Source organism: Typopeltis vanoorti, chromosome 6, assembly GCF_054136105.1.
Source record: "Typopeltis vanoorti isolate ZY-2024b chromosome 6, IOZ_Tvanoo_1.0, whole genome shotgun sequence".
NCBI lineage: Eukaryota > Metazoa > Arthropoda > Arachnida > Uropygi > Thelyphonidae > Typopeltis > Typopeltis vanoorti.
Window position 1 is genome coordinate 7,996,843 of NC_143554.1, and position 1,153,433 is coordinate 9,150,275.

General features: G+C 36.3%; 6 protein-coding genes across 22 annotated transcripts in view; 3 read left to right on the forward strand and 3 right to left on the reverse strand.

The window, feature by feature from the left end:
* Positions 1-139,308: 139,308 nt before the first annotated feature.
* Positions 139,309-302,509, reverse strand: LOC150105267 (uncharacterized). The gene is made up of 13 exons (XM_090394035.1): positions 302,271-302,509; positions 268,423-268,760; positions 259,018-259,168; positions 251,655-252,025; positions 236,642-236,783; positions 218,371-218,580; positions 191,024-191,185; positions 168,785-168,910; positions 164,028-164,155; positions 156,157-156,325; positions 148,191-148,349; positions 144,159-144,339; positions 139,309-139,434 (listed from the first exon to the last, which is right to left on the reverse strand). Exons 2-13 carry the CDS (start codon positions 268,476-268,478, stop codon positions 139,412-139,414), a joined length of 1,878 nt encoding a protein of 625 aa, XP_090250161.1. The 5' UTR covers positions 268,479-268,760; positions 302,271-302,509; the 3' UTR covers positions 139,309-139,411.
* LOC150105268 (replication protein A 14 kDa subunit-like) lies at positions 300,342-367,053 on the forward strand. Of its 4 annotated transcripts, none has more exons than XM_090394037.1 (4): positions 300,342-300,678; positions 340,152-340,226; positions 356,653-356,764; positions 366,885-367,053. In XM_090394037.1, the coding sequence occupies exons 1-4, from the start codon at positions 300,577-300,579 to the stop codon at positions 366,953-366,955; spliced, it is 360 nt and encodes a 119-aa protein (XP_090250163.1). In that variant the 5' UTR covers positions 300,342-300,576; the 3' UTR covers positions 366,956-367,053. The 4 variants fall into 4 exon arrangements, with proteins under 4 accessions (XP_090250163.1, XP_090250162.1, XP_090250165.1 ...); XM_090394036.1 differs by lacking the exon at positions 300,342-300,678 and adding an exon at positions 328,398-328,538; XM_090394039.1 differs by lacking the exon at positions 300,342-300,678 and adding an exon at positions 328,407-328,538 and having other exon boundaries at positions 340,156-340,226.
* mio (GATOR complex protein mio) lies at positions 352,263-701,793 on the reverse strand. Of its 3 annotated transcripts, none has more exons than XM_090394033.1 (28): positions 701,560-701,793; positions 690,743-690,832; positions 678,131-678,204; positions 675,439-675,506; positions 658,138-658,217; positions 635,235-635,281; positions 622,433-622,491; positions 605,938-606,103; positions 599,304-599,405; positions 583,565-583,659; positions 570,896-570,937; positions 562,337-562,392; positions 557,858-557,973; positions 538,771-538,889; positions 524,988-525,131; positions 498,660-498,732; positions 486,846-487,068; positions 470,156-470,227; positions 460,127-460,239; positions 457,166-457,338; positions 440,451-440,516; positions 427,924-427,996; positions 427,645-427,825; positions 400,340-400,517; positions 394,241-394,352; positions 377,754-377,853; positions 367,075-367,141; positions 352,263-352,510 (listed from the first exon to the last, which is right to left on the reverse strand). In XM_090394033.1, the coding sequence occupies exons 2-28, from the start codon at positions 690,790-690,792 to the stop codon at positions 352,445-352,447; spliced, it is 2,715 nt and encodes a 904-aa protein (XP_090250159.1). In that variant the 5' UTR covers positions 690,793-690,832; positions 701,560-701,793; the 3' UTR covers positions 352,263-352,444. The 3 variants fall into 3 exon arrangements, with proteins under 3 accessions (XP_090250159.1, XP_090250158.1, XP_090250160.1); XM_090394032.1 differs by having other exon boundaries at positions 701,483-701,793; XM_090394034.1 differs by lacking the exon at positions 352,263-352,510 and having other exon boundaries at positions 366,970-367,141; positions 701,483-701,793.
* A 69,450-nt stretch (positions 701,794-771,243) lies between these two features.
* Positions 771,244-1,021,452, reverse strand: LOC150105270 (inositol hexakisphosphate kinase 3-like). Of its 5 annotated transcripts, XM_090394042.1 has the most exons (9): positions 1,021,286-1,021,452; positions 981,623-981,751; positions 929,953-930,012; positions 913,911-914,043; positions 844,971-845,361; positions 816,967-817,096; positions 807,499-807,584; positions 789,622-789,797; positions 771,244-772,320 (listed from the first exon to the last, which is right to left on the reverse strand). In XM_090394042.1, exons 4-9 carry the CDS (start codon positions 913,947-913,949, stop codon positions 771,688-771,690), a joined length of 1,455 nt encoding a protein of 484 aa, XP_090250168.1. In that variant the 5' UTR covers positions 913,950-914,043; positions 929,953-930,012; positions 981,623-981,751; positions 1,021,286-1,021,452; the 3' UTR covers positions 771,244-771,687. The 5 variants fall into 5 exon arrangements, with proteins under 5 accessions (XP_090250168.1, XP_090250169.1, XP_090250167.1 ...); XM_090394043.1 differs by lacking the exons at positions 981,623-981,751; positions 1,021,286-1,021,452 and adding an exon at positions 946,654-946,784; XM_090394041.1 differs by lacking the exons at positions 929,953-930,012; positions 981,623-981,751; positions 1,021,286-1,021,452 and adding an exon at positions 928,928-929,374.
* On the forward strand, positions 973,485-1,000,270 carry LOC150105271 (uncharacterized). Its single transcript, XM_090394040.1, has 8 exons — positions 973,485-973,589; positions 977,742-977,851; positions 983,968-984,077; positions 989,055-989,206; positions 991,304-991,410; positions 992,008-992,102; positions 996,153-996,328; positions 999,309-1,000,270. Exons 1-8 carry the CDS (start codon positions 973,487-973,489, stop codon positions 1,000,001-1,000,003), a joined length of 1,548 nt encoding a protein of 515 aa, XP_090250166.1. The 5' UTR covers positions 973,485-973,486; the 3' UTR covers positions 1,000,004-1,000,270.
* LOC150105272 (tyrosine-protein phosphatase non-receptor type 4-like) overlaps positions 1,005,129-1,153,433 on the forward strand; it is a 238,981-nt gene continuing 90,676 nt past the window's right edge. The window contains exons 1-8 of one of the 8 annotated variants that reach the window (XM_090394050.1): positions 1,005,129-1,005,319; positions 1,054,036-1,054,103; positions 1,065,550-1,065,630; positions 1,079,354-1,079,497; positions 1,097,684-1,097,750; positions 1,114,755-1,114,906; positions 1,121,073-1,121,163; positions 1,124,951-1,125,018. In XM_090394050.1, coding sequence (XP_090250176.1) covers positions 1,054,080-1,054,103; positions 1,065,550-1,065,630; positions 1,079,354-1,079,497; positions 1,097,684-1,097,750; positions 1,114,755-1,114,906; positions 1,121,073-1,121,163; positions 1,124,951-1,125,018 — 627 coding nt within the window. In that variant the 5' untranslated portion in view covers positions 1,005,129-1,005,319; positions 1,054,036-1,054,079. Of the gene's footprint in view, positions 1,005,320-1,006,221; positions 1,006,358-1,017,772; positions 1,018,064-1,052,777; positions 1,053,380-1,054,035; positions 1,054,104-1,065,549; positions 1,065,631-1,079,353; positions 1,079,498-1,097,683; positions 1,097,751-1,114,754; positions 1,114,907-1,121,072; positions 1,121,164-1,124,950; positions 1,125,019-1,153,433 lie in introns of those variants that run through there. The other 7 variants (XM_090394051.1, XM_090394049.1, XM_090394048.1 and 4 more) reach the window with 7 other exon arrangements.

Below are 1,153,433 nucleotides of genomic sequence, written 5' to 3' on the forward strand. Positions count from 1 at the left end.
GAGAAGAGCTCCCAGATTATCTTACGGGTAGGCCACTCACTCATGGTCCTAAAAAATGCAAATGAAAATAAAACAATAGAATAAAAGCACAGATTCCTTGCTTTTCAAAAGAGATTTGAACCAGCGTTGATTATCTTCAAATATTTCAACGTTCATGATTATCTCATCATCATCAGTTGTTTTAACAGGCACTTAAGCTCGCACGAACCTCCAAATATTCTTGGATTTCGTAATCATAATTCCAGGATAAGGTGGTTGCAGAATGCCTATAAGTTGTTTTGTCTGTAAATTGCGTGTGTTCTACTGGCCGGTTTGTCTGGTTGTGGGAGAAAAACCGAGTTTCCGGAGGAAAAACCCTTCCACTGCCGCATGCGACTGGCTAATTGAAAAGCCGTGATGAAGGTTCTTCCGTCCTAAACGGGATTCGAATCCAGGCCTTTCCAACCAAAGGACTTCGTCTATATCGACTGACTATGGAGTTTCTTAATTGTAAGATCAGTATACTATTTATTATCAAAGAATAAAATAAAGAAACAAATACTGATAATGCCTTTGTGTCAGTTAAAATACTTTGTGCTGTATTATAATTTTAAAAATATGTTCATTCTGTCAGTTTAAAATCGTTAATTCCATGGAGAAGGTTTATCTGAAAGAAAACTTTTTTAAGTGCCTATCGAAAAAACTACCGCGAAAACGGTTCTGTAGTCTTTTCGCAACTTAAAGTAAGTAATATAAAGGGGCATTATGCACTTCGAAATAAAAAAGATTTGAGTTCAGTTCGTAGTGACGAGAGGAATTCGTACTTTTAATGAACGTGAGATAGCCGATCTCATACGAAAGTAGCTGGCCTTTTCCTCCAGGAAACTCATGTTTTCCATCTCATCTATAGGGAGAACGGACGCAGTCAGCGGACAGGAGTACTATTGGTGGGTGGTGGCGTGATGTGTAGATGGAGGATTGGGTGGTTAAGTAGTGGGGAATGTCCTCCCGAGATGATTCCTTTTGGACTCCTTGTCACATAATAATATAAGAATTTAACGGTTCTAATTGGTAGCTAGTGACATTCAAATTCCGTTCGAGCGAAGAATTTAGTTCACTCTGTGTTTCATTGATAGTCATTAAGCTAACGGAGTTGTCGTTTATTTTTCATATTTTCTCCTTTATTTTTCGCTATTTTTATAATTACAATGTACCAAAACAAATACAGTATATATACAGTACATCATCTGATATCTGCTCATTGAAATTAAGGAAACTCGATAACCTGGGAATACTGGATACTCGCCAACCAATAGGTTGTTGAGTTTGAATCCGACTGCAGGCATGGATATTTGGGAATTTTTAGGTGGTAACGAATTTCATCGTTCGATGTGGAATCCCCATTCTGCTTAATGAAAATGAAGCGGCTTGAGAGAGTTTCATATTTGGTCTCAAGAGATGAGTATACTTCGAAAACTGCGAGATTTTTATAACTTAAACCACTCATATTAGAATTTAAATACGAAAAAAAAAAAAAAAAACTGTTCCCTTGGAGTACGATTTTAGGACTCTGTTGATTATCCCACATTCTTCTGATTCGTTATCGCCTAAGTTTCGTGTGTGGAATTCGCATAAATCAATCAATAATTTAAAATACAACAATTAAAAAAGAAAAACTTAAGCGAAAAATCGGATTGGGAACAATAAAGATAAAGAAATAGAAGCAAAAGAATCGACTCTGAATTTTCCTGTTTTTGATATCATTTTTTGTCCAGTTCTTGCTGTTTCAGGAATACATACCTGATTCATATTTGTTTCTATGTGGTTACTCTAAATACTTCCTGAATGTCTAGAATTTCCCTAATACTATTTTTTTTTCTTAAAGACTTTTAGATACGTTCTTTCCTTATGTCGATAGGCAGAAACTTTGAACATGAACGTGAAGTATATGAGTGATTATCTCTTTTTCTCTCTCTCTTTTTCTAATATGTTGAACCTATGAAGCACATATCCTTTATAGGGGAATTTTATTGTGATTGCAGTTTGTTTTTTTTGCGAATACAAAGGAAAATATTATTTTATTTTATCAGTGGACGTCTTGCTGCATTACATTTTGAGAGATTTCATTTTTTTCTCCCCCCCTACCCCAAGTGCGGATTGCGATTATGCTAGTTAAGAACGGCAAATCAGACACGCACTTCAACCAGTTTATAGTCCATAATGTATAGTTAACTGGATCCAGGATGGTTTTACGATGAACCTTTGAGACCCTATTCCGAAGGTAACACACTTTATGCTGTCGTAATTTTTTTACGAGTAGAATAATTGTCGCCATTCTGCATTAAAATCCCAAAGACGCTCTGCAATAAGCATTGTTTTAACCATAATTTTAGGATAAGCTGGTTAATCTTGATACCTAAATATGTTATTGCGTATAAATGCGTGTGTTCCTCCTGATCGGTTTGTCTGGTTGCGGAAATCAACACCGGAGATTCCAGGAAGGAAAATACTGCTGCCGCCTTACGAGACCGGCTAACTCGCTTTCAATCCAAAATCCTTCTTTGCATCCCATAAGGGATTCGAAACCATATCTCCTTAACCAAAGGGAACTTTGGTTGGAAAGATGAAGGTTTCTACTTTGGCTTTGCATTTAGTTTTACTTACGTTTATTTGTAATAAACTGCTATCATTAAGCCACCTTTTGGATTGGATCATGGTTCTTGTCCGTATGCGAACTCGCGCTGTCCTTGTGTTTGAATAATGTTGTAGCATCGTCTAAGAACGAGACCACAGATTCAGTTATATCTAGTGTCGGAAAATTATTTTTGTAAATTTAAATAATATTGGATCCGAGTTTGGAACTCTTGAAGATCAAATTTTATTTTTGGTTTGTTGCTTTTTTTTTTTTTTTTTTTGGTTCTTAATTTATTTTATTCCTCGTCTGACACGGACCATTTCCATCAATTTTTCCTAAACTCAATAACGAATAACTCTGGCAATAGAAACTTATGATGAACTAAATCAAAAGCTCTTGCATAAAAGGATACCTCATTTCTCCAAATTCTTTTTTCTCCAAATGCAAACAGTTTTATTCAGTAACTCTAGAGCAGTTATTATCGAGGGGCAGTCGAAAAGTGAATTATGCAGAGCTAAAAACATCCACTTTAAAAATCTTATTAAGCGTTTGTTAACTATCTATTCTGTAATCTTCTAGAGAGCAAGGAAACCCGAGATTGCTCTATAATTCATATTCACATGGCAAATTATTCATATTTGTATTGTATTTTTTGCCTTTTTATACATACTCCTGCCATTAATAGGTTGTCGATATAAAGCCCTTCCTGGCCAAGCCAACTGTACCTTCACATTTCTACAAACAGCGCTCTAGCAACCTAGCAAAGGCATATCCTCTGATAAACACATCTCCAAACCCTAGATGGGAAGTGACCTTCATTATTCACCGAAGCACTACTGCCTTGTTGACTGGGGACCTTAAGCAGTTTCGGCCAATTCTCCCAAGTAGGATTTCCGGTTTCTCTCCCATCCCCTATCTCTACCTCTGTAGTTCCGCAGAAGGCCGGGACCAACCCTGACGGTAACGTATCAGCAGGCTTTCCAGCCCTCTGGCGAATAATCCATCAGCCATTTACTCTTTCAGATCGTATCTGGAGAGAGAGAGAGAGTGATCGAGTGCCGTGGTATACAAGTGACACTATTGAGGTTATACGAACAGGAGACCAGGTGCTCTCTGACTCATATTTCAGAGGGTCTTTTACTCAATGTTGTATCCCCTCCCATACTCTATAATTTCCTCCATCCCAACACTTTGCTTCCATTTAGTTGCATCCATTTGTTTGTCTTTGTTGCTCCCCAGATTCTGATAACCACTCGGATTGTTTTGTTGTTTCTTTGAAGCTTGAATTTCTGCAATCCAAATACTTAGACGGTGAGGATATCTGCCTTGGGGACTTCAAAGTTTATAACTCAGATTACCTTTCTTTCTCCAAAAGAAGGGACGGTGAGATATTTGCTGTCGGTTAGCAATGCTCTTTCACAAATTGTCCATTTGCTCACTTTGTCAACAACTCCCTTAACCTCTTCTTAGTTGTCAACTCTTGCCTTACCAACTTCGACTGCAGGTTTGTGCGTTTCCTTTCTAACAGAACATCCGCAATCCAGCCACTCTCGATCTTGTGAAAATGACGAGAAATCACGGAAATGTCTTATTCGAGCCCTTTTCGTTGACTTCTCTCATTCGGAAACTTTCTCCAACCAAATAACGGAAATAATTCTTGCTGGAATAAAGGCCTTCATTACTCATTCCACTCAAAATTCCACACTATTTTCCAAATCTTGTTTTAACAACAAATGTGCCAAGGTACTCCAAGAAAAATAAGCTTATCACAAGTGGCTCAAGACCAAAAACTCCAGCTTCATACCGCAGCACTCGACGGCTTCAAAAATGACCATCAGCAAATCCAAATCAGATTTTGAAAGCGAAGTGAAAAAAAAATTGCCCAAATTGGGGTGGGCGCAGCTTTTCCCGTGTCTTTACCTCTCTCTCTCTCATCCCAAAGACAAGGCTGACCTCCAAGTATGTTCTTCTTTTCCAGCTTCCGCATTGATGGCTACTACAAAGTACCTTTTACTTTATCAAGTAGAAGTTAGCATGGCATGCCTTCTCCAGTCTTTCTTCAGAAAGACAGCAGAAGAATCTTGAATAGCATAGGTATGCATACGTTTTCTTGTTTCATGTCCAATTTTCTTATTTTCCCCGTTATGCTTAAGACTTCTGCTCTAGAGTTGGCATCTATCCTGTATCCTCTCTACAATCTTATGTACTCGTTCAGCATCTGTCTCAAGTATGTAAAAAAGCCTATATGTAACCCAGGAATACACACAACAGCATGTTCTGTTACGCTCACGTCAGTTCGGTCAAAAAAAAAAAAAAAAAAGAAGAAGAAGAAAAGCATCCACAGTCATCTTCTTCACCATTTGAAGACCAGCCGCTGATAAGTACTACCGTTATGGATTGGGCTGATTTACACCTTTTGTCTGCCCTAACATACGCATATTACTTCTATGGCCTCTTCTGCTTACAAAGCTAACAAAATAATAATAACTAGCTGTCCTTTTCCGCTCAAGACATTGCTTGTACAACTTTTAATACTATACAAATCACAAATTCGCATTTCATTAGACTATTGCTTTCACCTTTGGGGTGGTGATGCTGCACCATAATCCTCTATAAAAAACTATTATTCAAAAGCGAGAAAAAAGAGGGAAATCAGATTATATAACGACTTTCTCTCTCTCTCTCTCTCTGACACATCGACTAACTCAAGTCACATACTCAGAGATGTTTTGTTTCTACCTTATGGCTCTTCTATAAGTATTTTCATGGGCCCTGTTCTCGAAGTCGTCCCATTCCTCCGCTTTGTCGTAAGCCTATAAACTCACGTACAATTGCTGGTCTTCATCCTTTCACAGTCCAGCTTCATACGTACCGTGCCAACTTCTCGTCCCTTTCTTTCATCCCTTATAAGTCCTTGCATCGGAACAGAGTGTCATTCCCACGGTTTTCTCTCAGGACCACAAAGTTGTTCAGAATTCTTTCTTAACAACTCGTGCACACATACACATTGTTGTACTCTAGATTTTACAGCCTCTCCTGTTAATTATATGCAGCAAAAAAACTGAATTAATTATATTAATGTAATCAGCTCTGTCTTTAAGAGTCTCATGCATATATACTACACATTAAAAAGTTTAATAATAATAATAATAATATATTTATTGAAAATGAACTAAAATAAAAAAATGGGAAAGTGGGATTTTTTAAAGATTTACTTGCGAGTATTTGAACGTAAAAAAAAATCATGAAATGCGTTGCATGCTATTTGTGGCGCAAAGCTCTCCATTGTGGAGGAAGAGCTTTGCACCACACTTAAGGAATGAAAGTTGAAACATGGTCTCTCCATGAAAGTGAATCTCTAGAAGCTAATGTAGTTTAGATATTAATCTGTGATGTTTAACGATGATTAGTATTTTGTTGTCATTATTATTAATTTGTAAGCCTTGCCACTAATATCTTATTTCGCTGAAAAATGCACCAAGCAGAAACATAATAGTTATAAACGTTATTTTATTTTATTATCTTAATCGAAAAAAATCCTTTTACCTTGAAGTGTTCGCAGGTTTAATATATATATAAAATGCAGCAGCAACTTTGGGGCAAATTAATTTTGCAAAATAGATTAATTTGCGAAAAAGAATATATTCCGTTTATTTAGTACACTTCGTCATCTTATTTTTTGGTTTGCAGTCTCATTTTCCTGCGTGCACGCACGCACGCACACACACACAAAATCAGGACAGTAATTATATTCATGTAATTCACTTTTTTTCTTCTTTTCCTCAATTCCATCCACGGAAGGTTTTAAATCTAGTCCCATGGGTGCATTTCCCGTTAGATAATCTGGAAACCTTGCTCAGACCAAGCATGGAACCTATCAAGCCTCAGCAGACCCACACAATTTCAACGCACAGTATGGTAGTCTCATACTGGCTGTTGAAATTCATCTGCCATTTAAGACATCTACAGATATTCATTCCAGTGAATTCAAACCTATCACGTATTGGTTAGAGAGATGAAACCGTGTCCGCTCGAGTACCATTTGCATAGTTTGTATAATCGGTGAAATGCTTTGAACATCAATTTATTTTCATTGTGTAAACAACGAAATCATGACTGGAGTGAGGTTGGAGCTATTTTGATTAGTTCATATCGTTTTATTGTCTCACAAATAAATTGGATATCAACAATTTACGTTTGACTTTTCCCTGTCATTTATTTTTGTCAATTTTCCCCACGACTATCTGTTACGTTTGCTTTACCGCCCTAGAGAGTTTTGAAAAAGTTGTGGTAAACTGTCATGTGAATATAACTTTATGTGAAGCAGGGGAAACCTCAGTAAACTTCAGCAGCGATCACCGACTTCTCTTTCAAGGTTAGTGGGTTACAGAATTCGGTCAGGCATTTGTCTCTATGCTTGGTTTTACTCCTCTTCTCAGCCTCTTTCTTCTCCCTCAGGGAGAATTTTTCTTGACCTACATTACAGTTGTTGTGCTGATGAAAGGAATCAACGAAGATTAGGACGCCACACTTCTTCAAGTTATGTTTATGATAAAGAGAGATATTCATACATGAAACTGTATTTGCAAGCACTGCTTTAAATGATGTCCTTCGACATATGCGAACTGAAATAGTTGAAAGGTTGAGGAATAGTTAAACCCTGCAACAAGATTCCCTGTTAATCTTGTTGCTGAGTGGAATTCGTACAATTCACTTCACTTCACTGTGTATGAAAAACGTGCACGTCATATTGTTACAAACGCGTAACATAACACTTATATGTGTGTAACAAATAACAAGTTTGTTATTTATTTATTTATGATAAATATCTCCAGTCGGAGTAACAACAAAAGAAAGCAATATACCATGCACGATATCCATCCCACTTCGCTTTAAAGGTTTTTTTTTTTTTTTTTTTTGTACTCACCACTCGCCATGAAAAACAATTACGCCTCACTTTATGTATTTTATATTAGTTTTCTCTTTGAAAAATATTCATGGCGTCTATTTATGTCCTCAGCAGTTTATGTCTCAATATTATCCTCTCCTCCTCTTATTTACCAAGATATCCTCAATCTGTTCTTATGCACATTCCGATATCGCCTCCATTATCCACCACTTAACCCTGTTCAAGGCTTGCTGATATCAAAGAAATTCGGGTGATCAGATCTGTGTACAATCGGAATGGTCTAATTAAAGTCTTATATGTCAGATTTTCCAGAATGATCACTTCCTATTTTTACTTGTTAACGTGCGTTTTTCTTACTATAGTAGAACATTTTTGTCCCATTTTCATCATTTTCGCAATATGTTCCCCGAACTTCATTGTTATATCATTATCATTTACTTTTCCCCTCGTCATCTCCTGTTACGCAGCATTACCTTTCCGAGTTCCAAAGAACCTTACGTATCACTTTAACAGTTATTGATATTCAGTCGTTATCCCTACTCTTTCTGCCTACATAGCCAGTCTATTCAAATCGTCCCGAGACATTCGTATATCAATTCCATCCTTTTTTGTCCAATTTTGAAATCATCTCAAACAATTGAATATACCCCTTCAAAGAGCACTAGCAGAATTGCTAATACACAGTACAGACGTCCAAGAACATCGCCAATGGGAGGACTCCACTAACTCACTTCAGAGATACAACTGCTTTCTTCGCAACCCTTTATTATTTATTAGAGTCAGTCAGCTAACCGATTATCAAAACCTATTTTCTGCAACTTCCAATCTATCACGTGGTAGGCTATCAAATGCATTCGCAAAAATCCAGGCAATATTACAGTATAGGAATCCAATCCTTATCATAACAAAATTACTGAAAACAGAACACCCATTAAAAGCTTCTATATAGACGCTTTTCTTCTACCCAATCCTGTATATTGTTTTTAACCAGTCTCTCCAAACTCTTAGCCACCATTCCAGAAATACCAACTGTTTTGTAATGTGTTGCTATCACCTTTATGCTGCTCTGTGTCCATCTCGGAAGATGGACACAGAGCAAAAGCACTGACTTGATGCAAGACTTCAAGTCAGTTTCTCGGAACATTCTTTCGCTACCGACGGCTAAATCTCATCCAGACCAACCACATTAGTAATTTAAATATTACTTGAATGAAAATGCTTTCGACTCATTTCATTTCAATCCCTCAGCTAGCTCGCCCGCCCCGCCGCCTTCTCTGTCCGGTTTGCCTGTTTTGCAGGATGAAAAACTCAAGTTTCCGGCATTAAAAAAAAAAATTCACCTCCGTTTGAGACAGTCCATCTTGTTTTCCAAAAATCATATCCGCTTCGACATATGCAAACAAAATAATCATTAATTAGTTTCATTTCTGCCTGGGTCACTAGTCCACGAACTCCTGCCAGCAGAAATATCTTCGCCACCTGATCAAATATAGAGGCGCTTGTCAAATTGCCTTGGTCACATAATGAATATCACACTTTGTTCTTGGGGGCGTATAATTCTATGCATTATGTGATTGGTCAATGAATGGCGCTATACACGCCCGAGGAGGAAGTTTGCTGTCCGCTGTAGGAGAGGAAGGCAACTTGATGTGAAATTAATCGCGTCCTGAGAGTTTCTACGATCAAAATATAATTTCTTCTTATAAAGTATCATTTATGAGCCTCCACATCTCAGTGAATGCCTTTATAATGGCAAGTCCAGAGTTCATCTCCCGTTTAAGACGCGAACAATCTTTATAAGGACTTATAAATTAAAGGTGAGTTAGCAGCTCTCAATACGGTGGTGGCGGGTTTTGCCACTAGAAACTCCAGGTGTGTTTTTTTTTCCTTTTCTGCAAGACAACCTATGCGAGACACAACACACACATTTTCTGTTTCTGTAAAGCCAATTTTCTTGGTCGTGAAAGAGCATTGAGCCTAACATTCATGGAAAGTATGAAATATGATTTACTTCCCAGCAGGAAAAGCGAAAAGAAATTTGTTACATCCATCTGTCCATCCATGCAACACAGTGATTGTCCCATCGTTATTTTGCCTCTTCTCTCTTGCTGCCACATAGGGGAAAAATCACCGAGGATTTTCCTTTGCCTGTTTCGCTAGTCCTCTTCATACTTCTTAACGTCTCCTGTCTTCCTAGATTAGTCGTTCTTCTAGCTTACACTTTACACGCTTCATATAACTGTTTTTCCACTTTTGTACTGTTTTCCTAATTTTGTTCTTCCGCAATCCTTGCTTAATTTTTCTCTTCATCAGTTTCACAACTCCCCTGCCTATCCTTTTAGATCTAGGTACGCAATCTGTTATTGTCATCATCAAATATTACTTAACCGTCTCTCATGCACTATCGCTCTCTTCCCCTTCAAGCTCGTTTTTCCATTGAATTGCCTTAAGCTGTTTCTGAGGCTTTCACAATTTTCTGCCCCAGAGTTCTACTTATATCCTCTTATTCCAGATACCTGCGCACCTCTCAGGTCAGGACTATGTTAGCTGCTATTATGGGGAGCCACTAGTCATACCAAACGTCAGCCTCTGACGAAAAGAACTGATTTTTATCAGATAGCAATGGGCCAGTTTTTTTTTTTTTAATGAATATAGGTGTGTATTGGATTTCTCTTCCACAAACAGACTAGTTAGTGAGTACACAGAATTAATTGAATAATGCACTTGTCTCATAGCCTTAACATAATCCACATTGATTCTAAAAACAATTACCATCATCAGAATATTTATTCACTGTTCAATTACACTTAACAACTCCCCCCCCCCCACACACACATATGTAGTGAAAGTAACTCGAAGCAGATAACAGTATCAGCTCCAAGTACACTCACGGCTTGTACAAAACAAAACTTCACGACAGCAAAATGCTTCAGCTTTTGGGTGAATAATTTATGTAAAACCACGAAAGAAGTTACAGAAAGCTGAAGAAAGGCACACGACCCACATCCACTCAGTATGTTTATTTACGGTCGAAGTCAAAGTTTTCTTCTTCGTATAATTTTAACACCTGCAACACTATTAATTTACAAAATGCCTCAGTGAAAACCATGCCAGTATATTGCCTGAAAGTTTTTTGGTTCATGCTCTCTCTCTCTCTCTCTCTCTCCATTTTCACTTGGGTTGTTATTATGCCTTTGGAATCAGTTGACTGGCCATGTGCGTCGGTTCTTGTTCGATTAACTGTAAAGTGGGATATGATTGCGGGAAGTAGCAATCGGCAGAACTCTTATATGTATAAAACTGAGAATATTGTGTGTGCGTCATACTTTTCAACACGAACTCCAAATTCCTGCCTGTGGGCAAAACCTTCTCGTGTATGTAACGATTTTCATTTAAAACCCAGAAGGATAAAAAAAAAGCAGCGATGTTTTAACAATAGGTCCGCCCCTTCAGGGGTTTTACTTTTGCTTAAACCATGTTACAACCATTCATATAAACTTTCATGATTATCTCTTTATGATGATCCTAAGAAAATTATCATAAGGAGATCATCCTGAATGGACAGATAAGGAGAATATATAACATAGGTAATGTTTTGCCAACTACTGTAAATGCCAATTGTACTTTCATATTTATTAAGCCATTAAACGGGTATTCATATTATGTTTTATGACTTTCACTGAAGCATTTTTTACATTTAAAACCATGTAGTTCCGTAAACTGCCGAAATGCTAACGTACTTTCAGGTTTATGAAGCATGCAGTTGTAACTGTTATGCCCCCACGACTTTCTATGGGAGTGTAGAAAAAACAATTAGTTGTGCTTTAAAACACATCCTTTCTCTATCAGGAGGAAAGGGAACTGAACTTGCCGTTCGGAACAACCTGTGTCACAGGATTAAACAGGAGTAAAAGACGACACACAGTCTTTTTATTCCACAGAAAAATTATAAACACCTGGAAGAACAAGATATGGGCTCAAGAACTCATTTAAATGCAGATTGCAGTGACTTGGGAGCATCGTATTCCTCCAATTTATACCGGCTATAAACACGTGACTTGTTAAATGGCACGATGCACCTTGCCCATTGGGGTGTACTTTGACTTCTTTCCAAGTATTGCATATCTCTTAATAAAACAGCTTGATCATGTGAGCACTGTAGAAAATTTGCGTCTGTACTAATTTTTTGTTTGTTTGTCGTGTGGAGGCTTCCCCCTCAATTTTCCTCATCCGTCCTCTTAGGATCAGTTGGGGTTGTGCCCTCCAAGGAGGGACTTTTAAGTATGCATTTTTAGCTGTTGCCGTGTGTGTGTGTTCACGGGAATGGCTGCCTGTTCTGAGGGACGAAAAACCCGAGTTTCCGGGTGGAAAAAACCCGCTACCTCCGTATGAGACCGCTAACTCACCTTTATTCGAAAAAGACCAGATAAAGTTCCTCACGTCATAGACGGGAATCGATGCATGTAGAACCGACTGAGCTACGGAGGCTCTGCTTGTAGTAATGAAATACTATTAGGAAATTACACAAAAAAGCACTAAGGAATAATAATCATAATATGCAGATTAACATTTCGGTTTCCTGAACATTTTTATTTTGCGAGTCCTCCAGGTTTTTTGGGTTATAAGCGATTTTTACAGTGAACGACTTCTTTTCGCGACAGACTCTTCATGTAAGTTGTTGTGGCACCCAAAACCATTGACAAGGCTTAGCTTAATTAGAAAACGCTGCGCCCATGACGTTATAGCAGGATTGTGGATGTAATCCCTGTTGCTACCAACACGACGATGCCCTCTGCAATAAAGCGAACCTAGTTTCTGAATGGTTTTGGCAGCCGATTTCTGAGATTTATAGCGCGTGATCTGAAGTCCGCAGAACAGATCCTGAGAAGATGAGGATCGAGATAAATTAAAAGGTAAATTAAAAAAGTAATAGAGAAGTAAGCTGCAAATGTGAGACGAGTAAAGTACCAAATCCGGCATCATTTCCAGACGATGTCCAAGAATTAGATTTCTCGTTAAGGTATTCGAAAACCAAATGAAGTCGTGATGCGATTCTCAGATAAAGTACACTAAGAACAGTGTTACTTCAGAATGCTGCGAATAGAACATCTAATGCAAACCGGTTAGGAGACTAGACATAATTTACATATAGGCATAAGACTATCCGCCTTCTCTTATTAAAAGATGTGGTTTCGGAAGCCAGGGTCTTAAGGACTTACAAAATATCAATGATGACGACAATCAGTATTGCTTTTTTTTTAATGACAGTTTCGCTTACCAGTAAACTTATAACGCTAATATTACTACAGTTAACGATTAAAAGTCCGAATACGCTACTCTAGAGACCGAACACTGTTTTTTTTTTTTCCTTCAAATCACTCACCACTTTAGGCGTTTGTAAGGATGGTTTAATACCAGGTAATGAAAATCATCTGCAAAAATCATAAACCTCGACGTTACAGCGAGATCTGTATTCCGCCTAAGCTATTCACGTTAAATCGCATAAAAATATTTAATTTCCAACCATATGTCTGTATCCGGATGATCCCAGTGCACTTCTTCCGAAAATCCCGATTTTTCCACTACCACTTGAACGGTATGCGAGTAAATTTCAAAACTTATCAAACATTTCAGTTCGGTATAAATTCTACGTAGACACTGTTTTGTCAGTCATTTATTTTATTGAGTTTAAATGCTACTAGTTTCATGTGCATTATAGTTCACGGCATAAGAAGAGTGAAATAAAAATACATTAATGACCGAGTTAAAGAACGAGCAAATTAACAGACACAGAAATGATTCGCATTGTATTACAATGGATATCGAAGTGATAAGAAGGGAATCCAAAATTTGTGCGTCAGGTTTTTGAAGAAAGATGACCAAACCTAATTCAGGATCATGCTACTTCTTGTTGCTTTAAAAAAAAAATCGCACTTCCGATCACTTTGAATGCTATGACAAAGAAACTGTAGTCTCTATAGGCCATTTTTGTATGCTGCCATACTTCTTGATGTTTTACCTCTGTTCTACGTGCTGCTAGTCCTGATTTTTTGATCCACATCCCTGATGCGTTTTGATTATGCGTATCTCTCCTGACCAACCCATCCGTTCAACATCGCAAATTCCCCACGAACCAATGATCTTGTATAATCTCCGTTTTGTGAGGGGCGAACGGGAAGATTTGGAGATTAAAGAGGAGTTGAGATCGTGTTTAGCGATTCTTATTCCTTGTTGACGCATTATTAGCTATCTTGTCCGTGATAAGCCATTTAAGGAAAGAACACTGTTCCTGTCCTCTGTAGATTGCATCCTGTGGTTTGATAGTTGGATCCGTAATCGTAGTTTGTAGGTTCGTTCCAGAGTCTTCTCGACCAGGCCTGTGGACCATCATCTGGTGCTGCTACTAACCATATGCGAGATCTGGAAGTTAGGCGGCGAGCTGGAGAGATATCTTGATGTATAGTGTTGTTTCTGATTTTCTTTATTTCTTCGATGGTAGCGTCTTCTCTTCTAAAGCACGGAGGAGTGATGTGGGAATGAACAGGTAACCATGGGAGAGGAGTAGATCTTAAGGTACCACGGATGGTTCTTATTATCATGTTAATAAGACGCTGTGTGTCCATGAGAATCGTCGTGTGGTGACTTCGGCTTCAAACTGGCGAATAATACACTGCAGCAGGAAGAACAGAACCATAGCTGCTGTTGTGAGCCTTACAACCTGTCAGCTTGTTTATGATGTTGTTCCTAGAAGATATCGTTAACTTTTTTTTTTTTTCTAAATGTTTTCGGTAAGTAGACTACAATCAAGTGTGACGCCAAGGTAGCAAGGGTCATTTTCATGGATTACAGTCCTGTTGCAGAAGTTTATTTTTAGAATATCATGAACCTCGTGGGTTATCTAGGTGGAAAGCAGAAACACAGAAACAATCATTGCTGGGATTAGGAGATAGGCCCAGTTTTCAAAATAATTTTGTAGTGAGCTCAGATTTTTGACTAGCTGTTGTAGGGATATCGTTGGTGTACAGCGATATCTTGCCTCCTCACAAGGCCTTGATACGTCCTCAGTTGGACTATTCTGCTCAGATCTGGTTTACTTGGTAATGATGACAAAGTGGAAAGATCGTAAACGAGAGTGTTGAAGATGATATTGAGAGATTTCAGAATATTGATTATGAAGAGAGAAAGATTGGGAATTTGCGGACTGCAGACAGTAGAAAACAGGAGAAAGAGGGGAATGACATGATTGAGAGTTTAAAGGCTCATACAGGCAAAGTTTCATTTTATGGAGGGTGGAGAGAAGACAAGAGGACATCCTTGGAAGCTGAGAATGAATGCCGTCAAGAAGGCTGTGAGAGCTAGATTTTTCTCTCATAGAGTGGTGCGTGATTGGAATGGATTACCTTTGGAGGTGACAGTACAATTAGTGAGAATAAATTCAAGAAACGATACGACAACTGGTGCGAGTGATATGTAGCCTTCCTCCATGACTCCCTATCGGTCTCTCTTAATAATACGTTTTTGTGTAACAATAAATGTTGCACATGTATGAATATTTGTTAAACTTTTTATGTAACTAAATTGAGACCGGAGGACAACTCTATTATTACTATATACTGTATATATAATATATAGCAGAATTTACCCTCCATTCTCACTTTAGATATATAAAAAAGATTAACAAACATTTATAAGAAGCTCTAAATCAAGTAGAGCTCTAAGTATGCGTGTGTGTGTGTGTGTGTGTGTGTGTGTGTGTGTGTGTGTGTGTGTGTGTGTGTGGAGGGGGGGGATGTGGGATTCAAGAGGTGTCTTAAATTTAGGATAAACAAAATCTGAGAGGATGAATGCACTAGTTGAAATATATCAGAATCAAATGAACACATACTGCAGCCAGTTTTCAAGAGTCACGTGATAGCAGATTACCGAGACAACATAAGTTCTGTGAATTTTTTTGGCTCATTAAGAAATGCGATAATTTTCCTACTTTTGCATGGATGAAATGACAATCCAACTCTCTCTTTTTTTTCTCTCTCCATCGTCAAGAGTACCACATTCGTAAGTGGTATATTTGTTTGATGTACGCCTTTGGTGCTAAAAAAAGTGTTATGAAATTAAGCAAGCGGATGAGTGTGCGCACTCCTCTCGAAGTGTAACCTTACCGAGAAAATGTATACCGAAGAATGAAGCACAATAAAAGTAATTTTTTGACGGTACGCTGCTGTAGAGACCAAACATTGCTTTTCTTTTTCAACCTAGTCGCTACTTTAGACTTCGGTAAGCACGATGGTGGAAAACTAAATGACTGAATATGGACTGAGCATAAGCAATGTGAGAAGTGATAGATTAACAAGGAAAATCTTCATCGGAGATTCGATGATTGGCAGTGTGCAAGATCAAGATGCATTAAAATAGTGTTCCTGGAATGAACTTTGGACGATGAACACGCGAAATGAGAATGTAGGGAAAATCTATGTCGTGGATCAAGAAAGTGAAATTTGTGAAGATGACATCTTATTTTTCTATGTCCCGTTAGAAGTATAGTTAATACTGTGTGTGTGTGTGTGTGTGTGTGTGTGTGTGTGTGTAGCAGAGGGTATAAAAAATAGGTGCACTAACTGTCCCAGATTACCTCAATCTGACATTGATTGCAGTAAACCACACACACACACACGCACACACACACACACGCAATTATGAGTAAGTATGCTTCTAACGGGACATAGAAAAATAATATGTCATCTTCACAAATTTTGAATGACAAATTTTACATTCTTGAATGACCATCTTGCATTTGTTGTTCTTGTGTGCTGAACACACTGTCGATCGTTTAATTGACTGTCATCTGCCGAATAACTCTGCTAGAATATCTCATCATTTCAGGAAACCAGTGGTGGCCGCTTTCAAAACAAAGTTTTATCGGAAATTATTATTCACATTTTTTTAGTTGTGTAATATTGATCAGAAATCAATAGGATTGATTTTTATATAACATATACTAAATTCGATGCAGAATTATATGTAATTAGTAGAGTAATACGCTTACAAAGTCATGAGTATATCGATATAAAATAGAAACAAATATAGAAATGTTAATTGAAATTTATGTAAGTTATATGCATTGTATGCAATGGAGCGTGTAAAAATAAATTGCCTCCTAGTAGGGCTACTTTTGGGAGGAAAGATATATATATATATATATATATATATAGTACTTTAAAAATCTAGGAAACGTTTATTAATATACATGTTAGATTGAGGTTTCAAAGCCCAGTATATTCTGCATATGTAACCCGCACATGCAAATATATGATTTTCTATGGGTCATATAGAATCTGATTATGTAGCTCTCATTCTTCTGCTAGGGTTCAGTTGACGATATCCCGTGCATCGTACACATCTATCATTCTCTTCGCTTCGACAGTGACTTCTGTTAGAATTCAGTGTTTACGAAGAAGAACAAAAGTCTATCGTAAATCAACCAGCATGAACAATTATTTGCATTTTTCTTCATATCGTTTCTCGTTGGTTAAAACTCCCTAAGAGTAACAGATCATAAACCCCCACAAGGATCAGCACATACCCGAATGATCGAAAAGAGAAGATTGAGCTCCTTACAGAACGTTTCAAAAGAAAACAATCCCCCATATCACCTAACAAAAATAGCATATGGACCTGATCTTAAGCACCCCCCCCCTCCCCGTCAAAAATCATAAAAGTTTGTAAGTAGAATTCTTTACAAAGCAGTGAGCAATTTTAAAAGTCAGGTTATGTTCGCATGATAATCTGATGGTTGGTACATCATAACGTGATTTACAAGTTAGTTGTCAATCTGGATGTGAAACCAGATCTCTGTTCACGAGAATCAAAATGCATTACAGGGATTGTCGAGTTCCAAATCCAGCAGCTTCATAGCCTCTAAACAAGAAGGGGAAAAAAAAAAAAGGAGAAAAGCGGAACAGAAAAAAACACGGCAATTGAGTGTAATGAAGAGAAGCCGCACATCACGAAAAGAAAAGTTAGAATAATTGAGTTGCATTCAAATTAGAAGATATGGAAATGCCCACTCGCGATTTAGCAAATCACAAACCGACGACACAGCTAATAAACTACAGGGTTCACGAGCAGTGAGCTCGCGATATATTCGTTCGTGATCTCTTCCTAACAATCGCTAGCGACCTTGAAACGTGTTAAACGCATAACTTCGAGGTCACTGTTGTGCAGTCCAAACAAATTATTATTATTATTCCGGGCAACTCCAAGGAGTCTACAGGCTCATCGAGGGAGACTCTAACATCATGTCAAGAACAACTATTCGACATTCACATAGTATCTCTCATACCTCGCCTTGAACTCATTCACGGTCGTAGCACCCACAACAGACTCTGGCAGCTTATTCCACTCATTCACCACTCTCCAAGTAAAAATCTAACTCTAACACCCCTGATAACCACATTCTTGCCCAGCTTCCATGTATGGCCCCTAGTCCTCCCACCACCAGTCCTATTCTCAAAAATATCTTCTGGATTAATCTTATAGAAACCCTTCAGTAATTTGAATGTCTCAATCATATCATCCCTTTTCCACCTATCGAGCAATTTTTGCAACCCACAAATCTTCAACCTGTTCTCATAAGGTTCATTCCACAGACCTGCTATCATCTTGGTGACTCTGGATCCTCTCCACGTCCTCCCCATCAAGAAGAAACCCCTGGCGCCCATATCTGGGCACAGTAGTCTAGATGCGGTCTTATCAAGGCTCGATACAGAAGAACAATAACTTGTTCGTCTCTGCTTGTTAAAGTATTTTTCAGAAGCCAAGTGATATGATGAGCTGATTTAGCCACTTTTGCAATGTGCCCCCTAAACTTCGATTCCTTATCTACCAACACTCCCAAATCCCTGGCCTCATCAATCTCCTGGAGTACGGTTCCACCAATGTGATATACTGCTGCTATTCTTTTCACCCCAAAATGCATAACCTTACACTTTGCCACATTAAATTGACATCCATTGACCCTAGCCCAATCCTCCAAACTATTCAAATCATCCTGTAAAATTTTGACATCCTGTGCACTCACAATTGCCCTACCCAACTTTGCATCATCAGCAAACAAGTGAACACTTCCTCTCAGATCCTTTCCTATATCATTGATGAACAAATTGAAAAGTAGTGGTCCAAGAACAAAACCCTGCGGCACACCACTAGTCACAAGCCATCTTTTGGACTCAACTCCTGAATAAACCACTCTCTGGTATCTCTCCATCAACCACCTTCCTATCCATCTCACCAACCCTATATCCATCCCCATCTGCTCCAGTTTACTGATTAGAGTTCCATGTGGTATCCTGTCAAAGGCCTTGGCAAGGTCCAGTAGAATCACTGTATACCCATTACCCTTATCCAGTTCAGCCGTCACTGTGTTATAAAACGTGAGCAAGTTACTGAGGCATGATCTACCCTTCACAAAACCATGTTGTCCCCCATACAATATCCCATTTTCATCTATCCAATCTACTGTATTTCCCCATTTTTTCCCCTTCTTTTCTTGAATCTTTCAAAATTCTGATTTCTCTAATATTTCACTCAAATTCTTTCTGATTTTTCTTATTTTTCATACATTTTTTTTCTTCGAATATTGCACTTTTGCAGGGGCGGCTCGTGCATAGGCACTGCGGAACTGCAGCATGCTCAATTTTTCTCGATATATAAATATATTTATTAATTTCTTTATATTTGTTTGTAATATTTAATTTTGTCATCAACGATCCTATACAATTCTCTTATTTTGTGTAAAAAATAATACAAATCCATCTTGTAGCACTTAGGAGGGCGAAGGACGCTAGTAGCACTGTGTTTACCACAGTGCTATATTGCTACGAGCGCAAGCATATGCACGTCATAGTGAAATGCGTGCTATTAGCGTAATGCGGCACTGTCCGTCGCGCAGTTCCAGTGTTGTTTATATGCAGTTTGCGGCAGTAGTAGAGTGCTCGTAGCTGCTAAATTATTTAAGAAGGATAAATCAGCTAAATTTTAAGAATAAATTGTCAACAGAAGAAATAAAATTGACCACTTTAGCATATCCCATGATCAACAAAGAAAAACTTGAAACTGAACTTCGAGTATTCTACAGTAGACCCAACATGCATGATTATTGTAAATTAATTACTTGTTAAAATTTATAATAGAAAGTAATTTAGATTGTGTTCTTAGTGAAATTACTGTATTCATAAAAATTCTCTTGACAATTCCTATGACTACATCAGAGCCTGAACGCTGTTTTTCAACATTAAAGAGAATAAAAACATTTCTGAGGAGTACTATGAATCAAGATAGGTTAAATGCACTAGCGATGATTTCAACGGAGAAAAAAATTCTTCAACAGTTACACAACCATCAAGGAGAAAGTTATTGACCTTTTCGCTCGAAACAAAACAAAACAAAAAGAATGGATTTTATTTTTAAGTTATTTTGAATTATACCAAACTGTATAATTTTATCGATAATAAACAATATTTTTTCATGTTTAATTTTTACCATAATTTTGATATTTTATCCAAACACATATACACTGTACTTACAGTGTGTATGTATATTTCGAAAGTTGCTGCACCCTTACGATTTCAAGCCACGAGCTGATGTTAAGAGAGATGTTAAAGTATTCATAACATCTCTCTCTCTATTTTAATAAATTAATCCCAATTTTATTTGATTTTTGTTCCGTTATGCCTTTGACCGCAATTTTTCCTCTGGAAACTCGAATAGTTCTTCAAATAGCCAAACAGGTCGGACGAAACCTCGCTATTATGGGCATAATATCCTGGTTTAATATTAGTTACATAAATTCTAACCAACTTAGCTCTCAGATTTCTGAAATACTGAAAATTATTTTATAAAAGTTGGAATAGATTTGATTGTGTTTCTGTGTCTCTGCCAGGATTTTCAACACAACCCATCTGATAGAGAAGTAGAGGTAGAATAATGTCGAACATACCACAAGTGAACCGCAGGATAAAGGAATAGGAAAATCGGAATCATGTCAAAGGTAAGGAATTCGTAACAGTAGTTTTAAGTAATTAAATTTGAAACGTAATTATCTCTGGGGTTGGTTTCATTAAAGCATGTGCGATGTGTAAATGCAGTGATAGGCCTTTCCAAAAAATGAATTGAAGACATTTCTGAGCAACGTCCATTATTACAATGCTGGAATAATGTAATTGAATGTTACACGCACGTTGTTACGCCGAAGTCAATTTTTTTTTACGGAAGCATAAACATTTATTCAGAATTCATCACAGAATTTAAGATTCTACTTTTCTGGATATGTTCTGAGTAGATATCCGGCATGCAAGACACGCATTTTGGATAAACTGTATATTATCTATAAGAAAACGAAGGTTTAAATTGAACTTCGTTAAGTCCTTAGAAAGCTGATGGTTATTACGATATCGCCTACAACCGCGTTCTTTCAGTTGTCCTAGATCTCAATGCTGTATTTAGACATTTTGTAGGCTTCTTGCTTAAGAAATAACCGTTCATTGTTTTCTGACTGGATTTTCTTTTCTTCTCTTCATTTGAACACATCATTTATCGCAGAGAAAAAAGAGGACCCTTAAAATATTTTTATTTTCAGTATTTAAAAATGATTTGTTCGATTTATGTACGTTGTCCTATTTTGCGATCGATGCTCCATGTTTGTGTTTGGTTTGCATGGACTTCGTTTTTCTCAATTGTGTGCACTGTCACAATGCAAAACATTTTCTTGTATCCCCGCACGCGCGCGCGCACACACACACACACACAACTATTTCAACTTTAGAACTCCTATTTTTATTAAAGTTATTGTAACAAAAGTTGTCCCATCAAAGCTGCCCTCCTTCCTAAACGTCCCAAGGTGAATACACTAAATTTTTTTTTTTTTTCAATCAGCTTTAAAAGCCTTTTAGAACCTTCTTATTCCATCACAGTTGGAGTTTATATATACGAGAAATGGGAAACAGTACAAGGCTGCTTTTCTGTTTAATGACAATTACATTGTTATTGATGTTTGATTTAGATCTCACATTCCTCAGGCAGTAAACTGCGGAGAGATACATCAAGAACACTCTTATGACTTTGAAAGGCTTTCACTCATCATCCAGCAGTTCCATATGGCAATGTGCTTCTACTCTGCAAGCTTCACGTGAACTATTTTCACATTTGACAGCATTACAAAATGCTGCCAAATGTGAAAATAGCCAGTAGTATAGAATTCATCTGAACTCTATACTGCTGGCTGGCCACCATCATCTAAACACCGCATCTGTCATAGTCGCAGATGTTCTGCTGTGTCAATCTACATTGGTGTCTAAAAGTTAAGGACGAACACTATTCTGAATATTACAACCGCAAATTCAAACGAATCAGCTTGTGGTAATTCGTATAACTGACCATTTAGAGTAGAAAGTGGGTACACATTCAAATTTTTTAATCGCGCGCAAAGCGTCACATGGTAGCACTCAGGATAAAAGGCAAAATATCCAAAAGACATCCTCCAGATGATTTCACGCTTGAAAGAATTATGGGAAAGCTTGAAGGTCACATAATTACTGATTTTGCCAGAGAGTTTGAAATCTCACATAGCATTGTATCTAGGCTCTTGGCAGTGTGTCAAACCAATGGAGTTTGTTCCAGACATTTACTAAGAGGTCGCCTTCGCTCTAGACGGAACGTGAAACCAGATTTTTGGTTATAACAGTAAAAGATAATCGACGCACCACGGCAGTTCAGCTTGCAAGTCCGCTTCCTTCAAGCACAGGTACGCGGATATCTCTACAAACTGAGGTAAGACGTCTGTGACAAGTAGGTCTATACGCCCGAAGGCCGAAGGCACCTGTAATCTGCGTCACTTTATCCACAGCTCATCGTAGAGCACGTTTTCAGTGGTGTTGTATCCATAAAAATTGGAGAAGACACTAATGGGCTCTTTACAGATGACAGTCATTTTAGTCTTTTTCCTCCGATTCTAGACGACACTTGATCTGGCGTGAAAGTAGTATTGCTCCATCGCGAAATTGTTCTGGAAAGGGATAGATATGGCGGAGCTGGAGTCATGGTGTGGGGAGGCATTATGCTTAATAGACACACCGAGCTACAAGTGCTGGAAAAAGAGACTATAACTAGGGAACGATATTGCAGCGAAGTTTTTCAACGTTATACGCGATTGTTCGTGGTGCTGTAAGCGAAGACTTCATTTTTATGGATGACAATGCCACACCTCATTGTACACGAGCAGCGGAGATACTTCTGGAGGAGGACCGAGGATATTAATCGAATCGAGTGGCCAGAATGCTCCACAGATCTGAACTCCATAGAATATGCCTGAGATGCAATAGGGAGATGTATTGGTGCTCGAAATTCACCTCCAGAAAACAAACAAGACCTATCCTTGCTCTGAAGGAGGAGGAGTGGGCCAGTTTTCCTCAAGAACTCCTGAATCACTTGGCGCTAAGCTTGGTGTGACGTTGTGAGAGCTGCATCGCAGTTCAGGGCGGACACATTTCATACTGAAATGCCTCTCAGCATAGTTTTTTGTAAGCACTGTACAGTACTTTTATTTTAAATTAAGGGAATATAAAATCCACATTGTTTTAAAACCGAATAAGAAACTCAAAGATTGGAATCAGAGAGTTTCATGCCGAATATAGTAAACTATAAAGTATCGGCGATTCCAATCTTTGAGTTTCTTATTTAAGTAACTTAAATAAGAAACTCAAAGTAACTTAAGTATATTTAAGTAACTTAATGATTGCACCTCTTTGGAAACTCGTATAGCAGAGTATATAAGTTCTTTTCGCTATACACTTTGGTATTATGGTCTAGCTACTCACTGATGAGGCCTCAAAAAAGGCTGAAACCGGTCTGGGTAGTGACCTCCCTCCATAATGTAATAACAGCATACATTTCCTAGGAAATGTGTTTTTACATTATGGAAAATACCTAAGAATAGCGATCTGAACTTTCCCCACCTTTGCAACGAGTTGTCCGATATTGTACTACGTACTAGGGTCACTTGCATTAGCTCACGCTAGTGATCGCCGATACTTTATAGTTTTCTATATTGGCATGAAACTCTCTGATTCCAATCTTTGAGTTTCTTATTCGGTTTTAAAACAATGTGGATTTTATATCCCCTTAATTTAAAATATTGTTTATATCGCCGAAATGAAGCTTATTAGCTCTTTATATTTAAGTAACTGTACGGTACATTAATTCCTTAACTACATCCTTGGGAAATTTGTACCTTTTGCCAAACACGTACTGCAATTTATTTGGTGCGAACTTTATAACACATTTTTTGTGTAATATAATTTATTAGTGTGCTGTCAATAAATTTATGTTAACATTTGGCTGTGGGCATGAAATTCTTTTCATATTCAGGTAAAGATGTAGTTCTTTCTTGGCTTTTTGACACCAGTGTGTATGGCGCGCGCTCCACATACACACTAGAGAGAGAGATCATCAGCATTATTGATATATGAGGGTTATTCCATTACCGTTTTCTGCAACCTTTCTAATTACCATTTTTAAACAGCTAAAATATCTTTGTTTATTTTAAACGTCGTTTGTGCATATTTTATTTTTTTTTTTACCCCTTTTTCCATATGACATTCCTTTTTAAACTTCTTGAAGCTAAATGCCGATCGTTTTCGCATTCATATATGATATAGGTATACAGCGCAATCCTAGGAGTGCAGAATCTTATTATTATTTTTTTTTTTTATGTATGGTTTCAATGAAAATGTGGAAGGTTTTATCTTAATAACCCCCCCCCACACACACACACACATAAAACATTGATGTGCTGTAGGATTTGTACTCTTACTTGTGTGAGACTGTTATTTAAAAAGTGAAATATAGGAAAAAGATACCACTCAAATTAAAAACAGCATTTCTTGAAAAAAAATTCTGAAAGTAGGTTTTGTTTCAATTCGCTTTGAAATGGAGGAATTTTAACAGAATTAGAAAAGAAAGCTGTTAGCAGTATCGAAGCCAAACTAGAAAAGCCCCTTCCCAATTACTGCTGGCCATCTGCCAGTCATGATGACCACCGTTATGCACTCGCACATTATAAAGTCATTATTCAGACTCTTGCAAAATAGTTGAGGGGAGCGTTAGAATGTGTGATATGACTGACTCAATGCAAAAGAAGTAGCAGTGGTGCTTTTCAGCTCAACTTCTTTATCTCTTTTGGAATTAAGAATATCGGATTAGGGATATCGTATACCTCTAGCTTCGTTGAACACAGCAGTTCAAAGTATATTGTCAGTTCCTTATGACTTTCTTAGCGATTTCCTACAAACCGTAGTAAGGGACTGACTTTACAGACAGCTCTGTCATTCCCTTTAATGACCCAATTGGCAATTAGAAATGACAGCGTTCTGTTGCGTGCCTTCGGTTTCGTTTTTTAAAAAAATTCTCCCCGCTCATTGTTCTCTATATTCCTCTGTCAACACGCATTATCCGTCAATTTTTGAAAAGGAAGTCGACTCAGAGCCAGTTTAATGAGCCGCTTGATTTTTGCGATATTTCTTTCGTCACTCGGTGCTCTATCTACATACTTCTTACAAGAATGGAACTAAAACCACAGTCCTCAGAATTGTTTTTCAAATAAAAGAAAAGAAAAATGAGAAAAGAAAAACGCGGGTGGCCAATTTACAACGCAACATTTCCGTGGGTACTATAAATTACTTTATATATATATATATATATATATATATATATATAATCTTTTTTATGCAACTCTGCCATTTACAAAATGTTGTAAACCTACCGTGCTAGTACATAATCCTGTTCTAGAGACGAAACATGGAACTTTTTCAGGTCACGCAGGCTTCCAAGGCGATTACATCCGGTAATGAAGTGAAATGTTATGTCAAAGAGGGATGCCAACCCCCAATCTTTTGGTTGGAGAATGAATACCCCGTCCACTCGGTCATCTACATTTGAAAACATTTGCTATTTGAAAATATTGATTCTGAAACTGAGCGGATTTCTTCCTCTACTCTTCCAGTTTTGTCACCACGCATGAAATTTTTATACTGTGCAGTGATAATCCCGCCAATGAAGGATTGTAAATCATCGCTTTATTATATTGTGGGTGGGTTAATCCATTTCTATAGATTGCTAACTTAAGACAATTCCCCCCCCCCCCCCCCCAAGAAGGTTGCTTTCGAAAACTGCAAGGACGGTTGGTAGTTATAGAGGTATATTCGTTTATTTTGCATGTATAATGAGAAAGAACTTGGGAAAAGTATATATTTCTGGTTGCATTTTATAGCGAAATGACTGCTTCTGTACTAAATCTCTACCCTCAGCAATATTCCAGCTGTCGTCTGCTCTGCATAGGTCATAAGCAAAACCATTTTGGCCGTTTCCCATCTAGCATTTAACGGGAAACAGATATTGGAACTTTTATTGCGATATCAATATGCTGCTTAACACCTCTACTAAATGAAGCTGCGCTGTATATATTTTAATTTAGAAATAATGAAAATATAAAAATGAATGGGAACTTTCACGATTCAGTATTTTGTTTTGTACCTGATAAGACGTGTTAGCAATTATATATCATTAAAATGACTTACTGTTATCGTAAATCCATTGTTAAAGTATTTTACGAGAAAATGATTCACTAGAGAGGGAAAAAAGCAGTTTATTGTTATTAAAGGTTTCTTGGTTGAAAAATTATTTCACTAAGTAAGCGAAACAAATTCGGAGTCAATAATTGTTTACAAATAAGCAGCAATTAGAAAAGAAGCAACGACAGACATACATTCAATCGAAAGGGAATATCCCTTTGAAAGGAACTTTCCTAGGTCCTCACGCACCACTACATGAATGTAAATGGTATATATGCACGGGTTTAATGAGAAAACTGGATTACATGGGCGATTATCAGCCATCGAGAGTTAGAAATCCATTGTACACAATGGAAGTATCCCGTGAGTTACGAGAGGGTCATTAAGCGCATGGTTAAGCAGCAGTAAGTCCAAGGAGTTAACAAGCGGCAGGTAAGTTAATTTCGGAACCGTGGTAAGTGTAGGTGTGCGTAGTCTTAGTATTTCGGATGACTGAGAGATGATGTACTAGGTGAGAAAAACGTCGCTCCTTTTTCCGCTGACGATTTGCGTGAGGCCGAGGAGGACAACTGGCGTAAACCGGTAGACCTGGTTTTACCTACACTAGTGAAGGGCGAAACGGGGACATGCCGGAGTCCTATATAACGATGCCGATCCGCCAAGACAAGTATTTTGTCTCACCTCATTCCCCACACATCTTTGCTAGTTAAATCTCTTAAGGTAAATTGACGGGTTACATGAGCGAGAAATATTTTGACGGAAAAGTGAACGGACAACTCAGAATTGGATCATTTGAAAACTTTCGAACACTTCTTACACTGAGAGGGATACAAACAGAAGTGAAATGTCAACCAAGTAAGTCCATTTATTCTTTTTGTTATAGCTGAGAGAGAGCGAGTGCATTGGGTTTCCATTTTATTCTTTCTATTGCCTAAATTATAACAGCATGTGGAGTATTTAATGCTATATAATCAGCCTACCAAATCGTATTCTCGCATCCGATGTTTCCGAGGAGCATAAAGCGTGATTATGAAAAGGCGTTTCATAATTTTAGCTGTTCAGGTGGAAAGGAAAACGAAGACGCCAATCCTGTTTCATTCGTGAAGTACATTTGAACGGATTTGACTCTTGCTTATACTGAAAACCTACATTATCTAATAACTGGTCGGTTTTTAAAATGAATAATTGATCAGCCGTTTTCAAAACGTGACATTTACCGTGGTTTGAAATTACGTAAAATTGCATAGATGACTAATTGTAGAAAATTAGGCCCCTTCTTAGTTTAGTACTGATTTGGTATCTGTCGAAAATTCTTTATTAATTGAATTTTAAACGATATTCCTCGCTTTCCTGCGTAATTTGCTATGCCTTCCAAATACTTTCTTCACTCACTTCCAGCTATGCTGTTGAACTCATACAAAAGCACATACTTTGATCTTTCTGTAATTTTCCCCCCCTTTTTTTTTGACATATTTGTTGGCTGACATGTCTGGAAAATATCGTTCTGCAAAAGTACGATTTGTTTGGATACACTTTTTTCAGTAAAATTTATTTGATTCACTTATTTTAAATCTTTAAAGAGCTTGTATAATCCGTTAAAATTTACTAATTTATAAAATCACGAGTTTTGAAAGCTTGCAAAAATTCCTTTATAGTCGAAAGCAGAATGATTACATGCAATCCCTCCTCCCCCTCACCAGCTGTGTGTGCTCTCGCTGCGGCTGCAAGTCATTTGTTTAATGATAGACATGTTTACAAGTGCACATTTCGTTTACTTTTTTGTTAGAAGAAGCCAATAGTTTATATTAGACTAAAGTAGCGGGATATGGAAGAGAAAGATTTTGCACTGTCTCAGACTTCTGTCTTATGAGATGTCTCTCAATTGAGAACTTTTACTGCAAACGAGAAAGAAGAAAAAGACTGCTGCTTGTGTTTTAGTTTTAGATGCAGAATTCGTTCAGAGCAGGTCTAAAAACTGCCCATTATGTCACTCACTTACCATCGATAATGGTCTTGTTATTTCTGCTTCACGGGTGACACAAAAATGTCACGCTTTTTTTTGTTGCGGATATCGCTGTTTTAGACCTCATTCCATCGCGTTCTCCGCATAAATAGCTCGATTAAGTTGTTATGACTGGCGGGAAACAATTGCTACAGCCCGATCTTTTTCGAGATTCTTTTCCTTTTTGTAAGCATAATCGCTCCTTTATGATAATAAATAAAACAATGTTTTGATCCGAATAAAGTGCATTGGATTTAATTTATTTGTTGGCCTATATCATGGATCTCCAACCTACGGTCGAGATGTGGCCCAGTAACACTTTTCGTCTGTCTGTCTCTCGAGAATATGTCGAACAATCGGTTAAAATCAAATCTCATACATAAGCGCTCATTGCAATACTGCCGCCACCACAGCATGTAATTAGCAGCAGCCAGTCAGTGCAATTGCTGGTTATTTTTATTTTATTTTTCGTTGTTTTAAATTTGCAAGCAGACTTTTCCTCGTATAAAATCGAACCAATCTCAAATTTGAAACGCAGTATGTACAGACAACTATCTTTTTACTGTTTACTGCAAGTTAGTGTATTATATGCAGAATCCTAGATTTAAAAAAAAAATGTCACAAATATGGAACTCTCAACATCCCATCGATATGCGATCTATTATTTAATAGATGTCAAAAGAAATACCGTAATTCGCCGGACGAAATGAGGCTTAATAATTAATTGCAGAAATTGTAGAAATCTTCTACTGGTTAACTAGCAGTCTGTCTAAACAGCAAATTAAGATTAATCTCTAAACACGGTGACTGTTTCATGGAAATATTTCACTTTGGTGTTATTCATCACCAAGCATTTGGTTTCGAGATTCTGCTCGTAAATATTTCATATCGGAGATTATATCGAATCATCTGGTTGACAGATTCTTTGCTTTCTCTTAGAACTTATTTTGCAAGCTATAACTTCGCTGCTCTCTGCTTCATGTAAACTATAACGGTTCAAGAGCAAATATCGACCGAGGAAGAATGGCGACGACTGCCGCCGTCTTTAAATAAGAAATTTAATGTTTTGTCTCTTTCCACTCTCTTTCGAAGTGAAAAATAATTCTCATGCATAAGGGAGATTCTAAGACTTCAGTAGCCAGTTATAAAACCAATCATTATCTCAGATGGTGGTTTTTTATTTATTTTATTCATGTGGGGTTTTCCCGTTCCTCGACCGCCCCTTTGGACTGGTTGAGCCCTCCTAATGAGGGACCAAGTACTATGACTGTAGCCTGTGTGTTTGCCTGTTTGCGGGATGAAAAACCCCAGATAAACTGGGCAGAAAAACCCTGCTGGCCACGCCCAAGACCGGCTAACTTGGCTATGGCTGAGGAAGATCCTAAAGCTCCTCACGTCACCGACGGGAATCGAACCTAGGACACTCCTTCCCCAGGCATAGGGTTGCGAAGCTCAAAGCCACTAGGCTAATCACGAGGACAGGTGGTGATAAAAGTACTAGAAAAATTGGTAAAAAAGGGAATTCAAGAATGGGTGAAAAAGAATATGATACTGTATGAGGGTCAACATGGCTTTGTGAAGGGATGGTCATGTCTTAGTAATTTATTAACTTTTTATAATAGAGTGACAGCTGAGGTGGATAAAGGAAATGTCTACATGATGATTCTGCTGGATTTTGCAAAGGCAGTTCCTTATAGAACCCTGTTACGCAAATTAGAAAACATGTGGATGGACATAACACTGATTAAGTGGACAAGAGGGTAACTGCTGGAAAGATATCAAAAAACGGTATATGGAGGGGCAGAATCGACGCGAAAACAGGCGAGTGGTGTGCCGCAAGGTTTAGTGCTGGGACCATTACCGTTTAATTTGTACACAGATGATATATGAAATAACTGAATATTTCCTATATCTGCATATTTGCATTATCAGCCAACAACTGAATATTGCCTTTCAGGAAATATTCAGTTGTTGCAAAATTGGGCAGAGTAATAGATAATCAAGGCGATGGGGAGAGCTTGCAGGACGATTTAAATAGGCTGTCAGTATGGGCAAAAGATAACGGGTATCAGTTTAATGTGGATAAATGTTATGTCTTTTGGGATAAATAGATTACAAGCTGTGGACCACACTGATGGAGCTGTACTTCAGGAAATAGATGAAACCAGGGATTTAGGGGTGGTAGACAGACGGTTAAAGTTTAGAGGACATATTGCTCAGGTTGCTAAAGTATTTCATGGATTACTTGGATATTGAAGAACACACTAAGAAGTAGAGGTAAGTAAGTTGTTATTCCTCTTTATGAGGCCTTGATACGTCAACATCTGAATTACTGTGCTCAAGTTTGGTCCCCTGGGTTTCTTGGGGATGAGGAAGCGGTGGAGAGGATTCAGAAGCGAGTGACCAAGATGGTGAGTCGCCTGTGATATGTTCCCTATTAAGATAGGAAACATTCCACAGGGAACATTCTATTGGATGGTATGTGAGTAGAAGTTGGTTGACAGGAGAAAAAAGGGGGTTATGATAGAATCATTTAAGTTGCTTAAAGGATATTATAGGATAGATGCAGAGGAAATGTTTCAGCATTTGACTAGAGAGGCCAGAACAAGGGATCATCCGTAGAAGTTCAGTGAGAATGCGGTTAGTCGGGGTGTGAGGACCATATTTTTCTCTTGGAGAGTGGTGAATGAATGGAATGGATTTCTGGAGTCAGTTATATGATCGCTTTATTTGTTAATGGGGTTCAAGGATATGAACATGAGGTATGCTAGATTCTGTGGATATTTTGCGTCTCCCACGATGAGTCTTAAGACTCCATGGAGGTGCCCGTACAATAGTAATAAATATTATGTGTCCGAAACAAACATGGCTACCCTGATAATTTTCACCCTAACGAAAGAAGGAGAAAATTCAGAAAATTCCTCAGTTATCATTATCGTAGGTTGGGCACCATCGCTTTAGGGAACATTTCGTGGATTCGCAAGTGTGCTTCCTTTTAAATAAACGTTAAAATATTACCTCGGGTAAAAATTAGGACCACTTTTCTTGTAGTGCATAGGAATTCGGTAAACGCATTCTAAACGGTTTGAAAGCGAAGATTTCTCATTTAAATACAGTGGTATCTCGCTAATCCGAACTAATAAAAACCGTGCTCGTTCGGATTAGCGAAAAAATCCGACCCCCCCCCCCCAGAGACAACAATAACTAACGTTTAAGACAAAAATAATCAGATTCTAATGGTATATGAATTTAATTCTGTAAATAAATTAACTGATAGAAAAAAGCTACTGCACTGTAATGTGAAACAAAAAAATAACACAGTACACAAGTTTATTTTAGTAAAAAAAAAATGATTTGTATGTACCTGTATTGTTGAGGATTCTGATTTAATAAAATTGCATACTTCAGTACGTAACTTAATTTGCGTAAAAATGATCACTTTCTTGTTCACAAAACAAAACAAAAAAGTTTCACAAAATAACAAACTTTTTTCTTTCTTTGTAAAAAAAGTCGCTGATTTTCTTTTGCTTCTTGGAAGCTACTTTTTTCCAAATGCTTCTTCTCGGAGTTGCATTATCAACAAAATTTTGTGGAATGGCGTATCAATCTGCTTAGCCCATTCTATACACATTAAAACTGTCAATTGCCTCTCCATATTTTACTTTTTGTTCTTCGATTTCTTCATCGTCTTCTAATTCATTCTGTAGCGTCATATTTATAATTTCAGCATCTGATTTGATTTCGAATTCGCTTTCGGTTCTACCTATAATCCATTCCGTAACATCTGTTTGTGAAATTTCAACATCAGGTTTTATATTTTTAACCAAATTATGCACGTTTTGAATTTCCTCTTTTTGTGTATATTTGTGATTCATGCCGACAATACAGTACGTACTGTACAGTATAAAAAAAACAAACATGAACACACAATAAATCAAAATAGGCCTCCAGTATAACCGTGCAATCGATAGTATGAAAAAAATATTGTACTATAATAATAATAAAATAAATAATATTAGTTAAAATTATAATTATTAAATAAAAATAATAATACGTAATAAATAAAACTTTTTTTCTTTCAAACCGTAGTTCGGATTACAGAGATATCACTGTATAGTGCATGTCAGCTCTTAGTTCACTTACTGTCACAAGTTATGTTTTTCTCGTACAGCCGTAAACGATTAAAAAAAAATTACAGGCCAGTATGAATTAAGTTTTGCCCCTAGATTAATTTATTGACATTAAATTCTACTTGTTTTTACTTTTTGCATTTTTATTTACGAAAGACAATACAGTAAGTGCTCCAGTGAATTTTATCAATTTACTCAATGTTAGATATATATATTTATTATCATTATTATTATGAAGCATGCCAAATTTCTACTTTCTACAATCTTGCGAAGTATACCAATTTTAGACATATACAGAGTAAGTCGTTTATTATATAGCTTTTTTGCATTAAGTAGTTAATAGCTAAATTTTGATATCTTCATTAAAGCATTCGCCCCTGATTTATATATATGGCGTCCAAGACAATTTTTACCCAACCAACTATCTGTCTTACTGGGTTAAGTTGGGGTAGAATTAAATTAATTTGTTAATTGAAAGTAATATTTATGGCAAAAAGGGCCGTGAGAGGATATTTTGCATGCGTGTATCAATCAACTAGCTAGTTCATCCGTCTTTGTGAGAATAAAAGCCCTGTAGACAGCTCATATCAGTTTTTTTTTTTTTTTTTTCTATCGGATAGCTTGCGTGTGAATTGTTAACTACAATTTTCAGTAGAAGACTGTTTCGCTTGGGTGTTAAATTCCTTCAAAAAAGCGATGAACGCTTTCCAGGCTTTTTCAAACCCACGCTGAGTCAGCCATTCTCAGATACACTAAGTCTTAATGTCTAAACTTCAGTCTTCAAGGGTTTATTTATTTTTATTTGTTATTATTTTTTTCAAACATGTTGGGCTTGACATTTTTTTAAAAAAATTCTATTATCGTATATTGTATAGAATAGAATACTATTCTTTTTTTTTTTTTTTTTTTTTTTTAAATTTCGGACTCATTATTTTTTTTTTAAAAAATACCTTCTCAGTAGTTTATTTATATTTGAATAAACGGAACTGAAAATGAGAAGATACATTTCGAGAAATATACCTACATTGGTTAAAATGAAAAAGAAATTAATAAAAAAATGTGAAAAAAAAATAACGATTTAAGACTTGGCATCAACCTGTGCTAAATGAAATTGTAAGGCAATAACTATTTCTCATTTTAAGATTTAAGAAATGACATTAAAGTACGTATACCAAATGAATACTTACACATCAAAAATTTTGCGGCATTACTTTCCCTCCTGCAGAAACAACTGAAGAAATGATGCACCGATTTCGTTTAAAATCTATGACATTGAGGAAAAATTGTTGAATAATTTCAATTCTTTTTAATCGGACAATAACTACTGTAGTATACTACTTCACATGAAGACCAAAATTCCATTTTCTCTGCTCCAGTGACTCACGCAGTGGTGTTACGCTTTGGACTAGCGAAGTTAATCATTCCTTTGGATATTAAATCATGCCACTGAACGTAATCTGGTACTAATTTTAATAATAATTTATTTATTTTTATTTAATAAGCGTGCGTTGAATAATATTTTAGTAAGGGGAAACCAATATAACACAATGAAAAGAGACTTCAAGAATGGTAGTAATGTAAATACTGCAGTTCAGGATTATCAGCATAACATGTACGACGTCAGTAGTTGATGACACGCTCTTTACGGTCTACACTATGTAGGAGCCTCCCGGGCTCAGTCGTATTCGCCGATCTCCTTCGGTTGGAAAAACCTAGGTACGATTCCGTTTAGGACACGAGGATTTAGGCTATTTTTAAGGACTTTTTCATCTCTGAACATAATTTCGCTGATCTAATATTGATTTTGCAGGGTTTTTTCATCTCTCAGAAGCAGGCAAACATACAACTATCACACGTGATCCACCGGGTCTTAGTTGATTCTTCCCAAAATTCAACACAACGATAACAACGGTGGTCTGTATATGGCAAAATTTACGAAAGCATGCAAAACTCAGGACATGTTTTGTATACTTTTGTAATTTTGTAACTTTTCTTTCCTGGCCACGATGGAAAGAAAGTCTAAACACCATACGAGTGTAGTAAAACAGCATTAGAGGAGTTATGGAGGAATAGATTATATGGGAGAGTCGATACAAAAACCTTTTCATAAAAATTGGACTTTCTAAATATGGAAAAGTTTGTTGTTATGAAACGTTTTAAATGCTTCATTAAATAGAAGCTGGAGATGCACAGGCGAGACTGACATTCATTCTCTCTTTCCCAGCACTGAAGGGGATTAACAACCATTTCAACGAAATGTTGTTATTGTTGTCTTTGTCGCTGCTGAGGCTGAGACTCATTTTCATACGAGTTTCAAAATTCTGCGCAACCGAAATGTCATCTACTTTGACGTGCGTGTACGATCCCCACCACACGCAAAGGATTAGATTAACAGCAATCTTCAGCATTGCTATCTTTTCGGCTTCTTTGGTTGTGTTTTATGTTAAAAGATTACTGGCGATCGTAACGATCGCATATCCAACGCTAGACGGATAACACAATTAAGACAAAATGAAATATAGACAATCTTTCTCTTTCCGAGCAAGGTCACCATATTTTTGCGTCCGCCTAAACCACCACATCCTCCGTTCAAGAAACCAAGTGTACAAAAGCTATTGATTTGACGTATTTTCTATGTGGGTCAAACATACCTCTCTGGAAAAACATGCATGGCAGAGAGAGCACATCAGAGATGTCAACAAGATAAGAAAAACTAGTCAGGTCTAGCTTTCCATACGGCAATTGAAGGTGAGATACTCTTGCAACAAACCGAAATGCCTACAACATCTGTTACATCTGCAAATTCAAGGAGGCGTCCGAAATGCTTTTATCTCCCACCCACTGGATCATTTCGCATCGCATCTAATCCTCTCTTATTAAATATCACATACTGGCGAGACTGACATTCATAAGAACTAGGATATGATGGGCATATAATTGCCGAATAATGACCTGTTTTTTCCAGTACGATTTACATGTTTTAAATTCCTCTTATATTTTAATATCTTTATTTGTATATTTCTCCCGAAGAAGCTTACGCGAACCAGGCAGAGTTCAGAATTAATATACTTTTTTTATTTAGTTAGTTTTATTATTTCTGTATGGCTAAATATTGGCAATCTTTTTTCACTGCTTCTAGAAGAAATTTATCTTTCCCAAAATCCGTTTAAGTAACCCTCCAGTCCCATGCGCAGAACATTCAAGATTTCTCGCAGATCGTAAATTGCAAAAGAAATATCAGGAAAATAAGCAAGCATTTTTGTTTTATTCACAGTTCCACAAAAGTAATCAAGTAATAATACACTACATCGTCATCATTGGCTCAAACAGGCACCACGACCTTCGCAGCATCTTTGGATTTTAACCGTAAATCGAGTATAAGGTGATTATTTCCTATAAGTTTTCATTTTCGTAAATCGCCTGCGTTCTTCTGGCCAGGTTGCCTGGTGCGGTACAAAAAACCTGAATTTCCGAGAAAAAACCCCGTTAACGCCTCATGAGACCTGACAACTCATATCCAGTTGAATTCCGCTCATCTCTACCGACCGAGGCTCTAAAATCTACTGTAGACGGAATGAAAAACAACAACAACAATTGCTTGTGCTTATTTATATAATCGTGATTAAAACAATCGAGTTAAACTAACATAATATATAAATTTACGCGATGTGGTGTATTATTCTCATCAGTTATATCCTCTGAATTGCTTTCGATAAAACAACAACAAAAAAATGAATGCTCTTATGTCTCAATATTTGAAAATAACTTTTTTTTTTTTTTTAAAAACAGTTATTTTCATCAACTTTTTTGTTTTTCCATAAATTTCAATAAACTCAAGTGAAGAAACTTATTTCTCCCTCAGAATATGACACGCTGTTCATTTGTTGTAATTTTCACGCCGTTGTTTCAAAGATGAATGAATCAAACTATAATACTTTGATAAAACCTGTATCCATTCATATTAATAAAAGAGACCGTCCATATCTTCGTGATTATTAGGCCCTGCGGGACTTGCTCTGTTGTGTTCACGGTGTTCATTCAATCCTGCGCAAATCCTCGACAAAGTACTGAAAACTACAAGCAACCACGCATGTTTATGGACAGCGTCACGTATCACGTGAAAACCGTTACACCGATGAAGAATAGAATGTCGAACAATAATAATAGCAACATCGAACTATTTGTAGATTTAAGTGATCACTCGTCAGCGACGGCGCTACTTTCTCTTCCGGTCACTAAATCCTGTACTGTCTGGCAAAAGCAATTAGTTATCCATTCTCAGCGGTTTTTTTTTTTTTTTTTTTTTTTTTTTTTTTTGGAACGCCAACTGTTGGTATAATGAAACTTGGTATGCGTATAGTCCAGGTCTTCATGATAGAAGCCTCAGTCATCTGGCAATGGTTTAAAAGAACTTTCAGCTGAAGATGAAGAATTACCCGATATCATGTGGGGAAAGTTTTCCTCCTTCAAAACGTATGAATAGATCGGAGAACACACGCAGTTTACATGCATAATATACGTAGCTCATGGCCACAGATTGCCGTTTCCTGAAAGAAAAAGCACTTATGGAAGAGTACCGATTTAAAATGACTGGAAAAGTGGTATAAAACTGAGCGCAGTTTGGTGGTCAAATGGCCAACCATGCTGGGGAACTCCTCAGTGAGAAGGCTTGAGAACGTAGGGAATCGGTCGGTAGTGAGCGAAGCCTAAGAAATGTAAAGAATTGGCCCATTTTATGCAATAAAGGGGACCTAGTGAAAGCTGATTACGGTTTAAATCTCCACGGCCAAAAAATAAGTCAGCCGTAGAACCGTCATCAGTTTACTCAGTAAAAATAAACCAACATAAATAATGACCAGCAGAACGCGTTCTCTAAGAAGAGGGCACATCCCTCCCATTCCATTGTACAGAAAAATGAGATTATCATATTTTGATAGGAAAGTGTGTGTATATTTTCTCAGAGCTTACTTAGCAAATTCTGTTCTAAACAAAGTAAAAATGAATCCGTACCTCATTATTTTTTTAATGATTAAATAGAAGTTGAATAATATAAAGCAGTTACTTATTTGATATATCACGATTCCATCGAACCAGCAAGTGTTTTTATCAACACTGAAAATTCTGAATTTCGGACATGAAAGCTGGACTCTTCAATCAAATCACACAGTGCGTATTATTTATTGTAAAGATAGTAAAAAAAAAAAATGAAGTCAACCTTCTTTCGGAGGATTTGCAATTAACAATTTATTTATGATCCACTGGGGGACCAGTAGGGCAATACCCTTCTTCCAGAGCATTCAGAACACACAAAAAATTATATTTTCAATTAAATAACATAAACGGAAGCTGCTGTAAATATTATTTGGGTATTATACAAATTATAAACCTGAAATAAAATTTCTTAGTGAAAAGTGGAAGCATATTTTCTTAAAAAACTAATGTCAGAAGACGTAGTCAGTAGTTCTGAATTCCCTTCAAGGCGGATTCGTAAAGGTTCGTTGTAGGTAAATTTAGAAGTTCTAGTTACCCGAAATATTTAAGCTGCTCACTTAAGCAGATTTTATTTTTCTTTAACAATCTCGCTCGCTCGCTCTGTGTGTGTGTGTGTGTGTGAGAGAGAGAGAGAGAGAGAGAGAGAGAGAGAGAGAGGTTAATGTGTTGTGCCCATTACATCACGCAGTGCACTGTACCAGGCTATTGACCTGAAGAAATCGCAGTTAGGCGGCTGCAGAGAAAATATTTTGAGACCGCATGGGTGGTTTTAACAAAGCAGATGGCATAAGACTTCTTTTCAAATAGATAGATCTCAACAACGCCTTGTTGAGTCACATCGGCAAATGGAACTCGCTGCCAAAGGCCATTACCCTTCGATATTTTCTTAACCGAAGTGCACCCTAAGCGCTGCCGTCCCAACTGCGTGCGTGTCGCCTTTCCTGGTTTCTGATTTGGCCAACGGACAAAAGTCTCCCTCACAGAGATAGACAGAAAGAGTAGGCATTTATTTTTAACACCTACCAGCCCGAGAGCGTTAAAATGTTTTGAAAAAGCCGTCCATTTTATACCCTGCATTCAGTGCCCTGAATATTTGCATTTGTTGATTTTATTAACATTCAATATCAAATCGTAATGAAGAGTGAAGGTTAAAAAAGCTGCAAAAAATATACTTCAAAATGGAAATTCAGTTGATCAAATTTCTGAAGCGATATTTTCATGGTTGACATAAACTTTTTGATAAAGGAATAAATTTCATTGTTCGGGATGTTATTTCCGTCGCTTTTCTTTAAATGATAATAATAATATACATTTTAGCAGTTTTTGAGTAGGCATATCGAAAAACGGTTTCAAACCCTACATTTCTCTAGCATCATAGCTGAATATATGGCTTTAATGCGAGTTGTATCCCTGCTGCGGCACGTGGTGGTCTCACAGCGAGTTATGAAAATCACCCATAAAAATTGTTTGACATAGAACTGTTACATAAACCTCATTTTGTTTGTGTGCATAAGTTTGTGTCTCGCATACGTCGGTATCCGTCCGACTCCCCGAGTAGAATTTACACACCTGTGCAATTAGCGTGGTAAGCAATTTAAGCGACCTACATCTGTCGGCAACCGAACAGGAAAATCCGCAATCGGATTCTAAGTAAGCCACCAATCTTTTTGCTAAGAAATAATATTTGTATTAGTAAAAGTTTAATTAAAAGCAGTTAACTCATTGAAATACAAATGGATAGATGCCATAAAAACTATAATGTATTTGTAGTACATTTTCACTTCGCATTGAAACAACCGTTATGAAACGTAGGAGATTTTCAGATATTCTCAACAACAAACTCTTGTCGCCAGGAATCCATCCAACGAGAAGCCAACGAAGTTCCGTCGTTGGCCGATTCGTCCCGCCTCAATTCCATTCTGTTCGTTACTTGTGTCATCACTAAATTTTCTAGCATAGTTTGATCGCGCTAGCAATCAATTGTCCCCACGAACGTATGGAATCCAATGGGAGTGAACACACCGCTTCAACACAATGTTTCTCAATTACCAGTTCGCGGCAAATTTGTAATTGTTCGCTTTTTTTTTTTTTTTTTGACAAAGGAATTTAATTTTAAACCTATAAAATAATAAAAAAAAAGCATTTAGTGTTGAAGGACAAAATGAATCGTATGCTTCTATACTTTCGACAATCCGCAGTTTAGTTTGAGTTGGGAAGCGCCGATTCACAGAAGGACACTCAACTAGGTCGTAACAACTCTCGTATCAAAAAAAGTTTGTTTTCATCGCCGATTTAAAGTAAAAACGGTTGTTATTGTCTTTTCTTTGGACAGAACAGTAAGAGACGTTCAGTTTTAGTGAACGTTTTGTTATCTTTATTATTATTATTAACACCAGAGCAGCGTTGTGAAATAGTTTTGTGTTCCACTTGTCATGTACACACCAGTAATGGAAGGCTGTCATCACATAATGGAAGACTATCACCATACAGAAGGTTTGGAGTTCCATCTTGAAATGGAACACTCATCTCGTCTTTCCATCACCTGATAGATGAACGGCCATCATGACAAAGTAATTTGGTTTCATAGACTTCAGTAAATGCCATAATAATAAGGTGAGCAATCTCATTTAACGGCTGTTTCTGAAATTGCTTGTGTTTTGGGGCCAATTGACCTACTTTGCAGCGGAGAAGAAAGTCTATTCTCTATGATGTCAACTCTCACATTCTGTCATTTCTGCCATTTGAAGATCCCCCCCCCCCTTCGTAGATGGGATCCAAACCCAGTAATTCCGACAAGAAAAGAGCTTTGTAGCTAGCGATTGCAGTAGGAGGTGCTTTGTTGTTTTCTATCCGATATGTATTTCCCATTTAAGATTTCTAATTAAAAAAGCCTTGTAACCCATTGTGTGATAGAAGTTATGAGAAGTCATTATCAAAAAAAAAAAAAAAAGGTTGGCGATGAAAAAAAAATCCGAAAGAAAATTTTTATCTAAGGATGGGAAATGGGAGAAAAACGAAATTAAGATATGTATAACGCGGAGAACCATGTTTTCCAGATTTTTGTTTTACAGGACTAGATAACCTCTACGTTATCTGACAGAAAAATGTAATTATATGCTTTATTCATTGGAGGCCTGAAGTGGCTTGAAAAAGTTCCATGTTTGTTCTCTAGAGCAGGGTTTCTGGAATATGTAAAAAATAAAATGAGGAATACAAAATAAAATTGATAAAAATAGTAAAAAATATCCTTAGCACGCCCATGGTACAAAATGTACTGTAGGTTTGCAAATAACCTTTCGTGGGTGGGAACAAGATAAATAATAATAATAATTTAGCCTCCTAGATGAGTAAAATCGTTAAGAAAACTATAATAAATCCAGAATCTCTCTCTCTCTCAGCATAATGGAAGAAATTATCAATGAAATACAATAAAATGCTGGCTGACACAAACTAGAAAGCAGCAGCGTAGTAAAAATAAGAACATTCTCTTGATTGCATTACACAACATTGTCTGTTCGACAGGAAACGATGTGAGTAACAATAGTGGTTCTTCTTGCTGCAGTCCTTGATGTCTTGTTTTTCCCGCGGGTAACTAACGGAATTTGCAGAGACTCGAGAAGTTTATCTTCACACTAAACATAAATGAAATATTACTCTCTAAAGTTGAACTCTCTAAACCATTTAAAACCAAACCAAATTTGCTCGATCGGTTTATATTCAGAATGGATTTACATGTAAAGTGATTCTTTCTTTTTTTAGTTTCTTTTTATATACTGATGTTGAGTCAAACTCTTTCTTATTCTTTGTCCATTATATTTTGAATTGACCTCGCTTTCCTTCCTTTCTTTCTTCCGGTTTATCTTATCAATGTTGACAGGAAGGATAATTACAGGATTAGCGGTTACTTTATATTCTTTATTTTGTTTCATTTTTCTCTTTGCAACCACGCCTTTTTAATTGCTGCCTGATCCAGCATAACATCTTCTATTTTTGCTGACTGATCTCATACTGTTTAGCATTTTATTAGTGCTGTATTGTTAGCGAAAGTTATTTGTTTTGCTCACGATGAGGAATTCATTTCTTTGAAGTTCTTTTTGATAACTTGATCACATAATCTCGAAATCGCGTAAGCTCTTCATACTTTTAGCCCATTCCTGTATAGTATGTTATTCCAAATGTTCAGAAGTAGTCATAACCTCAAAAACTAGACCATTAATTATAATTAATGTGGTAATGTTGAATACCAGTTCACCTTCATTTTATAGCAGATTTATTCAAGAATGTGAAGCGACATTTTTACTTGATTCCAAGGCTTTTTGGAATTAGAATCGTACGATGAGCTGTAAACCAGCTGGAGTGGTGTGCAAACTAAGAAGCAAAAACATCTTTACTTTGCAAGTAACTTCTCTCTCTCTTTCTCTCTTACACACACATGTGTATAAGAATTTTTCAAAAAAATTCTTGGATCCTGTTAAGATAACTTAAATCATATTAAAACGCAGCAAGTCAAGTTTGAAGAGAGGGAACTAGCGCGATGGGACGATTTTTTGATTTTGATTCCTTCAGTTCTTTTATATGTCCGCGCGGTTAGCCTAGTGGCTTTGCGCTTCGCAACCATATGCCTGGGGAAGGAGTGTCCTAGGTTCGATTCCGTCGGAGACGTGAGGAGCTGAAGGATCTTCCTCAGCCATAGCCAAGTTAGCCGGTCTTGGGCGCGGGCAGTAGGGTTTTTTCCGCCAGTTTATCTGGTGTTTTTCATCCCGCAAGCAGGCAAACCGGCCCCTTGAACACACAGGGATACAGCCAAGAATACCTTGAGGCATAGGAGTGACCATTCTATCCTCGTATTTCGGTTACGAAATCCAAGCATGCTTGGAAAGTTGTGGGCCTTAAAGGCCTGTTAAAACCATTGGGATAGTTCTTTTATATTATGAATACCAGTTCACCGTTTTTGTACATCGCGTGCACGCGTAGAAGAGAGGTTCTTTGCTGACAGCGCACCATGCCTGTCAATAGAGGAATATGTCGAATCGGACAAACACCTTTTCGTAGAATATTTGAATGAGTTCCGAAGGTGGACTCTAAAACAGACGCTCTTCATTTCGTCGCCAACTCCCAGAATATCAGCTTCGTCACTCGAGAAAGATCCCTAAACAAAGAGGAACAGAGTTTTCACGAAACTGGTAGTGATTTGAAACTTACATCTGATTTGAATTGAACTTGATCATGTCTAAATTGGGTCTTTGCACGTTTTCTTATTCTGATATGGCATCTAAAACGACTCTCATACGTTCACATGGTTGTGCATCAAATGAAGGATAGTTTAATGGAAAGAGCTTACTTTCACTAGAATTAGCTAAAGAAAAAAATAAATTAAATCCAGAATTTAAAAGCCAGTTCTTACTAGAAAGTATATAAGAGAGATTTGAATATATCAAATTTCGCTACATAATTATCGTTTTAGCTTAAATCCTATAGACTAATGGCATATTCTAGCGAGCCCTCCTGCAACTTGCATGATTGCTGTAGAAATTGAACTGACTGGATTTCGTTTTGTTTTTACAAACCTTCTTTCCTACTGGCACAGAAGGTAGCCCTGAGACCTGGCTAAATTTTGAAAATAAGTTGTTTTTATATCTTTGAATATGTAATATCCGGAAACGACGTGTGTGTTTTGAAATATAATATCGATTTCAAATTTAATTAATTTTCTGCCAGTCAGATTTCTATCCCCAGCGAGTTCCTTTTTTGAAATACTCACTCTAAAGAAAGCTAATCGATGACCTTTTAATTTTGTGGGATAAAATGAAAAACACTCCGAGGATCTTGGTTTATCATATCAGCTGTTAACAACCTACTGTTTCCCACTAATTGCCACTTACTCTTATTTACTATTCGTTGCTGATGCTGCTACTACTGTACTTGCAACTGAGACAATGCCTTAGTTGCTTAGTGGCAAGTTTAGAAGGCGGCAGAAACTGGCAAAACAGTATCTCAACCATAAAAACACCGTTTTTCTTTTTCACATATTTTCTTAAGTTTAGGTGTGGCAAAATAGTGATTGCCTAGGGGCGGCTTATATCCTAACAAAGGTGTCTTGCATGTTACTTTTCTGCTTCGACAGAGCACAATTGTGACAATTTGAATGTGATTCGTCTCCCGCTAATTTTTTAATTTTCAATTATTTATATTTTATCACATTAGTTTTAGGGTTAGCATTTACTTCAGGTGCTCAAGTTTCTCTTCAAACGCATCAGACGAGCCCCGAACATATTTTCTGTGTCCTATCATTTATTTAGGGGTGTGGGAATTCGGTAGTTCGTAGGGTTTAGGCCGTTGCTAGATGGACCGTGTGTGTGTGTGTCTCCTATAGGAAGATAATAATAATAAAGTGTATACTTTTATCCTAGCTAAGTGTTTTTTTTTTTATTAAAAATAGACTAAATAAGTATCAATCAATATAAACAAATATCAGAGTTCAAAGATGCTTTGGAACAATGTTATCCATCAAAAATATGCAGAAAAAGCTTCTAATTTAGAGAATGATTCATTTATATATGTAATGCACATAGTTTTCATATAAGATCTGAATGTAAAGTTACTACACAAAATACGAGTGATCAGTGGGTGGGGATATTGGAATGTCATCGTGCGTATCGCCAAAAATAGTACGTACTAAGGAAAGAAAACTCGTTTCAGATTTTTTTTTAGCATGGGATGGCGGCATTGGGAAACTGCTTCTCTCGTAAACCTAGATACCATCACGAAAACTGGAATTATTTTATTGGAAGAAGTCAGCAATCATGAAATATTAAATAAGGTAAAGCAATAAAAATAATAATAAAATGAAATAAAGCATCTAATAATCTATTGGTTATATATTCCTAAAAGATTACATAGGAGAAAGGCAGTAAACGTCACCATCAACTTTGAACTAGAATGGCACCCAGACTCTACTGCTTTGAACGCAATATTCAAAATCATTTTCATCGGCGGTTATAGCAGTTACGCAAAAACTAAAAACAAATACGGACAGAACCGTATAAATCTTGCTACAATCTATTTTCGAAAATCTGTTGGAAGAACCTGGATTTGGTGTACCTCCATTTCCCGCTGAGGACTGCATCGTCCCAACTGTAAGAGCATATGGGAAGAGTGTGCGTGTGAGTAATACAGGATGGCCCATAAGTCACGAAGGGATTTAAACATTTAATGACTTTTTTATTTACTAATTGTTTTTATTATTTTTGTTATAATGAAATACAGAACCTGGTGATTTATTTTTATTCACATTTTAAACCCCTTCGTGACTTATGGGCTACCCTGTATAAGTGCAGCATTATCTAGAACACGGTGGTACTTTTTTTTTTTTTTTTTTTTAAATCTGTACGGTATGTATGGTGAAGGGTCACTGTTCAAGCAAGACAATTCATACTGCAAAATCAGCTGTAGCGTGGTCAGTGGATAACAGCGTACGTCTGTGTAGTAGCCAGTGCAGAATCCCCACCTAAACCCAATTGAACACTTGCGAAACCACATGACTCATCGAAATGGACGTTGCTAATTATTATATTTTGTTTTGTTTCGTTTCTTACTTAATACAGTATTAAACTCCTTAATGCGCCACTACTTATGTCTATAAAAGGCAGATAAGACAAGTTTCTCAGCTGCATGTAATTCAGGCATTAAGGAATGTCTGTTGTGGTATATGAGTAAGATCTTGTTGCCCAATGTTAAGAAATGCTAAGCCTTTTATTTTGTGTCATGTTATAAGCGTGTTTATTTGATTATAACATATCTGCTTTTTTTTTGCGGTTCGCGAACATCCTTGAATGTTCGGCAAAAAAAAAAAAAAAAAAAAAAAAAAAACTAACCGTCTGAATCAATTAACGAAGCCTAATTAAGAAAATCAAGACAATAAAAATACACCTGAGCTGCGATGATTTTTTCTGTTTTCTTTTTTTCTCTCAAATTAACCAAAGATTAAACAGAAAATTCTACTTTTATTTTTGCTTCGTGATTTCTTTACATGGTTATTAAATATTATTTGAATTTCCTAGCACAAAGTTAATAATATCTTGGAAGAAGATTACTCAAAATGATTTCATTTCATTGATACATCTGTGCAGTATTTATACACTGAGGGGCCACTTTATTAGGAACACCTTTCCATTTAAGAAAATAGATCGTTCCTGAAGACGGCTAGTCACCCTGCTGCAATTTGCTACATAATTCAGGCAAACTATGGTTGTGTGTGTGTGTGTGTGTGATGCTGCGTCAGAAGGGGTAAAAAGCATGACTTAAGTGAATTTGATTGTTGTACGATTGTTGGTGCCAGTATCTCACAGATGTCTACTCTTCTGAGCTTTTCATGCAGAATATTTTTTGGGGTGAGCCAGTGATGTAATAGCCAGAAGATAACTTCTATAATAATAATAATAATAATAGAGGTTATTGTTAGTTAATAGAAGCTATAGTAATATTAGAAGATAATAACTTCAAGCCAACGGCAGTTCTCGGACGAAAACAGCTCATTAATGCACGAGGGCAGAGAAGGATGGCAAGGATTGTGAACCCTGAGGGCCACAACCAGTCGAGTACAACAAATCACAGCCAAGTACGGCAGTGTTGGTCAGAACATCATCTCGGAGCATACAGTTCATCGATGGCTGTCACGGATGTGGTACAGGAGCAGACGACTATACCTGGTACCAGTGCTGTCAGCTGAGAACAGGAAGATGCGGCTTCAGTGGGCACGCGGTCACCAACACTAGACAGCTGACGACTGGGAAAATGTTGCCTAGCATGACGGATATAAGTTTGTACTGTATCATGCTGATTAGAACCAGAATATGGCAGCAACAACATGAGGCTATGGACTCTTCCTGTCAGGCAGCAACAGCTCAGGCTGGTGGTGGTTGCGTAATGGTGTGGGAAATATTTTCTTGGCACAAGTTAGGTCCCTTGATACCAGATGAACACCGTCTGAATGCCAAAGCCTATCTTAACATCGTCGCTGATCATGTTCAGCCATCCATGGCTGCACTTTACCAATTGTCAAATGGGTACTTGTAGCAAGACAATGCGACGTGCCACAAAGCGCGTAGTGTGTTGAAGTGGTTCGAGGAACATGACGGCGAGTTGCCTTTATTTTTGTGGCCACTTTAGTTCCCTGATCTGAGCATCTCTGGGATAAGGTAGAACGAGCAGTTCGCAGCACCACCCAGTCTCAAATCATTGGGTGATGCCATTGTGAGAACGCGAACAAACTTTCCAGAGGAACGTTTTAGTTGAATCAGAGAACGCGGGTCCTTAAGGCAAATTGAGGTTCCCACTCGTCATTAAACGCTGTTCCTAATAAAGTGGCCCCTCAGTGTAAATGATGGGTTACTTTTAACTCGAGCAAACAATGATGAAATAACTTGATGATAACTGTTAGCTTTCTCCCAATCTCCTAACTGGTCATTTATCTGCTTTTCGAATAAACGTCTTTAGGTTTCACGTGGAATTGGACACTACAAGTGATACTAAACTGATTACTTATTAAATTTCTTTCTTTCTTCCCATTAGAACTTGAGGAAGACGTGCTTATTCACTAGCAAGTACTTGATGACGTCGTTTTTTTTTAACGGCGAGCCATTGGCTGAAAGCGACATTTCGTCAAATACAAATATTATTCCAGTAAAATGACCACAATCAAAATCTACAAATAAAACGAAATGTGACAACGATTATTTACACGCGTTAGTGATCAAGGCAGACCAAAACTACGAGGGATTTTGTGTTGATGCTTTAGCAAACAATCTCTGTTCCTTACTTCTGTGCCACCTGAGTGCCCTCTCTCCCTACTCGATATTCCAGCTAATTTTTTCGAGCAGAAATAAATCGAGTAGAAAAGTGACTATTTTTAGCAAGCGTTTTGCTAAAAAGTAGCAAACGCACTACAAGTTCATGTACGATAGCAGAACGCTTGATTATCCCATGTACAAAAGATGTAGTTCACCCAATTGATTTTCTCCTAACATTACTCGTGTTAGGAGAAAAGTTTCGAAAAACAGACTTGCTATTTATTGCTGTAACGCATGGTCGCAATGAATTAACGACCGTGCCTGGCAATGTAAAACTACAGTTTTACAGAGAACGAAAATCATTCCATATTGTATACGGAGTTCGGCGATGCACATGTTACACAAATCGTAAACTTTTAATTAAATTAAGCGCTACTTATTTATTTAAGGCACAAGACTGTTATTGCTATTAATCTTAGTTCAAATTAAAACTAGTCAGGCAAAACAAGGCTTTGACTTTCGCGTCTGCCATCACTCATGAATTATTTTAGGCAGCAATTGCAATAATTTGAGTGGGAGCAATGGAGAGAACTTTTGTTATAGGGACCAAAGGGTGTTGGAGTGGGAAGTTGGGTGAGGCCATAGGATAGAAGCGCAAGGTAAAATGAGCGGGACTTATTGGAGGCGTGAAGTGGCTTGTAAGAGTTCCATGTTTGGTGTCAACAGCAGGATTTCCGGATTATTATTATGATTATTAATATAAAAAGTAAATTAAATTCACCCAAGGTACAAAATATAGTATAGGTTTGCAAATAACCTTTCGTTGGTGGGAGCAACAAAAACAAAATGAAAGAACTGCATCGGTTTTCTAAGAATAAATTTGCAGAATGAGAAACAAGGCAAACAAAGAGAACAAACTAGAAGTAAATAGTATTGAAAAGGAAGGGGAAACCAGGAAAGGAAGCCACAAAATATACAGGACCACGACACTTCTGGAAGTTTCACGATGTGCTGGCGAATAATCATGATGCTGTTTATTTTTGTCAGGTTGTATGGGAGGGTGTTCGATATAGTATCTTACTAGGGAAAGTGTCGAGACCGTGCTTGGATTGGGGTCAGGGGACTCTTCGTAGGGATTGTGTCCATTAGTCCTTCGGTCCTCTTGTGTGCACTTACACTAGAAATTTTCCTAATTTTGCTACCATGAAATACAGCATAAAATTATAGTGGCGCTGAGGTTAAAAAGTCTCCCACAAAAACCAACGAAAGATTTCAAATATCAAAAAGTCGCAAACAGCAATAGAACTATACCTAGGAATCCTACAGCGCAACACAAACTCCATTTCAAAAATAGATTTCCACACAAAAGACTTTACTAACATCCTAGGGCTTAAATACAAAAAATTGGTGTATACATCAACAATGTATACACCAATAACAACAGACATCAGAAACTAATTGTCGCATCTTCTACAGCTGACCTGAACCTACAGTACATCATGAATGACGCCTTCCTCAAGAAGGCGGGGAACTTGCGCTTTTGTCTTCTAATTCCGATTACTGCACTGGCGATTTTGATTATCTCTCTCTATCTTACATTCAGTTTAATCATCTGAAATCTCCTTCCTTGGAGATTTCAGCGTCCACACTTCTGCTTGGCTCTTCTTTTCTAACTCCACAGACCAAGCTGGAAGAGAAGCTGAACTGTCGCAGTCAATAATAATTTAACATAAATCGTTCACCTCCGTAATGGAATTCCAGATAATCTTCACCATTCTCCCAACATCCTTCAAATACACCGATGACATTGGCCTTCCTTTCAGTTTTGACCACACCCTTGTTCGCGTTTCTTTCTTCATAGATCATTCTTCTCCCAGGCAATCTCATGCTCTTATCGTATGACACTACATCGGTGTCTGTTTGTTTGGACAACCTTTTGAATTTCTTTACTACTTTTCCGTAGTCCAATTATCAGTTCAGCACTTTCTCTCTCCTGATCCAAGCACTTGCTATGACTTGAGTGAATTCATTCTTGCTGTGTTGAATGCCTTTATTTCCCATTCCACTCAAAATCTCAGCCTTTAACTAAGACTCGGTTTTCCAACCGAGTTTCAGTTAGAGTCTCAGTTGGACTGCTTTGATACATGTATCAAAGCAGCCCAAGCTAAAAAAAATTGCTGCTCATATCGCAATCGAGCCTTCTGATCCCTTTTTTCAAAGGCTGTTCTGCCAAAGTTTTCCCTACTATGTTTCTACCTCTCTTTTTTCTCTCTCATCCATAGGGAACAATGGTAATATCTCCTAAAGTGACAGACCTGTTAGCATTAGTCTTCGCTTCCAGCTATTGTTTAGACAACCAAAGCAAACCTTCTGCTATTGTTCCACAAACTCCCGCAGTATTCTACCTTTTTGATCTTTCGTCAGAAGGAAAGTACTTAAACTTGATGCTAATAAGGCCCTTGACCAAGATGGTATCCCTGCAGTTGTATTAAGAGCTTCTGCTCCAGAACTAACAGCCATCGTGTATTGACTTTATCTGACATTTATCGAACAGCATGAAAGAAAACCTGCATCCAGTTCGTTTCAGAAAAGAGATAAGCCGTCCATCGAATTATCGTCCCATTGCCCTTAGTTGAATACTCTCAAACGTGGACAAGGTGATTACTGATCCCCAATATATATTCCGCCATTCTCACTCTACGACAGGTGTCTCCTTGCTGATCATACCTGCTTTTTATCATAGGTTATGTGGTCGCTTTTTTGATATTTCCAAGCCATTTGATCGAGTCTCGGAACGTTGCCTTTTTAAGCTGCAATCTTAAGGTCTTCCTACTTTTCTTGTGAGTGAATTTCCAGCTACTTTGGTCACTGTGCGTCATGGTGGGTGGATTCCTCTCGTCTGAATTTTCCATCAGTGACGGAGCACCCCAACACTGATCTTTCAGTCATTCGCAAGTGCAGTAAAGATAATCTAGTTAATTTTAATGCTACCAAATCACGATGCCGCCTTATTTTTGATAAGATCCAACCAAAGCAGTTTCTCTTGGGCTGATTTTCGCATCTAGCTGACATAAACACATCACGCTCATAGCCTCTTCATCCTCTAAAATGCTTAGCAGTCTTTTTCATTGTAAACATTACTTCTCTTCTGCTTGACTCCTAACACTTTATAGATCTCCAATCCTCCCAACCTAAGAATATTTTCTCACACTGGAGTGGTATACCAAAAACCTACTTCAGAATGCTTGAAATGCTTAGTTGTGTCCATAAAAGACTACAGGAAAATCTCGCTTAACGCGATTAATCACTCCATGAATTAACGTGATTTCGCTTAGCGAAATCACGTTAAGCGAATGCAATAAAACAATAGAAATAATTTTAATTCATCCATCACTTAGCGTAAATTTGGAAAACAAATTACAGTATAAGCTATATTAGAGGATAAAATAATCAAAGTTAATAAAAATCAACTGCTTAAATTTTTATTTAATGTCTAAACATTTGATACCAGGATCAGCATCAAACAAAATTTTCTTAGCATACTCAGTGTGATTGAAAACTAGCTCAAGTTCATTCGCAGTTAGCTTCTTACTCGTGACATTCTCTTCTAGTTCGCACTCCTTATCTTCTTCTTCTTCATATGCACGCTGTTTTTCTAGTTGAAGGAGAGGAGAGCATTCTCGCTTAACTATTCTGAATGGGAATCGAGCAAGTTTCTCACATCTTCATTATCCAGTTCATTAAATCCAAGTTCTTTTCCAATTGTGCTGATTCTTATCAGTAATGTTAGATCTGGATTTTGCGCACGACAAACTAACATAGGCTTCAGCTTAAAGTCGCCTTCTGCATTGCCTCCTAACAAAAACGTAAGACGATCTCTGGATACTTTGTATCCTGGTTGAGATGCTTCAGTTTTAGCTGAAGGAAAGTTTTTGTTGGCATACGCTTCCAAACGAGACCAATTTCGTCGACGTTGAATATTTGGATCGTCATAATCACTCTCCTGAATTATCCTTTGCAATTCTTCAGGAAACGTGGCCATAGAATCTTTATCAGCACTAGCAGATTCCCCAATTATTCTTACGTTATGCAGTCCAGCTCGAACTTTAAAACGATCAAATCATCCTAAACTCGCAGTAAAGCTTTCACATTCCTCTTGAAATTTGGTCTCTTTCAGTGAGGTAAAATATTGAGAGCTTTTTCGTGACCATTCCTCCCTGTACTAAGAGGTATTATTTTTTGGTTACAATCCTCAATCCAGAGTGATAGAAGACGCTCCATCTCGATCATTAAATGGCTTCTATTTCGGGTGATCTGCATGCTCAAAGAAGCAGTTGCAACTTTTCTTTGTTATTTATATTGTTTGCTCTTATTTAATATAGTCCAAACTGTAGACTCGCTGTATCTCAGGTCTCTCACAGTCATTGTATTACTAGCGCCACTTTCAGGTCTCTTAATGACTTCCAGCTTTTCCGCTTGGTGCAGATTGGCGTGAAAATGTTTCGCGTAATGTAAAATTTTGCCTAACTTAAAAAAAATCGAGTTAACTGATTAATCACTCGCATAAAGTGGGAAATAGGATCATTTCACTCAATCGCACTAACTGATTATCGCGCATATCGAATTCGCGTTAAGCGAGGTTTTCATATATTCACTTTATAGATGGCATTTCTCTCACCGTGTTACTAGTACTTCAGTCGCTATTCCTATAGATGCTGTTGTCTCATCATTTCTCTCTGATAGGCATTTCCGCAGCCGCTGCTCCGTCAAAATGGACACCATCATTTTATCATTTTTCCACTTTTCTCTAATCATGTACGAATAAGCAGCTGCTGGTCAACATCCATTTACCGTTCAGCTCCTTGCTTACCTATCCGAGTTCTCATTCTCTTCCTTCATTTCATATAAGTGTGTGGAATTCTTCCCCAAATCCTTTTCCCCAACGAGTATAAACTTCAACCATAAATCTTCTATGATTTGTGGCAGAGCCTGCCGTAGCTCAGCTGGTTTCGACGATTCCCAGTGATTAGAGAGAGAGACACACGAAGGTCGAATCCCGTCTAGAACGCAAAGAACCTTTATCAGAACTTTTCAATTGATGGTAGGTTAGCCTGCCTCATTCGAAGATAGTAGGGTTTTTCCTCCTAGAAACTGGAGTTTTTCATCCCCCCAGTACAAGCAAACCAGCCCCAAGAACGAGAATAAGGATTAACCACCCTGTTCCGTTTCGAAAGCTTGCATGGTGCAGGATGGGCCTCCGCGTAAGCGTAAAACAGAATTTTGTGATTGTGCTTGTTGGTTAATCGTAGTATTTAGCAAACCATTTAAAAATACAGTGAATAACTCAAATGTACTTTGTGCGTTACTGTCTTTGTAACCCTACGTATTTTTCTTTCAACTGGATGAGCAGCTGATATTTGGTTATGCACAGCATTCTTTTCATCAATGTTGTATTTAAATTTGATATAAATAGCTATCCATGTGTATGAATATCAGCACACGACTGGATTAAAAAACAAGTCTCAGAACTTCCCGTAGATAATAACAGAATTCATCATTAGAGGGGAATGCAAGACGTCTTTCGGTCACACATCTTTATCTGTGTCCTGGCACGCACGTGATTATAAAGTAAGGGATGAGAAGTCATCCACGGTGGCCTGTGCAGGCATTCATTGAACACGATAGAGAAGTAGGTGAAGCGGCCGCAATATCTTTAAAGGCTTTAGTCATCGATATTAGAAACAGTAGTAGCAGAGATAGCGGAATTTTGAGTGTTTCCCTCTGGCAGGGATTGCTGATAACAGTTGTGTATGTAGGACGAACACAGAACTTGCATAACCTTGGGGTATAAGGTTAACTACCCTGCATTAACTGGTCAATAACGTGCATTCATCATAACGTCGATAACTTAAGGTTACATTTTACAACTGGATGCGTTACTTTTTGTGCTGAAGCATTTGAGAGAGAGTACGTTGATTATCCAGTCGGTTAGCTTATTCCACGAATGACTGCGACGCAACACACACAATATCCAGTCACATCTCGTCGAATAAATGTTTTTTCTCTTTCCTTTTTTTTTTCTCTATGAGAAGAGCTGTTTTATTAATTCAGTTTCATATTGGAAAATATACACATCTACTCGAACCTCCGTATGGTTTAGACTTTGGTTGGAAAGACCCGGGTTCGAATCCCGTCGATGACGTGAGGAAACAGGATTGGAATCAGGTGTTTTCAATCTACTGGTGAGTTAGTTAGCCTCATGCGAGGTGGAGAGCTCTCCTTCAGGAAACCCGTTTTTTTTTTTTTTTCCCTCAAAAGAAGCAAACTGACCAGAAGAACACACGCAATATCAGTCATAGGACATTGCTGGAAGAAAGATTAACCACTCTATTCAGTAGGCTTTATTTTCGAACGCTTGCGTGTTAAAGTGTGGGTATACGCTTGAGCGTAAATCAAGAAGGATACGTTCTTATTAAAGCAAGAGACATCAATTACGTATGACGATTGCTTGAAGTGTTTGAAGATTAATGGAGTGGAGATTTTTTTTTTTGTTTGTTTCCTCTCAATACGCCTTATGTTAGAACAGTGTTGATATCAGCTTGCAAGTGCAAACTATCTTGCTGGCCTAAATCATGCGGAAAAATCAGCCAATTAAATATTTATTAAATTATTTGTTTTTCTTAATAATTTGTTTAAAATATTTAAATTATTTTTAATTTTTGGCATCAATTTTTAAATATTTAAATTAAGTTAAAAATTAAATTAATTTTTCTAAATAAGTTAAATTAATTTGTAAATATTTAAATTGATTTTCTTCTTCATGTAGCTTCCTCAATGAGAGGGTGCAGCACTGTCATTCCAGTTCTCTCTGTTGGTGGCTTTCCTTTTTATTTCTGCATAGCCATTGTGAACCTGTCCATGATCTTCAAGCCATGTCCTTCGTTTTTTGCCTCTTGATCCTTTTCCCATAATTTTTCCTTGTAAAACTGTTAGTATTCTCTGTCCTGCTGAACCTCTCAGTACATGTCCTGCCAATCTCATCTTTCTCTGGATCATTTCCTGTAATAAAGAATATAAAAAATTATAAATATTTCAATAAATTAAAAAAGGATGGATGCCTTCCTCCGACCGTTCAACATGTGAGTTGCGAGAAGCAAGACTGAAATTATCGTAATTACGCCTAAAAATTATTCCAAGCAGAGAACAGCGAGGTGCATTTGTGGATTTAATATTTCCTGAAAATTATACTTTGTAAATTTTATTTATATAGCTCAATTTCTTTCATTTGTATGTTTTAACTAAAAGATAAAATATTTCGTATTAAGAAATTAAAAAAATATATATGAAATACTGATGCGAATTGAAGTGATCAAACATTAATAAGGGTTTCGAAAAATTTTATTAGTATTCATAGTTAAAGTATAATACTTGGAAGTATGCTCTTTCCTAAGCTTCGTTGCTTCAGTTGGTTACATGGTTCAAGTCGAAAAACAGTTTTTAAAGCCTTTATTCTTGGTGCTAAAAGTCATATTCTTCATTTTTTAAAACTTGATGTATTTTAATGCAAAATGTTTTTTTATTCCTTTTGTTTCTTAAGCAATACTCGAATTTTCATAATACTGTTAGGTTTTTCCCTGCGTTCGTTGGAGTTAATTTTTTGTAATATTCATCGCCTCCCTTAATAGTAGTTCTATCTATGTAGACGTTCATTCACACTTTCGAGGGAAGATCTTACGCCCTGATTCAACGCCATACTTAGCAATATTCGAAAATTTAAACCACAGCGTTTGGCTCGTGAGAAAACAAGAAGCCACCCTAAGTCGCATAGGAACAAACATTTTTTTTTTAAATAATTCAAAAGGAAATTTATCCCATTTGTTTCCATACTTACAGACCTGAGTTTTACTTAGTGGAGTGTCTGCCCTCTTGACCAGGAGGCTGTTTGTTAGAATCCCACTACAGGCGCGGATATTTCGTGAATATCTTTAAGTGACAGATAGTTTTCCATCCCCTCTGATAGACCACCACACCTCCTCTCCCTATTAGAGCTTTGAAGTGGTTTGAAAAACTTCTATGTTTTTTCAAAAAAGTTCCAGAATGGAGCTTTTTCATTGAAAAAAGCTCGTCTGGAGCAGCGTTCCCAATTATCTTTAACAATATTTCGTGGATTGCATAACGACATAAAATAGGTAATTTTTTAAGAAGGCGTATCAGTAGTGGAGGAGAAGCCTGATTTCGAATATCAAGGCTCTCTATCCATAACATTTTTAGGGCGTTTTACGCTATGCATCGGATGACTATAGCTACCAACTAGGTAGTATTTTCCAAAACATACCTTCAAAAGATGTCAGGCGAAGTAGGGGGGGGGAAAGAAGTTTGTTTGATTTGAATAACGGCAGCAACAATTAAAGCTACTATGTGGTCAGTCTTATACCTGCTAATTGCGCATGTTCTTCTGGCTGATTTGCTTGTTTTGGAGGATGAAAAGCCCGACCTCTGCATGATACTGGCTAACTCATTTGTAGGTTGAAAAAACCTAATAAAGTGTTGCTCACGTTCTAGACGGGATTCAAACTATATCACTTCAACCGAAGGATAGATGGCGACTTTATCGTACTGCAAGGGGGAGGCAAAGAGATGCGATTCTAAATTTCAAAATTTTCTAACCATAGCGAACTCTCACACAGTTATTTGAACTGTAAGTAGACGTAGCAGGTAAATAATTTTTAAAAACTCGTTTAAAGTTTTGAAATACGCATTAAGCAAAGATTTAAAATTTCAAATCTTTTCGAACAGAAGTGTTTTAGAGTGTGTTTGAACGAAAGCCCATACAAAACGAAGAAATGAATCAGAAAAAAAAGTTACAAAATGTCATTTTTCTTTTGTGAGCGTCATTTTTCAATGCTTTGGAATAAAACTAGGCATTTATCGTGCGATCTTCAAAAAGTGCCAAATTTCAACTCTATCATCAGTAAATGATACATGATATGTAAACTGCTAATTAGGAGGTTTAAGATTATATCTGGTTGTGTATATTTATTTTATTATTTTTTTTAATCACTGATCGCGATAATTTCATATATAAGAAATCAAACTGCCAGAAGAGCGAAATCACGGTGGTAGTTCACAGGTTAAATAGAAATATCTAAAAAGAAGTGAATCGTATGCTTACGGCATCGTCTGTACCATTCTTCCAGATTTATGTAATATAAAATGAGCCACTTTTTGCTTATGGTGTTCAATTCAGACAGAGGTTTATTAATATCGGTTCATGGATTCAGAAGGTGTTGAAAAGTTACAAAGATCGACAGATGAGGTACAGAAGTCAGGCGAAAAAGTTATATGCTTATAGCGGAATACTTTTAAGCACCAATCAAATAAATATATATTTGTGTTTAGCCGTAAAAGTTTGACAAACTGTCTTTACTCGTCGTCATCGCTAGAGGTGAATGCATTTCTGTGGAGAGGTCGACGAGAAACGAACAAAAATACGACACGCAAATTCCTCCTATCTTGCTTTCTTAATTCTGACTGCTACTTATCCGTATGTTCTTGTGAGTTGTAAATTATTTTTGCTAAGTGTTAAGGTTAAAAACGAGTTTCTTCAGGAAGCTCAAAAGATCGAATCAGAATCGACTTACTAATAACCATTCAACTTGCCTGAAAATCTTCCATGTTTGCAGTTCTATAGAAGAGGATGGAATTAGTTTATCCCACTTATAAATGACGTATAAAATGTGCTATAGTTTTCAGCCTTACATGTGTGACTGACAAAGGGAAAAATAATGATGCGCATAAAGTCATTTGAAACGTCACTTTTTTTGCTATGGATTAAATCGGTTAATCAGTAAGAAAAAAACAATTAGTAATGGTCAATTCGGTTAATTTCGTGATATTTGTGATGCACACTGGATTAGCCCAGTGGATTGCATATCGATTCAGCAGGCTCTGGGTTCGAATCCACTGAGCCGTGGATATTTGCATCCTATCTTTGCTTATCAAGGCCTGAAGTAGCCTGAAAATCTTCCATGTTTACAGTTCTATAGCAGTACATGTGTGACTGGCAAAGGGAAATATAATGATGCAAATAAAGTAATTTGAAACGTCAAACTTTTCTTGCTACGCTGGATAAAATTATTCCACTTTTATTTTTAGTTGATTAAGATTAATAAAATATGATTCCGATTGATACCTACAGTTTCTGATCAGAAGAATTAGTCTCATACGGAAGAGAACACACGCAATTAACATACACTTGCCTCATACCTTAGTAAATTTCAGCTACTCCGATCCAGTTCATCACAATCCGAAGAGACAATAAAAAATATTCGTTGCATCTGCTTGAACAAACACGCTTCAAGTGGTTCTATTACACAGTCACAAATTTCAAGATTGTCGAAAGACTTCTTGTTCTTACATATTTTTAAAGTAGTGGAGGTGATTGCAATCCTAATACCTTCCATTAGTCCGTGCGATTAGCCGAGTGGCTGTGCGCTTCGCAACCATATGCTCGGGGAAGGAGTGTCCTAGGTTCGATTCCCGTCAGTGACGTGAGCAGCTGAAGGATTTTCCTCAGCCATAGCCAAGTTAGCCGGTCTTGGGTGTGGACAGTGGGGTTTTTCATCCCGCAAAGCAGGCAAACTGGCCTTGAACTCAACACTACGGATATAGGATATATACCGGGGCGTAGGGCTGACCACCTTATCCTGTGAACGGCTTGAGGTCCGATGAGTAATAAACTGTCGATACCGCGAGGTAAAAGAGGGTAAAAGGAACATGAGATGAGATACCTTCCATTAGACTATCTAATGATGGAAAGTAATAGGACACTGCTCACTCAGATAACTCGTGCGCTGTGCGTCAGAGACCACCACCTTCGATAACGACGACCAGGGTGCTCATGGCTAAGAATAACAGATTGGTACTTGAATCTTAAGCTTGATAGTCATTCTGGTGAAGCATTGCTCTCGACCAGAAATAAAAGGCTATTTTAAAAATACTGTAATTCATTTTTAAAAAGTTGAATTTACCGCCGCAGTAACTAAAGTTGTGAGGTGAGTGCACTGTGTCTGTTTTGCGGGATCTAAAACACTGGCACCTTCGCACGAGACCAGCTAACTCTTCAATCGAAGAAAGTTTGTCTTTTTGTGCTAGACAGGATTCAAACTCAGGCCCTTCCAGTACTAGGGGAAATTAGCACAACGTCTTCATGACCGATGTACATTGTGATGATTTAGTAACTGACGTAGCATGTGTCCTCTTCGCACATTACCCTTTCTAAAATTTACTGACCAGATTTAATTCTCACTCACAAATCAGAATTATTAATTTTTGTGAAACTCCCAATTTCTGAAACGGGTCACATTATGACCTTTTTCCATTCTTAATTCCTGCATTCACAGGAATTCATAGTGATATGCATTCGACACATTACACCTCACGAGGAATGGATGACAGATGGACTGCATAATCGTTTTGAGTTAGGTTCTTTCGGAATTATGGCCGGAGTAACTATTTGTATCTATTAATATCGTGTGTTCTTGTGGCCGACTTGTCTGTTGTGTGGGATAAAAAACCCGAGATTAGGAGGACGATTACCTTCCTTACTCCAACTCGTCAATATATTTCTCAACAGAGTAGTTATTCCTTGTTTTGTCTTTACTAACCTGCAGTTAGTAAATCTCCCTGCCCAGAATCCCATCAGTAGCATTACCAAAAATATAGCAAATTGTATGCAATATTTTCCATCCAAAATACTGAAAGAATGACGCCAGATTCCATTCAGTTCGCGCTATTAATGCGTTTAAGTCACCCTGAAGTGATGTGATGCTAAATCATTTCTTATCTCTATCTTTGCGTAATCAACTGCCAAAGTTTAGATGGTAGTTTTCATCGCTATACTTGTGTGCCTATTATAACTCTGCTTTATCAGTTTTATTTTCTCACTAATGGTTAATAAAAAAACGAGCCTTTCGACATCTTTTGCAGGCGTATACGAAATGAATCGGTCGTTCTTCAGCCCAACACGATCTCTAGAAAGTTTACTTGGTTTCCGATGTTCTGGTGCGTTTTATTTCATAACACTTTACGAAAGCGTTTTAGGAAATATTGTAATCTACGGACGTATTACAGTTCATTGTAATTTTTATCCTTATTGTGTGGTAAGGGGAGAACCGGGGAAACAGGCTGTGCAATACTGCTTTAGCTGACAAAATTCCACGCATGACTAAAGTCCAACTGAAGCGATAACGGACTCTCTATCTCATGCAAAGTTGGCTTTAAACTAGGTTTAGTTAATTTTTTTTGCTACCACCTTCCGGGATTGTAAAACTCGCAAAAGTATTCTTTTTAGCCATGGACATACAGGTAATTAACCTAATAAAAGTAGAAACGGAGCTTCTAGGGGAAAGAAAGCGAAGTCTATAGTTTGACTAAGTGATTTCTGGTGGGTGACCCACATACCCATTTTCTTGCTAGAAGCAGTTCTTTAACAATAGAAAAAAATTGAACCTCACTATTGTAGTAAGTTTCACAAACACTCTTTAATATGCATTGGAAAATGTAGACCAGAACATTAATAAATTCTGTAAGAATACAGAACAAAAATGCATCATATTATTAGTGGTTTTGTAGTTTTGCTTTGATTGCACATGTTCGATTCTTATATGATTCTTACGTCACGAAGATTAAAATAACACGTCATTTAAATCCTATTAGGAAACAGATACTATTACAGAAGAAAAAGCAGCCAATTCTTATTGAAGTAGGTTGCTTCGTCAAGCATACTGGGGAAATTGTTGTCCCGTGCATTCTATTAGCTAAGATGTAGTGCCGTATTTATGCTTAAGCGATTAGTTGGCATATTTTTAGAATATTTGACGCCGGTAGATAATTACCTGCTCTAAATATATTTTTTGTTTTATTCTTTTGTTCTCTTCTAAATGTGCCCTACATTATATAATTTTTTAAAAATAATTTGATACTTGAATTAAATATTCCTTTATAAATATAACGTATAATAAAAGCTCAAGTAAATTTCGTTGGATATTATAACAAAATATTGTATTATTACATAAGTACCTAAGTATAAAGAGCTAATAAGCTTCATTTCGGCAATGAAAACATTAATATCCCCTTAATTTAAGTAATTGTATTATTATACTGTATTTGTAAATGTGGAACGTGAGCGGTGAAAAAAAGTGCCTCTGGGCAAAATACTGGAGGTTGATTGCTTATCTTTCGTCTTTATACTTGATTACGCACCTACCTTATGACAACAAGATATTATTGCAGCATATTTTATGCTGTACGGATGGAAAATACTTTAATACCAAAAGAATTCGAAAAGAATTTGAAATGCATTGCATAAATAGTGAAAAGATAGACGTTGGAGCTATACTGCCTGCGACCGAATAGAAGAACTACAGTTACACAGTATAAAAGCTACTACCCAAAAAAAGATATTGAACTAACCAAAAAACAGTGTGTAGACTTTTCGTCATTTGAAATTCCAAAAAGGATTTCAAATGATGAAAAGATAGTGAAATCATTGTTAATCTAAAAAAATCTCAGTGCAATGTGTTATGCAAAAGGCGCTATCTGTCAACCTGATTATTGTGAACAATAATCTCAAAAGAATAACGACCTTTCCTTTCTCTAATAACTCTCCCCTATTTCATTTGATCATATTATCCACAAAATGCCTTGCAGCAAAACTCCACAATTGCGGCAAAATGTCTTCCTCCTCTCCAAAAAAAAAATTTCGATGAACAGTAGACAGGTCGGAGGGGGCGCCCTTCGAAAATTTATTGTAGGAGAGGAAAGAAGTCTTATTACCACACCGGGGCGATATTAACAGGTAAGTTCATTGATAAGTAAATTCCCTGATTATTCTCTGGAAATTTAATAAGAGGAAAACTCCACAGATGCCACTACTAGCCAGTGTGGTGAAAGAATTGGTTTGCGGTAAGATGAATATGATGAGCTCTGGGAAACTGCTTACTGCAACATTTAGGTCTTACGAGGGTCGACAGCTCAGTTGACTGAAAATATGTAGGTTCGAACCTCGTCTAGAATGCGAAGAGCCTTTATGAATGTTTTTTAGCTCAAGGTGAGTCATCCGGTTTCATACGATGGGATAGGGTTTTCCTCCTGGAACCTCAAACTTTTCATCCTGCTATATCACCGACAAAGGTTGGTCGATTGGTAGAGCCTCTGCTACTAATGGCTCAGTTAAGTAAGTTTGAGCGCGGTTAGTAGTTGGAAGGAGTTCAATCGTTCGATGCTGTTGGCACACTCTCCCCCAATGAGTCTATGGACTCCCTGGATGTGTCAAATAATAATAATAATACATACATACATGTGTGCCTTCTGAATATATGCAATTAATATATTGGCCTCGTGGCTTTAGTTGCTATGGTAGTAATCCAAAAACAACTCAACTAACGGTCTCTTGGCATTCCAGAATGCCACAGAAGGCAACGTATTGGTCGTTTAAGCAGTCCACAGGCCCAATAACGAAGTTCGGAGAAAAACACGTCATGGTGTGGAAATGCTTCTTGTAAGGCAGAATCATTAGTGCCGAATTCTCATTTAAATTTTTTTCTATGAATCCGACCCAAGAAAGGTTGCAAACCTATACCTCTAGTTGCTTGGATAATCAAAAATTCTATCATAAAAGAAACATGGTATGCTTTTAAGCCACTTCGGCCACCTGTAAGCAGAACGGCGGTTTCACACCGATCGATGAAAATCATTTGCTACTTAGAGACATTTCGAAACATTCATGCCTCAGTGGGACTAGAACCCAAAATTTGCAGGTTAGAGATAATTGATAGATGATAATTTTGTTAATTTCAGTGGTAGAAACCTTGTATTATTAATTCCTCTACTTTTTCTTCAAGTTTTATTTTGACTACAGCCAAATCTCTAATCGAGTGATTTTTTTTCTTGAAAGAACTCGATCCTGGATTTTTGTTGGCATAAGGGTAACCACTAGTATGCTTCCTCAGCATCGAAGACAGTGGCATTTCTCTTTTGCGGCAGCATTACTGTATACCTCCGCTCAATTAGAAACCCTTATGCAGATATACGTAAACGTCACTTATGCAAAATACATAGTCACGTGCGTAACCACGTGTTCTATTTAAAAATACTGCTACTCGGTAATCGTCAATAGTGTTCATCACAATGGGAAAAACAAAGGATCTTTCAGAGTTCGATAAAGGGCATATTGTAGGTGCCCGTTCGTCTGGCTGGAGTCACGATTTTGAAAGCAACAGATCTGACTGGTTTCTCAAAACGTGAGATATCCTGCGTGTTTAAGCAGAGGAAAAATAACCCACTTTGCTTGTCTAAGACGCGTAATCAGAAACGAAATCGCCGTCGTCCGAGAAGTCTTGTACGGACAAACAGAACTTCCTGTGCGCAGAAATGGACCGAAGTGTTTGAGGAAGGCTGTTCCCGAACTATGCGCAGGAAATTGATGAGAATCGATATTGGCAGTCGCATGCCTATACGACCGCAGAAAACCACTGATTTCTGCGAAGAACCGGAAAGTTCGTCTACAGTGGCGTCAGGAACGCCGTGATTGGACATTGGAAAACTGGAAAAAAAACGTAGTTCGACGAGTAACAACGGTATCCCTTGTTCTGTACCGACGGTAGGCAGATTGTTTGTCGGGAGACCCATGAAGCAATGAATCCAGCTTTCCTTGTAAACACAACTCAAGGTTCTGGAGATGGTGTCATAGTGTGGAACATGTTCTATCGGTGCCAAACAGGACTTCAGATATTGCTGGACGTTTGAGTGCCTTCTAAGAAATGTCTGAGCATTGTTGCCGATGAGATACATCCTGCAGTGTTGACTATTTTATCCAGCAGGAGACCGTTGTTTCGTGGACGACACTGCTACTGTCCATCATGCAAGAATTGTTCAGCATTGGTTCAGCGAACATGACAGCGACTTCTACCATCTTCTCCCGGCCACCACAAAGGCTGGATTTGAATCCCATTGAGAATGTATGGGACGTGTTAGAAAAACAGATCCGAGAACAAAGACCTCTTCCGTCAAATCTGAGTCAGTTAAAGGACTGTTTGGTGAAACCCCGCTATGTTGTCGAAGTACATGCAATCCATCATCTCGTGGAATCTATGCCAAACCGCATATATGGTATCATTCGAGCTAAAAAAAGGTCCAACACGGTATTAAATAAAGATTTCTAATCCAGCTGGCGTGTGTATTGCCTGTATACAAATCGCTTCTCTACAACCACTGTATCACCGAATACTGTTCTCACTTTTGGGTTGGAGCTCCTCAGACTCCTAAGAGCTCACTAAAAATGTAGGGTCATTAGAGAAGAAAGCCTATCATTGACGTGTCTCTCACGATGTAGCTCTACTCTCTTTCACACGTTGGACCTTCTTTTCTATAGAATCTTTGGAACAGCGGGCCCTCAGTTGCTATGGATCTTGATTCAAATCCTCTAAATGCTCTTATGAGATCGGTAACTTTATGTAGTGATTTCGATTTCGAAGGCGGATATGAGAAGGACAACTGTCATAAGAAAGCAGCCCTGATGCTTTTGACAAGTCATAATTACTATATTACCATTTGCAAATCCCTACTTCTATGGATTTTATTTTTCACTGTAGAAATATTGGAATCAGAGCCAGTTGTCGAATTTTCTGGAATGAAATTAAATGTTGAAAAACTTAGACTGTAATTATTTAAAGAAGATTTCCGCCTTTTCGAGCTGTCTAGTACTTAACGGGTGCACACGGACTGACGGTATATGCTGAAATAACTAAAAAGCAAAGAAAGTCTCGTGCTTGATGGATGGCTATTGCATTTCGTTGCAACTGTCTATAAAAATATCAGAAAAGCAGTGATTCAGTTGTAGGACAGTTCAAACAATGTACAAAAAAATATTAGAAGACAATCCATCAGTTCTGCTTTACAGAGAAGTTGCATAAAACATAAGCTTGTTCCAGGAACAGCATCTGTAATACTGTTTCTGGAACAGTCTCTTCCTACATCCGATTTCGCCCTCAGAATTGTTAAATTCTTCTCTACATGGCCCTCCAAAAGCATTTCACATTGATGCTTGCACGCCAATTCGACTCTTGCAGTTGTCTTAGACTGCGCTGCGCAGGTCTCAGAAACAGGTCATTCCATCTCATCCCATAAATGTTCAGTTTAGTTGCGAATTGACTTACGAGCAGGGCAGTGAGTACGTCAAATTCGTCCACATGGTCTTGGAACTCATTCCCGAATGAGCATCCCCACGTAATGCGGCACATTATTCTGCAGGAATTAAAGTGAACTTCACCTTTTGAATAAACTTTGACTTAAGGAGATGCATCTGGTCGACTACGATGCTCATATAGGCCGTAGAATTCAGAGGTCCCTCCACTTTGGAAAGAAATTCGAGGGTCTCTTTGGAGTGGAGGCGCCTCTTCGCTAATTCAGGAAAAAACACTTCTCACACCATTACATTACGACAGTTTTTAGTGTTTTCTACATTGTACGATAAGTCTATTAATTCATGCTACTGTCGAGTCACCTTTTTTTTTTTTTTTTTTTCATTCCTTAAGTATTCAGTATTCACTGTACCAGTATCTGTTTGTTTTCGCTGATTGGAAAGTACCTCGGCGAGGTCATCTGCTGTTTGACAGCACTATTCTTACAGTCCTCCACCACCCTCTCACATCAATCAACAAGTTATTTCCAGCCACAAAACCTCTTGCTTTGATATTTTTGTGGCTGAAGGACAATTATCGGCATACTGCACTGTTGTGTACGAATATCACAGTAAGTTCTAAGTTTACATAATATTCGCGCCAACTCGTTATGTAAGTTACGTCGCTTCTACCGTTTTTGCATTGAATTGTGTACATGCACACTAGGAATAGCGTGTATGGTATCTACTTACTTCTTTATGCAGCCAGGAATGGATACGTGACACTATCTTTCGAGAAAATGATACATTTTATTGGGATAACCTAATAAATTATTTCTCTCAGTGCATTTTCATGCTATTTCTTTCTCTGGTAATCCGTCCTTTTTTTCCCAAGGGGATATGATAGAAACACATAAGTTGCTTAAAGAGTTTTATAAGATTGATGTAGGGGAAATGTTTCAACACTTGGCTAGAGGGACCAGAACAATGGGTCATCCCTGGAAGTTGAATAAAAGTGTGGTTAGTAGGGGTGGGAGTTCTAGATTTTTTGCTTGGAGAGTTGGGAATCAATAGAGTGGGTTGTCAGAGTCAGTTGTGAGTGCTTTGTTTGTTAATAGGTTCAAGGAGAGGTACGATGCATTGCGTGAATAGTTTGGGTTTCCGCGATGAGTCTTCGGACTCCATGGAGGTGCTCGTACAATAATAATAAATGTTACGTGTCTGAAACAAACATGGCTACACTAATAATTGTCACCCAACGAAAGAAGGAGAATTTGATATTCGATTATATCTGAAGCTTCTCCCAGAAATAAAGTACACCAAAAACTTCATTAAATGCAATCATCCGGTGATAGGAATCATGACGATGTTTTTGTGACTAAGTCCATGTAATTTTTTCCCTTTTGCTATAATTTAAGACAACTTTGAAGGGCACCAGTTCACTAAATACATCATGCAGCTAATTTTATAGAACCAAACCATATCAGGATTGAATTTTTTTGTTTGGTGAGATTAGATGTTCGGATATATATATATATATTTATATATATATATATATATTTTTTTTTTTTTCAAAATTCATTTTTACTCGGAATATTATAAAAAAAGGTTTAATGACTATTACCGAGAGAAAAGATGACAAGATATATTTAAAAAAGATACTACTACTTTACTAGTTTCGTTACATGAACATCCTCAGGTATCACAATCAAAGAAGTATATAAAAAAATTACAGAGACTTAAAATTGTACTAACAGAACAAGTATAAAAAACAGTAGCGTGTTTGAAAAAAATGCAAGTATGAGTTCGAAACAAACGAATACTACGCGCTGTCGCGAGTGCGCCAGTACTGAACAGAAGCAACGTGTGCGTCAGAGAGATTGTAACTCAGGCTGTTGTTGATATGAGAGGAATCTAGAGAAATTTCCCTCTAGATTCAACAATCTTTCTTTCGAGTTCATCGTAGCACACATGGATGTTAGCAGTTTGAGTCCAGTTTACAATGTGCTGGCGGCCTTCGTCTGAGTTAGCTGAAAAGAGAACGTGGCTAGAGAGAGCACTAGCTCTAGTCCTGTTATAGGAGATATCTCTACGGTGTTCATCCAAACGTAGAAGGATGGATTTAGCAGTCTGTCCATAGTATGGCTTTCCGCAATCACACAAAATCTTGTAGACTCCTGGAAACTGAGTAGGAAGATGTTTCTGTTTATGTTTGCTAAGTAATGACCGAAGTTTTGGAAGTGTAGTGAAGCACGTTTTGAAGTTGAATTTCTTGAGAATCTTGGCCAGTTTTGGTGAAAGAGAGCTGATGTAAGGCAAGGAGATGAAGGCTCTTGGGGAAGAGGGATCTTCAGAAGTAGTTGAGTGCCTGGGGGAAAGAAATTTGTCAATTTTCTTTGGAGAGAAACCATTGTTAATAAACGTTTTTTTAAGAAAACGGAGTTCATTTTCAATTTCTGTTTCTTCTGTAAGTAATGATTTGGCTCGGTGGGCTAAAGTGAAAATAATACCACATTTTTGTGGGGGATAATGATGGGAGGAAGCATGAAGGTATCTGTCAGTATGAGTAGGCTTTCTAAAAATTGAGATTTTAATGCTCTCAGCACATCTGGTAAGTTTGAGGTCTAAAAAGGGAAGGCAGTCATCTGATTCCAGTTCTAAGGTGAAAGAGATTTTTTCATGGCGCTTGTTTAGGTGGTCTAAAAATAAGTAGAGGTTATTGACACCGTCTTCCCAGATGAGGAAAATATCATCAATATAGCGGTACCAGACTTTTGGTTTAAAGTGAAAGGAGTTAACAGCTTTTTCTTCAAAATCATTGAGAAATATATCCGCAAGAATCGGAGAGAGTGGGCTGCCCATAGCCAGACCTGAGTTTTGTAAGTAGATCTTGTTATCATATTTGAAGTATCCTGACTTTATGCAATGGGAGAGAAGAGCAAAGAGTTTTTTTGATAATTTGTTCTTGAGAAGATCGAGGACTTCTTGAGCAGGAACATTTGTAAAGAGAGAAACAATATCAAAACTGGCCATTAAATCTGTTTTTTTAAGTTTGATGTCCTTGATTTTAGAAACAAAATCTGCAGAGTTTTTAATATGTGAAGAGGAAATTCCAGAAAGATTTTTAGAAAACTCGCTAGAAATTTGGAGAGATTATAAGTGGGAGAGTGTATGCCCTCAACTATAGGTCTGAGTGGGCAGTTATTTTTGTGAATCTTGGGGAGACCATACAGTCGAGGTATCAAGGGGTGAAGTGACCTAAGAGAAAGCCGAATGTTTCTTTGTAACTCTAAGGTGGTTTTTAATAAATTATTAGTTCTATTGTGTAGTTCCATCGTAGGATCATTAGCAATTTCTGAGTAGGTATCACTATTTAAAAGTTCCAAGATTTTATTATGGTAATCAGACTGATTACCATAATAAACGATGGAACTACACAATAGAACTAATAATTTATTAAAAACCACCGTAGAATTACAAAGAAACATTCGGCTTTCTATTAGGTCACTTCATCCCTTGATAACTCGACTGTATGGTCTCCCCAAGATTCACAAAAATAATTGCCCACTCAGACCTATAGTTGAGGGCATACACTCTCCCACTTATAATCTCTCCAAATATCTAGCGAGTTTTCTAAGAAATCTTTCTGGAATTTCCTCTTCACATATTAAAAACTCTGCAGATTTTGTTTCTAAAATCAAGGACATCAAACTTAAAAAAACAGATTTAATGGCCAGTTTTGATATTGTTTCTCTCTTTACAAATGTTCCTGCTCAAGAAGTCCTCGATCCTCTCAAGAACAAATTATCAAAAAAACTCTTTGCTCTTCTCTCCCATTGCATAAAGTCAGGATACTTCAAATATGATAACAAGATCTACTTACAAAACTCAGGTCTGGCTATGGGCAGCCCACTCTCTCCGATTCTTGCGGATATATTTCTCAATGATTTTGAAGAAAAAGCTGTTAACTCCTTTCACTTTAAACCAAAAGTCTGGTACCGCTATATTGATGATATTTTCCTCATCTGGGAAGACGGTGTCAATAACCTCTACTTATTTTTAGACCACCTAAACAAGCGCCATGAAAAAATCTCTTTCACCTTAGAACTGGAATCAGATGACTGCCTTCCCTTTTTAGACCTCAAACTTACCAGATGTGCTGAGAGCATTAAAATCTCAATTTTTAGAAAGCCTACTCATACTGACAGATACCTTCATGCTTCCTCCCATCATTATCCCCCACAAAAATGTGGTATTATTTTCACTTTAGCCCACCGAGCCAAATCATTACTTACAGAAGAAACAGAAATTGAAAATGAACTCCGTTTTCTTAAAAAAACGTTTATTAACAATGGTTTCTCTCCAAAGAAAATTGACAAATTTCTTTCCCCCAGGCACTCAACTACTTCTGAAGATCCCTCTTCCCCAAGAGCCTTCATCTCCTTGCCTTACATCAGCTCTCTTTCACCAAAACTGGCCAAGATTCTCAAGAAATTCAACTTCAAAACGTGCTTCACTACGCTTCCAAAACTTCGGTCATTACTTAGCAAACATAAACAGAAACATCTTCCTACTCAGTTTCCAGGAGTCTACAAGATTTTGTGTGATTGCGGAAAGCCATACTATGGACAGACTGCTAAATCCATCCTTCTACGTTTGGATGAACACCGTAGAGATATCTCCTATAACAGGACTAGAGCTAGTGCTCTCTCTAGCCACGTTCTCTTTTCAGCTAACTCAGACGAAGGCCGCCAGCACATTGTAAACTGGACTCAAACTGCTAACATCCATGTGTGCTACGATGAACTCGAAAGAAAGATTGTTGAATCTAGAGGGAAATTTCTCTAGATTCCTCTCATATCAACAACAGCCTGAGTTACAATCTCTCTGACGCACACGTTGCTTCTGTTCAGTACTGGCGCACTCGCGACAGCGCGTAGTATTCGTTTGTTTCGAACTCATACTTGCATTTTTTTCAAACACGCTACTGTTTTTTATACTTGTTCTGTTAGTACAATTTTAAGTCTCTGTAATTTTTTTATATACTTCTTTGATTGTGATACCTGAGGATGTTCATGTAACTAGTAAACTAGTAGTATATTTTTTAAATATATCTTGTCATCTTTTCTCTCGGTAATAGTCATTAAACCTTATATATATATATATATATATATATATATATATATATATATTGCCTAATTTGGAAAATGGTGTTTAAACAATAAAATAGTGTTTAGTCATTTTGAATCTCTGGGCGTAACGATTCAATATTCTAGATCTTCGAATTAACTTGCATACTGACTAAAGGAAATCTGATAGATGCTTACGTATTAACCACCACGGTGTCCAGCGACTGTTCCCCAAAACAATCCGGCATTCCAAAGATTTTAAAAAAATATATTTTTGTAATTTTTTATGTCAGTCGGTCATTATATCGGAAAAATTATTAATTTCGAAATTGTGAAAAAAAAAAAACGGCATTTATTTCTGGCTTGTTTTCATTTTCATTCAGTAGAGTGAGGGATGTGTTGCTGTTAAAATATCTTGAACTATTGCTTCTTGATAAGGAATAAAGAATTGTTCATCTTCCAATGTTCAATTTTTTAAACTTGCAAAAACTTTTTTTAAGTTCAAAAAAGGTAGGATGCCATACTTTGCTTCATTTGAATCAGATTATTTAGTAATTGAAAATCTCTTGAAAAGTTTTTTCATTTGTCCAGTTTTCATTGAAAGGTAATTGATCGATGTATTCTAGAAAAAGACAAAGATGAAGGAACAGAACGTGGAGGTAATTATGTCTTGTTTTTGTGATGAGGGTGGATAAGGATGCACGAACTCCATTTTAATATCAAATTGAATACCATGAAGTGTGAAGTTTATCAGTATTTCATTTTCATGAATATTTTAAAGAATGTGCTTATAGAAAAGAAAATCCTGAGCCGTGATTAAATTTTTCTTAAGAGTTATTTCCGCTCGACTCGTGAATTTAAATCAGTGATTTTAGGGATCGTTAACTTTTAATTTGGCATTTCTTTTTACATGGTATATTTCTTTGCTTTTGCATTATTTTTTATTCTATAAAGTATTACATGCTGTGATACTAGATCCAAGCGTATTTTGAAGTCCTCAAGATTAACATAGGATGTTTTCCCCTTGGTTCAGCATTGCATTCGGAAGTACTCAAAAAAAAAAAAAAAAAATATATATATATATATATATGTTAAAAATACCAAGCAATTTTAAACCTGGTTTTACTCCATTTCCCAAGTAAGCAAACAGACAAATAAGTCAAGTTTGCGCCTGCAAGTGATGCAAGTCTAGCTGATCCTACAGGTAGTGCAAGACCAAGGCAACTCGTGGTAAAGGTGGAATAAGCTCTGATCACTAATCTTAATATTTACCCTTAATGCCAAAACACATCTCCAAGAAAGAGGATGTATGATGTTTTGTATTAAAGGCAAGGGGGCCACTATCCAGACCGGTTTCGACCTTTATTGAGGTGTATTTAAGTAAAGACCTCTCTCTAAAAATTAGGACGATCCCTAGACCACTCCATAGTGGCCGAAAGACCGTCCAACTCAGCGTTGTTCCACTCAATGACAGGCTTATCCGGTCACCGAGAAGAACTTCCCAGTGGCAGGCTCACCCCACCACCAGCCAAAGCCATAATCTCAGCGGTGGCCCTACTCAGAGACAGGCAAAAACCTATCCCCAAGCAGAGCCTCTCAAAGCCAGCCCCGACCCCTATCGAGGTCTCATCAGTGGGAGCCAGGCTAGAAATACCAAGATTTTAGTAATACAGAGCTTATAAGTATTTTACCAGAACAGGTTACCATAAGGTGTTTTAACATTATTAAATAAAAATCTCAGTAGGAGATATAAATGTAGAAAGTATTTTACCTTGGGTATGATAAATGTTAAAAATACCAAGCAATTTTAAACCTGGTTGCCTTGGTCTTGCATTACCACGAGTTGCCTTGGTCTTGCACTACCTGTAGGATCAGTTAGACTTGCATCACTTGCAGGCGAAAAATTGACTTGTTTGTCTGTTTGCTTACTTGGGAAATGGAGTAAAACCAGGTTTAAAATTGCTCTGTACTATATATATATATATATATATATACAGGGTGTTCGGGATAAATTTGACAGTTTCGTAAGGAAAAAGAAAATCTTCTTTGTATCTATTAAATTTAATGAATTGACAAAAAAACATTACAGGCAGAGTTAATTACAATACTATCAACAAGATTTACTCAAAATAACCACCATTAGCATCGATCACAGCTTCAATTCTGCTTCGGAACCTCGAACAAGCTGATGCTACAGTCTCCCTGGGAAGGGCCGCAAAAACTGTTTTAATTTTATCCATTAACTGGGCTTTTGTATTACTGGAAGTGCGATTGGTGTCTTTTTAAATGCGCCCCATACAAAATAATCCATGGGGTTAAGGTCTGGGGAGTTTGGAGGCCAAACATTTGGACTGGTGAAGTCGTAGAAATTTTCAGACAACCATTTTTGACTTTTCCCAGAGGTGTGGCAAGGGGCCGAATCCTGCTGCCATACATACGGCCTACCATTGGCTACCCTTGTTATCCAGGGCTTGACTACAGTTAGCAACTCCACGAACAAAGCCCGAATTCCAATGCCAGGGTTCTTCAACACCTGTTCCTGCAGATTTGCGAGGAATTCTGCTGTACGAACGCAATCAGATCGTCTGCTAGGGATCTTTCTTCTTGCTACATCCTCGTAGTCACCATTGCAAGTCTCTAGTTCATGCCTGATTGTTTTTACTGTATTCAGGGAGCATTGGGCAGCAGTCGTAATATCCTTATTTTGATGGCGGGCACGAATCATCATGATACAAGTTATTCTCTTCCATGATTCAGGTGGGTTCCAGCTATCCATCCTTTCTGACATCTTGTATATGAATGAAGAAGGGTCCAAACTTTTAAATGAAGAGAAGTGTGTGTTAATACATGTAACTTACGGAAAAATATAATTAATTATAAATATGTCAAATTTATCCCGAACACCCTGTATATAGTACAGAGCGTTAACTTGTAGAAAAAAATAAATGTCCCTAGATTTCCTTCATCAGTAATTTTAATAATAATAATAATAGTTGATCAGTAATAAAATGAAACTCGGAATGATCCATTTGAAGAAAAAATTTTTTAAGACGTTTGCGTTAAAGCATGTAACAAAAATGGGAAAAAATATGGGATGACTTCATAGCAAATTGAAGTTAGAAACTGAACTAAAAAAGGAAGCATAAAACACGAATTAGCAGAAAAATTCTAAAAATTGCCACAACAGCATTAGTAAGGTAAATAAATTCCTAATAATAAAAAAAAGAGAAAACAGGAAAAATCGCAGATCGAAAAAGTACTATCTTCCCAGCCGGATCTATTTAAGTTAGGGCGAAATAATAACGTTCCACGGGTTTCTTTATAAAGGCGTTCCATAAGGAGTCTGCTTATGTGTGGGGGTTTTTGTATTTTTCTACAAGACTTCGTACTTAATGGAAATGTGTGGAGGTTTATATATATATATATATATATATATATATAAAATTAGGAGTTTTTCTTTTCCTTTTTTTTTTTTTTTTTGCAAGTTGATGTTTCTTTCTGTTAATATGTGTCTTATGAAAAAAAAATCTAAAAATATTTGTTTCAAAATCTTTCTACACAAAAAAAAAAAGCAAATTTTATGTTTACGTAAAGGATTAAAGTTGAAACACTGAGGGTAGATGTACTTCCTGAAAACTTGCTGCTGTTGACCAGGCATTCGCTATTTTTATTTACTTATTTATATATTTATTTTTGAGAATTGAATAAAAGTATTATCCTCCAAGTTTGCCACACTCTTAGATGAGAGCGAAGCCTGGCAAATATGACACGTTGTGAAAAGTGTGTGTGGGGGGAGGGGGGGTCTGTTGCATGCAACGATATCGCGCCATATGCCAGCAGATATTACACTAACACAGTATTTGAAAAAAATAAAAATAAAATAAAATAAAAAACTGTCTTCATCTTTTCGATTATTTTCACATAGAATTGAAGTATTGACTTATGATTTCATAATATGATCATGTTTGCTTGTGATTATCGATGTTACAAACATAGGGGTTAAATTTATCTGGAAAATTTAAAAGCAGAACTGCATATATTATTATATCTTAAAAAAGTATGGCCTCATAGACATGAGAAAAAAGGGCGAGTATTTGAAGCTTCTTGGTACTTTATGACGGAGGAGCTGTCCAAAATTGCCAAGAAAGTGTTTATGATATGAGGGGAAACTTTTATCCACGAGCATCTTATTCTTGTAATAATTATGAACAGCGTTTTATGCTGTGCAGTAGTGAAATACCTTAGGGGTCATCCTCAAATGATATCACATTCAGAGCGAATGCTTCCTTACCCCTGCGTCAGAATGGTCATAGAACTACCGACTCGCCCTTCCCATGTTAATGTAAGGAAAACTTTATGGTACTGAATGAGCTTACTCATCAGTACCTTCAGGTAGCTGTGGTTTTTCATCCTGCCGGATATTCAAACCGAACAGAAAATACACGTAACACACACACACACACACACATGGCAGATGCAGGTTGGTTAACTGTCCTATCACAACATTAATTAAATTTCTGTAAATCCAAGTTAGTTGGCAGGGCCATTGAAGAATATGAGATGGATTCCAAGGTTTTTATAGCTTTTCATACCAGGTAGTTTTTTTCTTCTTTTTGTTCCCGCTCCCCAAACTCTTTTATGTCCGTTTTTTTGTGTTGCTTCGCCCTCAAAACAGACCACAAGTCCAGAAAATACATACAGTTAAATGTCTCGCTTAGCCTTAATAGTTTCGGCAAAATTTCCACCCATTAATAATAATCGGATTCTGCTCGTAGAACTAAATGCTTTGATTTTTTAACGATTTCTAAGATATTTAAATTATGTTGGGATGCCTTTTTAATTTAAAAAATTCATTTTTTTCTCTAAGAAAATGCTTTGACATATTTGCAGTAAATATCCAGAATGCCATTCTCGTTATTCTTCCCCATTAAAGTGGAACGACAGATTTATGGAATCTACTTACACGCGCGCGCGCATGTAAGTAGATTCCTCTTTACGTCCTCCCGATTTTACGCCTGGTAACAATTCTATGATGAATGTATAAAATTCCTGAGCACAGAAGCGAGATCAAATATCCTTCAACGACGCGTTTCCGGCTGACTGAGATCACTGCGTACATATTGTATTTATTTATTTTTATCCTGTTACTAAGTTTTACATCACAAAATATTGCATCCATATTTAATTTTAAAAGAGAGACAGAGGGAAAAAAACAAACAATAAAAAACGCCTCTGTCCGTAGATTACTTCTCAAGTGCAAGGGAATTAGCCTACGGCTTGCAGTTATAGCGGCGAAAACCGTTATAATTGCCTTATTTATTATCCGTTTAATTTAAATGATTGCATATTTGTGCTCTCGTAAACTTCCGAAAAAATACAAACTCATCTACTCCAGCGTTTACATTACAAGTCCTGATGAGGCTTTTGAAACAAAATTGACTCCATTCTAAGAAATTTGGAAACCGATGATCCAGATTTTGAACGGAGCTCAAAGGTCTTAGCCACGGTCAGGAACGTCTAGTGGGTCAACGTGATTTTTCCAGAAGATGATTGGGTTGTAGCAAGTCTTTAACTTTCTCCAGAAATTCGACTACATATTTTTAAATAGTAATAAATCGCGCAATTTTTGACTGGTTATAAATGAGTATGCTGTGTAATAAATGAAGTCTAGTTGTCAGGAGTCAAAACGTTTAATGCAGAATCCCCTTCTTTCCATATGTAATTATGGATGAGTCTTTACAAGCAAACGACTTGACAGACGGTTTAGCACGAATGTGGTCGGTCTTCTGAATGAATTAAAAAATAGCAAACAATTGACACAGAAAGGAAACGTTCTGTTTTCTTTCTGTGCCAGTTTTTTGTTTTCTGGTTCCGTTTAATGGCTCACTTATAAAATTAACTGGAGTTAGAATGCTAAGAATAAAGATGACTCGCGAAAATGTTTCTGTAGCTATTTTAATAATGTGAAAATCAAAACATGCCTTCGAAGGAAGTACGCCTGCCTACTACGGATATGCAGTGGGCAGTGGTAAAAGGAATTCCATCAGAACGCCCAGCAACACATCCCTTTTGAAGATAGCCCAGTGTTACTTTATCTGGCATTGAAAAGATCAACAAACATTCACGCCTTCAAATTTAACTACAGCCTGAAAGAAACAACAAGAAGGTCATGTGCAACCGTTTTGGATTTTTTTTATCGTGTGCTCCCAGCAGTTTCTCAGTACCTTTTAGCCGGTTGCTTAATCGACACATAAGCGATACCGTAGAAAGGTTAATTAATACATTGCTAGCGTTTTGTGCACTTTGTAATCGATGTGCATTAGTGCTATAATTAGATACCTGAGGGGAATCTTTCCCTTTGACTTTTCATTAACGGTTTGATGACTCAGAGAGAATAAAGCTCGAACTTCTTCAGACAGTCTCCAACCAGGAAGAAGTATGCTTTTATGGCGCAGTACTCGCTAGGGTTGCCAGAATTCCGTTTATGGAAATAGGCACGCCATGGGAAGTTACGATTAACTATATCGTGTTCATTACTCTCCCATTAGTTGATCTGTCAGTTGTCCTCTGGCCGGTGAAAAGTCAAAAATATTTCACTTCTGTATGAGACCTCTCACTTAGTTTTAGTGGAACTGAATTTAAGCCTTTACATCCAAAGGGAGTTGTGGCTACTGACTGCGCTTTAATCAATGCATCACTAGTTATTACCAGCTATATTTCGATTTCTGTGATGACGAGTCTGCGATACTACCTACAATATCATTGGTTCCTAAAAATTTCCTTTTTAATTTAATTTCTATAGGGGAAACAGAATGACTAAATACGACAAATTAGTTATTAATAATTATATTTGTAACCCTGAAAACTGGATAAAATGGTTGTTTTTCTTTTATTTCATTTTATTTTTTGCTGGCGACTTTATTTGTAACTGTTTCGAATGCTATTAGTTTCACTTCTTCAGAGGATCTGGGATATTCCAGATGAAAACTCTCGCCAACCAGTTTGAGCTGTAATCCAACCAGTTTTTGTGACCCACTTACGAGACTTGATGCATGTTTAAATGGCAGAATCAACATGGATCGCGGACGCCACTCCTCTTTAGTTGTTTTCAGTTACACCCCGCAGAACGGAGGATGAAGCATTCACGCCTCGCCTGAAGGAAATTGTGGCCTGGAGTTCAGGGTCAAATAACCGTAAAGTCACGATGCCAGTATGGTATGGTATCCCGTACTTGGTACGGGTGTGAAGGAATGTTGCTGTCCCTCTTTCGTTAAATACATAGCAGAAGCGAACATTCAGTAATAAATTAATCCCCTCATCGTGTTCAAACACCCTGTGAAACATGCGGTTCCTTTTAGCAGTTCGATTTTTTAGGCTGTGGGATGCGCGAATTGTTTGTTCAATAATGATGGCAAACCATTATATGAATTGTTTGGCATCAGAAATTATAATGAAAAATTCTCGGCGAAATGTTGACCATAAAAAAAAAAATAATAAAAAACCCTCGAACACACACCGTATCCGCAGGGACTTTTCGTATGATACGATAGCCCAGCGGCTGTAAACCGCTTTTACGGCCAAAGCAACTAGGCTTTGAGGCCAGTGGATTATTTCTGTTAATTGCATATTCTTTAGCCCTGTTTTGCAGGATGAACAGAAGGAAAAAATCCTTCCACCTGCATATCCGATCTGCTAACTTGAAAAGGCTAATGTGTGTGTGTGAAACATGCACACACGCGATGATAATGTAGTTCAGAGCTATCCTGATAATTTATGAATAAATCAAGAAATAAATCAAGAAGTCTTGAATTTGTTCAAAAGTTTTGATCATTTGCATTCTTCATTTTTGTGATGCAAAATGTAATTATGATACATTATTATACTGACCAAAATATGTAAGTAATTCTGTAGAATGATCATATACACCAAGAGTGAAAATTAATGGTAACATAAACAGAGTAAAAATTAACTGTCTCAAACATGAAATGTATGCGGCATTTATTATTCTACCCTACTTCACTATATGAGATTGTGTCAGTCTTGAATCGATCGCTGAACAGTGTCATAAATAACAGACATATTGCTCATATTTTTAGATAAAATGGCAGGGGGAAAAGGTGGCCAATAGTACCGAACATGTCAAAGTGAGACACATACATGACTAAATGTATTGGAATTATGGTCTAAGCAACCAAGGTGATAAAACCACTAAATTATGTGCGCTGCTTTGCAGTAGCGTAGCTGGGTTATTGGTACCTTTTGTCACATTCACAGCTAAGTGCCTTTCTTTTAGTGTGACAGTTCCGATAACCGTTAAAATATCATGTCACAAGAGCCTTTCTTCTGACACCGCGCCCTTGGCAACTGCCCCAGTGCGTTCCTACGCCTTTGCTGATTTAGCAGGAATATCCTGCCACATCTGTATCGGCTGAATTTACGTAACTTACTCACCGAATTTACGTAAGCCGTTTATTACGCTTGCATAAAATAAAAATAATAAAAAAGCATGGAATAAAAATTTACATCAAGGAATTAAACTTTCTTCTACAATAAACTTAAACACTCTCCTCTTTGCCGACGACCAAATAATAATTACAAATTCTGAAAATAACTTACAGAAAGCTATTTTAGATCTAAATGAGATATCCAAAGATTATGGTATGATAATATCAACAGAAAAATCAAAAACTATGGCCTTTAAAGGACAAGATCCAACAAGAACTAAAATAGTAATAGATAACAAGATCTTAGAACAGGTGAATTCAGGTACAAAATATTTAAAAATAACAGGTGTAATTAACTCGATATTTAATCCAAACCTAGTTTAAAAATAAACCAGGCTAAAAGTATACAATACATTAGCCCTACCAGGTCTTAATGTATGGAAGCAAAATCTGGACAATAAAACAAAAAGACAAACAAAGATTAACAACAGCAGAAATTAAGTATATAGGAAAAAATGCAAAGTATACCCTATTTGATCACAAAAGAAACGAAGATATTATGAAAGAATTAAACCAAGAACCAGTAATAGAAAAAATTAAAAAATATAAACATAAATGGATGGAACACGTTCAAAGAATGAAAACAGAAAGATTACCAAAACAAGCCTTAAAGTACAAGCCATTAGATTAAACGATTCAACGATGACTTCTAAGGCCGGAACAGGCCATGCTAGGCTTAAATCCTTGATGTGCATGATGATGATGATGATGATGATAAAAAAGCTGCTTCTTCAGTGATACCATTTCTAATGAAGTATAACTAAGTTCGACTCATATTTAAGGAGAATTGCAGAAGTTATTTTGGCCGAACAATATCGATGAGAGCTTTCAATGAAAGTCGCTGTGTGAGAGCGAAATTGAGCAGAAGAATTTGATTTGTTAATGGCCCTCGGGAAAAGGGTTATTAACTACCCTGATTGTTCTGATAAGACAGCATTAGAGGTGAAAAGTCTTTAATGAGGAAGAGAATTGAACTGAGGTTTGTAAACAATGAAGCACTGGCGAATGCATTCGAAGGGGTATTATATTTGTTGTTTGAAATTACGGCTGGAGCGACAAAAGTTATGAGGCCAGTGATTATTTCTGTTAATTACGTGTTCTTCATCGGCCTATTTTCGAAGAAAAGGTAGGTAAACCTTTCCATATCAGATCGGCTAACTCACCTTCAAATGAAGAACCCTTATAAAGATTCTTTCATCAAACAGATAGGATTCAACCCTAGGATTTTCCAACGAAAGGGCATCCTTAATATCGACTAACTAAGGTGTCCCCGAATCCAAAGGGAGAAGAATCACGGGGACACTCATCTCTTCGATAAAAATCAGAGCAGGAGAAGATATTTAGTTAAATAACAATAGCGACGACACCTGTTGCTTTTTGAATTAAAATAGAAAGTGAAATTTGAAATAAATTTTAATGAATAACATATTTCAGTAAAAATTTAAAAAAATTCAGCCATTTATTTTAATAAGTACATTAGCGAAAATTTCAAATAAATTAGATTAATAAAACGAGAAAGGTTAAATATCTAAGAAATAGTTCTAATTTATGAGAAATATTTTTCTCATAAATTAGAAATATTTCTTAGATATTTAACCTTAGATATTTAGATATTGTCAGCAGCTCCGCACCTCCCACTCTTCCTGCGACGTCTATGTTTGATAATAATTAAAAAAAAAAAAAAGAAGAGAAGATACCCCACCCCCCACCCGCATTAACAGAAAGTGAAATGAAAGCGCACCTGATAGCGGTAACACTTTTGCCGTAATCATATTACAGAAAAGTAAGGGTGAACGAGTTAGTCCGCTATTCCCAAGTCACTCAACTGCTTTTGTTATATTTCAAAAGGGAGTGGAGAACCTTAGATTTCGATTACTACGCCCACAACACAAAAGGACCTTCGAGATTCGGCAGCTTGCTGGAGTCTCTGGTGTGTGTGTGTGTGTGCGTGCGTGCGTGCGTGCGTGCGTGTCCCAAATACCACAGTGCTATGGAGATTAACTATTCCAGTCAAGAACAGTTGCTTCATCGGATAAACGGTACAACCCAACCCAATCTGAAGAAACCGGTCCTTCCATTGCAAGATCCCTATAAGGAATTTACACCTGAAATCTCTTCCAGGATTTTGAGATGATTTTTTGTATGCAAAATGCAAAAATGAGAACATCCCTTACCTTACTCATCTCATCTTTATTTATGTATTAGGCTTTCGGAATGGGACTGTCCAAACATTCGGAGAATATGGTGTTCGTGTATTTGTGAAGCCAAGTATTTGCTGTTCACAATATTGTTGACCACCATATTATTTTGGATAACCGTGATAAAAATCACCAATAATAAATAATGGCATCTCTACTTTCAAAAGGAATAAAGAAACGATTATTGTGGCGCCTATCACCAACTATTCAAGTCGTGTTTATTTTGTAGTGCAAGGAAAAGAACCGGTTCATACGATAAGCAGAATCTTACGTTCTCTCGAAGGAAAAGCAGGATAACCGAGCCGAGAATGTAAATAATTGTTTTAGCCTGTTTCTTTCATCGATTTTTCAGTAATAATGCCAACTACTGCTGTTAGCCTCCAACTTCCTAATGACAACCAGGAAGTTAAGGATTTAGCTTCTTTAATTGATGTTGAAGTACGGTTTGCCGTAACCTGTTTTTATATTCCCTTTATTTTCATCACCGTTTCAAAGCAAATGGTTTTATTCACAATTGATCACATCAGTTAAGTAAACCAGTCCACCAATTATCGAGTAACCGTTAGTTCTTTAAGTTTTGAAAGATTGCATTCAGAAACGTTAACACGAGAAGAAAAAAAAAACGTACAATAATCATTGGTCTTTCGTAAATATCAGAGAAAGAAATCTTTGGTAAGAAAGAAACAAAACACGGAAGTAATGCTTCTTTGAGTCATTTACCAAAGAATAGTTCAGTAGTAGTTACAAAATTTCTAAAATCTGATTTCCCTTGAAAAAGTGAAATCCTTACGCCCCTTTCCAAATAAACATTTTCTGATGATGAAAGTTTATCCGCTTTACGTATGAGCTAAATGAGCGGCATAATTGTCCGACAATGGATTCGTGCGAATGTAATAGATTAATATCTGCTACATTATTGGAGTTGCATTTATTAGACATGAAAATCTTGAATGAATTCTAAGAAGCTGAGCATAGTTTCAGAAATGCATTTTATTATTCATTCCTTTTTATGGTGCTTTTGGCTTTAATTACACTTTTTTATATTAAATTGAAATCTGTCCACAGTTATCAATCAGACTTTTCCCATAAGAATGATGAAATATCCCCAGGTCGTCCGTTAAATTAGAAATCGGCCAGAATAAAAAAATAAATTCTCTGACTCATTTTCATTCTTCAAAGGGATCGGGGGGACTATTTTGGACCGAACATTTGGAAATCGGTAGGAAGCCGGTCTCTATCACTCGTTATCGTCGGAACGTCAACATTTCTGCATACGATTTGTAGAATTACAAGTGAGGAGACTGTGTACCGACAAATGCGTCCATCTAGTGTTTCTAACCCTGTTATTATTCTCTATAACAGTGTGAGTTATTATATAATATGATATAAAATATTATTCTAATTTTTTTTTTTTTTTAGTTTCTGGAAAAAAAATCCTTACTTACTGAAACCAAAGATCGACTAACTCAAGAACCGACTGAGGGAAAAAAAGTTTATAGTCGTCTATAATTCTTTCTTCTTCTGATCTAGCATAAGACGTAATGAGTCTACACAGTCACTATATTACTTTTATCCATGCCACAGAACTCTGACATTGATAAAACGCCATACACACACACCACAATACACAGGAAGAGTATTTGTAAAATGAAGAATTAACAAGACTTCATCTTACATTAATCGGTGCATATATTGTACAAAATATGAAAACACCGAAGCCCTTACAAAAGTTCCTCGGGAACCAGATGGATTCAAGCCTATGTCTTTCCAAGCAGCTGGTAAGAAATATGAAGTCATTCTAGCGAATGGGTTACGGGGGAATGAAATGTCAAGTTAACACTCAGGAGTTTCTCCAAACTTTTCCACGACGTGTTCAAAGGTAGACAATGTTGGTTAGAAGATAGCTGTGGACTGAGAGCAACGAATCCATGTTGTCAGTCGCTATTTATTTAGTGGGGAGGAGGGGCTGCATGTGAAGAAGATTGATTATTGATTACGTTCTTCATTATTTGCAAGAAAACTGTGGCGAAGTTGATAAAAAGCTAGCTGATTTTTTCCCTTTTTTCGAAATGCATTGAATGTAGGCTTGCTTCCATGTTACAAGATCGATACCTGAAGAGTATTAAAGTTTATAAAATATATGAATTCCGGAGCAAAACGTTTGAGTACAATTTTTCGTGAAGATGCCATCAGGATAGAGGGTTGGTCTGTATTCATGTAATGTCTTTTCTAGCTCTTAAGAGACAAGATGAAGAGGTATGCAGTGAGGTTCTTAGTATTTTGGGAGTAAATTTGCCTTGGTTATCTATATAAATGTTCATAGAGAAAAATGATGTCTGGAGGTCATCCTTATTTTCAGTGATAGTGCCATCTGGGCGTGGGAGAGCTAGAAACATGGAAGAGCTAGAATGTCGCTCATTAACCTCGGTGAGGGAACAGAGAGCTCGACTGCTGTTAAGAAACTTTTTTTTCTGCATCGGGCCAACTGAAGTTCAGATTTAGATTCTGTGACGGTCTACACAGCTGTTACAAGCTTAGTGCAGCTGAGTGTGACACTGGAGTTTTGGTCTCAAGTAACTTTGATTTTCCCTTTTTTTTTTTTTTTTTGCTTGGATTGCTTCAGCATACCTTTTTGGAAAACCAAAACTTGGCGAGTTTTGGATAGAATTGAGAATAACCTTCATTCCAGAAAGGATTACTTCAGTTGTTCGGTCAGAACACTTTTATGGATTAGCAGAGCAGAAGCCGTAGTTAGACCATCTTAAGGTTCAATGGAAATCATCCCATTTGATACTTTTTCTGTGCGACAGAAGATTGAGAATAATTTGGAGAAATGAGTATCCGCAAAAACTCCTAGTTTGACAGGTCATTAACTGCCATTGAAGCTCAAAGTCTTCTCATCTCAGGAGGTCACTTCGCATTTCACTGTGCAGTTCGGAACTCCATTTGATACAGTAGATCAAATATTTAATGACTTATTAATTTTGTCTGGCAAGGAATGTATTTCATCTCCCTTATTATAAGCAAGTCATGCTTGTAATAAGCATGAAAAGTTTCATGCTTCGTTGTAGTGCAGAGTTTCCAGAGTATACACCCTTTGCTTTGCTTATACACTCATTAAAATCTTAAAATCTACCATAGGCTAACAGCCTTTGGCTGGAGGGATTCGTATAAATTAATAAATAAATATGTGTTGTGCGAACTTGGCCCACCTGCATTGCTAATGCGCAACAGAATAGATATAATGCCTTAGGTGGATTCACATAAAAAATTTGCGTTTGTTCTCAAGACAGTTTGCTTGCGGCATGAAATAACGTTTTCCTCCGAAAAAAAAAAGAATTTTACTTATTAAGCAAGTAAGCTTAACAGGAGGGATTCCTTCAGTTGAACGTTCCCAGGTTACGACGAGGTTCAAATCAGGAGTTTTCACTCGATGGGCGCTTATATTTCTTTTCGCCATAGGTTTCCATTTTTTAATGACGTCATCCACAGCTAAACTAGTTTGTTTTGATTAGGCTGAAATCGCACAAGTGATTCAAACAAATATAGATGCCTATGATTATACCTCGCCAGAGACTGGGTTAATATCCTTCCAACAAGGAAGTGTGTTAATTCCAAATCACCTCTATTTTGCATTTCCAGTATTTTATTCACCTACAGTCATTTTGAAGAAATGTACATCTTGCTGGAGAAATAAGGCTGTGGACATGTACAGGGTCGGAGGCACAAATTCACGAGGTCAAGGCTCGATTTTGGTTGTAAAGCCGTAGGAAGAAGAAGAATATCTTCCTATGCCGAAGTGGTTTATCATTGACACGCTGTAGTCAAGAAAATCGAAGGCGGTTGCATAATTTTTGTGCTTAGTTATCTACATACTCTTAATGGACACTTTTTTTTTTACTCTTACACAACTTGAAATGCTTTCATAATGATTTGAATGAAATCATGTATAGTAATGATATAATAAATATGAAAATATTCGCAGACAATTGTGGAAAGGTGCATTTCGATTTTAATAATGCTTTTCAAACAACAACAGGCTTATGTACAACCCACATAAATCTCAAGAAAATCAAAATTCGCTAAAGGTACATATAGGTTTACAACCTTTCGTGGGTAGGATTAATATTCAAAATAAATAAACTTATTATTATTATTTTACATTGTTCTACAAGTAAAGAACACAATTATTAGGAAAAACGGAGTGGATATGAAAGAGTCTTCCTTCGACCAGTTTTGAATCCACGACTGACTTAAAAACCCAAAACAATTTTATTGCATACTCTGGCGTACTACATGATTATAAATATACCTTTGCGCACTAGGTTTTTTTCATTCGTTTACTTACAGTACAAATCAAATTGTTCAGAGTTGAATTTTCGTTTGTGGATATTTCTTGTTTTCGCAATGGACGTGATACATTTACGTCCTTGAAACCGGGTTTATGGCACTCAATGCATCTTTTGCTTATATTCTCTAGACATATAATATTTTTTTGTCTAAACCGAAACCAAAAAACAAACGATTGCATAATTTATTATTATGCAATTATTATTTTTATTATTTCATTTTATACCAGCAATGAAATCTGTTTTCCTCTATATGTTTACTCATTTTACTTACTTTTTTACAGGTCCTCTGCGGTGGCATCTACATTCCTAGCAGCATTTATGTACATTGTCGCTGCTAGTCGTCATCCAAGACAAACATCTAATTTTAATGTATACGTCAGGCCTCTTCCTCATGTTCCATCGTTCCAAACTTCATCCCGTCAGTTGCCATCTAGTAGCTTCGCCCCTTCGCCACAACAAATACCTGACTATAGGCCACCACTTTTGCCCCAAGTAGCCGAGTCTCCACAGGCTAGTATATTGTCCTCTCATCTTGACAACCCTTATAGACAGCCACTTGGAGTAGTTTCTGATCAACAAAAGCAGCAGCAACAAGGCCATCAAGTTATCTACATTGGCGGACAGTATGTTCCCCCAAGTCAACTGTCCAAATCTTCATCACATAGGTCTCCGCCAAGTGAAAGTGTAAATCAGAATAAAGCATTCGAACCTCCAAAACCTCAATCTCAAGTAATAGAAAAGGCTCCTGCTTCAGAGATCGGTTCTCAGAAAGGCGCTTCTGCTAAAGATAGAGACGCTAAGGATGATGAATATGTTGTTTATTATTATTATTACTATGACAACGAAACAAATCCTAACAATCTGAGTTTAGGTTTTGATGACATTCCTAATCTGGAAGGATACGATGATAAAAAGGAGAACAAAAATGTTAATCCCAAGCAGAATGATAAAAATGACAGTCTTGGAACAAAATCAGAGACACTGAATGCAATCCAACGCTCTTTTCCAGACCCACGACAAAATGACCTGCCACCTTCAACTGATCTAAATGATACAGAAAAACCATCAGACGGAACCATATCCTCCAAAGATAGCACTGTCGTCACAATATCTCCTCTGGTTTCCACTTCGGTTTCCATTTCTAAAAGTTCACCATCTCATCCAATATCGAATATTTTCCGCTATGGAACGAATGAGGTTCCGAGAGTACCGGTGACTCCGAAAATTTTGGTGACATCCCCTGCTTTGGAAACGACTACAACTCTTTCACAAGAGGGTGGATTTGATTCTGGAGACTCAGCTGTACCAGATACTCCTCTAAAGACAGGAGAAAAGAGTAATGCAGTATTCGGCAAAAAAGACGAGTCCACAGATTCGGATACTCAAAGTTCAGATAACGATACAGAAGAACCTGTGACAACAACAACAGAATCTATAACTACTACAACAGAAGAACCTACTACCACTGAACGTAGTCGAAGGCGACCTGGAGGACTTCCTGGCAGGAGACGATTTGGGCCATCAGTAGGTGCAACGAGTAAACCACGACTGCCTAATCGCTCTTCCACCACTTCCACATCTACGGTATCAACAACAACAACAACATCTGCCTCAAGTACCTCATCCACGGGAACTACCCGTCGCGCACAACCTTCCAGATCAGGTCCCACTATTAGCGGTAATAATCGATTTCGAAGACCTTCAATTGGCTCGAACAGACCTCGCCAGCCAGGACTCGGAAGTATAAGAACCACACCGGCCGATGAAGAGAAGAAAACAGAAATTGCCACTAGCAGAAATAAGCCCAGTGCGTTTTCCACTACCAGAAAAATTACTAATTCTCGAACCACTTCTAACAGCAAGCCTTCTTCAACTACAGCATCTATACGAACCAGACCAACAAGCAAACCTGTAAGTGTACTACCTACAAGAAATAGAAACCTGAACAGTCCTAGTCAGAATCGAGGAGGTCGAGTTCGTCCATCTTTTCTTCGCCCACGGCCTGGTAAAGAAGAGGAAGTAAAAGAAGAAGAAGAGGATGAGGAAGAGGAGGAAGAAGAAGAAGAAGAAGAAGCCACTACTATCCAAGAACAAGAGGAAACTACAACAGTTTCTCTTCTGAAGCAAACCACAGCAAGCAATGCAGCAGTGGAAGAAGAGGAAGAAGAAGAAGAAAATGATGATGAAAAAACTACAGAAGCACCCTCACCTACAACCACCGAGAAAAATCGCTTTGCTGGGCTGTTCCGCCCTAGGAATAGGGGAGGAGCTCTAAGTAATCGCCCACGTCCTGCTCTTAGCAAACCAAGGTCTCCTTGAACTCCATAATGATGTAAAAAGTGACTAAAGAAAAAAAAAATGAAAAACGTTCATCTCCCTTCCTCAAACTGACTTCATCGGAATGAAAAACATTTTTAGATATACAGTATGTATTATACGTGCGCTGACGCGTACGGTTTTCTTTTGTAATGTATATTTGAGCACCTGTCGCTGCTCAAAACCGACATAGAGATTTATATCCAAATACTTCGATGGAGTTTTCGGTTCTCTCAGCCTTGAGATCGGTAAGGCTGCCATTAACTTTGTAAGCGTTTCCCGAATTCATAGAACGAGGTTGGAAATAACTAAAAGGTTGTGATTTATGTAGATAAAGAAGGAGAAATAATGATTGCCTAAACTTATGGCGATATCTCTTTCCATTATATTGTTTTAGGGGTGGTGAGAGCAGATCTCCCCCAGACAGGATTTGTACAAACCACTGTGCGAACAAACGATGTTTGTTCATTTCTTATATATAGATTCTTGTATGTGAACAAGTTAAGAAAAATTATTAATGGGAGAAAATATTAGTTGTAAGAGTGGAAGGAAGAGGGCATTGGACAACTGATCTATACATTCCCTGGATTCAGTACCGGTTTGTACTTTAGCGTTGCTCTCTTCTTTAATTATACCTCAGTGTAAAGCATTTCTGCTCCTTAATACAGGTATACACGCGATGTTTTCTTTTTTAAATATTGTGCTCAATAATTCAGATAATGTAGTGCACTTCTGTCACATGAGCCAAACTTCGTGGCTTGCTCTTTTGCTGCCATGTAAATCAGAGTCAATTCTATATTTTTTTTTTTTTGTAACGCAGAAAAATCACATTATGCAACCTCATAACAGTTTCGGCTGTGTCCGCTTACCTCTTAGTGAGCTTTAAATATGCAAGAGAACTTTCACTGCTTGTTCACCTTAATATACCCACCCTTACGATTAAGCCAAAGGTAATAGTAAGCATTTTGCCTGGGAAACTTCTCGCATGTTCATCAGTAAACTGTGGACGTAAGATTATGAGATGTCACAATCATCATATCTCTCTAGTCACAGTGTTAAGGCATAATGCAGAGAATATATGTGCTACCTCTGCTACATGTAATATTTGCCAATAGAAAAACATGCAAAATTCACATTTGTCATAGCATATACTGCTGAAGCTGTCGACGAGATTTCAGTAATTCAGATAATGAATTACTGAAACACTTATTATTTTAATTTTTTCATTATATAGATGAACTGCGAAAATGATAACATGCATTTTTTATGATACACTACGAGTAGATTTGTTTAACTGATAATTAACAGGTTTTTAACTCTTATACAATTGTTTATTTATACTAGATTTATATCCTCTATATGTTTCGCTGTCTATATGGCTGATAGCATCATCGGGAGATTGCTTGATATAAATAATAAAAAAAAACGTCAAAAATTAAACGTTTCCCAGTAGCAGTTAATAGCTATAAGCTGAAAAGACTGTAATGGTAGTTCAATCACGAGTATCGTTAGGCATGTTACGTGCAGTCTCTCCATTGCTGTGTAAGCTCTGTATGTGACTGCTTTGGAGGCTGTTCTGATGTTGAACATCTTTAATTGTTTGGCTATTTTTCTTGATGCTTGCCAACGTCGAACAGATACCTTCCTTTATAATTAATTTTTAGGTTATCATAGGATGGTTCGTCAACCCAGAAATTAATTTTAAAAATTAAAAAGAAAAAAAAAGTATCAAGGGCAGTCAACATCAGAACGGCCTTCAAACCAGTCAACACCTTACGAAGCTTTCTACGCTCTCCTAAAGGAAAACTTCCATTTTATGAACATCGGAATGTATACAAGATTCCGTGCTCGTGTGGAAAGACATACTTAAGTCAGACTGGAACAAGTTTCGAAATCCGCAACAAAAAAGATATAGGCGATGTTGAAAACAAACGAGAACCAAAAAAAAAAAAAAAAGCGGACTCGTAGCGCACATCCTCAAAGAACATCACACAGTAAATTGACAAGTCTTAGAAAATAATTACTTGGACAGGTTGATCGAGGAGTCCTCTGAGATTATTCTCTCAAAATACATACTAAATAGAAATCGAGGAATGATCCTTCACGACATCTGGAAGTCATTAATTAACATGTGTAATATTAAAGACCTCTTCTATACCAGCAATCACATACAGAGCTTACACAGCAATGGAGAGACTGCACGTAATATGCCTAATGATACTCGTGATTGAGCTCTCATTCCAGTAGTTTCAACTTACAGGTATTAACTGCTGCTGAAAAACGTTTTTGTTTTTGCCGTTTTTTACTCGTATTTATGTTAAGTCACCTCCCGATGATGCTTTTCAGACTGTGTACCTTCTCGAGGAAATAAATCTAGTATAAATAAACAATTGTATGCGATTTGAAAACTTAGTAATTATCAATCTACACAATAACATTAATTTCTCCTCATCGCGTTAGATTCATGTTCATAAAAATATTTAGCTCCATCAGTCGTTAAAATATATGACACTTAAAAATAAAAGAAAGTTCTTCTATACTTAATGCTATACTTGATTAGTCATGAAAGTTATTCTTTATGCAACATTCATGTAATGTTTGGTTAAATTTATTTCCATCTTTGTAGTTGAAAAAAAGAAACCGGAACATTTTATCATCAAAAATCTTAAAATGAAATCCCAGCGATCATGCAGAAAGGACTCGGACATTGCATGTTAGTGAATAAAATGGAAATTTTGAAGTAAAAAATATCGAGCAAAAGTGTTGAATCTCAACGAATATGAATGTTATTTGTTGAGATTCAACTGATGAAAAATTCATAAAGAAGTTTTGAGTCCTCCAGATTCCATAAGAAAATTCTGGTAAACGGACTTACATACCAAAAAAATATTAGCTTCAATATTAGGTGGTAGAAAGGAATGCCTAGTAGTATCTGAATTCAATTAGTTCATGTCTTATGGGTGTTGAGTTAATCTAAATGGTTTTGTAAGCAACCACAAATTTAACGTTTGAAGGAGGATAGACTGAAGAAACAACCTGGCATTGTTGAAGAACATACACGTGGCAGTAACTGGTTTGTTTGTGATGAGAATTAAATTTAGCAAGTCCATTCGATGTACTCAAATTAAAGTCTTGTCACTTCTCATTGATATTTTCACATACGCTAAACGTTTAATAATTTTGTTCGAATTTCCGAGCTGTATTCATTCCAGCTTACATATTCATCAAGATAGAGGAGTAATCGCTTACTCATCAGTCGTATACAATTTTCGGTTTCACAACCATCACTTGCACAACAGTGGTAATAGTTGGTTAAGCAACGAAGCAAGTAGGACGCTATGAGCCAGTGTTTCATTATGTCTGTCAACTACACTTATCTAGGATGGGTTTGCCATTTGTGAAAGGATCTTTCTCCTAAAGAATCATAACTATTACGTCATAAACAAAGGCAGGCCCAACCTTTTAAACAAAAGAAACTCTCGCCTTTAATCGCATGGTGTTCACTTTAATGAGTACGTCTTCGACAATGCCTTAACTTTTTTCATCCTCAGGGTAACATTAAAATATACCCAAAGACTAGAGAAACTACGCATATACAAATACAATACTCTGATGCCATAGAAACGTTTGAATTGGAAATTCAAATCCTACTGTGACATGAATGTTTGTCTTTAGGTGGTAGATGAATCTTATCGCCCGGTGTGAGACCCTGTTTATTGGATGCCTGAAGTGATGACTTGAAAAAATTCCTCGTTTGGTTCATAAAACAAGGTTTTTAGCTTACCCAATCCTTAACACAATCGCTACGAATATATTGTAGGTTTATCAAAACCTGTCGTGAATAGGGTGAAATTAAAGAAAAGAAGATCTTTGTCTCGAATCCAAACATTCTGGGCGTTGTATTCTAGTCATTGCATTGGTCATTGAAGGCATATTCTTTATTTTCATTAGGCTCAACGTGGAAAACACAGATTTAGCATTAATTTAAACCATTGTGTTAAATTGCCTACTTTCTAGCTTCTTTTTAATAGAACAACTTCTAGGAAATAACGTCCGTATTTTCAGTCGTAAACTGCTCAAGATGCAACTGCATGAGACTTTTCCAGAGTATTTCTGTCTGTCATTAGCAGTATCACGACGGTGCTCGTTTATGACACTTCATATTACCAACTAATCTTGCCAAAGTGGGCTGTTGCAACTACTATAATCTCGTTCACTTCAGTAGGTTCGTACAGGACTAGCGAATCTTCGACGAATGGAGCTACGATCTTAAGAGATGTTGGTTCTGTGCTGCATAATGTACATTTGTCTCCATATCTCGGAAGTATCGTGTAGTGAGATTCTGCGTAAGATGGCCTCATAGCTTTAGTTGCTTCTGCCGTAATTCCAGACATCGTACCCAGGGTAGGAGAAATCATCTGCATCTTGTGTTGCTTTCTTTGCGATGGTCAGAGCGGAAATGGAAGAGAATTTTTTTTTTTTTTTTTCAACTTGTGCTTTGTTGTAACTTTCTTAATGCTTCTGGAGATGACAAGCAGTTTAAGGTATAGTGGAAGATGCAGAAGCATATATATTCATCAACATGTAGAATATTGCGCAGTTAAAGGTGATAAATTCCGAAAAGTATAATATATGGCAATATTGTTTTTGTTGCACAAGAATGAATTTCACATCATGTTTCGTAACATAAAATATCAGATACGCAACCTAATGTTAACAGAAATTAACGTACTTACAATTTATTCATCATCTATTAAATAAGCAACTTTAGAAACTAACAGCAAGTGACGTCACTTTCGATTAACATTAGATAAGAGGATCATATTTACGGTAGTCATTCTCGTTCTAAGGTTTTTTTTTTATTATTTTTTAATTAACGGATAGAGAGGAATACTCCGTAACAGAACACCTCATGTCTTTCGATCCACAGAATACTGTGATTTAAAGAAATGCGAACCTGTGATTTGCATAATCGTGATATCCAGCTACAGACAGTTTTTATTTTTTTCTTTTCACTCCTGAAAGCTATCAAGTGTAAGCACAAAAGACCAAACAGAAGACAACTCCAAATTAACGCTTTCTTTATTAAACTAATTATACTGTAAACTAAAACTCTGTATTGCTTTAATTTGTATAGTGTTGCAAAACTGAAATTTCAAATGCTGCAACTTTAATTATGTAAATGACAGTCAACTGTTCATGTTAGTGATCAATGCTTCCTTATGTTATCTAGCTGAAAGCAATTTGTATATTCTTTTGTATTTTTTAGTCTAAGAGACATTAAATCCAATGTCACGATATCTAAAAGATGTTGTGTGCAATATTTAGTATCCCTGTATCTTTCAGCAACTGGTAATTGCAATAAATAATTTCGTAATCAGATGATTCAGTATATATTTATTGTACGGCCATTTTATGTCATTTTGAACATGTACTACTATGAATATTATTAAGGTGTACGCATGATTTTCCTAATTAGGTTAATGTTCCTTAAATCCACTTTGTTAGTTATTATTTTTCTGCCAGTATGCCATTAGCACCTGGCACAAGGTTCATCGCAGGGACGAACTTCTCCAAATTGATGAATTGTCATTTCACTGAATCGATAGTTTGGGGAAACCGCTTTGAAATACAGTCCATATATTATCTTTTTTTTTTTTTTTTGTGCAATTTTTGTAAATGACAAAAGTGATTTAGCCAGGGCTCTACTTATGCACAGGTGCTCGAGGCTGTAGCTGGGCCCCCCCGAAAAATTAGGGCCAATTTAAAGACCCCAAACAATGAGGGTGGCACTCTAGCGCCTTGGGAAAAGTGTAAGTACGGTTCTGGATTTAGCCCTAGTTATTATAATATTCAAAACACTGTTAGCATCATCATCGGTTCCTGATATGTACACTCAAGCGGTTTGCAGGATACTGTGATAGTGCTACATATTCGAAACAGGTGATGTATTTCTTCTTATTATTATAATATATATAGGCACCTCCAGAGACTAACTGAGGGAAGGACCTCGATATTTGTACATGTTCTAACATGTATTAATTTATTAATATATTTTCGATAAATAAAATATTTATTGGGATAATTACCTACAAAATATTATTTAATGGATGCAGTGAACATTTCCTGTGATACCGAGTCGCTATTTCCGAACTGAGAAAGTCACTCCTCTAAGGCTTTCTGTATTAGCTCTATCCTGGTGTATTAACATCTGCTCAGTTTAGTTTATTTGACAGCTATTTCCAAGATAAGAAATAAATATCAAAAATGAAATAAAATTACAGACGAAAATAATCGCTGCTTTCGGATAAAGAATGAATTTTGAGTAACAGACTTTTTGGAAATAATTTCCTTAAAATTTAATACATAAACTTTATTTACAGTAGAATGCATTTGGATAAATAATTCGCATTAATTCCAACAAAGTAAAGGAGGGCGCTACGAAATCATATATAAAAAAATAAACGTCGATTTCATAGTAAATTAAGTGCGTAGCTCTTAAAATATGAAAAGTTTGTTGTTAGGTTGCAGACGATTTGTAATGTGAAGTGCTGTCTTTCAGTAGAAGGTAAGTGGTGCTGGTTCGCCTAACTTAAAAATTATTTAGAAAGACAATTTATGCGTTTCCAAATAAGCAGTTATAATATTTTTCCTTATTTTATTGATTGCAAAAGTATATTACTATCGCTATTTTGCGTAAATTACAGCAATAATTTACTTTTTCTGGCATTATTACTTAATTTTATTTGCCAGGATCATATTTCCAGTAGGGTTTCTCCACCTTTCGAGTGATGAGTTGTTCAGACTAATTGTAATTGTATTTTTACATACAATTAGTCGAAATGTATTTTTAAAACATGCTGATGTCACTTTATGCATTTTACACTAAAAAAGTAACTGTTTTTAATTAATATTGTTGAAGTCCCGAGTATAAGGGCTTACATAAATTACACATCCCTCAGAAGAGAAGGAGGGGGGCGTTGAATTTTCGTAACAGTAAGATATCGATGAGTTTTAAAAACCGTATGTAGCGTTGGATGCTATACCTCAGTGATAAACTGCTAGCGCCCTAACCAACGCAGCTATTTTTCAGCGGTATTATGATATATTGGTTGTATCCCGTTTCATATTAATATCCATTTGTTATTGGTTACAGACAATAACTGTGACTGTAATGTTAGCCGGCGATGTTTCAACTTTCATATAGCAATTCGCTGTTGGATTGTAACTTGGCGAAAAAAATAAAAAAGGCGAGGGGCAACATCAGTTCCTTGTAACCAAATTGGTATAATTTAAAAGTATAACTTTATAGCTGATACCAATGGACAGGGGCGGCTCGTGCATAGGCATTGAGGAACTGCAGCACCCCCAATTTTTCTCGATATATAAATATATTTACTAATTTATTTATATTTGCTTGTAATATTTAATTTTATCACCAACAATCCTATACAATTCTCTTATTTTATATAAAAAATAATAAAAATCCATCTTGTGGCACTTAAGAGGGCGAAGGATGCTAGCAGCACTGTGTTTACCACAGTGCCATATTGCTACGAGCGCAAGCATATGCACGTCATAGTGAAATGCGAGCTATTAGCGTAATGCGGCACTGTCCGTCGCGCAGTTCCAGTGTTGTTTATATGCAGTTTGCACCAGTAGTAGAGTGTTCGTCGTGTTTAGTCCGTTTCTTTAAATATTTGGACATTACAATTAAATCCTTTAATTGTAATGTCCAAAATTTGTAAATCCATTCCTTTAATTACAATTAAAGGAATGGATTTTTTTTTATTTTATTATTTTATTTATATAATTTTAATTATATAAATTCGATAATAAACAATATTTTTTCATGTTTAATTAATTTTACATGAAAGTTGCAGCAACCCCCACGATTTCAAGCCACGAGCCGCCACGGCCAATGGATATTTTCATTTAAAAAATAAATAAATAAAATAGATCTATATATAGCATAGAAGACTTCAATTTTATTAATTTACATAGAACTTTCTTATCAATAGATTAATTGCTAATATAATTTTTTAGGGATCATGATCGCCTGCTCCCAATGGGAATAAAAGGCCTTAGCGAACTTATTTTTTTTTATTTGTGAATAAATTATTAACAAAGAATTTATTTCCAACCTGACTGGAAAATAATTTAAATAATACACTCCTATGGCTGAATATGATTATTTGTTTTTACTAGTTATTATTCTTATGATGGAAGTAAATTATTAATACTTAAATATTACAATTTTATATACTGTTATTTGAACTAAATTAAGCGATTTTCTCGCAATAATTTGAATAAGAATATTTTTAATTCGCCTCCTAGAATATTATTTTAAAATTGCTTATATCAAGTTAGTTTTTTTACAAAATCGCGATTTGACAGCAGGCACTTTGATCTATATCAAGTGCCTGCTTGACACTTGATAAGTGTCGCCTGCTTGACACTTGTGGTGCGGTAGGATCGCTTGTCGAAGCGATCCTACCGCACCACACCATATTTAACATATGACATCCTCTTGTAAATCTCGTTCTCTAGGCAGAAATAATGTTTGCATCAATCACTCTAGTTCTCCCAAATAAAGATCTTTCTAAGTTAGATTCTTGTTTGTCGCCGACTAGAGCAGGGTCAGCAAACTTTTTCTGAGGACAGGATAGTAAATTTAATAAGCCTCACGGCCCAGGAAGTATATAACATCGAGGATATCATATACTTCTAGAAAACAAAATGTTTAAATTTTGTTTTCTAACAAATATAGAATGTAATTTTATCCAAACAGAACTGTGGAATTATTTTTTTATGAGACGTACAGTATTTCTGCTTAATTAGGTTTCAAAAAAAAAAAAAAATAGTATTTCCGATAATCAAAATCGATTGCATCGGATAAGGATGATCTGCAACTTTTGATGTGATGGCTATCTACTGGTAATTACAAAACAAACAACCTGTCGATCAATTTTGATCGGTTCCTGCCCTTATCTATAAACAAATATGTAACAACATTCACTAACGTAACTGTCGCCACTGCACGTGTGGCGACACATGCAATGGCTGCGTTACATTAATAAAGATGGATGTGAAGACAACCGGTATTTCTCTCGCATTTATGAGCTGAATAAATGCACAATATTTATTTTTGTACAAAAAATACAAAAGGCAATAGTGTAAAATTGACCATGAGTGGGTAAACAGGGAAGAAGTCCCGCATTTTTAAACCGAAGAGAAAATTGAAGAATTGAGCATTCGTTAAAGTTGGTTTTGTGGGACAAATGACAGGGTTATTGTTGCCTTTTTTTGTTTCTCCGGTATAAAATATTGGAGGAAAAAAAAACCAAGAGAAACAAACTTCTACCGCCTTTTCATTACCCAAAAGGGTTAGCTGTCACTTTTTTGGCCCTAACTTTTATTTTTATTTATTTTATTATTATTATTATTTTTTTTTTTTGTAAATAAGCAGTAACCACTAATTCTCTCGCCATCACCATGGTTGAGTTCATTCCCACGTCATCGTAAATTAGGGGCGATGTTTCTAATTGGTATTTAATTGGATGTACTCACCTACGTGTGTTTTATGATCGATTTTGCTGAGATGCAAGCATAATAAATCGAGCTTTTTTCAGTAAAAACCCTAGGTACCTACTCGAAGGATCGACTAACTAGGATCAAAAAAAAAAATCCTTTAATTGTGATCACATGCAAGTTACCACGAGGTACTTGAGGTCATTAAAGCAAGTTTTTCAAAGCAAACACCACGAGATGGTGAAAATAAAGGCATTTTTCATTTCAGATTGTTGTTGATTTGCACTTACAGACTAAGCGGCTTGGGCTACTTTTTAGAACATTTCCCTCATTACATCGTTTGCTTATGACATTGGATAATACTAGAATGCAAAATTATTATACTACTACATATTGTCATCTGCTTTCGCTACACGTTGGAGCCGAGCCTCTTTAGCTCAGTTGGTGACGACGATGCCATTTGCGAGTTCAAATCCCATGAAGATTCCTTACAAGAGCTTCACGAATGAAGGTGAATTAGCTGGTTTCATTCGGAGGTAGAAGGATATTTTCTGTCGGAAAGTGGTTTTTCCTTTTTCAAGACTAACAAACTGATGGGAGAGTACACGCAATTAAGACTAAAAATTAAAGCACATTCAAGTTACTTTGAGGAACCTGTCTCAGAATATTATGCAGTACTCTCAATTGTATGTCATCGAGTCTCGTTCATCCTTGCAATGTTCAGTTCATCTCTGGTAGTCCTGTGGAATGGCCAACATCTGCCGAACAATATTCAGTTGCATTTTATTATTACAATATTTTTTTCATGTTTAATTAATTTTACATGAAACTTGCAGTTCCTGACTCATCGTAGAAGGGGGTCGTTTCCCTTCCTCAATTAAATGTATGTTTTCATTGTTAACAGCGCTTTGATTTGGTACTCTTGATAATCTTGATTCTTCAGGATGCTCCTTAGCACAGGAATGGGGGACATGATAAATCTACTGAGTAAGGAGGACAGTAGAGAACTACGAAGATTATGTGATTGACTAAGAATTCCAAGACATTCGGTTCCAGATTCTGGAAGATCAGTTGTGAGGCTGTTTCTGACGAAATGCATGTGGAAGATGTTTGCGAATAGTTTATGAGCACTTTGATTCCTGGCCTGACTTGGAGAAAGGAATTCCTGATGTCCTATTTGCTCCTGATCAAACAGAGCGATCAGTATCTTGAGCATTTTTAAAACGGAAACACTGGTGTCTTGGATCGGCTCTGTTGTTTCTTCAATTGCTTGTTATAACATTTCTCGTTATTCTATGGCTGTTACATAGTTTTAACACAACTTGATGCTTGCACATTGCTCTTTTTAACACATCCATTTCACAATGAGATAAAAGGAAAATATCCACTTAAAAAATAAATAACTGGGTTTATTGTTGTAATAAACATAAATACTAAGAAAATACCAATACAATGCATTTATTTGCTAATGGCTTGGGTCTTTCGTGTGTGTATGTGTGAATAATATATATATTTTTTCCCTACTTAATATCATATCTGGTAGATTCGTCATTACTCGCATCACTTCATTATATATTGATTTAAATATTATGATGACTTATAAGCCTGTCCGAGAACTGCTCAATCTCTCGAGGTGTATCTTTCGGCGATCTCAACCTAAGATCACCAAAAGATCGCGACACTTCAGAAATTCATTGTACAGGGATATTATGTAGCGATATCGCTCATAAAAAAATGCGAAGTCAGGTTTAACCACACATATGACACCGCGGAGTAGAATAAATGTAGCTACCGTGCAAAACGTGGATGAAAATTCAACCCTCATTCCCCGTTTCTAATTAATTAAGGACTGTGAATAGAGAGTGGGATGAAGAATAAGCGTCTCCATACGTATGAGGATTAATTCTGTGACACCTTCTATACTTTTGTTTGGGTCAGATGGTTGGAAATACTTCGACTAAAGAAATGAGGCGTGGGTCACCCCAATTAGTATTTTCATAATGTCAAATAACGCGCCGTTAGGAGGGGCTGTGGGCAGTTTGAGGGAAGAGATCAGTACTAGATTACGGTGTGAATTACCTAAAGGACAGTAACATTCATAGTGCTTGAAGGATGTCTTACTAGTGATCTTTAGTCGGTTCAGGGTGTTTGCGGCGTGCTTAGGGTCATCTGTTATTTCAGCTGGCATGTGAACCATTTGCTTCATTACCATCGTATTATAAATCGGTTTCGTTTTTTTGCCTACAAATTCCAAATAGCTTTGGACTCTTATTTATCTGTTTTTACGGAGAGTAACGATTTCCTTCCCCCTCCTCCTCGGGATCCGCCACGGTCAGACTAGTTGTATTTTCGTTTCAAACGCACATTTCATTCAGTTTCGTTACAATTGAAATGATACAAGAACGCGACTGGAATTTCGTGCAGAACACAACTAGCGCAGATTCTCAGAAATTCTGTTCTGCATTAAAAAAAAAAAAAAAAAAAAAAATCGCACAGCAGCAGACGGATTCGATTTTTATATTCAAACCTTCGGTGGAGGAGAAGTATAATTTCCTTTTAAGGGCTCCAGATAAAGGATGGAAAACTAGACTCCCATAAGAGAATAAGACAGCAAAATTATCGGTGTACATTATAATAACTGCCTGGAAGCAAATAAGGTAATTCGGATTATGTCCCTCTTGACGAAATCAAGAGAATACTTGAAAAACCAGTTAGTATGGCAATGATTTGTTACTCGTGTACTTCTTGCAGGTAATTATTACTATCTTGCCATGTTATTAAATTGTTCGTTTTCCTTTGGCTAGAAGAACTCATTTGTTTTTTCTCTACACGTTGTAGTATTCGCAGCGCATTCTGCAGTCAAGTTGTTGTAGCTTGGGAACCACCAAGTGGCCACTTTGGCATTTTGGAATGCTCTGCCTAAAGAAAGAAGAAAAATAGTTTGGACAACATGTAGTGCGACATCATTAAAATTAAAGAACACAAACTATCAGTTTTACTGCATCCCCTCTTTAGAAAGGATGTGAACCTATCGTAACTGTTTGGCAATTCAGAAACCAAGCAGAACTTTTTCAACCAATTCAGATCTTCAGTAACTGAAGCAGTTTTGCAGTCTCACTCGCAATGACCACATTTTGTACGTTAATATTAATATATTTATTCTGTCGATTAGCCAAAGAATGCTCTGAATACCAAAGAATGCTCTGCCATAGAGAGGAGGAGGAGGAGGTGGAGAGGATCCAGAGGCGAGTGACTAAGATGATAGCGGGTCTGTGGAACGAACCATATGAGAACAGGTTGAAGATTTGTGGGTTGCAGAAACTAGTTGATAGGCTAAAGAGGGGAGATATGATTGAGATATTCAAATTGCTAAAAGGTTTCAATAGGATTAATTCAGAGGATATTTTTGAGATCAGGACTGGTGGTGGTGGGACACCTATGGAAGCTGGGCAAGAGTGTGGTTAGCAGGGGTGTTAGAGCTGGGTTCTTTACTTTTAGAGTGTTAAATGAGTTGAATAAGCTCGCAGAGTCTGTTGTGCGTGCTATGACGGTGAGCGAGTTCAAGGCAAGATATGATAGATACTGTAAGAATGTCGTATAGTTGTGTGGACATGATGTTTAGGGGCTTCCTCGATGAGTCTAAGGACTCCCCGGAGTCGCCCATAATAATAATAATAGCCTTTCATAGAATGGTTGGAGAACACTTCCACCACGTGTGTGCACACCCTTTGCGAGAAACGTGAAGGATGACTTCTTGGATGTTAATATTTCTACACATTCAGTGCATATTAACTACGGACTTACGAGGAAATGAACATTTATGGTGATATATATATATATACGCAGAATAACGGCCGACTTTCCTTCAGTTGGTCACGACACACCTTTCATCTACCCTTCCTCCCCTGTTTTATCTTTCCAGTGTGACCTAATCTCGGCGCATCACACTCGTAGTGTGTATTTTCGTCCACTGTTGCTTTTCAGTGAAAACGCCTTTCATTTTTTTCTCGGTCGACGTCGTCTTCAAACCACTTCGTTGTAATTACAATAATAATGTACGAAAATCTTTGTTAGTGGCTGGATTGCTGTTTGAACTGAACACTCATTTAAAAACATTTTAGTAGTAATATGATGCAGAAAAGGCTGTCGAAATGGAGTAGACAAGTGGGTTGTTCAAGGTAGCAGAATAGAAGACGCAAGAGATGCCCATATTGCAATCCATACGCACTTCACGTAAGTTTGCTCTATTTGTTGTATAACCACAAGTGATGATGCCATATAATTAGTACTGTAGGTAGGTTAATTTGACATTACCATTCATTAAAATGCTTGATTTAAACAGTGATGTCATGCTGTTGCGCCAGAATATCGTCTCAAATTTAGCACTGACATTAATTCACTCCACTCCTTAACGCGTTCTCTGAGTTAACATTATGCCGTCAATCTTTTCGGGACTAGCTCGTTTGAATATTGTGGATGGTCGTTGTTTACATGAGGGAAACATCTTCAGTGATAGAAAAAGAACAAGGAACATATCATAACCAATGCTTTACATTAGCTAGGTACAGGGAGATATGCCGTGATATTCTAATCAGTTTCTAGTGGTCTATAATGCAAATCGACCAATGCTGACGTATGTGAGTCGTTTATTTTTTATTTTTATTTTTTATCGCTAGTACATTTATACTAAAATAGAACTCAATATTAATAAAAAAAAAATCAGTGATTCCGATGTTAAATCACGCTCCCAATATTATCAGCTTCTTTGTCTGGAATATTTTTTGCCAGGAAGGCAAAATTGTTCCAGTGCACAAGAGTAGCATCCATACAAAAGTTTTCAGTACCTTGCCCACAATTGCACATTAAATTGGTTAGAAACAGAATAGAGGATTGAGTTAATAGACAAAGGATTCTTTGAGGATCCGCTTGAGATAGTATTGGTTAGTTAAGTATTTACTTATAATTTATGAAAAGTGAATGAAGTGGAAAAGGAGAACTAATACACTCCGATATTTTTTTACTCTACAAAGGCACTTAACAGGTTTATGGTGTAGCATACTGATAGTCTGCAATGCTACCAAATTGGTGGCTGTCCATTTTTCCTTGCATGCTAAGTTCGAAGGCCTGTCACTTCCAAGTAACTTGGCATTATCTTTAAACCCAATTAATGCTCTGACAGGGCAGTTTATCCTGTCTGCATCGCGTAAGATGGTTAACAACGTTTGTTTTCCGGGCCGGTTTGTGCTCCTTGCGGGATGAAAACCCTGCAATTCCCGTATGAGACTGGCTAACTCACCTTCAGTTGAAAAGCCTTGAAAAAAATTCTCGTTCTAGACAGGATACTTTCCATCCAAAGGGCGTCGTCGATACCGACCGAGCTACGGAGACACAATTCAGGACTGTCCTCCAGTTTGGTCACCTGATTTCAGTTGTGATGAGGAAAAGCTAAAGAGGAACAAGTAACTAAATCCACATCGAGATCCTGCAATAGAAACATTATGGAGAGCGTAAATTGCAGAGTTTGTAAATAGTTAGATGAGGTGTGACGTGATGGATAATTTTTAAGCTGCCGCAATTTTATCGGAAAGAGTATAAAATGAGGGAAGAGCCTATGGCCATCCCTAGAAGAAGTATAAAGATGTGGTGAGCAAGGGAGCGAGGCGTATTTTTTTAGTGGAACGTGAATGGAATGAATTACCGGAAAGTATGGAATGTAGAAAGTTTGGATTTTAAGATTCAGTATTATGGATATGTTACTGATAGTGAGACCTCCATTACTTATCGCATGTAACTATTAATAATAATTTCGATCCCTTGCAAATTTCAAAGTGACTTAAAAGCGCTGAATAATAATTATCGCGAGTTCTATCATTGTGATCATTATTATTATATTATCTAGTATTAAGAAAAAGGTAAAAAAAAAACTTAGTTGTTACTTGTCCTTTGGATAATAATGACATTGTGTTACAAAAACCGTATTAAAATGACCATACATTCATACAAACTCACTTCAATATTTTGTAGAAAAGGAAATGGCAGAAACTTTGTATTTGCCTTTCAAGCTAACTGAACCCTATACCTACTTATTTGAATCCATAAAAACCAACAACAAATGTTCTCCATAATGTGGTAAATAGTTATAATACTGCCCTTCCTATCCCCAATGTTGTCTACTATAACTCGGTTATAGTAGACAACATTTTGTGAGCACGTGCAATATCTACTACAAAGAAACACGCGAAAGGTGTTGGTTGACCTTTCCGTTGACTGTATATGGGGACTGATTATCTACTTTACAGGGATATGCGATCATCCTTGTAGAACGAATCTATTTTGTCGCTGTTACACTGTGTGGCTGCTGCTTAGAAGAAACCCACGATGGACTTTCTGTTTGACTTCCCTAGAATTATGTGGCAACACTTTCTTGTTTCGGATATCTTCACAAAATATATGTAATATAAAACTAATTTTTTTAACATAAGATATCCGCTTTATTAATTTGATACATGTGTATACTTGCGTTCCCATTCTCAAATGGATCATTACAGGACACCTCCATTGAGTGCCACGATTCTCCGTGGGAGGGCGCACTACCCGATTTATCATACTTGTAATTTACTGCTTTCACTACATTGCAGTATTTTTTTTTCTTGCTTGTTGTTTTTTGGCAAATTCCTGAACAAAAAAAAATCTTTCTTGCTACTATATGAGAAGTTAACCCACCTTGGGTTATATATATATAAAATAAAATAAAAACTGATATAAAGATTCCCTCTTCTCAGAGACGAGAATCGAACCTGCGCCATTCCCAAAGTGTATATGTGTTCCACCTTTCTTCAAACTAAGCTGCGGGGACTCTGATAGTGGAGCACGTAACGCATATTGCTATTTCACCTCAGAGATGGGAGCTATTACTCATATATTGAAATGTTTTGGCAGTAAGAAAACCGGTCGTATTTAAATTAAAATAACCAGAAATGATAATGATTGCTTCAAATATCAGATTTTTATAAAAATCTTGTTCAGTCAGAGACAGGAAGGAGAATATTTTTAAATGCATGCAAAAGATATATTTTACTCCAGGTTTCCACTAATCATTGGAGCAATAATAACTTCAGGATAATGATTAAAACAACTAAAGGTGCGTAACTTTTGTGCATCTAACTGTTTGACTGTGTTTGTTGGTGCGTTGAGTAAATTGCTGTAAGCATCTGTGAGATTATTTTTCACCCGAACATAACACTGCTCATCTGGATGCTTGATTGAAATTTGATATTGAGGGTTGGCAGTACAAATAGTCCTCAGTTTTGGTTCTCATCTGACCATATATATAGTCAAAGATAATTTAAACGATAGTAATCGATGTACGCTACAAATGACTCGATTGTCTTCAGTACTTAAGCCAAAAATGACTTCAGCTTCACTTGCTGTGATAATGACGGTCATTACAAAAATACTCTAAAGAAACGACCATTTTTATGGCTGTGCTTCGGATCATTTCCATACTGGCTTAAATGCCATTTAATCTCTCGTCATGTCTTGCCAGACTTTTTTTTTAAGCTTTAAAAAGATACGTAAACAAACTGCTTAGGTTTAATGGCAGTCCAGGCATTTTAAGCATGTAAACATTCCCTTATATTAGCTTTGTCGTGGCAACTTGAAAGGCCTTTAGATGCCTCTTAAAGATCTTCAGTCGAGTGATTTTAATTATTTATTGAAATCGGAGAGGAATAATTACCATTTTACACGAGCACCGAAATACAACATGCACCATGATGACGTTCACAGTGGAACTGCCCTTGAGAGTTTGTGCTTTTCATCGATCTTCGTGATCTGAATCACGCTCAAGGAATAACCCCGCACTGATCTTGTCCTTCGTTTATTAAGTAATACATCTTAAAGGTGTGAACGTGCCTTTACTGTTACGTTCTGCATACATCTCTTGTTTCGATAGCACATTGCTAGTAGCTGAAAAACAAAGCACATCTTCATGCTTCTGTATTGGGACTATCATGAAATCAGCTAATACTGACGTTAGTTCTTTTCACTTATGTTATAGGATGCAACAAACTGCAAGTAGTTCAAATTGGTGAATTTAAGTTTCCCTGGTGAAAGGAAGATGGAAAGAGAGAATTATTTGGATAAAATCCAAATATATGGTCCTTTTCAGTGACTCATATGAATTAAGAATGAGCCTATAAAACAACATGGAAATTAAGATGTAGTAATATGAACATATCGTTGGCCAAGTATGTATTCTCATTTAATGATGTCGCAGTCATAATGAGTAGTAGCTGACCCTGGCCTAGTCTTCTGGGAAGAGTCACCTAACCTTTTCAAAGTGGTTTTACAAGTTAACACTTCCGTATGTCTAGTAATTCATTCGCCAAGCACTTTTTTTCATTGTTCATCGCAGAACGAATAATTATTATTTTTAATATTTTTTTTTTATTACGCTATATTTCTAAATAATGAAAACGTATGACACGGTGGAGCCCCAACTCAGCTATTCCTAATAAATGTTCGCCGGCTGTGTAAATCTTAAGAACTGCCACTAATAGTTAACATGCGCTTTATATTATTATTATTATTACGTGACACCTCCAGGTAGTCCAAGGACTCATCGCGGGAGGGCACTCTACTCTACTTCGCTAAATAAATCTCACCCTCCCAACTACTACAACATTACTATCGGCAACGCATTTCTGTCAGGCATTCCGCTTCATGGAAATAAATGCAATCGAAGATGCTATTTTTTTTTGTTTCTTTGTTCGTTTTTTCTCCAAAACAGGTATTGTTTCAAAAACTAGGACATGAGTATTATGGCCTATGCCTAGCACATGGGAAACAATACTGAAAAACTTATGCTTCTATAATTGCATATGTTAGTGATTGTATATAGCCCTGTGAAAAGGGCGTTTGTTTCCAGTGCTAGACAGTCAGAGGAAACGGCTATAGATTCGATGTTGGTACCTAACTGGAGGAATTTTCTAGGTTTTTTTTTTTTTCTACCAGTTAATTTCCAAGGAAATTAACTGGTAGGAGAATTACGGAAAACAGCAGCCGTACTCTCCTTATATCTCTGGAATCACTGATAGCTTTGGACTCGGCTTCAGTGATGGCCAAGGAGAATGACTTGCTGTCCTCAGAACTTAAAAAAAAAGTTAGAATAAAAGAGCCCCTGATTGTCTCTTTTCACAGAAGAAAAGGCGTTAGAAGATGCTTTATAATTACATAAAGGCGAATTCTGTGCTTCTTCATGGCCTTTTTACTGCTTTAAGGGCCCTTGGTTTGTGGAAATGTTTGGAAATGGAAGACAAGAAAAAAAGGGCATGCTCATTCTCTATACTCAGAGCATACCTTGTTCTTCCTCCAACAAGCATGCTCTGAGTATAGCGAGTGTTAGTGATTTTGCTCAAACAGTCCTGTTAAATCAGGAAATTGGTGAAATAATGCATAGAGTTTTGACATTTTCACTAATTTCCCTTTATTAAACACGTTAAAATCCTGAAGAATTCAAGTTGAAGCCTTCATATAATTTTTGCAAAAAAGAATGCCGGTCAAAAATTATTTTCTACTTGGCTTTGAAGTAAAAAATTTCCAATTACGAAAGCTCCAACTTATCGACAAAATAACCAGTCGGAACAACTACCAATCGGCAACCACTTCTTTTATGTCAATAGTGGCTAGATACACTCAAAACACCCTTAAACTCATATTTCAGCTGCAGAATCCATAATTAACCAAACATTCAGTGTTGTACGCAGAATCCATAAATTCGAAGTTGTCGGTAAGCTTCTACCCTATTTCGCTATCCAGTGTTACTTTTCTGAGCTGCCAAGTAGTGGTTGTGTTGCTTGGAATTATGACCAAGGAAAACTACATGCGATAGTCCACGGGTTGTCTATTTTCTGAAGTAAATAACGTGTGTGTGTGTGTGTGTGTTTCCTAGAGGAAACCCTGCCATCTACGTATATCACCAGATAGATATCCAGGAGTTAAAGATCCCAATATAAAGATCAATCTTTATAAAAAATGCCTAACAAAGAATATTGTTTCAACTTAGTGATTATGAAGGTGCTTCCACCTAGGCAGCATGATATCAAGAAATGTTAGTTTCAGTCGATTATACTGATTAGCATATAATCATAATTGCTGCAAAGTAGTCCAGGAGGCTTTGGGCGCCTGGTTTGAGACATGAGCTTCATGTTACTAGTGTTACATCTCTGGGACTTCTTTTGTCTGAAGCACCAGCGATATACCACAAGGATAACACTACTGGTGAAGGGGTCACAGGAAGGCTGTCTCAATCCCCCCCCCAATAAAGTGATGAACAACCCAATCCTACCACTGCACCAGACTCTCATAAATCCACCTAGTCTTCATCTAATATCACGAAAGCCTTTCTGGTCCATGGACGAACTCCCTTCAGCTGCTTTACCATCAACACCTGACGTGGAGGGAACACCGGTCCAACAATCTTCCAACAAATGGCTTCCTGGTTGAGGATCCCTGTGCTCTGCAGCCTGGTTTTGCTCTTCCTAGGAAGATTTGGTCATCCATCAACAGGATCAGAACTAACCAGGGCAGATGTGGACCTACTACATAAATGGAGGCTGCTAAACCACCCTTATTGTGATTGTTCTTTCCACGTGGTCCAGACAATTACTCATATTGTAAACGACTGTCCAAGGCGCTAATTTTATAGGGCCTCATCTGTCATCTCATCCGCGAGATGACAGATGAGGCCCTGGATTGGTTTTCTAGATTGCACATTGTCCTGTAGCTGTATTGTATTCCTTTTGCCATAAGAATAAATAAATAAATAAAATTAGCATATAATGACTATGAAAATGCTCGCACAGTTCAGGATCACCTCTCTACAGAAAGCTTTCTTTGCTCGGCGTTTGGGTGAATGGGTGCAGCGTTTCAGATTGTGATCATAATTTTAATCGTAAGCGTATGGAATTAAAGTAAAACATACGCAAGTTTTGAAAAGAAACAGCCGAATAATTCTCACAGACACAAATATTATTACAGAAAAAATAAAGTAATCTAAAAACAAGAAAGAATGAAATTCAGATATCAAGCGAGAGTTTGAAAAAAAGTTTTTTTTTGCTCATTCAAGGACGCATATGATGAATATGTTCAAAAGAGAAAAATAACTCCATGGTAGACACAGAAGGTGGAAGAAACGGCCCTTGCGAAGAAATAATAATTACTTTGAGAAACTTCTGAGAAAGTTTTTCAAAGTAAGTTAGTATGTGCTGTTCAGAACTGCACATACTAACTTACTAAGTAATATTTTTAAAAATTTAAGTAATAAGTTTTTAAGTAATATTTTAAAAAAAGCTAAATTATGTGTAAAAGTGGCTAAATAGCAGTCGTGGGAATGCTTCAGGGGTAAATATAAAAGATAAATAGCATAAAGATTGAAAAAACTTAAATTTAGAGAAAAGGATGCAACAGAAGGAATAAAGATCGCAATGTTGATATAAGAATGATAGAAAGTAGGTGTTAGCCTTGTCAGTAGTATACCAGTCACTTCTGACCAGATCAAGATAAGATAAGGAATCGTGACGTGATTGGTTGTTTGGATGATGACGTCATGGGTTTGGAATGTTTGGAATTTCCTTGGGGGCATAGGTGTCAATGGCTTCAGTTCTTGTGTTTTGGTTCGCGTATGGAATTATGGGTGATGGTAGAGATAAGGATTCATGTCGTGATTGGTCGGACACTTCTGACCAGATCAAGATAAGATAAGGAATCTTGTCGTGGGTGTACGTTGTTATCAGATGTAAATAAGTGACGTTATTTTTTTTGAATGGAAAAGGGAGATATATTAGTGGATAACGATTCGTGTCATGATTGGTGAGACACTTTTAACCAGATCAAGATAAGATAAGGAATCGTGACGTAATTTGTTAGTTGTAAATAAGTGGCGTAATCGTTAGTTATAAATAAGTGACGTTATTGTTATGGAAAAGGAAGATATTATTAGTGGATAAGGATTCGTGTCGTGATTGGTGGGATACTATGAACAAAATAAGGGTAGGGTGAATGGGGGGAGCGATGTCTGTGTCTTGGATGTGTATTCTTATGAGTTGTAGATAAGTAAATGGTTTGCGTATGGCATTATGGGTGATGGATAGTGATAAGATAAATTTTGGAATGTTTGGAATTTCACTGGGACTCCCCTTCTGTCAGGAACATCACGTGGTGTTCGCGTATAGCTTTCTGGGTGATATTTAGAGATAAAGAGTCATGCCGTTATGTGTTTGGAAATTTCTGGGGAACATATGTCTCTCTGTGATATCACATGGTGTTTTGGTTTGTCTATGGAATTGTGGGTGATGTTTTTGAGATAAGATATCTTGGAATTTTCCCAGGGTGACACACATCCATCATTGACATCAAGTTTTGTGTTTGGTTATCTATAGATGGCAATACTAATTTTCCAATATAACTCTGGGTATTTCTTTCCTTTTAAAAACTATGGGAATTCTTAGATATGGCGGCAGCGTTATGAAAAAAAAACTATCCAGTATTAGAATTGCACTTACCCAAACATACGACCAACGGTTATTGTAATTACAAATCACTTGTTATGTTTACGTTTAAAAAAAATTAACTGGCATTTCTTTTTCAGAATGGGACATCTCGGAACTATTGAGGTTTTCTGATTATTCCAAATTGCTGATTTTAACATATATTCACAGCACAAAACACACAAACACAAGATCTGAAATGCAGTTGATTTTTTTTTCATTATAGGTTACTGGGGGCTAACATATATTCACAGCACAAAAACACAAAAAACATAGGAGTTGAAAGATATTTCTGTAAATAACCAGAAAATCTAGTTGACTACTTAATTTAGATTACTATCCGATTGGTTCTCTGTATTAATTCCTTTCCACAGTTATTCATGCTATGTTTTCCCAAGCTTGATGGGAAAGCCTATTGCCTGTTTTGTTGAGGGTATGTGTTATTTCCTGTTTCGAATTCAGAGTGCTGTTAGATATGGAATTCTGACAAGTGAAATGGTTTTTTTTTAATTTATTGGTTATTTTCTCTATTTTACTTTTAAAATTCAGTTTAATTACATATTCTAATGGAATAACTGAGATTATAATCTCAGTTATTCCATTTGTATGTAGTCTAGAAATTCTAATGATTTAAATTTACTTACAGTCTTTCCAGAATGACTCATCTTAATGCAAATAAATATTCCAAAATAGTTGAATTTTTATCCACAGCACAACACACACAAAAACACAAGCTTGAAAGGACGAAAATTCTGTAATAACCTGAAAAGCTATTTGACTTTTGTTCCTTTAGATTTTCTGACCGTTTGGTACACCATTAATTCCTTTGCATTGGGTCATACTATGTTTTTATTCCCAAGGTAGTGAGTGTAAGCTCAAACTGTCTTTTCCTGACTAATATATCCACCAGCAATTGGTAATTTCCCATCTCTCAATGCGGATTTTTTTATATGGTTCTTTTTTTCAAATGATTGGTTGTTTTCTATTTTACTTTTAAAATTCAGTTAACTACATATTATAACCAGAATAACTGAGTAAAATAAATCAGTAAACTGTGTTTGAATTATTTTCCCACACTGTTAATTTTCATTAGACTTGTTTGTAGATAACTGAGTGATTCATATCCGGTCATTTGTTTTCAGTGCTTGTTGAGGGCATGGGAACATTAGTTAGACATTTGTAAATAAATAATCACGTCCTTTCATAGACGTATTTACCTTCTAAGGTAAAAATTTCCCAGGGTTGTGCATTACTCATGATTTCTGATGTGACTAAATGTTTTCGAGATGATACAGGAATTGTTTACACTAGCGTTGGGTACCAAAGGTTTGCAATTTGACCTCATGTGATCGATGAGAACAGAAATTTATTTATTGTTCTTTCTTTAGCATTAGTAAGTTAAGTAACGAATATGAGACAAAACAAGGTTTTTTTGCATTCCTAACTAAAAAATAAAATTAAGACATTAAACTTAACACGTGTCTGAAAGCAGGGTTACCATATTTCTTGAAAACAATATGGAACAATGTCAACAATCAAAAAAAAAAAGAAAGAAAGAAAAATTGTAACAAAAAAGAAAAAATGTTTACCTTCAGATAAATATTTATGATCACACCAAGCAAGAAATTCATCACCCTTTCAAAGTTTTGAAATTCATGTACATATTGTTTTCATCATTTGGTATCATTTAAATGAAGAACAGATCTGGTTATTAAGTTTGTTAATGCTTTTTTTGATTTTTCTCTTCCAATGGTGAGTATTATTTGATATTTGCATGCTGATGCCCTTGTTATCTGCATGCTACGATACCTTTTTTATTTATACAGCAAACGTTTTAAGAGTTTAGTAACTTGATGGGTTAAAATATCTAATGTCCCTCTGTAAATAACCAAATTCTAACAGTCTTAATTTAAGTATGACTGTTTTTTTCTAGTTGGAAAATATATAATAAATAAATTGTCACTTTTCAGGTGAAATATTCTCCACTAAAATTCTGGCTATTAATTTAATACCCGATTCCTTTTGCTTGCAAGTGTTGACACAGTTTCTTGAAATATTTGAGGGCTTGCATGAACAAATAAGACTTTTAATTCACTGAGTGGATTTTCAAAAAAAAAAAGTGTGATTAGTTTGTGGCAAGAAATTTCACAAGAAAAAAAATCATTTGTACTTTAAGCATTTCAAAAGACATTATTAGCTATCACATCTGTCTTTTTCCCATTTCTCCTAATGGAATAGCATGTGTTGAAGAAAAAAAAACTTTCAGCTGCCAGTCATATGTTTTTTAACTTATATCATGTACAAATGTTTAAAAAGAAAAGAAAAATGTACCTTCTTTTCTACACCATGCTTTTTTAAGAGTTTTGTAACGTAATGGGTTAAAATATCTGCAGTCTCTCTGTAAAATAACCAAATTCTTATCTTACTTTGTGTGGGGAAAGGTAAAATTGTATTTGTGTTATCGGTACAAACCTTTTTTTCTATACAACAAATTATCACTTTGGGGTTTGAGTATGGGAACGAAATGTTTACAGAAAACTCAAACATTGTCAATAGGTACCATTAGACAATTTTCTAAAATAATTAATTACAGGAGTGCAGTTTCCCCAGTTTTTTTCTTCTTTTCCACACCAACCTTTTTTAAGAATTTGGTAATGTGATGGGTTAAAATATCTACAGTCTCTCTGTAAAATAATCAAATTCTAGCAGCCGTATTGTTCGAATTTGGTACAACTATTTTTCTAGTCTGGTGAAGCTATCTACAGATATAGGAACAAAATTGTCATTTTTTAGTTCATTTGTACTTTATTCAAAATTACAATTCCGTTATTTGCTATGGTCTCTGTTTTTAATTTCCCCATCATTAGAATGTATGGGTGGTAAAGTTGTAAAATAAGTTTCGACTTGCATTCAAGTCACTGGATCTTTATTTTTGAAAACAACATAAATGTTTTCTGTCTATTTCTTCTTTATCCTGTTTTTTCACACCCCAAAATTTGTATTTTTGCTTTCTGCACATAGTACGATACCTTTTTATTTTTTATGCCAAACTTTTTAAGAGTTTTAGTAATGTGATGGGTTAAAATATATACTGTCTCTGTAAAATAACCAAATTGTAATAGTCATGCCATTAGTATTTGGTACGAGTGTTTTCTTCTAGTCTGGTGGAGCTGTCTACAAATATAGTAACAAAATTGTCACTTTTCATTTCATTTGTACTTTATTCACAAAACTACAATTCTGTTATTTGGTATGACCTCTGTTTTTAATTTCCCTGCACTAAAATAGTATGGGTGGTAAAGTTGTGAATTAAGTTTCGACTCGCCGTCACTTGATTTTAAAGTTTTATCATGTACAGATGTGTGAAAAGAAAAGAAAATGTACCTTCTCTTTATTTTGAAAGCACCATAAATGTTTTCTGTCTATTTCTTCTTGTTACCTTGTATGAACATTAATCTATCCTGTCTTCTCAATCACAAAAATTTGTATTTGTGTTATCTGGCACAGTACGATACCTTTTTTAAACCGAATTGCGTTAAGGTATATAAAATTATGGATTTTTTTTATCATCTTTGTTCGTTTAAGTTTATAAATGCATATTTTAATTTGCTGAAATATTATCATTTACAGAGAAAAAAAATTAGAAACATGTAATTACCTAAAAATATTCAAAGACTTGTGGTTCACTCATTATTTTACTTTACTGGACACAAAACATCACAACACAATACGATAGCTGCACTGGATGAACAAATTGCAGTAACTGAAAAGCCGCTCGACTCGATTGTTTTCCTTATAGTACTGTTTGCCTGACCCTTACACTGACCGCTCCTTCCAAAATGAAACTTTCATGCAGATGACGCACAGATATGTTTCTGCATGCTGTTGGACATGATGTTGATGTGAGATTATCTTACTTTGTGACATAATTGGGCAAACCTTATCTCTGTGGCTCAAAGGGTATTATATATTATTTGTTCTTATTATGTTAAGTATTTTATCCTCAAACAGCGTTTTTGATGCTAGAGCATGTGACTAGTTTTCTCACTCATATGTCCGAAATTGTTGGGATGGGGAAAAAATAGCATTAGGTGGTGGAGGTGAAAGAGTAGGCGAGAGGGTGACAGTGGTCTTCCTGTAATGCTCCCCCACCTATCCCCTATTCTCCTCCAGAATATGTCTGCTCAAGAAGTAAGACCATGTGACTGGTTCTCTCACTCATATGTCCGAAATTGTTGGGATGGAAAAAAAATAAATAGCATTAGGTGGCAGAGGTGAAAGGATAGTCATAGGGTGACAGTGGTCTTCCCTGCAATGCTCCCCATCCCATGCTCCAACTCCCTCATCCCTCTCTCCTCCAGAAGATGTCCGCTCAGCCTAGTGGAGATGAGCGAGCTCTTCATTTGTGGATATCTTTTCGTGATGTCACCTCCAACTGATACTAATAACTGCAGAGCGACAAAAAAAAAAAGAAAAGAAAAAACGCTTCCCTGCAATGCTCCCCCACCCCATACTCTAACCCCTCATCCCTCTCTCCTCCAGAAAATGTCTGCTCAGGCTAGTGGAGATGAGCGAGCTCCGCATTTGCGGATATCTTTTAGTGATGTCACTTCCAACTGATACTGATAACTTTGGAGGGGAAAAAAAAAACGCATTTTTTTTCGAACTTATACATGTTATAGATAGTCCTTATAAATATTTTTTTTAATCTCCTCAATCAGCAGTAGACTGTTTACGATTTTAAATCAAAGAAATTTCCTAAATGTATATTGAAAATATTGGCTACTCTACCATTCTCAGTTTAGACTCCAGAAAGATAATTTTCAAACTAAAAAAATACAGTATCTTTAAAAAATTCAATAGAGAAGGAGAAAGTCAATGAACGGGTTATACTCATTCAAATCAATGAGCTGCCCACGAAGTTTTGACAATGTTATCGAAAAATAACTTAAGTTTTTGTTTGTGTATAAGATTTCGTGGTATCAACTGCATATTTTATTTGTGACCTAAATATACTTTTTACACCCTTCCCCCTAAAAACAATTCCTGGTTATGCAGGCAAGTATCCCATTCAGTTCCAGAAGAACTTCATTTCTTCGGAGTATGGACTGCACGAGGTGCAATAAGTATTTCACACGGATGCAGAGCCCAAATTATCCGTCACGTGCCTAAGATTTGATGACGGTGGATCCCTATTCTCAATTCACAATCCTTCGCCATCTGCTACATTTTATACAACGCCTTCTTACGAAACAGTGGATTTCATGGATAATAGGGATATACACAATAAACTGGTCCTTAAATATACATTGCCTCAAATGTTGCGATTCGAGACTCCATGATAATTGCACCCACTCATGTACGTGCATGTAAATCACTTCTCGTTCCACGACGTATAATTTTGAATTGCAATACCACTATTACGATAATGTAAACATACTATTTACTTGACATTACTGATTTAAAAAGGAAAGCGCTACATCCCTATTAACAGACTTAACGAAGTTTTTCATGTTGGCATAATTTTTTGCTTTCTTAGTTTCATCTTTAAGAGGAAAAGCCTCATCCAAACTATCCGTCGAATCAATTACGATCCTTTAAGGGCTTTTTCAGCAGAAAGTGATTTATCCAGTCTCACACGGAGATAGCAGGGTTCCCCCCCCCCCTCCGGAAACTCTGGTTCCCATTCATACAAAAATTAATGAACTAAAGAACATACCAAGTTAAATAGCCTAAGTTTCTTTCTCCCATAATTCCACACACACACAAAAAAAGATTCCTTGGAATTTCAGCAGTGTTATTGTTATTACTCAGAGCGTACCGACTTTTGTTACTGCTCTTCTAGCATTGCCTTTTTCTTTGTGTGATTGTTTATTACCTCCTCCAAAGGTATAGGAGGAGATTATCGCCTCGGTGTGGCAAGTACATAGCGTTGCCGCTCTCCACTGTGAGAACGGAAACGCTATGTATCCCCCCCCCCCGAGACAGTTTCTCTCCCCACAACACCAAATGTTGCAGTCTTATAATACATTAAAGTTTGAGTGTGGAGATGGTGAATGCATTTATGTCAGTATGATGAGCTGCTTTATATATATATACATTTATATATATGTGTGTGTGAGAGAGAAAGAGAGAACCGGACCTCCCGCGATGAGTCTTGACTTCATGGAGGTATCCATGTCTTCTATTGGGAAACTGGAAACACCAACCTAGAAGGCAAAGTAGGAAAAAAAAGACTAAGTGCAGATTCCTATGCTTAAAGAAATGCAGTCCATTTGTAGCAAAGAGTGGTCGTTCTTATTTCAATACTGCAAATGGTTCATTAAAATACTGTACCTCCTATATTTTCCTAGGTTCTGATTCCTTTAAGGAGAAGATCTAACTCAATTCTTAAGTTTTGAGTATTGTTATCTACGAATATGTTATTAATCAGTAATAAAAATTCAACAGACTGTCCCCATTTTTTTTTTTTTTTTTTTTGGCAAGGTCATATACTTCGGAATATCCTTCCTTTAAACCAACTGCATGCTCATTGATAAATATTGTAATCGGGTTTGCATAATTCCGAAAACTACACTAAGAAATAGTAAAAGAAAATGTCTTTCTCTCTTTGTTTTATTTCGTTTCGTGGACTTAAAATTTAAAATCCGTCCTATTGTTTTTGCTTAAATTTTCTAGTTGCTCTCCATTTCTAGAGCTATTGTATGTTAGAACCATGGGTGGGTTAACAGATAATCCAGAAACCATGCTTCAGAGACCCTTCTTGAGTTAAGCGGAAAATTCCATTTGCAGAGTGGTGATATTTGCGAAAATGACCAGAGTGCAGCGCGTGAGATCCAACATTTAACGGAAATGGTGCGCAAGGACCAATTCCTTGTTAAATTACAAAGAATAGTTCTCATTTAAAAATAAAAAAAAAACTGTTGCAATCTTTCTCATTGCACACATCACGACTTCGATAGATTTCCATCCATCGAGAACAGTTCATGCGTCAGTGCTTTGTATTGACTGCGTACGTAATAAACGCACGTTTGGATAACAACCCCGCACGAGTTCAATTTTAGTCCACTAGCTGCAGTGAGTTAGTTTTGTGAACATGTTCTAGAGTACCGAATAGTTACTATCTGCCCAACGAGAGCCACAAATTGAAACATTTGTAGCCATGGCAGTGATTAAATGCTGCATTGTGGCCATAACATAACCTTCTTTTCTCACTCCACCCCATCCCGCATTAAATTTCTCCAGCTGCGGTACAGTCTGTCGATTTGGCTCATGGAAAAAGGCTTATTCAGCGAAAAGCTCGTTCAAGGATAAAGCTGCTATAATTCATTTATTTAATGTTGATTATCTGCATATGTTTATTGTACCGGTTACACACACCCAATACCACTGTGCGTGCACATGAATGCCTAGAGTGATGTGGAATACTCTGTCCCAGTTCTTTCCAGGAATGCCTTAACTATCCTGTTCGTCTAGCAGCACTTTGTTCCCAGCAATGGAAAGTGTGCTTTTTTTTTTAAGATAACCCGTCATGATAAATTTCCACGAATTTGGAAATGATCCTTTCACCACCCTACGCCCACCTTTCTTGTAAAACGTAGCGAAGGATTATCATTTTTTTTGCAACTGGCCACAAATCAATACTGCAACGCCGCGCAAACTATCCTGGTTTGAGGATATTGTACTTCCTCCTCTCCCTTGTTTCCCTGTTGCAGCGAATAAAGTTGCGACCTTAATTCTCTTATGCACAAAGTAGTTGGCTTCCTTTACTTTTTATAGCGCAGGAAGGCTCTCAAAGAAGCGACATCTACATACCTTACGAAAAGCTTAGCTCGCCCTGACCTATTTACTCGGGAAAGTTGCAGTTGTCTCTGAAGTTCCCTAACCTCTTTACTTGCTATCGTCGGATGACTGACCCCATAGCTTTCAGAATGTGGTCTGTCTACATTTGTCTGAAAGGAAAATACCTCATTTGTAGGTTATCTGCAGCAAAGAATTCGTGTCCCACTCTTAGATAGGAGTTTGCTGTTAATGGACATCAAACATGTTTATTATTCCAAGTGCTGCTCACCTCTTTAACGCAGCTTAAAGCGTTTATGTTGACATACCTGAAAGTTCTGCAACAGAAACTAAATACTATATGCAGTTCTTAATTCTTAAAATTAGAAATTTAAGAATTCTGCAATTTTGTAGTGGGGGAAGCAATGACTAGAAAACTTTTCTCCCCACAGAATCGCTCTCGTCCTTACAGAAGAAAAAGGAGATAGAGAAAGGTATAGTTTCTCCTGGACAATTGTTTTCCAAGAGAAACTATTTTCACGACGCGCAGGGTTTTCTACTGTGCCACTGAATACACACTATTGTATCATATTAGCAACACCTTGGGAGAATTTTGGAATGCGAAAACAACAAATATCCAACTTGATACTGTTCTTATGAAACTGAGTCATATTTCCTGTTTTGCGAAATAGTGGACATAATTTTCTGCGTTACCAAAATTATTATATGGAAGCCAGTGGCGTCCGAAATACAGAACTACGAATACATTAAAGATTTCAAAGTATTTTAGGAAAAAAAACGAGAAAGTGTGGCATTCTAGCACTGTTCGGATTTCAAAAGTTGTGTACGCTATTGACTCAGGCAATCAAAAATTCGCTCAAAACGTTGACCCTCTGTTTCAAAAAGCAAGCAAACAAAACCCGATATGTTTGAATGTTGGCTGGGGATATTATAACAGCTAACTGATGGTATTTATTAACTGATAGAGCCGGTATTCAACCCACATGAAGACCAACAGGAATTAAACAATCATGAGAGAGAGAGAGAATGACTCCATAGTAATAGAGTGGTGTAGACAGTAATCGGGAAGAAGTGTTTATACCTCTGTAGCACTGGACATCATGAAGTGATACATGAATTTTCTTATGTGTAACAGCACTTCGCTTGTTGGTTTCCCATACCAGAAATCAGTGCAGGGAACTTCAAAAGCTCAAACCAAATCCCTTGTTTTTCTGCTTCCTTTTCATTTCTTGTATCGCGCAATGCCTACCCACGGTACAAAATATACTTTAGATTTATAATAACCTTTCATGGGTAGGAACCAATGATTCACGACCATAACAAGAACGTAGTGTCTTATAATTTTATTTTATATATTTTTTGAAAATATGAATAAATATCGTTACCTAGTAACAGTAAACGATACGTAATGATAGCAATTCAGGAGGCTTCGATCAGAAAGCGATGAGTTGGCTGTTGCTATTCTGCTAGGCTTGCCTTCAGGAAGTTCCGATAATGGTGTATACTGGAGGAGAGAGAGAATCGAAATCGTGACGTGTTGATAAACTGTGTAAATATAATTTAGTGATTCTAAGATTAGAAAAGAAGTCATTAAGTATTCTATGCCCCCTCCCCAAAATACCGTGAAATTGAGTACATATAGAAAAAAATATGAACCCAGCAAACCTTGCAAGATGTAATTCATAAATATATTGCTCGACAAAATGAACTGAACAAATGTTTTTCATGAATATTTTTATTTTGAATACAATCTCCGAAGGTGAATATTGGGTATAATATGCATTTTAGCATGCAAATTCTGAGCGTCCAATACAAATTTATTTACCACTCAACAGGTCCGCACACAAAGCAAATTATTCATACTTCTGAAAACACGGGTTGCAACCACATTTTATTCTTGCTCAGTACCATAACATTAACATATCTGACTAGATGAGTGAAGCAAAATTGCTTTTCATATTCCCCTTTGTAATGAAAGAACTTGGAATGGAGTGTTTGTGAGCTATATGCACGCCCATTGAGGGCAGTGAAGTTAGCTGTGTTCAGCTTAACTTAAGATAGACTTTGGTCTTTTATATTTGTAACTTTCCGCTTCATTATATTCCGAGGCTTCCTTGATTAACGGGTCAGGATGAATGCTTGTCTAGGTAAAGAACTTCTCAGCTAGATTTAGGAGAAGGGAACAGATATAAGGGATATTAACTTCTCTATGGATCTGGGTGTTTCTTATAAACCAAGGGGCATTCAGAATCATCCTCAGGCACTTATTCTGTAATCTGTGAAGTTTTAGAATGTTTGAATTCGCGGTGTGGCCCCACGCTGGGGATGCATAAGTGATGACCGGTCGAATTACCATCTTGTAAATTGTTAATTTTGTTTGCGTGTGCAGTTTACTTTGTCTGTTGATCATAGGGTATAGCTGTGCCAAGACTTTGGATGTCTTTGAGGTAATATAACTTATATGTTCTCTGAATAGGAGTTTATTATCAAGAATCACTCCAAGATATTTAACTTCAGTTTGCCATGGAATCTTTACTCCCAGTAAATAAATGTCCTCCATGGTATGGATTTTCTTTCTAGTAAACAATATAGCTGAGCTTTTCTAGGGGTTAACTTGGATCCTCCAGTCTGCCATCCACTTTTCTAAAATGTATATGCTGGTTTGAAGTCTTTTAGTTGCCAGTTTAGGGCTCAGAGATCTTGCCATCAGTGCAGCATCATCTGCGTATAATATTCTTGCTCAGTGAGCCAGGACTTTTGATAAGTTGTCATTGAATTCCTCCCCTCCCCGACCCTGTAGGTTTTTATTGTTTACTAACATTTAATAAAATAAAACATTAATTAAAATAAAATTTAATAAATACAGCGTTGCGAAATAAAACTTTTTGAGTTATACTTTCATATTCTGTAAGCGGTCCTATTTTGTTGTTTTGTTTGAAAATTATAGGCCACGGAAACCCCTACGATACTTTAGAATCACCCTATTCCAATCTCATATTCTCCAGTTTATGCAACAGCCTTTCATGTAGTATTCTATGAAATGCCTTAGCAAAGTCTAAGCAGGGGCGAATTCTCCATGCGTGCTATACTTGCTGCGCAAGTTCATTAATTGAGAAAGAAGTAATATTTATTAATAAATGTATACATATATAAGCATTCCACTTTGGCTTTTATGTTTGTAGACAGAAGACGTCTTAAGCTTGCGCAGCAATAATTGAGCTTTGCGTTGTGTATCGAAGGCCGATGCTTGCTCGTCTAATCAAAGCTACCTTGGCATTCAAACCATTATAACAGCCGTCTGTCATAAGTAAAAAAAAATTAAACTCAAGTCGCTCATGATAGTGACATGGAATGTGAATGGATTAATGAACAAGGTCTTGGAGCTTCAAGAATTTGCGATTCGTCTCAGTGCTGATATCATCCTGATTGGTGAAACACACCTACGATCAGCCAATAACCCTAAAATCCGTGGATACACAATGTACAGAAATGACAGAACTGGTGCGAGAGGGGGGAGGCACTGCCGTATATATCAAGAGTTACCTGAATCATAATACAATAACCAACCCTGAAATCGTAAACCTCGAAGTGACCAGGGTGCAAGTACATACCAGCAATGCTGGCAGTCTCATGATTTATGCTGCTTATATATCCCCGAGCATTGCTCTGTTAAGAACTGATGTGGACTCCATACTTGGACAAAATGATTCCATAATAATAGCAGTAGACCTCAATTCAAAACACACAGCTTGGCACAGCTCTTCAATTAACTCCAAAGGCTACACACTATTCAACTACGCAATGCTGAACTCTGCAGTGGTGATAGGTCCCACTGAGCCCATTCACTTCAGCCCATCAGTAGCGCAGATGTGCTGGACATCGTAATTTTCAAAAATATAAGATACCAATATAAATTGGAAACAGTTAACGAATTATCTTCTGACCATAGTCCCATAGTGCTTAATCTTGGTTCATCAGATCAATTCTCTCCTCCATACACAGTCATACCTTGGGACAGGTTAGCCAAGGTTCTTCCAGATTATATTGGCCCATTGCCCAATATCAGTAAAAAAAAAGGAAGAGATTGACACAGCAGTAAATAACTTAACCATATAAATTCAGAAAGCAATAGAATCAGTCAGACAATCCACTATCTTCCACCCAACCAACCGTATCCCAGGAGAAATCATGGAGCTAATCAGAGCCAGAAAGATATACCACAATACCAGAGTCCCACAAGACAAAACAGTATTGAACAACCTAAACAGACAGGTCTGGGAAGCTCTTCAAAAGCACAGAAACCACCAATGGGAATTCAAATTGACTAACATCAAGACTGAAGATTACTCCGTCTGGAAATTCCTAAGAGCCATCCGCACCAAAAAGCAACTCATACTCCCTATACAAACAATGAAAGGGACAGTTCACAAAGATGAAGAGAAAGTTGAAGCACTGATAGATAACCTTGAATCTCAATGCAATCCATCTTACGCAAACCTTAATATTAACCTTATGTACAAAATTCACCGGCATGTTAGATCAACTTTATGGCAGCACACTGTTAATTCTGAATACATCACTCTGACTACTCTGGTTGAAGTAATAAATATCGTCACACAACTAAATAATAAAAGAGCTTAAGGACCTGATGGCATAACTAACCAAATAGTAAAACTACTCCCAAGAATGGCCATAGTTCATCTCATCAATATTACCAATGCAATTTTCAGATTCCAGCGTTTTCCCACTGCGTGGAAAACAGCCACCATCATGCCACAGAAGAAGCCATGAAAAAACTCTCACCTTCCCGAGAGCTATAGACAAATCAGCCTGTTGTCAAGCCTCGGAAAGGTAACAGAGAAAGTGATCCTCACAAGACTCCAAGCAGAAACGGATAGGTTAGGAGTTTTGCCTGACGAGCAGTTTGGCTTCCGCAAGGCCCATAATACAGCTCAACAAATCCACAGGTGAGTAGAAATCATTACGAAAGGTTTCAATTGGAAAATCAGTACTGCTGTCATCTTCATCGATGCAGAGAAGGCTTTTGACAAAGTGTGACATCAATCAAGTTACCGTGCTGGCAAGCATGACAAGATTAGGAGATTGCTGGGATCAGTGCCATGGCATGTACAACTGCAAGGGCAGTTGTACATGCCAAGTACAAGTATCGATGTCCAATCGATAGAGCATGAGAAGTGGTCAAGGAGCATTTACAGGAGGTTATAGCTGAATGTATACCTAGGGTCCGAATAGTAAAACAAGTAGGGGTTAACCACGCTACCGGCCAAGACGTCTATAGACGTTCACTTTATCATGGATGCGAAGTGGTTATTAAAATTTTAATACCATTGTTGTAACAATGAAATATATGATGGATACGAAGCGTATGCGGATAGGTATTTGATCCACAACGGCCGGTAAGGTGGTTAAATGGATGAATAACGCCATTAAGCTTGAGCTGCAAAAAAAAAAAAAAAAAAAAAAAATGTGGAGAGAATTTAAAGAAAGGGGTGGACCTGTAGGCACACGAACGGTATAAAGTGCAGGCCAGAAGGGTAACGAGTGTGGTAAAAAAAGCAAAAGCCGATTATGAAAGGAAACTAGCTATGCAAGCAGAAGAGAATCCCAAACAGTTCTTTCAATATGCTGCAAGCAAGAAAAAAACTGTACATTGCAAAATGATTTTAAGGAATGACGATGGTAAGGAGGTCACTGAACCAGTCGATATAGTGGAGTTACTGAGCGCGCACTTTGCAAAAGTATATCGTCCAGGTGGTGACATTGACAAAATGAAGGAGCCATTAGTTTATACGGGAATTGTGATGAATGAAGTGGAGGTGACTAGTCTATTACAGAACCTTAATGTGAATACATCTGTGGGACTGGATGGTATACCGGCACGGGTCTTGCGTGAAGCGGTTTAGGAATTATCAGTGCCCTTGACCATGCTGTTTAATCTGAGTCTCGGGTCTGGTTTAGTCCCGAAGGCGTGGAAAGAGGGGAAAATAGTTTCACTGCATAAAGGAGGATCCAAGACTATGGTTGCAAATTACCGACCGATCAGCATATCAGGAGTTGTTGTCAAGGTCTTGGAGAAAGTAGTCAAGAGAAAAATACAGGAATGGATTGATGAAAATGAGATACTGTATAATGGACAGCATGGCTTTGTAAAGGGTAGATCATGCCTGAGTAACTTGCTCAAGTTTTATAACAAGGTGACGGCTGAACTGGATAAGGGAAATGGATTTACAGTGATACTGTTGGACCTGGCAAAGGCGTTTGACAGGATACCACATGGAATTCTAATCCGTAAACTACAACATATGGGAATGGATATAGGGTTGGTGAGATGAATAGGAGGGTGGTTGGAGAGATATCAAAGAGTGGTTTATTCAGGAGTAGAGTCCAAAAGACGGGCTGTGACTTGTGGTGTGCTGCAGGGTTTTGTTCTTGTACCATTGCTGTTTAATCTGCTCATTAACGACATAGGGAAGGATCTAAGTGGAACAGTTCATTTGTTCGCTGATGATGCAAAGTTGGGGAGGGCGATAGTGAATGCAGAAGATGTCAAAGTCTTGCAGGATGACTTAGATAGATTGGAGTTCTGGGCTAAGGAGAATGGAAGTCAATTTAATGTGACAAAATGTAAGGTTATGCATTTTGGGGTGAAAGGATTAACAGCAGTATACCACATGGGTGGAACTGTACTCCAAGAGATTGATGAGGCCAGGGACTTGGGAGTGTTGGTGGATAGGGAGATGAAGTTTAGGGGGCACATTGCGAAAGTAGCTAAATCAGCTCATCAACTCACTTGGTTGTTGAAAAATACCTTGACGAGCAGAGAAAAACAAGTTATTGTACCTCTGTACTGAGCTTTGATAAGACCTCATCTCGACTACTGTGCCCAGATTTGGTCACTTCGGTTCCTTCTTGATGGGGAGGAGGTGGAGAGGATCCAGAGGCGAGTGACCAAGATGATAGTAGGTCTATGGAATGAACCATATGAGAACAGGTTGAAGATTTGTGGGTTGCAGAAACTAGTTGATAGGTGGAAAAGGGGAGATATGATTGAGACATTGAAATTGCTAAAAGGATTCTATAAGATTAATTCAGGGGATATTTTTGAGATCAGTACCGGTGGTAGGAGAACTAGGGGACACCTATGGAAGCTGGGCAAGAGTGTGGTTAGCAGGGGTGTCAGAGCTGGGTTCTTTACTTTTAGAGTGGTAAATGAGTGGAATAAGCTGCCAGAGTCTGTTGTGGGTGCTACGACAGTGAGCGAGTTCAAGGCTAGGTATGATAGATACTGTGAGAATTTCGTATAGTTGTGTGGACATGATGTTTAGGGCCTCCCTCGATGAGTCTAAGGACTCCCTGGAGTAGCCCGAAATAATAATAATAATAATAATAATAATAATAAAAAGTTAATAAGAATACTCCACTCATATCTGAAAGACAGAGTCGGAGAATCGATTTCGTCCAGACGCAGGGTCTTCTCAGAAGTACCCCAGGGCTTTCTTCTGGCCCTTCTCCTCTTCTCAATCTACATAGCAGATATCCCTCTGAACCCAAGAACAATATTCACTGCATTATACGCAGATGATATTGCATTAATGGCAAGATCTCTGAGCCCAAAACTGGCAACTAGAGGATTGCTAACGAGTATACATACATTAGAGAGAGATGGCTGGAAGACTCGAGGATCCAAGTTAACCCACAGAAGAGTTCAGCCATACCGTTTACAAGGAAGAAAATCCACAATATGGAGGACATTCATCTTTTGGGAGTTAAGATTCTGTGGCAGAGGAAAGTCAAATATCTCGGAGTGATCCTGGATAGAAAACTTCTATTCAGCAATCATATAAGACACATTACCTCAAAGACATCCAACATCATAGCCCAACTGTACCCTATAATCAACAGACAAAGCAAATTGGATACGCAAACAAAATTAACAATTTACAAGATGGTGATCTGGCCGGTCATCACTCATCCATCCCCTGCATGGAGCCACACCGCAAATACAAATGGTCTAAAACTACAGAGATTGCAGAATAAGCGTGAATTTCAAGACCATCATTCGCCCCTGGGTCTAAGAGTATCATAGTGTGTGCGAGTATATTATTAACTTTGCTGACGCTAGTGGAAAAAATACCAGCCTGCACAATCTGCAGTTTATAGGCTTAGAGTTAAAGGCGGTTATGAACAACCCTACAATACAGTCATTTGTGGTAAACCTAACTGCAAAGAAGATCGTTTAGTTCAGTGGTCTCCAAACTTTTCGTCGTGAGGACCATATTGGGTACTTCAGCACTGTTCAGCGAGCGAGCTGTAGTAAAAAAAAAAAAAAAAAAAAAACACCTCTAGAACTAGATATGAGTTTTATTGAAAATAGATAAAAACTGATTACAGAGTATTTGAGATTAAATTATTGTATATTAATGATAACGAACACTATCAGCAAGTTCTCATATTTTTATCACAAATTCTATTAAAACCATTAATGTGAATGATGTAACTGTCTTTGTTTTTAAAATCTTATTAAACTCGGGTTCAAATTTTGAAGTGCTAATTACAAGTAGCGATTTCCAATGTTCATCAGATAAATTTTCCCTGTATTTTGACTTGATATATTTCATTCGGCAAAAAGTTTGTTCGCAAAGATACGTTGTTCCAAAAATAGAGATAAATTTACAAGCAAATTTCTTCAATTTGCTTGTAAAATTCACATTTTTTTTTCTTCGTTAGTCCATTTTAACAGTCAGAAAGAACGTAACTTGGATTACGGTTACTTTTTTGCTATTCGGGAATATATTTTGAACACAATTTTAATTAATGCATTTGAAATCTATCAACACCCAGTTTTTTTTTTTTGTTGTTTTTTTTGCGGATTCTTATTGAAAAATTAGTCCAATTGGTGGGCCGTAATTTGGAGACCCCTGGTCACCAAACTACGGCCCGATAAAATTGGACTTATGACGTCATACTTTAAAATGGATAAAATGCTTCCTGGATTCGATCAACCTTCCTGCGAAGTGCTCAGTCTTCCTGCACCTCTAAGGAGCAGGAAGACTGAGACTAGTAGTGTTCAGCACTACTAGTCTCTTGAAATTGCTTTAACGAACGTCGGATAGCATTATCTGAAGGTAAATGTTTTCCATACTGAGTTCTGTATTGGCGTTGTGCTGTGATAACAGACTTGGATTCGAAAAACCAAAGTGTGCACATTGCTACCTCTTGAACAGTCGCCATTTTAAAGTATGACGTCATATCTCCCAGGCATCAATGCGTCGAATAATGTTACAAAATAAAACTTCTTGAGTTACACTTTCATATTCTTTATGCAGTTTTATTTTGTTGTTTCCGTTTTGAAAATCATAGCCCATGGAAATCCCAACAATTTAGAATCACCTGTTAACTCTGCTAACTCTAGTGGAATTTAAAATTACATGACTCTGGAATTTTTAGCTGCATAGTAGCTTCTTACTTTTTAATTGTTAGTAGCACTGTATGTCGGACAGATTTGTTTTTTCCCTTTAAACACAGATTAAAAATGAGCACAATGTTAACATCCCTGCCACAGTGACTAGAATAATAGAAACCGAGGGCCTCGTGGAATCAAGACTCATGGGTTGCTATGAACCCAGAGTCTTAACAAAAATTTTAAGAGTTAATTGACAGAGTGGTTAGCGTATCCGTTTGTCAGCCAAAAGGCTGCAGGTTTGAATCCTGCTTGGGCATGGATGTTTGTGATTGTCTGTGGAAATACTAGTGGGGTTGTGCAGCGTAGATGGCATTGGTGTAGTTGCGGTCAGTTGGTGGATTCAGTGGTGGAGACAGTTGTAGAGTAGGTGCCTTCCCTCGATGAGTCTTTGGACTCCCTGGAGTTGTTAAATAATAATAGGAGCATGGAACATTTATTATCCCCCCCCCCCATACTAGACAAGAGTTTCCAGAAGTTGTCAAAAATGTCGATTCAAGAGAAACTTCTGGAGGGTTTCTCTGTTAAGGAGAATGATCGTGGTCGGTAGCCAAGTAAGAACAATCAAAAACGAGCTGTTCCCCATTAAATATATAGACGCCAGAGATGAGATATTTGTTGAGGCTCTCTCCGGGTGGAGTGATGTGAATAATATTTATGAGCATGCGAACACCAGTGCACAGTCTGGTCATGACATGAACATTGAGGATAATAGTCGACTACACTGGAGTCTAATGACTGCGCTACAGCTCCATTGAACATCTGCACAACGACTTCTTCCCAAGCCAATTCATTCACCTGTATATGTATCGGGCACATTTCTAGCCAGTACTGGAACCTCCTGACTCAAATGCAATAGCTTAGAACATAGAATCACCATCTGTCAATTACTGATGTTAGCAGAGCATGTAGGGACTCCAGTAGAACTGCATGAGCCACAGCCCAACACTAACAATAGTGATTTCCAAGACCTTCCATTAAAGAGAACAGTGAAAAGGTTTTATTCATAGACCTTCCTCATAATCTCAGATTTATTCCCAAACAACTACAACTTACAGCTCACCAAAAAAAAAAAAAAAAGCACCAATAAATTTCTCAGTCTTCATCTGCACCTCACACACAGCACTGATGTTCTTGTGGTCTCTTGATCTCGCATATATTGTATCAATAGAAAAAAACAGCTCGACCTATAACCTCAGCAGCTACTCCAGTCATCTCAACATCAACATCTTAGAAGTAGGTACCTGCGATCCACCCAGCTACATATATTGAAGAAACTGACAACTCTCCCTGTTGTAGCCCCATCTGCAGAAGAGATGCAAATTGAATTAGGGAAACTGCCACCAATAGAGCCATAAGAGGCAGCTAGGTTGGATCCAAAACAAGAGAAGTAGAAATCTATGGGAGAAAAAATCAGTCCTCGAAACATCAAAATCAGAGATGAAGCAGGAAATCCCTTCTAGAGATGACACCATCAAGATGGAGGAGCTCGAAGTTTACCAACTGTAATTACATGATATCATAGGACAAAATAGTCAATTTAAAGATAAAAAAACAATAGGCACAAGTTTAGAAGGTTTTTAAGAAGCTATGCTCGAAGGAAACCTTCAGAGGAAAGGATCCCTGCTTACCCCTGAAAGTAGTCTATAATAACATTCATCAAATACTTGAGGAGCTGGACCCGACGTAATATCCTAAACAACTTAAATCATGGACCCCACTTCTGCATCACCCCTTCAAACATCAGAGGGCTTTGGTCTTTATTTAAGCAAGAAGTGGAGGAGGGGATGAAATTGATGCTAGCATTCAACATCAGGAGGCTATTGTTCTTGCAGGAACCACACATCATTTCAGAAACATAGCCAAAAGTATCCCTGTAAATTTTGCCTACAAAACCTACAGGGATACTTTTGTAGGCAAAACCTACTGATGATATTCTTCTAAGGGTCTTTCATGACATCCACACAGATGCAAAAGGGAGAATTCCAGCCATGGCTAGAAGTGTCGGAACCCACCACCAAGTTCATGAACATCTATGCCCTGGCATGCTCTCCTGAAAGACCAATTTTCTTCTATAGCTTCAACAACTATATCTCTGGTGCCATCACATTATCTTGATGGGGAGATTTCAATTGCATGGTAGATCCAGTAATAGGGAAATGAGGTAATCCGACATTCGGCTGCAGGTACTACGAAAACAGGGACGAATTCTCCATGCTTGCTATGCCTGCTGCGCAAGCTCATTAATTGAGAAAGAATTCATCATTCTTTTCTATTCTACATCCTTCAGAAGGTCGAGTTCAGCAGGAGCATTCCATCCATCTTTTATATCTCTGGCATCTCTTCATATCTTTTATCAGACCCAATCAACATCAAAAAAGGGATCAAGCTATGATGCCGCTTCAGCACCCCATTTTTTGCACTGGCACAATTAACTTTTCTACAGGCATTATTTTACAGCCAGTATGCGAAACTCTAAGATCTAAAACTACGATCTAAGAGTTTCATGCTGAATAGTTCTTCGGCATGAAACTCTTAGATCGTAGTTTTCGATATCAGAGTTTTGCATACTGGCTGTAAAATAATAAGGGATTTTTATCCCCTTAATTTAATTAACTTCGCCAGAAAAAATAGCCGTTTGACTTTTCATCTTAGTTTTCTACAGGCAGTTAACAGTTCTCGTGTTGTAAGAGGGATCCACTCCAGCTCACTGTGGAGGAATTCAGTAGATTGTCTATGTGGAGAGAGCCTCAGGAATTTGACAAATGGATTGCAGTCACTTTCCACCAGGCTAAAGTAGTTATCAAGATCATTTTATGTCGAGTCTATCAGTATGTCATAAGCATTTCAGGACATCAACAAGAAATCCCTGAAATCGTTCTGGGGGAAATCTGTGCAAGGACGTTGACAAGCTCCTTCAACTTCCATTGAAGCTTGTAAACCTCAGTTTCCTGGTGTATGGTATCTAAGCAACACCATCATCAATCTTAACAGCCTGGTAAGATGTTTATTTGCATTAACTGTCAGAATCTAGGGAAAGAACAATGCATGCTAGAATATTAATTAGAAACTTTAATTAACACTTCCTATATTTCAGTAATGTTATATTACCATCTTCATGGATAACAATATAATATGTGCATGCAGGCACTTACACTAAGCAAATGTGGCTGAAGAATTAAAGTTTTTATTATCTTTCCCTAAAATCTGACAGTTATGCATTACCAATGTATAAAGTTTATTTTTTACTTGGTTAGACAATAATAAATTTAGTTTAATCCTTTATCCAAGTGAGAGCAAACAAAGTTTGTGCCTGAAAATATCTTCAGGACTGAATATGGTGTTGTACTATTTTACCTGGGTAAGTAGTACAACACAGGCAACTCATAGCAAAGGTGGAGCAAGCTACCAATTGCCAATCCCTTAATGCATAACATTATATTATACATATCCACAAGGAGATGTGTTTTGCATTATGGGAGATACTGGGATAGGAGTGTTGGTAGCTTGCTCCACCTTTGCTATGATTTGCCTGTGTTGTACTACTTACCCAGGTAAAATAGTACAACACCATATTCAGTCCTGAAGATATTTTCAGGCACAAACTTTGTTTCTTAGGATCAATCTCTTCTCTTATTCCAGTTTCACCTTCCTTACCATACTACTCACTCTCCTGGCCTGTGTCTTATATTCTTCATGCATCTTCTCTTCACCTGTTTCCTTATATCTCTTCGATAGCCTCTTTTTTGCATGCAGTTCCTGTTTAATAATGTTTGTCATCCACTTTACTCCAAATTGTGTCCTCTTCTTCACTCGTGGAATACAGCTTACTATTGCTGCTAACAAATATTCCTTCAAAATTTCCCAAGCACTAATGATATCCTGTCCTTCCAATTCCTCCCTCCATGAAACTTCCCCAAGTTGACATCTAAGATTATTATAATTTCCTGCCTTATAATTCCACATATATTCCCGTCTCTTTGATACTTCTGCATGTCTATTGTCTATTCATCTTCCAAGTCAAAACTATATGGTCATTCACTCCAACTGGTGGGAGAGATGTCATCTCAGTTATTATCAACTTTTCTGATGCTATGACTAAATCCAAAACTCTTGAACCTCTTGTTCCCTCTATTACATGTTGCCTAAGACTTTGTCCCTCAAGAATTCTAGAAATTCCATTCCCTTATTGCTACATGTGTCTTCCTCTCCTCAATTTATACTGCTGTAGTTAAAATCTCCCATAATCATTCTTCTTGCACTTGCCAAGCTCAACTGTCTAAACATCTCCTGGTCCCCACCCTCTGTGCTCCTGGGTCTGTAGCAACACACCACTAAATATCTTGTCTTGCCTATCTCTATCTCACACCATATGCTTTCAAAATCATTAGATCATTAGTGTCACTGCCTTTCAGAGCCTCCACTCTTAGAGGACATAAGTCGTCACTTATCATAATCAGTACTCCACCATGCTTTCCCCTCCTATCTTGCCAAAAAATGCTGTACCCTGCTACTTCCTGTTATTATATCCTCTTCTCTGAACCACGGCTCAGTGATCCTAATAATCTTTGGCCAGGCTAATGCTATCAGCACCACCAATTCCTCTCCTTTATTCCGGATACTCCAGGCATTAGTATAAAGCATAAAAATGCCACTGTTTCTATACCTAGCATTATCCCCTCTAGACTCCACTGGGCTCAGTGTTACCTGATGTCATCCCCCTTCTCCCAAGTACCCATTCCCACAAGAGGCCATCCCTGCTACCATTCACCCTGGAACACACTGAGTCATTCAGAACCGCAATCTCTCCAGATGCCTACGTCCTTCCTCATTCAAATGCAAGCGGTCAATTGCATACAATTCCTGTCCTCAAACGCCCTCCACGCATCCACATATTCCAATCCTCTCTTCTGACATTCTAGCTATTATGTTATTCAATATTACTGCTCTTCTGTTCAGTCTGCACATTAAAGACAAATCTTTAATGAATCATTACATCATCAGCAAGGCTAGCAATCTTTTCTCAATTTTGTAGGGTTGATGAAGTATGCAAAGAGATGATTAACCTTGTAACACTACCTGAGTGTACCACTGGGATTGAAATATGTAAACCAGTTATGAACAAATTATCTGTTTGGCAAATTGATATTTCAAAAGTGGTATCTGTCACAACAGATGGTGCACCAAGCATGATTGGTAAGGAAGCAGGATTGTAAATCTGTTTGTAAAACATGTTGGTCATCCACTGATAAGTTTTCATTGCATCATACATGAGGAGACTTTATGTGCAATGTCACGACTGGATGGAACAAAACTTGTGGGTCAGTATATCGTGGAGATAGCTGGCTTGGAAATGGGATGTTTGTTTCATTTTCTTATCACTTTTTATTACTAAAACAGTTCATAGTGTTTGTTTCTTTATTTCATTTTTATTTGGTATTGCTCTACTTAATAAAATTGTATTCTGTTAAGTTAAAATATACAACACAGCGAAGATGTTGGGTATGTATTTTTTTAAGGTGAGTCCCGAGTTGTGTACCGGAAAAAAAAAAATGTGTGCCACGTTTGGCACAGTGCCAAGGATTGCCCACCCCTGTTCTAGATGAATCAAGGGAGAAAGGAAGGGGATTTCTAAAAAAAACAATTTTTGAAAAGGCATTTGTTACATTGCCTTGAGTAACACCCAATTTTGCATCATCAACTCACAACACAACATTTTCCTTCAAATCAGTAATTAACAATTAAAGGGTGGTGATCCAAGTACAGGGCTATATAGCATACACTGCTAGACATTAGCCTTCTCTTGGATTATACTCTGCCATATAGTACTCCTGGATGTCTGTCAAGCAGCCATCTTTGCATCCATATCACCAGCTTCCTATCCATCTTGATATGTTCCAGTTTGTGTGATAGATGTCCATGATATATCCTTGAATGCTTTTGCCAAGTCCAGCAGTATTGCCATGCAGCTATTCCACTAATATAACTCAACTGACACTGTTCTGTATCCATTCATTTCTGAATGGTACCTTTGATAAACTTCACCAATACCTTTTATCACCATTCTTAATGCTCATTGGTCTATAATTTCTGACCACTATTTTGTAGCCTCCTATGCAACAGAACTACTTTTCCCTCCTTCCACTCCCTTGGTACCTTATCAGAATGGAGATTTAAATGGCCTTGTCAAAGGCTTTGCCAATTCCCTTGCTTACTTCTTGTAATATATGCCAATATCCCATAGCTGTATTTGCATTAAGATTTTACAATATCTGCACCTCCAATTATCTGTTTTTTATATTGGTTTCTGTAAGTGTATTATCTTCGCCAGGATGATACACCATTGTAAAATGATCACTTTCAGTAACTTGACTATTTCATATGCTTCTGTCACCTCCTTATCAGCATTCATTAAAGTTATTCTATAATCAATCCTCCTTTTACCTAACATGGATTTCCTCTGATCTATTCAGCTTAAAAGCCTGGTTGGCCAAGTGGTTAGCATCTCCAGCCATTGTCTATGAAAATATTAGATGACATTGGTATAGATAATGATGGTAGTTGTAGTTGGTGGATTGAGTGGTGGAGTTGTGCCCTCCTTCGATGAGTCTTTGAACTCCTTGGAGGTGTCATGTAATAATAATAATTTCTACTCTTAATCTGATTTTGCTTCTTTTGCCATGCCAGTTACTGTTCTTATGTGTAAGTTGTATTGCTGATCACCTCTCTTCTATTACATACTATTATAGTAATAATAACAACATATTATTATTATTTTATATAATATTAGCACCTTCACTGTGCAATCAGTTCACTTGCTTGGCTAACTAAAAAGATAGTGATAAGTCTGTTCTCTTTCTTTCCTGTTTTGGGACCATTATTGTTTAAGTTGTACATTAATGATAGCAAGACAGCTTAATGTGGAGAAGATGCAAAGTGCGAAGAACTGAGGCATAGAGCAGATGTGCTCTTACTGGAAAATCTAAATACTGTGTGAATGAAGCTGCCAATTTAATGTCACAAAGTATAAAGGCTTGAAATTTCATAGTCAAAGGTAGAATGCAGTGTATACCGCTCTATCTTTGGAAAATTAATAATGGAAAATTTTCAACAAGGTAAAGAAGATGAGAGAATTAGTAGCAGTGGTGGACAGAGAATGAAGTATTATTATTATTATACAGATTTCTTTATGGAGTCAGAAACTCATTGTGGTAGACCATTAGCCATTATTTACACAATACCTATCATACCTCTCCTTAAACTTGTTCACTGTAGGGGTGCGTGCACACAACTAATTCTGGCAATCCATTCCACCCACTCACTATCCTCCAAGCAAAAAATGTAGTCTGCACATCCTTATAACTACACTCTTACACAACTTTCAGTGGTGATCTCCAGTTCTCTATACAAACCTTACATTTTGCAACATTAAATTCACAATTGTTATCCTTCATCTACAATGCCTATCATACCATCCTATGATACTATCATATCATGCCATCCAATTTATTTAAAACATCTTGCAGGATATCTGTGTCAACTATTACCCTCCCAACTGAATTGTTCCCCTTAAATCTTTCCATATATGATTAGAGTAGTGGTGCTAGTATTGAACCTTGAGGCACTACCCTAGTTATTCTCTTTCTCCTAGATTCCATTTCCTCCACATACTACTCATGTTTTTCTGTCAGTTCTCCCCCATCTATGCTACCAGCTTCATTCTCATGTACTCCAAAGTTTTCTATATAACATTCTGTGAAATGCCTTTGCAAAGTTAATTATCATCGTGTAGCCATTTTGCCTATCTAATCCTGCTGTCATTATTATAAAATGTAAATTATTAAGGCAGGACCTACCTTACCCTCTTTTCTCTCACTTGGAACCTTGCCAGAGCTGAGACTTAGACTGAACAACTCCATCATGGGCAATGCCAGTTGTCATGCATATTCATGTAGTACACAAGATGACATGCCATCCAGTCCACTGCTGATTCACATTAATATTTCTCAATATGTTGAGCACCTTATGTTCATCTATCTCAATTTCGACAGGAGTTTGTCACATCAGCAAACGCAAAATTACAACCCTGGATGATACTTTGGCAAAGTAGCAACTTTACTATTTCTTTTGCCTCGGTCACTCTCCTACCACCCACATTGATTAAACCCATCCTTCTATAGTCATTTTCCCTCTTACTTGCTCAAAGACAGATTTACTTTGGCCAACGTAGGTAATTTTCTCTCATAATCTGATTCGGTCTACTTCACCTTGCTTGCACTTTGTACTGTTCATGAATATGCTAATCACCTTCCTCTTTATATTCTTTCTATAATATTAGTTTCCTTTTGGTTTGCAGCTCTTGATTTATCTCTACTTATCCCCACTTCTTTTATCCTCCTGGCTTAGGGTATACAGTCTGTACTGCTTCTCTCAAACAGTCCCTGATCACTTTCCATGCACTACTTACATTCTTTACTTGTATATTCTTAAGCCATGGCACTGCTCCAAAATTCCTCCTAAGGCTGTCATAATTACCAGCTTTATAGTTCAACATAAACCCTTTCTTGACAGAAAATTCCATGTGTTTAGCAACTCCATGGAACAAGATCGCATAACCACTCTCCCCAATTGGAGGCAGAGTGCCTACATTGTTTACAGGTATATCTTCTGATGGTACCATATCCAGCACTTGCAAACTCCTGGATCCCTCCATGACATGCTATTTTCAGTAACTATCCCTTAGTAACTATATAAATTCCACTTTATCTTGTCATGCCTCCCTTTGTTCCCTCAATCTATGTCCATATAGCTGAAGCTCCCCCTCTCCCCCATAAGTGCTCAGCTTGCACTCATGCTAATCTGCTAATGCATGGCATCCACATCTTCCTGTGGACCTTCCCAGTCTGTAGCATAGATATAGAGAACAGAACATTTTATCCTGTTGACCAGATAGACTGAAACGAACCATCTCCCTATCTAAAATCCTCTCGAACTTCTAATTTTGCAGGTTGAAGTTCAAGTTCTTCAGCTGTCATCAGCAATACCTCACCTCCTGTTCTTTATCCTCCCTGAAAATACAATACTCTTTAAATTCTATCCCTGTAATCATCATTTTCTGTTAAACAAGTCTCACTAATGTCCATACTTTTTGGCCAAGTTGAGCAATTGACCAATGCCAAAAACTTCTGGCATTTGTGTACATGCATATCAACATCCCTGAGACTGACGGTTATCCATGGGCAATGTCATTACCAATCCATTTTAATTTTATTATTATTACGTAACACCTCCAGGGAGTCCAAAGACTCATCGAGGTAGGGCACCTACTCTACAACTCTCTGTCTCCACCATTCCACCAACCAGAACTACCTTCATCATCTATACTAATGCCATCTACTGCCAACCACCTGCTCTAGTATTTTACAGACTATCACAAACATTCATGCTCACAGTGGAATTCGAACCTGGAGCCTTTTGGCTGGAGAGCAGATACGCTAACCACTCGGCCAACCAGGCTGGCAAAAAAATTTTAATTTTAATAAAAATTTTAAAGCTGTGAAACTCCATTTAGCATTACATAATCATTTCTGTACAGACTTTCATTTGTCTCAGGGGTGGCTGAACCCACACTTGACTGAATCTCCCCTAATAATTCTAGTTTTGCACTTCCAGCCTCTCACTGAACAACACTTAGCAAATGTCTCCAAACCATTCAAATGTAGTTCATCAAGCATATACAACTTTTGCTTTTGTCCATCAAATTATCTCCATAAACTGCACACTATTCCTCCTTCATAATCTTCTCACTGACTCATTCACAATAAATGGCCCTTCTCAGTCTTGTCATACCAAGGCAGCACACTCAAAATAATCTTTACTTTCTCATTCTTCGTTTTTGCTTCTTTCAACAAATGTTTCACATAATTTCTCGGTGCCTATTTCTCACCTTCTAAATCGTTCGTGTCAGCCAAAACAATCAAAAGAAGCACTTCTCCCCTCTGCAAATTAATAGTTTCACTAACATCCCTGATCTTTGCACCTGGAGCCTTCATCGCTTTCTCATTAAGTAAAGCTCTTCTCATTGAATCTCCATGCAATACTTTCTCCTTATGCCCAGTGTCTCACACTTTCATACTTTTCCCATTCACTTTTTTTTTTCATTCTCCTTCCTGATGTACCACATGACAGTCGTTTCTCCAGTCACTCTTGCTCACATTTTGTGTTGTCTGGGATTTTGCATAAGTCTATTTCACTCCTTACTATTACCACTTCATCTGCATTACTTTCAGCTACTCCTTTTATGCTCTCATTCATATTTTGCACACCATCTTTCACTCCTTCCACAGTCTGTATCTTTACTTACATCATTAATATTAGTCACTTCATTCTCTCACTTTCTACATGACTCATTTCATGCATTCACACACAAAACATTTATGATGCATTCTCTCGCCACTTTTGCTTTCATACCATAAACAATTCACTCTTGACACTACATCATATGAAATTCCTCATGCGTTGTATTCTACATACACATCATTCCCTTGTAATCCTTTTAGGAGTAAAATATATTAAGCGGGATGAAATACTTATTGATAATTAAGCAGCATGCATATATACTGTTTACATCTGGTCTACTATGCATCGGATTTTGTGGGTTTCTCAAGATAATGGTAGTGCTTTTGAGGATCTGAAGATGACTGGTTTGTGGAAAGCTTCTTGTGAGAACAAAGTGGAGGATATGGGTTGTAAAGGTTTGATAGGTTTTATAGCATAGTGAAGAAATTCGCTAATACATAAACAATGGTTATTATGGTCTTCCAACAATGAGTTGAAGGTTCCCATATAATACTTTTAATGGGCTTTCTGCATCTTCCTATCCTCAAGCACCTGTACAATCATCTGAACAGTATATATTATGGAGATTATATCATTTGAATACTCAAATTACTCTAGAAGTCCCTGCTCACTTTGTGGATTCAACTTCAACATATGGTAGTAGGCTAATTGAATGTTAGTTCAGTTATGCAATTTTTTTTTGTTAGGAATATCTGGTTCTTTGTTATCTTACTTTATCATCAGTAACATTGCTAAATAGGTTTTGCATATTTTACATCTTATCTTACTTTCCACAATGAAAAGTTCATGTCATCTACCAGTTAATAAACTTAAGTTGGGAGATCAGAGGATAACCAGAGGTCATCCCTGGAAACTGTATAAAGAGGGTGTGAGTAGGGTAGCGAGAGGCAGGTTTTTTTCGTGCAGAGTTGTGAATGATTGGAATGCCTTGCCTGAGAGTGTGGTGTCTGCAGGGAGTTTGAGTGTGTTTAAGACACGGTATGATGAGATGTGTGTGTGTGATAAAAGGACCTCCCAGATGAGTCTTTGACTCCATGAGGTCTTGTTTAATAATAATAAATTGGTATAAAAAGTCATCCTCATCATCAAATTCCTGCCATGTACCCTCAAGGGGGGGGGTACAGGATATGATAGTACTATATGAAAAAAATTACATCATTATTAATTTCCTATCTACAATTTTCCTCCAAATCAGTCTGTTACTTGTCAAGACTCCAACATTATCAGATCTTATATTTCTATCATCTAAAGCACTTTGTACCGTATCAATCCACCTATATCTTGGTCTTCCTCTGGGTCGTTTTGCTGCCAACCTGGCAGAGAACACTTATTTTGCTAATCTTTCCTCGCCCATTCTGTTTAAGTGACCATACCACCTGAGATTAGCTCTGCTAACGCATTCCTGGATGCTGACAATGCCAAGTTCTTTCCTAATATCCTCATTTTTAATATGATACTGCCATTGATGCCATCTGTTCACGCCTATAATCTTTCTCAGGACTCTCATATCTGTAGTGTCTAGTCTTTGGTCAAGTGTTTTACTTCTGACCCAGCTCTCAGATCCATAAGTTAAAACTGGTTTGAACACTGTCTTGTATACAGCTAATTTAGTGTTCTGACTAATTTCTCTCTTATTCCATATGAATTTATTCAATTGACTTCCCACCATACCAGCTTTGCTGATTCTGTTGTCTATTTCCATATTTAATTTACCATCTTCAGTAAAAATTGTGCCTAAATAGCTGTTTTACTTGTTCCACTTGTTTTACTTGTTTAAATGTTTTACTTGTTCCACAGGTTCTCCATTCACAACACAGTTGACATTTTCAATGATTCTGCCTATTTTCATTGTCTTTGTCTTTTTATTGCTGACCTTCATACCATATCTATTACAACAGCTATTCAATTTAGTCAGAGAATCTTGCAGACTTGTAGCGGATTTATTTAGAAGTATAACATCATCCGCATAAAGCAATGAGCTGACATTAACATCTCCAATTTTGATATTATGTTTATTACCACTTTCTTTCATAATGTGATCCATATAGATAATGAATAACAGAGGGAATAATGTACATCCTTGTCTCACACCAGATTTAACATTAAACCATCTTCCTGTACTTCCTTCAATTCTAACTGCTGACTTACAACTCAAGTAAAGACTAAGTATTGCTTGATATAATGCCCCATTGACACCATATAACTGCAGCGTATTGAATAGCTTCTCTCTTGGCACCTTGTCATATGCCTTTTCCAGATCGACAAAACTTAAATACAGATCTTTGTTATATTCCCATGCTTTCTTGACTATTTGTCGTAAAGTGAAGATCTGATCCTGACAGCCTCTATTTGGCCTGAATCCAGCTTGTTCTTCACCAAGCTTTTCTTCCACAATTCTTCTCAACCGTTTCTCAAGTATACTTGCATAGATCTTGCCAGGAACACTCAGTAGGGAAATACCTCTGTAATTCTCACATTCAGTTTTATTTCCCTTTTTATATATGGGTACTATGAGAGCTCTACTCCAATCATCGGGAATTCGTCCCTCTGTTCAGGCTTTCTGAACTATGCAGTGCAGCCACTGTAAGACTCTTATACCACCATACTTCAGCATTTCTGGTCGAATATCATCTACTCCTGCTGCCTTTCCACATTTCAAGCCTTTGATGGCTTTTTCTACTTCAAGTATGGATATGTATTTCTGACTGCATGCCTGGTATAATATGTATTCCTGGTATAAAAAGTGGGGAAAAAAAAACATTTATAAAATGTCAAAATAGCATATCTGTGGTACTACTTTCTATCCTGCAGTTTACTGATCCAAATATTGAAAAAAATTTAATAGAACAAAGCAAATTATATAAAAATTAATTTATTTCATTTTTTTACATAATATACACATTATACATAAAAATTATGTACATTAATTGGGGCATGTCTTTAAAAGGCTACCTGCAAACTAAACTGTATCCAGGAGCATACCTATAATAGTAAAAAAAAGGAAAAGAATATAAGTAGGCATCACTTACAAATGAGAAAATACATTAATCAGCATTTTAGTTAATTTTTAATCCTTTAACCAGTAACGGTGGATGAAAACTGTGAGTTATTGTATGCCTTGTAACGATGCTATTTCAATGACATATCGACAATATATTATACAACCGTACCTGACTGATGTTAAAATACACCATAGCCAATAGGGGGGGAGAAGCATTCGAATAAAATTAACAAATTGAATACTAGTTTTTTTTTTTTATATATATACTAGGGGGACTATGGCACCCAATCCCCCATGTTCTGGACTGGTAGGCCAGTTCTCCTTGAATTCTAATAAGTCGAATTTTGAAGACTTGAAGGGGGGGGGGGGTCGCCTCCCTGGCACCTACATCCCCCCCCATTCCTGATTGGTAGGCCAATTCTCCTTGAATTCTGACGACTCAAATTTTATAGACTCGACACTCAGGGCAGCCCTGAGTTTCAAAACGTGACATAAAAAGGGTTATCTTTTATATATATATATATATATATATATATATATGAATACTAGTTAGAAAGTGATTAAAAGTAGTCAAAATCCATGAAACAGACTGTAGATGGAAAAAGACTCATTGCTTTAACTACTTTGGTTTGGAACCACTGTGTGCAGAGGAAGCAAACTGTAGTGACGGATGTATAGGAATAATAAAGTGGCACCATAGTTGGTAAGAGAAAACAGATTACTAGACTCAAAAGATATCTGATAGAGTACTACATGAAGTTGTTGCATAAACTGAAATGTATGAAGTTAGATAATAAACAGGTATTACACTGACTGCATCAAAAAGAATAGGTTAGAATAGTAGTCCTTTCTTTTAGAGTTACGCAGTGATCAGCATTCATTTTAAAAATTTATGGAATTTACAACAGTGTTAAAAAAACTTTTTTATTATCTCCAGATGATGATCTTGATGTGAAGATCGAAATGTTGGGATAATAAAAAAGTTTTTTTAACACTGTTGTAAATTCCATAAATTTTTAAAATGAAAATTAGAGTAGCAGATTTAGCCCAAGTAGAACTGAAATGGCAGTGCCAATGCCAGAGCCACAGACTAGGAAACTAACCATCTTAGAGCTGATGAAAGGATAAACATCTCTTAAATGTCTCTTAAATATTTACTGACAATACAAAGTTGGGCCTGTATAATGCATAAAGTTTTAATATTGGATTGAATGAGATTGCAGGCTGTATATGTGCATAAGGATTGAACTATTAACTAGCAAAGGCAAGAAATACAGAGAAATGAATGAGATCCTTGAAGGATCCCATTCATTTCTCTGTATTTCTTAAGTGAAAGGATTGTTTGGCTGGTACTAATGATGTGAAAGAGAATATTAGAGTTAATGGAAGCAGCAAAAAAGAAGAGCAAGAGAGTGCAGACTGGCTCCTGCCATGCTACAGTACAAACTTAAGAAGGAGCTAACTGATAGCAATGAATCAACATGCAGATTGTGCAGAAGAGATATAGTGTTTGTGGACCTCTGGTCTGAATTTGACAGAAAAATTTATGTAAGAATGCACTTGACTGGATTTGGAATTAGGTGTCTAGAGAGTTTTGTTTACTAACAGTGCAGAAGCAGGAAAACTAAAGCAATTAAGAGTAGATGAAGGTGTGTGCAGGCACCCATGAGACAAGTGAGCAAGTGACCAAAAAACTTGAATCTAGTCTCTCAAGCAACACTAGTGAATTGGGTATTCAGTTTAGGATGTAAAGGAGGTTGAGAGCCTAAGGGAATGCGACAGTTTCTCTATATTATTGCTTTAGTATCAAGAACAGGACAAAGTAGTTTTTATTTGGTTAATGCGACCATGCCAAACATTACAGGAAGAGAATGAAGGATATATAGTATTTTTAGGGAGGATGGCGAGAGGAGTACTAATGATAGCAGATGAATTGCAGGCAGGTGGATGGCAGTCTTCTTTGAAACTGCAGCCAAGAGGACAAATATGCATTGGTTGCTGAAGGATGTCTTTCACGAGTGCAGATCAAGTAATTATGGGAAAGACATAAAATTGAAGGAAATGAAATTTTTGCATTTCCTTCAATTTACTTCAATACTGAGAGATAATTACTTAAGCATGTGATGGAGGGAATGTGGGGTAATGAGAGCATTGGATCTGTCAGAAAAGCTATCCATAATCAAGGTAATCAGTCACATTGCCTCTACTTTGGGAGGATGATCATGAAGTCTTGACTTGGGGAAGTTGCAAAACATATGGGGGTATATGACTACAAGATAGGCGATTGACAAGCCTAGGTGAAAGCCTGAAGCTGTGCCATTGCATAAAAACCTGCAGGAGAAGAATATTCATTACATGGGTATTAATAAAAAGCAATATCATATATCTAAGGTCAGGAGGGATAATCCAGTACAAGTTAGATGGAAGAATAGCATTATTAAGCAGGAGTTGCAAAAAAACAGAATAGAATGAGGAAGGTCACCAAAATGGTAAGGAAGGCAAAATGAGATTAAGAGAAGAAACTAGCTGGGGTGGCCTACTCAAAGGAAATCCAAAAAAGAGTTTTGTCTTGCATGGGAAGACAAATGAAGAATAACTATGGAATGATAACTTTAACACGTTATCAAGTGCTAATGTACTGAAGTGACAGAAGCACATAAATGAGTGACCACTCTGCAAGAATATATCATCCAAGTGAAGTTACTGCTGTGATAAGAATTAATGTGAGAACAGAGGTGGATGAATTGGAGGTTCAAATATTTATAGAATCTCTATTTAAATACAGGTTCTTGGATTAGCTGGTATATCAGCTCATGTTTTATGAGAATGTGCAATGGAACTGGCAATGCTTCTGACTAGGTTAACTTAAGTTTCAGCTCTGGGTGAGGTCCAAGGCTGTGGAAAGAGAGCAAAATAATTCCCTTTCATAAAGGAAGCTCTAAGACTGCAATAGCAAATTATTCCAGTATACCACCATTAATGAGGTGGTATACTGGAAAAGTTGGTCAATCCTGAGAATTCAGGAAGTTGGACAAAATGGACAAAAGTATATTGGATAAGAATATGATACTCTGATGGGCAGTATGGCTTTGTGATTAGTCAGGAACTTACCCATGAAACTACAGTAGTGAACAATTTAATCTGAACACTAACATTTTAAAGAAAATAAGAACAAAAATTAAACTCTAACTTCACTTAATTTATATGTGCTCTTCTGTTCTTAATAAGTTCATTAATTCACTTAGGCATGGACTCTACCAACATCGAATGCCTTTTTCTTATTTCTGCATCTCTAAATCATATTTGATTGTATTAAGTTATCCTTTCTATCACAATTTAATTTTCCAAATCTTTTTCACTATGCCCACAAATTTTCAATCGGGCTAATATCAGGAGAGTTACTTGACCACTGACGCAATTGGATGTTGTGATTTTTGCAGAACTCTCACTTTTTTTTTGAAGTGCAGCATGAAGCAAAATCCTGTTGGAAAATGAGTTCCTTGTCTTTCTGGATTGGTGGGATCACTTTTTTCTCCAATATGTTTATGTATTGGTAACTTTTCATCATTCTGTCAAATAGGCACAAGTGATCCTGAACTGTCATGTATAAAACAACCGTAGAACATCTTTTTAGTTGGGTGTTCAGAAGCTTGTTGAAGGTGGGTGGGAGAAGTGTTATCTGCTAATTTGTGAACATAGCATACTTGCTCTCCTTGGGGAAAGAAATGGTTCTCATATGAAAATATGACCACCTTCCACTTCTCAAGAGTCCAATCTTTGTCCTCTGGAGTCTCTTTTTCTGCATAGCTTTAACAGTTTTCTTTTTTGGTTTGTGGGCAGTCTCCCTGTTTCCAGCAATCTCTGAGGGATTTTCATGTCAAACATTGCCCTAGCTGCCAAGTCTTTATTTAAGTCAACAGAGACAATTTCCGATTCATTTTGCCTTTTCGAACTAGTAAACTTCTTTAAAATTGCATTCACATTACCCAAGAAACCAACACCACATTCATTGGCAGGCAATTTCAGTCATGGATGTGCTGAGAAAAGGTACATATTTTTGAACACTTTCTTGGAGATATGTCCATTTTATAGCTACACAAAATGAATATCAACTTGTTTATACTACTAAAAACATCATAGAGATAGTTAAAACATGCAGTACTCAATCAAAATTATTGTGAACTGAAACAAATAGAAAACCAAAAACTTGACAAATGCTTGGCTTAATTTGTTTGCTCAAATCACCTGCTGTGTGCTTCAGCAACGGCATTGCAAGTCAGTGACATCTATGAAACATTTCTCAAACCTAAACAAATATATCTATCGATTTGCCAGAAATCTAAGAGAGAGAGAGACTGTCATTTTAAGAATCAAATTAGCACTTGTAAAAACCTACAAGAATTAATTAGGGCTTTGGTTCTTTGAGTTGTCAGTTATAATTTTACACTGTTCTCCCTAATAACTAATTGTTGTTGGTTGCCAGAGTACAATGTTGGACATAAAACACTGAAATATTACTGCCAACACTTAATTTTTTGTATAAGTCAGTTTGATCTGTAGAAAAAGTTTCATGAATTATGTAACTTTCAACCCGTTTATGTGCAACAGATTCAGAAATGGGGTCATCATAATTTATTTCTTAATGTATACTGTAAAGGAAATTCTTAACAGAATTCAAAAAATTCAAATTAATAAATTCATATACCTGCAATACATGCTGTCATGAAACAAGCAGCTGATCCAGAAATGAAGGCACGCACAGCAACTTCGGCAAGATCAGATTTACGTTCTGGAGCCATAGCACCAATACCACCAAGCTGAATGCCTATGGAGGCAATGTTTGAAAATCCACAAAGAGCAAATGTTGCAATAACTTCAGAACGTACCTAAACAATTAAAGTAAGCTTAGTTTTGTGTAAATGACATTATAAATGACCAAAAAAATCAACTGAATAGATTATTATTGTATGGGCATTTCTGTGGAGGCTATATGAATCATGGGAGGTCCATGATGATTCAGAGAGACTAACTATCCACACAATAACTATTTTATCTCTCCTTGAATATATTCACTAAAGAAAACACTCAGAACAGACTGGCAACATATTCCACTCATTCACCTCTTTCCAAGCAAAATGTCTATTCCTGATGTCCTTGCTAACTATACTGTTACTCTATCTCTCCTAAGATGACTCTTTACCCTTAGCCAAGCACTGAAAAATTTCCTCAATATCTATCCTATAAAACTCTTTATTTCAACTACCAATTAACTTCTGCAACTCACAAGCCCTTTTAAAGAAGAATGATAACCTCCTTATCTTTGTTGAAAGTTTATTTTTCACTTGGTTAGACTATAAAAAAACTAAACTCCTTATCTTTGTTAGTTCATTCTTTTGATGAGCCACTCTGGCTGCATTCGCCTTCTGCACTTCAACTCCCTATCCACCAAAACACTTGCATCTCTACCTTCAATTTTCTGGAGTTAATTTCTATTAATATAGAGCTTGTAAATGTTTTCATCCTAGAATGCATAACTTAAAACACAGCATCCAATATTCCAGTTTAAATCATTCTTCAAACTCTCTGAATTACCTTGATTAACTATTACACTACTTAATTTTGCTTCATCAACAAAACTGAATATTTCCTGTATTAATGTACAAATGAAAGAGTGGTTAGCAGATTGCTGGAGGTTGCCCCCTCCAGCAATTGGTAACCACTCGCTTGCCTTTTCCTAGATTCTGTTCCTCTACATATTACTTTGGTGTCTGTCTATCCATCAACCCTCATATCCATGTCTCCAGCTTTATTTTTTTATTTTCTTAAGTAACAAAGTGATATGCAGTATTATTAACACACAGAAAACTCACAAGAGACCACAATAACTTATTATTATTCCAACACCCCATGGAGTCAGATTCATCACATGAGGTCCCTTTATCATATACTCATAGCTCGTTATACCATGCCGTGTTACTTGCATCACATTTCTTAAATCGTGTTTTGCAAAACACAATTTAAGAAATGTGAATTTAAGAAATAGGGCTCCACAAAAACTTGGAGTTTACCAGAGCATGCAGAAATGAATAACTTGAAACAGATGCAGTTTCTGAAAAACCCTCCATGCATGGGTAAACAACCTAGTGAAACTCTGTGTGAGAAGATGAACTTTATCATTGCTAGGAACTGTGACTTATCGCTTGTGGTGCAGAAAATGCATTAATGTTACTGAAACTGTTTACTTAAATTGGTGAATAAATTTAATCAAGAGTGCAAGTTGGATTTCTTTTTAAAACACTACATGCTTTTTTGAAATTTTTTTGATTGTTTTTAACTTCTGAAAATCATTTTGCTCCTAATATTTAAAATTACACAGAGAAAGCAAAGAAAAAAATAGCTTCTCCTTTTCTGTGTATTTTTTGATTAATATATTTGGCATGTACCTGTTGACTATCATAACTTCTTTATAATTTTTAGTGAAAATTTTGATGGGGAGTTCAATGAAAAAGAAATATTTTAGGCAAGGCTCTGCAGTTTAACTATCATTTAACTTAACTTTTTAATATTAGTTAGATTGTCCCAAGTTCCAAAAGAGGACAAAATTGTTCTGCTTCATAAACGGCATGATAGAAATAAGGCTTTAAATTATAGGTCACTCTGCTTGTCTGGAATTGTGGTTCAAGGTTGGTGAAGCTATTGAGGACATGGATTCGGAACTGGGTTACCAGCAGCAGAATTTTAGTAATCATACACTGTGAGTTTGGAAGATCATCCATTGTGAGTAGCACTTTACTCCTTGCACTTCCATCTCTCTGTATGGTATAACTGATTGTTGACCTGGAATGGCCCAATTTATCAGCAATTTGCCAAACAGACAAGCGTGCAACATGGCATCCTGTTACTATGCCAAACTCCATCAGTTCCCTTATCAAAGCCATTTCAACCAGACATAGTTGCACTGACTTGGGAGCATCATATTCCTCCAAACAGGTAACTTGTTACATGGCATGATGCACCTTATCTGGGGGGGGGGGGGGGGATCTGTTAACTTCTTTCCAAGCAGTGTACAGTAGTATAGATTTTTCCAAAGGCTTTCAATAAATTGTTACACGACAATCTATTAGTTAAACTGGAACAGATGGAGTTGGATACTAGATTAGTACATTGGTTGGAGATTGGTTGTCTAAGTATCCACAGGTTTTGTATGGGGAAGTGATATCCCAGATGAGAAAAGTCATTAGTGGTGTGCCTCAGCGATCTGTTTTGGGATCATTATTGTTTGTTTTGTAAGTAAATGACATTGGAAGTGACTTAAATGGTGATATACAGTTGTTTGCAAATGATGCAAAGTTATGAGAAGTAGAGCAGATGTTGTAGCCTTGTAAGAGAACTCAAGTAGACTGTGACTGAATGGGCAAACTGTGTGGGGATGTTAGTTTAATGTAGCAAAGTGTAACGTTTTAAAAGCCATTGGGATGGGATACAGAGTATAGGATTGTGGGAATATCTTAGAGATGAAAGATCTGAGGTTATCATGGATAAAAACTTGAAATTTTGTGAACAATTTTGCTAAAATTGTGAGGACAATGCAGCAGAATATGGAAATAATGCAGAGAACACTGACATGTAGAAGTAAGAATGTTATGATTCCATTATACAAAGCTTTGATCAGACCATACATGGATTACTGTGCACAGATTTGGTTGTCTGGTTTTCAAAAGAATGAGTTGTTGAAGAAGGTTCAGAGATTATCACTAAGTCAGTTTCTGGTCTCTGTAATGGGGTGTATGAGGACAAATGGAGAGAATGAAAACTCCAGAGCTTAGTGGATAGATGGAAGAGGAGGGACATGATCATGACATAAGCTGATAAAGGTAATGACCAGATTAATGTGGATGAGATTTTTCATAGAATGTCTGGAAACAGACAGAGAATAAGATGCCTTCCCTAGAAGCTGTACAAGGAGGGGGGGGTGAAGAGTAGATTTCTTGCATGGAGAGTAGTGGATGATTGTAACAAGTGCAGAGACAGCAAATGCATTTAAGTCAAGGCATGGTTGAGCTGTGTGTGAGAGTAAATGGGACCTCCCACGTTGAATCCATTGACTCCATAATATACCATAAAAACACACTTGTGGTGGAAACTTTAAGTGAAGAGCAGCTACCTACCAATTTCCAAGAGATTTATGAATGTCAGTTTCACTCCCTTTGGAGAATGAAAAGTGTTTGAGGATTTTTGAGAAGCATAGATAAGGTGTTACTTCTGTATCTGCAAATAATTGTATTTTGTGATTTATGTCATGTTCACAATCAATTTACATAGCTAGATAAGCTACAGCTTAAGGATTCATATGACAAGGGGCCTTTGACTCAGAATCGATAACCTAAAACTAACTCAGAGAGGGAGCGTCTCTGAAGTTATAACTTAGGGGGCCACATAACCTTAAATCCAGCACTGTTAATGAAAGAGAATACCTCTCCTTTCTTTTATTCTTTTTTAATTTAGTTGAGCACATTGCAGATAGGGGATTGTCTCCTGTAAATAACTCTTTGACCTTTAAAATACAATTCATAAAGTTAACAATTTTCACTGTGGTTAACTCATAGGAACCACAGGAATAGTTTGCTATAGTGGATTTCTTTTAACATAACATGGTGTTGTATAGTGTTTGTGTATACTAAAGTCTGAAAACTGTAAAAAAAAAAAAAAAATAGATCAAGAATTACACATAACATACCGAGAGTTCCCCTGCTGCTTGCATCTCTGCTAACTTGCCGTAAGCCACAAATTCATTGACCACCGTTTTCAGTCCTAGAAGTGTTCCAACTTTTTCCAAATCCTTTATTTCTACTCCCATGATTAAGGATAGTGGAACAAATATTTTAGATAACAGCCACTGAAAACAAAGTGTAAGTTAGTTTTAAAACATAAGATGTTTCAAAAAAAAAAAAAACTATTTCCAAAATCTATTTCTATTGCTAATTTAGTGATTGGTTATTACCATTTGGGCAAGTATTGTACCAAAATTTGATTTCATCTTGCTGAAACCTGAATCTCTATAAAATGGCTGATAACAGGCCATCCAAACTAGTCTGAGCGTATCAAGACAGATAATTCATTAACCCACCAACTGGCTAGGATGTATATATACGTCCAGATAAATCTGGATACGATTCTGTAACTTATTGAATAACATGGATAAGAAGTGCAAATTGGTCTCACTATTTCATCCACCTTGGCCGATAGAGAGGTTAATGGTGACTCTTGTAAAGGGTCCCATTTTGCTAAGTTTTCAAGTTATCTAGAGACCAGAATCTAAAAAACTGAAATGAGAGAAATTGGCCAATTTATCACCCTTTTTTGGAATGGACTGAGTGTAAGCTTTTTTTCCATGCAGTAGGGAAGATGACAGTTGAGTAGATAATTGAAGAGAGCAAAATGCAGGTGTTATTAGATCTAAAGCACAAGTATTTAGCAGTGGCAGAGGGGTTGTAAATACCATCAGGACCAGATGCCTTGTTTAAGTCATGTCCCTGACTTGAACAAGGTCAATTTCTGGCAGAAGACTAGGACTAGAGGTGGCATGGGGTCAGTGGCATAGCTAGAGCTTTTGCTGCCCAGGTAGTCCCTGAGTTTGCCACCCCTCTCAATACACACCAAAAATACTACAAAAAGTGAAAACAATGTATAGGGAAATAAATTAAAACACTGTTTATTTTTGAAGTAAAACTTTAATTCCGACATTCTAAAATGTTATTTTTCTTGCTTTTCTGTCAAACCACTTTTTGTCAAGTGGTAATTTGTTTAACTTGTAGCAACACAATAGTTAATGCCTGAAGTTATCACAAAAATATATATTTATGGCAATAACTGATTATTGTTAATATATTAATTTAAATGATAGTACTATGCTTTTTCATTGTAACAGTCTACAAACCTTTTATAAAAAGGTACCTTGATGTAACAGGTTGCATATCCATACAAGGTAAAATGAAGACCATAGCATTCATTTTGATTTCACAGGAATCGTACATACAACAATTACTATTCCTGTATTTTTAACTTGACTACTTTCTCCAAGATCTTGACAACGACTCCTGATATGCTGATCGGTCGGTAATTTGCAACATTATTTTAATTTTGTATTAAAACAAGCAGTATGCTATCCATCCAAAATAGTTTGTCTATAGGAAGTCCTTTTATCATATACACAGATCATCATCATACCATGCTTTAAACACACTCTCAGGCAAGGTATTCCAATCATTCACAACTCTGCCTGAAAAAAAAAACTGGCTTCTCATACCCTCCTTCTACAGCTTCCAGGGATGACCTCTGGTTCTCCCCTGATCTCCCACTATTTTCTGTACAACTGCTCCAGCATTGATCCTATAACAACCCCTTAATAACTTGTAGGTTTGTCATATCTCCCCATCTCCTGTCCAAAAGACACTGCAAATTGCATCTTCTCAATCTTTCCTCGTACTTGACATTCCAGAGGTTAGAAACCACCTTAGTCAGTTGCCTCTGAACCCTTTCCAACATCACTTCATCCTTCTGAAAAGAAGGATGAAGTGATGTTGCCTAATCAAAGCCTTACACAATGGAATAAGAATCTCCCTACTTCTACAAGTCAGTGTCCTGTGCATCATTCCCAGAAGCCTTTGTATTGTCTTTGCAATTTTGGCTATGTATCCCCTAAATTTCAGAATCCGCTATCACCCACAGATCTCATATTTCCTCCACCTCCGACAATATATTCTCACCAAGCATAAATTCTGCATCCCATTTTGGTTTTCCAAATTTTAAAACCTTACACTTTGCAACGTTGAACTCCCATGCCCAATCGCTCAATTTATTCAAGTCTTCTTGTAAGGCCACAAGGTCTTCTCTACTCTTCATGGTCTGTCCCAACTTTGCATCATCTGCAAACAACTGACTATCTCCATCCAAATCTTCACAAATAACATTACCATACAAGTTAAACAGTAATGGCCCTAAAACAGACCCTGAGGTACACCACTAGTGACTTTCCTTTTCAGCGATATTCTCTCCCATACACAACTTGCTGATACCTATCAGATTTAGAAGAAAAGTTATGGTTCCCTTTTATAAGACTTTAATCAGGCTGCACATGGATTACTGTGTACAGATTTGGTCACATATATAAGAAAGAATTTAAGGTGGTTTTCAGTCTTTTGAATATTAAGTATGAAGAAAGATTGAGGAAGTGCAATTTGCAAGGCCTTCTTTATAAGAAGGGGGAATATGATTTGAGACAAGTTAAGCTTTTAAGTGGTTTTAGTGTATTAGTATGGAAGATATTTTTCATGGAGTGAGGTGAAGATGGATAAAATAAGGTCATTCCTGGAATGTATACAAGGAAGGTGAGTGCTAAAGAAGTTTAAAACGGAGATTTTTTTTTTTTTTTTTTTTTGTGAAAGGAATGAACTGTGAGAATGTGGTGAATATAGAAATGAGTTCAAGGCATGTGTGCAGGCATGCATACATATACACACACAAATTTACTACACATATTATCAGACCTCAGAAGGAGTTAATAGTATATTAGCTTGGCCTTTTTTGGTTTTAAATACTATCTCAAAAATATGTTTTGTAACATTAGGTGATGTTACCTACATAATTTCAATGGCTTACTGCCATTATTGCTATAGATTTCATTCATTACTATTAATGAGACTAACCATTGCAATACCTAATAATAAAAACACAACTTCAAGAAATATTTAAGAAACAAAAAAGGAAATTCCTGAAATATCTAGGTCTGAAGCATTTGGCAGTCAATACTGTTTTCTTGCTCATAGCAAGTCTAAATACATTAGAAACCATGCAGTCTAATTGGTGAATCTTAATGTACTAATAAAAAGGTGAATATACAAAATTCGAAGGTCTTGTTTTCTACAAATGTAGTCAACTGCACCTTAGTCATCCATGAAAACACATCCACATACAGTATTTTACTTCAGGCTTTTGTGTCTAAAGCCTGAAGTAAAATACTGTATGTGGATGTGTTTTCATGGATGACTAAGGTCTCAAATGGAATTTTTGTTTCCATTAAAAAATGTTTTTCTGTGCAAATGAGCAATGCACACTTAACTGAAGGTTTGATGGTTCACCAGTGAAATGAAGAGGGGAGGAAAATGAGTAAAGCTAAGCAAGGTCCCCCTCTCTTGATCTCATATCTGAGGACTTGTGACCTTCCTCCTGATTGATGCTTCACCATTTCTTTCTCCCCTGCTTCTCTTAGTGCTTGTTCAAAAGTGACTAATCTTCCAAGTTATCAGGTATTATTATTTCAGTAACCTCCATGTTACTGAAATGTGTTAGAAATGGTGGAGTGGGCCTCTCAATAAACTCATCTTGCAAGACCCACTCAACCAGCCATATGTTTATCATAATGAACTTAAAAATTATTTGCACTCCCTGAATTCTCAATGCACTCCAGCAATGCATTCCACTCACTAACAACTTTCCACATAAAGAAATCTACTTCTCACACTCTTCTTCACTGAAGTCTAATCCGTAAACTGCAATATATGGTAATGGATATAGGAATGGTGAGATGGATAGGAGGGTGATTGATGGAGAGATACCAGAGAGTAGTTTACTCAGGAGTAGAGTCCAAAAGATGGCCTGTGACTGTTGTGTGTCGCAGGGTTCTGTTCTTGGACTGCTGCTGTTTAATTTGTTCATTAAAAATATAGGGAAGGATCTGAGAGGAACAGTTCATTTGTTCACTGATGATGCTAAGTTGGGTAGGGCCAGTGGCAGATTAAGGATAGTTGGGGCCCCTAGGTAAATTATATTTGGAGCCCCCCGATGGAAGCAGGTGAAGAAGGAGGAAACATTGGTAAGAGGTATTATTTATGGAGCTTTGATAATCAGTGCCATGTAAGGTAGAATGCAAGAGGAGTGCTTGCCTGGAGGAATGACAGATAGTGTGAATATGGCATTAAGCAAGATGAAATGATTGTGATGGTGGACACAAATGACTTAAGAGGCAATGTGAATCGGGTGGTGAAAGATCTGAGGTTCAATGCTTGAGGCTGTGCAGAAGAAGACAGAGAGGGGAAGATGGTGAATGTTGCCCAGGTACAATAATGTGGAGCTGCAGAGAAGAGCATCAATAATGAACAGCATGAAAACCAGAATGTGTCAAAAGAAAGACTTGGATTGCATGAATGCCTGGGGGCATTTGAGGACAGAAAGAAACTATATGCGAGGGATAGCTGCATTTCAACAAGGAAGGATGTAGGCATTTGGAGAGAATGTTGTTCTCCGAACAAGTCAGTGTAGGGAAACTAGAAATATGAGGGTGGATATGAAGAAAGAGGGGGGATATGATAGACATATTTAAAATTACTTAAAGGGTTTTGTAGGATAGATGCAGAGGATGTTTCAACACTTTGCTAGAGGGACACGAACAAAGGGTTATCCCTGGATGTAGAATAAAGGTGTGGTTAGTAAAGGGCATAAGGACTAAATTTTTGCTTAGAGAGTTGTGAATGAGTGGAATGGGTTGCCAGAGTCAGTTATGTATGCTTTATCTGTTAATAAGTTCAAAGAGATGTATGATAGATTGGGTCTCCCATGAAGAATCTTTGGACTCCACAGATGTGCCCGTATAATAGTAAGATACTGTACACCTTCTGAGGGTATATAGCAGGAAGTTGATGTAACCTGAAGTCAATAAGGCAGTGAGGAACTGGATGGGATTTCAGTCTAACAAACTAACATTTCCATTGACCTTGCTGTTCAATGATAGTCTAAGAATTGGCCAAGTGCCCAAGAAATTTTAGGGTGTAAAACAGTGCTGCTGCATTAAGGTGGTGGGGGTGACAGCAGAATGAAGGTATCAAGACTATAAACTACTTTGTAATTCTTTAGTTGAAATCAAGCAGTGTTTAAAATTTTGAAGAAATTAGTGAAATCATATAGAAAAGTGGATAGATGAGGATATTATCTTTGAGATTTAGCATGAATTTGTTAAAGGATGTTCTTGTTTAAGTAATGTGATTACATTCTATAATAATGACGGAAAGGCATGTACACTTTATTTTATTTATTTTTACAGGGTGCACTATGATAAGTTGATGTTGAACTTGTATTTTGAGCTCAATATGCAGAGTTTGCTGTTTAACTTTTATGACAATGATATTTTCATTGGATTGCAAGGAGATACTCAGTTGTTTGCAGTGTAAAAGCATGGAAGGGTTATTAGTAATAATGCTAATGTTGTGGCTCTTCGTGGAATTTTATAAGCTGGACAGATGGACAAATAAATAGAGATGTCAGTTTAATACAACTAAAGGTAAGTTCTTGAAATCTAGGATCTGCCAATGGCAGATTGCATACTGTTGGTCAGTATATTGCATATTGTTGCTAAAAGACTTTTGGAGAGGCAAAGGGATCTTAAGATTGATGGTCAACAGGAACTTGACATTTAGAGGATATATTTTGAAGATGCTAAAAGTAGCTCAGAGAAGTGCTGCAGCTGAAGATGATGTTGACCATCACAGATAAGAGTGGTGATTCCATTGTGTGAGGCCCTGTTCAGGCTGCATCTAGATCACTGTACTTGAGTCTGATCATTAAGATTTGAAGAAGATGAAGCAACTTTGGAAAGGGTACAGAAGCAGTTGATAAAAATGATAACAGGACTGTACAATATTAGTTATGACAACAGACTAAAGGCATCCAAAGCTGCAGAGTTTAAATATCTATCTTATCATCCTTATGCCATCAGACAGAGTATTTACAACATTGATAATGGAGAGATTTTTCATATGGTAGAAAAAGAAGGAACAAAGACAAGAGAGCCATTCCTGGAAGTTGTAAAAATAGGTGTTAAGATTTTTTTTTTTTTTTTTTGCATGGAGGATGACTGGACCATGGAATGCATTATCTGGTAGAGGTAAAAGTGAAAATGGGTTTAAGGAATGGTATGATAGATTGTGTTTTGGATGTTGAGTCATCACAATTTTAGCACTCATTCTTAAAAACATCTCCAACGTGTGTCTTAGCAGTTTCACTCTTTCACCCTTCGAAGCAAATACATTTCCTACATGCTAGAGTGAACAAAGTCCCACATAGCGAATTTGCATACCACTGTTCTAGTATGTATCTGTACAATAACAAGCAATACATATAATAAAATTAACTTTTTTTTTCTTCTTCTCCCTTCTGTGTTTGGCCTAGTGACCTGTTACCTTAAGCCTTTCTAAGTTGTACTCATCCCAAAGATAAGGTGACTAGCGCTATTCCACCCAGTACATTCTATGGTTGTAGCTGTGTGCATGTTCACGGGGCCAGTTTGCCTGCTTGCAGGGGGAAAAACCTCAGATAAACTGGGGAGAAAAACCCTGCTATCCACACCCAAGACTGGCTAACTTGGTTCTGCCTGAGAAAGATCCTTAAGCTCCTCACATTGACGACAGGACACTCCTTTCCCAGGTATATGGTTGTGAAGCGCATATACCACTAGGCTAATCCACAGACGTTTAACCCCCCCCCCCCAATAACAATATATTACCACCTAATATCACATCTTTCAGCTCCAAATATTGATATTGCACTCTAGATGCCCTCCCAATAATAATTATTGCTATTAACCACCCAAATGCCTGCATAGATTAAATACATCAAATAATTTATGCCTCATACCCATGTTTTTTCATTTCACATCCTTATATATTTATTGACGTGTAAACAGACTTGCATGGTGGTTAAGTGGCTAGATATTGTGCGAAGTTGGGTAGGGCAATAGTGAATGCAGATGACGTCAAAATTTTGCAGGATGATTTGGATAGATTGGAGGTGTGGCAAAATGTAAGGTTATGCATTTTGGGATGAAAAGATTGGCGGCAGTTTACTGCATTGGTGGAACCCTGCTCCAGGAAATTGATGAGGCACGAGATTTAGGAGTGTTGGTGGATAAGGAATTGAAATTTAGGGGACACATTGCAAAAGTGACCAAAATAGCTCATCAAATCACTTGGTTGCTGAAGAATACGTTGACAAGCAGAGACAAGCAGGTTATTGTTCCTCTCTATCGAGCCTTGATAAGACCCCATCTAGACTACTGTGCTCAGATTTGGTCACCTAGGTTTCTTCTTGATGGGGAGGAGGTGGAGAGGATCCAGAGGCGAGTGACCAAGATGATAGCAGGTCTGTGGAATGAACCGTATGAGAACAGGTTGAGGATTTGTGGGTTGCAAAAATTGGTTGATAGGCGGAGGAGGGGAGATATGATTGAGACATTCAAATTACTGAAGGGTTTCTATAAAATTAATTCAGAAGATATTTTTGAGAACAGGGCTGGTTGTGGGAGGACTAGGGGACATCCATGGAAACTGGGCAAAAGTGTGGTTAGTAAAGGTGTTAGAGCTGGGTTCTTTACTTTTAGAGTAGTGAATGAGTGGAATGCGCTCCCTGAGTCTGTAGTGGATGCTGTGACAGTGAATGAGTTTAAGGCGAGGTATGATAGATACTGTATGAATGTCAGATAGTTGTGATGAATATGATTTGGGGCCTCCCTCGATGAGTCTAATGACTCCCTGGAGTTGCCCGTAATAATAGTAATAATAGTAATATCACATCGGTTACTATATTATAAAATTGGAAACTAAGAAAGAATCTGATTTTGTTTTATAAAAATTAGCATGCTATACTGTAATACTTACTTCAAAAGACATAAAATTCCAAGTTACTAAATTTCCTAACCACTGAATAACATGATCCAAAAATGCAATAAATGCTAAAAAAGCAATAAGATTAGCTGCTATGTTTGCAACTAAGCTGATGGCTGTACTTGCCCCATTGGCTGCTGCTTCCAAAGCAGTGGTCTCCTTCCTAGTGGAGGAAAGTTTTCCCATTATTACTTTCAAATTCAAATGGAAGTAATTGTAATAATTACATTAAAATATACATTTTCAAAGGAATCCAAAGAGAGAATTTTTAAAGAAAATTGTCCCTTTGGATATTTGAGTCATGAAATTATTGATCGGGCACTTTCTGACTACCCAGTAATTGTAATTATAGTACCTATGATACCACTATATGCATTTATTAACTGAATTCACTTATTCCAATTTATTCTTCTCACTTGCCTTATGAAATGAGAAAAACCTGGACTACATGCTTACTCAGCACCTCCAATTTTCTCTTCCACACCTATTATAGTGAAAAATGTTCCTTTATCTATAATATAAATGTATAATAAAATGTATAATGTAAATTAAACATATAATATAAAATTCCTTATTAACAGCATAATTCTGCCATCTAATTACTTCAAAGTTTAAAATGCAAACTAGTAGCTCTTTTCTAACTCCATTGATCAAGCTGATACCCAAGTATTTGCAGTTAGTAATGATTTAACAGAAATTGTTCATCTATTCACCAGAATATCCAATAATCCTCACCATGACATTTCCCTTACAGATTTCCTGGCTTCTCTTTATGTCAGGTCTTGGGCTATCGCTTAGAGGTCTCATGGACACCGTTATCTCCTCTGGAATGGCTCGCGGGGCCTGGAGAGTGATTTCCTGGTGTTATAGATACTTGGGCGAAGGGTCAGATGATCAAGGCCTAGGCATTCTGGTCCTGCACCGCTATTCCCTCTGCAAGTTTTTGCCTCCGTTGGCTTCCCTCCATGACCTCATCTGGATTCGACAAAATCCATGGATCGACTTGTCCTCTCCTCTTTTTCTCTTTCCCTTCTCCTGGCATCAATTCTCTTGGTGGTGTCAATCTCGATCCTTTTTCTATGATGCCTTATATTTGTTTTTCATGGGACCCTGGATGAAGGTTTGAGACCCCCCGAACATTCCCGTGCAAACTCTTGACGTTTTGTAAAACGCTGACTTCTGGCTCTCCCTGAAGTCAGCCTATGCCTAACAGCATAGCCATGTTAAATGTACACTGTCCCTTTTAACTCTGACCTTGAGGGCAGCATCGGACTGGCAGGTTTCTTCTACATTTTATACTATATGCTAACATCAATACATTTCAGTTTTTTGAAGCATTGCCCTTGAACTTATATTTACACAATTTATCGTGCCTCTGGGTTTTAATACATGGGCTTTCTGTATCACTTACATAGAAAATTACAATATATTTCCAATTTCTATGGCATTGCCCTTGAACTTAACATATTCATACAGCTTCTATTTACACAATTTATCATGCTAATTCCTGAGTTTCAATATATGGGCTGTTAGTATTATTTACATAGAAATTTACAAGTATACTTTTTGTGAATTTTGGATGTGACCCCTGTAAAAGTTAATGCAATAAAAAATGAAAACATTTACGCTGCACATAGAATTTTACAAAGGCCCACCCCTTCACGAAAAAATTTTCAGCCATGAATGTGGATGATAATTTTTTTTTTTTCACATTATCTATATGCTGTGTGCTACTTACTCTCTGGAATGGACAACACTGAGGTTTACTGGCCTTTTGTGAGATAAGAAAGCACTTAGTCCGATATGTGGGCTCTTTCTGTTGCAATAGGTGTCGGTGCGCAACTTACTCCTTGGATAATTTTTCATTTGATGCCTTGCTCTCCCTCTGGTTCTTGCAAAATTTTGGCGGTCATTTGTATTACTTCCTTTCACCTCTTGAATTCTCTGTAGTTTAGTAAGGGTATGTAACTGCACATAATCTGGATGGGTAGGATGTCTGTCATTGTCCCCTTCTTCTTTCTCTATAAAGTTTATTTCTATTGTGCCTTTATCTTTACTTCCTGTGAGCTCGATATCTTCCTCCTGACTTACCGCCACCTTCACACTTGATATGTGAAAGCATTTTCCCACTTCATCTTGTTGGTTGTCTCTAATTACTGAGGGATCATTTTCTCACTCACCTTGTTTATTACCTCTATACTTGTGGGTGTTCTTTCTGCTACTCCCACTGGCTCTGTCAGTTCGAAATACTTGAGTATCTCCCTTACGAGTAGCCTGCTTCACTCCCATCAGGGAAACTTCTTGGGTGCTGAAATTACATGAGAAACCATGTCTCTTTAAGAAGTCGGTTCCCAGTATTATTTGAGCCCTAAGTCGAGAGGTCTCTGGGAGAATAAGTAACTCAGGTAAGACATTTAAACTGAAGCTGGGCAACCACATGTTTACCTTTCATTTCGTAGGCACATAAATAGTGGGATTTGAGATTCCACTTAGCTTAACAGGTTTCCTCAGCCTTGTAACACAAATACTCTGGATCTCAATCTTTTGAATAGCGATCCAGTTATTACCAAAACTTGGTAATAACTGATATAGCTTCCATATCTCTATATTTATTCTTCATTAACCTTATTTAATCCTCCTTTATTCTTATATAATCTATTAACTTTCTGATCCTTGCTCTAACTTCAGTATTCTTTACCTATACCGGGGATCACTAGAAATTTATTTTTGATATAATGACTGCGACTGTTGTTAGATACTTGGGATCCAGTTGTAAAAATTCGATGCAGCTTCAAAATGACAAAGCATTTTCATTGATTTTTACAGAGGTCAAGTCCTGTAAGATTGTTACAAAGGTAACCTTATATGTCTGTATATAGTTAAAGCTAAATGTCAATGTAAATAATCCTATGGGAATTGACTGTGCTTACTGCTCTAAGAAGGAAATTTCTAGAATGTAACGAACAAAGGCAAGGCAATACCTTGCCAACAGAAACTTTGTATGATACCTCCTTATAAGGATATAAGAAAGTTGTTTGCAAACTCCTCTTGTCAATCGGACCCACAACTTCAGACAAGCTTCCGCTGCCCAACGAAATAGGATTAAAAGAGTGCAGTGGGAGAACAAAGAAATGGTCAGTGCAAGTGAAAGATCAAGAGCTAATATCTTCATGCAGGGATCCGAAAGAAGATGAATAAAAGGCATTGGCCAGAAGAACGAGTATCGGTTATCTATCGGAAGTCTATCAGATGTCAGCCATCGAGGACGCGACCTTCTGGAGAAGCCATGCCAGAAGTCTGAAGGGACGATGACAGGAGCCGATCCACCAGGCAGAGGGTAGACCTGCTGACAAACTTCGCTGGGAGCTATTTTCCGAGGAGAGGAATTTGAGCTGGAAGGAACTGCTCTGTTATGTTAATGCACACTCACTCCTCATGCCGGAGAGACAGCATCCCAGAAGCCATCAGTGTCTATAATCTGATGCCGGTGTAGGAAGGGAGTCAAAACCTGACACGGAAGGAAAAGTCAGAACTCCAAGGAATAAGTATGTGCAGTGGGTAGCAGCCCTAAAGTGAGTTTGATCCTTTTTTTTGAATTAAAGGAGAACTTTAATAGTGGACTGTTTTGAGTTTAGAGTGCTAAATTTGGGCAGATTTAGCGAATGAATTTAAATGTTTGGATGAGTGACTGAAGGCCATGTGTGAAATAAGTAAAGAGTAACAGTTTGTTAATTGTATAATTGCCTAGGATATTAATTTAGTATTGGAATGGATTGAATATTTATGTGTCATGATAATCTTGAATTGAAAGTGTATTTTAACTTGATAGTTTTTATTAAGAGTTAAACTGAGAATGTCTCTTTAACGGAATTATAGTGTAAATTGTTTAGTTATAAATAAATCTGTTTTTCAATTGTCAATAGTGTCACCTGAATCTTAATATTACGAAGCACTGTTCCAAAAAAAATTAGAGCCTATTTGCGGGAATCCAGGAGAAAAATAGAAGGGATAATTAGTGGAGCACGACTATAAATAATAATTGAACGGAGGTAGTTTGAGTTTAAGGGAAACTACTGGACGCACTTACCACATCTTATTGCTAGGAAACGAACACTGGTGGCACAGCTTATCAAATAAATTTTCCGGTGTTCGAGGAATAAGAAGGGAAGTGCAGAAGACAGTTAGTAGAAAAGGAGTATTTGCATAAAGGAATAAATATATAGGCAATAAAAGCCCCTGTTTACATAGTATCTAACAATACATCACAACGTATTCCCCTTATTCTTCCTTGAATGACAGTTATGGGTTTAGGGTGCTGTTTCTTAAATTCTCTACTTAATTTTCTTGATCTGCTTGTGAGATGATGGTGAGTAACCTGCATTTTTGATTCAAAATGCTTATTTCTATAAACATTCCTTTTATTCTAAAAACAGTAACCGGCAATGTGCCCAAACTTGTTGCAGTTATAACATTGGGGTGCTTCCCCTCTGCTTGCCCCCTCGTTACCTATTCATTCATGACTCAAGGTCTCCGTGGATGGTTCTGCTCTGATTTCCTTCAGTTGAAAACAGTCAAGTTTATCTATCAGGGGTTGGTATAACCTCTCTACCTCATGCCTGATTACAGAGTGTATCTTTTCCATCGTGTTACTATTTGTGGCTTCCGAATTCATGCTATCCACATTCGTGCTTTACAAAATTTTTCAGAATATATATACTTTTACACTTTTGTCGGCCTGATCTTTCTACAAAACTGTTTCAATCCAAATAATTGAGTATGATTATCGTGGATTTTATCCTGTTGACTACTGCACCATTGTAATCTGTTTGGCTGTAGCGCCATTGTAAAATCTATGTCTATCTATTTGTATACTTATTAACTTTGTCTTTACTTTACTTCTATATTTAAATTTCTATTTTTTTTTTTTATACACTTTGATTTGCTTTACTTCTATATCTCTATATTTATTCTTCATTAATCTTATTTTAAATTTATGATCCTTGCTCTACCTTCAGTATTCTTTGCCTATACCGGGGATCACTAGAAATTTATTTTTGATATAACGACTGCGCCACTAACAGTCTCCTTGTGGTATAAGAAATATCAATACTTCTAGTAAAGTTTGCTTTCTATCTTAAGGCCCATCTTAATAATATTTCACAGTTGTAGCTAACACTTAACTTCAATTCGTAGCTATCTGTAAACTGCCCACCCACAGGATCGCAATTATTTGGAAACAATGCATTGTGTAAAAGATCAGGCGGCACTCTTTGTAAATAAAACAAAGATGTTTGTTTATACTGAAACAATCATACAATTTACACACTAATGAATTACTACTTCTTACTCCATTCTAAGTTTAACACTTTAAAGGAAAACTTACTTTAGAACATTTACATAAGCATGCAACATAACACAAATCATTAAGCAATTTAAAGAAAAACTATCTTATTCACTATATGCAGGAGATCCTTTAGTTGTTGCACTGTCCTTAGAACACGCATTAGGTTAAGCTTTGAACAATTAAAGGCACTTTACAATGTTGAAAGTTTATTTATCACTAGGTTAGACTATAATAAATTTAGTTTAATCCTTTATACCAGTGAGAGCAAACAAAGTTTGCACCTGAAAATATCTTCAGGACTGAATATAGTGTTGTACTATCTTACCAGGGTAAGTAGTTCAACACCAAGGCAACTCGTAGCAAAGGTGGAGCAAGCTACCAACTCCTATCCCAGTATCTCCCATAATGCAAAACACATTTCCTTGTGGATATGTATACTGTTATGCATTAAGGGATTGGCCACTACCCAGACTAGTTTCGACCTTTGAGGTCTCTTCAGGTCAAAAGGTCGAAACTAGTCTGTGTAGTGGCCAATCCCTTAATGCATAACAGTATACATATCCACAAGGAAATGTGTTTTGCATTATGGAAGATACTGGGATAAGAGTTGGTAGCTTGCTCCACCTTTGCTACGAGTTGCCTTGGTGTTGCACTACTTACCCAGGTAAGATAGTACAACACTATATTCAGTCCTGAAGATATTTTCAGGCGCAAACTTTGTTTGCTCTCACTGGGATAAAGAATTAAACTAAATTTATTATGGCACTTTACAATGTCCAAATAAAGCTTGTAAGCTTTTTCTTTCAAATTGGAACTGCTAAAATGACGTTGCTTTCTAAGGCATTGGCCTTGAAATACACAGCTTAACATTCTTACCATTTCAATACATACTGGTATGGTTTTTCAAATCACAAAAAAAATTATAACTACTGTTAATATAACCCATATATACAAAATTCGTAATAACAAAATTCCACAATCAGTGTTAAGATTACAATTTCCTTCTATATACAATGTTTGTGACCTCTGTAAAAGTGAATGCAAATTAAGAAAAAAAAATTCTTACTGCATCGAATTTTACACCATCACTGATACACTTTTTTCACTAATGTGAAAAAGGTGTATCAGCTTTATTTTGGATGCAAGATTGGGGACCAGGACAAGGAGTGGCCCCACACATATGCTAGAAATCTTCCAAAGTGGATGAAAAGCAGTCAAGTGTCAGTGCTGTTATGGTTTAGAGGGAGCCAAGCAGTCATTTGCATGACTGCTACTTCTGTACAGGGACCATCTGTTTTGGTAGGCATTGGAGGAAAAAGAAGTGGGCAATAGCATATCTCAATATACCATCTGTTCTCCAACCAGTTCAGCACAGCAAAAGACTTCCCATTCCCAAACCTCTGAAAGAATTTTCTATCGATTCAGAAGACTGAGGCAAACCAATATTGAGTTTTGCTGAGCCTTCAGCCAGCATCTGATGATCCATACGTCAGCCATGGTGCATCATGTGCACCACACATTTTCACACAAGAAGACCTGAGCAATCTTGTTTGCAATCTGGAGCTGTCCAAGGCAAAAGCAGAGTTACTGGGATCAAGACTTCTACAATGGAATCTTCTCAAGGAAAATGTTTGAGTGACTCAAATTTTGCTGTCCAGTGTAATTATTTCAAATTCAATATGGCAAAATGAAGGTTTATGTGCTTTAGGACAAAAGATTACAAGCTGTGTTGCACTGATTGAACAGGACAGCTGAATATTGATGAGGCTAAGGATTTGGGATGACACAGGAAATGAAGTTCAGAAGACACTGCCAATGGGGATAAAATAACAAAGGATTACTTGGGTGTAAAATAATATATTGAAAAGTAGAGTGAGGGAGATTATTATTCCTCTTTATAAGGCTGTGATATGACACCATGGACTACTATATGGTTTTGAGTAACATGCATTTCTTTGGTTACCTAAGAAATGCATTTCTTAGGTAACCAAATTACATAATAATCTATATGAGGCCTGATGCAAAAGAATCTCTTTTCTGCATGCCAAGGTTACACCAAAGAGCTAATGTCCTTCACTTCGGGGATGTAGCAGTTGTGGAGAGAGAGAGAATCCATTAGAAAGTGAATAAGATGGTGACTTGTCTGTGGAGTACTCCTTCTGAAAACAGATTGTAGGTGTGTGGATTATGAAGTTTAATGGAGAAGCAGAAAAGTGGAGATGCAATAAAAACATCAGTTACTAAATGGATTTCATAGGATTCATGCAAAAGAAAATTTTCATTCTTGTCATATAATGGAGAGAACCAGAATTGTTTTGCTTGAATACTGTAAATGAGTGAAATGGGCTGCAAGAAGCAGTTGGGAGAAATTTTGTGAAAGAATGAGAAGCATGACAGGTATGGTGTGAATAATGGTTGGTGTAGGCCTCCTTCAATAAGACTGGAGTCCATGGTGATGCATGAATAATAAAAATAATAATAATAGAATTTTACAAACACGGCAATGCCGATATGTTCTTACCCTTTCTCTAGTCGAATGTTTTCTGGATTAGTCAAACTTTTTTCTGTCTCAGGATAAAATAATTTGGCATAGGCCAATGCAGCTGGTGCAGACATTACAGATGCTGATAACAGATGACTGGCACTAATCTAGAAAGAATGGAAAATTTATCTATTTCCATATCAGGAAGAGTTGAGGAGAGAGAGGGAGGGGAAGAAACAAAAACAGCTGTGTGCTTAATTGCACTTATCTGTAAACCAAATAATACAATAATTTATAATTAAAAGTATGATGGTGTTAGGTGCAGTATCATCAAATTTAAAGATAACATTTCAAATGTTGTAGCTTTGTGGTAATAACTACATACATTCCCAGAAGAATTAATGTTATAGGTTCAATTCCAGTCATCAACTATTGGAACTTTTTTCCAAGCCTTTTTACAGTTGGTTCCAAAGAAAGTAAACCTTTGGCACTGGAAAGGCAAAAGCCAGTGTTTTTAATCATGAAATTAAAGTTGGCAAAAGTTGTGAACTCCATTATTATTGTTGTTATCCCAAGACCCCATGGAATCAAAGACTCATCTTACCATGCCTTAAATACACTCAAATTCTCTGCAAACACCACACTCTCAGGCAAAGCATTTCAATCATTCACAACTCTGCATGCAAAAAATCTGCTTCTCACTCCCCTGCTTACACCCTCCAGGGATGTCCTCTGGTTCTCCCCTGACCTCCCAATATTTGCTGTAAAACCTCTCCAACATTAATCCTATAAACAACCCCCTTACTACCTTGTAGGTCTCTATCATATCACCCTTCTTCCTCCTATCCACGAGAGACTGTAAATTGCATCTTCTCAACCTTTCCTCATATATAACATTCCAGAGATCAGAAACTATCTTAGTAAGTCATCTGTGAACCCTCTCAGAGAGAACTTACTCACCAGGTAATAATTCCTTACTGATGTGTCTCAATTACATCCACTCTCCTTTTATTTTATGTTTTTGCAAGTTGCATTCCCTCAATCTGTTTTCATACCCTCATTCCAAAGACCAAATACCACCTTAGTCAATCTTTTCTGGACCCTTCCTAATAGTCTCATCTCCATGGAAAGCAGGTAACCAAATTACACAATAATCCATGAGGCCTGATGCAAAAGAATCTCTTTTCTGCATGTCAAGGTTACACCAAATAACTGATGTCCTTCACTTTCTTCAAAATTTCTCCATCCAGTGTATATACTTTGCATTCCACAGTTTCACTCATTTTCTCCCCCCATCCATAGACTTGCTGATACTTATCTGACAACTAATTCTAATCCCATTCCATTCTAATTTAATTTGAGATGTTATGTGATAATTCTTAAAAGTGTCTGCAAAATGTAAATATACCACTGCACATACATCCCTTGTCCAAAGCATTTATCACTTTGTACTGGTACATAAGTAAATTGCTAAAACATGATCTCCCTTCAACAAATCCATGCTTACCATCACTGAGAATACTAGTGTTATAAACCCAGTTCTGTATCCAAGTTCTCACTATAATCGTAACTCCAGATGCACAAATTTGCTTATAATTTGTCAGAAGAGCTGAAATAAGCGAGCTGACATCTCTCCCACCAGTGAGAGTGACCATGTGGTTTTGACTTTGAAGATGAATAGACATACAAGAGTATCAAAGAGACAGGAATATATGTGGAATTATAAGGCAGGTGATTGCAATAGTCTTAGACATCAACATGGGGAAGTTTCATGGAGGAAGGAATTGGAAGGCTGGGATATCATTAGTGCTTGGGAAATTGTGAAGGAATATTTTTAGCAGCAATAGTAAGCTGTATTCCACGAGTGAAGAAGAGGACACAATTTGGAGTAAAGGGGATGACAAACTATCAAACAGGAGCTGCATGTGAAAAAGAGACTATGGAAGAGATATAAGGAGACAGGTGAAGAGAAGATGCATGAAGAATATAAAGACACAGGCAAGGAGAGTGACTACTGTGGTAAGGAAGGTGAAACTGGAATATGAGAAGAGATTGATCCTAAGATCCAAAGAAAATCCTAGGGAATTTTTTTTAGCTATGTGGCTGATAGGAGGAGAAATGATTGTGGAAGAATGACATTGTGGGATAAAAATGGGAATGGAGTGACTGATGCAGAGGACATAGTGTAATTGTTCAATGAACACTTTATTGGTGTATTTCATCCTGGAGGAGTAAATTTTAATACTAGAGGGATAGGGCAGGTTCGAGGTTTAGAGATGCAGGAGGAGAATGTGTTCCAAATACTGAATACTTCGGATGTCAGTAAAGCTGTGGGACTGGATGGTATTTCGTGAGTTTTGAGAGAATGTGGTAAGGAACTGACAGCTCCTTTGACCTGGCTTTTTAATGAAAGTCTGGCTATAGGAAAGGTGCCCAGGAAATGGAAGAAAGGTAGTGCCATTGCATAAAGGCAGTAGCAGACTAGAAGTGTCTAATTATAGGCCAGTTTGTGTGTCATCGGTATTTGTTAAGATCTTGAAGAAATTAGTTAGGGACTGTATACAACATTGGGCATATGAGGGTAATGTTATCTGTGAGAGTCAACATGGATTTGTTAAGGTGCGCTCTTGCTTTGGTAATATGATTGCCTTTTATAATAATGTTACAAAAGCAGTAGATGAGGGAAAGGCATATACTGCCATTTTCTTGGATTTAGTGAAGGCATTTGACAGGGTGTCACATGATAAGCTGATATTTAAGTTGCAGCACATGGGTTTGGATGTTAGTTTGGTTAACTGGATTCAGGATTGGCTGTCCGATAGGTATCAGAGAGTTGTGTATGATGGGGCAGTTTCAAGGAGGCAGAGGGTTACAAGTGGGGTCCCACAGGAACCAGTACTGGGACCTATATTGTTTAACCTTTATATCAATAACATTGTCAGTGGATTGCAGGGGGATGTTCAGTTGTTTGTGGATGATGTGAAACTGGGAAGGGTTATTAGTGGTAGTGCAGATGTGGTAGTCATGCAAGAGGATTTGAATAAGCTAGACAGATGGGCAAATGAATGGGGCTATCAGTTTAATGCAACAAAATGCAAGGTCGAGGTTTGGGACACATAGATAGGATGCTGCATACTCTGTTGGAGGAGATATACTGGAGGAAGTAGGGGAGACAAGAGATCTAGGGTTGATGATTGCTAGAAACCTGAAATTTAGGAGACATATTGCAAAGATGGTGAAGGTAACATGGAGGATTTCTGCAATGAGAAGGATGCTAACCTGCAGAGATAAGAGTTATCATTCCATTTTGTAAGACCCTGATCAGACCACATTTAGACTAATGTTCTCAGATTTGGTCCCCAGGGTTGAAGGGGATCAATTAACTGGAAAGGGTACAAAGGCAGATAACAAAGAAGGTTTCAGGACTGTACAATGTTAGTTATGAGGATCGGCTGAGGGAATATGGACTGCAGAGTTTGGTGGATAAAAGGAGAGGTGATATGATTGAGTCTTTTAAACTGTTGAGTGGTGGTTACAGGGTTGACACTGGGGAGCTCTTTCGCTTGGTTGAACAGCAGGAAGGAGTGATGACAAGAGGCCATCCCTGGACGTTACGAAAGGAAACTGTGAGCAAGAGGGTGAGGAGTGGTTTCTTTGCATGGAAGGTGGGGTGAACCGTGGAATGCATTACCTGATGGAGTGGTGAGAGCGAGAACGGTCAATGAGTTTTAGGAGTGGTATGATAGATTTGTGTTTCCTAGGAAGGACTTCCCACGACGAGTCTTTTGACTCCTTGGAGGTCTAAATAATAATAATTTGTATACTTAGCCTTACAACCTTTGTGAAGTGGAACAATTTTATCCTCTTTCATACCTTAAGGCCTTCTGCTGCTGCAAAACTCTTGTTAAACAGGTGCAGAAAATCTGCTGTTAGCTCCCTGGAATATTACCTTTAAACTCATGATATGTTATCAATTCCTATTGCCTTATTTGACATCAGGTTTACTGGATTCCTCATATACCTCCTGTCCGATTTCCAGCAGTCCATCCTCTATCCCTTCCTCTCCACACTGATCAAGGTGAAATATCCTGATGAAATGCTCACTGAATAACTTAAGTATGTCCTCTGCAACAGTTACTAATCTGCCATTTTAATCTATTAACATTATCTTACCATAATTATTCATTCAAACATATTGAAAATCACTATCATTTTCCTTATCCATTTCTCTTATCACTTTATAAAGAAAGTAAGCAAATTACTAAGGCAAGACCAACCCTTCACAAATCCATGCTGTCCCTTGTAGAGTATCATATTCTTATTTGCCCAATCCTGAATTCTGTGTTTCACCAATTCCTGAAATACCTAAACAACCACTCCCAAGATGCTTATCAGCTTATAATTGCTACTTTGTCTTTTATCCATGAAGCTCATTTGTTTAAGCTGTTCCACACTCTTCAGATGATTCAGGTCTGTAGCATGCACAACAATGTATTTTGTCAGTTTTGATCTCTTAATTTTCTCACACAAAAAACTTTTAATCCATTGTTAATATTACAATATTACCATCAGAACTTGATGGCACTTTGTGTTCGCCTATCATATTATCATTGACTAACACAAAGTTACAGAGATAAAGTTTTTGAACAGCTGTTTTATTTTCAAATCAACTTTCAGATGTATAAGTTAAAATTGGTTTGAAACTCAAATTAAAACTACATAACTTAAATTATAGGTATATAAAATATTTTAGCAAAATTATTACAACTTATCTAAAATGTTGCATTTCTACTTACTCCAAAACTAATGTATGCTGCCATTACTGAACCAGCTATAGATGCAAATCCTCCAGTCATTACTGCATGAAGTTCAGATTTAGTCATTACTGGTAGGTAGGGTTTTATGATCAGCGGTGCTTCAGTCTGTATAATATTAAAGAAAGTGAAAATCATTGCCATTTTAATCTTCACCACAAAAAGTTACTTTTGCACTATTCTAGTGGAAATGTTATTCTTTAAGTTAGTTTATATATTATACTTGAAAATTAATGTTACTCCTACCTCTATAATTTTAAGTGTTGGTAGAGGAGAATATATGAATTTATTCTCCTCTCTCAATAACTAATTTCCATGTTAAAACATACTTTTTCCATACTTTGTTTACTAACTGTCATTGATAAAGCCTGTACATCAATGAGAAAGAAGTGGTTCAGTGTATTGTCAAAAAATATCACCACTTTATTTTTGACCACTTCAGTAATTTAAAGTGATCACTCTCCCATTTCTCATCATCATCAGGCCCCCAATTTTTCCAGTATGCAATAAGTGATAGTCTCAGTTATGCCAAATATTTCTTCTTTTCAATGATATGTCTTAGCAGCAATGACAAGTTGTATACTGCTAGTGAAGAAGAGAATGACAAACAATATCAGGCCAGGAGAGTGCCTAGGATGGTAAGGAAGACAAAATTGGAATATAAGAAGAGACTGGCCCTGAGATCCAGAGAAATTCTTAAGGAATTTCTTATGTGGCCAATAGGAGGAGAATGACATTGTTGGATAAAAGTGGGAATAGAGCAACTGATGCGAAGGACATAGTGGTGTTGTTCAATGAACACTTTATTGGGGTGTTTCATCCTGGAGAAGTAGATTTTAATACTAGACAAATAGGGCAGATTCAAGAGGAGTGCATGTTTCAAATACTGAGTACTCTGGAAGTTAACAAAGCAATGGGACCTGATGGGATTTCATCAGGTTTTGAGAGAATGTGATAAAGAAATGACAGCTTGAACCAGCTTTTCAATGAAAGTCTGGCCACAGGAAAGGTGCCTAAGGAGGATAAGTTGGTGGCAGTAGAATGGAAGTATCAAACTATAGACCGATTTGTACTTCATCAGTAGTTAAGATTTTGGAGAAATTAGTGAGGGCAGATGAGGGTAATGTTATCTGTGAGATTTGTTAAGGGACACTTTTTTTTTTTTTAGAAATGATTGCCTTTTATAATAAAGTGGCAAGAGCTGTTGATGAGGTATATTCTGCCATTTTTTTTTTTTTTTTTTTTTTTTTTTGATAATACAAAATTGCATTTGACAGGGTACCACATAAGCTAATGTTGCAACATATGGGTTTGGATGTCAGTGAATTAGATTGGCTGTCAGATCAGTATCAGAGAGTTGTGTATAAGGGAGAAGCATCAAGGAAACAGAGGAATGCAAGTCAGGTCCACAGGGACCTGTATTTTTTTTTTTTATCTTTATGCCAATGGATTGCAGGGAAATATTCAGTTGTTTGCGGATGATGTGAAGCTGGGAACGTTATTAGTAATAGTGCAGATGTGGTAGCCCTGCAAGAGGATCTGAATAAACTAGATAGATGGGTAAATGAATGGAGGAAAGAGAGGTATCAGTTTAATTCAGCATAAATGTAAAGTCTTGAAGTTTGGGATACATCGATGAGAGGCTGCATACTCTGTTGAAGGAACTGTACTGGAAGAAATGGGAGATGCAAAGGATCTATGGGGGATAATTAATAAAACCTGAAATTTAGAAAACATATTGCAAAGGTGGTGAAGGTAACCTAGAATATTAATGCAATACTGAAAATGAATGCTGAACCTGCACAGATGAGTTGTTATTCCATTGTATAAAGTCCTGATCAGACCACACCTGGACTATTGTTCTCAAATTTGGTCCATAGGATTTGAGAGGATAAATTAACCATGGAAAGAGTATAGAGGCAGATAACAAAGATGATAACAGGACTGTACATTTTAGTTATGAAGATAGGCTGAGGGAATATAGACTGCAAAGTTTGGTGATGAGATAGATGAAAGAGAGATTATATGATTGAAACTTAAACTGTTGAGAGCTAGTTACAGGATTGGCACTGAAGAGTTCTTTCATTTGGTGGAAGAGGGAGGAAGAAGCAAAGACCAAGGGTCATTCCTAGAAGTTGCAAAAGGAAGTCTTGAGCAATAAGATAAGGAGTGGTTTCTTTGTATGGTGGGTGGTTGAACCATGGAATTCACTGCCTGATAGAAATGAGCATGATGGTCAAGGTTTGTGCTGTGTTTCTAAATTGTGCCTGCCACGATGAGTCTTGCAACTCCACAGAGGTCCTGAATCATAATAATTATATCTTTAAACAATTCGCATAGTCTGTCAGATACTAGACCAAACTGAATGGTAATGCTTTAGTTTTCTGAACAGCTAGCAAAAACGTTTGCTATAACTATTCTACTGTGTGCATGCTTAATGGGACTGAGCTGTGGTATATGGGATCACAATTTTATATATCAGTCCCATCTAAAAGGCTGCAGAACCTAGCATCAGTGTTGTGTGTAAGCAGATCCTGTCAGAGACTGGAAATGAGAAAATTATCAGAATGAGAGAATAGGAGAACCAGTAAAAGAGAGGGAATGAGAAAAATGCAAGAGAGTGCTGGAACCAGGGATGGAGAGATGCCAGGACAACACTTAAGTAAAGGAACAAAGAAAAAGTGTTAGTAAAGAGAGAGTATGGAAGTGCAGGTGAGCAAAGAACAGAGTGGTAGGAGGTGTGACGTATAGACACTCAATCTGTGGTGGGCAAGACAGAATGCCTGAGGAGTGTTAGAAAGTGTGACAATGGCAATTAAGTGAAGTGAAAGGGTAGATGAGATGAATGTGATGGTAGGAATGAATGACTTGAGATCTGAGGTTGTACGGAAGAAGACAGTACTTGTGTAACCATCTGGTGACAGCCCTGGAAGGGGGATGATTATGAAGAGCTCAGGAGACAGCTTGCGGGTGTAGCATAGAATGAGGAGTTAGCTGGAAAAGAGATCAACGTAGTTTTGGGGATTTTCAGAAACTATCTAGTAGATGCAATGTCTAAATGTATTCCAAGGGTGGGAAGGTTAAATAAGGTGGGTGTGAAATGGATGAATAAAGAAAATAAGCATGCAATACAGAGAAAAAGGGCATTTTGGAGGCAGCATAAGAGAAGTGGAAATAACCAATTCCATGAGGATTACAAAGACCAAGCAAGGCAGGTGACTTGGTTGGTGGGGGTAGCTAAAGTGAGTTATGAACAGCAGTTAGCTAATGAAGCCAAAACAAATCCTACTGTATCCAGCAAAAGAAAGAATGATTATGGAAAGATAACAGTGATTGGAGAAAATGGTATAAAGACAGCTGCTGCAGAAGGTGCAGTGGAGATACTTAATGAGCAGTTCATAAAGGTCTTTCAATCTTGTGAATGTGACATCATGGAAAAATAGAGAACAGTTGATAATGGGGGTGGAGAGACTGACTGTAAGTGAGCAAGAGATGTACGGAGTTGAGCAAACTAGATGCTAATAAGGCTGTGGGACTTTATACTGAAAGAATGTGCCAGTGAGTTGATGCCGGCCGCAACATATTTTTTTTAATAAGAGTCTTGCACTGGATCAAGTTCCTAAGGAGTGGAAGGAGGGCAAGATTGTGCCATTTCATAAAGGAGGTGATCGAACTCAAGCATCAAACTATAGGCCTATCTGTGTGTCAGGTGTTATGGTTAAGTTGTTGGAGAAGCTTGTGAGAACTACGACCCAGAATTGGGTTGACAACAATAGTATTATCTTTGATGGACAGCATGAATTTGCTTAAGGGAGGTCATGTTTTAGTAATCTGCTTATTACAATAAGGTGACTACTTCCTTGGACAGAAGAGAAGGATACAGAGATTTCACAAAGGCTTTTGACAGATTATTGCATGATAAGTTGATAGTCAAACTACAGCAGATGTGGTTGGATATTAGATTAATGCAATGGATTGGAAACTGGCTGTCTGACAGGTATCAGCAAGTTGTGTATGGGGGAGCAATATCCAGGAAAAGGAAAGTCACTAGTGGTGTGCCTCAGGAGTCTGTTTTAGGGCCACTACTGTTTAACGGGCATATTAATGATGTTGGTGAAGATTTGGGTGGAGATATTCAGTTGTTTGCAGATGATGCAAAGTTGGGACAGACCATGAAGAGTAGAGAAGACCTTGTGGCCTTACAAGAAGACTTGAATAAATTGAGCGATTGGGCATGGGAGTTCAACGTTGCAAAGTGTAAGTTTTAAAATTTGGAAAACCAAAATGGGATGCAGAATTTATGCTTGGTGAGGATATATTGTCGGAGGTGGAGGAAATATGAGATCTGTGGGTGATAGCGGATTCTGAAATTTAGGGGATACATAGCCAAAATTGCAAAGACAACACAAAGGCTTCTGGGAATGATGCACAGGACACTGACTTGTAGAAGTAGGGAGATTCTTATTCCATTGTGTAAGGCTTTGATTAGGCAACATCACTTCATCCTTCTTTTCAGAAGGATGAAGTGATGTTGGAAAGGGTTCAGAGGCAACTGACTAAGGTGGTTTCTAACCTCTGGAATGTCAAGTATGAGGAAAGATTGAGAAGATGCAATTTGCAGTGTCTTTTGGACAGGAGATGGGGAGATATGACAAACCTACAAGTTATTAAGGGGTTGTTATAGGATCAATGCTGGAGCAGTTGTACAGAAAATAGTGGGAGATCAGGGGAGAACCAGAGGTCATCCCTGGAAGCTGTAGAAGGAGGGTATGAGAAGTCAGTTTTTTTTTCAGGCAGAGTTGTGAATGATTGGAATACCTTGCCTGAGAGTGTGTTTAAAGCATGGTATGATGATCTGTGTATATGATAAAAGGACTTCCTATAGACAAACTATTTTGGATGGATAGCATACTGCTTGTTTTAATACAAAATTTATTACAACGGTCAAGTCTTTGACTCCATGGGGTCTTGGGTAATAATAATAATATATTTTGCATGAAGAATTGCAAATGAAAAAGCTTTGTGCAAGATGGATGCCACGCTTGCTCACAGCAGATCAAAAATGCACTCGCATGAAAATCTCTGAACTGTGCTTGGAGCATTTTGAAAAGAATAAAACTGATTTTGTGCATCAATTTATTACTATGGATAACATGGATTTATCATTACACACCAGAATCCAAACAACAGTCAAAACAGTGGACAGAACCCAGTTGTTCTGCGCCAAAGAAGACAAAGTTGGTTCCATTAGCAGGAAAGGTCATGGGATCGGTGTTTTGGGATGTGCTAAAAGCATTTTGTTTATTAATTATTTTGAAAAGGGTAAAAATAGTGACTGGGAATATTATTCCAATCTTTTAACCGACTAGAAGAAAAAATTCATGACAAAAGATCCGGTTTGCAGTAGGAAAAAAATCATCTTTCATCAGGACAATGCATATGCCGACAAAGGTGTTTTGGCAATGGGAAAATTAAGGAATCTGCACTATGAATTGTTGGAACATCCACCCTATTCCTCAGATTTGACTCCCTCTGACTTCTGTCTCTTCCCAAAACTAAAAAACTCTTCCTCGCTGGTCAGCATTTTTCTTTGAATCAAAAGGTGATTGGAGCTGTAGAGGGGTATTTTGCAATCTTACTGAGAACCACTACAGGGATGGGATAATGGCGCTGGAGCATCATTGGAATAAAAACGTATTAGTCTTTAGGGAGATTATGTTGAAAAATAAAAAATAATTTTGAAATTATAAAGTAGTTTTTTCATTGTTAGGCTGAGAACTTTTCAGACCACTCTTATATGTAGCTATTTGCTAATGGTGCCAAGTTAGGTAAAAATAAATAGAGCAGATGTGGTCTTGCAGAAGGTTCAATAGACTATGTGAGGGGCACTCAGCTTGATGTTGCATAGTGCAAGATCTTGAAATTTGATAAGAAAGGTCAGAATGCAGAGTATTCAATTTTGAAGAAGGTGGAAGAAATTAGAGAATTCGGAGACAAAGTTTATGGTTCACATGTCTAAAACTGTAAGAATACCACAATGAATTATGGCAATAATGAGGAGAACAATGACATACAGAAGCAAAGCGGTTGCGATTTCCTTTGTTATGATCATGCCACATAAGACTACTGTGTATAGATTTGGTTGCCTAGATTTCAAGGGGATGAGAACATTACTATTATTACATCTCCAGGGAGTCCATACACTCATCAAGGGAGGGCACCTACTCTACAACTTTATCTCCACCACTCAATCCACCAAATACACCAACGCCATCCACCAGCAGTAGTAATTTCACAGATAATCATAAATATCCATGCCCCTGGCGGGATTCGAACCCACAGCCTTTTGGCTGGAGAGCGGATACGCTAAACACTCGGCCAACCAGGCCGGCAACATGGAGAGGATCCACTACGTCGGTGTCAGGTCAATAGAATGTCAGGTATGAGTATAGATTAAGGGAATACAACTTGCAGAGCTTTGTGAATAGAAGGAGAGAAGATATGATTGAGACATAAGTTTGTGAGGTATTGTTACCAGATTAGTGCAGAAGAAGACAAGGGTAGAACAAAAGGCCATCCCTGGAAGCTGTATAAGGAGGTTCTCTGCATGGGGAGCATCTGGCAAGTGGCATGTAGTGAGTGGGGAAACTGTGGATGTGTTTAAGGCACAATTTGATGATCTTTTTGCATGAGAAAGTGTGGACCTCTGCAATGAATAAAGTTGAAATCAGTGGTGGCCAGTGAAAATTTTAAGTAGGGGTGCTACATATTCAAAATAAAAAAAAAATAATAAAAAAAATTCTTTTTTTTCCTAATCAGTAACCAATTTATTAATAAATAAATTTATATATTAAAAAATTGCTTTATTAAAAATATTTCACCCTCACCACAAACAAACACCAATAATGAAAGTTTCGTATCCCACAAAAATAACGCGCACGCATACGATACACTGCTCAAACGAGCAGTGTTGGAATGACTTGTAACATGCAATCACAAGTGCAAACGAATATCGGCGAGACTGGCTGCGATTGGTCGAACATGACAATACTGACACTGTATTCGTTTCGTAATCTAAAGCATTAATCGAACAATTCCAATCATTAACTATTCAATCACTGTCGAAACATAAGCTGTAACCTTTAACATGTTGTATTGCATTTATATAATGTTGTAAGCATTGTTATTATTTATAAACACAAATAAAATTTAAATTTTCAATTTTTTCCTTGGGGGGGGTGCTGCAGTGTCGCAGTGCTTATGTACGGGCCACCACTGGTTGAAATGGAAATAGTTGTGAGCAAATTATCAACATATCCAAAAATAATTTAAGGCCAAAAAGCATCAAACTTACATCATGTGCAAATGACTGTGTGTGTTTAAAGATATTGGTAATCTTTGTTCAACCTTTCTTTAACCTTTTACATGGATAGTTCTACTATAAAGAATAGGAGTGGTGGTAGACAATATGATAACCACAAAAATGAGATTTATTTTTATAGAATTTTGGCCCACATAAGGGAATCATCAGTATAAAAGCATAAGCAACAAAATTAAGACCTAACAAGCAGTACATGTGAGCTACACATAAATGACAGAGGAATGGTCTTTAGTAATTTTTTTTTTTTTTTAAATCCTAATGACAGTTTTTTAAATTGAATGACAAAAGTCTGTCTAAGGGTTGGATGTAGAACCACAATTTCCCATAACTTTAGTCCAACATTTATATTCATACAGGAGCTTTAACTTAAGTCCCATAACTTTAGTCTATCATTTATATTCTTACAGCTTATACAAGCTGTAAAAGACTTCATTCCTTGTATAATTGTAAAATCATTCTAAAAGAAAACAGCTTTTGTGTAGGACCTAGGTCTTCTTTCAGTGTGACTGAAGTAGCCCACAAGTCCAAGGTATCTGATAAACACTGGAGTAGACTAGAGGCTGAAACTGTCCTTTGTCACATGTAGAAAGGAAGGTTTATTAGAAGCCAAAACATGATGAAGTGAGAATTGTGAGAAAGAAAGGGGGGGAGCAGCTACTCCGCTTATACACAAAAATTCAAAGAGTATTAGGAATAAAGGTTCCGAGTTAGTAGCTTTGATAAAAATTAGTCAGTCCTCAAACTGTTAGTGTCAGTGAGATGTAGATAATAGAGGCTGACATACTTGTAAGAATAGAATATGTTGGTTATGGCAGTACTGATCTTAGAAGAGCTGTGTCTACTCCACTTGGAAAGTGAAGCAGCAAAATGGCTTTGAGGCCATTTGGTGTAAGGTTGAGGCAAGCACAAATTTTAGATATCAAGTAGAGTTGCTACAGAAAATGGGTAGGGAGATGATTCTGTAATATTTAGGCAGATGACTAGTAAGTGACAGGAAGGTGTGACAAACTATGAAAACATTGAGTGAAACAAAAAGAACACATATGAGGAAGGAAATTTAATTCCTTGAGCTATTTAGAGATAATAGCTAGACTGGTCCAAGATTCATGGAACAAAAGATATGTGAAATTACAATACTGAAAACTGATAAATTAAGCAAACAGGGTGATGTGCCATTGTAAAACTGAATAAAGGCTGCTATGCCAGGGAGTAATTATCTGAAAGAGTTCTGAAATTTCTTTTAGAGATACATTAGTGAAAAGTGAAGTTATGTGAAGCAAAAATACTGACCATAACGTCAGCATCTTTAAGAATGCAATTGACAATCAAGATTTAAAGTATATAGAATTTTAAACTGGGAGGAAGTATAGCCTGCAATGAGAGAGAGAGAGTGAGCTTTGGTTAAGTGTTTGGCTACATTATAATTAGGGGAACCAATGCTGTTCACCAAGTCTCAAGTGTGTGTATTTTAAGCAATCAGTAAATTTGGAGAGGCCTACAATTATTATAAGGTTTAACTTCAAAAACATAAACTTAGTGCCAGTCATCTATTTCACATTGTAGAGACACCTACAGTAGATTAAAGGCAAAACTATGTCCCACTCTCCCTCCTCCCCCAAATATTCTTTTCGTGGAAAATTTTGAAAATACTGCCCTAAATTCTGTCCCTGTCAAACCTGCAATATGGCTATGCTACATGGGCAATGTCTATTTGACCTCATGGTGGATATGTTGGAAATGTTTTTAGCACACATCAACAGCTAACAAAAAACAGATTATAGGCACATATGTAGGCTGTACTCTCCCACTAATCTTTTCATGGGACATTTTGAAATTACAGCCTCTGCCCCTTGTAACATAGCTATGCTACATGGATAATGTGTTCTCTATTTAGCCACATGGCAGGGATATGTTACAAAAATTTTATCACATCTCAACAGCCAATACCTGAGGATCCATTTCACCAATGGAAAGGAAAACATCTGTCTGCCCTCACACTCTTGTCTCTTAATCCTTATCCTATTTCTGTGTACAGAAATACCCATCTATGACAGTACATCCACCATATATCACATTCCCATCTCTCCCAACAATATGATGTCACGTTAGCAAATCATTATTATTATGATTCAGCCCTCCATGCAGTCAAAAAAACTCATTGTGTGAGGTCCTTCCTAGAAAAGAAAAAGGTATCATACCAATCCTTGAACTCATTGACCGTTCATGCTATCATGACTCAATCAAGCAATGCATTCCGCAGTTCAACACCCTCCATGAAAAGAAACCACTCCTTGCCCTTTTGCTCCCAGCTTCCTTTTGTAACTTCCAGGTTTGTCCTCACTCCTCCCCCATTCCAACAAGTGAAGGAACTTCCCAGTGTCAACCTTGTAATTAGCTCTCAACAGTTTAAGAGTCTCAATCATATCACCTCTCCTATCTACCAAACTCTGCAGTCCACATTCTTTCAGCCGTTCCTCATAACCAACATTGTATAGTCCTGAAACCATCTGTTATCCACCTCTGTACCCTTTCCACAGTTAATTTATCCCCTTCAAATATTAAGGACTAAATTTAAGAACAATAGTTCAAGTGTGGTCTGATCAGGACTTTATGCTATGGAATGACAACTTATCTCTGCAGGTCAGCATCCTTCTCAGTATTACAGCAATCCTCCGGGGTTACCTTCACCACCTTTGCAGTATGTTCCCTGAATTACATGTTTCTATCAGTCATCACCCCCAGATCACTTGTCTCCCCTACTTCCTCCAGTGTAGCTCCTCCAATCAAGTATGCAGCCTCTCATCGATGTATCCCAAACTTCAAGACTTTACATTTATGCTGAATTAAAATGATACTCCCCTCTTTTCCCCATTCATTTGCCCATCTATCCAGTTTATTCAAATCCTCTTGCAGAGTTGCCACATCTGCACTATTACTAATAATCCTATCTAGCTTCACATCATCTGTAAACAACTGGTGGTGGTGGGCAGTAGATGGCATTGATGGAGATGATTGGTAGAAGTTCGGTGTAGTGGTGGAAACAGTTGTATAGTAGGTGTCCTCCCGCGATGAGTCCGAAGACTCATCGCGGGAGGTGTCACGAACAATAATAATAATAATAACTGAATATTTCCTTGCAATCCACTGACAATGTCATTGATATAAAGGTTGAACAACACAGGTCTCAGTACTGAGCCGTATGGGACCTCACTTGTAACCTTCTGTCTCCTTGATATTGTTCCACCATACGCAACTCTGATACCTATCAGATAGCCAATCCTGAATCCATTTGACTAACCTGACATCTATCATGTGGCACCCTGTCAAATGCCTTTGCAAAATCCAAAATAATGGCTGAATATGCCTTACCCTCATCGACCGCTCTTGTCACATCATTATAAAATGAAATTAGGCAAATCATGCTGGAACTATTTGCTCTGACCATAATAATTTCTCCACAGAAATCAATCACATCTGGGACACTTTAACAAATGGCTTTCCTCTTCACAAAATCAATAGAATTCTGTTCATCTGGCAAACCTAATACAAAAAATCCATTGTCATTCCCTACATCTGAAGCATCTAGGAAATAAAAAATTCACATGTTCTACGAAAGTAGAACACACAGCAGACCTCCTTCAAGTCATACAAAAACAAGCTACCCTTATCTCCTCAGCAGAAGATCCCCTCCATCATTTAGCCCAGTCTGGAGCCTATGGTATCCCTTGCTCCTTCAAACTATCTTACACCAGACAAACAGGAAGAACACAGGAACTACACTATCTACCAATAATTGTCCAGACACTTTAGCAATTGACAACTGATACCAGCAGGTGAACCCTAATATCAGGTATGTCCACTTTTGACTCTGATCAATTCTTGCATCCATTGAGGGAGACTTTCCACCAACGTGCGGCAGACATCAAGAGGAATTTGTCTCCATTCCTCCATCAAAGCAGTACTGGGTTCAGTGACAGATTGAGGATGTGCTGCTCTGGACTTCAATCACCAATCCAATTTGTCCCACAGGTGTTCAATGAGATTAAGGTCAGGACTCTGCACAAGCCAGGGCAGTCATTTAACACCCATCTCTTCATACCATTCCATAACAGCTGCAGCTTTGTGGCATGGAATATTGTCATCTTGACAGTAACACTGGTCTGTTCCATAAAAACTCCACAGTATAGGCAGCACCTGATTATCCAGAATATCAAGATACTGAGATACCTTCATGGAACAACAGACAACGACTGGTGGTTGCACACCTAACTAGCTGAACGCATCCCACACCATTACTCCTCCTCCTCCACCAAACTTTACTGTGGGTAAAACATATTATTACGGGCAACTCCAGGGAGTCCTTAGACTCATCGAGGGAGGCCCCAAATCATGTTCATCACAACTATTCGACATTCACACAGTATCTATCATACCTTGCCTTAAACTCATTCACTGTCACAGCACCCACTACATACTCCAGCAGCTTATTCCACTCATTCAGCACTCTAAAAGTAAAGAACCCAGCTCTAACATCCTTACTAACCACACTCTTGCCCAGCTTCCATGGATGTCCCCTAGTCCCCCACCACCAGCCCTGGTTGCAAAAATATCTTCATAATTAATTTTATAGAAACCCTTCAGTAATTTGAATGTCTCAATCATATCTCCCCTCCTCTGCTTATCAACCAATTTCTGCAACCAATACATCCTCAACCTGTTCTCATAAGGTTCATTCCACAGACCTGCTATCACCTTGGTCACTCACCTCTGGATCCTCTCAACCTCCTCCCCATCAAGAAGAAACCTAGGTGACCACATCTGGGCACAGTAGTCGAGATGGGGTCTTATCAAGGCTCGATACATAGGAACAATAACATGCTTGTCAAAGTATTCTTCAGCAACCAAGTGATTTGATGAGCTGATTTGGCCACTTTTGCAATGTGCCCCCTAAACTTTGACTCTTTATCCACCAACACTCCTAAATTTCTTGCCTCATCAATTTCCTGGAGTACAGTTCCACCAATGTAGTAAACTGCTGCTAATCTTTTCACCCCAAAATGTATACCCTTACATTTTGCCACATTAAATTGACATCCATTCTCCTTAGCCCAGACCTCCAATCTATCCAAATCATCCTGGAAAATTTTAACATCATCTGCATTCACTATTGCCCGACACAACTTTGCATCATCTGCGAACAAATGAACTATTCCTCTCAGATTTTTTCCTATATCATTAATGAACAAATTAAACAGCAGTGGTCTAAGAACAGATCCTTGTGGCACACCACTAGTCACAGGCCGTCTTTTGAACTCTACTCCTGAAAAAACCACTCTCTGATATCTCTCCGTCAACCACCTTCCTATCCATCTCACCAACCCTATATCCATCCCCATATGCTGCAATTTACTGATTAGAATTCCATGTGGCATCCTGTCAAAGGCCTTAGCAAGGTCCAGTAGAATCACTGTAAACCCATTACCCTTATCAAGTTCAGCCGTCACTATGTTATAATATGTGAGCAAGTTACTGAGGCATGACCTACACTTCACAAAACCATGCTGTCCCCGATACAGTATCCCATTTTCATCTATCAAATCTTGTATTTTCCTCTTGACTATTTTCTCTAAGACCTTGATAATGATTCCTGTTATACTGATTGGCCGGTAATTTTCAACAGCAGCCTTGGAACCACCTTTATGCAGCGGAACTATTTTCCCCTCTTTCCACCCCCGTGATACTGACCCAGACCCGAGGCTCAAATTAAACAAAATCGTCAAGGGCACTGACAATTTTTTACCCACTTCACATACGACACGAGCTGGTATACCATCCAATCCCACAGATGTATTGACATTGAGGTTCTGTAATAGACTAGTTACCTCTACTTCATTCATCACAATTCCAGTATAAGCTGTTGGTTCTTCCATTCTTGCAATGTCACCACCTGGATGATATACTCTTGCAAAGTGCTCGCTCAATAATTCCACTGATTTGGTTACCTCCCTACCCTCAGCATTTTTTAAGATCATTCTGCCATGAACATTTTTCCTTTTACTTGCAACATATTGAAAAAACTGTTTGGGATTCTCTTTGGCCTGCATGGCCAATATTCTTTCATAATCTGCGTTTGCTTTTCTTACTACCCTTGTTACATTTCTGGCCTGAGCTTTATACTATTCCTGCATCTGCTGGTCACCTTTCTCCTTAAATTCCCTCCACAATTGTTTCTTTTTTTTGCAGCTCAAGATTAATGGTGTTATTCATCCATTTAACCCCTACTTGATTTATTATTTGGACTCTTGGAATACAGTCAACCAATGCCTCCTGCAAACACTTCCTAACCACCTCCCATGCTCTATCAACATCCAGCCCTTGCAGTTTTACATGCCATGGCACTGAGCCAAGCACACTCCTAAGCTTGTCATACTTACCAGCCCAGTAATTCCACATGTACCCTGTCTTAATTGTAAATTCCACTCCTTTAGCCACCTCCCAAGTCATGACCTTATGATCACTCTTGCCAATTGGTGGCAACATGGTCATGTTCGTTACAGCCGCATTCTCAGATGCAATTACTAGGTCAAGCACTCTCTGCCCCCTAGTATTTTCCATTACATGCTGCCGCAGATAGTTGTCCCTTAATAACCGCATAAAATCCAATTCCTTCCTCCCATGTGCCCTCTCCTCCTTCCAGTCAATGTTACCATAATTGAAATCCCCCATAATAATTACCCTTTTTCCACTCATTTCTTCTATTTGCCTATGCATACTATCCCCACCATCTATTCCATCTCCTGGTCTATAGCAGCACCTAATTGTATATTTTGTTCTGCTAGCCTCTATCTCACACCAAATAGCCTCAAATGTGCTCTTTTCTCTATCCTGCAGTTCAATTTCTATACTCCTTTGCTGCAACTCATCAGCTATCATCAATAACACTCCTCCCCCCTTTTTATTCTCCCTGTCACTCCTGAACATGCTATACCCGTCACATTCAATCCCACTAGCTTTATCATCTTCTGTCAGCCATATTTCACTAATACCAATAACCTGTGGCCTGGAAGTGCCAATCAAGGCCAAAAACTTCTCCTCCTTGTTCCTAATACTCCTGGCATTAGTGTACATGAATTGCAGAAGCCCGTTAGTCCCATCCCTACTTTGATGCCTAATACTAACTATCCTATTCTGATTTGTTGCCCTTTGTACTCGCTTGGGCATATTATACTCATTCATACACTCAACTGCCTCCCTAAAGTCTGCATATCTACTTCCCCTCTCCCTTAATAAATCTAGTTTCCCCGAGTCTGTACATCCACTTCATTCATCAACACTTTTTCAAGCCTCCATACATCAAATCCATTCAAATGTAAACCATCCATCTTATATAAATCCTTTTGCCCATCAAACTCACTCCATACATCCACAAATTCCACACCACTCTCGGTGCATAACCCACGCATAAAGTAAAGTCATTGTCGATTATGGTCCTCCTCCTAAACACTTCACTGTCATACCTCGGCAAAATACTCATCCTAACTCTCTCACTCTTCTCTTTGGCTATCTCAAGTAATTCCCTCACATCCTGTATCATTTCCATTTTGCCTTCTTTCAAATAATTTGTTCCTGCCACGACTATCATTTCTTTCACCCTCTGTTTTTGCACGCTAATAGACTTGCTGACGTCCTTTATGTTCGCACCCGGTTGGTATGATTTCGTCAAACTCTCAACTATCACACCTCTTAATAAGAAATCTCCGTACAGCACTCGCTCCTTCATTTTGTTTACGTTTACGAACATTCTCTTATTTTACGTATCAGACTTTCGCCGTTTATTAGTTGGTACATTCAGTACACATTTTTGTGTATGCTCCAGTTGCCGTTTTGCTCTATGTATCACTCTGCTCAACCATGCGATCTCACTACTTGCATCTATCTCACCATTTTCATTATCATTTAAATCATCCATTTGTTCTGTATTTTTACCTTCATTTACACTTTCGACGTCGCTCTCACACCTATCTGGTACTACCTTGCAATTTCTTATCACATCACTATTTTCTGACTTTCTTTAACGATATCGCTCTCGCCACCCGAAACATGCTTTAGATCCTCATTCTCCTTACACTTTCTGCACATATTTACTCCACTATCACCATCTAACCAGACTCCAACTGCTCTTCGCAAAGCATACATCTCACAGACAGCACATTGCATAAATTCTTTTATATCAAAATTTTTAAAAAACATGGCGACCTGGTTGCCATTTTTTTTTTTTTTTATATTGGTGCCATGTGGACGCTATCGTATCTTAAAAATAATAATTAAAATAACACAGAAAACACACAAAAATTGCACAGCCACAGATACGAAAAGAAAACAATATTACGTAAAAGTCTAGTAAAATTGCCAATGATAACATAAAATATTACTGATCTTTTCAGGAGCTCTCGACAAGCGACGATCATATCAGTGCGACACCTACCGACCGATCATTTTCACGAACAGGTGAACCCATCACTCCAGTGTACTGTTTTCCACTGGTCAATTGTCCAGTTCACACACTCTTTGTACTAGGCTAGACATGCCATCTTGCTCGTTGTTGTGATATTCGCCTTGTGCCACTGTTCTTCTGTGGAAACCCAGTAATGGAGTTCTTTTAATACAGTATTAGTACTCACCATGGTGTTACTGGTACTCTGGAACTCATCATGGATAGTCTATGCCGATTGTAGCCGGTTCTTGAGAGCCACCCGTTTTAACATCCTCCTACCCTCCTTGTCCCTGTCAGTCATTTTTGGCAACTACCTTGGGTGGTTTCTTGCACTAGTGATGCCAGAACATCTCCATTTGTTGATCATGCTGCCAACCGTTGATATTGGATGCTCTAGTTGAGTGGCAATGGCATGTTTGGGCATGCCACCAATGTGGCAGCTCACAATGACATCTCTCAAAGTAACCGAGTTCATGCCATGTTGCCATACCACCTGTATTCAAATGCTACAATGAAATACTGCTTTCTTTATATGTTATTAACAAACCAGTAATGTTCCCCCAACTTCAAATAACAGGGGTGTCTGGACAATTATTGGTAGATAGTGCATGTCCATTATTACCTGCACTACAATCATTCTGGAGATTGTAAAAACATTCCTTTTATACAGGAGCAGATATAAATTTCAAAGACTATTCCTAGAATTTGAGCATTACAAAAATTTGTCACATCTAAACAAAATTCTGCTTGCCTCACTTTATCAAAAATCTGAGAGACCAACATAGTAAGGAGTTTCCATCACTGCACCCATAGAGGATGCCAGTTAGGATTGCACAATTCACACTCAGTTTGTGTTTGCTTTCTTGCTAGTGTGCCTGTATGCACATACTCAGTATATTTCTTTGTGCCCATGAAGATGCCTTGACCAAGGCAAAATAATGCTGTGATAATTTATTAACTGCAGACATGTTTATTCTGATAAAAACAAAAACAAGTATAAATATCTCAGCATCTATGAATTATTCAAAATCACCTACATTCAGATTTTTCACAGAAAGGAAAAATATACAAAGAGCTAGATGGGACTGCAACGAACCCTCTCCCCCCCCCCCCCCCAGCCAATTTCTTTATGGAATTTCTAGAAAAGTAAGTTGCATACAAATCAACGGTCTAGCTACACTATATAGCTGTGTTTTCTATATTTGGTTCCATGTCTTGGATAATTTAAAAATGCATTTCTAGCATGTTCAAACAGCTAAAATCCAAAAATACACTTCACCATAATTTAAAATGAAAAAAAGTCTTCCCTTCTAAAACACAGTATGGATTTTTTAAAAATCAAAAAAAATTTCTGTTTATGGAAAATCCACACATATAGAGGTACTTATGTAAGCAGTTACACCATCCAACCAGCAATACAGCATCCTCAAAACTCTGGGCTCTTTCTACTGAATTCAGGTATACCTTTCAAACATTTTCTTAAGCCAATAGCTATATCCCTATAAAACAGAAAATACTACATGTCCACCTCTCCCTCCCACAACCGATGCACAAGATCAGAGCAAAAATATTCCCCTCCCTGATATCTATTGTACATCTGAAAAGAAAGCAAAAGTTACTTTCAAATAATATCTTCCTGTCACTTTCAAACCAACATCTAGCTAGCAACCTTCGTCTGTTCTCTTAAGGATCAGTTTCATCTTTTTTGTACTGTACATCCTAGTGTACAATGCTCCTTGTCTCTAACTTAGCCTACTTTTGGAAAACTGGTAGGATCTGTTAACATCCATCTTGAACATAACTGTATCCTTTCACACAGGATTAAATGAAACAAGACAACTATGCTGCATTGTCTATGAGAAACTTATAGTCTGAAAGTTTATTTTTGGGATATCATCAGCTATAAACACTCACATAATCGCAACAAGCTTGACTGCTTCAGTTTAGATGACTATCTGCCAAAAAATAGGCAGTCATCCTAAAACCACACCTCTGAATTAACTGTTTTATTTTTTTTTATGAATTCTAGAGGTTGCTGCCTTGACATATACATTGGTTTTTCAGTTAAGATTTGAAATGTTTCTACTATATTCTGAGTGCTGTGTGTGTGTTTTGCCACAGTTGTAATTTTTGCTCTGAAGATACTGGTTAGAAATTCTGCAAAATACTATTAAATCCAATAAAATTATTTATTCCTCATGCATTGTTAATACTACAAAATGCTATACTTGCAAATTGAAGATGTTAGTTAAGAGTAGGGAAAGAGTGGGAAATGATAGAAACATTTAAGTTACGAAAAGGATTTCATAGGATTGATGGAGATGAAATTTTTTTTTAGCACTTTTACAGAACAAGGGACCTTGATCACATTCAGCTTATGCAAAATTCCATGAGTCAGAACAATATGAACATGCCACCTCCTCCACACATTTTCTCTGAGATAGAAAAAAAAAAAGTGCTACATAAAGCAACTTATTGGCGGTTAGAACCTTTTCATTTCATAGCAAATAAAGTAGCAAGTGATCTGGATCACTTGCTACCTTTAAATCGCTCTTCTCTGGATCCTCTCCACCACTTCCTCATCCAAGAAACTCAGGTGACTACACCTGTGCACACACAACCCAGTTGTAGCCATATTAAAGCCTTATATGGAGGAATGATCAACTTTCTTATCAATGCTCATGAGTTTGGACTACAAGCTATGTACTGACTGATAGAACTGTACTTCAGGAAATTGAAGATAAGGATACTGGTGGATAGTTAAAAAGAGTCCCAAAACCACTTTTACACTTGATTTTTTTTTTTTTAATCAATTTTCTTCTAGGTCTTCCTGGGTATCTTTACACATTCTGTTCCAAAATGGAAGAGTATAAAGTTATGTATTTAACTCAGCCTGTAAGTTCTCTACCTCACTTTGATTAACTATTACACTACCCAATTTTGCATTATCAACAAACAACTAAATATCCCTCTTCAAATCATTTTCTGTATCATTCATATACAAATTAAACAGCAGAGTCCAATCATAGTCCTGCAGCACACCACTTGTCACCTGCTTTTCTCTGAATTCTGCTCCTCTATATACTACTACTATCTGTTCATCAGCCATCTCCAAATCTATATCATTAGCTTAAATTCAATCCCCGTTTGCTCTGAATTTGTGTAACAGAGCGGCAAAAATTGTATCTTGTCATATGCTTTAGCAAAGTCCAGGAGTATTACCGTTACCATTCCCTCTATGCAACTTGATTGTTTATTATAAAAAAGTGAATAAATTACTAAGGCACAACCTCCTCTTCACAGAGCATTGCTGGTCTGTAAAGAGGATCTCCATAAAGTTATATTTATCCATGCATTCCTGAGTTCTCTTTTTGACCAACTCTTCCATTACCTTTACCACCTTTCTGTAATTTATTACCTCACTCTATGGGCTTCATTTATGCAATGAAAATATTTTGCTTTCTTCCACCAGACTTGGGACTTGACCAAATCAGACACTTAAGTTAATCTGCCTAGTTGAAGCCAGTTCCTTGTAAGGAAATTAAAACAGACTAATATATTAACTCAAATTAAATTACAATATTTTAACAAAGTCAAACTGCCATCATCAGGGAACAAAATATGTGCATTCAAGTGCTACACTAAGTAATGCTGAAGCACATCAAACTTAGAGTAAGCCTAAAACTAAAAACCATTAGTGAGCCTAACCGGGCATCCTTGGCTGTTGGGCTGAAACACAGAATGAGAGCTTCGCAAATTTGGGACAATTTCATGCAACCAAATTTGTTAGGCTAATTTCTTAGTGCAGAAACAGATTCAAGGATGTGTCTTTTGTATTTATTTGTTATGATGTTGTAGAATGGCCTTCCTCCAGCATATCCTATAGTGGTTATCCAAAATTATGGTCAGAAAGTTCTGAGTGGCTGTAGTGGTGAAAATGGATGTAGTCTATGTTCAGTAATTGTGATGTTGTATCTGATGATCCAAGGCACATCTAAAAAATTAACTAAAAAAATCCTTTCAACCACTTACAGGCCATATAAAAATAAAAAAGGAGCATCCCTTATCCACTCCAAAGACCAGCCTATTATGGCCAAACAAACAGGACAGCTAATAAAGACTGCATTCATTTCCACAACTACATCCACTCAGGACTTGGTGACCATGTTTCAGACACTTGCCATAGGATATGGTGGAAGAAGACCACTCTACAACATCACAGCAAATAAATACAAAATGCTTTTCCTTGAATTTGCTTTTGCCTTAAGAAATTATCCTAACCTCAACAAATTTGGTCATGAAACTGCCTCAAATTGGGGAAATTCTCATTCTCTATACTTCAGCCCAACTGCTAAGGATGCCCGATTCAGCTCACTAATGAGTGATATTTAGCTTTATTCTAAGTTCAGCCTCATTACTTAGCATAGTGCCTGCATACTCATATTTTATTTGCTGATGATGGCAATTTGACTATGCTAAAATATTGGAAGTAGCAATTAAATTTATTTGAGTCTAAGTTGTAATTTCCTTAAAAAAAAAAAAAGTCGTGAATAGCCATTGTATGAACCTTACAAGAAGTAAGTAGTTTAGTCTTATAGCATTGAAGTAAGTTTTCAAGAGTATTATTTTCTGTCTGAACCACAAACATTTTTCTCTTATCAGCATTTGCAATTATAAAATTTTTATTTCTTTTTAGAGACAGCAATGCTTTAAATTCTGGAAAAGACATTAGCTGATGGAAGTTTAGACTGAGAATCTATGCCACTTCAAAAGGATTAACATTGCCTGAAGGAATATGTCAAAAAGAATTCATTAAAATATTTTTAGCTATTTTCAAATAAGGAAGATCATGTTATTAAGAAGAAAACTTGATATGTAATACCATTAAAGTAAAAGAAAAATTTAGTGTTGAAACATTCTAATTGTATAAACTGTGTTTAGACCATACGTGCACAACTTGCAAAACGCAGTTGAAAGTACTGATTATATTTCATAATATTTTTTTATTTGCATAAAAGTGAACAGAAAATAGAAAAAAATAACTTCTTATGGGAGAAGCTTGGAAATGTATATTACTAGGATAAGTCTGATGAAGTGGTGAGAGCGAGAAGGGTCAATGAGTGGTATTATAGACTTTGTGTTTCTTAGGGGGGGGGACCTCCCCTCGATGAGTCTTGATAGATTTAGTGTTTCTTAGGAAGGACTTCCCACGATGAGTCTTTTGACTCCATGGAGGACTGAATAATAATAAAGTCAAAAGACTTATTGTAGGATTATCTCTTGTCTTACTTCACTTGCTGTTGCAATAAATATTATTAAAAATTCTTTGTTTTCCATTACTACCATCCCCATTCTCACATCATAATTTGGAAAGTAACAAAACAAATATTCAATGTAATACTTTCAGCCATAAAGTTTAATCAGCATAAGATGTGTAACCCTTTATGCTAACCAAAATAGCTATTGAGTAAGGTATGAAATTCACAGATACTTTTTTTTTTTTTTAATTATTTATTTGAATTATTAAAACTGAAGAATATGATTATTGGTAATACCTAGATGCAAAAGTAACAAACTGGTTAGGATCAACTCTAAGATATAAAATTTGTTTACTAAACTATTATAGCTGATTAATGAGATTGATAAGGCTAGGGACTTAGGGGTATTGGTAGATAGGGAGATGAAGTTCAGGGGGACATATTGCTAAGGTGTCCAAGATTGCACATAGGATTACTTGGTTGTTGAGGAATACACTGACATCCAGATAAAGAGGTTATTATTCCCTTTTATAAAGCATTGATACTTCCACATTTGGATTACTGTGCTCAGGTCTGGTCACCTGGATTCCTTGGAGATGAGGAGGCTGTGGAGAGGGTTCAGAGAAGAGCGACTAAGTTGGTGAGTGATGTAAAAAATGCTCCCTACATTGAGAGATTAAGAGCTTGTGAATTGCAGAGGTTGGTTGACAGGCAGAGAAGAGGGGATATAACAGAAAAATTTAAATTACTGAAAGGTTTTTATAGGATTGATGCAGGAGAAATGTTTCAGCTGTGTGATAGTGATGGAAGAACAAGAGGTCAACCCTGGAAATTAAAGAAGAGTGTGGTTAACAAGGGTATGAGAACAAGGTTTTTTTGCCTGGAGAGTGGTGAATGAGTGGAATTCATTGCCTGAATTGGGTCTCCCGCGATGAGTCTACTGACTCCATGGAGATACCCGTAATAATAATAATCTTTAAAAATCTGGACCTCATCTACTCCAGAGCGGTCTAAGTAAGTAAGATTTTTACTTTAGCCATATAAGAAAAAAAATCTTATTATTCCAGTAAAAATTTGTATAATATTACCATTCCCAAAAAGATATTTCCTGCTGCACTAATAGATTCACAAGCGGTGGTACCAATGGTTATCTTAAGAAGCCAGCCTACATCACGAACGACTACCTGCATTATTCCATAATAATACAGGAGGGAGACAATAAAACTGAAGAATATGATTACTGGTAATACCTAGATGCAAAAGTAACAAACTGGTTAGGCTCAATGATATATTCCTCTAGTGTTTACTAAACTATTACAGCTGATTAAAATGGAACATTTTATTTCAAGTTTTCTATATTCACAAATGTAGGACTTTTTCTTTTATCAACTCTTATTATAATTACAGCTATTTTGCCTGCTTCAGTTTTTCCCAGAAATAATATACATATACATAATATACATATACATTTTATCAACTCTATACTCTAGTCAGTTGACTAGAGTATAGAATGGTTTATTATAATGAATTGTGAATTTTCTTTAGGACAGTATTAACTTATTCAACTTTCATTAGCTAGTACTAAGTGAGAATTCACTATAACAATGCTTGCCATGGCGAAGTGAGATTGATAGGACAAAATTTTAATAAAGCAAATTGCACCACTTCCAAGCAGTATACAAAGTAAAATAAAATAAGTTACATTGAAAGATGTTGCAATAATAAGATGTCAACAAATGGAAAAATTCAGTATACATATCAAAGCTAATAAATTTCAAACTATATATAATTATGTAGGTTCATTTCTTTTATAAAAAAATTTCATGCACTCTCTCAGAGAGAATTTGCCTGAAGTTGACTCAGTGACAGCAACAAAAAAAACTTAAATGCCACTCCTGAATTAATTAGGCAATTCCTATGCAGGCAATTCCATGGAGTCTACAGACTCACTGATACTGAAGGAGGCCTTAAACATTTAGCCCACCACTATGCAATATTCACCCAATATCTATCATACTTTACATGGCATCCTATTTTTACTCATTAACCACTCATCAATTAAAATAATTTAGTCCTTACTCTCTTGCTAACCATGCTATTGCTCTCTGTGATGACTCTTAGTTCTCAGCCCATTAGTCCTATACTGGAAAAAAAAAAATTCTTCAGTATCAATCCTATAAAAACCTTTAATTTGTGTATGATACTTCCTTCTTTTTTGGCTATTAACCAATTTCTATAACCCATAAATCTTTAACCTATCTTTAGTAAGAAGCATTCCATAGACATGTCACCATCCTGGTCACTCAGCTCTGGATTCTCTTCCTCATCTGAATAAAGTGACACAGTCTCACTGCTTTCACATAAATAGCCTTTGGTAAGCAAGCATGTGCCAGGTGACTGATCTATGGGGAGCTCAGGAGAAACAACTTTCTTGAGTTGTCTAATTTCAGGTTTGTAATTTATTTGCAGTAATGGCTGTCAGGTGAGTTGAATTTTCTTTTAATGACCATCTGTATTCTGTACAGGAAACTGAAGATTACTAATTGAAAATCTCATCTGACATAGCAGCTACACTTAGTTTCATTTTCTTTGATTGCAATGTGGTGTGGTGTGACATGAGATCTAGAATGTGCATGTCCAGATTAGTGTTTCTCAACATATAGTCTGTGGCCCAAAACCTATTCTTGGCGGGGGAAAAAATATGTCGTTCAAATATCAAGCTGTAAATGCTTAAGAAGGAAGAAAAAACATTCAATGACAAATACACGAGTCCCTTTGCCTAACTAACATCACATATTTTTATTAGTATCACAAATGCAATTGGTTAATTCAGCAAACTACATTACATGTGTGTGTACATACACACATTGCTTGACAAAACTAACAGAAAAAAAAAAAGTTCATTGTTGGTATGGAGAGAAATACATTGGTTTATTTGGCTATAACAATATAAACCATGTGGAATATGCCAGCTCCATGTTTATGGCATCTCCATGGAGTATACAAAGATTTAGTGAAGATGGTCGACACTAATTATTATTCACACAATTAACCATCATTTGTTTCCGTAAACCCATTCACTGGCAAAAGTACTCAGGACCACTTCTGGAAACTCACTGATTTACAACTCTCCAAGCAAAAAAGTAAGTCCTCATGCCCTTAACAACCACTTATATAACTTCCAGAGCTAATATTTTTTTTTCCTATATAATTATAAATTTCTTCTGCAATCTAATAAAACTCCTTTTGAAAACTTATGTTTCTATCATATCCCCTCTTTTCTACAGTAGCTTTTCCTCTTTCAATGGACTATTATTTTTACTTCCCTTCTTCCCCCTCCTCTTTCTCAGATCAAGATGCTAAAGTTGGCTTGAATGCTATCTTTTATACTGCTAGTTTAGTGAGGAGAACAATCTGTGGTGGTCACCATGCTGCTTAAAGCACTGGTTAGATCTCTCACACACACACACAATACTGCATGCAAATTTGGTCACACAATTTCCACTGTGATGTGGAAATGCTGGAGTGGGTCTGGAGATGAGTGACTAAGGCAATGTAAGGTCTCTGGGATGTCAGTTATGGGTAAACATTGAGGGAGTGCATATTGTTGAGTTTAGAGGATAGGCAGTAAGTGGTAATATGATAAATTTTAAGTTAGCGAAGGGATTTTACTGAATTAATACAGAGGTGATTATAAAATCAGTGGAAGGTAAAAGAAGAAAGAGACCATACCTCTAATTCTCTACCACACCTTGTTCAACGGTGGGATAAATAATAAAAAAAGAGGGAGTCAGGAGCAATTTTGACATAAGCAGATGGGTGAGGGAAATGTATTATGAATGCATGAATGAGCTTAAGGTTCAACACATATCTTGCTCATTGAATGAGATCCTATGATGAGCATGTAGACTCCATGGAGGTTGGTTTCTTATATTAATAATTCCTGTAAATTGGCTTCATACTAGCTTTGCTTATTCTGTTACCTAAAGATAACTATGAAAATATGCAGGAAGATAGAAAAACATTAATTGCATTCTCAATAGTCAATTATCAAAGAAACAAATTAGCTGTTTAAGCTATTGATACAGAAGATGGCATATTAAATATGACAACATAACAGAATAATGAAAGCTGGTATAACAGGAACCATCTGAATAAAATTTATATGGAATAAAATAAATTAGCCAAAATCAAAAATGGCAACATAAAAGCCACTGTTCAAGCCAACCTTTAACTTATTGATCTGAGTGTGTGTGTGTGTGTGTGTGTGTTCAAAGACCAGAGGCTACAGATGGCACCGACAGAATCATTAAAAATTAAACCATTGGAAAAGAATGAATAAACCAAATAAGACAGAGAAAGAAAAACCAAGATCTAGGTGTACTGATGCAGTTGGCAGAAGATCAATGCAATGCTAGAGACCTAGTAAATAATTGAATGATATAATCACGTAATCACAAGAAAGATATTTATTTAACCAAATATTTCGGTCTGGAAATAGCAGACCATCGTCGGTGGTATTACAAGAACAGTTTAAAAAAAAATATATACAAGCTAGAATACTAACAATAGATCGTTGAAATTAGAACATGCCGCGTGATGTTATATCACTAAGTATGAAACGAAATATTTTGAAGTAGAAACATGATTGAATTTGCTATAAAAAAAAAAAAAAAAAAAAAAAAAAAAAATTAATGAGTAATCTTGATTAGGCTTTCCCAGATTTTTGATATAGATATGCAGTCATTACGATTCAGGTTGGGATGATGGAGCAAGGCCTCCACGCTTTCCTTGAACAAACGTTCGAACCTATAACGGGATCTATGTAAGAGGTGCGTTTTGGACCAAAGGATGCTGTGGTCAGTTTCAATCCCGTGTTGAGCCAAACCAGACTTTTCAGGTTTATTGTGAAGAATGGATGATTGATGTTCTTGGATTCTTTTTTCAAGAGAACGTCCAGTCTGTCCAAAGTGACGTTCTCTTGAAAAAAGAATCCAAGAACATCAATCATCCATTCTTCACAATAAACCTGAAAAGTCTGGTTTGGCTCAACACGGGATTGAAACTATGTAAGAGGCGCGTTTTGGACCAAAGGATGCTGTGGTCAGTTTCAATCCCGTGTTGAGCCAAACCAGACTTTTCAGGTTTATTGTGAAGAATGGATGATTGATGTTCTTGGATTCTTTTTTCAAGAGAACGTCACTTTGGACAGACTGGACGTTCTCTTGAAAAAAGAATCCAAGAACATCAATCATCCATTCTTCACAATAAACCTGAAAAGTCTGGTTTGGCTCAACACGGGATTGAAACTGACCACAGCATCCTTTGGTCCAAAACGCGCCTCTTACATAGATCCCGTTATAGGTTCGAACGTTTGTTCAAGGAAAGCGTGGAGGCCTTGCTCCATCATCCCAACCTGAATCGTAATGACTGCATATCTATATCAAAAATCTGGGAAAGCCTAATCAAGATTACTCATTAATTTTTTTTTTTTTTTTTTTTTTTTTTTTTTTTTTTTTTTTTATAGCAAATTCAATCATGTTTCTACTTCAAAATATTTCGTTTCATACTTAGTGATATAACATCACGCGGCATGTTCTAATTTCAACGATCTATTGTTAGTATTCTAGCTTGTATATTTTTTTTTTTAAACTGTTCTTGTAATACCACCGACGATGGTCTGCTATTTCCAGACCGAAATATTTGGTTAAATAAATATCTTTCTTGTGATTACGTGATTATATCATTCAGTCTTATGTCGCAAGTATCCTTAAAACAACAAACTAGTAAATAATTGATTAATTTGGAAGAAAATGAATCCTGTGAAGTTAGTAATAACGCAAACATAATTATATAACATTACCAGTGTCATCTATCAGGAATTAATGGTTTTTCTAATTGTAAAATTAACTGGTAGAGTATTCAGTAAATGAAATGAAAAGAATGGCAATGCAGAACAACGATCTCAAGGTTCTCAGAACATACAGATTGCGGATTAATTTTATTTGATGTCAAATTTGAGCCCTGTGTAGCTAAGGATCAGAGAGAGATTGTGATGCAGATTAGCACGGGTTGTAGAAGGACAGGAGGAATATGGATGCATCATTGAAGATGGGATTATGACGAAGCAAAGTGATGGATTGCATAAGGTGGGGATTACATGGATATGAATGGAAATAAGTCAGAATCAGAGAAACTGGATTGGTCAGACCAAAGAGAGGTGTAACATAGCAGCTAGAGCAGAGAACTTTGATGTTGGTGAGATGGCCTAAAAGATGGGAATTGTTATGTTTATATATAAATGTAAGGAGTACATGAAATAAAGAAGCCGAGTTTGTTACACTGATTGAATCAGTAACCTCAATTATAACTCGTGTGATTGAAACTTGGTTGTCTGAGGATGATTTACTGTCAGAAATAGAATTTTCTGAAAGATAAGGTGAAAAGGGGGAGGGGTGAAGGGAGAATTGTTGATAGCAGAAGAATTGTGTTCAAACATTTCACAAAATGGCAATACATGAAGATTTTGAATCTGTGCGGTGTTAAGTTGCAATTAATAGAATAGTATATTTAGCAGGAAGTTGCTTTCTACTGGGGAATATTCATAGACAGCATTGATTACTATTATTATTTCACTCTATGGAGCTGGCAGGCTCATCATGAGAGGTTCATTCAACTGACAACATATTCATCATGATGAATCTTAAAATCCTTAAACACCCTGCATTAACAACATATTCTGATAATGCACTCCATTCACTCACCTTTTTCCATGTAAAAAATCCACTCCTCTCACCCCTCCTCACTCTTACATAACTTCCAGGGATGGCCTCTTGTTCTCCTCTAGCCTTCTACTCCTTTTTTTTTTTTTATAATCCCCTCTGGATTAATCCAATAAAATTACCTCACTAACTTAAATGTCTCTATCATACCACTGCTTTTCCTCCTATCCACCAAATTTGGCAATTCATATTTCTTCAAACCTCTTTCTGTAGCCAACATTCCAGAGTCCTGATATTTCCTTAGTCACTTGTCTCTGGACCCTCTTCAAATCTGAGCATAACAGTCCAAGTGTGGTCTGACCAGTACTTTGTACAGTGGCACGACCACCTCCTTATCCTTACATGTTAGAGTGCTTCATATCATAGTGGCACTACAATGTGCAGTCATGCCCTCTAAACTTCGGTATACTGTCAACCATCATTCCCAAATCTCGGTCATCCACTTCCTATAGTGCAGTGCCACCAATATAGTATACAGCCTTATATTTCTTCATGAAAAAAGGCAAAACCTTGAAGGTAGAATTAAAACTACAACGCTACTACTTTATCCAAGTCAAAAGTCTATTCAAATCTTCCTGAAGAGAATTAACATCAGCAGTACTACTTAAAATTCTCTCCAACTATGCATCAGCAGCAAACAACTGACGATTCCTAAGTCAGTCCACATGAAATATCATTTAAAAACAAGTTAAACAGCAAGGGTCCAAGAATGGAATTCTGGGGAATGCTACTCATTCCTCTTTTTAGAGACACTGCTCCTCATACGCAACTTGATGGCATCATTTAGAGACCCAATCAGCAATCCATCTAACCATTATACTATCTATTCCCATTCTCTACAGCTTGTACATCCACTTATGTGATAATCTATCAAAAACATTTTTACAGCCCAAGAATATCACTGTATGCGAATCTCTCTCTCTTATCTAACATACTTGTTACCTTATCATAAAATGCAAATAAATTGTTAAAACAAGCCTATCCTTTAAAAATCCATGCTGGCCATCATAAAATATGATATGTCCATCAACGTACTCTTGTATTCTATTCCTAACGAATCTCTTCAACACCTTGGCTACAATTACAGTTATAACAAACTGGTCTATAATTGGAAACTTCTGTCCTTGAGCCATGCTTGGAGTGGTACTATTTTACCTTCTTTCCACTCCTTAAGAACCTTGCCCACTGCAGACTTTCATTAAATAACCAGGTCAAGGGCACAGCTAACTGTTGTGTGCATTTTCCTTAAAAATATGTGGTGATATATCATCCATTCTCACAGCTTTATTAACATCTAACCCAATCAACACCCGATTCTTTCACTTCGAATCCTCCTAATACTTGTTTCCCTTCCACACATAGGACATGATTTACACCAGTATGATATATATACACTAATAAAGTGCTCATTCAGTAATTCCACTATATCCTTGCAGCTTATTAATCTGCTGCCCCATGACTATCCATCAGAGTCAGCCTGCCATAATTATTCTTTCTCTTGCTTGCCATATAGCAGAGAATTCCCTAAATCAACCCTGACCTGACCAACCAATCTCCTCATACTGCACCTTTTCTTACTTGGCAGTTGTTCGTCATGCAAAAATAAAACAGCAGAGAGGAAGGAGATTCAAATCAGCCAAAGATGCATAATAACTTGAAAAACTGGCATTAAGTAGAGGAGAGAAACTTCCAACAGAAGCAAGATTTGATTCAAACTGTATTACAGCAGTTACTCAGTTTATAGCACATTTACATTAAACAAAGCATTTTGTTGTAATAAAGATCTCAACAGATAAAATGCGATTATGAGATTTTAGGAAAATTGGTAGGGCATGTAAAAGAAGATGATACTAATGGGAGATTTTAATTACAGGAATGCAAATTGGAAGGAGACAGTATATGAAAACAAGAGTGTGAACTGTTCAAATTTCTGAGGGATAACCATCTTAAGATGTGATGGAAGTAATTTGTGGTTTTAGAGTTGGATTTGGCAATATTCTCACAGAATGTGGTTGTTAACAAGGTATCAACACACTGCCATCAGTTCGCAAGAGTAATTATGAGGTACAGGTTTGGAAAGTGATGAACAAGAAATGGTTACCATAAAAAAATAAAAAAATTTGCAGCTTATAAATTAGGTGATTATGAAAACCTTGTGATCAAACTGGCAGGTATCAGTATGTTGGGCTGATGAACTGTGGAGAAAACAGTGACAGAACATGGAAACTGATAAGGCAGTATCTGACACAAGCAATGCATAACTGCATACAAGAGTTAAACAAATAAACAAAGTAGGAATGAAGTGAATAAACAGTGAAATCAAGCAAGCAGCAATGGAAAAGAAGTTATGGAGAAGGTACAAGACAGTCAAGTAATCAGATGCATGAGAAATATAAAGTGCAGGCTAGGAAAGTGACAAGCATGGTAAAGAAAAAGTGCAGTATGAGAGAGGATTGGTGAATCAAGCCGAGAATAATTCAAAGAAATTCGTTTCCTTGAATTATATGGCAAGCAAGAGGAAGAATAATTACGGCAGGGTGACACTAGCAGATAGTTATGGTAGCAAAGTGACCATTGCAATGAGCACTTTATTAGTGTATATCATACTGGTATAAATAATGTGTAATATGCAGAAGGACAATTATTATTATTATTATTCAGGCCTCCATGGAGTCAAAAGATTCATCGTGGGAGGTCCTTCTTAAAGTAGGACAAGTAGTAGGATAATTAGAGGTATATCAGGTTGATTGAGTTTGATGTTACTAAGGCAGTTTTTGAATACATGACATATCCCCATGTATTTTTAAAGAATACACAAAACAGCAATACCCTTACATTTTTTTTTTTTTTAATGAAAGTCTTACAGTGGCAAAGGTTCCTAATGGAAGGAACACAAAATAATACCAAATTTTGTTTCTTTCCATTCCTCTGGGCTCTCTAAATGACACTATAAGTGCTATATATGATGGAGCATTCCTTCTCACAAAATGAAGGGTAACCAATGGTATGCCCCAGAGTAATGTTCTTTGGCTGCCTGCAGTTTTAACATATTTGTTAATGATATTCAATGTACATTGATTGCAATCTTCAGTTGTTTGTTGGTGATACAAAGTTGGGGAAAATTATAAGGAATATTGCCGATGTTCATTCCCCTCAGGAAGACTTGAATATATTTTTAGCTTGGATAAATGAATAAGGCTGTACTTTTAATATTAATAAGTGCAAGGTGTTGCATTTTGGAGTGCAAGGATATAAGACTGTGTATATTTGATGAAACCGATACTTCAAGAAGTGGATGAGATTCAAATCTGGGGATGATGGTTCATTGAAGTTTGGAGGGAATTCTGTAAGTGTTGCAAAAGATTGCACATTGCATTTCTGCAGTAATAAGATGTACTGTATGCCCACAGATGCAAGACCCTTCGACACACTTCTGCACATGCCAAAAGAAGGATAATCCATTCTGATAATAGGGTAATCAATCCGTATTGTGGGACGAGTTGTTTATTATTACACGTCGGTAAATTAACTTCTCTTTTATGATCATTGTAGTTTTTAAAGTGGTAACTATTTTGCTTGTATAACAGTTGGAAAATTTTATGTATAAAGCACATGATTTCATGTATTGGTGACCAATTCATACATTGCCTTATTTTTTTCTCCCCTTCAACATGAATTGACTCTTCTTGACAGTCTGCCAATGATGGCTGTCCCTTCTGTGGTCAGACAGTACACTGATATTTAGGGATAAGGAGGCAGTTGTGCCACTATACAAATCACTAGTCGGACACACTTAGACAAGTCTGTTCACATTTGGTTACTTACTTTTCAATTGTGATATAGAAACACTGGAGTAGGTTCAGAGATAAGTGACTTAGTCAATATCAGGACTCTGGAATGTTAGATATGGAGAGAGATTAAAAGTAATGGAAATTAGCGTTTAGTGGCTAGGAGGAAAGCAAGTGATATGATAGAGATGTTTAAGTTAATGAGGTTATTTTTATCAGATTAATGCAAAAGGAATTATAAAAAGAGTACAAGATGAGAGGGAAAAAACAAGAGGCCATCCCTCGAGTTGGATAAGAGCATAGCAAAGTAGATTTTTTATGTGGAGAATTTTAATCCTTAACACTCTCTGCATACAAATGCAGACAGTGTCAAGAATTTTAAGATTCAATAAGATAAACATGTTCTTGGTTGAGTGGACCTCCCATAAGAAGTCTGCTTACTCCATGGAGTTTTGGTGTGATAATATGGAAAACTGACCTAAATTGCTGGAGATAGAGATGCTCAATGAGGATTTTGACAGTATTTCATGTTGGGAGGGAGAAGTAGCATAGAATTATTATTATTATTCCGGACAACTCCAAGGAGTCAACAGACTCTTCGAGGGAGGTCCTAACATCATGTAAAGAACAAATATTCGACATTCACACAGTATCTATCATACCTTGCCTTGAACTCATTCACGTTAAGAGCACCCACAACAGATTGGCAGCTTATTCCGCTCATTCACCACTCTCCAAGTAAAAAACCTAGCTCTAACACCCCTTCTAACCACATTCTTGCCAAGCTTCTATGTATGGCCTCTAGTCCTCCCAACACCAGTCCTATTCTAAAAAATATCTTCTGAATTAATCTTATAGAAACCCTTCAGTAATTTGAATGTCTCAATCATATCACCCTTTTTCCGCCTATCAACCAATTTTTGCAACCCACAAGTCTTCAACCTGTTCTCATAAGGTTCATTCCACAGACCTGCTATCATCTTGGTCACTCGTCTCTGGATCCTCTCCACCTCCTCCCCATCAAGAAGAAACCCTGGCATCCATATCTGGGCACAGTAGTCCAGATGGGGTCTTATCAAGGCTCGATACAGAGGAACAACAACAACTTGTTCGTCTCTGCATGTTAAAATATTTTCAGAAGCCAAGTGATTTGATGAGCTGATTTAGCCACTTTTGCAATGTGCCCCCCTAAACTTCAATTCCCTATCTACCAACACTCCCAAATCCCTGGCCTCAATCTCCTGGAGTATGGTTCCACCAATGTGATATAGTGCTGCTATTCTTTTCACCCCAAACCTTACACTTTGCCACATTAAATTGACATCCATTTTTCCTAGCCCAGTCCTCCAAGCTATCCAAATCATCCTGTAAAATTTTGACATCCTGTGCTCACAATTGCTCCACCAAACTTTGCATCATCAGCAAACAAGTGAACACTTCCTCTCAGATCCTTACCTATATCATTGATGAACAAATTGAAAAGCAGTGGTCCAAGAACAGAGCCCTGTGGCACACCACTAGTCACAAGCCGTCTTTTAGACTCCACTCCTGAATAAACCACTCTCTGGTATCTCCCCATCAACCACTCTCATATCCATCTCACCAACCCTATATCCATCCTGATCTGCTCCAGTTTACTGATTAGGGTTATATGTGGTATCCTGTCAAAGGCCTTGGCAAGGTCCAGTAGAATCACTGTAAACCCATTACCCTTATCCAGTTCACGGTGTGTTATAAAACGTGAGCAAGTTACTGAGGCATGATCTACCCTTCACAAAACCATATTGTCCCCCATACAATATCCCATTTTCATCTATCCATTCCTATATTCTTTCCTTGACTAATTTCTCTAAGACCTTGACAATGATCCCTGATATGCTAATTGGTCGGTAATTTACAACAGCAGTCTCGGAACCACCTTTATGCAGTGGAACTATTTTCCCCTCTTTCCACCCCCTCGGGACTAACCCAGACCCGAGACACAAATTAAACAAAATGGTCAAGGGTACTGACAATTATTTAGCCGCTTCTCGTACGACACGAGCTGGTATACCATCCAATCCCACAGATGTATTGACATTGAGGTTATGCAATAAACTACTCACCTCCACTTCATTCACCACAATTCCCGTATAATCTACTGGTTCATTCGTTTCTGCAGTGTCCCCACCTGGATGATATATTCTTGCAAAGTGCTCACTCAGTAACTCAACTATATCAACTGATTCAGTTACCTCCCTACCATCGGCATTCTTTAAAATCATTCTGCCATATACATTTTTCCTTTTACTAGCAACATATCGAAAAAACTGTTTAGGATTCTCTTTAGCCTGCATGGCCAATGTTCTTTCGTAATCCTTTTTTGCTTTTCTTACCACACTCGTTACCCTTCTGGCCTGCGCTTTATACCATTCATGTGCCTGCCGGTCACCTTTCTCCTTGAATTCCCTCCATAGTTGTTTCTTTTTTTGCAGATCAAGCTTAATGGTGTTATTCATCCATTTAACCCCTACTTGATTTATTATTCGGACTATAGGTATACAGTCAGCCATTGCTTCATGCAAACACTTCTTAACTGCCTCCCATGCGCTATCAACTTGTAGTTCTTGCAGTTGTACATGCCATGGCACTGAACCAATCAAACTCCTAAGCTTATCACACTTTCCAGCCCGATAATTCCACATGTACCCTATCTTAATTGTAAATTCCACACCTTTAGCCACCTCCCAAGTCAAGACCCTATGATCACTCTCACCAATTGGTGGCAATTGTGGTCATATTTGTTACAGCCAAATCCTCAGATGTAATTACTAGGTCAAGCACTCTTTGACCCCTAGTATTTTCCATTACATGCTGTCGCAAATAGTTATCCCTTAATAACCGCATAAAATCCAATTCCTTCTTCCCGTGCGTTCTCTCCTTACTCCAATCAATGCGACCATAGTTGAAATCTCCCATAATAATTACCCTCCTTCCACTCATTTCTTCTATTTGCTTGTGCATACTGTCACCACCATCTTTTCCATCACCTGGTCTATGGCAGCACCCAATTGTATATTTTGTTCTGATAGCCATTCTATCCTGCAATTCAACTTCTATTCTCCTTGGCTGCAGCTCATCAGCTATCATCAACAATACTCCTTTCCCCCATTTTATTCTCCCTGTTATTCCTGAACACACTATACCCATCACATTCAATCCCACTAGCTATATCATCTACAGTCAGCCATGATTCACTAATACCAATAACCTGTGGTCTGGAAGTGCCAACCATGGCCAAAAACTCTTCCTTCTTGTTCCTAATACTCCTAGCATTAGTGTACATGAATTTAAGACCCCCATTAGCCCCAACCCTACCTTGAAGCCTTGTATTAACTATCCCATTCTGATTTATTGTCCTCATTCGCTTGGGCATATTATACTCATTCATACATTCAACTGCCTCCCTAAGGATTGTATATCCACTCCTGCCCCCTTAATAAATCTAGTTTCCCTGATTTTGCACATCCACTACATTCAGCAACACTTTTTCAAGTCTCCTTACACCGTATCCATTCAAATGCAAGCCATCCATCTTATATAGATCCTTTCACCCATCAAACTCACTCCACAAATTCCACACCACTCGTCATACATAACCCACGCATAAAGTCATTTGCAATTATGGCCCTCCTTTTAAGCATTTCACTGTCATACCACAGCAAAAGACTAATCATTCTAACTCTCTCACTCTTTTCTTTTGCTACCTCCAACAATTCATTCAGGTCCTCTATCATTTCCATTTTATCTCCTTTCAAATCATTTGTACCTGCCACAACAATCATTTCTTTCACTCTTTCCTTTTGCTCTCTAATAGGCTCAGTTACATCCTTTATGGTCGCAACAGGTTGGTACGATTTTGTCCAATCCTCTACTAACACACTTCGTACTAACGAGTCTCCATACAGCACTCTATCCTTCATTTTGTTCATGTTCACACTCATACGCTTATTTTTCCTATCATGCTGTTTATTATTGGCTGGTTCATTCAGTCGACTTTTGCTCATATGCTCTAGCTGCTGTTTTGCTTTGTATCGCACCACTCAACAACGCGATCTCACTCACTGCATCTATCTCATCTTTTTTATTCTCTGTAAAACCATTAATATGCTCTGAATTAATACTATCATTCACACCCTCACAGTTCTCTGGTACAACCTTGCCATTTCTTGTCATATCACTATTTTCTTCATTCTGAAGTTTGACAAAAATATCACATTCACGATCCGAAATACACTTTAATTCCTCATTCTCCCTACATTTTCTACACTCATTCACTCCTTTATTATCATCTAACCACACTCCGACTGCACTCCGCAAAGCGTACATCTCACAGATAGTACACTGAATCATCTCCTTTATATTACCGCTCTTGAATAAAGATGGCGAACCATCATTACTGGCCACCATTTTCCTTCATACGGGAGCCATACTTACTTCTAACGTATTTTATCAAATTATAAAATGAAACAGCAAAAAATACACAAACAAATGCACTAAGATATGCAAGGCAAACAAAACTACGTAATATTCAAGTAATTTTATCATTGATAACTTAAAATAACACTTATCTTATCAGGAGCTTTCAACATACGCAGACATCTACGAATCCCTCTAGCATAATAACAAAGAGAAGAGAAGAAATGGGCAGTTCAGGAGTGCAAAGCATTTGCAATATCCCATTCAATCCTCACATAGCCTTAATAATAAGGCTATGTGAGGATTGAATGGGATATTGCCATGTATATTAAAGAAATGTGCAAAGAAGCAATAATGTTCTTAGTTGTCCAATTAGAATAGCAATGGAAATACTCCCAGAAGATTGAAAAGTAGGAAAAATTGAACATCGGTGATTTGGATTATCACTAGTGCAGTGGTAATCAGAACACTTATACATATACGGTGTTATTGTGAGTTGTTCAAGCAGCTGGTTAGAGACAGAATATAAACTTGCATTATTATGATTCAGGCCTGCATGAAGTCTAAAGACTCATCGTGGGAGGCCCATCCTAGAAAACACTAAGTCTATCATACCACTCCTTGAGCTCTTACCATTATTAGACAATGCATTCCACTGTTCAACCACTATCCATGCAAAGAAACCACTCCTTACTCTCTTGCTCACAGTTTCCTTTCATAACTTCCAGCAAGGTCCTTTGTCCTCACTCCTCTTTCCCCGTTCCACCAAGCGAAAGAACACCTCGGTGTCAGCCCTGTAACTACCTCGCAACAGTTTATAAGTATCAATCATATCACCTCGCTTTCTTCTATCTATCAAACGCTGCAGTCCATATTCCCTCAGCCTATCTTCATAACATTGTACAGTCCTGATACCATCTTTGTTAATTGCCTATGTACCCTTTTCACAGGGAATTTATCCCCTTCAAATCCTGAGAACCAAATTTGAGAAAAGTCTAAGTGTGATCTGATCAGGGCTTTATACATGGAATGACAACTGTTATCTCTGCAGATCATCATCCATCTCAGTATTGCAGCAACCCTCTGGGTTACCTCACCACTTTTGCAATATGTTCTCTGAATTTCAGGTTTCTATCAATTATCACCCCCAGATCCCTTGCCTCCCCTACTTCCTCCAACAGAGTATGCATCCTCCCATGCTTCAGTAAGCTAGTTACATTTTAAAATAGTATGACAAGTATAGATTTTGGATAGAATACCATATGACAAACTACTGTTGAAATAGAGGATGACGAATGTGAACAGTCACTTTATAACCTGGCTAGCAGAACCATAGGAACCAACAAGAGGTATCAAAGGGCAAAGCAACAATAGTCATGATTCCATGGCATTCTGGGACAGATGCTATATAATTCATGTATCAATTATATAAATATCATGGATATTTGCTGATACAACATTGAGATGAGAAATGTCAGAGAGCTGATGCAATGTTGTTACAAGAAGATTTAAATCTATTGGTATATTGAACGGATGAATGGTATAAGTTCAATGTTGCTAATAGGAAAGTCATGCACGCTTTTTTGCCAGAGAAGAAACATCGAGATGTGTGGTATTGGAGGAGAAACATTCTAGGAAGGACAGCATGTAAAAAATCTGAATGTTTGTAGATAGAAAGCTGAAGTTTAGGGGACACATTATAAAAGGTAAAGATTACTTAGCTATCACTAACATATTGCAGAGGACTGATAAAGAAAGGTAGTGGTAGCAGTCTGGGTAGTGGCCCTTCCCTTAATGCATAACATTATACATATCTGCAAGGAGATGTGTTTTGCATTATGGGAGATACTAAAGATAGGAGTGATGTTAGCTTGGTCCAACTTTGCAACGAGTTGCACTACCTTACCTCAGTCCTGAAGATATTTTCAGGCGCAAACCTTGGATAAAGGATTGTTGAACTAAATTTATTAAATACATTAAGGTTCTAATAAATAACTTCAACAAGAGATCAGTAATTAAAAAAAAAAGAGGTAGAGTGATATTGATGATAAAGAAAGAGTTATGTCCGTACAAAGTCGAGATGAAAGGGGATAGTGATAATGGTTTTGAGGCAGTGTATGGTGTGAGAGGTGAATAGAATGAAATACTTTGTGTTGAATGTTGCTATAGACCTGGTAATGTGGAGGGTAGTGACCAAAATGTGTAAGCAAATTAGCCAAGCAAATTGGAAAAGGGTGATCATTATGAGTGATTTTAATTATTTATTGGATGGTGAGATAGCAACTGGAAGTGGTGTAGAAAATGAGCAAGTTTTTGAGGGATTACTATCTCAAGCAGTATGTAACACAGGTACACAATGGGGATCTTGGATTTGATCATCATAGGATATTATTATGAATAAGGTATCAAATCTCCAGCCAGTTCGTGAGAGTGACCATGAAGTAATTACCTGGGTGGTTGCTAGCCATGCAAGGATTTCTGTAAGGAAAATGTGGAACTACAAGGCTGGTGATTATGAGTAGCTCAGGAGACAGCTTGGAAGCTGTAGCATGGAATGAGGAGTTGGGTGGAAAGGACATCAATGCTGCTTGGATGATATTCAAGAACTGTCTAGTAGAAGCAATGTCTAAATGTATTCCAAGAGTCAGAAAGTTAAATAAGGTAAGTGTGAAATGAGTGAATGAAGAGATTAAGCATGCAATACAGAGGGGAAGAAAAGCATTATTGAGACAACATAAGAGGAGCAGTAATAATTAATTCCATGAGGAATACAAAGAACAAGCAAGGAGGGTGAGTCAGATGATAAGGGTAGCAAGAGTTCAGTATGAGCAGTAGTTAGCTAATAAAGCTTAAAAAAAATCCCAGAGTTCTTTCAATATGCAGCTTGCAAAAATATGAAGGTGGAGGACTGAAAAGTTCTGATAAACACCTAGAACAAAAATGTGCAACAAGCAAAAGACGTTTTTCCTCAGAGTATTGAAAATGATGCAGCAGTGCTGTAACCAGTGTATAACACTTTGTGGGAAATATGTAGAATAATGTGCAAATTACATGGTTCTACCTCAATTACTGAGAAGTTGTGATTATCACAACTTCTCAGCACACCTTCATAAGAACGATTATGGTAGGATGGCAGTGATTGGAGAAAATGGTATAAGAACAACTGCCGCAGAGGAGATAGTTGATATTTAATGAGCAGTTCATAAAGGTCTTTCAATACTTGTGAATGTGACATCATGGAGAGTTTGAGAGCAGTGGATGAGGAGGAAGAGGGGAATTAAGCAAATTTGATATTAATAAGCCTGTGGGAGTTTATGATATATCAGCAATATTTTGAAAGCATTTGCCAGGGAGTTGATGTCTGCTTTAATATAAGTCTTACATTGGGTCAAGTTCCAAAGGAAAAAATTGTACTGCTTCATAAAGGGGGTGACAGAAGTCAAGCATCATATTATAGGCTAATCTGTGTGTCAGGTCTTGCAGTTAAAGTGTTAGAAAGACTGGTGAGAATCAAGATCCAGAATTGGGTTGAAAACTGTGGCATTATCTTTGATGGACAGCATAGATTTGCTAAAGGGTGGTCATGTTTTAGTAATCTACTTACTTATTATAATGAGGTGACAGCAGCATTGGATGTGGGAGATGGATACAGAGTAGTATAATTAGACTTTGAAAAGGCTTTTGATAGATTACCACATGACAAATTGATAGTCAAATTACAGTGGATGGATATTATACTAGTGCATAATATCCATTGGATTGGAGACTGGGTATTTGATAGATATCAACAAGTTGTGTATGGGGGAAGCAATATTCTGGAAGAGGAAAGTCTTTAATGATGTGACTGAAGGATCTGTTTTTAAGGCCATTGCTGTTTAACATGTACATTAATTATATTAGGGAAGATTTGAATGGGGATGTTCAGTTGTTTGCAAATGTTGCAAAGTTAGGGTGAACTATGAGGAGTAGAGCAGATGTTTTAGCTTTACAAGAAGACTTCAACAGACTGAATGAATGGGGGATGCCAGTTCAATGTTGCAAAATGTAACGTTTTAAAATTTGGAAAACAAAGATTGGATATAGAATTTATTCTTGATGGGGATATATTGTTGGATGTGGAGGAAATAAGAGATCTTGGGATGATGGTGGATAATGATCTGAAATTTAGAGGACATATTAAAATTGTGAGGACAACACAACAAATTCTGGGAATGATGCAGAGGATAGCAACTTGTAGAAGTAAGGAGATTCTGGTTCAATTGTATAAGGCTCTGATTAGGCCACATATGGACTACTCTGCACAGATTTGGTCATCTGGTTTTCAAAAAGGAAGAGGGTCAAGATGCAATTGAGCAAAATAATTTCTGATCTCTGGAATGTTGAATATGAAGAAAGGTTGAGATGATGCAATTTGCAAAGTCTAGTGAATAGAAGGAAGAGGGGTGATATGATAGAGATTTACAAGTTAGTAATTGATTGTTATAGGATTGACATTGAAGAGAGGTTTTTCATAAAACAGTGGGAGACTAGGAATGAATAAGAGGTTATCCCTGGAAGCTATACAAGGAGAGCATGAGCAGGGGAGTGAAAAGCAGGTTTTTTGCATGGAAAGTTGTTAATGTTTGGAATGCATTGCCTGAGAGAGTGGTGTCTGCAGAGAATTCGAATGTGTTTAAGGTGCAGCATGATGAGCTGTGTGTATGACAAAAAGGACCTAAGTCCCTTTTGTCATACACAGATTAGTCTGTAACTCCATGGGATAATAATAATAATTGGCCTTTGGCTCACCATGGTGTGTATCAAATTCCTTGGCAGTGTGGATTAACATATTTTGGCCAAAAGGTGGATCTGCAGCCATGTGTCATGATAAACATTTAGACTACAACAATCAGGACTTGTGGAAAACATGCTATCTCCATCAAATATCGAATCCTTGGGAAGAAAATTAAGGATCATCTCATAGAACACTTATATAAAAAGTTGTCAAACCTTGCTATATTGTCTGAATTTAAATATAAAAGTGATGGACTAAAATGATATCTTGTTAAAGTTATTTTTATTAGAACCTTCATGTATTCAGGCTATGTCATTTTAGTCTATGTTTTCATTGTTGAAATGGTTTCTATTTCTATTGTTTAATTTGAAAGTTATTATTATTATTATTAACATCTAACCTTCATGGAGTCAGAGACTCATCGTGGGAGATGTACACACTATTGCACACAATGCTCATCCAACAGTGTCTTAAAATAATTCAATATGTCTACATTCACAACACACTCAGGCAATGCAATCCACTCAGCAACCACTCTCCATCAAAAGAAACTCCTCCTCACTCCTCTGCTCACACCATCCTTATATGGTTTTCAGAAATGGCCTCTTGTTCTGCCTCCTCTCTCATTCTATGAAAAATCTCTTCCATGTCAACCTGATAACAACCCCTGAGTAGTTTATATGACTCAAAATTCCCTTGATACAGTGAAAATGCTATGCTTATAAATTAGCAAAGTAAAATCTGTTTTATGTTTAATTAGTTATCATGGTTTACATTTTAATTTGCCAAGTTATATTGTTTTCCCCAGAATTCAAAATTGGGCTGTGTGGTTTCTTCTCATATAATACTACACAGCACGAGGCAAATGTTTCTACAATTTCCATTTGTTTATAATAAAAAATGTTTTTAAAAAATAAAAATTTGATTATAAAACTTATCCCCAGCATAGGCATAGTTTACCAAACTTATTTTTATTACTAATATTTGACCTCCATGTAGTCAAAGGACTCAAGGGGCAAGTCCATACTCTAATGCAAAAAAGATCAAACCATAATGCCTTAAACATTCACTTTCTGGATTCACTATAATTTTATTCCACCCATCAGTCACTCTACATGCAAAGAACCTGCTTCCCACTCCCCTGCTCACACCCTTCCTATATAGCTTTCAGGAATGGCATCTTGTTTTACCACTTCTCCCTCTACTATAAGAAAAGTTTCCTCCACATTAATCTGGTAACAATCCCTTACCAACTTATAGGTTTCAATCATACCTTCTCTCCTTCCATGCACAAAGCTTTCCAAGTTACATGTACTCAATCTCACCTCTCCTCTGAAATTCCATAGACCTGACACTAACTTAATAAACCTTCTCTGCATCCTCTCCAATATATCATCTTGAAAACTAGACAACTAAATCTGCAAACAGTAATCTACATGTCAGTATTCTCTTTTTTATTGTCAATCTGTTGTGATGTTCTTATAGTTTCAGTATTATGACACAAACTTTAAATCTCTGTTCAACATCACTCCTAGATCTCATCTCTTCCACCTGCTTCAAAATTTCTGCATTAATTGTATACTCTGCATTCCCATCATTCCTACCATCTTACCTTTATCCACTTACTTTATCATGAGCATAGTCTATTGACATCCTGATGCAAGGACACAACATCTCTACTTCTTATAGTTCGCCTAACTTGGCATCAATGGCAAATAGCTATACATCTCCAGTGAAACCTGTCCCAATGTCATTAACATTTAAATGGAACAATCATGGTCCCAAAAAAGATCTCTATGGCACTCCACAAGGAACCTTCCTCTTTTGAAATACCACTCCTCCATACACAAGCTGCTGACACTTATCTGACAGCCAATCGGCTACCTAACTTACTAGTCTGTTATCTAATACCATCTGTTATCTAATTCCATGTTTCAGTTTAGCTATCAGCATGTCATGTGGCAGTAAATCAAAGTATACCACACTGTATTATGCATCTCCTTTATCCAGTGAATTTGTCACCTTGTTATATTACCTAAGCAGATGACCTTCCCTAACAAACTCATGCTGACCATCATAAAGAATACAGCTATTATCAACCCAATTCTGACTCCTAGTCCTTACCAATAACCCCAGACACACAGATCGGCCTATAATTTCTAGTCCGTCTTTTTCATCCCCCCCCCAACCTTTGTGAAGTGGAACAATTTTTCTCACATTCCACTGCTTTGGGACTTGCTCTGGGACAAGTGTCATGTTAAACAGATGTGCCCTTAATTCAGAATATTCTTTTCAGACAATGCAACAACATATTGTCTAGTCATACTACTTTATTAACATCAAGTTTAATTAATTCCTCATATGCCTCCTGCTCATTCACCACTCCCTCCTCCTCCACCATACCCTTTACAGTTCATTGTACTGCCTTCATGAGGAAGAAATGAATCAATTACCAGTCTGAAAGTGTCATCAACTAGCATCATTTTTCCATAGTAAATTTTTTCTTCTACTGCTTATATTGAAAGAACTCACTAAAATGTTTCTTAGATTGATTGATTGGCTAATTTCTTCACATACTGCACTTTTGTTGTCTTTACCAGCTAAGTCACCTTCCTAGCATGGTCTTTGTACTTTTCATGACACTAACAGATTATTACTAGCATTCATCTTGTGCTGCCTTCACAATGCTTTATTCCAGATTTCATGCTTAATCTCCTCATTCAACCATTTTACTTCTATCTTGTTTAGCCCTTTCACCTTCAGAATACACTCAGTCAGACCATGTCTCCTGTTAAATAGCTCTTGATCAATAACCATGTAGCATCTAAATCTTTTGAACTCAGCTCCTCTTTACACATTATAGCTATCAGTTGTCTTCCATGCTTTTCATAATTACATGTCTTGTAGTTTCACATCAATGAAGTTCTCATGACTGGCAACAACCTACGTGATCACTTCATGGTCAGTCTCAATCAGGGATGGAGGGATAGATTAGACACTTCATTCACAATCACATCCTCTGATGATTTAACCAGATCTAGGACTCCTAACCCTTGTGTGCTCTCTGTTACATATTGCTTAAGATTGTTGTCCCTTAAGAGACTAGAGGGAGCAATGAAATGTAGTTCTAACAGAGAGCACACAAGGGTTAAGAGTCCTAGATCTGGTTAAATCATCAGAGGATGTGATTGTGAATGAAAATTCTTATGGAAGAACAGCTGAACATTGCACCCTTCGACTGGTAAAGACCTAGGTTCTATTTTTGTCATAAGAATTTTTATATGGATTTTAGTTAGCCAATCTCATACGGAGACCACGCGCAATTTACAGACAAAAAATGCTAGTGTTGGTGGTGGTGATGAGTGCTAGATAGTGTTCACAGCAGTAATAGTAGCGTCATTGTATGTATGATTGGGATGAAGAGAACACTATCTCTTCATCCCAATCAATACTGTCATAAATGAAATCATCCATAGTGATCACCCTTGCTTGTTCACTAGCCAAGTTGCCTATACATTTCTTTGTTTATAGCCACATTCCCTGGCCAACCAAATATCTCTATTTAACCTCCACCTCACACCATCCCGCTTCAGAATTCCTGCCACTATTTCCCCTTGGAGGAAATTTTTCCACTTGATACCAAGAAATTATATTCTGGTTTAATCCTTTATCCAAGTGTAAGCAACAAAGTTTGTACCTGAAGTATTTTCAGGACTAGGCAACTCCTATATAGAAGCTAATGACTTCATATCACTTGACTTAGTATCCCATAATGCAAAGCACATATCCTTATGGATGTGTATAATGCTATTCATTATGAGAGTTGCCCAGTCATGAAGTTACTTCACATGAAAATTTTGTTTACACTTGGATAAAGGATTAAATCAAGAATATGGTAACAAGAGACTTAAACTGTTGAGAAGTGATTACAGGGTTGACACTGGGGAGTTCTTTCGCTTGGTTGAACAGCAGGAAGGAGTCATGACAAGGGGCCATCCCTAGAAGTTACAAAAGAAAACTGTGAGAAAGAGGGTGAGGAGTGGTTTCTTTGCATGGAGGGTGGTTGAATCATGGCATGCATTGCCTGATGGAGTAGTGAGAGCGAGAATGGTCAATGCATTTAAGGAGTGGTATGATAGACTTTGTGTTTCCTAGGAGGGACCTCCCTCGATGAGTCTTGATAGACTTGTGTTTCTTAGAAAGGACCTCCCACAATGAGTCTTTCGACTCCATGGAGGCCTGAATAATAATAAAATTTCTTGGTATTTTTAATTTATTCCCCTATTTCTCCCTTGCATGGATGTAATTCCCCAAACAGTAACACTCCTCACTCTCTCTTCCTGCACTTCCTATTTGTACAAAAATCTTATCCTTCAATTTCTACTCCCCAAGATATTGTTTTCATCCAACCATATTTCACTTATTCCAACTATTTTCAGGCAAATAAACTCAATTAACACAACAATTTAATCTCCCTTATTTCTGCTACTTCTAGCATTCATAAATGATTATTGAATTACTTAAGGAATTCACAACATAAACCGGAATATAAATTAAAATAAACTTTAATATATACTTCCTATATTTCGGCAACGTCACGTTGCCATCTTCATGGGAACTTAAGACTAAGACACGTGCATGCAGGCACTAGAACAGCAAATGAGATCGAAGAGAGAAGACTACTGTTATTCCTAAAGTCCTGATGGTGCCCCCTAGTGGGCTATATTAGGTATTCTCGATCATTGGGCTGAAGTTCTTATGATGTATAATAACTAATATTTAAGGAATTGACAGCGTATACTGGAAATATAGATTAAATAAACTTTAATATACACTTTCCGATATTTCGGCGAACGTTACGTTGCCATCTTCTTGGGAACTTACTAAAAGGACACGTGCACACAAGTACTAATACAACAAATGAGACCGAGGCTAGGACGCTAGCGTTTTCCTAAAGTCCTGATGGTGCCCCCTGGTGGGCTATATTGGTAGTTCTTGGCCTTTGGGCTGAAGTTCTTTTGATAAAAGTTTCCCAAATTTGGGGCAGTTTCATGCATCCAAATTTGTTGAGGTTTGGCATGTTCCTAAGGGCCGAGGCTGATTCCATGAATAGTCTTTCATACTTGAACTTGCTGCGGTGTATTACTGTGGCTTTCTTCCATCTTATTCTGTGGCGAGTATCCAGAGCGTGGTCTGCAAGCCCAGAGTGGCTGTACTGGTGGAATCTGATGTAATCCTTGTGTTCTGAGATTCTGATATTTGCTGTCCTGCCTGTTTGGCCAAAGTAGGACAGTTTACAGCCTCAGTAATAGTCTTTCAAATTTATACTTGCTGCGGTGTATTATTGTGGCTTTCTTCCAATGTATTCTGTGGAGAGTATCCAGAGCATGGTCTGCAAGCCCAGAGTGGCTGTACTGGTGAAACCGGATGTAGTCCTTGTGTTCTGAAATTCTGATATTCACTGTCCTGCCTGTTTGGCCAAAATAAGACAGTTTACAGCTGCAAGGGATCTGGTAAACACATTCATAAATAAGTGCCTCAGTAATAAGTAACATGTCTAGCTTTTTTGAGTATCATTTTAAACTTACTTACTGAATGCCATATTCCTCAAAATGATTTCCTAAATAACAATGAAGTCCCTTCGTTTTCTGCATAAATACTTGGCTACATATCTGAAGAGAGAGAGAGAGACACACACACACAAACAGATATAAGCACTTTGTATCCAAGAATGCCTTAACTCCCAAGACCATTTATTACCCTCTAAACACAAGCTTTTTGAAACTGCTTGAAGCTCTGGCATTACTTTATTATTATTATCATTATTATCTGAGATAATAATGTAATAATTATCTCATTGAGTTTAACCTCAATGAGATAATTAACCTCAACTGAGTTAAACTCAATTGAGGTTAACTGTCATACTTCTCCCTTAAATTCATTCACACTAGATGCACTCACTACCCCATGAAGGCAAACTATCCACTCACTCAGTGCTTTATGAGAAAAAACCTAGTGCTTACCCTTTTTCTTGCCTGAACAAACTTAACTTCCATGGATGCCCCTGTGTTCTTTCCCCACCTTCCATATAACGAAAAATTTCAGCAAATATCCTATAATACCCATTCAAAAAGTTTATAGACCTCTATCACATCACCCCTCTTTCTTGTTAACCAGAGTCTGTAATACGTATACTCTTAGTCTGTCCTCATAATCTAAATCCCATAATCCAGATATAATCTGGATAACTCTTCTTTGCACCCACACAGCTTCTTTATCCCCTTGGAATCCAGGAGACCAAATCGGCACACAATAATCAAGGTGTGGTCTTATCAAAGGATTATAAAGAGACAAAATTACTTCTTTATCCTTAGATGTCAAGGTTTGCTTAAGCATCGCAATTATCCTCTGAGTTGTATTTGCAACTTTTGCATGTGATCTTTGAACTTCAAATTCCTATTTACCAATAACACCACGATCCCTTGCCTCCTCAGTTTCTTGTAACATAACCCTGCTAATATAATTTGCGGCTGGAAATCATCGCGCCAAAGTGCACAACTTTATACTTACTAACAGCCATTTTTGTTTGCCCAAATTTCCAGCCTATTCAAATCATTTTGTCAGTGCTGAATATCAGTAGCATCCCTGATTGTACTCTCTATCTTTGCATCATCGCCATACAATTGCACATCTGATGTTAATGTACAGATTGAATAATTATGTAAATTACAATTTATGTTAGTTTCACAAAATAAGCATTCTTCTTAGATTACATTATTGGGAAGAAGTATGAATGCGACTGAAAAGAATGTTCAGTGTTATAAATGATTATTATAGTTCGCCCACCGATTAGAGATCCTTCGACACTTATGCGCATGTCAGAAAAAGGAGAATCCATTCCGATAATAGGGTAATCAATCTGTTTTCGATGAGTTTGTTTATTATCACAGGTCGGAAAATTTAGCTTTTCTTTTACGAACATTTCTAGTTTTTAAAGTGTAACTATTTTGTTTGTATAACAGTTGGAAAAATGTATGTAGAGTATTAACAAAATTACAAAAGGTATAGCATAAAACAAAAATTTAACTAAATTTATTTTTAAGAAAGTTTTCTATAAAATAATAATTATACAGAAAAACAGAAATGTTTTCAAATGAACTTAGAATAAGTTTAGCGAATGAAATGGCGAATGAAACGTTTCACTTCTGCCCAAACATACTCAATAACATTAATATCGCAATGATATGGTGGTAGCCTCAAAGCTAGAAATCCATGCTCTTTGAGCATCGTGTCAAATTTAAATAGTTTAGTTGTGGGAGAGTTTCTTTTGACCAAATTAAGCAATTCAATTTTTCGCAAATCTGGGGAATGAGAAATGTTATTTGCAGAGAGCCATAGAAACTTGCTTCTTATTCAAAGACCAATTTGGAACTTTGTTTAATCGAATAGAGTGATATGAAGCGTTATCAATTATAACAACAGCATTTTCAGGAAGGTTCGGAATCAGTTTTTCTTCTGCCCACTATTCGAAGATCGTAGAATTCATTTGCCCATGGTAATCTCCAGTAGCTGAATTGACTTTGTATAGTAAGTTTGAATTCAGTAAAAAACCCATTTCTCCACCCGCACACAAAATTATTATGCGCCGCGAGGCATTTTTCCGGTTTGTAGCACTTCACATTCTTCTTTAGACTGCCAACATTTTCCATAAGTTAAATTACTATCAATCCAAGTTTCATCTAGATACACAATTGGTCTTTTCTCCTCCTTGAAATGTCTTACTGCTCTCAAATACTGCATTCTAGATAAAACAATGTCACTTCGCTCCATGATAAGTTTCCTTTTATTCTGGGACTTTTTTAAAACAAAATCTGATTTCATTAAGTATTTCCTTAAAGTTTCCCTTTTCCAAGGAAAATTAATTTTTTCCCTTAACCACAGTAATCAATTTCAGAACAGTTGGCACTCTTTTCTCGACCACATAAAATTCACGAATAGTTCTTCTTATAATGTCTACATCAAAATCATTCAAAGCTACGGTTTCGATGGTTTCTTTCTCTGGCGCTTTTTTTTAGGAGATCTAAATTTTGGCTTACCTTCACCTTTTGATTCCCTATGAATTCTTTTAACAGTCGACCCCAATATGCCGGCAATTGTACTTGCACGTTTTATAACTTGAGAAAGGGGAACAAGGAGACTATTCTTTTTCGCAGAATGTCAGCACAATATTCAATATTCTTTTGCAAGAGCTACTGAAACATTTAACAACAGAACTTGTTGACTGTACTAGATCCATCATACAAATTAATAATAAAAAAATAATGCAAAAAAGCGACAACAAAAATAAAGCTACTACTAGTACAGCGACAGACAAGAAAACACGTGATTTCGCATGTTGGCGACCAATCCTTACATCTTTCATTTCTTTCTCCCCTTCGGCATAATCGACTATTCTTGGCAAAATGCCAAGGAGAGACCTACAAACGGTGGGCATACTATACCACCACATACATACATAGAGCAAAGTAGAAATTTTAAATTATGAAGGACCTGAATATTTTTCTTAATGAAATTTGTAAATAAAAAAAAAAATAAAAATAAAAAATGCAGAATGCAATTTGCAAACCACTTACTTTGAATGCAAATACTGCAGGTTGTTCTGCTGATATACTTTTGGGTAGATATCCAAATACAAATTGTGTTCCATCATCAGAAAAACTCAGAAATGTTTCTATTTTCTTGGCAATACAGGAAAAAACAATTTTGCCAGTTTCCCAGCGAAGAATTATAATTCCAAAAAAGAATTGTAACATAACACCCCACCAAACATGTCTCCAGACAACCTGCAAAAGAGAAATTATGGAAGTATTTCTTCAGCATATATGTGATATAAATATATTAGTACAGTACAACACTGTTATTACATATGCTTATTTTTTTTTTTTATTGCTTCTGTATTCTGAAGCTAACAGGGAAAAAAAAAGCAGGCACAGATAGGGATTTTTAAAATAGTCTTTTTACAACCTGTCCATTTTTGTATTTTAAAAGGAAAATCTGAAACAGCTTGTACACTCTCTTTTCAGTATAATGCAGCAGACTACATTTGTGAAACTACTCCAGGTTGAGCAGATTTCAGATCATGGGATGATGATAGTTAAAGAAGTTCAAAGAAGAGTCAACCAAAGTTGGACATTCTCAAATGTTGTGAAGACTATATTATTATTATTCAGACCTCCATGGAGTCAAAAGACTCATTGTGAGAGGTCCTTCCTAAGAAACGCAAAGTCAAGACTCATCAAGGGGAGGTCCCCCCCTAAGAAACACAAATTCTATCATACCACTCCTTAAACTCATTGACCGTTCTCGCTCTCACCACTCCATCAGGCAATACATTCCATGGTTCAACCACCCTCCACGCAAAGAAACCACTCCTCACCCTCTTGCTCACAGTTTCCTTTCGTAACTTCCAGGGATGGCCTCTTGTCATCACTCCTTCCTGCTGTTCGACCAAGTGAAAGAACTCCCCAGTGTCAACCCTGTAACTACCTCTCAACAGTTTAAAGTTTCAATCATATCACCTCTCCTTCTATCCACCAAACTCTGCAGTCCACATTCTCTCAGCCAATCCTCATAACTATCGTTGTACAGTCCTGAAACCATCCTTGTTATCCGCCTTTGTACCCTTTCCACAGTTAATTTATCCCCTTCAAATCCTCGGGACCAAATCTGAGAACAATAGTCCAAGTGTGGTCTGATCAGAGCTTATACAACAGAATGATAACTGTTTTATCTCTGCAGGTCAGTGTCCTTCTCATTATTGCAGCAATCTTCTGTGTTACCTTCACCACCTTTGTAATATGTCCCCTAAATTTCAGGTTTCTATCAATCATCAATCCCAGATCTCTTGTTTCCCCTACTTCCTCCAGTATAACTCCTCCCATAGAGTATGCAGTGTCCCATCGATGTTTCCCAAACCTCAAGACCTTACATTTTGCTGTATTAAACTGACCCCCATTCATTTGCCCATCTATCTAGCTTATTGAAATCCTCTTGCAAGGCTTCTGCATCTGCACTATTACTAATAATCCTTCCCAGATTTGCATCTTCTGCAAACAACTGAACATCCCCCTGCAATCCACTGACATCATTATGATAAGAAGGACATTTTCAGTGTCACCAAAAGTTGTCAGATATAAGTAGGTAGCTATATATCACTGATCAGTGTGAATCATACAAATCTTGATCAGAACACTGGCCTATTTGTGCAAATTTGGTTATTATCTGGTCTGCGTTATGATGAAATCTAAGCTGAGGATTCAGAGGCAAAAGCCTATGCAAATATCAGGGCATGTTGGTTATAGGAAGAGGTTGAGGAAATGTAAATTGCTAGAGTTTAATGGATAAGGGAAAACAACAAACAAACATAATATGATAAGAAGGCATATCAGAGAGATCCTTTTATTATATTATGCATGTTTTTTCCCTTACCTTTCAAATGATTCCCATCTACTATGGTTGCATAAGGTTTTTTTTTTGTTAAATCATGAAGAGCAGAAAAAAGCTCTTCTGGCACCAGAGTAATAACAAAAGGAAGCATTTCAGTCAGTGTTGATAAGATGAAACTTATCAGATATGTTAATGAAAACCTTGCAAAAATTTTCAAAACACCTGGATTACATAGCAGCAATCACTGACACAAATAAACTAGCTCCGTTTTTCTTCCTGTGTAACTTCAGAAGTTACACAGGAAGAAAAAATGTCTTTAAATTATTATTATTAACATCTGACCTCCATGGAGTCAGACTCATCGTGGGAAGTACACACTATCGCACACAATGCTCATCCAACCATGCTTTAAACTGATTCAGGCAATGCATTCCAATCACCAACAACTCTCCATGCATAGAACTCTCTCACTCCTCTGCTCACACCTTCCTTATACAGTTTCCAGCAATGGCCTCTTGTTCTATCCTCTTTCCCACAAAATGAGAAAAGAGGATAGAACTTCCATTTCAACCTGATAACAACCCCTGACTAACTTATGTCTCAATCATATCTCCTCCCTCTAATTCAGGAGGCTTTGCAATTTACACTCTCAATCTGTCCTTGTGCTCCACATTCCAAAGACCACTGACCACCTTTGTGAATCTTCTTTGGACTCTTTCAAACACATCCTCATCAATATAAAACCACATAACCAAATCTGTGCACAATAATCCATACGAGGTCTGATCAAAGTCTTATACAATGGCATCATAATCTTATTATTTCTGCATGTCAGGGTCTTTCCCATCATTGCCATTATTCAATGTAATCTTCACAACTTGTGAAATGTGGCCCCTGAATTTCAGCTCCTTGTCCACCATCATGCCTACATCTCTCATCTCCTCTACTTCCATTAACGTTTCCTCACCAAGTGTATGCTTTGCATCCCATCATTGTTTACCAAATCTCAAAACCTTGTACTTTACAACATTGAACTGACAGTTCAATAGATTGAATGAATGGGCAGGTAAGTGGAACGACTTACCTGCCCATTCATGGTATCTATTCAAGTCCTCCTGTAAGGCAATTACAATCGTGCATCACACTATGAGCGAAAAATCTAGCCCTCATCCCCTTTCTTAGCAGCATTCATTCTCAGCTTCCAAGGATGCCCTCTCATCCTTTTCCCACCCTCTATAAAATAAAAAATTCCACCAACTGAAATCCTGTATAACCCTTTCAGAAGTTTGTAAGTCTCAATCAAAGCACCACTCTTTCTCCTGTTTGCTAGTGTCTGCAGTTTAAAAATTCTCAATCTGTCTTCATAATCAGTATTCCACAATCCTGATATCATTTTTAACACTCTCCTTTGCACTCACTCATTCACTCTCTCTCTCTCCACTGTATCAAAATTACAACAGAATTCAGGAGACCTGTGCACAATAGTCCACGTGAGATCATATCAAGGCCTTGTAAATAGGCAAAATCAAATCCTTTACATGTGAAAGTTCATTTCAGCATTGAGATTATCTTTTGAGTTTATTTGCAATATTTGCTAGATGGTTCCTGAACTTCAACTTGCTATCTACTAACACTCCAGGATCCACAACATGATCAGTTTCTTCTAGCATAATCAGGTGTTGTGGTTAAGTGGTTGGAGAAGCTTGTGAGAACTAGGATCCAGAGTTGGGTTGACAACAATGGTATAATCTTTGATGGACAGCATGGATTTGCTAAAGGGAGGTCATGTTTTAGTAATCTACTTACTTATTACAATAAAGTGACTGCTTCCATGGACAGAGGAGAAGGATACACAGTAATATACTTGGATTTTGCAAAAGCTTTTGATAGAGTACCTCATGATGAGTTGACAGTCAAACTAGAGCAGATAGGGTTGGATATTAGATTAGTGTATTGGATTGGAGACTGGCTATCTGATAGGTATCAACAAGTTGTGTATGGGGGTGCAATATCCAGGAAAAGGAAAGTCACTAGTGGAGTGCCTCAGGGGTCTGTTTTAGGGCCATTACTATTTAACTTGTATATTAATGATATTGGTGAAGATTTGGTTGGAGATATTCAGTTGTTTGCAGATGATGCAAAGTTGAGACGAACCATAAAGAGTAGTGAAGATGTTGTGGCCTTGCAAGAAGACTTGAATAAATTGAGTGATTGGGCAAGCAAATGGGGATGTGAGTTCAATGTTGCAAAATGTAAGGTTTTAAAATTTGGAAAACAAAGATGGGATGCAGAATTTATGCTTGGTGAGAATATATTGTTGGAGATAGAGGAAATAAGAGATCTGGGGGTGATAGTGGATAAGTATCTAAAATTTAGGGGACACATCGCCAAAATTGTGAAGACAACACAAAGACTTCTGGGAATGATGCGGAGGACACTGACATGTAGAAGTAGGGAGATTCTTGTTCCGTTGTATAAGGGTTTGATTAGGCCACACATGGACTATTGTGCCCAGATTTGGTCACAGGGTTTTCAGAAGGATGAAGAGATGTTGGAAAGGGTCCAAAGGCGACTGACTAAGGTAGTTTCTGACCTCTGGAATGTCAAGTATGAGGAAAGATTGAGAAGATGTAATTTGCAGAGTCTGGTGAAGAGAAGGAAGAGGGGAGATATGATAGAGACCTACAAGTTGGTAAGGGGTTGTTATAAGATCAATGGTGGAGAAGTTCTACAGAGAATAGTGGGAGATCAAGGGAGAACCAGAGGTCATCCTTGGAAACTGTATAAAGAGGGTGTGAGTAGGGGAGTGAGAGGCAGGTTTTTTTCGTGCAGAGTTGTGAATGATTGGAATGCCTTACCCAAGAGTGTGGTGTCTGCAAGGTGTTTGAGTGTGTTTAAGACACGGTATGATGAGATGTGTGTGTGACAAAAGGACCTCCCAGATGAGTCTTTGACTCCATGAGGTCTTGTTTAATAATAATCCCACCAATATAATATAACATTAGATATCTAATCACACCAAAGTGCATGACTTTAAATTTATTAAGGTTGAAATGACATCCAGTTTCACATGCCCACAATTCCAGCTTGATCAAATCATTCTGCAGGTACTGCATACCAGTCATATTCCTGATTGCCCTACCTATCTTTGCATCATCAGCAAATAGCTGTATGTTGCCTGTCGAATCCTTCCAAATATCATTAATGTACAGATTGAATTACAGTGAGCCAAGCACTGATCTTTGTGGTACACCACTGGTTACCTTAAATCTTGCAGACTCAATCCCCATCTATTACTTTTTGATAACTGTCATTCAGCCATCCTCTTATTCATGCTAATATTTTGTAATCCAAATCCATGTTCTCCAATTTATGCATTAGTCTTCCATGTTGCAAAATCCAAAAGTATAATGGTGTATCCATTTCCCTTGTCTAGTTCAATGGGAACATTATCACAGAATGTTAGCAAGTTGCTAAAACATGACCTCCTCTTAGTAAACCCATGCTGTTCATTGCAAAGTAGAGATCCACTGTCAACCCATTTCTGAATGCAAGCCTAATTAATTTTTCTGAACTCTTCACCACCACCACCACCACCACCACTCCCGAGATGAAGATTGGTTGATAATTGGATACATAAGTCTTTGCACCACCCTTGTGCAATGGGATTACCATATGTTCTTTCCATTCCTGCAGAATCTTCCCTGTTCTGAGACTCAAATTATATAGCCTGGGCAAAGGAATGGCAGTTCAGCTGAACACACTTTTAGCACCTGTGTTGATATCCCTTCAATCACTAGAACTGAACAGTTATTCAGTTTGTGCAACAGCTCTATTATCTCCTTTTCATACACCTGAGTTTCTTCATTCAGTGAAGAGATAGCAGTAAACTCAATGTTACATCAGGTTGATTGCATTTAGCAAATGGGCACTCATTAGCTGAACAAACACTTTTGCATCAGTCACCCTCATACCATTTGCATTCAGAAGAGTTATTCTGTTACTTGCAACATATAGATAGAATTCTTGTGAGCTGTCTTTGGCTTGCTAGCCAGTTTCTTTTCATACTCAAACTTAGCTTTCCCTACAACAGGTTGTGACTATTCCAGCCTGGTGCTTATAATTTTCATAATGAATGTCATCCTTATGTGTATGAAATTTCTTCCACATCATCCGTTTCTTAAGAATCTCTTACTTAATAAGATTACATATCCATTTGATTCCTACCCTATTTATTCATCAAACTCTCAGGACACATTCTGATATTGCATCATTTAAGTATTTTTTTAAATGCTTCCCATGCACTGTCAATATTCTTCCCATCCAGCAACCAATACCATTCCACTGAAAGTATACTCCTCAGTTGGTCATAATTTCCTGCTTTTGTAGTTCAGCATGTAACCTTTTCTGAATGGAACATTCATAAACGTAGTCACTTCCCAAGTGAGTACTGCATGATCACTGTCACTGACCAGGAGGCAGAATAGTCAGTCGTCTTTAACTGAAACAATCTCTGAGATTATAATCAAATCTAACACTTTTTGACCTCTAGTTCCTTCTGTCATATGCTGCTTGAGGAAGTTTTCTTGTAACAGCTTAATAAATTCATTTTGATTCTTCTCATGAGATTTTACTGCTCCCCAATCAATATTTGGATAATTAAAGTCTCCCATTATGATTACTCTTTTTGTACCCATCATCTCTATTCGGTGATGCATTTCTTCATCACTAGCAACCAATCCACCAAGGTCTGTAACAGCATCCCACTATGTAATTGATCTTGTTAGATTCCATCTCACTCCAGATGGCTTCAAATACACTGCCACATGAAATACTGTTATTAGTATTACAATCATAAGTCTCAACTCCAACTGGATTCAAGTCATCGGATATCATTAACAGCATGCCCTCTCCTATCCTATCCTGTCTATCCTTCCTAAAAATACTGTACTCTTTACACTCAATACCAGTTCATATTTCTGATTTTGACAGCCAGGTCTTACTAATGCCTACAGTCTGAGGTCCCAACATATTGACCAAGGCAACAAACTCTACCCCTTTGTTTCTGATACTCCTAGCATTTTTGTATAGACAATCCTTATTTTTTTTTAGACAGATGATGAGCCTGAATCTTATTGTAGGTAGCAGTCTGTAAAGAATTGGTTTATGATGAACAGATGCAAGTATTCCAAATGCAGTACATGAGAGGAGGATGTCCAGGAAGACTAATTTTCTATCATTTTCTCTATACACTTGCTCATACATCAACTTCATGGTGAAGTTGATGCATGAGCAAGTCTATAGAGAAAAGGTTAAGATCAAGTGTATAGGAAAAGGTTATTACATTTGTTAAGAAATGTCAGTAGAGACACTTCGGAGTCTGGCCAGATGATGAACACATCAGTGGTGCACCCAGGTAGGGAGCCAAGGGGCCCTGGCCCCCCCAAAAGAAAAAGGAAAAAACACTAAAAAATTTTCCAAAAATCTTTTCCTAATTAAAATGATTTTTTAAAAATTTATATTGTGTCGTGTCTTCTATTTCTATACTACTTATGAATTAGCTGTCACATAATGTGGGAATACCCTATAGCTGTTGGGAATCACGGCCACTGTTGAATGCGAGGCGAACGAAGTAATGCTCCATCGGACCGAGCGCTACTTCGTTTGCCCGAGCCAGGCCAAAGGAGATCATGGGTATCATGTATTGGCGATCACTGCAGATGCTCAGTCATAGCTTGTATGCAATGAGTAGTGTGTATTCTCAAATCGTATACTTACCTTGCCCCCCCCCCTCCCACAAGATTAAATCTTGAGTGCTCGGCCCCCTCCAAGATTAAATCCTGAGTGTGCCACTGGAACACATCATACATGTAGCATACCCAGAAGAAAGTTTGAGGCTATATTAAGAAGAATAAGATGTCTTCAAGACATTCAAAGTATGTATTAGCTAGTGCAGATAAACAAAGAGCTTCCTATCAGGGTTCCTTCAATCTGTCTGTAGAATTGATTTCTACAGTTGAAGTAGCCTGAGTGCATGACAAAGTTTAATTGTTGAACTATGTCTGGAGGAAACTCCTCTTGTAATAATTGGAGTATCAACCAGAATATACTGATAAATGAGGACTGGATGTCAAAAATGATCATGATGTGTATGGGCTGAAGAGGTATTTTTTTTTTTGTCAGGAATTTGTCAGGAATTTTTCACAAGGGCTCATGCATGGCCTGTACAGGAACTTAAAAGATGAGCTGGGAATATGGCTAGGTGGCAGGATCTATGCAGCCAACTATGAGGGCTGTTCAATAAGTCCATGCGAAGTCTAAGAGATGGCGCTGCCAGTACATAGGTTATTTTTAGTTGGAGGATCACACACCATGTTTCAGTCAGATAGATCTATTGCTCCATGTTTGGCGTTCATTTGAATCGATCAAGTACCGCGATTTGTGAAAAATGGATAAGAAAGAATTTCATGTAATGATTAAACATTACTTTTTGAAAGGCAAAACGACTCAGGAAACCAAAGCTAAGCTTGATAAACATTATGGTGAGTCCGCATCTTTGATTAGAATGGTTTATAAGTGGTTTAGTAACTTTCAAAGTGGCCATATGGGCAAAAGTGATGCAGAATGTTCTGGATGCCCTGTTGAGATCACTACTCCAGAAATTATTGAAAAAAATCCATGATATGGTGATGGATGATAGAAGAGAAGGTGTGTGAAATTGCTAAGGCCGTGGGCATTTTAAATGACCGCATACATAATAATATTTTACATGAACATTTACATGTGAGAAAACTATCTGCAAGATGGGTGCTGCGTCTGCTCACACTGGATCAAAAGGTCAACATGTGAACTGCTGCAAGGACAGCTTGAAGCTGTTTCAACAGAATAGAGAGGAATTTTTGCATCGTTTTGTAACAGTGGACGAAACATGGATTCGTCACTACCAACCTGAGACCAAGGAACAGTCAAAACAATGGGTTGCAAGCGGGGAATCTGCTCCAAAGAAAGCGAAAACCGTTCCTTCAGCAGGAAAGGTTATGGCCACTTCTGGCATAATCTTCATAGACTTCTTGGAAAAGGGCAAAACAATTACCGGAGTGTAATATGTGCCTTTGCCGGATCATTTAAATAACGAAATAAAGGAAAAATGACCACACTTAGCAAAAAAGATTCCTTTTCACCATGACAATGCACCTGCTCACTCTTAAGCAATTTTGACCACAAAATTGTTCGATTCATGATACGAAGTCCTTTCGCTTTCCCCCCCCCACACACACACACTCAAGATTTGGTTTCTCAAGATTCTGTTTTGAAACATGAAAAAAATGGCTGGCAGGAAAGAGATTTTCAAACGATGAGGTGATTGCCAAAACAACTGCCTATTTTGAAGAGTAGGGCAAATCATACTATAATGGACAGGATCAAAAAACTTGAGCATTGTTGGACTAAGTCTATAGACCTCAAAGGAGACTATGTTGAAAAATAAAAAATGTTTGTCCCCCAAAAAAATTATGTTTTCTTCATTTTTGCACAGACTTATCGAACAACCTCAGATGTCTGAGCAGGACTTTACTCTCAACTGGAGAGTGAGTGTCTACCTTGGTTATGGATACATCTTCTGACACCATTATCTCAGCACTCTCGAACTGGTGATCCCCCTTCCATGACATTCTTTTTCAGGTAATTATCCCTTAGAAACTATATAAATTCACTTCCATCTTGCCATGGCTCTTTCTTCCCTCTATGTGTATATTGTTGAAGTCCACTGTAATAATTGCATGGCATGCACTCATTGTGCTAATCTGCCAATGCATAGCATCCACATCTTCCTGTAGACTCCCCCCCCCACCAGTCTACTTAAGGAGATATATGATATGTATTGTGTGAATGAGTTAGTTTGGGTGATTGGACACGAAGGATATGTCCATATAATAAATTGGTCCTGAAAAAAATTTTAGGTTCCATTTATCGGGAGTGGCAACTTCAACTGATTGAAGTTATTTTCAGTTGAAGTTTCTTTTCAATATGGAGGTTTTTTTTATATATATTTCTATCAAATACAAAGAAAACTGCTATGCTTCAAACTGCAAGAAAAAAAAAAAAAGCTGATTTATATGAGTTTTAAAATCCTCAAGTGCTCTTAAAAGCAAGCAGATATAAATATGATTGCATAAAGCTATCTAAAATATGAGAAACCATAACTATTAGACCTTTCTGTTTAACAACTAATGCCATCTACTAATATTCATGGAGTGCTTTTCCTAAGACTTAGGCTTTTAGTCATCATTTCCGCTTCATTTTGTGCTGTTTGCATGCACATTATAATTTTTATATTGCATCCAAAAGAATGCATATCTGACAGACAAAATTGTTAATGTGACATCAAACAGTAACAGTCTTAAAACAATTATGTTGCCATTGCTTGTTACCTTCTGAGACGGATTTCCCTGACACAACATGCTGATGCCTATCAAACAATTGATTTCTTATTGAAATCTATTTGCTTCAATTCCAATGTCCATCTGTCATATTGTGGAACTCTCTCTTAAAGGTTTTCACAACATTCAGACACATATGTAACAAAAAACTAAGTGAAACACATGAGCGAAAAATTAGTCTCAACTAGATAGGTGTCATCTCTGGATACCTCTGTCTTGATGGCTTAGTATGTAAACTAAGATCATGAAGTATTAGTGGTGTTTCCCATATTTTGGGAAGTTTTATTATTATTATTATTCAGGCCTCCATGGAGTCAAAAGACTCATCGTGGGAGGTCCTTCCTAAGAACATAAAGTCTGTCAAGATTCATATAGGGGGAGGACCTTCCTAAGAACATAAAGTCTGTCAAGACTCATATAGGGGAGGTCCCCCCACCTAAGAAACACAAAGTCTATCATACCACTCCTTAAACTCACTGACCACTCTCACCACTCCATCAGGCAATGCATTCCACGGTTCAACCACCCTCCATGCAAAGAAACCACTCCTCACCCTCTTGCTCACAGTTTTCTTTCGTAACTTCCAGGGATGGCCTCTTGTCATCACTCCTTCCCGCTGTTCAACTAAGTGAAAGAACTCCCTAGTGTCAACCCTGTAACCACCTCTCAACAGTTTAAAGTCTCAATCATATCACCTCTCCTTCTATCCACCAAACTCTGCAGTCCACATTCCCTCAGCCAATCCCCCTTAACCAAAATTGTACAGTCCTGAAACCATCTTTGTTATCCACCTTTGTACCCTTTCCACAGTTAACTTATCCCCTTCAAATCCTGGGGACCAAATCTGAGAACAATAGTCTAAGTGTGGTCTGATCAGAGACTTATACAAAGGAATGATAACCCTTTTATCTCTGCAAGTCAGTGTCCTTCTCATAATTGCAGCAATCCTCTGTGTTACCTTCACCACCTTTGCAATATGTCCCCTAAATTTCAGGTTTCTATCAATCATCAAATCTAGATCTCTTGTCTCATCTACTTCCTCCAGTATAACTCCTCCCATAGAGTATGTAGCATCCCATCAATGTTTCCCAAACCTCAGGACCTTACATTTTGCTGCATTAAACCAACACCAACATTCATTTGCCCATCTGTCTAGCTTATTCAAATCCTCTTGCAGGGCTACCACATCTGCACTGTTATTAATAATCCTTCCCAGCTTTGCATCATCCGCAAACAACTGTATATCCCCTTGCAATCCACTGGAAATGTCATTGATATAAAGGTTAAATAATATAGTTCCTAGTACTGAGCCCTGTGGGACCCCACTTGTAACCCTCTGCCTCATCGAAACTGCTCCACCATACACAACTCTCTGATACCTATCAGACAGCCAATCCTGAATCCAATTGACCAATGTGACATCCAGACCCATGTGCTGTAACTTAAATATCAGCTTATCATGTGGCACCCTGTCAAATGCCTTCGCTAAGTCTCAGAAAATCGCAGTATATGCTTTTCCCTCATCTAATGTTCTTGTAACTTTATTATAAAAGGCTAGCATATTGCTAAAACAACAGCGCCCTTTCACAAATCCATGTTGACTCTCACAGATAACATTACCCTCATCTGCCCAATGCTGTATACCGGTCCCTCACTACTTTCTCCAAGATCTTAACTACTGATGACACACAAACTGGCCTATAATTAGACACTTCCAGTCTGTTATCACCCTTATGCAATGGCACTATCTTACATTCCTTCCATTCCTTGGGCACCTTTCCCGCAGCCAGACTTTCATTGAAAAGTTAGGTTAAAAGCACTGTCAGTTCCCTAGCACATTCTCTCAAAACTCGTGGTGAAATATTATCCAGTCCCAAAGCTTTGCTGACATCCAGAGTACTCAGTATCTGAAACACACTCTCCTCCTGTACCTCTAAACCTTGAACCTGCCCAATCCCTCTAAACATTAAAACTGACTCCTCTAGGATGAAATACTCCAATAAAGTGTTCATTGAACAATTTCACTATATCCTCTGCATTAGTCACTCTATTCCCATTTTTATCACACAATATCATTCTTCCACAGTCCTTTCTCCTCTTACTGGCCACATAGCTAAAAAATTCCCTAGGATTTTCTTTGGATCTTAGGGCCAATCTCCTCTCATATTCCAGTTTCGCTTTCCTTACCACACTAGTCCCATTTCTGGCCTGTGTCTTATATTCTTCATGCATCTTCTCTTCACCTGTCTCCTTATATCTCTTCCATAGCCACTTTTTCGCATGCAATTCCTGTTTAATATTGTTTGTCATCCACTTTACTCCAAATTGTGTCCTCTTCTTCACTCGATACAACTTACCATTGCTGCTAACAAATATTCTTTCACAATTTCCCATGCACTAATGATATCCCGGACTTCCAATTCCTCCCTCCATGAAACTTTCCGAAGTTTATGTCTAAGACTATTATAATCGCCTGCTTTATAATTCCACATAAGTTCCCATCTCTTTGATACTCCTGCATGTCTATTCATTTTCCAAGTAAAAACCATATGGTCACTCTCTCCAACTGGTGGGAGAGATGTCATCTCAGTTATTATCAACTCTTCTGATGCTATAACCAAATCCAAAACTCTTGAACCTCTTGTTCCCTCTGTTACATGTTGCCTAAGATATTTATCCCTCAAGAATTCTAGAAATTCCATTCCCACCAATTGCTACATGCATCTTCCTCTCTCCAATTTATACTACTATAGTTAAAATCTCCCATAACAATCATTCTTCTTGCACTTGCCAAACTTAACTGTCTAAACATCTCCTGGTCCCCATCCTCTGTGCTCCTGGGTTTGTAGCAACACCCCACTAAGTCTTGCCCACCTCTACCTTACACCATATGCTCTCAAAATCATTTTTCTCACTGCCTTCAAAAGCCTCCACTCTTATAGGACATAGGTCGTCACTTATCATAAGCAGTACCCCACCACCACGCTTTCCCCTCCTATCCTGCCGAAAAATGCTGTACCCAGCGACCTCTATTCCTGTTATTATATCCTCTTCTGTCAACCACGTCTCAGTGATCCCAACAATTTTTGGCCAGGCTGATGCTATCTGCGCCACCAATTCCTCTCCCTTATTCCGGATACTCCTGGCATTAGTATAAAGCATATAAATGCCATTGTTTCTATACCCAGCATTATCCCCTCTAGATTCCACTGGACTCAGTGTTACCTGATGTCGTCTCCCTTTTCCCAAGTATCCATTTCCACAAGAGGCCACCCCTGCTATCATCATCCCTGAGACACACTGACTCATTCAGAACAGCGATCTCTCTAGATGCCTGCGTCCTTCCTCATTCAAATGTAAGCGGTCTCTTGCATACAATTCCTCTCTTTCCTCAGATGCACTCCAAGCATCCACATATACCAGTCCTCTCTTGTCACACATTCTAGCTATTATGTCATTCAATATTACTGCTCTTCTGCTAAGCTCGTCATTATCATACCTAGGCAACACGCACACTATTTTTCCTCTCTCTGTCTTCTTCCGTACAGCCTCAAGCAAAAATCTCATATCTATCGCTGCCTGACTTACATTACCACTCAAGTCATTTGTTCCTACCATCACAAGCATCTCATCCACCCTTTCACCTCTCTTAATTGCCATAGCCACCCTTTCTATTGTTCCTCCTAGCAAACACTCCTCACGCATCCTATCTTGAACATCACGGATCATTGAGTCACCATATATTATACCTCTTACCATTCCCTCTCTCCTGTTGTTTCTATTCTCTCATCTTCTTTCATTCCCATAGGTCTCTCTCATTCCATCTCCTCTACTGCTATTCTCTCTTCTAGCAAATCCCATACCTCTTTCTCTCTCTCTCTCTCTCTTACTACCGTTTCCATTCTCTCCTCTTCTAGCTCTCCCATACATCTCTCTCATTCTCTCTCTTCTACTGTTTCCGTTTTCTCCACTTCTAGCACTTCCATATCCCTCTCTCATTCTGTCTCTCCTACTGTTTCCATCCTCTCGTCTTCTAGCATCCCCATACCTCTCTCTCATTCCATCTCTCCTACTGTTTCCATTCTCTCCTCTTCTAGCATCCCCATACCTCTCTCATTCCGTCTCTCCTACTGTTTCCATCCTCTCCTCTTCTAGCACTTCCATATCTCTCTCTCATTCCGTCTCTCCTACTGTTTCCATCCTCTCCTCTTCTAGCACTTCCATATCTCTCTCTCATTCCGTCTCTCCTACTGTTTCCATCCTCTCATCTGCTAGCACCCCCATACCTCTCACTCATTCCCTCTCTTCTACTGTTTCCTTTCTCTCCTCTTCTAACATTCCCAAAATTCTCTCTCTCTCCCCTACTCTGATTTGCCTTGCATTTATCTCTTCCATTCTCCTAATCTTATCTTTCATACTTCTGCTCTCATTCACAAGACATTCCACCTCCTCTTTCAGCTCATCTATCTCCGTCTGCAGGTCAGTCTAAATTCACTCTCCCAAACAAAACCATCTCCTAAACTTTCACAGTCACTTACACCTTCCACACTATCAACTATTATTTTCTCATTCATATATATATATTTTTCATTCTCTCCTATCACACTACTTGTCTTCCTACATTCATTTCCCGTTCCTGGAGCAACAAGGTCGGATATTGATATTTCTAATGCACTTATTTCCTTCAACTGCCTGCATTTTGTGCACATATGCTCTCTTTCATAAGCCACATATCCAATTCCCGAGACACATACATGCCGCAAGTGCTGCATGCCACAAAGTCCCTTATGATATTGCTTATAATAGAGTTCTTAAAATAGAGTTCTTATGCAACCATATTTATTCAGCAGGCTGATTTTTGAGAGCAGCTGCAGATTCTAAGAAGAGGTCTCTCTCCTCTAAATTGGCTGCAATGCTGCAGATTGGCCTTTTTCCAATAAATTCCAATTTACATTTAAAATGGATGTCAGTTTAATGTGGCAAAGTGTAAGGTTATGCATTTTGGGGTGAAAAGATTATCAGCAGTATACCACATTGGTGGAACCATACTCCAGGAAACTGATGAAGCCAGAGACTTGGGAGTATTAGTAGATAGGGAGTTAAAGTTTAAGGGGCACAAGTAAAAGTGGCTAAAGCAGCTTATCAGATCACTTGGTTCCTGAAGAATACTTTGACAAGCAGGTTATTGTTCCTCTTTATCGAGCCTTGATAAGACCCCCAATCTTGACTACTGTGCACAGATCTGGGTGCCAGGGTTTCTTGGTGAAGGGGGGGGGGGGTAGAGAGGATCCAGAGGTGAGTGACAAAGATGGTAGCTGGTCTATGGAATGAACCTTACGAGAACAGGTTGAAGATTTGTGGGTTACAGAAACTGGTTGATAGGCAGAAAAGGGATGATATGATTCAGACATACAAATCACTGAGTGGTTTTCACAAGATTATTTCAGAACAGATGTGTTGGTGGGAGAAGTAGAGGCCATCAATGGAAACTGAGTAAGAGTGTAGTTAGCAAGGGTATTCTTAAGAACTAGGTTTGAAGTATAATAAGACAGGGTTTTTTATTGGAGAGTATTGAATAAGTGGAATATGTTGCCAGAGTCTGTTGTGAGTGCAATGACTGTGAATGAGTTCAAAGCAAAGTATTATAGATACTGAATGAGTAAGGACTCCTTGGAGTTGCCCATAATAATAATAATTTATGAGCTGTATCCAAAGCATTGTCTTCAAAGCCCAGTTGACCATAGTCATGACTGAAGGTCTATTTTTTTTTTTTTTTTTTATCCAAATGGTGTCTAATCATGTTGTCTGTCCATAGTAGACCAATTTACAGGAAGAACTATATACACCAGGAACACAGAGAGAGAGAGAGAGTTGGTCCTTAGTGGAGCAAATAAGGGTAGCTGGTTTTAAGTGGGAAGGAGGCTTGAAAGCTGTGCAGAGGTTGCGTTTTTTTTAAGATTCTGGCTGTTTTTTCTGTCATGTCTCAGATGTAAGGGTGATAGCATTACTAAAATCCTTCTGAATAGAAGGTCATGGATTAGGGAAGCAGTTTTTTTTTTTTTTTTTTTTGACTCTGTGGAAACAGAAGCAATTAGGAAGGTGTTATTATAACATCTGTCATGACCTTATATGGGTCAGAAACATGGACAATTGGGAAGGAAGAAGCTAAAATGTTGGAGGCATTTGAAATGTGGTTATGGAGAAGAATGGAGAAAATGAAGTGGACTGAAAAAACCACCAGTGAAGAAGTATTACAAAGAGTTGAAGAAGAAAGGAATTTAAATTTACTAAAGACCATAAGAAGAAGAAAGCATAACTGAATAGGACGTGTATTAAGAGGAGACAGCCTACTGAAAAGAATGATAGAAGGGAAAATTGAAGGAAAGCGACCAAGAGGAAGAAGACTACTAATGGTGCTTGATGATATAATGGAAACAAGAAGATATCAGGAAATGAAGGAGGAAGCAAGAGATAGAGGAAATTGGAGGAAGAGAATCTGCTGAGTTATACCATTGGACCTGTCAAGAGACAGAACACTAATGATGATGATGTATGAGGGGTGATGATGGGAAAGTTTGTGAATGTATATCCTTGTGCGAGTGGATTTCCTGTATACTGAAAAGGTCAGGTTACTGTTAGGTAGGCATGTTACCAACATATCTAGCAAGGCTAGACATTACTTTTCTTTTCCATTGTAAATTCAATTCTAGGGAGAAAACTATTAAGCTAGCAGAAGGAAAAATGGGTCTAGGTCATGAGGCCAAAGAGAGAACAGATTACCAGCATACCTTAGCCTTTGTGTGCATATGTTATGGTTTCATTTTGTACTTCCCCAAAGATTTTTCTGTGACTGAGACTAAATATTAGAAGAATCAAATATTTTTTTAATTCTTTCTCAGTGCTGTTTAATTCCATTAAGACTCCAACAAGTTCCTCTCCAGCACTTAAGTCTTAACACATGTACAAACTTTGTTTGCTTACACTTGGGTAAAGGATTAAACAAGAATATAATTTCACATTCCAAAGTGGCAATCACCATGCTCATTGTGCACCTTCACATTCACCATTAAACTAATAGTGTTAATAAATGTTGAAAATTTATTTATCACTAGGTTAGACTATAATAGATTTAGTTTAATCCTTTATCCCAGTGAGAGCAAACAAAGTTTGCGCCTGAGGGTTAGAAGTGCCTGGTAGCTTGCTCCACCTTTGCCACGAGTTGCCTTGGTGTTGCACTACTTACTGGATAAGATAGTACAACACTATATATTTAGTCCTGAAGATATTCTCAGGCGCAAACTTTGTTTGCTCTCACTGGGATAAAGGATTAAACTAAATCTATTATAATAGTGTTAATTTTTATGCATGATGTACGAGTCATCTTATATTAAATTTTTCTGCAATTTTCCCTTCACATCCCCCATTCTTCTAATTTTGCTTTGTGAACGCTATCTCCTGCCTTTTCTTCACCAAGTCCTCAAGTCTTATCACCTTTTTTTTTTTTTTCCATGCATAAAAAGACCATACAAGATAGTCTTTTGATCTCCCTCTAACCACTGCACAATGCTTTTTACAATGCCTTCTACCTAGAATTCCTATTCTCATTCAGAGCAACCTCAGAATCCATAGGGCATTCACATGTCCATTGAAGTAATATACTAAAGAAATTTTAGAGCAGAACCTCTCTTAGATGTCAGTTTTGATTCCCAGAGGAAGAGATCTCCCAAGGTTGAAGTAAGGCAGAAGTTCCTACTGATGAGACCTCAATAAAGATCAAAACCGGTCTGGGTAGTGACCTTCCCATAATACAGAGCATTGTGGATAACCATAAGGATATGTGCTTTGCATTATGGGATACTAAGGCAACTAATATGAAGTCATCAGCCTCTATATCTATATATGAGTTTCCCAATCCTGAAATTACTTCAGGTGCAAATTTTGTTTGCTTATACTTGGATAAAGGATTAAGTCAAGAATATAATTTCTTGGCATCTTTAATTTATATCACAATTTCACCTACCTTTCTTGGATGTTTTGAGAAGATATAGCCAAGGAAAATCAAAATGACAAGGCCTCCAGCAGATACCAGTCTATATCTATTGACATAGGTATCCAGAATGAGAAATATGACTACGCCAATTAATACAAGGAGCCACAAAATCCTAGAGGAGAATAAAATTGATATTGTAATTGCAGATTACTCAAGTTATAGTTACATAGTTAACTAGTCATAAAATAAAATATAGTAAATGAAAGAAAATCTAAAATTTTCAAGAAATTGTCATTTTAGTTTTAAATACTATAATTTAAAACTAAAATGATTATTATTTCCTTTGAAGACAGACTTTTTTATATATGGCAAAGCTTCAGATGTGTTTGTAGAGAAAAAGAGAGAGAGAATGAATTAAGAGACAAGAGAAAGTATGGATTTGTCGGAAGTGCAATATATTATTAGACTACGAGGCAATGAATGTAAAACTGACTGAAAAGATAGCAAGAAACAAAAATGAAATGAAAGCTAGAGAAACTGAGGGAGTGAAAGAATGCCAGAATGCAGAAGCAAAAGTTAGTGATGAGGGAGCGAAAGAAAGCATAAATGAGCAAACAGAAGTAAGGTGCAGTAGAACGAGAGGTAGCAAAACTGCATGAGTGACAGAGTGAAATTGTTGGAATGCAAGATTTGATGAAACAGTTATTGAAAATGAAAGATGAAATGAGGAATACGCAAGTGATATTAGACATCTAGTTGAAACTAATGAAAGTGTGCAAGAGAACAGAATGAAAGAAAGAAGAGTAAATGAGGGTGACGAGTGATTCCAGGCTAGTAGTATATGGTGATTTCATAGCTGGAGGACTAGTTACTGAGAGAGTTCATAAGGTCTTCTATCCAGGAGGGAGAATGAGTAGGATAATAAGGCATTGGACAGAGGAAGAAATGATCACGAGACTTAGTCATGATTATGGAGACAAATGACCTAAATGGACATAAGGAGGATGCGAGAGCAAATATCAGGAGACTATTGAGAAGAGTGAAAGATAACAGTGTAGTAGGAGAGGTTGTCAATGTGTTGCCAAGGTATGATGATGAGTTGTAACAGAGAGCCAATATCATGAATGGTATGCTATGCAAGGAGAAGGGAGTACAGTTTGTGAATGTATGGTATGTGTTTGAGGGAAGAATGAAATTATACAGGAATAATGGTTGCATTTGAATGGCTTTGGAGTGAGTGCACTGGAAGAGATCAGAAGAAAGAGATGAAGGAAAAATCGGTAGAGTGGTATTGAAGAGACAGAAGTGCTTGGCAGTGGAATGTATCAGTAGTATTGTGACAGATGAAGAGAGAGAGGGAGAGAGAGAGTATGAGTGCAAAAGGAACACTGAAATGGGAGGGGGAGAGAGAGAGCCCAGGTGGGCTCCCCCCTCTTCATATATGCCCCAAAATCTTCATGTGTGTATGAAGATGGAGTATATTGCAATATTGATAGGAACATTGAGATGGAGCAGATATATGTGGTAAGTGGTGATAAAGGTGATGGGGCAGGTGTGGTGGGGAAATCGCAACCAACAAGTGGCTTGAATAGGACTGGTTATAGACCTAAAAATTAATTACTGTGTGTTTGTGTTTGTTTACAAATACCAGAAGTATCATAAATAAGAGAGATGAAATGGTTTCGCTGATTGAGTTTTTGTCCCAGAATCATTGGATGAAACATAGTTGAATGAAGGTGATATACTAACAGGACTAGAAATGGAAGGGAACAGTATTTTTTTGTGAGATTAGAAAGAACAAGAAGGGGGGGGGGGTGCTGATAATAGCAAGGGAATTATGTCCACATAAAGTAGACATAAAAGAGGGAAATAGTGGCAATGGTTATGAGGCAGTGTGGTGTAACATGGAGATTGTCAGGAAGACATACTTTGTTGGATGTTGTTATAGGCCCAAAAATGTGCAGGGTGATGAAACGTATAAATAACTAACTTAGATTAGTGAACAAAGAAAGAGTAATTATTATGGGTGATTTTAATTATGATAGTATAGATTGGAACAAAGATACAGACTTCAGGTCTGTTGTTTTCAGATTGAATATCTTACGTGATATTAACTGTTTGCCTTTCAGAGGCACCTCATTGTCAGATTAGTTGCAAGTACGTTTATACCAATTACAGATCAATTACTGCTTGAGACAGATAAAAGAGAATAGTGTGATTGGAAAGGTAATAAGTGTGTTGCTCAGGTATGACAGTAGTGAGATGAGATGGAAAGCAAGGATTATGAATGATATGTTAGCAAAAATGTCTGAGGAGAAAGGAGTGCAGTTTGTCAGTGTGTGGAATGAGTTTGAAGGATGAAGTGAACTGTATAGAAGTGATGGACTGCATTTAAATTGTTTTGGTGTAAGTTGCTTGGAAATACTGCTGCTGGAAGGTAGTGAAGTGTGTGCAGAGAATAAGTCTGATCAAGTGGTAAGCAATGTGGAAGAATGGGAGAGTATGACAGGAGAGCTTAAAAAAGTGGTTGTGAATGAAGAAGTGAAACGCATGAGAGAACAGGTGTGCAAGACAGACAGGGAAACAGGGAGGCTCAGGGTGGACAGAGGAACACAGCATGAGAAAAAGTAGATCCTCCATGAGGATTTGAATGCATGTGTAGACAAAAAAGGGAAGGGGATGATCTGGGATCAAGGGAAAATAATAGATGGATTTCAAGAAGGTTCTCAAATGAAATAAAGAAATGGCTAAAGCTAAGCATGGAGAAGTCACATGAAGTAAGTGGTATCAGTGGAGCTAGCCACAGATCCAGGAATGAGCTTTAGTGTTTGTATACAAATGCTAGAAGTGAAAGAAACAAACATGGCAAATAAACTGGTTGCATTAACTGAGTCTATTCACCAGTGGCGACCCCGTACATAAGCACTGCGACACTGCAGCACCCCCAAGGAAAAAACGAAAAAAATAAATTTGGTTTGTGTTTATAAATAATAACAATGCTTACAACATTATATAAATGCAATACAACATGTTAAAGGTTACAACTTATATTTTGACATTGATTGAATAGTTAATAATTGGAATTGTTCGATTAATGCTTTAGATTATGAAACAAATGCACTGCGATCTAACGCCGATATTCGTTTGTGCTTGTCATTACACATTACGTCATTAGATACACTGCTGTCTGGGCAGTGTATCTTATTAATGCGAGCATTATTTCTGTGAGATGTGAAACGTTTTTATTGGTGCATGTGCGTTTTGGACTATGTTTTGTAAATCTTATTTTATTTTGTGAAAATAACATATAATTATTTATTTATTATAGATACAAGACTGAATTATGACGAGTGTTACTGTTGAAAATATGAAAAGAATTATATTTTTTAAATTATCATTACACGAAACAAATGCACTGTGATCCGATGCCAATATTATTATTATTTCTGGCTACTCCAGGGAGTCCTTAGACCCATCGAGGGAGGCCCTAAACATCATGTCCACACAACTATTCGACATTCTCACAGTATCTATCATACCTTGCCTTGAATTTGCTCACTGTCATAGCATCCACAACAGACTCTGGCAGCTTATTCCACTCATTTACCACTCTAAAAGTAAAGAACCCAGCTCAAACACCTTTACTAACCACACTCTTGCCCAGCTTCCATAGGTGTCCCCTAGTTCTCCCACCACCAGTCCTGATCTCAAAAATATCCTCTGAATTAATCCTATAGAATCCTTTTAGCAATTTGAATGTCTCAATCATATCTCCCCTTTTCTACCTATTAACTAGTTTCTGCAACCCACAAATCTTCAACCTGTTCTCATATGGTTCATTCCATAGATCTGCTATCATCTTAGTCACTTGCCTCTGGATCCTCTCCACCTCCTCCCCATCAAGAAGGAACCGAGGTGACCAAATCTGGGCACAGTAGTCGAGATGAGGTCTAATCAGGGCTTGGTACAGAGGTACAATAACTTGCTTGTCTCTGCTCGTCAAGGTATTTTTCAACAACCAAGTGAGCTGATTTAGCTACTTTCGCGATGTGCCCCCTAAACTTCATCCCCCTATCCACCAACGCTCCCAAATATCTGGCCTCATCAATCTCTTGGAGTACAGTTCCACCAATGTGGTATACTGCTGCTAATTTTTTCACCCCAAAATGCATAACCTTACATTTTGTTACATTAAATTGACATCCATTCTCCTTAGCCCAGAACTCCAATCTATCTAAGTCATCCTGCAAGACTTTGACATCTTCTGCATTCACTATCGCCCTCCCCAACTTTGCATCATCTGCAAACAAATGAACTGTTCCACTTAGATCCTTCCCTATATCGTTAATGAACAGATTAAACAGCAGTGGTCCAAGAACAGAACCCTGCGGTACACCACTAGTAACAGGCCATCTTTTGGACTCTACTCCTGAATAAACTACTCTTTGATATCTCTCCATCAACCACCCACTTATCCATCTCACCAACCCTATATCCATTCCCATATGTTGTAGTTTACGGATTAGAATTCCATGTGGTATCCTGTCAAACGCCTTTGCCAGGTCCAGCAGTATCACTGTAAACCCATTTCCCTTAACCAGTTCAGCTGTCACCTTGTTATAAAACTTGAACAAGTTACTAAGGCATGATCTACCCTTCACAAAGCCATGCTGTCCCCTGTACAGTATGTTATTTTCATCAATCCATTCCTGTATTTTTCCCTTGACTACTTTCTCCAAGACCGTGACAACAACTCCTGATATGCTGATCGGTCGGTAATTTGCAACCAATTTGATCTTGGATCCTCGTTTATGCAGTGAAACTATTTTCCCCTCTTTCCACGCCTTCGGGACTAAACCAGACCCGAGACTCAGATTAAACAACATGGTCAAGGGCACTGATAATTCCTTAGCCGATTCACGCAAGACTTGTGCTGGTATACCATCCAATCCCACAGATGTATTCACATTAAGGTTCTGTAATAGACTATTCACCACCACTTCATTCATTACAATTCCCATATAAACTAATGGTTCCTTAATTATTTTCAATGTCACCACCTGGATGATATAGTTTTGCAAAGTGCGCGCTCAGTAACTCCACTATATCGACTGGTTCAGTGACCTCCTTACCATCGTCATTCCTTAAAATCATTTTGCCATGTACAGTTTTTTCTTGCTTGCAGCATATTGAAAGAACTGTTTGGGATTCTCTTTTGCTTGCATAGCTAGTTTCCTTTCATAATCGGCTTTTGCTGTTTTTACCACACTCGTTACCCTTCTGGCCTGCACTTTATACCATTCGTGTGCCTGCAGGTCACCCCTTTCTTTAAATTCCCTCCACAGTTGTTTCTTTTTTTGCAGCTCAAGCTTAATGGTGTTATTCATCCATTTAACCCCTTGTTTTACTATTCGGATCCTAGGTATACAATCAGCCATAACCTCCTGTAAATGCTCCTTGACCACTTCCCATGCTCTATCAACATCCAGCCCTTGAAGTTGTGCATGCCATGGCACTGATCCAAGCAATCTCCTAAGCCTGTCATACTTGCCAGCACGGTAATTCCACATATACCCTGTCTTAATCAAAAATTCCGCACCTTTAGCCACCTCCCAGGTCAAGACCTTATGGTCACTCTCACCAATAGGTGGCAACATGGTCATATTCATTACAGTCAAATTGTGAGATGCTATTACCAGGTCAAGCACTCTCATACCCCTAGTATTTTCAATTACATGCTGTCTCAGATAGTTATCCCTTAATAATTGAATAAAATCCATTTCCTTCCTCACATGTGGCCTCTCCTCCTTCCAATCAATGTTACCATAGTTGAAATCCCCCATAATAATTACCCTCCTTCCACTCATTTCATCAATTTGTTTATGCATACTATCTCCACCATCTATTCCATCACCTAGTCTATAGCAGCACCCAACTGTATATTTTATTCTGCCAGTCTCAATCTCACACCAAATAGCCTCAAATGAGCACCTTTCACTATCCTGCAATACAACTTCAATTCTCCTTGGCTGCAGTTCATCAGCTATCATCAATAACACCCCTCCCCCCCATTTTATTCTCTCTGTCCCTCCTAAACACACCATAACCTACAGATTCTATCCCGCTAACTATATATCTTCTTCCGTCATCCATGTTTCACTAATGCCAATAACCTGTGGCCAGGAAGAGCCAATCAAGGCCAAAAATTCTTCCTTCTTGTTCCTAATACTCCTGTCATTAGTATATACATGAAATGCAGTGATCCCTTTGCCCCACCCCTATCTCGATGCATTATTCTAAATGTCCCATTCCCATTTTTTGTCCCTAGTGCTGGCTCGGGTACATTATATATACTGATGTCTGCATATCCACTCCCCCTCCCCCTCTTTGGTAGTTCTAGTTTCCCTGGTTCTGCACATCCATTTTCACTTCATTCAGCAACACGTTTTCCAGTTTCCGCACACCAAGTCCATTCAAATGCAGGCCATCCATCTTGTATAAGTCCTTTCGCCCATCAAACTCATTCCACACGTCCATGAATTCCACACCGTCTGCATAACCTGCGCATAATGTCATTTGCAATTATGGCCCTCCTTCTAAACTCCTGTCTGTCATACCGCGGCAACAGACTCACCATTCTAACTCTGTCACTCTTTTCTTTCGCTACCTTTAACAATACTTTCAAGTCCTCTCTCATAAAAAATTTATCACCTTTCAATTCATTCGTACCCGCCACAATTATTAATTCTTTCACCCTCTGTTTTTGCACTCTAATATATATATTTATATATTTTGTGAGTTCAATGTATCTCATCATTGGCCTGTGGAGTAAGATAGGCTGAGATTCAGCAAATAGTAGTAAAGGAAATAAAGATAGAGTGCATAGTAGCAGAGTAGATAAAAAAAGGCCTCAGCTGACCTGTTTTAGCTGTTGACCCCCCCCCCCCAGGGTGCTTCTAAAACGGTCGTTGATTTTTCACTTTTAAAAAGGAAAAATCCTGAAAAGGAAAAAAAAGGAGAGACTTAGCAAATTTAACAAGTGTAAATATATCTAAAGACTATGTGGAAGACAATTCTGTAGAGGAATGAGTTTGCCGAGCAAACCCAGACCAATATAACCAGGAAAAGAAGGGAAATGACCTGGCCCAGAAGACCCTGCCCTGAAAAGGGCTTGGGACCACCTCGATGTTGGCCTTCACAGTCCGGGTTTGTTCAGATCAATTCCAACCTGGGGACAGAAAAACTTTCAACTGCGAAAGGACTAGACATACCTGTGGGTTAAACGCTGATCAGGAAGGAAGATCGAGATAGCGTCAACATATACAACTTGAAGGTGTTATAGGTGCAGACACAACTGGATTCCCCCCCCCCTATATGATCTGGTAGATGGTTGGTGGGTCTCACCATCTCCTCAGGAACTGCTCTTCTCCCCGTAACTACCTTTCCTGCTCCAGGAAGCGGCAGAGCACTTGCATCCTTAAATTTCGCACCCGGTAAGTACGATTTAGTTACACTCCCATCTATCACTCCTCTTAATAACGAGTCACCATACAACACTCTTTCCTTCATTTCAGAAACTCTCGCACTCTTACGCTGTTTATTTACGTTAGCCGAATCACTCTGGAAAGAGTTTTGCAGGTGCTCTAATTGCCGCTGCGCATTTTGTATCACTGCACGCAACCTTGCGATTTAAATTCCTACAAATAATTCCTCATTTTTTTTTATCATTCAAACTATTTTCTCCCTCTATAGTTGCTCTCATTCTTTCTTAGGTTACCGCTCTCATTGCCATCTTGTACATATTCAATTGCGCTTGTCATTGCTACTGATACGAAACTTTTATTATTGGTGTTTGTTCGTGGTGAGGATGAAATATTTTTAATAAAGCAATTTTTTAATATGTAAATTTATTTATTAATAAATTCGTTACTGATTAGGGAAAAAAGTTTATTATTATTATTTTTTTTTTTTTTTTATGCAGCACCCCCACTTAAAATTTTCACTGGCTGCCTCTGCTATTCACCCAAAAATTGTTTGAATAATAAGTGAGACATGGTTGGATGAGGATCACATCCTGACAGGAATAGAGACGGAAGAGTATGATGCGTTTCATGAGGATAGAACGGGTAAAAAGGGAGGGGAGGATGCTATTGATGACAGAGAAAGAGTTATGTTGATACAAAATAGAGATGCAAGAGGGAAATAGTGCCAGTGACTTTGAGGCAGTATGGTATAGATAGAGGTGAATAGAATGAAATACTTGGTTGGATGCAGTGGTGAACTATGGAAATTTTAACAAAGGGCTCGCATCGTCAAGCAAAAAAAAAAAAAAAAAAAAAAAAAAAAAGCCACATTTCACACAAAAACTTATTAATACAGCTTGTGTACAAATTCCAATCAAAAAGTATGAGAAGACAATCAACCTCTAAAGGCTATAATTTTTAAACAAATATTTCATGATCTAACCATGAAATATTTGCACACAATCAATTGTGTTAATTTATCTTACATAAGAAAAACATTTTTTAACTATCAAAATATAATAAGAATGAAATTTTTTATAATCTTTTATAAAACATTTGATTGGCTACTGGTTTTACCATACGATTGGCTACCAGAAGGGAGAAGGGTAAAGATAGCACATGCACTCATTTTATTTTCAAACTTGGGTGCAGTCACTATAGAGGAGTTGAAACAATAATTCCAAATAATCTATACACTGCTGAATAGACTAATTTTTGTTAGGTTACCGTATAAGTTTCTCGCTTAATATGTTTCAAAAAAAATTTTTTTTTGAAAAAAATAAAGTAAATAAAAAGAACAAGGGGCTTGCAAATTTCAGAAAAATTATACAAAAGGGCTCGTAAGAGCCCCTTATAGCTCACTACTGGTTGGATGTTGTTATAGACCTGGTAATCTGGATGGTAGTGACTATGAAATGCATAATCAAATTTGCCAAGCTAATAAGAAAAGGGTGATCATTATGTGTGATTTTAACTATGACAATATAGGTTGGGATGATAAGATAGCAACTGGAAGTAAAGAAAATGAGTGAGTTTTTGAGGGACAACTACCTCAGACAGTACGTAAAAGAGGGCACATGAGGATTGAGGTTCTTGGATTTGATCATATCAGAGGATATAATTATAAATGAGGTGTCAAATCATCCACCAATTGGTGAGAGTGACCATGAAGTGATTACCTGGGTTGTTGCAAGCAGTGCGAGGATCTCTGTGAGAAAAGGGTATTTGTGGAACTACAAGGCTGGTGATTATGAAGAGCTCAGGAGACAGCTTGCAGAAGTAGCATGGATTGAGGCATTATCTGGAAAAGAGATCAATGCAGCTTGGAAGATATTCAAGAACAATCTAGTAGAAGCAGTGTCTAAATATATTCCAAGAGGCAGAAGGTTAAATAAGGTAGGTGTGAAATGGATGAATAGAGAGATTAACCATGCTACCATCCAAGACGTCTATAGATGTCAAGTTTATCATGGATGTGAAGTGCATATTAAAATTGTAATATCATTGATATTACATTGAAATATATGATGGATACGAAGCATATGAGGATGCGTATTTGATCCATAATGGCTGGTGAGGTGGTTAAGAATGTAAAAGGCATTATGGAGGAAACATAAGAGAAGTGGTAATAACCAATTCCATGAGAATTATAAAGACTAGGCAAGGAGGGTGACTTGGTTGGTAAAGGTAGCAAAAATGAAATATGAGGAGCAGTTAGTTAATGAAGAAAAAAAGAATCCTAGGGAGTTTTTTCGACATATAGCCAGAAAAAAAAAAAAGATTATGGAAGGATGACATTGATTGGAGAAAATGGTATAAGGACAACAGCTACAGAAGATATAGTGGAGATACTTAGCGAGCAGTTCATCAAGGTCTTTTATTCTTCTGAACGTGACATCATGGAGAGATTGAGAGCAGTTGATGAGGAGGAGGTTCAACTGACTGTAAGTGAGCAAGAGGTGTATAGAGAATTCAGCAAAAACTTGATGTTAATAAGGCTGTGAAACTTGATAATATATCACCACATATTCTGATGGAATGTGCCAGGGAGTTGATCTCTGCCTAGACATTTTTTTTTTAATATAAGTCTTGCAATGGGTCGAGTTCGAAAGGAGTGGAAGGAGGAATGATTGTGCCACTAAATAAGGGAGGTGATAGAACGCAAGCATCAAACTACAGGCCTCCATGTGTCACGTGTTGTGTTAAGTTGTAGGAAAAGCTAGTGAGAACTAGGATCTGGAGTTGTGTTGACAACAATGGATTAGCTAAAGGGAGGTCATGTTTTTGTAATCTACTTATTACAATAAGGTGACGGCTTCCTTGGACAGAGGAGAGGATTACACAGTAGTATACTTAGATTTTGCAAAGGCTTTTGATAGATTACTATATGCTAAGTTGATAGTCAAACTAGAGTGATAGGATTTTTATTATTATTAACACCCCAAGACCTCATGGAGTCAAAGACTCATCTGGGAAGTCCTTTTATCACACACACACACACACAGCTCATCATAGCGTGTTTTAAACACATTCAAACTCTTTACAGACACCACATTCTCAGGCAAGGCATTCCAATCATTCACAACTCTGCACGAAAAAAAACCTGCCTCTCACTCCCCTACTCACACCCTCTTTATACATTTTCCAGGGATGACCCCTGATCTCCCACTATTCTCTGTAAAACTTCTCCAGCATTGATCCTATAACAACCACTTACCACCTTGTAGGTCTCTATCATATCTCCCCTCTTCCTCCTGTCCACCTGACTCTGCAAATTACATCTTCTCAATCTTTCCTCATATGTGACATTCCAGATCCAGAGGTCAGAAACTACCTTAGTCAGTCTCCTTTGGACCTTTTCCAACATCTCTTCATCCTTCTGAAAACCCAGTGACCAAATCTGGGCACAATAGTCCATGTGTGGCCTAATCAAAGCCTTATACAATGGAACAAGAATCTCCCTACTCCTATGTCAGTGTCCTCCGCATCATTCCCAGAAGCCTTTGTGTTGTCTTCACAATTTTGTGATGTGTCCTGTAAATTTTAGATCCTTATCCACTATCACCTCCAGATCTCTTATTTCCTCTGCCTCCAACAATATATTCTCACCAAGCATAAATTCTGCATTCCATCTTTTTTTTCCAAATTTTAAAACCTTACATTTTGCAACATTGAACTTGCATCCCCATTCCCAATCACTCAATTTATTCAAGTCTTCTTGCAAGGCCACAACATCACTACTCTTTATGGTTCGTCCCAACTTTGCATCATCTGCAAACAACTGAATATCTGCATCCAAATCTTCACCAATGTCATTTATATACAAGTTAAACAGCAGTGGCCCTAAAACAGACCCCTGAGACACACCACTAATAATTTCCCTTTTCCTTTATATGACTTCCCCCCCCCCCATGCACAACTTGTTCATACCTATCATATAGCCAGTCTCCAATCCAATGCACCGATCTAATATCCAACCCCATCCACTCCAGTTTGACTACCAACTTATCATGAGGTAATCTATCCAAAGCCTTTGCAAAATCCAAGTATATCACTGTGTATCCTTCTCCTCTGTCCAAGGAAGCAGTCACTTATTGTAATTAGTAAGTAAGTAGATAACTAAAACATGACCTCCCTTTAGCAAATCCATGATGTCCATCAAAGATAATACCATTGTTATCAACCCAACTCTGGATCCTAGTTCTCACAAGCTTCTCCAACAACTTAACCACAACACCTGACACACAGATAGGCCTATAGTTTGATGCTTGAGTTTGATCACCTCCTTTATGAAGTGGCACAATCTTGCCCTCCTTCCACTCCTTAGGAACTTGACCGAGTGCAAGACTCGTATTAAAAAAATATGTCAAGGGAGGTGTCAACTCCCTGGCACTCTTTCAGAATATGTGGTGATATATTATCAAGTCCCAGAGCCTTATTAACATCTATTTTACTCAACACCCCATACACCTCTTGCTCACCTACAGTCAGTCTCTCCTCCCCCATCATCAACTGCTCTCAATCCCTCCATGAAGTCACATTCACAAGATTGAAAGATCTGCATGAACTGCTCATTAAGTATCTCCACCACACACTCTGCAACAGCTGTCTTTATACCATTTTCTCCAATCAATGTCATCCTTCCATAATTATTCTTTCTTTTACTAGCTACATATCGAAAGAACTCCTTAGGATTCTTTTTGGCTTCATTAGCCAACTGTTGTTTATACCTCTCTTTAGCTACCCTCACCAACCAAGTCACTCTCCTTGCTTGGTCTTTGTAGACCTCATGGAATTGGTTACTTCCACTTCTCTTATGCTGCCTCCACAATGCCCTTTTTCTCTGTATCACATGCTTAATCTCTTTATTCATCCATCTCACACCCATCTTATTTAACCTTCTCACCCTTGGAATACATTTAGACATTGCATCTACTAAACAGTTTTTGAAAATCCCCCAAGCTGCATTGATCTCTTTTCCAGCTAACTCCTCATTCCATGCTACACCTGCAAGCTGTCTCCTGAGCTCTTCATAATCACCCTCCTTGTAGTTCCACATATACCCTTTTCTCACAGAGGTCCTCGCACTGCTGGCAACCACCCAGGTAATCACCTCATGGTCACTCTCACCAATTGGTGGAGAATTTGACACCTCATTTATAATTACATCCTCTGACGAGATGACCAAATCCAAGACCCTCAATCCTCGTGTGCCCTCTGTTACATACTGTCTGAGGTAGTTATTCCTCAAAAACTCAAGAAACTCATTTTCTTTACTTCCAGCTGCTATCTCATCATCTTCCAGTCTATATCACCATAATTAAAATCACCCATTATGATCATCCTTTTCTTATTTACTTGGCTAATTTGATTGTACATTTCATTATCACCACCATCCACATTACCTGGTCTATAACAACATCCCACCAAGTGTTTGATTCCATTCACCTCTATCTCACACCATACTGCCTCAAAACCACTGGCACTATTGCCCTCTTGCATCTCTACCTTATATGGACATAACTCTTTCTCTATCATCAATAGCACTCCCCCTCCCTTTTTACCCCTTCTGTCCTCACGAAACACATCACCCTTCCATCTCTATTCCTGTCAGGATGTCATATTTCATCTTATTGTCATCAATTAGTGCAACCATTTCATCTGCCTTGTTTCCTATACTTCTAGCATTTGTATACAAACACAACAGTTCATTTCTGGATCTACAGCTAGTTTCAATGATACCACCCACTTGATGTGATCTCTCCATGCTCGACTGGGCCATTTAAGTTGATAGTCAAACTAGAGCGATAGGATTTTTATATCAGATTAGTGCATTGGATTGGAGACTGGCTTTTTGATAGGTATCAATAAGTTGTGTATGGGGGAGCGATATCCTTGAAAAGGAAAGTCACTAGTAGTATACCTCAGGGGTCTGTTTTAGGGACATTACTTTTAACTTTTATGTTAATGATATTTGCAAATTTTGGATGGAGATATTCAGCAGTTTGCAGATGATGCAAAGTTGGGATGAACTATGAAGAGTAGAGAAGATGTTGTGGCTTTACAAGAAGACTTGAATAAATTTAGTGAATGGGCATGAGAATGGCAATGCGAGTTCAATGTTGCAAACTGTAAAGTTTTAAATTTGGGAAACAAAGATGGGATGTAGAATTTATGCTTGGTGAGGATTTATTTGAAGAAATAAGAGATCTTTGGGTGATAGTGGATAAGGATCTGAAATTTAGGGGACACATTGCCAAAATCATGAGGACAACACAAAGAATTCTGGAATGATGAGGAGGACACTGTATTGTAGAATTTAGAAGATTCTTATTCTATTGTACAATGCTTTGATTGGGCCACACATGGACTATTGTGCACAGATTTGGTCACCGGGTTTTCAGAAGGATGAAGAGATGTTGGAAATGGCCCAGAGGTAACTGACTAATGTACTAATAAGGAAAGGTTGAGAAGATGCAATTTACAGAGTCTAGCGAACAGGAGAAAGAGGGGTGATATGATAGACATAAGTTAGTAAGGATGAGTGTCTGAGAGGTTTTTACAGAAAATGGTGGGAGATCAAGGGAGTGCCAGAAGCCATCTCTGAAAAGATGTATAAGGAGGGCGTGTGCCGCAATCTCCTTGGAGGTAATGCCTTCAGTGACACCTTGGAGTACAACCTTGAGATTTCTTTCACAGCTTAGTGCGAAGGTGTGGTACTGTAGCTTGTTGTTGTCCATCATTATTGTTATCCCTCTGTAGTCTGTGACTGTTGTTGGCTGAATTTTTACTCCTTCATCAGTGTTTCTGGCCCAGGAGTAGTCAATGTTATGTTCTCTCAGGTTTTGTGCAAATGTGGTCCATTTTTCTTTTTCGCGGAGAATTATCGGGGGGACTTTTTTCTTTTTTTCCGGCACTGTTTGTGAGGGTGTTTCATTTTCCATATGATCATCCTCGGTTCTGCGACTTTTACTCGTGTGTTCTTTTGTGAAGTCTGTCTGACTGTGGTTCTCAGCTAGGGAGATGGTCGTGTTGTTGATCTCTTCAACTTCGTCCTCGATATCTTCGGGTTCATCTGGTTGAGTGTACAGGTTTAGGAAACCTGGCCATTCCGTATCGAATTTTTTAAGTAATAATTTAAATAGTTTTAGTGCTTGATCTTTGTTTAGATGCTGTAGAAGGTCATTAAAGTTATCCATGTCTGTTCTATTCGTTGTAAAATCTAGTAGGTGGTGATTGGGGAACTGCGTATGAGCGCAAGTAGAAAATCCCACAGGTCTTGAGACCTGCCAGCAGAAATTCTGTAGAGGATATCGCAGATGCAAAGGACTGCCAGCAATATCAAATTAAATTTCACAAAACGAGGAACGCTTACCTCGCTATATCATTCGAAAATCCAAAAATATCACTAATCAAAACGCGAGACTAATATGCGAGCCCCCATCTTGTTCCTCATTCATTAGTAGAAACAGAATTATCACAATCATTTAAAGTGAATGCTAACCAATAAATGCACTTACCGTGATGTCCACCGATAGTTCATTATTTTGTTCCACAGGTTGGTCACAGGACGTATTTTTCTGTGCAAAGGCGGCAAGACGTATCGTTTCACAAAATATTTATAGAAAACAATTACGTAGGCCGTTGCCGTGATGATGATCAAAAACATCCCCCTATCGCACCAACTGTCTTCCATCTTCATGTTGTAGATAGCAAAACCGAAATACACCTTGTACGTAATAAAAAGTAACACAAATAAAATCCTTTTAAGAGTTCTTTTGTGCCTTTTAAAGCACCGTTTAATCATGGAAAGCGGTACACAAAACCAGGGAAGCGTTTCTGAAGGAGCAACATTGTCGTCAGGAGTGTAAGCTGTAGCTCCGTCTTCTCTCTAAAGTCCAAATGCATAAAGAATGTTTACATTAGCAGGATTACTAATACAGCATTTTTCATATTCAAAAAAGAAATACTATTCACACGAATGTAACTGTTTAGCATTTAACACATTAATCAAATACCACTGCGACAATACGCATTTTAATTCGCACGAAATATAAACAAATAATTGCAGATATAATGGTGTCACCATTTATCAGAACAGTTATACCTGAAGCCATTTGAGGTGCTTCAGAATATTTTGTTTTGCAAGTAAAATTAATTAAATTCACTTGACCAGTTTTAATAGCAATCTTAAATAATTTCAATTATATTCCATTAAGACAGAAGTTACTATTTCTCATCGTTTTATTAACAAAAATAGTTCAATTATAGCGAGAGAAAAAACCCATTCAACTTAACAGAGTTTGTATAACTCTGTTAAGTTGAATGGGTTCTAATAAATTCTAAGCTTAATTTTCAATTGTCAATATTTCCGTCCTTTTTGAGAAATGAATAGCCATAAAACTAATAGCTATCCTAAATACTGAAAAAACTTTCGCCATTCCATCCAGCAAGGGCGAAGTGATGACAGTTCACTTGCTTTGCCAAAAAAAAAAAGCGATTTTGGAAACCTAAACTCAACTACCTGAAAAATTTGGTGAGCCTCCAAATCTTTATCGTTTTGTCCATCCATAGAGGATCTAGGGCTATCTAATATCAAAATAGTGTGTCATTTTGTGTGCATGTAAATGCGTTATATTGGAACAAAAATCGGAATGCTCAATTTTTGTGCCAAATTGCAGTCAAATCTGTTCAGTCGGAAGTTAGAAATAACTTGTTGATGAAAGAACCAAAAGTTCTATTTGTAAGAACCTTATTCGTTCGTAAAAATATTTTGCGAACTGCGACCAACAAGGAGATTCCTAATCCAGTCAAAAAACACCAATGCTGAAAACTAAAATCAGATGTGGCTCGAACTTGTTTCCCATCAAATGAGAAATTAGAAATATATGTATTAGTAAACTAGAAATTACTTTTGTCAAAGTATTGCATTTTGTTGCCTTATTTTAGGCAACAAAATCGAATCTACTGATGAAGCCCTGTTGGTTAAGTGGTAGTAGTACTGCACTTAAGTCTAAATGAGCAAAAAAATGTAAATAGAAAAATTACTCTCAAGTCTCAATAATTGGAGCCATAAGCAGCGTAGCTCGCCACAGGTTTAATCCACAGCTGTTAAAAGACCCGCGCACTGGTGCTATGTCAACGTTGGGCTGTACATCAAATTTAACCTCAACATATGAAGATTTGGGTGAAGTTTACTTCATTTATTGAAAATTATTTTGGTTAGAGTGAATTCTGTCCTCTTCTATGGTTGTGAGGCCTGGACTTCATTGAGGGAAGATGAGAGGAGATTCCTGTCTTTTGAAATGAAAACTTACAGAAGACTTTTGAGAATTCGCTATAACGCTCACGAAACCAACAAAAATGTCCGAAAACTGATTGATTCAATAGACGGGAGAAAAAGGGAAAATATTCTGATCATCAGAAGAAGCCAGATGAAATGGTTCAGACATGTGGACAGTGCTAATGGCATTCCAAAGCAAGCACTAGAAGGAATCGTTCCAGGATCAAGGGTTAGGAGGACCGACCTCGATTAAAATGGACTAATTTCTCTCTTTCTCAACTGACATCAAGAATCAATAACAAGAGACCGGGATGATTGGAGGAGGCTAACAAAGAATATCATCTACCAGCCATGAGTGACCCAACGATCCGTTTAGGACTACGGGAGAGAAAGAAAAAATTTTGTTTAGAGACACCTGTGGAGAAGAAAAAAAAAAAAAGAAAAGAAAGAAAAGAAAAAAGTTGCGAATAACTTACTTTTTTTTCTTTCTTTTTCCCGGCTTCACGAAGAAGACATTACAAGTGAAAATTCCAGTGTAGGAAGTGAAAGTTGTCCCGCACAGACAAGCAATAAAAGAACGTCCAATGTCTGATGATTCTGACTTAATGACAGTTTTTAGTCTTCAACTGCTGCCTTAATTTGAATCAACCTCTTCCGGTACTACCCCCCCTCCCACCCTTTATAAATTTCTCTTCATTTAAGTAATGTAATTTGGATAATTCAGCTACAAAGGGAGGGGGGGGCATTAATAAACGGCGATTTTCTTTAAACCTAATAGTGATCAGTTTTCAAATTAGAAGCTGGGCTAATTCTATCTAAAAGTAATTAAAGTTGACCGAAAACTTGCAAACTAACAAAAAGATGAAACAACTATAAACTATTTTCCCCTAGCTTTTCATGATCTAGAGTACGAATATGAAAATATTTTTCTTTATTGGCACATGGTGTATAGTGTTTGTGGATAGATCCTGAACAGATAAGTAATATTTTGAGTAATAATTGGTGAATTTGCATAGTATTTACATAGTATTGTTTACTTTTAGTATTTTAGCGTGTCTGGGTGATTTGTGTGTGTGTGTGTGTGTGTGTGTGTGTGTGTGTGTGTGTGTGTGTGTGTGTGTGTGTGTGTGTGTGTGTGTGTATTTTAATAGTAAATTAAAATGTCCACATAGCTCCCATAAAGAGGAATACAAAGATGGCGTCCAGGTCGCCATATTTGTCTAAACATTTTAACTTAAAGGATTTGATTCAGTGTACCGTTTGCGAAATGTATGCGTTGAGGAGAGCGGTTGGAGTCTGGTTAAACAACGATAGTGGAGTGAATGTGTGCAAAAAGTGTAAAGAATGTGAGGATTTAAAGAGAGCGTTAAAAGTGAGAATGAAAGTACACATACAGAACAAATGAATGAATCATCGAAGAATAAAAATGATGACACTGACGCAATGAATGAGATCGCTCTATTACGCGGAGCGATACACAGGGCAAATCGGAGGCTGGAGCGTTGGCAAAAATGTTTACCAAGCATATCGACTAATAATCGGCAAAAGTATGATAGAAAAAATAAAGGAATGATAGCGAGTCCAAACAAAATGAAAGGGCGAGTGTTGTATGGAGATTCTTTAGTAAGAGGTGTGTTAGTTGAGAGTTTAACAAAATCGTACCAACCTGGTGCGAACGATAAGAATGTAAGCGAGTCGATTGGAATGCAAAAGCAGCGGGTGAAAGAATTGGTAGTGGTAGCAGGTACAAATGATTTGAAAGGAGACAAAATGGCTATGAGTGATGATGAGAAGGAATTGCTTGAGGTAGCAAAAGAGAAGAGTGAGAGAGTTAGATTTGAGTCTGTTGCTGCGGTATGACAGTGAAGAGTATAGAAGGAGGGCCATAATTGTTAATGACTTTATGCGTGAATTATGCAGAATGAGTGGTGTGGAATTTGTGGATGTGTGGAATGAGTTCGATGGGCGAAAGGATTTACATAAAATGGATGATTTACATTTGAATGGATTTGGTGTATGAAGACTTGAAAAGGTGTTGTCGAATGTAGTGGAGGTTAATGTGCAGAATCAGGGAAACTAGATATTAAGGGGGGGGGGGAGAAGATATGCAGACTTTAGGGAGACAGTTGAGTGTGTGATTGTGTGTAATATGCCCAAGCGAGTAGGAAAGACCACGAATCAGAATGGGATAGTTAGTATACGGCATCAAAATAGGGATGGGACAAATCGGCTTCTGCAATTCATGTATGCTAATACCAGAAGTATTAGGAACAAGAAGGAAGAATTTTTGGCCTTGATTGGCACTTCCAGACCACAGGTTATTGGCATTAGTGAAGCATGACTGACGGCTGACAGAAAATGACACAGCTAGTGGGATTGAATGTGAGGGGTATGGTGTGTTCAGGAGTGACAGGGAGAATAAAATTGGGGGGATAAGTGTTATTGATGATAGCTGATGAGCTACAGCCAAGGTGAATAGAAGTGGAACTGCAGGATAGAGAAAAGAGCACATTTGAAGCTATTTGGTGCGAGATTGAAACTAGCAGAACAAAATATACAATTGGGTGCTGCTATAGACCAGGTGATGGAATAGATGGTGGAGATAGTATGCATAAGCAAAAAGAAGAAATGAGTGGAAGGAGGATAATTATTATGTGAGATTTTAACTATGGTAACATTGATTGGAAGGAGGAGAGGACACATGGGAGGAAGGAATTGGATTTTATGCGGTTATTAAGGAATAACTATCTGCGACAGCATGTAATGGAAAACACTAGGGGTCAGAGAGTGCTTGACCTAGTAACTGCATCTGAGAATTTGGCTGTAACGAATATGACCACGTTGCCACCAATTGGTGAGAGTGACCATAGGGTCTTGACTTGGGAGGTGGCTAAAGGTATGGAATTTACAATTAAGACAGGGTACATGTGGAATTATCGCACTAATAAGTATGACAAGCTTAGGAGTTTGATTGGTTCAGTGCCATGGCATGTACAACTGCAAGGGCTAGAAGTTGATAGTGCATGGGAGGCAGTTAAGAGGTGTTTGCATGAAGCAGTGGATGACTGTATACCTAGAGTCCGAATAATAAATCAAATAGGGGTTAAATGGATGAATAACACCATTAAGCTTCAGCTGCAAAAAAAGAAACAACTATGGAGGGAATTTAAGGAGAAAGGTGACTGGCAGGCACATGAACAGTATAAAGCGCAGGCCAGACGGTTAACGAGTGTGGTAAGAAAAGCAAAAAAGGATTATGAAAGAACATTGGCCATGCAGGCTAAAGATAATCCCAAACAGTTTTTTCAATATGTTGCAAGTAAAAGAAAAAATGTATATGACAGAATGATTTTAAAGAATGCAGATTGTAGGGAGGTAACCAAATCAGTTTATATAGTTGATTTACAGAGCGAGCACTTTGCAAGAATATATCATCCAGGTGGTAACATTGCAGAAATGAATGAACCAATAGATTATAGGGAAACTGTGGTGAATGAACTAGAGGTGAGTAGTCTATTGCAAAACCTCAATGTCAATACATCTGTGGGATTGGAGAGTATACCAGCTCGTGTCATACGTGAAGCAGCTAAAGAATTGTCAGTACTCTTGACCATTTTGTTTAATTTGAGTCTCGGGTCTGGGTCAGTCCCGAGGGGGTGGAAAGAGGGGAAAATAGTTCCACTGCATAAAGGTGGTTCCAAGACTGCTGTTGTAAATTACCGACCGATTAGCATATCAGGAATCGTTGTCAAGGTCTTGGAGAAATTAGTCAAGAAAAGAATACAGGATTGGATAGATGAAAATGGGATACTGTATGGGGGACAACATGGTTTTATGAAGGGTAGATCATGCCTCAGTAACTTGCTCACGTTTTATAACACAGTGACGGCTGAACTGGATAAGGGTAATGGATTTACAGTGATTCTACTGGACCTTTCCAAGGCCTTTGACAGGATACCACATGGAATTCTAATCCGTAAACTACAACATATGGGAATGGATATAGGGTTGGTGAGATGGATAGGAGGGTAGTTGATGGAGAGATACCAGAGAGTGGTTTATTCAGGAGTTGAGTCCAAAAGATGGCTTGTGACTAGGTGTGCCACAAGGTTCTGTTCTTGGGCCAATACTTTTCAATTTGTTCATTAACGATATAGGAAAGGGATCTGAGAGGAAGTGTTTACTTGTTTGCTGATGATGCAATGTTGGGTAGAGCAATTGTGAATGCACAGGTTGTCAAAATTTTGCAAGATGATTTGGATAGTTTGGAGGACTGGGCTAAGGAAAATGGATGTCAATTTAATGTGGCAAAGTGTAAGGTTATGCATCTTGGGGTGAAAAGATTAGCAGCAGTATATCACGTTGGTGGAACTGTACTCCAAGAGATTGATGAGGCCAGGAATTTGGGAGCGTTGGTGGATAGGGAGTTGAAGTTTAGGGGGCACATCACAAAAGTGGCTAAATCAGCTCATCAAATCATTTGGCTTCTGAAAAATACTTTAACAAGTAGAGACAAACAAGTTATTGTTCCTCTGTATTGAGCCTTAATAAGACCCCATCTAGACTACTGTGCCCAGATATGGACGCCAGGGTTTCTTCTTGATGGGGAGGAGGTGGGGAGGATCCAGAGACGAGTGACCAAGATGATAGCAGGTCTGTGGAATGAATCTTATGAGAACAGGTTGAAGACTTGTGGGTTGCAAAAATTGGTTGATAGGCAGAAAAGGGGTGTATGATTGAGACATTCAAATTACTGAAGGGTTTCTATAAGATTAATTCAGAGAATAGGACTGTTGGTGGGAGGACTAGGGGGCCATACATGGAAGCTGGGCAAGAATGTGGTTATCAGGGGTGTTAGAGCTAGGTTTTTTACTTGGAGAGTGGTGAATGAGTTGAATAAGCTGCCAGTCTGTTATGGGTGCTCTGACCGTGAATGAGTTCAAGGCGAGGTATGATAGATATTGTGTGAATGTCGAATAGTTGTTCTTAACATGATGTTAGGGCCTCCCTCGATGAGTCTGTCGACTCCTTGGACTTGCCCGGAATAATAATAATAATTTATCAGCCATGCGAGAACTACAATTCTTTAATAAAAGATGCGATGCCTTTACTTTTATATAAAAATCCAGATTTTTTTTTATTTGCATGCCGAATTAATACATGTACATTGGAGATATTTAGTGAATTTTGTTTAAGAAAAATAAAAGTACACGCGAATTTCAATGAAATTAAGATGCTATCAGCTTCAACAAATCGTTTGTAGTAACTACAGGAGTGCTGTCATCTATGGGCAACTTCGGCAATTTTCTTGATTGCGCTTCGTATATTGGATGGGAGATATAACGTTGCCGCTCTCCGTAGTTTCGAATCCCATTGTAGCACGGACGTTGCAGAACGAATTCAGGTGGTCGATCACTCTCATTACCCGGTGTGAGACTCATCTTGCTTAATGGGTCTCCCAAATGGCTCGAGCCCACCCACTATACCAATGTACTACAGGTTTACGTTTCGTTCGCGATTCACGTTTGGTATTACAACGAAAACTAAAAATATCAACAATCATCTGAGAATGGAAAAGAAAAAAAAAATAAGTCACTTACAACCATAGCGTCTCCTATATAACCCATGTTGATATAAACGGGAGGTTGATAGGAATCGGGAGACTTGTCTTCGGCACGGGGAAGCCCATCAGAGATTCCCCCGTCTGCAGTTTCCTCAGTTGATGAAAAGTACTTCATTTTATATGAATCCCTGGAAAAATAAAATTTTCTTTTGAAAAGCGGTATTCAGCAACATGATAAATATTTCTGAATTTTAAATAAAGTAAAAGCAATTTATGCCTTGAATGATTTAATGCAAACCTGAAAACTCTGAACGACGTTATGTTCCGGTCATAAGTGATTAAGGTCAAGATAAAACAATTTTGAAGAATACTTCACTTTGGCTGTATTTAAACCTGTAAATTTCTGGCTGAAAATTTGCGTCTTGAAATGCCTTTGAATTAGAGAGCTGAAGGGACAATCATGGAAATTACGGGGTGATTACGTGTTTCACTTTATCTTAAAAAAAGGTATCAATTAGGGAAATAAAAATAAACTTAAGAAAAAATATAGGATTTTAAAAAATGCAATAAAAAAACAACACTACGCAAATTCAGAAAAAGGGATCATAAAATCCAATTTTTTAGTATTAAAAAAAAAAAAAAACACTGAAAATAAATTAAAAATAAACTGAAAAGTTTTCTCTCTTTTATTATTCCGAAAGAATCAAAACACCGAAATAACACAAATTAAAGAATATTCTGACTTTATTAATGACAAAGGAAGTTAGAAGAAATCAAAGCGAACACGAGTTGCGAATTGGACATGCTAGAGATTATGAGGTAGCGTTAAGTTTATCAACAGTGTAGAAATCATATGCACTCACAAGATGGCCTAAGTGACTAGAAAGATTCGATCCCTTAAACTTCGGCTATTTTATAATCATTTAAAAAAAAAAAAAGAACTTTGAAATGAGAGCTTTCATAACTCAATCGATATACACCAAGCCATTTAGTTGGAAATATCCGCGATCGATTCCCGTCTGAGACGCAAAATTTTATTAGGACTTTTCGACTGAAGGTGAGTTAGTCGGTCTCATACGGAAGAGGTTCAAATGCTGCAAACCGGCCTCCATTACCTTAGAGGGGATGCAGCAGAGGCTTGAAAGCCGGGCTGTATTAAATTGCCCGAAATTCCTAATCAGGGGATATAACGTCTTGGACAGACGAGAATTGGAGGATGATACGTTGAAATATATACATACCATCATGCCACTTTTGTTATCAACTACCTAAGAACAGCAAAAGATTTTCAATAAGCAGGAAATACAAATTTCTCTTCATCTCTTAGTGGAAACTGTTTATTTAATTAGAACCGGAGGAAGAGTCAAAATTAACGGAATCCGTTTTGTTGATGGAAGAGTTCTCTTGAAAGGATGTGCAAAAGATCTGAACAGAAATAAAACAGATGCCATGATGAACGACAAAATAATACTGAAATGATTGGTGTTGAAAAGTCAAGAGTTGATTCTTGTATTTACTTGGGGAAAGAGAAAGATGCAACGAGGAGAAAGCTAAGAAATTTCCTCCAACGCATCATGCATTCAGATATGCAAATAACCAAATAAATCAAAAGATAACGTAAAGTGGCCTAAATTATTACTAAAATGGCGATTTATGGATGTAGTAGTTAGACAGGGAAGACAAAAGAAAACGTAAGATGAGAGGAACTTAAAGAAGAATGGAATGGAATCTTCGTCCAAGCAAAGGTCTGATTAAGGTTGAAGATTGCTGTGCGTGTAGGGCCCCACAAAATTCAATGCTGAAATGTAAAGTAATGCGTCACGGTTACTATGTAAGAATTTGATGCGAAGAACTAAAAGATTGTTGGATTCTGATTATGTAGAGATTAGAGTAATTATTATTTGGTTCAGAATCCAACATGATCTTTCATCACAATGGCTACGTTTGTAAATATTATTTAATGTATATAACTTATTTTAAAATTTAATATTCATATAACTACCTTAATTTTGTCTAATATTTAATTATTTAATCAAAGATATATGTATTAATAATGAAAAGACTGTATTAAACATTAATAAGTTATTTTATTTATTGTTATGTCAATATTATAGGAATTTGTATCTGATAAATTAACTGCACATTAATTGAAATATAAATATTCGTTATTTATTCCTGTGTGTGAAAGTTTAACGTTATGCAATACCTCAATTTTATTATATTTTGTTTGGTTGTCATGGAAACGTATGTAAGTGAACGAGCACGTTTTTTGGAACAGAACGTGGGGAGAAAGCTGAAAGTTTACTAAGAAGGAATTAGTTAAAGAGATCACGAGAAGAATTTAGGCGGGAAAAACTGATATAAAACGAGAGGAACGCTGGAAAAGAAAAAGCAATAATTTCAAATGAAAGGTGAATTTAATCCACCGTGAGATGCGGTGATTAATAATATCCTTGGAGGGTAATGGATGGCAATGCTGTAGCAAATGAAGTTCCAACTGAGGCTCAGCTATTGCTGTTACCCTCCTGCCATGATCAGAGCTTTAATAGCTCAATAACACCTTATCCCTACACTTTCCTCTACAGATAACGGGGAAGATGAAAAGCATTCTTGCTTCGCCCCTTTAAGCCAGTCCTTATAAGGACTATAAAGAAAAAGCATTAGAGATTTATTAGAGAGGGATTGGTATTAGGTTGGAATCGGAGCATTCGGCATTCGAAAATCACAGTGCAATAATAGCGAGTCGGCAAGTCACTCAAGCAGCTAAATAAAGTCTACTAGTCGAGAAGCGGTTAACTTATAAGTTTCGGAATAACAAATAAGGCTACGGAAGATAGCTAAGTGATTACGGATAGACTAGCTATTACTTGAGTTGAGATTTAATTTCAGGGCCGACCTGTCAAGGACACACAGAATCCTGAAGTAAAACACGAAGTTACTAGAGGTAGAGGCCGTAAAATTGATTGTGTTTAGAATTATAGTGCCTAAAGAATTAATTGAATGCCGGAGGAATGAACAACTGTGCATATAAAACCCCAAGTTAAGAATTATTGTGCTCAGTAGTAATCAGTAGTGCTTCATACAAGAACGTCTGATTATATGTATTGTGCCCGTGAATTAATTCAGTTAATGCTTAGAAGATTTATTTTAATAAGTGCTGCTTACTGTTAAACGTGCTTGTGGTTATAAAAAGTGTTTGTGTATAAGTAGATGAAGATAAAAGATTATCGGTAAGATTATTCCAACCTTAATATTTCTGTACAGAGAAGTGTGCGAGTTTCATCCTAGAATTTCCTTATGTTAACAGTAACTATCGCGAAGATTAACTGAAGTGAAAATTTAAAAGGGTTTGCTTGTAAAGCGGTGTTACTGCGATTTTATTGTATTTTGGAACTTAAGGAACTGTGAGAAGACTATCAGAGATGACAAATTTACCATTGTCAGAGTTTGTATGACAGTATTATAGGAAAGGCGGAAGTGTTTCTAATAACTTAATTAGTGATTTAATCTTGAGTGTATAATTTGTGATTATAAAATTAAATATTTGTTTTTGTTTATCTAAAGTTGTATTTTGCCTGAATCTCTTTTACTGCACCATTCATAAAATATTCGAACCAATGCGGGTAAATTAAGTAAGTCAAATATACTCGGCCAGTATATATTTTAAGGAGAGATAGTAGCTAAAATCCTACCAGAATACATTGGTCCTGTACCAATCATCCACAAAAAAGAAGAAATAGATGAAGCAATAAGCAATTTAACAAGCCAAATTAAAAAAGCACTAGAAGCAGTCACCAAAACCACAACCAACCACCCATCCGGTCGGCTCCCAGAAAACATAATGGACCTCATCAGAACAAAAAACAAAGCCAGGAAAAGATACCACAACACAAGAGCCCCACAGGACAAGAAAACTCTGAACAAGTTGAACAACCAAGTCAGAAAAGCACTTCAAATCCACAGGAACCAGGATTGGGACAATAAACAATCATCACTCAACCCAGAAGATCACACAATATGGAAATTTCTGAAGATTCTGCGCACTAAACACAGTCCCCTACCGCCCATGCAAACTGCTCATGGAACAGCGCACACTGATAAAGAAAAAGCAGAAGCAATAGCAGAAAACCTAGAAAAACAATGCAGCCCGTCATATGATAATATAAACATCACCCACATACATAAAGTCCACCAGCAGGTCAAGCGTACCTTAAGTCAGTCCGAAGACAAACCAGCCAGCATCACCCCCACTACTCCAGTTGAAATAACCAACATCATAAAACATCTAAACAACAAAAAAGCTCCAGGGCCAGATGGAATTACTAACAGAATCATCAAATTACTTCCTAGAAAGGCTATTATGCACCTGGTTAACATAACCAATGCAATATTGAGGATACAACACTTCCCCTCTGCATGGAAAACAGCAGACACCATACCAATAAAAAAGCCAGGAAACAATCCGCAACTCCCGCAAAGCTACCGTCCAATAAGCCTGCTTTCCAACCTGGGAAAGATTGCTGAAAAAATTATCCTTTCAAGACTACAAGAAAAATCAGACCAAATAGGAATAATTCCAAACGAACAATTCGGCTTCCGCCGTATGCACAGCACAGTGCAACAAATACACCGACTAGTGGAGCATATCACTCAAGGATACAACTGGAACCTTCACACAGCTGCAGTTTTTCTGGATATTGCCAAGGCCTTTGATAAGGTATGGCATCAAGGATTACTCTATAAACTCATTCAGGCCAACATTCCAACAAACCTTACCCGTCTAATAAAATCATACCTCACTGACAGATCCATGCAGATAAAAATAAATGGCACCATCTCAACTAGGCACAAAATCCTGGCAGGAGTACCACAGGGATCTCTTTTGGCTCCTTTACTTTTCACAATCTACGTGGCTGACATTCTACAGAACCTGAGGACTACCATCACAGCCCTATATGCTGACGACACAGCCATAATGACAAGATCTCTCCGCCCACACCTGGCGATCAGTCGTCTCCAGGATACTATCACAAAACTAGAGAAATGGTTCTCCGACTGGAGGATACAAGTAAACCCCGTCAAAAGCTCAGCTATACTGTTCACCAGACGCAAAGCCTTCATCCAAGATGATATTGAACTTCTCGGAAAAAAGATACCATGGCAGACAGAAGCCAAATACCTTGGAGTACAGCTAGACAAAAAGCTAAATTTCAACAGCCATATCAAGCTCATAGGCACAAAGACATCCAGAACCATAGCCCAACTCTATCCCCTGATCAATCGCAACAGCAAATTGGATAAACGCAACAAGCTGTTATTATATAAGATGGTAATTCGACCAGTAATCACATATGCATCCCCGGCATGGAGTCACACATCCAAATCTAACATCCAGAAACTACAGAGGATACAAAACAAATAACTGCGGATGATCTTAGACGCCCCATGGTTCGTCAGAAACAAGCAGATCCACAGAGAAACCGAAACCCCTGACATCCGTTCTCTCCTTCATGACCATGCGGAAAAGTTCTTCAGCAAGGCACATTCTCATCCCAATCCACTAATCAGACAAGCTTCCAGTTATAGTGAACATGACTATCAAAAACGCAAAAGACCCAAGGCAATCCTGCTTTCAGCAGAACAGAGCTAACTCCATAGTTCACAAAGTGCGAGCATAAGTCTCACAACCTCCCACATCAAGCTTCTCCACACAGATAAAGGGGAAAATAAAAAGCATTTTATGCTTCACCCAGCAAGCCAGTAACGTTGTTGAAGGTTGATTTTTCTTCAATTCTTGAACTAATTCAGATATATAGAGTGGCGCAATCTATAAATATAAATTTTCTCTATATTTGTATTAGAAATCAACTTATCAGTTGTTTTAGAACATCATAGTGATTAACATGTCGGATCCAAGGTAAAGATTTAGAAGTAGTAGGATCCAACAAGATCCACTAAGAATGCGTCCAGAAAAATTTTAGGAATATACAATAAACAAAACAAAAAATTTGTCATTATATACAAAGAAAACGTGCCAATAATACGGGATCGCTGCATTAAAACGTTTTATCGAACGGTATATTATCGGAAGCAGATACATGGCGCAAGTTCCGTATGGAGTAGGCGTCTTTATTCCATAACAATGCACAGTGAATGTAATCTCTCGTAAAAATAAAACACCAGAGCCTATATGTTCTCGCACAAACACACAAAGTTTTATCTTTAAAACCTTCCCCACAAGTGTGGTTATCATACCAGTCGATATATGATACTTCAATCGATCTTTCAAGAATAATAAAAGCAGCTGAGAGTGCTGTTAAAATTTTTATCAAAATATAAAAACACACTACTGGCTTATTATGCTGTAACATGAATGTTATCATTAAACCTACTCGCATTTTGATTTTTAACGCGTCGAAAAATTGAATCCTTTTATCACATTCCCAAAAATGGTTCTCCTGTGATTATGCCTACTGACTCAAGATGGTTAATGAGCCCAAATGTTACGGACGGAAGTCCGTATCTTTTGAGGAAAAAAAAGTCAAAAAGATCACGACAAAATATGCGAACTAATCATGAAAGCACTACAATTTCGATGGGCATAGGGTTAGAATTTTATTCCAGACCAGCGGCGCACTCAGGATTTAATCTTGGAGGGGGCCGAGCGCTCAGGATTTAACCTTGGGGTGGGGGGGGGGAGAGTTGAGTAGACGTTTTGCGAATACACACTACACATCGCATACGACCTATAACTGAGCATCTGCAGTGTTCGCTAATTCATTAGTAGCACACAACATAAATAAAAAAAAATGAATTTTAATTAGGAAAAGATTTTTGGAAATTTTTCTAGTGTTTTTTTCCTTTTCTTTGGGGGTGCCCGGGCCCCTTTCCCCTCCCTCCCTCCCTCTGGGTGCGCCACTGTTCCAGACGCATACCGAACATCAAGTACATTCATCCATAGGCTGACCATATTTCCTTGAGATAAAAACGAGACATTAGAATGGCACAAACGGGACGGGGGTTATGTAATATTCTGCATTCATGAAAAAGTAAGACGATAAAAAAAAAGTTTTGTTACATAAACATATTGAGCTTCCCATGATTCTTCAGTGACAGAACCCATACAAAAATGTAGGTAGATGTAGAGGGGGACTCTATTTCACGGCGATCATACTATGCCATGAATACGCAGCAAATTTCGGTCTTTCGACACCTTCTCATAAAACTCGTCACACTCCAAGACACAATTTCGATATTTAGTATCGAACAATGCGACTCCATGGTTATACAAATTAATCATATCCATGATATTGATATACGATTATAGGTTATGAATATAGGTTATGAATATAGGTTATGAATTTATGATTGACCAATATTAAAATAAATTCATAGTTTTATTAAAAACGGGACAAAATTGACATTTTTATTAAAACGACGGGACGGCCGGAAACATGAAAAAAAAAAAAAAACGGTACTGTCCCGTTCAAGACGGTATGTATGGTCAGCCTACGCATCCATCAATTACGCTCTCCAGAAGGCGCACCTGATGTGCGAGATTTTCGTAAAGGAATGGCCCACTTTTCCTTCCTTATTGAAGATACTTTATAGTCCACTGCGTCTTGTCTTATTCGAAATCTGAACAGCTGAATGGGTGCAAGGTGTGCCAATGAAAAGCGATCCTTTCAAATTCAAAAATTCTATTGCTTTTTACACGGATACCCTCGAAATATACGAAGGTATTTCGCAGACCATGTGAAATACCTTCGAGAAACACATCAAAAGATGTGTAACCGGGAATTTCATTGTCCTTTCTCGTGTATCTTCCTGAAATTCGGTTTCAAAACTAGGAAGGAAATACTGCGTGTTGTAAAAGGCGGATTTGTTACGAAGTTGAAAATCAGCTTGTCAAATCGATTTCCGATTGTAGAGACCTTGCGAAACGCAACACACACACTTAACGTGTTTCTACTGTGCACGAGGTAGATAGCAAACTTCATCGGGGAAATTTGTATTCTTTGTACTCTTGCAAAAGCACCGTTACACATTTCTGATTAGTTTCACTTCCCCCCCCCCGCAATATTTATCAAGATGTCATTCAATTTTGATCGCAAAAAAAGATAAACAGAACAAACAATGCTTTTTAAAGCAAAACTGGATCCTAAAGTTGCATGAAAATGCAAAGATTATGAGGATTAACATTTGATTGGAAAGGCGTAACACATCTCACGTGGAATTTAAAAATTAAAGGGAAAATAAAATAACAGCATTTCGTTCGAATGACTGTTTCCCCGAAAACACATGAAATCGCAGATGACAGATGTCCCCGTGTATTTAAAAGAGTAGCGCATCGCAAACTTTATAAAAGAAATACAGGAAATGTTTGTTGTGAAGGTACTGTATCCAAGTCGACAAGAAGGCTTCACAACCAAATACTCCGTTTTAAGCTCGCATTTATTTTTGTGCATCTTTGCCCAAGAACTCTTCGAAATTCGCACTCCCCACTCTAGTCCTAACTAACAACTTAAGGGTTTGGATTTCGCCATAATTTGGAGTCAAGTTCCCACTACAAACTGAGTTCATCACAGAAACAACTAAGGATCGATACTGCTTTGTAAACGGGCAACATAATTGTCCGGTTCTATTTGGAAAAAAAAAAAAAAAAAAAAAATCAAAGTTCCAATTTTAAAATTGAAGATCGGGTTCTCTATCCTTTGTATATATAAGAAATTCATGGAAAACGCACCCGTCTGACCATAGTAAAAACGGTGGCAAGCTTAACACAGCTGGGCATCAGAGCCGAAGCAAGTCTAGGCTTCAAGAATAGGCTTCGAATATGGAATGTATTGTGCGTTTGTTATGTACTTACCAAAAGTTTTAAATGCCGATTTTAAGAAGGGGGGGGGAAGGCACAAGGCAAAAGTGTTGTTTTCCTCTGATATTTTAAAGACAACATCTCAGGCCATATGGATTGCGTCTACAAGAAGCACGCTTCCTCCAAACAACAACTTTAAGTTGGTTTCCAAGCAGGAAAAGTATTCATCATAAAAACAGTAGGAACTCCACACTAATACGGTCGTACTACTTAATACCTGCTCCCAAGAAATGGGACGCGTGCATATGCTGCTTGCCACTAGTGTTTTTCTCTTATTAAATAAATGTTCGCAGTACGCTCCCTTTTGCAATGATACTAAGTCGTGGAATTGAGCATACGAATGGGGATACATTTACAATAAACTGTAATTAAGATAATTTTAAAAGAATTTAAGAAATAAAAGTATATCCAGAAAGAAATGTAACCCGTGTCATTTCAGCCACGTGCATCCAATGCGGTCTAAAACAGCGACTAATAGCATCCTCATTTCACTCACGTTGCTAGCTGAGAAGTGTAAACCTACGTACAGAACGCCCTAGAAATTACACAGAAAGTAAGAATACTCACGTTTCTGATGCGTCTTGCAGTTGCATGGTTGATCTTGAGTTGCTCTGAGCAGTCATAACAAAGGTTTCATTTCCTCATTGAACAATTCTCACCTCCTTTTCCTCTTAGCACGTTCGTGAAAGTCCGCTCACACCCTCCGAGTCATCTTGTTTGCATTTCGGGGAAATTCCTGTTGCGCATAAATATCGGAATTGTGTGCGGATTATCATTCGCAGTATTGTGACAGGAGAGAGCAGTTATCTTTGGCATGCCATTCGGATGAAGCTACCAGATAATTTGCAGGTGGGATTATCTTCATGATATGATCACATATTACCGTCATCAGTGCAGCGATATCCCTGTAAAAGAATTCGCTGTGTGACCAATAATTTACACATTATTTTCGATTATTTTTTTATATTATCCAATCATAGATTAAAGAAAGAGACGGTAGGAAAGAATTTATTTTGAATATTTTTGGCTTGGATTTATGTCCTAAACAATGAAAATTGAAAGAAAATTAATTTTTTATTTTAATATTAAAAAAAAAACTGTAGATAGGTGGACAAAAATGTACGAGCTTTCGGCAGGTCTCCACTCTACCATCACAATTTTGTTACATCAAACAACTTCCAGTCAGCAAGTGGGTTGGCATGAGGGATTACTGTTCAAGAGACAAGGCTGGAGGGGGGGGGGAGAGTTGATTGGATCAGAATACGATTTTTTTTTTTTTTTTAAATGACAAGCAATATTTTAACAGATGACCAAAAAAATAACCGGTAACACCTTTAGCAGTTTTTCGAAGTTCAAAGAAATATTTTAAGTGTACCATGACATACAACAGGCTTATGACCACTTGAGTCCCTCCTCTCTAAAAGGGGGGTTTGCTGGTTAACATCCGCAGAATATTCCTTTTACCTCCTCAGCTTTACTCCCCTATCCCCAGGTTATTGCAATGGAAAAAGTGGTTGGTTAGACCACAATTTTTTAGAATAAGCCCTGATCACTATTCTTAATATTTACCCTTAATGCAAAGCACGTCTCCTGGAGGAGATGTATGATGCTTTCTATTAAAGGCAAGGGAGCCACTACCAGGTTTATATTTAAAATAACTTGGTATCTTTAACATATATATTATATTATACCCAAGGTAAAAAACTTTCTACATCTATCTCTCATCCTGAGATTTTTATTTAATAAGGTCAAAGCACCTTATGGTAACTTGTGTTAGTAAAATATTTATAAGCTCTGTATTACTTATATACTTGGTATTTCTTAGCCTGGCTCCCACTGATGAGACCTCGATAGGTCGGAACTGGTGGGGGCTGGCTTTGAGAGGCTCTGCTTGGGGATAGGTTTTTGCCTGTCTCTGAGTAGGGCCACCGCTGAGATTATGGCTCAGGCTGGTGGTGGGGTGAGCCTGCCACTGGGTAGAGCCAACGCTGAGAAGTTCTTCTCGGTGACGGGATAAGCCTGTCACTGAGTGGAACAACGCTGAGTTGGACGGTCTTTCGGCCACTATGGAGTGGTCTAAGGATCGTCCTAATTTTTAGAGATGTCTTTACTTAAATACACCTCAATAAAGGTCGAAACCGGTCTGGGTATCTTGTAAATATATTTATTTATTTACAAACTATAAAAATTTAATTTACTTTTTAAATTTAATATAAAATATCAATCCGCATTAAAATAAGCAGCAGAATGAAAGGTTGTAGACTATAATAATTTCAATGGTTCTATACTAAATATACTAAATATTTAATTTATCCACATTTATCGAAGTCTGCTGCGACCCACAGTTGAAATAGCATCGAGTTGGACGATTAATGGCACTAAAACAAACAGCACTTACCAGAAAACTGATTGTTTTTGTTTGTCAGTGCATCCCTTACTATTTACGAAATGACTTTTTCATTCTATTTCTATCCACCGATTTAATCTCCTCTTCGTATTTTGATCTCAAAATACCCAAGATTAATGTCGCCTCTAACTCGTCGTGAAGGATCTCCATCACCGTTGATGCAACTGCGCAAAAGTGCTCAAATATCTCAAGTCCGAATTCGTGATTTTCAAAATTGTTCCAAGAACCACTGTAGAGTGGACAATTTTGACATCTCGCACTTTAAAATATCAGGGTGTCACTGAAATGCGAGCCTCAATCACGAACGGGAGAAAACAGCAATTATTGCTGCCAACGTCACACGCGAATTTTCCGTGAAAGCGAAAATCTGCATCGTCAAGGATGAAATGTCGCTTTTGGTGTTTCTATAATAGCCCCGAGGATGAGCAACCGCCCATCGTGCGAGTAACCGACGAAGCGGAAATATGGTTTCAGACTTACTAACAATAAAAAGCAACACCGCCCATTTCAAGGTAATTGGAAGTATCAGACCTACGGCGGACTAAAGATCTTAATACAACCTACTAACGATTTTAATCCATTCCTGAGAAATTCGTTAAAAAGGCTTATTTACATAAAAACAAACCATCAGAGATATGATGGAGTACGCACGTACTTTCAAATGCTCCGTAACACCGACTAATTAATCCCACAAAAACATGCGCGTGTTTCAGACGGCAGCCTGAAATTGTTTTAGTTTCCATATTTATGACACCGTTAGTTATATCGTACGAACAAAGTTCCTCGATGGACCGGGACAAAACCTGTGTGTGTAGATACTTATACAAAACGGATAGGTCATCCGCACTGTTTTAATTTTAGATTTTTTAAATCTTACTTTAATAAATAAAAAAAAAGTATCTCAGTGCTGACGCAGTACACTTAGAACGATATATGGTCTTCGGTTTTGGAAAAGAGGAGAGCGATTCTCGCCATGGCACCGCGAATGTTTATTATGACCTTTGTTCAACTAAAGGGATTTTATTTATTTAGACTAGGATGACAAGCAGGTACAACACCATCTTATATTGGTTATGTTCTAATGTCCAGTCTACCTGTTTTAAGACATGAAAAACCAGCTAACGGGAGGAAAAATGCTTCCACCCCGGCATGAATAACACACCTTCAACTGAAAAGCCCCAAATTTTCAAGTCCTAGACCACATTCGAACTAAGATCTTTCTGTCTAAAGGCCAGAGTGAGTGAGAACGACTGAGCTGTGAATATTCAACTGACGGCGAGTTAGTCTAACTCATACGGAAGTAGCAGAGATTTTGTCCTCCAAAATGGAACAAAACTGTCAAAGAACATTCACAATTAACAAACAAATTCATTGGCGAAGTCATAGGTTTAGTGGTGGAGCGGCTTCTCAAAAGATGATCGCGGGACTCCGTGGCGTTGCTAAGCAATAACAATAAAGCCGATTTGATTCATTAATGAGCATCCAGTTAATTAAATCAACTTGGATTAAACTCTCTCTCTCTTTTTACAGCACTTCCAAAAAAAGAAAAAAAAAAAACTTTTTTTTTCTCTTTTTTTGGCAATGCTGTAGACTAGAATTCAGCGTAGTAGCCAATTCTGGACGAATTTTTAGAATGTTTATAAGAAATTGTTTAAAAAATATAAAATGGTGCATCATCTTACGCAACCGGAGTTATGAAGCAATTTCGCTCTGGGTAGATAGAAATCAGCGAAATTTGGTGTTTAAGATCGTTGGATTTGTCGTGGTATCGCAGTTTTGTTTAAATCGGACAATCAGCATGGTCGAAAATGTTTTGAAAAATGGGAGGGGGGGGGGGCAACAACGCTGGCTAAAACAGAATGTAACAAAATGATTACAAACAGTACAAAAGTATTTGTTGCGGAATTACTTCTATAAGCAAGCATGGCTGTAAGGTGTTGTGATAAGGAATTGTCGTATGTCACTATACGAGAATGCCACTGCGCAACTCAGATTGACCGATCATTTTTATACTTTCAACTTTGTAATTAATCCATTTTTACGTTTTACGCTAATCCCAAAGACGATGTTTGAATTAGTGGTAAGGGTGGCCCAAGAGGTATACACCCCCACTCTAGGGACCGAATACACTCCAAAACCTTCAAGCGTTTAATGAGCAGGGCGAGGGCCTCTCAGCGGATGAAAAATCGCTTACCCGAAAGAAACTTCCTGAGATTCTATCCACACGGCCAATCGGGCTACGTAACTAATCCATTCGTTTAGAATCTGCGATATTTTCGTACGTCCTAATCGTACGGTGTTATAAATATGCTGCTTGGAAATAAATCAACGAACACTATAGTCTGAGGAAAAAACAGGCATCTCGCCCACCTTAATAAGATGTAGAACCTTCTTTCGCTGCGATGACTGCAGCAATCCTACGAGGCATCCTTTCCACAAGCGTACGATAGAGATCGAAAGGAATTTTGAACCATTCTTCCTGTAGGCGTGTAATGAGATCCAGTTCACTGTAGTTGAGATCAGGGCTCTGTGGAGACCAATCAAGTGTGGTGACGTTCATGACCATAAATCACGCAGTGACAATAGCAGCCTTGTGACATGGTGTATATTGTCTTCCTGAAAGACAATCGTTAGTTCCGTGGGGATTCTACAAAGTACGAAGCAGTGCATTGTCCAGGATGTTCAGACACCTAAAGTTCATGGCACCACAAACAGAGGTCCGAAGCCAAAACAGGACCATACCTGTCCGGGGATGTAGCATGATTCGTCGCTCTATAACACAGCTTTCCAAGATCCGACATCCCACTGTTCACGCTCTTTGCGCCACTGAAGCCGACGCTGAATGTTAGTTCGGGTAATGTGGGACTTACATATTGCTGTCCTACCATGGAAACTCATGTTGTGAGCATTGGTTCTGAATGTTTTTATGCAGTCCAGTGTTCCAGTGCTCCGAATTACGCACTCGACGTGTCGGCCGATGAATTGCAGTTTTTACATATTATCCTAGCAGCATACGGTCACATTCAGTGAGTGTGGCGAGTCGTCCACTGCAGGTAGCATTTGCAGTTGACTCTCATCTTAGTGTTGGTATCACTCATTCACCGAGGATGGCCCAATTTGTTAACAGTTTGTCAAAAACAGATAGGATGCCTCTGTTGCAGGCCTTTCACAGCACCTCTTTCAAACTCAGTTCCCTTCTCGCAGCCATTTCACCGACTTGGAAGCATCATGTTCCTCCATGGGTATAAGGGTCTTTCGCTGCGTGAGGGGATAGAAGAATGTACGATCCGGTATGCGATATACACCGCTTGGAAAGAAGTCAATGGGCAAAGCGCATCGTTACATGGCACGATGCGCTTTGCTCACTGACTTCTTTCCAAGCGGTGTGTATATCGCATACCGGATCGTACATTCTTCTATCCCCTCACGCAGCGAAAGACCCTTATACCCATGCTGTAAATCGAAAGGGGAGACATTGTATTTGTGTGCATTTTACCGCCATCTTTCAATACGGATGACAAGATTTCCCGATTAATTTTTTACTTTAAAATCCTGCTTCCAGGCCCAAAATAGCTCGGCCAGCCAGCAGTATCGTAAATAACTGCAATGTCACACACAGCTAACAGTATCTTGTAGAAGATAGAGGTTAATATTACCTTGTAACCTGGCTACAAAAGTCTTGGGAATAGATGGCTGTTCGCTGAAAGGTTCTCGGGGGGGGGGGGGGGGAATACAGCTATCATCCATCTCGAAATGGAATTCCTATTTTTCTGAGAGTTTCTACAGTAATACTGTTTCTTCTCGGATCTTTCAAAAGGACGGTGAAAGGAAAAATCAACCTTCCCTTCGAAGTCAAAAGCAAACGTTGGAGTTTTTCTTAGAATAACCAAAAACGAAATAAAAACTCATTTGTAACGGCTTTTTTTTGCATTACCATATGAATCGAAAATACAAAATTACTGAAAAATGAAAGAGTACTTTGAAAACAAGGAATGTTAGAAGTTTAATGAGCGGTTCACCACCGCCTCCCAAATATCCAAATTGCATTCTAAAGTGAAGTGTGGAACCTCATCTGGTACCACAGAAAATTTCTGTCATGTTTAACGGCAAGAATAGCCGATAACTACCGTTGCTGAAATCGGTGTTTGATATTTAGAACGAGATAGGAAATGTTTTTTTCTCTCTTATCAGATCAAGCTTCTGTATCTCCTCCCGCAAATTATGTTAACATTACTTATTGAAAAGATAAAACATGACATCATAGCAAAGCAACCACGCACACTATATGATAAGATAAGATATATGGATAATATATTTTACAAGAGTTCCTCCTAAAGTTAATTTTAACCCCCTTTTATCTCCCAAACTGTTCTGATTGCAGCCATTTTTGGTATTTGGTACTCTAATGCCACATCGTGGCAAGCAGTGATATTTTAAATTTGAAGGATTTAAAAAATTGCTTTTATAAGGTATGGCGAGAAAAAAAAAACCTGAACATCAACACACACGCGCTATGAGATACGCCACTCGACCTTAATGCACATTAATAGAAAATCACGTGTAGAGTCTACGCCATTACATTTAGCTGTAGCAATGATGTTAACGTTTGAAGAAAAGATGTTTATTGTTGAGCATCATTTCATACGAAGTTGGCAGAGCAAACGGTCCAAGCCTACGATATATTTGCGAGCAGTTTGTTCGTCGTTTCCGTAAGCGTGCTCCCCAGTAATAATGTAATCATTGCCTTAATCGAGAAGTTCCGACGTACCGGGATTGTTCTGCCGCAACGTAAATGACATTCGGGGAGACCACGAAGTGTTAACACAAATGAGAATCACGGGCATGTTCTGGAGTAAGTGTTAGTCTCCGAAACGCAGTCAACGCCGAACAGCGGTAAAACTTGGAATACCGAAGCAGTCACTAAAGAAAATCCTTAAGGAGTTCGGTGCCTTTTCATACATCATTCATATTGGTCAGTGGTTAACAGCAACGGATTATGCTGCACGGAGGAACTACTATGCTAGCCAATGTCTATGAAGATTCCGTCCTTCCTCCTGTCTGGTTATGGGACGAAGCGTATTTCCATCTAAGCCAGCGATGGCGAACCTGCAACATGTCACGACGCTTTGGGTGACACTAGCACTCACCAATACCCGACGACAGTAAATTTCAATTAATGACCAGTTTGGAGGAAGATTTAATCAATTTAGAAGTTCAGAACAGACAATTAAAATAATTAAGTATCCGGATGTAGTGGTATACACTACTATGGAATTAAATGATTTCCAATGGCTACAAACTGAAGGATTAGAGCTGCAGTTAGAGTTCCAGTCCAGCCATCTGGACTTCAGTCCAGATGCTGGTCTGTTACTCTAACCTGGATCTGTCTTTCCAGATCCTCTCAACTTGAGGATCTGGAAAGACAGGCTTCAGAATGAAGAGTGCCACTACGAACAAGAAATTTTGAATGCTTGGAACCAAATACCAGACCATTTTCTTCTTTTTTTTAGTATTCTGCAATTGAGCAGGTTCTTCTTCTTCTTTTAGTAGCAGAAACTTTCCTTCCATTCTTCTATTCTGAGCCTTCTCTTTCAAGGTTGTGTACCTGTCTCCATTGAGCACGTCATCTAGCATTGTTTTCCTTACTCTTCCTCTGGGTCTTTTTCCTTCTATTTTTCCTTCAATTGCATCTCTTATTATTCCATTTCCTCTCAGAATATGTCCTATCCAAATCCCCTTTCTTCTTTTTATCATTTTTAGCAGATCCCTTTCTTCCTCTACTCTTTTTAAGACTTCATTATTTATTTTATCTGTCCATTTTATTTTTTTCCATCCTTCTCCAAATCCACATCTCGAAGCTTTCCACAATCTTAATTTCTTCTTTCCTCAATGTCCAGGTTTCAGCTGCATATAAGACAACACTCCACACATAACATTTATTAGTCTTTTTAGATTTCTATCCATTTTACTTCTGAATAAATTCAATTTTCTATTAAAGGCATCTCTTCCCATCGCTATTCTTGCTTTTATGTCACTTGTACATCTCCCATCGCTGCTAATCACACTTTATATATTTAATGTCGTCACCTGATTCAATTTTTTCTTACACTCATAGCTCTCTTTCCTTGTTACTTTCATTACTTTTATTTTGCTTGGGTTAATTTTCATTCCATGGTTGTTATAGGATTCCAGTAATCTGTTAAGCAGATATTGTAATCCTTCCTCAATGTTTGCTAATGTCTTGTTATCTGCGTATCGTATTGTACATATCTGCCTCCTATCTTTATTCCTTCTTCTGTGCATTCTCCAATGCTTCTTTTAATGCATTGCTTCGGAATACATATTGAACAAAATTGGTGACAAAGAACAGCCTTGTCTTATTCCTAGTCCAGTAGTACCTTTCTACTCTATACCAATCTTTTCCATTACTTACATCAATCTTATCCCATTTTACAAAGTCAAAAGCTTTTTCAAAATCTACATAACAGATATCTTTATTCACTTCCAAACTTCTTTCGCTTATTATTCTTAACAGTCCAATCACATCTCTTGTTCCTTTACCCTTCCTGAAACAAAACCGATCTTTTTCAAGAAATTCTTCCACCTTATATGCAATTCTCCATGTTAGAATTCTCATAAGTATTTTTGATGTATGGGAAATAACAGACCCTTTTAGTATCCTTAAAAATCTAGCAATAGCTTTACTCACAATTTTTCCCTCTAGATACCCTCGCGAGACCTTATTTTCGCGTTAAACAACATGCAAAAGAAACCGACTAACAGATGAAATTAGTGCTGCTTGCTTGAGCTTGAAGTGCACAAAGTATCTACCTTCCATTTCAGACTTATCCATTAAGACTCGGCAACAACAACAAAAAATCATTAACTGATATTAATCAAATCAAACGCAATGTGTTCCATATTACTTTTTCAGTTCAATTCAAATATGACTATTAAAAGTAGGGTAATTTGTAGTCCCCTATTTTAAGCCTAAGTATCAGCGAGCATATCGTTTTCTATGATTTAAATCACTGATTTTTCATTATCACTTTACATGTGCTCGAGTTTGTTTTATTCTTATCTCACTTTTGTAATTATTGGATGTTTCAATATATAATGCATAATACCACACACCACTGGACTGCATATTTTTAATAAAAAAATATGTAAAAAATTGTTTCTCTTTTGTTCGGAGGGAGGGAGGAGAACGCCAGCAGAGACAAGTCAGACATTATCTGAATTTTTGACATGTCGAGTAAAAGATTCGCCATCACCGATCCATGCGGTACTCTAAACAGACGAATCTACAGCTTTCTTGAGACCCAAATTTGTCCAAGAGAAAACTCTTCACAGCGGGAAGATAACCCCTGGCTGTTCGGTTTCTGGCCATGGCATAATTGAGCCCTACTTCATCTAAGAGGATGGTGTAACAGTGACACTGAATAGCGACAGCTACATCGAGAATATGTTGGTTCCGTTCACACAGGATTTGCAGAGGATGTGTCGTGCAAAAATCATTCCATTTCGTGCACAGGTATTCCAAAAGGACGGAGCTACCTGTCACAGCACGTGGTTCTAGAGCTTATTTATCAGAACACTTCTCCGAGAGGCTCATTTCAAGGTTCACAGAATTCCCGTGCCCTTAAGGTTCTTATCTCACATCCCCAAACGATGCCTTCGTTTAGGGTATGTTGAAGGAACAGGTATTCCACCATAACCCACCTTCAAACTTTGAGGAACTCAAAGAGATAAAATTACACTAGCAGATCTCCAAATCCTTCTCAAGATAACAGAGAACCTACACATGCGCTACGAAACCTGTTTTGAAAGACAAGGTGCCCATTTCGAGCACGTCATCTACCGTCAATGCTTTATTCGACCAAGATTTCACCGATAGTTGTGGATATTTTTTTAATATCTGATCCACACATCAAGGGCCACAAGACCTATAACACATTAGTGGCATGTGTGGGCACTAATGTGTTATAGGAGGAATAGAAGAAATTATGAGTCTGTTCACGTTTTAGAATAGCTGAATGTTGTGTTCTTTGGGGAAGGCAGAGTGGGGGAAGACTGTTCTGAAGAACAGAAGTAGATGGAATGAAAGAGGAAATAGTGAACTTGGTTCGGTAGGTTTCAAGATGGACTGTGAAATGGTGTTAGTTAGCAGTGGCTCTTGCTTTAAATGTATTTGGAGGAGAGCGAAGAAAGAATAGTGACCAATTCAGCAGAGCACTGTCCATGAAAGCATCTCTAGAAGAGTCAGAAATTGAACATCCATGGGAGAGAGATTGAAGTGCCTCTGTGAGAGAAGGATCGTTCATTAGCTGGGCTGGCTGCCCTCTTGTGGAGAGAATCCAACAATCTTAGAGGATTTTGGTGCACTACTCCAAATATGGGAGCAATATTACATGGTCAGGCAGATTTAGAATTTGTATAGAGTTAGCAGCTGTGAAACAGTGTCAGATTACCCATTAAGGCAATGAGGCATGTGCCTTGGGGCCTCAAGCTTTGAAGAGCCCCAAGCCAAGACATTTTCCTATAGTGTTTTAAAATAGATTAATGTTTTCAGTGAACATCATAAAAATCTTGATTATTTTAAGTGAAAATTTTTTCAAAACAATTATTACGTTTTAATACGTATTCTGAACATTGCACACTATCTACGCTTTAAATAATGTCGGTGCTAGTTGACAAGCTTCGCATTTTGAACAGCGCGCACTATCTACGCTTTAAATTAAACCGCATTACCAATGTCGGCGCACGGCGTTGTTGACAGCTTCGAGGTCATGAAAACTGATTGCATTGCCGCAGTGGCGCACTCAGGATTTAATCTTGGAGGGGGCCCGAACACTCAAGATTTAATCTTGGGGGGGGGGGGGGGAGAGTTGAGTAGACGATTTACGAATACCCACTACGCATTGCATACGACCTATGACTCAGCATCTGCAGTGATCGCCAATACATGACAAATAGTATAGAAATAGAAGACAACATAAATTAAAAAAAAATAAATTTTAATTAGGAAAAGATTTTTGGAAAAATTTCTAGTGTTTATTTCCTTTTTCTTTTTTTTGGGGGGGGGGGGCAGGGCCCCTTGTCCCCCTCCCTGGGTGCGCCACTGCATTGCCGAGATAGGAAGTTTCGCCTGGTTGATCCTTAACTTCATTTGTTATTGAATCGTGTAAGAGTGAGGTATTTGTTTCAAAAATAACTTTTGTGTGTGACTTTTCGTGTTTTCATTATTTGAGTGTAGTGCAAGTAAAAAAAAAAAAACTTTGTAAAATTGTAAAAAAAAATTTTTTAATTAAAAAAAATAATAAAAGAAGAGCCTGTGTAGCTCAGTGGATGTGGCGTTTGCACACCACAGCGCTTAGCAGCACGAAGGAAGACTTGGTTTCGAGTCTAGTCGGCGACTAGAGGAAATTTTTCTAAGCCTTTTTTCGACCGGTTCCCGACTTAGTCGATCTCTGGCATGGGCAAGCGGGTTATTCTTCCCGGAAACTCGGGTTTTTCGTAAAGTAAACTCAAGAAAATCGACCGTAGAACCCACATTATTTCAGACATTAAATATATTGTGTTAGGGTTAGGGACCACGAGATGGCGGCACATTTGAGCCGTCTCTCTTCACTGAGTACCCCTTAATTAGTGATAACCTCGGGCCATCTATCTCTGATTGGTACCAGTGGAGATTGAACTGCCCACTCAGTCTCCAAAAGTTAGATAGGGCTAAATGGCCTCGCCTACTCCCCGTATACGGGAATAAAAAGGCATTAGTTGATTTTTTTTTATATAAAAAGTTTTATTATTTATCATCCTTTAACAGGCAGAAAAATCCAGAAATTCAAAAAATTCAAAAGTACAAAATTTCATTTATTTGCCACCTAACTTTTCTTTTAATTTTTTTTTATTATTATTATTTATTGGGGTTCCCAAATATAATTGCCTAGGAGCTCCAAGTATCCTTAACCCGCCACTGGTCTTATGGAAAAACGTACACCAAGCTTTTTTTTTTTTTTTTTTTTTTTTCGCAGCTGCAGTAGCTATAGTTGAAATGTGGTTGTGCCAGGAAAGATCAGAGGGGTAGGTCAGCCCAAGAAGGGAAACCTGATCGTGTTTGGATATCTCAGTATTACTAAAAAGGTAAGGAGGAGGGAGGAGAGTTCTTTTTTGCGAGAGACAAGACAAGACTGAATTTTGGTGGCACTGAAGTTCACTAGATTGTTCTTTCCCCACTGGGATGAAGCTAGGAGATCTGAGTGCAGGTCCCTGGTCGTGGTAGATCTTGAGGATTCTAATACTTGAGCACTGCAAGGTTTGGTTTGTCGAATGTATATAATCATCTGTAAACATTTCTTTAATACATCCATTCACTCCATAACCTATCGTTGTAGCTATTCAGTACTATTTTTTACGATATTAAAAAATGCATATGCAGACTATGACTTCATTGTAACCATGCACTACTAAAAAACACTCTAGGGAAAATTACAGAAGGCGAGTTTACTATTTTCAGGAGCAAGTATTTATTTAAGACGCTGCATTTGTGTTTTTAATTTGTGAATTAAAAACTGTTCATAACTATTATTTTCTTGTTAAAAATAGCAGATAAAAAGCGAACTGAGGAAAACTAGTAAGCCTATTACATTAGACGAACGAATTCTCAAAAGAATTCGTTTTGCAATTTATTCAACAGAGTTATTTAGTTAATCATAATTTGTTATCTAAGTCATCGGACAACGGTTAATCAACAAAGCAATTAATCGGAAGGTAAGGCGATAAAACCTAAAATTCATCAAACAGGAAGGATTCATCCTAGAACGCAGAGCATGGAAGAAAAAAAAATCCAATTGCTTTTATTTTTTTTCCCGAAGTGAAAAGTTAAAAATCTGATGAAATAACCCTAGTGACTTGTTCTAGAAATAGGCTTTCACAGAAACTGGCTTAAAAAATAAATTTCTAATTAAATCTCATCAATTGTTGTATTTCGTACTCTTTAATTAAAAGGCTTTTTTAAATCTTCGCTGGTGGAATTTTTCCTTGCACTCATTTGATACACTTCATAACATTAATCGGTTTGGAGCTAGTAAGGGAAAAATAATAATAATAAAAACTTAGAAAACACGAAATGAAGTGAAGCAGTCGTCAAAATATACAACAGGAATTCTGTTCTTGTTGGCAAATGGAAAGAATTTCACAAATAATCAATAATTTTGTCCATCCAACCAATACTCACAAAGCTATGTAATAAATAAGTGAATGAACATAAAATGATATCCTTAAGTTTCATTTGAAATGAAATCGGTAAGTTTTTCATGGTCTAGAGGCAGAATAATTCTTAATCCTTAAACTGCAAGAGAAGAGTGAAGTATGCGTGGCTCAAACAAACTGGATAGGAGAAAACACAGACACACACACACGCAATTAAATTATCTTATCTAAAATTGTGGTTATGAAAGCTAATTGGGACGGGAAAGCTAATTGTCACTGACTTCCTTTAATTTTTCTTAATTTACTTTAAGAAAAATTCTTTAACGCTTTTCATTCTCCATAGGGGTAGGCAAGGCTGTTTTTTTAGCCCAAAACGTTTTCTGACTCCAATAGACTAAGTGATTACATATGCCAAGAAGGAGAGTACGGCAGAAAAACTTCATGAGGTTCTAACATTGTCTGAAAAAGCGAGTTCTTTGGTCAATTCTCTTAAGTTTTGGAGACAACTCAGTTTCAGGGAGGAAAACCTATTTGTTTGTGGTAGCGATCGATCCTCTTCTAGTCTCCTTGTCCCTCCCCCCGTCTGGGTGCGCCACTGCAAGTGACAGTGGCGCACCCAGACGGGGGGGAGGGGAACTGCTGGCACTCCCCGAAGAAAAAGGAAGAAAAAAAAAACACTAGAAAATTGTCTAAAAATCTTTTCCTAATTAAAATTTATTTTATTTATGTTGTGTCGTGTCTTCTATTTCTCTACTACTTATGAATTAGCGATCATTGCAGATGCTCAGTCATAGGTCGTATGCGATGCGTAGTGTGTATTCTCAAATCGTCTACTCACCTCGCTCGCTCCCCCACGAAGATTAAATCTTGAGTGTGCCACAGGTCACTAGAATCGAATTTATGTTTTTCTTCTGAGTTGAGCATTATGCAGTTAAACGCAATTCCCATACAGCATCTGCTTGTGTCCAGTGAAATCACGGATATGATGGTGATGATGATGATGCCTGCGACAGAGGCGAAATATTGGAATCATGAAACGTCTGTTTAATTCATTCCTTGAGCTGTTTTTATTCATAATATGAAATAGAATTTAACCTTCTGGCACGAGGGTATTAAATTTCTCATCCGGGTTCTCCATCAGTGAATTAACTGTTTCTAGCTATTGTCGATTTCTCCATTACTGGAGAATAAACAAAACAATGTAATTATTAAACTCCTAGATGTCGCACTAATCACGTTGTCTACGTCTTATTTTAATGTTTTTGTTCAACATTACCTATTATGCAAGACGATAAGTGTTTCCGTGAATTACGAACAGGAACTCATAAAATGATCGATTTTTTTCTCATGAATTGCTGTTCGGAGAACTTGTTTATTCGATATATTTTCATTGATGCGCATTAAACAAAAATTAGCATATTTTACTACCTTTTGCGAAATAATACCGGTAAGTATTTTTTAATGCCCCCCCCCCCCCGGAGGACGAGTTAGAAAAAAAGTATAGCATTCAACAATGGCTAGAAACAGTTGATTCAATGATAGCGAACCCAGATTAGAAATTTGATACCCTCGTCTCGTGCTAAAAGGTTAAATTCCATCTCATATTATAGTGTAATGGAATTAAAACAGCCCAAGGAATGAATTAAACAGACGTTTCATGATTCCAATATTTCGCCTCTGTCACAGACATCATATGCGTAATTTCACTGGACATCAGCAGATGCTGTATGGTCACTCCACATCTCAGTGATGTGCCACACAAATGTCTCGCCAGATGGTGAGAATTTTAAGGGGGGGAGGTTTCTCCCCGGTCACTCTAGACACGCTATCTAGTCATCAAATCGAGAGTCTACCACTTTCCCCCTTGTCCAGGAATTTTATCTTCTATGAAGACCTTCCGTACTTCCTATGTGTCCAAAGTATTTCAGTTTTCTTCTTAGTTGCTTTGCGAATGTTTTTAGAACCCATCCATTTACTCCTTTTCAGTAAATGATATCCTCAGTCTCCCAACATCACATTTTAAGAGCAGCTATCATTTTCCTATCAGACTTGGTTCTAAGTCTGATAGGAAAATTCTAAGTTTCGCATCAATAAGTAGCTACTAAAAACAGGTACATCCAGAATCTACAGTTTTGTTGTTTGTTCCCATAGTGACAAATCTGTATTTCGATAAGTCTGACTACTGTTTTTATCCATTCCTAAATTGATGGTTGAACGGCCATTCTCCACATTGATAAATAACGGATCCCAGATACTCAAAATTTATTGATTTCAACTAGTTCTTTTCTTGTTTTGTCTTCTTTGTTCTTCTAGGACTGACTTTGTCATATTCAGAGATACAGTGCAATTATAAATGCACGCAAATCACACAATAGGTGGAAGAGATTAAACAAAGCCAGAAGTCGTAACAAGGACGTCGTCTATGGCAGTGCTACAGCATTGGCTACTGGGCGGGTGATCTAAGATCCGTTCCCCATAAGTTGGGAAGTTCCTCACATAATTTATTGAGGTTCAACAGATTTTGTTTAGATCTGCTGTCGGTTAATAAAAAAAATTCGTGCTTCTATTTACTAAGATGAAACATTACAAGTTCTCCTCCCTCCCATAAAAATCACGTTGGTATACTAATATGTCCATAATACAAAGGCGGCAGAACAAAAGAATCCATTGTATATTCCTGGAACTGGGAAGGGAAGGAGTTAGTCTTTCGGAGAGCACATAAGAGAAGCCAGTTTCAAAAGGGGTACAGAGCAATTTTTCACTTCGCTAAACAGGGTGGTGGTTTTCATCCACCACATGAGACAATTTAAGTGCCATTCAAACTAAGCTAAATATCTAAGGACGATTTAGCACCTTAGTCATAAAGATACCATGAAAAAAAACTACTTTTATTTGAGTTTATCCATATGCAAAGAATTATCCAGGGTACCTCTGTAAGGAAAGTCTTGCAGACGACTTTAAAATTTGCTTACAGCAATTTCATAATGAGTAATTCTTTTGCTTGCATTGAACGATGTTTATACTGCAATTATTTTAATTAGTTTTTTTTTTTAATTTTAACTATGCCATTTAATTTTTTTTTTTTATGACGTTGACGCTCAGACGAAGAATCAGAAAATTATATTTCAAAAATCACTTCTTGACGCAAGTTGATTACTGAAAGGACTTGAGTACGATACTATGTTGACATGGCAAGCGGGTAAATGTAACCAACATTTTTTAAAAAAATTTATTGGCAGCTTGATAATTACAAGTAAATAATTGCATATTCAAGTCAATTAAGTAATTGCTGTATAGTAATCGGCATTTGAACGGGGGAAAAAAAATCAGCTAACGCCTTTTTATTCTCGTAAACGGGAGTAGGCGAGGCCATTTAGCCCTATCTAACTTTTGGAGACTGAGTGGGCAGTTCAATCTCCACTGGTACCAATCAGAGATAGATGGCCCAAGGCTATCACTAATTAAGCGGTACGCAGTGAAGAGAGGCGGCTCAAATGTGCCGCCATCTCGTGGTCCCTAACCCTAACACAATATATTTAATGTCTGAAATAATGTGGGTTCTGCGGTCGATTTTCTTGAGTTTACTGGACGAAAAACCCGAGTTTCCGGGAGGAAAAACCCGCTTGCTCGTGCCAGATCGACTAACTCGGGAAACGGTCGAAAAAATATATTTAAAAATTATATATTTTTCACTGTGCTTTTGCCCATATTATACTTTCGTTTTAGCATAATCGTAAATTGAGTATATTTGTGAAAACGGGAAGAGAAAATAGAAGCCAAGAAATGCAAAACAAACCATAAGGTATATGATATTGATAAAGGCAATCCGAATGGATGATTTCAAGACTCAAAAAGGAACGATCTAAGGAAGACAGATTAAACAGTTTGTTTTCTATAACTATTTAATCTAGTTAAAAACTGTTATTTTTCTCTAGTTAAGTTATGACGTTTGCATGGATTTAAATATTTATGTCTGCCGATGCTTTGTGTTTTGGCTCCCAGGTAGTCGCCAATAACAGTTATCATGGGAATACCGTTCATGTCGCGAAGCAAGACAATCTGCGACATGTTCCTATATTAAAAATTTAGAAACAAGCCGAAATGTACCGCGTAATGTTTAAGCATAATTAGGGAGAGATACATGTAGCTAATGACTGGACAAAGAAGGGACTCGAGCTATCAGAAGCTATGGGAAATACTTAAAATGACAATCCAAAATCTGTTGTTTGCAAGTTCCTAAAACTATTGAAGGAGGGGGAAGCAGTGGATCACTAAGTAAGAACTTGGTGCGGATTCATAATGAAATCGGTGAATTTTCTGGAATGCGTGCATGGATTACTGAGGAAATAGGATTTCTGTGAAAGCGTGCGTAGCAAAACACCCGGAAACTGGAGTTTTAGTCAACCGAGCAGACTGATCGGAAAATGCGCGTGTCTAGTTTCCTTTCCGTTCTTTTTCCATTAATTGAATGGACTGCACCTTCGGCAAGCCCTTTTCTATTTCAGGTCATTGAAGTGAAGCCGTTAAAAATGGGAGTGGAGACACAAAACGATAACATCTAATTTTAACGTACGTGCATAAGAATTTATGGATTAGTAAGACTTCTTAAAACTTGCATTCGCGTAGCTATTTCAGAAATAATGCTTGGATGCTAAACACACCACTGCAGTACTTGGCTTTGCAATCTTGTTTTTCAAGAAATGAGTCAATCACGTGATACGTTATTGCTGCAATGACACGCTGTTTTGAGGCTCGCCGATCTTATATTACACCGAGTCAATAATTAAGAAGAGTAAGCGGATTTTCAAAATAGCAACGCAATCGTGACTTTCATATTTATGCAGCGTTTCTAAGGCGTAGGAAGTGGATAATATTCCGTTTTTGAAACGTATATATGATATTCAAGTTGATAAACGAAAGTACTCGATGACTTGGCTGAAAATTTCGATAGATTTTTATTATTATTTCAGAGTATTTCTCATTGCTTCCATTTATTTGAGTATACACATTTAAGCGGGAACCGCTCCAAGGGAAAAAAAAATAGTACTGAATAAAAAAAGTTTTTAGGGAAAAAAAATTGGAAGTTTTCACGCGAACTTCGAAACGTAAAGAATTTCTGAATACAAGTGTTTGCCATTAAATTGAAAATGTATTCAATGCACAAATATTTGCCCATTCATAAAACCCAATCATGGATAAATTATACGGTGAGCATTATTAATACTGACATTGAAGACGCGTTACTATTGATATCTTGAGATTTTGTTACAAAATGAGACTGCAGTCTTGAAATGATAAATAACTAACGACGACACCCCTCGAGTGAACTGGTTTTAATATAATGTACGAAACTATTCTACGCAATGCCTCAACTGCGACCATTGCATGCAGAAAATAAACATGCTTGCATAACTAAAGAAGACCACCGGGTTTCATGTTGGCTGCTCCAAGTTAACGAAGTCGAGCCCGTTACGTTAAACTTGATATTCAGATAGTGAAGTGGATAAATACAAATTCATTGCACGGGTGAAGGGACAATGGACATCGCTTCCGTTACTTTATTTCCTAAATAAGATTTCGTCTGCTCCTCATTATTTCCGTAGGAGTAAGCGGAACTTATTTTAGCACTAACATTTTGGATGATCGTCTCGGCAGCCATCTACATCCTTAGCGGAGAGTGACGGCTGAGCCATCAATGGTTACGCTCCAGCATGTATACGCATTTGTGTAAGGTAATTTTAGTCTTTATTATTATCATCATCATCTTCTGGAGTTTCCAGAAGGGAAAACTACTTGTTTGTGGTAAAGATCGACGAACTGGGAATCTACCAAGAAAAGACCTTAAAAACGACCTTTGAAATCGCTCTTTTTTCTGTGATGTAGCGCTATTGCGGGCAAATGATTTCCACCATGCTACGCTGATGCCGTGCCAGAAAGCAAGTTGAACAAAACTTTCAAAATTCTTTTAGTGAAGTTTTCAGTACCCTCCCTTTCAACTTCCGAATTAATGGGAGCCTCTGCACTCATTCAGTCGGTACAGACAACTGTTGGTCGGAAAGACCTCAGTTCGTATCCCATTAAGGACAAGAACTTTTAAGAGATACAACTGGGCACCCATTTCCTATGGGAATGGGTGCCTGGGCCAGGGAATTCTACTTTATGAGTGAGAAAAATTTGACAGAAACTTTCAAAATATTAGAATTTGCTTTCGAGAGAAAACAGTCAGTCAGTGAAATTAATTTAATGTTTTCCCCTTTCAAAGTTCAGTGTTGTTTTTGGATGACGCCGGGTGTTGGGGGTTCCTTTAACGAACGAGACAGATGAAAATAGAATGCGAATACGACTATGGAAACCGACACGCTCTGCTTTAGTTTAGTGACAACGGAATCGCATTCGGATCAAACTAACAGTTTTCTCTGCAAAAACGGCGCGTTAATAATGGGTTATGTGCTGTTCTGGATTCTGTGCTATTGCATCTGGTATCCTGCATTCTCCCACTTCCCAGAAGAAGCTTTTCGCATAGTGGGAAAGATGACGTCATCACTGATGAAATCGCAGGCTGTGTTTGTCCAGTTGAAGCACGTGATTTCTGTTTGGGGGAAGGCCAAGTTTCTTTCTGTTGTAAACGAAATACTGCAAAAGAGAAAATGAATGTTATTAACAACACAGATGATAGAAGAAAAAAATGCGGAAATGTTTTGGTCGCACCTCGTAACTGTACGCTTTTCCTCTTTTTACTGCTCACTGAATAAATAATAACCATCTCGTGGTATAGAATTCGCAGCGGTTAATATTTTTAGTTAAAAATGCGCAGCGCACTTTGTGTTGTCAAATGCATCCTTTGTATATCAATCCTGCACAGGAAAGGTTACAAAATCTTTCATTATGTTTTTGAGCCAAGCAAGTAAGAAACTTTTACGAACGGCTAAGAAAAACTGAAGAGTCTTGCTCTACAGAAAAAAATAAAAAATAAAATAAAATAAAAATGGGAGAAAGCTACTGCGGTGAACGTGAAATTTTAGTTACGAATAATGAAATAATATATATATAAAAAAAAATAATAAAAAAAAAAAATAATAATAATAATATATATTATTATTATTATTTTTTTATTTATTTATTTTTTTTTTTGAAATAGCAATATTCTGCTTATGGTTAAAACAAGCATGGCGTTCGGATTACTTAGCGGGAAGGAAAAAAATAACTCGCTTCCCCGAAGTGTCCAAATTTCCATTTGGACACTCCGGGGAAGGGAGTCCACTTCTCACGCTCTGAATTAAGACCCGTATGCGAATAACAGCTGCCGATTACATGCTTTAAAAATGTGCGCTTTTCTTAAGGACTGCGATATCTCACAATATCACGACAACGCGAATTCTTTCGTGTACTCTCCCCCCCCACACACACACATTTGTACATCGTGTCAGATTTTTAAATGCAGTTAACATCAGCTGATGAGTTTTCCGTTGCTCTAATCAAATCACGTCCGTTAAGTTACGACAATTTTTTTCCTTCCCGCTAAGTAATCCGAAACTAGGAAGCGGTGGAAATCCTGATTAATCAAAATGTCCACAGAAATGAGCTGCAGGATGCAAACTAAACAGCACGTTCACATGCACTTCACTACTAAATATGAGTTTTCGTGGAACAACGACAAACAAAACAGCCTACGTTTCGGTAACGCGATGCCGTTCATGTCAAGGATTGCATAAATTAGCGAACACGATACACTCCATTATGGCCTTTTTACCACATTTTTATGCGACTGGAATACATCAGAAATCGCGCGATTGGCTAATCTGGAACAGATCTGCATAACTTTACGAGCGAACCTCATTCGTACTAAATGGCAATTCAAAACGGAGTTGCGATAAACTTTCTTGGAGCAGCCGTGCTTCTTCCTCTCACTGGTCTTGCATAATGTGCCGAATTCCTCCCCTTCCAATTTGGCTTCTAACTGTCGAGCAGGTGCCCTCCCTCGACGAGTCTTCGAACTCCCTGGAGGTCTCACATAATAATAATAAAACCAGTTTTATTGGGATCGCACGATAGATGACGCGCGTTTTCCTGCTTATTGCGCAACAGCTGCCTTTAGCTTGTTTCTTGCAACTGCCATTGCATGCAATCATGCAATGCAGCTTTCTTTCAATGCCAACATGAAAAACAGGCGGTGTCGTATGCTTTCGTCCATTGGTGAAATTAGAGACTTATTGTTATCGACAAAAATATTTAATTAAACACACGGAAGGAATAAAGCTGCAATATTCTTGGACCATTTTGTTCACATGCCTTAGCGTATAAAACTTCCACTTCATGCAATGACTTTTTTTCTTCTTTTTTTTTTTGAAAATAAGAAATAACGGGATGGAGGAGAAGAGTATATCACTTTTCTGAGTATTCGTGAATGTAGTAATGAAAAAAAAAAAAGCAACTAAAATATATATCAACGCCAGGTCCTAGCAAAAATAAAATACAGTATTTTTTCTCTCAAGTGTCACTCAATTCCTTTTAACAGTATCCACTTGGAGGGAAAAGATATACTTCGCTTCATAGCTCAAAATGTGCACGATGCTAGTTTTTCCGAACACAGTGTATTTTTGAATGGTAACCCCAGCCTCAAGGAGCCTTCGTAGTTCAGTCGGTATAGACGAAGACGGGAATCGAACCCAGGTCTTTCCGACCCTTTGGTCGGAAAGACCTGGGTTCGATTCCCGTAAATGACTTGAGGAACCTTTTTCTTTCGATTAAAAGGTGAGTTAGCTGCATACGGAGGTAGGGGTTTTTTCCACCCGGAAATTCGGGTTTTTTGTGTCACGGGATCGGTTTGTCTGTTCTGGGGGACAGACAAACCGATAGATACAGACAGCACACACCGGAAGGTGTGTGTCCTACTGTAGATGTCCTGTTTGTAGATGTCTGTAAGGCAAACCACGTTATCCTCGAGGCGGTTGCGGTTGTGAAGTCCACAGCTAAAGAACCTCATTGGTTCGTGAAAAGCTTAGAAGATAATTCCAGCCTCACGACGTTCAGTCTGTAGAACATTCATCGGTAAAATCTGAGTAGTGCCAGTGGGCTGTTCATCACAGCAGCTGAAGAAAACTAAATGGAACAAGGCAAGCAATGTCTGGTCAATGTTGGAAAACAGTTGATGCGATTGTTTACCGAACAGGATCAGCTTATGGTGTACACTGTAAATTAGCACTAAGTTCACTTTAAAGCCAGATCCAATGATGTGGCATCGCTTTTTTTTTTTTTCTAGGATAAACCTGGAATATTGGGCCAAAAAAAATCAGTTTATATTCGAGAAAGTTGACGCGTCGAAACTGCACAACTTTATTGTTTTTTGAGAAAGGTTTACTAGCAGTTAAATCGTTTTTGATATCAATTAATGCTCGTTGCATTTAAATTCAAAACTTTTGCAGCGTAGTTTAAAATTAAAAAAAAAAAAATAGTGACGATAGTTTCAAGTTCTCGCAATAACTGAGCGTAGCTAAGTGTTAGCAGCATTAGTGATTACAGCAACGATGTTCGCAGAACTGAAGAGAGGAACGAAAGTAGGAAGGCAATATCTTATTGAATTATCTTGCTTACTAAGTTAGGAGCCAGTCTAGGGATGATCACTAGCACGTTGCATTGGGTTCAGGCTAGTTGTGTGTTCGTCATTTGGTGAATGTGTAAAATGGAGAAAGGACTTCGTCACGGCTACGAGAATTCGTCGAAACGTTTACAGGAAAATCACGATGCCGAACGACAAATAAAAACGACTAAATATGTACAATTGTATTCTGGAAGTTAAGATGAACTCTGGACAGTCGCAACCTGACTAAATGGAATGAAAGGGAAAAAAAGTGTTACGACTTGCATGAACAAACTAGACAACTTGAAGGCCACAACTGTTCCGGTCTTACAAAAGCAGACGATATTTGAAGGAAAAGCAAACAAAACATTCCATCTACAATGAAGCCGATGTCAAAAGATCTGTTTGAAGGCCGCTACTGCTTATTAACATATTACGAAAAAGAGGTGCACTACATGAAAGACTCGGCAGTTCATAGTCCACAATGCGATTTAAATCCATCAAAAGCAGAGCTTTTTTTTTCCCGATTAAAGCTGCAATTTGCTAATGGAAGTAGCAAAGTTAATTTTAGAAAGGGAAGTGGGAACTGCAGGCTCGTCTTCTTGCATGTCTACACCAATGAAGATTGTTTATTGATTCCTCTGATGTCAGCAATGATCAAAGTGATTTAGTCAAGATATGCACATTGATTCCTCTAGATTCGGTTTGGAAGCAGTTTTTATAGAAAAAAATAAGACGTCAATACTAATAGTTCACTCCGTTGAAGAAGGATCGAATACATCAAACACTGCTGGCAGGTACGCGAACGATTTGAAGGCATCTCGACTTTTATTTCTTTATTTTGCTCGAGTTGCTGATTGGTTTCACTCCGTTAACTTTTGCTTACATAAGAGCAAAAAGTAACCGTTGTCAAGGGATGGCCAGAACTTCGTTTCTAGAAAATACACGAACTCACGAACTCAGGGATTTTCTTTTATGAAAAAGTGGGCTTGCACGAAATTCCTTTAATTTATAGGTAATAATAAAAGACTATAAACAAATCATAGTGTAAGCATTGCATAGACAAAATTTAGGATTTATTATTAATAGTCACCTCCAGGGAGTCCAAAGGCTCATCAAGGGAGGGCATCTACTCTACAGCTCTGCTTCCACCACTCACAATCCACCAATTGACCGCAACTACACCAACGCCATCTACCGCCGACCGCCACCACTTTTTTCCACAGACAAACGCAAACTATGCCCACGGTGGGATTCGAGCACCCAGCCTCTTGACTGGAGAGCGGACACGCTAACCACTCGGCCATCCTGGTTAGCGTATGTGGGATTTCTCGTTGCGTGGATCAGCTCTGCTAGTCTTAGTACTGCAAAATCTCGATGTAGCTTTAAAATACCAAAGCGCTTTACATCGTTTTTTTTTTTTTTACAGAGGTCAAGTCTCATGTGAACTTACATGAATAATCTTGTTTGTATGTATGTATTTTTATTAATGTGGTTAATCCTGTGGTAAGTGAATATATTTACCGTTTTAACGTCAAAAACAAAAGGCAATGCTTTCCCATCGGGAAAGGAACTTTATATATAATTATTGTGTAAGAGCGCAGGAAAAGTTGTTTATTAGTTTTGTGTATAAGAGGTGCTTACAAGCTCTGCGCTAACGCCTTTAAAGTTAGTATCCAAGAGTGCCGCTAGGTTTAGAGAAGTTTTCGGCCCGAAAGGACAAGAGAAGTATCAAAGAGGTCCACTGGTTTTAGACAAGTTCCGCGCCCGGCAAAATACGATCAAAAGAATGCACGGAGGAGAACAAAGAGTGGGTCAAACTTAAAGGAAGATGAAAGAGTCATGCCGAATTCTTCGGGGCTGCTAACCTTAGCGCAAAGTCGCAAGATCGCAAAATAAAAGGAGACTAAGCAGAGCATAAGGAGCTTCCAGGTTCTAGTTGTCGGCAAGAAAGAGGAGCTTCCAGACATTGATGAAGAAGGAAAGGCTTCCAGACAGCAGAGAGGGATCCCAGTTGAGAGCTGGCGATAGTTTGTTTCTTGGATGCGGCAGTTCGAGCTATTGGAGACGGCAGTCGTCCAGGCATTTTCAGTGAGCCAAAGCAGAAAAGAAAAGAAGATGCAAGTTACCCGAGGCAGCTCTGCTCGGAGGTTTTTCTTTTCACCATGGGAGAAAAACCTTTTGCCCGAGCTGTATGAGTACTGCAGGTCGCAGTCCACAGCCAGCTATTTTCCCAATGAGATATTACTGAAGCCAGACATTCCTGAGGAAGCTCAAGATCTGAGATGAAAGAATTGCCTTAGAACTTTTTGTGCAAGACTTTTGACTGAATATGCAATACAGAGCCTTTGTAAGTTCCAGACTTTTGTACAATTCTTCTTATAGTATGTTATAAAAAGACTTAAGAATTTGGTTAATAGCAGTAAGCATTAAGAGAAACGACTGGCATATTGGAAGTTGATATAAAAATGTAAAGATAACTTAATAGAGATTTAGCTAACCTCTTTGCAAGTAAACTAGAAGTTAGTAAGTTTGTAATCGGAGAGTAAATAAGAATGCGAGTTAAAGAAGTTAATTAGTGTTAAAGTAAAAAGGTTCTAATTTATGCTCAAGTTTTTATAAATGGATAGAGAAAGCAATCTCCCTTAATGTTTAATTCATGTATAATTTGTAAATAAATGCGTTTTAATTATTTGTTAAAAGAGTGCTCCCTGATCTTTTATTTTACAACTGCACTGTTCTTACGTGAAGTGGCTAAAGAATTATCAGTGCCCTTGACCATGTTATTTAATCTAAGTCTCGGGTCTAGTTTAGTCCCAAAGGTGTGGAAAGAGGGGGAAATAGTTCCATTGGATAAAGGAGGATCAAAGACTACTGTTTCAAATTACCGACCGATCAGCATATCAGGAGTCGTTGTCAAGGGAAAAATACAGCAATGGATTGATGAAAATGAGATACTGTATGGGGACAGCATGGTTTTGTGAAGGGTAGAATCACACCTCAGTAACTTGCTCAAGTTTTATAACACAGTGACGGCTGAACTGGATAAGGGTAATGGGTTTACAGTGATACTGCTGGACCTTGCTAAGGCCTTTGACAGGATACCACATGAAATTCTAATCCATAAACTGCAATATATGGGAATGGATAAAGGGTTGGTGAGATGGATGGGTGGGTGGTTGATGGAGAGATATCAGAGTAGTTTATTCAGGAGTAGAGTCCAAAAGACGGCCTATAACTAGTGGTGTGCCACAAGGATCTGTTCTTGGACCACTGCTGTTTAATTTGTTCATTAAAGATATAGGGAAAGATCTAAGAGGAACGGTTCATTTGTTTGCTGATGATGCAAAGTTGGGTAAGGCAATAGTGAATGCAGAAGATATCAAAATCTTGCAGGATAATTTGGATAGATTGGAGTTCTGAGCTAAGGAGAATGGATGTCAATTTAATGTGACAAAATGTAAGCTTATGCATTTTGGGGTGAAAAGATTAGCAGCTGTATACCACATTGGTGGAACTGTACTTCAGGAGATTGATGAGGCTAGGGACTTGGGAGTGTTGGTGGATAGGGAGATGAAGTTTAGGGGCACATTGCAAAAGTGGCTAAATCAGCTCATCAAATCACTTGGTTGCTGAAGAATACTCTGACGAGCAGAAACAAGCAAGTTATTGTTCCTCTGTACCGAGCCTTGATGATAAGACCTCATCTCGACTAGTGCCCAGATTTGGTCACCTGGGTTTCTTCTTGATGGGGGGGGGGGAGGTTCAGAGAATCCAGAGGCGAGTGACCAAGATGATAGCAGGTCTGTTGAATGAACCTTATGAGAACACGTTGAGGATTTGTGGATTGCAGAAATTGGTTGATAAGCAGAAGAGGGGAGATATGATTGAGACATCCAAATTACTGAAGGGTTTTTACAAGATTAATTCAGGTGATATTTTTGGGATCAGGACTGGTGGTGGGAGGACTAGGGGACATCTATGGAAGCTAGGCACGAGTGTGGTTAGTAAGGGTCTTTGAGCTGAGTTTTTTACTTTTAGAGTGGTAAATGAGTGGAATAAGCTGCCAGAGTCTGTTGTGGGTGCGATGACTGTGAATGAGTTCAAGGAGAGATATGATAGATACCGTAAGAATGTCGAATAGTTGTGTGGACATGATGTTTAGGGCCTCCCTCGATGAGTCTAAGGATTCCTTGGAGTCGCCCATAATAATAATAAATAAATCGGACTTGTGAGCAGGAAATAATTTAAGGCAATAAAAACGCAGTTCAGTTACTTACGAACCACGACTGTTAAAGTAAACATTGATAAAAGAAACTTCGCTCGTGAGAGAGAGGGAAATATACCGGAAGTTTTATTTAGTCTTATGCCAATTAAATGATATATTGGTGGCGCAGTCTGACAAATAAATTTCCAGTATTCATAGGCATTCCACTAGTTAATGCGGAAGGTGGATAATCACAGTACGCAGAAGAGTAAGTGAGAAAGTTACGAGAGAGAAAACGCGCACTGCTAATTAGAATAACGGCATATAAAGTATAGAGAAAAGGCATGATAATAATAGTAACAAACACGTAGATATTACAGTACATCGTATTATCACCAAAGAATCTGAATGTCAGCTCTTTCATTGATCTTCTGAACAATGGCGCCTGTTTTACACAGCAACTTCATGATATCGACCCTTCTATTTCCGATATGATCACGGTACGCGTAATAAAACAAAATGAAATATGTTATTAACGATTTGCTTTCGTTTGATTTGAATTACGACCGAAAGCAACTAAAGGCCGAGGCCTGCGTGTTATGTTTGTAAATAGCGTGCACTTTCTTCTGGTCGATTTGCCTGTTTTACAGATTGAAAAACAAAGTTTGTGGAGGAGGGAATTTAAAAAAAAAAAACCTGCAATATCGGCTTATGAGATTGGTTAACTCACTTTCAGCTGAAATGTATTATAAATATTCCTCGTATTTGGAAAGAGATTCGAAGCCAGGAAAAAGGTTGCGACTTCACTGTGGAGGAACTGTAATTTCAGAAGAATAATATTAGAACATTGCAAGAGAAGACCGAGCTGAAGTCAACAGAACATCCGTGGAAGGCAAACTTTGAGCCCTCTCTAGAAGTTATTAGCTGTAATAACAGCTCCATTGCGCGTGTCATTGAGCACACTTGTCCATCAAGATCGGTAGAAAGTGTTTCGTGAACACGCCCATTGGAGCAGTTATTACAGCTAAAGGCGGAGGAGAAGAACACACCAATGTTGACCACCAGGACTCTTATAACTCACTAAGGAAATGCCTACAAACAGTTGGAAGGGTAAAAAATCTGGCAAAAAAGTATCTCAACCATAAAAACATACCTGTTTTTTTTTTTTTTTTTTTTTTTTTTTTTCAATTTATATATGAGTCAAAATAGTGCTTGCCTAAGGGCGGCATACAATAGTCCGGATAACCATCGTCCCTTTTAGTGAAAGTATTCTCTTTACAGGATTAAATAGATAAATTTAGAAATCAGAAAAGCTTTTTTTTTTCCTCCCCAATTATAATTTCTTGCTGTGGTATTACTATGACAAATACGGGACTACGTTCAAAACAGTGATTCTAAGTTTCATCTCCCGGGTCTAATTGGTTTGTATAGTTAGTAAGCGCCACTGCTTAACTAATTATTATTATTCCATGACACCTCCAAGGAGTCCAAAGACTCATCGAGGGAGGGAACTTACTCTGCAACTTTCCGCCTACGCCACTCACCAACGACAGTAACTGCGCGTTTTCAAAGGAGATTTGTCTGTATTGGGGGTTGAAAAACCCGATTTCCGGGAGAAAAAACCCTGCTAGCTCGGTATGAGATCGGCTAATTCGCCTTCAATTGAAAAAACCCATATAAAGATTAATCCTGTCACGATGAGAATCGAACTTAGGCTTTTTCAATCGAGGGGCGCAACGTACAGTCGTTCTTCCGATTGCGCTACGAATAACAAAATAAACATGAATACTTGTAAGTGTTGCACATCTCCGGCTATCATAATTAACGGATCCAATTTAGTTATGTACATGATTTAAAAAGCTGTTTTTAAGATAACCGAGTGTTCATTTATTTGATGGAAGCCGATGTAGAAAGCCTCTAAACACTTAACAGGCCCCAGAGATCGTTATTGAGTATTGATACAGTTAAGAGCGAAACATTAAATGAACTTGGTCCCTTTTCATACACACGTATAAAGTTTTATGTAAAAATCGAAAGAATTGATATTTCGAATCCTCCATTCCCCCAAATATCATGCACATAGTTTGTACAACCTGTGCGGTGGTCATTTCTTCTTTCCAACATGCTCATGTGTCATTAAGTTTCAGTTATAATTACAGATGAAAATGCAGTTTCAAAAATTTCGTTTCAGTTATAAGTTCAGATGTAATAGTCAGGGAAAAGTGCATCTCGTATATACGAAATTTTTTGCACTCCATAGCTAAAAAAATGACAAACAGAAAAAGAAAAACGAATATAACTTAAAGTTTCTATAAAATTTTGAGATGTTGATGTACTGTGATCTCATAACAACTGCTGGACAGTAAATTTCCTAGTTATGTAAACAAGCACTGAAAGAACGGTATCACGTTGAAGAATTACCCAATAGAATTCATCAGGTACTTACTATTATTATACAAATACCTCCTGGAACCAAGGCTCATCGAGGAAGGAAATAGTAAGATTGATTCTAACAGGGATAATATTTATCATATCTCGTCTTAAATTGGTTCAATGTTTGCGCACTCACCACCTCATTTGGAAATACATTCACTCACCGACCACCCTCCATGCAAAAAAGTAATGTCGTACTCTCTTATGCACCTCACCCTTATACAACTTCCCAGAATGACCTCTTGTCTCTATCCCCTTCCCGCCTTCAACCCTTTGAAAAATATCTTGGGTATCTATTTGATAAGCACCCCTTAGCCATTTATGTGTCTCAATCATATCGTCCCTTCTCCGCCTATTCACTAGAGTCTGCAGTTTACATTCTCTCAACCCGTCTTCATAGTCTACAATCCCGATATGGCTTTTGTTATCCTCCTCTGAACTTTTTCCAGAGCTTGCTTCTTAACTAGGTGACCAAATGGATGGGCAGTAGTTCAGACGTGGTCTAATTAAAGCCTTCTACAGAGGATATCCTTATCTCTAATTGTCAGTGTTTTCTTAGTATGCGGGCATTTCTTTGTGCTGTTTATTATTTTTGTAATATGCCCCCTGAACTTCAATTCTTAATTCACCAATATCCCAAGATTACACGTTTCCTTCACCTCCTGTAATACAACGTCTCCAATATGATACACAGCTTTACTTCTTTGAGACAAAGAGCAAAACCGTACATTTACTGGTGTTAAATTAGCAAACCCCCTACTTGTCAGCCAACACAGCCACTTTATTCAAATCGCTCCGAAGCACCAGTGTATCTGCATCATTCCTAATAACTTTTCTCAACTTAGCATTATCTGCAAACAGCTTGCAGACCACTCGCAATATCATTAACAAATTGAACAGCGGTGGCTCTAGAACAGAACCCTGTGGGACTCCACTGGTAACTCTCCTCCTGAGAGATATGGCACCTCTATACAAACCATTTGTTATCGATTGCAAAACAAGTCTGCTATCCAATCCATTTGCCTTAACCTATATACCAGTTTATTATGTGATAGCCTATCAAATGCCTTTGTAAAATCCGGAGTATTACTACATATGAATCACCCCTATCCTGAACTTAGTCACCTTATTATAAAATGTAAGCAAATTTGTAAAACAAGACCTCCCTTTAACAAACCCATGCAGTCCTCTATAAAGAATATTTTCCTTGTCCCCCCAATCCTGTATTCTAGTCCTAACCAATCTCTCCAAGATCTTACCAACCACTCCAGAAATGCAAACTGGTCTGTAATTTGAAACATCCGTTTTGCTTCCACCTTGATGCACTGGAACAATCTTACCCTCTTTCCACTCAGTAGGGATCGTTGAGGACACTAGACTCTCATTAAACAACCGAATCAACGGAAGTGTCAATTCCTTAGTGCATTCTTTCATAGCACCTGGTGAAATTCCATGTAATCCAATAGCCTTAAGCAATCATAGACTTCTACCTCATTCACCTTCAAGGAACTAGGTTGAAGTACTGATTCCTGAACTTCCTGTTTCCTTAGAATAGTATCATTACCATCAGTAAATAAAAGTATTACTCAGGCTGACAAAGAATTTTTTTTCTAGTTATGTTTGTATAAAATTTCTAACGTAATACGCAAAACAGAACACTTTTCTGCGCAAAACTGAGTTAAATGAAGAAGTAGCCCGATGTTTAAGACGCTACAATACGTGAAAAACCATTTCACTTAATAATCCAGTATCAACTTTTGAATAGGTATAGTGCAGGTAAAGACACTTTCTAACCATACAGAACTATCTTAAGCATTCAGCAGGTTTGCAGAGCTATTCGCAATATGAAATAAATGAAGAAATAAATATAAAATTATGAAACAACAACAAACCTCCAACACTGAAATAGGGAAAACACTGCATCTCTCGAAAACCGAGATCCAAATTCGTTGAAATAAATAAACACGGCTCGATATTTTTAAAACCAAACGTACAATTATTTTCAGTGAAAAGAAAACATCACTCACGGTGATAAACGAATACAGAGTGCTCACGAGAGTAAGTAATGAAAGCAAAATGGCTTCAGCAAGTCAGATCGTGCTCAGATCCGGATACTAAGAAAGTGAGTAATAATCACTTGCTTTAACTTATCCAAATATCACTGATCGCTTACGTACATGCATAAAAAATTAATTATTTTTCATAATCTTTCTCCAACAAGTAAAAACCTTTATTTGCCCCCCCCCCCCCAGTGCAGTAACAATGTCGAAACAAAACGTTAAACATTTTAACTAGTTATGTAATTCGTGACTACCATTACAAATTCATGCAGTCATATCGCAAATATTAATTATTGCCAGCGTTTTGATTTACTTCTACTTCATATAATTACACGTACAGAACATCCTATCCCCCCCCCCCAAAAAAAAGAAGAAAAAAAAAAACGTTTGTTAGGCCTAATAGGAAAAAGAAAAATGCTTTTCCCTCCCCTCCCGAAAGTAGAAACAAACAGTGCGCAGACAGATGTGCGATTTAACAAATTCGTCTGCATGCCTTCGTGTACTGGCTGGAAAACGATAAATAAAAATAAAGCATACATAAAAAAACAAAAAATGAGAAACCGCAAATTTTGAAAACATTGATGGGAGAAACCAAACGAAGTACGATATCGCTGAGTGGAATTCACGGCACTCTTTTAATGCATAAAGGCCTTGCGTATTCCGCTTAATAAAATCAGCGTATCCTTTTATGTAAAAAACTGCATTGTTTTATTTGATTACATAACTATTTTATTCGTGTTAATTAGCGTACTATTTTAGGATATTGTATAAATATGTCTGTTTATGGCGCAGTCTTGGAGCCTCATGTAATAATATTCAGGTTGTCATGGTCTGTCCTATGATATGCCGTAAAAACATTCAAGGGGAGGTGAAGGAAAATGAGAGAGAACTCAAATTGTTTTGTTTACCATATAAGAAAACGGATGTGGTAAGTGATATGCAAATGTACTTATTTGATTAGTAATAAATTGCGCCTCGTCTCCCTTTGCGATTATGGCTGGCAACAGTTCGCAAGGTTCTCATATTCTTGCCCTTGCAAGTGCTTTCTTTAACAATTTGGCTGCTTTAAAGCAACAAATTGACCTTATTACTTTTGATATCGACTAAAAAGGTAGGTACTCGCTGTGTTTATTACATGCAAATTTATGTTTTAAAAAAAAATCAAACGTAGAAAATGTATTATACTTCAGAAACAAACGACAGCCAATGATACAATTTCTCGTTTGTTTGACAGAGGTGGGGTGGGCGTTTTACGTAGCTACATGACCACACCACAAGATCTGATGCTTACGCAGCAAAGTAGTCGGTGATGTTCCCGTTTCTTGATGTTTTATCGTCATCAAAAAGTAACATGTAGCCAATACTCACGTACCAGAAGGTCATTCATATATAACTTCCCTTTGTGATCTTCCCCCCAAAATTGACCTGCCTCGTCTTCCTCCTCCTTGGTATTTCTTGAAATAGCACACTCCTGAATGAAATACGGTAAGAAGACCAGAGTTAATTGATAATTTTATTGTTAATGACTGAAGAATTTATTATAAAAATAAAAAAACAAGAACCGTCTGTTGTAAAACCAGGCATTTTACGTTACTAAAACAACGTCCCCCCCCCAAAAAAAAATCCAGATTTGTTGAGTGCAAAGCTCATATAAACAGAAGTGCAGGTTGGTTACAAAAAAAAAAAAAAGTATTTCTAATCAAAATTTCACTTGCAAAACTAGCTACGTAACAATTACTGACTTGTGATTTATGAATAATCCAAAGTTTCAATCACATCCGATGATATAATCGCTACTACCGTAAAGTAATTCCCCTCACCCCATTTTTACGCGGTGGCCCTACGTTTCCTGTGATTTACCCATTTATTTTATGGGAAAGATTGGCAGAAAAAAATACAGATTAAGAAATGTTGAAATGGAGCTAACGATGTCAGTGGTGTTCTGAACATTGGAATTTAAAATGATGGGAGGAATCAGTTCACCCCCCCCCCCCCCCACCCCCCCCCCCCCCCACCCCCCCCCCCCCCCACCCCCCCCCCCCCCCACCCCCCCCCCCCCCCACCCCCCCCCCCCCCCACCCCCCCCCCCCCCCACCCCCCCCCCCCCCCACCCCCCCCCCCCCCCACCCCCCCCCCCCCCCACCCCCCCCCCCCCCCACCCCCCCCCCCCCCCACCCCCCCCCCCCCCCACCCCCCCCCCCCCCCACCCCCCCCCCCCCCCACCCCCCCCCCCCCCCACCCCCCCCCCCCCCCACCCCCCCCCCCCCCCACCCCCCCCCCCCCCCACCCCCCCCCCCCCCCACCCCCCCCCCCCCCCACCCCCCCCCCCCCCCACCCCCCCCCCCCCCCACCCCCCCCCCCCCCCACCCCCCCCCCCCCCCACCCCCCCCCCCCCCCACCCCCCCCCCCCCCCACCCCCCCCCCCCCCCACCCCCCCCCCCCCCCACCCCCCCCCCCCCCCACCCCCCCCCCCCCCCACAAACCAGCAACTTATTTCTTGAATAAAATGCATTCTCCTACCTTTCCGTTGTATATTTAAAGTCCTCGTATCATATTCGCGAACTGCTGGGAATCATATTAAATTTTCTTGTTGGCGGAAAACACATCGTAAGACAACTTATTATATTGCTTCATAGATATGTCACTAGCACTTGATTTATTTTAAATATTTGCTCACGTTTTGATTACGATTAATATACAACTTGCAATCAGGCTGCAACTCATCCCGAAGGTAGTTTAAAAAATATATTCTTGGAAATTTGCGTGCTGAACTCTACCTTTCAGGTTTCTCAAGTGGAACACGTTCGCCGGAATTGCCATGTGTCGTCACGGAAGCCTAAGCAACTTTCATTGAGTAGCCATGTCACGTGAACGGGGGGGGGGGGGAGAAAACCTGTTGTATGAACACCGCTCTCCGATGTTATGCTTGAGGAAATGCGATAAATAAAATTTTGTTCAGTATAGGTAGAAAAGAATGAGTCCAATTTTGTTTCCGTTTGTTTAAAAATAGAAAATAAAAAACAAATTAAACAGCGGTAGATTAGGGTACACTCAAATTTCCAGTAATGGGGGGAGAGAGGTTAAACTACACGGACTGCATGATGATTTTAATAGAAATTCACTAGCACAGGATGTTACCCTTTAGAGCCGGTGGCCGCGCCACTGTAGGTAACGAATAAATCAATTAATTTCTGAGATTGACTTTTAAGACTAGTGGAGAAAATATTCAAATAAGTTTATTATGTATAATCAGGGAATGCGGATTTGCGAGTTAAATGCCAGAGGAAGCAGTTGCTTCCAGTGACTTGGCTAGGCAAAAAATAAAATTATATTTTATTTTTGCTATATCATTTTCAGAAAGGATGATGGATTATTATTACAGTAACAGTATTCTACAATAAAAATATACATCGATAATGAAATATAAAATTAATTGGTTAACTTTTAATGAATATTGTAAAATCAACATATTCACAGCTTAAACTGGCTTATCATTGTAATATTAAATTACGCACTCAACGACTTCTATTTGCATTCCACGCAGAACAATGAAAGAAACGTGTTTGCTGCTGCCATGTTATGCAACGTATAGTCCAATGGCCTGTTCAAAGTGACGCCCATACGTGCTTTTTTTTTTTTGCGAATTCTGGAGAAGTGGAATTTTATTTTCTTTCGTTTTATTACGTAGCAAAAGAGCCTAGGAATGATGTGGAACAGTTGCCGTAACTTCAAATTCTCTGATGAAAGGTCCACGTCCACAATACATGACCGCATTTATTATTATTTTTTTTTACTATATTAACTCCACACATAAGGAGTCACCTATAACACGATACTGCCGTGTAGGCAAGTGATCATTAGGCAGAGCAGAAAGGAATCTGTTAATGTGTTTCTTGAAAAACTGAAGATTGTATTCGCATTACAATCTCCCTTCGTATGATCATTATAAAATCATTATGTACATTTACCATTTTTCCCGTCTCGTTTCCTTGTAAATCCTCCATTTCCACTCGCTTGATTTTAAAGCCTTGTTCTGAAAATTTATTGGTATTTTATTGATTATGATAACTGAAGTTATTTTATGCTTTTTCTTTCTGGTTGGTGGAATTTTGAGCCTAGAGAGAAAGAGAGAGAGAGAGAGAGAGCAGTAGATATAGCGATAGCCTTCAATGTAAAGTGGACAAGCAGTGAAGAAACCACTGAAGTCATGATTTTGGAAAGGAATACACGTCTGTAATCAGAGACAAAATTATCTCCCTTCACGAGCGGTTTGTTCAGATAAACAAACTGATCTTATGCGAGTTTATTTTATATATTCCGGTGGGTTTCGTTTTAATTTCGGTGCACCACCAACAGCCAAGTTGGCATAATCGTAGATTCACAGGAAGGAGCTTTTCAGATTTTCTGCATCATTGCCATCCATTTTATATATTTATTTTTAAATATTGACCTCCACAAAGGTTGAAAAAACACCATTGCCATGCGCAAATGAACGGCCAATAGGAACTTGTTTTTTTGTACAAGTGAAGGTTGTGGTCCTTAGAGAAAACCAATTATAGAAGACTGTTCCAAAGCACAGAGGTAGAAGAAATGAAATAAAAAGACAAGAAGGTGGTTCGGTGAGTTTAGAGTCGGACATTTAATGGATGTTGTTTTGAGAGTGAAGTTATCAGTTAACCAGATCGCCTTCTTCTGAGCACTTTTCGAGAGGAGTTTGGTGGACCAATCCATATATGAGAGCAGAATCCTAAGCAAGGTAGATATTAGATTCATATAGTGTTAGTAGATGTGTTAGGTGAGAAGTAATGCTTTAGGACACCTGGATTTCGAAGGAAAGACTGAATGTGATGTGCTTATTTATGCCAGTTGAGATTTGGTGTGTCAGTCCAGAATTGGGGAGAGAAGGAGAGATGAAATGCGTTTTTTCTTGCATGATGGAAACGGAATTGTATTTGGGTGCAGGGCCGCCGAGAAGGGGTGACATCTGAGACTTTTGTCACCGGCCCAGCATCGAAAAGGGCCCCGACGTGTCACATAACTGTGTTTATAATGCATGGTTTTAATTCTCGTAATAATACAACAATGATAAAGGCTAATGTAAGATAGCAGTATGGATGGACATTCTAAAAGATAGTAAAGCGCACAGTGGCTCAATACTTGTGCACAGCAGGGGAAGAAGCAAGGCTTCCTAGGTCGTAAACCAGCGAAATCCTTATACGTTTATTGGGACGTGGAATGTGAAAACCCTCCTACAGATTGGAAAATTGAAAAACTTGAACAGAGAAATGGATAGATTAAAAATAGCCATATTGGGAATTAGTGAAATGAGATGGAATGGAACTGGAGATTTTTGGAGTGGTGATTGCAGAATCATTTATTCCGGTGATGAGAGCAAAAAATGGAGTTGCGGTGGTTCTCAATAAGGAATGGGGGAAGAAGAGTAATCAACTCAGTAAAATGTAGTAGAAGATTAATAATGATAAAACTAGAAGCAAAACCAACAAATATTATAATAATACAAGCTTACATGTCTACTAGCGAACACAGTGATGATGAAGTTGAGAGTATATGTGGATATTGAGAATCTAATCAAACTCATCAAAAAGGAAGATAATCTTATTTTCATGGGTGATTGGAATGCTGTCATTGGCGAAGGGAAAGATGGTAGAGAGGTGGGAAAGTACGGACTTGGATGCTGAAATGGAAGAGGAGACAGACTTTTGGAGTTCTGCCACCAATTCAATCTGATCATTACTAATACCTGGTTTGAGGTACCAAAAAGAAGAAGGTATGCTTGGAAAATGCCAGGGGATATAGGAAGGTACCAAATAGATTATATTATGACAATAAATAGATTTAAAAATCAAGTAAATTCATGCAAAAGTTACCTGGGAGTTGACAGTGACCATAATTTGGTTTTATTGAAATGTAATTTGAAATTTAAAAAAGCTGTCACAAGCAAGGAAAAGACCCAAATGGAATATAAATAACCTGAGAACATAGGAAAACCATAGAAACTATAAACAGCAAACTGATGAAAGCATTAAAACTAGAGAGAGGGGGGGGAAGAAAAACATAGAGGAAAAATGGACTCATTTGAAGAATACAATCATCAAGGCTGCCAACGACTGCATAGGATTAATGAACAAGCAAATAAAAAAGCCATGGATCACCCAGTACATTCTAGATCTAATAGATGAAAGAAGGAAATACAAAACCTCCCTAAAGGAAGAACGCAAAGACAAATAAACATCAAAAATATGATAAGTAGAAAGTGTAAAGAAGCAAAAGAACAATGGTATACAGTAGAGAAATGTAAAGAAATAGAAGATCTAACAAAGACTGGGAGAATCGATAAAATTTATAACATTATAAAAGGAATAAGCCAGCAAAACAAGACAAGAAGTACAATTATCAAAAATAAACAGGGAAATATACAAATAGATAAGGAAGAAATTTCGGAAAGATGGAAGGAATACTTAGAAGATCTATATAGTGGAAAAGATCTAGATGCCAAGGCTATAGAAGATGAAACAAGATTAGATGTGGAAGAAATTGGTCCGACTATATTAAAAGATGAATTTGAATGGGCACCTGAATGAAGTGTCAACCAACAAGGCACTAGGCATTGATAACATCCCTTCAGAATTAATAAAATACTCAGGAAACATAACTAAGGCATACCTTTTCAAGATCATAAAGGATATTTATGAAACGGGTATCATACCCAAAGATTTTACATAATGCTCTATCATACCCATTCCTAAAGTAAATAAAGCAAACAAGTGTGAAAATCATCGAACAATAAGCTTAATATCACATGCTTCAAAAATATTACTCAAAATTATACAAAAAAGACTAACAAAGATGGTTGAATATGTTGGCAATGACCAGTTTGGATTCAGGAAACAGCAGGGAACAAGAGAAGCAATCCTAGCTCTAAGAACAGTTATTGAAAGAAGATTTGAGAAGAATCAAAATACTCTGATAGTGTTTCTTGACTTCGAGAAGGCCTTTGACAGTATTGACTGGAACCTCCTAAAAACAATAAAGGTAGATTGGAGAGATAGAATGCTCATATTTAATATTTATAAGCATCAAGAGGCCCTAATAGAAGCAGCCAGCAATAAAACAAAAAACCACGCAAGAATACGTAGAGGTGTAAGACAGGGGTGCTGTCTTTCACTCATATTCTTTAATCTGTACATTGAAGATGCAATAAATAAACTGAAAGAACTAATAGAAACCGGAATTAAGATAAATGGAATTGATATTAACTGGCTACGGTTTGCGGATGATATAGCAGTTTTAGCTGATAACGAAAACAAACTGAAAGCCACCCTGACAAAGATGGAAGAAATCTTCACACAGTACAGCCTAAAAATTAATTGTAAGAAAACAAAACTATTAAATACAAGTAAAGCAAATCCAATGAAAATAAACCTGAAATAAATAACCTACTACAACAGGTATCCTCTTTTAAATATCTTGAAAGTCTTATCACAGAAGATGGAAGGAACCAATCAGATATTAAAGCATGAATAATCCTAGCCAAAAAAAAGCATTCTATAACAGAAGAAACATTTTTACCAGTAAAGATTAGCATCCAGCTCAAAAAAAGGCTAATGAAAACATACCTATGGAGCATTTCATCATATGGTTGTGAGGCCTGGACTCTAACAAAACAAGCCATGAAAAAGTTGGAGGCATTTGAAATTTGGTGCTGGAGAGAGATGATGAAAATTAGTTGGGCAGAAAGGGAAAGTAATGAAGTTCTAAATATAGTTCATGAAGAGCGGTCATTAATGAAACACATCAATAAACGAAGGAAAAAGCCTAATTGGACACCATTTGAGATATGGGGACTGATTACAGAAATAATGGAGGGGACTGTAGAAGGGAAGAGGACACGAGGCAGACCAAGAATTTTATATATAAATAACATAATGATGCTAACTGGCGCTAGGAGTTATGAGGAGATCACAGGATAGAATGTTGTGATGTGCTGCTATAATTAACAATCTTCGGATTCATGCACCAAATAAGAGGAAAAAAGGACAATGCATATCGAGAATGATACTGTGTTTTGTTTTGGACAGACGGCTACGCTCTTTAGCTCGCCGTGAGTGTCCGGAAGACACAGATTCTCTCGGCACGGAACGCTGTAGTTATAGTGGGTGATGACGTTAATAGGCGTTCATGCAAGGTTGTTGCAGTCGGCTGCGCTAGCATTAGCTAGTAATTGCATTCACAGTAATGTTCCCTGCAACAGAACGCTCGTTCTTGTTAGTATTTTGATAGACGAAGGTTTTGTGATTGTTTGTAAAGTGTGAATAATAGATAAAAGAGTGTAGGAGAAAGTACAGTGTCTCGGGGGAGGGGGGGATACTTTGGAATTGGTGAGCAAATCAGAATAAAAGGAAGCCATATCACATAATGAACAACCAGAGAGAAAGCTGGCAATCCAGTTGCAAAGGGTGGTATGGTCAGTTGGTAAGCAGACCCTTTTGGCATCCTCGAACAGAAGGCTCTGAAATGTGTACTGCGACCACATGAGTTTCACCAAACCTTTCCATGTCTTGTGTCCATAAGCGGATGGTGTTGGCAAGGAGACCACTGTGGATCGAGCGGAGTGGAATTCCCTATTGTTGGTCACTGATTAACAGTTGACTTCTAAGTGATGAAACGGTTGTTATTAACTTTCTGAATTGTTTTTGATAGAAGGCAATGGTATGATCAGTGCCGTCTAGACAGTATTGTAGGCCTCTGGGAAAAGCACTGCCCCCCCCCCCCGAATCCACCCACCTACAGGAATAAAAATGTAAACCAGTCAATAAAATTACGCCTATAGATTTATTGGTACTTTTAACAAAATCAATGTTTAAGCATAAAAAACATGCTATAAAGCGAGGATTAATCAACACAGACTTTTGCGAAATATCTTTGCATAGAACTGATTTATAATTGGCTTAAAGTCAATGGTCTTCAGGATGCCATTTTTCCATGCACATGAGTGAAGGCCAGTTCAAACGCTGCTTCCCCGTTGTGCGACGTATTGTGCACCATCTCTCCAGTTCTCTTTCTTAACTCAGTGTTCCAGCGAGAGGTCGAGTAATTTATACACTCAGCCAAGAGATCTCTTGTGAACAATATGGCAGCATGGGGCCCCTGAGCAACCGCCCATTGTGCTCATGCCTTAAGATGGCCCAGGGTAAGATAGTTGGCTGGCTTGCTGTCTTTTATCATCTTTCTTTGGGGGCTGGCAAATTGTTGCTAGCCAAATCCCAAATAGCTAGTTGTCAACCATAATTGGAAACTAAAATGATATTCTGGTAGGTGTCCAGATGTACTCACCACTTTATGGAACAGATTAAAATGAATTTCAGATCAGTGTAGAAACAATGTACAGGGAAGCTATGGTTATTCTAGAAGACGGCTTCATGTCATTCCACAGTAAGCGAAATCTCTGTGCGTTCCGAGGAAATACAATTTCAATGAGAGAGGATTGATGCAAATTTTAATATAGTCTGTATGCTCAATATGGTGGGTCGATTTTTTTTTCTGAGCATCTGTTAAAAACAGCTCTTTTTCCTAAAAAGAAATCCGCATTACTTTCGTCAGAGATAAGTAATTCACATTCGGAAAAGGGCCAAAAGAATTCTGAAAAAAATTCTATCCATTGACGGAAATCATACCTAATCAGGTCTTTCTTGTTATTCACCGGCACACAACTTTACCACGAGTTTCACAATCTCTGAGATAAAAAGTAATAAATTAAGTTATACATAAAATTTCGTCGTGGAATCTCTCCCCTAGCTCTTTTATTCAACCATCACCATGCCGTGAACATGTGGTTTTTAGCTTAGGCACAAAGCATTGTTTTCCAATCCAAACCACACTTAATACAGTAAAGTTAAAGGGATGTGTAATTGTGAAGGATCCATCAGCCAGCGGTTGGCAAAACGTTGACTTCTGTCCTTGTGCTTAAGCATGGTAGATATTTCATGCTACAGAAGAGATGTTATGAAAATACTTTATTAACAGAAAGATGTTAATTGAAATAACGAGAAAATTCACCACATTCAAGATTAGATCAGATAGTTATCATTATCCACAGAGCAAAGCTTTCCAAAGAAAGATGTTAGGAATTAGATTCCAGGTCGCCTACTATAGGAACTTTTCTAACCCTTTCTTCAACCAGTGCCAGAGTTAATCTCTAACCAGGGCCGTACTCGCACTTTTTCCGAGGTGGGCGAGACCCGAGTCGCTAGAGTGCTCTCATCCCTAATTGTTTGGGCCCTTAAATTGGCCATAATTTTTCGGGGGCCGCAGCTAGAGCCTCATGCACCTGTGCATAAGTACAGCCTTGTCTCTAACATGGGCAAGAGGGGTTTTCTCTTGGAAAATCAGTTTTTTTAAGTTTGTAAACTGGATAATTGACGGTAGAACTCACATTATCACTATTTCAGACTATATTGTGTAAGGTTAGGAACCACAAGGTGAAAGCACTTGTCTGCCATCTTTTCACAGAATGCCGTTTAAAATTAGTGATATTCTTAGGCCAGCTATCACTTATTGGCAAACGGTGGAGTTTGATATTCCCTCAGGAACCAAAAGTGGGTTTAGATAGAGTGAAAATGGCCTTGTCTGCTCCCTATGGGAATAAAAGACTTTACCGTATTTATTTTATTTATTTATGCTCGTATTTTTCAGTAGTTGGTGAAATGAAGAAAGAACTATTTAGCTGCATTATTTGCTGTGACGTCCAAACACAGACAAGCGAATGTCAGAGCAAACTATTACTCCTCTAGGGCACGGTTTCCCAAACTTTTTTTCATTGTGTTCCGGTTATTTTAATACTTCAGCTTCGTGACCAACTAAACTTTTAATGGCCAATAGGTAAAATAAAACAGATTTGAATGTTCATAGAGTTTTCATTTATTATTATTATAATAAAGAAGCATTTACTCTTACAAAAGTATAAAGAAATTAAACTAAAGCCAAGTAATTTATTAATGAGCAGTGTTTTATTTATTAAGATGTATTAATGGCAAGCGAGATGAAGGAAGAATGAAATAAATTATTTAGAAACAATTATAATAATTACAGTTGTTCAGCCGAACCCACCGGGAAAGGCACACGTAATCAGTAAATACAAAAAAAAAAAAACAAAAACCCTCTCTCTCTCTCTCGATGCTTAACGTGACGGGCGGGTAAAACAAACGGAAGACCGCCAAACGATTCAGCTGGTGGCGCGGTTGCCCCTGCTCAGCCTTGCCATTAGTTGAGCTACTTTACAGCCAACAAAGTCACTGTGAAATGGCGACGTGGACGGGGGTGGGCAGAGCACGTTTTTCGTCTCTATTAATTAAATTATTTATTAATTAGTCCCGATTAAACGCTATTTACTTGTATTTTAGAGTTTCGGGGAAAAAATAACCCAAAAACGAAACACCTAGGTTTTCGAGAGTTTTTTAGGCGCCCTGGCATTTAGCTTTTATGAACCTACGCAGGGTTGTGATCCACCATTTGGGAAACGCTGATCTAGGGTATTTCATTACTCATGATTTGATTTGGTTGTTATTACACTTATAGATGGCGCTCATTCTAAATTGATGAAAACACTAAAATAGTATTTATATAAAATACCTCCGAGTTGCTATATTCAAGTAATAATAATCAGGGGAGAGAAGGCATAGCGATGAGATTCAATACTAAACACGGAGTTAAATTCTTGAATGGCAGGCAGTATTAAGTGCACTGATGTGGGCCATAATCAAAATAGGGAATTGGACAACGAGACTTATTTTTTCCTATGGTTCCACAGAAGGTGGTGGAGTTTTTCCGAGGAATTAGAGTAGCTGACATAAAGATAATACAAAAACATAGTACTTAGAGATCTAAATAAAATAGCAAGAAATGAATACCAGAAATGTTTGGGAAAAATCCGAAGAAAAGAGAAAATGATAAGCACCTACTGGATTTCTGTTCAGGACATGGACTAGGCATTATTAATACCACGTTCTAACATAAAGATATGCACATGGAAAGAAAATACAAGTAATAAGAAAAGTCTCACTGGCTATGTTATTGTTGACAGCAATATCTTTACACTGGTTCAGGGCGTTTTGAGTAGAATAAAATTGAACATCCTACTGAAAAGAAAAATTTGTAACAAACTTATTTTAATTGTTCGGAAATTTCGATTTAATGTATCCCCTATTGAAGTGCAAACATAAGTAATTTACAGCACGCTTGCTGTATTGAGAATCACCTTACATAATCAACCCGGATGGTTATTGCTTTAATGTAATATGATTAGAGCAGAAAATGTTGTTGGATCCTTAGAGTAATACGATTATAAATTAAGAAATCAGACATGACATTATCTGCTAAGATTAATAGAAAGCAGATAGAAATCTGCATTCTAAATATACAGAATGTAATTACACTTTTTACATCCGAAATACTTCGAAGGTAGGTCCCTCCTTTCTATTAATCTTAACAGATAATAACCTCTTATTTCCTAATTAAATCTAAGAATCCAACATCATCTTATAATCATATCGCACTAAGGTAATAGCCAAAGAGATTGATTATGTAATGGTGAGTCTTATTACAACATTCTTTCTGTAATTATAACTTTTTCTAAGTCTTTGACCGATTCCCGAGTTAGTCGATCTCTGGCATGGATTAGCTGATTTTTTCTCCTCGAAACTAAGGTTTTTTGTCCGTACATTTAAAACAATTGACCGTAGAACCAACATTATTTCAGACAATAACATTATCGTGTAAGGTTTAAGTATCAAGAAATGGCAGCACTTATAATTAGTGATAGACATGGCTCAGCTATGTCTGATTGGCGATCGATCGGTGGAGATTAAACTCTCCACTCAGTGTCCAAAAAGCTAGATGGGTTGTAAAGGGCTCGCCTACTCCCTATATGGAATAAAATGCATTAGCTTATTATTATTATTATTATGTAAGAAAAAGAAATTAGCTAACGCCTTTTGTTCCCTTTAAAGGAGTAGGCGAGGCCTTTATGTATCTTGCTTTTGGAGACTGAGTGGGCAGTTCAGTTTCCACCGGTAACCAATCAGAGATAGCTGGCCCATGTCTATCACTAATTATAGGCAGCACCGATGAAGAAACGGGCAAACAAGTGCTGCCATCTCTTGGTACCTAATCATAACAGGATATGTTAGTGCCTGAAATAATATGGGTTCTACGTTCGATTTTCTTGAGTTCACTGGACGAAAAACCCGAGTTTCCGGGAGGAAAAAACCTGCTTTCCCCTTTCAGAGATGGACTAACTCGGGAACCAGTTGAAGAGACAGGAACTTAAGTCTACTTTTGGGGGCCTAATGCAGAGGATGCAAGTGTCACTTCCACTGAGCTACACAGGTGTAAGAAATCTTAAAAAAAGAATCAAAGTCGAGCAGCTTTCAGAGGTGAGCAGTAGGCGCAAATATGCACATATTCAAAGGAAAACTGCAAGTTATCACATTGCAAGTTATTAATCCGAAGTATGAAGTCTGTAGTCCAGGCGTTAAGTTTATATTTATTGATCATGTCCATTCTTAAACATAATTGTAAGAAATGAAATTCAACCATGTAGAAATTTTAAAAAACTCTAAAAATGGCTGGTTGTATTTTCCATTTTTACGAGGAAGATACGCATAATTGTTTCCTCTGAGTGAAATATAAAATCTAGACTTCTCACTTTAAAAGAATCGTATATTAATCCAGTTGAAAAACCATAAAATCGTTCAGGTGCCCTAGAATTATTTTATATAAGCTCCTCTCCTTTGTGAAATAAAAAGCATTAGCGGATTTATTTGTTTTATTTATTTTATCAGCTCCATAAAAGAGAGGCCCAAAGACTAATAACAACACGACTCATGTATAGGATAGTGGCTAAAGAGAAAAAAGGAATTTGTTAACGTGTTTCTTGAAGACTTGTGGAGCACAGGGTGGTTGTCAATGGCAGGGAAAGAACAGTATGACTGGAAAGTCTGTTCAAAGAGCAGAGACATATGGAATGAAAAAAAACGAGAAGTTGGTTCGATAAGTTTGGAGCTGACTCTATATAGATGATGTTTGCCAGCAGCTGCTCCTTTTCGTATACGATTAGAGGAAAGTGAAGCAAAGATAGTGATAGAGCCACTCTCAGTGTCGCGCCCATGAAACTTATAGAATAGATATAATTCAGCAACACATTTTTGATGGGAAAGTGATGGAATGGAGTTAGTAAGAGAGAGAGAGAGAGAGAGAGAGGTTATCTGTTAAGCAAAGCTGTCTTCTGTTTAGGTGCATTGTCCCCAAATGTAAGAATAGTATTACAAGGTCAGAAATATTTCAGATTTTTCAATGTTGAGGTTTTGAGCAGATGAGCAGGAAACACTACCAAGCTTTCTGTAAGCTCAAAAAGCTATGGATGTGATTTTTTTTTGTACCAGAATATGGTAGAAATATAGGTTAACTCAAGAAGAATAAACTGATCATTGGCGAGCAGAATATTGTCAAAAAAGAAGAAGAGTTAAGCATGGTCTTTCTTTCTGGAGATGAGACAGATTTGTTTTGGTGGTATTAAAACCCACCAAGTTATCTGCCCCCTCCTTTATGTTGGAAAGGAGATTGGTGTTAAAGGTATTGATTACAGAAGATCTTGAAAACTGAATCGCTGGGAAACTAAAAGGTTTTGCAACGAAATAAGAGGAAAATAGAGTACCATCAACTGCAAACTATGAATAAGATTGAATGTCAGAGAGAACGTGGTGTTTGTATTGTAGATTAGATGATGATTTATGGTTTTAATGGCAGAAGGACAACAAAGGTCATACTGCACTATATCAAAGGTTTTAGCAGTACACAAGGTAAGACAATCAGAAACATCCATGCTAGCAGAGGGATTCGAACCTGCGACCTGTTGATTAATGAGCGATACGCAAACCACTCGGCCAACCAGGCCAGCCTTCTATATGTGGAAGAGTGTACGTGAAAGCACAGTGTACTGGGATACTTCAGCATTAATCGAAAAACTGATGAAAGGAAACTAGTTGTGTAAGTGCTCACTGTTGATTTGTCACTGCATTTAATCTAGTTTAGTTGTGGCCTTCTTACAAAACTGACATTTACAATAAACTGAAAAACAGGTTATAACAGGTAACGTACATAATGAAATATTTGAACAGGAATAACAATGGAAAGCAGGCATTTTTTATGATGTTGTTTGTTTGTTAGTTCTTGCTCCTCTGTGAACTGGATAAAGACCAAACGTTATGTAATCATCCCTTTTTCCTTTTGCAGTGTTGAGGTTGTTTGATGATTTCAGCTGATTTCTTCAACGTTCTTGATAGAGAATTGTCATCTATTTGGAGCATTTTTATTTGGTGCCATAATACTTGATGGCTGGTTTCAGTTGTATATGTTGACAGTCACTGTTGTGTTTCCTTTCGTTCTGTACGTCATTGATGTGTTCGGATTGGCGCACTTTCCCGACCTGCCTCTCTGTCCTATGTAGTGTAAATCAAAGACAGTTGATCTTATAGACAGCAGATTTTTTGAGAGGTGGATGGGGAGGTTTCAGGGGATTAGAAATCTTGTCGAGGGGAGAGAAGGCAACCTTTATATTTTGTTGAAGTAGTATTCTTGATACTTTATGACTATACATATGGGAGAGAGTATTCTTCTGAAGTCTTGCTTTTCCAGTTCATCCGACTGTCTTGAAGTTGACGTAGAATTTTATTGACTAATGTTCTATAGTAACCATTTTTTGGAAGGATAGTGTTGAGGTAGTCGAGCTCTTGGTTTCTTATATTTATATTGTGGAGATGATTAAGTTCTATTACGTAGGAATGAATGATGCCTAATTTTTGCGCCGAATGGTGACGGACAAATATCGGCTTTTCATACACTGACGAACTAAATCTGTTTTGCTTGGATACATCTACAAGTGTCTCCAAAAATGGAAAAGACCTGTTTAGTTTCAATTCGACATTCTCTTAATCCGAGAGCAAATATTATTAAAGTACTCGAGAAATTCTTCTAATTGGATAAAACAGCACCTGGAAAAACGATGAAAACATCGTCAACATATTACTATTATTTTTATTATTATTACAAGACACCTCCAGGGAGTCCGAAGACTCATCGTGGGATTGCACACTACTCTACTTTCCTAAATACATCTCATCCTCTCCACCACTTAATTCTCCAACTACTACTACCATTAATGCCATCTATCGTCCATTCTCATCACCAACAACAGTATTTTTTGTCTGTAAATTGCGTGTGTTTTCAAGGCCGATTTGTTTGTATGCGGGATGAAAACCGAGTTTCAGGGAGGAAAAACCCTCCAACTTTCTTATTTATTTATTTATTCGTATGGAGTTTCCTCCCTTTTTCTCCCCATCCCTATTGGGGAGAGTTGATCCCCACCCCCTCATGGGGATTAAGTATTTTTTGGCTGTAGATCCGTGTGTGTGTGTTCACGGGGCCGGTTTGCCTGCTTGTGGGATGAAAATCGCCAGATAAACTGGCGGAAAAACCCTACTGCCCCCGCCCAAGACCGCCTAACTTGGCTATGGCTGAGGAAGATCCTCAAATTCCTCACGTCGTCGATGGGAATCGAACCTGGGACACTCCTTCCCTAGTCATATGGTTGCAAAGCACACAGCCACTAGGCTAACCGTGTGGAACTAACCTCCTTATGAAATCGGCTAACTCACCTTCAATTGGAAAAACTCATATAAAGATTCCTCTCGTGAGGAAGAAAACGAATTTGGGCCTTTTCCAATCGAAGGGCGCACATAAATTAGTTCTTCCAATTGCGCTATGGAGACGCTTATATAGAGAAGAACGGAAGAAAGTTAAACTGGTTATAACAGTAGCCAAGCAAATGTCAAGGAAACAAGTTTGTAACAATATTAATAATGAATATTCTGTCAGCTAGTGCAAATGTTCTGTAGGCTATTGAAAAAATATCAGAAATAGAGTGAAAAGATTACTGTTAAAATGAATCAGCAATAAAGGTAGCTCAGTGGAAGTGAGGCTTGCATCTTCTGCGCTAGGCCGCCTGAAGATTGACTTCAGTTCAAGTCAAGTCGCCAACTGTTGGAACTTTTTCTAAGTCTATTTCCACCGATTCCCCAGTCATTCGATCTCTGGCACTGGCAAGGGGTTTTTTCTCCTGGAAACTCGGATTTTTCATCCCAGAAACTCAAGAAAATCGACCGTCGAACCCACATTATTTCAGACAGTAACATATCCTGTTACGGTTAGGTACCAATAGATGGCAGCACTTGCTTGCAAGTCTCTTCATCGGTGGTGGTGAAGAGACCGCCATTGGTGATAGTTATGGACCAGCTATCTCTGATTGACTACCGGTGGAGATTGAATTGCCCACTCCAAAAGCTACACAGGGTTAAAAGGCCTCGCCTATTCTCTATAAGGGAATAAAAAGGTGTTAACTTATTATTTATTATTATTTTGAATGAGAGATGACAAAGCGATAAAACTGAAGATAAAGATATTTTGGACAACCGAAGTAATGGTGAAAATGTGAAAAGGCAGCTGGCCCAGATAAGATTTGCCTACAGCCAAATATGAATATGAAGAAGTGAAAATTTCCACATAATTAGAGCTGACTACTCCTTTCCCATCTGTAAAAAAGACAAATAAAGCCTCGCGAAAATTGCTGAATTTAACTTTCCCATTGTTTTATTTATTTTTTGTTTTTCATGTATGCATTCATAAATTTAATTTATGCAGTCATAGTTGAAGAAAATGATAAGAAAATGGGAAAGCCCAAGTACCATTTAGTACGAATAGTGGTTGTTAGGATCAGATTTTTTATTTTACGATACACAGTAGAGAAATCATGCGAATATGATTTAAATTTTGACCTGGAAAAAAGCAACGCTAAGGGGCCAATAGTGAAGGTGCTCAAACGTTGTAATAATATGGCGTAAATGGATATTTAATGAAGTTTAAATCAGCAATTAGAACTGAAGGACATTCAGGCAAATGTGTGACTTTTATTGATGATGGTATTTGAAAATATGCAAAGCTGATACAGTTTGCAGTTTGAATTCATTTATATGGAAAACAGAGAAAGCAGTGAAAATGCTAATGTACAAGTAATTATAAGGCAGTATTTTCACATGTAATCGATTGATATGAGAGCTTATTTAAAAATAAAACAACTAGAGACTACAGATGTGAGAGTTTTGGGGAAAATTAAGAGAGTAAACAGAGAGCATTAATGACAGAATCGAGAATCACGTGAAAAGTGAAGATATTATGAAGGAACTTGACTTTGATGTCAGGATGCCACGAAACAGACCTAGACGAAGATCAGGATTCAAGTTGGTAAATGCAGTTATTAGTGCTTTAGAGTAGCGAAAAAATGTAAGATTTAGCAGTATTAAATGCTTCACACAAGTCAATTTGGAATGAAACTGTTGATAGGAATCTCTCAGTAGTGTGTAGAGTACTGTCAGAGTATTTTATAAATCTCTCGAGGGTAAGTAAAAGGCATGATGATGAAAGTATAAACACTTTCTTCCCGAAAGAAAATAGCTGAAACTCTGCGACCATAACTGACTTTTGGAAATCGGTGGTTGTTAGCCCAACTTTTGTTGGTTTTCATGGCTACAAATAATTTTGAACTTAAGGAAGATAGTGCAGAAGGCAACGTCTGCTATTTTATGTTCCTAAATTTGGCGTTTTATTCGTTATGTTCGAAACAATGTGAGGCAAACAGTCATTTCTGAAGTTAGCGTTTATTATTCCAAGTTTTTGAGATTTACGTGTATTATCTCTGTCAAAGGATCGACTAACTCTAGAACCGATTTAAAAAAATGATAAACTTTCTCTAGTTGGCAAGTAGAATCGAACCTATAGTGCTCATTTATAGTAGAAAGCCTCACCACAAAGCTATCCGAGAACTCCATTTTTAAGAGATAAATCCGTTCACCTTTCTACATTAAACAAAAGAAATAGCACAATCATAACTTGCAAATTATTATTATTACTATTCGTGACACCTCCAAGGAGTCCGAAGACTCATTGCGGGAGGACGCCCACTGTACAACCCTCCGTCTCCACCACTACCAAACCGCTACTACCAATCAACTATATCAGGGCCATCTACCGCCAACAATCACCACAAGTATTTTTTGTCTGAAAATTGCGTGTGTTCTGAAGGGCATTTCTCTGTATGCGGGATGAAAAATCCGAATTTCCGAGAGAAAAAACCCTGCTACCTCCGTATGAGATCGGCTAACTCAGTAATAAATTCAGTAATAAATAGGCTGACCATATTTCCTTGAGACAAAAACGAGACAGGGATGTATGTAATATTCTGTATTCATGAAAAGTAAGAATAAAAAAAAGTTTTGTTATATAAACATATTGAGCTTATCGTTATTCTTCAGTGACAGAACCCATACAAAAATTTAGGTAGACGTAGTGGAGGGACCTTATTTCACCACGATCGTACCATGAATATTTCTCCGATGAAGTGATCTTACGCAGCAAATTTCGGTCTTTCAACAGCTTATCATAAAACTTTTCACACTCCATGACATAATTTTTTCTTACTACTAAAATAGCTCTCATTGTCTGAACACTTAATCTAGATTTCTCCTTTGACCAGATACTGTTCACAACAGAAAATATTCTCTCAACAGGAAGACAAAGAATAAACGCTACAATATTACTAAAGTCTAGGCGTTTTTCGCTCATTTCAGAAAAAATCTGTACCCATCTGTCAGATACAGGAATGTTTTTTTTATTCCATGTATCCAACTGCCTCACGATTATAGATTTTATGATGATCCAGTGATCGAATACACACGACTTTCTTCTGTGTGTGTGTGTGTGTGTGTGTGTGTGTGTGTGTGTGTGTGTGTGTGTGTGTGTGTGTGTGTGTGTGTGTGCGTGTGTGATGAGTTCCTCGTTCAGGCTGTCCTGTATTTCTTTCCATTCAGGTGTCTTCCTTAGTAGCACTTCCACTTGACATATTCTTAGCTGGTTTCATAGAAATCTCAACGACCTCAAAAAACTTAGCTTCATTAATTTCTCTTGAATCGACTAACATTTTCAGTTGTTTTTTTGACATGAGTAGTTACAAAACTTCACTTTTTTCTGGATTCTAAATTGTTTACAAGATTTTCAATGTTCATGGCTACTTCTGTAGCTGAAATATTATCTTTTTCAATTAAGCTAATGTATGTTTGGGACGTAGAACACTTGATCTCTTGCAAATGACAACTACAATTTCAAACAGGGATCTTTAACACTTTCATTGCCAAGCTGAAAATTGGAATTTCGTGTGGTGGCCAATTTTTTTTTAATTGTTTATTTAGTTAGCTACGTCAACGCGATAACGCGTGATCGGCCGTTTGGTGAGAGCTCGCATCACGCGTATCATTCATTGCTAAGCTGAAAATTGGAATTTCGTGTGGTGGCCAATTTTTTTTTTATTTCTTTATTTAGTTAGCGACGTCAACGCGATAACGCGTGATCGGCCGTTTGGTGAGAACTCGCATCGCGCGATATCGCGTGATTGGCAATGAACATGTTAAACAATTTTCGCAACATAACAGGGCATTGTGTGGAATTTTTTCTTGACTATTATGTATAAGACTATTACACTTTTTTTATATAATGTTCGTCAAGTAGCTTTATTTTATTGTCCTACATGTTTCGCCAATTTTTCTATCGGCATCTTCAGGAAATACAAACTAGTAAGCTATATGAAGGTAACAGACTAGGTTATAACTGATGGTTCTAATTCATACAAAAAAATAATTTTTTGTATGAATTAGAAACAAACAACTGTCTACAAACAACTCACAGGATTAGCTATGGGTAGCCCCCCTCTCCCCTCCTTGTGCGGACTTATTCATGGAAGATCTAGAAGAAAAAATCTTATCCCAGATCATTCCAAAACCGAAAATTTGGTACAGATATATGGATGACATCTTTATCATTTGGGATCATACGAAAGAAGAACTAATGGATTACCTCAACCAAATCAATAGTTTCCACAATACCATCAAATTCACATTAGAAATTAAAAAAGATGGAAAACTGCCATTCTTTGACATCCTAATAAAGAAACAAACCAATAATAGTATCAACCTATCTGTTTATAGAAAACCTACAAATACTGGACGTTACCTCCATTTCAACTCGTCTCATCATATAGCTCAGAAACTTAGCATTATCCATATGCTCAAGAAAAGAGCTATACAGTATACAACAGATAAGAATGACCTACAAATGGAATTAACCACAATATCCAGAGAACTATCTTTAAATGGTTATCCAAAAAGACTCTACAACAAGATTCTCTTTTCGGATATACCACAAAGACAACGTGATGACGTCCAATACATCAGTACTATTACTATTCCATTTGTCAGCAGCATTTCCAAAAAATTAGCTAACCTTCTAAAACCACATAATATCAGAGTAGCATTCAAGTCAATCAACACTATTCGGAAATTTTTAGGATCACCGAAAGACCCTCATCCATTCTACAAGGACTCTGGAGTATATAATATACCTTGCTCATGTGGTATGAGTTACGTAGGTCAGACCTCTAGAAGCTTTGAAACGAGAAAGAAAGAACATATAAGATATGTCAGAAACAACAGACAAGACATTTCAGGCCTTTTTTGCCACTTTGCCTCTACTAACCATCACATTGAGTAGGATAAGAACCTTATGCCCTATTTAGAACATAACTACCATTCAGGAACCTTCAAGGAAGCAGCTACAGTCGCCTGTAAAACTGAAAACCTAAACAAGAATCAAGGTCTAACCTTACCAGAAATTTGGAAAGCTTTAATCAGATCATTAAACATCAAAGAAATGAACTTTCATGACAATTACATCATGAGCCATAACGAATAAATCACGTTCCCGAGACACGCGCATCGCCTCGTTCAATACTAATTTTTTGTATGAATTAGAACCATCAGTTATAACCTAGTCTGCTACCTTCATATAGCTTACTAGTTTGTATTCCCTGAAGATGCCGATAGAAAAATTGGCGAAACATGTAGGACAATAAAATAAAGCTACTTGACGAACATTATATAAAAAAAGTGTAATAGTCTTATAACAGGGCATTTTTCTTGAAAAGAAAAGAAAAATAAGAACGAAGCCCATCGAACATGCTTAAAATTCTGTCAATTGATGGACCCAAAGACAAAAATCCTATATTTTCATGCTCTAACAATTTAGCGTAATTGTTTCTTGCAAAGTCGCAAAAGATTTTCAGTTCTTCAACTCTGGCTGTGTATATATTGAAGTATTTTCACACTTTCGCCGCAAAACATTCAATATCAATTGGTAAACAGTCGACAGCACACTGGAGACAATTTTGTATAATCTGTTCCCCATAACCAATATACATAATCTGCCTCTTCAGTTCAGTTTCAAGTTTTTGCCACACATTATTTTTGCCAAGTCTTTTGCAACCACCAAAATTGGTGTTCGTGTTATCTCCACGCAAAGCAACAATTTTGTTTTGTCAGGCAAATTTGTCACTTAATTCCTTCAACATAACACACTGTAGGTCGGTTGTTTCACCAGGTAAAGGCTATAATTTTGTCTCGAACACTACAATTTGCCAAAACGTACCGCACAATGATTGGAAAAAGTTGTGTTTTTTGTCTGATGCATCTAAATTGACTGTAATGCTTTTTGTTTTATTCAAATTCTCTATTACTTCGCCCAGTATGTATGGTGAAAAAACATTGGTAAATATTGCTTCTGATTTGGTACGTGCTTCAGAAAATTTTGGTCCGTAAATTTTATTTATCAATGTTGAAAAGCAGTCATTTGCGCGAAAACTTTGACGTGACGCACAGTATAATAAGCAACAAGAGCTTCACTTGCTGATATTTACTGCTTTCACAGTCACCATCACGTTTCACCATAAAACAAGCTGATGTGATGTTTTTAATTGAAGCCAGATTATTTTCAGCATCTTTATGTTTCTGGCTACGCAGATGTTTGTTGATGTCGCTTCTGCATCAATTAGCAGCGGAAAAATTGACATTAACTGTTGGCATACCACTTTTTTCTATCACCACACAACTTGTCCAGTTCAGTAAATTTGAATTCTTTCTGGAGATCGTCATTAAAACTGCAGTTTCGCCTTTTTGACATTGCAAGGATAGACTTAAAGCTTTAAAAAATATGAAATTTAAACCACCGGCTAGCAGACAGGCAAAACAAAAACTAAAGCTACAGCAGAACAGACTCCGCGTCTGAGACGCGCAAGTGTTGCCAACATGTATTTTTTTATTTTCTCTGAATAAATCACTGCAGACACCGATATTAAGTATCAAACAATGAGACTGCATAGTTATACAAATTACTGATATTCATGATACTGATATACGATTATAGGTAATGAATAATAATTTATGACTGATCAATATTAAAGTATATTTAAAGTTTTTATTAAAACGACGGGAAGACCAGAAAAAAACAAACCAAAAACGGACTGTCCCGTTCAAAACGATATGTGTTGTCAGCCTATTAATAAAAGGCCAACAACATTTTATTACTATAGACAATCTTCCCTTTCGTCATGCACCAAATACAATACGTTCCTAATCCTTACTAGAATATCATTTGATATATCTGTTGTGTTCTGTTGTTCGTCAGGAAAAATTATGTCGTTGGAATAGATGGAAAGTCATATTGAATCTGCAAACATCCTTTATGCTGAAATAGTATCATGACATTTTCCACGTTGCTGTGAAGACAGGTATTTTTGTGGCAGTAAAGGACGTCATGCTCTTTGTCAAGACTTCGTGAGATGATATATTTTTTTAAACTGCACAGCTTTCATTATAATAGTATCAATATCACTTTCAAGTCTTCAGTAGTTTATAATTAATTGGCCGTTAAGTTTATGATTAATTCATGGCACTTTGAAACTTTATTATTATTATTATTCAGAGACATCTACTTTTGAAAGGCTATAAATCAATTCGGGTTTTTCTTCCCGTAAACTCAAGAAAATTGATCCCACAGTATTTTCAGACAGTAAACATAGTTAGGATTAGGTACCCCGAGATGGCAGCACCTGTCATTGACCAGTAGCCATGTATAACTAGTGATAGTCTTGGGCCAGATATCTCTGATTGACGAAAAAGAAACCAGGATGTTCTCTAAAAAGATTCAACGATGACTTCTAAGGCTGGAACTGGCCACTCTGGGGCTAAATCCTTGAAAAGCATGATGATGATGATAATGATGATGATGATCTCTGATTGGCTACCAATGGAGATTGAACTGCTCTCCTCGGTCCCTTTTAGTCCAATCTAACTATTTTAAAGTTAGATTGGGCTAAAACGACCTCGCCTACTCCCTATACTGAAATAAAAGGCATGAACTGATTTTTTTTTGAAAATAGAGAAAGAGAGAGAGAGAGAGAGGAGAAAGTGGCAGAAACAAGTAGTTTCCTCAAGTTCTCAGAAGGGAAACTCTACCTGCCTCCACCAGAGATCAACTAACCTGGAAGCAGTCAAAGGAAGGCTTAGAAAAAATTTCTAAAGTTGGCAACTATATTTGAGCATCTTCGGGTACTCTCGTTATGAAAGCAAATGTCATTTCCATAGGCTGACGATAGACATAAGAGACCACACTAGACTTGTGGAATGGTGCAACGATATCATGAAGACTGCAGTGAATTTTGAGCAAATTTCTTTAGAGACACGCTAACCACTCTTATTTCAAGGATCATTAGGCTCCAAATTAGACATCATTTCTAGTTCCAAGTTGAATATTATGGATCTGCACTGTCATTCGATGAAGGTATTCAACAAGCGCATAGTGTTCCAGGTTTGTAGTATCAGCACTTTAAGTGCTGATGCTTCATTGTCAATTAGTCATATAAAAATGTCAGTAAAATGTCAGTTATATAATTTAAAAAAAGTCGAAAGTGAGCATATGCTAAGAACGAAAGAAGCTGGTCACAGATTAGACAGGACTTCGTCTTTCTCGTTTTATGCTTAGGCATGCAGACATTATTCCAGTAGTATCCTATGTCTGTAAATTACCTGTGTTCTCGCCAGTTTGTGTGACGGAGTTTGCCGCATGAAAAGCCTACCACCCTCAGTTTGAGATCAGCTAATTCATTTTCTATTGAAATTTGGAGATTTGAAGGGACGGGATCCGAATTCTGTTTTTTTTCAACCAAAGGGCATCCTCAAAACCTGCTGATTTGTTTTGGTTTGGTTTATTTGAATTTACGTCCGAAGCAATTAGGACTATTAGGCGACTATACTATATTTGTTAACTGCGTGTGTTCTAATGGCTAGTTTACCTCCTTTGCAGGATGAAAAAAAAATTGCACTGCGATCTAATGCAGTGTCGGAATTATCACGTTCGGCCAATTACAGCTAGACTCGCTGATATTCTTTTGCACTTGCCACTGCACGTAACAAGTGAATCCAACACTGCTCGTTTGAGCAGCGTCGCTACAGATAAAGTTATTTCGTACACAGAAATAATGCACTTACGCGCATTATTTCTGTGTACGAAACCTTAATTATTGGTGTATGTTTGTGTAAGGGTGAAATATTTTTGATAAATCTTATTTTATTCTGTGAAAATAACATATAATTATTTATTTATTATAGATACAAGGCTGCATCAAGGTTATATATTTCAATTATTGTTACATGAAAAATTATCGTTACACGAAACAAATGCACTGCGATCTAAAGCAGTGTCGGAATTAGCACGTTTGGCCAATTGCAAGTACACTTGCCGATATTCTTTGCACTTGTCACCGCGCACGGCACACGTGCTTGTGCGCGTTATTTCTGTGTACGAAACTTTTATTATTGTTTTTTTTATTATTATTATTTTTAAATAACGAAACCTGTGGTGCAATCATAATTAAAAGAAACACACGTCTTAACCAGTGAAAATTATTTAATTGTAAATATTTCATCCTAAGTATCTTAGGACATCATCAGTACAGTAGTTTTAAACAATAATAGGAGTAACATACAGTTAGGGATGATTACAATAGAATCTCATTAAACGTGCTTAACGTGTTACAAAAATAAAATAATAATAATAATAATAATAATAATTTAACACAATTTTGTATGACAATTTCCCATACTTTAGGAATAGCAAGAACGTCGTTGCGGTTTAAGTTTGGTTCGTGTAGTAGGGCTTGAGAACTTTCTTTGTATAAACGTTCATGTTTATATAAAGATCTATGTAAAAGTTTAGACTTTTCCCAATGGATCCTATGCTTTGGATTTTAAATTTTATTTTCAATTTTGGTTATGATATGTCGACGACGTATTTGCAGCCTGGGATCATCCCTAACATGAATTACAACTGTTTCTAGATAAAATTAACCTTCTTCATCATCGCATCAACTTTACGTTAGAAAAAGAATCTCCACAGGGTATCTCCTTTTTGGATTTACACATCCAAAGAAAAGAAGACGGTTCCATCGCCACGTCCGTCTTTTGCAAGCCTACATTCTCAGGTCGCTACATTCACAATTCTTCTGCTCATCATCCATCTGAGAAATCTGGCATTATTAAATCACTAGTTTCCAGAGCACACAAATTCTGCTCCTCTGAAGAATCTTTAAATCAGGAATTAGAAGTAATCAAAAATACAGCCATCCTAAATGGATATAATCCGAAAACAACTCAACAAATCATCAGTCACTTTTCACACATCAAACCAGACTGGAAGAAGTCCATAGGATTCCCATACCTTACGTCAAAGGCATCTCCGAACGTCTTTCTAAAATTATGAAGAAATACAATTTTGCCACTTATAAACCTATCAACCAAATTTACAACTTGTTACCTTCTCCTAAGGACAAACTCTCACCTTTGATGTTGCCTGGCGTTTATGAAATTCCATGCTCATGCAAATTGTTTTACTTTGGACAGACAGGTAGGTCGGTTCAGAAACGCATCTCGGAACATCAAGAGCACATTCATCTTTTTAAACCGCAAAAATCTGGCCTCTCTCAACACGGAATTGAAAATCAAAACCATAGGATCCATTGGGAAAAGTCTAAACTTTTACATAGATCTTTATATAAACATGAACGTTTATACAAAGAAAGTTCTGAAGCCCTACTACACAGACCAAACTTAAACCGCAACGACGTTCTTACTATTCCTAAAGTATGGGAAATTGGCCTACAAAATTGTGTTAAATAATAATAATAATAATAATTATTATTATTATTATTTTTTTTTGTAACACGTTACGCACATTTAATGAGATTCTATTGTAATCATGCTCCCTAACTGTATGTTATTCCTATTATTGTTTTAAACTACTCTACTGATGATGTCCTAAGATACTTATGATGAAATATTTACAATTAAATAATTTTCATTGTGGTTAATAGGTTTGTTTCTTTTAATTAATTAATTTTTATTATTGGTGTGTGTTCGTGGTGAGGGTGAAATATTTTTAATAAAGCAATTTTTTTAATATGTAAATTTATTTATTAATAAATTGGTTATTGACTTAGGAAAAAAATAAATTATTTTTGTTATATCATTATGGGACCTCCAAGGACTCATTGAGTCCTGAAAGTGTGGCAACACTTTCCCTCAATGAGTTCTTGATGTGATCGAGAATTTCCCTCGATTTGTGATCCCTTTCAACTACTAACCGCGCTCAAACTAGCTTAACTTTTTGTGGGCTATCAGTAGCAGAGGTTCTACCAATCGACCAACCTTTGTTAAATATTTCATTTTCTCAAAATGTCTATGTACATTCGGACGAACTATTACATATATACAATAAGTACATAGTATCCTTATTTCAGTTAACAATTTTCATTTACAACGTGATAACATGCTCAATATCTATTTTCACCTAGAGTCCTATGCAATCTTTTGAGCAGTTATTTTGCCATTTAACATAAGTTAGACATTGAAAAAAAAAATCAGCTAATGCCTTTTTTATTCCCGTATACGGGGAGTAGGCGAGGCCATTTAGCCCTATCTAACTTTTGGAGACTGAGTGGGCAGTTCAATCTCCACTGGTACCAATCAGAGATAGATGGCCCAAGGCTATCACTAATTAAGCGGTACTCAGTGAAGAGAGACGGCTCAAATGTGCCGCCATCGGTATACTTCCTCTTATGCCAATAGATATATTCATTACTGTACAATATTTCTGCACTTATATATGCTTATTTACATTATGTGTTTCGTTTTCTATTCCGTTATTTTCCCCTTTCAGATGACCTCTACCTTTGCTGACCGCACCTCCCCCACCCACACACACACTTAAAATTTTCCCCCGCTGCTTAGATAACATTCATTTAATTAGTGAGAATGTAAATTGTAAATCTCCTCAGAAATTGGAGAAATATCGTAATATCCGCAACGACAACACCACTAATAATAAATGATACCATCCAAGTTAGTCCCTTCGAAATTGCAGTCAATCGTCTCTACTGCCGCATATTGGAACCATCTTAGCCAATCCATTGCAACTATAGTTTTTAAAAAAGAAAATATGCTGTCAACAGATGGCAGCAATGTACCACCGCGAAAATAGTGGGAAATTCATGTGAGCGAGTCGTTTGACTTTTTTTTTTTTTTCATTCATTTCTGTGAGAAAGAAACATTTATTTTATTGCCAATGATGAGTAGTCTCTTTGAAACTAGTAGGGCTAGAATAAATGCTTCGCTGTTGCCGCAGTATCAAGGAAAAGCTGTATGCGTTATTGGCACTGTTGTTCAGGTACAATTAATTCTGCGCGAAACGACTTATTTCGGTTTAACAATAAGGCCCCATGTGTGGAATAGTTTATTATAAGATTTCAGATATGTTATATTATAGTATGGCCATATACAAATTAAATCCTTTTATTTATGAATACATTATACAAATACAGTGCGCTCTACGAAATGTGGTCAGCAACGGGAGGTTATTACCGATGCTTACTTTGGCTTACTTACCATACCTTGCCGCAACAGTAAGACATTACTGGTCAACGTATTGCGCAGTTTCTCAGGTTATGTGTATATATCATATGGTTTGTAAGCGTCCGTGTATTCTACTTTGGATGATCACACGAAGTTTTCCTGACAGCTACCGAAAGCTAAGTGAACATTAAATTTTATAGTCATAAAGGATGCCAGTTGGTATCATGGCTGTAGCCCATAAGTATGTGATGATTTTGGCATGAAAAAGTCGTGGACTACGAAAAGTTACAGATAATGAGGGAAGGGGTGAAAGACGTATTATTATCAGCTCTGCTGATTATTCTTCTAGAACTGTTTCTGCTTTGTTAAGGTCTGGATTCTGTTATGTTCTGACTGTAGCCATCTTTTGCCTGTCTTGATTAAAATGTATTGTCTAAATAAAGAACAGTTTGGAGAATACAGATGACCAGTCTGTTTTCAGATGAGTTAATGAATACAGACTGTTTGGTAGCTCTTTTTCCTATCCTTCTTCAAACTAGTATTGGTATCATTTTAGGCCTTGACAGAGTCTCTCAGTGCTCATTATGAAATATTCAATTTAGCCATCATAATGCCTGTCACATTTAAACCCATTTGATAGCATTGTCTGCATCATTTCACCTCCTCTCAGTGTGTTCTCCATTCCACTATTTAATGATTTTTCACCATGTGAATAATCTCCACTTTTTTCTAACCATGTAAGAACTAGTGCAGCTACTTGCCAATGCCCATATGCTGTCCAACTCCAAATATGTCAAACTTCTCAATTTCCTTCATTCCATCCATCCCAGTTTTTTGGACCAATCTCCCCACACTGTTTTTCCCACTGAGTACATCCTCCGACTCTAAGAAATATATCAATAGGCTGCTTCTTTCTCCTTAATCACATACCCACACATAGTACTATAGTGTTATAGGTCTTGTGGCCGTTCATGTATGATGTCATAAGAAAAAAATACAAAAAAAAACTTACATGCAACAGTAGTTGTGGAGAGCTACTTTAAAAGCACTGAACCTTCAAAAGAGATGACTTGATATACAACTGCTGAATTTTTCATTATTTTAATTTCTATTTTCTGAAGTCTGATTTAGATGGAAAGCCAGTATCAATTTTAGAATGAAAAGATTTAAAATGCCTCTCAACATACATTATCTTTCTTGAATAAATGTTTCCTTGCAAAATGCACTAATTGAATGTGCAAAATAATGCACAATTAAGAAGTGCATTTTGTGAATATGTGTGATGAATTTGAGGGATACATGGAACTGTACAACAGAGACAAACTATATTTAAATGAAGCCTTTGGCTCTTCCTATAATTAGTAATATTTAAATGGTTTTGGTATATCAGTTGGAGACTGATACACCAAAACCATGAAGAAAACTGTGGAAGAGCAGAGAAATAAGGCAGATCTTGTGAATGGAGGTGTGAAGGAAGAGAATGAATGGGAAGGAACACAAGACAGGGAAACAGGGCGATGCTCCATGGGATGTCTGCAGGATTTAGAAGTGAATGTGTGAGTTGACAAAAAAAAAAAGCTTCAGATGGCCTGGGATATGCAGAGAGCATATGAATCTGGTGAGGATTGCTGGTGACAAAGAAGAATGACCACATCAACAGTCCAATAACTATATATCTGTATATGAAAAAAATATAGATTTAATGACTACAAAACCGAGATAACATATAAAGATTTTAATGATAAATACTACTAGTTTCGGCATATAGCAGCCTTCTTCAGTTATTTATAAAGGAAAAGAATACTAATAAACATTGAATTATCTAAACAAACTGGAAATTACAGGTACAAATTGCCTCACATAATCGATACATAAAAATGTTGTATTTTTTCAAGTTGTTCCAACTGGCGTGCCATTGTTTATTGCAATTGTGCGTGCAGGTTCACGTGAACGCCAGTATTGAACAACTGCAGCATGGCTATCTGGGATGTTATAACTTAAACAAAACACACACACACACACACACACACACACACACACACGTGTGTGTGTGTGTGTGTACACATGTGTGCGCACACACACAATAAAATAATATATATATTATTTTATTTTTAAATAAAATACATTTTGATAATATATATGTATATAGTTTGTCAAGAAATCGATGATTTTAGTTATATTACGTTAGCTACTGAAGTGGTGCATTTTAGAATTATCTGTTATTGTTTAATTGCTATTCTATAATCCTCTGCTGAAGATGCTTATGACACTTAAAAATTTTACAATAAATAAGTTTTTCATGTGAATTTTCCTCCATTTTTATAGTTATTATAATATAATTTTAATATTATGGTGATATAGCTTAGAATGAAGAGATAGCATTCAGGATCAACAAGAATGAATTTTTGCAGTTTTTGAGAGACAGCTACCTTAGGCAGTATGCAACAGAAGGTACTCAAGAAACTTGGATTTAATCATCTCATCAGCAGATCTTAATATAAAGGAGGTTATCAAGTCTTCCTCTATTTGGTGAAAGTGACCTTGAAGTGATCACTTAGGTGGTGGCAGCCATATGAGGACTTCTCTAAAAAAAAGGGGATATGTGGAACCACTGCTTTTTTTGGGGGAGGGGGATAGTATGCAACATGAAGGATTTAGAAGTGAATGTGTGAGGAGTTCTTTAGGATTTTGGCAGTGACACGTGATATACGGATGCAGTATCATTTTATTCAAAATTTCCTATTAGCAAAGAATGCATACCAGCAACTATTGTTTTACAAAAAAAAAAAAGGACTGTATTGATTATGACAAACTCATTAGACAGCTTGCAGCTATATCATGGAATTGGGAATTGAATGTAACTGTAATGTCTCTGCTTTTCTATCTAGTAGAGGCTTTTTCTGAATATATTTCAAAGGTCAGGAGGCTAAATAAGCTAGGAATAAAATGGATGACTTGAAGTGGTTAGTTTGCAATCTGTATGAAAAAGGCATTATGGAGGCCTTTAGGGATAAGGGGCAATAATCAGTTGCACGAGGAGTAAAAAGAGCAAGCAAGAGAAAGGTTAGCAAAAGTGCAGTATGAGCAACAGTTAAGTGGCCAAAAGAAATACCAGTTCTTTTGATACATGGCCAGTAGAAGAACGAATGAATATGGAGAGATGATACTGATTGGTGCAAGTGGAGTTGAGATATTAAATGAGCAATTCATAAAGGTATAAGATAGGATGGGGAGGATATGAAGGTAGAAGATGTTATTATTAGATTAATGTGGATAAGGTTTTTCATAGAACTGGAGTGAGGAGACAGGAGAAGGACAATAAGCTAATCTCTGGATGCTGTATAAGGAAGGTGTGAGCAGAGGGAGTTTTTTTTTTTTTTTTTGCTTGGAAAGTGATAGGTGGTTAGAATGGATTGCCTGAGAGTGTGGTGAGTGCAGAGGCAGTAAATGCATTTAAGGCTTGATATAATGATCTGTGTGTGTGGAAGTGGGACTTCCCTCAATAATTCTTTTGACTCCATGGAGGTCTGAAGATAATAACAAATTCCCATGGAGTCCAAAAAATTATTGAAGGAGGTCACACACACACACATAGATCATTATACCAAGCCTTAAATGCATTCACTGCCTCAGCACTCACCACACTCTCAGGCAATCCATTCTAACCACTCACCACTTTCCATGCAAAAAATTTCTCACTCCCTCTGCTCACACCTTCCTTATAGAGCATCCAGGGATTAGCTTCTTGTTCTCCTGTCTCCTCATCCCAGTTCTATGAAAAACCTCATCCACATTGATCTGATAATAACACATTCTAGCTTATTTTCCCATTCAATAATAATAATAATAATAATAAAAAGTAATGCAGTAATACCTTTCTTTTCGATGATTCGCTCATTTAACACTTTTCAGTTATGACCATGTGTTTCACTGTGAATAATAATTATTATTATTCAGACCTCCATGGAGTCAAAAGACTCATTTTGGGAGGTCCTTTCTAAGAAACACAATTCTATGAAGACTCATCAAAGGAGGTCCCTCCTAGGAAACACAAAGTCTATCATACCACTCCTTAAACGCATTGACCATTCTCGATCTCACCACTCCATCAGGCAATGCATTCCATGGTTCAACCACTCTTCATGCAAATAAACCACTCCTCACCCTCTTTCTCACAGTTTCCTTTCGTAACTTCTAGGGATGGCCCCTTGTCATGACTCCTTCCCACTGTTCAATCAAGCAAAGGAACTCCCCAGTGTCAACCCTCTAACCACCTCTCAACAGTTTAAAAGTCTATCATATCGCTTCTCCTTCTTCTATCCACCAAACTCTGCAGTCCACATTCCCTCAGCCTATCCTCATAACTATCATTGTACAGTCCTGAAACCATCTTTGTTATCTTCCTTTGTACCCTTTCCACAGTTAATTTATCCCCTTCAAATCCTGGGGATCAGATCTGAGAACAGTAGTCTAAGTGTGGTCTGATCCGAGTCTTATACAACGGATTGATAACCATTTTATCTCTGCAGGTCAGTGTCCTTCTCATTGTTGCAGCAATCCTCTGTCCCCTAAATTTTAGTTTTCTATCAATCATCAACCCCAGATCTCTTGTCTCCCCTACTTCTTCCAGTTTAACTCCTCCCATGAAGTATGCAGCGTCCCATCGATATGTCCCAAACCTCAAGACGTTACATTTTGCTGCATTAAACTGATACCCCCATTCATTTGCCCATCTGTCTACCTTATTCAAATCCTCTTGCAGGGCTACCACATCTGCACTATTACTAATAACCCTTCCCAGCTTTGCATCATCTGCAAATAACCGAATATTCCCTTGCAATCCACGGAGAATGGCATTGATATAAAGGTTAAACAATATAGGTCCCAGCTCTCCACCATACACAACTCTCTGATACCTATCAGACAGCCAATCTTGAATCCAGTTGACCAATCTGACATCCAGACCCATGTGCTGCAACTTAAATATCAACTTATCATGTGGCACCCTGTCAAATGCCTTTGCTAAGTCTAGGAAAATGGCAGTATATGCCCTTCCCTCATCTAATGCTCTTGTAACTTTATCATAAAGGCTAGCATATTGCTAAAACAAGAGTGTCCCTTCACAAATCCATGTTGACTCTCAGAGATAACATTACCCTCATCTGCCCAATGCTGTATACGGTTCCTCACTACTTTCTCCAAGATCTTACTAACTACTGATGACACACAAATTGGCCTATAATTAGACACTTCCATTCTGCTACCGCCCTTATGCACTATCTTACCTTCCTTCCATTCCCTGGGCACCTTTCCCCGTAGCCAGCCTTTCATTGAAAAGACAGGTCAAAGGCACTGTCAGTTCCTTAGCACATTCTCTCAAAACTTGTGGTGAAATACCATCCAGTACCACAGCTTTACTAACATCAGAGTACTCAGTATGTGGAACATGCTCTCCTCCTGAACCTCTAAACCTTGAACCTGCCCTATCTCTCTAGTATTAAAATTTACTCCTCCAGGATGAAATACTCCAATAAAGTGTTCATTGAACAATTCCACTATGTCCTCTGGATCAGTCACTCTATTCCCATTTTTATCCCACAATGTCCTTCTTCTACAGTCATTTCTCCTCCTGCTGGCCACATAGCTAAAAATGCTCTAGGATTTTACTTGGATCTAAGGGCCAATCTTTTCTCCTATTCCAGTTTTGCTTCCTTGCCATACTAGTCACTCTCCTGGCCTGTCTCTTATATTCTTCATGCATCTTCTCTTCACCTGTCTCCTTATATCTCTTCCCCAGCCTCTTTTTTGCATGCAGTTCCTGTTTAATATTGTTTGTCATCCACTTTACTCCAAATTGTGTCCTCTTCTTCACTCATGGAATACAGCTTGCCATTGCTGCTAACAAATATTCCTTCACAATTTCCCAAGCACTAATGATATCCCGGCCTTTCAATTTCTTCCTCCACGAAACTTCAAGTTGACATCTAAGACTATTATTATCACCTGGTTTATAATTCCACATACGTTCCCGTCTCTTTGATACTCCTGCATGTCTATTCATTTTCCAAGTCAAAACCATATGATCACTCTCTCCAACTGGTGGGTGAGATGTGATCTCAGTTATTATGAACTCTTCTGATATTATAACCAAATCCAAAACTCTTGAACCTCTTGTTCCCTCTGTTACATGTTGCCTAAGACATTTGTCCCTCAAGAATTCTAGAAATTCCATTCCCTTATTGCCACATGCATCTTCCTCTCCCCAATTTATACTGCTGTAGTTAAAATCTCCCATAACAAACATTCTTCTTGCACTTGCCACGCTCAATTGTCTGAACAACCCCGGATTATCTCTTTTAACTATTATTTTATATAATTTAGAGCAAGGGTGGTGTTGCTTCTTCGAGTGGAAAGATGTGCAAACCTGTTACATTACATACTAAGATTAAATTTAGTGATGGTATTATATTGAGATACACTGAGATAGGCTTTAGGCCAAACTTATCTCACACCACTGTTGTTACAGATGCTTAAAACAAGATAAAGTTCTTAGAGAAGTGCAAAATGCTACATTAGTTAATACTACAGTTATTTCTAAACATGCGTAACAGTCTTTTTGCTGAACTGGAAAAACTTTTAATAGTGTAGACCACATTGGTTGACTTATTCCCTGAAATCAGACTATTCAGATGTAACTTTTATGTTTCTGAAAGTTATTCCAAATTTTTTGTTTGCATATAACTGATGTAAAAAAGAGCTTTATTTATATTATTTATGCCCATATATGTCTGCTTATGCATCTAGAATAGTAGAAAATAAAAAAAGGCTAGTAATTTGCTACACGATGAAATTCGCTCTATGATTGTGGTCTGGAAACTAATATATCACATATCCAGGTATGCCTGTGTTCCCATTCACTAGTGAAAGTTACAATTTTTTGTTGTTGCCACTCATTTTGCATACTTTCACACATAAATACATGTAACAATTTTACATACATACACAAGGCTCAAAAATATGCTTGCCCACTCGTTTTTTTAATTAATTTAAAAAAAAAAAAACTTCTTTAACTATGGTATAACAATTCTAGTCACTTCATGGATTCCTACCGACTTATTGGAAGATATCATTAAAAGCAAAAGGAAGGAGATTTTTGTGTGTGAAGAGTATTTGCATAATGTCTTGAGCCCTGTATAAGCACATAGAGAAAACATGTCACAAAACTGAATGATCTTGATCATGAAATGAATGAATACAACATCAGAAGATAAGAAGAGTTAAAACCTGCATGAAATATATGCTCAAGACTTAAGACTTAAAATTACTTAAGAGTGTGGTTTTCTGACTTGACTTTATACTCATTATGGGGTAATTTAATAATACAAAATATCATTGTTATTAAATTAATCAGAATAAATCACTAAATTGTGCACTGTAATATGTGTAATACCCGAGACACATAACGAGCATTATGTCACAGTTTTACTATTTATAAGTAATTACTAGGAATGGGAATTGATATCACTCGAAAATGACGTCATAGTTTTCGAGAATTCCCCAAGATCACAACCATATTTATGTGCAAGCCTATTTTTTTTTACAAAATAAAATGTTAAATACGTGACTCACAATCTTCGGACAAAAAACATTATTAAGAAAAATAAATGTAGATTTTTAACATCGATTTTTGCTTTCGATTCGAATTCACTCAATTTTCGCAATTTATTTCTCTCAAACATCAAAATGATGTCTCTTTTGTAAAAGATCTTCTTTGCAACCGATACTGTTGCATTCGAGATCCCAATTTTTGTCTTCTTCTGCGTACGGATTGGTGTGCTTGATGAAGAAATTGAGCTGGTCTCACTAGAATCGAGACTCTCTGGTTCGATTTCTCATCACTATTAATTAAAAAATGTCTTAAATTATTTTTCCATTCTTGCTCATTATTTAGCCATATTAATTCACAACATTAATTAGCCGGGTGGTCAGTAAAACAAGCCGGGCAGCTCGCCCATTCAAAAGGGTCTTGGAGAGAACATAGTATGTATATAAATGCCAGCCTGACTGGCTGAGTGGTTAGCATATCCGCTCTCCAGCTAAAAGGCTGCAGGTCCGAATCCTGCCGTGGGCATGGACGGTTGTGATTGTCTGCCGAAATACAGTGGTGGTGGTCGACAATAGATGGCATTGGTGTAGTTGCAGTCAGTTGATGGATTGAGCTGGTGGAGACAGAGTTGTAGAGCAGGTGCCTCCCTCGATGAGTCTATGGCCTCCCTGGAGGCGTCAAAAAAAAATGTGTGTATATATATAATTATAAAAATCTGAAAACTGTATAAGCCAATTTGCATACAAATAAACCCCAAAATAAAGATAGATACACTATTATTTGCAGATGATCAAATTGTATTAGTTACATCATAAGATGAACTGTAGACTAAAATACACAAACATTATTCAAGAAAAAATAAAAGAGTTTGAGAACAGGAACCAAACCTTGGAGATTCAGTGGCAAGCCTTGAAGAAAACATTGATTCAGCCAGAGAAGAAGCTGGTGAGGTTGTCTGCAAGGATAGAAAAATCAGAACTCCATGGTGGATACTGGAAGTTAAAGAGGCAGTGAAGAAAAGAAAAAAAGCATACCAAACGTTCTGGCAAATAAGTTAGCTTGTGCTCTTAAACACTGTGTAAAACTAGCTAAACAAAAGTCATGAGAAGACTTTGGTAAGAACAGGGAAAATAAATATCAAGAAGGTGGCAAGGTATTCTAGGTTGTTTAAGAAGCTCAGAAATGGAGGAAAGAGTGCTGTAATAGGAATTAGAGATGATAAAGGTGACATGAAAACTGGAGAAAAAGATATCCTTGATGTATAGAGTAATTACTTCGAAAAATTGCTAAATGAAACAAGCAGTGACAGCACAGTGGTTAAAAACATTAACCAGGCATGTAATGAGGAATACATATCCATACTTGAAGTAGAAAAAGCCATCAAAATCCTGAAATGTTGAAAGGCAGCTGGAGTAGATGATATTCGACCAGAAATGCTCAAGTATGAAGGTACAAAAGTCTTATAGTGGCTGCACTGCATAGTTCAGAAGAGCTGATCAGAGGGATGAATCCAGGTCTTCTGAATTCCAGAGCTCTCATAGAACCCATATATATAAAGGTATATAAAACTGAATGTGAGAATTACGGAGATATTTCTGAGTGTTCCTGATAAGATTTATGCAAGTATAAAACGGTCAAGAAGAATTGTGGGAGGAAAGCTTGGTGAAGAATAAGCTGGATTCAGGCCAAATTAGAAGCTGTTAGGATCAGATTTTCACTTTACGACAAATAGCAAAGATTCAAGTATGGGTTATATCAAGCACTACTTAGTCTTTTTTGAGTTGTTAGTCAGCATTTAGAATTGAAGGAAGTACACGAAGATCGTTTAATGTTAAATCTGGTCTGAGACAAGGATGTACATTATCCCCCTCTGTTATTCATTATCTATATGAATCACATTATGAAGGAAAGTGGTATTAAACCTGATATCAAAATTGGAGCTGTTAATCTCAGCTTTTTGCAGATGATGTTATACTTCTAGAAAAATCCAGTACAAGTCTGCAAGATTCTCTGACTAAATTGAATAACTGTTGTAATAGATATGGTATGAAGGTCAGCAATAAAAAGATAAACACAATGAAAATAGGCAGAAGCATTGAAAATATCAACCTGCATTGTGAATGGAAAATCTATAGAACGAGTAAAACATTTCAGCTACCTAGGCACAATTTTTAATGAAGATGGTAAATTAAATATGTAAATAGACAACAGAATCAACAAAGCTGGTATGGTAGGAAGTCAACCGAATAAATTTATATGGAATAAGAGAGAAATTAGTTAAAAACACTAAATTAGCTGTATACAAGACAGTGTTCAACCAATTTTAACTTTTTTGACTGCAGATATGAGAGTCCTAGATTAGGGGCATAAACAGATGGCATCAATGACAATATCGTATTAAAAATGAGGATATTCGGAAAGAACTTGACATTGTTAGCATCTAGGAATGTGTCAGCAAAGTTAATGTCAGTTGATAAGGTTACTTAAACAGAATGGGAGGGGAAAAATTAGCCAAACAAGTGTTGTATGCCAAGTTTGTAGGAAGAAGACTCAGAATAAGACCAAGATATAGGTGGATTGATACAGTAAAAAGTGCTTCAGAAGTTAGAAATGCAAGATCTGATAATGTTGAAGTTTTTTAACTTGTTTATAATATAAATTAAAGATTCCAAGAAATTATATACTTGGTTTAATCCTTTATCCAAGTGTAAACAAACAAGGTTTGCCCCTGAAGTATTTTCAGGACTGGGGAAAGTTGTATATAGAAGCTAAAGACGTCTAGTGATATGAAGTCCTTATAAGGACTGGCTTAAAGGGGCAAAGCAAGAATGCTTTTCATCTTATATTCTTATCCCATTATCTGTAGAGGACAGTGTAGGGATAAGGTGTTATTGAGCTTTTAAAGCTCTGATCATGGCAGGAGGGTAACAGCATTAGCCGAGCCTCAGTTAGAACTTCATTGGCTACAGCATTGCTATCCATTACCCTCCAAGGATATTAATCACCGCCAGTGTGATGTGATACTAATGTTGAAGTGATGCAATAGTCATATTTTCATATACCAGTTGCCAAAAGGCGTCACACCTTATTATTAATTTACTTTGGATTAGAGAAAGCTGTTGGAAGATATTTTCACTTGGTTCTACTATAAATTAAAGACACCAAGAAATTATATACTTGGTTTAATCCTTTATTCTTCCAACAACTTTCTCTATGGGTTCCTCCCAGTTCACCACCACCATCCCTTAGGACTGGTTGAGCCCTCCTAATGAGGGATTTTTAGTATGTGTTTTATGACTATAAATCCATGTGTTTTCACAGGCTGATTTGCCTCTTCAAGGGATGAAAAATCCAGTCCGAGTTTCTGGGTGAAAAAACCCTCTACTTCCATATGATACTGGTTAACTCACCTTTAGTTGAAAGAGACCAGATAAAGGTTCCTCACATCATGGGTGAGAATTGAACCCAGGTCTTTCCATCCAAAGGGCTTCGTCCATACTGGCTGACCTATGGAGGCATTTGTATATACTGTATATACATGCCTAAGTATTGTCTGGATGCTCGGGGTTTTTCATTCTGAAAACAGAAAATCTGGCTAGAAGAACCTACGTTCGACAGACATAATACATGGGCCTTATTGTTTTGGCTATAAATCCAAAACAACCAACAATCCTGAATATGGAGAAACTGAAATATATTTTCGTTAATGTTCAATAAGGTTATATTTTTGAAAACAGTTGTAAAATCGTTTATAATTAGTTCACTTAATGTAATTTGTTGATTATAAATGCATTTTTATTTATTTATTTATTTAATATATAGACAGAACCCAGTGGAATGGGCTTTAGACTTAAAACTAGTGACAATCAAGTTATCTCCATTCAGCTTCAAGAACCTGTAAGTTTTTTTTTTTTCCTTAATGATGAAAAAAACTAATAATTACTAGAGACATAACTTTATTTTCTTCCTCTTAATCAAATGATTATAACTGAAGTTTTCTTAAAAGAATTATAAATGTAAGGTCCTCATAACAGTATTCAAATGCAATGTGAGTTTTCTGGTGTGGATATTATCAAATCATGCCTTAAGGCAGGCTGTCCAACCTTAGGCAATCTGAGGGCCACATTGAAAAAAAAAAAGATGATCTGAGGGCTGCATCCAATGCATATCTAGTAATTTAGTCAGCAGCAACGGCACAACCTCCATAGCTGAACAAACAAACGAACAACACTAATCGCACACTCACTCACGTTCCCTGTGAGCGCCTGAAGCATGCGTGTTAGAACAAAACAGTGTAAGAATGCTTCTTTGACACATCTAATATTTGAAAAAAATGTGGGTATATAGTGATGTAAAAACACCAAATAAAATAACTAACATCGAGATTATCGATTAGTGATAGAATTAAAATATCTAATATGCATTCGGTTCAAATTGTTATTTTATTTTTTTCACTTGTGAAAATCAAAACCCACAGGCGGGTTGCACAAAATCGCACGGCAGACCACATGCAGCCTGAAGGCTGTGTTTTGGACAGTCATGTCTTAAGGCATAATTTGATAATATTTTTGCATGAGCGTGCAGATTTCGTGTGATGAGTTTTGAACCTGGGGATCAAATGGTAATATTATATTATGTTATATTTGTTTGTGCTTATTGTTTGAGTTTTTTTAATTTATTTTTTCATAATATTTAATTTTTTAGTTTTTTTTACGTAGTTTTGTTTTAGTTCTTTAATTTTTTTTTTGCTTTCATGGGGCTAAGGGCCTCAAAGTAGTGCCTTGTCCCAATTATATGTGGTTGGATTGCTTTAAAAGCTATTATAAATGATATGTATATTATAAGTATATTATATATATTATAATGTATATATATATTATATATTATATGTATATTATTGGTTAGTAGTTGGAAGGGGGGTCAGTCATTCTATGCTGTTGGCACACACTCTACCTTGATGAGTCTTTGAACTCCCTGGAGGTGTCACATAATAATAATAATGTAATAATATATTATATAATAATAATATATGGTATGTATAATAGAAAGGGGGATGGTAAATCCCGTTTTATTATTATCATATTACTAAGATAATAAACCTTTCGGTTTATTATCTTAGTAATATGATATGTATATTATAAGCTGAGCCATTAACATGCTACACTTGACATTATATACAGTTATATATAGCATATATATTATTTAAAAAATACTGTTTAACAATAAGAAAGCTTATATTTTGTCTGTTATATTCATTCTGATTTGCCTACTATAGTTTTTTTATAGAAAATATTCAGATGTAAGAATATGTAGTGTGGAATTTATTTTTGTCTATATCCCTTTTTTTTACAAATCAAGTAAATTTGTAAAAATCAAGTAAATGAGATTTGTTTTCTTGCTAGTAGATGTTTACAGTTCATTTAATGTTCATCAGTTTCTAATTAGTTTGTTCTATCTTCCAAATTATTTTATTATTTTTTTAGGTTTCTACATTGCACTTAATCTTTTAACATGGTACTTACATATTACCTTTTGTGTAATTGAAATGTCAGCATTGTTTTTAGTTAAAAGTAGGGGGTGGTGGAGGAAATGTTATTGGAAATAGTTCTAAATTGGAGTGGTAAAATAAGGGAATTTTGAGTCTTGGCATGTATCTTCTAAGACTGAATACAGTTTGCTTATAATAGTCACCCATATTTTGAGTAAATTAATGCATCTATATCTATTGACATCAGGTGAAAGTTATTGCTAATGCTAATTCCAGAAATGCTTATTATATATTTACAATGGCATCTATGTAGTGCCATTGTTTTTGCCATTTAATTCTGTGTGGATGAAGATGATCTACTGGTCAGTGACAGTAGGGTATTAAGACACTAAATACATTCCTGAATGTATCAGAGGATGGATTTTGTCATTAGGAGAGCATATAAGAAGTTGCTAGTTTGATATGTGGTTTAAAAGTGGTGGGGTAGATTGTATTTATCTAGTATTTTGGCTATCTTTTCAGATTAACTTGGGTATAGCAGATGAGGAGAAATTGTCATTATGTGTATGTCATGTAATATTATAGGGATTGGAGCTATTGGTTAAAAAAATGCAATGTATATAATGTAGTTCTGTGTCATTGGAATAAATATATTGCCTTGACCTTAAGTGTCAGTTGTTTTCAGTTGGATATTGCATTGCTGGGATGGTAATGGTATGATTATTTATGTAGGAATCTTCTAGAGCATGTATGTATGACTCTATAACAGAGAATGATAAATAACCATTTGAAATAAGCAACTATTGTATCTGGACAAGTATGTAGAACCAAATGAGTGCCAGTCTGGAGCTCTCCAAAACAAATAATGTTATTAGCACTCTTCAGAAATAATTTTCTAAAGTCAGAATTAGGTCTATTTTTAACAACAGTTCTGTAGTTATCATCATCAAAGACCTCATTGAGTGAGGCCATATACCACCCACACCATCTGTCATAACCTCTCTTAAACTTATTCACACTATATGTGTTTATCACTTCAAATAAACAATTTCACTCAATTACTGTTCTGTGAGAGAAAATTCTAGCTATCACCCCCTTTCTTAACCATGCACAAACTTAACTTTCATTGTCCCCAACCTTAACAAAGTTTCCTCAACCGATATATAGTGTATTGAGAAGTTTATAAGCTGCTATCATATCAGCTCCTCTTTCAACTCTTTACCAGTGTCTGCAGTCTACATACTCTCAATCTCTCTCCATAAGAGTGGTGCGTGGTGCAAAGACTGACATATCCAACTATCGACCAGTCATTATCTCAGGAGTGGTGTTGAAGATTTTGGAAAAGTTGGTTAGGGTTACATTTAGAAATGGGTTGAAATAGAATCTCTACTTTGCAATGAACAGCATAGGTTTACTAAGGGAAGGTCATGTTTTAGCAACTTGCTCTTATTCTATAATAATGTTACCATTGAGTTACACAAGGGGAATGGATACACTATGATACTTTTGAATTTTTCTAAGGCTTTTGACAGAATATAGCATGGAAGACTGTTGCATAAATTGGAGAATATGGAATTGGATTATAAACTATTGGTATTGATGAGAGAATGGCTGACTGATAGATATCAAAAAGTTGTGTATGGGGATGTGAATCTACAAGAAATTCTCTCATGTTGTATCATCGTTTTACATTGTGTTTTAAGCCAATAAGAATACAATTTGGTCAGCTAAATCCCAAATTGCCAGCCCATCTGCATTCGTTCAGTATCCAGGTGGTTACTTAACAGGGTGTGCCACGAGAAGGTGAGGATTGGACATTAAGTCAAAAGCCCTAGTTGGTTCTCTGCATTTCTTAAAAGACTATGTGGAAGTCTCCTTCCAGTTATACAGCATTAACCCTTAAACACCCCCCCCCCTCTCATAGTACCCATCTGTAAAAAGGAAAATAAAATAATGTGAGAATTACAGAGGTGTTTACCTACTGAGTGTTCCTGATAAGATTTATGCAAGCACACTTGAGAAACAGCTAAGAAAAATTATGGAAGGGATATTTAGTGGAGAACAAGCTGGATTCAGGACGAAAATAGGTTGTTAGGATCAGATTTTCACTTTAAGACAAATAGTTCGGAAATCTTTGGAATATAACAAGGATCGGTATTTAAGTTTTATTGATTTGGAAAAGGCATATGACAAGGTGCCAAGCAGAAGCTCTTCATAACGTTACAGTTATATGGTGTAAATGAGACATATTGAGCAATTCATAGTCTATTTAAGCTGTAAGTCAGCAGTCGGAATTGAAGGAGGTATAGGAAGATGATTTGAAGTAAAATCAAGTGTGCGACAAGGGTACACATTATTTCCAATTTTAACTTATGAATCTGAGAGCTGGGTTAGAAATTAACTCCTTGGTGATCAATACTGGAGACCACAGATATGAGAGTTCTGAGAAAGAATAGGGGGATTGAATAGATGGCATCAATGGTAATATCATATTAAAAATGAGGATATTAGGAAAAACTTGCCATTTTTACCATTCAGGAATGTGTTAGCAGAGCTAATTTCAGATGGTATGTCACTTAAACAGAATGGAAGAGGAAAGATTAGGACAACAGTCTTCTTCTTCGCCACATGTCAATGTTTGTTTCAGCATTGCAGTTATCCTCTGAGTTGTATTTGTAATTTTTGGATATGTGATCTTTTAACTCAAAATTTCTGTCTACCATTACTTCAAGGTTCTTATCCTCATCAGTTTCTCCAAGCATAATCCCACCAATAAAATATTAATATTATTACATGACACCTCCAAGGAGTCCAAAGACTCATCAAGGAAGGGCACCTATTCCACAACTCTCCGTCTCCACCGCTCAAATCTACCGACTACAGCAAACCGCATCATCTACACCAATGCCATCTACTGCCCACCACCACTAGTATTTTCACAGACAATCACAAACATCCATGCCCACAGTAGGATTCGATCCCACAGCCTGGAGCTGAGCTGGAGAGCGGATACGCTAATCTCTCGGCCAACCAGGCTGGCTAAAAAACCCTTGCCTGTACCAGAGATTGACTGACTCTGGAACCAGTCGAAAACAAGCTTAGAAAAAGTTCTTCTAGTCAGCGACTAGATTCGAATTAATGACACTCTTTTTGCGTGGTTTAGCGCTGTGGAGTGCAAACACCACTTCCACTGAGCTACACAGACTCTCATTATAGACAATGTACAATCGAAGAAACTGTTACAAAATGTGGTGCATTTGAAGACACATGGAATGAAATTGTCAGTAATTTCGCTTGCTTCGCAGGAAGTTCACAGCAAGGAGCTACTACTGCCCCTACCTGAATGCGTTAAGCTGAGATCCAAATTACCCAAACACCAAGGGCCTAACTATTTTGGCTGAACATTTCTTTAGCATACATACTGATATCTCATCTGTCTCTGTGAGTTCTTATCCAAGTTTTGCAACAGCTCTAGAACCTATAAATTAAAGATGAAGAAATTATATTCTTGGTTTAATCCTTTATCCAAGTGTAAGCAAGTGTGAAATATCTTAACGACTGTGCTACTTATATGTAGAAGCTAATGACTTCACATCAGTTGCCGTAGTATTCCATAATGCAAAGCACACATCCTTTCAGACGAGTATAATGGCATTATACATGTCTGAAAAGGACCACTACCCAGATCAATTTTGACCTCTATTGAGGTCTTATAAGTGAGAGTCAGACCCAGAAGAGATACCAAGGTTGAAATAATGCAGAAGTCATATACAGGTATCCCAGTCGTGATTTGCTTACACTTAAATCAAGGATTAAATCAAGAATATAATTTCTTGGTATCTCTAATTTATAGTATAACCAAGTGAAAAAACTTTTGACATCAAGTTCTGAACGTTCTTCTCGTGATCTTCATCCAGTGTATTAGTAGTACTGGGCACCATGTTACATACACCAGGTATTTGAACAATAGCACCTACTTCTGACCTAAGGGTACTATCTGCATTCACTAAAGTTATTCTTTCACATTCATTCTTCTTTAGCAGCATAATGACAAGATTCGTTTGGGTTGACTTTAGCCTGCACAGCCAGTTTCTTTTGATACTCTCGATTGTTATCAGCTAGTTGCAAAACAGCACATCCTCAACTGAGACTCCCTTCTGATGCTATGAACAAATCTAACACACTTTTGCCTTAAGTTTCTTCTTTCACATTCTGCATGAAAAAGTTGTCTTGCAACAGCTCAGTAAATTCTTTTTCTACATTCCTATCAAGTATTTTCTCTATTACCTAATCAGTGTTTAGTTAATTTAAGTCATCAATAATGATTACTCATTTATACCCATCAGGGTAATTTGACATGCCTTTCATTGTTCCTATCAACTGAACTGCCAGCTCTGTAGCAACAACTACCACATGTTTCACCCTGTTAGCCTCTGCTTCACACCAGATAACCACTAACACACACACTGCTACTTGAACATTATTACTATTATTGCTTATATAGCTTGCTTATTATACGCATTTCTTATACATAATCATCTGATACTGCTAGTAGTAGTAGTCCCCCCCCCCTTCCCTCTCTCTCTCTCTAATACATTTTTTGTCCTTCCTAAAAAAACTAGATGCTTTACACTTGATTCCAGTTACTACATATGACTGAGAGTCAGTTTCACTGATGTCAACCATCTTAACCCCCAACATATTCGTCAAGGCAATGCGAACTCCACCTCTTTGTTCCTGATGCTCCTGACATTTGTGTATAGACATAAGTTACCTCATGGTTTTTTTTTTTTTTACATCTACATTCTTCTTAGTTCAGTTGGGCACCCCCCCCCCCTTTCATCAAGAAGAAAGCATATCAAAAATTCCTGGCAAATAAGAAAGGTTGTTGAAGAAGCTCAGAAATGGAGGAAAGAGTGCTGTAAAAGGAATTAAAGATGATAAAGGTGACATGAAAAGAGGAGAAAAAGATATCTTTGAAGTATAGAGTAATTATTTTGAAAAATTGCTAAATGAAACAAGCAGTGATGACAGCACAGTGGTAAAAAAAAGACCAGGCATGCAATCAGGAATACATATCCATACTTGAAGTAATAAAAGCCATCAAAAGCCTGAAATGTGGCAAGGAGTGATATTTGACCAGAGAGTCTCACATATGGAGGTATAAAAGTCTTACAGGGGCTGCACTGCATAGTTCAGAAGGCCTGGACAGAGGGATGAATTTCAGATGATTGGAGTAGAGCTCTTATATTACCCATATATAAAAAAGGAAAATAAAAATGAATGTGAGAATACAGAGGTATTTCTCTAGTGAGTGTTCCTCATAAGATATATGCAAGTATACTTGAGAAACAGTTGAGAAGGATTGTGGAAGAGAAACTTGGTGAAGAACAAGCTGGATTCAGGCCAAATAGATGCTGTCAGGATCAGATCTTCACTTTGACAGATAGTTGAGAAATCATGGGAATATAACAAAGATCTGTATTTAAGTTTTGTAGATCTAGAAAAGGCACATGACAAGGTGCCAAGAGAGAATATATTTGAAACGCTACAGTTATATGGTGTCAATGGGGCATTATTTATATCAATCAACACTTAGTCTTTATTTGAGTTGTAAGTCAGCAGTTAGAATTGAAGGAAGTACAGGAAGTGTACTTAATGCTAAATCTGGTGTCAGACAAGATGTACATTATCTATATGGATCACATTATGAAGGAAAGTGGTATTAAACCTGATATCAAAATTAAGATGTTAATCTCAGCTCTTTGCTTTATTTGGATGATGTTATACTTCTAAATAAATCCACTACAAGTCTGCAAGATTCTCTGACTAAAGTGCATAACTGTTGTAATAGATATGGTATGAAGGTGAGCAATAACAAGACAAACATAATGAAAATATGCAGAAACATTGAAAATATCAACTGCATTTTGAATGGAGAACCTATAGAACAGGTAAAATATTTCAGCTACTTTAGGCACGATTTTTAGTGAAGATGGTAAATTAAATATGGAAATATTGACAACAGAATCAACAAAGCTGGTATGGTAGGAAGTCAACTGAATAAATTTATATGGAATAAGACAGAAATTAGCCAAAACACTAAATTAGCTGTATATACAAGACAGTATACGAGCCAATTTTAACTTATAGATCTGAGAGCTGGGTCAGAAGTAAAACACTTGACCAAAGACTAGAGACTGCAGATATGAGAGTCCCCAGAAAGATTAGGAGCATGAACAGTTGCATCAATGGCAATATCATATTAAAAACGAGGATATTAGGAAAGAACTTGATATTGTCACCATCCAGAAATGCGTTAGCAGAGCTAATAAGATGGTTATCTAGGGGCAAAATGCAGAACTTGCAGATTATCCATAACAAGACAAGCCACAAGAGCTAGGAATCTAGTAGATACCTGGAAAACTACGTAGAGTAGGCTTTTCATTTTGTGAAGAGAGCAAGTGGAGATTTTTCTGACAGGATAGAATGCCACACAGATGTTGAGGCTTTAAAAATTTTCAGAGCATGTTCTGATATATATTCCTTCATAAGATATCGAATACAAGTAATTTCTTCTTAAGCAGAACAGGTAGGAATCTGTAGCTGTTGAAAGGTTCAATGTAAGCTTCACTGTAACCATTGCACAAGAAAATTGACTGAATGTAATGCAGTTTATTTATGTAGTAAATCATCTGTAGAATATTTGAGCACAATGTATTAACGTTTTAATAGGCTCACTTTTTTGGCTAGGGTGAGGTGTGATTTTACGTGAATAGCAGAATTGTTAAAATTTTAAAGCCCTTAATCTATGTAGCATGTTGTCCTATCAGAAAAATTTCTTTGCCTTTCTTCTTCTCACCAAAGGACAAGCTACCCCCCCCCCCCCACTTAGTTTTCCAGCTGACTACCAGAATTTTTTCTTGTTTTTGGCTTGTCATGTTATACACAATCAGGCAGATCTGCCTTTGCTATGAAGAACATAAAGAATGTCAAGCCTTTGTCTGCTATGAAGACCATCAAGAACATCTTGCATCAAGTATCTTAATCCTGAACAGTCTGGCATTGCTGAACATGTCAAATCTACTAATCACAGTGTAAACTCTGGCATAAGACTAAAATCTTACGTAGAGTAGATTTCTTCTGGAATGCCTTTATAAGGAAACTTGTGAAATTTTAGTTCATTATCCAGACTTAATCTGATGGTCTACATTTATATCCTTCATGAGAGGTAGTACTTTTTCAATCTGCTAACCATTCCTAATTTGTTTTTTTATAATTAGGAATTTATTGATAATTTTTTTTACCTTAATATAACTATTGTGATACTTTTTTAGAATCTTTCTATTATTTGTATATTATGCTGTCCCATTTCTCTACTTGAAGATGCCTTTGACACTGCATGAAAATTTTACTACTAAACTGTTTCTCTTAATTAGCATGCACTCACATTTTTCCAATTTTAAAACAGAGTTTCAATTCAGGAATCATATTAGTCAGAGCACATAAAAAGCAGATTGTTGGTCTAATCAAAAGAACATTCTCATGTAAAAGGAAGGAAGTTTACACAAGGGTTTGAAAAAAGCGCTTGTCTGTTCAACATGATGAATAGAAATTTTAGTTAATGCATAAAGAAATAAGAACAGGAGTTTCAATTTATTGTTGGTTTTTGTTTGTGTAATGGTGATTCTATGGCTAATTACAAATCCTTGTAATGGAATATGACCAATATAGGATAATGAAAATTTTTAAATCTATAATAAAAATGTCGATTTTGCTGTAATAGGATACTCATGCTTGGGTGTACAATACAATGAAGTAACCAGCCAACTGTAACATGATAACTTAAAATAGATCTGCAGTGGACAGTAATAATCAGAATAAGCAGAATTTCAGCAATTAATAGCAGATATGGAAATTTAAGAAGTATTACAGATCTCTCCCCCCCCCCCCCCCCCCAAGTGACATTTTAATGTGGCTTCCACCCATGAAAGCTTTATTCGTAAATCTATAGTACATTCATACCATGGAAAGGCTAAGGATTTCTTTTTTATATTTTTACATAGGCCTAAAACCTTGCTCTAGAGACCAAACATGGAATTTTTTCAATCCACTTTCAATAAGAGTAGGGAGTTGGTTTCACACTGGGTGATGAAATTCATCTCCCATCTAAAATTTCTTTATATTTATTCTAAAAACACAAATGTATTTTATTTTTTTACTTATCACTGTTTCATGAGAAACTGAGAACTAAGAAAAGATATTTCATATGCTTTTTCACTTATGGCATGTATTATTCTTACATTTGTACCTCCATGGAGTTCAAAATTCATTGTGGGAGGTTCACTATGTATCACTGAGAAAATAAGTTGTTTCTTCATGCCTCTTAGATTGATAAACTAACTAATATATGTTATCAACATATTTGCTTAAACCATAGAATGTTTAAGTTAACTCAGGGTAAAAATTAGTCATAGCATAAACAAAAGCTTATAAATTTGACTGGGTACTGGAATACTTCATCATCATCATACGTAACAAGGATTTAGGCCTATTATGGCCTGTTCCGGCCTTAGAAGTCATCGTTGAATCGTTTAAGAGGACGTCCTGGTTTTCTTTTTCCTAATGGCTTGTACTTTAAGGCTTGTTTTGGTAATCTTTCTGTTTTCATTCTTTGAACGTGTTCCATCCATTTATATTTATATTTTTTAATTTTTTCAATTACTGGTTCTTGGTTTAATTTTTTCATAATATCTTCATTTCTTTTGTGGTCAAATAGGGTATACTTTGCAGTTTTTCTCATAAACTTCATTTCTGCTGTTGTTAATCTTTGTTTGTCTTTTTGTTTTATTGTCCAGATTTCGCTTCCATACATTAAGACCGGTAGGGCTAATGTATTGTATACTTTTAGTCTGGTTTGTTTTTGAACTAGGTTTGGTTTAAATATAGAGTTAATTACTCCTGTTATTTTTAAATATTTTGCAATTTTTATGTTTATATCTTTTTCATTTTCATAAGTGATCATACATCCTAGGTAGTTAAATGAATTCACCTGTTCTAAGATCTTGTTATCTAATACTATTTTAGTTCTTGCTGGATCTTGTCCTTTAAAGGCCATAGTTTTTGATTTTTCCGTTGATATTATCATACCATAATCTTGGATATCTCATTTAGATTTAAAATAGCTTTCTGTAAGTTATCTTCAGAAATTGTAATTATTATTTGGTCGTCTGCAAAGAGGAGAGTGTTTAAGTTAACTGTAGGTGAAAGTTTAATTCCTTGATGTAAATTTTTACTCCATTTTATTATTATTTCATTTAAGTAGATATTAAAAAGAGTTGCTGAGAGGGGACATCCCAGTCGGACCCTTGGTTTATCTCTCTTGTATATGATAGCTTGTGATTTAATCTTATTTGTATTTGATTATTTTCATATATACTTGTGACAGCTTTTAGGATATTATTTGGTATTTGTCTTTCTTTTAATATGTTAAATAATATGTTTCTTTTAACTTTGTCAAATGCTTTTTCAAAGTCAATAAATGCAATATGTGTTTCTAAATTTTATTCTCTTCTTTTCTCTATTATTAATTTTAGGCAGAAGGCTGGGTCTATACATGATCGTCCTTTTCTAAATCCATTTTGTACCTCTAGAATAAAGTTTTCGGAATATTTCATTAGTTTGTTATTTAAGATTCTGCTATATATTTTGTACTGGAATATTTGACATAGGCAAATCGGCCAGAGAATGCATGCAGTTAACAGACTAAATTTACTGTTAGGAGCAGTAGATGGTGGGGGGGTGTGGTGCCCTCTGGGAGTGAGTCCTTGGACTCCATGGAAATATTTCCTAATAATCGCATTACCTAAATAAATTCAGTTATTAGGTAAATATTACCTAATAACCTGGACCTACAGGTGCATAAACAAAGCAGTGTAAGGAGGTCATTTTTTTTTTTTTTTTTCCAGTTATGGTTGAAAAATTATGGACTAGGCTTCCCCTAAGTGTTATAGGCTTTAAAAATGAAATAGATAACTGTTATAGTGTAGAGTAGAGTAAAAAAAAAACGAATGTGTATTGATATGGAGTCTCTATAGCTTATTGGTTTCAACGAATAAAATAAATTAAAGATACCCTGAAATTATATACACCTAAACCTCTTTTTATGCAAATTGGGATATCAAAAATAATTTTTTTTTTATGCGACTGACCTAAAGTCTAAGTAAAGAAAAAATCCGTAATTCAAGAAAATTCTGAGAATTTTGTAGAATTGCATTCTCGTTTCAATTAAGAAAATTCTAAATCCTTACGAATTTCATTTATTGGGAATTCTCCGAATTACAATACATAACTGATGGTGCATAAAAAAGCAGTTCTTAGCAGTTTGAATTTGGTGTTTGAGTAGACAACACAGTTACTGCATTTTTTGTATTTGCATTTTTTAAGTGAAATCAAAATAAAAATAGCATTATAAAATTAAGAAATAATAAATGGTAAGCTATATGTAATTTTAAAACTTTCATTTCATTAACCAAAGATTTTAATCCAGCCCTCACATGATGTTGCCGATAACCAAAAAAAAAAAACAAAAAGGAAAGCCATTTCCTTGGATATAAAAATTCAGATTTTAGATCGTCTTTAAACTGGGGAAGGTGCAACGGCTGTGGGTAAGCATTTTGGAGTCCGTGAAGATCTATAAAGAAAAATTAAGAGACTATTAGAAAAGCGGTATGTTCTGGTACAAAATCAAGTGCGAAATTATCAACAAGAGATGTTGTTCTAGAGAAGGCCGAAAAAGCTTTAGTGATGTGGATAGAAGATAATGTACAAAAAAGAATTTTGTACATTATCTTTTTTAATCTGTTCATTTTATGACCAGATTAAAAAACTGCGGCCAGATACTTCATCTCAATCGAGGAAAAAATATGAATTTCATGCAAGCAATGGTTGGTTGGCTAAGTTTATTAAAAGACATGCTCTTCATAATATAAAAATTAAAGGTGAAACGGCTTCTGATGATGAAACAGCTGCTAAATCATTTCCACAAAAACTTGCTAAAACAATTAAAGATGGAGGTTACACTTGTGAACAAGTTTGGAATATGGATGAAACCGGTGTTTTCTTTAAAAAAAAAAAAAAAAAAAAAAAAAAAAAAAAAAATATATATATATATATATATAAAAATGTTGGTGGGTTCAAAGCAGCAAAGGATCGCATAACACTCCTCAAACGCTTTAGGAGATCGGATGTTTAAACCACTGCTCATAAATCGATCATTAAGACCACGGCCAATGAAAGGCGTAGAGTTTCAAAAATTGCCAGCTCATTGGATGGCCAACAAAAAACCTTGGGTGACCATTGATATTTTCACTGAGTGGTTCCATAAACATTTTGTGCCAGAAGTTAGACACTATTTGAATGACTAGGGTCTCCCATTTAAAGTGCTTTTGATTCTTGATAATGCACCAGGTCATCTTGCCATAGAACACCCAAATGTGCAATTTTTTTTTCTGCTGCCTAATACCACATAATTGCTACAACCTCTAGATCAGGGTATAATTGCGACTTTTAAAACATTATGTCAGACGAACATTTCAGTACGTTTTGAACAAGCTAAATGATGATGAAACACTGTTAGTTATGGATGTGTGGAAAACATTTTCAGTTATGGATTGTATTGATCAGGTTTGGTTATCGTTATCTGAATTGAGATCAGAAACTATGAACGCATGCTGGAAAGCTATTTGGCCCGCATGTGTTAAAGAGAATGCTCCTGTTCCCTTCAACCATACTGCAGAATTCCCCAATATAATAAGTTTGGCATGTGAAATTGGCAGAGAAGGATTCGATGATTTTACGTTGGCAGATATCGAAGAATTGTTAATTGATAAACCTCTTAGCGAAGATGATAATGTCTTCATAGAGAGAATTATATCGCGACTTATCTAAAGCATCAACACAGTGTTTAATAACTGAGTTCATGCCTAAAACTACTGAAACAACCAGTGGTACTTTTGTTCAAGACATGACAAGAAGAATTCCACAAGTTGAGGTGGAAGTCGATGACGATAATACCATATCAAGTAGTTCTAGTGATATTACAGTCTCACGAAAACAAAAACTTTCGCGTTTGTCAGAAACTAATTGCGAATAACATAATTTTTTTATAGAATCCTTAGCAAACAATTGAAATGAATATGTTTTTTTTTACGTTATTAAAATTCATTATGTGTATGTGTGTTCTCCATGAAATGTAAATAAAAATCTTATGATCTTAACGAATTTAACATTTTTTTTTTCATTATTTTACTTATATTTCAGGTTTGGAACCAATCTTCACTTTTTCTATGGAGTCAGTAGTTCTTTTTACACGTAATTTTTAGGAATGTATCTATCGCGTAAAATGTGGTTTAGGTGTACTTTATTTAATCCTTTATCCAAATGTGAACAAACAAATTTTGCGCCTGAAATATTTTCAGGACTGGGGCAACCATCTATAGAAGCTAATGACTTCACCATCAATCCTATAATGCAAAGCACACATCCTAACGGGTATATATAATGCTCTGCATAATGGGAAAGATCACTACCCAGACTGGTTTCTGCCTTTATTGAGGTTTCATCAGTGGGACCAGACCCAGACATGATACTAAGGTTGAAGTAATGCCAAAGTCATATTTATATGCTTATATCCATTGCCAAAATTTTGGGCGTTTTAACCTCATAAATAGCATGCTTCCCTTTACCCTCCCCCTTTCTCAGATTCTAATATCAGGTTTAATGCCTCTTTCTTTCTTAATGTGAACCATATAGATGATGAATAAAAGTAGAGATCTGTGCGACCTTATCATGCACTTGATTTTATATCAAAGCCTCTTCCTTTACTTCCCTCAATTCTGAGTAGTGACCCTTTCCATAATGCATGGCATTATACATGCCCATTATGGGATGCTAAGTCAAGTGATGTGAAGTCATTAGCTTCTATAAACGAGTTTCCCCAGTCCTGAAAATACTTCAGGTGCAAACTTTGTTTGCTTACACTTGGTTTAATCCTTTATCCAAGTGTGGAAAAATTTCCAGCAACTATCTCCAATCCAGAGTATTTTAATAATAAGGTGCGACACCTTTTGGCTACTCATATATGAAAATATGACTTCGGCTTTATTTCGAACTCCTGCTGATGAGAAGACCTCAATAAAAGTCGAAACTGGTCTTTGTAGTGACCCTTCCCATAATGTATTATACATACCTATTAGGATATGTGCTTTGCATTATGGGATACTAAGGTAAGTGATGTGAAGTCATAAGCTTCTATATATGAGTTGCCCCAGTCCTGAAAAGACTTCAGGCAGCACAAAATTTGTTTGCTTACACTTAGATAAAGGATTAAACCAAGTATATAATTTATAGTATAACCAAGTGGAAAAACTTACAACTGGTTTCAATGAAGCCCTTTGGTTAGAAAGATCTGGGTCTGAATGTTGTCTATAATGTTGAAGAACCTTTATCAGGGCTTTTTGATTAAAGGCAACTTAGCCAGTCTCATATGGAGGTGGAGGATATTGACTGCATTGAAATGCCATGACTGGAGGTCAGGAGAATGTACAGGCTCAAGGGGAGGGTACTCGAGGGAATGGAAAAAGGAAGGTATTAGTTAAAGTAGAATAACATTTTTAATCATATTAGGCTAAGGAGGAGGATTATAGTATGATTATTGCTGATGTTGTTATCAGTAATGATTCTATTTTGAATGTCAGTTAATTAAAATTTTAGCTAAATTTCTGTCTAACAGTGTCAAGTACTATATTATCATCATCATTTTGGTTCTCACTTGACCTTATAATACTGATAAGATCAGCAAGAGTGCTCCTGAATGTGTCTATTGTCTGAAAGCTCTTTCCCATTTGTTAAATGGGAAAGAGCTTTCCAATTTGTTAAATTGTTATCACATTGTTTATATTGGAGATTCTTCTGTCATCACTTTGACTATAATTTCCATCAAGGGCATTATGAGTAGATTCTTTAACCTCTTCAACTGACCCTTGTATGTTGACCATGCAGTAAGCATTGTTTAATAGTTAATCTTGACACCACTTCATTTAGCAGATTGGTGATGGCTCACTTAACATAATAGGTTTTATGGCAATTTGTTTTATCACACTTTGCAGCCAAAAAAAAAGTGTATATGATAAGAATTTTTATTTTTGGTCATTTACAATAGAATCGCTACATATCCTCAGGTATTATCAGTTAGAAAACTGAATAACAAAACAGAAAGCAGTTATGTAACAACTCTGTAAAAAGTGAAGTTGTTACTTAGGATCTTTCTGATAAACTGGGAGGTGTTCTTTATCCTTTCCCTTTAATGTACACAGATTAAGTGAACTATATGATAATGTGGCTTCTAGCATTTATGCAAATAAACAGATTTTCCATGCTGGGCAATCTCTTCCAAAATAAGCCGCTTTCATCTGCATTAAACTTGTTCAGGGAAATAGTATCCTTTATCAATCATCAGTTATTTGTCTGGGAAATCTTTTGGTATAGATTTATGTAGATGCTTCAAATTGTGAAGATTAAAACTTTTTTTTTTTTGTAATATTTTGCAAATGATATTCAACTCCCTTTTGTGAAGTGAAAGCTTATTTAAATAAGCTTTCATATAACAGCTAATAACTATATTACTTGAGGAAGGCAAGATGTTTTTCACTCTTTTAGCCAGTTCCCTTATGAGAATGGTTTTACTGACTACTTAAGTAATACATTTAATTATCCAGTAAAACTAGAAGCCAAGTTTAATAAAATATTTTTGTTTTCATGTTTATTTCTTTATAGCTCCAAGAATACATAGATGGTTTAATTGAAGTACAGGGCTCTGTAACACCAAGGAATACAATTTTATGTAAAAGTTATATTATGTTTCCTAAGGAAGCTGCTCAAAATTTTGGTGAGTAAATTTAAGTTAAATGTTAGAATCTAGATTTTTTTTTTTGAAAGATAAAATTATTTTTGTTTAATGCAGCTGTTTTGCTAGTTTTATTCTTATATTCATGCAGTTCAAGAGAATAGATTAGATTAGACAATAGGTACAAATCACCAACATGCTAGTTATTCTGTATCCACTGTCAGTAGGAAATGCAGTCTTTTTTTTTTGAGTCCAAACATACAGAAAAATAACTGTTGTTTCATACTTTAATTCTTTGAACAGGCTAGTTATCAAGCTGAACAATGATGACAAAAGCTTGGTATGTCAGAGTTAGTGAATACAATGATGACAAAAGCTTGGTATGTCAGAGTTAGTGAATATATATATATATATATATATATATATATATATATATATACACACACAGTCATACCCGGAGTTACGGTTTCGTATATGTACATATTCCCGTCCTGCTTCACCACTAGTCGTATCTTTCTGACGCCGGTTGCACATGCTGTGAACAAGCACTGACGTGTTTCGCACGGTCTCCATTCATACACAATTTTTATAGTCTACAAACCTTGCGATTGTTTAATGTTATGTTCTTGATAAAAATTTTATCATATAAAAATAAATGTCGTCCAAAGGAAGCAAGTCCAATCCTTCTACAGCTAGCAAGAAAAGAAAAACATTGATTTTGGAAACAAAATTCAACATTATTAAGGATTTTGAAGGCAGAATAAAAATTTGTGAGCTAGCAAAAAAGTTTGATCTACAGGAATCCACAATAAGAACAATCAAAAGAAAGGTTTACAGATTTTGGAGGACATAGATTCTAACGAGGAACGAATTGTAGCTACAAGGTAAGGAATAAAAAAATCATTAGCTTGCTATGAAGAAATTTTGCGTGACAAGTAAAAGACATTATGCCAGTCAGACGAATCTATTAGATTTTATGAAACCATGGACATCGAAATAACTTTCTTTTTTTTTTTGTACGAAAAACTACAATTATGATTATATTTCTTAAAAAATATAGGTGTTTTTGTAAACCTCTGGTCCCAATTAACTAATATTTTGTATGCAAAATTATACCCGAGTTACGTGAATTCGACTTATGCGCTTTTTGTTGGTCCCACCTACTGCGTAACTTCGGGGTATGATTGTGTGTGTGTGTATATATATATACACACGGGTAACTCTCGTTATATGTGGTTTCATTTTGGTGCCATTTCATTTCAGCGATAGTACATTAAGTACTATCACTACTTCCTATCTGTACATGCGCCATGTTTTATACCTCTGTCGACTGTACTAAGTGGCTAAGCATCCATTTTGTGTCCCTATTGTCTTCATCTGCGAAGATCTTCTGGCTATGGAAAAACGCATCAGTAAGGAATCTGAGTCAAGTTCTGTGGAGTTGAGCCTGAGTTAGACTCAAATTTTTAAGCTGATATAGTCATATTCTTCAAGGAGACCCATTTAAGGACATTTTCAATCTCCCCTTTCACTTTAGAACTCATGAGGTTAGAGATCAAAAACATCCTTAAATGTTATAAGGATGTCTACAATTAGATGTTGAAGACTGCAATTCAGGTTTCCATTGAGATTTTCTTGAAAACCCAGCCTTCGGCATTCCTAGCTCCTGATTTTGTTATGATGTATTAATCTTGAAAATAAAGAACTACTTTGATGGTTATTTGTTTACATGTACTGAGTGTTTTATTTACTATTATGCCTTAATATGTATGAAAAATAGATGCATTTTTGATTAAATTAGTCTCGTAAGATCAGAAACCTCCTCAATTGGGAATGCAACTTCTATTCTTCCATTTTATAAGCCTTTTGCTATATGTGGCAATTCTTGTGACGATAATCCCCATGTATGAGTTACTTGTGTGTATGTATGTAATATTCTTATGAACAAATGGTCACTGTTTTGCTGTTCGTTATTTATTTTTATAAAATTGTGTAACTTGTGAGATGAAATGTAATTATTACCCCCACCAGACCCTTATTGCCAAATTCTTTAGTTTGTGAATAGGTAGCATTGTGTTCATTGTCGAATATGCTGAATTGATAGCTGTTGGTTCATTTCATGAGTGCCCATTTTGCAATCTTTTGCATCTGCTAGTCACGTACCTACACTCAGTAGTTATTTTTTTTTGTTTAACATTTACTTGCAGCAGAGTGATACAATTCTTTTTGATTGTTTTTAGCTTGCAGAGCCTTTTTTTTTTTTCATACTCTGCTTTCTGTTGTTTATTATTTCAACGGTATAATAGAACACAGAAACGAAGTAAATAATTGATTTATTAACTTGATGCTGATATTTCGCTGGTATTATAACCAGCATCTTCAGAGCACAAAAACACTGTTTGTCACAATACGCGAGACTAAAACAACATGGTGTACATTAACAAAATTGTAGCAGCAACACAAAGACTAGAGTCCTGATTTTGGCGCCCTCTATCTGAAAAAAAAAAAACGCTATCATATATTGCTAGAGTCCTAGAAAAGTGCTAGTTTTTCCTTTTTCTAGGACTCTAGCAATATATGATAGCGTTTTTTTTTTTTTTTTTTTTTTTCAGATAGAGGGCGCCAAAATCAGGACTCTAGTCTTTGTGTTGCTGCTACAATTTTGTTAATGTACACCATGTTGTTTTAGTCTCGCGTATTGTGACAAACAGTGTTTCTGTGCTCTGAAGATGCTGGTTATAATACCAGCGAAATATCAGCATCAAGTTAATAAATCAATTATTTACTTCGTTTCTGTGTTCTATTATACCGTTAAAATAATAAACAACATGTTCGACGAACACATAAGTCTGTCCAAACTCTGCTTTCTGTATGTTACTTGTAACTAATAGTATTCCTACCACATAATTTTTTGCTGAATAAGAATGCACATCCATTTCACTATCACCTTCTTTATTATTTGAACTCTAGAGGCACGTTCCAATATTGCATCGATTTTTTTTATTTTATCCACATACTGGCCAGTGAACTAGAAAATTAATACTATTGGACCTCCTTTAGCTTGAATTACAGCACATATGCAGTTTGGCATAGATTCCACTAGTTATTGCATTGCATCCATATCAACAACATTAGGTATTCACCAGATAGTCCTTTAACCGGATTAGATTTGATGGAAGAGGAGTTGGTTCTTGGATCTGTTTTTCTAATGTGTCCTGTACATTCCCAATGGGATTCAAATCCAGGCTCTGTGGTGGCCAGGGAAGATGGCAGAAGTTCCTGTAATGTTCACTGAACCACTGCTGAAGAATTCTTGCATAATGAACGGTATCATTGTTGTCTATGAAACAACTGTCGCCTTTTGATAAAAAGTAAACATTGCAGGATGGACTTCATCATCAACCCTGTTCAGATATTCCTTCAAGCAATATCAAGGGACCCTGCTCCTATACCAGGGGTGGTCAACCCGTCGATCATGGAGCAATTTTTGGTTGATCTCTTGTGTATTCCTCCTTACAAATTTAATTAAAACTGAAAACATAATATTTCATTTATCATTATTAATTTGCTTTAAGTATATTGCTATTGTTTATTTATTTTTCGTTAAAATTGTCAAATCAGTAATTTTCTTAAGTCTGGGTAAATGAATTAATTTGGATCAGTGGAAGTCAAACAGAATGGAAAGGCTGTGGGAGCAGACCAGATACCTGGGGAAGTATGGAAAAGTTTGGGCAGTGAGGGCATGGATATGTTATGGGATCTGATGTGTAAAATAGCCCAACAGGAAAAGATACCAGAGGAATGGAGGAAAAGTATTCTCGTCCCAATCTACAAAGGAAGAGGAGATGTTCAAGACTGTGGCAACTATAGAGGAATCAAGCTAATGTCACACACATTAAAAATATGGGAAAGAGTAATTGAAGCAAGGTTACGGCAGGAAACGAAAATTGGTGAGGAGCAGTTTGGATTTATGCCAAGAAGAGGGACAACGGATGCAATATTTGCGCTAAGGCGATTGATGGAGAAATATAGAGAGATGCAAGTGGATCTGCACATGGTGTTTATAGATCTGGAAAAGGCATACGACAGAGGGTATGGAGGTGTATGAGGAAGAAGGGGGGTGTCGGAGAAGTACGTGAGGTTGGTGAAGGAGATGTATGAAGGAACAGAAACTCAGGTCAGGTCTAGTGTCGGCATGACAGAAGGGTTCCCTATTGTATAGGGCTTCATTTTTAAGTGTCAGCTCTGAGCCCCTACCTCTTTGACCTGGTCATGGATGTACTAGTGGAGGATGTCAAGGAGGAGGCACCATGGAGCATGTTGTTTGCCGATGACATTGTTCTATGCGAATCATCCCGAGAGAAGCTTGAAAATACCCTGGAAGAGTGGAGAAAGGCATTGGAGAAGAGCGGCATGAGAATTAACCGGGTGAAGACTGAATGTATGTCAACGGGGAGTGACGAGGATATCGTCATACGACTCCAGGGTGAAAGGCTAATTTCAGGAAAGAAATTCAAGTACCTTGGGTCGGTTGTCGAGAGGAATGGTGACCTGGATGAGGAAATACAGCACTGAATAACATCTTACAACTCACTCTCCTGTGCAACAAGAGAGTGGGTTGTAAGAGGAAAGGAAAGCTCTATAAGATGGTGGTGAGGCCGGCGATGCTCCATGGTGCGGAGACGTGGCCTATAACCAAGGCACAGGAGAGGAAGATGGAGGTAGCGGAGATGCGGATGTTGAGATGGATGAGTGGTGTGACAAGGAGGACAGGATAAGGAATGACTACATCAGAGGGATGGTTAAGGTGGGACCAATTGGCAAGAAGATACAAGAAAGTAGGCTGAGGTGGTTTGGACATGTTGAGAGGAAGGGTGAGGAGTATGTTGGTAAACGAGTGGAGTATATGGAGTTGGAGGGAAGGAGAAAAAGAGGCAGGCCCAAGCTCAGGTGGAGGGATAAGATGACAGAGGATCTTAGGGAGAAAGGATGGAGTCTGAAGGATGCCCTGGACCGGAGAACTTGGAAGAGGAAGGTTAAAGATTGGCGCGCCGACCCTGTTTAACATGGGATAAGGCAGAGTGAAAGAAGAAGTGGAAGTCAAACAGCGAGCCGAGTGAATAAGGTTATTTTCAAATGACCGTCATGAAGAAGCCAAATTACAAATGATCATTTGGATGAGTGTCTGCGATTGGCCACTTCTTATCAACTTGACTATGAAAATATTGCAAGGTCCAAACAATGTCAAATTAACTTTTTTTCCCCCTGTAACTTGTAAGTTTGCAAGTTGTTTTTTCTAACTTTGGTTTTCCAAAATAGAGAAATAAATATTTTATTCCAATATATTTGCTTTTTTTTATTGTTGTATTATAATAATTAAATTTTTAAATACACAAAGTTTTTAGTTGTTTATTTGTGCGTAATCAGATATCAGGTTGGGGGAATGTGATCTATATAAGAGAGAGTAGATCGCCGAATAACTTTTTATAGAAAAGTAACTCGCATAGTAAAAAAGGTTGAACCCCACTGCCCTACACCATGACATCACCTTCACAACCTTGTTGTGTTTACAAGGCAAGCTGGGTTCGTTGCTTCATGGGGCTTCCACAAAAGTGTACCACGACTCATTGGGACACATGACTTTTTTTTTTTTCTTCCAGTGCCAAGTCATGGTGTTCCTGATATCACTGTAGATGAACTTTCTGGTTCTTTGCAAAAATCAGTGATCCCCGTATAGACATGTGACCGCCAATACCAATCCTCTTCAATTCTCCGCACATAGTTTTGTGAGATATAGATCGGGAACAGCTTTCATTAAATGCTTTGGTCAATTGCTGCACACAGGAAGTTCTCTTTATCTGTACATGTCTTTTCAGAAGATGGCGATCTTGTTCCTGACAGAATATCGTAGGACCACGGTTATGCCTCTTAGACAAGCAATGTGAGTTATATTTTCACTGATTAACTCCCCTTTTTGAAAAACCAGTTCTGTTTTCAAAATTGTGGCTCCAGCCAGACAGGCACCCACAATAAGCTCTTTATCGAAATCCAAAAGATTGTTTTTCTCATTGTGATCGTCAGTAGTGATGATTACTGACCAGCAGCATACTATATTTGCTTGGAGCATGTGAGCAAGTATTTTGCATAAAAGTTTCTAATTCAGTGGCTGGTATGTGTATATTAAAACTTATATCTGTAACATTCAGGGAATTAATTTTCCATCGAATAGTCTTCAGACCAGTTTATTCAGTATTCATAATAACTTATCTATAGGGAGGCAAGCATTTCCCATACCAAAAATAACAAATTCAAGTTATGAGTGATATCAGTGAGAGGGTTGTGTTAGAATGATCTAAGTTGCTGGGATAAATGCATTTCTGCCAGTCTCATATGGACGTAGATTTTTTCATCTCTGCAAACTGGTGAATGCACATATCTACAGACATAAAATACTTGCCCTTTAAGGGATGCAGCAGAGAAATGCCGAGTCTAATTGTCTAAAATCCATAATTAGTGGACTCAACCTATTTTGGATGGATTTCCATTGCGTAGTATTATAAGTTACCAATTGATTACTGAGTTCAAGTTGTTGTAGCAGGCCTTGTGTGTATTACATGAAGATCGAGTAACAGACAAACCAGTGAGAGGTTTTTTTTTTTTTTGTTAAGAAGACTTCTATCAAGGCTCAAAAGAAACTTAGAATGCCTATGGTAATACTGAAGTTTTTCTTTATCTTGCTAGAATGAGTTATTTTACATATTGACATGGATAAGAGAAAGGGCTTGTAAACCAGTTATTAATGTTTTCTTTTACTGATTACCTGTACCAAGACTAATTATACATTATTATTTTTTAATGTAACTTCCACCCATGAAAGGTTGTGAACCTATAGTACTTCTGGCTGCATCAATGGCCAGCTCTGATTTGACATCAGCAAGGTTACGAACAATGTGATGATAATCAAGCCAAATGGCCCACACTGTAAATAATTAATTGTGCTGGTGATTGTGGCCAGTTATTCTAGGATCATACTAGAATAAGCATAAACTGAATGACTAGGTTCCTGTTCCACTGAGAATTTGAACGCCTGTAAGTTAAAATGCCATCTAGCCACAGCAATACTAGCTTGAGTTGCTTTTGTATTGTTATGTTGCAATGAGGCCAATGGAACGGAAGGATCAAGGCAGCATTGAGACTATGCAACCATTGTTTCTTCACTGCTAATTCAGATGTGACATGTCGGCATCAAACCATCTGCAGACAACCTAGATATACCACAAACACATGCTTTGTGGGTGGTGTAACAATTTTTTTTTACATAGTTGGGAAGCCCTACTCTAAAGACCAAACATGAAATTTTTCAGGCCTTCCATAAGCAGGACAGTGGTCTCATCAATGATGAAGTTCATCTCATTCACTTTTTGTGTTTCAAACTACAATGATAAGCATACTTTAGTTTTAAATTATTTCTTATAATTGTTGCCTTAAAGAACAGAGATGGATGCTTCTTCCAGTAGCACACCTGTGATTAGAAAAATTTTTTTATATAGTTAATTACCACAGAGGGTGCGTAGCTTTGATGTTTGTGTACTGAAACTTATTAATATAGTTATTTTGAGATAACAGGTCTTCAGATTTAAATATGAAATCATATTTCATTTTGAGTTCAGGAGTTTAATGTAAATTGTTCTTTTTCATGTTTGGGCAGTTATAGTCCTTGGCAAGCACTATCTATTCTCTGTTTGATATCATTAAAGTATTCAGCTTGCTGTGACCACACTACACTTTAATGTAAATATCAAAAAAAGTCTGCTCTATGTAGTAGTTTGTGTTTTAGCAAATTTTTCTTTTATTTATTTATCTGACTGCTTCCATACTTATGCTTGACTCTCATTTACTGCCTTTGCTAATTATTGTGCTTGTTCCAGAGGTTCTTCACTGAGAATGCAGTTGATATTTTCATATAAAATTTGTTTAGGAATCATGTATGAAGTAAACAATTAGTTTAATATATTCAACTGCAGTGGAGATAAAGGGCAGATGATTTTATATCCTTAAATTCTAATGGCTGATTTGCATTTTAAGAGGCACTTGTGACAAAAAAAAAAAAGTTTAGACTTTTCTAGTCAAAGTCTGCATTGACTCTTTATTTATATACTGGGGGGGGCTCTGCTGTTAGCCAAGTCTCGCTAATGCCTGTAACCAATGCCAAGAACACCTCCCTCTTGTTCCTGATACTTGTGGTATTAGTATATAGAAACATGTGTCCCTTTAGTCTCCCACCCACTTTTACTTCCTGAATTGACTACCCTATTAAATATTTTTTGCTTGAGAGACTAAATTCTGCACTTAGTCATTCTCACACTCACTCGTTTTGCCCTATCAAGTTATCCTGAATTCGTGCTTCAGAATGCTCAGTGAACACAGCTCTCTAGACATCTAACACCAAAACATTTATATGCAGTCCAGCATTGCACAAATCCTCTTTTCCATCAAACACAATCCACATATAGATGTGTTGCCCTCTTCGGTTTTGCCTCTAGCATAGCGTGGTAGAAGACTTAAGTTTTCTAACAACTCCTTTTCAAATTATTTGTACCAACCATTTCCTTTAACTTACCTTTTTGCACCTAGGAAACACTATTTTGTCACACTTTCATTGAGTCTCCTTTTCTTGTTTGGTCAGTTTTTATTCTTTTGGACCATCTGCTTCTTTCTCTTTTTAGTTTCGTGTTTTATCCAATGAAGGATAACATTCGAGTGAACTATTTCTTTATTAATAACATCATTTTCCATCCTACCATCAGTATTGTCCACTCTACTAAGATTTGCTGCGTTCTCATTATCTAACAGACACTTTTGAAACACTTTTAATACACACTCTCTCTCCCCAGTTTCAATTTTCTTGATGAATACATTTCACACACACTGCACTGAATAAAATCCTGCAAATTCAGATCGTCTGACAATGTGGTCTTTGCCACCATTTGTGTCATGGCGACAATATCAAATAAAACACGAAAAAGTTACTTTCCTTCAGGAGTGATAAATACACCACCTAATGCCAAACTGAGTTCCACTGAGGTTGGAAATTGTGTCAGGATCTTGTTTAAATAGCACTCTAATGTATGAAATTTGTACCAATTTTTTATGAGTTTATGCCACAACTTTCCAAGTCACTGTGGAAATAAGGTTAAAAAAAGTTGTACTTGGTTCTCTGGATTTCTTACATACTACATGGAGGTTTCCCCCCATTCAAACATCTGATTCAGCTATACTTGCACATTCTTGATTATTAATAATGTCAGTTTAATTTGTAACCTGGTTCTACTGTTTATTTCCTTGAATTTTCCTCATTGCTGTAATATATTTAAATAATTTCATTTCTAATCCAACTCTTATATTCATGTTAAATGTGGCAGGCATTCTTTAGTGAGAAGTTCACATTTCTTCAAGAATATTTGCTTGCATATTTGACTTGTCTGAGTGTGTTCCATATACATTATCCTGCTATTTTAACCTCTTTACTAGGTACATTTGAATTCTAACTTCTTTAATTAAGTGGATGACATTATCTGCATAGACCAAGATTATAAATGGTAGAAGAAATACCACCTGCAAGGATAAGATAGTTTTCATAAAGAATATTAGTAGCGTGCAGCATGCCACTATTAGAGCTAAACATTAAATACTTTAATTTCATATCGATGCATAAGCTATAACAGAACCCTTTGAAAAAAAGAAAAGAAAAAGGGGTTTTTCAAAGTAATTTATCTGTAACATAGTAATCTAAAAAAAGGTGTGAGAGAACAAATTCATCAATTTCTGTCCTATACAAAAAAACATACCTAAAAATTGGAATGCAGAACATTATTACTACTGAACAGTGTTTCAAGAAAAGGCTGAGTATAGGCCAGACAGAGATTTCAAAGTAAAAATCTGGTGTCTTGAAAAAAACATCTGAGCATTTAAGTTTAGTACATAGTGAAGACTGTTTGTCCTGCACCTGATTTCATATCAAAGGTGCATATGTTACTGGCTTACATCTTTATTATTACTTAATAAAAAAAATAATTGTACAATATTCCATCCATACCAATGATGATATAGTTTGGGTTATTACATCATAACACTCATAATCAAATCCTTATTTTATTTTTAGATATGAAGCTCTATAATGAAGCCATCCAACTGATGTCCCGATATCCAAACTTTTATGTGAAAGAGCTGTAAAGGATGTCTAAAACTTATCTGTACAAAACTTTTAATACAAAAATGTACAATTTTCATTTACATTATTTTCCAGAATAAATTTCTATTTGTCACAATTATCATTCATTTACAGTACTAACTTTGCTCACAGCATCCAAAGACATACATTTGCAACTACAGCCAGTTACAGGACACTCTGAATGCTCTCTGCAATAGAAACAAACTTCACTTAATTTCATGAATATACCAATTGCATATCTTAATTTTTTTAATACAGTTGATTGAGTCAGCTATGGTCAAAAATTTTTTTTTAGTCTTTCAATGCTGTTATAAATAAAAGATTGTAGAACTTGTCTTTTAAAATTTACTAATCATAATACCCTAAAAAAATTCAACAACAGCATAGTTAGGATTTTTATACAAATCAAGAACAATTCTGGTTGAATTAATTTTTATGATCAGCAAATGTTGAAAGCCAATCTTTTTATCCCTAGGATTTTCTTACAAAAATAGCCAGTTCTGTTGTTGGAAATGCAACTTGACCTACCATGCAGTAGGTCTTTGAAGAACAAAGCTGGTATCTAAAATCATGTATCTTTGTTGAGGTAATCCCTTTAGATAAGTTGTTCAACCTGTGAATGAGCAGAAACTTAAATGAAGGCAGGGGGGAGAAGACATGATAATTAATAAATAACATAAAATGGATTAACCTTATGTATAAATTTAATTAGTATAAAATTTTTGCCTTAGAAGCAAGGGCATCTTCAGTATGACTTTCAAATTAATTTGCAACCATGCATTGTAATGAACATTTAGACTACATTAAGTTCCATGAGTCACAGCATGCTATCACCAGACACAGAGCTCTTTGGAAGAAAATTAACATTCTTCGAACGTTTATAAAAAAGAGGTGTGAGACCTTGCTAGCTACATCGAGTGGACTTAAATTATCCCTGTTATGAGAAATAGTTCTTAACAAATTCTAGAATTAACTAAAATTTAAATATATTTATTTTTTAAAATCTTGTTAAAATTAATTGTACTTGTAGGTCGCATATGTCATATGTTCCCATTTAATTTGAAAATTATACTGAAGATGTACTAGGGCAAAAATTTTATAAGATAAATCCATTTTGTTATTTATAAATGGGAGATTATTCTAAAAGACAGAAGGAATGCAGAGAAATTACTGATGACTAATAACCAGAGATATATTTGCAGAAAGTGGATGAACAAGTATTTTTAAGGGTGACAACAGTATTCTATTATTGTGCAACAGAGAAAATCTAATTTCTTTATGCTGAAGAGGTGACATTACAAAGAACAGAAATCTTGTCTTGTCCAGAGATATTTCCAAAAAATAAAACAGCAGTTCAGTTTATCAGAACTCCATGGGATTCCTAAATTTAGGACAAAGATTGCATTACATATAATTGTGCAAATGGAGAGAAGGCTAGTAATTCGGTTGTAGTTTCTTAAAACTCACTGTACTCTGACTATGGATTATACTGTGTGATTCTTTCCATCACAAGCGTGGTCCCCAATTATTGTTTGGTAAATTTGGAAAATCACTACTTTTTTTCAATTGATACTGTGTGATTCTTTCCATCACAAGCGTGGTCCCCAATTATTGTTTGGTAAATTTGAAAAATCACTACTTTTTTTTAATTGTTTATCCCAAAGCTCAACAGATCTTTGTTAATAACTAGTATTTACAATTCAGTTGACCAAGAGTATTTATTCTAACGCAAGTCATCTTTTTATCAAGTAGAATACCAGATAATCCTTACCAACAAATGCATCAATCTGAAATCTTTACTCTTCTTTTCACTTTTGGATTTAAACTCTAATCAAGTAAGAGAAATAATTCTCTCTAGCCAGCATGGAGTTCATTCAAATTTCTGCATACTGTCCTTGTGAGAAGGCAGACCAGGAGAACAACATATAGTAGCACAAGAACTTCATTCTCAGCTTATACAAAATTGAATGAATAGAGCAGATGGTCCTTTATGAATGTGATTATTGGGTGCCAGTTCTGTGCATTGTACATGCACATGGCATAATAGTAATATTGTCTAAATACAAAACTGATCTGGCATCATTCTCTTACATAAATGACAAAGACATCAGGAAAATCTTGAATAACAGAGATAAAGTTTATTGCATCCTCACCTAACAATCTATAATAGGTTTTCATGCTGTATTCAGTTAAATGTCTTTGCAAAGTTTAGCAATATTCCTTATCCAGCTCAACTATCACTTGTAAAAAGAAAGTGAATAAATTACAATATCTTACCTTTATAAAACTAAGAGTATTCTATTCCTATAAATTATATTCTTGGTTTAATCCTTTATCCTAGTGTAAGCAAATAAAAATTTGTATATGAGGTAACATCACAACTGGCTACTTGTATATAGATGCTAATGACTTTGCATTAGTTGCCTTAGTATCCCATAATGCAATGGACATGTATAATGCCATGCATTATGGGAAGGGACACTACCTAGACCAGTTTTGATCTTTATTGAGATTACTGATGAGAACTCAATAAAGGTCAAAACCAGTCTGGGTAGTGGCAGTTCCCATAATACATAGCATTATACATGTCTGTAAGGATATGTGCATTAGTACATATCCTAATGTGAAGTCATTAGCCTCTATATACAAATAGCCTAGTCGTGATGTTACTTCACATGCAAATTTTTATTTGCTTACACTTGGCTAAAGGATTAAACCAAGAAATTTCTTGGTTTAAGGGTATACTGATGCTTAAACAACCTGCTCAGGGGAACTATCATTTCTCTTGTACTAGAAAAAAAAAAACAGACTGATATCCCATGCAATTCCATTGCTGTATTCATGCTGAGATTTCTTAATACCTCCATTTCATCCCTCACTAATAAGAACATTAAATAATGAGAATAGAATACCTGTATTCCATTCTATATATCCTTGCAAAGATCACTGTTTCACTGCTCACATTATATGCCCTGATAACAACCATAAGTTAAAATATGGCCATTACTGAATCAACAGTCTTTCTTCATGAAGCAGCATACATTACAGAATGATATTCTAGAATAGAATGAAATAATTATTAAAATCTTTAATGACTTTTTTTTTATGATTTGAGTGGCCTAAGGATTTTTTTAAAATAATTTTTATATAGCAGGAAATCCTATTCTAGAGGCCCAAACATGGAACGTTTTTCAGTCTACAGAAATTCATCTCCCACGTACGTCCCTGCCTATGGTGGATTGGACACCAGAATTACAAATAACTCTGTCAACTGGACCATCAATTTCATTGTCATGGGTCATTTTATTAACACATTAATATTTTGCAAGAAAAATGTTTTGTGAATTATAAGGAATTCAGCTAAATGTTTTTTCATTGCATTGTTGTTCATCATTTGATGAATTGCCATATGGTAAAATCGTCATCAATTTCCTGATATGTACCCTCAAGGGATGCTCAGGATACTCACATGAAGAAAATTTCTCCACTTCTTTAACCCTTTAACTGCTACAGCTGAGTTAACTCAGGCGCAGAAAAAATGGCGACCTTGCTATGATTGAGTTAACTCGATTTGAACGTTCAATGTGTAATACTCATTTAATTTAGTTTGTGAAAGCATTTGAATTGAGCAGGCGTATAGTGCCATCTCTTAGGATTAGAAGCAACTAATTTTCAAGCTTCTGTCTGCTTTGTGGCGCTATCTTTGTAAAAAAATTGTGAGACCATGTAGGAGCCAGACGATCACGTGATGTGGTGATTCCAGGGTTAGTAAAAATGGCTTTGACAAGTGGTTTTTGACGTCAATTTTCAACTGACTCTCATCAGAGAAATTTTTCAAAAGTTCCACATGCCAAGATCGCTGCCCACTACATCTGGATGACGAACCCCTGAGACTGAGGGAAAGACATTTCCTAATACCTGTGCCACCCACATCTAAGAAAGGAAAATCCCACTAGGCATTGTCATGTGTGTTCAAATACCACATTGGGAAAAAGAAAAGAGAGCTGGTATATGTGTACCAAATGTGGCATAGCCATGTGTACATCCCTGCTTTCAAAATTACCACACACTACTTGCGTATTAAAGTATTTTTGGGGATGTTTCTAACATTATTTGGCAGGGAATAAACAAATAAATTTCAAGATAAATTTTGGACATCCCTAACTTGAAAATAAAATTCCTATATAACAGTTTTGTTCAGTGTATAAATTTCTTGTATAAATTCTTCAATTTATACAAGAAAACAGTGCAAAAATGTGTAATACATTATAGTAACTATTCATATTATTATAAAATATTTTATAATTGTGAAAATAACTCAGCAAGGAGGGTCATACTGGTTATTTAGTATCTCAGCAGTTAATAGAACCTTCTGTGGTATAAATAAGTCACAATCAATTTCCCATTTTGACGTCTGCCCACATCACTGCCTGCCATTCAAGAAGATTATCCTTGTTTAATGTTGAATACTACAGCAACTCACTCCTTTCCCTGATCATTATTACAAGAGTATCTTGTATTTGTTATTTAGAAGACCCTTACTGCTTTTGTCACACCAATTAAATCAACAATTCAGCAAGTTCCATTTCTTTCCATTGATAATGGTAATGTATCAATCTTGAATTCTGCTGAATTCAAGTTTTGTGATTTGAAGTTTGTGGACTTGATTCATCTTAACAGATTAGGTTTTGATTAATTTTATTTATTTTTACTTTATTAAGTGCTTTAGAATATCTAGTTGGTCAAATCAGAGAGACCCCTTGAAACAATAATTTAGAAGAATGCTTTTGATCAGAAAATAGTGATAAAATATTCTGTTAGAATGTCAAAATATCTGGTAAATCACTTGAAAGTATACATGTCAATGAGAAATACATCACAGACTCACTTATTATTAGTTATCAATATCTTTTTTGATCATTTGAACTCTAGTACAAAAAGAAACAACAATAATAATAATGTTTGATACTAGAACAGCAACAACACCGAAAAAGGAGTTCTTTCTTTTCTCTAGAATTCTTCTGTAATAGTAATTTTCACATGCAAGAATAGAAGTAATCACGTTCAGTTTCTAGAGCAAGGTTCCTAGATCATCTAACTCTTAGCTTTGCTTGCACACAGTCCTGATGTGTTGTGGGTTTTGCAGCCTCTCATGTGGAGATGATGATATATTAAAAAGAACTAATATTTGCCAATCTGTATGGCTAAAAATATATTTGCTAACCCAAAAGAATTCTGAAAAATTTCCAGTGGGCATACCTGTCAAAGAACCTTTAGACAGTTTTATTCCAGAAAAAGTTCAGTTTCTACACTGGATAAATCTCTTGCGATTTCATAAAGGAATCTACACATATTGCTTTTTGTTGAACATGCTACTATTAGAGAAGCATAAACTGTTTCACTGTTTATAAGTGCAACCTGGTTGGGCAAGAGGATGTCATATCTGTCCTCTGACGTGTGGGTTCAAATCTCAACATCGGCATGGATTTTTCTTCATAAGCATCTTCAAGTAGTAGATGAATCTCTTCACTCATGCAGAACCATTGAAAAAGTTCCATATTTGGTCTTCAGAACAAGTTTCCCAAATTATCTAACCCCACCACTTACTGATGTACTAAATGACAATTTTATGAGTGAATCCCATCCACTTTTTGTAGTTGGGATTTACTTTTGAAACAACAGCAAGAAAAAGGGCAAATGATTTGGAATAACAGATATACATGTAGCCACATGGAATGTTAGGGGATTAGCTAGGAAAGAAACAGAACTCTGATCTGATTTTCCCTTTCAGTCGTTTCCAACCGTAGGTGACTTTGTAGGCATTGTACACAAAGTATTCCTGGTGAGATTTTTACAGGGTAGCTCTCCATTACTTCCACCTTAGTATCACCACCTCTGGGTCTGGTTCCCACTGAGTTCCAAACAGAACTCAACAAGCAGTTAAAAGATAAATGTAGCAGTATTAACTGAAACTATCAAAATGGTAGATTATATAATGATATATAGTTTGGGTACAACAGAATAAAAGAGCAACCTATGATATAGCTATAATGATAGATCAATACAGAGACCAGAATTAAGAGCTACATCTTTATGAAAGAATTGCAACTGTAAGACTGAAATTTGAAAGACGCTACCTAACAGTAATAGGCATGTTCCAGAAGAAGGAAAAATAGAAGTAAGTGAATTTTACAGTGACTTAGAAAAGCTGATGAAACACTTAAATAAAATTTATGGAAATTTTTTCACTTGGCTATGCTACTAATTATATATCTCGTTTTATCCTTTATCCAAGTGTTAGCAAACAAAGTTTGCATGTGAAGTACTTTCAGGACTGGGGCAACTCGTGGTAAAGGTGGTATAAGTTCTCATCACTTGCCTTAGTATCCCCTAATGCAAATCACATCTCCTTGTGGACATATATAATGCTATGCATTAAGGGAAGGGTCACTACCTAGACTGGTTTTAACCTTTATTGAGGTCTCATCAGTAAAGGTTAAAACCAGTCTAGGTAGTGACCCTTCCCTTAATGCATAGCATTATATATGTCCACAAGGAGATGTGATTTGCATTAGGGGATACTAAGGCAAGTGATGAGAACTTATACCTGGATTAGAGATAAGTTCATGGAAGTTTTTTCACTTGGCTATGCTACTAATTTTAGTTTTACCCTTTATCCGAGTGTGAGCTTGGGTTGAAACTGATCTGGGTAGTGACCCTTCCCTTAACGCATAGCATTATACATGTCCGCAGGGAGATGTGCTTTGCATTAGGGGATACGAAGGCAAGTGATGAGAACTTATACCACCTTTACCCACAAGTTGTCCCAGTCCTGAAAGTACTTCAGGTGCAAACTTTGTTTGGTGACACTTGGATAAAGGATAAAACCAAATATATAATTAGTAGCACAGCAAAGCAAAAAAACTTCCATAAACTTACCTCTAATCCAGAGAATTTTAATAATAGGATGTGACACTCTTTGGCAACTTGTATAGGTAAATATGATTTCTCCATTACTTCCACTTTAGTATCACCACCTCTGGGTCTGGCTGCCACTGATGAGACCTCAATAAAGGTCGAAACCGGTTGGAAGCTTGGGTGATGCAATTCTGTAGCCAATGAAGTTCTGAGGCTTGGCTGTTGCTGTAGCCCATGAAGTTAACTGAGGCAAGGCTGTTGCACCTCAGATGAAATATGAGTAGTTCTGCTTGGTGGTGGGGTGAGCCTGTTACTGGGGTGTGGGGGAACAACGCTGAGTTTTTGATCCTTTGGGTGATCTGGAGGATCTCACGAGTTTTGGAGAGGTAACTCCGCACTTAATACAGGGAAACTGGTCTGGGTAGTGACCCCTTAATGCATAGCATTATACATATCTGCAAGGAGATGTGCTATGCATTAGGGGATACGAAGGCAAGTGATGAGAACCACCTTTACTACAAGTTGCCCCAGTCCTGAAAGTACTTCAGGGACAAACTTTGTTTGCTCACACTTGGATAAAGGATAAAACCAAATACAGTAAAACCCCATTTTTACGTTCCCAATTTACGTCATTTTCCGTTGGTCCCGTCTTGAGGCCTATTCTTACAATATATTGTTTTCCACAATTAACAACTTGATATGGACGTTATTTCCCCGTTATTTGCATTTTTTTCTTGGGTGGCAATATTGATTTTCAAATAGATTTCTGCATAAATCTGCGCATTTCTGTTCCCAAATGGCGTTGCTTTTGACTGTGGTTTTGTTTCCACCATCACGGTGACTTGCACTCTTGCAGTAGTGATGCGCGATACCGTGATTTTTCAATCACAGTACGAATTGATATTACAGAATTTCTGCTATGTAATATAGCGTGTGAAAGTTGCTTTCAAGTTGTGGTGGTGGATTATATGGAGAAAAAAGACAAAATGTATTTCGGTAGAAGAAAACATGGCAATTCTGCGATGTGTAGATTGGCATGCTGGAACACGTGTGCATTTAGCAAAAGATCTTGGACTCTCCGTGTCCACTTTGAACAGGATAGTAAAAAGCAGGTCAAGCCACTGAACTCAATGCAAAGCAATCTGGCGCTATGCCAAAAAAACGAAAAGCAAAAACAATTAAAGATTTTTTTAAATAGATAAATGTAAGTGCCATATTTGCCAGTGTATAAGATGCACTTTTTTCTTTGAAAATAGGTCTGAAAAACAGGGTGCGTCTTATTTGCTGATACTCAGTTTTTTTATTATTTTCATTTCTGGAAATTTTCTCTGTTCTGAGTAACACGATTTCTTTTCTTGCTTCTTTGTGGTGTGAGAGAGCATTCCAGTTACGTAGAGTTAGTGCATGCGCTGTCATCAACGATCACAGCTGTGTTCCTGTTCATTTAAACTTTCCAATTATTGTTGCAGTTGTTGTGAACTTTAAATTTTCTTTAAATTTCTTGGCAAATTATGGCTGAAAAACATCGGCATTGCTACAATATTGTATACAAGCTACGTGTGATTGCATATGCTAAAGAAAATGGAAAGTAGACCTACTTGTTACTTTATATTTGAAATACTGTAAATATTCATTATACTATTCAGTGATAAATTTTTTTTTCATAAAAAATGTGTACAAAAAAAGGAAGTGCATCCTATATGCTGGCAAATACGGTAATTGTAAATTCATTTATTTTCAGTTATTAAATTTTGTAATCTAGTATGTAGACTCACATACTAGCAGTAAGTCATCTTTTAGCTATTTTTTAATGTTTTTTTTACATTTCCTGCTATTTACACTTTTTTCCATCAGTCCCCTGAAAAGTGTAAAAAAGGGGTTTCTGTATATAACTTAAATAAAAATGATCATTTAATAATTGCATGAGACTTTAATGCTAGAGCAGGGAACCGAAGTATACCACAGCTTATAGGTAGATATGGATAACAACATTTAAATCAGAATGGAAGCAAATTGAGAGATTTCTCATTTTATGAATTAAAAGTCACAAACACATTTTTCAGAAAAAAAGATATTGATAAATATACTTGGAGTGCCAGATGACTACAATCATTAATAATTGTTAACAAAAAAAGCTATCTTTACAAGTAAGACAACAGAGGAATGATATATATATTCAGATCATTATTGGAGTATTCTCAAAAATTGCAATACAGGCAAAATGGAAATAATAAAAATCACAAGAATCTAAAGAAAAGAAAAATGTAATAAGGAACTACAAAACTTACTTATTCCAGGAAGATAGTATTAGGAACCTATATCAAACTGATTGTCTCAGTACTCATTTCAAATTCCTGTTTCTTGTGACATAAATGAAGAATGGATAAATCTAAGCAAATGCTCACCAAGATTCTTGGGATAGATTTGATTTGCACTGATTTAAATGATTTGCATGGCTACCAAAACATTGCTTATGTATCAGAAAGAGATGTAGCAGAAATTTCAGGAATCTCCTAATGAAGAAATAGAAAATAAAAGTAATACAGGAATAGACTTATTGGTGATGACAGAATTGTAAAGAGCTTTATCAACAACAAAAATAGAAAAGCAGCAGGAACAGATGGAATTACCTCAGATAGTGATATATCTCAATAAGTATATCCATAAGTGTGCATATCTGTTAAATAGTTGAATTACCTACAATATACCTCAAGAATGGAAAAAGGCTAAAATATCAGTTTTTAAGAAATAAATAGAAGTTTGTGAAAATTACAGAGGTATTAGCTTATTAAATACAGCATTTAAATCATACTGATAATTTTACATAAAAGACTTGCTGCTATTGCTGATAGTTTGTTATTAGAGGAAGATGTTGCATTGATGATGTATTCACACTAAAGCTACTCATAGAAAAAAAAAAGATGGAGAATTTAAGTTAAAGACTCACTTAGCATTCATAGATTATGAAAAAGCCTTTGACCAAGTTAACAGGGGAAAAAAAATGGAATATAATAAAAGACTGAGGCTATCCAAAACAGTTATTAAATGAAATTAAGAGCCTATATAACAATAGAACTGCAATCATAAATATCAGTGAATACATACAGAAGAAACAGAAACTCAGGGACTACAACAAGGATGTAGCCTTTCTCCTACCTTATTTAATACATATATAGATGATCCAAGAAGAAAGTGGAAGTCTGTACCAAACCCAGGAATAAACATACAACTTTTTTGCAGGTGATCAAATAATTATATAAAAATCAGAAGACAATCTACAGCAATTAACTAGTGAATACAATTTACAAATCTCATTACAGAAAACAAACTATGGCATTCTGTGGTAAATATTCCATAAGAACAAAAAAGTAATTGAAAACCAAACTCTAAAACAAGTAAAACATTTTCAATATTTAGGATGTGACATAACATTTGATATAGACAATAAGTTACTGTTTTCAAACAATCTGCAGTATTATAAGATGAACAACAAAAGGCAAAACAAGGAAGGAAACACAAAAAATTTTATGAAGTCATTGTAGTACCAACAATACTGTGTCAGAAAGTTGGATACAGAGAAAAAAGTATTAAACAAGAATTCAAGCAGCTGAAATGAAATCAGGAAGGAATTATAAATACAAGCAATAAATGATAAAATAAACGACAACACCAAACAAATAGGAGAGAATATATACAAAGAATGGAGGAGGGAAGGCTACCAAGAGAAGTAACAAAACATAAACCAAAGGGAAAAAGAGACCTAGAAAGATAATGAAAATATAATCCTTAGGATGCCGAAACAGGCTTTTTAGCCTATATCTTGAAAGAAGAAGAATAAATAAATATAAAATATGCATCAGCTAACCGTCACATTTTACTTACTTAAACCATTCTGTTAGATGTATGGCATGTCCTCCATGCCTGCAAGTCTGACACCAAGATAGCCAACTTGAAAAAGGAGTCAATTTCTGTTCTTTCATTTCTGCAAAACAGCATGGAAGGATAAGGTAAGAAGAAAGGTAAAAAATAAAGTTCAATACATATGCATATCAAGATTATGCCATGTATCATTCTTTAAAAAGTTTTTAGTTAATTAAGTATGAAGGATAACTTGAAAGGAAGAATACATAATTTTTTTTATTATGTGACTTCCAGTCAAAAGGTTTTTGTAAACTTCTAGTACATTTATGCCATGGATAATCTAAGTAACTTATATTTTTCTATTTTTATGAATTATATATATGCATTATTTAAATTAAGGAGATATTAAGTCCCACATTGTTTTAAAACCGAATAAGAAACTCAAAGATCAGAATCAAAGAGTTTCATGCCGAATATAGTAACTATAAACGTATCGGCGACTACTAGCGTAATCTAAAGCACGTAGTACAAAGTTGCCCTAGTTTGTACTACGTACTTGAACTACGTGCTTTAGCTTAGGCTAGTAGTCGCTGATATGGTTTATAGTTACTATATTCGGCATGAAACTCTTTGATTCTGATCTTTGAGTTTTTTATTCGGTTTTAAAACAATGTGGGATTTAATATGCCGCTTAATTTAAATAATATTTTAAATCGCCGAAATTAAGCCTATTGGCTCTTTACTTTAAATAATATATATATATGCATCCTGGTTGGCTGAGTGGTTAGCGTATCCACTCTCCAGCCAAGAGGCTGCAGGTTCGAATCCTGCGTAGGCATGGATGTTTGTGATTGTCTTCCACCTTCATACATTCATTCACCCAAGTATGGATACACTCTCCCAATATGGATTGGGTCACCATGGGAGTAGTAGATGCAAAACCTCCCACAATGGGAGAGGCCTTCACCCTGCAGTGGGTAGAAAAATAAGCTGTTCATCATCATATATATGCATGTAAACGTTACTGGTTCAATGAATAGATAAATAAGAGTTTGTAAGATAGAAAACCAAAATAAGATATTAACAGTTACTTTAATTAAAAAACATTTCATCCTAATTACACCAGATTTCTTCAGGTGTGAGAGCAAAAACTAGTAGACAAACTGTAAAAATTGAGCAAAAGTGACACTCACCATCTAGTTATACAAGAATTTGATGATTTTAAAACCATTTCTAATTATGCATTGCATTGTTGAGCATGCTTGTGCATGTTTATGCATTCATGTACATGTATTTGCCTAATGATGGCTAGGATGTATTCCACAAGGTGATACATGTATACAGGGCTCCAGAAATCCACTCGCCACAGGCAAGTTATCAGAGACAAGTGGTGAGTGAATTTTTAGCTTAGTTCTAAATGCAATCAAGATATATTATTTTCTTCACATAATTTACACTTTTTTCTAATTTTAAAAATCTCATTCACTGTCAAGTTGTGTGTCAATACACACACATATATTCTATTTTTATTTTTTACATAAAAGCAGAAACCCCACTCTAGAGACCAAACATGGAACTTTTCAAACCCAAATGCTATGGTTTTGCAGTTTATATTTAATGCACAAAATAAATATATACACTGGTTTCCATAAACTGAAGACTTTGCTACAAGAAGGGGGGGGGGGGGGGAGGAGGTAGATCCAATTTTAACACTTTTGGAAATTAAGTAAAAAATATTTTTGGATTGTTACTTGAAATGTTTATTAATATATGACAAGGAGGGGGTGGATTAGTGAGGAAAAAAGTTAATCCACCGTGAGATGCGGTGATTAATACCCTTGGAGGGTAATGGATGGCATTTTTTTTTGGTATTGTATTGTATTGTAAGGGAGTGGATCGGTTTTTTTTTTTTAAGCGCCTCCGTAGCGCAATTGGAAGAACGACGGTACATTGCGCCCTTCGATTGGAATAGGCCTAAGTTCGATTCTCGTCGCGGCGGGAGGAATCTTTATCTGGTCGATTTCAATCGATGGTGAGTTAGCCGATCTCATACGGAGGTAGCAGGGTTTTTTCTCCCGGAAACTCGGGTTTCTCATCCCGCATACATACAAATCGGCCCTTCAGAACACACGCAATTTACAGACAAAAATTACTAGTTGTGGTGGTGTTGGAGGTGGGCGGTAGATGGCGTTGATTCGTAGTAGAGGTAAGGTGTAGAGACAGTTGAAGATGTCCTCCCGCGATGAGTCTTCGGACTCCTTGGAGGTATCAGGAATAATAATAATAATAATATATAATACACATTTGAGCACTATTATTAAGGTAAAATTCTTTTTCCTCAGAGCTGGATGAATTTTCCACATTTGGAGCTCTCTTTTTTTGCATAAAAATATGCTAATCTAAAGTAAATAATTAAAATAAATAAAATGTTGTTCCAGAATTATTACTGCATGGGAATATATCAAACAACACAGCTTTATAAAAATTACAATGAAATATTTATAAGACATCACAAATATTAGTCACAATAGTTGTAGGGTGCAAGCTGTAATCATTATAACCCTGCACCAGCTTATGAGAGCTGCCTTATTCTTACACCAATCTATCCAGTGATTTTTTTTTTTTTGTGCGACCTATAACTCAATTTTTGAAAAAAAAAAATGGAGCTGCCTTCTTTTTTGCAGCAATATCTTCAACACGTTACGTCCTTCTAATATTTGTGAAAGGGACACTTGTAAAGGAGGTAATGTGATGGTTTGGGGAGACACACTGACCTGTATGCACTTTCAACCAGAACCATGAATGGTGCACTTATAGAGATGAGGTCTTGGAGCCCCATTTTCATCTGTATGCAGTTGCAATAAGGGAGACATTTATCCTACAATAAATAGTGCTCATCCTCATTAAGCAAAGCTCGTGGAACAATATTTTCATAAGAAGATACTATGTATATATCGATGCAAAATAACGGAAAAAACTCACGTACAAAGATTATTCAATAGTATAATTTTCGCCTGTGTGTCACAGGCATCTTCAGTACATATGAAGCTCAAATTAAACAATAACTGAAAATTCCAAAAAGCACCACCTAAGTAGCTGGTGTAAGACAACTAAAAAGGTCAATAAATTTCCAAAAAAAAAAAAAAAAAATCAATACAATAAAAAGTTAGGAAAGATTAGCTGATTTGTAAAGTACTATCTCCCATAAAGGGTATAGACGTAAGGCGTCGGATCTGTTTAAGTTAGGAAAATGAAGTAGAGTTTCACATGTTTCTTTATAAAGGCATGAGGAACTGACTTTTGTGAAGACCTCTTTGTCTTTCTCCAATGAACTCTATGTCTAGTGAAGATGGCATGTTCTGCAAGTAAAGTATTCAATATAAGATTGGTGTTCTTCTAGCCGAATAGAGGCAGATCTTCCTGTTTGTCCGAAATAAGATCCACAAGAGCACGGAATCTGGTAGACACCTGGATGATTAAGATGTGGAAGCTTGTCCTTAGGAGAAGTGAGAAAGGTGGAGATTTTTCTAAACGGTCGAAAGGCAACAAAAATATTCAGTGGTTTTAAAACTTTTGCTATACGTTCACTGATGCCTTGTACATAAGGGATAGGAATGCACGTTATTTCTTCTGTGTTTGAAGAGGAAGACATTAAAACTACTCAAAGTTCTTTTAATGAAGCAATTCTTATAACCATTAGATAGTAAGGAAGAAGTTATATATTGTAGTTCTTTCTGTAAAAGATCATCTGAAGAAAGGAGTGTGCCCGATGAACCAGTGTTTTAATGGTTCCTGCCTTTTGACTGGGATGGTGATGAGATTCCGCATGCATATAATGGCCTGTATGAGTCTTCTTTCTATAAACTGAGAAATGTAGGTTACCATCTGGTTGGCGAAGAATTAGAAGATCTAAAAAGGCTAACTGCTTATTTGATTCTACTTCTAGGGTAAACTTGATCCTAAGATGAAGTGCGTTTAACTTAGTGAGAAATTGTTGAAGTTCATCCAAAGAGCCATTCCATACAGCAAAAATGTCATCAACATATCTGAACCAATGAGTAGGTCTGGGAGAAATGTTGTCAAAGATATGTTGTTCAAAATGCTCCATAAAGAAATTGGAGATAGCAGGAGAAAGAGGATTGCCCATTGCTATTCCTTCAATTTGTTGATACAACTTATTTTTAAAGGAAAAATAACCAGAATGTATTACAAAATCAGATACGTTTACAATGTCTGAAGGAAATTCCTGTTGTAGTAATTCAATGCTTTCAGAAAGAGGCACATTTGTAAATAAAGAAACAACATCTAAACTGATCATGATATCAGAAACGTCCAAATGAAGATCTGAAATTTTATTTTTGAAATCCAAAGTATTTTTTATATAAGTATCTGTTCTTCTAGTTGAAGAGGAGAGTAAATTTGATAAAAATTTTGAGATTTTGTAAGTGGGGCAACCTATACAATCTACGACTGGTCTTAACGGAATGCCTGGTTTATGAACTTTTGGAAGACCATACAATCTAGGTGGATGACTGAAGAAGATTTTAAGTTTTTTCTTTTGATCTTCATTCCATGTAGTTACATTATCTATACGAGAATTAAGTCTCTTCAATTAACTCCAGGTAGGATCCGATGTAAGAGGCATATAAGTTGAAATAAGTCGGGAAGTAAAAGAGACATTTTTCTCTCATATTCCTTCCTATCTTGAATCACTACAGCCTTCCCCTTATCAGCTTTCGTGATAATAAAATTATTGTTATTCTTCAGTGATTTCAATGCTTTAAACTCAGAGTAAGAAAGATTAGGACGAGGAGGCTTGGCATTAAAAAGAATTTTTGCACATTCAAAACATAACCTGTTGGCTGTTTTTTAAGATAAGGATCAAATACCCCTGTCTATGTTATGAAAAAAATCCATTACTTCTTTCATCCCCCCCCCCCCCCCCCCATTAAAAAAAAAAAAATTAAGGGCACATAAACAGTATGAAACATTGCTGTCAGGAGGGTGACCACATTTATTACTGAGGCACTTTGGTAATCTAATTTTTATCTTTGTTTCCATGTATACATTTGTTACTGAATTTAATTATATTCATTTACGATTTTTGTGTGCATTTCTTTCAGATTCTTTCTCATATCAGAATGCTTTTTACTGAATAACAAAAATTCATCATACAGCTTTTGAGTTAGATTTTTCTTTTTGTTCCTCAATTTATGAAAACTGTACAGCTTTCATACAATACAGTTCATTTCTGACTGATGGCAAGAATGTAATGCAAACTGGTTAGAGAATTGAACACATGAGCATAAAAAAGCCACAGAAAAATAAATGACTAAATAACCCTTCTTTAAAAATTTTAAGATGAATCAATTTAAACAATAGATTTCTCAAAGCAAAAATAGCAGCCACAATTAACAAAAAATAAAAATACAATACATTTTCATATGCTATGCAGTTTTATGACACCAGAAAATTTCCTGTGATCTGCATTCATAAATGAACATGATTATTTAAGTTAAGGGATATTACATCCCATATTGTTTCATAGCCGAATATAGAAACTATATAAAGTTCGGCGAGTCCAAGCGTAAGCAACTACCTGGATAGTGCAACACTGAGGCAACTCATATTAAGGGTGGAGCAAGCTCCGTTCACTATTCTTGGTATTTACCCATAATGTGAAACCCAGCTCCTAGAAGCTGTATTACTGTTCTACATTATGAGAGAAGGTCACTAACCAGACCGGTTTCAACCTTTATTGAGGTCTCATCAGTGAGTAGGTAGACCTAGATAATACCAAGTTTCTAGGAAACAGAACTTACATACCCTACTATAAGAATTGCTAAGAAGGTGTCCTAATAAATTACTAATTATATGAAGAGGCAAAAGCTTCAATTCAGTGACACAAACTTATTTAAGTTAAGGGATATTACATCCCATATTGTTTCATAGCCGAATAAGAAACTCAGAGTTTCATGCCAAATATAGAAACTATATAAAGTTCGGTGAGTCCAAGTGTAAGCAAATACCTGGATAGTGCAACACCTAACCCATTTGGTAGTGCAACACTGAGGCACTACCAAATGGGTTAAGTGTTGCACTATCCAGGTATTTGCTTACGCTTGGGCTCACCGAACTTTATATAGTTTCTATAATCGGCATGAAACAATATGGGATGTAATATCCCTTAACTTAAATAAGTTCATATCGCCGAATTGAAGGCTTTGGCTCTTCATATAATTAGTAATTTATTAGGACACCTTCTTGGCAATTCTTATAGTAGGGTATGTAAGTTCTGTTCACTACAAACTTGGTATTATCTAGGTCTACCCACCTACTCACTGATTTTCAGAAGTTCCCATTTCCAGCGACCCTGAGAGAGCGCTCCATGTTCCAGAATCCAGTCCCTGATCCCAGTGGTAAGATCGTTTGCAATCTATTTTTTCTACTTTTGTCTAATTTTGCCTTGTGCCTGTTTTGCAGTCTTCCACCTCTAGCTAGTCTAGTAGGAGATTTTGGCAAACAGGGAATGCTTGGCCCTGGTTCTGAAGGTCATTCCTTTCTGTGACTTAGTTTTTTCTCTAAGTCATGACTTCGTTTTCACTGCAAGTCAGGACCCTTGGCATCGAAGTGGACGCCGATATACTGAAGAGGACGTTGGCGAAAGCTCTTAGCAAAGCAGTAGGGGTAGAAAATATAGTTGGCTTTACCCCTTACGAGGCAGGCAGATTCCCAGTAGTAGTAAAGAATGTGGAAACCAGGAACAAGTTAACCAAAGGACTAGAATGTCAAGGGAAAAATTTTTTTCCCTTTGTAGTAGGGAGTGTTCTCAAGACAATAAGCATAGAGAGGTTCCCTGTAGAATATCTTGAGGGGGGGGGGACCGAAATAGTCAACAAAGTGTTTTCGAAATGGGGAGTGGTACGCGACGTAAAAATCGCCAACGATACAGACTTCCCTGACTGGAAGACTGGCAAGGTAACTTTCTGTATGGAAATGAAGGCCGAAATCCCCAATTTTGTCTTTCTAGGCTCTGCCAGGGTAGTAGTTAACTACCCTGGAGTTAAGAAACAGTGTTATAAGTGGTTCTCTGGAGCATCTAGGTAAAGACTGTCCCAAGAACAAATGAAAAATTATACCAGTTCTCCTTCTGATTTACTCCAGAATTTATTTGTCTCACTTTCTGGTCTGTTTTTTTTTGTTGTTTGTGTAAGGTTCTGTTTTCATCTGTCAAACATCTTTTATGATGTTTGACAGATGAAAGCTGTAAGAACAGACGTCAGGAGATGATGTCGGCAGATCTGTTTGGCCACAACCTCTAGTAGGTTATCTAGTTAAACAGATCGATTGAGGCCTCTTTATTACCTACCACTATCTCAGTCTACCTTTATTTCTTCCCCTCTCACTACCTGCTGACCCTTAGCACATCTTTATACTCCATAGGCCGATGATGAAAGACACGAACTCCTATTCTACTCACTGATGAGACCTCAATCAAGGTTGAAACCGGTCTGGGCAGTGACCTTCTCTCATAATGTAGAACAGTAATACAGCTTATAGGAGCTGGGTTTCACATTATGGGTAAATACCAAGAATAGGGAACGGAGCTTGCTCCACCCTTACTATGAGTTGCCTCAGTGTTGCACTATACAGGTATTTGCTTACGCTTGGACTCGCCGAACTTTATATAGTTTCTATATTCAGCATGAAACTCTGAGTTTCTTATTCAGCTATGAAACAATATGGGATGTAATACCCTTAACTTAAATAAGTTCATGTCGCCGAATTGAAGCCTTTGGCTCTTCATATAATTAGGAACATAATTATGTTTAGATATGTTCAGGATGTGAAAATTTTACATAATGCAGTTTCTTTTTAATACTGTTATTTAAAAAAAAAAAATTATTGTCTTCCCCATTAAAGTATTGCCCATTGGTCATTTATATAAATTCACACTTCACTATGAACAATAAATGAAAAAACACATAAACTGAGTTGTGATCTCTGTTATGCATGCATTTTAAACCCACCTTAAAATTATATATTGAGAATTCAAGAATGTGTTCCTTTGTTTTGTCAACGTAAACTTTTTTTTCACATCACCTATAACAATATTTATATAGAGTAGACTGTTACCTTGGACAAGTAAGCTTTTTTTCTGGCTAGTAGATGTAAGTTGTATATCTGGAGCTCTGATTATGGCAGTTAGTGAAACTATTTTTTTTCTTAGTGTTTCCAGTTAGACTGGAAGCCTCTGATGTTTTGCTTCAAAACATCAGAGGACATTAGAAGAAAAGAAAGTGATGAGGATAATCCAGGAGCTAGAAAATCTATTTCATGAGGAAGGCAATATTATATCTGCTCTGATTTTGTTTAATTGCAGTTGTTCAAAAGAAAGAAAAATCGACAGGCTATGTTCAGTCAATTCCTACAATGTTATTAACTGCTAAGAACTGCATGCATAAAGCAAATTATTTTTATGGCAAATATTAACTTGAATTGTTTAAGTTGATCTATAAGACAGTAATTCTGCTATGCAATAAATGAGAAACTTGACTAAACTCGGGGAAACATAACTGGGCTAAATGATGTTATTCCCAATGTGGTCCAATTAATCAACACATGCACATACACAGAGAGAGACTCAGTGTGGTTAAACGAGTGTAATGATCATTGTTAATTACATGACATTCACTTTTAAACAAGATTTACATATTATGAAAATGATCAGCCTTATAGTGGTAATAAAAAAAAGAGTTTATCACAATTACCAACTACCTTCTTCTTCAACCTTTTGGTTCTGTCCACTGCTGGACAAAGGTCTCCCCCATGATTTTCCAGACCACTCTGTTTTCTGCTTCTCCCATCCATCTCACTCCTGCAATTTGTCCCAGTTCATCCCTCCACCTACTTCTCAGTCTTCCTCTTTGTCTTGCTCCATCCATTGGTCTCCACTCGGTTGTTTTTCCAGTCCATCTCCCGTCACTTGGCCAGCCATATTGCCAGATGCAGTGACAGCCATTATGAAGCTTGAACAATGTTATTGATTCAAATGGAGAATATATATTTAATTGAATTAGCAAGTGATTTATCTTTTATATCCTTTCAAAACAATGTTAAAAATGGCATCATTTTTGGGATGACCTGATGTGTGTGTGTGTGTGTGTGTGTATATTTTTTTTAATTTATTTTTACACAGTTTGGAAACCAAACATGGAACTGTTCCAAGCTACTTCAGGCCTCCAATAAGTGGGCCAGGTATTCAACACTAAATATGTGGATAATCTTCTTGAATGGTAGGCAATATTGAGTAGAGTGAGCAAATATCAGAATAGGGAACTGAACAGTAAGAATTGTGTGTGTGTGTGTGTGTGTGTGTGTGTGTGTGTGTGTGTGTGTGTGTGTGTGTGTGTGTGTGTGTGTGTGTGTGTGTATTGTCCCACAGAAGGTTCTATTAAGGAAGAAATTCAGGAATATTTTTTAAGCATTAATGTATCAGAAACAACAAAAAAGGAAAAGTTCATTCTTGTTGGAAATCTAGAGTAGGAAATGATTACTAGACACATAGAAATGATTTGAGAAAATTTAGACAAAACAGCAAAGCTAGTAATAATGGTAGTACCTGCTGGATTTCCATTCAGAACATGGATTATTTATTATTGACACCATGTTCCAACATAAAAATGTGCACAAATTCACATGGAGAGAAGATGCAAGAAATAAGAAAGGCCTCATTGATCATGTTATTGTTGATAGTGATGTTTTCCTACTGGTTCAGTACATAGAGGATTTGAAATAGGATGACTATTTAGCTTTGAGCAGGATAAAATTGAATTTCACACTGAAAAGAAGAGTATATAAGAGAGCTCTGAAATGATTCAAAGTTAAGCAGCTTTCAGATGTGAACTGCAGGTTAAAATACACACATATTATTCAAGAAAAGAGTAAGATTTTGAAAACAAGAACCAAACTTGAAGATTCAGTTGCAGGCCCCAAAGAAAACATTGATTTAGCCAGAGAAGCATTTGGTGAGGTGAGGTTTGAAAAAGATAGAAATATCAGAACTTGATAGTGGGCTCAAGAAGTTAAAGAGACAGTAAAGGAAAAGAAGAAAGCATATCAAAAGTTCCTGGCAAGTAAGTCAGCTTGTGCTCTTAGGAATATAGAGAAAAATGTAAGAAAGCAAAGCAATGTGTAAAACTAACTAAACAAAAGTCATGGAACTTTGGTAAGAACATAGAAAATAAATATCAGGAAGGCGGCAAAATATTCTGAGGTTATTGAAAAGCATAGAAATGGAGGAAAGAGTACTATCAAAGGAATCAGAGATGATAAAGATATTCTAGATGTCTGAAGTAACTACTTTGTAAGACTGCTAAATGAAGTAATCAGTGTCAACACGGTGGTAGAAAATGCTCAATAGGAATGCAGTCAAGAATACATATCCTTCCTTGAAAAAGAAAAGAAAACCCTAAAATATAGAAGGGCAGCTGGAAATGCTAAATATACAGATGCATAAAATTTTTACAGTGGCTGCACTGTGTAATTCAAGAATGATGAGATGGTGGAATTCCAGATGATTGGACTAGAGCTTTCATAATAACCATCTTTAAAATGTTAAATAAAACTGAATGTGAGAATTACAAATGTGTTTCCCTATTGAGTGTCCTGGTGGGATTTATGCAATACTTGAGAAACGGCTAAGAAAAATTGTGAAAGGAAAGCTTGGTAAAGAACAAGTTTGATTCATGAGGTTGTCAGAATCAGATTTTCACTTTAAGGCAAACTGTTCAGAAATTGCGAGAATATAACAAGGTTTTGTATGATGTTTCATACATCTGGAAAAGGCACGTGACAAGGTGCCAAGAGGAAAGCTTTTCAAAATGCAACAGTTATAAGGTGTAAACTAGACATTATATCAAGAAATACATGTAATAAATCTGATATGAAAATCAGTAATAAAAATAGGTAGAAACATTGAAAACATCAATTGCATCCTGAACCTATGGAAAAAGTAAAACATTTCAGCTACTTAAGCACAATTTTTAGTGAAGATGGAAATAGATAACAAAATTAGCAAAGCTGGTATGGTAGGAAGTCAAGTGAATAAATTTATATGGAATAAGAGAGCAATTAGTCAAAACACTAAATTAGCTGTATACAAGGTAGTGTTCAAAACAATTGTAACTTATGAATCTGAGAGCTAGGTTAGAAATAAAGCCCTTGATCAAAGACTGGAGACCACAGATATGAGAGTTCTGAGAAAGATTAGGGGATTGAACAGATGGTATCAATGTCAGTATTACATTAAAAAGGAAGATATTAGGAAAGAACTTGCTGTTTTTAGCATTCAGGAATGTGTTAGCAGAGCTAATCTCAGATTATATGCTCACTTAAACACAATGCAAGAGGAAATATTAGCAAAATAAGTGTTCTTTGCCTGGTTGGCAAGTAAAAGACCCAGAAGAAGATAGAAATATAAGATCTGATAATGTTGACAGGTAGCAGATTAACTTCGAGGAAAATTGCCAATCGGAAGTTAGTAATAATTATAATTTGATGATAATGTTATGAGGTATCAATGGCAGAATCACACACACACACAGATATATTTATAGATATAAAAAATAAAGAAATGATGTTATTGGCATTCAGGAAATGTATGAACAGATCTTATATGAAGAGCAGTAAACAGAATGGGAGAAGAAAGATTAGTAAAGGAAGTGTTTGATGATAAGAAAAAAGACAGAGGAAGATCTGAGAATATCAGTGTCTTGAAAGATACCAGATTAATTTACAGAAAATTAAGAATAGGAAGATCTTTCTCTTTCTGTTTATTTTTTTCTGCTATCAAACACCTGATTTATTAATCTTTTCTCTTGCTTTCTGTTTGGAAGATCAAATCTATTCAAAATAGATGTTTCTGATATTTTAGTAAAGCTAAAAGAACTACTTCAAGTAGCAATATATCCATTGGTATAAATTTATAAAACAAACAAATTATCATTACTTTTACACACACAGAGATGCATTCATTCACGAAAACAAATATTTAGAGTAGCTGATACTTATTAATTTTTTTTTTAAAAAAATTAACAAGTATCAGCTGCTCTAAATATTGCCATGTCTCTAAATTTTAAATATTTAGAGAATCAAAGCAACTAGCACTCACGACTGCACTCAACTAATAAACATCGTCGAGTATGGATTCCATGGCAATCAATATGGGTTTCTTTATTTTGCACCCATCAGGGGAAATTTGGCAAGTCTCAGGTGGTTTATATTTCTAAAGTTTTTGACCAACTCTGGCTCAAGGGTCTATTAAATAAGTACCTATAATTGGGTCTAATGGGTGACTTACTTATACAAGTGGGTTGTATAAGCTTTCTGACTAGATGCATGATGGTGGATAGTTTCTGATTTTCTAGATATGGAACTAATGCTGAGGTTCTACAGGACTCTGATCTATACTCCAGCTGACTGCCAACCCAACACACAGGTTTTGCTTATAGACAGTTCACAACACTACACTACACAAATTGCCACCACCTCTAGAACATAAACCTGTACCACCTTAAATTCCAATCTCCAAACTGTTCTTCACTGGGGTTTGGATAACCTTATCAATTTCAATGCTAATGAAACACAGGTTTGCCTTATCTCTCACAATAAATACCTGTTTTTCTTCCAGTTTTACTCTTGACAAAACCCATGAAATCTCTCTCTTTACATGAACATATCACAACTGTGGCCTCCTTGGCATCAAAAAATTAGGATTTCTCTTTCACTCAAGGCATTAATTACTATACCACTGAACAGGTACAAATTTATACAACTACATTAAGCTTTCGATTGTTAATACTCATGCAACTGTAAACATAATTAACTGACTATACATGTTGTGTAATGTAATAAAGAATTTAATATAGCTCACTAATATTTCATGATGTGTCTTTCATCACAACATCAGAGCGAAACATACAACTAGCTACTGAAGTTACATGAAGCAAGAAAGAAATGAACCAAGGTCACAAAGTGTATCTATTCTGCTGTTCTCCAGCCAGTTATGTGGATACTATTAGGAGCACAGGAATGTACGACTTAAGTCATTAACATTGTAAGTCATTAACATTGTAACAGCTGAAAGGCAAATGAGAGCATAGCTACTTTCAAGGTTCTGGCAAGGAACAGTTTTAACAATAAAATTACTGTCTAATTTTACTACTAACATTAAATTAAAATATTTGTGCACATAAACATGGTAATATCTGTATATAATAATAATAATATGATTTTTGTGTAATCATGACAGGTACATATTGCAATTCGAAGGTATATTTATTGGATAGTTCAGAGTCACTGTTTCCCTGAATTTTGAAATTTTAGACCATCATTCCAATTAAGATTGGATTGATTCCATAAAACTTCATAACCCTCTTTGAAGAGTCTTCTCTTGAATTTGGAAGAATCTGTGTGAAGAACACAGGATCCTGTGGCTAGCAGAAACTGTTTTGCAAGGTCAAATTTCTCAGCCTGGAGGAAATAGATGTATTCCATATGTTCTGATTGTCTAATTTGTAATATATTATTACTTGTGTTTTTCATATGAATTAAAGAAATCTCTCATGGCACAAGTATCTCTTAGCTGATTACATAAAAAGTGCCTTTATTATTATTATTATTATATATATATATATATATATATATATATATATATATATATATATATATATATATATATATATATATATATAGATACAGATGTTCCCATGTTCACGTGTATGTACAAACACATACTACTCAGAAAGAAATCAATGGACACACCCAATGAGCAAGGTGCAACAAGCATGTAATGAATCACATGTTTGTAACTGGTATAAATTAAATGAATATGGTGTCCAAAATCAGTGCAACTGCGTCCAGGTGAAATAGTTGCAAGAAGGGAACTGATGGAGTTTGAAAGAGGAATTGTGATAGGATGCTATGTTCCAGGCCCATCTGTTTGGCAAATTGTTGACAAATTAGGCCATCCTAGGTTAACAATCAGTGATACAAACTGAGATGGAAGTCCAGGAAGTCAACTGCAAGTGCTACCTGCAGTGGATGACCCACTACACTCACTGAGCTTGGCTGCATGATGCTACGAAGATAATATGTAAAAACTACCATTTGTTGGCCAACATATTGAATGTGTCATTCCTGCCATTGACTGGAACACAAATTTGCACAAAATCATCCAGAATTGAGGCTTATAACATAGGTTTCCAAGGTACGACTACAATATGCAAGCTCCACATTACCCGAACCAACATGCAGTGTCATCTTCAGTGCATGTTGGTTCGGCAAAGAGTATGTACGGTGGGACATGGAAGCTTGGAAAACTGTGTTATCAAGGTGGTGGTATACAACAAATCATGCTACACCCTCTACCGAGTAGATGGACAAGTGTGGATATAGCAGATGCCTGGTGAATGTCTCTTACCAGAGTGCGTAACCCGAACTATGAAATCTGGAGGTGGCAGTTGATAGTTTGGCCTCAGATCTCTGTTTGTAGTGCCATGAACATTGACCTCTGAGAAGTATCTGAACATTCTGGACAACGCAATACTTCCTACTTTGTGACATTTTTACAGAACTGACCACTGTCTCTTTCAGTAAGACATGCACCATGTCATAAGGCTTTTGCTGTAACTGTGTGGTTTGTGGGCATGAATGTCACCACACTTGACTAGCCTCCACGGAGATCTGATCTCAACCCTACTGAACATCTATGGGATGAACTAGAGTGTTGAGTGAGCTCAAGGGACATCTGCTCCACAACCTCATTACATGCCTACAGGAAGAATGGTTCAAAATTCCCATCGATCGCTATCATATGCTTGTGGAAAGTATGCCCCATCGAATTACTGCAGTAATCGCAGCAAAAGGAGATCCTACATCTTATTAGGGTGGGTGCCATGGTTATTTGTTTCTCATACTATGGTGTCCACAGACTTCTTTCCAAGCACTGTATATATACACATACAGATATTCAAGATATATCTTAATGTTAGTAGTAAATTTAAACCCACCTTCAGGCTGCAATATGTAACTATCATGATTGCACAGAGAAAGTTTATTTATATATATATATACTCTATAATATAAAATTATAAGCTTTTTTTGTAACGTTTTTGTGTCACATTTTTTGTTAAGTTATTTGAAACTCAAGGCTACTCTGAGTGTCAAGTCTTCAAAATTCGAGTCATCAGAATTCAACAGGCCTACCAGTCCAGAACTCGGGGGAGTGTGTGTGTGTGTGGGGGGACCCTCCCCCTTTCGAGTTTTCAAAATTCGAGTCACCAGAATTCAAGGAGAACCGGCCTACCAGTCTGGAACTTGGGGGGAGGCCCCCCCCCTAGTGTGCATGTGTGTATATATATGTATATACAGGGTGTTCGGGATAAATTTGACAGTTTCGTAAGGAAAAAGAAAATCTTCTTTGTATCTATTAAATTTAATGAATTGACAAAAAAACATTACAGGCAGAGTTAATTACAATACTATCAACAAGATTTACTCAAAATAACCACCATTAGCATCGATCACAGCTTCAATTCTGCTTCGGAACCTCGAACAAGCTGATGCTACAGTCTCCCTGTGAAGGGCCGCAAAAACTGTTTTAATTTTATCCATTAACTGGGCTTTTGTATTACTGGAAGTGCGATTGGTGTCTTTTTCAACTGCGCCCCATACAAAATAATCCATGGGGTTAAGGTCTGGGGAGTTTGGAGGCCAAACATTTGGACTGGTGAAGTCGTAGAAATTTTCAGACAACCATTTTTGACTTTTCCCAGAGGTGTGGCAAGGGGCCGAATCCTGCTGCCATACATACGGCCTACCATTGGCTACCCTTGTTATCCAGCGCTTGACTACAGTTAGCAACTCCACGAACAAAGCCCGAATTCCAATGCCAGGGTTCTTCAACACCTGTTCCTGCAGATTTGCGAGGAATTCTGCTGTACGAACGCAATCAGATCGTCTGCTAGGGATCTTTCTTCTTGCTACATCCTCGTAGTCACCATTGCAAGTCTCTAGTTCATGCCTGATTGTTTTTACTGTATTCAGGGAGCATTGGGCAGCAGTCGTAATATCCTTATTTTGATGGCGGGCACGAATCATCATGATACAAGTTATTCTCTTCCATGATTCAGGTGGGTTCCAGCTATCCATCCTTTCTGACATCTTGTATATGAATGAAGAAGGGTCCAAACTTTTAAATGAAGAGAAGTGTGTGTTAATACATGTAACTTACGGAAAAATATAATTAATTATAAATATGTCAAATTTATCCCGAACACCCTGTATATACACATACACAGATACGTATGCAAATAATCGTTCTTCTTATATATGACTCCTTATAAGTCTGGTTAGTCATAATGTTTTGGTTCATGTGTCAAAATAGCAATAATAATTTTATTGGAAACTGAAATTTAGGAAATATGCGTCTGCCTTATATATATTACCCATTTTGTTTTCACCTGTCCTCCTCCATGACATTCCAGCTGGAGTACCCATATGAGTCAGACACAAGGCACAACGTGGAAGGGGTTTTCTACATCCTAAGCAACAAGTTATCTACATAAAGGAAAGAATAAGCTGTCTATTTAAAGCTGTTTCAGAATAAATTTAAAAAACATTAACTATTATTCAGAATGTTTTACAAAATGGCACTAATATTATTTATATTAATTCATGTTTTATTAATCAAAGTCTTTTTTGACAAAAACTAGGAAAATAAGTAGACATATGAAAAATATAAACTGCATCCTGAATGCACAACCTATAGAATAAGTACAATATTTCAGCTACCTAGGCAGAGTTTTTAGTGAACATGGAAACAAACAAAATAACAAAGTTGTTATTGTGTGAAGTCAAATGAATCAGTTTATAAAGAACATAAGAGAAATTAGTTGAAACTCTAAATTAATAGTATACATGTAAACTAGCAATAAACCAATTTTAACTTATGGATCTGAGAGATGAGATAGAACTAAAACATTTCAAACACTGTAGATCACAGAGTTTGAGAAAAATGAGAGTGAATAGATGGCATTGATGCTGTTAGCATTCAAGAGGCTTTAAACAGAGCTAATCTAAGGTGAGTCTGGTCACTTGAATAAAACAGAAGAAAAGGTTACCAAAATAGGTGTTTTGATCCCAAGAAAGATCCAGAGAAAGACCACAATCTAGGTGATTAATCCAGTTATACATATCTTAAAGGACTACAATATAAGAAAATATAAAATATACGAGGGTGGTCTGAAAAGTGCTCGGCCTAACAATGAAAAAACAAATTTATAATTTCAAAATTATTTTTATTTTTCAATATAATCTCCCTTAAGACTAATACATTTATTCCAGCGATGTTCTAGCGCCATTAACCTGTCCCTGTAGTGGTTCTCAGTAAGATCTGCAAAATACCCCTCTACAGCTACAATCACCTCTTGATTTGAAGAAAAATGCTGACAAGCGAGGAAGAGTTTTATTTTTAGGAAGAGATAGAAGTCAGAGGGAGCCAAATCTGAGGAATAGGGTGGATGTTCCAACAATTCATAGTGCAAATCCCTTAATTTACCATTGCCAAAACACCTTTGTGGGCAGGTGCAGTGTCCTGATGAAAGATGATTTTTTTCTTCTGCAAACAGAATCTTTTTTCACGAATTTTTTTTTTTCTCTAGTCTGGTTAAAGGATTGGAATAATATTCCCCGGTTATTGTTTTATCCTTTTCAAGATAATAAATAAACAAAATGCCTTTAGCATCCCAAAACACCAATGCCATGACCTTTGGAATTGACATTGTCTTCTTTGGTGCTGAACAACTGACTTCTGTCCACTATTTTGACTGCTGTTTGGATTCTGGTGTGTAATGGTGAATCCAAGTCTCATCCATAGTAATAAAACGATGCACAAATTCAGTTTTATTCTTGTTAAAATGTTCCAAGTACTGTTCAGAGATAATGTGAGTGCGTTTTTGATCTGCTGTGAGCAAGCGCAGCACCCATCTTGCACAAAGCTTTTTCATATGCAATTCTTCATGCATAAAATATATCCTACACGTTCTTTTGAAATGCTATAGTCTCAGCAATTTCACGCACTTTGACTCGCCGGTCATCCAGTACCATATTGTGCACCTGATCACTGATTTCTGGCAGTGTCACACTTTTTGTACATCCTTCACATGGATCATCTTCAAGGCTGGTACGGCCCATTTAAATTCGGCAGCCCATTTTTTAATTGTTGAAAATGAAGGAGAAGAGTGCCCATAAACTTTTATAAACTTCGAATGAATTTCTTTTGGTGTTAAACCTTCTTTTACAAAGAATTTTATAATCGTGCGATACTCAATTTTATCCATTTCAGGGAATACAAACAACACTTTTGCTTCAGACAGCTGTATAAAACAAACTATTTGATAGAATGACTTGCAATTTCACATGGATGCTTATGACAGATGTACCATTTTAGAAAAAAAATCTCTTGCCAATAGTGTTGCCCATCTATGGTTGAGGCCGAGAACTTTTCAGGCCACCCTCATAAAGAGACTTGACAAGAATTAAGACTAATGTGGTGGAAAATTGTAGAGACAATAATACAGTAACACCCCACTTAACACTGCCCTGTTTAGCATTACCGCTGAACACTCATACTTCCTGAGAGCAAACATTACTGCATTATTACTAATTTTTGTTTAGCCATTCAGTGTGTTTTATGTAGAATATATGTAGATCATTACTATTTTCCCAAGAATATGAAAGGAAGTTATTTTTGAAAATTATTAATGGTATTATAATTCTGTAGTGCTGTTACAGGAAGAGGAGAAAATGATAGTTGAGAATGGCTCAGATTTGTGTTCTTGTTACTGGTGTCTCCAGTTTATAATATATCGCAGATATTAGAAATCTGAAGTTTACCATTTAAGTTACAACATTTCAGAGAATAAGATTAAGGAGTATAAATCTGTATAATAACAGTGGTTAAAGAAAAATTTTCAGTTACTTTCAAATATTTACTCAATTATTTTATACAGTGCCTTCTTAATGGTCAAAGCCAACTAATTAGGCCTTCCATATAGCCTATATGGAATAGGGAGGGGAGGGGGGGGGTAAGGAAAATGACTAGGACTTCTGAACCCAGTAACCAAATACTCACTTTTTCGTGATCCCTGTTAGTAGGTATCCATCTTTATTCTGAATGAACAATAACTGGCTAGTAAACCTAGAACTCATCTGACCAAATTGTCTTCAGTATTGGTTGAAAGCGTAACATACATTATGATGGTACAACATTATCACACATCACACCAATAGGCTGTTGCTTTCCTTCAAAATGGTTATAACAACTACATCATCTCAGAGTACTCAACTGCAACGAGACGATAGAAATTTCTAATGAAGAAGAAAAAATAGGATTCATCATGGTTCCATACAGTGGCTGCTCGTCTATAAGGGCTGCAACTCCTCCAGTATAAAATGAAAGTCTGTGTTTTATTATCACCATTCTTAAATTTTTATATAAGAACAGTTATTCTCTTGTTTGTAATACAATACCGCACAATAGTATTTTATATAATTCATTTTGTAGCAATAGTTAGTTGTATTTTGCAATAGTCAATGTGCTGTGCAGGCTATGGCTAGTATCAGTACTGGCAAGTATACTCAATGCTTGAGCTGCATTCAATGCAGACCATACCAAACCGCTACCTAGTGGGGATAACTCGTGATTTTCATGCAGTTTGGACTGGTAGCATATTGCAGCCCAAGATATGTTGTTACTACACAAGCACAAACAACACCAATTAATGGTGTTGTCATTAAAACAGATCTAAAAACCATTATTTTCTTGTAATACAGTACTGCTCGATAGTATTTTATATAATTCATTTTGTAGAAATAGTGTTGTATTTTGCAATAGTCAATGTGCTGTGCGGGCTAGGGCTAGGATCAGTACTGGCTGCATTTAATGCAGACCGCACCAGTGGGGATAACACGTGATTTACGTGCAGTTTGGGCTGGTAGCATTGCAGCCCCACTGCTATCAATTCCTACGAGCTGCCATTGCTTCCATATATTAGCTCTATGTTCATAAAACTAGCAAAAATACTTAAGGAATATAAAATCAAAGTAGTGTTTACCCCATTTATCAAGATGAGATCATTACTCTAATCCACAAAACCTCGACATAGCCCACTTCAATATCCAGGTGTTTATCAGCAATGCAATTGCCAGTCATCTTACTATGGAAAAAGCACTTGAACAACGTATTGAAGAACACATTTGAGATATTGAGTAAAGCATCAGCTTTGTCATCACGTGCTCTCTTCAGCTGAACCACAGGATGCTTCGCAAATGAGATATCAAATGTTATGGAATAAATCAGAACTATTGCACTGTTGCTATATTGATACAACGAAGTGTTGTTTCAGTGTAATAACTAAGTTTCAGAGTATGAGAAACATTCACTGTTCTCAGGAAAATTCTTCATGACATACTGCAGCTATATTCTACTACAAATCATATTGCATCCACTTGTAACAAGCACTACTTTCATTTTCTAGGAGAAACATTCTTTATTATTCCTAGAAATATTATATGCCTACTCTAGACTAAAGTTTTTATTCTTTATGTAAATGAATTCCTTAAAGAACTATAGAACATATCTGTGCCTATTGTTGTCAGCTTGCCAGAAGTCGTATTCCGTCAGAATAATAAGAATTGATACATTTCATGTTCAACATCTCTAGAGAGTGTATATATATATATACACACACACACAGTAAAACCCCATTTTTACGTTCCTGCAATTTACGTTTTCCTGCCATTTACATCATTTTCCATTGGTCCTGTCTTAAGGCCTATTCTTACGATGTATTGTTTTCCCACCATTAACAACTTGATGTGGACGTTGTTTCCCGTGATTTGTGTTTTTTTCTTGGGTGGCAATACTGATTTTTGAATCAATTGCTGCGGAAATCTGCACATTTCTGTTCCCAGATGGCGTTCCACAACCTGCACGCTTGCCGCAGTAATGTGGTGATGAGCGATACCGTGATTTTTCAATCACAGTACGAATTGATATTGCAGAATTTCTGCTACGTAATTTAGCGTGTGAAAATTGCTTTCAAGTTGCGGTGGTGGATTATCCATGTTAGTAACATGGAGAAAATAGACAGAGTCCAAGATCTTTTGCTAAATGTACACGTGTTCCGGAATGCCAATCTACACATCGCAGAATTGCCATCTTTTCTTCTACCAAAATACATTTTCTGTCTTTTTTCTCCATGTCTCTATCGTGTCCACTTTGAACATGATAGTAAAAAAAAACAGGTCAAGCATTGAACTCAGTGCAAAGCAATCTAGCGCGATGTAAAAAAAAAAACGAAAAGCAATCAACCAAGATTATTTTAAACAGATAAATGTAATTGTAAATTCATTTATTTTCAGTTATTAAATTTTGTAATCTGGTATGTAGACTCACATACTAGCAGAAAGTCATCTTTTAGCCTTATTTAAATGTTTTTTTTACATTTCCTGCTATTTACACTTTTTTCCATCAGTCCCCCTGAAAAGTGTAAAAAAGGGGCTTTACTGTATATTTGTGTATCTTTTACCATAACTTCTTTTAGTGCTTTAATTTGAATATTCCAGTTTTTAATACCCTTAATCTGTTTGCACTTTTTCTATTTTTATTTATTTTTATTTGTTTAATTTTATGTCTGCATAATTTGTTTTTAATGTCTACAGACTAGAATAATCATATATAATTTTAATTAGTATCTCAGTCATTTCTAATTGCACACAATGGAATTTGGTGACATTCAGAAGTAAACAAAAGGAAAGCATTAAGTTTATCTGAGTTAACACTCAAAACTAATTATCATTAGCTTCCAATCACACAGAAATTGATGATGAGTGGAATGCATTGCTTATGAGTATGATAAGTGTGGAAACAGTGCATGAGTTTAAGGCACAGTTTGACAAACTGTGTATAATACTGAGAGCCTCCTACAACGAACCTTTTGATTCTATATATCTAATGTTACTTAGAGCTGTAAATAGACTTTCCAGAAAAGATTTTACTACAATGAGTTAGTTCTTTTTCATAATCTGCTATGGCTGTCAACTCTACATCTGCATACAAATAAAACGGAGTATGTCATGTTTGTATCTGTCTGAAAAAAGACCTGACAGTCCTGTATGAAACATTATCTAAATAATATTCCCCCATCACAAAAAGGATTTCAACCCAAGCTATATTCCCAAAGCAAGTGCCATGTGACAAAGTACTCAGCCAATCTTAAATAGGAAATTTATTTACTGACCATCTTGTAGTGTAAGGACAATTATAAGTTATATAAGCTATAATTTCACATCTTCTATTACTTATAAGGTTATAAAACTATTAAAAATTAGATGATTCCAGTAGTGACATAAAATACAATTTCTTGGCATTTCTATTGCAAAAGTATCAGAACCATCCAATGTGTACGCCATATACAATTTTTTTTGAATGATATATTGTCTAAGGACAATTCAGCATTATATAACTATTAAAATTTACAAACCTTTGATTTGTTAGCAGCTGTTATGGCAAGTCGAGGAAATGATCTTGCACCTTCAACTGGTCCTAAATACTGAAGATAGCTAGAAAGAGATTTTCCACAAAAATTGCAACTTACAAATACTTGCTGTGGAGGACGACTAGCAGGATTAGCCTTGAACCAATGTACATCAAATTGGGCCCTTAAAATATGGAATACTGTAATTAATTTATAATTCATGTGGTATGATATCTGACACACTTTCCTTTTACAGTTTACTTGTGATGTTATCAATACTATATTCCATTTATGTATTTTACAAATACGTTTCTAAAGATATATTAAATAATGGACTAGCGAAATTTGTTTTTAATGTGATAAATAGTGTAAACCTCAACTGTATAAACTATACAGTTGAGGTTTTGAGTTTTATACACAGTATAAAATATAGAGCATTTATGTGCGACAGAGATGACATATTATGGATACAGAGCAAGAGAGAAATTCCTTATTTATCCAAAATACTGTATGTTATACGGGTATAACATACAGTATTTTGGATAAACCCTCTTATAATGTGGTACTTATACAACAAGGGTTACTACAAATTGTAGTAACCCTTGTTCAATGTGGTTTCGATATAATATAGTCTACAAATTGTAGTAACCCTTTCTGTTTTCATATATTTTTTGCCGTGTGACTTAACAATCAAATTTTATATTCGTTAAATTTGTTCCTGCCCATATCACGCATGTAGTTATAAGTAGCGAATTTATATTAGGGGAAATACATATTGGCACACATGTACGCCAACTGTTTACCATATAAAGTGTTTATTGGCAGAAAACGAAGGCAGAAAAATTGCCTTCGTTTTCTGCCAGGAAAGTGCATTAAAAATCATAGGTGTGTTAATCTCAAGCTGAGCACTTTATTTTCTGGTGAGTTACATACAATATGTAATGCTTTTTTATGTAAAAATTTATTTTTATGGTAATGGCCACAAACTGCAACGAAATGGAAAAAACAACATTGAAAAGAAAATTCATTTCTCTCGAAGAAAAAATTTAAATCATGGAATCGGTTGAAAAAAGGAGAAAAACTAGGAGTTGTTGCAAGGATCTTGAAGTTAAATGAATCAACAATTCGAACGCTCAAACAAAATGAACATAAAATCCGAGAAAGCGTTATTGCTGGGTCAGCAGTAAGTGCTAAGCACGTTGCTCGTGTATGGAACATTCTAATATGAAAAATGGAGAAATCTCTAATGATTTCAATAGAAGATTGCACTCAAAGAAAATTCCTTTGGATGGAAATCTTATTAAACAAAAAGTTGTAAAAGTTTATAAACATTCATAGTGCAGACCAGGTGTTCAATGCAGATGAATCTGGGTTATATTGGGGGGAAAAAAAAAAACGCGCCTATATTTTGAAAAATGAAAGATATCAACTCCTGGATTCAAAGTTTCCAAAGATAGAATTACTCTACCGTTTTGTAGTAATGCATCAGGTAATTACATGACAAACCAATGTTTATTAACCGATCTTCAAGTCCTCGTGCTATGAAAAATTAAAATATGCACTTTATTTTATTTCGCCTAAAACATTTATGCATTATGTGCAATGAAGTTTATGTAAACTTTGTAATTTTTATAATTTTATACTATGTATTTGTTTCCTTAACTTACCTGAATTAAATAAAAATATATGTTTATTGGATGTTCTTGTTGTTTATATAATAAAAAAAAATTTTGGAACATAACCCTACTTTTTGTATATGATCTGAGTCTTGCATGATGCAATTTATATAACACGGCATATCTATGGAACCTAACATCCAAGTTATACGAGGGTTACATGTATATACATAAGATATTACTAGTGTAAATTTATATAAATGCTATGTGTGGGTTGGGGTCATGTATATAAATACAACACCCCCCCCCTCCACAGCATGCATATATATATATAGATGATGCAACAGATTTACTCAGTTATTTGACATAAGAAAAGAAACTTAAATGACTAAAAACTGAAGGATAGCAATACAGAAAAAAACTATTATTCAAAATGCGTAACTAGTTTCATCTTGCTAAGAGACTTCATCAAATGCATAACGTGAAAGCAAAAACAGAGAAATACAAAATATACATTACTAGACGTTTACAGGTGTTCTGGATCTCATAGTATTGTTGAACATGTTCATGTGGTATGATCTTGTATACACCAAATTTGGATGGCAGAAGAGTAACAATCAGAGAGGCTATAGCTTAGGTTAGTATTCAGGTGAACCCAACCGAGGACATTTCCTGCCAATTCAACAATTCTTCTTTCAAGCTCACTGTAGCATCTAAAAATGTTTTTGATTTATCTCAGATCACTGGATAAGTGGTAAAGTCTTCATCGTCAGGGGTAGCAGAATTAAGAACATAATTAGACAGCTCTAGTTCTTTCACAGATGATGTCTCTAACATGCTCCTCTATACACAGTACATCACCTTTTTCCATCTGACCAAAATATGGTATACTGCAGTTATACCAAAGACGATAAACACCTGGATATTTTAAGCTGTCATGTTTTGATTTTGTTGTAGGAAGCGAGGTATTGGAATTTGGTCATAAGAGTGAAACAAGTGTGCATTTTATATTTTTGAGAATTTTGGCTAACTTTGGTGAAAAAGAGGTAGTCAAAGGATTAGTATGTGGTCTCGAGGGTAAACATCTTGCCGATATATGTGTAATAATAATAAAACTCAAGAAATCCCATTTATTATTATTATTGTTATTCCTGATACCTCCAAGGAGTCCGAAGACTCACTGTGGAAGGACACCTATAACTGTCTCAACCACTACACCGAACCTCTACTACGAATCATCTCCATCAACGCCATCTACCGCCCACCTCCACCACAACTAGTAATTTTTGTCTGTAAATTGCATGTGTTCTGAAGGGCCGATTTGTCTGTATGCGGGATGAAAAACCCGAGTTTCCAGGAGAAAAAACCCTGCTACCTCCATATGAGATCAGCTAACTCACCTTCGACTGAAATCGTCTACATAAAGATTCCTCTCGTCATGACGAGAATCGAACTTAGGCCTATTCCAGTCGTTCTTCCAATTGCGCTATGCAGGCTTATTTATTTCTACTAAGTCCAATGCATGTCCTTCCTGTGGCTCCTGGGCAACATTTTATGGTGAAGTTACTCAAAGGAAAAAAGAGTTCCCAATGCTTTCAAATTGGGACCAATCAGCTAAGAGAGACAACCCTAAGAGAAAACATTGGTCCTCCAGGATTCTTAGGTGTTGGGCATGGGGCTGGTGAACCCATCCAAGAAAAATTATCATGTCACAGAATTTGAGAAAGAAACAATTACTGGAGATGGACTAAACAATGACAAAATGGCAAATATTTTAAGGATCTGAGAACTGTACAGAATGTACTTTCTCTTTATCAGTCTGGAATCCTAAGAGTGCTGCTAGAGCAGTTAGATAAATATAACTTACATATTACTGCTATACAAGAAATGAAATGGACAGGAGAGAGAATCACAGAAAAGAAGAATCATATATTTTATAGCTTCTAAAAGAAAGCTCATTGGAACAGGCTTCATTGTAAACAAGAGAATAAAACATCTTATGGACTTCAAAGTAAAATCACTTAGAATGTGTAGATTATGAATCAAAGGATATTTTTTTAACTACAATTTTATCTGTGTACATGCTTCAAATGAAGAAGAGAATGATACTGTAAAAGGTCTTTTTTATGATGATTTCGACAAAATCTATAAGGAATGCCCAAGAAGGGATATTAAAATTATCATAGGTGATTTGAATGCTTAGTTAGCAAAGAGAAGCCAACCATTGGGAAATATAGTTACATAACAAGTACAGTGATAATGGGAATATATTGATAAATTTTGCTTCTTCAAGAAACATGGTTGTTGGGAACACAGTGTTTAATCATAAAAATATTTATAAAATGACTTGGAAGTCTCCTGATGCAACCAAACTGATTACATCTTAATAGATGCAAGACATTTGATATCTTGCATCTATGCACCACATCAAGTTGGTGCAGAGTCAGCATTTGCCCCTACAGAGGGGCAAATGCTGATCACTATCTAGTTATATCAAAGAGCAGAAGCAGAATCTCAAATGCAAGGAAAATGTATGGATTCCATGCCAGGAAGTTTACTAATGCAAGACTGAAGGAATCACAAGTTAAATCCAGATATAGTGAAAAAATTAATGAAAGCCTACTACGCTAACCGATAGTGAGAATGTTATGATGCATGGGAAACTCAAGAATGTCATAGCAACAACAGCAGATATCGTATTAGGAGAAGTAGGTAGAGTTGAATATAACTATGGTTCGACATGGAATGTGAATGTGTGACTAGCAAAAATGAGGCATACAGACAAATGCAGCAAAGGAATCACATTCTTAAAGCTATAGATGTCCATTAATACACATAATGGACAATTATTAATAGTTGTCCATTAATAACCGCATAAAATCCAATTCCTTCCTCCCATGTGCCCTCTCCTCTTTCCAGTCAATGTTACCATAATTGAAATCACCCATAATAATTACCCTCCTTCCACTCATTTCTTCTATTTGCCTATGTATACTATCTCCACCATCTATTCCATCACCTGGTCTATAGCAGCACCCAATTATATATTTTGTTCTGCTAGATTCTATCTCACACCAAACAGCCTCAAATGTGCTCTTTTCTCTATCCTGCAGTTCAACTTCTATACTCCTTGGCTGCAACTCATCAGCTATCATCAATAACACTCCTCCCCCCCTTTTTATTCACCCTGTTACTCCTGAACATGCTATACCCGTCGGATTCAATCCCACTAGCTTTATCAGCTTCTGTCAGCCATGTTTCACTAATACCAACAACCTGTGGCCTGGAAGTGCCAACCAAGGCCAAAAACTCTTCCTTCTTGTTCCTAATACTCCTGGCATTAGTGTACATGAATTGCAGAAGCCCATTAGTCCCATCCCTACTTTGATGCCTTATACTAACTATCCCATTTTGATTTGTCGTCCTTCGTACTCGCTCAGGCATATTATACTCATTCATACACTCAACAACTGCCTCCCTAAAGTCTGCATATCTACCCCCCCCCTAATAAATCTAGTTTCTCTGAGTCTGTATATCCATTTCCACATCATTCATCAACACTTTTTCAAGTCTCCGTACACCAACTCCATTCAAATGTAACCCATCCATCTTATATAAATCCTTTCACCCATCGAACTCACTCCACACATCCACAAATTCCACACCACTCTCCATACATAACCCACGCATAAAGTCATTGGCAATTATGGCCCTCCTAAACACTTACTGTCATACTGCAGTAAAATACTCACCAACCTAACTCTCTCACTCTTCTCTTTTGCTACCTCAAGTAATTTCCTCACATCCTCTATCATTTCCATTTTGTCTTCTTTCAAATCATTTGTTCCTGCCACGATTATCATCTCTTTCACCCTCTGTTTTTGCATTCAAATAGATTCACTGACGTCCTTTATGTTCGCACCCGGCTGGTACGATTTCGTCAAACTTTCAACTATCACACCTCTTAATGGTGAATCCCCATACAGCACTTGCTCCTTCAATTTATTGACGTTTACGAACATTCTATTATTTGTCGTCACAGACCTTCGCCGTTTATTAGTCAGTACGTTCAGCACACATTTTTCCATATGCTCCAGTTGCCTTTTTGCTCTGTGTATCGCTCCGTTCAAACGTGCGATTTCACTACTCGCATTTATCTCACCATTTTCATTATCAATCAAATCATCCATTCGTTTTGTATTTCTACCTTCATTTGCACTTTCAATGACGCTCTCACACCTATCTGGCACTACCATGCAATTCTCTATCACACCGCCATTAAATGCGAGTAGTGCAATTTCACTACTCGCATTTATCTCACCATTTTCATTATCAATCAAATCATCCATTCGTTCTGTAATTCTACCTTCATTTGCACTTTCAACGACGCTCTCACACCTATCTGGCACTACCACTTAATTCTCCATCACACTGCCATTTTCTACATTCTGACTATCGTTAACAATATCACTCTCGCCTCCCGAAACATGCTCAAGATAGATCCTCATTCCCCTTACACTTTCTGCACATATTAACTCCACTATCACCATCTAACCAGACTCCCACCGCTCTTCGTAAAGCATACACCTCACAGACAGCACACTGCATAAATTCGTTTACATCAAAACTCTTAAACAAACATGGCGACTTGGCTGCCATTTTTTTTTTTTTTTTTTTTAATTGATGCCATATGTACGCTATCTTATCTTAAAAATAATAATTAAAATAACACAGAAAACACACAAAAATTGCACAGATACACCAAGAAACAAAAAGCAAACAATACTACGTAAAATTCTAGTAAAAATTGCCAATTATAACACAAAATACTACTAATCTTTTCAGGAGCTCTCAAAAAGCCGACGATCATATCAGTGCAATGTGGATTTTCATCAAGGAAGATCTACAAGTGACCAGATTTTTACTATACACCAATTACTTGAAAAATGCAATGAATTTGGAATTGAAACACACCATATCTTCATACATTTTAGAGCTATATATATGATAGCATAGACAAATCTACTTTACTATAATGAAGGAAAAATATGTGACAGTCTCCCTTATACACCACTCCTCAGCACTCTGGTAGAGGAAACTCCATCAATGGGCACACTACCTGTTTGGGAAGATTTTTAGGGGCAGTGCAAAGAAAAAGATGGAAATGGCAAAGACAGTGGCACCAGACTATGGCTTTAGGCAACTGGAACATCTTCTCTCTGACAGGAAAGGAGAAGGAACTGGTCGAGGACGGCAAGCGCCAGCAACCAGATTTAGTCAGGCTTTCTTCAACCAAGAGGAAAGGCTCTGGAACTGTCGACCTGGATGAGGGGGTGGAAGCTCTACTACTCTGAGCCCAACAATGTCTGCTCAGGTGGGTGTGGGGATAATCACAGGTCCCCGCGGCTGTCAGACTGTGTTACTGAGTGGATCCCACTGGGGGGACGAGTATGTGTGTTAAGGCTCCAGATGAAAAACCACGACTCGGCTGTGATGCAAGTGTAAAAATAATATATTTTTTGTGTTCTTCAATATTCTTATTTAAATATTCAATATTACTTCTCTTTCACTTATTTAATTTACTTAACTTTACTTAACTAACAGTCGTAACTCCGAGTTGTGTAATCTCATTGCTTGAAACAGACTATTACCTTTTAATCCTTTCAATCTATCAATTTAAACCCCCCCCCTCTCAAGGTCGTGACTATGTTATTTCACATGTACGTATTTTAGAATTTTAGGAATTGCCTCTGGCTGGAGCCAATTCGTTTGTCTAAATAGCTGGCCCTTTCTCACAATGATCTCTGAAAATTTATTTGTATTTACGACTGCGGCATCAGAGATCGTGTGGAGGAATTGTATATCTTCCAATACACGCAAAAAAAGTGCTCAGCACAACATGGAAATTTCGCTACCTAATATTTATCTCTAAGTCAAGCAATGTTTAAATCTACTATTCATCAGTTGTGGCTATTTTTACTCTTAAGGTCACACAGGTTCTGTCTTTTTATGAGAAGTGCATTGGTCAGGCAGAATCAGGCAAGGTTATCTGACAAACAAAACAATCTATTCATGCTAAATCAAAGTACATAAAAAAAGTTTACACTACACATACTAAATTAATCCTGAGTCAAGTCGGGAAACCCCGTACTTCGCTGACATTCACAAGTTGCGATCGCCACAGGTCTTACATGCTAATCCCATCTGAGTTAATTCTTTGCCTGTGCATTTATTCTAACTTTTTTTTTTTCAGGTTTAATACAGAAAATTTGAGTTAAGTATTAATCAAATTATAATTATATTAAATTAATTTTTATTTCCCAAGTAAAATCGGTATAGAAGAAATTTTTTTCTAAAATCCTTCTATACAAGATTTTACAAGCATATGCACTTAATCTGGAGTCATAATACTCTGCCTTCCTAGAGGAAGTGTATGCTGCTTTTGACAGGGTGGCAGACATGGAATCAGTCCTGCTAATGGGCGACTTCAATGCACACGATGGTACAGATGACCAGACGTGGAGGGTTGTGGTTGGGAGGAACAGAGACCCTGACCTTAACGCGAATGGGTTGAAATTATTGAACTTCTGCTGTACTAACAGCTTGTCCATAATGAATACCTTCTTTCAGCACCGAGAAGTCCATAAGTATACCTGGAACAGGGATACACTTGGACAAAGGTCTCTGATTGACCTCTTCATAGTCTCAGCAGACCTATTTTCCTCAGTGCTGGACGTTTGTGTGAGGAGATGGGCAGAACTGTCAACTGACCACCACCTTGTTGTATGCACTCTACAGCTTCACCAACCAGATCCTACCATCAACACTGGTAGGCCTAAGCAACTATACTGCGCGAAATGGGAGGCACTGGAAAATGAGGCTGTGAAGAAGAATTTTGCAGATGACATTTCCTCCAGCTTCAAAGAGATTCCCAAGCATACTGCAGATGTTGAGGAGGAGTGGGAACTGTTCAGAACTGCTGTCACTGCCTCTGCACTCTCATGCTGTGGTAGAAAGCAGCTTGGCATGGTGACAGGCAGTGAGAAAAGGACTCCTTGGTGGAACCAAGAGGTCCAAAAAGCTGTTTGGGCAAAAATGGAGGCCTACCTAACTTGGCTTAGGGTCAGGTCACCTGAGATGTGTTTCCAGTACACTGAGGCACGAAAAGCTGCTGCTGAGGCAGTAAAAACAGCAAAGCAGAAGGCTTGGGAATCCTTTGGAGAAAGATTAGACTCATCCTATGCAAATCCAAACAAAGTATTCTGGCAGACCATCCGCCGCATTTGAGGGAGGAAATCGTGCACAGCAATGGCAATTAAGGCCTCTGATGGTGCACTTTTAACAACTGAGAAGGATATCCTCCACAGATGGAGGGAATACTTTGAGAGCCTTCTTAACCTAGGTGGTCCAGCAGTTGTGGACATCCAAGAGGTGCAGATCAGGGCGATGACTAGTCTCACAGCATAAGAGCTCCATTCAGCAATAAAATCGCTAAAATCAGGCAAGGCTGCTGGTGATGATGAAATTTGTCCAAAATGCTAAAAGCCTTAAATCGAGATGGGGTTCTCTGGCTGACTCAAATGTGTCAGGCTGCTTGGATATCTGGGCGAGCACCAAAGGAATGGCAGACAGGCATAATAATACCGTTTTTCAAGAAGGGAGACCAGAGAGATTGCAGCAACTATCGTGGCATCTCTCTGCTCAGCCTGCCTGGGAAAGTATATGCTAGGAAAGAAGGTGCAGGAGCATAGTTGAGTCAAAGTTCCAGGAAGATCAATGTGACTCTCATCCTGGTAGAAGCACAACTGACCAAATCTTCACTTTAAGGCAAGTCTTTGAGAAATCTTGGGAATATGCCAAGACTGTCTACACGTTTTGTGGACTTAGAGAAGGCATATGCCCGGGTTCCTCGGGATAAGCTTTGGCAAGTAGTACAGGAGTATGGAGTAAATAGCCAACTATTAGCTGCCATCAAGTCCCTGTATGAATGCCCGGAGTTTTGTGTCAGAGTAAACAGCACAAAGTCTGAACCTTTCACAGTCTGTTAGCCTCCGCCAAGGGTGTGTTCTGTCACCCCTCCTTTTCATAATATTTATGGACTGGATTGATAGGCATAGCCAAGGCAGTGAGCGTGTCAGAATTGGAAGATGTAGCATTGGACGTCTGCTTTTTGCAGATGACCTCCAGCGGATCCTGGATAGGTTTGTAGCTGTTTGTGCAGAAGCCAGAATGAAGATCAGTGTGACCAAAACTGAAACATTTGTGGTCTCAAGACAACCATCCCAGTGCACTTTACATGTCAGTGGAGTCCCACTGAGGCAGGTGGAGACGTTTAAATATCTTGGGTCCATATTCACGAGTGATGGAAAGTGGAACGAAGAGCTAGATACTCGGATTGGCTCAGCAAGCACAATATTGCGGGAGCTTGGCCGTTTGGTAGTATTGAAGTGGGAGTTAAGCGAGAAGGCAAAGCTGGCTGTCTTCAATACAGTCTATATCCCCATCCTCACCAATGGTCATGATAGTTGGGTAATGACCGAAAGAATGCGGACATGAATCCAAGCAGCTGAAATGAGGTTCCTTCGAGGGGTAGTGGAGCTGACAAGACTAGACAGAGTCAGAAGCTCTGCAATTCAAGAAACCTTCAATACTCAACCGTTGCTTCTCCGTGTTGAGAGATCACATTTATGTTGGTACAGCACCTGGTCAGAATGCCACAAAAGAGGCTCCCCCAGCAGGCCCTCTTTGCCAATCCAGAGGGTGGGAGGCCAAGGACTCGCTGAATAGATTATATCCAAAACCTTGGGTGGACACGTTTGGGAGTCCCACCAGAACACCTGAGCTTGGTGGCAGAGGATCGTGACCATTGGAAGTTCCTCTTGCAGCGAGAGCTGCAAGAGGAACTTCCAATGGTCACGATCCAGTTAGGAAAGGTGGACCTTGAAAATGAATGAACTACAGATATCTTAGAAACTTACTGCCTTAGTTAAAGCTATAATGATAAACACTAAATGTCAGATTAAAATTCAAAGCATGTTGTCTGATCCAATATGCATAAAAAATGGTGTTCGACAAGGGGATGCATTAGTTTCCTTAATATTTAATATAGTGCTTGAAAAGGTTTTCAGTTCCTCTTATATTAATGCCAGCATCTCTATCTTCTACAAGTTCTGGCATATGCAGATGATATCAATATTATAGGAAGGACACAAAAAGCAATGAAAGAAACTTTTATCAGTTTAGAAAAGGCAGAAAAAAAGATGCATCTGCAGATTAACCAAAAAAAAAATAATAATAATAAAAAAAAAATATATATATATATATATATGTATAAGCCAGTAACAAGAAAAATGTGTAACGATAATCCTTCTCAAATAAAAATTGGTTCCTATAAATTTGAGAAACTGTATGTAGTTTTATATACCTGGAATCTGTAGTTAATTTTAAAAATTGATAGTGTTTAAATTCAGAAATGCATTCTTTCTACAAAAGGATGCCTCTATGGACTTAGAAAACACTTGAAGATGGGAAGATGGAATGCCCCAGGATATTAAGACTTTGGGAGTTAAAAGGCCAGGGCCCACAGAGCACTGTCAAGCCAATGATGATGATGATTGGTGAAATGGAGCTAATATACAGAAGAGAAATAAAATCTTTTACATCATTATCTTCAATACAGTGAGCAGGTGGATTAAACTAGAGCTTAGTAATAGTCTACTTATGATAACCATTCCTCTGAAATGTTGTTAGAATAAACTTTAGTTCTTTCGTGATCTCATCTTCTTCATTTATCAGGGAGCAAGCATGTTTACCTAATGTAGAAATAATGTCAAGCTTTTCAGATGGGTAATGATGAGACTGCACATGAAGGTATGTATGGATTCTCTATAAACAGAGATCTTCAATTTTCTGACACATGTAAGTTTGACATCCAGAAACAGGAAAGAACCATTAACTTCCAACTGTGCAGTAAACTGTATTCTTGGGTGTGGACTGTTTGAGACAGTTCAAGAAATTTTGGATGGAATCTGGATCGTGGTTCCAAATTAAGAAAATATCATCTATATCTCTTCCATAATCTTGGTTTCAATGGAAAGGAGCCTATGCCTTTTTCCTTAAAGGATTCTAAATGTATATTTATCAATACAGAAGATAAAGGATTGACCATGGCCAAGCCAAAGTTAAAAAGCACTTCTGAAAAAGGTGGTAAGAGAATTTATGAAATGGATTAGGAATGTCATAACTTTTTTTTTAGATAACTTATCTTTTAGAGAATTAAAAGATAAGTTATCTAAAAGAACTTATCTTTTAGATAACTTAAAGAACTAATGCCTCCTCCATGGGCACATAAATTAAGAGAGGAATCATGTCAAAACAGGCTATAATTTCATATACATACGTGTGTGTGTGTGTGTTTCATTTCCTCTTTACTCCTAAGCTTACTGTTCCTGCTTTTGTCGAAATCTGAAACTAATCTTAACAAAGGCAGCAACAGAATGCTTAGGAATTAAGAGTAAATGGAATGGAAAAAGAGGACTAGGAAACTATGAAACCAGGACAAAGAAATAGAAAAGATAATAAAAACGAAAAAGAGATTTACTAGAAATGGCTAAATTCTAAGGCAGTAGAAGCAAAAATAAAGTACAAAAGAAAGTGCAGATTGCAGAATGAGAAATAAGGGAAAAAAAAAAAAGAGAGTTGTACACTTTTGTAACAGAACTAGAAAAGGATACATCTAAGCCACAACCAAAAACCTATAAAATAATAAAATACATGAAAAAAGAAATAAGAGAAAAAGTAAAAATACAAACAATAGATTTAGAAAAACGAGTAAGTTATTTTCAAAGGAAGTAAAATTTTATGTGATCTAACAGAAAATATTAGGATGCCGAATTAAAAAATAAAATAAGATGAAAAATAGGAAACACCATGAGAAGACAATATAAACATGGAACTATACAAAAATGCAAGTGAAAACTATAATAAAAGACTTCTGGTATTCTTTAACATGGTCCAGATCTCTGGAAAATCCCAAACTCTTGAAAAAAAAAAAAAAAAAAAAAAGCACTGGTTATCCATCCAAATTTATCAAAAAAAGGAAATAAAGATGACTGCAATAATTACAGGGGAATTAGTCAGCTAAATACAGGGTACAAAATAGATGCAGGAATATTAAAATAGAAACTAAACAGCACTGTAGAGGAAATTCTCTTCTCTTACCAATGTGGCCTTCACTGATTATAAAAAAGCCTTGGATAAAATAAATAGACAAAAATTATTTAAAATATGTTAACGAATCTGAATATACCAAACCAGCTCTTACAGTCTATTCAAGAAATATACACAGGAAATAAAATATCAGTCAAATTAGAATAAATATCAGAATGGAAAGACATATGAAGAGGAGTATAGCAAGGATGTACTAATATAGCTCTTGCAACTCCTTTACTTAAACAAGATTTCAAGAATGCAATCACGCTGCTGTACATCTAAAATATCATGGACAAAGTGTTGGATCTTGAATGAAAAGATTTCCTTAAAGAAATAATTTACTCAGGATTCAACAAGTTTTGGCTAAACAACAACGAAAATGCTTGTACAAATACAAATTGTTTAATGAATCATATGCTAGTACTATTTTATGTAATATTACTTAAGGGTAAATGATGTCAATTTTTGTAAGAATTTATATTGGAAAAGGTATTCTTTGTAAGAATATTATATTGGAAAAGATATAAGTTAAGGCATGTAACAGAAGTTTAAATTCCACTAACGAAAACTTCGGATGAATTGCATAGCCTACGGCAAATTGCTTACGCGTGGAACGGCACGCGCTTGATGTTTTCCAGGAAGACGTGGCACGCGCACGGAGTTCTCCAGGAAGACGTGAATAGAATATACGAAACGTGTGCAAAAGAGGGTGCCGAGAGTAGAAGGTGCTTTTTTCTTCTCAAGGTCTGTAGTCTACTAGGGATTTTCTTGTGAAGTCGAGGTGAGTTCGAGTTCAGGATCGTATCGATAGCGTGCAGAAGGAACATACAAGGAGACAATTGGTAGCCTTCCGAGTAAGCTTGAAGGAACTGGCTGCCGTATACGTACACATGGGTCGAGCCAAGCTATGCTGATTCTAGTCCGTGACTGGAAGGAAAGGCAGAACAATGAAGTCCAAGCCTAGCCTGTGACACAATCATCTAGAAGAAGACTGGACATTCCGTGGGACGGAGTAAGGATAGGATGACAGAATGAATATACTTCCAGAAATATGGTAATGTAACCTTCTGTAAAACCTTCACAATATTCCTCTCTTTCTTTGTTAAGAAAGAGAGGAATATTGTGATATAGAAGAAAAGAGATGTTATGTTTTAGAACTTTATATTTGTAGGAAGAAAGACTATAGTGAATATTAGATAGCAGTGTCTTAAATCTAAAGGCTATTTCTCAAGTATTTAAATGAACGAACAGTAATTTGAATTGTTGTGAGTAATGATCTGTAAAGTTACCGATGTGACTGTTTTGAGAGCATGTGTAGACTAGTAAGGATATTTAGAAGATGCTAACAAAATTTTGTGCGAATTACAGTTGCTATGTTTAACTTTATAACTTAGGATACCTCTATTCCAATTGAGTATATTCTTGTAAATGTGTAATCTTAGGAATTTAATAAATGTATCTTGAATATCTTAACCTGTTTTGTGCCTTGAATTGAATCCAATGTATCGCTTGCTAATATCTGAATCTGAGCAGGAAAGAATTATATCACAGAGACCATGACTGCAAACTAAAGTATTTTAAGAGAGATAGATAAAACTGAGATAAAGAATAATTAATAGATTGATTAGCTTGGTATATTTTCTGAAAGTTACTCCTTGGTTAAGAGGAATTTCTAACCTAGGGATCTGGCTGGCACAGCTTGATCAAATAAATATTGCCAGAACCTGATTAGGAGGTAACTCCAGACCATTACTGTCGAGGATCGGACTCTATTCAGAAGTTTACCCTTTGTTAATTATTTAATATACTTAATCATTCTAAGAATTGGCCAATTGTGTAGATAGATTTAACTGTAGATAAGAGAGTACAGAGTTCCGATAGTCTCGTGTGTATAGACCATAGAAATATATAGTTAAAGTGATAACATTACACAGTGACAATCTAAGATAAGTGATATAAGTAGGAGAACACATTAAAGTATAAATTAAGGAAATGTCACGACATTTTATGCGAATCTAACAGAAAATATTAGGATGTCAGAATTAAAAAATAAAATAAGATGAAAAATAGGAAACACTACGAGAAGACAATATAAACATGGAACTATACAAAAATGCAAGTGAAAACTTTAATGAAAGACTTCTGATATTCTTTAACATGGTCCAGATCTCTGGAAAATCCCAAACTCTTGGGGAAAAAAAGCACTGGTTATCCCAATTTATCAAAAAAGGAAATAAAGATGACTTCAATAATTACAGGGGAATTAGTCAGCTAAATACAGGGTACAAAATATATGCAGGAATATTAAAATAGAAACTAAACAGCACTGTAGAGGACAAACTACTAGAAGAAACAGAATGGACTCCGTAAAGGTCAATCTTGTATGGACTCAATTTTCAATCTAAAATTATTAATCAAAAAGAGAAAAGAATTTCAAGAAGAAATTCTTTTCTCTTACCCATGTGGCCTTCACTGATTATGAAAAAGCCTTGGATAAAATTAATAGATAAAAATTATTTAAAATATGTTAACGAATCTGAATATACCAAACCAGCTCTTACAGTCTATTCAAGAAATATACATAGGAAATAAAATATCAGTCAAATTAGAACAAATATCAGAATCGAAAGATATATGAAGAGGAGTATAGCAAGGATGTACTAATATAGCTCTTGCAACTCCTTTACTTAAACAAGATTTCAAGAATGCAATCATGCTGCTGTACATATCATGGACAAAGGAATTGGGGAATTATGGGCCTTGTTGGCCGTGTGGTTAGCTTACCCACTCTGTAACCAACAGCTTATGGGTACGAATCCCACTTTGGGAATAGAAACCGAAGTGAATTCAGATGGTTTTAATTTAGGTGGAAAGTTAATTTTTGCCAGCTTGGTTGGTCGAGCAGTAGCGTATCCACTCTCCAGCCAAAAGGCTGTGGGTTCGAATCCTGCAGTGGGCATGAATGTTTGTGATTGTCTGTGGAAACACTAGTGGTGGTGGTGGGCGGTAGATGCTTTTGGTGTAGTTGCGGCTGTAGCTGGTGGATTGAGTGGTGGAGACAGAAAGATGTAGAGTAGGTGTTCTCCCCTTGATGAGTCTTTGGACTCCCTGGAGGTGTCACATAATAATAATAATAATAAAAGTGACTATGTTGCTCTGCGAGTACAACATAAGTGGCTTTCTTACTTTTGCAAAAAATATCAAGATTCTTACATCCACCGAAACTGCCACATCACCTCATGAAAAAACCAGGTTTCTATGAGATTCATTGCTCTTGTGGCATTTGCTATGTAGGCCAGACAGGAAGGTCGGGAGAGATCCGTATGTCTGAGCATGTAAAAGACGTTGAAAAAAAGAAGGGAGCACAAATCAGGTTTAGACATTCCACACAACCACTACTAGCCATCAAGTACTCTGGCAACAAACAAAAATGCTATATATTGATATATTGATAATAACTGTTTCACAAGAAAATTTAAAGAAGCTGCAGAAATGCTTAGGATCCCTACACAGTGCAATAAAAATCAAGGCTTGATTTTACAACAAGATTTGTCTGCTTTCATCAAAAATTTAATTGCCACGGACCTAGGACATAGCACACATGAACTAGCGATGTTCCAACATGCATACAGTAATGAATATATCATTTGTATTCTGGTTTATCAATTTGTTTAACAGTTGTGAAATTATAAAAAACACCTAATATGGGCAATTAATTGTCAATAAGCTTTGGTTATGTAAAACATTTATGTACTATTACCCATAATGATGCAAGTCTTACGATGCACAAAACTTGTCGGGTTTTTTGGTTTATTTTTAATAAACTCTTTATATTAGAATGTGGTCTCAATACCAAAAGCTACCTACAGAACTGCTTAACACGTTCGCTGCCAACTACGAGTATACTCGTAGTGGGTAAACCTGCTTCACAAGCCAGCTACGAGTATACTCGTATGACGCTTACCGCCGGGAACGAAATTATTGTAGTGACCTTGAAGAAGAGAAAATGCTTGGCTTGTGGGGCTGGCATCAAAACTGTGTATTCTCATAGACCGTATATGCTCTGTACAAGCCAACTACGAGTATACTCGTAGGACGTTTACCTCCGGTAACGAGATTATCGTACTGACCTTGAAGAAGTAAAACTGCTCAGCGTAGGGGAACAGACCATGCCAAAGTAGCATGGCAGCGAACGTGTTAACCAGAAACCTACGTCTACATAAGGATGTACTTTATCACCTTTACTTTTTAATATATATATATATATATAAATAAAATTATAACAACCTAGATAACCCATTTCATATACATATACACCCACAAATAAAGATAGATATGCTATTATTTAAAGATGATCAAATTGCATTAGCTACATCAAAAGATCTATAGAGATCAGTAAATTTCAGAATAATACGATATGAGAATATCAAAATTAAAGACAAAAATAATAGCTTTCAAAGGAGAAAACCCAATAAGAAATAAACAATAATAGACAAACTATTAGAAGAAGCAAATACTTTTAAATACTGGAATATGACTTATCACATGAAGATGAAAAAGATATAGCAGACATAACAGACATTAAATGTCATATTCTGTTAAAGTAAACAACAAAATAAATAATATATTTAACCATTCCTGGTACAAAAACACACCAGAATCAGATTATATAAGGTCCTTCCTAAATAAACTTTATTATGTAGAGGTGAAACATGGATCATAAAAAAAGAATGAAAAACAGCTGGATATACCAAGTGAGACCAAGGATGGTTGGATATACCAAGGATGGTTTGATGTAAAATAATCAGGTATGAGGGAAGAGTGCACCGCACATCCACCTAAGCATTCTCATCTCTGCTACTTCAATCCTGCTGATGTTATTTTTCCTCAGGGCCACAGTTAACCAATTAACCACTATATAAGTAAATATAAATAAAAATGATTAGAACATCTAAATTTAATGGACAATAGCAGACTGCCAAAAATACTATACGGATATGAAATAAATGAAAAAAGAATTGGAAGACCAAGAAAGCGATGGCACGAGACTAGAACAGGCCACTGTTATAAAATCCACAATAAGGAAAAGGCATGTGACAAGATACCATGAGAAAAGACATACATAATCATAAGAATAAATAATTTTTATTATTGCAAATATTTCGATCAGAAACAAACTGGTCATTATCAGTGCATCAGCATAATCACATGATGAAGATAGAACAATTAATGTTAATTCTATTTACAGCACTGAGCTATGCCAGATTTGAAGCCTAAATTACTTAAAATAAAAATTCAATTTAGAAAATTTGGGTGATGTAGAAGTGCTTCAGCACTAACTGCCTGCTTAAACCTAAGCCTACACCAATGTACATGGCAAGTACTGGACCAGAGAATATGTGTGTCTAATAAACTAAAATGCACAGTCTATATTCGAGTTGTAAGTTGGCAATTAGAATTGCACGTGGTACTGTAGGACGGTTGATGTAAAATAATCAGGTATGAGAGAAGAGTACACATTATCGCTACATATTTATCATCTATATGGATCACATTATGAAAAAAAATGGAATTTAAACCTGATATCAAAATTTGAAATATTAAACTCAGCTCTTTACTTTATGCAGATAATGTTATACTCCTAAATAAGTCCAGTACAATGTTTGCAGCATTTCTCTAACTAAATTGAGTAACTGCTGTAATAAAATTGGTATGAAAATCACCAATGAAAACATGAAAATAGCAGGAATACTGAAATCACCAATTTTTTCTGAATGGAGAACCTATAAAACAAGTAAGACATTTCAACTATTTAGGCACAATTTTTACTGAAGTGGCACAAATTGAATATGGAAATAGAGAAATTAGTCAAACACTAAACTAACTGTATACAAGACACTATTCAAACTGAACTTTACTTATGGATCTCAGAGATGGGTTAGAAATTAAATACTTGATGAAAGACTGGAGACCAAAAATATCAGAGCTCTGAGAAAAATGAGAGGACTGAATAAATCGCATCAATGGCAAAACTACATTAAAAAAAAAAAAGATAATATTATAAAGGAATTTAGTTATTCATACCCAGGAATGTGTGAAGAGAGCTAATCTCAGGTAGAATGGTTACCAGAATGGTAGTATGGTTAAGAGAATGGGAGAGGAAAGGTTAGCAAAACAAGTTTATTTTTTTCCTTTTTCTGCCAGAATGGCAAGAAGAAGACCTAGAAGAAGACCATGGTTTAGGTGGACTGATAGAGCAAGAAGTACCTTAGAAGACCGAAATATATGAGATACAATAATACAGAAGTCCTGGCAGAATATAGAGTAATTTAGAGGAAGAATGTCAACACAAAGTTAGTAACGATAAAACTTTTTTGAAGTAGTACTATCGTAATATTCTGTATAACTTACGAGGATGTTTATCAGAAATTTGATAATTTTGAAAAAGCATGTATAAGGTGCCAAAGAAAAAATTTTTCTTTGGCACTTTATACTTATTTGAATTTGGTGTAAAACACCAAAAACAGGCACTTTTCTATTAAGAGAACTCAGACCAAGAACACTACTTTGTGTAAGCCCCTTTTTTTCATTATAAAGTTAAAAAAAAAAAAAGCAAAGCTTTATTCTATTGAATGCCCCACAGTGTTAAAAACCACTTAGCAGTAAAATAAATTACGAATGAGAATGATGTTGATGATAGAGAATAAAATAGGCCAAATAAATAATCAGTAGCAAATGAGTATGCTGTTGATGATAAGTAAAGAACAAGAATAAAAACCATGGGAAAAAGATGTGAAAATGACAAATGTAAAAAACTAAGAACTTAAAAACATAACAAAATATAATATATACAGTCATGAAATAAAACCATTTCGGAATAAGTGTTCGTAGAATTTGGGAAAGTTGTGGTGCACTCTGTTTATATACTGTTTCAGTGATATATGGTTCTTTGATAGGTGGAATTGTCAAACCTCAGAGATAATGAAAGGGCAGTGATAATTGACATTGCTGTAATACATTTTTATCACTATGGCCTTTAATATTCTTAAGTTTGTCTTTTTGAAAGTTAAGAATTGTTACTTTTTCTGCATGTGAGGATGAAGGGGCATAATTATATTCAACTGCATGTGCAGCTATTTCTGTGGTTGTGGATTAGAAATTTGGTTAGTTTGTTTTTTTGTGGAAATTACTGGGAGACATATACACAGTGATGGTGATAATGTTCACACATACAGACAAATCGGCCTTTCAGAACACATGCAATTTACAGACAAAACATACTGGTAGTGGTGGAGGTGGGCGGTAGATGGCGTTGATGGAGATGATTCGTAGTAGTGGTTCGGTGTAGTGGTTGAGACAGTTGTAGGTGTCCTCCCGTGATGAGTCTTCGGACTCCTTGGAGGTGTCAGGAATAATAATAATAAGTGTGAATATAGAGATGTAATCGTAGATGCAACATAGGTGGTGTCACAATTGGGTTGGCAACGAAAGCCTTAAACCACATTACAAAAGCGTAGAATTTTGTGGATTCTTTACATTAATTTTTATGATTTAATTATTTTAAATGACTCAGAAAGATAATCTTATAATCAGAATATTTAAATACATGTTTTATAGTTTTGCATATATTTCTTATGTATTGGAATTTTAAAATTTTACTATAGGAAACATTTATCTTGAGAGGTGGCAGCTCCTATTTTGGATATCAAGTTGACATAGATTATTAATTGTAATGGGGTAGTCTCAGTTTAAGAAATACTTTCAAATAGGTAATTTACCAATTTAAATCATTGGGAACTGTCGTGTATTTGTAAGCATTAATAGACTGGGAGAGTACATTTTTTTAGAGCATTTTTTAAGTGTGTAGGCGATGGTATGAATCAAAGTGTAGGTAATTCCCTATAGTGGTTAGTTTATGATAAATTTTTGTATTGATATTATTTCCAGATCTTTTGAGCGTTACGATTCAGAAGTTTATGGAGTTGTTTTGTCTATATACAACAGTGAGATGTAATCTACCACTACAATTATTAAGGGATATTAATAATTGTAGTGATAGTAGTTTTACCCCAATACACAGGACATCATCAATGTAACACCCATAAAAAGAAATCCATATGAGAGAGTTGGGAGAAATAAATTGGATTCCAAAAATTTGTATGTAGAAGTTGTTTTCAAATTTAAAGTAATTAGCTGGAACAATTTTATTAAGTCTATAAGAGTTAATTTTGTGTGTAATTCAAGACTTGAGTCATTTTGTAATAAACCTAGACAATATCCAGTGTTTTGGAGATGTTGACATTGGTATAAAGGGAGGTGATATCAAAGGATGTAAAAAAAAAAAATTCTTTTTTTTTTCACTTGTCTGAAAAGGTGATCGTATTTTTGAATCTTGATGTTTTTATTAATGGTTTTAGTAGGTCAGCAATAAATTTTGATAAAGGAGATACCGTGGTATTCTTATAGGATATGATAGGGCAGGGGTGTTCAACCCGTCGATTGCGATCGACTGGTTGAACACCCCTGCCTTATCTGAACACCGGTTAAACACCCCTGATCGCGGAGCGATTTTTGGTCGATCTCTTCCTCCTTACTTACAAATTTAATTAAAACTAAAAACATAATATTTTATTTATCATTATTTTGTATTATTTTTAATTCCCTTTAAGTGTATTGCTAGTGTTTATTTTTCGTTAATACTGTCAATTCAGTAATTTTCTTATGTATTTCTTATGTCCGGATAAATGAATTATTTTGGATCAGCGGAAGTCAAACAGCAAACCGAGTGAATATGATTATAAGCAAAGTGTAAAAACTCGATTGCAGTTTAATATTAAATATTCCAAAGCACATCGATTTTTTTACTTAGGTTAAGTCCCATGTGAATATTGTAAAAAAATAAACTTTGTTTGTTTCGGTATAGTTTGTATTAGATGTTTTTGTAAATAACTCTTTTGAAGCTAAACTGTATATACTGTTTTAATAAGAATATGTTAGAGTGTTAAAAACAAAGGCAATGTTTTTGTCGCCAAGCTGTACATGGCGGCATTAGAAAGATTGTTATTGAAACTTGTTGTATGAGAAAGGCTTGCAGGCTCTAAGTGTAAACATCTCCGAAGTCAGTCAGAAAGAGTTCAAACAACTTTCCAATGGCTGGCAATTTACAATCAAAAGAAAGCAGAGGAGAACAAAAGGCATGCTGAACTTGAAACTTAAGATGAAAGACTCATACCGATTCTTTGGGATTGCCAAACTTCATGCGAGGTCTCAGAGGAGGCCTAATAAAAAGGGACTGAAGCAAGCAGAAGGGGTCCCGGTTCCAGACTTGCTGTCAGAGAGGAGGCTGCCCGGATCTATGTTGTTTGAGAGAGGAGTTTCCTGCTTCCAGAAAGGAGCTTCTCGGTTCGAGATGTCACTAGAGAGAGAGAGACTACTTCTAGGCCACAGACAAGGTTTCAAATTGCCGAAAGGAAGTTCCAATTGCCAGAGAAAAGTTTCCAGGCCAGAGAGGGATCCAGTAACAGTTGGTGGCAGTTCTAGCTGTTGAAACGGCAGAAAAAGAAGACAGTCGTCCAGGCATTTTCGGCAAGCCAAAGCAGAGGAGAAAAGGCAAGGCAAATTTCCTGAAGCACCTTCGCTCGTAAGTTTTTCTTTTTGCCGATATATAATTAACGATATAAAAATTTTTCTTGATGAAAAAGGAGATATTTATCCACAATTGAGTGGTAAAAGATGGTTGTTACACTTATCATTTTTAGTAGATTTCTGTACGAAATTAAGCAATTTAAATTTAGAGTTACAAGGTAGAAATAAAAATTTAATTGACATGTTAAGTTCAATAAAAACTTTCCAACAATACTTACTTTTATTAAAGAAAAATATAAATGACCTCAAATTTAGACATCTCCCATATTTATTAAAATTTTTTGAACAAAATCAAGAAATGCTTCGCTATGATTTAAAAGAATTTATTCGTGAAATAGAATTAGCTGAGGAAGAAATAAATTCAAGATTTAAAGATTTTAATAAAACTGAAATGATTGTATCTTTTATCAATAATCCATTTCAAGAAAACTTGAAAAACTTTTCACAAAAATTTCAATTAAAATTAGTGGGCTGTTTGATATAAACCAAGCTGAAATAGAACTTGAGATAATAAACATTCAGAATAGTTTATATTTAAAATCAATAAACAATGAAGTCATTTGGAAGTATGTACATGAAAAATTCCCAATATTAACTGATATTGTGCGAAAAATTAGTTGTGTTTCGGATCGACATACTTGTCAGAATCCGCTTTTTGAAATATAAACGTCATAAAAAATCAATTAAGAAAACAAATTACAAATGATCATTTGGATGATTGTCTGCGATTGGCCACTTCTTCATATCAACTTGACTATGAAAATATTGAGAGGTCCAAACAATGCTAAATTTCACATTAACTTTTTTTTTTTTTTTTTTAGATCAACCAGCATTTCCTGTAATTTGTGAGTTTGTAATCAATCTATTGTTTTTTCTAACTTTAGTTTTCCAAAACAGAGAAATAAATATTTTATTCCAATATTTCTTTTTGTTGTTGTTGTATTAAAATATTAGTTGTATTAAAATAATTAAAAGTGATAAATAAATTTTTAAATACACAAATAAAGTTTTTAGTTGTTTAATTGTGTGTAATCAGATATCAGGTTGGGGGAATGTGATCTATATAAGAGAGTAGATCGCCGAATAACGTTTTATAGAAAAGTAGCTCGCGTAGTAAAAAAAGGTTGAACACCGCTGTGATAAGGTGTATGGTATAATTTTCAAGGTAAAAGTTCTTCATCATGAACTTATCTATTCTCTTTCATGAGATTAGGAGTTGGATCAAAATCTATTTTTGGATCGGTAATAGTGTTCATTTCTACAATCTGATTTATTAATAAGTACCAAATATCTCCTTAGTGGCCTTGATTACCATCATATCAGTTATTTTTAGTGATTTTATTGCATTTAATGTGGGGAGAGATCTAGTTTCATCATGAGCAAATATTCAGAGTATGCTAGGCGCACACCCACAGAATAGCATTATCACCGATATTATATTTTTCCATTTATTTCTGTTAAAGACTTTCCTAAATGTTTCCTGGCTTTACATGATTCCAAAAATTACACACAACATACTAATGCTTCATGGAGAGGACACCTTTCGACACGTAAACATTGCATCATATTCACGTTAATAGCAGATGTGCAGCCACAAATACAGACAGCTTCAAGCCCTTTGAACAGACGTATACAGATGGTGCAGTGGGTCAAATTCTAAGTGTTTCTGTGGTCTTAAACCACCCATAAGGCAAAGCAGGGTGGGCATTGAGAAAATAGCACCCAGAAATAAGTTGCTGTGATTGGTTATTGTGTCAACAAATCACAACCAAATCCAACTGAAGATTGTAATGAGTCGCTTTTTTTTTGTTTGTTTTCGGAGTTTCATCTGTTTTGCGTGTGAAGTGTGAACTGACATGTTTAGGACATCAAAATAGACATGTTTTTTATATAGGAAATGGAATGACCAGTGAAAGCACTTAAGGAAAGTGATAATACTTTCGCAATCCGATAAGTTGGAGAGTCAATGCAATTTATGATAGGTCGTACAGGACTATATAAAAAACTCAACAGATTTTCTTGAAAAAATTAAGGATATAAAAATTACAGATTCTGAAATATTAGTCAGTTTTGACATCATTTCTCTGTTCACCAATATCCCATTAACCAACACAGTCAATTCATTATATGAAGATTACCCTCCAGATATCACAAGGATATTCGAATATGTCATCCACTCAGGTTATTTCAGCTGGAAAAACAAAATCTACAAACAAATTGAAGGTACTGCCATGGGTAGCCATCTGTCTCCACCACCTTCGGCAAACTACTATTTGAAACAATTCGAAGATACTATGTTCTCAACCATCTCTTTGGTACCGTTACGTCGATGATGTTTTTGCTGTTTGGCCACACACTGAAGATGAACTTTCCACTTTTCTACAATAGATAAATAACCTTCACCCTCGCATCCAATTCACTATGGAAAAAGAAAACTCTGGTACTTTACCATTTTGGGACATCCTCCTTACTAGAACGTCTTCTGGTACTTTACCTTATCTACAAGCATCTTTCGAAAACCCACTTTTACTGGGAGATACATTCACAAAAAGTCTGCGCACCACATGTGTCAAAAATTTGGCATTCTTAAATCTCTAATTCATAGAGCACATAAAGTTTGCTCTTCCCCAATAATCTTACAACAATAACTTTCCATCATTAAAAAAGTTAATGGAATCAAATGATTACAACTCCAATCAAATTCAACATATACTTGACTCCTATGTTCCAACACTTACAGTTTCTTCAACAGTCTGCAGAGTTCCTATTCCGTACATTCCAGAAATCTCAGAACCTATAGGTAGAATTTTGAAAAAGTATCAACTGATTCCAACATATATTCCTATCAACAAAATTTCTTCTTTATTACCTTCTACAAAGAATAAACTGTCTTCTCTATCTTTGGATGGCATTTACCAAATACCTTGCGAATGCGATGTCTCTTATTTTGGACAAACTGGCCGTTCTTTGGAAAAAAGAATAAAAGAACATCGATATTATATTGATTATTACAAACCTCTGAAGTCTGGTCTGGCGCAGCACAGTATTGACTCTACTCATAGTGTCCAGTGGGATAAAGCAGTTCTCCTCCATAGATGCAGATTCAAATACGAACGCTTATTCAAAGAAAGGTGTGAAACTATCTTACACCGACCGAATTTAAATAGAAATGACTGTATGTCTCTCTCAAAGATCTGGGAGACTTTTATCTTATGTAAAAAACCATTTATCTTAATAGATTAAATTTGTTATTTCTATTATTTCCTAGGACGCGGTAACAATTGTATTTTAATAGATGATCCACTGAAAGTTTGCCTGTATTCCATTCCTATTACTGTTATAAACACTGAAGATGTACTATTATTTACTATTATTTTTCGTACGAAATATCTGTCTTTTTACTAATTAAAGATTTCACTGTGGTTTTTACGTGTTACTTTATTATTTAATTACTATGCCACAGGTTCCACTAAAATATCAGAATCATTGTAGATGAAGCAATTATTTGAAAAAAGGAAATATAGTTTTTGAGTTATATGTTTTAAAACCATTTTAGTATATTCTTTTTAGTGAAATTGATACAGTCTATCAGAGTGTGCTGTGAAATCATAATTACAGTAATGGAAGATAATGATAAGTAAAGAAGTAAAAATTAAAAAGGAGGATATGAGTAGAAATTAAAGAGAGAGAGAGAGAGTAGCCCAAAAAACACAGTTGGCTAATGAAATATATATAATAAACAGGTTGTTATATGACCTATAGTGTCTCTGTATATATGGTTCATGAAACTCTTTTGTATGGTCTTCCAAGTAAAAAGCAGAGCTTTATTCTATGGAGCATCCCACATATTAAATGTTTTTTGGCTACAGCTCTCCTTAAATTAAGAAATTATTAAAAAAACTATTAATGAAAGCAATTATAAATCACTGCCTAACTGTACTGATTTTGCAGTAAAATCTTGAGGTAGTTACCTAGAGGCTAAGATTTATTGGAGTTGATGTGAAAAATGAAATAAAAAAAGGTGAATAATTATGATGTTGATGATAGTGAATGAGATATTAACCAAATTTCTAAATCTACAGCCACAGAAATAGTTGCACATACAGTTGAATATAATCCCCCCTCCACACAGAAGGAGAGAGAGAGAGAAATTAACAATTCTCAACTTTAAAAAAAATATATAAAAAAATAAATAAACTATCAGAACATATAGCGATAAATTTATCGGAGGATTGGCAGCTTCATAATATAAATATCAAAGCAAAACATTCCACCTTCTGCACCTTTTTATGTTTTTTTCCTCATGGTTTTCATTTTTATTCTTTACTTCTCACCAATAGCATACCCATTCACACACAGGACAGAATCATCAGTTGCCATTTTTGTACATGGTCAGCATGCTCACTGGATCTAAATCCCTACGATTTTTGAATGTGGAGACATCTCAAAGATGTCTATTGTGGACCTCAAGATCAGCATTACATGCAATATCCACAGCACATTCTGTGTTTGACCATGCAATTTTGCAATTTCAGCATGTTGAACATGTTGTTGTGTAACCACAAAACGTGGCATATATGTACCCTACATTTTTAATCACCCACTATGGTGTGATGTGTGATACATGGCACTAGGATGATACATGGTTGCAGCACTATGTATCTCCCTAGTGCCAACTTTTAGAATCAAGATTGGTTTTTGTGAAAAATAAAATTCCATTGCCACACACATCATCATGTTAAATATTAAATCGTTCTCCTGAATAGTTACAGTCTTTTGAAATGTGAACTTTAAATTCACTCCAAAACAGTTATTTAAGTAAAGGTAATTAAAAAATACCTCTGATGCCATAACCTCCAACTATCCATCAATTCACAGTAACTCTGTACCCACTGTTGGACTCTTTGGTCTTGAGAGATTGTACTAGGTACAGCATGAAGAACTACGAGGCTTGCAGTCTGAACATCACCAGTCATATCAACATACCGCTGAAGGAGAGCAAGTCCATCCAAAGACAGCCCTACAAATGTAAATCCAATATTAACTATGCGAAAAGAACCCAAGAAAGTAGTCAAGAAATCTGAAAATTAATGTCACATACAAAAATTCTTCACTTACCAGTAAGTAAAAGTCCTTCAAGGCTACCATTTTCTATCATTTTGGCTTTCATTTTTTCCAGAAATTCTACCAACTAAAAGACAAAGTTCAATGTAAAGATGTTTACAAAATTTTATTAAAAAAAAAAGTCTTCATAATATATATGGTACAACATGACAAAATTTCATGCCAGCTTGGGCATCGCCCGGTTAAACAAGGCCCCCCGTTGTTTTCACCAGGGAACCAGGGCGAACAGCAAAAAGTCAGCTACTGGAACAAATCTGAAAACACACCCCAACTCAACATCACCAGAGTTAAAGATCGGTACTATCAACATAAGAAGCCTGAATGGCAAAGAAATGGAGCTAGTGGAGTAATTAGATAAGTAACAGATCGACATAATAGGGGTGATTTAAACAAAAAAGACAAAAACTGGTCAGATCTTTCTGAGCAATAAATACAAAATGTTATATTCAGGCAATGAAAATCAAGGAAAAGAAGGAGTAGCCATAGTATTCAACACAAAATATGAGGCTCATCTTCTTGAATGGCAGGCAGTGTCAAGTAGAGTGATTTGGGCAAATATCAGAATGGGAAACTGGACAATGAGACTTATTTGTGTCTATGGTCCCACAGAAGGTTCTACTAAGGTAGAAGTGGAGGAATTTTTTGAGGCTCTAGAGAAAGCTACCGACACAATGAAAAAGGAAATGTTGGTCCTTGTTGGGGATCTAAATAGCAGAGTAGGAAATGATTGTGAAACATACAAAAATATTTTGGGAAAATTTGGAGAAAAGAGCAAAGCTAATAATAATGGCAAATATCTGTTGGATTTCTGCTCAGGACATGGATTGGTTATTACTAACACCATGTTCCAACATAAAAATGTGCACAAATTCACATGGAGAGAAGAGGCAAGGAATAAGAAAAGTCTCATTGACTATGTTATTGTCGATAGTGATGTTTTCTCCCTGGTGCAGGACACCAGAGTGTACAGAGGATTTGAAATTGGAAGTGATCACTGTTTAGTCTTGAGCAGGATAAAATTGAATTTCATATTGAAAAGAATGACATGTAAGGAAGTTTTAAAGCGAATAAAAGTTGAGCAGTTCTCAGATGTGAACTGTAGACTAAAATACACAAAGATTATTGAAGGAAAAATGAAAGAGTTTTAGAACAGGAACTAAACTTTGGAGAAAACCCTGATTGATTCAGCTAGAGAGGTATGTGTTGAAATTGTCTGCAAGGAAAGAAAAATTAGAACTCCATGGTGGACACAGTAAGTTAAAGAGGCAGTGAAGGAAAAGAAGAAAGCATATCAAAAGGTACTGGCAAATAAGTCAGCTTGTACTCTTAGAGAATACAGAGACAAATGTAAGAAAGCTAAACAGTGTGTAAAACTAGCTAAACAAAAGTCATGGGAGGACTTTGGCAAGAACATAGAAAATAAATATCAAGAAGGTGGCAAAATATTCTGGAGGTTGTTGAAGAAGCTTAGGAATGGAGGAATATAAAAATATATTTTTATATTTTTCATATTTTTATATTTATATTTTAATTTGGAGAAAAGAGCAAAGCTAATAATAATGGCAAATATCTGTTGGGTTTCTGCTCAGGACATGGACAGGTTATTACTAACACCATGTTCTAACATAAAAATGTGCACAAATTCACATAGAGAGAAGAGGCTAGGAATAAGAAAAGTCCCATTCACTATATTATTGTTGATAGTGAAGTTTTCTCCCTGGTGCAGGACACCAGAGTGTACAGAGGATTTGAAATTGGACGTGATCACTATTTAGTCTTGAGCAAGATAAAATTGAATTTCATATTGAAAAGAAAAACACGTAAAAAAGTTTTAAAGCGAATAAAAGTTGAGCAGCTCTCAGATGTGAACTGTAGACTAAAATACACAAAGATTATTGAAGAAAAAATGAAAGAGTTTGAGAACAGGAATCAAACCTTGGAGATTCAGTGGCAAACTCTGAAGAAAACATTGATTGATTCTGCCAGAAAGGCATGTGGTGAGGTTGTCTGTAAGGATAAAAAAAATCAGAACTCCCTGGTGGACACAGGAAGTTAAAGAGGCAGTGAAGGAAAAGAAGAAAGCATATCAAAAGTTCCTGTCAAATAAGTCAGCTTGTGCTCTTAGAGAATATAGAGACAAATGCAAGAATGCTAAATACTGTGTTGTTATTGTTGTCTTGTCCTTTGAAGAGTCTTAGATGCTTCCGTGTGCTCCTTGTACTGCTTTGGCTATGTCTGTGATTTTGTTTATATAGAGCTGTTGTTCAGGATTAGGATCTATTTCTTGCAAGGCTGCTGTAATTGCTGGACAGGTAAAGATGTGAGTGGGTGTCAGTTCAGTATTGGGGCAGTTGTTGCAGTTTCTATATGTTCTCGTATCATCTGTATTGATCTTCATTCCTCTATAATGTCCTGTTCGTAGTCTTGCTATCATGGTAGAGGTCCTTCTGTCAGCATTGATCTCGGGAATTTGATGTTGTATCACTGATTTCAATGGAATTAGTTTAGCTTTTGCTAGTGCATTGGCATCAGCAAGAGTTATCATACGAGTTTCTTGGTTGAGTTCTCTGGCCTCTTTTGCTAATTTATCAGCTGCTTTGTTGTGATCAATGCCTACATGAGCAGGAATCCATTGTAAAATGCAACTTTTACCTAAACACTTTAGTTGATTTAAGAGTTTATGGATGTCTTGTGTGAGCTTGGTATTGCCATTTTTGATTGCCTCCATAGCTGATCTTGAGTCACTGTAAATTATAATTCCTTCAGATTGTTGAGATGATGATAGATTTAAGTAGGCTTCTAGTGCTTTATTTATTGCGTAGAGTTCGCTGGTAAAATTGGAAGCGATTCTCCCAGATCCAACTTTTATTGAAAGTTTTTCACCTTTTGGGAGTAGAAGGAGAACACCAGCGCCTCCATTAATCATATTGGTGTCTGATGATCCATCGGTATAACAAATAACCTGTTTGGAGGATGAAAGAAGGTTGATGGTATTTAGGCCTTTTTCTTTCAGCATTTCTTTTGGTTCTTTATTTGTACAGAGTTTGGTAAGGATTAGATTTATGGAGGTATTTGAAGGTAAAGGACAGGAAAATAGAGGTTCTTTGTTTATGTGAACATTTAGCTGATCAAGACCTATTTCTTTCCTGATAGTGTCATCATATTGTAAAGTTGATGATCTGTGAAGTCTGCAATTTTGGTTCCAATGTTCATAAGTTTTTAGGGAGATATGATCACTTTGGTAGCTTCTGATATTATTTATGAATTTTATGGTGGCAAATTTTCGTCTGTCCTCCAGCAGGTCAAGCCCACATTCCTGTTGGGCTCTGATGTTGTTAGTGGATGAGACTGCACCAATGATAATCTTGGATGCTTTTGCTTGTATTTTGTCTAGTTTTTTCTTTACCGATGAGGCAGAAGGTGACCAGATAGGTGCTGCATTCCATTATTGGCCTTATTAGTGTAGTGTAAGTAGTTTTGAGGATTTTTGGCTTTGCGCCCCAATTTGTTCCACAAAGCCTTTTCAGAATATTTAATTTTTTTAGAGCTCTGTTGGAAGTGTTAGAGATGTGTTGTGCAAAACGTAATTCCTGATCAAGCGTAATACCAAGTTATTTTGGATTTGTGACTTTTTCAATTAGCTTGTTATTGATCATGACTTTGGGATTGTAGGAATGTCTGTTTTTCCTGTCTGTACTAAATGTACTTAGTTTTGTTTTGTCTGGGTTGATTTTGAGTTTAAGTTCGTCTGACCATTTTTCTAATCCTCTCATGGATTTGTTTAGAATTTCCTCTGATTCTGTGATTTTAGCACTAGTGTGCCAGATGGCTATATCATCTGCATAGCAAGTTACTTTTGTGTCTTCTGTAAGGTAGGGATGAATATTATTGACATATAGAAGGAATAGTAAGGGACTGAGTACTGAGCCCTGGGGAACACCAGCCCAGGTTCTCCGCTCTTTTGATATTGCTGCATCGATTCTGACTTTGATCTTTCTTCCTCTGATGAAATCAGCAATCCAGATTAAAGCGTTTCCTTTAATTCCAATATCATGTATTGTTTGTATTAATTTTTTGATCCAAACACGATCGAAAGCGGCAGTCATATCAAGGAATATGGCAGTTGTCTTTTTTGTTGGTTTTTCCTGAAATGAGTCTATTATTGTTTGGCAGAAATGGAATAATTGATCTGTTGTCGAATGACGAGTTCTATAGGCAGTTTGGTAGTAGTTGATTTTCTTATTTTTTGTCAGCCAGTGCATAAGCCTAGAGTGTATGATTCTTTCAGTAATTTTACAAAGTATGCTAGTTAATGCGATAGGTCTATAACTTTGACATTCTGCAGCATTTTTGTCAGGTTTCAGGATGGGTACAATAACTGATTTTTTCCATTCTTTTGGAAGTTTGCCTGTTTGCCAAGAGGTATTGAGAATGTCCAGGAGTTGTTCTTTGGCATTTTGGCCAAGGTGTTTGACCATATGACCAAAGATAAGATCATTACCAGGGGATTTATTAGGTGCAGTTTTCTCAATTGATGAATTTAGTTCACTTAGTGTAAATTCTTCGGAGAAGATGTCATTAGTTTGGTATGTTCTTGCTTGTTTTAGCATTTTACTTGTGAGTTTATTGAGGGGCTTGTCCTCTCTGTTATACTGAAGTTTGGAGTTGTTTGAATAGGTTTTTGCCAGTGTGTTTGCAATTTCTTGATCTGTAATAGCTTGTTTCTCAGCATTTATGATGAAGTTTGTTTTCTGTCGGTTCTCTTTTTTGATATTGTCTAGGATTCTAATAATGTTCCAGTGTTGGCTGTCTTTTCTTGGATCCAGGTTACTGCAAAGTTCCGCCCATTTCTCTTGTTTGCACTTCCAAATTTCCTGCTCTATTTTGTGTGTTATGTCCATTAATTTCTTTCTGTAATCATCAGTTTTATTAATTCTGAATTGTTCATTGATATTGTCTCTTTCTGTAATCATTGAATCAATATTGTGATCTTTCCAGTATGGTATCCAGGTATTTTTCCGCTGGCCTCTTGGTATTGTTGCTTTGGCAGCTTTACTGATGTGTGAAGTAAGGATTTGTAATTTTCTGTCGAGGTTTCCAGAGACAGGTTCATCTTGACAGAGGCTCTCCAAGGTTTGAGTAAACCTTGTCCAGTCGGCTTTTCTGAAGTTCCACGTCCTTTTGTTTTGCTGTTCATGTTCAATCTTGAAGTTTAGTGTTGTTATTATGGGTCTGTGGTCACTGATGGCATTTCCCAGAATTTTCCATTGTGCACTTGATGCAATACTATAATTAATGGCTGTGATGTCAATAGCAGATTCAGTTCCTGTAGTTTTAGAAAGATAGGTGCTCTGTCCATTGTTAATTGTTGTGAGTTCCAAACCTGTAAAGAGGTCTTCCAATTGTTGACCTTTATGGTCTAAATTGGGGGAGCCCCACGTTGGGCTTTTTGCATTTAGGTCACCAAGTATAATGGTTGTATCAGTTAGAGATTCGCTTAGCTTTTCAATGATGTCTGTATCAATATTTGTATTATCAGGATGGTAGACATTTGTGATTGAAATAGAATGGTTTGGTAGATGTATTTCAACAGCTTGAGCTTCCGTTGAACTGTCATTTTTTAAATATTGATTTAGGATGATTTCTTTGAATTTGATTTCTGGGGTCTTCAAAAGGATAGCAAGCCCGCCACCTGTTCTTTCTTCTCTATCCTTCCTAAGAACTGTGTATCCTTTGATGTTGAAGTTCAAATTTTTATTTAGTTTTGTTTCTTGTAGACAAGCTATATGGATATTATTTTTATAAAGCATGTATTTGAGTTCATCCATTTTTCTCTGAGTACCGTTGATATTGAGTTGCAAAATGTTAATATGAGTCCTCGTAGCATATTTACTGTGTAAAAATACTGTGTAAAACTAGCTAAACAATAGTCATGGGACGACTTTGGCAAGAATATAGAAAATAAATATTAAGAAGGTGGCAAAATATTCTGGAGGTTGTTAAAGAAGCTTAGGAATGGAGGAAAGAGTGCTGTAAAAGGAGTTAGAGATGATAAAGGTGACATGAAAATGGGAGAAAAAGATATCCTTGAAGTATGGAGTAATTACTTTGAAAAACTGCTAAATGAAACAAGCAGTGATGACAGCACAGTGGTAAAAAACACTGACCAGGCATGCAGTCAGGAATAATACATATCCATACTTGAAGTAGAAAAAGTCATCAAAGGCTTGAAATGTGGAAAGGCAGCAGGAGTAGATGATATTCGACCAGAAATGCTGAAGCATGGTGGTATAAGAGTCTTACAGTGGCTGCACTGCATAGTTCAGAAAGCCTGGACAGAGGGACGAATTCCAGATGATTGGAGTAGAGCTCTCATAGTACCAATATATAAAAAGGGAAATAAAACTGAATGTGAGAATTGCAGAGGTATTTCCCTACTGAGTGTTCCTGGCAAGGTCTATGCAAGTATACTTGAGAAACGGTTGAGAAGAATTGTGGAAGAAAAGCTTGGTGAAGAACAAGCTGGATTCAGGCCAAATAGAGGCTGTCAGGATCAGATCTTCACTTTACGACAAAAAGTCGAGAAAGTATGGGAATATAACAAAGATCTGTATTTAACTTTTGTCGATTTGGAAAAGGCATATGACAAGGTGCCAAGAGAGAAGCTATTCAATACGCTGCAGTTATATGATGTCAATGTGGCATTATATCAAGCAATACTTAGTCTTTATTCGAGTTGTAAGTCAGCAGTTAGAATTGAAGGAAGTACAAGAAGATGGTTTAATGTTAAATCTGGTGTGAGACAAGAATGTACATTATCCCCTCTGTTATTCATTATCTATATGGATCACATTATGAAGGAAAGTGGTATTAAACATGATATCAAAATTGGAGATGTTAAGAACAAGCATCAATGACAGCTCTTTGCTTTATGCAGATGATGTTATACTTCTAAATAAATCCGCTACAAGTCTGCAAGATTCTCTGACTAAATTGAATAGCTGTTGTAATAGATATTGAATGAAGGTCAGCAATAAAAAGACAAAGACAATGAAAATAGGCAGAATCATTGAAAATGTCAACTGTGTTGTGAATGGAGAACCTGTGGAACAAGTAAAACATTTCAGCTATTTAGGCACGATTTTTACTGAAGATGGTAAATTAAATATAGAAATAGACAACAGAATCAGCAAAGCTGTTATGGTGGGAAGTCAGTTGAATAAATTCATATGGAATAAGAGAGAAATTAGTCGGAACACTAAATTAGCTGTATACAAGACAGTGTTCAAACCAGTTTTAACTTATGGATCTGAGAGCTGTGTCAGAAGTAAAACACTTGACCAAAGACTAGAGACAACAGATATGAGAGTCCTGAGAAAGATTATAGGCATGAACAGATGGCATCAATGGCAATATCAGATTAAAAATGAGGATATTAGGAAAGAACTTGACATTGTTAGTATCCAGGAATGCATTAGCAGAGCTAATCGCAGGTGGTATGGTCACTTAAACAGAATGGGCGAGGAAAGATTAGCAAAACAAGTGTTCTCTGCCAGGTTGGCAGCAAAACGACCCAGAGGAAGACCAAGATATAGGTGGATTGATACGGTACAAAGTGCCTTAGACGATAGAAATATAAGATCTGATAATGTCGGAGTCTTGACAAGTAACAGACTGATTTGGTGGAAAATTGTAGATAGGAAATTAATAATGATGTAATTTTTTTCATGTAGTACTATTATATCCTGTACACCCCTTGAGGGTACATGGCAGGAATTTATGATGATATTTTTATATTATATATTTTAATTTATATATACTTTTTTTTCCCAATGAAATGCTATAATCAGCATAAATTACCAATTCAGGCAGGCATTAGATTAACTTTCATAATATTTAATAAAAATATCAAAAACTAAGACATATTCATACTGAAAATAATAATTTGAAAGGTGCATTGTGAAACAGATATGATTCTGTAACAGATACCTAGTTTTTCCTCTGGTTTCTGGAAGGACCAGAAAGAATAGCTTTTCATTCTTTACCTATTGTACCATTGCTGAAACACTTCAAAATATTTTTTTTTTTGCCTGCTTTCTTTCTTTATAATTACTGTTATAGCAATCTCTATGGGGTTTGCAGATTCATCATGAGAGCAGTGGCGTATCCAGAGGGGGGCGGTCTGCCCCGGGCACCAAGCTGAACGGGGGCCAAGAGCATGGAATATCATTACTATTTACCAGATATTTGTATAATTTTCAGTTTTCTGAAAAATTATTTAATATTATTGATATTTGTAAACAATATTTTTAAAATTTGGTGCTAAATACGACATACATATACAATATATAGATAGTTAATTCGAATTCAAATCAAAATGTGCGAATTTTGTTTAGTTACTTTTATATTGTTGCAATGTCAAAGCTAGAGGGCATATAACATTCTAATTTACAGTTAGTGGGAATGAAGTGGTGTGATGTTAAGATAGAAACACGCATGATCTTGATTGAAAACAACCAATAAACTTGACTATTTAAAATTTTATTGTTTTAAAGCCAATCAAAGCAAGGCGAAGACTAGCAGAACAATTTCATAGTAAAATCACACATTTATCCAAACATATATGGGAAGAGAATCTGCTGAGTTATACCATTGGACCTAAGGGACAGAACACTAATGATGATGATAAGTGTACATATTCGTATTTTTTGCGTTTATAGTTGGTGATAGAATACTGTGTTGAAAATAGGCTGATTATAAACAAACTTGGAAGAAGAAGTATTTTTGTGTACTTACGACTGTATCTGCTATGATACAGTCGTAAGTACAGTTTTTAAAAGTACTTCCAATACTTCTCAACTCACCGTTGGGAAGTATTGAAGGGAGGACTAACATTAAAAAGATTATCAGACACAAGATGGAGTGCTCACTATGAAGCAGTTCATACTGCAAGATATATCGAAAAGTTAATTTTAAGTTTAAGCACTATGTGATATAAAAGAAAATATTGACACACGAGGATAACCTCAAAATTTACTGGTGCAATTTGCGATTTTACTTTTTGGTGTTATCTGTCTTTTTGGAATGAAGTTTTAGAAGTAAATGGTACTAAAAAATACATGCAAACTGGTGGAATAAGTTTAGAAAAATGTAGTGCAAAACTTGAAAATATGAAACTCTTTCTTGAAAATAAACGAGAAGGAATGGTGAATAGAGCAATCGAATATAAAATAAATTGGACATTCGTATAGAAAAAAGGGGCAGAAAAAGGTTAAAACGTAAAATGCTGGGAGAAATGTTGGACGATGTTGGTCTTACAGTTCAAGAGGAAGTGAGAAGATCAATGTTTATGTGCCTCGAATGCTTTTTTCTAGAATTATGTAGCCGTAACAAAGCAATGGATGAAATAATGATGATTTTTAGGATTCTACAACCCAATATTTTAATACATGGTACAGAAAAAGATTTTGAAAATTGTATCCGCAATTTAACAAATGTCTGTGATGAATTTCAAAGCGAAGATATAGTTTCTGAAATAAAAAGACTTCAGCGACATCTAACAGATGTCAATATCAGCAAACAAGAAGCAGAAAAATGGACAGCTCTTCTATTATTACAGTTCATTGTAGGGTGGGGATTTGTGGAATATTTTCCGAATATTTCGCTGTTTAAGATTTTTTTTTTAATTATTTGTGTTATCAGTGGTTTCTTGTGAAAGAAATTTTTCTTAATTAAAATTAATAAAAAGTTAACTGCAGTCCAATATGACAGAAGAGAGACTAAGTATTTATTCATACTTTCTATAGAAAATAATTATGCCAGCAAGATAAACTTTGACAAAGTTATTGAACATTACATAAATGTTACATGCCACAGAATGTAAAATAAAATTTGTGTTGAAAGTTAAAACAGATGTGTTTTTTTTGGAGGTCTGCTTAACCTAATAATATGTCCATCTTTGTGTGCCCCTGTCCTGTGGAATGCGATTCCCACATCAGTGTTTCTCCATATCTATAATCTGCAGTTATTTATAGAAAAAAATTAGTAATTGTCGCCTTTCATCTAACCCTTCCTCACTAGTCTATATGTATTATGTACAGGAACAGCACAACATTCCAGAGTACCCTAAACTGCACACATCTCAATAGCATATAGGCCATCCCAAACTTCCAGGCATGCTCTACATCCATCTATGACAATGAATCAGGTATTTTAGACTCCACTTCCTTCAACATGACCAGTAGTCCAAGTGATGCTGTTTGATGAACTAGTCTGGTCTACACCTGACGTTCTAGTTTGTCCCAAAGATGTTCTCTGTGTTTTGATCAGAACTCTGTGAAGGCCAGCAAAGTTTTTCCAGATCATTTCCCTCAGAAAACTATGTTGCAATAGCACCTGTATGGTGCACCATTATGTTGAGAAAGGCATGGATTTGGTCTGTAAAGCATGTAGGAAGCATTATATTATCAAGAAATGTTGTATATTGGTCACTTTTCCTCCTTTCAATTATATCAAGTTTTTTCACTGGAAAGAAAAGTAAATTAAGTTATCTGTCAATTATCTGATTGCATATGAAATGAATTTGCTGGTTTGTTAACTAAAGGTTATGGTTACATTACAAGAGTCAGATAACATGCTATTAATTTAATGATTATTTAACTGAGAATTTGGTTATTTGAAGGTTAGATAATTGAGAAATCACTTGACACAAATTTTGTTTCCATCTTTATTGTGCACCAGCAAGAGCAAACAAACCATTTGCACATGGAAATAAGCACAAACAGTAACAATCAATTGCACAACACTTATTTGCACATAATATGAAAAGTAAAAATTGCATCATTCTATTACAAATGTGTCCAGTTAATTGCATAATATTTACTTATTTACATATAAGGCTTACTGTACAAAAAGTAATAATTGCAAACTGTTTATGTTTCTATTACAAATTTGTCTGGTTAATTGCTTAATGCTTAACATTTTTTTGAATTTTGCATTTTCAAACACATTTTGAAACAGTTGAAATTTTTTTTCCTAAAAATATTTCTCTATTTTAATTTAATAACAATTATATCCAACAGTACAGTATTTATATACTGTACATACATGCAGCTTAGAAGAAATGTTGCTAGCATCTACACACAACTATAGTGTAGAAAGAAGTTCATGCTCAGTCTATTCCTCTCCCCTCCCCACACATACACAAAAAAAAAGCAGTTAAAAGCCAGCTAAAGAACTAACTGCTCTCATAATTTTTTCCAAAAAATCATGGAACAGGTCATCAACCCACCAGATATTAATCATCACTATCATAGATCACACCACTCTTGGTCCATTATCTCCACCAAACTATGGATACAGGCAAACAGAAAGGTTTTGAGACACTCATGTTATCACTCTTGACATTATTACTGCACAGGCAGCACTGCGAAGTCTGAAGAAGCATCACAGTTGGGGGAAAGGGATAAACTAACTTTATCCATACAATATGTAACATAATGATTCAGTCAATGACAAAAAGTTATTTGATGTATATTTCACTGATTTCATAAAATGTGATACAAAAAACATATCACATAGAGTTCATATGCAGCAAGGAAGTGTCAACAAGATGGAGGAGTTGGTGTTCAATATGTTGGTCTTTATGCAGGACCAATAGCTGATACTACCATATAGCACTGCCTACAGCAGAAAGCAACCAATCTGTTGAAAGGTTTGCACATGACAGGTGATTTTGAGTTTCAAATCTGCAGGTGAAGAACTTTGCCCTGATACACATGCTTTTTAGGTAATCCCAAAGCCAAAAGTTACAGGGTTTAAGATCTGGTGAATGTGGTGGCCACTTCATAGGAAATGGGCAACTGATTAGTCTATCACTGTCAAATGCTGAAGCAACAATTGTTGAACTTCATGTCCAGCATGGGAAGGTGCTCCATCTTGCATTATGAATTTATCACATTATCCAAAGTAATAGTTTCTTACATTTTCACTTATTGTTATTATGAGTTTACTATTACAGTGTTTATTATAATAAGAGATGAGTGTAATAATAGTGAAAAATAAAAATGCTATATTCACCTTCATTTTTATTATTATGTGACACCTCCAAGGAGTCCAAAGACTCATCAAGGGAGGGTACCTCCTCTACAACTCTCTGTCCCCATCACTCAATCCACCAACTACAACGAATGGCAACTACACCAATGCCATCTACCGTCCACCACCACCACCACCACTAATATTTTCACAGACAATCACAAACATCCATGCCCACAGTCTTTGGTTGGAGAGCAGATACGCTAACCACTCGGCCAACCAGGCCGGCATTTTCCTCGAGTTTAACAGTATATTAAGTATATTAACAGTATATACAAATAATCTATTAGCTAGCATTTATGAAATAATATAAATGAATTTTAGGAATTAAGGAAATAAAAAAAAAAGTAGCTTGTATTTTTTCATTATTGTTACTAAAGATCAAAGACATGTCATAACATTTTATGACATAAAATAAACTTCACCTTTTTGTCAGGAAGGAATAAACAGGCAAAAGCCACTCGATCCTGAAGTGCTACTCCTTCTTCATTCTACAGAACAATAAAGGATTTAAGTCAGAGAGTAAATTCAAATTAAATCTTTCCACAAAATTTGTTTATTCTACTTTAGCACCACAGATGATTTCCATAATCTTATAAATCTACATATCACAATCAACATATAAAAAATATTACTGTGGCCCTGCTTCCAAATGCATTGTAAAAGATATATTAATAAAGAAAATGTGTCTTTACAAATCACATTAGGAGATTTTATATATTTGCTATTTCATATAAAACTCTGAAGAAGTCAGTTAATTTAGCATACTTTAAGCAGTCTTTGTTTGAATACATAATTTAGTGCCTAGATCACATATTAGATGCTTTTTTTTTTATTTTCTTTATACAGGTATTCTAATTCCTTATGATGAAACAGCTGGAAAACAATCTCTATCCTGTATAGTACACTAGCAGCACATAGTTTAGTTTGCTTTGTGCAACTACTGGGCTAGTGGTATGCAATATATAAATCTTTCCTGATCAAGTCAGCCTTGCCTTTTGAGGTAAGGCCTGTTTCTATCCAAAGTGGCTCTAGCACTATCAATTAAGCATTACAGCTGACAAAGCATATTTTCCTAGTTAGAGAAAATGCCAACTAAGACCTACTAGGTGGCAAATGACTTTCATCATCCAGTGCCACCTTGCTTCTTGGGGCATGACGAGCAAATATAGCATCACAAGTTTATGATGGTATGTTTGATCCCAGGAACAGGAGTTTGGGATTCTGGCTTTTGCCCCTCTCAGTCTTATAACACAAGTGATATTTGCATGCCCTCCTTCAAGGTCCTGCAAATATACTGTGGAGATGCAGTGCCTCCCCCATTTGTATACAACAGTAAAGGTTTTCACAGGCTAGCCAACATATGTATGGACCCAAACCTGATGGTAATGCATTTAGGAGGTTTCCTGATCGGCTGGTATACAATGTCACTGCCAGACTATGCCAAGAGGAAGGCTGAATAGTGGAATGTAGAGGCACTATTGAGGCAATATTATGAAATGGAGACTGGATGGGCTACATGCCTAAAAATCTATCTCCTCCCATTGCATGTTCTATGTAACATGACAGTAAATAGATATAATGCAAATGAAAGTTAAAATTTAAAAAAAAAACATAAAAAAAATAAAAAAATAAATACACATGACAAAAAAATCTCTAAATTCACTTCGCCAATACTCATGGAATAAACACTGACTTAAATTATGTGAAATACCAACTACGGACATCCAAACCTGATCTCTTGTTTTTGACCTAATCCTGATCTCTTGTTTTTTGACCTAATCCCATATTACTATCATAACAACCATAGTCCATCTTAACTATCTAAAGTACATGCTGTATAAGCTTTCTCCTGATACCTATGCTTTTGTGTTATCTGATGTTCTTTGCCAGAGGATATGTGCAAGTTTGAACATCTTTGAACAGTGAATGATAAATACCATGTTTTAAGTTATATACATTTTTTAAAATTTATACTAGACGTATTTCCTCTACATGTTTCTCTGTCTATATGGCTAACAGGGTCATCGGGAAGTTGCTTAACATAAATAAAAACTGACAAAAAATTAAAAATTTGCCAACAACAGTTGATATCTATAAGTTGAAAAGACTGTAATAATAGTTTACAGAAGTATCATTACGCTTGTTACGTGCAATCTCTACACTGTTGTGTAAACTTTGTGTGTGATTGGTGGCATAGGAGAGGTCTTTAATGTTACACACATTAATTAATCATTTCCAGATGTCATGAAGAATCATTCCTTGATTTCTACTTAATGTGGCATTTGAGCAATGACACAGAGGACTTCCTTGAACAACCTGTCAAAGTAATTCTCTTCTAAGTAGGGCACAGAGGAAGCTTTTCCAATTTACCATGTGATGTTCTTTGAGGACATGCGTTACAAGTTTGCTATTTCTTCCCTTTTGCTTTCAATGTCACCAATACGGTCTTTGAAGATTTCAAAACTCCTCCCAGTCTGACCTATATATATATATATATCTTTCAATAAGAACACGGAATCTTGTATACACCCAGATGTTTATAAAATGGAACTTTGTCTTTAGGGGAGATTAGAAAGCTTTGTAAGGTGTTGACCGGCTTGAAGGTTGTTCTGATGTTGACTGCTTTTAATATTTTGATCATTTTTCTTGATGCATTGCCAACATATGGAATGAACCGTGCCTTTGTAATTAATTTCTGGGTTATCAAGAGATGGTTTGTCAGAAAATGTTTTTTTGCATCTTTTTTGAGTATCCATAGGATCTGAAGTTCTTGTTTTCATCATTTTTTAGTATATTCAAAGTTCTATTTCTGAAGGTTTTGATTAAACCTAATTTCTGTTGATGGAATGAGCATACTTGTAGGTACCTGCTAGATGAGTTTCTTTCCTATAGACTTCCAATGATAATCCTCCAGGGATGATTTTGTTGACAAGGATGTCTAGGAATGGTCATTTTCTTCCATTTCTAATGTGAATTTTATTTTTAGACATCGATTATTCAGAAAATATACAAAATCTTCCAGGTCTTGTGGGTGTGTTTCCAGTTGATAAAGATATCATCCACATGTCTCCACCATACAGTATGTGTAGTTTGCCTGAGCTATAGTTGATTCTTCAAATTTTTCCATGTAAAAGTTGGCAATCGGAGGTGATAGAGGTGAGCCCATTGCAAGATTATGTATATTTTCTGAATTATTGACATCCAAAAATAAAATTCACATTAGAAATAGAAAAGAATGGAAAACTACCATCCCTAGACATCCTCGTCAACAAAAACATTGTTGGAGCATTATCATTAGAAGTTTATAGGGAAAAAACCCACACAGGCAGCTACCTACAAGCAAGCTCATTCCATCACCTTCAACAAAAATTAGGTATAATTAAACCCTTGAAGAATAGAGCTTTAAACATATTAAAAAATAATGGAATCAAACATAAAAAAAAAGATACTAAAGAAATTTTTATTTTTAATTACAAAGGCATGGTATCCATTTCATACATTGGCAATGCATCAAGAAAAATAGCCAAAATATTCAACATATTAATGATATTATAATTATTATATTAATATTATAAACATATTGAAAATGATGGAATCAAACAAAAGAGATAAAGAAATTTTTATTTTTAATTACAAAATTGATTTCTGGATTACAAAAGTAAGAAATTTTGGAATTCAGAAATCATGAAATTAATTACAAATGCATCAAGAAAAATAGCCAAAATATTCAAGGCAGTCAAACATCAAACAAGTCAACACCTTACGAAGCTTTCTACGCTCCTCTGAAGACAAAGTCCCATTTCATTAGCATCCAGGTGTATATAAGATTCTGTGTTCTTGTGGAAAGATATATTATTATTATTATTATTATTCCTGACACCTCCAAGGAGTCCGAAGACTCATCGCGGGAGGACACCTACAACTGTCTCAACCACTACACCGAACCATCTCCATCAACGCCATCTACCATATATGTAGGACAGACTGGGAGAAGTTTTGAAATCAAAGCATCCATCATGCCTTACTATGTGTAACATTAAAGACTTTTCCTATGCCACCAATCGCAACAGAGTTTACACAATAATGTAGAGACTGCAAATAACATACTTAATGATACTCGTGATTAAACTATTGTTCCAGTCTTTTCAACTTATAGATATTAACTGTTGTTGGCAAATTGTTTAGTTTTTGTGGTATATTTACTCATATTTCTCCAGATCCAGAAACATACTGTTATCGTGGTACAGAATTTTCCAGGTCTGTTCAAAATTCCTGTCTGATATCCAAGCTATGGTTTTCTAAGAAGTGTACCTAGGTGGAGAGCAAGAAAGAAAAACAGAATATCATAAAAGTAACTTGAGACAAAAAAGTCCAGCTTCATTCACAGCCTACAATGAAACCTGCAATATTTTCTAAACAATCATTAATGGGGCTAATTATTACTCTGAAAAAGTTAAATGTAGAAAACTCATTTTCTGTACTAATGAAGTTATCCCTTTGGAGCCCTCAAAAAAGCTGTTTGGAACAACTTTTGTCCATTCATGCTTGTACCTAAATGGTGCAACTGCAACAGCATCTAAAAAATAAAGCTGATTTCCTTGCAACATTCTTCTAAAACTAACTCCTGCATAGATAACCAAAGCAAATTACCTCCTCCCTTACTTCGAACATTGCACTGCATGCTGCACCTGCAGCCTTTTAAGAGAAGAAACTTCTGACACTGATGCCAATTAGCTAGTATGCATTCCACAGAATGGAACTAAACCCATATACAGCTGATTCCAAAAAAAGTGATGTCTCTTAACTATCAACCTACTGCTCTCACCTCAGTGATGTCTCAAGTAATAAAGAAGGTCATCAATGGTCAACAGGCAACCAATATGGATTGTATCAATCAAGATCAACAGCAGATCTTGATTGGTGATGTGCGAGGGAATCGCACATCACCAATCTCTGGATACATGCCATGGAAAGGTTTGGAGAAACCAGTGCTGTTGCACTTAATTTGGCATCTAGGGCTTCTCAGCAAATTGACATCTGATGGTCTACCTTTTGTAACTGGATAGCTAGTTTTCTACAGGGTCATTTACTACATTTAATGAAGAACGGTGTTCTCTCTTTAGATTTTCCTATGTTCAGGACATTGTTTCAAATTAAACTCTATTCACAGTTTTGCTGATAACAACATTCTCCATTCCTCCTATTCATGCAACAAACTTCAGTGTTCAAATATCTCAAATTTCAAGGTCATCTATAATATCATGGCCTTAAAAAGGGTTTGTTATACCATCTTGGGGAAAGGGGGATGACATCAGGTAACACCGAGTCCAGTGGATTTTACAGGAGATAATGATAGGTATAGAAACTGACATTTTTATGCTTTATACTAACCAGTAGTATCCAGAATAAAGGTGATAAATTGGTGGCACTGATAGCATCAGCCTGGCCAAAGATTATTGGGATCTCTGAGACGTTATTGACAGAATATGATATAATAACAGGAATAGAGGTAGCAGGGTACAGCATTTTTCGGCAGGAGAGGAAGGGAAAATGCAGTGGTGGAGTACTGTTTATGATAAGAGATGACTTACATCCTGTAATCGTAGAGGCTTTGGAAGGCAGTGCGCTAATGGTTTTGTCTCAATTGCCTAAACAGGAGATGTTTAGGCAGTGGAGCTTGGCAAGTGCAAGAAGAATGATTGTTATGGGAGATTTTAACTACAGCAGTATAAGCTGGGAAGAGGAAAATGCATGTAGTAATAAGGGAATGGAATTTCTAGAATTCTTGCAGATGACATCTCTCCCACCAGTAGGAGAGAGTGACCATGTGGTTTTGACTTGGAAAATGAAGAGACATGCAGGAGTATCAAAGAAAAGGAAACACATGTGGAATTATAAGGCGAGTGATTATAATAGTCTTAGATATCAACTTGGGGTAGTTCCATGGAGGGTGGAATTGGAAGGCCAAGATATCATTAATGCTTGGGAAATTGTGAAGGAATATTTGTTAGCAGCAATAGTAAGCTGTATTCTACGAGTGAAGAAGCAGACACAATTTGGTGTAAAGTGGATGACAAACAATATCAAAGAGGAACTGCAGGTGAAAAGAAATCATGGAAGAGATATAAAGAGATGGGTGGAGAGCAGATGCATGAAGAATATAAGACTCAGGCCAGGAGAGTGACTAGTATGGTGAGCAAGGCAAAACTGGAATATGAGAAGACATTGTCATTACGATCCAAAGAAAATCCTAGGGAATTTTTTAGCTATGTGGCCAGTAGGAGGAGAAATGATTGTGGAAGAATGACATTGTGGGATAAAAATGGGAATAGCTGATGCAGAGGACATAGTGGAATTGTTCAATGAACACTTTATTGGAGTATTTCATCCTGGAGAAATAGGTTTTAATACTAGAGGGATAGGGCAGGTTCGAGGTTCAGAGGAGAGTGTATTCCAAATACTGAGTACTTTGGATATCAGTAAAGCTGAGGAACTGGATGGTATTATGCCATGGGTATTGAGAGAATGTGCTAAAGAAATGACAGCTCCATTGACCTGGCTTTTCAACGAAAGTCTTGCTAAGGGAAAGGTACCCAAGGAATGGAAGGAAGGTAGTGCCATTTCATAAGGGCAGTAGCAGACTGGAGGTGTCTAATTATAGGCCAGTTTGTGTGTCATCAATAGTTAAGGTCTCAGAGAAATTAGTGAGGGACCATATACAGTGTTGGGCAGATGAAGGTAATGTTATCTGTGAGGATTAACATGGATTTGTTAAGGGGTGCTCTTGCTTTAGTAATATGATTGCCTTTTATAATAAAGTGACAAGACCAGTTGATGAGGGAAAGGCATATACTGCCATTTTTTGGATTTTTCAAAGGCATGTGATAGGATACCACATGATAAGCTAATACTTAAGTTGTAGCACATGGTTTTAGATGTCGGGTTAGTAAACTGGATTTGGGATTGGCTGTCTGATAGGTATCAGAGAGTTGTGTATGGTGGGGCAATATCAAGGAGGCAGAAGGTTACAAGTGGGGTTCCATAGGGCTCAGTACTGGGACCTGTATTGTTTAAACTTTAGATCAATGACATTGTCAATGGATTGCAAGGGGATATTCAGTTGTTTGCAGATGTGGTAGCCCTTCAGGAGGATTTGAATAAACTGGACAGATGGGCAAATGAATGGGGTGTCGGTTTAATGCAGCAAAATGTAAAGTCTTGAAGTTTGGGATACATCGATGAGAGGCTGCATACTCAATTGGAGGAGCTGTACTGGAGGAAGTAGGGAAGACAAGAGAGATCTGGGGGGTGATGATTGATAGAAAACTGAAATTCAGGGGGAAATATTGCAAAGGTGGTGAAGGTAACCCAGAGGATTGCTGCAATACTGAGAAGGATGCTGACCTGCAGAGATAAAAGAGTTATCATTCCATTGTATAAGACTCTGATCTGACCATACTTAGACTATTTTTCTCAAATTTGGTCCCCAAGATTTGAAGGGGATAAATTAACTGTGGAAAGGGTACAGAGGCAGATAACAGAGATGTTTTCCGGACTGTACAATATTAGTTATGAGGATCGGCTGAGGGAATGTGGACTGCAGTTTGGTGGATAGAAGGAGAGGTGATATGGTCAAGACTTTTAAACTGTTGAGAGGCAGTTACAGGGTTGACACTGGGGAGTTCTTTCACTTGGTGGAACAGCAGGAAGGAGCAATGACAAGGGGCCATCCCTAGAGGTTACAAAAGGAAGCCGTGAGCAAGAGGGTGAGGAATGGTTTCTTTGCATGGAGGGTAGTTGAACCGTAGAATGCATTGCCTGATAGAGTGGTGACAGCAAGAACGGTGAATTAGTTCAAGGACTGGTATGATAGATTTTGTGTTCCCCAGGAAGGTCCTCCCACGATGAGTCTCTTGACTCCATGGAGGCCTGAATAATAATAATAATCAATGCGGTGATAATCATCTAGTCATCTTGAATACTTTCTCGAAAAAAAGATCTTAGGAGTTCTTTCCTTACCTTTGATAATGTTCAGTTTAACAGTCAAGACCACACAACTCCCTTCATTGACTGACCCCCCCCCCCCCCCCCCCAGCACAAACAAATCACTTCTATAGCATCTTCAGTATCCATCTTTGTTGAATACTGTGGTATTTTTCATCTGTCTGGCTACTAACATGCCAAATCTGCTCAACCTTAGAATGCTCTTCTCGCATTCAGTGTGGTGCACCTAAAACCTCTCCAAAAATTTTTGATTATGTTCTGACGAGGGCAACTTGACTAACTGATGATTTCTCTTTCACATGCACACACTTACTCTCCATCCACTCTCCCAGAATGGGTCAGCTGTCACATTCTGCCTCTTCTATAGATATTTTCATAGATGCTATTCAGCAGAACTAGCATCCGTTATGTTTCCATTTCTGTTAAATCTACAATAACATGAAGCTACCCAACATCCCTTTACAGTTGAATTGCTGACTCACTAAACCTGCTACTCCCATTCATCTTTCTTGGTTTACCTTTTGCAGAAAGGTGCACCAAGAAAGAAAGTGTACCCAAGTGGAACAAGAAAGATAAACAGAATATCATAAAAGTAACTTGAGACAAAAAAGTCCAGCTTCGTTCACGGCCTACAAGTGAAGAATCAGGCATGCTGTAACTGGCTCTCATCTAAAACTTCCTTTACTGCTTATAAAGTGCAGAAAAACTGTAAGAAAACTATCAACTCATCCAAAATGGATTTTGAAAGAGCTAAAATCAGGAAACTTACATCCTGTCCAGATGTGTCATGCCTTCTGGTCTCTTGCCAAAGTGAGAGGCTGTGACTTCAACTTTTCTCTCACAACTGTTACATCTGGATGGTTCTATTGCATCATCCCCCCCCCAAAGCCAACCTCCTGGCTTCTTATTACTTCTCCTCTAATTCCTATGTTGTAAAACCTGGAAAATGTCCCAACCACTCACCACACAATATCCTCTTTGACTATTACCATATATCTTTGACTATTACTATCTATTCACTGGACACCATCAGATGCCATATGATCACTCAGATGATCGTGGTGTGCCACACCAGTTCTCAACTATGTGATCCTGTTGTATGCTTTTCTGGAGACTTAAACTCTCTGAAGGTCAGTCACTCTATCCATTCATCTCATTGATGGTCTACCCCTTCACTTTTTCCAGAAACCCTTCTATTACTGTTTTGAGAAGTCCTCCTTCCAACGTGTCCAAATATTTCAACTTTCTTCTATCAATATCCTTAAAGAGCCTTCAAGTTCTACTGAGCCTTTCTAGCACCCATCCATTCGTCCACTTTTCAGTATATAATATCCTCAACAGCCTTCTGTAACATCCCATCTCAAATGCAGCTATCCTTTTCCTATCAGATTTCTTTATGTTCTAAGTCGCAATTCATAAGTCGCTGTTGGAAAAACAGCTATATTCAAAATCCTGAACTTCATTCCTGTGGAGACAGATCCATCCTTCCAGATTTAAGACATTTCTCTGACTGTTGTTTTAGCCATTCCTAATCATTGTGTAGATTAAATTTGGTCATTCAAGCATATAATTAAAATGAAATATATATTGATCTTTAATTGACCATGATTTATAAATATCTAATACCAACATGTTTCGCCGATGGGGGGGACAGTCCAGCTTCTTCAGAACTTATAATGGTAAGAGAAAAATACTCAAAGTGGCTAGTACAGAGAAAATGGAGTAACACTATCGTATAAATTAAACATTAAAACAGAACACGTAACATTACACGCATGGAGCGTATTATGTTAGTCACTGTTATGAGAGCATGTTCTGTAGTTTTGAGTGAAATTAAATTCTGGCAGACTGAGTGATCTTATTAAGATTTTCCATATGTCAGCTACTATCATTCTCTGGTTTCTGTTAAGATTTTCTCCAGAACGGAGGACTACAATGGCTTCCTTGAAATTTCTACAATGGAAATCTTCTTCTAGGTAATGGAGCTGCTATCCCAATCAATGGTATGGTTAGTAATTGCGAAATGGGATAGACCTGAGTTGTCTGTTCTGCTGTTATTAACACTCCTATATTGTTATTTTTTTTGGATTTTGAGGCTTCTCGACGTCTATCCTATATAGTTTAGACCGCAAGCACATGGAATGTTGTACACTCCAGCATGTTTGAAAAAAACATTGTCTTTTAGCAATCTTAAAACGTGACAGACAGTCTTGACTGGTTTGAATGAAACTCTGATGTTGAAAGGTTTAAAAAGTTTTGCGATCTTTTCGAACACTGTACCTACATAAGGAATAGCTATGGATGAACTGTATTGAGTGATGATAGGTTGTTGTTGTGGGAGATTTCTATGAAGAATCTTGTTGATTATTCCTTGGATAGCATTTTTTTATTAATGTCTCTGATATATGAGTAATTTCATCATAAAGTTCTTTTTCTTCTGAGATGATGTTTGTGGCTCTATTTTTGAGCATATGTATTATGCTGAGCTTCTGGGAAATATGGCGAGTTGATTTGAAATGATGGTAGCATCCAGTGTGTGTGTGTGTTGGTTTGCAGTAGACTGTTAATTTGTTATGTACATCTGCTAGTTTCTTGATTATGGTATCCAAAAATGGTAGTTGATATCTTTTTCTAGTTCCAAAGTGAATTGTATTTTTTGATGAAAAGAATTATTTTGGTTAAAAAGTTCAAAAGAGCTGTTTTTGTGTCCCTACAAATTATGAAGGCATCGTCTACATACCTCCACCACACTAAAGGTTTTGGGTCTAATTTTGAGAGGATGTCTGTTTCTAGCTTTTCCATGAACAGATCTGCACAGAGCGCTGAAAGGGGACTGCCCATAGTTAAGCCATTTAGTTGCTCATATATCGTTTCATTCCATTTAAAATAATTAGATTGAAGGCAATGACAAAAAAAGGTGAGCCATATCTTCAGGGAAGAGATTGCAATGGGTACTAATAACGTCTTCTACTGGGATGTTGGTAAATAAAGATACCACATCCAAGGTAGCAAGAATGTCTGTCTTTATGATTGAGATTTTTTTCAATTTTTCAACAAAGTGCTTTGAATTCTTAATGCAAGTGTCCGATTTTCTGATATGTCCTTTTAGGAGGCTGGAGAGGCGTATGGACAATAAATATGTGGGACAATTTCTTCCGTCAACGATCGAGCACAGCAGAAGTCCACTTTTGTGAACTTTCAGGGCTCCATACAATCGTGGCGTCAATGGGTGTAGTGACTTCAGATTTCGTTGCAAGTCTGTGGACCAACTAATCATGTTGGTCCACAGGTCTAGCCCATCATTTTGCGATTACTAACCATACTATTGATTTGGAGAGCAGCTCCATGCCTTACCGAGAAGAAGATTTCCGTTGTAGAAATTTCAAGGAAGCTGTTGTAGTCCTCTATTCTAGAGAAAATCTTAACAGAAACCAGAGAATGATAATAGCTGACATATGGAAAACCTTAATAAGATTACTCAGTCTGCCAGAATTTAATTTCACTCAAAACTACAGAACATGCTCTCATAACAGTGATTAACACAACACGCTCCATGCGCGTAATGTTACGTGTTCTGTTTTAATGTTTAATTTATATGATAGTGTTACTCCATTTTCTCTGTACTAGCCAGTTTGAGTTTTTTTCCCCTCTTACCATTATAAGCCCTGAAGAAGCTGGACAGCCCTGTCGGCAAAACTTGTTGGTATTAGATGTTTATAAATCATGGTCAATTAAAGATCAATATATATTTAATTTTATTACATTCCTAGTCATCTTCGGAAAAGCAATCCTTCACATTAATAATGGAACCCAGATCCTCGAACTTGTTGGCTTCTTCAATTCTTTCTCCATTAAGGCACACTTGTTTCTCAGGAGCTTCCCAGTCTCCATTTCCTTTGCAAAACATGATCATTGTCCTGCTATAATTGAGCCGTTCTTAATGTTATTAACTTTGTCAATGATTTGTTCTAGTTCTTCCTTGTCATTACAAAGGAGTATTGTATCATGAGTGTACCTCAGATTACTGATCAATCTATCACCTATCCTAATTTCTGTCTTAAGCTTATCCAATGCTACACACGATATCCTCATCATAGAAGCTAAACAGAAAGAAGGCATCCCTGCCTAACTCCCTTTCCAACCTGAAGCCAATCAGTTAATCCAACACCTGTTCTTACCATGGCTTCTTGCTCAATGTACAAGTCTGCTATCAACCTGAAAATTATTGGGGAAAACCTATTCTTTTCATTACTTCCCACAGTCAAAAGCTTTAGAGTAGTCTATGAAACATATACCACAGGGAGTCTAAATTCTTTACACTTTTCTATGATGTGTCTAAGGCAAAGGATCTGATCTCTGATACCCTTACCTTTCCTAAAACCAGCTTGTTCCTCAGGCATCTTTGCTTTGACTTTGACCTCAATCCTATTTAGAATGATCTTTAAAAAAATCTTGCTTGCATGAGAGATTAAACTAATTGTTCTATAGTTCTTCATATCTTCTTTCTTATGTAGTGCTATGAAAACCAACTTCTTCCAGTCTCTAGGCCATGAGCCAATTTCCCATATCCTTGAAATCAATCTATGAAACACTCCATCCCCTGTGGACTTAATTAACTCTGCTGGAATTCCATCTGCACCTGGGGCCTTATTGTAGTTAAGCTATTTAACTGCTGTTTCAACCTCATGCCTAAGTGGAGAAGGTCCCAAATCAAAATTTTCCTGGTGAGAGGGCTCCTACAAATTTCCTTATCCTCTCTACTGTATACAGTTCCTCACAGTATTCTTTCTATCTGTTTCTTGATTTCCAGTTCTTTTGTTTGTACTGCTCTGTTCCTCTCTTTGATGATAATCAATTTTGGGCTTAAAGTTGTGCTTAGGTAGTGAACTAAACTAAACATCCTTTTACAATTGCCCCTCCTCGTCTGGAACTCTACTGCTTCCCATTTATTAGACTAAAAATTTTCCTTGTCCTACCTGATGGCTCTTCTGACCTCTGTATGTAAGTGCTTATATTTTTCAATCCCAGGATCTCTTTGTTTCTCCAGCTGCCTTCTTTCAATCAGATCCCATGTTGAATCTGATATTCATGGATCTCTTGGTCTTCTAATTGGGCTGAGATACTTCTTGGCTGTATTTTGTATTATAACCTTGACTCCTTCCCAAAGCATTTTGGATAAGTTCTCCTTACTAGTCTCCAAAAGATCATCCAATCACAATGATGTTTTTTCTGTGAACCCACTAGGGATTACTCTGACATCCAATCCAGTAGGACGTGCCCAACTTGGAAGGTTTCAGAGTCTTAGTCTTACTCTAACTTTTATTAGCTGATGGTCTGTACCATAGTCTGCTCCAGGACAAGTATGCACATCAGAGATGCTTGTCTTCCACTGCTGGAGAGCCAGGATGTAATCAACTGGTGCCTTGACCTATTAATGTTAGATGTCCAAGCATAGGTCCGTCATGGGTATTTCTGGAAGCAGGTATTGGTAATAACTAATCTGTTAGCATGGGCAAATTCCAACATTCTTTCACCATGGATGTTATGTTCACCCAGACCAAACATGTTGCACTCAGGCCTAACTCTCATACTCTTTCCCACTTTTTGCATTAAAGTCCCCTAAGATGTATAGTACATTTCTCCTTGGGGCAGTCCAAAACAGTCTGTAGTTTTCATACAATTTCTCACTTTCTTCATCTTGACCATTTCACCAGAAAGAAATCATAAGAATTTTATCCAAACAAGATACACAGAAATCTTAATGGTCCTGATGACATTTCTCCAACAGCCCTAAAGGTGTGTTCCAGAGCTAACTTCCATTCTATGTTGCCTTTTTATGCTTTCATATTCCATTAGTATCTATTCTGCAGGACTGAAATTAGCACACACACAACTTATTCCTAAGGAAGGAATGGTGACAATTCTTTACTATTAAACTGCTGCCTAATTTCTTTCACTCAGTTCTCTCTAAAGTAATGGAGAGAACCATCAACATTCAACTACAACATTGTGCTTGAAAGTTAAAGTTAACTAATAAAATGAATGTCGATATAGATTCACCAGTGTTGATTAACACAGAAATTTTACCTATGTCACCGATTTATGGACTGACAAGTCTTGTGGTTGCTCTTGATATCTTCAAGGCTTTCTGACTGAATGCAAGCTACATGTGATAGTTGAGAGGTCCTTATCCTCTAAATATGTAACTAATTTTGCAGTTCTGTGTGATCTGTTCTCTCATCCACTTTCTTCCTTCTATATATCAATGACCTTACTCAAGTTGGCTATCAATCTAATACATAGCTTTGCTGATGAAAGCACACTATACTCCTCTCTCTCATTTGGCAAACCACATGCTACACAAATGACCATAACTTCCAGACAACCTCTATTACCCTAAATTCTAATTTCAGAACCATTCTTTGATGGAGTTCATATAACTTTGTTCTCTGTAAAAGAATAATTTTCTTACAGTCTTACACTGAACAACACCGAAACCTGTATACAAGATGGGATCGCTCTTCTTGGGATTACTCTATCATCAAAACCTCTCTTGGCATAAGCAAATTACAACTACTGCTCACTTGGCATTAAAAAAAAATCAGGATTTCTCTTTTGCTCAAAGTATTAGGTTTACCTCTGAAGAGCTATTAACTCTACTAACAAATCTCCAATCTGCTCAACTACTGAATACTGTTCTCATATCTGGAGAGATATCTCCAAAAGCTTCCTAAAAATACTTAATACAGGAGAGAGAAATAATGTTGATTAATGGCTCATGTATTGCCAATTCACTTCATCCACTGTCACATGGATATTCAGTTTCCATTGCATGCATATTCTATAAATACTATTGCAGCCAATGCTCATCTGAACTGGAATCAATAATTCTTCTGTCTACTGTTAAATCCATTATAACTCTTCAACACTCTTTCGCAGTTCTACTCCAAACTCACAGAACAAATTTCTCCTTCTAATTAATCTCTCCTGTTGCTATTCTCTGGAATAGTCTCCAATGTTATGCATTTCCCAAGAAATATAATCCACAGCTCTATTATGGACTTTATGTTTAGTGTAAATAAAGGTTTTCATAACCGCCCATATTCCTTAGCTAGTACAATTAGGTTTCAAGCAGCATATTGAAGTTGATTTTACCATTTGTTTATACTATAAGTTAAAGATGCCAAGAATTTATATTCTTGATTTCATCCCTTACACAAATTATTTAAGCAAAACAACCTTTGTGCATTAAGTAATTTCACTACAGGGCTACTTGTATATAGAGGCAAATGACTCCACATCACCTGCCTTAGTATCCCATCCATGCAAAGCACATATCCTTATGAACAAGTATAATCCTATGCATTATGGGAATGGCCACTACCTAGACCAATTTCAAGCTTAATAAAGGTTGAAATTGGTCTAGGTAGTGGGAGCTAGATTCAGAAGTGATACCAAGGTTGAAATAATGCAGAAGTCATATTTCCATATACAAGTAGTCAAAACGTGTCATGCCTTATTACTAAAATACTCTGGATTAGAGATAGATGTTGAAAATGTTTTTTTTTTTAACTTGGTTATACTATAAATTAAAGATGACAAGAAATTATATTCTTGGTTTCATCCTTTATCCAAGTGTAAGCAAAACAAAGTTTGTGAGTGAAGTAACTTCATGACAGGACTACTTTGTGTGTGTGTGTGTATGTGTATACATACACACACACACAAAGGCAATTGATTTGAAGTCATCAGCCTCTATATACAGTAGCCCTGTCATGAAGTTACATATTCTCAACATTTTTTTTCATCTAAGCTATCCATTTGGAACAGATATGTTGATCTTTTTTGCTATATGGAATTCTTCCTTGTCTGATCTCCATGTATTTCTTGAGAAAATTAATTCAGCAAACCCAAGAATTAAATTTACTCTTGAAGTAGAAAATTACAACTGTCTTTCTTTTCTGGACTTTATTATTCTTTGTCAACCTAATGCAGTATGTAGTTCTCTGTATAGAGAAAACTAAATCATACTGGCAAATACATTAATGCTGCTTCATCCCTTGCCAGAAATATTTTGGAAGTTAATATATGTGAATATATGGTGTAGTTAAGTCTTTGGTAGACAGATCTCCTAAAATTTGTTGAAGTGATTCTTTTTTAAATAATGAACTGTCTATTATTAGAGCTATAGTAATCTTCAATGGTTATATTTCAAAAACAATAGGTAAAATAATAAATGATTATGGCCTTCATCTTAATCCTCCTTGAGAAGAAATTTCTATTCCTTATGTTCAAGGACTATCAGAAAAAACTGAAAGATTTCTTCACCCAATTGATGTACAAGTTTCTTTCTGTCCAGTTTGTAAACTAAATACCTTCCTCATCTTCCCAAAAGACAAATATCCTCCTCTCTCTTATCCTGGAGTTTACAGAATCCCTCATTCTTGCAGCTTGTGTTATTATGGACAGAATGGTTGTTCTGTCCAGATTTGTATTGAAGTACATCCAGAGTATATTTTGCTTCAAGAGTTTCATGAATATAGTTTGGCTAGCCACAGCTTGTCTACTAACCACAGAATTCATTGAAATAATACTAAAGTTCTTCACAAAAGTTATTTTCTGGAAAGATTATATAAAGAAAGCCGTGAAGCACAGATTCAAAATCATAATCTCAACAAAGTGATTGCTTTAAACTTTCTCAATTTTGGGAAGGTATTTTAAAAAATATGCCACACTCTTGGGTTTCATAAAATTAATTAACATAATTAATTATTTAAATTTTGTTTATTTTATTGCTTGAATTCTAATAATGTAGACGGAATTATTCTCCTGCAGTTGATAGCATAGATTTAACTGTTGATCTTTTTTGTGTTTATCTCTTTTCTACTGTATTGATTTAATGGCTATGAAACAGAGCCAAAAATTCTGCACAAATAAACAGTAAATTAACAAAAGTGGCTTCTGTATTTATTATTCTAATGTCTTCTACTTACATCCAGTTTTTCAAATCTATAAAAGTTCTGATTATTTGTGCTTCAGCTTTCCATAAATATTGACTAAGTGAATTATTTAAATTTTTAAGGAGAAAAAAAAAAAAAAAAAAAACTATAAATATGAATCCCATAATATTTACCAACACATCATCATAGTTATCACTGTCAGCTGTAAGAAAGCCAAACATTGATCGCAAATAGGAATCTTGCAGCTGGGGCCTCAAAGTGGTACACATTTCCCTCCATAAAGTATTCTTATCTTCAGTGTAACCCGAGAGAGCCATTGCAACTATGTTTAAATTTGTATCACCTCCTATATGACAAGTAACAGAAATATATTTAAGAAAACAACACAATAAAACTCTCTCTCTCTCTCTGTTCTTTATAATTAAAAGATAATATAATACTACAGAAGCAATATTTCCATATACAAGTAGCCAAAAGATGTCACATCTTATTATTAAAATACTCTCTGGATTAGAGATAGCAACATAATATAATGCTACTCAAATGTGTTTATTATGTAGACAGAACCTAATGCATTTTTCATTATGTCAGCTTTTTCAGTGTTAATAATTTAATCAACTTCAAAAATTCAGATAATTTCATCTAACAGATAACCAAGTATATAATAACTAAACAGAAAAGAAAGGAAAAACCAAATAATGTTTTAGCGGACCATATGCTGAATAGCATTAGCTGTTGTTGATCAGGTATTTACCATATTACTTACCTAACTTTTTTTTAAATAAATATATGCTAGTTCTCTCCATGGCAACACTCTAAAGTTAATTTTACATAACAGATGAAGTACATCAAATTTATACTATTCATAGTGAAGAATTTATGGAGACAAAAACACACATGTTAGAGTAATTACTTATAATTATTATTATTATTTCATGACATCTCCAAGAAGTTGAAGACTCATCAAGGGAGGACACTCACTCTACAGCTCTCCATCTCCACCACTACACCAAATTTCTACTACCACCATCAACATCGCCATCTACTGCCACTACCACCAACACTAGTATTTTTGTTTGTAACTTGCGTGTTTTCTGAATGGCCAATTTGTCTCTGCATGCAGGATGAAAAAACCTAAGTTTCTGGGAGAAAAAACCCTGCTACCTCTATAAGAGATCGGCTAACTCACTCTACAGCTCTCCATCTCCACCATGACACCAAACTTCTACTACCATCATCACCATCTACTGCCACTACCACCAACACTAGTATTTTTGTTTGTAACTTGCGTGTTTTCTGAATGGCCGATTTGTCTCTGTATGCAGGATGAAAAACCTAATTTTCTGGGAGAAAAAACCCTGCTACCTCTATATGAGATTGGCTAATTCACCTTCAATGAAAAAATCCATAAAGTTTCCTCCCATCATGACGAGAATTGAATGGCACAGCATACTGTCGTTCTTCCAATTATGCTATGGAGGCTCTTGACAAATAACGCTTGACATTTCAACCTCTGTGTCAAGATCATCATCATCAGGGAAACATACATATGCACAGGATACAAGCTACATGAACTACACAAAAGTAAGATAAACCTAAATGCTTTGTTAACTGTTTATATTAGCCTTACCTCTGGTGAAAAAAAAAATAATAATAAACAAATGAAATATATACACAAATATAAATTAACAAAATAATTTTTTTAACATATCAGAAAAATAATACACAGATGATAGGGGGAAAAATCTCTAAGTAAATAAAAAGGTTTTATAATAGAACTACATTAAACAATTCTCTACAGTCTTCTTATATTAAGGTTTTCTTGTGATGGGATTCTTCCATTATGTTCTGGATGCTATATCGGTTGCAGGTGGGTCCTCCAGATTCTTGGAATTACTAATCCATTATTCTTGTTTAGATTCAGATGATGTTTCAGTATCTCACAAGCTTCCTTGAATATTCTTTCAAACCAGGTTTTGGTGTGGTGTACATACTTGGTGACTCTCCAGTTGTTTCTGACATGTTTGAAGTGCATAGTCTGACAAGCCTGTTTTACTGTAGTGGAGAAATTTAATGTGGCATTTATGTTCATCTTTTCTTATTGGAATGGTGCACCCTATAGGGTAGGTTACAGGTATAGTGAATTTTGTAAATCCCTGGGTGGGCAAGGTAAGGAAGGGGATCATTGGATGAGCTGAGTATGCTTCTTAATTTTGCAGGTTTGAAGGTTGCCTTAATGTTGTATTTATGTAGTGTGTTCTATTTTTTTCTGATATTCCCTTAATTATGGCATGGCATTCTTGTAATGTTTTTGCTTTTAATGGTATTATTGTGGAGGATCGTATGAAATGTTTTTTGTTTAGCCATTTTTTACAGAGGTTTGGCTAATGATTTTATATTCTTTGTTCAGCACCTGCTCATTGGAGCAATTGTTAGGGCTCTATGTTTGAGGATGCTAATAACTCCCTAGTGTTTTTTTTTTGGATGGTAGTATGAATTTTTATGTATATATATTAGCCTCTCTCTCTCTCTCTCTCTCTCTCTCTGTGTGTGTGTGTGTGTGTGTGTGTGTGTGTGTGGGTTTGTAGTAGGCAGTGAATGAAAGACAGCCTGAGGGAAGATGTGTGACAAGTGTGTTTAGAAAAGGAAGACAGTCATTGTTTTCAATCTCGATGGTAAATTGAATACATCTGTGTTGTTTGTTCAGGTGGCTTAGGACTGTATTTAATGTCTAGCGGCTGAGGGACCTAATGGCAAAAATAACACCCACATATCTGAGACAAATTTTGAGCTTTAGGCTTGCTGAATCTAGCGCTCGTTGTTCAAAGTCTTTCATATAAAAGTTATGCTTGGGGGGCGTGAGCCCATGGCTGTGCCTTCTTTTTGCAGGTATAAATTATTTTGCCATACGAAAAACCCGGAGCAAAGTACGTGGGGAAAGCAAAGAGAGCTGTGATATCAGGTGGAAAAATGTTCTGTATGAGAATAATAGTATCATTGATCGAGACATTAGTGAAAAGGCAGTTACGTCAAGGTTGACTAATAAATTTAGGCATGCATGTGTACACATATACAAACATACATCCCCTTTCTAAATATAGGGAGAAATATTTCACTTTCACATAATTACTAACCTTGAGATTGCAGGATACAAGCTCCTTTATTAAGAACCTGTATAGCTCTTCTGATGTCCAGATTAAATACAGCAATGGCTGCAACTCTTGCATACTGACTATCCATTTCAAGTCTAGTGAAGCAAATTAACAATGATAAAATCAGAAAATACTTCATGAAAACACTGAATTTCACATAAAATTGATAGAGAAATCTACTTTTATAGTGATAAATGTGATTTTAAATCTTATTCATTCGTGATGAAATATTAGTTACATTTTTGTATCACTAATGAGCAAAATTTTATTATACTGAAGAACTAACAGTAGCTTGGTATTAATGCAAAATTATTAGATGTTTATAGAAATGTGTGGTAGACATAAGTGGTATATATTTAAAAAGAAAAAAAAAAAGGTTAACACATGTAAGGAAATTACAATTTTATGTAAACTTCTATATATTTCATCCATTGTAACATGAACACCATTCAGGGAGAATGTCAAAGACTAGCTACTTACTTATTTATCCTCTTCATGGCACATAAGGCTGAGATCCATTTCTTCTAGATAAGACTGCTCCAACTCTTACATGGCTGTTTTGCCAAATTGGATACTAAAAGTCTCCTGGCATTCCTTCTATTGTTCTAAAGGAGGAGGTGGCAGAGTTGACTTCTAGTCTATATCACTTTTTTACTCTCTCTTATTCCACTGATATCTATCTTGCAGTCTGGAAATTACCCTATACATCCTATTCTTAAGAGGATGACAAATCTTTTACCCTCAAAACTACCATCCAATTTCCCTCACCTCAGTTCTTTCTAAACTAATGGAAAGAACCATCAACATCCAACTTCTACATTAACTTGAACTCTCAAATAATAAATGACTGCCAGTATGAGTTCTGTCACTGCTGATTAACAGGGGATCTACTTATTCATGCCACCTATCTCTGGACAAACACAATGGAAAATTCTGGTGAAAAGTTACACCACTACTAACTTCCAATCAAATAATTTTTCTTCAAATTAATCTGTTATCCATCTAAGGCTCCAACATTATCACATCTTATGTTTGCACTTTTTACTGTATGAATCCATCTACATCTTGGTCTTCCTCTGGGTGTTTTTCCAGCCAACCTGACAAAGATCTCTTGTTTTGCTAATCTTTCCTTGCCCATTTTGTTTAAGTGACCATGCTAGCTGAGATTAGCTCCACTAACACATTCCAGAATGTTGATTAATTTTAACAGTATAGATGAGAAAACAGATTGATAAGAAAATAACTATTTATTATTATGTGACACCTCCAGGGAGTCCAAAGACTCATCAAGGGAGGGCACTTAACTCTACAACTCTGTCTCCACCACTCAATCCACTTACAATGAACCACAACTACACCAATGCCACCTATCTCCCACCAACACCACCAATTGGGAAAAAAAAAAGTACTAAACAAAATTTGCTATAAGTCCGAGAGATTTTCTTGGAATCAACAGAAGCCCTGAAATATACTCCAAACTTCAATAAGTATGGCTGTATAAATTTGCCAAAGATCTGGAAGACAGTCATCTTAAAACCTAATTAATACCTGCTTTCTCTGTTTTTTTTTCCAACATAGATGACACCTAATTAGAACTTTAGTCTTTGTGTTATATGTTACAATTGTTCAAACTAGTCCCATTGTTATACTGACTGAATTGTTGGTGTTTCGTATACTGCAACAAACTGTTTTTGTGCTCTGAAGATGCTGGATAGAATACCAGCAAAATATCAGCAATAAGTTAATAAATAGTTATTTCCTTATCAGTCTGTGTTCTCATCTATACCGTTAAAATTAATCAACATGTACGATGAACACAAGTCTTTCTACACGTTTGAACATTTCTGAATGCAAACAATGGAAAGTTCTTTTCTAATATCCTAAAGTGGAGTGAACAGATGCCATCTGTTTACTCCACTAGTCTTTCTCAGAAGTCTATCTGAGGTCCCCAGTCTTTGATCAAGTATTACTAACCCAGCTCTCAGATCCATAAATTAAAATTAGTTTGAATACTACCTTATCATCATGCTTGTTCAAGGATTTACACCTAGAGTGGCCTATTTTGGCCTTAGAAGTCACTGTTGAATATCTTAAGAGGAAGTCATGGTTTTCTTTTTCCTAATGGTTTGTAATTGAAGGCTTGTTTTTGGTAATCTTTCTGTTTTCATTCTTTCAACATGTTCCATCCATTTATGTTTATATTTAATTTTTTCTATTACTGATTCCTGTTTTAATTCTTTCATAATTTCTTCATTTCTTCTGTGATTGAATAGAGTATACTTTGCAGTTTTTCTCATAAACTTAATTTCAGCTGTTATTAATCTTTGTTTATCTTTTTTGTTTTATTGTCCAGATTTCGCTTTTATACAATGGGACTAGTGGGGCTAATGCATTGTATACTTTTAGTCTGGTTTGTTTTTGAACTAGGTTAGGGTTAAATATAGAGTTAATTATACCTGTTATTGGGGTGCTTAAGGGTCAAAGCTGTATAACTGAGAGGAGACCTCCACATAGCCTTTAAAGGAATGTGGAGAACCGACCAGGGCTTCAGACCTAATGTCCAATCCTCACCTTCTCGTGGTGCACCCTGTTGGGTATCTACTTGGTTACTGTACAAACGAGGATGGGCTGGCAATTTGGGATTTAGCTGACCAAATTGTATTCTTATTGCTTAACCCAAAATAAAAAATGATGGTACATTACAACATTACAAAATTTCATGCCGGCTGGGGCGTCGCCCAGTTAAACAAGGCCCCCGCTGTTTTCACCAGGGAACCAGGGAGAACAGCGAAAAGTCAGCTACTGAAACAAATCTGAAAACACACCCCAACTCAACATCACCAGAGTTAAAGATCAGTACTATCAACATAAGAAGTTTGAATGGCTGGCTGAAGAATTGGATAAGTACCAGATCGACATAATAGGGGTGACTGGAACAAAAAAAAAAAAAAAAAAGGCAAAAACTGATGAGATCTTTCTGAGCAACAATACAAAATGTTATATTCAGGCAATGACAATAAAGGAAAAGAAGGAGTAGCCATAGTATTCAACACAAAATACGAGGCTGATCATCTTGAATGGCAGTCAGTGTCAGTCTCAAGTAGAGTAATGTGGGCAAATATGAGAATGGGGAACTGGACAATGAGACTTATTTGTCCCTATGGTTCAACAGAAGGTTCTTCTAAGGTAGGAGTGGAGGAATTTTTTGAGGCTCTAGAGAAAGCTACTGACACAATGAAAAAGGAAAATTGGTCCTTGTTGGGGATCTAAATAGCAGAGCAGGAAATGATTGTGAGACATACAAAAATATTTTGGGAAAATTTGGAGAAAAGAGCAAAGCTAATAATAATGGCAAATATCTGTTGGATTTCTGCTCAGGACATGGACTGGTTATCACTAACACCATGTTCCAACATAAAAATGTGCATAAATTCACATGGAGAGAAGAGGCAAGGAATAAGAAAAGTCTCATTGACTATGTTATTGTTGATAGTGATGTTTCCTCCCTGGTGCAGGACACCAGAGTGTACAGAGGATTTGAAATTGGAAGTGATCACTGTTTAGTCTTGAGCAGGATAAAATTGAATTTCATATTGAAAAGAATGACATGTAAGAAAGTTTTAAAGCGAATAAACTGTAGACTAAAATACACAAAGATTATTGAAGGAAAAATGAAAGAGTTTGAGAACAGGAACCAAACCTTGGAGATTCAGTGGCAAGCCTTGAAGAAAGCCCTGATTGATTCAGCTAGAGAGGCACGTGGTGAAGTTGTCTGCAAGGATAGAAAAATTAGAACTGCATGGTGGACACAGGTAGTTAAAGAGGCAGTGAAGGAAAAGAAGAAAGCATATCAAAAGTTACTGGCAAATAAGTTAGCTTGTACTCTTAGAGAACACAGAGACAAATGCAAGAATGCTAAACACTGTGTAAAACTAGCTAAACAAAAGTCATGGGAGGACTTTGGCAAGAATATAGAAAATAAATATCAAGAAGGTGGAAAAATATTCTGGAGGTTGTTGAAGAAGCTTAGGAATGGAGGAAAGAGTGCTTTAAAAGGAATCAGAGATGATAAGGGTGACATGAAAACAGGAGAAAAAGATATCTTTGAAGTATGGAGTAATTACTTTGAAAAACTGCTAAATGAAACAAGCAGTGATGACAGCACAGTAGTAAAAAACACTGACCAGGCATGCAGTCAGGAACACATATCCATACTTGAAGTAGAAAACGCCATCAAAGGCTTGAAATGTGGAAAGGCAGCAGGAATAGATGATATTCAACCAGAAATGCTGAAGTATAGTGGTCTGCATAGTTCAGAAAGCCTGGACACAGGGATGAATTCCCGATGATTGGAGTAGAGCTCTCATAGTACCCATATATAAAAAGGGAAATAAAACTGAATGTGAGAATTACAGAGGTATTTCCCTACTGAGTGTTCCTGGTAAGATCTATGCAAGTATACTTGAAAAACGGTTGAGAAGAATTGTGGAAGAAAAGCTTGGTGAAGAACAAGCTGGATTCAGGTCAAATAGAGGCTGTCAGGATCAGATCTTCACTTTACGACAAATAGTTGAGGAAGCATGGGAATATAACAAAGATCTGTATTTAAGTTTTGTCGATCTGGAAAAGGCATATGACAAGGTGCCAAGAGAGAAGCTATTCAATATGCTACAGTTATATGGTGTGAATGGGGCATTATATCAAGTAATTCAGCAGTTAGAATTGAAGTAAGTACAGAAATATGGTTTAATGTTAAATCTGGTGTGTGACAAGAATGTACATTATCCCCTCTGTTATTCATTATCTATATGGATCACATTATGAAGGAAAGTGGTATTAAACATGATATCAAAATTGGAGATGTTAATGTTCGCTATTTGCTTTATAACAATGATGTTATACTTCTAAATAAATCCGCTATAAGTCTGCAAGATTCTCTGACTAAATTGAATAGCTGTTGTAATAGATATGGTATGAAGGTCAGCAATAAAAAGACAAAGACAATGAAAATAGGCAGAATCATTGAAAATGTCAACTGTGTTGTGAATGGAGAACCTGTGGAACAAGTAAAACATTTCAGCTATTTAGGCACGATTTTTACTGAAGATGGTAAATTAAATATAGAAATAGACAACAGAATCAGCAATGCTGTTATGGTGGGAAGTCAGTTGAATAAATTCATATGGAATAAGAGAGAAATTAGTTGGAACACTAAATTAGCTGTATACAAGACAGTGTTCAAACCAGTTTTAACTTATGGATCTGAGAGCTGGGTCAGAAGTAAAACACTTGACCAAAGACTAGAGACCGCAGATATGAGAGTCCTGAGAAAGATTAGAGGCGTTAACAGATGGCATCAATGGCAATATCATATTAAAAACGAGGACATTAGGAAAGAACTTGACATTGTCAGCATCTACGAATGCGTTAGCAGAGCTAATCTCAGGTGGTATGGTCTCTTAAACAGAATGGGCAAAGAAAGATTAGCAAAACAAGTGTTCTCTGCCAGGTTGGCAGCAAAACGACCGAGAGGAATACCAAGATATAGGTGGATTGATATTGTGCAAAGTGCCTTAGACGATAGAAATATAAGATCTGATAATATTGGCATCTTGACAAGTAACAGACTGATTTGGAGGAAAATTGTAGATAGGAAGTAAGTAAGTAATAATGTAATTTTTTTTCATGTAGTACTATCACATCCTGTACAACCCTTAGGGTACATGGCAAGGATTTGATGATGATGATATATCTGTTACTTTTAAATATTTTGCAATTTTTAGGTTTATATCTTTTTCATTTTCATATGTGATCATACATCCTAGGTAGTTAAATGAATTCACCTGTTCTAAAATCTTGTTATCTATTACTATTTTAATTCTTAGTGGATCTTGTCCTTTAAATGCCATTGTTTTTGATTTTTCTGTTGATATAATCATTCCAAAATCTTTGGCTATCTCTTGGCTACCTTGTAAACAGATAATTTAGTGTTTTGACTAATCTCATTCTTGTTGTATAAATTTACTCAACTGACTTCCAGCAATACCAGCTTTACTAATTCTGAGGCTTATTTCCATATTGAATTTACCATCTTCACTAAATATTGTGCCTAAATAGCTGAAATGTTTCACTTGTTCTATAGATTCACCATTCAGAATACAGTTGATGTTTTCAATGCTTTTGCCTATTTTCATTGTCTTTGTCTTTTTATTGCTGACTTTCATATTAAATTTATTACAAGTTATACAATTTACTCAGAGAATTTTGCAGATTTGTACTGGACTTATTCAGAAGTAACATCACCAATTTTAATAACAGATTTAATACCTCTTTCCTTCATAATGTGATCCATAAAGATAGTGAATAACAATGGAGATAATGTGCACCCATGTCACACATCTGATTTAACATCAAAATATCTTCCTGCATCTCCTTCTAACTGCTGACTTACAGCTTAAACAGAGACTGTGTACTGCTCGATATAATGTCCATTTACACCATATAAATGTAGACTTTTGAAGAGCTTTCCTCTTGACACCTTGTCATATGCCTTTACCAAATCTACAAAACTTAAATCCAAATCATTGTTATATTCATAAGATTTCTTAACAGTTCGTCTTAAAGTGAAAATCTGATCCTGACAACCTCTATTTGGCCTGAATCCAGCTTGTTCTTCACCAAGCTACTCTTTTCACAATTTTTCTTAGCTATTTCTCAAATATGCCTACATAAATCTTACCAGGAACATGCAATAGGGGAAACACCTCTGTAATTCTCACATTGTTTTTATTTCCCTCTTTAAAGATTTTAAAGATGGGTGTTATGAGAGCTATGGGTACTAATGATGAATATATCAGTATTCATCCCAATTTGCTAAAAATAAAATTCCAGAGATTATGAGAATTATAGAACCATTGCTTTAATTAAATAAGAGAGTTGTATGACAACCAAGAAACTTCGGTAAAAACAATCTTTGAAGAAACAGTGTTCGAGTGGAAAAGGGGGCAAGGTAGGGTTGTATACTGTCACCCTATCTTTTCAATATTTATAGAACATATGAGAATAGCTAACTTAGACAAAGACCCATCTTTGTCTAAGTTAGCTATTCTCATAATTTACGATATGAAAATTAATTTACGATATGCAGATGATATGATCTCATATCAGAAACTAAGGAAGATCTGGGACAGTTGATTCTATATTGGTCAAGAGAGAAAGTAGTAAAGCTGGGCTTAATTTAAACATCAGCAAAAGTGATGGTTTTTGGCAATTTAAATTAATTTATAATAGAGGAAGATAAAATAGAGATCACCGAAAGTTATGTTTTACTTGGGTCCAGAATCAAAAATGATTATAAATGTGAAGATGAAATTAAAAGAAGGATAATCATGAGGGGAAAAAAAAGCTATATTAAACCTGACAGAAATTATGAAAGATAGAGGTGCGAATAAGGCCACAAAAGTTAGAACTGTCAAAGGAATAGTATTTCCAGTAGTGATGTATGAATGTGAAAGCTGAATTATTATGAGGAAAGACAGAAAGCAAATTGATTCATTTGAATTATAAGCATGGAAGAGACTATTAAGAATCTTATGGACTGCAAAAATGACCAATAAGAAAGTTTTAGAGAGTATAGTACGCCCACAGATACGAGACTCTTCGACACTTCTGCGCATGTCAAAAGAAGGAGAATCCATTCCGATAATAGGGTAATCAATCTGTATTGTGGGATGAGTGTTTATTATTACAGGTAGGAAAACTGACTTCTCTTTTATGATCATTGTAGTTTTCAAAGTGATAACTATTTTGCTTGTATAACAGTTGGAAATTTTACATATAAAGCACGTAATTTCATGTGTTGGTGACATCGCCTTATTTCTTTTTCCCCTTCAACATGAATTGACTCTTGTTGGAAGTCTTCCAATGACAACTCTTGCTTATGTGGTTGGACTTTACAAAGACAGAATACTCCTTGGAGTTAATGACTGTTAAACTGAAGTTGATGCACTTTGGACATATCGTGTGAGGATATGAAACACTGGAAAAGGCAGTTATGCCGAGGAAGACTGAGGGAATGAGAAGAAGTGAAGACCACAAAATAGTTGGATGGACAACATAAAAGAACTTACCAACCTGAACTTACAATTGCTGAAAGAAAGCACATGACACTGAGTGAGATAGAGGAGATTCACAAAATCACGAGTCAAAAATGACTGGATGACACAAAACAACAAAACTATGAGAGCTCTACCCCAATCATCTGAAATTTGACCCTCTGACCAGGCCTTCTGAATCATGCAATGAAGCCACTGTAAAACTTTTATACCTCCATATTTAAGCATTTCTGGTTGAATTTCATCTACTCCACTGATTTTCATATTTCAGGTTTTGGACTTTTTCTACTTCTAGTATGGATATGTATTCTTGTTGGGAGTTTTCTACTTATGTTGACACTGCTTGTTTCATTTAGCAGTATTTCAAATATGGCCCAAGATTGTTGGCATTAGTGAAACCTGGCTATCAGAATCAGATATGGTAAGTGGGATTAAGTGTAATGGGTATACTATTTTTAGGAATGACAGAAGAGATAGGAGAGGAGGAGGAGGAGTATTACTAATGATATCAGATGACTTAAGTCCAGTTAGGGTAGAAACACAAGAAAACAATGATGGTAACAAAGTCCCATGCAGCGGTGAGTTTGAGTCTGTCTGGTGTGAAGTGGAGGTTAACGGAATGGAATATACGGTGGGGTGCTACAGACCTGGGGGCTCAGTTGCAGGTGATGAAGAAATGCATTGCCAATTTAGCCTTATGGGTACCAAATGAATGCTCATCATGGGTGATTTTAATTTTTCAAACATTGATTGGGTAGAAGAGAAATCTTGTGATAAGAAAGAAGAGAAATTTACTGAATTGTTGTGAGACAACTTTCTCAAGCAGCATGTGAAAGAAGGAACTCTAGGTCAAAGGGGTGTTAGTTTTGTTCATAGCTTCAGAAGGGGTCTCTGTTAAGAATATGGCTATTTTATCACCAATTGGTGGCAGTGATCATTCTGTGCTTTCTTAGGAAGTATCTAATTGTACTGATGATCTGATTAAAACAGGTTACATGCTGAACTACAAAGCTGGAAATTAGGATCAACTTAGGAGAATACTATCTTTGGTTCCATGGTATCAGTTACTGAATGGGGAAAATTATCATCAATCATGGATATCTTTAAATAAGAGCTTAAATGAAGCGGTATCTGAATGTATCCCTAGTGCTCGAAGAATAAATAGGTTGGGAGTGAAATGGATTTGCAACCTTATTAAGCAAGAGATCCACAAGAAGAAGATGACATGGAAAGAATATCAAGAATCAGAGTGAGAGGAGTTATGAAATATATAAAGCTCATGCCAGAAAAGTAACAAGTATTGTGCAGAAAGCTAATGAAAAGAAATTGGTCATGTAAAGGCAACCTAAAAGAATTTTATCGTTATGCCGTAAGCAAAATAATGAATGAATGTGAAAGAATAACTTTACTGATTGCAGATGGTACTGGCGTGTCTGAAGCTTGTTAATGAGATTGTTCAGTTAATGGGTGCTCACTTTGCTAAGTTATATCAACCAGACGAATGTAACATGGCTACATTCATCTGGTTGATATATCTTACATTCATCTAGTTGATACATTGGATGAAGAGTTAGAGGTTCATGAAAATGAGGTTGAAAAGCTGTTGCATAACCTGTATAAGATTTGTCTTTACAGGTGCTGAGTGTATCTAGTGTGAATGAATTTAAGGGAAGGTATGACAGCTGGTTTGGGTGATTTATAGCATCCCTCGAGGTCTCAGATAATAATAATAATAATTATAGATTATAATCAGTTATACTCTAATTTGTCTTAAGTTAACTGATAATTAACTAACTTGGGTTAACAGGTTCAATTAAGAAAAACTGTACTAGTTTTCTGTACAAAAATCATTAAACCAAGTTTACATTCAGAAGTTATAGAGAACTTTCACACATACCTTTCAAGAAGAAGGCTAAACTGTTTAGTGTCCATTTCTGAGCCCCAACCGCAGAGTTGTAAGGCCATCTTTCTGTATCAAAAGATAAAAATCATTTCAATTAAATATCTGAAGATTTTATTTTAGTTTATTCAAATAAAACAAACATCCTATCAAAATCTCAATATTTGAAAATGAATGCTAAACTAGATTTTTTTTTCATAAGTATCCAATTCTGTAGCTAGTCACAACATGACTAGGAAATCATGGCTGTGTTGTGCATAGCTACTACATTAATTGATGAGATTAGTAGTTTATTAAAAAAATTGACAACTGCATTTCTTCATTTTTATTTGTTTTCAATTATTATTATTATTTTCCTTATCTGGGAATCTATCCTTGACTTACAATTTTTTTAAAATAATGCACTTCTTAAACTTTACTGCAATAAGCATGTTAACTGAATGAAAATCAGTGTAAAATATTTCTAATTAATTCACATACGCTTCTGTTATTAAATGTTATGTTATTAAGTTATAAGCATAGAAATGGAGAAAAGATACTGTAAAAGGAATCAAAGATGATAAAGGTGACATGAAAACTGAAGATAAGGATATTCTAGATGTCTGGAGTAATTACTTTCAAAGACTGTTAAACAAACTAAGCAGTGAGAGAACCTTATCAGAAAATTTTCAAGAGGAATACATATCAATACTTGAGATAGAAAAAGTCATCAAAAACTTGAAATGTGAAGAGGCAGCTGGAGTAGATGATATTCGATCAGAAATGCTTAAGTATGGAGGTATAAAAGTTCTGCAATTTCTACGCTGCATAATTCAAAGTGCCTGGTCAGAAGGTCGAATTCCCGATGACTGGAGTAGAGCTCTCATAGTACCCATCTATAAAAAAGGGAATAAAGCTGAATGTGTGAATTAGAAAGGAATTTCTCTACTAAGTGTTCCAGTAAGAGTTATGCAAGCATACTTGAAAAGAGGTTGAGAAAGATTTTGAAAGAGAAACTTGAAGGAAAAATAAGCTGGGTTCAAGACAAATAGAGGTTGTCAAGCACAGATTTTCAATTTAAAACAAATAGTTCAGAAATCGTAGGATTATGGCAAGGATCTGTACTTAAGTTGGTAGATCTTTAAAAGGCATATGACAAGGTGCCCAGAGAAAAGCTTTTCAAGACACTAATATGGTGTGAATGGAACATTATACACAGCAATACAGAATTGAAGGATATACAAGAAGATGGTTTGATGTAAAATCAGTGGTAACACAAGGATGCACATTATCTCAACTCTTAATCCTCGTTGATATGGACCACATTATGAAAGAAAGTGGCATTAGGGCTGATATTAGAATTGGAGATTTCAAACTTACTTGTTTGATTTATGCAAATGATGCTGTACTAATAAACACATTGAGTGCAAGTTTCCAGGATTTTCTAACTAAATTGAATAACAGCTGTACACATTTTGGCATGAAAATCAGCAATAAAAAGACAAAAACTATGAAAATACTCAGGAGTGTAGAAAACTTCAGCTGTATTCTGAATGGAAATCCTATAGAACAAGTAAAATATTTCAGTTATTTAGACAGTTTTTAGTGAAGATGGCAGGTTAAATCTGGAAATAGACAACAGAATAAGCAAAGCTGGTACGGTGGGTAGCCAGCTGAATAAATTTATATGGAAAAAGAGAGAAATTAGCCAAAGCACAAAACTAGCAGTATACAAGAAGGTTTTCTAAACCAGTTTTAAGTTATGGATCTCTGAACTGGGTTAGAAATAAAGCACTTGATCAAAGTGCTTTATTTCTAAACCAGAGACAACAGATATGAGGGTTCTTAAAAAATTAGGGGAGTGAACCAATGGCATCAATGGCAGAATCATATTAAAAACGAAGATACTAGAAAGGATCTAGACATTTTTAGCATTAAACCCAGAGTGTTTAGTATTTACACATGGGTTCAATTCCGATTGGTGCAATGACTTTTAAATTTTCTTTTAGAATCTGGAAATGAACCGACTCGAGACCAAATAAAAAAAAAAAAAACATACATTTAATGAAACTAAAACCGTATATTGTTATGTTCCATCGAGTCGTTTTCGACTCCTGGTGATTCTATGAACATATATTCTACATTCAAATCTGTCCCTGGCTATATCTTTCAGAATTTCCAAGATCCCAGTTGCTTCTTTAACTCCATCCACCCATCTAATTCTTGGTCTTCCTCTTCTCCTGCTTCCATCAGCTTTAGCAAGCATCATCTTCTCCAGACTGTCATTTGCTCGCATAATATGTCCAAAGTATGATAATTTTTGCTCAATGATCATAGCTTTGAGGGAGTAATCTGGCTTTATTCTGTCTATCACTGATTTATTGGTTTGCTTTGCAGTCCATGGTATTCTTAGTAAGTGTCTCCAAACCCATAATTCAAATGCATCTATCTTCCTTCTTTCACTCTTTCTCAGGGTCCAACTTTCACATCCATACAGTACCACAGGGAATACCATTGCTTTCACGATTTTGATTTCTGTTGTGAGGCTAATATCTTTAAAGATCTTGCTTAATTTGTCATTGCTTTCTTTCTGAGTAATAATAATAATCTTCGAACTTCTTCAGTACAATAACCATCTTTATCAATTCAGGATCTTAGGAGCAAAAATTGTTAACTGCTTCCATTTTCTCCCCATCTACTTCAAAATCATTAAGTTCAGATATTGCCATAACTTTTGTCTTTTTGACGTTAAGTTTAAGACCATATTTAGCACTTTCTTCTTTAACTTTCATAATAAGTTCCTCCAAATCTTCTTTGCATTCTGCTAGCAAGGTGGTATCATCTGCATACCTCAAGTTATTAATATTAATTTTAATTAATATTAATAACTTATATTATTTAATATTATTATTATTATTATTAATTTTAATATTAACCAATTTTAATTCCAACTGAAGACTCCTCCAGCCCTGCCATTTTTAAAATGTATTCGCTGTACAAGTTAAACAGGTACGGAGATAAAATATATCCTTGTCGCACCCCCTTTACCTATAGTGAAATACTCAGTTTCTCCAAGATCTGTTCGGACAGTAGCTTCTTGTTAATAATAAAGATTCCTCAGAACGATAATGAAATGCTCTGGGACTGCCATTGTTCTTAACACATTCCACAGTTTCACATGATCTACAGAGTCAAAAGCCTTGATATGGTCAAGGAAACAAAAGTAGACATTCTTCTGATATTCCTGTGCTCTTTCTATTATCCATCTCACATTGGCGATTTTGATTTCTTGTTCCTCTGCCTTTTTGAAATCCTGTTCATCTGGCATTTCTCTCTTCATGAATGGTTCCAGTCTTTTCTGAATGATCTGAAGTAAGACTTTACTTGTATGAAAAATCAGTGCTATAGTTCTGTAATTTTTGCACTCTCTTGCATTGCCTTTCTTCAATAAAGGTATATAAACTGATTTCTTCCATTCCCTAGGCCATGTAGTTGTGATCCAAATTTGCTGACATAGAGCTGTTAAACTTTTAACTGCCTCTTCTCCCAGGGTTTTGACCATCTCAATAGGTATTCCATCGCCTCCTGGTGTTTTTTTACTGGATAGCTGTTGCAGTGCCCATCTCACTTCACTCTCCACACGTACTGGCTCATATGTATAATCCTGCTCTTCAAATTTCTCAGTAATTTTGGAGTCTTTTCTTGTAAAGGGACTCTGTCTTTCCATCTTTCTTTGATGTCTGCAGCTTCTGTAAGATATCCTTTGTGTTTACTTTTCAATATTGTCACCTTGGCACTAAACTTCCCTGTTAGTTCTCTGATCTTTCTGAAAAGATCTCGTTTTTCCTTTCTTGTTTTGGTCTTCTATATGTTGGCATTCCTAGTTAAAGTATTTTTCCTTTATATATATATATATATATACATATACACACACACACTTTAAATAAAATTACATAAATAACTACAAAATTAACTGGTTCCATGGCCTTCTAAAATAAATCTACACTTCAGAGATTTTCTAATCCAAAAAATATTAAAATCACCCATTCTCTAATTCAATTATTGGATTGTTTGACATATATTTAATCACGTCTACCAGACTAAACATCTTGTTTTCACAACAACAAAAATGTTCATCAGAGTCAGTTTCCTTGTTAGGGCCTTTACTGAAAATATAAAATTTTCTTCTTCTTTTCCATGGGATCCTTTTTTTTTTTGTCCCTTATAAGTATTAAGGGACAAAATATTATTTTATTTTGTCCCTTAATACTTACTACATAATATTACTTAATACACAATATTATTCCTCACAATATTTTTGGCAGGAGAAAGAAGTTTCTTGTACTATTCATAAACAACCGATCTAAGTAGAGATCTTCATGTTAAGCTACTTTACAGTTTCAAATGTCACCAATTGCTGTTTTGCCATCAGGTGTCCTTAAGACAGAAGATGAAATTTTCTATTCAGCGTTTCCTCGAACATTCAATTAGAATGCCGGCTGCAATATCTTCTTTTCGTAGACAGGCTTATACGTTGGTTATGCATTATTAAAACACTTAAGGAATAGAACAACGTAGTTAAGGATATAAATTAAATTAAACTTTAATAAATATTTTCCGATATTTCGGCAATGTCACATTGCCATCTTCTAAAGGAACTTACAAAAAAAGCACGTGCACGTAGGCACTAGCATGTATCCAGAGTATGGTCCGCAAGACCACAATGGCTGTACTTGTGAAACCGGATGTAGTCCTTGTGTTCAGAAATTCTGATATTCGCTGTCCTGCCTGTTTGGCCAAAGTAAGACAGATTACAACTGCAAGAGACCTGGTATACACCAGGTAGGTCTAGGGGAAGTGGTTGGTCTTTAGTGGAGTGGATAAGGGATGCCAATTTTCTGGAAGGTTTGTAACAGGAGGTCAGGTCATGCTTTTTTAAGATTTTGGTAATCTTTTCCAAGGTGCCTCGGATGTAGGGAATGGTGATGGATTTAGAGTAATCCTTGTTGTGGAGGGGGGAGGGGAGGGGATCTGTGGTTTGTAGGTTCTAATATTTTTTGGACTTTTTTTGGGGGGTAGCCATTGGCTGAGAAAGTGTTGAGGATGTGATTTAGTTCAGTGTTTAGGGCCAAGTCGTTTGAACAGATTAGTTTAGCCCTGTTGTATAGTGTTTTTACTACTCCATATTGTTGTGTGGGGGGGTGGTGGGATTGTTGGTGAATGTATCTGCCTGTATGGGTGGGTTTTCTGTAAACTGAGAAAACCAAGGTTCCATTAGGCTGGCGGGTGACTAGTGTGTCTAGGAAAGGAAGGCTGTTTTTTTCCTCTTTTTTCAGGGTGAATTTGATTCTGGGGTGTTGGTTGTTTAAGTGTGTTAAGAAGGAGAGAAGTGTTTCAGAGCCATGTGGCCAAATTGCGAACACATCATCAACATAGCGAAGCCATATGGTTGGTTTTTGTGGGGCAGAGGCTAAGACTTTTTCTTCAAAGGTCTCCATGAAGAAATTGGCCAAGGGTGGGGAGAGTGGTGAACCCATGGCTGTCCCCTCTATTTGTTTGTAGAATTTTCCTTGCCAAACGAAATAGCCTGAGTTCATTGTGAACTGAAATAAGGCTGAGATATCGGGAGAAAATTTAGCTTTTAGCTCTAGAGTTTCCTTGAGTGGGACATTTGTGAATAAAGAGGAGACGTCAAAGCTGACCATTATGTCAGTATGTTGGAGTGTAAGGTTTTCTATGCTGGCTTTGAAATGGGCTGAGTTTTTTATGTGTGATGGTGTGTTGCCAGTATAGTGTGTGAGCTCTTTGGCCAAATGTTTAGCTAATTTGTATGTGGGGGAATCGATGCCATCCACTATGGGACGTAATGGCACATTTTCTTTATGTATTTTTGGGAGTCCGTAAATACGGGGGGGGGGGTATAGAGTTAAATGGCTTTAATCTGTTGGTAACTTCTACAGGCCAAGAAGTGACTCTCTTAAGGAGCCTGTGAAGTTTTCTAATTTGAGAGTTGGTGGGATTGTAATTGATGGGGAGGTAAGTAGCCCGATCTAAGAGAAGAGCATTCAGCTTACCTGTGTAGTCCTTTTGGTTAAGGACTACAGTTGCGTTTCCCTTATCCGCTTTGGTGATAACTATTTCTTTATTATTCTTCATTTCCTCTAGAGCTTTATATTCCTTGTTGGATATGTTGGATTTTGGTGGGACTGCTTTGGAAAGGACACAAGCTACAACCAGTCTCACACTGTTGGCGACTTGATGTGGAAGGTGGCGGATTCCGCGTTCGATCTGGATCATAATATCCTCACTGGGTATTTTTTTTGGGAGCAATCGCGAAGTTGTGGCCATGTGACAGCGCGTTGATTGCTTCAGGCTTCAGGGTGACTGAAGAACGGACTACATCCGGTTTCACAAGTACAGCCATTCTGGTCTTGCATATTCTGTGGCGTGTATCCATGCTCTGGATACACGCCACAGAATACGGTGGAAGAAAGCTACAATAATACACCGTAGCAAATACAAATACGAAAGACTATTTATGGAATCAGCCTCAGCCCTAAGAAATTCTCCGAACCTCAACAAATTTGGATGTATGCGACTGCCCCAAATTTGGGAGGCTTACATCAGCAGACCTTCAGCACAACGGCCAAGAACACCTACTTAGCCCGCTAGAGGGCACCATCAGGACTTTTAGGAGAACAATTAGCTTCATCTCTTCATTCCCAGTTACTGTGTTTGTAGTGCCTACGTGCACGTGCTTTTTTTGTAAGTTCCTTTAGAAGATGGCAATGTGACATTGCCGAAATATCGGAAAATATTTATTAAAGTTTAATTTAATTTATATCCTTAACTACGTTGTTCTATTCCTTAAGTGTTTTAATAATATCTTCTTTTATTTACTAAATACTTGTTGGCAGTCTCAACTCCTTCATTTTAAAGGCTCACAGTTCTACGATTCCTTTTCAGAATGTTTTATTAATATTCTTCCAACCATGTAAAACTTCCTAAGAGCAAGATTTCTCCGGTCTGCATTCTTAAACTTCCATTAGCTCTCTCTCATTTTCTTCATTACCCTGATACCGAATGCGCTCTGTCAGCTGTCATTCACCCATCAAACTCCTTGGTGGGCATGCGCACTCCATGTAAATGGAAAGCGAGAAGCTTGAACACGTTCTCTCCGTTAGCATAACAAGAGTGTCTTTTCAAAACGACACTTAATAATATTAAAATACAATAAAAAAAAGATTGAAGGTAACATAATTATCAGAAATTTAGTAAGTACATCAAAATTTCAAATGCTTTACATTTCATTTTGACAATAATAATATCAATAATGGGCACATCGAAAATGCTGATATACGTGTTACGAAACCAAAACTAATAATATATTAACATAAGCAATTCGTAAAAATATGCATAATTTTAAATTATGATTATTTTTACAGTAGCCAGCTGAATGAATTTATGTGGAAAAAGAGAGAAATTAGCCAGAGCACCAAACTAGCAGCATACAAGAAGGTTTTCTAAACCAGTTTTAAATTATGGATCTCGGAACTGGGTTAGGAATAAAGCACTTAATCAAAGACTAGAGACAACAGATATGAGAGTTCTTAAAAAATTCGGGGAGTGAACCAATGGCATCAATGGCAGAATCATATTAAAAACGAAGATACTAGAAAGGATCTAGGCATTGTTAGCATTAAAGAATGTGCCAGAAGAGCTAACCTAAAGTGGTATGGCAACTTAAATAGAATGGGTGAGGAAAGGTTAGCAAAACAGTGATTTGACAGTGGCAAAGAGTGTTAGCAAAACAGGTGTTTGATGGCAGGAAAGAGATCCAGAGGAAGACCAAAGTCCAGGTAGATAAATTCAGTCAGAAGTGCCTTAGAAGCACGAAATATTAAACATGACAATATTGGAGTGCTCACAAGTAGTAGATTGATTTGAAGGAAAATTACTGATAGGAGAATAATCATGTAAAGCTGTCATGGTAACATGAATACCCCTCCTTGGGGGGGGGTACACATCAGGAAATTGATGATCATGACATAATGAAATGAGGAGGAGGCACTAAAGCTGCCTAAACTGTATACAAATTCTGTTGGAGCTTTTCTACTTGGGTTATACTATAAATTAAAGATACCAAGAAATTATATACTTGGTTTAATCCTTTATCCAAGTAAAGCAAACAACTTTGCACCTGAACTATTTTCAGGACTGGGGCAACTCGTATAAAGAAGCTAATGACTTCACATCACTTGCCTTAGTACTAAATAGAGACCTCAATAAAGGTCGAAACTGGTCTGGGTAGTGACCCTTTCTATAACGCATAGTATTATACATGTCCGCAAGGAGATGTGCTTTGCATTATGGGATACTAAGGCAAGTGATGTGACGTCATTAGCTTCATTATAAGAGTTGCCCCAGTCCTGAAAATAGTTCAGGTGCAAACGTATTTGCTTGCACTTGGATAAAGGATTAAACCAAGTATATAATTTCTTGGTATCTTTAATTTATTATATACAAATTTGGCATTAGGGATGGATGGTATATATGCATGGATGCTAAAAGAGTGTTCAGCTTAACTGGCTGTATAATTTGCATCTCAGCACAGGGATGATCCCATGGGAGTGCAAAGAATGTATGACTACAGAAGTGCGGTGCAAAGCCTGATATGTTGATTGGCTAATTAGTATCTCTGGAGTGGTAGTGAAGATTTCAGAATAAGTTAGTAAGAGCTCATATACATAAATGGGTTTACAGATTATCTATACTTTGCAATGAATAGCATGGTGTTATTAAGGGAAAGTCATGTTTGAATAATTTGCTCATATTTTATAATAAGGTAACAGCTGAGTTAGACAAGGGGGAATGGATACACTATGATACTTTGAGACTTTGGTAAAGCTTTTGACTGGATGGTAAAGATTTGACTTTAAAACCAAAAATTTGGCTTAGATATGTGGACGATATATTCCTCATATGGGAGCATGGTACTGAGAATCTTAACAAGTTCCTCGACCACTTAAACAACCGCCATCAAGATATAAAATTGACTATGGAGATTGAAGAAAATAGTTCCATCTGCTTCCTAGATGTTAAACTCACCAAGACGCCTGAATCAATTAAAGTCTCTATTTTTAGAAAGCCAACACACACAGACAGATATTTGCATGCGTCCTCCCATCACCATCCAGCGCAAAAGTTGGGTATTATATCAACTCTAGCGAATCGTGCAAGATCTGTACTGTCAGATGAAGAAGAACTAAAAAAGGAACTACAACATCTTAAATGGACCTTTAAAAACAATGGCTACTCTCTAAAAAGTATTAACAACCAATTATCCCGCCACCAACGTAACAACGTAGAGACACAGGACGACTCCAAAGGTCATATCGTCTTGCCATATATCAGCACACTATCCAAAAAGCTGAGCAGAATTCTAAAGAAGTTTAACATAAAAACGTGCTTCTCGACTCTGCCAAAAATAAGATCACGCTTCAACAACTATAAACAACCTCACAACCTTCTACAATTCCCAGGTGTATACAAGGTCACTTGTGAATGCGGAAAGCCTTACTATGGACAGACAGAAAAATCTATCTTACTACGTCTCGAAGAGCATCAGAGAGACATTGCTTATAAGAGAACCAGAGCTACTGCTCTGTCGGGCCATGTCCTGCTTTCAATAAACACGAACAACGAAGGCCACCAACATGAAATAGATTGGACATTGACTTCAAACCTACACATCAGCCATGATGAAACAGAGCGCCGCATTGTCGAGTCAAGGGAAATCACCTTAGACCCTTTTCATTTGAATAATAATCTTAGCTATAATTTGGCAGACTCTTTCAACTCTACTATTAGATACTGGAGATCGCGTGATTCCACACACGCACAGGTGTACAACAATGGAACTTTAACTCGGACTGTAGTTCAAGCTCATAACTGTAATTTACAGTCGAATATTATGGCTTTATAGTTGTATAGCTTTAGAGTGTGTCAATGTTAATTTAAGTGTCTTTTATTGTCTTTCTATGTTCTTATCGCCTGAAGAAGTCATTTTTGACGAAACATGTTGCGTTTTTTTCAAATAAATGTCATAGTGTTATAATTCTCGGGTTTAAGTCAGTTAATTTAAAAAATGAACATATCCCAACCCCGAGTTAATAGTACGTTTCATATATATATATATATATGTCCTTTATATGCAATCAAGCATGTCTGGCCACCTCTGTGATAAATGAGCAAATGTACAGAAATTATTATGCAATTGTGAATGCAGTTTTGTAGGCTTCAAATTGGAACAGGTTGATAATGACATTACACAAGTGGTTCTATGGAGATGTTGAAAGTTGAAATGCATGTACACAAATGCCAGAAGTATCAGAAATATAGGAGAGGAGTTTTTTTTTGGCATTGGTCAGCACAACTTAGACAAAAATTATAGGTATTAGTGAGACCTGGTTGACAGCAGGTGATATAGTTACAGGAATAGAATGTAAAAGGTATTATATTTTCAGGGAAGATATAGGGAATAGGACAGGTATTGCTGATAATATATGAAGATCACATCAACCAACCAACAAAATTAGAAGTTAGAGGATCTTAGATTTGGGGAAGGGGTTCATTTGAGACTGTGTGGTCTGGTCAATCAGCCAAAATATACTGTTTGTTACTGCTATAGACCAAGGGGTCCACAGGAAGATATAGACATCATGCATTAGCAGATTAGCACAATGAGTGCAGACTAAACAATTATTATGGGAGACTAACTACGAGACTAATTGTCACCAGCTTAGGACATAGATTGACTAAGCAGGTGACAGGTCTGTGGAATGCTCCCTATGATGATAGGTTGAAGGTTTGTGGGTTACAAAGTTTAGTTGATAGGTAGAAAAGAGAGGACATATTAGAAACTTTTAAGATATTAAAGAGGTTTTATAAAATTGATGCAAAGGAAATATTTCAATATATGACAAACAGAGTACTAGAGGTTATCTGTGGAAGTTGTGTGGTTAGTAGGGGTGTGTGGACTGGATTTTTTGTATGGAGAGTGGTGAATTAGTGCCAGAATTGATTGTGAGATCCCTGACAGTGAATGAGTTTAAGGAGAGGTATGATAGGTTTTGCAGTTAAATAGTTAGTTTGGGTCTACCACGATGAGTCTCCAGACTCCACTGAGATATCATGTAATAATAATGTAGATACACTTGAGAAAAGGCTAAAAAAATCTGAAGGAAAAATCTGATTAGGTTTCTATGAAGCCATTAAACCTAACATATAAGAAGGTGTATGGGGTGTGTGGAGAGGTAGCACCTTAGTATCGATGTCAGCCGCTGATCTTGGGGTCAGGATGTTGGACTGTGGTCCTCACATACACTCAACTCTCACTTATGGCTCCAAGAAGTTGGTAGTGCACACCAGTGGCCACACCCCGGTAAACCGCCTCAGCTGGCAGACTAAACTAAGTGAGGGTATCAGCAATATAGAATGCTGTAAATAGGGAATGTCACCCTTTATGTGCACGAAGTCTGGAATGGCCAAGATGGCAGAAGAATCAACACTGACTGATCAATGGCATGACAGCAAGATGTGTGGCACATCGAGGGCACACTCCTGACATCTAAGGGATTTGTGGCCAGCTGTCGTGGAAGAGATCGGAGCCTCACCATGTATTTATCCATTATCAACCATGAAACACACCATGTCACAATATGAAATTAGAGATGTGGTTGAGACCCCTGCAACCATCAGCTCTTATAGCTACAGAGAAGAAGAGCTTGAAACCAGGAATTGTAAGACAAAAACTACTAAGGTAGTGTATGAAGATAATATCCCAAACCCTCCAGGGAGGATATTCTCAGATGTCCCTTGTCTGAAAACCAGGAGCAATCTCTTGAAAATAGTAACATGGAACGTCAGAACACTCTACGAGGCAGGCAAATTAGATAACCTACTCCAGGAATTAGAAGTGATGAAGGCCGATATTGCAGGTATCAGTGAAGTGAGGTGGACAGATAATACAGGCATAATAATAAGAAAAAAATCACACTGTAATCTACTCTGGCAGTGACTTACACCTTAATGGAGTAGCACTTGTCCTAAGTAATAGAATTGCAAAATCTCTACAGGGATAGTGGCCCATAAATGACATAATAATAACAGCCAAAATAAATGCACAACCATTCAACCTGTATATTATCCAAGAATATGCGCCAACCCAAGATCACCCACATGAAGAGTTGGAACAATTTTATGAAGACATCCAAACTGCAATCTCCAGTGCTAAGTCAAATGATGTTATTATAATGATGGGCAACCTAAATGCAAAAGTGGGCTCAGAAAAAATCTCATTTTGCATGGAAACCAAGGGCTTGGAATCAGAAATGAAAGAGGTGAAAGATTAATTAAATTCTGAGAAACCAATGACCTAATAATTGCCAACACTGTTTAAACATCCTCCCAGAAGACTATATACCTAGAAAAGCCCTGGGGACATCTATAGAAATCAAATTGACTATATAATAATAAGCAAAAGATTCCGAAATACAATAACACAAACAAAAACATATCCTGGAGCAGACATAGGATCGGACCACAACCCAGTGATTGCAAAAATCAAAATAAAACTTAAGATACCAAGCCAACCATTCATAAGAGGAACTTATAATTCAGACTCACTTAACAACCAAGAAGTTAAAGACTGTTTTATAAAAGAATTCACAAAATCCCTTAACAAGTCTGACACCACAACTCACACAGAAAATAGAACACCAATTGATGAAATTAACGCGAACTGGCAAACATTCAAGAATAGCATCAATGAAGCAGCCAAAAATACACTCCCACAATTAAAAAGGAAAAGGAATAAACCTTGGATGAATGAAAAAATACTGACGTTGATGGAACAAAGAAAAAAGTTAAAGAACAAACCCGAATATAAAAGCATGAATAAAGAAATAAAGAATGCAGGAAAGCCAAAGAGGAATGGATTAAACATAAATGTATAGATATAGAAAACCTTGATAGAAAACACAGAAGCAGAGAAATGCATGAAAAGATCAGAGAAATGACAAGCAGGACAAATACAGCAAACCATGCAAGTGTCATTAGAGACTCAAGAGACCATATTTAAATGGATAAAAAAGAAATCATAGAAAGATGGATTAAATACACAAGGAAATTATATGAACAACAAAGAAATGATATACCTGAACAGACTGATTTAGAAGGACCATCCATTTTACTCTGTGAAGTTGAAAATGCCATCAGAAACTAAAACCACATAAAGCTGCAGGAATAGATAACATCTTGGCAGAATGGTTGAGGACTCTCAATGAAGGAGGACTGAAATTTCTAACAAAATTATGCAATAAAATATATAAGACTGGATTTCTACCCAAAGATATTAATCACTTAATTTCCGTTCCAATTCCCAAAAAAACAAAAGCTACAAGATGTGAAGCGTTCAGGAAAATCAGCCTCATCAGTCAAGTATCAAAAGTCCTCCTATACGTTATTCTTGAAAGAAATAAAAGAAAAATAAACATAGAAATAAATGATACACAAAATGGCTTCAAGGAAAATGTAGGTACAAGAGAAGGTATTTTCAACGTCAAAACCATCAGAAAGATATCTAGAAAAACAAAAAGATGTGTACCTCTGCTTCATAGATTACAAAAAGGCATTCGACAATGTCCAACATGAACAATTAATTGAAATCCTTTCAAAAATAGGCATGGATGGAAAATACATTAGGCTATTAACTAATCTTTACTGGGAACAGACTGCATCTTTGAGAATAAATAGAGAGACTTCAGAAGAATTCCCAGTTCAGAAAGGTATGAGAAAAGACAAGGCTATGTCTTTTCTCCGATTCTCTTTAACCTATACACAGAAGAAATATTTAATAAAATTAGTAACCTCAAAGGAATCACTGTAGGGGACAGAAATATTAATAACCTAAGATATGCAGATGACACGGTTCTTCTAGCTGAAAACAAATATGACTCAAAACTCTTATAGATGAAACCCTCAAGTATAGCGAACAGTATGGCCTCAGTTTCAACTTTAAAAAGACAAAAATCATGATCATTTCAAGAGAAAAGAAAATACCAAAAACATGAATCGATATAAAAGGAAATAAATTAGAACAGGTGCAAAAATACATATACCTCGGACACTTGATCACAGAGAATGGCAGGACAGAAGATGAAATTAGAAAAAGGATTGAAATTGCAAGGTCAACTTTCAACAGTATGAAAAATCTACTAACATCTAGAGAATGAAATCTGAAAACAATACTAAGTCTCCAAAAGCTACATATGGGCTACGTTATTATATGGAGTAGAGACATGAACACTCTCCAGTCTGAGTGTGAAAAAACTGGAGGCCTTTGAAATGTGAATGCTGCGAAGAATTATAAGAATATCATGGAAAGAAAAAAAAGACAAATGAAGAGGTACTAGAGATGGCAGGCGTCAACAGGAGAGTGATGAAAGAAATTAAAAAGAAAAAAGTCAGATATTTTGGACATATTCTGAGACAACTGCCTACAAAGGACACTTCTCGAAGGAACTGTTGAGGTAAAGAGAAAGAGAGGAAGACAAAGACTGAAATGGATGAAAAATTTAGAAGACTAGACCTATCTCTCATATGAGGAATGCAGCAGAGAGGCACAGAATAGGACATGGTGGAGACACATGGTAGTCAATCTCCTGGAGGGAGAAGACACCTGACAGGACAGGATAAAAAGAAAAGAGAAAATCCGTGAAGAGCCAGCTGGCTTATCTAAATAGGGGTTGGCAAGACTAAGATACGAGAAGGGAAGGTTTCAAAACATCCAGCAATGTTTCAAATCACAGAATGTGCAGGAAGATGACCAGTTGTTAAATCAGGTGTAAGGAAGGATTGCATGTCATCTTTGCTGTAATTGAGCAAAAGGTATTAAAATATGATATTAAAATAGGAGATGTTAAGGTGTTCTTTGCTCTCAATGAAAATTATATCATTATCATAATGAAGACTCCCCAAAGAGTCAAGGATTAATCAAGGAAAGACCTCTTCCATGTCACACAATGTCTAAATATCCATCATATCCTTATTTAAAAATCATGCACAGATGCACTTAAAACATTCACACTAGTGATCCATTTCTCTTTTCTCTCTCACACACATACACACACAACTGACTCTGAGAAGAACCTAGACAACACATGCTTCAAAACACACCTTTACTCAACTTCCGGGGATGATCATAAGTTCTTTTCCCCTACTTGCTATGAGCTGTAAAATCTCATCTGTTTCCTATATTATAAGATCCCCTTACCAACTCCTTTCTATCGCTTCTCTCTTTTCTCTCTATTACTCAAACTTTGAAGATCATTTGTTCACTCTGTCCCCCAATGCACAATTCTATAGGTCAGATATTATCTCAGTTATCCTTTGCTGGACCTTTTCAATTGTCACATCTCCTCTGAACAGAAATGAAACATCTGAGTAGAATAGTCAAGTTGGGGTCTTATCAGAGCATTGTAAAATTAAATCTATATTATTATCCAGATTCATCTCGATGTCATCAATTAACAGGCTAATTTTTTTTAGTGATATGTAAACATCAATTACAAGCAACCATAAACATGAGATTTACAACATTGAACTCTGCTTTTTTTTTTTTTTTTTGGTGATATAAGCGAATTAATATGCCTTGATGGGAGAACCATTATTAGTTGCTTTTGCCACTATCATGTAGTGCAATGTTCTTCTCCAATTTCCTCTTTCACAATTTTTTTAGTCTCTTCTCAAGCATGGTTGATTAATTTTGACACTTACTTCAATTGAAGTTATTTGATGTGATGACTTAACCAGCTCAGCAAGCTGATGATTCCCTAAACTTTAATTCTCTATCTTTAGTAAGCTTTATTATTCTCATTAGGGAAATTCTTCTGTAATTCTTACATACAGTTTAATTTCCCTTTTTATAGCCTGTTACATTTTGCTCTACTCTAGTTATTTATAATTCAGCATTCTGAATGTGCAGTGTAATCACTGTAAAACCTTTAACCTCCATATCTGACTATTTCTATTGAATATGATTTTAGCTCAGCTTCTATATCTACAGTTCTACTGAATATTTTCTACCACTATTCTGTCACTGCTAATTTCAATTAGCAAATTTTCAAAGCACTTAATCCACACATCCTGAAGAATATTCTCGAATTAAGAGTTCATGTCATCTAAATTTTATCATGTCTGATTTCCTTTAAAATAATCTTTCATCCATTTCTTCTTCTAGCCTCTGTAATACACTGTTGCCTCACTGATACTTATTTGTGCATTTTTTCTGAGGTTTATATTTTAAGTTACTTGAACACATTTTTCTAGACAACCTTTTACTTTATTTATGCAACTTTCTTATATTTTTCTGTATTATGTAAGGGCATATATAGATTTACTTTCTAGGAACTTTTAGCCCATTTAGCTTCTTGAGTCCAATGAGATGCTATGATTTGTCTATCCTTGTAGAAAACTTCACTACAGTTAGTTGCATGGACAGGATAATAGTTACATAATTTGAAAGTTGTCTATGGTTACCAGCCTATGAAAGGTTGCAAACCCTTTATAGGTGGGATTCACATAAAAATATACATGTGTGAATACAAAACATATTTCAGTACATTACATAAAAATAAACATTACCTACCTTTCTTTACTAACATATCTTGGAATTTTCCCTGATACCCCACCTGACAAGGTTTCTATTCCTGTCCAGTATTGAACAGTTTGTTCACTTCTACTAATTGTATTCCCTGTCTCTCCACATATTAAAGTATACACACCTTCAAGCTTGAAATGACTTTTAATGTTATTCCTGAACTGACTTCCATCCTGAGAACTGTAATATTCTTCTTGTAAGCTTTTAACTAGTTCATATATGTTAAGAAAGTCCAGCTTAAAACTTATTCATTTTCTAAAGTTTTCATATAAATAAATACTTTTCAACATTTTAGCAAAGAAAACTTTTTTTTTTAATTTGAAATAGAATTTTTTTACACACTTATCAAGTTGCAAGCAATAATACTTATGAAACAGTAAATAAACATGGAAGAAGAAGGCTTATAAATGAACTAAGAATTAAAGGTGGATAAGGGATATAGCAAAAACAGTCTTTGATTATTAGAAACATGTAGAGCCTCCCTAGCTCAGTCGATATAGACAAAGCCCTTTGGTGGGATACAGCTGGGTTCAATTCCCATCCATGACCTGAGGAACCTTTATCTGGTCTCTTTTGACTAAAGGTGAGTTAGTCTCTTATGGAGGTAAGGGATTTTTTCACCAGAAACTTGGGATTTTTCATCCCCCAGAACAGGCAAACCAGCCCAGTGAACACACATACACAGATTACAGTCATGAATAATTACAGCCCAGCCATATGCCTGATTTATCAGCTATATGCAAGTCCAAAGCCTGGATAAAATAGGGAGGGTTTGGGAAAGCAATGGTGAACTACCCTGAAAAAAGAATATCACCAGAACACTTTGTGGCAAGAAATATTAGCTACAAATTTACCGAGGGTCTGACACAACTGAATGGTTAAATCATCATCATTAGAAACAAGTATTCACAAGAATTAGTAATAATAATTTTATTATTGCAAATATTTTGACCTGAAACTAACAAGCCAACATCATCAGTGCACAAACATGTTCACAAGGTGTTATTCCTTTTTACAGATCTGAGGCACAAGTTGGAGTGCCACCTTACAACATGCGGTTAACAAAATGAAATTAATTTAAACCTAAAAATAAATAAATGAAATAACTACCAAGAGATGTTGCTTACCACCCAGCCAAATTTCTAGCTCATCACCTACAGGGCACTCACTATCCTCTGTAAAAAATTCATCATAATTCCTTTCAAATATTTAAAAAACCTAACCTTACATTCTATGGACATTATGGTCAGTTTTGACATTTAGACCCTATTCACCAGTGTATTTCTTGTTGACACTCTCCAGCTGATATCAACACTGGAGTTCTCTCCAGACATAGATGAACTGCTCAACTTTATCCTATACTCAAGCTACTTCATCTGTAGAAACCAATATTATGGGATGTCCCCTTTCCCTACATTAGCCAATTTCTGTCTGGAACATCTTGAAGACCCCTATTTTCCTCAGTACAGCCTCGATTTACCTTTTAGGTAAGCTCTATGGATGATGTTTTTTTTTTTGCCATCTGATCTGAATCTGAAGCATTTCTTTTATTCCTGATTTATATCCTCAGGATACAAATCAGGAATTTGATTATGATTAATGCCATGAACATGTTTCTAATAATCATTATTATAAGTCCCATTAAAAATGATCTTCATTATCCTTTCATATGGCATGCAAGATCAGATGCATCCCATCACATGAAAACATCATTAACAGCAAACCTTCCATAAGAATGCATGAAATACTAGTGAATTCCAATGATTAAAAAAAAAAAGGGAGACATTAAAAGAGAAGATAATATATCAGATATCCAATCAGTATCTCAGATGTGGTAGTAGAAGTACTAAAAAAATTGGTCAAAAAAATCTCATGCTGTATGGGGTCAACATGGCTTTGTGAAAGTTTGGTCATGCCTCAGTAATTTACTAACTTTTTATAATAGAGTAACAGCTGAACTGGATAAAGGAAATGGCTACATGATTTTGTGGATTTTGAAAAGGCATTTGACCGAGTACCACATAGAACTCTGTTATGCAAATTAGAACAAATGAATATGGACACTTTCCACTGATTAAGTGGATAAGAGGGTGGCTGCTGGACAGATATCAAAAAGTGGTATATGAAGGACAGAACTGAAATGAAAACGGGTGACTAGTAGTGTGCCACAAGGTCCAGTGCTGGGGCCATTGCTGTTTAATTTGTACATAAATGATATAGGAAATAACTTGAAAGGAAATATTCAGTTTGTTATGTCATTGCTTTCTCTATATTTTACTTTATTCCATCTCTAATCAGCCCACTATCTAATCTACTGTTGTGCCTCTTAAATATTAATTCAGTACTATTTCCTTTTTGGATACTGGCAAAATTTATTTTTATGCTAATATTTATATCTAGTAATATTTAGTATGTTAAATCCTGAATAAAGAATTTGCTTGTAAAGTTCTCCATTCAGGATCTAACAAAGGTCACCCCTTCAAAAAAAAAAAAGTTTTTCTGTTCTCTCAGAGAAGCTCTTTTTGCTCCTTCCTCAGTTCCTTGAGGATTACTCTTCCATTTAACCTGGACCTTAGAACATATCTGGGCACAGGTGATTGTAATGTTTCTTCAGAATATAATTCTGCTCTTTTTCTCTGACACATTTGAGTCTGCTCTTCCCTGCGAAGTGTTTCCTGTGCCTCTTTGTATCTTATGTGTTTGGGAAGATACTCATTTGAGAAGCCTTTCCCATCCTCCTTTTCGTTGCTTCCTTTTTTATTAGTGTTTTCTGGGGTGTATTTCAACTATGTTCCCCTGACATCTTCTGTTATCTCTCATTTCCTCCCATTTCCCCATATGTTCTTGAAAGAGTCACCCAAACAGAACAACCTGTCAGACTTACATCTACACAATTTTATTCGATCTGAGTGGACTACCATGCTTTTCTTCAGATGTGCAATCTCCCTTATCTTGAATGTAATGGGGTATTACTTCTCTATTATTTCAAATGGCCCTGCAGAGCTGCTTCCAAACTTTCCTCCCTTTTTTCTTCTGGATTTCTGTTCCAGTAGGACTAGGTTTCCTAATTTTGGGTCTTTTTACTTTCTTACTTTGTTAGCATACGACTGGGCATGTTGGGAGCATGCACTGCTTAACTTGGCCACCAATTCGTGTGTCAATCGGTTTTCCCTGATGAGGTTTGTTTAAGTACTCATCAATGTCTGGGAATCCGGTGCTTGCCTTGGAACCTCTGAAATCACTGGGGAATAAAGGCTCGAACCCATAGAGCACAACAGGTGATTTGTTGCAAAATGGAGAGCAGTCCTACAAGCAAAAAAGGGTATGTGTGAGGTGGGAATCCCACTCCAAAACTTGCCCTTCTGCTAACTTGGAGATAGTGAGCTTCAGGGTCCGATTCATTCTCTCACACATCCCATTTCCTTGAGGGTGGTATGGGGTAGTGAACAGCTTCTTTATTCTCAATAATTTACAGAGTTGGAGCATCACCTCGGCAGTAAAATTGGTACCTTAATCTGATAAGAGAGTTTCAGGAGTTCCATATCTTGAATTAACCAGTTTAAAAAGCTTGTTCGCCACGGTCTCTGCCCTCTGATCTTTCATGGCTGTGGCTTCTGGAAATCTTGAGAACATGTCGATCACGACAAGTATGTACCATTTCCCTTTTGGGTGGTGGTGGTGGAGAGGGGTTCCACAATATCCATAGCCACAGCCTAAAATGGGCATGAGGGGAGTGGGAATAGTTGGAGTGGCGCCTTGCCAGAGATGACGGATTTCTGTTGGCATACATGGCAAGATGACACATAGGCCTCAACATCCTCTCTCATCCCTTTCCATAGGTATCTGTCTGTCACCCTCTTCCAGGTTCTATGAATACCCTGATGTCTGGCTAGATCTGTGTCATGAAAAGAGTACAAAACCCAAGGAATCATGGTTTTTAGAACTAAAATTTTCTCTTTCTACCTCCTTGTGACTTCTTGTTTTGACAACAAAAGTCCATCTTTATCCATATATATGGTATCACAGAATGCTTGGTTGTGAGAGAGAGCCTCCCCTCTTTTTCACCTCTCATGCACCCCCCCCCACATCAGATCCAATTATCTCCGTCTTCCCCCAATTTTGAAGATGGATGGGCAGGGGCTTCCTCTTTCTCTCGATCATCAGCACGGTTGATGTTCTCTTCACTTGTATGGGTGTCCTCACTCGGGCTAAGGTCTAATGACCTAAATAGGTAATCAGCCACAACGTTAGAACTCCCTGGGATATAATTTACCTCTACTCTGAATTCTTGCATTTCTAAGGACCAGCTCACAATTTGTTCATTCTTATCCTTCATGGAAGATATGAAGGATAAGGGTTTGTGGTCAGATCTGAGTATAATATGCTGGCCCAGTAGCATACAGCGGAATTTTCTGAGGCTGTATATCATTGCCAGAGCCTCCTTCTCGATTACTGAATAGTTTCTTTCAGAGGGAGACAATCTTCTGCTTATGAAGGCTATTGGATTGAAATCTTCTCCCTCTGCTTGCTCCAGCATGGCTGCAATGGTGTCCTTAGAGGCGTCCGCAGCTAGGAAGAAGGTCTGACCAAGCTTGGGATATGTGAGCACAGGTGACTTAGTCAGAACCTGATTCAACGCTTGATAGGCTTCCCTCTGCTCCACCCCCCTCCATGTAAATTTCATCCCTTTTTTTGTAAGTTTTACTATGGGATCCATTAATTTGGAGCACTCTGGGATAAACCTACTATAAAAGTTCACCATTCCCAGATATCTCCTGACTTGTCGTACTGTGGAAGGGGATTGCGCTCAAAATATGGCATTACCCTTGGGTGGGATTTATCCCCTCGTCGTTCACAACATGTCCCAGGTATTCCACTTCCTTAAGGAAAAATTCACGTTTAGAGCATTTCAGAGACAGTCGGACCTTATCTAGTTTGTCCAGAACCTTCATTAGGACTTCCTTATGTTCCTTTAAACTGGGTGAGTAAATTAGCAGATCTTCTTGAAAGCACAAGACTCCTTTACCCAAGACATCAGCCACAACGGTGTTCATGAGGCTCTGGAAACTCATAGCTGAGTTTCTTGCTCCCTGGGGAAGTCGGCACAGTTGGTATTTTTGCCACTTTGTGGCAAAAGCAAAATACTGCCTGTCCTCCTTCCTGAGGGGAATCTGGAAATACCCAGAGTTTAGGTCCAATTTAGAAAACACTCTTGCTCCCTCTAGGCTGACCAGTAATTCTTCTATTATGCACAACGGGAAGTCAATTGTTTGGTGACTTTATTAACTTCCCTAAGGTCTAGCACAAACCTTAGGTCTCAATCTGCTTTCTCTACCAATATGAAAGGGCTGTTCCAATGGGAGTTCGACCACTCAATGATTCCCGCCCTCTCATATTCCAGCAATAACTTCTCTAATTTATGTAGATGTTTCAAAGGGATCTGATATTGCCTTACATATCTTGGTGTCTCCAAAGTGACTTGCACTGTATGTTCTACCACATTTGTGCAGGGTAGAGAGGTGATTCCCTCTGTGAACACCTTGGGATATATTTTTCATATGCTAGTTGAAAGAATTCATTGAGCTCCTCTCTAACAGGATTGGAGTCATGCAATTTCAAAGCATTGTGCAAAAGCCCCTCCCTTCCATTCATGATTATCCTTCTCCAATCTACCCACCCCAATTGGCATAGTTTCACTGACTTTGATTCCATTACCGAGAGAGAGAGAGGCTAGGTTTGAAAGTTTCCCCACCAAGTGACAGGGCCTAGTTCACAAAGTCGCACACGAACTGATTTCTACCCAAGAAATCCAGACCCAATACGATTTGGTTGTTTGGGCCCGAGATCTCAGGGGAACCTATGAGCTCGTGCCTAAGGCTTATGGGGAAGCAAGGCATGGACCATTTTATGTTAATCTTGGTGGAAGAACAAAGCTCAACCCTGGCGATACCCATGATTTTGTGGGGTTGTTGTAGCTCAACCAAGTTATTATTACTCAGAGTGCCCAGCCTTTTGAATAGTGCATGAGGAATGACTGATATATGGGCTCCTGTATCTAGTAAGAATTCGCAAGGTGTATTTTCTACAAATTCCTCCATTAGGGTGAGATTCCTTTCATCTTGCACCTCTGTGAGACTCACGCTCTGCATTTTGTGGAGTTTGCCCTTAGCATCATCATTTGGAGCTAGTTGACCTCTCAGTTTCTCCTGGGACATCCTTTCTTTTGACTCCTCCAGCACTAGCCTTCTCCTGTCAGCGTTCTGCTCTATGGCCCCCCCAAGAGTTTTTCCCTATCTCTGGCTACAATATAGCATTCATCGAGGCTCTCTACTCCTCTCATGTGTGCACTCTCTTGCAGTTCATGGGAGAGGCCCGACCTAAACTGTTGGAGTGCTAGCCACTCAAGGTGGTTTTGATCCTCTGGTGAGGTTCTCATTTCTCGGGTGTTAGTATTCTATTGAGAAACGTACTCTCTCTCTCCTCCCTTTCTCTTAGATACACTTGTATAATCTCCCAAGCTTCTGAACAATTCCTCCCTTCTTGGAGAATTCAGAGATCAGGATTTCTTTGAATTCCCCATAATACAGGGTTCTTCTTATGATGGGCTGTGAATAAAAGAATTTCTTTGCTTTCTCCACTAACCTCCTGCATGTAAGCGTGATGAGCTGTATGTCACTCCATCGGCCTACCCTTCTAAGCTCCTCTACATGTTCAAAGAATGTGTGCACATCATCATTTCCTTCCTCAGAGAAATGTGGGAGTACCTGCTGGGGATTAATCATTCTAAAAAACTCTGAGCTTGTAGGTAGGGATATACCCACATTCATCTTACAATTCAACACAATATAATTTCCTTAAATTCTAATTATTCCAACAAATGCCTGACTGCCTGATACGATATCAAAAACCAACTTATAGTGATTAAGGATGTGCCAACCTTAAATACTAGGGGCCCTAATCACATCCTGTCGGCTGCGCCATTGTTTTCTCTATATTTTACTTTATTCTATCTCTAATCAGCCCACTATCTAATCTACTGTTGTGCCTCTTAAATATTAATTCAGTACTACTTCCTTTTCGGATACTGGCAAAATTTATTTTTATGCTGCGCCAGCCAATATCCTATACAGAAAAGACTCTTGTTCAGGGAAACAATTCTAAATTCAAAAGGGATGCAGACAATAATTAATCTTACACTAGCGCCGAGTAGATTCAGTTAGCAGTCATGACCTGAATCTCACTTAAACTACAATATCTAAATTCCTTCCCACCAAAAAGGTTCTATTTCATAAGGGTTGGTTTGAATTCGTAATCAGGCATAAACTCAGGTATAAGGTACAAAACATATTTATTGGAAAAGCACAAAACATTTACAGTTAAGAAAATTCAAATATTCAATAGAACAAAACTCACACTAAGTCAAGGTTCATACTAAGTCACATCAATGAAGTTGAGTAAGCTAAATCCTTCAATTACGAAAAGATAAGATTAAGTGTAAGCATAACAACTACTAGGTTATAATTCCTATCACAAGTTATTCATTGAATACACATTAAACACTTTCATTAATACTCTATCAATAGCTATCTTAATTCCAAATACAGCCTATCAACAATTCTTCTTTGTTTCACGGGGTTTAACTAATTCAACCAAATCTCACTTAAAAGTTCTCTAGAAACATGTCCTTAGTTTACAGTATACACAAAATTCCTTTACCGAAGCGATCTTAACACAATGAAATTCTTTACATTACCAGATCCTTTCTGATTTTCATGACGCTATCACATGTAGATGTGGGTTACTTCCTGTATAGTTTTCGGCAGTCTTTGTGCCTGGCGATGCACTACGCTGACTCTGAATCACTTCCGGACTTTGGTGCGTTTTCTACCTCTCTGCAGGAAATTTCCTGCGTTCTCTTCGATGGGACCTTTTTCGAAGGCTCAATTCTGCATAGGCCGTCATATTACAATCAACTTCGCTTGGAAATCCTCAAGCATTCTCAGGGATAGGCCTCATCGTCCGACATCGTTGTGATCGACCCACCGCTCTCTAACGAATCACCCGACAAAAACTTCCAAGCTGGAATCCAGGAAAGGAAGAAATGAAAAAGGCTCGTAATATGGTGCACATCATCCTTTATTCACCCTTTCGTGCGCCCTCTATTCAATGTGTCTTGTACCGCACGAACCTCACAGTTCGTGCTCCTTGGGTGATCCCACACTCTCCCTAATCTGTTAGGTTACCGTATTCCAGGTAGTTGTTCTGACGTCACTTCCCGCGTAGGTACAGCCTCCGGTGCTAAGCTGGACTCATACAGATTACATACGATTATTTTGGATTACTACATATTATCTGTTTGTAAATTTTGTAATGTACTAGACAGCTTAATGGGATTTACAAATAATTTAACAATTCCTTTACAGAATTCTCACTATTCTAACACAAAATTCTCTACTTCTGAATTCAGTTATACAGGAATAAACTTCAGTATATAGCATATATTATCACATGACACAAGGAAATTTTCATAATTATGTGCTGATGTGCAGGTATCTCCTTAATTAGTAATATTTAGTATGTTAAATCCTAAATAAAGAATTTGCTTGTAAAGTTCTCTCTAACAAGTTGTTTGTTGATGATGCAAAATTAGATAGAGTAATAGTTGATCAAGGTGATTAGGAAAGCTTGCAGGACAATTTAAATAGACTGTCAGTATGGGCAAAAGATAATGGGTGTCAGTTTAATGGAGAAATGTAAAGGTATGCATTTTGGGAAAAACAGATTACAAGTTGTGTATTATCATATTGCTGGCCAATGCTGTCCCATGGGTAAGAGATGACTTTGTTCAAAGTTATTTCAGTAATCCCATAAAATAGAATTTGCAAATTAAAATGAAATTTTAAATGTATTGATGCCCCTTCTGATTAGGTGCCTATGTGCAGGGCACAACCTGCACAAGGAAGTTGATGTCACTGTACTCCAGAAAATAGATGAGGCTTGAGATTTAGGGGGGTGGTAGCAGACAGAGAGTTAAAGTTTAGTGGACATAATTGCTAAGGTTGCCCATAAAATTACTTGGTTATATAAGAACACAATAACAATGTAGAGATAAAGAAGTTGTTATTCCTCTTTATAAGGCCTTGATAAGTCCACATCTGGATTACTGTGTTCAAATCTAGTCTCCTGGGGATGAGGAAGTGGTGAAGGGGATTCAGAGGTGAATTGCCAAGATGGTGAGTAGCCTGTGGAATGTTCCCTATTAAGATAAATTGAGGATGTGGGGATAGCAGAATTTGGTTGATAGGAGAAAAAGAGGGGATACGATAGAAACATTGAAGTTGCTTGAAAGGTTTTATAGGATAGATGCAGGGGAAATGTTTCAACACTTGGCTAAAAGGACCAAAATAAGGAGTCATCCCTGGAAGTTGAATAAAGGTGTGGTTAGTAGGGGTGTGAGAACTAGATTTTTTGCTTGGAGAGTTGTGACTGAGTGGAATGTCAGTCAATTGAGAATGCTTTGTTTGTTAATAGATTCAAGGAAAAGTATGATAAATTGCGTGGATAGATTGAGTCTCTCCCACGATGAGTCTTCAGATTCCATGAAGGTGCCCATATAATAATAATACCCATTTTTTTTATACCAAATAGGCAAACATCTGTATGTCTCCTGAACCTTTACAATGAGTTGCCTTAGAACTGCACTACTTAAAAGGACAATCTGTCCAACAGTATATACAAAGACTGTATATATCAGCCTTTCATGAGTGATTTTTGATCAAGGATTTCATAAGAGTGACAGCATTATTGATGTAAGCCATTGAAACCCGTGATTCTCATTAGAATAAGCAGAAACATAGAATATCATTAGTTCATGCTGAAAAGCAGTGTACTTTTCATTAAAAAAAATTTTTCATTTATATTACTAATGAGGAAATTACTATTTCTCTAATGAAAACCACTAATTTGAAACAGTCATCAGATAAGTGAAACAAAGCCTTTTAATCAAAACAGACTGGAAGATGAAAGATCATCCAAACTGGTATTTGAAGCTAAAATAACAGGGAAAATACTTAAGGAAATGTAAAATCAAGCTGGATTAATACATTTCATCCATTTTGACTTAACCACACTGGAGACCAGATAAATAAGAGAATTTGGAAACAAAATTGCGATAGTGAACTAGGAATACAGTCTTAATTTGGACTATTATATCCTAGATACACTTTGAGGATGGTATGTTGCAATCGGAAATCTGTCAGCCTCAAAGTATATAGAGCATAGGTGGCCAACAGCAATGCAGGCTGTGTGCGGCATGTAACGTGATTTTGTGCGGCCCATGGCTGTATGTGTTATCAATTTAGCTATTAGTTTCGACCGCATATTTTCTGATTGATATAATAGTTATCATTATTTCTGATTACGGAAACGATTTATATTCTTTATTCAATTCAAAATTCAATTCAGTAATTCAATACATATAACTATTGCCTCGAAAAAGTGCACAATTTATTTTTATTTAAGTTCTGTCTAAAAGTGTGCGGCCTGTGACGCTACCACTCATCATATATTGGCCCTCGTATAGAAGTTGGCCACGCCTGATATAGAGGATGTAACAGTCAAAGTTAAGATTGCATTCCTAGTAGCTATTAACAAAATTTTTTCTAAATTTATCTAGTCTCTTTTGGTCAAGTCAAACTGGATGAAATGTATTAATCCAGCTTGATTTTATTAATTTCTTTTCATGAATTTGCATTACAGCAAAAGCCCTGGTATGACAATTATTCATATACGGTGTAATACAGACTAATATTATCATACAGACATTATAAACTGAACATTAACTATAAAACAGATATAATTCGAGCTATGCAAGCAAGAAAACCAGCAGCTTCCTGCATATGAGAACAAAGACGAATATTGAGAATGACACAATTTTTTTCAGTTTTATCATCATCGTCAAATTCCTACCATGTACCCTCAAAGGGTGTACAGGATATGATAGTACTACATGAAAAATTTACGTCATTACTAACTTCCTATCTACAATTTTCCTCCAAATCAGTCTGTTATCTGTCAAGATGCCAACATTATCAGATCTTATATTTCTATCGTCTAAGGCACTTTTTACTGTATCAATCCACCTATATCTTGGTCTTCCTCTGGGTCTTTTTCCTGCCAACCTGGCAGAGAGCACTTGTTTTGCTAATCTTTCCTCTCCCATTCTGTTTAAGTGACCATACCACCTGAGATTAACTCTGCTAACACATTCCTGGATGCTGACAAGGTCAAGTTCTTTCCTAATATCCTTGTTTTTAATATGATATTGCCAGCTCTCAGATCCATAAGTTAAAACTGGTTTGAACACAGTCTTGTATACAGCTAATTTAGTGCTCTGACTAATTTCTCTCTTATTCCATATGAATTTATTCAATTGACTTCCTACCATGCCAGCTTTGTTGATTCTGTTGTCTATTTCCATATTTAATTTACCATCTTCACTAAAAATTGTGCCTAAGTAGCTAAAATGTTTTACTCGTTCCACAAGTTCTCCATTCACAATGCAGTTGACATTTTCAATGTTTTTGCCTATTTTCATTGTCTTTGTTATTGCTGACCTTCATACCATATCTATTAGAACAATTATTCAATTTCTATTTAGAGAAGAAAAAACAAATATAATCCATCAGCGTTTGAAATTCCCTTCCCTTGAAGGTATAAATTTAAATTCCATTTTATCTAAAATAGATGCAGTTGTTTAATAACCACCTAAATATTAATAAAATTTGATATCTGAAAGGATATAATCAAGCCATAACCACAATTCTTGGAGTTTCTGATCTTCAACCACTTCTCCATTTTCCCATAAATGATGCATCTATTAACAAAAATGTTTACAAAATAAGATATTTCTTGGCAGCATAGTTGAAGCAACTATAAATTATTAATTCATATATAAATTAAAAATATACATTTATAATTAATAAATGATATTAATAAAGAAACACGTAAAAAACCACAGTGATATCTTTAATTAGTAAAAGGACAAATATTTCATACTAAAATTAATAGTACATCTTCAGTGTCTGTTACAGCAATAGGAATGGAATAAAAGCAAAACATTCGGTGGATCACCTATTAAAATACAATTGTCACCGCGTGCTAGGAAATAATAGAAATTAACAAATTTAATCTATTAAGATAAATGGTTTTTTTTACATAAGATAAAAGTCTCCCAGATCTTTGAGAGAGACAGACAGTCATTTCTATTTAAATTCAGTCAGTGTAAGAATAGTTTCACAACGTTTTTTGAATAAGCGTTCATATTTGAATCTGCATCTATGGAGGAGTACAGCTTTATCCCTCTGGACACTATGAGTAGAGTCAATACTGTGCTGCGCCAGACCAGACTTCAGAGGTTTGTTATAATCAATATAATATTGATGTTCTTTTATTCTTTTTTCCAAAGAATGGCCAATTTGTTCAAAATAAGAGACATTGCATTCGCAAGGTATTTAGTAAACACCAGCCAAAGACAGAGAAGACCGTTTATCCTTTGTAGAAGGTAATAAAGAAGAAATTTTGTTGATAGGAATATATGTTGGAATTAATTGATACTTTTTCAGAATTCTACCTATAGGTTCTGAGAAGAATCTCAGAACCTATAGGTAGAATTCTGAAAAAGTATCAATTAATTCCAACATATATTCCTATCAACAAAATTTCTTCTTTATGTTCTGAGAAGAATCTCAGAACCTATAGGTAGAATTCTGAAAAAGTATCAATTAATTCCAACATATATTCCTATCAACAAAATTTCTTCTTTATTACCTTCTACAAAGGATAAACTGTCTTCTCTGTCTTTGGCTGGTGTTTACTAAATACCTTGCGAATGCAATGTCTCTTATTTTGAACAAACTGGCCATTATTTCCTAGCACGCGGTAACAATTGTATTTTAATAGGTGATCCACTGAACGTTTTGCTTGTATTCCATTCCTACTGCTGTAACAGACACTGAAGATGTACTATTAATTTCAGTAAGAAATATTTGTCCTTTTACTAATTAAAGATATCATTGTGGTTTTTTATGTGTTCCTTTATTAATTAATTTACTATGCCACAGGTTCCTCTTAAAATTAATAAATGATATATAAATTAAGTATAAACTATTGCCATATTTTTTGTAGATAAGTGCAGGTTTATTCTATAGTTAATTTTTTGATAACTAAACATATTAACTGGTATCAAATGTAAAGGGTACACTATTTTTAGGAAGGATAGAGAGGATAGCAGACGAGGGGGGAATGCTGCTAATGATACTGGATGACTTGAATCTACTTAGAGTTGAGACCTATGATTGTAGTAGTAGTACTACTACTACTACTACTAACAGTGTTTCATGTGGCAGTGAGTTTGAAGCCATCTGGTGTGAGGTGGAATCTAACAAGATCAATTACATAGTGGGATGTTGTTACAGACTTGGTGGATCAGTTGCTAATGGTGAAGAAATGCATCACCAAATAAAAAAGATGAGCATGAAAGGAGAAATAATGGGAGACTAATTATCCAAATATTGATTGGTAGCAGTAGAATCTCATGATAAGAACGAAAATACATTTATTGAGCTGTTGTGCACAACTTCCTCAAACAGCATGTGACAAAAGAAACTCAATGTCAAAGAGTGTTAGATTTGATTATAGTGTTAGAAAGCATTTCAGTTAGATGTAACTATTCTGCTCAGGTTGGTGACAGTGATCATGCAGAACTACAAAACTAGAAATTATGACCAAGTGAGGAGTATACTGAGTTCAGTGGAATGGAATTGGTTGATGGATGGGAAGAATATCGACAGCGCATGAGAAGCATTTAAAAATACTTAAATAATGCGATATCAGAGTGTTTGAAGAATATCTGGGTTGGAGTCAAATGGATGTGTAATCTTATTAAGCAACAGATTTGTAAGAAAAGGATGATGTGGAAGGAATAAAGTATGCATAAGGATGAGGTGCATTATGCTAAATGCATATTTAGCATACGCATTTTAGCAAAAATAAGTATGCTAAAGACAACCCACAAGAATTCTATCGATATGCTGCAAGTAAAAGAAAGAATGAATATGAAAGAATAACTCTTCTAAATGCAGATGGCATGAGGGCTACAGATGCAGAAGAGGTTGTTCAACTAATGAGTGCCCATTTTGTTAAAAGCTATCAACCTGGTGTACACAACATTGATTTTGCTGCTACCTCTTCAATGGATGAAGAAACTCAGGTGCATGAGGATGAGAGCTGTTGCACAAACTGAATAAGAAGTTAGCAATAGGAACTGATGGGATATTAGCACGTGAGCTAAAAGAGTATTCAGCTGAACTGGCTGTTTAATATGAGTCTCAGAACAGGGAGGATACCGCAGGAATGGAAAGAATGTATGGTAATTCCATTGCACAAGGGTGGTGGTGGTGCAAAGACTGTTGTATCCAACTATCAACTAATTAGTATCTCAGGAGTATTGGTGAAGATTTGGGGAAAAATTGGTTAGTGCTTGCATTCAGAAATGCGTTGACAGTGAATCTCTACTCTGCAATGAGCAACATGGGTTTAGTAAGGGAAGGTCATGTTTTAGCAAATGGCTTACATTCTATAACAATGGTACCACTTAACTAGACAAGGGGGAATGGATACACCATGGTAATTTTAGATTTTGCTAAGGCTTTTGACAGAATACAACATGGTGGGCTGTTGCATAAATTGGAGAATATAGGTCTGGATTATAGAATATTAGCATGGATATGAGGATGGCTGACTGACATATCAAAAAGTGGTATATGGGGGGATGAGAGTCTGCAAGACCATGTGCCAAAACCATCCTTGACAGTGCTTCCCCTCTACCTCTAGCACACTTACATGATGATTTTGTTAGATTCTGGAGTATAGTCTTTTCTGCTCCACCTCCACACTTCCCTGATGATGATGATGACCATCCTACGATATTGAGGTCCATTCCTGCCCTTCAAATATACAGCCTGTCTCCATCCAGGAGATCAAAGCAGCTCTTCCATCCAATTTTTCTACCTCCAGACCCGATAGCTTTCCTGCGTCTAGGCTTCGGAAGGTGCCGCTGAAGATTCTTCAAGATTTATTGGACATTCTCCTTTCCAGTAAAGCAATACCACCATATCTATGCACTTCAAGAACTATCTTTATTCCGAAGAAAGAAACTTCAAGCTGTGCATCAGACTTAAGACCTATTACCATCTCCCCTGTGATGCTCACACTCTATCATAAAATTTTAAACGACTTCACCAACATATACAGCATGATTATAGACAGAGAGCTTTTGTCCTTTCAGACAGCTGTGCTGAGACTCTTCTTTCTTCTCTTCTCTCTGATTCCCGCCGCTGCCTTAAGTCTCTATATATGGCGCCACTGGATCTCCAAAAGGCCTTTGATAGCTGTCTATTGCTGGATGTCCAGAACCCTTTCTTTCCTATTTTATGAAGCTATACTTGAGAAGCTCCATCACTATCACTACAGGATCCCATGTGACTTCTATTCCCACAGTGCAGGGTGTTCGCCAGGGTGATCCTCTATCTCCCCTTTGCTTTAATTGTGTCATAGATGAGTTTATTCACTCTCTTCCTAGCCATATAATCTACTCTCTAGGTGCTTCTTCGTTTAATTCTATGGCCTTTGTGGATAATCTTATTCTCGTAGTCTCTACTAAGGTAGGCTTGCAGGAACTCCTTGACCGGGCAGTTGACTTTTTCTCTATTCGAGGCCTTTCTATTAATGTAGAGAAGTCCTGCTCTTTAGCTCTTGTCCCCTCTGGTCGTACTAAGGAGCATAAGGCCAAGACTATAGAGACACGGGAGGCCGTTGCATGCTTTGACCATCCTGGAAGAGTGGAGATACCTCGGTATCGTGTTCACCCCAAAGGGAAGGTCTTCTATCTCTCTTCTATCCTAGAAGCTGGGATCGCTTCTTTGAGGAAAGCTCCTCTCAAGCCCCAGCAAAGACTGTTTCTCCTTTCCCACTATCTCCTACCTCACTTTTACCACAAGTTGGTGCTTGGTAGGACATATATCTCAATACTGTCCCAAATGGACAGGGCTATCCGTTCAGCTGTGAGATCATGGCTCTGACTGCTATCTGACACCACTACTGCATATTTCCACACGAGGGTGAAGGACGGCAGGCTCGGGGCTCCATCACTTAGATGGATGATCCCATACCAGGCTGTCCAGAATTACGAAATTAGAACTATCTTCTTCCCCTATCTGCAGAGAGCCTTTCTATAGTCCATTAATACAAGAAGACTTTAGGCAGGCCAAAGGCTGGTCCCATTATCAAGGCACCTTAATTGAGTCAGCACCTACAGAACACAAAAGATGGGCATCTCTGCTGCACTCTTCTGTAGATGGTGCTCCTTTAAAAGAGTCATATCTGGTGCCTCCCCAGCATGATTGGGTAAGGGATGGCACCAGACTCCTCCCTGGGTTCGAGTATATTGACCTTATCAGGACGAGGATCAATGCCCTACCCACTCCAGCCCGTACAGCTCGATGGGGTAGTGACGACTCCAACTGCAGGGCTGGCTGCCACTATTGAGATATTGTGTCATGCAGCCCAGTGTTGCTTCTGCACCCATGGGGGTCCGCATGCAGAGGCATGACACTGTGGTCTCCATTCTGAACAGCCGCTTTAAGAACAAAGGTTGGGAGACCGCAGTGGAACCACATTATAGGACCTCTGCTGGTTTGCGTAAGCTAGACTTAGTGATTAAAGGAGATGGTGATGTTTGGATAGTTGATGCCGAGGCACTAGCCTATAGCCATAATAATAAGGTAAACTATAATAAGAATAACCAAGATCTAGTTAGTAAGATATGGGAGGAGCATGGAGCAACTCCGAGGTTTACCAGCCAACATCTTTTTACATGGCGTATGGAGCACAGATAGTTATAAAGACTTAAAACAGATTGGGCTTATGCAGACGGATATAAAAGTTCTTTCCTTGAGGGCCCTACAGGGCACACTGGTGGCATGGCGTTGCCACCAGAGAATGACTACAATGATAACTAGAACAGGCATTAGGTAAAACGCTTGTAAAGGCTTAGGTCTATATCAAGTCTGGACGAGATGAAAGTGTAGTACTGCCCACAACCAGTACAAAGATTAATAATAATAAAAAATAAAAAAAAATAACCAGTGGTGTACCAAAAGATCAGTGTTTGGTCCACGGTTATTCAATCTGTACATTAATGATATTGGAAAGGATTTGACAAGCGACAGACAGCTATTTGGTGATGATAGGTTAGGGTAATCAGGAATGCTGCTGATACTCAGTACTTGCAGAATGATTTGAATAGGCTGGAATTATGGGCAAGGGAAAATGGATATCAGTTCAATGTTAATAAACTAAAAATCATTCACTTTGGCATGATTAAATATCCAATGTCATATTATATTGGTGGTATTATGCTTGAAGAAACTGATGATGCTAAGGATCTTGGAATGTTAATAGATAGGTTGAAGTTCATGTAGCAGACTGCAAATACATCTCAAAAGATAACTGCAATGCTGAAATGAATGTTCACATGTAAAGATAATAATGTCATTTTTCCTCTTTACAAGGTCTTGATAAGACCTCACTTGGACTATTGTGCACAGGTGGTCTGCTGGTTTCCATTGTGATTCTGATATATTGGAGAGAATACAAAGGAGAGTTAAAATAGATATCCAAATTGTGGGATACTGATTATGAAGACAGATTGAGAACTTGTAGACTGCAGACACTAGCAAACAGGGGAAAGAGAGGGTGATATGATTGAGACTTACAAACTTCTGAAAGGGTCACACAGGATTTCAACTGATGGAATTTTTCAATTTATGGAAGATGGGGAAAGGACAAGAGGGCATCCTTGGTAATTGAGAATGAATGTCACTAAGAAGGAGGTGAGGGCTAGAATTGCCATTGGATGTTGTGAGTGCAAGCAGTGTGAAATGAATTCAAGAATAAGTATGATAGCTGGTGCATGTAGTATGTGGCCTCCCTCAATGAGTCCCTGAAGGTGTCTCTTAATAATAATAAATCTGAAGGAAGTTTTAAACAAATTGTGTCTCTTGATGATTCAACTGACCTTTGTTAATGTCATATCTAGTTGACTGCACAATCGCATTTGAACCACATGGTTCAAACTGTTTCCATGAAAAGTTTAAATCAAATATAGTTCAAACCATGTGGTCAGAATTCTATGCAAAATTTCATAATTTTTTGTTTCCACTGTATGTATGTGGGATTTGTATAACTAAAAATGTATTTAATAATTTTAATAATTAATTCCAAAATTTACTAAACCCAAATGTTAAAAAATAAATATCTTTATAATTATTCATGTTTGAATGAAAATCTTCTTGCAAATTGCCTTTGTCTGAGAGGGGTTTTGCCAGTGTTATTAAAATTTTAAGAGATATGCGAGTGTTGAAAATTTGGGAAACAATGCTTTATACAATACCTTGTCCAGGCACTCATTCACCATTCTCCAAGCAAAAAAAATCTAGTTTTCACACATTAAGCACCCTCTTACACAATTTCATGTGGTGACCTATTGTTTTCTCCCCACTTATTATTGAAAGATTTCTTTTGTGCCAATCTTACATACTTCATTTTCTTTAATAACTAGTAAGTTTCTATCATGTTCCTTTCTTCCACCTTCTAAATTCAAGCTCTGCAACCCAGACCTTTCTCCAGCTTGCTTACTTGTCTCTGAAATCTTTCCATCACCTCCTGATCTCCCACCCCAAGAAGCCCAGGTCATCAAAATCTGTGGGCAGTAAAGATGCAGACGAATCATTGCTTATAAAGAGTAATAACTTACCTAACTTTATTAATGTATACTTTAACACACAAGTAATTCTTTGAGCTATTTTCTCAACTTTTGCAATGTCCTTTGAACTTCAAATCACTGTCTGCCATCACCCACAAATCTCTAACCTTGTCAATTTCCTGCAATCCAGTTCCATCAATATGACAAAGTATGCAATCTTTTCATCTCAAAGTGCATTCCCTTACAATTTACAACATTAATTGACAACCACTGTCCTTTGCCCACATTGCCAATTTATTTAAATCATCCTGTATAATATCTACATCACCTTTATCAACTATTGCCCTCTCCAGTTTTGCATTATCAGCAAACAATTGAATATCTCACCCTTACATCACTACCTATATAATTAATATACAAATTAAAGAGCCCCCCTGAAGGACTCCACTGGTCACTCTCATTTGCCTTGATTCCATTCCACCATACACTACTCTCTAATGTCTGTTATCCCCCCCACACACACATTCATGCCACCAGCTTTATGTAATAGCTGGATTTAATATTCACTTGATTTCTTTTTTTTTTTTAATACATGTAATAGTTTTCCCATACAGTATTCTGTCAACTGCTTTTGAAAAGTACAGCAGTATCACAATTTTGTTTATTCAATTCCACTAGCACGTTATTATAAAATGTGAATAAATTACTAAGGCAGGATCTACCTTTTACAAAGCTGTGCTTCTCTCATACAGTATCATATTCTATCTACCCATTTCTGAATTTTACCCTTAACCAACTTTTCTAATACTTTAACCACCATTCCTGATACTAATTGGTCTGCAGTTTGCTACTTCTGTCTTGGAGCCACTGTTTTATAATGGAACCATCTTACCACTCCCCTGGAACCTTGCCAGAGCTGAGACTTAACTTCATCGAAAGTATTGCCAATTCTTCAGCATATTCTCATAGCACATGGGTGAACATATCATCCACCCCACTGCTGTATTTACACTGATTTTTTCAATTCTCACATTAGTTGCTATCACATCAGCAACTGCAAAATCTCCACCTGGATGATACACCATCTCAAACTGATTACCAGTTTATTTTAATTATCCTGCAGAATATCTACACACTTAGACAGCATGTATCACTAATGTTGATGTTCATTGGAGATAAGACATATCTAAACATAATAAATAACTAAATTTATTTAGCTAATTAGATTACTAAGTTAATATCTTGTTTTGGTTGTCAAAGCATCTTCATGGGCACAAAGAGCACATGCACACAAGCAAACCCAGCAGGAAGACAAACACACGACTACAGAAGGTGGGTTCCTAGAGTCTGAGCTGGTGCTCCCTATGCATGAGGTGATGGAGCTTGCTGAATATCTCAAAATGATGGCCTCCCAGATTTTTAGTAATATGATACAGCTGAATTTATTTAGGGTTGGAGAATGTGTTTAGTGCTGTGACCAATTCCAGAAATAGTCTCTCTGATTTGTATCTACTTCTATACAAGGAGAAGGCACCCAATGGGTCCAGTGATCTGCACCCATAGTCTGGTTTGTCACCCAGAGCAGTTGTTTAATTTCCTTAATATTTTGTAGGCTATTTTGTAGGCTATGTCTTGTCTTCTATTTTATTATTAAATCTTCCCCAAGAAATCTTGGTGAGCTTTCTACTATGGTTTTATCTATTTTATCTACATTTTATCTAGAGGATGGAAAGTGGACCAAAGGAAGGCAGTTTGCAAAGCCAGCCTTGATGCCAGACACAATTGAGGGCCTGGAAATGACAAGGACAACAGTTCACATTTCTCCAAAACTCACATGTCACATGCCCAGTGGTAGGTAATGCAAGCTAGGCAATCAGCTGTGGATCTAGATTGGCAGAACGCATGCTGGTTGGTCACTCTAGGTAGTGGAAAAGTTAACTATTGATAACCTTCTCCATTATTATGGAGAGGTTGAGGTGATAGCAATTTGTCAGTAGTTTGATGATAGGCTTTTATCTCCCATTTTTGAAATAGATTGAATGTGTGCTTGCTTCTGTGTGGGATAAATACAACATTAAGTACTTTCCCCTCAATCTATCTTGCTATGTGGATTTCTATAGGCTAGTTATCTTGGTTACCTGCCACTGGATCTTTTCATCTTCCTCTCAGTCTCTTTGGAATATAGGTGACCATATCTGCATACATTATTGCAGATATGGTCTTATCAAATCCTTGTAAAGTGGAAGAATAACTTCTTTTTTTTTTTATAGGGCACTGTTTTCTTCAACATTGCAATTATCTGATTGTGATTTCTTAACCACCTGATGCCTCTAAACTTTAACATATGTCTATCATCATCTACATGTCTCTATCTTCATTGATTACTTGTATCACATTATTATTATAATTTTCTGCCTGTAATTTTCTCTTCCTGAAAAGCATAACCTTGCACATGCTAACATGGTGATAACACGTGTCAAGTTTCTTCTCTACTACTCTAACTTAGCATTAACAGAAAATAATTGCAAATTATGCTCTAAACTATCTTCACTGTCATTAATATACAAGTTAAACAACAATGACCTGAGGATAGAACCCTGTGGTACACTGCTGGTCATCCTCTTCTTAGACTCATCATGCCATAAGTTTATTTTGCATACCATTCAGTTTTTGTAACAGCTTGACAAGCAGAATCTTGCCATATGTAATCCAGTATCATCATATATCCAACTCAGTCATCATTCTGTTATAGGTCCCGAGTAGATTCTAAAGCAAGACTAACTTTTTAACAAAATCATGTGGTTCTCTGTAAAGGATCCTTGTTGCTTACCCACCTTTGAATGCATTTCCTTAGTATACATACATACATACGCACATACATATATATATAAAAGAGGTAGAGGCCAGACTAACCCTGGTCCTCCAGGTTAGGAGTTTTGCATAAGGCTAGTTACCTTACCAATTTTTTTTTTTTTTTTTAAAAAGTGGAAATTTAAAAATTTTTACAACTCAGATGCTTGAACTGGAAAATTCATCTAAATGAAACCACAGAAAATGAACAAGTAAGGATAAAGGTAACCGATTAGGAATCTCGGACATTTTAAAAGTAGCCACATTGAATGTGCGAAGCATTAATGATAAAGGAATTAGAATTAGTAAAACAACTAAAACTAAAAATATTAATATAGCTGTGAAAACAGAAACAAAAAAGAAAGGGATCAAAAGATATAGATGGTTTACTATGCTGTATATTGGAGTGGACCAACATATCAGAGCTTCTAGTGGTGTGAAAATACAATTTTGTAAATGATCAAATTATAACAGTTAAATTAAGAAATTATACTCCTATGCCCCTTCTTCAGGGGCATAGGAGTATATGCCCCTGAAGAAGGTAGGAAAGAGGATTCCGAACATGAGATCTTAATGCTGGAGTTTGAAATAATCCAATCCCAAATGTCTTGGGGAAAATTGGAGAAATTTGTATGAATAACACTGGTCAAGAATTATTAGAGTTCTGTACTTTCCATAAATTTTAAAATAATCAGTACTTTTTGTCAAAAAAAGGATATAAATAAATATACTTGGAATAGCAGAGGAAAAAGTGCCTTAGACGATAGAAATATAAGATCTGATAATGTTGGAGTCTTGACAAGTAACAAGACTGATTTGGAGGAAAATTGTAGATAGGAAGTTAGTAATGATGTAGTTTTTTCATGTAGTACTGTCATATCCTGTACACCCCTTGAGGGTACATGGCAGAAATTTGATGATGATGATGATAGCAGAGGAACAAAATCTATTATCAATTATATCATTACTAATCAGAAAATAGCTTCACGTGTGAGGGATATACATGTTTACACAGGGAGTGAAATTTTTTCAGATCATTATTTAGTAGTCTCTAAAATAGAAATGCAGTACCCCCCCCCAAGTATCTGAGGTTTCACTTATCCGTGGTTCGAAAAAAAGCATGCAAAATGGTCAAGCGCAGGCTGAAAACTTGTCGAAACACGCTTGTTTTGCTAGGCACGTGGTAAACGTGCATTGTTCATGTTTAGTTTTACTCAAATTGTCGAAGAAGGCAGTCAATTGTCTGTCATGCAATTAAAAATTGCGTTTAAATTCAAGCAAATAAATTGAAAAATTTTAAAATGGCTTCAAAACCGAAGAGAAGACATGAAGTGCTCAGTATTAGTGAAAAATCAAAGATTATCAATATGATTGAAGTAGAAAAAAAGTCAGTTGCAACCGTTGCCAAGATCTATAATAAAAACGAATTGTCGATACGTGAAGTGTTGAAGAAAAAAGAAAAAAATTTGTGCCACTCTTTCCATTGTGCCCAAATCTGCAAAAGTTACGGGTACAGTGCGTGATAAGGTGTTACTCAGGGTAGAGAAAGCTTTGAATTTGTGGGTGGAAGACATGACAAGAAAAAGGATTCCTATTGATGGTAACATTTTACAAAAAAAAGCATTGATCCTATATGAAGACATGCGGCCCTCAAGACAAAACAAAAGAGGAAGAGAAGTCATTTACAGCAAGGGCTGGTTGCATAGATTCAAAACTAGGTTTAATCTAAAAATCATAAAAATTACCGGAGAATCTGCATCGGCTGATGAGAAAGCTGCTGCATTGTTCCCAGCAGAATTTTAAAAAAATTATTGCAGAGATAGGTTATCATCCTAAGCAAGTTTTTAATTGTGATGAAACTGGCCTTGTTTGGAAGAAAATGCCCCAATGGACCTACATCCATAAAACTGTGAAGCAAGCACCAGGCTTTAAAGTATTTAAGGACAGATTGATGCTGGCACTTTGTGGCAACGCAGCTGGTCATATAATTAAACCTGGCCTTGTTTACCGAGCACAGAATCCACGTGCCCTTAAAACAAAAACAAAAGTTTTCTTTTTGTTTTTTGGCAACCAAATCCGAAAGATGGTCATGGCCATGTTATTTACAGAATGGTTCCATCGATGTTTTATTCTGGAGGTGAAACAATACTTGGAGAGGGAAGGATTACCATTTAAAGTTTTATTGATAATAGACAATGCTCTAGAGCACCCTGAGTCACTAGTCACTGAAGATGAAAATGTTTTTCTTCCCACCTAATATGACCTCATTGCTTCAGTCACCAGTGGCAAATTCTCCATGCTTGCTATGCTTCTGCGCAAGCTCATTAACTGAGAAAGAAGTAATATTTATTTGTTAATAAATGCATGCATTTATAAGCATTCCATTTAGGCTTTTATTTTTGTAGACAGAAGACGTTTTAAGCTTGCGCGGCAATAATGGAGCTTTGCGTTGTGTATCAAAGGCCGACACTAGTCAAGCTACCTTGGTGTGCTTGGTTGTGGAAGCATCCAGGTCCTCACTTCAGCACTGTGATTTCATGATTGCACATAGCTATTTCCGCTCCCTCCACGTCATCTCAGCCTGTTGCTTAAACACAGGCCACACACAGTGAAAGTAGCTCTAGACAGTGAGCTTCAGCCAGCCTTTACAAGTGTGCATGTTGCTTGGGAAAATTAAGTTACAACTAACTTTTTAAGATGATGTTATTGACCAGTTCATAAAGAAGATCTGAAGGGTAGAATTTGTATGCAAGTAGCTAAATTGAATAAGATAGAATATCATTTGTAAAATAAATGTTGTATTTGTATGACTAAATATACATAAATTTCTAAATACAGGTAACCCTCGTATAACGATGTTCTTATACAACACGATTTTGATATAACGCGGTCTAAAATTGTAGTAAACCTTGTTGAACGCAGTACTTATACAACACGGTTCTGATAAAAACACAGTCTACAAATTATAGTAACCCTTCATCTTTTCATATGTTTTTCACCGTGCGACTTAAAAATCAAATTTTATCTTCGTTAAATTTGTGTCTGCCTGTATCCCGCATGTAATTATAAGTAGCGAATTTATATTAGAGGAAATACTCTTTAGCACTTTATTTTCTGTGAGTTACATGCAATATGCAATGCTTGCTTTTTTTGTATAAAAAATTATTTTTATAGTAATGGCCACAAACTGCAACAAAAGGAAAAAACTAACATTGAAAACAAAATTAATTTTGCTCGAAGAAAAATATTCAAAATCTTGGATCGGTTAAAAAATGGAGAAAAACCAGGAGTTTTTGCAAGGACTTTGAATTTAAATGAATCAACAATTCGAACAATCAAACAAAATGATCATAAAATCCGAGAAAGTGTTTATTGTTGGGTCAACGATAAGTGCAAAGTACGTTGCTCATGTATGCGATATTCTAACGGAAAAATTGAGAAATCTCTAATGATTTCGATAGAAGATTGCACCTCAAAAGAAAATTCCTATGGATGGAAATCTTATTAAACAAAAAACTCTCAAAGTTTGTAAACATTTATAGTGCAGACCAAGTGTTCAATGCAGATGAATCCAGGTTATATTGGAAAAAAGTGCAAAAACGCACCTATATTTCGAAAAATGAAAGATAAGCTCCTGGATTCAAAGTTTCCAAAGATAGAATTACAGGTATCCCTTGCTTAACACGGAAAAATTAATTGTGCCAATCTCTTGATATACGTGGCAACAGTTTGATTAATGCGTCTTTAACCCTGTGAAGCTTGCAGCTGATCTGAAAATGTTTAATATAAATATACTTATACAATTCAGTGTATAGTTTGGAGGTCATGAGTAGCTGTGCATTCATATGCTACGAGCGATATTCCGCAATGTTTTTTGCTGTCAGTTTGGTTTAACACATGTTATGTAAAGGTTTGTGATATTTGACAGTAAATTGTATCTGAGAGATACCGTGACCTCCGATGTCAGTATAGTATGGTTTAGTTGTTTTTTTATTCTTTGTTCAATAATTTCGAAATTGTAACTGAAAATAAATAAACCATCAAATATACGGTACTAATGTACTATAGGTTGATCAACCAACTCCTCATGTATGCGCTTAACATATAAAAAAAAAAAAAAAAATGAGGGTTGCATAGAACGGGGAAAGATGGGGAGAACAAGAGTCACCCCTATAAGCTTTATAATGGAGTGGATGAGGAGCAGTTTTTTTCCATGGAGGTGGTGAGCGATTGGAATGCATTGCCTGAGAGTGTGGTGTGTTTGGAGATGAGATGGTGAACATATTTAAGGCATGGTATGATAAACTCTGTGTGTGTTGATGGTGGGACCTCCCATGATAAATCTTTTGACTCAACAGAGATTTAATAATTATTATTATTGTTTTGAAAAGTTAGTTAGCAGAATTGTATATACCAAAATAGACTTGTTTTGAAGAATATGCCAATTAAATGAATAGAAATTCATTTTTTTTTATTATTATTGATGTGATTAAAATGCTTTCTTCTTTTAAAATGAAAATAATACATATATGTGCATGTAATTTTTTAAAATATTTCACAATTTTATGCTAACCATTCTATTCTAATAAAAGTATAACTGGACTTTTATTTTCACTCTTTGTTATTCTCCAAGGACTAGAGTTGTAGTCCCTTTTAGTCATTTAAATACCCTTCATATCCCTCATTAAACACATTTACCAAAGACATACTCACATCATTTAAAGTAGCCCATTCTGCACAATCACTTGTCAAGAAAAGGACCTAGGCTTTAAATGTCTTAATGACACCCTTAGTCAGCTTTGAGGGATGACCTCTGAGTTATGCCTTCGCCACTAGCAGTAAACTGCAAAATGTCTCTGATACCTATACAGTTTATCAACTAGTATATTTTTCCTCTGCTCAAAACACCACCACTTTAAATTTTAAATATAGTTCTGTAAATTTTAAATTTACAGAACTATATTAAGCCTTCATGAAAACAGAAAGCATATCTTAAACTTAAAGAAATGTTAATAAAAACATATAAGTTCGAAAACACGGGATTGTTCAGTCACATCGAATCAGAAGTTCATCGAACGTTATGACACGAGAGTCAGCTGTAAACTGATTGAGTAACTGGTGACGCATGTCAGCATTTGCCGGTGCCTGTTGCTTCAAGATCAAACAAGTATAATAAGTGCGCACTCTAGAATTCAGTGGTAGGTTAATTGTGTTTTTATATATATATATATATATATATATATATATAAATCGTATAGAAAATTTTAAAAAATTTTTCTCTGGGGTTCAGTGCGCCACTTTAATCATGCGATGCGCCACTTTTGGCGCATGCGCCATAGGTTGGCTACCCCTGAACTAGAGCATACGATTGGCTGATGCAATTATGTGTTTTATACAAAATGCAGGAAGAGTAGAGAAAGCCTGTTCAGGAGCTGGCACAGTAAAGTCATTTGTAATATTTGTAGAAGCATTAATGTCTTGCAAGCATTCTTTTCTAAGTACTCAATTTAAATAAATCACACTATTTTGTTATATCACTATCCCCCCCCCCCTCCTACCACTCCATTTAGGGCAACATAAAATTCATTTCTTATTATTTAACATTACAGGGAAGATAAATTTTTAATAACATACAGTAAAACTTTATGAAAAGTACAAACTGAATTAAGGAATAATTTACTTATATCTATACCTTATATGTCAAATTAATAGATGTAAGTACTTCAAATATTGTGAAATATTTGATCCATTCATCTGTCTGTGCAATTTCTGTTTTTAATATAAATTGCAAGTCATGAGCATAATTTTTTTAATGTAAATTTCTAAAATGAAAATTCCTTTCTAAAAGAAGACACTAGATTGCTATATTTGTTCTTAATGATCAGAAACAGATGTTTATAGCAGGGGAGACCGCAATCGTCTTGGAAACCATTTAAAAAAACTCCATAAAATCTCCTACAATGAAAACTGGCATTTCTCATGAATATAGCTTTTAACAGTATTTGCAAATGCAGTGCCAGTTTCTTCCATAAGTTGCATTTCTTTTTGAATGTACTGGAATTTTGAACATTGCTATTATCTAAAAATTATAAGAAATTTGGGATATTATTTCTGAGAAAAGTCCCATGTTACTCCTCTTAACAAACTATTATATTTACGGCTATTTGCCTGCTTCTGTTTAGGAGTACCCCAGTTTAAATGCCATTGGCTCTTTTCTCACGGATTCTTAGGGCATTGTAGATGTATATTTATCAGTAAATATATGTTGCATAGAGGACAAGACATTTGCACATACCTTTTTCTGGTTGTGGCTCTTCTTCTTTCATGTTGCCCAAACTACTGTGTGTGTGTGTGAGGGGGGGATTTTGGCAAGTGGGAGAATTGAAATAACAAATGGAAAAAACCTGGGTTTTTTTGAATAACATATATATACATATATATTATAAGGGATGGGCAGAGCGTTTTTTATATTTATATGAGGTGGAAAAGGGTGAAAGGAGTTGAAAACAGCAACTAATTTTTTAGAGGGTGGGGAAGGGGGGTTGATGGGGGTGCGGTCCCTTTCGACTATTCTTGGTTGTCGTCTGAACACATGGAGGAAGTGGATGCTATCTCATAGTGATATGAGATAGCATAGCTATTTATATGAGGTGGGAAAGGGTAAAAGAAGTTGAAAACAGCAACTAATTTTTTAGAGAGGGGGGAAGGGGGTTGATGGGATGCAGTCCGTTTTAACTATTCTTGGTCATCGTCTGAACACATGGAGGAAGTGGATGCTATGCTATCTCATATCACTATGAGGTAGTATCCACTTCCTCCATGGGTTCAGACGACGACCAAGAATAGTCGAAACGGACCGCACCCCGTCAACCCCCCCCCTCTAAAAAATCAGTTGCTGTTTTCAACCCCTTTCACCCTTTCCCACCTCATATAAATATAAAAAATTCTCCGCCCATCCCTTATAATATATATGTATATATATGTTATTCAAAAAAACCCGGGTTTTTTCCATTTGTTATTTCAATTCTCCCACTTGCCAAAATCCCCCACCACACACACACAGTAGTTTGGACAACGCGAAAGAAGAAGAGCCACAACACCCAGAAAAAGGTATGTGCAAATTTCTTGTCCTCTATGCAACATATATTTACTGATAAATATACATCTACAATGCCCTAAGAATCCATGAGAAAAGAGCCAATGGCATTTAAACTGGGGGCACTCCTAAACAGAAGCAGGCAAATAGCCGTAAACATAATAATAAGAAATTTGGCATTGGAATGTACAAGCAGCATGTTTCGTAGCACATTATAATGAACTCACCTAACCAAAACTCCACAGCGACAATACTGTTACAAAAAGGAAATTCCCTATAGCAAGCTATCCACTATAAACTATTCATGTGGCCCCAATAAGTTCTCTAGCATGTGAATTGTATGTGAGAACAGTTTAGATGATTTTCATCAACACCTTCAAAACAAATTTTCCTCACCTGTTCCCTCAAATCTCAAAATAAGCGGAATTTTATTGTCTAGTATGAGACTACTATTACCTAATTTACTGGAGATTTTTTTTATTTTCTAACTTTGCATGGAAAACAGTGCTACGTACTATAGTCTCACCTGCAGGACCTGAAGAGGCCTAATCCTTCTAATAACATTGTATACTATCAAACTCCAGACCGGAGGATTCAAGAAGTCATTCTCTGCAAGTCCTCCATGATGCCAGTGTGTTCTGCAAGCCATGTGAAGAGAGTATCTCTTGAAATCAGTCCAAAAAAGTCCAAAATTTAGTAAATCCATATAACTCTGCTGACAACATACACCTTTAAAGAATACAGCTGCAGAGGTAAATTTTGGTATGATATTTTGTTCTTCTTTAAGTAGTCATACTAAGTCTTGGTTTTCAGCACAGTAGGCAGCTTTCTCATGATTGAGGGTAGTGAGTGGTAGCCTACAACCTGCAACTTGTATGTCAATAACAACTAACTCATCTCCTCTCTTTACTACAGAGTCAAGCTTCCTCAGTGTTAGTCCTATAGTGGGGTTCTATTACTGTTATCCAACCTTTGGTTTTCAACCTATTCTCTATTTTTTTTTTTTTTTTAATCCCACACACAAGAGGTACAAGAACCTATAGTACATCTGTGCCATGCATGAAGTTCAGATGAGGGTTGAGAAAGAAGAAAACTATTGACATTCTCAAGAGCTGTAGGCTGAAACTGTTGGGAAACACACCATGAGGAAGGTTGTTTTATAGAGGACAGAGGTAGATGGAATAAATGAAGAGGAGGAGAAGCAGGTTCAATGAGTTTGCAGCTGTACTATAAAGTGATGTTGGATAACAGCTGCTCTTGTTTTAGCAAGCCTAATAGCAAATGGAGGAATGATATTTGCCAAATATCATTCAGATAACTCACAGGAGCAGTGACCAATGAAGTACATGAAGAAACATTGCATGTGAAATAGAGGTTGAAGTGAGCCTGACAGGGAAGGGTCATCTATGAGCCAAATTACTATCTTCTGGACAGCATCAAGAATTTAAGGTTTTAGGTGCACTATCCCAAATGTGTGTACAGTCTTCTAAGGATGGATGGATGGATGGATTTGGGATTTATATAAGGTTAGTAGCTGGGTGGGTGTAAAATAGCTTCTTGAGCAGAAAATAATGCCTAGTTTTTTAGAAGCTGAGCAAGCTATTGATGTGATGTGTTTGTATCAAGAGAGGTCGGAGGTAGATGACAGTCCAAGGAGCGAGAGTTCATCCTGTCTCATGATGTGTGTATTATTGAGGATAAGGGAAGGTGAGCTGAGATCCCTTTTGTGAGAGAAACGTCAGGATTGCAGTTTGGCAGCATTACAGGTTATCCTTGCTCCACTGAAAGAAAGTATAGAGATCAGTGTTTATGGCACTGGTGTCCATGCAGTTAGCCTAGTGGCTGTGCACTTCGCAGCCATATGCCTGGGGAAGGTGTGTCCTAGGTTCAATTCCCATCAATGACGTGAGGAGCTTAAGGATCTTCTTCAGCCATAGCCAAGTTAGCCGGTCTTGGGCGTGGACAGCAGGGTTTTTTCCCCCAGTTTATCTGGGGTTTTTCATCCCGCAAGCAGGCAAACCGGCCCCGTGAACACACATGGATCTACAGCCATAAAAAGGGAGAAAAAGGGAGGAAACTCCATACGAATAAATAAATAAATAAATGGCACTGGTTGCAGATCTTGATGTAAGGGATATCTGGGAACTACGTGGTTTGTCAAAGGAGTAGGATGAGTGGAAAGTGCTATCATCAGCAAGGCTATGATTTGTATTGATTGTGAATAGGCCATTTATGTATAAGAGAAAGAGGATAGGTGAGAGAATGGAGCCCTGAGGTCCTCCTGCATTGGTGGCAAAACTCGAAGAGAGGGTGCCATCCATCAAGACATGCAGTGAATGACCAGAGACAAAGCTGGCTATCCAGTTACAGGTTTGATATCCTCCAGACAGTGGAGGATAGATTGAAGAAAGGCAATTTACAAAGCAGGCTTTGGTGCCAAACATGAGTGAAAATGTCAAAGGTAACAACACATATTTCTCCAAACCTTCCCATGGCACATGCCCAGTGGAGAGTGATGTAGGCTAAGATATCACCTGTGGATCTGGTTTGGCAGAATCCATACTAGTGATTGCTGATTAACTAGTGAGCTTTTAGGTTCTGAAGAAGTTGACCATTGATAACTTTCTCCATTATTTTGGAGAGGATTGAGGTGATGGTAATTGGTTGATAGTTAAACAATATGCTTTTGTTTCCCTTTTTTGGAATGGGTTGGATATATGTTAGTTTCTTTGAGATGGGATAAGTGCCAGATGAGTTAGAAGATTGGAGGACAGATGTTAGCTCTGCAGCACAATGTTTGAGCACAATAAGAGAAATACCATTGGGACCAGACAACTTTGCAAGTGTTCAGATTGTTTAATATTCTTCTTATCTCTTTCTGTTGAAAGGGTGCTCAGTTGCTGGAATGGAAAGAGGTGATTTGCCTTCATCATCTATACAGGATTTAGAAGAAAGAGTGATACTAGGAGGTCAGCTTTATCTTTGGGTGCTGTAACAGTGGCGCCATCTGGATGGAATAGAGGTGGAAGTGCAAATGAGCAGAAGTTGCATCCGATGGCTTTTCTGAAAAACCAGAAGGCATGGCAGTCATTTGGACAAGAAGCGAGTTTTCTGCTAGTGACTTTTATAAAGTTGGATTTGGACTCGGCTGATAGCTGATTTACATTTACTGCATGCTTCTGTATAGGATGAGTATGAAGCTTAGGTTCTTGATGCAAACTGAGTTTTTTTTTTTTTAATTCAACTGCTTTCGTACATCTTATACTGAACTAGGGCTTGGAAAGTGGACGGGAATTTTGAATGGAATGGGGGATGAATGCCTTCATGCCACTGAGAATGATTTCTGTGACTTGTTCAGTGCAGATGTCTGGGTCAGAAAAGCAGAAGCAATAGTCATGCCATGGGAAAGAAGAGCAGTAGCTGCAGAGATCATCCCACTTTGTACTTTTCTAGTGCCAGAGAACACAAGGTTGGGTGTAGTCAGAGGAAGGGCATTCTGTGAGACTGGAAACTTGCACTAGGTTATGGTCTGAGTTGCTGAGAGGACAGGTAACTTCTATAGTGTGTCTGGAAGAAGAACTAGTTAAAACAAAATCAAGAGTATTGGTAGAGTGGAGGGGGATTATCTGGAATTTGGGTAGGTAGCTGCATGATTTGTGTTACATCATTACTTATAACAAAACTTCCACATCACATCTGCCTTGATTTGTAGTGCTAGAGATGGGAAGCTAGTTGAAGTTGTGAATATTCAGATCACCTAGGACCTCAGGCATCATCTCTTCTAATGTACTCCATGCATGATAACAGTGAGCAACATGAGCCAAAGTTTCTATACTTTGATAGCCTGTTTTGCAATTCTTGTCATCAATTCTTCCCTGAGTTGTATGAGATTGAGTTGGCAGAGCATTGACCCTTGTTCCTAATTAAATCTATGTATTCAAATCCAAGCAGGAAACAAGTCCCATCCTTGATCCATTGATATTGAGAGGGAACATGTTTAGATTTGTAATGCAGCTCTGTCAACTGAATGGTGCAACATTAAAGCCCATCATCTCCTTTGTTCAGCCAAGGCAGTCATGATCGGTGTCCTTCCATCAGGCACCTATCCAGAAATATGTTGATATGAAGTCTTAGAGGCAGAAAGATAATTATGAAATGGACAGAGAAAATTTTTGTAATCTGGATAAACATAATCTAGACACTAATCATTGCAACAAGGGAATCCTAAGACCTTTATGGTTTACAATAGTATGGAAAATTGCTAATAGCACATTGTGAGGAAGACAGAACTGTGAACAACTGCTAAATGAACTGCTACATCCATCTGGGACAGTACTGAGAGAGAGAGAGACTCTACCTCGGATTAAAGTATGGCAGTCTAGGAAGAAGGAAATAATTCAGAATGAAGAGCCTCTATTGAGATTTAAGTGGGACTTTATGGAGAGAAGTGATCCTAGAGTGGATGGGAAAGAGGAAATGCCTGTTGGAGAGAAGAAATACCAAAATATCTCCACTCCTCCAGAACTGATACAGAATGCAAGGGCATGTCATGAAGGGAAAACTCATTCTCAGCTTTCGATTTCCTATCTCTACCTAAGGATACAAATGAAAGTGAACTTAACTTTGTCACAGTGATGTTTAAGCCTTGAACTTGAAAGAAGTCAACACTTGGATGAAGATTTTCTGCAAGGCTTTTCTAATAGAGGATATGAATATAAGGTCATCAGCAAATGTCATAGCATTAACAGTGGATGTATCACAAGAGTATCCAATGTGGCTTGAAAGAGAGTGAAGAAACTCATCAATGATGCAAAGGAAGAAAATGGGGGGGAGGGAGGTTGTCCTAGCACTCTGGGGGTATACTTGACATAAACCCCATAAGTCGTGGGATGGGCATCAATCTGGACTGCAGGGGGATAATAAGGAGATTTGCAGAATTAATATCTGATATGCAAGTGAAGAAAGTTTCTGGACATCCTGATATTAACAATGCTTGAAGTATAGTTTGAAGACAGTCTAAGGACTTCTGGAGGTCCAGGGATGCCATAAAGAGAGGCCAAGCTGGTATTGGGAAATCAGAAGAGAGGAAAGAATGAAGTGGCTTGAAAAAAGTTCCACATCTAGTCTCTAGAGCAAGATTTCTAGATTATATAAAGCAGTCTACTGAAAGTCCTAGTATAATGCAGTCATTTGTAGTTCTCCCATTTTTAAGCCCATACATGAGAGGTTGGTTAATCTACCTATAGTATGTTAGTATACCATGTATGGGTACAGTAAGGAGAAACTTGTTTACATTTGATATAAAAGTCTGTATATTGTATTCCTTGGGAAACACATAAGGGGGAAGACTGTTCCACAATATAGCATTAGCAGGGATGAAGGAGGAGGAAGCAAAACTTGTTCTGTGGGTTTTGAGGCGTACTGTGAAGAGATGTTGGGCAGCAGCCACATGTGTTCCAATGGACTTTGGGGGAATTATTGATGCTATTTCTTACAAACATTTGCCATGGAAATATTTATAGAATGCACATATTGCAGAAACCAAATGCCTGTGCGAAAGCAGGAGTGAGTTGGTAAGAGAGGGGGTTATTATCATCCAACTGCCTTCCTCTGTACTGAGTCAAGCATTCAAAGAGAGCTCTTAGGGGGCTCCACCTCAAATGTGAGAGCAGTATTCCATAACTGGGTGGATTTGTGATTTGTATAAGATTAACAGCTGTTCAGAGGTGAAGTAGCATCTTCAGCAAAAGAGAAATCCTAGTTTTTTAAAACTGATGAGGCAATCATTGTGATGATGTGTTTATGAGAGACTTCATGTCAGGGTGATTCCAAGCAGAGAAATCTCAAATTGTCTGGAAATCTGAGTGTTGTCAAAGGTAATACAGGGAGAAAATGGTTCTTTTTTGTGAGAAATACTGCAGAACTGAGTTTTCCTAGCACTGAAATTAAGGAGGTTATCTGGATCCCATGGAAGACAGCTTGGAGATCAGAATTGAGGGCAGTGGTTGTTAATGTTTTGTAGGTTGAGGTCAGCTGTAGAGTGAAGTTTATCAAATGAAAGGGTCGAGTGCAATGTGCTGTCATCTGCAAAACTGTGTATTGGATTGAGGTTAAGTGAAGTAGGTCATTGATATATAGCAGTAAGAAGGTTGGTGAGAGGATAGAAACTTGTGGAACTCTGGCATTAGTTGAATGGTGGGAAGATAAGGAACCATCCACCACCACACATAGTGAGCATCCAGACAGAAAGCTGGCAATCCAGCTACAGAAGTCCCAGGACAGATCAAACAATGGTAGTTTGCCTAGTAAGTTTTTGTGCCAAACCCGGTCAAAAGCTTTGGAGAGCATTTGTCCAGAGATAGATGATATATGTGAGGATATCCTGTTCATCAGCAGCAATGGAATCCATGCTAATGGTCATTTATCATATTAGCTGAGTGCCTTTAAGGTAGTGTAGTGGTTGGGAATTGATAGTTCTCTCATTACTTTAGACAGGACTGAGATCAGTGAGATAGGGCAGTAGTTTGATGGCAGTGATTTGTCACCCTTCTTGGGAATAGGTTAAACATAGGCCAAATTACATGGTGTGGGATAGATCCCCGGTAACATAGGATAGGAGTAAGTTTTGGTGCACAAACCTTGAGGACAATTGGAGGAATTTTTCTGATTCTTTCTGGCAAAAGGATATAGAGAGCATTACGTATCGGGCATCTGAAATGGTGCATTTACCATGGTCAGTTATGCATGCAATGGAGACAAAGTGTGAAGTCTGGAGATTGGCTTTTTTTTTTTTTTCCTGTGGGTGGTGATACAATATAGACATCTGGGTATGATAGGGGTGGGAATAGTGTTGGACTGCTTTGGCAAAAGACCAAAAAGCTCAGCTGCTGTTTGTACATGCTGCAGATTTCCTGCTTTTTGCTCTTTCAAAATGGTTTTCTTGCAACTATTTCAGGCTTGAGTATAAGTACTAAGGGAGGATGGAATTCTTGATGAAAGCCAGTTAGGGTATGGTATACTTGATTTTTCATTTATACAGCCTTAGCACATCTTTTGGAGAACCAGGGCTTAGGGAATGACAGTTCAGAATAGTATGAGGGTGAGGAATTAAATACTTAGCACATCTTTTGGAGAACCAGGGCTTAGGGAATGACAGTTCAGAATAGTATGAGGATGAAGAATTAAATAGTCAACCATGGAAATGAGGCACAGAAGTCACAGAGGCTGTCCCACTTGGCACTGTTATAATGCAAAACTACTCTTGTATGAGAAGGCTGTGTAAGCATTGTTGCATGGAGGAGGAGACAAACATTAGACTGTGGTCAGAATTACCTAGGAAGCCCACTATATTCCCTGTGTGTTTGGAAGGGTTACTAGTGAGGAAGAGATCTAGGATGTTTGGGGAGTGGTTATGGTTATCTGGCATTCTGGTTGGCATGTGAACAATTTGCATACAGTCAGTAGTGATGGCAACTGTTTCAGCATCTCTGCCTGCTAGATTTGTACAACTGGAGGAGGAAAGCCAGTTGGTGTTGTGGACAACCAGATCTCCTAAGAGGGTGAATTTTGCTATTAGGGAAGTGGAAATGGGGAAAATTAATGTTCAAGGAGAGGGAATTAAAGAGCTCAGAATGATTGGTGGCATTAGAAGAGTGATAGAGACAGCAAATGAATTTGACTGAGGGAAGAGAGATCTTCAACCAAAGAAGGTCAATGTTGAGCAAATCTAGGTTGGGTGAGATCTGGCAAGGTGTGTCAGAGCAGACATATGCACAGTGCACCCCTTGGGTAAAAAGGAGTTAAAGAGTGTGTAGTTTAAAAAGTTGAGATGAATAATGCTGGGGGGGGGGGATGAAATTTGAGTTTTTGCAAAGAAGAGTAGGTAGGGTTTGGTGAACTAGAGATGGTAGCAGATGCTATTACGGTTGGAATTGGGGCGACAGATATTAGTGAAGTGGATATGCAAGGCTCTGTGGGGCATATAGTTGACTGCAAAGGTCTCGCATATCTCCTATGCAGTGCCTGCATACTGGTCTCCCAGTGGCGTCACTTTATTCATGCAACAATTTAAGTTTGTGGTTTAAATCAAACCACATTTTCAAATGTGGTTTGATTTAAACAACAGCCTGCTGAGTAGCAAATTGACACTATCAACTTGGCCAGCCAGGATGGCGTACTGATAAGAAAGTAACATATCAGATAGTAAGAAGATAGAAACATAACAGACAGCAAACTAGAGAAGATAATATAAATCAAGTGGATATTAAATCTAGTATTATTGGTGCAGAAATTATTGGTGCAAAGCGAATGCAGAAACTATGAAAATTTCATACGAAATTTGACCAGAGAGCTTATGCGGACACACTTGCCGGCATTTACGAGTTGCCCCAGCACAGACCTTAAAGGAGACATGATCGCTTGTCCAAGCATCCATATATTCGCCTTCTATTGGTCCATTTCGATAAGGTTTCGCTGGTCTGATAGCTGTTTCGAACTGGTTGGTTCTCCAGCTAGGGCAACTCGTAAATGCCGGAAAGGATTTCCCGTAAGATCTCTGGCCAAATTTCGTATGAAACTTTCATAGTTTCTGCATTTGGCTTTGAAATAATGCTGGATTTAATATCCACTTGATTTATATAATTTTGCATTACTGAAATGAAGCCTTTTCGCTCTTTATTTTAGTAAATAGAGGAGATAATATAATATTTTCAAGAGGCTGAAACTAGGTATTTCAAGACACAATTAACCGACATGAGAGAGAATGTGTGGAAAAAAAGATATTCAAGGATGCTAGTGGCTTAACATGGAAATTTAAATATCCCAAGTACAGTAGATAAAAGTGTATAAGATGTTTTACAGGTGCATAATGAAATGAATAACTGAGGTTTTAAATGGAAGGAATGAACAAGCATCAGTTTGTAGTAGTTGTATGTTAGAAAAAGGATACTGGAAAGAGTTTTTAAAAAGATGTTATACATACTTAGTGCTATCTACCTACCAGGCGATGAGTGTGCGTGATAAAGGCTTGCAAAGTGGATGCTACCGAAGACGTGGGGGGGGGGGATATTTAATGATCATTTCATCAGAATTCAATGTTACTATATTTTGGAATGGTGAGAGCAATGCCCAAAAGTGAGATAAATACTAGAGGGACTAGAAGTATATTAGATGCTGAGTAGATATCAGTAAGGTTGCATGTTTTTATTGTTTATTATTAGCAAATTCTTTGCTAATAATAAACAATACAGGAGCTTCTTTGATGATAATGAATAATGTTGTTAATGGGATATTCTCTTCCAAAATTAAGTTGTGTGCTAACCAATAGTTATTCGGTACTATATAAAGATAAAAAATGACTTACCTTTACTCCATACCCTAATAAGGCCCTTTTCTTCATCTTCACAGATATATCATCCAGGTATTCATAAAACCTATCTTTTGAATCTAAACAATACAACATTTTTTTCCCATGACTCCACACAACTTCTGACATAGGGGACCAGTTCTGTAATAAAAACACCAGTTTCATATGAAATAGATATTTCATATCTCTATGACTGTTTCTACAAAGAAACAGTCATACAAACAATGAAAGACAAAGATGAGTTTTATAATAGCAATAAGATTAATTCCTTATCACAGCAAACTGAACCTATCGTTTTTGGCATATGCATTTCAAACAAATTATTTTATTTATTTTTTTCCATTTAAATGATAGACATGCAACATCCAACAAATTTTAATAGTGATCATCCTGAATGGCAAATTTCATTAATTTCCATCAAGCAGGAGAATTTTTATTAGAATCATTTTGCCAATATTATTTTCATCATCAGAGACATTCAGGGAGTCAAAGAATCATTGAGGGAGGTCATAGTTCACCCATACCAGATATATTGTCATCATCATCTTCATGTCATGAATATTAAGCCAAGTGGCCTGTTCTAGTCTCATACCATTGCTTTCTTGATCTTCCAATTCTTCTTTTTCCACTTATTTTATATCTATATAGCATTTTTGTCGGTCTGCTATTTTCCATTCAATTTAGATGCTCTAACCATTTTCGTTTATATTTACTTTCATTTCAGACTTATATTCAGGGATTATAAAATTTTTTTCGTTTGTTTTATTGTCCTGCTTGGTATATCCAGTTGCTTTTCTGAGAAATTTCATTTCTGCTAGTTGAATCTTTTTTAATTTTTTTTTAATGATGAATGACCTCTATATAATAAAGTTGGTTTAGAACAGGACGTTATACAGTCTGATTCTGGTGTGTTTTTAAGCTATCTCCAGATATATTAAACAGTAGAGGTGATAGGGACATCCTTGTCATACTCCTTTTGATATGTCTTTCCATTCTAATATATGTTCTAATTTGACTGCTATTTTATTGCCTATATATATTTCTTGAATACACTATAAGAGTTGGCTTGGTATATTTAGTTAATATTTTAAACACTTTTTGTCCATTAATTTTATCAAAAAGCTCTTTCATAATAAAGGCTGTGCACACAGCCTTTATTATGAAAGAGCTTTTGTCAGGATGTTATATAGTCTGATTCTGGTGTGTTTTTATACCAGGGATGGCTTAAGATCTTGCATATCTTAAATATGCAAGATTGGCCATTTCTGAATAATTATTGCAGTCATTCTTTATTTCCTTTTTTATAAATTGGAATAACCAGGTTTTTTTTTTTTTTTTTTTTTTTTTTTTAAAGAATTTGTAGTTTTCCCAGAAATCGAGACCATATTAAAGAATTTCAGAAGTCTTCCATTAAAGTTTTCACCTTCATTTTTGTGGTACAGTTCCATGTTTACATTGTCATCTGGTGCTTTCCTATTTTTCATCTTATTTATTGTATTTTTTAGTTCTGATGTAATATTTTATGATAGGTCATTCTTTGTTTTATAAAATATTTACTTATCTTCAGTCCAGAGATTTTGAAAATAAGGTACCTATTTTTCTAATTCTACTGTTTGTATTTTTACCTTTTCTTTTATTTCTTTGCTCATGTTTTTCATTATTTGATAGGTTTTGGGTTCTATAACATATCCTTTTCTATTTTTGCTACAAAATTGTTCCACCTCTCTCTCTCTCTCTCTCTCTATGTTTTTTTACTTATTTGTCATTTTGTAATTGCACTGTTTCTTTTGTAGTCTATTTCTGCTTCTACTACAGTCTTAGAATTTAGACATTTTTGGCAATAGTCTCTTTTTAGTATTTTTTTCTATTGTTTTGTTCTAGTTTCATTGTCCTCTTTTTCTATTCCATTTACTCTTTATTCCTAAGCTTTCTGTTGCTGCTTTTTGTCAAGATTTGTTTCAGATATTCTCACTTCTCTTCTATGTCATTTTATTCAAGTGATGCCATTCCTTTTAAATTCAATTCATACTTGATGCACTCACTGCTCTGTGAGAGAAAAATCTAGCCATCTAGCTCCCACCCCTTTCTTAACTGCACACAAAGTTAACTTCCAGGGATGCCTCCTTGTCCTAAGGTTGTTATAGGTTAACAGTTGATGATCTATAACACCCTTTCAGAAGTTTATAGAAGTCTATCATGTCACCCTTCCTTTTCCTGTTTACCAGTGTCTGAGTCCACATATACTCTCAGTCTGTCCTTGTAATCTACATTCCATAATCCATATCATCTTTGTTACCAGAAATCTGGAAAAATTAATTGCATTGAGACCTAATGCAAAGAGTCAGAGAAACTAGATCATCATGGCAGGAACAGCGAGTATGTTTAAGTTCAGCTATGGTATGCAAATGTCATAATGATATATATATATCGTTAAGCATGGTTATGAATCTATCTCGTGAAGGAGAAGAAATTTATTATTTGGGCTCAGACTTTTTGATTGTATCTGTGGATGAAAAAGAGAAAGTTGTCCAATTGGCAAAGCAGACTTGATATAAGTATATAAAAAAAAGATAGGAGGCAACTTGTTTAGTCTACATAAATTCAACATGCATCAGAAACAAAGGGATAGAGTTCATTGCCTTGGTGAATATGCTTTGCAGTCATATGCATTTCTTAATCCAGTTATATTTTTGTTGGCTATTCAATCCAATTTAGCTCAACATTCAGAATTTATTTGCAACAAGCCTTGCAGCTGCTCGTGTTGGAGATATTTCTTTGTACAATCTAAATATATATATATATATATATATATATATATATAAATCATTAATTATCATGATCATATAAAATCATTTTGTCAATAAAAAAACAGAAATGTACAGGTAAGAGGAGAAAAATTTTAAACCTCTTGAACTGGACTGGTTCAGCACTGAATGCTAATCTCTTAATTGTTTAAATAGAATATATTTCGAATTGTTTACTTCTGAAATCTTCATTGCCATGCTGCTAGTGACAAATTTATATTATTCAAAGGACTCCTTGGCCATGGTACTTTTTTAAAAAATCCAACTATCTGTCAAATGCTACAGCATATTCATGTAGCATCAACATATTTTGGCTTATGTACTCCAGACATAACTTTGTTTTGCCAATTTTCCCACTATAAATGGTCCAACAGAAACCAAAACTGAAACGAATCAACAAATTTAAGAGATCTCATGGCAAATTCCTATAAATTTCATCCAGCTAATAAAAAATACTTGGATTAAATAATTTTGTTAAATAAGTGATCTTATTGTACATTTTAATTCAGAAATTTTATTACATTCTCTGGGCAGTGCAAAACAGTTAATATCAAATCAAATAATTTTGCCAAATAAGTGACCATTTATTATATTATCTGGCCAGAATAAAATTACTGTAGTATGTATTGTTTTGCCTTCAAATGGTTTTGATAAAAACAAGAAACCAAGATTTCCTTTTTTAATCCCCACAAAAACAAACACACCATGCTTTCTGGCATGGTATGTTTATTTTTGCAGGGATTAAATATCAAATTTAAATAAAGTCATATTTCCAAATTTAGGGACACAAAACACATGTGTTGAAATGACAGCTAAGAGGAAGGCAAAGCAGAAGTAGGATGAGTCAAGAGTGGAAGAGGACAGAAAGATATACAGAGAAAGAAAGCAAGAAAGCAAGAGAGTTGTGGTGCAGGCAAAGGTCATGGCATATCAAGATCTGTATGATTAATTAGAAACAAAGGAAGGACAGAGAAAAATTTACCAACTAGCAAAATGTAGAAATAAAGCAGCAAAGAACATCTTACATGTGAGGCAGATCAAAGACACTGAAGGAAGAGTATTATGGAGGGATGTGGAAATAAGAAACAGATGGAGAATATACTTTGAGGGACTTTTGAATGAGGAAAATGCGAGGACCCACAGAGAAGATGGGCAGTCTTCTGAGGGGATGGTGCAGACCATCAGCAGAGTGGAAGTGAAGGAAGCCATGAAGAGGGTGAAGAATGGAAAATCGGTGGGCCCAGACAGGATTCCAGTAGAGGCATGAACGGCACTGGGGCAAAGAGGAAATTGACCTGCTGTGGGACCTGTTCATGAAAGTTTGCCAACAGGAAAATATACCCGAGGAATGGAGGGAAAGTACTCTTACTCTTGTCCCCATCTACAAGGGTAAAGGGGATGCACAAGACTAAGAATTAGAGAGGAATAAGGTTGATGTCCCACACAATGAAAATCCTAGATAGGGTTCTTGATGGAAGAGTGAGGAAGGAGATGGAGATTGCAAAGGAACAATTTGGGTTCAAGCCTGGTAGATCAATGACAGATGATGGAAAAGTTTCAGAGAAACATGGGAGTTACATCTGGTGTTTGTTGATCTGGAGAAAGCATATGATAGAGTGCGAAGTCAAGAAGTCTGGAGGTGTCTGAGGGAGAAGAAGTTACCAGAGAAATATGTCAGGTTGGTGCAGGAGATGTATACAGAAATGTGAAGACAAAAGTTCGGACCTGTCTGGGACAGACAGAAAGTTTTCAAGTAACAGTTGGCTTGCATCAAGGGTCAGCATTAAATCCGTTTCTGTTTAATATTGTGATGGAGGTGATGACGGAGGAGGTGAGAGAAGATGAGCCTTGGACAATGTTGTATGCAGATGACATCTTGCTGTGTGCAGATTCAAGAGAAGAAGTGGGAGCTAAACTGGAAAGATGGAGGAAAGTACTGGAAGAGAGAGATATGAGACTGAGCAGAGATCTGGAGCTGGAAGGAAATGTCATCAGGAAGGTCAGGGACTTTAGATACTTAGGTTCAACAGTGGAGGAAGATGAAGCGACTGAGAAGGAGGTGGGATGCAGGATACAAGCAGGATGGAGAAACTGGAGAGAGATGGCTGGAGTGCTATGCGATAAGAGGATGCCAATCAATCTGAAAGGCAAAATCTATAGGACAGTACTGAGGCCAGTTATGATGTATGCTATGGAAACTGTGGCCCTGAGGAAAAATAACATCAGCAGGATGGAGGTAGCAGAGATGAGAATGCTTAGGTGGATGTGTGGTGTGACCAGAAAGGATCGTCTGAGAAATGACTATGTGAGGGGAAGAGTGAAAGTTGCAAACTAAGGAGCGAAGATACAGGAGGCAAGTTTGAGATGGTTTGGTCATGTGATGAGGAAGGAGGATGAATATGTGGGAAGAAAGGTCATGCAGATGGATGTGCAATGAAGGAGGAAGTGGGTGGCCAAAGATGAGATGGAGGGAGCTGGTAGAAGAGGACGTGAGGATGAAGAACTTGGATGTGGTGACAGCCCAAGACAGGAGGAGGTGGAGGAGCCTCATCTTTAACAGTGACCCCACAAGAAGAAGAAAATTAATAAAATAACACTTTGACGCTTCGACCCCTGTATTGAAGTCATCATCAGAAGGATACATGTGTATAGGGAACCAAGCTACATGCTCTTGCACTCTGGTAAATTAAATCTATGCTGTTAATCGATCTTTTTCTTAGCCTGACCTCTAGCAATAATTAAATAAAATAAAATAAAATAAAAGTTGAAAAAAATAAAAATATTATAATTAATAAATAAAATAAATAAAAAAACTACAATAAACTCTGCTAAAGTCCTCATGTACTAAGATTCTTCTGGATTTGTACGGGTTCAGATTGTTATACTATGATTTTCTTCAGGCCCTGTACAGCTCAAGTTGCTATGGAATGTTAAGGGAAAAAAAAAAAAAAACATGGTCCTCCACATTCTTAGAATTCCAAGAATGTGGAGGACCATCCACAACCTTTATAGTAACCAGAACAAGCCAAAGAAAAATCCCAATACAAGAAGACTTGGTGAAGTGTTTTTTTTTCCCCTTAACATTCCATAACAACTTGAGCTGTACAAGGCCTGAAGAAAATCACAGTATAACAATCTGAACTGTAGAAATCCAAAACAATCTTATAAGTATATGAGGACTTTAGTAGAGTTTATTGTAATTTTTTTTATTTATTAATTATAATTTTATTTTATTTTTTTATTTATTAATTATAATTTTATTTTATTTTTTTATTTATTAATTATAATTTTATTTTATTTTTTTATTTATTAATTATAATTTTATTTTATTTTTTTAATTTATATATTTTTGTATTTTATTTTTTTTTTCAACTTTTATTTTATTATCGCTAGAGGTCAGGCTAAGAAAAAGATTGATTAACAGCGTAGATTTTATTTACCAGTACAGAGTGCAAGAACATGTAGCTTGGTTCACTATACACATGTATCCTTCTGATGATGACCTCAATACAGAGGGTTGAAACGTCAAATTGTTATTTTATTAATAATAAAAAATAATCATTTCAAAACGTGCGTTCTGTGTCCCTAAATTCAAAAATATGAAATTTAAATAAAATTTGTCTAGTCACAGTTTGGGAACAGCTAAAAAAAGACAAAGAAAATCTAATAATTTATACATTTTATATATTTCTTGTAGGAATTGAAACAACTTATTTCTATAAAATGCTACTAGACAGATGGGAATAAGAGAGAGAGAGAGAACAAATATAATAGCTTTATTATTTGAACAACACATATAAAAAAACTAACTTTTTTACACCAATTTCACTGAAAATTGTTTCAGATCAGATTAAAGAACTAAATACCAATTGATCAATTTAATAAATTTTAATCAGTGACCAATACAGATTTCAGTATTCTTTTCATAGATTTCCTAGCTATGCTCAAAACTTGGGCTCCAGAATTAACACCTATCCTTATCACCTATATAAAATATCATATTCACATGCCATCTGTCCAATGTTATTGGAAGCAAGCCTTTATCTAGTCTATACCATTGCTCACCTTAATACTCTCAAATGTGATGGAGAAGGTCATTAACCTATACTAAAATTTAATGGAATGAATACACACAAAGAGAAATAATTAAACAGCATGTTTAATCATTTCAATATTTTGTTTCTGTCACAGAGGCATCTTCAGGAATACAATATTAAAATTGTATAATATAATAACACATACAAAAACAAACAATAAGTAGAAGAAATTAGACAATTTAAAGCCTAAAATCCTATGAGAACTGCCTTCTATGGGTGCTGATGGTTATCCTTATCTGTTGGGTAGAAGGCCAAAGAATAAAGTTTCTCAAATTTTGGGAAGATTAACAAGAATATTTATTAAAATTAGGCTGGTTTTTTAATTCTTTTGTTGATTTTGAAAAAGGGACATAAGTTTGTACTTGCTGTAATGAAACATAATAGTTTTATTCCTGTGCAAAGTATCCAAGGCATAGTCATCACCTAAGACCTGATTGACCATAGTTGTAGTAGTGTATGTATTTTTTGCATTCATCTAGGTGGATGTTAACAGATATCTACCCAGTTTAAGCATAATATGATGAGCTACAAGAACAGGAAACCTGGAACAGAGAGGAGAAGAAGTGGATCCTTAGGAGAACAGAGAAGGGAAGTCAACTTCAAATTAAGCTTGAAGGCAGTACAAAGATTATATTTCTTAAAAGTTCTGGCTATTTTTTTCTGAAAAGCCATTAAATGCCATGAAGTTTTAATATGAGTGTAAACCAGCATTTAAGCCTAAATATGCATTTACAAAGGTCACTGTTATACAGGTGCGTTCTGTAATTGGGTACAAAGTTGAACTCCGATGTGTTGAGTGATTTTATGAGTGTTTTCCAAATGTCACCAAGGACCATTCCTTGGTTTCTGTTAAGGCTGCCTCTTGAACGGATCACTACTGCAGCTTCTTTGATGTTACGGGTATATCCTTGGTGATATCTCGAAAACACTCATAATATCACTCAACACATCGGAGTTCAACTTTGCAACCAATTTACATAAAAATTCTGAGTGAATGGAACTGACACATTCTTGATGTAGTATTCATTACATCAAGCATTCTGAAGAGTTCTTGATGTGTGAGTGCTTTGGTATCCCAAGTTTTACTGCCGTTCAGCACTGAATGCATTCTGGAGATTGTAACACTTGCCTCCAGAACACACCCGTGATTCTCATTTGTGTTAACAGTTTGTGGTCTCCCCCAAATGCCAATTGCATTGTGACAGAACACTCCCAGTATGGCAGAACCTTTGATTAAGACAATGATGACTATTGCTTGGGACACTTATGGAAACAATGAACAAACTGCTCACAAACAAGTTGTAGGCTTGAACCATTTGCTCTACCAATTCCATATGAATAAAAATAATGATCAGCAATAAATGTCTTTTCTCCAAATGTCAATACCATTGCTACAGCTAAATGTAATGGCAAAGACTCTACACGTGCTCTTCTATTAATGTGAATGCAAGTTGAATGGGATATCTCATAGCACATGTAATGAAGGGGGGGGATGTCAAAGTTCAGTAGTTTTTTGTTTTTTTGTTTTTTTTTGTGTGTGCAATACTATACTTACAAAACTTGCCCAACAGTTAGCTAAGTCACTTACTCTCTTCACGGGTAACTCCTCTACTTTTATAAGGAAAAAAAAAATTCTGTTCATTTTAAATTGCTGTAAAAATTCATATCCATAAAAATTCCAACATTACCCTTAGTTCTAATATCACATTCTTATTTGCTAATTTACCACAAACAAACACTCATAATTTAATGTCAAATTTGCCCCTGATATTTTTCAATTATTATTCAAATTTAGCTATGCATTCGAGTTACTTTACCATCTCAGGACAAACTCCATTATTTATCACATATTGATGTGTACACACATGGCCTACTATGGACAGACAGGAATATCTATTAATATCTACCTTGGAGAATACATGAAATACATTCATTACCATTACTATTGTTAAACTGTGAATGAAATTATTATGTATATTTTGTCCTTCATTCACATTTAACATAACCTATCATATATTAAGCATGATTTGTTTAAAAATTATTTGTTAATCCCTTGCTTAAGAATTATTATTCATGTATTATTCCTGAATTTCATCAGCTATTATTGATTAAATAATTTTAATGTAGTATATTTTACTATTGGAAGGACTCAGTGATAAATATCATTTATCTTATTTACTTTATTCCTTCAATAATATTATGAGAAATTATATGTATATAAATTAATATACCTTATATATATACTGTAACATATATTTTATTATTGTTAATTGTAAATGAAATGAAAGAGAAAATTAAGTAACTGTAATATTTTTATTAATGTTTTTCATTACTCAATGTAAAAGTATAGCCTTATGTAACATTAACGCGAATGTTTACGTTTTGTTCGTTGCCATGGAGAGAGAAATAAAATGGAACACGCGTGGGTAGACCGTGAGCTTCGATAACGAGGAGAGAAGAAAAATATATGAGTAGTAATATAGAGAGATAATAAAAAAAGGAAGAGTTTTTGAAGGGGAAGAAGGAAGGATATAAGCAAGGGGGTAAAAGTAAATAAAAAGGACTGAAGGGCAGGAATTCAAGAGAGTAGTATTTAGAAGTGTGCAGAGACGGAGTGAAAACTTATAGATAGCTGAAGGTAAAGTCAGCAGTGGCATTAATAGGAATTTGGTGCCGTATTTGGATAATTAAAGGACTGGAAGGTTAATGAAGGATTCAGAATAGATCCAGTTAGCTTAGAATTACTACTTATTTCTATATTGCTTTTAGGAAGAATTGTACGGAGGTTAATTTGTTGTGAAGTAGTAAACAAGGATATCAATCTGCCCTATAGTTGCTGTCGAGAATTGTGAAGCGCGACAAATAATTATCTAGTTATGACCTTGAAGAATTCTTTTAAATGTGTTCCATGGGTGTAATAAATATAATTTGAAGATGTGCTCACATTAAATCTGACGTGCTGAAGATAAATTCCGGTAAGGACAGTCATATCTTGTTTGTTTCTGTGTATGAAGATTTGAGTGATAGTTCCATTTCGCTTATTCTAACATTTACTGTGGCATATCGCCGAAGTTAGAAGTTAAAAATAATTTGCCTTGAAATAATATCTGCCGTATTTAATGATATGATAAGTGCCTGGAGAGTTAAGTATGGAGTATAACTGAGAGATATAGGCAAACTAATTAAATAAGAATTTCTGTTGTATTAATCTGAGTAGGGAATCTTGAAATAGAGAAAACTGTGAAACTTGTATGTGAAGATTTTGAAGACTGAATTAATATGAATGATTTGACCTGATGTACTAACTTAATTGTAATGTCTTATTTTAGAAGTGGAATTCATGCATTTGTCATATAACCTTATATTAAATGTTTTGTTAATTTCAATATTGTGTTTGCCTGATTCTTTTTTATTGCACTGTTCATAAATAATTCGAATCTTGCGGGAACCTCAAGTGAAAAGTATTAAATTCGGCCTGAATGAGTAAGGAGACTGCTAATTTAATTGAAAATTAATTCTACTATTTTATATAGACTAATCTAAATATAGGGTGGCGCAGTATAAATATAAATTTCCCTACATTTGGATTAGTGATCAATTAGCAATTAACTGATTTTATTAATAAGAGTACGTTACAACAAGATGTCGGACTCGGAACTAGGATATACGTTCCAACACTATTATGGCAATTCAGGACTGGCATGCATGCTTTGGGAAACACTTCATATGAGATTAGATGGAAGAAAATCAATGTGCTATACAGAAGTTGTTTTGCATCAATGGATGCAAAATGAAGCACTCTCCTAATCTCAACAAGTAGGGCTGCATTAATCTACCAAAAATTTGCCAGTTTACAACCCAACAAATGTAAAAACTACTTCTATACAACATTAGAATAACCAAATTAAGACTTTTGGTCTTTTGTCTGTAAAATTCAAAATGTTCCCTATACTCACTGTTACTATGAAATGTAGCAAGTAGTTGTGCTCTTCTATCTTTGCGTCCTGCAAGCTAGCTTATTTCGGACAGACAGGTAGATTGGCAACCATCCATTTAGAACAAAAATCATACATCTGCAATCACAACTATGTCTCCAAAACATGGTCTGCAAGGCCAAAAATAATTTGGCCTTGCAGACCATGTTTTGGAGACAACCCACAGGATCTTCTGGAGTAAAACCACCATGCTCCACCATAGCAAATTCCAAAAATAAAAATAGTGTTTTTAGAATGCAGCAACACTCAGAAATCAACCAAATTTAATAAATACGGTTGCATAAAACTTCCCAAAATTTGGGAAACATTAATTATCAGATCCCATCTAGAATGTAAAGGGTGCACCACTTAGATAGGCCTTTAATCAACCATGTGTTTCATTTAGTACTGTCTTGTATTTGAGTGTGTGTGTTACAAGAGTTATTTGGAATTCCTGAAGATGTCTCAATGAGTGAGACAAAATAGTGGAAGCATTAAAATTAATTTTTAATCCTTTTCTAGTGCTGTAAATATTCCATTAAACTTCCAACGTGAAGGACTTCTGAGCCTTGCGTGTGTGTGTGTCCTACTTCATTCCCATTACAACCACAGTATGGGAAAACTGTCAAGGAATTTAAGAATCACATTTAAGAAACACCTCTAACATCCTATTCCATAGTATAGACAAATAGAAAAATCCATAGAAGAATACATTAGGCATCCTCTTTGGTGTATTTTTCTTATGTAGACATGCTTTTCTGCACTTTTTCTTATGCAGATATGTTCCCCTATGCATTTTTCATACAATGGGAAATAAAGTGCCTCAGCTCTATTCACAAATGTACCATTTTCTGCAGATCAAAATGGTGAAGTTAAATGAAACACTTCATGCCTGTGTTATCACAAGATTGAAGAAAGACATTGGAAGATACAAAAATTATGTTCAACCCTAGACATCTGAATATGAACCTTAGCTGTAACAAATCAGCACATAATTGGCCTCATATGAACTCAACAATGCTACCATACATAAAGCAGTTTGGAAGAATGATCATGTGTTTAGTGTTATTAAAACTGTTATTAATGATTTTAATATTATTAGTGACAGTTACTATACTTCTTATATCTATATTTCTGTAAATTTTTTGTTACTGTATATATGCACCCAATGAAATCCTGTGCCAAGTTAGTAATGATGTAAATTTTTCATGTAGTACTATCATATCCTGCACATCCCTTGACGGTTCATGTCAAGAATTTGATGATGAAATCCTGTGAGAGAAGAGTTCAGCCACTAGTAGTACCATTAAATCAACAGTAAAATAGGTATTATTTCTGAGAAAATTCCCATGTTACTCCTCTAAAATAAACTTTTTAATGTTTTAATGATTAATATAGCCTACTTTTGTTTAGGAGTGCCCCCCACCTTTTTTTATTGGATGTTGTTTACTGTCTCCTTATCCTGGTGATATGTATTCACCTGCTGTTAAGCTGTTAAAGGAAGGGGTTGTTTTTTGGCGGTCATACAAAACCTACAAAATGTATTTGTAGGATTTGTATGTGTTCTGCTCTTGTATGTGTACAATTTCAAACACACTGACTATAAGCTGGAGTTCACCACAAACCAAAAATTGGCAACACTTCTAAAACCTACAAAATCTCTCTCTCTCACACACAAAGAAATATCTCAACACCATAACATTGTTTACAAATTTCCCTTCCAAAAAAACTGTGATGTCACCTACATAGATTCTACTATCATGTCTTTATGTGCAAGACTACAGGAACACTTCCATGACTGTAACATCCCTATTCCAAAACATTTAAACAATAAAAAATGCGACAACAAAAAGAAAAACAGGATACAAAGTACAAGGAAAACTGAAATAGCAGTCCATGCCCTTGAACAGAAACATACCCCACAAATCAACAACGCCATAATATTAGACATACAAGACAATGAAACAATGCTTAGAAAATTGGAAACAATAGCCATAAAATGTGATGAAAACTCAATAAATCTCCACTGACCCTACATAATCTCTGAGTTGGAAGCTCCATAACATAAAAATTAGGTCACGACTCCAACCAATAGGAGACAACACAAGCACACTAAAGACAGAAACACCTAGCCAACATGACATAGCCTCCACTTCCCTCACAAGTTCCAAAGACAACGCACCGTCGAAACGGCTTGCACCCTGTTCCTCCCAACCTTGACTGTTTACTATCAATCCCTCCTCTTCCCTCAAAAAGTAGTTTCCATCTTCAGATCCCCCCCTCCCAAATGCTCTCTACCCACCCTTAATAATAATAATATTATACATATAAAAAACTCTAGTTTTTTTCAAATAATTCCCCCATGTTACTTTAATCCCCCACTTTCCCCAAACCCCCTTCCTTTAACAGCTTAACAGCAGATGAATGAACATTGCTGGGATAAGGAGACAGCAAACAACATCCAAAAAGGTATGTCTGAATTTTCCTCCTAAATTATTCTTCATATATTAGTTTTATAACTTTTCAGTAATGCCCTAAGATTTGAGTAAAGAGCCAATGACATTGTAAAAAAAAGGGGGCACTCTTAAACAAAAGTAGGCTATATTAGCCATTAAAATAACAGTAAAATACTTAATTCTGTTATTGTTTCCTTCAGTGTTGATCAGCCATGAAAACAAATATCTGTATCAAACTGCTGAGAAAGCTTCAATAATGCTTGAGTAGCTTGCTCAGCAAGCTTTACTGAGTAATCTCTCAATTATCTGACCTTCAAATAACAATCTTTTAATTAACTGGCTTAGCATGTTAACCGACCTTTTTACAGGATGTAAATATTGCCAACAATAATTGCTCAATTTCTTAACAATAATTAGATATAATAATCAAAAACCCAAAAACTTCTTACCAGAGTGATGTGATCAAAAACTGTATAATCAACTATAGCTCCATTGTGTGAAACTGTTAACATGCGATTTTCTTGATTTATGTGCCAACAAAATGAAGACAGTAAGTGTTGATTATAAGCTAAGGTAAAAAAACAAAAAAAAAAAAAAGCATTAGTATTAAATCTGTCCTGTTAAACATAAAAGCAAATAAAGCATTAAGTTATCTTAAAATCAACTCAGGCGGTAGAAGGTACCAAAATAGGATCATTAGATATTTTGTCTGTTACAATCTGAAGTGTTGACTTACTCATTGCCATATGTTAAATGAAGCAGTGCTCTGAAGATGCTGTTTTGAAATGTAATGAAATAGAAGCCAGTCATTAAAAAAAAAATTGAATATATAATTTAGTTGGTTTGGTGTTATAATACTGTTAAAATAAAGTTATAAATCACTAATATGTAGTTTTCATGTTCTTTTTTCTTAGCAGCAGACTGTAAACTTGTCATAACAAACAAATTTACATTGGCATTGGATCTTGCATTGATAATCAGTGGATTTCATCTTTAGGATACCAGACACAGGAAGCAATTTGAATACTGGCTTTACAGGAAAGGACAAGCCTTTGTGATACTAGGTCTCACAAGATCATAGATGAGTTTCAATGTCCTGGCAATATCACCTAGTTTGCTTATTATATGGAGCTTGAAGTGACCATGTTAAGATTCCAGAACAAAGTCCTAATTCTTTTCCCATTTCATCTAGCAAATAATGACTATCATTTTTAGAATTATGTTAGACATCACGGAGATGCCAACATTTCTTTTTCTGAAGAGAACTTAAAATGATTATCCTGCAAATTGTCTGTTATACAGTGTAACTGAACCAATCCTGATGTTTAGGAAGCTACCAGGTCAGCCAGTGTGTAATCCTGTTGCCACTATTCAGGTAGGTGTACCTGGTGGGAGTCAGAGTAGGAGTGGTCAGTGCGTGGAACCACCAGAGCCATGATTTGCAGGAAATGCATGAGATTCTCCATGCATATGGCTTTAGCAAGGAATTAATTACTGTATATTCCATGTCTCTTGCAATTTCAGTTCAACTCAAGCAAAGTAAGGAGAGTTTTTGTCTATTTTATATTTATGTCATAAACTAGAGGTACAAAACCTATGGCACATCAGTACCATGTGTAAGGTGCAGATAAGGACTGTGACAGAAATCTGATCTTTTTTTCTTGAAGACATGGAGGCTGAAGTTGTTGGGAAACACATTATGAGGAAGGCTGTTCTAGAGGGCAGATGGATGGAATAAATGAGGAAGAATAGGAGGAGGTTTGGTGTATTTGCAGTTGTACTGAAAAGAGATGTTCAACAGCTGCTGCTCTCCGATACATCCAACAGAATTCAGAGGAATGATGTTTGTTAGTTCACTGGAGCAGTGGTCATGGAAGTACCTGTAGCAGAAACATAAAACTAACAGGGGGAACTGTGAGATAGAGGTTGAAACAAACACAAGGGAAGGGTCATCTACAAGCTGAATTGCTCGCCTCTGGACAGCATCAAGAATTTTTTTTAGGGTGGACAGATCTGGGATTTATATAGGATTAGCAGCTGGGCAGATGTAAAATAGCCTTGAGTGAAAAAGAGTGCCTATTTTTTTTTTCGAGGAATACAATCCTGTCCAGTGATTTGTGTATTATGGTGGGTAAGACAAGGCAAGCTGAGATCACATGTACAAGAGAAAATGCAGGAGTGCATTTTGGTGCCATTGAAAGTGACCAAGTTATCCTTACCCCCCCCCCCCCACTGACGGATAGTATGTGTTTAAGGCATTGTTTGCAGAATCTTGAAGTGTGAGGCATCTGAGAAGCACATGGTTTGTCAAAAGAGTAGGATGAATGGAGTGTGCCATAGTTAGCAGCACTGTTGATAGGGTTAGTAGTGACTGAGAGTAGGTCATTCATGTACAGGAGAAAGAGGTGACAGAAAAGTCCTGAGGCAATTCTACATTGGTGACAGAGTTCAATGAGAGAGTATTGCTTACCAGGACATGCAGTAAACAGCCAGAAAGAAATTGGGAATCCAATTACAGATGGTGGCAGGCAGAGTGAAGAAAGGCAGTTTGCTAAGCAGGCCTCAATGCCATACACGATCAAAGGCAATGAAAATATCAAGGAAAAAAGCACAAGTTTCTCCAAATGTTTTCATTGCACGTTTCCAGTGGTGGGTAATGTAAGCTACGAAGTAAGCTGTGGAACTTGAATGGCAGAATCTGTACTGGTAATCTCTGATTAACTGGTAATTAACCAGAGATTACCAGTTTATAGAATTAACTTCAGTGGTAGATGTTTGTTGCCCTTCTTTGAAATAAGATGGATATCAGATCGCTTCCATGCATTGGGAAAAGTACCAGATATGTATAATAGATTGTACAGATGGGTGTCTACTCTGCAGCACAAAGTTAGAGAAGAAATGGAGAGATGACATCAGGACGAGAAGACTTTTTAGTTTCAAAGTTATTTAGTAGTTTTCTGATTTCTTTTTGTCAAAAAACTGAAGGAGGTATATGGTACTTGGATTCTGATATGGTAGGAGTTCATTTCGCTTGGTCATCTATGCAGAAGAGTTTGAGGGAAAGAGTGATGCCAGGAGAGATCAGCTTTATCTTTGGCTGAAGTAACAATAGTGCCACAAGGATAAGCAAGAGGTCGAAGTGCAAGAGAGAGCAGAAGTTGCATCCAAGGAAGTTGGTTTTAGCAAGGGACCAGAAGTCATGGTCTCCATTTGAACAGGTCGCAAGTTTTTTTTTTTTACTATTGGCCTTTATGAAATCAGATTTGGATCTGCTGATGACTGATTTACTTATGTTGTGAACTGCATATGAAATAAAAATATTCAAACTGTAACAGACAAAAGATCTACTGTCCTAATTTGGCACACTCTAATATTGTAAAATAAAGGTATTACAGCTATTTAGGAGTTGATCTTAAGATAACAGTCTCCCAAATTTTTGGAAAATTAATGCAACCATACTTGTTTAGGTTAGAATAATGAATGCTTCATAGCCTGAAATGATCTAAAAATAATCTTTCTTACCTGTAATGCCTTCTATATAGCTTATAAGTTTTCTTCCTCTAATTATGTATGGAGGGCTGTCTAAAGCATGGTCTAACAGTCCAGATGAGTGCAATAATAATGGTAGCAAGTGTATTTTTTATGTTCTCCATATCAAGGTGGATGTTAACAGATCTTCCTGTCTGTCCATAGTAGGCCAAGTCACAATCACATGGGACTTCATTCACTTCAGGATATATTAGGGGATGGAGTTTATCCTTAGGAGAGCAGATCAGAGTTGCTAACTTAACATGCGGTTTGAATGTGGTGTGAACGTTACATTTTATTAGTACTTTGGAACAGGAATAGTGGTAGTGTTTTGTTCTTGTGTGTGGAGGAGAGAGAAGTAAGAACAGCATGTAATATTTTATCTATTTTGTAGAAGCTGTAGCTGTTGGCCAGGGAAGTATGGTAAAGATATTTAACTTTGGTGGAAAACGTATCATTAGAACAAATAACCCTAGCTTGGTGTGTAAGTGTTTTTAGAATACCATACTGTTGGGCTGGATGATGATGATGTAATTGTTTATGTAGATATCTTCCTAAGTGTGTGTTGGCTTTCTATAAATGAAAAAAGATAGCGAACCATCTGAAAGCTGGGTGACTAATGTGTCAAGAAAAGGCAAACAGTTATTATATTATTTTTTTTTTTTACTGTGAAGTAAATATAGATATGATTGCAATGTTACTGGGTTAATGTGGAAAATTTTTATAGAATGGGGGGGGGACAGAAACAAGAGTTCATCCCTCTGGAAACTATAAGGTGGATGCAAGCAAGGAAGTAAGGAGCAGGTTGTTTACATGGATAGTGGTTGGTGAGCAGAATGATTGCCCGACAGTGTAGCGGAATGAGGACCCAGTGAATGAGCTTAAAAGTACTTTTGATGAGCTTTGTGTGTGTAAATGTTACACAATGAATTTTTTGACTATGTAGGTCTGATGTTAGCAATAATAATGAAATCTTACCACATTAAGTGTTTTTGGTGGAAATCATAGTACAGTGCAATAGTCGATAACTTGCTTTATCTGGTTAAACTATGAAAACTAACATTTATTTCTACAGAGTAATGAAAAATTCAAGTTATAGAGAACTACTCTTTACCCACAGTAATCATAAAAAAAGTTAAGAAATATTTGTTAATAAAAACTCAACTAAATAGATAATCATCAAAGACAGGTATGGATGCTATATCCAATTTAATGTTTTTTATGACTGAGATTAATAGTTGTGATGTATACACGCAGATCTTTTTCACTCTCAGCAACTGCAAACCGCAGCTAAATTTAACATGAACTAAAAATGTAACATGCACATTTTTATAAATATTAGCATGAAGTGTAATTATGAAAACATTAATTACAAAATAAGTGAATTATGAAAAGATCAATTTACAAAACAGCAGAAGCTATTTATTTTTAGCAAATTGTGAAATATATGTTTTTAATGTATTAAACTCCACATGAAGATAGCTAATTTTTTAATTTCACTGGTTCTCTCAGGATGCAAAAAAAAAACTGCCTTCACACCATTACAAAATTTCCACGAGGCTATGATCGTCCAACAGCCTCACACTCTCTCTCTCAAAAAGCCAGGAGCATGTGTAAACGTTTCTGTACATGCAATATCTGATGTGTTGGACAGGTCAGATGACCTGGAGTAATCTGTCTTGAGAAACACCTCAAATATACAGAGAAGCAGTAAGCACAAACTGAAATTGGTATTTCATACCACGAAAGAAAAACATCAAGTAACTTTGGCAATGCATGGGAATACCATAAACTCAATTCAATAACTATGTATGCAGATTAACTGGGATTGGTATTTCATATCACCAAAGAAAAATATCAAGTATTTCGGCAACATATGTACACAACTATGTACACAGATTTGACATGTCCATGTCAGGGCGAGAAGAAACTTCTTGGAGTGTCCTTGAACAACTTCAAGATGTTTCTTCAAGATGATTAGAGCATTTCATATTGTGAAATGGAGGATGCACCACATATCATGAAGATTATATGTTCTTTGATTATAACCAAATCAGGAAAGAGGGAGGAATGAGTTTCTTTCATGATATATTAGAAACCAATCATTGAGAATCTTATATTTGGTTGGTATATTTAAATTACTAAAAAGTGTAAATATGTAACTGACGTTAATGAAACATGAGTCATGTGAGAATGACTGGTAAATATAAGGAAGAAAAAGAACAGGTGTGAATAGAAATACTTTAAATTAGAGGCAAATGAATTACTAATAATTTACAGTTGGGTATTTTATGTGTGTGTAAAATAACTTGCTGTGGTGGAGTGAATTACATATGATCTGATAATCTTTTAGACATGTATGCATTGAGTTAAAAAAAAACAAAAAACTTATGATTTAAGAGAAAGATATTTGTTTGTGAAATATAACTAACCAACCAATAATACATATTGGCTGTATACATTGGAAGTTTAGTAAATAACTGCAGGGGGGGGGGGGGCAGCTTATCCAATGAACTAATAAGGTTGATCAGGTGATTCATCTAGGCATGGGCAGAATATGTGTGGGTTGATGGAGTAGCAAGTCATCTTGTACAATTTGTTCTGTTGTTATCTCTATTTCTATTCTTTTATTCATATTTCATTTTGTTTTCTAAGAATTTACTTTTCTGAGTAATGATCACTGTGCACTTTTTTACACAGTAACATACACATAAATAATTTCTCATCATCATCAGAATTATCTACCTGTTCGAGAATTCTATCATTATCACACAAGTTGTCTTTTTTTGTTTGTTTGTTTTTGTCACTGGCTCTTTAATACTACTCATCATAGAGATCCTGCATATGGTAGCAGTTGGTTGGAAATCACCAGACATAGTTCTCTTCTTATAAAACATAGGATTAGTTTTTATTCAGGAATAGATGGATTTTTATTTACTATGTCTTTTCATTCCAAAGATTGGAATGAAATTGTCATTGTATAATGAAAAACATCCCTTTCCCAACAGATACCAATGGACTAAATGTACTGAAACACACAGATTATGTGGAGAAATTGTGTGCAGAAATAAAGTACACACTGCAGCCTATCTTTTAGTTTCACTGATATTTCTCTTTTGGGTGGTAGTGGCGGGGGGAAGCAAATTATCAAGATGGAGGCATTACTTTTCGAATGCCCACATATGTTTAATGAAAAAGTAGTTTAAGCATGGTTTTGTATACTGTAAGTTTAGTTGTCTGGATAATTTCTCTTTTATTTCATATATTTATCCTCAACCGTGGCAGCTTGTTTATTCTATTATCTATTTTAAAATTTAATTTGCTGTCTACACTAAAAATTGCACTTAACAGATATGTTTTATTTATTCTATAAAGACTCCACTGATAATGCATAGTTAATGTTTTCCAGGTTCTTGATTATCTTGATAGTTTTTTTTTTTTTCCCTCATTTAAATTAATCAGAGAATCCTGAAGATACCCATACTGGCTTTATTCAGGATTATAACTTCATTCATACTAAACTAATGGCTAAGGTGAATATTTCTGTTGATATCAGATTTCATGTACATTTCAATCATATGATTCATAGCATTTCGAACATTTCAAACAGTGGCAACAGCATACGGAAAGATAGTTTTGATGTAAAATCAAGTGTAAGATACGATATATATATCCTATCATAAGAAAGATTCCGGTAATTGGACCACATGTTTATTAAGCTAAATGACAATAAAAAACAAACCTGACAAGTTTCGTAAGTCATTTGACTAACATCTTCAGGGGTCAAAGGTAACTAAAAGTTTAAACACAAGAAATGAGAAATTACTCAAAATAATTCATTATATACAGTTGTGGCCATCTAACTGTTATTAAATTGAATATCCGAATGTAGATTCAGTACAATGCTAAGTTTGAAAAATGCTGGATGTTGTCACGTTCTGTTGTTCACGTTCACATTGTCCGAGGTCTGACTTGGGTATATTTTATGTAACAATTTTTTTCAATGTAAGACGTTTGTTTTTTGCCAGAGTACATTATGGTCGGTGGAAGTTGTATGGTATGCTAGGCATGATTTGTGTTCTCTTTTTTTTTGTACATCTTTTTGGTGTTCATTCATGCGAATTTCCCGTGATCTTCCCGTTGGACCTACATTTTTTTATATATATATAAAAAAATAAAAAAATTTTTACATAAGGAAATTTAAAGAAGCTGCAAACATGCTTAGACTTCCAACGCAATGTAACAAAAACCAGGGCCTAATACTACACCAAGTTTGGTCAGCAGTGATAAAAAATATACCCAAGTCAGACCTCGGACAATGTGAACGTGACAGCATCCAGCATTGTTCAAACTTAAGATTGCACTGAATCTACATTTGGATATTCAATTTAATAACAGTTATACAGCCACAACTGCATATAATGAATTATTTTGAGTAATTTCTCATTTCTTGTGTTTAAACTTTTAGTTACCTTTGACCCTTGAAGATGTAAGTCAAATGACTTGCGAAACTTGTTGGGTTTGTTTTTTATTGTCATTTAGCTTAATAAACATGTGGTCATTTAGCTTAATAAACAATTACCAGAATCTTTCTTATGAATTGCTAACCACAGAAACCTTCGCATACAATATATATCCTTGTCTTAAACCTGATTTTACATCCAACTATTTTTCAGTACCTCCTTCAATTCTAACTGATACCCTTACATCTTGAGTAAGGGCTATATAATGTACCATTTGCACTATATAATTGCAGAATTTCAAACAGCTTTTCTTTTTTATATTGCATTATATGCATTATAACATATTACATATTTTTTATATGCATTTTCCAGATCTATCTACAAAACTTGGATACAGATGCTTCTTATTTCTCATAATTAAAATCTGATACTGACAAGTCCTATTTGGGATGAACTCAGATGTTCAAGTTTTTCTTCCATAATTTTTCTAAGTATTCCTGCATACATCTTGTTTGGAATACTCAGTAAGAAAATTGCTCTGTAATTCTCACAATTAGTTTTATTGCCCCCCCCCCTCCCTTTTTCTTCACAGATTAGGTATTATGAGAGCTGTACTCCAATCATCTGGAATTACAAAGTGCAAGCGTGTAAAACTTTTATTCCTCCATATTTGAGCATAGCTGATCAAATATCATCTACCTCCAGCTGCTTTGCCACATTTCAGGTTTCTAATGGCTTTTTTTTTTACCTCAATTGATATATGCTCCTAATTGCATTTCATGTGAATACTTTCTACCATCATTCCCTTACTGCATCATATACCTTTCTTCAGCTTTTTCAATGCCCTCCATATCATTTTGCTACCTTCCCAATGTGTATCTTGCATATTCTTATTCAAGTATTCTCATGAACTGTGTTTACTACTATCATTAGTTTAGGCTTAAATGCTGGGTAAAACTCATATTAAAGGTTTAATGGAGTAAAAACAGCACTGGAAAAGAATTAAAACCACTGTTTAATGCTTCCAGCATTTCATCTTCTCAGTCACAGAGACATCTTTAGAAAGTACAATATAAAACTACCTCCCCCCCTCCCTGCACACACAAAATAAAGTGAAACTCAGTAGACACAAGTCTAGATTCCTAATTAGGTGAGACAAGTCAGAAACCTCACTTGTAACACAAGATCTATAAGAATTAATGTTTCACATAATTTGGGAAGTTTAATACATCTATTTATTTAAATTAGGCTGGTTTTAAAGGACAACTCCAGATTCTAAAAAAAGTCTTTCACTTCTAAACTTTCTGTGATAAAGCATGGCAATGTGATTGTGTTTAGCATTCAATGTATGGTCCACTAGACCTGACTGACCATAGTTATGATTACAGATGTATTTTTTATGGTCTTCCACAAATGTGGTGGTCGATCTTCCAGTCAAATCCCAAGTAGGCTAACTTGCATTTGAACAAAGACTGTTGGCTCTATAGGTTAGAATTTTTAATACCATATTTGTTGATAGGAGGGATCATGGGAAAATTTGTAAATATATTCTCAAACGAATGAGGCTTCTCTTACAGCTGGACTCAATAATATACACCACACTCGCCTGATGGCTACAGTTCCTAAGGAATTAACAAAATACTTAATCCTTCTTCCTAATCCTCAACTTTCTCTTCAGAAAAATTACAATAATGCTATCAACCATTCCCTATACCTAGAGCATGTCCAAAAAATAGTCAGAATTTTTAAAAAATATAATGCCATCAAGCCTAACTTGAAATTGAATACCTATGTCCATTTCCTACAAGGACCATTTCTTTCCTCTCAGTTCCTGTTGTATTACAGAGTTCCTTGTTCCTGTAAGCTGGCCTACTATGGACAGACTGGAAGTTCAGCCACTATCTATACGGAAGAACATAGAAAATATCAGAACTATCAGTCAGGTCTAGTAGACCATGCATTGAATACTAACCCCAGAATGGAAAAAACCACCATGTTCCATTGCAGCAAATTTAGAACTGGAAGACATGTTTAAGAATCTGTAGCTGCAGTTAAAAACCAAACTAATTTAAATAAATATGGATGTGTTATACTTTCCAAATTATGGGGAACATTAATTCTTAGGGATTCTGTGTTACAACTGAGTCTTCTGACTGGTGCTCATGGACAGCCCCTGCCTGGTTAGGACTCTAGACATGCGTGTTAGTTTTATATTGTGCTCCATTAAGATGTCTATGACAGAGATGAAATATTGAAAGAATTAAACAGTTTTAATTCTTTCCCAATACTGTTTATCACTCCATTAGACCTTTAACATGAGTTCGACACTAGGCTTAAACACAAATCATGATAAGGCTTTAAATAAAAATATGGAAGATAAATTTTGAAATAAATTTCAATCTATTTGGAAACTCAACTGAAAAATTTCTCTGCAATTCCCACATTGTTTTACTTTTTATTTATTTTATTTTTTTTTTAATATATGGGTACTATAGAGCTGTGCTCCAATTATCTGGAATTAACCCTTCTGAATTACGAAGAGTAGTCAGTGTAAAACCTTTTTTTTATAACTACATATTTGAACATTTCTGATCACATATCAATCTAGAATTGTGTCTACTGAGTTTCACTTTGTTGATGATTTTGTTCATGTATTATTGCTTTGTATTGTACTCCCTGAAGATGTCTCTGTGATTAAAACAAAATACTGCAAACCTTTTCATTTAGTGTTATGCAATAATCAGCATTCATTTCAGTAAAATTATGGAGGCTACAATTGTGTTACGAATAATTACTTTAATTTCCTGACATTGCAAACTTCATATTAAGGTCATCATCTGGAGTGAATATGCATGCAGACATGCGCGTGCGTGCGTGCGTACACACACACACACACACATATACAGTAAAACCCCTTTTTTACACTTTTCAGGGGACTGATGGAAAAAAGTGTAAATAGCAGGAAATGTAAAAAACCATTAAAAAAAGGCTAAAAGATGACTTACTGTTAGTATGTGAGTCGACATACTTGATTACATAATTTGATAACTGAAAATAAATGAATTTACAATTACTTACATTTATGTATTTAAAAAAAATCTTTAATCGTTGATTGTTTTTGCTTTTCGTTTTTTTTTTTTTTTTTTTGACATACTGCCAGATTGCTTTGCATTGAGTTTAATGCTTGACCTGTTTTTTACTATCATGTTCAAAGTGGACACGCAGAATCCAAGATATTTTGCTAAATGCACACGTGTTCTGGCATGCCAATCTACATGTCTCAGAATTGCCATCTTTTCTTCTACCGAAATCCATTTTCTGTCTTTTTTCTCCATGGATAATCCACCACTGCAACTTGAAAGCAACTTTCACACGCTAAATTACGTAGCAGAAATTCTGCAATATCAATTTGTACTGTGATTGAAAAATCAAGGTATCGCTCATCACTACATTACTGCTGCAAGTGTGCAGGTCACCGTGATGGCAGAAATGAAATAGAGCCGAAAGCAATGCCATCTGGGAACAGAAATGCACAGATTTCCACAGAAATCTATTCAAAAATCAGTATTGCCACCCAAGAAAAAAAACGCAAATCACGGGAAATAACATCCACATCAAGTTGTTAATGGTGGGAAAACAATATATTGTAAGAATAGGCCTTAAGACGGGACCAACGGAAAATGATGTAAATGACAGGAAAACGTAAATTGTGGGAAACGTAATAACGGGGTTTTTACGTTTCCTGCAATTATAATGAAGACAAGCTATATTACATTTCAAACAGCAGTCCAAAGTGATAATGATTTGATCAACCATTATTCCACTGGCCTGACCACTAGTGAAAAAAAAATTAAAAAACTTATTCAACTCATCCAAGGATACACTTCCTCTGCTGGCCCACCCTATACCGTATTCATTGCACTTATAATTTGCCATATATAGGTGAAACAGGGCCCACAATTCCTTTCTGAAAAAAAAAAAAAAAAAAAAAAAAAAAAAAAAAAAAAAAAAAAAAAAACACATAAAATGCACATTAAATTTAATAACTAAATCTGGCCTTTCTGATCATACCCTGAAGACTCTACATAGAATTGACTGGAAAGGCACCTGTTCTCTACATCACACCAAAACATGGTATGAGCATAAATTTAAGGAAGCCTGTGAAATTCTTATCAACTACCCTAATCTGAACAATAATGATGGTCTAAAAATCCCAAGAATGTGGATGGCACATATTCTACCCACATAACCTTTTAGTCTAAGAGTTAATTATAATTAGGAGTGTAAGTAATCTAGGATCAGGTTAAATTATAGAGTAAGCCACCACTTTTGCTGTATTAAAACTATGTATATGAATCTGTTCTCTGATGATGTTATATAACTTTGATGTAGTTCCCCCCCTCCACTAGAGGTCAGTAGAATAACGACTGAATCAAATCACCGTCACACTTTGGCATGCTATTTGAAATGTATTACATTTAAAACAGCATGCCAAAGTGACAGTTCTCCAGATGATGACATTAATATGAAGGTTGAAATGTCAGGAAATTAAAGTAATTATTATTAATATGGTTGTAGTCTCCATAATTTTACTGAAAAGAAAATTACTGCAAACATTAAATATTGGTTTTCATTTTTTCTTGGTATTATTTTCACTACATTCATCCTCTGATGTGTTTAATACTACTCTGTCACATAAAGATCAGTTTTATGTGACAAAGATCATAAAGATCTTATTTTTTTTCTGTATTCTCTCAAAATACCACCTGCTGACTAACTTGCTGAGAATTTATATATATATTTTTTTTTAATCAAGACTGCCTCTTCAAAGATTGGATTTTTCTATCTTGCAAAAAATCACCACCTGCATTCCTGACTGAACCAATCAAACATCTTCATATTTTATTACTGAGTTTCCACAGTTTGCTTCTTGTTTCCCACCTCTTTCATTTTTTCTTCTTTAATATTTGTATAGTTGATTCTACAATTCACTTGTGAAAGAATCAACTTGCCTTTTATTCTTTTTTAAATTTCTTTATTCTTTGAGCAGGATAAAAATGAATATCAACAATCCTGCTCAAAACCAAATGGTGGTAACATTTTATTTCATATATCAGTAGATAGTGAAGATATCACCATCAAGAACACATAGTCAATAAGACTTTTGGTATTTCTTGTACTAACCATTATTACTAGCTTTGCTCATTTTTCTACATTTTCCCATAACATTTCTTATACATATATTATACCATATGGTGTTCTTATGATATTCAACCAGAAATGCTTCTGCATAGAGGTATAAGAGTTTTGAAGTGGCTGCACTGCATAATTCAGACAGCCTGGTCAGAAAACTGAATTCCAGATGATTAGAGTAGACCACTCATAGTATCTATAAAAAAAAAGGGAATAAAGCTGAATGTGTGAATTAGAAAGGAATTTCTATACTAAGTGTTCCAGTTAAGATTTATGCAAGCATACTTGAAAAGAAGCTGAGAAAAACTGTGGAAGAAAAACTGGGAGAAGAAGAGGCTGGATTAAGTCAGGATCAGATTTTCACTTTACGACAAATAGTTGAGAAATCATGGGAATATGGCAAGGATCTGTATTTAAGTTTTGTAAATTTGGAAAAAGCATATGACAAGGTGCCCAGGAAAAGCTTTTCATTTCCAGTTATATAGGGTAAATGGAACATTATACAGGGCAATTAAATAGTTTATATTTAAGATGTAAGTCAGCAGTTAGAACCGAAGGAAATGCACATAAAATCAGTGATAAGACAAGGTTGCACATTATTGCCACTCTTATTCATTATCTACATGGATTACATTATGAAAGATTGTGACATTAGGTCTGATATTAGAAATGGAAATGTCAAACTTAGTTCTTTGCTTTATGCAGATAATGTTATACTCCTAAACACATTTGGTGCAAGTCTCCAGGATTCTTTAACTAAATAGAATAACAGCAATGAAAAGACCAAAACTATGAAAATAGGCAGAAACACTGAATATATCAATTGCATTCTGAATAGAGAGCCTATAGAACAAGTAAAATAATTCAGCTATTTAAGCACAGTTTTCAGTGAAGATGGCAATCTGGAAAAAGACAACAGAATAAGCAAAGCTGGTATATGGTGGATAGCCAGTTGAATAAATGTATATGGAATAAGAGAGAAATTATCCAAAATACCAAACTAGTAGTATGCAAGACAGTGTTCAAACTAGTTTTTAGTTATGAATCTGAGAATAGGGTTAGAAATAAAGTACTTGATCAAAGACTACAGACCAATCAAAAATATGAGGGTTCTGAAAAAATTAGAGGAGTGAACTGATGGCATCAATGACAGAATCATATTAAAAATATGATAAAATTAGTTATATCTGTAGTCTTTGATCAAGTACTTTATTTCTAACCCAATTCTCAGATTCATAACTAAAAACTGGTTTGAACACTGTCTTGTATACTACTAGTTTGGTATTTTGGATAATTTCTCTCTTATTCCATATACATTTATTCAGCTGGCTACCCACCATACCAGCTTTGCTTATTCTGTTGTCTTTTTCCAGATTTAACTTGCCATCTCCACTAAAAACTGTGCTTAAATAGCTGAAATATTTTACTTGCTCAATAGGCTCTCTATTCAGAATGCAATTGATATTAAGATATCAGAAAGGAAGTTGACATTATTAGCATTAAATAATGTATCAGGAACTAATCTAAGGTGGTATATGGCCACTTAAATAGAATGGGTGAGGAAAGGTTAGCAAAACAAGTGTTTCATGCCAAGATAGCAAGAAAGAGATCTAGAGGAAGACCAAGGTCTAGGCAGATTGATTCAGTCAGATGTGCCTTGGAAGCATGAAAGATTAGAAATATTGGAGTGCCAACAAGTAATAGACTACATTTTTGTCTAAGAGTTAATTATTAATAGGACTTATAACTAATCCAGGATCTTAACTCTATTATAACAACTCTCATGTTAAATTAGGACACCATTTTTGCTGTAATAAAATTATCTATGTGAATTTACTCTCTGATGATGTTATAAATAGAATATAGTTTTGATGTAGTTTTTTTTTTTTTCTCTTTTCACTAGAGGCTAGGCCAATAGAATAATGGTTGAGCAAATCATCGTCCCTTTGGCATACTGTATGAAATGTATTGTAGCTTGTCTCTGTATAAATATGTGTATAATTTAGATGATGACCTTCATATGAAGGTCAAAACGTCAGAAAATTACAGGAATTATTTCTAACACAGTTGTAGTCTCTATAATTTGTCTGAAATGAATGCTGATCACCGTAACACTAAAGGAAAGGAAGTAATAGACTAATTTGGAGGAAAATTGTGGATAGGAGATTAATAATAATACAAACTTAATCATGTAGTACTGTCATAGTAGTCTGAACACACCTTGAGGGTACATATCAGGAAATTGATTATAGTGTTCATTACAGTTACACAGCTATGATGAACACCATAATCAATTTCTCGGTTGTGTAGATCTCCAAAAAGAACAGTTTTCTCTTTAGATAAGCTGCCTTCTCTAATAACCCAAAAAATCCACTACTTCTTCATTAGAACCTTCTGTAGGATCACAGGCAGAAATTAGTCTTATTAACTAATTCCCATTTTGAAATTTACCCATATCACTGTAATTGAAATTGCCTGTCATTGAAGAAGATTATCTTAATATTTAGTGTTTAATAGGCTAATGCTATTCCTTTTTTTTCCCTGATCATCACTGCACAAACATAACGTCTTGTAGTTATTATTTCGAAGACTCAATTTTTTTCGTCTTTGTTTCGGTAACATCAATTTTGTCAGTGTGGTATTTCTAATTCTTCTGCCAATTCCACTTTTTTTCTGTTGATATTTGTTAGGTTGATGGTGTGTTTATCTTGAATGCTGTTGATACCGTGTTTGAGTTTATTTCAATAACTAATTTTTCTTCAAAAACAATTCAATGAAAGCAGTCTGAAAGAAAATTAATCAGATTTAACAATTAACTGACAAGCAATTCTTTGAAAAGCAATATGTCAAAAATCTGCAATTCATCATAAAGTAACTAACTGAAATGGAACTAAAAAGCAATTTTGTCGAAAAAATGACTAGCATCTAAAATTTTTTTTCAGCACTATTTAAATAATGCTGAAAAAGATTTCTCAATGTGTTATAAATTGTGTTATCAGCAGCTTGCAACTCATGTTCTTTAATTATAATTTTTTTTTCTTTTTTAATGATGTTTTATTGTTGTATGCCTCACTGTTCTTAAAACAAACTTTAAGTTACTATATGAGAGCTCTTATTCCAATCATCCATCATAGTCATTCTTCTGGTCAGGCTTTGTGAATTATGCAATGCAGCCACTGTAAAGTTTTTATTTCCATATTGCATTTGTGGTTAAATATCTACTCCAGCTGCTTTTCCACATTTTAAATTTTACAGTACTAAAATGTACTCATGATTACATTTCTCTAGTTACTTTCTACCCTGTTCTGCCACTGGTTATTTCATCTAACAATTTTCCAAACTCCGGACATCCAGAATATCCTAATTATGTCACCAATACAGATGATAATAGAATATCCATTTCAGAGCTTATTGCCTCCAAAACATTTTTCTAACTTCATGATATTTGTCTTCTATATTCTTCTTTCTTATGTGTTCAAATGGCTTTTGTTTAGTTACTCTACAAATAATTTATCTTCCTTAATAATAAAAATAATAATTTTTCCTCTAAGGACAAAGGCTGGCTGACTTATCAGGAACTTTTTATTTGATTTCTTTTTTGCCACAACAACGCTTTTAAAATTTTTGGATTCACATCTTCTGATTTTTCTATCCTTGCAGACAACTTCATATGCTTCCATGGCTGAATCAACTGGGTTCTAATTTTGGTTCTTGTTTTCAAACTCCTTCACTTTCTTTCCAATAATATTCTCAAAGTCAGACAACGTTAAACTCTGATTTACTAAGTCTACACTTAATGCTCCTAAGAATCTCTTTTCAACAAGAACTTCAGCATATTAAATCCACATTTCTTAAATGGCTATGAGGGTTGTTTGAAAAGTTTGGTAAAAAAATAAGTCAAACACATTTTTTTGGAAAAAAATCACCTTTATTTCTCAACATAGTCGCCACCAAGGTCTACACATTTGGTCCAGCTAGTTTCCAATTTTTTCATCCCATCTAAAAAGTAGGATTTGTCAAATTGTGCAAAATAGTCTTTGACAGCCTTCATGACATCCTCATTTGAAGAAAATTTTTTCCCACCAAGCCAAAGTTTTAAGTTTGGGAACAAGAAGTCACACGGAGCCAATTTCGGAGAATATGGTGGATGTGGAACCAATTCGAACTTCAATTCATGCAATTTTGCCATTGCGATGGCTGATGTGCAGGATGGTGCATTGTCTTGATGAAAGAGCATTTTTTTGTGCCATAATCTTGGCCATTTTTTCTTCAGTTCTTCTTTTAAATGGTCCAAAAATGATGCATAATAGACTCCTGTTATTATCCTACCCTTTTCCAAATAGTCTATCATGATAGTTCCCTGGGAATCCCAAAACCATAGCCATCACCTTCCCAGCTGACAAAACGGTCTTTGATTTTTTCTCCTGTTTGGACTTAGGTGTGTAGTGGTGGATCTAAGTTTTGTCTACAGTCATGAATCGATGCCAAAAATACTGCGAATTGTGATTAAACATCACCAAACCCTGCATTGAAATGTCTTTTCGCATGTGTTTTTGATCGATAGTCAACAATTGTGAAACCCATCGCACGCACACAGCTTTTTCATGTGCAATTTTTCTTGCAGGATATCATACACCTGTTCCTACAATATCAGCAATCTCACGCGCTTTCACTTGGCTGTCTTCCATAACAATACCATTGATTTTGTCAATCATTTCCTTCATAGTGACCTCAGTCATGCGTCCAGTGCATGTCATCTTCGATGGGCTTATGACTGCGTTTAAACTCATTAATCCAAAAATAAATAGTCTTTAATGTTGGTGCAGAGTTCCCATGAATTGCATCTAGCTCGGCTTTGATCTGCATGGCCGTCCACTTCTTCAAATAAAAGTGTTTTATCACTGCATGAAACTTGTTTTTCTCCATTTTTATGAAAAATGTGCACATGGTCAATTTAAATGTTTGCCAAGTGAGAACTACGTGTTGCACGTGGCTAAAATTTTGCCAGGGGTCATGAAAAAGATGATACGTGCTGACACTGGTATGAATGAATGAATTGTGTTGCTGTCTATTGGAAAATTACCAAACTTTTCAAAAAATCCTCGTATACCTCCTAACTAATGGCATTCAATCTTAACTCCACAAAAGAAAATTTTTAAGGTTGCCACCAATATCAAAAGTTTACTAGAAAAAGTATCTAGGCTTATACATACTCCAATCTTTATTTATCCAATTCGCACTTCCTTGATGAGTCAAATTCCCTAGAGGAACACACCTAATAATAATAAACTGATTCTATGAGGTCCTTATGTAAAATTTCTGTAAAGTGCACTTTCATTTTAATGGGAAAACAGATAATTCATTCCAACTCTACAAAACTATACTTTTGACACAATTTATAATTTTATTCTGTGCTCTTAAAGTGAGCTTTCATTTTAATGGGAAAACAAATAATTCATTCCAACTCTACAAAACTGTACTTTTGACACAATTTATAATTTTATTCTGTAAATTATAAATTTTTTTTTTATTCTGTAAATAAAATATTTTTTATTCTGTAAATCAGGAAAAACAAATAAGAACACATAATAAATATAATACAGTAGCCTCATAGTCTCAGTTACTTTGGTTGTAATTTTAAACAAATCAACCGATCTGATTTACAAGTTGGCAACTTTCCTATAATCTCCAAAAGACCAACTTTTCCTTCATCCTTTGTGAACACAACAGGTTCTTAGCTCTTGTTGCTCTTTCATTATTATGAACAGTAGGGAACATTAGTAACTTTATGACTATATGATGTCACGAGTTAGATAAGTCAATTGTCCATCATGCAATCCAGACAGTTCAGTGTATAAAGAAGTCTTATATAAAAGCCAGTTTTCTATGGAAAGATTATATAAAGAAAGTTGTGAAGGTCTGATTAATCAACTGGGCCTAAATAAGAATGACTGCCTTAAAACGTCCTAGTTTTGGGGAAGTTATTAAAAACTCCACACACTTGTAACTAATATTAATTTATATATATATATATATATTCACACACACACAAATATATTTCATAAATAATTGAATGCCTTTAGTAAAGAATGCAGAAAATCCATATTTCTTTAAGTTTTATAGAACTATTTAACACATTGTCAATGGAGTAAATGTTGCATGTGCAACCTACAACTTTCATTTGTAGCAAAATGAATGTATTATAACTATAAATGATTTTGCACTGAAATGATAGTGTAAATCTGTTATGATAATAGCACAATAGAAATTTAGTAAAACTTGGAAAGGACAATCTTATCCAAAAAAGGATTAAGTTATGGTAGGATTTCATAACAAGAGGTTTTAAACTTACGTTGCACACATCTTTCTACTACAGTTGGCTCCATTTCATCTCCAGCTGATGCCTGTTGAATATCATACAATTTTATTGTAGAACTATCTTTTACTAGTGATGCCAGCAAATTATACCTGTAACAATATATTAATGATAATGTTATTTATATAAAAACAGGTATGTTTTACAAAGTTAGTCATTTCAAGCTATTATAAATTTCTCAAGTTATGACCTATATAAGAATGACAATTGAAAAAGCTGTTAAGTACACATGTAATTCAAAGAAATAAAGTAGACTGAAAAAAATCTCTATAACAACATAGTGCATTTCAAGGAAGAAAAGAAGAATCACTGTACCAAAGCATATTGTGAGATAATGAAGGAGATGGGGAAATGGCTGAGAAGATCCAGAAGCATAAGACCAAGATGATAACTGGTCTATGGAACTGCATACAAGGACAAATTGAAAGAACATAGTTTTCAGTATGAGGAATGTGAAGATAAGATGTGAGAGAAACACAAGCTAGTGAAGAGAGCTTAAGAGTTATAGATATAAAATTGTGCAGCTTATGGGTGGTACAGACAGAATTCGAGGTCTTCCATGGAAAATGGCTAGGACACGTAAAAGTTCAGATTCTTTTCATTGCAAGTGTATGGAATGGGCCGACTTTCATGAATCAGGTGCATCTTCACTGAATGTATTCAGAGAGAGAGAGGTATTTGTGTATGTATGATTAAAATGACCTTCCTTGATGAGTCAAACTCCCTAGAGAAACACACCTAATAATAATAAACTGATTCTATGAGGTCCTTATGTAAAATTTCTGTAAAGTGCACTTTCATTTTAATGAGAAAACAGATAATTCATTCCAACTCTACAAAACTGTACTTTTGACACAATTTATAATTTTTTTTAACACAAAAAAATAGCCAGGTCTTTAAAAAAGTAAAACCTCTACAAAGCTTTTAAGCCCCCACTGGAAACTTGCTACCTTTATCTGTTCTACCAAAGATCAGCTCCTTCCTCTCTCAGTACCTGGAGTATATAAAGTGCCCTGTTCCTACAAGTTTGCTTACTTCCAAATAGATCAGCCACCATCCGTTTAGATGAACACAAAACTTACACTTACATCTGCAATCAAGACTATGGTCAATCTGGTCTTGCAGACCATGTTTTGGATATCACTCACAGGATCTTTTGGAAGAAAACCACCAAGGTCCATCACAGTAAGTTTTTTTTTTTTAAGCCTGTTTTTGGAATCTGCAGCAGCACTCAGAAATCAACCTAATTTAAACAAATACAGGAACATGGATCTAATCAAAATTTGGGAAACAATAATCGTCAGAGATCCCAATTTATATCCTAGGCCACCTACAAGTGCCCATAGAGGGTGCACCACCTAGACAGGACATGAGTCACCCAAGCATTTCACTGAGTACTGCATTGTGTGTGTGTTACAAATGTTATTTGTACTCCCTGAAGACGTCTCAGTGACTGAGAAGAATTATTGGAAGCAGTGAAATTAGTTTTTAATCCTTTCTTAGTGCTGTCTATATTCCATTAAGCCTTCAACATGATATTTTTAAAATCAGCATCTGCTATGAAGCATTCCTGAAACTTCAACAAGAAGGCTGTATTAATTTTCCAAAGAATTTGGGACACAGTCATTCTGAGATCAGATAGCCTGACTTTTCCAAATTAACTATATGGTTAACTGGTCCATATAGGGAGCCTTGTTAGAACATTAGTTCTGAGTTAGTTACAAATTGAATTTTCAAATGTTTTAGTATAGTGCCCGTGAACTTGTCACACTTATAATTTGTGAAATGGAAAGGGCATCTATTTAGGATGGAAAGATATCAGTTACCAAAAGAAGTGGATAAATATAGACCAAATGGAAGGAGAGAGAGGAAGACCAGTAGAACCAGAACATGCCTAATCCTTGAGGAGGAGAAGAAGAAGATACATGTTTGCAATTGCTGGATACATTAATATATAAGAATGAAAAGTCTGATTATTTATACAGAAAGTTATTCAACTACAAAAGCAGAATCTCAACATAAATTAATAAAGTACATATAGGATGACCTACTGGGCTCAAAAAGGATTCTATCAGACCAACTGTTAGATACATTAACAGCTGTATACACCTCTTTTCCTTTTCTGAGTTCATGATCTTGTTATGTTTTACAGCTATATATATATATATATATATATCCACTCAAAGCATTAAAGAATTGGGTGGATAATATGGCATTACCAAAACTTAAAAAAATTGTTACGAATGAATTCTTTTGCCCTAGTCATGCACTCTGATATTCGATATTTTATAATTAGCTTTCTCCTGTGTACTGGACAAAGAAGATTTAGGTCAAAACCACTCAATTCTCCCCACTTCCAGTCAGCAGAAAATTGCACTTGGTTATTCAGTGAGGTTATGGTTGATATTGCTGAGCCTTAACAAGCACAGAGTTGTTATAATATTTGCTTTTGATAGTAATATGTGATTTTTTTAAAATTTTTATTTTACTTGCTTCCCTCAGATGGTTCCCACCAGTCATCAGGGTCACATATATACAACTTGAATCTGCTGGTCACAAAAAAAATTTGTAGTTGCTCACATAGTATGAATTGTTGTAAAAGGTGCATGTACACACACTGTTTCATTTCAGCAACAAAGGGAACATCTTTAACCCCTTAACGTACCAATTAAAAATCAGAAAGCAGTCGTTTTACTGCCAATTTTTTGGGCGAGTTTTGGGCGAAGGTGATTTGCTGGATCAAATTCATCATTATTTGAAAAATAATCATGAATTTGTGCCAACACAAACGAAATAGCCGATACATGCCGTTGGTAACTTTTCTCAGCTGAAAGGAAATAGGCACAAGATTGTCTAGCGTCTATATTAGGTTGTATTTATGTGTGAAACCAAAATTCAAAATTAATTTTGGTGCAATAAACAAAAGACATGTCACAGACATCTTTGTATGTTAAGGGGTTAAGAGAATTTACAAAATTCAAACTATGTGCAATAATTTGTAAGAGATGTTTCTCTATAAGTTTGCCATTAATCCATTTTTTCCCCCAGCATGTTACATGCCGTTTCTGTCCCAATGCCTGCTAACCAGTTACTAGTCTTCTGGCAAGAAGTTTGCCATTAATCCATTTTTTCCCCCAGCATGTTATATGCCGTTTCTGTCCCAATGCCTGCTAACCAGTTACTAGTCTTCTGGCAAGAAAAACTTGTTCATTTCACTCTGTAATCTATCAGAGTGCACTGCAACTGGGTTTGAAGAGGAATTTATGTAAACAAATGCTTCTTCCAATTTATATCTATACATTTCATATAACAGACGAGTTTCTCCTCATTTGAAATATCTGTAAAAGTATCCAGAAGAAGACTCACAAATGGAATCTTTGATTTCCTTACCTAATTTTTTTTTTTAATGATATCAGCAATAACTAACACCAATTCTTTACATTTCATCAGTAAATAGTTTATTTAGCTTTATAATAGGCTGTATAAAAAAAAAAAGTACTTCAGTTGTTCAAATATTTTAGAATCTATCTTTCTTTGGAAAGCAGCTAGACATATTACCTGGTAATTTCTAGCAAAGTCTGTCACTGCATTTTTTGTAAAAACTGAATGCCTCATGAAATGTACATGTGCCTATTTTAAAAGGGCCTCAAATCTACAGTTTCTATCAGCAGCCCCCAGATAATTTTTTTTAAATTATAGAATGCAACTTCATCCCAAATCCCCATGTGAATTCTTTCCATTTGTCTTGAAAAGCCCATCTTAAATTGTTTTTAAGTGATGCCATAACATAACTATTTTCTCCAGCATTTTTAAAACATTCCAATTCCTTGCCTTTGCCTTCAGTTCTGCACTGTTTCACAAAACTAAAAGCGTAATTTGCATTTCCTTTCATTTATTCTCCATAATGAATGGTGAATTTTATCCAAAAATAATTTGAAAGGAAAGGCAAATAATGAAGTTTACAAAAACAGAAAACACAGAGCAGAGTTTGATTACATAACATATTTAAGTATATACTTACACTAAGTAATTCATGTTGTGAATTGTGAAAATAAGCTTACTCCAATACTACAACTCATATCTACTTAGTCTTAAAAAAAAAAAGAACTTTGCCCTCTCCTTCTAACTTCTTCACACATACAGCTGACTCTCACTGCTTGCCTTGTATGAGGCAAGTATTCAGTTCAACACACACACAGATTACACAGTTATATTTATCAGCTTAATCACAAACCTAAAAATTAATCTTTTAGGTTTATTCATTTTATGATAAATAAAATGAAGAGCTAATATTAGGATTATTATAAAAATAAAATTCAAAAAACTAAGAAAACTAACACTATCTTCTTTCTTATGTATTGATTTCATTTTCTCAAAAACATTTCAAACAACAATGAAAATATTTGTTATTAACACTATTAAAACCATATTAATATCACAACTTCAAGCACTTACCTTGTTGGACACCATGAAAGCTTTGTTATTGGCTTGGTTTCACTATGTGTAACAACCTGTAAAGCTGTCAAGGTTTATATATTATGGAAGAAAACTGTTTAATTTATGGTTCATATCTTAACACCAACCAGCACCGCCTGCATCAATGTGCTGATAGATATCTGTATACTCACTTAACATGCCAACAACATATTACAAAATCAAAATTTCATCATGAACTAGCTTTAGTAATGAATATCAGGAAACAGTTACCTATTACAAAAATTGCATTAATGTAATTTTCTGTGCAAAACAAAAATATGCATCTGAATCCATTCAGATGATTGAAAAGGAAAGATACCAAAGAGCCATTGTTATTTTATAACTAACTATAAAACGTTTGCTTTTGAAGGAGAACTTACAAAAATAGCAGCTTCAGATAAGAAGCTTGGTATTGTTCTAGTTAAAAGACACAGAATCTGTCCATATATTTTCCATCTATTAGTACTTCCTTGTATTAAAAAAATAAAGAGTTTCCCATATAATCAATTGAAACATGGCCTGATAGTTGTTTTGTTGGTTCTCATAAGATACTAGTGGAATCTCAACATATCAAGTTAACCTGATATGAAAGTTGTGAAGCCAACAAAACTTGTTGTTGTGAAATGTTCATGTGAAAATCTTTCACATGAACACTAAATTACTTTCAGAAGACACAGGAGTTTTATAATCATTGTCAAACTGAGTGAGAGTCAAATGAACAAATGACCACAGAAATGATATGACATCAATTAGAAATGAAATAGGGATGAGTGAACTATTATAAGAAAACCAGTCACATGATATTCAAGAAATAATTATCAAAATAATCAATCACATAATACCAATTTCACATGTCAAACTTGCAGGCTCTACAACACATTCAACACTTGGTGGGTAAGGATAACCTAGTAGCTTTTGATGCTAGCATGTGACAGCCTTTCCTTTTCTCTCACAAAAGGCATCTCAGCTCACTTATCCTCAACAATACATAAAAATCCAGAAAGGATCAAATCTCTCTCTCCTTGGACTGACATTTACCTCCCACACCTCTCCTAGAACAAATACGTCACATCGATATCTTTTCAGTCCCTAAAAAGGGCTGATAGATGAACTATCTCTCATGAATCACTTCAACCTCCATCTCAGAGATGCATTGTTTTAAATCTGTATCTTTTCTACAGGTAGTCCAATGCTGTTCCACTGAAATAGCAACTACCATCACTCCACTTCCTGTTAGGCCTGAAGCAGCTGCCCAACATCTCTTTTCAAAACAACTATAAAGACCAAACCTGTTATTTCTCTTCCTCTTTTATTCAATCTACATCAGTCTTCCAGAATGCCCTTCCTTGTGAAGTGTTCAACACCTACAATCTCAATACTACAAGAAAAATGTCAAGAAACTTATTCTTTCCCATCCCTCATGGCATTATTCCACACATGGCACTCATGTGATACAGATTCTTCTACTTCTTGTATGAAATAGTTATAAAAAATAAATAAATGAAAACCAATGCTTACCCAGAAAAATCATGATTGTTCCACACAGGATTTCCTAAAGCATTTCAGTAAAGGATTTCCTTTACTGAAATGCAAATAATAATGATATACAATAAAAGATGTGCAACAATATACAGAGTTCCTAATAACTCATTAACAAAGTCACACATTTCTTTAAAAATTCATGTGTGTGGATGAAGATGATGGATGGTTTTGTCATCTTCTCATGGTATTTGAAAGTCAAAAATTCATAGCAAGTAAGGTCAGCATGTACTCTGAGAGAATACAGAGAAAAATGTAAGACAGCCAAGCAGTGTATAAAAATAGCTAATGAAAAGTCATGGAAAGACTGGCATAAGATATAGAATATAAATTTTAGGAAGTTGACAAAAAGTTCTGAAGGCCCAGTGAAAAACTTTGAAAATGAAGGAAAGAGTACTATAAAAGGAATCAGGGACGATAAAGGTGATAGGAACATGGAAACTGAAAATAAAGCTATTCTACTATTTAGTTTGGCACAAAAGATAACCTAGTAATTAATCTGAAAGACTGTTAAAGGAAACAAGAGGTGACACAATGGTGGTATAAAATGTTCAAGAGGAATCCAATCAGGAGTAAATATCTATACATGAGGTAGAAAATAAAACCTTCAAAAATCTAAAATGTAGAAAGGCAGATGAAGGGAAATATCTGAGCAGAAATGCTCTTCTCTCCAAGTAAACTTGTGCACATTTCTATGTTGCAATGTGGTGTTAGTAATGACTTTCCATTAAGGCTCCTTATATTGAAGTTTCCTATCTTCAGTTCTTCTAACACATTAGGTTTGTTCTTCCTCTTTTAGATGTTGAACTGGAGTTTGTTCTAGTAGTCGACTTTTCACTGTTTGCCCAACAAAAACAGCAGGAGGCTTTCTTTAATTGGGTAAAGCCCCAGCAAGCATGAAATCTCATCATATGATACCATATTTGTGGTTTAAGTCAACAGACAGCACATGGCTAAGTCCCAAACTGCCATCCCATCCTTGTTCAGTACCCAGTGAATACCTACTAACAGGGTGCACTATGTGAAAGCTAGGATTGGACATTAAGATGCTCCAGTTGGTTCTCTGCATTCCTTAAGGGTGATGTGGAGATCTCCTCCCAGTTATTTGGCTTTGTCTTAAGCAATCCCTGTACTGATGTTAAGACAAAGAGTTGATAATTCATACAAAGATAACAAGGATTTATATTTAAATTTGGTACATTTGGAAAAGGTATGGCAAGGTTCCAAGTGAAAATTGGTTCAAAACACTAAGATGATGTGATGCAAACAGAACATTATACTGAGCAATATACAGTCTATATTTAAATTTAATTCAGGAGTTAAAACTGAAGGAATACAACAAGATGTGTTGATATAAAATTAGGTGAAAAATGAGGGTGAACATTAACTCTTTCATTAATCATTATCTATATGGATCACATTATGAAGTGGCATTAAACCTGGTCAAAACTGGAAGCATTAATCTCAGCTGTTAATCCAGTACAGGTCTGCAGGATTCCTTAACAAAACAAAATAACTGCTGTAACAAATTTAGTATGAAAATCAGCACTTAAAAGACAAAGAATGGAAAACCTACAGAACAATTAACACATTTCATCTATTTAGGCACAATTTTTAATGAAGATTTCAAACTAAATATGAAAATTGACAATGGAATAAGCAGCAGTGGTATAGTAGGTTGTGAACTGAATACAGTTATATAAAATAAGACAGAAATTAGCCAAAATATTATACTTCAAGTATAATGTTTTGAAATAGAAATATGTATAGAAATAAAAAAATAAAAAATCACTCAAAGTTGATGATGATCATCATCAAATTCCTGCCATGCACCCTCAAGAGATGTACAGGATATGACAGTACTACATGAAAAGTTTACATCATTACTAACTTCCTATATACAATTTTGCACCAAATCAGTCTGTTACCTGTTAAGACTCCAACATTATCAGATCTTATATTTCTATCGTCTAAGGCACTTTGTACCAATATCAATCCACCTATATCTTGGTCTTCCTCTGGGTCTTTTTCCTGCCAACCTGGCAGAGAACACTTGTTTTGCTATTCTTACCTTGCTCATTCTGTTTAAGTGACCATGCCACCTGAGATTAGCTCTGCTAATGCATTCCTAGATGTTGACAATGGCAAGTTGTTTCCTAATATCCTCGTTTTTAATATGATATTGCCATTGATGCCATCTGTTCATGCCCCCCCCCCAATCTTCTCAGGACTCTCATATCTGCAGTCTCTAGTCTTTGGTCAAGTGTTTTACTTCTGACCCAGCTCTCAGATACATAAGTTAAAATTGGTTTGGACACTGTCTTGTATATAACTAATTTAGTGTTTTGACTAATTTCTGTCTTATTCCATATAAATTTATTTAGTTGACTTCCTACCATACCAGTTTTGTTGATTCTGTTGTCTATTTCCATATTTAATTTACCATCTTCACTAAAAATTGTAAGCAAGTGGCTGAAATGTTTCACTTGTTCTATAGGGTCTCCATTCACAATGCAGTTGATATTTTCAATACTTCTATTTTCACTGTCTTTGTCTTGTTATTGCTGACCTTCATACCATACCTATTACTACAGTTATTCAATTTAATCAGGGAATCTTACAGACTTACAGCAGATTTATTTAGAAGTATAACATCATCTGCATAAAGCAAAGAGCTGACATTAACATCTCCAATTTTGATATCAAGTTTAATACCACTTTCCTTCATAATGAATAACAGAGGGGATAATGTACATCCTTGCCTGACACAAGATTTAACATTAAACCATATTTCTGTACTTCCTTCAATTCTAACTGCTGAATTACGAATCAAATAAATACTAAGTATTGCTTGATATAATGCCCCATTGACACCATATAACTGTAGCATATTAAATAGCTTCTCTCTTGGCATCTTGTCACATGCCATTTCCAGATATACAAAACTTAAATACAGATCTCTGTTATATTCCCATGATTTCTCAACTATTAGTCGTAAAGTGAAGATCTGATCTAGACAGCCTCTATTTGGCCTGAATCCAGCTTATTCTTCACCAAGCTTTTCTTCAACAAACCTTCTCGACCATTTCTCAAGTAGACTTGCGTAAATCTTACCAGGAACACTCAGTAGAGAAACACTTCTGTAATTCTCACATTCAGTTTTATTTCCCTTTTTATATATATATGGGTACTATTAGAGCTCTACTCCAATCATTCAGAATTCATCCCTCTGTCAATGTTGAAAGTTTATTTTTCACTTGGTTAGAGTATAATAAAATTAGTTTAATCCTTTATCCAAGTGTGAGCAAACAAAGTTTGCACCTGAAAGTATCTTCAGGACTGGGGTAAGGTGGTACAACACCAGGTCAACTCGTTGCAAAGGTGGAGCAAGCTACCAACACTCCTATCTCAGTATCTCCTATAATGCAAAACACATCTCCTTGCGGATATGTCTAATGTTATGCATTAATGGAAGGGCCACTACCCAGACTAGTTTCGACCTTTATTGAGGTCTCTTCAGTGGGAGCCAGGCCCAAGTGGAGATACCAGGCAGAAGCATTAGCAAGTCATCTCTACCTACAGGAGTTGCCAAATGGTGTGCCACCCTTTTTTAATAAATTACTCTGGATTTAGAGAAAGATGTTGAAAGTTTATTTTTCACTTGGTTAGAGTATAATAAAATTAGTTTAATCCTTTATCCAAGTGTGAGCAAACAAAGTTTGCGCCTGAAAGTATCTTCAGGACTGGGGTAAGGTGGTACAACACCAGGTCAACTCGTTGCAAAGGTGGAGCAAGTTACCAACACTCCTATCTCAGGATCTCCTATAATGCAAAACACATCTCCTTGCAGATATGTCTAATGTTATGCATTAAGGGAAGGGCCTCCTATTGGCAGAGATGACTTGCTAATGCTTCTGCCTGGTATCTCCACTTGAGCCTGGTTCCCACTGAAAAGACCTCAATAAAGGTCGAAACTAGTCTGGGTAGTGGCCCTTCCCTTAATGCATAACATTAGACATATCTGCAAGGAGATGTGTTTTGCATTATAGAAGATACTGAGATAGGAGTGCTGGTAGCTTGCTCCACCTTTGCAACGAGTTGTCCTGGTATTGTACCACCTTACCCCAGTCCTGAAAATACTTTCAGGTGCAAACTTTGTTTGCTCACACTTGGATAAAGGATTAAACTAATTTTATTATAATCCCTCTGTCAAGGCCTTCTGAACTATGCAGTGCAGCCACTGTAAGACTTTTATACCTCCATACTTGAGCATTTCTGGTCGAATATCTTCTACTCCTGCTGCCATTCCACATTTCAGGTCTTTGATGGGTTTTTCTACTTCAAGTAGAAAACAACTCGGTTAGCATGTCTGCTCTCCAGTCAAGATGCTGCAGGCTTGGCCACTGTGGGCATGGATGTTTGTGATTGTCTGTGGAAATACCAGTGGTGGTGATCGGCAGTAGATGGCATTGGTGTAGTTGCGGTCGGTGCCTTTCAAGTGTTTTTTTATGGCTATGCTATTACTGCTTGTTTCATTTAGCAATTTTTCGAAGTAATTACTCCATACTTCAAGAATATCTTTTTTCTCCAATTTTCATGTCACCTTTATCATCTCTAATTTCCTTTTACAGCATTCTTTTCTCTATTTCTGAGCTTCTTCAGCAACCTCCAGAATATATTGCCACCCTCTTGATATTCATTTTCTATATTCTTACCAAAGTCTTCCCTTGACTTTTGTTTAGCTAGTTTTACACAGTGTTTAGCTTTCTTACATTTGTCTCTGTATTCTCTAAGAGCACAAGCTGACTTATTTGCCAGGAACTTTTGATATGCTTTCTTCTTTTCCTTCACTGCCTCTTTAACTTCCTGTTTCCAATATCTGATTTTTCTATCCTTGCGGACAACCTCACCACATGCCTCTCTAGCTGAATCAATCAATCAATCAGTGTTTTCTTCAGGGGTTGCCACTGAATCTCCAAGGTTTGGTTCCTGTTCTCAAACTCTTTCATTTTTTCTTCAATAATGTTTGTGTATTTTAGTCTCTACGGTTCACATCTGAGAGCTGCGCAACTTTTATTCGCTTTAAAACTTTCTTGTATGTTCTTCTTTTCAATATGAAATTCAATTTTATCCTGCTCAAGACTAAATAGTGATCACTTCCACTTCAAATCCTCTGTGCACTCTAGTGTCCTGCACCAGGGAGAAAACCTAACTATCAACAATAACAGACTTTTGAGACTTGAGACAAGGAATAAGAAATGAGACTTTTCTTATTACTTGCCTCTTCTCTCCATGTGAATTTGTGCACATTTTTATGTTGGAACATGGTTTTAGTAATAACCAGTCCATGTCCTGAGCAGAAATCCAACAGGTATATTCCATTATTATTAGCTTTGCTCTTTTCTCCAAATTTTCCCAAAATATTTTTGTATGTCTGACAATCATTTCCTACTCTGCTATTTAGATCCCCAACAAGGACCAACTTTTCCATTTTCATTGTGTCAGTTGCTCTTTCTAAAGCCTCAAAAAATTCCTCCACTTCTACCTTAGTAGAACCTTCTGTGGGACCATAGGCACAAATAAGTCTCATTGTCCAGTTCCAAATTCTCATATATGTCCACATTACTCTACTTGAGACTGACTGCCATTCAAGAAGATTAGCCTCGTATTTTGTGTTGAATACTATGGCTACTCCCTCTTTTCGTTGATTGTCATTGCCTGAATATAACATTTTGTATTTATTGCTCAGAAAGATCTCACCAGTTTTGGCCTTTTTTGTTTCAGTCACCCCTATTATGTCGATCTGGTACTTATCTAATTCCTCAGCTAGCTCCATTTCTTTGCCATTCAGGCTTCTTACGTTGATAGTACCGATCTTTAACTCTAGTGATGTTGAGTTGGGGTTTGTTTTCAGATTTGTTCCAGTAGCTGACTTTTCGCTGTTCACCCTGGTTCCCTGGCAAAAACAACGGGGGCCTTGTTTAACTGGGCGATGCCCCAGCCGGCATGAAATTTTGTCATGTTGTACCATCATTTTTTTTATTTTGGTTTAACCAATAAGAATACAATTTGGTTCGGCTAAATCCCAAATTGCCAGCCCATCCTCATTCGTTCAGTATCCAAGTAGATACCCAACAGGGTGCACCACGAGAAGGTGAGGAATGGAAATTAGGTCAGAAGCCTTGTTCAGTACTCTGCATTCCTTTAAAGGCTATGTGGAGGTCTCCTCTCAGTTATACAGCTTTGACCTTTAAGCACCCCCATCTGTCAAAGATGTCACCACAAACATGAAAGTTCTGAAAAAAACTAGGAGAGTGAACAGATGGTATCCATGGCAGAATCATAGCAAAAATGAAGACATTATGAAAGCCCTTGATATTATTACCATTCAAGAATGTGTAAGAAGTGAATGGTAAGGTCATTTAAATGGAATGAGAGAGAGTAAAGATTAGCAAAACAGGGATGTGATACCAGGCTGGTAGGAGACCAAAATTTAGGTGGACTACTGCCATTAAGAGTCCTAGAAATTAAAAATGTAAGATCTGACAATATAATAGTTCTGACAGAGAACAGACTAAGTTGGAAGAAAAGCGTAAACTTTTCATGTAGCATAGTACTATAATATATACCTCTTGCAGGTACGTATTAATCATGTGATGATGAAACGATATTCTAAGATCGCAGAAGATCTTAGAACATCTTCGCTGGCTGTCTTAAATATTATCTCTATGAAGGATATCAGAGTATTTTATGGTGAATTTCCTTTAGCACAGCACTGATCATACTGAACTTCAGCACATACTCTCTAATGGTTTGCCACAGTTATTAAATTCACTAGAGTGGTGTCTAGTATTGTGAGCATTCATAACTCTCTCTGAGGTAATTCTAAAAAAGAAGAGTGGGAATCATGAAATGAAAAAAATGATGTGAGTAAATATAGGAAAAAATGAAATCTTCATTATATAAGCAAAACTATTTAAAGTAATATAAAAAAGATACAGGTTTCTCAAAGTTACGTACATCCCAAATAACAACAAGGTTCTGTAAATAACATAAAAAAAGAAGCTATCAGGCAGTATTAGGAACAAATAAATAAATAATCAAAAATAAATGAATATTCTTGAATTCATTTTTTAAACACTAATAGATGATTTTTTTTCATTAACATATAAGGAAAATTCACCAAACTTACCAGCCATGATGTGTTAATCTACAATTCAAAATATATTGGAAGGTATACCAATGAAACTAAAATACTACTGAGATAACACTGAAATAATATGGATACAAAGTTTAAGGAAGTTGATTTCATCTGCTATGGCTGGCTAAACTGTGCATCTTTGAAAGTATGTGAAAGGATAAATGTAAAAAATAAAAAAGCAAATACTGTGACAAAGAGATTATATCAATTTAAGTATAAAATTAGCTGTTTTCATATTTGCACACATGAACATTCACTAATATTAAATGTTACTAAAATTGTTTTAAACAAAGACTTTGCAATATCTTGCAACCTAAAATTAATACATCAATTATTTTCTTTTTTCATTTTCAGTGATGGAAAGTGCTTTCCATCAACCTGTGCACTGTAGTTCAGTTATGAGGATTACGTATACAAGATTGGAGTGAAAAGCATTGCACTGTAAACAATTTAAAAAGTTTAATGCTGACTTTAATGTAAATTTAATGAACACTTAAAGATCACTTCAATACTGCCAATTATTTGAAAGTGGGAACAGAAATAAAATAAAAAAAAAAAGCAATTAGATAGTGATATAAACTCTCTCTCTCTCTCCTTTCTTTCCATGGATATGATGACCTAGGTTTCTTGGGGATATGAAAGCCATGAGATGATTCAAAGGCAAGCAACTAAACTGGTGACTGGTGTGTGGGGGGGGAATAGTCCTTATAAGGATAGTGAAGGTTTGTTTGCCTAACAGGCAGAAAAGAGAGGATATGATAGAAGCATATGTTATTTGATGGGTTTTAATAGTAGATGCTAAAGAAATTTTTCAATACATGACTGTTAAGGAGAGGACATGTCACTCCTGGAGGCTTTGTAAGACTATAGTAAGCAAAGACGAAATTTTTTACTTGGAGAGTGAGTGGAATAAATTGCCAGAGGTGGTTAAGTGCTTTGCTAGGGAATGAATTTAAAGATATGAGATATTGCATCAATAATGGTTAGTATGGGCTTCTCAAGAGTTTTTGGACCACAAAGAAATGTCCTTGTAATAATAATTTAACTCCTCTGTCCCATAATAATGTCCCATTTACATCATGTAATTACAATGTTCTGAAAAATCTTTCCTTTGGCAAAGTATCTATGCCTTCTCTAGAACTACAAGACTTAAAAAAAAATACAGATCTTGTTATATACCCATATTTCTCAGCTGTCTGTCTTAAAATAAAAATATGATAAAATGACAACCACTTTAGGCATGAATTCAGCTTCTTATTTCAGTCTCTTCCTCAAAATTTTTGTTAGCCTTGCTTGAGTGTGTTTGCAGAAATCTTACCTGGAAAACATTGATCAGGTAAGATTTATACAATCACACTTTAAAACTTCTTAGTTTTATTGAATTTTTTTATCACAATCTTACTTTTTTAGGAAGGTTATTTTTTCAACAACATTATCCTTTTAATTAATTTTTCAGAAGAAATTCATTTAAAATTTTTTTTACATCATCATACGAGGGTGGTCTGAAACGTTCTCGGCCTCAACCATAGATGGTGACACTATCGGCAAGATTTTTTTTTCTAAGTCCATACATCTGTCGTAAGCATCCATATGAAATTGCAAGTCATTCTATCAAGTAGTTTGTTTTATACAGCTGTGTGAAGCAAGAGTGTTGTCTGTATCCCTTGAAATGGATAAAATTGAGTATCGTGTGGTTATAAAATTCTTTGTAAAAGAAGGTTTAATGCCTAAAGAAATTCATTCGAAATTCACAAAAGTTTATGGGCGCTCGTCTTCATTTTCAACAATTAAGAAATGGGCTGTAGAGTTTAAACATGGCCGTACTAGCCTTGAAGATGATCCACATGAAGGATGTCCAAAAAGTGTAACAACACCAGAAATCATTGTTCAAGTGCACCATATGGTATTAGATGACTGGCGAGTCAAAGTGCATGAAATTGCTGAGACTATAGGCATTTCAAAAGAAAGTGTAGGATATATTTTGCATGAAGAATTGCATATGAAAAAGCTTTGTGCAAGATGGGTGCTGTGATTGCTCACAGCAGATCACAAACGCACTCGCATGAAAATCTCTGAACAGTGCTTGGAGCATTTTAACAAGAATAAAACTGAATTTGTGTGTCAATTTATTACTATGGATGAGACTTGGATTCACCATTACACACCAGAATCCAAACAGCAGTCAAAACAATGGAGAGAAGCCAACTGTTCAGCGCTGAAGAAGACAAATCTGTTTCATCAGCAGGAAAGGTCATGGCATCAGTGTTTTGGTATGTTAAAGGCATTTTGTTTATTAATTATCTTGAAAAGGGTAAAACAATAAAAGGGAATACTATTCCGATCTTTTAACCAGACTAGACAAAAAAATTTGAGAGAAAAGACCCGGTTTGCAGAAGGAAAAAATCATCTTTCATCAGCACAATGTGCTTGCCAACGAAGATGTTTTGGCAATGGAAAAATTAAGGGATCTGCACTATGAATTGTTGGAACATCCACCCTATTCTCCAGATTTGGCTCCCTCTGACTTCTCTCTCTTCCCAAAACTAAAACTCTTCCTCACTGGTCTGCATTTTTCTTTGAATCAAGAGATGATTGCAGCTGTAGAGGAGTATTTTGCAAATCTTACTGAGAACCACTACAGAGATGGGAAAATGGTGCTGGAGCATCACTGGAATAAATGTATTAGTCTTAAGGGAGATTATGCTGAAAAATAAAAATAATTTTGAAATTATAAATTTGTTTTTTCATTGCAGAGTATATTTATGAGCTGTTCTAGTAGACATGAAATAAAGTGTAATTTCAAATTTATTAAAAGGATCTCTAGGAGATATTTTTAATAGCAAACAAATGGTGACAGATGTATCAGGCTCTGGAAACAACTGGTATGAACTTTATTTATGGTTTATAATATTTTCAAGATGAAATATTTAGGCATTATGAATTAAGCAGTGTAACCATTGTAAAATGGCTACACTGCTTAATTCACAAAACCTGGTCAGAAAGTCAAATTCCAGATGGTTGGACTAGAGCTATCACAGTACCCATTTAGAGAAAGGAAAAGGGGAAAAAAAAGCAATGTGATAATTATAAAGGAATTTCACTGCGATAATTATAAAAGAAATATTACCTAGAACACTGCTGAGTGTTCTAGGTAATATTTATGCAAGCATAAATGAGAAAGGCTTTGAAAAGAGAAGCTCAGAACAACATGCCCTATTTAATCTAAGTAAGGATTGCCAGGATTAGATTTTTACTTTTTTTTCTATGTGGCTCTCACCACACCAACAATTCTTGCTAAACCTATATTATGTTTGTACTATATGTTTACAAAACAGGTGGAGTAAGTCCAACCCACCCATTTTTTTTTTTTAATTAATTTCATTTTTTCAATATTTAACAGTCTGGAAACCCCGTTTTATAGATACCACCCATGCAACTTTTTCAAACTGCTTTGGGCCTCCAATAAGCAAGGTTGCAGTCTTATGCCAAGTGAAGAAATTCATCTTCTGCTTAAAGACAATTGCAGACATCCATGTCCTGGTGATATATGAACCTGCAATCTGTTGGTTGGAGAACAGATGTTCTTGCCATCAGTCAACCAGCTGGCAAATAGCTAAAAAATCATCTATAAAAAGTAAGACAAATAGTCATAGGAATCTGACAAGGATTTATATTTAAATATTAAATAGATTTGGAAGAAGCATATGACAAGGTACCAGGAGAATACAAAATACTACAATTATAGTGTAAATGGGATATTGAGCAATATGTAGTCTGTATTTAAGCTGTAAAAGTAGCTAAACAAAAGTCACGGGAAAACTTTGGTAAAAATATATAGAAAATAAATAAATAAATATAAATATAGAAAATAAATAAAAAATAGATATCCTAGATGTCTGGAGTGAAATAGATATCCTAGATGACAACCAAGGAAAAGGAGTAGCCATAGTAATCAACACAAAATACGAGGCTAATCTTCTTGAATGGCAGTCAGTCTCAAGTAGAGTAATGTGGGCAAATATGAGAATGGGGAACTGGACAATGAGACTTATTTGTGCCTATGTTCCCACAGAAGGTTCTACTAAGGTAGAATTGGAGGAATTTTTTGAGGCTCTAGAGAAAGCTACTGACACAATGAGAAAGGAAATGTTGGTCCTTGTTGGGGATCTAAATAGCAGAGTAGGAAATGATTGTGAGATACAAAAATATTTTGGGAAAATTTGGAGAAAAGAGCAAAGCTAATAATAATGGCAAATATCTGTTGGATTTCTGCTCAGGACACGGACTGGTTATTACTAACACCATGAGGTTGTCTGCACGAATAAAAAAATAAGAACTCCCTGGTGAACACAGGAAGTTAAGGAGGCAGTGAAGGAAAATAAGAAAGCATATCAAAAGTTCCTGTCAAATAAGTCAGCTTGTGCTCTTAGAGAATACAGAGACAAATGCAAAATGCTAAACACTGTGTAAAACTAGCTAAACAAAAGTCATGGGAGGACTTTGACAAGAATATAGAAAATAAATATCAAGAAGGTGGCAAAATATTCTGGAGGCTGTTGAAGAAGCTTAGGAATGGAGGAAAGAGTGCTGTACAAGGAGTTAGAGATGATAAAGGTAACATGAAAACTGGAGAAAAATATATCCTTGAAGTATGGAGTAATTACTTTGAAAAACTGCTAAATGAAACAGGCAGTGATGACAGCACAGTGGTAAAAAACACTGATCAGGCATGCAGTCAGGAATCCATATCCATACTTGAAGTAGAAAAAGGCATCAAAGGCTTGAAATGTGGAAAGGCAGCAGGAGTAGATGATATTCGACCAGAAATGCTGAAGTATGGTGGTATAAGAGTCTTACAGTGGCTGCACTGCATACTTCAGAAAGCCTGGAGAGAGGGACGAATTCCCGATGATTGGAGTAGAGCTCTCATAGTACCCATATATAAAAAGGGAAATAAAACTGAATGTGAGAGTGCTTAAGGGTCAAAGCTGTATAACTGAGAGGAGACTTCCACATAGCCTTTAAAGGAATGCGGAGAACTGACCAGGGCTTCTGACCTAATGTCCAATCCTCACCTTCTCGTGGTGCACCCTGTTGGGTATCTACTTAGATACTGAACGAACGAGGATGGGCTGGCAATTTGGGATTTAGCCGACCAAACTGTATTCTTATTGGTTAAATCAAAATAAAAAATGATGGTACAACATGACAAAATTTCATGCCAGCTGGGGCGTCGCCCGGTTAAACAAGGCCCCACCCCCCTGTTGTTTTTGCCAGGGAACCAGGGCGAACAGCAAAAAGTCAGCTACTGGAACAAATCTGAAAACAAACCCCAACTCAGCATCATCAGAGTTACAGATTGGTACTATCAACGTAAGAAGCCTGAATGGCAAAAAAATGGAGCTAACTGAGGAATTAGATAAGTACCAGATCGACATAATAGGGATGACTAAAACAAAAAAGACCAAAACTGGTGAGATCTTTCTGAGCAATAAATACAAAATGTTATATTCAGGCAATGACAATCAAGGAAAAGAAGGAGTAGCCATTGTATTCAACACAAAATATGAGGCTAATCTTCTTGAATGGCAGTCAGTCTCAAGTAGAGTAATGTGGGCAAATATGAGAATGGGGAACTGGACAATGAGACTTATTTGTGCCTATGGTCCCACAGAAGGTTCTACTAAGGTAGAAGTGGAGAAATTTTTTGAGGCTTTAGAAAAAGCAACTGACACAACGAAAAAGGAAAAGCTGGTCCTTGTTGGGGATCTAAATAGCAGAGTAGGAAATGATTGCAAGACATACAAAAATATTTTGGGAAAATTTGGAGAAAAGAGCAAAGCTAATAATAATGGCAAATATCTGTTGGATTTCTGCTCAGGATATGGACTGGTTATTACTAACACCATGTTCCAACATAAAAATGTGCACAAATTCACATGGAGAGAAGAGACAAGGAATAAGAAAAGTCTCGTTGATATGTTGAAACGAACATAGCAATTGTAAGGATAAGGAAGTAATTTTGCCTCTTTATAAGACTTTGATAAGACCACACCCGGGTTCCAAGGGGATAAAGAAGCTGTGGAAAGGGTGCAAAGAAGAGTTACGAAGATTATATCTGGATTATGGGATTTAGATTATGAGGACAAATTGTGAGCATGTGGATTGCAGTCTAGTTAACAGGAGAAAGAGGGATGATATGATAGAGTTCTTCAGAAAGCTATAAACTTTTGAATGGGTGTTATAGCATTTCAAAAGATGAAATTTTTTGTTATATGGAAGGTGGGGAGAGAACACAGGGGCATCCATGGAAGTTAAGGTTGTTCTCAGTCAAGAAAGGGATAAGAGCTAGATTTTTCTCCTAGAGAACAGTGAGTGAGTGGAATAATTTGCCCTTAGGGGTAGTGAGTGCATCTAGTGTAAATGAATTTAATGGAAGGTATGATAGCTGGGTTGGGTAATTTACAGCCTCCCTCAGTCCTTGACTCCCTGGAGGTCTCAGATAATAATAATAATATACTTACATATGGAGGCATGAAGTTTTGCAGTGGCTACACTACATAACAAAAGGTTGAATTTCCAATGAGAGCTCTAATTGGGAATTCAACCCATCTATAAAAAAGGGAATAAAGCTGAATGTAACAATCACAGAGGAATTTCGCTACTAAGTGTTCGGTATGATTTATGCAAGCATACTTGTGTTGGATTCTGATTATGTAGAGATTAGAGTAAATATTATTTGCTTCAAAATCCAACATGATCTTCCATCACAAAGGCTAGACTTGTAAATATTATTTAATGTATATAACTTATTTTAAAATTTAATATTCATATAACTGCCTTAATTTTGTCTAATATTTAATTATTTAATCAAAGATATATGTATGAATAATGAAAAGACTGTATTAAATATTAATAAGTTATTTTATTTATTATTATGTCAATATTATAAGAACTTGTATTTGTAATTTAACTACGCATTTATCGAAATGCAAATATTCTATTTATTCTTGTTTGTGAAAGTTTAACGTTATGTAATAACTGAATGTAGTTGTATAGCCTAATGTAACATTCGCGAGAATGTTTACGTTTATCGGTTGTCATAGAGACGCGTGAAATAAACGAGCATGAGTGGAAGAGAGCGTGGACTAAATAGAGAGGAAGAAATGTATACGAAGTGAGGGAGTCGGAAAGGAATTTTGGAAGTAAAAGGTAGCAAGGGGATAAACTAGAGAAGTAGAAGTAATTAAAAGGTTTTTAAGGGTAGGAGTTAAGTGGATATTTTTATAAGTGAGCAAGGACAAAACGAATTTTATAGTCTGCTGAAAGTGTAATCAGCAGTAAAAATAAAAAGGAAATTAATGCTACAATCGGATAAAGTAAAAAGCTGAACGTTTAAGGAAGAATTCTGAAGGAACCCGGCTATTCTAGAATTGTGGCTTATTTCTGATTTGCCCTAATAAGAACCTCACAGCGTTTTATGATAAACCTTACCGGAAATAGTTCCTAGTACATCATTTATGTTGTGAGCAAACTTTTGGAATTTATTTATCTTACTAAAAAAAAAACACATCAACAAGACTTATCCACAGTTATACTTAAAGCACTATCAACCGCACTTCAGAATTCTAGACTTCAATTACAGGGTACTCCAACTATCGTCGTTACCACTCATAAACTAATTAAAACGCTGTGAGGTTCTTATTAGGGCAAATCAGAAATAAACCACAATTCTAGAATAGCCGGGTTCCTTCAGAATTCTTCCTTAAACGTTCAGCTTTTTACTTTATCCGATTGTAGCATTAATTTCCTTTTTATTTTTACTGCTGATTACACTTTCAGCTGACTATAAAATTCGTTTCGTCCTTGCTCACTTATAAAAATATCCACTTAACTCCTACCCTTAAAAACCTTTTAATTACTTCTACTTCTCTAGTTTATCCCCTTGCTACCTTTTACTTCCAAAATTCCGTTCCGACTCCCTCAATTCGTATACATTTCTTCCTCTCTATTTAGTCCACGCTCTCTTCCACTCATGCTCGTTTATTTCACGCGTCTCTATGACAACCGATAAACGTAAACATTCTCGCGAATGTTACATTAGGCTATACAACTACATTCAGTTATTACATAACGTTAAACTTTCACAAACAAGAATAAATAGAATATTTGCATTTCGATAAATGCGTAGTTAAATTACAAATACAAGTTCTTATAATATTGACATAATAATAAATAAAATAACTTATTAATATTTAATACAGTCTTTTGATTATTCATACATATATCTTTGATTAAATAATTAAATATTAGACAAAATTAAGGCAGTTATATGAATATTAAATTTTAAAATAAGTTATATACATTAAATAATATTTACAAGTCTAGCCTTTGTGATGGAAGATCATGTTGGATTCTGAAGCAAATAATAATTACTCTAATCTCTACATAATCAGAATCCAACACTTGAAAAGAGGTTGAAAAAGATTGAAAAAGCTGGGTTCAAGCCAAATAAAGATTGTTGAGATCCGATTTTCACTTTAAGACAAATAGTTGAGAAATCGTGGGAATATGACACAGATCAGTACTTAAGTTTTGCAGATCTGAAAAAGGCATACAACAAGTTGAGAAAAGCTTTTCAAAACACTACAATTATATGAGGTGAATGGAGTATTATACAGAACAATACATAGTCTATATTTAAGTTTTCGGTCAGCAGTTCAAATTGAATGAATAGAGGAAGATAGTTTGATGTAAATTCAGAGCTAAGACAAGAATGCACATTATCTTCACTCTTATTTATCATCTATATGGATCACATTATGAAAGAAAGCGACATAAAGTCTGATATTAGAATTGGAGATGTCTAACTTAGCTCTCTGCTTTATGCAGATGATGTTGTACTCAACACATCTATTGTAAGTCTCCAGGCATGAAAATCAGCAATAAAAAGACCAAAACTATGAAAATAGTCAGGAGCACTGAAAACTTCAGTTGCATTCTGAATGGCAATCCTATAGAACAAGTAAAATATTTCAGTTATTTAGGTACAGTTCTTAGTGAAGATGGCAGGTTAAATCTGGTAATAAATAAGCAAAGCTGGTATGGTGGATAGCCAGTTGAATAAATTTATATGGAATAAGAGAGAAATTAGCCAAAACACTAAACTAGCAGTATACAAGACAGTGTTTAAACAAGTTTTAAACTATGGATCTGAGAGTTGGCTTTATTTTTAAGATCAAAGACCAGAGACCACAGATATGAGGGTTATGAGAAAAATTAGGAGTGAACCAATGACATCAATGGCAGAATCTTTAAAGTGAAGATATTAGAAAGGAACTTCACATTATTAGCATTAAACAATGTGTTGGCAGAACTAATCTAAGGTAGTATGGCCACTCAAAGAATGGGTGAGGAAAGCAAAAGTAAGGTTAGCAAAACAAGCGTTTGATGCCAAGATGGCCAGAAGGAGACCCAGAGGAAGACCAAGGTCTAGGTGCATTGATTCAGTCAAAAGTGCCTTAGAGGCACTTCTGACTGAATATATAAGAATGAAAATCTGACATGAAATCTTATATATGACAATACTGGAGTTCTCTCAAGTAATAGATTGATTTGGAAGAAAATTGTTAATAGGAGATTAATAATACTGTAAGCTTAATCATGTAGTGCTGTCACAGTAACCTGAACAACCCCCCCCCCTTCAGATGTGTGTGTGTGGGGGGGGGTACATATCAGAAAATTGATGATGATTGATAATGAACTTTTTTCCTATTACTTTTTTGGGGTGGGTGGAATTTGCATATTGCTGTTAAGCTTTTTTTTTATTAGTCAAGGAGACTGCACATTTCTCTACTCATTTATTATCTATATGGATCACATTATGAAAGGAACTAGGATTATACTTGATATCAGAATTGGAGATTATCAAACTTTTAGCACTTTGCTTTATGTGGATGATGATGCACTCCTTAAACAAATTTACTGGTATCTCCAGAAGTCAAACTAAATTGAATAACAGCTGCAACACTAAACTAACGATACCAAATCTGGCATGAAAATAAGTAAAAAGGCCAAAACTTTGAAAATAGGCAGGAACACAGTAAACTTCAAATATAATCTCTGCCATTCTAGAGAGAGAGAACCTAAAGAACAATAAGATATTTCAGCTATTTAGGTACAATTTCTACTGAAAATGGTAAATTAAATATGGAAATAAGCAACAGAATGAGCAAAGTTGGTTTGGTGGAGAAACCAGTTGAATGAATTCATATAGAATAAAAGAGAAATTAGCCAAAATCCTCAACTAGCAGTGTACAAAACAATTTTATCTGATGGATCCGAGAGTTACGTTGGAAATAACACAGTTGATCAAAGATTAGAAACCATATATATGAGCGTCATGAGAAACCCAGAGGAAGACCAATCTTCCTCCAAATAAGTGAATCACTTGTCATATCCTATATTTCTGCCCTTGAAGACAGAAATATAGGATATGACAAGTGATTGACTTATTTGGAGGAAGATTGGTAATAGGAGATTAGTAATAATGTAAACTTAATTATGTGGTACTATCACAGTATTATTATTATTATTATATGACACCTCCAGGGAGTCCATAGACTCATCGATCGAAGGCTCTACAACTCTGTCTCCACCACCCAATCCACCTGTTGAAAGTTTATTTTTCACTTAGTTAGAGTATAATAAATTTAGTTTAATCCTTTATCCAAGTGTGAGCAAACAAAGTTTGCGCCTGAAAGTATCTTCAGGACTAGGGTAAGGTGGTACAACACCAGGACAACTCCTTGCAAAGGTGGAGCAAGCTACCAACACTCCTATATCAGTATCTCCTATAATGCAAAACACATCTCCTTGTGGATATGTCTAATGTTATGCATTAAGGGAAGGGCCACTACTAAGACTAGTTTTGACCTTTATTGAGGGCTCTTCAGTGGGAGCCAGGCCCAAGTGGAGATACCAGCCATAAGCATTAGCAGGTCATCTCTACCTATAGGAGTTGCCAATTGGTGTGCCACCCTTTTTTAATAAATTACTCTGGATTTAGAGAAAGATGTTGAAAGTTTATTTTTCACTTGGTTAGAGTATAATCTCCACTTGGTACAATTTCTATATAATATAATAACCAACACTCCTATCTCAGTATCTCCTATAATGCAAAACACATCTCCTTGCGGATATGTCTAATGTTATGCATTAAGGTTAGGGCCACTACCCAGACTAGTTTCGACCTTTATTGAAGTCTCTTCAGTGGGAGCCAGGCTGGGTAGTGGCCCTTCCCTTAATGCATAACATTAGACATATTCGCAAGGAGATGTGTTTTGCATTATAGGAGATACTGAGATAGGAGTGTTGGTAGCTTGCTCCACCTTTGCAAGGAGTTGCCCTGGTGTTGTACCACCTTACCCCAGTCCTGAAGATACTTTCAGGTGCAAACTTTGTTTGCTCACACTTGGATAAAGGATTAAACTAAATTTATTATACCCAATCCACCAACTACACCAATGCTATCCACTGCACCATTTTCACAGATGATCACAAATATCCATGCCAACAGCAGGATTCAAACCTGCAGCCTTTTGGCTGGAGACCGGATATGCTGACCACTCGGCCAACCAGGTCAGTATTCTGTACACTTCTTGAGGATACATCAGGAAACTAATAATAATGCCCTAAGGATTTTCTAGCTTTTTGCCTGCTAAACACAAGCAATGTTCAGCAGCCTTTGTTTAGCTCCCATTATCTTTTTTTTACACCAAATATCCTTCCTTCCAGTTGTGTGAAACTTTTGAACAATCTGTAACATTTTATTTTTTATTTTATTTTTTTACTTTTCTTTCAAATTAGGAGAAAAAAATGTGAATTTTACTTTCTGAAATTTCATTCTGAAGTCACAATGAACTGAAAAAGCATCAGCAGCCATAAAAAATTGTCACTACAATCACAACCCTAATCTGCTGCCATCTTGCTCAGTGTTTATTCCATGCAGTTGCCTAGGTACATCACATTCTCCTGAATCTCCATAGTTAACAGATGTGGGACTCGATTCTTACTTTTTGCATTTAGCCAAACAGCATGCTACAGCTAAGAAACTTGCTGTTGTATACAACTAATTTAATGGTAAGCCACCATGAGCTTTCATGAGAAAATCTTCTACTTGCAGTGACTGGCTTATCCTTCATTTTTTTTTTATAAATATTTCTCATATCACATCCAAGATCCTTTCAACTAAAGAGTGTTGTGTATACTGCCACGTATCACATTTTAAATAAACAATTTTAACTAATGAATGAACATTTATAAAAGCCTATAAATTGAAATTTATTATAAATTGAATTATTAAAAATTACTATAAAAAAATATATGTATTTTTTCACTCTTCTTGTTTACAGTCAATCACTATAAAATTTTCAATTTTTTAATATAATAAATTTTATATGCTATACCTCCACAAAGGAAGCCAAACGATGCTCAAAAAATGGATCCACACAAATGCCATAAACTGCTTTGGTCGATGTTAAATTTTGATGTTTCAAAGAATCTATTAAAGAGAAACAAAGAAGGAATTTATCTAAGGATATATATATATATATATATATACAAACTGACAAGAAAAATATATATCCAACATTCATTGTGTACAATTTATGGAGATAAAAGCACACATGTTACAGCAACACTCAATGTTCTGAACTGTATAATGAGGTCATCATCAGGAAAACATACACATGAATAAGACACAAACTACATGACATTACAAAAAAGGTAGCAGGCTAGCATAAACATAATTGTTTATGCTGGCCTAAACTCTGTTGAAAAAAAAAATTTAATATAATCAAATAAATAAAATTTTAAAAAAATGAATAATCAATAAATACTTTTTTTTATACATAAGTGGAATAACATACAGATTAAAAAATATTACAGTGGAATTACATCAAATGCATCTTTATAGTCCTGTTTGTCTTAAGTTTTTCTTTAGTTGGGATTCTGCCATCATGTTCTGGATAATATACGAGTTGCAGATGGGTCCACCAGATTCTTTGAATTACTACTTCATCATTCTTGTTGAGATTAGGATGAATCAGCATTTCACTTCCTTGAATTTTCTTTAAAACCATGTTTTGGTGCAGCGTAAGGACTTTGTGCCTTTCCAGTTAATTCTGTGACATGTTTGGAGTGCATGGTCTGACAGGTGTGCTTTACTATAATGAAGGAATTTGATGTGCCATTCGTGTTCATCTTTTCTTGTTGGACTTGTGTGTTCTGTTTCCCCTATGTAAGGTGAGTTGCAGGTGTAGTAAATTTTGTATATCCCTGGGTGGGCAAGGTAAGGAAGGGGATCTTTGTATGAGCTGAGAATACTTTTTTTACAAATGAGAATCATCACTGATTGAGACATTTGTGACAAGGGCAGTTACATCAAAGCTGACTAATCAATCTTCATTGTTGAGTATGATACTTTTAATTTTGTTTATGAAGTGTTGTATATTTTTTTACGTAGGTGGGAGAATGACCAACCAACTCCTTGAGTGTGTAGGAGGTTTGAAAGTTGCCTTAACATTGTATTCTGTAATCTTCTATTTATTTTTTCTGATAATCTCCTAATGTATGGTATGGCAATGAAATTTTTGTGATCTTTTTTTACCTTTCATGGCATTATTGTTGAAGATCTTGTGAACTGTTATTTTTGTTGTAGTCATTTTTTTTTATAAAGGTCTGGCTAATGATTTCATATTCCTTCTTCAGCACCTGCTCATCAGAGCAAATTGTTAGAACTCTATGTTTGAGGTAGCTGATTACCCTAGTTTTGTGTTAGATGGTGGTATGAATCTTCACATTTGTGTTTGTTTACATGGCTTAGGAATGTCTTTGATGTTTAGTGACTGTGGGGTCAGATGGCAAATATATCATCAACCTATCTCATTCGCACTTTGGGCATTATACTTGCTGTATCCACAGCAAGTGTAATGCCCAAAGTCTTCCATGTAAAAGTTAGCTATACAAGGAGAAAGTGGTGAGCTCATGGCTATATCTTCTTTTTACAGGTAGGAATTATTTTGCCACACAAAATATCCAGAGCGAAGTACATCAGAAAAGAGAGCCATGATATCAGGTGGAAATTTGATCTGTATGAAAAGAATCATCACTGATCGAGACATTTGTGACAAGGGCAGTTACATCAAAGCTGACTAATCAATCTTCATTGTTGAGTATGATACTTTTAATTTTGTTTATGAAGTGTTGTATATTTTTTTATGTAGGTGGGAGAATGACCAACCAACTCCTTGAGTGTGTAGCTCTTAGTTTCTTTGGCTAGGTGATAATCTGAGTTGACGATTCCTTCAACTATCAATTATAGTGGTGCTTTTATTTTGTAAGAAACATCGAGTATTATTTCTTAATTAAGTAAATTAATTATTCTAACGTGTGCTTTTGTTTCCATAAATTGTACACAATGAATCCTTTCCTTTATGCTTAGATGCCGATCAGAATACATCATGCAAATTATGGAAACAAACTACAGGTAGGTATTCAAAAATCCGGACCTGAAGGGTGCTGGATTTCGGATGGTTATGTATGCTGTATATATATATATATATATATATATTTTTTTTTAACAGAAAATGACTACCTGTACAGTCCTTTAAAGAAAGAAAATTAAACACTAAATGAAAAGCTTATGAAATTATAATGTTCACCAACTAAATATAATGGTTCTACAGGATTTTAGTTCAACTGAATAAAATAGTTCCTCAGAATTTTAATTAATAAAATGTTGATGGTGGTGACAGCACATCTGGTTGACTTGAAGTTAATGGCAGTGGATTATCAAGTGTGGACACCACTGCTGCTTCTTCCTGCTTCCTAGCTTTTTCTTGAATATATTGTGCAGTGTCTGCTGCTTCATATATTTGGGTCTTTCTCTAATAAGTTTATCTTGATTCATGAATCAAGATAAACAGTTAACATTCATGATTTCTTGTTCACTTACAAAACTTCGTTGCTCTAGTCCAGCCAGCAATTCAGTTGTCAATGTAATTAACCTGTCAATAAAGATTCTTTCTCTCACATCTTCCTCATTTTCATCACTGCCTTCATCTTCATCAATACCTGTAGAGGCATTTCTCTCCAGACTTTTAACCGTATCTACAATTTCAGAATCAGTGTAATGATGAACTGTAGCACATTATCATCGACATTCATCCATTCCATTAAAACATCTTCATTTATTGTTGATGAAAGCTCCTTGGCATCAGGATTAGCATAACATAAGCAAGAAGTTCCTGTATAAGCTGCTTTTCTTTGGGAACCCTAAACCCTGCAATATTATTTTCAGTGTCTTCGTTAGAATGAGAAGTACACATTAAACTTGGCCACAATTTATGCCATCCATTTTTCATTGTTGATGTTTTTACAGACTTCCACACATTGGCAACACAGTACACTGCATCCTTAATGTTGAATTCTTTTATGAACTTCTGTACTGGGGTGCCTGAATTAACTGAACTCACTAGGCGCCTCATTAACAGGGATCGATACTTACACTTCACAGAACATATAATACCATTGTCCTGTGGCTGAATTAGTGATGTGCAGTTGGGTGGGAGGTAGACAACAAAAACATTATCTTTCATTAGAAGATTGGCTGTTGGATGTGCCGAACAATTGTCTAAAATAAGAAGTATCTTGCAATTAGTGTCTAATCCAACTGAGTTACAGTGAGCTCTAGCCTCAGGAACAAAACAGTTTTGAAACCAATCCAATGTAATATCAGTAGTAACCCACCCCTTCTTGTTGGCATGGTAATGGACAGGAAACTGTGTCATACGCTTGAAGGCCCTCAGATGTAAACTTTTTCCGATAGCGAGCAATTTACATCTATGGGTACCTGCAGCATTAGAGTAGCACATTACCGTGATGCGATCCTTCGAAGCTTTAAACCCCGATGGCGATTCTGTATTTTCAGTTGTTAGAGTTCTTTTTGGTGTACATCTCCAAAACAAGGCAGTCTCGTCAGCATTGTACATTTGGTCAGGACTTAAATGTTCATCACTAACTTTGCAAATTCATCCGCATCTTTGTCTGCTGAACATTTTTCCCCACACTGCATGAAACTGTAAGCCATGTCACGACTTGAAACGATGCAGCCAACCTTCTAAATATTCACACTTGTGTTGCAATCCCAGCTCTTCATGAAACATTTTGGTTTGTTCCTTTAATGAATCACCAGAAATTTCCACACCTTCATTTACATGAAAATTAAACCAGGTTATGAGAATTTGGTCCAGTTCCGAACTTTTTCCCTCCATCATTGACTTCCTTACAAACATTTGCTTTTTTGATATACTGTCAGAAAAGAGCTTTAAGAGTTTTTTTCTGTTTTTTAATATCATACACTGTTGAAGAGCCAACGTCGTATGTTTCACAAATGGTTTGCACAGACACACCGTTATCAAGTTTTTTAGCACTTCCACTCTCTCTGCAATCAACAACGCACGATGTTTACGTTTTTTATGCCAACTCTTTTCTTTGCTGAATCCACGATGGGGCTATACAGCAGCAAATAAATGATAAAATGAGAAGGAATAAGCAGGTTTTCGCAATGCTTATCGACTACAGCGCCATCAAAACAAACAGAAAACAGTGGCACGCCAACATGCTCCGAAATCCATGCCGGAGATCTGAAGGAACCGGATTATTGAATGCCTACTTGTACCATGACAGCAAAACTTTAGTTCAATATAAACCAAAATAAACACTCGACGTTTCGACCTTCACATTAAAGTCATCATCATATATACAAAGAAACAAGCGCTACAATCTACATGACATGCTAAAGTTACTAACCAATCATTACTACTATTGGCCTGACCTCTGGTGGAAAATATATATATATATATCGTATTAAGTAAAGTAATTATTCCAACATGTGCTTTTGTTTCCATAAATTGGACACAATGAATCCTTTTCCTTTAAGCTTACACAGTTTTTCCAAGGTACAAAAACATAACGTTCCACTTCGGTCAATAGTTGAGGGAATAGACCTACTTTCACCTAGCCAAGAAATTAGAATCAATGTTCAAGGAGTTGGTAGGTCATTCCCCCTCCTATATAAAGAACACACAACACTTTATAAAATTAAAAACATAACACTCAGCAATCCTACAGAACAAATTATTGCCCGACATTACGGCTCTCTTTGTCCATGTACTACGTTCCGGTTACTTCATGTGGCAAAATTAATTTTACCTACAAAAAGAAGGTATGCCCATGGGTTCACCTCTATTCCCCCCCCCCCCAAAAAAAACTGCTAACTTTTATATGGAAGCTTTTGAGCAATGTGCTCCTGATACCTTTACTCTAAAACCTACAGTTTGGCTTAGATAAGTTGATGTTTTCATTATCTGGCCCCACGGTCACCAAACTTTACACACATTCCTTAGCCACCTGAACAAACAACATTAGCGCATACAATTTACTATTGAAATTCAGAACACGCTCCCTTTCCTGGATACACTAGTCACACGTCTTCCCTCAGGCTGTCTATCCTTCACTATTTACCGCAAGCCCACACATACCGTCAAATATATACATGCTAGCTCATATCGCCACCCTTCATAAAAATTTGGAGTCATTAACACCCTCAATAACAGATCTACAACAATATGCTCTAATGAACAAGCTCTTAAACAAGAATTAAAACTTATTAGCAATAAGTTTATAAATAATGGCTATAGCAAAAATACTATTAATAAAGTTCTTTCTTCTATGTTATTTGGGATGAATCTTAAGCCTCTTTCAATATTACAAATAAAATCCAGTTTGTTCATCGATCTGGGTGCTGCAACAAAATTTAGACCTTTGCTGAGTAGCGAGAGTTCATCTTTGTTTAAGGCATGGTTGGAGAGGTTGACTATGTTACTGTTACCTGCCGGCGATTGGTGGCTCCTGTTGCTTCTTGCTTCTGGTTGGTTGTTAACTTAACAACCAACCAGAAGTAACTGACTAATAAATCAGCTGGCTAATAAATCATCTTGCTTCTGGTTGGTTGTTAACTTAACAATCGACCAAAAGCAAGAAACAACAGGAGCCACCAATCGCCGGCAGGTAACAGTAACGTAGTCAGCCTATCCAACCACGCCTTAAACAAAGATGAACTCTCGCTACTCAGCAAAGGTCTAAATTTTGCTGTAGCACCCAGATCGATGAACAGACTTGATTTTATTTTTAATATTGAAAGAGGCTTAAGATTCATCCCAAATAACATAGCATACAAAATACGTTCAGAAACCACCAACATTTTAAATATAAATCATAAGAAAACAATAACAAGTAACTTAACAAAACAGGAATTAATTGCGGTAAAATCATTAAAATCAAATCCAAACATTGTAATAACTTGAGCCAATAAAGTAAGTGCCACCGTTATTCTAAACTGAACCACTTATTTAGATAAAGTGAATCGGCTAGTCTCGGACAATAGTACATACCAACGTGTTAACTACGACCCAACCAATAGAATAAAAAAGTAAACAGAGAAACTACTTAAATCTATTACTACATGGCCTGAAGATACAGTCAAAAAACTACTTGCGCACTAAGCTCATTCCCCGAGAATTTATGGTCTACCAAAGATACACAAACAAAACACACCACTCCAGCTGATAGTCGAAGGTATAGATAGCCAGAGTTATCACCTAGTCAAGAAATTAGCGGCAACACTCAAGGAGTTGGTAAGTCATTCCCCCTCCTATATCAGAAACACACAATACTTCATAAACATAATCAAAGACATGACATTAGAAAAAGATGATTTATCAGTCAGTTTTGACGTCTCTGCCCTCTTTACGAATGTTCCAATCAATGACACAATCCTTCTTTTAAAGAACAAATTCCCTCCAGATATCACGGCACTCTTTGCGCATGTATTACGTTCTGGTTATTTTGTTTGGCAAAATTCTTTCTACCTACAAGAAGAAGGCACAGCCATGGGTTTGCCATTATCCCCCATTGCTAACTTTATATGGAACATTTTGAGACATGCTCTAGATTCCTGTCCTTTAAAACCCGAAGTCTGGCTTAGATATGTTGACGATGTTTACGCGATCTGGTCCCATGGCCAGCAAACACTAGACACTTTCCTTAGCCACTTAAACAAACAACACAAATGCATACAGTTCACAAATGAGATTGAAAAACAGAACAGACTTCCGTTTCTAGATACACATGTAACACGTCTTCCTCCTAACAGTTTTTCCTTCACTGTTTACCTGAAACTGACATATATTGGCCAATATATACACACAAACTCCTATTACCACCCAACACAAAAACTAGGTGTCGTTAATACTCTAAAAAAACAAGGCTTTGAAGATCTGGTCCGATGAACATGTGCTGAAAGACAAATTTAAAGTTATCAGCAATACTTTTCTAAAAAATGGTTACAGCCAAAACACTATTAACAAAACTTTCTACAAGCTCTCAATAAAAAAACATAGATAAATCAGACTACAATAAAACTATAACCATTCCTTACATTAAAGAGACATCAGATAAAATAAACAGAATACTACAAAAATGCAACCTCAAATCCACCTTTAAACCTCCTGCAAAATTAAAAAGCTTACTCAACTCATCCAAAGACCCACTCCATCTGCTGGCCCAACCAGGAGTATACTGTATTTATTGTGCCTGTAATATACCATATATATAGGGGAAACAGGGCGCACAATTCCTCTCAGACAAAAGAAACAAAAACGACACATTAAACATAATAACTATGGTTAAGCTGGCTTTTCTGATCATGGCCTGAACACTTTACATAGAATTGACTAGAAAAGCACCAATTGTTTACATCACACAAAACATGGTATGAACACAAATTTAAGGAAGCCTGTGAGATTTTTATCAATCACCCCAATCTGAACAATAATCATGGTCTAAAAATCCCAAGCATATGGAAGGCACATATTCTATTCACGGAACCTTTCTCTCCAAGAGTTAACTATAAACAGGTCTGTAGATATCCAGAATCCACAATCTAAAATAACAATTGTTAAAAAAAGAGGACATCATTGTTACTGAAAGAAGACTATCTATAAGAAAGAATGCTTTTCTCTTGTTATCTTAAATAGAATTTAGCTTTGAACTACTTTCTAAATAATTAATTTTAATTTTTTTTTTTTTCACTAGAGGTCATGCCAGTAGAATAACTGGTGATAAAATCATTGTTTCTTTAGCTTACTGTGTGTAATGTAACTCAGCTTGTCCTTGTATATTTGTATATACTCCAGATGATGATCTTAATATGAAGATCGAAACGTCAGGAAATTAAGAGTTATTTATAACACGGTTGTAAAGTCCATAATTTCTAAAATGAATGGAGGATTATTAATAAAATTCTTCATAAAACTTCATCAGAAAAAAATTAATAGAATCCTACACCATTATAATCTTAATGCCACTTTTAAACTACCATTAAAATTAAAAAACATATTCAACTCCTCTAAGGATCCTCTTCCCCCATTGGCACATCCTGGAGTTTATTCATCTAATGCACCTATAACTTACCTTATATTGGGAAAAACTGGACGTACAATTCCTATCTGTAAAAAGAGCACAAATGATACATTAAATTTAACAATTTTGGTGAAGCAGGTCTCTCGGATCATGTTCTTAACACCCTACACCAAATTGATTGGAAAAGTACTTGCTCATTACATCATATAAAAACCTGATATGAAGGAAATTTAAAGAAGCCTGTGAAATTTTGATTATCTCCAATCTTAACAATAATGGTGGCATAAAAATCCCAAGAATTTGGATGGCACACATTCAGCCCAATTAGTTTCTAGCAAACTCTGACTTTAGGACTCTAAGCAATTTTTCAGCTTTTATTGGCCACAACATATAAATTTATATTATATAAGTAATTTTTTTGATTTATTATTTATTAATTTTTTCCTTTTTTGTAAACATGTTGCTCTCCAGCTTAATTTAATTTTGTAACTGAATAGATAATAATAATAACAACAACAGGACTCTAGCTTTGATGTTGCAAGATTTTTTATTTTTTCCAACAGAGGTCAGGCAAATAGTTGTAATGGTTGGTCAGTAACTTTAGCATGCCATGTAGATTGTAGCGCAGAATGTTTCTTTGTATATATATGTGTATACTCCAGATGATGACCTTAATGGAAGGTCGAAATGTCGAGTGCTTATTTTGGTTTATATTGAACTAAATTTTTACTCTAATACGATAGTCGTTTCCGTAATTTGCATGATGTACACAATGATTGCTACTACCCATCATGTAGGGCACAAAGAAAGAAATATTTATCCAACAGTTTTATGCCATATATAGAAAAGTCTGTTTAACTTGAAATTTAAGAGGCTGTAAACCATTACAGTTTACAGCATCTTACTTATGCCTTTATATTTTTTCACATTCGTTATCTAAGCAATGTTACCATTGTACAACATCTTAGCATAGGTGATGTTTGGGTGAAGTGGTTATATTTTGTCTGAAATTAGTTGTATAAGCTTGGTAGTGTAATCTTATACATGCAGTGTGTATAGAAAAGATATGAATCTAAAAGATACAAATTTCTTGATATGAAAAACCAACATTTTGCTTACCTGCCAGCTTTTTATGGATGTTTACAAAAACCACCAAGAAAAAAAAAATTTAATTATTTCCTTTGAGTCTCTAAACAGGTTGCTTAAGAAACTAAATAACTGGGAAGAGACTTCCAAATAGCCTGAAAAAAACATGCCCAATCTCATTTTCTAGTGGTGTAGTGTGCCTCATTTTTAAGTATACACCTGAATGAATACTGAACAAACATGGAGCTGGCAATTTGCAACTCAGCTGACCAAATTCTATTCTGTACTGAGGGTTATATCCAGAAAACAAACATAATGGTAGTACAGCATAAGCAAAGATTATGCTGTGTAGGGCATCGACCAGATTGAACAAGGTCCTGATGCTTCCATTCCAAGGTGGAGAGTAAAGAGAGAACAACCTCAAACACAAGAGATATGACATCATCTATGTAACAATCATCATAAATGAAATAGAGGTAGAGCTAACAGAAGATTACAAAAATATATTGAAATGAATGTGTTACAAGACAAAATCTAGAAAAATAGGATGCTTCTAAATAACAACTATAAGATGTTATATTCAGGCAATGATAAGGAGGGAAAGGAAGAAGCAGTTATGACATTCAACAATAAACATGAAGATCAACTTCTTGAATAAAAGGCAATATTAGGAGGCAATGTAATTTCAAAATGGAAACTTTCGCAATGAAAGTTTCCTATAATGCACAAATGGTCAGCTTGTGCATTATAGGCAAGTGCATATGCACTTTAATACTATTCTTCTAATAGGAAAGACAGAACAACTGGCATAACAAAAAAAGGAAATGCTGGTTATCTGGATGGAGATCTCAGCAGCAAAAGAGAAAATGAATTCCAGATGTATAGGGAACGTGAGAATTTTTTTGAGAAAAGAGGAGAAATAACAATGATTAGAAATACCTGCTGGATTTCTGTTCAGGTTATGGACTACAAGGGTAGGCTGAAACGTTCTTGGCCTAACAATGAAAAAACGAATTTATAATTTGAAAATTATTTTTATTTTTCAACATAATCTCCCTTAAGACATACATTTATTCCAGCGATGCTCCAGCACCATTATCCCATCCCTGTAGTGGTTCTCAGTAAGATCGGCAAAATACCCCTCTACAGCTGCAATCATCTCTTGATTCAAAGAAAAATGCTGACCAGCGAGGAAGAGTTTTAGTTCCTGGAAGAGATAGAAGTCAGAGAGAGCCAAATCTGGGGAATAGGGTCGATGTTCCAACAATTCATAGTGCAGATCTCTTAATTTCCCCATTGCCAAAACACTTTTGTGGGCAGGTGCATTATCCTGATGAAAGATGATTTTTTTTCTTCTGCAAACCGAGTCTTTTCTCACGAATTTTTTTGTCTAGTCTGGTTAAAAGATCAGAATAATATTCCCCGGTTATTGTTTTACACTTTTCAAGATAATTAATAAACAAAACACCGATGCCATGACCTTTCCTGCTGATGGAACAGACTTTGTCTTCTTTGGCGCTGAACAACCGGCTTCTGTCCACTGTTTTGACTGCTGTTTGGATTGGATTCTGGGGTGTAATGGTGAATTCAAGTCTCATCCATAGTAATAAATCGACACACAAATTTAGTTTTATTGTTGTTAAAATGTTTCAAGCACTGTTCAGATATTTTCATGAGAGTGTGTTTTTGATCTGCTGTGAGCAAGCACGGCACCCATCTGGTGCAAAAGCTTTTTCATTTGCAATTCTTCATGCAAAATATATCCTACATGTTCTTTTGAAATGCCTATAGTCTCAGCAATTTTGCGCACTTTGACTCGCCAGTCATCCAATACCATATTGTGCACTTGATCAATGATTTCTGGTGTTGTTGCACTTTTTGGACATCCTTCACATGGATCATCTTCAAGGCTGGTTTGGCCATGTTTAAACTCGGCAGCCCATTTCTTAATTATCGAAAAGAAAGGACAGGAGTGCCCATAAACTTTTATGAACTTCAAACGAATTTCTTTTGGCGTTAAACCTTCTTTTACAAAGAATTTTATAACCGCACGATACTCAATTTTATCCATTTCAAGGGATACAGACAACACTTTTGCTTCACACAGCTGCATAAAACAAACTGCTTGATAGAATGACTGGCAATTTCGCATCAATGCTTATGACAGATGTACCAACTTAGAAAAAAAAATCTTGCCGATAGTGTAGCCATCTATGGTCGAGGCTGAGAACGTTTCAGACCACCTCGTATGTTCCAACATAATGATGTGCAGAAATTCTCATAGTGAGAACCCACAAGAAATATATCTTATTGACTATTGCTGTTGATAGTGATATTTTCCCCACTGGTTCAAAACACAGAAGTATACAGAGGGTTTGAAATAGAAAATAACCAACATTTGATTTTTTTTAAAACCAAGTTTATCAAGAGCTTACATACCTATAATTTGATACTTATGTTATCATTTTACACATTTCTCGAGATGCTAACAGAATGGCTATTAATGTTTTACGTTTTAATATAAACAGAACAGCATAAGTAGACATAGCCAAGTAACAATGTGTTTCTCTTATAGCTTAAGAGTATTATGATTAACCTGATGAATAACTTACAGCTAGCATATAAGCTTCAATATATGAATAATTGTTGCCTTAGATATTATTTTTCATGATCAAGCTACATTAAAGTTATTGAATCAAGCATCACAGTGAAAGACCAATTCCAAATGTTATTAAATAAATATGGAGAAATTTGTACAAATAATAGTAAAGAACTATCAGACTTTAATAGTCATTTACCATTATTATTAATAAAACAGTTTTTTTAAAAAAAACAATATTTAAATATACAACATTTTAATTGCTTTAAGTTTTTTCATTTGGTTATACTATAAATTAAAGATGTCAAGAAATTATATTCTTGGTTTAATCCTTTATCAAAATGTAAGCAAACAAAGTTAGTCTCATAATGCAAAGCACACATTCTTTCAAGGTGCGTATAATGCTATGCAATATGGGAACAGCTACTACCCAGACCAGTTTCGATCTTTATTGAGGTCTCATCAATGGGAATACTAAGGCAAATGATGTGAAGTCATTAGCCTCTATATACAAGTAGTCCATTCATGAAGATACTTCATATGCAAAGTTTGTTTGCTTATACTTGAATAATGATTAAACCAAGGATATAATTTTTAGCATCTTTTATTTATAACATTTTAATTGCAGTTAATATTTGGGAGGGGGGGATGTAAATATAACTAAAAGAACCACAATAAATGAAAAATGGAAAATATTGATAAAATAATTAGAAATTCAGATTGAATAAAGATATAGAATGTGCTATAAACCCAAATGCATAATGTGCCACATTAAGGATGGTTAATGTTAGAAATCAAAATATGTCCAAAAATGGTTCTCTGCAAAACAGCTACGTATCATATCATATTAATGAGAATACATATGAACAATTTTGCCATAAACAGTGACCAATGAATCAACTCAAAAAATTTTAATGCTGATCCCAATTATCATATTATACACTAAAACAAAAAAACTGGAAAGATTCTTTTAAATAACAGCTACAAGGTGTTATATTCAGGCAATGATGATCAAGGAAAGGAACAATCCATTTGTTAATGGATAAAGTATTCAATGCTAAACACGAAATAAAACTTTTAAATGATAGGCAATTTGAGTGTTGTGGGCAAATCATCAAAATGGCAAACTAGACAATGAGACAATTGTGCCTATAATGCCACAGAAGGTTTTACTAGAGAAGAAGTGGAGAAATATTTTTCAAGTCATTAAAAATGTTAGCTGATAATGAAAAAGGAAAAGACAGTCCTTGTTGCTGATCTAAACAGCAGGGTAAGAAGTGAATGATAATTGTTTGTAAACATAAAAATGTTTACAAACAATTTAGAGAAAAGAACAAAACTAATAATAGTAGTAAATACCTGCAGGATTCAGGACATGCAGTAATCATCACTGACACCATGTTTCAGTGTCAGTGCACAAATTCACATGGAAAAAAAGACAAGAAAGTTGTACTGACTCTTTTATTGTGATATATAGTCACATTGATTCTTATTGACAATATTACTGTGAAATATACATATATCAGCAATAGATATAACTAAGTAATTTATAAGTAATTCATATAAAGAATTCACTGTGTTGGAAATACATTAACGAGAGCAGAATTTTTGGTCTTGTTTTAAAGACCAAAAATGGTCTTTAAAACAAGACCCAATTCTAACAATGTTGATGATATCTTCATACTGGTTTAGCATGTAAGATTATACAGGGCATTTGAAACAATAAGTGATCACAATATAGTTTTCAGCTGAATAAAAATAAATATCATATTGGAAAAAAAAGTAAGAAAGTTTTAAAAAGAAACAAAGTAGAGCAGTCTGCAGAAGTGGAGTGTAGATTCAAATATACAAATATTATCGAAGAAAAAAATGAAAAGGTTTGAAAACAATCATCAACCAAACCAACCATCATCACAAACACAAAAAAAAAAAAAAAAATACTGATTGATTCAGCCACAGAGCCATGTCGTGAAGTTGTGTGCAAATCTAGAAAAATCAGCACTCGATGGTGGACTAAGGGAGTTAAAGAGGAAATAATGGAAAAGAAAAAAAAAGTATTGAGAGTTCCTAGCAAGAAATCAAATGTGCTCTGTGAAAGAGAAAAAAAACATAAAGAGCAGCAATGTGTAAAAGTAGCTAAACAAAAAGCCACAGTTAGGTTTTAGTAGGAAGATGGAAGATAAATATCAGGAAGGTAGCAAAATGGTGAGGCTACTGAAAAAGTTTAGAAATGGATGAAAGAGTACTGTAAAAGTTATTTGAGTTATATATAAAGTTATAAATAAATAAAAGTTATATATAAAGATGCAATTTTTATATTGCATCTTTATGAAAAACACCAAGATTGATACAACCAGAATTGTCCTTTCAAGGACAATTCTGGTTGTATCAAAAGAAGTAAAAGGTCTAACAATACTTGAGTGCTGACAGATTAATTTGGAGGAAAACTGATAATACAAGATTAGTAATAATATAATTTAATTGTGTAATACTGTCATAGAATCCTGTTTTGAGGGTACATATCAGTAATTTAATGTTGATGAGACATGAGAACATGTGTGTGGAGATACAAGTCTGACCACCTTATTATTGCAAATTATTAATTACAAAGCTGATCAGTTGGTGTAAGGAACATACAATTGGTAACAACTCAGAAAAAGCTTGTTTTATTCAAGCCGAAAGAGACAAATCTGAAAATGAAATGTTAAAAAGCAGCAAGTACAATTTTTTTGTATGAAGAATAAATTATTTTTCATGTGCCAATTCAGCTATTTTTTTTACAGAACAAACACAAGGGCTTTAGTTATTGATAAGCTGACTTAGTACATATTAGAGTAAGCCCTTGTTTATCTCGACTTTTATTATCTATAATTCCTTGGCTCCCATTTCAACATAGAAAAATTTTGCTCAACTGACCTGTATTTCAAATAATCTTTTCCATGTGTTTTGTTCTCATTTATATAATTCCAAAATAAGCTGGTACGAGTACTTCTGTTTTCTCTCCTCTTTAGATCTGCCTGTTAGCTATGAAAAGTTATCTTGCTTTATCATAAAATATCTTGTGCATCCTTCAAAATGCTAGCAAAAATTAAATGTATTCATGTTAGAATACTAAAGTGCATATGTTTATATTTGGATACAAATATAAACATATTATTATGGCAACTTAAACTAATTAAATTAGAAACAAAAGTGTTGAAAAAAATTATTTTAATGAAAAGAATTGGAATACTAACATCTCCATAATATAGCATACATCTCCAAGACAACATAGCATTCAAACTATGCTATGCTCAACAGGAAAAAAAAATAATTAAAAATAATAATGCAATAATTAGTATTACATTGGTTTTTTTTTTTTTGCTTTGTTTTTCAGTTGCTAATTTTTTAAGTCTGAAATAAGATTGGTAGGTACTTTCCTGTTCTTCTAGATTTGGCATTTAGAGAGGTTGATAAACTCTACCCTGTTTAGAAAAAAAAAAAAAAAAAAAAAAAAAGAAAAGAAAAAAAAAACTCCATTTCAAAACCTAGACAACTGAAGAACTAGCTAACAAACTTAGACAACCAAAAACAGAAATGGAATAATGAACTACAATTTGAAACATGAAATTTTAAAAATCTACTTAAATTTGGAGCATTAAGAAATAAACTCATGGAAGCACTGAAGTATAAGCAAAATAAAACAACTCTTCAAAAAGCTACAGGGGTTAGAAATGATATCTGAGGTTCAAAAAATATACTGTATATACCTTTGGATATAGATAACTACCAAAACATAAATTTGGAACAGGTCTTATTGTTGAAGAATCATACTTTTAAAACCACTTCAGCCCCCCACCACCACTATTAGTATGGTGATGGGTATCACTCTGGACAATGAAATCACTCACCTGATGATGTCAGAAAGATCCACTTCAGAACAACATTTTATACATAAATTATGCATGCATATATATATATATTCATATATATCTCACCTCTAAGATCAAATATTTTTAAGTGCTTGTTGTTCATCCCTCCAACTAGAATCTTAGGTTGACTAGCAAACCACGATAATGAATGGGTTGTTTCTGACAAGCCTATAAAGAAAAAAATAAATAAAATAATACTATTTTGTGTTTTTTTATGTGACTCCCACTCATGAACAGTTATAAACCTATAGTACATTAGTACCATGGATTGATTATGGATTTCTATTTTATTAAAAGTAATTTTATGCATTTTTTAAATTGCATAATCAAAAAACAATCCAGCCTCTAGAAACCAAACATGGAACTTTTTTTTCAAGCCATTTCAGGCCTTCAGTAAGCAGGACAGTGGTCTCACACCAGGTAATGAAATTCATCTTCCGCCTGAAGACAATCAAAAACATTCATGTCCATGGAGGATCCGAACCTGCAGCCTTGGCTGTGTGGTCTTATTTGACTGCTTACTTCAGTGATGCACAATGTTTATGATTTAAGGTTATATAGCCTTTTAGAAAACTTATGGACCAAATGCTTCTTTTAATGCTGGTAAAACTAAAAATATTTAATGGGCATTTATCTTTGTGTGTGTGCAGGGGGGGGAACTGCTTGCTTCTTTTGGCAAGACCTTTATATTAAGGTCTGTTAACAGGCAAGTCAAGAACAGTAATATTATGCAGTGTTTATGTCCCTCAAGTGAACTGGAGTTACATTTTCTTGAACTAGAATAGAACAGATAATTGCACAATTAGTTAATTCCATGTGAGAACAAGTTTTTTTCTTACACATTTGGGAATGCACTACCTGTAAAAATCTACATGGGTAAACCACTTAAACCTTGTTTTATGAAATATTTTCATAAAGATAAAACCGATATATCTCAGTATTTTTTTACGTCAGAAGATGCTTTGCCATCTCATAATGGCAAAGCATCTTCTGACATAAAAAATACATCAGGTCCTGCACTGGCATGAGAGAGTAAAAGAGCTCCTTTTAGTTACTCCTTAATGAGTGGACTGATTGTATAGTACGTTTATGGAAAAATTTAGCTACGGTTTTTCTTGTCATTCTTTCATTATAAAAAATTCAAGTGAATATTGCTGAGATTCTGGCAAAACTTCTCACTAAAGTGTCTGCAATGGCTTTGGGTTCAGTAACATGAATTGCATCCCAAGGTAGACAAATGGTGTATTTTATACCTGCCCTTCATTTTCCAAATTTTATTCCATACAATTTTCTTTTACTTTTGTTTTGGATCCAAGATTGTTTTCGACTCAATGATGTCTACTGTAACGAGACTTGGCCAGAGCATATTTAAAAGATATGATTTGATGTGGTAGGGTATCTACAAAATAAACCCCATACATTTACAAAAACCTCACCTTAATTTCTTAAGGGATTTTTTTTATTTCAATATGTTCAATTTATTTACCGCCTTTATCTGAGTTAAATGAGACTGACCTTGATAACTGCCTCAGCATATACTACTTATGGGAGACTTTAACGAACACAATGCTCTATGGAATGGTGGCAACACATGAATGGACGAGGCTATACCAATGATATGGCCTCATCCATAAGTAGTATATGCTGAGGCAGTTATCAAGGTCAATTTCGTTTAACTCAGACAAAGGTGGTAAATAAATTGGACATATTATAATAAGAAATCCCACAGAAATCCCAATGGCTACTGCTTCCAGAGAAGTATTATACTAGGCATTTGAAAGGAATATGGTTGTCAATTACAACAGAACCGTACCATGAGCAGGACCATCTGTATTTGGTTCCACATACCTTAAAGGTGGGGTTCTCATTGGGTTTTAAATATGTTTCCTGAAGAGAGAAACAGACTGGTTTGTGTTTCTTCAACAGAATCTTGATATTTTAATAAATATACAGCAGTTCCACTGTAAGAATTTCCTATTCTTTTGGTTTGTAGACTTAATCAAATTTCTGAGAGGTTGAGAGCTTACCTTTATTTGTCAATTGATTTTGGGAAGTACAGGCATACTTTGGTCATATGATACATTAGTTTCCAGACCACTGTCATAGTAAATCACTGTCCCCCCCCCACACACACACACTTGGTGCATGTAATGGTTTAATACCATTTTTTTAATGTGGTATTAAAAACCATTTTGATACCACATCAAATCTTATCTTTTAAATGTACTCTGGCCAAGGCAGTCATATACACAGTTTTCCATAAATTAAGGAAAACTGGAATACAGAGAAAAATCGTGATAATTCGGAAGGAAAAGATAAAAACATATGGAAGGCAGATATGTTATGTAAAACATGATGTTGAGTCTGGTTATCATATACAAATGAGTGGTACTGTCAGTGGTATGTGCAAATGAGCTACAGCATACAAGTGGATGCTTTGGAGTGGTTTTCAATTTCATGTCTGGAGTGAGAACAAGACATTATGTGATAGCAAAATTCTTGGATATGGCTGCAAGACATTAACTGTCGAATTCAGGTAGTGAGTCACTGTAAGACTGAAGGCCTGGCCAAAGTCAGGTGGAGGTAGCCAGATGGTTGTATGCAAGTCACTCCATGGTTCAGACTGTGGAACTAATTCTAACAGTCACAAAGAGCATCCCAGAGATACAGTGAAGGAGGGCTACGATGGGCTACAACTACAGTGAGTGATTGATACCTCTGATTATCTGCTTGCCAAAACAGGAGTATTCTAAATCAGCTACTATTTGACCTCCCACAGGCCAGGAATACTGGTATCTGCTTCCACTGGTCTTCACGAAGGTTATCTGTATACTAGGTAATTGGTAGTCTGCATGCCTCTATCCCCAAGACACAGGAGGGAATGCTTGAAATGGGCAAGGCTCCATGTCAACTGGACTCAAGATCAATGGGGGCTCAGTATTGTTAATGGACAAGTTCCAATTTGCTCTAAAGCGATACCACGTGCGGTCTGATCTGGAGAAAGAACCAGACACATTATCATCCCTCTAATATGTATGAAAGGGACACTTATGGTGGAGATAGTGTGATGGTTTGGGGACATTTCATTGGGTGGATGCACTGACCTGCATGTGCTTCTTAGCAGAACCATGAATACTGCTACTTATAAAGACAAGATCCTGGATCCCTATGTTCATCCATATGTGAATGCATTAGGTGAAACATTTACCTTACAATATAATAATGCTCATCCTCAATGAGCAAAGCTCACTGACCAATATTTTCAAGAAGAGACTATTGTATGGATGGATTTGGGCTATCCAGATCTCCTGACTTAATCCTACACCATATCTGGAATTATCTAGGTAGACCTGTTGCTGCTCTCAATTCCCAACCACTACACTCAACAAAAATCTTGAGGGACTTAGGCAAGCTTTGCAGAAGCAATGATTGTTATTACCAAATGAACTCCTGGATACCATTATAAAGAGTATGAAACACTGTTGTGAATGCTGTACTGCTATGAGAGAGTGACAACATTCCTTACTGAGGCACTTTGACAATCTCATTTTGACCTCTTGTTTTTGACCATTGTCTTTATGTACTCATTTGTTACTGAATTAAACTATTTATTTGTAATTTTTGTGGGTGTTTCTTTCACAGTTCATACATTGCTTTTCACATCAAATTTATAGTTTTTTTTTTTTTAATCAATTCTCTCTTTGTTCTTGAATTTATGGAAACCAGTATACGTGCATAACTCGCATACCATATTTATGTAAATACAGCATTTATTTATGTAAATGAAGCATTTATTTAAATTAATTAGGCAAAATTAAAAATTTAGAATGATTTTTACAAACAAAAAGTTAGAACTGTTGAATGGTAGTTTGTCTTTTCTTTTCTCTGTATATTTCTCTACTAAAATATGTCTTGTCACTAAATTTAATAACTTTAATCTTAGTGAGTTAACCGGTTTCATACAGAGATAGACGGTTTTTTTCTCCCAGTAACTTGGGTTTTTCACCCCTCAAAACCTGCAAACTGGTCCCATGAACACACACACACACACACAGCTACAATCATAAATATACTTACAGCACGGGGAAACCACCTTGCTCATAATCATCTCCTTGGTTTGTGGCGTATGCTATCCCACCAGCCACAAAAATACATACATACAATTTTAGTATATAATAGGTTTTTCTTCTTTTTGCTGGTATGAACCAATACCCCTTATTCGGATTTTTATCTGCCATTATTAAACAATAAAAAAAATAATAATTAATGACAGTCTATAATTTGCAGAGAAAAACAGAGATGCAGCAAGCAACATCATAAATGAAGTGGATCCATGAAACCTGTGCACCAGCTAATTCGCAGCGCTAGAATTGTCATGTGAGTAAATGCAACAACATTTACTCACATTTTTTTCTCTGAAAAAACGCTTCATATGTCATCTGATGTGTCAGGATCAGTTGCTGAGTTTAGTTTACTTTTAGTGGATACAGAAGTATCCAATTTTTTTCAGGGAGTGTCTGGTGGTTTATCTTTTAGTGATGCCTTTGCCATAATTTTCTTGATGAGTGAGGCTCACTGAACAGATTCATTTTAGGATGAGATTGTAACACTTCAGGTGACTGATGCACTTTATAAAGAAACACTGAAACACTCGTGTTCATGTATGCTGAAATTATCAGATAGTGGAATATTAGTATTTGAGTCACTTTTGATATTTTCTTAATAGCCACCTTCTCAGTATAAGAGGATTTTGAGACAGGTGTGTGTATGTGTTGGCTAGTTTCCTCTTTGCATCCTAATATACTTCGTTTTGTTTTCATCTTTTTCTTTTTTAAATCCTTCCACCTTTGGCATGCTTAGGAGTAAGCAGGATGTTCTGACAGTTGACACATTTAGGTTTCTTCACAGAGCAAGACTTATCATGATTTTTACTATTACATCAGGCACAGGTGGTAGAGCCATGAGAGGCAGCTTGGATATGTCCATATTTCTGACATTTACAGCATCTCAGTGAATTGGCGATGTAGAGCTTAACAGGACAGTTGAGATATCCTGCTTTTACCAATAAACCAGATGACTATTCTTATATATCAAGATGCATCTTGTAACATTAGCTCCTTGTTCTTTAAGCTCTGAACATATTTCCACATCTGGAACATCAAGGAGATCCCATTCTGATATCACACCCCCAGTATAGTGTTTTATGAAGTGCTACTGTAATTATTATTCCACCCACTAATTTTGATCTCAGCAGTTTTTTGTTTTTTTTTCAGTGTTCTTAGCATGATGTTTTGACAAGAATATTATTGGAATGTAATTTTTTTTTTTTTTTTTTAACTTTCTTGGGAGATTCTGCCAGATTCTGTCTTAAACCCTTTTTGAATAAAGAAGGGTGGGAATTTCCTTATTGGCTTTTCACCTACTGCATGGCTGATGAGAAACATTGGTACATTTATGTTCATGTCAGATGTCTTTTTTTTTTTTATTCCTGTTGTCAAATGGTGTTTCTTCAGAATCTGTACTTGGTCAGGGCCTTGTGAGGGCCAATGAAAATCTGAGGATGAAGTATTCAAGAGATTTTTTGTTCAGTGCCAGAATGCCTTATATGGATGCTCACTATCTTGCAAGCGAATGTGCTCAAAAGTGGAATGCCACAATTACCCAAGATACTATATCAACACTACAAGAAGCTTTGGACTCTCCTCAAAACCATGGACCAGGAGATTTACTGTTGAACTTTGCAGTCATGCCCACTAGCCAAATGATCCTGGCCAGGCCATACCAGACTGTCCATCTTGCCAAAGCAGGATAATGAAAGACTACTAGGATCCCCCCCCCCCTTTTTTTGGATATCCATGGATTGCACCACATGGCAAAACAGCAGCAAGGCATTGAGATCCCAGTGATGGCAATCTGGAAGATAGGATAGTAAAAAAGACTCAGGAGAAGTAGAATGAAGAATATTATAAGTAAGAAAAAGAGGAAGAATGAAAAGGACCAGTACCATCACCGGAAGGCCTGTCACCATGAACACGTCCCATATGGAGGGGTATGAAATGGCATGATTGAAACAAATAAATTAAGCAAATTAATAAACAAAGAATCAAAATATAATTAATAAATAAAATAATTATGACAAACCTAAATACAAGAAAAATATACATGAAAGCAAGCAGGGTGAATGTGCCAGCTGCTTAAAAGAAATACTCAGATAGCAGAAAGTAAAAACTCAGTATGAGTTAGCCACATAGCTCATGAGATAAATATATGTGGAAGTTGGTTGGTTTGAGAGTAATAAGGAGTAATGTATCCTATTTAATTGCCATGAAAGCAAGATTAGATAAAGTCTTTGTATATTTACCATTTACTGATCAGTTCTTATAGCAAAATTAAATTCTTGGAAATCAATAATGGTGATCTTATCAATTTCAGGGACGTGTGTTTTAATTTTATCACAAGTAGTAACATTTCAGTAGTGGGATTTTTGTTAATATTGTTACCACTTTTTTATTTTCTTTTTGTATTTTTTCTCTGTTGTAGGATGTAGATAGTCCAGATATAAGGATATTACAGTTGTGATGTTCAATTAAACATGACTTTTCATTCAGTAAAAATAAATTTCAATAAGTGCTACATAATGAAACATTTCTAAAAGACCTTAATCATTAAAATCACATACTCCACATGGAATTCTACATACCCAGTTCTATTAGAGGCTTCAAACTATGGCTTATCACAGAAGAGTCAGGTAGGAAGTGTCCAGCAGAAAGCTGCCGTTCATTTGAGCTACTTGAATATGAAGGTTTCATTACATCCCATATTAAGATACCATGTTCTGCTCTGTTCTTTTCCAGTCCAGCAGCAAGCTACAAATCAAAATGTAATAAAGGTAATAACTGAAATGTAGATTACATAACAGTGAATTTCATGTTTTAATCGTATATCTAATTTTAAATTTGAAGGTCAAAAAGACCCAGAGATTTCTAGACTGACAGCAACAGCTTGAATTGAATTCATTACATGTTTCAAAAAGTATAGTGATGTCAGAAACAGCACATGGGCATTACATTAAAGATGCTAAGAAGTTATATTCTTGTTATTCCTTTACCCAAGTGCAAGCAAACAAAGCTTACAGATGAAGTACTCACAACTTCACAACTAGGCTACTTGCACATTAAAGCTAATGATTTATGAATTAATTGCCTTATATTCCATGATACAATGCACACATCCTTTCAGGTGTGTATAATGCTGTGTGTTATGGGAAGGTGTGCTACCCAGACCAGTTTTGACTTTTGAAGTGAAAAAGTAAAAGGATGTTAATCATGGGGGCTAGAGTAATTAATATAGAGGTGCAAGAGAGCCTGATAGTATTAGAAGAAAAGACAGATGGGTAGTATCAGAGATAGAAAAAAGGCCACAGCTCTTTTATATCATCATGTAGCCAAAGTCTATCATTTTTCTTTCACCAGTCTCATGCAGCTGAACAACCAAAAAGCCAACTGAAACTAAAGCACAAAGAATCAACTATTCTTGTGATTTCTAAAGTAAAAATCTGACACAGACAATCCCTATTCAGCAAGAACTCAGCATGTTGTTTTTTTGTTTTTCTTCAACAATTTTCTTATACTTGCATAAAGCTTGAATGGAACACTCAGTAAGGAGATTCCTCCAATTGTTATATTCAATTGTGTATATATATATATATAGAAAGTATTTTACCTTGGGTATACCATTTACCTATAATTTACCTATAAATGTTAAAGATACCAAGCTATTTCAAACCTGGTTTTACTTCATTTCCCAAGTAAGCAAACAGACGAGTAAATCAAGTTTGCACCTGCAAGTATTGCAAGTCTAAGTGACCCCGCATGTAGTGCAAGTCAAGGCAACTCGTGGTAAAGGTGGAATAAGCTCTGATCACTATTCTTAATATTTACCCTTAATGCAAAGCACATCTCCTGTACCCAGACCGGTTTCGACCTTTATTGAGGTCTCATCAGAGGGAGCCAGGCTAGAAATATCAAGATTTTAGTAATACAGAGCTTAAGTATTTTACCAGAACAAGTTACCATAAGGTGTTTTAACCTTATTAAATAAAAATCTCAGGATGAGAGATAAATGTAGAAAGTATTTTACCTTGAGTATAATAAATGTTAAAGATACCTATCTCTCATCCTGAGATTTTTATTTAATAAGGTTAAAACACCTTATGGTAACTTGTTCTGGTAAAATACTTATAAGCTCTGTATTACTAAAATCTACGTGTGGGGTCACCCAGACTTGCAATACTTGCAGGCACAAACTTGACTTACTTGTCTGTTTGCTTACTTGGGAAATGGAGTAAAACCAGGTTTAAAAGTTTAAAATAGCTTGGTATCTTTAACACACACACACACACACACACACACACACCAGGGGTGGGCAAACTACGGATCCCAAAGCTACTCTGTGCGGCTCCAGAGACAATATTGCCATTTTTTGTAAACTTTTATATTAATAATCTATAGTAGTATAGTATGTACCAATATTAGAATATTTTATTTCATATATGCTTTAAAGATAAGTAAAAAACATATATTTTGAAACTTTACATTTTTAGCTTTTAAATGGTACCGGCCAAAAGGGTTGATAATGTGGATTTTATTATCGTATTTGGTTGGTAAAAAGCGTTTCGACATTTTATGGCCTGTGTCACTCCTGCCAAAATTAGTTCCAAAAGTGACTACTATGATCGCTGCATTACCCACCGCCTCTGTTGCCTGGACTCTGCGTCATCACTCTTCATGCAGTACACACAATTTGCACGCTTGTGGTGGTGGTAGCAGAACATAACCATTGAATTTTAGTGTAGATAAGTACTCTTCTGATTAATAAATAATTAAGATTGATTTTAATGAAAATTATAAGCTCTTGCTTAAAATGACTGAGCAACAGAAGAGTATAAAATGGAAATATGAACAACTGAAACAAAGGATTGTTTCAGTAAACTGAATAAACTCAGAAACACTTTATAATGATTTTGAGAATAGGTTTGAGAAACTAAAAAAGTTAAAGCCATGTTTTGAATTTCTTGCGAATCCTTTTGTGATTGATATCATCAATGATGGATGTCCTGTTGATGCACCTTTTACTGCGGATGTTGCTTCAATAGAGACAGAGCTTACTGAGCTGCAGGAAGATGTGGGTTTGAAGCTAGTACATAAAAGCTCTTTTGTAACTGACTTTTGGAAACAAATCCCAGAAGCAAAGTATCCTAATCTCCAAAAAACTGGCTTCTGATTACTCTCTTGTTTTTGGGACAACTTACTGCTGTGAATCTCTCTTCTCTGTAACGAAATTTGTCTAATCAAAACATCATGCTATCCTCACTAACAGCCACCTCACCGAGTTCCTTAAAACAGCTTTGACATCCTAACAGCCAGATTTTTACCTATTAACTGCTTAAATGAAGAATCAATCAAAGCCATCAATGAGTAGAGATTAAATATATTCTTCTTTGGTGAGTAGGACTACTATATAGTTGTATTTTTTATTATTTATAAATACAATTTTAAAATATTTTCTGCAGCTTTTGAACATTCAAAAATGTATTATATGCAGCTCTTATTACCGAAGAGCTTGACCACCTCTGATATATATATATATATATATATATATATATATATATATATATATATATATATATATATATATATATATATATATATATATATATATATATATAATCTTTTATTTTTAATAAACGTATTTGAGACTCTGCTCCAAATGCATCTGAAATTATGCTATGTAACGGCTAAAACTTTTAAACCTCCACATTTCTTGATGAATTTCATCTGCTCTCCACATCTTTTCAGATGTTCTTTCCTTACCTCAAGTACTGATATGTACTCCAGATTGTATTTCTCTCCAGCACCACCATTCTTTCAATGCTTATCTCAGCTAATTTTTAATAATCCAGAATATCTGTATCTTTGATTTTTATGCCATATTTATTATATGATGGTCTTTACAGTACTGTTTCCTCCATTTAAGTATTTTCAAATAGTCTTCAGAGCATTTGGCTATGTTATGATATATTCCTTCTATTCTTCCCAAAATCTTGAATAATTATTGTTCAGCTACTTTTAAACACATCACTTTTCTAAAATTTTTCTCTGTATTCTCAAAAGGTACATACTAACTCACTTAAGGCAATAATCAGACACTGGGCCAGAAGCTTTGGTTGGATCTGCTTCTTTATAGCATTATGTATAACTGAGGAGAGAGAGATCTCTACTCAATTATTTAGTGATCTAGCTATCTAGCTTTTGATGCTTGGGTTACCCTGTCTCCTCCCTTCCATTTGCTACTAACTGTAAGGTTAACATTTTAATCTTTTAATGCTAACACCAAATCCATCACTCTCAAATCCTTGGTCCTCCTCCATGATATGCTGTTTCAGGTAGTTATCCATTAGTAACTGTATAACTTCCAATGCACCGTTTCCCCATCTAATAGGGAAAGAGTGCATGGCAAGATGGAATTATGTCCAGATAGATGAAGTCTCCCATACTTATTGCATGACATGCACTCTATGTTAATTTGATGATGGCATCCACATCATTCTGTGGACCTCTGTCTATAGCAACAGCAGCAACCAATAAATTTTGTCCTATTGGCCTCTATTTTGCACTAGATAGCCTCAAATAAACCATCTCTCTAAGACTAAAATCCTCCTGAACTTCAATTTTTCTTGGTTGAAGTTCTTCAGCTATCATCAGCTATAACTTTCCTCCTGTCTTATTTCCTCTATCCTTCCAGAAAATACAATACCCTTTATAGTCTATCCCTGTAACTAAGTTCTTTGTTAACCAGATCATGCTAATGCCAATAAGTTTTGGCTAAGTTGAGCTGACCAATGCTAAAAATTTCTGGCATTCATGTACATGAATTTCAACATCCCCTCAGGCACAATTAGCCTTGAATAATGTTATTACTAACCCATTCAGATTAGAAACCTATTAAACTGCGTTAAGCATTGTATAATCATTTCTGTGAACACATACTCATTGGTCCCAAGGTTGGATGAACCCAAACTTGACTAAATAACCCCTGTTCAGATTTCTGTTTCCCTCATTTTTTACTTCTAACCACTCATTAAACAACATCCTCATTGACATGTATCTAAATCCAAAACCATTCAAATACAGTCCATCAGGCATAGATATGTCCTTCTGACCATCAAATTCACCCTATACATCTATAAATCCATACACCATTCCTCCTGCACAATTTTCTCATTGATTCATTAGCAATCAATTCAGTCCTACCTATCATACAGTGGCAGCAGACTCACAATCTTTGTTTTCTTACTCTTCTTTTTTACTTTTATATATATACATAAATAAAAGTCATCATTCATCAAGCAAACTTGAGCCTTTCAAAAAAGGAGCAACATGCTGGAAATTTTTATAATTTACATATATAGTTTGAAATTGTTCAGAGTTGGATTTTCCATTTGTGCTCATCATTTCTAGTTTTAATAACATGAATCTTGATGCATGATTATTCAAAAAAAAGTGTGAAGTAGTGTCACTAACATGACGTTACTTTTATCTTTAATGTATTACACCTCTTACTTTTTTTTTTTTTTTTCGTGACTGCTTGAGCTTGTGTAAAATGCCTATATGCTCTAATCTCAAACTCAATTTAATACTACTATTTGACTTTAGTATGCTCGTAATTCTCTTAGCTTACCCCCCCCCATCAATGTCGTGAAGTATACTCTCACATGTGCTAGTACTGTAGACTAAGAAAAACCTTTGTTTGGAGCAAAATCCTCAGTCTAGATTGCTATAATTCAAGTGTATTAATTCTTAAAAATGTATTTTTGCTAACAACTTAAGGATTGTGTAAAAGATTTTTCTATCTTTCCTTTATATACAAGAGAATAATTTAGCTAAGCATGTATAATAACCCTTAAATCATTTTATCTCAAGCAACTCCAAATTACTCGTCATGGAGGTTACTTCACTTTGGTCACACAGGTTCGACTAGTTTTTGTGAGACAGTGCACTTTCTAACAAAGATCAGGCAAGCTATTAACAAAACCAAAACATGTTTATTTTAACTAAGACAATTAATATACAAAAGTAACGGGACATGTCACGTGCCTGATTCTCTACATATTCAGTAAGAAAACTCACTTAAAGCACTAGACAAAGAATTATTTTTACATTCAACTTATTTGACACATGGATGGATTTTAGCATACATATCCTTACTCTCAATCCTATTAATATAAGGTAAAAATTATATATAACACATTCTAAGCATTAGGTAACACAAGCGATTTTCAAGTTAACAATATTCTTTTATGCACATTCAGAGTGACGTTTGGCTTTCTGACCTCTTCACCACATTATTCCATTAATTAAACAGAACTAACATTGATCATTTACACACACAATCTTGGACATTAACATAGAGCAATTTACTTACTAGCTCACAATATCTGGTCCTGGGTCCTAAAGGAGTAATTCCGTTAGTTCCTTTCTCATTCTTGCAAGACAGCTGTGATCGGGCACTATCCGATGGTTGTCTTCTTACAAAATCCTTCCTTTGAAAAGGTAACGTATTTTTTCAGCAATGTTAGGAACTGCTTTGGCTGTGACAAATCAGCATGCACGTGGATTGGTACATTCGCTGAAGAATATATCAGAAGGATATCTTGAAATATGGTCTCTCCTGCCAGCAAACTCCCCCATGCTCTCCAGGACGACTTTCTCATGGGCTCCGACTCTCCTCCTCCTTGAAATGCTTTCCACAGGAACCAAAAAAGAGAGAGACTTCTCGTCCCCCCACTCAATCTCTGCCTTTTATATCATTGGATGTCCCTTGGTTTACCTTCCAAACTTCCCAGATTTTCTGTAAGCGCCCTGACATCACCCACGCTTATGTTAGGTTTTGGCGGCAAAACTATAATTCAGTGACCTCTGAGACTATTATTGACCTTCAGTTTACTAGCATCATCCTGTCTGATCCTTTTAGTTACAAATGCTTGTGGTTCTACATTCAGTTATTCTCACAATATATTACAAAATTTATTACATTAAAGTATGCTATATACACTACTAATTATATGTATTTTATGACCCATGTAAAATCGATGTAGGTGAAAATTCTTTTCTATATTTCACCAACAGATTTTACAGTAGCAGTACTTTTGTAAAACTCAAACAAGTGTCAAAAGTTATATTGCATTTATGAAAAATAACCTGTTTTCTATTTATGAGGTCTATACATGCAACCTTCTCTTCAGAAAGATTTTAATTTTTCTAATGCTATCATTATCTCTTATGTTCGAGGCATTTCAGAACAAATAGAAATAAAATCTCTGCATGGATTGCATTGCCCCACCAAAAACCTGCTACCCTTATCTGTTCCACTAAAGATCAGCTCCTTCTTCTCTCTTTCTCTCTCAGTGACTAGATTATATAAAATATCCAGTTCCTGCAAGATGGCCTACTGTGGACAGACAGGCAGATCAGCCAACATCTGCACAGAAGAACACAAAAAATACAACTGCAGTCTCATGATTAAGGTCAATCAAGCCTTGCAAGACCATGTTTTGGATACAGTTCACAGAATCAAATGAAAAAAGACCACGTTCCATCACAGTAGCTCTCAGAAATCAGCCAAATTTAAATAAATGGTTGCATTAAACTTCCTAAATATGGGAAACACTAATACTTTGAGATCCCAGTTTACATCGGCAACCAACAATTAAGATTAGTTTTTTGTCCATGCATTTCACTTAGTTTTGTACTGCCTTTGTATGTGTTATGTCTCATATTGTACTCTCTGATGATATCTCAGTGACTATGACGAAATACTGGAAGAATGAAATATTATCTTTAATCCTTCTTCAGTGCTGTTTTAATCAGTTAAGTCTCTAACATGAGTTTCTACCAGAACTTAAATCTTAACATGCGGATTATAATCATCATCATCAAATTGCTGATAGGCATCCTCCAGGGGTGTACAAGATATTAATATCAAAAAGTAAGATTACTAACTTCCTAGCAACAATTTTCCTCCAAATTAATCTGCTATCTATCAAGAATGCAATATTATCAGATCTTACAATTCTGTCTTCTAAGGCATATCTTACTGTATCAATCTGTCTAGACCTTGGTTTTCCTGCTATTATGCCAACAAAAACCACTTGTTTTGCAAACTGTTCCTTTCCCATGACCATAACACCTGAAATTAAATCTGCTATTACATTACTGAATGCTAACAATGTCAAGTTCTCTCCTGATATCCTTGTTTTCAATATGATATTGCCACTGATGTTATCTGTTCACTCCCTAATCTTTTAATGCTCAAATCTGTGATCTACAGTCTTTGATGAAGTATTTTATTTCCAAATCAGATGTCAGATGCAAAAGTTAAAATTAGTTTGCAGTCTCGTATATAGCTAATTTGTGTGTGGACTACTTTCTCTCTCTTATTCGATATAAATTTATTCAGTTGACTTCCTACCATACCAGTTTTGCTAATTCTGTTGGCTATTTCCTTATTTAATTCATCATTATCATCACCACTAAAAATATGACTAAACAGCTGAAATGTTTTACTTGTTCTATAGCTTCTTCAGTCAGGATGTAGTTTTCAATGTTTCTGCCTATTTTTGTTGTCTTTTTATTGCTAATTTTCCACATTTATTACAGAAGTTAGTGTAATCACGACTTGAAAATTTTAATGCCTCCATATTTTAAATTTTCTGGTTGAATATCACTACTCCAGTTGCCTTTCAACACTTCCGGTGGCTTTTTTTCTTTTAACTTTAAATATTGACATATTCCAAGTGCATTTCTCATGAACATATTTGTTGCCACTGTTATCACTGCTTTTCTTATTTAATATGTTCTTTCAAAGTAATTCCGTCACACATCTAGAATATTTTATATTTGGTTTTTATGACCAAATATAAAATCTGATTCTTTTACAGTATTCTTTCAACTATTGCCACCCCCCCCCAATAATTCCAGAACATTTTGCTATCTTTCGTGATATTTATATTCTATCATGTTACGAAAGTTTCCATGACTGTTTTTTACTTTTATACACAGCTTAGCTCTATTGCATTTCTTTCAGTACTCTTTGAGGCAATCTGCTGATTTACTTGTCAGTAACTTCTGACATAATTACCTCCGTAGCGCAATTGGAAGAATGACGGTACATTGCACCCTTCGATTGGAATAGGCCTAAGTTCGATTCTCGTTGCGACGGGAGGAATCTTTATCTGGACGATTCTCAATCGAAGGTGAGTTAGCCGATCTCAGATGGAGGTAGCAGGGTTTTTTCTCCCGGAAACTCAGGTTTTTCATCCCGCATACAGGCAAATCAGCCATACAAAACACACGCAATTTACAGACATAGAATACCAGTTGTGGTGAAGGTGGGTGGTAGATGGCGTTGATTGGTAGTAGAGATTTGGTGTAGTGGTTAAGACAGTTGTAGGTGTCCTCCCACGATCAGTATTCGGACTCCTTGGAGGTGTCAGGAATAATAATAATAATGATGATGATGATGATTTCTTCTTTTCTCAGAACTACATCATTAACATGTTGGATCCTGTGTCCTGCACAAAGTTTGAACTTTTCCAGAAGTCCTCGAAAAAAATCTTCACTACATTCATCTCTTGTTAAATCTATCAAGAATTTCTTCAGAATTTCTCAATCTCTCCAAGGTTTGGTTCTTGTTTTCAAACTCATTTTTCATCATCAAAATTCCTGACAAGTATCCTCAAGGAGTGTACAGGATATGATAGTACTACATAAAAAAAAAACTTCCATCATACTAACTTCCTATCTACAATTTTCCTCCAAATCAATCTATTACCTGTCAAGACTCCAACAATATCAGATCTTATATTTCTATCTTCTAAGGCACTTTTTACTGTATCAATCCACCAATATCTTGGTCTCACTCTTGGTCTTTTTCCAGTCAACCTGACAGAGAACACCTGTTTTGTTAATGTTTCCTCTCTCATTCTATTTAAGTGACCATACCATCTGAGATCTACTACAGATGCCAGTCATTTCAGGCTTTTCATGGCCTTTTTTTACTTCAAGTATGGATACGTATTCCTGATTACATGCCTGGTCAGTTTTTTTACCACTGTGCCATCTCTGATGTCTCATTTAGCAATTTTTCGAAGTAATTACTCCAGACATCAAGGATATCTTTTTCTCCAGTTTATATGTCATCACCTTTATCATCTCAAATTCCTTTTAAAGCACTCTTTCCTCCATTTCAGCTTCTTCTACAACCTTCAGAATACCTTGTCACCTTCTTGATATTTATTTTCTATGGTCTTACCAAAGTCTTCCCATGAGTTTTGTTTACCTAGTTTTACAGAGTGTTTAGCATTCTTGCATTTGTCTTTGTATGCTCTAAGACCAAAAGCTGAGTTATTAGCTACGAACTTTTGATATGATTTCTTCTTTTCCTTCACTGCCTCTTTAACTTCCTGTGTCCACCAGGGAGTTCTGATTTTTTTATCCTTACAGACAACTTCACCACATGCTTCTCTAGCTGAATCAATCAGGGCTTTCTTCAAGGCTTGCCACTGAATCTCCAAGGTTTGGTTCCTGTTCTCACTCTTTCAATTTTTTCAATAATGTTTCTGTATTTTAGTCTACAGTTCATATCTGAGAGCTGCTCAACTTGTATTCACTTTAAAATTTTCTTAAATGTTCTTTTCAATACGAAATTAAATTTTATCCTACTCAAGACTAAATGGTGATCATTTCCAATTTCAAATCCTCTGTACACTCTAGTGTCCTGCACCAGTGAGAAAACATCACTATCAACAATAACATAGTCAATGAGACTTTTCTTATTCCTCGCCTGTTCTCTCATGTGACTTTGTGCACATTTTTATGTTGGAACATTGTGTTAGTAATAACCAGTCCATGTCCTGAGCAGAAATCCAACAGGTATTTGATTATTATTAGCTTAGCTCTTTTCTCCAAATTTTCCCAATATATTTTTGTATGTCTGACATTCATTTCATACTCTCCACTTCTACCTTAGTAGAACCTTCTTTCGGACCATAGGCAGAAATAAGTCTCATTGTCAAATTCCCCATTCTGATATTTGCCCACATCACTCTACTTAATATTGTTTGCCATTCAAGATTATCCCCGTATTTTGTGCTCAATACTATAGCTACACCTTCTTTTCTCTGATTGTCATTGTCTGAATATAACATTTTGTATTTATTGCTCAGAAAGATCTCATCAGTTTTTGCCTTTTTTGTTCCAATCACCAGTATTATGTCGATCTGGTACTTATCCAATTCTCCAGCTAGCTCCATTTCTTTGCCATTCAGGCTTCTTATGTTGATAGCACCAATCTTGAACTCTGGTGATGTTGAATTTGGGCATGTTTTAGGATTTGTTCCAGTAGCTGAATTTTTGCTGTTCGCCCTGGTTTCTTGGTGAAAACAACAAGGGGGGCCTTGTTTAACTGGACGATGCCCCAGCCAGCATGAAATTCTGTCATGTTGTACCATCATTTTATATTCTGGTTTAAGCCAATAAGAATACAATTTGGTTGGCTAAATTTTCTCTAATAATATGAATACAGTTTACCTGTGAAAGCTACTCAACTATGAAACTTTCACATGCTTTTTCTTTACAATAAGATTGCCTTTTTATTCTCCATGATGTTTACTTTATATTTCAAGTCCTGGGTGAAGAAGTAAATAGAATTTATAGTTATTAAGGAATGATTATCTGAGGCAGCATGTGATGGGATATACTAGGGATTAGAGCATTCTAGATCTAGTAAATTGTATCAGAGAATTTATTTATAACCAAGATTATCACAATGCCACCAGGTGAGTGTGATCGTAGTTTTGACCTGGAAGGTGACTAAATGTGTGGAAGTTTTTATTTCCACAATTAAGAGGGTGTATATGTGGAATTACAAGGCTTTAGTAGATTGCTCCAAGCAATAAGTGTTCACTTAGTAATTCAATTGTTTCATAACTCTCTTTGAGATTACTGCTAATTAACTCTCAACTCTGATTTTTCCTTTCTTACCATATTGGTCACCCTTCTGGCCAGTGCTTTGTGCTGCTCATTTACCTGTTCACTTTTTCTTTGAATTCCCTCACAGATATTTTTTTTTTTTTCTCAAGCTCTTGCTTAATGATTGTGTATTCATCCTTTTAACTAACACTTGATTTATCCTCCTGACTCTAGGTATACAGTCTGCTATTACCTCTCTCAAACAGTCTTTTACTACCTCTCATGCACTATCTACATCCAGGCCTTGCAGTTTCTCGTGATGTGGGAAGCAGGTGCATTGTCTATAACATGTCTGAGGTAATTTAATTTCTCAAGAAATAGTTCACACATTGAGGTCTTATTTTCAGTTTTGTTTCATGAATTTCCTGGATTACTGCTTTCAGTAGTCTGGAATGTTATTTAAAACAGTAATGCAAAAATGGTAATAAATCACCCTGAAATACTAAGACATGAGTTTCTTAAATTTTAGATGATACTAAATTTATGATTGCCTTAAATGACTGCTAAGTTTTTTGTTCTCTCAGCTTGCCTTTAGGTGAGGAAAGGAAGATAGATATCTTCCCAACAGGATGAAAGAACACTGCAATGGTAAAAGATCTTAGAACTTTAGCAATACATTCAGAAATTCCTTTACTATCATCATCATCAAATTCCAGCCATGTACCCTCAAGGGGTGTACAGGATATGATAGTACTACATGAAAAAAATTACATCATTATTAATTTCCTATCTACAATTTTCCTTCAAATCAGTCTGTTACTTGTCAAGACTCCAACATTATCAGATCTTATATTTGCATCGTCTAAAGCATTTTGTACCGTATCAATCCACCTATATCTTGGTCCTCCTCTGGGTCGTTTTACTGCCAATCTCGCAGAGAACACTTGTTTTGCTAATCTTTCCTCGCCCATTCTGTTTAAGTGACCATACCACCTAAGATTAGCTCTGCTAACGCATTCCTGGATGCTGACAATGTTAAATTCTTTCTTAATATCCTCGTTTTTAATATGATATTGCCATCGATGCCATCTGTTCATGCCTATAATCTTTCTCAGGACTCTCATATCTGTGGTCTCTAGTCTTTGGTCAAGTGTTTTACTTCTGACCCAGCTCTCAGATCCATAAGTTAAAACTAGTTTGAACACTGTCTTGTATACAGCTAATTTAGTGTTCCGACTAATTTCTCTCTTATTCCATATGAATTTATTCAATTGACTTCCCACCATACCAGCTTTGCTGATTCTGTTGTCAATTTCTATATTTAATTTACCATCTTCAGTAAAAATCGTGCCTAAATAGCTGAAATGTTTTACTTGTTCCACAGGTTCTCCATTCACAACACAGTTGATATTTTCAATGATTCTGCCTATTTTCATTGTCTTTGTCTTTTTATTGCTGACCTTCATACCATATCTATTACAACAGCTATTCAATTTAGTCAGAGAATCCTGCAGACTTGTAGCGGATTTATTTAGAAGTATAACATCATCCGCATAAAGCAAAGAGCTGACATTAACATCTCCAATTTTGATATCATGTTTAATACCACTTTCCTTCATAATGTGATCCATATAGATAATGAATAACAGAAGGGATAATGTACATCCTTGTCTCACACCAGATTTAACATTAAACCATCTTCCTGTCTTTCCTTCAATTCTAACTGCTGACTTACAACTCAAATAAAGACTAAGTATTGCTTGATATAATGCCCCAATGACGCCATATAACTGCAGCGTATTGAATAGCTTCTCTCTTGGCACCTTGTCATATGCGTTTTCCAGATCAACAAAAGCTAAATACAGATCTTTGTTATATTCCCATGCTTTCTCGACTATTTGTCGTAAAGTGAAGATCTGATCCTGACAGCCTCTATTTGGCCTGAATCCAGCTTGTTCTTCACCAAGCTTTTCTTCCACAATTCTTCTCAACTGTTTCTCAAGTATACTTGTATAGATCTTGCCAGGAACACTCAGTAGGGAAATACCTCTGTAATTCTCACATGCAGTTTTATTTCCCTTTTTATATATGGGTACTATGAGAGCTCTACTCCAATCATCGGGAATTCATCCCTCTGTCCAGGCTTTCTGAACTATGCAGTGCAGCCACTGTAAGACTCTTATACACAGTGTTTAGCATTTACAGTTTTACACAGTGTTTAGCATTCTTGCATTTGTCTCTATATTCTCTAAGAGCATAAGCTGACTTATTTGACAGGAACTTTTGGTATGCTTTCTTCTTTTCCTTCACTGCCTCTTTAACTTCCTGTGTCCACCAGGGAGTTCTGATTTTTTTATCCTTACAGATAACCTCACCACATGCCTCTCTGGCAGAATCAATCAATGTTTTCTTCAGCGTTTGCCACTGAATCTCCAAGGTTTGATTCCTGTTCTCAAACTCTTTCATTTTTTCTTCAATAATCTTTGTCTATTTTAGCCAACAGTTCACATCTGAGAGCTGCTCAACTTTTATTCGCTTTAAAACTTTCTTACATGTTATTCTTTTCAATATGAAATTCAATTTTATCCTGCTCAAGACTAAATAGTGATCACTTCCAATTTCAAATCCTCTGTACACTCTGGTGTCCTGCACCAGGGAGAAAACATCACTATCAACAATAGCATAGTTAATGAGACTTTTCTTATTCCTAGCCTCTTCTCTCCATGTGAATTTGTGCACATTTTTATGTTGGAACATGGTGTTAGTAATAACCAGTCCATGTCCTGAGCAGAAATCCAACAGATATTTGCCATTATTATTAGCTTTGCTCTTTTCTCCAAATTTTCCCAAAATATTTTTGTATGTTTCACAATCATTTCCTACTCTGCTATTTAGATCCCCAACAAGGACCAGCTTTTCCTTTTTCATTGTGTCAGTTGCTTTTTCTAAAGCCTCAAAAAATTCCTCCATTTCTACCTTAGTAGAACCTTCTGTGGGACCATAGGCACAAATAAGTCTCATTGTCCAGTTCTCCATTCTCATATTTGCCCACATTATTCTACTTGAGACTGACTGCCATTCAAGAAGCTTAGCCTAGTATTTTGTGTTGAATACTATGGCTACTCCTTCTTTTCCTTGATTGTCATTGCCTGAATATAATAACATTTTGTATTTATTGCTCAGAAAGATCTCACCAGTTTTGGTCTTTTTTGTTTCAGTCACCCCTATTATGTCGATCTGGTACTTATCTAATTCCTCAGCTAGCTCCATTTCTTTGCCATTCAGGCTTCTTACGTTGATAGTAACAATCTTTAACTCTGGTGATGTTGAGTTGGGGTTTATTTTCAGATTTGTACAGAAGTTAAATCCAAAAGATATCTTCCAAGAGAAAAGCTTGGTGAATTCCATTCAAATCAGTAGTAGATTGCATCAGCTCTCCTTGTACTTATTTACATTACTATCTTCCTTTACAAAAAATCTGCATCTAATATCAAGAACTCTTTGGATTTTAAAATGAAAATTTTGTAATCTTCATTTATGTGCTTCAGATATTATGATTATTCCTGATATAGTATATCTTTTCATGAGCATTCCTTTAAAGATTTTCTTTTAAAGATTTTCCACAAGACATTATCACATTTTTTGACTTTGTTATCCACTCTGGTTATTTTAGTGTCAAAGACATATTACATCAGCAGACTGAAAGTACAGTCTGCTGATGGGTAGTCCTCTCTCTCTCACCCATGATTGCCAATTACTACATACAGCTTTTCAAAGATCATTTCCTTAATGACATTTCTCCTAAACCTGCAGCATGATATAGATATGTTGATATTTTTGCAACATGGAATGGTACTTCAGATTTGAAACTACTTTCTATAGAATAAATATGAATTCAACTTAGAATTCAATTTACCTTGGAGGAAGAGAAAAACAATCAACTAGTCTTTTTAACTATATTGATTTTTTGTCAGCTGGATAGTTTTCTACAATTTTCAGTTTTTCAAAAAGAAACAAATATCGATCCATAAATCTATGTTACTTATTATCATCATCATCCCAGTCAAAAAGTTGGAACCATTAAAACCTTATTACAATGTGTCCATAATATATGTTCCACTGAAGACCTTCTAAACAATAATTGAATTACATCAAATCTGCCTTTTTTAAAAAAAAAATAGTTTTAATGAGTCTTTTATGAAGAATATTTTAACAAATTTAAGTTGCCAATCTCTAGATCACCAGAAGTTAACTCTCTGATTCCAATTCCATATTTTAAAGAAATTTTTGAACATATTGCTAAAATTCTAAAACCTCTTGATATTATCGTATCCTGTCATGAATGTTTCCTCCTGGAAAGGCAAGCTTTCCCCACTCAGCTTTCCAAATGTCTACTAAATCCCTTGCTCCAGTGGTTTGTCTTATTTCCGAACGTCTGGTAGATCTACAGCGATCCATCTTGAAGAATAAATTGTACATCCAGTATCATGAACCAGAGTGGTCTAGCCTAGCAGAATATGCCATATTGACTAAACATAGGGTTCTTTGGAAGAAAACTGAACATTCACATTAAAGTAGGATTCCTTGTAGAACAGTTACAGAAAGAGCATTGTGAAGCTATTTTACACTACCTGGAATTAACAGATCTGATGACCTTTAGTTATCCCCTTTATGGGAAAATATTGTATCAACCCTTCTGTAAATTGCTAATTATTATCTTATGTTAATATTTATTTTTATTTTTTATTTATATATTTTTAATTAGAAATTTGCTGGCTATCTTACTTACACTGTAGTGATGCTTTTTAAAATTAAATATTTCATTGCACTTTATTTTGTGTTCCACTATTAACATACCAAGAATACCATTGATACTTAGGCAAACTTTTACATTGATTAAAATTATTTCCCTGTAAGCTTGAGTTTGTCTTTAATTTCTATAAAAATAGGGGTATGCATATAATATTTGCAACATGACATAACACAAGCCAGTGAGAGAGAGAGAGAGAGAGAGACACACACACATCTTGCTGATTAATACAACACTAATTAAAAGTAGGATTTTCTTCATCGACATTACTGATTAAACAATGTTAGCTCTAAGCAAGATAACAAAAGCAAAATATTTAATTCGAATCATAACACTGAAATGAAGTGAATGTATACCAAGTTGCATTCAGCTGGATTCCAAGCTACAGCATTACACTGGCGGGCATGCTTTGGAACTAAATATGAGAAGGGAAAAAAAAATTCATATCAACACATTGGCACATACACGTCATAATATGGGATATCATACCAATCAAATTTAACTGACTTCTATAACTATTGTATACATCAAGTACAATAATAATTTATTAGGTAAACAATATCTGAGTAAAACAATTACAGAAACATTCATTCCACTGCACTCATAATTTATTATCATCATCAGCACTCTTAGGAGTCAAATTATCTGAGGAAACTATATGATCTTCATAAATTACATTATTCTTACTCTCTATCACACTGTTTATAAGGAACAGACTGGGAATGACTAATTGAGTAATATGAAGGGACTGAGAAATAAGCAGTTAACAAGTGAGACAATCACTATGTGGTTCACTTGTTAACTCACTTATTTGATGAAACTAACAGTGAAAGTTTAATCCACTCCAAACTAGTCTGTGCATATCACTCTCATTAATAACTGGTAATTAGCTTAAGGAATTAACAATGCATATAACGGATATTAATTAAAGCAAACTTTAATGAATACCTTCAATATTTTGGCAACGTCACGTTGCCATCTTCAGGAACATACAAATACGGTATGTGCATGCAGGCACTAACAAAAGCAAATGAGGAAGAAGGCAAGAAACTAAAATTGTTCCTAAAGTCCTAATGGTGCCCCCTAGCAGGCTAATTGGGTTGTCTTGGCCATTGGGATGAAGTTCTCATAATCTAGGCTTCCCAAATTTGGGGTAGTTTCATGCACCCAAATTTGTTGAGGTTTGGAATGTTTTTTAGAGCTGCTGATGATTCCATGAATAATCTTTCATACTATTTTTCCAATGAATTCTATGGCAGGTATCTAAGGCATGGTCTGCCAACCCAGAGTGGCTGTACTGGTGAAACCGGATGTAGTCTTTGTATTCTGAAATCCTGATATTCGCTGTCCTGCCTGTTTGGCCAAAGTGGGGCAGTTTAGAGCTGCAATGGACCTGGTATACACCAACTTTTTATATGGTCTATAACACAAAGTCAGGTCATATTTTTTGAGGATATTGGTTATTTTCTCAGAGGTGCCCCGGATGTAGGGGATGGTGACAGATTTAGTGTAATCTTTATTGTGGAGGGAGTGGGGGGGGTTTACTGGTTTTAGTATTTTTTTGATTTTTTGGGAGTTGTAGCCATTGGCTAAGAAAGTGTTGAGGATGTGGTTTAGTTCAGTGGTTAGGGCATCATGATCTGAGCAGATTAATTTTGCCCTGTTGAATAGTGTTTTTATAACCCCATACTGTTGTGAAGGGGGGGGGGGGTAGGATTTCTGGTGAATGTATCTGCCTGTATGGGCAGGTTTTCTATAAATATATATAGCTGTTTATACAGTCACATTTGCAACTGCAAGGGACTGGTAAGCAACTGGCAGATCTAGGTGGGTGTGGCTGGTCTTTAGTGGAGCAAATAAGGATGCCAATTTCTTATAAGGCCTGTATGTAGTAAGTCTTGAGTGCCACAGTGGTGGTACTAGATATAGTCTATATGTCCAAACAGGTAGGGCAGCCAACATCGAAATTGCTAAACATAGACTATATCCAGTTCCGTCACTATGGTACTCAAGACTTCCTGACCATGATTTGGACACCGTCAGAGGATACACTTGGAGAAGGCCAGTCTACTCCACCACAGCAAATACAAATATGAGAGACAATTCTTAGAAACTGCATCAGCCGTAAGAAACTTCATAAGCCTCAACAAATTTGGCTGCATGAAACTACCTCACATTTTGTAAGCACACATTTTCAGAACTTCAGCCCAACAAGGGCTGAAGTTCTGAAAATGCCAACACTACCCATTTCAGTCCAAGGGGAAATATTTAATACTTAAAGCACAGCTTTGATCAACATGCTTAAGCCTTATTTAACTAGTGTCAGTGCCTGAAGGTACACATCATATTATACTGTGTCACCTGATGATGACAATTTCACTTTTCCAAATTGGAAAAATTGAAGTCATCAGCATACACATCATATAATTCATATAGTACTTTTATGAATGTAATACATGAAAAGTTGCATCATTACCAATGTCTGATTGCCAATTTTCCTCCGAATTAATCTGTTATATCTCATAACTCCAATATTATCAGATCTTATATTTCTGTTTTCTAAGGCACTTTTACTATATCAATCCATTTAGATCTTGGTCTTCCACTGTTTTTTCTTCCTGACAGCCTGCAAAGGACACGTTTCACTAATCATTCCTTTCCAATTCTATTCAAGTCACTGTACCACCTAAGATTAGCTCAGCTAATAACATTTCTGAATGCTAACGATGTCTTTCCTAATATCCTCATTTTTAATATATTGCCATCAATGCCATCTGTTCATGCCACTAATCTTTCTCGGACTCTCATATCTGCGGTCTCTAGTCTGGTCAAGTGTTTTACTTCAGAGCCAGCCCTCATATCCATAAGTTAAAATTGATTTGAACACTGTCTTGTATACAGCTAATTTAGTGTTTTGACTAATTTCTCTCTTACTCCACAAATTATTCAGTTGACTACCTACCATACAGCTTTGCTGATTCTGTTGTTTATTTCCATATTTAACTTACCATCTTCACTAAAAATCATTCCTAAGTAGCTGAAATGTTTTATTTATTCTGTAGGTTCTCATTCACAATGCAATTGATATTTTCAATGTTTCTGCCTATTTTCATTGTCTTTGTCTTGTTATTGCTGATTTTCATACCAAATTTATTATAGTAGTAATTCAATTCGGTCAGGGAATCCTGCAGACTTGTCCTAGATTTAATTAGGAGTATAACATCATCTGCATAAAGTAAAGAGCTGAGATTAACATCTCCAATTTTTTTTTTTATCAAGTTTAATACTCTTTTCCTTCATAATGTGATCTATATAGATAATGAATAACAGATGGGATAATGTACATCTTTGTCTGACACCAGATTTAACATAAAATCATCTTCCTGTACGTCCTTCAATTCTTACTGCTGACTTACAACTCAAATAAATACTAAGTATTGCTTGATATAATGCCCCATTGATACCATATAACTGTAGCGTATCGAATAGCTTCTCTCTTGGCACAATATGCCTTTTCAAGATCTACAAAACTTAAATACAGAGTTTTGTTATATTCCCACGATTTCTCAACTATTTGTTGTAAAGTGAAAATCTGATCCCGACGACCACTATTTTGCCTAAATCCAACTTGGTCTTCACCAAGCTTTCCTTCCACAATCCTTCTTGGCCATCTCAAGTATATTTGCATAAATCTTACCAGGAGAACTCATTAGGGAGTTACCTCTGTAATTCTCACATTGTTTTATTCCTCTTTCTATACATGGGTACTATGAGAGCTCTGCTCCAATCATCAAGAACTCAACCCTGTGACCAGGCCTTCTGAATTATGAACTGCAGCCACTGTAAAATTTATAAACATATATGAGCATTTCTGGTCGAATTTTATCTACTCCAGCTGCTCTTCCAACATTTTGGGTTTTTGGATTGCTTTCTTATTTAATAATCTTTCAATGTAATTACTACAGACATCTAGAATATCTTCAGTTTTCATGTCATCTTTATCATTTGGTTCCTTTTACATTACTCTATTATTGATATGTGTTTCCTAATTGCATTCCTGTTAAGTGTTTTCTACCGTAGTGACACTGCTTGTTTTATTTAGTAATCCTTCAAAGTAATTACTACAGACATCTAGAATATCTTCAGTTTTCATGCTAAAGTTGTCATCTTTATCATCTGATTCCTTTTACATTACTCTATTCTCAATCGCTAAGCTTTTTCAACTACCTCCAGAATATTATGCCACCTTCCTGATATTTATTTTCTATGTTTTATGCAAAAGTCTTCACATGACTATTCTTTAGCAGTTTTACATAGTGCTTTGCTTTCGTTCATTTTTCTCTGTGTTCTCTAAGAGCACAAGCAGATTTACTTTCAGAATCTTTTGATATGCTTTCTTCTTTTCCTTGATTGTCCTTTTAACTTCCTGAGTCCACCATGGAGTTTTGATTTTTTTTCTATCCTTACAGACAACGTCACCACATGCTGCTCTGGCTGAATCAATCAGTTTTCTTTAGGGTTTGTTTGAGAATGAATAATGCAGCTGGAGTATATAATATTTGGCCAGAAATGCTCAAGAATGGAAGTATAAAAGTTTTACAAGCATTGCACTGCATAATTCAGAAAGACTGGAGAGATGGTCAAATTTCAGATGATTACAGTGGAGCTCACATAGTAATCATCTATAAAGAGAAAAATAAAACTGAATATGAGAATTACAGATGTAGTCCTCTACTGAGTGTTCCAGATAAGATTTATGCAAGTATACTAGAGAAATGGCTAAGAATTGTGGAAGATATGATTGTTGGATAAAGGCCAAAAATAAATTTTCAGATCAGATTTTCACTTTAAGATAAATAAGTGAGAAACTGTGTATGGGAATATAACAAGGATCTGTATTTAAGGCTCGTAAACCTGGAAAAGGCATGTGACAAGGTGCCATGAGGAAAGCTATTCAAAACACTACATTTATATGGTGTAAATGAGATATCAAGGCAATACTTAGTTTTTATTTGTATTATAAGTCAGCAATTAGAATTGCAGGAAGTACAGGAACATTGTTTGATGTTAAATCAGGTGTGAGACAAGAGTGCAAATAATCTCCACTTTTATTCATTAATTTATACAGATCACATTATGAAAGAAAGTTGTATTAAACCTGATATGAAAACTAGAGATGTTAATCTCAGCTCCTTACTTTATGCAGATAGTGTTCTTCTTTTTCTCCCATAGTCCTAAATGGACCACTGGGTCATTCATGGCTGGTAAGTGATATTCTTTGTTAGCCATCTCCAATCATCTTGGTCTCTTGTTCTTGATGTCAGTTGAGAAAGGGAGGAATTTGTCCATTTTTTGATGTTATCAGTCCATTTTAATCAAGGTTGGCTCCTAACCCTCAGTCCCAGAACGATTCCTTCTAGTGCTTGCTTTGGAATGCTATTAGCCCTCTCCACATGTCCGAACCATTTCATCTGTCTTTTTCTGATGACTGTCGGAATATTTTCCCTTTTTCTCCCGTCTATTGAATCAATCAGTGTTTGGACATTTTCATTGGTTTCGTGAGCAGTATAGGGAATTCTCAAAAGTCTTCTGTAAATGTTCATTTCAAAAGACAGGAGTCTCCTCTCATCTTCCCTCAATAAAGTCCAGGCTTCACAACCATACAAGAGGACAGAATTCACCAAGATGACAATTATTCTTAGTCTGGTTGTGATTGCTATTCTGTTATCTCCCCACAGTGGTTTTAACTTCTGTAGGGCCACGGTTGCCTTAGCAATTCGGTATTTAATGTCGGTTTTTGAAAGACCATCTTGACTCAACGTGCTTCCTAGATAAGTGAACTTGTTTACATTCTCAATTTGTTTATTGCCAATTTGTATCTTTAAGAATTCAATGTCTGATTTTGAAGTTATCATTGTTTTTGTTTTTTGTAGGTTTATGTATAATCCATATTTTTTTAATGTTCCAAAAACGTGACTGGTTATCTCTTGTAAATCTTCTTCACTTTCTTCCAGAAGATCGATATCATCTGCAAAATGCAGGTTATTTATTCTTATTGTACCACTTAGATTAGCAGAGCTAACCTAAGGTGGTACAGTCACTTAAACAGAATGGTTGAGGAAAGAATAACAAAACAAATTCTTTTTCAGGCTGGCAGGAAAAAGACCAAGACGGAGGTGGATTGATACAATAAAAAGTGTCTTAGAAGACAAATATAAGATATGATTATATTGAAGTTTTGAGAGATAGCAGATTAATCTAAAGCAAAATTGTCGACAGGGAGTTAGTAATGATGTAACTTTTTCACATAGTACCATCATAATATCCTATACAACCCCCCCCACCTCCTTAAGAGAACATGTCAGGAATTTGATGATAAATACATGTAAAAATTAACAGTTCTTATTTTTGGACTTGTCAGACAACATCTTCTTGAATAAACATAGGCAGTCCATTAAAAATTTATAAAATTCCAAGCATGAAAAATGGAACTTAAATCTGACAACTAGATTTTTTCTGTAACTCATTATTTAAAGTACACTTCTGTTTTTGGCTATTCATTTTTATAATAAAAATATAATAATACAATGCTATAATACACTCATTATAGTTTAAAACACAAAATTTGATGTAAAAAAAAAACAAGTAAACTATGATTATTTGTTCAATTGAATTATTTCGGTTTTGTGACCACATTTTTATTAAAACTAAACAAGTACTAAAAAACAAACCTGACAAGTTTCGTTAGTCGTCCGACTAACATCTTCAGGGGTAAAGATAACTAACAGCTTAAAGCACAAACTATAAGAAATTACAAAAAAACAAGTTCATTTATTGGTATTATAAACATCAAAAAAGTTCGTTAAAAACCTGAATAACAGATCTATACAACCGTTAATACGTCTTAGCTGGAAACAATGCTATTTGATGTCACGTTCTGTGGTTCACTTTCACTCTGTCCGAGGTCTTAACTGGGTAAATTTTTAATAAATGCCGACCAAACTTGATTTAAAATCAAACCTTGATTTCTGTTGCATTGCATAGGAATTTTAATCATATTTGCTGCCTCTTTGAATTTTCTTGTGAAACAGTTTTTATCAATGTAAGACATGTTTGTTCTGTCCCAGAGTACATCATGACCAGTAGAAGTTGTGTGAAATGCCAAGCCAGACATATGTTCTCTCTTTTTTTTTGTACGTCCTTTTGATGTTCACTCATGCGGATTTCTCCCGATTTCCCCGTCTGGCCTACGCAGCAGATGCCACAGGAACAGTGAATATTATTAATATGATTAAAATTCCTATGCAATGCAACAAAAATCAAGGTTTGATTTTAAATCAAGTTTGGGCAGTGTTTGTTAAAAATTTATCAAGTTCAGACCTCGGACAGAGTGAAAGTGAACCACAGAACGCGACATCAAACAGCATTGTTTCCATCTAACACATTAATGGTTGTATAGATCTGTTATTCGATTTTCTAATGAATTTTTTTGATGTTCATAATACCAATAAATGAACTTGTTTTTTCGTAATTTCTTATAGTATGTGCTTTAAACTGTTAGTTATCTTTACCCCTGAAGATGATAGTCTGACGACTAACAAAACTTGTCGGGTTTGTTTTTTAGTAGTTGTTTAGTTTTAAAAAGCAGTCTTTTTTAATAAAAATATGGTCACAAAACTGGAATAATTCAATTATACTTCTTAACCACAGAAACCTCCACATGATTATTACTACTTGTTGTTAAAAAGTGTTGACATATTACGTGTTACTAGCATTGTGAATATCAGTATAGGCTGTGTGTGCACAGGCATATACTAGAAATCACGTGATGACTGTGAATGAGATCAAAAGCCATACATTTTAGTGTCCTGCCAGATTTTCTGAGAAATGCAGGTCATAAGCCTAAAAATCAGGACTGTCACCCCACCAAAATCAGGACATATGGTCATCTTGGAGTTACCTGACTTGAAATTATATTCTTGTTTACATCCTTATTTTAGAAAACTTTTGTTTGCTTACCCAAATGTTGTAAACAACAATTTTCATTTGAGAAATCTTCACAGCTAGATTTCTTGTATAGAAAGAGTAGTTGTTTTAATGCATAGCACACTGCATAATGCTGCTTTATTGATAATCATCATCATCATCAAATTCCTGATATGTATCCCTCAAGGGGTGTACAGGATAGGATAGTACTGCATTAAAAACTTACACCATTACTATCTTGCTATCTATAATTTTCCTCCAAATCAATCTGTTACCTGTCAAGAATCCAACATTGTCAGATCTTATATTTCTATCTTCTAAGGCACTTTTTACCGTATCAATCCACCTTTATCTTTGTCTTCCTCTGGGTCTTTTTCCTGCCAACCTCGCAGAGAACACTTGTTTTGCTAATCTTTCCTCTTCCATTCTGTTTAGGTGACCATACCACCTGAGATTAGCTCTGCTAATGCATTCCTGGATGCTGACAACGTCAAGTTCTTTCCTAATATCCTCATTTTTAATACAATATTGCCATCGATGCCATCTGTTCATGCCACTAATCTTTCTCAGGACTCTCATATCTGCGGTCTCTAGTCTCTAGTCAAGTGTTTTACTTCGGAGGAGTCGGCGTTCAGATCCACAAGTTAAAATTGGTTTGAACACTGCCTTGTATACAGCTAATTTAGTATTCTGACTAATTTCTCTCTTACTCCACATAAATTTATTCAGTTGACTACCTACCATACCAGTTTTGCTGATTCTGTTGTCTATTTCCATATTTAATTTACCATCTTCACTAAAAATCGTGCCTAAGTAGCTGAAATGTTTTACTTGTTTGACAGGTTACCCATTCAAAATGCAATTGATATTTTCAATGCCTCTGACTATTTTCATTGTCTTTATCTTGTTATTGCTGACCTTCGTACCAAATCTATTACAAGAGTTATTCAATTTAGTCAGGGAATCTTGCAGACTTGTAGCAGATTTATTTAGAAGTATAACATCATCTGCATAGAGTAAAGAGCTGAGATTAACATCTCCAATTCTGATATCATGTTTAATACCACTTTCTTTCATAATGTGATCCATATAGATAATAAATAACAGAGGGAATAATGTACATCTTTGCTAACACCAGATTTAACATAAAACCATCTTCCTGAGCTTCCTTCGATTCGAATTGCTGACTTACAACACAAATAAAGACTACATAATGCTTGATATAATGCTCCATTTACACCATACAACTGTAGCACTTTGAACAGCTTTTCTCTTGGCATCGTCATACGCCTTTTCCAGATCTACAAAACATAAAAACAAATCTTTGTTATATTCCCACGATTTCTCAACTATTTGTCATAACATGAAAATTTGATCCTGACAGCCTCTACATGGCTTGAATCAACTGGTAGGGAACACTCAGTAGGGAAATACCTCTGTAATTCTCACATTCAGTTTTATTTCCCTTTTTATATATGGGTACTATGAGAGCTCTACTCCAATCATCTGGAATTCATTACTCTGTCATGGCCTTCTGAACTATGCAGTGCAGCCAATGTAAGACTTTTATACTCCATACTTGAGCATTTCTGGTCGAATATCATCAACTCCAGCTGCCTTTCCACATTTCAGGCTTTTGATGGCTTTTTCTACTTCAAGTATAGATATGTATTCCTGATTGCATGCCTGTAGAGTGTTTTTTACCACTGGGCTGTCACTGATTGTTTCATTTAGCAATTTTTCGAAGTAATTACTCCACACATCAAGGATATCTTCTTATCCAGTTTTCATGTCACCTTTATCATCTCTAATTCCTTTTACAGCACTCTTTCCTCGATTTCTGAGCTTCTTTAACAACATCCAGAATATCTTGTCACCTTATTGATATTTTCTATGGTCTTATCAGTTTACCCATGACTTTTGTTTACCTAGTATTTAGCTTTCTTACATTTGTCTCTGTATTCTCTAAGAGTACAAGGTACTCATTTGCCAGGAACTTTTGATATGCTTTCTTCTTTTCCTTCACTGCCTGTTTAGCTTCCTGTATTCACCATGGAATTCTGATTTTTCTATCCTTGCAGACAACCTCATCACATACCTCTCTGGCTGAATCAATCAATGTTTTCTTCAGAGCTTGTCACCAAATCTCCAAGGTTTCGTTCTTGTTCTCAAAATCTTTCATTTTTTCAATAATGTTTGTGTATTTTAGTCTACAGTTCACATCTGAGAGCTGCTCAAATTGTATTCACTTTAAAACTTTCTTAAATGTTCTTCTTCTCAATACGAAATTCAATTTTATCCTGCTCAAGACTAAATGTTTATCACTTCCAATTTCAAATCTTCTGTACACTCTGATGTCCTGCACCCAGGGAGAAAACATCACTATCAACAATAACACAGTCAATGAGACCTTTCATATTCTCTGCCTCTTCTCTCCATGTGAATTTGTGCACATTTTCATGTTGGAACATTGTGTTAGTAATAACCAGTCCATGTCCTGAGCAGAAATCCACCAATTTTTTGCCATTATTATTAGCTTCATATTCTTTACCTCTTCTCTCCATGTGAATTTGTGGACATTTTATGTTGGAACATTCTGTTAGTAATAACCAGTCCATGTCCTGAGCAGAAATCCAACAGGTATTTGCCATTATTGTTAGCTTTGCTCTTTTCTCCAAATTTGCCAAAATTAATTTGTATGGCTGACAATCATTTCATACTCTGCTATTTAGATCCCCAACAAGGACCAACTTTTCCTTTTTCATTGTGTCAGTTGCTTTCTCTAAAGCTTCAAAAAATTCCTCACTTCTACCTTAGTAGAACCTTCTGTGAGACCATAGGCACAAATAAGTCTCATTGTCCAGTTCTCCATTCTCATATTTGCCCACATTATTCTACTTGAGACTGACTGCCATTCAAGAAGCTTAGCCTAGTATTTTGTGTTGAATACTATGGCTACTCCTTCTTTTCCTTGATTGTCATTGCTCTGAAATCTTTCTGAGCAATAAATACAAAATGTTACATTTTAACTAAGATGAAAAGCCAAAACAGCAATTTTTTTCCGGGAAAGTTAAATAAATTAAGGGGATGAAAATCCCTTATTATTTTACAGCCAGTATGCGAAACTCTAAGATCGAAAACTACGATCTAAGAGTTTCATGCCGACGAACTATCGCCGAATCCACGCGTAAGTGACCACTTGGTAGTACCACACCAAGGCAACTCGAAGCAAAGGTGGAGCAAGCTCCCGCACTATCCTTGATATTTTCTCATAAAGTAAAACACATAGCTCCTAGGAGATGTAATACTGCTTTACATTATGAGGAGAGGTCACTATCCAGACTGGTTTCAACCTTTTTTGAGGTCTTATCAGTGAGTAGCTAGACCTGGATGATATCAAAATTTAATTGAAAAGAACTTACATACCTTCACTATACGAACACCAGAAAGGTGTGCCCATATATTATATTATAACTAAGATGAAAAGCCAAAACGGCTATTTTTTTCCAGCAAAGTTAATTAAATTAAGGGGATAAAAATCTCTTATTATTTTATAGCCAGTATGCGAAACTCTAAGATCGAAAACTACGATCTAAGAGTTTCATGCCGACGAACTATCGCCGAATCCAAGCGTAAGTGACCACTTGGTAGTACCACACCAAGGCAACTCGAAGCAAAGGTGGAGCAAGCTCCCTCACTATCCTTGATATTTTCTTAATGTAAAAACACACAAATCCTAGGAGATGTAATACTGCTTTACATTATGAGGAGAGGTCACTACCCAGACCGGTTTCAACCTTTTTTTGAGGTCTCATCAGTGAGTAGCTAGACCTGGATGAGCACACAGATGGACACGCCTTTCTGGCATTCGTATAGTGAAGATATGCAAGTTCTTTTCACTTAAACTTTGATATCATCCTGGTCTAGCTACTCACTGATGAGACCTCAAAAAAGGTTGAAACCGGTCTGGGTAGTGACCTCTCCTCAATGTAAAGCAGTATTACATTTACTAGGAGCTGTGTGTTTTTACATTATGAGAAAATATCAAGGATAGTGAAGGAGCTTGCTCCACCTTTGCTCTGAGTTGCCTTGGTGTGGTACTACCAAGTGGTCACTTACGCTTGGATTCGCCGATAGTTCGTCAGCATGAAACTCTTAGATCGTAGTTTTCGATCTTAGAATTTCGCATACTGGCTGTAAAATAATAAGGGATTTTTATCCCCTTAATTTAAAATGTTATATTTATTACTCAGAAAGATCTCGCAGTTTTTGCCTTTTTTGTTTTGGTCACCCCTATTATGTCGATCTGGTACGTAGCTAATTCCTCAGCTAGCTCCATTTCTTTGCCATTCAGGTTTCTTTCTTCTTCTTCTTCTTATTATTATTATTATTATGTGACACCTCCAGGGAGTCCAAAGCCTCATCGAGGGAGAGTTCCAACTACTAACCCTGCTCAAACTTGCTTAACTTTTTGCGTGAGCCATCTCTACCAAATGACCAACCATTGCTTCTCATGTTGATAGTACCAATCTTGAACTCTGGTGATGATTTTGGGTGTGTTTTAGGATTTGTTCCAGTAGCTGACTTTTCGCTGTTTGCCCTGGTTCCCTGGCGAAAACAACGAGGGCCTTGTTTAACCGGGCGATGCCCCAGCCTGCATGAAATTCTGTCACGTTGTCCCATCATTTTTATATTTTGGTTAAAGCCAATAAGAATACAATTTGGTTGGCTAAATCTGAAATTGCTAGCCCATCCTAGTTCATTGAGTATCCAGGTAGATACCTAGATTGATAATTATACTAATTAAAAGAAGATATCTAGCCTTTTCACTGCCAAAATATCAAAACTAATATTGTTGATTTTCTCTACAGCAAACAAACTAGCTCACTATAACAAACTACCAAAAAAAGTCCCAAAGTGCCATTGCTACCATGTTGTTCTAAAGGAAATTCAATATACCAAACTATCCACTATAATAACTATTTATGTAGTTCTTATGCATTCATTATACTAAGGGTCAACAGCAAGTTCAAATAAAACTATACATAAAAAAGTGGAAAATTTATGCAGAAATAAATACACACTGAAAAACTTTGAAGTTCATTTCTTTTAATTATACATGGTTCTGGATCAAATTAAGACAGACATTACCTGAAGAAAAATAATACTTACCAAAATCTTTTCCTACCAAATCAGTTGTATCAAATCCCTGACTAAAACTGAAATTAAAGAAAACTGCATCAGCTAATATATTTAATATATTTATATATTAATAATATATAATAATAATAAAATAATAATAAATAAATGGAATTATTTATTCAAGGTAAAAAAAATAAGATAGTAGACTTCAATACAAAAGTTTACTGAGATTTTAATAATACGCAATTTCAGATATTTATATTGTCTTGACTATTAAACAATGTGGTAAGTTAACAGGTAATAAGAAGTTCAGTAAAAAGGAAAGTAAACATCACAGGCAAAGTTGCAATGCAGCATTCCTAAAATGTTTAAGAAATTCAGATACTATTTTTTTATTTTGTCATTCTCAACTATGGTGATCTGCTCAATGCCTTTCATTTACAAAGAAGTAAACAAAACTCTTTTCAAACTGCCTAACTTTTGGAAATTGATGGGCAACCAGATTCTAAATCTTAGTAATCGACATTAGTTGGGTTCAGAACTTGTGATGATTTCAGAGTATGGCACACAACTGATGTGGCCATACTGTGAATCTTAACTGGTATGTTCATGCATGAAACAGAGTGAATTCTGCAGTCAATTTTTCTAAAGATACCACTTCTGTCTACCAAAAAACCAACTTTTCAGGTCATTATATCCACAATACATCGGCTCGTTATCCATCTCAAAAAATATAAATTGTCTTGTAGGCATCATACGAGACAATTTTGTGGTACTGTGTTGGTTGCTTTAATAATACCCTGGTATGCGATTTCAAATTCTATTTAGGATACTAGAACATTCAAATATTTTTTTAACACAATGCGGTTGAACATAATCTCTTATGGTGATAGTAAGATTTTTGTTGGTCCAGAAAATAAACAAATATTTTTCCTCTGAAGAATCTTTAAAACAAGAATTGAAATTATTGAAGATACAGCCTTACTAAATGGATATAATCCAATAACAATCCAAAAAAGTATTAGCCACTCTCCTACACATCAACCTAGACAAGAAGAAGCCTATAGGACTCCTAATACCATATATCAAAGGCATCTCTGAACATTTGTCAAAAATTATGAATATAAACTCGCTGCTACCTATAAACCAATCAACCAAATTCACAATTTGTTACCTTCTCCAAAAGATACACTTTCACCAATGATACTACCTGGCGTACATGAAGTGCCATGTTCTTGTAACTTGTCTTACTATGGACAAACAGTAAGATCTGTAAGTAAACTCATCTCTGAACATCAAGACCACATCCATCTTACCAAACCTCACAAATCTCTCCTCACACAACATGGAGTTGAAAACACTAACCACTCAGCCGGCCTACTTAGCCGAGTGGTTAGTGTATCTGCTCTCCAGCCAAAAGGCTGCAGGTTTGAATCCTGCCATGGGCATGGATGTTTGCGATTGTCTGTGAAAATACTAGTGGTTTTGGTGGGCAGTAGATGGTTGGTGTAGATGATGATTGTAGTTGCGTTTCATTGTAGTTGGTGAATTGAGTGGTGGAGGCCGAGTTGTAGAGTCGGTGCCCTCCCTCGAGTTTCTGGGCTCCCTGGAGGTATATAATAACGATAATAGCAAAACAACAAGCTAACACAAAGATCCATATATAAACATGAGCATTTGTATACAGAAAGTGCTGAAGTCTTATGTCACGAACTCAATCTTAACTGGAACGATTGTCCCTATTCCAATACTCAATTGTATAAAATAAATTTATCAGTTATATTTCAATTTAATTACAGCCTAATAGTTTTTAATCCTTAAACATGCTACCGTATACATAGAGGGATTCCAAGGTAAGCATGCACACTAATATTTTTTTGAATGCAATTCCTATTGTTGTTTGATAACTGTACCGATGGTGTCTTATGATACTTAAGATGAAAATTTACATATTAAAAAGTTAATTACTGCAGCATACATGTGAATTTTTAGTTTTCTTTTCTTTTCTCAAGCTTACTTTATTGTGAGAATATAGTGTATGTATGTATGTGTGTGTGTGTGTACACACACGAAAGGGTAAAGGTCGAATGTGTGTATACACACACACACACACACACACACACACACACACACACACACACACACACATGCCATGCAAAATATGTGTTAATCAGCTGTTTCTGTTATTGGTAAGGCTTCTGGTCAACAGTATTCTATGAGTAGTTAAGGTTTTGGAAAGTCAAAAGTTATATGTGTGGTTTTTGAACAATGCAGAGAATCGCCACCCCTAACTCCTGCACTGTTCAAGAGTCAACTGTTGTGTGTATATATATATATATATATATATATATATATATGTGGCATCATGTGCCCATTTAGGTTGGGTGTACTGTCGTGTGGTTTATGCACCGCACTACCAAATTTACATCAATTTTACCATATGATTGCATTTTTATTGATGTATGAAAGTTTTGAAAAGTGTATAGCACATCAACACTCATCTTAAATGATCCAATGTAATTAATTGCAGGATAACTCTGAATACTTTATCAATTAATATAATTTTAAATATGAAAGGATAAAGGTCGAATGAACAACAGCTATGCTACACGCGCACTGTTTATGTGAGATGCACAAAGGATTCAAGCTTCGTGGTGAGATTAGATTATCATTGGATTTTGATATGATTTTTAAATACAGCCATATAATACATACAGAAATCAGAAAGTAATCACTTGGAAAATGATTTTTCTGGATGGATTCAACCACTGAAATATTACTCATTTTACTTATTTATACACAAGTTCCAACCTTCTTCGATATAATCATACAATCCGCGAAAGGTCTAGCAGAAAACATTCAGTAGATCGTCAACACCGCTTCCCATTATATATATGGGAAAAAAAGGTTATAAATTATTTATAGAAATTATAAATATATATTAAAAAACTTGGCTATATCGGTGTTATAAACACGTCAGTTCATACTTCACGCACGTAAAACAGATGGAACTCAGAAAACAAAAAATGCAACTCATGACACATGACAAATTTTAATTGGACTGCTTCACACAATAACCAATCATAGCCACTAACAACTTCTGGGTGCTATTGTCTCAGCGCATGCCCTGAGACAATAGTACCCAGAAGTTGTTAGTGGCTCTGGGATGTTTAAAACCATTGAAACGCAAAGAATTTGACATGCTGCACAATCTACATGTCTGTTTAAAGGGCTCAAAGGTGTCTGTATTTGTGACCACACATCCAGGCTATTAATGCAAATGTGATGCAATTTTTACATGTCGCAAAATGTCCTCTTTATGAAGCATTAGTATCCTGCATTTAATTTTAGGAATCGCACAAAGCCAGGAAACAATTAGGGAGTCTTTAACATGAATAAATGCAAAAACATAATATCGATGATACTGCTATTTCATGGGTGTGCATCGCACACTTGAAATTTTTGCCCGACACACACACACACACACCGGTTTCCAGAAACCTATGAACGAACACTATTTCTGAAGATTGCAACAGCAAATTCAGATGAATCAGCTTGTGGCAATTTGTATAACAGACGATTTCAAGTGGAAAGTGGGTACACGTTCATGTTTTGAATTGTGCAGAAAGGGGTCACATGGTAGCCCTCAACAGGATAAAAGGCTGCTCTAAGCCAATTGTGTTGGGAGGAGCTCTTTTCATGAAGGAATAGAGTTGCAAACTTGGATGTTTTGCTGGAAGTTTTTCCGCTTGGTTATACTATAAATTAAAAACACCAAGAAATTATATACTTGGTTTAATCCTTTATCTAAGCATAAGCAAATAAAGTCTGCACCTGAAGTATTTTCACTGGGGCAAGCTAACTTGGATAAAGGATTAAGCCAAGTATATAATTTCTTGGTGCTTTTAATTTATAGTATAACAGTGGAAAAACTTCCAACAACTGGTCTCTAATCCAGAGTATTTTAATAATAAAGTGCAACACCGTTTGGCTACTCTTATATGAAAATATGACTCCAGCATTACTTCAACCTTAGTATCACCTGTGGGTTTGGCTCCCACTGATGAGACCTCAATAAAGGTTGAAACCAATCTGGGTAATGACCCTTCCCTTAATCCATAGCATTACAGATACCTGTAAGGATAAGTGCTTTGCATTATGGGATACTAAGGCAAGCGATGTGAAGTCATTAGCTTCTATATATGAGTTGCCCCGGTCCTGAAAATACTGCAGGCGCAAACTTTGTTTGCTTACAATTGGATAAAGAATTACACCAGGTATATAATTTCTTGGTATTTTTAATTTATTGGATGTCTTGTAATGTTTCAAGCACATCATCTAGATGATTTCATGTGGGGAAGAAATATTTCAAAAGCTTGAAGAAAGCTGCAGAGTTACTTATATTGCCAGAGTTTGGCATCTTGCATAGCATTGTATCCAGGCTCTGGGCAGCATTTCAAACCAATGGAATGTGTTCCAGGCGTTTGCTGAGAGTTACCCTCACTCTTCCACGGAGCATAAAGACAGATTTTTGGTTATAACAGTAAAAAGTAATTGCTGCACCATGACAGGTCAGCTTACGTTGGTTCTATTCAAGCACAGATACAAGGATATCTAGACAAACTGCGGCAAGACGTCTGCCACAAGTTAGGCCTATATGCCTGAATAGTTGTAGTCTGCATCCCTTTATGCACAGCACATCGTAGAGCAAGTTTTCAGTGGTGTTGTATTCATAAAAATTTGGACAAGACACCAAAGAGCTAATGTACTCTTTACAAATGAGAGAGGTTTCAGTCTTTCCTCAGATTCTAGATGACAATTGATCTGGCATGAAAATGGTGCTGCTTACCATCGTGAGAATGTTCTTGAGAGGGATAGATATGGCAGTGCACGGGTGATGGTGTGGTGAAGCATTATGTTTAATGGACACAACGAGCTACAAGTGCTGGCAAAAAGGACTATGACTTCTGAATGATATTGCAATGAAGTTCTATATTATGTTTGATTGTTCCATAGTGCAGTAGGCAAAGAATTCATTTTTATGGATGACAATGCCACACCATGTTGTACATGAGCAGTGGAGATATTTCTGGAGACTGATATTAAATGAATCGAGTAGCCAGCATGCTCCCCAGATCTCACCCCCATAGAACACATTTGGGACACAACAGGGAGGCACACTGTTGCCTGAAATTGCCCTCCAGAACATAAATAGGGCCTTATCCTTGCTCTGAAGGAAGAGTGGGTCAGTTTGCCTTAAGAACTCCTGAATTACTTGGTGCTAAGCATGATACAATGTTGTGAGAGTTGCACTGCAGTTGGAGGTCAACATATTCCATACTGAAATGTCTCTCTGCATAGTTTTCTGTAAGCACTGTACCTTAATTCCTTAACTATGTCCTTGGGAAATTTTGCCAAAAACACATGGCAATTTAATTTGTCCAAAATTTATAACACATTTCTTGTGTAATATAATTTATTAATATGCTGGCAATAAACTTGTGTCTACATTTGGCTGTAGGTATGAAAATGTTTTCATATACAGGTAAAAACGTAATTTATCCTTAGCTTTTGGACACCAGTGTCTGTGTGTATATAAACAGATAGATGGGAATGCTATGGGTTCTCCTCTCCACCCCAGATAATTTCTACATGGAACGTTTTTAAAACCAAGCACTCATAACAGTGCTACAGTCAAACCAATGTCTAGCTATTGATGATGTATTTGCTTTATGGCCCAGATACACTGGATTCATTTTTCACATTTCTCAACAGTTGGCATCCTAAAATAAACTTCATGATATAAAATGAAAGTAAAAATTGTTTTCCCTTTTTAGATACACTAGTAACACAACTTCCCAATGGATCACTGTTCCTTTCCATTTACAGAAAACTCACTCATCCAGGAAGTTATTTACACAGGCAATTGCATCACCACCAATCCCAAAAGTATGGCATCCTTAAAACACTTATTCACTGTACCAGAGCTATTTATTCAAATGAGAGCCTTTTGAACCAAACTTGGGGGTCTTCACAGCATCTTTTTTAGTCAATGGCTACAACCTATATAGAACAGATAAAATACTGCATAAACCCCAGCCCTCCTGCAACCAATGCACAGGATGGATCATAGCAAAATTGTCTCTATCCCATATATTAAGGGTACATCAGAAAAGAACACTGAATACAAATATATTCTCCATACCACTTTCAAACCACTCATTCAGCTAGCCACCATATTCATTCTCCTAAAGATCAACTTCATCCTCTTACATATCCTGGAGTGTACCCAGTTTGTTGTGCCTGCAGTATAGCCTACTTTGGTCAGACTGGTAGAAGAGTTAATATCCATCTTGAAGAACACAAAAAATTACATTTCTGATCATCTGTATGGCAAATTGGGACAACTAGTAGACCATGCTCTTGATACTCCTTCATACACAGGATTCATAGGATTCCAGATACATTGGATCAAATGGAAGACATAGAAAGTGCAATAGGTCTGAAAGACTATTTTTAGAATCAGCACCTACTATAAAGCAGTCTCCCAACCTCAAGTATGGTTGCATTAATTCTGCCAAAAATTGGGAAGACAATCATTCTGAGACCAGATAGCCTAACTTCTCAAAATTAACTTGATATTTATCTGGCCCATAGTCGGGCTAACTAATGTTAGAACATTAGTGCTGTTTTAGTTACAATTTGAATTGTTACCAATGATTCAGTCTAGCGTCTGTGTGCTTGTTACAGTTATAATTTGTGCTCTGAAGACACTGGGTAGAAAACCAGCAAAATATTAAGTTGATTAAATTAATTTATATTTTTCTTCCTTGGTGCTGTTTTAATATGAAGCACTATTCTTGAATAATTAACACCTAAGCCTTTCTATATGTGTATCAAAATATTAAAAGGCAAATGAAAATAATTGCTAAGATTAATACTAAGAATAATTTTCTGAGATTAATCACTCACTAGGGTATAACAGGTTGGCTGAGGAATGAAGGACGATCAGGAACATGAGAACATCTAGTGATATTAATACCTATGACAGCTTGGGCATAATATTAAGTATTTTCTGACAGAGGATAGTAAGGAACACATTAAGAGAGACATAGAGTGATTTGAGGGTACAGTAGTTAGTGGATCCTTTTCTGGAAGATGAGGTGAGAGATGCCTTCGTAAGGTCATGAAATGAGAAGGCAGCTGGCCAAGGAGTACCCATGGAATTATACGTAAGGTGACCAGATGTTAAGAACAATAACAAAAATGTTATAATCTTGTTCTACAAAGAGATGACTGATCATCATCATCATCACAAATATATATGTAAAATATATAAATATATTACACATTTATCTCAGAGATAAAGAGCCAAAAAGGCTTTACTTCGGCAATGCAAAATTATACAAATTAAGTGGATATTGAATCCGACAATATTTCATACCAAATTATAGAAACTATAAACATTTTGGCAGATCAAAGCATAAGCCAATGTAGTACATGAATAGGGCAACTCGCAGTAAAGGTGGAGTAAGTTCTGATCACTTTCCTTAGTATTTATTTTCCATAATGTAAAGCACATCTCCTTATGGACATGTATGAAGCTATACATTATGGAGAGGGGGGGTCACTACCAGTCTGGGTAGTGATCCCCCTCCATAATGTTAATAGCGTCATACATGTCCATAAGGAGATGTGTTTACATTATGGAAAATACTAAGGAAAGTGATCAGAACTTATTCCACCTTTACTATGAATTGCCCTATCATGTACTACATTGGCTTACACTTGGATCTGCCGAAACTTTTATAGCTTCTATAATTTGGCATGAAACAATGAGTTTCTATATTCGGCTATGAAATAATGTTGGATTCAATATCCACTTAATTTGTATAATATATATGTATATCTTATCTTAAAAGAATGATCCTTCATATTACAGAAGCATTACTGCTGGTCTCCAAGAGATTGTTAAATAAAATTATAAGGTTAGAGAAAAATATTGGTTTTACTGTTGCAAAGCCCTACTGATAATATTTTCATCTTGAGACAGACCACAGAGCACAAAACACATCTTACTTTTGTGAGTCCCCAAAAAGCCTACAATTTATCAGAAGTTTCAGGGGATTGATGCAAAGAATAAATGTGAGCAAGTTAATCATTAATCTTATTAAGAGAATATATATGGAAATTGAAGAGCAGCTTTAAAGAGTGAGAAACTGGTATTAACCAAATGTTAACATCTAAAAAGGCTTGAGGGAAAGAAAGAAACTTGACTTTTGTGGATCCCAAAAAGGCTTATAATCCATTCCTATTAGAAGTTTCTGGACTTGATGCAGAGAATAAATGCAAGCAAGTTAATCATTAATCTGATTAAGAGAATATATATATATATATATGGAAATTGCAGAGCAGCTTTTAAGGGTGAGAGACAGGTATCAGTGAATTTGTAACATCCATAGACCTGAGACATTGTTGTGGAATGTCACTGACACTGTTTAATCTCTACCTTGGTGCAGTGCTAGCATGTTAGAATACTACATGTTGAGCTGTGGGAGTTGAGATAGGAGAAAATATTCATTCACTACTGTTTGCTAGCAATCAAATAATAACTGCTCAAGAATGGGATGACAGTGACTTTATAATGAGAAAAACTGGTTGATGTTTAGAGCATGGGAGGCCTACAAGTTAATTTTAAAAAAGACAACATATTTGGTGATGCTGGAGAAGGCAGACACTTTCACCTCGCAGTCAAGTCAAGGCAGTAGATTATTTCAGATACTTGGGATTTATTATTCATGTTGTCAACAGTTCATGTTGTCAACAGTATATAAAATATAGATGATCATATTAATGAGGCAAAGAATGCAATTAAACAACCAAATAGTGTGTTGTGGGATAGAGACAATCATCAGGATATCAAGAAAATTATACTCCAAATGAAGGTAAAGAGTGCTCTAACTGTGAGATTCAGAACTAAGAAGTCTTAGTTCAGAAAAGACTCTTCAGTTAAAAATCTAATGATTAGATTCTGAACTAAGGAGTCCATTTTGTTTTCTCAATAAACACAACAAGGCATCCCTAACCCATGCTAACACCTTTGAGTTCAAAAATTTGGATATCTGTTTCCAAATTTTTTTAGACTAGAATCAATTTTTTCAAAAGGCCTCTATGAAGTAAAGGCAGCAGATTAGATTCTTCAATTTCTTCTTCTGTGATAGTTCCTTGCTCTGCCATTAAGGTAAATTCTTCAATGGTAGGTTGCTCTCATGCAAGTTCAGCAATCACTTATATCTTCAGTACAGACTTAAAGAGCCAACCAATTTGCTGTCTCAACTGCAGCCACTATTGCCTTTTCCAAAAAAGACTCAAAATCTTCAAATAACCATGGGCAGTGTTTCTTCAAAACTCCCTTCAGGTTAAATTCAACAGCTTCATTCAAAGCATCTTCAATGGTTTTTGTAGCATCCAAAATGCTGAATTTTTTGCCAAACTGTTGGATTCCTAGACTATCTTCCACATTGACTGCCTTTAATAGAAGCTATTATATTTTGGTTCATTAGTTAAAAAAAATGAAGTGATATCTGGAGGAAGGAAAATCATCTTTATCTTAGAATAAACATGCTAAATGATCAAAGAATAGACTAGTGCATTATCCAAAAGTGGCACAACTTTAAAAGGAAGATTATAGTGTAATAAAAAATTTATAGCAGCTGTAAAGTGGGAGAGGAGGAGAATCAGCTGTATTTCATTTTGAGTAGCACAAAACATCATCAGTGCATTAAAAGATAACAATGGGAAATTCAAATGTAATCAACTACATGCTGTAACAATAGTTATCTTTTTTAGAAGTAGAGAGAGAGAGAGATGTGTGCCATTAATAGGCTTGAAATTATGATGCTATTAGAAACTTAAATGGAGGCTGGAGGATTCCTACATCAAATTTGAAAGGTGTCTTCAAATATGCTACAAAGGTTCTCAAGAAGTTTCAGTTCATGATCACTGATCACCTTCAAGCCTATCAACCAAATCTGCTAGCTATTGCCCTCTTCTAATGATAAGCTTATCCGTTATTGCTACCAGCTGTTTATCAAATCCCTATTTTGGTCAAACAAGCTGTTCAGTTGAGAAGCGAGTTTCTGAATATCAACATTATATGGCTGATTAAACCTCACGAGTCCAGATTAACCCTGCATAGAGCCATTAGCCATGAAATGCTTTCAAACAAGATACTTGAGAAGAACAATGCACATGTAGACACAAGCATAAATATCCTTTCTTTCGTAGTTACACAGTGATCAGCATTCATTATTAAAAATTTATGGAAATAACTACCATGTTATAGTAAAACTTCAGTTTAATATAAGCCAAAATAATCACCTCATGTTTCGGCTTTCATAAAGGTCATCATATGGAATGTACACACATATACAAAGAAACATGCTACATTACAATATATGTAGCATGCTAAAGTCACACTAATTTGGTCAGCAGTTAACAGTACTGGCCTGACCTCTGGTGAAAAAACATTCACTACATCAAAACTAGAGTCCTGTTATTAATCATTAACATACATATTAAGCTAGAGGGCAACGAGTTCTCACATAATGGCTCAGATAAATTAGAACAAAAACAGTATAGATAGTATCAATATAGGTAGAATTATTGCTTTGAGTCCTGAAGCAAGGGTTTGCTTGGGAACTTGAAAGAAAACACATTCAGCACACAACTTATGTTGAGTGCTGAATGTGTGCAATCCAAATTCTTGGGATGTTTAGGCCACCATTATTGTTTAGATTAGGATGGGAGGGTTAATCAAAATTTCACATACTTCCTTCAATTTGTGTTCATACCAAGTTTTTGTATGACGTAAGGAACAGGTACCATTCCAATCAATTTGATGTAGGTTCAACAGGCCTCCTTACCAAAATTATTAAATTTAATAATTTAAATTGTTGTTTGTGTTTATTATGGATTGGAATTGTGCATTTAGTTTCACCTACATAAGGGAAGTTACAAGTGCAATGGATTCATTACAATCCAGGATGGGCAGGGGATCCTTGGAGGAGTTGAATATGCTTTTTAATTTTATAGATGGTTTAAAAGTAGCATTAAGATTATAATGCTACTTTTAGTGTAAATGTAAAATTCTATTTATTTTATCTGATAACCCTTTAATGTATGGGATAGCCATGATTTTACTGTAATCTATATTATTTGCATTTTTTCTGGAGAAGTTTCATGAAGAATTTTATTGGTTGTATTTATGCCATAGCTATTGTTTATAAATATATTGCTAATAATTTGTAATTCTTGTTTAAGAGCAATCAAAATTTTACTGTAGTAATGGGCAATTTTAACACCAAAGTAGGTCATCCCATTCACCAAATAGACACAATAGGGGACCACATGTATATGGTACAAGCAACAACTCAGGAATGGCTCTTACAGAATTCTCTATTAGTAACAAACTTTACATTATGAATACATTTTTTAAGAAAGCCCTCAAAAGAAAATGGACATGGAGAAATAAAAAATGAAATAGATTATATACTGTGTAACAATAAAGAAATAGTTCAAGATACGTCAGTACTAAATCAAGTAAAAACAGGAAGTGACCACTGGTGAGAGCCAAAATTAAAATAAATCCCAAATTGGAAAGAATAAAATGACTAAACAACAAAAAATCAAGAAGTTTTGACTTAAAAAACCTATTGAAAACAAGAAGGATTACAAAGAAAAACTCAATCAAAAACTAGACTTAATAAATATATTTGAACAAGAAGAAGACAAATAAAATAAGCAGAAACCTAACAGAAGTAATAATCTCAGCAGCCAATGAATTCAAAAGCAACAAACAACAAAAAGACCATAAACTTTCAGAGGAAGCCTTGCAACTACTAAAAAAGAGACGAGATATGAAAACAAGACAAAAACTTAATTTCTAAAATAGAATATGCAGAACTATGCAAAACAATTAGGAAAACGATAAGAAATGAAATCTTATAGTTAAAAAAAATAAAAGAAACAATTGAAAACAATAAAAATATGAAAATACTAAGTAAACATTTATCAGTTGGCAAAAGTCAAATAACTGCAATAAAAGACAAGTATGGAATTATAAAAAGGAACCAAGAACAAATACTAAGCAGGTATTAGAATTTTATAAAGAACTCTATAGTGATCCTTCAATAGATAAATCGAAAATAAATAACTCTTCTCCATCGCATATAGAATTCATCCCCCCATTCACCTTAGATGAAACAAAACAAGCATTTAAAAAAAATTAAAAATGGAACATGTCCTGTCCTGGTGAAGATCTAATTCACACAGAATTAATTAAATGGGATGGAAATAATATCATTCACCATGTCACAAACTTATGCCTAGGAGAGGGGAAGATACCAGAAAACTGGAAAAATGTCTGATAATGATATTTAAAAAAGGGGACAAAAAAGGAGTAAAGAACTCTAGACAAATTAGTATTCTCTCCAATCTGTACAAATTTCTTACAAAAGTAATAAACAGATTAACCCCCCCTCTTCTAGACTCAAATCAACTAGTAGAACAAGCAGGATTCTGTAAAAGCTTTAACACAACTGATCATATTCATGCAGTAAAACAAATAATAGAAAATGCAGAAGAAAACCAATTGCCTCTCTATTTAGCCTTTATTGATTATGAAAAAGCATTCGATTTCATCAAAACTAATGCAATAATCAAAGCACTCCAGAATCAGGGAGTTCCTGGAGAATATATGGACCTGTTCCAGGAAATATACCACACTGCAACAGCAACAATCCAACTTCACACAGGTAGCAATAAAATATCAATTGAAAACAATGTCTGACAAGGAGACTCTCTATCGCCCAAAATCTTTACAGCAGTCCTTCAAGAAATATTTAATAATATAAACTGGACAAACCTTACCATAAAAATTAACAACAGAAACTTAATACACCTAAGATATGCAGACGATATCATAATTTTTGCAAACACTCCAGAAGACCTTAATAGAATGATAGAAGACCTATATCATGAAAGCAGAAAAGTTAGTCTAAAAATAAACAGAGAAAAAACTAAAATCATGTTTAATTTTGTAACACCAAAAAACATAATAATAGAAAACAATTTCTTGGAAAGAGTCTCTTGATATACATACTTAGTTCATCTCATTGATCTAAACTGTGGACTCCAAAAGGAAATAAATAGGAGAGTTCAACTTGCCTGGGTGCATTCAGAAAACTGAAAAGCATTTTTCAATTTTCTCTGTTTAAAAAGGAAGACATTTAACCAGGGGTGTTTAAGGGTCAAAGCTGTATAACTGAGAGGAGACCTCCACATTGCCTTTAAAGGAATGCAGAGAACCAACCAGGGCTTCTGACCTAATATCCAATCCTCACCTTCTCGTGGTGCACCCTGTTGGGTATCTACTTGGATATTGAAAGAACGAGGATGGGCTAGATTTTGGGATTTAGCCAACCAAATTGTATTCTTATTGGTTAAACCAAAATAAAAAATGATGGTACAACATGACAAAATTTCATGCTGGCTGGGACGTTGCCCAGTTAAACAAGGCCCCCGTTGTTTTCGCCAGGGAACCAGGGCAAACAGTGAAAAGTCAGCTACTGGAACAAATCTGAAAACACACCCCAACTCAACATCACCAGAGTTAAAGATCGGTACTATCAACATAAGAAGCCTGAATGGCAAAGAAATGGAGCTAGCTGAGGAATTAGAGAAGTATCAGATCGACATAATAGGGGTGACAAACAAAAAAAGACCAAAACTGGTGAGATCTTTCTGAGCAATAAATACAAAATGTTAGTATTCAACACAAAATACAAGGCTAATCTTCTTGAATAATAAAAAATGATGGTACAACATGACAAAATTTCATGCTGGCTGGGACGTTGCCCAGTTAAACAAGGCCCCCGTTGTTTTCGCCAGGGAACCAGGGCAAACAGTGAAAAGTCAGCTACTGGAACAAATCTGAAAACACACCCCAACTCAACATCACCAGAGTTAAAGATCGGTACTATCAACGTAAGAAGCCTGAATGGCAAAGAAATGGAGCTAGCTGAGGAATTAGAGAAGTATCAGATCGACATAATAGGGGTGACAAACAAAAAAAGACCAAAACTGGTGAGATCTTTCTGAGCAATAAATACAAAATGTTAGTATTCAACACAAAATACAAGGCTAATCTTCTTGAATGGCAGTCAGTCTCAAGTAGAGTAATGTGGGCATATATGAGAATGGGGAGCTGGACAATGAGACTTATTTGTGCCTACGGTCACACAGAAGGTTCTACTCAGGTAGAAGTGGAGAAATTTTTTAAGGCTTTAGAAAAAGCAACTGACACAATGAAAAATGAAAAGTTGGTCCTTGTTGGGGATCTGAATAGCAGAGTAGGAAATGATTGTCAGACATAGAAAAATATTTTCGGAAAATTTGGAGAAAAGAGCAAAGCTAATAATAATGCCAAATATCTGTTGGATTTCTGCTCAGGACATTGACTGGTTATTACTAAAACCATGTTCCAACATAAAAATGTGCACAAATTCACATGGAGAGAGGAGGCAAGGAATAAGAAAAATCTCATTGACTATGTTATTGTTGATAGTGATGTTTTCTCCCTGGTGCAGGACACCAGAGTGTACAGAGGATTTGAAATTGGAAGTGATCACTATTTAGTCTTGAGCAGGATAAAATTGAATTTCATATTGAAAAGAATAACATGTAAGAAAGTTTTAAAGCGAATAAAAGTTGAGCAGCTTGGAGATGTGAACTGTAGACTAAAATACACAAAGATTATTGAAGAAAAAATGAAAGAGTTTGAGAACAGGAATCAAACCTTGGAGATTCAGTGGCAAGCCTTGAAGAAAGCCCTAATTGATTCAGCTAGAGAGGCATGTGGTGAAGTTGTCTGCAAGGATAGAAAATTAGAACTCCATGGTGGGCACAAGAAGTTAAAGAGGCAGTGAAGGAAAAGAAGAAATCTTATCAAAAGTTTTTAACTTTTGTATTTGTATTTTAATTGTTTCATTTTGAAGCATTTCAAACAATGTCAAAATGCTTCAACAAACTATCTTCAAATATGAATGTCTGTTCAAAGAAAGCTGTGAAGCCTTGTTACTATTACCTAAATCTTAATGCAATAATGGACCATCCATTCCCAAAGTTTGAGAAATTGTAAATTCTAATTACATTATAAAGATAAAATAATGTATTGGGTGAATTTAACTTGCTTTTAATTTTGACACAGTTCAATATTTATGTCTCAGCACCTTTTTTTTTTACAAGCATTTTACTTATTCCTATAAATGTATAGGAATAAGTAAAGTAATGAAACATTTTCATATTTTATATTTATCATTTTTATCATATTAACATTTAACCTCAAGGGCTCACTTTAGTGAGCACGGGCATGGCAACCCCGAGGTACCAGATGCTGGACCATGCCTTACTTCATGTAATATATATCTGTTATATTATTCTGTAGACTGGTCCCTCCTCTTCTTTCTTTGCTTTTTTCTCCTCTCCTTGCTCCTTCACCCTGATGCTATTAGAGTATTCGAGGGCTAGGGGTGAGTCTTTCCTATCTTGCTAAGTCATTTCGTCTTATGCAGCCACCAAAGGAGGCAAATTAGCCTCAATAGGTGCTGTTCCCAAGCCCGGATAAATGAGAGGGTTGATGTCAGGAAGGGCATCCAGTCGGAAAACTTCGATGCCAGCTCAAACTATGATATGAGTCAAAGAGAACATCATGATGGAGGCTTAATGGATTTTTTACAACCCTCAAAAAGAATTAAAATAGAATTTAATACTTCCTATATTTCGTCCTAGTCACTAGGACATGTACGGGGATTACAAAAACAGTTAATGTAACATACACACAAATAATAAACAATACTGAGCACAACCACGTGGGTGACACTAAAGTCCTATCTAGTTGGAGCGCCCTCTAAGGGCAGTAGTAGGTGGCCTGGAATTAAAGGTGGGACCTCTGGTGATGAGTGTTTCCCAAATCTTTGGAAGCTTAATACAACCGTATTTATTCAAATTTGGTTGGTTTTTGAGAGTTGCTGCTTCCAAGAAAAGTCTCTCTTTCTTGAATTTGCTGTGGTAGAGCATGGTGGTTTTCTTCCAAGATACCCTGTGGGTGGTATCCAAAACATGGTCAGCCAAGCCTGAATGGCCATAGTTGTGTTTGCAGATGTAAGGCTTGTGTTTTCCTCTAGGCGGATGGATGCTGATCTGCCTGTCTGTCCAAAGTACACCAGCTTACAGGAACTGGGTACTTTGTAAACTCCAGGCAGAGAGAGAGGAGGGAGCTGATCTTTCGTAGAACAGATAAGGGTAGCAAGTTTGCGGTGGGGCTTATATGCTGTGTGTAGGTTGTATTTTTTTAGTATCTTGGCTATTTTTTTGGATGTGCCACGGATGTAGGGTATGTTGATGGCATTTTTAAATTCTTGTTGACAAGAAGGACGGGGAATGGAGGAGGAGTTGATTATTTTTTTTGATATTGTGATCACTGTAGCCACTGGAGAGGAAAGTGTTGTGTATGTGGTTAAGCTCAGTAGTGAGGGCGGTTCCACTGGAACAAAGATTGTGGGCTCTCTTGGTAAGAGTTTTAATAATGCCATATTGTTGAGAGGGGTGGTGGTGGTGGGAGAGTTTGTGAATGTATCTGCCTGTGTGTGTGGGTTTTCTGTATACAGTGAAGGCAAGTGTATCATTAGGCAGGCGTGTGACTAAGGTGTCTAAGGAAGGGTAAACAATTGTTCTTTTCCTTTTCCATAGTGAACTGGATTCTTGGATGTAGGCTATTGAGATGACTGAGGAAGGAGTCTAACGTGTCTGGGCCATGAGGCCAAATAGAGAACACATCATCTACATATCTTAGCCAGATAGCAGGTTTGAGTGGGGCTGAGTCTATGGCTCGTTTTTCGAAATCTTCCATATAGAAATTGGCAAGGGGGGGTGAGATGGGGGAACCCATGGCGGTTCCCTCTATCTGCTTGTAGATTTTGTTCTTCCAAGAGAAATACCCAGAGTTAATGGGAAAGGAAAAGAGATCTAAGATGTCAGGGGTGGAAAAACGTTTTCTAAGAGAGATACGGTGTCAGTTAAGGGAATATTGATAAACAAAGAGGAGATATCAAAGCTTACCAATATGTCTGTCTTATTCAAGGTTAAATTTTCTGTGAGGGCTTTAAAGTGGGTAGAGTTTTTTTATAAAGGAAGTGGACCTTCCAGTGGGGGGGGGGGGGTCAGAGAGTTGGCCAGCTGTTTAGACAGTCTATAGCAAGGTGCATTGGTGGCATCTACTATAGGCCTGAGTGGGGAATTGGGTTTGTGGATTTTTGGTAAACCGTATATTCAGGGGGGACGGGAGCGGAAAGGTTTAAGTTTTTTCGTGACGTCAGGGGGCCAGGAAGATACTTTTTTAAGTAAGATTTTTAATTTTTTAACTTTTTTGTGGGGTTGTGTTCTAGTGGGATGTAGGTAGCAGGATCGCGGAGGATAATGTTCATTTTACGATTGTATTCACTGGTGTTAAGAACAACTGTGGCATTACCCTTATCCGCTCTGGTGATGACGATACTTTTTTTCTTTCTGTAGTTTCAGGAGAGCAGCACATTGGGCATACGATAAATTACTTTTTGGAGGCGATGAATGAGCGAGGATGTTAGCTATGTCGAGTCTGATGTTGTTGGCTATCTCCGACGGTAAACAACTGATCCCCCGTTCAATGTTAACCATTACATCAAGCAGTGGCACTTCTTTCGGAGCGACGGCAAAATTACGGCCGAGGCAAAGGGCGCTGACCGCATCGTCGTTGAGCCTTTTGGAAGAGAGGTTTACTACTGTATGGAGCGGTTGAATTTGTGGTTGTGGTTTGTCTTTAACCAGGTTGTTATATTTCTTGACATGTTTATTTTTTATTTTTTGAAATTCTCTCTGTGCGGAAGTTTCCAAAATACCGGAGAGAATCGACCAAAGTTCAGGGTTAAGAACAGTGGAGAGCTCTGAATGTAAGGAGCCAATGGCGGCGTTCGTCACTGAGAGCGTAGCACGAGTAGAGGTGATTTGCTCACGTAGTAATGCCAGGCTGGCAAGGTTATATATACGAAGTGCTTTTTTGGAATGGAAATTGATCTTCATTTTAACGCATTTCGGTATCACTCTTGTATCCCGACATCGTTTTAAAAAGGCCAGCCTATTTAGTTGCCTAGATAGTCGTAGTTTTGACTTACCGTATTGCTTGGATTTGCGTGCTAAATCTTCTCCATGAATGATTAGAATTCTGTGTAGAGGCTTAAGTGCTGTGAGGACATCATGTTTGGAGGCTTAATGGATTTTTTTACAACACTCAAAAAGAATTAAAATAGAATTTAATACTTCCTATATTTCGTCCTAGTCACTAGGACATCTACGGGGATTACAAAAACAGTTAATGTAACATACGCACAAATAATAAACAATACTGAGCACAACCACGTGGGTGACACTAAAGTCCTATCTAGTTGGAGTGCCCTCTAAGGGCAGTAGTAGGTGGCCTGGAATGTAAGGTGGGACCTCTGGTGATGAGTGTTTCCCAAATCTTCGGAAGCTTAATACAACCATATTTATTCAGATTTGGTTGGTTTTTGAGAGCTGCTGCTGCTTCCAAGAAAATTCTCTCTTTCTTGAATTTGCTGTGGTGGAGCATGGTGGTTTTCTTCCGAGATACCCTGTGGGTGGTATCCAAAACATGGTCAGCCAAGCCTGAATGGCCATAGTTGTGTTTGCAGATGTAAGACTTGTGTTCCGCTAGGCGGATGGATGCTGTATAGATGGATGACAGAATAGAGACTGTGAAATGGTGCATGGTGGCCACGGAGCGGGAATGATGAACCAGGAAGGAGAGAGGGTTGTGGACTTTGCAGTAGCGTTTGATCTGGCAATTGTGAACTCATTTTTCTACAAGAGGGAAGAACATTTGATAAAATTTAGGAGTGGTAACAACAGTTCACAAATTGACTACATTTTGACTAGAAGAAAACATCTTAAGTTTGTGACAAATTGTAAAGTAATTCCAACAGATCAAGTAGCACAGCAATACCGACTGCTGTGCGCAGACTTTAAAATAAGATCGAAGGTAAGAACCTCTGGATGCCATGGGATGAAGACAATTAAGTGGTTTTGCTTAAAAGAGGAAAGTGTGAGGAATCGTTTTAGGGAGAGGGTGTCAGAGAGGATTTTGGATGGACTGGAAAGTGTACAAGATTGGTGGAAACATAATTCAAAATAATCCTGAGCTGTGCAATCGAGGTGCTTGGTGAGACATCTGAAAAGATTAGAGAGCAGAAGGAGGGCTGGTGGTGAAATAATAATGTACTAGTTGCAGTGACAGCTAAGAGGAAGGCAAAGCAGAAGTGGAATGAGTCAAGAGTGGAAGAGGATAGAGAGGTGTACAGAAAGAGAAAGCAAGAAGCCAAGAGAGTTGTGGCACAGGCGAAGGCCATGGCATATCAAGATCTGTATGATCAATTAGAAACAAAGGAAGGACAGAGAAAAATTTACCAACTAGCGAAATGTAGAAATAAAGCAGCAAAGGACACCTTACATGTGAGACAGATCAAAGATGCTGAAGGAAGAGTATTATGGAGGGATGTGGACATAAGAAACAGATGGAAAATATACTTTGAGGGACTTTTGAATGAGGAAAATGCAAGGACTCACAGAGGAGATGGGCAGCCTTCTGAGGGGATGGTGCAGAACATCAGTAGAGTGGAAGTGACGGAGGCCATGAAGAAGATGAGGAATGGAAAATCGGTGGGCCCCGACAGAATTCCAGTGGAGGCATGGAAGGCACTGGGGGAAGAGGGAATTGACCTGCTGTGGGACCTGTTCATGAAAGTTTGCCAACAGGAAAATATACCCGAGGAATGGAGGGAGAGTACTCTTGTCCCCATCTATAAGGGTAAAGGGGGGATGCACAAGACTATAAAAATTACAGAGGAATAAAGTTGATGTCCCACACAATGAAAATCCTAGAAAGGGTTCTTGATGGTAGATTGAGGAAGGAGGTGGAGATTGCAAAGGAACAATTTGGCTTCATGCCTGATAGATCAATAACAGATGCCATCTTTGGGTTACGGCAGATGATGGAAAAGTATCGAGAGAAACAAAGGGAGCTACAGCTGGCATTTATTGATCTGGAGAAAGCATACGATAGAGTGCCAAGGCAAGAAGTTTGGAGGTGTCTGAGGGAGAAGAAGGTGCCAGAGAAATATGTCAGGTTGTTGCGGGAAATGTACAGAAATGTGAAGACAAGTGTTCGGACCTGTCTGGGTTACACAGAAAGTTTTCAAGTAACAGTTGGCTTGCATCAAGGGTCAGCATTAAGTCCGTTTCTGTTTAATATTGTGATGGAGGTGGTACCAGAGGAGGTGAGAGAAGATGCGCCTTGGACAATGTTGTATGCAGATGACATCTTGCTGTGTGCAGATTCAAGAGAAGCAGGAACTAAACTCTGGAAGAGAGAGGTATGAGACTGAGCAGAAGTAAGACAGAGTATATGTGTTGCACAGTGGGCAGCAGGCAGGAGACAGATCTGGAGCTGGAAGGAAATGTTATCAGGAAGGTGAGAGACTTTAGATACTTAGGTTCAACAGTGGAAGAAGATGGAGGAAGCTGAGAAGGAAGTGGGATGCAGGATACAAGCAGGATGGAGGAACTGGAAGGAGATCTCTGGAGTGTTATGCGATGAGAGGGTGCCAATCAATCTAAAAGGCAAAATCTAGGACAGTAGTGAGACCAGCTATGACATATGCTATAGAAACTGTGGCCCTGAGGAAAAATAACATCAGCAGGATGGAGGTAGCAGAGATGAGAATGCTTAGGTGGATGTGTGGTGTGACCAGAAAGGATCGTCTGAGAAATGACTATGTGAAGGGAAGAGTGAAAGTTGCAAACTAAGGAGCGAAGATACAGGAGGCAAGGTTGAGATGGTTTGGTCATGTGATGAGGAAGGAGGATGAATATGTGGGAAGAAAGGTCATGCAGATGGATGTGCAATGAAGGAGGAAGTGGGTGGCCAAAGAAGAGATGGAGGGAGCTGGTAGAAGAGGACTTGAGGATGAAGAACTTGGATGTGGTGACAGCCCAAGACAGGAAGGTGTGGAGGAGACCCATTATCAACAGTGACCCCACTTAAGTGGGAGAAGCTGCAGAAGAAGAAGAATCATATTTAACGTTTCATATTTAATATGCCATCTTCATAACTTTTAGTGAAGTTGGTATTTTCGCATTGGTATTCAACCTTTCAGTGATGAATGGTGGTTTTTACATATTATCCTTCATAGCACCATACAGTCATGATCAGTGAGTGTGGTGGGCTGTCCGCTGCAAGCAGCATTTGCAGTTGACTCCTTGTACTTCCATCTCACTATGATATCACTGATTGTTAACCTCTGATTGCCCAATTCATCAACAATTTGCCTCACAGATAGGCCTACAACATCCTATCACACTGCCTCTATCAAACTCCAGCAGTTCCTTTCTCACAGCCACTTCACTTGGACATAGTTGCAATGACTTGGGAGCATCGTATTCTTCCAATTTATACTGGCTGCAAACACGTGACTCGTTACACATCACGATGCACCTTGCCTGTGGGGCTATCTGTTCGTTTACTTTTTTCCAAGTAGTGTTACATGTCATATGTATCAGATATCACATTTTTCAGTTCAAGTAAAAGGCTGAATATATTTTATAGACAAAAATCATCACCAATTAGCTGATATGTACCCTCAAGGGATGTACAGGATACTATGAACAGTACTACATGGGTATCTATGATAGGACTGCAATATGCAAGTCTCACATTACCTGAACCAACATGAAGCATCATCTTCAGTGGTGCAAAGAGCATGTACAGTGGGATGTGGAAGCTTGGAAAGCTGTATTATGGAGTGACGAATCATGTTACACCCACTACCAAACAGATGGATGCATGCGAGTACAGCAGATGACTGGTGAACGTCTCTTACTAGAGTGCATAACCTCCAACTATGAAATTCAGAGGTGACAGCGTGTGATGGTATGGTTCTGTTTTTCCTGGTTTGGCCTTGTACCTCTGTTTGTGGTGCCACAGCTCATTTCTACAGAACTAACCACTGTCTTTTTCAGCAAGACAATGTGCCATGTCTTAAGGTGCTACTCTGAGTGGTTTGTGGACATGAATGCCACCAGACTTGACTGACTTCCACAGTCCTGATCTCGACCCTACTAAACATCTGTGGGATAAAATGAAGTATCAGGTGGGGTCAAGGGACATCTGCTCCACAACAGTCTAGGACCTCATCCCATGTCTACAGGAAGAATGGTTCAAAATTCGAAATGATTGCTATTATGTGCTTGTGTAAGGTATATCCCATAGGATTGCTGCAGTCATCACAGCAAAATTAGATCCTACAGTAACCCTTAATTAGTCGTACTTTTTTTTAATTACATAATTAGTCACGTGAGGTCAGAACGTCAGAAATCACTCTTTACTCCACAACTGATTGTGCCGACAGCAGGCACTTGACTAATTCGGCAGCAAGAAGCTCAGGTACTTGAAACCGCAACAAAAATCAATCATTGGTTTGGTCAGAAAATGAACTTGAATGACAGCTTAGGTCAAACAGATTCCAGGCAACTAATTAAAGGTTAAGGTGGGTGGCGTGGTTGTTTGTTCCTCACACTATGATGTCTGCTGACTTCTTTCCAAGCAGTGTATATTACAAATAGATCATAACAGATACTGTAAACTATAGATATAGGATTAACATCGTATCATTATCAATAAGTTATATTTATAACCTACTCACAATGGCTGAAAAAGGACAATGAGTGTAATATGTAAAGGAATATGGAATTAACAATGAAAACTTACCTAGTAAGCACTACCTTTCCATTTGCTTGTCCCACTGCTAAAAGATGATCGAGATTTGGCTTAGGATACCATGATACACACTAAATATATATAAAACACAATTATTCCAGTATTACACAATTACAATGATCTCTCAATTATGTGACCTACAAAGAACTAAACATTCAAATAACTGATCCTCATCAGTTATGATGAGGTCAACTGTCAAACATCAACTTGTGACATAGCACTATGTAACTATACCTTCTGGTAACTATCCTCACAATTCTCCAACCAACAAATCAATTTCCTGCTATGGTCAGGTAATTGAGTGATTACTATATATTATTCAACTTATTTTTGTTATCATAATATCTGAACATGTAAAAAACGAAAAAACAATTGTTATTACCTTGAAGAATAACATTTAGTATGTGAAGTATTTTGATGTCATATCTATTCTTGAAACATTATCCAATAATAAGAAATAATATTTTAAAAATACAAGTGAAATATTGTATATTTTTAAATATTTCTAATAAAAAAAATGTGTTTTTTGACAATATTAAGAGAAATAGTGCATCATAATCAGTATTATAATAAAGCATTATTAATTTGTACTTATATAATGCAAATTTGTATGGGTTGAGTAATAACATCAAGCTGATTGAATATTATTTTTTGTCAAGAAATTTTGATTTCCTTTCAAGATATTAATCCGAACACGAGTTAAATTTTCCTATTTTCTTTATTCTAAATAAATCAATTAATTTTTTTTTTTAAATATTAGAAAGAAAAATAAAATAATAAAATAATTGCATACCTAGATGTTATTTGTATGAATACGCTTGTATAAACTACAATAATTAAACATTTATTTTCCCATAATTTTAAAAAACCATACACTTAATATTAAACAGCTTATTTCTCCATATTTAAAAACAACATTAATTAATAATAAACATCATATCAATTATTATTTTTAAAAAGTGACATAATAAAAATTATGTTATGTCAATTTTTAAATTGATCCAGACAACTGTTGTTACATACAAAATTGTTGCACACAAATTGTTTAGAAAATATTTTCACTTGAGCTTTCAAGATCGGACGGTCTAGAATGAGAATCAGAATGAGAATCTAGCACAGAATTGTGTAGTAAACCACTGAAGCAATGCTTCACTGACATATTTGTAAGCTCACACTTTCTAAATATTTTTATTTCATTAAAGATACCAAGCAATTTTATAAACTTGGCTTTAATCCTTTTTCCCAAGTAGGCAAACAGACAGGTAAATCAAGTTTGCACCTGAAGTATTTTCAGGTCTGAGGCAACTCGTGGTAAAGGTGGAGTAAGCTCCGATCACTTGGGCAGTGGCCCTTCCCTTAATGCATAGCAGCATACATGTCTGTAAGGAGATGTGCTTTGCATTAGGGAAGATACTAAGGAAAAGTGATCAAATCTTACTCCACTTTTACTACGAGTTGCCTCAGACTTGAAAATACTTCAGGCACAAACTTGATTTACCTGTTTGTTTGCTTACTTGGGAAAAAGGATTAAAACCAAGTTTATAAAATTGCTTGGTATCTTTAACGTATAGTATACCCAAGGTAAAACACTTTCTATATTTTTATTTCAGTTATTTTTTCCAGTGCCAATATGTAACCACCTTTATTCTTAAACGTACACTGTGGAAGAGGATGAAAAAACTTTTTACACACTTAAAGATTTTTTGCACCATATTCTAACTCAAGAATAATTTCAACTTTTTCAAAATTATTTATGAACCAAAAGACCTTCTTTTAGCAGACATGTTTCCGATGGAAGGTTCAATTTTAACTAAACATATAGTCACGGCAGTGTCTGAATAAAGTGAGGGAGAAGAACCAGAGGCTAGACCACTGAAGAAGCAGGTAGACTGGGTAGTTCCCAAGGATAAGATTAGGTTATAATCCAGCTCGTAATCCAATGCAAGTGATCATAAAGGCTAAGTCACTCCTTTCATTTTTGTCAATTCCAAGAACTACCCAACCAATTAAGAATGTTTGTATAATTACCAAAATTTGTACAGTATATCTAAGTAGTATGCTCATTATAACAAACTTCAACTGTCTATCATAAAAGGCTGCAGTACCTACAGCACACTGGCATGTAGTCAAGGATCTAGGAAAATAACCTATTGATGGTTTTCTTAAAATGCTTGATATTGTAGCTGTTGGAAAACACTCTGAGGATAGCTGTTCCATAGACAGAGGCAGATGGAATAAAGGGGGAAGAGGAAAAGTGTTTTCTTAAATAGATTCAGAAAAATAACTTTATTAAAGCTAATATTTCCATATTTATAACACCAACAACTTCAGAAATAACACCTCTTGAAATTCATACAGAAATCAACTCAAATATACAATGATGAAAAAGATGCAAAATGACTCAAGAGAAGAAAAACATTACACACATTTTAAAATGAAGAAACTAGTCATATTCTTAAATTAATAACAATAGTTAATTCTGTTTATAGTTTCCTGCAGTGTTAATTAGTTAGATAAACATAAATCTATGTCTAACCATGAAAGCCTTCATAAAAAGATTACTAGCCTTCTTTCAGAGATTTAGAAAAAAAAGAATTATCCAAGATTGTATGAACATAAGCAGGCTGACATTTCTTAAACAGTGCAAATCCAATTACCTCATTCCCAAATTCATTAGATTTAAAAATATTCCATACTCAGTGAGATAAATTCATCTACAACAGAACTAAGAGACCACTCAATGAATCCCAATAAAAAACCAAATGAGCTTTCATTGCATTAAATAACTGAAAGCTATCCAGATTCACTTCCTTAGCATAAATTCTAGAAAAACATGTTGCAGTATATAAAAAAGTATGCCAAGCACCCAATCTAGCAGGATTCACCCCACATACTTGGTACTGCAATATCTCCATCTGGATGATATGTTTCTGTAAAGTGATCACTCAATCTAACTATTTTGTCTGCTTCAGTCACCTCCTCACCAGTGGCATTCATCAAAATTATTCTACTATAATCATTCCTCCTTTTATTTGCTGCATACCAAATTAACTTTTTGTGAGTCCGTTTTTTGCACAACTAACTTCCTCTCATACTCATTCTGCTTTCCTTACCATATAGGTCACACAGCATACAGTGAGTAATCTGGTGGGTGTGCTATGGTATGGCAATATTATTAATTTTGGATAAAAAATTTACTTTATTAAGAAAAAAAAACCATCCTATTTATACATCACTGCAATCGTTTGTTTCCATGATGTAAATGCACAGAAATTTGGAAGAGGGAGATATTTTTTATGGTCTTTAACAATTTTTGACTTATCTCATATTCTAGGTTTAAAAAAGGTTTACACAAAATATCTGCAACACTGTTTTGAGAAGGAAAAAATAAATGTCAGTTTAAAAAAATACAGTTATCTAACAGGAAACCATAAGGAATAACTAACTGCACTTCCCTTTTCAGCTGCAAGCTATTTGCTGTTGAGTCCTCACATGCCTTTATAATTCTTGGAAAGAATTGCTGCCACTGTGATTTACAGTCATACTGTGAGTGACTTGATATTTGTAACAGTTCATGACTATTTATTTCAAATAAATAACTGCCAAAAATTTTTTTCATGAATTATCTGTGTGCAAGGCACACCTAGAATACCAGGAATATATGCCCCTGCAGGTCACCCTTCTGGCCTGTGTTTTGTACTGCTCATATGCTTGCTGATTATTTTCTATTTATATTTCTTCCCCAAAGTTTTCTTTTTTTTTTTTTTTGCAGCTGCTGCTTAAATGGATGCTACTCATTCGTTTAACCCACACTGATTTATCATTCTGATTCTAGGTATGCAGTCTGTTATTGCTTCCTTCATACACTCCTTTATCATTCCCCATACATTATGAACATCCCACCCTTGCTTTCTTATGACATAGCATTGCTCCAAGCAGTCCCCTAAGTTTGTTATTATTACCAGCTCTGCAATTCCACAAATGTTACTTCTTATATAATGAAAATTCCACACATTTTACACCACGCAGCTCAAAACATGACTGCTATCACCAACTGGTGACAATGCAGTCACCTCAGTTACAGACAACAAATTCTCTGATCTTGTTATTAGGCCTACCACTCTCAAAGCTCCTGGATCACATTTGTTGGTTAGTACATAGGCTGTTCAATAAGTAATAAGACTATATTTATACAGAAAACAGATTACCTTTAATCGTCATCACTTACATGGTCTTTTTCGAAGTAATTACCGTGAGACTCGATGCATTTGTCCCAACGTTGCGTCCACTTCTTAAACACATGTGAGAGTCCATTTTTTTGAGAGTTCTTTCAAAACCCGCCTCCACAGCTTTTACACATGCTTTGTTGTTTTCGAAATGGTGGCCTCTTAGTGGTTTCTTGAGCTGAGGAAACAGCCAGAAATCGCACAGTGCGAGATCAGGACTGTATGGAGGGTGTGGTAGGATATCTGTGTTGTTCTTCTGCAATATGTGGCCTTGCATTATGAAAATGAGATACTGTACAGAGGACAGCATGGCTTTGTGAAGGGTAGATCATGCTTCAGTAACTTGCTTAAGTTTTATAACAAGGTGACGGCTGAACTGGATAGGGAAATGGGTTTACAGTGATACTGCTGGACCTGGCAAAGGCGTTTGACAGGATACCACATGGAATTCTAATCCGTAAACTACAACATATGGGAATGGATATAGGGTTGGTGAGATGGATAGCTGGGTGGTTGATGGAGAGATATCAAAGAGTAGTTTATTCAGGAGTAGAGTCCAAAAAACGGCCTGTGACTAGTGGTGTGCCACAGGGTTCTGTTCTTGGACCACTGCTGTTTAATCTGTTCATTAACGATATAGGGAAGGGTCTAAGTGGGACAGTTCATTTGTTCGCTGATGATGCAAAGTTGGGTAGGGCGATAGTGACTGCAGAAGATGTCAAAGTCTTGCAAGATGACTTAGATAGATTGGAGTTCTGGACCAAGGAGAATGGATGTCAATTTAATGTGACAAAATGTAAGGTTATGCATTTCGGAGTGAAAAGATTAGCAGCAGTATACCACATTGGTGGAACTGTACTCCAAGAGATTGATGAGGCCAGGGACTTGGGAGTGTTGGTGGATAGGGAGATGAAGTTTAGGGGGCACATTGCGAAAGTAGCTAAATCAGCTCATCAACTCACTTGGTTGTTGAAAAATACCTTGACGAGCAGAGAAAAACAAGTTATTGTACCTCTGTACCGAGCCCTGATAAGACCTCATCTCGACTACTGTGCCCAGATTTGGTCACCTTGGTTCCTTCTTGATGGGGAGGAGGTTGAGAGGATCCAGAGGCGAGTGACTAAGATGATAGCAGGTCTATGGAATGAACCATATGAGAACAGGTTGAAGATTTGTGGGTTGCAGAAACTAGTTGATAGGCGGAAAAGGGGAGATATGATTGAGACATTCAAATTGCTAAAAGGATTCTATAGGATTAATTCAGATGATATTTTTGAGATCAGGACTGGTGGTGGGAGAACTAGGGAACACCCATGGAAGCTGGGCAAGAGCGTGGTTAGCAGGGGTGTTAGAGCTGGGTTCTTTACTTTTAGAGTGGTAAATGAGTGGAATAAGCTGCCAGAGTCTGTTGTGGGTGCTATGACAGTGAGTGAGTTCAAGGCAAGGTATGATAGATACTGTGAGAATGTTGAACAGCTGTGTGAACATGATGTTTAGGGCCTCCCTCGATGAGTCTAAGGACTCCTGGAGTAGCCCGTGGTAATAATAATAATAATAAAACGTCCACTATACAACCAGCAATATGTGGCCTTGCATTATCATGGTGCAATAAGAAGCCATTCTTCAGCAATGGCACTTCCTTTTGACATGCTTGATGATAATCGCTGCTGTGTTGATCATTGTCTCTGTGATGGACGTTGAAGGTCTTCCCTCACGTTCAAGATCTTCCACATTTTGCCTTCCTTCCTTAAATGTTTTATGCCAGCGAAAAACACTTGCCCTCAACATTGCTTCATGTTGGAAAGCTTCGCGTATCATGTTAAAAGTGTCCGATGCCGATTTTTGCAAACACACACAAAATTTAATTGCATACACTGTTCCAAGGACGCTTCCATTTCAAAGACTGGTCGCGGCTCGTATGCGTGTCGATGAGCACTTGCGTTTAGTCACGTGACACTTTGGCACATCAGCCCGTATACGCCATCTATCAACCTCTTTTGTTAATACAGACAGCAATATTTCTTTATTCCACAGAAATTAATATTGTGATGAGTGGTTTCGCCACAGTAAAATTAGTCTTATTACTTAATGAACAGCCCACGTATATTAGAAATATGTCATTAAAGCAATGTTTACTGCTTTCACCATCAGAAGTCCTGAAACATGCACTATTTCTTTAAAGCACTGAAAAAAATTAAAAAAAATTGCAACATATTACTTAACTGAGAATCCTGAATGCAAAACTGCAAAGGGACAATTTTGGTAATGTATTTACTTCCCCATATTCATCTGCAATAAGCCTTACTTGCTTCCCTTTTTTACTATTATTTGCAAATGAGGGTTCTCCCTTCCTCACACACACACAAAATGAATAATAACAGTAAAAAAAAATAACTGGTTGCAAAGTCAGTTAATGGAACAAACCCAAACTCAACATTAGTAGAATTCAAGATTGGCATGACAGGCATAAGAAGCATCAATGGAAAAGAAATAGAACTAGCAGAAGAATGGGATAAGTACCAAATTGAAATAATAGCTATCACTAAAACAAAGGGAAAAAAAAATCATGAGAGATTATTCTAAGTAATAAATACAAGATGTTATATTCAGGAAATGACAACAATCGTGGAAAGGGGGTAGCAATAGTATTCACATAAAAATGTCAAGCATAATTAAACAGATTGATATAGGTAAATATTGAAATGGTAAACTGGACAAAGGTATTTATTTGTGCTAATATCTTCATTTATGATTAATATGATTCTGCCATTGATGTCATCAATTTACACTAATTTCCAATTGTTTGGAATACTTCCAATGAAAAGTTTGGTTAGTTATTCAGCTAGATCAAGGTTCACCATCGTTATGGAGTACTGTGGGTATTTCATCAATTCCAATCATCAAAATCATCAAATCATTATTTCTTCCTCTAGGATTATCAGTGCTATATCTTTCTCGCTGGTGGATATATATGGGTGAAAGCTTTCTTAGCTTTCTTTTTTAAAGATATCAGATAAGTAATTGTACCAGATGTGTTCTATTGCTCTAATATTTCCAGTTACTTTGCCTTAAGAATTGTTCATGGTGAAGGAATGTTGTCTTTGGTAAACTCTGTGGAGTAGAGAAATTTGGAGTAGTCATGATGTAAATAGGCTTCTGTACATCTCCTTATCATTTACCCAATCTATTTTTGCATTTCAGCTTATTCCATCTAATTGGTTTTGTAGGCTTCTGAAATACATACTTTGTTTCGGTCATTATATAGTTCATGCAAATCTTCTTTAGCCTGCATTTTCCACTCCCATAATCTAATTAAATCAGGGTTATCCAGTGATTATTTGATTTTATTATTTTTTCTAAAAATCTGTCAGCTGAATTGGTTATAATATTTTTCAGAAACTTGCATTCATTTTCAACATTAACTTCTTCCTTGTTTTGTCTTTCCTTTATACATCAATTGATCTCATTTTTGTATGCTGTTTTAACAGAATCCAAGTGGAGTTTTTCCAGATTTGATTTGAAGTGCTTTGTTTCTTTTAGCATGCATGTGTGTGAATTTTAATTATCTTGGCAGAGAGAAGTTTGTGATCTGTATTCAGTTCAGTACTACAAAGGGTTTTGACATTCAAAACAGAAGATTTCAGAGTTGTGCAAATTTTATGTAATTTTCAGTATTTGAACTTGGTGAAGAATAGGTGTATTATTTGTGAAGCGGTTTATAGAAACATACGTTTGTAACCATGATGTTATTTTCTCTATAGAAATCAAGTAGATATCTATTTCAAATTTATCCATTACATCATGCATGTTCTGTATTTAAGCTTTGTAGATCTGGAAAACATGTAACAAGATGCTAAGAGGAAAGCTGCTCAAAACGCTCCAGTTATATGGTGTAATTAGACATTACATTAAGCAATACAAAGTCTCTGTTTGAGTTGAAAATCAGCAGTTAGAAGTGAAGTAGGTACAGGAAGATGGTTTAATGTTAAGTTAGGTGTGCAACAAGGGTGTACATTATCTCCACTGTTATTCATCATCTATATGGATAACATTATAATGGAAAGCAGTATTAAACCTGATACCAAAATTGGAGATGTTAATCTCAGCTCTTTACAAGTCTGTAGAATTCCCAGACCAAAGTGACTAACTACTGTAATAAATTTGATATGATAATCAGCATTAAAAAGACAAAGATGATGAAAATAGGCAAGAACATTGAAAACATCAACTGCACCCTGAATAAAGAACCTATAGAACAAGTAAAACATTTCAGCCTATTTAGGCACACTTTTTAGTGAAGGTGGCATATTAATTTGGAAATAGATAGGAGAATTAACAAAGCTGGTATGGATGGCAGAAATTTAACTGAATAAATTTATATGGAATAAAACAGAAATTAGTCAAAACACAACACTGAACTAGCTGCATACAAGACAGTGTTCAAACCAATTTTAACTTAATTTACTTTAGAACCAAGCAGATATTTCTACAACTATTTTTCAGGAAGGGGAAAGCAAATAAAGCAAAATTAAAAGTGCTTGGGGATGATGATTCCCAGAGAATCATCATCCCCAAAGGATGGGATAAAGTCAAGAAACCATGGTTACCCCAATAAATACCAACAGTTTCTTTGGTATTTATTTCTCAAGAATAAGGAGAAAGATGATTTTTTTTTTTTTTTGCCTAAATTCACATTAGTGAACTTTGCGCTATAATAAACTACTTCTCTGGTCCCGATGGGCTTACTATATCAGCTTTTCTGCAATTTTTTTCTTTTTTGTATATTTACACTTTGAATTTCTTGGACAGAAGATTGAAACTAATAGTATCATTAAATTAACAATAATGGTTAATTCTATTACAGTTTTTTCACATTAATCAGCCATACAATAAAAATCCAAAATAAATCCAAAGAGAGATATTTATATAAATATATATACGTTTTTATTTATTTTTACATAAATCTTGCCCATAATTTTTTTTTTCTCCTTCAAAACTGAAAGCAGTGTTACACACTATGGTCCCACATATAGAGCTTAGGCTTCTTGACAAAAGAGGGCTAAGCCCCAACATTATCCTGTGCTATCCAACTCCAAACCTGGGAAATCATGAAGTTGTTCTTTGGTAGTGCAGCCTGCAAGGTGTGGAAAGAAAGCCCAAAGGAACTTGAGCACATGAGGCGATCAATAATAAGAGTTTACAATGATTGCATGGCCAGCACCAGATGTCATTCTGAACAACGGCTGTGAAGCACAGTCATCCTACAGTGTTTCTTTTTCCAGTTATTCCACAAATTTATGCTAATTTCTTGTTCTCAAAATGAACAGGCCTGAATCCAAATCCTATCTATAATATGGATTTTATTCTGAACTTTTCAACTGAAGGTGAGCTAACCATTCTCTTAAGGAGGTGACAAGACTGTTCCCCACAAGATTTTTTATTATATACAAGCAGACAAGCTGGTCAAAGAATATATGTAATTGATAGATAAAAGCATATCTAGAAAGGATTAACCACCTTATTACAGAATTAATTACATTTTATAAAGACAAGATAGTTGGTCATAAAGGGTCAGTGAGTTTAACAAAATGGTAAGATGAGATTTTTATATACATATACCAGCTGGCCTGGTTGGCTGAGTTGTTAGCATACCTACACTCCAACCAACAAGCTATGATTTGAATTCTGCTGTGGGCATGGATGTTTGTGATTGTCTTTAGGTGGAAGATGAATTTCATTGTCCAGTGAGAGACCACTGCCCCACTTATCAGATGCCTGAAGTGGCTTGAAAAAGTTGCAAGTTTGATCTCTAGAGCAAGGTTTCTGGATTATATCAAAAATAAATTAAAATTATAAAACTAAATTAAAAAAAATATCATCATCATCATCAAATTCCTGACATATACTCTCAAGGGGTGTACAGGATATGATAGTAGTAAATGAAAAATTTACATCATTACTAACTTCCTATCTACAATTTTCCTCCAAATCAGTCTGTTACTTGTCAAGACTCCAATATTATCATTACCAGATCTTATATTTCTATAGTCTAAAGCACATTGCACCGTATCAATCCACCTATATCTTGGTCTTCCTCTGGATCGTTTTCCTGCCAACATGGCAGAGAACACTTGTTTTGCTAATCATTCTTCACCCATTCTGTTTAAGTGGCCATACCACCTGAGATTAGCTCTTCTAACGCATTCCTGGATGCTGACAATGTCAAATGTTCTTTCCTAATATCCTCATTTTTAATATGATAATGCCATTGATGCCATCTGTTCTGCCAATAAACTTTCTCATGACTCTCATATCTGCAGTCTCTAGTCTTTGGTCAAGTGTTTTACTTCTGACCCAGCTGTCAGATCCAAAAGTTAAAACTGATTTGAACACTGTCTTGTATACAGCTAATTTAGTGTTCCAACTAATTTCTCTCTTATTCCATATTAATTTATTCAATTGACTTCCAACCATACCAGCTTTGTTGATTCTGTTGTCTATTTCCATATTTAATTTACCATCTTCAGTAAAAATCGTGCCTTAAGTAGCTGAAATGTTTTATTTGTTCCAAAGGTTCCCTGTTCAAAACACAGTTGACATTTTCAACAATTCTGCCTATTTTCATTGTCTTTGTATTTTTAATGCTAAACTTCATACCATATCTATTACAACAGTTATTCAATTTAGTCAGAGAATCTTGCAAACTTGTAGCGGATTTATTTAGAAGTATAACATCATCTGCATAAAGCAGAGAGCTGACATTAACATTTCCAATTCTGATATCATGTTCAATACCACTTTCCATCATAATGTGATCCATATAGATAATGAATAACAGAGGGGATAATGTACATCCTTGTCTCACACCAGATTTAACATTAAGCCATCTTCCTGTACTTCCTTCAATTCTAACTGCCTGACTTGCAACTCAAATAAAAACTAACTATTGCTTGGTATAATGCCCCATTGACACCATATAACTGTAGCATATTGAATAGCTTCTCTCTTGGCACCTTATCATATGCCTTTTCCTGATCGACAAAACTTAAATACAGATCTTTGTTATATTCCCATGCTTTCTCCACTATTTGTCGTAAAGTGAAGATCTGATACTGACAGCCTCTAATTGGCCTGAATCCAGCTTGTTCTTCACCAAGCTTTTCTTCCACAATTCTTCTCAACCGTTTTTCAAGTATACTTGCATAGATTTTGCCAGGAACACTCAGTAGGGAAATACCTCTGTAATTCTCACATTCAGTTTTATTTCCCTTTTTATATATGGGTACTATTAGAGCTCTACTCCAATTATCGGGAATTCATCCCTTTGTCCAAGCTTTCTGAACTATGCAGTGCAGCCACTGTAAGACTTTTATACCACCATACTTCACATTTCTGGTCGAATATCATCTACTTCTGCTGCCTTTCCTCATTTCAACCCTTTGATGGCTTTTTCTACTTCAAGTATGGATATTTATTCCTGACTGTATGCCTTTTGAGTGTTTTTTACCACTGTGCTATCACTGCTTGTTTCAATTAGCAATTTTTCGAAGTAATTATTCCATACTTCAAGGATATCTTTTTCTCCTGTTTTCATGTCACCTTTATCATCTCTAATTCCTTTTACAACACTCTTTCCTCCATTCTTAAGCTTCAACAACCTCCAGAATATTTTGCCACCTTCTTGATATTTATTTTCTATATTCTTGCCAAAGTCCTCCCATGACTTTTGTTTAGCTAGTTTTACACAGTCTTTCGCTTTCTTACATTTGTCTCTGTATTCTCTAAGAGCAAAAGCTGACTTATTTGCCAGGAACTTTTGATATGCTTTCTTCTTTTCCTTCACTGCCTCTTTAACTTCCTGTGTCCACCATGGAGTTCTGATTTTTCTATCCTTGCAGACAACCTCACCACATGCCTCTCTATCTGAATCAATCAGGATTTCCTTCAAGGCTTGCCACTGAATCTCCAAGGTTTGGTTCCTGTTTTCAAACTCTTTCATTTTTTTTCAATAATATTTCTGTATTTTAGTCTACAGTTTACATCTGAGAGCTGCTCAACTTTTATTCGCTTTAAAACTTTCTTACATGTTATTCTTTTCAATATGAAATTCAATTTTATCCTGCTCAAGACTAAATAGTGATCACTTCCAATTTCAAATCCTCTGTACACTCTGGTGTCCTGCACCAGGGAGAAAACATCACTATCAACAATAACATAGTCAATGAGACTTTTCTTATTCCTTGCATCTTCTCTCCATGTGAATTTGTGCACAAAAAAAAAAAAAAATATATATATATATATATATACATACAAACTTGATAAAAATAGGGAAAAAAATTCTTAGCCCACCTTGGGCACAAAATGCACTATATGTTTGCAAATAGCCTTTCGCAGGTGGGAACAACATAAAAATGCTAATTAATTAAATGATTAACAATTATATAAATACAAAACTTCTCATAATGAATATACCTAGTTATTTTAGGTATTCAATTTTCAGATGACTATCTTCCAAATGTGAGAAAATGTCAATCATTCTTATTCAAGTTATGATGGTACAGTAAGGCTTTTTTTTTCCTTATTAATGGGTGCATATAAAATATAATTATGACAAAGAATTATTTATCTCATAATATCTTTGGTTGAATGGAAATCTGACAATATTAAAGACAGGCCAGTTAAAGATCAAAGTTAAGTAACTAAGAGACCTTCATATAGCATGTAAGGAACGCAGAGAAATGATCAGAACTTCTGACTCAATATCCAAATCCTTACCACTTGTGTGTATCCAGTTATTATGTATCCACTTGACTCCACTAGCCATTGTGTTACATGATACATTACTGCAGAAGGAAGGTGATTGCTTGATAGTGTCCAATGAATAGATGGATGGCTAGACCTGGCTACTCAATGAACAAAAACAGGCTTGCAATTTCATAATTTGCTGACCAAACTGTATTCTATATTGGACAAATAACAAAAAGCAAAAAAATTTCTAAATGAGAAATCAGATAATCAAGACATACAGTATATTGCATTCTGAATTTCGTAATCTAATACACCATATATTGGATTATTGATCTCAAAGAGACGTAGTCATTTTTTTTTTTTTTTATGATTGGGGTGGAATGACTTTAATGAGAACTTTGCAGTTGCTGACAATTTAAACAGTGTTAATAATTTAAAATAAGTATTATAAGAAAAGAGCAGCTTAAATTACTTCATTTTACACATGGATGATCAGTATATAATTAAGAATTATCATTCCTGAAAGCACACCCAAACTCAACATCACCAGAGTTAAAGATCGGTACTATCAACATAAGAAGCCTGAATGGCAAAGAAATGGAGCTAGCTGATGAATTAGATAAGCACCAGATCGACATAATAGGTGTGACTGAAACAAAAAAGACAAAAACTGGAGAGATCTTTCTGAACAATAAATGCAAAATGTTATATTCAGGAAATGACAATCAAGGAAAAGAAGGAGTAGCCATAGTTTTCAACACAAAATACGAGGCTAATCTTCTTGAATGGCAGGCAGTCTCAAGTAGAGTAATGTGGGCATATATGAGAATGGGGAACTGGACAATGAGACTTAGTTGAGCCTATGGTCCCACAGAAGGTTCTACTAAGGTAGAAGTGGAGGAATTTTCTGATGCTTTAGAAAAAGCAACTGACACAATGAAAAAGGAAAAGTTGGTCCTTGTTGGGGATCTAAACAGCAGAGTAGGAAATGATTGTCAGACATACAAAAATATTTTGGAAAATTTGGAGAAAAGAGCAAAGCCAATAATAATGGCAAATACCTGTTGGATTTCTGCTCAGGACATGGACTGGTTATTACTAACACCATGTTCCAACATAAAAATGTGCACAAATTCACATGGAGAGAAGAGGCAAGTAATAAGAAAAGTCTCATTGACTATGTTATTGTTGATAGTGATGTTTTCTCCATGGTGCAGGACACCAAAGTGTATGGAGGATTTGAAATTGGAAATGATCAATATTTAGTCATGAGCAGGATAAAATTGAATTTCGTATTGAAAAAGAATAACATGTAAGAAAGTTTTAAAGTGAATAAAAGTCAAGCAGCCCTCAGATGTGAATTGTAGACTAAAATACACAAAGATTATTGAAGAAAAAATGAAAGAGTTTGAAAACAGGAACCAAACCTTGGAGATTCAGTGGAAAGAAAACCCTGACTGATTCAGCCAGAGAGGCATGTGGTGAGGTTGTCTGCAAGGATAAAAAAATCAGAACTCCCTGGTGGACACAGGAAGTTAAAGAGCCAGTGAAGGAAAAGAAGAAAGCATATCAAAAGTTCCTGTCAAATAAGTCAGCTTGTGCTCTTAGAGAATATAGAGACAAATGCAAGAATGCTAAACACTGTGTAAAACTAGCTAAACAAAAGTCATGGGAGGACTTTGGCAAGAATATAGAAAATAAATATCAAGAAGGTGGTAAAATATTCTGGAGGTTGTTGAAGAAGCTTAGGAATGGAGGAAAGAGTGCTGTAAAAGGAGTTAGAGATGATAAAGGTGACATGAAAACAGGAGAAAAAGATATCCTTGAAGTATGGAGTAATTACTTTGAAAAACTGCTAAATGAAACAAGCAGTGATGACAGCTCAGTGGTAAAAAAACACTGACCAGGCATGCAGTCAGGAATACATATTCATACTTGAAGTAGAATAAGTAATCAAAGGCTTGAAATGTGGAAAGGCAGCAGGAGTAGATGATATTCGACCAGAAATGCTGAAGTATGGTGGTATAAAAGTCTTACAGTGGCTGCACTGCATAGTTCAGAAAGCCTGGACAGAGGGACGAATTCCCGATGATTGGAGTAGAGCTCTCATAGTACCCATATATAAAAAGGGAAATAAAACTGAATGTGAGAATTAGAGGTATTTCCCTACTGAGTGTTCCTGGCAAGATCTATGCAAGTATACTTGAGAAACGGTTGAGAAGAATTGTGGAAGAAAAGCTGGGTGAAGAACAAGCTGGATTCAGGCCAAATAGAGGCTGTCAGGATCAGATCTTCACTTTGCGACAAATAGTCGTGAAAGCATGGGAATATAACAAAGATCTGTATTTAAGTTTTTTCGATTTGGAAAAGGCATATGACAAGGTGCCAAGAGAGAAGCTATTCAATACGCTGCAGCTATATGGTGTCAATGGGGCATTATATCAAGCAATACTTAGTCTTTATTTGAGTTGTAAGTCAGCAGTTAGAATTGAAGGAAGGACAGGAAGATGGTTTAATGTTAAATCTGGTGTGAGACAAGGATGTACATTATCCCCTCTGTTATTCATTATCTATATGGATCACATTATGAAGGAAAGTGGTATTAAACATGATATCAAAATTGGAGATGTTAATGTTAGCTCTTTGCTTTATGCGGATGATGTTGTACTTCTAAAGAAATCCGCTACAAGTCTGCAAGATTCTCTGACTAAATTGAATAACTATTGTAACAGATATGGTATGAAGGTCAGCAATAAAAAGACAAAGACAATGAAAATAGGCAGAATCATTGAAAATGTCAACTGTGTTGTGAATGGAGAACCTGTGGAACAAGTAAAACATTTCAGCTACTTAGGCACGATTTTTACTGAAGATGGTAAATTAAATATAGAAATAGACAACAGAATCAGCAAAGCTGGTATGGTGGGAAGTCAATTGAATAAATTCATATGGAATAAGAGAGAATTAGTCGGAACACTAAATTAGCTGTATACAAGACAGTGTTCAAACCAGTTTTAACTTATGGATCTGAGAGCTGGGTCAGAAGTAAAACACTTGACCAAAGACTAGAGACCGCAGATATGAGAGTCCTGAGAAAGATTAGAGGTGTGAACAGATGGCATCAATGGCAATATCATATTAAAAATGAGGATATCAGGAAAGAACTTGGCATTGTCGGCATCCAGGAATGCGTTAGCAGAGATAATCTCAGGTGGTATGGTCACTTAAATAGAATGGGAGAGAAAAGATTAGCAAAACAAGCGTTCTCTGCCAGGTTGGTAGGAAAACGACCCAGAGGAAGACCAAGATATAGGTGGATTGATACGGTACAAAGTGCCTTAGCCGATAGAAATATAAGATCTGATAATGTTGGAGTCTTGACAAGTAACAGACTGATTTGGAGGAAAATTGTAGATAGCAAGTTAGTAATGATGTAAGTTTTTCATGTAGTACTATCATATCCTGTACACCCCTTGAGGGTACATGGCAGGAATTTGATGATGATGATGATGATGTCTTAAGAGATATTATGTTGAAAAATAAAAATAATTTTGAAATTATAAATTCGTTTTTTCATTGTTAGGCCAAGAACTTATCAGATCACTCTCATGTATGCATCTATTTACTATTCAAGAAAATTATTATTTTTTTCTTGTGATAAACAACAAGGCACTTCACAGTGAAATACAAGGAATACTATATATGTCAGTGTTTAAGACAATATATGAAGTTTAAAAAAATATACATATTTCAAAAACCAAGGGTCATCTTAAACTGTAGGTATGAAGTCTGAACCTTTGAATTCAGAAATGGAAAATCATCATGCAATCATCTGGCTCCTGCAGTAATGCACCATGTAACAGTGTTATGTCAGATGCTAATAAGCTATCAGCATATTAACATACTGATAAATTTACATGTTTTGTACATAAACATGTATATCTAATAAATGTATTCAGTAGGGCAAGAATATAGTATTTTTGCTTGAATCCTAACGAACCATATTGGCGATCACCCACAACATACAAAAACTAAGAATAGTGTAAACTTAACAATTTTACTGTTCATCTCGGAATTACTTTGGAAGGTAAGACCATTTATAAGCTACAGCAAAGAAAGGTTAGGCAATTGCTGTGCCTACTTTATATTCAAGTAATGTATATATAAACTGGAAAGTGTAAAACTGTCATTCTATATGGTGTCACGTATAGCACAAAATAAACATTATGAAAAGAGACTGGGGTGGAGGTCATCTTATATGTCCAATCACCTTGTACACTAGCATATACAGTAATATATATATAAAATTCAATCATACCTTCATATATTGATTTTCTGTGTTAATACACAACAGATTGGCTACAGTTCTCTCTGATAAACGAATAGCTGTAAAAAATATATATATAATTACTATTTATTTCTAGATCATATAAAACTTCAGAATATGTACACAGAAATGAAACAAGAACTAGAAACTGCAGATATGAGTTCTCAGGTATATTAAGATAGTGAACAGACATGTCAATGGTAGTAATATAATAAAAATGAAAGGAAGACCGGAAAGGAACTTGACATTATTAATATAAAACTTTCCATTAATAATGGAAAGGCATTTGGTTTCTGCAATATGTGTATCCTATAAATATTTCTATGGCAAATGTTAATCTGAAACAGCATCAATCATTCCCCAACTCATCTGTTGGAATGCATGCAGCTGCTGCCCAACATCCCTTTCACAGTAAACCTCGAAACCCACAGAACAAGGTCCTTTACCTCCTTCATCCCTGCTAATGCTGTATTGTGGAACAGTTACCCCCTCCCTTTATGCGTTTCCCAAGGAATACAATATACAGGCTTTTAAATCATATGTAAACAAGATTCTCCTTTTCCAACCCACTACCAATACACGACACTAACATACTATAGGTTGAACCAACCTCTTGTGTATGAGCCCAACATAAAACAATAAATAAATAAAAAATAAGAGAGAGAAATCAGAGATGGTATAAGCATCACACAGAATGAGAAATGAAAGATTAATACAGAAAAGTTTGAACAAATATATAGCAGTAAAACTTATGGATGCAGATAGGACCTGTAGGATTTGCTTTAAAAACAATAAAACATCTGAAGATTTCGTTAAATTGGAAACCTGACACGTGAAAGAAAAAAAAAAAAAAAGCAAAGTGGAAACTAGTCATGTTTTTTTTTAATATCCATATTTTTAGGTAGGGTATATGCTTGTACAAGTTTTGTGTATAGACAGATTACATGTGAGAAAATTATCTTAATTTCCTGGAGATTAAAAAAAATGTGTGTATATATATATATATACATATATATTTCTTTTTTTTTTTAAGTGATGCTAAACACAAGATGTACAGTTTAGAGTATAATTAAGAAAAATAATAAAAAAAAAAAAAAAAAAGAAAAATAATATTATATTAAAAATAAAATTAAGAAAACTTAGAGATAATTAATGAATGGAGGGTTAGGAGTAAAGAAGAAACTTATTAACATTAGATTTGAGAATTGCTTTACAAGATAAATGAAATTCATTTATCTTGTAAAGTACTTACAAGATAAATGAATACAGCAGGAAATATTTACCGACAGTGTTCCAGGGAATTTCAGGGTGTGAATTAGTCCATTAAGAAGATGCTCCTTATGCAAACATGTTGGAAAGTATCAGTGAAAACGAAAAAGCAGAATGAGAAGAGGCAACACCAAAGGAGCAATATTTCCTCTAATTTCTGCCAGTTCCATGTGTGTGTGTGTATGAAAAAGATTTTGCATGCAAATGTGAGCACTACCTAGTGCTCACAATAGCGAAAAGTCAAAATACACAAACTCTTAATTTGATAGCTTAAAACTGGTGACTTTGTTAAAAGATCTTGTATATTGCATGCTAAATATATTTCTATAAGAGTAACCTAAATGCTTATTACTTCCTAGATATTTAAATACTGCATTTACCTGCAGTTCAAAAAAAAAAAAAAAATTTGTCACATTTGCACAGCCACTGAAATTTAAATGAATCTGCAGTTCATTTTGCTTTTAATTTATTAGACAGTGATATTTTTAGGGTTAAACACACTAAACCCACTAATGTAATTTCTCATATTACATTATTATAATTTATTTAATTATATTAATTAATATATTAATCAATAAGTGAATATTAATGTTGTCTCATATTTTGTCTAGCTATCACCCTGTAAATCTGTGAGCACTAAATTAGTTCACTCCATGTAGCTACAAATTCATCATTGTTTGCATGAGTTCCAGTGATTGTACTATCTAGACAGTAGACTAAACAAATGTACCATTGCAACCTGCTAACATCAGAATCAATTTACCCACACGGTGCAAGCTAAAAGTAACTAATTAGAGTGCATTAAGTTGGAAGGGGTTAGAGTAATAGTGGAGTGGAAACAATGGAGAAATGACTAAATAAAATAAGAGAAAAGTATGATTTATCACATAATTGAATTTTATGGTACATTCAAAAATTTACTGTAAATTAGAAATTCTGAAAGCAAATTTTTGAAATTCTTGAAAGCAAAAATTTGGAAAGAAGTAAAATTAAAAAATGGGATGGTGAAATTTTTCTATGCCACAATTTAAAGATGAAATATTTAATGTAGTTTCAAGTGCACAATGCTGTGATATTCATTTTTGTTAATTAGCATATCCAATCTATCATTATCTACTTTACAACTTGTCAATTGATTTTTTATTTTTTGGCCACATGAAATTTTTAAAGTGCTTGTAGCACATTTATGGGGATGATATGCTCTACTCAAAAACATGGATATTTTTCAAACTACTTCAATAAGCATTGTGGATGATAACAGGCAATGAAAATCATCCACCTACAAAAAGCTACGGTTAGATTTAAAAAGATTCAAACCCACAGCTTTAAGGTGGAGAACAGAGATACTAGCTGATACCATGCCTACTTTCTAGTAGATAACAAATGAATATAAAAATATATTAATCATCCTTACCTGATGATTTATGAGTCCCATCCTTAATTTCTTCTACCTGATAAAGTCTTAAATCTGGTCCAAATGTAATAAATCTGAAAACAGAAAGGGCATATATTAAACATGCATCAACTCTTCAGGATCGAGATTAATATTCTTTCAGAAATTTATATTAACACTTTCACTTCCACATTTTCATGCCCAATTGGCTCAAAACTGTGCTATTTAATATGCCACTACCACATAGGCATTATACTTTAAATAATCAATACATTGACAGTTATACAACTCTCATGAGTCTTTTAACTCTATGGAGAACTGGATCAAGAAGTTGTTTTATAGATGGTATACTGTGCAAGAGTGGAATAAAACGACTACTTGTCGATATCTGAAGTTATTGTGCAAATTATTCTTAACATACTTAGCAATGAACTACAAAAACCTTTCAAAATCCAGAAAAATTCAAAATTTAAATTAACAACAATGAATAAGTCAAAAGAATTTGGAAAACCTTTCATGTTAACTATTTAATAATAAGAAGCATTTTATTTGAAAGCATATGATAAAAAATACTGATACAAAGAATCTAATCCTACTAATCTTGCTAGCCACACAATACCACCTCCAAGAGACTCATTCCTCATCCATCCTGTCTTACTGAAAAATTTCTTCTAAACCTATTTTATAAAATCTCTATAGTAACTTACGTCTCTATCATATCTCCTCCTTCACCACTATCAAATTAATTTTGTGGCCAACAGTTTTGCAACCCAGAGGTTTACTTACCTCTTAATTCTGTCTGCTATGCCCCTTACCAAGAAACAAAGGCAACTAAATCTGTGCAATAGTTTGAATGTGGTATTATCAAATCCTTATACAGAGGGGTAATAACCTCCTTATCTCAGGTTATTAGTACATGTTCATCAACATCAAAGTGATCCTGTGCACAGGCCACCTAGATGTCAAATACTATGTTCATCATTACACCCAAATTCCAAGCCAAAACTTCCTGCATTCAAATTCCATCAATGTAACACACAGCTTATAAACTTTCATTCTAAAATGATTACTCTTTGCCAAACTGAACTAGCAACTGTTATCCTTTGTTCACACTTTCATCCATTTAAAAACCAAAAGAGAGAAATAGCTAATAAAAGTGATGTATAAATCCTGCAAGATTATTAAAATTTATACTAAGAAAAAGAAAAATTGTGGATGGGAAATTTGGAGAAAAACATGCCAGATACAGGATAAAGAGGTTGTCCAGATCAGATTTTCACATTAAGACAAATAATAGAGAAATCATGGAAATCATGAAGAGAAATCATGGAATATAACAAGGATCTTAATTAAAAGAAACACACACAGTGAAAATTATTTAATTGTAAATATTTCATCCCAAGTATCTTAGGACATCATCAGTAGAGTAGTTTAAAACAATAATAGGAATAACATACAGTTAGGGCGCATGATTACAATAGAATCTCATTAAACGTGAACGTGTTACAGAAAAAAAAAAAAAAAAATTAATTATTTAACACAATTTTGTATGACAATTTCCCATACTTAAGGAATAGTAAGAACGTCGTTGCGGTTTAAGTTTGGTCTGTGTAGTAGGGCTTCAGCACTTTCTTTATATAGACGTTCATGTTTAAATAAAGATCTATGTAAAAGTTTCGACTTTTCCAAATGGATCCTATAGTTTGGGTTTTCAACTCCGTGTTGAGAGGGAGACCAGATTTCCTGCGGCTTGAAAAGATGAATGTGGTCTTGATGTTCCGAGATGCGTTTCTGTACAGACCTACTTGTCTGTCCAAAGTGAGACAATATGCATGAGCATGGAATTTCATAAACGCCAGGCAACATCAAAGGTGAGAGTTTGTCCTTAGGAGAAGGTAACAAGTTGTAAATTTGATTGATAGGTTTGTAAGTAGTGGCAAAATTGTATTTCTTCATAATTTTAGAAAGACGTTCGGAGATGCCTTTGACGTAAGGTATGGGAATCCTATGGACTTCTTCCAGTCTGGTTTGATGTGTGAAAAGTGACTGATGATTTTTTGAGTTGTTTTCGGATTATATCCATTTAGGATGGCTGTATTTTTGATTACTTCTAATTCCTGATTTAAAGATTCTTCAGAGGAGCAGAATTTGTGTGCTCTGGAAACTAGTGATTTAATAATGCCAGATTTCTGAGATGGATGATAAGTGGAAGAATTGCGAATGTAGCAACCTGAGAATGTAGGCTTGCGAAAGACAGACGTGGTGATGGAACCATCTTCTTTTCTTTGGATGTGTAAATCCAAAAAGGAGATACCCTGTGGAGATTCTTTTTCTAACGTAAAGTTGATGCGATGATGAAGGTTAATTTTTATCTAGAAACAGTTGTAATTCATGTTCGGGATGATCCCAGCCTGCAAATATGTCGTCGATATATCTTAACCAAATTTTTGGTTTGGATTCAAAAGTGAATAATTTTTCTTCAAGGTGTTCGTTATTTAAAAAACAAGGATCTGTAATTAAGTTATATGGATTTGAAAATGTTATGGCAAGATGCCAAGAGAAAAACTGTTTACAAGACTCCAACTATGTGGTATAAATGCCATATTATATCAAGCAATATAATCTACTGGAACTTGTTCATTGATAGTCAGAACTGAAGGAGATACAGGAAGATTGTTTGATGTAAAATCAGATGCAAAACAAGGGTGCACTGATTTTACATCAAACTATAGATAACAATTTTTTTTTTTTGTAATGGATCACATTATGAAGGAAAGTGGTATTAAACCTGGAGATATTATTATTATTATCTGAGACCTCCATGGAGACAAGGACTCATCCAGGGAGGCTATAAATCGCCCAAACCCGCTGTCATACTTTCTATTAACACACTAGATGCACTCACTACCCATAAAGGCAAGTTATTCCACTCACTCACTGCCCTGTGAGAGAAAAAAACCTAGCCCTTATCCCTTTCTTGACTGCAAACAAATTTAACTTCCATGGATGCCTCCATGTTCTCCCCCCCACCTTCCATATAACAAAAAATTGCATCAGACGATACCCAATAACACCCATTCAAAAGTTTATAGACCCCTTTCTCCTGTTAATCATAGTTTGTAATCCACATACAATCTGTTCTCATAATCTAAATCCCATAATCCAGATATAATCCTTGTAACTCTTTTTGCATCCCTTCTACAGTTCTTTATCCCCTTGGAACCCAGGAGACCAAATCTGCACACAATTATCCAGGTGTGGTCTTATCAAGGCCTTATAAGGAGGCAAAAATGACTTCCTTATCCTTACATGTCAGGGTTCGCTTCAACATACCAATTATCCTCTGAGTTGTATTTGCAACTTTTGCCATGTGATCTCTGAACTGCAAATTCCTATCCACCATTATGCCAAGATCCCTAACCTCGTCACTTTCTTGTAGCATAACCCTGCTAACATAACATGTCAATGGAAATCTTATCATGCCAAAGTGCATAACTTCACACTTACTAACATTAAACTGACAGCCAATTTCATTTTTCCAAATTTCCAGCCCATTCAAATCATTTTGTAAGTGCTGGATATCAGTAGCATTCCTGTTTGCCTTGGTTATATTTACATAATTGGCAAACAATTGCAATCTTGCACATCTCCTGTTAGACCCTTCTTAATGTCAACAATGTACAGATTGAACAACAATGGCTCAAGGACTAAACTCTGAGATACACCACTGGTCAGCTTAAATCTGGCAGATTCACACCCACCATATACCACCTTTTGATATCTGCCTGTCACCCATCCACTGATCCATATATACTATATCCACTGATAGACAAGTCAAGAATTTATAATCCAATCCCATATTCTCCAGTTTATGCAAGAGCCCTTCGTGTCATATCCTATCAAATGCTTTAGCAAAATCCAACATTATCATAGTGTATCATATTATATCCCTTTATCCAACTCAGCCATAACATTGTTATAAAATATGAGCAAATTGCTAAAATATGACCTTCCTTTAGTAAACCCATGCTGCTCCTTACAGAGAATAGCATGTATATCTACCCATTTCTGTATGCAAGTTCTTACCAACTTGTCTAAAATCTTCACTTCCAGACCAGGCACATCAGTTTTTGCACCACCCTTGTACAAAGGAACTGTCATACATTCCTTCCATTCCTGTGGTGTATAATATATATAATATATATATATTATATATATTATATCCAATATATTATATAATATATATATAATATATATTATATATATTATATACAAAATCCAACATTATCATAGTGTATCATATTATATCCCTTTATCCAACTCAGCCATAACATTGTTATAAAATATGAGCAAATTGCTAAAATATGACCTTCCTTTAGTAAACCCATGCTGCTCCTTGCAGAGAATAGCATGTATATCTACCCATTTCTGTATGCAAGTTCTTACCAACTTGTCTAAAATCTTCACTTCCAGACCAGGCACATCAGTTTTTGCACCACCCTTGTACAAAGGAACTGTCATACATTCCTTCCATTCCTGTGGTGTATAATATATATATATATATATATATATATATATAATTCCTGTATATATATAATATATATTATTGTTAAAGATACCAAGCTATTTTAATTATTATTATTTAACTATTAATTATATTATACCTAACTATTATTATACCCAAGGTAAAATACTTTCTACAATATAAATTATTAAATATATATATATATATATATATATATATATTCCTGAGCTGAGACTCAAGTTATACAAACACGTGAAAGGCCTAGCCAATTTAGTTGAATATTCCTCTAGCAAACATGCTGATATTCCATACGTCCCTAGTGACAAATTCTTATCCAGGTTATGCAACAGCTCTTCAACCTCATTTTCATGCATCTCTAACTCTTCATCTAATATGGCAGTAGCACTGTGCACCATGTTATATACACCTGGTTGATATATCTTAGCAAAGTGAGCACTCATTAACTGAACAATCTCATTAGCTTCTAACAGTAGAGTACCATCTGCATTCAATATTCTTCCACCATTCTTTCTTTTGTTTGTGGCATAACAATAAAATTCTTTTGAATTGCCTTTAGCTTGCATAGCCAATTTCATTTCATACTCCAACTTAGCTTTCCACACACTACTAATTACTTTTCTGGCCTGAGCTTTATATATTTCATAACTTATCTCACTCTTATTCTCACGATATTCTTTCCACATCATCTTCTTGTGGATATCTTGCTTAATAAGGTGAACATCCATTTGACTCATAACCTATTTATTCTTCAAACACCAGGGATACATTCAGATACCGTCTCATTTAAGCACTTTTTCAAAGATTCCCATGCATTGCAGACTTTTTTTCCCCCATTCAGTAACTGATACCATGGGATCAAGGATAGTATTCTCCTAAGTTGATCACAATTTCCAGCTTTGTAGTTCAGCATGTAACCTGTTCTAATGGGATCATCAATATAATTAGATACTTCCCAAATAAGCACAGAATGATCACTGTCACCAATTGGTGGTAAAATAGTCATTCTCAACAGAGACCCCCCCCCCCTTCTGATGCTATAAACAAATCTAATAATCTTTGACCTTGAGCTCCTTCTTTCACATGCTGCTTGAGATAGTTGTCTCGTAACAATATAATAAATTACTCTTCATTCTTATCATGAGATTTCTCTTCTATCCAATCAATGTTTGGATAATTAAAGTTACCCACCCATAAGGCTAAACTGGCAATGCATTTCTTCGTCCCCTGGTAACTAAGCCACCAGGTATGTAGCAACATCCTACCATATATTTTATTTTATTAGCCTCCACTTAGGAGGAGAGACATTGTTACATGGGACATTGTTACCATCATTGTTTTCTTGTGTTTCTACTCTAACTGGACTTCTGATAGCATTAGTAGTAATCCCCAGTGGCATGTTTAGATATTTCCTGCTCCTAGGCCCGCAGAAAGTGCCACCCTTCATATTTAATGAACATGTTGATTTACATGCATATCCTATTCATATCATAAATTCATAATATAAATATATATATTATGACTCGCCCAAAATGTCCTAGAATATTCTACGTCTTGCCGCTCGCTCAGTGAAGGTATTTATCATATCCTCTTAGTCTAGTGCCCTTGTAATATCGCTCTCAATTTGTAGAACTGCCAAGTTGCTGAGCCTTTCTTCTGTCATAGTTGTTCTATGGTAGTCCTTCAACCTTTTGAGGATGGAAAATGATCATTCAGCTGAGCAATTTTTTGCCATCTTACACAGAAAAATCATAACAGCAGTGTTCAGATTGGGATATATACACTGTAGGGCTTCCTGTCGAATTTTTCTGTGAAAGTTGTAGGAATGTATTTATTTCTAGGCCATTTGATTTCGGGTGCAGTCTGAAGTGCAGACATTCATTTACAAATTCAGGTTCAAATCAGCCAAAAAGTGTTCTTGAAGTTTTTTTGCTCCTTTCATGACATCCTTTTCACATATCACATACATCATTGTGAGAAACCAGAACTCCTTCGAGAGGTTTCATACGACACTTTTCTTTGATTCACTTCAAATGAGACTGTGCAAAATTGTGTCATAAGTATCAGTCTTGAAACTGACTGAAACTAGTCTTCATTTTCGTTACTTTCATCTGCGCTGTCGTCAAAAAACCTGGTGGGCTTTTTCTTCCTCTTTTTCTCTTCCTCATACAAGTCAACTACACTACGTTTCTTGCCCTGTTCTTCATAGGATTCATAGAGTAACTCTAGTTCTTTGAAATATTCTTCGAGGGACCCGTACAGTTCACACACAGTTCCTATATCAATGTTTACACTTTGTAATTTCTTGCTTGTGGCATTCATTCTTGGGAGAATATCACCCCATAGGTAGGTCATGATCCCAACCTTCAGTGACTGAAGTTGCTGTAGAATCCCACTTGCTTCGCTTTGCGTAACTTCCTTCTGGGTGGTGTCATTTTCAATTTCGGACAAAGTGGAAATTATTTCCTTCCATCCCCCACGAAGACTCCGACAGGCATCATCACGAGCTGACCAATGAGTAGGCAAAGGATGTTTGATTACTTTTGCAGAAGTTTCCAGGTGCTTTCTTAGAACATTCCACCGATGTGTTGAAGATGTGAAAAATATGTACAGTTTCTGAAGGACATCAAAAAAAGCAGAAGAGTGCCGACAGGATTCAGCAGCGCAAGTACCAATTAGAGACAGAGAATGTCCAGTGCACAGTGTGAATTCTGTCAATGAATTTATTTCACGAATTCTTGCTTGCAGTCCTGTGTACTTGCCTGACATGTTACTAGCATTATCATATGCCTGCCCTCTGTGATTTGCTACATCAATTCCAAGCTCATTTAGTGAAGTCAAAACTGCCTCTTTTAACTCTTCAGATTTGTGACTTACGTTAGGAATGAAACGCAAGAAATGCTCCACAGGAGTTCCATGTTTTTTCACATATCATACAATGAAGGACAGCTGATCAACATGAGACAAGTCAGATGTTGAGTCAACACTTGTGGAATAGTATTTAGCTATTTTAAGTTCTCCCACAATAAATTTGATTACTTTCTAGCCCATTATTTTAAGAAATTCCTCATATGTGGCAAAGGAAAGATAGGAAATGAAACCCTTTCCTTTTTCCACACTTTTGGCAATGTGCTCAGCAAGAAAGGGATGAAATTCACTAATTAACTCTAGACACATCATTACATTTTTATTATACATATATTATACCGAAAATGTCATCCTTTAACCTCAAAGCAAGTCCTCTACTGGCCAATGTTTTTACAACTGCAACTACTACTCGTTTTAACACTGCCTTCCAGTACTTAATTTCTTCTTCCAGGTTGCTGAGTTATTTGTAAGTTAGTTCTCCCTGCAAGATTTTCTCTTTGTTTCAGAGCTATCAGACAGTTCATATATCTAGATGCTTTCTCGTCATGACTCACTTGTGCTTCTGCATTTTTCCTGTCATTAAATCCACTGCCAAAGTGACTATTGTCAGCTTCCCCTCCACCAAAAAGGCTACAAGGAACACAGAAGATCTTTCTGGTACTAGCAAAGTAAACAAGAAAATCTCTTATTATTTTTTTTCCATTAATCAGATTCCTCTCAATCAGTTTCTCAGAAACATGTCTTACTTTGTCAGGATAAGCTCTTTGTGATTTTGGAAGATCACTGTCTAAATTTTGTGGAAACCCGTTAACTGATATATTCACGTGTTACATCATTTAGAATCCACTCAGCTGGGTGATTACTCACTATCACCTGTACTGCCAAATTGTTAGGATATGTTGTAGGTATGTCATTTGAAACAGATACAATTTCCATCTCCTCAACCACTTCTTGTTCTTTTTCCAAATCATAATTACTATTAGCAGATAGCAACGCAAAAAAACTGTCCAGTTTTCTTGTCTTTGATACTACTTCATTAATTTCGCTTCCTTTTCTTTTCTCCTCTTCTTATATTCACTACCACTAAGTCGCTTTCTACCGTCACTCATGTTTAAAAATTTAAATAGTAATTTAAAACATGCAGGAAGTATCAGAATGATTTACACAATTTATAACTTTTTAAAAGCAAAAACAATAAAAAAGTATTATCTCCACTCTGATGACAACATATGACAAAGGCACTGAAAATTCTAAAAATAATTTCAGATTTGGCATTCAGATTTAGATGTTAACTGTCTCAAAGATATCAGGATACTGAACTAAAGAGTTGAAGGAAGGGCAACAATTAACAATCTTAATTTGAATTCGAAATAATAAAGAAGGAAAAGTTGTTACAGTTAGTAAGAATAACACCGACACAAAATTAATTAGCTTCAATCTCTCCCGACCGCAATCCCTATTGCCTCTGTGTCAAGTTACCAACAACAATACAGAAGCTTTCCATGCACATGTCTCGGTCTGTATAGTTATGCAGAATCTGATTACATGCCAATATGCTTGCAGACTAACTTACAATGAGGAAAAGAAAAATATTTCTCTACTTGTGAGTAGATGCAGCATATATACGAAACATGTTATTATGAGAGCCTGGAAATTTCCGCCACCCCTCAAAATTAGGTATATGATTACCAGTGGCATATTTAGGTATAGGCCCAGGCCTATACCTAAATATGCCACTGGTAATCCTCCCCCTGCTCCTCTCCCATCTCTTTTGTCATTCCTAAAAATTAGTATACCCATGACACTCGATCCTAGTTGCCATCTGGTAGCCAGATTTCACAAATGCCAACAATCTTAGGCCACACCTTATTCAATAAAGAAACAAATTCAACCCCTTTGTTTCTAATGTTCCTGGCATTTGTGAATAAAATAACAAATAACCACCTAGCTTATTCTTATAATTAGATATGCAATCTATTTGGCCTTGTTGCAGAACTTCCTCTTTTCCCCTCCCCAGATATACTTAAAAGGTCTGAACCCAAAGCACATTTTTTCCATCCCTTCACCAGATACATAACCATGTTCAAAGCCATTCATATCTTTATTACATTTGCATATGATAGCTGAACTTTTGCACACATTTTTTCCATTCCTCCCTTGATGATCTAATTTCCCTGACTTTCTGCATTATGTGTCATTCCAATAAGTAATTTTTCTAGGCTCCTGATTGAATATTAATATTAATCTCAACTCCTTAAGTTATGCAAAATGATGTTGTGCTCTTAAAAAAATATAACACAAGTTTACAGGATTCCTTAAATAAATTGAATAAGTGCAACAAATTTGGTATAAAAATCAGCAATATAAAGACTACAAAAGTAGGCAGGAACTTTGAAAACATCAGCTACATCATGAATGGAGAACTTAGAATAAGTAAACATTTCAGCTATTCAGACAATTTAATATGAATATAGCAAATTAAATAGGGAAATCGAAAACAAAATTAGTTCAATTAGTTCATTATATCTAGAATAAGAGAGAAATTAGTCAAAATACTAAATTAGCTGTGTACAAGACAGAGTTAATTTTAACTTATACATCTTGGTATTGGGTTATGAATAAAACACTTGATCAAAGACTAGAGACCATAGATACGAGAGGTCTGAGAAACATTAAGGGAATTAACATATGGCATCAATGGCAGTATCATATCAAAAATGATAATATTAACAAAACCAGACCCAGAAGAGATACCAAAGTTGCAGTAATGCAGAAATCATATATATGTGATATACAAGCAGTGAAAAGGTGTCATACGTTATTAAAATACTCTGAATTAGAGCCAGCTGTTGAAAGTTTTTTTCACTTGGGTTACAAATTAAATGAAAAGATATAAGAAATTACATTCTTGTTTAACACTTTATCCAATTATAAGCAAACAAAGTTTGTTCGTGAAGTTTCTTAGTGACTGGGCTGCTCGTATATAAAAGCTAAAGAACACAATAATCACTTTAGTATCCCATAATGCAAAGTATACATCCTTTCAACCTTGGTATCCTTTCTGAGTCTGGCCCTCACTGATGAGGCCTCAATAAAGGTTGAAACTGGTTTGGGCAGTGGCCCTTCCCATAATGCATAGCATTATACACACTAAAGGATGTATTTTGCATTATGGGATACTAAGCAATTAATGTGAAGTCATTAATCTCTATATGCAAGTAGCCTTGTCATGAAGAAACTTTACATGCAAACTTTGTTTGCTCATATTTGGATAAAGGAAGGTTTTTAATTTAATTTGTAACCAAGTGAAAAAAAACTTTCAATAACTAGCTGTAATCCAGAGTATTTTAATAATTAGGTATCACAGGTTTTCGCTATATGTATATGAGATATACAAATGATTTGCATTACATGATCCTTGATATCTCTTCTGGGTCTGGCTCCCATTGATGGTTGCTTGCTTCCCAGGGAGTATACAGGTTCTGCTTGGTGGCTGGTCTTTATCTCTCACTGGGTGGAACCACCACTGAGTTTCCTGGAGTGATTCAAATTCAGAATGATGGGTTTAACAGTGAACCTTTAGGCTTGCTCAGTGAGATTTAGAGTGATCTTGTAGATCACTCAGAGTTTTTGGAGAGGTATGTATTCCCCACACTTTAATATACTTCAATAAATGTCAAAACCAGTCTGGGTAGTGGCCCTTCCCATAATGTATAGCATTATACACACACTAAAAGATGTATGTTTTGCATTATGGATACTAAGCAATTAATGTGAAGTCATTAGTCTCTATATACAAGTAGCCTAGTTGTGAAGAAACCACATGCAAACTTTGTTTGCTTACACTTGGATAAAGGATTAAACAAGAATATAGTTTCTTGGCATTTTGTGAAATTAGTGAAAAAACTTAATGCCTATGACATATATATTACAGCCACTTTCCCTAAAATTTTTGAATATGGCATTGCAGAGGCAGAGTTTTTCAAGCAATGCTGCCAAAATTATTAAAATCCAGTTAACTGTGAATAACCAAAGTATGAAATGGGAAAGAAAAGTAAATGTCAAATATTTCTCACTCATGTATTGCTTCATATGTCCATGTGCAAAAGTTACATCAATTAGTTGTAAGAAAACCCATGAAAACCCATGAATAGAGATAAAATTCTAATGTGGACTTCTGTTTAAGTGCAAAAAATTGTAGAAAAGATCATCTCGAAAGAGAGCGAGACAACTTTATATTAAACTGAACTGAAACAGTATTAAATCAATCTTTAAAATCTGAAGGTCATATGTCTAATTATGGAACTGGCATTCATGTTCTAAAAACAAGACAACTTGAATAACTTGGAAACAGGTTATTCAAGTCACATGAGCATGTAACTTGAACAACTGTATACTTCTGCCTTTTTAACAGGTAACTTCCAATTGGCTGTGAATTAAATGTAATCAAAGTGAGAACATCTTGTGGTGGTCGTGGTATTTCACAACTGTACTTAAAACTTGTGCATCACAACACACTTTATTATCATCTTTACAATCAATTATCCCAAGGCATGGAAGAGAGCCTGTGACTATAGCAAACTATTCCATAGGAATAACTTGTTACAGTGGATAGTTTACTACAATGAATTTTATTTAGAATAGCATCACACTTAGATTTTGTCAAGACATTTTGGTAGTTTGTTACAGTGAGTGAGTGTTATAGCAGTATTTGCTATAGTGAGTCAACTATACTCTCACTATATCAACTGTATCAACCTACTGCTTACCAAGGTTGAAGTAATGTAGAAGTCATATATATCTCATATACACATTACTTCAACCTTGGTATCTCTCCCGGATCTGGCTCCCACTGAAGAGACCTCAATAAAGGTCGAAACCAGTCTGGAAAAGGATTAAAACCAAGTATAAAATTTCTTGGTATCTTTAACGTATATTACACCCAAGGTAAAAAACTTTCTACGTATAGCAATATGTTCAGAAATTCCTTTAATATATGGAAGTGGAAGCATGAGCATGAGACTAATATTTAATAAAAAAAATTTTTTTTTAAGTTCCACAAATATGCATACTTAAATACACAGTGAAATCTTGCTGCATATAAAATGTAACTATATTTCACTGTATGTTCAAGATTCAACATAACTGTAATGCAATTCTTTTCAAAAGCATATAAGTTGAATTTAAAATGTCATTAAAATTACTTTTATTAATATGCTTACCTATCCTGATGGTTAGGAGACCATAAAACATCAATTTTAATTCCACTCATGGTTTTCAGTCTTCTCACCCAAGTTTCTACAGGTTATGACCTTAAAATAAAGGGAAAATATAAGAGAATAAACTATGAAAGTTAAAAAAAAAAATTTTATGTGAAAAAATACTTAAAAATTGTATATCTATTAACTGATGACCAAATAACAATATATTTGTTTAAACTGATTATCCACAACAGCAACTTCTGCAGTACTTTTTATTTGCATAAGACATGAAATTTGATTCAATTCTAGTTAAATTATAAAATTAATTTCATTAAATTCAAATTTTAATTAAAATCAATTTATAAATCTATTGGTATTTTTCTGGTTCCATCTCTTATTTCACACAACAATAGTGTAGAAGGATGAAATCCCTTACTACTAAGGAAAATATATATAGTATAAGTAAAATTCATGAAAAAAAAAAAAAAACTACTAAAAGATAGTTCAGAAGTGATATAAGACAAGAGCTAATGAGCAAGAACATGAGAAATGTAGCATTCAAGTTTAAAAGGGACATCAAAATATACTAGATTTTTCATTTGTGGTATTATTATTATACAGGTATCTTCATGGAGTCAGATTCATCATTGGAGATTTATTTACTCACTAGACACCGTTCACACAATACCTATCATTCTTCTCTTTAAATTCATTCACTGATGAAGCACCGACAACCACCTCTTACAGCCTATTTACCAACCACCAAGTAAAAAATCTAGTCCAATTCCAACCACACTCTTACACACCTTCCACTGGTAACCACTTGTTACCAGTTTTCCTTCTTGTCATATACTGAAAATAAGTCTTCAGTGCCAATCCTATAAAATCCCTTTAATAACTTAAATGCTTCTATCAATGTCTCCTCTTTTTTTGCCTATTAGCTAATTTTTAAAGCCTACAGACCATCAATCTATTCTCATAATATGCAATCCACAGACTTGCCACAATCTTTGTCACTTGCCTCTGGATCCTCTTTATCCCCATGGAATTTGGGAGTCTAGATGTGGCCTTATTAAAGCTTTATACAGAAGAATAATGACCTCTCTATCTCTGCTTGTTAGTGTTTTTCAATAATGTGATCCAATGTTCTATTTTGGTTACCTTCACAATATGCCCTCTAAACAATTCCCTATCCACAATCACCCAACTCTCTAGCCTCATCAGTTTCCTGCAGTTCAGTTCCATCAATACAGTACACAGCTTCTGATTTCTTCCCAAAGTAGCCTGTACTTGGCTACATTAAACTGGCAGCCATTTACCTTTGCCCATACTGCTAGTCTGTTTAAGTCTTCGTGCAGGATCTCTGCATCACCTTCATTTATCATTGCTCTTCCCAATTTAGCATTAGCAAACAACTGAATATTTCCTGTAAGATAATTTCCTATATCACTGATATACACAGGGAACCAAGTATTGAACCCTGTAGTACACCACGGTCATTTGCCTTCTCCTGGACTCAACTCCTCTATAAACCACTATGATATCTATTCATCAGCCACCCTTTAATTCAAATCACCAGATTCATATCTATCCCTATTTACTCCAAATTATACAAAGTTGTATGTAAAATCTTGTCAAATGCTTTTTTTTTGCAAAAAGCATTTGTTACTATTTTTTTTTTCTATTGTTACTATTTTTATTTCTATTTTTACTTGATTATAAAAAAAAAGTAAACAAATTACTAAGGCAAGATCTAGCCTTCACAAAATCATATTGTCCCTTATAAAGTATCATATTCCTATCCACCTAGTCCTGAATTCTGTCTTTCACCAATTCCTCCAATACCTTAACTACCACTCCTGAGATGCTTATTGGTCTATATTTGCTATCTGTCTTGGAGCTTCCTTTATGCAATGGGACTATTTTGCCACTACATTGGCACCTTCCCAGTAATGAGGCTTAAATTAAACAGCTAAGTCAAAGGAGCTGATAATTCCCTTGCACATTCTTGTAATACATGGGCAAATATGCCATCTAATCCCATGGGTGTGTTTGTATTGAGGTTCTGCAATATTCTAAGCACCTACATTTCTTCAGCCAGCATTCTCCTATCAGCCAGTGTCACATCTGGCATTACAATGTCACTAACTGGATGGTACACCCCTGCAAAATGCTCACTCAGTAATTTAATTATTTGGTTTGGTTCTGTTACCTCCCCACCATCAGCACTTTTTAAAGTCATTCTTCCAGAGTAATTTCTCCTTTACTTGCCACATAGTGAAAGAACTCTTTAGGGTTTCTTTGGCCTCATCAGCTAGTTTTCTCTCATATATTATCTGGAGAATATAATATGATGAATGGAAAATGAGACTGGTGAAGATGGAGATTCTTGCACATAATTACACCAGAAGATATGTTATATTAAATATGTATTATGTCAAAATAGTTCAAGCTAGAAAAAATGATTTTGTAGCTGTCAGAGAAGATCACAAAAATAATTCTCTCTCCACTCACACACATATGTAATGGAGAGAAAGAGCAAAAGCCAATATTAACACTATTTTATTAAGTAAAACATTATATGATGCATAACATTAATAAGGATCTGGATTAATTTCCTGTGAATGACAATATTCTTCCAATAATCAGAACATATTTGCAAATGTACATCATGGAAAATGCAGTTCATTAATCATAATAACATAGTATATTGCATCAGCCAATCCTTCAATAAAATAAGCTATACCTCGAAAATATACCACATACTATTAGAGAACTGAGACAACTTTTGTTTCAAATACAGTACCACACCTACATCTGTTTCTAAATCAGAAAACAACAACAGCAGACCAATGCGTATAAGCACTGCAATAGCAGCCTGCGGATTCGGGAATTAACAAATGAATTGTGAAAGTAAGCTAAGATGGAAACTGCTTTCAGATTTTAGATGAGTATTGCAGAATCCTCTACAATCACTTGTTATGCATCCTTTGTAAACTCTGCACAAAGGCTGCATAACAAGTAGTATTCAACTTCTTAGTTTTATAGGTTCAAATTTTCCTATCATTGTCACATTGTTATTAGTATAGTAAGCAGAAAATAATGAACAAAATTGACATAAAAAGTAACAACAGTAATAAAAATCTCTGCTGCTATAGAAATGTAGCCATCAGTCATGGAAATGTTGTACAACAAAAAAAACTGACAAAAAAACTGAGTTTGGTTTGGTAAAAATTATGCCCAAGGCAGCAATTGAGGTAGTATATATCTTTTAATTATGTGTTCTCCAGCAGTTTGTCAGTGTGATGAAAAACATACAGAGAGAGAAGGGGGGGGGCTTTAAAGGGCTTGATGAAAATGCTCATAGATCTGATGAAAGCTCTTCTGGCTGAGGAAAGACAACAATCACACTTTTTGGTCATAACCTTATTTTTAAGAATAGCAGTTGCAGTTAACAGCATTCTCAAACCTTGGGTGACTTAACTGAGTTTCCTCACTAGAATACTGTTAACTAGTGTCACATCAGGCAAGAGCACCCTTTCCTAATAAGTATCCTCATAAACAGCTCAAAATTTTATCTGTCGATCACTGATTACCTATATAGTTACTAGCATTGTTGTATAAATCCTGATGTTAACTGTGGTCCACAGGATCTGATCTTTTAAGGAAGAAAGTATTCTTTCATCAGTGATGAACTGGCCAAAATAACAATGAAAAATAAGTGCAGAGTTTGATTGCAAAAGAAACATGTAACAGTGATATGTTTTGCTGTCTGACATTTGACAGCATTGTCATGATAATGTACCTAGAAAAGACATAATTACATAAGCAAAGTGGATATTAGATCCAGCATTATTTCAAAGCTGAATGTAGAAACTATGAAAGTTTTGCGAGCTGACCAGAGAGCTTGCGCGAATACATTCCTCGGCATTCACGAGTTGCCTTAGTGTGGGCCACTTAAAAGACATAGGCACAGTCCAAGCATCTATATATATTCACCTTTTATTAGTCCATTTTGATAAGGTTTCACTGGCTGCTTGGTTCTCTTCAGAGACCAGGCAGAAAGAGAGCAGAAACTTTCATTGTACTAAGCTACTTGAAATGTCAAAGAAACGTATTTTCTGTAAGCGAACTTTCGGTCGGTGCATTTCTTTTAGCAATTAAAAAGAGATAAGCTTTGGAAACTTAATAAAAATCTAACTTTTAAAAAATTATCCAAAGATGAGAGAGCAAATTAAGCACATGATGCATATCATCTAGTACATTATCCTTATTCACTCTTTTTTATATGTTTATAATGAATATTTTGCCATCTTATTAAGTGCAAAATTTGTCATTTAGTCATACTACATATACATATTTTTCTTCAGGTAAGTGGAATCCATCCCCTTGCATATACCCAATGGTTTTTCAACAAACAAAGGTAAATCCAGCTGATGATCCAGCATGACAGAAAGGGCGAGAAGAATATTATTATTATTCGTGACACCTCCAAGGAGTCATAAGACTCATCGTGGGAGGACAGACACTATACAACTGTCACTACCGCTACCAATCAGCTCCATCAACCACTCACCACCACTAGTATTTTTTGTCTGTAAACTGCATGTGTTCTGAAGGGCCGATTTGTCTGTATGCAGGATGAAAAACCAGAGTTTCTAGTTTTTCATCTACGTATGAGATCAGCTAACTCATCTTCGATTGAAAAAGTCCACATAAAGATTCTTATATATAAAGATATATAAGCTTTGGAAACTTAAAAAAAGTATATATATATATATATATACTATATACTATTTGCAACATAGTATATATATATATATACTATGTTGCAAAAATTACAGATACTCTATTTTTCTTGATTACTGAATAGCAGCAGTGAATGCATATAAAATAATTGTAATAGTGTATAATCTTGAAAATGGGAGCAGTTTAGAATTAACCACTGATAAGCTCATACAACTTCACCACAGTATATTCAGAAGGCAACACAATGTGATTAACTATGATTGATATCATTAAAAAATGGAAACACAACAGTCAGAAGAAATTCAAGAAAAAGATTCAAGCAGATCATATAACCTGACAGAGAGGCATATGCTATAAAAGATTGTACATTGCTCCGTTAATGCAACAACAGACTTTCAACCAGGAACCCAGTGAATCTGCTGCAGATGTCTATGTCAGAATGACCTACTGAACTCCAAGGTTTTGGTCACCATAAAAGCACTGCTGCATAAGACAAACATTAGCCTAATAATGCTCGGGTTCAATATATACTTAACATGATTGGGCAATAAACTGTTTCAATGAACATACATGGATACTGCGGCTGCTAAGAGAATGTTATTTACCAAGGTCCCATCAGTTAAGCTTTGTAATGGTAGTAGAATGGTGTGGAGATGCTTCTCCACATAAACTAGAACCCCTTTGTTGTAATAACTGGATATATGAACAGCACACACTATGCTGACATTCATATCCTAAATAATTCTGTGTTGCTTATATGGCAGTTTTATGGAAACAAGTGCAATATGATGTGATTAAAGAAAATGGAAGCACAAATAAATAACTAAACACGTTTAAATCAATCCCATATTTCATCTGTCACTGAGACATCAACAAGGAAACAATATTAAAATTGTAAAAACATACACAAAATTGCACAAAACAATAAATGGAAAAAGATTACACTGTAAGCCAAAAGTCCTATGAGAGGTGTGCTTTATGGGTAATCTTGGGTGGGAGGTCTAAGAATTAAAGTTTCCCAAATCTTGGGAAGTTTAATACAATCGTATTTATTAAGATTAGGTTGGTTTTTTATATCTGCTGCTGATTCTAAAAAAAGTCTTTAAAAATTGAATTTGTTGTGATAAAGCATAACAACGGTGGCATTACTATAGTCAGCATGTTGAGAAGGATACAAGGAACAATTAATTTGTTGATCTTTTTTGGTATTGTAACCATTGGACAAGAACATATGATGAATAAAAGAGATTTTTGGAAGTTGTTTTTTTTCTTCCAACATCTTTCTCTAAATCCAGAGTAATTTAATAATAAGGTGAGACACCTTTTGGCAACTCATATAGGTAAAGATGACTTCTCTATTGTTTCCACCTTGGTATCACCACCTCTGGATCTGGCTCCCACTGACGAGACCTCAATAAAGGTTGAAACTGGTCTGGGTAGTGGCCCTTCCTTTAATGCATAGCATTAGACATATCCACAAGGAGATGTGCTTTGCATTATGGGAGATACTAAGATAAGGAGTGATGAGAGCTTGGTCCACCTTTACCACGAGTTGCCTCAGTCCTGAAGATACTTCAGACGCAAACTTTGTTTGCTTACACTTGGATAAAGGATTAAACTACTGTAAATTTATTATAATAAAAGAGCTGAACTTGCTCAGCAGCAAGTTCAGCTCAGGCGAACAGAGATTGGAGGCTCTAATAAAAAGATCTAAATAACACCATATTGTTGATGAGGGAGGGATGATGGGAACATTTATGTATGAATATACCCATGAGTGTCGGGGGGGGGGGGGGGTCTGTAAGCAGAGAAAGAAAGAGTGCCATTGGAAATACATGATTAAAGTTTCTAGGAAAGGCGGGCTATTATTATTTTCTTTTTCTTTAATGAACTGGATTATAGGATGCTGTCTATTGAGAAGCTATGTGGCCAAATAGAGAACACATCAACATACCTTAGCTATATACCTTATTTTATTCCATCAAACCTCATGATGAATACCAACCAGCACATAAGCCTAAATAGTCAGAAGCATAAAAATAGCACTGACAAGAATCCCAATTTCAACCCAAATGAACACCTTTGAAAAAATCAGAACAGTGGTTGAGCCTAATGCATTTACTGTACAATACTGTTGATTGGACTTCACTAGAGGGGCCCTAATATGTAAATGAACACTCCAAAATACCTGTGTCTATTTATGAACACTTAATAAATAATAACCAGTCTATACATGAGAGCAACATCTCTAATTACTGCTAGAGGCAAATCAACATTGGATCCAACACAGGATTGGATAGAAAGACACACTTGCATGTATGCTTAATTCATTTTAAATACATTATATTTGTAACACTGTTATTAAATTTGACTAGTTAGATATGTTTCTACTACATGGATCTTGCTATGAACAGTTAGCTGAATGATCCAAGTTCAGCCTTGTTTTGAATTTTTTAATGACCAATGAGGGATGTATATTTTCTTCTTTATAATCAATAAGTCTTGTTTGATATGTACGTGTTCTCTTTATCAGTATAACCTTTGTAATATAATATAAATGGGTTTCCAAAGAGATCCAGGCTTATTTGCAACATATGCTGTATAAGGAGATGTCATACTGTTGATATGTCTACTTATAGGATACCTGCAATAAACTGTGAAATAAAGGGGAAAAAAAAACTAACACTTCTCTGCAGTCAAAATCCAGTAGATCAAATGACAACCACATTCGATTACATAAAACGATTACCACATGCAAAGGTCACACAATTCTGTACAATAAACAAGAATTGTTCCTGTATAGGTAAGACTTTTTTAAAATGAAATATCATGGCTTTAATGTAATACAAGAGCCTGGAAAAATACAAACACAAGCTCTTTCTCTCTCTTGCTAATTTATACAACTAATGGTGCATGCAGCAGCATGGCATAATGGGTCTCATACTATATGACGTATGATTTTTTTTTTTTTAATCTGAGACAAACGCAATGTGGCTAATGGTACAATATTGAGGTAAGTATTAAGATATGCTGCTATTTCATATGATTTAGTCTATGCCCATTAAGTGTGATCCATGCAGCACTAAAAAAAAAACCTGTTGTCATATTCATTCTAGAAAATTCTCCCTCAGCTGGATAATGGAATTAATTGGAGAAGGCACACCTGTATTAATATAACAAGGTTTTTATCTTGATGCCTTATTCATGACTGAATGAGCAAATATGATGGAAACTTGCAATCAGTCACTTCTCATTTATCAGTCTGGGGATTACTATTATGCACAGACTGCTTTCTTGGGGGTGTGAGAGTGCTGAATATAATCCAAAAACAAATAACCAAAATGATGATTGGTCTGTGGAGTGCCCCTGTGAGGACAAACTGAGGGTTTAGGGCTTATAAAATTTGGCTGACAGGCAGACAAAACAGGATATAATATAATTTATAAGGAATCCATACATGAAAGATAGAAGAACCTACAATATATCAGGCACCATGTGCTGATATAGGCGATGACTAGGAAAGAAGTCAGACATAAAAACAAAAAATGGCAAAGCTTTTTAGATAACAGAACTGACAATTACCTTGAACAGTTGGAGGTTGTAACTGAGCATGCTTCATGAAAAATGATGTTCCAGAGAACAGAGGTAGATGGAATAAAAGAGGAGGAAGAAGAGCATGCTCAGTGTGTTTGCAGCTATGCTGAAATGAGATGCTGGGCAGCCAGCTGCTACTCCTATAACTCCTGTATTAACATGCCCAAAGAAAGTGAAGGAAGGATGTCTGCCAGTTTAGTGGAGCAATACTGATAGAAGTACTCATAAAAAAAAAAATACAGAACAAAGCGAATCAGTAAAGGAGGGAATCATATAAGGTTTTAGATACCACCCCAAACATGAACACTAATCTAAGGATGGACAGATTTCAAGATATGCATAATAGTAGTTCCACCTTAAGATGATACTTTTGTAGCATCTTGGTTGGAAAAGAATGAGGTATAGTTATTTAGAGGCCAAGCAAGCTACTGATGTGATGTGTTTTTGTCAGGACAGGCTGGAGGTAAATGTCAGTCTAAAGGGGGGGGGGGAGATCTGATTTTGTCTTGTGATTTATACATTGTTGAGGGTCCACAGTTAGATAAGTTGAGGTCCCTTTTATTAGAGAAAAGGCAAGACTACTATATGTTGGTAGCAGTGGAGGCAATGATAAGATCATCTTCACCCCCATTGAAGGATTTTAAGTTGAGTGTTTAAAGCAAGTTACAGATGTTACATGTTATTACTATTATTATGTGATACCTCCTGGGTGTGCGAGAATTCATTGTGGGAAGACACATCACTTGAGTGTTTTATAGAGTAAATGCTGAAGGAATATTCAATAAATGACAAGTTAGGAGAGAAAGTTGTGTATTAGTTTTGTGAGTTACATGAACAGTCATGTTTTACAGAACATGCCATTTTCACTGAATACAGGATCCTTTGGAAGAACATAAAAATACCAGTACAAGAGTGGATTTCTTATGAAACATCTTTATAATAATGATATTAATAATAATAAAAGCTGTGAAGCATTATTACATAATTGGAATTTGAAGAGCCCCAATGGCTTATGTTTATCTCCCATATAGGAAAAAGTGCCTCTATAATGTGTTACACTTTCTTAATTAATTTATTTTTTCTTTTTTTGATTTTTTTTCTGTTAAATTATATGTTATTCTATCCCACTTTCTGTAATAATTACACCTATGATATATGGCATTTTACTATTAAATAATAATCTCAAGGTTATCTATTTTAGGAAAACTAAAAAAGTAAGGGAATTAAAAAAACTTATATACTTTGCCACATATACATAAAAATTCAACTGCATTTATAAAATCAGGAAATTTCCTATTAAAATAGGGGAACTAAAAAATAAGGGAATTAACTTATATACTTTGCCACATATACATAAAAATTCAACTGCATTTATAAAATCAGGAAATTTCCTATTAAAATACACATTAGATAAAGAGATTCTAAACAATTTCACTTAAATTATTTACACGAGCCATAATATAAATATTTAAAAATCTAGAATGGCAGAACTTGTTGATAATATTGTTCTTTTGGGCAACTCAGTAGAATAACTTCAAGAAATTATCAATAAATTGAACGCAGAAATTAAAAAGAAAGGATTAAACAAAAATAATATATAGTAAATACATGAAAGCCAGTGCAGATGAAATACTGGGAAACTGATATAGTATCGTCCTATATTTACCTAGAGTAAAAGATTCTAGTATAGACAGGCTGTGAAAAAGAAAGAAGAATTTAAATTCGTTAGGCAGCCTTTGGAAACCACAGTGAAACACTCAAAGGGACATCCTGATCTGTTGTAAGCTTTACATGGACTAAAAAAAATTGGTTGAGAAATACCTAAAAGGAAAGTTCATTACTTAACATTACCATTTAGCACAGAAAGTGCAATACTCGATCAGGGCTCAGACCAGGGGGTGAGAGATGTTGTAACAGCCATTAAAAGATGATTGCCAACGGGCAGTTTGTATTGCAAGAAGTAATGCCGGAAATTGGATAAAGATATTTGAATGGTATCCCAGATGGAGAAGGGGGATTAGCAAGTGATGAACTCGCATATCAGTCTGATTAATTGGTAAGTGCGATGATGGATATTGTGCGATTCGGAATGGGAACTCTCATGATGAGTCATATGACTCCATGAGGATGCCAAATAACATTATAAAACCATTTCACACATCCTCACTCCTTCAAACTTCTGTGAAACAGGTATTCAAGGGATGTTATTCCGTATTGTCAACATCATGTCATGCCAGTCCAAGTATGATTACTTTCTTGTCTTTTGCTTGGCTAAAAATAATAATCAGTTGTTATCTTGTCCTTTGAAGAGTCTTAGATGTTAATAATAATCAGTTTCTAGAATATATGTTAAAAACGCTATGGCAGTGTAACTGTAATTTTAAGTTAAAATTACAGTAATTTTAAGTTCCTACTCACATTGCAACGATGTTTGAAACAAGAAGGAAGGCTATAAAGTGAAATTTCTTAAACTTGATAGAAGAAAAATATTTTACTTTTGTAAGAAGTCATTATCAGGAAAAAATTTCACACCATTTGCACATTTTGGGATGAATATAAAAATGTTACTCGTGATAATAAATGAATGAATAAAAAATAAAGAAACGTCAACGCGCAAAGAGTACATGAAAGGTCACTGCAAAAAATATACAAATAAAATAAAGAGCCACAATTTCGCAATCAATGTTTCCGGAGTACTTCGGACAAGCAAACATTGACCAAAGGTTCAATTTGTGTACTCTACACAGCATTTCACACATTCAAAGACACATCTGAACAAATACGCCCCCAAGCGACTACAAACTACGGTGTTCATTTATTGTATATTAATATGACGATATTCAATAAACCGCATTTTAAAACATGCGGTTTATTAATTTTTCAATGTATATTATAACCGTCATCAGTGGCGGCTCGTGCATAGGCACTACGGAACTGCAGCACCCTCCCCCCAATTTTTCTCAATACATTTATTAATTTATTTATATTTGATTGCAATATTTAATTTTATCATCAACATCCATCAAAGATGTTATATCGTTGCGCTGACCTTGTAACTTTTGGCGCAATTTTAGTAATCGATACCCATTTGGAATAATGAAATCGTTGGTAGCTATTTTCGATATACATTACACTTCCGGATTTTGTTTGTCTGTTTCCTATCTTGCGTTCTTACCAGCCGCTTTGTCTGCATTCATTCTCAAAGTATTTTCAGTATCCTTGAAGATCGAGTATCATAGTATATTTTCATGATGAATAGTGACCCTGAAACGGGAAAGTAATAATGAAAAAGGCAACCAAAAAAAATTTAAACATTTGTGTTTATCTGAATAAATAGGAAGAACAATACTCGTGGCTAAAATCCGTGCCATCCAACGTTCTCAAAGCTACTTGTATATTATGTACACGTGACTTCAGTATCACCCATGGGGGTAATAATGACGGCAAGTAACAGGTGCCATAGTTTTAGGCTTTGTGTTAAGTATGCCAGGCTCAAATGCCCACACTGAGAGAATGTTCTCAATGATGAACAATAAATGGACAAATCATAGAAATCAAAGTAGCTTAGAATTAATTAAATTAGAACTAATGGTAGTGATCAATTTTGATTATGATTGTAAAGCGTTTTTGCAGTTTGCACAAGGAGACAAGAAAATCAAAGCTGCTGCAACATCTGTTGATAAATATGTAATCTAATAAGTATGGATATTCTAATTGGATGTAAGTATAAATGTTTAAAATTATATTAAATACTTTGATGTGCTATAATTTAAATTGCTATTTGTATATTTTAAATATAAAATATCCTATCAATTAATATAGGATTCACGTCCAAAAATTTCGCTAAAATTTCTCGTGACCCAATCTCCCTTATTTCATAAACAACATGGTCACCCTACCACACACACTGGCGCTCATAAAATCATGTTTTGCTGATTATATACATTTAACGAATGCAGATGGTAGAACTGTGACATGCATCAGCAGAAGAAAAAGTTGCCACGCCACGTGTGCCTACTAAATCTCCAAAAGTTAGATAGGGTTAAATGAATTCGCTACTCCATTTAAGGGAATAAAATGCGTTATGTAGAACATCTATATAATGGGCAAGGCAGGATGAATGGAAGAGAAAAACGACTGTTAGATTTCTGTAACCAAAATGGCCTTATATGCTTTTTGGAAATATACATGGAAATCACTAGGAGATGTTGCACTATACCGGATTTTTACACATCAACTGCTGCTTCGATCAACGAAGAGATACAAAAAAAAAAAAAAAAAAAGTCATGTAACAGCTATCACGTTATTATGAAATGTAAAATAAAACAGGAAAATAAATAGAATAAGGAGGAGAAAATGAAATGTTGAACTGCTGAAGACTTAGGTATGAAAAATGAATTTAAAACAGATCGCATGCTTGAAAATAACAGTAAAAAAAGACTGGACAGTCATCAAGAAAATAACTAAACGATTAGCAGTCAAAGTGTTAGAATTTGCAAAATCACAACCGTGGATGCCTTGGAACACAAATGATATATTTAAGTTAATCGAAGAACGAAATAAAACAGCAAAAGGAAGACTGAAAGACAAGGAACTATTATTATTATTATTAGGGGAGACTCCAGGGAGTCCTTAGACTCATCGAGGGAGGCCCTAAAACATCATGTCCACACAACTATACGACATTCTCACAGTATCTATCATACATAAAATGCGTTATGTAGAACATCTATATAATGGGCAAGGCAGGACGAATGGAAGAGAAAAACGACTGTTAGATTTCTGTAACCAAAATGGCCTTATATGCTTTTTGGAAATATACATGGAAATCACTAGGAGAGGTTGCACTATACCGGATTTTTACACATCAACTGCTGCTTCGATCAACGAAGAGATACAAAAAAAAAAAAAAACAAGTCATGTAACAGCTATCACGTTATTATAAAATGTAAAATAAAACAGGAAAATAAATAGAATAAGGAGGAGAAAATGAAATGTTGAACTGCTGAAGACTTAGGTATGAAAAATGAATTTAAAACAGATCGCATGCTTGAAAATAACAGTAAAAAAAGACTGGACAGTCATCAAGAAAATAACTAAACGATTAGCAGTCAAAGTGTTAGAATTTGCAAAATCACAACCGTGGAGGCCTTGGAACACAAATAATATATTTAAGTTAATCGAAGAACGAAATAAAACAGCAAAAGGAAGACTGAAAGACAAGGAACTATTATTATTATTATTAGGGGCGACTCCAGGGAGTCCTTAGACTCATCGAGGGAGGCCCTAAAACATCATGTCCACACAACTATACGACATTCTCACAGTATCTATCATACCTTGCCTTGAACTCACTCACCGTCATAGCACCCAAAACAGACTCTGGCAGATTATCCCACTCATTTACCATTCTAAAAGTAAAGAACCCAGCTCTAACACCCCTGCTAACCACACTCTTGCCCAGCTTCCATAGGTGTACCCTAGTTCTCTCGCAAACAGTTATGATCTCAAAAATATCCTCTGAATTAATCCTATAGAAGCCCTTTAGCAATTTGAATGTCTCAATCATATCTCTCCTTTTCCGCCTATCAACTAATTTCTGCAACCCACAAATCTTCAACCTGTTCTCATATGGTTCAATCCATAGACCCGCTATCATCTTAGTCACTCGACTCTCGATCCTCTCCACCTCCTCCCCATCAAGAAGGAACCTAGGTGACCAAATCTGGGCACAGTAGTCGAGATGAGGTCTTATCAAGGCTCGGTACAGAGATACAATAACTTGCTTGTCTCTGCTCGTCAAGGTATTTTTCAACAACCAAGTGAGTTGATGAGCTGATTTAGCTACTTTTGCAATGTTCCCCCTAAACTTCATCTCCCTATCCACCAACACTCCCAAGTCCCTGGCCTCATCAATCTCCTGGAGTACAGTTCCAACAGTGTGGTATACTGCTGCTAATCTTTTCACTCCGAAATGCATAACCTTACATTTTGTCACATTAAATTGACATCCATTCTCCTTAGCCCAGAACTCCAATCTATCCAAGTCATCCTGCAAGATTTTAACATCTTCTGCATTCATTATCGCCCTACCCAACTTTGCATCATCAGCGAACAAATGAACTGTTCCTCTTAGATCCTTCCCTATATCGTTAATGAACAGATTAAACAGCAGTGGCCTAAGAACAGTACCCTGCGGCACCACTAGTCACAGGCCTTCTTTTGGACTCTACTCCTGAAAAACTACTCTTTGATATCTCTCTATCAACCACCCACCTATCCATCTCCCCAACCGATATCCATTCCCATATATTGTAGTTTTCGGATTAGAATTCCATGTGGTATCCTGTCAAACGCCTTTGCCAGGTCCAGCAGTATCACTGTAAACCCATTTCCCTTATTCAGTTCAGCCGTCACCTTATTATAAAACTTGAGCAAGTTACTGAGGCATGATCTACCCTTCACAAAGTCATCTGTTCCCCATGCAGTATCTCATTGTCATCAATCCATTCTTGTATTTTTCCCTTGACTACTTTCTCCAAGACCTTGACAACGACTCCTGATATGCTGATGGGTCGGTAATTTGCAACCGTAGTCTTGGATCCTCTTTATGCAGTGAAACTATTTTCCCCCTCTTTCCATACCTTCGGGACTAAACCACACGCGAGTCTCAGATTAAACAACATGGTCAAGGGCACTGATAATTCCTTAGCCTATGTCGAAGAAGGGGTTTAAGATTAAAGAAGACTGCAAAAACGAAAATGGGAACTGGATGGAAGAAATATACAGAAAGATGTTGAATATAAATTAAAAACATTAAGAGCTAAGAAGGCATATCTAGAAAAACTCCTTACTAATAACAAAGTGACTCTGAAGAGAATGGTGGAAGAAACATTTTGAAGGCATACAGTGGGAAAATATTTAAAGAAAATCAGCTAACGTCTTTTATTCCCGTATAGAGAGTAGACTAGGCCGTTTTAACCTTATCTAAATTTTGGAGACTGAGTGGGCAGTTCAATCTCCACTGGTACCCACTACAGTAGAAATGTGCTGGGAGTTTGATTCTTCTTGTCTGGGGTTGTCACCGTATAGATATTTTTTGATGATTTTCGAAGGATATCCATTTTGTGATAATGTGTTGGCTATTAGTGAGAGTTCAGTCTGTGTATCCTCCTCTTCTGATATAAACTTTCGGGCTCTATTTTTCGACATGTGGATATCCTCCGAACATCATCAAAAAATGTCTATATGGTGAAAAACTCCAGACAAGAGGATTCGAGCTCCCAGCACATTTCTGCTGTAGTGATCCCTTTCATCAGGTCAATTTCTTATCAAATAGCCAGAATACTAAGTACAACATCAGAGTGGTCTTCGAACCAACCACCAGCATCAGATAAGTTTTAAGATCCCCAAAAGATAAGGTGCCATTCTATAAATATCCAGGAGTATATTACATTCCTTGCTCCTGTGGTCTTGCCTACATCGGACAAACTTCACGGAGTTTAGAGATCACACAAAATGAACATATTGGTGATGTAAACCACAACAGAAGTATTTCTTCCGGCTTACCACATCATTTCTGTCTGTATAACAAAACGATAGAGTGGCAAAACAGCTCCATGCCATATTTTGATGACGACTACAGACATCGTTTATTCAAGGATGCCACAATAGCGTTAATAACCGAGGGAAACCTCAACAGAAATCAGGGTACTATTCTGAACAGTTCGTGGAAAAACCTGATCCTCCCTCTAAATCCATCAGAACTACAGCTAGCCTGTAATCACATTACGCGTTTACAACAAACACGCATGCATGATAATGAATAAGAACAATAAGTCCTCTCAGTCTCTGTCACGCGAACGTGTAACCTTATCTACTAGATTGTTTACAATGTTTTCATGTTCCTTTCAATTTGCATTTACTAGTTTTTTTTTTGTTTTTTTTTATGCTTTTCCAGGAGCCTGTGTAGCTCAGTGGATGTGGCGTTTGCCAACCATCGCGCTTGGCCGCACGAAAGAAGACTTGGTTTCGAGTCTAGTCGGCGACTAGAGGAAATTTTTCTAAGCCTTTTTTCGACCGGTTCCCGAGTTAGTCGATCTCTGGCACGGGTAAGCAGGTTTTTCCTCCCGGAAACTCGGGTTTTTCGTCCTGTAAACTCAAGAAAATCGACCGTTGAACCCACGTTATTTCAGACATTAAATATATTGTGTTAGGGTTAGGGACCACGAGATGGCGGCACATTTGAGCTGTCTCTCTTTACTGAGTACCGCTTAATTAGTGATAGCCTTGGGCCATCTATCTCTGATTGGTACCAGTGGAGATTGAACTGCCCACTCAGTCTCCAAAAGTTAGATAGGGCTAAATGGCCTCGCCTACTCCCCGTATACGGGGAATAAAAAGGCGTTAGCTGATTTTTTTTTTTTTTTAATGCTTTTCCGTCAACGCCTTAAAAAAGTAGACTTTGCTAGCGAAACCGGTAGGCAGAGAATGTAAGATGTTTGTACGCATTATTAATATGGTCAGTATTAAAACAATAAGTTTGTATGTTTAATTTTCAAACGACCAAATATATGTTTAATTTAAACTGATTGATTTGTGTTTATTGCCCTACTTAATGTCCAAGTGCTAATGCGAAGAAGGCCATAGAGAGAGAGGATCACCTTGTAGTATGGATCAGTTGATTTTAGAAGGCGCGAAGATTTTTATTATTACAAGACTTTCTGCATTCTCATAAAAACCTATCAACCAGCTCTTAAAGTTCGCTCCAAAACCTATTCCTTTACTACTTAGATGTGTTCATTGCTCACAGTGTCAAATCTTCTTTCGATGCTGACTTAGTAATATGCAAGATCACTTTGACTTTGAGCTTCTTTGGGAGATGGACCGAGTCCTTGACTCCTTATCCCTTCATCTGATTTTGGCTTTTGTGTGAGAGGATTATTGTGGGTAATTTACCCGCTTATTGTGAGCATTGTAAGCTGTATTAGCTGTCTCTTGCGATGGCGGATTTTGGTTTTTTGTGTTTGAATCGATCTGAGGGTTTTTATTTATTTTATTTTTATTTTTTTATTTTTGCTGCCTGTCAAATTAGCCGATTTGGGTGATTGTCTGTAAGTGAGAAGAATTTTTCTGTTATGCCTGTAATGTATGTCTTGATATCTGGAAGGTTAGCTTCTGGTGTAACTGGAGGTTTCTCATGAACCAAGGGGCATTATATGCCATTCTGAGGCATTTGTTCTGGATCGTCTGTAATCTGTTGATGTTGCTTTGTGCTGTTTGTGCCCAGGTTGGTGAGGCATAAGTTAGCTGTGGTCTTATGACCGATTTATTGAGGAGAATTTTGTTGTGTTTATTTAGAAAGCTGCTCCTATTCAAAAGTGGATATAGCTGTGCTATTGTCTGCTTGCTTTAGTGGAAACAGTATTTATGTGTATCCTGAAGTTTAGGCGTTTATCAAGATGAACTCCTAGATACTTAGTAGAGTTGTGCAAAGGGATGATTTTTCCAAACATTTGTATGCTTGTGTTCGGTTCTGCTTTACGTCTAGTAAAAAGTACTGCCGAGCTTTTTCCTGGATTGACGGCAATGCGCCATTTGGTGTACCACTCCTCCAGTTCATTGATTGCTCTCTGTAGCTTGTTTACGGCCAGATGCGGACCGTGGGATCTGGCTATGCTAATTGTGTCATCGGCATAGAGGGCGGTGATGGATGGGGACAATTTGGGGAGATCCGCCATGTATATAGAGAAGAGTAGGGGAGATAGCAGAGAGCCTTGTGGGACTCCTGCCATGACTTTCCTTTCTGTGGATCTGATTTCATTCAGTTTTATTTAAAATTTTCTGTTACTGAGATAAGATTTTATAAGTAGAACTAGTGGTATTGGGATTCCTACTTGTAGTTTAAAAATTAGACCAAGATGCCAAATACTGTCAAATACTTGTGTTATGTCCAGGAAGACTGCGCCAGAGTGGTGGCGCCATTCATAGCCTTGGGTAATGTATTCGATAATTCTGTAAATTTGGAGAGTTGTAGAATGCTGTTTTCTGAATCCGAATTGTTCTTCTTGTATGACGTGTTTGTTATCTGTTGCCTCTTGGATTCATGTTAGTATAACGCGTTCAGCTATTTTGCCTACACATGATAAAAGGCTGATGGGGTGATAGTTCTGTGGAAATTGTGTATTTTTTCCAGGTTTCGGAATTATGAAGATATCCGCAAGCTTCCATCGCTCTGGGAAATAATTTAGCCGAAAGATCGCATTAGTGGTGGCTACCAGATGCATAACCCCTTTACGTGGGAGTAGCTTGAGGGGCTTGTTCGTTATACCATCCGGACCCGGAGCCTTTCTGTTGTTTAGTTTTCTTATGATTTCATATATTTCTGTTGGTGATACGGGATTGTTGTTGGATTGGAGAGAGGCGTTTTAAGTTATTTTGCGCTCTTGGATGTGTATTTTTCTTATGAAGTTTCAATCCACATTGGTATAGTTGGGGCTTCATTGCCTTTCTAAGTTGTCTGCAAATGCTTCTGCCTTTCACTCATCAGTGTAGACGATTCTATATTCACCTTGGATTGGAGGACGTGTGTTGCGTTTCGAACGAAGTGATCTCATCATTCTCCACAATGACTGATCCTCTGTGTTTAGATGATATATCTGCTATTCCAAAGTTCGTTACGGTGATCCTTTAGAGCATACCGAACCTGGTTTGTTGCTCTGTTAACTGTGAGATCCAATGTTCTCTGGTATTTTCTTGTTAACCTATTTTTCTCTTGGATGAGATGTTTTATGTCCACTGGGAGTTTATTTGGTGGTGCTAATTTGGTTCTATTTGTTGCATGTGACATTGCTGTTAGTAGTCGTTTTTCAAAGTTTTTCACCACTTTTTCTATATCTTCCATGGATGTTATATGTGGTACTGGGCCAAGGTTTTCGTGGAAGATAGATAGAGAAGTTGTTTCCAGTTTATAAAGGTGGTGATGTTTTCTGTTTCATTTTGTATGGTGCCTAGTTGCAATATGATGGGATTGTGATCAGAACTTAAGTCGTTAACTGCTTGTATTTGATAGTTGTGAGCAGTGTTTTTGAGTATTGCTATATCAAGTACATCTGGACGGCCGGTTGCTCCATAGTGTGTTGGTTCTGTGGGTCCTATTACTGTCATGTTTCTTGTAGTAGTATAGTATATGAGTTCAGTAGTTTGCCATTGATATTTGAATTTCTGCTGTTCCATGCGGAATGTTTGACGTTCAAATCTCCAGCTACGATTACTACTTCACCTGCATTTAGTATTTCGTCCAGGTCTGAATCTCGAAGTTTTTTGTTTGGGGGGTTGTAATCTAGGTATATCTTGATACTGCTTATGTTTTCCATATGAATTTCTATTCCTGTGTTTCCATGTGTTCTCTTTGGGGTTCGGCTATTGAGGTATGTTTTACATTACTTTTGACAAAGATGGCAGTGCCTCACCTATTGCATAGATTCTGTCTGGACGGTAAGTGCTATAATTGTTGATTCTAATCTTGTCACCTGGACGAAAGTGTGTTTCATTACTAACTATTATAATAACGGAATTAACTCACGTAAATTATTTTTTATTCGTAGAATTTTCACCTGAGTATCACAGGCTTCATCAATACAGGTATAAGGCTAATTAAACAATAACTGTTATATTCACAAAGTGCCACCTAAGTAGCTAAGGTTAAATTTCCTAAATTTATTTAATTATTATTAAAAAAAAATCAGCTAACGTCTTTTAATTCCCGTATATGGGAGTAGGCGAGGCCATTTAGCCATATCTAACTTTTGGAGACTGAGTGGGCAGTTCAATCTCCACTGGTACCCAATCAGAGACAGATGGCCCAAGGCTATCACTAATTAAGCGGTACGCACTGAAGAGAGACGGCTCAAATGTGACGCCATCACAATATATTTAATGTCTGAAATAATGTGGGTTCTACGGTCGATTTTCTTGAGTTTACAGGACGAAAAACCCGAGTTTCCGGGAGGAAAAACCTGCTTGCCCGTGCCAGAGATCGACTAACTCGGGAACCGGTCGAAAAAAGGCTTAGAAAAATTTCCTCTAGTCGTCGACTAGACTCGAAACCAAGTCTTCCTTCGTGCGGCCAAGCGCGGCGGTGTGCAAACGCCACATCCCCTGAGCTACACAGGCTCTTAATTATCAGAAAAAAAAAAAAAAAAATCAGCTAACGCCTTTTTATTCCCGTATATACGGGAGTAGGCGAGGCCATTTAGCCCTATCTAACTTTTGGAGACTGAGTGGGCAGTTCAATCTCCACTGGTACCCAATCAGAGACAGATGGCCCAAGGCTATCACTAATTAAGCGGTACGCAGTGAAGAGAGACGGCTCAAATGTGCCGCCATCTCGTGGTCTCTAACCCTAACACAATATATTTAATGTCTGAAATAATGTGGGTTCTACGGTCGATTTTCTTGAATTTACAGGACGAAAAACCCGAGTTTCCGGGAGGAAAAACCTGCTTGCCCGTGCCAGAGATCGACTAACTCGGGAACCGGTCGAAAAAAGGCTTAGAAAAATTTCCTCTAGTCGCCGACTAGACTCGAAACCAAGACTTCCTTCGTGCGGCCTAGCGCGGTGGTGTGCAAACGCCACATCCACTGAGCTACACGCTCTTAATTATTATTATTATTATTTATTTTTAATTATTTAAATTTAGTTATTTAATTATTAAATAATAATTATTTAATTATTCAATTATAATAATTAATTTTTTTAAATTTATATATATAAAAAAAATCACCTAACGCCTATGTTGTTCCCATATAGGGAGTAGGCGGGGCCGTTTACCCTATCTAACTTTTAGAGACTGAGTGGGAAGTTCAACTCCATTGGTAGCCAATCAGAGAGATAGCCCGTGTCAGAGATCGACTAACACGGGAACCGGCCGAAAAAAGGCTTAGAAAAAGTTCCTCTAGTCGGCGACTAGATTTGAACCACCAAATCCTTTCTTCGTGCAGTCAAGCGCTGTAGAACGCGACGCCACTTCTACTGAGCTATACAGGCTCTATGTTAGGAAAGATTTGCTGCTTTATAAAGTACTATCTCCCACAAGGGGGAAAGATGTAGACCATCGGATCTGTTTTGGTTAGGGGAGTGAAGTAATGTTTCACATGTTTCTTTGTATAGCCGTTCCATTAGGAACAGACCATTGTGAATGACTTTTGTCTTGTTCCACTTAACTCTATGTTCTGATGTTGATGGTATGTTCTGCAATTCCAGACTATTCGGGTTCAAGGTACTGGATGTACGACTGGTGTTCTTCTAACCAGACCTGAGCAGATCTTCCTGTTTGTCCGAAATATGATAATCCACATGAGCAGGGAATCTGGTAGACACCTGAATAACTGAGATGTGGGAGCTTGTCCTTTGGAGACATTGGGAAAATGTGGAGATTTTTCTGATGGGTCGAAAAGCCACACAGATATTTAGTGGTTTTAGCACGATGTCTGCCTGGGTTTCTGCTGCAAACTCCTGTAGTTCCTGTATCTTCTTGGGTAGTCCGTTTGCATTCCCGCTGACAATCTGTAATGATTTAGGTTTCCTATTGGCCTTATCCATTAAGGATTTTAACAGCCAGTGACCGTGTGTGTGTGTGTGTGTGTCTTAGAATGATATCCTTTGCTTCTTGAGTTAGGTTGGTTTGCCGGAGTTCAGCGAGCATTTCACCTATGTGGCTTGTTATGTTCTGTGGGATAGGTTTGTTGTGACTGGGTTGGTTTTGGGTCTTTTGGTTTTGTAACTTCAGCATACGATTTTCCATCCGTTGTGGAGACTGTGGTTTGATGGGAGGACGTGCGTTCTTGTAGAGGTTTGCTGGTTATCAGTTGTATCTTTTGGTTTTCAGGAAATACTATGCAGTCCCTGTAGTTTGTGGGACTCTAAAATTTGTGCACTTTGCTGGTTGTGTGCAGGGTTTTTTGCATTCAATTCTTGCGTGTTTCCCCCACATTTAACACATCAGTATTCTGCTTTGCAGCAGCGTTGTAAGATTTGTTGGTCAATTGGTAATATATAATACACATATATAATACACATCTCAGATGTGTTATGGTATCTGTTTCTTTATACATGTTTGAGTTTGAGCAGGGGATACAAGTAGAAATGTGAGGATACTGCAGAAATTTCAGTATTCTCACTGTGAAAAGTTTCGAAATTAATTTGTAATCTGTATTTAACAATGTCATACCTCTCCATTTTTCTATATCCGAAAGTTTCTCTGGATCAGAAAATTTATTAAGGTAATGTATCCGGCGTTGAAATTTTCTGGTTCTGCCTGTGTTTCTAACATTCATTAATTATTATTATGTGACACCTCCAGGGAGTCCAAAGACTCATCGAGGGAGAGTGTGCCAACAGCATCGAACGATTGAAACCCTTCCAACTACTAACCGCGCTGAAACTTGCTTAACTTTTTTTACTGAGCCATTAGTAGCAGAGACTACCAATCGACTAACTTTATTATTATTATTATTTGACATCTCCAGGGAGTCCAAAGACTTATCAAAGGAGAGTGTGCCAATAGCATCGAACGATTGAACCACTTCGAACCACTAACTGCGCTATAGCAGAGGCTCAACCAATCAAGGAACCTTTGCTGGCAAAAGTTTTTTAACTTTTTTAAAATACCGTTTATAAAATTAACTGGTTAGACTATCTGCTCAGGGAGATTCTTCTGTTGATGTATTCTTGAAGTCTGCGATTGTAATGGGGTGTTAATTTCTTCTCTCTCCCCCACCCCCAGGTTAGCTTGGGTAAACATGACATTAGTTTAGTACGTTCGATTGTATTGCCCTCTTTTTTTCTGTGAATACAGCTGTACAATGTTCGTGACACACTGTGTCTGCATCTTCTTACAATATTTCTCCTTGATAATGCATGCCGTCTTCCTTCATTATTTCTTCCAAACAGCCAAGGAGTGGATTTTTTTGCCTTCGTAATTTTCTACAGCTTTTAAACGTGCCCGTAGCCATGCACCTTCTATTTTCTTCTATGTTCATTTGATTTTTTAACATATCTATTTGTGTGAGCTACACAGCGTCTATTATATATTATAATAGCCTGTGTAGTGTGGAAGTGGTATGTGCGTCCATGGCGCTAGGCCACTTGAAGGAAGTTCGATTCTAGTAGCCGACTAGAGGAACTCTTTCTAAGGCTTTTTTAAACATGTTCCCGAGTTAGTCGATTTCTGGCATGAGCAACCGGGTTTTTAATTCCGTAACCTCAAGAAAAACGACATTGGAATTCACACTATTTTCAGCCAGTAAACATAGTGTTAATATAGGGACCAAGAGATGACACTTGTCAGCCGCCACTCTTAACCAGATGCTGTGTATAGTAAGCGATGACAGTCTAGTTCTTGGGCAATTACCTGATTGGCTACTGGTGACGATTGAATTTCCTCCCCATTCGCCAAAGTTAGATAAGGCTAAATCAACTCACTTACTCCTACAGAAAAATAAAAGTTGATTATAGATTGACATAGATTTCATATTTTAATAGCTGATTTTTTATTATATAAATATAACATGCCTGTTTAATGTTTTCCATATTCTAGCTTATTTCCAGATTTTTTTCCGCTTGTTTTTCTCTTTACTGATTTTCATGCAAAATTTATTGAAACTATGAATTTAGGTAATGAATATTAAAGATCTGCAACTTGATTTATTTATGAGTATAACATCATATGCTTAAAGCTTCGAGCAGAGTTTAATATCTGAGGTTTTATACAGTGGTTTAGTGCTCCTTTATTTCATAATGTGATTAGGCGTACCATACGTCCCGGTTTGAAGGTATGGTCCCGGCCAGTTTGTCCCTGTTATTTGGTAAAAATTTAAAAGTGCAGCCTCGAAAAATGGCGATTAGGCAACACGAATACCCCACTTTGACTCTGGCCTGTACGCTGTGTCGCAAGTCATTGTTGAGTTTAGATTGCGAATCGGTGTTTCTTTTCGGCGTATTTAATGAAGTAAAAAATGCCAAAAAGAAACTGTGTTTACGGATGAATTAAAAAAGGGTTATCCGTTTTTGAAAAAAAGTTTGTGGTTATATTGGAGGTGGGCGGTAGATGGTGTTGATTCGTAGGAGAGACAGTTGTAGGTGTCCTCCCTAGATGAGTTTTCGGACTCCTTGGAGGTATCAGGAATAATAATAATATTGACAAAGTGAAATGTGAACAGTGCTCTTCAGAATTTTCTGTGGCTCATGGTGGGCGTTCGGACATAAAAAATCACTTGACATGTGCGAAACATAAGTCTAGTCAGGAACTTCCTGACTAGATTTATGCAGCGGAAGTTCCTGCAGCGGCAGGAACTTCCTCAAAGATATTGTCATATTTTAAAGGAGCCGAGTCACATATGGTCTGAAGAAAGAGGTAAAACGGCTGAATCAACAATAAAAGCTGTATTGCCCTGCGAACTTAATAGTGAACAAAATTGTAGCGAATTTTTCGACGCGATTAAAAATAACAAAGAATTTTTAAAGAAAGTTCACGCTAGTGATAAATATTAATAACTTCTTAATAATAAGTTATGTGCAGTTAAGAGTAATTAAAAATTATTACTACGAAATGTTGTTTTTTGTTAACCACTCCGTTATTTAGTCTTTTGAATCATAAGTACTTAGCGTAGAAGGCGTTACTTTCTGTTTTGAGCAAACTCTCAAAAATGTCCCGGTTTCATAAAAAAAATTTATGGTAAGTCTAATGTGATCTATATGTGCACACACACACACACACACATATATATATATATATATACTAGGGGGTATACCCCCCTGAATGTCGAGTCTTCAAGGCCCCCCCCCCCTCTTCCCCCCGGGTTCCGGACTGGTAGGCCGGTTCTCCTTGAATTCTGATGACTCGAAAGGGGGGAGGGGATTCGCCTCCCTGGGGCCCAATCCCCCCTAATTGAAACATTTATTTGCTATAGAGAAAAATGGAAAGAGCACGTACTGAGAATGAATAGAAGCAGAATACCTAAACAAATTCTAAATTACCACCCAGAAGATACCCGATGCAGAGGAAGACCCATAAAACGACGGAATTGAGTCCGGAACAGGCCACTTGGCCTATAAGGCTGGAAAGGAAGGATATTTAATTGCACCAAAGTGAATGACTTTATATTTACTAACATTGAACTGCTAGCCATTTTCACATACCCACAATTCCAGCCTGTTCAAATCATTCCACAAGTACTGCATATCATCCACATTCCCAATTACCCTACCTATCTTTGCATCATCAGCAAATAGCTTAATGTTAAATGGATTGATACGGTTGAAAACCTTGACTTCAAACGATCAAGTAGAAAAGCTTGGAATCTTCTCCAACAGCTATCCACAACTAATCTACCTAAAAGAAAAAGCACAATTATCTCCCTGAGAAAATAGCTAATCAAATCGTTAATATGTCAAGAGCACCTAGGGACCATGAACATACCAAGAAAGTTAAGAAAGAACTTAGAGCTTTAAAAATAAATGCCCCTGCTTTCTCACAATATGCCTCAATCTTCACTATAGATGAAGTAAAAGCCGTCATAAAAGATATCAAAGCAGGCAAGGCCCCAGACTTCGACGGTGTCCATCCTAAATTTCTGATTAATAGCAGGACAAATACTATAAAATGGCTCTGTGAATTCTTTTCTGATATATTATTGACTGGCTGACTACTTAGCCAGTTTAAGAAGTCAAAAATAGTTGCTATTCTTAAACCTGGAAAACTACCCCAGGAGGCAAAAGTTACAGACTTATTGCTTTATTGAGTTGCACCTATAAAATGTTAGAGCGCCTTGTGTACAACAGATTGTCCACACCAATTATGCAGCATGTCCCGATTGAACAAGCTGGTTTTAGAGAAAAACGTCGTTGCTGTGATCAAGTGCTCACTTTAACATCATACATAGAAGCTGGATTTCAGAAGCAAGAAAAAACATCTGCTGTCTTCTTGGACCTAACAGCAGCCTATGATACAGTATGGCGTGAAGGTCTTATATACAAATTGCTTAGTTGTCCCATGTAAACGGACTGCACACTTAATTTCCTCCATGCTTTCTGAACATTTCTTTCAAGTTATATTATGAAATAAAATGTCCCGACAACGAAAACTTAATAATGGTCTTCCACAAGGGTCAGTATTGGCACCCTTACTTTATAACCTATACACACGACTTGCCTGCTACCATCTCACGCAAGTTCTGTTATGCTGATGACACTGTAATTGCCATTCGACACAAAAACATGAGTCAGGCTGAAGACGTACTTACAAAAGATCTAAAACTATAGGTGAATATTATAAAAAATGGAGGCTCCAGCTCAATCCAGACAAAACAGAAGTATCAAGCTTTCACCTTAATAATCACATGGCAGATGTCACTTTACATATCATCTTTGAAGAATGTTTACTACGACACAATAAGTTTCCAAAGTATTTGGGCGTTACCCTGGACTGCACACTCTCTTACAAGCAACACCTAACAAATGTTTCTGCTAAGTTAAAAACCCGTGACAACATAATACAAAAACTAATAGGCATGACATGGGGAGCAACAGCCGGTAATCTGCGGATTACTGTTCTTGGTTTAGTTTTCTCTGTTGCTGAATATTGCTCACCAGTGTGGCTAAATAGCACACATGTTAAACTTGTTGATAGCCAACTAAATAATACGAGACTGATTTCTGGCACAATTAAATCAATGCCCACACACTGGCTTCCAGTTCTTAGTAACATTGTTCCACCGAATCTGCGCAGGACTAAGGCTCTCTTACATGAGTATAAGAAAATCTTGGAGAACACAGCCTTACCAATACATTTAGATCTCCCAGACTTAAGTGTATGACGATTGAGATCAAGACATCCACCACTACAATTAGCCCAACTACTACTACGTTCTAACTTTGACTTGAAGCAAAAGTGGCAAGAACAGTGGGAGAGCCATACAGATGACATCACAAAATTTTCTCTCAATGAATTACAAGAAAGTTTTGATGCTTGCTCACACCTCCCACGAAAATCCTGGACTCAGCTTAATAGAATACGAACTGGTCATGGTGTATGTGCGGACATGCTTTTTAAATGGGGTAAACAACCATCCCCGCATTGTGATTGTGGAGCTCAGAGACAAACTGTGAACCATATTGTGACTCAGTGTTATCTCAGAGCATATTCAGGAGACAAATTGGACTTTTTAAGTGCTACACCTGAAGCTATGAACTATCCGACCAATATTGATGTAACCTTTTAATTTTATTGGTTTTTAAAATGACTTTTGACTTTTGATTTTTGGATCTGTCCCATGTTATTAAAGTGTATTGTACTGCATGTTTTGATATTCATGCCCTACGAATAAATAAATAAATAAGCTTAATTTTGCATGCCAGATCCTTCCTAATATCATTAATGTATAGATGGAATAACAATGGACCAAGGACTAATCCTTGCACCCACACCATTGCTTACCTTAAATCTTCAGACTTACATTCCTGATATACCACTTTTTTTCAGTCAACCATCTCTTATATATGCTAATATTTTATAATCCAATCCCATATTATCCAATTTATTCAAGTCTTCCATGCTGCATTCTGTTAAAAGTCTAAGCAAAATCCAAAAGTCTTATGGCATACTCATTCCCATTGTCTCATTCAACAGTAAAATTTATTATTGAATGTGAGCAAGTTACTCGAACATGACCTCTTTAGTAAACCCATGATGTTCATTGCAAAGTATAGTTTCTTTGTCAATCCATTTCTATATGCAAGCGCTAACAAACTTTTCCATAAGTTGATTAGGGGTCAGCCATAGCCTGTTGGTCAGGGTGCTCCAAATCTCCTAGAGAACTAGGCAACCAAATCTGCATGCAGCAGTCAATCCAGTTATATATCAAAGCCTTATAAAGAGAAAAGTCCCCCCTTATCACTACTTGTTAATCATTCTTAACATTTAAGTGATCTTCTGAACCATTTTTCCCACTTTCACAATGTCCCCTGAACTTCATTTCGCTGTCTACCATTCCCCTCCCCTCCTCCAACACAAACACACACATGCCCAAATCCGTACTCTCTTCAGCTTCCTGCAGTGCAATGCAATCCCATCAATATAATACACAGCTTGCACTCTCTCCATCCCAAAGTGAACCTTACACTTTGCTATGTTAAACTGGCAGTCATTATCATTCATCAAAAAGTAATTTATTTAGATCATTCTGCTACATCAACTTTATTAGTTATTGCCTGCCTCAGCATCATCAGCAAAAACTGAATATTCCCTCAAATCATTCCTAATGCTCTTCCCCTTTTCTTTTGTATACACAGAGGTTGAAGGACTTGTGTATACACAAGTCCTTCAACCTCTGCTCTTTATGTTTCCTGCATCAACAACTCTACACACACAAGTCAATCACACAAGCATTAGCATTTTAAATGCAGATACAAAAAAATATATATTAAAAAAAAACCTCCTCCCCCAAATTTCTTCTAACATAAACACTTTCATATCATTTGACAATACCCGAGGCATCAATACAAACATCAGTGATATATACAACCACTTACAGAAATTAAAACCTGATCTCCTTTTCCTAACAGGGACCCCAATTGGCATACCTCATGACCACAGCCCCATCAACTGTCTCAACTACATTCTGCAAAAAAGGAAGGAACATGTGTTTCTGCAAAATTTGATATCCCTTGCAAAGGCTATCCAACTTGAAATCTCTGCTTTTCAATCTGCTCTGACTCAAGATTTCCTTGTTTCACTTTGTAGTCTTCATTTGCTGCCTTTACTGCTCCCCTAACTCTGACAATCAAGCTGCCCTTTATGATGACTTATCAATAAAAATAGATTTCATACAAACTAATTACCCAAATTGTGAGATTGTCTTCCTAGTGGGTTTTAACATCCATAACACCAACTAGCTCCTATACTCCAACTTCACAGAGCAAACTGGAAGGGAAGCTGCATCATATGTCATCAGTCATAACCTAACACAAATAATTAATCTACCAACCAGAATATCAGGCAATCCTCATTGTTCTTCCAATACTCTGGACTCTCCTTAACTAGTTCTCCTCCTAACACTGTAGGTGTTTGGTTTCCCCTAGGCAACTCTGATTACAATCACCCCCTATAGCTTGTATCCTATGGCACTACAATTGTACCAACTGGAATGAGCTCCAGAATTTTTATGGTCAGATTACTGCTTTCACTCTCCCAATCCAAACAGCTGCACTGAGCTAATAACTGAAATAATCCTCAATGGAATGAGAGCTTTCATTCATCACTCCACTGCATATCCTTGACTTGTATCCAAACCCTGGTTCTCACAAAAAAAAAGGTGCCTCTGCAGTCCATGATAATAATGCAGAATGATCAAGATTTCCTTGTTTCACTTTGCAGTCTGCATTTGTTGCTCCCCTTACTCATTTTTCTGCCCTTTATGATGACTTATCAATAAAATGGCTTCAATTAAAAACTCCAGCTTCTCATTCAGCTTAACAGTCTGAAACAAGTGTAAAAAGTTATCAATGTTTCCAAAGCAGACTTCATAAGAATGAAATGCAATAAACTTGCCTCCTGCTCAACCAGCAGCTGAACCTTCTGGTCTCATGCTAAAGCTGTTGAGTGTAACTTCTTCCATTCCCTGTTCCCACCTCTCTTGCATGATAACCTCACCAAGAGAAACTTCTTGGCATTTATTCCCCCCCCCCCTCTAACTCTTGCCTGGATGATCAAGGAGAATCACTGACCACACCACCCCAAACTGCTGACTACATGCCTCTTCTGAACTTTTTCCAGAAGGATATATGGAAACCATGATTTATTCTTAATATTAAGGCTCCTTCCACCCTTTCAATGTATATCCCTATAGCTGAAATCTCCCCTTATTTTTAATTATTCTATGCTCACTGAGCTAATTTGCTCATGCCACCAGTTTCTTTTGCCCTCAACCCATTGCTAAGCCTGCTAACAGCCCAGTCCTAGGCCATTAGAATCAACCAACTATATATTTTATACTGTTGGCTTTTATTTCACACCAGACAATCTTTAACTACTTCCCACACCACTACCTTCTTGCTCTAAATTCTCCAACTACGACCCTACTACCATCCTAATGCCATCTATCGCCCACCATCACCAAAAACAGTATTTTTTGTCTGTAAATTGCATGTGTCATGAAGCATTTTAATACGAAATGCTTCAGAACACATTCCCTCGTCATGACGAGGGAATCCTTATATGGACTTTTTCAGTTGAAGGTGAGTTAGCTGATCTCATACGGTGGTAGCAGGGTTTCTCCCTCCCGGAAACTCAGGTTTTTCATCCCACGTACTGACAAATCGGCCTTCAGAACACATGCAATTTATAAACAAAAAATAATGTTGTTGGTGATGGTGGGCGATAGATGGAGTTGATGGTAGTAGAGTCGTAGTTGGAGAATTAAGTAGCAGTGGAGAGGATGAGATTTAGAGAAGTAGAGTGCCCTCCCAGGATGAGTCTTTGGACTCCCTGGAGGTGTGACATAATAATGATGACAACAACTTCTACTCTTTTTTGTTGCAGTTATCTTTATTAACATTTGATCTTCAAGGAGGCACAGATTTATTGTGGGTGGGAGGTACATACTATCTCATACACACACACAAAGCTCATCCAACCATACCTTGAAGTGATTCAATGTGTCTACATTCACAACACACTTAGGCAATAACTGGTAATTAATTTACGGAATTAACAACGCATATAAAATATATTAATTAAAGGTAACTTTAATGAATAACTTCTATATTTCGGCAAAGTCACATTGCCATCTTCAGGAACATAAAGATATGGTATGTGCACGCAGGAACTAACACAAAGCAAATGAGGAAGAAAGCAAGAAACTAATATTGTTCCTAAAGTCCTAATGGTGCCCTCTTGCGGGCTAATTTGGTAGTCTTGGCAGTTGGGCTGAAGTTCTCATAATGTAAGTCTCCCAAATTTGGGGTAGTTTCATGCACCCAAATTTGTTGAGGTTAGGAACGTTTTTTAGAGCTGCTGAAGATTCTTTGAATAATCTTTCGTATTTAAACTTGCTGCGATGAATTATTTTTGTTTTCTTCCAACGAATTTTATGGTGGGTATCTAAGGCATGGTCTGCCAGCCCAGAGCGGCTGTACTGGTTAGCCTGCAAGAGTGCACCATTAGGACTTTAGGAACAATATTAGTTTCTTGCTTTCTTCCTCATTTGCTTTGTGTTAGTGCCTGCGTGCACATACCATATCTTTATGTTCCTGAAGATGGCAATGTGACTTTGCCGAAATATAGAAGTTATTCATTAAAGTTACCTTTAATTAATATACTTTATATGTGTTGTTAATTCCCTAAACTAATCACCAGTTATGTCTAACCAACGTATAAGCCTTGCTACTAGAAACACTTAGGCAATGCATTCTACTCACCAACCATGAGAAGAAGGTTCTCTGCATGGAGAAGGTTCTCTCTATGCAGAGAAACTTCTCTTCTCACATCCTCTTTATACAGTTTCCAGGGATGGCTTCTTGTTGTACCACCTCCCCTCTTCCATTCTATGAAAAATTTCTGCCATGTTAACCTGATAACAACCTCTGAGTAACTTACATGTCTTAATCATATCCACCCCTCCTCCGCCTATTCACAATGCTTTGTAGTTTACATTCTTTCAATTTGCCCTCATACTCCACATTCCAAAGACCACTTATCACCCTTGTGAATCTTCTCTGGATCCTTTTTAACATAACCTTGTCACTATGAAAACCCAGTGACTAAATCTGTGCACAATAATACACAAGGTCCTATACAATGGAATCATAACCTCTGTTTCTGCAGGTCAAGGTCCTCTGCAGCACGGCCATTATCTGATGTGATGACTTCACAACTTGTGCTACGTGGCCCCTGAATTTCAGGTCCTTGTCTACCAGCACTCCCAGATCCCATATCTCCTCTATCTTCTTTAAAGTTTCTCCATGAAGTGAATACTTTGCATCCCAGCGTTGCTTACTAAATTTCAAAATTTACTCTTTGCAATAATGAAATGACAGTTCCATACTGTTGCCCACTCATACAATCTACTGAAGTCCTCCTGTAAGGCCACATCTGCTTGATTACTTATCACTTTCTCCATTTCTGCATCATCTGAAAACAGTTGTATATCACCAGTTAAATCTATCCCGATAGCATTAATATACAAATTAAATAACAATGGTTCCAAAACAGACCCTTGTGGCACATCACCAGTGACTTTCCTCTTTCGAGATAGTGCTCCCCTCCCCCAAACAAAACTTGCTGATACCTATCTGATAGCCAGTCACCTATCCAACTCATTATCAAATCTCATCTTCTTCAGTTTAGCAACCAATTTTTGAAATGGCAATCTATGAAAAGTGTTTGCAAATTCGAAGTACACCACTGTATATGCATCTCCCTTGTTTGTCTAAGATATTTGTCACCTTGTTATAGTACATAAGCTAGAAAACATAATATTCCCCTCCCCCAGCAAACCCATTCTGTATCTTAGTTCTCACCAATCTCTACAGTACCTTAACAACAACTCCAGATATACAGATTGCACACATCACCATGTATTTTAGGGGAATTTTCTAGGGGTCGGCAGTAGCATTGGCATGCCTGTTAAATAAGAGTCTTACAACAAGCACAGGTTCCAAGACAGTGGAAAGAATATAAATTATAATTTATAATATAGCATCAAAATAAGAAACAACAAAGCACGGAAACAGGTAAGTCAGGAAGTAACAGAAATCAGGTAAGTGATGTTTCTAAAAAGGAAGGATGTTATTTGGTATGGTGACTCTATAATCCTCCTCCTCCTTTCTCATCCATCTAGGATGGGTTGAGGGGGTTACTGGCATATTAATACAGTTGGTTTGCCACTCCTCTGCTGCATTCCCTAAGGGCGATATTTCTGACTGTATCAGTGTGTGTGTTCATGGGGCCAGTTTGCCTGCTTGCGGGATGAAAAACCCCAGATAAACTGGGGAAAAAATTCTGCTGCCCGCGCCCAAGACCGGATAACTTGGCTATGACTGAGGAAGATCCTTAAGCTCCTCACGTCTCCAACGGGAATCAAACCTAGGACACTCCTTCCCCAGGCATATGGTTGCGAGGCGCATAGCACTAGGCTAACTGCACGGACTGACTCTATAATAAGACGTGTTATTGATCAGCAAGTTATAACTTCGAGTTTTTTAGGAGCAAAATTAAGAATATAAAGAAAGCAATTCAAAAACAGAAAAGAAAAGTAAACAAGATCGAAATTGCAGTAGGTACTAATGACTTAACTAGCGATAAGTTCAGTATGAGAGAGGACATGAAAGGGTTGTTGGAAGAGGTGAGAGTGAAAAAGTGAAAATCATCAGTATTTTATCTCGATATGATAAAAATGAATTACAAAGGACTATGATGGCAAATGATTTGATGTGTAGGCTGTGTAGAAGGAATGGATGCAAATTTTTGGATATATGGAGTGAGTTTGAGGGAAGATTTAATTTGTATAAGAAGAACAGCCCACACCTGGATGCATTCGGTATCAGGAGTCTTGAGAGACCTAACACAGAGTCAGGGAAACTAAATTATAATGGAAGGAATGCTGAGAATGTGAGTGTAAGAGCAACAATGTTATATAACTGTGTTAATGATGTGAATTGGCTTTATCATGAAAATGTTGATGAGGAGAGAACGATTTCGACTTTGTGTTCGTTCGGTTCAAACCCATCAAACACGTGCAAAGATGTTTACATGTATAAGGCACTAGAGAATAATAGAGCTCTGCAAGCTGTCCAACTGTGTCAAACAGACTGCAGACAAGAGAATACAAAAGAACATGCAGGTAGATTATTATGTCTGTACATGAATGCTAGGAGCATAAGAAACAAAGGGGGGTTGAGTTTTTTGCTTTGTTCAATATGTTGGGACTTCAGATTGTAGGCATTAGTGAGACCTGGCTATCAGAATCAGACATACTAACTGGTATTGAGTGTAAAGAGTACAGTATTTTTAGGAAGGATAGAGAGGATAGGGTGTGCTTCTAATGATATTGGATGACTTGAATCCAGTTGAGACTATGATTATAGTACAAATACTAACAGTACTTCATGTGGCAGTGTGAAGCCATCTGGTGTGAGGTGGAATCTATCAAGATCAATTACATAGTGGGGTGTTATTACAGAAATGGTGGATCGACTGCTAATGATGAAATGCATCACCAAACAGAAAAGATTAGCACAAAAATAGTAATCATAATGGGAGACTTTAATTATCCAAATATTGATTGGGTAGAGTAGAATCTCACGAGAAGAATAAAAATGAATTTGAGCTGTTGCAAGACAACTTCCTGAAGCAGCATGTGACAGAAAGAACCGGAGGTCATAGGGTGTTAGATGGTGTTTCAGTTAAAGATGTAACTATTCTGCTTTCGGTTGGTGACAGTGATCATGCGATACTCACCTGGGAAGTGACTAAGTTTATGAATGTTCCATTCAGTAACGGTTACATCCTGAACTACAAAGCAGGAAATTATGACCAATGAGGAGTATACTGAGTTCAGCGGAATGGGATTGGCTGATGGATGGGAAGAATATCAACAGTGCAAGGGAAGCATTTAAACAATACTTAAATGATGCGATATCAGAATGTGTCCGGAGAATTCGAAGAATAAATAGGGTAGGAGTCAAAGATGTGTAATCTTCTTATTAAGCAAGAGATTTGAAAGAAAAGGATGACATGGAAGGAATACTGTGTACATAAGGATGATGTCCATTATAACAATTATAAGCAGCAGGCTAGAATAGTCACAAAATCAACTGTTGTATGGAAAGCAAAGTCTGAGTAAGAAAAGTATAATGCGTATAATGGCACTGTGTGCTAAAGACAATCCACAAAAACTCCATCGATATGCTACAAGTAAAAGAAGGAACAAATGTGAAAGAATAATGCAGATAACGTAAGGGTAACAAATGCAGAAGAGGTTGTTCAACTAATGAGAGTACCTATTTCGTTATAAGCAACAGTGAGTTCACTGCTACCTCTTTACTGGATGAAGATACTCAGGTGTATGACGATCAGGTAATAGAGCTGTTGCACAAACTGGATAAGAATTTAGCAATAGGGACTGATGGAATATCAGCATGTGTGCTAAAAGAGTGTTCAGCTGAACTGGCTATTCTTTTGACCAGGCTGTTGAATATGAGTCTCAGAACAGGGAAGATTCCACACGAATGGAAAGAATGTATGGTAATTCCATTGTACAAGGGTGGTGCAAAGATCGATGTATCCAACTATCGACCAATTAGTATCTCAGGAGTGGTGGTGAAGATTTTGGAAAAATTGGTTAGGGCTCGCATTCAGAAATGGGTTGACAGTGATTCTCTACTTTGCAATGAGCAACATGGGTTTACTAAAGGAAGGTCATGTTTTAGCAACTTGCTCACATTCTATAACAATCTTATCACTGAACTAAAGAAGAGGAATGGATACATAATGATACTTTTGGATTTTGTTAAGGCTTTTGACAGAATACAGCATGGCAGAGTGTTGCATAAATTGGATAATATGGGTTTGACTTATAGAATATTAGCATGGATAAGAGGATGGCTGACTGACAGATATCAAAAAGTGGTATATAGGGGATGTAAGTCTACAAGATTTAATGGGAATCCGAAGCGTCGTTGTCTTGGCTTGCACATCCCCTGAGACACTTTGCAAGTGTGGCAGTAGGCAAAGGTGTCGAATCACCCTAGGGGTGATTCCTGGACACCTTCGGGTGACTGACTGGCCTGCTACGCTATTCCTCCCTTCCAGGGTTAGCAGCCCTGGTAGGGTTAAGTTTCCTCACTTGCAATAACTCATCAGATGAAGGCTCAGACTCTTATAGGCAGGAGCCAGGAAACTCGTCGAGTGATTCCAGATGTCTCTTTCTTGTTTAGAGGTGATCCTGCCACCTGTCCCAGCGGTGTCCTCAGGAAGAAAGTTAAAAGAAAGCTCTGCAAGGACTGTCATCAACCCATTTCTTCAATTTCTCATCATGCTTGTTCCGGCGGTCAAGGAAGTCCATATCTTAGACACTTCGTGTGTCAGTTCTGCAATCGTGCATTCATCACCACAGTCAGCCTTGGCATGCATCGCACCTCAAATCATTCAGCCAAAGCCAACACTGCAATAAGAACTGAGCACGTCAAAGCATGTTGGACTGCTGAGGAAGAAAAGATCCTCGCCGCTCGTGGGATTGAGTTGACGGCTCGAGGGATAAAGAACATCAATGACCCTTTTTTTTAAGGTGTTCTCATTAAGATCTTTGGATGCCATCGTGTCATAGACAGAAAGCCAGTTACAAAGCCTCAGTTCAAGAATTGGCAGCCTGTCCGCCACTGGTTGAGACAGGTAATATCTCCATATTGCCTGTCCCTGCCTCTCCATCTTCCAGCCACCATCCTTCTGTTGAAGAAGACGCTTTGATTCTCAGACTGTTATCATCTCTAGACGATCCTCCTCTTCCAGAATATAACCATCAATTCTGAAATCTCTCATCCAGACTCACCTCCTGGGAATGGATATCACAGATCAGTTAAATGACTACCTCCATGCTGAATTCTCTAAACACTTAATGCCTTGTCAACATCAGCTTACGTCTCATTCTACAATGATTTTGTCAAGAAACACAGAAAGAGGGCCTATGCAGCTATGCAGGCTCTCTATAAAAAGAATAGAGGGCAATGTGCCAAGACCATTCTTGATCGTGATTCCCCTCCACCTCTAGCAGACTTACATGATGATTTTGTTAAATTCTGGAGCACAGTCTTTTCTGCTCCACCTCCACACTTTCCTGATGACCAACCTATGATATTGTGGTCAATTCCTGCCCTTCAAATATACCAGCCTGTCTCCATCCAAGGGATCAAAGCAGCTCTTCTATCCAATTTCTGCACCTCCAGACCTGATATCTTTCCTGCAGCTAGGCTTTGGAAGATGCTGTTGAAGATTCTTCAAGACTTATTGGATATTCTCCTTTCCAGTAAAGCAATACCACCATACCTACATGCTTCAAGAACTATCTTCATTCCGAAGAAAGAAACTTCAAGCCACGCATCAGACTTTAGACCTATTACCATCTCCCCTGTGATACTTAGACTCTATCATAAAATCCTAGTCAAACGACTTCAGCAACATATACGGCATGATTATAGACAGAGAGCTTTTGTCCCTTTGGGACAGCTGTGCTGAGAATATATCTCTTCTTTCTTCTCTTCTCTTTGATTCCCGACGCTGCCTTAAGCCTTTATACATGGCATCGCTGGACCTCCAAAAGGCCTTTGATAGCGTCTCCCTTCCCTTCCTTTCCTTCGAGCACTGTCTATTGCTGGATGTCCAGAACCCTTTCTTTCCTATGTTATGGAGCTATACTTGGGTAGCTCCATCACTATCACTGCAGGGTCCCGTGCGACTTCTATTCCCGCAGAGCGGGGTGTTCGCCAGAGTGCTCCTCTATCTCCCCTTTACTTTAATTGTGTCATAGATGAGTTTATTCACTCTCTTCCTAGCCATATAGACTACTCTCTAGGCACTTCTTCCTTTAATGTTATGGCCTTTGCGGACGATGTTATTCTCATAGCCTCTACTAAGGTAGGCTTGCAGGAACTCCTTGACTGGGCAGTTGACTTTTTTTTCTCTATTCAAGGCCTTTCTATTAATGTAGAGAAGTCTTGCTCTTTAGCTCTTGTCCCCTCTGGTTGGGAGAAGCTTAAGGTTGAGACTATAGAGTTTTTCCTGCACAGGAGGCCGTTGCATGCTTTGACCACCCTGGAAGATTGGAAATACCTCGGTATCATGTTCATCCCAAAGGAAAGGTCTTTTGTCCCTTCTATCCTAGAAGCTGGGATCGCTTCTTTGAGGAAAGCTCCTCTCAAGCCCCAGCAAAGACTGTTTCTCCTTTCCCACTATCTTCTACCTCGCTCTTACTACAAGTTGGTGCTTGGTAGGACATATATCTTGGTGCTGTCCCGAATGGACAGGGCTATCCGTTCAGCTATGAGATCATGCTCTGACTGCCGCCTGACACCCCGACTGCATATTTCCATGTGAGGGTGAAGGACTGCGGGCTCAGGGTTCCATCACTTAGATGGCTGATCTCATGCGTGCGGCTGTCTAGAATAGCAAAGTTAGAACTATCTTCTTCCCCTATCTGCAGAGAGGTTTTCTATTGCCTATGAATACAATAAGACTTTAGGTGGGCTAAAGGCTGGTCCCATTATCAAGGTAACTTAATTGAGTCAGCACCCACAGAACACAAGAGATGGGCATCTCTCTCTGCTGCACCATTCTGTAGATGGTGCTCCTTTAAAAGAGTTATATTTTGTACCTCCCCAGCATGATTGGGTAAGGGATGGCACCAGACTCCTCCCTGGGTTTCAGTATATTGACCTTATCAGGACGAGGATTAATGCCCTGCCCACACAACTTGACGGGGTAGTGACGACTCGAACTGTAGGGCTGGCTGCCACTACAGTGAGACATTGTCTCATATAGCCCAGTGTTGCTTCTGCACCCATGGGGTCTGTGTGCGGATTCATGATGCCGTGGTCTCCAATTCTGAACAACCACTTTAAGAACAAAGGCTGGGAGACCGCAGTGGAACCACATTATAGGACCTCCTCAGGTTTGCGTAAGCCAGACTTAGTCATTAAAAGTTTGGGTAGTTGATGCCCAGGTGGTGGAACAGGGAGCCCACTAGCCTATAGCCATAATAAAAAGGTAAAGTATTATAAGAATAACCAAGATCTAGTTAGTAAGATACAGGAGGAGCATGGGGCAACTCCAAGGTATACCAGCGCCACCATCTCTTTACATGACGTATGGAGTGCAGATAGCTATAGGGACTTAAAACAGCTTGAGCTTATGGAGAAGGATATAAAAGTTCTTTCCTTGAGGACCCTACAGGACACACTGGTGGCATGGCATTGCCACCAGAGAATAACCTCAATGATAACTAGAACAGGCATAGGGTAAAACAATTGTAAAGGCTTAGGCCTATATCAAGTTTGGACGTGATGTAAGGGTAGTACTGCCCATAACTAGTACAAAGATTAATGTAAAAAAAAAAAAAAAGAAATTACCAGTGGTGTACCACAAGAATCAGTGCTTGGTCCACTGTCATTCAATCTGTACATTAATGATTCTGATAAGGATTTGACAAGTGAAATACAGCTGGTTGCTGATGATGCAAAGATAGGTAGGGTAATCAAGATTGCTGCTGATATGCAGTACTTGCAAAATGATTTGAATAGGCTGGAATCATGGGCAAGGGAAAATGGATGCCAGTTCAATGTCGGTATATGTCAAGTCATTCACTTTGGTGTGATTAGACATCCAATGTCGTATTATTAAAGTCGACTGAATGAACCAGCCAATAATAAAAAGTATGATAGGAAAAATAAGCGTATGAGTGTGAACATGAACAAAATGAAGGATAGAGTACTGTATGGAGACTCGTAAGTACGAGGTGTGTTAGTAGAGGATTTGACAAACTCGTACCAACCTAGTGCGACCATAAAGGATGTAACTGAGCAAGGGTGAATTAGAGAGCAAAAGGAAAGGGTGAAAGAAATGATTATTGTGGCAGGTATGAATGATTTGAAAGGAGATAAAATGGAAATGATAGAGGACCTGAATGAATTGTTTGAGGTAGCAAAAGAAAAGAGTGAGAGAGTTAGAATGATTAGTCTTTTGCCACAGTATGACAGTGAAATGTTTAAAAGGAGGGTCATAATTGCAAATGACTTTATGCATGGGTTATGTATGATGAGTGGTGTGGAATTTGTGGACGTGTGGAGTGAGTTCGATCGGCAAAAGGATCTATATAAGATGGATGGCTTGCATTTGAATGGATACGATGTAAAGAGACTTGAAAAAGTGTTGCTGAATGTAGTGGATGTGCAAAGTCAGGGAAACAAATCAGAATGGGATAGTTAATATAAGGCATCAAGGTAGGGTTGGGGCTAATGGGGGGGGTCTTAAATTCATGTACACTAATGCTAGGAGTATTAGGAACAAGAAGGAAGAGTTTTTGGTCATGGTTGGCACTTCCAGACCACAGGTTATTAGTATTAGTGAATCATGGCTGACTGTAGATGATATAGCTAGTGGGATTGAATGTGATGGGTATAATGTGTTCAGGAATGACAGGGAGAATAAAATGGGGGGGAGGAGTATTGTTGATGATAGCTGATGAGCTGCAGCCAAGGAGAATAGAAGTTGAATTTGCAGGATAGAGAAAAGAGCACATTTGAGGCCATTTGGTGTGAGATTGTGGCTAGCAGAACAAAATATACGATTGGGTGCTGCTATAGACCAGGTGATGGAAAAGATGGTGGTGACAGTATGCACAAGCAAATAGAAGAAATGAGTGGAAGGAGGATAATTATTATGGGAGATTTCAACTATGGTCGCATTGATTGGAGTGAGGAGAGAACACACGGGAGGAAGGAATCGGATTTTATGCGGTTATTAAGGGATAACTATCTGCGACAGCATGTAATGGAAAATACTAGGGGTCCGAGAGTGCCTGACCTAGTAATTACATCTGAGGATTTGGCTGTAACAAATATGACCACATGCCACCAATGTTAGGGCCACCCTCGATGAGTCTGTCGACTCCTTGGAGTTGCTTGGAATAATAATTATATTGGTGGGATTATGCTAGAAGAAGCTGATGAGGTTAGGGATCTTGGAGTGCTAATAGATAGGAAGTTGCAGTTCAGAGGCCATGTAGCAAAGATTGAAACTACAATTCAAAAGATAATTGCGATGCTGAAATGAACATTCACATGTGAAAATAAGGACGTCATTTTGCCCCTTTATAAGGCCTCACTTGGATTGTGTGCAAGCCTGGTCTCCTGGTTTCTGTTGTGATTCTGATATATAGAGAGTACAAAGGAGTGTCTTAAAACGATATCAGGATTGTGGAATACTGCTTGTGTAGACAGATTGAGAATTTGTAGACTGCAGACACTAGCAAACAGGAGAAAGACAGGTGATATGATTTAGACTTACAAACTTCTGAAAGGTTCATACAGGATTTCGGTTGATGGAAGTTTTCAATTTATGGAGGGTGGGGAAAGGACAAGAGGGCATCCTTAGAAGCTAAGAATGAATGCTGCTAAGAAGGGGGGGGGAGGACTAGATTTTTCTCTCTGAGTGCGGTGCGTGATTGGAATGGATTGCTATTGGATGTTGTGAGTGCAAGCAGTGTGAATGAATTCAAGAATAAGTATGATAGCTTGTGCATGCAGTATGTTGCCTCTCTCTCTCGATGGGTCCCTGACTCCCTGGAGGTCTCTCTTAATAATAATAATAATAATTTAGACAAATTATAATTTCTGTATAATTTGTAGCCCAACATTATCACCACCTTTATGAAGTGGAACAATTTTCCCTTCTTTTCACTCTCTTGGAATCTGTTCTGTTGCAAGACTCTTATTTAACAGGCATGCATGCTACTCCCAATCCCTGGAAAATTTCCTTAAGATACATGGTGATATTTCATCAAATCTTATTGACAACAAGCTTATTTATTTTCTCATATACCACCTGGTTATTCACTCACTCACAATTAAGCCATCTTCTCTTCTCTTGTCTACACTTGAGCTTGCCATGATTTCAACCTGATGAGGATGAAACACCCATATAAATTGTTCACTGAATGCCTCAACGATGTCTTCTGTAGCAGCTACCATTTTGATGTTAATCCATTAACATCATCTCACCATAATCATTCTTCCTTCTATTTGCCACATGTCCAAAAAATTCTCTAAGGTTTTTCTTGGCCTTGATTACTACCATTATTCTTCTTGTGCTACCTCCACAGTATACTCTTCTTCCAAATTCAATGTTTAATCCCTTTATTCATCTATTTGATACCTACTTTATGCAGTCTTTTGACATTCGGAATTCATTTGCATATCAATATTGTTAAATATCCTTTCTCCTTTCCACTATCTTTCCAATATATGTGCAAATTGCCATTTCCATATATATTGTTTCATCACAGAAGTCTTCATATGGCTAGCCACAACCCAGGTGATAATTTCATGATCATTCTCACTAACTGGAAGAAAGTGCAAAACCCCACTCAAAATCAAATCCTCTGATGAAATGATCAGATCTAAAAAGTCTCGATCCTCATGTGCCCTCCTTTACATAGTGCCTGAGATCGTTGTTTCTCAAGAACCTAAGAAATTCATTTTCCTTATTCCCAAACCAAAGTCACTTATACATTTCTTCATCACCATCCTCTACATTCCCTGGCCTATAGCAGTATCTGAATAAATATCTCTTCCTGTCGACCTCCACATCACACCATACTGACTCAAAACCATTGCCACTACATCTCACGTCTCCACTTTGTGCAGATATAATTCACATGCTATCAACAGCATGTCCCCTTCTCTTTGTCCTTTCTATCTTCATAGAAACAACACATTATACCATTCCATTTCTATTCCAGTCAGGATATCATCCTTATCCAACCATTATTCACTTATTCCAACAATTTTAGGACAAATAAACTCAATCAACAAAATCATTTCATCTTCCTTATTTCTGATTCTCCTGACATTTGTAAATAAATACAGCAAATAACCAGTCCTGCTCATGCTACTTGTAGATTGTGATTGCCCCACAACATAACCCTTCCCAATTGTCTTTATCACCATTTACCCTACTATCTCTTCAGACTCAACTACACCCCCCCCATATCCCAGGCCATCGCATTCCCATAATGACCATTCTCTCTCTCTCATACACACACACACACACACACACACACACACACACACACACACACACACAGATTCACTACTACTTCCAACAGTCATTCTCTTTATACTGTGTCTCCCTGTCCACCCTAATCTCCCCCCCCCATTTCCCTATCCATCTTGCATTCTCATTCTATCATTATCACTCACAGTACTATTATTCTCATTTACAATCACTTCAGTCTCACCAGTTCTTCTTTCCTGATCTTTTGCTTCACCTCTTGCTTCCTCTGCTCTCTCTCTGTCTTACATCACTCATTGTTCCTCCTTGCAGCAATGGTCTCTCTCTACCTAACTCTCACCACATCCATTGAAATGCAACCCATCACTTTTTTTCTCTTATCTAATGCATCAATTATCCTTCTAATTCTCCCTACTAGAAAACACACCATTTATATAATCATTAGCAATAACCCCCTCCATCACATCCTGTCTTCTCTTATATTCTGTAAATGCAATATCCCCTTATACATTACATTCTTGTCACAATATCTTCTTTAGTCAACCAAATATTGCAGGTAATCAGCATTATCTACATAGACATACAGATCATGTGAATTAATGAATAATTTTTGCATAAAGCTAACCAAGCTACCGGCCAGGATGTATATTTACGTCCACATTTCCATGGATGCGAAGTGCATATTAAAATTGTAATACCATTGATATTACATTGAAATTTAAGATGGATACGAAGCTTTTGAGGGTGCATATTTGATCTTTAATGGCCGGTAAGGTGGTTAAAGAATCTACTTTATTTTTATAATATGGATGCGAGGTATAATATGCAAGACCTGTGTAAAGAATAAAAAGAAAAATGAAACATATGTATATATATATATATATACTATACTTTTAATGAAAATAAATAATACAAACACTACAATGGCTATTTTGATTAGTTGCCTCAAACATCAGTACATCTTAGTTTTTTGATGAGGAGTCAAAGAAAGAACAGCAATATTTAATGGTCCCAGATTTTCAGCATGATGGCAGTAATAACAATGTATTGCCATATTAAAAAAAATAATAACAGTTTATCAAACTCTGTGTGCGTGTATACACCATTATCATGAGAACCAAAAAATTTCTGTCCTTCAGCTCAGAATCACTCTCAGCTGGTCAGCATGTCATGTCTGGTTTACTGATTTTTAAGCACCAAATTTATAACTTTTGTATTTACATGCTCGTAACATCTTTACATATTACATTGTTGTTGCTGATATACTAGCATAATTTCCAGTTTTATGCTGGGTAACTTCACCATTCAATTGTACATTCAACATGTATTTGTACATTCAACAAATACACAGGGTGTGCAATGCATAACAGAGCAATATTTGTACATAGGAGTAACAATATATGTTATTACCTGTATGTATTTGATATTTTGGATATGCAGTATTTCTTTTATATAAAAATATATATGGAAAAATATATATTAACAGAAATTTCTTGTTTATTTACACTGGCTTAATATTTACTACAAGTGTTATTAACGTCAGTTAACCAAGGAGAAATGTGCAATCACATAGTATTAAGGCAGAATACATTTTTGTTGTTTTTTATATAAAGCAAAATATTTTTAATTAGCTCAGAGCCTACATTAAATCACAAAATTTACTAACTTTTTCAAACTAATAATATCAAACCAATATGAAAGTACAACGATAAATGGGTATTCCACCCACTGCAAGGTTTGAGACTTATAGCAATATATGATGATCTGCTAATGCTTTATATAGCAATACACAGAATAAGTTTAAAAAAATCTGGAAACTTGAATCTTTTTCATTCCATTATTTTTATTATTTTAGTATTTTTTTGTTAGTATTATTAAAGGCTAGTATTGTTTTGGGTGGTTTTTATGCTTCTAGAAGTTTTTTAAGTGATGCAATGTAGGTGGGCATGCACAGTGTCAATTGAAAATCCTTTGCTTTACATAAATAAATATTTTTAAGTATTTTAAACCTTTTCATGTTCTATCACTATAAAACTTCTTAGGCAAAAAATACAGAATTTGTATAAATTCTGAATTAATTCATTCATTCATTCACATGGTTGTAAAGAATGACTTGTCATAATTTCTACAATATTTTATGTAAGGATGGATCAATATAAAAGCATTTTCTCTAAAATAAATTTACAGCTGAATTTCACTATAAAAAACAAGACTTTAACAAAGTCACTCAATATAACAAACTATTGAGAAATCCTAACAAAAGTTCCGTCGGTTCAATGACTTGACAAAATAAATTCACTATAGCAAACTAGCAGAAAAACAAACTAGCTCTGTGGTCTCTGAGTTTGGTATAGCAAGAAAATCAGCTGTACTTTAAAATAAACCAAAAGTTATTGACAATAATATGCTGGAACCAGTGGTGGATGGCCTGACAAATCGACCATAGAGCGTACTGTATTTCAGAGATAATATAAGGGTCAAGGATGAAGAGATGGCAGCAGCTGTCTGCCATACTTTCTTCTCTGAATGTCAATTAAATTCATCAAGTCAGCTATCTGTGATTGGCTAAGGGTTGAGACTGGCTGTCCTCCAGTTTCCAAAAATTAGGACTGAATGGCCTTGCCTACTCCCTTTGGGGAATGAAAGGCATTAGCAGATAGCAGAGCAGACCATTCAAACATAGCTCAAAGAGTATAGCTACTCTTGAAAATAAATATTGTACATAAAGATATTAATATTTATAAACGATTTCTATTCTAATACGATACATATTAAATGTCTTTTACTGACATATAACTTGAAACTAATAAAATAATTTTGGAAACAGATTACTTAAGCAAACAAAATGCTTTATAAATAAAATTTTTTTCTCATTGTTGCATGAGCATCTGATGATGGGGCAACCGAACATAAATGACAAAAGAATCAACAACAAATGTAGTATCATGAATTGTGGTAGAGTAGCCTTATTCTAATTATAACTAAAGTTTTCATCAAAGACTAATAAGCAAGGTAAAAAATGAATACTGATAACAAGTGTTAAAATATTAATTCCCATATTATATTATATTCAATCTGTTGAATTTCAACAATGTAGTAATATATTTCACAACTTTATATAATCTTTCTGTAAGAATCTGCAATTATGCATAACTTTTTTTGTACCCACCCCTCAGCAAACTTTGCATGTGGAAATGATAGTAATCTCTGCAAGTCTAGACTGTCACTATCTCATGATATCTGATGTATATTTTCTTAAGCCCTTTGTGAAAAACTATGAAAATCTCCCTAACTAGACACACAAAGGATATCTGATAAACATGAAAGAATGTAGCAGAGGGCATCTAAGAAATCCTTTGCTGAAAAAGAAAAAAGCTTAAGGACATGAAAGAATCAAGCTTGAAGGTTAAAAGTTCTAAAGATTTTTTTTAATATCAATCTGACACATGCAAGCTTGCAAAACCTATAGTACATCAGTGCTGAGTATAGGCAAAATTATCCTGGCTATATGCTCAGAGATTCCATGTACATTATGCACAAAAGCCTAAAAAATCTAGCCTGGTAGAGCATGAAGTGGACAATATCCTCTGGTCTGATACACAGATGTTACATTAGTGCTGGTTTGATTTAAACCTATATCACCCAAAATTAAACTGAATTGACTGTCTATCCATTCCATTGCAAAGATTTAGAAGGGTCTCATCCTGATAAATGGCAAGTAGTACCCCCCAATTTAAATTTTCTTAGCGTATTTATTTTATTATTATCCAGGCTTCCATGGAGTCAAAAGACTCACCACGGGAGGTCGTTCTTAAAAAACACATAGTACTGAGTCGTCATATCTCTACTGTTTTTTTTTTATTATTATTATTTATTTTGCTTTAATTTTAATTTCATTTTGTTCTGTAACCACCTGTTGTATGGTGGCACTTGAAAATGTAGCTCAGTAAAAATGTATAACATTCCACTGTTCTTTATTCTGAATGTGGTTGTGCACTGATCCCAGAATTCAGGCCAAAATATTTGCAATTCACAAGAATTAATAATACAATTAATTCTTGTGAATACATGTTTCTAATAATTGTTACTATTTCACAAGTGTCATTAAGAAACTTCATAAGCATGCTTGTAAGATAGTGATATGTTGGAGAAAATGTCAAGGCCACACAATGGACTGCAGACTGGGTACCCTCTCTCTCACAGTGTGGGAGGTATATCTTTCACTCTAACCACATATCTCTACTCTGTATTTTTTAATGTGACTGTCACCCACGAAATGTTTTAAGCCCATAATACATTAGCACAGTGGACAGGCTAAAGATTTTTCTATTTTTTTTATTCATTTATTTTATTTTTTACATAATCTGGAGACCATCAACTTGTCAACCTTAATACCATCAAAACACAAGTGTCTTACTTCATCTATAGGCAAAATATGAAACTTTTTCAAACTACTGACAATTGACATTTATGTCTTTAAGGGTGAAGCAAAATGCTTTTCATATTCCCTGCTATCTGTTATGGTTACAGTGAGGGTAAAATTTACGAGCGGTTTGCTCACCCTGAATGGGCATGGAGATTATGCATCGTTATAGGAGGCTAATATAGCTTTTGGTCTTCTATATTTGAATATGTCCGTTGACTTGTATGCTGCAGCTTGTTGAACCAAATAGTTGGAATGTGTGGACGTCTTTAGGAAAAACTTGAATGCTAAGGATTGTAGAAAAGAGAGAATATAGGAAATATTTGTGTCTCTGTGGAGTTGGTTGTTTCTAACATACCACGGGGCGTTCAGAATCATTCTCAAGCACTTGTTCTGCACTCGCTGTATTTTGATAATGTTAGCATTAGAGGTGTGGCTCCAGGCCAGAGAGGCATAGGTGATTATAGGACGAATCATCATCTGGTATAGTTGCAATTTGATTCTGTTGCTGAGCTTGCTATTTCTATTAATTAGCGGAAGGATCCGAGCTATGGCTTTAGATGCTTTTGCGCACGCAGACTTGATGTGTTGGTTGAAAGATAGCTTTTTGTCGAGAATCACACCCAGGTAATTTGTTTCTGTCTGCCAGGGGATTTTAGTATTGAATAGACATTGGCCCATTCTGAGAAAAGAACGGCTGAGCTTTTCAGGGGGGTTGGCTTCCAATCTCCACTTGGAGAACCAACCCTCCAGCTTTAGAAGGTTTTCTTCAAGCTTTCTGGTAACGAAGTGGGATCTGAGAGATCTGGCTAGTATTGCCGTATCGTCCGCATACAGGGCCAAAATGGAATTCATCGGATTGTGTGGGATGTCTGACATGTATACAGAAAACAGCAATGGAGCCAGTAGAGATCCCTGCGGCACTCCAGCAAAGATATGGTGCTGGGACTATGTAGAACCGTTGATTTTAACTTGCATTGATCTATTCTGAAGATATGAATGGATTAGATGAACCATTTTTAGTGAGGTACCGGCTGAGATAAGTTTGTGCCGGAATCCAAAATGCCAGATTTTGTCAAATGCTTTGGATAGGTCTAGGAAAACAGCTCCTGTGCACTGGCGCCAATTGTAGCTGGTGGTGATGTATTCGACAATTCTGTGGATTTGCTGGATAGTACAAAGGTGTTGCTGAAAACCAAACTGTTCTTTAGGGAGAATGTTTAGGTCATTTACTGAGGTTGGGAGTCGTGAGAGGATGACCTTCCTTGCAACCTTACCCAGATTGGAGATGAGACTGATTGGACGATAATTCTGCAGTAAGTGTGGGTCTTTGCCTGGCTTATGTATAAGAATCACATCAGCCAGTTTCCAGGTGGAAGGAAAATAGTGAAGTCTTAAGATTGCATTTATTATACTGGTCAGGTGCACTATAGCTTTTCGAGGCAGCAGCTTGATCACCCTGTTTGAGATGCCATCTGGTCCAGGAGCTTTATTGCTCTTAAGTTTTTTAATAATATCATATAATTCAACAGGTGATGCGGGTGTAATATGGTCAGCACTGGTATCTGGGAGGTTTAGTGCATGCCTGACCTGTCTGTGGATTTTGTACAGATGATTGAAATCTAAGTTGTTATAAGAAGGTTTGCACTGATCCTCAAGATTTTTTAGTATGGCTTCTGCCTTATCTGCATCTGTGTGGACTAGGCCCTGGTTTGAGATTATAGGGGGGATCTGTTTTTATTTTTGATGTTTCTCAGTAGTCCCCAGATAGATGAGATAGAGGCTAACTTTTTATCCCAAACTTGGTTTCTATGTGTTTTAAGTGCATCTCTTACTGCTCCATTTAATCTGCTAAGCACTGTCTTGTCCCGAGGCATGCGAGTGTTATGAAATCTCTTCCTAGCTCTGCTCTTCTCTCTGATCAGGTCCATAATGCCTCAGGCAAACGATCAGGCTTGGGAACAGGTTTCTGGAAGGTTGCAACCATTATAGCGGAATTAATCTGTTGGGTGAGGCTAGTCACTGCAGATTCCACATCTTCTGGTGTGCATATGTGAGGGATGGGTCCAATTTGATCCCTAAGTGCTTTAGACAATCTCTCCCATGATATGCCTAAACGAGAGGGAGGAGACAGGCATTCTTGTTCTCCCAATTGCAGTAGAATTGGGCTGTGATCCGATGACAGATCGTTTAGTGATATAAGGCTGTACTGTAGTTTAATGTCCTGCAGGATGGCTATATCCAGTATGTCAGCAGTGCCAGACGTACTGAGATGAGTTGGTTCGGTAGGTCCAGCCACAACAGCATAGTTTGATCCTGTGTAGCTAGAAAGGAAGCGACCATTTTTATTGGTAGATTTACTGTTCCAAGCAGGATGTTTTGCATTGAGGTCTCCAGCAATGATGGCAGGTCCTTTTACTCCAAGGATGGCATCCAGATCTAAGATCAATAATGTCTTTAGTGCAGGGTTGTACGCAGAAAAAATTTTAAGGTTTCCAATTAAGTTTGTGAGGACATTAATTCCTGTGATTTCAAGGTTGGTGGTAGTAGGGTTGGTTATTGAATGATGATTGATATAGTTTTTGATAAGGGTGGCTGTACATCCACCTCTATAACCAAGTCTGTCGTTTCTGTAAATCTGATACCCTCTGATTTTCAGGGTGTCAGCAGGCCTCAGGTGCGTTTCATTGATTAGCAATATATCTGGGTTGTATCTATTATTAAATTCCTGGATTTCTAACAGTTTATTTTTTATACCGTTGGCATTCCAACCGATAATCCTAAGAGAGTTTGGGGTGATTTTTTTCCTATGCATCAGAGAGTGCTGACAATATGGATTGGGTTTGATGTAAGAATCTTTTTGTGACACTTAAGGATGGATTTGAGTTGCTGAAATCCTGCAGCATGTTTGCAAGAGAAGAGGTGATAACAGCTGATAGATTTGAATGTGGATTATTCAGGTTCTGGGATTGTACTATCTGTTTGGAGTGGGCCACATCAGCATATGTTCTCGCTTGATGTTGAAGATTCGTTTTCTTAATGGGGTTCAGTTAATGATGGGTGAGCACCTGTTGTCATGATCTCACTCTTGGAGAACTGAGGAGCCTGATCTTCAGGAACTCTCGCACTAGATGACAAGGTAAATTGATGATTTGGATCGTTCCATCTGTTTTTGGAGTGATGTATACACCCTCTATAATTAGCAGGGAGAGGACCCCCACAATTAGCGCACTTAGCCGGGATGGATTTTGGCTTGGCGCAGGTGTTTGTGGGGTGATTCTCGCCACATTTTAGGCATCTGAACTGAGCTTTGCATAGCTTCTGGGCATGGCCAAATTTTTGGCATCGGTGGCACTGCTCAGAAGATGCTTTCTTTCTCAATGGTTCCAGGGTGATTTTGAGTCCACAGATTGATTTTAAATTATAGATGTCTTTGTAAATGTTGTGAATCTCAACCAAGACCAAAGGCATAGGTGTCTTATTTGATCTAAACATTCTAGTGACCTTTATGGGAGGTAGTTCCTGTAAGTTAAGGTCAGTAACTATTTCATCCGTGTCAATATCCTCGGAGACTCCTCATAGGACTACTTTCAGATTTTTTTCGGAGGCAAGTGAAAATGTGTGATATTGAGTTCCTCTTGCGTCCAATTCCTTTGTAAGATTTCTATAATCAGCCACTGTGGTGGGCTGAATTCTTATACCTTCGTCTACATTTTTAGCAGATGTATAACTTATTTGTAAATTAGCCATGATGGTTCTGAGTGTTGTCCATCTCTGGTTTTCCCTTAGGATAATCGGTGGCACCTTTTCATTGGGGGAAGCAGAGGGATCTGAAATAGGAACATCCTCGTCCATACCAACAACATTTGTTGGCTCAGCAGTGAGAGTTTTTCTCTTCTTGCGAACGTGGATTTCTCCTTGATCAGAAGGATTAGAGGTAGAGACAACTAGATTGAGTTTTTCCTCCATTTGAGGAGAGTCTTCATTTTCCTCAACGTCGACTTCGGGTGAGGAATACAAGTTTAAATAGCTCGGCCAATCCTGTTCAAACTTTTTGAGAAGTTTTTTAATAAAAGTGAGTGCTAGCTTTTTATCGAGTGACTCGATAATGATGTCAGGGTCAATCATGCTAGTAGGCCATGTTGTCAGCTTGAATTTCTTTTGGAGTTTATCAATAAGTACAAGAGCTGGCTCTTTATCGAGCAAATCAGTGAATACGTCTCGGTCAGGTATGCTCATATCGTTTTAACTGCGTATGAGCGTTAATAAAAATCCCGCAGGTCTAAAAGACCTGCCAGCAGAAATTTTTGTAGAATATCCTGCAGCTGCAAAGGACTGCCAGCAATATCGAGCGTAGGCTAAAGAAAGCGATAGCAATTAAATTGCATCTAAACAAGTCTTACCTTGATATTTCACAAAATGCAGAACGCTATTCAAAATTCTGATCAAATTCAGCACCTTTTTCAAACTACTTCAAGTATTCACAATAAATAGGGTAGTGGTCTCACACTGACCAATGAAATTCATCTCTCACCTAAAGACAAACATATATGCTAACCACTTGGCTAGCCTGGCTAGCCAAGTGGTTAGCATATATGTTCTCCAACCACTTGGCTAGCCAGGCTAGCAAATTAACTCTTCACAAAAAATCAACTATGAAGTCATCAAAAATTTAAGCAAAACTCTTCCTTCCTCGAAAAACAAACAATACCAAAATAATAACAAAAAATAACAGAACAATAATCCAAAAATGTAACCAACTAAAAAAATAACAATCCTAAAAAACATATCCACATCTACTTCAACACTTATTATCTTAATCCTAATATAAATTATGTATACTACAACTTACAGACACAAAAAACCTAACTTGTTATTTTTAAGTCTTAATTGGCAGCCTCAACAAATACTGTCCACTTCAACTTTTCAAACTACACTTATGATTTCTTTTGCTACAATTTATATTTGTCAAATTTGATATCCCATGTCAGAGAATGACAAATCTTTCTTTACCATCTGCCCTGGCTCACAAAATTTTCTTGCCTCAATTTGGCTGTATTCATTTCATGTCTCTATTACAAATTCTCCAAATTCTGATAACTACTCTGATCATCTACAATCCGAATACCCAAACAGCAAGGTTGACTTTCTTGGAGATTTCCACATTTCACAACTCAGACTGTCTTCTCTTCTCCAATTCTACTGATAAAATGAGAAGAAATGTAGAACTATTTGTTACATCTTATTTGCATTCTTATTATATATGCATCATTCCTTTGGCACTACAATAGTGAAAAATTGAATGACTCGGATGATTTCTACACCTCCTTTATCTGAACTGATTATTCTTTTCATTCTTCTGATCAAAATACTTGCTCCAACCAAATACATGAAATAATTGTTAGTGATTTTATTTCCAGTTAGAATTCAGTGAAGTGAGGTCAACTTATCAACTTTAAGGTCACCAAAAACACAATGCTGTTTTATTTAACACAAGGACCACAATTTGCTTCCTCTCACCTTTGATAATATCAGTATCTTCAAGTGAGATTAGAATATCTGTCTTTTTGACTGACTTACACTGAATCTGGAGTGTTAGGTGAGAAATGCCTAAAGAGTCTCCATAGCTCAGTCAGTATAAACAAAACCCTTTGGTTGGAAAGACTTGTGTTTAATTTCTGCCCATGATGTGAGGAACCTATACCTGGTCTCATGTGGAAACTGTGGTTTTTCATCTCCTAGAACAGGCAAACTGATCCTGTGAACCAGTGGTGCACCCAGTGAGGGGGTCAAGGGGCCCTGGCCCCCCAAAAGAAAAAGGAAAAAAAACACTAGAAAATTTTCCAAAAATATTTTCCTAATTAAAATTCTTTTTTTTTTTTATTTATGTTTTGTCTTCTATTTCTATACTACTTATGAATTAGTGGCCACATAAGGTGGGAATACCCTATAGTTCTCGGGAATTCCGTCGCTGTGAACACAAGGCGAATGAAGTAGTGCCCTTGTGGAGCGAGCGCTACTTTGTTTGCCCTAGCCGATCACAAGTATCATGTACAATATTGGCAATCACTGCAGATGCTCAGTCATAGGTCGTATGCAATGTAGTGTGCATTCTCAAATCATCTACTCAACTCGGGCCCTCCCCAAGATTAAATCATGAGTGCTGTTCCCCAGCCAAGATTAAATCTTGAGTGCTCGGCCCCCCCCTCCAAGATTAAACCCTGAGTGCAACTAATGCTGTGAACACATGAATCTACAGTCATAAAAATTGTCTCCCCCCCCCCCCTTCCAACATAGATTCTGCAACAAGCCAGTTGTGGTTTTCCACAGTCACATAAGCATAGCAGACCCAGCACCAAGTGGGATAAAAATGCTATAAAGAGGAAGAAGAGGTGAGAAATATCTATATCTCTCAATGCACAAACATTTCCCAACTGTACCATTCTTAACAATGCATAAATCTAAAATCCATCTCAACTTAGAAAGAATAATGTTCTCAGAAGTTTTCTGGGAAGTCTGTGATAGTCCACCACAGACCTCCCAGAAAACTGGTTAATGAATTATCCCTTTCTCAGACTTATTCCATTCCCTTTCTCATAGAAGTTCTGTGTCTGTCATATGTCTCCTCCTCTTCTGATATTTTCATGGGTCCTTTTTTGTGGAAATAGCTGTTTATCATTCTTCCACTTTTCTCTTAAGCCTTTAAACACATCAGCAATTGCTGGTCAACATCTAATCACTGTCCAGTTTCAAAATCAACTTTTTGTTCTCTTCTTTTAATGGTATAATTTCCAGTTAGAATTCAGTGAAGTGAGGTCAACTTGTCAACTTTTAACCATTTATCTCTGTATGTGGGAGTCTTTTCTCACGCAGTTCCTTCCCCCCCAAGAACTACTATTTCCAGTTGTTCAAAAAACATATTAAGAGGTTTTTGTTCCTTCTTTCTCCTTGATACTTATCTGCACACAGGTACTGATGTACTATTAGAACTCAGCAACTCACAGAGTTGCATAGTTTAGTTATGCAATCTAGCTATCATGACTTCTTAAAGCATTTTTAACATCAGTGATCCTTTGGACAGTTCTGCCCTTTTGAAATATGCATTTTGAATTTCAACTCCCTATCCACAGTCACCCTGAACATGGTGGGACTCTCTCTCTCTCGCTTTATATCACCCTAGTACAGGGCCAGACACATCCTAGCAAGAATGTTTTAATTCCTATCCTCACAGATTTTCTGCAGTTCAGTTTATCAATATAATACACAGCTTGTAAGCTCTTGCATAACCTTATACTTTTTCACATTAAAAATGATAACCTTTGCCTACTCTGCAAGCTATTTAAATCATTCTGTAGTATTTCCACATCACCTTAGTTTACCAGCATCAGCAACTGGATATTTCTCCAACTTCAAACTTTTCCCAATACAAATGAAATAGCAGCAGCCTCAGTACAGATGTCCTGTGGCACACACTACTAGTTGTCAGCATTTTCCTGAATTTTACTCCACAGTATGTTACTTTTTGATGTTATGTCATTTGATGTCTTATCCATTTTGCCAGCTTCATATCCATGCCCATTTTCTCTAATCTACATAACTGATTTCTAAGTGGTATTCTGTCCAATGTTTTTGCAAAGTCTAGTATTATTATAGTGTAGCCATTTCATTTATCCAACTCAACTGTCATTTTATTATAGTAAATGAGTAAATTGTAAAGGCAAGACATACCTTTAACAAAGCTATACCCTCCTCTCTTCCCCCATAGAGTATAATTTTGTTTATCCACCAATTCCTAAATTTTGCCCTTGACCAACTTTTCAATACTCTAACCACTACTCCAGAGTTAATAATAATAATAATCATTATTATTAAGGACCTCCATGGAGTCACAAGACTCATCGTGGCAGGCCCACCCTAGAAAATACAGTCTATCATGCTACTCCTTGAACTCATTCACCATTCATGCTCTCACCACACTATCAGGCAGTGCATTTCATGGTTCAACCACCTTCCATGCTAAGAAACCACTCTTCACCCTCTTGCCCATGACTTCCTTTCGTAACCTCCATGGATGACTGGTCTATTATTGATACCTCTCTCTCCCTCTTTGAGCCTCCTTTATGTAATAGAACTATTTTGTCCCCTTTCAATCCCTTTGTTTTCTGAAAGTGCCAAGATTAAAATTAAACAACCTAGTTCACAGTACTGTCATTTCTCTTGCATATTCTCATAACATCTAGGATGATATCCCATCAGCCTAGATGGGATATCATTCACACTCAGATTCTGTAATATCCCAAAAGCACTTCCAGCATCTGCAATATCTTTACCTTGATGATACTATTCCTACTGTCTTCAACCCTGCCATCAGTATTCATTAAGACTGTCTTTCTTCCTTTTACTCATTAATGAATTATTGTATTTTTCCATGTATAAGACGATACTTTTTTCTAAAATTTTTAGATCAAAAATTAGGGGTCATCTTATACACAGGAGTAACCAGTTGAGAGACCTGCGATTACTGTGGTAAAACTGCTGGTACCTTGTCTCTGCGAACAGGCTTCTGCCAATCACTAGCCTTTGTTAACTCTGTCGAATGACATCATTAACGGCCGATTCTGAATAAACCAATCAGAAAACTCTAAAAGCATTCATATGTCTGCAACTCGTTGGCAGAGTAAGTTAATGCATTGACAATATTTTGAGCATTAGCCCATAAAAATGTCTGAAAATAAAAAACGATTGTCATATTCTTCAAAATTCAAGTTAAAAGTCACCAATTACGGAAAATAACAGAAATAAAGCTTCAAAGAGACAGTTTGGACCTCCTCCCGCTGAGTGTATGATTAGACAGTGGAGAAAATAAGAAGAATACTCAAGATGCCAAAAAAGAAGAGGGCCTTAAGAGGAAAACCAGCAAAATGGCCAAACTTGGAGCTGAGGCTATAGACTTGGATTATGGAGCAGCACCAGAGTGGAATATTTTAACAGAACAGACAAAAAGGGTTGCAGTGGATTTGTGGATACAGCTAGCAGTTATTCCTGGTGGACTTACAGGTCAGCTACAGCCACTAGATATTTCTAGCAACAAGCCCTTCAAAGCTCTGATGAAAGAAGAATGGAATAAATGGATGCAAAAAGCAGATAATAACTTGACACCGACAGGAAGAGTGAAAAAACCAACCATTACCGAGGTATGCAAATTGGTCTTAAACTCATGGAATGGAGTCAAGCAAGAGGTGGTTGTGAAGACATTCAAGAAATGTGGAATCAGCAATGCCATGGATAGAACTGAGGATGATCTCATATATATATATATATAGACAGTGACTCAGAAGACAGCAGTGATGCAGTAGAGTTGAAGAAAGTGATATGTTTGGAACTAATAGTGATGAAGAAAATGACATTCCTGGAACTGAGGGCGATTCATAATTTCTTAGTATGTATCTTAAAAATATTATCTAATTACTAAATCTGATTTGAATATTTAAAAAAATATCAAATGTGTTCTGTTTTATGTTTAAAATATTGATTTCTTAATTTTGGGTTCAAAAAAGTAGGGTTCATCTTATACACAGAAAAATTCATGGAATGGATTTTTTCGTGAATAATATGGTATTTTGGATTTCCTCTAACAATTTAATTTCTTCCTCCTTAACAATACTGATCACTCTTCTTGTTTGTCAGCATCTGTGTTATACTGCTTGTGAGCCTGATGATCATATTCTTTTTATATTCCCTCCATGTTTTTTTTTTAAATTACAGTTCCTGCTTGATGATACGACTCATCTATTTAACTCCCCAAAATTTATTAAATGTCCTGAAATATGCTGGACTAATAAGTAATTTTGCATGTTCTAGTTCTAGTTATAATAGTCTGTAGAACAAAGAAACTGAACCTAACAAATGAGTCTTTTATAGTGCAGATTTTTGAGATAGATGATGGTGGGATAAGAGCATGCAACACAGTCTGTGTTTTCTAGGAAAGAGAACTGAAGGTCCATTTGGGAAGCAATGGTAATTTTTTTACAAGTTCTTGGAACTTTGTCAATGAATCTTGCCATAAAGCCAAAATATCATACATAATGAAGATGTAGGGTAAATGTTGTTTAAAATTCTCCATGAATCCTCAGTGTTATCAGATAATTACTTTTGCCTTACTCTGCTACATCAAGAAGATCTACAATGATTTATTGCAAAGAATATAAGAAATACATCAAATATCATGAGATGGACCAACAGCCTGGGCTTGTGGAATATGCCATCACTTCTATGCACAGAATTTGGTAGGAAAAAACTCAAGTATAACAACAAAGTAGGTTCCTTATGAAAAGAGAATTAAGAAGGTTGCAAAACAATACATTTTCCAAATTGCTAATATGGCAACTAGCAAAATAATTTTTATTATATAATAATCCATAGAAAGTACTGTAATTTTAAAAATATTGATATTTATGAATTTCAATATTACCATAAGCTGAATGAACAGAAACAAATGAAAATGAATTATTATTCTTTCATTTTTATTTATTTATTTTAAAAAACTAAACTTATAGGTAGGAAACCATGGAGGTTTCCTATCTATTATACATTTCAAACCATTAGTAGAATATCAGTTCATAACTCTGGAAATCTCACTCTAGAAACTGAACATGATACTGTCTCAAGTCACCTTGATTCTCCAAAAAGAAAACATGGCCTATAACAGTGGATGAAAATCATCTACCATCTAAAGACTTACACAAACCATCCATGCTATAGGAACCCACAACTAGTTGGTTGGATAGCAGAGGTGCTATTCACTTAGCCAAACATGCCAATTTTCACATTTACATGTGAAAATAACTGCTTCATTATAAAAAAAAAATATCTTGGTTTTGTGACCATCCTCAATGCACAGAAATGTAATTCTGTTTACTAAAATCCAATCAATCTTCCTTCTTGATCTTCTACTGCAAAAATAGATTTCTGTGCTCTTTCACAGAAATAAAGAGTGATGCAGGTAGATATATCCAATCCAATCCAGGTCAGAAATCCAGCACCATAAGGACACTTGTGCATCGCATTCTGTATTCCATGAACAATGGCATCACATTTATAATGAATTAAAGCTGATAAGAACTACATTCCTATTTAATGGTTAAAGCAACAATTTTATATAAAAAAATGATGGACAGTTACGAATCTCATTCCTTTCAGAGAAATTACTTGGATCCTGACCCTCCTAAATTCCAGGTATCTCAGAGGAACATATCTCCAGATTACTAATTTCTGTCAATTTCAAAGTTTTCTTAGGTTACCTCTTTTATGTTATACTGGTGTTAATCAACTACCATGCTTCTGTTGACTGTCATAATGTGGTAATGAGATTAACATCCATCTATCATTTTCTTTTCTCTCTTATGTTAATCTCATCTATAAAACACTGCTTGCTTATAGCACCTCTAGTATTGTGGGCAGGCTGAGTATGTAACTCATGATCTAAAGACCAAACATGGTACTTTTTCAAGATATTCTGGCCCATCTACCAGATATCTGGAGTGTACTGAATTTTTTTTTGTTTTCTTTTTATCCAGTGTGAGGCTATAACCCTAAATACTAGTAGTGTGGCAGTCACTGGGTAACATTCACAAATACCTATGTAGTAGGATGCCAACCCAAGGCCTGCTGTTGAAGAATGCAAATATTACTAACTCAACCAACCAGGCTCTAGAAGAGCACAAAAATATTTGTTACCATGCTAGTTAAATAAGCCATCTCTTCCACTCACTGTATCCAATAAAGGAAAAACTAGAGTCCTCTATAAAAGCAATGCTTTTTATACATTATTAGCAGATGTTTTGCTAATTTTTTATTTATTTATTATTATTTTTTATGTTTTTTCTGGGTTGCTCTTTTTTACAAAATTAAGCCTATTCTGCTCTTTGCCATCACTGTTAGTTTTGTTTTATTAACCCTATATAACATGCAATACTTCACCAAATGCCATAAAAATGACAAAAGCTATTGAATACATTGGTCATTTTTTATGCCTTGCAAGTGTTTATAACAAGCACTTTATGAGTGCCTGCCATCATACATCATGCTTTCTGTTCATGAGTCATAGTAATTCTTATTATTGTTTTAGGCTTCTAATTATCTCAGATGTTATAAACCTCAACTAAATCTCAACCCAAAACAGTTTTTTGATTAACATTAGACTTTCATGGAATCAAAAGAATAATCACATGAGGATCTCACTGTCACACACACACACACACACACACACAAAGATCACTGAACCATGGCTTAAACTCATTAACCATTTCTGCATCCACCACAATCATTCATCCATCCATCGCAATGCATTCCATTCACCAACCACACTCCGTTGCTTACAATCTCCTTATACTGCTTCCAGGGGATGGCCTCTTGTTCTACCCTTATCACTTCCCATTCTGTGAAAGATCTCCTCCACATTAATTTGGTAACAATCCTCTTACTAACGTATATGTTTAAATCATATCTTCCTCCTACAAGGCTGTGCAAATGGCATTACCTCAATATGCCCCCATATCCTAAATTCTATAATATCTCACATGGTTTAGTCATTCTTTGAGCCCTCTCCTAGATGTCATCCACTAAAACAGGCAACCAAATCTGAATAGTAATCCACAAGTGACATGAATGAAGCCATATACAATGCAACCGTATTCTTTTGCTTTTAGATGTTAAAGTAGTCTTCATTATTACAATAATCCATTGTGATGCCCTCACAGTTTCAGCACTTCAGGTCCCTGTCCACAATGTTCCTAGATCTCACATCTCCACTGTCTCCTTCAGAATTGCTTCACAAGCTGTATACTTTGCATCTGGTCCTACTAAATTCCAAAATGTTACATTTTGCAATTAAACTATTAGTTTCACTCAATTGTGCACTCAGTCTATTCAGATCCTCCTGTAGGGTCACAACATCTGTTCCAGGCCTGATAGCATTCTCCAACTTTACATCATCTGCATATCTCCAGTTAAGCTTGTTCCAATATCATTAACATACACTTCAAATAATAATGGTCTGAAAACAGATCCTTGCAGCACACCATTAGTGACTTTCCTCATTTAGGATAGTTCTCCACTATACACAACTTGCTGATACCTATCTGACAGCTAATTCAACTCACTAGTCTAGTATGTAATCCTATCTGTTCCAGTTTAATTACTAACTTGTCATGTGGCAACCTATCATGGACCTTTGAATATACCATGCCATATACCATGCATATGGCATGGTATATTCATCTCTCTCTTGTCCAATGAATTTGCCACTTTGTTGTAGCACATAAGTTTTACTTTAGCTTTTAATATTTTATTCCACAATTTTACATCATTTTCAATCTTATACCCAAATGACCTTCTTCAAATATATCTCAACCTCATAAGGAAACCATTGCAATTTAATTTCCAAGAATTCTACTGTTCCAGAAGAGTTAATACCACAAAGGTAGACCAATGATGTCATTATAATTATTTCATTAAATTCCTTCCTTCCTTCCATTAATTTAATTTAGAGCAACTGTAGCCAAAAAACAGTTCATTATTGTAGGGAGCTCCACAGTGAACAAAAGATTGCTTATCATTTTATAATAAATTAGTTAATTTCAAACATAACTAAGTAACCCATTTTCAACTATTACAACAAGATTAATACTTCATATTTACTTTTATGAAAGGACTGTAAACTTAGTGGTATGGCTGCATAATCTTTATTTTGATTCTTAAATCATAAATATATATACAGAGTTATTACAGACTTGGCAGCTTATTTATTTTTTTTTTTTAATTACTGAAATATGATATTCCTGAAGGTTTACTGAATAACTAAAAACAGGTGTGGTTCTTTAAGTCCATATGAAGACTTGAATAAATTTGAAACTTGAATAGACTTGAAAATATAAAGTTGGCAGCTTTATCACGTTTTCATATAGGATTACAGAGATCTTTCATATATTTTTGAATCATATTTATGAAACTTGCACAAATCAAACCAATTACACAGTCATATAAACTCGGACTAAAACAATATATATTTTTTTTATTTTAATAAAACTGTAATAATGAAAAATGCTTAGTCTTTAGATATCAATATTCTATAGAATTTATTTGTAATAGTACATATTGTAATCCATCAGAAGAACATGACAAGGTCAGTGCAGCTTGCATTTAGTACTGTATGTTTTTAAACCAGCACTGATATCTAATAACATAATTAAACTTGCTTAAATACAAGGTATGCCAAGGTATTGGAAACCTCTGGTTGATATAACTGTAAGAATTATTCCTGTTATAGTACATCAGTCTTTGATAATATTAGGATGGCATTACAACTGACTGATTAGTAAATCTCCATACTATTGCATAGTTATCAGAACAAGGCACAGGCCAGAAGGATAACTAGTGTGGAAAGAAAGGCAAAAACAGATTATGAAAGGAATGAAAGGAAGTTAGCAATGTAGGCTAAAGAGAATCCCATCCAGTTCTTTTGATATGCTGCAAGTAAAAGAAAAAATGTATATGGCAGAATGATTTTAGGGAATGCTGATGGCAGGGAGGGAGGTAACGGAATCAGTCGAAATAGTAGAATTATTAAGTGAACACTTTGCAAGAATATATCATCCATAGTGATATTGCAGTAATGAGAAAGCCGATGGCTTATACGGGAACTGAGGTAAATGAAATGGAGGTGCATAGCATATTACAGAACTTTAATACGAATACAGCTGTGGGATTGGATGGTATACGTATACCAGCTCAAGTTTTATATGAAGCAGCAAAGGAATTGTTAGTACCCTTGACCATATTGTTTAATCTGGGTCTCAGTTCTGGGTTAGTCCCAAGGGACTGAAAAGAGGGGAAAATAGTTCCATTGCATAAAGGAGGCTCCAAGGCTGGTGTAGCAAATTACTGACTGATCAGCATATCAGGAGTCGTTGTCAAAGTATTGGAGAAGTTAGTCAAGAATATAGGAATGGATAGATGGAAATGGGATACTGTATGGGGACAGCATGGTTTTGTAAAAGGTAGATCATAACTAAGTAATTTGCTCACATTTTATAATACAGTGACAGCTGAATTGGATAAGGATAATGGGTTTACAGTGATACTGCTGGACTTTGCAAAGGCCTTTGACAGGATACTACATGGAATTCTAACTTGCAGCACAGCACATAAGGATGGATAGGAGGGTGTTGATGAAGAGATATCAGAGTAGTTTATTCAAGAGTAGAGTCCAAAAGAAGGCTTGTGACTAGTGGCCTGCTGCAGGGTTCTGTACTTGGAACACTACTGTTTAATTTGTTCATTAACAATATAGGAAAGGATCTGATAGGAACTGTTCAGTTATTTGCTGATGATGCAAAGTTGGGTAGAGCAATAGTTAATAAACATGATGTCAAAATTTTGCAGGATGATTTGAATAGATTGGCAGACTGGGAAAAGGAGAATGGATGTCAGTTTAATGTGGCAAAGTGTAAGGTGAAAATTTTGGGGTGAAAAGATTATCAGCAGTATAACACATTGGCGGACTCCAGGAAATTGATGAAGCCAGAGACTTGAGAGTGTCAGTGGATAGGGAGTTAAAGTTTAGGGGGCACATAGCAAAAGTGGCTAAAGCAGTTCATCAGATCACTTGGTTATTGAAAAATATTTTGACAAGCAGAAACAAGCAGGTTATTGTTCTTCTTTATCGAACCTTGATAAGATCCCTATCTTGACTACTGGGTGCTAGGGGGTGATAGGGTGATCTTGGTCATGGGGAGGAGGTGGAGAGGATCCAGAGATGAGTGATCAAGATGGTAGCAGGTCTATGGAATGAACCTACTACCAGAAGACTGACCAGAAGCATTATTTTTTTTTCCAAGGACTTTTTTTTTTCAGATGACTCACACTCTCTCTCTCTCTCTCTCTCTCTTTGACTCAAAATAGAGTTTGTCTACTTTGACTAAAGTACTCAGAGTTCTTCTTCCTCCACTAAGGATTTTAGTTACATCATACAGGTACAGTATGTACGTATTTATCTCATACAGGTACAGTATGTACGATAAATACTAATTAGGATCAGCATTTTTTGTTGTAGTTATTTATACAAGAAAGCAGTTTTTTCTTATGAATATGCTCATTTCAACTGACAGCTAATTTCAAAACAGTTAATGGATAAAACAATACTGATAATATCCTTTGAGTAATAAAAAAGTATAAAAAAGTGTTAGAAGAACAAGAAAATAACTATAATAGAAATTAATAATGAAGCATCAAAATACAGTAACTTACAAACTAAGAGTACATTAATAATACAAATACTGAATGTTACAAATTTGTTGGACTTATGTCAACTTATTTCTGAAACTTCTACTTATTGACCACTTTACAATGGAAAGTGCAGAGTGTATATATGGGTGGCATCTCCATTATCACTATGCACTCATTACACCTTCAGGCAATGCCTTCCATTCACTAACTACATCCAAAGAATCTGGTCCTCACTCCCTTGCTCATATCCTCTTATGCAGCTTCTAGCAATGACCTCTTCTTCTACCCTTCTCCTTTCACTACATGAAACATTTCCTCTGCACTAATCTGGCAACAATCTCCTTACCAACTTATGTCTCAATCATATTCTCCTCCACCTAGTCGCAAGGCTTTACAAATTATACTACTTCAAACTGTCTTCATATCCCACATGCAGAGACCCTGACACAGCCTTTGTCAATCTTCTCTGGATTCTCCTCTCCAAGATGTCCTAATCTTCTTGAAACCAGGTGACCAGATCTGTATATAGTAGTCCATATGTGGCATGATCAACACCTTATACAATGGACCCATACCCGCTTAGCTTCTATAAATCATGGTTTCCATTATTGTTGCCATAATCCATTGTGATGCCCTCATAATTTTAGCAGTATGACCCACCCCTGAAGTTCAAGTTCCTGTCTACCACCACTTCCAGAATTGGCTTACTTGGCATCCCATTCCTACTAAATTTTAAAGACATATACTTTGCAATAATGCACTGTGGTAATTCCCCCCCCCCCCCCCACCCCCCCCCCCCCCCACCCCCCCCCCCCCCCACCCCCCCCCCCCCCCACCCCCCCCCCCCCCCACCCCCCCCCCCCCCCACCCCCCCCCCCCCCCACCCCCCCCCCCCCCCACCCCCCCCCCCCCCCACCCCCCCCCCCCCCCACCCCCCCCCCCCCCCACCCCCCCCCCCCCCCACCCCCCCCCCCCCCCACCCCCCCCCCCCCCCACCCCCCCCCCCCCCCACCCCCCCCCCCCCCCACCCCCCCCCCCCCCCACCCCCCCCCCCCCCCACCCCCCCCCCCCCCCACCCCCCCCCCCCCCCACCCCCCCCCCCCCCCACCCCCCCCCCCCCCCACCCCCCCCCCCCCCCACCCCCCCCCCCCCCCACCCCCCCCCCCCCCCACCCCCCCCCCCCCCCACCCCCCCCCCCCCCCACCCCCCCCCCCCCCCACCCCCCCCCCCCCCCACCCCCCCCCCCCCCCACCCCCCCCCCCCCCCACCCAATATTCAGTTGTTTGCTGATGATGCAAAGTTGTGTAGTGCAATAAAAAATCAAGCTGATGTTGAAAGTTTGCAGGAGGATTTAAATAAGCTGGTAAAATGGGCAAAAGAAAATGGATGTCAGTTCAATGTGGAAAAGTGTAAAGTCTTGCATTTTGGGATTAAAAGATTACCAGCTGTGTACTACATCGATGGAAAGGTACTCCAAGAGATTGATGAGGCTAGGGACTTAGGGGTATTGGTGGATAAGGAGATGAAGTTCAGAGGACACATTGCTAAGGTGTCCAAGATTGCACATAGGATTACTTGGTTGTTGAGGAACACACTGACATCCAGAGATAAAGAGGTTATTATTCCCCTTTATAAAGCATTGATACTTCCACATTTGGATTACTGTGCTCAGGTCTGGTCACCTGGATTCCTTGGAGATGAGGAGGCTGTGGAGAGGGTTCAGAGAAGAGTGACCAAGTTGGTGAGTGATATAAAAAATGCTCCCTACATTGATAGATTGAGAGCTTGTGGATTGCAGAGATTGGTTGATAGACGAAGAAGAGGGGATATGATAGAAACATTCAAATTACTGAAAGGTTTTTGTGGGATTGATGCAGGGGAAATGTTTCAACTGTGTGATAGTGATGGAGGAGCAAGAGGTCATCTCTGGAAATTAAAGAGGAGTGTGGTTAACAAGGGTGTCAGAACGAGGTTTTTTGCCTGGAGGGTGGTGAATGAGTGGAATTCATTGCCTGACTTTGTTGTGAGCTCTTCATCTGTAAATGAATTCAAGAAGAGATATGACAGATATTGTTTTGCTAGCTTGGGTCTCCCGCGATGAGTCTACTGACTCCATGGAGATACCCGTAATAATAATAATAATAATAATAATAACATACTAGTTAAACAGTGATGGTCACAAAACAGAGACCCTTGCAGCACAATCAGCACGAGGAGTGATTCCTCCTCATGCTTATCTGACAAGCCAATTACTATCCAACTCACAAATTTGTTATCTAACCCTATTTACATGTTTCAATTTAGCTATCAAGTTGTGGTAATCTATCAAAGGTCTTAACAAAATCTAAATATACTACTGCATGTGCATCTCCCCTATGCAATGCATTTGTCCCTTTTGTTGCCTTGTGCTTATATAGAAGGTGAGAAAAGGGAAGTCAAGCTATAGCATGATCTTCCTTTAACAGAAATGTAGCAAGAAATGTGACCTACATCATAACAAAGGCCAACTTATAATTATGAGAGGAAGCCAGCTGATAAAGCCAAAGAAAATCTCAGAGTTCTTTTGCTAAATGGTGAGTAAAAGGAAGAGTGACTATGGAAGGAAGGCTTTAATGAGTACAGAAATAGTTCAGTTATTGAGTGATCATTTTGCAAGGTTGTACAATCCAAGTGGAAATATTGCATGTTGCATCAGTCACATGCTGCCAGATGCAACATGTGACTGGTGTAAAAATAAAGGTAGATGAAGTGCTTGTGATATTGCAAAATAGTTCCACTGCATAAAGGAGGCTCCAAGATGGAAGCAGCAAATTATAGGCCAATCAGTATCTCAAGTATTGTGTATATGAGGTATGATAGGTATTGTGTAAAGAATAGTTAGACCAAATTTTTTGCATGAAGGGTCACAAAACATGGAGAGTGGTGAATGGGTCAAACAGGTTGCCAGAGGTGATTGTGATACCACTTCATAGGTGAATGAGTTCAAGGTTAGTAAAAAAGATAGAATTCAAGTATGGGTATACAGGAATATGATACTTAAGAGGGCACAATATAGTTTTGTAAAGGATAATCTTGCCTTAGTAATCGGCTTGCTTTCTTATAATAAAGTGTCAACTGAGTTGGATAAAAAAAATGACTAGTTAATGATACTGCTGAATTTGTAAAGGCATCTGACAGCATTCCATATGGATGTCTGTTGTATAAACTGGAGTAAATGGAGATGGATATGAAGATGGTGATTTGGATAAAAGATTGACTAATAGACAGATATTGGTATCAAAGAGAGGATGGTGAAGTTGAGTCAGGATAAGGCATATGAATAGTGGTGTACCACAGGGCTTAGTACTTGGTCCTCTGCTGTTTAATCTATACATCAATGATATAGGAAATATGCAGTGGCTTACTGATGATGCCAAGCTGAGGGGGGCAATAGTCAATGAAGCTGATGTAGAGATCCTGCTAGATGACTTAAATAGACTGGCAGTTTGGGATGAAGAATCTCAAGCTGTGTACTAAATCGATGTAACTGAACTGCAGGAAATTAACAAGACCAGGGAGATGAGGGTGACTGGGGACAAGTTTAGAGGACATATTGCACAACTGGCCAAAACAGCAAATCACATTATGTGGTTGTTGAAGAACACACACACACACACACACACACACACACACACACACACACACACACACACACACACACACACACACACACACATGAGCAGGGACGTGGAGATTATTATTCCCTTTATAAGGCTTTAATATGATTACATCTTGATTATAGCAAGCAGATCTGGTGGCCTAGATTTCATGGGGATGAACAAGTAGTGGAGAGGATCCAAATGCAAGTGATGAAGACTGTGGCAGGTCAATGGAATGCTCCCTATGAGAACAAAGTCTGTGGGCTTCAAAAATTAGCTGACAGATAAAAAAAAAAAAAAAAAAAAAAAAAAAAAAAAAAAAACAGGTGACATGATAAAAACAGATGTGTTATTAAAGGAGTTTTACAGGATTGACACTGAACTTTTTTTCAATACATGGCAGGAAGGAAGATAACATGGAATCACCCCTGGAAATTAGATGGATATGGTTATTAATGGTTTTATGAGTATATCCAGATTTTTTGGTCAACCTATTCCACTCATTCATAGGTGAACAAGTGGAATGGGTTGAGCACTTCATAGGTGAATGAGTTCAAGGATAGGTATGATAGGTACTGCATAATGAATGGTTAGAGTGGGTCTCCCACAATGTCTTCGACTCCATGGAGATGCCTGAGAAATAATAATAAATTTATGTGAATTACATATACTAGTTCAGTGAGAAGACTAGAATAATAAAGTAATGATCAACAAAAGTGCTTCCATAGGTCAGACATTATCAATGATGCCTTTTGGAAAGACCCACGTCTGAATCCTGTCTAGGACTTGAAAAACATTTATCAGGGCTTTTCAAGTTTCTCATATGCAGGCAGCAGGTTTTCCTCTTGGAAACTTGGGTTTTTCATCTAGCAAAACAGACAAACCAGCCACACACACACACACAGTGCAGACAGGATTAACCACCCAGTCATTAGCAAGACCAAGTTTCTACAAAGCTCACTTACCTGGTTGTGACAGGCCATTGAGCATAACATGAAAATGAAGATGGATGAATGAATGATCAACAAAATAATGCTAAATAACAGTGAAAGTTATTTATTAGTATATATATTATATTAGTATACACATGCACAGAGAGAAAGACTTGCCAGATTAATTGTTTTGTTGGAGACACCTTTGACCCACTAATTATACCACACCTATATCAAAAAGCACCACTCACTGCTAAAAACTTAAATATTAAATGAAAATTAAATGTGAATTAAGTGATTAAATTTAATGAAATAGAGTAATCTACCATTTATCTCACCTTCAATAAAGTGACTTCTGGTTGGAAGGCATGCAAGAATTATAGAACTATTAGTTTGATATCTCATGCAAGAAAAATTTTATTAAAGATCATGCTAAATAGGATTGAGGCCATAGTTGAGGCAGAGATGCCTGAGGAATAAGCAGGTTTTAGGAAAGGTAGGGGCACCAGAGATCAGATCCTTTGCCTTAGACAGATCATAGAAAAATATAAAGAATTCAGACTCCCTCTAGTAATGTGTTTCTTAGCCTACTCTAAAGCTTTTGACTGTGTTGAGCATGTGAAACTGTGGGAAGTAATGAAAAGAATGGGTTTTCCTCAACACATCAGGTTAATAGCCAACTTGTATAAGGAGCAAGAAGCCACAGTAAGAACAGGTGTTGGATTGACTGACTGGCTTCAAGTTGGAAAAGGAGTTAGACAAGGATGTTTACTTTCTCCTCACTTGTTTAGTATATATGCAGAGGACATCATGCGTGAAGCATTGGATGAGCTCAGGACAGGAATTATGATAGGAGGTAAATTGATCAGTAATCTGAGGTACGCTGATGATACAGTACTCCTTTGTAATGACATGGAAGAACTAGGACTAATTCTTGACAAAATTAACAAGATCAGTAATAGCAGAGGACTTCAACTCAATTCTAGCAAGACAAAGATCATGGTTATCAAAGGAAAAACAAACAGAGAAGCTCTTGAGAAACAAATGTATCTTAATGGAGAAAGAATTGAGGAAGTCAGCAAGTTCGAGTACCTGGGATCCATTATTAATGTGAAGAATTGCTGTTCAGAAGATGTCAGAAAAAGGTTAGGAATGGCTAAAACAACAGTCAGAGACCTGTCTAAAATCTGGAAGGATGGATCTATCTCCATGGGAACAAAGTTGAGGATTTTGGATGCAGTTGTTTTTCCAACAGCGACTTATGGATGCGAGACTTGGAACCTAAAGAAGTCAGATAAGAAATGGATGTTTGCTTTTGAGATGTGGTGTTACAGAAGGCTGTTGAGGATATCATTCACTGAAAGGCGTACAAATGAATGGGTGTTAGAAAAGATTAGTAGAACTTTAAGGCTCCTTAAGGATATTGACAAAAGAAAGTTAAAATATTTTGGACACATAGAAAGGATGGAAGGAGGTCTTCTCAGAACAGTAATAGAAGGTAAAGTTCCTGGAAAAAGAGGCAGAGGTAGACCATCAATGAGATGGATGGATGGATGGCGTGTGTGGAGTGACTGATCTTCAGAGAGTTGAGGCTGCCAGAAGGGCAAACAACAGGACTACATGGCGAGGCCTAGTGTGGAACATCATCGAGCATTGGAGTGACCATACGGCATCTGTAGATGCCCAGTGAACACAGACAGACCATTTATCTCACCTTCAATAAACTGACTTCTGATTGGAAGTTTTTTCACTTGGTTATATTATAAATTAAAGATACCAAAAAATTATATACTTGGTTTAATCCTTTATCCAAGTGTAAGCAAACAAAGTATTTTATCCAGAGTATTTTAGTTGAAGTAATAATAAGGTGTGACACACCGTTTGGCAACTTGTATATGAAAATATGACTTCTGCATTACTTCAACCTTAGGATCACTTCTGGGTCTGGCTGCCACTGACGAGACCTAAATAAAGATCGAAACCAGTCTGGGTAGTGACCCTTCCCATAAGCATAGCATTATACATACTCAGAAGGATATGTGCTTTGCATTATGGGATACCAAGGAAAGTGATGTGAGGTCATTAGCTTCTATATACAAGTTGCTCTGTCCTGATTATATATTTCAGGCAATCCTTTGATAAAGGATTAAACCAAGTATATAATTTCTTGGTATCTTTAATTTAATCAACTGACTTCTGGTAGGGCACCATGTAATTGTATTTCAATTATCTGACTCTTCAATTATCAGAACTTGCTATTCTGATAACCGAAGGGTCAAATAGATGGTATATTACTGTATACAGGTACAGGTAGAAATGCTAAAGTTTTATCAGTATAAAAGAAAACAGGTTTATTAATTGCTGTACTTGCAAAGAATGTGTTATAATAGTTTCGGCTCCCAACATGCAAAATTTAGTATTTTACTGGAGTTGTAAAGCTAATCACAAAAGTCTATAAAATGAGCGCTGCTCACATTTACTGTCTGTCTGTTTCAGAGTGAACGGAATATCTTGAAGCAAAGTGATTAATGAGCTTTGATCTTTCCCTGTGTAATTTTTCATACACAAGTGAAAATTCACTGGCTCTTGTCCTCACATGAAGGTGTGTTGCTCTGCCCTTCAACTAATTCACCCATCAACAGCATGTTTTCATCCACATCTGTTTCATTTTTCTTACTGTCATATTCATGACTACTCCCTTTATCAGGATTCTTAACAGGTCTATAATTTTAGTCAGTATAGTGTTGTACAACAGGTGTTTCTTCATCAATTCATCTTGGCCAGATTTTCTTCATTAAACCTAACACTTTTTTGCTTACTCAAGCAACTCGTGTACAACTTCTTTTCTCCTTTGACACATTAAATTCTATAAAGCCATTACTAATATTTTCATCAGGAGAATTATCAAATGTCAAAGCAGGCCATAACTTGTGTCAGCATTTCTTTAGTGTTGATGATGGCACTTGTACCTTCTGGTACTAGCAGTGAATCAAACCACTTATTTCATGCTAAATTCTTTAATAAATGTCTCTATAGGCATGCCATCATTTACAAGTCTTTCATTAAAACTGAGCCATACTTAGCTTTCATAGAGTATAATATTCTTTTGCCTTGAAGTTGAATAAGGAATGTATAGTTTGGTGCTAAACATTTTTCTTGCACAAAACTTCAGCTCTGGGGGTGAGCTGCAAAGTTGTTCAGCATGAGAAGTTGCAATTTCCTGGTAAGCATACAGATGTGAAATGTGCTTAGGCTTCAGAAGTCACCAAAAACTTTTCAAACCATTCTAACATATTATAAAAAAGTAATCCAGCCATTTTTATTTGCATGGTATATTATAGAGTAAATTTTAACACCTTTCAAAGCTCTATGGCATTTAATTTTCCTATCGCCAGTGGCTTACAAACGTGCTTGCTATGTTTGAGAACCCTAGGAGAGTAATATGTTGCATCTTGCAATATATGCACATACATACATGAGCCTGTTTCTTTTTAAAACTCTTTTGAAGGGAGTTACAAAACTATAATACTGCCTAATCTCAATAAGCGTATAAGAGAATAAGTCTCAAATTACCCCATCTCTGGGAAGTGAATATTAAATTCTCCTCATCAGTGGTAGTTCCTACCCCAATATATTCCTATGACTGCATTTAGTTTCTAGTGAGCTCTAATAGTAGTTTATATTATGCTGATACTTCTTATATAATGTACTGTGATACATTACATTTATCAACTGTTTTATTTTAGCCTATTGATTCCAATCCATCCATCCATCCATCGGTGGCTTTAACAGGCATTTAAGTACCCATAGCCTTCCAAGTATCCTTGGATTTCCTCACCGTAATACAAGGTTAAGGCAATTACCCCTATTATTATTATGTGACACCTCCAGGAAGCCCAAAGCCTCATCGAGGGAGAATGTGTCAACACCATTGAACGATTGGTCCTCTTCTAACTACTAACTGCGCTCAAACCTGCTTAACGTTTTGCGAGTCATTAGTAGCAGAGGCTCCACCAATCGACCAACCATGCCTCCAAGTATTCTTGTCTGTAAATTGCGTGTGTTTTACTGGCCGGTTTGTCTGCTTTGAGGGGAAAAATACCCAAGTTCCCAGGAGAAAAATCCTCTATATGAGATCGGCTGACTCACCTTTAGTTGAAAGAAACCAGATAAAGGTTCCTCATGTCATGGACGGGAATTGAACCCTGGTCTTTCCAACCAAAGGGCTTCATCTATACCGAATGAGCTACATAGGCTCATTGATTCCAATACCAACTGCTTTTCATTTGTTTTCACTGAAAATAGTCATAGTACGAGGTCAAAAATTATACAGATAATTTTCAAATTATATATTGTAGAATTTTCTGAGCAGATTATAAAACTTTCATTACTTTATCCAATTTAATATACTGGTCTGTTTTCCAATTACTACCAAGCATCAAATAACTATTCATTACTATAATTATATTTATATGAAACTAAGTTACCTGGCCATAACAGACCACTGGAATACATACAGGAAAAGGAAGATGGATGAAATCTGTTAAATAAATGATTTATTAGACTGTAATGATAAGACTACCCCCCTCCCTCTCTCTTTTTTGTTGTTATGGTCAGGATAAGAAAGGATTGCTAAGCAATGAAAAGATATATGTAAATTAAGTGGTCAGTAATAATTTTTTATTTATATATATTAATTTAATTTCCTCATTAAATTATACCATGCTTTCTTAAAAGTTCATCCTTAACACATTCTGTGCTGCAATGTGGATTACTTATGATCTACAGCAGACTTTCTGTTCAAGTTATTTGCAATATTCACTATTAAAAGAGATCCATATCATCATCATCACTTGATACATAAGTATCATATTTAGAACATTTATCATATCTTGGATCACTGATGACCCATGCAGCATAGCATTTCGTTTCTACTCACAGCAGTGTTATCTATTATTGGCATTCAACTATTGTACAGGATTCTTTTGTTCATACTTTATATGTCAAGCCATTTGCCATTCATTACTACACTGAGGTATCAGCCTATGAGACACATAGGTCGAGTAGATGATTTATTGTCTATAAATTATTTATGAAAGGTGTCCTTATACTAAATGAATATGTCATTACAAGAAGAGTTTCTTAGTAATCCATCTGATGAAATAGTTTTGCCACAAAAGGCGAAATGCTGTCATGTCAGAGCTTATAAATTATATTGTTTGCAGAAGAAGGATTTTCAAGTGATATTTCAAAATACAGGTAACCTGTCCTACTGAATGCTGTCAAATTTGATCCAGTTCTGAGAGCAAAAGCAACAGTATTGATGGAATATATTGATAAAAAAGAATGGTCACTTCCATTTGAAAACCAACCCACTCTGATCCTTTTGCAGGTATCCTGGTTTCAAATCATTAGATGCTAACAAAAGATGCTAAGAAAGTAAAGCTTTTTATTTGTTCTTGGTTTCAGAAGAAATATTTGAAATAATAGCAGAGAAGACTCATTTGCATGTGATTCAAGTACTATCAGAAAGATTATCAAATTTTGACCGAGTGAGCAAAAACAAAATGGAAGTGGCATGACTGCAAAAGAAAGAAAGACTGCAGACTGTGATGTGATGTTGTCAGGTCTGTTATATATAAAAAAAAAAAAAAAAAACTTTGGTACTCAAGTTGTAAGAAACTATACTATATAATTATTATTATTATGCGATACCTCCAGGGAGCCCAAAGACTCATCGAGGGAGATGTGCCAACAAGCATCGAACGATTGGACCCCTTCCAACTACTAACCACTCTCAAACTAGCTTAACTTTTTGCAAGCCATTAGTAGCAGAGGCTCTACCAATCGACCAACCTTTGCTGGCAATAAGTAGCAACATTCTGTGACAAATGTTTTTACAAACCTTATCTATGTTTACCATGTTTTAACACAGCACAGCACATTGCAACATGCATTAATTAGAAATTATTTAAATAAAAGTATTCATTTTGTTGCATAATACATTTTGCATCTTACACCTTGATGATAATATTATTTGCAATCTTATAAATATTATATGACATACATTACAAACGTTTAAAGTAACTACTGTAGTAGTATGGGCAATCAATGATTCACACAGTGTGAATGGGTTACCTGAAAATACCACAACACAAAATGTGTTAAATGATGTCACACTTTTTTTTTTTTTAAATACTGAACCCCACCTCATAAAAAATGAATTTCTTATAGAGTTAGAGTTTATTATGCCTCCTATATGCCACTTCACAAATGAAAAAAAAACTAGGCAAATACCATAAAGTTTTGCTTTTAAAATATGCTCTACTATATTGTTGGTCTGGTTAGCCCCAATTGGTAATCTTATTCTGCTCTCCAATCAACAGGCTGCAGGTTAAAATCCTGGAGTGGCATGGATGTTTAAAATTTTCAGAGGGTATATTGTTAAGGTTGTCAAAGCTCATAGGATTACTTGGTGATTGAAAAATGCACTAAAAAGCAGAGACAGAAGTTATTATTCCTTTTGGCCTTGATGCATCCATATTTAGATTATCGTTGTTGGATTTGATCACTTGAATTTCTTGGGGATGAGGAAGTGGAGAGGATCCAGAGGTGAGTAACCAAGATGGCAAATGGTCTGTGGAATGCTCCCTATGGATAGTGGGTTGATAGGCAAAAACAAGTGGATACGATAGAAACAATTAAGTTACTAAAAAGGGTTTATCCCATTTCAGCACTTGGCTTGAGGGGAAATAGAACAAGAGATCATCTCTGGAAATTGAGGAAGAATGTGACAGTAACAATGTGAGTGAAACTACATTTTATTTATTATTTTCTTGCTTGGATTGTGGTGAATGAGTGGAATGGTTGTTAGAGTCAGTTGCAAGTCTGTTAATGAGTTCAATGAGAGTTATGATAGATACTGTATGGACAGTTTGGGTCTCTCACAATGAGTCTTCAGAGTTCCTGGAAGCGCCCATACAATAATAATAATATTTAGAAATTTCCTGCTTTCTACTAAAGGGCTTTTTTTTTTTTTTTTTTTTTTTTTTTGCGGGTTTCAATTATCCAATCCTCAAATAACTAAACTGTCAGGTAATTGGTATTTCAATGGGTAAACAAGTCGAACGACTCTTGAAAAGCTCCAGTAGATTTATTTCGTCTGTCTACATGATGTAGATGATAGACGTTTAATAAACTGTTATAATTAGCATCTTTACTTAAATTTATGACGTTATCTCAATTTGACACAACATTTTTTTGAAATAATCTATGTTCAACTGCTGTAATAAAGAAGGAATTTGATATTATTATTATTATTATTATTATATGGGCATCTCCATGAAGTCCGAAGACTCATCGCAGGAGACCCAATTTATCATAGCTTCCCTTGAATCCATTAACAGACAAAGAACTCGCAACTGACTCTGGCAACACATTCCACTCATTCCCAACTCTCCAAGCAAAAAATCTAGTCCTCACACCCCTACTAACAACACCTTTATTCAACTTCCAGGGATGACCCCAAGTGCTGAAACATTTTCCATGCATCTATCCTGTAAAATCCTTTAAGCAACTTAAATGTTTCTATCATATCCCTTCTTTATCTCCAATCAACTAACTTCTGAAATGCACACACTTTCAGTCTATCCACATAGGGAACGTTCCACAGGTCACTCGCCTCTGAATCCTCTGCATGAACACTATATTGGAATGCACCTTTCATATTTGTTTATATTTTTAAAATAGCATGTATCTCTTATCCTCAGAATGATTTTTCCTTCAAATGTTACTATTAAACATACACTTCTTATCAATATCTTTCTACAGGATCTTACAGTAAACCGATCTGTTCATCTTATCATGAATAAACCGGTAAAATATAAAACTGAACATTTTATTTTGATTTCTTTTTTAAATTTTAATATTTATCTTGCCTTAAATTTAGCAACACCTATTTAAACAGCAAAGATTATAGTGGAGCTTCGCTACTCCTACTCTTTTGTGAACACAAATGCAAAAGAAACAATTTGGTTAAAATTTCTCATGGAATGCTAATTAATTTTCTCTATTCTGCCAAGTGATTTGTTAAATAAAGTGCTGCATATCAGTATACTTTCCTCTCTCTTTCCTGAAGCAATGAAACAAAGCAGCAGAAATATTTAACTATTTAACTATAACAGAAATATTTCATTTTGATACTTGTTCTTGAATGGAACAAGTATCAAAATGAATGTAGAAAAAAAAATTAATGAAATGAATGAAAAAAAAAGCCAATTATTTATGCAATGTTTAAATTCACAGATCCTCTAGAAATCTGTTGCTTTTTAAATAATGTACTATATTGATATTTGCATGTACAAATTAATACTATAGATTAATATTACATAATCAATTAATTTTGGCAGTATTTCTCTCCATGTTTGAAATGATTGATGGTTATCAACATAAACAGTGTGCTAGTTTGCAATAACAGATGCTATGTTACCTTTGTCATCTTTTTTTTTTTTTAATTTAAATTTCACAATGTATAAAGAAATTCAAATGTAAATTTGGATTTCTACATGCACCAGGAATTACAATTTTGTAACTTGTAGACAGGTAATGGTCACTCTGACATGTAAATGAGCTTTTGAAGTTTACCTTGATGAAAGAAATTCTACACTACTTTAATTGTACAACACACTTTTCTCTCTAACAACTACAGTTCCCACAATATCAAAAAAAAAATCCTTCCTTCCCCCAATCTACGACCTTCTCTTTAGAAAGATTTTAGTAATGCTATCAATATTCCCTATGTCTAAGGCACATCAGAAAAAAAATATCCAAAATGTTAAAAAAATACAATCTTTGCACCACCTTCAAGTCCCACTTAAAACTAGCTACTCTTATCCACTACACTGCTGTAATAAAGAAGAAATTTGGTATTATTATTATATGGGTACCTCCATGAAGTCCAAAGACAAACTCCCTCCTCTCTCAGTTCCAGGTGTATATATAGAGTTCCTTATTCCTGCAAGTCAGACAGGAAGATCAGCTACCATCCAAATGGAAAAAACATAAAACAATACATCTGCAGTCATGACTATGGTTAATCTGGCCTTGCAGACCATGCTTTGGATAAGCTCGCAGAATCAATGGAAAAAGACCATCATGCTCTATCACAGCAAATTTAGAAGAGAAAGACTGCAGTATGGCTGCAGTCTTTCTCTTTCTGAAATCTGAAAGTATGTATACAGGAATAAAAATCTAGTATAAAGTCCAAAAGAATCAATGATCATTGGTAAAATATGCATACTATGATTATGAAACAGCTATGGAAAGTCTGCATGCTTACCATAGACATTCAAAACTTACACATATATATGCAATACAAAAAAGAAAAAAATATTGCATTTATAGTATCAATGACACTGACTAGAAAAAATGTCTCAGTGAATCAGGAAATGGGTAAGGGTACATGTAGCTTTCCTTGTCTGCAGCATGTACACTGAAGTGCTGTAAGCAAAATAAACAGGAATGCGTCAAAAAGACAGGTACCATTACATAAATGGTACCTGTCTCAATACGAACACTAGAAGTTTTCTTCTAGCAGAGATAAATGTTCCTCACCAGCATTTAAGCTCTCAAGAAAAATTTCCTAAAGCTGATAAAAGGTGAAATTTATCATCACATCAGATTTATAAACAGAATTAAACTTTTTTAAAAATTGTATCTGTTGAAAAGTAACATAAGTTACTAAATTTCTAGAATATGTATAGTGCAAAATTAAAGTAATACATGTGGTAAACATAAGTTAATATTGGTGCTGAAAGACTAGAAAGTCTGAAAAATTGCTACATAGATAAACATGAGCTTGCATTCTGTATCCTATAAAAGTTTGTTACAGGAAAGTTTCTTTAGAATTGTATTGTGCCCATGGAACCTCACTTGGGACTTTTGGTAATTTATTATGTTGAGCAAATTTGATATAATAGTGTTTGCTATGTTCAAAGTCAACCAACTTTGTCTCTCATTGCAGTCATTTACATTTCTATGAAATGTTTTTGAAAGCAGAATGTCTTCCATATAAAATATTATTATGATTATAATATATCATCCAGAGATCACCGATTAATCATGCAGTTCAGTCCCACATATACCTAGCAAGCCACACTTTAAAAAAATTCAATCTTTCATCAAGTCAAATCACTTAACCTATGGCAGCATTTTCTAAATACCCACCTCAGAAGACAGAAAATCCTTTTTCACTGTTACAGTGAAGTATTTCATATTTTTTACATGAATATTATCTGAAAAAAAAAAAAAAAGTTGTAAACCTATAGCAGGTCAGTACTGTGGGGATCAGCTTTTTTTTATTTTTTATTTTTTTTATTTATTTATATGGCTCCAACCTATGAAACACTTCTATAAACCTGTAGTACATTTGTACCTTAGGTAGGTTAAGGAATTTTTTCTATTTTTATTAATTTTTTTTTGTATTTTTTCATTTATTTTTTACATAGTCCAGAAACCCTGCTCTAGAGACCAAGCATGGAACTGTCCAAGCCACTTAAGACCATCACAATAAGCAGAGCAGTGATCTCACACTAAGTAATGAAATTCATCTCCCATCTAAAGGGCTAAGGATCAGACAATATGGAAACCCTGATCTAGAGACCAAACTAGAGAGTTTTTCATGTCATTTCAGAACTTCAATAAAGAGAACGATGAGTTCCATCATTCTCCTTATTACTAGGAGATGAAATTCTACCAATGAAATTATATAAGCATTTAGTTCTACTTTGTTTCAATAAAAAAAAAAAAATGAAATTTCTGATGTGATATAACTATGCTATATGTTTGAATTTTTTTGTAGTACATGACTTTCATCACCTTATGTCACAACAATGTCCTACTTACAAGAGACCTGAAGTAGAAAAAAAAGAAAACAAATGTCTTTGGTCTGTAGAGTAGAGTTTCTGGTTAACTAACTTCTGGTCCATTTGCAGTACTAACATACAGTACATTTTGAATCTTTAAATAGGATCATCATATGTATGTTTTCTCAATTCCTACAATCTACAACAATGCAGAAACTGATAACATCACACAGCATGTTCCAGAGTCTCTCAATAACATTTCACTAAGTTATTTCTGTTCTCCACCATCACTTCAAAACTAAAGATCTCAAATCTGGACACAATCCAAATGAGTGAAGACTCAAGTCTGATCAAGAGGAATCAATATCTTTTTTGTTCCCTCAAGTGCCACTCATTAATAAGTCAGCTCATTACCATCACCATACTTCAGCTCATAATGTAACAATCTCACAGAATATCACATCACATTGAAGTGCTATTTTATCACCCACCACTGATTATCTTTATAATTTTAGCATCATCTGAAAAGATCTGCCATGTCATTTTCATTCTGTCTGATAATGTCACATAAGCCTTTCAAACCTATTCAAGCTTTTCATGTGGTAGTCATTCCTTGAAAATGCTTAAATACTCAGCAATTGAGTATGGATTAGAAGGTAAAGAAATCAGTATAAAATTCTTACTCCTACCTTTCATTCCAATATATTGAGTGCTGTCAAGGAACATGAATGATAAGTGCACTAAAAAGATTTAAAGGATATGACTAATATGCAGAGCACATTCTGGTATCAAGTAATCTGATGAATAATTGTCAAATCAGAAAAACGAGAATTCAAAATTTATCATTTTAAATATTTGTTTCTAGCATTACAGATTGTAATAAATCATAAGAATAACATGCAAGTGTTTTTAGTGAAATTTTTAAGATTTGAAAGATATGAAGAAGTAGAAAAGTAATATTAACAAGCAAATTAATTGCAGCTGATATAAACCATTACACTTGAAGTGATAAGATAATGTTGGTTTCACCAACAAAAATATGAGATAACATTCAGGAAGAGAGGAAAAAAAAATAATACATAATGAGGCAAAAACTATGATGGAAAGTTTATAGCCTACAAAGAATTTATATGTGATAGTTTATGTCAAGAAAACAGGAAAAAAACATCTACTTAGCTCATGACCATGAAACAAACACAAGATTGTGCAAGAGTAAAATTTATTGTTTATACAAAATTTTCAAATCGACATCTTTTATATTGTACTATACATTGTGCAGTTTGTTCCAAAAGAAACCCCCTTATTTTTAACCTCCAGATTTTTTTTCATTATCAAGTTTTAGTTATCCAGATAAGTCCAGTCCTGTTCTATAACATAATACTACTGAAGTGATACAGATCACTTCCATTTGGTCTCCTTTTATTACTTAACTCAGATCATTACCAATGTGAATTGTCAAATTTAATTCAATAGGTAACAAAAACTCCCTGTTCTTCAACATACAGAAAAATTATGTTTTCTCACTCTGTACCACTTCCTGTTACTTGGAATTCATTTATTTTCACTAAAATTGCATGCCGCTTTTCATTAATGAATATTTTCACAAAAAAGACTGTTACTTGAAAAATGCAATACATTCATAATCATCATTTTTTTTTGTCTGTGCTTCCTAATAAATATATTTCCTTAAGCATTTGTATAAGATTATCTATTCCTAAAAGAAGGCCATTATCTGGACCTTTATGTATAGTAGAATCTCCACCATATCCTTCATACGTTGTATGAGCAAAATCTATCATTCTAACATCTACCCTTGGATAATGAACAACATTACACATTTTACTTTCTGAAGAAAGTGTACAGGATGATTCCCACGATGATAAAGATGACAATGAACTGTTACAATTTTCTGGAGACAAATCTTCATCTAAGGATGAATCATATTTTTGCTGCCTCTTAATTTCAAAATAACTACCATCACTATCATCATTTCTAAATGGATCTGATTTGTTATCAAAATTTTCTTTTGTCACACTATCTTGTACACAGCCTTCATATAGTATTAATAAAGAACTAGAATAAAATCGAAATGTGTTCTGTTTCTCAATTGCTTTTCGTAATTCATATAGTTTAGATAACACTTCATCAATCATTAAAATTTGTAAACTATACCCATTATGAAAGAACTGATATAAAGCATTTTCGATACCATCTTCATCTAATTTACGGCCATAATATTTGTCTTTGCTGATGAAGGATTTTATGTCAGCTTGATAAATCTGAAAGATGAAGAATAAAAATTCAGTTGATAAACACTATAGCATTTCCTTACAATCAACAGACCATATACAAAATAATCTTTAAACATATACAAATAATTTGGAATTGAAATTATAAAAGTATCTGCATTTTATTAACTGCAATAAAAACAACGCTGATAACAAAAACAGAATATATATGTGGGAGAAACTATAGTCATGGGAATTTATTGTAAAACTAATAAAATACACTTTTACATGTTTTAACAAACAACTTTGTCAGAAAGATAAATATACTAGTGAATATATTAAAAAAAATCTAAACATGTCCAACAGCAGCTGAACTGTTGCTAGAAGTGTGTTGTATTATTATTATTATTATGTAACACCTCCAGGGAGTCCAAAGACTCATCCAGAGAGAGTGTGCCAACAGCATCGAACGATTCATCTCCTTCCAACTACTAACCACGCTCAAACTTGCTTAACGTTTTTCTTGAGCCATTAGTAGCAGAGGCTCTACCAATCGTGTGTGTATTCTCTAGTATGTTTATCTTTCTGAAGATGCTGTTATTTATAGTGAAATAAGTCTAGTTTATTAGTTTTACAAATAATTCTACAAGTAAATTGCATTATTGTGGTTTTGATAGTAAATTGGATAGAGTGATATGGAATGATACAGATATGGTATTCTGCAAGAGGATCTGATTAGACTGCTGAAGGAAAATGATAACAGATACCAGTTCAGTTGTTACCAAATGTGAAATTATGCATCTGAGACTGAAGTGATTCTGGATGGTAATATATGGTTTCATTCCAAGAAACTAATGAATCCTGGGATCTTGGAGTGATTGCAGATATTATGTTGAAGTTCAGTGGTCAACATTTCAAGGTGGTAAAAATGGTAATAATAGAGAGAAAAATAATAGATGGAAAAATAAAAACTATGATTATTTATATAATAACAATGATAATACAGGGTGTCCCGAAATTCATGCAACTAGTAATTTTGATAGAAAACACAGGTTTTTAATTAAAAATTGTAATTTCTTATTGATTCATAAAGTATACAGTATAAGGTTATGCATGGAATAGCATATCGGGTAAATGGCCTCCACGGCTTTGCTGGCACGTACACACTCTTTTGTCGAAATTTTCCATGACCGTTTTGCATAAATGTGGCTGAATTTTGTTGATACAGCGCTCAATTTCCTCCTTCAAGGTGTGGGTGGTCGTGGGCTTGTTGGCATAAACCTTAGACTCCAAAAAACCCCAAAGAAAAAAGTCCAACGCCGTTAAATCCCATGATCTGGGTGGCCAATTCTGATCACCAAAACGGGAAATTACACGACCAGGAAATGACTCGTGCAGTAATTGAATTGTTTGACGTCTTGTTGAAACCACATGTCGTCCACATCCATATCTTGCAATTTAGGCACAAAAAACTGGATTATCATGTCGCGATAGCGAGCACCATTAACTGTTATTGCCTTACCAGCCGCATTTTCGAAGAAGAATGGACCGATGATGCCTCCAGCCCAAAATCCACACCAAAGTGACATGTTGTGGATGCATTTGTTTCTCAACAATCACTCGTGGATTTTCTGAACCCCAAATGCGACAATTTTGTTGATTAACAAAGCCATCAAGATGAAAATGAGCCTCATCGCTGAAGATGATTTTGTTCGAAAAATAAGCATCCACTTGTTGTTGTTCCATAATCCATTCAATGAACTCTCTTTGCTGTGTGTGGTCAGTAGGCTTCAGTTCTTGAGTCAAATGAACTTTGTAAGCATAAAGATGCAAATCTTTCGTGAGAATATGCTGTAGAGAGTTTCTCGAAATGCCCAATTCAAGACCACGGTGCCGAATCGATGTTCCTGGACTCTCAGCAACACTCTCACGAACTGCTTCGATGTTTTCTGTTGAACGACTTGTTGAAGGACGGCCAGAGTGTATAAGATCACTAATTGATCCAGTTTCCTTGAATTTTTTAATTAATCTTTTCACAGTTGATGAAGTTAAATCACTATTCCAACCATATTTTGTACGAAAATTGCAAACTGTAGCTGCCAAAACCATTATTTTTAAAATATTGCTCAATAATGAAAATGCATTGTTCTTTCGTGCAGCGCTCCATTTTTAATAACCCTGAACTGTCAGCTGTCATGCTGTCTTTTTTTTCTCGTTGGCAACACTTTACTACACAAACGGCGCTAAATTTAAATCTTGCATAAATTTTGGGACACCCTCTAGAAAAACAGCAATACCAAGAGGAAGGTACATGTAAGGTTAAGAATATCATTGTAATAATTTCTTATTTGTATAGCGCACCATGTAAAGAGTCAATCTGCATCTCCTCAGAAACTGGAAGTCCTACATCAGAACTACAGTGCTTGGATTCAGAAATAGTGGTGAGAATGCAAGGTCAGTAATCAAAATGATAATTAGAACTCTGGAAAAGTAACTGAAAAGTCCTGCCTAGAAGTGATATAGTAGTATGCAAGTTGGTAAATGGATTTTACAGCAAGAGGTGAGTGAAATCTTCTAATACATGACAGGAAGGGAATGAACAAGAGTTTTCCTTGAATAACAGAACATACTGATAATATAGCAGTACTTTCTAGTAGCTTTCTAAAAATCCAAAAAATACTAAAACCAGTAAACCACAACCCCCCCCCCCCCCACACACACACAATAAAGATTACACCAAGTCTATCACCATCCCCTACATCCAGGGCACCTCTGAGAAAATAACCAATATCCTCAAAAAATATGACCTTACTTCCTGTTACAGACCATATAAAAAGTTGGCATCCCTTATCTGCTCTACCAAAGACCAACCACTTCCCCTAGACCTACCTGGTGTATACCAGGTCCCTTGCAGCTGCAAATTGTCCTACTTTAGCCAAACAGGCAGAACAACAAATATCAGGATTTCAGAACACAAAGACTAGACTACATCCGGTTTCACCAGTACAGCTGCTCTGGGCTGGCAGGCCATGCCTTAGATACCCACCATAAAATTCGTTGGAAGAAAACAAAAATAATTCATCGCAGCAAGTTTAAATACGAAAGATTATTCAAAGAATCTTCAGCAGCTCTAAAAAATGTTCCTAACCTCAACAAATTTGGGTGCATGAAACTACCCCAAATTTTGGAGACTTACATTATGAGAACTTCAGCCCAACTGCCAAGACTACCAAATTAGCCCACCAGAGGGCACCATTAGGACTTTAGGAACAATATTAGTTTCTTGCTTTCTTCCTCATTTGCTTTGTGTTAGTGCCTGCGTGCACATACCATATCTTTATGTTCCTGAAGATGGCAATGTGATGTTGCCGAAATATAGAAGTTATTCATTAAAATTACCTTTAATTAATATACTTTATATGCGTTGTTAATTCCATAAACTAATTACCAGCAATACTTTCTATTATCATGAAGGATAGATAAGGGAAGGAAGGGGTGAAAACACTGCTGCTGAATCAGTAGAGAAACGACAGTCTTAGACATCAAAACAACTGCTATTGTATGGGTATGTAGGCCTAAGTGTCAATTGTCTTTCATGCTGTAGATTTAATTATAAATGAATCTGCCCAAAATGAAATTAAATGATATCTCTGTTACAGATATACGTCATCAGTTATATAACGTAAAACTGTAGTGTGTGCATGCACGCACACGCGTGCGCGCACACACACACACACAAAAGTGAGCTCTTAAGACCACCTGCTGAACAAGTTACTTGGTTGTTGAGCAGGTGGTCTTAAAATTAATGACTTTCCTGTATCATGAGAGTTTCACACATATTTCAATGGTTATTCCAGTTAGATTTGTTTTTAAACCACTTACCTCAGGAAAAATCTCTCGTGTTTATGGAAAAATCCTTAGTTTATGAAAGTAACATCTGGCATTGTTTATGTTCTTCTAGATGGGCGGTGGCCTTTATTCTAGTTTTACTGTAAAAGTCATACTTGAAAGTGCCAAGAGGTGGAAGATTTGTTTACTAAGGGAGTGGATAAGAGGAGCACGCACGATCCGGAGTTTGGCTGTATTAAGATTGTATCTCTTAAAGTCAACCACTCCTCTTCTCAATTGTCTTTCATGCTGTAGATTTAATTATAAACAAATCTGCCCAAAATGAAATTAAATGATATCTCTGTTACAGATATACGTCATCAGTTATATAACGTAAAACTGTAGCGTGTCCATGCACGCATTCCAAGTGTCTGGAACATTTTTTCTACCTACAAGTTGAACTTAAAAATCAATTTACATAAATACAGATATGTAAAACTCCACAAGACATGGAACACTGCAAGTCTAAGGCCCTCCTGCAACCAAGGTTACCTACCAGTCATAAACGATGCCATTTCTATGGCTTCAGACTTAGTGTAATCATTTCTTACTTCCAATTCCTTTGTTGTTTGTGTGCATACTTTAGTTTTATGTTGTATCCCTGATGGTGTGACAAAACAAAATATTAAACTGCTGAAAGAGACATTAAACTACCAAAAGAATTAAACTATGCACAGCATGGAGAAATTTTATTTCTCTATGTTATGCATCATTTCCATTAATTCTACAACATAATTGGCTGCTATCAAATACAGCAAATAACCGCAAGCTTTTAGGAACATTCTCAATAATAACCAAAAGGAAGTTATAGATATTCTTTTTTGAGATAATCAAGGAGAAACATACTGGTGACACCTAACTGGGCTAAACTTTTTGGGCACTTCAATTTTCCACTATGAGCAGGGGCATAAGGAGCAGGTGCTTTGCATGGAGAGTGGTTGGTGAATGGAATGCACTGCCTGACAGTGTGGTGAATGCATATATATTGAATGGGTTTAAACCACGGTTTGATGGGCTTTGTGTATGCCTTCTGCAATGACTCTTTGACTTCATAGAGGTCCAGTATTAATAATATTGATACAGAAGTCCTCATGACTTTTGTTTAGATACTTGCATATACAGCTTAGCTCTTTTACATTTTCCCCTGTATTCTTTTAAGGAATCTGCCAACTTATTTGCTAAGGACTTTTAGTATGCTTTCTTCTTTTTCATAACTGATTCTTTAGCTTCCAGTGCCCACTGTGGTGTTTTATTTTTATATCCTTGCAGGAAACTTCCACATTCCTCCCAAGCTGAATTAATCAGTTTTCTTCAGAGCTTGCAACTAAGCCTCCAAGGATCGGTTGTTTCTAAACTATTTCTTCAATAATGTTTATATAGTTCAGTTTACAGTTTACCTGTAAAAGCTGTTCAACTTTAATTCTTTAATTCCTCTACTATTCCATATAAATTTATTCAGTTGACTTCCTACCATACCAGCTTTGCTAATTCTGTTTTTTATTTCCCTATGTAGTTTGCCTTCTTCACTAAAAATTATACCTAAATAGATGAAATATTTCACTTGTTCTACAGATTCATCATTGAAAATGCCATTCATTGATCTGATCTTATTATTCCTTATTTTTCATGCCAAATCTGTTACAGCTTTTATTTAAATTAATTAAATATAATCTCAGGGACTTGCACTAGATTTGTTTAGACGTACAACATCACTTGCATAAAGTGAATAGGACAGCAGGAAGTTCATAATGATAACTTTTTTTTTTTCAACCCAAAAAAACAGACAAACTAGAAAATGTTGACAGGATTACTTGCTATATATAAGCATTTTTATATGAAAACAAATTACTTGACCATGAGAGGAATGCTCAAAAATGCATATTGGATATATTTAATTAGCAAAGCCTGAAAATTAAAATGAGCTCCAGATCAAGGATAGTCACGTGTATGTAGGGCAACACTGGTTCCCTCTATAATCTTCTTCTCCTTCTTCTGCAGCTTTTCCCACTTAAGTAGAGTCACTGTTTGTCGTGAGTCTCCTCCACAACCTCCTGTCTTGGGCTGTAGCCACATATAAGTTCTTGATCCTCCAGTCCTCCTCCACCACCATCTTCCCCATCTCTTCTTTGGCCACCCACGCTTCCTCCTCCTCTGTACATCCATCTGCATGACCTTCCTCTCTCCTCATCACATGATCAAACCACCTCAACCTTGCCTCCTGTATCTTTGCTCCTAGGTTTATAACTTTCACCGTTTCCCCCCCACACACACACATACACACATAGTCATTTCTCAGACGATCCTTTCTAGTCACATGACATATCCACCCAAGCATTCTCATTTCTGCTATCTCCATCCTGCTGTTATTTTTCCTCAGGGCCACAGTTTCCATAGCATACATCAAAGCTGGTCTCACTACTGTCCTGTAGATTTTGCCTTTTAGATTGATCGGCACCCTCTTATCGCATAGCACTCCATCCATCTTTTTCCTTGTATCCTGCATCCCACTTCCTTCTCAGCCTCACCATCCTCTTTCATTGTTGAGCTTAAGTATCTAAAATCACCGACCTTCCTGATGACATTTCCTTCCAGCTCCAGATCTGTCTCCTGGCTGCCATCCACTTTGCAATACATATACTCTGTCTTACTTCTGCTCAGTCTCATACCTCTCTCTTAGTACTTTCCTCCAACTTTCCAGTTAGCTGCCACTTCTTCTGTTGATTCTGCACATAGCACGATGTCATCTGCATACAACATAGCCCAAGGCGAGTCTTCTCTCACCTCCTCCGTCACCACCTCCATCACAATATTAAACAGGAATGGACTTAATGCTGACCCTTCATGCAAGCCAACTGTCACTGGAAAACTTTCAGTCTCTCACAGGCAGGTCCGAACTCTTGTCTTCACATTTCTGTACATCTGCACCAGCCTGACATATTTCTCCAGTACCTTCTTCACCCTTAGACATCCTTGACATATTACGCTTTTTCCAGATCAATAAATACAGGATGTAACTCCCATTGCTTCTCTCAAAACTTTTCCATCATCTGCTGTAACCTAAAGATAGCATCTGTTGTCAATCGACCAGGCACGAAGCCAAATTGCTCCTTTGCAATCTCCACCTCCTTCCTCAGTCTTCCGTCAAGAACCCTCTCTAGGATTTTCATTGTGTGGGACATCAACTTTATTCCTGTGTAATTCTTACAGTCTTGTGCATCTATGATGATTTTCTGTAATTTATGCTGGCAGGCAGATAGGACAGTGCTCCAAAGTTTATGTAGAATTAAACCATTTCTGTCAATTCAATGGATTCTGTAGCACAAAGCCACATCTAGGAACAGTCTGTGATTTAAACTGAGATCTGTGAAGTGTCTTTACCTGAGGTCGGTAGAGCAAGTCCACTTTTTGGCTGTCCATATTGAATATATTTATGTTCTTTTCTTTTTATTATGATGGTTCATCCTATCCAAAGTAATGAATCCAACATTGACAGGAGATACTATAGAAATGTGGGAAAGTGAAGATTTTGTCCAAAGGTAGCTTTGTTCCTTTAATGTAGAGAAGGGATGTGGTGTATTTATAGTCTGGTTGGGGGGGGGTCTTTTTTTTTAAGGAGTTTGGTGAGGTTTTTTTTGTTGTTGTTGTAACCATTCTGTTCAAAAAGTGTAAGTAGAACCTATTGTTCTAGATGTAATGAAGGCTGAGAACAAAATTTCTTTCTGCCTTGGAAGCTAAAGTTTTGAAAATCCCAAAGTTTCTGGGTAGGGTGGTGATTTGAAGTAGCATGTAAGTATACATGTGCAGTACTATAACTGTCATGATTTATGACACAGGAATGAATGTACTCATATTTGCCATATACCATGCACATGATGGCCCAGTTGATATATTTCTAACAAAGCTAAATAATGTCCTAAAGGTCCTTAAAACATGATAATGTAGAATTAATGGGAGCTATAAATTTGAATTTATATAAGAATAATAACAAAATATAAGAATATAAAAATTTATTATCTTCACATGGGTTTCTTGCATACACAGATGGCAATATGAGAAAAACAAATAATTCACTAAAAATATGGTTATTTATTATTTAAAAAAAAAAATCGCATTTTTAGTTGGTAGCGATGGGTGGTAATTGTGTGTAGTGGGAGAATTAAGTAGTAGGGAGAGATGGTGTGATGTTTGTAGTGGAATGGAGTAGATGCTTTCCCACAATGAATCCTTGGACTCCTAGAAGGTGTCACATAAAAATAATAAAGAAATACAATAAAGACAAAAGAAAACTATATTATAAGCACCGGAAGAATCCTTATAATTTAATGTTTGAACATGGCCTGGTTGGCCGTGTCTACCTATCCACTTGGGTTGGTTGGCCGAGTTGGCAGGATTCGAACCCACAGCCAAAAGGCTGCGGGTTCGAATCCTGCCGTGGGCATGGATGTTTGTGATTGTCTATGGAAATACCAGTGGTGGTCGGCAGTAGATGGCATTGGTGTAGTTGCAGTCGGTTGGTGATTGAGTGGTGGAGACGGATTTGTAGAGCAGGTGCTCTCTCTCGATGAGTCCTTGGACTCCCTGGAGGTGTCAAATAATAATAATATGACTATACAAATTTTTGCTAAATCCCTAAAAAATAAAAATAAATAAAGTATGCAAAAGAACACCATCTGTTAATGAAATTTCTTTCTTGTATGAATGATAAAAGTCAAGAATGGAAGTTGGTTAACATCATAATTGGTAATACAAAGCAGAAAACTTGAATTCTCAGAGTGAAATGACGTCATGCCCATACTTAAGCAGCCACTTTACGAACTATGGTAGTTGTAATTTTGATCCTATAGACAGGATAAAAAATGTGAGTCACCGTCCATGAATTAAAAATTTGATGTATCTAAATGTAGTAAATGAGGATGAGGTAAAGTGTGCAGTAGCTGGAATCAAAAAAAGCAAAAAAAAATGGGATGCAATCATGTAAATGTTGAAAAACTATATATTATAATTAAACATAAGTTAAAATTCTTTACATTATCAATAAATCTTTTGAACATGGAAAATTTATAGATCACTTAAAGATTGCTTCAGTTCTTCTGTTACTTAAAGGAGGTAACAGAAATGAAATAAAAAATTACAGACCAATATCAATATTATCTATGGTCTCAAAGGTTACTGAAATCCTAATAAAAAAATTTTAAAAATAAATAAATAGATACCTAAATTCCATATCCTTTTATGCATCTAATCAGTATGGGTTCAGATCAATTTAATACAGAAAGAGAACTACTGGAGTTCCATAAAAGAGTATAGTGAGATAAAGGAATGTATACAGCAGCTGTTTTTCTTGATATATCTACAGCATTCGACTGTGTGCATCATGACTTATTACTTCTGATATATCTCATTTTTAACAAATAAGTTGAAGTTCATAATTAACAGTATTATGTTAAAAATTTGTAAATGCAGTACTTTTAAGATGCTCATACTATTCTTGGGTAAATTCTTCACTGCAATATGGTATCACCTGTTGGGGTGAAGATTACTACAACAATCTCCTTTCTTTGACACAAATACAAAACAGAATAATTAGAGCTATAGCCATTACTGATTTCATACATTCAACTAATGATCTGTTTGCCATTCATAATATTCTGCCATTGCAAAAACTCTAAATTTATTGTTGTATATTATTTGTAAGAAATAAGATTTAAAATTTTTCTGTATATAATGTAGACTATGGTTTATGGTTAACCAGAACTTGCTGGTGGTTCCCAAGGCAAACAAAGAAATTTTTCATAAATCCTTTGAACACCTAGCAACAAGCAGCTACAATACTCTGCTGAATGAAATAAAGTTAGTAACTCAGAATATGCTTTCAGAAAATGACTGAAAAGCTACCTCATGGGACCAAATAATGTTCAATTTTATTTTAAACATATACAGCTAATTCTCTTTTTACATGGCCTTTTTTTACATGATTTCGAAATAACATGGTTTTAGAAAACAAAAGCAAATTCTGTTTTTACACAGTGTATTTTGATTTAACATGGTTCAAATTGTGCTTATTTTTATAATTTTTTTCTTTGAATTCAGTTCTGTTAAAAAGAGTATTTCCATTATAATTATCATTTCCTAGACTGGTACATATTTACCTTGTAAGAAATAAGATTTAAAATTTTTCTGTATATAATGTAGACTATGGTTTATGTGTAGACCGGTGGTTCCCAAGGCAAACAAAGAAATTTTTAATAAATCCTTTGAATATATTTACGTACTATATGGTACATAAAGCTATTTCTTTAGAAACTAAGATCCAAATTTTACATTGTTTAGCAGTTGGAGAAGGTTCAACATCCTCAGGAAAAAATTTTGGGTTGAATGAAGCTACTGTGAGAATGATTAAGAAAAATGAAGAGGCTATTAAAAATCTGTTCTTTATGGAACAAGAGACAACTAAGTTTGGCAAGTGCAAGAAGAATGATTGTTATGGGAGATTTTAACTACAGTAGTATAAATTGGAGAGAGGAAGATGCATGTAGCAATAGTGGAATGGAATTTCTAGAATTCTTGAGGGACAAATGTCTTGGGCAACATGTAACAGAGGGAACAAGAGGTTCAAGAGTTTTAGATTTGGTTATAGCATCAGAAGAGTTGATAATAACTGAGATGACATCTCTCCTGCCAGTTGGAGAGAGTGACCATATGGTTTTGACTTGGAAAATGAATAGACACGCAGGAGTATCAAAGAGACGGGAACTTATGTGGAATTATAATGCAGGTGATTATAATAGTCTTAGACGTCAACTTCGGAAAGTTTCATGGAGGGAGGAATTGGAAGGCCAGGATATCGTTAGTGCGTGGGAAATTGTGAAAGAATATTTGTTTGCAGCAATGGTAAGTTGTATACTACGAGTGAAGAAGAGGACACAATTTGGAGTAAAGTGGATGACAAACAATATTAAACAGGAATTGCATGTGAAAAAGAGGCTATGGAAGAGATATAAGGAGACAGGTGAAGAGAGGATGCATGAAGAATATAAGACACAGGCCAGAAGAGTGACTAGTGTGGTAAGGAAAGCGAAACTGGAATATGAGAGGAGATTGGCCCTAAGATCCAAGGAAAATCCTAGGCAATTTTTTAGCTATGTGGCCAGTAGGAGGAGAAATGACTGTGGAAGAATGATATTGTGGGATAAAAATGGGAATAGAGTGACTGATGCAGAGGACATAGTGGAATTGTTCAATGACCACTTTATTGGAGTATTTCATCCTGGAGGAGTCAGTTTTAATGCTAGAGAGATAGGGCAGGTTCAAGGTTTAGAGGTACAGGAGGAGAGTGTGTTTCAGATACTGAGAACTCTGGATGTCAATAAAGCTTTTGGACTGGATGGTATTTCACCACGAGTTTTGAGAGAATGTGCTAGGGAACTGACAGTGCCTTTAACCTGGCTTTTCAATGAAAATCTGGCTTCGGCAAAGGTGCCCAGGGAATGGAAGGAAGGTAAGATAGTGCCATTGCATAAGGGTGGTAACAGACTGGAAGTGTCTAATTATAGACCAGTCTGTGTGTTATCAGTAGTTGTTAAGATCTTGGAGAAAGTAGTGAGGGACCGTATGCAGCACTGGGCAGATGAGGGTAATGTTATCTATGAGAGTCAACATGGATTTGTGAAAGGGCGCTCTTGTTTTAGCAATATGCTAGCCTGTTATAATAAAGTTACAAGAACATTAGATGAGGGAAAGGCATATACTGCAATTTTCTTAGCCTTAGCAAAGGCATTTGACAAGGTGCCACATGATAAGCTGATATTTAAGTTGCAACACATGGGTCTGGATGTCAGATTGGTCAACTGGATTCAGGATTGGCTGTCTGATAGGTATCAGAGAGTTGTGTATGGTGGAGCAGTTTCAAGGAGACAGAAGGTTACAAGTGGGGTCCCACAGGGCTCAGTACTAGGACCTATATTGTTTAACCTTTATATCAATGACATTGCCAGTGGATTGCAAGGGGATATTCAGTTGTTTGCAGATGATGCGAAGCTGGGAAGGATTATTAGTAATAGTGCAGATGTGGTAGCCCTGAAAGAGGATTTGAATAAGCTAGATAGATGGGCAAATGAATGGGTGTCTCAGTTTAATGCAGCAAAATGTAAGGTCTTGAGGTTTGGGAAACATCGATGGGATGCTGCATACTCTATGGGAGGAGTTATACTGGAGGAAGTTGGGGAGACAGGAGATCTGGGGTTGATGATTGATAGAAACCTGAAGTTTAGGGAACATATTGCAAAGGTGGTGAAGGTAACACAGAGTATTGCTGCAATTATGAGAAGGACACTGACTGCAGAGATAAGAGTGTTATCATTCTGTTGTATAAGTCTCTGATCAGACCACACTTGGATTATTGTTCTCAGATTTGGTCCCCAGGATTTGAAGGGGATAAATTAACTGTGGAAAAGATACAAAGACGGATGACAAAGATGGTCTCGGGACTGTACAAGGATAGTTATGAGAATCGGCTGAGGGAATGTGGACTGCAGAGTTTGGCGGATAGAAGAAGGAGAGGTGATATGATTGAGACTTTTAAACTGTTGAGAGGTGGTTACAGGGTTGACACTGGGAGTTCTTTCACTTGGTTGAACAGCAGGAAGGAGTGATGACAAGAGGCCATCCCTGGAAGTTACGAAAGGAAACTGTGAGCAAGAGGGTGAGGAGTGGTTTCTTTGCATGGAGGGTGGTTGAGCAGTGGAATGCATTGCCTGATAGAGTGGTGAGGGCGAGAACGGTCAATGAGTTTAAGGAGTGGTATGATAGATTTTGTGTTTCTTAGGGGGGGAACCTCCCCTCAATGAGTCTTTTGACTCCATGGAGGCCTGAATAATAATAATAATAAGATTAGCTGCCAAATCATTATCGTATATGAGAAACATTATAAAAGTGAAGATGGAAAAGGTCCTAGTGATGTGGATAGAAGATTGCTCATAAAAAGGAATACCTTTAGACAGAAATGTCATCAAACAGAAAGCATTACGGCTGTACAAACAGATTCAGAAAAGTAGCCAACAACGATTGCGTTTTTTCTGGAATCACAGGAAGTTTGGCTTACAAAATTTCTCAAAAGATGCACACTTCATAATGTAAAAATAAAAGGAGAATCTGCAGATGAGCCAGCAGCTGGGGAATTTCTTTCAAAACTGTCCAAAATTATTCAAAATGGTGGCTACACTCCTGATCAAGTTTGGAATGCAGATGAAACTGGCCTTTTTTGGAAAAAAATGCCAAGTAGAACTTATATAGCGAAATCACAAAAAAATGTTGCTGGCTTTAAAGCAGCTAAAGATCATGTGACTATTATTTTGCAGCAATGCTTCACGAGATTGTACATTAAAATCATTACTCATTAATCAATCCCTATGACCATGGACAATGAAAGGTGTGCATTTTAACACGTTACCAGTGCACTGGAAGGCAAACAAAAAAAGGTTGGGTTACAAAAGAAATTTTTAACAATGGTTCCATCAATGTTTCATTTCAGAAGTTACGCTATTTGGTGGGAAAAAATCTGGACTTGAAAGTTTTATTGATTATAGACAATGCGCCTGGCCTTACTGTTTTAGAACACCAGAATGTGGAATTTTGTTTTCTGTCACCTAATACAACATCCTTATTACAACAACTAAACCAGGGTGTGATCACCTCCTTCAAAACTTACTACATAAGAAGAATATGCCAAGACATTTTGAATAAACTAGATAAGGATAATTTATTGACAGTTATTGATGTGTGGAAGACATTTTCTATTTTGGATTGCATCAAACTTGCTAAGTTGGCTTTATCAAAATTGAAACCATCAACTTTAAATGCATGCTGGAAAGCTACTTGGCCAGAATGTGTAAAAAAGTAACACTCTGTTATCTTTGCATACAACTGAATATCCCAATATCATCAGATTAGCACATGCAGTTGGCGGAGAAGGATTTGAGGATTTTTCGTCTGCAGATATTGAAGAAATTGATGATTGACAAGACTGTTAGTGATGATGAAATAATAGACGCTGTCTTTGAGAATCTCGATGAAAAAGAAAAAAGGGATGATGAGATTCCAGTCTACAGGATTATTAAAGAAGGGCTTCAAATGGCTAGTAAATTGTAAAGTAATTTCCTTACACATGATCCAAATACTAAATGAGCTGAACAGTTTAAATGTGAACTGAAGTCATGTATGGTGCGATACAAAGAATTATAAAAAGATCTAGTCAAAACAGAATCTCATCAATTAATTACAGAGTTCATGGTAAAAAAAAAAAAAAACCTTCAGAATTATTGGAAATTAGTGCTAATTTAGTTTCTTTTACTAAAGAAAACCCTTCACCATTGCAGTATGAACAGGACTGCCAAAGTGTTTCAAGTGATAGAAGTGATTTAATTCCAGTGTCACACAAAAGAATGTGGCTACTATCAGAAAGTGATGACAAATAAAATTTAACTAATAACCATATGCGAGGGTGTATTTGGGCCTTTTCGAATTTCTGTTTTATTAGTGACACACTATTTTCTTTAAGAAAGATACATATGTATATACTTTAAATAAGTATTTAAAATAAAAAAATATTGCATTCAAATTAAATAGTTTTATACAATGATTTTCATATGTTTTGTTTGAAAATAACTTATTGTTCGTATTGGGTTTTCACATCTGGAACCATTCTGTTTTTTCATATGCACTGTATTCTTTTCTACATGGTTTTCATTTACACAGTTTTTTCTGGAACCAGTGTACCATGTAAATGGGGAATTGGGTGTATTATGGGATCATTGTAACTTACATATTATGTCTAATCATGGTTCTAATATTTTATGCGTAAGTACACATCATGTTATGTGAGCACTCATAGTCATTTGATTTTGTAGTGACTGTTCCTGTTTATTGTCATGTCTTTTTGTTAATATATCAATTACAATATTGTTCTGAAATTTCATTTAATGATTTTACTGATCTCTGTAGATCGTCTTCTGATGTAGCTAATATGCATAATTTGATCTGCAAATAATAGTGTATCTATCTTTATTTGTGGGTTTATTGTTGGTCAATCTAAGTCTTAGCTCTTGCAGGGTTCCAAGGAGTGGAAAGAGGGTAAGATAGTACCACTGAATAAAGGTAGTACTACAGAGGTAGCAAACTACAGACCAATTAATATATTGGGAATGGTCATTAAAGTATTGGAAAAGTTGGTGAAAGGTAAAAATACAACAGTGGGTGATAGGGATGGGATACACTATAGTAGGCAGCATGGCTTTGTAAAGGGTAGGTCCTGTTTTAGTAACTTGTTCACAGTTTATAATAAAGTGACAGCAGAATTGCATAAAGGTAATGGCTACACCATGACACTGCTTGACTTTGCCAAGGCATTTGACAGAATATGGAAAACTATTACAAAAACTAAAGAGGATGGGAATGGATATGAGGCTAGTAGCATGAATAGGAGGGTGGCTGACAGACAGACACCAGAGAGTAGCATATGGTGGAGTGGAGTCTAGGAGAATGATGGTAACTAGTGGAGTATCTCAGGGTTCGGGATACCTCAGTCCCGAACCCTGAGAGTAATTATCCCTCTTTATAAGACTATGATTTGGTCATCTGAATTTTTTGGGGACCAGGAAGTGGTCAAAAAAAGATTCAGAGAAGAGTGACCAAGATGGTAACAGGTCTATGGAGTACTTCCTATGGGGATAAGTTGAAGCTTTGTGGGTTACAAAGATTAGTTGATAGGCAGAAAAGATGGGGCATGATAGAAACTTTTAAGATATTAACGGGGATTTTATAAAATTGATGAGAGTGAATTTTTCCAAATATGACAAATAGAGAACTAGGGAAGATCTGTGGAATTTGTGGAAGAGTGTGGTTAGTAGGGGGTGTGGACCAGATTTTTTGTGTGGAGAGTGGTGAGCGAGTGGAATGTATTGAACGAATTGGTTGCGAGTTCCCTGATGGTGAATGGATGTAAGGAGAATGTGTATGATGGTTGATTTGGGTCTCCTGCAATGAGTCTCCAGACACCATGGAGTAAAATAATATAATAATAATAATTTGTATACCAAAAGAGGTTATGCTGTTTTCAGACTGTTATAATTATATATATATATTAAAAAGCAGAGGTAATAGGGTACATCCTTGTCGTACTTTTTTTTTTTTAATTTTTTTTTTTATCTTTTTGGTTACACTATCTTTGGCAAAGAAGCATGTGATCAAAATGGATATAAACTGCGAGATTTTATGTATAATAATTTGAGAATAATGAATTTGGTTTATAAACAAAAAAATACATAAATATACATGGTCAGCCAGAAGATGTTAGTCAGTTATTGACTACATTATCAAATTTTAAATTAGCCAAGTTAATCCCAGATGTAAGAGTATATTGAAGCTTTGAATTAAATTCGAAATTTAATTCGAAATTTTACCAATGCCATAAAATTTCATTTTATGGCATTGGTAAAATTTTGATTTAAACCAAAATGGCTAAAAATAAAGTAGAAAATGACTATCAACTGAGTTACAAAATTTCTTCATTACAAGATCCCCTTACTAGGCAACATCAGAAATGCACTGATTTAAAAACAGAAACCATACATGAATCAAATGACATAGAAGAGGAATGGGAAAATCCAAAACAAATCCAGACAAAAGCAGCAATGGAAAGCTTAGGAATGAAGAGTAAATAGAATAGAAAAAGAGGACTACGAAACTGGGACAAAAAAATAGAAAGAGAGACAGAAAGAGAGAGATGGAAGAACAATTTCTTAATTGAACTAGAAAAAGATATAACTAAGCCACAACCAAAAACAAAGAATGAACTAATAGAAAATATTATTGTCAGAACTATAAAATAAAAAACATGAACAAAGAAATAAAAGAAAAGGTAAAAATACAAACAAAGAAAACAAACAATAAAAAGATAATAAAGAAGTAAAATTTTATACAAAGAATGAACTAACAGAAAATATTATTATGTCAGAACTAAAAAATACAATAAATAAGATGAAAAATAGGAAAGGACCAAGAGAAGACAATGAAAACATGGAACTGTATAAAAATGTAGGTGAAGCTTTTAATGAAAGACTTCTGAAATTCTTTAACACGGTCTGGATTTCTCGAAATACTGAAAAACGCTTTGAAAAAATCACTTGTTATCCTAATTTACATAAAAAAAAGCAAATAAAGATGAGAGCAGTAACTATAAGGGAATTAGACTGCAAAATGTAGAATACAAAATATATGCAGGAATATTAAAAGAGAAACTAAACAGTACTGCAAAGAAACAGTATTTTGGCACTAAACTACTAGAAGAACAGAATGGATTCCAAAAAGGGCTGATCTTGCATAGACTCAATTTTTACTCTAAAAATATTAAGAGTACTACATTTCAAATGTCTAAAGTCATGTTTCAATATAACAATATAAAACTCTAACCTGCATGCCACAGAGTCTAATGCCCAGTCTTGCTGAAGTACTAGATGCACATTTTGCTATTTGACGAGTGCGTTTATCGGGAGAAGCATCATCTCCATGTTGCCGTGTTCCCATTTTCAGATCCATAATGCAAGGTCTGTGGTAGTGAGAGGCAATATTTTCTAAAAGCAAAAAATCTAATTTTCAAATTAAGGAATTAAAGGTAGTATAACTTTCAAACTTCCATGGAATCCAATGACTCATTGCATAGTCACAAGTATATTTTTATCCAAAAAAAGTTAATGACCCCAAGCACTGATATTGTAACATATATTCAATGATCAGACTTAAAAATTATACCGGTATATTAAGAAAGCATAAATGCATAAAAATTCCTAAAGAATCCTAAGAATAATTAAGTATTATACTTTCACATTTCAGAAACTTCACAATAAAAGTAACATACAGCTTTAAATAAAATTTCTGAATATTCTAAATAATGCTTTTGTGAGAATGAATTTCATTTGTACTAGATGGAGTATACACTGCTCAAAAAAGAAGTCGGCAGATACCATAGTCTGAGGAACAAACAGCCACAATGCTCACTTACCTTCTTTCACTGCAATAAATGTAGCAATCCTACAGGGCATACTTTCCATAAGTGTATGATAGTAATCAATGGGAATTTTAGACCATTCTTCCTGCAGGCATGTAACGAGGTCCTTGACTGTTATGGGGTGGACAGCCTTGTCCTCACTTGACACTCCAGTTCATCCCACAAATATTCAATACAGTTGAGATCAGGACTCTGTATCAAGTGTGGCGATGTTATGTTATGTTCATGTCCACATCATTTGCCCACTTCATAGTCTATTGAGATCCTCCTGCAAGGCCACAATATCTACTCTACTCTACTTCTCATAGCCCCTCCCAGCTTTGAATCATCAGCAAACAGCTGCACATCTCAGTTAAACTGGTCCCAATGTCATTAACACTCGGGAGGTCGAATCTGATCTGACAGATACATGCTAATTGTTAACATGAATATTCTTTAACCTATCTATTGTATAGGTTGAAGGTCATGAGTAGCTGTGCGTGAGTAAATTATGAGTACTATTTTGCACTTTTGTTGCTGTCAGTTTGGTTTAACATGTGTTATGCAAGATTTGTGATATTTGACCTACAGAGGTCATGGCAGATCTGACAGATACTTGCTTATTTTGTAACAAAAATTTTTATTCTTTATATTTCTTTGTTTCAATAATTTCTAGATTGTAACTGAAAATAAATAAACCATGTATTACTGAAATAGAGAGCCAAAGGCTTATTTTTATCATACATATCCTCTAGGATATGTATGATGAAAAAATGCTTTACATTTATAGAAAATACTAAGGAAAGTCATTTGCAGCTTGTTCCACCTTTGCAACGAGTTGCTCAAAGTTGCAGTACTTATGCTTGTGTCCGCCGAAACTTTTAGTTTCTATATTTTTCACATGAAACTCTTGAAATAATATTGAAATGTTGGATTCAATATTTATCATACATATTTCTATCATACATATCCTCTAGGAGATGTATTTATGGAAAATACTAAGGAAAGACATCTGTAGGTTGCTCCACCTTTGCAACGAGTTGCATTACTTATGCTTGTTTCCACTATTTATTGTTTGCACTACTTATGCTTGTTATCGAAACTTTTAGTTTCTATATATGTTTTCGACACGAAACTCTTGTAGTTTCTATATTCGGCTATGAAATAATGTTGGATTCAATATTCACTTAATTTGTACCATCAAGTATTATATTTGCAGTGTTTGTTCTTTATTTTTTTTTGCATTTTAGCACATACTAGTAATGAATGTATCTCTCAGATATACCTCGTTGTACACTGCAAAATTACAACCTCGACCTCCCGAGTGTTAAAGTACAAGTTAAACAATAATGGTTCCAAAACTGATCTCTGTAGCAGTCCACTAGCGATTCTTCTTTTGGGATACCAATCCTCCATATACAACTTGTTGATACCTGTTCAACTGTGAATCAACTACCCAACTTACTATAGTCTGTTATCTAATCCCATCTGTTTCAGTTTAGCTGTCAGTTTATCATGTGGCAGTCTATCAAAAGCCTTTGAAAAAGCCAAGTACACCAACATATATGCATCTCCTTTATTTAATGAATTTGTTGCCTTGTTGTAATATGTAAGTAGACTGCTGAACCATGACCTCTCCCTAACAAACCCATGGTGACCACCATAAAGAATAGTGCTATTATCAATTTACTAGTCCTCACGAACTTCTCTAATATCTTAACAACAACCTCAGACACACAGATTGGCCTATAATTTGTAGCCCTAGTCGTATCCATCCCCGTTGTGAAGTGGAACAATTTTTCCCACTTTCCATCCCTCGGAACTCACCCTGTTCCAAGACTTATGTTAAATAGTTGCACCAAAGGTGCCATTAATTCCATACAGCATTCCCTCAAGACAAGTGGCAATATACTGTGATATCATACCGCATTATTAACATCAAGTTTGCTTAATTTCTCATATACTTCCTGCTCATTCACCATCTGTTCCTCTTCAGCCATACATTCTACACTGCTTCTCCTGATGTTGCCTTCATGGGGATGAAATACACTGATAAACTGATTATTGAATAATTGAACTATATCCTCCATACTGGTTACCAATCTTCCAGTGTCATCACTGACCATCTTCCCATAGTCAGTTTTCCTTCTACTTGCCACATATCGAAAGAACTCAATAGGATTTTTGTAAGCTGGATTGGCTAATTTCTTCACATATTCCAGTTTTGCTAAGCAGCTGAGTTACCTTCATGGCCTGCTCTTCATGCAACTGGTCATTACCAAAATTTATCTTATGTTGCCTCCACAGTGCCTTATTCATCCATTTTATTCTTACCTTGTTTAGCTTTTTCACCTTTCATCATCGTCATCATCACGAACCATGGGCTCACTGCCCGTTGATGTCTGATGCCAGTTTCACTATCTTCTTCCACCTTTCTTTGTCCAGTGCACAGTGTCACAGTTTTTGTACACCCATTCCACACCAGTCTTTTATACCGTCTATCCATTCTCTGTATGGTCTACCTCTTCTGTTTAAACCATCCAAAATACCAAACATAAATGTCTTTATCTTCCGGTCCTCACTCATTTGGACACATTCTACAGATGTGTCCAAATAATTGCAGCTTCCATTTTATAATCTTCTGCATTAGATTCCTATCAAACTGATAGAGCTCTTCATTGGTGACTTTCTGTACCCATCCTATTCTCAGAATCTTCCTGTAACAAGTTCTTTCAAATGCCAAAATTATTTTTCTTGATTCTTTATTTATTACCCACATTTCAGATCCGTACAGTACACCACTGAAGATGCATGTTTCCAATACTCTTAGTTTTGTTTGCAGACTTATCACTTTACTTTTCCAGATGTTATCCATGGCCTTTAGATTTGTTCTTCCCTTTGCAATCCTGATCTTTATTTCTTTTTTACAGTCCAAGTCATATGTCAGTTTACTTCCCAAATATGTGAATTGTTCTACATTTTATATATCAGTTCCATCCACTTGTATCTTTTGTTTCACGTTCTTCTCACCAAATACTATTGTCTTTGTTTTTTCAAAGTTCATAACAAGTCCAAATCTCTTTCCTTCCTCATTTAACAGTTTCAGTGTTTTTTGTAGTTCTCTTTCGTCTTCTTCAATAATAACAATGTCATATGCAAATCTCAGATTGTTAATTCTCATTCCATGTACAGATATTCCATTGGCATCTTCTTTCATTTTATCCATTGCTCTTTCTAAATGTACGATGAAAATGCTTGGTGATATTGGGTCTCCCTGTCTAGTACCTCTGCTTGTTTTAAACCATTTCCCCAAATCATCACCTATTCTAACTGCTGCAACTGCATTCTGATAAACATCTTTTAATATAGCTATTAGTTTTTTATCAATTCCATAGGATTCCAGAACTGCTAATGTCACTTTCTGGTCAATGCTGTCAAATACTTTCTGAAAATCAACAAAGCAAGTATATATGTTTTTGTTTTTTCTCCTAGCTTTCTCTGCTATTAACCTCATTGTCAAAATCTGTTGAATTGTAGTTCTATCCTTTCTAAATCCTGCTTGCTCGTTCCTTTCTTGTATAATGTTACTAATATTGATTTCACCCACTCCTCTGGCATTTTCCCTTCTTTCCATACCATATTACATAGTTGGTGCATTTCTGTAACCATACTTTCACCACCATATTTAATCATTTCTCCAGTAATGTTATCGTTACCAGGACTCTTGTGTTTTAGCCATCCTATTGCTTTTTCTACCTCTCCTCTTAAAATGTCCATATCATGCTCATTACCTGGTAGTGATATCTGCTTCAATTCTTCAGCCAGTTTCCCAACGCTATCTGAATCTAGTTTTTCTTCATACAACTCACTACAGTATCTTGTCCACCGCTGTACAATTTTTTCTTTATCCATCAATACTTTGTCTTTTTCATCTTTAATTGTGGTCTGTTTTGGTTGCCACTTTCTATTAATGGTTCTGATCATTTTGTATACCTCCCTTGTTTTATGCTCTCCATAGTATTGTTGCATTGGGCTTCTAACCATTTTCTTATCCATTCTGACTGCTTTTTTCACCTCATTACACTTTCTTCTATATTGCTCTTCTATTTGTTCTGATGTAGCCCTTCTTATCTTCAACATTCTTTTCTCCTGTACTAACTTCAGTGTTTCTTGTGTAATCCATTTCTTCTTGATCTTCTCTTCTTCTGGTACTGTTTCTTCAACTGCATCTTCTATCGCCTTCATTACTCTTTTCACTCTTAAATTCAAGTTTTTTTCTTTCTCCACACTTTTAAGTTTCTCTTCTAACACTGTTCTGTACCTTCTTCCTATTTCTGCTTCACTTATTCATGCTGTATCTCTTCTATTCTGATGTTGGGGGTTTATATTTCTTTTTTTATTTCATCTTTTCACCTTTGGACTACACTTATACACACTTCTGCTGTTAAATAGCTCAAGATCAATGCCAATGCAGTGTCTATATACTTCCTAATCAACTCCTCTTTCTATAAGCTCTTGGTTATCTCCAAAGCTATCCATCACCAGCCTTGCAGTTCCCCATATATCCCTTATTTATAGAAGTTCTCATGTGACAGGCTGCACCCAATGTGATCACTTCATGGTCACTCTCTCCAACCAAAGGGGAAAAAATTAAACACTGCATTCACAATCATATCCTTTGATGATATAACCAGATCTATAACTCTTAACCCTTGTGTGCCTTTCATTATGTACTGCCTAAAATTGTCCTTAAGAACTCAAGAAATTCATTCTCCTTATTCTCTGATGATATCTCTTCATCTGATATAGTTGAAATCACCTTTAATGATCACTGTTTGCTTTCTCACAAGCCAAGATGCCTATATATTTCTTTGTCTCCATCTTCTACATTCCCTGGCCTCTTCAAAAGCATTGCCACTCTTTTTACTCCTTATATCTCAACCTTGTACAGACATAATTTCTCTGCTATCATCAGCAGCAGCACTTCCTTTCCCTTTCCTATCTTTACAAAAAACATCATATCCATCTATTTCTATCTTGGTCAAAATAGCCAGCCTGGCAGGCCGAGTGGTTAGCGTATCCGCTCTCCAGCCAAAAGGCTGCAGGTTCAAATCCTGCCATGGAAATGGATGTTTGTGATTGTCTGTGAAAATACTAGTGGTGGTGGACAGTAGATGATGGATGAAGTTGAATGGTGAAGATGGGGAGTTGAAGAGTAGGCGCCCTCCCTTGATGAGTCTTGGACTCCCTGGAGGTATCAAATAATAATAATGTCATTCTCTTCCAATTATATCATCAACCACCCTGAGCTCTTTCATTTCCTCTCCTTAAAAGTTGATTTTCTCCAGCCCCATACTCCTAACAGTGAAATCATCCTCCTGGGTGATTTTAATGTCCATAACACCAATTGGCTTTTCTCTTCCAGTTGTACAGATCCTGTAGGCAGGGATGCTGAAACATTTACCATCACTAATGACCTTACACAAATTGTTCAAAATCCGATCAGAATACCAAATAACCCAAACCACTCCCCAAATACCCTAGATCTCTTCCTTACCAATGACCCCTCCAAATATATGGTGAATACAGTGAGCTCCCTGGGTAATTCTGACCACAACCTAGTGCTCACCCCCCCCCCCCCCATGCAACAACACTTACATAGTCACTCCCACACAAGAGTAGTTTGGCATTATAACAATGCCAAATGGGACAGTATCCAAGACTATTATGCTTCATTCCCATGGTTGGATTATTATTTCTGGTCTTCCAGGGCAAATATCACCATTTCATGACAGTGAGGGTTACCCTCACTGTCATGAAAATATACATTCTCACACTACTCAGAATTGTTGTCCCCTATCCAAACCCTGGTTCTCCAAAAGATATGCCAAGGCTGTACAAATGAAAAATCAAGCATACCACAACTGGCAGTGAAATCATCACTGCCAGTTGTCTTGAATCATCAAATCAAGAACCCAATCCTCGTACAATGCCTATACTGAAGCCCGAAACAGATGCCAGAAAATAATCAATGCTTCTAAAACAGAACCTGAATGGACAGGAAGCTTGCAGCCTGTCCAAATGGCAGACATGCCTTTTGGTCTCTTGCCAAGGCAATTGGTCATAATTTTTGTCCTACACTATTCCCACCCCCATCATACCCAGATGGCTCAATTGCAACATCACTCACAGAAAAAGCTAACCTCGTGGCTTCACACTTTGCTTCTAATGCACACATAACTGACAATGGCAAATGTCCTCCAGTCATTCCAGCTGTCCAATATACAATGCCCCCTGTATTATCCTTTTGCCAAAAAGAAATCATAAACCTGTTGTCTAAATTAGACACCAAAAACATCTCCTGGCCCTGATGGCATTCCTCCAATTGTCCTGAAGGTCTGTGCACCAGAACTGACTCCTATCCTATACTATCTTACTCCACTTACCAGTGGAGTAAGATAGTATGTACAGACGGGGATAGTATGCACTAACAAATCACTGCCATCTAACTACCACCCTATCTCACTCACTTCAGTCCTATCCAAAGTGATGGAGAAAACCATCAACCCTCAGCTCATGTTCTACCTTGAAGGCATCCAGCTATTAAGCGACCACCAGTATGGATTCCGTTGATGCCGGGCAACAGGAGATCTACTCTCATACATCATCCATCACTGGACAAATGCCATGGAGAAATATGGCGAATCTCAAGTAGTTGCATTTGATATTTCTAAAGCCTTTGACTGGGTCTGGCACAAAGGCTAACTAAGCAAACTCCCATCGTTTGGACTGTCTCATGTCTTCTTCATATGGATTGCCAGCTTCCTGTCTGGGCGCACACTATATATGATGATAGACAGCTCCCTATCCTCTCACCATCCAACCAATGCTGGGGTCCCACAAGGTTCAGTTCTCTCACCAACCCTCTTCCTACTGTATATCAGTAACCTACTTCAGTTGACCTACAACCCAATACACAGTTTTGCAGACAACAGCACATTGCACTCCTCCCTTTCATTTGACCCTACTCTACACAACTCACTTCACCCCACAGAGCATCAACCACCACTACCATTAATTCTTATCTCCAAGCCATCCTCCAATGGGGCTCAGATAACCTCGTCAACTTCAACGCTAGTAAAATCCAGTTCTGTCTTATTTCTCACAAAAAGAACCATTTTCCCCCAGTATTATTTTTGATAACACTCAAATTCTCAAACAAGATGAGATTTCTCTTCTTGGAATTACCCTGACATCAAGCCTCTCCTGGCATAAACACATCACAACCATTGCATCCTCAGCTTCCAAGAAACTAGGTTTTCTCTTTCACTCAAGACGTTACTTCACCTCTAAACAGCTGTTAACTTTATACAAATTGAATAAGCTATTGCCCAGCTATCGAATACTGCTCCATTCCCACAGGGAAGAGCATTTAGACCCATCTGTTACCAACTCGCTCCCCACACTCTCACATAGACGTTTGGTCTCTGAATTTGTATATTCTATAAATATTTTCATGAGAAATGTACATCTGAAACAGCATCAATAATTCCCCCACTCTGTACTCAGCCCATTGGAACACGTACAGCTGCTGTCCAACATCCTTTCACAGTTCACCTTGAAACCAACAGAACAAGTTTCTTTTCCTCCTCTTTCATTCCTGTTACTGCTGTACTATGGAACAGTCTTCCCCCTGACGTATTTCCCAAGGAATACAACATACAGGCTTTTAAATCAAATGTAAACAAGTTTCTCCTTTCCCAATCCACTACCCATATACAGTACTAACGTATTATAGGTTGACCAGCAAACCTCTTGTATATGGGCTCAACATTAAAAAAAAAATCATGTTCTGCTTATTCCAACTATTTTGGGCACAAAAACTCAATCAATGCAACAATTTCCGCTACCTTACTGCTGACATCTTGGCATTCATAAACAAACATAAGAATTCATTTCATGGTCTATAGCCAGTCCTACTCTCACACTGTCCCCTGTCTGTGGCCTCTCCTCACCTGCTCCTGTCTGCTCATCTTTTGCCCCACTCAGTCCCCTAGACTCAACCCTCCATGTATTCCTGGCCATTTCATTCTTATGCTGACTATTTATATACGTGAAACATTCATTACCACGTTCAGAATCCAGTCTCCTTACACTGTGTCTCCCTGATCTAACTCATTTCCTATCCAACTTGCTTTCCTGTTCTCATATTTTTCTCCATTCACAATCATATCAGTCTCGCTTAGTCCACTCGCCTTCTCATTCACATCATTTTTGACTTCCACTGATATCTTGTTTGCCTCACTCACTACATATCCCTCCAGCAGCAGCAACCTTCTCAAATGATTCGCTCTCAAACCATTCAGATGCGATCCATTGCTCTTATACAGCTCCATTTGGCCCTCAAACTCATCCCACATGTTCACAAACTGCACTCCTTTCTCTTCACATTCCATTGAAGATCTTTGCTCTCTGCACATCAATGTCATACTTGTGCAACACACAAATTACCCTTCCTATCATACTATTGTCTTGCACTCTTCTCAATAATCTGCTGATATCCAATCTCATATTCTTCCTATGCCCAATCAAGTCATTTCTCCCAACTACACCCACTAACTCCCTCACATGCTTACTTCTCAAATCTAGTGCCTCAATAACTCTGTTCACTCTCCCTCCTGGAAAACATACCTTGTGTACCCCTTTCATCCACCACACCTTTTATGACAGAATCTACATATAGTACTATTCTTGAGTCATTCACTACTTCTTTTTCTCCACTATCTTTCTTTTTACTTTTTCACACTCCGTTTGTATCCACCATGTCTAATTTCTTTCTGTACACACCCCATTTCATTTCTCATCTTAATCATTTCATTCTTCAACTGCTGCATTCCAGCAATCGCTCCCACTATTGTTTCATCAGTCCGACTTTCGTCCATATCCACAGTTCACACCAGCTTTTGCTTTGTCGGTCAGGCACACACTTCTGCTTTGGTAATTATGCCCAATTTTACTTATTTAATTATTTCTGTATTCACAATTACATTCTCCATATTCATATTCTCATGTTTACTCTTCAGGCTACCATACATGTGAATGCAAAATGCAAAAATGAAGTGAAACAAGTTTAGAAAGAAGAGTAATGTGAAAGCAGTGGTGACGTCAGAGAGAGAGAGAGCAACAGAATAAATGAAATACTGCGTTAAGATCACACTGAATCTACCAGTGAATCTAAATGAAAGATAGATGGAATGAAATAGGATAATGGTTTTCAAAAAAGAGGAAAGATAATAGTATAGTACATAAGAACAAAAGAAGCAATAAGGATGGAAAGTTACATAAGTATTAGAGAAAAAAAAAAACATAATGTGTGGTACTAGTACTCAATGATTAGGGCTATTCTGAGATGCATGAGTGATGAAAACAAGTTTTCTTGGAAGAAAGGATTGTGATATGGTTGTAGAAGAGAGTGAAAAATATGATTGTATTAGTAAGCAGGAACATTTTGTAAGGAGAAAGAGAATTGCTGAGAGATGTGTTAAGAGCAAAAGAATGAAGTTCGTAATTTTTTTCCCATGGTAAAAAGTGTTTGTAAGTGGAAAGCAAATGATACAATGCATTTTCATTATGCAAAGTAATGGCATGCAGTATGTGGACATAGGGAATGAGTTTAATGACATAAAGGAGGTATCAATGGGATGGTTGCATTTAAATGAAACTGAAATTAGGCATCTGGAGAAACTGTTGGTCTGAAAGGATTAAAATAAGTCATGTTTGGTTTAAATTATGGCCAAGGCTAATATTATGAGATGAAAACCGGAATGTTCAAGAAGATAAAATACTATGATCTCTGTATGGGATTTTATAATGGGTTTCTGGCATAAAGAACACAAGTTGAACTCAAGGTCAAATGAAGGACAAATATGATTTTCTCACTTCTGCACTATGGAGCTACTTGAATCACGACAATGAGAGGTCTTATAGAGTGGAAACATGACAAGAGAAATGTAGGTAACATTTGATGCATCAAATGCTAACAGGGATGATCAGAAAGTTAACGAGATAGAAGGGATGATCCCCAGTTATAGTAGGTTAGAGTTTTCCAAAATGTGGCAGGATTTGTGAAGCGTATATTCCACAGTAAACTACTAAGTAACTAATAGCATTTACAAACATTTTGTCATGTAGTAGTTGGAATAAAAACATTATTGGGATATGCAATATACAGGGTGTTCGGGATAAATTTGACAGTTTCGTAAGGAAAAAGAAAATCTTCTTTGTATCTATTAAATTTAATGAATTGACAAAAAAACATTACAGGCAGAGTTAATTACAATACTATCAACAAGATTTACTCAAAATAACCACCATTAGCATCGATCACAGCTTCAATTCTGCTTCGGAACCTCGAACAAGCTGATGCTACAGTCTCCCTGGGAAGGGCCGCAAAAACTGTTTTAATTTTATCCATTAACTGGGCTTTTGTATTACTGGAAGTGCGATTGGTGTCTTTTTCAACTGCGCCCCATACAAAATAATCCATGGGGTTAAGGTCTGGGGAGTTTGGAGGCCAAACATTTGGACTGGTGAAGTCGTAGAAATTTTCAGACAACCATTTTTGACTTTTCCCAGAGGTGTGGCAAGGGGCCGAATCCTGCTGCCATACATACGGCCTACCATTGGCTACCCTTGTTATCCAGGGCTTGACTACAGTTAGCAACTCCACGAACAAAGCCCGAATTCCAATGCCAGGGTTCTTCAACACCTGTTCCTGCAGATTTGCGAGGAATTCTGCTGTACGAACGCAATCAGATCATCTGCTAGGGATCTTTCTTCTTGCTACATCCTCGTAGTCACCATTGCAAGTCTCTAGTTCATGCCTGATTGTTTTTACTGTATTCAGGGAGCATTGGGCAGCAGTCGTAATATCCTTATTTTGATGGCGGGCACGAATCATCATGATACAAGTTATTCTCTTCCATGATTCAGGTGGGTTCCAGCTATCCATCCTTTCTGACATCTTGTATATGAATGAAGAAGGGTCCAAACTTTTAAATGAAGAGAAGTGTGTGTTAATACATGTAACTTACGGAAAAATATAATTAATTATAAATATGTCAAATTTATCCCGAACACCCTGTATATAGTCAGTTCTCAACTTATGACATAAACAACTTACAACCAACTGTACTTGCAACAACCATAACATTAAGATATTCAGCAAAAGACACCCTCACTCTTGCAACCCATGGACCAAGATGTTATTGCAACCTTCAAGGCATATTATTTAAGAATACTTTTGCTCAGGCTACTGCTGTTATAGATGGTGAGAAAACCCTCGAAGACTCTTTGATGGAACATAATATCTTGCCGATGCAGCACAGGGTGAGGTGATATCAGAGTGTATGAATGAATGATAAATGCACGTAAACACAAGAAAGATATTTAATTAACCAAATATTTCGGTCTGTAAATAGCAGACCATCCTCAGTGGTATTACAAGAACAGTTATAAAAAATACAAGCTAGAATATTAACAATAGATCGTTTAAAATAGAACACACCGCATGATGTTATATCACTAAGTATGAAACAGATATTTTGAAGTAGAGACATGACTGAAAAAAAAAATAATAAAAATAATAATAATTAATGAGTAATCTTGATTAGACATTCCCAGATTTTTGATATAGATACGCAGTCATTACGATTCAGGTTGGGACAAAAGAGCAAGGCCTCCACACTTTCCTTGAACAAACGTTCAAACCTGTAACGGGATCTATGTAAGAGGCGAGTCCTGGTCCAAAGGATGTTGTGGTCAGTTTTGATCCCATGCTGAGCCAATCCAAACTTTTCAGGTTTGTTGTGAAGAATGGAGGATTGATGGATTCTTTTTTCAAGAGAACGTCCAGTCTGTCCAAAATAGGATAGATCACAATTGCACGGAATTCGATAAACTCCAGGAAGAGATAAAGTTGAGCATTTGTCTTTAGGAGAAGGAAAATGAGAAGACAATTTGTTAATAGGTGAATAAGTAGCTGTTAAATCATATTTCTTTAAAATTCTTGTGATAGGTTCAGAAATACCAGAGATATAAGGTATTGGCACTCGATGTATTGAAACTTTGTTGTTATATTCCTTATATCTCCGGTATTTCTGAACCTATTGCAAGAATTTTAAAGAAATATGATTTAACAGCTACTTATTCACCTATTAACAAATAGTCTTCTCATTTTCCTTCTCCTAAAGACAAACACTCAACTTTATCTCTTCCTGGAGTTTATCAAATTCCGTGCAATTGTGATCTATCCTATTTTGGACAGATTGGACGTTCTCCTGAAAAAAGAATCCAAGAACATCAATCCTCCATTCTTCGCAACAAACCTGAAAAGTCTGGATTGGCTCAGCATGGGATTAAAACTGACCACAACATCCTTTGGACCAGGACTCGCCTCTTACATAGATCCCGTTATAGGTTTGAACATTTGTTCAAGGAAAGCGTGAAGGCCTTGCTCCATCATCCCAACCTGAATCGTAATGACTGTATATCTATATCAAAAATCTGGGAAAGTCTAATCAAGATTACTCATTAATTTTTTTTTTTTCAATCATGTCTCTATTTCAAAATATTCCGGTTCATACTTAGTGATATAACACCACACGCCGTGTTCTATTTTAAATGATCTATTGTTAATATTCTAGCTTGTATTTTTTATAACTGTTCTTGTAATACCACTGAGGATGGTCTGCTATTTCCAGAGCGAAATATTTGGTTAATTAAATATCTTGGACGCTGAGGTTGACAATGAAGATGTAAAGTATTTGCTAGAATGCTGTGGAAGAAGAGCTCTCAAACAAACACTACTTTACAGAGCTAGAAGCACAGGAAGTTGAGCAAATGTTGTTGTTCTTCTTCTTCTTCTGAGAAACTATATCCCCCAAAAAAGTATACAGTGAAAAAACTGACAAGAATCATTTGCCTCTGTTAATAAGACAATTCGGTTGTTTGAGGAAACGGACCCAAACATGAGGAAATTTAGTGATACACACTACAATTACTTGCTACAGAGAAATTTATGTAGAAAAGAAAAGGAAACTTGTACAAACTACATTGGATGTAATGTATAAATTTTTAAAGAGGCCCACTCCAGCTGTCACATTATCCTATGAAGATAAGCTTAGACCTTTCACAAGTTATTTATCTGGTGAACCTTTTTTTTTTTTTTTTTTTGCAATTCCTGAATTTGAAAAATTTGTTGCTGATGAGTTGGCCACCTCTGCCTCCTTAATCAAGTAGTAATATTGAAGAATTACTCTTGCTCCATGTGTTTACATCTGATTATTTTACTAGTTAGTGCACAGAAACACTGTACCTCATGTTTCATTATTATAGCACAGTAGTACAGGACAGCAATTTTATGTTATAATTTATACATTGTATTATTTCACTATAAAAAAATCAAATTAGTTAAGATATATAACAAAGTAGACCTATGCATTTTAACATATCCTCATAGTCCACATAGTTATTTCTGACTTACGATGAGATCATCGGAACAGAATCCCTATTGTAAGTCGAGGACTGACTGTATAAACGTAGTACTACTGAGGTCTTCAATTTCTCAAACTTTTCAAATAGAAAGACAATTGTAATTTAACCACCATACTGCCCTCGACACATCCATTATTACATGGATGCAAAGTGCCAAATGAAATTGAAATCGCATTTGAATACTGTTGAACTAACATAGATAAGAAGCATAAATTAATTCATATATTTTATCTATATGGCATTTTAGTGGTTAAGTTAGGCTGATGTATATGGCATTTTCGCTCAATAAATCATTAAAACTATAAATACACCTATGTAGGAATTTGGTATTATCCTACTGAATCCCATAGCCAGTGTTGCCATTTCTATATTGAGCCAGATCATATTTATGAGGTCTTATAAGTTGAATATGGCTCTAATTTCTGAAAACTTTTAAATTGTTCTTCTTCTGGTTTGAACAAATAAGATTAGGATGGAACATGGAATTTAGGAACTGGTCTTTTTTTTTTTTTTTTTTTTTTTTTTTTTTTTTTTTTTTTTGGAGAAGATAACTGATTGTAGATTGGTTCATAGGTATGAAGGTGGCAGTGAGTTGGAATTTCTTCAAAATTTTTGCTAAATACTCAAAAATAACTTGATATAAGGGATGAGAGTTTTATGAACTTGCCTTGGAGAATGTTGAAAGAAACTATGAATGATTTTTTAAAGTAATTTGTGGGTTATAGCCATTTAAGAGAATAACAGTTTCCATTTCATGAGAAAATTAGAAGTAAATTTCACATGTTCTAAAATACCTGGAATTTTATAATTTCATATTGTTGAGAGGGATGGTGCACAGATGAGAGATATATATGGTAATCTATAAAAATTGGTTTCAGTAGACAGCAATAGAAAACAAGTCATCACATTCATTTGATTAACACAGGTAAAGACTGCTCCTGCATTTCTTTCTCTAAAGTAAACTTGACCCATTCTGGATTGGTAGTTTTGACTTAGTGAAAATTTTACTCACATAGTGTAATGAAAGTGATGATTTATGATCAAAAGTTAAGATTCTTTATATATACGCTGCCTGGAAAGAAGTCAATGGACACTATAGTGTGAAGAACAAACAGCCATGGTGCCCACCTTAATAAGATGGAGGACCTCCTTTCACTGTCATGACTACAGCAATCCTGCAGGGCATACTTTCCATAAGCATGCAATAGCAATCAATGGAAATAGACCATTCTCCCTGTAGGCAGATGTCTAGGACTGTTGTGGGGCAGGGCAGATGTCCCTTGACCTCACCCAATCCTCCAGTTCATCCTGCAGACGTTGTTCGATAGGATTCAGATCAGAGTTCTGTGGAAGCAAGTCAACTGTAGTGATGTTCATGTCTACAAACCATGCAGTTACAGCAGCCTTATGACATGGTGCATTGTCTTGCTGAAAGAGAAAATGGTCAGTTGAGTAGAAATGCCACAAAGCAGGAAGCATTGCATTGTCCAGAATGTTCAGATACCTCTTGGAGTTCAATGCTTGTGGCATTGAATGCACCAAAAAACAGAGGTCCAAGGCCAAACCAGGAAAAACAGGACTATACCATCACACTGCCATCTCTGAATTTCATAGTTGGGATTATGCATTCTGGTAAGAGACTTTCACTGGGCATCTGCCACACCTACACCTATTCATCGCTCAGCAGAGTATGTAATGTGATTCATCACTCCATAACACAGCTTTCCAAGAAGTACACACACTGTTTGGACCACTGAAGACGATGCTGCATGTTGGTTTGGGTAATGTGGAGAATGTATATTGCAGTCCTACCATGGAAACCCATGTTGTATATGTATATACAAAAATATATATAAATGCACTTCTAAAAAGGAAGGTGTACAAAAACAATACCCCTCCATATGACAATCCGCTCATACATTGCTTTACAATTATGGCCAATGCCCATTTATACGACGTCACATTCATTTTTACGATGGTTTTAAAAACATGATGTTCCCATGAATCAATCGATGTGCAATTTTCATGAACTGTACATTTGTAATATTATTGCTAGCTCTATCATTCTGTGTTTTCATGTTTCACTGTGAATTATAAACTGCTTATAACTATTATTTTATTGTTGTTAATAATGGCAGAGAAAATGAAAGTAGGGATACTGTTCCTTCCAGTGAAAAGAAGGAAGTGTCATAAATCTATTATATTAGATACTGAGATTAAAATGATTAAATTTGGTGACAGTGATGTATCAAACAATGAGATAGGCAAAAAGCTAAACTTACCTTGTATACTTTTGTTACAGTTGTTAAAAACAAAAAGTGTAAAGTACTACAGTAGTTAATACTACAGTTATCCATAAATATGAATCTTACTGCAGAAAAGGAAAAAAACACTTTTAATGGTGTAGACTGATGACTAAATTTGATGACAATCTCTTCACAATGACTCTCCATTTGTGTAACTGTAAATTAATGCTTTATTTGCATTACTTATGCATGCATGCACGCACGCGCACACATGCACATCTGTCTGAAAACATTATTAAAAACAATTACATGCATTTACAAGTGAAAAAAAAAAGCAGTGGTGATTCACTATACAATGAACTTCATTACATGACAGTGGTCTGGAACATAATGTGTTGCATGGGAGCAGTATGTCCGTATATAAAAATGGATAAAAAGCAGTTGTAAAACTATCAAAGGAAAAAAATGGTAAAAAGTGCAAAGAGTTCATGAAATGAGGACAGTTAATTAAAATATGATGAATAATTAGCCCAGCATTACAAAATACACAGGCATGTTGTCATCCCTCAGAAGGTTAATCCCATATGACAGTAATCCTGAAGGTCTTAACCTGTGCCTGGAGAATGTTCGAAATTCTATGATAACAGCAATCTACTACTTACAAAATAAAGACTTATTGTTACATAGACCGTATATTTATAACGTACTTGTGTTCTTACAAATTGCCTACCAGTTTCGCTAGTAACTGACTAGCTTTCTCAAGGCTTGCATAGTACAAAAAAAGGTAAATGCAAAAAAGGTTTAAAAAATACAAAGAACCTTTGTATTTTTGTATCTTTGAACCTTTATATCTTTGTTCTTTGTATTAAAAATACAAAGAACCTTTGTATTTTTTAAACCTTTTTTGCATTTACCTTTTTTTGTACTATGCAAGCCTTGAGAAAGCTAGTCAGTTACTAGTGAAACCGGTAGGCAATTTGTAAGAACACAAGTATGTTATAAATATACGGTCTATGTAACAATAAGTCTTTATTTTGTAACACTTTATGACCAAAAACATGTACAATTTAAATAATCTACTACTTACTGAATGATTTTGATGGCATAGTGTGCATAGAGTTTCTAGAGGTTCGCATAGTGCTGAAAGATGATTAAAAACAAGAGATTGTAGGATGGGTAATTTTTCACATATAAGATATTACCACGGAGTTTAGAAGGCCATAACATTGATGTTAGGAATGACTATTCATGAAATGAAATCACAAATTTTGTATGACTTTAATAAATGACAGTAAAAATAATACTTCAATTCTTCCTATATTAAAATGGTATCTTAAAGTAGTTCAATATTTTGCAACTGCCATTAGTGGCAGGCTTCCCATTTTTGAACAAAAGTATAATCTAACATTCTACTTGAGTAAATATTTTTAGGGCATGTTATATAACAACAACCTTCTATAATATTTAAAACTAAATTTTTTAGATTCTTCCTTATAAGGATACAATTTGGATCATCATAGCAACATTCTCCTCTTTGAAACTGCAGAGAAGCTTTTTCAGCAAAATGATCATTATTACAGATTTGTACCCTGCATGTTAAAAGGAATACACAGTATTTAATCCGTTATTCAAATAGTATCTTTAGATACAAAAGATACAAAATTGAGCAAAAACATAAAATGTGATGATAACAAGCCAAGTTATTTCATTTATTATTAATTAAGATCTCCAGTGAATCAAGGAATCCAAGGCCATACATAATCCACACCAGCTATCATACATTCTCTTAAACTCATTCACACCCGTGAGAGAAAAATGTAGCTCTTACCCTTTTCTTAACCATACATAAATTTAACTTACATGAATTCCATCTTGTCCTCTTCCCATTTTCGATACAATGAAATATTTTATCAATCGATATCCTATAATGTCCTCTCAAAAGTTTATAGACTGCTATCATATATCCCTCTTTCTTCTGTCTACCAGTGTCCATAGAATACTCTCAATCTATCCTCGTAATCTATATTCCAGAATCCTGACATCATCATTATAATTCTTCTTTGCAGCCATTCCACAGCTTCTTTATCCCTTTGGAACCCAGGAGACCAAATCTGAGCACATTAATCTAGTTGAAGTCATGTCGAGTCTTCGTAAAGATGCAAAATGACTTCCATATCCATACGTGTCAATGTTTGTTGCAACATCACAATTATCCTCTGAGTTGAGTTTGCAATTTTTGCTATATAACCCCTAAATTTTAACTTTCTCTCCACCATAACACTAAGATCTCTTGCCTCAGTTATTCCAAGCATAATTCCACCAATATAATAAATCATCATCTCATTGCACTACCCTTGTGCAATGAGATTGCATATACTCTTTCTATTCCTGTGGGATCTTTTCCTGAGCTCAGACTCAAATTATACAAACATGTCAAGGGCCTAGCCAATTTGGCTGAAACATTCCTTTAGCCTACATGCTGATATTCTCTTCCTATTGTCAAATTCTTATCCAGGTTATTCAAGAGCTCTAAAACCTCCTCCTTCTTGTGTATCTTCATATCTTCATCTGATTCAGTGGTAGCATTGTGAACCATGTTACATACACCGGTTGATTAGATCTTGGTCAAGTGAACACTCATTTGAACTATCTTATCTGCTTCTGATATTAGAGTCTGCTTTCAGTAGTAAAGTTATTCTTCAGTATTCATTCTTTCTTTTACTTGCAGCATAATGATAAAATTCTTTTGGGTTGCTTTTAGTCTGTGCAGCTAATTTCTTTTCATACTCCAACTTAGCTTTTTGTATAGAACTCATAACTTTTCTGGCCTGAGCTTTATATATTTCATAACTCCTCTCAGTCACAATAATCCTTCAACATCATCTCCTTCTTATGGATCTCTTGCTTAATAAAATTGCACATCCATTCCACTCATCCTATTTGTTTTTTTGAACTCTAGGGACACATTCATATACCACATCATTTAAGTATCTTTTCAAAGCTTCACATGCAGTATCTGATACTATAGGATATCTGCTATTTAGTAATATCAGATTATCACATATTTTTTTTAAAAAAAAATTAGTGACAGCTGATTTAGAAAAAATAGATAAATAAGTAAAAAGGAAAGGATATGTTACAGTATCATATAGAAACATTTCACTAAATATAAAATGATGTACCGTATTTACTCGAACTCACTTTTTTTTTTTCCCAAAATTAAAGCTAAAAAATCGTGTTGGGAGATATATGCGGGGATTTTCAGCAACTAAAGTTTTCAGGAAAAAACTGAAAATGGGTATGACTTACCAATAATCTCCTATTGCTACTTCCAGCCTCGAGAGCAGTTTCCTTGTGTGCATCATCAAGTCATCTACCCAAATAGCATTATTTTCTTTCCCATTATTTCAAGCAAAAAATCATCAGCAATTTACAAGACTTAAGATATGTAATGAACAATCCTTCACGAATGACTAATGAGAAGTGAAAGCAGAGCACAAAACAGACAGCAATGGTACGCCAGTAGAGATAGAGCAGCTATGAAGACATGCAAATGATTGGTGCGGTATTAACAAAGATCGTGTGACCCAACGACAAAGGTAAGCCGACAATTTTTGAGTTGAAATGCTAATTCTCTTCAACCAAATTCCATAATATCTGAAACTGCCATAACAACATTCACTAATATATTTCTTAGTTTCAATACATTCATGATAGGGTAATGTTTTGCCTATTTATCGTTCTGACAGAACTTCTCATTACTGTTTGTGTATCATTTCCATGTCAAGTGGGCTCAACTCACACAAAGTTTCAACCCTTTGGTTGAATAGTATTGCTGCTTGTTTGTGTGCCACTTTCGCATCTCTCAATTTGTGGTAGAATTTTATTTGAAGTTAGCCTTTGTGATCTGTCTTAATGACATCAAAAATTTCAAAGGCAATCAAACAAACATTTATTTCATGTAATTGAAAAATCGGACAATAGTTTTTAGTTATATATTGTGTTTGCCGGTGCAACATGCGGTTTTGCTCAAGTCTATACAGCATAGTTTCTGTGGGAGGGGACATATGATCCATTTGTTAGTGCCATTTTTATCCCAGTTGTCTCTAATTACACTAATATATGTTGAGAAATATATTACACAGACTGCAAATGTTTCTGTACCTTATTCAGTGATACAATAAAACTACTTGTTTTTCTTGTGTCGTCTGCAGTATAGTGGTTGTTGGAGGGCATGTTGTTTACCACAGGGATAGAGTTACTATTGCTCTGATGTGAACGTGTTTAAACTTTTTTGGGGCAAGGTATATGCGAAACTTTCTCATTTTTTTTCCCCATAAAGTAAAATCAGGGGTGAGAGTTATATTCAAGTAAATATGGTAGATCTTCAGCTCAATACACTTGGCTTCATTCTTATCATGAGATTTCACTGCTAACCAATCAGGGTTGTATAATTAGTCCCTCATGATGATTATTTGTTTAGTACCGGTCAGAATGATTTGGTGATGTATTTATATTTAATCATTACCAGTACCTGATCCTCCACCTTAGTAACAATACAGCATCTTCAGTGGAACATTTCTTATGAGGATGATGCAATTAGGTTTTAATGATTCCAACTTTTTGACTGGGAAGATAATGAGAAGCAGCATGGATATTATAATCAGTATATATTTCTTTTTGAACTGAAAATTGTACAAACAACCATCCAGTTGATGAAGAATCGATATCTAGAAAAAAAGCTAGTTGACATCTTTCTCCTCTTTTATGGTAAACTGAATTCTAGGATGAATCATATTTATTCTATTAGACAAATAGTTTCAAATATAATGGAGAACTACTCCATATTGCAAAAATATCATCAATATACAGGGTGTTCAGGATAAATTTGACAGTTTCGTAAGGAAAAAGAAAATCTTCTTTGTATCTATTAAATTTAATGAATTGACAAAAAAACATTACAGGCAGAGTTAATTACAATACTATCAACAAGATTTACTCAAAATAACCACCATTAGCATCGATCACAGCGCTTCAATTCTGCTTCGGAACCTCGAACAAGCTGATGCTACAGTCTCCCTGGGAAGGGCCGCAAAAACTGTTTTAATTTTATCCATTAACTGGGCTTTTGTATTACTGGAAGTGTGATTGGTGTCTTTTTCAACTGCGCCCCATACAAAATAATCCATGGGGTTAAGGTCTGGGGAGTTTGGAGGCCAAACATTTGGACTGGTGAAGTCGTAGAAATTTTCAGACAACCATTTTTGACTTTTCCCAGAGGTGTGGCAAGGGGCCGAATCCTGCTGCCATACATACGGCCTACCATTGGCTACCCTTGTTATCCAGGGCTTGACTACAGTTAGCAACTCCACGAACAAAGCCCGAATTCCAATGCCAGGGTTCTTCAACACCTGTTCCTGCAGATTTGCGAGGAATTCTGCTGTACGAACGCAATCAGATCGTCTGCTAGGGATCTTTCTTCTTGCTACATCCTCGTAGTCACCATTGCAAGTCTCTAGTTCATGCCTGATTGTTTTTACTGTATTCAGGGAGCATTGGGCAGCAGTCGTAATATCCTTATTTTGATGGCGGGCACGAATCATCATGATACAAGTTATTCTCTTCCATGATTCAGGTGGGTTCCAGCTATCCATCCTTTCTGACATCTTGTATATGAATGAAGAAGGGTCCAAACTTTTAAATGAAGAGAAGTGTGTGTTAATACATGTAACTTACGGAAAAATATAATTAATTATAAATATGTCAAATTTATCCCGAACACCCTGTATCTGTATCATACTGCAAGTATAAGAGAAATGTCATTAAGGAGATGATCTTCGAAACACTCCATGTATCAATTGGCAAATATGTGTGAGAGAGAGCTAGCTATCCATGGCTCTATTTTCAATCTTCAGCTGTCCACTGTGAAGAACATAAATCATACATTCCTAGACCAGACTGCTGCGGTTCAGCAGTCTGGCCTAGCAGAATACAGTCTCAACTAAACATAGGGTTCTTTAGAAGAAAACTAAGCTTTTACATACAAGTAGATTCCTTTTAGAACAGTTATACAATGAGAGCTGAGAGGTCTTTCTACACCACCCAAATTTAAACAGATCTGATGACTTTCAGTTATCCTCTTTATGATATTGTTGCATCGATCTTCTGTATATTGAGTATTACCTTATTATATTTATATTTAGTTATTTATTTTAAATTAGGAATCCACTGACAGTCTGCTGTTTTACTTACACTGCACTGCACTTACATTTTAGTTGTGATTTTTTAAAATTAATTCTTTTATAGAATTCTGTGTTCCATTGTTAAAGTACTGAGGATACCTTTGATATTTAGGTGAAAATTTTAATTACAATTACATTTAATCAAGTAAGCTATCTTTAATTTCTATAAACATGACAGATTACATACCAATTTTATAACAGAAGCTAAATTACCGGCTGTCAGTAATGGTCTAACACAAACTGTTTACCTATCAACCAGAATACGGGATAATAATCAACCTTCTCCCAACACTCTTGACCTTTTCTTAAACAGTTCTTCTACCAAATATGACATAGATAGGCTCCTTGGTAATTCTGACCATGACTGTTCACAATTCCTTTTCTTCACACAGACCTCAACCCAGCCTCATCCTCAGACACCAGAAGGGGTATCAACTGGGATGACTTCGGGGATTTCTATGCTTCTTACCCATGATCTGATTGCTGTTTCTTCTCTTCTGATCCAAACATCTGCTCTAACCAAATAAATGACACATGTATTGCTGGAATCATCCTCCTTCTGTACTTAAATCTCAATTCAATATCCTAGCCTTAGTTTTCTGGCAGTTATAGCGAGCATAACAAAAAAAAATGGTATATCTCAATGCTCATGTCAAAGACTCTAGCCTTGCACTTAGCCTACACTACAGGCTACAAAACTGTAAAACCCAACAAATTCAAATCAGACAACAGGGCTAAGTGCAAAAAAACTTGTCTCTTGATTAAACAGTAGCTTAATCCTTCTAAACTCTTGCCAAGGAAATTGCCATGGCTGCAATTTCTTCTTTCATGCTTCCATCTCTCTCTCATATCCAGATGATAGCATTGTAATATATCATAAAGATAAGGCTAATAATCTCCTGGCATGACTATTCTCCTCCAACTCTTGTTTTGAAGACAAGGGCATATGAAAATTCATTAATAATCTAGATATTAATTAAGTCTCCTGATGCATCTAATGATGCTCCAAAATGAAGTGAACAACCATTCCTATTGTCATACAAGCTGTTACATTCATCTCATTATCTACCCAACAATGTGGAAGTGCATTTATCCAGCCTATCCTTAAACAAGGAAATAAAAGTTAGATCCATTATCGTCAAAGCCATTATCATCCCACTGCTCTCCCAGTTCAATATTCATGGAGAATGTCCAACTTCTTCACTATCTGGCAGCCTAAATGAATTAGTAATTATTAACGTTCATTGCTCCACTCCCATTTCACAGCAGACTTCCTAGTCAACCTTATCCACCTAAGCCAAGCTGTCTCCTTTGTGATTGGGTCGCCAGTTTTCCTCTCTGGATTGTGGTTTATCAGCATGTGTCATGTAAATGCTTTCCTCTCAGATTTTTCTATCAATGTTGGAGTACCCTGTGGCTCTGTTCTTTCACCCACACTCTTCCTCCTATACATCAGTGATATTCTCAACTATCCACTCTGTTTTGCTAATAACACTACAATCCATTCCTTTTTTTTTTATTTGAAAACCCTATGATGCTCAAATAATTCAAACACCAAGATCTTCCATGGCCAATGTCTTAAACACTGATCTTCTTGCTATTCTTCAGAAAGAGTAAAAATAATCTAGTGAAGGATACTAAAGTATTCACTTCAGTCCCCAATTATCATAAAGATAAGGCTAATCTCCTAGCATAACTATTTTCCTCCAACTCTTGTTTGGAGAAGAATAATTTGATAATATTCAGATCTCCAGTAAAGATCAGTGTCCTCTTCTTGGATTATCTTTCACATCTAGCCTCTCATAGCCAATGCTTTAAACACTAATCTCCTTGCCATTTTTCAGAAGGAATAAAAATAATCTAGTGATTGCTCACTTCAGTTCCCAATCACTTTTGATAATATTCAGATCTCCAGTAAAGATCAGTGCCCTCTTCTTGTAGTTGCAGATAAGCTTATGTGTTGGTTAGACATATGAGGATGACCTAAAAAGTTCTCGGCCTCGACCATAGATGGCAACACTATTGGCAAGATTTTTTTTTTTCTAAGTTGGTACGTCTGTCATCGCTACAGGGATGGGATAATGGCACTGGAAAATCGCCATAATAAATGTATTAGTCTTAAGGGAGATTACACTGAAAAATAAAAATAAATTTGAAATTATAAATTCATTTTTTCATTGTTAGGTCAAGAATTTTTCAGACCACCATCGTACTTCTAAATTTTTTTAGGAAATGACAACATAAACTAAATTATTAATTATAAAAACTTTAATAACCAGATATATTTCGGCAATATTATATTGCCATCTTCGGGGATCACAAACAATGATATGTGCATGCAGGGCACTCACACTAAGTAAATGAGGCTGAAGAAAGGCAACTGTAGTCAATCCTACAGTCAAATACAGTTGTAGTCGAGCAGTCTCATACATCCGAATCTGTTGAGGTTTGGGAAGCTTTTTAATGTTGAGCTTGATTCAAGGAATAATCTTTCATACTTGTACTTGCTGTGGTGTAATAAAGTAGCCTTTTTCTGGCATATTCTGTGGTGGGTGTCCCAATGCATGGTCAAAAAGTCCTGAAAGGCTGTATTGGTGGAACCGGATGTAATCCATCCTTGTGTTTGGATATCTTAATATTGAGTATCCTGCCTGTTTGGCCACAGCAGGACAGTTTGCAAATGCAAAGGACCTGGTATACTCCAGGTAGGTCTAGGGGAGGTGGCTGCTCTCTGGTGGAGCAGATAACAGATGCTAATTTCTTAGGTGGTTTGTAACTATTTTTGTTAAGGATTTTTGTTAGTTTATATATCCGGATGTACCCTGGATATATGGAACATAATAGATTTAGAGTAATCTCTACTATGAAGGGGGGAGGGGGTTGTGGTTAACTGGTTTTAATATTTTTTTAGGGTTGTAGCCATTGGGTAAGAAGGTGTTAAGGATATGGTTAAGTTCAGTATTTAGGGCATTGTTATCTGAACTGACCTAATTAATTTTGCCTTGTTATAAAGGGTTTTTTATAATCCCATATTACAGGCTATGATATGTGTGGATGATGTGTTCGCAATTTGGCCACATAGCCTAGATACATTCCACAATTTCTCAACACACTTAAGATTCAACAACAACAGCATTTGCCATTTAACATATCAACAACAGTTGCCCTTTTCAAGACACTCTGATTACACATCAGCCTGATGGATCCCTGGCTTTCTCTGTTTACAGAAAACCTACACATACAGGTAGATACATTCACCAGCAGTCCCCCCCCCTCCCAACAATATAGGACTATAAAAATCCTATATAACAGGGCAAAATTATCAGTTCAGATAACAATGCCCTAACTACTGAACTTAACCATATCCTTAATACCTTATTAGCCAATGGCTACAACCCCCCAAAAATATTAAAACTAGTTAACCACAACCCCTCTCCCTCCTTCCTCGTTCATAGCAGAGATTATCCTAAATCTATCACCATTCATTATATCAGGGATACATCCAAAAAGCTAACAAAAATTCTAAAAAAAATGACCTCACAAACAGTCAAAACCACATAAGAAAATAACATATCTTATCTACTCCACCAAAGATCAGCCATCTCCCCTAGCCTACCTGGAGTATAACAGGTCCCTTTCAGTTGCAAACTGTCCTACTACGGCCAAACAGGCAGGACAGCCAATATCAGGATATCCAAACACACGGACTACATTGGGTTCCACCAAAACAGCTATTCAGAACTTGCTGACCATGCATTGGATACTCACCATAGCAAGTACAAGCACAAAACATTATCTTGACAAATTTGGGTGCATGAGACTGCCCCAAATTTGGGAAGCATAAATTCTAAGATTGTCAGCTCAACGACGCCAAGACAACCCAATTTAACCTGCTGGGGGGGGGGGGGGCACTTTTAGGACTCTAGGACTGACTACAGTTGCCTTTCTTTAGCCTCATTTTCTTGGTGTGAGTGCCTGCATGCACATATCATCATTTTGTGATCCCTGAAGATAGCAATGTAACACTGCCAAAATATAGGTAGTTATTAATTAAATTTTTTATAATTAACTATTTAGTTTACATTGTCTTTTCCTAAAAAATTAGAAGCATGTCCTCTTCTTGGATTGTCTTTCACATCCAGCTTCTCATGGCATAAAAACATCCAAGGCTTCCTTAGCCTCTAAAGAATGTTTTCAATCAAAACACTACTTCTCACCTGCACAACTCCTTCCCTGCTTAGAATACTGTACTCAGTTAGGGAAATGCTTCCTAAGAATTAAATGATGATCCCTCTCTTATGAACTGCCTCCAATCACTTTCTCTCAGATGCTCTGTTACTGAATTTTGTCTTTTTTACAGGTATTTTCATGTGTAGTGCTTTACCAAACTTACCATGATTCTTTACTTTCTTTTAAACATGTCAGAACACAAGAAGCTTCCAGTCCCTATTGATATGCAGTTCAGCTGTACCAACTTCTTTTACTCCTCATCCTTCTTATTCACCCATCTACCTCTGCTCTCCAGAAGAGTCATTCTCACAGTGTCATTCCAATGACTAACTTTTCAAGAAACATGTTAACAGATTTCTTTCTCTCTAATCACCCACGTGTGGCACTACTATGCAGACATCTCGTGTGATTAAAGAAAATAACAAAATGAATATTATAATTATTAATATATGAAATACTACTACAATAATGAACACCAAAGATGAAAAATAAAATTTACGTTAGTTCTTGAATATCTCTGAATTCTTTTAGCCACAGTACTTCTGATGGTGAAAGCGTTATACCGGTATATTTTTTGTTCGGATTAGGAAGCCCTGAATAACCATCAATGTATCGTACCTGGATTACTCCTGTAAAAAATTATTGAAGTAATGCTTAAAAAGAAATTGAAAATTTTCCAATTATCAATCAGTATGGTTGTAACATAATACCAACCAAGTTAAAATAACAGACAAACAAAACCTTACTTGCTATGGTTTGGTTGGTAAAAGATTTTCATCACCCAATGCAAGATAATGTCCATATTTGGTCTAGAGAGACCAAATATGGATATTATCTAATCCTCAGCCCATGTGGTACTGAAATGTACAGTAGGTGCAAACTTTTATGGGTGAGACTGACATTGAGAAAAAAATAATAATACAAAGACAGTTAAAATGTGATGCACATTTTTGGTCTGATACATTTTTGTTTCATTTTAAGTGTGTTTGACTTCTTTTCCAGGAGTCACTTAAGGATCAAAGATAGATAATTGGAAGACATTTACAAAGCCAGTAAGGAATGCAAAGAATTGACCCAATGTTCAAATAGATATCATTCAGATGTTGAATGAATAAATGAATGAGGATGGGCTGACAGTTTGGGCATATGCAATCAGATTTTCCTACGACTGCAGGATCCATAGCTTCACTAATGACAGTACACTCCAATGATCTCTATGATTGCTTGATGCTATTCAGAAAAGTGCAATTCAGTTAACTTATGATTTCTCTCACTGATGTTATACTAGGTGACTGCAACACAAACTAAAATATCCCAGCAAGCAATTTAATATTTGAATTTCACTTATTTTATTTCCTCTTACTAATTTTTTCAGTGCATATTTTCATGTTGTTTCCAATGAAAAAAATCCTCCAACCTTCAACAAACATGGTATTTCCATTGAAGCATAAATATGTACAACCAATTATAGACATTCATACCAGACCTGTTAAAGTCACTAAGAAAGATAACTTAAATGTCCACAACTCCAACTGATTTTTGCTTTTTCTCCCCACTTCTACCAACAAAATTTCCAAGAGATATGATGGCTTTAGTCAAAAACCACAATTTTGCATTCAGCTATGCTGAAACTATAACCTAAATCCATAAAAGAAATCAACAAATCCAAATCTGAAATAGTTAAATGCAGAAAATTTGCTCCTGCTTGCACTTGGCATTCCTGTAATTTAGACAAGTTGAGCAGCTATGAAAATAGAGTTTCACAGGAAGACACACCAAGTTGTATCTGAGTTGCCAGAGGACAAATCAGCATTTACAGTAAATAGTGGCCTAATGACTGTGCTGCAAAACCTTGCAATGTAAGGAAAGACAGTGAGCTTTGTCAGGCTCACTGATTACATGTAATCAGTGCACTCAACATTACATTTGTCACGCTCACTGACAAATGTAATGAGGATTTCATTAAACCTCTAAAGGAAGCCCATAAAACTTTCATAGGACCCTGCAAAACTGTTGCTGGTTTTGAATTGATTGAAGGAGGGAGGAAAACAAATCATAATTACACTGCGATGTACACTTAAAATTATTGATCAAGAAGAGATAATGAGCATTAGAGAGTGATGATTATCTAGGTATTTTCTGTAGACATGTAAAAAATTTGTGTATGATTGCCAGTAACAGAGATTACATGGCATTGCTCCTGCACACTAGTGAGTAATCCCATAAATAAAGTTGGAAAAGAAAGCCAAGTTGGAATCTGAACATTAAAACCTCCCAAAAAAGATGATTCACTATTCGGAAAATCAAAACGTGTAACTGGAAGAGTGAGATAATTGAAAACTGGAAATGGCATCACTAATATTGGAAGTGAAATAACATATATGTACAGCAGATCTGAAAGGTTATGAGATATCTGCAATTTGAAAGTTCTGATAAATACCTAGAACAAAATGATATTATAGCAACTGCTATACCCCCAAGAAAGAACCTACTAGTAGCAGAGTAACTTATGTTCTTATATTTGCATATGTTGTTATATCAGATGCTTTAATATCATTTTTGTTCTAGGTATTTATAAGAACTTTCCAGACCTCCTTGTGTGTGTGTGTATACAAGTATCCCTTGCTTAACATGGTTTTGCTTAACACGGATTTGATTATCGCAGCAAAATTAATTGCGGCAATCCCTTGATATATGCGGCAAGAGTTTTGATTAACGTGCCTTTAACCCTGATGAGCTCGCAGCTGATCTGACAGATACAAGCAAAATGCTTAATATAAATATTCTCACATAATTCAGTGTATAGCTTGGAGGTCATGAGTAGCTGTGCATTCATATGTTACAAGTAATATTCCGCAATGTTTTTTGCTGTCAGTTTGGTTTAACATGCTATGTAAAGGTTTGTGATATTTGACGGTAAAATGTATCTGAGAGATACCGCAACCTCCGATGTCAGTATAGTATGGTTTAGTTTTTTTTTATAGTTCAATAATTTTTAGATTGTAACTGAAAATAAATAAACCATCATGTATTACAATAGAGAGCCAAAGACTTATTTATCATACATGTCCTCTAGGAGATGTGCTTTACATTTATGGAAAATACTAAGCAACAGTGATCTGGAGCTCACTCCACCTTTACTACGGTTGCCCATAAGGTTGGTTATGCTTGCATCCGCTGAAACTTTTAGTTTCTATATATTCAGCACGAAACTCTTGTAGTTTCTATATTCGGCTATGAAATAACGTTGGATTCAATATCCGCTTAATTTGTACCATCATGTATTATATTTGCTATGTTTTTTTTTTCTTTATGTTTTATTGCTTTTTACCAAGGTCTGGAGAGTCATTCGGCTTGTTAATATAGAATTTATGCCAGTAAGAAAAAATCTAAAACTGTTCAAACGACTCTTGATAACTTCTTTTGATAAAAAATTGCAGTAAATAATGTAGGTACAAGTATTTATTAAACATTTATTTTGCATTCATTTTTTATATTTCCTAAAAGAGTACCACATAAAACGAATTATTAACACAGTAATCGATCATGGACGAATTGTAATTTTTACCATTGATTATTAGATTTGATTAATGCTATTTTGATATATGCGGTAACATCGAGGGATTAATTAACCGCGTTAATCGAGGGATACCTGTGTGTGTATGTGTGGGTGTATATATATATATATATATTCATTTTTCTAAATTAACTGACTTAAAACCCGAGAATTATAACACAATGACATTTATTTGAAAAAACGCAACATGTTTCGTCAAGAATGACTTCATCAGGCGATAAGAACATAGAAAGATATTAAAAGACACTGAAATTAACATTGACACACTCTAAAGCTATACAATTATAAAGCCATAATATTCGACTGTAAATTACAGTTATTTTGAGCTTGAACTACAGTCCAAGTTAAAGTTCTATTGTTGTACACCTGTGCATGTGTGGAATCACGCGATCTCCAGTATCTAATAGTAGAGTTGAAATAGTCAGGCAAATTATAGCTAAGATTGTTATTCATGTGAAAAGGGTCCAAGGTGATTTCCTTTGACTCGACAATGTAGCGCTCTACCTCATCATAGCAGATGTGTAGGTTTGAAGTTGATGTCCAATTTATTTCATGTTGGTGGCTTTCGTTGTTCGTGTTTATTGAAAGCAGGACATGGCTTGACAGAGCAGTTGCTCTGGTTCTTTTATAAACAATGTCGCGCTGGTGCTCTTCGATATGTAGTAAGACCCCCCCCCCCCCCCACCCCCCCCCCCCCCCACCCCCCCCCCCCCCCACCCCCCCCCCCCCCCACCCCCCCCCCCCCCCACCCCCCCCCCCCCCCACCCCCCCCCCCCCCCACCCCCCCCCCCCCCCACCCCCCCCCCCCCCCACCCCCCCCCCCCCCCACCCCCCCCCCCCCCCACCCCCCCCCCCCCCCACCCCCCCCCCCCCCCACCCCCCCCCCCCCCCACCCCCCCCCCCCCCCACCCCCCCCCCCCCCCACCCCCCCCCCCCCCCACCCCCCCCCCCCCCCACCCCCCCCCCCCCCCACCCCCCCCCCCCCCCACCCCCCCCCCCCCCCACCCCCCCCCCCCCCCACCCCCCCCCCCCCCCACCCCCCCCCCCCCCCACCCCCCCCCCCCCCCACCCCCCCCCCCCCCCACCCCCCCCCCCCCCCACCCCCCCCCCCCCCCACCCCCCCCCCCCCCCACCCCCCCCCCCCCCCACCCCCCCCCCCCCCCACCCCATTTGTTTATTCTAACATTAACTATAGCGTATCTTCGAAGTTCAAGGTCCGAAATAAGATTGCTTGGAATAATGTCTACCTTGATTAGTGCCTGCTGCGAATTTAAACATTAAGTACAACTGATAGATGTGTGCAGACTGATCAAATGAGAAGTTTTGTTTTATTAACTTGAATTAAGAAAATTTATAATTTTGAAGCAGTGAATTGTATGTTAAAGTTTAGAACATTGAATTGGAATGAGTGACTTAGCAAGATGTATTAAGTTATTTGTATTGTTTCATTTAAAAGTAGAATTCATGTATTTGCTATATTATATCGTATATTAAAAGTTTTATTTTGTTAATCTAAATATTGTGTTTGCCTGAACTCCCTTTTATTGCACCGTTCATAAAAAATTCGAATCTTGCGGGTGCCCCAAGTAGAATAATAATAAATGATTCGGCCTAATGAGAGAACTGCTAACTTAATTAAGAATTGATCCTACTATTTTATATAGACTAATCTAAAAATAGGGTGGCGCAGTATAATTATAAATTTCCCTACTTTTGAATCGGTGATCAATTCGCAATTAGTTATTTTATTTATAAGAGTGACTTGAAACTAGATGGTAAATTAGAACACAACATGAAAATAGAACGTCACGACAATAGTGTGCTGATATATGGCAAGACGATATGACCTTTGGAGTCGTCCTGTGTCTCTACGTTGCTACGTTGACGGTGGGATAATTGGTTGTTAATATTTTTTGGAGAGTAGCCATTGTTTTTAAAGGTCCATTTAAGATGTAGTTCCTTTTTCAGTTCTTCTTCATCTGACAGTACAGATCTTGCACGATTCGCTAGAGTTGATATAATACCCAACTTTTGCGCTGGATGGTGATGGGATGATGCATGCAAATATCTGTCTGTATGAGTTGAATAAGATAAGCGATATAGAGACTTTAATTGATTCAGGCGTCTTGGTGAGTTTAACATCTAGGAAACAGATGGAACTATTTTCTTCAATCTCCATAGTCAATTTTATATCTTGATGGCGGTTGTTTAAGTGGTCGAGAAACTTGTGAAGATTCTCAGTACCATGCTCCCATATGAGGAATATATCATCCACATATCTAAGCCAAATTTTCGGTTTTAAAGTAAAAGAGGAGATTGCTTTTTGTTCAAAGTCCTCGAAAAAAATGTTGGCTAACACAGGAGAGAGGGGGCTTCCCATAGCTAATCCTTTGACCTGTTTGTATAGTTTACCTTCAAATTCAAAATAGCCAGAGTTTACACAGTGAGATAACAGAGAGAACATTTTATTTGAAATCTTGTTTTTTAAAATATGGAGAACGTCCTGTGTCGGAACGTTGGTAAAGAGTGCTACCACGTCAAAGCTCACCATGATGTCAGAAGATTTTAGTTTTAGGTCCTTTATTTTAGAGACAAAATCGTTGAGTTTTTAATATAAGAAGAAGATTTTCCCGCATAAGCTTTTAACGATGATGCCAAATATTTGGATAACCTGTATGTGGGTGAGTCAATGCTGTCTACTATAGGTCTCAGTGGATAGTTTTCTTTGTGTACCTTCGGGAGACCATATAACCTTGGAATGAGGGGGTGTAAAGAGCGGATGGAGAGCCGTGTATTCCGTGGAATTTCTGTGGTCTTTTGTAGGAGATTATTGGTTCTATTGTGTATTTCTCTTGTTGGATCTCTCTCAATTTCCGAATAACTATCTGAATCTAACAGTGCTAAGATTTTTTCTCGGTAGTCTATTTTATCTAGAACTACAGTTGCATTCCCCTTATCAGCCTTTAAGATAACAATGTCCTTGTTAATCCTTAGATTTTTAATTGCAAGTCTCTCACTAGGAGATATATTATCAGAAGGAGGTTTTGCGTTGTTGATTGCAAGAATTGCTTCGATGCGAAGTAAACTCGCGTCTGCGGTAGGAAGTAGCGAAGCTGCCTTCTCCATCTTAGTTAAAAGTAGTTCTTTAGGGATGCATTTTGGTGCCAACACAAAATTTAGGCCTTTTTCGAGAATTTTCTCTTCATCGGGACTTAGCACGCATGACGATTTGTTAATTACCAAATTTTTAAGTCTGCTATGACAATTATTTAAGGTAGATCTTTCTTGTTTTGACTTGAGAAAGTTGAATTTCCTGATTAGCTTCTGTTTGTTTAAGTTTTGATATTATAATGCACGGTGTGTACTTAAATCTCTAATGTGATTCCATGAATCCAGATCTAAGCAGGCTGCTAATTGGTTTTCTAAAGATGTTTTTTCTGTGAAAAGCAAAGATAAATTGCGTTTTGTATCGCAAATTCTCTCTGTTAAAAGTTCAAGTTTAGCTCTAGTGTAAATACGGTGCGCTCTTTCTGTAGTAATGATTTCTTTAAATAGTAGGAACTTTGGAATAATTGAGGAAAACTTACATTTCTTCAAGAAGATAAGTCTGTTGATATTAATTCCAATGCTCTTTAGTGTCTTCTGATATGCTTTCGTAAGTGCACAATTACCCTCGTCAGAAGGGAAATGATGATTAGTACTATTAACTCGGGGTTGGGATATGTTCATTTTTCTAAATTAACTGACTTAAAACCCGAGAATTATAACACTATGACATTTATTTGAAAAAACGCAACATTTTTCGTCAAGAATGACTTCATCAGGCGATAAGAACATAGAAAGATATTAAAAGACACTGAAATTAACATTGACACACTCTAAAGCTATACAATTATAAAGCCATAATATTCTGATAAGGGGAATGCAACTGTAGTTCTAGATAAAATAGACTACCGAGAAAAAATCTTAGTACTGTTAGATTCAGATAGTTATTCGGAAATTGAGAGAGAAACAACAAGAGAAATACACAAGAGAACCAATAATCTCCTACGAAATACCACAGAAATACCACGGAATACACAGCTCTCCATCCGCTCTTTACACCCCCTCATTCTAAGGTTATATGGTCTCCCGAAGGTACACATAGAAAACTATCCACTGAGACCTATAGTACACAGCATTGACTCACCCACATACAGGTTATCCAAATATTTGGCGTCATCGTTAAAAGCTTATGCGGGAAAATCTTCTTCTTATATTAAAAACTCAACAGATTTTGTCTCTAAAATAAAGGACCTAAAACTAAAATCTTCTGACATCATGGTGAGCTTTGACATGGTGGCACTCTTTACCAACGTTCTGACACAGGATGTTCTCCATATTTTAAAAAACAAGATTTCAAATAAAATGTTCTCTCTGTTATCTCACTGTGTAAACTCTGGCTATTTTGAATTTGAAGGTAAACTATACAAACAGGTCAAAGGATTAGCTATGGGAAGCCCCCTCTCTCCTGTGTTAGCCAACATTTTTTTCGAGGACTTTGAACAAAAAGCAATCTCCTCTTTTACTTTAAAACCGAAAATTTGGCTTAGATATGTGGACGATATATTCCTCATATGGGAGCATGGTACTGAGAATCTTCACAAGTTTCTCGACCACTTAAACAACCGCCATCAAGATATAAAATTGACTATGGAGATTGAAGAAAATAGTTCCATCTGTTTCCTAGATGTTAAACTCACAAAGATGCCTGAATCAATTAAAGTCTCTATATTTAGAAAGCCAACTCATACAGACAGATATTTGCATGCGTCATCCCATCACCATCCAGCGCAAAAGTTGGGTATTATATCAACTCTAGCGAATCGTGCAAGATCTGTACTGTCAGATGAAGAAGAACTGAAAAAGGAACTACAACATCTTAAATGGACCTTTAAAAACAATGGCTACTCTCTAAAAAATATTAACAACCAATTATCCCACCGTCAACGTAGCAACGTAGAGACACAGGATTACTCCAAAGGTCATATCGTCTTGCCATATGACCTTTGGAGGTCATATGGCAATTTTGACTTGCCACATGCACACTATCCAAAAAGCTGAGTAGAATTCTAAAGAAGTTTAACATAAAAACGTGCTTCTCGACTATGCCAAAAATAAGATCACGCTTCAACAACTATAAACAACCTCACAACCTTCTACAATTCCCAGGTGTATACAAGGTCACTTGTGAATGCAGAAAGCCTTACTATGGGCAGACAGAGAAATCTATCTTACTACGTCTCGAAGAGCACCAGCGAGACATTGCTTATAAAAGAACCAGAGCAACTGCTCTGTCAAGCCATGTCCTGCTTTCAATAAACACGAACAACGAAAGCCACCAACATGAAATAAATTGGACATCAACTTCAAACCTACACATCTGCCATGATGAGGTAGAGCGCCACATTGTCGAGTCAAAGGAAATCACCTTGGACCCTTTTCACATGAATAACAATCTTAGCTATAATTTGCCTGACTCTTTCAACTCTACTATTAGATACTGGAGATCGCGTGATTCCACACATGCACAGGTGTACAACAATAGAACTTTAACTTGGACTGTAGTTCAAGCTCATAATAACTATAATTTACAGTCGAATGTTATGGCTTTATAATTGTATAGCTTTAGAGCGTGTCAATGTTAATTTCAGTGTCTTTTAATATCTTTCTATGTTCTTATCGCCTGATGAAGTCATTCTTGATGAAACATGTTGTGTTTTTTCAAATAAATGTCATTGTGTTATAATTCTCGGGTTTTAAGTCAGTTAATTTAGAAAAATGAACATATCCCAACCCTGAGTTAATAGTACTAATCATATATATATATATATATATATATATATATATATATGCAGTGCTTTTTTTCTGGAAAAAAAAAGGTGCCGGTACTCACCATGAAGATGTTTTTACAGCAACTTCCACACTTTTAACATATCCTCCGATATACCCTCGTCGTCTCTAGATCGCTTCTTGCTTTTGGTATCAACTGCAGAATGATGACCTTGGAGCACCCATGAGTACACATATTTGCTAGGGTTGAACTGAGTGAGAGGAGGACCTACTATCCTGATGAACATCAGTGCAGAAGTTGTCTGTACAAGCAGAGATGACCTAAATCAGTGATGGCGAACCTTTTTACCCAGGTGTGTCAAACATCTTTTTTTTTTTTTTAATATTGGTGTTGTTGACGTGCCACTTGCATACATGCATTATAAATTTAATTACTTAATCATAGATGGTGATTTATACATATCATATTAGGCTATTTATATAATAGGACATTGATATACAATCTATGAATTCATATTATACAATTAATTTAATAAATTGAAATTATTGGAATTAGTTTTTTCATCAGAATACCAATATTTTTCAACATCCAAGGTGTGTCACCTGAAAAAATCAAGTGTGTCAGTGCTGACACGCATGTCATAGGTTCGCCATCACTGACCTATATGAAGGTCATCTAAATAAAACCCCTTTTCATCTGAGAAAAACCCCTTTCACATTCACAGAAGATATTGCAATTGCACCCACAGTGTGCTTTAGAGGAAGTAGTCTATTTTCTTGAAGATATTAATGGAAACCACAAACTGCTTCTCTTTCGTTTAAGTGAAATTTGCATGCTAACTTTTTCATTTCAGCTTCACCAAATGTCAGATGCTTCCCAGGATTTTCTGGCCAATACTTGGAATCTGAAATCTTAGCACATTCAGGAAAATCAGCATCATCATCTCCTTCAAGCAGACGCTTTCCAACATCTTCTTTCAGACTTTTATAGAAAGTAGATGAACTTATTGCAGGACTGCATCTTTCATTTTTGTGGAGCTCAATCCCTTTGAACTTAATGTTCTTCTGACTTTGAAGAGAACTACTGTACAGACCAGGATTTTCATTTCTTTCTTCAAAAAGTTGAACTGTATTCTTTATCTTCCTGTCTGATTTGTACAAGTCAATATTTCTCTCTTGTAAATCTAGACTTAGTTCACTAAGTTCTTGGATAGCATCACACATAAGGCCCAAATCAAGAACAAACTGGCATGACATTATTTTTCTTAAAAGGCCCTCATAAAGAAAGCGATCTGTTTGCTTCTTCTGCTGTCTTCTTTTGCATCCAGAAAGTGATAAATGAGGGCTTCAAAGTCTTGTCAAACACTGCAGAAACAGTGCGAAAGCTAGAGGCAACCCAGCGAGTGCTTAAAATTCTGCCAATTTTAAGAAGTTGAAGTTCTAGAGTTGCTGCACACCTGTAGTTCCATAGCATTCTTAGGTGAAGCATGATAAGTCACATAAAGTTTGTCCATGAAACTCTTAAAGCGATTCACTCCTGCCACATTGTTCACTGTGCCACTAACAGACAATTCAAGGCAATGGCTAGCACAATGCAAGAAAATAACACTAGGAAACATTATTTGCCTTCTTACAGCATTATGCACACCAAATAACACGGCTGCACCATCACAAGGTACAGACAATAAATACTCCTTTAAGTAATCTTCAGATAATTCCAAACACTCAAGATGACTAATTAAAGAGTTTAGAATTCCTCTAGTAGTTATATCTGATAATTCGATCAAATCTAGGAAAAGACTCCCAGGAGCCGAAAGTTCAGGAAGAACTACACAAACAATAATAATCAATGTTGTTGTGTTACTTACAGTTGTCGATTCATCAATAAATAACGATATTTTGTTCTTGGAGTTCACTATATTGTCTATTAATGTTTTTCTCATTTCATTTGTGATATGGCTCACAATGTTAATGCAAGCATTTGCAGAATGAAGAATATATCCCATGTCTAGGCCATTAAGTTCCTGTAAATTATTTCGTCTTCAAAGTTGTTAAATCATTGATTTCTCCTCGCAACTTTGTAAGCGGTTCAAAAAAAATTTTCCTGTTATGTCTTTATTATGAGACAAAATATTTAGGAAAATTTTCTTTAATGTTTCGGTTTTTGCTTCAGATTTTATTTTTTGGCACGCTATGTGCGCTGCACTCTCCTTATGATCGTAAATCTTTTTTCTTAATGACATTAACTGTTGTTTGCAAGATTCTCCAAAATGATTGATTTTACCATCTGCCCACTCTGCTGAAATTTTCGTTCCCATGTGTTTATCGACAGCAAGACTTCCGACATCACGATACACTTTACAGTCGAACATTTTATTCTTGACATACAGCCACTTGTTTCTCTCGCAGAAGTCATTTTTCTGCAAAAATGTCCAACATTCAGGCCAATCCTTATCAGAATCTGCTTTCTTTTGACCACGTTGATCTTCGGTCTTGGTTTTGTGATCTTCTTCACCAAGTGTATTTACGGTGCTAGTTTTCTATTTTACAAGCTCACAAGTAGATTCAACAATTTCTGCTTCTTCAGCCTTCCTTTATTTTTACTCATTGACATAAAGTAACTACTTATTTTACTCATTTTGAAAAATGTTTGCACTGATTTAACTTATATTAATTCAAAACTGAGTGAATATAGAACTGATCATTTAATATTGGAAGCAATCGGAAGTGAACACAACTTCCTGTTTCCAGTTGCGTACCAACCTATGAAACAGGAAAGCAGGGTACCAACTTATGAGTAATCAAAACTGAAAATTCAATTCGTGAACACAGTACCATCTACCGCAATATTTATAATACATTTTGCTGTCAATAAATCACAAATTTTTAAAAACTTAAGAAAAAAGGTGAAAGAGACCTCAGGTATATATAAGAAAAAACAATTCTGTATCCTTCGAAACAAAAAGGGAGAAATTATATCCAAAAGGATGACAAAATACAAGAATGGGTGAAATATATAGAAAACTCTTTACTGATAACAGACAGAACCCAGAAAATACTTATGAGCATATGGAGGGTCCATGCATTCTAAAATCAGAGGAGGAATGTGCATTAAACTCAGCTAAAAATGGTAAAGCCCTGGGACCAGATAGAATACCAGCAGAAATAGTAAAGTTATTAGAAGGTGACAACATTAACATATTAGTAAAGCTATTTAATAAGATCTACGATACAGGCATATAATCCCTCAAGACTGGTTACAGTCGACTTTCATCATGCTACCTAAAAAAGTAAATGCGAAAACTTGTAATGACTATAGAATGATCAGCCTAATGAGTCACGTCTCAAAATGTTTCTGAAAATAATTCAAAAAAGAATATACAGAAAATGTGAAGACACCATTAGTGATACCCAATTCGGCTTTAGAAACGGCTTGGGAACAAGAGAGGCCCTTTTCTGTTCTCAGATCTTATTTCAAAAATGTATTGACCAAAACAAGGTAATATTCATTTGCTTCATCGACTTCAAGAAAGCATTTGACAAAGTCCAGCATGCTAAAATGATTGTACTATTAAAAAGAATTGGATTAGATGGTAAAGACATCAAGATCATTGAAAACTTATATTGGAACCAAAAGGCATCTGTTCAAGTTGATGACATTATTACAGACTCCATTAACATCAAACGAGGAGTAAGGCAAGGATGTGTGCTGTCACCTCTTCTTTTTAACATCTACTCAGAAGCCATATTTCAAAAAGTCTTGGAAGGAAGAAAGGAAGGGATTAGTGTAAATGGTGAAATCATCAGTAACATCCGATATGCCGATGATACAGCTCTTCTGGCTGAATATTCAGGATCTTCAAAATCTTTTGGAACTAATAAATGCAGAGAGTGAAAAAATGGGATTAAAAATAAATATCACCAAAACTAAATTCATGGTCATAAGTAAGAAACCAATTCTTAATTTAGCACTTTCTTTAAATAGGAAACAAATAGAAAGAGTGGCAAAGTTTAAATATCTCGGATGCTGGTTAAATGAAGATTGCAATCCAGAAATGGAAATAAAAGTTAGAATTGAAATAGCAAGAAAAAATTTTCTCTTGATGAAATCAACACTGTGTAACCGCAGTTTAAACTTAGAGCACGCATGGTTAAATGCTATGTATGGTCTGTACTGCTGTACGGTGCAGAAACTTGGACCTTGAAGACAACATCAATAAAAAGACTTGAAGCCTTTGAGATGTGGTTATACAGACGAATGTTAAAAATCCCATGGACAGCAAAAACGTCCAATCAGGAAGTACTGGAACAAATGGGGAAATCACATGAACTTTTAGATACCATAAAAAGAAGGAAAACTGCATATCTTGGTCACCTACTTCGTAATGAAAAATATAAGATACTTCAATTGATTATAAAAGGGAAGATAAATGGAAGAAGAGGACAAGGAAGACGAAGAAAATATTGGCTGGCAAATATCAGACAGTGGACTGGTATGAACTCTGAGAGACTGCTCAGAATAGCTGAGAATCGCTCAAAATTTGCCAAGGTGGTCGCCGACCTCCGATAGGAGATGGCACTCAAAGAAAGAAGAAGAAGAAAAAAGGTGCTGGTACTGGTACTGTGTACCGTTGAGTACCGCCAGAAAAAAATAAGCACTGTAGATATGTATATATACGCGCACGATCGCACACACACACACAGGATTTAATCTTGGGGGGAGGACAAGCACTCAAGATTTAATCCTGGGGAGGAGGAGACCGAGTTCAGTAGACAATTTGAGAATTCATACTATGCATTGCATACAACCTATGACTGAGCGTCTGCAGTGATCCAATACATGATACCTGTGATCTCCTCTGGCCTGGTTCAGGCAAACGAAGTAGACGAATGAAGCATTACTTAATTCGCCTAGCGTTCACAGCTGCCGTGATTCCTGAGATCTATAGGGTATTCCCACTTTATGTGACTGCTAATTCATAAGTAGTATAAGAAATAGAATAAATACATGAGACAGCATAAATAAAAAAATGAATTTTAATTTAGAAAAGATTTTTGGAAAATTTTCTAGTGTTTTTTTCCCTTTTTCTTTTGGCGTGGGGGGGGCACTGTGTGTGTGTGTGTGTGTGTGTATACATAGATTATATGTAAGGGGGGAGGAATATAAGTCTCTTAGTTTGAATTTTCATGAGTGGTTCAGGTAATATGAAACTGGAAAAGACTTGGAATATATATTGAGAAATTAAGATTATATATATAAATATATATTGGTTAAGAAGATTTGCAAAACACATTTCTTTTGCAGCTGTTAAAGTAGAGTTATATAACTCTTTCATGTTGTACTATCGTAACACCTGGTACACCTCCTGAGGGTACATATCAGGAATTTGATGATGATGATTTCTTTTTACTTCATGTAATCTCTTTCTGTGTGACTTTTCATTATGATTTCAGTTAAGGTAGTATTAAGGGAAACCTAGAATATGTAATGGTGAATTCTTTGCTAAGCTATTTGCATGGAGAAAATTGACCCAGTTCTTCAAATAAATAGGTTTACTTTGAGAAATTCCAATACTTGATCTTCTTTCTGGTAAACCCAGTAGAGTGATATCAGCATTATTATTATTCACTAGATGGCCTAGAATTCTCCTGAAGCATTACCATTAGTTTTTATAAGTAGAATCAAATATACTACTTAGATGCTATTCTAGGGGAACAACCATTTTTAAGCATATCCTTGAAATAAAAGAGATGTTAGGAAAAATGTTAGGTTGTTTTTCCTGAAGACATATTTCCTCTAGAGAGTAATTACTATGAACTTTTATACACTGCAGAAGTTTAAATTCATTATTATTGCAATTATTATTATTATCCTAAGACCCCATGGAGGGTCTTAGGATAAGGATTTCTAGATGAGTCTATGACTCATCTAGAAGGTCCCTTTTATCAATACACACAGCTCATCATACCATGCCTTAAGCATATTCAATTCCCTACAGATGCCATGCTCTCATGCAATGCATTTCAATCATTCACAACTCTCCATACAAAAAACCTGCTTCTCATTCCCTTGCTAACACCATCCTCACAGAGCTTCCAGGGATGACCTCTTGTTTTCCCCCACTCACCATTTTATGAAAACCTTCAATGTTAATCCTATAACAATCCCTTATCAACTTGTACATCTCTCTAACATATCACCCCTCTTCTTCCTATCCTCTAAACTTAGCAAATTGCATCGTCTCAACTTTTCTTCTTATTGAACATGCCAGATCAGAAACTACCTTAGTCAATCACCACTGGACCTAAAACATCTCTTCATCCTTTTGAAAACCAGGTAACCAAATCTGAGAACAGTAGCCCATATGTGGCCTAATCAAAGTCTTTATACAAGAGAACTAGAATCTCCTTACTTTTATAAGTCAGTGTCCTCCACATCACTGCCAGAATTCATTGTGTTTTCCTCACAGTTTTGGCAATATGTCCTCTAAATTTGAGGACATATTGCCAAACACAGTTACACCAGGATCTCTTATTTCCTCAACCTTCAACAATAAATCCCCATGAAGAATAAATTCTATACCCCATCTTTCTTTTCCCAATTTTAAAACCTTACAGTTTGAAACAGTGAACTGGTATCTCCACTCCAGTGTCCATTCACCTCAGCTTAATCAAGTCTTCTTGTAAGGACACAACATCTGCTTTACTCCTCATAGTTCGTCCCAACTTTGCATCATCTGCAAACAACTGTATATCCCCATTCAAATCTTCTGCAATATCATTAACATATAGATTAAACAGCAATGGCCCTAAAATAAACCCCTGAGGAACACCACTAGTGACTTTCTGCTTCTGGGATATTGCCCCCCCCCCCAATACACAACTTGTTGATATCTATCAGACAGCCAATCTCCAATCCAATGCACTAGTCTAACATTCAACTCCATCCACTCAAGTTTTACTATCAACTTATCATGCAGTAATTTATCAAAAGCCTTTGCAAAATTTAAGCATACTACTGCGTATCCATCTCCTACATCCAATTCTGCTGTCACCTTATTGTGATAAGTAAGTAGATTACTAAAACATGACCTCCCTTTAGCAAATCAGTGCTGTTCATCAAAGATAATACCATTGTTGTTGCCAACCCAATTCTGGATCCTGATTCTCACCAGCTTCTCTAACATGCTAACCACCTGACACAGATTGGCCTATAATTTGATACTTGAATTCTGTCACCTCCTTTATGAAATGGTACAATTTTGCCTCCTTCCACTTCTTTGGAGCTTGACCCAATGTAAGACTCATATTAAACAAATATGTCAAGGTATATGTTAACTCTTTGGCACATTCCTTCAAAATACATGGTGATATATCAAGTCCTATAGCCTTATTAATATCAAGTTTGCTTAATTCCTCATATATCTCTTCATCACTCACAGCCAGTCTCTCCTCATCATCCACTACTTTCAAACTTGCCATGATGTCACATTCACAAAGATGAAAGATCTTTATAAACTGCTCATTAAATATCTCAACTATATCCTCTGCAGAAGTTGCCCTTATACAATTTTCTCCCATCAAAACTATCCTAGCATAATCATCTTTTTTTTTTTTTTTTGCTGGCTACATATTGAAAGGACACCCTAGAATTTGTTTGGCTTCATTAGCTAACAGCTGCTCATACTGAACTTTTCCTACCCTTACCAAGAACAGTCAAGGTAAGGGTAGGAAAAGAGGCAATGAGTCGCTCTTATTGCCTATTCTCTGTATTCCTTGTGGAATTATTACCACTCCTCTTATTAATGATTCCTCCATAATGCCTTTTTTTTTCTGTATTATTTGCTTAATCTCTTCATTCATCCATTTCATACCTACCTTATTTAACCTTCTGACCTTTGGAATACATTTGGACATTGCTTCTACTAGATAATTCTTGAATATCACTCAAGCAGTATCGCTCTCCCTTCCACCCAACTCCACATTCCATGCTATAGCTGCAAGCTGGCTCCTTAGTTTCTCATAATCACCAGCCTTGTAGTTCAGCATATATATTTTCTTAACAGAAGTCCTGGCATGATTTGCAACCACCCATGTAATCACTTCATGGTCACTCTCACCAACTGGAGGGAGATTTGATACCTCATTTATAACAACATCCTCTGATGAGATGATCAAATCTAAGATTCTCAATCCTTGTGTGCCCTATGTTATGTAGTGCCTGAGGTAGTTGTCCCTCAAAACTCAAGAACCTCATTTTCTTTACTTACAGTTGCTATCTCATCATCTCAATCTATATTGATGTAATTAAAATCACCCTTAATGACCACTGGGAACAGACTACATCTTTGAGAATAAATGGAGAGATCTAAGAAGAATTCCTTGTTTAGAAGGGTGTGATACAAGGCTGTGTCTTATCTCTGATTCTCTTTCACCTATACAGAGAAGAAATATTTAATAAAATGAGTAATCTTAAAGGAATCACTGTAGGGGACAGAAATATTAATAACCTAAGATATGCAGATAACATGGTTCTTCTAGCTGAAAACAAATATGTCCTCAAGATTTTTATAGATGAAACCCTCAACTGCAGTGAACAGTATGGCCTCAGCTTCAACTTTTAAAGTTGAAGCTGAGGCTTTAAAAAGACCAAAATTATGTATATATATATATATATTATATATTAAATATTATATATTATATATTAAATATATTATATATTAAATTTAATATATATATATATATATATATATATATATATATATATATTAAATTATGTATATATATATATAAAAAGACCAAAAAAAAAAAATATATATATATATATATATATATATATATACTTCAGACACTTCATCACAGATAACGGCAGAACAGAAGATGAAATCAGAAGGATTGAAATCGCAAGACAACTTTCAATAATATGAAAAATCTACTGACATCTAGAGAATTAAATCTGAAAACAAGACTAAGAATCTCCGAATGCTACATATGTTCCACATCATTATATGGAGAGTGACATGGACACTCTCCAATCTGAGTCAAAAAACTGGCGACCTTTGAAATATGGATGCTGTGAAAAATTATGAGGATATCATGGAAAGACAAAAAAGATAAATGAAGAGGTACTAGAGATGATAGGGGAAAATACAAGCCTGATAACAGAAATTAAAAAGAGAAAAGTCAGCTATTTTGGATATATTCTTAGACACACGAGGGTAGTCTGAAAAGTTCTCAGCTTCAACCATAGCTGGCACCACTATCTGCAAGATTTTTGTTTACTAAGTTAGTACATCTTTCATAAGCATCTATGTGAAACTGCAAAATATTCTATCAAGTAGTTTTTTTTTTATACAGCTGTCTGAAACAAAAGGGTTGTCTAGAGTAGCCCTTAAACTCAATTTTATCCCTTAAAATGGATAAAATTGAGTAACGTGCAGTTATAATATTCTTTGTAAAAGAAGGTTTAACACCAACGGAAATTCATTTGAATTTCCGTTGGTGTTAAATCTCTTCTCCTTCATTTTCGACAATTAAGAAATGAGTTGCCGAGTTTAAACGTGGCCTTATCAGCCTTGAATATGATCTACGTGAAGAACGTACAAAAAGTGTAACAACACCAGAAAACATTGATCAAGTGCACGATATGGTATTGGATTACTGGCGAGTCAAAGTGCATGAAATTGCTGAGACTATAGGCATTTCAAAATAATGTGTTGGATATATTTTGCATAAAGAATTGCAAATGAAAAAGCTTTGCACAAGATGAGTGCCACGCTTGCTCACAGCAGATCAAAAACGCACTCGCATGAAAATCTCTGAACAATGCTTGAAGCATTTTAACAAGAATAAAACTGATTTTGTGCATCGATTTATTACTACAGATGAGATTTGGATTCACCATTACACACCGGTTCCATCAGCAGGAAAGGTCATGGTATCGGTGTTTTGGGATGCTAAAGACATTTTGTTTATTAATTATCTTGAAAAGAGCAAAACAATAACGGAGGAATATTATTCTGATCTTTTAAATAGACTGGATGAAAAAATTCATGAGAAAAGACCCAGTTTGCAGAATAAAAAAATCATCTTTCATCACGACAATGCACCTACCAAAAAAGGTGTTTTGGCAATGGGAAAATTAAGGGATCTGCGCTATGAATTATTGGAACATCCACCCTATTCCCCAGATTTGGCTCCCTCTGACTTCTAACTCTTCCCAAAACTAAAATTCTTCCTTCTTTTACAGCCTGCAATCAAGAGGTGATTGCAGCTGTAGAGGGGTATTTTGCAGATCTTACTGAGAACCACTACAGGGACTGTATAATGACACTGGAGCATTGCTGGAATAAATGTATTAGTCTTAAAGGAGATTATATTGAAAAATAAAAATAATTTTGAAATTATAAATCCGTTTTTTCATTGTTCGGCCGAGAACTTTTCAGACCACCTTCGTAGACTGGTAATTTGAGCATAGGTAAATGGCTGCCTGTTTAGTCAGCTGTAACACTTTTGGCTGAAGAATTACAAGCTATGTACTACATTTATGGAACTAAACTGCAGGAAATTGATGAGGTCAGAGAGTTGGGGTGATTGTGGACGGGGTGTTGAAGTTTAGAGAGTTGGTTGGTTGGTTGGTTTATAGTTTATTTGGCACAAAAAATACAAAGGTCATACTGTGCCATACTAAAGGTTACAACATTAGCATTTACAGAAAAATAGGTTCACAAAGTAGCATCTCTAGGTAAACAGAACTGCTGCAGAGGGCACAGCAACACACAAGGTCAGAGGTTATTGCATTAGTGCAAAAATAGTTAACAATATAAGTTAATACATAATATATGAAACACTAAGCCAAGGAATGCAGTATCTACACATATGTAAGATTATAATAGATGCCTTTATAGTAGTACAAAAATAGGCAAAAAGGAATTATTATACAATATGCATGGATGAAAATTAAATTTAGCAATGCAGTAGAAACATAATTTAGAATACATATAAACAGAATTACTAGAAAGTACACAAATAGGTAAGATGTCCTACAGCACCACATGATTATTAGAAAACTAAAGTAGTAAATAAGATGCATAACATGCACAAAACATCACTTAACATGCACAAAATGCATGGTAAGTGATGCAGTATCTACATATAAACAAAATTACTGCAGAGTACATAAATAGATAACTATAGGTTAACATATGTATATACAAAACAAGTCAAGGAAAGCAGTGTCTACATCTAGTAAGATTACAGCAAACATTATTATACTAATACTTAAATAGTCAGAAAGGAATTATTATACAGCATTGATGTATAAAATTTAAGTTTAGCATTATGGTATTTACATATTAACAAAATTACAGCAGGGTGATACAAATATACAAGATCAAGGCCTATGGTAATACATAATTGGTCAGATTTAACATAATGAATAATATGTATGTATAAAAGTTAAGTTAAGCAAAAAAGTATTTACATATAAACAAATTTATGATCAAATGTGTTTGTACAAATTAATTCTTTCTAAAAAATTAAAAACATCATGCAATTTGCCTGAGTCTGCTAGCATTTCCCTCAGTGTATATGACTTGGTTAGATGGGTGAAAATTTCATTCCTCTGTCATGTAAATTTTTGACAATCTACTAGAATATGATGAATAGTGAGATGTGTGTTACATTTTTCACATATGGGAGGGTCATCAGCTATCAGTAAATGAGAATGCATAAGGTGACTGTGATCTATGCGGAGCCTAGAAAGGATAACCTCCTCCCTTCTCTTTGTACGTTGACTAGAATGCCAGTGTTTAATTTCAGGTTTAATGTTATATAATTTGTTGATGTTTCTTGTCATGTTAACTCTCACTGAGCAATTAGCTTTGATCTTATAAGTTGTTTGTAGTCTATATATGTCAAATAGTATGTGGAGATGGTATGGGCTGATTTAGCAGCAGCATCTGCAGCTTCATTTCCTTTGATTCCGATGTGGCTGGGAATCCAGCAGAACTGAACATCGAAATTAAGGATTTTCATTTTGTGAAGCAGGTGTAGCACTTCATGAGGATTATACATAGGAGAGGAGATAGCCTATAAAGAGCTCAATGAGTCTGTATAAATTATACACTTTTGGTAGCAGTTTTCTTTTATATGCACAAGTGCAAGCTGAATGGCATGTAAACTCTGCTGTATAATTACTGCAGTCAGGTGGGATCTGATTTGAGATAATAATGTCAGGAAACACAGCAGCACAGCCAACAGAGGTGTTAGTTCTTGAACCATCAGTATAGATGGGTAAGAAATCAGCGTGTGCTGCTCTGTGTGCATTAAACAATTGCAGATAGATGGATGATGGGGTATAAGATTTCTATAGCTGACGAAATGAAAGGTTGCAGGATGGTGTGCAAACCTGCCATGGAGGAATGCTTAGTGTTTAGTATGTTTAGTGTAGCTAATGTTGTCAACATTTATACTAACAGCTTGCACAGTTTCTTTAATACGCATACCAAAAGGATGTATAGCAGTTTGATGTGTGTGATATTGAGCTTCCCAATGCAGAGAGAAGATACTATTCCATGTAGGGTGAACTGGGAGAGATTTTATTTTTAGGGCGTAATTAAGAGACAACTGTTTCTGTCGAAGTGATAGAGCTGGTTCATTTGCTTCTACATAGAGACATGGAGTGAATGAGGTGCAAAAGGCACCAGTAGCTATCCGTATACCCTGATGATGGATGGAATCCAACCATTGTAGGTTACTTTATCTTACCGAACCATAGACTTGGGACCCATAATCCAGCTTGAACATATAAGTGCACGATAAAGATGGAGCAATGAAGCTCGATCAGCACCCCACCCAGTAGACAATAGAGTGTGAAGGAGGTTCAAAGTTCTTTTGCACTTTTCTTTTAGTTGATGAATGTGTGCTAGAAATGTGAGTTTTCTGTCAAAAATGAGTCCCAAGAACTTGGTTTCTGTAGTTACTGGAATAACGGTAGGTCCCATTCTTAGTTCAGGATCTGGGTGGTGAGTGTGTTTTCGACAGAAGTGTACACAGAAGACACTTTTTTCTGTTGAAAACCTAAACCCATTATTAAGAGCCCATAGAGAGACATGATCAATTGCTTGCTGAAGTTGTCTTTCAATTACCCTCATGTTACATGAGTGACAGTAAATTGTGAAGTCATCAACATACAGAGCATTGTCTACAGTGGGAGGAAGCTGTTCAATGATTGAGTTGATTTTAATAGCAAAAAGGATTACACTTAAGACAGAGCTTGGGGAACACCTTGTTCATGAAGATATGGTCGAGATAGTGTACTTCCCACTCTGACTTGGAAAGTTCCCCTGGACAGAAAGTTTTTAATAAATATAGGGAGGTGTCCTTTGAGACCTAGGTTATAGAGGTCTTTTAATATGCCATATCTCCAGGTTGTGTCATAAGCTTTTTTCATGTCAAAAAAAAACAAAGACAAGATGTTCTCGCTTCAGAAATGCATCTCTTATACAAGTTTCTAACCGAAACTAAATGGTCTAAAGTTGATCGATGTCTATGGAAACCACATTGTGTATTGGAAAGTAGACTGTTGCTTTCTAAATACCAGAGAAGTCTGGCATTAACCATTTTCTCTAGTATCTTACAAAGACAGCTGGTCAGAGCAATGGGTCAATAATTATTTGCTTGTGTTGGATCTTTTCCTGGTTTTGGGATAGCAATGACAATTGACTTATGCCAAGAATTTGGAAACTCTTCCTCTGCAAGTATTCTATTGTATAATAAGAGAAGAAGATCCACAGAAGATGATGGTAGATGTTTTATCATTTCATAATGGATGTCATCAGGTCCTACTGCACTAGGGTGAGATTATAGGAGAGCTCTTTTTAGTTCCTCCTTGACAAATGGCTGACTATATGGCTGAAGAATGTTGATAGAAAAATTAAGCCTTTATTTCTCTTGCTGCTCTTTCAGTATTAAAAATTCCAGAGAATATGAAGCTGTTGCTGAGATTTTAGCAAAAGTTTCTCCTAAAGTATCTGCAATAGCTTTGGGATCAGCAAGAACACTTCCATTATAGTCAAGGTGGACAATGTGTACTATATCTGCTTTTCATTTTCCAGATTTTATCCCATACAATTTTTGGACTGGTCATTTGATTAATTGATGTAGTAAATTGGATCCATGATTGTTTTTGACTCTGATGTCTTATAAAACGTACTTTGGCTCGAACACGCTTGAAAGTTATTAAATTTGATGTGGTAGGGCATCTACGAAATATGCTCCATGTTGATCTTTTTTGGCTGCCTGACATTCTGGGTTCCACCAAGGCTTTGGATAGATTGGAAATCAAGATGATGTTTTTGGGATGGAGGTTGTTGTTGCCTGGACAATGCATTCTGTTATATATTTTACAGCTTCATTGATAGGTGTTTGACTGATGGCATCAGCATTAAAATTTGCAAGATGAGAGAAAGTGTTCCAGTCAGCCTGGTCCATTTTCCATATAGGTATCCATGTGGGTGAACATGGTTCCAGACATTGTACAAAGAAGAGGAAAGTGATCACTTCCATATATGTTCTCTTCAACGTCCCACATGAGCAGTGGAAGAATGGAAGGGGAACAAATTGTAAGATCAATTGCAGAATATAAGTGGGTAGGCATATGGAAGAAAGTACTGAGTTTATTATTTAGAAGGGAAAGGTTATCATTATCAAGAATTTTTTCAATGCTTCGACCTCGTTTATTAGCGTTGGCACTACCCCATAGAGTATTGTGACCGTTTAAGTCATCCATCAAAAGTATGGGTTCAGGCAGTTGCAAGATAAGGTTATCAAGATCAATTTCATTTAACTCAGCATTTGGTGGTAAATAAATTGAACATACTGTAATAAGGAATCCCACAGAGAAGCGAATCGCTACCGCTTCCAGAGAAGTATTAAGTTGGACCTGATGGAAAGGAGTATGACTGCCCACTAGGATAGCTACTCCTCCATGAGGAGGACCATCTCCAGTTCTATCCTTACGTACAGCAGTGAAATTCCTAAAGATACGGTCCTCATTGAGTCTTAAGTAAGTTTCCTATAGACAAAAACATAAAGGTTTGTGTTTCTGCAACATCTTGATATCATCAATATTCTGGTGGATCCCACAACAGTTCCATTGTAAAAATTTTCCTATTGTTTTGATTTTATTGACTTGTCTGGTTTTCAAAAGGTTGAGGGCTTACCTTTGTCAGATTTATATTTATCCACTGTTTTAGGGAAGTATGGACGGCCAGTGTCCATCTCTTCCTCTGGTAGAGTGTTCAAAACCATCAAATGTGTTGGGGTCAGTTGGTATGCTTAGTTTGCTTTCAGTGGGTATCGAGGTATCCATTTTTTCTGTGCGAGTGTCTGGTGGTTTATCTTTGACAGATGAGTTTTCATTGAATGGGACTATTTTTGAAGTTGTCTCTGGAGTCAGACCATAGGTCTTGTGATTAATGCGCTCAACAGAGAAGCACATACGATCATCAAGTTCAGATATGGTGAAATTATCAAATGGTGGAATAGACATACATGTTTGAGTTGCTGTTGTCACTTTTTTAATTGTTACTTTTTCAGCATAAGAGGATTGTAGAACAGGTGTAATGGTGGCTAGCTTTCTTTTTGCATCCTGATATGTTATGTTTTGTTCTGTTTTTATTTTTTGTATTTCTTTTTCATCTTTCCATTTCTGACATGCACGAGAGTATTGTTGGATCCTAAATGAAGGAATCTTGGATAGAAATCATTCATTTAGGGTCTAACAAATAAAAATGGCAAACATAGAGAAATGCCTGCACATCAGTTATAATTAAAAGTGAAACTTCCTCATTTTATGTAAAAATTTGTATTCTTTATTTAAGCACCTTATATTTAAGCTATTGTGATTAATTTAAGATTTCATTTTGTATGTCTTTAAAAAGAGGGATAATGTGAATTAAATTTAAGCCTTACTTAAGCTGCGTAAAATCTATTGCGAGTCATCATAAAGCTGTTAAGTATTAATTCCTGGAAGGCCTAAAGCTACACGCGTACAGCGTAATGCTGGCGGGTATAGCTTATTCGGAAATTCACGTAACCATGTATTCCATGAATCCGAGTATATCAGCGTCGTAGAAATGAAAGATAAGCCAAAGGGGTGAAATAAGTAAGTTAGTGTGCAAAAAGGGGCTAAAAAAGAGGGTGCTAGATAGGAGTATAAAAGAGGGTTGAGCCTGGAACAAGGGTGGCTTTTTCTTGATCACTTGTTGTATCGTTTTCCTGTTGGGTGGTTTGGAAGTTGGCGGGCAGTTTCCCGTAAAAGGGGGGGGATGAAGTCTGTGATGTCGGGCAGCGAGCGTTTGTAAAGAAATGAAGCTGGATTCTATGCAAAACTGAAGGAAGAAAATTCCAGTCTTAGCAGAATCAAGTCGTTGCTGGAAAGCCCCATCGAGTTGTTCCTGAAACGCAAGGATTTTGAGTCTGATTCCGGCAGAAAGAATGAAGATAGCGTAACCCCTATGTTGGCTTATAGACAGACAAAATAGATAAGAAATATCCAGGCAAACACGTGGTGCAGAACGACATGGAAAAAAAAAAAAGGTTGGTAAGGTGCTATTGTTCTAATTTTGTGTGAATGTTCATTAAAAGAAAGAAGATTGTTTACAATTATGAAATTAAGAACTTTATAATAAGGAACTCTGTGGACAGTCACTATTTAGAAAGTTAACCTCGTTTGTGAGTAAGAAGAATTGTTTAGGAGAGATTTTTGTAACTTATATGTGATAGAATTAACTTGATGCGATATGAAAGGTAGAATTTAGAGTCTCAGTAACATTAGAATGGTTGATAATTTGTTCTTATGAGTACTACTGCTAGAAGGAATTTAACTTAACTTATTATCATTTGATTTGTATCCCAATGCGTAATTACAGTGTTTAGCATGCCTTATAAGTTTTAATTAGTCCGAATGTGTTAATCTCTTAGTTCGAGTTTATTTAGTATTGAACATAATTAAGTGTATGAATTATGTATTGTGTTTTAGATATTCCAATAAACATGTCATATTTTCCTGAACCTGAGTTATGCCTGATTACGATTCCAAATTACCACTTATAAAGATAGTACCTGATTTTGGCGGGAAGGATTTAGTGAGTGAATATAAATATAGATTTAGGTCACGACTGCAATAATCTAGATCTATAGGGCAGTTAAGTAAGATATTGGGTAAGAAAGTTAAGAATCTAGTACTGTTTCCCTGAGTGAGGATCTTTTCTACTATAGGATACTGGCTGGCACAGCAAAATATAAATTCGCCAGTATCCGAAGAGGAAACAATCCTAGATATAAATTTTAAGATTAAAATTAAATATAAAGAGATAAATAAATATAGATAAATAAAAATAAATAAATAATAAGAAACAACTTTTTAACAGTATGCTGTATGTCTCCCTGACGGTTGACACATTTAGCTTTTTTTTCACATCAAGATTTATTTTCATGTTCTTTACTACCACATTGTGCACAAGTAGTAGAACCACGACAGGCAGTTTGGGCATGTCCATATCTTTGACATTTAAAGCATCTCAGCAGGTTGGGGATGTACATTTTAACAGGACATACCTGTTTTTACAGATATCAGAGACCTAGGTGTATCAAAAGTAAGGATGATGTTCTTGGTTGAGACCAGGCGACTATCCCTGCATATCAGGATGCACCTCACACCCGTCACTCCTTGATCTTTAAGCTCTGAACATATCTCCTCATCAGGAACCTCAAGGAGATTCCATTCAGATATCACTCCTCTACTGGAATTGAGTGTTCTGTGAGGTGTTACTGCAATTTGTATTCCACCCATTGTCATTGCTCTCAGTAGTTTCTCGGAATGTTGTTTGCACATTGTTTCCATGAGGATATCACCAGAACGCAATTTCTTGACAGTTTTGGGAGATCCTGCCAGTCCTTCTAAACCTTTTTGGATAAAGAAGGGTAACATTTTCCCAATGGTTTTTCACCTGTTTCATGAATGATTAAAAAGGTTGGTACATTTTTGTTAGTATCTGATATCTTTTGTTTCTTACTTCTGTTTCCATATGCTATATGTGTCTATATTATCAGTACTTGGTTGGGACTTTGTTAGTGTCCCTGAAACATTTGAGGATGAAGAATTCATATTTAAGGAATTTTTAATTCGGCGCCATAGCTCACCAACCACCAAGGAGCCACACATGGATGTCCACTACCTGGCAAGCAAAGAATGAGCTCAGGAGTGGAACGTCAGGGCTACTCTGGACACTATACCGGCACTGCAGCAGGTCTAGGATCCCAACCCCGAACCATGGGGTGAGAGACTTATTGCAACACCGTTTATCCTTGCAGGCAAGCCCACTAGCCGATTGATCCTGGCTGGGCCATCCAGGACCACCTGTCTTGCCAAAGCAGAGGCCAAAGTAGTGCAAGACTACCAGGATCCCCCTTTCCGGATGTCCACGAGTCGCACCGCACGGCAAACACGGCAGCAGGGCATTGGATCCCAGTGATGGTAGTCTGGAAAAAGGATAGTGAAAAAGACTCAGGAGAAGTAGAGCAAAGAATACGGGAAGAAAAGCAAAGGAAAAGAGGAAGAATGAAAAGGGCCAGTACCATCACTAGGAGGTCCCCTCCACCACGAACAGGTGCCCCACATGGAGGGGGAGTTTAGAGAGTATGCCGCAAAGGTGGAAAACAGTACATCTGATTATATGGCATGATAGAAACATAAGTAATTAAAAAAGGTTTTATAGGACTGACATCTGATACATTTTTTTTCAATACAATGCAGGAATGGAGAGAACAAGGGGGTCACGCCCTGGAAATTATATAAGTATAGTCAGCAAGGGTGTTAGGACTGCATTTTTGTTTGGAAGGTAATGGGCAGAATGAGTTGCCAGTGGTGGTTGTGATCACTGGTTAGAGTGGGTCTCACATAACGAATCTGACTTCATAGAGATGCTTGAAAAATAAAATAACTGAAATGGTGCATTCTTAAGTGGACTTAAGAAACCAATGTTATATGACAGTTTCTAATTTAGTAATCAATTAAAAACATAACTTACCTTTGTAACATGGGGTAAATTTTCTCATGTCTTGTGGAATATTAAGGTAGAAGTGTAATTCTCTGTCATTCAAAGGCTTGCATAATGTGCTGTGGTCTAATAAGAGTAACTGACAATGTCCCCCTACTTGATGATTAAATGGACAGAGAACAATAACAGGATCTGCATTCTGTTGGATTCTTGAAGCAGGTATTGCCACATTATCTTCTTTATCTGTCATATCAATATTTTTGGGCTTTGGACCTGTGCACACCATGTTTTTATTGGATGTCACTGTTGACAATGATGTTGGCTGAAATGCCTCTGTATGTTCTGCAGGGGTCCAGAAGGCTATAGGAGAACTTTCTTGGCCTCTACTATTTTCGGATATTAACTTGGCACAACAAAATATCTATTAAAAGCAAAAAATAAAATCTATGTATTATTCCTCTACATGTAGTAATGGTTGTGATATCCAGCAACTCAATAATAGCTTACTCTGGTCACCTCTGCAGTTGGTCACTTGATGAGTCAATAACTAGCTGTCTGTCATCAAGTGACTAGTTAAAAGTGATCAATGTTTGCAAGTCATACCCAAAGTGAAGTGACTTGAATAACTGTATATTCAAGTTAGACTCAAAAATATGACATGTATTAGAATTTTAATAAAAAAAAAAAGCTAATTAATTACGAGTACAGCATATTTATAAAAAAGCAGTGAATTACTAAAAATAAAAGTATACAGAAGTAAAAATGTCACAGATTCTGGGTAGTGATAAACCTTAAATAATGAGTGAAACACTTCCATTTTACTAACCGGAAGTCTGAAGTGGCTGTTGCTATGTTTGGCCTCCAGGAGAAGACTTCTAGTTTCTATCCCCCCCCCCTCCCAAACACCACCTCTTATTGGATGTCAAACATCCAATGGAGAACTAATTCTGGTAGATAGGCTTATAATGTTGGTTACACATAACTATTCTTTTTTTCAGAAATAGCAACATATGCTAAAATATTAATTATAAAAACTTTAATACTTTCCTATATTTTAGCAACGTTATATTTCCATCATGAGGGATCACAAAAAAAATGATATGTGCACACAACCACTCATTTGCACTGGACAAATGTGGCTGAAAAGGCAAACCAAAGTTGGGCTTGGAGTCCTAAATGACATCCCTAGTGGGCTAAACTGTGTAGTCTTAACCATTGGGCTGAAGATCTGAGTATTAACGCTTCCCAAATTTGGGGCAGTTTCATGCACCCAAATTTGTTGAGGTTTGGAAAGTTTTTCATGGCTGAGGCAGATTCAAGGAACAGCCTTTCATATTTGCATTTACTGCAGTGTAATAGAGATCTTTCTTGGCCTTCTTCCAACATATCCTGTGGTGAGTGTCCAAAACATGGTCAGGAAGTTCCGAGTGTCTGTACTGGTTGAGCCAGGTGTAGTCTTAACCATTGGGCTGAAGATCTGAGTATTAACGCTTCCCAAATTTGGGGCAGTTTCATGCACCCAAATTTGTTGAGGTTTGGAAAGTTTTTCATGGCTGAGGCAGATTCAAGGAACAGCCTTTCATATTTGCATTTACTGCAGTGTAACAGAGATCTTTCTTGGCCTTCTTCCAACATATCCTGTGGTGAGTGTCCAAAACATGGTCAGGAAGTTCTGAGTGTCTGTACTGGTTGAGCCAGATGTAGTCCTTGTGTTCAGAAATTCTGGTATTGGCTGTTCTGCCTGTTTGGCCATAGTAAGACAGTTTGCAAATGCCAGGGACCTGGAAGATATGTGGCAGATCTAGGGAATGTGGCTGGACTCTGGTGGAGTGGAAAAAGGGATGCTAATTTCCTATGTGATTTTTGTCAGTATTTTGGATGTGTGCCCCAGATATATGGAATGGTGATAAATCTTGAGTAATCTCTGCTGTGAAAAAGAAAGCAAGGGGATTGAGGCTACAGAGCTTTAATATTTTTTGGATTTTGGGTGTGTGTGTGTGTGGGGAGGGTGTAAACATTGGCTAAGAAAGCACTGAGGATATGGTCTGGTTCAGTAGTTGGGTACTGCTATCAGAACTGATTAATTTCACCCTGTTATATAGTGTTTTTATAATCCCGTACTGTTGGGAACAGGGAGGTATCTGCTGATGAATATATCTACCTGTATGAGTAAGTTTTCTGTATATGGAGAATACCAGGGATCCATCAGGCTGGTGTGTAATCAGAATGTCTAGGAATGGAAGACTGTAGTTTTCCTTTTCTAAGGTAAACTGGATCCTGAGATGTTGACTGTTTAGATGTTAACAAACTGTCCAGCATATCTGTGCCATGTGGCCAAATGAGAACACATCATCTATATAGCATAGCCAGATAGTGGGTTTATGTGGGGTAGAGTTTAAGGCTTTTTCTTTAAAGGTCTCCATGAAGAAGTTGGCCAGGAGTGGTGAAAGTGGAGAACTCATGGCTTTCCCCTCTATCTGTTTGTAGAATTTTCCTTGCTAAATGAAATAGCCCAAGTTTATGGTGAATTGAAACATGGCTGAGATAACGGGAGGAAATATGGCTTGGATGAGGTCTAAGTAGGACATCAGTGAATAAAGAGGTGACATCCAAACTGGCCATTATGTCGATGTGTTGGAGTGTGAGGTTTTCTACAAGGGTGGTCTGAAAAGTTCTCAGCCTCGACCATAGCTGGCAATGCTATTGGCAAGATTTTTTTTTTCTAAGTTGGTACATCTGTCATAAGCATCCACGTGAAATTGAAAGTCATTTTATTAAGTAGTTTGTTTTATACAGCTGTCTGAAGCAAAAGTGTTGTCTGTGTCCCTTGAAATGGATAAAACGGAGTATTGCACGGTTATAAAATTCTTTGTAAAAGATGGTTCAATGCCAACAGAAATTCATTTGAAGTTCATAAAAGTTTATCTCTTCTCTTTCATTTTCGACAATTAAGAAATGGGCTGATGAGTTTAAATGTGGCTGTATCAGCCGTGAAGATGATCTACGTGAAGAACGTACAAAAAGTGTAACAACACCAGAAATCATTGATCAGGTACACAATATGGTATTGGATGACCGACGAGTTAAAGTGCATGAAATTGCTGAGACTATAGGCATTTCAAAATAATGTGTCGGATATATTTTGCATGAAGAATTTCAAATGAAAAAGCTTTCGCAAGATGGGTGTCGCGCTTGCTCACAGATCAAGCACGGCAATTGCAGATCAAAAACACGCTTGCATGAAAATCTCTGAACAGTGCTTGGAGCATTTTAACAAGAATAAAACTGGTTTTGTGCATCGATTTATTACTATGGATGAGACTTGGATTCACCATTATACACCAGAATCCAAACAGCAATCAAAACAGTGGAAAGAAGCCAGTTGTTCAGTGCCAAAGAAGACAAAGTCGGTTCCATCAGCAGGAAAGGTCATGGCATCGGTGTTTTGGATGTTTATTAATTATCTTGAAAAGGGTAAAACAATAACCAGGGAATATTATTCCGATCTTTTAACCAGATTAGATGAAAAAATTCGTGAGAAAAGACCTGGTTTGCAGAAGAAAAAAATTTTCTTTCATCAGGACAATGCACCTGCCACAAAGGCATTTTGGCAATGGGAAAATTAAGGAATCTGCACTATGAATTGTTGGAACATCAACCCTATTCCCCAGATTTGGCTCCCTCTGACTTCTTTCTCTTCCCAACACTAAAACTCTTCCTTGCTGGTCAGTATTTTTCTTCGAATCAAGAGGTGATTGCAGCTGTAGAGGGGTATTATGCAGATCTTACTGAGAATCACTACAGGGATGGGATAATGGCATTGGAGCACCCAGAAGGGGAGCCAGGAGGCCCTTCCCCCCACACAAAGAAAAAAAGAAAAAAAACACTAGAAAATTTTCCAAAAATCTTTTTCTAATTAATAAAATTAATTTTTTTTATTTATGTTGTGTCGTGTCTTCTATTTCTATACTACTTCTGAATTAGTGATCATTGCAGATGCTCAGTCAGGTTATATACGATGCGTAGTCTCAAATCGTCTACTCAACTCGCCCCCTCTCCCCAAAATAAAACCCTGAGTGTGCTACTGCAATGGAACATTGCTGGAATAAATGTATTAGTCTTAAGAGAGATTATCTTGAAAAATAAAAATAATTTTGAAATTATAAATTTGTTTTTTCATTGTTAGGCCGAGAACTTTTCAGACCCCCTCGTATACTGGCTTTAAAGTGGCTGGGTTTTTTTTTTATTTGTAAAGGTGTGTTGCCAGTATATTGTGTGAGGACTTTGGCTAAATCTTTGGATAATTTGTATGTGGCAGAATCAATGCCATCTGCAATGGGATATAACATCCCATTGTGGACGTTATCCATAGGCTCCTTAGACATCCACAATGGGATGTTATATCATAATGGGATATAACATCCCATTGTGGATGTCCACATATCTAGGGAAGTCTGTGGATGTCCACATATCTAGGGAGTTATAAGGTTTTAGTTTGTTTGTGACTTCCACAGGCCAAGAAGTAACCTTTTTAAGGAGCCTATGGAATGTTCTGATCTGTGTACCAGTGGGATCATAGTCTAAAGGGAGGTAGATAAAATTATCTAGAAGTAAGAAGGAAGCTTACTGGTGTAATCCAATTGGTTTAAAACCAAATTGCACAGTGACATTTCCCTTATCCACTTTAGTAATTATTATTCTGTTGTTTTAAATTTCTTACAGTTTCAAATTCTCCAAAAAATTGACAAAAATCCTAAAGGAAATACAACCTTACAACCACTTACAGATCACAGAGAAAACTGGCATCCCATATCTGCTCTAGACCAGTCACATTCCCTAGACATACCAGATGTCACCATGTCCCTTGTGATTGAAAATTGTACTAATATGGCCAAACAGGCAGGACAGCCAATATCTGAACACAAGGAAAGATGTTGATAAACTTTCAACATCTTTCTCTAAATCCAGAGTAATTTATTAAAAAAAGGGTGGCACACCATTTGGCAACTCCTATAGGTGGAGATGACTTGCTAATGCTTCTGCCTGGTATCTCCACTTGGGCCTGGCTCCCACTGAAGAGACCTCAATAAAGGTCGAAACTAGTCTGGGTAGTGGTCCTTCCCTTAATGCATAACATTAGACATATCCGCAAGGAGATGTGTTTTGCATTATAGGAGATACTGAGATAGGAGTGTTGGTAGCTTGCACCACCTTTGCAAGGAGTTGCCCTGGTGTTGTACCACCTTACCCCAGTCCTGAAGATACTTTCAGGCGCAAACTTTCTTTGCTCACACTTGGATAAAGGATTAAACTAAATTTATTATACTCTAACCAATTGAAAAATAAACTTTCAACTTGATGTTGTCTGACCAATTCAGCTAATTCATAACTCCTCTTCTTGCATCCCGAATAGATAACCTATAAATATATATGCGTAATTGTTTGAGTAAGAGAGGCTGTAAACATTGTGCACTACCGGTTTTATTAGTGTGGGGGATTTTTTGTCAAAACTTAATTATGAAATCGTTCTTAGTAACCTGCAAAAAATGGCGGCGGCATTGTCATTCCATGCTTTAATTTAGATTTCAGCCGTTTCGTTAAGTGTGAAGTCTATTATATGTATTCTTTCGATTACATAAATGATTTGTGGATATTTGGTGAAGATGAAAGGAAGCGTGTGTGAAGTGTGACCTGAACGACGAATTGATGAATGCAAATATGAAATTGATGACAGAAAGTGTTAATAGCGAAACTGTCGTGGGAAAAATGACTGCACGTTTGAAAGGGAAGGATGATGAGAAAGAGAGGCAAAAAAATGTTAAAAAATCAGTAAAAAAGAAAAAGAGTGATTTGAAAACCATAACAGATGTTTAAAGGGACGAAAGTGAGGTGAGAGTGGCAGAAGGAAATGAAATTGGGAGAACGAATGAAACTAGAAATGGCGTGACGCAGAAATCAAAAGTAAAAAAAATCAAAAGAATGGATGATAGCGAAAAAAGAATGAATGATTGCGAAAGTTCGATGCACGATGGACTGAAAGTACAGAAACAAAGAAAGATGAATGCAAGTGAAAGTGAGAAGAGGGGGTTGGGTTGAGAGTTAGAAAGTTAGAAAAATTGAATGATAGACAGAATGTGTCGTGGGATTCAGAAGTTGAAATGGATTGGATGAGGCAAGAAATGAAATGGATGCGGAATGAAATTAAGAAAATTCGGGTAAAAACTATTAAAATGAAAAATGATGGCATGAAAGAGTTAACGAAAGATGAGCTAGTGGCGTTGTATGGCAACTCCATTATTAAAGGTGTGCTGGAGGATAAAATGCACAAGGAATGTTTTACAGGCACTAAAATGAGTCGAGTGATTGAGGCATTGGATATGAAGCAGGAGCGGGCAAAAGAGTTAATAGTATTAATAGGTACGAATGATTTGAGAGAGGACAAAGAGTGTGTCAGAATGGTAGCTAATGAGAGGTATGAACAGCAGTTGGCTAATGAAGCCAAAAAGAATCCTAAGGAATTCTTTCGATATGTAGCCAGCAAAAGAAAGAATAATTATTGAAGGATGACATTGATTGGAGAAAATGGTATAAAGACAACTGATGCAGAATCTGTGGTGGAGATACTTAATGAACAGTTCATAAAGATCTTTCAATCTTGTGAATGTGACTTTATGAAGGATTGAGAGCAGTTGATGATGGGGAGGAGAGACTGACTGTAGGTGAGCAAGAGGTGTATGGGGAGTTGAGTAAACTAGATGCTAGTAAGGCTGTGGGACTTGATAATATATCACCACGTATTCTGAAAGAATGTGCCAGGGAGGTGACATCTGCCTCGACATATTTTTTTAATACGAGTCTTGTACTCGGTCAAGTTCCTAAGGAGCGGAAGGAGGGCAAGATTGTGCCACTTCATAAAGGAGGTGATCGAACTCGAGCATCAAACTATAGGCCTATCTGTGTGTCAGGTGTTCTGGTTAAGTTGTTGGAGAAGCTTGTGAGAACTAGGATAGAGAGTTGGGTTGATAACAATGGTAGTATCTTTGATGGACAGCATGGATTTGCTAAAGGAAGGTAATGTTTTAGTAATCTACTTACTTATTACAATAAAGTGACTACTTCCTTGGACACAGGAAAAGGATACACAGTAATATACTTGGAGTTTGCAAAGGATTTTGATAGAGTACCTCATGATAGGTTGACAGTCAAACTAGAGCAAATGGGGTTGGATATTAGATTGGTGCACTGGATTGGAGACTGGCTATCTGATAGGTATCAACAAGTTGTGTATGGGGGAGCGATATCCAGGAAAAGGAAAGTCACTAGTGGAGTGCCTCAGGGGTCTGTTTTAGGTCCATTACTGTTTCACTTGTATATTAATGATATAGGTGAAGATTTGGATGGAGATATTCAGTTGTTTGCAGATGATACAAAGTTGGGACGAACCATAAAGTGTAGTGAAGATGTTGTGGCCTTACAGGAAGACTTGAATAGATTGAGTGATTGGGCACGGAAATGGGGATGCGAATTCAATGTTGCAAAATGTAAGGTTTTAAAATTTGGAAAACAAAGATGGGATGCAGAATTTATGCTTGGTGAGAATATATTGTTGGAGGTAGAGGAAATAAGAAATCTGGGGGTGATAGTGGATAAGAATCTAAAATTTAAGGGACACATCGCCAAAATTGGAAAAGACAACACAAAGGCCTCTGGGAATGATGCAGAGGACACTGACATGTAGAAGTAGGGAGATTTTTGTTCCGTTGTATAAGGCTTTGATTAGGCCACACATGGACTATTGTGCCCAGATTTGGTCACCGGGTTTTCAGAAGGATGAAGAGATGTTGGAAAGGGTCCAAAGGAGACTGACTAAGGTAGTTTCTGACCTCTAGAATGTTGAGTATGAGGAAAGATTGAGAAGATATAATTTGCAGCGTCTGGTGGACAGGAGGAAGAGGGGAGATATGATAGAGACCTATAAGTTAGTAAGGGTTGTTATAGAATCAATGCTGGAAAAGTTTTACAGAGAATAGTGGGAGATCAGGGGAGAACCAGAGGTCATCTCTGGAAACTGTATAAAGAGGGTGTGAGTAGGGGAGTGAGAGGCAGGTTTTTTTGTTGCAGAGTTGTGAATGATTGGAATGCCTTGCATGAGAATGTGGTGTCTTCAAAGAGTTTGATTGTGTTTAAAACACAGTATGATGAGCTGTGTGTGTGATAAAAGGCCCTCCCAGATGAGTCTTTGACTCCATGAGGTCTTGGGGTGGTAATAATAATAATAAAGCCATTTCAGCTATTTAGGCACAATTATTTTGAAAGATGGCAAATTAAATATGGAGATAAATAACAGAATAAGCAAAACTAGCATGGTAGAGAGTCAAGTGAATAAATTATATAGAATAAGGGAGGAATCAGTCAATGCTAAACTAGTTTGAACACCGTCTTATAACCAATTTTAATTTATGGATTTAAGAGTTGTTAAAACAGTTGATCACAGACTAGAGACCACAGATATAAGAGCTCTAATAAAAATTATTGCACTGGATAGATGGCATCCAAGGCAGAATCATATTAAAAGTGAAGCTACTAGGAAGGAACCTGATGATGTTAGCATTTTGGAATGTGCAAGAAGGGCTAATTTACGGTGGTTGGCCCCATATGGAAATGTAGCACACTAAGATTCTATCTGACAAATTCTGCAACCAGTTCATCAGACAAAGAACTGCTCATTCAGATACTGTGAAATAAATGAGAACTGATTCTCACTAATGCTACTACTATGAATCAATTCCCATTTGTAGTAGTAAAACATCTTTTTTCATGTTTGTAAAGGAACATTCTCTAAGAGAACTGACAATTCTAGCATATACATATTTTATTATTATTCAGGACTTCCATGGAGTCACAAGATCCACTGTGGATGGTCTGCTTTACATATCGAAAAGTCCAACGCACCTTTCCTTAACTCACTCACTGTCAGCACTTTCACAACCTTCCCAAGCAATGCATTCCATGAATCTACAATTCTCCATGCAAAAAAACTACTTTTCACTTCTCACTCACAACTCCCTTATATAACATCCAGGGATGGCCTCTTGTGCCCCTCCTTGTTCTCCTATTTCAAATATTTTTTCAGTGTCAATATGCCCTTAATCTATCTTTACAGACAATGCTTATAGTCCCGATTTGTTTTTCTTAAATACTGCCCACATGCTGTAAACCTACTATATATTTAGTACCATTGGCAGGGTACAGTGTGATAAGGTGCAGTCTTACTCTAGGGACTGTAAATGCCACTTGTCTTAGCACCCTCTCTAAAGTTTCTTGCTTCAAATCCAGATAAACCAGATTTAATCTTAATCTATCTTCACAGACAATGCTTATAGTCCTGATTTATTTTTTAAATCCTACCTACATGTTATAAACCTACTATACATTGAATACTATGGGCACCCTGCCCATAGTATTCAATGATGAGATATATGATGAGATGAGGGTATAAATTTCCATGGGAATGGATATAAATCTGGCAGCATTACTCTAGGGACCGTAGATGCAACATGTCTTAGTACCCTCTCTAAAGTTTCTTGTTGACGAGATTTAAGCACAGCAGTATCCAGGACATAAGATCCTGAGCTTATCAGGATCTTATACCCCTTATTTGTGCTGGTCAATGTCCCTTTCAGTACTTTGGCAATCCTCTGGGCTGTCTTAACCACCTATGCAATATGTCCCTCACAATTGTGAATTTCTATCCATCATCCTCAGATTGCTCACTTCCTCCAGTAATTCTATCAACAGAGTATGAAGCCTTCTATTTGCTATATCCTTTTATTAATGTCAAGAGATCATTATCTATCAATCATGTTTCACTGATGAGTATGTTTCCTGAAACAGACGTTTGCATATTCTCCCACTGCAAATGGGAGAGGGGGGGATAGAACAAGAGGCCATCACTAAAAACTGTACAAGGAGCAGAGGAGCAAAGAGCAGGTTCTTTCCATGGAGAGAAGTTGGTCAGTGGAATGCAATGCCTGAGTGTGTTGTGAATGTAGATACACTGAATCAATTTAAAGCACAGTTGGATGAGCATTGTGTGCAAGTATGTACCTCCCACAATGAGTCTCTGACTCCATGGAGGTCAAATGTTAATAATAATAAAAATAATAATATAGAAAAATCAGCACGTCAATATTTCCATTCATTAGTCTCATGTAGATCAATCTAAGTCTCAGATCTGGCAAGTTTCCAAGGGAGTGGAAAGGGGATAAGATAGTTCCATTACATAAAGGTAGCTCCAAGACAGAAGTAACAAACTACAGACTAATCAATATATCTGGAGTGGTGTTGAAAAAAGTTGGTTAAAGGTAAAATCCAACAGTGGGTGGATAGGGCAGTGGTGTAGCTAGAGCTTTTGTTGCCAGGGGAGGTCCCTGAGTTTGCCACCCCTCTCATTACACACCAAAAATATTACAAAAAGTCAAACCACTTATACGGAAATAAATTAAACATTATGTTTATTTTTGAAGTAAAACCTTAATTTCAACAATCTAAAATGTTATTTTTCTTGCTTTTCTGTGAGCAAAATTGTCGATAACATTTTCAGTCTATTTCATAGTAATGTAAGTAATTCATAATTAATTTTAATTTAGAAAAACTCCTCTCACAACTAGCAACACTTACAGCAATTGTGAGGAAAATTCGTAGTAGTATTACAATATTTGGAAATGAGTTCTCGAGACTGTATTTTAGAATTAACTGCAAAAGTTCAAAAAAGGTGTTCAAAGTGCCACCCGGGGCAGAGCGTCCCCTCTGCCCCTCCCTAGCTACGCCTTTGGGATTGGGATATGATACTCTACAGTGGGTAGCACAGATGTGTAAAGAGCAAGTCCTGTCTTGGTAATTTATTCACATTTTATAATAAAGTGACAGCAGAAATGGATAAAGGAAATTGTTACATCATGATATTGCAGGACTTAGCAAAAGGCATCTGACAGAATGCCATATGGAAAACTATTACAAAAGTTGGAGCAATTGGGAACGGATATAAATCTAGTAGCATGGTTGGGGGAGGGGGAGCTGACAGACACCAAAGAGCAGCATATGGTGGATTGGAATCTAGGAGAATGATGGTGACTAGTGGAGTACCTCAGGGTTCTGTATTAGGGCTACTACTCTTTAATTTGTATACAAATGATATAGGGAAAGATTTAAGAGAGTGATATTCAGTTGTTTGTTGATGATGCAAATCTGGTGAGGACAATAGCTGATAAAGGTGATGTAGATATCTTGCAAGATGATTTAAATAAATTGGCATTGTGGGTGGAGGTTAATGACTGTCAATTTAATATTGCAAAATATAAATTTATATTATTATTATTATTATTACCACCCCAAGATCTCATGGAGTCAGACTCATCTGGGAGGTACTTTTATCACACACAGCTCATCCTACCATGTTTTAAACACATTCAAACTCTTTGCAGACACCACATTCTCATGCAAGGCATTCCCATCATTCACAACTCTGCACGAAAAAAACCTGCCTCTCACTCCCCTACTCACACCCTCTTTATACAGTTTCCAGCAATGACCTCTGGTTCTCCCCTGATCTCCCACTATTCTCTGTAAAACTTTTCCAGCATTGATTCTATAACAACCCTTACTAACTTATAGGTCTCTATCATATCTCCCCTCTTCCTCCTGTCCACCAGACTCTGCAAATTACATCTTCTCAATCTTTCCTCATACTCGACATTCCAGAGGTCAGAAACTACCTTAGTCAGTCTCCTTTGGACCCTTTCCAACATCTCTTCATCCTTCTGAAAACCTGGTGACCAAATCTGGGAACAATAGTCCATGTGTGGCCTAATCAAAGCCTTATACAACGGAACAAGAATCTCCCTACTTCTACACGTCGGTGTCCTCTGCATCATTCCCAGAAGCCTTTGTGTTGTCTTCACAATTTTGGCAATGTGTCTCCTAAATTTTAGATCCTTATCCACTATCACCCCCAGATCTCTTATTTCCTCTACCTCCAACAATATATTCTCACCATATATTATGTACTTATGTACATAATATACACTTCAAGTTGAAAAGGTTACATGCTGTCTATTACATTGATAGTACTGGATTGCAGGAAGAACCTGATGAGGCTAGGGACAAGGGAATAATAGCAGAGAGTTCAGAGGGAATATAGCAAAAGTTTGTACAATAACTCAAAGGATTACTTGGATGTTTTTCAACATCCAAGAAAAACACACTAATAAGCAAAGATAAGTTATTGTCCTTCTTTATAAGGATTCAGTTGCATCTTGATTATTGTGCACAGATTTGGTCACCTGGGTTTCTTGGGAATCAGGAGGTGGTAGATAGGACTCAGAGCCAAGTGACCAACTGGTAACAGGTCTGTGTAATGCTCCTATGAGGCTAGGGTGAAGGTGTGTGGGTTACAAAGCTTACTTGATAGGAAGAAAACTTATAAAATATTAAAAAAGTTTTATAAAATTGATGCAAAGGAAATTTTTCAATATATGACAAATAGTCAGAGAATGGGGGAGAGGTCATTCATGGAAGTTGTGCAAGAGTGTGGTTAGTAAGGATGTGCAGACAAGATTTTTTGCATGGAGAGTGGTGAATGAATGAGTGGAATGGATTGCCAAAATTAGTTTAAGGAGAGATATGATGAGTTTTCCATATATAAAAGTTAGTGTGGGTCTCCTATGATGAGTCTCTGGACTCCATGGAAATACCATATAATAACAATAATAATATCTATTACTGTTTCAAGGCCTCCCCTCCCCAGCTTCAACTCTACTCTAAATATATCATCTCCCAATATACCTTCCACCCTGGTTATCATAACGTCTCACATGCTCAGAGAACAAAACCATTTCCAATTGTCTATCTTTCATTTTTGGGTGTGCAACCCATCTGTTTGCAAATAAACTTGCCTCTATCTCAACTGGCAGTCAAGTCAAGCCTTCTGGTCCCTCACTAAGGCTGTTGGCCATAATTTCTATATGTCCCTCTTCTACCTCTCTTGTATCTTGATAGTACCATGGTGACCTTTCCCCCAAGGACCTCTTCGTATCAGTTTTAACCTCCAACTCTTGCTTGGATGACCAAACAAATCAGTGCCCACACTACCACAAACTGCCCACTACATTCCCTTCACTACCTGGATACTTATCAGTTAATTAGTAACTACCAATATCGATTCTACCATTTTTGTTCCAGAGTTGATCTCCTTGCAAATTTTCAGACACAGATAATGGAAAGATTTGGAGAAAAGCCATGTTGTCACTCTCAACATTTCAAAAGCATTTGATTGTGTCTGGCATCAAAGTCTCCTGACCAAGCTACCATCTTACAGCCTCCCTCCTGCACTTAATTGGATTGCCCTTTCTCACTTGATTTCTCCATGAATGCTAGAGTACAGTAGGGTTCAGTACTCTCCCAAGCTCTTCCTTCTTTGCATTAATGACCTTCTCTCTCTCTCTCTCGCTCTCTGATTTCAAATCCTACTTACAATTTCACCAATAATAGCACTCTTCATTCCACTTCATCATTCAGTGAACTTTGTAGTACTCAAATGATAAAGGCTATGATAGGTCCTAAATAATGAGTCCTTGGAGGTTTCATATAATAATAATAATAACAGTATTCCAACTTCTGTTGTTAAACATTCTTCTCATTATCACTGCTCTTCTCTGCAAAATCATATCAAAGCAATACACTCATTGGCATCTCCCTCACACCTTTTCTGCTACACATAGCCTCCAACATCGATCTTTAGTCTTTCACTACCTAATTTGTATTGCGTTTTATATGCATGTTTCTTCAGATTATGAAAATAACACTGCTATATTTTTAATATGGCTACATACTACTCGCCATGAGACTGAAGTAATTATTTTGTAGATCTTCCCGAAATTGTATGTAACAAATAGGGTTTTTTGTTAAGATCTGAATAATCATTATGATTATATGAATGATTTTATTCTGTTAATGTCCTTTCTAACTAGGATAGCCAGTATCCACTTTCAGCAGAATTGCAATTTTTGATAATTCATCTTGCTGTCTCTACAGTACGCAAAATGTTCCACTTTCTCACTACTGTCAAGCTTTAATGTGACAATATAGATAATAAAACTAACTGTAAAAATACATCTTGCCACTATATTGCACTGACTTCTTTCAGTAAAAATCAATAATCATAATGTGATCATTGACTACTGCTTCAGCAGTATTTCAATGTAAGCACACAGATGGCTTCTGGATGATCATCAGTTACTGTGCCAAGTGCAAAAAGTATTATTACATAACTTGTGCTATATGATGAATTGGTGGATATATATATATAAGTGAGGTAATAACATTCGAAACCTCTGAATTTCAAATAAATTTCTACCAGTTGCTTCTAAAAATGGAAAATAAAGTACAAAAGAAATCAAGAAGGGTAAAATTTGAAAGTTTTCTTTTACTGAAAAACACTAACAAAATAGATAATATTTTTCATGAATAACTGTAATGGTGAATTTGCTGTCTTTACTTTAAACAAAAGGGGGAAGGGAAAAAAGCATGCTATTACACAACATTTAACAACTGGTAACATATTAAGTCCTACTCTTAGATTTTTTGTGAAGTAGTTACACACTGAAATTTTGAAAATCTGAATTTTACCCGTTCTATATAGAATTTAGCTGATAAATGTGTTGTACTGGTTCTCCCCCAATTAAAAAAAAACAAAAATGCTGATAACCTTCCAACTCCATCTAACTCCTGTCGTTTATCAACATGATGAGATAACGCGACGTCCTAGTTACTTCAAATGTCCCAGAAAACCTCTGCAAAAATATCTTAATATAAATCGCCATGTAATTATTTCACCATCGTAAGGAATATACAGTAATGCACTTTCAAAAAATAACCGCTATGCAATTCTAGACTGTAAGAGGCCTCTTGAAAACAAACAAGAGCTCCAGAAAAAACGTATTTTTTTTGTAAACATGAGCGGCCATAATGTTCAAAATAATCACTAAAATTCGCAATAAAATGATGATTCATGCATGAGGTTCAATGAACCTGCAAACGGCAGAAGTGCATACTTCAAAGCATTAAAGTCATTTCGACCTTTATTTTCTAACAACAGCAATTTTTTTTTTTTGGGGGGGGGGGATTATTTTATTGGATTACTAAATTAGCACAACGAATCTGGTTCTCTATGAGCTTGCACAGCTTTATTAATGGAAGTACTCTTTCTGTACACTTAAAACTATCGATTTGGAATGCAGAACGGGGCATGCACTTATCCGTATTTAGTATCCGTTGTTACCATGTAAAAGTTAATATTCATTGTTGTAAAAAAAAAAAAAAAAAAAGAATAACTATACGGTCAACCTTACCTTATTTTCACAAATTTATGAAAATCAACGATAAATAAAATTAAAACTCTGGTATGAAATCATATCACTAATGGTATGATTTAGCAGTTATTTCTTATAATGTAGTCATGTCAAAAGAGACCAATCGCGATGTCAGAACTGAAATAGGTATAGAACGTTTTGTTTCTCTTTTTACTGCAAAACATAAGTATTTCATTACTTATATACTTAGATAATGAATATGAAAGACTAATGTAAAATTTTAATTGAACGCGAACTATATCTTTGAATGTATATCAATATTTCTGCAAAGCCCTTTTTTTCTAAAAGTAATATCGAAAGGCGTTTGAGATCTACATAACAGCTCTAGGGCAAACGTAAGTTCCACTGGGGAGGACAATCACTTCCCCATTCCACAATTTAAAAATAATAATAAATATCTAATTCTGTCAGTTAAATAATAAAAAAGAAACTCTCTCTCTCTCTTATATATATATATATATATATGTATGTGTGTGTGTGTGTGTGTGTGTGTATATGTGTGTGTGTGTGTGTGTGTATATATATATATGTGTGTGTGTGTGTGTGTATATATATGTGTGTGTGTGTGTATGTATATACAGGGTGTTCGGGATAAATTTGACATATTTATAATTAATTATATTTTTCCGTAAGTTACATGTATTAACACACACTTCTCTTCATTTAAAAGTTTGGACCCTTCTTCATTCATATACAAGATGTCAGAAAGGATGGATAGCTGGAACCCACCTGAATCATGGAAGAGAATAACTTGTATCATGATGATTTGTGCCCGCCATCAAAATAAGGATATTACGACTGCTGCCCAATGCTCCCTGAATACAGTAAAAACAATCAGGCATGAACTAGAGACTTGCAATGGTGACTACGAGGATGTAGCAAGAAGAAAGATCCCTAGCAGACGATCTGATTGCGTTCGTACAGCAGAATTCCTCGCAAATCTGCAGGAACAGGTGTTGAAGAACCCTGGCATTGGAATTCGGGCTTTGTTCGTGGAGTTGCTAACTGTAGTCAAGCCCTGGATAAAAGGGTAGCCAATGGTAGGCCGTATGTATGGCAGCAGGATTCGGCCCCTTGCCACACCTCTGGGAAAAGTCAAAAATGGTTGTCTGAAAATTTCTACGACTTCACCAGTCCAAATGTTTGGCCTCCAAACTCCCCAGACCTTAACCCCATGGATTATTTTGTATGGGGCGCAGTTGAAAAAGACACCAATCGCACTTCCAGTAATACAAAAGCCCAGTTAATGGATAAAATTAAAACAGTTTTTGCGGCCCTTCCTAGGGAGACTGTAGCATCAGCTTGTTCGAGGTTCCGAAGCAGAATTGAAGCTGTGATCGATGCTAATGGTGGTTATTTTGAGTAAATCTTGTTGATAGTATTGTAATTAACTCTGCCTGTAATGTTTTTTTGTCAATTCATTAAATTTAATAGATACAAAGAAGATTTTCTTTTTCCTTACGAAACTGTCAAATTTATCCCGAACACCCTGTATATATATATATATATATATATATATATATATATATATATATATATATATATATATATATATATATATATATATATATATATATATATATATATATATAATGATATAATTTAGCAGTTATTTCTTATAATGTAGTCATGTCAAAAGAGACCAATCGCGATTGTATTTTATTTTTTTTTCATTATTTGTATTTGCATTAATACAAATACAACTATTTTTGAAATAAATATTACCAAAGAAAAATTTATGCAAAGTATGTTATGTTAATGTCTCTCAAAATAGCCAACTAAATTCTGAGATACAACTTATTATAGAAATGGAAATACTTTATCATCAAAATAAAATTGTTGAAGGCGTTAGCTGATTTTTTTTTTTATTTTTTTTACATTTTCTTTTTTTTCCCTCCTCCTTTCTTGGTATATCGAATTTTCTAGTAGCCCCATTATAATAGACTGTATTCAAACGTTTAGTAACTAACGAAAAAACGAATAGCCCTCAGTGCTGTCTCAAAAAGACCTTGTATTTTGTTGACTTGGTTGTCTTGAGTAGACAGTTTCTACAGTGCAGAACTTGCAGAAAGACCGTGAGGGTTTCGTTTGTATTGTAGCCAAAGGTGCTGCTAAAGCATTAAGGCATTCAGCGTATTAAGTTTGAGAAATGTCTGTATTCTCTGACCGGTGTGTTTGATTTTGCAAAATCAAACACGTGAGTTACCCGCTAGAAAACTGTGCCACATCCGCATCCATGAAACTAGATAATTCACCTTCTGATGAAAAGTCCTTTATAAAGATTCTTGTTTCAAACAGGATTCGAATCCAGGAAAACTAACTGAAAGGTAAATGTTGCAGTCATCTTCGTTACTGTGCTACGAAGGTGAGAGACAGCGGATTCAAATTCCACTGTGAGACAAGCATTTGTGAATTTCTATAGATGGTTTCATCTTGCTTACTTGAGGTTTGTATTGACTTGTAAAATCTCCAGAGTTCAGCCGCTAGAGTAAGATTGTCGGATCATTTACCCCTCCATCTTCCACGGTATTAAAGGTGCTATATGTTTCCGCTTTTCGACTTAAAAAAAATAAAATCAGAACTTTGCGTCAATGGATTTATTTTATTTATCCACCCGCCAAAGTGCTCAGTTACCGTGGTAAAATAATAATAATAATAAATTAATTGATTAAAATAATAGCATAATAACGTGTAATAATAAAAATAAACAATTGCAGTATGGAAAGCAGGTTTACATCGAAAATTTAAAAACTAAAAAAAAAAAACAGATGCAAAATCAAAGAGTTTGAAAGTTTTAATGGGGGAGGAAAAGGAATTATAGTAAAGTATCCTATCCTAATTTACGCTCACCACGTAAGCATTCGGAACCGAAATTCTACGGAATAGGTTGGATTCCGTAGGATCGTCTGTTTGGAAGACGAAAAACACGAGTTTCCGGGTGAAAAAAAACTCTATCTCCATATAAGACCCCCTAACTCACCTTTCGTCTAAAGAGACCTGATAATCACTGACGGGAATCGAACCCAAATCTTTCCGCCCAAAGAGTTTCGTCTATACTAACAAGCTACGGAGGCTCTACAGTAAAGTATAGACACTACTAATTTAAATAAAATTTCCGTTCATAATAATGATGATAATTATTATTATTATTATTGTGATTCTATATTAATTTCGACCATCAACTGAATGCAAGAAATGAACTTAAACTGGGTTGTATATTGGCCGAAGAATTTTTAATAATAAAAATAAAGTAAACACACCGACAAGTTTCGCCAACTTGGCTGTTTGGCTTCGTCAGGGCGTATAAAAGTGATACAAAACAACTTAAACAGTTTATGAAGGAATAAACCGAATACAATTGTATTTTGTTACAAATTCAGAAGAAGGCGTACATCAAACGCACAGAGCGTGTATGATGTCAATTATTAAGTACGCCAGAGATCAATTTCGCTGCTAATATTACAGAACGTACTTGCATCACAATAATCGATATCATACACGCGCCATGCGTTTGATGTACGCCTTCTTCTGAATTTGTAAAAAAAAAAAAAAAAAAATACAGTTGTTATTATTATTATTATGTGACACCTCTAGGGAGTCCAAAGAATCATCGAGGGAGAGTGTGCCAACAGCATCGAATTATTTATCCCTTCCAACTACTAACCGCGCTCAAACTTGCTTAACTTTTTTGCGAGCCAAGAGTAGTAGAGAGAGACAAAAGAATAATGAAATAATAATATGAAAATGCATTTGTATTCGGTTTATTCCTTCATAAACTGTTTAAGTTGTTTTGTATCACTTTTATACGCCCGGACGAAGCCAAACAGCCAAGTTGGCGAAACTTGTCAGTGTTTTTACTTTATTTTTATTATTAAAAATTCTTTGGCCAATATACAACCCAGTTTATGTTCATTTCTTGCAATTATTATTATTATTTTATTATTATTATTTCGTGACACGTCCACTGAGTCCAAAGACTCATCTACGGAGAGCACCTACTCTACAACTCCGTCTGCATCTCATCATCATCATCATCATCATCATCTACACCAACGCCATCTGCTGCCCACCACCACAACTAGTATTTTTTGTCTGTAAATTGCGTGTATCTTGAAGGCCGATTTGCTTGTATGCGGGATGAAAAACCCGATTTTCCGGGAAAAAACCCTGCTACCCCCGTATGAGATATGCTAACTCACCTTCAATTGAAAAAAAAAAACTCATAAAAAAACCCATATTACAGAGAATCGAACTTATGCCTTTTCCAACGGAAGCGCAACGTACTGTCTTTCTTCGAATTGCGTTACGGAGGCGCAAATGCAAGAATGATAATTTTAAGATGATCTTCAATTTTTGGAAATGAGATGGTTAACTCTCATCCCATCATCATGTACTTTATTATGATCATGAAATTAGGTAGCTAGTTTCTTTTTAATGACCCGTTAGCATTAGCAAGCTGTTATTATTATTATTATTTATTATTATTTTTTTTTTGGTGTCTTCTCAGCTACTGTTGAAGCTATGATAGTCCAACACAGTTAAAGGATTCGTCTTTATTATAATTAATTGCACTGTAAGCTGATTATAACCTTAGCACTCTTGATCTTTGCATCATAATTAATTCTTCTCTTAGCTATGCAATATATCAACTGCTTTTCAGCATTATTAATTATTTTATTAGTTGAAGGATTTTAATTAATTGTGTCAATTATATTTAGAAAACATATGACAACGACGTGCAAATGTGTAGTCTAAGATTTCTGCATAGTATTATCTCTTTAGATTTCAACAACGAAGTTTTTCTTAAATGTTATTTGCTTTTCACTCGATTATTCATTACTGCAGTTGTTTTACTAGATTTTCTCCTCCAAAAAATTTCATCCAGCTGTAACAAAAGGTTTTTACATCTGTTGTAGCGAATCCTAAGCATTTTTACTGATTACACCATTCATACTGTCCCTTTGCATGTACCAGGTATAATTCACACACACACACACACACACACACACACACACACACACACACACACACACACACACACACACACACACACACACACACACACACACACACACACACACACACACACACACACACACACACACACACACACACACACACACACACACACACACACACACACACACACACACACACACACACGTGAGAGAGAGAGAGAGAGAGGATTTTTCAAGAGGATCATCCAATATCTTTCTGAGGTTGAGGTTTCGTAGATATTGTATGAATAATGGCTGGTGTGTGAATAACGAGTCTCCAGTGATGAATCTTCTGACTCCATATTTCTTCCCAATAAGAGCTTCCGGGAAGAAAAAATTCCTACTGAGATCTCATATAGAGATCTCAATTAATGACGTGACGAGAATTGAACTCGTTTTTTATTCAGTTGAAAGGTGCAATGTCCCATCGTTTTTCTGTATGCAACACTAAGGCTATATCCTTAAAGGCCTAAAGACTTTAAAAATTTATTAGTGTTTAATATCATTTCATCATTTTTAGAAATCCCACAGCAACTACAGTTCTCACACTTACCAGAGCAATATCATTTCCCCTAATGCTTGAAACACGAAATTACAGCTGTCCTGCAATCCAGAGTGTAGTAATAATAATACTCAAAGATTTGGGTCCACTGATTGCAATATTACATATCAACCTGTATGTAGCATTGGATCAAACGAATAAACAACTAATCAGTAAGTATCGCCCTCAGATAAGCTTAATGTATGCCTCAAGGATGAAGTTGTAGATTACACTTTAACAGGATCATCATAAAGAAAAAATCCTCTTATTGCAACTACACTTCGTAAATGCATTAAAATAAAAACTTGAATGCAAAATTTGTAAAAAGAAGTGGATATAACTAATATATGTTTATCTATATATATAATATAACCATAATTTAAATTATCATTATTATTAATTTATACATATTAATTCTACTCATTGTAACAAAATAGAAGCAGTACTTAGCAATGAACACTTTTTGCCTTAACTAACTTTTATACACAAAAGAGGAAGCCTTTTGTGTATAAAAGTTAGTCCTTCCTTCAAGCATTCACTGATAGTAACTTTCAAGCTCTAGATGAACCATGGTTTTCAAGAGAGAGGGAGAGAGAGAGAGAGAGAGAGAATGACACACAAGTGTTGCCATCTCGTAGCCCTAAACATTAGCACTCGTATTTTTGTCTGTAACAGCGTGAGTTCTGCGGTCGATATTTTTGAGATGCAATGTTAAAAACTCGTTTTTCTGAGGAGAAAACCTACTTGCCAATTGCCAAAGATCAACTAAACTAACTCCTGAAATCGCCAGATATAGGAAAGGTTCCTCTATCTGGTGACTGGAGTCGAATCTGTACAATCTTTCTTTTGCACTAGCGCTATAAAAGCAAATCATTTCCATGTTTTTGCTGTCACCTAAATAACTAATTAAAATTTAAACCAAACCTTCAAATTCAAATTAAGTAAATTAATTTACCACAAAATGTTATTAGTACTGTATTCTTTATGTATGTAAATAGTCTATGTGGTAACAAATCTTTCATTATTCTTATTACCACTTCCAGAGGCACAGCCATGGTGTGTTCACAAAGAGCTACATAGAACATTTCCAAATGTTAGCAAGCTGCAAGAAATTTTCTAAAAATCCTCTGCACTAGGTCTCCAGAAGAATGACTTTGGTTCGATTCTAGTTGCTGACTAGAGGAACTTTATCTAATTCTTTCTTCGACCTTCCCAAGTTAGTCGATCTCTGGCACTGGGAAGTGTTTCAAGTCATAAACATAAGAAAGTCGATCGTAGAACCTACACTGTTTTAGACAATAACATATTATGTTATTGTTAGGGACCAAGAGATGGTGATACTTATCAGTCATCTCTTCATCGGATGCTGCTTATAATTAGTTGTTGGCTAGCTATATCTTTGATTTGTTATCAGTGAAGACTGAACTGTCAATATATAAAAAAAAAATCAGCTAACGCCTTTTTATTCCCGTATAGGGAGCAGGCGAATCCGTTTAGCCTTATCTAACTTTCAGGAGACTGAGTGGGCAGTTCAATCACCACTGGCAGCCAATCAGAGATAGCTGGCCCAAGGCTACCACTAATTAAGCAACATGCGGTGAAGAGAGATGGCTCAATAAGTGCCGCCATCTCATGGTCTCTAATCTTAACACTCGTATTTAATATCTGAAATAATGTGGGTTCTACGGTCGATTTCTTGAGTTTACGGGACGAAAAACCCGAGTTTCCTGGAGGAAAAAACCCGCTATATATATATTATTTTATATATATAATTATTATATATATATATATATATATATATTATTATTATTATTATTATTATTATTATTATAATTTAATTTAATTCTTTTTAATTTAAAAGTGTCATAAAGTAACTCTACTTGTCACGCTGAAGACAGTGACATATAATTCATTGACATATAATTCATTAAATTCTGAAATCGGCCAAGTGAAATCCAAAATCTGAACGTGCTAAAAATTGAAGTGTACACCGCGGTTGCTAACGAGTACAGAACAAAGGACGTCACCATCTTTGCAGCTGTCCAAAGGAAGAAAGGTGAGTCAAGAAGTGCAACAAGTATCAGAAGGAATTGCCGTCCGACGGATGTTACATAACCTGCAGGAAATGCCACAGGAATCTTCACTTTACATGTTCTGGACTTTCTGAAACAACCTGGCAACGCAAATCCAATGCCAAACGAGAAGAATGGAAGTGCCTAAACTGTAGAGAGAACAAAGAAACGCCACCACCCACGACGCAACTGATTATGATGGAGGCAGAAACAGACGATGAACTGAACAGACAACAACACACCGGTGAGTCTTATAATTTGAGTTCCGTTAATTTATTACTAGAAAAAGGTTTAGAAAATATAAAAGCTAGCTTGGTAGATCTTGTCTAAGAACTATTTGATAAACAGAATAAAGAAATAACAAAAAAAATTAGCGAATCTGAAGAGTTTGTTCAATTTAATAATTTAAAAGTCGAAGAAGTCTTACAAACGGTAAAAGACATTAAAACCAGCATTAACGCATTAACTGAGAGGCAGCACAAATTGATAAAAGACACATCGGAACTCCGTCAAGAATTTAATTCCCTGAAACAACAATACGAAGTTTTAAACCAACAACAACATAAAGAAGACCTTGTCATAAATGGTCTTCCAGAAACCGAATCCACAGTAAATCTCAGCGACGTAGTTTTAAAGTTAGGCGATGCAATTGGCATTCCCCTACAGCATAATGATACTCAGACCATAAATCGGTTTCCCAGGAAGAACAGAAAACAAGGCTCGCCACGACCCGCACCAGTCATAGTTCGTCTGACAAGCAAGGCTACAAGAGACAATCTCATAAAAGCCAGCAGACTGAAAAAAACAGTAGTCAAGGATTTAAATGCATCGCAAGACAATACGCCAATCTTTCTATCTGAGTATTTAACACCTTTCAAGCTGTACTCTCCCCAACTCTATTCAACATTTACACGCACGATATTAATCAGTTACCACTCAAAGGGAAGATATTCCAATACGAAGACGATACAGCAATAATATCCATCCATAATAACGCTAGCATAGCCCAAACAAATATGCAACATGATATAAATCTGATCATAGACCGGCTCACGAAAAACTCCATACACCTAAACTCAGAAAAGACAAAATTAATGATATTCAGAAATCTACTGACTCGACCAGTTGATAACAAATGTATACCATCCAACATCCACTTTCCAACACAAAAAACACACAGAACAGCAAAACCACTACAATCACTCAGGTTGAAACAATACAATACCTTGGAATTTACTTCGATGCAGATATGAACTGGAATAGCCACATAAACCATCTACACAACAAACTCCGAACAATAAGTGGCAAACTCTACAGGTTAAAAGACATAGTTCCCATACGCCTAAAAACACTAATATACAAAGCACTATGCCAAAATATACTAAGATACGCTATAACAACGTATGCTTTCTGTGCACCCTACAAATTAAATAGATTAATGTCGCTACAGTACAAAATGACAAAACTGATCTTTTTGGGAACAAAGAGAAAATCACGACCTTATAAACATTGCAATGTCAGAACACAAAATACTGACAGCAAAACATTTATGTCACTATTCAACCTTGCTAAAACATTATTTCGATGCCAACTACAGGACAGTTAGAAATACATACCGTATAAAAGACCTGAGACTACTAATTATATCACATATAAATACAATAATCACTACCGAAAGGCCACGCGAAACTGCTACATCCCAGACATGATAAACAAATTACCTTTTGAATACAGAAACCTTACAAACTACAATAGCCTGAAAAGAGCTCTAAGGACATACTGTACTATGAACAAGAAACACGCACCCAAAATACCATAAGAAACACAATATATTCGCTCAGGCTTCCAGTTCAGTGACGCATCAATACATTCCAAGTTATTGTGTGTGTGTGTGTGTGTGTGTGTGTGTGTGTGTGTGTGTGTGTGTGTGTGTGTGTGTGTGTGTGTGTGTGTGTGTGTGTGTGTGTGTGTGTGTGTGTGTGTGTGTGTGTGTGTGTGTGTGTGTGTGTGTGTGTGTGTGTGTGTGTGCGTGTGCGTGTGCGTGTGCGTGTGTGAGTGCGCGTGCGTGCGTGCGTGTGTGTGTGTTTGTGCGTGCGTGCGAGTGCGCACGAGCGAATCTCTCAATCACAGATTTCGTAGCTTCCCAACACAGCAAAAAAAAAAAAAAAAACCAATACATAATAACGAACTGGTGTCATCCTCAGATAAGCTTACATATAAGCTTCGAGGATGAAAGCAAAAAAATTAGTTCTCATCCGTGATGTATCATATGTAACCAAATGCGTGTAATGTATGTATCACATGAAAACCAATGTATGTAATGTATGTATTATATGTAAACCAATGTACGTAATGTAAATATCACATGTAAACAAATGTAAGTAATGTATCATATGTAAACAAATGTATGTAATGTATATAATAATTGTAACAAATGTATATAATGAATATAATAACTGTAACAAATGTATGCAATGTAAAAAAAAAAAATTCTTTTAAAAGTAAATCATGAGTTTACACCGTATGTTTGTGAGAATAAGGAAACATAATATTTAGATTGTATATGTGTAAATACTGTTTTATAATCACACCTTTTCAAACTTGAAAAAAAAATAGTAAACCACAACATGTAATATTATACGACTTATGTAACTCTAAACAATATAATTGTAAATTATTATTATGATTGTTATATATAAAAAAAACTGTTATCATCATTACTATTTAAATCTCATTATATGTAGCACAAAGTGCTGAACCTTGTAAAATAATATACTGAATAGTTGATCATTGTCCATATGTAAATATTTGAAAGAACAATAATAATAAAAAATAAAAATAAATAAAAATAAAATAAAGGCCTGTGTAGCTCAGTGGATGTGGCGTTTGCACCGCATGAAGGGAGACTTCAAATATCTCGTCACCGAAAGGCATTAGCTGATTTTTTGACACACACACACACACTCCATGAGTTGCCTTGGTCTTCCACTACGTGTGGGATCACCTGAACTTGCAATGCTTGCAGGCGCAAACTTGACTTACTTGTGTGTTTGCTTACTTGGGAAATGGAGTAAAACCAGGTTAAAAATAGCTTGGTATCTTTAACATTTATTATACCCAAGGTAAAATACTTTCTACATATATATATATATATATCCAGACCGGTTTGGGTAGTGACCGGTAATTCCATAGTCACTACCATTCTGGGTAGTGACCCCACCCATAATGTATTGCATTATACATCTTTTAGTAAGATGTGCTTTACATTATTGGAAATACTAAGAATAGTGATCAGAGCTTTACCCACCTTTACAATGAGTTGCCCTGGTGTTGTACCGTCTTTAGACTTGAACTATGTTTCAGGCGCAAACTTAACTGTTTGCTTACTTGAGATTAGGAGTTAAATAACCAAGCTTATAAAATTACTTGGTAACCCTAATATACAGTATCCCCAAGTTAAAAAATTAATTACATATATATATATATATATTATGTATTGAAGTCTGAACTGATCCACATATGAAAAATTGTAATATTATTTCCTAAATTGTATAATATATGTAATTTATTTGACTGATAATAAAGCGTCATTTGTTATTTAAAAAAAATAATAAATAAATTGATGCATAGTGATAAAATGATGTGTTAATAAAATATTAAAGATAAGTTTAGTTCTAAAGAGTACTTATAGATGTGGATTAAGAGAAAAACTCTGTTATCATATGTGCAAAGAGAGTGAAGTATATTTAATAAGGATGAGACTCATTTTCATAAGAATAAATAATATCATTAAAAGGGATGATGCTCTATAGGTGATATCAGTTAAGATTATGTGATATGAATATTAATTGTGGTTATAGGGTTATAATGTGACGTTATAATCCTACCGTCTTCAAAGCTAGATGAAACTTTTTCGAAGACAGAGGGATTATTGTTTAATTACTGTATGTATTTTGGTGTATTATGTCCATATGATTTTCCTTTAGTCTCCTAGATACCAATATAATTAGCATGACACGCCCATGCAACCGAAAGACCACCAATTGCACAGTTCTTGTTCGAGTGTTCGATAATTGATTAGGTGTTTTATGTTGTGTGGAAGATTGTTGATCAGAGTAGGTAACAGATGCTCTCTCATAGTTTCTCTGTATCTATCGTTGAAGCTCCTGGTAGTGTAGAGAGTAATGGTAGGCTTGGTTATTTGGTATGTGTTTCTGTTTATGGTAATCGTTGTTAAAGTAGTTTTTTAATATGATTAGTTAATGTCATATTAAATTTTTTTTTTTTTTTAGTTAATGTCTCAAATTTGAAATGCTTAACATTTTATGCGAGGCCATTAAATAGTTGGTTAGTGTATCCACGTATGTTGGTGTAGAAATGATGTGTTAATAAAATATTAAAGATAAGTTTAGTTCTAAAGAGTACTTATAGATGTGGATTGCTTTCCAAAAGCACCTGTAAATGATTCTTTTTGTGCAACGATTCTAATTTGGACAGATGACTGTTTGCATGTTCGCGAAGAGTGTTATGCCGTATCTTAGCATTGCTTCACATATGCTATGGTCGATAATTTTCTTAGTGTTGATTGGTGTCATGTCCTTTCCTTGGAACAATTTAGCTGCAATAATGCAGAGTGCAGAGTTTTTGTTGAAGGTATTCGATGTGTTTGGTCCATTTAAAGTGACAGTCGATATAAAGACTCAACACGTGTAACAGATGCAGTTCGGGACAAATGCAATTGTTAAAACTGATGATAGAATGATATGCGTGACTGTGTTTGGTACCGGATATGTGGAGGTTGTGAATGTATTTATTAAAAAGGGTGAGCGAGAGAATATTCTGTTTGACAGGTAATTCCTGAATCAGGCGTGTAGCTTTCCGTGGACTCCATTGGAGTGTAATTTGTCCAGTAATATTGTGGAAGAGAGTGTAGAATGCTTTTTTTTAGATCTAACGGTATAAGTATGGCGAATTTGCTTTTATCCAGAGGTCGTCTGTAATATCTTCTCGTAATGTAGTAGTGCTTTCTGTTTTTTGGAATCCGTATTGCTTTTGTGAAATTATATTGTATTTTTGCAAGTAATTTTGTAGTCTACTGTATATAATTTTTTTTTTTTTTTTTTTTATTATTATGTCTCAGTATAAGTTACATACAATAATAATATTTACAGTATTTGCATTAAGGATTATACAGAATTTTTTTTTTATGTCTCAGATAATAATAATAATAATAATAATAATAATAATAATAATAATAATAATAATAATTTTTTTATTGTTCTTTCAAATATTTACATATGTACAATGATCATCTATTCAGTATATTATTTTACAAGGTTCAGCACTTTGTGCTACATATAATGAGATTTAAATAGTAATGATGATAACAGTTTTTTTTTTTATATAACAATCATAATAATAATTTACAATTATATTGTTCAGAGTTACATAAGTTGTATAATATTACATGTTGTGGTTTACTATTTTTTTTTTTTCAAGTTTGAAAAGATGTGATTATACAACAGTATTTACACATATGCAATCTGAATATTATGTGTCCTTATTTTCACAAACATACGGTGTAAACTCATGATTTACTTTTAAAATAATTTTTTTTTTTTTTACATTGCATACATTTGTTACAGTTATTATATACATTACATACATTTGTTACAATTATTATATACATTACATTACTTACATTTGTTTACATATGATACATTACTTTTGTTTACATGTGATATTTACATTACGTACATTTGTTTACATATGATACATTACTTTTGTTTACATGTGATATTTACATTACGTACATTGGTTTACATATAATACATACATTGGTTTTCTTGTGATACGTACATTACATGCATTTGGTTACATATGATACATCTTGGATGAGAGCTAATTTTTTTTTCCTTTCATCCTCGAAGCTTAAATGTAAGCTTATCTGAGGATAACACCAGTTGGTTATTATGTTTTTTTTTTTGCTGTGTTAGGATGCTACGGAATCTATGATTGAGAAATTCGCTCACGCGTACTCACACGCACACGCACGCACGCACACACACACGCGCGCACCCCCCCACACACAATAAATTGGAATGTACTAATTCGTCGCTGAACTGGAAGCCTGAGCGAATATATTGTGTTTCATTAAGTTTGTATGGTATTTTGGGTACGTGTTTCTTGTTCGTAGTATGTGCTTAGAGCTCTTTTCAGGCTATTGTAGTTTGTAAGGTTTCTGTATTCAAAAGGTAATTTGTTTATCATGGCTGGGATGTAGAAGTTTCGCGTGGCCTTTCCGTAGTGATTATTGTATTTATATGTGATATAATTAGTAGTCTGAGGTCTTGTTATAGGGTATGTATTTCTAATTGTCCTGTGGTTGGCATCGAAATAATATTTTAGCAAGGCTGCATAGTGACATAAATGTGTTGCTGTCAGTATTTTGTGTTCTGCCATTGCAATGTTTATAAGGTCGTGATTTTCTCTTTGTTCCCAAAAGATCAGTTTTGTCATTTTGTACTGTAGCGACATTAATCTATTTAATTTGTAGGGTGCACAGAAAGCATACGTTGTTATAGCGTATCTTAGTATATTTTGGCATAGTGCTTTGTATATTAGTGTTTTTAGGCGTATGGGAACTATGTCTTTTAATCTGTAGAGTTTGCCACTTATTGTTCGGAGTTTGTTGTGTAGATGTTTTATATGGCTATTCCAGTTCATATCTGCATCGAGGTAAATTCCAAGGTATCGTATTGTTTCAACCTGAGTGATTGTGGTGGTTTTGATGTTCTGTGTGTTTTTTGTGTTGGAAAGTGGATGTTGGATAGTTATATATTTGTTATCAACTGGTCGAGTCAGTGGATTTCTGAATATCATTAATTTTGTCTTTTCTGAGTTTAGGTGTATAGAGTTTTTCGTGAGCCAGTCTATGATCAGATTTATATCATGTTGCATATTTGTATGGGCTATGCTTGCGTTATTTTGGATGGATATTATTGCTGTATCGTCTGCGTACTGGAATATCTTACCTTTGAGTGGTAACTGATTAATATCGTGCGTGTAAATGTTGAATAGAGTTGGGGAGAGTACAGCTCCCTGTGGCACTCCACAGGTTACTGGTAGCTCTCTGCTTCGGTTTGATCCGATACATGTGATATGCTTTCTATTTTGGAGGTAGTTTGTAAACCACCTGTGAAGAGGCCTGTCTATTCCAACATGCCTCAGCTTTTCTAACAAGGTTTGATGTGTAAGTGTATCGAATGCTTTGGTTAGATCTATAAAGACTACCATGGCAATTTTGTTTTTGTCTAAGGCGGTATTAATTACGTCTGTAAAGTCTTCCAAGAGAGACGTTGTTCCCTTATTTTTTTGAAAACCATATTGTGTTTTGGGGATAATATTAAAGATCTCAGTGTATGCTGTGAGTTTCTTCAGTATGATCCGCTCCATAATTTGATTGATAATTGGTAATGTTGCTATGGGTCTGTAATTGCTGATTAAATTTCTTTTTCCTTGTTTGTATATGGGTATAATTATGGCGGTCTTTAACATACTTGGTATCTGTCCTGTTTTAAATATTTTATTTATTAGTTTTAGTAGGATTGGACTTAAACTAGTTGCATGTTGCTTTATATTTTTGGGTCTGATACCATCTATTCCTGGGCCATTGTTTGGTTTGATTTGATGTATTGCTGAGAGAAGTTCTGCTTCTTTTATGGTTGGGAACCATAATGTCTGTTTTGATCGCGGTCCAAGTGGAGGGTCTCGTTTTGTGATTGGGGGAATATTTCTGTGAAGTTCTTGGAATGGAGTCTGCAAAGTATTAGTTAAAGTAATTTGCTAGTTGTTGGATAGGTTTTGCGTCTTTATGAAGCTGTGTTTTATGGTTTCGGAGGCGGTGGTATTGGGAACAAAATCTAGCATCTCATTAATCAGATGCCAGGTTTGTTTCATGTTGTTTTGTGCGGGGGTTAGTTTGTCTCTGCAGTAGCTTCTTTTTGCATTTCTGATTTGTGTGTAAGGCGATTCCTTGTTATCTTATATTCAGTTTTTAAATTTGTGTTATTTGGATATCGCTTTAATTCTTTCCATAAAGCGTCCTTTCTGTGTATTTCTAGGATTAAGTTTTGTGTTATCCAAGGATTTTGTGTTGTTTTTGATCGAATTCGGACTTTCTTTGTAGCTTTCTTATATATTTCCTCCTGTGTGAGTTTAATGTTGTTGTATAAGATATCTGCTGAATCTGATGCCAGGTGTTCCCAGTCTGTTTTTCTTATTTCGTGGTTGACTATTTCTTCGTCTATTATTGTTTTCTGTCGTTTTTCTTCTGTGGGACATTGCATGGGTATTGTCTTGGTGTGCAGGTTTAGTGCGGTGAAGTAATGGTCTGCTACTTTGCACTTTATGACTGATGCAGTGTAACTATTTGGTGATGCTCGGACGTTTATATGGTCTAGACAGGAGTCAGTGAATAATAATAATAATAATAATAATAATAATAATAATAATAATAATAATAATAATAATAATAATAATAATAATAATATATGCAATATGTAGATTAAACAATACGTTGTTTATTACAATATATCATGTATCTGAAAATATGTGTACACATATGGGTCAGATACATGATTTTAATAATAATAATAATATCTACGTACACATAATACGTAGATATTATTATTATTATTAAAAGTTTTTCAATTGCCAACATTGAACAAGTATTAATTTTCTTCTGTCCTTCTGAAGGACTATTGTATTTGACACCATGGATACAATAGTACCATTCCTTGTAATTTTTTCAGTTTTCAATCAGTAGCAAACACTATTCTTTCGAACTACATGACTGGTATTGTATGGGCGGAGCATCTGACCGCAATGAGTCCTAGGAGTCCATAGAGGTGGTAGCCGATTAATTATAATAATATGGACGAGAGGATATTTTTACTCTAGGAGCATCACTATGATAACTCTGCATCATAGTGATTGCATATAAATTAAGTTGTCAAATCATAGTATGAGAAGCCGTCATATGATGCGTAAGAAAACACTTTTTTTGTATTGTGCATTTGCGCCTCAAAAATAAATAAATAAAATAAAATAATATTGGATTTTGAAATCATTTGATAATAGATGAAAAGATAACAAAATGGCAACGCGCACAGTGATGCTAATTTAAACTTCACTAAACGTAATTATAGTGATCATTCACTATGACAGAGTTATCATAGTGATGCTCCTAGAGTAAAAAATATCCTCTCGTCCATATTATTATAATTAATCGGCTACCACCTCTATGGACTCCTAGGACTCATTGCGGTCAGATGCTCCGTCCCATACAATACCAGTCATGCACCGTTAGTGTACTTGCCATTCCACCATAAGAAAAATCTCCTTTTTACTTCCTTGATAACTCGCTTTCTTATCAACTTCGAACAATAAATAAACGTCCTTTCTCCTCGTAACACTGAATTAAACATTTTCCATATCTTTGATAACCATTCCAAAATTACCAACCAAACTGTAATTTATAACTTCCGTTCTGGCACCACTTCGTGCAGTTGAACTTACTTATCTGCTTGCCACTCCTTTGGTACAGAATTAAGACAAAGTAAACAACATCAACATTATTACTACTACTTACTTCACACATTTCATCACTCTTGAATGACGTAGTTACCATTGAATGATGTCCCAGTCAATCCTTTTTGTATTTACATCGGGATTTTGCAATAAGTTAAGACTTCAGCTCATCGACATTTTCTAATCTTTTCTTTCCCTATATCAGCTGATATGATTATATATATATATATAAGGTAAATACTTTTTGCTTTTACTTGCAACTTAATGAAAGATATCTAGGATTTCCTTAAGCTGACCATTTAATATTCTGCCATAATCCGATTTTTCTTTCTTTCTTTACCATAATTTTCTTGCCTGCTTGCAATGCATTTTTCAATACGCCATTCTCTAAACTTTTTCAACATACATCAGACTTTTGTTTACGATTATTTTTTCAAGAACTGTACATTGTCTCCTACAAGTCTTTATATATATATATATATATGTATATATATATGTTAAAGATACCAAGCAATTTTAAACCTGGTTTTACTCCATTTCCCAAGTAAGCAAACAGACTAAAAGTCAAGTTTGCGCCTGCAATTGATGCAAGTCTAACTGATCCCACAGATAGTGCAGGACCAGGGCAACTTGTGGCAAAGGTGGAACAAGCTCCGATCACTAATCTTAATATTTACCCTTAATGCCAAAACACATCTCCAAGAAGGGGATGTATGATGTTTGGTATTAAAGGCAAGGGGAGTGGGTAGTGGCCCCTTGCCTTTAATACCAAACATCATACATCCCCTTCTTGGAGATGTGTTTTGGCATTAAGGGTAAATATTAAGATTAGTGATCGGAGCTTGTTCCACCTTTGCCACGAGTTGCCCTGGTCCTGCACTATCTGTGGGATCAGTTAGACTTGCATCAATTGCAGGCGCAAACTTGACTTTTAGTCTGTTTGCTTACTTGGGAAATGGAGTAAAACCAGGTTTAAAATTGCTTGGTATCTTTAACATATTTATACCCAAGGTAAAAATACTTTCTACGTATATATATATATATGTATATATATTGACTTTCCCTCTGTATTATACCAACAAAAAGGCAACTCTTTTTTCTTTTTTTTTTATTAAAAAAAAGGCTAAGAATAAATAAGATGCTATTACTCTTTGAGCAAAGAGGTGATTTTAATTTCGCCCACATTGGTGCATCACTCCTGAATGACGTCATAGCCATTTATAACCCATCATTTGGCAGGTAATCAATGACGGAGAAAGTATTTGTTTTCTTTTCTTTCTTTTTCTTTGTTTTTTTATTTTTCAGGAGGGGTGGACAACTCGAAAGCAACAGTAAGTCCATATTATTATTATTTTTTCTTTTCACTGACAAGTGCCATCTCAAAAGGCGACATTGAAAGCATAATCTGACGTTATTCTGTTATATTGGGCGTATGAATCATAATTTACGATCCCGCACTCTACCTTTTTAACATGCATGTTCGCGTGATGTCGAGAGGGGAAATTTTCGGGCACAATAGGCTCGGTGAGTCTGTTCCTTTTTAACTTCACGTTTCATGTAATCTGTCATAAGCGTTTTTTTTTTTTTTCTGTCCTCTAATGACATGATCAGTCATTTTCAATAAATCGACAATGCTTTCAGCATCAGGATTATTGTTCAAGAAAAATTACAAAACGAGTAACATCGAGAATTTCTACCTGAGTTTGATCTCGAATTTCATTCTACTAACGGGTCGTTAAGAAGGCCACAACGATTTCACTTCCTGTCGAGTATAAGTAAAACTGAATTTATGAAGTTTAGTAGCAAAACATACTTATTTAACCATTAACACATAAGTTATCTACTTGTATTATTATTAGTGGTAGTAGAAGTAGTAATATATTATATATATATATATATATATATATATATATTTTTTTTTTTTTTTATTATTATTCTTCTATTTTCCTTATTGTGAGTTTGCTACTTGCCCATCCATAGTAAAGAGAAAAAAAAAGTGACAGTGACAATTAAAAGGATTTATTAAAAATAACTAAAAACAAAAAAATTATTAAAATATTAATTTAATATAAAATATTAAAAAATTCTGAACGAACACAGAAAACTAACTCTTACGTTGCACGCAAGATAAATATACAAACGTTGTCTGTCTGGGAGATATATTTTATACGGCTGAAGGCTTTTTATTTTATTTTTTCTATTTTGACCGATTTAGGCAAAGGCTATCACGGGCTTCGAAATCACAAAGATCCATGCGAGAAGTTATCTTGTGATACACTGCTATAGCAATTTTTGTTCATTGTTTGCACAGTGTGAAGAATATAATCCTTCCCACCCCTTTTATTCAGTTTATGTGGTCTGCCTGACGGTTTGTTTATTCTTATTTCACCATCAGCTTACTCCACTTATTATGAAGGAGATCAGAGAAACTCATTCGGGACATTAGCTATCCGTTGAAGGGGGAAGGATGTCGCTTCAAGCAAGCATTTCATGCAATCTTCTACATTTTGTAATTAGACAATAGTTTCATCTTTGGTAATTCTCTGCACTTTATTATATGAAAATGTTTTTCCTAATGTTCTAATAACTAAGAAATTTTCTGTTTGCTTCGTTTCACTACATGAAAATGCCATCCATAGTTTGTTCATAATAGGTTATTTACAATAATGATCATAACAGTACATTTATTTTTTAAAAGGTATCGTACTAGTTTTGAACGTCGATGTACTCCATATTCAGTTGTGGAAAGACAAGTTAACTTCATTGCAGAACGGGAAAATTCGTTTATTTCTTTAATAAAGTTAGGAGAAATAGTACACGATTCATGAGTGTATGATTAGTGCCACTTCATAAATGAATTTCTGCGAAGGTGATTCCAAGAACATATTCGGCAGAAGAATTTTCTTAATTGTCTTCTTGCAAACAAAAATGAGAAAAATACAAACGGGAAAACTCTTCTGGTGAATACGATAGTTGTAGAGCTACAGTTTCGTTATGTAGTTTAAGAGTATTGTTAATAGCCCCTGTTGCTGTCTATTACTTTCAGGTGCAACCAGAAGCGTTTGAATGCAAAACGAAAATATTAATGCGTCATCTGCTCTTTTTCACTGCTAGAATCAATGGCCTGTGACGCCATCGTTTTGAGAGAGTGGTTAATCCTATCTAACACCCTATTAAAATTACTTGTCCTGTTAACTGCGTATCTGTTTTGTAGGATGAATACCGTATATGACGGCCTATAAGACGACATTTGAAATTAAAGAGAAGAGGAGAGAGAAAAAAGAACTACTGAAACCTGAGGTTATCTTAGACTCCTGGTATAAAATCTAAATCTTTGAATTCAGCGATGAAAAACTTCGTCAAGCGATCGTCTAGATTAGTTTCCCAAAACTTTTATAGATCGAGACCCACTTTCGAAACGGTAATTTTTCACGACCCACTCGCTTGTAATGCTTATTTTAAAAGGACGGGGGGGGGGCTGAATAAAAAATATCGCTTCACTACTTTTCAATTAATGAGGTGTATCTGAAGAATGGGCTTGTTTTCTATTTTTGCTGATGACGTCCACATTGGCATGTGCTATTTTCATAAGCAAGGTGTTTAATTATTGAAGTTTATTTCGAAATTTGTTTTTAATTCCTAAACTCTCCTAATGAACGTATAAAATACTCTCATGTTTTAATATTTAACGCGACCCACATAAAATCTGCTCGCGATCTACACTTTGATGAATCTCTGATCTAAATCATGCAGTGATGTACTACTGTGTAGCGTTGTTAGACCCGTACTCTATTCTAATAAGCGTTTGTATATATTTTTATTTTGTATTTATTAGATGCTAATCTAAATATTTTGTATATAAAGATCTACATTGTTCATAATTTGCAGTAAAGAAATCACCTGAGATGATTGCTCATTCTCCGTGTGAGACCAGCTAATTGAATTAGGAGGATGAAAAGCCTTTTCTTACAGAAACACTGGATAAATTTACCGTATACAGTACAGTATATGCAGGCGTATAGGGCGAATGGGTGTATAAGACAATCTCCAAAATCTGTTTTCAAATGCAAGCTCTTAGAAAGATTCCTCATGTTTTAGACATAATTGAATCTGCCTTTCCAACTAAAGGACGTCGCTACTAATGGCTGAGTTACAGAAGCTTTATCAGTAATACAAAAGTTTATCAATTTTTGAAAATATAAGCATTAAATATCCATTATACTCAATAATTACTGAAAGATAATTCATTAATCGGAGCGATTAAATGAATTTCCCAATCTCCTTGTGTGCGTGTTGGATGGATCGCTTCCATTACTTCGAACAACTTGTGTTTCTTATTTTGGCTTAGTGAAAAGCGAAATGTTGGGGAACAACATTTTTATTCAAGTTCATCGCTTCAACCTAAGGCGTAAGCTTTTTCACAGGGGTTTGGGTGGGGGATAGCTATATTTCGCCTGCTTAGTGACACAAAAATAGCTTGATATCTTACGCTATATTTTATGGGCACTCTCCGCTCACAAATATTGAAGTGGTTAAATATCTTAAGCTCTTCTCCGCTTTGCATTATCATGGAATGTGTTCCTTCCATTTTTTTTTTTCTTTTGTTTTGTTCTTGCACGCGCGTGTGTTTTGTTGAGTCACAAAATTTTCTTATCTTTCGTTGACCCTTTTCCACTCAAGTCTTGGCAGGATTTCTGTGTACATTGTTGTTTTTAGATAACTTAATGTTGTCGTTGGTAGTCTGCGTCTGTTTAATGAAGAGATCCTTTGTTATACACACTTTCCCTTTCTTTGATTTAGCGATGGAGAGCACATAGTTACAATTCAGCACAAACGACACTCCGTTCATTATTTGTATATGGGCTATTTTATAAAGGCCAAATATGTTATTGTTGATTCTTGCTTTAAATACTATATTGTTCCGTCCTGTAATTAAACTTGTACAGGGTAGGCTATGCTTATCGATTAGAACTCGAAATAAAACATCCATGATTTAACTTTTAAAATGCATAATTATTCGGATTAGAAAATTTTGTTTTAGTATAGGTCTAGCATCGGCATTTATCTTCTTACTTCGGCATTGCTTGGTGGAGAGGCAAAATGAGACAGTTTTATTGAGGAAGGGTTAAGGAATCAATCTTTATTATTGGTGAGTGGGCTTGAAATTTAACTAAAAAGTAGTCATTCTTGAAAAAATAAAGGGAGAAAAGCTAAACTTACTCTATGCAGTATTCATTGAGGGTAAGTCCATGTGAAATCATCAAAATAACAATGAAAATTAAATTCAGCTGTATAATTTTTGCTTTTTATGATAGCAAGTTGGTTATCCTATCCTCTGAATGAAAGATTTTTTAAAGATTTTTCCTAGTGTTCTATTGATCGTGGCGACTTTTTATTCTAAGGATCCACAGAATTTTTACAAGTTCAAAGGGTTAAAATTAATCGCAGCTTATTTCCAGATTGCCCTTCTAATTTTTACTGTCACTTTATATTTATTTACTACTATTTAAAAATGATAATATGAAAATATTATCATTTTCTTACAAGCTCATTTTTTTCCAAGATGTCATCCACCAGGTTTTAGGCCCTCCGAAGGTCTTTTTTCCTGTTTTACTATACTCAGTAGGCCTTAGGTTAAATACACAAGCCTGATTTTTTTTCTGCGTTTTAGTTATAAATGTGCCTCAAATCACCTTGATTAAAATGTTTCTTCTATGAAAAAAATTCCTTAATGTTTGCAAAAAATGAAGATCACCGACTTTGAAGCTCAAAAAGTTATGTATGGGCCCAAATAAAAATTTGAAATTTTTATGAAAGTTGTAAAGTAAAATTCGTCACATTCTGTTATTTTAACCTCTTCAGCTTTGTCAAGCGTTTAGAAAATGAAGGAAATCGCAATTTTATTGTTGCATGTTTCACTGTATGTAATACATCCGTCTACTAAGGAAAAAATGTTTAGGATCACCGAGTGGTGTATTATATATAACAATAGCAAATGGGGAGAGTAAATAATGAATGAATGCTTATAAAGAAAAAAAAGCATCCGTATACGACTAGCAGGTGACCGAAGCAGAGCATAGAAGCAGTTCATGCTTTTCAGTTTTGATAAATCTTCTGAAAGAAGTCTCCCAACGGAAAAAAAAAAAAAAAAAAAAAAAAACACCTTTAGTGATGGCTCTTCTACTTAGTAAAAGAGAGAGCGGAAAGAATTTTGTTCACCCGATTAAATACAAGTCATGATGCTCGGAGGACCATTAAATGGTTAGTCACACAAAAGACAAGCTTGCAAGAGAAACCACATATTGTCACTACTACAGATCATGTTCAACTTCTGTTTTAGCCATTGCTTGTATAAAATTCTTTTTTGTATCCAGTGAAAACACTGCATGAAGACAAACTACTTAAAGAAAGATTTGAAAAGCAGAGAAAATTAACTAATATTTTATTCTCCTTTTAAATTAATGCTGGTCACAGGTAAAAACTCGAAACATGTAATTTTCTTACTTCGCACCACTGAGGAGGTCCTAAAAATCATCACGTATTAATAAGTGAATCTACGGAATACAATGATAGATGCAACAAAAATTGTAGGAACCAGTTTGCACAAAGTATCGCTCATAAATTTTTTAAAATTTTTATTTGGTCTCCCACATAATTTTTTGGGGTTTCAAAAAATTATGTGGGAACACAATTTTTTTTTTGACCGTTTTAAGCTTTTTTTTTTTTTTTCAAATGTTGAGGCAATTGTTTTTAGAGAAAAATGCTTCTCAAGGTAATTGGGCAGTAGTATGGACATAACAAAGAAAAAAATCAGATGTGGGTTCAAACCTAGGACTTAAGCATTAACTTGCAATAAAAATAAAATAAAAACGAATAAAACGATCGCGATAGTTAATAGGATTCCAGGGAAAAAAAAATCTGAAACAGTGTTTTCTTCAATCTGAAGGATAGGGTAAAAAAAATAACTTGCTTTTATCAAAATCTTAAATTATGCATCTTCAGTTCCGTGATGATTTCACTGGGAATAGCTCACGAGAATTTAATGTAGATTTCAAAGAGCTTGAGTGGTAAGGAATGTGCTGGTATCAACTTGTTGGTTGTTTAGCACCCATGCAACTGTGGCCTCGGTCAAGCACCCTCTATCAATTAATCAAACTAGGAAAAAATTAGGCTGTATGATCTAGAAGGACTTTAATATGCTTCATAAAAAAGTATAAACGGAGACCCAGTTCGAAATTTGGAATTTAATTGCTCCAGCAGTATTTGACAGATCAGTTCAAAATTATACATTTTTAGAATTTTTTCTAAAAATTCCAACAAAAGCTTATGTTGGCCCTCACAGACTAATAAAAACGATGGTAGATCTGATACCTCTGCTTCCTGTCGAGTAACTACAACACAACACAACCAAAGCCTTCACATATTTACATTGTCTTTCAGAAGTGAAAGCGATTGTTAAAAATAATTTAGTGTAAGGTTCTTTATGTTGAGAACTACTTATAACTTAGATTCCGATCGATGTTTTCATTTGCGAGTTCCTTACTAGTATTTCCTCCTCGCTTACTGGCCATCAAAATATTTAACCAGGATAAGGGTCCATCCAGGTCTTTATACAGTCCTGATCATTCTTGTTTTGCTGTTTGTTTTACGTACTTTTAAATGTTTCCTGAAGTCTGCAACTTGCATTTCTAGGAGTTAATATGAACTGCTTTCTTTATCTGTTTATCGAAATCATAATCAGGTACATTAAAAAGATTTTTTTTTAAAGACTGAATCCTGAAAACTTGGGAATTTCTTTGTTTTTAAGCGTTAAAATCGCCACTGCTTCTGAAGTCGTATCTAACCCTACATATACATCATCCAATTTTCGTTTTCGAGAATCGTTAAAAAATTTCCTACAAACGGTGTCCTTTTCGTTTACTTTCGAAGACGAGGTTTATTCTTATACCCTTTGGCATTAAAATTACCCACCCCCTTTTTTTTTTCTTAAAATATTATCTAGCTGTTCGTTAAACAAGTTTGTAAATTGATGGTATCACTGCTGTGTGAAGGCGGCCTCACACAGCAGTGATGGCCTCACACACCACTGCTCTGTGCCCTGCCAATAGCCATTGCCAGATAATGTTACAGGAGAAGACATTTTATTAAGTTCAAATAATCAACTGTATCGTTATTATGAGAAGGTCTGCCTCAGTTCATAACGTTAAACCTCTCGTGTCAAGATTTGAGTTGCTAAGCACATCTTTGTAACGTAATCGTGATTGTGTATAGCGGGTCCGACATTCGTAAGCCGTTTTTTGTCTAATATCCTCCAGGACTAACACCTAGTAAAGCTCTTTTTCCTAGCTTCCCTATTTTTGTTTTTCAATTTGTTTCTGCTTGCACAAAATTCCAATCTTTGTAAGATAGTTCACTGAGACTTTATCACTAATAATGGTCTATCAAAGTTAATGCGATACTTTAATTTGGGATATTTTGTTTTATTGTCTGTAAGAAAAAAAGTTACGAATTTTTATTGCTCTTCTGTGCATATTTAAAAAGTGGTTCTTTAATATACCAATAGCGCGATCGAATTTGAATCAAACGTAAATATTACCGAGTTATGTAAATTACGGATACATTTTTCTTCCTCTCCTAATACGGAGTTCATCAATGCAGGTCTGGTCTCGCTCACTCACACAATCATCAGACACTATCAGATTTCGTTCTTCGGGATTCAAATCTGATAACTCGACAGTGCCGTTTTATTTGAGCTGAGCATCGCTATAGTTTCTCCAGATTTTTCTTCTGATTTCGCAAAAATTCGTATTTTCGCTTCCCAAAGTCTTTTGTATCATATAAGTTATAGCAGCACTGACTGGTTTTCTGTTTCAGTCGTTTCCACCGTAGGTTTGTAGGCATTGCCCACAAAGTATTCCTGGTGAGGTTTTTTACAGGGTAGTTCACCATTCCTTTCCCCAATCCCCCAATTTCATCCGGGCTCGGGACCCACATATGGTTGGGACGTATTCATGACTGTAATCCATGTGTGTTCACGGGGCCGGTTTGCCGGTCTGGAGGACGAAAAACCCGACCTCTCTATGAGACCTATTGTCTAGCAACTATGATTCTGATCTTTCTAGAAGACTGCAAGGAGGAAACATTTGTAAAAATATCATATAATTAAGAAATATTCGCTCCTAGTTATGACATAACCACTTTATTATTGCCAGGAATGTTCAGATAAACCTTATTTTAATGAGTTAAATACAAAGGTAATAACATATTTAATAATAACACATACTTCTTTTTAATTATGAAATTATACACGCTTGGCAAGCGGTACTGAACAAAATTCCGCTCTCTCCTTTTAAAACGAATCAATACAAGCAGATATAAAATATCAATCTGTGTATGCAACATTGAGTTCATTGCTCCCTCTTCACTGGGGAGAGAAATTCAGGTGTATGAGGACGAGGTATTAGAGCTGTTGCACAAATTGAATAAGAATTTAGCAATAGGGACTGAGAGGATAACAGCACGTGTGCTAAAAGAGTGTTCAGCCGAACTGGCTATTCCTTTGACACTAGGCTGTTTAATATGAGTCTCAGAACAGGGAAGATTTCGCAGGAATGGAAAGAATGTATGTCAGTCCCATTGCACAAGGGTGGTGAAAAGACCAATGTATCCAACTATCGACCAATTAGTATCTCAGGAGTGGGGGTGAAGATTTTGGAAAAATTGGTTATGGCTCGCATTCAGAAATGGGTTCACAGTGAATCTGTACTTGGCAATGAGCAACATGGGTTAACTAAAGGAAGGTCATGTTTTAGCAACTTGCTCACCTTCTATAATAATGTTACCATTGAACTAGACAAGGGGAATGGCTACACCATGATACTTTTGAATTTTGCTAAGGCTTTTGACAGAATACAGCGGGAGAGACTGTTGCATAAATTAGAGAATATTGGTTTGGATTACAAAATATTAGCGTGGATAAGAGAATGACTGAATGAACAGAATCAAAAAGTGGTATATGGGGAAGGAGACACGGTCAACTGGCTGGCCAAGTGGGCGACGGAATAAAAGATCAAATATGCAGTTCTATTCTTTTGATCTATTACCAGGTAAAAATGAGTTAAAGAACAGTATAAACATAAAATTTGAAAAATCTCACTTATAATTAAGTTTATTTAAGTTTATTTTTATTGTGTAGTTAGGTTAGGTTACTACAAATTAAACTACTACAAAAGGTTACTACAAAATAATATTAATAAATGAATTAAAAAACTGTATTTTTTTCTTTATTTTAATACTGTGCAATTATATCTTTTTTCATTTTAAAATCATTTACCTCTCTTTTTAACCTCTCTTTCTTAAATGATCCGACAAATTTTGATGTATAATATAAACGAAAATATGCAATATAAATATTTATTAACTAGCTGACTCATTTTTTTGTATAGGAAATTTCAATATAACTTCTGTACAATTCGTAATTCTACACAATAAAAATAAACTTAATTATAAGCAAGATTTTTCAAATTTTATGTTTTTACCGTTCTTTTAACTCATTTCTCAAAAAAAATATTATTTAAATTTACCTCGTAATAGATCAACGGAATAGAATTGCATAGATCTTTTATTCCATCGCCTAGTCGTCGTGTACCCCGGGGAAGTGAGTCTTCAAGATTTAATGTAACTAGAGGTGTACCACAAAGATCAGTGCTTGGTCCACTGTTATTCAATCAGTACATTAATGATATTAGGAAGGATTTGACGTGCAGCTGTTTGCTGATGATGCAAAGATAGGTAGTTGTTGCGGTATGCAATTCTTGCAGAATGACTGAAATAGGCTGGAATTGTGGACTTGGGAAATGGATGCTAGTTCAATGTTAGTAAATGTGAAGTCATTCACTTCGGCGTGATCAGATATCCATTATTGTATTATATTGGTAGGACGATGCTTGAAGAAACTGATGAGGCTAGGGATCTTGGAGTGTTTGTAGATAAGAAGCTGAAGGCCGGGGGGCATGTAGCAAAGATTGAAAACAGAACTCAAAAGATAATTGCAATGCTGAAATTAACTTTCACATGTAAAGATAAGAATGTCATTTTTGGATCATTCTTGGAAGCTAGGAATTAATGCCGCTAAGAGGGGGGGCGGTGAGATCTAGGTTTTCCTCTCATCGAATGCTGCGTGATTGCAATGGATTGCCATTGAATGTTCTGTGTGTAAGCAGTGTGAATGAATTCAAGGACAAGTATGATAGTTGGTGCGTGTAATATATGGCCCACCTCGATGAGTCCCTAACTCCCTGAGGTCTCTCTTGATAACAATAATTCTGATATTCTTAGATTTTCATCTCAGCACAACCCAGTCTGTCAAAAGTAGCAAAGATGAAAAAACAGGTTATTTGATATATGTCTCGCAAGGGTAAAGGTAATATTTATCCTTAATGGGTGGTAAGAAAGAAGATAATTTGGCTGGTTAAAGGTGGTGTACAGATTATATTTTTGAACAGTCCGTATTATTTGTTCGTAGGTTATGCAGATCCTTTTAACATCAGATTTAACATAATCTAACTAGTTAATTTGTGGAAAACCCTTATAAATAACCTCCACATTCTAGATGAGATTAGAATTTAAGTATTTTTTATTCGCTACAGACCAACTGCTGAAATTTGGTTGGTGACTACCAACCACAGGACGTTTTTCAAAGAACCAACCTAACAGATTTCCACTTTATGCGTGATTCCTGAAGTTGAATGGTTATTTTGCCTATTTATTATTAACGATGTCAGTTTAAAAAATTAATTCGGTATAACGTCATGCGTAAATTTGATAAGAACACCATTTCTTCATTCAAAATTCAATAATAGCCTTACTGAGATAATGCTAACGCTATATTGATAAATACTCGACAAGTGGATCTAAATAAATAATGTTCTAATGCACATTAAAGCTATACGATCAGTAAAAACATTGTGGGAAAGTCTGCTTGAAAGCACGTTAACTAAGCAACACTTTCCTCAGCACGCGTAATCCAGGAATAAAATCTTTATTGGACCTCTTCCTCCACTTCACTTTGCATCGTGAAAAATATTTTATGGGTATTTGGTTATATATCATTCAAAACAAACTTGTTTTTGTACATTAAATTTATTGCATGGTTATATGAGTCCTACGATTGTTGAGAACTAAATCGCATATTTTGTTCTTATAATTTGGAAATTAAGAACCACTCCGGTTTAGAAATAATTGAAAGCAGATTTCAAACTTTAAACTCCCGCCCTCCTTTAATTTTTTTTACCGTTTTCTCAAAAAGAAAAAAAAAATTTGTAGGGGAAAGGGACGATCTTGAAAAACAAATTATTAGCCATTTTCCAGTAAAGAATTCGATAGTCGAAATCATCCGAGGCGCGGTGTTCAAAGGCTATTCTAAAAGACACACACACACACACACACACACACACACACACACAGTGATAATTTTTAGAGAAAATATAAGGCATTAGAGTTTCTGTAGGTTACGAGTTCGTGCGGTATCCACAGAATGAAGTTTCTCGCCTTGGAGTCTGAAATCCTGGGTACGATCAAATAAGACTCAAGAGAGTACGAAGGTAGGAGACACCTCTTCCAGTCTATGCTTACTAGTGACTGTAGTGACTGGTGCATCAAAAGTTACAGCCTTCATTGAAGTTTACATCTCTCTCTGTATCGATCGGTGGCACGAGCCAGAAGTTTCTAATTCTACGCATGTCGTGTTTCACATACGTGACGGTAAACTTGCACTTAACGGCAGTTGCTGATACAACGCCGTCGCACCATTTCTACAAGTCATCTTTTCACTTTTTCTTAAATTTTAAAACTTATTTCTTTATTTTTATAGAGTTTTAAATGGCTATCAGCTGAAACTAGCAATACCAGGGGAATGCAAACAATGGAAATATTTATGGTGTTGGGATATAATGTACGAATGAGACTGCCAGGTTTTTCAAATTTCTGAATCTCGTGTATGACGTCACAATTGACGCAAAACATGACGTCATTGGTAGACGAGGTAAGAAAATACAACGGATTTTCACCGGTGGCTCCGGATTTTGTATGTGTGTGTGTGTGTGTGTGTGTGTGGGGAATTCTGACTGGTGAAAATTTCAATGCTAGTTCTGCCTGGCAAAATGTTTTGGACATGTTTTTGATAAACTTCGTTGAATTAAAATATTTGTAATGTTCTTCTTGTAGAAGAGAAGCAAGAATATTGCAAAGATTTAGTACAATATGTAAAATTACCACTTATTATTATTATTATTTTATTCACATAACTAATACACAGTCAAAACAAGATATCATCTAAACAAAAATTTGACTGGTGATGCAGAACAATTCAGATTCTACCCTAAGAATAGTCTGTCAGGTAGCGTCGTAAAATATGGACTGTTCCAAGTAATGCTGTTTTTTTTTTTTGAAGGTCATATGGGGTCACTTCGTTGATGTTTAATTGCTGTAAATAGTTGGATAGCTTCTTTGAAGTTGCATCGATAACTATTGGGATGACTTTATGTTTAAGCCATACCAAAGTATGGCTTAAATATACCAAAAGATGGCAGAAAACAGTCTACAACTTCGATTGCCAGATCTCGATATTTAGTAATTTCTACCAGTTCTTTGTTGTTATCACTGGGTACTGCGATATCGATAATCCAAACCTATCGATGTTCGATAATTGTGATCAGGTCTATTGTGTTCCAAATGCCGTTCAGTTTGCATTCTAAAGTCATAGAGAATTTTTGCTGTTTCGTTTTCCAATACCGTCTCTATTTTATGTTGCCACCAGTTGTCAGAACTAGGAAAACTATATTTTGCATACATGCCAATGATTTATTTTGGCCACTTGATCACTGCGGTATTTATAGTCAATTTGAGCTATCTGCAGGCACTGATTAGATGTTCTACAGTCTCATCTTTCTGATCGCATAATCTACATTTGCTGTTATTCTTGTTCAAAATTTTTGCTTTCATTGTATTAGTTTGTAATGCCTGTTCTTGAGCCACTCCAGGTCGTCTTTTGTCCAATTTATTATGCCAGCTGTGTATCGGATCACTGGTATAGCCCAAGAATTCATTGCTCTAATTGTGTTTAATCCATTTAGTTTTGTTTTCAGAATATTTCTAACTCTTTTGATGTATTCTGATGCTGCCTGTTATTTAACTTTCGAGTGAAGAATATTACTGGCTTCTAAAATTCAGCTGAAATTGCTTTTATATATTTCTCTTGATCAAAATTTAAATCGCTAGGGTCATTAATTTTTCCTCGTTTGATAGATAAAATTACGCATTTATCTAAACAAAATTCCATTTTGATGTCCTGACTGAAAATCCGAACTGTGTTCAATAAAGAGTATTTGTTGGGCCGATTTTCCATATAACTTCAAGTCATCCATATACAACAGATGGGAAATTTTAATATTACATTTATGAATTTCATATCCAAATTTTGTTTTCTTCAGAATCATAGACAAAGGTATCAAAGAGATGTTAAAGAGCAATGGTGACAAGGAATCACTTTGGAAAATTCCACGTTTAATGCTAATATCTCCGAATCATTCATTATTCAATATTAAAGTTGTTTTCCATGATTTCATAGCAGCAGTCAGAAACGAACATATATTTTTGCTAATTCCAAATTGCAGTGATTTTAGGATCCAGGAGTGTGGGAGGAAATCAAATGCTTTCTTATAGTCTATCCATGTCATGTTTAAATTGATTTTTCGTCTTTTTGAATTTCTGAGAATCATTTTATTAATAAGGATCTGGTCTTTTGTTCTCTTAGATTTTTGAAAATTGCCTTTTTGTTCAATCGGATAAATCTGATTATCTGATAAGTAGTGGTATATGGAATTTGCTATGATCGCAGTGAACAGCTTAAGCATAGTTGGCTGGCATGTTATTGGACGGTAGTTACTTGGTCTGCATCCTTATCCTTACCTTTCATGAAGAGAAACGTGCGCCAAGATATCATCCAGTCTTCCACTGACCCTGACTGCAACAAATAATTAAATTGTTCTGCCATTCGATCATGTAGACTGGTTAGATGCTTCATCCAAAATCCATGTAGTTCGTTTTTGCCAGGTGCACTCTAGTTTTTTAATTTTCTAGCTTGTGCACTGACCATTTCTTTAGTGATAATGACATTTTGCATTGGTTTTTGTTTCGTTTCTGTTTCTATTTTCTTAATCCATGAGGCATCTTTATTATTTTCAATATGATTATCCCAGATTGACTTCGAAAATTTGAGTGTTTCTTCTTTTTCTGGTGAATAATTGTTTGCATTTGTATTTCTTTGGAAAGACTGAAAGAACTGACGTTGGTTCTGTCGAAATTGCATATTTTGTACATATTGGTTTACTCTTGCTTCGTATCTTTTAATTTTCTGTGGGTCGTTATAATTCTTTGTTTTAGTTCTTCGGTAACTTCAGCAATTGTTTTGTTGGCCAAATTATATGTGTTAATCAGTTTGTTTTTGATGTTATTATTTTTCAGCTCTCCTTCTTTAAAACTCTTTATGTTGCTCAGATCAGCTCGAAGTTGAGTATTGTTATTATTATTATTATAGAGGGCTGTGTAGGCAGACGTATGCACGCACGCTGTTATCGCTGCTCCCATTTTTATATGTTTAAAGTGGTTTTAACTCATGTTTTTAATTTGAAAGTGCTGCTATTTAATTCTACTAGTCACGCTGAAGACAGGGAGGCCGTTTAAATCATCAAAATCGGCTGAGTAATATCCACATTTCGTGTGCTGAAAGTCATAGAGTGAACTGCTGTCACCAACCAACAAAGATCAAAGGACGTCGCCATTTTAAAAGTCGCACTACAGTCGCTAAAGGGAAGAAAGTCCAAAAGTCACCGAGACAACGAAGGTCAAGTACAATGTATTTTTACTTGATCTTCGTTTTTGTACTTGTTACAATAAGCTTAATGGCTTATTGTAAACCAATATAGATGACACAGCAACATAATGCAACTGATCGGCAGCAAAATTGACATTCAAGTCGCAACCACAGACATCGCCTCTATAAACCGAAACCCACAAAAAAAAAAAACAAAGAGAGACCGCCACCAATCATCGCTCGTTTTACCAACAGAAGTCTGAGGGATTCGATTCTTGCAGCAAGCAAGAAAACAAGGCCAACAACATCGATCTAACTCACAAGAAACTCCCAACACCAATCTATATAACTGAACGATGGACTCCACACTTTAAAAAATCTTTTATACCAAGCCAGGAAGACAAAAACAGCGAAAAACTATATAATGGAGATTTCAAATAGGCGAACGTATGCAGCCAGACAATATAAACTTCAAGGTTTTTGACTCTTTGAAGAAATTGTCAGACAACATTTCCACCAATACCGATTTCACTGTCGTACACACAAACATAAGAAGTATATATAAAAAAAAAGCCACTGGCTTACATTGATAACTGCTTATCTACACCATGACAAACATAGATACGCTAATAATGACCGAAGTTGCAATAAACGACACAGAAATCAACTCATACAACATTAATAATTACCAAACCTACATCTTATGTAGAACAAACAAAAGAGGAGGTGGTATCGTGGCGTTTATCAAAGAAAAATACAATGTGACTGAAAAACAAACTCATTTCGAACATGCGGAAACGCTAATTTTGGAAATCACAAATAGTCACAAACGTAGTATCAAATACACAATAAACATAAAATACAGACCCCCAGATAATAACCCACTCAGCTATCTTCATGAGTTAGAAGCATGCCTAAGCAGCATCGAACCCCGTACAACACATAGGCTCATCCTAATAGGAGACATTAATATAAATACTCTTGACCACGCTTCTTCAACCACTAACACATACCTTGATATACTAAGTCAGTACAACATAAACCCTACCATTAACTCACCAACAATAGGCGAAATACTCAACAATTCACTAACAAATCATGCATTGATCATATTCAACATAGGGTTCCCATCCATACATATACATCATCAGTAATTAACGTCAAAATTGTCGATCACTACTTTGTCTCAACTTCGTTTTATTACGTTACCTACACCCCCTCCCACTACCACAAAAGTCGGCAAAACTCGATCATATTAAAGAACATTGTCGACAACCAAGGAAAAAAAATACAGACTGGAATTGCCTACTTAAAATAAATGATCCTGTAACATTATATGAGAATTTTCAACTAAAGTAAACAGAAATATACAAAAAAGCAATAAAGCCTACACCAACGAGGCGACAAACAGACAAAAATCCATGGATAAATGACGACATACTAAATAGTATTACTGTAAAAGAAAATCTATGAAAAAACTAAAAAAGTCACCCAGTAACACATTTACAAACCTTATACAAAAACACAAGAAATCAACTAACAACAAAAATAAAATTCGTAGGGCAAAAAGACACTACTACTTCCAAAAATTCGTGGAATATAACGACAACATTCAGCAAACATGAGCTACAATCAACGAATTAGTAACTCGAAAAAAGAAAACTTCACCACAAGACTTTATAGCAAAACGCTTCGGTCAAGACACAAACCAAGAGGAACTACCAGACTCATTCAATCATGCCTTCACAAATAATATCACAAAACTCAAAAAAGACAATCTACCAACGATCAATAAAAAACTACCGACGCAAAGTCAACAACAAACTATGTATTCTCCACCCGTAACAAAACAGGAACTGAAAGAAGCACTCCTACAACTAAAACCAAAGCCTACTCCACTCCAGGAATAGACAAAATAAGACTCATAGATTTAACACACTTTGAACAAATAAATCCAATACTTTTGCGACTCGTGAAATAATATTCGACACTGGCATTATTCCACAACTAAAAACTGCCAAACATGGTAAAAGAAACGATACTTGGAACTACAGACCAATACCGCTACCTTACCAGTTATTTCAAAAATTTTAGAAAAAATAGCACACACCAGATTATAGAACTATTTACAGAAGTACATCATCATCTGACAAAGCCAATACGGCTTTCAGAAAACAAAAAGCACCATTACTTTATTAGAAGACATCGCGCCGACACAATAAACAAAGTTCTCGACAAAAACAAGTACGCCGTCCTTACACTGCTTGACTTAACCAAAGCATTTGATACACTTGAACAAGACATACTACTCACCAAACTATACTCAATAGGTATAAGAGGAACACTGCATACATGGTTCAGGAACTACCTCTCAAACAGAACACAAGTAACAAAAAAAGGTACATGCCACAGCCGGGTATACAAATAACACACGGTGTCCCTCAAGGCGCCATATTATCACCCACTCTATTCAACATATACATTAACGATGTTCATAACACGGCCATAAGAAGTCAAATATTTCAGTACGTAGATGACACCGCACTACTAGCAATCCACACAGACATCAACACGGCTCTCTCCAAAGCACAACAAGACCTAAATGAAATCACAACATACTTCTACCAAAACGCAATTGTAATCAACGACACCAAAACACAGATGTCGATAATGCACAACCCGAGAATCATGCGCCCCGCACCACCATCGATACACTGTCACACATACCGCTGCATTAACAACAAAAATACCTGCCAATGTCCCGAAATCAAACCTGTAACACATGCAAAATACCTTGGTCTCTATATAGATTGCCACCTTAAATGGAAAAAACATATAGAATACCGACATACCAAACTCCGGATCATCGCAGCAAAACTCTTCCAAGTTAAAGACATTATTCCATCCAACATAAAAAAAAAAACTCCTATATTACGGTATCTGCGAATCCTTACTCAGATCCGGTATAACAGTCTATGCAAACACATCAAACAGCCATCTAACAAAATTAGAAATATTACATGCGAAAATTGTGTCAACAGTGATTTGGACACTGTTGACACAATTTACGCATAAACCAATATACGCAACAACCAATATCCGACCATGGCAACACACAGAATCCTGAGCATTAAAAACCTGAAACACTACATGACATTAACAAGGAATTACTTCAACATCACTTATCGAAACAACAGAGACACATATCGTATAACACGACCTACAACAACTCTCTACATCCCTACACCCTTCAACAACCCATACGGTTGTTTTGTGGGATCATTCACCACTCTTCATGCAAAAAACCTGCTCCTTGCTAACACCATCCTTATACAGCTTCCAGGGATGACTTCTTGTTCTCTTCCTATCTTCACGCATTCTGTGCAAAACCTCCCCGACATTAATCTGGTAATAACCTCTCGATTATATCCCCTCCCCTCCTTCTATTCACCAATTTGTGCAAATTGCATTTTGTCAATCTGTCTTCATACTTAACATTCTAGATACCAGAAACCACTTTACTGAATCGTCTCTGAACCTTTTCCAATACATCTTTTTGAAAATCAGGTGACCAAATCTGTGCACAGTAATTCATATGTGGCCTGATCAAAGCCTTATACAAAGGAACCATAACATCCTTACTTCTACAAGTCAGTGTCCTACGCATCATTCCCGTTATCTGCTGTATTGTCCTCACAGTTTTAGTAACATGTCCCCAAAATTTTAGGTCCTTGTCCACAATCACGCCCAGATCTCTTTTACCTCTTCGAAGATATTTCCAATGATTATGTACTCTACATTCCATCTCTGCTTCCCAAATTTCAAAACCTTACACTTTGCAACATTGAGATATTGCAAAGTTGAGAATATCCCCCACACATTCACCATTCAGAATATTCAAGTATTTATCTGATAGAATTATTTAGATACGGCTTTCAAATCTACACAATCCGAAAAAAAATGCTACAGTTGTAATTTGCATAGCACTGAAATTATTAGACATCAAAACAAATAAATCACAAAGTACTGACAATAATGGAAATTACAATATTTTCAAAATAACGTTATTTAATCATTAAGATTATCTCATTGAGGACATTTTATACTTCTTTTATAAAGTACTAGGAACTTTTATAAAGTATATTTTCAAGAATTTCGGTCTCCAAAAAAACTGAAGTTACGTTTCTGAATAGCACAAAAGAATCGCTCAGTCAAGTTATGAAGGGAGGTAAGCTTATAAAATAAGAACGCACTTTCTAGCTACATTCCTCAAAAATGCGTAAGCACTCTGATAATTTCTATTTGGACAAATTTTATTGAAATTTGTTATTAAAATATTGATTTTAGTGAAATCATTATAATAGAACATAGTTGAGACATCTGAATTCTTGTGCTTATCGGAACATTCACGAGGATATGAAGTGTCCAAACGTGTTGAAATTATAATTATGAGTACAACACCATCCTTCCTGAATAGCATTTAACGAAATTTGAGGATTACACAAAATATGACGCTCATGTGGTCCAATTTTGGCTTCGATCAATTATTTTTACGGAACACTTGGCAAATGAAACCAGGCAAAACGGATGGAATGTGTTCATAACTAGAGCTACTCTGACTTTTCACACACCTCTTCGTTGGATTTTTATTAAAGTACTTTATAAAGTCATTTGAACATAAATTTCTCATCAAAATTACGATCGTTCTTGCAAAAAAAACCCAAAAAAAACCGATAATATCGATAAGTTAAGGCTGAACAGTTACAAGCTGTATTTTAGGGAAGCAATTGGAGAAGAGGCTTCCGCCACGTGTATTTCGTCACATGCACACATTGCAGTATAGTGGTAGGTTTAAGACTACTCGATGAATGCCTTTTTACCCGCTGTATTCTCATTCACAAGTTCAGAACTCGTTGATCAATGAATTTTTATTTCAATAATGAATTTTTTTTTATAGATAATGCAGCAGTGTGGTACGATAACAATATTCTCTCTGATGAAATTTAGTATTCGACTACTATAAACACTTATCGATTCATTTAACTTGGATAAATTGAACGAAAAAATTAATCTCCAGCACATAAGCCAAACATACCCATATACTACTGTTCCTTTCTTGTTTTTATGTGATGCATCAGGCTGTGGCTGTTCTTTGGACGTAACAAACTCCCACACGATATTTGTGAAAGTCCATTTCATTCAGATAATTGTTTAATTTCTGTTAAAATTAAAACTCTCACATTCCAAAAATTTCAACTAGGACGGTAAACTAAGTTTAAAACGAGAATAATGTAAGAATTCTGAACATTTAATAATTATCTATGAGGAGGGAACAGAATAACTATTCAAACGAGAGTTCCGGGATCGTCTTGGTTTTTTTCTCTCAGACATATTTCAGCAACGTTTAAGAAATTGTTATTTCCTAGATGTCATTGGTTGATCTATTTCTCATCCATCAAAGACGGGTTGAGACTCCTGATTTGGGCTTTAGGTAGTTTGGTGTCTAGTTTAAAATTAAGTTTAAATCTCAGCAATTTAAAAAGTTTAGAAACAGTACGTACAATCAAATTTTTCGTGTTTTATTTTTTGAGCGTGAATTAGCCAGGCCCATACTGACGTAGCAAGTTTTTCTCTGAGGAAAAGTTGACCTGGTCCCTTTGCAAAACAGCTAAACTGGTCTGATAACTTTATTATTATTATTATTACATGATCTAACTTTATTGATCTAACTAAAGAATTCGATACACTTACACATCAAACCTTGTTAGAAAAGCTGAGGCATGTTGGAATAGACGGGCCTCTTCACAGGTGGTTTACAAACCAGTAGTGAAGGTGGTTTGTAAACCACCTGTGATCGGACAACTAATTATATCACATATAAAGTGGTCAGACAACTAATTATATCACATATAAATACAGTAATCACTACGGAAAGGTCATGCGAAACTTCTACATCCCAGACATGATAAACAAATTACCTTTTGAATACAGAAACCTTACAAACTGCAATAGCCTAAAAAGAGCTCTAAGGACATACTATGAACAAGAAACACGCACTCAAAATACCATACAAATTTAAAGAAACACAATATATTCGCTCAGGCTTCCAGTTCAGTGACGCATCAATACATTCCAAGTTATTGTGTGTGTGTGTGTGTGTGTGTGTGTGTGTGTGTGTGTGTGTGTGTGTGTGTGTGTGTGTGTGTGTGTGTGTGTGTGTGTGTGTGTGTGTGTGTGTGTGTGTGTGTGTGTGTGTGTGTGTGTGTGTGTGTGTGTGTGTGTGTGTGTGTGTGTGTGTGTGTGTGTGTGTGTGTGTGTGTGTGTGTGTGTGTGTGTGTGTGTGTGTGTGTGTGTGTGTGTGTGTGTGTGTGTGTGTGTGTGTGTGTGTGTGTGTGTGTGCGCGCGCGCGCGCGCGCGAATTTCTCAATCATAGATTTCGTAGCTATGATTTCATCTTCAGATAAGCTTATATGTAAGCTTATCTGAGGATGACACTAACTAGTAATAACCAACTGGTGTCATCCTCAGATAAGCTTACGTATAAGCTTCGAGGATGAAAGCAGAGAAATTAGTTCTCGTCCAAGATGTATCATATGTAACCAAATGCATATAATGTACGTATCATATGTAAACAAATGTATGTAATAACTGTAACAAAAGTATGCAATATAGAGTGATTACATCCATTGATATTATATATATAGAGTGTAAAATTGCAAAGAAACATCTGTAATAGTCATCATTTTGAATCTTATAATAATACGTTGTAACAATACGTTGTAAACAGTTATTATTATTATTTAAAAAAAAACTTTATGTACGAGAAAGTATTTGTTATGCATAATTGTGTTCCTATAATGTATGTAATTTATCTGAGAAATAATATTAAAAAAATGTTAAAAATGAGAGTTAATGGAATCCCAGTGCTCTCGTAGGAAACCACTTTAGTTATCCCCGTACACAATTCGCTGTCTGCATTACATTTTTTACTCACTACTGTATATTTTTGCCTGTTAATTGCATGTGTGTTTTGGCCGGTTTGCGTAAGAAAAATAAATAAATAAATAAATAATGCAGCGCTTGCCAAAACGAGCTTCCGGAAAGAGAAAATAATGCTGTTTCCATATGACACTTGCTCCCTCACTGTTAATTGAAACTTTCAAATAATAAAGATTCCTCACGATATGTAGAATGGCACATATGGCCTGAAGTAACTTATCCATCTATGGTCTCTAGAGGATCCAGACTATGTAAAATAAAAAAAAAGAGTACAAAATTTATAAAATTAATAAAATATTTTAAAAAAATAATAATTCACTCACGGTACGAATTTACTATCGGCTTTACAAAAAAAAAAAAAAAAAAAAAAAAAAAAAATTGGGTGGGAGCCACATTAACAAAAACATCTAAAATAGAAGCGCCATTAAACTTATAAAGTTTACAAACAAAAATATATCCCATGGAAGACAGATGGATTGTGAAGTAGGTAGGTTTGTAATAGAGTGACTTCTCGCAATGGGTCATTGGAGTCTACAGAGGTGCAAAGCAGTAATAATAATAATAATAATAATAATAATAATAATAATAATAATAATAATAATAATAATAATAATAATGCATAAAATTAAAGCCTATTATGACTGCAATGTGTCCTTCAAAATACATATGTAGTAAAAAGTTAAATTATCCCTCTTTCACTCTAATCTTTCAATTAATGTGTCAAAAATAGAATTCTGTGCAAATCAATAGAGCAAACGAATTGGCATACCTGATATGATTGGGTGAAAAGAATATTTTAACTGCTATTACTATGGTTGGAAATTCTCTAAATTCATTATGAATATCTACGTAGAGGCAGTTACTTTTCAAGCATATATGGAGACACTCGAAGAGCGCAGCAAAACGCTATTAGCGCGTGAGTGTGTTCATCTTATGACAGTGATACCCGTGGCTTACTTGGAGGCCACTGCCACAGTAGCGCTTGCCAAGTGCTAAACTACGTCACTTGTAACCATCCATTCATTTATCCATACATCCATTCGTCTAATGCAAGGCAGAGTGCGATATCTGAAAATAAAAATCACACGGATTCTGTTACTATCTTTATTCGTGCACACCTTTAACTTCGGATACTTGTTGCATAGGCCATGGTGTTGGCATGGAATAGCACCTTAGGAATGGCATTCTTGTCGACCATTTTTCGTTCGATGTAGAGCTGCTGAAAAGGTGCAGAACAAAACAACAGACTGCGTTGAACACCTTTCTACTTACGCTGACAAGTCTGTTCAGAGAAAGGTGTTTGGTATATTTTTAGTGGATCGATGAAGTTAGGGATGGATACCCAAGTGAAATACAGATACAAATCTCATCGCTTTAAAAACACCAGATAATAACTGTTTATTATTAAAAGTTTAAGTTTGCTATACTACTATAACTGTATAACAAAAACACATATACATAATTGTTTTCAATGTTAACGCGCTATATGAAACCTCTCTCTCTCTCTCTCTCTCTCTACCCATAATATTGTATGAAGACCGAAAATACAAACAAATCTGATTTCAATCAGATATGGTCATTTTTAAAATATCGCTTTCTATACATTTCAGTTTAGTTCTTATTAACTTTAATATTTTGCTATTTTCATCCGCTGGACCTTATTCACCACGAAAATATTTGTACATTAGGTAGTGAATATTCTTTAACCTTACTACGTTTGGTACAAATTCAACTAAACATAATAGTATTAAACAAATTGACTAGCCATGAATGAGCAACGAAAACCCTCATAACGCTCGTGTAATTCGGATGGATTACACGAATATGAATGAAAGAGATGAACAACAATAAAAAAATGCATTCAAGTTGAAAGTACCATTACTTTCAAATAAATTAATATATTAATATTTAGAAATGAACACTCAAATTACAAATGCTTTTAAAGCAACGCATTTCAACTACAGTATGTAGAAACCTTGAAATGGTGGGAACCATACTGCATTGTGATTTTTAATTTGCAGCGTTTTAATTGTTGTTTTGAATTATGACAGAAACAACTAAGTCTATGAAGCTAGTGTATCATGTCTGTTAATGGCAAATGGTCTTCTGGCCGGTTTATCTGTTTTGAGTAGATGAACTTTGAGCTACATCGTATGAAGGTGGCTCAGATTCTTGACTTACAAAAACTATGAACTTTATTTAAATAGCATTTATTTATTGCTTATTTCCATATCATCTGTTCAAGTAGTTCATCTTTTTTTTTGTTTGTGTATTTTTAAATATTCATCGTAAAGATATAAATCTGTTAATTTTGATAGCACAATGTATTTTTTGTTTCCACCGGCTAAAGTGCATAATTAAAACGCACAATTCTGATTCCATTAAGACCTTACTGTGAAAGAAGAACGGATACCAGAGTAAGAATAAGTTAACAGTGTAATTTTATATAGGTATTATATCCAGTAACTACGAAAATACGAGCCAATGGAACGTATAAAACAACAGCAATAACACGTGTTAGGAAGAAAGAAGAAGAAACTTATTGTTTTTAATGTCTATATTTTTTAGTTTCTTGGAAACACGGTGGGTGTGTTGTCCATAGGGAAAATGGAACAGACACCAAATGAAAAGAATAAATAGTTACAGTAAGTCTGGAGTTTAACTGATATTGATTGCTTGATTGTTGTTCGAATTTTAAGGAGAGAGAAAGAGAGAGACTATTGGATTCACAGATGCACGCCCTAATGAACATTATTCGTAGAAACGTCTGTAGAAGAAGAAGAAGCAAACAGCATATACTGAATGTCTGTGTGCCAGATAAGAACATAAATCCCTAAGGGGGAAGGAGATCATTTTATTCTGATCATTCTCTGTTCAGTAGAGTCCACAAGGAGGGTAATTTCCTCACGCATAGAATTATTGTAACATTTCAGGACGAATTTGGGATTAGGATTAGTAGAATGTATGCACTTATTCGGATAAGAACTGCTGTTTGGAACTGAAGAGAACGCTCAGCGCATTTCTGATGCTACGGCATCATCAGAAGTTACAGTTATGGAAGCTGTAGCTGTTTATGCTAGAAGAAATTTCGAGTTATTGTTAATGCAAAAAGGAAAAATCCTTTCTTCACTAGTTGGATAGCATATAAGGTAGGGTTGAGTGTGCGTGGGGGGGATGAACTCAATTAGGTTTTCTCTCTTTCTCATTGGAGAGGTAGTAAGAATATCAGTGCTTGGAGAAGTAGTTGTGATCTTGCTTGTTTGTACACCGTACGATTTCTTGAAAAGAGAAAGCAAAGTGCAGAATGTTGTCTTCTGAGATATAAATAGGGTGTGCAATCAGGAAAATAAGATCATTAACATGAAGTAAGAAGAGAGTGAAAGAAATGAAAAAAAAAACATATAGACGAAGGTTAATACGACAAAAAAAGCCCCTCTCACCTGTATTGACCAGAGACGTCCAATCGTAAATTGAAAGATAAGATCATAAGACATCCATTAGATTGTTCAGAAGACCTTTGTACTGAGCAACGTCAAATATCTGATATCTGTAAAAATGCACGAGTTTCTTTAACCTTCGCCATAGCGTGACTGTTGGTTGTTTTCCAATTACATTGGAAGCAACTAAGGCTGTGAGGCCAGTCTTATGCTTGTTAATTGCGAGTATTCTTCTGACCGGTTAACCTGTTTTAAAGTGGAATGAAAAACTGATTTTACGGAAGAAAAACCCTTCAACCTTCTTATGGGACCGCTTAAATCGCCTTCAGATGAAATAAATCTTATAAAGGGTTCTTCGAGTCCTAAATGGGGATTCGAACGCGGATCTCTACATAATCAAGAGGGCCACTTCAGAAGCCTCTGATGGAATTATATTCATGATTGTTGATTTAGAGGGAAGCTTCAAAGTGCTGCAAGGGTCAGCTGCTGATGAACTTTTCCAATGATTTGGAAAGGACTAAAGTAAGAGTAACAGGGCGATAGTAAGATAGTAGGAACTAATTTCTCAGCTAAAGGGATTCCGATAAGAGAGTACAAATTATACTGGACAATAAAATTTAATTTTTGATTGCAGGGTTTGAGAAAAAAGCAGAGACAATATCAGGACCAGTTGCAGAAAAATTTCATGATCTCTTGACAGAATATTGGTGAGTTTGTTCTAGAAGTAGTAGTAACAAAATACATTTTCCATGACAGTTGATTAAAAGAGTTTAAATAAAAGCAAAACCGTGCTTGTTTCTCCCCAAAAGCACAACTTTGACCATGTTGGGACAGAGCACGGTATTTCGCAATCTCGACCTTTCAAAGGGAGTCTGGCTAGTTAATCGTGTTTTTACAGGCATTATGGGCTTAAATATACAATGAAAGGAAGCTGAAAATTTCTTTTTTAAGTAAGTTATAGTATTTTATATGCGTTGCTTTTATTGTGAACTGCCTTGGCACACCTTTCAGAGCGGAATCAGGGACGAGAGTACTCATCCCAGGAAACATAATTTATGTTATGCGTTTAGAGCAGTGATGGCGAACCTTTTTACCCAGGTGTGTCAAACGTCTTTTTTTTTTAAATATTGGCGTTGTTGATGTGACACTTGCATACATGCATTATAAATTTAACTACTTAATCAGATGGTGACTTATAGATATCATATTAGGCTATTTATTTAATAGGACATTGATATACAATCTATGAATTCATATTATACAATTAATTTAATAAAGCGAAATTATTGAAATTAGTATTTTCATCAGAATACCAATATTTTTCAACATCCAAGGCGTGTCACCTGAATCCCTCAAGTGTGTCAGTGCTGACACGCGTGTCATAGGTTCGCCATCACTGGTTTAGAGCAAGTGTTTGGAATGTATATAAAAGAACATAACATTTCGACTTTTGAAACCCAAAGACAGCGAGTGGTTGAGTACTATTTCGCCATTTTTCTGTGTGACAGTTCTTTTAAACGTGAAATTAAAGAAAGCTAAACCCGTGTTTTAAATATTAGCTGAGAAACCATCACATCACTGAAGAAACATTATGAATTATTAAAGCCGTATTGTCAAGGATGTTGTGACGGATGTTTGGGTACAAATAGATCGCGGAAGTGTTGCAGGAATTATCTACAAAAAAAATACGGCATAGTGATTTAGCTGCAGCTCCAACTCTGTCCTAATCAGCTAGATTCTAGTTGCCTGTCCGATTTCTTTCTCCTCTAGGGAACGAAGAAAATCAACGTTAAGCTGTTTATTAAGAATGATGAAGCACATATATAGCAGTGCCAAAATATGTTAAAAGTTTTTGTCGTGTTACTCTGAAGGTTATATACTTTTTTTAAAAGCTGGACACTTTGCTGACACTATAACAAATATCTCATCAGGAGCGTGTGTTCTGTAGTGTTTCGTGAAAAGGAGCCAAATATTACAGGCAGCAATTCTATTTTCGGGACCCGCAGTCAGTCCTAGCTATTGCTTGGACTGACTTAACGTACTTCTTGTCTGTTGACACTTAACAACAGATACCAAGGTTGAACGAAAAACTCACCAATAAAAAAGCTTACTTCTTTAAAGTTAAATCTGTTTAGGTGGTGGTAGGAGAAAAACAAAAACAAAACTAATGTCAACAAGTCATTTTAAAATTTAGGATTAAAGGTCATGAAATGTTCGATTCTATGGTAACCAAAGGATGTGCAAAATATTCCTATTTTTTTAAAAAGGAATAATACCTGGATAATAATAATAATTAATGAAAGTTGTATGAAATAATTATGAAATATCATGAATTATTTGTATAATTATGAAATGTTATAACTATAAAGTATTGTGAAATAACATGAATAATTATTAAAGGAAGTTTTATGAAAATAAAATTTAAATTAATATGTCTACTTTTGTCTTAAAGCATAGACCCAAACATAAAACAAAGAAAGCTTCCTTCCTAAAATGAAGTGCTAAGTGAAATTATGTACCAAACTGTATGTGGTAGTAATTGTATACTTGAGACATAAGGTCAGTAATGGTTTTTGGTCAGTAATGGTTTAGCATCATTTGACAGTAACACTATTTTTTTAACTGAGGAAAATAGTTGACAGCACTTTCTATGGGTGTGTAACTCTCTGGCAATGGCGTTTGTATCCGTATCACGAGACCGTTTGACATTCGATTCTAGTAGCCGACCAGAGGGACAAAGATAAGCAGGTTTTCTTCCTGTTTTAACCCTGCAACTCAAAAAGACCATAAAACGCGCACTATTTCAGATATTACCTGTTAGGATTTAGGACCATGGCATGGCAGAAGTTATCTGCTATACGCTTTCCCTTCCTGATGCCCATGAAATTATTGATAGCATTGGCCCACTATCAACGATGGCTATGGTTGAGGATATTGCAAAAGAGTTAGGGCTAAAATAGCTTCTCCTATTTCCAGACTAGAGTGTGTGTATATATATATATTTTTTTTTTCTCTCCATTTGATAAAATCACATTAACTCCTATTTTCTATACGATTATAACATTTTATATAGTAAAATAACGAAAACTAAATAAAACTAAAGATTATTTAATTAGATAAACTCGAGTATTGCTTGTCTCTCCCAGCAAGCATAAGTAATCCCCAAGACGAAGCAATCAACTTACATAGTAACAGAAAGTGTTACTTCCTCTCATGTCAGAATGAAAAGTTTGTTCACCAGATTGCCTAAAAGCAGGTCAAGTGATTATTTTATCGACAAGGTATTTTATTTAAGTGTAACCATTTGATGCGCGGTGATAATCGTGATTACATTCATATTCTAACCCTCTCTTGACCATTCAATTTAGATGTTGTGCTTCGATTAGTTCAGCGTACGTGTTGTGCGCAGGAGGGAGTTATATTCTACTCATTACGACTAGTTCGTCAGGGCATGTACTCGCTTTCTAAAACTCTCCTTTTAAGCAAGTGTGAGACTGTTCGAAAAAGACAGATCCTTCCTTTTCACTCGTATGTCTTTGCTTAAATTTGTTTAGTTCGTTTAATTATTTATTCAGCATGATGTCCATTATACCACACGATTAATACAGTGTAAATAGGATCCAAAGAAGTTGCCGTAGCTGAACAACAGGATGCTGGGCTACGGCAACTACCCTGAGATCTTCTGTAGTTTAGTGTAATGCATAGTTTTTCAAGAAATTCAAAGTCGTTCACGCCGTTTTGTTGGGATGTGTAACAAGGAATTTGATTGTGCAGCCAGTATGATGCTGACTGCCTCTCTGCCTCTATTATTATTATTATTACACGCAACTAAAAACACCTAACCAGTTATCGAACACTAAAACAAGAGCTATGGAAATTCTACCAGCACAATTAGCACAACGCAGGATCAGTTATTTAGGAAACTAAAACACATGCATATAAACACCAACAGTAAATAAACAATAATCCCATTGTCTTCACAAAAGCTTAATCTAGCTTCGAAGACGGTTGGGTATAAAGCCATACTATAATCCCAAAACTACAATTACCCTCCAGATCACATTACCTTAACTGATATCATCTACAAAACATTGTCCTGTACCTGACCCTTAAAGATATTATTTACTCCTACGACAATAAGTTTCATCCATAGTTACTTCCCTTTCTTTCTACTGTATATATCATATTAATATTTTTGTCAGTCCAAATCTATCAGTATTCTTTATAGCTATTTATCGAAAAATGAATTTTGCACTGTATCATATAGCACATTCTGTAACATCCTGTACTAAACTGAAAATATAATATATAAAGTGTATTAAAATAAGTATGCATATATACTGCTTGGAAAGAAATTAAAGGACACCCCATGGGCAAGGTGCATCGTCCCATGTAACGAGTCACGTGTTTGTAGCCGGTATAAATTGTCAATGCAACTGTGTACGGGTGAAATGGCTGCGAGAAGTAACTGAAAGAGACGTTGTGATAGGATGCAATGTTGCTGGCCTATTTGTTCGGCAAATTGTTGACAAATTGGCCATCCTGAGTGAATCAGTAATACCACACTGAGATGGAGGCGCAGGAAGTCAACTGCAAGTGCTCTCCGCAGTGGACGACTCACCACACGCATCGAATGTGACTGTAGGGTGCTACGAAGGATAACATGTAGAAACCGCCTTCGTCGGCCGACACGTAGAATGCGGAGTTCCGGGCATCGACAGTGCGGGCCCTAGGAATTTTGTCGCCCCGTGCAATAGCATTTTTTGCCACCCCTTTCCCCTAAAAAAACTCTTTTAATGACGTCTTAAAAGCCATGTTAAGCTAAGCTTCAACCTGTCTGATCATAAATTCTAAATAATAACATTAGCTAATGAAAATTCTTAAGTTAATGAAAAATTATCATAAACTATATTTCTTTACAGAAAGAGAGAGATAATTAACCCTTTAATGGTAGAATTTTGTTCTGAAAATGTGCATCTGCATGGATAATTAAAATCAATTGCTACTAACATCGACATTACTGGGATGAGAAGTACCACGAAGTGCCATGAGCTCAGAATTTTTGGTTTCGGTCCTTTCGCTTATTTTCTCTTGTACTACTTGAGCTGTTTCAGTTTTGTTTTTAGATATTTATGCAAAGTCCCACTTCGTTTCTGAATATCGCGTTCTTTTTCCGGTTTGCGTTTGCGATATTCTGCGCCTGATAGGTTTTTTTTTTTTTTTAAATCAAAGGATCTCTTCAGTATGAATTAAAAAAATTTATACTGAATTTTATCAGACATAGTGAAATGTTAAAATTATTTTCAAAGCGAAATCCTAATAACTGTATCAAAAGGTATTATTACATAAATACAGTTTGTATTTATGTGTTTTGATTCTATTTCTTTAATTGGTTTACTCTTAACCAATTGTCTCATTATGATCGTTTGGTCTCATTGGTTAAATGAGATTTACCCTCAGTCAAAGTCAACTCACGGCCAACAATGAAATCGGAAATAAATGCAAAATAGGTGTTCTACTATAGTCACGTCGTCTGATATTAACACCGACAGTGCGATATTAATCGCAACAAAATACTACATTATTAAAGCTGGGCAAGCGTGTGGTTAGCAGGGGTGTTAGAGCTGGGTTCTTTACTTTTAGAGTGGTAAATGAGTGGAATAAGCTGCCAGAGTCTGTTGTGGGTGCTATGACAGTGAGCGAGTTCAAGGCAAGGTATGATAGATACTGTGAGAATGGCGTATAGTTGTGTGGACATGATGTTTAGGGCCTCCCTCGATGAGTCTAAGGACTCCCTGGAGTAGCCCAAAAATAATAATAATAATAATTATGATTATGATTTTTTTTAAAAAAAAATATGCAGTACAATTAAGTTTTATTATATAAAAATTTAACTAACGACTTACTGAAGTCTGGTTTCATCAGAGAAGGAATAAATGACTTTTTTTTTTTTTTCTTTTTTTTTTTCTTATACTTTAGGCCGATTTTGCCGCTCCCAAAAACTTTTTGCCCTGTGCAAATGCACGTGTTGCACCGTCGGTAGAGCATCGACTGGAACACGAATCTGCACAAAAGCTCACAACATGTTTTTCCATGGTAGGACCACAATAAGCAAGCCCGACATTACCAAACCAACAGGCAGCGTCGTCTTCAGGGTGCAAAGATCGTGTACAGTGGGACGTGGAAGCTTGGAAATCTCTGTTATGGAGGGACGAAAAAGTCTACACCCTCTACCGAGCACATGGACGGATGTCCTGTGAAAGTCTCTTACCAGAGTGCCTAACCCCAACTATGAAATTCATTGATAGTTAAAAATAAATAATAATACAGAAATTATAAAAATTAAGGACAGTAGAAAAAATTCCTATTCAACCCACGGTACGTACTAGAGCTTTACAACCTTTCGTAGCTGGAAGTTGCATAAAAAGTTCAAAGAACATTGGATTAATTAAGTCACATAAATGTTATTCTTGGACTTTTTTAATACACAATTTCTCTTAGTCTTTTTCTCCTGAAGCTGTTCCATCCACACGTTAAACAAATTTCGTTATTTGCGAACGTATAGACATTGTAAGAAATATTTATATTTCTATAAAACTAGGAAATGGGCGTAAACAATTATCTACATCTAATCACTGACATTTAATCGAGTCTTTTATGTCATAGGGCCTGTAAATGTAATTTTTCCCTAATTTTGCCATCAAGAGGGTTCATTTAAAATAACTTAACAATTTTAACACAAATTTTCATTAAATTCCACCAGGAAATTATTAGTATCAATCGAGTCATTGAGTTATATTTTGTCAGCAGAAATGATGCGATTTGAAACCAAAAATGAATCGTGTGGACATCTGCAATAAATACTAAATTCTAATATTGGATTGTAATCGGAGCTGAGTTATTACGATATACAATTCCCAAACGAATGTATGGAACTAATGTGCGAAGCTTTCCGGGCTTACCATGGTCCTATTGAAACGAATATTGAAATTAACCCTAAAAAAGTTTTTCGGCTTTCAAATGCCCAATTTTAATAAAATTCGTTTAGCCTAATTCCAGGAATAACTTACAAAGAAAAGAAGAATAAAAAAAAAGACATCCTTGAAGCGCTTTTTTGAAACATCAGCATATTTGTGTTAAACCATCCAAAATACCTTCACAGCATTATACTCTTTAAATTCTTATTATACCTGGAAAGCGACCAAAACTTAATATTAGCGGAGCTAAATCTAGCATTCACGCTTATTTTTTTTACTTTGTTTCAACGTTTACACTGTTGTTACTTATTTCTAGGGTAGAAGGCGAACATTTTTGTTTTATTTTTCGCCTTCTCTTACGTAATAGCAGTATTTCGTACTTAAGAAAGCAAGAAATACTTAACATACTTAAGTAAGTTAATGAAGTGAAACCATATGGAAACGATTCTCAAATCATTTTTTAGTTATTTTTAATTATTCCCGATGCAAATTATCATGTTTTACTTACTGAATAGCATTGATCAATAAAGAAATCTGAAAAATCGAACTACACGAGTTGGTGGGGGAATGGTGGCAGGGGAAGCCTTAAAAGTTTTAATGAAATATTTAATGTACGAGAGAAAATGATGTGTAAGCGTTCGAACCACATCCAATTAGCGTTAGACGACATTTGCTTGTGAGGTATGATATTTCCCTCCTACACGCACTATATGTCTTCCCTCTCTATTGGCGATACCTGAGCTATCGATTGTCTAATGTGTAGCTATTAAAGCAAGTAGAGGGCCCAAAAAAGAAAGATATCATTGCATTTTGCCCTACTCCTCCCTCACCTGTCATCCACACTCACCATTTATTTTCTTTCAAAAGGTGCTGCAGAATTGCTATTAATGTCATTTCTTCGCCTCTTCATTGCAAAACTTAATCACGTATTTTTCAGCAAATGAATCAGTTTTTAGTTTAGATAAGATCTTTTCAGGGTCTTACAGAATTTTATCGCTTATAAGTAGATAGAACATGTGCAGCATAATTATTGATCTATGCACCGAGATAGTCTTAATGAAGATTTGTTCCTGTCTTAAGTTTTTCATAAAGCAAGTCAACCCTTATTCCATACTGTGGCACGAGAGATGACTATTCAAATAAATTTTTGGTACTGCTATGCACTGACACAAACTGGGTTGTTTGAATTATGGCAGAAACAACTACAGCTATGAGGCCAACGTTTGATACCTGATAAATGCGTGTCAGACTGTTTGAAAGAGTTCTTCACCTCTGTTGAAGGTTGGCTAATCCACCTTTAGTTGAAAACTCCATATAAAGGTTCTTCGCGTTCTAGACACGATTTAAACCTAGATCTTTAGAGTCAAAGGTGCAGTTGTTGCGACTGAGTTAAGAAGGTCTACTGCTACCATTTTCAGAATATTCCAGTATCGCAAGTAGGTAATATATTCTGGAACTTTAAGATATTTAGTCCATTTCAGTTTCCTACAGAAGTGTATTATTCATGATGACGAAAAACCATTTTAATCCACATAGAGAACCACTCTGTTCCCCTAGTTTATTTGGAATAAACATAGTAAATGAATTCTAACTTACGGCGACACTGTTTCCCTTAGAGAGGAAAAATTTCAGACAATAACATATCAGATTATTATGAAATTTGGAACATCTCAAATATACAATTTATGTAATATATTCAGAGCAGAAATTTGCTGGTCTTAGTTGGTGACCAATTTCGTCTGGCTCCCAATTCTGCGGTTTGAATAAAACACCATATAAAAAAACGAGTGTTGTATTTTTTTTTTTAATATTTTAATTATCAATCCAAATAAGAGATTTTTTCTCATTTAATTGACTAATTGTTTTCTTGATTAATCCGACAGGCAATCCGAAAAGGTTACATGCATAGTCTGAACTCACATCTACTTCAATACAGTTGGTATGTGATTGTTCGCTTGTTGTTAAATTAACTTTTACTTTAAAACAAATATAAAGTTTATTTTCAGATATTCATTAAAATAAAATGCAAATTATAAAAATCAGAAAAAGTAAAATACAAATTGAAAATAAAAATGTATAAAACGTTGCGATGAAAAGAGGAAATTTATTACCATTTATGCTTTATTACCTTAGAGTTTGTATCCAAATACAACGTTTCGATTAAAAAAAAAGCAGCTATTTCAAAAAAGGGTTAAAATCAAACATTTATGCCTTTTAAAGATATTATTAAAATACTCGCATTAGTTTTAGAAGGGAATGCTAAGTTTGTGGTTATTACAAGAATGCCGCAAAAATATATTACGCTGATGTTGGATAAACAGCGCCATCTACAGATGTTCTCAGTTCATATCATGAGAAGTATTTCCAAATACAATACAACATCAGATGCCCTATTTGCAATGAAATCGCTTACTCCAGAAAGGTTCAGCGATTTTAATGAAGAAAGACTTTTAAACAGAGTTGGATGCATGTGTGTCTCAGAAAGTTCTGGTTTTCTTATTATGTGCCAACCGTTATGCCCTACAACACATTATGCTTAAGAAAAGTACCCTCATAGTTAAACGTTAAACAACACACCATCACGTGGCTTAGTTGTTGCGAAAATTATTGACTCCGGACACTGTCGTTGGCATCATCCGTTGTTTTGTAACTCAGTTTCGGTTTTTAAGACCGACCTAGTGAATTATCTCAACTAATACCACGGTTGTATTAAACTACTACTTTTATATACCAGAGTGATAAATCCCTTGTACGATAAACGTGTAGTTTTATTGTCGGCACATTTGTGATTTCTATCTTTATATCTTATATTTTATATATTTGTGGGAAATATACTATCACATATTTCCACATAAAGATACGAATTCTTACTCTGTTATGTATTTGCTAGCACTATTTGAAGCTGTAAAGCATTTTAATAGAAAACAGAAATGCGAGAAATACAACTAAGTGAATTAAAATGTTTATAATTACAACAGAAAAAACTCACCTTTAGATGCAGTTTTAAGATGTTTAGCATCATAAACCATGTAATAACTTATCTAAAAGTTTTCCTACCTTTATACTGGAAAACAGGTTATTTCTAACTGATCCCATCTTTCTTATGATTATTGTACAGTTTTAACCATCATAATTCCCACTTTCTCCGAGCACCTGGCGTAAAGAGTGAAAGACCACGAAGAGCAGACACCTGAATACAGCACAGAATAAACACGAGACAAAATTAAACATTGGTTTTGGTAAAATTTTAATAAAACAGTATTTGCAAAGTGAGCAAATAAAGGATCTAATAAGATAGCCGAAATGAATTTCCTTACAAGGTTTGATTCAACTGAAAAATACTAGTTTCGGTCCATAATACATAATAATACATAAATAGACCATACTCAGTATTAATATAGAAAATTGGTTGCGTTATCATTTTTAGTTCATTATCTTACAAGGTAATACTGCTTTTCATTCTTATTATGCAAGAGTTAATTGAGTACAAAACGTAGCTATTCCCCCCCCCCCCACACACACACATAGAACATCCTCCAAGAATCAAAATTTTACCTGCACAGGCGAATATCACGTAAGAAATTTAGTTCAATGTAATGTCACTGAACAAGAAAATGGCTAAAAAATACATTGATCGAGTAGCAAAGATTATGCAAGATTATTATAAACCATCTGTTAGTATACTTTGAAATATTAATTATAAAATATTGAACGATATACAGATGTAAAACTGGCGCCATTAAGAAGAACAAATATCAAAATTTATAAAGAATTCTCCACAGTTACTTATCTGAGAATCAACTACAAGAGGCGATATAATAATAATAATAATAATTTTGAGGAGACGTTGATCTGGATTCTACACCACAATCTAGACCAACGAGTCTCACCATTATTGGTCTCCAAACTGTGTTACAAATCCAGTCATAGTTATATCTTAAGTATGAAAAATATTTATAAAAATGAAAAATAGCAAAAGTTTCATAATTTATAATAAAATATATTTTTGAATTATTGTTATTATAAGAAATTTTATGTATTACGTCATAAATTATTTTTATTTCAAGTATTCATTCATGTATACGTGGGACTGCAAAAAATAGAAGAAACATTTATAACAAGGAGATGAAATATTTTTAAAACAAAACATATTTATTGGACATAATTTGATTTATTTTCATGCTTCCCTAATCAGTAACAAACCAATCGTCCCTGGGGACGATGCCGTTTCCATTGAAACCCACTGGTCTTGACGTTCTATTCCCTTTCTTGTACAAGCAGTTACTGGCAGATGGAGAAACATCTGCCATCATTAATGCTCCTGACGGATAATGCTCACATTGAATTTTTATAAATAAACCTTTTTTAAAATGGCGTAATCCTTTCGTCAGTATACTTGAATGCAGTTCCTCCGACTAAATAATATCGTTTAATTAATCTTTCCAGAGTACGAATCCTATTCTCACCGACAAGCTAAAGACAAATAAAGAAAAAGAGAAAGGTTCGGTTACTGAGTTGACTTTCCAATATTATTTGATCCTTATTGCCTGAATGATTTTTCTTAATCTGTTTGCTAATTCTGCATTGTACACCACATGTTGAGGTGTTCTCTCTTTCTTGGAGGTGGTGAAATTCCACTAGATTGTTTAAATGAATGCTGACATTAATGAGGCTTAGATTTATGATTGTATCTCACCGTTCCAACCCACGCCCACATTTACAAAAATCGTTAATCAAGATGAACAACATTTGTTATCTTGCCTCAACAGCATGTTATAATAGAAATGAGAAATATATTAATTATATATCAAACATTAACTTGCAATGCTTTTAAACTTAGAATGAGTTTTAACTGAAGAGGTTGGGAATACTATCTAACAAAGATGCAAAAATAAATTCTGTAAACAGTAAAAAAAACATGAGGTTAAAAAAAATACCGAAAAACCCTTCGATACACAGTACCAAGGAAAATTTAAAAGACTGAAGAAAGTTTTATAAATATGTTCATTAATTTTCATCAAGTAATGAAAATATGTTCATTAACGTGATACGTATTTAATGTATTATACTATCACTTTCTTTTTTCAAAACTCAATTTCAATTTTTTTATCTAGTTTACAGTGTTTTTCCATTATTTCGTAATGGATTACAGACTGGTGCTTTTATTATTTCCTTCTATAGATATTATAAGCCAGTAATAAATCTTGTAAAACAGTAAAAATCACTAATAAGAATTCGTTCAACGCTTCTTGTTTTCTCGAAATATATATAGCCTTCCCTCCAAACATTTAGTTTCAGAATCCTTTTTTGTCAACAAGCCAGTTAGTTGTTGAAGAGTGAGTATTTCCATTTTCCAGTATGGAGATTTTTAAATCAAGTTGGCAGAACATCAAGGAAGTGGTTACTTGTGTTCTGAGACACTCAACGCTGGTGTCAGTCCGTACAACGTTATATAATTGTGGCTGATTATACATAGAAGAAAAGGAGGCACTATTTCCCTGTCCGAAAAACTGATTTCAGTAATTAATAAAATAATTTAAAAAACTAAATAACTCTGAATATGATGCTTTTCTTCTTTTAAAACTTTGAGGGACAGTAGTTTCAACGAGTGTCTTTTTTAAAGGTCAGCTATGTCCGATTTAAGTCACTTTCACTCTTCAAATCTGCTCAGAATTGGAAGTTTCAAATGTCGAAAGATTTATTGATTTTTCCCTAAAAGTGTGCATGCAGCAAAGACAGTAAAACTTGTTTTTACCTTTTTGTTAGCAAAATTTCTTAAGATACTTCTCATATCACAAGTTCATTTTAATTTTATTCTTTAAAACATCCAAAACACACTTCAACTTGCTGATGCTTGGATTGTATTTTATATATTTTACATTTTTCCAGACAAACAGGCTTAAGAGCCATCCTTAGCAATGTCATGTGTAAGCGAAATCGAGGAAGGAGAAAAACTGAAAGCTCTACGAAGCTTGAGGTATTCGCTAAAATAAAACCAAGGTAGGACTGTGGCATGATAGCTACCTGTATAGGGTGCACAAATGATACATTTCGAAGACCTGTGAAATTGTAATCTTAAGATAAATCAAGTGAGAATGCTTCGAGTGGCGTTTTTCAAAATATGGGCACTTAAAAAATTAGAGCATCGCTTCTACTACTACCGTAGTACTAAACGAGCAAAGTAAACCGAGGAAAGCCATTACAATTTATGGGAATAAAGTAGCAAGTTCTCATATTATGCCTTAGAGATATCGTGTTGATTTGGAAATTACGAAACAGAAAAATATCTCATAGGATAAAAGAGACTAAGCTGATAATTGTATGCAACACAATTGACAAAATTACGTTAAGGCAATATTATAGTGCGAGCGAAATGATAAAAAACACCCTCATTTCAGAGATTCATTATTAATATCATAATCGAAATTGAAAACAATACGTCGATTATTTTGTCATTTGAAACATTGCAACGTAATTTTTAAAATGGCGAAGATTTAATAACAACCCAAGAAAAAAAAAGTTGAGAATCATTGTCTTCAAGCGAAAGTTTTCAAAATGTTCAGAAACTAGTATATAGAAGAAACAAACAAAATAGAAGTTGGAAGTATGTGATATAATTAATTGAAGTAGTAACTAAACTGAAAGTTTTCCGTCCAAGTATCTAAGATCGATACTACACGTGACGAAAAAAGAAATGCAAAATGCACATTCCACATGATCTATAAAGTAAAGTAAAGTAATCTATAAAGCACAAGGTAAGACCTAGAGGTGACAATGAATTTAGATAGGTAACGAACACCAAAATAGTTCGTGTCGTGTTTGGCAAAATCTAATTGAAATGCCAAGAAAGAATGGAAGAGTTGCACAATGAAGAGCACGACAAGAGAAATTGTTAACATCCAATAATTTATTTTAAAATGATTCAATACAACCCATCTAAATAATAATTGTAATTTTCACTACTTTATGCTACCCAATAACGATTAGAATTTCTTTATATATCCTACTTCAAAGTAAATTTAAATGCAAAAACAGTAGCAAGATGAAAAGTAACGCCAAAAACGAATGTCCTCACATTTTATTTAACTTTAGTGTTTTCTTCATTTGTTTCATTTTAAGGTAAAAGTGGTCATCATTAAGAGCATCTCGTTAAAATTCTTTCCATTAATGAGAAGTCATCATTTAATGATCGCACGCTCCCCTCCCCTAAACTATATCCCCCTTTTCTCTTCAACGAAAATGAAAAATACACAAAGTTTTGGCTTAACTTTTCAAGATGAAACCTTTTTTTCCCATATTTATAATCAGTAATTAATTACAGTAACAGTACAGAACACACAGTATTTTAAAATAACCAGAGAAATCAGTATCTGGATTCAGCCAATTTGCAATTTTTTAAAGTAAACGAAATTTTTAAGGGTGTCTTTTCTGCTGTGTTAAATCACTGAGCTACCGAGCAATGAATTTCGCTCGCTAATAGCTGAGACAGCTTTAATATCGAAATTCTTATATGATTCATTTGAAAGAATCAAAAATTGTGGTGCAGTACTTTCATAAGATATTCAGACTCGTTCGTGATTAAATAAGAGTGAATTTGAAGATATCAAACTCCACAACAGGCCTCACCTCTATATTTCCAAACACGATATTAGCAATATTAAATTAATAAAACAAATGCATTCAAACTTAACACAGCAAGGCTCATCTATGTACTTTAAACATAATTTAGATTTATTTATTTATCATTTATTATATCATTTATATATTTATCTGCCACAGGTGTCTATCTGTCTAAGTGTTTATTGGATCATCTGCAATTACAAGAAATGCATTTCATTGGCCTTTACATTGCTCAGCAGTACAAATGTTATTTTAAAATGGACTGCAGCTTAATATAATAAGTAAGCATAACTCATAGGAAGTTATGTTATTAAACTTGCGCACCCATCTTCAAATAATAGCGAATCACCGGGTATATTATAAGTGATTTAAAATTAGGTCAAACCGATTTTCCGGTCAAGTTTAATGACTCCACAGCAAAATTGCAATTAATTTATGTACTGAGTCAGCTTACGTTACTAAGGTGTAGTAGGTTTTCAACCTCTCTTGGGAGGTTATTTTTATTTTAAAAGTTGATACTCCACTAAAATTTTAACCTGTTGGGTTCACTTTCCAAAGAAATATCTGAGAAATTGACCATCTGAATAAGCCTACCTGATTGGTGGATTGCATCGCTGTTCTCACCACCAGATTTGGGCGTGAATCTTGCCATAGGCATGGATGTTTGTGAATGTTTTTATGAGGGAAGATGAATTCTGTTATCTGGTGTGAAACTATCCTCCTCAGTTTATTGAAGTGTTCAAATGGCTTGAAAAAGTTTCATGTTTAGACTACAGAACAGGGTTCTCATATTACCTAATCCTTGTCAGCAATTATAAATGTTTTACATTTATAATGTATCTTTACAATCTTTCTGGATGCGATTCACATGAAATATGCAGGAGAGATACAGTTTTAATGAAAATAACGAAAAATCTCACTAATTGGCCTAATAATATATTGTATGAATAACCTGAAGAGTTAGAAATGATTAAACTTACGATTACGAAAGATTAAGGTCATGAAGTTGTGGTATTATATCTGCTGATTAAGTATGTTCTCCGGCTGGTTTGTTTCGACAGAATAAAAAAAAATGCCATTTCTGTATGCGCTGGCTAAACAAACTTCATTTGAAGGCCTTTGTAATATTTTCTTTTGACCAAGACGGGACTCGGTCACAAGTCTTCGAGATCGAGCTACAGAGAACCCTAAACAACAACGAAGTTACTCAAGAACAATTATTGTGTGATTTAATAAAAGTTGCCATTCTCTTATTCTTTTTTTGAACAACACCTGTTAACTGAGGGATCGAAATGGTTATTTATGATTATTCGAATCCTCAATCGATGAATAATACGCGTAAAATTTGTAAATTTCTGTGGGTTTTCATTATAGCGTAGAAATGAGCTTAGGTCGTTTTGAGCTTCTCAGAAACACTCTGAAGAAATATTTGTACTTATCGTTTCCCAATTTCGTATTCTCATGTTGAATTGTTCGTTGTGTTAGAGATACAATAAAAGTTTTTGTTCACTTTATACATGAATATCTTTCACGCAAAATGTAAACCTATGGCACAACATCATTCAAGCCGTGAGTGCGATAATGATAAAATATTCCGGAAACCCACTCTTCTCCAAACGTAGAATTTATTTGAGTCACTCCAATAAGCAGGGTCGTGGTGGTTTACACGGGGCGATGGCTTCATATACTACCTAACGTGCCGAAAGACAAAATTCTTTCACTTTTAAGACAGATTGGCTATTTTGTCTTCTCGACAACAGCTTTGAATAAAAAAATCGATCTATGAGTTTTCCTGAGAAAGAAGGTCGTTCTCTATTCACCGATGGAGGCGATGTACTACTACCATTACTACGAAAACTTTGAATGAAATTAAATTTTTTTATGCATACATTCAAATATGCCCGAAATTTCAATGTCAAAAAGCCTGTGAATGAAATCTTTCCAGGAAAAAAGTAGTTGCATCGATCTTTTACACGGCTTGAGCCCTCTTTTGTATGGGATGATGCCAAGAGCATAATTTATTTCGCACGTCCTCAGAGTTTAGCGGAATAAAGTGACGCATCGGAATTGATGCATTAAATCACGTGTGTAAAATTCGCACGGTTTTGAATATTCTACTCGTACTTGGAATTTTCTCAAAAAATGTTAAAAGTCGAAGATTTGTATAAGATTATTCTGTTCTAATTAGGATAAGAATAAATACATTTTGATAAAAGCTTACAATGTATCCACAGAATAATTAACAAATATTAACATAATAATGAATATGATACTGCGTTATATTAATGGATGATTAGCACGTAAATAATATTCACAAATGAATGTTTCCTAACTGAATGTTAATGCTCAGAATAAATATTATGACAACAGGCAAAAATAAGCAACCAAAGATATTAACACAATTAACACCTTCAATTTAACACGTTTGGTGTTTAAAGAGACAAAAGTAACTTATTATGTTATTCAATTTTTACAGCATTTAGCTTGATCAATGACAGACAACTAAATTGCAAATAACTTTTTTAATTCTTTGTATCTCAGAGCTGAATTACAGAAATGATTAAAGGGGTACATTAATAAGCTGACAAAAATCGAACAAAAATTATCAACACGAAAATTATATTTTCTAAAACAGGGATGTTGGAATTCAGTTTAATAATCATTCGTAGTAGGGAATAAAGTAGACAGCGATCTAACCAAGGAATTTTAAAATAATTATTAACAATTATATAGGTAGTAAAATTAATTTCCCATTTTTTTATATTTTCTTTTTGTTAATTTAAACTTTATTAGTAGCAGCAGTCGATAATCCGTTTAACGTCACTTCTCAACAGTTTCACCACTGGAAATTAAAGTTGACAATAGTTATTACAAATGTAAGTATCTATTTAATTATCGGTAATCTGAGAAAGCCACTCATAGAAGCAGAGAGCCGCCATTACGTAAGCACGTGCTGATTTCCCCTCCTAGTTCTGCAAACTGAACTTCGGCTACTATTACAGAAAAAGAAAGCTCTGTTATAATCGCTACTTAGAAAGCCTGTTTTCGAACTGGAATAACGCCAAACACTTTGTGTGACAATCCATTGTTTTCCAATGAAGCTGAATAGCGTAATATTTTACAGACGATTTCTTTGAGAGGTCCATTTACAGAGTAATTCATCTGGGAATGAAGTGAAATAAAAAAATAAGTTTCTGATGCCAAGTAGAATTTCATCATATGATTTAATTTAAAATGTTTAAATGCTTAAAGCGTTGGTATATTATGTTATATTTTCCTATAAATCAGTTATACACAAATAAAGTGCCAATCATATATAGAAAAAAAAAATCGGTCTCATTGTAGAATCTGAATAGCATCTCTGGATCGGATTTCGCTACACCTGCTAGCAGTAGTGTTAGGCAGGAAAGACTACATCCAAGGGGTAATCGCAATCTTCGATTCTTTTTTTCTTTTTAATTATTCAAAAAAATTAATTTATAATAAAACGCTTTACGAAGATCGTGAAACTCCAACTTTATTTCTTCAAGCTAGATTTCATAAAATGCAAAAAAAGAAAGATTTTCTAACGAATGAAGAGTACATGTAAAAGGTTTGGAGACCCAATTAAAGATTCAAATTCACACAAACAATTATATTTACGGAAGTGATTGTAGAAAGGCATTCAACGAATATGAATTTTTATCACAGAGAAACCATCTCTTTTTAAATATGGACTTCAAAATCCGCTTCTGAGAACAATATTCTATGGTTGTGTTAGTTTCAGATTTGCATTCAGTTAATAGTTTTTCAAGAAAAGAACAGTAGAAAATAAGCAAAAAGTAGTTTTCTTTCTTTTATGAATTACTTTTTTTTCCCAAATGTGTATGTGAATACTTAGTACAATCAGCGAATCTGATTTTTTTCTTCCAGAAGATCAATCTACGCATTATCCGGAGTAAACAATGAAAAAAAAATCTTTCTTACGAGAAATTAAGACATCCTGGAATCACATTATTATCACTGAAGTTAACCGAGTTAGAGGTTTAAATCAAATATATATATGCTACGTGGTCCGTAGCATTTTGTTTGCTGGTAAACTTGATTATAATTCCCAGTTTCGTTTCGTTAATTTGTAGACTGCTACGGTATCCTTGATTTCAATTTTATTTTCTAATCTGCCATTTATTTATCTTATTACTTCTAGTGAGTTTCTCTTTTGTCGTCGGGTACACCATCAGTCTGTTATCTTACGATTTTCCTACTTTAGTTATTCTATGTACAGCCCTTTGAGAAGCCGTAGCATGTAAAGTGCGCATTCCGCAGGTAACCTTCTTCTTGTGGGTAATTTTTCTTTCTTTCTTCATTAGCAGAAGCAGTCTACTGTTATACACTTTCTCAATATTACTCGCAAATAAGTATGCAAATATGATATTTTTATATCAAATACCATTATTATTTCCAAATTTAAGAAATAATAGCTTTAAAATTTTAATTTTAGGATTTAACTTTTTACTTAAAATTAGAGGTTTAGTAAAAGTACAGAATCTCGCGTCTGTTTCAAAACTAGCCTCGATCTTAGAATAATAATAATAATATTATTATTATTTTGCATTGCACAATAAATAAATGAATGAATAAATGCAAAGAAAATTGCGGTATGCTTTGATTTTATTTGTCAGGATAGCAAGCGGGGTAGAACAATTCGGTTTGCATTATATATATATATATATATATATATATATAGTCTAATATATATATATATATATTAGACTTTTATTTAGAAAAGGTAGATTTAATGGCAGTTGTTTATCATATTAGTATCATTTCAGACAGTTCAAATGCTCTTTAGCTGCGAAGGTAGCTGACATCTGTATCATATTCGCTGTTGGTCGTTTGCTTACAATTTCCTTTTGTTCCGAAAGGGAATTTCGTGTTAATGATGTTGAGCCGTAAATCTGCCTTTTTTTTTGTAATTTTAATCAAGAATTTATGCATAAACATTTTTTTATCCGATTTGATTTTCGACTATCTCAATGTTTTATTTTTTCCCTTCTCGACTCCCTGCAGTAGACTATTATAGGCGGAACGGTACGTTGTTTTGGCAGTGGAAGAAGGATGGGAACACAAAGAACAGTCTGGAAATTGTACATAGATGAATGACGTATGTAACTCTATCTTTGTCGATCGATAGTAGAAAATCAATACTGACATTCATTGATATGAAGGTAAGGCGAACGTTGTCTGTTAATAGAATAGTTTCGTACTTTAGAAAGTGTCAAATTAAGGACAGTAGATCAACAATTGACGGGAAGAAGCGACTAGAATTTCTCATTATTACAACCAGTTTTATATTAATATAACTGGTTGTAGCCTGTCAAAATGATACAAAAAGGAAAGTAAAAAGAAATAAAAACAAAGTCGTTTATAAATTTCGTATTTTCTTGTCTCCCCATAAGAAACAGAAACTCCGCCTGTTAAATGGGCAACCTCTTGTCCCTTCAAGCTGAGATCAAGGCATGGAACGATGCTGATGTTCATCTACCATTAACAAATACCTGTCAGTGACGGAGTGAACAGCGTCTCCGCTTTGTAAGAGCAGCAGTTGTGGCCTCAAATCTCAGAGCTGACAGTTTGTCGATGTCTTGAGAGTCGCAGATGAATTTCACTGTCCACTATTACAACACTATCACTCCACTTATTGAAGGACTGATGTGGTTTCAAATAGTCTCATACTTGGTCTTTAGAGCAGGATTATACAACTCGGTGCATTCACAGTATGAGATACTTTAAATTTACAACGATTATCATAAAAATTACAAAAGTCAATAATAGAAAAAATCCTTCTAATGCTATTACATAATTCAAAATATTAATAAAATACTTTGAAGAGTAGCAGTCAGCATATAGCTTTCTACTTTCTGTTTTTATTTTGCACGAAACACCTAAATATAGATGGAATATACTTTTAGATGATGTTATTTTGCCTTTTTAAAAAACAAATCGTTTACAAAATTGCAGGTATCGATCTTGGATCAACTACCTGTTTTTATTTATTATTCCATAGCATACTATAAATGCTGTATTAATGATAAAAGGTATATTTTCAAGTTACGGCTGTGCAGATTCAGAGCCAAGACGTTTTGGTTCGAAGGACTTGTATTGGAATCCTTCTAGAATTAAAACATTTGATGGATTAGTTAGTCAAAAACAGATATAAAGTTTTCTATTTTCCATTTTTTTCTTCTTTTAAAACCTGAAATTTCACCAAATCATAAAAAGGCACACACACATGCATCGCAGACAAAATTGGGCTATGAAAACAGCTTTAAGCTGTTAGCAAGAATTAGCTTTAAAATGAAAGCCAAATTATTTGGTTGTGACAAGTCACTAGGACTAATTGTTTTGATTGTCTTAATTGTGCGTTTTTTTGTTTTTGTTTTAAAGATCTATTTTTAAGTTATTATAATGCGCATTTAGAAGTGAAAAGACTCATCAGTTGATCTTTTGACGTAATGTAATATTTTATTCCAAGACTTAATGGAAGTTAGGCAGAAAAGTAAAAGCTTGAAGTTGATACACTACTTTTAAAATGTTTATCGGCCGAAAGTCCAGAAAAAAAATCGTTGTTGTTAGATGTAAGATAAGATCAAGTCCTTGAGGCTTTTCTGAGAGATCGATTGGCCGCGCGTGAAAATTAGCAATAGCAGTTCACATTTCGGAGCAACATCCTCCTTGGGATCTATCCTCTGGGTTATTGTCTGAGGCAGTTGGGAAGTTGCTATCTGCTAGGGACGTTTATTTCTTTTCTGTTACAACATAAGAACATATGAAGTCGCAACTTCCTTTCACAAATATATGTGTGAAAGCAAAAGATGTTTATATCATTTTAAGAAAAATAGATTAAAGATAACAGTAGAATTATCTATGTCTTCATCTGTAGGATAAAAAATGTAGACATTTCAGAACACATACCTAGAACGGAACAAATTTTGACAAACGTCGAAGTACAACTCGTACTCTCACCAAAAATCTCATCTGAAAAGACATTATTCAACACTGACTGCACGCAGCTTTCTGCTAACACCAAAGCTACCTAATCGCAATAAGGACAAAGGGTCTTTGTGCTTATTTGGGAGACTCCACTATAGAGACAACCGTCTACCTATTATTGGCTGCCTACCATTGGGGAAAAAGACTAGGAATAGCTAAATGGAAAGTATGCTTCTTTATACCTCAAATAAAGACACCAAAATATGGTTTAAACTTTGGAGAACTCATACTGTTCATTATCTGAATTTTATTAACATTCAGTTAATCACATAAGAAGTAGTTTTTAAAACGTTGTTTGCCTAAAATATTGCCTCTATTTACCAATCCGACTATTGTTAATATTTTTTTTATACCGTAAAATTATTTAGTTTCACTTACTGTGAATTACTGCGCAGTCATGGCCTCCGCTAATTCACTTTCTTTTTCCCAAATCTTAAGTATGCAAGAGAGGGATTGTCGTTGAGAAACTTGGAAATTTATGGCATGGCTCTTTAGCTTTTAATTGGCAGTTGAAACTACTGACAAGAAGTAGGAGGAAGGTAGTCTAGTCTACACTGGGTGATGTAACTCAGTTACATCACCCAGAGTAGGCGTATTTTCTTTGTCAACCTAAGTGGGATTGTCCCGCTTATTACGTGTCAACTTGCTGTAATGAAGGACTGTAGTTCTGGTTCAAACAACGGTAACTATGTACCGATCCATATTACAAAGGGCACTAGTATGCCTCGCAGCTAATGGTCGATCGACATATTCGGCGCCTAGTTTAGTATCATAGCGCCCTACAATTTACTTGGCGTCCAGTGTGAATAAATGCTGCATGGAAACCCCACTGTTATAATGCCAATAAGCGAGAATACGTAAATGAATCAGAGTAAATCCATTTCGATATTTCCAGGAACCCAAACGCGTTCGCAAATGGCTCACTATTGCATACAGCTTGACATAATACTGTCGGAAGTGATATTGCTAGTTAATTATCATTCTCTAATAACGTTTCGAAGAGTAATTTTGTTATACATCTTCTGTTTAATGGGTTAGAATAATATGACCTTGAAAACAGCGCAAAAAGTAAATAAAACAACAAAAAAGACACCACTATAAATTCCCTTCATGTTTCATGAATATTATTTTCATATTTATGAAAGAAAATGCTGTCATCTGTAGACAGCTCAAACATCCTTCATGCGAAACAAAGCTCTGTCAAGGTTATTTCCAACAATTGTTCATTTTCTGTCGACCATAAAACTGCTAGACAGTCACCTTCTCCTAAAAAATTAAACTCTCGAAGGCAAGGAGATACTGTGCTCGTTTGGTACTTCTGTATGACCGATGTAAAGTTGGTAATTACGGATGATTAAACTCCGTGGAGTTTAATGACCCTCCACAATTCTGGCACTGTTCGAGGCTTAAAATGTAACATCATTGTTCTGAAACAGTTCCTCGTTTCTAAGAAAAAAAGACGCCCAGTGGAAGTATTCTGTTCAAGAACTACGTCCATTGAACTATAATATTCAATCATTCTTCAAGAATGAGGAGGGAGGATCTTCGTTAGGCATAAACGAAGCCATTACATCGTACTACCTTTGCGTACTACTGTTGTAACACTATTAGCCCAAATTTTCTTCACGAGACACGGAGAGCCAACAGATTAATGCCGAATTTATCATACTCTTACTCTATCATCTTAGCATTAGCAGAGTAAATCTTGATTCATCGAACATACAAGCAAGTTCTCACTGGGATTTATTCTTCTACTCCATATGCAAAACTGTAATCTGATTTTGAAAAACAAACATTTTACTGAGCTTTTCCTCACTTTTCTTGAAAAATCAGAACACTTTTCTTCTTCGTTTTTTTCGGAAACAACAGGAGAATTGAGATCGGCAACTATCATGTTTAGATGAAAATTCTTCTGATCACACGAGCGCCAATTCCACTCCTTCCTGGTTAGTCTTTGTCGACTGTTTGCATTAACACACTAGGGACGTTGCTTGTTTTCTTTATTGATGCACGTGCCTTAATAATCCTCCTTGGAACAATCAATGATTGGCGTATGAACAAATAAAATCGTTCATATTTATCTTGCTTGTACGAGAAGGGGCTGGAAAGTTCTGATAAACACCTAGAACAAAATGATATTAAAGCAACTGATATCACCAAGAAAGAACATACGACGATATAAGACGTAAGTTACCTTCATAATTCTGCTACTATTACGTTCTTTCTTGTGGTTATATCAGTTGCTTTAATATCATTTTGTTCTAGGTGTTTATCAGAACTTTCCAGCCCCATCGTATAGCACTGAGTTTATCCGAATGTCCATTTTATTCAGAAGTTTGGAATCTTTGTGTGTATTGGAAAAAAGTCCACGTGAGTATACCGGATGAATCCATTTCCATTCTGAAGTACGTAGCGATGTTTTTCAGAGCTATTTCGTCTTTTTTTTCTTGAAAAATCAGAATATATGTATATTTGGTGTTCAAGTGGACCGTAACCTTCACCAGTTTCCTAACAAAAATTATAAAAGAGATCCAGATCGACCGATTCTAGTTGCATTTCAAATGAATATATAATTAAGAAATAGCAATGATTTATTTTTGATGAAGGCAGTTCATATGGCGATTCTTGTCTATTGGAACATATTGAACATGAGGGACTCTTTGTTTTTATTAACAATAAAGACTTCCATATCTTTTCATCTCTGAATAGTACATTAGATTAGGTTACATAACAATAATGAGGGATATGTGGTATTAGGAACTTTATCGCTGTTATTACTAAGAAAATAAGCAAACAGATGAGCCTACTACAGGAAAATCACTCCAGCTAAAATAACACGAATTTCTCTAAAAAGTCATAAATTTCGAACTTCCTTTTTAAAATGCTCGCATTGTATCAGTGCAGAATTTATGATAAAGTATATAAAGTTCATTTTATGATAAAGTCTATCCTTCTATTCTATACTAAGTTATTTGTTTCAGATTAAGAGCCACTCCACTATTGATAATAATACGTTATGAAGTCTTCCTTCAAAAACGAAGAGAAAGATTAAAGGTTTAGTTTTGCAGAAACACTTGGAAGATCATATACTCTTAATAATAAAAGGATGCATTTTTAATTGAATTAAGATACTGTTTTTCTGTCTTATACAAATGAAGAACATGGATTGGGACACTAACAGAAATATTAAAATCTTAAAGCTCTCAATATTCCTAATTTACTTGACGAATTTTGACTTAACAAAGTACAAAAGTGCTGTCGATATTTAAACCACAAAACAGTAGTTATCATTCGCACAGGCAGTGATACAGAGAACATGTACGTGTGTGTGCGTGTGTGTGAAAGTTTGCCTTTCTTACATACTTTTTTTCACTATCTACCATGCGTTATTTCTGCCAAGAATGAAGAGAGAGAACACTTACGTGGAAGACGACATTGCTGACAGAATATTGGTTTCTTGCTCTCTCTAGGTACGGCGTCCTTAGCTATGTATAAAACACAGTTACCCGTAAGATAAAATGAAAATTACGGTATAGCCCCATAGCATGCAGGGATGAAGAACAATGTGATCACTTTGCTAAGTAAAGAGCTTAAACTAGTTAAGGAAAAAGACTTATTCAGATAGGACACGTGAGTCAATGTCAGCAGACAACACGAGCGCTTCAGTAGCACAACTCGTGTCATGTGTTTTTGGAGTCATTCCTTCTCTAACCTTCTTTCGCTCTCTCACTTCCTTCGTTCCAGTCCGTAACTAGGTCTGCAGTGCGATCACGTGCTGGGATACCGAGCCAATCGTCGCTGCATAGCAGCTGTAGCAAGCCGCCTAGCTGATAGCCAGGCATTCTCTGAATGTTAAGCTTTCAACTTAGGTGGAGAGGGGCATGTTACGGCGGCTGTTCTTTTACAGGACTGCCGTGATTGAGGACTTGCTTAACAGGATAATACTGCTGGTAACCTCCCTCTTCATCCCCACTATGCACTGCTATCTGATGAACTATTATTGGTTTACACACGCAATCTCTGAATAAGTGGTTAATTGAACTTTTAAATAACATCACTATCATGACGTGCTTATAAAGTAAAATTATCTTCCAAAGCAGTTATGTATGTCATCGGACCTATTTTAAACTTTTTTGAAAACATTCTAAGATCGAAGTATCTATTCCAAGCAGCTCTATACTTGGCTAATGGAAATTACGAGACAAGCCTGTTATTGATATTTGAAAGCTTTACGTATCTCTCTCTCTCTCTCTCTCGATATGCATATCATAGCATTATCATCCATGGTCTTAATTAAAAACTCAGTCTTCACTTCCACATTACACATTTTGTTATTATTACCTTCACTTGTATTTATTTTACCAAGCTTACTTTATAAATCTGTTCTTTCTTTCATTTTATTTTACACCATAATTATAATATTTGGCTTATATTATGCCTTACTTACTCGAGTTTTTTCTGTCTTTCGTTTATTCTCTATTTTTTTCTTCGTTTCCTCCATTTCATTCTGTAATGAAATTGTAATGTACACATGATTTATTCGTAAAAATTATTTTTTTAATAATAATTTCAGATTAATCAGATGAAGAATCAGATATATTAAATAATCTGATATTGCTTATATACTGAGTGACTGAGTGGCCCATAAGTCACGGGTTTAAAATAAGCAGTTTTTCATAACTAATAAAAAATCTTCAAGTTCTGTATTTCATTGTGATAAAAAGAATAAAAATAATTAATAAATAGGAAAAGTTATTAAATGTTTAAACTCCTTCGTAACTTATGGGCCACCCTGTATTTTCCATACACGTAACTTCTGAAAATAATAAACTATTGTACTATTGTTTATTTATTTTATTTATTTATTTTTTTTCATTTTTCCCATTCTTAAATACATTCTGAATAAATACCCTACATCGAGTGTAATAAGTGCAGTAATATTAATCCTGCTGCGAGATCACCTACGGTCCAAATTTAGTACGAAGTGCTTTAAAGGAAGCAATTTTGTGGTGATGAAAGTTGTGTCAGTTGGGTTCCGATATTTGTTACTTCATCAAAGGAAACGGAAGAGCATGCGCTGATGAAAGATGTGTCATTTTTATTATTCGGTCTGCTGAAATAAGGTTTCAGGAAAGTTACTAAAATGTTTTAAGTTAGGACGGCGGCTGTGTGACCTAGTAAATTGTGTTGCGAGGGTTAATTCGCTCTTTTATTGGGAAACTTTTCCTGCCTTTTTTCATTATAAAAGGAACGAATTTAGAATTACGATTCTGTCAACTCGAAAACAATAAACCATAAAGGGAATCAAAGGGGAAAAAACGATGTTTTGTTGCATTTGAAATATAAAGGTGATTCACTATATGCGCATTTAACGTGTGTATCTAGAAGTTCGAAGTCGTAAATAAATAAAATAAGAATAAATAGTAATAAATGAATAATAATAATAATGAATAAATAATAATAAAAAAATAAATAAAATACTAATAAAAACAAAATTATTGTTTTTGTAATTGTAATAAAACATCTACCTCAAGCGCTCACTTTAGTGAGTACGGGCATGGCAAACCCGAGGTACCAGATGCTGGACCATGCCTTACTTCATGTAATATACATCTGTTATATTATCTGTAGACTGGTCCCTCCCATTTTTCTTTTCTCTCCTTCTTTCTTCTCTTCTTGCTCCTTCCCGCCCAATGCCATTAGAGTATTCGAGGACTAGGAGTGAATCTTTCCTATTTTGCTATTTCATCTCTTCTCATGTGGAAAGGGCCTCTGCAACCCTACCACTTTCTTCTTGCAGTGACTTCACTCCAAATTGCTAATATGGTTATGCTTTATAATGCATTTCATGCTGCATCGGTTGTCGCGCAGAATAATTAGAGCCGCGTTCAGGGCTTAGGAAGAGGGGTCCTGATCGAGAAGTATATTACAGTCTACATCAAAAAATCACTGATATTGTGAATGAGCAACACAGAAGATATAAGATTAATCTTAGAAGGGAATTTTACATTGGCACGTGGAATGTTCGAGGTCTACAGATCGGCACTCTTGAGATGGATAGGTATAAGATTTCCATCCTGAGAATTACAGAGACCAGATGGAATGGTGAAAGTCACTTCAAAAGAAAGGATGGTAAGCTAGTTATATACTCAGGTGGTGACTCAAAACATCATGGGGTAGCTGTGATACTGAAGACAGCTCAGGCAAGAAGCCTTCTTGGTTATAACCCCATTAATGATAGAATACTTTCTAATAGACTTAACGCTCAGCCTACCAATGGATCAATCGTGGTAGTTTATGCACCCCGCATGGGTATCCGGAGAGTTCATTGAAAAGGCAATTCATCGAACGACAATTCGTCGAAAATGCAATTCATCGAAAAAAAAGTTCACCGAAAATTTAAAATTTTCGAAAATGTTATGAGAAAATTGATCCATTTAGAAAAAAATCTGAACCGTGCATAACAATGTCAGATAGCAATGCTACTTTAATAGGGGATAATTATAGAACAATATGGTTTCTTATAGTCTTTCTTGTCCGATAAGTGTTTCATGTCTGTTCATTGGACTGATTTACCCGTTTCCAGGAGGAAAAGCCATCTCCGTATTATGCCTGCTAACTTACCGTTAGCCGAACAGGACTAATAAAAATTAAGCGCGTCGTAAATGGGATTCCAACTACCCAGGTCTTTCTAACTAAACGGCTTCGTTTACACCGACTGAACTACGCAGGCTCCATTATTATTATTGTTGCTAGTAGTAATACGCGACTTCAATACAGAAATTATTATGGGATGAATTTCAGTCAGATTCGCTATTTGAAACTTTTACAAGAAAATGTCGAACCGCTCCAGTTTTCAGTTCAGCTATATTCGGGACGACAAAGAAATAACGTCTCCAAATTATATACTGTATTACAAAATCTCTCTGACTTACGGAATTAGTAGAAGTTGCCAGTACAAGAAGCTGTCTTCATGGTTCAGTTTTTTTTTTCTAAATGGATTAATTTTATCATAACATTCTCTAAAATTTAAAATTTTCGGTGAATTGTTCATTCGATGAATTGTCTTTCGATGAATTTTCATGTAACCGCATACGGCATCTGTAGATGTCCAGTGAACATATAGATAGATAAAACATGATAGTGTATAAAGCAACTGATCATAACTTCAGTGGTCATTACATTACCACATTTGCATTACCACTGTTTTATTATTCAATATTCCAAACATATTATTATTATTATTATTATACACCCACTCTTATGCAGGAAGCATGGACAAAACACAAAATATTTAAGGTGAAACACTTACGCCACTACACAGTCATGTTAAAACACTACTACAGCCCAACATATAAAGTAACCAGAACAACATATCAAATGACAAGACCACAGTCAACAAACCACATAACATATAAGTACAACAATCACCATGGCAAAGCCACCCGAAACTTCTACGTACCTGACATGATAAACAAACTGCCGTTCGACAACAGAAACCTAGGAACATACAGAGAGCTGAAACAGGCACTATATAAATATTATAGCGAGAATGAAAACTAGAGCAATTCCTGTTTCTCTCTCCCCCACCACACATACACACACACACAAACCACGAAAACCCACCCTCTCAAAAAACTACCACTACAAGAACACAAAGAAACAAACACACCACGTCTAAATCCAACCCTATTTGCACAAAAAAAAAAAAAAAAAAAAAAAAAAAAAAAAAAAATTAAACTGTAATAGCAGTCAAAGTCTTTCAAACACGTACCAGCAAACAGTAAAATCAACACCTGGCTTGTGACCACCATAGGAACACAACCATGAAACCACCACCCTCTGTCACCTATTATCTTCCTCAGATAAGCTCTGCTAAGCTTCGAGGAAGAAAATTACTAACTTGCAAGTATCTGTTATACACACTTGTAATGCGTTATAAATATTATATACATATAATTACTACAGCAACTATGTATGCAATTCATCTGAGACATAAAAAAAAAAAAAAAAAAAATTCTGTATAATCCTTATTGTAAATACTGTAAATATTATTATTGTATGTAACTTATACTGAGACAATAAAAAAAAATTATTATTATTATTATTATTATTATTATTAAGAGAGACCTCTAGAGAGTCAGAGACTCATCAAGGGAGGCCACATACTACACACACCAGCTATCATACTTATTCTTGAATTCATTCACACCGCTTGCACTCACAACATCCAATGGCAATCCATTCCAATCATGCACCACCCTCTCAGAGAAAAATCTAGTCCTCTCACCCTTCTTGGCGGTCTTCATTCTCAGCTTCCAAAGATACCCTCTCGTCCTTTCCCCATCCTCCATAAATTGAAAAATTCCATCAATTGAAATGCTGTACGACCCTTTCAGAAGTTTGTAAGTCTCAATCATATCACCCCTCTTTCTCCTGTTTGCTGGTGTCTGCAATCTACAAATTCTCAATCTGTCTTCATAATCAGTATTCCACAATCCTGATATCATTTTTAACACTCGCCTTTGTACTCTCTCCAATATATCAGAATCACATCGGAAACCAGGAGACCAGACCTGCGCACAATAGTCCAAGTGAGGTCTTATCAAGGCCTTGTAAAGAGGCAAAATAACATCCTTATCTTTACATGTGAACGTTCGTTTGAGCATTGCAATTATCTTTTGAGTTGTATTTGCAATCTTTGTCACATGGCCGCTGAACTTCAACTTCCTATCTATTAACACTCCAAGATCCCTAGCCTAATCCTCACCAATATAGTACGACATTGGATAGGTAATCATGCCGAAGTGAATGACGTTACATTTACTGACATTGAACTGACACCCATTTTCTCATGCCCACAATTCCAGCTTATTCAAATCATTCTGCAAGGACTGCATATCAGCAGCATTCATGATTACCCTGCCTATCTTTGCATCATCAGCAAATAGCTGTATGTCGCTTGTCAAATCCTTCCCATTTTCATTAATGTACAGATTGAATAACAGTGGACCAAGCACTGATCCTTGTGGTACACCACTTGTTACCTTAAACCTTGCGGAGTCAGATCCCCATATACCACTTTTTGATATCTGTCAGTCAGCCATCCTCTTATCCATGCTAATGTTGTATAACCCAAACCCATTTTCTCCAATTGATGAAGCAGTCTGTCATGTTGTATTCTGTCAAAAGCCTTAACAAAATCCAAAAGTATCATGGTGTATCCCCTTGCCTAGTTCAATGGTAACATTGTCATAGAATGATAGCAAATTGCTAAAACATGATCTTCCCTTAGTAAACCCATAACATAGAATATGAAAACACAAAACTGTGAGGAAATTCAGAGTAATTTTAGATCTGATTCTAGATTCAAATTCTGCATTTGAAGAATGGATTCTGAAGGCATTTTTCCTTCAATTCACCCACCCCTTCTTCGAATCCAGAGAGACCTGTTCAGGATATAATTTTGTTATGAGAGCTGGCCGAACTGTCACTTATAAGCATTACGTACTTCTTGACAATAAGCAACACTGTGATTTATAACTGAATAAAACACTGAGGAAATAATTTTCTAATGCCTTTTCACTCAACTGAGGGATCGATAGGCAATACTCTTTTAGCTCTGAATATTAGAAATTAGTAGACAGCTTGTCTTACTCCATCTCGGGTTTCCGGTCCTAACCGAAAATTGTTTGTTATTAGTGTGTGTGTGTGGGGGGGGGGGGTTTCTGTAGACTTGTAGAATCCGTTGACAAAAGCCAGAAAAAAATCCTGAAATCGCTGACTAGAACCGAACCTAAATTGGAGCATCTTCTGTCCGAAAGTTCAAATTAGCGAAGTTAAAGCTGATAAAATAAGCACCTCAATATCTAACATAATAAAATTTAGATATGAAAGAGGATTACAGTGAACCATTAAACGGGAAATCTGAGTTCTGTAAAAGTCTAATACGGATATGATTTACTACTATAGAAGAGGTGCACAATAAATCCCATAAAAAACAAAACGAAAACAAAAATCAGCATCTCTCACTGTCTTACCCTAGTTTTCTTTATATTTTAACAAGAGGAATGATTTACTTTGCAATCTTTCTATATGAAAGGATTAAGAATAGCATCCTCCACTCTTCCTGAGCCCTCCTAATGAGGGATTAATATATATTTTATGACTGTAGATCGGTGTGTGTGTGTGTTTGTGTGTGTGTGTGTGTGTTCATAGGGCCGGTTTCCCTGTTCTGAGGGACAAAATACATGAGTTTCCGGGTGAAAAAAACTCTACCTCCGTATGAGACCGGCTTACTGACCTTTAGTCGAAAGCGACCAGATAAAAGTTCATCAAGTCATAGACGGGAATCGAACCCAGGTCTTTCCGACCAAAGGGTCTATACCGACTGAGCTATGGAGGCTCTTTTGGCATATAAAGACACACACACACACACATCTAAGAATTAATATTCACGATACCGAAAAAGCACATCTTTAGTTTTATTGCATTTATGAATAAAGGCTGATTTTTGTGAATCTGTTATTTCTATGTAGCAAAATAGTTCTGCTTGTTTGACTAAGAACGGACGCATCCGTATGGCAGCACGGGGTGTTCTTCAGCATGCCAGACTAGTGACTATATCCTTCCACTGTCAGCAGCACAATTTCATAAATAAATAGTATGCTGTCAGGAACATAATAACTGAGAACAGCATACTCTCCTATATTTCACTAGGACTTCTACGGAAGTCTAGTGAAATATATTTTTATTTATTTTAACTTCGTTATGTTATTTTTGCTCCCACAAGGGAGGAGAACATGCCTTTTGATCATATTAACAGATTACTTTCATGAAGGATTTTTTATCAGTTCTGAAGTAATAATTATTTATAACTATTAATTATAGTGTTATTTATTTCTCTCAGATTGTTTTAAATGAGAAATTATTACGAATTATAAAAAATTTTGTGAATAAATTAACTGATATCCATAAATGATCATTTTATCTTGATAACATTTACAGAGAAACACGAATTAAGAAATGCTGTTCAAAATAGCAATATTTATTGGCTAAACTCGTGTTTCTCTATAAATGTTATCAAGATAAAATGATCATTTATGGATATCAGTTAATTTATTCACAAAATTTTGTGAATAAATTAACTGATTTCACATAATTAAAATTTTGTGAAAAAAAAATGGGGTAGGGGATAAGGGGAAACACAAACACCAGATCATTTTAAAAATCATTGTATATTTTCTACTACTCCACCTATCACAATGAATTCTCATTCTGTCAAACGATTCTGGTGTTTGTGTTCCCCTTATCCCCTACCCCATTTTTTTTCCCTGTAATTCAGTATTCTTGCTTGCGCAAAAGTCTAAATGCAATTTGTTTACTGCCATTCGTTTACCGAATGATTATCACGAATACCCAAATATTATTCGAGAAAATCAGCACGTGTATAAGCAGTAATCTTAAAAAGGTTAAAAATTGTAAAAATCCAGTAATTATCCATTTAACGTTCCTATGGCAATTAAGCTTCTTTGAAGATTTTATTCCAGTTCTGCAGTTCCTTTTCATTTTCATCGCATAATCGACTTATGAGGTGAATGTCTGTTTGTTATTAAAATCCAAATTCTGGTAAATAAAAGTATCTCTAAGAAAAAGTACCTCAAGAATGACGCATTGAAAATTAGCTACTTATGAAAAAACTGAGACGAATTTAAAAAAAAAAAGAAAAAAATTGTAATAAAAATTTGTTTAAAGCTTACAAACATTTTAAGATATGTAGAACTTTTAGAACACTGCTGGGTTTTCCAAAGAAGAAAAGATATTTCCGAAATAAACTTCACAACGTCAAAAAACAGGTATGTGACACTTTCTCTTAGTGCTTTCCATGTTGCCTTTTCTCATCAACGCTTCTAATGCAGTCAATTTGTGACGTGTGATGTGGATCACCTTCAAATGATCTTCAAATGATGTATGATCTTGGAATCGCGTCAGAGATGCGAGAAATATATTTATAGATTTAGATTCCTCAGCGTTAAATCTTCGGTAACCAGTTTACCTTTTAACCTGACTGTTCTGTTGACACGACATTCGTTCAAAGATTCACGACAATCCATTAACTGACTCAGAATCAATCAACTGTTCACATGCAGCCTATTCTTGAAAAGAGAGAGTGGAGATGATTCATCGAATTAATCCTATTTTAAATTATAATGGAAATCAATCAATAGCTTCAGTACAATGTATCTCGCATTGTCAGTAGTCACTACGGAAGAGTCACATCACAATTAACTCGCGTGAATACTGATGCCATCTGTAATGCAACCACTTGGGCTTGACACAAAGGTATACCGAGTAGATCCATAGTCTGCTGTCTTCCGAAACAGCGAGCATCCATAACTACGGGTCATAACCACGTGCGAGAGACCAAAACTTTTGACCGCTCCTCCTCAGCCTACATGCCTCATTACTTGATTTTATTTTTTGCCATTGATTACAAACCCAATTCATATACTTACTAATATCAGCACCTTTTTCCCCTCGTCGTTTTGCAAGTCAAACAACACAATGAGAATATCAATAACCTTCCTTCGATACTTACTGCTCTACCAGAGGAGACAGGAATAAATTATTTTCTCAAATTACAGTCTTCATTGTCTTAAATCAAAATACAATTTTCTCATATCCACCTTTTTTCCCCCTATTTGTCTGTTTAAGATAACAACATGCAATCCTTCATGGATGAGATATCACAAAACAAGAAAACAAGCAAGAAATATCTCGATTATTTTATCTTATTTAATATCAAAATTTCATTATCAAAAGATTTGTATTTTTGTAGGTTTATATGCTGCTACCTCAGCATTTTTCTATTCTATTAGTGTTTTAATGTTTATATTGACGGACGACAAGGAAGAAAATTCTAGTAGAGCTCATGCTGGAAGAATCAGGCTGAAAAAAAGAAAGGAGAAATTGCTAATCTCTAATTAGCAAGAATGAAAACACGTCCCTTACATTGCTAGAGAGAAACTCAACCTGGTGATTATAAAATAACGTCAAGTGTTCAGAGTCCTCTAGCGAGTAATGTATTAGACGAAACACACCAATATTCGGTAGACGTACACAGTGGAACATGGGGATTCGATTTAATGAAAACAAAAAAAAGTACCAAAAGTCGCCATCAGGGGAAATTTTGGCGCTGGCAAATTAATTTTAGTAGGTGTGAATAATGAATGACTAAATGGCAAATGAGAGATAGCACACATCAATTTCATGATGTTTATTGTTAATTACAAATGAGGTTCAATACGACCGCCATTCTGATGTTCCAGGAACTGCATACGGTGCACGACATTTTCCACAGTGGCTCGCAACATATTGGAATTGATTTGTCTCACGTGTAACGTTATTCGCTCTTTCAAAGTTGGAATATCGGGTACATGTCCTTGATACACAATGCTTTTAAGAAATCCCCACAGCCAAAAGTCACAAGGATTGAGATCAGGCGATCTCTGTGGCCATGACTAATGATTCTTCTGTCAGAGAAATGTTGTCGCAAAATATGCTGTACCTGAAGTCCGATGTGGGGTGGTGCACCATCCTGCATGAAGATGGTCGATTCGAGACATCCTCTTTGCTGCAGTTGTGGAACCACAAAGTTCTGTAGCATATTGGCATACCTGTTAGCATTGACGGAACAGGTCACTAGTCCATTTTGGCGATTTTCCTCGTAAAAGTATGGACCGATGATAAAAGATGCCGTAAATCCGCACCACACTGTGACTTTGGGCAAGTGGATAGTCATCTGCAGACACACGTGCGGATTAGTTGCAGCCCAAATGCGACAGTTGCGCGTGTTAATATCGCCGTTCAAATAAAAGTGCGCTTCGTCACTCCATAAAATCTCCCACGGCCATGCATCATCCACTTCCATGCGCGCTAAGAATCTCAAAGATAAGTCGATTCGTGTGGTCGCATTACCAGGGCCCAATTCTTGAACATGACTGATTTTATAGAGGTAAAACTTCAACATCTGATGTAGGATTTTCCACACCGTTGTGTATGCGATATCCGTTTGCCGGGATATTGCTCATGCACTGCTGGTACCCTGCACATTCTTCATCTCCTGTTCCACAATAGCAGTTGCAACTTGTTCAACTTGTTGGTGATTGATTGGTTTGCGTCCCCTGCCTACCTGCACTGCTAGAGTTCCGGTAGTTTCAAATAGTAAGTTTTCGTAATTTTGTTACGCTAATCGGTCCTTTTCGTAAATTTTTCATACGCCGAAAATCACAAAGACAAGCACTGGCATTATTGTTCCGCTGATAATAGAGTTTGACTAACAAAGCACGCTCACGTAAGGTAAGAAGCATCGAAAAGCAATTCGTCTATGAACGATAAGAAATCTCACAGGCTTTCCTTTTATTGTACATGATCGCTCACAAGAAATACGATCATGCAAATTAATGCATTTTACTTGGTAAACAGCGCCAAAATTTCCCCTACTGGCGACTTTTGGTACTATTTTTTTCCGTTAAATGGAATCCCCATGTTCCACTGTGTACGTCTACCGAATATTGGTATGTTTCGTCCAATACATTACTTGCTAGAGGGCTCTGAACACTTGACGTTATTTTATAATCACCCGGTATATAAACTCGAAACAGGATGGAAAAAATATCTGTGGACTTATGACTTGAAAAAAAAATAATCGACAAATGCAAATGTTTCGGTGATGACAAAACATGCAGAACGCTAGATCTGCGAGAGTTCCTTTCTACTCGGAAACGGAAGATGATAATTTAGGTCACACACACACACACGCACACACACACACACACACGCACACACACACATACACCAAGATGAATAATATTGTACTCACGCCACAAAAGACTGACAGAATTGAGCTGCTGAATATATTAAAAATCGTTTAAAATTTGGGAAACAGGAAATTATGAAAAGCCCCAACAACCTCCGATCTGAGAAGACGCAAACAGATGAAGAAAGAGATAAATATCTAACAAAACGTGTCTGGTACTAAAAATATAATGCTGGGTTAGAATGGAGGTGAGGCAGAAAGAGTCCATCGCATCAGGGGTTGACCTCTCTTCATTTTCAGTCACACGATTTGGTTGAAACGAACAGCTAAATGAAATGAGACTGGTCATCTCGAACTAAACTATTGGTATATCAGTCAAATTCTGGAATACAAACTGCATGAATATTTGAAGAATTGGTTAATTTTATAACCATTTTATGTAGTTCTGCGTATCCGAGATTTGAACATTTCGAATATCTGGGAAACGGTAGTACGATTGTAAGCCATAGTATAGTTTCCCAGCTTGTCTTACACCAACAATAAGCCTTTTGCAAAATCAGTTATATTAAGCGTTTTGTCTTCCTCGAAGTGAATGGCTGATTTTTTTTGCTTATTAAGATTGTCTTGAAGAATTAAAGAAGGAAGATCACCTTTCGAATCTATCCCCAGTTTGCATCGATCTTCATTGAAACACTTTTTTGCAGCGTGGTTAGGAATTCCATTTTGGACAGACAGAATGAAATGAAGGTTATAAAAACATATAATAATAAAATACGCGTTGCATAATAAAATACAGCAATGTGTAATGATGCACATATCGGACACTGAACTGGAAACCTTTATGCAGATGTAAAGTCACTTACGCAGCGTACTTGGTTACGTGCGTCACCTGGTGTTCTAGGCAACTATTTAAGAATATTGCTGGTCAGTAATTGTCAATAGTGTTGGTCATAGTGGGAAAAACAAAGGATCTTTTGGAGTTCGATGAAGGACTTATTGTGAGTGTCCCTCTTGTTCAACCACGATTTTGAAAACAGAAGAGCTGACTGGCTTCTCGAAAGGTGATATCCCGGGTGTTTAATCAGTGGGAAATTAACCCACATTGCTTGTCTAAGAGGTGTAATTGAGATTCTAAGAAAGTCTGTCAGGAATAAGATTGGCAGTTTTATTTACGTGCCGAAATCTTTGTCACTCTCCTCTGGAACCTCTCCACAACTTCTTCATCCCCACGGAATCCGGGAGTCTAGATCTGTGCGCAGTAGTCTAGATATGACTTATTAAAGCCTTATATAGAGGAATAATAATCTCGCTATTCCTGCTTGTTGGTGTGCTCTTCCACAACGACGTAATCTAATATGCTGTTTTGGTTGCCTTCTCAATATAACCTCTAAACTTTAACTATCTGTCCACAGTCACAACCAAGTCCGTCAGTTTCTTACAGTTCAGTTCCATCAATACAGTACACAGCTTGTGATCTCTTCTTCTCAAAATCCATCACCTTATACTTCGCCACGTCAAATGATATTATTAAATGGAACAAATAAAATTATTTTGCTAATACTTTTAGTTATTTCGCTACATAATGGTTTCGTTTGTTTGTTCGTTGTGGGATCAGATGTCATATTTGTGTTTTGCTCGCGTCACATCAATCCATACACGCTTCCGCTGTCGTCAAAGATACTGTTAATAAATTGTGCATTTCTTAGTGGTTATCTAGTGATAGAGATTGTTAAGTGCCAGCAAATTAAGCAATGCATTATCGCTTGTGCTATAATGATGAAATGGTTCACGAGTGTCCGTAATGTCAGGTGTCCTATCTGTGTGAAGAAGACTGTAGTCTTTCAGCGTGTAGCTCAAATTACGGAAATTGTGCAGTTAATTTAATTCCTAAAGGTCGTTAAATGATAAATAAAAATGTAAAGAAAATAAACTTAATTCTTTCCAAAGTAATTTTATGACTCGTTCTTGAGAAACAAGGGTGGTGATACTGCGTTAGAGTCTTAGTGGTTGTAGAAAGAGCCCACTTATTCCCAAAAGCATTGCTACTTTGATATCTGGGATAAGATCAGACTGCCTGGCCAACATTTCGTGTTATGCAAGGAAGGCTCGCCCATTGAAATCACAGTGAGCAGTAGCGGGTTTCAAGCAATAGTAATTATTCTTCTCGTCACGTTAGATAACTATCTCGTTCACATTTAGTTCGTAGCGACTTTTAACCTCTTTCTAAGGCGCTGTAACGTATGTGCGTTCTGGCACTGAATAACTAATTATTCTGTAAGCTGTCATTTAAGCATGTTAGCTTCCACAAGTATTCTTCTTCAGCAGTTCGGTTCTGAGTCACCTACGATCCTTTATGTAGGTCAGTTGAGGCAATTTGAGAAATGTTATCAACATATTTCACTCAAACACGAATAATTATAAGGATTTATTATTTAACATTTACATTACAATAAATTACAAGCACCATCATCATCATAATTAATTTCCTGCTACATATACTCCCAAAGAGTGTACAGCTACTGGGAGAAAACACATGAGACGTTTTTTTTACATTATTAAATACATTACAATAAATATAAACATGATAAAGCACGTATGGGTGATGAGGAGGACCATTATAATTTAAAATACGAATAATTCCGAAATTTAGCGGAGAGTTCCAACTGCATAATTCAAATTATTTGAATTTAAACGTTTGATGCGAGCAATTTGAAGAACCACGCAGTCAGAACGCGATCTTGCCATCAACCAGACTCTACCTCTAACGGAGGTCCGTCAATACATGCTAACACATTTATGTAAACCGCCTTTAAATTTTGTAGTTATTAAAAATTAATTATAAAATAGACGACGTGCATTTATAATCGAATATACTGTGACAAAAATATAAATATAAAAAAGTGCCGCGTTCCCAGAGGTGCGCTTTAAGTGCGTACCCCCATAAAGACCTTTCGCGTACCCAGAGGTGCACCAGTTTAAGAAAAACTGGTATAGGGAGATAGCATGAACCTCTCAGTAACAAGGAGCCATATTTATGGCTCAATTGCTAAAGAAAGAATGCCAAATAATACACGCTTAGACTTAACACAGTAGAAATTATTTTAATTAATCATTGCAATAGTTAAAACGCTGCTATTTGATCTCAATGTGAACTGACTGATGAAGCAGTGTCTGCCTAGTTCTTTGTTTTTGCTTTCGGTGTGAAATGGAGTCATTTAACTGAGAAAATCATCACTAATGATTTGTAATTTGTACTTAATACTTTAAGTAACGCTTATAAGTGAGTTGACAATTCCAGTTATATAATAATATACCCTTTCTTGTAGTAGTGATTAATATCTAGTTGCAGTTGATTAATATTAAATTTATACAGCAGCTAATCCAGTGCGCATACACTCGACATTACAAAGAGACTTGGTCCAGTAGGTAGTGACGATGCTATTTGGTTAGAAAAAGTCCGAGTTCGAATGCAGGCTAGGACTCCCAGAAAAGGGCCTTTGCAATTGGAGTTGAGTTATCAGGTCTGATATCAGCACGTTTTTTCTCCTCCTAAATTTGAGGTTTACCTTCTTGCAAAACAAACTATCCAAGGCAACTTTTACACAGATAACGTTAATTGCTCGACTTCCGTAGGTTTATGTTTTTATGTGACTCCCAATCAAGAAAGGTTCTAAACCTATAACACTTTACGGGTTAAGGATCGTAAGTGACTAAAGTATTTCTTCTTTTTATTTTTTTTTAAATATGTGTAATTTATTTTTTGTATCATCCAGAAACTCCTCTATAGAGACCAAACATTTTGGAGTAATTCCAGTAAATGGAGGGACGGAGTTCTAACTGATGGCTGAGTTAGACCTCAGGATTCATTAGTTGGAAAACGGGAACACTATCCACTCGGCCAACGAACCAGGCCGACAAGTTATTTGATCCTAACAGTTATTTGGTCGTAACAGGCCAGTGTGCCCAGCTTGTAAAGAAGATGGGATGACGTGTACACATATCGGCCGCTAAATTAGAAACCTTTATGCAGATGCATGTAGACATCACCTACGCAGTGTATATGCAAAATACTTGGTTACGTGCTTCACCATGTGTTCTGGACATCTATTTAAGAATGTTTCTGGTCGGTAATCGTCAATAGGGTCGATCACAATGGGAAAACAAAGTTTGATTCGGAGTTCGATAAGTGGCTTACTGTGGGAGCCCATCTGGCTGGAGCCAAGATTTTGAAAACAGCAGAGCTGACTAGTTTCTCAAAAGGTGAGATATCTAAGAGATAATTAAATGTGTTTAATCAGTGGAAAAATAACCCAAATTGCTTGTCTAGCAGACGTAACTGTGGTCCTAAAACAGTTTGTTGGGAATGAGATTGGCGTCATCTGAGACTTGTATAGATAAACAAAACTTCCTGTGTGCAGCAACAGATCGATGCATTTAATGGAGACCCTTCCCGACCCACACTCGCCGAACTATGCACAGGGAATTGAATAAGATCGGAATTGGCAGTCGCATGCTTGGATGCCTAACACAGTATTAATATTAATAAAGTATTAATAAAAAACACAGTATTAATAAAAATGTCTAATTCAGTAGCCAGTATGTACCACAATGCTTATAAAAGTATCGTTACATTTTAGTAGGAAATCCCCATCATACTACTGCGTGGTCCACAATGCTGGATGATGTAGAAAGATAAATCAATTCAATATTTGCCCTTCAGTTATAGCCATCACATCGTCCTTTGGGGCTAATGTCCAGTGGTCTGTTACACCCAAGTAGCTGTGACTTAAATCATATATTTTAGTAATGGTGCGGTTAATTCCATCCTCACAGTCTTTTACATCTGTCAATGCGTGTTTTCTCTGGTCGGTTTTCAGGTTATCGATGTTAAGGAGAGAAGAATCCTCTCGTCTCCGTATGAAACCGATTACATATTCTGTAATTAAAAAAACTCTTATTAACACCTCTTAATAAATCTTACTTGTGTCCAAGACAGAATTTGAATCCATCCAGATCTTTTCGACCAAAGGATGTCTCCGCTATAGAGTACGGCAGAGACATCATGACTCAAACCAAAAATTCATTGAACTGCTAGTCATTGGAATATAAGGTTTAGCTTTTATTCGAATTATAAAATTCATCGAATCACATAAGACTTATTAAGATACTAAAAACTTTAGCAGTAACAGCATATGCGATGATTTATCAAAATAAATCGTCGAGTCAATGTAAAAAAATACACATTAGAGCAAAATTAAACATAAGATGAAAGCGAGATCTCTTCCTATGAACGTTTTCAGGTTTTAAGAGTAAAAATCTTTATACAGCGATGACTAGAAATCTTTCCCACTTAGTCGACACAAATCTATAGCACAAGCAAAATACGGAAGATGAGAAACGGAAAGTTCCTCAGCTCACTGAGAGGCCTGTTTTTCTTTATCTAAAGTATCATGCTGTCACACTAGGAAGAGCGACTATTCTGTAATTAACAGCGAACAGCGTACTTAGGGTTGCTCCGTGTTGATTACAAAGCTTCCAAGCTATGGCAGCTTCTCCGAGATCGGATTATGTGCCAATCTACTGAGCAATTGAATCTTGGGGAAGACACAGGCCAAGGTTAGCTTGAATAAGGATAAATAACACAGCGGTCAAGACGAAAAGGACTCGAAGTAGCGGCAGGTGAATTGACATTTTCTAAGAATTTCAGTAATATTACAAAACTGAAAATATAATTTTGCCGCTACGTACTGGGATGTCATTATTTTCTTATATAAAATAATGTTAGATTTCATATACAGTGCCGTATAAAAGTTTGGAGAGGAAACGTTGCATCCTATAAGCCTGATAAAGCCAACTAACGCCTGTGCATAGGTAAACAACACAACTGTTCAATGTCATATCGTATTACCACATTACGGATGCGCATTCACGTATACATCACAATCCCTTCCTTCATGAATAAGTATTTGTTGTGCATGCTTAATTATATATGCGCAAATAGATAAAGTCCAGCGTATTGTGAGTACATAAAAAGAACCAAACCGCAGCTGTCAAAAATCGTTCTCAGACAAACTTAATACACGCTTCGAGGATACTAAACGAGTACAACATGAAAAGCAATGTGAAACCTGAAAGCGAATGTATTTCCCTATTCAAATTTCCGCAGTCGTTGTTGTTATAATCACTCAATCACTCAATCCAAGTTTTCTGATGACATAACTGGTGGAACAGGAATGCAATAAATAATTTAATAACTAAAGTATAATTGTTAACAAGCCTACGTTTCACTAGTCCAAGCTAGCGTTAACTAGGTACTTGAAAGACACTCACTCAGCAAAGAAAGTGAAATGACCTGGAGATGACTTCGTCAGAGGGAAGAAAGCTAAGTTGCCCAAATCTCACTTCACATCACAAACTCTGTTCCTCAAGTACAGCCCTAATGATACGGAGATGCGCCAAAACAAATTTTGGAGCATCTCCTTATCTTCTCATCGGCACTAGTTACAGAAGACGGCCATTAACGCCACGCTATCCGCTCTAAATTCAAACACGAGCCAATCCTTGTTCTCTAAGTCATTTTATATTTTTGTATTTGCTGGGGTTGTGCGTCTTTCTAGTGCCTAGTAAAGCTAACTTGAGGTAGCGAAACGTGGGCGTGTTGATAGTTACGTTAGTTATTACACTGTTGTTCTTCGTATCCAGAAAACTTCAACATGTGTTGATGGATATTATGATCATTATCCGAAGAACGGATCTTAAACTTTGGCACCATAACAGTATACCTCCTTTATCTAAATAGTTACTATTAGTAAACAGAGCACTGTTGTTATATCAAAAGTGTAATTAACTAATCCAAAATGAGTACCTTACCAGTACATTATTATTATGCAACACATTATATCATCATTACTTAATAAAACATTATTATACAACCATATTATATTATCCGTTAGCTGTTATCCTGATACAATTACATTTTATTTTCCTTGACTGTGTATTTCTCGCTTCTGGCTATGAGTACGAATTCTCTTTTTTATTACATTTACTTTGTTTCGCATGTCTTTTACAATAGAGATCCATTTATAAATTAACTCTTTCTCTCCCTTTATTTTACGCAGTCATTATTATATTTCTTTTAGTCTTTACTCGCTATTAATTTTTTTTCTTTCTTTCTTTCTTTCTGCCTTTCTTCATTTCTCTCTCCTTTTATTCTATACTTACACTTTCATGTTCAAATTATACATATGTACAGTTAATGTATTTATATGTAGCGTTTTTTAAATAAAAACAAACTTCAAATTTATAAATGGGATGAATGAAAAATTATGAACGCAATTACATTTGTTATTTGCAGTATGTTACAGCATGATTATTATACGCAAACATATTTAGAAATTGAAATTTGTATTAATGCTGTAAATTTTATTGTGAATATGCAAGGCTTTTTTTTTTAAGATAATAAACTATTGTCGATGCTGAAAAAAAAAGTAATTTTTTAAAATAACGTATGTATAATACACGTTGAATGAATATTAACAATGGTTTAATGCATTTATTTACTTATAACTTCATTTATAGCGTATCTAAGATAATATTTCACGTATATTTCTGGTTGGCCAAGTGGTCAACGTATTTATTTTCGCACCAACATGCTGTGAGTTCAAATCCTGTTTTGGGGATGTTCTGTGAATGACTTACGTCTTTTCTGGATGTGGTTATTGGAGGCTTGAAGAAGTTCCATGCTTGAACTGTAGATCTGAGTTTCCAGATTATATATATATATATATATCATTATATACGAGATTACATTATATATTATAAATAATAAAATATAATATTACTACGATAAAGAGCCAAAAGGCTATTTAACTTAAAATATAATATTATTTATTTATTTCTCTATACATTAGAATTGTAAGAATAGAATAAAAGGAGAGCGAAATATATAATGGTGACAGCTGCGTGAGCAAGAGAACAATATCCTACCTAGCCGCAGAGCCAATAGGATAATGAAGCCTATTACAATTTGCGTAAAAAATCCCAATGAATTAGGCTAAAAACCCTGAAAAATTCTTTGGAGATTTGGATGCGGAACCAAGTCCGCCAGTTACGAATCTTTGCTCTAGAAGTTAATAAGGTAATTTCATTAAATGACTTATCCCCTTTCATTTTACTCAAAGGATCCAGCTGACCTAGTTACTGAACGAATCTTGTAAGCAGAAGGAGTGGGGTGGAGGGTCAAAGAACTTAAAAAGAGAACAGAGTTCACACTGTTGTGTAAACGTGGTATTTAAAACTAAGAATGTAGTTAAGATCTGGAAAAGGTAGTCAGGACAAAGGGCCAGATAGATAATAGCTGAGTTTACACATCGATGAATTGTCTATTGAAGAATGCAGTGTCAAGAAGGAAACAAATGGAGTTCCGCATAGCTCTGTCCATGGGCTAATGTTGTTCAGGGTATATTAAAGTATAAATATGAATGTGTTTAAAAAATAAAAAATAAGCGCCTATTCTAATATCTTTATTCTGACATATTCATGTGTGACACATAAATCCACTTTCATATTCACTTTTCTACAAGTCGACACATGTTTATGCATTTGTCCCACCCTGTCATCTATCCCAGCTCAGAAGAAAGTAGTGTCATCAAATGTCTCGAACTAGGAAATGACAGCGTTCAGCACATCACCGTCAGAGCAAATTGCTTGCAGACAGGGTGTTCCATCAGCTGTGCAAAGAGATTGAAATCACTAATGTTCACACTTTTTATTAATTTCAGAACCTAGTGTTCTCTAATCAAGATAGCAGGAACAATGTCGTATAAGGAATTCATTGAGATTTTAATCTCTCAGGCAGCTTATTTTGTCCGTATTCTATGATTGAGAGACTCCTAAAACAATATACATTGTCATCTGCAATGGACGTACAGTTATGCCTGAGTCGCTATTCGTCTTTGTCCTGAAGTTAGCGACTTCACTTTAGAAAGGTGCTACTCTTTATTTCACTTTATTTTACACCAGAAATCGGATTCCGAGGCCCTTCTCTATGTATGATCATGTTTCTAGTTGTTCTATTATAATGCAGTGATGATGCAGCTGCAGGCAGCCAATATGAAGCCATCTGGTTAAGGTATGAGGAAACCGACCATGCAGACACCTTCTTCACTTATTCAGACCGTCCTTTTGAACGATTTTGTCATGTGCGATGTGCCTTACCTTTTATTATTATTTTTTAAATGCCCTTGCAGGCTAGGCAGAGATATTCAGATCAACTCAAACTACATAAAGATATTCAGATGTATGCAACATTAGACAGGGTTACCGGTTAAATAAGAAAAACACTCTTCAAGAGTATTTGAATAGACGTTACTAAGATTGCAGACGAATGGTAAGTACTGTAAATATATATATAATAATATATTATTATTGTTGTTGTTATCGCAAACTCTCCACATATATTGAAAAATTCCAAATCATCCCCAAAACACAATATAGTTTTCAGAAAAGAAAAAGAGAGAAACAGCAACACTCCTGGAAGATTTTTCAGACCTAGTGATTTATCTAATGCAGCGTATAAACGTTGCATTAGATAAAACAGAATAGTGTTAGTCGTTTTTATTGACTTAACAAAAGCATTTGGCAGACTAGCACACAAAACCTTGTTGAACAAACATATATCGGAATCGGAGGTTCAAAGCATACATGAAAAACAGAAAACACATTACACGTATAGGATCAGTGCACAGCAAAGAGGTACCGGTAATATGCGGAGTACCACAAAAAAGCTGTTCTTCCTCCCATTCTGTTTAACATGCCCATACACACAATAGCCATCTTCCCTTAACTGAGGCAGTTTTACCATTACATTACGATGGATAAATATTTAGGTAGTTTAAAAAATGTACATTTATATTTATAAAGAATTAAGTAATCTGCATATTTTGTACTGAATCCTATTGTACAGATTCTGGGAACAAAGAGAACAGGCCACACTTATATGGGCAGCAAGGAGAGAACACAAAATACAGGGTGGCCATAAAATAACTTTCCCTCTTTGGTGGTATCTGTAGCTAAAACCAATAAACGGAATGAGACCAAATTTTATATTGAGACTTTTGAAGGCATGGGGAGATGATTTCCGTGAAAAAAAGATTAAGTACAAAAAGTCGCCGATAGGGGAAATTTTGGCGCTGGCGGAGCCAAAAATAAGCGGATAATTACATTAAAGGCAGATAAAATGGAATAATAACATTTCGACGGTGTAAGCGACAGCCGCATCACTCATTCCAGCTGGATATGTGGCATGTTACAATGATAATAAGAATAAGAATAATTAAACTAAAACAACAACTAGCGAGGGACACAGAAATTAATGTAGTGATTGAACTCACAGGAAATAACGTTTTATCCATCAGAATCAGGGTCCCCTGGACCACATACACGATTTTCAATGTGTTGAACAACAACAGCAACGTCTGTTACTGTCTCTTCTTGCACTGCTTTCCGTCCTCTGCCAGGTCTAACTGCTAGTGATCCAGTTTCTTCAAACTTCTTAATCATAGCTCTCAGTGCTACAGTGGCATAGGACTTGTACGCAGGTTATGAAGCCTTCTAAATTCCTGAAGGGCTGCTACGGCATTGCACTGTTTAAGGTAAAACAACTTAAACATTTCGTCAGTCATTTGAATAACTGCCTGAACGTTCCCAATCCCTTTTTAAGTGGAATTGGTGGCGCTGCTGTCACGTACGCACAGTAAAATTTGCATAATCCTTTTTACCTGCGTTTACTACAAATAAATGACTGCTCTCGGCTGCGCTGCGCCAGCGCCAAAATTTATCCTATCGGCGACTTTTGGTACTAAATCTTTTTTTCGCGGAATTCATCTTCCCATGCCTTCGAAAGTCTCAATATAAAATTTGGTCACATTCCGTGTATTAGTTTTAGTACAGATACCTCCAAAGATACAGGGTTGCTATAAAATTAATTTATAGCAACCCTGTATCTGAGGTGAAATACTTATGCCACCACACAGTCATGCTAAAACATTACTTCAGCCCAACTTAAAGAGTAACCAGAACAACATATCAGATAACAAGCCCATAGCCAACAAACTACATAACATAATAAATAATCATTACGGAAAAGCCACCCGAAGCTTCTACATATAACTGACGTGATCGACAAACTGCCATTCGATGATAGATACCTAGGGACATTCAAAGAGCCGAAACAGGCGCTACATAAATATTATAGTGAGAATGAAAATTAGAGCAATTCTTGTCTCTCTCTCTCTTTCTCTCCGCCCTCTCTCTCTCTCTCTCTCTCTCTCTCTCTCTCTCTCTCACACACACACACACACACACACACACACACACACACACACGCATGCTTCCAAGCCATTCATATAGACAGTTAAATCTACCACTCGTGACGGGTACTGAAGCAAAACCAGGAAACCATCGCCATTTATTATCTTCCTCAGATAAGCTCTGCAGAAGCTTCAAGGAAGAAAACAGAAATGCCACCTAAAAAAACAAGTACATCAAAAAGAATGAACTCATTAACTTGTATACTAAATTTTTGTAGAGAAGTAAAATATCTGTATCGAATACAGAATCTATAAAAAAATATTGAAAGACAAACACGAAAAACAAAATCCAGAAAAATTATGTATATTAATATAAAACTATTCGATTATTATTATTACTATTGAACCGTATGTTGTATTACTGCTTTGTAATAGTGAACCGAAGGCGCGTTCGTGCCAATCCATATGTAAATATGATAGATAAATATTTAGGTAGTTTTAAAAAATGTATTTGTACTGAATTCTTTTGTACTATACAGAAAAAATGCGTATGTCTCATTGTTTATATATATATATATATATATATATAACTCAGGAACTCATCGAGGGGGGGGCAATACTATTTACACCAGCTGCCATACCTATTATTCAATTCATTCACGCCACTTCCAACGGCGATCTATTCCAATCATGCACCACTCTATGAGAGAAAAATCTAGCTCTCACCCCTTTTCTTGCCGGCAATCATTCTCGGCTTCCAAGGGTGCCCTATCATCATTTTCCCACCCTCCATAAAATGAAAAATGCCATAAACTGAAATCCTATATGATCCTTCCAGAAATTGCAAGTATCAATCCTATCATTCCTCTTTCTTCTGATTACAAGCGTCTGCAGCCTACAAATTCTCAACATATCTTCATAATCCACAATCCTGATATAATTTTAACACTATCCTTTGTACTCTCTCCATGGTATCAGCATCACCGTGGAAACCAGGAGACTAGACCTGCGCGCAGTGGTCCAAGTGAGGACCACAATCAAGGCCTTGTAAAAAGGCAAAATAACATCCTTATCTTTACATGTGAACGTTCATTTCAGCAGTGCAATTATCTTTTGAGTTGTATTTGCAATCTTTGCTACATGGCCTCTGAACTTCAACTTCCTCTCTAATAAAACTCTAATATCCCTAGCCTGATCAGTTTCATCTAACATAACCTCACCATTATAATATGACATTGGATAGCTAATCTGACCGAAGTGCATGGTTTTACATTTACTAACATTAAACTGGTAGCCATTTTCCAATGCTCACAATTCCAGCCTATTCAAATTATTCTGCAAGTACTGCATATCAGCAGCATTCCTGATTACCCTACCTATCTTTGCATCATCACCAAATAGCTGTATATCGCTTGCCAAATCCTTCCCAATATCATTAATGTGCAGATTGAAATAACAGTAGATCAATGTGGTACATCACTGTTTATCTTAAACCTCGCAGACTCGGATCCCCCGCAGACCACTTTTTGATATCTGTCAGTCAGCTATCCTCTTAACCACGCTAATATTGTATAATCCAAACCCATTTTCTCCAATTTATGCAACAGCCTACCATGCTGTATTCTGTCAAAAGCCTTAGCAAAACCCAAAAGTATCATGGTGTATCCATTTCCCTTGTCTAGTTCAATGGTAACATTATTGTAGAATGTGAGCAAGTTGCTAAAACATTACCTTCTCTTAGTCAATCCATTGCAGTTCATTGCAGAGCGATTCACTGTCAACCTATTTCTGAATGGAAGTCCTGACCAACTTTTCCAAAATCTTAACCACCACTCCTCAGATACTGATTGGACAATAGTTAGATACATCGATCTTTGCACCTCCCTTGTGCAATGAAATTACCATACATTCTTTCCATTTCTGTAGAATCTTTCCTGTTATTAAACTCAAATTATATAGCCTGGTCAAAGGAATAGCCATATCAGCTGAACAGTCTTGTTAGCATCAGCTTCCATTGCAACAGCTGTAGTACTTCCTCCTCATACACATGAATATCCTTGTACAGCGAAGAGATAGCGGTGAGTTCAACTTTGCATATAACAGGTTGATAGCCTTTAGCAAAATGGGTACTCATTAGCTGAAAAATCACTTCGGCATCAGTTGCCCTTACACCATCTGACTTCAGAAGAGTTATTCTTTCATATTCATTCTTTCTTTCTTTTACTTACAGCATAACATTAGAATTCTTATGAGTTGTCTTTAATTTGAAGAGCCAGTTTCTTTTCTATTCTAGCGTGCTGTGCTTATAATTTTTTATAAAGGATATCATCCTTACGAATCTCTTGGTTAATTAGATTACACATCCATTTCACTCCTACTCTATTTATTCTTCGAACTCTAGGGACACATTCTGATACTGCATCATTTAGGTATTTTTTTAAATATGGGAAAGATATCACAATGTCCTTCACATCCGTCGACTGATACCATAGCGCAGAACCCAGCATATTAGGTGGTCATAATTTCCTGCTTTGTAGTTCATCATGTAACCATTTCTGAACTGAACATTTATAAACTTAGTCACTTCTCAAATGAGTATTGCATGATCACTGTCACCAACTGGAGGCAGAATAGTTACGTATTTAAGTGAAACCCCTTCTGACACTATAATCAGATCTAACACTTTTTTTTACCATTATTCCTGTCACATGCTGCTTGAAAACGTTGTCTCGCAACAGCTCAATAAATTCAGTTTCATTCTTCTCATGCGATATCACAGCTACCCATTATGATTATTCTTTTCGCACCCATCGTATTTGTTTGGTGATGCATTTCTCCGTCCCTAGCAACCGATCCACCAGGTCTGTAACATCACCCCACTATGTATTTAATCTTGTTAGACTCCACCTTACACTAGTTGGCTTCAAGCTCACTGCCATATGAAAAACTGTTACTAGTATTCCAGCCATAGATCTCAACTCTAATTGTACAACACTGGTGACTATTCTACCTGTTGCTTATAATTTTCATTAAGGACATCATCCTTAAGCACACGGTATTCCTTCCACATCATCTTTTTCTTACGAATCTCTTGCTTAATTAGTCATCCGACATCATTAGCAGAACTCCCCCTTCTATCTTATCGTGTCTATCCTTCCTAAAAATATTCTACCCTTTGCACTCGATGCCATACCAGTTAGTATGTCTGATTCGGATAGCCAGGTCTGGCTAATGCCTACAATATGAGGTCCCAATATATTATCCAAGCAACAAACTTTACTCCTTTGTTTCTGATATTCCTAGCATTCGTGTACAGACATGTACACGAATATGTACATGTCTGTACACGACGTCTGTACTGGACAAGCGAGTGTTAAGATGTTTTTTTTTTTTTTGTGTACTCTTGTCTGCGGTCAGGATGACACAGTTTAACAACGTGCAGATCTCTGTTCTTATCTAGTTCCTTACTTATGTAGACATCTTTACACTTGCTTGATAGGTCCGAACCGGACGAACACAGAATCGTTCTCTCTTCATAATCATTTCCATAATAATAACCATTCCCCATCATTAACACATTTACCTAACAGTGTCTCTCTTACACACAGGATTCTCACGATTCCTTCCATCAGAATTCAGTTTCTCTGACTCTCTGTGTTAGGTCTTACATCAATAATTTTTCAAGACTCCTGGTGCCAAACGCATTCAATTGTATGCCGTCCTTCTTTTACAAATTCATTCTTCCTTTATACTCACTCCACACATCCAAAGACTTGCATCCATTCCTTCTACACAGACTACTCATCGAATCGTTTGCCATCATAGCCCTTCTGCACAATTCATTTCCTTCATATTAGTCAATATTCTAACGATTTTTTACTTTCTCACTCTTCACTCTCGCTTCTTCCAACAACCCTTTCATATCCTTTATCATACTGAATTTATCGCTAGTTAAGTCATTGGTACCTACCAGAATCACGACCTCTTTTCTTTTCTTTTTTTTTCAATTGCTTGCGTTATATTTCTAATTTTTTATTCGGGAAAACTTGACGTTAGAACCCGCTCACCAATGGCATGTTTAATGACAGGGGTCACCTTACCAAATAACATCCTTCTTTTAACAAACAACGTTGCTTATCTGATTTTGACACTAAATACTCTAAGAACACGAAAATCTACTCTAATATACTATAAAGCAAATATTTTCTAAGTAAAATCAATAAAACAGATAAAAATGACCAATTTTTCAAGAGCACTAAATTACACCGACCACTCACAATACAACCTCGAACCCAATATCAACTTAAATTCTATGTAAACTATATTAAAAATAATATACAGTAGTAATTATAGAAAGTCAATGAATAAAAAAAATAAAGGCAAAGGCATATTTTCGAAAAATTCTCTCTAAAAGTATGAAAATAAGAGAAGAAAAATATATACTGAAAGTTTATTTTTCACTTGGTTAGACAATAATAAATTTAGTTTAATCCTTTATCCAAGTGTGAGCAAACAAAGTTTACGCCTGAAATAAATTAATATAAATATAATTAATATTAATATTAATATTAATTTAATAAAAATACATACTGTTGAATTTTTTGAGTAATAAAAAATTTATATCGCAAGCCTAATTTTATGAATCAGTCGTTTCACAGTTTATTCCCTTCTGCTAGCATTACGTCAGAAACGAAATACACATAGCCCTCCAGTTCACACTACTACATACTTCGTTTGCTTGTATTGCCTATTTTGCACATTAACTCTAATACTAATATGAATAAATTTAATATGCTAATTTAAGTATAATATTCATATGTTGAAAGTAAAGATTTCTATTTGTGAGATCGATGATTCATAATAGTAGACGACTGTTAATTTTACAATGCATTTTTGTTAACGGTGAGTACTTTTATTATTATTATTATTATTATTATTATTATTATTATTATTATTATTACATTAACTCTTCTGCAGACAAAAACATCGAGGGAGAGAGAGAGGTTTTTACTATTAATAATATATATATATATATATATTATTATTATTATTATTATTATTATTATTATTATTATTATTATTATTATTATTATTATTGTTGTTGTTGTTGTTAATGGTATAAACCTCTATGGTATAACAGTGTATATATATATATATATATATATATTAAATTATCGATAAAACAAACACAAAATGCACAATAAAGACTTTCATTAAATTCTATATCTATATCTTTATTCATTGCTGATTTAATTCATTATGGAAGTCTGCGCGTTGACACTAATGAGATTAGATCTTGTCATTAGTCTGTTATGTATATCAATTTCCTGCGTTACTCATATCGACTTGCTATGAGCACGCCTAAAATGAAAAAAAAAAAAAGAAAGAAAGAATACGAACCTCACTATTTCCGTCTATGATACTTTTTTCCCGTCTATGATATATTTTAATATAAGACTCTTCTTCAAGAAGAAAATTTTAGCTTCAATTTTAAAATTTAAATTTTAAAAACTCACTTTCATTTTAATAAATTCTCGTATATATGCTTTTCACTACATGTCGAATTTGAACCTACATCCTTTCTAACTGAAGAAAGTTGCAAAAATTAATGACAAGAAATAAGTTACCTGATTTATCTTGATAACACATTATAGCTGTTTCTGTTAAAATATGACATGACATTTTACTGCTGTATACAATTAAGTTCAGATATAATATTCGTAGCTTTTTTGGCCAAAGAGAAGACGAATGCGTTTATATTCAAAAAGCATTTTCTATGTGTTTATGTTAGCAGACGATAACGCTTTTGCTTAAAGCGCCTCGAATATGTTCGGAGCCATCTTTGAAATGCTGGAAAGAGAACTAAATAATTAAGCATTAATAACATTTATAAATAATTGCGAATGTTACATTTCATCTTACTTGAAAACATGCATGATAATACTTCTTACTTTTTTTATATCATAATGCTAACACGCAGTACGACATTAACGTAAAATGGCGAACAATGACAATAAACAAAAATATATTAACTCATTTTTTTTGCAATATTTTTATATCTTCAAAACTAAAGACGAGTATCCTAACCATATCGTAATCTTCCTCAAATCCTAACGATATGGTGTGTGTTTTGATAAAACATAAGGTTTTTCTTTTCAAATTTCCAGATGCATATATTTATTGCTGCACTTGGAGCATAGTTATAACCACGTATTATAAATGCTTGGAAAATGTTGTTACGATTTTTAAAATATGTTAAGCTGCTAAATTCTTTAAGAGAAATGCTTTCACTTTTTTGTGACGTGACATTCTACACAGGGCCTCAATAGTCGAGGCGAAGAGGCGATTCTTTTCTTATTAATTAGATTCGTCAATTGCAGCTGACTGTCCCATTTAACGAAAGGAAAAATTATACTCTCTGCGCATAAATTTTGGATTCACTTTGGTAAATGAAGAGCTGCAACAGCAATGCTAATTTATTACAACAAATAACCCGCAAGTTGTTAGTCCTAAATTCCAGTGAGATATTAAGAGAATATAGCAACTATACTGATGGTCTAGGTGAAGTATCACTGGCACCTTGGCATAATGCCAAATGCATTCAGGTCAGCGAAAACAAAGTAGATGCGCATGTGGCAAAGCAAAACTTTGATAAAGCCAATAAGCAAATAAATTATGTATTGTAGGACAGCAGTCGATGCAGCTATACTTGAGCATCTCATAAAGTATTGGCAAAGAAAAAACATATGTCGATATTATGCTTATTATACACTGCATTTATAGAATATTGAATAATAGTGTACGATATATAAATAAGTATATGTTACCAACGTTAATGAAATATTTTTATTGCAGCCCGTTATTATTTAAAAATAATTTTATTTTTCAAGGTTCTTCCTTGAAAATTAAAATTAGGTTCAAAATTGTCTGCAATGAGTGAAAAAAACAGTTATTTTTATTACAACGAATTTGCCACATGTCATATGTCGTGTTATTTCCATCCAGATTTGTCTATTATGGATCTCCATATACTCTATGTTTGTATTAGGTTAATCTCTTTTTTTGAAGACTTTCATGTCTCACAATATGACTCATATATGATATTTTTATTTTCTATATGTTATTTATTAGACCCATTTGAGCACCATTATCTCCAAAACTTCTTCATTCCTCTTCTGGATTCATGAGATCTTCGATGCTCTTCTGTACGTTTACATATCGAAAGCATCAGTCCTTCTACTGTTTTCCTTGTTTATTGTCTATGTTTCTGATCCATAAAGAAAATTAGACTAAATAAAGCATTTGATCATTCTAAATTTATTTTTTTCCGTTTTTTTTTGTGGTTTATTCTGTTAAAGGTAAATTTTATAATTAGTATTCTTTTAATCTCTTTTCATTTTCCATTCTCTAATTAAATGTTGTAAATGAGAGTGACATTTAACTTGTTCTATAATTCAGTTTTTTTTTTTTTTACTTTGAGTACTCTGCTTACTATCATTACTTTACTTGTTATTTTTAAAATTTAATATAAGACTGTAGATTTACTCTGTGTATTCATTTTCTATGTTAGTTTTTGCAAGTCTTCTTCTTTCAATCAGTACTCAATACAGTATCATCTGCATAACAAAGATTAATTATATACCTTCCTCCAATTTTTATTCCCTCCAGTTCTTCCATACTTTCAGAAATTTCTTCGCTGCAGAGGCTGAACAGAAGATGAAGAAGCACACAACCCTGCCTATTTGCAGTTTGGTTCAGTATGTCTAGGATATCAGTCTTTTGTCATTCCTGTCTAATATTTTCTTTCTTTATCAATGCTGCTAATAATTTATTATGGACAACACCATCAAATTCTTTGTTATAAAACAACGATAATCACTTTTCTGCTTTTCTAAGTTGCTTTCAAGTGATATGCTGATATTTGAAGCTATCCTATCTTATTCTTCAATTTTTCATCAATTCAATTGAACATCATTTATTTAATTTCTTATTTCTGCTTTTATTCTTTCGAGCATAATTCATAATAATAATTTACGAAGTCCGCGCGGTTAGCCTAGTGTCTATGTGCTTCACAACCATATGCCTTGGAAAGGAGTGTCCTGGGTTCGATTCCTGTCGCCAGCGTGAGGAGCTTAGGATCTTTCTCAGACATAGCTAAGTTAGCCGGTCTTGGGCGTGGACAGCAAGGCTTTTCTCCCAAGTTTATTTGGGGTTTTTCCTCCCGGAAGCAGGCAAATCGGCCCCGTTAACACACGCAGCTACAGCCATAGAATATGTCGGGAGGCATAGGCTAGTCACCTTATCCTCGGGTCGGGTACGACTTAGAAGGGCTTAAGATAACTTTGTAACAGGCCAGTAGGCCTGCACGTAGAAGGGAGAAGAATTTACGAATATTTCCAAGGGAAAAAGTCTGAAAAATCAGGTCTCGGGCTGTTTCGAAAACTCCCTGTGATTCTTTACAAATTCAAGTGACAGTGAAAGGAAGAATATTTGATTTCATCATCCAGAAAGCAAGTAAAGGCCGTTATCCGAAAACTTTTATGATCGTGCTGTGAGGTTTCTTATGAGGTTTAACCTCGTACTAATTTCATTTTTTCTTCTTTTTAAACAGAGTTAAGAATTATATATGTAATTTTCATTCTAATTTTAATTGTTAATTTTAATTGAAACACAAGCTTCAACCAAATCATTTGAAAGGGCACAAAGGGGTAAAACGTATTTAAAATATGTCCTGCAACAACTCCTCTCTAGCTGGATGGATTTAATATAAAATAGGCTTTAGCATTAATACAAAATATGTTCGGCTTAATTTTCAATCGATACATTTTTGACAAAATGATTCGAATTGAGGATAATAATTTCGTTAATGAAATTAGGGAATTATGTTGGTGCTTAAATTCAGTTGGTTATTATGAAATGCGCCTTTTCATGATTGTCTGAGATCTCTCTATTTTTATTTATTTATTATTTATTATTTTTTTTATTGATAGCGAACAATCGCATCGCTCATACAACGAGAATTATCCTTTGTCATTTTCGAAGTATTTTTTATTAAAAAAGAGTAAAACGATATTTGAAATTATAAACAGCTCGATGCATACATTTATTAAAGGAAATCTTGTTTTTGTTTGTGGGCAAACGGCCAGAGGAGGTTGCACAAAGCTTGTAAGAAGCCTATGTCTTGTAAACTTGAAGGTTAGATAATAATTGTGAAAGGAGTGGAGGAAGATAATTAAGATGCCAGCTGAGTATGGATGAACGCCAAGTTTATTACGAATATTATAGAAATTAGACCGAAAATTAAGCGGCAGGAGGATGACGTCGATATAATGCCATCTGTATCATTAAATCGCACTTAAAACCCAAAGGGAAAATAAGTTTAAGGTTATTTAAGGTTAGATTGCTAGTAGTTTCTATAGTTACGTTAGAAATTAGCATTTTTAAAGCAGTTCTGCATACCTCAAATTTCCTACTACTTCTTTCTTTCTTTCCTTGAAGAAAGAAATGAGTAAGAAGGTAATTTAATTTCTTCCTAATTCTGTACTGGCAATTATCCTCTACTGAGAGTTGTCACTTTTACGTCTGAAACTTTTATCACCTGTGACAGTGATAACTCAGCAAAGTCGATCAAACATAACAGATTACGATTTGCACATTAAATGAATATTATTATTATACTGAATGCAATTCAGTATAATAATTAATCATTGTCTCGCAAGGTCAACTTGCTTCATATCATTAATCCATGTTTATAACGCTAATAATTTAATTTTTAAAAAAATGAAGTTTGTTTAGCAACGCTTACAGCCTATGCGGCAGTTTTCTCTGCTTTTCACTTCTACTCAAACAAAGCAACAAAACCGTCCAATAACAGTCAGTTGGTGTTTTTGGCACCTTTTAGTGATGTTTTGTTTTTCTTTTTGCTGAATCAGCGAAATTTTATCTAGAAAGTTTTTTCTAAATGCAGCAGAATTCTTTGAAGACGGCAGAACTATGTGCACAGACCTTGACCGACTCATTTTTCTGAAATACGAAAGAACTCTATTGTCCTTGTAGGGTTTGTCATTACGTATTTTGATCTGATATCTAAAAAGAAGCGAAATGAGCATAGATGTGCCATTATTTAAGTGATACAAAGATATTAAATAATTTGGATACAATGGTTAATATATCCTAAAGTAATCTAGTCCATATGAAGACTTTTCAAACTGTCTCCATCAATAGACGCCTACAATTAAATAATAAATGCTCCAGAAAAAAAAAAAAAAAAAAAAAAACACGTTATCCTACCGACCTTGCAAATAGAAATCTTCCCTTATACGAACATATCATACTATTTCAGTGTAACTACTGGTGAATAGTCTTTTTAATTTTTTTTCTGTCTGTTGTGAACCTCTCATACTTACATACTCATTTTAAGAGTTTGTTCCCGCCTCTTTCAGTTCATTAATAAAATGTTCAAATGCACGAAACCTAAATTAACGCGTATGTAATATGAGAAGTGAAAAATAGCCTTATTTTCTCTTATAATTAATTTCGCTTGTTTAAAACAGACACAAAGTCATGATTTCGTGGTCGAGATGTTTTCGCTTTTAGCAGGGCGATACCGTCAATAAATATTGCACCGTTAAGAACCAAATTGGTGTAAATTTAGCTTCCTTTGTTTGGAAACATCTGGGTTCGAATCCGGTCAATGACGCTAAAAATCTTTTATTATAAAAGATATATTATACACTCGCCTCATACCGTTAGTTGCTTCAGCTATAAATCTAAATCGCAACCACAGAAAATTTACTCGAACCAAGATTGAGACTTTGTTTTAAAGAAAAATTTTTATCAAGAACTTTGAAAATATGGCGATAGCATTGTCCAGAGGTCAGTGTTTTGATAAGTTTACTTATTGTCTTGCATTTTTCTTCGCCTTGTTCATCTTTTATCTGCTATGATGTTATTCAAAAGTTTCTGCGTTCAAATTATTAACGACCGGAATCACGATGCTCAAAAAGTTGCGCTTCTCTGAAGGAGATCCTGGAAATACGAAGACAACCGAAAGCTAACACTAGTTAGTTATGAGTTGTTCTGAATCATACTTTTGTAAGTCACCTGAACAATCCTTCATTGTTCACGCAACTACACATGTTTTATTTTAAATGAAAATAACTTATACAGTATGACTATAAAACCGAATTATAAAATAGAAAATAATTAATTTATTTCCGAAGCCACCTACTTTCGTCTTTCTAGAACAGTGCTTCCCAAACTTCTGGATGGATGTCAGGGCCCCCTTTGCAAAAATTAAAATATTTCACGGCCCCCCTCGAAAAAAAATCGTAATAGAGAGATATATTATTATAATATTTATTGTATTTATATTCAATACAAAACATACACAGCGAATATTGCAAAAATCAAGTGCATATATTACATTTTTTGCCTCTTACCGTTTGGTTCTGAAGACAATGCGGGCTGTTCTGGTAAAATATGAAATACTGTCCTCTTTTTTTTTTTTTTGAGTCTTTTTCTGCTTTTTCTGATTGTTCGCGGGATTTTTTTTATTTTTTATCAGCCACTTATCCATCTCAGGGTTAAATTTTTTAACGTAGAATAGATCAAATAATATCACCACTTACCGATACTGGCATACCACAGACTGATGACATGAAATTAGTGAATATTACCTGAATAAGGGAATCCCCGGACCAGGAACATTTTTCTTTTTTGTGACTTTTCTCCCTTTACGGTAATTAAGCCTTAAGCGAAACAGACAGCAAAGGCAGGTTATTAAAACGTGCATATGATTGGTGCAGTATTAACAAAAGATCGCGCAACCGAAAGATAAAAGCATAGCTGACAATTGAATTTATTGAGATTATTGAAATTGAATATGTATATATTACTTAGTTTTAACACTTTTACGAATTTTAACACGTTCGGTTGAATTTTATTGCTACCTTGGGAAATCGAACTCACACACATCTAATTAATAACAATAGTTTTTTGTTAGATACTGTGTTTGCCCATGCAATGTACGGTTTTGTTCCAGTCTATACAGCATAGTCTCTGTATGAGGGGACATGTGATTCATTAATTAGTGTGTTTTTATCCCAGTTGTCTCTAATTGCACTTTTTGTTGAGAAATATATTACACAGACTCCTCATTCCTTATTCACTGGCATAATAAAAGTACTTGTTTTTATTGCCTCTGCAGTATAGTGGCTGTTAGGGAGGTCGTGTTGTTTATCACTTCAAGCGAGTTACTATCTCCCCACATGAACTTGTTTAAGCTTTTTTTCATGTGTGAAGTATATGCGAAACTTTTCTTGGTAACAGAAAACTAGCTCGGATGATAGTGATAATATAAAACGAGTTTTGATATGTATATAAAGTCAATATCAACAGTCCCTGATTACGAACGCGTGATGAAAGGGACAGGAAGATTTGGAGCTTCCCTGGAGAGCATTCGAAGTAAATACAATTAGCCACTGCTTTGAAATGAAACATATGAATAAGCAATATTTACTAATATTCGTTAAGACCCGAAATACGCAGGAAGCAAAGTTTGTGAACCAACACCAATGTGTGAATTTTTCCATTAAAATATAAAAAATAACAAAAAAGAAATAATAAATAATAAAAGTTAAATACGTTTCTTTTAAAATAAAAAAAAATCTACTTAGTCTTCAAACATTTTAAATTTGTTTTCATTATTACACGGCCCCCCTCAACAAAACCTACGGTCCCCAAGGGGGCCGCGGCCCATAGTTTGGGAAGAGCTGTTCTAGAAGACTTCGTCCGGTGCTAAAAAAAACATGAAAAGATTACTTGGGTACATCACCAAAGCTCCAAATCATTAACGGTTTCCTCACATTAGAATGCATTCGCGGACTATGAGGCTAGTGTATTTATTATATCTGTAAATTTGATGTTCGTCTGTTTTATGGGATGGAAAACCTGAAAAAAATTTTTTATGTGATTCCCATTCATGAAGGGTTGTAAGCCTATATTAGATAAAACACCTTGTCTCTCCCACCCTCACGGTACTAATGTACCGTGAGGGTGGGGGAGAGGTAAGGTGTTTTATCTAATTTATTTATTCATAGTCCACAAACTCCGCTCTAGAGACCAAATAGACCTTTTTCAAGTTACGCCAGACCTCCAATTAGCAGCTCGTGTTCTCACACCTGTGATGAAATTCATCTCACATCCATGCCCACTGCGGGATCGAACCCGCGCCTGTTGGATTATAAGGCAAATAAGCAGCATAGCTTCGAATGAGCTGCAAAGTTGTGAACTGTCAGCGACATGTAAAGAACTTACTTCTAAACGAATGTTATCATAGTTTAGAAGTCAATTGCAACAGCGGCCTAATCTGTTCGAGAAAGATGGTAAAAAAGGCAGCGCCCAAATTTAATTGAACGCAACATTATCAACGAGCTGGGATGCAAGGCTGCCGAATTAAAAAAAAAAATGCACAGAAAGACTTACGAAGCTAATCTACTAGGGAATAGAAAGTTGCTAGGCATAATGGTATTGAAATCGTGGCTCACTGAGAGTCGACATGATTTCAGGTAGGTAGTCGGACACTATATCAAGGAAGCATATAATCCAAACAGAGCCATGATACCCAACAGCACAAACCATACTGGTATAAAGAACATTAATAATCTCTGATCGTTGGAATTCCGTGATGTGGACAATGATGCCACACCATATTTCCAGTTGGATAGTGGAGTGTGGATGTAGGGGATGTCTGGAGAACGCTTATATCTGAGTGTCTCATTCAACTGTGAAATATTGCGACAAAGTGTAATGATTATAATGTGCGAAAAGATGAATGCCGACGAATACGAAACACTTCTGGTGCTTCGTACAGTGTAGAAGGTTTGCGAAACAGACCCGTTTATCTTTCAATATGACAAAGCATACTGCAGGAGCAATTTATAGTGCAGGAAAATTATAGAAAAATTTCAGAACAAAATGTGAGGCCAGGACCAGACCAGTGTACCCAACTGCACACGTGGAATGGCGATCCAGTTTAAAGAAGAATGATCCAAAATTCCTCGTTTTAGCACAAACTGTGGAGAGTATGTTTAGAAAGTGAGGGGAGTATTAGGATCAAAGAAGGATACACACGTTATTAAGGTCTGTGCAATTTAGTTTTTTCTGAGTTGATTTCAACATAGTGTATTGGTAAAAACTGTGTTTTTCAGTACATATTGGGAAGATCCCGTTATAATTCTTACCCAGGTTCATAACCTAGACATTGTCTATAAGGAAGAAAACCCAAGACATTTGATGATGATAGCAGTTTCTCTTTCTTGCTAATCACAATCACTCGCAGTGCATAAATTTGATGTTGACGGCTTTCGATCTTCCACCATTGCTGAATTCAATTACACCATTAATTCTCTCGTCGTTAATTTCTCCATTCACTGTGAAAATGGCCAGCTAGTCCCGGATTCTCATGCTACCTTTATATATTCAGATGATGTGGCATATTGTCAGAGCGAAAGTTAGAAAAAAACCAACTCTCACTAGTTGTATAACAGATAGCATCGTCAAAATCAGGTGTCTGGTTTGTGTGTAAGTATTTATTCAGATAATCCTCGGTTGGGCACGTTAAACCGTTCGGAAACGCTTAGTGCTGCAGATCATGTTGCATAACCAGAGCAGCGAGTCGAGCCGCTTAAATGGAGCGTAAATCCCTAAAACTGTGTAGCTAGGAAAATGGATATCCAAGTTTGGTTTGGTAGTTACATTCAATCCCTTTGTGCGAGTGACAACCGTGCTTTATGGACGATATTTGTTCAGATCACCTGTAACTTTAGTCGAGGAGATCTGCGCAGAGAATACAGATCTCTTGTTGCTTGCTTTGTTTACAAAATAAATGATGCATTAAGTTATGTTTCAACAAGCAGTCTAACACTTCTTCCCCCGCTGGCTTCCATAATTAGATTTGAATTGAACGGATGCATTCGAAATATAATTAAATTATTATTTTATGAATTGTTATCTGAACATGTCAAAAACATCGCATACTCACATACGAACAATTATAAAAATTTATCTCCAAACGTTTAGAATGGATAAAATAGCCTTTTCTTAAATTATTACATCTTGATAACCATATCTGTAAATGAATAATTAAGACATATAACAGAATGAAAACTGTCCATCTGAACTACAGCATGTCCTTGCCGTAGACATTCAGTTGTACGTCTTAAATTTTAACGTACTCGTTCATCGTGCCAAAATCTTGTTCCATGTGACACAATATGCGATAAAGCAGAACCGATGGGTTCGTTTAGAAAAGCACGCTGATTAATTATCAATGGTTTGTATAATTTCCAAAATTTTCCGCAATGCTGATTAAATGCTTTGTCCAGATTTTCCGAACCAGGATGCAATGACGTCAAAGACGTCGTAGTTCCGAAAATCTTTTTACTAGCATCCGTGTACTAACTTTAGCATCCAGGAGATTTGTTGAAAATGCTCCAATTCGGTAAATGTATGAAGTAGGCCTTGAACATTACAAAAGTAATTCTCTCACCATATCAGCATCATCATATTTCTTTGTGTTCAATCAGGAAGATCACCTGATCTCTAAAATATCACAATGTGTTGTTGTGTTGAGGTTGTAACAGAACTCTTCGAATAAATTTGGGTGTAAACCAAATTAACCTTCCATTTATTTGAATAAATAACTGTACTACTCATTTGGTCAATTTATTGGTATTTTTCGACATCGAGAGAAAAAATCCTCCTTTCAGGGTATCAGCTTCGAAGCTACCTAATTTAGGTCTTGAAAAGATCTGTGGGAAATTGCTCATCAGAGTCCTGGTCATTCCAACAGTGGAGCAGATCCTCACTAACTGCGCCACGAAGTTCTTTTATATGGATTATAGCATGACTTGCAAAGTGACAGAAATTTCCATAGCTATGATGAGCTATACCTGCTGTAACAGTGTGTGCTGCAGTCCGATTATATGGAGTTCAGGAGAAACCTTGCAGGTATCCTCTCCCATGCGGATATGAGGAATTACTGAATTTCCATCAAATTTACCAGCGATGGGTACTATTACTAATACTTCGTTCCACCACATCTCAGAGTTTTGTATGCATCCTTATCTATTTACATCTTAAAGATAATCCCGAAGATTCAGAACTTTAATGTTTCAAATGCTGATGTGCCGTTTTTAATTTCCTTGGAACTTAACCATAAATTTATGACCTTGATTATTATACTGATCATATCATATCAGCTACCATTTTGTCTATATAATTTTACCGTTATTCAATTCTTCTTTAGTTTATAAGTTATCTTAAGCAATGCATCGTTTGTTGCACATGGGATGCATATTGTAAATTTTGATTTTGGTAGAAGTAACGAGGTGTCACCGAAGTCTGAATTTTCCTTTTCAAGTTGAACAAACTTAATTTGCAATTTTTTTTATTAAAGCTGTTTGGATCTTCCAGGATGTTCTAAACAAGATATTTTGTTGTTGCTTCGACACTCCTTGCGTTTTACCAATCACTTCATTTACTCGTTCCGCTATTTCATTTAAACTTTACGTTTTCATTTACTCCAGAGTAGTTGAGTTAATTTCCTAATATTTAGTTTCTTAAATTTCTTTTTTCATTTTTAGTTTGGTAGTATATTATTTGTATTGCGTTTTAGCTGCATTTACATTTATTTCTTACTTCTATTGATTCTACTATTTCTCGTATTGTTATCCACTCTTTATTTGATTTTGTTTATTGACAAAGACCTAATTCACCTCTCTCTCTCTCTCTCTCTCTCTCTCTCTCTAGGCATTACTGGTTTCCTCCATTACCTTTCCATTTTTTCTATTACTTCTCTCTAACTCTCCATTTTCTCCAATCTGGATCCGAGATATCCTTAATCTTACCGCTCCATTTTATTTGAGCCATTCTTAGCACATTCTAAATGTGATAAGGAGTCCTAGAAGATAATCTTTCAAATATCGTCTAGGATTTATGATGTTAACAGATTATTTCTAAACCTTTTCGTGTAGTGTTAGTTCACCACCGTTAATCTTAACAGTATACCACAAAGTTCGGCTACTTTTTTTATACTTTTACTGTTTTTGTGATCCTAAACATTTTGTTTTCAACAGCATATCTTGCACATATTTCTTTCTTGAGGAGAAACTCTAGATACGGCTGTGCCGTTCTCTATAATTTAATAGAGATTACTCTTCACTTCGTCAGCTGATAAAGGGATAAAATAGATTGAGATTATATTTTCTCAGAATATGTTATACATTCTGCAAATGTTCACGTATTCGTTCTTAATAACGTGTGTTTATCTGGTCGGAAGCAATCGCATCTCTAGGCCGTCATGTGGTGCAGCAGTTTCTAGATTTTATTTTTGAGTAATAATAATAATAAATCAACCAGTATTTCCTTTCCTCAACGTAGTTTAAATTCAGGTAGTTTCCGTTTGGTTGGAACGATCAGACCTCAAGTCCCATCTAGGATGAAAAGAAATTTTAGAAGAGCGTTTCATTGGAAGATGAGTTATCCCCTCACATGTGGTGGCGACAGGGTTTTTCTCTAGGCAACTCAAAATTTTTTTCATCCAGCACAACGGGCAAGCCAGCCAGAAGAACATTCGCAATTAATAAACGTACACTATCTTCATACTCTAGTTTTTTTTCAGCGAAAAGCCCAATCTGGCTTTCTCTAGTGTTCCCAAAGAGCCGCTTTTATTTATTGCAGCTAAAAAGTGAACGAAATATAAGTTGACTTACTATTATTGTTAAAGATTAATCAATTTTTAAACATTCGGTTTTCGTTTCTGTTATCTTAACAAATTCAGACGGATCACCTTCTGGCAGTTTGTATAACTACCGATTTCGGGTGGAAAGCGGGTACATGTTCAAACTTTGTCCAGTGCATGATTCTCGTTTTGTTAGGTTGAATAAAGTAAAAAAATGTTATCAATTATCGGTTATATTACAGCAATATGCATAAATATTCCTTTTTAATAACGTTTAGTGCTTTTCTACTTAATATTATTAAAATCCTAAAATAAAAAAAATTAAAAAAATACAGAATACCGCAAAATGTGTAAAACGCAACTCAAAATCGTAGAATGATTCTGTGCTTAAACCGATGTAATATGAAATGCATACTTTTCGTATGAAGTGGACCCACAGCGAACCTTCTCTATTTTTGAGATGTTTATACGTTTAGATGCGATTATACAAGCATTCTATTTCGACTTTCAGAATTTTTTACTGTTCACTCAAAAAAAATCTAGTAAAGGTGAAAAAAAGAAAGAAGCACGTGTTTTACAATAATATTATTGAATAGCAACGTCATTCCTTTATGTGCTGTAATCAAGTTTTATTTATCGCCATTTCGCGTAATATTAATAATAAGGATCGAACTTCAGTGAATTCCCTTGGGCCAGAGTATTAAGTTTTTATTTTTATTTTCTTAAGGGATGCTGAAGCAAATATTTTCTGCATATTATATTATGAATACAAAAATATAAATACAATAACGGGTTTACATCCATCTACGAAATCTTCATATATTTTTCTCCTCAACTAAATGAAAATGGTTAAGTGAAAAAAAAAATCATAAAACAATGACTAGGTTGCCAAGCGTCAATAAACAGAGATCAGAGTTCCTAACGTTTAAATATAAATATTATTTATTGCAAAAAAAATAATTGTATAACAAAAAAAAATACCAAAAGCGATATTTATTATTGCTTATTGTATAAATACTTCATAATATCGAAATTGTTCCAACAGATGGCGCCAATTTAGAATTTGAAAAAATACACCAACGTTTCGCCTTCTTTAGCCGATCGAAACCTCTTAAAAGATCATCCCGAAAATGCTCATTCCATTTAAAACCACATAATGAGCACACCTGACTTAATAGCACAGAAAACGGTGACTCTAAGGAAAATAATTTTCGTAATTACTCAATTTCTGGGAGGTAGCTATATGTTGATGCTCTTACTTATGAAATAAATTTAAATGGTGAACGTAGTTTCAGTTGTGTGAACACAGAGAGAGTGTCTTAAAATTTATGCTGCATGAAAAGTAAGTAAGTAGCGTATGTTTGCCTACAAGGGATGAAAAGCTGCAGTTGCGAAAATTCATTCATGAACGAAATGAGTGCTAAGGAAGAACCGGTAGAGACATTATGGACATCTGTAATTGCATTCGGTCGAGAAGCGAACATTAACGCAGGGCAAAAAAGTTAGTAATGCTAGCAGTGTCAATAATTTAAGTAAACCAGAGCAGATGGATAACCCAATTTTCACAAGAAGAAATTAAGGCGCAACATTTCCTTTATTAGGCTCTTTATGCCTTTTAAATCACAAACCATACTTCTTAACGCTAACGTAAAGCAACGAAAGTAGTGATAAAATGATAATCACTAAAAGATTATTCGAATTCTTTAGTGGGATTTTTAAATTGATTTGTAATTAATAATTCAGATTCAGTGAAAATTAATAATTTGCAATAAATCTGAATTTAACATCGAAACAAAATTGCAGGGCTTCGAATTTCTGGGAGCCAATTTTAGAAAACAAATTTTTAAATGTGTTCAAATAAGAGAAGGGGAAAGTTATCCCCTTCTGAATCGAAAAAGGGAATTTATTGCTCATAAACTCTTGATTTTTTTTAAAAATTAATTTCTAACTGAATATTTTTGCATGTTTCATTTGCCCGAAAAGGTGAATTGAAAGACACGGAAAAACAATTCTTTTTTAGAGTGTTTGGAAGAGAAATTACAATTAATATTGCATGGTCAGGAAGCGCCCTTGTCTAAGAACACTAGTTATCACACAGTCTTGAGCAACCACTCTGGATCGTTCAGAATACCAATATTTTGGCGCTGGGAAATGAGAGATAACGTATAAAATACACTATTAACAAACAATTCTACAGTTATAAATATATTTTGAATTGAATATCGTGGCAACTAATCTAGGAATTAGACTTCTGAAGTGTCAAAAATCAATTTTCACCGAGGGAGTTGCCAAACATGCATTTATATATTTCTGATCCACGCACGAAATGTCGCAAGATCCATGGCACATCAATGTCATGGAGAATGGAGAATGAAGGAATCTGTTGAAGCGTTTTGTTTTTATTTTTTATTTTATTTTAACCGCTGAAGGGTTATAGTCTTTGGGGAGGACACAGCGAAAGAAGATTTTCAAAGAATAGACACAGATTGTATAAAAGAGAAAGGGGAGGAAAAAAGTTGAAGCTGGACTATAAATGGTTATTGACTAGCATAGCATTGTGAATGAAAGTGCATAAGGAAGAAACTGTCGTCTATGAGAGAGAGAGAGAGAGAGAGAGAGAGAGAGAGAGAGAGAGAGAGAGAGAGAGAGAGGAGAATGGAGTGGATTTTGAGATGGGACATTATCAGGTTTGTGCCAGGAAAGGCTGGAGGTGAAGGTCACCCCAAGAAGGGAAGTCCGACCATGTTTGGATATTTGGGTATTTTCGAAAGTTAGGGGATGTGACAAGAAATAATTTTTTGCGAGAAATTAGAGGACTGAGTTTTAGTAGCATTTAAGTCTACAAGGTTGACCTCACCCAATTGAAGTATAGCATGGATCAGAGTTTAGGAGATTGGTTATGGTAGATCGTGAGGCTTCTATTAACTGGGTACTACGGTGTTTGCAAAATTAAAAAGAGGAATGGAGTGTGCTGTCATCAGCGAAACTTCACAAATGAGGACAGGTCACTTGTGCACAGGAGGAAGAGAGGTCATGGACGTAGAGCCATAGAGTACTCCTGCATTGGTGGAGGGAAAAGTCTGAGGAAAAGAAACCATCTACTATGATATTTTCCGAACGACCTAAGAGGATGCTGGTGACACAGCTTAAAAGGGTAGAAAGCAGACCATTATGTAATAATATGTTTTTACTTATACTACTTAGTCTTTTACCACCAGATCTTATATTCAGATGAAAAATATATCAGACGTAATATATAAGATGGATTCTGCCTTCTTGTCTTTCATGTCACTTTTTATCTATCACTTACTACCTCGCCAACCGATGAAATGGTATTTCTTGTTCTGTTTCACTTGTGGTATTCAGGAGGAGAAACTATGCTGTCGTTGATAAGACATTAAGGAAGATGAGAAACTCATTTTCTGCCAGAATACCCCCACAAAATCATTTTTACCTCACGGGTCGGTCATGATTTTCGAATTAGTAGGAGTGGCTTATAGCTTTTAGTTGTGAACCCTTGTAAAGATTATTTCCCCATCATACTACGTGGAAGGGAATTACTTGATTTATCTAGTTTCGGTTTTATTTGAGTCGGTACTAACCGGATTCATTTCGAAAACATTTAAGAGTTGACAAACTGCAGGATAAAAAAAACAAAACGTGAGCAACTTCGAAGTCAACCTTTAATCGCTGCGAGTCCAAAATGCATATCTGTTTAGTGTTAATTAAAGTAGTGACGTGAAGATTTATGTTCTTAATTCTTCAATCTGTCTTTTTCGAAACCAAAAATTTTATTTTGCTCTAAAAATATAATATTCTCTATTTATACAAAGTATTATATATACGCAAACGGTGTGCTGGTGCAGCGTGTTTACACGAATGTATTTTTGCGTGCAGACACGTTATGTCGTTGTCCAATGTCTGTCACACGAAAATCGAAACGGTACAGAGTTCAGAAGGTTCACAGGAAAACTTGTCGCTGACACGTACAGATAAATTAGAAACGATTGGTTTATATTTCAAGTAAACTTGTTCAAGAGAATAAATATTAGCAGCGGTAAATGGGGATGATCAGTTTGGATTCGTTCAATGACTGATGAGAGCTGAAATTATGGGAAGCAGTGCAGACTACACGCGCTTACTCTTAGTGGCCATTTTGGTTGTTTTGCAACAAACCGTCCATTCTTTGAAACATCCCGTCCAGTCATATCCAAGTAAGTACGATCAATCGAAGAGTCTTTTTGTTATGTTTTAGTTGATATTCATTTCTCGTTTGTAGTAATTAACTTAAGGTAAATACGAAGGCAAAATGTTTTCGAGATATTTGCACGATTCAACTGCGTCATCGGAAAATCACGTTTCGTCTGCTTAAATTATAATTATATTGAAACATGTGCAGAAATGCAGAATAGTATTCAGGATTATATATTGTAAAAATAAATTTAAAAAAAAAACTATTCTTGATTGCATGCGTCACAACATGCAAAACATTTATCACCAGTTTGGTGATATACAGAAACGCATTTCTCAAAAACGATCGTGACTCTAGAGCCGCTTTTTTAAAGGTCTTTTCGTATCGTATTAGTTTATTATTATTATTATTATTATTATTATTATTATTATTATTATTATTATTATTATTATTATTATAAAAACCTCCATGGAGTCAAAGACGCATCGTGGGAGGTCCACTGTTATACACACAGTTTATCATACTGTGCCTTAAATATATTCACTGTCTCTGCACACACCACACTCTCGGGCAAGGCATTCCAATCACTCACCACTCTCCATGCAAAAAACGTGCCCCTCACTCCCTTGCTCACACCCTCCTTATACAGCTTCCAGGAATGACCTCTTGTTCTCCTGCTATCCTCACCCATTCTGTGCAAAACTTCCCCGACGTTAATCTGGTAATAACCACTTAACAGCTTATATGTCTCAATCATATCCCCCCTCCTCCTTCTATCCACCAATTTCTGCAAATTGCATTTTGTCAATCTGTCTTCATACTCTACATTCCAGAGACCAGAAACCACCTTAGTCAATCGCCTCTGAACTTTTTCCAACGCAATTTCATCTTTTTGAAAACCAGGTGACCAGATCTGTGCACAGTAATCCATATGTGGCCTGATCAAAGCCTTATACAAAGGAGCCATAACATCCTTACTTCTACAAGTCAGTGTCCTCCGCATCATTCCCATTATCCGCTGTGTTGTCTTCACTATTTTAGTAACATGTCCCCGAAATTTTAGGTCCTTGTCTACAATCACTCCCAGATCTCTCATTTCCTCTACCTCTTCCAAGATATTCGCGCCGATTGTGTACTTTACATCCCATCTCTGCTTCCCAAATTTCAAAACCTTACACTTTGAAACATTGAATTGACATCCCCACTGATTTACCCATTCAGACAGTATATTCAAGTCCTCTTGCAAAGCTACAGCATCCACACTACTCCTGATAGCTCTGCCCAACTTTGCATCATCTGCAAACAACTGCACATCACCATTCAGACCTCTCCAGATATCATTTACATACAAATTAAACAGCAATGGACCCAAAACAGACCCTTGAGGTACACCACCAGTAACTTTCCTCTTCTGGGATATCGCTCCTCCATAGACAACTCGCTGATACCTATCAGACAACCAATCTCCAATCCAGTGAACCAATCTACTGTTCAGCCCCATCCGTTCCAATTTAATTACCAGCTTGTTATGTGGCAATTTATCAAACGCCTTTGCAAAATCTAAATATACCACTGTATATGCAATACCCTTATCCAACGCATTTGTCACTTTATTATAAAAAGTAAGCAGGTTGCTAAAGCACGATTTTCCTTTAGTAAATCCATGCTGGCCGCCAAAGAGTATTTTTCTGTTGTCAACCCAATTCTGAATTTTATTCCTAACTAACTTCTCTAATACCTTGACCACAACTCCAGACAGATTGGTCTATAATTCAAAGCCTTACTCTTATCACCTCCCTTATGAATTGGAACAATTTTACCCTCTTTCCACTCGTTTGGAACAATTTTACCCTCTTTCCACTCTTTTGGAACTTGACCCAGTGAGAGACTCATGTTGAAAAGATATACAAAAGCTGTTGTTAACTCTCTGGCACATTCCCTCAAGACACGTGGTGAAATAGCATCAAGTCCCACAGCCTTATTTACATCAAGTCTATTCAATGTAGTTTCCGCTGATTTTACTCAGAGTTGTAATATTACACGTGACTTGAATGGTGATTAGAAATACGAGTAGTGTATAAGCGACTCGTAAAGAGTGAAAATAATTCAAAATAAAAATATGCAACTAAATAAGTAACCGTAAAACTAAAGGACTCGTCATATTACGAACGATTTGAACTGTTATTACGATTCTTTGTGTTTACCAGATTATAGGAAAGGCATATTCGGTCTTTGTACAACAAAGTTGTTTTTTCACATATTAATTGAGAACACGTGAAAAAATCATTTTCCTCATACATAATCTCAATTCCTTGTGCCCAAGCATATTTTCGGACTAGGTCGTTGTCATGCTGGAGTTAGTGCACCGACGTAGCACAGAAGGGAGGGGAGAAATGATACGACCCCGTAATCTACTGCGTTATAAAAGAAACAGAAGGAGAAGCAGCACTGCGTCGAACACGGCAACGTTACAGCTATTCGCACGTGCATCAATCTCCAAGAATCATTCTTTGTGGGTGAATCCATTTCTAGATAAAAATTTAAAATGGTTGGGAGTTTAGGAACAGTACGAATCTTAACGAAATCTTCTTTCCTTTGTGCAAACGGAGTGCTGGATCATTGTGGTCCTTGGACTGAAGACACTTCTGTTTACTTAGAACTGCTCCCGGTTTTTTTTTTTTGGGGGGGGGATGTCGTTACTGTTATCAGAGTATCCTGATATCTCTCAGAGAGTTTCGGGGAGATTTGAACGCATTGGTTATAATAAAAAGTCTGACGCAGTAAAGTATGCAGTTTTAGTAAACATCGTTAGATTGAGGTTGTACATCTCCATTAATTCAAACTACCATTAGATGTGGCGTTGCCACTGCCTATGAATGCTCTGCTGCATATATTTTAATGAACACTCGCTGTATTTGCTTCGTATGCTTACCATTAGGGTCATGTTTATGTATGACTATGTTGTTGTTGTTTATGATGTGAATACTTGCTTCACGAGGGATCAGTTCTAACAATTGTAATACTTACCATATAAATTTAAGCTTAACAGGCATAATGTTAGGATAATATAAAATGGTAAAAATGAAAATGCAACTTTGATTTACTCACGTTCCGTTAAAAATGGGTAAATTGATTTTTTCTCTCAGTGTTTCTTATGAAATTGTTAATAGTGAATAAAGAATAGTTGCATTTGCTCAAGAAATTTGTAGTTAACTAGTTCCATGGGCGAAGAAGAAAGCTATTAACATTGGAAATACATAAACATGGGGGCTCGCTCAAATCATAGCGGTAGATAGATAGAATGAAAAAATAATACGAAAATTCTGCTTGTGAACATGGAGTTTAACTGAGAATGAGAACAGCGACTAGCTGCTGAATATGCTTTAAGAAATACAGAAGTGCCGTTCTGATGAGCACTGATCGGAAAAAAATTAGAAAATGCGGCAGCATGAACTTCTGAGTGAACTGGTAAGGGATGGATTATTAATTCATCCAATTTCTATCTTCGGCACCGAGTAGAGGATTTTTAAGGATCTCTTAGGGGACACAATCCTAAATGCGAAAACAATATGCTTGGAGTGGACACAGCCAAAACTTGGGTGGTCATGAGTGAGCCCAGAGAAGAGAAGTCAGAGGTGTAACATAGCAAACATGGTAAGAAAAGTCTCTCTCTCTCTCTCTCTCTCTCTCTCTCTCTCTCTTTTATTGCTGTTTTTGAAAAACTCCGAAAATCTTTAGAAGCATCTTAGCTGTTCCGGTACGTAAGTGCTAAATCGATTTAATTATTAAAGTTCGCTTTCAATGTCAAACATCGTGTCAGTTATCGCTAATGCAATGGGACAACCAAGTTTTTATTTAAATAAGTATCATGGTTCATTAATTTTGATTGTTTTTGATTAATTCAATATGATTATTGTGCTGTAAGATGCTGTCACCATATGATAGCTACGTGTGAGTGACATATTTAAATTTACTAAGGATGATCATTTCTTGTTATACGATTCACGTAATTTGAGACTTTAGCACTGTAGTTTTATAGCATGCGAATACTTTAAAGGTGTCTTACTGGGATTTTTATTTTTTATTTTTTTGATAAATTAATGCTCGAATTTTGAAACGATTGTATGTAAACTGATTATTTTACTAAATGAAAATATCTCTTTTTGTATTGTAGTAAAACTGGAATGCAATGGTCCAAGACAACTCGGAATATCACCACCCGCACTCGTCACTTATAATTCTTCTAAGGTGCCATGCGGAGACAGGTGCATAATTAGTGTCCAGGTAAGTGTTAGATGAAGAGATGTTTATCCATTTTTTCCTGCAGCGAATTAAAGTGGCATCAAAAAGCATGACGACACCCTTTTGTTATTAAATATATATATAGTGTATATATTGGTTGGAATCCCATCTAGGATAATAGAATTTTTATAGAGGCTTTTCAGCGGAAAGTGAATTTGGCTGTCTCATACGAAACTGGAAGAGTTAATAGCCCTTCAGTTATTTATTGTGTACAACTGGTTCGGACCTTTGGTCATAGTGACCGGTCTGCTGTTTACAGTGTGGCAATCCTTTGGGATTGGTTCTCGCATATACAAAAATACGAATGTGTTATATGCCAGAAAAGCGATGATCACCAGAGAGCTCGGGAACTGTGAAAGTGGCTTACAAAGCTTTCTCTACTTAGCTAAACTAGAAGTTATTATGTTATTTATTCTGGCAGGCTATCATTGAACCAGAAACGTTCCCACAAGGGTACGAAGCACTTCTATTTAAAGAATAGAAACAGAAAGCATTAATAAATCAAAAACCTGGTTCGATGCGTATATTTCCGGACAGAATGGACTCGTCTAATTACTACGTGTTTTAATAACGAAAAGCGTCAGAATTATACACGCTAAAGAGGAGAAATAGAATGACTGGCCTGACCTCTGCAGTCGCATTCTCCTTTGCAAAGAAAAAACGTTTTGCATACGAAATGTGCATAATACCGAATATTATAATAACAACCTAAATCCAGAACATCTTTTTTTAGGTTGCGTATTGTTTTTCTTGAGTATACTTTATTTTCGTAAGTATACTCAAGGGAAAAAAAAGTTCCTATTAGTATCACAGTCGCTGCACTGCCCTGGGGAATGCCTCGAAGGTTCCCTCTCACCTGTACGTGGTGTATAACTATGCGTGCAAAAGGCGGCCAAATGCTTTAACTTTCTGCTGTGCTATTTATAAAAAAGGTTAGCTTGAAAGAACTCCGTGACAACTTTCGCTCTGGAAAAACAGAAATCGACGTGTTAGAAAGGCGAACTTCGACGTCAGCGACTACCAACTTTATAGGAATGTGGAGGTTGTATCAAGTTGGCAAAGAAATGTTCGCAAACATCACTCAAGAACGTACTTAAAGGTCGTCTTCAAGTATAGCTAGACCAGTTTTTTTTTTCAGAGGAACGCCTACTAAATCACTAGCTCAGAAAAGTGTAAAGCTCTTAGGGGAGAAATTGTCAAAAGAGCAATTCTTCCAGTTTTTTATGATGCAGCGCGCTAAGCGAGACGGAAAAAGAAACGAAAAAGATTTCTGACTGGAAAACTATAAAGGCAAGGCGTTTTGAAATCTCGAGGTGCGATGTTTATCCCGGGAAAGGTCAAATAAGAGCACTTTGGATAAGAGCAACCCTCGAGAAAGACTGTTTTAGTAATTAAATGTGGGAACGCAAAGAAGTAAAATTTCACTCCCTTTCAATCGCTTCCAATTCCCAAAATTTTTCCACTTTTACGAATAAGTGGTTGATCAAGCCATTTCCTCTGCTTTACGCATCTTCAGCTTATGACGTATGAAAGTTAGATCGTAAGATATTCGCCATGATTGTTTTATGCTGTATGATAATGCTAATTCATTTATGCAAATATTCAAATTAGTAAAGCAAAGGTCGTTGCTTATACGTTATCACTTCTCAGTATTTCAATGGACAACAGACCATAAATCACCATCGCATCAGCAGTGCAAGCAGGTTATCGACTGTTCCTGATAAGCAGAATCTCACTTTTCCATTGAAGCGAAAATGAGTTTTATGGGAAGCAGGGAGGCGTATCATCCTTGAACTCTGTGAAGCACATCCCAGGTGTTTCCCAAGAGTCAATAGTGAAGCTTAGAAGTAAATAGGCATTCTCATGCGTATCTCAGGCATTTTGACAAAACCAAAATGCACACATTTTCCAAATATACGTTTGAATAATTTTTCTCCCTCTCAGATGAACTTCAAATCACTCTTTTCAGTATTTTGGAGATACTCTTTCTTATAAAGGTAGGGAAGGCTACCGGAGTTGGTAGTCTTCTTTGGTTTGGTTGGATTAAGGAACTCTGCTGCTTACAGTCTTTCTAATGCAGGTTTCACATAAGAAAAGCACTTCGTATTATTTGTTCCTGTGAGAAGCTTGCTAACTTCAAATTATCAGAGGTTTTTTATTTATTTATCAGCACAGCGGAATTTCATGACCCCTAGTGAGTGAGAGAGCCCTGGAGATAGGAACCCAAATATCTCGAAAGAATCTGACGAATGATATTGCACGAATATCACCTTAATAATTTAATAAATTTCTTTCTGTTTCTATATTTTGTATGTTTTATCTTTGTATTTAAATATTTCTTTACTTTTAAAGTTACTGACCTAAAAGAAAAAAAAAAAAACAATCTAAGGCAGTATTCCTTCCTCAGCTTAAAGTTAATATCAGTAAATGGACTCATTTTGATAAAAGGCTGGTTCCAGATTAAGCATTTATCATTGATTACATGCACTTCCATATAGTTATTTAGTATACTTAATTTAACAAATAGAGTGAATATTATTTTTACATAATATGAAAATATTTTCATAAGCATAGCACATTATTTTAGAAAATAAATAAAGAAGTCTGTTAAATTAACTGGTAGGATAAAAAGTCGTCTATACCAGATCGAGCAAAAATAAAAAGGGGAGGGGATAGACTCTACGAGAATCATACAAAGTGCGTTTCCCATTTAAATTTGTCAATTCAACCTTAACTGAAATTATATATATATATAATTTCATATTTTGGCCAACAAACAAAAATATGAAACGGGTTTTACAGGTTTTTCTAGGATTTGCACCCCTCCTAAAAAGTTGAAATATAAAAAATAATCCGTTTAACTTACTTTGTTTTTTATGGAATTCCAAATTTTCAGATTTGTTAGAAAGAGTTAGATTCCTTTTTTTTTTCAATCCACCTCGCAGCTCCAGCAAGCAAAACCGTGGTGATCTCGCTCTGGAAGACGAAGATCGTTTAACATCTAAAGCGGCAATAAAAAGAAATATAATTTTTCTCATTCTGGAGAAATATTTGGCAAGGGGTACTCAAATAGTTGCATGTTTAGGAATTTTTTATTTATTTATTTGAGGGATTATTCACATAAGAAGAACTGGTATTTGATGAGTTTTACAGGATTAGAAAATTTGTTATATGTTCACTCTTCGTGTTTTTTTTTTTTAATATTTTCATTCATTGCATTTCATAAACCCCTCATTTGAGATTATCGATATTGGCTGCCTCTGGAGATCACTGTTCACACGCCACCGGAAACTAGGGTGGGTTTCGTTCGGCAAAAGCAGTCATATCGGCCAGAAAACTGGTCAGACGGTAAATTTTTGTTGCTTATCTCGTGATTCCGAACAAATATTCGCTCATCATTAAAACCAGTCGCTGGTGATGGGACGACTTTAATTAATCTTTCCCCCCTTCCCCCCCTTGCTCTCTACAGGGCCGTCGACCCTAAGCAACTAAGGCAATGCCTAGAAACGGCAAGTTTGGAGGGCGGCAAAATTGTATCTCCACAAAAACACCGCTGTTTTTTTTTGTTTTTTTTTACATAATTTCTTGAGAGCGATTGCCTAGGGGAGGCGTATACCCTAACAAACGGTTCTGCCTCCTGTGAAAAACAAACGATTTTTCACGTGAAATATGAGTAAATACGGTCCGCTTTAAAACTCCACCGGAAAGAATATATCGAGAGAGAGAACGGATAATTTTACCAGTTTTACTTACCTATTGTTTATTTATTTACTGCTTTTATGAGAGGGAAACGCAATCCGGATTTTCTGGTCTACTCTTTCACTACGGGAGAAGAAGGAACATTTCTGCTAGTACCACATGCAGTCAATTCCTGTATTAGTCCTAAATAAGTAAACAGAAAGTCTATAAAGGGCCAAGGTTAGAGTAGGAGCTCACCCATCTATGAGCGAAATCATTAAAAAAAAAAATAAATAAAATAAAATACAGTTCTTCGCCTTCGTATCGTAATTCTATACACCGAAACATCTTGTGAAAAAATAAATAGCTGAATATTTTTTTTTGTTGTTGTTTATTAAGATCAGTCCTACATACGAAAGGTTGCCGAGCCGACAGCACACTGGTGCATGGGTTGAGCAGAGTAAGAAGTAGTGGGGGGGGGGGGGTAGAAAATACAGACATTTTAAAATATGTATAAAATAGCATAGCTAAAAAATTTTGGGGGTTCCAGAAACAGACAGGACCACTTAAATATCTGGAACGAGAAGGTTTGTTTGACAACCAGTGGCGGCTCGTGGCTTGAAATCGTGGGGGGGGCTGCAACTTTCGAAATATACATGCACTCTGTAAGTACAGTGTATACGTGTTTGGACAAAATACCAAAATTATGGTAAAAAATTAAAAAAAAAATAAACATGAAGAAATATTATTTATTATCGATAAAATTATACAGTTTAGTATAATTCAAAAGTACTTAAAAATAAAACCCATTCCTTTAATTGTAATTAAAGGAATGGATTTACAATTTTCGGACATTACAATTAAATCCTTTAATTGTAATGTCCAAATATTTAAAGAGACGGAGTAAACACGATAAGCACTACGAACACTCTACTACTTGCGCAAACTGCATATAAACAACAGTGGAACTGCGCGACGGACAGTACCGCATCACGCTAATAGCTCGCATCTCACTATGACGTGCATATGCTTGCGCGTGTAACAAAATGACACTGTGGTAAATACAGTGCTGCTAGCGTCCTTCGCCCTCCTAAGTGCTACAAGATGGATTTTTATTATTTTTTATACAAAATAAGAGAATCGTATAGGATTGTTGATGATAAAATTAAATATTACAAGCAAATATAAATAAATTAATAAATATATTTATGTATCGAGAAAAATTGGGGGTGCTGCAGCTCCGCAGTGCCTATGCTCGAGCCACCTCTGTCGATAACTAACCAGCAAAAATATGAAACGGTTATTTATTTTCCTCTTCATAAAATAAGGCTTAATTTAAATTTAGACGCATCTGTGCATTAAGTAATTTACACCACCTTCTCAGCGAGGGAAGGGACTAAGCTGCTGTCGTAAACATTGAATAGAAAAATTAACTACATTAAGTGAACAGTGAAAATTTGAATTGTGTATTTAATATCTCTGATGCTTTCCATTATCTTCACTTTTTCTGTTTTAGGCAATGCATGATGGCAAGAGAGATTACTTTGATTTAATACAAACGGCTTCTATCTGAACTTTAAGTTCAAGTTTATCCTAACCCCCTTCCATTATTTCATCGTCTTCATAATAATAAGGAATAAATTATCTAACGCCTTTTTCTCAAAGGGTGGAGCTTTAACTAGCTTTTCAAGATTAGTGGACATCTAGTTTTTCATTCTCCAAGCATTTAGTTATTGTGCCTAATCTATTAACAAAATAAAAACTGTACAGAAGGGAGAGTATGGCAGACAACTGCTGCCATCTCGTGGCGGTAAATCCTAATACACATTATTATCTGTAATAATAAGTGTGAGTTCTGAGGTCGATTTTCTTAGGATGCGGGATTAAAAACTGGTGTTAACAGAAGGGGGGGGGGATACTTGCCAGAGATCGACAAACTCGGGAACCGGTCAAAGAAAGGTTTTTTTAAAAAAGTTTCTCTATTGTTGACTTAAAGGAACTTTTTTCATATGATTTATGCGATTTATGAGATAAAGATTTATTAAATAAATCTTAATTATTTAGCGCTATAGGGTTACAAAGTTCTTTTTATTACTTTATTATTTAAATAATTAATATTTTTAGTCTTAAGTTCTAATCTGACAATATTCATAAATATTTCTGCAGGAGTAAAACAAAGTATTGCGACTAAAGAAGTTTGAGAAGCGAAGATATTAGCATTTGAATTTAGGAATGTCTTTGAGGTTCAGGGAGGTGCTTTTACATTCATCATCTCCCAAGTGATATCTCATCGAGTAAAGAGACCATTTAAAAAACACAGAATTTTGAAATTAAACAATTACATTCCTCATTATGAAATTGCGGTGTGGGCTCGATGACTGCAGTAACTTTCTTTTCTTTCCTCTTTCGATTCCTTACAGGAAAAGAGTGCTGGGAGTGTCGCATGCGTGTCGTTACTTTCTTCCAACACGTACCCGCCTGATGCGAATGGAAAATGCAGCGGATCGAAGATGAAGTCGGGAATCTTTGAGTAAGTTCCTTTTTATTTATAAACACGTTAAGCGCATCTCGTTTTCTTTACTGCTTTCATAAAATGCAGTAAAGCATTTTATATTGGATGTTTTTTTTTTTGAACTAAATGCAATACATAAAAATTTTAGACTAATAGACCAATAAAAATAAGTATAATTATCGTTCCTTATAGGGCTGGTAGACTTGGAACAACTTTTATTTATTAAACATTGAGTTATTAATTTCACTCAATTTTAAAATTTCGAATGAAGTCGAAGTTCAACACATGTGCTGATCCGACAAAACAAGAATAGAACGAATTAATTGCACGTAGTCGACAAAAATTTAGTTCAAAAGGCATTCGTGATACATTTCTGAGATCTTTGTAATATTATTATTAGAATATTCATGGTGTGTACAGTGTCAAATTATTATTATTACAACTCTCTGTCTTCACCACTCAATCCATTAGCTACAATGAAGCGCAACTACCAACGCCATCTACCGCCTACCACCACTAGTATTTTCACAGACAATCACAAACATCCATGCCCTTAGCGGAATTCGAACCCGTAGCCTTTTGGGTGTAAAGCGGATACGCTAACCACTCGGCCAACCAGGCCAGCTTACAAAATGGTACAACTTAATCTCATCCATTTAAAGTTTAAAATTGAATTTTATATCTTTGCTTAAAAAAACATCGTAAAGGAGTCCATTATGGAATTGCAAAATAAAAGAATGGGTTAATTTAAAATGAAATAAATATTTAGCGAAAAATCTCTATATAATCGAGTATTTGTAGTGCAGTTGCTAACGAGGTGGCTCTTTGTTTTTTAAAGCCTGCGAACGAATCCGTTCTGGCACGTGAGGACAGGGACTGCTTTAAGTAAATTAGGGATAGTCGGCGTGGCAGAGTTTTAACCGAGAAACGGTTTTCCCACCCTGCTGTAAGAATACTCCGCTCCACTTGGTCTAACACGCGAAATCAGATGGGATGAAACTGATTAACACCAAAGTATTATTTATATCACGAGTATTTAAAAATCTCTGCATTCAGAATGAAATTAGAAACGAAAAAGAAAAAGATATTATCTCAGATAATTGGAAGCTGAAAATAACTAGTGGTAGTCTGAGTTTATAGAATTCTTATAACTTTTCGTCGAAGAGTCACCATAGGCTGCCTTTTTTAACACAAACAATAAGATAACTGGAGCTTGTCCTATGCAACAAAATGTTATCTTAGTTATTCCGTGGGGAAAAAAACAGAAGTTTATCTTTTTTCCTAAGAGAAAACAATCATCTTGAGGGCAATGTGCAAAAAAAAAAAAAAAAAACATTTTCTGTTGATAAATAGTATCATTGGAAAGTTGGATATCAAATCTGGTTAGTACACAAATAAACGGATAATCGCATTTTTATAGTATCGGTAACAATTCATACTTTATAGTATACTCTGCTCATCAGTTATTAAGAAACAAACCCCTTTACAATTCTACACCTGAGGAGGCCATTTTCTGAAAGACCTCATCATAATGTAATTGTAATATTACGTGGAACGCTTAAAGGTGTATTCCGGGTTTTTAGAATTTTCGAAAATCTTCCGTGTATAAAAATTACGGAAATCATGAACTGGAGCGGGTCATCTAAAAGTTCGTTTGGCATTGGCATTCTTGTATGGGGGGCATCATTCATTATCGCAACTGATTATGGCAAGGAATAGAAAACGAAAATTGAAATAACGGGGCAAAATATTTTAATAAAATCCGTCCAGCCAGAGCCGGGGAATGCTCGCTTACTGACTAACCCCGAACAAAATGAATGCAATAAGTGCTTCACGCATTTTGCAAAACTCACCCGATAATCAACGTCTCATCTTGGGGGGAAAGAGACATTTTGGTTTCTGAGGTTACGCGAGGCAGGCCGAATTTCTCAAATCAATTCGGCCTCGCGAATTGATTTGAGAAATTATGTCGGGGCTGTCGATGAAGGAATATAAAGTGGAGAATAAGAATAAAGTTAAATATCTTCCTAACGAATGATTGGTCGTCTCTAGAACGAACGAGAATTGCAGTTGGCGAAGCGAATGCAATAGCAGATAAAAATCCAACTTTTTTTTAACTGTGTTGAGTGACAGATTATAAGTAAAATATACATCGCATTATTATTATTTACGAGAAATACAATAAACGATGTTGGCAAATTCTATAAAAGTAGTCTATGCATCCGTTCCAGTTCATTCATAAGCACTCGTGTATGAAACTATTTTTATTTTAAAGTGGGAAGAGAAGAGAGTTTTGAACACGCTAAGAATTCACCCTCGTGATTATCACGTGAAGACTGCAGAAAGAGGACCGATCTGGGAGACAAACAGAGCAACCCGTCCTTAGATTAGCCAGCCTTCTAATAAGTTGAAGTCTCGTGATAACACTTCATGGAATTATACAACTAATGAAGCAAAGTAAACAAGATAAAGACAAGGCCGAATGAGTCACGAGATTACTCCTTTGCTATTATACAGAAGAGTGCTATCGCTGGCACGTCCTGATAATCAATAATTCCGACCTGGTCCACACGATGTCGTAAAAAAAACAGGTAATCAAATTCAATGACTCGGTGCCACGCATGCACAGAATTTGTTAGACTGTGCACGGGCCTCGTATATCGTGTTTCCGCGCAAGAATTTATTCTCAATAGCCACTACTTTCTCTACGATGCCAAGGAACTGGATTCTTCCCCCTGGGTGGCGTACGTCTCAATTATTTATTGTAATTACGAGGACATTACTTGCAAATATGTGTCTACTTATAATCTTTCCCTAAAAGATTAATCATTTAGGAAAGGCTCCCGTTAAATTGGTCATTAAGAGAAAAGAAAACTTTGTCGGGGGATGTTTACTCTAGGTGAACGAAGACAAACACACTTAAGTACAACTGCAAAAAGGATAATCCCACAACGTCTTCCTTAATAAGATATGAGATAGAATCTTGGCACCACACATATAATCAATAAATAAATTAATAATAAATTTAAATAATGAAGGAAAGAAAGTGGTTCGTTTGTCATTTTTGAAGTTCTGTAAATTATATAATTCCAACCTTGGAAACTGGATTAAAAATATTGCACGAGTAGTAAAACTGGAGAGACATTTTTGGTCGCTAAACTCAGAACTTTTTTTTTTCTTTTCGGATCGATATTGAATAAAGAACTGAGGCAACTTTCGGGAAAGTGAGCGATGGGCGATATATCTGTTTAGTAGAAGTAGGGAGATAACGTTTTGGGCTGTGCTTTTGGCTCTCAATCCAAAAGTATTGTGTTGATCAATGGGAACATCACCGACGAAAATCAATTCCTGCAACTTGACTTTCTGAGTTTTGTGAAATTGTGTTATCGGTTGCTTCTGAACACAATATCTACCCAAGTTTTATAATAGAAAAGAAGTTGGAAGGTGTCCCTTGTTTACTTGATAATCAGCATAAATTGATCAATCAGTTACATTGATGGACACAATGAGAATTTAGCTGAATTTGGGCCCATTACGTGTTAATTTATGAGGTTTGTAACCTGTAAGTTAGGTTACATAAATTAACACCTAATGGGCCCAAATTGGATAGAATGATAAAATGTAAAGAATAATAATAAACTCGCTCAACGAGCCAGAAACAGTTAATTAGTCAAACTGAAACATTTTCATTTCTCTGTTATTTTCCAGTTCATAAGAAAACTGTAATTAATGATTAACGCTCACGTTGACAATGCTTTAGAAAATTTCAATGTTTCCACCGATGTTTTGTAAACATATTTAAAGAAGAATGCTGAGTAGCTTTTCGCTCATTCCTTTTCGTTTCTTCATCTCCTTTTTCTTTTCTTGCAAGATTTTTTCCGTTCGTCTGCTTGCATTCAGATGAAGAAGATGAAGCTGCGGCCTTGAAAAACTGCGTGCATTTGTATGCGATGCGGTTGTCCTAAGCAACTAAATATAGAATTCCTGCGATTAATTTGATTGGCTTCGTGATTAATAATCATTGTCGAATAATATGAGGCTGGTTAGCGAACGATACACGTGACTAATCTTAGACGTCACTAGTAATTAAGAAATTCAGTAATTAAGTGATGTAATTAATTTCTCATTTACTTTCTAGATTGGTCTTTAATTACTTCCATTTTTAAGGTAAGGATCCCTGGATTTTTCTAAATTATTTGATTTTGACGTACTGTTAGAGGAAAAGAGTTGGGATTTACACGTTTTATTATTATTATTTTTTTTCATATTTAACTTCTATTGACTCATTTTTTAAGCAAGAAAGAAATACGTAATTAAAGGAGTTTATTACTAAATTATTAAAAATTGATTTTTTTTTCTTACAAAAAGGGATGCTAACAATGCTTCATTCTTCCAGAAGGAGGCTCTGCCTCTCAGTAATATTATATCCGGCTCGTTAGCGAGGCAACAAAACTGGGGTGTTCGTGATGCGTGGTTTGTAGGTAGAAAGTGATTAAGGGTATTTATTTAATCTGATTAGGGGTGTGCAAATTGCTTTAATCACCGTCTCCCCCCCTTTCTGTCTTGATTATGATTGGGATAGGCTAGACATAGCAAAAACTGCGCAACTTCGCTAATATATAGAACTAAAATTCTGCACTTGTTTTAACACTTTCATTGCCAAGCTGAAAATTGGAATTTCGTGTGGTGGCCAAATTTTTTAAATTTTTTCATTTAGTTAGCGACGTCCACGCGATAACGCGTGATCGGCCGTTTGATGAGGGCTCGCATCACGCGATTCGTTGCCAATCATACGATATCGCGTGATTGGCAATGAACTTGTTAATACATATTTGGGACTTATTTTCATTGTCTGTCAGTGATCGGTGTTGGTTATTGAGTACAAATTCCAGGTTTAGCCGTTTTTGTTCATACTGAATATAGATATTAATTAATAGTTAAATGTTTCAGGCATCTGTTCATTCTTTCCCATTGAGTCATTTGTTAACCTTCCAGCCTCTGTGGAAACGAAACTTATCTGGTCATCCAGGGTCCAACGACAGCCAATCAGGTCATTTTAGAAGACGATGGGCTGCCCGATTACAGCGAAAGCGATTTCCTGTTCTTCAGAGTAAACATCGTGCTCTCGCCTGCCACCGAAATCAACGGTGAGTTGTTTATTTGGTCGGTGATTTTCAAAAGTGCTTTTTTCAGTACCCCGAGTGGACTGAAAAGCCAATTTCTTAACTTTCTGTTATGAAGGGAAAACGTAACAATCCCAAAGGAGGGGCTACGATTAAATCTGACTTTAAAACGAGTTTTCCCTTTTATGCGCTCATATAAAATGGAACAGCAAACGCTTCCATTTTATATGAGCACGTGGTAAACGATCGATAGTGTATTAAACAGAAGATCTTTTCTATTCTTAATGGTTTCGTAACTATCACGCGCTTCTTTGCTTCTGTTCCCGTCTGCTTTGGATTAACATTGACGCTAACGTATGGCAGGCCATTCGCTATTCGCCATAAAAATAACTAATAATGGAAATATATATAATATCTTTGTGTGTGTGTGTGTGTGTGTGTGTGTGTGATTCCTATTATATATTCTTTTGTATAATTGTTTTATTCTGTATACGTCTTTTAATAACAGATCAACGTTGCATAAAGCGAAAGATTTCTCCCATTCATACGATTCTTTTAACTAGCACGCACTTCTTTCCTCTGCTTCTTTTCCTTATCGGTCATTATTAGAAGAACATTTTCTTCTCTGCTCAGATGCCCACGAGCGCTTTACCATCATGCGTTTTATTATCGTGAGTTTCTTTAGAATTCCCTTTTCTGTTTCTTTTCCAACGATAGCATCGCCCGGCAAAGGTGTAATACGCAGTGCGCTATAAATACAGCATCGCCCAAACCGGGAAAAAAAAAAAAAACCTTCGAAAAGTAGGTGCTGCGTTAACATTTGATTTCCCTCTGTTGTTTGGTGCGCGTGATTCCTTACGCCGCATTATTTCTGCGATTTTTGCAATTAGGAATCGGAATTCCTTTGAAGCAATTTTCGTCTTTTTTTAGCCCAACGAAATCTGAATAATATTTTGCAACGAAAGGAAGATGAAAGCTACCGAAGGAAGGAATTAAATCCAAATCCAAAGAAGAAGTAAAGTAGCCTGTAAGAAGAAGAAGAAGAACAATCAGAGAATACACTAAATGTAAATTGGCTAAGGCTAATGGCTAAGGCTTGCAAAATTAAACAAGCACCTTAATTTGCTTTCAGCACCTGCCTCCAACTTTCGCCACTAGGAGTCTTCCATCAACCAGCGAGGTAGCGAAACTAAAAACGAATACGAAACTAGTCGTGTGGTTTAAAGAATAAAGATTACAATAGTCGCAATAAATACTTCCTCAAAGTCTAACAGATGCCTTCTTTATCGTGTACATATTAACCATACGTGTGTGTAATAATTATAACGAAATAGAGTGCTGCTTAATACTTCATAGGATGATCCATCTTCTTAACGCGGCTCTGTTCATAAATGGAGTTTGTCAAAGAAATGTTAAGACAAAAGAAAATTTATATACATGCGATTTTCTCAGTAAACAACCAACCAATCAATCGTATCTGCATACTGAGTAAGACAGCCAGTTTAGATAGCGAGAAACTGGGGAGAGAGAGAGAGAGAGAGAGAGAGAGTACTTACACTTCTTAAAGGAAAAATGAAGCTTTTGTCCCGGGGATTTCTTCCATCACCCAGACGTATTCCAGGATACATTTATTCCACCCCACCAAACAACCCTACCAGGAATTGAGGAATCAATGTTTAGTTTCCCGGGTAAGATAAAGCGCGGTTTAGAATAACACGCTCTGTCAATTGGGGTGGACAGAACAGACAGAAAAATGCATAGGACTTGCTTGTCGGAGATATGGAAAACTCAAGGCCTCAGCTCCATCCAGTCAGGATCTTAACACTGCTGATCCTGACCGATCCAAAGTAGGATCAGAAATGAGAGAAAAATATTGGAATCGTCGTTCTCAACCCTGTTCGTGTAAGTATCCGCTACAACTTATGTGGTGGTGGTCTCGTTACTCCTCTAATACTCAACAATGGCAAACACGAGACCACCACCAAGCTCACGTGCTCAAATCGAGCCGCAATTAATTCAAATGACAGCAGGTTTTCCCTTTCTGTGTTTATGTGTATGTTAATGCAGAGTGTCGGAATGCACTTTCTAAAAATGTTCTTTGTTTTTTTATCTTTACCACAGAATGTGCTCAGAGCTTATCGTTGTATCCCAAGAAGTCCGTTACGTTCTCGACCTACAGGTATGGGTTCGTCATCTACGCTGCCATGGACTGTACGAAGATCATCAAAGTACGTACCCTTTGATTTCTTGCATTCGCTTGTAAGAAAATGGATGGGTTTTAATTAGTAACGGAAGGATATAAACATCCTGCGACTTCTTATAATATACAAAACTTCAAGGAAGTAGAAACGAAATAAGCTAGAAAACGCAAAGACGAACAGAAACTCGAATTCCAAAAGTGTTAATTTATACTTTCTAATGGCTGTAATTCGAAGAAATGCAATTTCGAACGAAACTTCCGGATAGCCAGTCTTAATTTTTTTTTTCCCTAATACAATCGCACGCATGCGCATAAGGTTGGATTGAATCATAGCTTTCAACGAACCATACAATAATATAAATGCATTCTTGAATATTTATATAAATACTGGTGATTCCGAAAAGTTTTGCGATGAGAGAAGGATCTTTTGAGAGAGTGATTTTTTTGGGGGGGGAGGGGGATCAGTTCGTTTATTACATGAAAGAGAATATCATCGCATTATTATCAAGAATACAATTTCAGAATCCGACCACACACAGCTGTTGTTATTCTTTTTAGATCTGCATTGCAAGTGTGATTTGCAGTATGATTCCTAAGTTTATTTTATTTCATTTTTCTTGCAAAGGTTCCAAAAACCCACGATGTCATTCTTAACTGCGATAGGATTAACATTCCTCCCGTCAGTGGCTGCTACGTCCGACTGGAAATTGGCGGCCAACAGTAAGTAAACTCTCTATCTTATTAAGGTTTTCAGAAAAAGCTCCGATTTATTTCTAGCTTGATTTATTTTGACGACGTACATCGACAAAACCCGAGTTATATTTGCCGTTTCTATACAAATGGTAAATTCAACTGCGATAGACGATCAATTAAATCCTCTTTGATTTCAGTATGACATTTTTTAAAATTTTTCTTTCTTCTACTTGCTGTTACTTCATTTTGCAAGGTCAGGTAGTCGTAAGAATGTTGTTGGAATGACCCGGCTTCGAATCCTCTACGACACGATGAGGATTTCTCAGGACTTTTCACTGCAGGTGACCCAGATGATGAGAGCGACAGGGAGGCTAATGAATATAACTCCGTTAACTCTTTTTATTCCCAAACATACGAGGCCGTTTAGCCTTAAGGCTAAACAGGCTCTTATATACAGGGTGTTCGGGATGAATTTGACAGTTTCGTAAGGAAAAAGAAAATCTTCTTTGTATCTATTAAATTTAATGAATTGACAAAAAAACATTACAGGCAGAGTTAATCACAATACTATCAACAAGATTTACTCAAAATAACCACCATTAGCATCGATCACAGCTTCAATTCTGCTTCGGAACCTCGAACAAGCTGATGCTACAGTCTCCCTGGGAAGGGCCGCAAAAACTGTTTTAATTTTATCCATTAACTGGGCTTTTGTATTACTGGAAGTGCGATTGGTGTCTTTTTCAACTGCGCCCCATACAAAATAATCCATGGGGTTAAGGTCTGGGGAGTTTGGAGGCCAAACATTTGGACTGGTGAAGTCGTAGAAATTTTCAGACAACCATTTTTGACTTTTCCCAGAGGTGTGGCAAGGGGCCGAATCCTGCTGCCATACATACGGCCTACCATTGGCTACCCTTGTTATCCAGGGCTTGACTACAGTTAGCAACTCCACGAACAAAGCCCGAATTCCAATGCCAGGGTTCTTCAACACCTGTTCCTGCAGATTTGCGAGGAATTCTGCTGTACGAACGCAATCAGATCGTCTGCTAGGGATCTTTCTTCTTGCTACATCCTCGTAGTCACCATTGCAAGTCTCTAGTTCATGCCTGATTGTTTTTACTGTATTCAGGGAGCATTGGGCAGCAGTCGTAATATCCTTATTTTGATGGCGGGCACGAATCATCATGATACAAGTTATTCTCTTCCATGATTCAGGTGGGTTCCAGCTATCCATCCTTTCTGACATCTTGTATATGAATGAAGAAGGGTCCAACCTTTTAAATGAAGAGAAGTGTGTGTTAATACATGTAACTTACGGAAAAATATAATTAATTATAAATATGTCAAATTTATCCCGAACACCCTGTATATATATATCAAGTGGTGCAAACGATTTTCAATAAACGAACACAAAGCTGAGAAAGGGCTTAAATATTTTTTTTATTTTTACAACTAATTGTATAATAAATTTCATTCTTTTAATTGTATTGTATATACAGTGGAATAAAATGCACAGATCCTATCAAGAAATTTCAACAAAAAATTATTGTTTCCCTTTTTTAAAAATAATTTTCTTGTATCACTCAGTAGAAAGACCATTTCTTCTTCTGAAAAACCTCTCTTTTGGTACTTCATATGCGCATTTTTAAATTTCGAATTCAGCTGTCCAACTTATGGACAAGCGAGTTTTAAATACTTTGCTGCATTTATTCACTGCTCTCTCTTCACTGTGGCGAAATATAACTCTTAAATAAAATGCGTTCGTTCTCACACGTAGTTTTAAGGAATTATTTATGCGTGGCGAGTAATGTCTGAACTCATAGATCACGTGCAGGTCTAGAGTTATCTGTTGTTGCACAAATTTCAGGCTATATCCAACAGGTCACCTTTCCTGGAATCAATTTAGTGCTTGGAATTGTCTTAATTGAATATTAAGGGCGCTGCTAATCTGTAATGACGCTAAAAGGCGCCGCCCAGCCTGGTCAGAAGATGCTGCACACTTGTTCCAATGCCGTAGGGTCTGTGGATGATCTGAAATTTTATTCTGCGACTGCGCCCTAAAGAGCCTTGCTGTGCCACAACTTGGTGATTCATCGTTTATATCCGCATAATTCTTTCTTTGTTTAAAACCAAATCATTCTTTGACCAAGCACTGCACGAGCATATTAACACAGCGTGTTTTACATTTAAGCGTTCGTGATGGCGTCATAATTGTAATACCATCTCGCGCTGAAGGTAATAATTTCAACATAAAAGTAGTTCTTCTGCTGCTGGATGAATGAAGAAACGAAGCAAAAATGATCGTGCTTCAATCCGAAGGGAGGCAAACTTATGCTGTAGATGGAAACCAATAATCAGGCCAGGGCGAAATTACAAACTTCATGCGCCTCTTTATACTATTTTGAATCATTATAAGCAATATATTTAACAATTTCAATCTGTTCCTTCACATTTTTCAATAAAATTCAAGATATTATTAATTGCTTAAAAAGAAATATTTAACTTCGGTCTTTATCTTTGGCATTTCCTCCTTCAATGAATATTAGTGTCGTCGCAATGGGTCTTGGACTTCCACGTAATATGCGCGAGTTTAACCGTTGATTTAATAATAAACCATCTATAGAATAAGAATATATAATGCTGAGCCTCCTCTTCAAACCTGATTCATGAAAATAGCACGCAATTAACAATAGCGACAGTCATATTATGATCATTAGGGCTTGCAATGCAACTTATAATTTCATAAATATTATTTTAGATTTTGATCAGTGAGTTTCTAATAAGATATTACTTATAGAGTACCCCTCCCCTCCCAATTCCCACTTCAAGAAATAAGAACTATGACAGAGTCTAAGCTTTTCACGCCTGGGACAAAACGATTACGGATTCTTTAACTGAATTTTTTTTTTTTTTTTTTGTAAATCAGTGTTTCTTTAAATTAAAATTTTCGATGCTGAAAATTCTGATCATTAGTCCTACACTACTTTGATGTTACCAATAACCCTCTCTCAGAAATTAAGGTTCTCTCACGCGTAAAAATTTTAACTGAGCTTTTCTAAAATCAAGTTTGAGCACAAAAAAGTGCTGTCATCTCGTGGTCAATAACGCTAACAGGATATGTTATTGTCTGAAATAGTGTGGATTCCAGGGTCGATTTTCTTGAGTTTATGGAACGAAAAACCCGAGTTTCTTGGAGGAAAAAAACCCACTTGCCCATGCCACAGATTGACTAATCCGGTCGCAGAAAGACTTATTAAACCTTCCTCTTTTGGTGACCAGAATTGAACTTAAGTCTGCCCAGTGCGGAGGATGCAAACGTCACTTACACTGAACTAAACAGGACTTATATTAATGTTTATATTGTAAAATAATCATGTTATTCCACTCAAGAGCTGAGCGATAATTATCAAAGTTAACTAACTAGAAAACATCTAAAGTCTGCATTATTTATCTCCAAAACGTCTACGAACTCATCCTGGAAACGCATTGCACTACTCACAACCCCAGTAATATTTTTGGCTCTGAATTGGGGTATTCTCAGACCGATTTGTCTGTATGCTAGACGAAAAACCCGAGTATCCTGGAGAAAAAAATCGTGCTTCCCTCCTTATGAGATCGACTAACTCACTTTCAGTGGATCCTCTCGTCACCACGAGAATCGAACTTATGTCTTTCCCAGTCGATGAGTGCAGCGCTGTTCTTCCAATACATCGAAGTTTATTTTTTTCTCTTTGACACATTACAAGAAGAATAATAATAGACCAATAAGCTAATATTAACAATGTGATGTATCACTTTTCGTTGTCTAAATTTGCTTAAAAATTTAAACATAAAGCCAAAACCAGGATTTAAATGACAAAAAATCAGAAAGTTATTATTTTTAACACTGCTGATTTATGAAAGTGTCTCAACTACGCCTTTTTTTTAACTCCGCTATTGATGTACTTTTTTTTTGTTTTTACTCTCCAACACAGCAGTCATTAACTTGTTTTTTTAATCTTGAAAAGCACGTCATAATCTGAACAGAAAAATTGTCGTTTGAATATAATGTGTTCGTTTATTTTTTTTTTACAGGTACTGTAATGACACCAGCAGCATAAACAATCTTAGGGTCACTAGTGTTTACGGAGAAGTACGAGTTCGGACCGTAGTAGAAAGACATACTGAAACAGTGAGGTTTCTACGCAGCAATCTGCTTATCTGGAGCCGATTGAGGATCTACCAGTGCACCGCAACTGCAATTCCAAAAGGTAAACACTTATAATTTTAATCCATTAATCAATGATCGACAAAATAAAATATCGTGCCTGGTTCGCCTTCACTAGACACTCACAGTTTGGAACAAAAATGGCCATTCATGAGTAAACTATACACAATTACTTTTCATAATAATTTAAAAATTATTCACAAATTATAAAAAAATAACTTAATAGTTGCAGGCTTCATTACAATCCCAAGTATTGTTTGTACGGAAATGTATACGTGGTTTAATGGTCAGCGAAGTGTGTGTTTCCTAGTTTAGTGTGAATGCGAATGTTTGAGATGAACTGAAAAATTCGTAACGAATTTCTGAGTATCGTAGTAAGGCATGCAACAAGAAAGCCTGTGAAAGAAGACAAACATTGTTCAGAGTAGGACTTCAACTTGCACTCAGGAATAGTCCGGCTTTTAGCGCTGAATGTATTTGTGTGTGTGTGTGGCGGGGGGGGGGGGGGATAATGTACTAGAATTCCAAGAGTTTGCTATTTTTGTCGGAAAAGTATTAAGGTGTATGTATGCATGTGACGTAATGTTCGTAAATGAAAATAACTTGAGAACAACTCGTCATTCTGTAATGGGATGTTGAAACTGGTGGGAAAAGGGAATCTTCGAGAACACAAACGATATCTTAGTCATCTTTTCGTATCCTCATTAGGAATAATTCTTCTAATTGTATTTGACTAAATGTTAAAGATTTTCAGGATTTGGAGAAGGGTGAGATTTTAAAAATATTAAATTATACAAATTAAAAAAAAAATATTCGCAACTTCATTACAGTGTCTGAGACAATAAATATTTCGTCATATCCTTGAAAATGAAATCTTGTTTTATATTCAAAGAAGTTTGAAGGTTACCGGACTTCTTTTTTTTTTTTTTTTTTTTTCTCTTATGACTAGCATTTTGGCTAATGGCAATCTTTATAGAGCTAGCTGTCGGTACTTGTGTGCTATTGATTGCTAGCGCTATAACACTCCCCTTCCTACTGAAGATGTCTCGTTCGTAATGCTGTTTAGGTGTTACCGAGTTGACTGACATTCGACTTGAACTCAGAGGTAGGTAGAAGGTGGGCTGCTCTATGCCCACACTAGCTATGTCTGTGAAATCGAGTACGTTTACTGACTGGTTTGCCTGAGGTGCACAGAGTTACTATAAAAAAAAAAAAAGTATCATTCTGTCTAAGATTGCCAACTTAATTTCTCTCACGAAATCCTCCTATCATTTAGGATTTGAACCCAGTTTCTTTTCTACGCTAGTGAAGCGGCGAAATACTTCCTAGATCACGTATATTTGAATCCTAAACATACACAATTAAAAAAAAAAAACGAAAATTATCTACTTATAATTTTTTTTTCTTTAGTTGTTATCACAACGGAACCATCTAAAAGCATTGTTATGTATTTGCCATCTGAAGGCAAATTTTCTACATATAGCCTTTCAGAGTCAAATGTAGGTGTGCTGATACTAATGGTTACTGTAACCTCTGTATGACTGAATGTAGGCCGAGACAATAAAGGGGTCTTATCTTGCCCGATGCTGAATTTTTTTTTCTTGGACCGCCTTGGCAAAACTGTTGAAAAACCAAGGCTTGGCTGGCGGACAGAATTCTGAATGGAGATGGGAATTAAATTTTTTCACTCCTGCAGAAGTATTTCTGCCTCAACCAGAACAAAAAGCCGAAAAGAGTAATTTGACTCGGGCAATGAGCATTAGAAGTTACGGAGGTCATCCCGCCTATTATAATGTCAAAGAACACAAGATTGGCTGATGGAAGGTCGTTCCATATAAGAGGATGGTTAGATTTATTTCCAGGAAGAAAAGGGACCCTAACAGTATACTTGGACGGAACTATTTAAGAATCGATCAAAAGCTTGGGTAAGTGGAGAGAATTACAAGATGTTCTATTCTGACAGATGATTTGCTTCAGATCACAGAAAATTCATCAACATCTCTTTCAGCTTGCAGAATAAAATAAAAAAAGAGACTAACCGAAGATATACATCAAGAAAGAGAAGAATACCAAACAGTATGGGTAGTTGGATGCTGAATTGTGGATTACAGAGACTAGCAAATCGAGCGGTGGTGATGAGGATTCGAAGAGGAAAGAGCGATTTTCGAAACTCGGAGAACCGTAAAAAGATGAATGCTGCAGAATGGAAAAATGAAAGAAACGTTAAGATAAAGAAAGAAGAGTCTAGATGTAGCATTCCTTAGCATGAAATATCGGACTGTAAAAGCGTCACGGTATATCGGTGGAAATCATAAGCAGTAGATTTGAATTATCACGATGTCCAATTCGTCTGGCTTCGATTAAAGGTTCGGTCAGTTCTCGATGTTTGCAAGCGGTGGTGCATTCCATTCGTGCTCGCATCAATGAAGTCAACGGTGGCGAAGTGAATGGGAAAATGATTTTTGTAGGATTTTTTTAACACGTGTCTTAAGAATTCCTGCGGCGACTATTAATTAATTATCATATCTTGATTATGTTTATAAACTAAACGCATGCAGTGTGCTGGCGTCGTGTTATGCGCGCATTTTCATTTGCATATTACATAAATTACGATCACATTTATATTTATTTGCAAATTTTCTCGTATGATGGAGTCACCTCAGTTTCGCAACTCGCCATTTAGTTCATTTGCATAGAAATATTTTCTTCCAACAGTAGCATATGTTAGAGTTGTTCACTATGTAGTTGCGTGTTGACCAGGATGCATCGTTCAGTTAAACCAGCAACGACATTGGCTATAATATGCAGTAATAAGCGTTGCAGTGTTTTTAGTTTTTATAACTAAAAAATCCTAGCGTTACTGAATGAGAATCAGAAATAATAATATTCTCATACACAGAACCGATGCTCATCAAAAAATAAATTCGTGTGAAGTGTTCACAAAACATCTATTTCCTCCTTAAATGCAGGTCACAATTGCTCTTTCTTGGCACTTGCTAAAATCCTTGTGTTCTTACTTGCAGGACAAGAAGAAGAAGAGCCGTGCGAAGAAAGCACCCCCGCAACAACCAGTCCTACAACTACAACGCCCTTCATTGGAAGAGGTCCTGATAGCACGACGCCAACACCAACTACAACAATGCAGCCGACAACCACAACGACTACACTGCAGCCGACAACCACAACAACTACGGTGCAACCGACAACCACAACAACTACGGTGCAACCGACAACCACAACAACTACGGTGCAACCGACAACCACAACAGCGCAACCGACAACCACAACAACTACAGTGCAACCGACAACCACAACTACAATGCAGCCGACAACCACAACAACTACAGTGCGACCAACCACAACTACAGTTCAGCCAACAACAACTACAACAACTGCGTCACCTACAACCACTACTACGACAATGGCACCCACAACGACAACAACTACTGCGAGTCCAACAACCACAACTACCCAAACACCTACTGCCACAGAAACAGAGGTCATCAAGCATAGTTCGCATACCACTCCGATTATCACGGTGACCGCCAAGCAAAGCACTCCTAGTATTACGGAAGAAGGTCCGTCTCCAACCACCACTAAAGAGCCAACAACTACAACGGAAAAACCAGGCTCGTGTATCAAACCCCCACCAGGAATGAAGCCCAACAGAGTGTGTTTCTGCCAAGACCTTCCTTATGGAGAGTTTGTTATTTCGTAAAAAATTGCTTTTGCATTTCTTCAGCATTGGTAACGTTTCATTTTAAAGGCTTCGGTTTTGAATCATCGTAACTATGCTACGGAGAGAGAGACTGTAGAATTGCTGTAGAAAAGAGAAATCTCCCAGGATATGAGAAATCGGTGTACAGAATTCGCTATTGAGGTGCCACTCACAAAATCTCCGTTTCTTATATTTAATTTATGAATCGTTCTGGAAGAAAATGTACTGTTATTTAAGACATTTAACCTAATAAATACAGTTTTATTATGTGTCGTTTCTGTTATGTAAAGGCCTATGCTCTTAGTCGTGCTGCCAATTCTACTAACATAAATAAGATATTTACACGCTTACAATGTAAACAAAGGTTTTCTAGAGTTCCATAACAGATAGCTGACGAATTGAATTGTATTTCGTATTATAGTCACTGAATTCCACAATGATGCTTTTTTTTCTGTGATTGCTTTTGGTAATCTGACTACAATCGTACCGAAACTGGGAGAGAAGAATCATGCATGTAAACCAGTATGAAAATCAGGATGTGAACTGGTCAACTCAGATTGAAAATACCTACATTCCATCAATAGAAAGTTTCGAGATCGCATTACTCATGATACTGCAATTATTCTAATTCAGAACAATGAACAAGAATCTATTTATCTGTCTACTGAAAGAGTGAGTGAGAGAGAGAGAGAGAGATTTATAAAAGCTCTCTGTGTACAAGCATGTCCTTCACTCGCTAAGGAAGGTCCATCGCTTGAATTCAATAAGAACGAAACTCTGCTTGATCTCTGAATTAAAAAAAAACACACACACACGTGAAAACAGACATGAATTAAAGAAAAATATTATTTTCATTATTAAGAGAGCCAGGAAGTCAGGGACTCATCGAGGGATGAGAGATTTACAGGATACTACGACAGTGCTACACGATTAAGTTCACGTACACAAGTTAGGCGATCTCTGGCAGGGGTAAATTGGTTTTTCCCAGGATACTCGGGTTGTTGATCCTCTAAACTCAAGAAAATCGACCGTAGAAAGCATATTATTTCAGACAATAATATGCTTGGTTCGAGTCAACGAGATGGCGACAAGTGCCTTCCGGGCTCTCTTCATTGGATGCGGTTAAAGCTAAAACGGCCTCTCTTTAGAGAATAAAAGGCGTTGGCGGATTTATATTTTATATTTATAAGAACCAAAACGGAAAGGTAGACACAGGTACTGCCATATTGTTCACCTTACTACCACAATATCTATGCTATTATTATTTCACCTGCTTCATCTAAAAATCAGTGATAGCTCTTAAAAACTGATGCAAAAGAAGTATTTTAATTGCAAATTTTAATTATCAATTCGCTTTTGAAATTTGAAATTTCATCTTCTTCCTTTAAGAATTAGGCCTAGTAGCCCCTTACGATTCGAAACCAGAAATCCCAAGGAATAGGTCAGTCAATCCTTATTCCCGGAGTGTTCTATGTCTGTAGATGTGTGTTCACGGGGCCGATTGGCGTGTTCTGAGGGGCGAAAAACCCGAGTTTCCGGGTGAAAAAACCCTCTACCACCACATGAGACCGGCAACTCACTTTTGTCGAAAGAGACCAGATAAAGGTTCTTCACGTCATGGACGGGAATCGAACCCAGGTCTTTCCACTCAAATGGCTTCGTCTATAATGACCGAACTACGGAGGCTCTTGAACAGTACCGTTACAGCAGCAATTCTAATAGTTGCCGGCTTGGTTGGCCGAGTGGTTCGCGTGTCCGCAGTTCAACCAATAGTGTGTGGGTCTGAATTCCCTCGTGAGCATGGATGTTTATAACTGATTTTAAGTGGAGGATGAACTTCATCTCCCAGTGAGCTTTATTAAATGCTTTATTTAACTTTCGGTATCAGCACATAAAAAGACCGACAGAAATATGGAATCCAAATAATAAAAGACAAGTGGGAAGAACTAACGAAAAGATGCAATAACCATTAAGCTACTAGTTAATAACCTAAAGTAAAAAAGAAAACAGAACTAACGTTCATGTTTGATTAACTATATTTACATCCAGAGTGAAAATATACTGCACCACAGTCGTTCTAAACGTCACGGTTGAGAATTGCGAGCTTTCATTTCTATAGCATCCAAATATAACTGGATCACTACCAACAACAACACAACAAAAAGTTTTAACTCTTAAAAGAAACACTAAAAACTAAGGCTCGTGTATCAGTTATGAGCGTAAATCGTGACTTCACGAGCGAAGTCACGAAATACTTTTCACATCATACACAGCGTGATCCAATTGGCTATATTTCACAAATGTTTTAAAACGAGATTAAGGAACAATGGCTGTATTATGTTTATACATTTATGCCAATCCCATAAACGAGCTGTTGCGAAACCTATAACGCAACAGTGTGCCGTGTAGGGAAATATACCGTAGTTAAGTTGAAAGGAGGAACCCATCGACATGACTCTTGAACAGCTGGAGATCGCACTTCTTGGGAAAAGCAGTGTGAGGAAGGTGTTACAAAACACAGTAGAAGATTGAATCGAAGAACAGGATAAGAAGTTTGGTTAGTTTGTAGTCAATAATGTTGACAACCATCTACTCATGTTCTTACAGCCTTAAAGGAATGAGGAGAAAAGATGATGACCGATTCTGTTGAGCATCCCATGAAAATACCTATAAGGCATGGGCATGAGGCAAAGACAGAAATTCTGTGAGAAAGTGATTAGTGTGAGTCGGTAATAGATGCTATATAGCAGACCATCCTCTTCTGGAGGTCCTCTTTATGAAATTTTTGAACCCAAATGTGAGAACAGTAGGCTAGGCCGAATTTAGAAGTTACATATAGTTTTAGAAATTGCAGAAGTGAGAAGTGATATCTTGTCCAGTAAAGGACACCAAGAATTTTGGAGGCTGAGGAGGCTCTTCTTGTGATGGGCTTGTGCCTGGAAAAGTTAGTGATGTAAATCAACTCAACAGGAAATATTGTATCCTAACTGAGGACCTAAGCATTATCACTAGTAAAGCGAAAATGAGATGATACCTTTCTTAGACCAGAGAAATAAGATTGGATTGCGTTTTTGGTATCAATTAAGTTCAGTAAGTTTTCTTCAACCCACTCCAGAATGGCAAGATATCAATGTTTAAGGAATTCCTTATGAAATGACCTTGAAATTTGGCCCATTTCCCTACTGCAAGTTGGTGAAATGAAGAAGAAGAAATGGAGTGTATCATCATCTTCAAAACTATGGTCAGGATTCGATGTTGTAACAGAAGGTCGGATATTTAGAGGGGAAAGAGCATTGGAGTAAAATGTAGAGCAGTAACTCATCCCCTCTAAATAACCAACCTTCTGTCACTAACATCGGATCCCAGGAAAATCCGAAGAGAAAAAATTATCTACGATGACACACAGTTTGTTTCTTTGTCTTGTGGGGTTCCCCCAATTTTCCCCATCCGTCCCCTTAGGACCTATTGAGGTTGGTCCTCCAATGAGGGATTTCTAAGTATGTATTTTTGACTGTAGATCCGTGTGTGTGTTCACGAGGCTGGTTTGCCTGTTCTGAGGTGAATAACCAGAAAGGACACTGGCGGCCCAATTACAAAGGGCGGAACGCAAACCATAAGAGGGTGGCTTGGTAAGCGGGCCTCTATGTCAAATTCAATCAAGTACTCTGGTCTGTTATATTTCATCTCGAAAAACATGCAAACTGACCGGAAGAACACACGCAATTTGCAGCCATGAATAAAATAGTCCGTATACAGCATTACATATAAAACATAGAAGTCGATAGATTAAATTGTCCAGGTCTATTAACCATTTCAGTAAGGATCTTCAATAGCAAAATTCACTAAATCCATAAAACATTTCGCAAAGTCGCCTTAAAATTCAAGATGTTCATACAACAAGAAATTAATAAAACTGCAGAAGTATTCAGATCTGATATATGGTACCCCAACCGGCCACGACGTCTATAGACGTCCAGCTAAATCTGAATACGATTCGGTAACACCTATTGAATAACGTGGATCGTCATCGCATGTTACGCTTTCGTGCAGGCCTACACATTTTACCGCATAAGCTTCCTCAACCGATAATCCCGTGGAATAGGTTGGTTGCTCCTTATTCCCGGTGGTATCCCATGTCTGTCGAAGCGTGTGTTCACGAGGCAGGTTTGCCTGCTTTGCGGGAGCGAAAACCCCAGGATAAATTGGGGAAAAACCCTGCTGTCCACGCCCAAGATCGGCTAACTTGGCTATGGCTGAGGAAGATCCTTCAGCTCCTCACGTCACCGACGGGAGTCGAACCTAGGACACTCCTTCCCCAAGCATATGGTTGCGAAGCGCGTAACCACTAGGCTAACCGACTGGACATTACATGGATAAGAAGAGTAATTTGGTCTCACTATTTCATCCACATTGGCCAGTAAGGAGGTTAAAAGATTTCTAATTTTTGTATCCAGAAAACCTTGTTATTCATCTAAGAATCCACCGTATATCGGAACCTTATTGATCTCAAAAGAACCAACATAAAATCAGTCTCACAAATCGCGCTCGTAACCGCGGCTGTTTTGATAGCACATTGCCATCATGGCATTGTAAGATCATGATCATTGAAAGATATGCTTTGTGTTTTTAGAATTTCCGAAAAACTATATAATCTAAATAATTCGGTTCTAGACATGCTTTATTTTTTATGCCTGTCAAGAAAAGGATTGTATTTCTTATTGCGAGGACAAGTTTCTCTAATGGCATTTTGCAACAGTTAAAGGACTAAATCAGATCAATTTATAAATTGATAAGTCGTGAACAGATCAAATATCACTTATAAATTGAACAATTATTTGACGATAATAAAAAGAAACAATCGGTTTAAAAGGACTATAAATAGAATACAAAATTAAAAGATTAAAAAAAAAAATTGTGATTATTACGTTAATAATAAACATTTCCAAACATTTTAAATCTTCGCTGCACTTCCATAGAATAGAAGAGCACTACAGCTCGTGGGGTGGATTTCGTTTTGAACGGTATCTTATCTATGACTTGCGTAATATTTATCGCAACACATTTCAACGGCTTGCTTGATAGAGCTACGATTCGCGGGGTAGAGGGTAGTAGTAGTAGTGGGCAAGCGAGGCAGTTTACCCAAGCTAAAAATTAAAAATAAAATAATAATTTTAAAAATATGAACTTTTTTCTGTAAGTGTCAGGAAATATGACATTTTGAACGCCGATCTTCATTTTACTAATCAACGACATCACAGTATATTACGAGCTCGTAGTTTTAAATTGATCGATCAATGTCGAACGTCATAATTATAGGTAAGGATATCAGCTATATTCTTAAAATAAGTAACAGAGAATGTCTAAGTAAATAGTATAATTAAGTACTTTCATATCTGCGTAAAATACAACGTGTTTCAAAAAGAATGACCCGATTTCAAATAATTATATTTGATAACGAAAATGTGGCACAAAATAGATTACCAAGTAGGAAGTAAGGCCTAAAGTTTCACTCACCACAATTTCAAATGGCACAAGTCGCATTCATTTGTGGTTTGTGGTTGCGGAGATATACAATTTTCAAATAGGGACATTCTTTCTGAAACACCCTGTATTTAAATGAGTCGATAATAACAATATTTCTGAATTAAAAAAAATTTAAAATAATAGGGGAATACTCCCCTCTCCGTTACTTTTCTTCAACCCCCCCACCTCTAAACTAAATAAAGTTTCCTAAACTTCAGGTTGCGCGATCTGAAACAGATTGTCTAGAATAGTATTCCTCTGGGAAAAGATTTTTTTTGTTACCTTTCTTTTAATTATGTTCCTTTCTGATACGAACTCACTTTATTTTCGGTAGTCTCAGTTATAGGTGTGAGCTGCACTGTATTTTGAAAATATCTTGCTAATTAAAAATTGGGAGGTGTTAAAACTGTCGTAAACAGAGGATACACTTTTCTACTTTCACTACCGTTTTTTTTTTCCTTCTTCTTTTTCTTCCAGCATCACTAGGCAGTTATTATTATTATTTTAGTTTATTTTTTTACAACTAAACGGGGGGAGAGAGAGGGGTGTTACTAAATCATGACTATCGATCCGTCACTCCCCGAGTGGAGATTACCTGCTACCTGTGTCGGCCACTGCGACGAAAGGTACGCCAGACTGTCGGTCGAAGCCACCGTAACCTTCGTGACTCATGCAATCAATACAGTAGTGGTCTTTAGCGGTAGCTTTTCTAATGCTGAGTACAGCTTGCTGTTGGCGGTTGCCGGCTCATGTTACGGTGACGGCGAAGTGTCTGAGAGTGTGGACATTTATGTTGCGAAGCTACTTCTCAAGAAGGGCATGGATAGGGAGGTAAGAAACTTATCTAATGTTCTTTTCAGATAATGTCGCGATATCGCGTTTCTATTCGAGTAGAGGCCCGACGTTCGCGTTATTCAAATCTACTATTTGGTTTATGAGAGCGGCACTTCAAAAGTTAATACAAACTCGCAGTTTGCGATGAATTAAAGGGAATAAACGGGGGGGGGGGGTTAAGATTCATTTCCTCTTAATCCTTGTTATGGCACTTATGAATACAACGGCCACAGTCATGTGTTTACGTCAAGTCGAACGTACCCTCAATGAAATAAAGGCTCCACATAAACGTCTTAACTTCCCAATACAAACGGAACTTCTAGCGTGGAGTAAAAAAGCGATAAAAAATCTGGAATGACAGTCTTTTAAGTGAAGAGATGAAATTTAAATGAAGCCTTGCACATCAGAGATGCATTTATAATCTCCATCCCAGGAGCGCGGGAAGACGTACCGTAAAATATAGTCCCAGCTGGCGATGTCAGCGACCTAATAATGTTATTCTCTATCCCTTACTTGAACTACAAACATCCGAATTTCTTGCAGAACGATACGCAGATTGATGAAACTGTCTATTATATGGCTTTTTTTTTTTTGTAGTTCTGTTTAATTGCTATATCTTTATTTATTTATTTTTTTTTTTTTTGTGGATCCACATTTTTATCCGCTGGAGTATATTGAGACTACTCTTTCATGTAGCTAGCGAAAACTCAGTATAGCTACTTCAGTGCTGGATACAATTTCGATTAATTATACTAAGAATTACTTGTTACAAACCTGTAATTGTGGCTGATTGAACATTCGGGAAAATGAAGAAGTGCTTGTTGTTTGAAACGTAATTTCAGTAACCATTTGACTCATTCGAATTGCATTTGTAGTTCGTTTAAACTTGTAGCTACTACGGTCTCTAACTTGGTCGAAACCATATTAGTAAGTGCATAATATAAATAAATAAAAACCTGTCGAAATGTGCTTTTTAGTTTTTCTAAATTACTTGTTAAGAAACTTTTTTCTATTTCCGTTTTGGTTTGCTGCCAGCTCTACTCCCAATACAAATGCTTCCCTCGCCACCCTCTTGATTCTATTCTGGTCTGAGCAACACCATTGTTCAGATTGCTCTTGAAGAAAATAAATTAACGAGACTCGCACTTAAGAATAATTGAGGAAGCAACTTAAGCCACGATGATTATGTCTGCTAATGGTGATCACTGGCCAATGTTTTCTGAAGCTACGAGTTCTGTCAGTTAATTTCACTCGTTCTTCGGTAGGTTTGTCAGCTTTCTTGTGTCTGCGAAACCAGTTTCGCGGAGAAATGCCCGGCTTCCTCCTTATGAAGATAAACTCGCTTTTGGGACAGCGCATTTACTGAGTACATACAGATGGCGTGTTTTATATCCATAAGTTGATGGAAAACTAATTCGTTAATTATTTTATTTGCTTTATTTAGACCACACTTACATTATCGTAAAGAATACCAGCGTTCCCCTAAACGAAATTTCACCAAAATCCGTTTAGTAGTATATGTAAGCATTTCTAACTTTGCTAAAGTTGCTTTGATGTTATAGTATTTCAGATATCTTCAAAGTCGTTAAAAAAAAAAAAAAAAAAAAAAAAAAAAAAAAAAAAAAGAGAGAGAGAATCCCCGAAGAGCGGAGGACTGCTATTTGTTAAATTTCAATTGATTGTTGATCACTTATCCAAAGCGAACATAATGCAATATCGAAATTTAGAAATTAATGTCCGAAGTACACAGTAAATATGCATAATATGTTGGGCTCGAGGCACTGATGTTGTTGGTTGGGTATTTAACTTGACTTTCTTCCTTTAAAATAATTTTAGTAATAACTTTTACGTATCGTTTCAAAAATCTGGACAAAAGAGCGAAGTTCGCGTTCGTTCGTCTTGGGTTTTTTCTTCGCCAACATCTTTAAGGATCTACAGGATATTTTGCGATAATCTGCCAGCATGGCTGACCGAGTGGAGCCTATGAGAGCCTGTATTGGCAACCATATTATTATATTTCCTTTATGTTACGTTTAGCGCCATCATTTTTGTTTCCCGATTCGTAAATTGTACATTTTAAGAATAATTAGTCACTTCCTAAGAGTTGCGTAATTTGCCTGTCTGCGGGTTCGAATCCCGCTGTCGGTGTGGAATGGATGCGTGTGAATGCCCGTGTGAATGTAGGAGGTGAATTTTCGCCTGGTTTGAGACCACCACCCTGTTTACTGTTTGTCTAAAGTGGGTTCAAGAAGTTTCGTGTATGTCCAGACCGACGTTTCCCGACTAAGTAAAAAAAAAAAAAAAAAAAAAAAAAGTAGCATTGCAGTGCCAGTTAGACCTCCAGAGAAAATTACTTTTCTATAGTTCAGAAAAATAAATTAATAAACAAAAATAAAAATACTGAGGGAGTGATCGGCGAGTGCTGTTCTGTTAAATATATCTTACATGAAGAAAGATGGAATTACACTTATCGGTTGTTGCTATTTATTATCCTGCACTTTGTAGCTTAGACATTGTCATAGCAAATGCCCGTTTTTAAGTGCTCTGTTGGATACATAGCGACTCTCAGATTAACTCGATGCATATAAAGGAATTATCATTATATGTATATAACAAAGTATTAAAAAAAAAAAAACGGGTTCTATGATGACCTTGAGCCAGAAAATGCAGGTATAAATAGGAACAACCGACTTATCACTGGAATGGATCCATGAATGAAGATTGAACTGTGTGATTTTTCCAATGAACACACGGTCCACCACTATACATACTTAATTTTATCAAAATCTGGTCTAGTAGTTTAGTGGCTACGATAAGAACTGTCACGTGCTCATAAGTCATTCTGTCAGCACCGATAGTTAAGAACACAAATGTCGCTATTAAATCACGAGGTCGTCAGAATTGAGAGGAACAGAATCTACTCAAGATTCCGACTCCTTTCGTCACGTGTGTGTGTCTAGACCGATGTTTCTGGACTGAGTAAAAATAAATAAAAAGAAAATCCAAACATCGGTGTGCCAATGGTAGGATTAGAACCCCACGACCTACTGATGGGAGAGCGGACACGCCGTCTATTCGACCAACCAGGTCAACAAAATAATTATTATTGTTAAGCTTCATCTTTGACAGGAAGGCTATTTCCAGTTAGGGAAAATGTTACGGCAAAAAATAGACTGCAGTGTATACAAACAATAGCAATAATACAAAACTTCCCTTGCTGTGAATTGTTGCGCATCAATTAATGCGTTTTCATCATCGTTAATCACCGAATGTGGTCGGTCAAGACTGCCCAGCAGGGAAAACCACTGCTATTTCGGGTGGCGTGAGAAATACCAGATGCGCCGTAAACAAATATTACCTGTACTGTGTGGTGGCTTTTAAACAATAACCTTGCACAGTCGGTCTCAAAAAGTGGGTCATCGCCGTAAATTCATAACTGAGGGCTGCGTCTACTTTGAAGAGGAGGAGGAAATCGAAATGAAATCCTAACCGATTTTGTTGAGGATTTGCTACTTCAACATTAAATTGAACTGAATAATAATAAATATTACAACGCCTTGTGATATTCATTATTATTATTATTGTAATGGATTTAAAATATTAAGACCTGGAAGAACACGTGTGTGAATGGGCATCTTAGCGAGCTTAAAATGGATTTTAAGCTCGTTAAATTTGAATTCAAATGAAAATTCTAACTGGTCCCTAGAAGGTCTTTCTTCTTTTAATTTTTAGTGAACCACTACGAGTTGCAAAGACATTACCCCGAGTAATTTTCATCCAAGTTGGCTTAATATGATCCAAGCGGATAATCCACTTCCTGTTTAACCGCTTAAAAGTGAGAAAGATCGTTGCAGATCTGTGAAATGTTTCCCATTAGGAAAGATTGAAGGTCTGTGGGCTCCAAAAACTAGCTGACATAAGTTATTAAGGAGGTTAGGGTTGGTACTGATGACTTTTTTTTTTTCCGTACAGTGCAGGAAGGGAGAGAACGAGGGGTCATCCCTGGAAATTGTGTAAGAGTGTGGTTAGTGTTAGGCTTAGATTTTTTGCTTGAAGGGCAGGGACTGTGTGGAATGCGTTGCCAGAGGTGGTTACGAATGCTTCGTCAGTGAATGAGTTTAAGGAGAAGTATGACAGGTATTGTGTGAATGATGGCCAGTGCGTCAATATAGCGTCTCCCGCGATGATTCTTCTGATGCCATGGAGACACCCGTTGTAATAATAACTCTCTTGGTATAATTTTCCGTACACGGCTTTGTATCTGAAAGTGTAATGCAGAGTAGCAAACAAGTGTTCGCGATACTGTTTATGTGGTAGACAGTGTGAAACAGTATTGTGAGTTGATATTAAATTCTACAGGACAGCATGAAGGGCAAAGCAAGAATACTCCCATTGCTTAGTTTTTACAACTGCAGAAATCCTTGATGACATCGGTTATTGTTTTAAAATTTCAGTTCTGTTTTGTAGAATGTCTTGACAAAAAGAATAATAACAAAACGTTTTTGTGGTCTCGGTTTAAGTTTCTTGAAATGTTTAAAAGCATGAATGCCTATTGAGTCATTTAGATCGCCACCCTTAAGGAGGATTGCAGTCAATTGTGAAGGTGATTATTATTTTTTTGAAATTTAAATTGGTGCAATTTCTTGTAGCTTGTTCGTGCTTTATGCATACAGTTACCTCATGTAATCACCTTGTTAGGGGTGGGGAGGAAGCAGCTTTCAAGTCAGTTTCCAGACTGAAAGTAGTTTACATGAAAAAAGGCTTAGGTATCCCTGTTCAAAATTACCGGCCAGCTACCCTCTCCTCGTCACCTATCTCAAGTATAAATATCGTTGCGCAAACATAACCAATGTCAACCATATGACGTAATAGTACACATTTAAAATATTCCTAATACAAAAATACCGACAAATAAAAGTACAGATTGCTCAAACATGACGGACTTCACAATGCGGAAGTCAAATACGGTCCATTAAACAGATAAAAGATAAACAGACAATCCAAGTTGTAGAAATGAAGTTCGTTAGAAAGACAACTGGAAATATATAGCTTAAGTATGGAAACGTATAACAAGTGAAAAATGTATCGGCAAGCGTAAAACTATAAGCAAACATGGAGAGAATATTAGAGGGCAACGTTCTTCTGTTTGATTTCTTATTATTTGTAAGCAAAAAGAAAGATTTATTCATTAAAAAAAACCCAAAAAACTTTTCAGTTCCTTTCCAATTTTACTGAGTCCATACGTACAACAGCGCAAAGTCTCATTTGCAACTGTTACTAACATCAGGGAGTTCGTATAGTCAAGACATCAACTAATATAGTGTTATATCGCGATGCATAATGGTTCATTTATTTATTTACTTACTTTTGCAGATAAATTCGGATCAAATTTTATCGTCTTTAAACTATACTAAGTCGTATTAGCCAATATTTCATGCACAAAAGGAAACTGAACATGAAGTTTGAGTCGAATCGGTCTTGTTTGTACACTATGATGTACAAAGAATGCCTCTTTATGTGAGTGTTGGCCTTTAGAAGTCTCTTTCATTTTATCAATATAAATCGGGATTTATATTAATAAAATAAGTACTACTAGCAAAATAGTTTTATTTGCTTTTTGTTGAACGTGTTAAAACATCAACCCAAATAGGGCTATCCAGAGGATAACGTGACTTTATTTCATTGCATTCTAAAGCACCGAAATTAGGGTTAGAAGTTGTAGTTGGAGCTTCGGAATATTCTATATTACAAACCACGAATAAAGCGGAAATGAAATTTTATTAGAGCGAGAATGCAAAAATAACTCGTTTGTCCGTCTATGGCCAAGTGTTTCCCATCGATTTTTCTGTGCATCCAATGATACCTCGCTGTAATCGAACGGTTGCCGATGGAGGTCACCCTCTAACAGGCTAGCTTATCAGAAAGTATTAAACGAGCAATCTGTGTATGCGTGTTATTTTTATCTCCGCCAGATGTCGGTATCGTATGTTCCTACTAAACACCATTAGCTAGACTGCAGTGTTTCTCAAACTTCAGATATCCGCGTATCCCTTCTTAAATTTTCATTGTTATCAAGTACCTCTTATCAAATAATAAATAAATAAAGTAGATTTCATTGTAAATGTCTATTTTATTTGAATTTATATGTTCATGTAACAAAAAATGATGCATATTTAATAGAACAAAATTTGGAATCGGTTCTTCTTCATTTCCCGTCCATGAAAATTCGCATTTCAAATAATTCATATCATACTTACGAAGAGTTTTCATCGTCTTCTACCTGGTTGTTCTCTAGAGATGTGAGACGTCACACCCTTATCAATTTCATTTGATCAGATGCAATATCAACGTTTTCTTGTTGTTTACACCTACTTGTATTTGCTCTTTTGTGCATTTTATAAATCCAATCTGTAACCAATGATCCATACTTAAGAATTTGAAAGCTAAAAAAGTTACCGTATTTATTCGAATATAACTCGCACTCCCCCCCCCCCCCCCCAAATTAAAGCTAAAAAATGGTGGTGCGAAATATATGCGGGGATTTTCGGAAATTAGTGTTTTCAGACAAAAAAAAAAAAAAAACAAGCGGTGTGACTTACCAAGAAGCTCCTACTCGCTATCGCTACTTTAGGCATCGAGAACAGTTTCTTTGTGTGCATCGTCAACATCCACCCGAATAGCTTCATCTTCGTTCCCATTATTTCAAGCAAAAATTACCAGTAATTTACAAGACTTGAGATACGTAGAGCAGCTATGAAGAAATGCATATGATTGGTGCAGTAGTAATAAAAGATCGCGCGAACCAAAGGCAAATTAGCAAAACCACATGTTGCACCGGAAACATGTGGTTTTGCTTGAATCTATACAGCAGTTTCTGTTGGAGGGAAGATACGATTCATTTAGTTAGTGCCGTTTTTTATCTCCAAATGCACTATTTGTTCAGAAATATGATTCCATGCGTTAATGATGCATAGCCGAAAATTGCCACGTACCCCCCCCCCCCCCGAAGACCTTTCGCGTTCCATACTTTAGGAGACACTGAGCTAGAGCAAGTAAAAGTGGCAAATGCCGGATGTATTGCAATAACTTATTATAGATTAAAAAAAACAAAACGTCGCGTGCTAAGCGCATTTTTGCATTTTCAATTGGATATTTTCTCTCAGATAAATTAAGGAGAGAGAAGAGACTTATAATGAATTTCTGACAATTATATCACAGGTTTGGTTTCCGATAAAAAACACGACGAAATTCCGAAATCATGAGATGTCACTTAGCTAGTTGAGATATTGGGTAAGAGTGTTTATTACCCAATATCTTTGTGACCGCAATACACATACAGCACTGCTCATTCCAAAACCACTGGCATTTCCCAGCTGGGTTGCTATGTGATGGTTTTTATGATGCCGCACGAAGAAGATAAACGATAGGTTAGTAATAACATTGGCGCACCCAGGAATTTTTCTGCAGCCGGAAAATATGGGGATGACTCAAAGTTGGATTTTCGGGAATAAGTCTTCATAAAGAATACTTACTTTCTACTTTCCTTTGGTGCACTAAAACGGATTTTTTCTCTAGTTCAAGAATGTGTGTGCTTAGTTGGATTCCAGGGAACATAAGGAAATAGCATAATGAATCTGATCATTGAGCTACTAGAAATTGAACCAGCCTGCTGTTGTGGTATCCATTACAGCTGGAATAGGATCTGCGGCCACTTTTGATTCTCAATGCGACATTTTCACTTAAATCTTTGATTGCTTGTTCTACACACTGATGTACTGTTATTTTCAGGACAAAATATCTGTACTTTCATTTCATTAAAGTTAATTACTGTGATTATCGTGTAATTTATTATTCATTTTCGCATATTTATCAAAGCAAACACAAAACTAGATGCAGTTTTGAGGATACACTAAACATAACGAGAAGGAACTTGAACTTTTTAACCTTGTTAAAAACTTGTTAAATATTCTTCTCCCCTACGATTTTCACAAGTTTTAAATGTGAATTTCTAGAGAAAAAAAACTGCTTGCCCGAGTGGATAGTATATTCGCTGTACAACTAACTTAATCCCACCGTGTGCATGAATGTTTGTAAAAGCTTGCTCTGGAGGAGTTTGTAAGCTCCTCGAGTTTATAAGGCTTGTCTTTAAACGTGTATTTTTATGACGAGAAATGCAATAAAAGGATTAAAGTATATTTCACATTTACAAGTAAAGATGAGTTGAAAAAGTGGTCTGAGTCTTATCTTCACGTGTCATTTTTGAGGTGATTTTGGGATAGCTGCTGTTTATGGTTTATAACTACCCAACAACTATGAGATGAGTTCATTGCATAGGGACGAATGCGTATTTCTGGATAAAAGCAAATCTTTCGACCTGCAGGAAAGTGACTCAGGAAAGCAACTTACCATTGGTTGGAAAGTCCGTGTAAAATGTCCTCACATCCTGGACAGGAATTGAACCCAGTAGAGGTTTTATAAGCAAAAGGAAAATCTGTTCCATTATGGATGTCCTACACTCTCAGAACAATACAACCACTTTTTCTTTATTTTTTTTTTATTACTCTGAACATATAATGTCCTAGATCGCCATAGTTTCACCCTCATGGAGACTTTTTTTTTTCCCACTCACTGTGGGAACGAACCCGATTTCCACAGCTACATGAGGATACCTTATTCCTATACTTCTTATCTCTTTTCCAGCCCCAATGCAGGGAGTGTAATGCTCTTATTTATAAAGCGATTCTACTCAAGGTGAGAATTTAGGCATGTGATTTAGATGTTTTTGTTTCCACTCCAGTTTGTGAGTTGATATATTGCCTTACTGTTGGCATTTGGGATTGATTTTCCTCTGGGCGATGCCCAGTTTTTTTTCCTGTCATAAACTCGAAAACTGCCTAGAATACTTTTTAAGTAATTGAGAGAACGGCTATGAGCTTTGATGGACTTTGATTCCCTGGTGGAAAGATGAAATAATATCTTCAGATAAAATATGAGATTTTATCAGACCGTATTACAGATCAAAGAAAGATTGGTTTTATTTCTATCCGTACATCTTTAAGGCTTGTCCATTGACGAAGATAAAATTGATCCGATAATTCTTAAAGAAGAAAAAAAAAATTGGCCGTATAAGAACCCATGCGCAGTAGTCGATACGTGGTTGCTATTGAAACCTAATAAATGGCAACCTGTTCAAGAGTACAGAGTGACACCGAAATCTGTGTCCATGGAAACAGATTGTAACAGGGCTTCATGAACAATAAGGTTTCTCAAGGTAACTGTTCAGAATCTGCAATAAAGAGAAAATGAAACTAACTGGTTGCTCACTTATTTAATTCAGAGATGCTTCGGTTTCAACTGCGCACTCATTTCCACTTTTAAATTGCATGCTTTCAATATTAAACACCTTCATCCGCCATATTTATATCTGACATTTATGCAATTACAAAAGAATGTTAAGAATGAAATTTGTGTAATCCGACACAGGATAATAGTAACGGATTAGTATTTAGAAATGGAAATTCGTGTTACATATTAAACATATTTTAATAAGTGTTCAGACATTTCCCATATCATAAAAACAATGTATTTATTTTACGAACATTGCTTTGATAACATCAGTAGGCTTTGCATGCGCCTAATCGTTGACGTCATCAAGTAACCAATAGGCGACTGTCCTTAGCTCTCTGGTAAATTTTCTACACACCGCCCTTTAAACGGGCCCCGTCTCGGCGTAGCTTATGTCACATATATACAAACCTCAAGATTAATTTATTAATAAATAACTAACCTCGGAATGGAAGGTACTATCAGATATAAGAAAAAAATACTGAAATACCATGCTGACATTATTGGTGTTGTCAAGATGAAGGTTCGAAGGTGATCCAAGACTCATCTTGGCTCCACGCTACAAATCCACGTCTGCTTTCGGCAGCTTTTCTCTTCCCCTAAGTAATTAGGGGAAGAGAAAAGTTATTTAAAATTAACAGAATTAAAAACTATGCTTCACTTCTAAGTCAGCAAATTGTGAGTAACGGACGTAACAAATTTGATGTGAAAATCATCTAAAAAGGCTATGAAAATGTTGAACATGGATTCAGTTGCAACACAGATGCACGGTTTTAGTTAAAATGGGAAATTGAATAGGGAAATAGATGATAATGGCATAAGCACAGCTGGTATGACTAGGAGTTGGTGTAATAAATTCATATGGAATAACTATAGACAGGGTTCAGGGAAAAATTACGAGTGAACAGAATTGTATTAGAAAGTAACTGGATAACAGATAGCATCGATAACAGAATCGTATTAAAATACAGAAGGAAAACTTGACGTTGTTAGCATTCAGGAATGTGTGAGTGGAATTAATCTGTGATATAGGAGGAGAGAGGTTAGCAAAACAGGTGTTTGGTTGCAGGAAACGGACCCAGAGGGGGACCGAAATATAAATCATACAATATTGAAGTCCTGACAAATTAATATGGAAGAGAATTGTCGACGGGAAACTGGTATTATTGTAATTGAACTGAAAGTAATTTCATGGTATTCTGTAAGTGTCCTTAAGGCTGTATATCAACAAATGATGACCTTTCAGTGTGCGTAAATCAAATACGCAATTACGTCATCAAGAGTAAAGTTGAGAAGTTGACTATGCGCATGTACTTGTTAAGCAAAAAAGCGATAAACGCATTAGGAACAAGTTATTGCTAATTTTTATGCACTTTTATTTATTCAGTTTAGCGCGGAAGAGTGCAGTGCTCCAGATGTTGAAAACAATAATTGAGATCGAAGATTTAACTGGATGTGACGTCATGACGTCATAGCCAAATACGTCTCAAAAACGAAACGCTCGACAAGCGACAGACCTTAGCGAGCGGCGGTTAGCACGCTTCAACTCCAGCTATTAAACGCTTAATAGAGAAATACAGCACTGTTAATATTCTCGAACTTTATTACAATAGTAAAAAAAATGTATTCTTTTCCCCACATTGTGTCTGTTTGATAAAACATCCCCTGACTCTATGGATTTGAATTTATTCCTGTAGTGTATATCTGCTTATGTTTTTGCCCAAGATGGTTACGTTTACATTGCATAGCCTTTTAAATGCACATGGCATAATACTGTTACCACTCCCTGGAAGAAGTTATGCATGCGCGATTTGAATATTTATCTGAAAGACATCCGCCATTCTTTAAATTGGTCTTATCATGTTTATATTCATCAGTCATGCTGCATATATTTTTTTTTTTTTAATTTTCATGCGCAGTGAACGCAATAGTTAATCTCATGATCGTTGTGTTGACATTGCGAGCGCCTGTGCGAATGTTTCAAACTGAAAAGCTTGTTCGGAAGTACGTGTACACGGTTGTTATCGATAGCGTATCGTCAGTTAAGTGTTGCCGCAAGGCCGGCCTCTGAGAAACGTCAGCATCTGCACTAGAGAAACAAAAGTTTCGCAATCTTAAGATAGTTGTTGCTAGTTCAAGCTCTTTATTGCATTAGCAATACCCCATTCATTGCATTTCTTAACTCATTCGGATTACTATTAACCCCCCCCCCCACACACACACATGACAAGAAACTACCTTTATAACAACCATCCGTGTAATGGCCAGCGTATGAAGAAAAGTAACTATTTTGAGAAGGGCCATTCCTTGTAGTGTAATACCAGAGGGACTCGTAGGTGGGTGCAAGTAAAGATTTAGGTAAGTACTGAAAAGTAGTGCAAGTCGATGAATCTTCATTTTTATCTTCTCCTTAACAAAGCTGAAGATTTGGTGCGTCCGGTCCATGTGACTTAGCTTTATAGAAAGTAATTAATGCTATGACAGTGGATTAATTCTATCTCCAGTCCGTCAATTACGTGTGTTAGATGCCAGTTAGATCCGTCAATTACTTGTATTCTCTACCAGGTTTCTTTCTCTTGTAGAACAACAACAAAAACCTGAGTTTCCGAAAGGGTAAAAAACCCTCGCCACCTCCTTATGAGATAAGTAAACTTAAATATACAAAAGCGTCGGATTAATTAATGGAACGATAGCTGAAATATATGGCTTTAAATGAATGTTATTTACTTCTTTCTTTGTATTTTCGTGCGAATTAAAGAAATTTCATCTCTTCGAGAACATGGTTAAAATTATGTATTGCAATCACTCGTCTTTGGATGAGAGAAAAGATGTTTTGATTTCAACATTAATTAATTGATCACTTTATTAGCAAAATTATTTAGAACTGACATAATTATTTGACTATTTTGGCAATATTCCAAAAATTGCTTGTTAGATTCAATTGCAGTAATGATGACGTCATAATACAAAAATGCGGTTGAGCATCTTGTCTGCAATCATTGCCTTATCTGTTGTCCAGTTTGGGGTGCTTTAAAGCTTCATAGTCCGTTTGTACGTTATCAAAACAAGCGACACGACTTTAGCTACTTATTCATTCGTTTATTATTATTTATTCTTTCATTTAAAAACGAGATAAAGTGTATCTAGCAACTGATGTTTACAAAACTCGAGTTATAAAATTAAAAAGTCTAAAGATACCAGCAGATAGATTGCATTTGTCTATTAAAATCCATTAGATTTGCGTAAGTGCTGCCTATATATAGTTTATCAGCGTGAGCCCCGCTGCGTCATTTCCTTGTTGCCGTCTCTAAGAAAACAGTCCGACTAAGAATAGTCGGAAGCCCAATATAGCACGACCATTCATAGCTATTCGCTCGTGAGACTGGAAATTTGTTCATCAGGGAGAACGACGGCGAAGTGTGCAACAACTTGAGAAACTGGGGGGACGGGGGGGGGGGTGAACTTTCACTAACGAGAAAAAATATGGAGACTCCTGTTCGTGTGTGTTTCGTAGAATTACACTTAATATTGGAATGGAGCTTGTATTATTATATTTTCATGAATATTCTTAAATAAACACCGATATTATTTCACTGGAAAGTAGCTATCACTTGCGTTAAAAGTATTTTGCAACGTCGTTGTGCATAAGCAATTTTACAGTAATGATTCGCGAGCTTCGATTTTTTTCTTTCGATACGACTCAGGCGCTTATTTTAAGTTGGAAGATATCAGCAGTCATTGCACGTTGTGTGAATACATGCATCCAATATGACGGAGCATTCTACCACACAAAATATTTAAATAAACTTAATGTGTCGTTAAATAAATTTCATTTAAAATTTTTAATACTTGTAAAACGTGATTTATTTCATAAATAGCTATTTGGCGTTGCGTAATGAAACGACAGAGTTCATATCATTTTACAAATATATTTCAGAATAATTCATTTACTACATTTTAAACCAAGTTTTAAAACTCACTTGGTTTAAAAGAGAATATTATGGTTGATTTTGGAAGCAGTTGACTAACAACTTTTCGTTATTTTGGCTAAAAACGAGTTCGCATTTGATGTGCGAAAGACGCAGTGTACATAAAACAGAAACCTCCTAAAATTTTCCAAGTGATTAAAAGTCCGCAGTGCATGAAAAATATTAAAAGATGGAGTCCTTAAATAGGAAGACTTTTTGGAACATGGAGGACAATTATTTGCGAGCATACATTTACTATTTTTATAGAATTTTCACTTTTCTAAAGTTCAAGGTGATATTATTCGCTATTTTAAGTAAATTATTCACTGGTGGTGTATAATTTACTAAGATTATTGGAGTGATCGGAGATGATTTGCATATAAATCATGACATTGTCATCTTTGGTGTAATTTCATTGTGACAGCCTCCGTAGCGCAGTTGGAAAAACGACGGTATATTGCACCCTTCGAGTAGAAAAGACTTGAGTTCGATTCTCGGAGTGACGAGAGGGATCTTTATATGGACTTTTTCAGTTGAAGGTGAGTTAGCTGCACTCATGGAGATAGCAAGGTTTTATCCTCCTCGAAACTCGAGTTTTTCGTCCTGCATACAGGCAAATCGGCCATTAGAACACACGCAATTTACAGAGAAGATTACCGTTGTTGATGGGTGATAGATGGCGTTGTTGGTAGTTGTATCGTGGTGTGTAGGTGGAGAATTAAGTAGTAGGGGAGTGTATGTGTTTAACGGAGTGGGGTGCTCTCTCTCGCCATGGAGGTGTCATGTAAGAAGAGAAATATTTATAATTAGGCCTACACACAAGCAACTACAGTTTTAAATCAGTCAATCTCAAATGAAATAACCAAATTATTTCTCATGGAACACTTTCCAGCGTCTGTTAGCGGAGTCTGGTGTTTCTTAGCCCTATTATCATTATGTTTATCTTCGTTTTTTTTTTTTTTTTTTGCCCATTTGATAGTAAAAAAAAAAAAACCATTTTGTTATTTCCAGGCAGTTAAAAAAACTGTACATCATAATGTAAAAGCTAATTTCTGTATTAAGAGGCAAAGTAATACTGCGAAATTTGAATGGAACGGCTGTTCCTATTTTAATCTGCGCCGCATTTTTCTTTAATATTCCACCCGAAAGAGTATTGCATCGATCGACTGTGAATTAGGCGATCTCTGTTATATGTAGTAATAATAGTAGACACTTTGACAACACTTTTTTTTTCTCCCTCATCTGAAACTGTATAGAAATTCACGATACTTGACGAATGTTGTGTTTCAGGCATTTGCTTTATTATTTCACAAGACCCTAGTCTCGGCGTCGGATTAAGGTCAACGAGTCGCACGCTAAAAGTAGAATGAGGCCCTCCCTAAAATTAGAAACCAAAAAAGACCATTGTTATGACATTTTAAGGCCGGGATGCTTACCTAACGATATTTTTCTCCTTAGGGATGATATTTTGCGCGTTATTTCTGGCTTTTTTATAATGATCAAACTGCTGGATTGGATTATAGTATGTTTAAAAGCATTGATTCTCGAGTTAAACAGTTCACCTTTAATTTCAAAACATCTCGATTATATCTATTGGGGAAACGAAGCTTACCTTTAGCAGAAGTCTTCACTTAGTTGGTGGAGAATATGATTACTATTGGGAAGAGAAAGGATAAAATTAACGATGGTTTGTCATATAACTTTTTCATGGAAACCCCATTTAATGCCAACTTCCTTTTTAAACGCAAAGCATGGTGTTTGTCAATGGTTTCTGAAATTGTTGGCCTTGCAGTTGCTAATGTGTTTACTTGGATCACGTGAATCGAACATAAACTGTATTTTGCTTTATATCATTTTTGTTTCTGAGTGGTATATTCTAATAAATCAGCGCTCGCATTATCCACATAAACATCTGCCAGCATAAATATGAAATATCATTTTTAATATTTCCACTCAATAATTCGCCTAGAAAAATATGGTGACGCAGTATTGTTTCGTCATATTAATAGACGCGTTGTTTTATTATCTTTCATTGTTTGGCAAGGCAGTGTTATCTGGCTTTTTAAAACAACGAAAGCGCTTCGCTTTATTCTGTCCTTTACAAGAAGTTGAAACGAATCGAAATCTAAAATGGAAGTACACGCAGATTATTTTTGTCGAATTTGCCCCACAATTTTCTTTCACGAGTGTGCAGCTTTAATTATCCAAACCAATGTAATACTTGTTCATATCTTTCTGTACATTTATGGTAGTTATTCACATCCAGATTTCTCTGTTTAACAATAAATACTGCGGTAAAACCATGAAAGAAAGGACAAAATATTGGATATTTCAAATCGAAAAAGAAATCCAGGAATGTATTCTTCAAAATATATTTTATGTTCTTTTTGTCAAAAGGGCGTTTCATTTAGCCTGAGGAAAACGCTAGAATATTATTATTATTATTTTGAAACATTTATTATTGTTATTACGTAACACCTCCAGGGAGTCCAAGGACTCATCGAGGAATGGCACCTACTCTACAACTCTGTCTTCACCACTCAATCCACCAACTACAACGAACCGCAACTACCATCATCATCTACACCAACGCCATCTACCGTCCATCATATCCTGGCGATAATCTAAAGAATGGGTCCCATCGGGACGCTATACGATAAAGAAATTATTTTTTGTAGTGTGCGAAGTAATAGTAAATCCCAAATTAATTAATGAAAAGATAGCTTTGGAATTTTTAGCAAGGTTGGTATTTTATCCCTCGAATTTCTTGCTATTAGAATCCAGTATGATTTTTGATCATAAATTGATCATAAATTTTGACAATAAATTGATCCTCCTGCTGAAAGATATAAACAGCCAAGCACAAGCAAAAATCAGAACAGCAGGTGAGACTAGATTGGTTTGCCACTAGTCAAGGCACAAGACAAGGGGGACCCAATATCACCAATTACCTTCATCACACATCTGGGAAGAACACTAGATAAGATTAAAGAAGAAGGTGGAGGCATTTCAATAAATGGCATGAGAATAAACTACCTCTGCTTTGTAGATGGCATCGTCATGATTGAAGATGCGGCAAGGCTGGAACAGACATCGCAAACACTATATATCACAGAAGGAAAAAGATATGGACTAAAAGTCAACTTTGAAAAAACTAAAACAATGATATTCGGACAACAGGAGCTACTGAACAGAGTTACGATAGACAAATTTCAACTGGAAAATGTGGAACACTTCACATATCTTGGATGCCGCATGACTTGGAGATCCCAAAAAAGAGATAACAATTAGAATAGCCAGAACAACAACTATTTTAAAAGCCATGGACAAAATATGGAAGAGCCGAACTATAAAGATGCAAACTAAACTGCGCATTGTAGAAACCTGTATCTTCAGCACAATGCTCTATGGATGCGAGGCCTGGGTACTCCTGAGAGAATCTGAAAGGAGGATATTGGCATTTGAGAGGAAGAGCTATAGAAAGATCTTGAGAATAAGCTGGATGCAGAACGTGAGCAATGAGGAAATCTATGCGAATACACCAAAAGAAAACCTGATCCAAAAATAATCAAAAAGAAACTACGTCTATTTGGCCATATATGTAGAATGAATGATGAGAGAAAATTAAAAACGTTGCTGTTTGGGATGATTGGAGGAAAGAACAAAAAGAGGAAGACCAAACAGAGAATGGGCAATGACATCGTCAAATGGTGTGGAAACTCTATACACAAACTGAGTCATCTTGCACAGAATAGAATGCAATGGAAGAATCATATCAAGATGGCAGCAGACACCTACGGGCACTGGACCCATGGTTGTTGATGATGATTTTTGAGCTTTGAGAAGGGAGAGCTTAAAGAGGAGTGGTTGTAGTATAGTTTGTTTGAATTTCTTATACAAGAGGTTAACAACCTGTAAAACATTGTCTTCCTGGGACGGTGTTTGAATACATCCCTAATTGCAATACTAAGGAGTCCAGGATCAGAGATCAATCCTAAAATAATTTGATATAATTTACTGACTTGGGAGTGAGTCACAGCTGGGCTACTCCTTTCACCATCGCCGAGGCTGAGTGCATTCCTACAACGTACTAGATAAGAGGCGATGGTCATATTCCTTACTAGTACTGATTTGCATGTACTTGTGTGTGTTCAAACGATTTTGATGCACCAAGATCAGTTTGGGGGGGGGGAGCATAAAGATCTTTTAGCGAGCGACTAGAATTAAATCCGTAACGATTTTCTTCTGCAGATCTAGTCGGAAAAAAACACACACACACACACACGAAAGTACCTGGATCTTCTTGATATATATATAAATTAATATTAAATAGCTGTATATCAAACGGGAATGAAAGTAATGTAAGTTAGTTTTAATGTATCGTAAATGTAATTAAGAATGAATGAAACTTTACTGTAAGATACCGGTGACTATCCTTTTTAGCAGATCACTTTTTATTCGGTCAAGGTACAAAAATTAACGCAAACATAGCGCGTTTACGATAAAACAAACATTTGGAATTTTTCGATAAGAATGAAGCCTATTATGGCTAAAATCCTTGGAAAAGCTGCTGTGCTTGCAAAACATTGTAATATTTGTAATATTGGTAGTGGATTACAGCTAGTATTGAAACATTTTATACGTACGTATCGAGTTGCAGACGACAGTTTGTGGTGGAGAAATAAGTTATACTTGAACTAATGTTAAGTTTATACACCTCAGAAGATAATGTAAATTTAAAACAGTCTATTTTTTTTTCTTCAGTTAGCGAAACTTTATGACTTCACTTTCAAAGTTAATACAATTTAAATTGGATTAAAATAATTACTTAAATTTTGAATCCTAATTTAAAAATTAATAATTAATTTTAAGTATTAAAAAACGTAATGTTCTAAAAATAAATCTAAATATAAAAGGATTTGGAAATAAAAACTTACCACCAGAGTGTGAACTATTTTACGTTCTATAAACAGCTTTCTGAAGAATGCAGTCCTGTCAATTTTTCAGCGTGTCGTTATGCCCTAATTTGTGTCTTTGGAGGCAGAAGATCACAGCTCACCTCGTCAATAATATTTGCCACGTAATATCGATGAGGGCGTAACCTTTATGTGATATTGACAAAGGTTTGCCACACTTTCGAGTTAGCCTGCTGTTTTCGAGGTCCGCGTTTTAGTTTCCCCTGAGATCTTTTTGTACTTTTTAGCATTTTTAATAATTTTGTTTGCATAAAAAACTAGCCACTACTATAAAGGGAAAGAATTTGTTTCATTTCATGAAAAATCGAATTCAAAAAGTTTTTGAGCAGAGCTTAACTGTGATATTTGTGATAACATTCATCATCGGCATTATTATTACTGACCGTCTACCATCAATCAGACATTAAGTCATTAAGGGTGCCAACGGCATGGACTACTTAAATTCTTACCTTACAGTTTAATTCTTAAATTCTTACCTTACATTTAAGTGAACGTATGAAGTTCACTTAAATTTCTCTTTGCCTCCTGTTAGACAAATTCAACAAATTATCTAACAAACCCGTTCTCATAACTATCATGATACGGTCCCTCCCTACAATTAGTGGAACTTCTCTGAATATCCCGATTTTCTTTACATTCTTGAAAAAAAAATTAGCGAGTCAAGTCGTAAGTCGTAAAACAATTTTAGAAAGTTGGAAAACGGTTTCATGTCTCCATTTCTGGTCTAATGAAGTCTCTCTTAACTTATCCTAGTTGGTTGGAAGTGGATAACACTGATGTTGTCCATCTAGTAGATCGAGTGGTTCTAATCCCACTACCTCCATAGATATTTATGAATGTCTTGACGGTGGTAGATGAATTTCATGTCTGTGTGAGACCACTATCCAGCTTATTTGAAGACCTAAAGTGAATTTTAAAAAACATGTTTTCTCGTATGAAAATGCTAACTGAAATCGATTTTTTAAAAATTTTTGCAGATAGGAATCATCTAAATAAAAATTCTGAACTTATAGTACACTAACTAATACCATGGATGGACCGAAGTTTTATTTTTGTATATATATATATATATATTATTATTATCTGAGACCTCGAGGGAGTCAAAGACTCATCGAGGGAGGCTGTAAATTACCCAACCCAGCTATCATACCTTCCCTTTAAATTCATTCACACTAGATACACTCACTATCCCTAAGGGCAAATTATTCCATTCACTCAATCTAGCTCTTACCTAGCTCTTATCCCTTTCTTGACTGAGAACAACCTTAACTTCCATGGATGCCCCCGTGTTCCCCCCACCTTCCATATAACGAAAAATTTCATCATTTGAAATGCTATAACACCCATTCAAAAGTTTATAGACCTCTATCATATCACCCCCCCCTCTTTCTCCTGTTAACCAGAGTCTGTAATCCACATACTCGCAATCTATCATCATAATCTAAATCTCGTAATCCGGATATAATCTTTGTAACTCTTCTTTGCACCCTTTCCACAGCTTCTTTATCCCCTTGGAACCCAAGAGACCAAACCTGCGCAAGCACAGTAATCCAGGTGTGGTCTTATCAAACTCTTATAAAGAGGCAAAATTACTTCTTTATCCTTACTTGTCAAGGTTCGCTTCAACATAGCAATTGTCCTCTGAGTTGTATTTGCAACTTTTGCTATATGACCTTTGAACTTTAAATTCCTATCCACCAATACACCAAGATCCCTTGCCTCTTCAGTTTCTTATAGCATAACCCCTCTAATATAATATGCCGCTGGAACTCTAATCACGCTAAAGTGCATAACTTTACGCTAACATTAAACTGATGGCCATTTTCGTTTGCCCAAATTTCCAGTCTATTCAAAGCATTTTGTAATTGCTGAATATCAGTAGCATCCCTGATTGCCCTGCCTATCTTCCCATCATCAGTAAACAATTGCAAATCTCTATATATAGTTGTTTATTCACATCTAGAGATCTCTCGCTAGGCGATAACTTATTTCCTACCTAATTTGTCAGTCTAGCAGATAATGTATGTTTTTGTATGATGAAAAGCTCATATTTCCGGGAGAAAAAAAAAACCCTTTCTCGTCCGTATACGACCTTTCCTCCTTCAAGTTTGGGATTTTTTATCCCTCAAAGCAAGCAAACTGGCAAGAAGAATATACGCAGCTATCGTAATGCAGTAGTCTTTATAGCTTCAGTTATTTTGGCTGTAATTCAAAGCAACCAAACTAAGAGATCGATTGACTCATCTTCAGTTGAGGAGCTTTTGCGTGAAGAAAAGCCAACCTTGTTCAAAGTAAAATCCCTGGTAATTCCACTGCTAGGACCAGCAACCTTTTTTTTGTTTTCCTCTGGAGGCAGGAGAAATTAAGCCTGATTTCCTCGAGTTCATTTTGGTATTCCAACCTCAGTTTTTTTTATGTGAATTTAAAGACATTCCAAAGAAGCATCCCAGAATTATCAGCAGTAGGGTTTAGTAAGTAATTGGTTGCACAAAGCAGTCTTCTGCTACTGCATCGATGCATTATATATGGCTATTGTTTTGTAACGAATACTGACGAAATTTGATATCATCAGTATAATCCAAAGAAATAGTGCCGAGTTTTGGCTGATATTATTATTTAGTTTATTTTTTATGTGATTCGTACACATGGAAGGTTTTGCCTCGATTTTACATTAGTACTTTGGGTAGATAATCCCGAAATACCGCTTAATGACTTTAAACCCACGAGTAAGCATTCTCACATTGGGTAATGAAACTCATCGACCACCTAAAACATTCGTAAGCATCCATGTCCGCAGTGGATTCGAACCAACAAGCTCTTGATTGGAGAATAGAGAAGCTGTGCTTTCGGCCAACTAGACCGGCAGAGCATATAAACTGAATGCTTGTAGATGGCGATAATTTCAGATAACTTCCACTTCTTTTTCCATTTTTTATCTATAAAACTTGACTTTTTCAGGTGACAGATAAAATTTCAGGTGTGGATAGACTAAAGGAAAATGCTAAAGTTAATCAGAATATATTTTGTCTCAATTTACGTTCAGCGTGTTAAACGAACTATCACATAACTTGGCTTCATATAAACCTAATTAATGTCATTATAAAATGCTCCATTATTTATATTCTGTGCGAAGGCTGTTTTCTCTCGGATGTTCCTGTTTTGTTCAATTTTTGGCTTCCTTGAAATCAGTATGTAGCTGGATACATACGAGTTAGGGCCCCATGATGTCGAAGTTGGTGTGTGTGTCATTAAATTGACTAAGCTTAAATCATTAAAGCAATTAAGTCAGTTAAATTGATTGGTATATAGTTAGATTTCCAACCATTCTTGAAAAGACCGTGATAATTGCAAGAATAGTTGACAAAATCTCAGAAAAATCAAAGATTTGTTAAAACTCTGAACACTAGGGGAATAGACAAGGAATGTTGATTGCAAAATGTGCAAAAACGATGTCATGTTTTTCTGTTACGTCTTAAAAATACTGATATGGAATTTAGGTATTATTTTAAGAAATGAGTGAGGGAACACGAGGAATTGAAAGCAGAAAGGCCTTTACTTTGGTGAGAAATATAAATACGTACTGACGTAGGGGAGCGTATTAAGAGATCGCAAAATAATGTAAAAATAATCTAAAATTTTAAAAATGTTTAAGATTTTAAATGAGTAAATAAATCCCCTAAACTCCTTTCATTTTCCTAAAGGGCACTTTAGCCCTAACTAATTGTGGAAATCGGTGTCATAATATTTCATGACAACGATTTCTTTGTAAGATAATCCATTTCACAGCTAAAGTTTCTCTCTTCATGCGATATTTTCCACCACTAACGAATATATTTTCTAAGAATTTCCTCTTTTTTTTTTTTTTTACATGGAATGCGATAACACAGGAGGAGAATTTCCTTTCACCGATATCACATTCCACCAATATTTATGATCAGCATACTTCTTAACCACTATTACCTGTATAAAGATTAAAAAGCTAATTAAAGACACGCACCGGTTGAAAATTGAAGATTTCGACAAACCGACTTACCTACAAAATGTTATCACATTCGTCTTTCCCCTTACTTTCTCTCCCTTTTGAATACTTCTGCAGTTAGGAGGATGATCGGCTATGGGGACAAAAGATTAGAACACTTTTACTCTTTCTAAGACCTTATACAATTTCCGTCTACCCGCGAAAGGTAAAAATCTACATTACGCTAGTACTACTGTGGGTGGGCTAACAGCTGGGCACTGCAGAATCTCTACTCGAGAAACCAAACATGGAATTTCTCCAAGCCACTTCGGGCCTTCAATTAGCAGGATGGTAGTTTCACACTAAGCGATGAAGATCGTCTCCAAGATACACTACTTGCCAAGAAGTTCAACGGACGCCATAGCGTGAGGAGATGTAGGACCTCCTTTCACTGCGATGAAGGCGGCAATCCTAAGGAGCATACTTTCCACAAACTTACGGTAGCGATCAATGTGAAGTTTAGACCATTCTTCCTGTAGGCATGTAATGAAGTTCTGAGATGGATGTTGTGGGGGAAACGTCCCTTGACCTCACGCACGACGCTCCATTTCATCCAGCAGATGCTCAATGGGGTTGAGATCAGGACTCTGTGGCAGCCAGTCAAGTATGGTGATGTTTATGTCCTCAAACCACACCGTTACAACAGCCTTATGATACGTTGCATCATCTTGCCGAAAGACACAATGGTCAGTTTCGTAGAAATGCTACGAAGTAGGAAGCATCATTATCCAGAATGTACAGATGCCTCTCTGAGTTCAATGCACCACAAACAGAGGTCCGAGGCCAAACCAGGAAAAACAGGACCATATCATCACACCACCACCTCCAAATTTCATAATTAAGGTTATGCGCTCTGATAAGAGACGTTCTTCAGGTATCCGCCACACCCATCCATCTGCTTGGTGGAGGGTGTAGCGTGATTTGTTGCTCACCTTCTGAAATAAAGGGAATGGTGACACGACAGACCACCGCTATATCACCATTTCGATGAGAGGCAGATAAGGAGAAACCATAATATGAATTATCCTGTCGATATATGACTCGGTAAAACCATTAGTAAGGATGGTGGGCTTGCGATTTATTTCTTGGAAGAGCAGCAATTCAGTGGAGCAAAACGAGTGTGATCGATCTACGAAAGGCCAGATTTTTGACAATTCTGATGGTATGAAAGAGAGGATGTAAGATTCAGTATGTGTTTCCTTTCTAAATAGTAAGAAGTGAAGGCTACCATCTGGTTGACGAAGTAATGGACGATCTAAAAAGGCAATCCGATTGCTCTCTTCTAACTCGAGCACACTCTCTTTGCTTCACTGAATTGCTGAAGACATTTGTTTCTATGCGGCCTCAAGAACGCTTTCTCTCGTGGAAGACGAATGCAGCAACGAGAAATACTCGTTGGCTGCATTCGTCTTCCACGTATTATTGTAGCGTTGTAGGCATTCTTGAGCCCTCCCCCCCATTAAAAACCTAGTTCCATTACTAATTTGACCTTTAAGAGTCAATGAAAAGGTGAGCATTTTTAGAGCAGCAAAATGATTTCAACGGTGCGCCATTTCCTGTGCTAGGAAGGACAATGTTAATAACAAACACAACGGATGGTGAATAAAGAAGTGAACAGAAGAAAAGAAATTTTTCTCATTCTTTTCTTATGAAATGCCAGTTTCATAAAGTCTGATAAAATATCACGTAGGATTTTTTGAGTACTACAGGAAACAAAAATTAACTTCCCAGAACACTGCGTAGTTGAAAGCAATCACAATGTGCAAATATGAGTTTAGTTCTGAATTTTGTATTAAAGCAGTACGTAAAAAGTAGCGTATAGTTCGCAAAAAAAAAAAAACCTTATTTGATTTTTTTCATTTTCAGGAAGCCTTTAGAAAGACGTTTTCCCCTCTTAATGTTAAAGATTTCATTGAAATGCGTTTACAAGCGCTTGTTGCTACTGAAATCCACAATGAACCCCGATTTACTGTCTGGCTTCCGTGGTTATCGTTTTCCGACTTTTTCTGCTTGTAATTTATAACAGAATTCTTACAAAACTGCGAATTTAAAATAATTTTTCCTCAATACTCAAATGAGTGCTATTTTGTGACTAAGGCAGTTTGCTTAAGCTTAAATGAGATTGGATGCGGATTCGGAATCAAACTAACTTTCACTTGTCGCTCAAAGCTAAAACCTGTATCGTGTCCTAACTATTTTTGGAAAATCCAAGAAAAAAATTGGCATCAGCTTCACTTTATCTTCGTTTACCAGGTGAGTAGTTCAAGATTCGTGTAACTTCCCACCGATTGCAGAGATCAAAATTATAAGTTCACCCACGATTGCAGAGATCGTGGGTGAACTTATAATTCTGTGACTTTAATGACTCAGTTCTTGAATGCATGCATTTCGTGAATTCAGGACGATTATTCTTATGAATTAGCTGTAAGAAAACTTGAACTACGTAAATGAAAATTAGTTGAGAGCCTGAATGGGTTAGAAAAGGGTTTTTCTCCACTGCCCCTCATATGTTATTTGTCGATCGCCGATGTCGTCACCACAACATTCATCGAAACGGATTTTTTCACACTACAAGAAACATGAGAATATAAAGACACCATTTCGGTCTCTCTAGCTTGCAAAATACGAAGAAAAACGGGTTGATATTGAGCGTTCGCTATAGAAAAACATGATATTTAAATAATTACAATGAATTTATGTAGAGATTAGATACAGAAAGTGAAAAACTTGATGGGAAACAAGGTAGCTGTATATATATTTTATATTTTTGTTTTCTTTAGACGACTCCAGGAAATGAATGCCGAGAAATTTCTGCTTATTTAAAAAAAAAAAAAACTTTTGATCACGTGCATTGTCATTTGTAATTACTGAAATGCCGTCAACCCTTACTGTAGCAGCCGTTGTGATAACAGTACAGACACGACTGCAGTATTGTAATAATATCTTTCATTTAAAATAAAACAAATGGTCGGCATTTTGATCTTAACACCATGGTCATCATCAAAAGATGGTGTGTATGTGTATACACACACATGTATACATATTCACAAAGAATGAAAGAAGCCCTATAGTTCACTACATATTTATAGCTTTAATTACTTTGGGCAACCGTCACCTTACATTGACCTTTCTGTCTATTAAGGAAAATGCAATGAAAAACTGACTGTAATATAGATTAACGTTACCAAAACAGAATAAGATAAAGATGAATTTTAAAATGTTAAAATATTAATAAAACTTTGTCTAAGTAAAACTGCTTCGGATTTAATTTTAATTACAGAATTTATTATTTTCCACTTTATTTCATTATATATATATTAATTTTATAATTTAATTTGATTGCGAGTGCCTTTAGATATTAACGCTGAGGTCGAAAAATCGAGTGATTATTTTAAATTAAAATTATCCACTAGCCGTCAATATGGATAAAATACATCACTCCTCTACACTTCGTATCCATCACATAATTCAATGTAATATCAACGGTATTACAATTTTAATACGCACTTCGCATCCATGGTAACTTGGACGTATATATAAGTCGCTCTTGTAAACTCTACCGACCAAAGGAACATTGCACTTTCCAATAAGCAACAGAAGAAAGCTGATGTAATGCCACTGCCATACTCATATCATCACTTTGCAACATATGAACCCTTCTTCTCCATTTACTTCTATTCCCTCAGCCATGGTGGGGGTAGCTATATGCTACTATACTAGGGAGATGATTATGAGCAAGGTGGTTTCCTGTTGCCTTCCTTGCCGTAGTATATTTTATGACTGTGTGGGCCGCTTGAGGGATGAAAAACCCGAGTTACCGAGGGAACCCTCCACCTCCGTATGAGACCGGTTAACTCTATTTTAGTCTAAAGCGACCAGATCAAACTTTCATCACTGACGGGAATCGAACCCAGTCTTTCCGATCAAAAGGCTTCGTCTATACTAACTAAGCTACGGAGACTCCACATCAGTACGATACTCGTATTATCTCCTGGATAATACACACTCAGTATCTAACCAATTCTCTTTGTTTCTATTATCTTTCTACCATTAGCATTCGTTGGTTATCTTTCCATAGTTCATCTTTCTGTTACCAGCTATACAGCTATAGAACTCTTTGTTTCAGACACGAGTTCTCTCTCACAATCCAATCTGAAGTGCTTTCTGAGTTTGTCATAATCAGCAGCTCTCCATTTTAATTCCTCGTTAGTGTAATCCAAAATCATCAAAAATATTTAATTTTAAATTTCAGTATTCACAAGATGATTGTGAACGGTGAGGAACATTCTTACAGTACCTTCCAAATCCACATCCAACCCAGTCCCAACTCCAAGCTTTAGACTAGAGATTATTACTCTAATTGAGCTCTTTCCTACAAATTGACCTTGCGCTGTAAGCGTTTTTCTCTTCCCAGATTTCAGGGTTTTAGAAAATTGACTGATCCTAATCTACATTGACTTTTCGTCAAGTATAAGACATTATTTTTTCTTCTCCCCACTCCCTCCTGGCTGGCTGCCAATGAATACTTGAAACATTTCTCTTTCCAGTTTTCGCTGAGCTCATCTTCTTTTTCCAAAATATATATTCTCATGTTTTTATTCGTTTATTACATCGGACTTTTTCTCACACTTTAACGTGAATTCCAAATACGTTGCTCTACCATCGGCTACAGCATTCTTCACACGACAATCACTCTCACTTTTTCTCTTTCCAGTTTCACTCAGTCCAGTGGCTGTTACAACCAACCAGCCTAATTCTATTAATGATTATGAAAACAGCCTGCTTCCCCCTGCCCAAACGTGTAATCCCTGATGGGTTTGTGTATTTTACAGAGGAGGGAAAAATCTTTGGACTTAATGTTTCGTTGAGGAACTCTTTTATGAAGGGATTCATCCCATCTTGAACTATATCTGAACCTGAACTAAGTCCAACCGAAAAGCTTCGTTCCTACCGACTACTCAACAGAGAAAACAATTCAATGTTTTGTTGTGATATTTTCCCTCGCTCTTCTATCAGTTCGCGAAAGCTTTGAAATCCCAAATAATTCGCGTGAACTTGACGAGGTTTCAATTGTTATTAGTGCCGAATTTTCTTGCTTCATCGATAGCTGATCTTACGACTCGACTGTGCACACACTAGGAGCAGCTCATTAATATTAGAAACGTGATCGGTGCGATGTTACCCTTTTTTTTTCTAAGAACTGCGTTATTATTCGAGAACACTCCTCACTTTCAAACCATTTGCCCCAGAATTGAATGGAGACGAGGTGCGTCCTTTCATGCATTATGTTCGAAACATTTTCGCCTGAGAAGCGATATTGGGAAAAGTATTCAAATACTAATTGACGTCTTTGTTCCGACTGTTCGTATCTTTCACAGTGGCTAAAATTGCAATTTCTGTTATCTTCATTTATTTATTGGAATGTCTCCTGGTCTTCTTCTGTTTCCTACAAGTTTATATTAACCTCTCTCTTCCAGAATGCAGATGTGTGTGTGTGTTCAAGATGATCAGCATCTTGCGCGCTCACACAAATGTGTAACAGTTTCCATAGGGCACACGTTTCTTTTCATTGCAAGTGTGTCTTACAGGGAAATCAGATCACCAAAAGTAAGTGTTAGCCAGGATTTTAGTTAATCTTAAGTGGCTTTTTTCACTGTTAAAAACTGTTTTCGCTTCAGCAGATGAAATCCTGTGAATCACACACTTTTTTTAAAATAAAAAAAGGTAATTTTCAAATTGCAAGCGCATTCAGAACTCAGCCAGAAATGACAACCAAACACCTCAGATTTAAAGAAACCCTTTGACTGACATGCCATAAAGCTCACACACCTCCATTATTTCGGTATTTGCAACCGAGATTTCTGTGGAAGGCGAAGATGAGAAACGTACAAGTTAGCGAATCATTCTGAGGAGCTTGGTAGTCCATCTTGCATGCCAATGGACGATTGTTTTGAATTTTGAGAATGGCACCCTGGAAATCCAGAATGCTTTATTCGCTTTTTCTTTTCAGGGTAGCAAACGCACAAGAAGTCCCACCAACAGTTCCAAAACTTCTGAGTTGATTTAAACGAATCATTTTATCAGACTTGTTCATACAGGGAGCTATTAATTGCCAATGTAGACAAGTTCTGTTCGGGAATATATGCTAATTGGCTGAGATTAATGCTACCTCTCGAAGTAAATGGCAATTGATGACAGAATTCGGAGTCACTACTAAAAAAAAAAACAATACAAGACAAAAAAAGTCTTGTATGCAATGGAAATATTTTCTCATCAAAGTATCATCATATCCACCTGCAATCATGGATGCACCCCCACCCCCTTTTATTGATCACCGAGGAGACTCATTTAGATTTTGCACACTGGTTTCCACTAGTCTAATATGATGATACATCCACCGATAATGATTCAATGAATCCATGCAAAGCACTCTTCTTCTTCCCCTTGGCGATGTGTAGTCTCATGATGCACAAATCAAACAACTAAAGATTATTTTGGATCCAAGTAAGCAACCAAGTTTTAGCTATAAAGTTTGCATGTGCCACAGAGTTTAAAAAAATGCAATTTCGCACGAGTTGCATTCGTAATGAACCGCTGAAGAAGAGAATCCAAAGAAGGAATGATCTTGATCATGTCGCGCTTATTCCTCAAAACTAACGAACCAGATGAACCCACGCAGTTAGCAGACAGAATTCAATAGCCTCTTAGGTGTATTTGATTCCAGAAGTTTTCTGGAATCGGTTTAATGCTGTTAGTTTATGTCAGTGACCGGGCAAAACGCTGCTCTGAATAGCAGGTTAGCCAGCGAAGCCCTTAATGGAGAGTGCCAACAAAAGTCGAATAAATGCTGCCTAGGTAGCATTTATTCGACTAAAATTCGTAATTGGAATTGCACAACTTACGGACTTTGGTCGACTAAAATTCGACCAAAGTCCGTAAGTTGTGCAAGTCCAGACATCGGCTGTCATGTATCAGTGCCGTAGTCGATGTTATACTGCACCGTCGCATTGCATATGACGACGTCTCTGCGATTGTTGTCGTGTGTAGTTAGTGTGCAAAGACCTCGGTGACCTCCAAAAACGTACGATCATTGGAGTGTGGCTTGCAGGATCTGCCGTAACCAAAACCGCAGAAGTCGCAGGTGTGTCAAGAGCTACAGATCGACGATTATGACAAGGTATGGAAATGAACAAGGCGTTGTCTTCAATCGGTTCTCCAAGGTTCGATCACACTTTACGCCTGCGACATTACTGGCACAGTTGGGACATATTTTGGAGGAAGAATGATCCCAAATTCCATTATCTTAGCTACACGACTTGTACCAGTCTATTCCACGTCGAATTCGTGGTTTTCTACCAGACTGAAGTGAGCCTACAGCTTAGTAATAAAAAAAAAATTCTCCGAAAAATTTGTAGGATTTTCCATTATTTTGATAACCCGTGTGTGTGTATGTGAGAGAGAGAGAGAGAAATAGCAGTCAAAGCATTGTATGTATGTATGTATGTATATATACAGGGTGGTTTCAAAATTCCACGTACAAACTTTGAAGGGAGGTAGAGGACATCAAAATCAACCATATTCACATATGAAAGCATGACCGGAAACGCCTCCGGAAGGTACTAACAGGGACACAAAGATACAGAAATAACACAAGGCAGTAGTAGGTGGTGTAAAAAACTTTATTAGGCGTAACTGAACAGTTCGATAGTAGTGGATGCATAACATGGCAAAGGAGGTGCATGTCTGCCATCCCAGCGTTCGTAAAACGACACATGTTCTTCCTACGACGTCGAAAGCTTGAATGAGGAAGCCACAGTTGCTCACCTGGAGTTCTGGCACAGCGCCACCTATCACTTTCGGGTGGCGTTTTTCGTCATACTTTCCTATGTGAATAGGGTTGATTTTTGATGTTCTCTACCTCCCCTCAAAGTTTGTACGTGGAATGACTGTATACATACAATGTTTTTTTTAGGAAGATATGCAACAGTATCTCATACTGGCACTCTTATTTACCAATGCCGTGTGACATACAGGTGGAGTGCATCCAGAAATTTGTAATAGTCAGTATTTTTTAGACTTTTATATAGTATTCAAATAAGCTTATTTATTTAATGAAATTTGCCCCCTATATTCAAGAAAATATGTAATTTTGTTTGTTTGGTTTTTTTTCCCTATAAAAAGATGTTTTTTTAATGGCTGAGATTAAATTTAATGGTTAATTTTGTAAAATTTTGCCGCCCTTCAAGTCCGCTCCATTTCTTAGTGGGGCCACGACTGTCCTGTTTGGATATGCATTACGTAAACGAATGTGAAGAACTCTTGGAGTGGAAAAGAAGATGGACATGAAAGAATAAGCGAAAATGAAGTTGCTTGTTTTTGAGCCAAGTCTTCCCCACCTTTTTCTAGTGTAGCTGGAACTCTGGCAAGGCGAGTACGCTCGCCTTGTACTCGTCTACCCACTCCACACTGAATAGCTTTCTTCCGTTGTATTGAAAGGAGGAGGGAAGTCACTTAAAGTGACTGCGTTATCAGAAGGGGAAAAAAGGCGAAGATGTAATGCTGTAACAGTGTTTGTACTGTTACTGCATTGTGTTGATTGTATTTGTCAACTTCCGATGAGATTCTTAATTCTACAAGGAATCGCTTGTAATGCAAACTCTTCTTACATACATTTTGCTTCAATTTACATAAAAATATTTAGAAGGAAGACCTGCAGGTATTGCCTTTTATACCAGCGAGATGAAAATATCAATTGAAAAGACAGATAATTCCATAATTACCTATAATAAGTATATTTCCATGTGTTCAATCAACACTTTTTCAGCTCTCTGGGCAAATTCGTCGCAAAGAACATTTGGTGTGTTTCATTTCGATAATTGTAGAATCTCCTGCCACGGGCGCACTTGACAACTTTCCTATTGCCGTTTTTTCCTCCTGTCCTTACACTAGTGCAGGACAGGAGGAAAAGTATTTGTGCCATTTAATTCGAAACGTCTGGTTACGAAGCACCTTTCGAAGGGCTTTTCAACTGGAGGTCACTTGTCTCAGTAAGTGAAATAAGGATCTTTCGGATTTCTGTCTTCTCTCTTCTTTCAACCCTTCAATTTACACACATTTTTGCTTATGTAATCGGATGACGTTATTTTATTATGATATTTACGCTGTTTTGGAGAGGAGCACATTGTCCTCGAACTATAAAAATGATCATTGGCTATTTCGTGCTATTGAAAATACGATAGCTTCTTCCTTCTCACTTTCTCTTCTCTCTAAGGATGCAGATCTGTTTCCTAATGGTCAGAAACAGCCTAAAACGTAGGTCCTGGATTCGTCGTAGAAATCTGATAGTATCCATATGGATTCCGAGAATCAAGGATTACGAAAGTCCCTTATTATGCAAGGGCATTCATCAAGTGATGCAATGGGGAAAGTGAAACAGATGTGGCCGCCAAAAGCGAATGCAGGATTACTTACTCCCCGCTGAATCCCTCCATTGTACCGGAAGAGGGAGGGAAGCCACTAGGAGTTACTGAATTATCAGAACATGAAAAAAGTGTAAAATCTTTTCTCACTGCATTAAGTTGATTGCCTTTGTAATTTCAAGCAGGAATATTTCTTTCTGAGCATGCCAGTCTTCATATGTCACCCCATCAACTTACAAAAAAAATCTGAATTCCACTTAGGACCTTAATTTTAAATTCTAGAATAAACTATTTCTGATCCTCTAATTTTTTTTCATTTCTCAGATGGGAAGAAGCCTTTTACTCTGATTTTTTTTTTTTAACCAGTAGATATTTCGTTTTCCTCATCAGTCATCATTGATAGATGATATTATTGCTGTCGAGTTCGAATTCAGTCCATCTAGGACGCGAAGAATCTCTTATCAGAGCTTTTCAACTGAAGGTGAGTTACCAGTCTCCTATCTATGGAAGTGGGGGATTTTTTTCTCCCGGAAACAGGGGTGTTTGATTCTTTAAAAAAGAAACTCGGTGATTCAACACAGACATAAAATACTCGCCCGTATGGGATGCAGTGGGGAAGTGGCAAGTTGGCTGCATTAATTGCGCAAAACCCCAAATTAGGGGACTAAACCCATCTTGGACGGACGAGAATTGATATACTGTCTGAAATAACCGTGCGAATCCTGTTGGCGATTTCTCCAAGTCGAAAACAATCTGCGCCAAATCTTGATCTTTGGTCGATCTGATAAAAAGGCTTAAAAATACTGCAGTCGTTGACTATAATTGAATCTAATGGTCTTTGTTTGCCCTGCACATTGTAGAATTCAATAATAATAAAAATAATAAGTATTATTATTAAACCTCCAAGAATCAAAACACTCATCACACACACACACAGTTTATCATACCGTGCCTTAAGTATATTCACTGTCTCTGCGCTCACCACACTCTCAGGCAATGCATTCCAATCACTCACCACTCTCCATGCAAAACGCCTGCTTCTCATCCCCCTTGCTCACACTCTCCTCATACAACTTCCATTGATGACCTCTTGTTCTCTCCTTGTCTTCAATCATTCTATGCAAAACCTCCCCATATCAATCTGGTAATAACCCCTTAACGGCTTACATGTCTCGATCATATCCCCTCTCCTCCTTCTATCCATCAATTTCTGCAAATTGCATTTTGTCAATCTGTCTTCATATTTGACATTCTAGAGACCAGAAACCACCTCACTGAATCGTCTCTGAACCTTTTCCAATACATCTTTTTGAAAACCAGGTGACCAAATCTGTGCACTGTAATCCATGTGGCCTGATCAAAGCCTTATACAACGGACCTTATAAACGAACCATAACATCCTTACTTCTACAAGGCAGTGCCATCTGCATCATTCCTGTTGTTGCTGTGCTGTCACAATTTTAGCAACATGACCCGGAAATTTTAAGTCCTTGTCCACAATTATTCCCAGATCTCCTCATTTATTCTATCTCTTCCAAGATATTTCCACCGATTCTGTACTCTACATCCCATCTTTGCTTCTCAGATTTCCAAACCTTACACTTTGCAACACTGAATTAATAACCCCACTCATGTAATGTACCAATTCAGACAGTGAATTCAAATCCTCTTGCACAATGCCACTCTATCCACTGGACTGTGATATTTATCACCAACTTTGAATCATCAGCAAACAAATGCATATCATTATTCAGCCCTCTCCCAATATTATTAACATACAAATGAGGCAGTATACCCAAAACAGAACCTTGGGGTACACCACTAATAACGTTCTTCCTCCGGAATATCGCCCCTCCATACACAACTTGCTGATACCTATCAGACAGCCAATCTCCAATCGCACTAATCTACTGTTCAGCCCCATTCGTTCCAATTTAATTACCAGCTTGTCATTTGACAATTTATCAAACGCCTTTTCGAAATCTAAATACACCACAGTGTACGCATCATCCTTATCAATGCATTTGTCACTTTATTATGAAAAGTAAGCAGATTGCTAAAACACGATCTTTCATTAACAAATCCATGTTAGCCACTAAACAGTATTTTTCTGTTGTTAACCCAATTCTGAATCTTGGTTCTAACTAACCTCCCTAACACTTTAACCACAACTCCAGGCACACAGACTGACCTATAATTCAAAGTCTTGCTATCACCTCCCTTACGAATCGTAACAATTTTGTCCTCTTTTCACAACTTTGGAACGTGGCTCGGTGCAAGACTCACGTTAAAAAGATATGTAAGCTGTTGTTAACTCTCCGGAACATTCCCTCAAAACACATGGTGAAATTATATCAAATCATACAGCCTTATTAATATCAAGTTTATTCAATTCCACATATATCTCCTACTCACTTACTAACATTTCTTCCTTCTTCTCCTTTCCCACTGTATTCAAGTTCTGCATGATGTCACATTCATAAGAATGAAATACTTGCATCAATTGCTCGTTAAATATCTAAACTAATCCTTAAATTGTGAGCGCAACGATTATCATTCCTCCTTTTTCACCAATCAATCCCATCCTTCCATAATCATTCGTTCTTCTACTGGCCACATATCGAAAAAATCCGCAGGATTTTTTAAGCCACATTAGCTAACTGCTGCTCATAATTTACTTTAGCTACTCTTATTAAGTGTGAGTACCTTTCCTCGCCTGCTCTTTGTACTCTACATGCAACTGGTTATTATCATCATTCATTTTGCGCTTCTTCTTTTAGACTGCATATTTTTTGATTCATCCATTTCATACCTGCTCTGTTTAATCTCTTGATCTTTGGAATGCATACTGATGTTGCCTCCACCGAATAGTTCTTGAGTAGGATCAAAGAAGCATTGATATCCTTTCCATCCAGTTTCCTCTTTCCAATTTATTTCCGCAAGCTGTTTTCTGAGCTTCTCGCAGTTAAAGCGAGATGCTTACATCGCATCGCAACTTCAATGACGCGAGATTTCTGGATAGCTTTTGTAGGCTCTTCTAATCAACCACTAGAACTTCTCTAATTACCCCCCCCCCCACACACACACACTTCCTGAGTTATTTGATCTTTATCGCAACGATTTTTTGACCTCACCCAGTTTTACATAGCAATATTAGTTATGATTGGGAACACGAGATAAAAGCAGTTGTTCACTTTCAGCACTCGTGCAGTATTTTATTCCACTTAGAGCCGCAGCGTGCGGCTCTAAGTGGAAAATTGAAACTATGGAAAATTGTAAACTATTCAGCCAAATAACAAGCATTATAACTTCCTCCCATGTTACGAATTAAAAAAAAAAAAAAAAAAAAAAATCAAACTCGCCGACATTTGAAATATCGTAATAAATGTTCCGCTGTTTTCGTGCTCGAATAAATACATACCATAATTATAGACCTCTCTGTATTGTGAAATCAAAAATTAAATCATCTTTTAAATTCTATTTATTTTTAAGATTTTAAATATTTTAAAACTATTTTACAAACTCTTAAAATATTCTAAATTGATGTATTTCGAATATAAAAGACAGGGTCGTCGTAATCTACTAAGCAACTAAGGTCATGTTTAGAAGCGAAAAGTTCGGAGGGCCACAAACTTGAAAAATTGTATCTCAGCTTAAAGGAACGCCGTCTATACAGATTTTCTTGAATTTAGAGGCTGCAAAATAGTGTTGTCCAGGGGCTGCATATTACCTAACAACGGTCCTGATGAAATGTTTAAAATTTTCAAATGCTCATTTTTTTTTACTCTTAGTTTCACATTCATAATCATCCTCTAATGCATGAGGCTTTTAAGATTTTGTAATCGTTTTGTAATTTCGAGTAGGATATTTTTTGCAACGCAGTCGCGAAGACGTTTCTGTTGAAAGTTTATTTGACTATAATTCGCACTTTTTTCCCAAAATTAAAGCTAAAAAATCGTGGTGCGAGATATATGCGGGGATTTTCTGAAACGAAAGATTTCAGAAAAAAAAAAAAAAAAAACTGAAAATGGGTATGACTTACCAAGAAGCTTCTATTCTCCATCACTACTGTTCTGAAAATACTTTCAGGCTCAAACTTTGTTTGCACACACTTGGATAAAGGATTAAACTAAATTTATTATAGTCTAACCAAGTGAAAGATAAACTTTCAACATCTTTCTCTAAATCCAGAGTAATTTAATAAAAAGGTGGCACACCGTTTGGCAACTCCTATAGGTAAACATGACCTGCCATTGCTTCTGCCTTGTATCTCCACCTCTGGGCCTGGCTCCCACTGAAGACCTTAATAAAGGTCGAAACTAGTCTGGGTTGTGGCCCTTCCCTTAATGCATAACATTAGACATATCCGCAAGGAGATGTGTTTTGCATTATGGGAGATACTGAGATAGGATTATTGGTATCTTGCTCCACCTTTGCAAGGAGTTGCCCGGTGTTGTACCACTTTACCCCAGTCCTCAAGATACTTTCAGGCGCAAACTTTGTTTGCACACACTTGGATAAAGGATTAAACTAAATTTATTAAAGACGTTTCTGTGTTTGTCTTTGGCTTAGAAAACCTTGATTCGAACCCCATCGATGACGCCAAGATTTGTTTTTGGTTCTCAGCTGAATATTAGCTGTTTTATATGGACGTTGGTATTTTCTTTGAGAAAAAACTAGGGTTTTCGTTTCGTCAGCAGGCAAACCAGCATCGTGAACACAAATTTCTAAAGCCATAATACATCAGCCCTTAGGGAAGGCAGAAGAGGAACGGCTACATTCTTATAAATTGTTGTCTTGGGAGGTATTCAGGTATGTTGAATCTTCAGTCAAAACACGGCTTATATGGAATTACAGATTTTAAGGCTATGTGAAACTTACTGGAACAATGTAGCCTAGTGCCAAGGGAAACATTATCAGGATAATAATCAAGGGATATTTGAAGGATGCAATATCAGATTGCATTTTTAGGGTTAAAATGAAACAGTCTGGTGCCAAATGGATAACTAGCGGCATTAAGCATGAGCTGCAAAAGAAGAAACTGTAATAATAATAAAAAATAATAACAATTTGGCTGACTCCTTTTATTTCTTTAGAGTAGGGGTCGCAAACCCCTACTCTAAAGAAATAAAAGGCCGAATACGAAGCCTTCATACGAAGGCTTCGTATTCGGCTCTCGACCTTAATGATTTCTTTTCTAAAAATCAATGTTCAAACATCCTGCGGGGATTAAAACAGAAAAAAATCAAACTTCTAAACGTTTTATGACAGCTTTAAACAAAAGTAAAACTTATTACAATAATTCTTTGTACCATGTTTGTATCATCAAATGTCGGCAACACTGAAAATGGAAGTTACTTGTCACGTAGCCATTTTAAGCCACGTGATACAATGTCAATAAGTTACAGGTTACCATTGTAATATGGTAGTGTGTTAATAAAAATTACCTCAGTAACTTACTTTTTTCTGCCCATAACAATGTCTGAATTTAAAGTTAAAAAACGAAAAATAGATCAAGAAGGCAGAACTTTTCAAGAAAAATGGGAGAAAGCATATTTCTTTGTGGAAGTAAAAAATATTCCGACATGTTTGATGTTAGACAAAGTGTCGCTGTGGTGAAAGAATATAACCTAAAACGTCATTATGAAACAAACCATAAGACATCTTGTAAATATACAGAAAAGATGCGTGATGCCAAACTTAAAGATTTAAAACATGAACTTAAGTTTCAACAGAGAATATTTTCGAATGTTAACACAACAAGTGATGCTGCTGTTAAATGCAGTTACGTTGTAGGTGAAAACATTGCTCGGGCTTCGAAACCTATTATTGATGGAGAATTTATTAAAAATTGCATTTTAAGTGCAGTCGAAATCATATGTCCGTAAAAAAGCAAGCATTTCAAAGTATAAGCCTATCACGAAATACAGTTGCGAGCGTGTTGAAGATATAGCAGAGAACTTCCAAGATATATTGCGTGAAAAAATAAAGGGTTTTGTAGCGTTTACCAAATTTTTATAAATAGGCAGTAAATATACCAAATATAAAATTTATTGTGCAAAAATGTTGTCAATCTTTGGAAGCACTTATGTATGCGAGCAATTATTTTCAATTATGAAACTTAATCAGTCCGAGTTCCGCTCACGTATAAAAGATTCTAGATTAAATGCAATACTTCATATTGCAACATGAAACGAAAAAGCAGATATTGACATGTTAGTACAGATGAAAAGATGTTTCAGGATCAAAATCAAATTAAAAAAAAGGACCCGTAGATAAAAAAAATCTTTATTTTTGTAAGTGAAAATTATGTATTTAAATACTTTTCTTAAAATATGAATAAAATGCAATTGAACTTATATTTTCTGAACTTGTTATATTTTTAAAATTTAAAAATAAAAATGGTTATAAATTTAAACAGTTAAATTGGTGTAACTGTTTACGTAAGTCGTAAAGGCCAGGCAACAAAAGGGCCTTTGTTAGAACATTTCCTTTTTTTTTAGTTTATGTTTTGATTCATGGAATAATACTGAATGCGGCCCGCGTCTGATATACATCTAATTGACTGGCCCTTTGCTGAGTTTGAGACCCCTGGGTGTGGGCGAGACCATTTTAGTCACATGCATGCAATGTTAGCCAATCAGAAGTAACTGGCGCCGTTAAATTTTTAAGCAGCCTCCGATGAAGAAATAACAAACAAGTGCCGCCACCTAGTGATCCTAATACAATATATTAATATATAAAATATGGTATATTCTTGGTCTATTGGTTATACTGTCGATTTTCTTTGGTTTACGAGGACGAGATGAAAACTCAAGGATCTGGGAAAGAAAAAAAAAAAAAAACCACTGACCCGTGCCAGAGATCGATTAAATCTGAAACTGGTCGAAGAGAGTGTGACGAAAGTTCATCTAGCGAGCTACTAGAATCGAACTCATAACGGCTTTCTTTGGGCGGTCTAGTGCTACGGATGCAAATGTCTCTTCTACCAGAATATACAGGCCATCAAGAAATGTTGTGAAAGGAGTATGTGAAGTGCAATCAGCAAGTTCATAAATGGTACAAGATAGAGGCAAGGAAGATTACATGGTAAGGAAGGCAAAAACAAATTGAGGAGAAATTAGCTCTGAAAGCAAAAGAAAATCTCAACGAGTTCTGTCGATACGTAGCTTGCAAGAGAAAGACAATTGTGGATCAGTCTGTTTAAGGAATTCTGCTGGTGTGATGGTAAAATACTTTGATGAAATGCTGAATTACTGATTATTAATTTGCAAAGGGTTATCATCAGGCTGTAACTGAATCAGTGTCTGATGTGGCAGGCGTTGATATTATCTTGGAGGTTGATGAATTAATGAAGTGCTTTGCAAATTATTGATGTGAATTTTGCCATGAAATTAAATAGGATATCGGTGCTTATGTTTGTTGAATGTGCATAGGAATTGACCTTACCTTTGACCATGCGGTTTAATTCTTAGCTCTGTCAGAGTCCAAAGAGTGTGATACAGTGCTATTACTTAAAGATGAATCCAAAGTAGATGTTGAAAATAACAGACCAGTTACAATGTCAGTCGTAGTGGTCAAGATTTTGAAAAAGTTTTTTAAACATCAGAATTAAATAATGGATGGATTCGAAGATAATGGCTTTAAGGAAAGGTCTTGCATTTGCAAATTTTCCTCCTCCTATTATCGAGTGACAGAAAAGTCGAATAAAGGCAAACACTGTCGGTTCCAGGTATTTTGTGTCCCCTAGGCAAAGTTTACAAGTGCACCCCTTATTTCATAAACTAAAATGTTTCTAATTAACATTAAAGAAAATAAAATTGTCTTTCAGGTTAAATTAATAGCTAAATTAATAGGGCTTTTTTATTTTCTTTTTTAATTAATTTGAAAATTCTCTATTATAACAAATTTACAAAAATAAGTTATAAAATACCGAAATTTAATATTTTAAAACGTTAACGTTTTAAAATATTTATCTTAACTGAATTTTAAACAGCGGTAAGTTCAAATCATTTAGGTAAGGAACAAAAAAGAACCAAAAGTTAAATAGTAAAATAGTGTGTGACGGATAAGGGGAAAGAATCGATACATAAATCATATATCACTATTTAATTTTGATATTTTAGTAAAGTATGAATAAAGCATAGTTAGAAGTTTTGCGCCCCTTCATGCCTTACGCCCTAGGCGGTTGCCTAGTTAGCCTAAATGGTAGTGTCAGCCTTGAAGGCAAATGTCTACACCAGAGTTTTCCAAATTCTGCTCCACTGACCCCTTGAGCTCTGTGATGACGCAATTTTAGAATGTTTATTTTGGAGGTCTCAGATAATAATAATAAATAAGTTTTAACGTGAGTTTCCCATCGTTGGTATAGGTTGTTGTTATGCCAACTTACGGTATTCCAATATTGAAACAAATCCGAATATTATTAATATTACGTGAGACCTACAAGGATTCATCGCGGGAGGGCACTCTACATCACTAGCTTACAAGCCTATCCAAACTGTCCATAGTTCCTTAAATCTCCAAGATCATTATTTTTTGCTGTCATTGTGATCGAACGTATTCCTTTAGACTCTGCCTAGTTGATTTTTATATAAGGTTTTTCGGGAAGCTCGCATTGCACTGGAACTAACACAGTTCGTGACCTACTATCCCCCCCCCCCTCTGTATGAAATATGCAGAGGTGTAATGGCCCACAGGCCCCACCGGCAATGTGGACCAGTGGTGGTTGAATGGTTTTTTAGGGAGGTAGGTCGCTGCACTGGTCCAAGTAAGCTCCTGAAACTCTTTTTTCCTCGTTTTTAGGATAGTCGCCTATAACAAACTAACTTTTCGCTGGTAGACGTTTACTCTAAGCTGTCTACGGGATTTGCTAGTAGACTCTCAGTCTACAGGATTACCCGGGAAACTGCTATTTTCTCTCAGGCCAAACTATGGACTCTCCATGCGATGAGCTTGATTTCAAACAGCTATTGGCAATCTTTAAGCATGTAGGAGGCCTACTGCAAAGGAAATGGCCAGGAAAGGTGGCAATCCACCAAATAGAAGAGGTTGAATCAGACTGTCAATTCCCTGACCCTCTCCCCAGCACTTCTCAAGATAACACCAGAGAGATTATGTCACCGGTTAACGACCAGCCCCTAGTGGACTCGGATAACTCTAAGACTATCAGGTTGTCAGCAGAAAGAAGCGCAAGAAGGGGTCACCAGCTGCAGAACCTGAAATAGTACATCAACCCTTGGAAAAAACAACTCCAATGGACTTAACAGCACAACCTGATGAAAGAATAGAGACTGACTCCAGGGCAAAACCCAAAGAGAGGATTCCACCTGTAATTTTAAGAACAAAAGAAAAATGGTCTTCAATTACAGAAACGATGAAGAACGCAAACATCAAATTTACATCAGCCAAGAGTACAGATGAAGGAATCCGGATTCAACCTAAAGGAATTTCTGACTACCGCCAGCTCACCAGACTTATGGATGAACTAAAAGTCCAATATCACACATTTCAACTTAAAAGCGAAAAAAATGTAAACGTAGTAATTAGAGGGCTGGCTGAGACCATACCAGCAGAAGAAATAGCTACTGACCTCAGATCACAAGGCCTAGAGCCAATTAAGGTATCACGCATGTACCGAGCGGACAAGCGCCCTATGCCTCTGGTCTTGGTCGAGATCAGTAAAGATCATAGAGAAATTTACGACCTTAAAATAGTTTGCAGCTTGGTCATCAAGACTGAGCCTCTCAGAAGAAATGCTTCAGCTGGTCAATGCCATCGCTGCCAAAAGTATGGGCATGCACAAAAACTATGCAAAGCGGATTACAAGTGTGTCAAGTGTGGTAACAACCATCCCTTACACACTTGCGTCAAACCACGAACCACACCTGCTAAGTGTGCGAACTTTGGCGGCCCCACACCCAGCGAATTACAAGGGATGCTCACTCCACCCATTCAACCTGCAGAAGGCTAGAGAGGCACTACCCCTGCCCAATCAGAAGCGAATTACACCAGAAATCAAAACGCGGGTCGTTACTCCTGAAAAGTCATATGCATCTGCGGTCTCTACTAATAGCAAACCGGCATCTTGCAACCAAACCACCGCAGCAATCCTAGCTGCTACTCTAGGAGAGATGTTAACAGCCTTTAGCAAAACAAATCCCAATCCGGCTGACACCAACAAATTCCTCAAAAACACACAAGTCATATTCTCTATGATTAATGGATAACACGGTCACCTTAACTAACTCGTTACAGATTGCTTATTGGAATGCTAATGGGCTAAACAACAACCTCCTAAAACTAAAAGAATTTGCTGAAAGATATAAGATAGACATCCTTTTAGTCAATGAGACACATCTTTGGCCTTGCGACAACCCCAAAATAAGGTACTACACACTGCTAAGATCAGATGGACTCAACACCAGAGGGGGCGAAACTGCTATATTTGTTAAAAAAAGCATAAGATACAGTGAGATCAAGAAATCAGCAACCACAAACCTGGAAGAAACTGGAATTGAAATACATACAAAAAACACAGGCAGTCTAAAACTATATTCAGTCTACAACCCCCCCCCCCCCAGGCAAATCACTTCTAGCCTCAGACCTCTCCCAACTTCTTGACACAAACGAAGCAACAATAGTGGCGGGAGATCTAAACGCAAAGCACCCTGCGTGGAACAGTAGAAACACCAATAATAATGGGAAGAGCCTACACAAATTCACTATGACAAGAAACATCACCATACAGGTCCTGTTGAACCAAAACACTACGGACCACTCGGCAAACCTGACGTGCTGGATATCGCCATTTTCAGGAACACCCCACACCAATTCCAGTTGCAGGTTATTAATGATCTTAGCTCCGACCACAATCCAGTTCTGCTTGGCCTAGGCGGAGAAGCAGAAACCATCCCCGGACAAGCCTACATAAATCTCAAGAAGCTCAACTCTCAGCAACATCACAGGCCCTGTCCCAACTATCTCCTCACCCAAAGAAGTAGACATAGCAATCAATAAACTGGAAAGCACAATCCAAACTGGCCTTGCAACAGCCTTCACCGTTACCGTTCCAGCTCAAACTAACCTGCTCCCAGAAGAGATTCTAAAGCTTATCCGCAACAAAAACAGGATTAGACGTCGGTACCATGCAACACCATCACCTCAGGATAAACAAGAGCTTAACAGGGCAACAAACTTAGTCTGATATGCAATCAAAGACCATAAGAATCAGCAATGGGAGAGGAAACTAAACTCCTTAAAAACTGAAGATAACTCACTATGGAAAATGACTAAAGCCCTTCGCAGCGATCACCCCCAACATAAAACCTATACATGGAGAAAAAGGTATAGTCTACCGAGGTGATGAAAAACAGAAGCTTTTGCAGACTCTCTGGAGCTGCAATTTCAACCAAACTACACTAATGCGGACTTGCGCTTCATTGAAAAAATCCACAAACAAGTAAGCTATGCACTTCATCGTTTCACCACCCGTGACAACTCAAACTATACCATGCCAAATGAAATATATCAAATCATCAAGAACCTTAATAACAGAAAAGCACCAGGTCCTGATCAGATTTTAAACAAAATTATAAAATCACTCCCTCACAAAACAATAATGCATCTAGTGGCTATCATCAATGCGATGCTAAGACTCAACTACTTCCCCACTCGCTGGAAGCAGATAATTCTAAAACGCCTACAAAGCGAAACGGACAATCTAGGTCTGATCCCAAAAGAACAATTTGGTTTTCGAACTGGACACTGCACAATTCAACAAATCCAGAGACTTATAGAATACCATAACTATCGGCTTTAACTGGAGACAGCATACAGGTGCAATCTTCCTGGATGTGGCGAAGGCCTTCGATAAAGTGTGGCACAAAGGCCTCATCCACAAACTAATTACTGCAAAATATTCACTAAACCTCATCCAAATCATAGACTCTTACCTAAAAGACCGAAAATTTCAAGTGAAACTTCGTGGGCTCAGATCAACTACAAGAAGTATCACAGCAGGTGTCCCACAAGGCTCCCTATTATCGCCGTTGCTCTTTAACATTTTTATCTCAGACGTCCCAAGCATGACATCAACCACCATTGTATTTTATGCAGATGACATGGCGATACTGACCAGATCGCTCAGACCATGCCTGGCCACACAAAGACTACAAAAAGCAGCAAAGAATCTTGAAAAATGATTTCGGTTATGGAGAATTGATTTAATACAGATAAAAGCACGGCCATACTATTTACAAGGAAGAAAGCAGACCATCATGGAGCAATCACGATGTTGAATACATATCCCATGGCAAAAAGAAGTAAAATACCTGGGAATCAAACTAGATAATCATCTCAGCTTCTACTCCCACATCTCTCATGCTTGCAACAAAGCAAACTCAGCAATAGCTCAGCTCTACCCTCTACTCAACCGTAGAAGCAAAGTCAGTCCAGAAAACAAATTAAGAATATACAAAGCAATCATCAGACCCATACTGACATATAGTTCGCCAGCGTGGAGCCACACCTCTCCTAGCAACATCAAACGATTACAATTAATCCAAACCAAATGCCTCCGAATGATCTTTGATGCCCCGTGGTTTGTAAGGAACACTATTCTCCATCAAGATGGAAACTTGCAAGACATACCTACATTTCTCCTCCAGATAGCAACCAAGTACTTTACTCAGGCATCATTCCATCCCAACCTACTCATTCGTGAGTCATGAGATTACGATGAAAAAGACAGATGGAAACATAAACGCCCAAAGGCGGCCCTGATCACAGATTGAAATCTTTCAACACAGCCCTAATTAGGACGAGCCAAGTGCTCAAAAATTTCTTCCTTTAAACCGGGAATTATTCATAGCGATGAAGGGATCAGAGTCCACGGGACTGATATCCATGAAGCCACAGAAGTTATCAGTTATCAGTTAAATCTCCAAAAGACAGCAGCCTCCTTCTGCATTAATATAATTTCACGTTCTTGTGGTCTGTCTTATATAGAGGCAAGCAGAAGTTTTGAAATAATAACAAATATCCTTCATATTTATAGAAAATCGGAGCTTGAAGTAAAGTGGATAGACATACATTGATATATGTGTATATATGCCATTTGTGACACTTCGATACATCTGAAAGTGGATCTTATTATTATTATTATTCGACACCAGTTTATTACTCAGATATTATTATAAAGTGAAGGTAAATTAATTTTTACGAACATATAAATTCCTTTATCTTAAAATCTTAATAATGCCTCGTTACCATAGCCAGTAAAGGTCGATTTTTATTGCTCTTTTGATCTGTGCGTAAGAAATTTCTGTATACGAGTATATGCTTGTGTAATATGTATGTATGTAAACTGCGTGTGTTTCGTTATTCGATTTGTCCGTCTAAGGCAACGGGTTTTAACCTTTTTAGTGATCGGCATCCCCTTAAATCTAAAAATAAGTTCTCGCACCCCGTGAAAAATGTGTTTCTATTTCTTTATTTAGGAAATTACATCTATTGCAAGATAATTTATTTATTGAAAAATGAACACATACATTTACATGTACATACAAAAGAATATCTCAATTTTTAATGGCTATGTTGTTGTTATTTATTCATAATAATACTTTTGAAACGAGGCTCATTTTTTGAAAGAGCCACGCGTAAGTTATCACTTGCATTTAAGCGATTTCTGCCTTTTGTTTTTATGTGCAAAAGTGATGAAAATCCCATTTCACACAGGTAGGTGGTGGCAAATGGTAAAAATGTCTACAATGCTGCTTTTGTCAGCTGTGGATAAGGTTCTGTGTACACCAGAATTGTTCTAAGTCCAGTTTTTCAAATTCTATTTGAATACGTGCATTGGCTGGTATTTCAATAAGATCGTCTTTTATTAAATAGCTGTCATCCATCGAATCTGGGTTAAAATTTAGAAACTTATCTCGCACCCTTGGAAATGCTTTCTCGCACCCCCAGGAGTGCGCACACCTCAGGTTAAGAACCACTGGTCTAAGGTCATAAACCAGTGGTTCATATTTACCATTTAAAGAAAGCGAATATTGTAGAACTGCTAGTTTCAGAAACATTGAAAATAATTTTAATCTGCTCATAAGAAAAAAAAAAGAAAGTAAAACTTGGATTAGGGTTATGTTATTTCAGTAGTTTCTGAACCATATATTTTTTTTAATTTAATTTATTTCTTTCCTTAAATGTAACTTAACTAGCTTGCAATATTCGGTATTTTAATGTTTTGTTGAACTGTGAATGACTTTTTCGATGACAAATTTAACCTCTGTGATTGATCGCGAACTCTTTCCACAAAAATGCATGTCGTTGATTAATATGTAATACATTCACAATTACTTTTAAATTTAGTCCATACCTTTTTAATTATTAGGAATACTTCATTTTTATTGCAATTGATAAATGATTTCAGTTAGAGTGTATAAAATAGTTAAAATCATTATTTTGGAAACTTGTTACGGATGGGTTATCTCCGTCCGCTAACCCCGAAAACACTATCCATTCATGCGATATCTGCTGGTAGCAGGAGCTAAAGAAAACCCGAAGGTCAAGATGATCAGTGAGGCAATAAGTTCTCTGACGTCACTTCGTTTCCTAGCAACACTGCAAAGAGTTTTAGTGCTCTCTTGAAAGTATTTATGGATTAGAAGACAACACGTGGATACTGTAATTCTACGCACAAACTTACTTATGTTTTGAGTTTCAGGCTTGGTTGTCGTATTTTGCATTTAACGGATGTTTTTAAGCAGTTAGAAGGCTGAAGCAATACATTGTATCCGCTTGTATTCTTATAATGCTGTGCTATTTGATAGTTACTGTTGCATAACAACTCCAAAGGCTGCTTTTTTATTTCCACGTATGCGAATGTGCATTTAGTCCTTTTTCAAACATGGCAGTAAAGGTTTCTGCTGCCATTCATTGCTTACGCTGCTTATTTACAAACTGAAGTCATTTAATAGTTAGTTCACTGTAAGAGGAAATTTAAAAAAGTGTTATTTAGACTTAATTTTGTGAAAGTATATGCAACGCAGCGTGAAAAAGTTATTTCATAGTTAAAAAATATATATTCGCCCGAAAGGATCGATGCGTAATGCATGTACGTTCGGGAAGATAAAACATTTCGTTATTTTTGTTGAATAACAGGAATAACTGCACAAGGGATACACAGCAAAGGTGTAATGGATGTTGTCGAGCTGTGGGATTTTCTCACATCTGAGGAGGAGTGGACATTTGACACATTTCCATGGGAAATTTTTATGCTTTGTGATAATACGGTAAGAGCGTATTTGCATACTATGATAAACAATTACGCCACAGTTAATTACAAAGTGCATGGCAATTTTTGTCTCATTTTTTAATCACGCTATTTATTTATTTATTTATTTTCAAATTTTCTTCCATTTTTAGTTTGTCATAAAAGCAATTTAAACATGAGTTTTGCAACAGTGCACGGAAACTTTACTTTGGTGGTTTGACCATACTTTAAAAGCCACCAAAGTTACCATCGGTAATTTATCTTAAACTATGCAAAATGTGTAATAATTTTTTAACACGAAAGCGTTGACCATGCTGTTGTAGTATTTTGAAATGATTTAATGATCCAAAAGCCTATGCATTTCGGATTTGTATTATCACATTTTGGATTTTTACTGAAATAGTTATTGCTTATCATTTAACATAACTATGGAATATTTAGCCTTAAAAATGGGATTGAGGTTATTGGCCAGTACCTTTCATAGAAAAAGAATATTTAATTTGGCACTGGTTTCGTACATCCATTTAAAATACTTTTTTTGGCGCTCTAAATCTGAAAAATTATTACTGTTATTAGCGATTAGTTCACGCTACTTTCGTATGTATATGCCATTATTAGTATAGAGAAGCATGATAAATCATAACTGAATTATATTTATGGTTGTTCTACTTCTAGGTCTTGAGTTAGCAGAGCTCTACATTTGCATGTACTGTTGATGAATGGTGATTTTCGCATGTAGTATGGTGAGAATCATAAATGCATTAATTACTTTGTTTATTTTTGAAAAAACAAAACAACTAACTTGCTCTCTAGACACGTTTTAATTCATGGACATTTCAGGATAAACAAGTGAAAAAAAAAATTAGGGCGAAAAAAAAGTTTTTGTTTTTATGAGTGGGAGGCAAACAGCATCGTTTGCCAGTTGATTATTACCTGTGTAGTATGGATATTTCTAACATAAAAGGCCTTGGCACATCTATTCTCTCACTCCATTTCATTGTTCTTCAGACATTAATAATAATAAAAAGATGTATGCTTCACTCCGTTTGAATTTAAATCTGCCTTATATCCCCACACAACTAGGATCAGGTCTGTTATGACCAAGTAAAGTGGTTTCTTATAAATTGATTTTAGTAATGGTAGCCCTCTCTCCATGGTCTTCAGTGGTATGGATATATTTCTGGCTTGTTTGGCTGTTTTTCAGTATGTAGTTGATCCTCATCAGAGAAAAATCAATTTTTTTCCTGCTGAGGATAAATTACAGTATGAAATTGCATCTACTGTAAAAGACTGGCTTAATTTTCCTTATAAGTATTACAGTAAAGTGACAAATTCAGTGGATGAAGGAGATGCATATACAGTAGTATACTTGGATTTTTCAAATACCATTAAGAGATTGCAACATGACAAGAGCTGATGTTTAAATTTAAACATATGGGATTAGATACAGCTAGTGAGTTGGATATCTGATTGACTGTCAGATAGATATCAGCAGGATATATATGGAGGAATGGTATCTCAAAAGAAGAAGGTCAGTAGTGGAGTGCCACAGGCATCTGCTTTGGAACCATTATTGTTTAACTTGTATATTAATGACATTGTGTTATGTGGAGATGTACAGCTGTTTGCCAGTAATGCAAAGTTGGGAAGAACTGTGGGAAGTAGAGCAGATGTGGACTTGCAGGATGATCTCAATAGCATGTGGGCATGTGAATGGAACTGTCAATTCATTCTTGCAAAGTGCAAGGTCTTAAAATTATGGTAGGCAAGGTTGGAATGCTGAGTGTACAACTAATGGGGAAATATTGAAGGAGGCAGAAGAGATGAGAGATCTGAGAGTAATGGTGCACAGGGACTTGAAGTTTAGGGGTTACAATGCTAAAATTCTAAGAACATCACAATGGCTTATGGCAATAATGAGGAGTACATTGACATGCAGAAGCAATGAGATTATGGTTCCCTTGTGTACGGCTTTGATCTGGCCATGTATCCCTGGAAGTTACGAAAGGAAGCTGTGAGGAGTGGTTTCTTTGCATGGAGGGTGGTTGAACCATGGAATGCATTGCCTGATAGAGTGGTGAGAGAGCAAGAACAGTCAATGAGTTCAAGGAGTGGTATGAATGACTTTGTGTTTCCTAGGAAGGATCTCCCACGATGAGTCTTTTGATTTCATGGAGGCCTGAATAATAATAATAATAATAATATGAACTACTGTGTGCAGATTTGGTCATCTGGTTTTCAAGGGAATGAGGATGTAATGGAGAGGTCCACACAAGGTTTACTAGGTCAGTGTTAGGGCCCTGGAATGCCAGATATGAGAGGGATTGCAAGTTGCGGAGCCTCATGAATAGAAGGAAAGGGAATATGACTGAGACATTGAAGTTAGTGAGGGATTGTTATCAGATTAATGTGGAGCAAATTTTTCATAGAATAGAGGAAGATGAGGGTAGAACAAGAGGCCATTCCTGTGAGCAAGGGAATGAGAATGAGCTTCTTTGCATGGCAAGTGATTGGTGAGTGGGATTGATTGCCTAAGAGTATAGTGAATGGATTTAAGGCATTGCCCAATGATCTTTTTGCATGATAGAGTATGCACTTCCCACAATGAGCTTTGACTTCATGGAGATCTCTATTATTATTATTATTAACATTATTATTAATATGAGACTTCATGTTTATTATTATTTTCTTTGTGTGGTAGATAGTATTCAAGCTCATTTATTTCAAGAAGGGATATAGCCACTAGTGATTGTGCTACAGGGGTTGTGCTGATTTCTGTATGTGTAATTGGCTTAAGATTAATGTAAAATAAATCATACAGAATGTGGGTGCATAACTCTTTTCACTTAGGGGCCAGTTTATGAAATCCATTTATTCCATGCTATCTTTATATAAATTCAAAATTATGAGTATGCAAGTACTAAAAAAACAATGCTTTTCCAGTTATTCTACTGGCATGATCTCTAGTGGGAAAAAAAAAAAAGATAAAATTAAAAATTAATTAAATATTTAGAAACTACATCAAAGCTAAATTCTATTTAAGATAACATGGGATAAACCTTCTTTCGTATAGATAGTTTTCTTAGAGTAACAATGATGTCCTATTTTTAACATGACAATTGTTATATTAGATTTAAATTTGCTTTCCTGCCATGTTTTGGTGTGATGTAACTGGTACTTTTCCAGTTCTATGTAAAGTGTTCAAGGCATGATCAGAAAGGTCAGCTTCACCATAGTTATTATATTTAATGTGTCGTTTATGTTCCTTTTGTCTGATAGGAATTGTGCATTCTGTTTCCCCTATATATGGTAGATTACAGGTGCAGTAAATATAGTATACTCTAGGGTGGGCCAGCAGAGAGAGTGGGTCTTTGGATGAGTTGAGTAAGTTTTTTAATTTTGCAGGAGGTTTAAAGGTGGCTTTGAGGTTGTATTTATGTAGTATTCTGTTTATTTTATCTGATGTCCCTTTAATGTAAGGAATGGTTATAGTTTTATTGTAATCTGGTTTATCTTTGTTTTTTATTGAGGTCTTGTAGAGAATTTTGTTAATAATGTTTTGGCTGTAACCATTTTTTAAAAAAGTATTGCTGATAACTTTAAATTTGTCTTTCAGCGCTTGTTCATTGGAGCAGATCTTCAAAGCCCTGTTTTTTTAGAGTAGAGTATTAATGACACTTAGTTTTTGTGTTGGGTGGTGGTAGGAGTTTGTGTATATATTGGCCAGTATGTGTCGGTTTCTGATAAACAGTGAAGAAAAGACTGCCAGAAGGAAGATGTGTGACAAGTGTATCTAGAAACGGAAGTGTGTTCTGTTTTTCAATCTCAATTGTGAACTGTATGCATTTGTGTTGTTTGTTTAGGTGGTTAAGGAAAGTGTCTGGTGGCCATGCGGCCAGATCGCGAAAACATCGTCATTGTATCTAAGCCAGACTTTGGGTTTTAAAGGAGAGGAATCTAGATCAAATTGCTCAAAATGTTCCATATAAAAGTTCGCAATAGGGGAGGATAATGGCGAGCTCATGGCTGTGCCTTCTTTTTGTAGGTTGAAAGCGTTTGCCATACAAAATAACCAGAACATAATACATGTGCAAAGAGCACCATGATATTTGGAAGGAATTTGTTCTGTAAAAGAAGGATTGTGTCACTGATTGATTGGAACATTCGTAAAGAAGGCAGAAACGTCAAAACTGACTAATAAATCATCTTTTTTCTAATGTAATGTCTTTGATTATGTTTATAAAGCGTTGTCTGTTTCTGATATAAAAGGGGGAATGACCTACCAACTCCTTGAGTGTTGCTGCTAATTTCTTGCCTAGGTGATAATTCAGGCTGTCTATACCTTTTGACTATTGGCCAGAATGGTGTGTTATAACAAATGTTATAGGACTTATACACATTAGTGCCATGTGTGAGCAAGAGGAATAGAAAAAAGGAGGAATCTGTTCACATTTTGCTTGAATAACTGAGGGTTGTTATCTTTGGGGAAGGCAAAGTTTGGGAGACTGCTGTTCCAAAGGACAGAAGTAGATGGGATGGAGGAGACAGTGAAGTTGGTTCAGTGAATTTCAGAATAGACTGTAAAAGAGTATTACTTATCAGTGGCTCTTGTTTTAATGATTTTGGAGGAGAGTGGAGGAATAATAGATGTCAAGTCAGTAGAGCTCCATGAAAGTACTTGTAGAAGAGACATAAGGCATAAACTGAATGTCTCTGAGAGAGGGATCATTAATTAGCCAGATTGTCCTCTTCTGGATAGAATCGAGGCTATCTTGAAGAAGATTTTGGTGCACTATCCCAATTATGGGAGCAATATTCCATGGCTAGGCAGATTTGGGCTATGTGTAAAGTTAGCAGCTGTGAAGGTGCAAAGTAGTGTCTTGAGTGAAAAAGTACACCAAGTTTTTTGGTGACTGCTGAAGCTATTGTTGAAATGCGGTTGTGCCAAGAAAGAGGTGCAGGTCAGTCCAAAAAGAGAAATCTGATTGTGTTTGGATATTCTCAGTATTACTGAAGGTAAGGGGAGGAAGGGATGTGAGCTCTTTCTTGCAAGAGATCAGACAGAACTGAGACTTGGTGGCATTTAAGTTTACAAGGTTATTCTTGCCCCACTGGGATATAGCTAGATCTGAGTTCAGGTCCCTGGGTGTGGTAGATCTTGAGGATTTTAATACTTGATCACTACCAGGTTTGTCGAATGAAAAATAGGAATGGAGTGTACTGTTTATCAGTAAAGCTATGGATAGGATTGGAAGTCTGAGAGAGCAGGTCATTTATATACAACAGGAAGAGTTGTTGAAAGAACAGAACCCCGGGATACTCCTGCATTGGTGAGAAAATCTGAGGAGAGTAAATCATCCACCATGACATATAGCGAGTGACCAGTGAGAAAGTTGGTGATCCAGACCTACTTAACAAATTGTCATCCTAATTAGGATGGCAATTTGTTAAGTAGGCCACTATGCCAAACCCTATCAGATGCCTTTTGAAATGTCAAGGGCAACCATGTGAGTTTCTCCAAATTTCTTCATGGCCTAAGCCCAGAGGTGGGTGGTGAAAGTAAGATGCTCAGCTGTAGATCGCAAGTGGCAGAATCCATACTGCTGGTCACTGATTAGTTGGCACAACTCTAGGTGATGCAAGAGTTGGTTGTTGATGACCTTCTCCATAATTTTAGAGATAACAGAAGTGAGAGTAATTGGATGGTAGTTCATTGGTTGAGTTTTATCACCTTTCTTTGGGATGGGCTGGATGTGGACCTGTTTCCATGTTGTAGGGAAGATGCCAGTTGAAGAGGCTATACAGGATAGGAGTTAGTTCTGCGGTACAATTTTTTTGACACAATCTGTGGATGCCAGAAGTCTTATTTGCGTTCAGGTTATTAGGGATTCTTCAGATTTCTTTTTGTCAGAAGATTATGGGAGACATGAAGGGAGCTGTTCTTGGTGGAGTGGAGATAACTCTGCCCTTCACTCCGCGTCATCACTACAGGTATTGGAAGAGAAGAGCAATGCCAATAAGTTGGCCCTATCTTTAGATGAGGTAACTACAGCCATCCGGATGCGAGCGGTGGAAACCTGGGTGGGCTGAAGTTGCATTCAATGGAGTTAGCAAGGAACCAGAAAGAGTGACTGCCATTTGGCTCTTTCAAAGTATTGGACTTGGTGATGATTCTTTTGCAATTGTTGCAAGCTGTGATATAGGGAAAGATGGCAGTTGGAGTTCTGATCTTGAGCCAATTGTGGTAAGCAGAGATCTTTTCTTTTACACAGTGACACAATTTTTTTGAGAACCAAGGTTTAGATGGTGGCTGAGAATTTGGAGTGGAATAAGGGATGAAAACCTTCATTCTTGTGAGGATGATTTCTGTTATTCAGGCCGAGCAGATGTTTGGATCAGAAGAGCTGAAGCAGTAGTCAGACCATGGAAAGAAAGAAGAGAAGTTCCAGAGGCCCTCCCATTTGGCATCCTTGTAGTGCCAAAGGACAGAAGACCGACTTTTCTTGTGCTGATCTTCAACCCAAACAAAGAGTGCATTCTCCATATTTAACATCACTTTATCACATATGTAAGCCTATTTAGCATTAAAAATTATACCAGTTTGCACTGCCTCTCTAATCTTAGTTTCTTCTTTCCTTATGTATTGTACTTTTGTTGATTCCAAACATTAAAAATCATCACTTTCTTCTCTTTTTAAGCTTTCATCCATCACTAGATACTCTTAATTTCGAATCTGTGGGTATTCATATAAGCACGGTAATATTTTAAGTACAAGTAGCCAACAATCACTGCTAAACTGAAGACATGAGATTTCATGACTGTCAGTGCAAAAACACAAATCCTCGAATACAGATCTCATGAATATTGAGACCTGACTGTATAATAATTCAGCACTTTGTACTTCTCAGTGATACTTCTCTGTAAATTAAAGATACCAAGAAATTATATAATTGGTGCTGATGTATTTTCAGGAGTCGGCCCTTCCCTTAATGCATAGCATTATACATATCCGCAAGGAGATGTGCTTTGCATTATGGGAGATACTGAGACAAGAGAGCTTGGTCCATCTTTACCACGATGTCTCAGTCCTGAAGATAATTCAGGTGCAAGCTTTGTTTGCTTATACTTGGATAAAGGATTAAACTAGATTTATTATTAGGCAACTTGTATATATAAGGTGTCCCAAAATTCATGCAAGAAGTAATTTTGATAGAAAACACAGGTTTTTAATTAAAAATTGTAATTTCTTATTGATTCATAAAGCATACAGTATAGGTAGGGTTATGCATGGAATAGCATATCGGGTAAATGGCCTCCACGGCTTTGCTGGCACATACGCACTCTTTAGTCGAAATTTTCCATGACCGTTTTGCATAAATGTGGCTGAATTTCATTGATACAGTGCTCAATTTCCTCCTTCAAGGCGTGGGTGGTCGTGGGCTCGTTGGCATAAACCTTAGACTTCAAAAAACCCCAAAGAAAAAAGTCCAACAGCGTTAAGTCACATGATCTGGGTGGCCAATTCTGATCACCAAAACGGGAAATTACACGACCAGGAAATGACTCAATGCAGTAATTGAATTGTTTCTCGGGCTGTATGGCATGTGGCACCGTCTTGTTCAAAACCACATGTCGTCCACATCCATATCTTGTAATTTAGGCACAAAAAACTGGATTATCATGTCACGATAGCAAGCACCATTAACTGTTATTGCCTTACCAGCCGCATTTTCGAAGAAGAATGGACCGAAGATGCCTCCAGCCCAAAATCCGCACCAAACAGTGACACGTTGTGGATGCATTTGTTTCTCAACAATCACTCGTGGATTTTCTGAACCCTAAATGCGACAATTTTGTCGATTAACGAAGCCATCAAGATGAAAATGAGCCTCATCGCTGAAGATGATTTTGTTCGAAAAATAAGCATCCACTTGTTGTTGTTCATAATCCATTCAATGAACTCTCTTCGCTGTGTGTGGTCAGTAGGCTTCAGTTCTTGAGTCAATTGAACTTTGTAAGCATAAAGATGCAAATCTTTCATGAGAATATGCTGTAGAGAGCGTCTCAAAATGCCCAATTCAAGACCACGGTGCCGTGATGTTCCTGGACTCTCAGCAACACTCTCACGAACTGCTTCGATGCTTTTTGTTGAACGACTTGTTGAAGGACAGCCAGAGTGTATAAGATCACTAATTGATCCAGTTTCCTTGAATTTTTTAATTAATCTTTTCACAGTTGATGAAATTAAATCACTATTCCGACCATATTTTGTATGGTCGGAATATTGCGAACTGTAGAAAGAACGAAAATTGCGAACTGTAGCTGCCAAACCTTCATTATTTTTAAAATATTGCTCAACAATGAAAATGCATTGTTCTTTCGTGTAGCACTCCATTTTTAATAACCCTGAACTGTCAGCTGTCACGCTGTCTTTTTTTTCTCGTTGGCAACACTTTACCGCACAAATGGCGCTAAATTTAAATCTTGCGTGAATTTTGGGACACCTTTTAGAAGCTAATGACTTAACATCATTTGCCTTAGTATCCCATTCAGGTGCAAACTTTGTTTGCTTACACTTGGATAAAGGATTAAACCAAGTATATGATTTCTTGGTATCTTTAATTTATAGTATAATCAAGTGAAAAAACTTCCAGCGATACGTCTCTGTATTTTAAACTTTAAAAACCTCTCCTTGACATGGAGCCCCATGAACTTCATTCTTCTCATTAAACTTATTTTTATTTTTGAAAACATATCTTTCATAATTTTTGTTTCTGCTGTATGTATATTGGATTTGTATAACTAAGTATGTATTTAATTATTAAAAAAAAAAACACTTTCACATGTTTATAATGTATTATAATGCAAATATTACCTTTATTCATGTTCGAATGAATTGTTATAACTTCTTTAAAATTTCCTTTCCTTGAAAGGAAATACAATAGTGTTACTAAAATTTCAAAAAGGGTACATGGATACTGAAGTTGGGAATGTTATTAGTTTTTTCACTTGATTATACCATAAATTAAAGATGCCAAGAAAATAAATTTTTGGTTTAATCCTTTATCCAAGTGTAAGCAAACAATGTTTGCATGTGAAGTATCTTGACAACTGGGCTAGTTGTATATAGAGGCTCTAATGACTTCACATCATTTGTCTTAGTATCCTATAATGCAAAAAACACACCCTTTCAAAATGTATAATGCTATGCATTATGGGAAGGTCAAAACCATATGGGAAGGGCCATACCAGTCTGGGTATGGCCCTTCCCATAATGAATAGCATTATACATGTTTATAAGGATGTGTGTGTATATTGCATTATAGGATACTAAAGCAGTTGATGTGATGTCATTAGCATCTCTATATACAAGTAGCCCAGTCATGATGATATTTCGTGCACAAATATTGTTTGTTTACACTTGGATAAAGGATTAAACCAAGTATATAATTTCTTGGTATCGTTAATTTTGAAAGTGGAAAACACTGATGTTGAGGAAATTTCAAGTGTGCATGTGGTTCTCTGTAGCACAGTAGTCGAGATGGGGTCTTATCAAGGCTCGATACAGAGGAACAATAACCAAATGGTTTGATATTTGCTCTTTGGCTGAAAAGATTGGATCTGAAACTCATCTAGAATTGGTGGATCCTTTATCAGGGCTTTTCAGATGTAGTTGAGGTAGTTGTTCTCATAATGAGCAGTGGTGTATTTAGGTATTTCCTGCCCCTAGGCCCGCAGAAAGTGCCGCTCCCCCATATTTAATGAACATGTTGATTTATAAGCATAACCTATTTATATTTGATTTACATTCATAACCTATTTTGCAAGATGATTTGGATAGATTGGAGGTCTGGGCTAAGGAGAATGGATGTCAATTTAATGTGGCAAAATGTAAGGTTATACATTTTGGGGTGAAAAGATTAGCAGCAGTTTACTACATTGGTGGAACTGTACTCCAGGAAATTGATGAAGCACGAGATTTAGGAGTGTTGGTGGATAAGGAGTTGAAGTTTAGGGGGCACATTGCAAAAGTGGCCAAATCAAATCACTTGGTTGCTGAAGAATACGTTGACAAGCAGGTTATTGTTCCTCTGTATCGAGCCTTGATAAGACCCCATCTCGACTACTGTGCCCAGATTTGGTCACCTAGGTTTCTTCTTGATGGGGAGGAGGTGGAGAGTCTCCAGAGGCAAGTGACCAAGATGATAGCAGGTCTGTGGAATGAACCTTATGAGAACAGGTTGAGGATTTGTGGGTTGCAAAAATTGGTTGATAGGTGGAGGAGGGGAGATATGATTGAGACATTCAAATTACTGAAGGGTTTCTATAAAATTAATTCAGAAGATATTTTTGAGAACAGGGCTGGTTGTGGGAGGACAAAGGGACATCCATGGAAACTGGGCAAAAGTGTGGTTAGTAAAGGTGTTAGAGCTGGGTTCTTTACTTTTAGAGTGGTGAATGAGTGGAATGCGCTCCCAGAGTCTGTGGTGGATGCTGTGACAGTGAATGAGTTTAAGGTGAGGTATGATAGTACTGTATGAATGTCGAATAGTTGTGATGAATATGATTTGGGACCTCCCTCGATGAGTCTAATGACTCCCTGGAGTTGCCCGTAATAATAATAATATCGTAAATTCATAATATAAATATAATTACAAAAATGAGAACCTGGAAATTTCCGCCGCACCTCAAGATTTACCACGCCTGGGCCTATACGGCCTATACCTAAATACGCCACTGATAATGAGGGTTATATTTTCTGAAAACTCAGGTTTCTTTATTCTTGCACAATAAGTAGAACAGGCTGGAGAACATGCGTAGTTAACAGACATAAGATATACTCTCCATAAAGCGTATTAAAAACAGCTGCACTTATGTATTCTTAAATGAACAGATGGCTGGATGATACCTTTTAACTTTTGAGTATTCAATTGATTCTGAAAGTCCTCAAGTTCCCAAATATTTACTGTTCAGAGCACCATAATTTAAAGCAAAAAGCATACCAATGTTTAACTGAAAATAAACAACCATATTTTTCAGAAAGAGGACTAAGATTGTTCATAGCAAATTTTCAATACAACATTTATACTGACTGCTGCCTTAAACTTATAGCAGTATCATAATAAAAGGCAATTTTTTGTTGCACTGTACTATATGGTTATATCAGCAAGAATTTCATTGATCAGTATAGGCTCGAAAACTTGTGATCACCAGAATTGCTCTGAGATAAAAACAGTAGTGCTTTGTATGTGAGTATGCACACAAAATGGATATATGCACAAAATTCATTTCTCTGGAGAAATGAATCTTTTTGTTTTGTTTTATCTGATAGAAGAGTTTGGATCTGGAGACAATATGTCAAGGAAATCATCTACCACCTAAATTAAGTCAAAATCACAGTCTCGAGATATTGTTTTCAAAACATGTCTCCCCATTGCAAATCCAGATATGTAATGACTTGATTTGAAGATAGTATCTCAGAAATGTGATTTTGACTAAATTTAGGTGATAGCTGATTTGTTTGGATTCTAGAGTTTCAGATTATTTTTCTCTTAACCTACTTATAGCTTATGTGCTGCAGGTTAGTAACATTTTTTGTAGGTTGGATGATCATAAAAAATTATGTTTTTCATGACCATAAATTGAGCACATATAGGATGACTCGAAGAACCATGTGAGGAATTACCATGGAGACTATCTAAACTAGTAGTATTAAAACAGAACGGTGGAGTATTTCTATTGAATAATTTTTTACTGAACAAAACATTCATTGTTTTAACCCATGCATAACCCAAAACATTCATGAATATTTTGAGTTATGTGCTTCATTGTAAAGCCAAAAATTGACTTTTTTTTTTTTTTTTTAATAACAAATTTGCAACATTAGAAATGATACAAATATAGCTGTGGGCCATGTGTGAACAGATGTGTAAGAGAGAAAGAAAGAACCTTTTGATGCTATTTATGAATAGCTGGACATTATAATCTAGAAGGAATACTGGATTAGGAAGGTTTTTCGAAAGAAGGAGTTGAAGCATTTGATGGGCTTTTAGTGAACTCTGAATGTTTTGTCATTTCATACTGTTTGTGCCCAATGTTTTTGGAACATTATTTATCTATGTGTGTGTGCACGCACGCACACAGTATTGTTACCAAATGTTTTATGTGCATTTTTGTTTTTAATTTTAGCCCAAAGAACATACCAGAAACAGTATTGTGACTACAACATTAATGCCTGATGAATTTGGTCGATTTGGCTTCAAAATAAAGGTAAACTATCACTGAAAATACCATTATCTGTTATCAATAAAATAAACATTTTTGCACTACTTAAGTATCAACTTTAAACTATTAATTTTTAGTAGTTTTGGGGTTACTGGTTAATTGACATGTCACCACAGAAATATAATATAAAAAATAACTTGTGCTGTTTCACTTTAATTTTTTTTTTTTTTTTTTTAATTTAGAACAGTATTTAAGTGATGCCTGTTCTTAATTTTCATCACTGAACAAGAATATATATGTTAAAAGATTAGGATAATATTATATAAGACTAAAAGTAATAAAATATAGTGTTATGGATGGTTTCCATAATATAGTGAAAACTGCATATATTTAAGATACTTTATCTTTCTTTTAAAAAAAATATGAGAATTATTTTTTGATTATTTTAGAATGTAGGCAAATTGTTCCCTGTAATCTTGTTAATTATTACATGAAATTTTATTCTTAGTATTCGGCTCCTATTTCTTTTAGATTTCTTCATTAGGTTATTTTTATTTATTTCTCTCTCTCTCTCTCTCTCTCTATCCTTCTATTTTACTCATATTCTTCAAGAGTATATTTCATTTTTACTCCAGTCATTTTTATTTTTTAATGGTAATCTCATGCATGACAGGTTGTTCAACCAACAGTACACCAGTATTGATGGGCAAAAAAATTGAAGGGAAAAGAAGAAGAAACTTATTAACATTAAATCTGAAGAGCTGTAGATGTACTCTTCAGGAAATATATAAGGAGAAACAGAAAGAATAAAGATAATAAAGCTGTTATGGGAGTTAGGAATAGAAGAGTGAAGAAGCATTAAATAACTTGTATTTTAAAAGATACAAGCAGAAACTGAACATTTGTATGAAAGAGATGAGTGAATTGGTAAGTGACAGGTCATTAATCAACCTAATTGTTATCTTCTATACCTCAAGTATTTTTAGGGAGCTATTAAAAAGTGTAACCCCCCTCCCCAAGGTGAGGGGGGAAACTTGTTGAGAACAGTAGTCAACAGTTGCACGAATTTGTGATTTGTATAGAGTTACTAGCTGTCCAGAAGGTAAAGTGAAAGAGGAAGTCTAATTTTGTAGGTGCAATATCTATAATATATTATGTGAAGAAAATGGGTTAGTTATCTGAAGAAGAAAAATCTCATCTTATCCAGGGTTGTCAAAGTATGACTGGGGAAAAAAAAGTTCGTTTTGCAAGAAATAGATTATGATTGTTCTATTAGGATTGTAGAAGTGAGGTTCTGGAAATTTCGGTAATTTGTGTATTGCAAGGTTTCTTAAATTATGGATTGGATTTGCAGTCAACTGGAGAAGGTGGGATGATGAGAAAAAGGTCAGTCAGAGAACACATGCAATTAACAGATGAAAATATAATACTGTGTAGCAGGTGGTAGATAGAGGTTAAATTATGCTTTGTAAATAGTGAGTGTTGTGAAGTGTAAGAGTGGCTTCCTGCATTTATTCCTTGAACTACATGGAGGTTCTATGTAATAATATATAGAAAAAAAAGAGTGGGTGAAAGAATGGAACCTTGTGGAATTCTAGCATTAAAATTTGAAGATGAGGGTCCATCATCCACCATCACATATAATGTGTGTATGTGTAAATAGAAAGCTGGCAACCCAAATCCCAAATGCAGATGTTAAAAGACAGACCACATAATAGTAGCTTATTTAATAGGCTTTGCTTTTGTGCCAAACCTGATACCTTAGTGCATTAGATATCAAGAGCAACTGCTTGAGATTCCCAGACTCTTCCACAGCATTTGTTCAGTGGTAGGTGACAAAAGCAAGAAGATCTTTGTTGATCAACAGTTCTAGAATCCACACTGGTGATTGTTTATTAGTTGAGAGGTTTCTAGATAGTGTGGAAGTTGAATATTAATTTTTTTTTCTATTACTTCAGAAGAACTGAAGTGAGTGAAATTGGATGGAAATTAGATGCAAAGATATTTTGCTCTTCTTAATAATAGATTAAATAGGGACTAAATTCTAGGCTGTAGGATAGATATCAGTGGAACAGGAGACAAAAGAGAAAAAAAAAAGAAAGAAAACATAAAACAGGAGTTTTATGTCATGAACACAGATCTTCAGAACAGTCAGAGAAATGCTTAGAATCCAGAGACTTTTCTGATTTTAGTTTGGACAAGTTTCTTCTGATATCTTTCTCAAGATAATTACAAGGAGGATATTTACCAAGATTATTAATAGGAGGAAAAGTAAGAAGCCAAAAGATTGATTTTTTTCTATGGGTAATGATGCAAAAGAGGTAGATGCTCTGCTAGGTAACAGTTAAAACTAATAGCTAAGAAGAGACTAGAAAGCATAACTGTCATTTATTAATATTGTATTGGCATCTCCATGGAATCCAAAGACTCATTGTGGGGAGCCAAACTATCCACACAATCTATCATATCTCTCCTTGAACCCATTAACAGACAAAGCACTCCCAACTGATTCTGGGAATCCATTCCGTTCATTCACAACTCTCCAAGCAAAAAAGTCTAATCCTCACACTCTTACTAACCACATACTCAACTTCCAGGGATAACCTCTTGTTCTGCTTTCTCTAGCCAAGTGGCGAAACATTTCTCTTGCATCAATCCTATAAAATTCTTTAAGTAAATTTCTATCATATCAGATGGTGTCAAGGCTATCATGTGAAAAGATGTGCTGTTAGAGAGCTCCTGGAAGATTTGCGATTTTTGTTGTTTTATTAAGTGTTTTCTTAGATTTAATTGTGTATTTTTAGTATATTATTCTAGTTTTTTAGTGTAATTATTGTACTACAGCATTTTATAACATAATACAGAAATATTATTAGTTTTTACTACTCATAAAAATGGCATTGAAAACTTGTAACAAGGCAACGTCTAAAGCTCAAGTCGATGCTACCAAGGAGAGTGTTTGTCCTGATGAACAAAAGTGATGCTGATAATTTATCCAAGGATAAGTTGACATTAGAAATATCTCGATTAAAATAAATTATTAGAAAATTGATCAGGAAATTGGAAAAAGTGGAAAAACATTTGACTAAACTTAGGCAGGATAAGAAAAAGGACCAGAACAAGAATAGGCATGAAAGTACTGAACTTGGTAATCAAAAGATTAATAACAATAAGGTAAGTCAGTTAAATTCTAAGAAAAAAGAGATGTGGTACTGTAACTCAATTTTAAAATTTACGTTTGCCGAGGGAGTCACCACTTGTAGTTTCCTGCGAGTAAAAATTAAAAATATGACAAACTACTTGAAAACCAAAAAAGAAAAGTAAAAGAGATGATAGTTCTGGTAGATACTAATAATTTAAGTAGTGACAAATATAGTATGAGAGAAGGTATGAAAAGTCTGTTGACAGAAGTGAGAAAGAAATGCGAGAGAGTAAACATTGTAGGATTGCTACCCATATGATATATGATAGTACATATACGATAGTACTGAGTTAAGGAGAGTGATGATAGCAAATGATTTCACGTGCAGGCTGTGTAGAAGAAATGGATGCGAGTTTTTAGATGTGTGGAGTGTGTTTGATGGCAGAAAAGACTTGTATAAGAAGGATGGCCTGCACTTGAGTTCATTTGGCATCAGAAGCCTGGAGAAATTACTTCTTGGTATGAGACCTAGTGAAGAGATTTAGGGAAATTAGATCATCAAGGGAGGAATGGGAAAAATGTGTGTGAAAGTTCAATTATGGTATGCAAATGTGATCAAGATATGAATGTCTTTGAACATGGTTATGTATGTGGCGAAGGGATGGAAAAATAATTTGATTACATCATATTTCTGACAAGTGTGATGATGTGAGTTAGAATCAGTTGTTAAAACGTGTCGTTGTGCCATTGCAATATCTTATCTTTGTTCTTATCTTGTAGTGTGTGGCTGTCTTAATTCCTTAATCTTTTCTTAGTATCACTTCAACCTTATGAATCCTACAAATGGTGACACTGCTGGTGAATAAGCCTATGAACTTATTCACGGGTACAGATAACTATCTCCTCTGCTAAAAGAAAACAGGAAAACAAGAAACCTGTATTTCTCTAGGAAGTCAGTACCAAAAATCACCTGAGCGTTTGGGCGAGAAGTCTCTGGGAGAATTAAGAACTCTCGAGACATTCAGACCAAAATCAGGCAGCCTCATGTTGACTGTCACCTTTCTGTGAGCATAGACTGTGGGATTAGAAATTCCAGACAATTTGACTCATCTCTTTAGTATAGGTACACAATTCAAGATTCGGGATCTTATTCTTTTGAAAAATGTTCCTATAATCACAGATACTTGGGAACCAGTATCCATCAGAACATCACACTGTATTCCTTTTATCTCGCCCCGAATTACTGTCATGGATTTCTTTTGCTGCTCTCCGAGATTATTCCCATTTTCCTTGGTCTGTTAGTGGGGTAGCGGCGAGTGAACATGCTATTGGACTCATACTGCTCATCTATAGTGTTTCTCCTATTTTTGAAATAGTTCCTGGCAATATGTCCAAACCTGTTACAGTTGTAACACTGAGGGGTTTCTCTCCTGCTTTACCAATCTCTGTCTTCTCTTTCCTGACCTGAGATGTCCCTGGAGGTTTGGCCCTGAGTTCCTCCAGTTGCTAGATGACTGAATCAAGTCGTTCAAGTACAGGCTTGTGTCATTTCTCCAACTCCCACTTGATCAGCAAATGCAAATTCCTCATGTCAGCAGAGTTTACAAATTCCTGGTTGGTTTCCTCTAATTTATTTATGAACAACACATTGTTTATGTCTTTACTCTTCTCCCTTCGTTGGTCATTTGATTTTCCTTTTGAGGCATCTGAGTCCTCTTCTAGCTTTGTGTCAGATTTAGATTCATTTTCCTTCATTATTGTACTCACCTGGTTGGGGTTCGAGGCAGGATAGAGGTTGCCTAGTCTCTCTTCTCTTTCCTTTACAGCAAGGCAACACTCTTCTAAATTTTTTATCTTCTTCTTATAAGCAGTTTCCTTATACTTTTCCTTTATTCCTAGACTAAACTGGTTGAGCACAGCCCAATCAAGATGGTCTTTTTCTTCCTTGGAAATGCTCAGACCATTCTCCAGATTTATTAATCTGTTATAAAAGTCCGTGACAGTTTCCTTTCTTTCTTGGCCACATTTTTGCAACTTCCATAGGTTCGGACCCATGCTTCATACTTTGGAAAATTGGGAAATCAGGGTGTCCTTGAATTTCTTGTATTCCAAGGTGTCTCGGAGAACCGGAGATGAATGCAAGAAACTCTTGGCCCTTCCAACCAGTTTATTCCTCAGTAGGATCAACAGCTGAAAGTACAACCAGTTACCAATATTTCTTAGCTCTTCTACAAAATTAAGGAAAGACAAAACATCATCATTGTCGTCCCCAGAGAATTGTGGTATGATAAGATGGGGGTTAATAGTTCTAAAATACTCCCTGTCACCCATCGTGGCATTACTAGTAGGGTCAGAAGTCATGCTATCCATATTCATGATTTACAATAGACTAGACAATTTCTAATTATATCACACTTCTACTGCCTTGATCTTGTTCAAAACTGCCTCAAGCTACACTTATGCAAATTTAATTATTGTGGATTCAATCCTGTCAGTTGTGCCATTGTGCTGTTGTAATATCTTATCTTTGTTCTTATCTTGTAGTGTGTGGCCATCTTAATTCCTTAATCTTTTCTTAGTATCACTTTAACCTTATGAATCTTACAAATGGTGGCACTGCTGGTAAACATGCCTATGATCTAGGCTTATTCACGGGTACAGATAACTATCTCCTCTGCTAAAAGAAAACAGGAAAATTTATTTGATTAATGACTGCACCACCTGAATTCTAGAGACATAAAAAGCATCGAAGATCTTATAGTACCTGTAGGATATAGCTAAATTTAATTGTGGGCCTAATTGACAGTTGTGGCAATTCCCCAAATTCTAAACAAACAGGTTCGAAGTTTTTGCGAGGCAGTGCATTGTACAAAGATCAGGCAATAGTTTCTATTAAGCAAACAAAACACGTTTATTTTAACTTAAAGAAAATTTTATAGTAGTATACACTTATCATCCAACTCTTTTCATAACCTTAATATGAAATTCAATTTCTATCTAATAAACATTAAACTTCCCATTTACTGTGAGAGGAGATTCTCATACAATTCTGTAATTCTGGCAATCACCATCTCTAACCTGTGCTATGCTATCATTACAATTTCAATGTATGCTATCTGCGACATTCTCATTTAGCCTAGTGACATTTTGTCCAATGGACTCACAGTCATCCTTTCGTACTTAATAATCAACATAAAGATTTCTACTCACAGGTCCTGGACAATACATATAGTCCTATTAGGACATAAAATCCTTAGCTATTTCTGCTGACTTCTCTGATCTGTTCAGCATACTGGAATTCCTCGTACAGTACTCGACAGGCATCCTTCCATAATTCACGTGCAGGAGCAGCGGCACATCTTCGCCGAAAGAACTAGGTCGACTCACGGTGTCCTGTGTTTGGTGCATGACGCAAGTTCCTTTTACTTCCTATACATCGCTGAAGCTTTAACTTATTCCCTGGGACTGTCTGTTTCTTCACGGGTTACATACCGACGAGTCCCTGACCTGCAGACTGCAGCTAGATGATGATGACGAGAGAGAGAGAGAGAGTGAGCTTGCCTTTCGGGCCTCCTATATACTGTTTTCGGGAGTTCTGTGTTTCAGGGTCAGAGACCGCCCTGAATATTTTGCAATCACTCTGACGTCAGCGGTCTTGAACTTCAACGAAGGCGGGAAACTTCTTTGCTTGAATGACCTTCAGCGCTATAGTTAGCTTTTAGGTCCTAGACATAATCCCTTTTACTTAAAGTAAATTTACTTTAATACTATTTTTTTCAATATCAATTTGATTAGCATACATAAAGTGCACAGCTTGAATATTTATACTAATTAATAATTTTAAGAACAATTCTGTGTTACTCTTTGTGCTAGATACCCCTATGGGTTTGCAATTAGTATAGCAACATGTAGTTTTACTATATTTACACAATTTTACGACTTCTGTAAATGATGATGCTTGAAATTTAAGAATTTCTATTGCATAGAATTTCGCACAGTATATGAGAGTGGTCTGAAAAGTTCTCAGTCTAACAATGAAAAAAAAAAATTTATAATTTCAAAATTATTTTTATTTTTCAACATAATCTCCCTTAAGACTAATACATTTATTCCAGCAATGCTCCAGTGCCATTATTCAATTCAACAATTCATAGTGCAGATCCCTCAATTTTCCCATTGCCAAAACACCTTTGTGGGCAGGTACATTGTCCTGATGAAAGATTATTTTTTTCTAATGTGAACCGGGTCTTTTCTCACAAATTTTTTCTGGTTAAATGATCGGACTAATATTCCCCAGTCATTGTTTTACCCTTTTCAAGATAATTAATAAACAAAATGCCTTTAGTATCCCAAAACATCGATGCCATGACCTTTCATGCTAATGTAACCGACTTTGTCTTCTTTGGTGCTGAATGACTGGTTTCTGTCCACTGTTTTGACATCTGTTTGGATTCTGGTGTGTAATGGTGAATTCAAGTCTCATCCATAGTAATAAATTGATGCACAAAATCAGTTTTATTCTTGTTAAAACGCTCCAAGCACCATTCAGAGATTTTCATGCCAGTGCGTTTTTGATCTGCTGTGAGCAAGCATGGCATGCGCAAAGCTTTTTTATTTGCAATTCTTCATGCAAAATATATCCCACATGTTCTTTTGAAATGCCTATAGTCTCAGCAATTTGATGCACTTTGACTTGCCAGTCATCCAATATCATATCTTGCACTTGATCAATGACTTCTGGTGTTGTTACACTTTTTTGACATCCTTCATGTGGATCATCTTCAAGGCTGGTACACTTTTAAACTCAGTAGACCATTTCTTAATTATCAAAAATGAAAGAGAAGAGTGCCCATAAACTTTTATGAACTTCTAACGAATTTCTTTTGGTGTTAAACCATCTTTTACAAAGATGGTTTTATAACTGCATGATACTCAATTTTATCCATTTCAAGGAATACAGACAACACTTTTGCTTTAGACAGCTGTATAAAACAAACTACATGATAGAATGACTTGCAATTTCACCTGGATGCTTATGACAGATGTGCCAACTTATTAAAAAAAATTGTACCGATAGTGTTGCCATCTGTGGTCGAGCTGAGAGCTTTTCAGCCTACCCTCGTCTTTACCAGTATGAGTCAGTTTTTTATTTATGAGAACTATAGCCTATCATTTGATGTGGAATGAGAATATCCAGGAAGGCAATTGTTATTTTCTACTTCCAGGGTAAATTTGATTCTTAGGTTTATTAAATATGTTTTGAAATATTCTGTAAAGTAATTAGCTAAAGTTGGGGAAAGAATAGACCTCATAGTTGTTCCCTCTGTCTGTTTTCATTCGCCAACGATTCCCCAATCAAGTTTCAATGAAACTTGATTGGGGAATCGTTAATTAATTTAATTAATTTTGGAAAATTTAACTACCTGTTTGTTCTGATAGCTAGGTTCCTCAATTAATTTAATGAACTCCATACAAGAGACTGTTAAGTTTATCGATTTGTGATTGATTTGGGTCTCTATCAGTGCCTCTGTACATAGAATGATCTCGAAATAGAAGATATCCTTAGCTTATCGATGTGAAGAGTCAAATCCATCAAATTATAAAGTACGATCACATAATTTGTCATGGCATCAGTTACTTACACATATGTTGAGCTCTGTTAGTAAGGTAATCACGTGTGGGATTTTGTTGGAAACTAGCAGATACAGTCCTTTTTTTTCATAAAGTGCCTCTGCCTTTATCCATCTCTTTCATAAAACTCCCTTATGAAGCTCCTCTATAGTGCAGTCTGAAAAACTGTGGTACAATGAACCCTTCAACTGGAAAAGGCCCGAGTTCGATTCTTGTTGTGATGAGAGGAATCTTTATGTAGACCTTTTCAATTGAAGGTGAAGCTGATCTCATGTGGAAGTAACAGGTTTTTCGTTATCAGAGAAACCAGAGTTTCTCTGATAACGCCAAATAGCAAATACATCATCAACATTGCATAGCTTAACCACTGGTTGGAGAGTGGCTGTATTCATAGCTTGCTTTTCCAAGTGTTCTGTGTAGAAATTGGCTAAAGGGGAGAAAAGCGGGAGCCCATTACTGTCTCATCTAGTTGTTTGTATATCTTCACTTCTGTGTAAAATGACCTGCATGTACTATAAATTTAATTAGTTTCAAATATATCAGGGAGGAAATGTGACTTTAGTAAATCAAGGGTTTTAGTTTCAACTTTAGTTTTCAATTCACAGAACATTTGTAAATAGTGAAGTGATATCTAAACTAATCATTGCATCTGAACTTTTTAAGATTATTCTTTTGAGAGTTAGTGGGATTACAATCTATAATTTGGTTTGTAGACTGGTCTTGTAAAAGTATGTGCATTTTGCTTTCATATTCAGCTAAATTCATCACCACAGTTGCTTTACATTTGTATTTAGCTGAATATGAAAGCAAAATGCACATACTTTTTCAAGACCAGTCTACATACCAAATTATAGATCGTATTCCCACTAATTCTCAAAAGAATAAAGTTTCCAAATTATTGAAAAAAGTCGCTTCCTAGCCAAAAGAACCAGTTAACAAACTCGAGCCTTTTCATGTTAAAACATCCAGAATATATCCTCTCTTTTAGTGTTGCACAGTGATCGGCATTCATTTTAGCAATTATGGATTTTACAACCATGTTATAAATAACTCTTTTAATTTCCCAATGTTTCGATCTTCATATTAAGATCATCATCTGGAGTATATACAGATATATAGGACAAGTTGAGTTACATTACATACAGTAAGCTAGAGAAACAATGATTGGTCATAGGTTATTCTACTGGCATGACCTCTAGTGAACAAAAAAAAAAAAAAAAAAAAAATTTAATTATTTAGAAACTACATCAAGCTAAATTCTATTTATGATAACATGAATAAACATTCTTTCTTACAGATAGTTTTCTTTCAGTAACAGTGATATCCTATTTTAGCATTACAATTGTTATTTTTGATTTAGGATCCTGGATTATCTACAGTCCTGTTTATAGTTACTCTTAGAGAGGAAGGTTCTGTGGGTCGAATATGTGCCTTCCATATGTTTGGGATTTTTAGACCATCATTATTGTTCAAATTGGGAGGTTGATAATAATCTCACAGGCTTCCTTAAATTTGCATTCATACCATGTTTTGGTGTGATAATGACAACTAGTGCTTTTCCAGTCAATTCTGTATAAGGTGTTCAGGGCATGATCAGAAAGGCCAGCTTCACCATAATTATTATATTTAATGTGTCATTTATGTTCTTTTTGTTCTGATAGGAATTGTGCATCCTGTATCCCCTATATACGGTATATTACAGGTGCAATAAATACGGTATACTCCAGGGTGAGCCAGCAGAGGGAGTGGGTCTTTGGATGAGTTGAGTAAACTTTTTAATTTTGCAGGAGGTTTAAAAGTGGCTTTGAGGTTATATTTTTGTAGTATTCTATTTACTTTATCTGATGTCCCTTTAATGTAAGGAATGGTTATAGTTTTATTGTAGTCTGGTTTGTCTTTGTTTTTTATTGAGGTCGTGTAGAGAATTTTATTAATAGTGTTTTGGCTGTAACCATTTTTTTGAAAAGTATTGCTGATAACTTTAAATTCATCTTTCAGTGCTTGTTCATTGGAGCAGATCTTCAGAACCCTATTTTTTAGAGTATTAATGACACCTAATTTTTGTGGTGGTGATAGGAGTTTATGTGTGGCCAGTATGTGTCGGTTTCCAGTAAACAGTGAAGGAAAGATTGCCAGAAGGAAGACGTGTGACAAGAAACGTCTTCCTTCTGGCATCTAGAAACAGAAGTGTGTTCTGTTTTTCAATCTCAATTGGTGGCTAACGAATGTGTTTAGTGTCTGGCGGCCACAATTCCTATCAGACAAAAAGAACATAAATGACACATTAAATATAATAATTATGGTGAAGTTGGCCTTTCTGATCATGCCCTTGAACACCTTATACAGAATTGATTGGAAAAGCACTAGTTGTCTACATCACACCAAAATGTGGTATGAATGCAAATTTAAGGAAGCCTGTGAGATTATTATCAACCGTCCTAATCTGAACAATAATGATGGTCTAAAAATCCCAAACATATGGGAGGCACATATTCAACTTGCAGAACCTTCCTCTCTAAGAGTAACTATAAACAGGACTGTAGATAATTCAGGATCCTAAATCAAAAATAACAATTGTAATGCTAAAATAGGACATGGTTGTTACTGAAAGAAAACTATCTGTAAGAAAGAATGTTTATTCATGTTATCATAAATAGAATTTAGTTTGATGTAGTTTCTAAATAATTACATTTTTTTTTTCACTAGAGGTCATGCCAGTAGAATAACCTATGATCAAATCATTGTTTCTCTAGCTTACTGTATGTAATGTAACTCAGCTTGTCCTGTATATTTGTATATGCTCCAGATGATGATCTTAATATGAAGATCGAAATGTCGAGAAATTGAAAGAGTTATTTATAACACGGTTGTAAAGTCCATAATTTCTAAACGAATTGAGAATATATGGAGCACCTAAAATTCACAAACAAGGTACACCTTACACTCTATTGTGGATAGTATAAACAGTCCCATATATAAACTTGCTAAACATTTGTCTAAATGACTAGGCAAATAATTTGCTCTCCTTTGTTGAAAATTCTGTTCACTTAAAAAGTATTTTAGCTCAGAGAGCCATTTGTTCCAATGACAATGCTCCTACTTCTGTACTCACTCACTTACATGAAACCCTCTTAGCCGATGGCTATTATCTCTATAGGATAGAAAAAATACTAAATGCCCCCCAGAAATCCCCTCCATTTCTTACCACATAAGATCAAACAAAACTGTCATCATTCTGTACATTCAAGGCACATCTGAAAAGATATCTAGAGTGCTCAAGAAATATCAGTACGCACTGTATTTAAATAGTGACATAAACCTTATGTCAAATTGGCAACTTTCATCCATTCACCTGAGGACAAACTCTCTTCTTTATCACATCCAGGAGTTGATGAAGTGCCCTGTTCTTGTGACTGGGCTTACCATGGACAGACAAGAAGAGCTGTTGACATCTGTCTTTGTGAACATAAAAAATATATGTCTGGCACTATCATTATGACAAGTTGGATCTAGCAGACCATGCCTTGGATACCACTTCACACAGCATTAATTGAACAATACAAAAGTGCTACACAGAAGTCATAAGTCAGAGAGATTGTTTGTGAAATCAACAGAAGCTTTAAAACATACTCCAAATCTCAACAAGTACGACTGTATAAATTTACCAAAAATTTGGGAGGCAGTCATTTTAAGATCTAATTAATATTTGTTTTATCTCTTTTTCCAATACAGATGGCACCTAATTAGGACTGTAGTTAATGTTGCCCATTACAATTTTTTTAAACTAGTCCTACTCTTATACCAAATTGTTGTTTCGTACTGAGACAAACATGCTGGATATGATACCAGCGAAATATCTGCAAATAAGTTAATAAATATTATTTTCTTATCTTTCTGTTTTGTCATCAATTCCGTGAAAATAAATAACATTTTAATTTAGTTTCCATATTGTTTACAAATAGGGACAGAAGTTAAAAGTACCAAAGTAGGTTAATGATATCATTATTTTCACTGATCAATGTAATACATGCCTTCTTTTCATTAACATAATTTTAATTTCATCTCATGGTATTGTCATAAATCGACAAAATCATAAATAAAAAAAATAGTTCATTAAAGTAGGGTGCTCATAAAAAAAAAGCTTAATTATACTTTCTTATACGTTCTCATTTAAACTAAAGGAGCAACATGAACTTAAGGTTCAGAACACCAATAAGTAATTTTTACATTATTTTAGTTATTAATTAATAATATTAAATTAATATTTAATTAATTTAATTAATATACAATTAAATATTAACTAAAATATTATTAATTTATAATGAACTAAAATTTAATTATATATTTATTAAATTTAAATAAATTAAAAACTAAATACTTTTAAATTTTATTTAATGTACTTTAATTTTACATTAAACATTATCATATCAACATAAAAATACATAAAAACATGTATAAAACTGGAAAACAGGTAGTAGCATTTCTATGAGTGTTTCTTATTATATTCAATTAATGTGAGATAGCTACATTCTTATTCATCCATGTTAGTTATTTGCAAAGTATGGTCAATGCATAACATTATGAAATGCTGATATTTATGTTCCTTAATGAACTTAAGTATTCAGATGTTAATTTTTTGCCTTTGATAAGTCTGTTTTGTCACTTTACTATTTAGTCAGTAGCTTCATTATGGGAGGTCTTGCCTCAAAACACAACTTACTATTATAAATGCACTTTAAACTCATTAACACTTACTGCATTTACTCCATGTTGAGTTTTTTTAATGGCAGTACCTCTCCCCTCCAAGTGGAAAATTCAGATGTTTAATTTTTTCAAAAAGCTTGCTTCGTGGTTTTGTCTGTCTCAGCATTAATTCTTAAAGATCTAAATTAGTTCAGAGGATAAATTTTAATGTATTATATGTATTAATATTTCATTACTTTGTATATTTTTTATTTAATTTAAGAAATTATTATTTCTGTGTTATTTCTCAAGGGAGGAAAAGAAAAAAATTTACCAGTACTCATATCAAAGATAATTCCTGGATCTCCTGCTGATAAGTGTTCTCCCAAACTGAAAGAAGGGGATGAAATCTTAATGATTAATGGTTATGATGTAACATCATTTACTCATGAGCAGGTAATGTAACAACAGTTGAAATCATTACAAACTAAGCCCTTTTTAGTTAACGGGATACAATCTCTGTTTAATAATGATTTGAAACCTTTTTGTGATACTCTCTGTGGTCTGTAAGCTTGCTACACAAAGGTATTAATATTAACAATTGATATTCACTGTACCGTTTGTGAAATGGTATGCTTTGAGGAGAGCGGATGGAGTCTGGTTAGACAATGATAGTGGAGTGAACGTGTGCAGAAAGTGTAAGGAATAATGTGAGGATTTAAAGTGTGTTTCAGGTCATGAGAGTGATATCGTTGTTGAAAGTGAGAATGTAGAAAATAGTGATATTTACAAGGTAGTACGGGTAGCTGTAAGAGTAGCGTTGAAAGTGAGAATGAAGGTAAGAATACAGAACGAATGAATGAATTAACGGATAATAAAAATGATGAGACCGATGCAATGAGTGAGATCGCACGGTTATGCAGAGCGATACATAGGGCAAATCGGCAGCTGGAGCATGGGCAAAAATGTTTACCGAGTATACCAACTAATAAATTGCAAAAGTATGATAAGAAAAATAAGAGTATGATAGTTAGTGTAAACAAAATGAAAGCACGAATGTTGTACAGAGATTCTTTAGTAAGAGGTGTGATAGATGAGAGTTTGACAAAATCATACCAACCTGGTGCAAAAGTTAAGGATGTAAGCAAGTCAATTAGAATGCAAAAGCAGAGGGTGAAAGAATTGATAGTAGTAGCAGGAATGAATGATTTGAAAGGAGACAAAATGACTATGAGAGAGGATTTGAAGGAATTACTTGAGGTAGCAAAAGAGAACAGAGAGAGAGTTAGGATGGTGAGTCTGTTTCTGCAGTATGACAGTGTTTATGCAGTATGACTTCTATGAGAATACAAGAAGGGCCAAAATTGCTAATGACATGATGTGCAGATTATGCAGGAGGAGTGGTGTGGAATTTGTGGATGTATGGAGTGATTTCGATGGGCGAAAGGATTTATATAAGATGGATGGTTTACATTTGAATGGATTTGATGTATGGAGACTTGAAAAGGTGTTGCTGAATAGGGATGGGACAAATGGGCTTCTGCAATTCATGTATACTAATGCCAGAAGTGTTAGGAACAAGAAGAAAGAATTTTTGGCCTTGGTTGGCACTTCCAGGCCACAGGTTATTGGCATTAGTGAAACATGGCTGACAGAAGATTATATAGTTAGTGGGATTGAATGTGAGGGGGTATGGTGTGTTCAGGAGTGACAGGGAGAATAAAATGGGGGGAGGAGTGTTATTGATGATAGCTGATGAGCTGCAGCCAAGGAGAATAGAAGTGGAACTGCAGAACAGCACATTTGAGGCTATTTGGTGTGAGATTGAGACTAGCAGAACAAAATATACAGTTGGGTGCTGCTATAGACCAGGTGATAGAATAGATGGTGGAGATAGTATGCATAAGAAAATAGAAGAAATGAGTGGATGGAGGATAATTATTATGGAAGATTTCAACTACGGTAACATTGATTGGAAGGAGGAAAGGACACATGGGAGAAAGGAATTGGATTTTATGCGGTTATTAAGAGATAACTATCTGCGACAGCATGTAATGGAAAATACTAGGTCAGAGAGTGCTAGTAATTGCATCTGTGAATTTGGCTGTAACGAATATGACCACGTTGCCACCAATTGGTGAGAGTGATCATAGGGTCTTGACTTGGGAGGTGGCTAAAGGTGTGGAATTTACAATTAAGACAGGGTACATATGGAATTATTGGGTGGTAAGTATGACAAGCTTAGGAGTTTGATTGGTTGAGTGCCATGCCATGTAAAACTGCAAGGGCTGGATGTTGATAGTGCATGGGAGACTGTTAAGAAGTGTTTGCAGGAGGCAATGGCTGACTGTATACCTAGAGTCTGAATAATAAATCAAGTAGGGATTAAATGGATGAATAACACCATTTAGCTTGAGCTGCAAAAAAAGAAACAACTGTGGAGGGAATTTAAGGAGAAAGGTGACCCGCAGGCACATGAACGGTATAAAGCGCAGGCCAGAAGGGTAATGAGTGTGGTAAGAAAAGCAAAAGCGGATTATGAAAGAACATTAGACATGCAGGCTAAAGAGAATCCCAAACAATTTTTTTGATATGTTGCAAGTAAAAGAAAAAATGTATATGGCAGAATGATTTTAAAGAATGCCGATGATAGTGAGGTAACCGAATTAGTCGATATAGTAAAATTACTGAGCAAGCACTTTGCAAGAGTATATCATCCAGGTGGCGACATTGCAGCAATGAATGAACCAATATCTTATACGGGAATTGTGGTGAATGAAGTGGAGGTGAATAGTACAAAAACCTCAATGTCAATACATCTATGGGATTGGATGGTATGCCAGCTCGTGCTGTACATGAAGCAGCTAAAGAATTGTCAGTGCTGTTGACCATTTTGTTTAATTTGAGTCTCGGGTCTGGGTTAGTCCCGAGGGGGGGTGGAAAGAGGGGAAAATAGTTCCACTGCATAAAGTAGGTTCCAAGACTGTTGTTATAAATTACCGACCGATCAGCATATTAGGAATGATTGTCAAGGTCTTGAAGAAAATAGTCAAGAGGAAAATACAGGATTGGATAGATGAAAATGGGATACTGTATGGGGGACAGCATGGTTTCGTGAAGGGTAGATTATGCCCCAGTAACTTGCTCACGTTCTACAACACAGTTACGGCTGAACTAGATAAGGGTAATGGGCTTACAGTGATTCTACTGGACCTTGCTAAGGTCTTTGACAGGATACCACATGGAATTCTAATCAGTAAACTGCATCATATGGGGATGGATATAAGGTTGGTGAGATGGATAGGAGGGTGGTTGATGAAGAGATATCAGAGAGTGGTTTATTCAGGAGTAGAGTCCAAAAGACGGCCTGTGACTAGTGGTGTGCCTCAGGGTTCTGTTCTTGGACCACTACTGTTCAATTTGTTCATTAATGATATAGGAAAGGATCTAAGAGGACCGGTTCATTTGTTCGCTGATGATACAAAGTTGGGTAGGGCAATAGTGAATGCAGAAGATGTCAAAATCTTGCAGGATGATTTGGATAGATTGTAGTTCTGGGCTAAGGAGAATGGATGTCAATTTAATGTGGCAAAATGTAAGGTTATGCATTTTGGGGTGAAAAGATTAGGAGTACAGTATACCACATTTGTGGAACTGTACTCCAGGAGATTAATGAGGCCAGGGACTTGGGAGTGTTGGTGGATAGGGAGTTGAAGTTTAGGGGGGCACATCGCAAAAGTGGCTAAATCAGCTCATCAAATCACTTGGTTGCTAAAAAATACTTTAACAAGCAGAGACAAACAGGTTATTGTTCCTCTGTGTCGAGCCTTGATAAGACCCCATGTAGACTACTGTGCCCAGATATGGGCACCAGCATTTCTTCTTGATGGGGAGGAGGTGGAGAGGATCCAGAGACAAGTGACCAAGATTATAGCAGGTCTATGGAATGAACCTTATGAGAACAGGTTGAAGATTTGTGGGTCAGAAATTGGTTGATAGGCGGAAAAGAGGGTGATATCATTGAGACATTCAAATTACTGAAAGTTTCTATAAGATTAATTCAGAAGATATTTTTGAGAATAGGACTGGTGGTGGGAGGACTAGGGGGCCATACATGGAAGCTGGTCAAGGGTGTTAGAGCTAGGTTTTTTACTTGGAGAGTGGTGAATGAGTGGAATAAGCTACCAGAGTGTGTTGTGGGTGCCATGACTGTGAATGAGTTCAAGGAGAGGTATGATATATACTGTGTGAATATTGAATATTTGTTCTTTGCATGATGTTAGGGCCTCCCTCGATGAGTCTATCGACTCCTTGGAGTTGCCTGTAATAATAATAATAATAATAATACAAGTAGTTCCCAACTTACATAAGTTATGTTCTGCAATCTCTACATAACTTGAATTTTATGTACGAGGGTGGTCTGAAACATTCTCAGCCTCAACTGTAGATGGCAACACTATTGGCAGTATTTTTTTTTTTTCTAAGTTGGTACATCTGTCATAAGTGTTCATGTGAAATTTCAAGTCATTCTATCAAATAGTTTGTTTTATACAGCTGTCTGAAGCAAAAGTGTTGTCTGTATCCCTTGAAATGGATAAATTTGAGTATCATGCAGTTATAAAATTATTTGTAAAAGAAGGTTTTTCTCCAAAAGAAATTCATTCAAAGTTCATAGAAGTTTATGGGTACTCTTCTCCTTCATTTTCAACAATTAAGATATGGTCTGCCGAGTTTAAAAGTGGCCCTACCAGCCTTGAAGATAATCCACATGAAGGATGTCCAAAAAGGGTAACAACACCAGAAATCATTGATCAAGTGCAAGATATGGTATTGAATGACTGTAGAGTGGAAGTGCGTGAAATTGCTGAGACTATGTGCATTTCAAAAGAATGTGTAGGATATATTTTGAATGAAGAATTGCAAATGAAAAAGCCTTGTGCAAGATGGGTGCTCACAGAGAGTTCAAAAACGCACTTGCATGAAAATCTCTGAACAGTGCGTGGAGCATTTTAACAAGAATGAAACTGATTTTGTGCATCGTTTTATTACTATGGATGAGACTTGGATTCATCATTACACACCAGAATCCAAACAGCAGTGGACAGAAGCCAGTTGTTCAGCACCAAAGAAGACAAAGTCGTTTCCATCAGCATGAAAAGTCATGGCATCGGTGTTTTTGGATGCTAAAGGCATTTTGTTTATTAATTATCTTGAAAAAGGGTAAAATAACCATGAAATATTATTCCGATCTTTTAACCAGACTAGACCAAAAAATTCGTGAGAAAAGACCCGGTTTACAGAAGAAAAAAATCTTCTTTCATCAGGACAAAGCATCTACCCACAAAGGTGTTTTGGTAGTGGGAAAATTAAGGGATGTGCACTATGAATTGTTTGAACATCCACCCTGTTCCCCAGATTTGGCTGCCTCTGACTTCTGTCTCTTCCCAATACTAAAAATCTTCCTCTCTGGTCAGCGTTTTTCTTTGAATTAAGAGGTGATATTGCAGCTGTAGAGGGATGTTTTTCAGATCTTACTGAGAATCACTACAAGGACAAGATAATGGTGCTGGAGCATCACTGGAATAAATATATTAGTCTTGAGGGAGATTATGTTGAAAAATAAAAATAATTTGAAATTATAAATTTGTTTTTTCATTGTTAGGCCAAGAACTTTTCAGACCACCCTCGTAAGTCGGATTTAATCCCTTCACCTGTTAATTACACCCTATTGCTTCATCTTTTCATTACTTGTATGTCTTAGTTCATTAACATGTTATAAAGGTTATGTCTGTTAGTTTCAGACACAGAATTTATGCACAAAGTGGATTTTGATATGTAATTATTAATCTAAGTAACACAATACAGTATGAGAAAATAGAAAACTTAAAAAAAAAATTTAATTTTGCTATTCGAATTTTATGAAATTATCAACAGATGACTGAACATGGCTTGTTTCTTCTTTTTCTTAAATTTCTCCAATAACAGGCTAATGCTTTCAAGAACTGTGAGGCATTACGGTCCATGCAAATACTAAAAATATATATAGTACGCAAACACTAAAAAAATATAGCACTTATAACGCCTAAGTTGTATATTTTTAGCGTTTGCATACTATATATTTTTAGAAAGCAAGATAGGATAATGCATGCCTGCCTGCCTGCCTGCCTTACAGAAGACCAGCATTAGATGGTATGTGAAAAATATAGGCAGGTTAATTTCATACTTTGCATGCCATTTGCAACTTATATAAGTCCAAATATACGTAAATTGGGGACTGCCTGTGTATGCAAGTTAACAACTGAGATACACTTTTTATCTCCTTTTGTATGTAAAGGATAAATATCATAAAATAACAAAAATACAAAAGTAACTTTATCATTTACTGTTATTTTATTATTATGTGACACCTCCAAGGAGTCCAAAGACTCATCGAGGGAGGGCACATGCCTACTTTACAACTCTCTGTCTCCACCACTCAGTCCATTAACTATACGAAACTGGCATCATCAGCATCATCTATATACAACGACAGTTATAATTATTATAATAATAATTTGCTGTTACTTTTTTTTAATCAGTTCATCAATCAAACTTAATTTTCCCCATTCTCATTTTCCTTCACATATTAGGCTCAGTGGCCCATCAAAGCCAAGTAACTTGGCATGTTTGAAAACCTAATTAATGCTGTGATAGGGCAGTTAATTCTATCTGCATGGTTTCTTACCACTGTCAGTTTCTTGTGTTCTTGTGGCTGTTTATTCTTTTTAGAGTCCTGTAGTTTATAAGATTTCATTTTTGTTTTCAAAGGTAATTTGTAACATATCTTGGATATGGAAGCTCCAGGTGACTATTCCATAGTGATTGTTGTATTTGTGATATATGTAGCAAGTTTTTTTTTTTTTTTCTCTTGGATATAAAATAAATTATGAACACATACTTTTTTGAATGTGTTACCTGGAGAATGGAGAATGTATAACACTAAAATCAGGAAATTTTCTGTACTGAAAAGAACCATTATTTTCTGCTACACCCTCTGTTAGTTGGTAGACTCATCATGGGATGGTTGTTGATAGCTGGTAACATTTTTATCTTACTGAATCTTAAAATTTTTCACACTCCCTGCCTTCCCAACAACATATTATTATTATTATGTGACACCTCCAAGGAGTCCAAAGACTCATCGAGGAAGGGCATCCACTCTACAACTCTGTTTCCACCACTCATTCCACCAACTACAGTGGACCACATCATCTATCACCAATGCCATCTATGGCCCCATACCACCACCACTAGTATTTTTACAATCACAAACATCCATGCCTGTAGTGGGATTCGAACCTGCAGCCTTTGGCTGGAGAGCTGATATGCTAACCAGGCTGGCAATATATACAACGTATATTACAATATCACAGTAAGACATTCCATTCACTCACAATTCTCTATGTAAAAAATCTACTCCTCACCACACTCTTACATAACTTCCAGGGATGGCCTCTAGTTCTTCCTCTCTCGCCTTCTACTCTTTTTATAAGCTACCTCTGGATTAATCCAATAAAATCCCTTCACTTACTTAAACGTCTCTATCATATCACTTCTCTTCCGCATATCCACCAATCTCTGCAATCAACATTTTTCAGCCTGTCTCCATAGCCAGCATTCCAAAGTCCTAATATTGCCTTAGTCACTTGCCTCTGGAACCTCTCCAATGCCTCCACATCACATTGAAAACCAGGTGACCAGATTTGAGCACAATAGTCCAAGTGTGATCTGACCAGTGCTTTATATAGTGGCACAACTACTTTCTTATCCCTAGATGTTGGAGTACTTCATATCATAGCAACACTACAATATGCAGTCTTTTCAGCTCTTGAATAATATGCCCTCTAAACTTCAGTCTGCTGTCAACCATCACTCCCAAACATCAAATCTCATCCACTTCTTTCAGTACAGCAGTACACAGCCTTATATTTCTGCACTCAAAAATGCAACACCTTGCACTTATTAATATTAAAACTACAACTCCCGCTCCTTTGCCCAAATCAAAAGTCTGTTCAAATCTTCCTAAAGCTAATTAATATCATCAATGCTACTTATAATTTTATCCAACTTTGCATCATCAGTGAATAACTGAAGATCTCCAGTCAGTCCGTATGATATATTGTTTACAAACAAGTTAAACAGCATTGGCTCCAAGAGAACAGAACCCTGTGGCATGCCACTGGTTACCCTTATTTTATGAGACACTGCTCCATCATATACAACTTGCTGATATACTGTCTTTTCCCATCATCTGCAGCTTGTTTACCAACTTAACATGTGGTAATCTATCAAACACTTTGCAAAGCCCAAGAATATCATTGTATGTGATTCTCTTATATTTAACATTCTTATCGCTTTATCATAAAATGCAAATAAATTGCTAAAACAAGATCTCTCCTTTGCAGATCCATTCTAACCATCATAAAGAATATTATGTCCATCAATTCAATCTTTTATTCTATTCCTAGCCATCCAACACCTTGACTACAACTGTAGTTATACAGACTGGTTTATAATTGGTAACTTCTGTCCTAAAACCATATTTATGGAATGATACTATTTTGCCTTCTTTCCACTCTTTGGGAACCTCACCTACTGCAAGAGTTTCATTAAATAACCAGGTCAAGGGCATAAATAACCATTATGCACTTTCCATAAAAATACATAGTAGTATGTCATCCATTCCCACAGCCTTATTAACATCTATACCTGTATTATATATGCTGATAAAGGGGTCATTCAATTCCGTTATATCCTTTGCAATGGCCACGCTATTGCTATGATTAACCACCAGTATCAACCTTCCATAATTATTTTTCCTCTTGCTTGTCATATGGCAGAAGAATTCCCTTGAATTAACCTTGGCCTCACTAGTATGATTGATTTAACTGTTCATCCATTCACTATTTCTCTGTTTACTCACCTAACCCTTGGAAGTTATTATTATTACATGACCTCCATAGAGTTAGAGACTCATTGTGGGAGGTACACATTATTGCACACACAATGTTCATCCAACTGTGGCTTAAATTGATTCAATGTGTCTACATTCACAACACACACTCAGGCAATTCTTTCCACTCACCAACCACTCTCTATGCAAAGAACCTTCTCCTCACTCATCTGCTCACACCCTCATTATACAGTTTCCAGAGATGGCATCTTGTTCTATCCCCATCTCCCATTCTATGAAAAATCTTTTCCATGTCAACCTGATATCAACCCCTGACTAGCTTGTATGTCTCAAGCTAATCAGAGGTTGATATCAGGATCATATCATTTCCCTTCCTTCTATTCATGAGGCTTTGCAACTTATGTTCTCTCAATCTGTCCTCGTACTCCTTCTTTATGAAGGTTCACAGTCCTCCTGTAAGACCATAACATCTATTTCATTCTGCATTGCTCTCCCCAATTTTACATAATCCTCAAACAGCTGCATATCACTAGTTAATCCCATCCCAGTATCATTAACACAAATTGAACAATAATACTCCAAAACTGACCCTTGCAATACACCACTGCACCCCCATATAACTTTCTGATACCTATCTGACAGACAGTCACTGATCCAACTCAAAAGTCTGTTATCAAGTCCCATCTCTTTCAATTTCTGTAACAGCTTGTTTGTGTGGCAGTCTATCAAAATCTTTTACAAAATCCGAGTAACCACTGTATATGCATCTCCTCTGTTCAAGGTCACCTTGTTATACTTATACTACATAAGTTAGGATAACTAACCAATGTAGTATAACTATATTAGTTATAATAATTAGTTATACATTGCTTGTGTCATGTCAGATACTGCCTTATGAATTTCCAGGCAGTGTCAACATCTTTTCTGCACAGCTCATCTAACCAACATATTGATTCTAGTTGACTACAGAGCTACCCATAATCACTCACTTTATAATCCCACATGTATCCTTTTTTGATAGTAACCTTTTCTTGTTTCACCACTTCCCAAACAAGTAACTGGTGATTACTCTCACCAACTGATGGCAGCGTTACTACCTCATTAACAACTAATCTTGTGAAGTTATCACCAAATCCAAAATACTAAGGCCTCTAGTTGCTTCGATCATGTGCTGCTTAAGATATATATCACCTATAAATTCAACAAGCTCACTTTTCTTGTTCCTGTTCACTATCTCCTATTTTCATTCTGTATTCCTATAATTAAATTCTCCCATCAATATCACCTTTTTACATGCCTAACAAATTTGCCTAAACATTTCACTATTTGCTGTATTTCCTGGCCCATCGCTCATGAGTCAAGCATGTAAGTGGCGCACATGTGTAAGAAGAGCTCCAGATTGAGATAAGTATTCTTGGAATAATTAAGTATATATGAGTGTTTGTTTGAGTAAGAGCTGCTGTAAAAGTTGTGCACTACTATTATTATTAGTGTGGGAGATTTTGTTTTGCTTAAACTTAATTACGAATTCGTTGTTATTATTAGACTTTATGGTGGCAGCTTTGTCATTCCGTGACTTTAACTTAGACTTCAGTTGTTTTGTTAAGTGTGAGGTGTGTTATATGTATTCTTTCGATTACATAAATGATTTGTGGATGTTTAGGGTGGATGGAAGGAGGGTGTGTGTGTGAAGTGTGACCTGAACGAGGAATTGATGAATGCAAATATGAAATTGATGACAGAAAGTATTAGTAGCAAGAATATCGCGGAGAAAATGAGTGCACATTCCAAAGAGAAGGATGGTGTGAAAGAGAGGCGAAACAATGTTAAAAAATCAGTAAAAAAGAAAATGAGTGATTTAAAAACCATAACAGATGTTAATAAGGACGAAAGTGAGGCGAGAGTGGCAGAAGGAAATGAAATTGAGAGAATGAATGAAACTCAAAATGGCGTGATGCAGGAATCGAAAGTGAAAAAAATCGAAAGAATGAATGATAGTGAAAATTGGACGCATGTTGAACCGAAAGTACGGAAGCACAGAAAGATGAATGAGAGTAAAAGTGAGAAGAGGGTGTCGAGAGTTAGAAAATTAGAAAGAATGAATGATAGAGAGAATGTGATGCGAGATTCGGAAGTTGAATTGGATTGGATGAGGAAAGAGATGAAATTACGAAAATGTGGGCAAAAACTATTAAAACTAATCATGATGGCATGAAAGAGTTAACAAAAGATGAGCGAGTGGCATTATATGGCAACTCCATTATTAAAGGTGTGCTGGATGATAGGATGCACAAGGTATGTTTTCCAGGCAGTAAAATGAGTAGAGTGATTGAGGCATTGGATATGAGGAGGGAGCGAGCAAAGGAGTTGATGATTTTAATTGGCACGTATGATTTGACAGAGGACAAAGAGCAAGTCAGAATGGATGTTAGGAGGCTGCTTAGAAGGATAAAAGAGAATAGTGTGACAGGAAGAGTAGTTAGCATGTTGCCTAGGTATGACTGTGGTGAAATGAGGCGGAGAGCAAGGATTATGAATGATATGCTGGCTGAAATGTGTGAGGAGATGGGAGTACAGTTTGTTAATGTGTGGAATGAGTTTGAAGGAAGAAGTGAACTGTATGGGAGTGATGGACCGCATTTGAGTGGTTATGGTGCGAGTCGCTTGGAGAGACTGCTGCTGGAAGGTAGAGAAGTGAGTAGAGTGAGAGAGAATGAATCAGATCAAGCAGGAAGTGATGTGGAAGAGCAGGACAGTAAGACAGGAGAGATCGAAGAGGTGGTTATGAATGAGGAAGTGAGTGGTATGAGTATAGAAAATGAGAGAATGGGTGTGCAAGAGGAGCAGGGAAACAGGGAGGCTCAGGGTGGACAGGGGTACACAGCATGAGAAAGGTGGATGCTCCGAGAGGAGGTGAGAGCATGTGTAGATAGGAAAGAAATGGGATGACCTGGGATCAAGAGGAAACAGAATTGAAAAGGATTCTAAAATGAATAAGCAGAAAGGGAAATGGCCCAAGTCGAGCATGGAGAGATCGCATCGAGTGAGTGTATCAGTAGAACTAGCTGTAGATCCAGAAATGAGCTGTTCTGTTTGTATACAAATGCTAGAAGTATAAGAAACAAGGAAGATGAAATGGTTGCATTAATTGCGTCCGTTCACCCAAATATTGTCGGAATAAGTGAGACATGGTTGGAAGAGGACGACATCCTGACAGGAATAGAGATGAAGGTGTCAAATCATCCACCAAGGGTATGATGTGTTTCATGAGGATAGAAGGGGTAAAAAGGGAGGGGGAGTGCTATTGATGATAGAGAGAGAGTTGTGTCCATACAAAGTAGAGATGCAAGAGGGAAATAGTGCCAGTGGTTTTGAGGCAGTATGGTGTGAAATAGAGGTCAATGGAATCAAATACTTGGTTGGATGTTGTTATAGACTAGGTAATGTGGATAGTGGTGATAGTGAAATGTATAATCCAATTAGTCAAGCAAATAAGAAAAGGGTGATCATTATGGACGATTTTAATTATGGCAATATAGACTGGAATGATGAGATAGCAACTGGAAATAAAGAAAATGAGTTTCTTGAGTGTTTGAGGGATAACTACCTCCGACAGTATGTAACAGAGGGCACGCTCATCTCATCAGAGGATGTAATTATAAATGAGGTATCAAATCATCCACCAATTGGTGAGAGTGACCATGAGGTGATTACCTGGGTGGTTGCCAGCAGTGCGAGAACCTCTGTGAGAAAAGGGTATATGTGGAACTACAAGGGGGGGGGTGATTATGAAGAGCTCAGGAGACAGCTTGCAGGTGCAGCATGGAATGAGGAATTAGCTGGAAAAGAGATCAATGCAGCTTGGGGGATTTTCAAAAACTATCTAGTAGATGCAATGTCTAAGTGTATTCCAAGGGTGAGAAGGTTAAATAAGGTAGGTGTGAGATGGATGAATAAAGAGATTATGCATGCGATACAGAGAAAGAGGGCATTGTGGAGGCAGCATAAAAGAAGTGGAAATAACCAATTCCATGAGGTCTACAAAGACCAGGCAAGGAGGGTGACTTGGTTGGTGAGGGTAGCTAAAGAGAGGTATGAACAGCAGTTAGCTAATGAACCAAAAAGAATCCTAAGGAGTTCTTTTGATATGTAGCCAGCAAAAGAAAGAATGATTATGGAAGGATGACATTGATAGGAAAAAATGATATAAAGACAGCTGTTTGCAGAATGTGTGGTGGAGATACTTAATGAGCAATTCATAAAGGTCTTCAATCTTGTGAATGTTACTTCATGGAGAGATTGAGAGCAGTAGTTGATGGGGAGGAGAGACTGACTGTAAGTGAGCAAGAGGTGTATGGGGAGTTGAGTAAACTAGATGTTAATAAGGCTGTGGGACTTGATAATATATCGCCACGTATTCTGAAGGAATGTGCCAGGGAGTTGACACCTGTCTTGACATATATTTTTAATACGAGTCTTGCACTCGGTCAAGTCCCTAAGGAGGGCAAGATTGTGCCACTTCATAAAGGAAGTGATCGAACTCAAGCATCAAACTATAGGCCTATCTGTGTGTCAGGTGTTGTGGTTAAGTTGTTGGAGAAGCTTGAGAACTAGGATCGAGAGTTGGGTTGGTTTGATGGACAGCATGGATTTGCTAAAGGGAGGTCATGTTTTAGTAATCTACTTACTTATTACAATAAAGTGACTGCTTCCTTGGACAAAGGAGAAGGATACACAGTAATATACTTAGATTTCACAAAGGCTTTTGATAGAGTACCTCATGATAAATTGATAGTCAAACTAGAGCAGATGGGTTTGGATATTAGATTAGTGCATTGGATTGGAGACTGGCTATCTGATAGGTATCAACAAGTTGTGTATGGGGGAGCGACATCCAGGAAAAGGAAAGTCACTACTGGAGTTCCTCAGGGGTCTGTTTTGGGGCCATTACTATTTAACTTGTATATTAACGATATAGGTGAAGATTTCGATGGAGATATTCAGTTGTTTGCAGATAATGCAAAGTTGGGACGAACCATGAAGAGTAGTGAAGATGTTGTGGCCTTACAAGAAGACTTGAATAAATTGAGTGATTGGGCACGGAAATGAAGATGTGAGTTCAATGTTGCAAAATGTAAGGTTTTAAAATTTGTAAAACAAAGATGGGATGCAGAATTTATGCTTGGTGAGGATATATATTGTTGGGGGTGGAAGAAATAAGAGATCTGGGGGTGATAGTGGATAAGGATCTGAAATTTATGGGACACATAGCCAAAATTGTGAAGACAATATAACGGCTTCTGGGAATGATGCAGAGGACATTGACTTGTAGAAGTAAGGAGATTCTTGTTCTGTTGTATAAGGCTTTGATTAGGCCACACATAGACTATTGTGCCCAGATTTGGTCACCTGGTTTTCAGAAGGATGAAGAAATGTTTGAAAGGATCCAAAGGTGATTGACTAAGGTAGTTTCTGACCTCTGGAATGTCGAGTATGAGGAAAGATTGAGAATATGTAATTTGCAGAGTCTGGTGGACAGGAGGAAGAGGGGAGATATGATAGAGCACTACAAGTTAGTAAGGGGTTGTTATAGGATCAATGCTAAAGAAGTTCTGCAGAAAATAGTGGGAGATCCAGGGAGAACCAGAGGTCATCCCTGGAAACTGTATAAAGAGGGTGTGAGTAGAGGAGTGAGAGGCAGGTTTTTTTCGTGCAGAGCTGTAAATGATTGGAATGTCTTGTCTGAGAGTGTGGTGTCTGCAAGGAGTTTGAATGTGTTCAAGGCACGGTATGATGAGCTGTGCGTGTGATGAAAGGACCTCCCAGATGAGTCTTTGACTCCATGAGGTCTTGAGGTAATAATAATAATAACAGCATCCTATCAGATATACTAGCCTGTTAATTTCCATTTCACACCACACAGATTCAAAATCTGCACATGTACTATGAATTTCCACATATTGTGGACACAATTCTTCTGAAGTCATTAACAGCACTCCCCCCCCCCCTCTTTTCACCTTCTTATCCTTCTGGAAAATTTCATATTCTTCGATTTCTATTTCTGACATCATATCTTCAGACAACCAAGTTTCATTTATACTAATTATCTTTGGGCATACTGACTCAATCAATGCAACAAATTCAGCTCTCTTATTTTGAATACTTCTTATATTTGTATACAAATGTAATGATCCCTGTCTATGAATCCATTCAAGCTGCGCTATACTACTCCTCTCTCTCTCTCTCTCTCTCTCTCTCTGGTCTGTCCACCCCTATTTCCCTGATCCTTACTCTGATTGCCATTCATATCTGTCTCATCCTCACCTTTATGCATTTCATCAAGTTAATCAAGGTGACGTGGAGAGCTTGCAGGATGATTTAAATACGCTGTCAGTACGGGAAAAAGTTAATGGGAGTTAGTTTAATGTTGATAAATGTAAAGTCATGCACTTTGGGATAAATAGATCATAAGCTACAAAATAAAGATTTATTGTTACAAAGACCATATATTTACAATGTACTTAAGCTCTTACAAATTGCCTATCGGTTTCGCTAGTAACTGACCGACCAGCTTTCTCAAGGCTTGCATAGTACAAAAAAAGAGGTAAATGCAAAAAAAGGTTTCAAAATACAAAGAACCATTAGTACCTGTTAGGTAGCTAGGGTGACACGTTCGTGTGACATAACTACTCAGCATCATGAACACGCGTTACATGCAAACACGTAATATGATTATTTGCGTACTGTAGCTCTGTTGAACTGAGGGAGTTAATTAGATTTTTCCAGGTATCGTTCAGAATGGCCCCTTGATTTCTGTTTAGGTTACTTCCCGTACGTAGTACAACTGCCGCTTCTTTAAATACTCGATGTCTGTAATCCTCATCTACGTAGGGCATGGAGCTGTTATTCCAGTCTATAGTGTGGTTTGAAGTTGAAAAGTGATGTGCCAATCCTGAGGTGATCGTTCTGTTGTGATTAACATCGCCTATATGTTCTTTCTGTCTTATTTCCAGGCTTCTCGAAGTCTGTCCAATGTATGACCAAAACATGTACAATTTAGATCACAAGCTGTTTATCACACATGGCACTGTACTCCAGGAAACTAGAGATTTAGGGGGTGGTGGTAGACAGAAAGTTAAAGTTTAGAGGACATATTGCTAAAGTTACTAAGGTAGCACATAAGATTACTTGGCTAGTGAAGAATACATTAACAAGTAGAGATAAGGAAGTTGTAATTCCTCTTTATTTATGAGGTCTTGATATGGCCACATCTGGATTACTGTGCTCGAGTCTGGTCCCTTGAGTTTCTTGGGGATATGGAAGCAGTGGAGAGGATTCAGAGGCGAGTAGCCTGTGGAATGTGTCCTATGAGGATAGATTGAAGGTGTGTGGATTGCAGAAGTTGGTTGATAGGAGAAAAAAGAGGGGATATGATAGAAATGTTTAAGTTGCTTAAAGGGTTTTATAGGATAGATGCAGGGGAAATGTTTCAGCATTTGGCTAGAGGGACCAGAACAAGGGGTAATCCCTGGAATAAAGGTGTGGTTAGTATGGGTGGGAGGACTAGATTTTTTGCTTGGAGAGTAGTAAATGAGTGGAATGGGTTGTCAGAGTCAGTTGTGAGTGCTTTGTTTGTTAATGGGTTCAAGGAGAGTATGATAGATTGGGTCTCCCATGATGAGTCTTTGTACTCCATATAGGTGTCCATATAATAATAACAATAATAATATAGTACATCAGTATAATACTCTAAGTTGGCTAAGGTTGTGTAATTCAAAATTTCTGTTCTAGAGACAAAATAAGGAACTTTCTCAGTCTGCCTCAGGCTAACAGTAAGCAGGGTGGCAGTAGCTTCACATTGGGTAATTGAAATTTATCTTCCTCTTAAAGACATCCATACCCAGAGTAGGATTAGAACCCTCAGCCTATTGGTTGGAGAGCTTATATGCTTGGCTAGCTAGGCATATAGCATATTAGCATATAGCATAATGGTGCTTCAGCTAGCCAAGCCAGCTGGGTGGACATTCACTGGTACTCTCTCTCTATATATGTATGTATGTGTGTGTTGGCTGCACAGAAAAATTTTGTGCAGATTCACCAGTCACCACATGTTGTTAGGTAACATCTCCCATGGTCTCCTAGTACTCATTGCAGGACACTCAACACCACACAGCCTTGTATTAAGTGATACAGACTTAATACAAGGGATCATCCTTGTATTAAGTCTGTATCACTTAATTGTAACAGATTAAGTGATACAGACTTAATCCATCATCCACACTATGCATCTGCTGCCCACTAATGGCATTTTTGTCTATTAATTATGTGTGTCCTCTAGTCGACTTTCCTATATATTATATCATAGTCACATGTTCTCAAGATCTGGTCAGTTTATAATCATTTTGCTAATGCTATGTCTGATTTTTATCTTGTGCAAAACTACCAGTGAAGCAAACATGTTAACTATGTCTATATTAACATAGTTATCCTCTGAGACAAGAAGAAACTCGTATATAATGTGATATGTGGCTGCAAGCACGAAACAGATAACTGAGTAACAGGTAACAATTATTGATTTATCATGACATGGCAGCAATTGAAAGAGCACTCAATAACACACTTAGGCTGCATTTCTAAAATGAATATAAAAAATTATATTTTAATGAAATGAAAAAGAAATATTCTAGTAATTATTTAAATTCTGCATATTTCATTATCAGTTATGATATAAGCCAATTATTACTACTCTCCACTGCACATCGATTTTAGGTTACTATTTCATGATGGCTGGTTATTTTGTGTCTGAGTACTTTCTGAAATAGATGCTGTTGAGTATCTAATCCTCTTTTTTTTTGGTCTTTTTCCATTATGACAAAATCAGTAACAAAAATGGGTATTTGTAATGACATTGGCATTTCAAAATAGTTACAGCAAGTAAGGTAAAAATACAAAAACCTATTTAATATAAATCATGCTGAAATGAATAACCAGCAGTCACGACCAGCATTTTCCCCTGCTAAATTCCAACCTTAATAGTGTCCACTACCACCTGCAGTCTACCAAACCCCACCTATTCTTTCTGGGATTGGCATTATGCAAATAGAACTTATTATAGTTCTATTTGCATAATATAGGTGGCATAATAGAACATTATGCCACCTACTCCCTCTAGGATTGGCATTATGCAAATAGAACTGTTTATTAAGCTGAAACCACTCTTCTGATTTCTTTAACTTGACAACTAAAAATTCTCATTCGTCAATGGGCAAGAAGACAAGTACATTTTTCCAGTACTGAATTTGTACATTTCATTTCCAGAATAGATGGTTAGTTTCCATGTACTCATAGGTACACTCCCATTCATGCACATACAATACATTTAAAGTAAGTTTTTTGATGGTCATGGAGAGAGAGAGAGAGAGTTCATATTTTTCTGAAAAGAACCACTGATTGTGGAAGGTGGGTGCTGAAACAAGTTTATAATAATATTGTACAAATCTTGTAATTGAAAAAGTACATTTTTTTTAGTATGGCTATGTCATGTATATGAAATTTAGAAAGTAATAATTCAAAATGTACATTAAGCATTTTTTTTCAAAAAAATTCATGATATAAAAAGAAATTCTTGTTAGCATTGGGATTTTGCATATTTAATTATAACATATAGCTATATTTTTCATTTTGTTTAGGTTATAACATTAATTCATTCAGCTTTAGACTCTCCAGGAGAACTTATATTAACTCTTTATCCTAATGGTATGTGGTCTTTTTGTTATTAATAAATTTTAACAAGATGTACCATTTTACTAAAGTACACCCTCAGTATTCTTTTATTTATAGGCATTCATTTGCCCTTAAATAAAAATATTGTATTATATATTTTAGATTAAATTCATTGAAGTTATGTATAAGATTCCATAAGAAATCTTTTGTAGTGACATGTTCAAAAATGTATATTGAAGTGTGTATTGCTGTATACATAGTCTTGCCATAAATACAGTTACAACTTATGCACACCCTGTGCTGGCCACAGAATTGTGCAAGCCCAGTTCTGTTACTGGTGCTGTGCCCAGCCAAGATTTGCATATTTATCAGTTAAGAGAGTGTCTATCTGTATGGGTTAACATGCAGTGGAGAGTTTGAGAACTGTGTAGCTGTAATAGCACTTCACAAGGTTGGAATGCAACCACTTGTTATTTTCAACATGTTAAAAACACTTGGGATCAGCAGAATGTTTGTGTGTTGGACTATTAGCCATTATAACAATGGAGAAGATGTATCTGATTGCCAAAGAACAGGTCAACCAGTCTGCATTGAGATGCAAAAGCTTGTGAGGGTGGTGAAAGCATGCTTCCACTGTAATCCTATGAGAACACTGAAAGGGATGTCATGAAAGCTGAACATTTGCAGAGTGATGCCATGGAAGGAGAGCCTATCATTGTTTTACTGGACACTCCCTAACAACTTATGCAGCAGAGGGTGATAAAATCAAAGGAGCTTCTCTGGTGATATGCGAACAACAGACAGAGATATTCTCTTTGCAAATGAGATTTTCAAACTATTGAAGAGTCGTTTATCCACCAAAATGATTGGGTATATGCCCTGGATGGTCACAAGCATGTGCCATATCATCCAGGATTCAGAGAGGTCATCATCCTGTGTCAGAAATGGTTTGGTGGGGAGGTATCCAAGTTGCATTTCTGTGAGAAAGGGGTCAAAACCTCCACTAAATTATATCAAGACATCATGCTGGAACCTGTAGTACAGCCCTGAACACCTTGTTTCACTGTAGACAGTGGACCTTCTACCAGAGCTTGGGCCCCTGCACAAATGCAAGCACCAAACAACAGTGGTTGGAGGCAAATGGGCCAGACCACATATCACCATCTGATTGGTTGTCTGGAAGTCCTGATCTGAATCTGTTGGACTTCAAATTTTGATTGGAGCTCAAGAGAATAGCCTGCAGGAAACAACACCCCAATATAGACAGCCTGAAGGTGAATTCGGAGTGAGCACTGGTAGTATTTCTGTTGGTTGTTGTGCATGCCACCATGAACATGTGGCCTTCACAGACTTTGGGCATGTGTAAAGGCAAAATGGGGACATTTCTAATATTGAATGCTGCTATATGCCATTATACATGTGATTTGTATGTGCTGAAAGCTGTAAATGATTTATTGATAGATTAAAGGTTTATGTGCTTTTCAAATTGTAACAGTATTTATGGATAGATATATATCGACCTTAATCAGCCCTATTTCTGTTCGCTATGCCTCCCATCTGTAAAACAGGTCCTGAACTTAGGCAAACGAATAGAAGCCTCAGTGATATGAACGAAACTCTTTCCTCCAAAATATGTGCATTAGAAACCAAGCTCGAATCAACTGACGATCAGCGGCCCAACGCAAGTTCATTCTTCCCCGCGGAACTTCGTGAAATAATCGCATCAACGTTGCACGACTTGATGGAGGCCAAAAACTTCAATGCCATCATTTTGAACTTTCCAAAAGAAAACAGAGAAGCACTAAAAGAAGACATCATTAAACTAGCTGAAGAATGCGGCATTGACCCTTAAAATATCATCAGGTGCCATCGTTTCTGACCCATAAACAAAAGAAAGAATGTTACGAACTTTCCATGCCTCATAAAAGTGACTTGCAACATGCTGATAAGCATATCAAAACTAATTGCAGCAATCAACAACAAGTTCAAAAGACATCTGTCCCCATTTGCACATATGTACTCAACCAGATCTGTCATTTGCACAAAGGGAACAAGGCCACGATTTTTGAAGACAACTTGGAGAAAAACCTCAAAATGGTGACTATGGTTGGACCATCGATTACAGACCAGTTAAATTGGTACAAAAAACCAAGAGACGTCACTAGCAGCCACAATGGTGACCAATATGCAGGCGCTGCATAGAAAACTTGCAGGACCCCTGTGGTCAAACATATGACTCACAAAACCCTACAAATCCACTTTACCAACATCCGTGGCCTAAACTCCAGGGGTGAATTCTCTGTGCTTGCTGCCAAGCTCATTACTTGAGAAAGAAGTAATATTTATTTGTTAATAAATGCATGCATTTATAAGCATTCCATTTAGGCTTTTATTTTTGTTGACAGAAGATGTCTTAAGCTTGCATGGCAATAATTGAGCTTTGCATTGTGTATCAAAGGCTGATGCTTGCTCGTCTAGTCAAAGCTACTTTGGCTTGCTCAGTTGTCGGAGCTTCCAGGTCCTTGCTGCAGCACTGTGATTTCATGTGTGCGCACAGTCATTTCCTCTCCCTTCACATCGTCTTAAACACAGGCCATGCACAGTCAAAGTAGCTCTAGCCACTGAGCTTCAGCCAGCCTTTACAAGTGTGCTTGTTGCTTTGGAAAATTAAGTTACAATCAACTTTTTATGACGATGTTATTGACCAGTTCATAAAGATGATCCATAGGGTAGAATTTGTATTCAAATAGCTAAATTGAAAAAGATAGAATATAATTTGTAAAATAAATGTTGTATTTGTATGATTAAATGTACATAAATTTCTAAATATATAGTTTCAAACAATCAGCAATTCATTATTCCACTAACCAGACTTCAATTACACCAATTGAATGATAACAAGAGCAAGCGTGAATTTCATGACCAGCATTTGCCCCTGCTAAACTCCAACCTTAATAGTGTCCACTACCACCTGCAGTCTACCAAACCCCACCTACTCTTTCTGGCAGAAACTCAGATCTCACCTCCCTCCAGCACTATTCATCTGAACCTTCCAAACTACACACGCTTTAACTCCTTTCGACCGAAGGGTGTGGCATCTGTGCATACATCCGCTCAGACATACCTTGCCAGAGAGCACCCAACCTAGAATCGTCCACCTTTGATCTTCTCTGGATGAAAATATCCCTAACCAACTCAGTCAAATTCATATGCTGTCTCTACCTCTCTCCAAATGCAACCAACCAGTCTGAGCTCTTTAATTTCCTCTCGCTAAAGATCGACTTTCTCCAGTCTCGCTTTCCCAACAGTGAAATCATCCTCTTAGGAGATTTTAATGCCCACAATACCAACTGACTTTCCTCCTCCAGCTGTACAGATCTTGCAGAGATGCTGAAACATTCTCCATCACTAATGACCTTACACAACTCATTCAGATGCCAACCAGAATACCTGATAACCAAAACCACTCTCCAAATACCCTAGACCTCTTCCTGACCAATGACCCATCCAAATACACAGTGAATGTAGAGTGCCCTCTAGACAATTCTGATCACAACCTAGTGCTCGTCTCCTCCCCCATGCAACAATGCTTACGCAGCCACTCCCATACAAGAGTAGTTCAGCATTATAACAGTGCCAAGTGGGACAGCCTCCGCAACTTCTCTGCCTCATTCCCATGGTTAGACTATTGCTTCCTACCTTCTAACCCAAACATATGCACTGAACTCATAACCAAAGTAATCCTCATTGGCATGGAATCATACATTCCCCACAGTACTCTGACCTGCCATTCCCTAACTAAACCCTGGTTTTCCAAGGCAGGCAAGGCAGTATAAATAAAAAGCCAAACATACCATCACTGGCTCAGATCAAGAACCCCCCATCCTCCTTTAGAGCTTATACCCAAGCCCAAAATACATGCAAAAAAACAATTAGTGCTTCCAAAACAGAGTTCAAAAGAGCAAAAAGTAGGAAATTAGCAGCGGAGCCTTTTGGTCTCTCGCCAAAGCAATCGGCCATAACTTCTGCCCAGCATATTCCCACCTCTATCATATCCAGATGGCTCCATTGCATCATCTCCTACAGAAAAGGCCAATCTCCTAGCCTCACACTTTGCTTCCAATGCACGCATAATCAACAATGGCAGATGTCCCCCCAACCATTCTAGATGCCCACCATATCTTTTTGCCAGAAAGAGATCAGCAAAATACCATCTAAATTAGACAAAAAAAAGTCTCCTGGTCCTGATGGCATTCTTCCAGTTGTCCTGAAGGTTTGCGCACAGAACTCTCCTGTCTTATGTCACTTATATATACTGTCTTACTCCACTGGTTTCTATCCCCACAGCCTGGAAATTGGCCTATATTCAACCCATTCCCAAAAAGGGCGACAAGTCACTGCCATCCAGCTACTGCCCCATCTCACTCACCTCAGTCCTGTCTAAAATAAAGGAAAAAATCATCAATTCCCAACTCCTACACTACCTTGAAGCTACTTGTCTAATAAACGATTGCCAGTATGGATTCCATTGCTGCCGATCAACAGGAGATCTGCTCACATATGTGACTCATCTCTGGTCAAATGTCATGGAGAAGTTTAGCGAATCACAAGCTGTTGGACTTGATATTTCCAAGGCGTTTGACTGGGTATGGCACAAGGGCTTACTAAGCAAACTGCCATCATTTGGTCTATCTCAAGACCTCTGTAATTGGATTGCCAGCATTCTGTCTGGATGCTCACTGTGTGTGGTGGTCGATGGCTCCTTATCCTCTCACCACTCAACTAATGCTAGGGTTCCTCAAGGTTCTGTTCTCTCACCAACCCTCTTTCTACTATATATCAGTGACCTACCTCAGCTTACCTCCAACCCAATACACAGTTTTGCAGATAACAGCACACTGCACTCCTCCCTTTCTTTTGATAAACTTTACTCCACACAACTCACTTCATCCTACAGAACAGCAACCACCACTGCCCTCAATTCAGACCTCCAAGCCATCCTCCAATGAGGTTCAGATAACCTAGGTCAATGTTAATGCAAATAAAACCCAGTACTGTCTCAATTCTCATAAAAAAGAACCAGTTTCTCCCAGTATTATTTTCGACAATACCCAAATTTCCACACAATCTGAGATTTCTCTTCTTGGAATTACCCTGACATCAAGCCTCTCCTGGCATAAACACATAACAACCATTGCATCCTCAGCTTATAAAAAACTAGGATTTCTCTTCTCCCCTAAACAGCTATTGACCTTTCACAAATCTACCCAACCATTGAATACTGCTCCCACATATGGGATGGAGCCCCCTAAAGCTCTCTCAAATTACTCGACTCCATACAGAGGAGAGTAATCAGACTTACTAATGAACCATCTCTTACCAACTCACTCCCCCCCACTTTGACACAGGCAATCGGTCTCTGCACTATGTGTCTTCTACAAATATTTCCATGGAAAATGTTCATCCGAAATAGCATCAATAATTCCCATTTAGTTCTAAGCTCATTGAAACACTTGCAGCTGCTGCTCAACATCCCTACACAGTGCACCTTGAAACTCGCAGAACAAATTTCTTCTTCTCCTCCTTCATCCCTGCAACCGTTGTACTATGGAACAGCCTTCCCCTTGATGTGTTCCATAGGGAATACAATCTACAGTCATTCAAATCTAATGTGAACAAGTACCTTCTTTCCCAACCCATACATGGTACTAATGTATTATAGGTTGATCTACCAACCTCTTGTGTATGGGCTCCTTAGTGCTTTATAGGCTCCTTAAGAAGGTCACTTCTTGGCCTGTGGAAGTTACTAACAAACTAAAACCTTTTTTAGCCAAACATTTAGCCAAAGTGCTCACACACTATACTGTCAACACACCATCACACATAAAAAACTCAGCCCACTTCAAGGCCAGTACAGAAACCTCTCACTCCAACACACTGACATAATGGTCAGTTTTGAAATCCCCTCCCTATTCATAAATGTCACACTCAAGGAAACCTTAGAGCTCATCCAAGCCAAATTTCCTCCCAACATCTCAGTCCTATTTCATTTCACAATAAACTCAGGCTATTTTGTTTGGCAAGGAAAATTCTACAAACAGATAGAGGGGACAGCCATCAATTCACCACACTCCCCATCCCTGGCCAATTTCTTTATGAAGACTTTTGAAGCCTTAAACTCAGCTTCACAAAACCCCACTGTTTGGCTGCGCTACATTGATGATGTATTCCCTATTTGGCCACGTGGCTCAGATACTCCACTCCTTAACACATTTAAACAACCAACACCCAAGAATCCAGTACACCTTGGAAAAAGAAGGAAACAACAGTCTCTCTTTCCTAGACACTCTAATCACTTGCCAGCCTGATGGATCTTTGGCTTTCTCTGCTTACAGAAAACCTACCCATACAGGCAGATACATTCACCAGCAATCTCCCTCCCCCCTCACAACAATATTGGGTTATAAAAACACTATATAACAGGGCAAAATTAATCTGTTCAGATGACAATGCCCTTTATGAAGCATTGTCATCTGAACTAAACTACATCCTTAACACTTTCTTAGCCAATGGCTACAACCCCCAAAAAATATTAAAACCAGTTAACCACAACCCCCTCTCCCCCTTCATAACAAAGATTACATTACATTCATCACCATTCCCTATATCTGGGGCACCTCTGAAAGGTGAACCAAAATCTGAAAAAAAAATGACCTGACTTCTTTACAAACCATATAAGAAATTGGCATCCCTTATCTGCTCCACCAAAGATCAGCCACTTCCCCTAGACCTACGTGGAAGTATACCAGGTCCCTTGCAGCTATAGCTATAAACTGTACTACACTACTTTGGCCAAACAGGCAGGACAGAAAATGTCAGAATATCGAAACACAAAAACTTCATCCAGTTTCACCAGTACAACCACTCTGGGCTTGCAGACCAGAGGTCTGCAAGCCCAGAGTGGCTGTACTGGTGCATGAAACTACCCCAAATTTGGGAAGCTTGCATCTTGAGAACTTCAGCCCAACAGCCAAGACAATGCAATATCACGTTGGAGGCTTAATGGATTTTTTTCAACACTCAGAAAGAATTAAAACAGAATTTAATACTTCCTATATTTCATCTCAGTCACTGAGACAACTACAGGGATTACAAAAAACTAATGTAACATAAACACAAATAACAAACAATATTCAGCCCAACCACGTGGGTGACACTAAAGTCCCAACTAGGTGGAGCGCCCTCTAAGGGCAGTTGTAGTGGCTTGGAATGTAGGGTGGGACCTCTGGTGATAAGTGTTTCCCAAATCTTAGGAAGCTTAATGCAACCATATTAAGATTTGGTTGATTTCTGAGAGCTGCTGCTGATTCTAAAAATAGTCTCTCTTTTTTGAATTTGCTGTGGTGGAGCATGGTGGTTTTTTTCCATGAGATCCTATGGGTTGTATCCAAGACATGGTCAGCAAGGCCTGACTGACCATAGTCGTGGTTGCATTTGTATGACTTGTGTTCCTCCTGGCAGATGGTTGCTGATCTGCCTTTCTGTCCAAAGTATGCCAGCTTACAGGAACAGGGTATTTTATAAACCCCAGGCACTGAGAGAGGAGGGAGCTGATCTTTTGTAGAACGGATGAGGGTAGCAAGTTTGTGGTGGGGGCCTAAATGCTGTGTGTAGGTTGTACTTGTTTAAAATCTTGGCTATTTTTTTGGATGTGCCATGGATAGAGTATGGTGATGGCATTTCTAAAGTATGTCTGACGAGAAGACCAGGGAATGGGGGAGGAACTGATTATTTTTTTGATACTGTGATCGCTGTAGCCATTGGAGAGGAAAGTGTTGTGTATGTGGTCAAGTTCAGTAGTAAGGACGGTTCCACTGGAACAAAGATTGTGGGCTCTCTTGGCAAGAGTTTTAATAATGCCATATTGTTGAGCAGGGTGGTGGTGGGAGAGTTTGTGCATGTATCTGCCTGTGTGCGTGAGTTTTCTATATACAGTGAAAGAAAGTGTATACCGTTAGGAAGGCGTCTAACTAAGGTGTCTAGGAAGGGTAAACAGTTGTTCTTTTCCCTTTCCATCATAAACTGGATTCTTGGATGTAGGCTGTTGAGGTGACTGAGGAAGGAGTCTAATGTGTGTGGGCCATGAGGCCAAATAGAGAACACATCATCAACATATTTTAGCCAGATAGAAGGTTTGAGAGGGGCTGAGTCTATGGCTCATTTTTCAAAATCTTCCATATAAAAATTGATGAGAGGGGGAAGCCCATGGCGGTTCCCTCTATCTCCTTGTAGATTATTTTGTTCTTCCAAGAAAAATACCCAGAATTGATGGCAAAGAGATCTAAGATGTCAGAAGGAAAAACGTTTTTTAAGAGTGTTAAAGTATCAATTAAGGGGATATTGATAAACAACGAGGTGTCAAAGCTTAACAATATATCCGTGTTATTTAAGGTTAAATTTTCTATGAGGGTTTTAAAATGGGTAGAGTTTTTTATATAGGATGTGGAAAGTCCAGTGAGGGGGGGGGGGGGTCAGAGAGTTGGCCATGGTAGCAAGGTGCATTAGTGGCATCTACTATAGGTCTTAGTGGGGAATTGGGTTTGTGGATTTTTGGTAAACCGTATATTCGGGAGGGAGGCTCGAGTTTTTTCGTGATGTCCAGGGGCCAGGATGATACTTTTTTAAGTAAGTTTTTTAATTTTTTAACTTGTGTTTTTGTGTGGTCGTGTTCTAGCAGAGTGTAGGTTGAGCGATCTCGGAGGATAATTCCCATTTTTCAGTTGTGTTCTGTGGCATTACTCTTATCCACTCTGGTGATTATACTTTTCTCTTTCCGTAATTTCATGAGAGCAGTGCGTTGGACAGACAATAAATTACTTTTTGGAGGTGAAGACTGGGTGAGGATGTTGGCAACGTCAAGCCTGATATTATTTGCTATCTCTAGTGCTAAGCGACAGATCCTGCGTTCGATGTTAAGCATTATATTGAGCACCGGCACTTCTTTCGGAGTGACCATGAACTTGTGGCTGAGGCTTAAGGCACTGACAGCATCGTCGTTGAGCCTTTTGGAAGATAGGTTAACGACTGTCTGGAGCAGTTGAATTTGTGGTTGCGATTTGGCTTTCACGAGGTTGTTATATTTCTTGATATGTTTATCTTTTATTTTTTGAAATTCTTTCTGTGTGGAAGCTTCAGAGATGCCAGAGAGAATAGACCAAAGTTCCAGGTTAAGTACAGCGGAGAACTCTGATTGTAAGGAGCCAATGGCAGCGTTCGTCACGGAGAGGGTGGCACAAGTAGTGGCAATTTGGTCTCGCATTAGTGCAAAGCTCATGCGGTTATATATGTGGAGGGCTTTTTTGGAATGAAAGTTTCTTTAGCTTAATGCAGTTGGGTATCACTCTTGTATCCCGACATCTTTTTAAAAAAGCCAGCCTATTTAGTTGCCTAGATAGTCGTAGTTTTGACTTACCGTATTGTCTGGATTTGCATGCTATATCTTCACCATGAATGATTAGAATCCATGTGTAGAGGCTTAAGTGCTGTGAGGACATCATGTTGGAGGCTTAATGGATTTTTTTCAACATTCAGCAAGGATTTAAACAGAATTTAACACTTCCTATATTTCATCTCAATCATTGAGACATCTTCAGGGATTATAAAAAATCTAATGTAACATAAATACAAATAACAAACAATACTCAGCCCAACCAGGTGGGTGACACTAAAGGAAAAAAAACCATCATGCTCTACCACAGCAAATTCAAAAAAGAGAGACTATTCTTAGAATCAGCAGCAGCTCTCAGAAATCAACCAAATCTTAATAAATATGGTTGCATTAAGCTTCCTAAGATTTGGGAAACACTTATCACCAGAGGTCCCACCCTACATTCCAGGCCACCTACAACTGCCCTTAGAGGCCTCTCCACCTAGTTAGAACTTTAGTGTCACACACGTGGTCAGGCTGAGTATTGTTTGTTATTTGTGTTTATGTTACATTAGTTTTTTGTAATTCCTGAAGATGTCTCAGTGACTGAGATGAAATATAGGAAGTATTAAATTCTGTTTTAATCCTTGCTGAGTGTTGAAAAAAATCCATTAAGCCTCCAACATGATGTCCTCACAGCACTTAAGCCTCTACACATGGACAACCCAATATAGCTTGCTGGGGGGCACCTTTAGGACTCTAGGAACAATGTTAGTTTTCTCTCTTCTACCTCATTTGCTCTTTGTAGTGCTTGCACGTGTCATAGTTTTATGTTCCCATGAAGATGGCGATGTGACATTGCCAAAATATAGGAAGAATTTATTAAAGTTTCTTTTAATTCATATTCCAGTATACGTTGTAAATTCCTGAAATAATTTGATAGTCAATTAAAAACTGTTGTCACATGTCAGAAATTAATATTAATAAATAATATTATTAAAAACTATAAAACTATTTTTGATGGTTACATCAAATAAGAATTTCCCAGACTTTTTTTTGGGGGGGGGGGGGGGGGGGGAGAGACAATCATTCAGATTCAGATTTGGCCAATGTAAAAGAGCTTCACAACATTCTTTGAAAAGACGTTCATATTTAAACCTGCTTCTAGGGAGAAGACAAGTTTCATCCTACCGGATACTGTGTTTAGTGTCAATACTATGTTGTGTCAGACCAGACTTTTGTGATTTCATGTATTCAATATAATATTGATGTTCATTAATTCTGTTTTCCACAGAGCAGCCCGTCTGCCCAAAGTATGTCAGATTACATTCACAAGGTAAATGCTAGCTAATGATAGAAGTGACAGTTTGTTTTTTGTAGATTGCAACAATTGAGAAATTTTGTTGATAGGGAAATATGTGAGAATAAGATGATACTTCTTCAAAGTTCTATAAGTTGGTTCAGAGATACCAGAAATATAAGTGATTGTAACCATTAAATTCCATTAATTTGATAGTGAGGAGTTCTTGTTGTAAGCTTGAGGGAGAGAAGCACACATTATGCTATCTAACACCAATTTTTAGAGAGGTGTGATGAGCAGACTCTTGATGAATGTATCTGCCAGTGAAGGTAGGTTTTCGATAAACACAGGTTGATAAATTACTAGAGGTTGTGCGTGCAAGAAGAATGTCCAAGAATGGTAAACCACCAGCCTTTTCTTTTTCCACGGTGAATTGATTGTGTGGGTGATGGCTATTGATCCGTTGTAGGAAAGTGATAAGTTCATTTTCAGAATGAGGCCAAATAGCAAAGACTTCATCAACATAATGAAACCAATGAGAGGATTGGCGATGAATGAATGAGAACAAGGTGTCTTCTAGATGGTTCAAAAAATAGTTTGCCAAAGGTGGAGACAGAGGGCTACCTATGGAAGTGCCTTCAACTTGTATGTATATTGATCTTGTTTTACCAGCTGAAATAGCTCATCCATTCATCTCCATTTCTCTCATGATGATGTGTTTCTTTAAGAAACACATCAGCAGATGTGTGTTTTTCACTTTTCTGCATGTGACACTTGTGCAAAATGTGGCACTTTTGCTACGAATTCTGTAACTTCTGTTTTGTGGGAGTTAATTTAAAAATAACAACATAGTAAGCATAAATAGCTTATTATATGGTAAAAGTTAAACAACTCTTCACCATATCCAAGCTAATGCTATACTGCTTGCAGACAGTTAATTTTAATAATGGTTGACAGTCATTGTTATATTAATATCGCTTTAACATGTAATTGAGAATGTAGATCGATGTTTAGTAATAGGAGATTACTTAACATTCAGCAATCCTATTAAAAAGGATTCCTGTGTATGACAGTTATTTATCCATAACTATATGATTATGATTTTTTTTATATGATGATCTGAGATATTTATTCAAATAAGAGAATCAGTTTACCAGGTATCATTTTTTCATGGAAGGAAAATGTGATGGAAAAAAACCAAAGTTTCTGGAGGAAACTAAGATTTTTCTTATCATATAACTGCCAGATCACCCAGAGAACACATGCTATTAACAGACCAAAATGATCATATGTGTGGTGGTGGATAGTGTAATGTTATGAAATGCAGAATAGTCTCCTGCATTGAGTCTTAGGATTCTTCCAGGAGGTATCATAAATAATATTATACCTTAAACTAATTGATAGTCTGTTTTCTCTCACTACCTGCTTTGAATTCATTTCCTTTGCTCTCACTACATGTAATAATAAAAAAAATAATTAAAAACTAATTCCACATTCTTACAATTGCCTTTAATGAAAGTTGCATTCAGCTAGTTCTTATATCTGGTATTCATACAGTCCTGATATTGCCTCTGCAAGCTGTCTTTGAACTTTCATTAGGTTTTTCTCATTTCTCTAGAATTCAGCCATCAAATCTGTGCACAGTAATACAGATCTATCCTGATCAAAGCTTTATATAATGAAACTAAACACTTTTCTGGCACTCAACATTCTTACCATCGAAGCAATCCTTTTTGATTTCTTTGATCCTCACAATGTACATCTCAAACTTCAACTGCCTATCCACTGTCACTGCAATATCCCTTGCCCCACCAATATAATACTATGTCCCTTTTCTGGTTTTTGGATTGCATAATTCTATAATCAGATATCACATTGATTATCACTGGCATTTCTTTACAACAGTTTAAAACTTTCTTGAAGGACGACTATATCAACTATAACACCTTTCTTTCTTATACTTTCTCCTAACTTTGTCTTACCTACGAACAACTGAATATTATTATTACAGGCACTCCAAGGAATCCTTAGATTCATTGAGAGAGGCCCTAAACATCATGTCAAGAACTATCCAACATTTGTGTAGTATCTATCATACTTTGCTTTGAACTCATTCAAAGTCATGGCACCCACAATAGACTCTGGCAACCTATTCCACTCATTCACTACTTTCCAAGCAAAAAATCTAGTTCTAACACACATGCTTGTTTCCCATGAATGACCCCTAGTTCTCCCAACACCAGACCTGTTCTGAAAAATTTTCTCTGAATTAATCTTGTAAAAACCCTTCAGTAATTTGGATGTCTCAATCATATCACCCCTTTTCTGCCTGTCAACCAGTTTCTGTAACCCACAAATCTTCAACCTGTTCTCGTAAGGTTTATTCCATAAGCCTGCTACCATCTTGGCCACTTGCTTCTGGATCCTCTCTACCTCCTCCCCATCAAGAAGAAACCCAGGAGCCCAGATCTGGGCACAGTAGTCAAGATGGGGTCTTATTAAGTCTCAATAAAGAGGAATGATAACTTGTTTAACTCTGTTTGTCAAAGTATTCTTCAGTAACCAAGTAATCTGATGAGCTGATTTAGCCACTTTTGCTATGTGCTCCCTAAACTTCAACTCCCTATCCACTAACACTCCCAAGTCTCTGGATTCATTAGTTTCCTGGAGTACAGTTCCACCAATGTGGTACAGCTGGTAATCTTTTCACCCCAAAATGCATAATCTTACAGTTTGTCACATTAAACAGACATCCATTCTCCTTGCCCAGTCTGCCAATCTATCCAAATCATCCTGCAAAATTTTGACATCATCTGTATTAACTACTGCTGTACTCAACTTTGCATCATCAGCAAACTGAACAGTTTCCCCCCTCAGATCCTTTCCTATATCATTAATGAACAAATTAAACGGTTGCGGGCCAAGAACAGAACCCATGCAGCATGCCACTAGTTACAGGCCTTCTTTTGGACTCTACTCCTGAATAAACTACTCTCTGATATCTCTCCATCAACTACCCTCCTATCTATCACACCAACCATATATCCATCCCCATGTACTGTAGTTTACTGATTAGAATTCCATGTGGTATCCTGTCAAAGTCCAGCAGTATCACTGTAAACCCATTACCTTTATCGAACTCAGCTATTCACTGTACTTTAAAATGTGAGCAAGTTACTGAGGGCTACCCTTCATAAAACCATGCTTCCCCCCCCCCCCACTCATTTCCATCTATCCATTCCTATATTTTGCTCTTGACCAACTTCTCCAATACTTTGACAACTCCTCATATTCTGACTGGTTGGTAATTTGCTACATCATTCTTAGAGCCTCCTTTATGCAATAGAAATATCTTCCCCTCTTATTATTATTGTTATTATTACATGACACCTCCAGGAGTCTGAGCACTTATCGCAGGAGGGCGGTCTACTGTACTTCGCTACATACATCCCACTGTCTCCACTACTGCTTAATTCTCCTACTATGACACTACTACCATCAATACCATCTTTCGCCCGCCATTACCAACAACGGTATGCTTTTGTCTGTAAATTGTGTGTGTTCTGAAGACATTTGTCTGTATGCGAGATGAAAAACTCGAGTTTCCAGGAGGGGGGGGAACCCTACATTCGATTGAATTAAACTAATACACTCATTCATTTGTCCCCCCCCCCACATCAGCACTGTTGCTGATAATCCTTCCCAACTTCACATCATTTGTAAACAACTGAATATCCCCCCTGAAATCTATTGACAGTGTCATTGATATAAAGATTAACAATATAGATCCCAGTCCTGTGTGATGCCACTTGTAACCTTTTGCTTCCTTGATCTGCTCCCTCATGCACAACTCTCTGATATCTATCAGACAGCCAATCCAATTCACTAACCTGACATCCATGTGCTGTAGCTTAAATATTGACTTGTGGCTCCCCTATCAGATGCCTTTGAAAAATCCCCCCCCCCCCAAATGGCAGTATCTAACATTATCGTCATCTGCCTAATGCTGTATATGATCTCTCACTAATTTCTCCAAAATCTTAACTACTTAAGATTATGAAATACACTGGGCTTAGTTTGACACATCTGTACTACTATCATTCTTATGCAATGGCATAAGAATCTTACCCTTTTCCCACTCCTTGGATACTTTTCCATAGCCAGATTTTCATTGAAAAGCCAAGTCAACAGAGTTTGAAAAGAACTGACACATTCCCTCAAAACTCAAGGTAAAAATCCCATCCAGTCACATTGCTTTATTGACATCCAGTGTACTCAGTATTTGAAACACAGTTCTTCTTGCACTTCCAAACCTTGATCCTCCTCCCCATCCCTCTAGTATTATAACCTGCTTCTCAAGGATGAAATACCCCATTAAAATATTGATTAAACAGCTCTTCACTATGTCCTCTACATCAGTCATTCTACTCCCATCTTTTTCTAACAATGTCATTCTTCTCAGGGCCAATCTCTTCTCATATTCAAGTTGCCTTCTTTACCATACTAGTCATTCTCTGGCCTGAGTCTTGTATTCTTCATGTATCTGCTTAGGCCAGAGAGTGACTAGTATGGTCATCTTATATCTCTTCTATCACCTCTTTTTCATCTGCAGTTTGCATTTGATATTGTTTGTCATCCACTTTAGACCAAATTGTGGTATCTTTTTTATTCAAGATAGACTACTTGCCATTGCTGCTAATAAATATTTCTTCACCAGTTTCCATCCAATGATGATATCTCACCCTTCAGATTCTTCCATAAATGGACCTGCCCAAACTGATTTCTAAGATTATTATAATCACCTGCTTTATAATTCCATACAAATTCCTTCCTATTTGATACTCCTCCATGTCTTTTCATTCTTCAATTAAAAACAACATGATCACTCTCCAACTGGAGATGATGCTATCTCAGTTACAGTCAGATCCTCTGATGCCGTGACCAGATTCAAAATGCAAACCTTGTGTTCCTTCTACTACATGCTGCTTGAGACATCTGTCCCATAAGAATTCCAAACATTCCATTCCTTTACTACTACTAGTAATACCTATTTTTGGAGAAAAGGAATAAATGCACAAGCTAGAAGAATTGCAAGTATGGCAAGAGAAGCAAAATCATATTAAATGAAATGAAATTAAACGAAAATCTAAGAGTTTATGGTACAAAAAAGAATGACTGGCATTCCATAAAGTACACAATAAGAAAATGACAGATGCAGAAATGTAACATTTTGCATAATCTATCATTTGGGTGAGATGCACAGAGAATGTAAAAGGAAATAGTGCACAAATAGTATATACTAGAAATATTGCAAAATATCGATGGCATTATGTTAGATGGGATTTTGGAACATTTGTTAAGAGAAAGTGCAGTTGAACTGTCATTACCTTTGGTCAGTTGTTTGCTCAGCTTGAGTTTTGACATAAGAGATATCCTAAAGGAATGGAGATATGGTAAGGTGGTCCTGTTGTACAAAGGTAGTACCAAAAAAAAGCAAAGCATTATTGATCATTCATTATTTCCAGATTGGTAGTCACAGTCTTGTTGAAGTTGGTAAGAATCTGAAGTAATGAATAGATGGATGGTGACATAAACTGGTGAAAGCATTTTAGCATCTAAGGGTCAGAATTTTCTCTTGATGATGAGTGAATGGAATGAATTGCCAATTTGTTTTTGTTAATTTTATGCATTTTGCATGATGAATCCTTGGACTCATCAGAGACAACTATGTAACAGTCATAATAATTTGTATTTGCATCCTGCTATTCTTTCCATCCTTCCCATCAGTTTACAAAGTAACAAGATTAAGAATAACATAATGTGTTTTGAATGTAGGGAGGGTTCATGATTTCAAGGTTCTATGTGATAGGCATGTTGCTAATTAAGTAGATCTCTCACAAAGACTCTGCTGATTCCATGGAAGTTACTGTAATAATAATAATAATATTGTTTTGATTATTATGTATTGCTCTGATATTCAAGGTGAATTGAAGGTCAATTGATGGTGAGTTAGCTGATCTCATAGTGGTAGTAGCAGGTTTTTTTCTCCTGGAAACTTGGTTTATCATTGCTAACAGGCAAAGCAATCATCAGAACACATGCAATTTACAGACAAAAAATATTATTGTTGGTGGTGGTAGTTGTGTGTAGTGAGAGAGTTAAGTAGTTGGGGAGTTGGTGAGGTGTGTGAAGTAGAGTGCCCTCCTGTGATAAGTCCTTGGACTCCTTAGAGGTGTCACATAATAATATCGAGAAGAACATACTATTTAAAAAGTTTTAAGCAGCTAGTAAAAAATTTAATTTGTTTCAGTATCTGTTCCTAATATCCCAAGGATTGCAGATGATGGACTCACTACTAAAGGAGAAAGAATTCAGCAGTTTCCATGTTCTGTGGCTTTAACAGAGTCAATGATGAAATTAAAATTTGAATTGGAGAATGGCATACCAGCAGCACAGTTTGAGGTAAATACCACATTTTAATAATCATAAAACAATGTTATTCATTAGTTAAGATAAAAAGCCATATGGCTAGTTTTCTGGCACCTTAATATAGAAAATAAGGGGATAAACATCCTTTGTTGTTTTATAGCTAGTAAGCGAAACTAAAGATCGATAACTACGATCTATAAGTTTCATGCTGAAAAACTGTCGGCGAAGGCAATTCGAAGTAAAGGTGGAGCAAGTTCCCTCACTATTCTTGATATTTTCTCATAATGTAAAACACAGCTCCTAGGAGATGTAATACTGTCATTACATTATGGGTAGTGACCTCTCCTCATAATGTAATGACAGTATTACATCTCCTAGGAGCTGTGTTTTACATTATGAGAAAATATCAAGAATAGTGAGGGAACTTGCTCCACCTTTACTTCGAATTGCCTTCGCCGATAGTTTTTCGGCATGAAACTTATAGATCGTAGTTATCGATCTTTAGTTTCGCTTACTAGCTATAAAACAACAAAGGATGTTTAATGTTATTCATTAATAAATAATTTATAGACAGATAGTAAGAAAAATGGGAGTTAGAGCTTAAACATCCATGACAAGCTGTGACATGCATCAGGTGGGTACATTTTTAGAGTTTTTATTATTTATGGTATACTGTGTTTAATTTTTTCAGTAAAATTTTATTTGTTCAGTTACTGTTTGTGAAACTGTCTTAATTATATAGAATCAATTCTGCCTAATTTCAAGTTATGTATATTTCATTTTATATTATTTTTTGCTTTATTTTTGAAAATTTGCTATACATAAATCAGTTGGTTTTTCCATCAAGTTCCTATGAAGGGTGACCACATAATTTCTGCAGTTGAAAATTTGAAGTACTTTTTAGAACATTGCATTTAATTAGATACTGCCAGAATAAAACTTTGGGTTTGCTTTCTTTGTGTCTACACAGTATAATGTCTGTGGGAAAGGAGATGCTTTTCATTATTGAGGGTCACTTTCATTCCAATTCTTTCTAATTACACTAATTACTCTGTCCCTAAATCTAGCATATAGCCTCTAATTATCTCTACACTGTATTTAGTGATACAATAAAAATTCTGTTTCATTTTGCTTGTATGTGTGCAGTATGATGTCTACAGAAAAGGTGATGTTTTTGCTACACAAAGACATTTTTATTTCAATCTTCAAAAACAATAGATGCAGTGAGTAAAAATCTATTTCTTCCTGCAATTAAAAATGAATCCTATGTTTTTACAAGAAAAGGACTGTGTCTGGTTATCTCCAACAAAATATTAGCATATTGGGGATTTGTTTTATGAGCCAGAAATGCAAGAGAATGAAGTAGCAGAAGTTAGTATACTGAAAGCCGTGAAGCTGGAAGTATTAAAGTGAATGGAGTTCTGGGTTTCAACAGTGGTTAAAGAAATGTGAAAGAGAGTAATGAGGTGATTGAAAGTAGCGGTAAGATAGCGTATACCGAAAGTTGTGGTGACGGAAGTTCAGGAAAATGTAGAAGATCTGAATTAAGAAATAGTTTGTTTACATGTAGTTTTTCACAGGACAAAAGCATGAGATTAAAATGATGCCAAAACAGCATAAACAGAAAAAAGCAAAAGGTCTGAATCCAAAAAAAGAAAATTTTAAGAATAAAGAGAGAAAGAACATAAGCAGAGCAAAACTGTTTTCATTCATAGTTTGATCTTTTTATTGCTGATTTTCATGCTTAATTTGTTACAGCTGTTATTCAATTCTGTTAGTGAATCCTGGAGACTTGCACTAGATGAGTTTAGGAGCACAACATAAAGCAAAGAACTAAGTGTGACATCTCCAATTTTAATATCAGGCATGATGTCACTTTCTTTCATAATGTGATCCATATAGATGATGAATAAGCATGGAGATAATGTGCATCCTTATCTTACTCCTGATTTTACATCAAACCATCTTCCTGTATTTCTTTCAATTCTAACTGCTGAGTGACAACTTAAATATAGACTATGTATTACTCTGCATAATGTTCCATTCACCCAATATAATTGTAGTGTCTTGAAAAGCTTTTCGCTGGCACCTTGTCATATACCTTTCCCAGATCTATTCACTAAAATTGTCCATAAATATAGATGAATTGTTTTTACCTGTCTGTAGGTGTCATGATACATGAAAAAAATACTATTTCATGTATCAAGACAAATTTTAGGAAGAATAAAGAAGGAATGGCTATGCCCCCCCCCCCCCTTCCTCAGCTTTAGCTAACCTATATATGGAACATTTTGAAAATAATGCTTTAAACAATTATCATAAAAAACAGAAAATTTGGCTATGCTATGTCGACGATATTTTCATCATATGGCCAGGAACAACAGAAGAACTAACTGCTTTTAAAGATTACCTGAATAATATACACAACATAAAATTTGCTTTGGAACAAGAACATAAAAAACTTCCTTTTCTTGATATTCTAATAGAAGTCAATGAAAAAGATAATAAATTATCCTTCTCCATCTATAGAAAACCTACCAACACAAGAAGATTTCTTAATGCGGCCTCACACCACCACCCCTCGCAAAAAATAAGTTTAATTAAAACCTTGAGGGACAGAGCTTATTATAATATTTCCAGCACAGAAAAACAGAGAAATGAAGAATTTCGATATTTAACACAGATCCTCAAAAAAAAATGATTATGAACCTAAAACAATAAAAAGAATCCTCAACACACCTCCTACAAGTATCTCACAAAAGCAAGATTTCAAGAACGCAATCACGCTTCCATACATCAAGAATGTTACAGACAAAATGGCCAAATTACTAAACAAACATAACATCAAAGTTGCTTTTCTACCTCTGGAAAAAATTTCAAGATTTCTACATCCCCCAAAACCTCCACATCATCCTTTAAAAAAAACCAGGTGTTTATAAAATTCATTGTTCCTGTGGCATCTGGCCTATTTAGCAGATGCCACAGGAACAATGGAAGATCAGGGGAAATTTGCATGAATGAACACCAAAAAGACTTGCAAGAAAGAAGAGAACACAAATCAGGCCTAGCATACCATACAACTTCCACCGGCTATCATGTACTCTGGCAAAAAACAAACATGTCTTACATTGAAAAAAAAATTGTTACATAAGAAAATTTAAAGAAGCTGCAGACATGCTTAGAATTCCAATGCAATGCAACAAAAACCAGGGCCTAATTCTACACCAAGTTTGGTCAGCATTGATTAAAAATATACCCAAGTCAGACCTCGGACAATGTGAACGTGAACAACAGAACGTGACAGCATCCAGCATTGTTCAAACTTAGCATTACACTGAATCTGCATTCGGATATTTAATCTAATGAACAGTTAGATGGCCACAACTGCATAGAATGAACTATTTTGAGTAATTTCTCATTTCTTGTGTTTAAACTTTTAGTTACCTTTCACCCCTGAAGATGTAAGTCAAACAACTTATGAAACTTGTTGGGTTTTTTTAATTGTTATTTATCTTAATAAACGTGGTCCAATTACCGGAATCTTTCTTATGAACTGCTAAACCACAGAAACCTACGCCTAAAAAATGCAGTTGATGTTTTCCATGTTCCTACCTATTTTCATAGTTTAAGCAGAAGTATGATTATTGTGGATATCCTCTGATGGATTTTAGGACTCCATGGAGATAGATATCTGTGTAATAATAATAATGCTGAATTTCAAACTTGCTGTAGTGGTATTACCTGCAGGAAATAAAGAGCTTGGTTTAATATCTCCAACTTTGATATCATATTAAATTCAACTTTTCTTCTTAATGTGATCCATGTAGGTGAATCATCACAGTGGAGATACCATGCATGCTGACAAGGTTACTATCTCCAGCAAATTATGAATCTCTAGATCTTGGTTTTTCAACAAATTCGGTTACACTTAATTGGTTTATTGGAGGTCTGAAGTGGCAGTAACCATGCTTTGTCTCCAGAGCAAGGTTTCCAGTTCCTTTTCATCATCCTTTCTTCTTATATTGGAGGTGACTGCTTTGTGGAGTCACCTCCATTTATCCTGAAGTTGCCTTCCTTGAGGATTTCAATGGTCAGAATTCATACTGGCTTCCCTTTCCCAATTCTGCTGATCAGGTGGGAAGAGCTATTGGAGATACAGAGAAAATATGCATTTCGGGTAGATATACTCACCAGAATGTTTATGGAAATAGGCCACATTATGGGAAGGTGAGATTGGTCTAGCTAGGAGAGGTTTTATTTTGCACATCATCAGCTCATTTGGTGGCCTATTTACTGAAGATGCATTTACAGTGCTCACTGGCACTGTCCATTTGCTCACAACATGCCTTTCAAAGAATCTGGACCTCGTATGCATCACATACTTGTTCAGTTTCTATGGATATTCCTCCCCCAAAGTTCTCTCTCCCCCACCTGCCATGAGCTGCAGACTTTGCCTTATATCTGTACTGTAAAATTCCTCTTATCAATTTACTTCTATCATATTTCTCCTCTCCTCGCATTTTTATCACATTCCTTCAACCAGTGGAAGATCATCAAACCATGCCTTGAACCCATTCACAGTTCCTGCACTCACCACACTTTCAGGCAGTGCATTTACCAATCACTCTCCATGCAAATAACTGACTTCTCATTCCCCTGCTCACACCCTCCTTATACAAGTTCTATGGATGGCCTTCTACCCTTGTCTCTCTTCACTCTATGAAATATCTCCTCCACGTTAATCTAGTAACAACCTCTCACCAACTTATATGTCTCAATCATATTCCCTCTTCTTTTCACAAGGCCTGTAAATTGCATTCCCTGAATCTCTCCTCATATCTGATATTTCATAGACCTAACATTAACTTAGTAAACCTTCTCCAGTACATCCTTATTCCACTGAAAATCAGGTGACCAAATCTCTGCACAGTAGTCCATATGTGGTCTGATTCAAGACTAATACAAGGGAACCATAACCTCTTTGCTTCTGCATGTCAATGTCCTCCTCATTATTCCCATAATCTGTTGGGATGTTCTTATGAGTTTAGCAATGCGATCCCTAAATTAAAGTCTCTATCCACTATCACTCCCAGATCTTTCATCCCCACCACCTGCTTCAAAATTTCTTAATTGTATACTCTGCATCCCAACCTTGCCTACCAAATTTCAAGACCTTGCACTGTGTAACATTAAGCTAATAGTTCCACTCACATAGTCTATTCAGATCCTCCTGCAAGTCCACAACGTCTGCCTTCTCATAGCTTCTTCCAACTTTGCATCATTGGCAAACAGCTACACATCTCCACTTAAGCTGGTCCCAATGTCATTAACATACAAATAAACAAATTCTTATTAACTGGAATCAAACCCATACCTCCTGGGTGAAAGTGAGTTATCCTAACCACTAGACCACATGGGATATCCTAGCACCTACTGCATTTCTTAATGTAATGCTTTTACTTATGTCAAACTGGAATAAGTTCACTGTCCCAAATTTCAAAATATCTCAGCAGTATTGTCCACAAATGCAAGGATAACTCAGGCCTTACCTCTCATGTCTTCACAGACCATGATATGGATTGGTTATTGATTTTGATGTCTTATCTATATGTTAATCTCCTATCCTGCACTTTTAAAGAATCTAATGAAGTTATATACTCAATGTCAGTTTTAACAAAAACCAAGACATTGTTTTGTATGACACTTGGAAATCTATCATGTTTGTATATCAGACTTATTTTATGCTAGCAGTCATTGCACTGCAGTTTTGTATGGTAGAGTCAAAACTTCCTGAAGATGACATTATCCTATAAATGGGTATATTGCTGTTTTACTTATTCAAGTACAAACAAAATAGATTAAATTGTAAAGAACATGAAACAATATCTGTGATGAGAGATGCAGGTAACTTTAATGTTTATAATGTCAAAATTGCATCCATAGCTTGTACATCCTGATGGGTCTAGTTTTGTATAAATAAGTATTTATGTGAAATATAATCCATACACTTAAGAAAAGTGCATGAGGATGTTTGTGCACACATCAAGTTAGGTATTAGACTATATGCACTCATGTAGAATAAGGTATAGTAGATTACGCATGTTAATGTAAAGTCAGGTGTGTTAGACTAAATGAAATAGTGTCAAATTATTATTTATAGCATTTATTTATTTTGGATCTTTTCAATATTATTTTACAGAAGGTTTACAGGAAGAAACCTGGAATGACAATGGCTGCAGCAAAATTACCTGAAAATGTCCATAAAAATAGATATCGAGACATATCACCTTGTAAGTGACATTTTTATATACATATGTTCACAGATATAAAATGAACCTTTATAATCTCAAATTTAGTTGCCTGGGTTTCATGGGAATGAGAAAATGGTGGAGTGGCATCACAGCTGGGTGACCATAGTAGTAATAGCTCTGTGCACTGCTTCCTATGAGGATAGATAACAGGTGTCAGAGTTGGAAAATCTAATTGATAATCAGAAAAACGGGGCATATGGCAGAAGATGATAGGGATAATTGACCTAAAAGTTTGGGTAACAATGTGGTTAGCAGGGATTTGAGGTTTAGAGTTGGGACTGCTATGTTGGTGATTGATAAAATGCCCATTATCAATTTATTTCTATCATATCTCTTCTCCTTTCTTCTGATTTTTATCATATTCCCTGTAGACCATATTCCTTCAACCTTGTATTCATATGCAAAATTCCACAATCCAGAAATTGTCTTGGTATTTAAATGTTAACTGTCTATCACCTTTATGAATAAAAGTTAATGTTGGTGTTCTTTGGTGAGTCTTAGATTTCATAGAGAGGACCATATAATAATAATAATGGGATATATGGATAGGAGGATGTTTGTTGAATGATGTCTATTCATAATGCCGCAGAAAGATAATGAATTTTTTCAAATTTTTGCTCATAATACTGAGCTAATTTATTTATTTGTTTCATAAGAAATATGCAAAAAAGACTGAGTTATTCAGGCCTAAGTGAAATGTGCATATTTCCTCAAACTACATGTTGATATGGGACTCACACATAGCAGAACAATGGTGGCCAAGACATCTTTGTTGAATGATCTAAATTTCCATGATTTTGTGTGATGTATTCAATTCTACAAAGATTGAAACATTTGTAGAAGGAGAGCAAAACTGGTAAGTGATTATGTAATAAATGTTTTGAGAGTGAATGTTGAGAGAATAGATTATTTGATAGTAGAGTAGAGAATATTGATAGAAGACCAGAAAATGTAAATATCCATGATAATACTGAAAGTGCAGTGGAAGAAATTCAAGAGAATGTAGACCTAAAAAAATAGTTTGCTTGCCTGTAGTTCTGGGTGTCAGTTCAATGTGAGTAAATGTAAAGTCATTCACTTCAGCATTATTACATTTCCAATGTCATATTATATATTGATGGGATTAGGCTAGAAGAAACTGATGAGGCTAGGAATCTCTTGGAGTGTTAATAGATAGATAGTTGAAGCTTAGAGGCCATGTGGCAAAAATTGCAAATACGAACAAGATAATTGTAATGCTGAAACGAATGTTCACTGTAAAGATAAGGATGTTATTTTGCCTCTTTACAATTCCTTGACAAGACCTCACTTGGACTATTGTGCACAGATCTGGTCTCCTGGTTTCCATTGTGATTCTGATATATTGGAGAGAGTACAAAGGAGAGTGTTAAAAATTATATTAGGATTGTGGAATACTGATTATTAAGACAGATTGAGAATTTGTATACTGCAGACACTAGCAAACAGGAGAAAGAGGGATGATATTATTGAGACTTACAAACTTCTGAAAGGATCATACAAGATATCAATTGATGGAATTTTTCAATTTATGGAGGGTGGGGAAAGGATAACAGGGGCATTCTTGGATTAAGAGCATTTGCTTTTATAAAATTTATAACTTTTACAGCAACCATCATTACTTCATGTAATTCCAGACTCGTTTCTTTAGAAGCTAGTTGTTCTTTGTGAATGAAACAATGAGTAACCATTATATTAGAATTTGCAATTTGAGAGACAACACTGATATGATGACCTGTTTTAGCCACTGCACCATTTGTACAGATTCTGATACAGTTTTGCCACTGTAAGTCATTGGATGTGAAAAATGAATTTATTTTGTTAAATATATTTTCATAATCATAAACAAAACAGAATTTCTTCAAATATATCTTCTTTATTATGGTCAATATATCACACATATCCCACACAGATACTCTTGTTGGAAACATCAGTTGATTCATCTATTTGTAATGAAAACCACAGAGAATTTTTAATATTTGAATTAACTGCTCCTGGAGATCATCCACAATGAGTATAGTTCTATGACAAATATCTTTCAATATAGGTATTTCTTTGATTTTATTAACCTCTGATATTCCAAACAGTTCCTCACAAATATTAATCATGCATGGCTTCAATAAACTTTCGCGTATCATAAACAGTTACTTTGATTTTGCAACATGCAAAGCTGTTATAAACGAAACTTTAACTAATGATTTATTTCTAACAGTTATTGCATTCATGAAGGACTTCTGAATTTTTCAGTTCATCCTTTTTTCTTATAAAAAACCTCCTCTGGTTTATCTTGATATTACTGATGCTTTTGTTTCTAAATGCCTTCTTAATTTATCTGGTTTCAGACATTCATATGAGAGGACTACACTACAAACAACGCATTGTGGTTTTTGATTTTCATCCATTTCTACACTAATAAATCAGAATTTTATATAACTTGTACCATATTTCCTTTGTTTACTTATTTTTTTACTTAAATTAAGGGGATATTAAATCCCACATTGTTTTAAAACCGAATAAGAAACTCAAAGATTGGAATCAGAGAGTTTCCCGAATATAGTAAACTATAGAGTATGGGCGATCACTAGCGTGAGCTAATGCAAGTAACCCTAGTACGTAGTACAATACCGGACAACTCACAGCAAAGGCGGTAAAGTTCTGATTGCTATTCTTAGGTATTTTCTATAATGTAAAAACACATTTCCTAGGAAATGTATGCTGTTATTACATTATGGTGGGAGGTCACTACCCAGACCGGTTTCAGCCTTTTTCGAGGCTTCATCAGTGAGTAGCTAGACCAAATTAATACCAAAGTGTATAGCGAAAAGAACTTATATACTCTGCTATACGAGTTTCCAAACAGGTGAAACCATTAAGTTACTTAAATATAAATTATTTATTTTTATATAAATAATTTATAATTTTTATATAAATATATAAATTATATTTATTTTTTTACATTTACAACTGGCATTATTTTCTGTTTCATATGCGTTTACATCATCCATGGAATTATCACTATGACTACTTTCATGTGTTCTTTTTGAACTACCGGGTGTATTTATATTTAGGAAATCAAATAATGTTCTTTGTTTGCTCATTTTATAAGGGGGAAAGAAATAAATCAGTATTATAACACTGAAAGTTTTGAAAAGTAATTGCACTCAAGTAGCACTTAATAACATTAAGTTCTATGCATTCATACTAGTATTGTTTAAAACTTCAAAGAATCACTTCTATCACATGTTCACACGTCCAGTAGGCAGATGTCATGACTGGCAGTGTTACCAGCAGTGATAAGTTGACTTGTGGTGCCACCCACAAAAGAAACTACCTCATTAATCTGCATAATCCAGATTACTAATACAAAACAATACAAGTTTGAAAGAAAGTAAAATAAGAGCAAAAAATAATTATTTTAAGAGATTTCAAAATTTTAAAAACTGGAAATGTTCTATAAATTTTTTTATAGAACAGATTTTTTATAGGCAAAGCCTTTGTTGTACAATAATTTTGTGTATATATTTAATTATGTACTTAATTCTCTTTTGTTAGATATCTTTTTCATATCTTTATTTTTAAAAACAGACTAGCTTAAATATTAAGTGTTGAATATCATTAATTCATTACATTTAATGATGTCTTTGACTTAAACTTTTAAATAAATTCTTCACACACACACACACACATACATTTTTTTTTGTTGTTGTTTTTATTTTAATGGAATTTATGCATCTTATGTTTTTTTTAGATGATAATACAAGGGTTATTCTAAATGGAAGTAAAAAAGAAAATTACATTAATGCTAGTCATGTTGATGTAAGTAAAAAATTAAAACTTTTCTTGATGTGATCTTAGTTCTTAAAGTATTTCTAGTTCTTAGTACTTTGTTTGTTATCAAAAATAATTATACAAATGTCATTATTCAAAAACCTGAGAGTAACTTAGTCTCAATTATACAGCACATCCTGAAGGTAATCATCCTGAAACATTTCTGAACCTCTAATATTTTAATCATTTATTAATACTGTAGGCTAAATAAATTATTAATACTGTAGGCTAGAAATCCTGTCATAGAGACCAAACAGAACTTTTTCAAACCACTTGGTGAATGGAGTTCATCTGCCACCTAAAAACAGGGAATGGAAATTCATCTTTTTTGTAGCATATTAAACAACACCAGAACAATAAATCATAAGATATTTATTGGTTTTATTAACACCACACCTCCATGGAGTCGAGACTCATTGTGAGATCATCATTTTGAAAAACACAAACTACTTGTCACAATACACAAACAACAATAAGTGCTGGAAACAAATTATAATGGACAAAGGACCTTAAGTCCTAAACTTGTTCTCTGATATTCATGGTTAAGAATTTAGAGAGACAAAACACACGTGTTAAAATAATTACTTTACTTAATATTAGAAAAGTAATAATTGACGTTTCGACCTCTGTATTGAGGTCATCATCAGAAAAATACATATGTATAAGAACACAAGCTACATGCTATTGCACTTAACAAAGGTAAAATGAATCTAAGCTGCTTATTAATCTTTTATCTAGCCCGACCTCTAGTGGTAAAAAAAAAAATAAAATAAAAATAAATTAAAAACAGAACTACAATAAACACTTCTAAAGTCGTCTTGCATTGAGATTTCTTTCTGGGCTTTCCAGTTGTTATAAGGGTTGCAGATGGGTCCTCCACATTCTTGGAATGATTAGTCCATTTTTGTTCAGGTTTGGATTGTGTTTTAGCATTTCACAGGCTTCTTTAAATTTTATCTCAAACCAGGTTTTGGTATGGTGTAGAGATTTTGTGACTTTCCAGTCAATTCTATGGTATGTCTGGAGTGCATGGTCTGATAGGCCGGTTTTTTCATAATGGAGGAATTTAATGTGTCATTTGTGTTTGTCTTTCCTGATTGGGATAGTGCGTCCTGTTTCCTCTATGTAAGATAGGTTACATGTACATTGGATTTTGTAAATCGCTGGGTGGGCCAGGTGTGGAAGAGGATCTTTGGAATATCCAAAGTGTGACATTATACAGATCAGAAAACTTACTAAGTATTGTTAATAAAACATAGTTCTTATTTTGAGCACTGCACCCATCAGAAAACAGATTTATTATATGAATATTTGGAAATACCAAAACAGGAACTACCTCTTTTGACATCACGTTCAGACCAAGTGTAAAAATGCACATCATCATGCATTTGTTTTGAGTCAGCATCGTAATGCTGAATGATGCCCAAATAACCCATATATGATGTGCATAAAATGCTTCACTCAGAAGTATGGGGCAACAGTTGGTTTTGCATCATATCAAAGATAAAACATGCAGTGTATCAGGTAGTGACTCACTTACTCATTAAACAATAGAAATGTTTTACTCTTTGTTTATGAACTAAGAGCTCATACGCTAGTTTCTTCTTCATCAGCTTCATTTTTAAGTCGCTGACTACATTCTTCAAGTGACAAACATCGGTCTGAGGAGTGCCAAACCCTAGGTTGAATTATGTTGTGAAGATTTTGTAACAAAAATGATGATTTGCAGGTCTTGGCTTCATGATTATCACTGTGAGTAAATATTTTCTATGTGGGGTCTGAAAATATGAAATGAATATAATTTAAAATATGATCTTTTGATTAAATAGTTGACCTATACTAGGCCTAAACACATTTAAATTATAGCATAGTGACTGGTGGTTAAAATTAAACTAATATATTATACTTATTTATTATTAATTATTATTATTACTATGATTATTTAGGTCTACACATTGAATGTTTTTCCTTTCTTCAGAATTTTAAATAATTCAGAAATTAATATAAAATTAATACAATAATTCCTGCCTTCTCTCGGCTATAATTTCCTGAGGGGCATTTGAAGCTCTCAATATGCTCCTTATCAACTGTGGGATTAGTTCACCTTTGATTAACTCTTTTTCCACCTCTTCCTTCTCCTCTTGCAACACCATTGAATAAAAAATACTGCAAAATATTGTACTCTTTTAGGATTCTGAGAATATTACAAAATGTTGCACAACATACTTTCACATTATCTCTATCACATTGGTGGATAAAATACATCACAGAAAACTGTCGCTGTTCTCAACAGATTCCCTCTATTGCCATGATGAAAGAATCTTGTTCTACTTTAGTTGTCAGATCATAAAACAGTTTATGAAACCTCAAAATCCAAATCTTGTAATATGACTGCTTTACATTGTCCACCATTATGTTACATTAAAGTACTGGCTTACCACCTTCATGTTGACCATAGTCTTCCGACAAAAAAGGAATCCGAAGAATCCTCAATAACCTGAACAAAAATAATGCATCTGGTCCTGACATATCCCACCTATTATTATGTTACAAAAAAATTGCCCCAGAACTAACACCCATCCTGTATCGCCTCTTCAATCTATCCTATTTAATGGGCATCTACCATACAGCATGGAAGCAGGTCCACATCCCAAAGAAAGGTGATAAAACTCAACCAACAAACTACCATCCATTGCTCTCACTTCTGTTCTCTCTAAAATTATGGAGAAGGTAATCAACAACCAACTCTTGAACCACCTAGAGACATATCAACTAATCAGTGACCAGCAGTATGGATTCCACCACTTGCGATCTACAGCTGATCTTGCTTTTATCGCCCATCTCTGGACTCGAGCCATGGAGAAATTTAGAGAAAATTTTGTGGTTGCCCTTAACATTTCAAAAGCATTTGATCGGGTTTGTCACAGGGCACTTAAACTGCCATCCTATGGTCTGCTTTCCTCGCTCTGCAACTGGATCACCAAGTTTCTCAATGGTCATTCACTGTGTCATGGTGGATGGTTTACTCTCATCAGATCTTCCCACCAATGCAGGAGTACTCCAGGGTTCTGTTCTTTAAGCCACTCTCTTCCTCGTGTATATAAATAACATGCTCTCTCAGACTTCCAATCCTATCCATAGATTTGTTGATGATAGTACACTCCATTTCTCATTTTCATTTGACAAACCATGTAGTGCTCGAGTTTTAGAATCCTCAAGATCTACCACGACCAGTGACCTGAACTCGGATCTCCTAGCTATATCTCAGTGGGGCAAGGACAACCTTGTGAACTTCAATGTCACCAAAACTCAGTCCTGTCAGTGTCGTGTTTATTTCCATGCTAACTAACACCCTTTTACAGTCCATCTTGAAACCCATTGAACCAACTTCACTGCCTTCTCCTCCTTCATCCCATCTACTTCTGTGCTTTGGAACAGTATCCCCCCTACTCTGCCTTCACTAAAGATTACAACCCTCAGCTGTCCAAGCAAAATGTAAACAGATTCCTCCTTTCTTCAATACCTCTTGCTCACATGTGGCACTAATGTGCTATAGGTCTTGTGGCCTTTCATGTATGGATCAGATAAAAACCTAGAACATCTCTGGGGTTTCTCTTATTTTCCCATTTGATGGTGCACTTTGCCTCTTTCTTGCATATTGACTTGATACTTATTCAACTTTTTCTTGAAATGACATTATTGTAAAAAACACTGAATAAACACAAAACAAAGCCACACTACACATAAACATCCTCCATTGCAGTCAAAGTTATATGACCGAAAGGAGCTTCACTTTTTTTTTTTCATGTTGGGCCCATATACAGGCTGGTTAACCTATAGTACGTTAGTACCGTATATGGGTTGTGAAGGAGAAACTTGTTTACATTTGATTTGAAAGCCTGTATATTGTATTCCTTGGGAAATACGTCAGGGCGAAGACTGTTCCACAATACTGCAGTAGCAGGGATGAATGAGGAGGAGAAGAAACTTGTTCTGTGGGTTTCAAGGTGTACTGTAAAAGGATGTTGGGCGGCAGCTGTACGTGTTCCATTGGGCTTGGTACAGGGTGGGAGAATTATTAATGCTGTTTCAGATGAACCTTTCCCGTGAAAGTATTTATAGAATATACAGATTGCAGAGACCAAGCATCTATGTGAAAGTGGGGGGAGCGAGTTGGTGAGGGATGGGTCATTTATTAGTCTGATTGCTCTCCTCTGTATTGAGTCAAGCATTTTGAGGGAGCTTTTTGGAGCCCCACTCCAGATGTGAGAGTAGTATTCGAGAGCTGGGCAGATTTGTGACTTGTATAGTGTTAACAGCTGTTTAGAGGTGAAGTAGCATCTTGGGCGAAAGAGAAAACCTAGTTTTTTGGAAGCTGAGGATGCAATGGTTGTGATGTGTTTATGCCAGGAAAGGCTTGATGTCAAGGTAATTCCGAGAAGAGAAATTTCTTGTCTGTGAATTTGAGTGTTATCGAAAACAATGCTGGGGGAAAATGATTCTTTTTTGTGAGAAATAAGACAGTTTTACTAGCATTGAAGTTGACAAGGTTGTCTGAGCCCCATCGGAGGATGGCTTGGAGGTCCGAATTAAGGGCAGTGGTGGTTGATGTTCTGTGGGTTGAAGTGAGTTGTGTAGGGTAGGGTTTGTCAAGTGAAAGGGAAGAATGTAGTGTGCTGTCATCTGCAAAACTGTGTATTGGGTTAGAGGTCAACTGAAGTATGTCATTGATATATAGAAGGAAGAGGGTCGGTGAAAGAACTGAGCCTTGAGGGACCCCAGCATTAGTTGGATGGTGAAAGGATAGGGAGCTGTCTACCATCACACAGTGTGCGTCTGGACAGGAAGCTGGCAATCCATCTGCAGAAGTCCTGAGGCAGTCCAAATGATGGGAGTTTGCTTAATAAGCCTTTGTGCCAGACTTGGTCAAAGGCTTTGGAGATATCAAGTGCAACTACTTGGGATTCGCCGAATTTCTTCATAGTGCTTGTCCAGTGATGGGTGATGTATGAGAGTAGATCTCCTGTTGAACGGCTTTGGTGGAATCTGTACTGGTGGTCGCTTAATAGCCGGGTACCTTCAACGTAGATTAGGATTTGAGAGTTGATGATTTTCTCCATTACTTTAGATAGGACTGAAGTGAGTGAGATAGGGTGGTAGTTAAATGGCAGTGATTTGTCACCCTTTTTAGGAATGGGTTGAAATAGGCCAGGTTTTGGGATATATACCAGTGGCATAAGAGAGTGTGTACAGGTGACATAGGATAGGAGTTAGTTCAGATGCAAAGACCTTCAGAATAATTGGAGGAATTCCGTCTGGGCCAGGAGACTTTTTTTTGTGTCTAATTTAGACAGCAGGTTTGTGCTGTCTTTTTGGCAAAAGGATATAGGGGCATTGTATGTTGGGTAGTTGAAATGACTGGAGGGCATTTGCCATTGTCAGTTATGTGTGCATTGGAGGCAAAGTGTGATGCCAGGAGGTTAGCTTTTTCTATGGGTGATGTTGCAAATGAGCCATCTGGGTATGATAGAGGTGGGAATGGTGTATGGCAAAAGTTACGGCCAATTGCCTTGGCAAGGGACCAAAAGGCACGGCTTCCGTTTGGACAGGCTGCAAACTTCCTGCTTTTTTGCCTGTTCAAAATCTGTTTGGAAGTATTGATGTTTTCTTGCATTTGTTTCAGGCTTCAAGTAGGCATTGAATGAGGATGGGGTTCTTGATTTGAGCCAGTTGTGGTATGCCTGATTTTTTTGTTTGTACTGCCTTGGGCACATTTTTTGGAGAACCAGGGTTTAGTTAGGGGACGGCAGATCTGAGTATTGTGTGGAATATATGCTTTCATGCCAGCGAGGATCACTTTGATGATAACAGTAGTCTAACCATGGGAATGAAGCATAGTAGTGTCAGAGACTGTCCCATTTGGCACTATTATAATGCCAAAGGAGTAACTGTGTAAGCATTGTTGCATGGGTGAGGAGATAAGAAATAAGTTGTGGTCAGAATTACCCAGGGGACTTACTACATTCACTGCATATTTGGAGGGGATCATTAGTAAGGAAGAGATCTAGGGTATTTGGGGAATGGTTTGGGTTATCTGGTATTTTGGTCGGTTTTTGAACAATTTGCATGAGGTCATTAGCAACTGCAAATGTTTCAGCATCTCTGCCTGCAGGATCTGTATGACTGGAAGAGGAAAGCCAATTGGTGTTATGGACGTTGAAATCACCCAGGAGGATGATTTCACTGTTTGGGGAGTGGGACTGGAGAAAATCAACTTTTAAGGAGAGGAAATGAAAGAGCTCTGAGTGATTGGTGGTGTTAGGAGAGCGATAGAGACAGCAGATGAATTTGACTGAGTGAGGGAGGATACCTTCAGCCAAAGAAGGTCGAAATCAGGCGATTCCAAGCTAGTTGTTCTCTGGCAGGGTATGTCACAGCAGATATATGCACAGATGCCACCCTTGGGTCGAAAGGAGTTAAATAGTCCATAGTTAGGAAGGTTGAGATGAATACTGCTGGGGGGGGGGGGGGGGGGAGGTGAGATTTGCGTTTCAGTTAAAAAGAGTAGGTGGGGTTGTTTGAATGCAGGTGGTAGTGGATGCTGTTGAGGTTATAGTTGAGGCCACAGATGTTGTTGAAGTGGATATGCAAGGTTCTGTAAGGCATGGATTTGATGCCAAGGGTCCTGCACGTTTCCTATGCAGTGCCTGTATGCTGGTGTTCTTGGTGGCTACTGGCGTCACTTCATTTTTGTACTAGTTTGGATTGTTTGTAGTCGATTACCCAACTGTTGTCTCCATTTTGGCGTTTTTCTTCTAGTTGTTTTCGGAGTTGGCATCTCTGTTCTCTTTGGGCAAAGGTTAAATCAGGTCGAGTACATATGAGCAACTGGGAGCAAGTGTCCTTTAGCTTGTTGTTTATCGCTGTTATAAGTTTGGTTGTGTTTATTGGTGAGTCGCAGTTTACTCTCACGAGACGTGCATAGTTTGTTCCATCCTTTCTTTGTTTGTGGGTCCGATACGATGGCATTTGATGATGTTTATGGGATCGAAATTGCGTTCTCCAAGTTTGCCAATGTCTTCTTTTAGGGATTTACTGTTTTCTGTTGGAAAGTTCAGGATAACAGAGTTGAGTTTCCTATTTTCGGCCTTGAGTGACTCGTGTACCGATGATGTGATTAGTTCACGAAGTTCGTTAGCAGGCACGGGCGCACTTGTGGTCAGGTGCTGATCGTTGAGTGTCTCAAGCTTAGTTTCTGACTTTCCAATTTTGGAGGAGAAGGTATCGATATTAAGCTGCTGCTCGAGGTTTGTGACTCTTTTGCCTAGGTTTAGTATCTGTTTTATGGAAGGGAGGCACATCGTATAGAAGTAGGGCTGGTTTAGATTGGTGAAAAGCTTGTATACGCCGATTCATTTATTTTCGCACAAGAAATATGTATCCAGTTGCAGCAAAAATTGCACAATTACCTTTTTTCCCTTCTTTGACTTCTGTTTCACAGCTGCGGCACTTTTTAATATCATTCGGTTTGTTGTTGATCGACGACGCTACGCTGATGGGACTCAAGGTAGTCTTCCGTTGTTGGCTTTTGTTGCCGCCATCTTTATTTCGGACAGAAGGCATAGCACTTTCACGTGGCTGTTTTTTAGTTGTAAAATATAGCAGATTTAATGGACTATGGGTACTTCACTATTGGCAGCATGGAAATACAACTGATAGGAAATAAACACGACATCGAAATGCATCACAATAGAAATAAAGTCAACTTTTTCATTCCATTTTCAATGGGATTTACACCATTTTTGAAATTTAAAAAAAAAAAAAAAAAGGTGACAAGTTATAGGAGCATCTTAGCAATGTGATTGCATAGTAAAAAAAATTAAAAATACATTACTTTGGAGATAACTGTTGAAAACTGCTGTCAGCAGTGAGCATACTCAGGTCATCAAATTTTTAATGAATTCTTTATCTTCCAATGTCTATCACAGTTTTGATGAAACTTGTATAGATTTCTTCCATAACATTCCTTAAAGAACAGAATCAGCAAAGCTGGTATGGTGGGAAGTCAATTGAATAAATTCATATGGAATAAGAGAGAAATTAGTCGGAACACTAAATTAGCTGTATACAAGACAGTGTTCAAACCAGTTTTAACTTATGGATCTGAGAGCTGGGTCAGAAGTAAAACACTTGACCAAAGACTAGAGACTGCAGATATGAGAGTCTTGAGAAAGATTAGAGGCGTGAACAGATGGCATCAATGGCAATATCATGTTAAAAACGAGGATATTAGGAAAGAACTTGACATTGTAGCATCCAGGAATGCATTAGCAGAGCTAATCTCAGGTGGTATGGTCACTTAAACAGAATGGGTGAAGAAAGATTAGCAAAACAAGTGTTCTCAGCAAGGTTGGCAGCAAAACGACCCAGAGGAAGATCAAGAGATAGGTGGATTGATACGGTACAAAGTGCCTTAGACGATAGAAATATAAGATCTGATAATGTTGGAGTCTTGACAAGTAACAGACTGATTTGGAGGAAAATTGTAGATAGGAAGTTAGTAATGATGTAATTTTTTTCATATAGTACTATCATATCCTGTACACCCCTTGAGGGTACATGGCAAGAATTTGATGATGATGGTTTCAGTTTCTCATTATTTGGTATTAAAATGGTACTAGTAATCTCTAAGTTCTATTTTCATTTCCTTAATGGACTACTGATTTTCATCATATTTTTAAATACTAATCCGATCCACATAGTCTGAAGCCTTGAAAAGGTTTTGTCATCATTCAGTAACTCAAATATGCCGAAAATGAGATGAAAAGTTTTTTTTTATTATTATTATCATGCACAGAAAATAATTGAAATATTCAGATGAAACTCAGTAATCAAAAAAAAATATTGTAACATAAGAAATAAAACAGTAAAGTAATATCTGTCTATTATGCCAAAGTGGAGAATTGGTATTATGGATTGGATTGATTTCTCATTAAGCCTATTATGTTCGTGAAAAGAGCATTCTAGGCTTAATGAGAAATCAAAACTATATTTCAGCAGGATAGGTAAACTGAGTGGTAAAGTGTTACTTATGGTTAGAAATGAATTGTGCCCTCTCTGAATAGGAAATCAGAGGGGAAATTATACTAATAGCTTTGAGAATATATGGTTTGACATGGCTGAATTATGCTAGGAGATAGGATATTTATAGGGATGAGATATCTTTTGACCAATCGGTCTGTTTCAGCACACTATCTTTGTTTTGTTTTGTATGCTCAATGAATGTTGATCTGGGATGGCCCAATACCAACTTGTCAACAATTTGCCAAACAGATAGGCCTGCGACATGGCATCCTATCACAATGCCTCCTTCAAACTCTGCCAGTTCCCTTCTTACAGCCATTTCATCTGGACACAGTTGCACTGACTAGGGAACATCATATTCCTCAAACACGACTCGTTATATGGTACGATGTACCTTGCCCATCGAGTGTCCATTGACTTCTGCACATACACACACTTATATAAATAAATAAAATTAGTACTTTTTAAATTTGCTAATATTTCTATCTACCACAGAAGGGATAGACATAGACTGTTGGATCTGTTTAAGTTACGACAAGGAAGTAAAGTTGCACACTTTTTTTTTTTATAAAGATGTTCTATGAGGAAACGACTTTTATAAAGGACTCTTGATTTGTTCCAATAAACTTTGTCTAGTGCAGATAGCATGCTAAGCAAGTCCAAACTATTCAGGCCCTTGATATTTAATATAAGACTTTTTTCCACTATTCTTCCACTACTCCATGGAGTAGTGGAAGAATAGTGGAAAAAAGACCAAATTGTAGAAAAAATTTATGGGGTTTGCATATTTCCTTAGAATAGGTAAACTAAGTAGTAAACTAAGTAGTAAAGTGTTACTCATAATAAGGAGATGAATTGTGCAATCTCTAGGTAGATTGCACAATCATAGGGCAAATGACACTAATTGCTTTGAGTATATGGTATGAAGTAGAAGTGGATTATTATTATTATGATTCAGCCCTCCATGGAATCACAAGACTCATTGTGGGAGGCCCACCCTTAGAAAACAGTACCATACCATTCCTTGAACCCATTAAACGTACATGTTCTCACCACTCTATCAGGCAATGAATTCCATAGTTCAACCACCCTCCATATGAAGAACCCACTGCTTACTTATTCTTGCTCACAACTTCCTTTTGTAACTTCCAGGAATGGCCACCTTGTCTTTGCTCCTTCCCCTGTTCCACCAAATGAAAGAACTCCCAGTGTCAACCCTGTAACTACCTCTCAACAGTTTAAAAGTCTCAGTCATCTCACCTCTCCATCTACCTACCTACAAAACTCGGCAGTCCACATTCTCTCAGCCTATCCTCATAACTGACATTGTACAGTCCTGATATCATCTTTTTTATCTGCTTCTGCATTTTTTCCATGGTTAATTTATTCTCTTCAAATCTTGGGACCAAATTTGAGCAGAATAGTCCAGGTGTGGTCTGATCAAGGCTTTATACAACTCTTTTATCTCTACAGATCAGCATCCTTCTCAGTATTGCAGCAATCCCTTGGGATACCTTCACCACCCTTACAATATGTTCCTCAAATTTCAGGTTTCTATCAATCATCACCCCCAGATCCCTTGCCTCCTCCAGTAAAGTTCATCCAACAGAGTATGTAGCCTTCTATCGACGTATCCCAAACTTCAGGACCTCATATTTATGCTGAATAAAACTGATACCCCCATTCATTTGCCCATCAGTCCAGTTTATTCAAATCCTCTTGCAGGGTTATCACATTTGTACTATTACTAATAACCCTTTCCAGCTTAATATCATCTGCAAACAACTGAATATCCCTCCTGCAATCCATTGACAATCATTGATTTAGATGTTAAATGATATAGATCCTGGTACTGAGCTCTGTGGGATGCCTCTTGTATCCTTCTGCTTCCTTGATACCGCTCCCTCATACACAACTCTCTGATACCTATCAGATATCCAATCTCAAATCCAGTTCACCAACCTGATATCTTAACCCATATGTTACAACTTAAATATCAGCTTATCATGTGGCACTGTTGTATAAAACCTGTTATACCCTGATAAATTAAGAATGTTAAAATTCCACTTATCTTGGTTTAACGAGCAAAGAAGTAAAAACCCAGTTGAATAATTAAGTAAACATGCTTGCTTCTAAGTATCGTTGTAAACTTTAGAAAATATTGAATACATTGATTTAAGAAGAAAGAAATAATTAATTAGCTCAATAGAAAATTTTAATGTAAAAAAAAAAAAGGGAGCGGAATTAGATAAATATATAAAGGAAAGTTGCCTGAGACAAAGTGTAAATTAAGAGAGTTATGGTTTTGTGTTGATGTTAAATTCGATGTAAGGATAATTTGTAGAAGAAACACTAGAACGTATTCTGTGTGAAAGATAGTCCAATGTTCAAGGACATGCTGACGATTGCCCCTGGCAGTCGCATGCTTGGCGCGTGGAGTGAACAAGCAGGGAGAGAACAGACATCGTGAGGTCACGTGACATAGAAAATCAAGGTGCCGGGTGAACAGCGGAGTTTGTGGTGTTTACCGATAAGGTGAACGTATAAAAGGGTTAGGAATCACCCCCCCAAGACTCTCTTGGTCCGTTGTTGTGTGGGAGTTCTCACGTTTTGCTCAAGTAGTGAAGGTTTAACCTGGTGCTGGTTCGGGGATGGCTGAACAATACCTAAAGACTAGGATGATGTTACAGCAGGTAACCCTGTCCCAGATTCCCGGAAAGTAGTGGCAGACCATGCCGTTGAAGGGTCAGCAGAAGCATGCATCCCGAAGTCTAAGCTGATAATCACTATAAAGTCTTGACCTGAAGTACATTGAGGGGAACCAAGGAAATGTCTTAATGAAGCAGAAGATAGACTAAAGCAGATGCAGGCGGATAAGGTACCATTGAGTAGAGATAATTAAAATTTGTTATTTATATGAATGCAATCTGAATGTGTATTGATATGTGAAGATTTATTAGTGAAGGACTCAGATACAATTTAAGGTCAGGACTATAGTGCATGTGTCTTATAGGAAGTCATGAGTGACTGGTTACTAACTGAATCTGAATATATGTATGTTGGAGAATGGTTAATGTTACCAGTTGTTAGCATAGAAATTAAATAATGGAATTTAGTAGTAATCTAGACGATATAGATTCATTTACTTTTGTGTGAATTATTTGAGGGAAAATGTGTTCAGAGATCATATCTGATGAAGTAAAGCTTATTAATTGATTCAATTAGAATGATGAATATTCTTGTATATTAAACTATAAATTTAGAAACAAATAAACCTTGCTTGATTTTAACTAAATATGAGTCTGTGTATAGAATTCGATGCACCACTTGTGAAACTCATTACGGATCTGAGCAGGAGTTTAATTGAATAAGGTTGAGGACACAGCTGCAACCCTAGGTCACATGAGTATATCTTCTAACTTACTTCTTGATTGAGTTATTATCTTTAATCTAATAATTCTAAGTGGCGCAGTCTAAAAATATAAATTTCTTGGGATTTAAGAGAGGTAAGGTTTGAGGACTCTGTCTCATTGAATTTTGGCTCTACCCTGAGGCTATTTCTTTGTGTGAGAGAGATACCATGTGACCCATGTAGAAGACACCTCACTTCTAGTGGCTTGTTATAGTGATTCAAGGAATATTATTAAGATGGAACACAACAGCACCCTGTCAATTGCCTTTGTAAAATCCAACAAAATGACAGAATATTCCTTTCCCTCATCAACTGCTCTTGCCACTTTTATAATAAAGGCAATCATATTACTAAAACAAGAGTGCCCCTTAACAAATTCATGCTGACTCTTGCAATAACATTATCCTGATCTGTAAATGATCTTGCACTAATTTCTCCAAAATCTTAACAATAACTGATGAAATGCAAACTAGTTTATAGTTTGACACTTCTGGTCTGCTATCACCTGCAATGACACTATCTTACCCTCCTTCCACTCCTTGAGCACCTTTTTGTGGATAGACTTTCACTGAAAATCCAGGCCAATGGAGCTGTCAGTTCTTTAGTTTATCTAAAAACCTGTGGTGAAATCCCATCCAGTCCCATTGCTTTATTGACATTCAGAGTACTCAGTATTTAAAACACATTGTCTTCTTGCACTTCTAATCTCAAACCTGCCCTATCTCTCTTTCTCTCGTATTAAAAGCTGCTTCTCCAGGATGAAATACCCCAATAAAGTGTTTATTGAACAACTTTGCTATATCAGTCACTCTATTCCCATTTTTATCCAGTAGTGTCATTCTTCCACAATCATTTCTCCTCCTATTGGCCACATAATGAAAGTATTCCTTAGGATTTTCTTTGGACCTAAGGGCCAATCTCTTCTCATATTCCAGTTTTGCCTTTCTTATCGTACTACTTACTCTTCTGGCCTGAGTCTTATATTCTTTATGCATCTGCCTACCACCTCTCTCTCTCTCTCCTTATATCTCTTCCATAACCTCTTTTATAACTGCAGTTTCCGTTTGATATTGTGTGTTATCCACTTTACACCAAATTGTGTTCTTTTCTTCACTCAAGGTATACCACTTGCTATTGCTGCTAATAAATATTCCTTTACTAGTTCCCAAGCACTGATATCTTGCCTTCCAATTCCTCCATTCATGGAACTTCCCCAAGCAGATATCTAAGACTATTATAATCACCTGCCTTATAATTCCATATACATTCCTATCTCTTTGATACTCCTGCATGTCTATTCATCTTCCTAGTCAAAATCACATGGCTACTCTCTTCAACCAGGAGCAGAGATGTTATCTCAGTTATAATCAGATCTTCTGATGCTATGACCAAATCTAAAACTCTTGAACTCATAGCTGTAATCCAGATTAGTTTAATTTTATTTATTTCGTATCCAAACACGTGGTACAGTAGTAAGTGATACAACATTATTTACAACAAATTAGGATACATTACAAATGAGAACAGCTTAAATTTGATAGGTGAATTATACAGGGAATAATAAGTAAAATATGAAGGAAAAAACTATACATAAGTTATATACGATAAATATTGTCAGATTTCCTCCAGTATCTTGCACAAGATATAAGGTGCTCTTTTGTGCAAGGTGATCGAAGAAAGGGACAAGAAAGAAGGTGTTCCATGGACTGGGTTGTCCCACACTCACAATTATCTGGTCCAGTGAGTTAGCTCCATTTGATGAGATTTTGTTTGCAGCATCTTGTTGTTGCTTTTCCAAGTATTTTTTAATTTTTAAATTATTTTAATAATAAGATGTGACACCTTTTGGCTACTCATATATGAAAATATGACTTCTACGTTACTTCAACCTTAGTATCACTTCTGGGTCTGGCTCCCACTGATGAGACCTCAATAAAGGTCAAAACTGGTCTGAGTAGTGACCCTTCTCATAATGCAGAGCATTATACATGTTCATAAGGATATGTGCTTTGCATTATAGGATACTAAAGCAAGTGATGCAAAGTCATTAGCTTCTATATACGAGTTGCCCTAGTACTGAAAATACTTCAGCTGTGAACTTTGTGTGCTTACACTTGGATAAAGGATTAAACCAAGTATATAATTTCTTTGTATCTTTAATTTATCTTGAACTTCATGTTCCTTCTACCACATGTTGCCTAAGACATTTGTTCCTCAAGAATTCCATTGCCTTTTCTGTCCTGTGGTAAAATGCTATACCCTACTACTTCTATTTGTGTCAGTATATCATCTTCCATCTGACATGTCTGAGAGATCCCAATAATATAATCTTTGGACAGGCTGATGTTATCAGTGCCACCAATTCATATCCTTTATCCCAGATACTCCTGGTATCTCCAGACTCCACTGGATTTAGCATTAGATGATGTATTCTCCTTCTCCCAAGCCACTATTCCCACAAGTGGCCACCACCTGTTACCTGATAATTCTAGTGTCCCTTCATTGACAGACTGACTTGTTTGGAGAAAACATTCTCTCCAGATGCCTATGTCCTTCCTCATTCAAATGAAGCTGTTTCTGGCATACAGTTCTTTCTGTCCTCAAATGCCCTCCAAGCATCCATGTAACAGGATATTTATGAATGGCAATGAGATGGAAATGTTTTGGCAAATTAGTTTGCAAGTGCAAAGGGAGTAATCATTGGTAGGAGAGACTTGTACTGTTGAAGTTGACAAGAAATTATATTGTATTCCTTGGGAATACAATATAGACTAGTTCTGATGTGTAGAAGCTAATGCATTACGGGAAAGGGCCAGTCGTTTAGTAGTGACCCTAAAGGATCACTACTAAACTCATCACTCGTGACTTGAATCACTCTACGATGAGAAACTCAGTGGGGTGCAGTGACATGCTAAGGTCTGTGCCATTAAGCAGAAACACTATTCCCATTTAGCCTAAAGATAAACATTATCAAATGTCATCAGTAGAAGAGATAACAAGGCTGAAGGAATGCAGAAATCATATATTTCTGCATTCCTTCAGGATGCAGAAATATATGATTTCTGCAAAAAAAATGCTACAACTGTTTCTAATCCAGAGTATTTTAATAATAAGATGATAAAAACAGTTGTAGCATTTTTTTTCATTTGTTTTTAAATGAAATTAAAGTTGCCAAAAATTATATTATTGTTTAATCCTTTTTCCAAATGTAGGCAAACAGTTTCTCCATGAAGTATCTTTATGCCTAGACTACTTATATATATGTATATATATAGAGGCTAATGACTTCACATTAATTGTTTTAGTATCTCATAATGCAAAGCACACATCCTTTCATATATAAATGTTGAGCCCATACTTGAGAGCAGGGCTGGCTGGTGACGTGTAAAGTGTGCAATATACACAGGCACCGCAGAAGAAAAGGCACCTAAAAGGTGTCAAAAAATATGAGATAAGAGTTTAAACGAACAACGAATGGTACAGACTGGTATGTATAATTATGAATGTACGTAGTTTTCCGTTCGGGCTCCTTCAGATCTTCCCGGAAACGAACAAATAAATTCTGAAATTGTATCCTGGACCCGATTATATCACTGTAATTTCTGATTAAAATTTACAAAAATATACCTAAAATAGTTCTTTATTTTTTGATATATCATAAATCAACTTATGATTAATTGCTGAGTTCCATGTAAAAAAAATTTGAATAAGCAGGACTAATCCATAGGTAACATTATACTAAAGCAGTTTTCATTAGTTTTTCATTTCCTGTTTGTTTTATTCACACTTTATTCAAAAAAAAATTTTTTTGGAAAGGCACCGAACATTAATCGCACACACAAGAAAAAGACTAGGCACTGGCACTGCATGAGAGGTTGGTTAATCAACCTATAGTACATTAGTACCGCATATGGGTAGTGGGTTGGGAAAAGAGAAACTTGTTTACATTTATTTGATTCAAAAGTCCTATATTGTATTCCTTGGGAAATACATATGGGGAAAGACTGTTCCACAATAGTAGAGATGAAAGAGGAAGAGAAGTTCTTTGGATTTCAAGTTGTATTGTGAAGGAATGTTGGGCAACAGCCACATATCCCCAGACTTAGTACTGAGTGGGGGAATTATTGATATTATGTCAAGCCTCTGTAGCACAATTGGAAGAACGATAGTATGTTGCACCCTTCAATTGGAAAAGGCACAAGTTTGATTCTCATCGTGAGGGGAGGAATCTTTATATGAAATTTTGCAATTGAAGGTGAGTTAGCCAATCTCATATGGAGGTAGCAGGTTTTTTCCTCCTGGAAACTCAAATCTTTCATCCCACATACAGACAAATTGGCCTTCAGGATACATGCAATTTACAGACACAAAATACTAGTTGTGGTGGTGAGCAGTAGATGATGGAGACGGAGAGTTGTAGAGTAGGTGCCCTCTTTCAATAAGTCTTTGGACTCCTTGGAAGTGTCACGAAGTAATGATAATAATAATTTCATATGGGCATTTTCCATAGAAATATTTATAGAACATACATCCATAGAAATATTTATAGAACATTGTAGAAGTCACAGGGCAGACCAAATAATGGGAGATTGCTTAGTATGCCTTTGTACCAAACACGTTCAAAAGTTTTAGAGATATGAAGTGCAACCACTTCGAATTTGTCAAACTTCTCGATGGCATTTGTCCAGAGATGGGTGATACGTGAGTAGATCTCTTGTTGATCAGCAGTGACAGAATCCATACCGGTGGTCATTTATTACCTGAGTAGACTCAAGGTAGTGTATGAGTTGGGAATTGATGGTTCTCTCGCTTACTTTAGATAGAACTGAGGTGAGTGTGATAGGGTAGTAGTTTGATGGCAGTAATTTGTTACCCTTCTTGGGGAATGGGTTGAACATAGGCCAATTTCCAGGCTGTGGGGTAGATACTAGTGGAGTAAGAGGGTATAAATAGGTGACATAGGAAGTCCGTTCTGAACAAACCTTCAGGACAATCAGAGGAGACTTCTGTTCATCAGGGCCAGGAGACTTCTGTTTCCAATTTTGATAACATTATTCTGATCTCTTTCTGGCAAAAGGATAGGGGGCATTGAGTATTGGGCATCTGGAATGGTTGGGGGACATTTATCAAATGTTATGACCAGTTACTTTAGTGAAAGACCAAAAGGTTTGACTGCTATATGGACAAGCTGCAAGTTTTCTGCTTTTTGCTCATCCATACTCTGATTTGGAGGCATTGGCAGTTTCCTTGCAGTTATTTCAGGCTTGAGCATAAGCACTAAAGGAGGATGGAATTGTTGATTTAAGCCAGTTGTGGTGTATGCTTGTTTTTTTGTTTGTACAGCCTCGTTATATCTTTTGGAGAACCAACCCTTGTTGACAGCAGTTCAGAGTAATGTGTTTCCATGTGAGTAAGAATTATTTTGGTGATACGTTCAATGAATGTTCATGGGTTGGAAGGCCAAAAACAACAGCCCAACCATGGGACTGAGGCATCGAAGTCATGGAGGCGGTTCCACTTGGCACTGTTATAATGCCAAACTACTCTTATATGGTAATGGCTGTGTAAGCATTGTTCCAGAAGGCAGAAGACAAGCATTAGATTGTGGTCAAAATTACCTAAGGTGGCCACTACATTTGCCATGTATTTGGAAGGGTCACTGGTAAGGAAGAGATCTAGGGTGTTTGGGGAGTGGTTATGGTTATCTGGTATTCTGGTTGGCATGTGAACAATTTGTGTAAGGTTATGAGTATGGCAAATGTTTCAAGATCTTTACAACTGGAAGATGAAAGCTAGTTGGTGTTGTGGACATTAAAATTTCCTAGGAGGATCATTTTACTGTTAGGGAAGCAGGACTAGAGAAGATCAATGTTTAAGGAGAAAAAGTTGAAGAGCTCCAGAGTGGCTGGTGGCACTGGGGGAATAAAAGAGACAGCAAATGAATTTGACTGAGTGGGGTAGGAAGATTTTCAACCAGAGAAGGTCAAAGTCGGGCAATTGTGGTTTGGATACTCTGGCATAATATGTTAGAGCAAATATATATGCAGATGTCACCCTTGGAGGTAGAATGGAGATACTGAAAAGAATCAAAGAGGTGTAGTTGGGAAAGTTGAGATGAATGGTGCTGATGGGTGGTGAGATTTGGGTCTCTGACAGGAAGAGTAGGTGGGGTTTGGTGGACTGGAGAGATGGTGGTGGACACTATAATGCATATAATGCTATGCATTATATGATGAGATCTCAGTAAAGGTCGAAACTGGTCTGGGTAGTGGCCATTCCCATAATGAATAGTGCATATACACATCCAAATGGATGTGTGTTTTGCATTATGGGATACTAAGGCAATTGATGTGAAGCATTAGCCTCTGTCTTGCAACAGGCAAGTTTCTGAGAAGTTGCGGGAAGTTATGATAGTACCATTGCATACGGATGGTGGTAGAATGGAGGTATTAAACAACAGACCAGTCTGCATTTCTTCTATGGTTAAGAGTTTTGAAAAATTGGTAAGAACTCATATATAGAATTGGACAGATGAGGAAAATATTTTGTAGGCAGTTTTTGAGACCATATTGTAATATAAGGAGTTTATTAAAAATAAACAATTAAAACCCGACAAGTTTCATGCATCATCAGGGGTAATGGTACATAAAAGTTGTACACAGCGAAAGCCTATTAATGATTAATTACACATATTAGATGTTTTTGATAACTTTACAACTGTTAAATAATTGATAAACCAGAATACAAATGATACATCCGTCACTGTATGCATTTTAGAACATTACTAGTTGCTGTATCATGCATATCATTGGTATCATGCGTGGTATTTCCTAGGTCTGTGGCAGTTAAAAAAAATCTGTGGATGAGGATATGGCATGCATGTTCATTTTATTTTTGATTTTAGAAAGACATTTGATAGAATGTCACATGACAAGTTAGTATTTAAGTTGCAACATATACTTCTGGATATTGGATTGGTAGGGATTGGATTGGTAACTGGCTTTCTGATAAATATCAGAGAATTATATATGAGGGAGCAGTATCCGAGAGGAGGAGGATGGTTACAAGTGAAATTGCAGGCTTCAGTACTTGAGACCATTACTGTTCAATATATGTCAGTGATATTATCCATAGATTATAGGGAAATATTCAGTTATTATTAGTAACAGTGCTGATTTTGTGGCTCTTCGAGAGGATTTTGATTAAGCTGGGAAAGATGGCAAATTAACAGAGAGGTCAGTTTATTACAGCTCATTGTAAGGTTCTGAAATTTGGGATACACAATGGTAAAGTTATACCAGGAAAAGTGGAAAAAGTAACAAAGGAATCTTGAGATGATTGTAAACAAGTTCAGAGGACATATTGCAAAGAGCCCAGAGAATTGCTGCAATATTGAGGAGTATGTTGACTTGCAGAGATGAATGGGTGGTGGTTCCATTGTATAAAGCCCTGATCAGATCTGATCACTGGAACTTGAAGAGATTGCTATAACCTTGGAGAGGGTGTGCAGAAGCAGATAAAATATTACCAGGACTATAAAATGTTGGTTATGAGGACAGACTGAGGGTATAAACCATAGAGCTTGATGGATAGAAAATGAAGGATGATGGCAAATATGATTGAGACATTTCAAGCTGTTGAGAAACATTAACCAGATTGATACTGAGAAAATTTTTCATAAGGTAGTATGAGAAGGAACTAGGACAACAACTCATCTCTGGAATTTGTAGGAGTTAGTAAGAGAATAAGAAGTAAGTTTCTCATATGGAAAGGGATAGGACCATAGCGTTGTATGAGAGCAGATAGTGAATACGTTTGAGGAGTGGTTCAGTAACCAACTAGAATTTGTGTAGTTTAAGGCTGACTTCCCATGATGAGTCTTGTGACTCCATGGATGTCAATAATAATAATAATTATTATTATTATATGCACAGGCTCCTCCTTGGAGTCCTAAGACTCATTGTGATAGGTCCAAACTATCAACACAATAGCTATCATAACTCTCTTGAAACCATTAAGAGACAAAGCGCTCATAACTGACTCAGGCAACCCATTCCACTCATAACACCACCCTCCAAGTGAAAAATTTAGTCCTCACACATTTTCTAACCACACTCTCACCCAACTTCCAGGGATGACCTCTTGTTCTTCCTCTCCCCACACCCAGCCAAGTGCTGAAACATTTCTCCTGCATCAATCCTTTAAGGCCTTTAAGTAATTAAAATGTTTCTAACATCCTTTCTCCCCCTTTTTTTTTTTTTTAACTATCAATTAACTTTTACAATCCACAAATCCTCAATCTATTCTCATAGGGAACATTCCACAGACTACTCACCATCTTGGTCACTTGCCTCTGGATCGTCTTCACCACTTCTTCATCCCCAAGAAACCCAGGCCAGACCTGAGCACAGCAATCTTGATGTTGTCATATCAAGGCTTTATAAAGAGGAATGATAACTCCCATATCTCTGCTTGTCAACGTGTTCTTTAATAACCAAGTAATCCAGTCAGCCAGACTAGCTATTTTAGCAATATGCTTTCTAAACTTCAGCTTTCTATCCACTACCATCCCCAAATTCCTAGCTTTATGTGGTACACAACTTGTAATATTGTATCCAAAAATGCATAACTTTGCACTTTTTCACATTAAATTGACATTATTGTTTTGCCCATGCTATCAGCCTATTTAAATCATCCTTGAAGCTCTCTACATCACTTTGATTAACTATTACTTTACCCAACTTTGCATCTTCAGCAAATTGAATATCTCCCATCAAATTATTTCCTATATCCTTTATGTACAAATTAAACAGCAGCGGTCCAAGCACAGAGCTCTGTGGCACACTACTAGTCACCTGCCTTCTCCTGGATTCTGCTCCTCCATATACTACTTTTTGGAATCTGTCCCTCAGCCACCCTTTCATTCATATCATCAGTTTCTTATCCATCCTCATTTGTTGCAGTTTTCATAACACAGTTCCATGTTGTATCCTATCAAATACTGTTGCAAAATCCAGCAGTATCATCATGTAGCCATTCACTTAATCCAACTCAGCTGTCACTGATTCGGTGGATTACTAAGGCATGACCGACCCTTCGCAAAGCCATGCTGCCCATCATCGAGTATCATATTTTTATCCACTCATTCCTGAATTCTCCTTCTGATTAACTTTTCCAGTACTCTGCCAACATTCCTGAGATACTAATTAGTCTATAATTTGCTACCACAGAGTTAGATCCTCCTTAATGCGAAGCAATTATTTTCTCCACCTTCCACTCTATGGGACTTTGCCACGGCTAAGACTTAAATTAAACAGCCTAGTCAAAGGCATTGGCAATTCCTCTGCACATTCTTGTAATGCATGAGCTGATATCTCATCCAATCTCATAGTTGTATTTGTATTCAGATTCTGCAATATACAAAGTACCTCCAGTTCTTCAACCTCTGTTCTCACCATCAGTCCTTGTCACCTCCATTATAATATCTTCACTTGGATGATATGCTCTTGCAAAATGATCACTCAGTAACTCAACAATTTCATCTGCCATCTGTTCATGATAGCTATCCTCCTACTTACCACATAACAATAACAACAAAAAACTCTTCGAGATTTTCTTTTGCCTGTTTGGCTAATCTTTGCTCATAATCTTATTTTGCATTTCTTACTATGCTGTTCACATTTCTTGCCTGATCCTTGTACTGTTCATGATTTAGATGGTCATCTTTCTCCTTATGTACCCTCCACACCATTTTCTTTGTTTGCAGCTCATGCATTACTCATCCATCTAACGTCTACTTAATTTACCCTCCTGACCTTGGATCTATAGTGTGTTACTGCTTCCTCCTTGTACCTCTTACTATCCTACATGCACCATGAATATCCTTGCATTGCAGATCTTTATGCCACTTTACTGCTTCAAGCTGCCTCCTAAGCATATCATAATCACCTGCAATGTAGTTCCACATATTGCCAGCCTGGTTGGTCGAATGGTTAGTTGTTAGTGTACCCATTATCCAACCAACAGACTTCAGTTGCAAATCACGCTGTGGACACGGATGTTTGTGATTATCTTTAGGTGGGAGATGAACGTCATAGCCCTGTATGAGATCATCTCCCCACTTATTGGAGACCTGAAATGGCTTGAAAAATGTTCCATGTTTGGTCTCTAGGGCAGGGTTTCTGAACTATGGAAAAGATAAAAAAAAATAGATGAAAATTACAAAAAAATATATAAAATTGTTCAATTAAAAAAAAAAAATTCTTAACTGGAATTTCCACATGTTTTGCTACCTCCCAAGAGCACATTAGTCAAGACCACATGATCACTTTCCCTAGTTGGAGGCCAGGTACCCATCTTAGTTATGGATTGGTCTTCTGGGGTACATGACAACTGGGTGACGGAATAAAAGATCAAATATGCAATTCTGTTCTGTTGATCTGTTACCAGATAAATTTAAATAATATTTTTTGACAAATGAGTTAAAAGAACGGTATAAACATAAAATCTGAAAAATCTCGCTTATAATTAAGTTTATTTTTATTGTGTAGAATTACAAATTGTATAGAAGTCATATTGAAATTTCCAATACAAAAAATGAGTCAGCTAGTTAATAAATAACATTAAGGGGATAATAAATCCCTCATTATTTTAAAGCTGAATAAGAAACTCGAAGATCGAAATTAAGAGTTTCATGCCGAAGAATGTTCGGCGAGTCCAAGTTTAAGTCAACACCTGGTAGTGCAACACTAGGACAAGTCGGAGCAAAGGTGGAGCAAGTTTTGATCACTGTCCTTAATATTTTCTCATAATGTAAAACACAGCTCCTAGGAGATGTATTACTGTTTTACATTATGAGGGAAGGTCACTAACCAGACCGATAAAAATAGCCTCTTGGCTCTTTATTGTAGTTAATAAATATTTATATTATATATTTTAGTTTATATCATATATCAAAATTTGTGGGATCATTTAAGAAAGAGATGGTTAAAAAGAATGCTCGGAAAATGATATAAAAATGAAAAGGTATAATTGTACAATATTAAAATAAAGTAAACAATAAAAATACAGTTTTTAATTCATTTAGTAATATTATTTTGAAATTAACAAACATAATTTGTAGTTTAATTTCTAGTAACCTAACCTAACTACAAAATAAAAATAAACTTAAACTTGAAATAAACTTAATTATAAGTGAGATTTTTCAAATAACCTAACCTAACCTAAGCTAACTTAACTACGCAATAAAAATAAAATTAATTATAAGTGAGATTTTTTAAATAAACTAAACTAATCTAACCTAACCTAGCTAAATAATAAAAATGAACATAAACTTAATTATAAGCGAGATTTTTCAAATAACCAAACCTAACTACACAATAAAAATAAACTTAATTATAAGCGACATTTTTCAAATTTTATGTTTATACCATTCCATTAACTCATTTTTACCTGGTAATAGATCAATAGAATGGAATTGCATATTTGATCTTTTATTCCATCGCCCAGATGTCCATCACCCAGTTGAACGTGTCCCAGCTTCTGATTCTATAACCAGATGCAATACTCTCTTACCCTGAGTCCCCTGTGTCACATTCTGCTTTAAGTAATTATCACTCAATAAGTGTATAAATTTCATTTCCTTTCTGCCATGTGAACTTTCCTCCTTCCAATCTATATCCCTGAAGTTTAAATTCCCCTATAATAATAATTACTTGACTTGCACTCATTGTACTAATTTGCTGATACATGTTTTCCACATCATCCCTGGCATTTCCTGGCCTATAGCAGCAACCAATTTTATATTGTGTCACACTGGCCTCAGTCTCACACCATATTGATTCAAAAGAACTGCTATCAGCTATCATCAGCAGTACCTCATCCCATGTACTCTGTCCTCCCTGAAAATACTAAATTTATCACATTCTGTTCCTGTAACTACATCCTCTGCTGTTAGCCAAGTCTTAGTAATGTCTGTAATGTTTATCGAGGTTGCACTAACCAATGCCAAAAACTCTCTCTTGTTCCTGATACTTCTGGCATTAGTATATATAATCTGCAGCATTCCTGTAGACCCCAATCACCTTTACTTCCTGAATTGACTACCCTATTCAATATTATTGCCCGAGAGACTAGGTTCTGCACTTGTTGGTCATTTTAACAATCATGGGTGCCTTCACAAACACTTGTCTGCATCTACCTTAATTTCTTTAGTTTTCCTGACTTTGCTGTTCCACACTCTGTGACCAAACTAGATACCTAACTCTGAATTCATTTAAGTGTAGTCCATCAGCATTGTACAAATCTTTACATCTATCAAACCTAGGCCACAGGTCCACAGACTCTTCATCATTCCTTTTGTACAACCTATGTATTGAGTCATTAGCTATCATTACCTTCCTTCTCAGTTAGCCTCTATCATAGCATGGCAACAGATTATAAACTTCACACTCTCATTCCTCTTTTTTGCTTCTTCCAATAGTTAATTTAGTTTAATCCTTCATCCAAGTGTAAGCAAACAAAGTTTGCACCTGAAAATATCTTCAGGACTGAGGTAAGGTAGTGCAACTCCGAGCAAAGGTGGACCAAGCTCTCATCACTCTCAGTATCTCCCATAATGCAAAGCACATTTCCTTGCGGACATGTATACTGCTGTGCATTAAGGGAAGGGCCACTACCTAGACTGGTTTCAACCTTTATTGAGGTCTCGTCAGTGGGAGGCAGACCCAAACGTGGAGATACTAAGGCAGAAGCAATAGGAGAGGTCATATTTACCTATAGTTGCCAACAGGTGTACCACCTTATTATTGAATTACTCTGGATTTAGAGAAAGATGTTGGAAGTTTATTTTTCACTTGGTTAGACTATAGTAAATTTAGTTGAATCCTTTATCCAAGTGTAAGCAAACAAAGTTTGCGCCTGAAAATATCTTCAGGACTGAGGTAAGGTAGTGCAACTCCAAGCAAAGGTGGGCCAAGCTCTCATCACTCCTTGTCTCGGTATCTCCCATAATGCAAAGCACATCTCCTTGCAGACATGTATACTGCTATGCATTAAGGGAAGGGCCACCACCCTTAGTATACACTGCCTTTATATCCACGTTTGGGTCTGCCTCCCACTGACGAGGCCTCAATAAAGACTGAAACCGGTCTGGATAGTGGCCCTTCCCTTAATGCATAGCAGTATACATGTTCGTAAGGAGATGTGCTTTGCATTATGGGAGTTTATTTGCATTATGAGACAAGGGGTGATGAGGGCTTGGTTAATGCTCAGAGTTGCCTGGTGTTGCCCTACCTTACCTCAGTCCTGAAGATATTTTCAGGTGCAAACTTTGCTTGCTTACACTTGGATAAAGGATTAAACTAAATTTACTGTAGTCTAACCAAGTGAAAAATAAACTTCCAACATCTTCCAATAGTTCTTTTACATCTTCCCTCATACAATACTTCTCATCTCTCAAGTCATTGGTTCCAGCCAGAACAATCAATTTTTTCACCATCTGCATTCTGACTGCATTAGTAATATTTATTTTCACACCAAGAAAACAAGATGTTGTAGCATTTTCGTTAAGTATTATTCTTATCATAGAATTGCCATAAAAAGTTATCTGCTTAGGCTTTTTCTCTCATTTATTCTTATAATTTTCTTTTTGGCTTCAGGCCTTTTGCTTTTTTTTTCTATTCTCAGTTCAATTGGTGCTTCTGCAGCTTTTCAATCTCACACTTTGTTGTGTGATGGACTACATGTAAGCAAGCTATTTCTTTCAGGTTTTCTGTTTTTCCTAAACTTCCTCCACTGCAACTTTTGCATATGCTATCTTACATCTACTTTTGATCACCTCATTTGTATTCTGTTTCACATTTATTTCACCATTGTTTAAATCTAGAACTCCATTCACTTTAACATTTTTCACAGGGTTTCAGTACTAACTTCCACTACTTCATTCTCTTGTTTCTGACAAGTCTCATATTTGTCTCATAAAACATCCATAATACTCTCTCTCTGCTTCCACTCTCATGACGCAATCCATTTTCTCTTGGCAATGATACATAGTTTGCACACACACACACACACACACTGCATTTCACATAATCTTCCATTTCAAACCCCATGCACAATGATGTCTTGGCTGCCATTGTTCTCATTCGTATTGGTGACATGAATAACACAATTTATCTATTGTGCATCATATAAATATATCAAAATTAAATAAAAACACTCATCTACACAGTCACACACAAGAATACTACAATCACTCCTTATCAAAATATCATTAAATCAATATTAAAACAATGACTTAGCTGTGAGCTCATGATCACATGGTCTGTTCAGTATGCACCACTTGGTACCCCCCCCCCCCCCCAACCAGATGGCTGGTACTTGAACATTAATCTTCAAGTACAATATTTGTATTTTATTCTAATATGAGCAATCACATAATATAGAACTTTGCACACAAAGATGCTGTAATTCACACCTAACTACTTGTATAATAAATATCTGACTTTTTTACTAGTTGCTTTCAAAAATAGACCCAGGTATGCTAAATTAATTCTTTTTCTAATATGATAAATTTTTAAATTAGTAAAACTTGATTTTTAGCCTTTAGGTTGAAATACAAAGGAAGCACCATTACCAAAAAAAAAAAAACAACCCTTGCTATTTTCTGTTTTGTGTACTATTATGAGCTATATGAAAATTTCAGAATATCTTAGATAGGAAGAAATGGAAAGAAAGAAAACACATGGAATGAAAGAATGAACATCAGTATTCTGCTGATGAGTGGAGCTAGAGAAATATGATCTGTAAAGATAAAGAAAGTGCCTCTGCTTCACAACTTTATAGCAATGTTACAGTAAGGATTATTTCCAAAATTGATTTTTTTACCTCTTTAGGTATCAAAAGCAGATAACCAATAGAGGTACTGGAAGCTGTCTCAATGACTGGTCATATTTCTTTTATACAAGTAGCAAAACGATGTAGAACAATTTTTATTATACCCTAGTTCTGATACGCTTGTAATCATTTTTTTTTTTTTTTTCACTCGGTTGGAATAGTATGTTATGTTTGCCAAGAAATTATTTTCTTGTTTTTGTCCATATATTTATGCTAGCATAAGCATATAATAAAAGTTTGCAATTGAAATATCTTTCCTATTAGCTACTTATGTGATAAGACCAGTTGACCTTTCTAAAAGTTGCTCTAAGTATGACATAATGCAAAGCAAACTTTTTAGGATCATCTGCCATTGAATAACTCCCAGTATTATCCATGAGAGATTTAACTTCTTTCCACTATTGAAAAATCATTAGTGCTCTGCATCATGAGAAGAGCAACTTTTGTATTGAAGACTACTTTCATTATATAAGTGGCTATTGTTAAAGACACTTCATGTGCAAACTTTTATTGTATACTTGTGCTAGAATAAAATATGAATTAGAACAAGACTTTAATATTTTGTCAAGTATAATATTATTTATTATTTATTTCCAGGCTGAAATCACTAGATTCATCATGGAAATATGCTGTCCAATTGAGCAGAAAAACTTCCTGTGACTGTTTTATCAAACTAGACATTTGAACATGAAGTTTATTTCATGTCATTAACTCCATGCAGGGACTTCACAGTGAGTTACAATAAGTATCTATTACAGTCGATTTTCACTATAGCAAACTTGTAAAAAACACAGGATTAATTTGCTATAGTGAATAGTTTGCTGTTGTGAATGCCCTTCAGAACTGAATTGTATCTATGGGGCTTTAGTGAAGAAGTTTATTATAATTTGCTATGGTGAGAGTCAGCTATTTAGTTTAATGTATGAATGTATTTTCATTTATTTTAAATGTTCATCCCACCCATCACAGGCTACTGACCTTTAATGGGTGGGATTTAGTATTAATTAGTAAA

Excerpts from the sequence above, each read along its gene's own strand:
- LOC150105270 (XM_090394042.1), bottom strand. The coding sequence starts at position 913,949 with ATGGGATCAGTTAGAAATAACCTGTTTTCCAGTATAAAG. Across the intron at positions 845,362-913,910 it reads ACCTGTTTTCCAGTATAAAG|ATATTTTGTTGTGCCAAGTT; the intron begins GTAGGAAAACTT and ends TGCTTTTAATAG. Across the intron at positions 772,321-789,621 it reads TTAGACTCTGTGGCATGCAG|ATTTATCAAGCTGACATAAA; the intron begins GTTAGAGTTTTA and ends TTCATCTTTCAG.
- LOC150105268 (XM_090394037.1), top strand. The coding sequence starts at position 300,577 with ATGGTCTGTCCTATGATATGCCGTAAAAACATTCAAGGGGAGGTGAAG. Across the intron at positions 340,227-356,652 it reads CCATTCAGCTTCAAGAACCT|CTCCAAGAATACATAGATGG; the intron begins GTAAGTTTTTTT and ends ATTTCTTTATAG. Across the intron at positions 356,765-366,884 it reads GGAAGCTGCTCAAAATTTTG|ATATGAAGCTCTATAATGAA; the intron begins GTGAGTAAATTT and ends TTTTATTTTTAG.
- LOC150105271 (XM_090394040.1), top strand. The coding sequence starts at position 973,487 with ATGGGAAGCAGTGCAGACTACACGCGCTTACTCTTAGTGGCCATTTTG. Across the intron at positions 989,207-991,303 it reads GCCTGCCACCGAAATCAACG|AATGTGCTCAGAGCTTATCG; the intron begins GTGAGTTGTTTA and ends TCTTTACCACAG. Across the intron at positions 992,103-996,152 it reads CTGGAAATTGGCGGCCAACA|GTACTGTAATGACACCAGCA; the intron begins GTAAGTAAACTC and ends TTTTTTTTACAG.
- LOC150105267 (XM_090394035.1), bottom strand. The coding sequence starts at position 268,478 with ATGACTGCTCAGAGCAACTCAAGATCAACCATGCAACTGCAAGACGCA. Across the intron at positions 191,186-218,370 it reads CTGCAGTATTTGCATTCAAA|GTATTACCAGTAATCATATT; the intron begins GTAAGTGGTTTG and ends TTTTGCATCTAG. Across the intron at positions 164,156-168,784 it reads CAGCATACATTAGTTTTGGA|ATTAGTGCCAGTCATCTGTT; the intron begins GTAAGTAGAAAT and ends CATTCTTTCTAG.
- mio (XM_090394033.1), bottom strand. The coding sequence starts at position 690,792 with ATGAGTGGAATTAAAATTGATGTTTTATGGTCTCCTAACCATCAGGAT. Across the intron at positions 622,492-635,234 it reads TTTGGTAGGAAAAGATTTTG|TTCCAAAGCATGCCCGCCAG; the intron begins GTAAGTATTATT and ends TCTCATATTTAG. Across the intron at positions 470,228-486,845 it reads AGATATGTTAGTAAAGAAAG|AAAGATGGCCTTACAACTCT; the intron begins GTAGGTAATGTT and ends CTTTTGATACAG.